This window comes from Pan paniscus, chromosome 12, assembly GCF_029289425.2.
Source record: "Pan paniscus chromosome 12, NHGRI_mPanPan1-v2.0_pri, whole genome shotgun sequence".
Lineage (NCBI taxonomy): Eukaryota > Metazoa > Chordata > Mammalia > Primates > Hominidae > Pan > Pan paniscus.
In genome coordinates this window covers 81,184,742-82,264,978 of record NC_073261.2, presented here as the reverse complement: position 1 = coordinate 82,264,978, position 1,080,237 = coordinate 81,184,742, and the positions used below count along the sequence as shown (strand labels likewise).

Sequence of the window (1,080,237 nt, the reverse complement as noted above, 5' to 3'; positions counted from 1 at the left end):
CTTCTGTGTCTTTTCTGTACTTTGAGGGTTGTTTCCACAACCCTTAAAGCCTATCAGATGGCAAAGGCCTTGCTATCCAGGTGATAGCTGATTTGGCCAGGGATTAATATGTAACCCATTATAGGCCAATTATATTTTTTCTGCCAGAAATTTGGAAATGGGATGTAAAGGCTGGGTCAGTTACCCATGGGTCTTGGGTAAGGTAGAAAGTGGATGCTGGAGTAGCCATGCTGATACACATACAGAGGAGAGAAACCAGCCTCCATCTGTGCGTGAGGCAGAAGCAGCTGGACAGAGAAATGGAGAGAAGACAGACTATGTCAGCTTTTAGAAAAAGAGACTGGTTTCTGACCTCCCAGTTCCCAGTTGCAGAGACATGCAGTCTTAATCACCAACCTGTAGTTGGGTTCTATGAAATCCTCCTGTCTGTTTATTATAGATGTCTATGTAGCTAAACCAACTTAATTAGATTTATGCTCACTGTAACCAGAGGATCTGAATGAATTTGAAAACATCAAATGGATGGAGCCTCGCTCTGTCGCCCAGGCTGGTGTACAGTGGTGCAATCTTGGCTCACTGCAACCTCCACCTCCCTGGTTCAAGCAATTCCCCTGCCTCAGCCTCCTGAGTAGCTGGGATTACAGGTGCACGTCACCATGCCTGGCTAATTTTTTTGTATTTTTAGCAGAGACGGGGTTTCACCATGTTGGCCAGACTGGTCTCGAACTCCTGACCTCAGGCAATCCACCCGCCCGCCTTAGCCTCCCAAAGTGCTGGGATTACAGGCATGAGCCACCGTGTCTGGCCTAGTGAGAGTCCTTTCTACCCCACACAGAAATGAAGTCATTTGCTTTGAGCTCTAGCCATAGTTGTACAAAAGCAATTGCTCTTTCTGGATTTTCCCATAAATAATCAATAAGATATGAATGGGTGCCTACCATGTTTAGCATAAAAAGCCATAACAGAAGTATGATACATGGTCCTAGCCTCTGGGACTACAGTCTAGTTGAGAAGAGACTACATAACATACCTGATACAATTAGAGACTAGCACAAAACAGTATATAATTAAGTATAAAATTGCGCAGCACAAAAACATTACTACTGTAGCTCAGGAAAGAGAGAGGAGATCCTGTAATCTGTTGTGACCAGCAGAGATGATAGAGGAGGGAGAGAGGGGGCTATAGTGAGCAAACTAGCAGGATTGCAGAAGGTGGTTCAGGTTGTTAATTGGTAGGAAATTTGCTTAAAAATATTTCTCTTATGTCTGATTACTAGCTTCCAGTTGGTGTTGAGTTCTGTTGAAGTGTTGGGAAATTATAAGACACATTGCTTTAATTTAAGTTGTTCTTTTCTGTAATCTTATAGCATTTTCTATCCAATATACTTTCACTCACTTCAGCTTGAGATACAGAGATTAGGTTTCCTGGGGCCATTCAGCTGTTTGTCCCCATTGAGAAAGTATTTTGCAAAAAATCTAGCAATCATGTCTAATACTTTATGTTGGTTATTCTATATTGTCCTGAATGATGGTGATTAATAGCAAACAAACCATAATACAGTTGCCCAAATATGAACAAATGTGCATATTCATGTAGCAACTGAAATTCACAAAAGTGCTTAACTTTATAATATAATCACCTCACAGTAAGTAAATAAAAGTAACACTGCAAAGTTATTGTAAAAGAAAATTGTTTCAGTGGTTGTATGTAATCTTCTAAAGCACACAAAGAAACATGTCCAGGAGAAAGTAACAAAAATATAAATACATGCTTTTATGACTTATGAAATTATTATAATTATAAAATTGACCTATAAAATTATGAACAATGACCTTTATTTGGTGTATATCCTTGCTATAAATTGTATGAATTTGGTATTACAAAATCACCAAAATAGTTGTCCTTCGTGGATAGACATAACTATGATAGAGTTTGAAAATTATACTCAATTTATTGTTGTTTGTTTTTCGAGACAGACTCTTGCTCTGTTGCCCAGGCTGGAGTGCAGTGGCATGATATTGGCTCACTGCAACCTCCGCCTCCCAGGTTCAAGCGATTCTCATGCCTCAGCCTCACAAGTAGCTGGGATTACAGGTGTGCACCACCATGCCCAGCTAATTTTTTGTAGTTTTAGTGGAGACAGGGTTTCACCATGTTGGCTAGGCCGGTCTCGGCCTCCTGACCTCAGGCAATCTGCCCACCTCAGCCTCCCTCCCAAAGTACTGGGATTACAGGCATGAGCCACTGCGCCCATCCCAATTTATTGATAGACAATTGAGTTCCAAAATAATACAATGAAAAACAAGCTTTGGCAGATGGCTTTCTCCCTCTCTATAGCTATTTACTGGGTCAAATTTAACCTTAAGATATAGCGATAAATATAAATCTACGTAGAGAATTTTCTCACCTAGTCTATCCATTTTGCATCCTTTCCTAATAGTACTCTGAAAAAATCATTTTTTAATTTTTATTTTAAGTTTGGGATACGTGTGAAGGTTTGTTACATAGCTAAACATGTCAAGGGGGTTTGTTGTACATATTATTATATCACCCAAGTATTAAGCCCAGTACTCAATAGTTATCTTTTCTGAAGAATTTTTTTTTTTTTTTTTGTCTTTTTTTAGGCAGAGTCTCGCTCTTGTTGCCCAGGCTGGAGTGCAACGGCATGATCTCGGCTCAGCGCAACCTCCGCCTCCCACTTTCAAGTGATTCTCCTGCCTCAGCCTCCCGAGTAGCTGGGATTACAGGCGTGCGCCACCATGCCTGGCTAATTTTGTATTTTTAGTAGAGACGGGGTTTCGCCACGTTGGCCAGGCTGGTTTCAAACCCCTGACCTCAGGTAATCCGCCTGCCTTGGCCTCCCAAAGTGCTGGGATTATAGACATGGCCACCACGCCCGGCCAGAATTTTTCTTTTTTTTTGAGTCAGGATTACGCTTTGTGATTTAGACTAGAGTGCAGTGGTGCAATCATAGCTCACTGTAACCTCAAACTCCCAGACTCAAGCAATCCTCCTGCCTCAGCCCCCAGAGTGGCTGTGACCACAGGTGCGCATCATCATACTTGGCTAATTTTTAAGTTTTTTGTAGAGACTGGGTCTCGTTGTGTGGCCCAGGCTGGTCTCAAACTCCTGGGCTCAAGTGATCCCCCATCCTTGGCCTCCCAAAGGACTAGGATTACAGGCATGAGCCACTATGCCCAGCCTGAAAAGAATTATCCTTTTTTTCTTTTTTTGAGATGGAGTTTCAGTCTTGTCGCCCAGGCTGGGGTGCAATGGCACGATCTCAGCTCACTGCAACCTCAGCCTTCCAGATTCAAGCGATTCTCCTGCCTCAGCCTCCCCAGTAGCGGGGATTACAGGCACCCGCTACCATGCCTGGCTAATTTTTGTATTTTTTAGTAAAGATGGGGTTTCACCATGTTGGCCAGGCTAGTCTTGAACTCCTGACTTCAGGTGATCCACCCACCTTGGCTTCCCAAAGTGCTGGGATTATAGGCATGAGCCACCGCACCTGGCCAAGAATTATTCTTTTAATCTTTAGTGTCTTATTTTATCTTTCCACTTCAAAGATAATGAGGGCAATTTCAAGGCATTAGCCAGACAATTTTTTTTTTTTTTTTTGAGACGGAGTCTCACTCTGTCGCCAGGCTGGAGTGCAGTGGCATGATCTCAGCTCACTGCAACCTCCGCCTCCCGGGTTCAAGCAATTCTCCTGCCTCAGCCTCCTGAGTAGCTGGGACTATAGGCATGTGTCACCATGCCCAGCTAATTTTTGTATTTTTAGTAGGGGTGGGGTTTCACCATGTTGGCCAGGATGGTCTTGATCTGTTGACCTTGTGATCCGCTCACCTTGGCCTCCCAAAGTGCTGGGATTATAAGTGTGAGCCACTTATAAACAGAGGGAGACCCTGTTTAAAAAAAAAAAAAAAAGAAAAGAAAATTCCACCAAAAGAGGCACATAAAATAAGGAAAATTACTACCACACTTAATGAGAAATTCAAGAGTAGAGTGGTTCCAAGGTTGTTTAATTCAATAGCTTGACAATATCATCAATGGTTACGATCCTTTCCACATTTTCACTCTTTCATGCATAGTGACTTGCTCTTTGTCCTCTAGTTTGGTGCCTTCATGGTCACAAATGGCTGTCATAGCTCCAAGCATCACATCCTTACAAAATAATAATAATAATATAGCTAAAATTTGCACAGTAATTTTGATAAGCAAAAGACTGCTCTAAGTACTTTACATATATTAATTCTTTTGGTCCTCACAGCAACCCTATGAGTTGGTTCTATTATCCTATTTTACAGATGAGGAAACCGAGTTACAGGGATATTAAATAATTTTCCCAGAGTCACTATGTAGTGAGTGGCATAACTGAGATACACTGCAGGAATCTGGGTCCAAGAAAGGAACAGTGGGTATCTTTTCTCATAGTCCTCATTCTTATGAGGATTATGAGGAACTATTCTTACGAGGATTATGAGGAACTATTTAGGATCCTCCACTTCCAGCATATTTCCTATCAAGTGTCATTAGCCTGACTTGCCTCACATGCACATTCCTAAACCAATCACCCGAAAGGGGGAATGATATTATCATAGATAGCTTAGACTGATTAAGATTAATCTCTGGGGCTGGAGAGCAGCTCAGTCTCCCCCAGAGCATACCTCAATTAAGTGAGGCTCTATAGCAGGATACAAGATCGATTTAGGGGGGCTGCCAAGAAGGCAACCAATAAGAGAGAAGTGCCATGGGATGTTGAAATGGACAAATCCAGTAGGTAGCTGAGGACACATCAAGAGGATGGAGCTGGTGCTCCACACTTGGAGCTCAGATGCATTGAGGCAGTAGTTGAAGTCATGAGAATGGGACACATTTCCAAGGAAGATATCAAAATCAGCAGACTAAAAACTGAACCTTTAAAAAATTGGTGGGAGGGATGTTTGAAGCAATAAAACAAAATGTTCAGAATTGTTTAAGCTATGTGATAGGTACACAGGGTATATTATATAATACTACTCTCTTTAGTTTTGTGTGTGTCTGAAATTTGGAATAAAATGGTTTGAAAAAAACAAATTCAATCCCAGAGCCTTTGCAAACTCTCTCTCAATATGAAAAAGCCCCCTGTCCTTGGTCCCCAACCTCTCGGTAGACTTGTAATTCGACCCTTGTAGAAGGTTTATATCTACCCCCATATTTTGGGACAAGTTCTGGTCCCAGGCGGGGAGACAATAAGAAGCCCTAGTGTGCCCTCTAACTGGCTCATTTTCCAGCCGTTTTTGCTGCTGGTTGGTTCTGGTAACTCAGCTGGGAGTCTCTTGCATCCTCTCCTGTAACCATTTCTATCTGGCCTCAGAGCCTGAACTTTTCAACCCTGATCTCCAATCTTCCTATGCCCAGGTCCTGATAAGTTACCTGCCTCCAGACCAGTTACCTAATTGCGAGGATCTCTGCTTACTTGCCAGAATTAGGCCTCTATGTAAAGGACATTAAATATGGGCCTTAATACAAAACCTTTTTCTTTTTCTTTTTTGAGGCGGAGTTTCGCTCTTGTTGCCCAGGCTGGAGTGCAATGGCGCAATCTCGGCTCACTGCATCCTCTGCCTCCCAGGTTCAAGCGATTCTCCTACCTCAGCCTCCTGAGTAGCTGGGGTTATAGGCACCTGCCACCACGCCCAGCTAATTTTTTGTATTTTTAATAGAGATGGGGTTTCACTATGTTGGCCAGGCTGGTCTCAAACTCCTGACCTCAGGTGATCCACCCGCCTCAGCCTCCCAAAGTGCTGGGATTACAGGCGTGAGCCACCCGGCCCAATACGAAACCTTTAAAACTAATTGCACTGAAGTCCTGCATGACTCTTTCACCAAGAATTTTCGATTTGCAGGTTTCCTACAACTATATCCCTGCATACTTGTCGAATAATAGACTTGTGATTTTACTCCTATGTTCATCTCCTTGATGTCTGCTCCAGTGTGAGTCCGCTGAGATTCCTTTTTTGTTTTTTTGAGATGGAGTCTCGCTCTGTCGTCCAGGCTGGAATGCAGTGGCGCAATCTCGGCTCACTGCAAGCTCCGCCTCCTGGGTTCACGCCATTCTCCTGCCTCAGCCTCCTGAGTAGCTGGAACTACAGGCGCCCACCACCACACCCGGGTAATTTTTTGTGTTTTTAGTAGAGACGGGGTTTCACCATGTTAGCCAGGATGGTCTTGATCTCCTGACCTTGTGATCCGCCAGCCTCGGCCTACCAAAGGGCTGGGATTACAGGCGTGAGCCACCGCGCCCGGCCGAGCACAGTTTCACTAGCAGGAGAAAAAGAGGTTTCAGACAAGCAAACAGGAAGAGTTGCTGCAGATGTGGAAGGAACATAAGGGAAAAGTAGCGCAATGTTGCCTTTAGGTTTTTGAAGCATGAGCAAACCACCACATTGGATGAGCAAATGGCAATGCTATGATAAAGCAAAAGATGAAGAGTTGGCAGAAATGTATACTTTATTGTAAAAAGAAAAAAATAACAAAATCAATGAATAATGTAAATGAATTTGGGCATAAATGCTAAACTGCTTACACAAATGGCTGTTATTAGAGTTTTCCACAGCCAAGCATATTTAAACATTTAGTAATGTTGCACCATTTATAGTTGGGCTCCATGTGAATAGTTTTCCTGATACCACCCACTGTGTTATAATCATAATCTCAATCATCTTATGTGTATGACACTCACTTTAAAACACAAAGGAGGATCTGGTTCTGAGGAAGCCAGTTTTGGCCTCCTAGGCTGTGGGGATTGCATGTAAGATGGTGATAGCTTGATCAACTTCCTCTCTAAGGAGGAAGCAGGGTTGGGGAACAGGCCCAGGCTTCAGGTCGTAGAACTGAGAAAAGGAAAAATGTCCAGCAAACTACTTGAAATCCTCCAAATGCAATTCAAGAAATACTTATCAAGCATCTATTGTGTATGATTTACAATAAAAGAAACGATGTCCTTGCTGAATTGGAGGTTATAGTCCACAGTAGGGGTACGACCTCCTGCATGCCTTTTTTTGGGCAAAGGTTCCCTTTGGTGAATCCTGTGGATTTCTTCTCAGAATAACATTTAAAAATACATAAAGCTCATTAAGATTATAAAGGAAAACCAATTATAATTAAAGACAGTTATCAAACAAGTACATTTGTGATATGCTTCTTTTTTTTTTTTGAGACAGAGTCTCACTCTGTCACCCAGGCCGGAGTGCAATGGCATGGTCTTGGCTCACTGCAACCTCCGACTCCCAGGTTCAGGTGATTCTCCTGCCTCAGCCTCCCGAGTAGCTGGGACTACAGGCACGTGCCTCCACACCTGGCTAATTTTTGTATTTAGTAGAGACGGGGTTTCACTAGGTTGGCCAGGCTGGTCTCAAACTCCTGACCTCGTGATCCACCCGCCTCAGCCTCCCAAAGTGCTGGGATTACAGGCATGAGCCACCACGCCCAGCCTATGCTTCTTTATTAATGCATGAAATAACAAGATCTAGTGATGAGTATAATAATTATAATAATTTCAAAAGAGTGGTGAGTATAAATGACATCTAAAGAGATTGTGATGCTTGGTAAAGACTGGGAATCTCTGCTCTAAGCAACTTGTGACCTCGCAGTTCCCTAATTGTTTGGGCTCCCTTGCAGCTAGGGGTGATCATGTGATTTCCTCACCCAACTTTTTCTACATTACATTTAATATTGTTTTTATTTAAAACTATATATTGGGGAATGATTTGCATTACTAAGAGACTCTAAAACTCTTCATGTGGCTCTGGAGAAAGATGTTACGATTCCCATTTTGCAGAACAAACCAAGGCTCAGATAGCTTAGTTACTAGCTCAAGTCACACAGCTAGTTCGTAGCAGAGCACATTATGATGGTACTCAGGGTTTATGACACATTATGTTTATGATGATAAACACCAGTTTTCAAAGTTGTGAATCTTGTTGGGCTTTCTTTAATGGTTTAGTGTTTTAAGCAAATAAAGCATACAACAAAGTTAACCTTCAAATCTGTTCTGGGGTGTCTCCATACTTTTTTTTTTTTTTGCTCTTGGTGATTGAAAGTATGAATGATATGTAATTATCAGCCCACCTAAATGACTGAGCTTTGTATTTGTTTTTGGGTCAACCAAGGGAAGGTGAGAAGGAAGTCAAGCAAGCCAAGAAACTGTTCTCATGCCTTTCTGTGGTTGCTTGTATTCACAGGACAAGGGTCCCTAAATGTCTTCAGTTTTTTATCCTTAGCATGGTTCCCATTTTAGAAGCTGAGGTCTCAGACTCCCTTCTGCTTACATAAGGGGTGTCAGGCAATGGAGTGTGATTAAAGAAAATTTAATTTTTTTATAAGTCACTTCAATAATACTTCCTGCGGACTGTATGATCTCACGCTGATAATAAAGGGGACAGTGGAAATGTGAGATATACATATGTTCTCCCAACATGCAAAAGTGAGGAAATTAATTTACTTTACATCTGCCTCCATTATCCTGTGCCAGAGGGTCTCAAACATTGATGCGCATAAAAATCATCTGCAGGCCAGGTGCGGTGGCTCACGCCTGTAATCCCAGCACTTTGGGAGGCTGAGGTGGGAGGATCACTTGAGGTCAGGAGTTTGTGACCAGCCTGACCAACATGGTGAAACCCCGTCTCTACTAAAAATACAAAAATTAGCCAGGCGTGGTGGTGGGTGCCTGCAATCCCAGCTACTCGGGAGGCTGAGGCAGGAGAATCACTTGAACCTGGGAGGCGGAGGTTGCAGTGAACCGAGATTGCACCACTGCACTCCAGCCTGGGCGTCAGAGTGAGACTCCGTCTCAAAAAAAAAAAAAAAAAAAAAATCATCTGGGGAGCTATTTTAAAATTCACCTTTCTGAGCCTTGTCCCCAGAGTCCCTGATTTGTAGGCATGAGTGGACCTGGGAATCTCTATCCCAGAATCCCAGATGATTCGGATGCTGGTGGTCTATTCATCATGCTGTAAGAAACACCATTCTCACACAAACTTGATGAGTAGGTTTTAAAAATCTGAATTGCAGAGGCGGAGCCGCCACCCTGCCGCGACTTTCAGACTCCGACCATGGCCTCACGCTGGTGGCGGTGTGCCCGGCTCCCCCGGCCTTGCAGGGCCTCCAGGGCCGCGCGCCGCTGCCGGCGCCCGCGCTCAGGCTCATAGGCGGAAGGGATTCGGCTTGTCTCAGATACCCTATTTTAGTCTTGTGAAGCGCTTAACATCTGCCTGTCCAAATGTATACAGTATATCACGGTTTTATCACACAACCCCGGACAGTAAAACACACAGTGGTGAGAAATATACAGATCACCGATCCTTTCAAATTCGGTTGCAGAGACTTGAAAGGTCTGTATGAGGACATTAGAAAGGAACTGCTCATATCAACAACAGAACTTCAGGAAATGTCTGAGTACTACTTTGATGGAAAAGGAAAAGCCTTTCGACCAATTATTGGGGTGCTAATGGCCCGAGCATGTAATATCCATCATAACAACTCCCGATCCGATGTCCAATTTTCACAGGCTGATTGCTGAGAAGGTTCTAGGCGGCGTCTGTTAAAAAGCATTGCTGTCTGTTAATTTGACATGTGCAAGCCAGCCACCGCGCCATAGCCTTAACTGCAGAAATGATCCACACTGCTAGTCTGGTTCACGATGACGTTATTGACGATACAAGTTCTCGAAGAGGAAAACACACAGTTAATAAGATCTGGGGTGAAAAGAAGATACGTTTTTTTGGTTTTTTAAAATCTCTCTTACCGAATCACATGCTTTTTGGACCGCGTTTGCTTTTCAGATTTGTCTTATTAAAAAGTAAAATATGCTTGCTCAAAAAACAAAAAAACCCGAATTGCAATTAAGTCTTTGTTTCTGCCGTCCTTATGACGGCCTGGACAATTGTCCTATTACTAAATTTGCCCTTTTCTATAAAACATTGACAGCCCCTAACCTGAATAGCACTCTGTTGGGTCTAAGCTTAAATTGTCTACCCAAACCAATTTACACCAAAGTAGGAAATAGGTTTAAGTTCTTTTAGGACATTCGGATTAAAAAAAAAAAAAAATATATATATATATATATATATATATATATATATATATATACACACACACATATATATATATATACCCTAAGGTAAGTATTATAATACCTCTATTACACTTTTGTTTCTCGTTTGGAGAATTAACATGGCAGCATCGTCTAATTTGATAGCTAGAGGAGTCATGTCCACTTTCCCCATCGGCCTGTTAAACCCCTATCATTCATTCTTGACTCATCCTGTGTCTTTGTGAAGCCTTTCTTGGTAAACCTATCCACAAGGAAGACCCTTTATGTCGTCACCAGCCCTTGTGCATGTTTCAATTGTAGTACCTATCATCTTGTACTGCGATTGCCTAATTTATTTTTGTATCTCCAGTTCTACATACAGTGCCTGGCAAACAGCAGGCGCTCAATAACTGCGAAATGAACAAGTCCATGTCAAGAGACTAGGCTGGGAGTTTTAATATCAATGCCGACTGAGAAACAAAATACGGAAATGTCAAGGGCTGGTATAAAAATAATCTCTAATAGCACAAAATCCTCCTGAAGGGAACACCTGTCCCACTTTCTCACGTTGCTTTCCAGGTTCTTCCGACACCCCAATTTCCCGCCCACTCTTCTCCCTCCGGGGTACAGGTCAGGCAGGTATCCCAGCTCGGCGGCTCTGATAGGTCGGCGATGATTTCATTGTTAGGGAACATCCGGGCCTTTCCCCTCCCCGCAACACCTCCCCAGAGCCCGGCCTTCCCAGTTTCCCACTCTCGCGTGCGCCCCACCCGCGGCTGAAGCAAAACAACCGCCTCTCCCCTGCCCACTTCTTGTCCTAGTCTGAGCCGTCTCTTCCCGTCTCCACGCCGAAGAGAGGCGTTTAGATCCTCCAGTGAGGGCCTAGGAGGACTTTCTTAGCCAATCAGTAGCCAAGCCCCTGCAATTCCGGGTGGGACCAGGCTTCGGACTGCTCGTTGGTCCCTTATGGCGCTTCTTTTACGCGAGGCTTAGAGGTCAAATACAAGGGGGCACGGTCCTCACAGAACGGAAAGGATCCGTACGGACTCTCCGGGTTTGACCGTTTTCTAGGACGAACCAATCGCTTCCCAGATACTTCCCCGCCTTTTGCGCGTTCATTTGAAAAAAGCCGGTGTGACGGACTTGGAAATTGGCTCAGTGACTCACCCGCAAGAAAGCCAGTGACTGGGGGTTCGGATCACGAGTTGGACCAATAAGAAAAGACAATCGCTGGGGCCGGGGCTTTGCTAGGAGGAGCGCAGGTGGGCGTTATTTGATTGACGGAGGGCTCTACTTATGGCTGGTAGCGGGGGCTGGTCCCTGACGTTCGGGAGGTAGGACCTAGCGGAGGCGGGGCCGAATAAAGTAAATGGTAATAAAGGGTTGGGTCTCACTTAGTGGGCGGTGTTTGATGGACAGCTGACCTTGCCAATTGAAAGTAGCCACTGATGCCCAATGGGAAATTAGAAACCCAGAGGCGGGGCCGGGTGGGCGGGGTAAACTAAGTACGGAGGTGCCGAGGGAGCAGCACGGGGAGGGGGAGCGGTGATTGACAAGACTCCCAGCAAACCGGGGGCCGCGAGAGGGCGCGCGGCATCCCGGTGGGTGGCAGCTGGAGGCGGGGCTCCCTGAGGGGCGGGGAAGGACTAGGGTGCGGGGAGGGGGTTGCAGAAGGAGCCGAGCGGCTTCTGCTCAATGGCGGAAAAGCCGCCGGTGCTCTGACGGCCTCGTTCCCCTAGCAGTTGCGGGGGAGTTTCCTGCCGGCGCGGCTGGAGTCTCTGATTCTCAGGGTTCGGTGGTTGGAAGATGCTCCAGAGAGACGAGGCTGCGGCGGAGGAGGTGGCGGCGGCCGAATCGGCAACGGCGCTAGGGTGGAGAGAAGGCGGCAGCGGCGGCGGCGGCGGCGTGAGGGGCCGGGCGGTGTAAACAGCCCCGGAGGCGGCGGAGGCGGCGGTCGAGACCCCGAGGGGGAAGCGGCGGCTGAGTCAGGGTCGCGCCTCCGTTGGAAACTTGGGCTGAGTACCGCGGCGGGCGCGAGCGAGGCGCCCTAGACATCTTCTCCCTCCCTTGCCTCAGGTAAGGCCGCCCGGCACCCCGCCGGAGGGGAAGCGGCAGACCGGCCGCGCCGCCGAGGCCCCGGGCCCTGGACAGGTTTTCGCGCTGCTGCCGAGCCGCGGCCGAGCCGCGGCCGGGGCCTATGTCCTTCCGAATCCTCGCTGCTTTCCCTGCTGCCGCGGAGCCTAGGCAGGGGAACGCCGGGCCTGGCTCTCGGGTATAGGCCCCTTCCCCGGCCGCCGCCTCCGCTGGGCTGAGGTCTGGGAGAGGCGCGGGGAGAGAATGGGAGTTTGCTGGAACGCCTGGAAGCCGACTGATTCTCTCTTCCCTCCGCTTCAGTCTGCAAGCATCTGTTTCACACGAAAGCACTGGGGCTACCCCAAGCCTTGGCGCTTCTCTTCCTGGTGCATGCCCTGTTTGAAAACACTATCTTTTCCCATTCGTTTCCTCATCAGCTTCTGCCCTACTCTGCGCTCCGCTTCACTTCCTTGTTAAATCGTCTTTCTCTGCTGTCTATGCGTTCTACCCTCGCCTTCCCTCCTTAGTGGCTTTAAATTGTGTGTTTCTCTTTTCTTCGTACCCCGGCATCTCTTGCCTGTCTTCCCTAGCACCACCCTTTTCGGATGTCATTCCTAACAGTGAAGTTCTTAATTGAAACTGCCACTTATTGTCAGTACCCCAAATCTACCGGAGCCCCATTAAGAGTATAGACTGACTAGCCATATGTGGTAAATCAGTTTTTTATAGTTTAAGCCTAACAACCTTGACAAAATTGTATTATTAAACGTAAAGTGTGAAAATAACACCGAAAATAATTTTTTAAATGAAGGACTCAGTGAGTGTTGGAAATAGTTATTTCTTCATTTTTTAAACTTGCATGACCTCTCATATCAGATTTAGCAGATCTGGGACGTTTGCCCATCTTATTCGGCAAAAAAAGTGCTTAGGCGTTTGATAGCAGCCCAAATTCATCAATATTCAATTTTTTCTAAGAACAACTTGAAAACTTTTTTAAAAAGAGACATTAATAACTGGGAAGTTGTTTTGATAGTCACAGTTAAAGAGCTTTTAAAATAGGCTCCACATGTTTAATGTATCAAAATAAAGTTGGCAGGCATGTTGTAAAAGGATTATTTAGGAATTTGAGTAGTCTTAGTGTTATGTAGCTATTTTAGGAAAAACATTCTTTTTCTGTTAACAAACGTTTACAACTACGGTGATGTGAGAATTACTGAGGCTTATTGTGGGATTAACACAGGAACTGTCTTTATTTGAGCTACTGCATGGATGAAGAAGTGGTAAATTGTTCAGAGTAGACAGTGTAAGTCACAGTATGTTCTAGGAGATGGAGAAACATGCCATGGACACTGAATGTTAATAGATGTTATTTCATTTACTTTCTCTGTTGTGCAATAGCAAAGTTCCTATTGTTGGCCTACTTTTAAATGGAGCATTTCTAAGTAAATAGTGAGACAAGTTATTCTAATTATTATGATAGTCTTTTCCAAGTGTACAGGCCTTTTAAAAATATAGTTGAAGTAATGGTAATTTTTTAAGGAAATGTTTTTGTAGGTCTGCCAAATGGACAGTGTGTTGTTCTAATCGAAATTTTAAGATTAAGTATTTAGAACAGAATATTTTAGTCCACACATTTTCAGGGATAATCTTTATTTTGTGCTGCTTCTCTCAATGCTTTCTTTGTCTTTTTTTTTTTTTTTTTGTCTTAATGGCTGTTGTGTTTTCGCCTCTTCATTTGTTTTTGCTCTCATGAAGTCTTATAACAGTTTCTGCAGTGGTTCTTTTTGTTGCTGTATATTAGCAAGCAGTAGTATTTTTATTTGAGCTTTCATACTCTAAGATTTCCCCAGTTTCTAGTACGTTATCCTCTGGATTTGTTGAAGTGATTGTTCTCTTTGAAGTGACCAGCAGAGCTTTCAACACCGTTTTCTTTCACTGGGTGTCTGATTTCTGTGAAGACTCTAGGAATAGGTGAAAGGCCTTTCAATTTAGTCATGTCAGTAAATACTGTTTTATGTTAGTAATTCACCTAATTACTAAATTCCTTAAGATTACATCATCTGAAGGAATAGTGTAGTGTCCAAGTAACTGTGCTTCTAAGAACAGCTGATTCACAGGTTGACAGGGTCAGAAAAAGTGGCTCTTGTTCAAAGTTATCTTTTCTATAACAAACATTTTTTATGGAATCTTTTGAATTAAAATATGATGCTGATTATGTCTTGGCAGTCTTGGAAGCGTAGAATTGGCCACGGTATCACTTAGTGATTGCGGTGATTCATTAAAAAGAGGCTATATAGGCCAGGTGCGGTGGCTCATGCCTGTAATCCCAGCACTTTGGGAGGCTGAGGCGTGTGGATCACTTGAAGTTAGGAGTTCATGACCAGCCTGGCCAACATGGTGAAACACCATCTCTACTGAAAATACAAAAATTAGCCAGGTGTGGTGGCGCGTGCTTGTAATCCCAGCTACTCAGGAGGCTGAGGCAGGAGAATCACTTGGACTCATGAGGTGGAGGTTGCAGTGAGCCGAGATTGTGCCACTGCACTCTAGCCTGGGTGCCAGAGTAAGACTCTGTCTCAAAAAAAAAAAAAAAAAAGCTGTATTTCATGAATATTTTTATATGTAACTATTTTAAAGTATTTTGTGACATTACCTAGCATAGAAAGTAGTTAAGTAGTATAATTCTAACTCTCGCTTTTAAAAATGCAACATACAGTATTTTATATTTTCTGTGAAATATGCCTTTCACAATTCACTGATTTTAGTAAAAATTAGCAAACAAATAACTGGTGGCATCAGAATAATAAAAGTTTGTTTAATCCAAAATTATAATAGCAAAATTTATTCAAGTAATAGCATAAAATGTGAAATCATGATTATGGTAAGATAATTTTTGGGAGTATGATATTCCTGAATTTTCAGTTATTCTTCACATTGTACCTGATTTCTTTTTGTTTTTCCCTTGCTGAATTAATTTCAGAATTGGAATGAAATGGAATACTGCTATTATATTAGCAGCTTTTAAGTTTTATTGTAAAATGTATCTTATATTAGCAGAATTGATGGTTAAGTATAGTGACATTTCACTGTCCTATACTCAAACATTGATGGTGAAATAGAGTTTTGGGAACTATTTAATTTTTGTAGTTTGTAGTTGGCTTTCATAAAATTTGCAGAATGACAGAACTGATCATCAGCTTCTAGTGGCTGATCTAACAAGAACAGGTGAAGAAAAAGGTACATGAGCTTCATAATGTGTATTTTTTCTTTGTTTTTGTTGGTGTTCACTTACATCAATACATTGAGTTAAAAAATGGGTTTTCATCTTTTGGACTAATTTAAGTATGCTAAAGCCATTTTAGAATCTTTACAAGTAAAATGTTTCTAGGCCGGGCACAGTGGCTCACTCCTGTCCCAACATTTTGGGAGGCTGAGGCAGATGGATGGTTTGAGACCAGCCTGGGCAACATAGCAAGACCCTGTCTCTACAAAAAATAAAGTTAGCTGGGCGTGGTGGTGTGTGCACCTGTAGTTAGCTGCTTGGGAGGCTGAGGTGGGAGGATCGCTTGAGCCAGGGAGGTCAAAGCTGCAGCGAGCTGTGATTGCACCAGTTTGCTCCAGCCTGGATGACAGAGTGAAACCACGCCTCTATTTTTTAAAAAATTCTGATGTGACTTAATCTCTTTGTGTCCATTTGATTTAAGATGATTGACACTTTTGAACATTTCCATCCATATTCCTTTTCTTAAAGACTACCTAGAAGACTAACAAGTGTGGCCAGGCGTGGTGGCTCACGCCCATAATCCCAGCACTTTGGGAAGCCAAGGCAGGCAGATCAGTTGAGAACAGCCTGGCCTGGCCAACGTGGTAAAACCCAGTCCCTACTAAAAATATAGAAATTAGCCAGGTGTACTGGCCGGCCAAAAAAGACTAACAGACCAGATACTTGAATCAGCGTTATGGTGAAAAGAACCCTTTACTAAATTCTTGATGATGTTACAAAATTTTCCAAAAGTGTAATCTATATAGTGTATTTATTTCTCAGAGTATTTAAAGATTTTGAGATTTAGTTTTTAGTAACATATAACATCCTAGGAAACATAAATACTGTACAATAACTTATATACTTTTTTCTTTTTAGTTTTCTTTTTTCATTTCTTTTTTGCCCCTCAAGATCTCATACTTCGTAGTTTTCCTTCAAATTACAGGGTGCTTTATTTCTCCCCTTTGGTTTAACTTTAATAACAACCATAAACACTTTACTTCTGAATTAATGGTAAACCATGACACAGAACAGTGCTTAAATACATTTTTTTCTTTTTGTTTTACTATAACTAATCACATCTACAGTATCTTGTTATTGCTTGGCATAACATATACCTTTTATAATAATACTCTTCATGGCCGGGCACAGTGGCTCATGCCTGTAATCCCAGTACTTTGGGAGCCTGAGGTTGGTGAATCACTTGAGGTCAGGAGTTCGAGACTAGCCTGGCCAACATGATGAAACCCTGTCTTTACCAAAAAATGCAAAAATTAGCCAGGTGTGGTGGCACATGCCTGTAGTCCCAGCTACCCCGGAGGCTGTGGTGGAGAATTGCTTGTACCCGAGAGGTGAAGGTTGTAGTAAGCCAAGATCACGCCACTGCACTCCAGCCTGGGCGACAGAGTGAGACCCTGTCTCGAAACAAAAATAATAATACTCTTTGTAATAACTTGTTTAACCTCAAGAACCTTGTAGCTTAATCAATTGTAGTATTTTAATTTGTTAGTTCATATATTATACATTTGACATGGTTTATAACATTTAAAACACACTTTACTAATTTAAAACTTTTGATTTATCACACAGTTTAATATTAACTTGCTAAATATAAAATGGATTCAAAGTTTTCTCTTGGAGAATGTTTAAGTATCATCAGTATTCTATTTTTTAGCTTTAAATTGATTCATTTCCTGAAAATTAAAAATCTTAAAGTTTAGAAACATAACACTTCTTGGAAAATTGTTTTGCATCCTTGTGAACAAAAGAAGATCCAGTTAAATCCGATCTCATACTTACAGGAGACAGACAAACTTTGGAAGCCATGTATTGACTCTTAAGGAACTTGTCTTTCTCTTAGAGATGGTACCAGTTACTGGTAGTGATATAGGGAGGATAAGACCTGTCTCTAGGATTGCTGTGATTATTGTCTACGTAGAATGGCCTTCACTTCAGAATCAGTTGTGAATGAAAAGTACATTTGTGTGCTAGAAATAGGAAAAAACCTTGTCTTTTATAGAAAACTTTTAAAATGCAGTTATGTTATCAGGTAGATTCAAACGTATAATATACAAGAAAATAAAACAAATGAATAAGTGTTGTTTGCCTGAGAAGAAGCAGTTCTGATAAATAATATGTAGAGTAATTTGTAAGAGTTTGAAGGCTTGTGAAGCACTTTTAAGCTTGAGAGTAATGTCAACTCATTTTTAAATCTAATCGCATTTTATTTTCTTGATTGTAGGTATCAAGAGCACTCCTCGCATTGAAAAGGGCTGGTTACTAGATGTTCTTATGAGTAGGAGAATCTAGAAGTGTCAGTATGGGTGTTTAACCTATTTGGGCAGTGTTTTTCCTTTTCCTTGTTCTGACTAAAGCATTTATCTCTGAGGTGGGGAAATGGCATTTTCTGTTGAACATAGGTGGCCCTTCTTAGTCCCTTAAAAAGAGGACATGACTGGGCCTGGTGGCTCATGCGTATAATCCTAGCACTTTGGGAGGCCGAGGTGGGCGGATTGTCTGAGCTCAGGAGTTCGAGACCAGCCTGGCAACACGGTGAAACCCCATCTCTACTAAAATACAGAAAATTAGCTGGGTGTGGCGGCATGTGCCTGTAATCCTAGCTACTCAGGAGGCTGAGACAGGAGAATCGCTTGAACCCAGGAGGTGGAGGTTCAACCCAGCTGAAATCGCGCCACTGCATTCCAGCCTGGGCAAAAGTGAGACTCCGTCTCAAAAAAAAAAAGTGGGGGTGGGGGAACATAATTAATTCAAAGCACTCCAAATGTTAAGATTATATAGGAGATTTCGTTGAGCTTTGGGAGGCTTTCTGCTTTTATTTACTCTGAGCTACCAACCCACTGAGAAGTAAAGAATTCGGAACAGTCTAATAGTATTTAGTCTGTAACCCTCCAGCCAATTCTTATGTTCACTGAGTGCCTTCTGTGTGCAAAGGCCCCCATTTCATGCCAGTATCTGAACAAAACAGACAAAATCCCAAATCCTTGTCATTGACGATCTTGCATTCTGTTAACCAGCAACTCCCAGTTTACATTACAGCTGAACTCCTTATGTGGCTGGCTTAAAAACTTGAGTGGAAAATTTGGGGTGTGTGTGTTTTGTACACTAAACTTAAAAGCTGTGATTAGAGCTTTACTATTTTTAACAAAAGGAAAGGAAGAGGTTTTCTGTAATTGGATAAAAACTAGACTGAAAAGAGGAAAGAGGAAATACTGTTGTGCCTTAGAGAAAGACATTGGTTTAAGATTTTTTTTTTTTTTTTTTTTTTTTGAGACGGAGTCTCAGTCTGTCACCCAGGCTGGAGTGCAGTGGCATGATCTCGGCTCACTGCAACCTCCGCCTCCCAGGTTCAGGCAGTTCTCCTCCCTCAGCTTCCCGAGTAGCTGGGATCACAGGCATGCACCACCACACCTGGCTAATTTTTGTACTTTTAGTAGAGATGGGGTTTTGCTATGTTGGTCATGCTGGTCTGGAACTCCTGACCTCGTGATCCACCTGCCTCGGCCTCCCCAAGTGCTGGGATTACAGGCGTGAGTCACCATGCCCTGCCTGGTTTAAGATTAAAAGATGACCCAAAGAGAGAAAAAGAGATCCCTGCATTAGACAGACATGAGGGAAATTTGGGGCCTTCAGGTGTTTCCATTTACTGTACAACCTTGGATAGATGAGTTCCTGGAAAGGAGGATGGGAGTAAAGGTGGAACAATAGGAGAAGGGTGAACAGGATTTTTTAAGTCTGATTTAAATAATTGGGATATACCTATAAAATATATGTTGTCATTTGTGTTTAAAAAGCTTTCTGTTCTTACGTGAGTATAGCTGAAGGATTAGTGGTTGACCAATAGTGCCTGGTACTGATTTGTAATGGCTACTTTTGTGCTCTTAGCAAAGATGGCTAATGGAGCCAATTTGTCTCTTGGTTTATTGTGCACAACTTGGTCTATATATTTATCAATGCTTCTCCTTCCATAGCTTTGTTGTATTACTTAACGTTGTGCCTTTGTTTTTTCTGCATGTGAGATTGGCATATTGCCCTTAGATGTGTGAAGCAGGTGCTTAATTTTTGCTTTTTGTTCTTTCTATTGCTTTCCTACTGAACCAGTTTGGTAAAGAGGCCTCTTCTTCAGTTTATACAAACATTGCAAACTTAAGCATAAAAGATCTTTCATCTTTTTGTTCTTATTTTAATGCTTGGTGGTCTTGTGCTTTCATTTATGAGTCAGTTTCATTTGATCTTCATTGCTAAAGTGAATCAAGATTGATTTTTTAATTTTAAAGCAAATCAACCAACTTGCATTTATTTCAGTGCCTCAATATAAAAATGAATGTTCTATTTATGACTTAAGATTCCTCATTTATTATGCCCAAATACGCCTTCAGATTACTAGTATATTTGTGTGTGGGGGTGTATGTGTATTTTTATTATGTATTTATTTATTTTTTGAGACGAAGTCTTGTTCTGTCACCCAGGCTGGGGTGCAGTGGTGCAATCTCGGCTCATTGCAGCCTCCACCTCCCAGTTCAAGCGATTCTCCTGCCTCAGCCTCCCAAGTAGCTGGGATTACAGGCCTGCGGCACCACGCCCAGCTAATTTTGTATTTTTCGTAGAGACGGGGTTTCACCATGTTGGCCAAGCTGGTCTCAAACTCCTGACCTCAGGTGATCTGCCCGCCTCAGCCTTCCAAAGTGCTGGGATTACAGGCATGAGCCACCGTGCCCAGCCTAGTTTCATTTTTAATGTATTTTTGTAATTCTGTTACTTTATCAAAATGCTGATATGCAAGAGAACTTGAATTTTTGGAATATATTAAATTTAGTATTGTAATTCAGTCCAGATTCATTAAGTTGTTCAACATTTGGCCATCTATCTTAGATTTAAAAATAACCAAAAACAACCTTACTTGAATTTAAAAAAATTATCTCTTGTAACTGGTTTTGTTTATATAATCTAACATTTTATTAAATCTTTGGTGGTTGCTAGTCCTAAACTTAAGGAAATTGAGTTTGTTTCTATTCAGCTGTTCTGGAGTGTTTGGAATTGCAATGTGAAAGTGAAATAACTTTTTTTTTTTTTTTTTGAGATGGAGTTTTGCTCTTGTTGCCCAGGCTGGATTGCAATGGCGCAATCTTGGCGCACCACAACCTCCACCTCCCAGGTTCAAGCAATTCTCTTACCTCAGCCTCCCGAGTAGCTGGGATCATAGGCATGTGCCACCATGCCCGGCTAATTTTTTGTATTTTTAGTAGAGACAGGGTTTCTCCATGTTGATCAGGCTGGTCTCTAACTCCCGACCTTAGGTGATCGCCCTCCTCAGCCTCCCAAAGTGCTGGAATTACAGGCGTGAGCCTCCGTGCCTGGCCATGAAATAACTTTTAGCTTAATATGTAAAATATATGTAGTGGTTTTCAGTTATGCCCCTCCCACCCTCCTTTTTTTATGAACTCTAACTGTAGTTTGTAAGGGCAGGTTTGGAAAGATTAGTGATGATATTGACTTGCATTATTGTTCTTACTCTACATCTTGGATCTTCTTCCCAGTGACATAGGTTTACATTTAAGTTTAGGTTACACTTCAATGTGCTTTTGCTTTGAGTTGCTTTTGCTGCCTATGTCTTTGCTTAACTGATTTTTAAGTACAGGGTGGCCACCAAGTTTGTATACACAGGTGGATATGCAGTAATTGTATATTGGTGGTGTATTACAGAATATGAAAATAATATCTATGTTGGCCAGGGGCAGTGGCTCACCCCTGTAATCCCAGCACTTTGAGAGGTGGGCAGATCACGGAGTCAGGAGTTCGAGACCATCCTGGCCAGCATGGTGAAACCCCGTTTCTACTAAAAATACAAAAATTAGCTGGGCATGGTGGTTTGCACCTGTAGTCCCAGCTACTCGGGAGGCTGAGGCAGGAGAATTGCTTGAACCCAGGAGGCGGAGGTTGCAGTGAGCCAAGATTGCACCACTGCACTACAGCCTGGCAACAGAGCGAGACTCCGTCTCAAAAAAAAAAAAAAAATCTGTGTTTTCAGACCTTATGACCACCCTACAGAGGGCAGTTCATGTAGCTGAGTCTTTTTGTTCAGATTTATATTGCCAAATTATGGAGTCAAGTATAAGGCATATTTGAATATAAAGGAGTAGTGATAATTATAGAGAACCGTCTGGAATCACATTGAACCTATGTTTTTAAGAGGACTGAAAGCAATCTCAAGGTAAAAATGAGTTTGATATTTAGTTGGTCGTCAGATACTTTGGCTAAAAAAAGTTCGGGAGATGCTAGACAGCAGTTGTTTCAGTGGTGTATTTGAAAGATGGTTAGAGAAGTTGTCCATATGGTAATGATATTGGTATTATTGTTTCTCAAATGTGGATGAGGTATCTTCTCAACAGATTTAGATAAATATTTCTGAATTGTTGCTACTCTGTGCTTGCAGGTAATGCTGTAGGATGCTTATCACTGTTTATAAGTGTATAAAGTGTAAGAAGCCTTTATACTTAGAGTGGGTTATATTTCTGGAAAAAGGAGGACAGCGATTGGGAACATTGACTCCAAAGTGATATTCTTGGATTTGAATCCCTGCTTCACCACATAGACAGGTTACCTACCCTAGGGTAGGTTACTTAATGTTTCTAAACTTCAGTTTTCTCATTTGTAAAGTGAGATTGTTCATAAGATTGTTGGGTTGGGATAATCTATGTAAAGCTTTTAGCATAGAGACTGGCACATTGTAATGGGTAACCTTTATTCAGTGCTTTCTATTGCTGTTACTACTATTAATACTGCTACTATTATACTACTAAATGATATATGGTAAGTTGAAAGAGTACTGAAACTTGGGAACAGAAGACCCTGTTTGTGGTTCCCACTCAACCTTTTAATGGTTCTGTGGCATGTGTACTTACTCTTTCTAGGATTTAGTAGCCTTAACCTTCAATCTTAACATTTTTATCAGAGTTAAGGGAGAGACCTGGACTGTGTAATATCTTGAGGTTCTTTTGACTCTAAAATCAGGAGTCCTGTTCTAAGATTCTCATTTTCTACCAGAGCGTGAGCCACATAAGGGCAGTAACTGTTAGTTTTGTATGCTGATTTATCCACGTATCTGTATTGTGTTCTACAAATATTAGCTGAATAAATGAGTAAATGAGCTAAACAGCATCTTCTAGGGAGAGGAAAGGAGTAGTGCAGAGGTCCCCAACCTTTTTGGCACCGGGGACCGGTTTCATGGAAGACAGTTTTTTTCCATGGATGGTGTGGGGGTTTCAGGATGATTCAAGCACGTTACATTTATTGTGCCCTTTATTTCTATTATTACATTGTAATATATAATGAAATAATTAACACAATTTACCATAATGTAGAATCAGTGGAAGCCCTGACCTTGTTTTCCTGCAACTAGATGGTCCCATCTGAGGGTAATAGGAGACAATGACTGATCATCAGGCATTAGATTCTTATAAGGAGTGCACAACCTAGACCCCTTGCATGTGCAGTTCACAGTAAGGTTTGCACTCCTGTAAGAATCTAATGCCGCTGCTGATGTGACAGGAGGTGGAGCTCAGGCAATAATGCCAGCCATGGGGAGCAGCAGTAGCTTCACTTGCTTGCCTACTGCTCACCTCCTGCTGTGCAGCCTGGTTCCTGAAGTCCACAGAGGGTACTGGTCTATGGCTTGGGGGTTGGGGATTCCTGGATTCGTGGGTAGGAAGAGGGAAAAGGATGGTTGTTGAAAGTATGAACAAGCGGAGGTTGTGGTGAGCCGAGATCGTGCCACTGCACTCCAGCCTGGACGACAGAGTGACACTCTGTGTCAAAATAAAATAAATAAATAAACACAAATTTCCTTCTATTCATTTTTGTTTAATCAATAAATATTGTCTATGGGCATTAGTCGCTTTGGAGAACAATGATAATTCAAAGTATCTTGTGATTTTTGCCTTGTCCTCACTTTTAGAAATCACATGCTTAAAAGGAAAAACATCAGGGTCATGACCTTTTGGAGAATTTATTTTGGGTAGATTTTGATATTTAACCTTGAGGACTCTAGGGGAGACTTAGGACTACTTTAATATTTGGGGGGAGAGTAACAAATTTAATAAATTATAAATCATCTCATACTGGATTTTTTGCTTAATATGGAAAATTTTAATGCTGCAAAACATTATAGTAGTACACTGAGTGCCTGTATACCAGTCACTAAATTCAACAGTATTTTGTATTTTTGCCTGTCTTAGTTCAGGCTGCTGTAAAAGAATACCATAGACTGGGTGGCCTATAAAAAACAGAAATGTATTTCTTACAGTTCTGAAAGCTGGCAAGTTCTAAGATGAAGGTGTTGGCAGATCTGGTGTCTGATGAGGGCTGTCTTTCTGGTTTGCACATGGCTATCTTGTGTGCTTACATGGTAGACAGAGCTAGAGAGCTCTTTGGGGTCCTTTTTATAAGGGCACTAATGGCATTCATGAAGGCTCCAACCTGATGACCGAATTACCTTCCAAAGGCCCCACCTCATATCACATTGGGGGTTAGGATTTTAACATATAAATTGTGGGGGAGGAGCGGACACAGATTCAGTCCATAACATTGCCATATGAGCCATTTAGAAATTACAGAGATGTCATGTCACTTTACTCCTAAACGCCTAAGTATGAATCTCCAAAAAATGATTTTCCTCTATACCTGCAAAATTATCTTACCTGACAAAATTAATTCCCCAATTCATCTGGTCCACAATCCATATTCAGACTTCCCCAGTTGGGTAAAAAAAAAGTCTTATGTAGCATTCCCCCTGCAAACCAAGGTCTTTGAAAATTGTGCATTACATCATGTTTGTTATTGTGCCTCCATTCTCTTACAAATTTTTTTTTTTTTTTGAGATGGAGTTTCACTCTTTTTGCCCAGGCTGGAGTGCAATGGCACAATCTCGGCTCACCGCAACCTCCGCCTCCCGGGTTCAAGCAATTCTCAGGACTCAGCCTCCCAAGTAGCTGAGATTACAGGCTTGCGCCACCACGCCTAGCTAATTTTGTATTTTTAGTAGAGACGGGGTTTCTCCATGTTGGTCATGGTGGTCTTGAACTCATGACCTCAGGTGATCCACCTGCCTCGGTCTCCCAATGTGCTGGGATTATAGGCGTGAGCCACTGGGCCCGGCCTTGTTCTCTTACAAATTTAAACACTCAAATGATTTTCTCTTTTTGAGGGTACCAATTATCTTGTAAAATGTCCTGTATTCAGAATTCGTCTGATTATTTCTTTGAGATTTTGTTTAAAACTTATTTCTTTGTCTTCTCAAACTATTAAGTTAGATCTAATGACTGTTAAATTTAGGTTAACCATTTTGGCCAGGATAGGTTATAGGTGATGCTACTTTATGTTATATTTCATCAGAAGCACAAACTGCCTGGCTTTTTGTTTGTTTGTTTGTTTTTGAGACAGAGTCTCATTGTGTCACCCAGGTTGGAGTGTAGTGGCGCAATCTCAGCTCACTGCAACCTCTGCCGCCCGTCTTCAATCTATTGTCCTGACTCAGCCTCCCGAGTAGCTGGGATTACAGGCGCCTGCCACCGCACCTGGATAATTTTTGTAGTTTTTTAGTAGAGATGGGGTTTCACCATCTTGGCCAGGCTGGTCTTGAACTCTTGACGTCGTGATTCACTTGCCTTGGCCTGCCAAAGTGTGGGGATTACAGGCATGAGCCGCCATGCCTGGCCAATGCCTGACTTTAACATTAGTAGTGGTGCTAAGTTTGATCACTGGGTTAAGGGTGGTGGTAACTGCTAGATGTCTCTATGGAGAAGGAACATTTTCTCTTTTGTAATTATCAGAGGATCATGGCATATATTGTTACTATGCAAATCCATTTCCCCTTCAGACTTTCACTTAATAGATTTACTGATACCTTTTTTAAAGGTGGATCTGGACAGGTGTCATCAAACTATAACCTCTCAGCCAAATTTGGCCTGCTGCTGCTTTTTGTAAAGTTTTATTTGAAGATAGCCATGCTCACTTGTCTATGGCAGCTTTCCCATTACTAAAGCAGAGTTGAGTACTTGAGAGGGGAACCATATGGCCTTGCAAACCCGAAAATATTTACCCTTTTGACCTTAAAAGAGAAAGTTTGTTTACCCCAATCTAGGGTGTATGTTTTGTTCCCTTTTTCTCGTTGTAGTGGTATACAATTGGTATTTATGTATTTGGTGTTTATATTTTTGGTGTTTACTGCATCTCCTGTACCCTGGTGTTATTCAAGGGATAACTGCTTTTAACATCGTTAAAATTGTGCAGTTACTGCTTCATTATGTCCCCCAAACCATAAAGTATACCCAGTTAGTGCTACACATGGTATGTAAAGTCTTCTGTTAAAAGTTTGGAAATATTTGAGACATAGAGTTACAAATATTGAACAATGAAGTGCCCACCACCCAGCTTAGTTTAGGTAGTTGAAGTTCTTCTGTAATCTTCCTGAATTCCATCTCCTTTCTCTGCCTCGATCTTAAATTTCATGCCTGCCTTATAGATATGATCTTCATACATGTATCTGTTTCTTTTTCTTTTTCTCTTTTTTTTTTTTTTTTTTTTTGAGACAGAGTTTCCTCTTGTTGCCCAGGCTGGAGTGTAGTGGCATGATCTCGGCTCACTGCAGCCTCCGCCTTCAGGTTTTAAGTAATTCTCCTGTCTCAGCCTCGTGAGTAGCTGAGATTACAGGCACGTGCCACCACGCTCAGCTAATTTTTGTATTTTTAGTAGAGACAGGGGTCTCACCATGTTGGCCAGGCTGGTCTCGAACTCCTGACCTCAAGATCTGCCCGCCTCGGCCTCCCAAAGTGCTGGGATTACAGACATGAGCCACCGCGCCCGGCCTACATGTATCTATTTCTAAATAGCCTATAGTACTGTTTTAAGAGGCGTATGTACATGACCATATACAGAATTTTTTTTTTTTTAACAATTTGTTCTTGTCACTTAATATTTTTGCAGTTCTTTTTTTGTTCTAGTCCCTTTTTTCCATAGTATTGCATATATATTGCATAGTATTCCACTGTATGATTAGAACAGTTCTTTTTTTTTTTTTTTTTTAGTAAGACAGTCTGGCTCTGTTGCTCAGGCAAGAGTGCAGTGGCTCAATCTTGGCTCACTGCAGCCTTGCCCTCCCAGGCTCCAGTGATCCTCCCACCTCAGCCTCCCAAATACCTGGAACTACAGGCGTGCACCAACACATCTGGCTAATTTTTGTGTTTTTTTTGTAGAGATGAGGTTTCACCATGCTGCCCAGGCTGGCCTCTAATCCCTGAGCTCAAGTGATCCACCTCCTTTGGCCTCCTAAAGTGTTGTGATTACAGGCGTGAGCCACCACACGCAGCTAGAACACATTTTGTCTAGTCTTTTTTGGAAGGACATTTGGATTATTTTTGTAATTTTAATCAATGGTCTAAAACCATTTACATGCCATATATATATGTGAGAATTTCTCTAGGGAGTAAAATGGCTGAACTGTAGGCCATCCTTATCTTATAGCCCTAACTAGATATTTCCAAAATTCTCTCCAATGTTGCTATACCAATTTATACTCCTACCAATGGTGTATTTTATATATATATTTTTATATATATATATATATATATATTTTTTTTTTTTTAGACAGTTTCGCTCTTGTCACCCAGGCTGGAGTGCAATGATGCAATCTTGGCTCATTGCAACCTCCACTTCCTGGGTTCAAGCGATACTCCTGTTTCAGCCTCCTGAAGTAGCTGGGATTACAGGCACCTGCCACCACACCCAGCTAATTTTTTTGTATTTTTAGTAGAGATGGGGTTTCACCATGTTGGCCAGGGTGGTCTGAACTCCTGACCTCAGGTGATCCTCCCGCCATGGCCTCCCAAAGTGCTGGGATTACAGGCATGAGCCACCATGCCCAGCCAGAAGTTTCTGTTGTTTTAATTCAGTGCTGTCCTATATAAATGTAAGGTAATTTAAATTTTTCTAGTAGCCACATTAATAAAAAAGAAATAGGCAAAGTTAATTTTAGTAATGTATTTTATTTAATCCAGTATTTCCAAAATGATTCAATATATAAACAATGAAGTTAATTAGATATTTTACATTCTTTTAAAAAATAAATGGTGTGATTGGGCTGTGTCCCCACCCAAGTCTCATCTTGAATTCCCAGGTGTTCTGAGAGGGACCCTGTGGGAGGTAATTGAATCATGGGGACAGGTCTTTCCTGTGCTGTTCTCATGATAATGAGTAAGTCTCATGAGATCTGATGGTTTTATAATGGAGAGCTTCCCTACACAAGCTCTCTCTTTGCCTGCTGCCATCTATGTAAGATGTGACCTGCTCCTTCTTGCCTTCAGCAGTGATCATGAGGCCTCCCTGGCCACGTGGAACTGAAAGTCCATTAAACCTCTCTTTCTTTTGTAAATTGCCCAGTCTTGGGTATGTCTTTATCAGCAGTGTGAAAAAGTACTAATAAATTAAATATTTAAAATCCATTGTGTATTTTACACTTACAGCAAATCTCTATTAGCATTAGCCTCATTTAACATTCCTACTAGCCCCGAGTGGTTAGTGGCTACTATACCAAACAGCAAAGCTCTGTGTTCTTGTCTGTGTTTGATATTGAGAGTCTCTCTCTCTCTCTCTCTTTTTTTTTAATCTAAGGAGAGAGAAATGGTGTTTTATTTTGACTTTAATTTTGCATCTTCCTATTAGTTTTCCTAATGACAAAATCTTACAGGCATAAATATGGAATTACTTTGCTGTTGGAATGCAGGTGTTTATTTTGTTAATTGTGTTTAAGAGTTTTTAGATATTAGATATTAGATTTAGATGTTAGTGTGTCTATAAAATGATGGTACTAATTAAAGACTTTAACCTGGCCGGGCATGGTGGCTCATGCCTGTAATCCCAGCACTTTGGGAGGCCGAGGTGGGTGGATCACCTGAGGTCAGAAGTTCAAGACCAGCCTGGTCAACATGGTGAAACTCCGTCTCTACTAAATATACAAAAATTAGCCAGCTGTGGTGGTGGGTGCCTGTAATCCCAGCTACTCAGGAGGCTGAGGCAGGAGAATCGCTTGAACCCGGGAGGCAGAGGTTGCAGTGAGCCGAGATCCTACCATTGCACCCCAGCCTGGGCAACAAGAGCGAAACTTCGTTCCAAAAAAAAAAAAAAAAAAAAAGACTTTAACCTCAAGTCAACTCTAAAATATTCCCCAAAATGTGTATTTGGATTGAAATGAATGCTTGGAAGGACAGTACTTGAATGGCAATAATAGGGGTAGGAACAAGGCAATTGCTTAATACTTATGGGAAACAATCCTTTGTATATATTTCTTTTCCTTCATATATTTCTCCCTTTGTTTTGCTTAATCTTGATCTTTCTTTCCTCACTTAGGAAGAGTTGGCTGAATGGATCTGATCTAGAGCCAAAGATGTTCTCAAAAAGGGCTACAGGGATAGACTGACTTTGGGAGTTGGGGATACTCTATGCCCATCATCAGGAAACAAACCAAGTAATATAAATTCATTAGTGTGTCCTCTGCCCACAGTAAGTAGGTGTAATTGGCTAGGTGATTTAAATGAATCAGCAGAAATAAAATTGCTGGAAATCAAGGACTGCTTGTACTTAATAAATGTTGCAGTGGATAATAGAGGTTAATCACCATTCCAATAGATTTTTAGGTCTCTGCCAATTTAATATTTCTGGGAATGTTAAAAAATTTAACTAGGACATTCTTTCTTGAAGAAGGATCTTTTTAAATTACTTTTGGTTTTTTTGGAGATGGTGTCTCACTGTGTTGCCCAGGCTAGAGTGCAGGAGTGTGATCATATCTCACTGCAGCCTTAAACTTCTGGGCTCAAGCTATCCTTCTGCCTCAGCTTCCCGAGGAGCTAGGACTACAGGCGTGGGGCACCATGCCTGGTTAAGAAGTGTCTTTTAAGTTAACACATATTTTATTTAGTACCTACTAGATGCCAAGCTCACGAATTAGGGTAGGAAAGGAGCTAAGAAGAGCAAAAATGTTAAAAGGAATCCAAATGATTTTATAGGAGTGGTGAGATGGTGGTAGGAAGAGTTGGGATGACATCAAAGTGGAAGAAGTGTTTTGTTTTGTTTTGGAGACAGGGACTTGCTCTTTTGCCCAGGCTGGAGTGCAGATCACAGCTCACTGCAGCCTCGATCTCCTAGGTTCAAGCAGTCGTCCTACCCCAGCCTCCCAAGCAGCCGGGACCACGGATGTGTGTCACCATACCTGGCTAATTTTTAAATTGTTTGTATAGACAGAGTCTCACTATGTTGCCCAAGCTGATTGGTCTCCAACTCCTGTGCTCAAGTGATCTTCCCATTTTGGCCTCCAGAAGTGCTGGGATTACAGGCATGAGGCACCATACCCAGCCTAGGAAATATTATTTCACAGGCACCTTGAAGGATTTGGCTAGCTAAATAAAGTAGAAAAAACTGACTACTTTTGAGATGGGAATGACCATGATGAAGTTGAGCTGTGTAGAGCCTAGGCATGACAAATTAGAGAAGGTTCTTGATAAGGGTGTAAAAAACCACTGCATCTTTTAGGGACATTTAACGTGTGTTTTAGGGAAATCAAGCTCATGATAATCTGTAGGTGGATTAGAGGAAGATGGGGTTGAAGTCAGGGAGATCCACTAGGAAGAAGTTAGATAATCAATGCATTATGTGATGATGCTAAAATTAGGATGGGAGGGTAAGAGAGACACTGAAAAACAAGATTGATGGAACATAGTGATTTAATGGTGGTTGAATATATATCAGAAGATTTATGGCTTCTGTCCTGGATTAATACTAGAGGAATGCTCTTACTAATACAAATAGGTGGGTAGGCATATGAAGGTGGCTTGGGTGCAGAGATGAAGTTTTTGATTATGTTATATTTGAAGAGAGATGTAGCATAGCCAAGCTTTATGTTTAAAATCTAGACTAAAATTCATCTGAGAAGTCAGTGTAGACATAGCTTAAGCCATGAGATTGCATCAGAGGGCAGATGCTGTGTTTTGGGTTGAAGGTTAATTATTATCTTGAGACCCCACTTCCCTTTTTCAGAGGGTACAGAAAAAAGAATAAAGAATAAAGAAAAAAGAATAAAGATTTTTTTGATTTGAGAGTGTTTTGAAAGTCAACACAAGTGTTAAGAGTTTCCAGAATCGAGGCGTTACCAATAGTTTGAAATGCCACAAAGTATCTTATTTTGAGAAGCTGCTTCTTACGACTGATAGTTGGCTAATTCTACCACACAGGACATCAGTGTTTGAGCTGTTTGGTCAGGAATATTGGTGTTTTGGGTTCTGAAATGGCTGTATGTTATATCGTGAGAAACATTCTCTATGGATGATACTCCAGACATATGGGAAATACTAGTAATTTCTTTTTTTTCTTAATTTTTATTTATTTATTTTTTTGAGACAGAGTTTTGCTCTTGTTGCCCAGGCTGGAGTGCAATGGCATGATCTTGGCTCATCGCCACCTCCGCCTCCCGGGTTCAAGTGATTCTCCTGCCTCAGCCTCCTGAGTAGCTGGGATTACAGGCATGCACCACCACGCCTGGCTAATTTTTTGTATTTTTAGTAGAGATGGGGTTTCTCCATGTTGGTCAGGCTGGTCTCAAACTCCCCACCTCAGGTGATCCACCTGCCTCGGCCTCCCAAAGTACTGGGATTACAGGAGTGAACCACAGTGCCTGGCCAATACTAGTAATTTATAATTACTTTGTTCTTGATTACCTAATATTTAAGTTTTCTAATTGTGATTTGCTTTTCTTTTTTTACTTTTCTCTTTAGTTTGTTTTGAAATAATAGGTTACAGGTTTCCTCTGTTTAGTAGGCACTTTTTTCCTAGTATGCTTTCTTTGACTCTAGGGGCTTTATTTTTCATATTTTTTTTCTTTCTTATAATTACTTTGTGTAGAATTGGACCGTGATGTTTTCCTGAACTTTTAGGAAGGTAGGGTATGTGTGGATTTTTTTGTAATTTAGAGTTTCTTCTTAGCAGTTTTTCTTTAGTGTAGAGCTTCATCTAACAAGGGAGCATTTATTTCAGAGTTTATGGGATCTAGATTGCTCCAGCACTATCAGATCTTGTTGTATATTGGTCCCTTTGCATGACCCCAGCAGTTGGGTCTTGCAGAATTCCCTTTCAGTTTTAGCTGTTACTAGATTATCCTGTCACACTTTTCAGTGAGTAGCTATTGGTGATGTTGGAGTTTCTCTCATCTCAGGATCTTCAGAAGCCTGTTTTCCTTTTGCTTCCTTTCGCACAAATGCTAATACCACTTGGGTCTTATAACAGTTTGTAGTTTATGGGGGAATAATACCTTTGTTGTTGGATTGCTTTGTCTGGGGGAGGATATTAAAAACCTCTGCTGTGACCACCACTACCATCTTAGACTGTCCCATGTGCATGTTCTTAACTACTGTGTTGTATTACTTGCCAAGTGACATTCGATGAAATCAGACCATTTAGATGAGGAATATCCACATTTTGCCTTGAACATTCTTCCCGTGTGGTTTTGGAAACAAATATCTGCACAGAGTAGGATAAGTAAGACAGAATAATAGGTATTTAACTGGTTGGAGAGTCAGTCTCCAGAATCAAGTACAGCTGGATACTGGGATAAGGTTTACGTAAGTTGTTAGGTAGGCCTGAATGACCTAAAACCAGAGGAAGCTAAAAGGCCTGCCTCCTCATCACCACCCAGTAAAGCCTAAAGCTTCAGCTTCTTTATTACTTAAGTACATTGAAGGGCATACCAGTGAGCCCCAGGAGGAAGGGAGAGAATTAGCCAGAGAGCTTTTTGACACAACTTTGAGCCTGAGGATGAGATTTGGCTTTGGAATTGGACTGCATGGTTTAGTATCTTAGTTTTTTTTTCTTCTTTTTTTCAAGACAGAGTCTCGCTCAGTCGCCCAGGCTGGAGTGCAGTGGCGCGATCTCGGCTCACTGCAAGCTCCGCCTTCCGGGTTCACACCATTCTCCTGCCTCAGCCTCCAGAGTAGCTGGGACTACAGGCATCCGCCACCGTGCCTGGCTAATTTTTTGTGTCTTTATTAGAGATGGGGTTTCACCGTATTAGCCAGTATGGTCTCGATCTCCTGACCTTGTGATCCGCCCACCTCGGCCTCCCAAAGTGCTGGCATTACAGGCGTGAGCCACTGTGCCCGGCCTAGTTCTTAGTTTTACCACTTGATAGTTGTGTGTCTTTGGCAAGTTCTTAACCTCATTGTATGTTTCCTTATTTGTAATGTAGTGATTATAATAGTACCTTCCTCATAGGATTATTGTGAGGATTAAATGAGTTCATGCCTGTAAATACGTTGAAACAATTCTTAGCACATAGAAAATGTCTGCTGCTCTAATAGGTATCCAGTGGTTGTTCTTTTTGATAGGACATTGACCTGTTAGCAGCATTTGACGCAGTTCATCACTTCCTCCTCTGTAAGCACATTTTTCTTTGTTGTCAGGGGTACCACACTGTTGGTTTTCCTCCCACAACTCTGGTTGCTGATTCTCAGTAATTTTTACTGCATTTTTTTTCATCTCTTGACCTTTAAATGTTGGAGTGCTCAAGAACTTAGTTCTTTAGTGTCTTCTCTTTTTAAATTATATTTACTCTGTTCTCAAGGGGTTTAAGTGGAGATTTAATTATCATATAAATGCCCCCAAATTTATGTCTTCATTCTTGATCCCACTCCTGAATGCTTTATTTCTGGATCCACCTTCCTGCAGTATCTCCACTGGACATATAATAGACATCTCTAACTGAACATGTTCAAAACTGACTACTTGATAGATTATGCCTCCCTTCTTCTCCCCTAAGTTGCTGTTGGCACAGACTAAATCAGGGGTTCTTAAGCTGGAGCCCACAGACCCACATAGGGATCTATCAGTAAAATTCAGGAGGATCATGTTTTTATTTTCACTAATCTCTAACTGAATTTTAACATTTTCTTCAATTATCAATGTAGTATAGCAATACTTTTTTACTTGTCTTCTTTAGAAGTCACATATTTCTATATCACTTTATAGTTGTTGCAGGTATCTTAAAATATTATTAAACTCACCACTACTTCAGAATTATGACACTTATTAGACCTGCCACTAGATACTATTGTGTTAGTGAAGAAGACATGTATTACTATGCCAAGTTTTAAAAAATATTTTGATAATGACTTTAATATTATTGGGTTTTATAGTAATCCTAATTATTGTATACATTTTATGCTTACCTGGCTTCTAAACTGTTTTGCCTGTTTTTACATTTCATTTAAATGGAATCATACATTGTATACTCTTTGATTTCTAGTTTCTTTCAGCATTGTTAATGAGATTCATCTAAGTTCCTGCCTATAGTTGTGTCTTGTAGAATTTGAAAAAGCATGACAAGTGACGTTAAATTAATTCCTCTTGTATGATACCTTGCCCTGTGTTGAGAACTGCTACTTTAAAGTTGATTAAGTGGTACTTTTCTGTTTTTGATATAGCCTGAATATATACTTTTCATAGGTCTGCATGTAGTTTGGTTTTTAGAGCACACTGTATGTATTCAGTGTGATAGATTTTTTTTCTCAGATTAAATTTGCGACTAAAGCAAAATACCACTGTCAACAAAGCTATTTCCGTTTTATGAACTATATTTTTCTTGTTGAAAGGCTTGGAGAGGGATAAGTTACACTGTTGTCCTGAGTTTGAAATTTCTAGCTGAGCTTTTGATTTAGGACAAGAAAATCTAAATTATTCTTGTATCTGGGGTCTCTCACTTATGATTTCAGAGAATCTGATTTACTGAATAAATTTGTTTTCATAATCTTGCTCTAATGTAGAGCTATAGTTTCCAGCTTTTGGAGAATTATTAAAAGTGACTAGCCTATTTTTATCAGTAACATCTCCTTGCCATTGGACCTGGGTGTGGTCAATGCCAATGTTATTCAGCAGTTATAATGAAAACTGTAAAATATCTCTTAAACAATTATTCAAGCCCTTTTGAATGTCAGTTATGATTTTGAAAATCTTAAGTGAATGCTACTACAGTTTATCAGAATTGATTTGGAAGGGGGAGGACTTAAATAATTTAATTCTGATGATACTAAGAATTGGAAGAAAGGATGTGAGCTACATGTTCTGTTTCTGTGAGTTTACTGATGGGTGGAGTTGTTTTTCTTTTGCTTCTCATTCAAGCAGTTTAGGATTTGATGCAGGTGTTTGTGAATGAGTATGTTCTGTAAGGTCCTGGAATGGTGTTATTAGTATGTGACTTTTCAAGCATCTCTTTGAACATAAGCTGGTTATTAGATTTTATTACTACTATCATTTATTTTAGCAATGTTTTATAATAATGAAAGCCATTAATCTACACATTGTCTAGGAACAGGCTGGAAGTGAAGAGTACTTGGCTATATCATAGAAATATTTCTTGGTAACACTTTGGAGTATATGTGGCATCAGTTAAATTTTGAAGATAGAAGCACATTATTTTAAGTATTTCATGTGTACAAGCTTTTTTTCTTTTGAGACAGGGTCTTGCTCTGTCATCGAGGCTGGAACACAGTCATATCATCTCAGCTCACTGCACCCTCCACCTCCTGGGCTCAAGCAATCCTCCCACCTCAGCCTCCCAGGTAGCTGGGGCTACAGGCGCACACCACCGTGCCCAGTTAATTTTTGAAGTTGTTTTTTTTTTTATAGAGACAGGGTCTCACTATGTTGCCCAGGCTGGTCTCAAACTGCTGGACTCAGGCAATCCACCCGCCTGAGCCTCCCAAAGTGCTGGGATTATTGGCGTGAGCCATTGTGCCTGGCCTGATTTTTAACTAAAAGGTTTATACAACTATTTAATGATTTTTCATTTAGACATTATCATTTGATTTTCTGCTGTGGAATGTCAAAGGAATTTTCTGTGGTCTAGTTTTGTTGATGAGAAGTCTCGTGCTATTTGGATTCTTCTTTTTGTGTAGATGACTTTCTAGCTCTACTCTTACCCCCAAAAGCTTAAATAAAATTTAATTGTAGTACAAAAAGCACATAATACAACATAACCATCTTAACCATTTTTAAGTGTACAGTTCATATCAGGCCATGGTTGCTGCAAAAAAGAAAAATAAGCATACAGTTCAGTAGTGTTAAGTATATTCACATTATTGTGCAACAAATCTCCAGAACTTTTTCATCTTGCAAAACTGAAACTCTATGCCCATTAAACAACAGCTTCCCCTTTCCCCTTCTACCTCCAGTCCATGGTAACTATCACTCTGCTTTCTTTTTCTATGAATTTGACTGTTTTAGATACCCCATGTAAGTGGAATCATGTAGTATTTGTCTTTTTGTGACTGACGTGTTGTCCATGTTGTAGCATGTGACGGGATTTGCTTCACTTTTTTTAAGGCTGAAGAATAATTCATTCTGTGTATATACTACATTTTGTTTATCCATTCGTTTGTCATTGGACATTTGGGTTGCTTCTACCTCTTGGCTGTTATGCATAATATGGGTACTACGATCATGGGTGTACAAATAGAAATGTCTCTTTGAGATCCCACTGTCATTTTTTTGGATACATACACAGAAGTGGCATTGCTGGATCATATGGTTGTTTTATTTATAATTTTTTGAAGAAGCACCATACTGCTTCCAAAAGCTTTTAAGTTTCTTTTAATTCTTGGCCATCTGAAAGTCCATAATGATCTGTCTAAACATGGGATCTCTCCCCTGCTCTGCCTCTCCGCCAAGCAGTAGGCTTTGAGTCTGAGTATTTGTATCTTCCCTCAGCTCTGAAAAATTATTTTTGTTTTATTGTTTCTTTGATAATTTCATTTCTTCTCAATTTCTGGAATATTTGGTCCAGCACTGCATTTCCTGGATTGAACCTCTGTGATGTTCACCTTTACTTTTTTTTTTTTTTTTTTTTGTAATGGAGTCTTGCTCTGTCGCCCAGGCTGGAGTGCAGTGGTGCGATCTTGGCTGACTGCAAGCTCCGCCTCCCGGGTTCATGCCGTTCTCCTGCCTCATCCTCCCGAGTAGCTGGGACTACAGGTGCCCGCCACCATGCCCGGCTAACTTTTTGTATTTTTCTTAGAGATGGGGTTTCACCATGTTAGCCAGGGTGGTCTCAATCTCCTGACCTCGCCATCTGCCCACCTCGGCCTCCCAAGGTGCTAGGATTACAGGCGTGAGACACCGCGCCCAGCCTTCACCTTTAAATTTTTTAATTTGATACACAGTCCAGGAGATTGCTTTGGCTTACTTTAACTTTCAAAAACCATCAAGAATTTTTGGGTTTTGTTTGTTTGTTTGTTTTTAAGAAGGGGGATGGATTGAGGCAGTCATGTTTAAATCTGAAAAGCAGTTTTTTTTGTACTATGTTCCATTTGTTAACATCCTGTTATTCTATGGAAGCCAGATGAAGTATCTTTTTGAATCTGAGGATTCTGATTTCTGATTTAAAAGAAGAAGTCTTCTTTGATTTAGTTTTTTCCTTCTCTTCTCCCAGTGTTTATCATGGCTTTAGTGCTGCTGCGTTTCTTTCTTTTTTTTTGAGACAGGGTCTTGCTTTGTTGCTCAGGCTGGAGTACAACAGTACGATCATGGCTCACTGCAGCCTCAACCTCCCAGGCTTAAGCAGTCCACCCATCTCAGCCTCCTGAATTGGCTGGGATCACAGGCACGTGCCAGCATGACTGGTTAATTTTTTAATCTGTCGTAGAGATGGGACTTTGCTGTGTTCCCTGGGCTGGTCTTCAACTCCTGGCCTCAAGCGATCCTCCTGCCTCAGCCTTCCAAAGTGCTAGGATTACAGGCATGAGCCACTATGCCCAGTTTGCCTGCCTGCCTGCCTGCTTTCCTTCCTTCCTTCCTTCCTTCCTTCCTTCCTTCCTTCCTTCCTTCCTTCCTTCCTTCCCTCCTTCCCTCCTTCCCTCCTTCCCTCCTTCCCTCCCCTTCCCACTCCCCTCCCCCTCCCCTCCCCCCACCTCCTCCCCCTCCCACTCTTTTCTTTCTTTTACTGGGATCACATAGCAACAGAGGAAGCAAGATAGAGAGGGGAGGTGCCAATTTGGGTTTTTTGTTGTTGTTGTTTTTCCCCCAAGCACTTCAGCCTTGATCTCCTGGGCTAAGGTAATCTTCCCACTTCAGTCTCCCGGGTAGCTGGGACTACAGGCATGCCGCCACCACACCTGGCTAATCTTTTTGTATTTTTTATGGAGATGAGGTTTCACCATATTGCCCAGGCTGGTCTTGAACTCCTGGGCTCAAGCAGTCCACCTGCTTCAGCCTCCCAAAGTGGTGGGATTACAGGTGTGAGCCACCATGCCCAGCCATGCTGCCTTTGTTTCTTCACATGCCTCATTATCCTTAGCTGTTTATACTTATTCTTAAATATGAATAGAGAATTCATCTTAAGTTTCTTGAGAAAAGACAGAACACTTCTGCTTTTTGTCTGTATGAGAGGAGACTGGGGTTGATGGTTCTCTATAACTTAGTTTCACCCTCATTCTTACTTGCAGGCATGATCCTATTTTACTACATCTGTGAACGTACTATGTCTGAGTTCTCAAACTGTCTAGGATTCCCTCCGCAGTTCTAACTTGCTAAGCTGCTGGTCCTTCCATTCTTTTTTATTTTTATTTATTTATTTATTTTCGAGAGCCTCTGTCGCCAGGCTGGAGTGCAATGGCGTGATCTCAGCTCACTGCAACCTCTGCCTGCCAGGTTCAAGCAATTCTCCTGCCTCAGCCTCCCAAGTAGCTGGGATTACAGGTGCCTGCCACCACGCCCGGCTAATTTTTTGTATTTTTAGTAGAGATGGGGTTTCGCCCTGTTGGCCAGGCTGGTCTCGAACTCCTGACCTCAGTTTATCCACCTGCCTTGGCCTCCCAAAGTGCTAGGATTACAGGCATGAGCCACTGTAGCCTGCCCATTGTTTTTTTTATTAATCACTGCTTCTATCTGCTTTATGGCTTCCAAAGGCTTTTGATATCTCTACCCATTGATGGCATACCTCTCGCCCCCATTTCCTGCTCTTAATTTTTCATTGCTTCGTGTTTTACACCTTTTTAAAATTTTTTCTTTACTAACATTTTGATGGCATGTTGGGAGGGATTAGAGATAAATGGCTTTGTTCCACCTGTCTTGAACTAGAAACACTTTTATCATGTGGATTGTATCTTGTGAATGTGAATGTTTTCATTATAAAAATATTTCACAAAAGATTAAGCTACCATTGGGCATTGTGGACAGATCATTATTTGATACTAGTAGAGTGGACAGATCATTATTTGATACTAGTAGAGAAATTTGAGTTTATTTGATTTTTTTTTTTTTTTTTTTTTTTTGAGACCGTCTTGCCCTGTTGCCCAGGCTGGAGTGCAATGGCCCAATCTCAGCTCACTGCAACCTCTGCCCCCAGGTTCAAGCAAGTCTCCTGCCTCAGCCTCTCGAGTAGCTGGGACTATAGGTGCCCGCCACCACATCCAGCTAATTTTTTTGTGTATTTTTAGTAGAGATGGAGTTTCACCATGTTGGCCAGGCTGGTCTCAAACTCTTGAAGTCAGGTGATCTGCCCGTCTCAGCCTCCCAAAGTGTTGGGATTACAGGCATGAGCCACTGTGCCTGGCCATGTATATTTGATTTTGAGAAAATATTGAAACTTACTCTCATGTCTTTTTTTCCTGTATCACTTTTTGAAGCTTTTCTCCCCTTTGCTTGTTCTTACTTTTTAAGGCATTTTTTTCCATTTCTTTTGAAAGTAATTTTAAAGAACTCTCAAAAAATTTAGTAGGCAGATACATTTAAATGAGTTGATCTTTTATTTGTAAGCGTTAGACCAGGCGTCTGTTAAAACAGAAGTGACATTTATTTTGGCTAAACAGTTTCTGTTCTACATATGTGTTTACATAGCATTTTCACACTCCATAAATTGAACAGCGCAAGTACCCATATTTTTGTTGACTAAGTTTTACTGTAATATTTGTCAAGGAAATGGGTATTTAATGACCATTTAATAATAAAATAAATTGTACAATTATTGTGTTGAAATAAGATTTTACTGAGACATGAACTGTTGTTATATCAGTGTGTGCAGCTTATTTGAATAGTCTTGCAGCATGAACATTTTTGCTTCTTAACATAAGGATCCATGTTCTCATCACTAAGATTTAACAGACATTAACATTTTGCTGTTTGCTTCAAATTGATCTCAGAGACATGTTAACCAACTTTAAATATTACCACTTCACTATTTCCCTAGAAGTAAGTACTATCAAGTTGGTGTTAGTAGTTTTAGTGTTTATACAACTCAAGCATGTTTTTAAATACTTTTGCCACATATTCATGTATGTAAACTAATCTATTGCTTTGTAAATTTTATTTGTGTTTTTGTTTTTTTGAGACGGAGTCTCGTTCTGTTGCCCAGGCTGGAGTGCAGTGGAGTGATCTCGGCTCACTGCAACCTCTGCATCCCAGGTTCAAGCTATTCTCCTGCCTCAGCCTGCCGAACAGCTGAGATTACAGGTGCCCGCCACTATGCCTGGTTAATTTTTTTCTATTTTTAGTAGAGATGGGGTTTCACCATGTTGGCCAGGCTGGTGTCGAACTCCTGACCTTGTGATTCGCCTGCCTCAGCTTCCCAAAGTGCTGGGATTACAGGCGTGAGCCACCGCTCCCAGCTTCTGCTTTGTAAGTTTTATAACTTTGCATAATGGCATCATACTGTATGTATCATTTTCCAGCTACTTTGTTTTGATTTACTCATGGTGATACAAGTTAATGTAATCTATACTTTTAAATTCTGTAGAGATTTACATTGTATCAGCATTATTGTATGCTTCTGCTTGTATATATGTGAAAATTTCTCTGGGTGGATACTCTATAACCAACAATTCTCCAGGAAATTATATGCATTTTTATTCTACCAAATATCACTCTGGAGATTTCTCATGCTGTTTGGGTTCTTAATTCTTTATGTGTGACTTATTTTTTCCCCTTTTTCCCCTCTGGGAAATTTTAGGTTTTATCTTTATCACCAGTGTTTTGAAATTTCAGTTGCTTTTTGTGTCTCTGTATGTGTGTGTGGTTGGTTCTACTTTCAGTCCTGACACTTAGGGTGTTTAGTTCTCTTTCCTTTTCTTCTTCTTTCTGTAATAACTGATCCTGCAGCTTTCTTAGTTTTATTCTTTACTACTTTGAGTCTGTTTGGTTTTTGTGAAGGGGAGGGGTCTGGGGGATTTTACTTTGGATTTTTTTTTTTTAGTTTGATTTTCTAAACTTTTATTGACAATTTTCTGTCATTTTAATTATTTTTATTTTATGTTATTTTATGTTATGTTATTGTATTGTATTGTATTGTATTGTATTGTATTGTATTGTATTGTATTGTATTGTATTGAGATGGAGTCTCGCTCTGTCGCCCAGGCTGGAGTGCAGTGGCACGATCTCAGCTCACTGCAACCTCCATCTCCTGGATTCAAGCGATTTTCCTGCCTCAGCCTCCCGAGTAGCTGGGATTACAGCCCACAAACCATGCCCGGCTAATTTTTGTATTTTCAGTAGAGATGGGGTTTCGCCATGTTGGCCAGGGTGGTCTCAAACTCCTGACCTCAGGTGATTTGCCTACCTCGGCCTCCCAAAGTACTGGGATTACAGGCGTGAGTCACTGTGCCTGGCCTGTCATTTTTATTTTTAAAATGTTTTCTTTAACTTGACATTATAATCTTACATATGTAGTAGGTATAAAATGATGTTATAACATATGTATGCAGTGTAAAATGATTGAATCAAGCTAATGAACGTATCTATCACCTTAAATAATTATTATTTATTCCACCTGTCTAACCACAACTTTCTATCCTTTGACCAACATCTCCCCATTTTGCACCACCCTCCCAGCCTCTGGTAACTACCATTCTACTCTCTGCTTCTGTGAGTTTGATTGTTTTAGATGTCACATGCAAGTGAGAATATACAATATTTGTCTTTCTATTCCTGGCTTATTTTACTTAGCATAATATCCTCCGGGTTCATCCATGTTGTTGTAAATGACAGAATTTCCTTCTTTTTTTAAGGCTGAACAGTATTCCATTGTGTATATATACACCACATTTTCTTTATCCATTCATTCATTGATGGACACTTAGGTTGATTGCATAACTTGGTTTTGGTAAATAATGCCACAGTGAACATGGGAGTGCCGATACTTCTTCCACATACTGAATTCAGTTCCTTAGGGTTATATACCCAGAAGTGGGATTGCTGGATCATATGGTAATTCTGGTTTTAGTTTTTTGAAGAATAGATAGTTGTCCAGAATTACTGTAATAATTTATATAACCACCATCAGTGTACAAAGGTTCAGTTTTCTCCATATCCTTACCAATACCTGTTATCTTTTCCTAATAGCCATTCTGAGAGGTGTGAGATGATATGTCATTGTGCCTTTAATTTGCGTTTCCCTGATGATTAGTGAGGTTGAGCATTTTTTCACATATCTATTGGCCATTTGTATGCCATTTTAATTTCAAAAAGCACTTTTCTTTCCTCTGAATTTTTTTTTTTTTTTTTTTAAATTTTTTAGAGACATGTTGTCACTCTGTTACCCAGGCTGAAGTACAGTGGCCCATCACTACAGTCTTGAACTCCTGGGCTAAGGCAGTCCTCCCGCTGCAGCTTCCCTAGTAGCTAGGACTACATGTGCTTGCTACTGTACCCAGCTAATTAAAATTTTTTTTCTTTCTTTTTTTTTTTTTTTTTTTGAGAGACAGAGTCTCGCTCCATTGCCCAGGCTGGAGTGCAGTGGTACGATCTCAGCTCACGGTAACCTCCGTCTCTCAGGTTCAAGTGATCCTCCTGCTTCAGCCCCCCAGTAGCTGGGATTACAGGCACGTGCCACCATGCCCGGCTAATTTTTGTAATTTTAGTAGAGATGGGGTTTTACCGTGTTGGCCAGGCTGGTCTCGAACTCCTGACGTAAGGTGATCCACCCGCCTCGGCTTCCCAAAGTGCTGGGATTACAGGCGTGAGCCACTGTGCCCGGCATAAAAAAATTTTTTTTTATAGAGACAGAGTCTCACTTTGTTGTCCAGGCTGGTCTCGAGCTACTGGCCTCAAGCAATCCTCCTACCTTGAACTCCCAAAGCCCTGGGGTTGCAGGCATGAACTACTGCATCACCCAGCCTGGTTTTGTTTATTTGTTTGTTTGTTTGTTTGTTTGTTTTTAATATCTTTTTGGTTCACGAATAGAATACTTTTTTATTTCTCTTAAGGATTTTTTTTTCCCTAGTCCTTGCATGGTTTTTTCCTTCTGATTCCTTTTTCTTTGTTTGATTTATTTTGCTTTTCATGTTGTATGTTTCCTTTCAGTATCTGGTAATCTTTGGATAGCTCCTCATATTTAAGTGTAGCCCTGACAGCCTTGACAGGGATGTCATTTGATAGGCCTCGCTGTGGGATGATTGTGGAGACCAAGCATTTTATGGAGTATTCCTGTGTGTAAGTAATCTGTGGGTACTTTCTCTGGGACTAGTGAATTTCCTCAGAGAGCAATAGAGCTGTTGCCTGCTTGTGGTTTCCTTGATTTCTGGGAGTTGGTAAAGAAGGCTGAGCAGGCCGGGCGTGTTGGCTCATGCCTGTAATCCCAGCACTTTGGGAGGCCGAGGCGGGCGGATCACGAGGTCAGGAGATCAAGACCTTCCTAGCTAACACGGTGAAACCCCGTCTCTACTAAAAATAGAAAAAATTAGCCAGGCGTGGTGGCGGGCGCCTGTAGTCCCAGCTACTTGGGAGGCTGAGGCAGGAGAATGGTGTGAACCTGGGAGGCGGAGCTTGCAGTGAGCCGAGATCGCGCTACTGCACTCCAGCCTGGGCGACGGAGGAAGACTCCATCTCAAAAAAAAAAGAAGGCTGAGCAGGCTGAGCATATCAGCATTCATTATGCAAATTTATAGTTTATATCACTGGTTTTCTGTAAGGCTTCTTACTCTGGTCCTCAGCTAAATCTGCTATCTCTAAACCCAGAGTCTCTATAGTTCACTCTTTGCAAGATAAACCTCCAGTCTTTTGCTTTTTTTTTTTTTTTTTTTTTTTTGAGACGGGGTCTTACTCTGTCACCCAGGCTGGAGTGCGGTGGCGCAATCACTGCAACCTCCACCTCTCAGGTTCAAGTGATCTTCCTGCTTCAGCCTCCTAAGTAGCTGGGATGACAGGCGCTTGCCACCACACCGGGGCTAATTTTTGTATTTTTAGTAGAGACAGGGTTTCACCATATTGGCCAGGCTGATCTCAAACTCCTGACCTCAGGTGATCTGCCCTCCTCGGCCTCCCAAAGTGCTGGGATTACAGGCGTGAGCCACCCCACCTGGTCTTTTTTTTCTTTCTTTTTTTTTTTTCAAGAGACAGGGTCTCACTCTGTCGCTCAGGCTAGAGTATAGTGGCATGATCATAGTTCACTACAGCCTCAATCTCTTGGGCTCAAGTGATCCTCCTGCCTCAGCCTCCCAAGTAACTGGTGCTGCAGGCATACGCCACCATGCTAGGCTAATATTTTTCCCCAATTTTTTTTTGGTAGAGATAGGGTCTTGCTATGTTGCCCAGGCGGCCTCGAACTCCTGGCCTCCAGTGATCCTCCCAGCTAGGCGTCCCAAAGTGCTTGGATTCCAGGCATGAGCCACCATGCCCAGCCCAGACATGTATTAAAACTACCAAACAGGCCAGGTGTGGTGGCTCACACCTGTAATTCCAGCACTTTTGAGGTGGGAGGATTGCTGGAGGCCAGGAGTTCAAGGCTGCAGTGGTCTGTGATTGTACCACTGCACTCCAACATGGGTGACAGAGCAAGATCCTGTCTCTAAAAATAAAAAATACATGTCTGCAACCTATTTAGTAATCTTCTCCTTTGAGTGGTGGGGTCTACGTTCCTTTGTCTTCAATCTGAACAAGACTTAGTGACTTTCTTGTAACCAATAATGCAGCAGAAGTGACTTCTGAGGGTGGGTCAGAAAATACCATGTACCTCTGCCTGGGAAACCAGGTGACATGTAAGAAGCCTGACCGTGTTGAAATCCTCAAACTGGAGAGGCCACATACAGAAGATACTCCTTGGGACAGTCTCAGCTAAATTCCTAGCCAACATCCCTCATCAGCTGCCTATCATGTTAAGTGAGCTTTCAGGTGACCTTCTCCCCAGCCAGTATTTGTATGCAGTAATATGAGAAAACCCAAGTGAGAACTGTCCACTTGAACCCTTACAATTAATGAGCCAATACTGATACATTGTTAACTAAAGCCCATAAAGCCCATTCTTTATTTGCATTTTCTTAGTTTTAACCTAATGTCCTTTTTCTACCCATTAAGGATGTACCACGTTACATTTAGTCATCATGTCTCCTTAGGCCCCTGTTGGCTGTGGCAGTTTCTCAGGCTTTTCTTGTTTTTTATCGCCTTGACAATTTTGAGGAGTACTGGTCAGATATTTTGTAGGATATCCTTCTATTGGAGTTTCTGTAATGCTTTTCTTATGATTAGACGGGGTTATTATGGATTTTGTTTTGGAGGAAGACCACTGAGGTACAGTGCCTTTCTCATTAGATTATGCCAAGAATATAAACCGTTGATGTCAAGTTTGATTACCTGGCTGAGGTAGTGTTTGTCAGATTTCTCCACTGTAGAGTTATTCTCTCCCTCGTTTTCATTTTGTACTTTTTGAAAAGAAAATAACTGCCCAATCCACCCTTATGGGGTGGGAAGTTGTGCTTGACCTATTTGAAGGTGGAAGATCTACATAAACTGTTTGGCATTCTTCTGCATTAAAGGTTTGTCTGGTATCCCCATTCATTTACGTATTCAGTCCTTTATTTTTATCAGCAAAGACTCATGAATGTTTGTACTATGGGTTATAATCCAATATTACGTTATTTTGTTGCTCAGATTGTTTATCCATTAAAAAAGAAAATGATCTGTCATAGACCAAGAGTGGTTATAACATCTCAGAAATAGAATCACTGGATCGGAGTTTCCAATTATTATATAATCTTGGTATTTTTAGGATACATTTCTAAGCCACCTTAGCATGTTTGGCAAAATCACAGGTGGAGAGATTTTCCATAGCCAGTCTACCTTGCTTGTACTACACTGTACTTGGAATGACTTAACTGAGGCTTACCTTTTAGTTTTCATTTTTTAAATAAACTTTTAATGTTGAAATAATTTCAGATTTACAGAAAAGTTTGCAAAGGTAGTACAGAGTCTTCCCCATCTACCCCCTACCCAGTTTCCACTAACGTTAACTTTTTTTTTGAGACAGGGTCTTGCTGTGTCACCTGTCATACCACTGGAGTGCAGTGGTATAATCAGGGCTCACTGCAGCCTCAACCTCCCAGGCTCCGGAGATCTCCCACCCCAGCCTCCTGAGTAACCCAGGCTACAGCTGTGCGCCACCATGTCTGGCTAATTTTTAATTTTTTGTAGAAATGGAGTCTCATTATGTTGTCCAGGCTGATCTCGAACTCCTGGGCCCAAGTGATTCTCCTACCTTGGCCTCCCAAAGTGTTGAGATTACAGGCATGAGCTACCACACTTGGCCACTAATGTTAACTTTTTGCATTTACTGTAGTGCATTTATCAAAAACTAAAAAAAACTAACATTACTCTTCTGTTAACTAAACTCTAGTCTTTGGATTTCACCAGTTTTTCTAGTAATTCTGTTTATCTGTGTCAGTATCCAGTCAGGGATATGACATTGAGTTGCCTTTTGAGCCCCTGAACATTTATATAACTATTATTTATTTTTTAAAAGGAAGAAAAAAGCTTGCAATACATTAGCCACTGAAGCCCAGAGTTTGAGAATGCAAGATTTAGGCTAGTCTTAATAGGTTCGATTTCTGATTAGCCACTTAGTTGTGTTGTCTGGATACCCTAGGTATCCCAGTTTTCTCAAGGTAAAATGAGAATATAAATAGTGCTAACCTTAATAAGTTGTTATTAGAATTAAATGATATAGTGTATATCAGTATCTTAGTGTAGTGCCTGACATATAGAACTCATTAAAAAATGAGGCATTGTTATCGCTATTTATGTTACTTTTCTAGTCGAAAGAGCAACTTACTAGCCTTCAGAAACCTTTGGGAAAAATTTTATCCATGAGCCTTAAGCATCCCTAACACCACCGCATTTTCTTTGATAGGAAGCAGATGGGATTGACAGATTGTGCTGTTCTTAAGCAAGGCTTGCCAATGTCCATGTGCCCCCTCTAAAAAAGTGTGCCAAGTGCAGTAAGGAGGAGAATTTTGAAGTATTTGGTCGTCTTTTCTTGAAGTTTTATGATTTTTTGTTTGTTTGTTTTTGAGACGGAGTCTTGCTCTGTTGCCCAGGCTAGAACAGTGGCACGATCCCGGCTCACCACAACCTCTGCCTCCCAGGTTCAAGCAGTTCTCCTGTCTCAGCCCCCCAAGTAGCTGGGATCACAGGCACCCACCACCATGCCCGGCCAATTGTTGTATTTTTAATAGAGACGGGGTTTCACCATGTTGACCAGGCTGGTCTCAAACTCTTTGCCTCAAGTGATCCACCCGCCTCAGCCTCCCAAAGTGTTGGGATTACAGGCATGAGCCACCGCACCCAGCCTGAAGATTTTTTATTAAAGGTTTCCCTGATAATTGTTTGCTTTTTTGATATTTGTTCTTCTAAAGAGTAGAATTTAAATTAGTTAATGTTTGTGAAGCATTTAAGACAGAGCCTACCACAGAACAAGCACTACAGAAGTATTTGCTTATTCCTTGGTCCCTCAAATAAGATAAAAGCGTAACATAATGTGCCTCTGTTACAAAAATGAAACGAAATAATAAGAGGTACGAGGGCCATTAACTCTCTCAGATTACTTCCCTGGTTGTCTCTGCAGGGGCTTGGTTTCGGACCAGACCTATGTGCAGTCTGCCCCATCATGCTCTTAAGACTGTTGAAGATTCTTACTTTTGGTCATAGGGCTGGTAAAAGTGCAGGTAGTGTCTGGCATTTGTAATTAGTAGGGAATAAAGGGAGAATGAATTAGTTTAAGCAGTTTTTTCACTACGTATTTTGCAGTTGAAAATTTCATTACAATCACATGTATCCCATATATGGCTACTAGGAAGAAATGGTCCTGGCCAGGCGTGGTGGCTCATGCCTGTGATCCTAGCACTTTGGGAGGCCGAGGTGGGCAGATCACAAGGTCAGGAGTTCAAGACCAATCTGGCCAACATAGCGAAACCCCATCTCTACTAAAAATACAAAAAATTAGCTGGGTGTGGTGGCGCGTGCCTGTAACCCCAGCTACCCGGGAGGCTGAGGCAGGAGAATGGTGTGAACCTGAGAGGCGGAGGTTGCAGTGAGCCGAGATTGTGCCGTTGCACTCCAGCCTGGGCGATAAAGCGAGATTCCATCTCAAAAAAAAAGAGCCGGGTGTGGTGGCACGTGCCTGTAGATCTCAAAAAAAAAAAAAAAAAAAAAAAAAATTGAGCCAGGTATGGTGGCACGTGCCTGTAGTCCCAGCTACTTGGGTGGCTGAAGCAGGAGAATGGCTTGTGAACCTGGGAGGCGGAGGTTGCAGTGAGATGGCACCACTCAACAGAGTGAGACTGCATCCCCTCACCCCCCAAAAAAGAAAGAAAAGTGATTTAGTAAATACAGCCAACAATTCTGTTTGATTTGCATTTAAGTATCTTTTAAAGTTGCCTTTCAGATGAAATAGCCTATACAAGCAAGCATATAAAAATGTACTTAGAACTAGGCTTTAAAATCATTGTATCACAGAGAATTAAACCAGCATGTTCAAAAGTAATCAAGCATATTCTATTACATTGCTCTCAGTACAAAATATGACATTCTGCTGATAGAATGAAAAATAATTTTTACATGATTTTAATCTTATCCTTTCAGGACTCTTTTTCTATAAATACATTTGTAATTTATTAATACAGTATCACATATAACCCAGGAAAATTATAAAACTGGTATGTAACTTATATTTACATATGTATATCGAGTGGTTCATCAGATTTTTAAAAATGGGGATATGTAATTTTATTGTAAAGTTCAATAATGATCATACCTGGAAAAAATCTCACAAAGATACGTAGACCCAAATGGAGGTAAATTGATCTAGACCAGTGTCTCTCAAAACTTTAAATCACCAGCATGCTTTTTTGATGATTCCATCTAAGATCTATTGAAAAAAATCCTTAGGTGTGGGAATAGGGCTATGGAGTCTGCATTTTGAGCAGATATAACAGCAAACATTTTATGGTGTTTATTGTGTTTTAAGTGCTGTTTTAAGCACTTTACATTGACTCATTCTTCACAGCAGCCCTATGAGGTATAGCTATAGGTGACTAAGAAATTTGCCCAAGGTCACCTAGTTAGAGTGTAGGGTTAGCATTGTATGTAGAAAACATACCAGAGAATTCTTTTGCATACTTTTGGGAACCATTACTCTAAGTCTAATCTAAGTCATTTGAAATTGGGAAAGCTTTATTCTATAAAATAGTAAAGTTGGGTAGGCGGGGAGAGGGTGATGCATAGTAGTACTTTCCAGTTCTAAGGATTTTAAGTCTTTGTCAGTCAACACTGGGTAGCTACTTCATGGATTTTAAGTTCAGCAAAGTGAAGTCCATTTTTTAGCACCATGTTAAAGGTATGTTTTTAACAGAATCAAAGTAATGATAAGGTTTTCAGTTTTATAGATATATAGTAAAAGTGATAAAACCAAATGTGTGTAGAATGGAGATTTTTATGTTTTAATTGAATTTTGGGGTTGTCTTTAGGTTCACTGGGAGGAGAAATCTTGATTTCAATACTTGCTTTTGAAAGTCTTCTAAAATATATTAGTATACCTTCCTACCTTGATTTATTGAACAAGATGACTCACTGTTTTGAATATTCTCATTGTCCAGTCTTCTGTAAACTTACATGTCGAACCCTAGACTCACCTTGTAAATTAAATCAGAATAAAATTATTAACGAAGTTTTATTTCTTGTTTTTTCCTTTCTCCTAGAACAGTGGTCTCAACGTGGCTGCACATACAAGTCACCAGAGAGGCTTTTAAAAGATGATATCTGTGTCCCATCCCTAGGGATTCTGATTTAATTGGTCTGATTATTCTTACGCGCTAGGGCTGAGAAACCACTGTTCTGTAGGATGTAGGGGAGGAAATTTCTTGGGCTTTTGTTGTTGCTCCCGTAAATTAGGATAATACAAAAAAAAATACTTGAGGTAGGAGTTACTAGACTATAGAGGGAATATTGTAGATACATTTTCTGTCAAATTTAAACATTTAACACCTGCATTTTTTATTTCAGATTTATTGCTAAACATGGGTGCATTTTTGGATAAACCCAAAACTGAAAAACATAATGCTCATGGTGCTGGGAATGGTTTACGTTATGGCCTGAGCAGCATGCAAGGATGGAGAGTGGAAATGGAAGATGCACACACAGCTGTTGTAGGTATTCCTCACGGCTTGGAAGACTGGTCATTTTTTGCAGTTTATGATGGTCATGCTGGATCCCGAGTGGCAAATTACTGCTCAACACATTTATTAGAACACATCACTACTAACGAAGACTTTAGGGCAGCTGGAAAATCAGGATCTGCTCTTGAGCTTTCAGTGGAAAATGTTAAGAATGGTATCAGAACTGGATTTTTGAAAATTGATGAATACATGCGTAACTTTTCAGACCTCAGAAACGGGATGGACAGGAGTGGTTCAACTGCAGTGGGAGTTATGATTTCACCTAAGCATATCTACTTTATCAACTGTGGTGATTCACGTGCTGTTCTGTATAGGAATGGACAAGTCTGCTTTTCTACCCAGGATCACAAACCTTGCAATCCAAGGGAAAAGGAGCGAATCCAAAATGCAGGAGGCAGCGTGATGATACAACGTGTTAATGGTTCATTAGCAGTATCTCGTGCTCTGGGGGACTATGATTACAAGTGTGTTGATGGCAAGGGCCCAACAGAACAACTTGTTTCTCCAGAGCCTGAGGTTTATGAAATTTTAAGAGCAGAAGAGGATGAATTTATCATATTGGCTTGTGATGGGATCTGGGATGTTATGAGTAATGAGGAGCTCTGTGAATATGTTAAATCTAGGCTTGAGGTATCTGATGACCTGGAAAATGTGTGCAATTGGGTAGTGGACACTTGTTTACACAAGGTATGTAAACTTTTTTGTCATTAAAATAACATGTTAATTTTGAAAAGTTACGGTAGGTAAAGTTAAGCTAACTTAAAATTTTAAAACTTTTAATATTTTCACAGAAGCTGTATATTTTGAAATACTTTACCAGAAATGAAACCATTGTTTTCTTTGCCATCCCTGTTTGTCCCAGCCTTCTAATTTGAAAATTAAGCTTGATAAATTTGAAGCATTTGTTGTCATTTAAGTACTTCATAGCTTGTTGCTGTAGCAAAAGCATTTACACAGAGTGACTTTTTCTTGACATTGGCAGTAACCATCTTATGCCTGATTATGAAGCAGCTTGATAAAATATGTATATAGTAGAATTCTGTACTAGATATTACTAAAAGATCAAGAGCCATGTGAAATATTGGAAGATGTACTAGATGCCTAGCCTGTATAAAATTTAGTCCTGAGTCTCCTAGCAGTGAAGACAAAAACTGAAATAAAAATATGGGTTGTATATTTCTCATTGTCTTCTAAAAGCAGCTCTTATCTGGCAATACAATCTAAAAAGGATTTACATGTGGCTCTCTATGTAAGTAATACATGACTTGGATAGTATCTTTTGTAGAAGATAAAATTCTTTTCATATAGATGTTTTTATTATTTCTGATTAAAAACCAAAGGCTTATATAAAACATAATCTTGTGAAAAATTCCTGTGGAACACTAAAGTTTATTTAGATTTGTAATTTTGTATGAATCATTGCTTGATACGGTAATAGAAAAAAAGTCCAGAGTAATAGATAATTGGCAATCCTTTGAATATCTTTAAAATACTCAGTTGTTTCAAGTGGGTTTTTGACAGCATCTATATATAATTCAATTAAAATTTGAGTTATCTGGCCAGTGTCTGGAGTGTGTAAGTATTTGACTGAAAAGATACCAAGGTAAAACTGACCTTTAGTTATATGAAATAAATAAAGGGTTTGACTTATTTATTCTGTCTAGATTAGAACCATTGTATCTCCCTACTCCAAAATGTACTGTGGAAGGTATGGGCATAACCAGAAAGTTTTTCAGAAAGGATCTCTGGGTCTCTGGAAATGCCCAGATTTTGGTTAAATACCGATTTATTTTTAATAGAATGGAAAGAGGCAGTTTTAAAAACAGAAGATTTGAAGGCCGTTCTTGTCAGTGGACAGCCTTTTTCTGAAAGGATTTTAATGATGGTACCTCTAGCTCCTCTGATTTTTATTTTTAACACACTGTATCTTTTTACTTCTGGGTGAGTTAAGTAAAGAAGTATTGATGGTTGTCAGTGATCAAATAGTAAGTGGGTCTAAAATTAATGTATTTGTCTTTGAAGTCTAAATGAAGCAATTCTGACCTGTAGATTTTTGAGACAAGCATAGGCATATGTTTGTTGCCTGACTAGCTAATGAAAACAGCATTTTCCCCAATTATAAAAAAAAAAAGGTATATACTTATTATTGGAAAAAAAATCCAGATGATGAAGAAAATATAGAGAAACACCCAAAATTTTGCCATCCACCCTAAGTCAGCTACTTTAATTGTTGTGGTGTATATTGTTCCAGTCTTTTCTGCCTTCCTGCGATTGTGTGAATTTTTATAAAACCGAGATGATTATACTTGTTATTCTACAGCCTGCCTTTTCCAACAATATATTGTAGAGAGATCTCCATGCCTATAAGTATTGATCTGTATCATTTTTCTTGGCTGCATAGTATTTTATTGAAAGAATGAGGTTGTGAGGGAATAGCCAAAAAATCTATTAGGTCTGTAATTTGGACTAAGGAAAGAAGTTTGTGTTAGTAGATTAACTCACTTATCCATTGAAAGGATGCTAGTTTTTGAGAATTTTGACTCGACCCTTCTGAATGAGGTTTAAATATTTCTGGTGGTATATCTTCACTTGCTAGCTTTTATCAATTTAGAGTGATTAAATGTTCATGTTGATGGTGTTAAAAGATTCTAGATGGCATCCTAGAATCTCAGAAATGAGGAATGATAATAACAGACAAGAAGTTGGGGCCCATGATTCATTCAATGTTAATGGAAGCTGACCATCATAGTTCCTTCTAATGGAGCTGCATTCAAATTGAAATCAGTTTGGAGGTTTGAATTGAAACAAAACAGACTTAAAATTATTTTTGAACCTTTGAAAGTTACTTATGGAAACCTTCATTTCTGTTTACCTTCGTAATTTTGTCTTTCCATTTATTTGTATTGTCAAAGCAAGGGTTAGCAATAAGATCAAATATAATTACTTTGAATTTACTCAGAAAAATTGTAAGTTAAAAATTCATGGAAAGCACTTAGCGATTGCACAGTAGTTACCTGCTTTAAGAGGAGAGGAAACATTAATAAGTAGATGTTTCCCTGATAAAGAGATTTAAATGAAGTCCTAGTTTTTTCTAACACCTCCATCACTTGTCATACTTTCATAATTTATAAGCACTTTTATCTTAACTCATTAAATCTTGGGAGGTTATCATAATCATAATCGTGGTAGTATTAGTAAATTATTGCTTTCTGTAAGCCAAACGCTATTCTAAATACTTTACATATTTTAACTCATGTAATTTTCACAACCATATGAGGTAGTTAGGATGATGAGGTCAGGAGATCGAGACCATCCTGGCTAACACAGTGAAACCCCGTCTCTACTAAAAAATAGAAAAAATCGGCCGGGCGTTGTGGTGGGCGCTTGTAGTCCCAGCTACTCAGGAGGCTGAGGCAGGAGAATGACTTGAACCCGGGAGGCGGAGCTTGCAGTGAGCCGAGATCACGCCACCGCACTCCAGTCTGGGTGACAGAGCGAGACTCCGTCTCAAAAAAAAAAAAAAGATAAGCATTTTTCAGGGTTGCCAGTTAATATTAATCTGTAAGTGTTGGATGACTGTGGTCAGGTATTATCCTATTTAAATTAGGTATTTGACTCGAGGGGAGAATGGGAGCTAAGAAAGCAACCCTCCCATTTTATTTCCAATGCTGGCATTTATGGTGTTTACTGCCAACTAATTTCGGGTTGTTTAAAATATGTAACTGCCACATGCATAGCTTTTCATAACTTGTAAATGATACATACTTATTAATCCTCATAGTAACTTTCTGAGGTGAACAAAATAAAAGTTTTTTAAATTTGCAAGTAAGGAAATGGAGGTTGTTTGATATTAAAAGATATCCATAAGTCATATACTTGGTGAGTATTGAGGCTGAGACTAGTTTTCTGACTCAAGTTTAGTATTTTTGTTAACAGTATTTCCCAGAAGGGTCTGATAAAATAAAGAAGAGTGTGTGTGGGTGTGGGTGTGTGGGTGTGTGGGTGTGGGTGTGGGTGTGTGTGTCGGGGTGTGTGTGTGTGTGTGTGTGTAAGTGTCTGTCTGTTTCGGTTTTCATGGTCTGAGAAATTTTTCCCCAAGGGAAACATTAAGACTAAATTTTTTTTGTAACAGAGATGTTTGAAGTAAAGTGATTCCCCTTGATGTTTCTGCTTTCCAGTCTCATCTCACTTAGGGAACCACTGCTCATGGTTTGCTGTATATCTTTCCAAATGGTTCTCTGTGATTATTGATAGAAATGTATAAACGTAAAATAGGATTTTTTCTTTTTTTCTATTTTATAGAAAAAGATCATGCTATGTTTGTTACTTTGTCACCTGTTTTGTTTTTCTTAAATTATAAAAGTCGGTATTCTTTTAAATTGTTCTTTTAAAACATTATTTGATTTTCCAAAATTTCATTTATATACCAGCTACCAGAAGCCTATTTATTTTAAAACATGAGATAGTACCTCATAGTTGGATAAAATTGAGGGAAATTATCATTTTCCAAAGGCAACATCATTCTATATTAATTTATATAACATAGAAAATGTAACCCCCTCAATAATTGTTTAGTTCTAAACTCAGGAGAATTGCTTGAACCTGGGAGGCAGAGGTTGCAGTGAGCTGAGATCGCGCCATTGCACTCCAGCCTGGGCGACAGAGTGAGACTCTGTGTCAAAAAAACAAAAACAAACAAAAAACTGTATCAGATTGTTTTCTGTTTAAGTTCAGGTGCCCTTATTTATGGCAGGGGCACTGGCTTCTTTGATCTAGTACTATGATTATTAAGACTGTTAACTGCTGTGCTGTTGTAAAAAGTAAAAAGAATATGTAATAATCAATTTTTATATGCAGAGCTAATTTCTTTAGTTATCCAAACTGGATTTAGAAAAAAAAAAGTTTTATTTATGGACTTAGTGAAAACTTTATACTGATTATACAAGGATGATTTGTCTCTAAAAAACAATGGCACAAAGGAAAGGACCTTTTCTGTTGCTGTATAACAGCTACTGAAACATATTCATACTTGGTGTTTAGGGGAAAGCCATCTTTACATAGAAATAGAAGCAAGCCAGGCAAGGTGGCTAAGAAGCAACATCACTGAAATCACACATGCCTGAGATGTAAATATAAATTATTTCCCTTAAATGTCTTTGGAGAACCATAAATTTATTGGAACTCTCTTTCAATTAATTTTCCAAAAGTATTTATATTTTATAACTTACAAAAATCGAATGGAAATTAGATAAGGAAATGTTCCACAATGCTCATGTTGTTGTTACCAAAACTAAAAAGGGTTAAAAGAAATTAGATTTCTAAAAGTGTAAGGTGTTAATTCCGTTTATGCATAAAATTGCTTTATAAAGTGTAATTATGCTTGATTCTTTTTTTGTTGTTGTTGTGTTTTAGAAAGCGTGTCTCACTATGTTGCCCGGGCTAGTCTCAAACTCCTGGCCTTAAATGATCCTCCTGCCTCAGCCTCCCAAACTGCGGGGATTACAGGCAGCCACTATGCCCAACTGTTTGATTCTTGAATATCCATGGTGTACTTTAAAATTATTTTTAATTAAAAATTTTTGCTTGAACTGCCCTTATGACATTTATACAAGTATATTCATATAACCAAACACATACAGTATTTCTAATATAAAAGTTTTGGTGGGTTTCATTAAGGAATGAATTAATTTGGCCAATTTGGAAATTGTTGTTTTTCCAGATAACCGGGAATCTAATGAAATACTCATGTTGGTTCCTTGTTCCAAAGCACAACAATCTGTGACAAGTTAATTTATTTTGAAGTCTTCTGAAGACCCAACCTTCACTGCCTTCAAACTTTACTCCCATTGAATTAGGAGGTGAAGGCAGAAGTTATTCAAGGCCACCTGTCTTTTGGGCTGTGTCATGTAGGTTCTGAAAGGCACAAGTCTGAACCGAGCCATGCCTGCCTAGATTCTAACCATAATAACTGAAAAGACTAGAAAGGGTGTGGTCTTGGTTTCTTTCACTTGAGTTGGCAAATTTGGCAAACACTATCAGACAAAATAGCCTACCACCTCCATTGACTTTGTTTTTTAGAGTGAACAGAAAAAGAAAGTTTGAAAAAAATCATTATTCCAAGAACAGTTTCATCTGCTCCTGCTCTTAGAAACTCAGTTAAAGTAATATACCTTTAGAAAAAGTAATGAGAACGTATTTTTAATTGATTGCACATAATCTCATGGTACTAGAGTAGTATATATTATATGCTTTTTTTTTTTTTTGAGAGAGTCTTGCTCTGTTGCCCAGGCTAGAGTGCAGTGGTGTCATCACGGCTCACTGCAATCTCCACCTCCCAGGCTTAAGCGATCCTTCTACCTTAGCCTCCCGAGTAGCTGGGACCTGGGACTACAGGTGTGTGCCACTAAGCCCAGTTAATTTTTGTGTTTTTTGAAGAGACAAGGTTTTGCCATGATGCCCAGGCTGGTCTGGAACTCTTGGGCTAAAATAGTCTGCTCGCCGAGGCCTCCCGAAGTGCTGGGATTACAGCCATGAGTCACAGTGCCTGGCTTTATGCTTTTTTTTTTTTTTTTTGGAGACAGAGTCTCACTCTGTTGCCCAGGCTGGAGTACAGTGGCGCAATCTCAGCTCACTGCAACCTCCACCTCCCGGGTTCAAGTGATTCTCCTGCCTCAGCCTCCTGAGTAGCTGGTATTACAGGTGCACGCCACCACGCCTGGATAATTTTTGTATATTTGTGTAGAGATGGGGTTTCACCATTTTAGTCAGGCTGGTCTTGAACCTCTCACCTTGTGATCTGCCCTCCTCAGCCTCCCAAAGTGCTGGGATTACAGGCGTGAGCCACCGTGCCCAGCGTATGCTTCCTTTTTAACATAGGTAATTTGTGATGGTGTGGTTAAAAGGGAGAAATAAAATATGTCCTTAAATTAACTATTTTAGCCACTTTATAAAGATTCTGAAACTACTTGCGACTGTATAGCAATCTTATGTCTTTTCTTTTAAAAGTTATCACATGACTACAGTTGGATCTCAGTTGTCCAGTTACAGTCCACCCTGTTGCTGTGCCCTCTGAATAGTTTCTTGTATTAATAGTTGTGGGGCTGGGCGCGGTGGCTCATGCCTATAATCCCAGCACTTTGGGAGGCTGAGGTGGGTGGATCACCTGAGGTCAGAAGTTCAAGACCAGCCTGGTCAACATGGTGAAACCCCATCTCTACTAAATATAAAAAAATTAGCCGGGCCTGGTGGCCGTCACCTGTAATGCCAGCTACTCAGGAGGCTGAGGCAGGAGAATTGCTTGAACCTGGGAGGCGGAGGTTGCAGTGAGCCGAGATCGCGCCATTGTGCTCCAGCCTGGGCAACAAGAGCGAAACTTTGTCTCAAATAGTAATAATAATAATAATTGTTTAGTTTAGTATTTTGGGTATTCTGCCGAATAACAATTTTCAGCTATGTTAAATTCATGGAGTCGTAGCATTGCTCTGAGGCAGTTTAAAAGCTAAGCTGGAAAACATTTGCATATGTGTTTGGGAGGATCCATTGTGGACTTAAGCCAGCTTGGGAATAGACAATCTTGAGTGGGAAATAGTTTAGAAGATTTAATATGTATTGAAGATATCTTCATTTCTCAGACTGGAATGGCTGCGGGTAATAATAGTTCACCAGAATTAAAAATACAGAAATGCTTACAGATCTACCCATACTTAGACACCTTGTTTCTTCAAGTTGTGTTTTTAGTAGTTCATTGGAATAAAAATGAACGTGTTAAACATAAACGTTCTGGATGATTAAATAAACTATAATTGCTTAAAGTATTTTGAAGTAAATAATAGTTGATTGTAGAAATACAATTTTTTCTCTTTTTTTTCTTTAATACACAGGGAAGTCGAGATAACATGAGTATTGTACTAGTTTGCTTTTCAAATGCTCCCAAGGTCTCAGATGAAGCGGTGAAAAAAGATTCAGAGTTGGATAAGCACTTGGAATCACGGGTTGAAGGTAAGACAAATGCTTTTTAAAAATATAGACAGGCCAGGCGCGGTAGCTCATGCCTGTAATCCTAGCACTTTTGTCGCCTGGGCGACACACCAAGGCTCTGTCTCAAAAAAAAAAAAAATTTAGAGAGGGAAAGTATTCTTTTTGTTTATCAAATGATTATTTTAAAATTTCCTGGTCAGGCGCAGTGGCTCACACCTGTAATCCCAGCACTTTGGGAGGCTGAGGCGGGCAGATCATGAGGTCAGATCGACACCATCCTGGCTACACGGTGAAACCCCGTCTCTGCTAAAAATACAAAAAATTAGCCGGGCATGGTGGCACACACCTGTAGTCCCAGCTACTCGGGAGGCTGAGGCAGGAGCATTGCTTGAATCTGGGAGGTGGAGGTTGCAGTGAGCCGAGATTGCACCACTGCACTCCAGCCTGGGCAACAGAGTGAGACTCCATCTCCAAAAAAAAAAAAAATTCCATAGGACAAACAAGTATTTCAAAACAAGTCCTTGAAAAAACACATCTATCTGTCTAAAATTTACTATCTTGGACCAATTTCTGGGGATTTATTGACAGGGAGAAGACAAATATGTCTGTTTCACCACCAAAGAGAAACATAATTTGAAGGTAGTTGGTTAGAGCTTGCTGGTTTATTTTTTTCTTTCTTTTTCTTTCCCTGCGTACATTCCTAGTAGTAAGTGGAGAATCCAGTGAAATTTCCCCTAACAGTGTCATGAAAACAAGTACTCTTAATTCCACTAATACTAATTCTCCCTTCTCGGGTTAATTATCATTGGAATTCATTACGGTATCCTTTCCCTTTTATTGATAGAGTTAACATTAGTGTTTCAAAAGATTATTTTACATATTTTTTTAAACTTCATTTGGCAATAAATTTTTTTTTTTTTTTTTGAGATAGGGTCTTGCTCTGTTGCCTAGGCTGGAGTACAGTGGCATGATCTCAGCTCACTACAGCCTCAACTCCCTGGGCTCAAGTGATCCTCTCACCTCAGCCTCTCCCAAGTAGCTGGAACTACAGGCACGTGCCACCACAGCTGGCTAGTTTTCTTTATTTTTTGTAAAGATGAGGTCTCACTGTGTTGCCCAGGGTGGTCTCAAACTCCTGGACTCAAGCAGTCCTCCCACATTGGCCTACCAAAGTGCTGGGATTACAGGCATGAGCCAGCACAGCCAGCCTAATAATTTTAAACATACAGAAAAGTTGCAGAAGTATTACAGGAGCTCCCATGTACATGTAGTATCCTTTACCTAGATTCCTTATTTGTTTATGTAACACCACGTTTGGCTTATCTCTATATATACTTTCTGTAACATTCTCATTTTCTCTCTCCCTCCTTCCTTCCTTCCCTCTCCACCTCTCTCTCCTCTTATTCCCCTGCCCCCCATATTACTAACCTTTTTCCTGAGCCAAATCAATTGAAAGTTGCAAATATAATATATCAGTACTACTTAATAAAACGAAGATTACGTGACACTACATAACTGTAGTATATCCATAAAAATTAGGAAATTGACCCAGCACGGTGGCTCACACCTATAATCCCAGCACTTTGGGAGGCTGAGGTGCACGGCTCACGAGGCCAGGAGTTCGAGACCAGCCTGGCCAACATGGTGAAATCCCATCTGTACTAAAAATACAAAAATTAGTCGGGCGTGGTGGCAGGTGCCTGTAATCCCAGCTACTCCGGAGGCTGAGGCGGGAGAACTGCTTGAACCTGGAAGGTGGAGATTACAGTGAGCCGAGATCATGCCACTGTACTCTAGCCTGGATTACAGAGCAAGACTCCATCTCGGGAAAAAAAAAATTAAGAAATTAACGTTGATACAATATTACTGTGTAATCCACAGATCCCATTTAAATTTCCCTAATTATCCCAGTAATGTCATATGTAGGTCCAGGATGCACTCTAGAGCATGTGTGCTGCATTTAGCTGTCATGCCTCTTTAGTCTCCCTCAATGGAAAAAGTTCCATAGTCTTTTTTATTTCTGTTGACCTTGACATTTTTCAAGAGTACAGGTTTGTGGAATGTGCAGCTTGGGTTGGCTGATGTTTCCTCTTGATAAGATTTAGGTTATACATTGGCAGGAATACTGTGGAAGTGATTCTAGATTCTTCTCAGTGCATCACAATCAGGGAGGCATGTGATGTTGATTTATAATGTTAACATCTTTTGTGACTTGCTTGGGTTGTTGTCTTTCAGGTTACTTAATTAATAATTATGTTATACCTAATAAGTATTTAATAAATATGTTATACTTATTCATAAGTATTCTATGGGGAGGCACTTTGAGATTGTTAATAACCTATTGCTCATTAAGATTTTAGCAGATAGTTTTAGCATCCATTTGCGATTTTTGCCTGAAGAATGATAGCCAACTGGTGATTTTCTGATTCTGTCTTTTTTTTTTTTTTTTTTGTGATGGAGTTTCACTGTTGTTGCCCAGGCTGTAGTGCAGTGGCGTGATCTTGGCTTACCGCAACCTCAGCCTCCGGGGTTCAAGTGATTCTCCTGCCTCACCCTTCTGAGTAGCTGGGATTACAGGCATGTGCCACCACACCCGGCCAATTTTGTATGTTTAGTAGAGAGGGGATTTCTCCATGTTGGTCAGGCTGATCTCGAACTTCCTGACCTCAGGTGATCCGCCCGCCTTGGCCTCCCAAAGTGCTGGGATTACAGGCGTGAATCACCGCGCCTGGTTTAGTCATTCTTTTTATATGTATTAGCATTTTACTGCAAGGAAAAATGTTCTTTTCTGCCTGTTTGTTTATATGAGCACAGACTCACGGATTCCTGTTCTATTCATTGTATTATCAACTGTTTCAGCCAATGAGAGCCTCTTAAAACTTGTTGTAGCGTCTTTTTGTCCTGCCTGCAACTATACAGTACTACAGGATTTATTATAGTTTTCTCCCTTTTCATATTTATAACTCTCTTCTACAGAAAGAAACCTGTCCTCTACTGTCAACCCAACAAATCTGTCACGGCTAACTCTCATGCATATGCCTTCCTCACTTCCAAATTGCCCATCCCAGTTCACCCTATAGCCATCCTAAAGCTATGCTTACTGTGGTTAGGCGTGAATATCCCATTCTGGACCAATTTGTGGCCACTATTTCCCCCTCCACTCCCTGAAAGATTTGTTTTGCTTAGCTAAACAAATCCAATCGTGTTGGACAAAATTATTCAGGAACATGAGAAGGGAGAAGCTAGTCTGTTTATCTTTAACATAATTGCTGATATGTTTGAGTTTAAATCTGCCGTCTTTCGTGTTTCATCTATTTTTTTTTTATCCTCCATTCTTGCCTTCTTTTAGATGTATTCCAGTTCATCCTAGGATTTGCTTATTAGTTACACATTCTTTAAAAAATTCCATTTAGTAGGCCAGTCATGGTGGCTCACGCCTGTAATCCCAGCACTTTGGGAGACCAAGGCGGGCAGATCACGAGGTCAGGAGATTGAGACCATCCTGGCTAACATGGTGAAAACCCGTATCTACTAAAAATACAAAAAGAAATTAACCGGGCGTGGTGGTGGGCGCCTGTAGTCCGAGCTACTCAGGAGGCTGAGGCAGGAGAATGGCGTGAACCTGGGAGGTGGAGCTTGCAGTGAGCCAAGATCCTGCCACTGCACTCCAGGCTGGGCGACAGAGCAAGACTCCGTTTCCAAAAAAAAAAAATTCCATTTAGTAAAAAGGAAGAAATTTAGTGGTTACCCTGAGAAAATGAAAAATTTTCAGTCTTAAGTCCCTTTTCTTTTTTTTTTTTTCTTTTCCACTTTCAACCCTGAGAAGCTAAGTATCATAATATAACCTTTTGGTTTTATATATGCTGTTTTTAAGATATGAAATTACTTTTTATAAAGTTAGATTGTCAATCTTTTTTCTTTTCTTTGTGGGAGGACTTTGATATCATACCAAGCTCTTCCACTCAAGGTTACATAGTTACCTGTATTTTCTCCTAACACTTTTATGTTTTGATTCTTTTTTTTTTTTTTTGGAGAAAATACATTTGAATGATATAACTTACGATGATGGTATAATAGTTTGTTGTATTTGGCCATTTTGTATATAGTATAATAGCTTTGTTGGATTTGGTCATTTTGTATATAGTAGGCCACAGTAATTGGTGAGAGTTTTGAAGTGTGAAGATGTGTGATTTCTAATATGTAATTACAATTAAAAGTATAAAACCAAGAAGAGAGTCTTTTGCAAATTTGGAGAATGGGGATTTATCTTTTCTGTCTCTACAACTATCTAGCTATGCACCCTAAACAATGTGCTTAAAGTTTTTTGTGCACCTACAATTTCCTCAGCCCTAAATTAATCTTGTTTTTAGGTCTCAATGCTTTTGAGTCTCAATGAGTCCTGCTTTGAGGGTGATGAAAACGTGAGAAACATGTAAGAACACATTGAAGATTATGTCAGATGCGGTCATATTCTTATTGATAATATCATTAAGAGGAGCTGTTTTTATAGGAGTTAATATTTAATGATAAATTGTAGTATATTGGGGTTGCAGATTGCTGACTATAGTTTATCAGAAGGTGGGAGGAATTCTCTTAGTTTCCTTCTTCCTCATTCATAAAGAAACTGGGTAGTTTTTATTTTAGGAAGAGCTCTCTAGTTTGGTCAGCTGGCTGTTATGTGAACTTATCCAACTTGCTTAACCCCTCAAGGCACCAGTTTCTTTATTGGAAACTAAAGATAAAAACACCAACCATAGAGTTTTTTGTTTTTTGAGACAGAGTCTCGCACTGTCACCCAGGCTGGAATGCAGTGGCGCGATCTCGGCTCACTGCAAGCTTAGCTGCCCGGGTTCACACCATTCTTCTGCCTCAGCCTCCCAAGTAGCTGGGACTACAGATGCCCGCCACCACGCCTGGCTAATTTTTTGTATTTTTAGTAGAGATGGGGTTTCACTGTATTAGCTCAATCTCGTGACCTCGTGATCTGCCCGCCTCAGCCTCCCAAAGTGCTGGGATTACAGGCGTGAGCCACTGCGCCCGGCCCCATAGAGTTTTTTTTTTTTCTTAAATAAATTGTTACAAAAAAAGCTTATTGATGACACTTGTTAAAGATGGTAAGGCAGATATTTTTTCGGGGGTGGGGGGGGCATGGCAGTAGATATAGGGACCACTATGATAGAATCTTGCAGTGGCAGAAAGAAATTAAACTCAACTTGGGGTCCCATAAAGATAAGTGGAATTTATAACTAAGGAGCTGAGTGCTTGAAGGGAGTGTCAGTGGATGGAAAATTATTACTAAGAGGAAGCATCAACATAAGGGGTTTCTGGCTAAACTGACTTGATAGCATGGCAGGCCAGGCTAAAATATCCAGAGTGGTCATATATCAAGTGTGTGGGGGTTTTCAGTAAACTGACTGAGCAGGATTCTCATTCAGCCTGGTTTCTACAAGGACAGAGAGGGAGCCTAAAGGTCTGCTAGTCAGAAAGAACTCAAGAGTCTTGCTGAAGGTTTGGTCCAAGCAGAGAGTTTTTGTCAAAATAAATGAGAATTATGTTTGTTAAGCACCTATTATGGTGCCTAGCACGTAAGTCCTCAGCAAACTGTAACTTTATATGAACTCTTAACTTCTGTAATAGCCACATTTTAATTTCTTAAAGGTGTGGTCAATTCAGTTTAATATGAGTTAATAATTTAATATTAATTTTCTTCTGCATAGTTAGTAACTTTCTAAAGTATATATTATATAGGAGAGATAACAAATATGTAATATGATCTCTAGGGCCTGTAGCAAATAGTTATTATTAATCAGGAGACAAAATTGTTAGCTAGGCAGCCACTACAAATCAATTTAAGTTGGTACTTAAAATGTAACTTCACAGTAGCTTACACCTATAATCCTTGGGATGCCGAGGCAGAAGGATTGCTTGAGACTAGGAGTTCAAGACCAGCCTCGGCATCATAGAGCTACAAAAAAGTTTTAAAGATTAGCTGAGCATGGTGGTGCACACCTGTAGTTCCAGCTACTTGAAGACTGAAGCAGGAGGATCACTTGAGTCCAGGAGTTTGGTGTTACAGTGAGCTATGATGGCACCACCGCACTCCAGCCTGGGCCACAGAGTAAGAACATGTCTTTAAGAAAAAAAAAAAGTAACTTTTTATTTGTAAAGCAGTGTTCTTCAGGAGCATTGTGTTTCTTCTGGGGTTTTAAATCATGTAATATGACATTAAATTTTGTGGTAAATACATTCTGGTGTACTTGGTAAATCTGTGTATGCTTTTAATGATGACTGGTCAGGTGGGAAAGGAATAATATTAAAATAAACAGGGAATAGTAGTTCACCTAAATTGATGAATTATATATTTAATGATTGCTTTCTACATACAGGTTTACTCAGTGTTTATTGAACATGTGTCACTGAGGATATAGCAGAAAAAGAAATCTCATGGAATTTGTATTCTAGTAAAAACCTATTTTTTTAATAGACAAATAAAATTGAGTAAGTAGAGAACAACAAGGAATATTGGTTAGAAATGTCTCTGTGAGGAAGGACGTTTGAGCAGCCCTGCATGGAGAGAGAATATCTGAGGGAAGAACATTCCAGGCAATGAGAACAGCAAAGACTAGGAGGGAATGTTCTTAGTGAGTACAGCTGGGTTAGAATAAGCCAGTAGAAAACTAGAGGAAAATTAAGAGGTTTGTAGGAGGCGTATCATGTAGCGTCCTGTAGACCAAAGTGAGGACTTTGGACTTTGACTTGTGGGAATTCATTGGAAGATTTTGAGTACAAGAGTGATTTGTTCTTTTTTCCAAAGGATCTCTCTTAGTTGCTGTAAGGAGAAGAGATTGTATAAAAGGGACAAGAGAAGCCAAAATACTGATTAGAAATTATGCATTAGTGCATGGTAGTGGTAAATTGGACTAGAGTAGAGGAGTGTAAAAATGTCTGGAGACATTTTTGGTGTCATAGCTGAGGGGGTGCCACTGGCATCTAGTGAATGGAGGCCAGGGATGCTGCTTAACATTCCACAGCACACAGGACAGCCCCCACAACAAAAAAATTGTCTGGTGTAAAATGTCGGTGTTGTTGATGTTGAAAAGCCTTATACTATAAGACACAGATTTAAGGTAGAAAACTTACAGTCCTGCTTTCGTGAAGCTTGCAGTCTATGACCCAATAAACATCGTGTATATGGGAGTATATAGCATTATGGTATACAGTACATGTCATGCATATGGGAGTGTATTGCAGTGTACCTACTCAGACTTAGGTCAGAGAAGGATTTGAGAATGTGACGTATAAAATTGAAACCTCAAGGATGAAAATAGGCATTCATAGCTGGGCGTGGTGGCTCAGGCCTGTAATCCCAGCATTTTGAGAGGCTGAGGTGGGTGGATCACGAGGTCAGGAATTCAAGACCAGCCTGGCCAACATGGTGAAACCCCATCTCTACTAAAATACAAAAATTAGCTGGGCGTGGTGGCACATGCCTGTAATCCCAGCTACTTGGGAGGCTGAGGCAGGAGAATCGCTTGAACCAGGGAGTCAGAGGTTGCAGTGAGCTGAGATAGTGCCACTGTACTCCAGTGTCTCAAAAAAAAAAAAAGGGACATTCACCATACAGAGGGGTTGGATTAGAGTGAAAAGTGTTCCCAAACCAACGAAAAGAGTATGTGAAGATCTAGAAGTAGAAGTCTTTGAATGGATCCTTTGGAGATGAGGGAGGCGGGCAGAGTTGAAAGAGTAGTGGAAGTCAACGTAAGGGTCTTGTGAGGCATGGTAAACAGTTGTTTTGAAAGTAAGGCCTGGGCTGGGTGTGGTGGCTCATGCCTGTAATCCCAGCACTTTGGGAGGCCGAGGTGGGTGGATCACTTGAGGTTGGGAGTTTGAGATCAGCCTGACCAACATGGAGAAACCCCGTCTCTACTAAAAATACAAAATTAGCCAGGCATGGTAGCACATGCCTGTAATCCCAGCTACTCGGGAGGCTGAGGCAGGAGAATTGCTTGAACCCAGGAGGCACAGGTTGCAGTGAGCCAAGATCACGCCATTGCACTCCAGCCTGGGCAACAAGAGTGAAACTCCGTCTCAAAAAAAAAAAAAAAAAAAAAAAAAGCTGTAGAATGTAACTATTTCAGGTAAGTATCAACTTGTAAAAATGATTTTTAATTTGTCCCCTTTTTCTTATAATTCTTATCTAGCTAAACTTTTATTATCCTTTAGTAATGGCATTCATAACTTTTATATTGTTTTTACTTAATATTAGATCAGAAGTATTTTTCCATATAGCTGTTACTGTATTCATCAAGACACCTATTTCATAATTTTTAGTGATTATAAACCATTTCACTCAATGGCTACACCAAAGTTTTTAACTGTCCTCTTGTTGCTGAACATTTAGTTTGTTCCAGTTTTTGCTTTTTATGAATAATGCTGGAATGAACATACATATGCAAATAACTGTTTTTTCTTTTTTCCCCCTGCATAACAATGTTTCAGTCAATAAGTAGCTTTTTGTATTACTTTTTAAAAATTTTTTGTGTGTTGATGGTAATTTTTTAAAATATATTTTAAAATAGGTACTACCAAATAGTATCTCTTGTTTCACTTCTTGGTGAGTACTGGCTTATCACATTAATTGAGGAACTTTTTTTAAAAAACCTACAGAGATTATGGAGAAGTCTGGCGAGGAAGGAATGCCTGATCTTGCCCATGTCATGCGCATCTTGTCTGCAGAAAATATCCCAAATTTGCCTCCTGGGGGAGGTCTTGCTGGCAAGTAAGTAGAACAAAAAGCTAATTTTGAGTTTGTTCGTAATTAGTAATTAAATAATTTGGGGTAAGAAAACTTAAATCAGAAGTACATCAATTATCTAGAGGTGAAATGGGTTAGTGTTTCTTACACTAGAGAAGAACTCTTAAAATTTCATCCAAAAACGATTTTTTAAAAGGAATTATCTATCATACTCTTTGAGTATGAAGGTCCTTCTTTCCTTGCTAAGGAGTACAAATGGATTGTGCAAAATCAGATTCTGAGAGTAAAGTGTAGAAGGTATGTTCTTGACAAGTATAGAGTGTAGCAGTTACTTTTTTAGTGTGGTCAGGATGAAATATTGAGATATTCACAAGCTTAAAATTCTGTGTAATTTAATAAAACTAAAGCATGTTTTTTTTTTTTTTAGGCGTAATGTTATTGAAGCTGTTTATAGTAGACTGAATCCACATAGAGAAAGTGATGGGGTAAGTTTTATTTTATTTCATAAGCATTTGAAGTAATTTCACGATATAAATACTAAATATGAATACATTCACATTAACGAAGTCTATAATAAATTATAGTCTGTAGTAAATTACTACTGCTTTTCATTTTAAAGTGTCAGTTAAAGTTTAAGAAAATGTATTGAAATGAAGGTAGAGATAAAATTTTGTTTTGTAGATAGTTTTGTTGTCACTTTCTGGGCATCAAATGACCTTTTTTGTTTGGGCTGTCTTTATTTCTTCTCTATATGTCTGCTTTTCCTTCTTCTCCTTTAAACCTTAATTTTGAGGCAAGAATGCTCTTTTAAATATCTCAATTTCTCCTCCAGCAGGCTGCTGCCATCACCAGAAGTTAGTGATAGTGAGTGAGTTGTTATTTTAATAACTAGACCTTTCAGTACCCCTGTATGCCCACTTGGAATACCCGAGGATAGTTTTTTTCTAATATTATTGTTGTATTATGGGTATATGAGTGTTGAGCTGAGATAACCATTTCTGTTGTACCTTGCTGTACTTCATCAGAGCAAGACTCTATACCCTTACCTTTTATTTTGCTTTTCTTCGAAATGTCAGTGAGCTGCCAGCTGCCCCTCTATATTGTTTTGTTTTGTTTTAGTACTATTACCAGGAGACAGAAGTGTCCTTTTTTTTTTTTAAATCCAAGTTAGTTCAAATAAGTATTTTTCTCTTGGGTTTTCAAGTTTTTATGTCTAAAAATAAATTATTTAATTTTTAATATATATGCTTCAAAGGTTTAAGGGAACCAAACTTAGAAATGAAACTGATTGGTAGGAAGAGCCCACCTCCAGTCTCCAGCTCCTCTTGGCAGATTGAGAGAGAGAGTATCCATTGGCTAGAAATCATATGTCATCTCAATTGCATTATTTGCTAGGATTCATTGTTGCACAGCAATATAATATGATTTCTTTTCCTTAACAGTAAAAGTTATCCTGGCAAAAAGGAAAATTTAACAATTAATATAATTTTAGTGAGTCATATAAAAGTGATGCTATATATTGCTAATTATAATTTATATCTTGGTCTAGAGCAGTGATTCTGAGTCTTTTTTTGTGGCAGGTTCCTCAAAGTATTAAGAATTGTTCCCAAGGCCGGGCACGGTGGCTCATGCCTGTAATCCCAGCAGTTTGGGAGGCCAAGGCGGGCGGATCACCTGAGGTTGGGAGTTTGAGACCAGCCTGACCAACATGGAGAAACCCCGTCTCTACTAAACATACAAAATTAACTGGGCATGGTGGCGCATGTCTGTAATCCCAGCTACTCGGGAGGCTGAGGCAGGAGAATCGCTTGAACCCGGGAGGTGGAGGTTGTGGTGAGCCGAGATCATGCCATTGCACTCCACCCTGGGCAACAAGAGCGAAACTCCGTCTCAAAAAAAAAAAAAAGAATTGACCCAAAGCTGAGAAAATTAATTTAAAAATCCAAATATTTTATGTGATCCATCAGAGAACCCTCAAAGAAATGAGTATAGGATGTTGACATGACTAAAAGGATGGTGGTAATTTGGAAGGTTGAGAGAAGAGAATCTTACCTCTTCAGCTAGATTATAGATTCTTCAGGGCATCCACTACCTTGATTAGAGGAAATAAGCCCTCAGAAGACAGTTATTGATTCATTATTAGCCATAGAAGTACTCCCATTTCCTCAGGTGTTTCAAAGTGTCAACCCTCATGTGTAATCTTTAAAAATACATATATATATACCTTGCTGGATTTTGGGGTCCTTCATAGTCTATTTTTACTCCAAACATGGTTTTCTGTTTAACATATACCAAGGATAACTTTTAAATTTTTTAAAAAGAAAAAATGATTACACATAGTAGCTACATAAACAGGGAATAAATAGGCAACGGAACTATGAAACTGGGGGGAAATGCTCAATATATAAACCTTACCTTAAATAGATTATTATTTGGCTATAGAAATGGGATATATGTACTTAATTACCTTTATACATAAATGTTCTATCAACATCAGCAGATCAAACACTGACAGTGTGTCGTATAGTGGATTCACAGAGGGAGAAGACTAGAAAACGTAAGACATGACCCCACCTGTGTGTCTAGTGCAGCTTACACTGTAGTTATAAACACACCTTAAATGATCAAAATATTTCGTATAGCTTGGTAACAAATAAATGACAAAATCCAGAATGTGACCATTGCCATGTGACTTGGACAGTGATTGCTGTAAAAGTTCAGCTACTTAAGCAGGGGGAAAGTCAGCTTCTTAGAGAAAAGATAGTATTTGAAGAATGATTTGAATGGTAGAAATGACATGAGGATGATGACCTTTCAAGTGGACTAGAGAGGCAGGGACAAAGTATAAGATATCTTCAAAAGAAAGGACATCTTTTTTGGCTAAAGCAGAGAACTGTTGTGGTGAAAAATAAGAATTTAGGTTGCAGAGGTACTTGCTAAGAGACCAGCCTTTTGAACATCATTTTAGGGTAATGGACCACCTTATGTTTAGAGCATAAGAATGATAGATTCAAAAAAAATCTGTGGTATTTTAATCTGTTAGAAACATTTACCGTATTAGATTAAAGAGATGCAGGCAGTCAGGTAGTTGAGAAATAATTACAGAGACCAAATGGTAACTGTAAACTTATTATCATTACATAGATATGTGGATTAAAGGAACTTTCCTTGTTTACTGTGAAAACTGACTTTACAGCCTAGAATTTTAAATGGGGAAATATTATATGCCTTTCACAATAATCACTAACTTAGAAAAATGTTGAACTATAATTGCAAGTAGCAGAAATGTACTGAAAAATACCGCAGAAGGAGAAAGAATGAAGAAAATACAGACGTGATTAAATTCTGAGCTCTTAACTTGACCCACTGTAGCAAAAAGCTAGCCGCAAAGGTGCTCCATAAATGCTTCTTAACAGTGTGGATGATGTCGCCAGGAGCTGGATGTTAACTTGCGGGGTGGGAAAGATGAAAGTATGCTAGAATTACAGAAGAGGAGAAAGTTGGAAGGTATTATAAAAATTAAGTTTTTTTAAATAACAAAAATTATTTTTGTTTAGATATTTAAACAAAGAATTCTAGCCAGAGTTAAATCAGAGGGTTTTTTTAGACTCCTGAATGTCTGCTTTATGTCGGAGAGAATTGTTCTGTTGTAAATGATTACAAGTAGTACCACTAGAAATAGGGATTCATTCATTTTTCTTATAATTAAGACAAATCTTTTAAATAAATATTTTTCAGAAAGTAGAGTTGAGTATAAGTCATAAATTAAGTAATTTTAATATATATTCAGAAAGGTTACTATTTAGGGGAAACTTCTTAAGTTCTTTACTAAATTTGTTATTTAGTATGCGTTCCATACTAAACTAACTTTTTAGAATGTGTTCCATCTTCTTACCACAAACAATATTGATATTTTCCCAACTTTTAAAATACAAATTTGTAACAAAGAGTTTAGCAGGGATTCTTAGTCTAGGGATTCACGAATCCCCAGAAATCTTTTGGAAAATTTCCAGAAAAAGCAAAACTACATTTTGCTGTAAGTTGTCTTTATATTAGACAGGGCTCTGGGATCACACTTCTTCCCTTTTTCTAAATTGCTAGTTTGTGTTTTATAATTAGAATATAAATTCTGTGAGATCTGGGACTTGATCTGATTCATTTATGTCTATAGTCCAAGCACAATCCTGGCATACGGTGAAAGCTCAGTAAATATTTTTTGAATAGGAAATATTTGTATTTATTCATTTCTAGTAATTTGCTTAAGGCTGTCCTTAAGTCATATATTTAAAAATTAATTTGAGGTTACTAATTGGTATGAAAGTCTGTATTTATAGAGTTTTATACTTTCATGCAAAAAGTTCTTCCCTTGAAAAAGACTCATAATGCTTTTGAATTAGTATGCCACTGATCAAGTAGTTGCATAAGTTGGTAATTTTCCAAGGGTAAAGTTGAGCAGGGGGGTGACCTGTATTTACCCAGCTCCTACTTGTGCCAGGCCCCTTATTTATACATACACAGAGTCATAGGTAATCTCAGCACCCTTCTTTTACACATGAGACTTACAGAGATGAGGTAGTTTGCACAGGTCACAAAGCTAAATAAATCACGCAGCCAGAATTTGAATTAGTCTGACTCCTGTTCTCTTTACATTATTCCATGTGGCCTCTTTAAGGTAGAGATTATGTATGTCTGTACCCCACCTCTGTCTACCATGCAGGAAAAATCATTTCCCATTCTTTTGTAAATATCATGTTTATCAGTCTTAAGATACTCTATTTTATTGATTGAGACAGGGTCTCATTCTTTGTCCCAGGCTGGAGTGCTATGGCACCATCATGGCTCTCTGTACCCTCAACCTCCCAGGCTCAAGCGATCCTCCCAGCTCAGCCTCCTGAGTAGCTGGGATTACAGGCACACAGCACCACACTCGGCTGATTTTTTGTATTTTTTGTAGGGATAGGGTCTCGCTTCATTGCCAGGGCTAGTCTTGAACTCCTGGGCTCAAGTTATCTTCCTACCTCAGCCTCCCAAAGTTCTGGGATTACAGACATGAGCCACTGCATCCAACCACAAGATAATCTGTTTTTAATGGTAAATATCTTATAAAGTTGTTGAAAGGAATGAGTTAAGCCCAATTCCTTGTCAGTTATTTTTCACTTAAATACACATATTTATCTTAATCCAAAAATGGTTTAAGGCATTTTGATCTTAGAGAAGGGAAGGAAAAACAGGACAGATTAGTCTCTTTTTGAGCCCAAAAGAATCTCTGTATTGTTTTCAGATTATTAAATTTTGCATGCATTTTTCTGTTTTACTTCAAACAGATAAATGCAATACCCATAGCTGCTTTTACATTTTTATATCACAGTTTTTAGAACTATGTGAATATTAGTTTTTTCATATTTACTTTTTATTCACTTGTCAAAGCATTGCTATGGAGAAGACCTATACTGTTTGAAAATGCAGGCCGGGCGCGGTGGCTCATGCCTGTAGTGCCAGCACTTTGGGAGGGCGAGGCAGGAGGATCACGAGGTCAGGAGATCAAGACCATCCTGGCTAACACGGTGAAACCCCGTCTCTACTAAAAATACAAAAAAAACAACATTAGCCAGGCGTGGTGGTGGGCGCCTGTAGTCTCAGCTACTCGGGAGGTTGGGGCAGGAGAATGGTGTGAACCTGGGAGGTGGAGCTTGCGGTGAGCCAAGATTGCACCACTGCACTCCAGCCTGGGCAACAGAGTGGGACTCTGTCTAAAAAAAAAAAAAAAAAAAAAAGAGAGAGAAAATGCACTAACATTAATCACTATGTTTTTAAGGTATGATTGACATAACACTTACCTTTGCTATGTGGTCTTGACCATTCAAATGACACTGTCTAAAATTATTCATTAAATTTGACATGATTCTTCAAGTAACATGTAATTTATTAGAGTCTTCGTTAGTCATCAATTGTATCACATTTTGTCATATTCGAGAATTTTTAGTTTAAAAATTTTTTTGTCTGACAAGCAGCACATAGGACTTCACAAGAAACATTTTTACTAGTGTTTACTTTTTCTCTACTGTTATAAGTAGTCATTTTAAGAATTTTGGTTATGGGCCAGGCACAGTGGCTCACGCCTGTAATCCCAACACTTTGGGAGGCCGAGGTGGGCGGATCACAAGGTCAGGAGATTGAGACCATCCTGGCTAACATGGTCATACCCTGCCTTTACTAAAAATACAAAAAATTAGCCGGGCGTGGTGGCGGGCGCCTGTAGTCCCAGCTACTCGGGAGGCTGAGGCAGGAGAATGGCGTGAACCCAGGAGGCAGAGCTTTCAGTGAGCTGAAATTGTGCCACTGCACTCCAGCCTGGGTGACAGAGCAAGACTCTGTCTCCAAAAAAAAAAAAAAAAAAAAAAGAATTTTGGTTATGAGAGCTGTGTTTCAAAAGATAAATATTGCTACAAATAAATATTAGCTGGTTAAATTTTATTTTTTTAAATGTGCTTAGTTCCCTTCCTTCCCCCTCCTATTACTACTCTCTGCTTGATTTATCTAATTTCTATGTCTTATTTGGTGTAAGTTAGTATTTTCATCATGAGAGATTCGACTTTTAAGCTATGTTAGTCTAGCTGATAGTAAAAGCTTAAAAACTAGGGTGGATGGGAGATGTCCTGAATTCTCATCTCAGTAATTGCCTTCAATTTACTTTACAGAATAATTGTAAACATCCCAGCTGATATGATAGTTTAATCAACATAACTAGTGTTCTATAGTTTTATTAATTTTACTATGTTAAGGAAATATAAACTTCAATATGAAATAACCTGTGGTGTTCTATGATAATTTCACCAATATTTCTTTAGTAAGAGTCTTACCTGTATGAGGTACTTCCTATGCAAAAAAGGTCACTCGCCATAATGTATTCAACAGAGCGCAAAGATAGACGTTGATGTTAATTATACCTGTGCACAAATCAGAGCCCTGCCATTTACTAAGATTGTCACCGTGACAAATAACTTAAATCTCTCCGAGCTTTAGTTTCATCACTTATAAAAATGATAACTGGAGTCCTTACTTTGTAGGGTACCTGTGAGGATTCAGTAAGATTATGTATATAAAGTTCTTAGCACAAATATTATTTTTCCTTCCCTAGATGGTAGGAGGACATAGAATGGAATATGAAATTGTCTTTACTCTAAAAGAGTTTGCAGTCTAAGTGGAGAGTCTTGTGAACCGTTGCAAGGTAGAGTTAATTGCTATAATAGATGTGTAAAAATAGGTGTGCTATATCAACTGTACGAGTTCAGATAAAGAAAGTGCAGGAACCTAGATAATAGGTTTCTCTTCTAATATTAATGAAAGCCCATGAGAGAGTTACATAACAGTGTTTGGAAAAATCAAATATAATGGCTGGGGAAGAGGTTTCAGTCCTCTATTGTCTATCCAGAGTGATGAGAAAATGTAATTTGCCATAAGATAAAATGACTTTTAAGTGTGGTCATTAGCTAAAGTTCTTCTCAATTTAGTGATTCTGTAATGTCTGCCATTGCAAATCCGTGTCTACTTGATTTATTGGTTTGGTTTTCTTTTGCTTTTTATTTTTTTATTTTTCATTTTTTGAGACAGAGTCTCACCCTGTCACCGAGGCTGTAATGCAGTGGTGCAATCTCGGCTCACTGTAACCTCTGCCTTCCAGGTTCAAGCGATTCTCCTGCCTCACCCTCCCGAGTAGCTGGGACTACAGGCATGCACCACCACGCCTGGCTAATTTTTCTATTTTTAGTTGAGATGGGTTTCACCATGTTGATCAGGCTAGTCTCGAACTCCTGAACTAAAGTGATCCACCTACCTCGGCCTCCAAAAGTACTGGGATTACAGGCATGAGCCACCGTGCCTGGCTATGGTTTGGTTTTAGTATGTCTTTCTTTTTCTTTTTTTTTTTGAGACAGAGTCTTGCTCTGTCGCCCAGGCTGGAGTGCAGTGGTGCCATCTCAGCTCACTGCAAGCTCCGTCTCCCAGGTTCACGCCATTCTCCTGCCTCAGCCTCCTAAGTAGCTGGGACGACAGGTGCCCGCCACCACGCCCAGCTAACTTTTTGTATTTTTAGTAGAGACAGGGTTTCACTGTGTTAGCCAGGATGGTCTCGATCTCTTGACCTCGTGATCTGCCTGCCTCAGCCTCCCAAAGTGCTGGGATTACAGACCTGAGCCACTGCGCCCAACCTAGTATATCTTTTAAAAAGCAACTTCTCTTCCCCAACTGTCACTACTATAGCAATTCACAGAAATACAGGTGATTAATAATGTAAGTGTCAGTTGGAAAGCGAGAGGTACTTTATCTGTTGAACTTGCCAAAATTGACCCAAATACGACAAATGGAACAACCTTTCATCAGACCTTATTAATAAGTCCACCTCCAAATAGAGTCATGCCATTTAGTCTATATCAGTGATTCTCAACCCTGGCTGTATATCAGAATTACCTGTCAGGCTTTAAAAGAACAACTCAAATCCACTGAATCTGTGTATTTTGAAATGGAACTTTGGCATGTGTGCAATTTTAAAAGCTCCACAGGTAATTCCAATGTGGAGCAAGGGTTGATAATCACTTTATATGTAAATCTTTGAAGCAGATTTTGTTTTAATGTCCTGTAATTTTTTTTTAATAAAATGGTAGGTTTTTATCTTTTTTTTTTTTTTTTTGGTTTGGGGGTTTTCGGGGGGAGAGGGTTGTAGGCCCTGCATTAAAAGGTCTTTGTGATATACCATAAAGTAGAAAATTTCCTCTTAAAGACTGACAAGGTTTATCATTAGAGTATACTTATCACATGTTGTTCCATCTCAACCCTTCCTGAATAGATTAAAATGGGAAACTTTTTATTTATTTATTTATTTATGAATGAATGAATGAATGACAGGGTCTTCCTCCATTGCCCAGGCTGGAGTGTAGAGGCATGAACATGGCTTACTGTAATCTCAACCTCCTGGGCTCAAGTGATCCTCCCACCTTAGCTTCCCAAGTAGCTGGGACCAGAGGTGTGTGCTGCCACACCTAATTTTTTAAATTTTTGTTTTGTAGAGACAGGGTCTCCCCGTGTTGCTCAGGCTGGTCTCAAACTCCTGGGCTCAAGTGATCCTTTCACCTTGGCCTCCCAAAGTGCTGGGATTACAGGCATGAGCCACCAGCCCTGGATGAGAAACTTTATTTAGGGAAACATGTTTTAAGTCCACATAATAAATTTTGCAATTAAATGACAGCTAATATGCTTGTTGTGGAAAATTGGAAAATTCAAAGAAAATAAAGTATCTAGAACTCCCTACCCATTATCATTATATTGCTGTATTTCCTTTCTTTCCAGGTATTTTTACATATGCTAACATGAACAGATACACAGACGTATATGTACCCAAAAATCATGGGCCATACACAGTATCATCTTTTTTTTTTTTTTTTTGGAGATGGAGTCTTGCTCTGTCGCCTAGGCTGGAGTGCAGTGGGTGTGATCTTGGCTCACTGCAACCTCCACCTCCCGAGTTCAAGCAATTCTCCTGCCTCAGCCTCCCGAGTTGCTGAGATTACTGGTGCACACACACCATACCTGGCTAATTTTTGTATTTTTAGTAGAGATGGGGTTTCACCATGTTGGCCAGGCTGATCTCGAACTCCTGACCTCAGGTGATCCACCCATCTCAGCCTCCCAAAGTGCTGCGATTACAGGCATGAGCTACCATGCCCGGCCCAGTAACATCCATTTTTTGCCATGAGGATACTTCCCCGCCCCATCCCCACCACCACCCCATCTGAGGCAGGAAAACAAGCACTTTTTTTTTTCTTTTTCTTTTCTTTTTTTTTTTTTTTTTTGAGATAGAGTCTCACTTTGTCACCCAGGCTGGAGTGCAGTGGTGCGATCTCGGGTCACTGCAACCTCCGCCCTCCGAGTTCAAGCGATTCTCCTGCCTCAGCCTCCCGGAGTAGCTGGGATTGCAGGCACCTGCCACTGCGTGCTGCTAATTTTTTGTATTTTTAGTAGAGATAGGGTTTCACCATCTTGGCCAGGCTGGTCTTGAATTCCTGACCTCGTGATCCACCCGCCTGAGCCTAACAAGCCCTTTTTTTTTTTTTTTTTTTTTTTAAGAGGGTCTCACTCTGTCGTTCAGACTGGTGTTCATTGGTACGGTCATGGGTCACTGAAGCCTCAACCTCCTCGACTTAGCTCAGCCTCTCACCTCAGTTCCCCAAGTAGTTGGGACTATGGGCGTGTTCCTTTTAAACATTTTTTGTAGAGATAGGGTCTCATTGTGTTTCCCAGGCTGGCCTAGAACTCCTGACCTCAAGCAATCCTCCTACCCCTGTCTCCCAAAGTGGTGAAATTGCAGACATGAGTCACTGCTCCTGGCCAATGAGGGCAACTTTTTAAAAAATAACATTCATCTGCTCTCATTTTTCTAATAAAACATTGCCATTTATTATATGGCTTTATTAGTGTTATCTGTGTTGCAAAAGTATATGTAATAGTCACTAAAGATGGTTAAGAGTTTGTGTCACATCAACTGTATCAATAACCTGTTTTGTATTTCATTTTCCCAATATTTTAAGATGAAAACTTCCAAATGTATTTAAAAAGGGGATATGATATGTTGGAACAGCTGTATATTGTCTGTCTAGATTCAACAACTGTTAACATTTTGCCATAGTTGCTTTATTTTTCTTTCTATATCTACTGTTTTTTTTTCTTTCTTTGACTGAACCCTTTGAGAGAAAATTGCAGACATCATATTTTACCTGTAAACATTTAAGCATGCAGCTCTTAAGAATGAAGATATTTTTCAGCCAGGCACGGTAGCTCACACCTGTAATCCCAGCACTTTGGGAGGCCGAAGCAGGCAGATCACCTGAGGTTGGGAGTTCGAGACCAGCCTGACCAACATGGAGAAACCCTGTCTCTACTAAAAATACAAAATTAGCCGGGCGTGGTGGCACATGCCTGTCATCCCAGCTACTACTCGGGAGGCTGAGGCAGGAGAATTGCTTAAATCCTCGAGGTGGAGGTTGCGGTGAGCCGAGATCATGCCATTGCCCTCCAGCCTGGGCAACAAGAGTGAAACTCCATCCCAAAAAAAAAAAAAAGAATGAAGACATTTTTCTATATAACCATAATACCATTATTATACCTAAGAAAATTCATTTTTTTAAATTTATTTTTAATTTTTGTGGGTACACTGTAGGTATATAAAATAATAAATTGTATAATATCAAATATCAAGTTTAAATTTCCCTAGTTGTCACTAGAATGACTATTATAATTGTTATTTTGAATCCCAGTCTAATCAAGTTTATCAATCAAGCACATTAAACAAGTCTTTAATCAGTCAAGCCCCTCACCTGTTTTTTTCCCCTTGAAACTGACTTTGAAGAATCTGAGCCAGTTTTTTACAATACGTCCTGCATTCTGAATTCATATGATTGTTTTCTCATGTGTGCTCTTAACTTGATCCTCTATTCCCTTTTTTCCTGTAAACTGGGAATTAGCATTATTAGATTCATTCTAAACATTTTTTGGCACGAATACAGGACATGACTGTACTTTATAATGCATCATATCAGGAGGCACATAATGTGAAGATATCTTTATTTTAGTCTGTCGGCTTAACTGTGATCAGCTTGGATGATTAGAGCTTGTTCTGTACAGTATTAAGTAGTTACTATTGTAGAAACCTGTAGATTTTCCAAAATTCACTAAAATATGAAAGGATTGAGTAGTTTATTATTCATACTGAGAATACTTATTTTTATCTAGAGATGTTTTTATCAAAATAAGAGCAAAAAGTAAATACAATTTTTATCCATGAAAACTCTGAAATCTTTCAAAAATCTGTTTGAATCTATATAGTTTTATGTTTTGTATTTCCTACTTATTTAGCAGAAATGATGAAGAAACTGTTCTGATGGCCTGCTTTTCTGTCCTTTTCCTACTGCTTTAAACATTGATTTTCTTTTGTACTAAATCATATAGCCAAATATTGTTTAAGTAAGTCAGTTTTAGGAAATGCTTGTGTTGCTGTTGAATTATAAAAGCTGAGTAAATTTCAGATTAAACTTTAAATGACTGTGAAATAAGACATAAACTAGTTAATGGTAATTTGCTTAAAATGACTTGAGATTATAATTGGAAGTTTTTATTATTTGATACAGGTAAGAATCGATATTTAATAAAATGTTCTCATGCTTAGACTATATTACTTTTTGGTAGAGAAATTAGTATCTTGCTGTAATGTGTTATGAAATACATGTGATATCCTAGTTTGTCTACTGACACTGGGGTCTTGAATCTTAAAAAAAGGCCTCCGATGAAGCAGAGGAAAGTGGATCACAGGGAAAATTGGTGGAAGCTCTCAGGCAAATGAGAATTAATCATAGGGGAAACTACCGACAACTTCTGGAGGAGATGCTGACTAGTTACAGGCTAGCTAAAGTAGAGGGAGAAGAAAGCCCTGCTGAACCAGCTGCCACAGCTACTTCTTCGAACAGTGATGCTGGAAACCCAGTGACAATGCAGGAAAGCCATACTGAATCAGAAAGTGGTCTTGCTGAATTAGACAGCTCTAATGAAGATGCAGGGACAAAGATGAGTGGTGAAAAAATATGACTTTCCTTTTTGGTAATATTTTTGTGATCTTTGATGGTTTTTAACCTAGGAAGTGTAATGTATGCATTTATATAACCGTTTTGTTATTTGAATCTTGGAAAACTAGTTTTATTATATTCAGATAGCCTTGTTTTTTAAAAAGGCCTTTGCATACACCTTTATGAGATAGTGTAAAATTGACTATTTATAGTACTCTGGATTTAATGAAATTATATGTCATTTCACATTGTATGCCAGAAATTAGGCTATCAATTATGAATTAAAGTCAGTAGTTAAATTAATACTAGATAGATTTAGAAATTTTGATTAGAGAGATTATGCTATATTATGGAAAAACTTGTTAACGTAGAATTATACTGCTTCATATTATTTTACCTATTAGTACACTCATAGTTAGCTTTGTAATAAATTTATGTTTTCTTTAATAATTTTAGTTCTTCAAAGAATGGCTGATGCTGGCCTGTAATTTTTCTTTCAAGGATGATAATTTGTGTGTTGTTTGATTTGTTTATATTTTACATCTCTGTAGTTTTATTTTTAGAAGTTGTGAGATATTGGATGTGTGGCTATTTTTCCTTTCTCTGTATTCTTTATGAAACATAACTTTTGAAAAACCTATGTATTATTCATACAGCTTTGGTTTGTATATTCTGTATAGCCTAACTACACACATCAAAATGTATGTCAACCAAGTGTTTAGAATGAAATTATAAGTGTTTAAGTCCAAATAAAGCATGTGATGTGGAATAATCTATGCATGTTGTACTTATTTTTGAATTAATTTTTTAAAAACAACCAAGTTTGGTATATTGGAAGAATACCCATTAGAAATTCATTTGTATTTATATAACATTTAGAACACTTTTGGCTTACCTTTTTTCATTAACAAAAAGGAAAAGTTTAATATTAAAATATATGTGTTGCATACTTAAATCTATTCTTTTTCTTATCCATCTTTTGTGGTACAAAATATTAATCTTTGGACATTATGGGCACACATAGACATGTGAGAAAATTGCCACAGTGAGCATTTTAAAGATTGCAGAATTGTCCATTTTGTTACAAATTTTTATTAGTTATTAATAAATTGAATAATTATGGGCTATTTTTAAAATAGTGGCAGATGAGAGTTTTTGTTTAAAGGGATTTTTAAATTATAGATTTGTCACATAGGGAAAAATATTTTTTAAAAATTATTTTATGGCTGTAGAACATTAACTTTTCGTCTTTACGTTTATATTTATATCATGTGTCTAAAGTTGCTTTAAGTTACCATAAATTGAAACTTCGGAATCTTTGGATGTTATAGCTGATGTTTTGATGTATTTTTCCAATGCCAGAATATTTTTAAGTGCTTTGAGAAAGGAAGGCATTTGATGGAGAGGGGAGGAAAATAACCCAACCCAGTTATCTATCTATATTAGATACACGTGTACACACACAATATGCAATACACAACATCTCTCTGTAAAAGTACCCTTTTCAGACAAAGAAAGGAAGGTAATTTGTTCATCAATTTTGTTTTCTTTTGAAATTCAATCCAATCTGGAAGTGGCATAGGTAAATAATAATATTCTTCCTTTTCTCTTCCTGTAGGGTGCTGGAGATCTAGAAGACCCATGGTAGCCTTAAAAACCTTCTAAAATGCTTTTGATTCTGAAAATTGGGGGAAAAAACTTTTAATCACAATTTTCTTCAATACAAGGGGAAAATATTCTTGCGGATTCCCAACGTTTTGTGATATGAGCAGAAAATCATTAGCATTTCCCATCATTTGTTCATATTTGTGTTTTCTGACAGTTGCCACTTGTAGCATTGCCTGTACTACAGTATTTTTTGCCAACCTCAGGCATACTCGTTACATCTGTATTGAACTTTTGGCCCTAGAAACCAGTGGAGTTATTTCACCACAAATCAACAATGTGCCTGAGGTGCATGGGAAATATAGTTAGCTATACTCTGAAAATACATTATGTTTTTTTTCTTTAAACAAAACACACAACATGTAAGCATGTAAGAGTAAAGAATTGTATGATATGTTCCTTTTTTCAGTTCACCAAGTTGGAAGCCTTTTGCAGCTCTGTGGCTTGGAATTTCATTTGAGCAATTTCTATAGGATATGTATTTATTATTGATTGTTATTTAATTTTTTTCCAATTTTACCTGTATTACCAAACTGGGTTCTCCAATAATGTCCAAATTGTAATGTTGCCTTGCTTCAAGATAAAGTGTATTTGGGAATAATATTATAAACCCTTACAAATTTTATGCATGTATCTACTGCATCCTTCAACTCTCACTAGAAAATCTTTTGAAACCAAATGGATTAATTTATGGCTATTTATAATTTGCTTTGACATCTCACTGTTGGAAATTTTTTAAAGATGAGATTTGCCTTTATAATGTAAATTGTGATTTTTGTTTTACATGCGGGTTTCTATAGTTTTAATTTTTTCAGCTTTTAAGATACGAGTTTTGTGTAATTTGGTATTTTTAATCATTTATGTTATTTTAAAAGCTCAGAATATCACATTGAAATTACTATAAATACATTTAAAATTATCTATTTTAGATCTAAGGAAATACTACAGAGATATTTTCATGGGTTCAGTAACTTTTCATTTTATAACATTGGGCACGGTACAGAGTGATTGTCACATAAGGTACTTGAAGATTTATTAGTTTAATTCTATTTTTACAGTAACCTTGAATTCTTCTGAGTTTTGCATGTATTAAATTCAATTAATGCTGAACATGAAGAATAAAGTATTTATCTGAAAGAAGTTTCTGGGTTAGGAGAAGTAATGAATGTATCCATTTGTACATGGTTTACATGTTGTGGATGCTTTGTGAACATTTTCCTGTATGTTTAAATTGTGTTTCAGCAGGATGTAATTGCCCTTGTGTGTAGTTAAAATGAGTCATCATCTGGTCCTATGTGAAATGGAATTCATGGTATTTTCTGTAACGTTTTCCTGAAGCTGTTTCTGGAGAGCCACACATTTAAATACAGACAGCTTTCCTGATCATTTGATTTATTGTGCACCTGATTTTTGGTCTAAAAGGAATTATTGCCACAATATATTTTATTTATTCTTTAGATTTTAGCCTTGTAAGTTAAAGTGCTTTATATGATGATGTGAAAAGCTGTTTGTCCCTTTACTGGGTTTGGGGGGTTGTTAAAAGATAGGGAATGAAGAATGCAAAATGGTTTATCGTTCAAACTGTCCACTCTGATCCAACCCTGTACTGATAGTACTTCCCAGTATGATATTGTGATGTTTCATACAATGCAGTGAACATAACCAACTTGTTACCTAAATAAAGAATTGATAAAAACAGTGTGACATATTACTATTTGGTATGATTCGGTTTTTAATGTTATTTTAAACTTCTTATATGGTTGGCATATTTCTGAAAATTTAATTCCAAAGAGGAATTAACCAAACTGTACAGGACAATATTAACCCCTTCTGTACTCCAGAAATATTTATACTCCTTTTAAAAAAACCTGCCTTTGGCCGGGTGCATTGGCTCACGCCTGTAATCCCAGCACTTTGGGAGGCCAAGGCGGGTGGATCACGAGGTCAAGAGATCGTGACCATCCTGGCCAACACGGTGAAACCCTGCCTCTACTAAAAATACAAAGATTAGCTGGGCATGGTGGTGCTTGCCTGTAATCCCACCTGCTTGGGAGGCTGAGGCAGAAGAATTGCTTGAACCCAGGAGGCGGAGGTTGCAGTGAGCTAAGATCGCGCCACTGCACTCCAGCCTGGCGACAGAGCGAGACTCCGTCTCAAAAAAAAAAAAAACCTTTCCGGCAGGGGGCAGGGTGGGGGTTACTGGTGCTTGAAACAGAAATAATGTATGAGTTAGTAAAAGAAAAACCCATATTCAGTATTGACTCATCTGAATTTCCTAGCCTGGCTATTCTCAAGTATTTTGGTCTGAGGACCCACTTATACTCTTACAAATTGTATACTCCAGTGAACTTTTGCTTTTGTGGATACTATCGATATTTACTATATTAGAAATTAAAGCTGAGAAATTATACATACCGTTTTAATTTGTTAACAAAACAATTACATGTTAATATATAAACCATTTTATGAAAAATAATTGTCTTATAAGTTAGGATACAAAAATTCAGTGTAAAAAGGACCATTTTTCATTTTTGTGAGCCCTTTAATGTTGAACTGAATTCTTGTTTGTGCTTCTGCGTTCAGTCTGTTGAAGTGTGGTATGGCCCGATGGTTGAAGTATATGAAGAAACCTGGCCTCACACAGATAGGTAGTTGGAAAACAGGAATATTTTAGTCACTTCAGATAACTGTGGATATCAAAACTTGACAACTGATAGTTTCTTGAAGATTGGTTGCAATGTGAAATCGGAAAGTTTATTAGAGGACTTTTCTTAGTTTGTTATGTTAAAATCCACTGGGTCTCTCTTGCATTTTGAATGGACCTTCTGGCTATGCATGATTTTGTCACATCATGAATTAGTCATTTGGAAAATACTGGTTCACTGAATTATGCAGTTCTTCTAAATATTGATCCGTTATTCTGCAATGATTAAAGTTTTTTGTTAAGGGTAGGCACAGTGATTCATGCCTGTAATCCCAGCACTTTGGGAGGCCGAGGCAGGCAGATCACCTGAGATCGGGAGTTTGAGACCAGCCTGACCAACATGGAGAAACCCTGTCTTTACTAAAAATACAAAATTAGCCAGGCATGGTGGCGCATGCCCGTAATCCCAGCTACTCGGGAGGCTGAGCCAGGAGAATTACTTGAACCCAGGTGATGGAGGTTGCAGTGAGCTGAGATCATGCCATTGCACTCCAGCCTGGGCAACAAAAGCAAAATTCCATCTCAAAAAAAAAAAGACTGCTTAGCTGAATGTGGTAGCTTATGCCTGTAATAAAGCAGGAGGATTGCTTGAGGCCAGGAGTTCAAGACCCGCCTGGACAACATAGCAAGACCTGGTTTCTACACACAAAAAAATTTTAATTACTCTAGCATGGTGTCACATGCCTATAGTCCCAGCTAGTTGGGAAACTGAGGCAGGAGGATTGCTTGAGTTCAGGAGTTCAAGGCTGCAGTGAGCTATGATCCAGCCACTGCACAGCAGCCTGGGCAACAGTGAGACTCCATCTCAAATTTTAAATATATGTCTCTTTTATATTAAAAAAACTCAAATTTTAAAATAACATTGTGAAGGAATAAACAATCTAAGCAACAAATGCTTCCAAGCTGCTTCACCGTTAGTTTATTAACCTGAGTAGAATTTACCACCAAGAGTCATAATTTCTTAATGCTAAAAGTAGAAATCCACTGGGAGTTGCATTGTCATTGAAAAAAAATTATAATGAAGGCCAGGTGCAGTGGCTCACGCCTGTAATCCCAGCACTTTGGCAGGCCAAGGTGGGCAGATCACTTGAGGTCAACAGTTTGAGACCAGCCTGGCTAAAATGGTGAAACCTGTCTCTACTTAAAAAATAAAAGTAAAAAAATTAACTTGGTGTGGTGCTGCGTGCCTGTAGTCCTAGCTACTCGGGAGTTTGAGGCAGGAGAATCCTGGGAGGTGGAGATTGCAGTGAGCCGAGATCGCGCCACTGCACTACAGCCTGGGCGACAGAGGGAGACTCCGTCCCAAAAAAAAAAAAAAAAAAAAAAAAAAAAAAAAGTTGTAATGAACTGGTCTTCCTATATGAAAATAATGGCGCTGCCTTGCTAGTTGTGATTCTTCTTTCTACCCAGGCTTTAAAATGGTTTTTAATAACAGGAGAAATAATATTAGTTGGGGAAAAAATGTTTCTATAATCATATTAGCCTTATATTTGAGCCAGGAATTGACAGCCTGATTAGTTTACTTTTCAAACTGCCTGATATATTTTCTGAAACCTTGGAAAATACGCAAACCAGAGGAATATATGGTGCCCAAGTCTTTATCCAGCTTCACTACTTGAAATTAACTGGAACATGTCCATCAAATATCTTTTGCTGACCAAATATTATTCTTCCTTGTCTTGAATTTAAGGTTATATTTTTTAAATGACATCTCACACTGACATTTCCTCTTCCAAATTGCCTTCATTTGTGTTTTGAAGTTCATCTGGTTTAAGTATTAAGGGAAAACATGTGATAAGATTTCTTGTGGAACACATTTTGTTTTGAGAAGCTAAATAGTATTTAGTGAAAAATAGCAAAGTGTGATGTTTTTCACATATTAGACAATTCCTAGTTGTGCAAAAAATCCATTATATATGTAAAATAGTCAAATGCTAACATAATTGTTAAGATGAATTCAAGCAATGATTTAATTTCAAAGCAATTCTGAAGTTACTTTTTAAATTCTGTACTAGAAAATGCACTGAAATGAAGTTACTTGCTTTTAGTTCATAATGGGCATTATAACAATTTGCACTGTCGGTTTTATGCTAAATTGCTTTTAAGTTTTTTTCTATTCAACTTTGGGAGTTATTTTGTAAACCCTAAAGAAAATGCTAAACAAGTGTTTGTTTTTGCCTGTTGTTTTGATGATTCGTGTATGTTACATTATGGTCTAGAAGTAAATAGGTGTAGCTACTAATAGAGAATACATTGCTTTTCAGGCAGCATCACCGCCATTTCTCACTTCCTGCTGGCTTTTCTGGCTGTGGTATTTTCTCCCCCTTATTTCCTGTTTCAGTTTTGTTTTACCTGCAAACACCACTTACTAGTACACTGTTTTGTGCTCAGATGTAACTGGTAGATATGCTCTTCTAATTCAGAGGTGAGGGGCACTTAGGAAGTCAGTATTTCTGCTATCTTGTAAGTATCCACAACTCCAGTGGGACACAAAAGAGCCATACCTTTTATGGAAGGGTAGAATGAAAGAATGGGCTTTACTTCTTTTAACTAGTAAACCTAGTCTATAATATTGGCAACAGTGATTTTTTTAATGATTAAATCTGTACAACAAATGTATTCTTTCCATATAACATTCACCTATAATGCATTTAAGATGAAGAGGACCAGTACCACCCAGGAGTTACTCTAATAGTGGATCTGATACCTTCTTTCCCTCTCCTGAGTCGTTTACACTTACTTTTTGGGGCACTGATTATGAAGAGGTGGTTTTGCTTCATTCCTAAGTCTTGAAGTTATGAAATGCAATGTATTATTTATTATTATTTGAGATGGAGTTTCATGTTTGTTGCCCAGGCTGGAGTGCAATGGCACGATCTCGGCTCACTGCAACCTCCACCTCCCGGGTTCAAGCGATTCTTCTGCCTCAGCCTCATGAGTAGCTGGGATTACAGGTGTCCACCACCATGCCCAGCTAATTTTTTTGTATTTTTAGTAGAGATGGAGTTTCACCATGTTGGCCAGGCTAGTCTTGAACTCCTGACCTTGGGTGATCCGCCCGCCTTGGCCTCCTGAAGTGCTGGGATTCCAGGCGTGAGCCACCGCGCCCAGCCTGAAATGCAATTTATCTTAATAAAATTCCACAGTGACATGATACAGAGTACCATGGGGTTTATTTTCATGAGATTTTGCCTATGAATAATCATATAGTATAAAGCTTATTTTAAATATTTAATATTTGCTATTAAAATTGTATTTAAGACTGCTTATGATTGATATAGCACTTTGGTTCTACTGAAGTATACTCTTGAAAGTTACTGGGTTCTGCTGGGCACAGTGCCTCACGCCTGTAATCCCAGCAGTTTGGGAGGCCGAGGTGGGTGGATCACCTGAGGTCAGGAGTTAAGGGACCGGCCTGGCCAACCTGGTGAAACCCCGTCTCTACTAAAAATAGAAAAATTAGCTGAGCCTGGTGGCGGGTGCCTATAGGCCTAGCTACTCAGGAGGCTGAGACAGGAAAATCTCTTGAACCTGGGAGGCGGAGGTTGCAGTGAGCCAAAATCGTGCCACTGCACTCCAGCCTGGGCGACAGAGCGAGACTCTGTCTCAAAAAAAGAAAAAAAAAAAAGAACATTTTAGGGGGAGCTTGAACTACATAAACATTCTTAAGTCTAGTTTACTTCTGACTGTAACTAATTTTAAAATGTGAAGTCTTCATGAAAGTTCTGTAGGCTCCTAAAGATCCTATACTCCAAGAGTTAATTAAATCCAATAACTTTAAAATGTATTTTAAATGGTTGTAATAATATATATTTTACATGTACAATCAAAAGCCTTAATGTAAACTGAAATTATTTCACTAAAAATCCTAACTGAAAAGAGGAGGGAGAGGGAGAGAGGGAGAGAGAGAGGAGGAAAACAAACAAAACAGAAAATTGGCTGGACATGGTGGCGTGTACCTGTAGTCCTAGCTACTTGGAGGCTGAAGCAGGAGGATCCCTTAAGCCCAGGAGTTCAAGTCTGCAGTGAGCTACAAATGGATCACTGCATGCCAGCCTGGGTAACAGAATGAGACCCTGTCTCTAATACCAAAAAAAAAAAAAAAAAAAAATCCAGTTGGATAAGCATGAAATAGTATATAATTTGCATTTCTGATTACATGTGAGAAAAACATCTTTCCTATATATATTGGCCATTTGAGTTTCCTCTTTTCTGAATTGAATGCTCACACCAATTGTCCATTTTTCCATTGGGTTTGTCTTTTTCTAATTGATTTGTCTTTTTCTAATTGATTCGTCTTTTTCTATATAGTCTAGATACCAATCCTTTGTTATGCGAGCTGCAAAACCTCTCAGACTGTTTTTCTTTTTTTCTTTGTTTATGCAGTCTTGCTATTTGTCATTTTTTTGCTGTATGTTTTTCTTGTTTAGGAAATCATCCTCATCCCAAGTTCATATAGTCTCTAATTTTTTAAATTTATATATTTTCATTTTCATATCAGGTGGATAATGTAGTAACAAGGCTGAGGGGAGGCACATCTCATGTAAGTGTGAAAACCCAATCATCATGCTTGTGAACTACAGAAGGATCTCTAATGTTACCTTCCAGCCATTTTAGAAGTCTACCTCCCAAGCACATATATTTAGGTTTTTAATCATTCTTGAATTTCTTGTTACATAGTATGTGAACTAAGGAATCTTTATTTTCCATCCAGCTAGCTAATTGTGCCAACACCATGCCACCCCTGTCAGATTCCCATTCCCCAAATATGTGTGGTCCATTTCTAGTTTCTTCTGCTCTATTTTTTTTTTTTTTTTTTTTTTTTTTGTCTAACCCTGTGGAAATATCACATCATTTTGATTACTATAGCCTCTTAAGCGCTGACATCTGGCAGGTATACATTGTCTTCACCATATTTAAATTTAGTTCCTTTTATTTTTTATTTTCAAGACAAGGTCTCACTCTGTTGCCCAGGCTGGAGTGTAGTGGCACCATAGCGCACTGCAGCATCGAACTCCTGTCCTCAAGCAATCCTCCTGCCTCGGCCTCCCAAAGTACTGGGAGTACAGACATGAGCCACCGCACATGGCCTAAATCTAGTTCCTTCTAATAAAATACGACTAATCACATTCTAATATAAAGAGCTTGCATCCATTTGGGGATATAATATTGAAAATTGTTCGCCCTTCCTATAATTATTTTGTGTGTTTCTGTTGTACATTTACATTTTTAATTGTACTCTGGGACCATGTTGCTCACTCATTTTAATCTGTCACTCCCTTTCCTCCCCCTGTAAAACAGGATTAGTAACTATACCATGCCAAGTCATGTGGGAGCCTAAGGCAAATGGAAAATTCTGTAATGATTATTTTTTTCCCTTTTTCTTTTTTTCAACAGAGAGTAGATTCTGTCTTATTTAAAATTTTTATATTATGTTCGTCATTTTGTATTAGTTTTGACTTTTTTAATGTTGCATTAAAATATCTAAAATTAAAAAAAAAATTTATCTTGATTACTTGCCATTCCTTAAATTTTGTCCCCAAAGCAAGTGCTTCACCCTGGTCCCAGATGATATGTGAATTCCTGGGCCTTTGAAAAGACCATTTTCCTGATTTAAGGCAGATGTTCCCAAGAAGGAATAACTCCTTAGCCTACTAGTACCCATTAGCATGAAACAGCGTTTTCTGGGGTGGCTCTGTAAAATGGAGGGAGCGCTAAGCTAAGAGATTCCCGAGCTCCAGCAGCAGCCAGGTGCTGTTGGCTTCCTTACGCAGTGAGCTGTCTTTTAATACTTTGAAAACATGATGCTGAGAGAAAGCAAGTTATAAGGGGATGTCTTGTATGTAAATTTGTCTCCAAAATTAATTCCAAAACACTTCGTATTTTAATTTCTTTGAAATTGGGAAGCATCTTTATTTTTATTTTTATTTTTTTTTTTTTGAGACGGAGTTTCACTCTTGTCGCCCAGGCTGCAGTGCAATGGCGCGATCTTGGCTCACTGCAACTTCCGCCTCCCGGGTTCAAGCGATTCTCCTGCCTCAGCGTCCCAAGTAGCTGGGATTACAGGAATGCGTCACCACGCCCGGCTGATTTTGTATTTTCAGTAGAGTGGGGGTTTCTCCATGCTGGCCAGGCTGGTCTCGAACTCCCGACCTCAGGTGATCCGCCCCCCTTGGCCTCCCAAAGTGCTGGGATTACAGGTGTGAGCCACCGTGCCCGGCCAGGAAGCATCTTAACAATTGTCTTTGACTAAGGCAGCCATCATGGCATAGTTGCACCAGCTTGGTCATATCTCAATTCACAATTGGGTTTTGTACTGTGTCGGGAATACATGTGTTAATATTTAAGTGCTGTTTAAAATGTCTTCAAGGCCAGGCTCGGTGGCTCACACCTGTAATCCCAGCACTATGGGAGGGCGACCTGGACAGATCACTTGAGGTCAAGAGTTCGAGACCAGCCTGGCCAGCATGGTGAAACCCCATCTCTACTAAAAATACAAAAATTAGCCAGGCGTGGTGGTGTGCACCTGTAATCCCAGCTACCTGGGAGGCTGAGGCAGGAGAATCGCTTGAATCCAGGAGGCAGAGTCTTCAGTGAGCTGAGATCATGTCACTGCACTCCAGCTTGGGTGACAGAGCAAGACTCTGTCTCAAAACATAAAATGTCTTCAAAATGATTATATTATGATTTGGCATATAACACAGAAATAATAGCATATGTAAGATTAAAAAAAGATCTGTCCTAACAACCTGTTATAATAAGTATTAGAAAATAATCTTTTTTTTTTTTTTTTTTTTTTTTTTTTTGAGACGGAGTCTCGCACTCTCGTCCAGGCTGGAGAGCAGTGGCGCGATCTCAGCTCACTGCGAGCTCCGCCTCCCAGGTTCACACCATTCTCCTGCCCCAGCCTTCCGAGTAGCTGGGACTACAGGCACCTGCCACCACGCCCGGCTAATTTTTTGTATTTTTAGTAGAGACGGGGTTTCACCGTGTTAGCCAAGATGGTCTCGATCTCCTGACCTTGTGATCCACCCGCCTCGGCCTCCCAAAGTGCTGGGATTACAGGCATGAGCCACCACGCCTGGCCAGAAAATAATCTTAAATGTTAACAAAACATTATTTCGTAGTTTAATTGGCAGCATTTTTTCTTAACATATAAAAGAATGGTATTTAAAATAATGGAATCTTAGAGTTGATGAAATATGATAGGTACAATTTATGGATAGTAGTATGTACATATAAGACACACATGAAAATAATACACATTAACTTTAGAACAGTGGTTACTTTTTTAAAGATATTGGGAAAAGGAGCTTTTTATTTTCTCCTTAAAAAAGGTAAAGATGTCAAAATGTTAAATCTGGGCAATAGGTAAAATTGTTGTATTTTCTCTAATTTTCCATATGTTTGAATTTTTCATAAAATCTTGAGTTAAATAAAATACAGAAACAAAATTCAGTGTCCTAAATTGCCTTTCAGGAAGAGGGTACACATTTACAATCTTAATAGTATACAAGAGTAGCCATGTTTTTCACTTTCTTACCAGTGTTGCACATTGCCAAGCTGCTGGGTAAAATATTGTAACCTACATTTTCTTGATTTAATTCCCAATTATTTGATTACTAGTGAGTGAAAATGTTTTTCTCATATTTGCTTATTCTTTTATTATAAGCCTGCTCACACATGTTAATTGGCAGCATTTTTTCTTAACATATAAAGGATATTCTGTTTACATATTTATAATTTTTCTTGATTTGTGAGAGCTCTTTATACATGTAGGATTTTAACCATTATTCTGTTACCTATGTCATGAATTATTTTCCTGAGTTCACCATTTGCCTTTCAATACTGTAATACTGTGTATGGTTTGTTGTTGTTGTTTTTAAGGAAAGATATTCACAGATTGGACTAAGACCAAAGGACATCTAGCCATACTGAAATGACCTAATTTTTGAAAAAAACACAATCTCAACCTCATAGGGATTTCCCCCCCAAAAAAATCACATCATGCAACTTCTGAGCTTTTTCTTACACAATAACTTTTTGTTTCGATGCCAGCTTTTCCTACAGGCAGAATAAGGGCTTTCTACTCACTGTGATTGGAGTGGTACTAGAGAGAGGGCTAAAGATGCTCAGAGCTGAAGAGTATAAGAGAGCTCTCCTTGGTCAAAAATATTCCCTTTTACCCTTCATATACACTTTTAAATCAAATAGGATTTATTTTGTTTTATTTTACTTTAAAAGAATTGAAAATTTACATACAGTAAACTACAAAGAGCTTTTGTGTTAAATTTGATATGTTTCAACAAGTGTCATACTTTTACATTCAAAATTTTCAGAATTTTCTTTAACAGTTTCATCAACCTTCAGTTGCATACAAAGACAATTTTTTATATCCTAAGTAAATATTTACATATATTTTAAGACATTGGCCTTTTGAATATTTGTACTTTAATACAACTGGAACTTATTTCTGAGGTAAAAATCTAATATAACATTTTCCTATAGATTTTTTCATTATCCCCTTATACCAGCTATTACATAAGCCAATCTTTTCTCATTATTTGAAGTTGTCCTTTATGACATATTCATGTATATGCTTGTATTTTTATAAGCATTCTATTTTATCATTTTGTGTTGTGTGTCAGTACCATGTCATCTTAATTATCATAGTTTTATTATACATTTTATTATCTGATAGGGAAAATGCCCCTTATTATTCTACATTTACAAAAATTGAATGTGTTTATTTTTCCAGATGAATTTTTCAATAACTTGGCCAAGATTTCCCTGCCAAATAAAAATCTCATTAATGTGTTGATTGAATTGTCGTATGTGTAGATTAATGTAGGGGTCATTGGTATCTTTAGCCAAGGTGAGTTCCACCAGGAAGATGCTACATCTTTCTATTTATACTAGTGTTTTTAATGTCCCCAGTACAGTTTTGTAATTTTCTCCATATGATCTACACCGTTCTTAAATTAATTCCTTGTTATTTTATATTTCTTATTGCTGTGATGAGTGAACGCCCCTCCTCAGTATATTTTAAATGTACACCTTCTTAGACAACTAGTTTTATTTACTTACCAACCCCAATCCTGCAAGAAAAAAAAAAACATATATATATATATATATATTTCAATTTCTATCATATCCACCAGATGGCAGTCTTGGGCACGTCCATTTGTAAACCTGCTGAGAGCTCTGGTGACAAGAAAGGCAGTGGCTGGCAGACCTTCCAAGCACTCAGAAGCACGCGGACAAAAAGGTTTTTTTGTAAACCCGAACGAAAAATAAACCCAGCATTATATAATTATAGTATTTGTCCTGCTGTTAACCTTTAATCTTATAACCCATTAGTGGAGACGGAGAAGAACTGTCACTGTGCCCTTCAAAATCATATTTTTTCCTGTCCATGTGATAAACACCTGTGGCTTCTTGGCAGCACTTTTGGTTTGATTCCAGGGACTCTTATGGTTAAAGGCAGGCTTTAATCTGGCGTTGTTTTCCTTCTCCTAAAAGCACCATTTAAATCGGAAGTTACTGGATTTCTAAACGGTTAAGACCGTCTTCCGACTGGTTTTTATCATTCCCAGATCTCTTCTGAATGGAGGTGGTGTGCATAGTTAATATGAAAGGAACTGGCTTGTTCTACGCGAATACAAATCTGAATAACTCTTCTATATTAGACCTTTTTTTTTTTTACTTTAGTGACTTCCAGTATCTATATTTAGAAGTGTAAAGTGAATTACTTGAGAGAGATATATATATATATACACATATATAGTGTGTGTGTGTATGTATCTATGTGTATATATATACATATACACATGTATTTTTAGGGCTTTTGGCTTTTTTAGGGCGGGACACGTGAATCTGGCAGTTGAGACAGAATTTTTCCTATAGCGGTGTAACAGTGTACAATACTAAACTAATGAAATGTCTTTCACTATCAACAATTTACGTATCCATGCTGATTGCTTTAACACTAGAAAAAATATGCCAAAATAAACTACATTTTCTAGACGCTTTCACACCAAAAACACACACACACAGCTGCTTGCCCATTTGAGAACAGCCAATAAAGCAAACTCTTTGAATGATTTGTGGTTTTGTGTCCCCAGAAGTTTTAACAGTAGTTCTGAAGATTTGTCATTTGTGTGTGCTTCAAAGATAGAGTAATACATTTTATAGCTGGGCAGATCTCTAACTATATAGTTATAAAATCTCAAAGCTGAGAAAACCCTGAATGCCAGATGATCTTTCAGCAGCCTCTAGTGTGAGTGTCAGGAATGAGTTCATTTCCATCTTTGATCAGCTCTGCCTGTCCTGTTGCATCTCTGCTTCTTCTCCTCAGTTGTCTTATTAACCCTCGGGGCTATGAAAATAAGTATTTAAAAGCTCCTGGAACCCACAAAAAACACTAAGCCTTGAGAGAGATGTAGTTGATCTGAGTCACATATGCTAACAACTTTTTATTTCCCTGATTATTCTTCCTGTTCTGTACAATGACTAGAGAGAATAAAACTACATCAGGTACAAAAACCACCTGCCTTCTTAATTAATGACCTTTGTTATAGATTAACTTCTTCTTTGTTGTCCTGCTTCACTTAGATCAGATGACAGAAAACCCATGACTACACCCTCTGTAAAAGGTGTTCAGTGTACCTTTCCCAAGAGAAACACTGCCTGTAACCAAATTGCTGTAACTATGTGCCAACCTTGTAAGAAAAATGTTGCAATCCTGCCAAAAACTCCTGTCTCTGCCTATGGAAATGAAACCTTGAGCTTCCTTCCTTCAGCACGCTGACTCCATTCCTTTGGAGCTGGTGCTCCTGGGTAGGCTGTCCTCAAACTCTGCGCTTGAATAATCTGTTTAAATTAGATTCTGACCTTTTTGATTATTTTAGGTTGATAGGGCCAAAATTTAACCCCACCTATTAGGATGACTTCCAGCATATTCTCTTTTCTGTCCCCCATTATTTCATTGATTACCATTATATATCCTAACGCCAACTGTATTCACCATCCAGGACCCTTTTCTCCCAATGTGCTCTCATTTTCTTGATCATTCTTAAAGTATGCAACCCAGAACTGAACATTTATGGGTAGCAGAACTGTCTCCTCCTTTATTCTCATTAATACTTTTCTGTTCTTCTGTTTAACACCCAAATATTGAACTAGATTTTCTGGCAACTGCATGATACTGTTTGAGTCCTTCGAGCTTATTTTTGGTTGGTGTTTTGGTTAACCTATTTTGCAGGACCTTTATTTGTTCCTATTAAGTTTTCTTGGGTAAAACTTATTAACCTTTTGGGTTGGTTGTGGATTTATCTAAGATATGTTAGCTATCTTCTTCTTTCCAGTAACTCCAAAATTTCATACATAAACCTCCCATACTGAATGAAACAGGTCCAAGTACTGAGGCCCTGTGGGAGGCCTCAGAAACTTCTCTTCAGTAGGATGCAAATTGACCAATCTTTTACTCAACACCCATTAGGTAAGAATTTCAGCAATTTACTGATCCACTTATCTGCTCATATTTCTCCAGTTTATCTACAAGGATATCATAGGATTTTACATTCTTTGCAGAAGTCACTTGCATATAACCCAGCTTATGCGGAGGCTTCACTTTGACCTATTCCTCTAGGTCCTTGCAAATTTTTGGTGTTGGTTTTTGCTTGTGGTATTGCTTGCATCATTTATGCATTTTAAAAATCCTGAGCTTGTTACAGTTCTTCCTGTGTAACTGCTGATTTCTTGGTTTTGTTTTTATTGTTGTTTTATTATTTTTAGGTACCTCTGCCTTTTTATTCTGTATGTATGTTATACTTCAATTAAAATATTTTTAAAAATATCCCTGATGCATTGAAAAAAATCAAAACTACAAGTTGCTCTGCAACCTGAAGGCCAACTGTAGCAGTGTAGGTTGGTTAAGGTAGAACAGTGCCTCATCCACAGACACCAGTCGCATCACAGACACGTGGACTTAGATGTTGCAACCACTCTCCAGCAAGTGGCAGGAAAGTGTTCTAATTCTAATGAAACTAGTATAGTTATATTGCAACAAATACCTGACAGGTGGAAGTAACATGACTTGCAAAAAAAGTGCTTTTTTTGGAAGTGGTTTTTCCAATTTACCAAATCTGCCACATGGGCCAGCAGCAGCCCTGGAGCCTTGAATTCCTCTGGGAGAGGAGACGAGGTAGCTCTGCACCCTACATTCTCCCCTACCTGATATATATCCTCTTTCTTAAAAAAAAAAAAAAAAAAGAACAATGGAAAAAGGCGACACTGTAGGACTGTGGCACAGGAATTAAGCAGCATCTGAGCAATCTTAAAGGACCAGTTTTGGTTTCCTAGGCTGGAGTTCAGCCGTTTTGGAAGGGCCTGTGACACACTCAGTATGTCCTTCTACAACTCTTATTCTCTTGACTTCCTCAGTCACCAGGCTGAAAAAATAGCAAATGAGAAATAGTGGAAAGGAAGGGAATGCCCCAGATGTAGATAGCATTGTAAATTTCTGCAGATATATGTGTTATTTATAATGTGTATATAGATAGTGTATATTTTTGTGCACATTTCGGTATATATGCTATACTTCAATAAAAATTTAAAGAACCTTGAATAATGCAATAAACCTTCATATATATTTATTTATATGAGGTTTCTGTTGGTGGAAAACATGGCAACAGTTGAATAGATGTGGATATGCTTCGGAGAATATGGATTAAAATATAAATTACATTTATGAAAAAGTCATTTTCAGGGAAGGAGGGCACACCTTCCAAGAGACAGGCAACAGTTTAGTCAGGGTAAGCTAAATTGCTATAACAGAACCAAATCTGTAATGTTCAAACATAACAGAAGTTTGTTTCTTGTTCATCTATAGACCAGGCTAGGTGTTCCAGGTCAGAGGCTTCTTCTCTTCCATGTGGTGACTCAGGTTTGAGGCATTTTGCATCTGGTGGCTACTATCACCCAGGGCCTTATTGTTATATATATCCCACCAGCACAAGGGGAAAGAGAGCAAGGGAAGGGTACCCCTGCTTCTTCAAAGCCTCAACCTGAAGGTGGTGCACTTTGTTGCTGTTCGCACTTCGTTGATGAGAACATGGCCACACTTAGCTGTAGGTGCAAGGTGTGGGGCTGAGAAACTATTCCTGGTTAGTAGCTGCATTGCAGCTACAACTCAGTTACTATGGAAGATAGGAAGCACAGTGTGAGGGCAACTCCTGTGTCTGCCACAGGCAGCCATTCTCCAGAGCAGGTAAACAGGGTCCACCACTTCGGAGAGATGAGGCATACATATTAAGGCACTGTGGACAAAGAAAACGAATGATTCAAACACAAACTTCAAAAATGAGATACTCCACGCACCCACCAGAATTACTAAGATTAAAAAGACAGATAATACCATATGTTGGCGAAGGTTTGTAACAACCAGAACTGTTGGCATTACTGGTGGAAGCATAATGACATAATCATTTTGGGAAAAGTTTTGGGGTTTCTTTTTTTCTTTTTTTTAATTACACTTTAAGTTCTAGGGTACATGTGGACAACGTGCAGTTTTGTTACATAGGTATACATGTGCCATGTTGGTTTGCTGCACCCATCAACTCATCATTTACATTAGGCATTTCTCCTAATGCTATCCTTCCCTCAGCCCCCCACCCCCCGACATGCCCTGGTGTGTGATGTTCCCCTCCCTGTGTCCATGTGTTCTTGTTGTTCAGTTCCCACCTATGAGTGAGAACATGCTGTGTTTGGTTTTCTGTCCTTGTGATAGTTTGCTTAGAATGATAGTTTCCAGCTTCATCCATGTCTCTGCAAGGGACATGAACTCATACTTTTTATGGCTGCAGAGTATTCCATGGTGTATATGTGCCACATTTTCTTAATCCAGTCTTTCATTGATGGACATTTGGGTGGGTTCCAAGTCTTTGCTATTGTGAATAGTGCCACAGTAAACATACGTGTGCATGTGTCTTTATCATAGAATGATTTATAATCCTTTGGGTATATGCCCAGTAATGGGATTGCTGGGTCAAATGATATTTCTTATAAAACAAAACATACACCTACATTATGTCCCGTCATTTCCAGGCGTAGGTATTTACCTAAGAGAAATAAAACATATGTCCTGCCCAGTGCAGTAGCTCCCACCTGTAATCCCAGCATTTTGGATGGCCAAGGCAGGCAGATTGCTTGAACACGGGAGTTTGAGACCAGCCTGGGCAACATGACAAAACCCCATCTCTACTAAAAGTACAAAAAATGAGCCAAGCGTGGTGACACGTGCCTGTGGTCCCAGCTACTCAGGAGGCTGAGGTGGGAGGATCACCTGAGCCCAGGAGGTCAAACCTGCAGTGAGCCATGATTACATTACTGCATTCCAGCCTGGGCAATGGAGTGTGACCCTGTCTCAACAAAGTAAATAGGCCAGGCGTGGTGGCTCACGGCTGTAATCCCAGCACTTTGGGAGGCCAAGGTGGTGGATCACCTGAGGTTAGGAGTTCGAGACCAGCCTGGCCAACAGGGCGAAACCAACCCCATCTCTACTAAAAATACAAAAATCACCCAGGTGTGGTGGTGGGTGCCTGTAATCCCAGCTACTTGGGAGGCAGAGGCAGAAGAATTGCTCGAACCCGGCAGGCGGAGGTTGCAGTGAGCCGAGATCGCACCATTGAACTCCAGCCTGGGTAACAGAGCAAGACTCTGTCTCAAAAAAAAAAAAGAAAGAAAGAAAAAGAAAACAACATACGTCCACAAAAAGACTTGTACAGGAATGTTCCGAGCAGCTCTATTCCTAACAGTGTCAAAAGGAGGACAGCCCAGCTATCCATCAGTAGGAGAATAGATCACTGCAGTATAATCACAAAATAGAATGCTACTCAACAATAGAAAGAACTATCACTCTATGCAATGGCGTGGATGAATCCCACAACATTAAGCTGAATAAAAGGAGCTTTACACAAAGAGTGTGCAGCATATGACTATGACTACATGACTTTTTAGAAGAGGCAAAACTATGATGAAAAAGAATCAGCCTGGTGGGTGCTTCAGTTGGGCAGGGGAGCTGGAGGTTGACTAGGAAGGGGCATGAGGGAACTTTCTGGGATGACAGGAATGTTCTGTATTGTGATAAGAGGCTTGGGCTACACAGGTAGATGCATTTGTCAAAATGTAGCACATGTTCACTTAAGATGTATTCATTTCATTGTATATAAATTTTATCTCAAAGGATAAAATTTATAAATGAATTTTAATCATATGCTTGTTAAAGCATTTAGGGGGGAATGCACTGTTACCTGAAGTTTATCTTGAAATGCATAAAGAAATAAGAGGGCTGGGTGGATAGAGGGATGCATAGATGGATAGGTCTGTGATAAAACATTATGAGACATCCAGACTGCTCAAAATGGAGAAACAGGAACTGGACAGAGTCTTTCACATTATGCAAATAGAAAACCAGGCAAAATACCCGAAACAAAGGCTTATAGACACTAGGCTATAGGCAATATGAAAATGAGATTGCTGATTGAAGGTTAAAAAATGAAGTGTGTCCTTTGGTTTCCCCAGCTTCCTGTCTAGAAGCAGTTTCCAGGCCATGGCACAGAGTATGGGAACCGAGACAGAACTGGGTAGTCTTACTGAGTTAGCAAAGAGAAATCCGAATTTAGAGAGCCCACAGTGCTATATTTCAGCCAGAGAGCAGTGAGCTGCATGGAGAGAAAGGACCCTAGAAACCTGCAGAGGTTTCCTTCAAGTTTTTACTTTTTTTTTTTTTTTGAGATGGAGTTTCATTCTTGTCGCCCAGGCTCAAGTGCAATGGCACAATCTCAGCTCACTGCAACCTCTGCCTCTTGGGTTCAAGCGATTCTCCTGCCTCAGCCTCCTGAGTAGCTGGGATTACAGCCACCATGCCTGGCTAATTTTTTTGTATTTGGGTTTCACCATGTTGGCCAGGCTGATCTCGAACTCCTGAGCTCAAGCAGTTCTTCTGCCTTGGCCTCCCAAAGTGCTGGGATTATAGGCATGAGCCACCATACCTAGCTTCCTTAAAGTTTGGCTGAGTACTGAGATCCTATACAGGTGAGAGGAAGCCCCACCTGAGGCCTGAAACAACTACAGGCAGACCTTGTTTCCTTGTGCTTCACTTTATTGCACTCCACAGACCCTGCATCAAGCAAGTCTTATGAATGAGCAAAGAAAGTGGTTTCTTGAGATGGAATCTACTCCTGGTTCTGAAGAAGCTGTGAACACTGTTGAAATTACAGCAAAGAATTTAGAATATTCCATAAACTTAGTTGATAAAGCAGTGGCAGGGTTTGAGAGGGCCAATTTCAATTTTGAACATTTTACTTTGGGTAAAATGCTACCAAACAGCATTGAATGCTACAGAGAACTCTTTCATGAAAGGAAAAGTCCAATGATATAGCAAACTTCATTGTTGTCTTAGTTTAAGAAGTTGCCACAGCTATCCTAACCTTCAGCAACTCCCACCCTGATCACCCAGCAGCCATCAACATCAAGGCAAGACCCTCCACCAGCAAAAAGCTTAGGATTCACTGAGGGCTCAGATCAATTATTAAAATACATTAGCAAAAAGCATTTTTAAATAAGGTATGTACTTTTTTAGACATAATGCTATTGCACACATAATAGACTACAGTATAGTGCAAACACAACTTTTATATGCACTGGGAAACAAAAATGTTTGTGTGGCTCCCTTTGTTGTGATATTCACTTTATTGTGATGGTCTGGAACTGAGCCCACAACATCTCCAAGGTGTGTCTGTACTTGAAAGGAGTAGGCAGAACAATGAATAAAATATACACAGGTCTAGGAGGAGTTTGTGTCCCCATAAGCCAGAGTGAAACAACTTCATAAGACAAGGGGCATCGAGAAGAATCCTTAGAAGAGTGTGGACTTAATAATGGGACTAAGTTAGCCCTAGAGAAAGTGTATCTCTGGATACATCCTAACAATTCTTTTTTTTTTTTCCTTTTTTTTTCTTTTTTTGAGACGGAGTCTTGCTCTGTCACCCAGGCTGGAGTGTAGTGGTGCGATCTCGGCTCACTGCAACCTCTGCCTCCTGGGTTCAAGTGATTCTCCTGACTCAGCCTCCCAAGTAGCTGGAATTACAGGCATGTGCCACCACGCCCGGCTTATTTTTGTATTTTTAGTAGAGACAGGGTTTCATCATGTTGGCCAGGCTGGTCTTGAACTCCTGACCTCAGGTAATCCTCCTGCCTCGGCCTCCCAAAGTGCTGGGATTACATGCGTGAGCCACCGCGCCCGGCAGATCCATCCTAACAATTCTTAAAGTCAAGTCTCAAAAAGTTCAAACCACTGTGAACCAGAACCAAATCTAACACTATTTAAAGGAATACAACAAAACCCAGCAACTACCAATGTAAAGGTCTCCATTTCCAGCATCCAATAACAAACTACCAGGCATGCAGAGAAGCAGAAAAAATATAACCGATAGGCAAGAGACAAGCCAGTCAATAGAGACTGAGAAATGGCAAGGATGATGGAACTATCAACAGGTAAGTTAACACGGCTACTATTAAATATGGTCCATTTATTCAAGAAGACAGAGGAAAATATAAGCATGATGAGGAGAGTTGCAGAAAAAAATTTAAAATACAGTATTAGAAATTCTAGAGAAGAAAAATATAATATCTGAAATAAAAATCCATTGGAATGGATTAACATTAGATTAGATACTACAGAACAAACGATTGGTGAGCTTGAAGAAATAGCAATAGAAATTATCCAAAATGAAGCACAGAGAAAAATGATAGGAAAAACAAAACAAAAGAAGAAAACATTAGCAACCAGTGAGAAAATATCAAGTGATCTAACATATATGCAGTTGGAGCATCAGAAGAAAGGACGGTGAGAAAATAAGGCCTAAAATTTTGTCAAAGCTGAGAACTATAAACCCTCAGATACAAGAAGTCCAAAGAACCATAGCTGGATAAATAGGAAGAAAACAACACCACATCACATCATAATCAAATTGCTAAAAACCAGGGATAAAGAAAATCCCTTAAAAGACAGTGAAAGACAAATTATGTATAGAGAACAAAGGAAAGAATGACAGTATATTTCTCATCGGAAGCTTCACAAACCTGAAGACACTGAAGAGACATCTTTAAAGCCCTGAATAATCTGCCCGTGTAGAATTCCTTACCTACCAAAAATAACTTTCCAGTGTTATTTGGACAACAACTCTTTCAGATAAACAAAAGCTTAGAAAATTCAAAAACTTTATAATTTTTCTCATTTTTGATTATTTAAAAGAAAATTCTTGGCCAGGCACAGTGGCTCACACCTGTAGTTCTAGCACTTTGGGAGGCCAAGGTGGGTGGATCACAAGGTCAGGGGTTCGAGACCAGCCATGACCAATATGGTGAAACCCTGTCTCTACTAAAAATACAAAAATTAGCCAGGTGTGGTGGCACACACCTGTAATCCCAGCTACTCAGGAGGCTGAGGCAGGGGAATTGCTTGAACCCGGGAAGCAGAGGTTGCAGTGAGCCGAGATCGCGCCACTGCACTCCAGCCTGAGCAACGGAGTGAGACTCCGCCTCAAAAAAAAAAAAAAAAATTCTCTGTTCAAACAAATATAATGTAGGTTGTGTAGCATATTTATAAGTAAAATGTATGACAAAAATGACAAAAGATAGGAAAGAGGAAATGGAGGTATGAGATTCTTACATAATACATGAAGCTGTATAATATTATTTAAAGGTGGAATGTGATAAGACAAAAGTGTATATTGTAAAATTCAGAGCAATTGATTAAAAAATAAAGAGATATGGCTATGATGGCATTTAATGAAGATAAAATTAAATCATACAAATCAATTCAAAAGAAAGCAGAAAAAGGAAAATATAAAGAGCAGGTACAACAAATGAAAAACAAATAGATTCACAGTGGGCATAAACCCAACCATATCCATGATTAGACCAAATGTAAATGGTCTAAACACTTCTGTAAAAGGCAGAGATTATCACCTGATGCAGTGGCATGTCCTGCAGTCCCAGCTACTCAGAGGCTGAGGCGGGAGGATTGCTTGAGGTTGGCAGTTCAAGGCTACAGTGTGCTATGACTGTGCCAGTGAATTACCACTGCATTCCAACCTGACTGACATAGCAAGACCCAATCTCTTAAAAAAAAAAAAAAAAGGGCAGAGGTTATCTAGTTAGATAATATAATCATTTATGGAAAGTTCAACTATATGTTACCTACAAGAAAACTTCTTTAAAAATAAAGACACAGATAAAGTAAAAGGATAGGAGAAAATGTACCATAAAAAATACTAATCAAAGCAAAGGTAGAGAAGAACAAAACTGAAGGACTCATGCTTTCTAATTTCAAAACCTTACAAACAAAGCTAACAGTAATCAAAACAATGTGATACTGATATAAAAATAGGCATATAGGCTGGGCGCGATGGCTCACGCCTGTAATCCCACCACTTTGGGAGGCGAAGGTGGGGTATCACAAGGTCAGGAGTTCGAGACCAGCCTGGCCAACATGGTGAAACCCCGTCTCTACTAAAAATACGAAAATTAGCCAGCCTTTGTGGTGCACACCTGTAGTCCTAGCTACTCAGGAGGCTGAGGCAGAAGAATCACTTGAACCCGGGAGGCAGAGATTGCAGTAAGCCGAGATCGTGCTGCTGCACTCAAGCCTGGGTGACAGAGCAAGACTACGTCTCAAAAAAAAAAAAAAAAAAAGGCATATAGATCAATGGAATAGAATTCAGAGTCCATAAATAAACCCATACATCTATGGTCAATTGATTTTCACCCAGGGTGAAAAGGCCATCCAATGGGGAAAGAATACTCTGTTCAATAAATGGTGCTGGGACAACTGGATATACACATGCAGAAGAATGAAGTTGGATTCCTATTCACACCATATACAAAAATTAACTCAAAATGGATCAACTTAAATATAAGAGCTAAAACCATAAAATTCTTACAAAAAAAACATAGGGGCAAATCTTTTTGATCATGGATTTGGCAGTGAAAGATAGGATATCAAAACACATGAAACTAAAGAAATATAGATAAATAGAGCTTCATCAAAATTAAATACTTTAGTGCAACAAAGGACACCATGAAGAAAGTGAAAAGAATCTACATAATGAGAGAAAATATTTGCAAATCATATATCTGATAAGGGTCTAACATCAGAATATATAAATAATGCTTACAACTCACCAAAAAGACAAAACAGCACCATTTAAAAATAGGCAAAACCCAGTTAAAAATTTGAATAGACATCTCTCCAAAGAAGATATTAAATGGCCAACATGCATACATACGGATGCTCAACATCATTAGTCATTAGGAAAATGCAGATCAAAACCACATGGAGATATCACTTCACACCTACAAGAATGGCTACGGTTGAAGTGGGGAAAGTGTTGGATGATGTCTTAGTCCATTTGTGTTGCCATACAGGAATACTTGAGGCTGGGTAATTTATAAAGAAAAGAGGTTTATTTGTCTCGTGTTTCTGCAGGCTGTACAAGAAGCATGGTGCCAGTATCTGCTTCTGGTGAGGGCTTCAGACTGCTTCTGCTCATGGTGGAAGGTAAAGCTGAACTGACATGTGCAGGGATCACATGGAAGAAAGAGAGAGGGGGGAAATGCCTAGTTTTTTTCATTTATGTTTGTTTTTGAGACAAAGGGCAAGGTCTTGCTCTGTCACTCAGGCTGGAGTGCAGTGGCATGATCACAGCTCACTGCAGCCTTGACCTCCTGGGCTCAAGTGATCCTCCTGCCTCAGCCTCCTAAGTAGCTGGGACCACAGGTGCACACCACCATGCCCAACTAAGTAAAAAACAATTTTTTTTTGTAGAGATGGGGTCTCCCTATGTTGCTCAGGCCGGTCTCAAACTCCTGGGCTCAAGTGATCTCCCGCCTTGGCCTCCCAAAGTGCTGGGATTACAGGCACGAGTCACCACAACTGGCCCCAATTTTTTTTTAACAACCAGCTCTTGCGGAAACTAATAGAGCAAGAGCTCATTCATTACTGCAAGAAAGGCAGCAAGACATTCATGAGGGATCCACCCCTATAACCAGAAACACCTCCCATTAGGCCCCACGTCCAGCATTGGGAATGAAATTTCAACCTGAAGCTTGAGGGGACTTAACATCCAAACTGCAGCAGGAGGATGTGGAAAAATTGGAACCCTTGTACATTGCTGATAGGGATGGAAAATTGTGCAGCCACAGCAGAAAACAATGTGATGGTTCTCAATAAGTTAATCGTAGAATTACCATATGACCCAGCAGTTACAGCCCTGCACACTTACCCAAAATTGTAGAAAACATTTTGGCTATTCATAATAACCAAAAAGTGGAAATAATACAAATTTTCATTTACTGATGAAGGGGTAAACAAAATGCAGCATATATATACAATGGAATATTATTCATACATAAAAAGGAATAAAGTACCAATATGTGCTACAACATGGACAAACCTTCAAAACATTATAAGTGAAATAAGTCAGACACAAAAGGCAGAATGCTGTATGATTCCATTTTTATGCAGTATCCAGAAGAGGCAAATCCATAAAGATAGAAAGCGAATTAGTGCTTGCCAGGGGAAGAGGGGAGTGGGGAAGGGGAGTGGCTGTTTAGAGGGTTGTGGGTTTGTTTTTGGTGTTATGAAAAGATTCTGGAACTAGATAGTGGTGATGGGTACACAACATTGTTAAAGTACTAAATGTTACTAATTGTAAATATTACATATGTCACAAGAAAAAATAAAAGAAAGCTAGGTAGCTATATTAATATCAGATGAAGTAGATATTAGGACAATGACTGATACCAGGGAGAAAGAGAGACATATCATAATGATAAAAGGCTCAATTAATTGGCCGGGCACAGTGGCTAACACCTGTAACCCCAGCCCTTTGGGAGGCTGAGGCTGGCAGTTCACATGAGGTCAGGAGTTCAAGACCAGCCTGGCCAACATGGTGAAACCCCATCTCTACTAAAAGTACAAAAAGTTAGCTGGGCATGGTGGTGCACACCTGTAGTCCTAGCTACTCAGGAGGCTGAGGCAGGAGAATTGCTTGAACCCGGGAGGCAGAGGCTGCAGTGAAACAAGATTACACTACTGCACTCCAGCCTGGGCGACAGAGTGAGACTCCATCTCAAAAAAAAAAAAGGCTCAATTAATCAAAAGGATTATAAATATAAACATGTATGTATCTAATAACAGTTTCAAAACACACAAGGCAAAAGCTGATAGAACTAAGAAGAGAACTGGACAAATTCACCTTTATAGTTGGAGGTCTCAAAACTTCTCTGTCAATAATTGATAGAACAAGTAGACAAAAAATGGATAAGGATATAGAAGACTTGGCCGGGCACGGTGGCTCACGCCTGTAATACCAGCACTTGGGGAGGCCAAGGCAGGTGGATCATGAGGTCAGGAGTTCAAGACCAACCTGGCCAACATGATGAATCCCCGTCTCTACGAAAAATACAAAAATCAGCCAGAAGTGGTTGTGGACCTGTAATCCCAGCTATTCGGGAGGCTGAGGCAGGAGAATTGCTTGAATCCAGGAGGCAGAGGTTGCAGTGAGCCAAGATCGTGGCACTGCACTCCAGCCTGGGTAGCAGTGAGACTCTGTCTCAGAAAAAAAACACAACACCACCAATCAACTTGCCTAAAATGACATTTATACAATACTCCACCCAACAACACCAGACTACATATTCTTTTTAAATGCCCACAAAACATCCACAAAGATGGACTATGTTCTGGGCTATACAGGGAGTCTCACTAAATGTAAGGAAGGTTGAAATTATACAAGGCATGTTTCTGGTCATGGGGAGGATCCCTCATGACTGTCTTGTGCCTTTCTTGCAGTAATGAATGAGCTTTTGCTCTATTAGTTCCCAGAAGAACTGGTTGTTAAAAAAAAACTTGGGGCCAGCCGTGGTAACTCATGCCTGTAATCCCAGCACTTTGGGAGGCCAAGGTGGGAGGATCACTTGAGCCCAGGAGTTTGAGACCAGCCTGAGCAACATAGGGAGACCCCATCTCTACAAAAAAAAAATCGTTTTTTACTTAGTTGGGTGTGGTGGTGTGCACCTGTGGTCCCAGCTACTTAGGAGGCTGAGGCAGGAGGATCACTTGAGCCCAGGAGGTCAAGGCTGCAGTGAGCTGTGACCATGCCACTGCACTCCAGCCTGAATGACAGAGCAAGACCTTGCCCTTTGTCTCAAAAACAAAAACAAATGAAAAAAACTAGGCATATCCCCCCTTTCTCTTGCTTCTATGTGATCCCTGCACATGTCAGTTCAGCTTTACCTTCCACCATGAGCAGAAGCAGTCTGAAGCCCTCACCAGAAGCAGATACTGGCACCATGCTTCTTGTACAGCCTGCAGAAACAAGAGACAAATAAGCCTCTTTTCTTTATAAATTACCCAGCCTCAAGTATTGCTGTATGGCAACACAAATGGACTAAGACATCTTCCAACACTTTCCCTACTTCAAATGTAGCCATTCTTTTAGGTGTGATTTCCATGTTAGAATTAACCTAGTAATAACTGAAGGATAAAAACAACACACTGCTAAATAATTCATGTGCAAAGAATATATTACAAGTGAAATTAGAAAATACCTTGACTAGCATGAAAATGAAAACAATTTATCAAAATCTGTGGGCTGCAGCTAAGGCAGTGTTTACAGGGAAATTTATAACTTGAAACACATATTAGTCCAGTTGTGGTGCCTCACGCCTATAATCCTAACATTTTGCGAGGCCGAGGCAGGCGGATTACTTGAACTCAGGAGTTAGAGACCAGCCAGGGCAACATGGCGAAACCCTGTCTCTACTAAAAATACAAAAAATTAGCCGGGCAGGGTGGCACGGGCCTGTAATCCCAGCTACTCGGGAGGCTGAGTCACGAGAATAGCTTGAACCTGGGAGGTGGAGGTTACAGTGAGCCGAAATCATGCCACTGCACTCCAGCCTGGGTGACAGACTCTGTCTCCAAAAAGAAAAAAGTAAAAGAAAAAACACATATTAGAAAAAATGTAAGATCACAGATTAATGATTTACCAACTTAAGAATTAAATACAAGTGCAAGAAAGGAAGGAAACAATAAGAGTAGAAATGGATGGCATAGAATATGGAAAATAGAGGAAAATCAAAAGCTGGCTCTTTGAAAAATATGAATAGCATTAATAAACCTCTCTAACCAGACCAAATCAGAAAAAAGAAAGACACACATTATTAATATCAGGAATGAAAGGGAAGATATCACTACAAACTTGATAGACTTTTTTTTCTTGAGACAGGGTCTCACTCTGTTGTCCAGGCTAGAGTGCAGTGGCACCATCATAGCTTCCTGCAGTTTTTTTTTTTTCTCTTTTGAAACGGAGTTTCCACTCTTGTTGCACAGGCTGGAGTGCAGTGGCGCAATCTCAGCTCACTGCAACCTCCACCTCCCGGGTTCAAGCTATTCTCCTGCCTCAGCCTCCCGAGTAGTTGGGATTACAGGCACGCACCACCACACCCGGCTAACTTTTTGTATTTTTAGTAGAGATGGGGTTTTACCATGTTGGCCAGGCTGGTCTCAAACTCCTGACTTCAAGTGATCTGCCCGTCTCAGCCTCCCAAAGTGTTGGGATTACAGGTGTGAGCCACTGCGCCCAGTATAGCTTCCTGCAGCCTTGACCTCCCAGTCTTGAGTGATCCTCCCACCTCAGCCTCCTGAGTAGCTGGGTCTACAGAAGTGTGCACCCATTTCTAGCTAATTTTTGTATTTTTAATATAAACAGGGTTTCACTGTGTTGCCTAGGCTATCTCGAACTCCTGGGCTCAAGGGATCCTCCTGCCTTGGCCTCTCAAAGTGCTGGGATTACAGGCATGAGCCACCATGCCTGGGCTAGACATTTTTTTAAAGTTAAAGGAATACCATGAAAATGTTTATACTAATAAATTTGACACCTTAAAGGAAATGAACAAATCCCTTGAAATGCATAAACTACCAAAGTTCACTCAAGAAAAAACAGGTAACTTGAATAGCCCTGTGTTTTTTGAAGAAATTGAATTCATAATTGGATAGCCCTATATCTATTACAGAAATAATTGCCTAGATATAATACTAAATATACATAAAGTCTCCCAGAGAATTGAAGAGGAGGGAGTCCCTCCAAAACCATTTTATAAAATTACCATTACTTTGATATGAAACCAGACAAATCTATTACAAGGAGAAAAAACTACAGACCAATATCTCTAATAAATATTGTTGCAATAATTTTTAACAAAATTTTAGCAAACTGAATCTAGCACAATACAACAAGAATAACAGCTTATGACCAAGTGGGATGCATCCCAAGAATGCAAGATAGGTTTAACATTTGGAAGTCAATCAATGCAATTCGACATGTGAAGTTGAAAAAAATCAAAAAACAAAACCATTTCATTGCCTCGTTAGATTCAGAAAAAGCATTTGACAAATATGGGACCCAGTCAAGACAGAAATTCTCAGCAAACTACCAATAAAAGAAAAACTGGAAGCATTCCCTTTGAAAACTGGCACAAGACAGGGATGCCCTCTCTCACCACTCCTATTCAACATAGTGTTGGAAGTTCTGGCCAGGGCAATTAGGCAGGAGAAGGAAATAAATGGTATTCAATTAGGAAAAGAGGAAGTCAAATTGTCCCTGTTTGCAGATGACATGATTGTATATCTAGAAAACCCCATTGTCTCAGCCCAAAATCTCCTTAAGCTGATAAGCAACTTCAGCAAAGTCTCAGGATACAAAATCAATGTACAAAAATCACAAGCATTCTTATACACCAATAACAGACAAACAGAGAGCCAAATCATGAGTGAACTCCCATTCACAATTGCTTCAAAGACAATAAAATACCTAGGAATCCAACTTACAAGGGATGTGAAGGACCTCTTCAAGGAGAACTACAAACCACTGCTCAATGAAATAAAAGAGGATACAAACAAATGGAAGAACATTCCATGCTCATGGGTAGGAAGAATCAATATCGTGAAAATGGCCATACTGCCCAAGGTAATTTATAGATTCAATGCCATCCCCATCAAGCTACCAATGACTTTCTTCACAGAATTGGAAAAAACTACTTTAAAGTTCATATGGAACCAAAAAAGAGCCCGCATCGCCAAGTCAATCCTAAGCCAAAAGAACAAAGCCAGAGGCATCACACTACCTGACTTCAAACTATACTACAAGGCTACAGTAACCAAAACAGCATGTTACTGGTACCAAAACAGAGATATAGATCAATGGAACAGAACAAAGCCCTCAGAAATAATGCCGCATATCTACGACCATCTGATCTTTGACAAACCTGACAAAAACAAGAAATGGGGAAAGGATTCCCTATTTAATAAATGGTGCTGGGAAAACTGGCTAGCCATATGTAGAAAGCTGAAACTGGATCCCTTCCTTACACCTTATACAAAAATCAATTCAAGATGGATTAAAGACTTACATGTTAGACCTAAAACCATAAAAACCCTAGAAGAAAACTTAGGCAATACCATTCAGGACATAGGCATGGGCAAGGACTTCATGTCTAAAACACAAAAAGCAATGGCAACAAAAGCCAAAATTGACAAACGGGATCTAATTAAACTAAAGAGCTTCTGCACAGCAAAAGAAACTACCATCAGAGTGAACAGGCAACCTACAAAATGGGAGAAAATTATCTCAACCTACTCATCTGACAAAGGGCTAATATCCAGAATCTACAATGAACTCAAACAAATTTACAAGAAAAAAACAAACAACCCCATCAAAAACTGGGTGAAGGATATGAACAGGCACTTCTCAAAAGAAGACATTTATGCAGCCAGAAAACACACGAAAAAATGCTCATCATCACTGGCCTTCAGAGAAATGCAAATCAAAACCACAATGAGATACCATCTCACACCAGTTAGAATGGCAATCATTAAAAAGTCAAGAAACAACAGGTGCTGGAGAGGATGTGGAGAAATAGGAACACTTCTACACTGTTGGTGGGACTGTAAACTAGTTCAACCATTGTTGAAGTCAGTGTGGTGATTCCTCAGGGATCTAGAACTAGAAATACCATTTGACCCAGCCATCCCATTACTGGGTATATACCCAAAGGATTGTAAATCATGCTGCTATAAAGACACATGCACACGTATGTTTATTGCGGCACTATTCACAATAGCAAAGACTTGGAACCAACCCAAATGTCCAACAACGATAGAGTGGATTAAGAAAAGGTGGCAAATATACACCATGGAATACTATGCAGCCATAAAAAGTGATGAGTTCATGTCCTTTGTAGGGACATGGATGAAACTGGAAACCATCATTCTTAGCAAACTATCGCAAGGACAAAAAACCAAACACCGCATGTTCTCACTCATAGGTGGGAATTGAACATGAGAACACATGGACACAGGTAGGAACATCACACTCCGGGGACTGTTGTGGGGTGGGGGGAGGGGGGAGGGATAGCATTAGGTATATACCTAATATTAAATGACAAGTTAATGGGTGCAGCACACCAACATGGCACATGTATACATGTGTAACTAACCTGCACATTGTGCACATGTACCCTAAAACTTAAAGTGTAATAATAATAAAATTAAAAAAAAGAAAAACACAGGAAAACAAACAAACAAACAAAAGAAACCGTAGAAGGTATTTAGGTGGGGTGGGGGAAGGGGTTGTCACTTTTTATTTTATACACTTCTGTATCATTTGAATTTCTAAAAAAGTTTGTATCAGGATTGTTAACAAAAAATGAATAAGAGAACATAAATAAGTTTAGAAGGTGTCAAAAAAAAACAAAAAGAGAGAAACTGCTCAACTTGATAAAGGATAACTATGTTACAACTAAACCTAACATCATGCTGGGTGGTGAATCCATAAAGGTCTGCAGCAACCTCAGTTCTTGCCTCCTCAGATGAAATAATTCGATTAAGTGACAGAAGGCAGAGTGTGAGACTGAGGCAAGTTTTAGAGCAGGAGTGAAAGCTTATTAAAAAGCTTTAGAGCAGGAATGCAAGGAAGTAAAGTACACTTGGAAGAGGGTCAAGTGGATCAAGTGCAGTTTCACCTTTGACTTGGGATTTTATACATTTGTGTGCTTCTGGGGTCTTGCATCCCTTCTCTGATTCTTCCCTTGAGGTGGGCTGTCCAAGTGCGCAGCGGCCTGTCAGCGCTTCGAAGGGGTCACGCGTGCAGTGTGTTTACTGGAGTTGTATGCATGCTTACTTGAGGCATTCTTCCCTTACCAAAGGTTCCTAGGTCATAGGCCAGTTAAATGCCACCATTTTTGCCTTCAGTGCACATATGTGAGCCCACTCGCCCTACTCCTGAGATTTTATTGGGAAGCTGCTGATCGCATTTCAGGTTTTTTCTGTCTATTGGGAGGCTGCCCCTTCCTGGTGCCAGTTGCAACCAATTATTATTTTAGAGTGACAGTTAACAACCACCTGACCATCACCTGCTGGTTGCCTGATATTCCTGGGGGAGGGCAAGGGGCCCTCTCCTGCCCTGCTCATGCCTGACCAGCTACCTACTGTAACAATACTTAATGGTAAAAGACTGGATGTTCCCTCTAACACAGGGAACAAGGCAAGAATGTCTGTCTGCTCTCACCACTTGTATTCAGTATTGACTGGAGATCAATTGCCAGTACAGTAAGGCAAAACAAATAAATAAAAGGAAATAAAAGGCATAAATATTGGAAAGAAACAAAATGGTCTTTATTTGCAGATGACATGATTATGTAAACAGAAATTCATAAAGAATCTATAAATAAGGTATTAATAAGCTTAGCAAGGTCACAGGATTCAAGGTCAATGTACCAGTATGCATTTCTATATATTAGGATCAAACAGTTAAAAAATGAAATTAAAAAATCAATACCATTTACGATAGCATTCAAAACTATGAAATACGGCCAGGTGCAGTGGCTCACGCCTTTAATGTCAGCACTTTAGGAGGCCGAGGCAGGTGGATCACCTGAGGTCAGGAGTTCAAGACCAGCCTGGCCAACAAGGCAAAACCCCATCTCTACTAAAAAATACAAAAATTAGCTGGGTGTGGTGGTGGTCACCTGTAGTCCCAGCTACTCGGGAAGCTGAGGCAAGAGAATCACTTGAACCCGTGAGGCAGAGGTTGCAGTGAGCCAAGATCACACCACTGCACTCCAGCCTGGGTGACAGGGCGAGACCCCATCTCAAAAAAAACAAAAAACAAAAAAACCTATGAAATATTAAAGATAAATTTAACAAAATATGTGCAAGACCTGAACCTGGGAAACTACAAACCTTTTTGAGAGAAATTAAAGAAGACCTAGATAAACGAAAAGAGATACCATGTTCTTGGATGTAAGATTAAGATTGTTAAGATGTCAATTATCCACAAATTGATTTATAGATAAAATAAAATTCTTGACAGAGTCTCACTCTGTCGCCCAGGCTGGAATGCAAAGGCATGATCTCAGCTCACTGCAAGTTCTGCCTCCTGGGTTCAAGCAGTTCTCCTGCCTCAGCCTCCCAAGTAGCTGGGGTTACAGGCACCTGCTATCACCCCCGGCTAATTTGTTGTATTTTTAGTAGAGACAGGGTTTCACCATGATGGCCAGGCTGGTCTTGAACTCCTGACCTCAAGTGATTCGCCTGCCTTGTTCTCCCAAAGTGCTGGGATTATGTGAGCCACTGCGCCTGGCCAATTTATAGATTAAATAAAATCTAATGAAAATTCTACTAGCCATTTTTTTGGGGTAGAGTTTGACAGGCTGATTGTAAAATTTATTTTAAATCTTAAATAATGCAAGTGACCTTGAATAGCCAAAACAACTTTGATAAAGGGATTAAATTGGTGGATTCATATTACTGGATTACAAGAATTCCTATAAAGTTGTGGCAATTAAGATAATGTGGTTTTGGTGTCAGGATCTATATATCAAGGGAACACAATAGAGAATCTTGAAATAGACCTGTACATATATGGTTGCTTGAGTTTTAACAAAAATGACATGGGAATTCAATAGCAGAAAGGAAAGTTCTTTATTTTTTATTCTTTGAGACGGAGTCTTGCTCTACTGCCCAGGCTGGAGTGCAGTGATGCGATCTTGGCTCACTGCAGGCTGGACCTCTGGCGTTCAAGAGATCTTCCCACTTTAGTCTCCCAAGTAGCTGGGACTACAGGCATGCACCACCACACTGGCTAACTTTTGTATTTTTTGTAGAGATGCATTTTCCCTGTGTTGCCCAGGCTGTTCTCAAACTCCTGGGCTCAAGTGATCTGCCCACCTCGGCCTCCCGGAGTGCTGGGATTACAGGTGTGAGCTACCACGCCCAGCTGAAAAGTCTTTTTAACAAATGGTTTTGGAACAAATTCATAGCCATATGCAACTACAACAGTAACAGCAAAATCAACCTTGACCTTCTTATCTCATGCCACACAAGAATTAACTAGCAATTAATCACAGCCTTAAGGATAAGAGCTAAAACTAAAATTTCTAGATGATAACAGTGGAGGAAATCTTTGTGACCTTGAGTTAGGCAACACTCAGATAAGATACAGAAAACATAAGAATAAGTACCATAAAAGAAATTACTGGTGAATTCGATTTAATAAAAATTAGAAACTTCTACTCTTCAAGAGAAACTGTCAAGAAAATTAAAAGTCAAGCCTTAGGCAACACATATCTGATAAATAACTCATACTTACAAGAAACAACTTTTACAACTCAGTAACAAAAAGCAGAAATAGGTAAAATATTGCAAAATTGAATGAGCATTTCACTAAGGAAGATATACAAATGGCAAATAAATGCTAATGTTCAAAGTTATTGGCCTTTAAGGAAGCACAAATTATAATTTTGCTCACTAGAATGCCTAAAGTTACAAAAAACTGGCATTGCCTGTTGTCAGCGAGAACGTGGAGCAATGGAGCTTTCACACATTGCTCATGGGAATGTAAAAAGGTCCAAACCTTTTAGGAAAGAGTATGGCAGTTTCTTGTAAAGTTGAACATTATACTATATACTGGTCTTATGATCCAGTAATTCTATTCCTCAGCATTTACCCAAAATAAATAAAAACATAGCCAGGCACGGTGGCTCATGCCCGTAATCCCAGCACTTTTGGAGGCCAAGGCGGGCAGATCATTTGAGGTCAGGAGTTTGAGACCAGCCTGGCTAACATGGTGAAACCCTGTCTCTACTAAAATTACAAAAAATAGCCAGGTGTGGTGGTGGGTGCTTGTAATCCCAGCTACTTGGGAGGCTGAGGCAGAAGAATGGCTTGAACCCGGGAGGCGGACGGAGGTTGTGGTGAGCTGAGACTTTGCCACTGCACTCCATCCTGGGTGACAGAGTGAGAGACTCTGTCTCAAAAAATAAATAAATAGCTGGGCGCGGTGGCTCACGCCTGTAATTCCAGCACTTTGAGAGGCTGAGGAGGGCAGATCACAAGGTCAGGAATTCAAGACGAGCCTGACCAACATGGTTGAAACCTGGTCTCTATAAAAATACAAAAACTAGCTGGGTGTGGTGGCATGTCCCTGTAATCCCAGCTACTCCAGAGGCTGAGGCAGGAGAATCGCCTGAACCCGGGAGGTGGAGGTTGCAGTGAGCCAAGATCGCTTCACTGCAATGGGTGAGCCTGGGTGACAGAGTGAGACTCTGTCTCAAAAAAAAAAATAAATAAAAATAAATAATAAAAACGTATGTCCACACAAAAACCCATCTGTACATAAATGTTCACGAGACCCATTATTCATAATAGTCCAAAATTGGAAACACCCCAAAACACCATCAACTGGTGAATGAATAAACCATATCTATAACAAGGAATGCTATTTAGCAACAAAATGGAATCAATTACTACAATAATTAATTCAACAACATGGGTGAATCTCAAAAGCATCATACTAAATGAAAGAAGACAGACAAAAAAGACTACATACTATTTGAATCCAATGATCTGAAATTCTAGAAGAGGCAAAATTAGAGTGACAGAAAGCAGGTCAATTGTTGGCAGGGGCTGGATTTAGGGGAAGGACGTGAGGAATCTTTTGTTGGGGGTGATGGCACCATTCTGTATCATGATTGTGGTGGTGGTTACATTTATCAAAACTCATCAAATTATATGCCGAAAAATGGTGAGTATGCATTTGATGCCTCATTAGCGAAGAAGAGGAAGAGGAGGAGGAGGAGGAGGAGGAGGAAGATGTTAATGTAGATGTTGGGTTTGTTGGTATTTATTGTAAAATTTTTTCAAATCTAGTTTATATTTGGTAATTTTTATTTTAAAATACTCCAAAGCAGTCAGGATGGCCGAGCTGTCTAAGGCGCTGCATTCAGGTCGCAGCCTCCCCTGGAGTTATGGGTTCAATTCTCACTTCTGACAAAGCTGAATTTCCTGCTGGGTGTGGTGGCTGACACCTGTAATCCTAGCACTTTGGGAGGCCACGGCGGGCAGATCATCTGAGGTCAGGAGTTGGAGACCAGCCTGACTAACATGGAGAAACCCTGTTTCTACTTAAAAAAATACAAAAATTAGCCAGGCGTAGTGGTGAGTGCCTGGAGTCCCAGCTACTTGGGAGGCTGAGGCAGGAGAATGGCTTGAACCTGGGAGGCAGAGGTATATATATTAAATATATATATGTATATATGTGTGTGTGTGTATATATATATATATATGAATGTATTTATTATCTGAATTATTTAATCATTTAATGATTTTCCTGAACAACTGCTGGGTGATGGTGGTGATGGAGTAAGGAGGAAAGCTAGTATAAAATACTTTGCCAAGTAATCCATTTATATAGGTTGAATTATATCATATGAAATTGATCAAGCCTTCTTTTATTTTATTTTATGTTATTTTTTGAGACAGAGTCTCGCTCTGTCACCCAGGCTGGAGTGCAGTGGCACAATCTTGGCTCACTGCAACCTCCACCTCCCGGGTTCAAGCAATTCTCCTGCCTCAGCCATCCAAGTAGCTGGGACTCCAGGCATCTGCCACCAAGCCCGGCTAATTTTTTTTTGTTTTTAGTAGAGATGGGGTTTCACCATGTTGGTCAGGCTGGTCTCCAACTCCTGACCTTAAATAGTCTGCCACCTCGGCCTCCCAAAGTGCTGAGATTGCAGGCGTGAGCCACTGCGCCCGGCCAGCTTCTTTATTTTATAATCCCATCTAATACCCTCACCCAACAATCAGGAAGACCTATTAATAGAATCTAACTTTGGAATGTTGTAAAAGTTACTAAAGCTTTATTGAAATCCAACTACAGAAGATGCTCATAGTTGTTTTTTTTTTGTTTGTTTGTTTTTCAAGATCACAGTTTTGTAACCTTTTAGAACAGTCCCTTTTGCATGGCATTCTCACTAATGCAACTGATACGGTTTGGCTGTGTCCCCACCAAATCTCAACTTGAATTGTATCTCCCTGAAATCCCAGGTGTTCTAGGAGGGACCCAGGGGGAGGTAATTGAATCATGGGGGCGGGTCTTTCCCGTGCTATTCTCGTGATAGTGAATAAGTCTCACGAAATCTGATGGGTTTAGCGGGGTTTCCGCTTTTGCTTCTTGTTCATTTTTCTCTTGCTGCCACCATAGAAGAAGTGCTTTTCGCCTCCTGCCATGATTCTGAGGCCTCCCCAGCCATGTGGAACTGTAAGTCCAATTAAACCTGTTTTTCTTCCCAGTCTCCGATATGTCTTTATCAGCAGCGTGAAAACAGAATAATGCAGTAAATGTTGCCAAAGCCATGCACACTTTCATTTGCTACTTATAAGTTGTAGGGTGCCTCCATTTTAATTTCGACTTCTATTTTGATGCCTCTCTCAAGCTTTAGGAAAGCAGGCTTCTACCTTTTAAGCAAAGATGATTGCCTTTCCTGTAAAAAGGTATGCTATAGGCTTAGGACGGCATCCTTTAAGGCTCTGGAAGTGGTAACATTGTTAGTAATGATCCCTTAACATATATGGTTATTGTTCTTTATTCTATAGATCAGAGTCAACAAACTTTGTAAAGGGCCAGAGAGTGAATATTTTAGACTTTGAAAGTCATGTGGTCTCTGTCTCTCAACTCTGCTGTTATGACAAACAGCCATAGACAACACATCAACAAATTACAGTGCTTGTGTTCCAATAAAACTTCATATACAAAAACAGGCTTGGAGCTGGATTTGACTTGTGCTGAAGTTTGTTGACCCCAGCTGTAGATTGTAAACATCACTGAAAACAAATGTGCAACTTGTTATGATAGACTGTTAGTACAATCAAATAACATAGGTGCTTCTATGAAGAGAACTAATACTGAATAGTGAAATATCCATCAGGAATTCCCCATATCTGAAAATTAGGGTGTGCATCTTCTAGGACTCTGCATGATTAACTGGTATGCAAAAATCTCTGATTTATAGAAAATATGAAGATATTTATCCAAGATAGTTTAGAAATGTTTCACAGGTTAACCACTTTGTTTGCTAATCGAAGTATACTTTAGCTGCAAATGTAAAATTCAGATTAGGTTTTACTTTTACTTTGACTTGCTAAAAGATTATACTTTTTTATATTTAGCAAGTAATATAAGGTGACCATTATCCTTGTTAAAACATTCCAACAAATCAGATTGACTCCTATTGAAGATTTAGCTCTACAGTTTTTTATTCTTGGCTATAAGGAGTAGATAAGGACACAGCTACCATCTATGACTATAATTTATGCAATTTGCAGTGTTCCCTTGTACTAGGATCATTTCCCTTGACTTAAAACAGAATTATTACTTAAGAACTTCTGAACAATCATGATTTACACAAAGGTACTATTATTAAATAGAACTTAGGGCCGGGCGCAGTGGCTTATGCCTGTAATCCCAGTACTTTGGGTGGCTGAGGCAGGTGGATCACGAGGTCAGGAGATCGAGACCATCCTGGCTAACACAGTGAAACCCTGTCTCTACTAGAAATACAAAAAAATTAGCTGGGCGTGGTGGCACACACCTGTAGCCACAGCTACTCGGGAGGCTGAGGCAGGAGAATCATTTGAACCCAGAAGACAGAGGTTCCAGTGAGCCAAGCTCATGCCACTGCACTCCAGCCTGGGAGACAGAGCGAGACTCCATCTCAAAAAATAATAATAATAAAAAATAAAAAAAATTAGCTGGGCATGGTAGTGCACTCCTGTAATCCCAGCTACTTGGGAGGTTGAGGCAGGAGAATCACTTGAACCATGGAGGCAGAGGTTGCAGTGAGCTGAGATTGTGCCACTGCACTCCAGCCTGGGTGATAAAGCAAGACTCCATCTCAAAAAATAAAATAAAATAAATAGAACTTAGAAGAGCTAAGAGTCTTTGTCCTCATGGTCATATCATTTCTATTAAACAAATATATTTTAAAGGATGGAAAGGAGGAAAGAGAAACAAAAAAGATATTATGGTGAATATATATTGTTTTGTTGTTCTAGTCTCTTCCTACTTGGTGTTTACTATCAAGTAGAGCTAGTATTTATTTCTTATTTAGTGAGAGAATTTTCTAGCTTCTTTTTGGGATAAGTGAGGATAGAAAAATTACTTCCACCAGGCGCTCACATCCGTAATCCCAACACTTTGGAAGCCTGAGGCGGAAGGATCGCTTGAGCCCAGGAGTTCAAGACCAGCCTGGGCAATATAGGGAGACCCATCTCTACAAAACAAACAAACAAACAGCAATAACAACCACAAAAAACAACTTAAAAACAATTAGTCAAACATGGTGGAGTACCCTGGTGGGACAATCACTTGAGTCTAGGAGGCAGAGGTTGCAGTGAGCCAAGATCACACCACTGCACTCCAGCCTGGGCGACAGAGCAAGACCCTGTTAAAAAAAGAAAGGAAAGGAGAGGAGGGAAGGAAAGGAAAGGAGCAAAGGGAAAGTAAAAGGGAAAGGGAAATTACTTCCAAGGAGATCATTCTCATCTTGTGAAGAATAATTTGAGATGTTCCCTTTAGTTATGTAAATGTAGTGAGTAGACCCCATTGTCCTGAGAGATAGACCTTAATACTGACTGTACTTTTATTATCATACTTATTTTAACAATGACAACTTTTATCCATGATATAGGCCTTGCTATGCAAAGCTCTTTGCTGGCGAGGGAGCTGACCAATTTTTACAAGAGGAGCCCATTACCACTGGTAGGTAGTTTAATATGCCATTTTATTTAATCTTTATAACAACGTTATAAAATAAGTGTAACAGGCCAGGCGTGGTGGCTCACGCCTGTAATCCCAGCACTTTGGGAGACCAAGGCAGGTGAATCACCTGAGGTCAGGACTTTGAGACCAGCCTGGCCAACATGGTGAAACCCCACCTCTACTAAAAATACAAAAATTAGCCAGGCGTGGTGGTGTGCACCTGTAATCCCAGCTACTTGAGAAGCTGAGGTAGGAGAATTGCTTGAACCTGGGAGGCAGAGGTTGCAGTGAGCTGAGACCAGGCCATTGCACTCCAGCCTGGGCAACAAGAGCAAAAATCCGTCTCAAAAAATAAAAATAAATAAAAATAAACTAAGTGTAACAGATGAAAAAGTAAAGAGACTGAGTAACTTATCCAAGACCACAAAGCTCGGAAGTTGCTGATCTGAGATTCACACCCATGTCGATCTGGCTCAAAACCTGTACTTTCCCATTTCAACATGCTGAGTGAAGACAAATTACCATGAAACTATAACTCCATCAGAGAGAGCAGAGGGAGCACTAGGCTATGCCCTTAAAGCATGAGACTCCGAGCAGGTCATGCAGTCTTTCTGTGTCCCACTTCTCTTAACTGTCAATAGGATGACTCCGATAATCAATGGTTCCCCAAAACCAGAACTTGGGTCAAAATTTGCACATGTCCATCATACAATTACAAAAATAAGGACTGCCAGGTGTGGTGGCTCACGCCTGTAATCCCAGCACTCTGGGAGGTGGGTGGATTCCTTGACCTCAAGAGTTCAAGACCAGCCTGGCCAACATGGCAAAACCCCATCTCTACAAAAATACAAAAATTAGCCAGGCATGGTGGCGTGCTCCTGTAGTCCCAGCTACTGGGGAGACTGATGGGTTGAGCCCAGGAGGTAGAGGTTGCAGTGAGCCAAGATTGAGCCACTGCATTCCAGCCTGGGAGACAGAGTGAGACCCTGTCACAAAAAAAAGAAAAAAGAAAAAAAGAAAAGAAAGAAAAAAGAAAGCTACCATTATAAGGATGAATGTACAAATAAATGACGCAGACCGGGCTGGATCAGTGTCTCCTGGTCTGAGGGTGGTGGTAGGGGGATGGAGGCTGGAGTTGGGCCTCAAAGACAAGAGGGAGAAACTGTTCAGAATGAGGTGCGCACAGTCTGTAGTGAGGGAACCCTCGGCAGTGCTGATCGGGTGGAGCACAGAGCCTGATTTGGAAATACTAAGATAGCAAAAAGATTGGAAATATATTTTGAGCATAAACTGTAGCTTAGACTTCTATACTAAGATATTGGCATTTGTTCTCTTTATAATGAGAAGCCATTGATAGCTTTAGAGGTGTGAAATGAGTGTTTTGAGGTTAATAGTCTGACAGATTGTGCAGGGTCAGTGGGTTTTATGTTAAAGTGACACATTCAGAATGGTTTTATACACAAGCCTAGATGTGAATAAAGCAAATTCCTTAAGGTATCATACATTTTGTGTCTTTCCCACCTATAATGGCATGCATTTCTCTGATATGTGTATTCAGAGTCCCTGACCCAGCACCCAAAGTCATGATGAATCTTCCCTGGCTTTTTATCAGGCCTTGCCATGAGAGTGACCATTAAAGGTCAGAGAGTCATACGGCCTCTCCCAGGGATACTGGGCTGGCCTGGGAATTGAGGAATTCACTCCGCATCCAAGAACCACATTTCCCCAGCTGTAAGATGGCAGAGAATAATGTTTGTGTCCCAATGAAGTTCTAACACACAGTGTTCTCAGATGACTGGCAGCATTTTGAAAGTAACATGTGACCGTGTAATTTATGCTCTTTGAATTTGCAGTGAGACTATTTGTGGCAGTACAATGTCTATCCATGCTCCTAATTAGAAGTTTTCCAGAACAGCTCATGTGTCTGAATTAGAAATATTTGTCACGGGGCATTAAATGTGGTACTTAGCTGTTGGGTGATTTTTTCAATAGAACTTTGTTAAAGACCAGATATAATGTGTCATTGTTTCTTTTGTGATTCTGGATTTTTTTGAGAACTAAATGTTTAAGCAGTAAAGAGCTGAGACACCCTATGGGTAAGATCCTTTATAAATCAGCCCATTACACCGTGAATTCACTTACATTGTTGGTCAATGACGTCATGTAAGGATCAGATTATGCTTTTCTGTTTGGGTGTGTTTTGTGTTGATTTGTCAAGCCTGGAGGGTTGGCCACCAGGAAGAAGTTGAAATGGCCACTGAAATCCCCTGGCTGTGATTGTCACAAACTTGGGTCTCAGATACACAGAAACACTTGCCTGTCATCAGGCTGAAGCTTTCAGCTCAGGCTGTGCCAGTGCCTGTTGGAAATATAAATGAAAGCATTTTTACAACTCAGCAAGAAAATATCCAATAGCCTAATAAAAAGATGGGCAAAAGACTCGAACAGACATTTCTCCAAAGATGATATCCTAATAGCCAATGAGGACACATGAAAAGATGCTCAACTTCACCAATTTTATTAGAGAAATGCAAATCAAAACCACACTGAGCTATCACCTCACACTCATTGGGATGGCTACTATCAAAATACAAAACAAAACAAAACAAAAAACGGAAAATAACAAGTGTTGATGAGGACGTTGCAAAATTGAAGCCCCTGTGCACTGTTAGTGGGATTGTAAAATGGGGTAACTTCTATAGAAAACAGTATGAACAGTCCTCAAAAACTTAAAAATAGAACTACCATGTGGCACAGCAATCTCACTTTTGAATATATATCCAAAAGAATTGAAAGCAGCGTCTCAAAAAAATATTTGCACACTCATTTTCATAGCAGTGTTATTCACAATAGCCAAAAGATGGAAGCAAAGCAAGTGTTTGACTGATAAACGGATAAACAAAATGTAGTATATACATACAATGGAATATTATCCAGCCTTAAAAAGGAAAGGCCAGACACAGTGGCTCATGCCTATGATCCTAGCACATTGGGAGGCCAAGGCAGGAGGACTGCCTGAGGCCAAGAGTTTGAGACCAGCCTGGGCAACATAGTGAGACCCCCCCATCTCTACAAAAAACAAAAATTAGCTGGATGTGGTGGTGCATGCCTGTAGTCCCAGCTACTTAGGAGGCTGAGGCAGGAGGATCGCTTGAGCCCAGGAGTTCAAGACTACAGTGAGCTATGATTGTGCCACTGCACTCCAGCCTAGGCAACAGAGCAAGATCTTGTTTTTAAAAAAAAAATAAAAAGGAAAGAAATCCTGTCACATGCTACAACATGTATGAACCTTGAAGACATTGTGCTAAGTGAAATAAGCCAATCACAAAAGACAAATGCTATAGGATTGCACTTATATATCTACAGTGGTCAATTCATAAAAACAAAGTAGAATGTTGGTTACCCTGGGCTGAGGGGAGGCAAGGGGGAGTTGTTTAAAGGATATATACAGTTTCAGATTTGCAAGATGAAAAACTTCTGGAGATTGGTTTCACAGCAATATGAATATACTTAACACACAACCATTTAATTAAAAATGATTAAGATGATAAATTTTATATGTTTCTACTACAATAAAAATTGCACAATAGATAATTGCATTAATAGCCCAATTTGTAGCCTCCTGTATTTATGTCCTTTGCCTTATAACTTCTTAGTCCCTTCACACACTGTCTCTGGGCTTGGCACATAAAGTACAGTCAAAAACAAGCTATGTAACTTCTGAGGCTAGGTCACAAAAAGGATATTGTTTCTGCCTTGCCTGCTTTCTCAACTGGGACACTAACATTTGGTACCAAGCCAGCATGCTATGAAGATGCCCACAGTAGCCAACATGGAGACTACATTGAAGCAGCACAGGTATTGAGAACAGAGATGCCCCCAGCCCCACTCCCCACCCAGCTGGCTGCCAGCATCAGCTGCAACAAGGAAGATGTATGGATGGCAAATAAGCACATGAAAAGATACTCAACACCATTAGTCTTTACAGAAGTACAAATTAAAACCACAATGAGACACTGCTACTTACCTACTAGAATCACTGAAATTAAACAGACAACAGAGCAAGTGCTGGCAAGAATGTGGAAGAATTCACACTCTCATACACCAATGAAGGCAACGCAAAATGGTACTGTCACCGGTAGAGGGAAGTGACTGCAAATTGTCCAGGTTCTTGGCGTTTTGAACAAAGAATTGGACAAAACACGCAGCAAAGAAAGAATGAAGCAACAAAAGAACGAAAGCAGCTCTCTCGGCTTTCGGCTCGGAGGAGGCCAAGGTGCAACTTTCTTCGGTCGTCCCGAATCCGGGTTCATCCGACACCAGCCGCCTCCACCATGCCGCCGAAGTTCCACCCCAGTGAGATCAAAGTCGTATACTTCACGTGCACTGGAGTTGAAGTCGGTGCCACTTCTGCCCTGGCCCCCAAGATTGGCCCCGCGGGTCTGTCTCCAAAAGAGGTTGGTGATGACATTGCCAAAGTAACGGGTGACTGGAAGGGCCTGAGGATTAGAGTGAAACTGACCATTCAGAACAGACAGGCCCAGGTTGAAGTGCTACCTTCTGCCTCCGCCCTGATCATCAAAAGGAACCACCAAGAGACAGAAAGAAACAGAAAAACATTAAACACAGGGGGAATATCACTTTTTATGAGATCGTCAACATTGCTCGACAGATGCGGCACTGATCCTTAGCCAGAGAACTCTCTGGAACCATTAAAGAGATCCTGGGGACTGCCCAGTCTGTGGGCTGTGATGTTGATGGCCGCCACCCTCAGGACATCATAGATGACATCAACAGTGGTGCTGTGGAATGACCAGCCAGTTAAGCACAAAGGAAAATATTTCAATAAAGGATCATTTGACAACTGGTTAAAAAAGAACGAAAGCAGGGATTTATTGAAAATGAAAGTACACTCCACAGTGTGAGAGCGTGCCGAGCAGTGGCTTAAGGGCCCCGGATACAGAATCTTCTTGGGTCCAAATACCCTCTAGAAGTTTCCCATTGGCTACTTCATGCCCACCTCAGGTAAATGAAGTGGTAGCCCACAATCAGTCTGATCGGTTGCAGAAAGCAGCCAACCAGAGGATGACGTGGTTACAAAAGTTACACTCCTGTGCAAACGTATGATTGGTTGCAGAAAGCAACCAATCAGAGGCTAGGGTGAAGTTACAAATTTATACTTCTATGCAAACGAAGACTCCGCCCGCAACCAGTCTGATTGGTTGTGGACAGCAACCAACCATTCGGAGGCTGGAGTGAAGTTACAAAGTTGCAAAAGAACACTCAACCCGCAATCAGTCCGATTGGTTGCCAATTTCCCATGCCTGGCAGAAGAGGTGGGGGGTTTGCAAAGGGAGTAGCCTCTGGTCCTTTTGTGATTTAGTCATGTAAAGTTAGGGTTTTCCTTTCTGTTTAGTTCTAGGAACGCTGCGTGAAACAGCCTTAGGTTCCCTGCCTCCAAACCCTATATTCTCCTGCCTCAATACAACTACTTTCCAAAACAGTTTGGCAGTTTCTTAAACATTAATTATACGCTTACCATATTATCCAGCTATTTCACTGCTAGTTGGTTCCTAAGAGAGAAGGAAGCTATATCCTTAGAAAGAGTTGTACATGATTGCTCGTAGCAATTTTATTTATAATAGCCAAAAACAAACGAAAAAAATCCCACATGCCCACTTATAAACTGTGGTGTATATTCTTTTATTGTTTTGAACCTTGCTCTGTCACCTAGGCTGGAGTGCAGTGGGGTGATCACAGCTCACTGCAGTCTTGGCCTCCTGGGCTCAAGCAATCCTGCCTTAGCCTCCTGAGTAGCTGGGATTACAGGTGCACGCCACCCCGCCCAGCTAATTTTGTATTTTTGAGTAGAGACAGGGTTTCCTCATCTTTGTCAGGCTTGTCCTCAACTCCTGACCTCAGGTGATCTGCCCACCTTGGCCTCCTAAAGTGCTGGGATTACAGGCCTGAGCCACGGCGCCTGGCCAGGAGCAGAGGTTTAATAGGCGGAAGAAGGAGAAAGACAAAGGAAAATAGCTCTCTCTCTAGTGAGAAAGAAGGCACTTCCAAGAGGAAAAGGTCAGCTGCTGGATACGCCAGATTTTATAGTCCAGCTTGAGGAGGCCGTGTCTGATTTAGGTAGGCCTCATGGGTTTTTTGGGTCAGGTGTGACGTTTACATAGCACACAGGGAAATCTGGTGGCCCCACCCTAATCTTATTATGCAAATGAACTCTCCCCTTGGCCGGTGCCATCTTGTCTGCTCCTTACTGTACACGTGGCTGGCAGAGAAGGGGAGGTGCAGCCGCCATTTTGAACATGTCTAGTCCCAGGTAGTTCTTTCCTGTCGCATCCACCTGTGCAAGCTCCCAGCTTGCTTGTCTATGTCTGCAGCTTGACTTTACTGGCTGCTCTTTGTTAGAAAAAGATTTGGGGCCTGGCGTGGTGGCTCACGCCTATAATCCCAGCACTTTGGGAGGCCGAGTCAGGTGGATCAGCTGAGGTCAGGAGTCGGAGAGCAGTCTGGCCAACTTAGTGAAACCCTGTCTCTACTAAAAATACAAAAAATTAGTTGGGTGTGTTGGCGGGCACCTGTAATCCCAGCTGCACAGCAGGCTGAGGCAGGAGAATCGGTTGAACCCGGGAGGTGGAGGTTGTGGGTGAGCTGAGATCACGCCATTGCACTCCAGCCTGGGCAATAAGAGTGAAACTCCATCTCAAAAAATAAAAATAAAAAATATTCAATGGGCATAATTAATAATAATGAGAGGTATCACTGGGTGCATTCAGTGAGCCAAGTATTGGGATTTACTCAGTTTTAAATGTAATTTGTCCAAGATCAAGTAGCTCATTCCTCCATACCTCTATACTATACAATGCTTCTAAGCCACTCCACAAAGAGACACTAAGATTAGGGCCCCAGATAACTATCATCATTTAAAAGAAAAAAAAGTCTCATTTTCAGATCAAATGATTCATAGGACTGTATGTGCTCCTGATGAAAGGGACATCATAAATCATTACGTTCCTTTTTGTTGTTGTTGAGACAGAATCTTGCTCTGTCACCCAGGCTGGAGTGCAGTGGCGTGATCTCAGCTCACTGCAACCTCTGCCTCCTCGGCTCATCTCAGCTCACTGCAACCTCTGCCTCCTGGGCTCAAGTGATCCTCCCACATCAGCCTGCCTCCTGAGTAATTGGGACTACATGGGTGCACCACCATGTTCAGCTAATTTTAAATTTCTTTTGTAGAGATGAGGTCTTACTATATTGTCCAGGCTGGTCTCCAACTCCTGGGCTTAAGCTATCTTCCCACTTTCTCTATTTAACCATGTATAAGAAAAATAATTTCCCCCCAAAGTCATTTTTCTTATACCTGGCTAAATAGAGAAAGCTTTAAGCTTTAAAAAAAGTTGTGGTAAAACATATATAACATTTCAGTGGCATTACGTATATTTATACTGTTATGCAACCATCACCACTATCATCTCAGGAACACTTTTCATCATCCCAAACTGAAATTCTCTGCCCAATGAACAATAACTCCCCATCATTCCCTTCCTCCAACCTCCAGTAACCACCTTTCTATTTTCTGTTCCTATGAATCCTACTACTCAAGATACCTCATCTAAGTGAAATCACACTTGCCCTTTTGGGTCTGGCTTATTGCACTTAGCATAATGTCCTCCAGGTTCATCTATGTTGCAGCATGTGTCAGAATTTCAGTCCCTTATTTATGTATTGGAGACAGTCTCACTCCATCACCCAAGCTGGAGTGCAGTGGTGCTATCTCAGCTCATTGCAACCTCTGCCTCCTGGGTTCAAGCGATTCTCCTGCCTCAGCCTCCCAAGTAGCTGGAATTACAGCATGTGTCCCCATGCCCAGCTATTTTTTTTTTTTTTTTGAGATGGAGTTTCACTCTTGTTGCCCAGGCTGGACCGCAATGGTGTGATCTCCATTCACCGCAACCTCCGCCTCCCAGGTTCAAGCGATTCTCCTGCCTCAGCCTCCCGAGTAGCTGGGACTACAGGCATGTGCCACCACACCTGGCTAATTTTGTATTTTTAGTAGAGATGGGGTTTCTCCATGTTGGTCAGGCTGGTCTTGAACTCCCAACCTCAGGTGATTCACTGGCCTCGGCCTCCTAAAGTATTGAGATTACAGGCGTGAGCCACCGCGCCTGGCCTAATTTTTGTATTTTTAATAGAGATGGGTTTGCCATGTTGGCCAGGCTGGTCTCCAATTCCTGACCTCAAGTGATCCACCCGCCTTGTCCTCCCAAAGTGTTGGGATTACAGGCGTGATCCACCATGCCCAGCCTTCATTCCTTTTCAAAGCTGAATAATATTTCACTATATGTATAACCACATTGTTTATCTATCCATCTGATGATAGCTACCTGGGTTGTTTCCAATTTTTAATTTTTAAATTTATTTTTAGTTTCATTTTATTTTTATTCTCTTTCTTAATTATTTATTTTATTTTTTGAGACAGAGTCTCCCTCTGTCACCCAGGGTGGAGTGCCGTGGCTCGATGTCAGCTCACTGCAACCTCTGCCTCCTGGGTTCAAGTGATTCTCCTGCCTCAGCCTCCTGAGTAGCTGGGATTACAGGCATGCACCACCACGCCCGGCTAATTTTTGTATTTTTAGTAGAGATGGGGTTTCACCATGTTGGCCAGGCTGGTCTTAAACTCTTGACCTCGGGTGACCTGCCTGCCTCAGCCTCCCAAACTGCTGGGATTACAGGTGTGAGCCAAGGTGCCCAGTGGAGAATTTTTTTTTTTTTTTTTTTTTTTTGTGGGATGGATTCTCGCTCTTGTCGCCCAGGCTGGAGTGCAGTGGTACGATCTCGGCTCACTGCAACGTCTGTCTTCCGGGGTCAAACGATTCTCCTGCCTCAGCCTCCCGAGCAGCTGGGATTACAGGTGCACACCACCACACCTGGCTAATTTTTGTACCTTTAGTAGAGACGGGGTTTGGCCATGTTGGCCAGGCTAGTCTTAAACTCCTGCCCTTGGTGATCTGCCCGCCTCGGCCTCCCAAAGTGCTGGGATTACAGGCATGAACCACCGCGCCAGTCCCGATATTTTTTTTTTTTAAACCTCTGTACTTTTACCCTTTCTTCCTTGGCTGGACTTTGTCCAGCTAGGTTTATTTATAAACCACACAAAGTTCATTAACAAGACCAAGCATTCAGCAAGCCACTCTTCCACCTCCCTTACTGCAGGAAGGCACTCCGAAGACATAAGTCGGTGAGACATGGCTGAAGATAAAAGCAAGAGAGACTCCATCGAGATGAGTATGAAGGGATGCCAGACAAACAACGGGTTTGTCTGTAATGAAGACATTCTGGAGCAGACCCCTGATCCAGGCAGCTCAACAGACAACCTGAAGCACAGCACCAGGAGCAACCTTGGCTCCCAGGAGCCCGACTTCAAGGGCGTCCGGCCCTATGCGGGGATGCCCAAGGAGGTGCTGTTCCAGTTCTCTGGCCAGGCCCGCTACCGCATACCTCGGGAGATCCTCTTCTGGCTCACAGTGGCTTCTGTGCTGGTGCTCATCGCGGCCACCATAGCCATCATTGCCCTCTCTCCAAAGTGCCTAGACTGGTGGCAGGAGGGGCCCATGTACCAGATCTACCCAAGGTCTTTCAAGGACAGTAACAAGGATGGGAACGGAGATCTGAAAGGTACATGCCCAGAGATCATTCAGGGTGGGTGCCAGGATGAGATTGGTTTATGGTTCTTTTGTTCTTCAGAACCAAATTATGCCTGGGTTGTTCAGTAAGCACATTCCATTATGACTGGTCATGCCAAGTTGCTCCTTGTTTATGATATTCTTAGAAAATCACTCAGCAGAACCCAGCAGTTATTTTACTAGCTGAAGGGCTATTTGCTGAAGGCCTTTGAGCCAAACGAGTTGTTTAATTTATTGCCCACTAAGTACATACAGTTGTTCAGTCATCAATTCTAACTTCTTAGAGCAGCCTTCCTTCTAAAATCTATGTCCTGTTTCTGGGGACTTTATAGTTGAATATGTCAGGGTGGCAGTTGGGAATTGCTTTCCCAGTATACGAAGCAGCTAGTTTGGCTGTGTGGCTGGGAGTGTATTAGTGAATAAAGCATAAATAATATTTTTTTAAAAATCAAGTGATATCTGTAAAAAGTATAGGCTGAGTCTTAAAGTTTAAATTCTAAAAAAGGAAGGGAAGTAGAAAAGGTTTAGCAGTATGCATTCGTCATTACTTGAATTAAGGATTGTTTAAAACCATGTCCGTATTAGTATAAAACAAGTAAAGAGTTAACCAGGGGTAGTGGCACATGACTGTAGTTGCAGCTACTTGGGAGGCTGAGGTGGGAGGATGGCTTGAGCCCAGGAGCTCTCAGCCACAGCTTAGGCAACATAGGGAGACCCCGTCTCCAAAAAGAAAAAAAAAAGTGAAAAATTATTTTTTAAAAGCTAAGTTAATTTCTTGGTGGGTTATGTGTAAAACATCCTTACAATATATTGCTCAAACCAGAACATACTTCAGAGTAAAATTATGCCAGATGGCAGGCACACACTGGGAACTTCTGAGCAAATTGGTTGGTATGGTCACTCTACTTCAAGGCAACAATAGGAAACAAATAAGGAAACTAACAAACTAATGTTTTACAATGATAATTGGTTTGAAGAAAACAAAACAGGATGATATGAATGTGGAAAGTAGGAATGGGCTTAATGTATCTTTAAAATGCTACAAATGAATTCTTGAAACCTGCAGCTTTCTTTAATCACTAGTAAAAGGCTTTTCTTTTTCACGCTTCTATCATTCTCTCTCTCTTTTTTTTTTTTTTTGTGATGGAGTTTCACTCTTGTTGCCCAGGCTGGAGTGCAATGGCATAATCTCAGCTCACTGCAGCCTCCGTCACCTGGGTTCAAGCAATTCTCCCGGCTCAGCCTCCCGAGTAGCTGGGATTACAGGCATGCACCATCATGCCTGGCTAATTTTGTATTTTTAATAGAGACGAGGGTTCTCCATGTTGGTCAGGCTAGTCTCGAACTCCTGACCTCAGGTGATTTGCCCCCCTTGGCCTCCCAAAACTCTGGGATTACAGGCATGAGCCACCACATCCGGCTGTATCATTCTCGTTTTAAAAATCATCCTGCATTGTCACTCATTGAAGAAGAGTGTATCTGTCCTTCATGGTGCAGCTCAAACCCATTGCCTTCATTACTCTTTCTTTAGCCTCCCTAATCAGACCATGGGCTCCCCACCCCAGATCTTCGGCTTTGGATGTGTTTCTAGCATCCTTTAATCCTGCCTTGAGTGACTCCCTTTCCCCTGACTCATGACCTATGACCTGCTGCCTTTTGCACATTGAGTGCTTAGGAAAAGCAATGCTCTGACTGCATAGACCTAAAGCCCTAAATCCAGAGATACATTTACCACTTCCTGGCCCTGCCTTCCTAATAATCTTCTGGATAGGTCCAACATTCCTATAAACATAGTGGTCTGTAATCAGCTCTGGTGTTTGTCCTTTCCAATACCTGTTCTTGGAGGAATGTTTTACTTCCTGCAATCCATAGGCATTTGTCTTTGAGGTTGAAGGGATTTCATTGTTGTTACTATGAAGATCCCATTCCAGCTTTGAGTCTGGTTTTGGTGATTGCCCTCTCTCCTCCTAAAATGTGGGGTGGGATCCCTTGTTTACTTTCTCCAGCCACTTTGTTTTCATCCTCATGTTCCTTTGTGCCTCATCATAAGATATATTGTGTTGCTGTGCTGGCTTAGATCAAAACCCTCTTGCTGCCTGTTGATACTGTGTGAGATCTTGCAGCTACCCATATGGGGGAACTGGGGTACAGAGACAGAAATAAGCAGCCTGTCAGGCCAGGCGTGGTGGCTCACGCCTGTAATCCCAGCACTTTGGGAGGGCAAGGCGGGTGGATCACGAGGTCAGGAGATTGAGACCATCCTGGCTAACACGGTGAAACCCCATCTCTACTAAAAAAATACAAAAAATTAGCTGGGCGTGGTGGCAGGCGCCTGTAGTCCCAGCTATTTGGGTGGCTGAGGCAGGAGAATGGCGTGAACCCAGGAGGCGGAGGTTGCAGTGAGCTGAGATCGCACCACTGCACTCCCCTGGGCGACAGAGCGAGACTCCAGCTCAAAAATAAATAAATAAATAAATAAGTAGATAAATAAATAAAATAAAATAAATAAGCAGCGTGTTATAGGGGAAGAGCCCAGATCCCAGGTGTCGAATGACTCTGTGCTTTGGAATTAGTGACCTTCAGCCTGCGGTGTGGCCTCTGACAGTCTAATTCTAGGAAGCCACATCAGGATTACACAGAAAGTTACTGGAGATTGAATTCTAGACTCAAGTTGCTGAATATGCATTTGGGACTCTGAACTAGAAGGAGAAAACACATTATCTGCTCATTATCCTACAAAGTTCTAAATACAAAGTTTCATTTCCACGTCTTCTCAGCCAAGCCTAGAATTCTCTTCTGTATAAATTCCTGGATTCCTATATAAGAGAATAACCGAAAAAGTCCAAATTTAGCAAGTTCAAAGGCAGTCTGAGAGTGGAAACAAAGACTCCTCAAATATTGGCACAAACTTACCTTCTGTGTTGCAGTTGCACTCCTTCTCAGACCCCGTGCACCGACAACATTTATCACCTTTTTAAATTAATTGATGCATTTACTTATTTATTTATATTTATTATTATTATTATTTTTGAGATGGAGTCTCACTCTGTCGCCTAGGCTGGAGTGCAGTGGCACAATCTTACCTCACTACAACCTCCGCCTCCCAGGTTCAAGCAATTCTCCTGCCTCAGCCTCCCGAGTAGCTGGGATTACAGGCATGCACCACTGTCCCCAGCTAATTTTTGTATTTTTTAGTAGAAATGGGGTTTCACCATGTTGGCCAGGCTGGTCTTGACCTCCTGACCTCAAGTGATCCACCTGTCTCAGCCTCCCTAAGTGTTGGGATTACAGGCGTGAGCCACTGTGTCCTGCCTTCTCATCCTTTTTTAGACATGCCCTGTCTATTCTTGCTCCCTCCTTTCCTTTGCTGTGCCTGGAAGCCCTTCACTCTGATCCCCTTTGCCCACACCATCCTGGACCTTCTCTGTCCTTACCCTCAGGGGTCATCAGCTTCCTCTGCCCCTGGCGGTCAAGGGCCAATGCCCTGATGCCCTTAAAGCACTTTCTGCAGCTCTTCCTTAGCTCTTCCGTCTGATCATCATCCCACCCCTGCCTGCAGACACTTCCGAGACCAACACCGCCCAAAAGAAATACAATGGGAGCCACATAAGAAATTGTAAATTTTGTAGTAGCCACATTAAAAAAAGGAAAAAAGAAGCAGGCGAAATTAATTTTCATATGTTCTGTTTAATCCAATGTATCATTTCAACACATAATCAGTATAAAAATAAATACATATTGTTATTATTTTTTTGTATTTTAAGACGGGGTTTTATCATGTTACCCAGACTGGTCTCGAACACCTGAGCCCAAACAATCTGCCCACCATGGCCTCCCAAAGTGCTGGGATTACAGGCACATGCCACCATGCCCGGCCCAGTATAAAAATATTAATGAGATTTTTACATTCTTTCTTTTTGTACAAGGTCTTCAAAATCCAATACATGTTGTTCCCTTACAGCACATCTCAATTCCAACCAGCCACCCTGCAAGTGCTCAGTAGCCACATGTGGCTCTTAGACAGAACAGTGCAGTGTAGACCACGTGACCGACAGGGGCCATGCGTTACTCTACTCTGTTCCTTGACACTTAGCCCAGCAGCTGGCATAGATTAGCTGCTCAAAAACCATGTGTAGAATAAATGAACAATACCACAGTCTTGGTTTTAAATATAAAATATGAGTAAGTCACAGATTTTTTTATAATGCTACGTTAAAGGTCATCGATTACTGATAGATAACTAATTAGATTTTCTCTTTCTTTTTTTTTTTGAGAAAGGGTCTTGCTCTGTCGCCCAGGCTAGAGTGCAGTGGTGTGATCTTGAGTCATTGTAGCCTCCGCTTCCCAGGTTCAAGCGATTCTCCTGCCTCAGCCTCCCAGGTAGCTGGGATCATAGGCATGTGCTACTGTACCCAACTAATTTTTGTATTTTTAATAGAGACGGGGTTTTGTCATGTTGGCCAGGATGGTCTCGAACTCTTGACCTTAGGTATCCTCCCACCTTGGCCTCCCAAAGTGCTGGGATTACAGGCGTGAACCACTACACACGGCCTAATTTGATATTTTTTGTAGAGCTAGATCTTCCTATTTGAATTATACTCAAATTCAACAAAATTCTAAGTATTTTTGCCTTCATGTAAATATTTCTATCTTAGGCATATTTGTTATATTTTTTGTCCTTTAACTAAAACAAAGTAGGATTTATTCATGACTTTGACTTTTTTCTTCAGGTATTCAAGATAAACTGGACTACATCACAGCTTTAAATATAAAAACTGTTTGGATTACTTCATTTTATAAATCGTCCCTTAAAGATTTCAGATATGGTGTTGAAGATTTCCGGGAAGTTGATCCCATTTTTGGAACGATGGAAGATTTTGAGAATCTGGTTGCAGCCATACATGATAAAGGTAAGTTGAATGGAAAGTGGGCAAGATGGGGATGAGGGTTGAGAGAAGCACTTTTTCAAATGTTTACTTAAAGCAGTTCTTCTCCTTAACTGTCATATACTATTTCTTTCCCTCCCTCCCTCCCTTCCTTCTTTCTTTCCTTCCCGCTTTCTCTTTCTTCCTTTCCTTCCCTTCCCTTCCGTTTCCTTTTTTCCTTTCTCCTTTCCTTTTTCCTTCGCTATCTCCTTTCTTCCCCTCCCCTGCCCTCCCCTCTCCTTTCCCTGCTTTTTTTTTTTTTTTTTTTTTCCAGGCAGGGTCTTGCTCTGTCTCCCAGGCTGGAGTGCAGTGGTGCAATCATGGCTCACTTCAGCCTCCACCTCCTGGGCTCAAGCAATCCTCCTACCTTAGCCTCCCAATGTATTGGGGTTACAGGCGTTAGCCATTACTGTGCCTGGCCTGTCATATGTTATTCTAATACAATCTTTCCCTAGCACTTGAAATGTCTTTTACTCATTAGGTTTAAAATTAATCATCGATTTCATACCAAACCACACGAGTGATAAACATATTTGGTTTCAATTGAGTCGGACACGAACAGGAAAATATACTGATTATTATATCTGGCATGACTGTACCCATGAAAATGGCAAAACCATTCCACCCAACAACTGGGTAAGTGTCAACCTGTCTGATTTACAAAGGGGTAAAAGGCAGATATGTAGTGATTGAACTGATTTAGTAAAACCCTTTTGAGGGAAAAATGAATGAATATAGTTTATCGGAAGGGGGCAAGTTTCTGAAAGAAATAGAAATAAGGTTTCCAGTTATTATTTACTCAGGCTTCCAATTATTATTTAGATTTCTGATTTCATCATAGAGATGATGTGTTCTAGCAAATTCAAACCTATTCTCTCTCCTTCCACCCTTCCTTCACTTCCTACCCGGTCCAACTTGGATTCCATGTCCCATTAGTTCGATAACCATTTTTATACTATCCATACCCCTTTGCATTTTTTTTTCTTGAGATGGAGTTTTGCTCTTGTCTCCCAGGCTGGAGTGCAATAGCACAATCTCGGCTCACTGCAACCTCCACCTGGGTTCAAGCAATTCTCCTGCCTCAGCCTTCCCGGTAGCTATGATTACAGGCGCGCGTCATCATACTCGGCTAATTTTTGTATTTTTAGTAGAGATGGGGTTTCACCATGTTGGCCACTCTGTTCTTGAACTCCTGATCTCAGGTGATCCACCTGCCTCGGCCTCCCAAAGCGCTGGGATTACAGGTGTAAGCCACCGCTCCTGGCCCCCTTTGCCTTTCTGACTTTTTGTCTCCTCTGTCTGACAAAACCCTAGCCATGAATGGACCCAATTATCTACTTTCTTTTTGCCTAAACCTTAGTAGTTGAGTCTCTGGAGACATCACACCTTCATTGTCCCCACCTGAACTGAGCCATCCACTCTTCTTGGGAATTTTGCTAATTTCAACCGATCAACTTTCCCTCCCTCCCTCATTTCAAACATCATATCTGCCTCTACCCCATCTTATCACTCTCAGCAGCAAACTCGACTTCACAGAGAAAACAGAAGCCATCAAGCCTGCCTGCCCCATTCCCACCCTCTTCCTACTCACTCCTTTTACAACAGAAGCCAGATCCCTCCTTTCCGGGGTGACCAGATTTAGCAAATAAAAATTCAGAATGCCCAGTTAAATCTGAATTTTGGATAAGCAGTGCATAAATAATTTTTTAGTGTGGACCATACTTTCTTTTTTATTTTTATTTTTCAGAGACAGGGTCTTGCTCTGTCTCCCAGGCTGGAGTGCAGTGGCTTGATCATGGCTTACTGCAGTGGCTTGATCATGGCTCACCGCAGTCTTTGCCTCCTGGGCTCAAACAATCCTCCCAGCTATTCCTCCCAAGTAGCTGAGACCACAAATGTGTGCCACCATGCCCAGCTAATATTTTATTTTTTTGTAAAGACAGGGCCTCACTCTGTTGTCCAGGCTGGTCTTGAACTCCTGGGCTCAAGTGATCCTCCCGCTTCGGCCTTGCAAAGTGCTGGGATTACAGGTGTAAGCCACTGTGCCTGGCCACATGAGTAATACTTATACTCAAGAATATGCGTGTTGATCTGAATTCAGATGTAACTGGGCATCCTGCACTTCATCTGGCAGCTCTGCTTCTGTCTCAGGCCAGAGCTTCCCCTTGCCCGGGTTTGTGTTCTCTCCTGCCTTTATTCTGGATCATCCCTCCCTCCTCCAGTCCCTCCTTCTCTCTTCTGGACCTTCTCCATAAATATTTAAACATCAACTTTTAGGTGATCCAAGGACACTCAGAATTGATATATTTGCAGGTCAACTTTGTGATGTGTGATTTTCTCCCTATATCCTTCCGTCTCCCAGGTTCAGTGAATGGTACTACCATGCAGCCTGAGGAACAGGCTGTCAGCAAGTCCTGGCAGTTTCACCTCTTTTTTTCCTTCAGTTCACTGACTTGTTAAAATTGCAATGACATTAGCAAACATTTACAAAATACTTACTCTGTGCCAGGCTCTGTGCTAAGTGTTTTATATTCATTAATTTAGTTAACCCACTCTATAATCCTATGAGTCAGGTGTAATTCCTGTTTTGCAGATAGGCAGACTGAGGTTACTCAGCTAATAAATGACAGGGCTAAAGATGGGATCTAGTCATTTCAGCTCCATAGTCTGCTTTTAAAGATTGCTGCCATACTCAAACTATATCATTTCTTGCTTATAGAATGATCACAGCTGCCTTTTTTTTCATCCAGTTTTTCCATTGCTTTTTTAGTTCTCCACTATAGTCAAGGTTGCATTTTCTAATGTAATAGTTAATATGTTCAAAAATATGTATATGTATATGATGGATAAACACCTTGTAGTATATCATATATATAACCATATATTGCAAGACTTCGACTCTAAAAAGATTATGTTTTAGTTTCCTCTATTTTGAACTTTATGAAAAGTGTCATGCTAGGTATAGTCTTCTTAACTAACTTTTTCACGATTTATTCATGTAGCTTCAGGTAGCTATGGTTCATACATTTTCATTGTTGTATATTTCACAGTGTGAACAATCCATAGTTTACTTATCCACTCTTCAGTTGATGGGAAGTTGGGCTACTTCCTTTTTTTTTATTATGAACAATGTTACTATAAACACTGTCATTAATCTATCTTGGGGTACATGTGCAAGGGCTTCTTTTTTTTATTTTTGAGATGGTCTTGCTCTGTCGCCCAGGCTGGACTGCAGTGGTGCGATCTTGGCTCACTGCAACCTCTGCCTCCCCAGTTCAAGTGATTCTCCTGCCTCAGCCTCTCAAGTAGCTGGAACGACAGGCACCCATCACCACGCCCACCTAATTTTTGTATCTTTAGTAGAGACAGGGTTTCACCATATTGGCCAGGTTGGTCTTCAACTCCTGACCTTGTGATCTGCCCAGGTCGGCTTCCCAAAGTGCTAGGATTACAGGCGTGAGCCACCACGCCCAACAAGGGCTTCTTTAAGGTAAATAACTAGGAGTAAAATTGCTGTGCAGGATGTTGCATGCTCAGCTCTACAGGATAGTGTCAAATTCATTATCAAAATGGTTGTACTAATTTATATCCCCCACAGAAGTATAAAAAATACACATTCTCATTAATTCCTGATATTGCCCAACTTTGTAATTTTTATTTAAAAATTATTATTATTTTGTGTCAGGGTCTCATTCTGTCACCCAGGCTGAAGTATAGTGGCTCAATCATAGCTTACTGCAGCCTCGAGCTCCTAGGCCCAAGCAATCCTCGCCACCTCAGCCTCCTTAGTAGCTGGGACCACAGGCACGCACCATCATGCGTGGCTGAGTTTTTAAATTTTTTTGTAAATATGGGCTCTCACTATGTTGCCCAAGCTGGTCTTGAACTTCTGGCCTCAAGCAGTCCTCCCGCTTCAGCCCTCAAAGTGCTGTGATTACTAGCATGAGCTGCCATGCCCAGCCCAGACTTAAAACAATATTGCATTGAGATCTTAATTTTATATTTATTTAATTACTAATGATGATGTGTCTAATTCCTAATACAGTAATTATCTAATTCCTAATGATGTTGAACATCTTTTCTTACATTTATTCATTTGAGTGTCCATTTCTGTGAAACATCTCTTTATGGTTTCTTTCTTTTGAATTATTTATCCCTTTGAAATTGCTTTCTTCAGTTCCTTTTGTATTCTGGATACTGATTTTTTATTGTTTATGTACACTAAAAATCTCTTGCCCTGGTTGTGTCCAGGTGGGCTGTGTGTTGAATTGGAAAGGGTGCATGTCCTTGAAAGGCAGCAGCTACTACTCAGCATCTGCCTGGTGTTGCCATGGACATGTGGACTCAGTGTAACTACGTCTTCCAACTCAAAAAGATTTATGTAAAACCTCCCAGTTGTTAAATGTTTTCCAGATGTTCTCTTTAACATGAAATGGACAAAAGGCCTAGGACAGAGCCCCATGAAACTCTCACATTCAAGGGCCCACAGCGTTGACTTAAGGAGTGGCCAGAGATGTGGGAGGGCAGCCGGGAGAGTCATACCATGGGGCCATAAATGTGAGCATTTCCAGACAGAGGAGACCAGCGACAGCGTCAACTATTGCTGAGTACCAACACTTGAAGTTGCTTTTTATTCTTGGAGACTGGTAGAGATTTTAAGTGAAGGATTCTAATAATTTTCTGGGGATATAATTTAAATATTCAGTCTATCTGGACTCAAGCTCCAAGATGAGCGGAATGTTTCTTTCTTCCAAATTGACTACCATTTTGCTTCTCTTCACAAACAAGAGTTTGGATCCTGGATGGAATATTCAAGAAAATACATTAGTAATGTCAGTTCCTTAAGTTGACCTTGTCTTGGGTTTGAGAACATTGGTTTGCTGTTGCAGTTGTTACAAACAGCATCTACTGTAAAAATACATTGCAACCATGTTTGTGAGGCATTAGGCCAATGGGGTGGGGGGTATTTGGAAGGGGTTTCTTTAACCTGCTGCTCTCTGTAGAAGGAAAACTCTCAGGATTTACATACTCTGCCTGCAAAGGATCAGGGAGGGCAATGATCTTTATTTGTGGGCAATACCATTATAGGTCACTGATGTGCTGTTTTCTTTGTTTGCCAGTTAAGTGTGTATGGAAACTCCAGTTGGCACTTTGACGAAGTGCGAAACCAATGTTATTTTCATCAGTTTATGAAAGAGCAACCTGATTTAAATTTCCGCAATCCTGATGTTCAAGAAGAAATAAAAGTGAGTATAGATACCCACACAGACTTCTCCATTAATGGAGGTTTAGGTATTTATTTAAAACACTTTATATTGCACAGTAATTGTGTAGGCAAAATCAAGTCTTTAATTATTTGAAATACTCTATAGTTATTTGAAACACTTTATATTGCACAATAATTGTGTAGGCAATAATCAAGCCTGAATTAAATCCCAGGATTAAGCTCTCTGGTGCAAATGTAGACTCTCAGACATGTCTGTGAGTCCTTCCTTCATCTAACCCAGAGTACCCTAAATGGAAGGAGTCAGAAACACCTGCCACCCTAGCTCCAAGTTGCCCCGCCACCTGTGACAGTGAGCTGTACGGTGCCTGTGACGGTGAGCTGTGTGGTGCCTGTGACTGAGCTGTGCGGTGCCTGTGACGGTGAGCTGTGCGGTGTCTGTGACGGTGAGCTGTGCGGTGCCTGTGACGGTGAGCTGTGCGGTGCCTGTGACTGAGCTGTGCGGTGCCTGTGACGGTGAGCTGTGCGGTGCCTGTGACGGTGAGCTGTGCGGTGCCTGTGACTGAGCTGTGCGGTGCCTGTGACGGTGAGCTGTGCGGTGCCTGTGACGGTGAGCTGCGCGGTGCCTGTGACGGTGAGCTGCGCGGTGCCTGTGACGGTGAGCTGTGAGGTGCCTGTGACTGAGCTGTGCGGTGCCTGTGACTGAGCTGTGCGGTGCCTGTGACGGTGAGCTGCGCGGTGCCTGTGACGGTGAGCTGCGCGGTGCCTGTGACGGTGAGCTGTGAGGTGCCTGTGACTGAGCTGTGCGGTGCCTGTGACTGAGCTGTGCGGTGCCTGTGACGGTGAGCTGTGCGGTGCCTGTGACGGTGAGCTGTGAGGTGCCTGTGACTGAGCTGTGCGGTGCCTGTGACGGTGAGCTGTGCGGTGTCTGTGACGGTGAGCTGTGAGGTGCCTGTGACTGAGCTGTGCGGTGCCTGTGACTGAGCTGTGCGGTGCCTGTGACGGTGAGCTGTGCGGTGCCTGTGACGGTGAGCTGTGCGGTGCCTGTGACTGAGCTGTGCGGTGCCTGTGACGGTGAGCTGTGCGGTGCCTGTGACTGAGCTGTGCGGTGTCTGTGACGGTGAGCTGTGCGGTGCCTGTGACGGTGAGCTGTGCGGTGCCTGTGACTGAGCTGTGCGGTGCCTGTGACGGTGAGCTGTGCGGTGCCTGTGACTGAGCTGTGCGGTGCCTGTGACGGTGAGCTGTGCGGTGCCTGTGACGGTGAGCTGTGCGGTGCCTGTGACTGAGCTGTGCGGTGTCTGTGACGGTGAGCTGTGCGGTGCCTGTGACGGTGAGCTGTGCGGTGCCTGTGACTGAGCTGTGCGGTGCCTGTGACGGTGAGCTGTGCGGTGCCTGTGACTGAGCTGTGCGGTGTCTGTGACGGTGAGCTGTGCGGTGCCTGTGACGGTGAGCTGTGCGGTGCCTGTGACTGAGCTGTGCGGTGTCTGTGACGGTGAGCTGTGCGGTGCCTGTGACGGTGAGCTGTGCGGTGCCTGTGACTGAGCTGTGCGGTGCCTGTGACTGAGCTGTGCGGTGTCTGTGACGGTGAGCTGTGCGGTGCCTGTGACTGAGCTGTGCGGTGTCTGTGACGGTGAGCTGTGCGGTGCCTGTGACGGTGAGCTGTGCGGTGCCTGTGACTGAGCTGTGCGGTGTCTGTGACGGTGAGCTGTGCGGTGCCTGTGACGGTGAGCTGTGCGGTGCCTGTGACTGAGCTGTGCGGTGCCTGTGACGGTGAGCTGTGCGGTGTCTGTGACTGAGCTGTGCGGTGTCTGTGACGGTGAGCTGTGCGGTGCCTGTGACTGAGCTGTGCGGTGCCTGTGACTGAGCTGTGCGGTGTCTGTGACGGTGAGCTGTGAGGTGCCTGTGACTGAGCTGTGCGGTGCCTGTGACTGAGCTGTGCGGTGTCTGTGACGGTGAGCTGTGCGGTGCCTGTGACGGTGAGCTGTGCGGTGCCTGTGACTGAGCTGTGCGGTGCCTGTGACGGTGAGCTGTGCGGTGCCTGTGATGGTGAGTTGTGCGGTGCCTGTGACTGAGCTGTGCGGTGTCTGTGACGGTGAGCTGTGCGGTGTCTGTGACGGTGAGCTGTGCGGTGCCTGTGACGGTGAGCTGTGCGGTGCCTGTGACGGTGAGCTGTGCGGTGCCTGTGACTGAGCTGTGCGGTGCCTGTGACGGTGAGCTGTGCGGTGTCTGTGATGCTGAGTTGTGCGGTGCCTGTGACTGAGCTGTGCGGTGTCTGTGACGGTGAGCTGTGCGGTGCCTGTGACGGTGAGCTGTGCGGTGCCTGTGACGGTGAGCTGTGCGGTGCCTGTGACTGAGCTGTGCGGTGCCTGTGACTGAGCTGTGCGGTGTCTGTGATGGTGAGTTGTGCGGTGCCTGTGACTGAGCTGTGCGGTGCCTGTGACGGTGAGCTGTGCGGTGCCTGTGACTGAGCTGTGCGGTGCCTGTGACGGTGAGCTGTGCGGTGTCTGTGACGGTGAGCTGTGCGGTGCCTGTGACGGTGAGCTGGTGCAGGGAGGTGGGTCATTTGGGGTCTGGCTCCTGCATCTAAAATGGGCTTCTTGATGGTTATTTGGCTTTCATGTCTTAGCTGTCTCATCTATGAAACACAGTTGGTGGCAATATTTGTCTCATAGGGCTGTTTGGAAGATTAGATGAGATAACCCGTGCACGACACTCCTGTACTCATTCAGTAAATATTAACATATTGCCTACTCCGTGCCAGGCCCTGTTCTAAGCACTGGGAATGCAGCAGTGAATAAAAGAAGCCTTACCCTCAAGGAGTCTCCAATATACTGAGGGGAAAGCAGGCAATTAGCCTCTAAATATATATATATATGTTAGGTGGTGGTGAATGCCAAGGGGAAGGGGCATCGGAGTGTCAGGTAAAAGTGGCTCTTCTATATAAAGTGTGTAGGAGACACCTTCTTATGATGAGATACTGTTTGGACAAAAACCTGAAGTGAGAAAGGAACCAAGTGACTATCTGGGGGAAGAGAATTTCGGGCAGAAAGAAGAACAAATGGAAAGGTCCCGAGGTGAGAGTGTGGTTCATGTGTTTCAGGGATGGCATGGAGGCCAGAGTGTAGGGTTGCCAAATTTAGCAAAGAAAAATACAGGATGTCCAGTTAAATTTTAAATGAATGATGCAACATTTGAGACATACTGCTACCAAAAAATTGTTCATTGATTACCTGAAATTGAAATGTAATTGAGTGTCTTGTATTTTATCTGGCAACCCTACCAGTATGCTGGAATGAAATGGGTTAGGGCGCTGAAGTAAGAGGTGGGGGCTGATCAGTTCTCACAATACAATTCACAAAACATATCAGGTATGTTCTTGTTCTTGTTCTTGTTCTTGCTGCTCCTATGGCTCCAGTGGGCAGAAACTTAGGGGAGTAGGGGAGTCCTCTGAGCCAAGTAGGTGGGAAGGAGACCCTAACAGAACGGGGAGCATTGGGTGCCTTTCCACAGCTCACCACGTCAGCCAGATAGAGTGGATGCAAGCTGTCATGCTGGAGTCACTGGGGGCACCTAGAACCCTTGGTTTAGTTTAATTTTGAAATAACAGTTTAATTGACATATAATTCACATACCATAAAATTCACCCCTTTTGAGTGTGTAATTCAGTGGTTTTAGTATCTTCACAGAGTTTCACAATCACTACTAATTTCTGAACTTTTTTTTTTTTTTTGAGACAGTCTTGCTCTGTCGCCCAGGCTGGAGTGTAGTGGCATGATCTTGGCTCACTGCAACTTGTGCCTCCCAGGTTCAAGCGATTCTCCTGCCTCAGCCTCCGAGTAGCTGGGACTACAGGCATGTACCACCATGCTCAGCTAATTTTTGTATTTTTGTAGAGACAGGGTTTTGCCATGTTGGCCAGGCTGGTCTCAAACTCCTGGCCTCAAATGATCCACCCGTCTCAGCTTCCCAAAGTGCTGGGATTACAGGTATGAGCCACTGCACCTGGCCTAATTTCAGAACACTTTTATCTTCTCAAAGAGAAACCCCATATCCATCAACAGTCACTCCTTATGGCCCCCTCCCTTTCTTCCCCCACCCCCTGGGAAACCACAAATCTACTTTCTATCTTTTTACCCACCTAAGCCTCAGTTAGATAGATTTTGCCTATTCTGGACACTTTGTACAACAGAATCATGCTGTATCTGTATATCCCTGGTAGGTGTCTGTATCTGTGTTTATTTGAGAAACTGCCAAGTTGTTTTTCAAAGCAGCTGCATAATTTTACATTTCCATTAACAATGGGTAAGCGTTCTAATTTCTCCACATTCTCACCAACACTTGTTATTGCATATATTTTTTATTACAGTCACCCTAGTGGGTATGAAGTGGCATCTCACTGGTTGTATTTGCCAAATGGCTAAAGACATTGAACATCTTTTTATGTGCTTATAGTTAGTTCATTTGTATATCTGCATTGTAGAAATGTCTATTTAAATCCTTTGCCCATTTTTATTTCATTTTTATTTATTTATTTTTTTTGAGATAGAGTTTCACTCTGTCACCCAGGCTGGAGTGCAGTGGTGCAGTCTCGGCTCACTGCAACCCCAGTCTCCCAGGCTCAAGTGATTCTTGCGCCTCAGCTTCCTGAGTACCTGGGACTATAGGCACGTGCCACCATGCCCAACTAATTTTTGTATTTTTTGTAGAGATGGGGTTTCTCCATGTTGGCCAGGCTGGTCTCGAGCTCCTGGTCTCAAGCAATCCTCCCTCCTTGGCCTCCCACAGTGCTGGGATTACAGGTGTGAGCCACCGCACCTGGCCCTTTGCCCATTGTTAAACAGGGTTGTCTTTTTATTATTGGGTTGTAAAAGTTCTTACATATTCTTTTTCTTTCTTTTTTTTTTTTTTTTTTGAGACAGGGTCTCACTCTGTTACCCAGGCTGGAGTGCAGTGGCGTGATCTCGGCTCACTGCAACCTCCACCTCCTGGGTTCAAGTGACTCTCCTACCTCAGCCACCCAAGTAGCTGAGATTACAGGTGCGCATCACCATACCTGGCAAATTTTTGTATTTTTAGTAGAGACGGGGTTTCACCATGTTGGCCAGGCTGGTCTCGAACTCGTGGTCTCAAGCAATCCTCCTGCCTCAGCCTCCCAAAGTGCTGGGATTATAGGCATGAGCCACCACACCTGGCCTCTTTTCATATTCTTGATACTTGATTTACAAATAATTTTTCCTATTCTGTTGGTTGTCTTTTTACTTTCTTGATGGTGCCTTTTGAAGCACAAGCGTTTTTAATTTTGATGATGTCCTATTTATTTATTTGTTTTTTGAGACAGAGTTATGCTCTTGTTACCCAGGCTGGGGTGCAGTGGCACAATCTCAGCTCACTGCAACCTCCACCTCCTGGGTTCAAGTGATTTTCCTGATGCAGCCTCCTGAGTAGCTGGGATTATAGGTGCGCACCACCATGCCCAGCTAATTTTTTGTATTTTTAGTAGAGACAGGGGTTTTATCATGTTGGCTAGGCTGGTCTCGAACTCCTGACCTCAGGTGATCCACCCGCCTCGGCCTCCCAAAGTGCAGGGATTACAGGCATGAGCCACCGCGCCTGGCCCAATTTATTTATTTTTTTCTTTTGTTGCTTGTGCTTTTAGTGTCGTATCTAAGAACCATTGCTTAATCCAAGGTCATGAAGATTTACTCCTATGTTTTCTTCTCAGTTTCATAGTTTTAGTCTTACATTTTAGATTGTCTGTGATCCATTTTTTGTTAATTTTTATATAGGGTGTGAAGGTAAGGAGTCCGACTTCTTTTTTATTTTTTTTTGCATGTGGCTATTCAGTTATTCCAATCACGTATGTTTAAAAATACTATTCTTTCCCTACTGAATTGTCTGTCAACTTTTGTTGAAAATCAATTGACCATAAATGCATAGGTTTATTTCTGGACTCTCAATTCTGTTCCATTCATCTATATGTCTGTCCTTATGTCAGTACCACACACTGTCTGAATTACTAGCGCTTTGTAGTAAGTTTTGAAATCGGGAAGTGAGAATCCTACAACTTTGTTCTTTTTCAGTATTGTTTCACTATTCCAAGTCCTTTGGATTTCCATGTGAATTTCTGAGTCAGCTTGACAATGTTTGCAAAGAAGCCTGCTGGGGTTTTGATAGGGATTGCATTGAATCTGTGGTTCACTCTGGGGAATATAGCCATCTTATGTTAAGTCTTCCAATTCATGAACATGAGATGTCTTTCCATTTATTTATGTGTTCTTTCATTTCTTTCAACAATGTTTTGCAGTTCTCAGAGTACATGTCTTGTACTTCTTTTGTTAAATGTATTCCTATAGACTACTTATTTTTAAGACTTTTTTTTTTTTTTTTTTTTTTTTTACTATATATGTTTGGTGTTTCCAGAATTTGTATGAATTGTTTTGGAATTGGTTCTGGAAGTAAGCACCATGAGTGAGGGCACCTTGCCTCCATGGGGTTGTGGGGTTGTGGGGTTGTGGGGTGGGTAGTTGTAGACATGGTCAGCAGACTAACTAGGGGTTAGTTTTAAACTTCTCTGGTAGCCTGTGGACTCTCCTCTTCTTCATCACCAAAACTCCTTAGCACAGCCACGCCTCATGCTCTCCCCACACATTCTATGTGCTAAGTGCTGTTCCTGGATAATTTAATGCTCAGAATAAGCCTAATTTACGAGGTTTTGTGATCATTTTACAGAGAAGGAAATTGAGGCTTAGGTAGGTAAAGTCACCAACCTTGGGAGTCATGGAGCAGGATTGAAATCCAGACACTCGGACTTGAGTTCATGCTCTTAACCACAATCCTACACCTGCTTTGAGGCAATGTATGTGTTTCCCTCTCCATGCTTCACTTTTTCTGCACAGATTTGTCAAGGAGGTTTTCAGTTATATATTGATAAATGTGAGTATAAACCAGCTGGTTTACAGTTGGTTTATCAGGCAGTAGATTTTTCCAGGCTCCTTGTGGCAATAGTGATGAATTGTCTGGGGATGTTTAGACAAATGTGATAAATTCTGCAAAAATGTGCCAGCCAATACATTAATTATTTTTTTGACTAACCCAGCTGTGCTCTTCCAGATACCCAAGCCATGGAGTGTGTGGATAGGATCCTTATTTACTGGTCTTCTGGCTGAAATCCCTCATGTGATGAATTATTAATGCCTCCGGTTGAGAGATTAGACTTTATTTGCAAGACTGGTTTAGAAGATTTACTATTAGAAGTAAATAAGAAATGCTGATAAGCTGAGAGGAAAGCCTCTTTGCTCCTGGAAAGGGACCTTTGGCATGAAGGAGACTTCTGTCACCCTCCTCCCCACCTTACCCCCAGCAGCGCTTGTTTCTGCAATAGAGTTAAGCAGGTTAATAATTTGCAGCTCAGAGGGTTTGTGTGGAGGCGGCGTTTGGAATGACTTGCTTGCATACCAACTTGTACTCCTGGAGCCTGAGCCCACTTCCTCCCCGCTCCTATCAGATTTTGCTTTATCTGCACAGTGGGAAGCTGGCATGCTGGGGAAATCCAGCGGAGAGCACCCTCTGCTCTCCTTCTCTTTCTCCTCCTCTTTGTACTGGCCATCAGGGGACTTGGCTCCGCTCTGAACCTCTTGGGGCTTGAGAGCTTTCAGCTGAAGAAGTCAGAAAACCTTCTCTGAGGTATCAGGGGTATATATTTGTATAATATTTTATACTTTCCCAATCACTTTGGTTTTTACTGGTCCTCCAAATTTCTTATTTGACAAATGAGGAAACTGAGACACAGAGAGGTGAAGTAACCCAGCGGGTTAGCAGCATGGCAAGGAAGAGACTCCAGATGGCCTGGCCTCGTATCTGGGGTTTGGAGTGATCCTACACCTGCCGTATGGGAATGCCGAGCCCCAGGGTAGGGACTGCTGGGGAGATCCAGCTGAGAGGGAACCCAGAGCACAGGCGTAGGCTCCGTTATGTCCCTACTAAGCATGATACTGCTGGAGGCAGCAGCTCAATTCAAAACACAATTCGCTCACTACCTGCTTGATTAGCCATCTCTATGCTTGATAATAATAATTGTGCCATTTATTGCACCTCCTCTATGCCAGGCACTTTATTATAATCATTCACTCATTTAATGATAGGTATTATGTGTCTTGACCATGTGCTAAGGGTGTGGGGGCTGGTAAGATAGATACCTCTTGTGGCCATCCTGGGGCTTATATTCTGGGGTGGGAGGTGGACAATTAAACAGGCAATTACAATAAAATGTGCCAAGCGGTCATGACAGTAGGAGGTAGGAATACACAGGGCAAGCGCCTAACCTGGACACATTTGCAGAGGAGGTGAGATACCTGAGGAACAGGCATGAGCTAAGTGAAGAGGCATGGGTGGGAGTGTTTCCAGCAGAGGAAAGCATGGATCATGACACATTAGAGGTGCTGGGAGTTGTCCAGTATCACTGGGATGTGATACATAGAGCAGGGAGTGACCCGATGAGACTAGAGAGGTCACTGGGGGTGAGGTCAGGAGCACCACTGAAGGCCCTGGTAAGGATTTGGGCTTAAAAGGTCTTAGGTATTTATTTTTTATTTTTATTTTTTTTCAATTTGAGAAATCAGTCTGGTTTTGGAGAAGGGGTTTGAGTAGGGCAGGTTTGGAGGCTTTGGGGCCAGGGAGGAGGATGGTGCAGTAATCGGGAAAGAAATTCTGGTGGCTTTAGGCCAGTGATGGAGGCATAGAGGTGCAGAGAAATCATCAGGGCTCTCGAGAGGAGTCCCCTGTGAATCCCAGGTTTCAGATTTGAATATGGGGTGGGTGGCAGAACCATTGTCTGAGATGGGAGACACAGGAAGAGAGAGGGAAATATCTTAGGTATGTAGAGTTTGAGCTGCCTGTGACACATCCAAGTGTTCAGTGGACAGTTAGATATAAAGACACTGGGCTGGGCACAGTGGCTTATGCCTGTAATCCCAGCACTTTGGGAGGCTGAGGCAGGTGGATCACATGGTCAGGAGTTCAAGACCAGCCTGGCCAACATGGTGAAACCCCATCTCTCCTAAAAATACAAAAATTAGCCAGGCATGGTGGTGGGCACCTGTAATCCCAACTACTTGGGACGCTGAGGCAGGAGAATTGCTTGAGCCCATGAGGCAGAGGTTGCAGTGAGCCGAGATCATGCCACTGCACTCCAGCCTGGGCAACAGAGCAAGACACCATCTTAGGAAAAAAAAAAAAAGATACAAGGACACAGAGCTCAGGGAAAAGTCTGGTCTAGAGATAAAACTTTGGGACTTGTTGATGTGGCTGATGTCTACAGAGCTCAGGCAGGTGTTTGGTGAGAGAAGCAGGCTAGGTAAGGTGAGCAAGAGGGCCAACTGCCACGTAGCTGGAGCGAATTGCTCACATGTGAATGAGGGCCTGGTGTTGGTAGACCTTCCAATTAAAAGAAAAAACCAAGGGAGCCAGGCTAGCAAATAAGTCAGGGCGCCGTACAGTTGCAATTCTGCTGCCACCACTTACCAACCATGACCTTGTCAAAGGCACATCATCTTCCTGAGCCACAGTTTCCTCATTGGTAAAGGGGGAACAATAATGGTACGTACCTAATGGGGTTACTTGAAGATTAAATGGTTTAACCTTTGTAAAGCACTTAGGATGCTATGTTTTTTACTGTATACAGTACTTGTTAAATAGTCAGTAAATTGGTAAGTAAATAAATACTATTGTGAAGTGAAATGTCCAGAGGGTGTAAGATGGAGCCCCAAGGAGCACTGACATCAAAGAGCTGCAGGAGAGACAGAGAAGGGAGGCAAACCAAGGGGCAGGGTATAACGGAACTAAGGTATCTGAGTGTGTCTAGAAGATGAGATTGGTCAACAGTGTCAAATGATGCAGAGAGATTGGGTAATATAAAGACTGAAAGGGGTCCGGGCATGGTGGCTCATGCCTGTAATCTCAGCACTTTGGGAGGCTGAGGTGGGTGGATCACTTGAGGTCAGGAGTTCGAGATAAGCCTGGTCAACATGGTGAAACTCCATCTCTACTAAAAATACAAAAATTAGCCAGATGTGGTGACGGGCACCTGTAATCCCAGCTACTTAGGAGGCCGAGGCAGGAGAATTGCTTGAACCCGGGAGGCAAAGGTTGCAGAGCTGAGATCACACCACTGTACACCAGCCTGGGTGACAGAGTGAGACTCCATCTCAAAAAAAAAAAATTGAAAAGTCAATTGACTCTGGCAGCAATACCTTATTTACTCCATACAGAAACCCTCCCTACTATGTTATTGATGGAGACACTGAGGCTTAGCTGGTCTTGCAGATGCCCTATGTCATGCAGCTGGACAGCGAGAGAGCTGGGTTGTACCTAGAGGGTCAGATTCTGAAGTCCTTGATCTTTCCTCTACTTCCTGCTTCTGGAGGAGTTAGCAAAGAATTTTTCCAAGATTTCTGAACATGAGTAGGGTCAGTTTTCTTTCTCTTGCCTCTAAGTAGAGAACCAGTTTCCTCTGTACTCTGAAATATCCTTTCTCATTCCTTCTTGAGATGGACAACCTGGGATTGATGACATTTTCAAGAGGATGTCTTCTGTTTGTTTTTTTTTGGTTTGTTTTTGTTTTCTTAATAGAGACAGGGTCTCACTTTGTTGCCCAGGCTGGTCTTGAACTCCTGAGCTTAAGTGATCCTCCCACCTCGGTCTCTGAAAGTGCTAGGATTACAGGCATGAGCCACCACACCTGGCTGAAGAGGATGTCTTCTCTATCATCCCATGTAAGAGTAGACAGAGCTTTTCCCAAACATGGGTTTTTAGGTAAACGGGCCCCCAAATGTCAGCCATCTGAAAAGGAAAGGCTTGGCTCGAGGTTCCATGTATTTGGATATGTTAACTTGCTTCCATGATGTTGACTTGCTTTCTTTTCACTCAGAGCAGCGAGTTATTTAAAGAGAAAGAAGTTAAAAGGTGCCCAGTGGAAAAACCAGGAGTGCGTGATGTCATGGGAGTCAGACAGGAGTCAAGGACGTAGTGTATAGTCCAGTTCCCAGAGTCCACGGCACCTACATGGGTCACTAGACCTAGCTGACCCAGGCTCTGTGCCCATTTTTGCATCTAGAACCCTGGGAGACCTTCACGGGAGTAAAGAGGGTTAACAATTAAAATCTGAAGCTCTTTTCCCTCCTGGTTGAGAGAATAAATAGCATGAAGCAAATATTTTTCACGAGCAAACTTTGGATTATCTTGGTGATAATCTGAATTATCAGCATTTAAAATGACTTTCAGAAAATGTCCATCAAGCTTTTACTGTTTTGTCTCATTAAACAATGATAATATTTCTGATTATGCTAGGGCCATAAACCTTCTGTGTGGTACAAGTTTCTCATGTTTAATGTCAGGTCAACATTTCACAATGCTGAGATCCGGACTCCGTAAGGAAAAGGACTGGCTTTATTTTAGGAAATCAGTGCCCAAAAGCTTGATGTTTACACAGAATGATGCTTAATATTTTCCCACATTTTTGTCAGAGGCTGCTTGGATGCCTTCAGTTATTCGTGCTCTGCCCCAACCAATGTTCACACTTTTAAAGAACAGCACCACCTGGGGGTGGACACAGGTTGCGCGGGGTCTGAAGCTGATAGTGATTTAGGGCCTTCTTAAAATAGAGCACAAAATTAAGTACAGAAAAGTTGGTATTTACTTAGAATGAGCAAAGAAGGGGAGTTAGATGAGTGCAAGTGAGAGGTCTTGAAGCTTAAGTTTGGTTAGCTTCATAGTAAGGTCACTCCTGAAGCCACTGAAAACCTGTTCTAGAAATGAGGTGCCTTTCTTTGCCCCACCAGACTTCTCTAGCCCATTCTCTGATGAATGGCTGTCACTTCCTGTTTGCCAGCTGCAAACCCTCCCCAGGGCGAATTGCTGTTTTACCCTCTTGTATTACTATGTTTCTCTCCTTTGTCTCAGCTGTGATTTAAATATTTTTGTGTTGCTATTTGTCTAGCTGGAGATTCTAAAATAATCCGGGAGACCTAGGACTGTGTCTGTTGTATTTTGCTTGTGGTTGTAGTTCCAGGGCTTGCCTAAGTGCCTGGTATACACTAGGAGTTCAAATACTTATTGAATGAATGAATTTGGTAAAAGATAAAGGCACTAGTAAGAACAAATTTGTTTTTTATGCCCCAGAGAAAAATTCCACTGGGTAGAGATTACTGGAGGTTATTTGGGTCACCTGTGCCCAAGATAAGAGTTATTCGCCCCAGAACCTGCTCTTAGGCATAAAAAATTGATTCAAGCTTCACCATTCAAAATCTCAGCTTAAAGTGAATTGACAGGAGCAGTATTAACTCTTGCATTTAGCTGTTGAGACCCTTGACTTGACTTGAAACCTCCATATTCACGTGCAGATAGAAACGCACTTCAAGTCAAACAAGTTGATATGGTTTGGCTGTGTCCTCACCCCAGTCTCATCTTGAATTGTAACTCCCATAATCCCCATGTGTTGTGGGGTGGAGCAGGTGGAGATAATTGAATCATGGGTGTGGTTTCCTCCATCCTGTTCTCGTGATAGTGAGTTCTGATGGTTTTATAAGTGGGAGTTCTTCTGCACAAAGTCTCTCGCCTGCTGTCATGTAAGATGTGACTTTGCTCCTCATTCGCCTTCTGCCATGATTGTGAGGCCTCCCCAGCCCTGTGAAACTGTGAGTCAATTAAACAGCTTTACAAATTACCCTGTCTTAGATATGTCTCTATTAGCAGCATGAGAACAAACTCTAATACACAAGTGAACTGTGGGATAGTTGTCATTTGGGATCTGTGGCTCTGTTTCCCTCCGTAGGTGAAAATTGGCTGTTTAACTCTAGTACTTTACAGATGGTTCTGCTCTAAAATGATATATACATTCCTGTGAAACCTTCCATACAGCAAGGGATGAGAAAAGTAGGGAGAGCCACTGTTCCTTTGCAGAGCTTGTGAGCAGGTGCCGGAGCCGGAGCAGGCCTTGCTGGGAGAGGCTGGCTGGGGGGTTGAGGCAGGTAGCTGAGGCTCAGGACCTCTGCTTTTCAAGGTCACCTGGTCCTCCCACCTGTCCCGGTACAGGCCAGCCTCTGCCTCCACACTTGGCTCATGTTGTCCCATTCCCACCCTCCATTGAAATCCCACCAGGTCATCTAGGTCAAGTTCAAGCTCTAGCTCTTCCTTCTCCTGCTGTGCCCACCCACATATTTTGAAATGTCTTGAAGCTCTTGCAGCCCTGTAGGCAGAGGTGTCTCCTCTCGTGAGGACCTGCATTATTAGGTGACCATCCCTTGTCCCACATGTCCCCAACTGTTCTGTAGACCTGAAGCCAGGGAACATGCTGTACTTCTGTAATGTTTGGTCATTCAGGCTCAATATGTCATTCTTTCATGCTGCAATTTGTTCAGTAAGTACCAGGTGCTGTTTCAGAGGCCTACAGACATGTACCACCACACGCAGCTAATTTTTCATTTTTTGTAGAGACAGGGTTTTGTCATGTTGCCCGGCTGGTCTAGAACTCCTGGGCTCAAGCGATCCTCCCACCTCAGCCTCCTAAATTGCTGAGATTACAGGTGTGAGCCATCACACCTGGCTAGAAAAATCTTTTCAAGGTTCATCCATGTTGTAGCATGTGTCAGCACATTGTTCCTTTCCATGGCCAAATATTCATCGTATGGATAGACCATTGGGTTGTTTCCACTTTCTGGCTATTATGAATAATGCTGCTATGAATATTTGTGAACAAGTTTTTGCGTGGACGTAAGTTTTCATTTCTCTTGGGTATATACCTATGCGTGAAATTCCTGGGTCTTATGGTAACTTGATGTTTAACCTGTTGAGGAAATGCCATACTATACAGTTGATTCTTCACACATCAGATCTTTAAAAAAAAGTTAAGTCAGCCCACAGCCTTTTCTGATTAAAAATCCCTCCAGGGGTTTCCCATCACCCTCACAAAAATCCCAGATGTTTCCTGTTAACTACAAAGCTGAGCATGATGAGTTAGTTCTCTTTACCTCCTCCTACTCTTACTTATGCTCCTCTGGCCACACTGGCCACCCCCCTATCCCTGCCACTGCCTTTTTTTTTTTTGAAACAGGATCTCCTTCTGCCACCCAGGCTGGAGTGCAGTGGCATGATCTTGGCTCACTGCAACCTCCGATTTTTAGGTTCAAGCAATTCTCATGCTCAGCCTCCCAAGTAGCTGGGACTACAGGTGCATGCCTCCATGCCCAACTAATTTTTGTATGTTTAGTAGAGGCGGGGTTTTACCATGTTGGCCAGGCTGGTCACAAACTCCTGGCCTCAAGTGATCCACTCGCCTCGGCCTCCCAAAGTGCTGGGATTATAGGCGTGAGCCGCTGCACCCGGACTAACCACTTATTTGCACCAGTCTTCATCTCTCTAATCTTTGGCTTCAGCATTAAAAATGCCTGGGAACAAGGCAGCCCACGATGATGCTCTCAGGAGCAGGTGAGGCAGGGGAGAGGCTGAGCAGGCAATGACTACCTTCTCTTTAGCAAGGTGTGTTGGAAGAGTAGGGCAGGAGAGGAGAGTGAGCCAGGGGCATTCATACAATAATTGGGTTTCCAGCACACACCTTTGGAAGAAAGTCTGTCACCAAAGAATAAAATTAAATGTATGAGAACCTGGATTTTTAGCTTAACCATTTGTGTTTGGGATCAATTTATCTGTGAAATTAAAGCCAGTGGAATAATGTAGATTCCTTTTTTTTTTTTTTTTTTTTTAAAGACAGAGTTTTGCTCTTGTTGCCCAGGCTGGAGTGCAATGGCCCAATCTCGGCTCACCACAACTTCCACCTCCCGGGTTCAAGTGATTCTCCTGCCTCGGCCTCCCGAGTAGCTGGGATTATGGGCACCCGCCACCATGCCTGGCTACTTTTTGTATTTTTAGTAGAGACAGGGTTTCATCATGTTGGCCATGCTGGTGTTAAACTCCTGACCTCAGGTGATCCGCCTGCCTCGGCCTCCCAGAGTGCTGGGATTACAGGCATGAGCCACCGTGCCCAGCCCATTTCATCTTTTATTATCTGAGTGTATTCAAGACAACACTTGTATCTGAGTTTTACCACAGGATCGTCACTATTCTTAGTTATTTACTTGGTTGATGGTTGATTCTATTTTTTTTCTGTGTGTTCCTTCCATATTACTCCTAGCAGGAGATCCTTTAATATCTAAGCACTTCACCTCTCATCTGCCTTCCTAATAAGGAGTGAAATATTTAACTATTGAACAATGTGTTATTTTCTTTGAGTTTGCAGTGACAGTTAAGGAGTTGGGCATGAGGGAGATGAGAAACTTTCCTAGTTTATTCTGAGTCCTATCTTTTTTTATGGTTTCATTCTTTCATTTTTAGTAGATTCTCTAAACTTTGAAAACATCCTTATAACATCCATTACAAATGTAACTAATTGTAATTCTGAATTCACATATGAAGGAGGTGTGGGAGTCGCTAAATGCAGTTAGAGTGCATTTTAGTAAGACAGTTATGCTAAATAGATAAAAATAGACTGTGAATACTGTGCTTGTTCTGTATGTAGATATCTATTTTATGATGCCAAGTCGTTAACAGTCAAAACTTTTATTAAACGTTGTGATAATAACGTAGTTAATGTAACCAAGCATTTTGCTTCTTCATCTTTAGGAAATTTTACGGTTCTGGCTCACAAAGGGTGTTGATGGTTTTAGTTTTGATGCTGTTAAATTCCTCCTAGAAGCAAAGCATCTGAGAGATGAGATCCAAGTAAATAAGACCCAAATCCCGGTAAAGTTTTATTTTAAACGTTTTTCTTTTGCCTTTTCTGAAAATGTCATCAGAGTGTTTTCTTTCTCAGCCTGAGATACCAGTTACAAAGATGAGTTTTGTCCTGTGTCTAGCAAGTACCTTGATTTATTTCTTTAGGAAATGTGCAAGAGTTTCAAATGCATATGCACTAGATGTTTTTTTCCACTGGTTCCCTCCAGAGCGAGGGATCCCTTGAGGAGTCCTTCAGTGACAAGGGTTCTGAAGACATGGACAGTGTGGGCTCTACCAAGGGCCACAAAATAGAGGACATTTACTCCTGCAATTTTGTCATCTGACATAGGCTCAAGTGAGGAGGCCTTGGCTTGTATGAGATGTAATTTTTTGTTTTGATTCTAGGAGATTATTGTCATCCTAGAAAGACGTAGAAATGAGACACTGACATAGAAATCCTACAAAGATACAGCAACTAGGAAAAATTTACTGAAACTCCGAGAAAGTATAACAGTTAGGAGAAAGGATAGTGATGGTAAAGAAACAAATTTAAGTGCATGATGTTAATAGTTTTGTGAGCAGATAAAGTATACATGTAATAATGAGCTCTATAACCACTAAGATCTTTTTTTTTGTTTTTAAAAGGGTCTGAAACATTTTGACAATTATGTGTTGAGAACTCTGTAATCAGTGTTTTGCTTGGTAAAATTTATTTGCTAAAATGGATGACAGTTTATTAGAGAAATATTGCTTAGTAGATTTATACAGTTAACAACTTGAGCATCAAATGAAGCATTCTTCTCCATCCACAAAACCATGTTTGAGTGTGCGTCTCGCTTGGCTTGAGCCCTTTGAAGAGGTTGTCTACATTCACATAGAGCGAGCTGTGGGCATGCGATGTATGAAATGAGGGTAACCATGTCGTCCTGGTTTTCAAAGGACACGGTCACACAATACTCGGAGCTGTACCATGACTTCACCACCACGCAGGTGGGAATGCACGACATTGTCCGCAGCTTCCGGCAGACCATGGACCAATACAGCACGGAGCCTGGCAGATACAGGTGACCACGGCATATGCTCTCATTTCTTCCCAGGCTTAGTGTGTGACCTGCAGTGTATCCCTCACAACCAAGTGTATTTGGAGGTTCAAGTAATAATGTAACAAGCCTGCATAACTCTAATTGATTACAGTTTGGTTGTACCAGGGCCTGCCATATTCCTTTCCTGTTTGCTTATTTTGCTGACTTTCAGTTTCCTCTTTTGTAAAATGATGCAGATCACACTACGTACTTCACAGGAGTTTTGTGAAAATTAGGTTAATGAAAAAGAGATTATATTAGCTAAATGTTAGCCATGAGCTATTATTTTTTCTTTTTCAAAAACCAGTTCCAGGCCGGGCACAGTGGCTCACGCCTGTAAACCCAGCACTGTAGGAGGCCAAGGCAGGCAGATCACGAGGTCAGGAGTTTGAGACCAGCCTGGCCAACGTGGTGAAACCCCATCTCTACTAAAAATACAAAAAATTAGCTGGGCGTGGTGGTATGCACCTGTAATCCTAGCTGGGTGTGGTGGTGGGTGCCTGTAATCCCAGCTACTTGGGAGGCTGAGGCAGGAGAATCACTTGAACCCGGGAAGCAGAGGTTGCAGCGAGTCAAGATTGCACCACTGCACTCCAGCCTGGGCGACAGAGCGAGACTCCATCACAAAAAAAAAAAAAAAAAAAAAAAAAGAAGAACCAAAAAAACAAAACCAGCTCCAGCTGGGTGCGGTAGCTCATGCCTGTAATCCCAGCACTGTGTGAGGTCGAGGCTGGTGGATCACCTGACGGTGTTCGAGACCAGCCTGGGCAACATGGCGAAACCCCTCCTCTACTAGAACTACAAAAATGGGCAAGGTGGCACATGCCTGTAATACCAGCTACTCGGGAGGCTGAGGCAGGAGAATTGCTTGAACCGGGGAGGTGGAGGTTGCAGTGAGCTGAGATCATGCCACTGTGCTCGAGTCTGGGCAACAGAGCAAGACTCCATCTCAAGAAAAAAATAAAAATACCAGCTCCTTCTCTGCAGTATTATTTTTATCATTGTTATTGGATCTATAGTTTCCTTGTACAGTATATAAATCCATATGTTTCAGCTAAAGTATCAGGAACACAGCTTTGGAATCAGGTAGGTCTGAAGGAGTCCTGCTCTGTAGCTGTGTGACCTAGGGCCGGTTAATTAACATAAGTCTCACTTTTCTCATCAATAAAAAAAGGATAGCAATAACCTTTAAGGAGAAGGTTATTTCATCTCCTTAAAGTAGGTACTCCGATTACTCTGTCTCCATTTTATAGACAAGGAAACTGAGGCTCTGAGCATGTATGTAACGTCCACAGGTAGGAGTGGCAGCTATGGGATTTGAACTGAAGCAGTTGGGCTCCAGAGACCATGCACTTATCCATAAATATGCTGCCTCAAATAGCTAAAGCCAGCATTGATCGGAGTCATTTCAGGTGAATGTGTCTTCCCCCAGGGTTTTGCTTTCAGCAATTGAGAGTGCACACCAATAATAAGGCAAGATGTTATAGGGACTCCAATACAAGGGGGAAGTTCTTTTGAAGAAAATACCCCACCTTATTTGCAGACATAAACTTTAGATTCTAAATGGAGTGATGAGAATTGCTAAAGAAAGTCTTCACGGATGTCAACGAGTTTTAGTGTCAGGATGTTACTGAATTTTGATTCTAGGAGATTATTTCTCCTAGGATTCTAGGTTTAGAAAGAAAAGAACAGGCTGGGTGCGGTGGCTCATGCCTGTAATCCCAACAGTTTGGGAGGCCAAGGCGGGCAGATCATCTGAGGTCAGGAGTTTGAGACCAGCCTGGCCAACATGGTGAAACCCTGTGTCTACTAAAAACACAAAAAAATTAGCTGGGCATGGTGGCGGGTGCCTGTAATCCCAGCTACTCGGGAGGCTGAGGCAGGAGAATCGCTTGAACCTGGGAGGTGGAGGTTGCAGTAAGCCAAGATCACGCCATTGCACTCCAGCCTGGGCAATAAGAGTGAAACTCTGTCTCAAGAAACAATAACAAAGAAACAACCAATATAGACTGAGATCCAATTTTTTTTTTTTTTTTTTTTTTTTTTAAAGACATTCTCACTTTGTTGCCCAGGCTGGAGTGTGGTGGCATGATCTCATCTCACTGCAACCTTCACCTCCCAAATTCAAGTGATTCTCCTGCCTTGGCCTTCCGAGTAGCTGGGATTACAGGCGCATATCACCACACCTAATTTTTGTATATTTGGTAGAGATGTTTCTCCACGTTGGCCAGGCTGGTCTCAAACTCCTGACCTCAAGTTATCCACCTGCCTCGGCCTCCCAAAGTGTTGGGATTACAGGCGTGAGCCACTGCACCTGGCACCCAAATGTGTTTCATTTTTTGGGGGGGGGGGTGGATTTTTCTGCCTTTTTATTATTATACTTTTAGTTCTGGGGTACATGTGTACAACATGCAGGTTTGTTACATAGGTATACATGTGCCATGTTGGTTTGCTGCACCCATCAACTTGTCATTTACATTAGGTATTTCTCCTAATGCTATCCTTCCCTTAGCCCCCCACCCACTGACAGGCCCCGGTGTGTGATGTTCCCTGCCCTGTGTCCATGTGTTCTCATTATTCAACTCCCACCTATGAGTGAGAACATGCGGTGTTTGGTTTTCTGTCCTTGTGATAGTTTGCTTAGAATGATGGTTTCCAGCTTCATCCATGTCCCTGCAAAGGACATGGACTCATCCTTTTTTATGGCTGCATAGTATTCCATGGTGTGTATGTGCCACATTTTCTTAATCCAGTCTAACATTTGGTGACAGCTTGATTATGCTTTCTAGAAGGTGCTAGTCCTATATGGTTAATAGTGTGCATTCAGCCCCTACATCTTGTACATGCAAGATAAGCAGCTATGGAGTGCCTTCCCAGTCTTCTGACAGGCCCCGATGACATTGAACCTTGTCAACTCTTATAGGTTCATGGGGACTGAAGCCTATGCAGAGAGTATTGACAGGACCGTGATGTACTATGGATTGCCATTTATCCAAGAAGCTGATTTTCCCTTCAACAATTACCTCACCATGCTAGACACTGTTTCTGGGAACAGCGTGTATGAGGTTATCACATCCTGGATGGAAAACATGCCAGAAGGAAAATGGCCTAACTGGATGGTAAGTCCTCAAGACAACAGAGTACATAATGTGCTGCTGTTGCCTTTGCTGTCCAGTTACCTCTAAAATACAATGGACCTTTGTCTCTAAGTGACCATCACCTCTGCCTTATTTGGTGATTGTTCAGTGGTCAGGCCTGTCACAGCCTCTGCCAGGTTCTTTTCGTTAAGGGAGGGAGACTGCCCACTGAATGGAATGAATATTGAATGAGTGCTTGTCTATGCTCAGAACACTGCTAGGCTTTTTGGGGATGGATATCAAACCATAATTTCTCCCCACATATCTCAGAGTTTATGATGTCAATGGGAAGAAGGAGGATTTTGGGTGTGGAAGAGGTACACAGCAATTCAGGGCAACATAAAACTGTGACAAAACACCAATTTGTGGGGCAGGATGCACTGCAAAAAGCATTTAAGCTACAGAGATTCTCAGAGAAAGAATTTCTCCCCCTTCTGTACTACACTCTTCAAAACAATTTTTTTTTTTTTTTTTTTTGAGACAGGGGCTCACTCTGCACCAAGCCTGGAGTGCAATGGTGCAATCATGGCTCACTGCAGCCTCGACCTCTGAGGCTCAAGCAATCCTCCCACCTCAGCCTCCTGAGTAGCTGGGACTACAGGTGCATGCCACCATGCCTGGCTAATTATTTTTGTTTTTGTATTTTTAGTAGGGACGGGGTTTCACCATGTTGGCCAGGCTTGTCTTAAACTCCTGACCTCAAGTGATCTGCCTGCCCACCTTGGTCTCCCAAAGTGCTGGGAATACAGGCATGAGCTACCACGCCCAGCACTAACATTTTTCAAGACTGGCAATACATTACTTCAGTGAAGAACAAAAGATATAGCAATACATACCTGTGGTAACAGACCAGTATTCTCACTTCCACACCCATCAGGGTTGCTTTCCCTGATCTGATTTTTCTGTCTTTGGGTTTGAGTTAGAGGTCAATATTAGGCTCCTTCGTAAGATGTCTGTAGTATTATAGATGTAAGCCCTGCTGCTTCAAAGTCCCACGGTAATAGTGGTTTAAACAAAATGCAAGTTTCTTTCTCTCATATAAAAGACAACCTTTCTTTTCTTTCTGAGACGGAGCCTCCCTCTGTTGCCCAGGCTGGAGTGCATGGCGTGATCTTGGCTTACTGCAACCTCCACCTCCTGGGTTCAAGCAATTTTTCTGCCTCAGCCTCCTGAGTAGCTGGGATTACAGGTGCACGCCACCATGCCTGGCTAATTTTTTTATTTTTAGTACAGACGGGGTTTTACCATGTTTGTCAGGCTGGTCTTGAACTCCTGACCTCGTGATCCACCCCCACCTCAGCCTCCCAAAAGTGCTGGGATTATGGGCATGAGCCACCACTCCTGGCCTTCCTTTAATATATTATAAATGTAAACTCTAAAATGCCTCTTTAGTCTCGATAATCCTCCATCTCTCTGTATCTCTACCACCTTAGGCTGTTTCTGTGGTCTCATCGTTTAGGTCTCAGGTAGGTGTCACCACAGGAAGCCTTCTGGAGCCCCCAAATGAGGTGTCAGTTCTACCTATTGTATACTATAGCACCCGTTCATTCCCTTTCCTTAAAGTCCACACAATTCCACGATGTCTGCTTTCCCCACTAGACAGTTCACTGGTTAAGGGCAGAGGCAGGTTCCCAGCATCCTTGCACGGTGCCCACCTCACACCGAGGTGCTCAGGCTCAGGGTTTGTTACTGGTGCTGTTGTTATTCGTATGCAGTTCAGCGACTTACCAAAGGTGTGCCTTATATATATAGAGAGAGTTGCCTTACACTAGTCAATATCTTCTGTTGTACCCCCACAATACCTGTAGGTTTGATCTGGGCCCTGAAAAGTGGTATGATTTTGATACTTTTCGCACAGATCCTGCCAGCTATCTTACACAGCCTGATGAAAACCTGAAAGGATAAAGGAGAAAATGCAGCCTAGGCAGAAAAACACTGGCAGAATCTATGAACCACAATTAAGCTTATTTCAATCTTTTCTGATGCTTTAATAGGCAGGAATGTGTGTTTCCATTGCCAGAGCCTTTCTCCGTCTGGTGAGGGGAAAGAGGCTCAAATTTTTAGGCATGGTAAAAGCTTTAATTTATTAAATGTAAGTATTAAAACTATACTACAATTTTTAAATAACAGCTTTGTCGAGATAGATATAATTCACATACCATAAAACTTTTTTTTTTTTTGAGACGGAGTTTTGCTCGTTACCCAGGCTGGGGTGCAGTGGTGTGATCCCGGCTCACTTCAACCTCTGCCTCCTGGGTTCAAGTAATTCTCCTGCCTCAGCCTTTAGAGTAGCTGGGATTACAGGTGCCCACCACCACACCCAGCTAATTTTTTGTATTTTTAGTAGGGACACGGGGTTTCATCATGTTGGCCAGGCTGGTCTCGAACTCCTGACCTCAGGTGATCCACCCATCTTGGCCTCCCAAAGTGCTGGGATTACAGGTGTGAGCCACTGAGCCCAGCCAAAATTTACCGTTATTAAAGTATATAATTAAGTGGATTTTTGGTATATTCACAGAATTATGCAACCATCACCAATGTCTCATTCCAGAGCATTTTCATCACCCCCAAAATAAACCACATCTCCACTAGCAATAACTGTGCATGGCCCCTCCCTCTCTGTCCTCAGTCTCTGGCAACCACTCACCTACTTTCCGTGTCTATGGATTTGCCTATTCAGGGCATTTCATATTAATGGAGCTATACGATATGGGCCTTTTGTGTCTAGCTTCTTTCACTTAACACAGTGTTTTCAAGGTTTATCCATGTTGTAGTATGTATCAGTACATCGTTCCTTTTTATGGCTGAATAGTAACTTCCATAAAGCACATTTTGTTTATCTGATCATGAATTGACAGAGATTTGTTTTCACTTTTGGACTATTATGAATAGTGATGCTATGGACATTTGTGTACAAGTTTTTATAAAAACATGTTTTCAATTCTCTCTGATATACATCCAGGAGTGGAATTGCCCCACTGGGCATATGGTAAGTCTACATTTAACTATTTGAGGAACTGCCAAACTGTTTTCCAAAGTAGTTACACCATTTTACATTCCCACCAGCAATGTTACGAGGGTTCTAATTTTTCCACATCTCATCAAGCCTTGTGATGGTCTGCCTTTCTGATGATGGCCTTCCTACTGAGTGTCAAGTTGTTATCTCATTGCATTTTTTTTTTTTTTTTGCATTTCCCTGATGGCTAATTTTGTTGAGGGTATTTTCATGTGCTTATTGGACATCTGCATGTCTTATTTGGAGTAATGTCTGTTCAGATTCTTTGCCTATAATTAAATTTGGTTGTCTTTTTATTGTTTAGTTGTAAGAATTCCTGATATATACTGGATAGGTGATTTGCAAGTATTTTCTCCCATTCTGTGGGCTTTCATGTCACTTTCTTGATAGTGTCCCTTGAAAAGCATAAAAGTTTTTAATTTTTATGAAGTCCAATTGTTTTGTTGTTGTTGTTGCTTGTACTTTTAGTGTTATATTAGAAACCACTGCCTGGTCCATTTATTCCAGCACCACATACTAAAAAGACTATTCTTTGCTTCATTGGATTATCATGGAATCTTTGTTGAAAAATCAACTGATTGTAGGCTGGGCGTGGTGGCTCACATGTGAAATCCCAGCACTTTGGGAGGCTGAGGTGGGAGTTGAGCCCAGGAGTTCAAGTTTGCCTTGAGCCATGATTACACTCCAGGGTGAACTCCAGCCTGGGTGACAGAGTGAGACCCCGTCTCTAAATGTAAAACAAAACAAAAAAAAGAAAATCAGTTGATTAGATTTCCAGGCTCTCAGTTCTGTTCATCTATATGTCTGTCTCTATGCCTGAACACCCTGAGTTGATTAGTGTAGCTTAATAAGTTTTGACATAGAGAAGTATGGGTCCTCCAACTTTGTTATTTTTCAAGATTGTTTTAGCTGTTCTGGGTACCTTATATTTCCATGTGAATTTTAGGATTTCCATATAAATTTTAGAATAGCCAACTGGGATTTTGATAGGGATTGCATTGAATCTGTTTATCATTTTTGGCAATCATACCATCTTGTCTTCTAATCCATGAAGACAGATGTATCTTATTTAGGTCTTTAATTTCTTTGATGATGTTTTGTATTTTTCATTGTATGAGTCTTACATTTTTTGTTCAATTTATTCCTAAGTATTTTGTTCTTTTGATATTGTAAGCTGAAGTGTTTTCTTAATTTCATTATTGGATTCTTTATTATTAGTGTATAGAAATACAATAGATTTGTGTATATTGATCTTGTATCCTAAAACATTGCTGAACTTGTTTTTCGTTTCTAATAGTTTATTGTGAATTTCTGAAGAATTTTTTTTTTTTAATTTGAGGCAGAGTCTTGCTCTGTTGCCCAGGCTGGAGTGCAGTGGTGTGATCTCAGCTCATTGCAAGCTCCGCCTCCCAGGTTCACGCCATTCTCCTGTCTTGGCCTCCCAAATAGCTGGGACTACAGGTGCCTGCCACCATGCCTGGCTAACTTCTTGTATTTTTAGTAGAGACGGGGTTTCACCGTGTTAGCCAAGATGGCCTCGGTCTCCTGACCTCATGATCCGCCTGCCTCAGCCTCCCAAAGTGCTGGGATTACAGGCGTGAGCTACTGTGCCTGGCCTTCTGAGGAATTTTTTGTTTTAAAATTATTGCAAAATATACATAAAACAATTTTAAACATTCAAAAGTGTGTAATTCAGTGCATTAAATACATTCAAAATGTTGTACAACCATCACCATTATCAGTTTCTAGAACTTTTATCATCCCAAACAGAAAATCTGTACCCACTAAACAATAATTCCTCACTTCCACCACTAACCCCTGATATCCTCCATTCTCTTTTCAGCCTCTATAAATTTGCCTATTCTAGGTACCTCATGTAAGTGGAATCATAACAATATTTGTCCTTTTGTGTCTGCCTCATTTCACTTAGCTTAATGTTTTCAACTTTCCTTCATACATACAATAGCATGTATCAGATCTTACTCCTTCTTATGACTGAATAACATTCCATGGTACCTATGTAACACGTTATCTATTCATCTGTTGGTGACATTTGTGGTTTTGCCTCCTTTTGGTTGTTGGAATAATGTTAGAAACCAATGGTGTACAAGTATCTGTTTAAGCCCCAGATTTCAATTCTTTTGGATCTATACCATCGAGTGGAATTGCTGGATCACATAATACTTCTTGTTTTTGTTTTGTTTTTTGAGATGGAGTCTCACTGTATCACCCAGGCTAGAGTGCAGTGGTATGATCTCGGCTCACTGCAACCTCTGCCTCTGGGTTCAAGCAATTCTTATGCCTTAGCCTCCTGTGTAGCTTGGATTACAGGCATGTGCCAACATGACTGGCTAATTTTTGTATTTTTAGTAGAAATGGGGTTTTACCATGTTGGCCAGGCTGGTCTGGAACTCCTGGCCTCAAGTGATTTGCTGCCTTGGCCTCCCAAAGTGCTGGGATTACAGGCATAAGCCACCATGCCCAGCCTTTTTTTTTGAGACAGGGTCTCACTTTGTCACCTAGGCTGGAGCACTGTGGTGTGAACATGGCTCACTGCAGCCTTGACCTCCTGGACTCAAGCAATCCTCCTGCCTTAGCTCCCACCAAGTAGCTGGGGACTATAGGTGCATACCACCATACCTGGATAATTTTTGTATTTTTTGTGGAGATGGGGTTTCGCCATGTTGTCCAGGCTGGTCTTGAACTCCTGAGCTCAAGTGATCTTCCCACCTTGGCCCTTAAAGTGTTAGGATTACAGGTGTGAGCCACTGTGCCCAGCCTTGGATTATATAGTACTTCTGTGATTTTGAGGAACTACCAAACTGTTTTCCATAGTGACTTCTCCGTTTTACATTCCCATCAGCCATGTACGAAGGTTCCAATTTCTTTTCATCCTCACCAACACTTTTCTGTCTTGATTTAAAAAATTATACTCATCATAGTACATATGAAGTGGTATCTCATTTTTTCATATTGAATAACAGTTTTGTTGGATATAGAAATCTTGGTTTACAGTTCTTTCTTTCATCACTTCGAATATGTCATCCCATTGCCCTCTGGCCTTCATGGTTTCTGCTAAGAAGTCAGTTGCTAATCTTATTGAGACTCCTTACATGTGATGTACCAATTTTCTTTGCTCCTTTAAAGATTCTGTGTCTTTTAACGGTTTAACTGATACGTCCAAGTGTGGGTTTTTAAAAATTTTGTCCTACTTGGAGTTCATTGAGGTTCTTAGATACACAATTTAAAAAAAAATCAAATTTGGGAAGTTGTTGGCTATTGTTTTTTTAAATATTGTTTCTGACCATTTCTCTTCCTTCTCTCCTTTTGAGACTCCCATTATGCATATGTTGGTATGCATGATAGTATCCCACAGGTCTCTGAGAGTCTGGTTTTTTTTTTTTGAGACAGGGTTTTGCTCTGTTGCCCAGGCTGGAGTGCAGTGGTGTAAACATGGGTCACTGCAACCTTGATGTCCTGTGCTCAATTTTCCCATCTCAGCTTCTTGAGTAGCTGAGACTACAGGTGCATGCCACCATGCCTGGCTAAATTTTTAATTTTTTTGTAGACATGGGGTCTCACCATGTTGCCCAGGCTGGTTTAGAACTCCTGAGCTCAAGCATCTTCCTGCCTTGGTATCCCAAAGCACTGGGATTACAGGTGGGAGCCACAGCGCCTTGCCTCATTCTTCTTTTTCTTTCTGGTTCTCAGGCCAGATACTCTCAATTGAGTCTTCAAGTAAGTTTTCTGATTCCTTTGCTAGTTCAAATTTGTCAAGTCCCTCTAGTAAATGTCTCACTTTAGCTATTGTACTTCTTAACTCTAACACTTTTATTTTTTCATAATTTCTCTTATCTATTTGATAACTGTTCATATACTTTAAATTCTTCAGGCACAGGTTTTTTCTTTGAATATCAAAATATTAGCTGGTTTAAAGTCTTTGTCTAGCAAGTCCAATGTTTGGTCTTCCTAAGCAATATTTGCTATTGACTCCCCCCACCATTATATGAGCCATATTTTCCTGTTTTCTTTGACTGTTTTGTATATTTGTTGTTGTTGTTAAAAACCCGACATTTTAAGTAGTATGACAATTCTGGAAATCACATTCTTCCTTTCCCAGTGTTTGTTGTGCTCTATGTCCAGAAGTCTTGAGAAATCAAAGGGTTTCTTGTCAGAAGATCTCATGACAGCGAAAAGAATAAAAGGATGGAGGCAAAAATTGACCTAATTTTCTGGCCATAAACATAGAAAAATACTTCACAATGGTCTATAAAAACGTAATTATAAAGATCATTTTCATACAGCTAAGGAAGTTAAAAAAAAAAAAACCAACCTCCTATTTCTTGAATTGTAGCAATTAAGTCTTGTCCTAAGACTCAAGTTTGAACGCTAGTTCTGTCTTACACTACTACTTGAATAAATGATGTAATTTCTCAGAGCTTGTTTCCTCATTTGTAAAATGGAGATAGTACTTGCTAGCACTGTTGTGTGAAGGAGGGAAATATAGGTGTGAAAGTACTTTTTAAAAAGTAAAGTGCCATGCTCAGCATATGCACATGAGGGTTTGAGTTGTGGGTTATGGAGAGAGTTGTCAGGTGATTTAAAAAAATTCTTATTTAAACAAACTTATTTAAATAAGGGCTAGAATATACCTAGAACATTTAACACGGAAATATATTTACAAATAGAAAACACTCTATAAAATTTCATCTTGGACTATGTAAATTCTTTCTAAAAGTTGATTTACTTTAAAAATTTTGTCTGGATAGTTCATAAGTCAAAACAATTTTTTAAAAGAGGACACATCAGAAGTCTCTCATGCCTGTCCCTTTCACCTGGGTTCCCTTGTCTTGCTCTCTGCCACAGTTTTGCTTCCTTTCCTGTCAATATTCTCTTATCCAGATATGAGAAAATATGACTTTGTACCCTCTGAGTTTTATTTGCAATATCATTGTACAATAAATTCTTATCACCCTTTTCTTGCTCATCAGTGGCCAAGATAATAAATTGGTCAGTTAGACAGCAAATAGCAGGCCTAGGACTCAAGTCCAGGCTTGCTAGTACCAAGGTACCACATCTACTTTGTTTTCCTGCGTTGTGAACTTTCTGTGAAATAGGGTAAATCTTTCAGAAAACTGTGTATACAGCTGTGTTCTTAACAATATCTGCCTTTCAGATTGGTGGACCAGACAGTTCACGGCTGACTTCGCGTTTGGGGAATCAGTATGTCAACGTGATGAACATGCTTCTTTTCACACTCCCTGGAACTCCTATAACTTACTATGGAGAAGAAATTGGAATGGGAAATATTGTAGCCACAAATCTCAATGAAAGCTATGATATTGTAAGTTGAATACAACTTGACTATTCATCACAGCTATAAAACCAAGTATTCATTTTTTATTTTTTGCCAAATCAGAGAACTTACTATCTCTCTATTCCATTGCTGAAAATCATGGTTACTTTGCTTTTCTTTCTTACTGTTAGTAAGAATTCTCAGCTTTCTTGGTGGTCTGAGAGCTTATTTTAAAAATGCTTTGGAGCCATACAACTAATTTTCTTGGGTAGGGCATTTTAAAGATGTTTTCTACCTGATAGGCACATTAAAATTTATTTATTTATTTTGCCAGGAATACTGTGTTGAGAGGCACACTAAAATTGGAGAACCAGTGGTTTAGTTTAGAATATGATTCATTTCCCTCTACTTGAAATGTGGAGTTAGGAACACTTATTTCTTTAGTTCTCATTTGTCCTGTTTGGTCTTGGGTGACCACAGCACAAGGACCCTTTTCTTTTCTGTTATCAGGTGCAGTGCACAGCCTCAGAGTTAAGCAGTTTTTATTTTGTAGCTACAGATTTCAGAATTGTGTTGCTGGGTAGATGACTATCTTGCAACTTTAATTGCCTAGTTAGCTTTCAACTGTATGAGATCCAATTTCCCTAATATTTGATTAAGGTGAAGCTTTTTTTCCTCTATCAGCTCCTGTATTTGTGTGTGTGCACTCATGAGCAATAATCAGGCTGAATAAACGAGTAGGACAGAATTCATACTCACTTGTACATGGCAGTGTTCTTAAATTCACCAACACTGTACCATAGTAGAAGTCGTATAAACTGGCAATAGCACATTTTGAAATCCTGTATTATTGATTTTTAGGAAAAAGCAGCAGAGATTTCAAAAGCATGTATTAAAGTTCGATTAGTATTGTCTATTCAAACTCAAAATGTTAAAGTTAAATTAGTATTGTCTATTCAAACTCAAAATGTTATTAGGTACTTTCTAGTTAAAAGGGTGAAACTGGTTTATGTACCGAAAGTTGAGCCCTTTTCATCACAAATGCTAATCAGTACAAACACTAGCTAAGAACTATAGGGAATTAAATAATTATGAAGTAAATCAGGACCAAAGCACATTTCTTTTAATAACCAAACCACTGTTTTCCCTTTCTGGTCTTTTGACATAGAATACCCTTCGCTCAAAGTCACCAATGCAGTGGGACAATAGTTCAAATGCTGGTTTTTCTGAAGCTAGTCACACCTGGTTACCTACCAATTCAGATTACCACACTGTGAATGTTGATGTAAGTATCAGTGAAAATTTTATGTTGATTCTAGAAACAAGAAATGGGTTTCTACTGAAAGTACACGCTCACCCTGAATGTGTCTAAACCTTAACGGATACTCTTTAAATCAATCACAGACTTCCTTGCAGTTTTCCATTTGTAAGGAGTTTGTAAATCATGCCTTTGTGAAAATACAAACTGGTACAAATCTACCAAGTGAAGTGAAGTATCATATAGAATATACAAGTCTTCATTGCAATGACCTTTACTAAGGCCTTTGAGCTATGAAGGAAATTTTATGAAGTTTTTTAGCTAGCCCAGCTGCCTTTCCTCCTCTCTTCCCCTCAAAAGGCAGGGAGAGAGGTGAGTGGATAGGCAGCCATGCAGGCAGGAAGGAGATCAATCAATCAACCCAGAGCAAGGCTCAAATCCACACTACTGTTCTGAAGAAACAGAAGCCATACATGATCCTTAAAGTGGTTGCTCTGGCATACTAATACAACTTTGGCTTTTACCCTTTTTTCTGTTCCCATAGTGATCAAGCACTCATGTCATTCACTAGTGAAAACTTCACTGGAAAACAAACTAAACCAATTTAGGGGAAATGAAATTATAGATGCCACATGGAGATACTTAAGAAATGCATAGCACCCTCTGCCACACACACACACACCATGCCCATCCCAGTCTACTGAGTAATCTGAGGAAACTCCCCAGGATATTCAGATATAGAAAGCCACACAAACCCTCCTGCTCCCACAGCTCCCTGCTACAAGCACCACTGAGAATTCTTGGATAGTATAAGCTTTGTTTTATATAGTTGTAAGTCTTGAAGACACAAAATATATATGGGTTGAATGCCTCTTGATTCTCATTATGTCTAAAATATTCCCATAGGCCAAGGCCAATCTGAATACAGTATGTAGGAAGTCCTACATAAAAATGCATACCAGCAAAGATGGAGAAAATGCAAATTAAAACAGTGATTTTTTTTTTTTTTTTTTTTGAGATGGAGTTTTGCTTTTGTTGCCCGGGCTAGAGTGCAATGGTGTGGTCTTGGCTCACCGCAACCTCCATCTCCTGGGTTCAAGCGATTCTCCTACCTTGGCCTCCCAAGTATCTGGGATTACAGGTGCCCGCCAGGCGCCTGCCACCATGTATGGCTAATTTTTGTATTTTTAGTGGAGACGGGGTTTCACCATGTTGGGCAGGCTGGTTTCAAACTCCTGACCTCAAGTGATCCGCCCAGCTCGGCCTCCCAAAGTGTTGGGATTACAGGCGTGAGCCACCACGCCCAGCCAACAATGACACTTTTTTCTAAGTCATAAATCCCAGACAATGCCATTTTAATAAAATACATCCAAATGACCCTGGAAAGGAACAGAAAATTTAAGTAATTTCTAAAATATATAAAGTAAAATTAGGGCTGGGCACCATGGCTCAAAGCTGTAATCCCAGCATTTTGGGAGGCAAAAGCCAGAGGAATGCTTGAGCACAGGAGTTTGAGACCAGCCTAGGCAATATAGTGAGACCTTGTTTCTACCTTCCCCCTACCCCCACCAAAAAAAAAAAGGGAAATTAGCTGGGCCTGGTGACATGTGCCTGTCATCCCAGCTACTCAGGAGGCTGAGCCCAAGAGATCAAGGTTGCAGTGAGTTGTGATTACCCCAGTGCACTCCAGCCTGGGTGCCAGAGTAAGACCGTCTCAAAAAAAAAAAAAAAAAGCAGAGAATAGAAGTGGGAGTCTAAAACATACAGGAGAAAAACAGTTCTAACAGAGACAGCACTGTAGGAATTTCCTGAACTCCTGCAATTTGCCATGGCATAATTTCCCTAAGGAAAAAAAAATCCAGAACTGTTTGGTGATCACATGCATGGCAGAATTAGTAGAACAAAGCCTGAAGCTTCTACAAGTGCATCAGAAGAAAGAAAAGAAGGAAAACAAGACCTAACTCTAGCAGTGTCCCCTGGCGAGAATTCGCTGTGGAATGCTCTCAGAAAGGAGAGCTTTTACTACTCAGCTCAGAGTCACAGAGACCAGGAGAAAAAAGGTGGGAATCTAGAAAGCTTATCACCTTCAAGTAGGAAAAGAACCCTACATCCCAATGTCCCAAAGACAAGTCAGACCCACATCCAAGTTGGCTTCCCATTATGAGAGGCAGGCAACCAAAGACAGGCAAACAAGGAAGGTCAAAACACAAAAGCAAACAGATCAAGAATCACACAGTATCTGAGAAAAACCAAGGCCATGAAAGGGAGACACCATTCCTAACAGAACACTGTAGAAAGCAGAAAAAATTATAGCAAACATAAGACTTAAATATAAGTATAAATACCCCCAGTAGATTGCTGTTTAATGGAGTTCCTTGACATTCTTTCAAGAAGTGATTAGATCTCTCAGAAGTATAAAAGACTGTCAAACAATGAAATAAAATAGAACATAAGTGCTAATTAGTGTGCTGAAAAATTAATCCAGGGGCTTGTCCAGAACGTACTGAAAAAGACAAAGAATTAAAAGCATAAGAAAAAATCAGGATACATGGAAGATAGATACAGAATTCCGTACATGCAGTAACAACAATTGCACAGGAGAACAGACTGGAGGAAACATACAAAGAAATAAAATACATAACCCAGAGATAAAGGAAGACTTTGTCTTCTTTCAGAACAGGTAGGATAAAGAGAACTCCAAAACTACTCAGAAAGAAACCAAACCTGAAAATAGATTGCCTGAGAAAAGGGTTGAGAATTGGACTAGCATCAGACTTCTCAATTGGATACTACACCACATTAGAACTCTATCTTCAAAGCTGTAATGGAAACTGAATTCTATATCCATTCAAACTAGCATGTAAGAGCAAAACAGAGATGGAAAAGCAAGGACCCACATTTTACCATGCGTGGCCACTTTCTGAAAGAATAGTCAAGGGACTATCCAACAAAACAAAACATAACAATTCTAAGAGATACAATGTATTAAAGAAGGAAAAGGAAATAACTTGATTTAAATAATTTTTGATACACAATGTAAAACAAGGTATTCTGGAACAAAAATCTTAGTGATTTGATTCTATATGGGAAATGTTAGCAGGGAGGGTGTGTGGGTGGGAGGGGGCACACAGGAGCAAGCAAATGAGAGAGCAGTGTTTGTTTTGCACAGGAAAAAGAGTAACTCTAGATTTGAGCTGTTCAGTAGCCATTAACCACTGTGACTATTATATTAAATAGAATTAAACATTTAGTTCCTGCTGGGTATGGTGGCTCACGCCTATAATCCCAGCACTTTGGGAGGCCAAGACTGGAGGATCACTTGATCCTAGGAGTTTGAGACCAGCCTAGGCAACATAGTAAGACCCTATCTCTTAAGAAAAAAATTAGCTGGGCATAATGGCACACACCTGTAGTCCCAACTACTCAGGAGGCTGAGGTGGGAGGATCACTTGAGCCCAGGATGTTGAGGCTGCAGTGAGCCATGATCATGCCACTGCACTCCAGCTTGGGCAACAGAGGGAGATTGTGTCCAAAAAAAAAAAAATTCAGTTCCCATGTCATAGTAACACTTCAAGTGCTCATTAGCTGCCATATTGGATGGCTCTGATATAGAACATTTCCAGCATTACAGAAAGTTCTATTGGCCAGCATGGTTCTAGACATTGAGAAACATTATTTTCAAGTGGTCATAATTTTAATGGTAAAATTAGGACATAAAAATAATTTTCAAAGAATTATTTTCAAAGAACACTAGACATAAAATATAACATTTTCAAATTTTCAAAGAATACTAGAAGAAAAAAATTATACAGTCAATCCAATAAAAAGCTTAATAGAAAAAAAACCCAAACAATAGTATAACTACAAATAAAATAGGGCTTCCGAATTATGTCTAAATAATACAATAATTACAAATATGAATGGGTTAAATTAGCCTATTAAAAGATAAAACCACTCAGATAACAAAAACAGACATAAGAAACACTAAAACACAAAGAATTGAAATGAAGATATAGCAAGCAAATAGAAAGCTTGCAACCCAGCTATAGCTATAAACACAAAAAATGAAGTTATCTTTTGACCTAATAATTCCATTCCTAATACTTAGAAATATTTGCACATGTGCACAATAATACTTAAAGGATCTCAACACTTTTTTTTTTTTTTGAGACAGTCTTGCTCTGTCACCCATGCTCGAGTGCAGTGGCGTGATCTCGGCACACTGCAGCCTCTGCCTCCTGGGTTCAAGTGATTCTCCTGCTGCAGCCTCCCAAGTAGCTGGGATTACAGGTGCACGTCATTATGCCCGGGTAATTTCTGTATTTTTTAGTAGAGATGGTGTTTCACCATGTTGGCCAGGCTGGTCTTGAACTCCTGACCTCTGGTGATCTGCCTGCCTTGCCTCCCAAAGTGCTAGGATTACAGGCCTGAGCCACCTTGCCTGGCCTGCAATATTTGTTTTTAATAGAAGACACAAGAAATGATTTAAATATTTTATCAATAGAAAACCAGTTCTATCAACTATGGGCCCAGTATGCAGCTTTTAAAAATGAGAGTTCTATATACATTGATATGAGACCATTTCAAACATGTATTCAATAAAGTATAGAATGGTAACATATCACCAACTGTGTAAAGAAAAATATATAAACATATGTTAGCATAGGCACAGAATGTATCATTTCATATGATACATAAAAACAAAAGAACATATAAATAGTTATAGTGCCTGTCTCTGAGGGGAACTGTGAAGCTATGGAAAGGTGTTGAAGAAAACCTTTTTATAGTATGTATTCTTGTAATTGAATAAAAAATAAAATTACAAAAATCAGGCTTGGAAATATTTAATAGCAGACAAAATATAGTTCAATATGAAAAGCATTATATGAGACAAAGGCAATTTTCAAAAATTGATAAAACATTCCACCAAAAATCATGACTATGCATCTAACAGCTTCAAAATATAGAAAATACTGAAATGCAAAATCAACAAATCTGCAATTACAGAAAAAGACTTCAACATACTTTTAGAAAGTAGTAACTCAAGTAGACAATAATAGCTAACACTTACCGGGCACTTCTTATGTGAGTGGCACTGAAACATGTGCTTTCATGCATTACCTAAGGCTAGAGAAAATGTTAATAACTTTGACAAGTCATACATGTATCATAAATATCTTTGTACCTGACAAACAGAATAAACATCTTTTTAAACACCATTAGATAATTATTTAAAGACCACATATTGGGAACCTACCCCTAAAGAACAATAACAACCACAATAACAACTATCACCCCAGTAAACATGGCTGGCAAGAATACAATTAAATGAACATTATCACTGATTTGGCAACAGCTCTTATGAAGAATAATTTGGCATTATGTATCAAGTGCCCATACTCTTTGACAAAGTAACTGTCTTTCTGATACTCTACCTTAAGTAATACAAAAATGAAGGGAGGGGAATAAAAGTAGAAAATATTAGAAACACTACCGTCAAAATGAAAGGGCATGGCTGAGTATGGTACAACCGTTCAACAGAATATTGTCATTAAAAACATTTATGGAGGCTATATTATATAGTCAATAATAGAAAATGCTTGAAAGGTTAGAAGTACATCATCAAATTATGTTTTATATAGCTGTAAAATAAACCCAAATAATCTTTAATGAACACATACTATTATGGTAAAAAAAAGTCTACAATTTCTAACTTTCACCTTAGGCAGCTTTTTATTTTGCATCCTTTTTTTCAACTTTGTCTTCTATTAGCTGTGCAAGAAATACATGTCTGCTAAAGTTACACTATCTTCGCACAACAGCAACCTACACATTAGTCTACAAAGGGGAACAAACCCAAATTCCTCAGAAGTCTGAGTCCACTGTTGCCTTCCTTCTGGCCATCTGGCAGTTACAATATAGCACAGAATGACTATGCAAGTTAAATATTCATCTTAGACATGGACATTTGCTTTGGGACTCCTAAAGTGGAGTCAAATTTGATCTCTACAGAAACTCTACAATGTAGCAGAGCACTGTGCATACTTATTGACTCCCAGACAAGCTGAAACCCCGAATTTGTCATTTCTATCAGTTTTTATATAAATTGTTCTTACCTACTTATTGATGCTTACAATTTGGCAATTATAAGGGGCAAAATTGGAGCAAGTGTTTTGGGTAAATAACTCCTTACAATATATTAAAAATACTTACAAACAATTCTTAGAATCAAACACTTATGTAAATACTTTTTTTAAAAAATAGGTCCAAAAGACTCAGCCCAGATCGGCTTTGAAGTTATATCAAGATTTAAGTCTACTTCATGCCAATGAGCTACTCCTCAACAGGGGCTGGTTTTGCCATTTGAGGAATGACAGCCACTATGTTGTGTACACAAGAGAGCTGGATGGCATCGACAGAATCTTTATCGTGGTTCTGAATTTTGGAGAATCAACACTGTTAAATCTACATAATATGATTTCGGGCCTTCCCGCTACAATGAGAATAAGGTTAAGTACCAATTCTGCCGACAAAGGCAGTAAAGTTGATACAAGTGGCATTTTTCTGGACAAGGGAGAGGGACTCATCTTTGAACACAACACGAAGAATCTCCTTCATCGCCAAACAGCTTTCAGAGATAGATGCTTTGTTTCCAATCGAGCATGCTATTCCAGTGTACTGAACATACTGTATACCTCGTGTTAGGCACCTTTATGAAGAGATGAAGACACTGGCATTTCACTGGGATTGTAAGCATTTGTAATAGCTTCATGTACAGCATGCTGCTTGGTGAACAATCATTAATTCTTCGATATTTCTGTAGCTTGAATGTAACTGCTTTAAGAAAGGTTCTCAAATGTTTTGAAAAAAATAAAATGTTTAAAAGTAAATTATGGCTTATAGGAGCTTATAACTTTATTCAGATAGCATCAATCAGGGATGACCAGAACACATTAGGACCCCAGATTATTCAAAAACTTTAACGAATTTTAAGGGGAAGAATTTTATCTTTTCCCTTAAAATGCAGTCATAGAAATTAGAGGATGACTCACTGCCACAGTGTCTAAAAGCATTTGCTAGCAAAGAGGCAGGACACTAATTTGTAAACTGCTCAACTGTTCTGACTGGAAGGGAGGCCTGGAGCTCTGCTATCACCAATCCTTCCCTTCCCTCTACTCCACATCCTTCTAAGGAGCATGATTTGAAAACTACTTTCCTAGGTTAATGGGCATGTGCATCAATGGAGAGAATAGTATAAGCAAGTGAGATGTAGACTAAGCAAAATTTAGATGGAGAAGCACATTTTAAAAAATTAATAACTTAAAAGTCTCAAGTTATTAATTTTTTTTTTGCTAACTCAATTGGAAGTAAGACTATGAAATATTTCAGTGTGTTTCCAATTCCCAGTTGAATGCAGTGTTTCAGAATTTCAGGTATTTCTTAAGATCCTCGAAAACACTGGTGCTGTCAAGTCCAAGTTCCTCGTACAGGAATTTAATTTGGGCTGTAATCTAAAAGAAACACATTAAAAAAATTAAATAGAAGGCCTTTGTAGTAAAATGCCATTGTTTAAGCTTCTCTTTATCTATCCATCTTTACCTAACCGTGAAGTCAGCAATTTATGGCAAGAATACTTTCATTCGAGAGAGAGGCGAAAGGCTTCCAACAATTAAGATTAAATTATTTTCTTTAACAGAGCTCATGTATCAAGTACAAGAGAGAGACATTTCTCTTGATTGACACAGTGTCCCTCCCTCCCCTCCTGGGTCTCACCCATAGATAGGACATTTGTGAAGTGGCTTTGTCATAAACCTGCTGCAACCACTGAAAATGTGAAAACAACATGTATCTAGTTCGGGAATCTGTCCACTGAGAGGGCCTTGATAACATACCTTTTTGTGAGAATCCTCAATTACATGATTGCCTCCAGGCTGAATATCTAGAATAATATTAGGGGTCTGATAGCCTGGAAGAGTTAACATGTAGAACAATTAGAAGATTGTATGGGATCTTCTTTGGAAGATTGAGACCCATTCCTCCCCTCTTCTTTGAGTACTCAGTTCAAATAATAGTAAAGGAATAAAAAGCAAAAACCACCATCATCAACAAAAAGATGGGAGGGGACAAGCAGCAGAAGACAAACTTCTGACACAGCAAAAGCAGGAAGAGGCCGTATAGAAAAGACTATATGGTGCCACACGGACAAGGTTGAAACCCAGGAGATCATCAACCTGCCCTGTGGAATCTGAGAGTCTTATGCCCTGAAAACACCAACTACAGCAATGGATGGGGGTGACAAATGGAGATGAATACAGGGAGACTGATATGGCATGTAGTTTCAAGGCAAAAGGGAGGGATTCTTATCTCATAAAGCTGAAACAGCTAGCTAGAGGAAATTCATGCAGCTAAACAGTTTGGGCACTGATGGCCCAAAACAAAAATCTCAGAATCTGTCTTTTAGAGATTCCCAAGAATAACAGCTCAATAAATATTGTTAAATGAATTAATAATTGTATGGCAGTGCATCTCCAAGTTATATCTGATTCTTAAATTTCCTGTTTCCTTTGTGTCCTGCCTACCTATTTTAATACTGTCCTTTGAAAAAGAGGTGAGGCAGTGTATGTATAGATATGTAGTTACGTACACTTTAACTGGGGAGTCAACATAGCAAAATAATTGTTTGCCCTAAATCCTGGGCAGATGATTTGGCTACAGCCTGAAATATATTCCTCTGAGCAGTGTGCTGTGGGTAGTAGTCTGTTTGGCCATGTTCCCTGCTTCTAGGGGGTCTCCTACCTTCACCTGTGTCCTTAGCATGCTCCGCGATGGTTTCCTTGAGTTTCTCAGTATAACTTACAATTCCTTTCAGAGGTACTCGTTCATCGTTTTCATATGCCGTTATGTGAATTGAAGGATAATGCTGAAAGAAAATACATGCACAAAGAGTTTACATTATTTCTTATGGTCCCTTGCCACTATAGAGACTATGAAAAATAATTACCTCCAATTTTTCCCTGTAAGTGCTCTATGCTTTTTCTCACTTGCTATCTTGAGAGAGCCTCAGCATTACAGTAGTAGACTACTTGTTATCTGGAATAGCCTTTTCTTGACTAAAGGACCTTAGCTAATTTAGTAATTAAGGCATGATAAGTCTATTCCCCTGAGGTATTAAACATGAAGCATGAGCAGAGATGGTGCTGAAGATATCTGGGCATCATAAGTAGAAACATCTCTAAAGCTCCTATTTTTGCTTCAGCCTGGATAAGTTTTTTTTTTATTATCTTCTGTGTAAATTCAGGATAGTCTAACACAATTGTCTTTCACTACCTGAGGTTTAATATTTTGATAGGGACAGTAACGTTTTATGTAGTTCTTGTGTTTTTCATCAGATGAAGGATTCCCCCATTCTTCTAATTCTTCTAATGTCAGAGGAAGTGTAGTGTCCATCATGGTGTTGAGAACATCCAAGAAAGGTGCCTAAAAAAAGGCAAAGAAACTTATACTTCAAGTAAGAGGTTGGTAAGTGAGTTTCAGAAAAACATTCTATTTTATGAATATACATACTAATATGAGAGAAAATAACTCAAGCCATGTAGATTCCTAGGAGCTAGAATACTCCGTCCTTAACCAGGGCCTGTAATTTATAACCTACTTTTAAAGTCTTCAGATTCCTTAAATGACAAATAACAAGAAATGGTTTATCTTCTAATTTCACAATATTTATTTTTAGCTTGGTACCTTTTATTCATTTATATTTTTTCTTATATAAAAGCAATAAATGCTACTGTCTCATACCAATTAGGACAGTTAGTTATTATATTAAAACAACAACAACAACAACAACAACAACAAGTATTGGCAGTAATGTGGAGAAACCGGAATCCTGATACACTGGTGGTTGGAATGTAAAATGGGGGAGCTGCTATGGAAAACAGTATGGTGGTTCATCAAAGAGTTAAGCTTAAGATTACCATATGATCCAGCAATTCCACTCCTGGCATATAATCCCCAAAACTGAAAGCAGGGTCTTAAAGAGATCTGCATACCTATGTTCACAGCAGCATATTCACAACAGCCAAAAGGTGGAAGCAACTCAAGTGTCCATTAACCAAAGAACGAATAAGCAAAATGTGGTATACACATGCAATATTACATGGAATATTATTCAGCCTTAAAAACGAATAAAATTCTGATCCATGCTACAATATGGATGAACCTCAAGGATATAATCTAAGTGAAATAAGCCAGTCACAAAAAATTTTGTATGACTCCACCTATGTGAGGTGTTTGAGTAGTCAAATTCACAGAGACAGAGGCTGTGGGAAGAAGCAAATGGAGAGCTGTTTAATCGGTACAGGGTTTCAGTTTTGTTAAGATGAAAAGCGAGTTCTGGAGATTGACTGCATAAGCCTATGAGTGCACTTACCACTACTGAACTATTCACTTAAAAATGGTTGAGATGGTAAATTTTATGGTATTTTACCATAATTAAAAATTTTTAAATGAAAAAAATACACAAGGAATAAAGTCTTTTTGACCAGTTGGACATTTTATATTAAAAGCAAAAAACGCTAAGTAAAGAAACTCTGGAAAATACCCAAGGTGAAAGAAGAGAAAACAACCCATTGGCTTATAATTAGTGTTACAAAATTTAATAAAACGAAGGCTGGGTCGCACATGGTGGCTCATGCCTGTAATCCCAGCACGTTGGGAGGCTGAGGTGGGCAAATCACTTGAGCCCAGGAGTTTGAAACTAGCCTGGGTAGCATGGTAAAACCACATCTCTACAAAACAACAACAACAACAAACCACAAAAATTAGCAGGGCATGGTGACACATGCCTGTAGTCCCAGATACTCAGGAGGCTGAGGTGGGAGGATCACCTGAGCCCCAGAGGTTGAGGCTGTAGTGAGCTGTGTTCGTGTGCCATTGCATTCCAGCCTGGGTGAAAGAGCAAAACTCTGACTCAAAAAACAAAACAACACAAAACAAAAAAACAAAAACCCCACAAAAACAACAAAACAAAAATGAAGGCTGTATTTTTCACTTAGCTTTATTTTCTTCTGTTAACAGACTTTTTAGCTTTCCCTCATATTAACATTAACCAATTATAGTGAGTCATCTGTAATTCTTTTTGGCTGCCTACCATATGAACTTTGTTGCATTTGAAAAACCTCCAACCTTATCAGCTAGAGCCTGCCTCTCACTGTGGAGATACTAAGTGCTAGACTTCTCTTTCCCATTTTTCCCTGCAGCTTGGGAGTAGCTGTGTGACCCATGTGTGACTTGGGTCTATCAACCAGACACATGTGCTTTACATTCTGCATGGGAAGTTAGTGATTCAAAGAAGCAGTGATCACAGATAATTTATTCTGGCAAAAGTGCCACAGCTATATCCGGTTCTAGAAGTTGCACTGGCAGTGTGAGGTGATTTGTGCTTGGCGGTGGCGGCAGTAATAGTTTCATTGGGCCAATTCTATGCCTTTGGCTCTGAAGCCTCTAACACTGGTCTGAAGATACCTACATTTTCCTAATGCCCTTTAATCCCTTTTCTGCTTAAATTAGGGTTGATTTTTGGTGCTTATAAGAAGAATTTGACTTATATATGTATAAAAGGTTGTCTCCTAGTCTTCACTATAATAAGCAACCTAGCATAAATATCCTTCTCATTATTTCCTTTTATATTTCTAAAAGTCAAAAGCTAGTTGCTTTTTCTTTAAACTGTAAATAATTCTGCCATTATCTTTGTGCATAGGCTATTCTCCACATTTTTCTGTTTTTAAAAAATAGACTTACAGGTGACTACTATTTAACACTTATTTACAAGCCCACAGTATAAACTCCCCAACCTCAAAATAAAAAATCCTGAAAATAATTTACTCTCTCCCATCTCAGTCATTATTTTTCAGAGTAACCCAGAAGTAGGAGAATGATAGCAGTGAAACCAACTGCTATAATGTAACTTCGTAATTTCTGACACTGGGAAAAGATAATCATTTTCAGAACAGGGTAAGATATTTCAATTAAAATACGGAAAAACTATGCCCAAACGACCATTAAGAATGGGCTATCTAAAAATAAAGAGCCTATAAATCTAGGACTGAAATGTTGATGGGCAGTAGCCTGTCAAGGTGACCAGGAGCCAAAGGACTCAGTGCATTCCAGAGTCACAGCGTGCTTTGCCTGGCTTTCTCAACTGGGACTCATATATGCTTCAGTGCTTTTTCACCAATTCTAAATGTACTTACAAATACAAATGAGCAATGGAAATAGCCATTAATATCTTTCAGTGGAAAGCCTTAAAGATAATAAAGAACACTGTATCAGAGAAGAATAAGGGTTAATAGTTGGATTAAAATAACTTTAGAAGTTCTCCTCAAGCTATAATTCTGAGTTTAAAACTTAAAAGCTTTGTTATACTCCTATGCTATGGTAAAACTGTAACAGAAATGTTTCTCTTTCCTTTTTTTTTTTTGACAACGTCTCACTCTGTTGCCCAGGCTGGAGCACAGTGGTCCACTGCAGCCTCAACCTCTTAAGAGATCCTCTTACCAACAAGCCTGGGTAGGTTTTTTTTTTTTTTTAATTTCTTGCAGAGACAGGGTCTCACCATGTTGCCCAGGCTGGTCTCGAGCTCCTGGTAAGCAATCTGCCCACCTCAGTTTCCCAAAGTGCTGGGATTACAGGCATGAGCCGCTGTGCCAGCCCAAAAACATTTTTCTTAGAGTAGCCTATGGCTTCACACCTCCCCCATTCCATAAACAGTAGAGACAGAGCGTACTCACCTCCAAAGTCACCGCTCTCACCAGCTCTGGATTAGAATTACACAATGCTCCTGCAAGCACCCCTCCAGCACTGAAAGCAGTCAGGGTTGTTAGACTTGGCTGAGAAAAGCCTTGGCCATGAAGCGTCTTAATGCAAGCCTCTAAATCAGCAAGGCCATTGAGTTTTTTAGTTAGGCGGCCATCAGCATGCCACTGGAGGCCTAACTCACCACCACCTCTGAAATTGAAGGGCAAAAAAGTTTTAGTGGAAAAAAAAAGTTAATAATGTAGGCTGGGGTCAGCAAACTACACCTGGAGGCCTGTTTTTGTGTGGCCCTGGAGCTAAGACTGGTTTTTGCTTTTTAAAGGTTGAGTGAAAACAAGGAATGTGCAACAGAAACTGTATGCGGCCTGCAAAGCTTAAAATGTGACTATGTAGTTCTTTAGAGAAAAAGGTTTGCCAACTCCTGATATAGACAATCCAGAATTGATTCAACGAATATATTTTGAGTGCCCGCCCATTTATCAGGGATTAAGTACAGACCTTAAAAGTAGAAACAAACGAAAATCCCCTACCCTGGAGAAGACAGTAATTTTGTGGGGTAAGAAAACAATGACTTACTCAGCAATGTGGTGTCATTGCTACAACACAAGTGTATTTAAGGTATTACAGGAGCAGAGGAAAGAACATCCATCTGCCAGGTGAGGGGTATATACACGAGTCAGGAACACAAATGCTTTTAAGGAGATGATGCCTAAACTGAGTTGTGAAGGAAAAATTTGAGTTTCCAGAGGGCAAAGAAAAGGCATTAAGACACAGATACGACACAGCATGTATAAGGGCAAGGAGGTGACAGAGCATGTCATTTAAAAGACATGACTTTGGGGGCTAGGCACAGTGCCTCAAGCCTGTCATCTCAGCATTTTGGTAGGCTGAGGTGAGCAGATCACTTGAGGTCAGGAGTTTGAGACCAGACTGGTCAACATGGTGAAACCCCCGTCTCTCCTAAAAATAGAAAAAATTAGCCAGGTGTGGTGGTGCGTGCCTATAAGCCCAACTACTCGGGAAGCTGAGGCAAGAGAATTACTTGAACCTGGGAGGCGGAGGTTGCAGTGAGCGGAGATTGCGCCACTGCACTCTAGCCTGGGAGACAGAGTGAGACTCCATCTCAAAAAAATAAAAAACAAAAAAAAATAAATAAAAGGACATGACTTTGGAAGGCTGAGGCGGGCGGACTGCTTGAGCTCAGGAGTTCGAGACCAGCCTGGGCAACATTGGAAAACCCTGTCTCTACTAAAATACAAAAAAATCAGGCTGGTGCGGTGGCTCATGCCTGTAATCCCAGCACTTTGGGAGGCTGAGGCGGGCGGATCACTTGAGGTCAGGAGTTCGAGACCAGCCTGGCCAACATGGTGAAACCCCATCTCTACAAAAATTTCAAAAATTAGTCAGGAGTTATGGCAGGCACCTGTAATCCCAGCTACTCAGGAGGCTGAGGCAGGAGAATCGCTTGAACACTGGAGGCAGAGGCTGCAGTAAGCCAAGATCATGCCACTGCACACTCCAGCCTGGGCAACAAAGCAAGATTCTATCTCAAAAAAAAAAAAAAAAAAAATTCAGACAGTGTGGTGGTGTGCGCCTGTAGTCCCAGCTACTCAGGAGCCTGAAGCATGAGAATCACTTGAACCTGGGAGGCAGAGGTTGCAGTGAGCCGAGATTGTGCCACTGCACTCCAGCCTGGGCGACAAAGCAAAACTGTCTCAAACAAACAAACAAACAAACAAAAAAGGGTCTGATGATAAATGCCACTACAGAGATCAATCAGACCATTAGGAGTATTATACTGGGGAATCTGGACTTTGTTCTAGAGATGGGGAGGTGGAGAAGAATTTTAAGCAGAAATACAAAATAATATTTGTGTCTTGAAAACAGCTGAAATAAAATGGAAGTTAAATGGAAAACAGTTCAGATTGAGAGGCTACTTAAACCTAAATTCAGGAGAACTGAAAGGAAATAATAATATTACTAAATAAGTACAGAGTCTGGTACCGCTATGCAAAAATCCTAAAAACCTACCCTTTTGCTTTTTGGATCAACTAATCTTTTACAGAATCAAGTTTCACCAGTGCTGGTTTAGGAATACAAAAATTGAATAATAAGAATGAAAAAAATAAGCTTTTGTTCCCTGATATATATTGTTATTCTTGACATCTCTCACAATGGTCTAGCACTTACATGCCAGGTAAAATATACTGACTCACCGAACATGGCAGTATGCTAATATCCATCCATCATCCACCAGGACCCGCCTCTCAGGCCTGAAATTCATTTTCAAATCCATTCCATAAGCTCCATATACATGTACCAAGAGAGGTTTCTTCTGCAAGTCCTCAGAGTCAGTTTTGTGGAAAACAGTCATTGGCACTAATTTTCCATCCTAGAAATGAAGAATTACTATGTATGTAAAGAAGAGTCTTTTATAATAACTGTTTTATCCCAATTTAAAATACATTGAGGTGCACTATCCCCACTTGTGTGCTACCTACTGATGTTGAGCACAAATTTGTTTAAGAAAAAGAATTATGGTCTCTAAAAATAAATCATGGCTTTTGGTTTCAGCTACCTTGCTGTCCTACAGTATTAACCAGAAAAGAGCAGCAAGATTGGCCTGAAAACATTTTATTAAATGCAGCTTTTCATGACAATAATGTAATTTTAAAGAGTTCTTCGCTACCTACTATAATTTTAAATTTTCAGATGAAACCAAAATACTTACCAAGGTTAGAAGTCCTAGTATAGCACTCTTTCTATGCCTAAGAGCTAGATATGGGCATTTTTCACTTTTGAGTATCTACAAATATGCTGACTAAAGTCTTACCAGCTCAATTTTCTATCCTCTGTAGTCGGAATTCTCAACCATTAAGACCTGAAATCTTACTGATGTTACTGATAACTACCACAATCCTCTTCAAAGGCCCATTTAACTTTATTAAAAAAAAATTTAAAGTGGTTTTAAAATTTTTAGGTAAAATTCTTTGTAGGGTTAAAGTAAGTTAAATTATTTGTAAGGTTACTAAGTTACTTGTAGGTTATGTAACCATCCCCCAATGTAGCTCAAACTCATCAATTCCAGTTGACTGAAACTAGGCAGTCTCGGAACAGACAAAAGAACTAATTCTGATCTACCTTTCATAGAAAAAAGATAAAGAAATTGGTTTTCACCCTGCTTAAACTAATGAAATAGCACCGTTTACATAAAGAAAATAAATAATATATCCAAGTCACTCTTCATATTTTCATTCTCATTTTGAAAACTTCACTTTGGGGCAATAACTGGAGACAGCAAAATGTAATCAAATAAGGAGGAAATTCTCCTCTCATTCTTCTTTAAAATACCCAAGTTGTTATGACATTGTTAACTTTCACTTTTAGTAAGATTCACTTTTATAAAACTTGATGTAGATTAATTTCTATAAAACACTCTTGGTCTTTTCACTTCCCAACTCTTCCCCAACTTCAATTATACAATCAGAAAAACTTGCTTGTTGAAAAGTTTTGAAAGGAAGAGGTAAAACAGTAGCTACTCCTGTGATGGGCTGGATCTGGGTTTGCCAGCAGTACTAAAATGCCTGTGGAAAGGTATAGCGCTTCCATTCAGCAGCTGCTTCCCTTCTCCCCTCTTGGCTCTCCAAGAACATGGTGCTTAACTGTTCTTTCCATCTCGGGTCCAATAATTGCAACATTTTGATAGACTAGTCTAATTCCATGTTTGTAAAACCAAACAAAACCTATCTAAAAGATAATACACTAAGTGGGTAACAATGATTATTTCTAAGAGGTGCAGCAAGCAAATGGTACTGAGAAGTAGTCATTTAAGATTTGTTCTGTATTTTTGCATCTGTTCAACAAGCATGTATTGCTTTTGTAATATAAAAATATTAATATTTACTTAAAGATTGTCAGAGAAAAATAAATGAATTAAAGAAAAAAATTCCTAAGAATAAAAGGCTTGTGTTGTAATTCATTGTGTCAGCACATGTGAAATTATCTGATATATGATATGCTAAAGTCTGAAGTTTCCTTAAATTCAAGGCTATAGTTTATATATTAATTTGTTCCCTACTTGCATAAATTTGTAAATTCTGTATATTGAGTATACCTGGAATATGGATATTTGTTATTTCCTTTTCTGTGTCTCATCTCTCTCTACTCCTCACCCTGCCAATCTTCCCTCTTTTACTTGATTTTGGCCATAATGGCCTCCTTTGTATTTGTTCTTTTTCTGAGACAGGATCTTACTCTGTCACACAGGCTGGAATGCAATGGCGCAATCACAACTCACTGCAGCCTCAACCTCCTGGGCTCAAGCAATCCTCCCACCTCAGCTTCCCAAGAAGCAGGGGACTACAAGCATATGCCACCATGCCTGGCTAATATTTTTGGTTTTTGTAGAGATGAGGTCTCACTATATTGCCCAGGTTGGTTTCTAACTTCTGGGCTCAAGTGATCCTCCCAGCTTGGCCTCCCAAAGTGTTGGGATTACAAGTTTGAGCCACTGTGCCTAGCCCTACACTTCTTCTGTAGACTGGAGAGCAGTGGTGAGGTCTTGGCTCACTGCAACCTCTGCCTCCTGGGTTCAAAGGATTCTCCTGCCTCAGCCTCCTGAGTAGCTGACATTACAGGCACCTGCCACCACGCCCGGCTAATTTTTTGTATTTTTAGTAGAGATGGGGTTTCACCATATTGGCCAGGCTGGTCTCGACCTCGTGACCTCGTGATCTGCCCGCATCAGCCTCCCAAAGTGCTGGGATTATAGGTGTGAGCCACTGCGCCCGGCCAGCCCTACACTTCTTTTTTTTTTTTTTTCTTTTTTATTGATCATTCTTGGGTGTTTCTCGCAGAGGGGGATTTGGCAGGGTCACAGGACAATAGTGGAGGGAAGGTCAGCAGATAAACAAGTGAACAAAGTTCTCTGGTTTTCCTAGGCAGAGGACCCTGCGGCCTTCCGCAGTGTTGGTGTCCCTGGGTACTTGAGATTAAGGAGTGGTGATGACTCTTAACGAACATGCTGCCTTCAAGCATCTGTTTAACAAAGCACATCTTGCACCGCCCTTAATCCATTCAACCCTGAGTGGATACAGCACATGTTTCAGAGAGCACAGGGTTGGGGGTAAGGTCACAGATCAACAGGATCCCAAGGCAGAAGAATTTTTCTTAGTACAGAACAAAATGAAAAGTCTCCCATGTCTACCTCTTTCTACACAGACACAGCAACCATCCGATTTCTCAATCTTTTCCCCACCTTTCCCCCCTTTCTATTCCACAAAACCGCCATTGTCTTCATGGCCCGTTCTCAATGAGCTGTTGAGTACACCTCCCAGATGGGGTGGTGGCCGGGCAGAGGAGCTCCTCACTTCCCAGTAGGGGCGGCCGGGCAGAAGCGCCCCTCACCTCCCGGACGGGGCGGCTGGCCGGGCGGGGGGCTGACCCCCCCACCTCCCTCCCGGATGGGGCGGCTGGCCGGGCGGGGGGCTGACCCCCCACCTCCCTCCCGGACAGGGCGGCTGGCCAGGCAGAGGGGCTCCTCACTTCCCAGTAGGGGCGGCCGGGCAGAGGCGCCCCTCACTTCCCCGACGGGGCGGCTGGCCCGGCGGGGGGCTGACCCCCCCACCTCCCTCCCGGAGGGGGCAGCTGGCCGGGCAGAGGGGCTCCTCACTTCCCGGTAGGGGCGGCCGGGCAGAGGCGCCCCTCACCTCCCGGACAGGGCGGCTGGCCGGGCGGGGGGCTGATCCCCCCACCTCCCTCCCGGACGGGGCGGCTGGCCAGGCGGGGGGCTGACCCCCCCACCTCCCTCCCGGACGGGGCGGCTGGCCGGGCGGGGGGCTGACCCCCCACCTCCCTCCCGGACGGGGCGGCTGGCCGGGCGGGGGGCTGACCCCCCCACCTCCCTCCCGGGCGGGGCGGCTGGCCGGGCAGAGGGGCTCCTCACTTCCCAGAAGGGGCGGCCGGGCAGAGGCGCCCCTCACCTCCCGGATGGGGCGGCTGGCCAGGCGGGGGGCTAACCCCCCCACCTCCCTCCCGGACGGGGCGGCTGGCCGGGCCGGGGGCTGACCCCCCCACCTCCCTCCCAGACAGAGCGGCTGGCCGGGCAGAGGGGCTCCTCACTTCCCAGTAGGGGCGGCCGGGCAGAGGCGCCCCCCCACCTCCTGGACAGGGCGGCTGGCCGGGCAGGGGGCTGATCCCCCCACCTCCCTCCTGGACGGGGCGGCTGGCCAGGCGGGGGGCTGATCCCCCCACCTCCCTCCCGGATGGGGCGGCTGGCCGGGCAGAGGGGCTCCTCACTTCCCAGTAGGGGCGGCCGGGCAGAGGCACCCCTCGCCTCCCGGACGGGGCGGCTGGCCAGGCGGGGGGCTGACCCCCCCACCTCCCTCCCGGACGAGGTGGCTGGCCGGGCAGAGGGGCTCCTCACTTCCCAGTAGGGGCGGCCGGGCAGAGGTGCCCCTCACCTCCCGGACGGGGCGGCTGGCCGGGCGGGGGGCTGACCCCCCCACCTCCCTCCCAGACGAGGAGGGAGGACGCTCCTCACTTCTCAGACGGGGTGGCTGCCGGGCGGAGGGGCTCCTCACTTCTCAGACGGGGCGGTTGCCAGGCAGAGGGTCTCCTCACTTCTCAGACAGGGCGGCCGGGCAGAGACACTCCTCACATCCCGGACGGGGCGGCAGGGCAGAGGTGCTCCCCACATCTCAGACGATGGGCGGCCGGGCAGAGACGCTCCTCACTTCCCAGATGTGATGGCGGCCGGGAAGAGGCGCTCCTCACTTCCTAGATGGGATGGCGGCCGGGCAGAGACGCTCCTCACTTTCCAGACTGGGCAGCCAGGCAGAGGGGCTCCTCACATCCCAGACGATGGGCAGTCAGGCGGAGACGCTCCTCACTTCCCAGACGGGGTGGCTGCCAGGCAGAGGCTGCAATCTCGGCACTTAGGGAGGCCAAGGCAGGCGGCTGGGAGGTGGTTGTAGCGAGCCGAGATCACGCCACTGCACTCCAGCCTGGGCGCCATTGAGCACTGAGTTAACGAGACTCCGACTGCAATCCCGGCACCTCGGGAGGCCGAGGCTGGCGGATCACTCGCGGTTAGGAGCTGGAGACCAGCCCAGCCGACACATCGAAACCCCGTCTCCACCAAAAAAATACGAAAACCAGTCAGGCGTGGCGGCGCACGCCTGCAATCGCAGGCACTCGGCAGGCTGAGGCAGGAGAATCGGGCAGGGAGGTTGCAGTGAGCTGAGATGGCAGCAGTACCGTCCAGCTTCGGCTCGGCATCAGAGGGAGACCGTGGAAAGAGGGGAGAGGGGAGAGGGGAGAGGGGGGAGGGGGGAGGGGGGAGGGAGGAGGGGGGAGGGGGGAGGGGGGAGGGGGGAGGGGGGAGGGGGGAGGGGAGAGGGAGCTCTATCTACCACACAGTCCTTCTCTGAATATCCACTTCTTGAATTGTATAATTTCTCCCCAAATTCAGGGCCTCTATACAAAATGGAATCCCCTATCTCCTTTCTAGTTTACTCTTAATCATCCTAGTGGTCTTACCTGAGACATAACTTCCTTGGAGAAAACTTCCCTGATCTCTCTAGACTAGGTAAAATCCCTTTGCTCTATGCTCCCACTGTACTCAGTATGTCCTCCTTTGCAGCAGTCAGTACATTATTAATGGCTTTTTAAACATGTCATCTTTCCTGCTAGATGTAAGCTCCATGAGGGCCGGGACTGTATCAGTCTAGTTTACTCTAGTCAACTACCACCTTCACTATTTTTGCCATAACTACATACCAACTCTATTAATTTTTTCTTAAAATCAACTTTAAAAAATCGGACATAAACAATATGTAAAATAAAAAGTTTGACATGCTATAAATTTTCTTTTTTTTTTTTTTTTTGAGACAGAGTCTTGCTCTGTAGCCCAGGCTGGAGTGCAGTGGCACGATCTAGGCTCACTGCATGCTCCGCCTCCTGGGTTCACGCCATTCTCCTGCCTCAGCCTCCCAAGTAGCTGGGACTACAGGCGCCCGCCACCATGCCCAGCTAATTTTTTGTATTTTTAGTAGAGATGGGGTTTCACCGTGTTAGCCAGGATGGTCTCAATCTCCTGACCTTGTGATCCACCCGCCTCGGCCTCCCAAAGTGCTGGGATTACAGGCGTGAGCCACCGCGCCCGGCCGACATGCTATAAATTTTCTAATCCATGTTAAAACAAACATGAATATTAAGGTTAAAAAAAATTCACGTATCCCTAAAGTCATTTGGGTATTACTGTGGTCTAAGAAATCTACATTACGAAACCGTGCTAATGTAACTCCAACAACTGCATGGCATCTGGCAAACGGTATGCTTTCAGTAAATGGGAGCTGAAAGTGAAGATTATAAGACCTACCTTGCTTTTGGCTTCTAGACGTAAAACGCGACTAGTCTTTGTGATTGGGTCTTCATGCCCAGTTTCCTCAAACAGTTTGCCTTCTGCAAACTTGTATGTGTAATATTTTGGGGGACGTATTGGAGAGCAAAGTTGAAAGGGGCAGTTCTTTGGGTCAGAATTTGTATCCATTATGAATCCACAGGCCCAAGGAGGGAGCTAAAGAAATAAAACAGCTATTTTTATTCTTTATTTAGGCCACCAAGTATCATTAATTAAATTTCTAAGTCTTCTGCAAACAAGATGATGTGGATATCTCGTTTACTTTTTGTTACCACGTGATGCCTCATTCAAGGATTACTTTATCACAACATATATTTCAAATAAAAAACAAAACTGTACATTAATGACCAATAAAATAAGACAAACTATAGGAAAATGATTTATCATGATTCTAGCTTTACATGAAATTGCCTTTAACATAAAAGTTTATTTTGGGGTATAATCTTGGATAATAAAATAGTAAAATGGAAGAATAAGAGCAAATCAAATAGTAATTCCAGAACCCACCGACACTGCCAAGATCTCTGTTCTCAAAGAACATGAAATTCCTCACATGCGTGTGTTTTTCATAATTTCCCACTAGTCCTTACCCTGCTGCCTGGACAGCCACAGTGATGACAGTTATTATTTCAGGGCTATAAACGGGCTCAGCAGCATTAAGGCATTTGCAATTTGTTTCTAACTTTTAGCTCCTAGGCTAACCATTGTGCAGAACAAAACCTCTTCTGGCACATCTACTCTGAGAGACTCACAGCTATTATACTCAAGGTTCTTAACTTTAAGAAAAAAGGAAAGGAATCAAAATTTATTCTCTCAGAGCAGCAGGGTCCAGCTTCAAGCCTTGCACTAACATCCCTCTTACACCTTTTAAAGAACTCTGGTAAGCAGGTTGACAGAGTGTTAGAAATGGTACCGAGAGGCAGAACATTAAAAGAAAATTGCCTTTCTTTTCCTGAGTAATTGTAGAAAGAGCAAATTCCTTAGAAAATCAGAGGCACAGAAACATCACTGGTGGGCACTATTGAAAAAGGGCAGCCGGGGATTTGTGCGTAAAGAGGATACCATTCCACCCGCAGCAACTACAGCCAGAGTTTACGTTCTCTGAGCAAATCTCTTATTAATAAAAAAAAAAAAAAATCTATTTTCATGAAACACTAATAAGGACACACATCTGCAATCTCTAAAAGCTCCTAATGTATGCTTCTCACATTGAGGGTTGTTTTAAAGGATAACTTGTCTATTTAAATTTAAGCCATAACTGGAGAGTAAAATGTAAACAAAAATTGAGAAATCTGGTAGCATAGTTATAAGCAAGCAAACTGAGACTTGAGAGGGAAAAAAAGGAAGCACTGCTACAAACCTCATAACCAGGCCTCAGAGCGAGGGTACAAGGTTCCTTAGCCCATGGAAGCTCAAGTTTTTCTGCCCTTTGATGAGACTTCAGGACAGTCTCTATGTGACCCACGCAGTAAGCTGTCTTAGCTTTAGACCAAGTGGTTCCAATAAATCAAAAAGTATTTTTGGTGTTTTTCTAAAACTAATGGGACCAACATTAATGTTTTAATCATAATAAAAACTGTTTCAAGGCTATGGACTTTTAAAAGTTCATCCAGCGAATGCAGATATAAGTATTAACTAACTCGAGGATATCTTAAGCCACATTTCCTATTCAGATAAGCCTGCCGTGTATCTGTGTATATTAATGGACAGCACCAGAGAGTAAGTAGGCCAGGAGATAGGGAGACATTCCTTAGATACCTGACAGAAACAGGTTCAGTTTTAGCACTCTACCAGCAAACTATAGTTATTTCATCAAAAGAATAAGACATACATGCCGAAAGAAAATTGGCCTGAATATGCAGACTCCTCCTCTAAATAAAACTGATGTTAGCATACAGCAAAAAACGTCCCAACTGGCCTAAATTAAATATCATAACTTCTTTTTGTGACAAAAAAAAAATACTTCCAGAAAATACTGATGGCATGATGACCAAGGATACGAGGCAAATATGTGAAGGGTTTTACATTTCTGTTGCTAAGATAGAATTTATTTATTTATTTAGAGACGGAGTCTTGCTCTTGCACCCAGGCTGGAATGCAGTGGCGTGATCTCGGCTCACTGCAGCCTCCAGCTCTCGGCTTCAAGTGACTCTCCTGCCTCAGCCTCCAGAATAGCTGGGACTATAGGCGCCTGCCACCACGCCTGGCTAGTTTTTGTATTTTTAGTATTCTTTGTATTTTATATTTTTTGTATTTTTAGTAGAGACAGGGTTTTGCCATGTTGGCCAGGGTGGTCTTGAACTCCTGACCTCAGGTGATCTGCCTGCCTTGGTCTCCCAAAGTCCTGGGATTACAGGCTGAGATTGAATTTAAAAAGATCTTTTAATCAAGTGCCCACCAGGCAGAGATACTGCATAAAGAAATATTTTATAATGCACTCACGCTATGGTTACAGATTTTGTCTTTTGTGTATGGATGGCACTGTCTATGTATATTAATTAACATTATTCAGGTTCATAAAAAGGGTCTGATCTATAAAATTCTCTTTATTATATACCAGGTACTAACCAGAAAGATCAAGAAGTATTTAATTCCACTTGATGATGACTAGAACATTATAAAAGTCGTAATAGGTACTATCATTTGGGAAGGGTCAGAAAATGAAGAGATAGAAGATACAGAATAAATTAAAGACATAATGTTTGTTCCAGTGGAATTTAAAACCATGGAAACTGGGGCATATCTTTAAAATAAGAATACTTACAAAAAATATAAAAGGTCATATTTACTTAGAAGTCAAATCATATAGCAGAGTAAACTCCACATGACATTTCTAACTTTCCTGACATAGAATTTTGTTCTAACAAGTGCATTGCTAGAAATTACATATTCTCTCCCATTCTTATTCATACAGACTGAAATAATAATAGATGCTCCACCAGTTTCCCAACTGAAGATGTCTGAATTTGGCACCAGTTAACATGTAAATGGTTAGCCATAGGCAGAAGATTGAAAACTGGACCCCTTCCTTACACCATATATACAAATCAACTCAAGATGAATTAAAGACTTAAATGTAAAACCTAAGACTATAAAAACCCTTGAAGAAAACCTAGGAAATATAATTCTACAGAAACGCAAAGATTTTATGACAAAGATGCCAAAAGCAATTGCAACAAAAACAAAAACCAGCAACTGGAAACTAAAGAGTTCCTGCACAGCAAAATAAACTATCAACAGAGTAAATAGACAACCTACAGAATGGGAGAAAATATTTACAAACTATGCATCTGACAAAGATCTAGTATCCAGAATTTATAAGGAACTTATATTAACAAGCAAAACAAACAAAAACAGAAAAAAACCCCAACACCATAAAAAAGTGGGCAAAGGACATGAACAGATATTTTTAAAAGAAGACATACATGCAGCCAACAAGCATACGAAAAAAATGCTCAACATCACTAACCATTAGAGGAATGCAAATCGAAACCACAATGAGATACCATCTCACATCAGTTAGAATGACTGTAGTTAAAAAGTCAAAATATAACAGATGCTGGTGAGGCTGTAGAAAAAAGGGAAAGCTTATACACTGCTAGTGGAAATCTAAGTTCAGCCACTGTGGAAAGCAGTTTGGGAATTTCTCAAAGAATGTAAAACAGAACTACTATTTGACTCAGCAATCCCATTATTGGATATATAACCAAAGGAATACAAATCGCTCTACCATAAAGACACATGCACACATTATGTTCATCACAATAGCAAAGACATGGAATCAACCTAAATGTCCATCAATGATAGACTGGATACAGAAAATGTGGTACATATATACCATAGAATACTACACAGCCATAAAAAAGAGATAATGTTCTTTGCAGCAACATGGATGAAGCTGGAGGCCATTATCCTAAGCAAGCCAACAGAGGAACAGAAAATCAAACACCACATGTTCTCACTTATAAGTGGGAGCTAAACATTGTGTCCATATGGACACAAGGAAGAGAATAACAGACACTGGGGCCTACCTGAGGGTTGAAGGAGGGTGAGGATTGAAAAACTACCTATTGGGTACTATACTTATTACCTGGGTGACAAAATAATAGGTATATCAAACCCCTATGGCAGACAATTTATCTATTGAACCAACCTGCACATGTACCCCTGAAAGTAAAAGTTAAAAAAAAAGAAATGCTATCTAAAATAATAATATTAAAATTTTTAAAATTAGCAAGTGAAAAGAAATACTTTGCACTCCAGCAGATGAAGACAATAAGGACATCCCTCCAGTCAGTCACCATTTTGGTTTTAGGACACTTACATAGTGTTCTAAGAGACTGGACATTACATTTGATCTTTTGATTTTAGGGAGTAGCTGGAGAATTTCAGTTATTTCAGGCCCTTGTTATTTCTTATTTATACCAATAAAACAATCTCAAAACTAGCTTCCTGCCCCTTACTTCTTTTTGGTTTAGTGTATCCTAATATGGCTGCCACTCCTCAAACCATTCCCCTGCTCAAAAACTTCAAATGTTACCTTTCGTAATTAATAAATTCCTCATATTGACACTCACAAAAAGTCAAATCATGGCTTCATCCCCCAGAAATGTATAGCGCTTTAATAAAACAGAACAATTAACAGTTTCCTGAACATTTTCTGAATGTCAGAGCATACAGCTTCATTTGATGGCTTTCTCATCTTGGAATACCATCCCCTCTCCACCTGTCAAAATCCTCTCTCTCCTCTCTGGTTTATTTCACATTCAACCAACTTTACCAAAAGCTTTCCTGGGCCTTCTTCTCTAGTTTGAGCCCCACAGCACATTTTATGTTTTTGATACTACTTATTTAAATCCATGATATACTTAACCTTTGTGTACTAGTTTAATCTTATGATTAACTATATCTTCCTTAAGGCTAGGATATTCTGCTTTAACAGCTTTCGATTCTATAATGCCCGATACAGTATTGTGCACATAAAAGTTCAATAAAAAGCCACTGAATTGACTGAAATTGCATTTTTACAGGAGTTTTAAGAATATTGGAGTTAGGGAGGTATAAATGGTCTATGCTGTTTGCTCATCAACTGGCTCAATAACTCTTTTCATATCAAACAAAATGGAAGCCATCCTCTTCCCTTCAGTGCCTACTACCTCAACTCACATGTTAATGCTGCTTTAAAACTAGGCAATAAGGTTGTCATTCACCAATTTTAGGAAGTTCACTTGTGAAGGCAGGTTATCTTTCCTGGTAGCCACAAGCAGTATCAACTAGTCAGCTTGCCAAGCAGTCTTGCCACTATTACCCTTCTGTGCTGCTGTGGAGACCACTGCTACTCCTACACTGAAAGAAACCAAAGTTTGCTCCCTGCATCCCCTGCGGATAAGAAAACTGGCAGAGAGAAGATGATGCAGACAAAAGCATGTAGTGGCTAAAACACAGTGGATACCACTACTGTCCCTGTTGGGGATGTGGGATGGGGGAACAGCAGTCAGTGTTTAGGCACTAGCTACCAAGTTTGGCCTGAGTTTTTACTATATCTAAAGTTGTAGAGATATGTGAGGTAGAGAGATATACAGAAAGAGAAATATTAGCACTTAACTCTACTTGTGAAGTCCATGCCATAAGACACTATCTTAAGTAAAACTGCATAAAAAGCAAGATCCTCTAAGTAATTCTAAGATAATCCTCCTAAACCCAAGAGTGAGTTTGCTAAATTCCATTTAAGTTACATTCCTTTCAAGAAAAAGAACACTGCTGCCACTATTCAAAATGTGATGTTCTGTTAAGCTAAACTGCATATATATTTTGATTAACAGTATTAACTTCTGAAAATTAAACATACCTTTAGAGACCGAACTGAATCATCAGCCAGACCAATCACATTAACATAAAGGAGATTGCTGTGCTTCAGAAATAGAACACAGTGATCCTTAAACATGTCCAAGTCTATCACTTTTGTATTTCTCTTCATTGTAAAAAATAAATCCCAATTCATAATTGCAGGGGTATCAGCCGCTGTTCTCATTAGCTACGTGGAACAAAGTTAGAAGACATATAGGTAAGAAAACACGAAAGCTGCAGCATGCAGAGATGCAATCACTGAGAACTAGACCATACTAGTCCTCACTGTTTTATGAAACGCTGAAGGAACTAACGCTGCATCAGGGATAAAGTGTGACCATCAACCATACGAATGAGTCCTGACTAGCCTGCTGGGTGGCGAGACAGTATGTCCAGTGCTTAGCCAACCACTGGACATTTGAGTGAGGGCACTGACAGCTAGCTGACTACAGATACATCAGTGAGCTTAGCTGATACCAGCAGAAGAACTGCCTAGCTGAGATCAATCCAAATTGCCAACTCATAAAATCACGAGTTTATAAGTTTGCTCTTTTAAGCTACTAAGTTTGATTTTGTTAACATAAACTCAGACGGAATATGTTTTATTTACTAACTTTTTAGGCACAATTAAAATATGTAGAGGCATTAGCTCTAAGGGAAAAGAAATGGGATTGGTTATACATAGGAAGGTGGCATCAATTTATAAAACAATGAGCTCTTGGAGCAAGAAATGTTGTTGATCGAAGTGTGACACTTCTTAACAGCCCAAATAGGAACAACGAGCATCCAGGATTACCTTAAATTCTGTAGGTTCTCCAACATTAGTGAGAATGTATAATTCATCATCTCTGTGTTCAACATAGTAAAGGACCCCATGTATTCGCTTCTGGATAAGTACTGGTGGGTCCCAAGGGCTCAGGCCATCTATCAACCACACTTCAGAAGTAGTCTTGTTCATAATATTTATGGTTAGGAAACGACTGTCTTTTGTAAGATAAAGGAAAACAAAGTAGCTAGAGAGAGAGAGAGAGACATGAGATCACAGTTTATTTCAGATGCATGCTACCTTGTTAAGGACAGTATCTCAGAGGTGGTCAGTATACATGTTGATTTATAATGCAGATAGGAAATTAAAATAATTCCTTAGTGAATATTACTTGTAACTTTAACAATTAGCTATTATTTTTCTCATTTTCTCCTAAAGGGCATTCAAAATAATTTACTTCTAACATTTTATCATAAATGTTTTTCAAAAATACAGAAAAGTTGAAAAAACCATCTTGATTCCATCATCGCTAACATTTTGCTATATTTACTTTATTACATATCTATGCACCTATTAATCCATCTTTATTTGGATGCATTTCAAGGTAAACTACAAACGTCATTTCTCAATCACATGAGTAGATAACATAGCTTTTTGCTGAGAAGAGGAAATAAACTTTGTATAGGAGACACAAATAGGGAATAAAAGGGACACGGAGTTATTTTTATTTTCTTCTTTCTCTGCATGCATCTTGGATTTTTTTTTCCTTTCTCCCAGTTTTTACAACAAAATAGAATAGGAAGAAAACCCCTCACCATCTTACTAATGTAATACATTTAAAACTTAACATAGCTATTTTACTTTTTAAATTTTTCCTTCTAAGTTATATTTATATTTCATGTGTGTCTTTAAATAGATGTAATTATAGATACAATTTTTGCTTCTGTATTTCTTACTTCATATATCAATTTTCTCCCTACATGAGTTGAAAGTCTTTGTGATTATTATTTTTAATGGCTACCTAATATTATAACAGGTTTAATGGCTACCTAATATATCATAATTCTTAAAAATTTAGATTTTAATGTTTCATTATAATAAACAATATAACAAGAAACATATTCATGAAGATATTTTCCCCTTCCATGATCTTCACAATTATTTTCCCAAGACAAATTTTTAGAAATGGAAATACTAATTTAATAAGTGTATTTTTATGACTTGATGAATATAATCAAATAATATCCTAGAAGCACTATACTAACATAATGAGTGGCTTTAAATGTTATATTTATATTTTCCTTACTATAAAAGTAATTTATACTGAAACTACTGAAAAATGTAAAGAATCCCAATGCCCCCAAATAACAACTGCTTATAGTTTGGTAAAATTTCTTCTGTATTGGATCACATTACCATGTTTATTTGTCAATCGTTATTTCTTTTGTGAAATGTCTGTGTCTATTTTAAACTTTGAATGTAGCTTAAATTATTAGTATGTAAATAGCTCTTTAAAAATTAAGAATATTCGCTGGGCACAGTGGCTCACAACTGTAATCCCAGCACTCTGGGAGGCCAAAGCGGGCAGATCACCTGAGATCAGGAGTTCAAGACCACCCTGGCCAACATGGTGAAACCCCGTCTCCACAAAAAATACAAAAATTAGCCAGGCATGGTGGCAGGTGCCTGTAATCCCAGCTACTTGGGAGGCTGAGGCAGAAGAATCACTTGAACCTGGGAGGCAGAGGTTGCAGTGAGCTGAGATTGCGCCACTGCACTCCAGTCTGGGTGACAGAGTGAGACTCTGTTTCAAAAAAAAAAAAAAAAAATTAAGAATATTAACTTGTCTTTTTGTTGAAAACACTTTCCTCCATTTTGTTATCTAGATTTTAACTATTTACAATAGTTTTTGTGGTTTTTGACTTGAGTTTAATATTTTAGGTAATTGAGACTGCTACTACCCTTTGTAATTTCTTATATTGATTTTATGTTTCAAAAATATTCCAACCAAGTTGACTAAAAAGCTTATATTTTCATCTTATTAAAAAATTATTTTTCTCAATGGATTCTTTAAATCTCTTAGGAATGTATGCTGACATATACAATGATGAAAATTATTTTTTCCCAAATAGTATTTCCCATTGCATTATAAAATAACACCGATTCATTTTTCATTAGTTTGTGATGCCTTTTATCATATAAATTTTCACATAGACTAGGATCTGTTTTAGAGTTATTCTAGGCTCTATTATTTGTCTATCAATTTGTATTATTTTTACTGTTATTGCTTTATATGCTTTAATATATAATTGTAGGGCAAGTCCCCTACCCTACTTTGCTCTTTATTTTCAACACTTTCTTCGCTGTTTTTATATATTTTTGTTTGCTTGGTTTGGTGATGACAAATTAAAAATAAACTACTTGACCAAATAGTTGGTAGATATGTGGTTACAGGAAGTGAGAACACAAGTGGCTCTAGGGTAAAATGTGTCTAAGAGAATATAAGAAATATAACGAACTAGACGTTAATCTTTTTTTCCAATTATCTCTATCGACAATTATTTTTAAATTTAAAATGTATTATAAAAATAATAATGCTTATTACAAAAAGAAAAAAAGAAAAGTAAAAAAAAAACCATTGTTAGTACTTTGGGTATATTTCCTTTCAATCTTTTAAAAATGCATCTTTTTTCCTTGATACCCAATTGAAACCATAGCATATATTTAATTTTTTCACCTAGCACAATAATACATTTTTGAGTTAGTTTTAATTTATAATTTAGTAGCAACACATACTTTAAATTCTTCTAAATATTACTAAGAATTTAATGGCTAAAAGGTACTCAACAATCATCAGGAACAAGGGGTTTTAGTTTGAAAGAGAGATACCTATCTAAGTATACACCATTTATTTAAGCAATAGATACTGACTAAATAGCACTATACAACCTGGCACCCTGCTTATCAATTAAGATGCAAAGGTGAAACAGACTCAGTCTGTTCACAATCTAGCAGTTCTAGGTCATCTTTATGAATTTACATGAATGAACTATGTTGTAATTCACAAAATCAATTTCAGTTTTTAATAAAATATTAGTGATATATCTGTATTTACTCTGATTTTGAATATTACCAGACTCCAATTTTGAATACAAACAACTAATAAAAGAATGATCTTCTTAGCCTTATTATTCCTGGTTCCAACCAAAATAAACATTTTAAGTCAACCAAAGTCAGTACTTTAAATAACTGGAGGAAGGTTCTGGAGAGAAAGATTTAATTATATTATTCTAGTACCTTGGGTCTTTTTCTGTGTAAAAGCGTTCATTACGTTTGTTATCACCAAAAGTGGCTCGATATACGTCATGACAGCGAAGGTTCCGCTGGAAGGTGTAGAATAAAACATCTTCATCTTCCTCGTCCTTTACCCATTCTGAAAGAAAATAATGAGATAATTATACATAATCACCTATATTCCATTAAAAAAAAAAAGCACAGCACATTCTAATTTTGAATGCCAGTGAGAACATGTGCAAGTTTATCCCTGGAAATCTAAATATTTGACTGTATCTAATCTGTGCTGTATATAAGCCAGAGAGCTTTCCTGAGAATAAACCACTACTACACCATTCCAAGGTTTCAAGTAGTTATCAGTCTCAGGGTACTCAAGTTTCTAAATAAGAGCTAAATGCTCAATATTTAGGAAAGACATTGGTAAAGTCACATTTGCTTTTAGGAGGTGAATTCCGTCTCAGTCTACAACTTGAAACTGTAAGTCTGAAGAAATATTGCATCTTTCTCTCATGTGTAAAACTTCTCTGTCTGCTTTCAAGCCACAGGATATCTCCAACTACCAAACACAATTTAATGCTGATTCTTGATCCCACCAGAAGCTGTCAACAGAAGTTTGCACACAATTACACCATGACTGCCACCTGGCTGACAGTGATTGTAAGTCATCATTGTATAATATGCACCATGATCTTAAAGGTTATAAAATGTAGAAAATATATGTCTTAGAATTCAATAGTTAGGGTATAATTTCAATTCACTGCAACAACATTTAGTTAAACAATGGAGAAAATGATGGCAGAAAATGAAAAGAGAGGACAAAATGTAACATATGTACCACTCAATGATAAATTTAAAGTTAGTTCTATTACTAAAAATGTCACAGCTTCCATTGATAAACAGGTTAGTTCAACACATACCAAGTTCTTTGGTAGTGACTTTATGCTGTAACAGCTCTATAAGATAACATGAAATTAAAAAAATACATTCAAGCTTAAAGTTGAATAAAATATTAAGATGCAACTTACGTGTAAAAATTTATTCTAGATAATAATTTGGCAAATAATTCTGATAAATCAAAACATATTGTATGACATGGACTCTAATTATAACACTTTTAAAAACATGAGTATTTTAAAATTACCCATCTAGATATATAATTAAATAAGGGAAGGTCTCCTGAATAAGAGGTACATAGGAAGATGTATAGTCCATAGGGATATATGAATCAGGCATTCACCTTCTCCCTCACTCACATGCGACAAAAAAATGTTTCAAAAGTGTTACCGTTGCCTTTCAACACAGAGGACTATTTTGGTTGGTGGCTTACCAAAACTGGACACATTCGGGAAAGAAGCTTCCATTACGGGCTGATCGCTGAGCTTTATAATTACACAGGTAGATGCTTCAGAATCTTCAGTTCTTATCTTGGCAGCCACATATTTTTCATCTGGAGCAACTCTGATACAATCAATGAAGGGCTGGTCTAACTTAAGTTCCTCCAAATTGAATAAAACTTCATAATTATCATTGTCTGCTGTATAAAGAAAAATACGAAAGTGATAACTTCACAGGATGTACTTTAAAAAATTAAAACTGTATTTTAATGTTTTAAATTAGAATTCCCATTCTGTGAGAGGCCATATCCTAGCTTCTTTCAACAATGATGGCAGCTTAACTTGCACATCAACTGACAATAAGTTATTTAATATTACCTTATACTATTCAATACTATTCTGTGCATCAACCTATGAGACATTATTTGATATTGTTATAGTCTAGTTTAGTATTTACAGACCATACAGAACCTAGAAAGTAAGTGAATATAAATGACAATCAACAATATATGCCAAGTGCCTAGCATAGTACCCAAGACACAGCAGATGCTCAAAAAATGCTGGATGCCATCTCCATTCTCCCTGCCAAAGCTTCTGAGTCTAACTATATCTTACACAAACCCAGATATTAAAAACTAGTCATTAAAAAAAAATTCAGAAATAATCTTTAAAAAAATCTTTTCTCTATCTTTGAGAAATTAATAAATTTCCTATAAAAAATATGAAATCTGAAAATTAGAGCATGTAAAAAGAAAAATTGTGGTGTACCTTCTTCATCTTTGGAACGAACCAAGCAACAACCTTCTTGGTAATAAACAAAACCACCATGTTTAACCTGATAAAAGAAACATGCAGTTTACTTAATAATAATTTAATTAACCTTTTCATAGTCTGACTATTCAAGATGAAGATGAAATGAAGGCTCTTATAAAAAACAGACCTGTTGAAGTATATGAATGAACACATATGAAATATAAAATTGACCATTTTTACAATATAGTTGATAAGATATGGTTTTCATATGTTCATAACCACTAGAGGGGTTTTTAATACATAAATACAAGAGGCAATAAAGAAAAGGTATAACAAAATCTGTCAGTTCTCACAACTGTACAAACCACTTCTGCTACATTTTAGAAACATCTGATACCTGTACAGTGGGAGTCAATTAACAGAAATCAAGTGTCATCTTTAAGACAATCCAAAATGATGCAGATGAGGAAACTGTGGCTCAGACTAGCCTGAAAACCCAGTCAATAACTTTCTGAGACTCTTTCCTTTAAAATATGCTGTCACCAACAACTATACACAGTCTTGACTTAACACAAACTACTTCACCTGCTGTAGGGTGACAAATACAATTTGAAATTGAGAGAATTAATATTACCCAAATATAAATAGTGTTCTTGTCTAATGCCTACATATTAAATGTAATTGATTGGTTGATATGATTTCAGTGGCTTACATTTATTATCTGTTAGTTGGTGGCGTAATTTAAATCTGGAGATCCTTATTCTTAACCTACTATTTCCACTCTACTATGTATGTGATTTTCACCTATTGCGGTTCAATTTTCCAATCTTATTGAAAAATTCAATTCATTTTTTCTTTTTTTTTTTTTTTGAGACAGAGTCTTGCTCTGTCACCCAGGCTGGAGTGCAGTGGTGCAATCTTGGCTCAGGGCAACCTCAGCATCCTGAGTTCAAGTGATTCTCCTACCTCAGCCTCCTGAGTGGCTGGGACTACAGGCGCCTGCCACCATGCCTAATTTTTGTATTTTTAGTAGAGATGGGATTTCACCATGTTGGCTAGGCTGGTCTTGAACTCTTGACCTCAGGTGATCTGCCCACCTTGACCTCCCAAAGTGCTGGGATTACAGGCGTGAGCCACTGCACGCACAGCCCTCAATTCATTTCGACTGACTATTTATGACTGTGATAACCATAAAATGGTTAAACAGATACTTGGCTTTCATGGTACTATACTACTTAAAGTGAATTCCTTTTATTAAAAAATTTAGACAAAACAATCAAGTAATTTTCAAATAACAACAAAGTATGAACTACTTTCATTTGAACTTCTCCTTAGAATCATTAAAAAATTTTTAAATCAGTGCTGGGCATGGTGGCTCACACCTATAATCTCAGCACTTTGGGAGGCTGAGGTGGGAGGGTTGCTTGAGCCCAGGAGTTCAAGATCAGCCAGGGCAACACAGTGAGACCCTGTCTCTTGAAATTTTTTTTTTTTAAAATCGGAACTGATTGTTTGCAAAAACCAGAATTAATATATTACAGTTTAAAATTTATCTTACTTTCGATCTTTACATTTATTGAAAGATGTAAAGGATCACATTCTGTGATCACAATCTCTGAAATCTTTGCTTTTTAAGTTTTTCAGCATATTTTAAAGGCCAAAAGCAGTATAATCTTGACGTGGACTATGTCTCTAAATCACCAAGTATCTCATTTGCATCTTGATTGGTAATATCAAAAATTTTTTTTTAAAGACATGAGATATCTTACTTCCACACTGATGATTTCATATTCTTCTTGTGGCTGTGTTTCTAATTTTGTTCTCACTTTTTCAAATGCATCCATGTTTTCTGGAAGGGGTTTTTCGTTTTCTTGTTTAACAGGCTGAAGATCCTGGAAAAAGTTTTGTTATGATCAAAATATTTCAAACTAGGGAAAAAAAACTTTTGCTTTTTAAAGATAAGTACGTCTATACCGTAGACTTAACATTGTACAAAAAAGAAATAAGATTAAATAGTAGGCATTTCACAGATTTTAAATGTTCTTTCCTAGGCTCATCAATAAAATGATCTTTTTCGTTAAAAAAAGTAAACAAAGTAAGATAGACATTTGATGGTTATACTATTATTTTTGATGAATAAGTCCTTAAGAAGCAGGAATACTAAGAAGCTCAGAAGAATGTTCAGAAATACTATGGGGAAAATTTATACACAATTAAGGAGAAAATAAAATTCCATGAACTTTTACATATTTAATAGGAAAATCAGGTAGAGAAAAAAATCTTTCACGTTTTATAAGTACTGAAGTACTTCCTAAAAGAAGGGAAATATCAAAGAAGTGGAAGACATTATCACTACTAATAAATGTTCACTATTATTTTATTCACAGCCAGAGTGATAAGAAATATTTCCCTACTTCATTAACTATAATTTTTTACTTTTAAAATTTTTTAAATTTAAATCGGTCTGAGAACCAAGGGATATAATTTTCTTTTCTTTTGGGAATAACTAAGCCCCAAAATAGAACTGTTTATCAAATCAAAAAGTAAACTGGCGAGGCGCAGTGGCTCATGCCTGTAACCCCAGCATTTTGGGAGGCCAAGGAGAATGGATCACTTGAGCCCAGGAGCTCAAGACCAGCCTGGGCAACATAGCGAGACCCCGTCTCTATAAAAAAATACAAAAAAATTTAGCCAGGTGTGGTGGCACACACCTGTAGTCCCAGCTACTTGGGAAGCTGAGGTGGGAGGGATCACCTGAGCCCAGGAGGTTGAGGCTGCAGTGAGGCATGATCATGCCATTGCACTCCAGCATGCAGAGTGAGACCCTGTCTCAACAACAACAACAACAAAAAAGGGAATTAATGCCTAATGAAACAGAGCTTCTTTTTCAGTTTCTTTGAGGAAAAATAATATGTTCACTTTATGAAAGGAAGAACCAGGAAAAATAATAGAAAATAATGAACATGAGTGGAGATATAGATGAAAGCTAAATAAGCATTCACTGTGTCTTATCAAGAGTGACTAATAAGCTGAGAGCTTTATTTGAGTTCTGGTAAGCAAATTAATATCATATAAATCATTACAATTTGGATAAAGCAAAACCTGTTATCAAATTTAAAAACTGTTTAATAATTCAACACTCCAGTGGTTTGCCTTGTTTAAGCAAAAGGATTCTGGCCAAGATATTTTACTTCAGCTCTCTGCCAAAGATGACAATTGTACAGTGATTTGTACCAGAGGGGGGACTTAAGTCTTTGGTAAGGATCGCCAACAGCTGGAAAGTATTTATTGCATAAAATATGTCCATGATACTTTACCAACATTGTAGAGAATGTAAACTATAAATACAGTTTATATTACAAAGAGTTTACAATCTAAAATTAAACACAAGAATATAACGGAAAAATCACCAAAACAAATTAAATGGAAAATAATCATTTTCACAAAGGTTTTCCTTTTAGATTTTTTTGGGACACATTATTATTTGAATTAGATTAAAATTAGCAATAATGGTTGTTATGACAGTCTCAATCATTTAGCCTCTACTTACTATCATATAATTTTCTGAATTTTTTTTAAGAGACAGGGTCTCACTATGTTGCCCAGGCTGGACTCAAACTCCTGGGCTCAAGCAATCTTCCTGCCTCAGCCTCCCAAGTAGATGGGACTATAGATAGGTGTGTGCCTCCTCATTCCATACAGTTAAATTTTTTGAATAATTATTTGAAGATCAAATACTGGAGGCTTATATATTTATTTTTCATTCATTTTTAAAGCATTTCTATAAAATCTATGGTTGATCTTTAAAGTGGTGAGACATGATATCTGTATCAATAATCCCCTCATATCACCATCATAAGTCAGAAGATGACTAAAAATCTATTCTGAAACTGTAAAATAGCAATAGGAGCTGCCTTTGTATTTCTAGATTCAGGATTGTCTGTTCTGTAATTTCCATTAAAACTTTTTAAGTAGAGTCAGGATTATCTCTCTACTACCCTGTAGCTTCTAGCACATTCTAGGTCATGGAGCTGGGTTCTGTCACTTTTAAATACTCATTCTTACTGAGAGTCATAGCCAACATAGAGCCAAAAGCAACAGAGCGGGCTCCAAAACTCATCTTCTTAACTTTACATTCCTTCCTGATTAACATTTTTTCTGTCATATATCCAAATAAACTGAGCTTATCTGAACCAAAATAACTCTGAAAGCAATAGGATTTTTGACTCCCTTAACGAAATTCAAGCAGAACTCAACAGCTTTCTAAGTAACTCTTCTAAAGGAATTACTCCCATGGAAACTGAGATTTTATATAATATTCATTAAGTACTCCAAGTTACTTTTGGTTTTTGTTGCATCCCAAGGATACCTGCTAAGTGTTTTAAGCTTTCATTTCAATTTCAGCTAGCAATATCATTAGGGTACACAGCTAAAGCCATTCATTTTAGCCAGGTATCTTAGTCCAGTTGTTTCAAAGGCATATACTACCTAATGGAGCTGAGGTAAGGATGGCTTTACCTTCAGATTTTGAGAAGGTTACTGGTACAGTATCACTCCATTAGTGGTAAAAAGAAGCACTCCTTCCCACTCCCCAAGTGACCCACCACTAAATCATTTTAACAATGAAAGCTGTTATAAAATAGAAGGAGAATGATATGTGTTAACCTTATCATGGCAAAGATGCTGAACTCTAAAGATAGAAAAAATGGTGAAGGAGAAAGACACCGGACAGCCCTTCAGTCAAGACTAATTAGCCATTAGTAAATGGCTAATTCTAAGGCTAGGGCAGGGAGAAAATACATGGTAGGTTTGGGAAATCTTATGCCAGAAAATAAGGAAGTGCTCAAAGTTTAATGGAGACATGTCAAAAGAATACAAGTGTCAACTGAAGGGGTTTCTACAGGCCACATTTTGGACAACTGGAGCATCAAAAAGAATAATAAATAATAAATAATACATTGAAAAAACATAAATCCACAGCAATTGAAAAACAGAATGCAATATGAAGCATTTCAATTTAGGAAAACAGAAAAAGAGTAAGTCTTAAGGAAGTAGAAGAAAGGTAAGAAAATTAATTTTTGAAATTAAATTGATAACAAAGAAACTAAAGAGAATCAAATTAAAAGTTGGTTCTTTTAGAAACCTATTAAAAAACAAACATCACAAAACTGATAGAAAAAAGAATATGAGGCTGGGCGTGGTGGCTCACGCCTGTAATCTCGGCACTTTGGGAGGCCAAGGCGGGTGGATCACGAGGTCAAGAAAAAAGAATACGAGGAGAGAAAAAGGCATAATTACAGATACAACAGAGATTTTTAAAAATTACAATAAGCTTTATGTGAATCTATTTGAAAATAAATGAAATGGGTAATTTTCCAGAAAGAAAAATTACCAAAATTGACTCAAGAAATAGAAAAGCTATATAAGTCACTAACTCTTAAAGAAATTAAATTGGAAACTAAATGTCCCCTTCTTGAAAGAAACACCAAGCCCAGACGCTTTCAAAGGTAGCTTTCTTGGATCTTCAAGAAACAGCTAATCTTTTCATATGTCAACTATTTAAAAAAATAGTAAAAGAGGTAAAACTACTCATTTTATTAGGCTAATATAACCTTGACATCAAAATTAGACAATGATGATATGAGACAATTAAAAAAATCAATCTTATTCTAAAATAAAACTTGATAAAATCAAATTTTTAATTTTAAAAAGCACAAAATAAGAACAGTAATAGTAATACCAATTAAACTTAATGTGACCAAGAAGGATTTTTTCCTAGGAATGAAAGGATGGTCCAACATCAGAAAAAAATCTATCAATGTAATCTAACACAAATAAAGGAGATAAATCTTAGAGCCATTTTTGATAAATGCAGGGAAAAAATAAAAAATAATCACGCTTTAAAAAAATGATAAAACCTTAAATTAGGAATAGAGAGGAACTTCCTTAATAGTTTCTGTCAGTTATCTTACACAGAAATATACTGAATCTGTAAACAAAATACCTGAAATTAATTCATATTAGCATATGCATGGTATTTAGCAACCATGAAACACCAATGAGATTTCCAAAATTTTAATAATGTTCATGTAAAATAACTAATTGTATTTGCTGTTAACTCATTTTATTTTTTAAAAACAACTGTTAAATGAAGGAAACTTGTTCCTTTCATCTTCTGCCTCCAATTCTTCTCCTTACCCCTTCTCTAGAGCCCAGACTTTTGCTCTTCTTATGCCACTGACTGCTCCTGTCAAGGTCACTCAATGGCTACCACATTGCAAAGTGCAAAAGTTAATGTTCAGTATTCATATTACTTGACCTGTCAGGATCATGATACAATTGATCACTTCCTCCTCCTAAAAACACTTTTCTTTACTTGGCTTCCAGGACACCTCATTCTCCTTGTTTTCCTCTTACTTCACTGGCCCTTCCTTCTCAGTATCTTTAGCTAGTTCCTTCTCAACTCCCTGGCTTTTTTTTGTTTGAGATGGGATTTCGGCTCCCTGCAACCTCTGCCTCCTGGGTTCAAGCGATTCTCCTGCCTCCGCCTCCTGAGTAGCTGGGATTACAGGCACTTGCCCACCACGCTGGCTAATTTTTTTTTTTTTTTTTTGTATTTTTAGTAGAGATGGGGTTTCACCATATTGGCTAGGCTGGTCTGAAACTCCTGACCTCAGGTGAACCACCCGCCTCAGCCTCCCGAAGTGCTGGGATTACAGGCTTGAGCCACTGGGCCTGGCATCTCCCTGGCTTTTTAACACTGGCAGAGCTCAATTCCTGCACTAAGTACTTCTCTTCTTTGCAGTCTGCACTAATTCCCTTGGTGATCTCATCCAGTCATGACCTTAAATACTATTTATATGCTGAGGACTCCCAAATTTACAGATGTAGCCTGAACAACCCTGAACAAGATGAACTTGTATATCCAACTGACTACCCAACATTTTTACTTAGATGTCTAATATGCCAAAAAATGTCCGAATCTGAACTTTAAATCTCCCCATATATCCCTTGCCCTATTAAAAAAAAAAAACAAAACCCTGTTCTCCAGGCAATCTTTCCAATTTACATAAATGACAAATCTGTCCTCCCAGCTACTCAGGCTTAAAAACATTACAGTTGGCTTTGTCTTTTTCTCTTGCCACAAACAACTGGTCTGCTAAATCCTGTCAATTCTACTTTCAACATATATTTAGAATCTGACCACTTCTCACACTTGGACTGGACTACTCGGCTAGTATCATCATCATTTCTCCCTTGGATTACTGCAAAAGCCCAAAAGCTTTCTCTGCTTCTGTGCTTGCCTCCCGGTCTATTTTCAAACAAAGGAGCTTGTGTGAGTCTGAAGTCAGATTATGTTACTCCACTCAAAACCCTCCAGTGGTTTCCCATCTTGCTCAAGAGGAAAAGCAAAAATTCTTACAATGGTCTACAAAGTCCTAAAGAATCTTGTCCCATTACATTGATGACCTAATCTACTGCTACACGCCAAGCCCACTTATTCCAGTTAATCCATACTTGATGTTTCTTGAACATATCAAGCTTGCTCCCATATCAGTTTCTTAGAACTTGGGCCCTATGCCCAAATACCTCCTTAAAGCTATTGCTCAAATGTCATCTTCTAAGTTAGGCCTTTCCTAACCATTTTACTAAAATAACACCCCTCCCTATCCCCACACTGCCTATTCACATCTTCCCTGTCTTTTTTTTCTTTTCTTCTTCGCCATAACTATCGCTTTTGACCCACTTTGTATTTCATTCATGTAATTCTTTTTATTGAGAGATGAGGACTTGCTTGTGTCCACCTCAGTTGGAGTGCAGTGGCATGATCTCGGCTCATTGCAACCTCTGCCTCCTGGGCTCAAGCAATTGATCCTTCATCTCAGCTCTCAAGTAGCTGAGACTACAGGCGCCACCATGCCCAGCTAATTTTTGCATTGTTTGTAGAGACAGAGTTTTGCCATGTTGCCCAGGCTGTTCTTGAACTTCTGGGCTCAAGCAATGAGCCCACCTCAGCCTCCCAAAGTATATTACAGGCATGACCCACTGCACCTAGCCTTGTTCATGTAATTCTTTATTCTTTCCCTTTTCCTTTCTCAAGTAGGATGGTAAGCTTCACAAAGGCAGGGATTTTTGTTTATTTTGTTCAGTGTTATATCTCCAGTGCCTAGAATGGTGCATAGCAAGTGTTCAACAAATATTTGCTGAGTTGAATAAAATTCAGACAGCATAAAACATAAAATGAAAAAAACATATTTAACAAAAGATATCATAAACTGATAAGAAATACTAATAGGACACATATGGAGAAGATATCTACAGCACATCTAAAAGACAAAGGACACGTAAAGAAATCTTATGAATCAGTAAGAAAAGGACAGACAATTAAAAGAAGGTCAAAAGACAAGAATAGACATTCAAGAAGAAAAACCATAGGATCAACAAATGTAAGAAAAGATGCTCACTGGCCATGAGTGGCAGCTCATGCCTGTAATCCCAGCACTTTGGGAAGCTGAGGCAGGAGAATTGCTTGAGCCCAAGAGCTTCAGACCAGCCTGGGCAACATAGCAAGACTCTGTCTCTATTTAAAAAAGTTTTGGATTTTGGAGCATTTCAGATTTTGGATTAGGGATGGTCTACCTGTACTACAAGATATTAAAAAAGAAAGGTACTGTGAATTAGGCTAACTTAGGTCTACTTCTGACTCTGTTTTCTTACTTAACTTTAGGCTCTGTGGCTTTAGTTTCTTCATTTGTTTAGAAAGAATTCACACGCTTCCTGATTTTAAGACTTATTACAGGCCAGGCGCAGTGGCTTATGCCTGTAATCCCAGCACTTTGGGAGGCCAAGTCGGGCAGATCACCCCGAGGTCAGGAGTTTGAGACCAGCCTGGCCAACATGGTGAAACCCCGTCTCTACTAAAAATAAAAAAAAAATTAGCTGGGCATGGTGGCAGGCACCTGTAATCCCAGCTACTCGGGGGGCCTTGGCAGGAGAACTGTTTGAATCTGGGAGGCAGAGGTTGCAGTGAGCTGAGATGGCACCACTGCACTGCAACCTGGGCGACAGAGCGAGACTCCATCTCAAAAATAAATAAATAAATAAATAAAACGTATTACAAAGCTATAGTAATTAAATGTGTAGTACTGGCATAATGACAGACATATAGAAAAATAAGATGAAAGTGAGAGTCAAGAATAAACCACTGAATTTATGGTCAGTTGATTTTCAGAAAGGACACCAAGACAATTCAATGGAAAAAGAACACTCTTTTCAACAAATGTTGCTCAGACAATGGATATCCACAAGCAAAATAATAAAGTTGTACCCCAATCCCTTGCACTATAAACAAAATGAACTCAAAATGGGTCATAGGGCTGGGCATGGTGGGTCACACATGTAATCCCAGCACTCTGGGAGGCTGAGGCAGGAGGATTACTTGAACTTAGGAGTTTGAGACAAGCCTGCACAACAAAGTGAGACCCTGTCTCCACACACACAAAAAATCAAAAAATTAGCTGGGCATAGTTGTGGGCCCAGCTACTTGCAAGGTAAGGCAGGAAGATAGCATAAGCCCAGGAGGTTGAGGCTGCAGTAAGCCATGTTTGTGCCTCTGCACTCCAGCCTGAGCAACAGAGTGAGGCCCTCTCTCAAAAAAAAAAAAAAAAAAAAAGTATCAAAGACCTAAAGAAAGAGCTCAGATGGGATGATTTCTGGGGTATGTTTTCTAGCAATAAAATTTATGGTTATATGAAAAGAAAAAATGCATTAATTTAACTATTAATTCATTCTATAAACACGTTGCTTATCTACAATGTGGCAGTCATTATGCTATGTGCTGGCAAGATGTGTATTATAAAATTCTTGTCTTTAAGGACCTCCCAATATAATGGGGAGACAGGAAAACTTTAAAATGATGTAGTAATAGCAGAGAGGTAAATATAGTGATTTGACTCCTATGGCTTCAACTGCTATCTACATGTAACAACTCTCCCCAAATTCCAGACTCATATATCCAACTGCTACTGAAATCTCCACTTTACTAGTGAGTTATATTTATCCTTTCCTCTTCTTCTTTTTTTTTTTTTTGAGATGGAGCCTCGCTCCCATCACACCAGGCTGGAGTGCAGTGGCACGATCTCAGATCACTGCAATCTCCACCTCCCGGGTTCAAGTGATTCTCCTTCCTCAGCCTCCCGAGTAGCTGGGATTACAGGCATGCGCCACCAGGCCCGGCTAAAATTTTTGGATTTTCAGTAGCAATGGGGTTCTGCCATGTTGGTCAGACTGGTCTTGAACTTCTGACCTCAGGCAATCCACCCACCTCAGCCGCCCAAAGTGCTAGGATTATAGGCGTGAGGCGCCACGCCCGGCCTTCTTCACCCTTAAGATCTGAATATCAGTAAGGTTACATACATGATTGTGAAATAAGTCCATCTGAAACATAAAGATAAACCAGGTACGTTTTAGAATTTTGAGATTTTGGAATGTTAACTGGGTACCTTATCTCAGTTTACAGGGGAACAACACTCTAATCAAATGCAGTAACGTTTTAGAGCCAAACATCTACTAATTGGGATAAAGATCGTAATAGCTTTGTGTCAGTTTAGGTCAGGTTTTGCCCATTCTCAATACCCTCCAATCAGTTAAAAAAAAATCGTTTGTTTTCTAACAGGCTTTTGGATTTTAGAATCCAAAGAGATGAGGAATTATCACTCAAGCTCTCTAGTCTTCCATTAAGATGTCTCAAATAAAATGTAATCAGGGCCAGCTGCGGTGGCTCATGCCTGTAATCCCAGCACCTTGAGAGGGCAAGGCAGGTGGATTGCTTGAGGCTGGGCTTCCAGACCAGCCTAGCCAACATGGGGAAACCCTGTCTCTACTTAAAATATAAAAAAATTAGCTGGGTGTGGTGGCACATGCCTGTAATTCCAGTTACTCAGGAGGCTAAGGCACGAGAATCACTTGAGCCTGGGAGGTGGAGGTTGCAGTGAGCAGAGACTGTGCCACTGCACTACAGACTGGGTGACAGAGTGAGACAATGTCTCAAAAAAAAAAAAAAAAAAAAAAAGCAATCACCCTGTAAAGACTCTCATCTTCACTCATCTGAGTTACTGACAAGGCTTCCTACTTCCAATTTATTCTCTATTCTGTCAGAGTGATTCTTCTAAAATGCAAATCTGATTGCGCCTACATTTTTCAATAACATTCTACTGCTTAAAAGGATGTAGCTCAAACTTTTTGCAAGATATACAAAACTACATATATATAATATATATAATATATATAATATATATAATATATATTATATATATTATATATAATATATATTATATATAATATATATTATATATATTATATATAATATATATTATATATAATATATATTATATATAATATATAATATATATTATATATAATATATATTATATATATTATATATAATATATATTATATATAATATGTATATATACACACACACACACATATGAATATGAGACTATTGCAGGAGCTGCTAACCTGTATTGTAGAAATAGGCAAATGACATGTTTAACCAAAGGATTTAGTCTTCTCTCCTTAATTATACAATTTCATTTTTGTATCTTGTTCAAATTATCACTATTAAAGATTTTGGGAATTATTTTTTAGGCAGAGCAGAGCAGGATGATGTGAAAGATAAAGAAATGTGATATCTGGATGGATGCTAGTCTTTGAATATCACTGGCTGGCTTGTAAGTATAATAGAATAAGTTCATCTTGCCATCTGGCTAATGTAAAATGGAAAGCTGAGGTACTTGCCAATAAGAACTGCAGAACTGAATGAATTCAATAAGGTTTAGATCGGCAACACTTGATCATCAAACATTTCCAGTTTCTAAATACAGGTCCACTGTCAGTCAAGTTGTGAGTTCCAGAATTACCTGATGTGAACTTCAAAAAACAGATCTGGGGCCGGGCATGGTGGCTCACTCCTGTAATCCCAGCACTTTGGGAGGCCGAGGCAGGTCGATCACCTGAAGTCAGGAGTTCGAGACCAGCCTGACCAACATGGTGAAACCCTGTCTCTACTAAAAAATACAAAAAAATTTAGCTGGGCATGGTGGTGGACGCCTGTAATCCCAGCTACTTGGCAGCTGAGGCAGGAGAATTGCCTGAATCTGGGAGGTGGAGGTTGCAGTGAGCCAAGATCATGCCATTGCACTCCGGCCTGGGCAACAAAGCAAGACTCCCTCTCAAACAAACAAACAAACAACAGATGTGTAGGCCTCAACCATAGAGATTTTCATTACGCAGATGTGGGGTGAGATCCAGGAATCTGCATTTCTAAAAAGCTCTCCAGGATTTCTGATATACAGTTAGACTGCAGAAGTTGATACTGAAGAGTCTCCAAACTTATAGGCAGTAATTCGTTGCTAAGGTAACAAGAGGTATAGAATCATGAAATTTTAGCACCTGTAAGACTTTCTACAGAATGACAAGTTGAAACTCCCTATTTTTTTTTTTTTTTGAGACAGGGTATCCTTCTGTCACCCAGGCTGAAGATCTCACTGTGCCTCAACCTCACTGCAGCCTCACTGCAGCCTCGACCTCCCAGGCTGAATCAATCATCCCACCTCAGCCTTCCAAGCAGCTGGGATTACAGGCGTGCGCCACCACACCCAGCTAATTTTTAGTCTTTTTGGTAGAGTTGGGGTTTTGCCATGTTGCCAAGGCTGGTCTTGAATTCCTGGGCTCGGACAATCTGCTCGCCTTGGCCTCCCAATGTTCTGGGATTACTGGCGTGAGCCAGTATGCCTGATCAGAACTCCCTAATTTTTTCAGTCAGGAAAATTAGGAGTCCTGATTAGTTCAGTCACACCAATCGTGGCTAGATCTTTTGCCTTCTAACATTCCCACTACACATGCTACTTTTCTGTTCCTTAGTTAACTTATATAGGTAATAGCTCTTTAAGCAGACATTTTAATTTACCTAAAAGCAGTAACTACTTTTTCTACTTTATTGCACCCTATAAAAGTGGACAGAGTTGGAACTCAGTGGATGCTTGCTGAAAGAAGGAAATGTGCATTCTTCTCTACAGGTGTTTTCACAGCTGCAGGGGCATCTTTATAAAGCTTCCCCAGGTCTCAGTGATAAAGACCATGGCTTTTATATTACATCATTTCTCATAGAGGGAATGGTTGATACATGACATGTGACAGCAGGATTACTTTATCAGGTAAAGGAATTACTAAATGAACTATTAATACTTGGAGTTATTGAGTCAGGTTAAAGTTTCCAGGTAGTGGGAATCTATAAAAGAGAACAGAAAAGTTGCTTCAGGAACAAATGGAGGGAAAAAATAGTCAACCTTCTGTTTAGAATGTGAGCTAATATCACAGCTGTTACTCTGATGGTAATTCCTGCCTACTATTTATAAACTAAGTGTTAAGACAAAGTACGACATGATAAAATGTTCTAAACACAATGCAAAACAAAACAACCTAAAGGTCCAAAATTTAGTTCAATAGGTGAAATTAAAAATTTTATCTTTCTGAAGTAGGAAAGAGGTACAAAAAACACAAAAATGAAATAAAAAGAAGTTATAAAGAATTTCTAAATGAGTAAAGAAAGTACTAAACTAAGGCAAGACACTACAAAAAGGAAAAGAATTTCAAAGACTAAAACATAAACAGTAAAAGTCTAGGAAGACTAGGGGGCTAATATATAAAATGTTAAAAGCAAAAGAGACACACACAACACCTAAATAGGTATCAGCTAAGATAGCGGCAAAAATTGAACAAAAACTAGAAAAACTGAGTAAAATTAGATTGAAAAGATAGTTTCTAAAATGAGAAGAATCTGCCCAAGTGTCCATCAATTAGAGGAATGGATAAACAAAATGTGGTTTATACATACAAAGGAATATTATTCAACTATAAAAAGAAATGAAGTTATGATACATGCATACAACACAGATGAACTTTGAAAGCCACTGAATTGCATACTTTAAAATGGATCAAGTGGAAAACTTTGTTATACATATATTTTACCCGAAGAAAGGAGGAAGCCAAAACATACTAAAAGAAAAATCAGTATGTGACAAAACCAGAAATTAAAATAAAAAAAAATTAAAATCATAAATTTGTGAAACTATTGCAAGAATACCACCCCCAAATATCATTAAGGAACCTAAGGAACATAAGAAGTAAAAGGTAGGAGAGGGATGTCAAAGCAGCAGCAGCACAAATAGATCATTTAATCCTACTTACTGTAGGATGACCATATAATTTACCATTCTAACCAGGACACTTTTGAAAGGAAAGGGGACACTATTAATAATTACACAGGGACAACAGGTGTAGGCTGGAGCTGTCCCAGGCAAAAGTGGTTATGTGGTTACTCTCTATATAAGGGCAATCAGGTCCTTAACGTTGAGTTCACGCCCACAGCTTGGGGTCTGGCAGAAGTACAATACTCTGACAGTGTGTTCCTGAATGACTCAAGTGGTCAAAAACGCAAGATTATTTATCATTTTTTTACAGAGAAATAAAATACAATTCATGGCCTTTACTGAAGTTTACTGATTCGTGATTCATAAAACAATTAGGGTATCATTAGATTTTATTAAGAGCTATAATTTAGTGTTCTAGGAATTTTAGAAGGCCGAATTATACTTTGAAATGCACTGGCAGGCATACTAAGGAAGTCCTGAGGTGAATCATTTTTTATAAACCTACATTTTTATATATTACATTAGAGCCCTATAAATATATGTATACACTTTTTTTTTTTTTTTTTTTTGAGACAGAGTCTCCCTGTCACCCAGGCTGGAGTGCTGTGGTGCGATCTCAGCTCACCGCAACCTCTGCCTCCTGGGTTCAAGAGATTCTCTGCCTCAGCCTCCCAAGTAGCTGGGATTACAGGTGGGTGCCATGACGCCTAGCTAACTTTTGTATTTTTAGTAGAGACAGGGTTTTACCATGTTGGCCAGGCTGGTCTCGAACTCCTGACCTCAGGTGATCTGCCTGCCTCGATATATATACTCTTTTATACTTACTTTTGACTAGAGACAATTGAGACTTGAAAATTAGAAAAATCAAGTTAGAATTACTGAGAAAATTAGTAGCTCTGATATTCTACCCATTCTTTATTTTTAAATTAAAATTAATCTTAATGACCTACAAATAGGTTAACTTAAACAGTCCATACCTTACATGAGAAGCTCCGACTTGGGATGTTTCTTGCTAACTCTGATATCTTGGGTTTATTCTGAAGACACTTGGTTAGGTGATATTTTTTCAATTTTATTCTATTGTAATAATGATCAGCGAAGTTATAGTGATTCAAATGCTGTTTCTGCATGCATTTTCCAAGGTGAGGAATACTATACTTCAAAGCTTGGAGAAGTAATTTGGTCTTCTGCTGCATGATATCAAAGTCCCTGGTTTATGCTCCTTTTGGGGCTGCCAGCACACGAATGATTTTATAGGTATGATTACAGAGTAGTGGGTTCTCAGAGTAACTAAGATCAGCAGTTCTCATCCCTCCTTTTCAGGGCCATGCCCCACTTAGGTTATGAATAACTTCAGACAGCTGATAACTTAGGCTAACTAAATCTAAAAACCTGTGTAAGTTAAAGTTTCATTCAAATCATAATTCTTGGCAGATGTGACTTAAATGTCTCATTTGTAAAGTTAATCCTATCAGGCTCAAACTGTGCAGCACTGACTCTGGCACACATAGGGGTTAAACTAAAACAAAAAACAAAACAAGAAACAAAATAAAAATTTGCAAATAAGTACACAGACTTAATGGGGTATCTCAGGAACTCAGGGCTGTAAAAGGTAAAAAGCCCTTTGGTCTTACATAATTATGAACATATCTTTGGTATATATGTGGAAGATAAACTGGAAAAGCCTAATTATTTAATAAAGGTGGGGGAGGGAAGATTATTGTTGAGTGTTAACTAACTGCCAGGTGCTTTTATCTTGTTTGTCTAATTTAAATTTTATATGGACTTAATAAAGTAGATATTACAATGCACATTTTACAGATTGCCAAACTGTGGCTGTGGGAGGTTCTAAGCAACTGTTCCAGGTCACTTGGACAGTAACCTGTATAGCAAAAAATCCAATTTGGTTTGGTTCCAAATACTGGACATACTCAACTTCGGATTTTTAATGTTAAAAAGGTATTTAGCGCTTTAATTAAAAACAACAAAAAACCCCTGCAAGATGCACAAATAAAATGTAAGGCCATCTCTGGTTTGTCAGGAGGTAGCTTTTATTAACCTTGATTGCTAATAAGTAGTTAAGAGTCAGAGAGACCTGGGTTGAGGTCTTAGCTCCTACACTTAACTGTGTCTCCGGGCCTCAGTTTCTTCATCTGCAAAAATGAAATGACACCATTTACCTTCTAGGGTTGTTGTTGTAAAGACAAAATGAGACAGCTTAACGTTAAGACCATACAGTGCCTGGCACATAGTGACCACTCAATAAATGGCAGTTGCTATTATTTACGACAGGAATAATCTAGGTATGTTGCACACCGCTGAATGTCATTATGGAAGTCTTCCACAAAATGCCCCCTGGTATCAAAGGTAGAATGCTACGTCAAATTTACCATAGATCAGATGTGCTACGACGCCCCCGCCCCCCTTAATCCCTTTCCATGTCGCAACAAAATAATGGGCGATTGGGGGTAGGGGAGCAACACTAGTTTACTAGCCGACACTAGTAAAAAAAGGGGAAAAAAGACCCGAATAACAAGGGCCTGCAAAGGTCCTACATCACCACGTTCCCACAGCCTTTATCCATCCATCTTTCATCCTCAAGAAGACAGTATGCAAGGCTAGGATGGGGGTGGGGTAGATAAATGGGTGTTCTCAGGAGAACCTATTCGTTTTCCCCGTGCAACTCTCCACGCCAGGGATGAGGCGATCTGAATGCAACAGGGAGAGGGACCAGGTGACACGCACGCAGTGCCGGGACATTAGTCAAAAAGCGAGGACCTGGGGACTGAGGGGGGGGTGGCTGGGCGGGGGGAGAAAGGGGAGAAGGAAAGAGACCAGCACACCCCCCAAACATACGCAAATTGAGAGAATCAGTCCGGCTCTGGACACAAACCAGTGAAGACAGGCCGGAGAACCTGAAGCTCTCAGAGGGGAGCAGGTGTCACCGCAGGCAAGTCCAGCCGAAGTCTGCGTTCCGCAGCCCACAGAACGACAACCTACCCAGAGCCGCCTAGAGCTGGTTTGCAGCACGCCGATCTACGTAACCTCAATCTAGCACCAGCAACAGGCAGATTTCGCCATCTTTGTTGTGGTCAAGGAGTCTTCTTGGGTTCCTGGGTTCTTTAGTCTCGAAATATATAAGACTTTTCGTTCTTCGCTAGTCTTCTGAGCTCGAGATGAAGCACAGAAGGCTAAAACAATGAGGGACAGCGTTCCAGTAGCCCTGCCACAGCTCTCTCATCCTCTGGTCCGCCCTCACTCAAGATGGCTACCAGCAAAATGGTGCAATGGCGTGACAGCGCGGCCCTGGTTGCCAAGGAGATGCGAGTACCGGAAATGCGGAATTCGGGGAGAGCGCGCATGCCTGGTCCGGTGGAGGGGGGGTGCCGGGCGTCACAGGTCCTGACAGGGAAGAAGTTGGCAGGTCCTGGCAGGGGACGAGCTGCGGCGGTGGCACCTCCGGGTGTGGAAGGCTCCAGTGAGATGGAGTCGCGAGTCGCGGACGCTGGGACCGGCGAGACCGCGCGAGCAGCGGGCGGGGGTCCGGCAGTTGGCTGCACCACTCGGGGGCCCGTAGTCTCGGCGCCCCTGGGAGCCGCCCGGTGGAAGCTCCTGCGGCAGGTAAGGGAGAATCTGCTCGCCTCACCTTTGCCTCTGGTCACTCCTCTCTCACGTACCGGGGGAGCGACTGTTCGCAGCTCTTTCCTCTTGGCAGCTCTGGGAGACCCTTCTCAGTTTGCCGGGAGCCACCTGCGAAGCTCCCCCTCGCTTCACCTAAGCGTCCCATCCAAGAGGAGGAATCATGTGGGGTTGGGTGGGGAGCGGGACAGCCAAGGCTGAGCTCCTGGGAAACTCAGATCGAAGTAGAAGAACCCCTTCTAGACATTTTTCTGCGTCTGGGGGACTTTTCCCCTTCTCGCCAGTCTCTGGTGCGCCCGCCGCTCCCCACTGCTCTTTTCCTGCTTCTGTTTTGCCTCCTTCCCCAGTTTCTTCTAGCTTAACTCCCAGCCTGGTTCGAGTTACCGATATTCGTCTGCACCCTCTGGCCCCGTCTTTTGCCCAGCGTGGTTGACTATGCCGGGACTGAGACACGGCATGCGTTCCCTCGGCATCTTCCGTACAGCGGAGCGTGCAAGGAGTAGGAAAAGCTGATACCCTCTCTCACTGAGGTCTCAAAGTTAAATGATTATCTTGTAGTTTATAGTGATCAGCGAGATTCTCCGTGTCCAAGGTGGGCTAGTCAAAAGTGTGTTCGTTTTTGAATGATGGTATCTTCTGGTACTTCAAAGTTTCTGCTGTTACTTACAACTTCACTCTTGCAAGCTTGACGGAAGTTCTGATTTATGATCACTCACATTCTTCGCTCACTTCTTGAAGTGAAGTCTGGTTATTGTTTTTGCATACCAGTGTTATGCCTCTGCCTGAAATTTTCTGCCGAAAACTTTACTCAGGAGGACATTTTTCCATTTCTGACAGTTGTGTTTGGAAAAGAGTTTCCCAGCTATTGCCACTTTACTTGAGATTGTGCTTTTAGTATTTTGGGGATCACTTTGTTTGCAGTTGCCTTGAGTCACCTTTTCATACAGTGGTCTTTTAGTGCTTTTAGAGTTATGAGTTAAGTAGATCATCAGAGTTAATTAAGATTTATTTGCTGATACATTGACAGTCTTTCCAGACCAGTAATGATCTGGTTTTGCTATTGTTACAAATGGTATTACACGATAAGAAAATGCATGTCCTCACAGATCATCATAGGAAGTATCTATAATAAAGTAAATATCTATTTTTTTTTAATAGTGACCACTGAAATGAGATCTTGCGTGAGCTGGGGAGAGTGGACTCAACCCCCCTTCCCCCCTCCTTTTTTTTGAAATGAAGTTTCCCTCTTGTTGCCCAGGCTGGAGTGCAATGGCTGCCATCTCCGCTCACCACAACCTCCGCCTCCAGGGTTCAAATGATTCTCCTTCCTCAGTCTCCCCAGTAGCTGGGAATACAGGCATGCACCACCACGCCTGGCTAATTTTTTTTTTTTTAAGTAGAGACGGGGTTTCTCCATGTTGGTCAAGCTGGTCTCGAACTCCCCACCTCAGGTGATCCACCCACCTCGGCTTCCCAAAGTACTGGGATTACAGGCATGAGCCACCGTGCCCGGCAACCCCCCTCTTTTTTTTTTTTTTTCGATACAGAGCCTTACTGTGTTGCCCAGACGTGAGTGCGGTGGCGCAATCTCGGCTCACTGCAGCCTCCGCCTCCCTGGTTCAAGCAATTCTCCCGTACTCAGCCTTCCGAATAGCTGGGATTACAGGTGCTCGCCATTACGCCCAGCTAATTTTTGTGTTTTTAGTAGAGACGGAATTTCGCCATGTTGGCCAGGCTGGTCTGAAACTCCTGACCTCAGGTGATTCACTTGCCTGGCCTCCCGAAGTGCTGGGATTACAGGTATCAGCCACCATGCCTGCCACGCCCACCGCCCCCACCCTTCCTTTTTTTTTTTTTTTTTTTTTTTTTTTAAATAAGATAGAGTCTTGCTTGTTGCCCAGGCAGGTAACTCCTGGGCTCAAGCAATCCTCCCACCTCAGCCTCCTGAGTAGTTGGGATTACAGGGGTATGCCATGATACCTGGCTTTCAGTGATTCTCAGTATAGTAAAAACTACAGCACTTATGTTCATTCTAAATTGCGGTCTAAATGAAAACAATGACAAGTTTCAGCTGTGGCTGTTACATGAAGTCCCCACACGTTCTGACATCGAAACTTTTGGTATATATCTGCCTGCTTAGAGTCTTTTTATCTTCTCTACTTGGTGAATGATTGTTCATTCTTCACACTTCCATTTCAAACTACTCTTCTGTGAAGCCACCCCTAATGCCTCTGGGCTAAGTTAGACCCTCAGCCCACTCTACCAGTGAGCCCTTTATATTATTTTATGATCATGTGATCAGGGTCTCTTTTTCTTACTAGAATGGGCATTCTCCCTGGGAAAAGGTGATGTTTTATTAATTTACATCCTCTGCACCTAGCGCAGGGCTTGGTTAATTGATTTTTAGTAGATGTTGTTAAGTGTCTGTGGAAAGCCTGAGAGTAAGGACAGTCTTTAAGTGGCGCATAGCACCTAGTCCTTAGTGTATTTTATCAGTAAGCTATTGCTAAGTAAGAACCGCAACATCACAGTGGCATACAACAGTTAGTATTTATTTTGTTGGTGCATCTGGGGGCCACCTGGGAGCTGACCGACATAGGCTGTAGTCATCTGGGTATCTCTATGATGCACATGTGGTCCATATGTCTCTAATCTTTGGACTAGTGGGCTAAAGTCCTCATGGTGATAGCAGAGGTATAAGAGCAAGGCCAACCACAGAGACACATTTTAAACCCCTGCTCACATCATGTGTTTATTTCCTATTGGCCAAAGTAAGATATTTGGCAAAGGCCAAATTCAAGGGGCAGGGAAATACAACTCCTTCCTTGGAGGTGACAAAGAGGAAGTGAATATTTTTCTATTACAATTTAATCGATCACATATATTAAACATTTACAAGCTCTTAGTAAATGTATTTCAAATGAATGAACCATTCCTATCTTATATGCATCTAGTACTGGAAAACTATAAGGAATCTAAGCAGTGCTAGAGATATGTGACTCCTTTTCTCGCTCGTGGGACATCTGAAGAACATCTGCTCTGTCTACTTGTTTTTTCCTTTAAAATTCTGTCTTTCCATTACCCTATAGAGCTCCAAGGCTGTCTCATGGCCTTTTACTTTATGTTAACTATTCAGTATTTTCTGTGTTTTGTAATTAACAAAACATAGGTTTTGAGAGAAAACCTGGTTGACCTAGTGCATCATTTGGTTCCAGGTTACATGGTAAGTTGCCAAGATTTGAGTCAAGCGAGTACTTAAATTAGATGAGGTCTGGAAGTTGATGAATCAATATCAGTAGAGGTTATGGATGTTGTTCTGTTTTCCTCTTTGTTGAGTCTCATTACATGTTGACAAAGATGGCCACTGGCAACTCCGGGCTTTCATATCCATCCAGCTAGTAATCCAGAAGAAATAACTCTTTTCCCCAACATCCAAATCATTTCCTCCAAAGGACTCTGATAGGCCAAGTTTAGACCAATTGCTGTGTCCAGAATGGGGCACTTTGGCTAACCTGGGTTATCAGCCCACCCTGTGGCAGGTAAGGTAACAACCTCACTAGAATTACATAGAGTGAGGGAGGGGCAGTTCCTAAAAGGAGGCAATGTAGGGCAGATGAAAAAGTAGCAATGACTGTTACACACGTATTTACAAACCACCTACCGAATGAAAAATCTTGCCTAGAGGTATGAATACTTGGCTGAAGAATCTGATTATGGAATATTTCACAGTTCAGTTTATATCAAAGCAGGATGCTTTTTCCTGGATTGGCTAATTGAAAAAGTTGGTTAAGAGGTGAATTGTAATAACGATACATATTCCAAGTGAAGTTATTTTCTGAGTGTCAAATCTTTCTAGATATTTGTAATTCTTCAAATGTTTATAGTTGGCTTCCAACACCTAAACTGATAGTAAACTTTTAAGCAACTTACCTTTATCTTTCTCAAACATTCAACTTGGCTTTTAGGGTAACGATAACTCCCTTTCAGCTCTATGTTATTAGTTTTGTAATATTTAATTAATGACAAGTTAAATATTTAATTGACGACAAATTTAATTTGTTATTTTGAAGAATAAGTAGAATAAAAAGGTTTGTGAAGAAGCACAGTTAACTTGGCAAGCATACAACTTGACACTGGCGTCAGATGCATCTAAGTCTTGATCCAGTCCTAGGTCTACTACCACGTACTGGATGCTCTTCACTGATCTATATCAAGTATTTAGATTGTTTTGGAATGTATTTTTGTTTCACCTTTATTCTTGACTTTGTTTTATATGCTTACTTTTGCTTTCTCTTTTTCTTCGTAAATGTTATCTTGTTGTATTGTTCATCTTTTTAAGCCATCTTGAATCCTTTTGGTAATAGTTGTCATATAAGTCTTCCATAAGTTGTTGGAATTTGGACAACTTTTTACTTTCTAACCTCAGTTTTCTCTTCACTTAATGGGAGTGATAACACATACTTTGGAGGGTTGTTTTGAGTATTTGAGATAATATTTGTAAAATGTTTAGCTTGGAATCTGCCACATCATAGACTCAAAATAAATAGCAGCTATTGTTATTATTATTATTATTATTTGAGACAAAGTCTCACTCCATCATCCAGGCTGAAGTGCAGCAGTGTGATCTCGGCTCACTGCAACCTCCATGTCCTGGGTTCAAACGATTCTTGTGCCTTAGTCTTCTGAGTAGCTGGGACTACAGGTGCACACCACCACGCCTGGCTAATTTTTGTATTTTTTTTGGCAGGGATGGGGTTTTGCCATGTTGCCCAGGATGGTCTCGAACTCCTGAGCTCAAGCAATCTGCCCACCTCAGCCTCCCAAAGTGCTGGGATTACACGTGTGAGCCACCATGCCCGGCCTGTTGCTGTGTCTTAAAAACGGGAAACACTATAGCTTCTGCATGTAAAGGATAAGGTTTTCTGGTTTTTACTTGCATCCGTGAGCATAGATTCATATATAAATATAGGGATTCAGAATTCTGTTAACTGTCCTCTTAACTGTAGAGTAACTGGAATTGGCCATTTTTGTTGAGTGGATCCCAAATGTCAGTATCTACAGGTCTTTTTTTCTTGTTCCAATATCCGAGAAAGGAAACCAGGTTAAGTATCCCTAATACAAAAATTAAAGATCTTAAATGCTTCAATATCCGAAACTTTTTGAGAGCCGACATGTTGCCACGAATGGAAAATTCCATGCTTGACCTCATGTGACAAGTCGCAATTAAAATACAGTCAGAACTTTGTTTTATGCATAAAATTATTTTAAAAATTATATAAATTGCCTTCAGGCTGTGTGTATAAGGTATATATGAAAAACAAACGAATTTCATGTTTAGACTTGGGTCCCATCCCAAGCCTTCTCTTTATGTTTTGCAAATATTCCCAAATCCAAACAAATCCAAAATCTGAACACATTCAAAATCCAAAACACTTCTGGTTCCATTTTGGATAAGGGGTACTCATTCTATATTGCACTCTCCTCTCTGGCAGATATAAGACTAGCTGCCTATTATCTGGAAGCTAAGTGAAGGAAAGGGATATTGATCAGAATGAAGAGCCTGTTATACTACTTTAAGCTGTACTTGATGTTTAAGATCAGAACTGTTACTCATCTTCTCTAGAAATGTATCTATCAAAGTACCATTGTGGGGAAGTGTGGTTGCCTGGTGTTGATGATGTAATCAGGGCATCTAGCTACTCTTCTAAAAGATTTTCAACCAATACTTTTGTGTTTAGCCTTACTCCTCTACCCATCTGGTCTTCATAAGTGTTTCTGTATAGTTATGATCAGTTTAGTTAGTTCTGGAGTAAACAAACATTTCAGGTTAATAAATGGGTCTTTGACTTCCATTGTGTTCAGTTGCATACGTTGTTTACCTAATGGGTTTAGGGACCTTAGGACTTGATGTCTTTTTTTTCTTCTTCTGATACTTAATCTTTTGACATGAACTTATTTGGTATAGCATTGATATTTGACTAAATAGCTCATTGACTTACTTAGGAGAATGAGAAAATGCCTTGACTATTCCTTCACCCCAGATAATTTCATTTGAATATTATTTAATTATATAACATGGGTATTTGAAGGAGGTCTTCTAAAAGTGGTAGATGATAAGGTTATAACTTGATGGGAGATTTGAGTATCCCCTCAGTTCATTAAACTACCAATATTATTGATGGCCTTAAAATAACTGAATCTTCTTTTTAAAGCAATGTCAAAAGTAATTTGACTTGATTTCCTATTGCAATTACTTTTACCTAACATGGATTATATAAATGTCTTATTTGTTCTAAATATGTTGCCTGTTACTTTCATTGAGTATTAGCTTGTTGTCATATTGTCGATCATGTAGAACACGTTGTCATACTGTAGATCATGCAGATCATACTAAACTATGTAAGCCCCTTCCAGTATTATACATGTGGTGACTTAAATTATTTTTTACATTAGCGGTTTATGGTACCATTACCTTGACATCAGAGTACCTTGGTGCCATTACCTTGACATCAGAGTAATTTAGACTATTAAAAGGTATTTACTGTTTGGAGTTTAATTGGGCAAGATTGAAGATAATTTATAATGTCTACATTTTATATTTTTAAAAATTTAATACTTGGTTTTTTCCTAAGAGTAAGCTCTGTTGAGTAGTTTGTTTTTCTTCCTGTTGCCCATAGTTGACAGACTATAATAAGACCCTGTATTATTATTATTATTTTTAAACAGAATCTTGCTCTGTTGCCTGTGCTGGAGTGCGGTAGTGCAATCTGGCTCAAACAATTCTCATGCCTTCTGTGCCTTCTGCCTCCCAGGCTCAAGCAGTTCTCGTGCCTCAGCCTCTCAAGAACCTGGGATTACAGGTGCATGCCATGCACCACCTAATTTTTGTATTTTTAGTAGAGATGGGGTTTCATCATGTTGCCAGGCTGGTATCGAACTCCTGGCCTCCAGTGATCTACCCACCTTTGCCTCTGAAAGTGCTGGGATTACAGGCATGAGCCACCATGCCTGAACAAGACCCTGCTTTTGATTAAGTCTTTTAAACAATTAAAAATAAATAAAACCTTCAAAGAGAGAGACTACCTTTTCCTATCCTCCATTTAAAAAACTAACCTTCTAAAACTTCTACATAGTATATAAAATTTAAACATTTTTCCTATGAAATATATTCATACTGATATATTTTCTTGATTGTTTTGATCTCAGTTTGCCCTTCTACACATAAGATTTATGCATCTTTGGAATAAGGGTTCCTTTTTTGAAAATAGAAACCACTCTAGCTACTTTAAGCAGAAGGGGGTTTAGCATAGTGAATTAAGTGCTTACAAAATCACTGGAGAAACAGTCTAAGAGTGAATCCCAGAACAACAGAGTGCCAGAACAGTATAAAGCTGAAACTGGCCAGCCAAGTGAAATACTACCTCTACCACAATAAAGAACCTGAAGCTGTCTCCAGGATTACATCACTTTAGCTGTGATCTTTGGTGAACAGGAAGCTGCTGTGCCATAACTATAGATTCTAGAAGCAAAGTATGCCATAACTATAGATTCTAGAAGCAACCAGGAGAAGTGATGCCACTTGTGCTCCCTCTCACTCTCCATTAAATTAGAGAGTCAACACTGGAACCTCTGTTAAAGCTGCTTCAGAAAAACCAAGTATCTTTACAACTATTCTAAGCAGCACAAGTTGGTTGTGAATTATAGTTAACACCATCTTTCCTTGTTTCAAATCTCATGTTAGTGCATCTAATTAGTTAAACCAAAATCACATCTGAAACTTTGGCTGCTAAGGATTCCAGGAAATACAGCTTCTAGCTTTCCAACTCTATAAAATAGAAAGGGATCTTGGAAGCTGGAATGGATAGGTGATGCCGGTTTATCATATTCTCTACAAGCAGAGGTGTTAAGAGTTTAGGGTCTGTAGTCAGGCAGCCTGGATTTTAACCTTGGGTTTGCCTCTTGTGAGCCCTCTGACGTTGGGCAAATTGCTTAACTGCCCTGTGTTCTAGTTTTTTCTCTCACGTAGTAGATATCTATCCCATAGTGTTGTTTGAGTATTTAATGAAGAATGTGGTAAGACTTGCATTAATTCTTACTCAGACATGTAATGTAATTTTCTTGTAAGCAATCTAGGCCTGGAGTTTTCTTTGTGGTAAGTTTTATATTTATGAATTCAGTTTTTGAAATAGTTTAGACTATTCGGATTTTCCATTTCTTCTTGTGTCAGTTTTAGTAGTTGTGTTTTTCTAGGAATTTGTCCATTTCATCTAAATTTTTAAAGTTAGTTTTCATAAATATCCCTTTATTATTATTTTTTAATGTCTACAGGATTTATAGTAATCTCCCTGTATCACATTGATACTTCTTCCTTTTTTCTTATTAGTCTTATTAAGGATTTATCAGTTTTATTAATCTTTTCAAAGAAACAACGTTTAGTATTATTGATCCTCTCTCCTGTGTTTGTGTTCTACTTCATTAACCTGTACTCTTTTAGGGATCTATTTTGCTTATTTTTCAAATTTTTGCAATGAATGCTTATTAACTTTTGGCCTTTCTATATTTTTTTCTGTAAGCCTGGATTTAGCTGCATGTCATATGTTTTGAAATGTATTTCTATTGTCATTCAATTCAAAATACTTTATAATTTTCTTTGTTTTTTCAGAGATAGAGCCTCACTCTGTTGCCCAATTTGGAGTGCAATGGCTTGATCATTGCTCACTACAACCTCAAACTCCTATGCTCAAGCAATCCTCTTGCCTCAGCTTCCTGAGTAGCTAGGACTACAGGCAGACACCACCACATCCTACTAATTATTTTTATTTTAAAATTTTTTTGAGGCAGAGTCTCGCTGTTGTCAACCAGGCTGGAGTGCAATGGCACAATCTCGGCTTACTGCAACCTCTGCCTCCTGGGTTCAAGCGATTCTCCTGCCTCAGCCTCCCCATTAGCTGGGATTACAGGCCCCCGCCACCACACCTGGCTAATTTTTGTATTTTTAGTAAGGATGGGGTTTCACCATGTTGGCCAGGCTGGTCTCAAACTCCTGACCTCTGGTGATCTACCCGCCTCAGCCTCCCCAAAGTGCTGGGATTACAGGCATGAGCCACTGTGCCCAGCCTATTTTTATTTTTTGTAGATATGGGGTCTTGCCATGTTGCTCAGGCTGGTCTGGAATTCCTGGCCTCAAGCAGTCCTCCTGCCTCAGCCTTCCAAAGTGTTAGGATTACAGACATGAGCCACTGCACCTGGCCTATAGTTTTTATTATGTGTTCTTTTTCTGTTTCACAGGTTATTTATAAGTACATTGCCTAGTTTCCAAATATATTTGGCTTTTCAAATATCTTTTTCTTTATTTTTGTTTGCTTATGAGTCCGAAGTTATTTTATATCTAAGATTTTTCTATCATGGGAAATATAAAACATATATAAAGCTAGAGAGAAGAATACAATAATCATTCAGGTACTGATAAGCTTCAACAATTTTAACTCATGAACAGCTGTGTTTATTCTCACTTCTCCCATTGCCCCACCAACATTATTTTGAAGCAAATCTCAGATGTCATTTTTTCTTTAAATATTTCATTATGAACTTATAAAAATGACATTAAAAAATCACAATACCACATCAACCCAGAATAATTAATTGATGTCATGAAATATCTGATCAGTTTTCAAATTTTCCCCATTTTGTCATAATTTTTCTTTATAATTTGATTATTTTGGAGGAGGATCCAAATAAAATCCAAGCGTTATTATTGGTTGATATGTCCCACACTTAAAAACCTGGCTTTCAGCAACACCAGCAAAATTATTCATTATGCTAAAACATACATACCTTGCATACTCAATATACCTCCCCATTCCTAGGTAAGCTTTGAAATTCGACGTTTCTCTCCTAGCTCCATAGGTTGTTAAAGAAGCAGCTTATCTTCTTGGTTCTTTCTTTTGGAATTGACAAATATCCCCAGGAGAAAAGTGGTTGCAAAAGTCAGAGTAACCTTTGTAGGTTTTCTCCTTTTAAAGATATGAGACTGCAAGCCAAGTGCTGTGGCTCACATCTGTAATCCCAGCACTTTGGGAGGCCAGGGTTGAAGATCAGTTGAGCCCAGGAGTTTGAATCCAGCCTGGGTAATATAGGGAGACCCCAACTCTACAAAAAATTTAAAAAATTAACCAGACGTGGTGGTGCATACTTTTAGTTCCAGCTGCTAGGGAGCCTGAGGTAGGAGGATCGCCTGAACCCAGCTGGGTGACAGGCTGGGTGACAGTGAGGCTGCGTGACAAAGTAAGATCCTGTCTCAAAAAATAAAAAAAAGATATCAGACTTGTAAATCTTCACTGTCTTTGCTCTCTGATGTCTTCAAGTAATGCTTTAAAATATTTTGTTCATCTTTTATAGTTATCTTCAGTAGGAGATATATCTGAATTATCTAATCTGCCATTATTAGAAGGGAAAGTCCCCTTACCACTTAAATTTTGAACATTTTGAACACTAAACTTACTATATGTTTAGATAACATGACTGCAATATTTGGCTTTATTTCAAAGGTTCTGAAGCAAAAACACCTGGATGATTGCCTGCGACATGTATCTGTAAGAAGATTTGAATCATTTAATCTGTTTTCAGTAACAGAAGGCAAAGAAAGGGAAACTGAAGAGGAGGTTGGTGCATGGGTCCAATATACAAGCATCTTCTGTCCTGAATACAGTATCTCCTTAAGGTAACCATTATTCTAGTTAAGATTTTGTAAACACTAGATTTCTCTTGGATAAGAAAAACAATCTAATAAGAATCATCATTATTTATTCTATTGAGTTTACGGGCAATCTTTTTCAGAACTTAGGTTTTACAACTTGTTTTAGGAAATCCTGCTATTTTAACTGGGTCTTGCTGTATTATCAGACTAAAGGAAACAAATTCTCACAAATATAGTGGCATTTGAAGATAAGGTGGTTGCAAATCAAAGGGTTCATTTAAACATTCTGTCATAGCATTTGTTTATGACAAAAAGCCATGTTTGTTCTGAGGCAAAGAAGGAGCTGAAAGTGAAAACAGAATTTTTCCAAACTACCCTTCAAGTAGTAATCTGAAAAATCAAGCTTTGGTATTTTTTCCATTTATTTATTTTTTTATTACTTTCAGAATAGAATCAATCTTAAGACTAAAGGAGAAAATTCAACTGAAAACACTGATATTGTAAGAAGCGTATGGACTGTTCTGACTTTAAAAATCGTTAGAAAAGAGACAAGAGAGTTACAGACTGCAATAACAAGATACCATTTTACTGAATTAATTTTCTCTCACAGTTATGTTCTAGCATGTTGCAATATTACTGTAGGTGTTTGATTTTATAAAATCTGCCTTTTCTGACAGTATTTCACATTTTGAAAGGGAGGGAGGAGCACATTTACAGTAACTGTAAGAAGAGCAAAAAACATTTTAAGTGTAAATGTGACTGAATAAGGTTTAGGTGAGGCTAGGAATAATTTTAAGAAAAAAATTTTCACAAAGGGTATCTTTTTATAGTATATGTTTCTCGAGCTATTTTAGTTTACAATATCTAAGCTTTAAAATATATCATAATAGCTAAAAATTTGGGATTTGGATAAAAATTGACTAGGTTGGGCAGGAAAGAACAATTAGAATCTGGTTTTATAATATTATTTTACTGAAAATGCCGGCTGGGCGCAGTGGCTCATGCCTGTAATCCTAGCACTTCAGGAGGCCAAGGTGGGTGGATCACTTGACCCTAGGAGTTCAAGACCAGCCTGGGCAACATGGCAAAACCCCACCTTTACAAAAAATACAAAAATTAATTGGGCATGGTGGCATGTGCCTATGGTCTTAGCTACTCCAGAGGCTGAGGTGGAAAGATTGATTGAGCCCGGGAGGTTGAGGCTGCTGTGAGCTGTGCCATTACATTCTAGCCTGGATGACAGAGTAAGACTCTGCCTCAAAAAAAAAAAAAAAAAAAAAAAAAAAAAAAAAAAAAAAATCAAAGTAAAGAAAATGCCAAATAAAATATATAAACTTACAGATTTTGGGGTGTACCTGTACATTAATTATGAGATTCTCATTAGGATACCCCAACTGCTTTGCCTTTTGATGGAGATAATCAGTTTTGTCCTTGATGAGAAAGGAAAGAAAGGTATATGCTTACTCTGTGTCAGGTACAGAGCTAGGTGTTTTGTTGTATTCCATTTCAAGTGATCCTTACAATAACTTTGTGAAGCAGGAATGGAAATGATTAAACATTTAGAAGGAAATGAAAGACAAGAAAGGACAGAGTGATCCAGTAGGGGTCTTTAGGTATAAAGTTCTAAAACTTATCTTCTGCATCCACTGGTGAAAAGAGACAATAAGTATAAATTATAGCAATAATAATTTCCTGACATCTTCAAGGCCCTGGTAAGGGTTAGCCAGTGAGAATGTGAAATAGTCTCTTCTTGAGATCTTTCAAAGCAAGTCATGGTTATCCACTTGTAGAGATGATCCTCATGTAGTACTATCCAGAGCCCAAGCTATAGAGTAAATTGGGACTCCTTTCCAACAGCATTGTTCTTTGTGATATATCTTCTTGTGATATATGAAAGAATAAATGTATATCTATACAAATATGACATTGAGTTGGAAAAAAGACACGTGACTGAGCTAAAATTTTGGCTTCATTGGCTGCCAAGATTTTTTTTTTCAAACTAGTTAGTATCTGTCCACATTAGTGCAAAAATAACAGTACTTTGGGAGGCCGAAGCAAGAGGATCACTTGAGGCCAGGAGTTCAAGACTAGCCTTGGCAACATAGGGAAACCCTGTCTCTACAAAAAATTTTAAAAATTAGCCAGGGGTGGTGGTATGTGCTTGTAGTCCCATGTACTCAGGAGGCTGAGGCAGGAGAATCCTTACAGCCCAGGATTTCAAGGCTGCAGTGAGCCATGATCATGCCACTGCACTCCAGTTTGGGTGATAGAGCGAGACCCCTTTAGGGATTACAGGCTTGAGCCACCATGCCTGGCCAGGGTTTCTGTTTTTTTGTTTTGTTTTGTTTTTTAATATTACTTGGAATAGCCCAAAGCAGTGGTTTAGAAGTAGTTTTGCAATGAAGTGGAGTACTCTCATCTTCCTCTATATTTTTTAAGTTTGTTTAATCAGCAGTAATGACGATTGAAAAAAAAGGGATGAATAGTGTTAAATTCAAACCAATAAATATTTAATAGCACCTTCTATATATATATAAAAAAACAGAAAGAAATATAAATATACAATACTATGCTTAAGGAGCTGAAATAGATAAAAGTTAAATAATAAAAATAATTAAATAAGGAAAGTTAACTATTCAGCGTAAGAACTCTCACCAGGCTGTGCGTAAGTACTTTCAAAATGAGTGGAATACTCACACTTAATAGAAGTTTAGAGGTAGGAGTGAGTTTTGGAAATGATTTTTTAAAAAACTGGATCTGGAAGTACTTGAAAGTTCTGGGAGAAGGGGATGCCCAGATGATGGCAAAGGTACTAGAAAATACACAGGGTAAGAAAGAGCAAGACAGAATCATCAGAGGCTACTGAGAAGAGGCCATTGCAGTCTTTAGCTGGAGGAATGATTATCAATATATATTATATGGTGGATCTGCTCCAGGTTCTTGGTTTTTTTTTTCTTTTTAGAGAAGGAGTCTCAATCTGTCACACAGGCTGGAGTGCAGTAGCCCATTCTCAGCTTACTGCAACCTTTACCTCCAGGGTTCAAGTGACTCTCCTGCCTCAGCCTCCTGAGTAGCTGGGATTACAGGTGTGTGCCATGACACCTGGCTAATTTTTTTGTATATTTAATAGAGACAGGGTTTCACCATGTTGGGCAGGCTGGTTTTGAACTCCTGAAATCAAGTGATCCACCTGCCTTGGCCTCCCAAAGTGCTGGGATTACAGGTGTGAGCCACCACGCCCAGCCTGCTCCAGGTTCTATTAAGGGGCTAAGCATTGGAGATTTTGGGCTGGGCACAGTGGCTCATGCCTGTAGTTTCAGCACTTTGGGAGGCTGAGAAGGGTGGATCACTTGAGCATAGGAATTTGAGACCAGCCTGGCCAACATGCTGAAATCCTGTCTCTACTAAAAATACAAAAAAAATTAGCTGGACATGGTGGTTCATGCCTGTAATCCCAGTATCCCAGTTACTCGGTGGCTAACACATGAGAATTGCTTGAACGTGGGAGGTGGAGGTTGCAGTCAGATGAGATTGTGCCACTGAACTCCAGCCTGGTGACAAAGTGAGACTCTGTATCAAAAAAAAAAAAAAAAAAAAAAAATAGACACTGGGGATGTTACAAGTTCCTCACAAATCATAATTGTAAACCCCATTTTCACTTTCTCAGTTCTTATCGCCTAGGATCACCTGCCACAGCTTAACAGAGATAACACACACAGGGTGATCAGCACTTGTTATCAATACTTATTAGTTTTGTCTATCTTAAACTTTTGCTACCCATTCATTTCTGTCTCCTTAAAGTTTTATTAGAGTTGAAATGAATACCCACAAGAGGGTTAATGCCTAGGTATTTGTGAATTCAAAATACCTAGTTGTATCTTGTTTATATAAGCAGTGACCTTAAAAACTTTGACCATTATTTTCTGTCAGCCTTACATGATAATAATTAAAATGAAGGAATAATTTTCCCTTAGTGACTTTTCATCTGAAGCTAAAGTTTAAACAATGTAAAAGTTAGGTTACAAAATTCCCAAGGTTTGTTGTAGTCTTTGTCTACCTGTGGATGGTTGACTCTTTCTTTCAAATTACGTGTTGAGAGTTATGAAATGAAAATCCAGGATATGACTCCTGGATTTTGTTCCTTGACAAACTATTCTTGCCTTTCTGGTACTTTCTTTCTTTCTCTTTTTTGAGACGGTCTCACTCTGTTGCCCAGGCTGGTATGAAGTGGCATGATCATAGCTCACTGAAGCCTTGACCTCCCAGGCTTAAGCAATCCGCCCGCCTTAGTCTCCCAAGTGGCTAGGACTACAGTTACATGCCACCATGCCCAGCTAATTTTTGTATATTTTGTAGAGATGGGGTTTTGCTGTGTTGCGCAGGCTGGTCTCAAACTGCTGGGGTCAAGGGATCTGCCTGCCTTGACCTCCCAAAGTGCTGGGATTACAGGCGTAAGCCACTATGCCTGGACTTCGGTACTTTGTTTCTTAGAACTTTGTAGAAGAGGCTCTTGTTATTAGATAGATGCAAGTATATAAGCTAAGAGACACCAGGAGATGTTTATACTAAAATTCTTTAATTAAAATTTCCTTTTCCCTATCTCATAAACTATAATCTATTGTTGTATAAAGCTTGCTGTGTAGATACAAGAAATTGTTCCTATCTCCCATATTTCAACTTAATTCCAGCACAGCAGGAATTTGCATATTCTGGAAGCTTTAAATTGCTTCCATTATATATGGAACCATAGAAGTGCCTGAGTTATTCATTTATAAGTGTATACGTGTCTTAGGTATAGAGAAAGCTGAGAGGCCTGAACTGTCCTTCTTTGTTTGAATAAGACTACTGTTACTATGGTAATTGCTGAATTCGAAGGCTAGAACTCTTGACTTTTGCCTTGTCCTGGGAACTTAGAATGGGCAAAAAGTCAAGAATGACTTTGTCTTTGACTGTGTTGCATCTTTCTATTATAACAAATGCACTACACCGAGATCATACCTTCCATTTCTAGGGAAAGAAAAAGACAAACCAAACCCTCACCTCATTATTTTAGTTATATAGCTTGTGAATGTTCAGTAAATAAAAACTAGTGATTAGATGGTTTGCTTATGAAATTAGATGTATGGCAGATTATTTTTGTATGTGTGGTATAACCTAGGTACGTATATAGAGCTTGGCAAGGCTGGCATCTAAGACAAATACGAATACTGCATTTATATTTAAAAGCATAGTTTTATTGTTAGTAGTGATATTAACAACAGAGGTGATTATAGCAATAAAACAACGTTTTTTAGGACCTTTAAAATATGATCCGTAGTTTCCAGAAAACTGTGAATTCCATTGTGTCACATTTTTATGGATCTTAAATCATAGATATGGGCTAGTATAACTTAGTTTTCTAATTTGTTTTAAATTTCATTGCAATTTTTTATGTAACGTGCTTACATATAAATATACTGTTTCAGTAAATTGAAATGTTCCCTTAAACATTTTCCAAATCCCAATATAGTACATGTAGAAACCATCTACTAATTTCCTAAAACTCATAAGACTGGAAAACATCTCTTTAGCTATTTTTAAAATTTGTAATTTTTAACCACTTATTTTTGAAAGAACTCCAAAGCATCTAGAATTAAGTTTGTTTGTTTGTTTGTTTGTTTGTTTTGAGACAGAGTCTTGCTCTGTCACCAGGCTGGAGTGCAGTGGCGCGGTCTTGGCTCACTGCAACCTCCGCCTCCCGGGTTCAAGCGATTCTCCTGCCTCAGCCTCCTGATTAGCTGGGACTACAGGCATGTGCCACCATGCCTAGCTAATTTTTGTGTTTTTAGTAGAGACGGGATTTCACCATGTTGGCCAGGATGGTCTCGATCTCTTGACCTCATGATCCACCCACCTTGGCCTCCCAAAGTGCTGGTATTATAAGCATGAGCCACCGCGCCTGGCCTAGAATTAAGTTTTTAAAACCTTCTGAAAACCTCTCCTCTTTGTTCTTCTGCAGCCTTTTAGGACCCACTCCACTCTCTGGCTTACTTTGTATTTTTGGATCAATTTTCTTTCACTCACAATACAATTTACATAACAAAATTTGCTATTTTAATCACTTTAAAGTATGCAATTCAGTGGTTTTAAGTATATTTACAATGTTGTACAGCCTTCACCACTATTCCAGAACTTTTTCATTACCCTGAAAAGAAACCCCATATACATTGGCTGTAACTCCCCATTCTCCTCCTTCCTCTAGTCCCTGGCAACCAGTACTTGACTTTCTGTCTCTATGTGTCGTCTGTTCTGGACACTTTATGTAAATGGAATCCTACAATATGTGGCCCTGTATGTCTATCTTCTTTCACTGAGCATAATCTTTTTAAATTTAAGATTCAGCCATATTGTACCACATAACAGTACCTCATACTTTTTTTATGGCATCCCACTGTATGGCTAATGTATTTTGTTTTTTTCATCAGTTGATGAACATTTGGATTGTTTCTAATTTTGGGCTATTATGAATAATGCCACTATGAATATGCATGTACAGGTTTTTGTGTGAACATATGCTTTTAATTCTCTTGGGTATGTACCCAGGAGTGGAATTGCTGGGTCATGTGGTAACTCTATGTTGAACTTTTTGAGGAGTAGCCAACTATTTTTCATAGGGCTGTACCATTTTATATTCTAGGAATGTATGAGTGTTTTAGTTTCTCCCCATGCTTATCAGTGAAGCACTTGTTAATTTTTCTTCTTTTTTAAAAAATATTATAACCCTTATAGTGGATATGAACTGATATCTCACTGTGGCTTTGATATGCATTTCTCTATTGTCTAATGATGTTGAGTATCTTTTCATGTGCTTATTGGCCATTTGTATTTTTTTTCTTTTTTTTGAGAAATGCCTATTCAAGTTCTTTGCCTGCTTTTTTTTTTAATGTTTTATTTTCTTTCGAATGGGACTTTTGCACTCCTGTCTTTGTGTTTTTAATTGAGCTGTCTCTTTTTATTGTCAGAGTTATTTTTATATATTCTGGATATTAGACCCTATCATACATGTGATATTTGCAAATATTTTCTCCTAGGCTGTGCATTTTCTTTTAACTTTCTTGATATGTAGTATCTTTTGATGCACAAAATTTTTAATTTTGATGAGGTGTTAACGTGTCTATTTTTTCATTTGTTATCTATAATTTTAATGTCATATTTATCCATGGCTTGCTTTTCACCTCTAGTTTCAACCTCTTGGCATGTTTAGGCTTCAGATTTTTCCTCTAGCAGCTTTTCTTTTTCCCTCTTCAAATAATTATCTGCCCCAATGACTCGTTCCTCAGTCCTTACTCAGCAGGCCATTTTTAGGAGGAAACTCAAAGTTCCTCAGTTCTAGGATAGCTTTAGGTGCTTGTCAAAAAAATGGTTGGCCCTGGGGAGAAGAATCTGGCCATTGTTAATGGTTTGGGATAAAGCTTTGAAGTTTAGGACAAAGATGGAATGAACTTTTTATACTCTGAATATGTTGGCAAAAAATCGTAGTTGTCACATAACATTAATTACAAGTATAATGCTAAGACTGAAGTTTTTAAGAATTTAAGTTTGAGCAGTTTCTTTTGTTATAGGCATTACTAGCGAACCACAGAGATCAGACAGGACCTAGGTAAATAGTTGAAAAACTAAGACTAGACAAGAGCTTGTAGACTTGACGCTTGAATAAAGTAGATGACTCAGTGAAAAAGAACAGTCCTTAAGTTTGGAACAAATGAAATGGAACTTGAAGTAACCAAACTGAATCTTCGTCATATTATATTGATAGCAGTTTTCCTATAATTAGAACTAACTTCTTATAGTTTTGAAAATAGTGATTATTAACATTATTCTTTCATAAGATGCCATCTTTTAGGGTTTTTAAACCCTGATAATTTCATGGATAATTGATTTCATTTTTATTAGTATCTTAGAGGTATAGGATGAGGTTTACTGTTTCTCCACTGCCTACCCCCTTAAAAAGGTCATAGGGTAAGCATTCTGTTTCTTTAAGAAATAATGCTTTCGGCTGGGCATGGTGGCTCACACCTGTAATCCCAGCACTTTGGGAGGCTGAGGTGGGCGGGTCACGAGGTCAGGAGTTTGAGACCAGCCTGGCCAACATAGTGAAACCCCATCTGTACTAAAAATACAAAAATTAGCCGGGAGTGGTGGCAGACACCTGTAATCCCAGCTACTCGGGAGGCTGAGGCAGGAGAATCGCTTGAACCCGGGAGGCAGAGGTTGCAGTGAGCTAAGATCGCGCCATTGCACTCCACCCTGGGCGACAGTGCAAGACTCCATCTCAAAAAAGAAATAATGCTTTCAAGAATGACAAGTTTTGTTTCAGTGATAAGTTGAAATCAAATTTTTTATTTTGAATAGTGTTTTTAACTTTAAAAACATGTACTTAACTTCTATTATCTCGGTTTGTTTTTTAGAAATTAAAAAAAATTACCATTATTACAAAATATGTGCATGTTATTTCTACTTGTTTCAGATTTAATTACAAGTATTTATTTCATCCTGATATATGAGAGACAGAGAGAGAGAGAGACAGATGCAAGAAGAAGAGAATATTCTTATTAAAATTAGGCCATAAAACAATTCCACTTTTAGCAACGTATCTTAAGTAAACAATCAGAAATAGATTTGATGTTTTCCACAAGAATGTTCACTGCAGCAGTGTGCACAATAGTACAAAATTGGGCACAATCTTAAAATCCAACATAAAGTTCTGGTTCAATAAATTATGGTGCAGACATCCATTGAACTTGGCAGCCATTAAAATCATGTTATGGGATATTACTTAATGATGTGGGAAACTGTTTATAATACATAATTTGTTATAATTGGTGAATAACAAATTGCAAAACAATATGGACAAGTGCTTTCAGTTCTTTAATAAAAGGAATATGTGAACATAGAATAAGATTTGAAGGCTGCGTACCAAAATTCTCATGTTATCTCTCCATGTTAGGATTATGAGCAGTTTTTTCTTGAAGGAACCGTATATTGCTTTTATATTAAAACTTTTTTTGGATTTCAATACTGTATTGTTGATAATTTTAATAGTTTTATCTTACACTTTTTTTTTTTTTTTTTTTTTGAGATGGAGTTTCGCTCTTGTCACCCAGGCTGGAATGCAATGGCACGATCTCGGCTCACAGCAGCCTCTGCCTCCCGGGTTCAAGCGATTCTCCTGCCTCAGCCTCCTGAGTAGTTGGGATTACAGACGCCTGCCACTACACCTGGCTAATTTTTGTATTTTTAGTAGAGACAGGGTTTCACCATGTTGGCCAGGCTGGTCTTGAACTCCTGACCTTAGGTGATTCTACCTGCCTCAACCTCCTAAAGTGCTGGGATTATAGGCGTGAGTCATCTTGCATTTTGGAGGTTAAATATTTTGCTCATTTTCATCTTTTTTTAGTATTTACTGTAGTTTTCCATATTAGTGTAAATAACCTCATCTCTACCTAGAATCTTATAGGCCCAGAGAAGACAAAGAATCATTATGTTATTATGATTGTTTTATTTGTGATTGGTGACTTTGTTTTTTCAGATTATGATACTTTGGGGCCTAGTGCTTATTTGGTCAGTCATATTGCAAATAACTTTTTTCTTTTTCTTTTTCTTTTTTTTTTTTTTTGAGACAGAGTCTCGCTCTGTCACCCAGGCTGGAGTACAGTGGTGCGATCTCCACTCACTGCAAGCTCCGCCTCCCGGGTTCATGCCAATCTTCTGCCTCAGTTTCCTGAGTAGCTGGGACTACAGGTGCCTGCCACCATGCTCAGCTAATTTTTTGGTATTTTTAGTAGATACGGGGTTTCACTGTGTTAGCCTGGATGGTCTCGATCTCCTGACCTGGTGATCCACCCGCCTTGGCCTCCCAAAGTGCTGGGATTACAGGCGTGAGCCACCATGCCCGGCCAACTTTTTTCATCTCATTTAATTACCCTGTCAAAGAACTGGGCCTCTGTGGCAGAAATAAAGAAAAGCTCTATTTTTATGGAAAGGGTAATACAGTTTACACGTATTCTCTTACTATGTTTTAGTTTGCTTGGCTGCCAAACCAAAACACCACATACTGGGGGGCTTAAACAAGAGAAATTTAGTTTCTTGCAGCTCTGGGAGCTAGAAATCTCAGATCAAGGTGTTGGCAGGTTTGGTTTCTTCTGAGGCCTCTTCCCTTTGGCTTGCAGATGGCCGCCCTCACACTGCCTTTTCGGAGGCCATTCCTCTGTGCATGCATGACCCTGATGTCTCTCTGTGTCCTACCTCCTCTTTTTTTTTTCAGTTGATAATTTATTTTATTTTATTTTAGTTTTATTTTTTGAGGCAGAATCTCACTCTGTCACCCAGGCTGGAGTGCAGTGGCGTGATCTCTGCTCACTGCATCCTTCACCTCCCAGGTTCAAGCAATTCTCCTGCCTCAGCCTCCCGAGAGGCTGGGACTACAGGCGCATGCCACCACACCTGGCTAATTTTTGTATTTTTATTAGAGATGAGGTTTCACCATACTGGCCAAGCTGGTCTCAAACTCCTGACCTTGTGATCCGCCTGCCTCGGCCTCCCAAAGTGCTGGGATTACAGGCATGAGCCACTGCACCTGACCCCTTTTTTTTAATTTGTAATTTTAATTTTCATTTTTTTCCATAAGTTATTGGGGTATAGGTGGTATTTGGTTGCATAAGTAAGTTCTTTTGTGGTGTTTTGTGAGATTTTGGTTCACCCATCAGCTGAGCAGTATACAGTGTACCATATTTGTTTATCCCTTGTACCCCTCCCACTCTTCCCCGCAAGTCCCCAAAGTCCATTGTATCATTCTTATGCCTTTGCATCCTCATAGCTTAGCTCCCACATATCAGTGAGAATATATGATGTTTGGTTTTCCATTCCCGAGTTACTTCATTTAGAATAATAGTCTCCAATGCCATCCAGGTCACTGCAAATGCCCTTAATTCTTCCTTTGTGTAGTATTCCATTGTATATATATATATATATATATACCACAGTTTCTTTATCCACTCGTTGATTGATGGGCATTTGGGTTGGTTCCACGATTTTGCAATTGTGAATTGTGCTGCTATAAACATGAGTGTGCAAGTGTCTTTTTTGAATAATGACTTATTTTCCTCTGGGTAGATACCAAGTAGTGGGATTGCTGGATCAAATGGTAGTTCTACTTTTAGTTCTTTAAGGAATCTCCACACTGTTTCCATAGTGGTTGTACTAGTTTTCATTCCCACCAGCAGTGTAGAGGTGTTCCCTGATCACAGCATCCACGCCAGTATCTATTGTTTTTTGACTTTTTGATTATAGCCATTCTTGCAGGAGTAAGGTGGTATTGCATTGTGCTTTTGATTTGCTTTTCCCTGATCACTAGTGATGTTGAGCATTTTTTTCATATATTTGTTGGCCATTTATATATCTTCTTTTGAGAATTGTCTATTCATGTCCTTAGTCCACTTTTTGATGGGATTGTTTGTTTTTTTCTTACTGATTCGTTTGAGTTCGTTGTGGATTCTGAATATTAGGCCTTTGTCAGATGTTTAGATTGTGAAGATTTTCTCCCACTCTCTGGGTTGTCTGTTTACGCTGCTGACTGTTCCTTTTGCTGTACAAAAGCTCCTTAGTTTAATTAGATCTCAGCTATTTATCTTTTTTTTTTTGCATTTGCTTTTGGGTTCTTGGTCATGAAATCCTTGCCTAAGACAATGTCTAGCAGAGTTTTTCCAATGTTATCTTCTAGAATTTTGATAGTTTCAGGTCTTAGATTTAAGTCCTCAATCCATCCTAAGTTGATTTTTTATAAGGTGATATGAGTATCCAGTTTCATTCTCTGCATATAGCTAGCCAATTATTCCAGCACCATTTGTTGAAAAGGGTGTCCTTTCCCCCACTGTTTGTTTTGTTTACTTTGTCAAAGATCAGTTGGCTGTAAGTATTTGGATTTATTTCTGGGTTCTCTATTCTGTTCCAATGGTCTCTGTGCTTATTTTTATATCAGTACCACGCTGTTTTAGTGACTGTGGCTTTATAGTATAGTTGAAATCAGGTAGTGTGATGCCTCCAGATTTGTTCTTTTTGCTTAGTCTTGCTTTGGCTATGCAGGTTCTTTTTTGGTTCCATATAAATTTTAGAATTGTTTTTTCTAATTCTGTGAAGAATGATGGTGGTATTTTGATGGGGATTGAATTGAATTTGTAGATTGCTTTTGGCAGTATGGTCATTTTCACCATATTGATTCTACCTATCCATGAGCATGGGATGTGTTTCCAATTGTTTGTGTCATCTGTGATTTCTTTCAGCTGTGTTTTGTAGTTTTCCTTGTAGAGGTCTTTTGACTTCTTGGTTAGGTATATTCCTAAGTATTCCCTTTTTTTTTTTTTGCAGCCATTGCAAAAAGGGTTGAGTTCTTGATTTGATTCTCTACTTGGTTGCCGTTGGTGTATAGAAAAACTATTGATTTGTGTACATTAACCTTGTATTTGGAAATTTTGCTGAATTCTTTTATCAGTTCTAGGAGCTTTCTGGAGGAGTCTTTAGGGTTGTCGAGGTAAACAATCATATCATCAGCAAACAGTGACAGTTTGACTTCCTCTTTACTGATTTGGATGCCCTTTCTTTCTTTCTCTTGTGTTTGCTCTGGCTAGGACTTCCAGTACTATGTTGAAGAGCAGTGGTGAGAGTGGGCATCCTTGTCTTGTTCCTGTTCTCAGAGGGACTGCTTTCAGCTTTTGCCCATTCAGTATTATGTTGGCTGTGGGTTTATCATAGATGGCTTTTATTACATTAAGGAATGTCCCTTGTATGCCAGTTTTGCTGAGAGTTTTAATCATAAAGCAAAGCTGGATTTTGTTGAATGCTTTTTCTGCATCTATTGAGATGATCATGTGATTTTTGTTTTTAATTCTGTTTATGTGGTGTATCACATTTATTGATTTGCATATGTTAAGGCATCCCTGCATCCCTGATATGAAACCCACTTGATCATGGTGGATTATCTTTTTGATATGTTGTTGGATTCAGTTAACTGGTATTTTGTTAAAGATTTTAACATCTGTGTTCATCAAGGATATCAGTCTGTAGTTTTCTTTTTTGGTTATGTCCGTCCCTGGTTTTGGTATTAGAGTGATGCTGGCTTCATAGAATGAATTAGGGAGGGTTTCTTATTTCTTTAGCTTGTGGAATAGTGTTAAAAGGATTGGTACCAATTCTTCTTTCAATGTCTGGTAGAATTCTGCTGTGAATCCATCTGGTCCTGGACTTTTTTTTGTTGGTAATTTTAAAATTACCATTTCAGTCTCGCTGCTTGTTATTGTTCTGTTCAGGGTATCTAATTCTCATGCTTTACTGACTGGGCTAGCTGGGTGCCTCAGGGTATCTAATTTTTCCTGATTTAAGCTAGGAGGGTTATATTTTTCCAGGAATTTATCCATCTCTTCTAGGTTTTCTAGTTTATGTGTGTAAATATAGTAGCCTTGAATGATCTTTTGTGTTTCAGTGGTGTCAGTTGCGGTATCTCCTGTTTCCTAGTGAGGTTATTTGGATTTTCTCTCTTCTTTTCTTGGTTAATCTTGCTAATGGTCTATCAATTTTATTTATCTTTTCAAAGAACCAGCTTTTTCTTTCATTTGTCTTTTGTATTTTGTTGTTGTTGTTTCAATTTCATTTAGTTCTGCCCTGATCTTGGTTATTTTCTTTCTTCTGCTGTGTTTAGGTTTGGTTTGTTCTTGTTTCTCTAGTTCCTTGAGGTGTGACCTTAGACTGTCAGTTTGTGCTCTTTCAGTCATTTTGATGTAGGCATTTAGGGCTATGAACTTTCCTCTTAGCATCACCTTTGCTGTATCCCATAGATTTTGATAGGTTGTGTCATTATTGTCATTCAGTTCGAAGAATTTTTTAATTTCCACCTTGATTTCGTTTTTGGCCCAGTGCTCATTTAGTAGCAGGTTATTTAATTTTCATATATTTGCATGGTTTTGAAGGTTCCTTTTGGAGTTGATTTCCACTTTTATTCCACCATGGTCTGAGAGGGTGCTTGATATAATTCCAGTTTTCTTAAATGTATTTAGGCTCGTTTTATGGCCTATCATATGGTCTGTCTTGGAGAAAGTTCCATGTGCTGTTGAATAAAATGTTTATTCTGCAGTTGTTGGACAAAATGTTCTGTATGTATCTGTTAAGTCCATTTGTTCCAAGGTATAGTTTAAATCTATTGTTTCTTTGTTGACTTTCTGTCTTGATGACCCGTCTAGTGCTATCAGTGGAGTATTGAAGTCCTCTACTATTATTGTGTTGCTGTCTATCTCATTTCTTAGGCATTAGTAATTGTTTTATAAATTTGGGAGCTCCAGTGTTAGGTACATATATGTTTAGGATCGTGATATTTTCCTGTTGGACAAGGCCTTTTACCATTATATAATGTCTCTCTTTGTCTCTTTTAACTGCTGTTGCTTTAAGGTTTGTTTTGTCTGATATAAGAATAGCTACGCCTGCTAGTTTTTGGTATCCATTTGCATGAAATGCCTTTTTCCACCCCTTTAAGTTAAGTGTGAGTCCTTATGTGTTAGATGAGTCTCCTGAAGGCGCAGATAGTTGGTTGGTGAGTTCTGATCTATTTTACGGTTCTGTGTCTTTTAAGTGGAGCATTTAGGCTATTTACATTCATTGTTAGTATTGAAATGTGAGGTACGCTTGCATTAATTGTACTCTTTGTTGCCTGAGTACTTTGTTTTTTTTTGTTTTTGCTTTTTAACTTGTATTTTTGTTTTATAGGTCCTGTGTGATTTATGCTTTAAAGAGGTTCTACTTTGATGTGTTTCCAGGATTTGCTTCAATATTTAGAGCTCTTTTTAGCAGTTCTTGTGGTGGTGGCTTGGTAATGGTGAATTCTCTCAGTATTTGTCTGAAAAAGACTGTAATTTCCTTCATATATGATGCCTACTTATATGATGCCTTGTTTCGCTGGATACAAAATTCTTGGTTGACAATTGTTTTGTTTGTTTGAGAGGCCCCAGTCCCTTCCGCATTGTAGGGTTTCTGCTGAGAAATCTGCTGTTGATCTGATAGGATTTTCTTTATAGGTTACCTGGTGCTTTTGCCTCACAGCTCTTAAGATTCTTTCCTTCATCTTAACTTTTGATAATCGATGGCAGTGTGCCTAGGTGATGATCCTTTTGCGATGAATTTCCCAGAGCTTCTTGTAGTTGGATGTCTAGGTCTCTAGCGAGGCCGGGAAAATTTTCCTTGATTATTCCCCCAAATATGTTTTCCAAGCTTCTTCCTCAGGAACACCGATTATTCTTCAGTTTGGTCATTTAACATAATCCCAGACTTCTTGGAGGCTTTGTTCATATTTTCTTATTCTTTTTCTCTTTGTTGGATTGGGTTAATTTGAAGATCTTGTTTTTGAGCTCGGAATTTCTTTCTTCTACTTATTCAATTCTATTGTTGAGACTTTCCAGAGCATTTCACATTTCTAAAAGTGTGTCTGAAGTTTTCTGACGTTTTGACTGTTTTTTCTTTATGCTATCTATTTCCTTGAATGTTTCTGCCTTCACTTCTTATATTGTTCTTTTGGATTTGCTTGCATTGGGCTTTGCTTTTCTCTGGTGCCTCCCTGATTAGCTTAATAACTAACCTCCTGAATTCTTTTTCAGGTAAATCAGGGATTTCTTCTTGGTCCGGATCCATTGCTGGTTAACTAGTGTGATTTTTTTGGGGGTACTAAAGAGCCTTGTTTAGTCACATTAACAGGGTTGTTTTTCTGGTTCCTTCTCATTTGGGTAGGCTCCGTCAGAGGGAAGGTCTAGGGCTGAAGGCTGTTGTTCAGATTCTTTTGTCCCACTGGGTGTTCCCTTGATGTAGTACTCTCCCCGTTTTCCTATGCATGTGGCTTCCTATGAGCAGAACTGCTGTGATGTCTCTCCTGGGTTCTAGCTACCCAGTGAGTCTACTGGCCCTGGGCTGGTACTGGAGGTTGTCTGCACGGAGTCCTGTGATGTGAACTGTCTATGGGTCTCTTAGCTGTGGATACTAGTGCCTGTTCTGGTGGAGGTGGCGGGGCGGGGGGTACAATGGAGTCCGTGAGGGTTCTTAGCTTTGGTGGTTTAATGCTCTATTTTTGTGCTGGTTGGCCTCCTGCTGGGAGGTGGTGCTTTCCAGAGAGCATCAACTGTAGTAATACGGGGAGGAACTGGTGGTGGGCGGGGCCCTAGACCTCCCAAGAGTATATGCCCTTTGCCTTCAGCTACCAGGGTGGGTAGGGAAGGACCATCATGTAGGGGCAGAGCTAGGCCTGTCTGAGCTCAGAATCTCCTTGGGTGGGTCTTGCTGTAGCTGCTGTGGGGGATGGGGGTGAGATTCCCAATACCTCCTCTTCTTATAAAGAAACCAGTCACATTGCATTAGGGCCCACCCTAATGACCCTATTTTAACTAAATTACCTTTAAAAGCCCTATTGCTAAATATAGTCACCTTTCGAGGTACCAGGGTTAGGGCTTCAGCATAAGAATTTGGGGAAAGTGGGAGGCACACTTCAGTCCGTAATTCTATATATCACTTATGACAAGTTTTAAATGACAAAGTGAATGTTGAAGTAAATTTTTATGAATTATCAATGATTATTACAAACTTTTATAACGTTGTAAAGAACTTCAGCTGTAAATTATATGGGAGAGAATGTAGAGGATTGTAGATGGATTAGCACTAATTTTTTTTTTTCCCTGAGAAACTCAAACTCTATGACCTATTGCACAATTGAGTCTATTTGTATATAACAAATAGTATTTTTCATAGGTATTAATAAAATATCAGTGTCAAGTCAAATATTTAAAAGAGTTGTTAACTGAAGCAGGATTAGAATTAAAGGCATTAGAATTAAGATTAGTGGGCAAAAGATACAAAAACTTTGCTCCCTGACATTCATGACTGTCTGTAGATGGAATAGCAGACCTGAAGATTGGCTATTTCTTTGTGACTGAAGTTCTGAATTTTTTGTGCTGTTATAGAGTAAATTTATGTATTGAGTGTGGTTCTGGAAGGTGATGATTTTTCAGCTTGATTCTCTAAGTATACTGTGTGGGTTTTTGGCTTTAAAAAGGTTAAGAACTTCCCTTTACATAATGAAAACCCAACAAGTAAATATTATTTGTTAGTACTTTAAGATGTAGATTAATCATTTAAAAAGTCATTATGTTAAATATTCTGAGGACCATACTGTTATTTCTTTCCTTCTCCCTCTAGTGGGCAGAAAATATTCTTAAAATATAGCATGGAATAATTTATTGCTATTGGGTATACCATAATATAGAGTCTCAGTCTCAGCTTTTTTGAAAACTAAAAATGTTAACATTTCAGAATGACTAAAGCAAACGCTTTACTCCTTTCTAGGCATAATAGTGGATCCTTGAATGTTGAAGATGTCCTTACCAGCTTTGACAATACAGGAAATGTTTGTAAGTTATACATTCACTCTATAGAAATATATTTAGTGTTTTACAAAGTGAATTTATAGTTGATGTTTTCTTCTCACTAATATTTATTATACTCACTAAATGTGTGCATATATGTATATATAATAGAAAGTTTTACTGTCTTTAGCTGCAAAATAAGCCTTGTATAAGGTACACCGACAAAATGGGATACTGCAGTTTCTACACTTTGCAGGTGTGTGTGTGTGGGGGGGAGGTGGGGGAGGGAGAGAGAGAGGGAGAGAGAGAGGGAGAGGGAGAGAGTAGGTCAGAAAGAACACTGGACACTGAAGTACTGTCCCTTTTATTTTTGTTTCCATTTTGACCTCAGTTAATTCAGTAGTGGGGCTGTGTCTTCCTTCTTTGCTTTGTTTCGGGTGCTTTCTTTGCCATTCCCTGCTTCTTTACTTTCACTGTAGAATAAACCCAGAACATATTTTTCTTGATGCTACTATACATTAATACCAGAGTGTTTTTGTTTGATGCAGTATTACAGTATTACAGAATATATTGCCTTTTCATCAAAGCTTCTGATTAATTGGTGATAGATTTGTCCACTGAGAAAATCACTTAAATATTTCTTATAGTTCTTGTAATTAATTTCATGTGATGAAAGAAATCAGCCAAGAATACCTTTATGTCACTGAGTTAAACAGCATACCATCATAGGAGCTATGGACTTTTTATGTTTTTTGTATAGGACATTTCTCTTAAGATAGTGAATTGTCAATGAAATATGAGCATTTTAAATGTAAAAATAGTACTCATACTCTTTTTCTCAAAGAAAATTTCAGAACTGTTAACTTTTGGCTGAATTTAGGTAGTGTCTTTGGCTTAACAATGCAGCTTTATCAAATAAATAGATTTGCATAGAATTGTGTTCAGTAATACTCAGACAACACTTGTTCTTATGTCCACATTATGATAAGCTTTTGATTTTATAGAAAAATATTTGTGGTTCACTAAGGAATCTATAAATGTCCTTAAATTATCCTAAATACCTAAAATAATGTAGGTTTCTTTTTTATGGATAGTGACAGATGTGCCTTTTAGTTTCTTTCTTTTTTTAAAAAATTTTTCAAACACCAACTTGAACCCGAATGCCTTTTAGTTTCTCCATGTTGGCATTTAGTGAATTCTTTCCCACTTAGGTGTATCTCATATTTTTATTAGGTCTAGGCAAGGACTGGGCAAAGCATACCAATGATGGTTGAGGATACATACTCTTTTAGTTCTGGGGTAATGTTAAATATCATTGAGTCAGGCTTAAACATATGTAATTTCAGAAAATGATTCTAGAATGTTAAATGTGGAATTTTTGATTCAGTAATGTAAAAGTCAAGTATTGTTCCCCGTTGGCTCAGTATGAAATAGGGCCACTAGCTGACAGCATTATGTAAAATAAAAATAATTTCCTAAAGGCATCAATTATTATTTTAGGCATGAATAACTGTCTTAGCCTTCTCTAACATTTTTTCCCATCAACTTGTTCCATACCCCGTGTTGTTGTTGCATGAACAAACGGAAATATTGCATATTCAGGGTGTTTTTTCACTGTTGTCTGTTGTTTGGTAGAAAGGTTTAAGACTTTGGAATGATACTCACCTGCGTTTGACTTTTGGCTCTGAAACTCATCTTGAGCAATTTGTATCATCTCTATGAACCTCAACTGTTTTCATCTCTTAGGGCTGGCTGTGTTATAAAGAAAGTACATACATACTGCATGGCTGAGAGTTGATATGCAATAAAAGTTATTAATTATTACTGGCGATGAGTACCTATATAACCTCTTTTGGTTTTTTCCTAATAAAGAAGATAATATTATTAGGATTATTCTGTCTTATACTATTTTAATTGAACTAACAGGGCAGAAAAATTAGATAAAATTAGCAAAATAGCTGTTTATTAAAATGCCTCATTATAAATATTGCCTTAAAAACCTGGATATATTGCTGAGTGATAGAAGTGGTGACAAAAATAAGACCTCTTAAAATATGTTGTTTTGTGTACCTTTTATGTTTACTTTTTATTGTAACAGAAAAATCTATATAGATGTTTCATTTAATGATAAATTGGTAAAGCCCTGTTCCAATGAAGTAAATATTGATTATGACTTTTATATAATCTTGGACGTAAAGTAACCATGGACTGAAAAAGTGATTTTTCACTTGATGCCTCAAAAATTTGATTTTATTATGCCGATAGTGATATTGAGTTTGTGACTAGAAAACCCAGCAGAGGGCGCCACAATCATAATTCTTTGTCATAGCCCAATATAATTAGGATAAATAGCTCAAATAATAACCCTAAGCTTTTACCATGTAGACATATAAAGATGTGTCTAAACATTTCTATTTGATTCATTTATAATATATTTAATATATTCAGTAATTCAAAAATACAAAAAAATAGATTTTTCCTGGCCGATTTTTTAGTTTAATTTTTAAAAATATCAGTTTAATTTTTGTACTTCTAGCTTTAAATAAAGAAGTACTTTTGATACAGAGCGAAAGTTCCATACAAGAGTATCAGTTCATAAATCACCACCATGGTAGTACGTTAAAGGACAATTAGAATGAGGAAAAAAGTTTCTAATAGATGAGAGAACCAAGAGATGGAATTATCTATTTATTTTAAGAATTTGTTTCTAGGTTAATAATGCTTCCTAGTAATAGAAAAAACAGCTTAACTAAAACATTTTCTAGTCACAAAAACCTGATATGTGTAGATACAGTAAAAAAAGGTATGGTCATGGTTTAGTAGAACCATTAATTTCAATTTTAAGTTCATTTTGAATATCAGGGGATGATTATATTCATTGCAAATTTTCAGAGATGAAAGGATCAGTCTTACCTTCTGAATTGGTTTATGCTCTAAGTGAAAAGACTTGGAAAAATCTCTTTAATTTTGGAAAATAAACCTCTAGATAACTTATTTACTTTTAGAAAAGATAATTTTTTTGTATTTACTTTTTTGTATAGAAGTTTTGTGGTTTTAAATGTATGAACTGCAAAGTGTTTTATATTTTTGAGGTAACTTTTCATTGCTTGAATTTCTTCGAATGTTGTGGGAAGAAATTAAGAGGAATCTCGTACAGAATGAATCACGTCTGCGTATTGATTTATTGCTGTGTGATATACGACCCAACCTTCTTTTTATATATTTATATTTACTATGGTGGAAAACAAACCATTTTGAAAGTGCTTACCTTTAACTAGGAATAGGTATGTATATTTCATTATTTGGTTTCTACTACTTGAGAACCTACTTTCTTTTGAGATATCAAAGCTTCTTGGTCAGGAGGTTGTGTCTACTATTGATTCATTGTGCCCAGAAATACGTGCTGACAAGCTACCTAGGGAAGAGTATAGGATGACGTCTTTCACCTCAGATGAGGTACTGGCTGCTTCTGTGTCTCCTTTGATATGTCGCTCAGATACCTTGGGTAACAAGGGAGTGCTCTATAAGCATTGTAGCAGATTTCTTGCTTCTGCTTTTTCTGTGGGCAGGGACTCCTTTCTAGCTTGTCCTCTGACCTCTGGTCAAATAAGCTGCACCATGCTGTCTCTTCCAAAATCATTTTCCTTTTCTCCAAAGTCATTTCGTTCCACTACTGAAAGGAATTTTAAAAAATGTAATTCTCAGTGCTTACTTGATCCAAATTTGGATACCATAGTATCTAATTTAACTATTTGTTGTTTGTAACATCTCATCTTATGCTTGGGTCTGTAATAGATTCATTGGAACATTTTAAGCACATCATCCTTTGTTGAGTAGTATGAACAGAAGTGTTAGTACTTCGTATAGTTTATTATAAACTATGTACAATATAATGTATATAATCCTTTAAAGGATAGGAGGTCAGCAGTTATATCATTTCAGTAATATCATTGTGAAGCAGGATTCCTGGCAAATGTTGCAGCTTAAGTCTGGGGGATGTATTGGTAAAACTTCTCTACTATTCTTTGAAAAAAATTTTTTTTCTTGGTTGAGCTCCATGACAGGACCCTGTGGTAGTTGGTGTCGCATTATCTCCTGGAGGAATTTGTAGACCCTCTGCCATATATACTTGTACATGTGACAGTGGTGATTTTTGTTTTCCCCAGTGAATTCTAAGACTGACCAGGATTTTTTTTTTTTAATGGAGTTTCACTCTTGTCCCCCAGGCTAGAGTGCAATGGTGCAATCTTGGCTCACTGCAACCTCTGCCTCCCAGGTTCAAGTGATTCTCCTGCCTCAGCCTCCCGAGTAGCTGGGATTACAGGCGCCTGCTACTATGTCCAGCTAATTTTTGTCTTTTTAGTAGAGACGGAGTTTCACCATGTTGGCCAGGCTGGTCTCGAACTGCTGACCTCAGGTGATTTACCCGCCACAGCCTCCCAAAGTGCTGGGATTATAGGCAAGAGCCACTGTGCCTGACCTGACCAGGATTTTTAATGCACACAGTTATAGACTTTGCTTCCTAGTGGTCTGATAGCAGAATCTGTTTGTCTGTTTGTGATGTATCTAAAACTGATGTCTTTTGGGGTGGTAATCAGTTATTATTGAAAGAAAGACTCATTAAAATAAAAGTCAGGTGTGGAGGTATGTTCTTGTAGTTCCAGCTACTCAGAAGGCTAAGGCTGGATGATTGCTTGAGCCCAAGAATTTGAGGCAAGCCTGGGCAATATAGCAAGACTTTTCCTGTAAAAACAAGACAATCAAATATTTATCTTCCTGGTTTTTCTAGAGGAAAAAAAATTATATGTTTTCACTTTTTACTTGTATTTAGGAAACCAAAGGTAATAGTTTCTTTGGAAATATGGTCTAAATTTTTAGTTTTTCAGTTTCATTGTTGTTATGTTATAAAGTTAGGGTTTGGAATGTTGGTGAAATTATCAAAGCTTCAAGAATGTCAGCTTGGATTTTAAAATGCTATTCTTATTCAAATAAAGATGTCTATATATGTAATGCATATGTATGTATATATGTATATGTAGCTATATAATGCATATATGTAGCATGTGTGTATACATATGCATATATACATATATGTAGTATATGTGTATACATGTACATATGCAGATATATAATGCATCTATGTAGTGTATGTGTATATATATGCATTATATATACATATATGCATTGTATATCTATATTTATATACAGATATATACATATACACAGTACAGTGGTTTGATTAAAAAATGAAAAAGTTGGGCTTTTATGGGTCATTGCTCTGTTTTTAATTTAGAGTGGTTATGGAAGGTATATGGGATATGAAGTTCAGGTTTTAGCTCTGCGGCTTATTAGCTGTGTAATTGTAGACAAGTCTTTGTACAAGTCTTAACTCCGTATGTAAAATTGAATAGGAAACAATAAGTGCTTTATAGTGAGGTGAACATAATATTAGATAATGTGAAAGTACCAAGTAAACTGTAAATAGTATTTGTATTTTTTATGGTTAGTAATATCATCTGCCTCATTCTTGAATTTTTTCAGTACCTTTGTTATTCAAAATAATACAAGATAGAAGATATTTTTGGTATGTGCCATTCTGTTTTAATATCATACATTATTTTGTTATGTGAAAACAATGTAAAGCTACACAATTAAAATAGTGTGGCATTATTGCAGAAATACACATATAAATCAATATTTTTAGAATAAAGTGTTCACAAAGACCTAAATGTATGTGACTTAACATATGATGAAGATACGATTTTAGTAAGAGAGGAAAGGATGGATTCTTTAATAAATAGTATTGGGACCATTGCCTAGGAATTTAGGAAGCTAATAAAGCTGACTCCCTCCTATATACTATATGCCAAAATAAATTTAATATGGGTTAAGTATTTAATTAAAAACATAACACTTAGATATTTCAGATGAATAATTTTAATATATTGAAATCAAGAAGGTCCTTCTAAGTGCGAGTCAAACACCATGAATTTAAAGGTTAATAGATTGACTAATTTAAGATTTAAAGACCCTTTATTCAAAAAGCAGCATCAAAAAAATTGAAATACAAATTACACACTGGAAATTATTATTTATGACATATATTCAGATGAAGATGTATTTTCTTTATAAAGAGCTCTTACAAATGCATAATAAAAAGACAATCTGAAAACCTGTAAGATAGAGAAAAACGTAGCCAAAAATTTAAGAAGAGGTATTTCACAAGAAAAATAGCAATGTTCTGTATGTACATCAAATGGTTATTTTATTAGGAATTGAAGGAATGATTTTTAAAAGTGAGATAATTTTTGCTTATCAGGTTGGCAAAGATGAAAGAAGTTAAGCAGTAATCAGTAAATTGTGGGGAACTGGGTATTCTCATACACTGTTGGTGGAGGGGGGTAGGTAAATTAATTCTACTTTTCCAGAGGCAGTCTGATTATATCTTTCATAATTTTAAATATCCATATCTTTCAACTAATGATTACCTTTCTAAAAAAAAAGAAAGAAAGAAAGAAAGAAAGGAACCAGGATGGGAACTGTGGCTCACACCTGTAATCCCAGCACTTTGGGAAGCCAAGGTGGGCGGATCACAAGGTCAGGAGATCGAGACCATCCTGGCCAACATGGTGAAACCCTGTCTCTACTAAAAATACAAAAATTAGCTGGGCGTAGTGGCGTGAGGCTGTAGTCTCAGCTACTCAGGAGGCTGAGGCAGTAGAATCGCTTGAACCCAGGAGGCGAAGGTTGCAGTGAGCCGAGATTGCGCCACTGCCCTTCAGCCCGGGCGACAGAGTGAGACTCCATCTCAAAAAAAAAAAAAAAGAAAAAGTATACAATATTTTGTTTTAAAATAATACTTTTCTTGAAGGAGCTCACAGCATGTTAGATGTTAATGTATTAGTCCCCCATTACACGTATGAGATAAGGAATCAGAGATCAAATCATTTTAACCCTTTCTTAGGTTGGGAAAGTACAAAGAGGTTAAAGTCAGTCAGTGGCAGAATATTGAGCTTTGGGCATAGAAAATTTATAAGTTGTGTTACAAAATAAATATTTAAGGTCATCAATGCATTATGTGGTTAGAACGCATGGGTAATGATCAGCAGCCCTGAGAGTATAGGGGACCTGAAAGCCAGTGGAGCACTGATGGTATGCAGCATGGCAGTAGATTCTTAGTCCCTCTTTAGCATCGTAATGTACATGTAGTCTTTGATTCTTAGTCTGTGTTAGAATTTTTGAAGGTTGGCTTCAGTTGCTAGATGGCAATTTCCCTAGCCATGTGTCTCCAACTTCTTAGCTCCACAGTTGTCAGGACAGTTTTTTCTTTTGGCTCAAAATTAGGTAAGCGTGCCCCTAATTCATAAACAGAGCCCTACACATTTGTTATCAATTACCAGAGAAGGAAAAAGACACATTTGTTATCAATTACCAGAGAAGGAAAAAGACACATTTGTTATCAATTACCAGAGAAGGAAAAAGAAGTCTCTTTTTAATGTATTTAAAAAATTTCTATTTGAAATAAGAAACCACAGAATTGGAATGATTCTTTGACAGTAGAACTTGGTGCTATCATGGGAACTGACTGAAATAAACCCTATAATCCTTTGTAGATTCATATGCCTTAATCAGTACAATAATATAGAGAGGTAGCTCATGTCTTTGTCATAAACCTGCTAGTTTCTCCCTCTTTTAAATATCTAAAGGGATGTTTCTAATTTAGGTACTTCCAAGTTTTAGCACAAGATATGCCAAGAAAGTCTTTTTATTTTTCCCCTGAGCAAATACTGAGTAGTTTTCCTTTGTCTGTCTTTTAAATAGCTACCATTACTTTTGCATCCTTTACAGTATTTGTCAGGAGCTTTGTAAGTACTGTCCCGTTTAATAATCTTAACGTCTTTACAAGGGGTGAGGAAACTGATGTCCAGAACAAGGTAATTTGCTTAAAGATTTAGTAGGTGGTGGCACAGGAATTTAACTATTCTACTTTATTTCTTAAAGCCTACATTTCTCCAAAACGGCGAGAAATGAATTTTAAAAGTTTGTGATGGGAATTGAAACTGAAAGTGGTAACTTGAAGGGCTAGAAAATAACTTTGGCAAATGGAATTCTGTGCAGCAGATTGTGTCTCAGAGGAGACTGATTAAAGGTCAAGAAAAATGGGCTCTCCAGGGTTTCTGCAAGGTAGTTGACAATCTAATGGAATGGGGATTTGGGGAGTGTGGATAAGGGACAAAGAATGCGTTTTCTTTTAATAGTCTTAAACCAAATGCGGGCTTTGTTTTACTTCAGTTTCTTTCTTTTTTCTTTTCTTTTCTTTTTTTTTTTTTTGAGAAGTGCTGATTTTTGTAACGGTAATACAATAGTAATAACAAGTTATGTTTTAACATAGCCCCTTCTCTAAGGTACTTCTCAAGCTTATGGCTATATATTTTAAAAGTGCTTACATAAACGTAAATCACCCAAAGAGCTCAACTAAAAGGATGTTCTTGATTTTAACAAAGTTGTTTGGATTGTGGATAGCCTTTCCACAGAGAATTGTTATATTTGACATTTATATGAACTGCGTATATTGCACTGCTCTTGTTAATGCTTGATAAGAACAAAATATTTGATGATTGAATGAATTTAGTGTTTGTGTGTATATACTCCATGTTAAAAAAAATTTTCTCTTCTCTGAACTTTTACTCTCCACTCAGCCCTGAGTCTGAATATTTTCATTATTTTCTGGGAGGTGGGAACAGTTTGCAGGAAGGAATAAGGAAAAGTTTCCAATCATTCTGTGTGTATGAGATTGAAAAGGTGCATGTTTTGTGTAATTATAGATACGCCACATGCTCACAATCTGCTTGTCCTGGTATACTGGATCAGGTGTAGTCTTTGCTGCACATGGTAAATTCATAGTTCATCTTAAGCCTTTGCCCTTCCAGGGTTTTGAAGATCAGACTTCTGTATCACTTAATTTCTGATTGATTTTCTACAAAAAAGTATTGTTTTTAATTGTGTGATAGTCAAACACAGACAAATAATATTTTGGTTAATCCTGGACTTTGTTTTTATTTTAATACTTGGTGACTTAATCAGAATTTAGTGGGGATTGACTGCACTGCCATTAGATACAAGTAAGAAATGATATGTGTGGGATGAAAACCACAAGTTCTCCTCTGCTTGTGCCTATCCTCTGAATTTCTTTAAAAGAGAAATTAATGTAACAATAAATTTGTTGGGGGAGGGGGCATTGATTCTTATTGCCCTCTTTGATCTTTCTCTTGTTTCCCACAGATTTGTTACCATTTCCTTTTTTTTCCCTCTCTCATCTACTGCCATCTCACATTGCTACTGGTTCTACACCTCTTAAATACAAAATAATCAAGAAAAAAAAAAAGCTAAGAAAAAATTCTAACTCTTGTATCCATCATAAGAAAACTCTTGTCTTCCATTTTACCCCCTTTCCTTCTGATTTCGTCATGATAGAACTGAGGAAGACGGCTGTCAATGTAGGATTTTTCTTGCAGGAGGTGAGCCTGGGGTAGGTAGACTGGAAGAAGAAGAGACAGAAACAGACCAGGTTCTTTTAGTTAGGGTGACTGTACAGCCTCGTTTGCCTCCAGTGGTCGCAGTTGTTCTTATCATAATTATTAACAATGCTTACTTTCACTCCCAAAAGTGCTCTGATTTGGATGATAAATTATATGTGTATGTTTAGAAGACAAGGAAAGAGAAAGATTGGAAGCTTAATTATTTATAGTCATTTATAACTCTTTATCCCAGCATAGTACCTTTCACAAAGCCTGACCCAAGTGGTATTCAGTAAGTATGCATTGATTCATTTGAATCCCAAGTCATACCCAAACAAATCTGTTCATTCTACACAAGTGTATTTATATTTGATATGTTAATATGTTCTATATAATGGAGAGGTAAATCTAAGTTTCAATTTTAGAGGACATATACCACAAGCCCTATAAACTAATAGAAACTGAGTTCAGAACACATACATTTTTTATTTAGGTAATACAATAATTTTTAAAAAATTACAACCAGGATTTAAAAATCAGAAATATTCACATAAAAATGTCGATTTTTCAGTTTCTTTTAGAGAAAAAAAAAATGATCTAATGGCCCCAGTCTGAGCTCACATGGTAATTATTATATGGAATGAGCAGGGTCTTTATTTTGCCTTGGCACTCCCCACTCTACCCATGGACATTCAGATTTGCAATCCCTGATGCATATTGTATATTTGGAAGCATTTAAGGTGTTAAACTTTGTATATTTAGTTATCTACTTAAGATGAGCCAGTTCTCATTAGTCATGTTGTTTATCAAAGCTATTTAAATGAAATACTTAAAAATTCTTTTGGTGATAAGCCTTTTAAAAAAAATTCAACAAGTTAATCATTAATCTTTGGGAAATATTTTTTTCCCATACCGTCCATGAGTGGCAACAGCTATTAACAAATATTTATATTATTTTATTTAATAAAAAATAAGCTAACACTATTTTAAATATTTTTCAACAGCCAGTATCTTCGAGAAAGCGTATTTTTGAAACATACTTATTTGAGTTAAAATTGTGAAATGCATTTAAAAATTGAAATTGAAAGTAGAACTACTGGAGAAGTTTTAAATATTTGTGAGTACATGTATGTGTGTATGTGCATGTATACTTTTGTGTATATATATATGTATGTACATAAAATACATAGTTAACTTGTTCTTCATTTGGTTCTTGTTTATTTATAGATTGGAACAGAAAGAGCAATCTCCACAAGTGTTTATTAAGTTCCTATTATGTGCTGTCCTGCATTTTCAATTCTCAAATGATTTATCAACTTTGAAGTACAAAGTAGTAAAACATTCTTTCTACACATGTTGAAGAAACTACTGCAAGTTAAATTTGGATAAATATCTCAGTATCTGATGCATCCAGGTACTTGGATGATTTCTGTGAACTATATCTGACTTCTCACCAGCAAACATGTTTTAAAAATAATACAAAGACGGGGCACAGTGGCTCACGCCTGTAATCTCACCACTTTGGGAGGCGAGGTGGGTGGATCACCTGAGGTCAGGAGTTTGAGACCAGCCTGGCCAACATGGTGAAACTCCATCTCTACTAAAAATAGAAAAATTAGCCAGGCATGGTGGCGGACGCCTGTAGTCTTAGCTATTCAAGAGGCTGAGGCAGGAGAATCTGTTGAACCCGGGAGGCGGAGGTTGCAGTGAGCTGAGATTGCGTCACTGCACTCCAGACTGGGTGACAGAGAGAGACTCTGTCTCAAAAAAAATAATAATAATAAAATTTAAAATAGCTACATTGCTTCACCAATGAAGAATTTACCCTGCTAACAATTTTTAGAATTTTGGCAAAAAAATGGCTTGAATAACTACATTAAATATGAATTTAATGGCTTGAACATATTGTCTCAGGACATGATTTTATTTGTACATTTTTAAGGTTTAATATATTTTCAGTTAAAATTATCTATATGTAAATCAATTTCTTGCTTTTGGAGTCTTTTCTGAAGCCTTCTGATGTCTTCCAGTTTGACCTCTACACCGGCAACAAGCATCTTGACATCTTCCTTCACTATCGTCTTGAGGATTCATTTCATTTCTTTTGTTTTGTATCTCGTTCTAAATTCCATGGCTTCCTTTTTGTCTGGTCTGTTGTTTTGGAGGATTAGAAACTCCAATAGCTTCCTGAGAAAGTAAGGGGAAGTAATTTTTTGAGAACTTGTGATACTTTGGTTGGATATAAAATGATAGAATTGGCCGGGCGCGGTGGCTCACGCCTATAGTCCCAGCACTTTGGGAGGCCAAGGCGGGTGGATCACCTGAGGTTGGGCGTTCGAGACCAGCCTGGCGAACATGGTGAAACCCCGTCTCTACTAAAAATACAAAAAAATTAGCCAGGCCTGGTGGCGGGTGCCTGTAATCATAGCTACTCGGGAGGCTGAGGCAGAAGAATTGCTTGAACCCGGGAGGCAGAGCTTGCAGTGAGCCAAGATCTCACCATTGCACCCCAGCTTGGGTGACACAGCAAGACTCTGTCTAAAAAAAAAAAAAAAAAAGTTAGAATTTAAAACAATTTCCTCTTCAAAGTTTTACAGTAATGTGTCATAGCTTCTAGAGTTGCATTTGAGTAGTCCAATGCTATTCTAACTTATCATTTTTATGAAACTTGTTAATTCTCTGTTGATTGAATCTTCTGTTACTCCCATTATTCCAATATTTTATGATAAAATATCTTTGTGTGGCTGTATTTTCAAACATTGTGTTGGACATTTCTTGGGCACTTTTCAGTTTAGAAAGTCATATTTTTCAGTCTGGAAAATTTTTTTGAATTACTCTTTTAATGACTTTCTTCCATCTGTTTTCTCTGTTTCTTTCAGAAACTTCCATTTTTTGAATGTTGTACATCCTGGACAGTTCTCTAATTATCTTTTCATCTTTTGTTTTGCTTTTTTTTTTTTTTTTTTTTTACTTTTTCTTTACTTTTAACCTTTCTGTTGAGTTTTTTATTTCTATTTTTACGCTTTTTAATGTCCAAAAGTTCTTTTTCTCTTTTCTTAGATTTTTCCCCCATGGCATTCTTTTCATATTTCTTAATTGCCTTTCTTGCTTTTTTTGAAGATATTACTGAAAGTTTTTTTTTTTTTTCTGTCTTTATAGTCTTTGTTTCCTTTAAATCGCTTTTTCTGTTTCTTTTCTTTGGTCTCTGTCTGTTATAGTAGAGGCTTTCATTACATTTCTGATGATCCTTAAGAGTTGTGTACTACAAAACTGATTGGAAGGGACACTGATATTACAGTTTCCTCTGTGGGATGATCTGGTTGGGTTGATTCTTAGGGAACCCTGGCTGTCCATATGGTGTTTCCCTTGAGCTGGCCAGTTTATCAGAGAAAACACTTTTGAGTTTGCTGCTTTGGGCAGTGTGTATACCTTAGCAGCTAGCATTTTGGAAGATGGATGAGAAGAGTCCTCAGTTACTCAACCCCCCGATTCAGTTACTCCACCCCCAATTAAAAAGTATTTTACCTTCCTTACCACCACCCTCCTTGAGCTGCACGAATGCCCTCCAGTCTGGAGAGACTAGACCCGAAGACATCTGACAGGATGGAGCAGGGGTAGTTGCACAAATCTTTGGAATAAGAGATGAGATTTCAAGATCTAATTGTTTTGTAAGTAGATTTTCAACAAATTCTTCTGTGTTTAGTCCATCTTTGTCTCTACTCATAGACATGTAACTCCGGTTGCTTCTTAGCTTCTCACTACTGCTGATTTAAGATTCAGCTTTTTGTGCCTTTATGAACCTTCATTTTGTTTTTAAATATACTTACTTTTATTTTAGGTGGGGTGTCAGGAAGAGAGGGAAGCTAATAGGTAGATTCACTCTAACATCTTTAGCTGCCATCTTTAACGCATACACACATATATGCACTCATATACATTAATTTCACATAAATGCTATAATCACTTAAAAATAAGGTAATAAAATTTTTAATACTTCATTTAATTAGACTACATATGGTTCTTGTCAAATCTACACTAGAACAGCATTTCCAGTTTACATGTATTGAGATAAATCACCAAGGCTTTGCATAAAGTTTAGAAATTCTTTCTTCCCTAATTTCTGAATTCTTCAGCCTTCAAGATTCAACTCAGATGTCACCTATAAAGCTTTTCCTGACTCTCCTAAGCTATAGTTTATTGGTCCTTTCTATGTTTACCTATAGACTTTTTAATTTAATATACCATTAAAACATATCACATTGTGTTATAACTATGTCTAAATCACTTACTAGACTGTAAGCTTCCAGAAGGCAGGAGTGATGTTTTGTTTGTACAGTGCCTGGCATATAATGAATACCCAATATATGCTTTGTGGATTACTGAACTTATTATTTAAAAAAGCAAACCACACTTTAAGTAAATAAATTAGGATATGATTATTTTAGAAAATATTCACTATACAAAATAATTTACAATGCATTTAAAATTTCATTACATGGCTTGTTTTCCCCTCCAGGAACATGTTCATATTAGTATCATTTTTGCATATGTGTGTACATATGTATGCATTTTGCATTGTTCTTCTTTAGTAGTGGTGTTACTCGTCTTTTAAAATACATACGTGTTATTTTGTTACATATTGGCGATATTTTCCCCTCCAGATATCTTTTGCTAGGAGAGCAGTAAGTTGCTATTCATCTAGTTTTTTGATCAGTGCAATATATTTTAAGCAACTAGTTCAAAAATACATTCAAATAGCATGCCCTATTCCTCATGAATTGCTATTTCTTTGCTTAAATTTCCCACTCAGACCACCAGCAATCCGCTTAAGTACTTTTCCTACCAGCTAATGCTAGCTTTTAAAAATCTACTTAATGTTTCTCTTTTCTTTCTCTTTGTTGCCTCTGTCACTTAATATACCTGTGTGCCTGTCTCGATATTGTTCCTTCTCAAGGTCTTTTTATGCTTTTAGGATGATCTTTCCTAGTTTCTTTTTCTACTGTCTTAGATGCTTTGATTCTGCTGTTTCTCCATTGCAGAGAGCTTAGTGGAAGGAGGAAGTGAATATTAAGAGTGTCTTTTTAAAAAAAGTTGTTATGTATAATATTAAAGAGAATATAAATGCTGGTGGTTACTATATAACTAGTGCTCCAAAAAGGATTTTGATAAACTTTTAGAGTCTTTCATGGAGGCAAAAATACGAAAATGCGTTGTGTTTAAATTTCTTAGACAAGGGGAAAAGGGAGCATTGAAATTGGGCAATTGTAAAAAATGAATGATAGATAAATGGGAGTTCATTATTTTCTATCTCTATGTTTTTGTGTATATTAAAATCTATCTAAATACAAGGTTTAAAAGAGGTTAAGTATCATTTTTCATTTCTTTTCACCCAATAATCCCACTTTTGGGTGTCAGTCCTCTAGCTCATAAAGACAGATGAGCAAGGATGTTAAATATAGCACTATTTGGATTGGAAAGGAACATAACTTGAAAACAGTCTGACAGCTGTACTTCCATTACTAATGGAATTGTTGGATAAATTACAGTGTGTCCATACAATATTATATAGCAATCAAAAAGAATGGATTGAGTTATATGCTATATTCTGGAGGGATGTCCAAGATGTATTTTTAGGTGTTGAGTAATGCATAAAATGTAATTTCATTTTAATAAAAAGAAGCTATGAATATTGCAAAAAGCTGTGAAGGCATATATACCAATTTATCAAAGTTACTTATTTTAGGAAATTGGAACTTGAAGGAATGGGGTAAAAGAAAAATTAACTTTATTAATCTTTGTACTTAATTTGTTTCAAGTATGTGTTACTTTTGGGGAAAATGTAATGAAGATTTGAAAAAAATTTAAAAATAAAATATTTAAAAAATGAATGTCAACTCATCCAAGATAATAATAACTCATTTTTAAAGCTGTAAAGAGACACAGAATGTGATATGCATAAGAAACTAAATGATGAATTAGATCATAATTTGCCCTTGGAAAGAAACATAAATGGATTGATAGCTCATGCCTATGAAATGTATATTCAACTCTGATTCTATTCCCAAACTTCTAACAGAAATTGCTGGGTAATAATTAGAAAGGAGACTTTGGCCTTTTATATATTAATTCAGTATTCTCCTAAAATCTGTGCCTAAACTTTAAGACTTTTTGTTATGGTAACTGAACCAATCAATTTCATAGTTAAAGATGTCCCATTTTCAACAGACCATATTTAACTTGGAACCAGGGGTATCTAGTTATATCAGTTAGGGTTCTTTGGTTGTGAGCAACAGAAACTGAGTCTAGCCAACTTAGACAAAAAGAAATGTATTGGAAAGATACTAAGCAGGTAATAGAATTCATGTTTCACCTGACAGTTGGGCATTTCTTTTTGTGTTTTAGTATGCCTCTAATTATATTCTCTGCTTTCAATTATAGCATTGCTCCAAAAGTTCCTAACCAAGCGCCTTTGTCATTTTGCCTTAAGTCTTTTTTTTTTAATTACCATTTTTTAAAAGGGGAATTTATGTAACATCTGTTGTTCAAATTGTGCCCTAGTAAATGTTGAGTTTGGAGTTATAATAAGTTTGATTTATTATAAGAGATATTCCTATTCAGATACTTACAGATAGTTTCAACCTACATATTTTATTTTAGAATTGTCACCCTTGAGTTTCTCTTTAATACCACCCCAGTGTCTTTGTGTGTGTGTGTGTTTAGCACATTTGTTTTGTTTATCTTTTTTTTTGTTGTTGTTTTTTTGGTAAGTTTTCTGGGGAGATTAATTGTAAAATGTTTATTAACATTAAATTATTATTATTTTTGAGACAACGTCTCACTCTGTTGCCCAGGCTGGAATGCAGTGGCACCATCATGGCCTACTGCATCCGCAACTTCCTGCACCCAGGTGATCCTCCCACCTCAGCCTCCCAAGTAGCTGGGACTATGGAAGCGCACTACCAGGCCCTGCTTGTTTTTTGTATGGTTTTGTAGAAACGAGGTTTCTCCATGTTGCCCAGCCAGGCTGGTCTAGAACTCCTGGGCTCAAGCAATCCGCCCACCACACCACATCTTCCCAAAGTGCTGGGATTACAGGCGTGAGCCACTGCGCCCAGCCAAATTATTTTTTTATACCTATGCTATTCTTTATAATTTCTGTCTACTTAACTGGAACAGTCTCTTGTGCTTTTTAATTGGATTCCAGACATTGTGTGTAAAAGGACAGCAGGGACTAAGGTAATAAGATTCATGCCCAAAAGTGGTCATGCCTCTTCTGTTAGGTCATTAGTGTAGGAGATTAAGTCAATTTAGGCAGTAGTGAAACTGAGTTTGGTTTTGTTGTTGCTGTAGTTATCTTCAGTTGTTCTGGTGGGCTATCATTACCTTGTGCTTAGTTTAGAGCCTGGGGTCTTAGAGAGTTTTTCTCAATAATTTTGCTCCCTTCACAGCTTTCAGCAGACTTTGCACCCCTGTATGACAGATCTCTGTGCTCCTGAGCCTCTCTAGAAGTAGACTGTTAAGTTGGTTCAAGGCTTATGGTAGGGCCTGGAGGGCTCATTCTTGGCCATACCCTGTGCACCTGAGTCTCAGGGGTTAGACGTTTTCAATGTTTGTGCTTCTCCCCAGACGGCAATACACTTTTGCTTTGTATTAGTGCAGGATCCTTGGCATGAGTGGGTTTTCTCCCCTTTCACAGCAGCAGGTGTCTTTTGCCTAGTGTCAGGGCAAGGTAAGAATGAGGTGGAGATTGCCTTGGCCAAGTTAACCTTATGAACCTCTGCAGTAAAATGGAAATGATACTACTATCTGATGTAGCAGTGAAACATTTAGTTTAGTTTATTTGGTACTATACAGATGTTTGTTAATTAGGTAATATTTAATGCAGAAGATATAGGTTGAGCCATGGCTAAAAGGATTAGGACTTAGATGGGCAGACTGAAGGCAAGAGGGCATCTTGGGTAGGTTAAGATAAAATAATGATAGGCAGCTGCAATTTGATGTGAAAGTATTTTTTCTTAAATCAGTTATTCTATACCTCAAGATGTCATTCATTCATTCAGTTAGTCATTGTCTCTTGCTGCGCTTTACTAAAAGTTGGGGCTTCAGAAGCATATGGCTCAACTGTAATAGTAAGTTGTACTAATAGATGTCCCAGTATACTGGGAATGATCAGGGAAACTTAATTGAGGCCTGGGTTGGTTTAGAGGCAGAAGACAACAGTAGAGCATGTCTTTTTTTTTTGAGATGGAGTCTCACTCTGTCCCCAGGCTGGAGTGCAGTGACGTGATCTCGGCTCACTGCAACCTCCACCTCCCAGGTTCAAGCGATTTTCCTGCCTCAGCCTCCCGAGTAGCTGGGACTACAGGTGCACACCACCACGTCCAGCTAATTTTTGTATTTTTAATAAAGATGGGGTTTCACCATATTGGCTAGGCTGGTCTCGATCTACTAACCTTGTGATCCACCCGCCTCGGCCTCCCAAAGTTCTGGGATTACAGGCGTGAGCCACCACGCCTGGCCGTCTTTTACTCTTTATAGATTGCTATAAAGAGTTACTTGTAAGTAAAGTAAAGATAATGACAATAACAGTAAAATGATAATAGTAGCTCTAGTTTATAGAAAGGTTTCTTGTTTTTTATTGTTTGTTTTTGTCTAGGCATTGACCTCTTTTATTAAAGCCCTGCAATACATAAATTCTTATTTCCTATTTATTTCTTTACATCTTCAGATGAAGAAACTGTATCTCAGAAGAGTTAAGTGAGTTGCTCAAGGCCACTCAGCTAGTTTAAATTAGAGCATGACTTTGAATAAGGTTAGTATAACTTCAAAGTCTGAACTCATTTTGTTTTATTACTCTGCCTCCCAAGACTCAGATATCTAGTAAGGAAAGCTAGTATTCAGAAACATCCAATCAAGAAGCTCCTATGTTAAATTTAATTAATTAATTAATTTTTTTGAGACAGGGTCTTGCTCTGTCACCCAGGCCAGAGTATAGTGGCATGATCATGGCTCACTGCAGCCTCAACTTTCTGGGCCCAAGCAATTCTCCCACCCCAGCCTCCTGGGTAGCTGGGACTACAGGTGCACACCACCACACCTGGCTAATATTTGTATTTTTTATAGAGACAGTGTTTTGCCACGTTGCCCAGGCTGGTCTTGAACTCCTGAGCTCAAGCAATTTGCCTGCCTCGGCCTCCCAAAGAGTCAGGATTACAGGCATGAGCCACCGCACCCAGCCTGCTTCTATATTTTTAATTTTTAGTTGTTATTTCAGCCGATATATATATATTGCTACATAAAGACAACTAGCCAAAATTCAACGAAGTATCCAGCCAGTGCTTTGTTATGAATCCAGCATTCTTGCAGGTATGTATTATCTTAATAGTTAGTTGACATTTGGACTCCTAGAGATAATCATGACTTACTGGTGATATCTACCATGACATTTGTTATGTTCTTCAGACTCAGAAACATTTACACTTTCATATCATGTGGGGTTGTATGATTTACAAATTAGGTATTGGCTGGTTTTTTATCTCCTCTTGAAATTTCACATGAATCTTGGTTTGATTCTAAAAGTAGATGTTATTGTGTTATCACAAATTAGTAAATTTGGAATTTTGTCAAGTTTTTATATACTTCTTTGGCCTCAAAGCATATCTTAAAGCCATTTTATAGTAAGACTAGCAACTATTACAGTGGCAGATTTGGATGGCTAAATATTAAAAAACATAGAAGACTTGACATTGTTGTAAAAATGTCAGATCATACATTATGTCTTAAGATGGTAATAGAAAACATTTTATCTTTAATTGTGGAATACTCTAATTTATAGATACTTTAATAAAATAATTCATATGGAAAATCACTGTTTTTTTAATTGTCAAAATGCAGAGAAGCAATATGATGGAGATGTATGTAAGGACTGTGTCGTTTGTTCATTCATTAATTCAGTTAACCAATATTTACCATGCTGGAGAATCTGTTAGGTCCTGGGGTATAAAGAGAAATAATATCTGGTCCTTGTTCTCAAATGGTTTAGAGTTTAATGAAATAGACAAATAATTTGATGAACTATAATATGTTTTAATAAAAGTAGGAAATAACTGCTGTGGAAGTATAGACAAGAGCTGAGAGCTGTGTATAGTTTTTAGTACGTTTTCTTTATGTAACATGGTTTTTATATTTCTGTAGAAAAGTATGAAACTGGTAGGGGGTCTTTTTCAGCAGTTTCTTACCATGTACTACCAAAGAAGGAGAATGTAAGAGACCAGTAATCCAGTAGTAATATGTGTATCCTGACAAACTTAAGTAATTAGCTTAGCATAAACCATAAATTGAAATGTCATCAGTAGATTAGTAAATACGAGTCCGGTATCAGTATATATATATATATATATATATATATTTTTTTTTTTGAGACGGAGTCTTGCTCTGTCGCCCACGCTGGAGTGCAGTGGCGTGATCTTGGCTCACTGCAGGCTCTGCCCCCAGGGGTTCACCCCCTTCTCCTGCCTCAGCCTCCCGAGTAGCTGGGACTACAAGTGCCCGCCACCTTGCCCAGCTAATTTTTTTTGTATTTTTAGTAAAGATGGGGTTTCACCGTGTTAGCCAGGAAGTATATTTTACAAGACGCTTTTTGTGATTTATCAGCATACTTTCATGCCAGTGTAAAATGTGAGAGATCTTAAAATTGAGAGCTACAATCAACCCTGAAATTCCAAATCTATTGAAAGCCCAACGTAGACTCTGATGACTGTCATTTCACCTAAAGAGAACATATTCTAATTAATTCAAAGCAATATGTCAGTTGTCTGTTCTTTAATATGCTAAAAGATGGATATAGTAATTTGGAGAAATAACTTCATTAACAAGTGAAGGATTGCTGAAGCAAAGAGTAATTGTCTGATACTAATGGGATAGCAATATACCCAGAGATTAAAGAGTTTTAAGAGGTTAAAAACAAACAAATTCTGTTTAAGGATTGGTGAATTTTAGCTCCCCACCCCCCATCTAAAAATGAAGCAATTACTTTCTAAAATGCAATGTATCATTATGTATAAAATTAATTTTTAAAAGTAATTAATAGTTCTAAAGTAATAAATAACTTTTGGTTAAGATGTTCCTATTGGGATTATATACCTTAATAAAGGAAATGTAATCTTTTGAATACCCATCTTGAGTGTTATCAGAAATGGCCTTTACTGTCATACCCATTAGTTCCTACTTGTAGAATTTCTAAAAGTTGAAAATTTGATTTAGTTTTTTAAAATACTTCTCTTGTTTGAACAAATGTAATTTGCAGTCTTTATAGACAAAACCTTGTACATTATATTCCTGGGCATCCAGATTTGTTAGGGTAGGTATTTTTGTGAGTAATATTCTGGCTAGCTGAGCATTCATTCGTTTACTCATTACATATTTGAGTGACTATTGCGTGGCAAGTACTAGGCTAAGCACTGGGGATACAAAGGTAAAAAAAAGACATCGTCTTATAGAAAAGTGACATTTGGTTTATAAAGTTTCTGAAGATTTAGACTCCAAGGAAATGTATACTTTATACTCAATTGCATGTATTAGAAAATTTGACCTTGGTCATATGGTATCTCTAGATTTTAGCTCCCTCATTTATGAAGTGAATGCATCTGGATTAGGTAATCTACAGATTCTCAGAGAGATTTTAATAGTCTGTCAGTGCCTCATGATTCTGAATAAGGGTTAAAATTTAGAAAAAAATCCTGAGTACCAAACTTTTTTTCATATTTTATTCATTAGTATATTGAATATGCAAATAAATACTGCCTTGGACAATGTAACATTATTGTCTTTCTCTTATATATTGTATCCTTTCCCCAAGTTTTGTCTCAAGTATTTTTGTAAAATTCCATTCATCAAACTATTTTTTAAATGGTTTCCACCAGTTGCCTTAGTTTTTTTAAAGTCATCATTCAAGATAGTCTTTTTAATTTTTTTTAAATTGGCATCCTAGGGGCTTCAATTTCAGCTAAATCTTTAACCTCTCTTTCATTGTTGATTCATTGCCCAAAGTATCATTAACATTATTAAGAAACTTTGGCTTTGGATACATAAGCAATTAATATTTAACATGAACATTCTCTTCAATTTTTTTTTTTTTTTTTTTTTTTAAGCAGACAGTGTAGATTTGCACTGAATCCTCCGTAATTCTTCTGCCAGGACTCTTCTAGGATAAAGACATTGTCAGAGAAAACACAGCATATAAAAGTAACCACAAGGAGATGGAACTGCTTGTCATACGCATTATGTTTCAATGTATTGACTCGACTAGCTAGTGATAACCCACAAAGAGTCTGTCCATTTATTCTGTACACCCCCTGCAATGCCTGTTCTACTCCCGTACATACAATGGGGGTTCAAATATCTGTTAAATGAATGAGTGAATAACCAAAATAATGGCTAGCATATCTTTGACACAAATTGTTTTTGGGCCATTATAATGTTTGTTTAAGTTTTGTTTGTTTGTTTGTTTTTGTTTTTGAGACAGAGTCTGGCTCTGTCGCCTAGGCTGAAGTACAATGGCACAATCTTGGCTCACTGCAACCTCTGCCTCCCAGGTTCAAGCAATTCTCCTGCCTCGGCTTCCCGAGTGGCTGGGATTACAGGTGCCTGCCACCACGCCCAGCTAATTTTTTGTATTTTTAGTAGAGACAGGTTTTGCCATATTGGCCAGGCTGGTCTTAAATTCCTGACCTCAGGTGATCCACCCATCTTGGCATCCCAAAGTGCTGTGATTACAGGCGTGAGCCACTGGGCCCAGCCAGGTGAGTCTTTTGAATCAATACATTTCATTGAATTACTTACAAGCCTTCTAAAACTATTTTGACACTGAATAAGTAAATAAGCAGTAACTTAAGCAATAGGAAACATCCTCAAAATATCCTAAAAATTCAATTTGGAATGTAGTTTAAAAATAAAGAGGCTGGGCACAGTGGCTCACGCCTGTAATCCCAGCACTTTGGGAGGCGGAGGTGGGCAGATTACCTGAGGTCAGGAGTTTGCGACCAGCTTGACCAACATGGTGAAACCCTGTCTCCACTAAAAATACAAAAATTAGCCAGGTGTGGTGGCGTGCGCCTGTAAACCCAGCTATTAGGGGGGCGGAGGCAGGAGAATGGCTTGAACCCGGGAAGCAGAGGTTGCAGGGAGCTGAGATTGTGCCACCACACTCCAGCCTGGGCAACAGAGCAGGACTCCATCTCAAAAAAAATAAAATAAAATAAATAAATTAATTAAATAAATAAATAATAAACTAATGGTGTTATCCATTCTGTACAGTTCTCTGGGGGCTGATTACAAGTGCTGAATGGCAGTATTAATCTCTGTTGTTTTTCACTTGAGTGATCCTATACATTAAAGTCACAGTGTACATTGTTTCTCTGCTTGATTTCTCCTCATCTCAAAATGTAGGGTCAAATGAAAGAGGTAGGTAGATATTTAGAGAAGAGCATTTTAATCTAAATATAACCATCACATACTATTAGTAAAGAAATTAAGAGGCTGGGCATGGTGGCTCATGCCTGTAATCCCAGCACTTTGGGAGGCCAAGGCGGGTGGATCATGAGGTCAGGAGTTCAAGACCAGCCTGGACAACATAGTGAAACCCCGTGTCTACTAAAAATACAAAAATCAGCTGGGCAGGGTGGCATGCGCCTATAATCCTAGCTTCTTGGGAGGCTGAGGCAGGAGAATCGGTTGAACTGGGGCGGTAGAGGTCGCAGTGAGCCGAGATTGCGCCACTGCACCTCAGTCAGGGTGACAGAGTGAGACTCCGTCTCAAAAAAAAAAAAAAATAAATAAATAAGAAATGGATCCATGGGAAATATATACATTTGTTGAACTGAAAATTATTTTTCTACACTTGATTTATATCTACTGTGTTGTTCACTTAAAAAGCAGGCAAAATGAAGATGATGCTTTAAAAGGAGTTATAGTTAGAAATTTGGAACTACCATACTGTTCCAGAAGACTCGATTTAATATTTGGTCATGAGTTGCACAATTAATAAATTTTAGACCTCATTAAATATATTTTCATGCCTGATTTATCCTTGATTGAGAACTCAATACAAGATTCATAGTAATATTTTAGCTTTCTAGACAGGATATTTAGTAGCCAGGCTCAGGGTTGCATTGTATTGGTATGCCAGTTAGTAGGCCTTTTGACTATACATTGGCAGGATAACTTGAATGATACCCTCTCCCAAACCTGTCCCACATCCTCATATCTCTGGCAACTCTATTGTAGAGTAGTTAGCCAGAGGTGATTGCTTGTAGGGGAATATAATGGTTATTTTCTGGTTGTTCCAAAGGAAAGAAAATATTATCTCCATGTATTATTTATTGCTATATAGCACATTGCCCCAAATTTAGCAGCTTAAAACAAATATTTATTATCTAACAAAGTTCCTGAAGATCAGGAATTTGGGTATGAATGGTTCCTATGGTTCTGGCCCAGTGTGTCTTTATCAGGTTGCAGGTAAGCTGTCAGCTGAGGTTGCCGTTATCTCAGTGCTTGACTGGGACTGGGAAATCTTTCCAGGGTCACTCACATGGTTGTTGGCAGGCCTCAGTTTCTTGCTAACTGTTGATTAGATGCTTCAGTTTTTCACCCTGTGGGCCTTCCATGAGGTTCACAATATGGCAGCTTCCACTAGAGTGTAAGATCAGAGAGACAGAGAGTGGACACCCAAGATGAGAGTCATAGTCTTTTGTAACCTAATTTCAGAAGTGACATACCATTACTGCAGCCATGTGGTGATCATACAGACCAACCCTAATCCCCTGAGAGAGGGGACTACACAGGGTGGAAATATGAAGATGCAAAGATCATTGAGGACCATCTTGGAGGCTGGCCACCAAACTCCTCGTGATGGATATCATCATTGGTAGTTCTCTAGCTGGCTATCTGTAAGTCTCCAAAGCTACACTTGAACTGTCTAGCATTTAGATTAGTACAGCTAGAGGAGCTAAGTTTGAATTTTTAAAAAATCGGCCAGGCGTGGTGGCTTATGCCTGTAATCCCAGCATGCTGGGAGGCCGAGGCGGGCGGATCACGAGGTCAAGAGATCGAGACCATCCTGGCCAACATGGTAAAACCCCATCTCTACTAAAAATACAAACATTATCTGGGCGTGGCGGTGCGCCTGTAGTCCTAGCTACTCAGGAGGCTGAGGCAGGAAATCACTTGAACCCGGGAGGCAGAGAATGCAGTGAGCTGAGATGGCGCCACTGCACTGCAGCCTGGTGATAGAGTGAGACTCCGTCTCGAAAAAAAGAAAAAAAAATTCTGGGTATTATTCTTATTAGATACGTGTCAGATTATCAGATTACTTGGTGTTAGGCCTGGTATCTACAACTGAGTTACTAAAAGATTTCATCAAGTAGGTAGCTGATATTTAGGAAGAGTACTTAAAGAAAATGACTTGTTTTTAAATTTTCCTTCTTTATAGGTCCAGGTTTAATTCACTACAAAGGATAATTTTGTTTGCTTTGCAAGACAGCCAGACTAGAGGTTAAATGTTTTTTTTGACAGTATGTGGTTACAAATCAGTCTTGCCAGTCCTATGTTAATTCGTTATTTCCACTGTCTCCAGACTCTGGTGATAGTGATACAAATTAAGATAATCACATGAATAAATTAGTGGCAATAATTTCTTTGAGTCTTTTTCTTGGCCTTTAAGTTGGTCACTTTGCATTACTTGTATAAATTTCTAATGTAAACAGAGAGCAAATTGTGTGTGTGTGTATGCACATGAGTGAAATCTATAATGAAATCACAGTTTAGAGAAGGAATTATACGTTTAAAGTCTTCAATTTTATGAAAACAATGATTCCACATTTCTTCAAGTGGCTGCCATAGAATGGAAATTGAAATCCCTGGGTGGGAAGTGTGCTAGAAATCATAGTATTCCTTTTCAAAGTATTTTGCATCCCCTTATACATATATTCAGTACTTCATTTCTAACCCCTACACACTAAATCATGCTGTGATTCATAATACTCTGTTATGTTTTAAATTCAAATATTGTTTTTAAAGGGAAATTGCTACTAATGTTGGCTAAGCTGCACATAATAGTTTAGTAAATGGTTGTAGGTTTGATTCTTCTCATGTCAATCTAAATGTGAACTAACATTATTCAAAATCCTTTTAAGATACTGAGTAATTGTTTCAGTTAACTAAATGCTTCATCAAGTAATATCAATTTATGAAGTATGGTTGGGTTTAGGGCATTTATTATTTAAAGAAAAAAGCAATAGGTACATACCTACATAACAATGTTAATGGATATCTTTTGGGTGCCATGTGTTTGAAGAAAAAGGGATTTTCGTATCTTAACAGAACAAGTATAGATCATTGAAAAAATTTAAAAGTAATGTATGATTTAGTTTACTCTTATTTAATTTGTTAAAATATCAGCTTTAATGAGATATAATTTACAGAAATGCACCAATTTTGATGTACATTTTGATGAGTTTTGGAAGTTTTATACATTCATGTAACCTATGGAACATTTCTATCACCCCAGAATGTTTTCTTCTGTTTTTCTTCCAGTCAAATACTACTTCTCGGGTAAAAACTGATCTATTCTCTGTCACTATTGATTAGATTAAACTCTTCTAGTGTTTCATATAAATGCATTCTTATATGTTCTCTTTTTTTTCCCTAACATGTTTCACTTAGCATGATTTTTTTTTTTTTTTTTTTTTTTTTGAGATAGAGTCTTGCTCTGTCGCCTAGGCTGGAGTGCACTGGTGTGATCTTGGCTCACTGCAACCTGTGCCTCCTGGGTTCAAGTGATTCTCCCTGCCTCAGCCTCCTAAGTAGCTGTGATTACAGGTGCCCGCCACCACACCTGGCTAATTTTTGTATTTTTAGTAGGGACAGTGTTTCACTATGTTGGCCAGGCTGGTCTCTAACTCCTAACCTCAGGTGATCCACCCGCCTCGGCCTCCCAAATTGTTGGTATTACAGGTGTGAGCCACCGCGCCTGGCCAGCATGATGTTTTTGAGATTCATCCATGTTGTGGTGTGTATCTGTTGTTCGTTTCTTTATTTTTTTCACTTTTTTTAGAGACAGGGTCTCCCTCTGTTGCCCATGCTGGAGTGTAGTGGCCTGATCATGGCTCACTGAAACCTGAAAATCCTGGGCTTAAGTGATCCTCCTACCTTAGCCTCCTGGGTTGCTGGGATTACAGACATATATCATCATGCCTGGCTTTGTTTCCTTTTTATTCCCAAGTAGTATTGCGTTGTATAAATATGGCCACACTTTGGGAGGCTGAGGCACGGATCACGAGGTCAGGAGTTCAAGACCAGCCTGACCAACATGGTGAAACCCTGTCACTACTAAAAATACAAAAAAAATTAGCTGGGCTTGGTAGTGCACACCAGTAATCCCAGCTACTCAGGAGGCTGAGGCAGGAGAATTGCTTGAATCCGGGAGGCAGAGGTTGCCGTGAGCTGAGATTGCACCACTGCATTCCAGCCTGGGTGAAAGAGGAAGACTCTGTCTCAAAAAATAAAAAATAAAAATAAAAAATAAATATGCCCACAATTCATTTATGTATTCATCTATTGACAGACATTCGGGTTGTTTCCGGTTTTTGGCTGTTTTGCATAAAACTAGTGTGAACATTCATATACAAGTTTTTGTGTGCGTGGACATGTGTTTTTCTTTCTCTTGGGTAAATACCTAGGAGTAGAATTGCTAGATTGTGTAAGTGTACATTTAACTTTGTAAGATATTACCAAACTGTTTTCCCAAGTGGTTGTACTATTTTACATTGCCACTAATAATGTATGAGAGTTCCAGTTGCTTCACATTTTTGCTAATGCTTGGTACTGTCAATTATCTTTAACCATTCTGCTAGGTGTGTAGTGTATCTCATTGCGGTTCTATGCAGATTCCTGATGACGATGACGTTGAACATCTTTTCATGTGCTTATTGGCCATTCATATATCTTCATCTGTGAAGTGTATGTCAAATGTTTTGCCCATTTAAAAAATCAGATTGTCTTCTTAATGAGTTGTAGGCCGGGCATTGTGGCTCATGCCTGTAATCCCAGCACTTTGGGAAGCCGAGGCGGGTAGATACCTGAGGTCAGGAATTCGAGACCAGCCTGACCAACAAGGCGAAACCCCATCTCTACTAAAAATATAAAAAGTAGTCGGGCATGGTGGCACGTGCCTATAATCCCAAATACTCTGGAGGCTGAGGCAGGAGAATCGATTGAACCTGGGAGGCAGAGGTTGCAGTGAGCCAAGATCGCACCATTGCACTCTAGCCTGGACGACAAGAGCGGAACTCTGTCTCAAAAAAAAAAAAAAAAAAAAGAATTGTAAGAGCTCGTTATATACTCTGAAGACAAGTCTTTTGTCAGGCATGTACTAAGAGTATTTCCTCCTTTGTGTATCCTGTTTAAAAAAATCTATGAATTTTTTTTTTTTATGTGTTCTTCTAGAAGTTTTATAGTTCTGGCTTTTATATTTTTAGTCTATGGTCCATTTTGAGTTAATATATACATATAGCATGAAGTAGAAATTAAGGCTCTTTTGTTGTTGTTTTTGTTGTTGTTGTTGTTTTTCACGTGGGTATTTGGTTGTTTTGGTATTATTGATTGAAAACACTGTCATTTCTCCATTAACTTATTGTTGCACATCCTTTTTGAAAATCATTTACCCAAATACGTATTAGTCTTTTCTAGAGTCTGTATTCTGTTTCATTGGTCCATCTTTTATGCCAATGGCACTACATTGTCATGATTATTATAGCTTCATAGTGAGTCTGGAAATGGGATATTGTAAGTCCTCTGAATTTGTTTTTGTTTTTTCAAAATTGTTTTGTCCATTCTAGGTTCTTGCATTTCCATACAAATTTTAGGCTAAACTTATCAATGTCTACTAAGAAGTCTACTACAATTTTGATTGGATGGCACTAAATTTGTAGCTGAATTTGGGGAGAATTGACATTTTAACAATATTTGGTCATCGAATCTATAAACCTGATATGGTTCTCTCTTTATGTAGGTATTCCTTAATTTCTCTTAGTAAAGTTTTGTATTTTTCATTTTACAGGTCTTGCATATATTTTGTTAAATTTATTCCTAAATGTTGCATTTTAAAAATAATATTTTAAATAATCTTTTAAACATTTTAATTTCCTGGTTTTTGTTGCTAGAAATCAGTTATTGAAACAAGGAAATATATTTCAAGCTAAATTATTAGAAAAAGCCCTTTTGATTTAAAGTATGTGCTATTTATGAGATCTGAAGAAGCAGGCAAACTAAAACTACTTTTCCAGGTTCCGTCGCAGCTAAGGTGCTAAATATGAATTAGGTTGTACCACTTAGATGCGCTTAGATGAGATTTGAAATGTGGACCTAAGATGATGCCTTGGCCAGCTCTTTCTGCTGGAAAGCACAGTGATGGACATGTTGAATGTTTCTACAAAAGCATTCCAGTGTTTGGTCATTAGCTTCATGGGTGAAAGTGGAAGGTACGATGGCAGCTTCCTGATCCCTAAATCTCAGGTATGTATTCTTGAACTCAGCAGTTCTAGTGGTGGCCTCCTATTCCCCCATCTGGAAGAGGAAAGAAGGCAGCAGTGAGCCAAAGGATGTTTGCAGCTTCTAGAAGCTTGTAATGGCAAGGACATAGATTCTCCTCTAGGCCTCTAGAACAGATAGTAATTTGCATACATCTTGATTTTAACCCACTGTTGTTGTTAAAAGACAGTCTCGCTCTGTCACCCAGCCTGGAGTGCAGTGGCACAGTCATCACCGTAACCCTGAACTTCTGGGCTCAAGTAATCTTTCTGCCTTAACCTCCCAGGTAGCTAGGACACAGGCGCATGCTAAAAATGTTATTTTTCCAAGAGGCAGAGGCTGAGGTAGGAGGATCACTTCAGCCCAAGAATTCAAAGCTGTTGTGCACAATGATCACACCTGTGAATAGCCACTGCACTCTAGCCTGGGCAATATGGTGAGACCTCCCCTCTTTAAAAAAAATTTTTTTTTCTTCTGTGGTTGCTAATATCTTTTTTAAAGTGCAAAGAGTCGTCTCACAGTCATTAGACACAATAGATGATGTAATGCCATTGTTTCTTTTTTTAGTATTTAGAGCTTTTTGCCATCTGAAAAATACTCATACAAGATTGCTGATCGCCCAAGTTTAGGTGAATACTCAGGAGAGGAAATTACACAATTATTTTAGTTAATTATATGTAAAGATTTATTAATTGTGTAAATGTAATGTGAGTTTAATAATAGGATATAGCTTAAATCTCTGGCTTCTATTTGAAAAATTTCTAAGGATCACATCCAGGCATATGAAATAAAAAGGTGACATGTTAATCTGTGTATAATTTGTATATTTCTGCATAATTATATGGTCAAGTCTCAGAGTGTTTTCTAATTAACATTTACTGTTGCTTTCATATTGTTTTTATCTTTCTTTAATCTTAGAATCCAACCAATACTTTTCTCTACATTGCTAGAGGGGGAATATATATGTAGAGATAAATAATAAAGTTGACTCTTGAACAATGCAGGGGTTAGGAGTGCTGACTCCTCCCTAATCAAAAATTTGCATATAACTTTTGACTATTAATAAACCTACAGTTGACTTTTATTGATGAAAATCCAGGTATATGTGGACCTGTGCAGTTCAAACATGTGTTGTTCAAGAGTCAACTATATATATATATATATATATTTTTTTTTCTCTTCTTTTTGTGAAAACTGTCCAGGAGTCAACTGTGTATAAAACCTGGGAGCAGTGAGGCACCTCCCAGACAATATCTGCATTATTACTAAACCCTAGAAGATAGTGTGGATAATTTGGAGCTAAAATAATTTAATTATATTTTTTATAAAATATTTGTTGATAGGTTTGTACCCAGGGCTGTCATTCAAGATAGAGTATCATTTATTTCATAGCCTATATTCCACTAGCAGAAGCTTACTTTTTTTTTTCCCCCCTTGGGTAATTTTTTTTAATTGTCTAAGGGATTAACTATCACCTCATTATCTTTGTTAATCACTTCCAGAGCTTTTCGCTATTGTTCATCACAGTAGTCAAGAGGATCACAAAGAAAGTGCTAAATCCTTATTTACAAAGAAAATTGATTCTCAGCTTTGCTTATATCTGCTATATATTTCCTTTGAATATTTGTTAGGGTAGCAATGGTTAAAATTAAATATTTATTGAGAAGTGATTTTTAATGTTGTGGGAAAAGATTTTATGTCAGAAAAATATTGAATCTCAAAACCATGGAAAATAGAAAAAAATCATTAAGAGACTTGACTAATGTCTCCTCAGAATGGTTTACAATATTCTGCTATTCATTTACTTTCTTCGTGAGCAGTGATCTTGAAAGTTTTGAAGAAAGACTTTTGTCTTTTGTTAAATACTTTGGAATTTTTTTGGCAATGTGAAGAAATTTTATTTACATGTTTGATAAGAACATCCACAGACATCTCTTTTAAAGATAAAAAACTTCAATATGAAAATTGAAGTTATAAACTAAAGATCCTCTCTCAGCTAAGAATTCCTTTTTAGAAATGTATAAATACAATTATCCTTTAACAAATAAACATATCTTCAAATTTTCTCAGTAATGTGTCACTGAAACACATTAAAAGATGACATCGCTACTCACAATAACAGTACAAAATGAAGAAAATAATTGAAACATAGATCAAGGATGTTAAAGATGGGTGAAAAAAATTATCTTGCTTTTTATAACTAAAATTTGTTTAATATTCATAACAGGCTTATAGAATTCTTAATTGTTCTAAGTAAAATACCTAATTTTCTTTGTTTTGAAAGCATTCTTTTTTTCTTACTAAATCAAAAACAGAGAAAACTTAGAGTACACGAATCAATTATGGTTTTTAGAACAACAATGGATAAGAATGTTTTAAAGATTTAGGAATCTTTTAATCTCTGTGATGTTTCATCATTTCCATTCTGTGTTGAGTTTTTGGTTGCAAAGTAATAGAAACTGATGTTGAATAACTTGAGTAGAAATAAATTCATTGGATATCAAGCAATTCTCAGAGTCTATTTTGAAGGCTGGAAAATGGGACTTGGGAAATAAAGAGGAACCAAGGCAGGCTAGGCCCAGGAACCTCTACACAGATCAACCTGCATGATACAGTTTGGATATATGTCCCTGTCAAATCTCACATTGAAATGTAATCCCCAGTGTTGGAGGTGTGGCCTGGTGGGAGGTGTTTGGGTCATGGAGGTGGAGTCCTCATTGCTTGGTGCCGTCCTTGTAATAGTGAGTACTTACAGAATCTGGTTGTTTAAAAGTGTGTAGCTCCTCGCTTGCACTGTCTCATGAGTAAAAGCTCCCTGAGGCCTCACCGGAAGCTGAGCAGATGCTGGTGCAATACTTATACAGCCTGTAGAACTGTGAGCCAATTAAACTTCTTTTCTTTATAAATTACCCAGTCTCAGGTATTTCTTTATAGCAATGCAAGAATGGACTAGCACATTAATGTTGACTAACTTATGTAGAAATAAATTTGCTGAATATTGGGCAATTCTCAGAACCTGGGGAAGGCTAGAAAATGGGGCTTGGGAAATAAAGAGGGACCCAGCCAGGAACCTCTACACAGATCAACGTGCAGGATCAGTCTTGTTGTATGGATGCTCCTCTCAGACACACATCAGTGCTAGCACTACTGGATTCTTAATGCTAGTTCTGCTGTTGCTGCTGCAAATACTTTATCACCTGCATCTGTATTTTGCCTTACTCCCTCAAGATTCAAAGTCCAGAATTGGACTATCCAAATATATTGGTCATTAGTTGGAACACAAATTTCTTTTTTTTTTTTTTAATTTTCAAACATCTCAACAGCCAGATGGAGCATAAATTTTATCTTGTAGATCAGTGTTTTACTCTCACAAAGTTTTGTCTCCCAGTTGACACTCTAATGGAGTTGCCAGTTCAGCTTCTCTAAGAGGTGAGCTGCTTTTTGATGAAGAGATACATAGAACCAGTGAATTCCCTGGGTTATCAGCTCATGGCTTTATTTTTATCACTGTAAGGTGAGCTCCTTGTTCAGAATCAATGTGGTATGATATACCAAATGTCCATTACATCTTTAGTCTCAGATTTTCTTTCTCATCTTCACTCTGTATCTTCCACCTGCAGCAGCAATAAAGGTATCACAAACAATTATTTTTTAGAATTCCTCAAGAGGAATAATATTTGTTCTACTGATCATCCTGGTTTCAATAGAATTATCCTAGGAGTGAGCAGTAATCATATGCACAGATTCAGACATCAGGACTCTATTTTATTTTATTTTATTTATTTATTTTGAGACAGAGTCTCCCTCTGTCACCCAGGCTGCAGTGCAATGGTGCGATCTCGGCTCACTGCAACCTCTACCTCCTGGGTTCAAGTGATTCTCCTGCCTCAGCCACCTGAGTAGCTGGGATTACAGTCATGCACCACCACTCCTGGCTAATTTTTGTATTTGTAGTAGAGACGGGGTTTTACCATGTTGGCCACACTGGTCTCGAACTCCTGACCTCAAGTGATCCACCTGCCTGCCTTGGCCTCCCGAAATGCTGGGATTACAGGCATGAGCCATCGCGCTGGGCCAAAACCCTTAACTCAAATAGCACTTCAAGCATCAGTTCTCTGTCTCCTCCCTTTCTGTTTTCCTGTGCTGCAGAGATGCCATCTTATAAATAATTCTGTGAGCCTAGTTATCACAATGAATTGTAATTTTGTTTTGTACATCATCTTCCTCATGGACTATGAGCTGCTGGAGAGCAGGAAGTTTTAATTTGTCTTTGTGTTTTCTGCACTTAACACTACATTTGGGACACAGTAATGGCTCAGTTTTTTAAAATCAAAGTAACATATACATACAGTTAAAATAAAATATATTGAAGGCTTTATAATGAAAATCAACAGTCTCCTTTTCTAACCTGTCCTGCTTCTTAGAGGCCAACATTTTTAACTTTTCTAAGTAGTCTTCTGGCAGTTATTTCCATATTTCTTTAAAAATATGTTTATCATGGTATTTCTTGATTCATCAATTTTAGAAAATTTATTGACCACCCGCCAACATTCCTGAGATATGTATGTATGTATGTGGGAGTATATATAGCTGTTTTTGTTTTTATGAATAATTAGCATGTATATTATTTGAACTATGCAAATTACATTCATTACAGAGCCAAGTAGTGTTTTGTAATTATATTTTCCATCTTACACAGCTTTCTTTTCTCGTCCTCTTATACTATTTGCTATTATATTTCCTTTCTTATACCACTTCTATACCTTATATATTATCTAATGTTTCTGTACCGTATGTATTTCTTAATTTTTTTCAAGCCCTCCTGTAGTGGGAGCGGTCGCAGACAAAACCTCTTGGACACCGGTTTTAGGAAGGAATGGGCTTTAGTCAGCTGGGAGCATCGGTAGACTCTCATCTCAAGGTCCAAGCTCCCCAAAGTAAAGATTCCTGTCCCTTTTATGGGCTTACAACTCTAAGGGGTCCATGTGAAAGGGCCGTGATACATTGCGCAAGTGGGGGCTATGTGACTGAGGGCTACATGCATCAGTGATGGGGGCTAGCAGAACAGAACAGAAGGTTTCACAATGTTTCCTCATACAATATCTGGAATCTATAGATAACACAAGCAGTTAGGTCAGGAGTTGATCTTTAACTACCAGGCCTGATGGAATACTTCTCAGCCATAAAAAGGAACGAATTAATGGCATTCACAACAACCTGGATGAGATTGGAGACTATTATTCTAAGTGAAGCAACTCAGGAATGGAAAACCAAACATCATATGTTCCCACTCATAAGTGGGAGCTAAGCTATGAGGATGCAAAGAATGACACAGTGCACTTTGGGGACTTAGGGGGAAAGGGTGAGAAGGGAGTAAGGGATAAAAGACTACAAATTGGGTGCAGTGTATACTGCTCGGGTGATGGGTGTGCCAAAATCTCACAAACCACCACTAAAGAACTTACTCATGTAACCAAACACCACCTGTTCCCCAATAACTTATAGAAATAAAAAAATTAAAAAGAAAAAGAACACAGAGTGGAATGGGGACAAAACTGTAAAGTTTTTGGGATATACATGATCTAGAACATGAAACAAAAAAGTACCCGTTTTGATAAATAGATTTCATAGCCTCCTGTAATATTCACAATTAGAACACATTCAATATTGTCACTCAAAGTTAAAGAATAAAATGTTGCATATTTTCAAATTGCATGGACTCCTTTAGAGATTCTGAATCAGAATAATAAAATAATTAAAAATAAACATAAAGAATAATGAAAAATAAAGCTATCTAACAATAGTTAATGGCTGGGTTTTTAAATGAATAAAACATTATCTTATCATTATCTTACCAAAAGACAACAATATTTCAAATCTACTTATGAAGACATTAATGATATGACTATCTAGTGTCTACTAACCATTATTATAACAACCATTTTGGTGGAGATTTACTACCTTGTTAGAAGAATATCATGACTAAAAGAAGAGAAATAGCAATTGCAAGTTATCGTAGAAGTATAAAGACAAGGTCATTATAGACTGATAGTTAATAGAGCAATAGAAAAATGACATTTGATATGAACTGTTTTGATTACAGAAAAGGCTGTGACTCATTTTTACATTCATATATTTATAAGAAAATTCCAGGTTTATAAGATTGATCCTTCAATTATTTTTTTCTTTTTTGTAACATAAAATGAGTAATTGATGTTACATTTTTCAAAGGGCAAAAGAATTGTTAAATCAAAAGCCGTATGTATAAGGTAGAGAGTATTTCAGGGAGACCAGTGTATTATCTCTCTGGTTCTATGTAGGATTCTATCTTTTCTTTTTTTTTTCCGAGACAGAGTTTCACTCTTGTTGCCCAGGCTGGAGTGCAATAGCATGATCTTGGCTCACTGCAACCTCCACCTCCCGAGTTTAAGCCATTCTCCTGCCTCAGCCTCCCAAGTAGCTGGGATTACATGCATGCGCCACCATACCTGGCTAATTTTTGTATTTTTAGTAGAGAGGTGATTTCACCATGTTGGTCAGGCTGGTCTCGAACTCCTGACCTCAGGTGATCCACCCGCCTTGGCCTCCCAAAGTGCTAGGATTACAGGCGTGAGCCACTCTGCCCAGCCAGGATTGTATCTTTTAAGCAGAAAACTTAATAGCTTTGTTCATGAGTTAAAAAAAATACCATGAGGATCATTTTACCAAGTAATTTACTTTATACAAATAATTAGAAATTATGCTATCACTAAAACATAGTTTAAATATTTTTGAAAATAACTTAGTGTTGTTATAAAATAGAATTGGAAAAGGCAGGTAAATCAACATAATTGGTAACTGGCAAAAGTTTCAAGCATTCTGCCTAAGAACTAGAGCAAGACAAGGATGCCCATTCTTACCACTCCTATTCAATTTAGTACTGGAAGTCTTAACCAGAGCAATCAGGCAAGAGAAAGAAAGAAAAGGCATATAGATGGGAAAAAATGAAGTTAAATTGTCTCTCTTCATTGACCATGTGGTTCTGTACCTAGAAAACCCTGAAGATTCTGCTCAAAGACTCCTAGACCTGATAAATGACTTCAGTAAGGTCTCAGGATACAAAAGCAATGTACAAAAATCTGTAGCATTTCTATGTACCAATAACATTCAAGCTGAGAACCAAAATAAGAATGCAGTCCCATTTACAATACACATACCTAGGAATACTTGTAACCAAGGAGGTGAAAAATCTCTACGAGGAGAACTTAAAACACTGCTGAAAGAAATTATAGATGACACAAACAAATGGAAAAACATTCCATGCTCATGTACTGGAAGAATCGATATCATTAAAATGCCCATACTGCCCAAAGTAATTTACAGATTCAATGCTATTTCTATGAAATTACCAATGTCACTTTTCACAGTATTAGAAAAACTATCTAAAATTCATATGGAACCAAAAAAGAGCCCAAGTAGCCAAAGCAAGCCTAAGCAAAAAGAACAAAACCAGAGGCATCACATTACACAATTTTAAACTAAACTACAGGGCTGCAGTAACCAAAACAGCATGGAACTGGTACAAAAATAGACACATAGACCAATGGAACAGAATAGAGAATCCTGAAATAAAGCCATATACCTACAACCAACTGATGTTCTACAAGGTCAACAATGGGGGAAGGATACCCTATTCAATAAATGGTGCTGGGAAAACTGGTTAACCATATGCCGAAGAATGAAATGACATCTACCTCTGACCATATACAAAAACTAACTTAAGATGGATTAAAGATTTAAATATAAGATCTTGAACTATAAAAATTCTAGTAGAAAACCTAGGAAATACTCTTCTGGACATTGGCCTAGGCAAATAATGTACGACCAAGTCCTCAAAAACAAATGCAACAAAAAAATTGACAATTGGTCCTAATTAGACAAAAGAACTTCTGCACAGCAAAATAAACTATCAACAGATTAAACAGACAACATACAGAATGGGAGAAAATATTTGAAAGCTACACATTTGACAAAAGACTAGTATCCAGAATCTATAAGGAATGTAAACAAATCAACAAGAAAAAAAATGCCATTGAAAAGTGGGCAAAGGACACGAACAGATACTTCTCAAAAGAAGACATCCAAGTGGCCAACAAACATGAAAAAATTCTCAACTTCATGAATCTAGAGGGATGCACATCGAAAACACAATGAGATACCAAACCTTAGCACCATACAATATACTCATGTCACAAACCACCACAAGTATCCTCTGAATCTTAAAATATGTATATGTATTTTTTTTTTAGCCTTCAAATGTAAATTAACATGGAGCCCAAGAGGCCAAAAAACAGCTGCTACAAAATATACTAGATTTGTATTATATTGAATTTGTGGCCTAAACCAGACCATATATTTTTCTGCCTGGTAAAAATGTGATAGTGAAATGGGAGAGTTCCTTTGACCCCCTCATGGGACTTGGACAGGGGTGGCTCGTTTGCTCAGCTGCCGTGCCCAAACCCCTTGTGGGAAAGGGAGCATACAGGTGAGGGGGTGCAGTCTCTGGGGTGAATGCCTTTGGGCACTGGCAGGAACAAACCTGCAGCAGCCTCTAGGGGTTGCCCACAACCTCTGGAGCCCCTAAGGGTGTGTGTTACAAACAATGCTCTTTTAGCATTTGCCTTCTACTGTTGGCTAAGTGTTAACCAGCTCAGTGGAGGGTCAGGGTGACAGCTTTTTACACCCTGCCCTCTTGGTACCTAGGTTCTTGTCCAATGTCCAGGAAGAATCAGATCACACGGACTTGAAGGATGGTGAATGCGGAGATTTCATTGAGTGGTGGAAGTGGCTGTCAGCAGGATGGAGAGTTGGAAATGGGATGGAGTGAGAAGATAATCTTCCCCTAGAGTTCGGTCGTTCCCAGCCCAACTCCTCTTTGACCATAGTCTCTGATGTTCAGCTGCCTCTTCTCTTCTCAACGTTCAGACACATCTTCTCTTCTTTCCTTCTCTGTTGTGCTGCCCTGCTCCTCTGCCAATGGAGGTTGTGATTTTTATGGGCACATGATAGGAAGTGTGGGGGGCAAAAAGGCAGCACTAGGGTAGGAAAGCAGAGATGTGAAGTTCTCATTTAGGGCCGCAGGTCCAGGCTCGAGGGTGGAACCCTCGCCAGGGAACCCACCCTTTTCTACTCAGTATTTCCCTGCCTCCTGTCCATATCAATAGATGTTGGCAGTTCTTTTAGTTAACATAGTCCAAGGTTTTTCTTGAATTTTTGTATGTTTGTGTATATGTATATTTTATATGTCTGTATGTCTGTATGTATGTATGTATATCTTCAATTTTCTCAGACTTCATACCACAGCTTAGAGTTATGCAGTCACGTTAACCATAATAACTCAAATTCCACCAGATACAACTCCAAATGCAAGTTTATGATGACTCCATGAGTTTGTAAAACTGTTAAAGACTTTCAAGGATCTCAAAGCACGGGCAGAAGGCATTTGTTTCTGGGCAATGTGCTCTGCTTGTTGGAGTGACCCAGCTAAACAGAGCAAGAAGTTATTTTGCCTTTTCCTGCCATTTCTCCATGCATTTGGGGGCTTTAAGAGTGCTTTGAGTCTAAGAAATATATTTGAAATGTAGGTTGGAATCATCTTTGTTCCAGTCATGTTGAACTTAAGGCTAAAGTCAAAGAGCCCAACTCTTCTTACAGGGCTCCTTGAGCCCCACCAGTGAAATTGTTTCTTATCTGACCAGCCTAGACATACCAGAATCTCAGTTAGACTCAAACTGACATCCCTACCCTACAAGCTATGAAGCTGACTTTGAAGCAATGTGGAATGTGTTTGCTTTGGTGACTCAGGAGGTTTTATATATATGTGTGTGTGTGTGTATGTGTGTGTGTGTGTGTGTATGTGTGTGTATGTCTTATGGATGGTGAATTATACTGTTAATTCAAACTAATATTTCTGGATAATACATATTATATTCCTACTACTGTTTCGGTTTGTTCAATCTGAAATAGCCCTAGCTGGACCTGTATCTCTTTGCTTCTTTCCTGGTCTCTATGTTATCATACTTACTTCATCATCATTTAACATAATGGAGCTACTAATGACTCTTCCAAGGTTTTTGTTGTTGTTGTTTGAGAGTGTTACTTTAATGGGACCAAAAGAAGAACGTGTAAGACAAAAGAATAAAACCTATCAGAGTCAGGTGCTAATTTACCCGTAATTATGTAGGGTCTCATTATATGATCTTGTTAAAGTTTGTGATAGTGATTATATATATGTGTATATATATGTATTGAGACAAAAATCTCTAAATGATTAAAATAATTAGTCATCCAGGACTCTTTATAGAGAAGCTCTCTATAAAGATGAGAGAATTTTGGGGGGAAATTATGACTTCTTGATATTTTCAATGGGCTTTCGGCTATGAATGTTTGAGATTCTCACGGTGCTGGATTAAGTCAAAGTATTCCATCTAAAACAGTGGTACTCTTGGTGGAAGCTAAAGAATAACCTGCCTTGTAGTCTCTGATGTTTCAAAAGAATCTGCCCAAACATATGATCTCCATCAACTGTAAAGTTAGGGCCTGGAATCACACCTTTCATTTTCTTTTTGTCTCCTTTAGCAGCCCTGAAGAGTTTTCACCAAATTGCAAACTGGAGTCAGGTAATAATGTTTGTTTCTGAGCTTTCAGAGGAAGCTGTTTATTTTAGTAGGCAATTTTCATGTGTGATGAAGTGAAATGTTGAGAAGGCAGCCTCTCATCAGTGGACAAACAATGCCTAAGAATTTAGCTAATGGCCCCCCTTCAGTGCAGAGAATAGATGGTAACAATTGTACTTGCATACTAGACCCAGAGCTACTTGTTTGGCTGCTAGGTGTTAATGCGAATTTGTTCTTCAGCTCATTCAACCCTGGGGCTCCCATCCTTTGATTTAATTAAATGTAATTGGTTACATTGCTCCTCCCAGGCCCCCGAGGTGTTTTTGTTTATTGCTTACTCTTTGCAATAAAGCTTCAATTCATGGCACAAAATGCTGGATAAATAAGAGTCTTTTTTTCCTGTGTTGGATTTGTTGGGAGATTATTTCTTTCAAATAGTTTGGCTTTACTGTTAAAAGTAAATGACCAGTGAAATAAACTCATGGGGTGGCAAATGTAGCATATCCAGAAGCAAGGAATTAAGTAGGGTAAATTACATGAGATTAGGAAAAGATAGGAAGTTGTAATGTTAAATTAGTAAAGATTTGCAAAAGTACTATAAGAGCTATCAACACTGTAAACAAAGCTTTAATAAGTGAGATTATCATTTTTGTAGCACGTTATTAAAAAGTTACTTTAAAATTTCAGTTATGAAATACTCAATTTATTTTGTAATCATACATAATTCTCTTACAAATATGCAGGTGGCATTGATTCAGGATAAAAGTGAGAATAATATTGATTTAAATTAGGTCAGCACAATTAACCTATTCTTTTTAATGAGAGAGATTTTCCCTCTGAAGTAAGTATATATATTTTTTCTACCTGAAGATATTATAAATAACATTTTTTGGTAAACTGATACTTTTTTTTCCCTTTCAAGTTTTAATCTTAATTTGAGAAGTGGGGTAAATTAACTTTGTATTAACTTCTGAGGAATAACTCAGAAACTTAGGAAAATTGAGAAAATATTATTAGCACTTCCCAATTCAATTTTAAGTACCAAATTGTATAAATGACTTTTTTCCCTTTTTGTTACTGTCAATGGGATAAAATGGCCTCCAGAAGCTGCCATTTATTATAGTGCTACCTGGTTAGTTCCTTTGTTGCTTTCTTCTTTCCCTGATCTTTATTTTTCCCTTTTTTACTGTAGAGGTAACATCAGTGACATTTTCATTAGTGCAACAGAGTTTCTAAATCTTGCTGTGTCACAGGCCTAACTCATATCTCTTCTGATGGAAAAAATGAAAAATCCATGATAAGAACCTAGGTATTCCCAGTGCAATATGAAGCTTCAGTTTCCCACAATAGGATTGTTTTGCAGAAATTTTTTTCTAGGCTCCTCTCACATTCTATTGTTGAGATACTGGGGTTTTAGGCTTATCATCTTGTGCTGTCGGGTTAGGCCTTTCTTCTGGTGGATGCCCCTGATGAAAACCAAGTGGTAATAGACAACTAGAAAACACTCCCATTGGGAAATGGGGAACTAGTCTAAGATGTTAGCTCAATTGTAAGTGTTCAGAGAAGAAATCAAGTACCCAATTTACTTCCTGGAAATGAGCTGTTAAAAAGGCTGTGCTTCACTTTCAGAGCAAGCTTTGTTTAGCTCCTACCAGCTCAGGTATAGGCAGAAAACCCAACTGTGGTCCTGGGTCCAAAAATCTTGGATGGAAATTACAGGCTTTCTTGACAGCAAGGCCAGGATGATTTAACTTCTTGGCTGGTTTAGTCGCATCTTAAAATAACTCTTGCCCCACATACAGAGAAATAAGAATGTTTAAAATATTATAATGTAGTGGTTACTGAGGGTTTCCTTTGTAAATGAATGTAATGTCATAGACAAAAGGGAGAGAAATGTTCCAGTGGTCTTTTAGATAAAACCAGATACTCCTGTACTTGAGTAATTTTCCTCCCTGCACACGGGTAATAATAAGCCCATTGCCCATCCCCTGACTCTCCTGTGACTCTCCTGAATCCACAGCTTTGATTGGAAACTCTCAACCCCTGACCAGCCTTGGGAGCACTGATTACGAAGGCACCCCACACACTTCCTTCATAAACATTTGGCAGATCAGGAAGTGCTGAAAAGCAATGCCCCTGGGTCTCAGAAGAGAATACTGGTGGGAGAAGAAATGGAACATTTTCCCTCTTGCAGCTGTCAAAGAGTGATTATGTCAAATGGGTTTTCAAGGAGCCACGAAGTAATTACAGGGTAACTTCTTGACATTATTTTCCAATGTTTGACTCAGCAGATGATGATTAATTGATGCATATTATTTTATGGCTCTCTGAAACTTTGTTTGATACTTCAGATAGAGGCAGAGCTAAGTCTTCACTTAGACTAACATAACAAAGTTGCCTTAAATTTTAACATGTTAACTCTTTCTTTGTAATAGATGATTTCCTAAACTAACTGGTCTTCTGGTTGCTAATAGAGACTGTGTTTGAGCTAACTTTTCATGTAAATTAAAAAAAAAATCATATGCTTTCCAAGTAGTGTTTCATTCTTTTACTAAGATGTTACTGTTAATTTTCCGTGGCTATTGTGAGAATTAAATGAGTTAAATAATGAAAAGAGCTTAATAGTTGGCACATGGTAAATGCTCAGTAAATAGCAGCTATAATAAAACATGACATAGTAATCATTAAACTCAGAAAGGTATTTCCTTATATTCTCTCTCAAATGTGGTCCTTTTGGCAGAGAGGAATTTGAACACCCAGCTCATTTTCTTGTGTAGTTATGTTACATTAGAGCTGGTCTATCTATTGGTTTATATCTTTTTACAAATTTTAGTTCAAGTTAAAATAGTTGGGAGTATTTAAATACAGTGGACTTGAAATACATATATATATCCTTTTCCAGGGTGTATTTTATATATGAATGTCTAATATTATTTGAATCCAAGCAAGTAATTGATTCAGGTAAGCCAAGATCTGGACATTCATGACTGATGCAATAGACGTGAAGAAAGATTAATTAACATAGTAAGTAATACATATCGTGGAACTTTTACTGAGTTTGTAAGCTTTAAGTGTATTTTTTTTTCAAATCCAAGTTGTCAATGATATAAGCATTTTGTGATCTTAGGGTTTTCGTAAGTTTGTATACGAAAAGATGTTTTGTAGCCAGAATGTTTCTCATAAGAAAAATGGAAGTGTCTGACATTATGAGAATTTGTAACACTTTTTGCTTAGTCTAAATTTAAAAAAGTCTTAAGTTTTATTTTTGCCTTTGTTTCATGCAAAATAAGTTCTATATGCTGACCCTAAACTGTTCATTAAAAAATAATTATACTGAGCATGATAATGTCATATGAATGACTTGGTATAGCATGAACCACTAATACTTGATTAACTTTTGAAAACATGCTTACATATAGCTTATGCAAGTAAGTGCTTTTGAGTAGAATTTTTTAAAAATTCAGTTATCAATGTTTATTCAAAGTATTATTTTTCCTCAATTTAAGAGAAATCTTTTAGAATCAAAGATCTTGCTATAGTGGGATCTCACCATGCCCTTTTACATACCAAATACATTCATCTGTCTGGTGGTGTGTCTGTGTGCCGTGGTTTGTAAATAAATGTGTGTTTTGTAAACAAATGGAGTAGGTGAGTTGTTTGTAAACTGTGCTGCTTCTGCCTGCCAACTAGATGTATCATCAACATTCCAGGTACAAAAGATGTTTAACCAGTTCAACTGAATAGTCCTCCTTTGTCTCCACACGTATTTCACAAAGAAAAGATGCTGCTTTCATGGTAACAGAAGGATGGTAGTCTAGGGTTTGCAGTGCCATCTTCATTATGTGTATGCTGAATGAAAAGAAACCAAGTATTCAACTGTGGGCTGCTGTACAGTTGTGAGGGATTTTTTTTTTTTTTTTTTTTTTGGTGTTGGTTGAGGTTTCCATTGATAGAATATTTTAGACTTTTAAAAAACCATCTGTTTATCGGAAGCACAGGAAGTGCATCCGTCTGTTGACTTTATTAAGTGTATTGCAAATAACAGATGGCTTAATATTAGGTTTGCTCTTCTGTAGGAATTTGTTGCTTCTAAAAGTAACAAATTTTTGTCTTTCAATATTAACTCATTTAGGACATTTGGACTGATGTTTGATTGCATTCTAAAATAAAGCTTTCATTGACAATCTGACCTAAGCTCTCCATTTATGCCCTAATTGTAATATTGTCCTATTGTATGGTAATTATCTGCTTACTTGGCAATGTCCTTAGCAAAGAAGGTAGTGACTTTGTCTTATTCAATATTGTCTCCCCAAGATCAATTAACACAAGTATGTTGAATGAATGAAGCAGCTTTGTGTGTGTGTGTATGTGTCTGTGACAATCCAGAAGAAACATCCAGAGATGCTGTAAATTCCTCTGATTTAGGGATTGGTGAAATTCAGCTATTTTGTGAAAGCTCTCCTCCCATTTTTAGATAAAGGTTGCTAATAGGTTTCCAACAAAAAATGGCAGAAACCTAGACTGCTAATTTACTGTTTATGTTTGCATATATTAAACTAGGACCCTAAATGAAAATATCAGAGTAGCATGTTAATCACAATTTGAGGTCAAGTCAATTAGAAAACATTATAAGTAAGTTTGCTGTTATTTCCAACTTCATATAATGGCATCATTGTCTCTGGGGCACGTATGTTTTCAAATATGAGCATCGTTAGGTTCTTTTGAACAACGGTACACCATCTAATGAATTTACATACGTAAATACTACTAATTAACATTGGTTTATTATTTTGCATTTCACTGCTATTTACTAACAGATTTCAAGACAATGGACAATTTTGTAACCTCGATTTTATAAAAACCACTAGTATTTTTGGTCCCTAGCAACCATTTAGTATGTAAATTAGGTATTCTCAGGCTTAATGTACTTCATTTTTATAAAACAAATACATCATTAATCTGATTAAGTTCTTGGGTGGGAGTGCTGTCCTCAGATCATTGTGGATTATTTATTGTTGGGCACGCATCCAAAAAAAAATTCAAGCATGGCACTTACAGTCTAGATTTAGGAGAATTGTTGAAACCCCCTAAATGACATTTTCCAGAAGAATAGAAAGGCACTGCTTACTTACAATTGCAAGCATTACCTAAAACTTAATGATGTTCTTATCCTTAATTACAACTCAGTTTGATGATGATTCAGTGCCTGAAATTATGCCATGTTTTGCTTTGATGTTATAAAATGTATAATGAAATAAAGGTGATCTGAGTGAATCAAAAATAGATTCTGGCTTTCCAGTAGTGACTTAATCACTATGTTTCTGAATTCACAACTTGCTTGACTGTCATGGCTATTATTTGGTATGTCTTTAGCTTTTAGTCAAATTTACTACTTAAGAAGTGAGAATGTTTAATTTTAGGGTTAAGGAAAGTTCATGATGTTCTCATTCACATAGCAGAAGGACCTTTTAAAGAAAACTTAAAATTATTTGAATTCTGCCTTTTTAGTTCATAGTTTACCAAGTTGTATATCTTCCTTTTGGAGGTAGTCTTTGTCTAATGCAGCACGACATAATAATGGTTTTCATTTACTGAATGTCTCCCATAGTACTTCATTCATTTTGCCTAGAAATCCTGTGAAGTTGGTTATGTTTATACCCATTTTACAAATGATTAAACAAAGGCTCTGTGAGGTTAAGCAGATACCCAAGGTCATTATAGATAGCATGTGCTTAATCTAGGAATCAAACTCAATTCTTTTTTTCTTTTTTCTTGTTTTTTGAGACAGAGTCTCCCTCTGTCACTTAGGCTGGAGTGCAGTGGCGCAATCTCAGCTCACTGCAACCTCCACCTCCCAGGTTCAAGCGATTCTCGTGCCTCAGCCTCCTGAGTAACTGGGACTACAGATGTGCGCCACCATGCCCAGCAAACTTTTTTGTATTTTTAGTAGAGACAGGGTTTCACCATGTTGGCCAGGCTGGTCTCGAACTCCTGACCTCAAATGATCTGCCCACCTCAGCCTCCCAAAGTGCTGGGATTATAGGTATGAGCCCCTGGTCTGGCCAAACTCAATTCTCACTTCAGAGCCTCTGCCTCCTCAGATAGGGCAGATAAAGAAAGGGGACACCAATTTCCAAGGCGTGCTAGGCTGGGATCATTTCAGACAGGGATTGGGAAACTTTTTCTGTAAAAGGTCAGATAGTAAATATTTTAGGTTTTGAGGGCCACACAGGGTCTTTGTCAAATATTCTTATTTTTAATTTTTTTTTTTTTTACAAACTTTAAAAAATATAAAACCACTCTTAACTCCAGGGCCATACAAAAACATTCTGAGGGCCAGATTTGACCAAAAGTCCTTAGTTTGCCAACCTCAGATTTAGGACTGTGTCAGTAAGCCCTATAGGTATCTATTCTCTCAGGACTATGTGATTACAGTCAACAATAAAATAACTTATATCCATAATAGTGACTTTTAAACACTAAGAAAATGGATAAATTATGGTTCTCTATGCCCTATTTAAGAAGGCTTGCAAGTATTACATCTTAGATTTTCATCAAAAAAATAAAAATAAGGTTTTGGTGTTTATAATGATATTTTAGGTACCTGAAAGATTCAACTTTTTGAAACACTTCATTTCATAACAGATAAAATGAAAGGTATTATTACAAGTGGATTTTGACAGTTACAGAATTTATAACATACCATTTTAGTTTCATACCTGAGCGTTTAATTTTATTTTTAAAAATCTTACCTCCTTGATATTTGAGTGCTTACTATTCTGTCCAGATTTTTCATATTGCAGACTGTTACTTCCTTATCCACCCCCCAACAGTATACATTTTATTGAAGAATACAAAGGAGTAGCTGAGAAAATGGTTCTTTATCCTTCTTAAGAAAAAAGCATTTTATAACAATAGGTATCAGTTATCAGAGATTTTTGCTGATAGATTAATGTTTATATACATATGAATGTTTCTTTCTCCAACTCCTTAATTCATTAACCATCTATTTTTGACAGGCTAAAGTGAATCAGACTTCTGCTTCAATCCCTTTGCTTAAAGAGGCCCCAAGCAGGGTTACTGGGGGGGATAGTTGTTCTGTTGGGGAATAGGGGATGGCAAGGGACCTGGGGCCGTCAAACCAGTAGTTGAAAATGTTTTTTATTTAATTCCTTTATGTCCATGTTTTTCTGATTTCTTTGTTTTTCTTCAAGCCATAAGCTGTTAGTAGTGTTCTTTTGAAAAAGTCAGTATTGGCTGATCACAGTGGCTTACACCTGTAATCCCAGCACTTTGGGAGGCCGAGGTGGTTGGATCATTTGCACTCAGGAGTTCAAGTCCAGTCTGGGCAACATGGTAAAACCCCCGTCTCTACAAAAATTACAAAAATCATTTGGGCGTGGTGCATACTTGTAGACCCAGCTACTCGGGAGGTTGAGGTAGGAGGATTGCTTGAGCCCAGGAGTTTGAAGCTGCAGTGATTCAGCCACTGTACTTTGGCTCAGGCAACAGAGCAAGACCCTGCTACAAAAAAAAAAAAAAAAAAAAAAAAAAAAGTATGATCAAACAGGATTCAGATTCAGAGAACTACTACCTTCTCTGAGTCTTCTTTTCTATGTAAGCTCCTCCAGAGATCCACCAAGTAATGTGTGTTTTTTTTTCCTGCCACCTCTACTGGTTTTTTAATAAAGTAAAAAATACAGACAGCTTCTTATTCCATGTTCTAAGCTCTTTATATGTATTAATTTACATGATCTTGGCAGTAACTCTTTGAGAAAGGTACTTATAGCCGCATGAGAAAACTAAGGCACCAAGAGGTTAAGTAATTTCTTAACTAGATCAAGGTCACTCAGCTAGTAAAATGGGGAGCTGGGAGTTGAACTCAGGCAGGCTAGCTCCAGTGTTCATGCTCTTAACCATTCCTCTAAACTCTCTCTCAAATATAATACTAGACTTGCATCTTCCTACTATTAAATTCAATATGAGTGAATTTGTTTCAGTAAAACAACATTATTCATTACATTAAATTGATGAGTTAAGTTTGAATATAATTGGTTTTGAAATTTCGTTTGTGTTTAGTTTATAAACTTGTTTTGGTTTCATGGTTATATAAAAGCTATAACTTTGAGGAAGTTTTACTTGTGTTTGTGCATAATAATTATAATTACAAAAATAATAAGAGTTAAAGAGTAGTCCTCAACAACTATAAATTTTTTCCTATTCATTTACATAACATTGCTTAAGTTTAGGAAACACTAGTCTGTGACATAAAGTTAGGCTCTTAATGCAGTATAGAGTTCCTTAAAGATATGATCCCTACCTGTCTTCAGTTTGATTTCTCACCATTTCCACCTTTATACTTTTTGACACTGAACTACTCAGGTGTGTGTTTTTTTTTTGTTTGTTTTGTTTTTTTTGAGATGGAGTCTCACTCTGCAGTGCAGGTTGGAGTGCAGTGGCACAATCACGGCTCGCTGCAGCCTTTGCCTCCCAGGTTCAAGTGATTCTCCTGCCTCAGCCTCTTGAGTACCAGGTGTGCTTTTTGTTTGTTTCAACTCACCCTTGCATAGGACTATCTCCTCTTATCTGCCCCTCCTACTGGGAAAATGGACACGGCATCCCCTTAACCCCTTGCCTGAGCTTGGTTGGTGCCTTTTTTTGGTAACCGCATAGTGTCCTGTGTACCCTTCTCTCATTTTACTCACCACATTGTTTCATAATTTTTGTACCTGTTTTAATTAAACTGATGACCTGAGCAAAGGGACAGGTACAGAAGAAACAGCTATAGTGAAAAGTAACCATACTTTCCTGGCCAGTTAGTTTCATTTTCTTGAAGCCACCATCTTTTTTTTCTCACTGTCTTTTGGAACCCAAATTGAAACCACCATCACTTGTTATTAAAACATTAAGAACTCTCATTGGGACACAGTTTATTATACTACATTCTTTCTCGTATAATTAGATCCTTCTCTTACCACCCCAATGACTTTATCCTACAATTAATCCTCTCTCTCTCCTACATCCTTAATTCCTCCTTCTTTGTAGAGTCATTTCCATCAGCAAACAAACATGTAGTACTTCCCTTCTTAAAAATAATTCTCTCTTGACCCCATTTCCAATCTAGTTGTTGTTCCGCTTCCCTGCCACCCACCTCCTCTTTTGATTCCTTTTTATAGAAAAACTTTTTGGTAGAGTTAGTTCTAGTTGCTTCCCCTCACATTCTTTCTGCTGATACTGGATTCAAGAAATGCCAATATGGGCCGGGCGCAGTGGCTCACACCTGTAATCCCAGCACTTTGGGAGGCCGAAGCAGGTGGATCACGAGGTCAGGAGATCGAGACCATCCTGGCTAACACGGTGAAACCCCGTCTCTACTAAAAATACAAAAAATTAGCCGGGCGTCGTGGCGGCCGCCTGTAGTCCCAGCTACTCGGGAGGCTGAGGTAGGAGAATGGCGTGAACCCGGGAGAGCAAGACTCCATCTCATAAAATAAATAAATAAATAAATAAATAAGAAATGCCAATATGCTGGGAGGACTTACATCCATCTGAAAACGTTTCCAGGGCTTATGAATGCTATAAGTCAGGAAATGTCAGGAGCCAACAGAGTTACTGAATGAAACCCCTGAAGATAAATATTTTCTACTTGGAGACAAAGGTCTCATTGGCAGGCTCAAGCCTCTCATCTTTTCTGACAGTGCCTCCATCTCATGGGATATGGCTTCTTATGGCGCAGGTCAGAATGAGAAAGGAGAGTGCTTAGAGGTAAAGAGTGTTGAATTAGAAAGGGTTTTGTTTGTTGTTGTTTGTTTTTACTTATACAGGTCTTATAAAAATGTACTCATTTGAGCTGGACTTGGGATGCTGCATCCTCTAGTCCCATGATTCTAGTGCAGCCCATGATTTCCTTGAGTTTCCTGAGGTTCTAAAAGCCAACTTGGGCTCTTGATGTAACCTCGGGACCTCAGGGAAATCACACAAAGAGTGGGTCTTGATAGCAGTAATAGAAAATGCGGTATTATTTTATTTTTTGGATGAAGAACCCAACATTCAGATTGTCCCCAGGGCACCATGCTAGTAAATACTAGTAAATGTCAATGCTGGCATTTGAAAACCAGATCCTACTTCATAGCATGTGCTCTTCCCATTCTTTCACCTATAAAAGATACACAAACACTTTAAGTCTTAAGCTGCACTATCCAATATGGTAGCCACTAACTCTGTGGCTTTTTAAATTCTAAATTTAATAAATTATGATAAAATTTAATTTAATAAATTAAATCAAAATTTCAGCTCCCCATTTCACATTTCAATGCACATTTCAATGGCTCAGTAACCACATGTGGCTACTATATTGGACAGGAATGATATAGAGTATTTCTATCAGAAAGATGTATTAAGACAGTGCTACTTCCTTTCCAAGACATTAATTTTCCACAGTAGTATCACATACTCTTAGAATTCTGTGCTATTGGTATTGATCGTAATTGTAGAACCTTTTATCCCTTATTTTTTTTATTATCCATTTTTAATATCATGGCATTATTTTTCACAGAATCCCTCTTTTACTTGGTGTAGTCAGAATTCTCCATTCCTCCTCTTAACTTACATTTTCTCTTTTCTTAAAATGGCCTGTTTGGAATTAGCCTTGCCACCCCTACTAATTTGAATTCCACATCATGAAATGAAAGTTCATACTTTGTGCTTACCTGGCCAGTACCTGGGGGAATTCACCTATTAAATCATATTCTTCCCCTTAATATATTCCTTTGGTTCCTCTTCCTTAACAATTTTTTTTCTCACTTATTTGGTGTCTGTTAAATATCAAAACACTTTTCCTGTGACTCAATATATGTTTATATGCCAAGTCTTTTTTTCAGTTTGAGGTGTCTGGATACTTGAAGTTCGTGCCTTTTCGTTTGACTTGCTGGAAAATAGTTATTCCTTCCCTACATCATGAGTTTTCAGGATTAAAAGGTTTTTTGACCTTTAAATTGTAACTAATAATTTGCCTAAATCAGTGTTGCTGGGTGATAACATCTAGGATAACAAGTGAGTTACAGGTTCACAGTGATGACTCGGAATTAATCCTTAGCCTGTGTCATCAAGCTTGCAAATAGAGGAGTCTTTAGAACTAAGACTCTATCTGCTTTCTCTCATGGCACACGGCATAGTACCAAGCATTTCATCTTGTGCACTCAATAGATGTAGATGATTAACTGTATAAAAAGACTGCGCTATCTTAGGGTAGGGTTAACTATCTCTTGATACTTCTTTTTTTTTTTTAACCCAACACAGACTGAATAATATAGTGCCTTCGAATATCTTTCAGATTGGTGCATTGATATTTGTAGATATAATTTCAAATTTAGAAAGTGCTTGGTCTTCTGCCATATCACTCTGTAGGTATGTATTCTCCTTATATAACTAGTTGTACTGTAGAAGGTGATTTGGAGCCTTACAGCTTTAAATCATTCTTGCCTTTTTAATATTTATAAGGAACCACAGTTTTCTGTGCATTTTGACATGGTAGCTTTTATACTTGAAATAATATAATGGCAAGGAAAATATCCTCTTTTATCTAGACTTCTAAGGCTTAAGCTTTGTTTTTTGTTTTTTCATTTTCTTTCAGCACCTGCGGTATGCAGCTATATACAAGGCTGATGGAGAGCAAAAGAGGCTGCCCTATAGCACTTTAAAGAAAAGTTATTAGGCTGGTCTTCAAATTGGCCCTTGAGAAGCAGGTAGCTCCCTTGCTACTAAACAGATGTGCTGGTAGCAGCTTGGGAATAAAGAGCAGCAGCAGAGTCTGGCCCAAATACTCATTTTTACCCAAGCAAGACTCCAGTCTGAGAGAAAAAGAACTGCTTAGATAAGGTGAATGAAAGAGAAGTATGTATGACTCAGTTCTTTCATTTGCCTTGCAAACCCATCTGTGGCTCTAGTGGAGAGCAGGTCAGAAGCCCAAGAGCAATGGTTATCATTTCCCATAGAGTTGTGTGTATATATATACACACATATATAAAGCAAAATTATATACATAAAAATGATATATATCTCTCTATACATACATGTACGTATACATATTTTACATCTGCTCATTTTGCTTTGTTAGTCTAATGCCAAGGTTTCTATGAGTATGGCACCCTTGTAGTCCTTCACAGAACAGACTTGAAACCTATGGTTTCTAGGCACTAAACGTTATCTCTTGCTACTAAGCCATATTGTATTCCTCACATTCTCAGGTCAAACCTTTTGGTGACTCCTTGCATTTCAATATAATGTTACCTCTGTCTTCAAGGTCTCCTCTTAATTCTCTGACCGACTTCTACTGATGTTTCTAAATACAATTGAAATGCTACCTTCTTGTTAAAGCCTTTCCAAATTCCTTCAGGCCAGTGGTTCTATCCCTTGTGCTCCCGAAGTACTTAGTTCATCCTGCTGTTGCAGCACTAGGCACCTACTGTAATTATCACTTTATTTGTCTGTCATCCCTCTCTCTGATGAGCTGCTGGAGCAGGGATTGTTTTCATATCCTTAACATCTAGCACAGACCTAGACTTCATAATAGGTGCTCAATAAATGAGTGACTGCAAGAATAAATGAATGAATAAAATATACCACCTCATGTTTGAAATGTACTTGAATTCTTCCAACCAGCCTTTTCTTTTGTGCTGCTTTTCTTTATCTTCTTCCCGGCAGCACGTTCTTCTGTCCTACCTGGTAGATTTTAGAGCTTAGGAAATACGTGTTTGAAGATTTAAAATATAGTTCTTTGAACTCCTTAGAGGAAAAGTCTATGAATAAATAATTAGACTCATTTCACATCAAAATCTAAAGTGTGAAAAAATGTTCGTATCATTTGGTGCTTTATTCACTTGTATGGTAATCTAATGGCATATCCATTGTTAACACTGAACTATACTGAAATATTTTACTCTCAGGGCTTTTCATCTGACAAAGGAGGCTTTTTGAAAATGAAAAATCACAGCTCCTGTCCCTGGTATGCTATGGGGAAATTTATTAGTTTTGTAATGCATGGGTTAATATTACCATTTTTTTATATTGAATATTACTTGAAAAAATTACTATTAATATCACTGCAGCATGTATGTATATAAGTCCTGTCATCTTTGGGGTATGTAAATCAGGAATGTTGCTGAAGAACTACTTAGCATTTTCTTGGGGGTGAAGTGCTTAGTTTTGGAATTTAATTGTAGGTTTTACATTTAAGCTGTTCAGTATTACTCTTCTAAAGGTTCTATAAATTTCTTGCTTTGTAGTTTAACAGGTTTAGTCACCACAGTTGAAAGGCATCATCCTCATAATGAAGCCAGAGAAGAATAAAGGTTGATCATGCAGGGCTGGCTGGCTGTGACATTGAACAATAGAGCTTGACTTCTTCATGTCTGTTAAATTAGACTATGGGGTGTGCTTATCTTGCTGCAATGATACTGAATTGTAACATGAAAATGTTATGTTGTGCAGCTCTGCGAAGGGAGTGCATCCGTTCTCACCTCATATGTATGGCAAATGCTTTAAAATACTACTGAAGCTGCCTAGTGGGCTTAAAGTCTAATGGCACAGAATTGGGCATAATAATGAAACAAATAAAGAAAAAGTGCAAAGGCTTTTAAATGTCTTGTAAAATTTTATTTATAGTAGTCTTTTAAGGGTCTAAGGCAGAACACAAGAAGGGTATGCTGGAAAAATTCCATTTGGAAGAGGTCTTTGAAGGAGATAAGTGTTACGGCCTGAAGGAAAGGTAAGAAGATATGTTGCATAGGTGAGTGATTTATTCTAAACTTTTCTACACGTGTACTTGATACATACAACTCAATTCTTTAAATATTGATAAAATACCTACTATGTTCCCAGCACTGTGTTGGATACCATAGGAGATTTTGAAAGAGCATTAAATTCAGTCCTGCCTTGAGGAATTTAGTATTTTTTGAGGCGACAGAAATGAAATCCATGAAATAATTTCTTAGAATTGTCGGATATGTGAATGACAGTATTATAAGCTGTCAAGATCATGTAAAATTTTGATTCTGTTATTATATGTATCATTCCCAGATGTGTCACATGAGCTTTTGATAGGCATACCTTTTATGTTTTTAAGTCTCTGATAAAAATGTTAAAAAGTCAAGGCCATGGTTAGGTTAGGGGCAAGAAAAAGCCTTCTGACACTTCCCATACTTGTTCTTCACACATGCTTTTTGTCTACTTTTGAACCTGTGTTATTTTCTAAATGTGTATAAGCCACAAATTAGTAATCTGTTACAAAATTTTATTGTGGATGTTAAGCTACTGTTCAAGTTATACACACATACATGCATGTGTAAAAATCTGGATTAATATTCTAGTTCTTTCAGAGCAATTATCCTGCAAATCCTGCCAGGTGATGGGAATAAATAGGGTGCCCATCACCCAGAGGTTTCCTTTTTGGGAAAGTAAGAGCATGGGAGCTAACCAACACCAAGCACCATGTACCCAAATCTCAGCAAGCATAACTATAGCTACCAGTTATCTGGGCATGTCACAGGACATCCAAGGAGGACTCAATTCCACAGTTTCACCTTAGCATTCGGCTTATGAAAAGGAGTCCATGCAACCCCCCAAGACACATTTTTGTCCCAAATTCAATTCCAAGCTTTGGGTCAAAGCCCTAGGAAAGAAAACTGGATCTAAGGGATCTAGAGGCAGATGATAATAGAGGTTAAAAGGCACAGTGCAGGTGAGCATGGCTAGTTTCTGCCAATTAAGCCAAGCCTCCCATTTCATGGATAAAGGTCAAGCTAATATTCATGGCATAAATGAGGTCCCGGGAACTCCAAGGCTACTGACAGTAGCAGGGATAGAGACATAGGTGAGAGCAGATAATTCCTATTCTCTAGGCCCTCCCTGCTTCATGGCTACAAACTGCTTTGGCACCCATGAGTGGCACCTGTTATGGTTTCTAGGACTCAGGGATGCAAGGATGGAAGAGGGAAAGAAGACTCACTTCCTTCTTTCCCTCACATACCCCAGGTATTTGCTAGGAAGAGAAGGGAACCAGGGATGCCTGCTCCCCTCTTTCTAGATGAGTAGCCATTCATCTTCAGTTTGTATCCCTTTCAAATGCATCCTGAACCCCTGGGATTCCCTTGAAAAATGCCGTCTTTTTTCTTTTCTCCTCCTTGGTTCTCTCTTCACAGATAGGTAATTGTGTCTCCATACTACGGGACATTCCCCTAAGATGCACCCTCCATACTGGGAAAAGTTAATTTCCCAAACCTTAAACTGGTTGGCTTAGGACTGGGCTCAGGGGAAGTCCAACATGTCGGCAAAAGGGTAGTTTTTTTTTTTTTTTTTTTTACCAGTTGGGCTTTTGGTCTTCCTCTCCCCATGCAAACTGGTAAAAGGCCTCAGGATTTTTGAGGTGTCCTCAGCCCCCTCCTCTTGTTTCATTTTAATACATGTTTTCTAATAACCCAGTTTGTCTCTTCTTACTTTCAGACCATCAAACTCCAAATGGTCATGCAACCAAAGTCTTGAAGTCTCGGACAATGACCCCTTCTGCCAGGAACTCTTAGATAGGCCTCTGACTGCCGTTTTCCCCAAAACAAGACCCTCTGTCAGCAGGAAGCAGTTAAGATCTGTCTTCATCCTTATCTTTATCCTTATTCTAATGTCAGTTAGACATACTTCTTTAGAGGGGGGAATGTGACAGCCAAGTATAAAGGGGTCGCTGGAGAACCTCTGGGACTACAGGTGTGTGCTACCACACCCGGCTAATTTTTTGTATTTTTAGTAGAGATGGAGTTTCACCATGTTCGCCAGGCTGGTCTCGAATTCTTGACCTCAGGTGATCGGCTCACCTTGGCCTCCCAAAATGCTGGGATTACAGGTGTGAGCCACTGCGCCTGGCAACAGATATTTACTGAATGCCGGTTATGTGTCAGGTTCAGTTGCGTTGATTATTCACTCTCAGAGCCTCCCAGATTTGGTCTTTCCCTTATATTATTTATTTATTTATTTATTTATTTATTTATTTATTTATTTATTTGAAACAGAGTCTCGCTGTGTCACCCAGGCTGGAGTGTAGTGTTGTGATCTCAGTTCACTGCAACCTCTGCCTCCTGGGTTCAAGCAATTCTCATGCCTCAGCAACCGAGTAGCTTGGATTACAGGTGTGTGCCACCATGTCCAGCTAATTTTTGTATTTTTAGTAGAGACGGGGTTTTGCCATGTTGGCCAGGCTGGTCTTGAACTCCTGGCCTCAAGTGATCCACCCACCTCTGCCTCCCAAAGTGCTGGGATTACAGGCACGCGCCACTATGCCCAGCCTTTTCCCTTATATTCTCATTCACTTCAATAACTTAAGTTCCGACCTAGAGGCCTCCATCTCAGTCTTCCACCACACTGTATACCTTGTTGTGCTGCCACAGGGTTTGTGGTGTCAAAGCAGGCATCTCAGTCCAGCATTGAGGGCTTTCATCATCACAGTCTTTCTATCTAAAGTTTATCTTCTGTCATTCCTCATCATACCCACAAGATTTGGCCATACCTGTGTCATTACCTTTGTTGTTGTTGTACATACACATGTTATGATTTACATTTGGGCTTTTCCTTATTCCTTTTCCACGTTAGCATTTATGAAGGTAGTCTATACTTGATTACCCAGGTGCTCTTTATTTAATGTAACTCGTATTCCTGACAAGCTTATCTGCACAAAATTTTGGTACATTGGACCATTTAAGACAAGAGTAAATAATCAATTTTAATTTATCTTTGTTTAAAGTTGGAGTTTTATTTAGTGGAGATATGATGCATCTGTATATTGCTTTGTGCTTTGTTAATGTTCAGATAAGGAAACTGAGATTCCTAGTGGTTAAGAGATTGGCATAGGACATTTGGCTAGTAAATAGAGAGAGTAGGATTAAAAGTCACATTTTATAACTCATTGTCGAGTATGCTTTTCACTAGAATAGTTGATTTCCTTTTATTCTCCTCGTTTTATGTAATTCTGTTATAATATCCCTAAAGGTAAGAGCTGTATTTTGTATCACACCCCTCCTCCAAATATTCATAACATTAGTGCCTACAGTAGTTTTGGATAAAGAGATTTAATTGCCATGTTGATATATGTGAATGTATCAGTCATAGTGGGATAGGTTTTGTTGCAATAATAAACAGCCCATCCCCCCCAACCTCAGTGGCTTACAACACTAACATTTCTTTCATGTTGCATGTTTATCTTGGGTTTATTGTGGCTATGTTTCATGTTGTCTGCAGTCTACAACCTGGGATCAATAAGCAACTTCTTGAACACTTGTAGTGGATAGAAAAAGGGCACAATAACCCATGTACTACTTCTCAAACAGTAATGTTTTCACATCTTATTGGCCAGAGCAATTTACATGGCGAAGCCTGTTGTCAGTAGGGCTTAAAAGTATAATCCTTCTGTAGGTAGGGGCAGCAAATATTTTTGAAAAATAATACTCCCCCCAAAAAATCTGTGACCTTACATACAGAGCATTGAGCAACTTGTATTTTTCAGTTTATGGCATACTATCATCATTGGTCCCTGTCTGGCCACTTTGTTTTTTAATTCATTTGTCTGTCTGTTTTAATGTATTCTTATAAAATGCATTCTATTGTTTGGGATATGTATTTTAAATTTATAAGTGGTATAATGCTAGAGATTGTATTCTGTTTCTTAATTTTTTTTCACTTAACATTTATTATAAGATTTATTCACATTGCTGCACATTCATCCAGTTTGTTGCATCTGGTGAATATAGTTGTCCCTTGGTACATGTGGGGAACTAACCAGTTCTATACCAAAATCCACACACAGTCACATCTGAAAGTTGACCCTGCAGAAACTGCATATATGAAAAGCACCCCACCACCCACTGCTCCTTACGCACAGGTTTGCATCTGGGGAATGTTGTATTTTCCATCTGCCTTTAGTTGAAAAAAAATCCACATATAAGTGTATCTGCACATTTCAAACCTGTGTTGTTCAAGGGTCAGCTATCTATAGTATTGCATGATAAATATCCACTACACTTTACCTGTCCGCTTCCCTAGAGGGTCTTCAATTCTGTACTACAATAAATGGTGCTGCGTGAGAATTTCTTTGGGCTGTACACCCAGGTATAATATTGCTGGGTCTTTGGACATACATATATTTAACTATTTAAGTATTGCTTTCTTATTATTTTTACTAAGTCTTCACAGCTATTAAGCCTTGGTATTATGAGAGTTTAGTAATTGTGTATTCTATCTTGTAAGTTAACCTTACTAATTCTGTAAATAAAGTCCACCCAACTAAGAACACACGTGTAACTAATGTGACATGTAATTCACCTCTGTAAACAGATTTTTCACTAATGATTATGTATATGCATATGTTATAAACTGTTATTCTGAGGCATTATTTTGTATCTCTGTAAATCAGTGAGTGGATAAACAAAATGTGGTATATTTATTCAATGGAATATTTTTCAGCAATAAAAATGAATGAATTAATGATACAACCTGGATGAACCTCAGAAACATTGTGCTAAGTATAAGAATCCAGTCACAAAAGACTATTTTAAGATAGCATTTATATGAACGGTCTAGAACAGGCAAATCTGTAGAGACAGTAGATTAGTAGTTGCCTCGTGCAGGAAACTAGGGAGTATGGACGGAATGGGCTTTCTTTTGGGGGTGATGAAAATGTTGAAAAATTGATTGCGACAATGTTTGCACACCTGTGTAAATACACAAAAAACTATTGAGTTGTACCATTTAACTGGGTGAACTTTGTGGCATGTAAATTATGTCTTAATAAACCTGTTAAAGACAAAACAAAACTTCAATCAGATCATTTTCCAAGAAGCAGGTTAGAAATGAGTTAAATGTTGACCCCTTCATGTAGGGGGAAGATTTTCTCCCCTTGTGAGAACCTGAAGGGGAAAAATTGGGACAGTTTTATTCCCAAACTCTATCCTCAAGTTATTTGAAAATAAACCCATGCATGTTATTTCAACTGACCATCTCTGTGCTGATATACCCTCAGCCCTGATAATTTGTTTAACTGTTTAGTTATCTTCAGGATATTTTTACTTGTATAACCCACCACTAATTTTCTTCCCAATTATCCAATTTCTGCTGTCCTTTCGGTTTTTTATATCTCAGTAGTTTATATCTCAATAAATCTTGGTGATCTCTTTCTTTTTTCTCATTTCTAGATCAACCTTTTATCATGTCATATCATATTATCTTGAAATTATTTTTCACATATGCTTCTTTTTATTCTTTAGACTTTACACTGCCCAAAAGGAGAAAATAATTTCTTTCTTCAATGTTTTAGAAACAATAGCATTGGCAGATGTATGCTAATTAATACTTGCTTAAAAACAGCAAGGAAATTTCTTCTTTCAACACTATTAACAAGTGTCTGACATGAAATAACACTTTCACAAGTAAAAGGGATTCTGATATTTTACGTTCCTTAGTAAATCTTTGGAGGGGGTTAGTACTAGAAATTTTTTTCCTTTGGAGGACTGGTAAATTCAGTTCTAATTTTTACATTGTTTTACATATGTCCTTTTATGATCACTATAACATTGGTGTTTATCAAATAAGTTAAAGTATAGTAATTTTTAAGTTAAGTAGCGAAATCCATGATAATCCAGAGATGCTCAAGTGACTTGAATGCTTCAACTTGAGATGGGTCAGCTTTAGGGGTGAAGTTGTGAAGAGAAAGCCATCACACACACTTCATCAACACTGTGGAATGAGGGACCGATGCTTTTACTGAGCAGTGGATTTCCAGTGAGCATATAAACTAATTGGTGGGTGAACATACCCCAGGAGCAATGATTTTAAGGTCATAGCAGGCTCAGTGAATAATGCTGACTTACACTGCGTCTCACTGATAGCTGATCTTACCAATGAGCAGTTTAGAGGCATTCAAGCCTGAGCTCTCTTCCATGTGCCTTGAATGGCATGTCAGTGGTCACTGTTTTTGACATCCTTTGTATTTGTCCAGTCAGCTCTAAATCTTTAGGTTCAGCTTCAGAGTACTCAGGAAAGAAAAGAGAGAAGCAATTATTTTCAGTCATTGAGTTTTGAAGATCTTAGCGTTAATTATGCCAAACATTGTTGGTTCATCAACAAATACAAACCTTAAAAGGGGTTATGAAGCATTCTAAACTTGCTTAAACATAGTTTATGGTGATTAAGAGAATCTTGTATACACTAATATATTTTTAGGTACACTTTCACCCATATATTTTCATATACAGTTTCAAAACCAAATATTCAAATTAAAGCTAATTTCAGTTTTGGTTAATAAATTTTGAAATGCTTATTCACTTTAATTAGCATTTCTTTCGTATTTGAAAAAAGAGGAATAAAAAGGTACAATTCACTATTTCTCTGTGGAGTCCAGAGTAATTTTGGGTGTGAAAAATATTTCAATAAAACAAAAATCACAATGTCATAGCTCTAGTAACGCTATTTAAAAATTGAAAAGCCACTATTAAAGTGGGCTTTGAGATTTAGAAATTTTCTCCCACTTAAATCTTTAATTTATCAAAGATTATTTGAGCATTAAAAATGTGCTTTGCCTATTGTTTTCCAACTCTCTGTGCTCTCTGACTTGTTGAAGTTTTGCAGGAAGTGCCCAATCAAAGGATTTGAGGAAGCAGTACTGAACATTCTTTGGAAGTGTTCATCTGAGAAAATGAAAGTTAGAGGCTAAACTAGTTTTCTTGTTTGCAACTCAAATTTTAAATCTAATTTCCCATGTAAATAAAATAAGTGAAAAGCACAAAGGATGTAAACTTCCTAAATCTGCCAGAATCTTGTGTGTTAATTAAAAAATAATTTTATCATAGCAAAAGAAACACATTTAGTTCCTAAAGAAAATACCATGGGTGGTATTCTTTTGTTGTATTAGAGGTTTGAAGTAGAATAGTTGTTTCTCATGTACATGTATTACAGTAGACAAAGTGTTGAATAGTTTTCATTTCTGATACATTAATGATTAGAAAAATCATTACCCTAATCCTTTTTTTATAACTCAAAAACAAACTAAAATGGTTTTTGTTTTTTGGAGGATCTGTTCTTTCCAAGAGGCTGGTGTTCTTCTACCTTTACTGTCCTAACCTTGCCTTTCAAATTAAGATATAATAGTTAGAATCTACTATAAATTAATTTAGATTCAGTTGTCTCTATTAACAGAAAGTGATATAGTTTTAAAAAACGCAGACGATCATTTATGAGAATCTGGCTGTAATCAAAAGCAGTAACTACTATCCTTAGAAGTTCTTTATTCAGTAAAGAATTATCCTCTTTTTGCTATTCTTTATTTCATTTATTCTTGTGAAATATGTTTACCTTTTTATCAAAACTTTCTATTTTACGTGGCTAGATATGTGATAAAACAAGCATGGTAAAATGTTAAGGATAGAATCTACGTGGTAGGTATATGGTCTTCTCTGTAAAATTTGCTTCTCTTTCACATTTGCTGTATGTTTGAAATTTTCATGAGACAATTTTAGAGAAAAAAAGCTTTCTATTTTGATTGTAATAGCCAATAGCCAAAAACCTTATTCCATTTTTGAAAAAAAACCTAGATATTTTAAGTTTCTTTTACTTATCTAAGCATAACAATGCAAATACCATATAATATATATTGATAATATCACACATTTAGTGAGTTAGAAAATATAAAACTGGCTTTTAATTGTTAAATATGTATACTATATACCATTCATATTTTAGCTGCTGGTTTAAAAAGCTAACTTAGACATTATTTAAACTGAATTAGGGTAATTACATCAAAAGTAGATTCTTAGCCAGAATAATTTTCCATTTTGTTAAAGGAGCCATGATGAAATGAAGTGTTTGGAGAGTTTTAGGAATAAAATGTGGGTGTGTATTCTTTAACATAGAATGAATATGCTTTCCAGTGGACTTTGGAATGGGAAAAGTATCAATAAATAATGCTTATTAAGCTTCTAACTAGGCATAGTGCCAGTTATCTCATACTTGAGAGAGAAGTTTTTCCTTAAATAAATGCAACCATTGCATTTTGGGGGTGCTTTTCTTACTGTTTTCTTTCAACTGTTTGCCACATGTGTGCCTGATATATTATTGAATCATAGAAATAATGTTTAAATATATGTGGGCTCCCCACCTACCTCCTTTTTAAAGAAATAGATATTAAACACACAAAAAATATTACTATTGTTTCTTCCCTGAAATCTTTCATGGCACACTTGGCTTACAGGGTTTAGTTTTGCTGAAATAAGAGTTTATAAGTCATTTTACCTTTGATATTCCAAAGTTGGAAACCTAGAGATAATTTTTAAGTAAAATTTATCTTTATCCTTTGTATTATAATCTGTTTTTACATGAGTCTGCAAGTAGCCTCTCTTTATTAATGAAAATAAAGACTAGTGAAAAAATTTTACAAATGATTAACCTAGTTCTTGCATTCATTAGGTATATTTACAAGTCATCTGTGATCAGTTTAGTTACCATCCCTTTGATATCCTGCAGCCATTATTGGATGCCTTTGGGGTTATGATATCATGCTGGGGAAGAATGGTTCGGCTGCAGGTTTTATGTGTCTTTTTATAGTTGTTCACAATATCCCATGCTAAATTATATGGTGAATTATTATACATTAGCTAGTTTAAAAGATGTCTAATTGATTTACTATGCTAAAATATCAAAGACTATATGCTGCAGGAGTGATGCTTCCAGTTAACAACTTATCATGTATTCATGGAGACGACAATGCTTGCTCACATATTGGCACTATTGTCTAATTTGGTGTGCCTTGTGTTGTAATTCAATCATCTATTATTAAAAGTAGATGTGGCTGTAGGGAGCAAAGCCACATACAAATCCATAAACATACATATGTGCATATTTACTTATACTCACATATATGTTCAATAAGGTTTTTGTTTTACCTGCTATTAATGTTTGTACTAGTGAGTCATAAATGGAAAATATCTATTAGCTCTAAGGTAAAATAAAATAGGTTTTGATTTAGTTCAAGTGAACCATCTCATTTAAAATTAGCCCAGGGGTCTTGTAAAGAATGCAAGTAATCTAAACATAATAATGCACATTGCCCAATTGCTTCTGTGTATGATACAGGTTCAGTGCTGTAGTGCTTTGACAGCCCATTACTGAATGTAATGAACAGCTATTTTTAAACAGAAGAAATTCAGGTTGACAGCTTGGCAATGAAATTCAGCTAGTGGGATAATTTTTGTCATCTTTAGTATAGAGAATGGATTCAGTTTGGTTTAAGCAAATTTGTATCATGTAGTTTATAGCGCAAACATTTTTATTAAAAGATAATTTTATTGTCCATTTTGTGGAGAGGGGCAGATGTTACTGTTAAGAATATGTAATCAGCTTTTAATGAATACTTTAATGAATTACTGAAACGTCATTTCTAGAACCTAGGTTTAAAATGAAATTTCTCATTTTTCTTTCCTGCCATGGGTGAAATAGTCTAATAAAACGACTATAAGATTAAGAGGTGTTTTTCTATGCTGCTTTTTAGTCTTTCAGAGTTTAAAACAAGTAGTTTTAAGAAATAAGATAGTCTTTGGAAATGGATATAAAGCTTGAGGCAGTGTTGTCTTAATGGAAGTAAGAATTAGACAAAATACCATTGAGAGAGAGAAGGAAAATGTCTGCCTGACTATATTTTAGAGAAATTCTTTCACTAAGAATAAGGAGACGGTAACATCTGATTTTGACAACTCTTAAAAAATAAGTTGGAGAAGCTTCGTCTGCAATTCTTAAATAAAACATTTATTTTTAACTCATACTATGAAAAATAATACGGTAAGTCAGAGTGAGTTATTTCATTCTCTTCTGTTTACAGCAGAAATTGTTTGAGAATTCTAATTGCTATTTTTTCTAAGTTGAGCTAATTGCCAGAGCTTTTAAAATAGAGACTTCAGGTTCAACGTTGTGCATTGTGTTAAATGTGGCTTGAAAAATACATTACTCAACGAAATCTGGGTGAACAAAGTAAGTAAACTGAGTACTTTACCCAATATCCAATAATGTTTCTGACTCTACCAGTAAAATAAACTAAATATATAGCAGTGGTGAAAACTTTAAAATTGTCAGAAATCCCCCTCTAAATGCATTGCCAGAAAGCTTTGTTCATGGGTCTTCATTACCCCTTCATGCTTCCAGGGCACCTCCTCTGGGTTCCCAAGGCACTGGGAACTTAAGAGTTAGCTTTGCTTAGTAACTATGCCTTGAAGTAGGATAGTAAAACAAATCATTTTTAATAGCCAGTAGATTTTTTTCCATTTCTGATCTGTTTCTCTATTTTACTTATCTCTTGGAAGGCATGATGGCCCCAAACCTAATATAGCAATGAATCTGTGTAGAAGTCAAGCATTTTTGGAGAGGCTTTCATGTTAGGTCACTACTGTACTCTTTAGAATTGTATTGTATCAGTGAATCAAAAGAATTTCTTGACATGAAAGAATTGGTACACATCTATAAACATTTTATTTAAACCTAGAGAGGATATTATTTATCTAACAGAATCCAGCTTATTTCTAGCAACAGTACCATCAGTTTGTAGCCTGGTCTTTGAACTGTTGATTTTGTTGTGAAGTGACCCTCTTGAAATCTTAATTTACCCGTGGATAGAGGACGTTGTATGAGGCAGAAGGGCATCATCACATTAGCCCTGCTTCTCTATGGCATCATGAGATGCTAAGATAAGCACTTGAAAGGTATTTTAACTTTCTTGATCTCAGAATAACTTGAGAAGAAATTCATGGTACCCACATAGTGGGTTAACAAAATAATTAGTCGCATTTGGTTATTTGTGAGGAGGAAACTGTGAAACGTGAAAGTAGGACTGGGGATTCCAGAACGAAGCCTAGAGATAGATTTTTTTTAGAAGGAGGCTTATCTCTGAAGATGGTTAAGATGAAAGAAGTCACCAGCGATTCCAGTGGATGCTTTCTGTGTTATGTGACTTCATTTTTCTTTCTGCTTGCCCTTTGAACTTTGAGGTCTGAGCAGTGCAGGAAGAAGAGAAGAAATTGCGTTGCCATGATACACTGTAAGGGCTTCAGGAAAATGGGATATGGCAGTGGTTTGAAAGATATTGAGAAGGTTTCCAACCCAATTGTCATTCATTGCAGCTGTAAGAATTTAATGGGATATGGTCTAATGAAGCATACCCATTGAAAAGTTCTTAAACTAGTGTCTTGAGAGTCAAAATTGTTTGCTGGTTAGGACACATTCTGTCTGGAGCTTGACTGCCTGGGCTTAAGCCCTATCACTAGCTGTGTAACTTTGACCAAGTTATTTAACCACTTTGTGCCATTGTTTCTTTATTTGCAACAAAAATCACAACTCCCAGGGTTAGTATAAGGATCACATGGGTTAAACATTTAAAATTCTTAAAAAGCTATTTTTTTTAATGCAAAAAGAGCTTAATTTGTGTAATCTATTGTTGTTGTTTCAGAATTCATTGTAGTTGGAATGCTGTGTGTCAAAAACGTTGGTCCTTAATTGAAGGTTAAAGTTTTCAGGAATCCTAACTTTGAAAAAGGAAAGTCTAAATGAGAATTCAGTTCCATTTGGTTAATATTTATCATTCATAAATATTAAGTAGCATGGGATGGGATTTATAAAATATTGAAATCATAGCTTCTACCCTACTAGTAAACTCTTTGAGGATAGGGAACGTGCTGTATGCTACCAGTCTTGTAACCTAAATGGTGCCTTGTGTAATTCAAATATTTGTTCAGTAAAAGTCAGGTCAACATGAATCCAAATATATTGCTAGTACATATTAAATACTTAATATGTGTAACTTAAGTGAAAGGATTTATTTATGTGCGTGAGTATGAAAACAAGTGTTCATTTTCACTGGTGATGAAGGACTTGAATTACAACAAAAGAGTTATAGGTTATAAATAGAAGTAATCTGACTATAGGGTTGGTAAACATCCTAGTTCTTTCCTAAGAGAAATAACAGAATCTATATATTGTAAAGAATAGGTTATCAGGTGACATTTAACTGTCTTTATTTGTTGTAGAAGAATATTTAGGTCTTTTAGCCCTCTTACCCTCTATTTCTCAGAATTATTATATAAATATGTACATTCTTGTGAAGGAAGAAACAAAAAGACCTTGGAATGAAAAGCTTTAACTACAGCCAAGTTTACCTTTTCTATACATGTCATCCTTTCTCTTTTAGGGGAAGCAACCAGGGGAAAATGAAGATATCACCATCAGTAGTAACTCTTCCTTTTTTGTTTAAATGGTAAATATGCCTGGGGAGATGGGACTTACAAGAAAAGATGTTTTGGCCAAGGCAGCCTACGTCTGCTTGTCTTCATGATCTTCATTACAATCATAGCAGAAATCCTCATGCTAAATGTTTTTCTTTTCCTTCTTTTCTGGGAGATCATTAATCAGCTATCCTATTTTCCTATTTTACGATTTCTCCTTCTCCAGCCCAATTATGTTTTCTACAAAGCTAGTGTCTGGGATACTAACTCTTAACTCATTCAAGCAAGCTTCTCGGCTATATCATTACAATAAATTCTATTTAAAATACTTAGTGAAGTACAGTATTCATAAGCCAGTTATTGCATTAGGTGTAGCTGCAGTGACACTGATTAGCATTCATCGTAAAGATAGTTGAATATGATTTATTTATATTTGTATGTAAGTATATCTATTTTGAATATGTACTATGCTCATATGATTCAAAATTCAAAATGGCCTCAAGAGAATAAACTGTGAAGTCTCCTTTCCATCTGTTCTTCATCAACCCAGTTTCCCTCTCTGGAAATAACCACAATGACTAATTTCTTTTGTATTCTTCCAGAGTTATTTTCTGCATACAAATAAAAACATGTATGGTTGCATATATTTCTGTATACTTAAAAAATGGAGATGACTCTTTTGTTTTTTGGTTAACATCACTTTCTGGAAGGCAAAAGATGATCATAAATTCCTTCTGAGAGTATCAACTTGCCAACTTGCCTTAAGTCATATTTCTTTCTTTTTATTTTCTTTCTCTCTTTTTTTTTTTTTTTTGAGACAGAATCTTGCTCTGTCACCCAGGCTGGAGTGCAGTGGCATGATCTTGGCTCACTGCAACCTCCGCCCCCTGGGTTCAAGCGATTCTCCCACCTCAGCCTCCCGAGTAGCTAGGACTACAGGTGCGTGTCACCACACCCGGCTAATTTTTGTATTTTTAGTAGAGATGGGGTTTCACCATGTTGGCCAGGCTGGTCTCAAACTCCTGACCTCGTGATCCACCCGCCTCGGCCTCCCAAAAGTGCTGGGATTACAGGCATGAGCCACCGTGCCCGGCCCTTAAGTCATATTTCTTAAAAGTGCCTAGTGTACAAGAGTCTTTGAAACTAGAAATAAGAAGAGAAAGCAAAGATAGATTAGAAACCCTCAATATTTGTTTTCTTCTTTTGGAAATTCTCAACAGAAATTCCAGATGTTACAAAGTTGAATTAGCTAGTTCCTCCATGGCTGCTTGCTGATGGATAAGCCATTCCCCTGCAAATGAATAGTGAACCCTCAGATTCTCTTGGAAGCATGGAACAGCCTGCACATTAGTGTAAAGAACATCCCCCATTTTGGAGTCAGATTAATCTGGGTTTGGAGACACAGATCTAGCATTAGGACTTTGTAGCTTTGTGACTTTTTTTTTTTTTTTTTTTTTTGCCAGAGTCTCGCTCTGTTGCTCAGGCTTGAGTGCAGTGGTGCATTCTCGGCTCACTGCAACCTCTGCCTCCCCGGTTCAAACGATCTTCCCACCTCAGCCTCCCACATAGCTGGAATTACAGGCATGTGCCATCATGCCCGGCTAATTTTTGTATTTTTAGTAGAGGCAGGGTTTCACCATGTTGGCTAGGCTAGTCTCGAACTCCTGATCTCAAGTGATCCGCCCGCCTCGGCCTCCCAGAGTGCTGGGATAACAGGTGTGAGCCACTGCGCCCTGCCAGCTTTGACTTTTAGCAAATGACTGAGTCGCCTCGTGAAAACTCTGTAAATAGAGAGTAATCAAACCAAACCTGTGGTATATTTCACATGGTTAAATGAGATCATGTAAGTGAATACTGTCTGGACACAAAGTAGGTGCTCAATAAATGTCAGCTTCTTTATTCGCCATTCTGCCAGTACATTTAAGATGAAAAGGTCTACTTTCAGGGGTTTGTGCTGTTCAATCTTACTGTGCTTCTCAGAATTGAAAACAGCATTTAGAAAGATGTTTTTATATAATTATTCATCTTGTAAGGATGCAAGTGTCAGAATCTATTTTTAATCTAACAACCAGCTTTTCTGTAGTGTTTTAACAGTTTACAAATGTTAACTTTCCATTCTCTCTAGGGAGATGAGAGAAATCGATAAAAGGCGATTACAAATGAATACTCCTATAGCAATACTTGATACATTAAATTGTTTAAAAGTGTTTTTTTTCTTCTTCCTCTTCTAGTTGCAGTAATACGAGGTTTCTAAAGGCCATACGTAACTGTGTACATAAAGAGGAAAGCTACTTGGGATAGAAGGACTCTCAGATTGGGTTTTAACTTCTCAAGTATAAAAATAAGACAAGTAGGCAAAAATATCACATTCTGAAGTTTTAAGTGACAGATAAACAAATTCAACATGCACCACCAACTTTTTGAGTTTTAGGTACACTAACTTATTGTGGGATCTGGGCCAGCTGCTCTACCCTCTGTAGACATTTCTAAGTGGGAAAAAAAAAAAAAAAAGATTTAGGAATAGTACCCTTTTCAGATTCTCTCAGAATTATAGTTGTAAGCACTATGTAAATTCATAGAACATAGTTTTGAAGACCAGCTTTAGAATTTCAATAGTTATTGTATATTCAAAACAGCTACACAAGCACTTTATTTTCATTTTAAAGATTTACAATTAAAGTCATTTTATGTATACCTGAAATGCCTGATTATATACAAACCCATTACAGGGTTTATACACACATTAAATCCCTTCTTATTATGGGGTTTTGTGCACATTAAATGCCTGGTTGTTATAGATTGTTGTTTTTCTTGTTACCATTAAATGTAACATTTCCCTAGGTGATGAAATGTATTATTATTTAGAACATTTATTTTAGTATGTGTTCTGTATTTTAAAAGAGAAAGGTATTTAAGCAGCAAAGATGTAACTGTTATGAAATTTATTTTTATAAATAGCTTTCAGCAGAAATCAGAACAGTGCTTTAAAATTACAGTTAAAAAATCATTTAATCATCACACTCCTTGATGGCTAATAGAGTAGTAAGTGACTCCCCCATATCCCCCGCAATAGGCTATTCTCGATATGCTCACTAAGTGGCCCTAAGAATAGTACTAGTATATTTTATGTTAGCAAGCCTTGATAGCAAAGTGCCAAAAGTTCAGGGGGCATTTGTCTCCTTTCTCAAAAATTCATTTAAGTCTTGCTGGAGCTTTAACTGGGGCAGACAGCCATACAAATGACTTGAGATAAAATGAAAATAATGGACTGAGCTGGGTGCTGGGGATGGTAGTTATGCTGAGCACACATCAATAAGCTTGGAGTGTGATTCTATGCTAATGCAAGCCTGATGGATCAGCTTTCTCTTTTAGCCTGGAGGACCATTAAGCTCTGGAAGCTGAGTCAAACTGATAGAGTTGGCAAATACAGCCCATCAGTTAGCAGCAATAGTTAACTGACTGTGATTCCTAATATGCGAAACTAACATTGCTTAAAAACCCTCCATGTTCAGGACATAGATCAGAAAGGAGATAATAGATTCTGCTTTAATTTGCATAATCAAAGCTTCTCATTTTCCCACCTATAGTTAACAGAAGAGGGAAAAAAAGCCATGGCTACCTTCATTTTGTTGTTAGTCTTGAATCATAGCAAATAATTTTCATAAAAATGTAAATAACTTGTTTCAAAATAAAAGAGTATATTTGAAAGATTCTCTGTGTTATTTCTTTGGAATTAAACTGTAGGCACAGTTACACGGGTTGGGTAGTAAGTGTGTTGGGGATATGAAAAGTAACAAAGTCTTAAAAAATTGTGAGTCTTTTTAGTGATTGATTATTTTCATATATAATTTATAAAGTTCTATACTTTTACTTGAGGATATTGGCTTTGCAAACTTATCAAAAACAGTTCAAATTCTGTTGAATTCATATTTTTGTGTCGTGAGGACTTTCTGTTCATTTAAAAACATTTGTTGAGCACCCATTTATTTCAGGCACTGCATTGGACACTGGTGACGTGGTTGTCCTCTTGGAGCTTACTTTTTTTTCTTTACAGGGGAGGTAATAAACTAGTAAACAAAGACATAATACAGTTTCAGTGAGTGATAGATTTTTTTTTTTTTTTTTTGAGACAGAGTCTTGCTCTGTCACCCAGGCTGGAGTGTGCAGTGGCATGATCTCCACTTACTGCAACCTCCACTTCCCAGGTTCACACGATTCTCCAGCCTCAGCCTCCCGAGTAGCTGAGATTACAGGCGCATACCACCACACCCGGCTAATTTTTGTACTTTTGGTAAAGATGGCTTTTTGCCATGTTGGCCAGGCTGGTCTCGAACTCCTGGCCTCAAGTGATCCACCCGCCTCAGCCTCCCAAAGTGCTGGGATTATAGGCATGAGCCACCATGCCTGCCCTGAGTGATAGATTCTTAAGTAGAGCCTTCTCCATCTGAGAGATTCTACTCTGACCAAGTTTTTGCCAAATAGACTCAAACATTAAATATGCTGTTTTCAATCACAGGTTTCCAGATGGTCTAAAAATTTTCTAAATGTAAGGAAAATAATAAATAAATTTGTGTTGAAGAAAAATTAAGGGCTTTTGTGTATACCTCGTTGTAATCCAGACTGACATTTCTGTGAAAACCCTAATAAAAGTCTATATGCATGACTTTCTGAGTGTTTAATATGTGCTGGCTCTCTTCTAAGCAGTTTACTCATTAAATATCTCATTTAAAAAACCTCTAAAGAAGGTACTATTATTCCCAGATGAGGAAATTGAGACAATAAATGTTAAATAACTTGCTCAAAGTTATATAGCTAGTAAGTGGGTGAGGTGGGATTAAAACCTAGGCAGTTTGGCTCCAGAGTAAGTGTTCTTAATCACTGTTACTCTATGGCAACCTGAAGAAATTTGTTTAGCTGAAAATGTATTGCTACTTTAGAATGCAAGGTTTGAGAGGACAGGGAATTCATCTGTCTTGTTCACCTCTAACTCTGCACTTAGCACTGAACCTGGGCTATAGAGGGTGGCCAATAAGTATTTCTTGAATAAGTGAGTGTAAATGACTACTGTTATATGTTTAAATTGAAAGTAATATTTCATACAAATTCTTTTCAAAATTTATTTTGCTACATATGTTTTTCTGGTGCCCTAAATTAGTATGTGCCTTATATGTACAATCCAGTGCTAGTTAGAATGATAATATGATCAATTCCTATGGATGGGGTAAGGGTAGGGCCAGAATTCCTTGACCTACATCAGTTCTATAGCCTATCTACCCTAGGTATATGGGATTTCTCAGTGGATCACATCACATCGAGCTCATACTGTGTTCTTGTATAATACCTGCTACCCTTGACTCACAGAATGTTTTGTGTGATGTCAAGTAGCAAATGCTTACATATTTCTACTTCCAATTATGTTTCCTTTCTCCTTATATCTTTGGAGAAGACAATAACATTATTCTGTAAGTATCAAACTGATATTAAATGATTGAATGAATGGGGGTTTCTCCTGTACATGGTTTGTTTTTAGAATATAAAAATGAAAAATAATTTTTCTAAATATGATATACAGGAAAACTCATGTAGAAAATTCAAATAATAAAGAAAAGGGTAATAAAGTAAAAATAAAGCATATTCTCATTACTCAAAATAATTTATGTTATCACTTACATGTATTAATTCTCAGTTAACATTTTGGTAATCATCCTTTCAGATAACTCTATGTATACATAGACAGTTACACATGATTTTAAATAAATGAGTTTATAATGTGCATATGATTGGATAACCTGCATTTTTTCACTCAATAATGAAACTTGGAAATTTTTTTTCATGTCAATGAACATTATTATAGTTTTTAATGACCTACTCTGTTGTTTGGATTTATGATTATTTAATTGGCCTTATAATAATAGATCTAAATTCATTTTTTTGCTTTTATTTTTGATGTTCCAAACAAAACTGTAGTGAATATGTATTCATATATCTATATGAATTGTTGCTGGGTCAAAGGTTTTATTTTTTGGGTCATGTGTAATCTGACAGTTTAAAATTATACAAAAATGTGCTGAAGTCCTTGTGTTCATTGCTTAGGGAGTATCTGTGTGCAAGAGGAACATTATATGAATGAATAGAAATATAATTCAGGTCTCAGCTATTTAGAAAAAAAATGCTTCTTAATTCTCTTAATCTAAAGATTTCTTCTTTATCTCCTTTTGCTTTTTCTCCTTGCACTTTGTTAAAGAAACTATTGTTCTGTAGGTTTTCCTGTAGAGTCTGAGTTTTGCTGATTGCATCCCCATATTGTCATTTAACATGAACTGCTACCTTCTGTATTTCCTATACATTGATAGTTAAATCTAGAGGCTTGAGCCAATTCAAGTTTGATTTTATTTACTTATTTATTCAAAGCTACTTCATAGGGAGAGCTTTTCTTCTCTGCCAGAAGGCCACAGTATCAATCTTATTGTAGTATTGTAGTACTTACAGCCATTCTTGATCAATGCCATGGATACCTATGTTAATGTCTTTGCAGTCCTTTAAGTTGTTCCAGTTTGGATTTGCATAACAAACCGCTTCAAAACTTAATGGCTTACAGTAATGTCAGCAAGAATAGGAAGCCCTAGACCTTGTTTTCCCGCAAAGACACTGACTTAACAATATATGACCCAAAAACATTTAGGATAGCTCCAGAAGCCAGTTGTGAATTCACAGCACCCTAGGCAGGATCAAAGCCATGAATAGTTCTATTGAAAGAGATAAGAAAAGTAGTTCCATTTGAATGATGTCAGCCCCTCTCTTAAGCCAGCATAGCTCATAATAGGGAGGAAAAGCCCAACTCATGGCTTCTGCCTTGAGAGGAAAATAGAAAAGTGAAATGTACATGCAATATACTAGCTTTTTAGGGGGTGAAAAAGTAAGGGGTTGGGTGGGAGTTGGGCTGCCCAGAATGTTGATTTCAGTCTTGCCTGACTCAGAGTGCTAGCTGAACCAGCATACCTTGGATACCTGGGGTCTACAGTGAACAAAAGAGAGCTTAGTAGCTTTTTGCAGCACCAAGAACCCTGCCAGTACCACAGACAGGCGCAAGAGGGAGGAAGAAACTATAAACTGAGAAAGAAACTGACAAACTTCTCTAATTGGGAATTTACATGCAGAGAGTGAGAGAAGATACATCTCCCCATAAAAGGATTGAGAGGCTATCAGATTCTCTGGCTGTGCTGTTTGGTGAAGGTCTTCCCCTATAGAAAACCAGTATGTAAAGATTGGGAGAGGTGGCTGTTTTTCAAATTCAAAAATCACAACAAAAAATAACAAGGCACACAAAGAAACAGGGAAATCAGTCAAAGAAACAAAATAAATCTCCATTAACTGACTCCAAAGAAACAGAGATCTATTAGTTACCTGAAAAAGAATTTATGATAATCTTAAAGAAGCTCAATGTGTTACAAGAGAATACAGATAGACAGCTAAATGAAATCAGGCAAACAAAGCATGAACAGAATGAGGATATGAACAAAGATATAGAAACTATAAAAAAGAACAAACTAGAAATTCTGGAGCTGAAGAAAACAACTGGTTAGGAAAATTCACTGTGGAAGACCAACAAGAGACTTGATCAAACAGGAAAGAATCAGCTAACTCAAAGACAAGTCATTTGAAATTATTGAGTCAGAGTAACAACAACAACACAAGAATGAAGAAAAGTAAAGAAAGCCTGAAGGACTTACGGTGTACCATCTGGCTGACCAATATATACATTATGGGAGTTCTAGAAGGGGAAGAGAGAATAGGACAGAGAGCTTATTTGAAGAAATAATGGTCAAAAACTTCCAAAATCTGAGGAAGAAAATGGACATTCAAATTCAAAAAACTCAACAGACTGTAGATATGATGAATCAGAAGAGGTCCACACTGAGACACATTATAAACTGTCGAATGTCAAAGACAGAATCTGCAAAGCAGCAAGAGAAAAGCAACTTGACACATACAAGGGAGCTCCCATAAGTTATCAGTGGATTTCTATCAGAAATGTTACAGGTCAGAAAGAGTTGGAAGATATACTAAAAGTGCTGAAAGAAAAAAACTGCCAATAATACTGTATCTGGCAAAATTATCATTTAAAGATGGAGAAATAAAGACCTTCTTGGATAAACAAAAGCTGAGGGAATTCATCATTTATCATCACTAGACCTTCTTTACAAGAAATGCTAAAAGGAATCTTTCAAGTTGAAACAGAAGGATGCTAGACAGCAACACAAAAACATATGAAAATATAAAGCTCTCTAGTGAAGGAAAATATATAGATAAATACAGAATCCTATAATCTGTTATGAAGTGCATAAATCACTTAATTCCAAAGTGATTCCAATTTAAAATTGGATATTTATCTTTTAAATTGGATTATCTTTTAAATTCCAGTTTAAAAGATAAAAGCCCTGAAAATAGCTAACTATAAAACTATGTTAATGAATATAAAATATAAAAAGATACGTAATTTGTGACACTGGTAACATAGAGGGAAGAGATGTAAAGGAATGAAATATTTATATGTGATTTAAGTTATCAGTTTAAAAGAGATCATTATAACTATGTTTTATGTAATCCTCATAGTAACCACAAAGAAAATACCTACAGAAGCTGCACAAAAAAAATGAGAACAGAATAAAAACACATCACTAAAAAAATCAATGAAACAGGCTGGACACAGTAGATCACTCCTGTAATCCCAGCACTTTGGTAGGCCAAGGCAGGTAGATCGCTTGAGGTTAGGAGTTCAAGACCAGCCTGACCAATATGGTGAAACCCCGTCTCTACTAAAAATACAAAAATCAGCTGGGTGGTGGCGCATGCCTGTACTCCCAGCTACTCGGGAGGCTGAGGCACGAGAATTGCTGGAACCTGGGAGGCAGAGGCTGCAGTGAGCCAAGTTTGTGCCACTGTACTCTGTCAAAAAAAAAAAAAAAAATCAATGAAACATAAAGGGAGACAGCAAGAGAGAAAAGGAGAGACAAAATAACTGGAAAACATAGAAATAGTAAGTTCTATGGGAACGGTGAGAGCTTCTCTATCAGAAGTTACTTCAAATGTGAATGTTTACTTTAAACTCCTTAATCAAAGAACAGAGAGTAGCTGATTTAATTATAAAAACTTCAAACAATAAATGCTATTTATAAGGCACTCACTGTAGATATGAAGACTTAGGCTGAAAGTGAAAGGATGGAAAAAGATACTCCATGCAAATAGCAACCAAAGGAAAAAGGAGGTTAGCCCTACTTAGACAAAATAAACTTTAAGTCAAAAACTGTCACAAGAGACAAAGAAGGACATTATATAATGATAAAAGGATCAGTTCTCCAGGAACTCAAAACAAGTCTAAATATATATGCATCTAACAATAGAGCACCCAAATATATAAAGCAAACACTAGCAGAATTGAAGGAAGAAATAGTAACACAATAACAGTAGGATATTTAAATATTTCACTTTTCATAAGGGATAGATCAACTAGACAGAAGATCATAAGGAAACAAAGGACTTCGATAACATTATAGTCCAATTGGACCTAACAGATATACAGAACACTCCACTCAACAGCAGCATAACACACATTTTTCTCAAGCACATATAGAACGTTTTCCAGTATAAATCACGTTAGGCCATCAAAAGCGGTCTTAACAAATTTAAGTAGATTGAAATCACTTTATGTATTTTTTCTGACCACACTGAAATGAAACTAGAAATCAACATCAAAAGGGAAACTGGAAAATTCATAAATACGTGGTGATTAATCAACACACTCTTGAACAACCACTGTGTCAAAAAAATCACCAGAGAAATTAGAAAACATCTGAAGGCAAATGAAAACGAATACACAACATATTAAAACTTATGGAATGCAGCAAAAGCAGTACTCAGAGGAAAGTTTATAGTGGTAGACACATTAAAAAAGAAGGCTCTCATATCAACAAAATCACTTTACACTCAAGGAACCAGAAAAAGAACAAACTAATCCCGAAGCTAGTAGAAGGAAGGATATAATAAAGATTTGAACAGAAATAAATAAAAAGAGAATAAAAATGATTTAAAAAAATTAACAAAACTAAGATGGCTTTTAGAAAATATCAACAAAATTGACTAGCCATTAGCTAGACTTAAATAAAAAAAGACAAGACTCCAATAACAAAAATCAGAAATGAAAGAGCAGACAAAACAACGGATGCCACAGAACTGAAAAGGACTATAAGAGACTACTATGAACAATTACACAGCAACACATTTGATAACCTAGAAATGGATAAATTTCTAGAAACATATAACCTACCAAGACTGAATCACTAAGAAATAAAAATAGGCCAGTCATGGTGGCTCACACCTGTAATCCCAGCACCTTGGGAGGCCAATACAGGAGGATTGCTTGAGTCCAGGAGTTTGAGATCAGTCTGGGCAACATAGTGAGACCCTGTCTGTACAAAAAATAAAAGCAAAATTAGCCAGGCATGGTGGCACATACCTGCAGTCTCAGCTACTCAGGAGGCTGAGGTGGGAGGATTGCTTGAGCCTGGGAGGTCAAGGCTGCAGCAGTGAGCTGTGATCATGACACTGTACTCAGCAAGACCCTGTCTCCAAAAACAAAAACAAACAGGTGGCTCACGCCTGTAATCCCAGCACTTTGGGAGGTCAAGGCAGGCAGACCACCTGAGATCAGGAGTTCGAGACCAGCCTGGCCAACATGGTGAAACCCTGTCTCTACTAAAAATACAAAAATTAGCCAGGCATGGTGGTGGGTGCCTGTAATCCCAGCTACTAGGGAGGATGAGACAGGAGAATCCCTTGAACATGGGAGGCAGAGGTTGTAGTGAGCTGTGAGCTGTGATTGCACCACTGCACTCCAGCCTGGGTGATAAGAGCAAAACTCTGTCTCAGAAAAAAAAAAAAAACAAAAAACAAAGCCAAACCAACAAACAAAAACTCACCACCACCACCACCAAAATGTACTACAAAGCGACAGTCAGCAAAACAATATGGTACTGGCATGAAAACTAACATGTAGACCAATAGAATACAGAACCAAGAAATAAGTTTGTGTATCTATAGCCAACTGATTTTTGAGAAAGGTATTCCAAAAATATGTTGAGGGGAAGGACAGTCTCTTCAGTAAATAGTGGTGGGAAAACTGGATATCCATATGTAGAAGAATGAAACTAGACTCCAAGTTCTCACCATGCACAAAAATCATCTCAAGATGGATTACGGACTCAAATATAAGACCCAAAACTATGAAACTACCAGAAGAAAGCATGGGAGAAATGCTTCAGGGCATTGGTCTGGGCAAAGATTTTATGGCTAAGACCTCAAAAACATAGGCAACAAAAGCAAAAATAGACAAATAGTATTATATAAAACTAAAAAGCTTTTGCACAACAGAATAAACAATCAACAGAGTGAAAAGACAACTGGAAGAATGGGAGAAAATATTTGCAAACTATCCAACAAGAGTTTAATATCCAGAATATACAAGGAACTCAACAATTCAACAGCAAAAAAGCAAATAATCTAACAAAAATGAGGCTATAATCTGAATAGATATTTTTCAGCAGAAGTCATATTAAAGGCCAACAAGTATATGAAACAATGTTCCACATCACTGGTCATCAGGAAAGTATAAATCAAAACCATGATGATATATCATCTCTCACTCCAGGTACAATGGCTGTCAACAAAAAGACAAAAAATAACAAATGCTGGTGAGGATACAGAGAAGGGGGAGCTCATACACTGCTGGTGGGAATGTAGATTAATACAGCCATTATGGAAAACAGTATGGAGTTTCCTCAGAAAACTATCATATGATTCACCAGTATCACTGTTGGGTATATATCCAAAGTAATTGAAATCAGTATGTTGAAGAGCTATCTGCACTCCCATGTTTATTGCAGCACTGTTCATAGTAGCCAAGATATGGAATCAATCTGTGTTCATCTAGAGATGGATAGATAAAGAAAATATAAGGCCAGGTGTGGTGGCTTATGCCTGTAATCCCAGCACTTTGGGAGGCTGAGGAGAGAGGATTGTTTGAACCTAGAAGTTTGAGACCAGCCTGAGCAACAAAGCAAGACCCAGTCTCTACAAAAATTACAAAAATTATTTGGGTATGGTGGTACATGCCTATAATCCTAGGTACTCAGGAGGCTGAGGTGGGAGGATTGCTTGAGCTGGGAGGTTGAGGCTGTGGTGAGCCATGATTGCTCCATTGTACTACAGCCTGGATGACAGAGTGTGAGACCCTGTCTCAAAAACAACAACAAAAAAACAAAGGAAAAGAAAGAAAAATGTATGTTCTCACTCGTGTGGAAGCTAAAAATGTTGATCTCATGGAAGTAGGGAATGGAAGGCTAGGAAGAGTAGGGTGAAGGAAGGTATTGGGAGAGGTTGGTTAATGTATACAATATTAAAGCTAGATGAGAGGAATCAGTTCTAGTGTTCTATAGCACTGTAGAGTGACTATCGTTAACAAAGAAATGATATATGTTTGAGGTAAGATATGCTAATTACCCTGATTTGATCATTACACATTGTACATATATATCAAAGTATCATACTGTATCCATAAATGTGTACAATTACTATGTGTTAGTTAAATATAATAATAATTTTTTAAAAATTAGCTAATTTTTTCATTGAGTGTCTTAATCTATTTGGCTGTTGAATCTTATTAAACCTGATTTTTTTTTGTTATAAATAATTTGGTCATGTTGTCTGAAAATCCAAAGATTGTGTATTTGGTGTGTGCCCTTTCAATGCGTAGCTTTAGTATATTTCTTTGTTTATAAATTTTAGAAACATTTTCTTGGATGATAATTCCACATTTGTTGTAATCCATTACTTTTCTTTTTCAGGAGCTCCTCTTACATGTATGTTAAATCTTCTTCTTTTTGTTTCTTTATATGTTACTTTATCTCATGTTTATAATTGCTTTCTTAATTTGTTTTCTTTCCAAATTTTTTATTGTGTTAAAATGCACCTATCACAAAATTTACCATCTTAACCATTTTTAGTATTCAGTGGTATTAAATACATACATAATGTTGTACGCTTATCATCACCATGCATCTGTCTCCTCACATTTTCAGTTTTTATTTTGTCTTTAATTGTATCCTTTTCATCTTCTATTACTTTTAAGGTATTATCAGTTACGTTTGTTTGCTCTCATGTTCCTTCTGGTTTTGTTTTCATTTTTGAAAAAAAAATTTCTTTCATTTCTAATTTTTTTTTGCATTTTATCACCTTATTTCTGGGTTTTCTAATTCTGATTTTATATTTAAATATCTTCTATTGCTTTCTTAATTTCTTCTAGCTTGTTTGGACATAATAAGTTAGATTTTCTATATAGATATTTTCTGTATCTATCCATAGATATAATTTTTCCCTTTATCTTTTTTTTCTCTCTAATAAGAACTTTCCATGAGATTCAACTGTAATATTTCCTGTGTCTCATTTTAATGTAAAAGTAGTTATTCTAAATATTTAGGTAGGAGAGTTGTGTCAATATAGCTTTTGTAGCTTTCCAGTTCTAAAATTCTCAATTCTGTTTTTAAAACTATGGCCTCATACTGTGAAGTTTCCTGGGTTTTCTCCTCTCCCATTTTTACCTGGGTCATTTCTTTGCTTTAATTCTATTGCCCCATCCTGCCCAATTTGCATTCCACTACCAGCCACTTGTCCTTTGTGAGGGCAGCTTCAGACCCTTTGTACTCTCACCTGTGAGTTGGAATGGGCAGTAGTGTCTCTCATTTTCAGTTGCTGTTCTCAAATTGACCCTCCATGCTTCTCAAGGAATACCTTGGAAGAAGTTTGCAATTTGGAGATACCTTGTTATAGCTGTGTTGTAGATTGTCAAGGGGGTTTTGGTTTTTCTACTTAAAAAGTACGTTTACTGTCTTTATTTAAGAAGCTGATTATTGAATTTTGCTATACATTAATAAAATGATATCCAGACAAAGTCATTGCTAATATATATGCATGTCTGTTTTTTCCTTCTGCAACAACCTTGCGTATTATCTGTCTTTTGAAATTGTCAGTTGGCAAAAAGTAATACCTTATTGAGTTCTTATTTACATTTATTGATTACTTATGAGATTAACCACTTTTCATGTATTTGAGGTCCACTTGCATTTTTTTCTATTGTAAATTAATTGTTCTTTTGTCAGTTTATCTGCTATGTTTATCTTTTTCTTATTGGATTTTGAGAGCTCTTTGAATATTAGGAATATTAATGTTTTGTTTTTCACTATTGTTAATGTTTCTTCTCTCTCTCTCTCTCTTTTTTTTTTTTTTTGAGACAGTTTTGCTCTCTCACCCAGGCTGGAGTGCAGTGGTGCGATCTTGGCTCACTGCAACCTCCGCCTTCCGATTTCAAGCGATTCTCCTGCCTCAGCCTCCCAAGTAGCTGGGATTACAGGCGCCCACCATCACACCTAACTAAGTTTTGTATTTTTAGTAGAGACGGGGTTTCACCATGTTGGCCAGGCTGGTCTCAAACTCCTGACCTCAGGTGGTCTGCCTGCCTTGGCCTCCCAAAGTGCTGGCATTACAGGGGTGAGCCACCGCGCCCGGCTCTAATGTTTCTTCTCTAGCTGTTTGCTTTTAATGCTTTAAAAACATTTTTTTATAAAATTTTATGGAATAGCCAGGCACAGTGGATCACTTGAGTCTAGGAGTTTGAGACCAGCCAAGGCAACATAGCAAAACCCCGTCTCTAAAAAATATATACAAAATTTAGCTGGTGGTGGTGGTGGGTGCCTGTCGTCCCAGTTACTAGGGAGGTTGAGGTAGGTGGATCGCTTGAGTCAAGGAGGTGGAGGCTGCAGAGAGCCATGATCGTGCCAATACACTCTAGCCTGAGTAACAGAGCAAGACCCTGTCTCAGAAAAAAAATAAACTAACAAAAGAAAGAACATGACCTTGGAGTCAAGTAGTTAGATGGTATAGCTTAAGCATTTACTAGCTATGTGAGTTGAGTCAAATCACTCTTCTCTGATTCTTGATGTAAAGTATGGAGTCTCACTCTGTTGCCCAGACTGTCTGCAGCCTCCACCTCCTGGTTCAAGTAATTCTTGTGCCTCAGCCTCCCGTGTAGCTGAGATTAGAGGTGTGCACCACCACGCCTGGGTAATTTTTGTATTTTTAGTAGAAATGGGGTTTCTCCACGTAGAGAAGGCTGGTCTCAAACTACTGACCTCAAGTGATCCACCTGCCTGGGGCTCCCAAAGTGCTGGGATTACAGGCGTGAGCCACCATGCCTGGCCTAAAGTGCTATTTTCAAATAGTACTTTAAGGGGTTGGTATAAAGATTTTCAAAAGAACTATTTATGATTCTTCCTAAAAGAATTAAATGGGCAATTCTTTTTTGCTTTGAGATGGAGTCTCGCTCTGTTGCCCCGGCTGGAGTGCAATGGCACAATCTCAGCTAACTGCAAGCTCCGCTCCCTGGGTTCACGCCATTCTTCTGCCTCAGCATCCCGAGTAGCTGGGACTGCAGGTGCCCGCCACCACACCTGGCTAATTTTTTTGTGTGTTTTTAGTAGAGATGGGGTTTCACTCTGTTAGCCAGGATATTAAATGGGCAATTCTTTTTTAATCAGTGTATGAAATTTGCTTTGGAATTTCATTTGAATGATTATTTTTTATTGTGAAGAATAAATGAGATAATGTATATAAAGTACATACCATAGTAGTCAGCTAATAAATGGTAGCTATTACTACTGTTGCTGTGAGGCTCAATCTAATAACTTGTCTAAGGTTCGAACTTTTGCATCAGCCCCCAAAATCCTGTTTGTACTAAAATATACTATCTAAAAACATTCATAATACAAATATTCCATATATCCTCTTTCATTTTAACAAATATTTATGGATGATACAATGTAAGCAAGAACCTGAGGATACAAAAAAGTAAGACTTGGTGCCTGTCACCTAGGAGCCCACAGTTGGTAGAGAGGACGGGCAGATATAGGAAAGAAGAAATTGCTTTTCCTAAATTATGCATCCCAGAAAATAGCATTCTGGAGTGTGGTTTTGAACAGAATTCTATTCTGCAGATAGCAAAACATAAGTTACATGTTGATGAGATTAAATGTTCAAATCAAATAATGAAATATATTTATTTAGATACATTTAATGTCTTCTTATATAAGTTATCAAGTTGCATTTTTTCTAGCTGCATTTAAATCTATGTGCATTTCCTTCCTACTTCTCCTGAGATTGATATGCGGCCAGCCCATTTCAGTTACCAGCATGAGGAATAAACCGGGAGAGAGGAAAGATAGTGAAGCAGCTGTCTTCCATTACAACGTGTCTAAATGGATAGTTCTACCATGATGTTTCTTTCAATTCCTTCTGGGTTTGGGTGAGAGGGGTGGAAGGAATGTTTCCATTGGTGAAATGGTAGCTGAACTGCCAAATGGTATGACCTGCTATCAACACTACTAAAAAGAAAATCAGAGACATGGATTATTATTGGCCAACATATGTTTTTTTTGTGGGCATTTCCTTTGTGTTTCATTTTATGAAAAATGATAGGTATCGCATTAAAAAATCAAATAGTTTATAATAATTGGAACCTCATTAGTAGATTTTACGTTTTATATACCAAAAATCTATGTTTTAACAATCTATGTTTTAAAAATTAAACCTCCAACCACTAACAAATCAGAGCTAAAGAAATAATCCCATTATTGAAGAAGGATCATTGTGGTAGATTGAGTGCCAGAATTTTTTTTAAAAACAGTGCTATGTTTAGTACATTTTAGAAATAATTCCATAAAATGGTATGTTTTATAAGCGTGGATTTAGAGATAAATTATCTTGGGAAGGTAAGTTAACGAAGACAAATTCTGTTTAATATGTAATAACCAACTCTGGACAACGAAACCTTTCCATCCATGACTTTACTCTGTGTGGAATTTTTTAGTAGATACCTGAAGTTACAAAATACAAAAACAATCCTCTCTCCTTGGGGAATTTACAGTTTAATGTGGAATAAGTAAACTCCACATTTAATGTAGAATAAGTATGGTAGAAACCCAATTGACAAAAGTTAAAACAGTTTATGCAGTGAGAATTCAACTATCTAGAGACTTGTGGACTTTCTAGAATCATTGTCTTCTGTGCCTGATCTTTGGTTATTACTGGGATACCCGTCATTTATCTCTGCCCTTCTTTTACAAACCTTTCAATCAGTAAACTGGGACCAGTTGTTCTATTTAGAGATTACCCATGAGGCACCATCCAAATTGAATACTACTAAGCAGCAATTACATGATTTATAGCAGAGATTATTTGGCTATTTGCAGCACAAGGCAAAGAAGAAGGAATATAATCTCCATTCACATATACCTGTGTGCATATACATGGTATATGTGCATCATAATAAACATCACAGTTCTTCTTTGGAATTGTGAAATATCCTCTGAACTTAATAGAAATTTAGTAAGCATTGGGCCGGGCGTCGTGGCTCACACCTGTAATCCCAGCACTTTGGGAGGCTGAGGCAGGCGGATCACCTGAGGTTAGGAGTTCATGACTAGCCTGGCAAACATAGTGAAACCCCATCTCTACTAAAAATACAAAAAATTAGCTGGCTGTGGTGGCAGGTGCCTATAATCCCAGCTACTCGGGAGGCTGAGGCAGGAGAATTGCTTGAACCCAGGAGATGGAGGTTGCAGTGGGCTGAGATTGTGCCATTGCACTCCAGCCTGGGTGACAGAGCGAGACTCCGTCTCAAAAAAAAAAAAAAAAAAAAAAAGAAAAAAGAAATGTAGTAAGTATCGAGAGGTAAGTAGTGAGTAAGAGAGAGATAAAGAGGGAGAGCGAAATGCTAATTTTTTTCAAAGGAAATATAACCAAGTCAACATGAAAATCATTCTGTTACTATTTAATTCCTATATGTCTATCAACCCAACTAGACCTATAATCTCTAAGGCAGTGACTGCTTCCTTTCAGATTCAAATTCAGCAAACAACTGTGTTAAATGTTATTCCTGACCTTCCTCACTATGCCAGAACAAATGCTCCTCCCTGTACTCCAAATAACATTGCGTGATATCTCTATTAATTGTACTAACAGCACTGTAAATACATTGAAACCCTCTATGCTGAAATTCTCTATTTCCGTTTTTGCTCTCTATTCTGCTAAAATGTAAGCTCCTCATACTAATAACTTTTCTTTATTCAGTGCCTGGTATGTAGAACTGAGTAATATTTATGACATTCATCGTGAAAGACTGGCCAGACACAAGAATGACAAGAAAAGATCTGAGACATAGTGACAGATGAAACTCGAGAATGTATTATTATTTGAACAAACTTGATTCTAATATTTACCAAAATGATACAGTTGAAAAGAGTCAAAATGTAATCCTTCTATAGCGTGTGGCTTAGTTTAATATCCATGTTCCATTATTTCTTTTGTATCCTCTTGAGTATTTAATAAATTTTATTAATATCTGATTTAAATTTTAAAGTAGATAAATTAGGCTTTAATAAAAACAAATGGAAACTTTTAGTAAGTGGTTGGACTTGTTCTGAATAAAGGAATATAGAATGGACCTTATTTGAAAAGTTGAAGCTTTTAAATAGTAAGAATATAGGTTGAAATTTTTTTTGTTTTTGAGATGGAGTCTTGCTCTGTCACCCAGGCTGGAGTGCAGTGGCATCATCTTGGCTCATTGCAACCTCCGCCTCCTGGGTTCAAGTGATTCTCCTGTCTCAGCTTCCTGAGTAGCTAGGATTACAGGTGCGTGCCACCACACCCAGCTAATTTTTGTAGTTTTAGTAGAGATGGGGTTTCACCATGTTGGCCAGGATGGTCTTGATCTCTTCACCTTGTGATCCGCCCGTCTTGGCTCCCAAAGTGCTGGGATTACAGGCATGAGCCACCGCGCCTGGCCTATAGGTAGAAATTTTTGAAAGGAATAACTGGTGTGGCAAGTAGAGCTGGCAATATTGTGTATATTACAAGGATGGCCTTCAAAAGGCAGAGGACTGTTGGATACCTCACTATTTTAAAGAGAAATTTTATTTAAAAAAGAAATCTTATGCATGATCTCATTTCGGTTTTGATTTACTAGAAGCATATGATGGACCTACGAACAGGACCCTTCAAATCAAAATGCATCGTTTAGGAATATTCTGAAGGGGAAAGTCTGTGACTGCATTCTCTGAGAACCATCTGCTCACCTACTTATGTCCCTTAAAACTGAAGCTTTAGGATATCCTTTGAAACCTTTTTGTTTCTTATAATATATGGTACCATAAATACCATTGCATTTGATTTTTGTGTGAAACAACACTAAATCACTACTAAAAAGGAAAGAATGAGGTTATCTTGCTGACAATTTAAAGAAAAGACTTCTTCATAATATATTTACGACATCTAAAATGCCTTTTGTCCTCAGGGTAGCACTGTAGTTCTTCGGTGCTTGAGTTGATACTGCAATTTAATACTGTATCTACAAAGAAAATTACAGTTTTTAAACTGTTTATTCCAAGTGCTTTCAAAATGAAGACACTACTAAAGTGGTGAAAGCATGTAGTTGGAAAAAAAAAGTAGTAGGAGATTATTAATTTCTTAAAGGTAAAGATTATTGCAAATTCAAAAGATCCCACTCATTATCAATATGGGGTCCTTCTACAGTTTTGCATAGTATAACATATTCTTAAAATGGGATACGTAGTGACTTTGTAGCATCAACTATTTAAATTTTCTAGCTCCTGAGTCCTTTTCTTGCTGTGAAATGTGTTCATTTTATTGTGTGATGATATTAACATATATCAAGAATATAAGTGAAATATTAAATCTTGTCACGTTCAGGGTTTTAGGGTTCTTAAAAATGTGTAAAGGTTTTTTTACACTGTGTAAAAAAAAACTTTATATGTTTGTGAGATTTTGAGTTACCTAATTTTATAAACTAAATTACTTTGTGAAAAAAAAATACTTAGAATCATATGTTCCATGTAGCTCAATATTGTTTTCTGGAATTGAATTAAATTATATCTACAGTTGCTTAACAGAAAGAGCACTTAATTTGTAATCCACAGACCTTGTGGTCTTAGGCAAGCCATGTAATTTCCTTGTCTTTCAATTTCCTCATCTGTAAAATGGGGATAATAACTCAAAGGATTGGTCTAAGGATCAATGCTTATGAATAAAAAGCACCTAGTACATGACACATGGTGGGTGCTATATCCCAGCTATTATTATTATCCAAATGGCGTATTACTGAAGTAATGAAAGAAAGCTTTTATACAGTCATATCAATGGTAGTTCTGGGTTATAGTCTCAGAGACATCATTACTATGAGGATATAGAGAATTTAGGAAAATTTTAAAAATTATTTAAACAAAATTTGAAAAACATTGTAGGAATGTATTACCACATACAATTATATCTGCCTACCTATGTATTTAATCACTATCTTTTAGAAAACACACAACAAAAGTTCAGTTTGCTATAGTTCATTATAGAGTTAATAGGAGCTTGGAGATTTGATCTAATAAAATGCACTTCAGAGTAGAGCAAACCCATGATGTTATCAGAAATTTTGGAGAAGTCCAGGATTGGTGTATACAGGTGTACCCACCCTGAGAACCAGTGGATCTATATAAGTCTGGTGTATTGGTTTCAGTACAATGATATTTATATACAACTTTGTATCAAATAAGTTTGCTAAGCCCTATTATAAGTTAAAACTATTTTTAAACCATATTTCCCCACCCTGGTTTGGAAATTGATAAAACAGTTTAAAGCTGAAAAACATAAACTACAATAACTCAATAAACAATTTAAAAATAAGTTGTGTAGGTAGCTGGAAAAAATTATAAATCTCAAAAGTATAGATTTAAGATAAAGCCCAGTTATCTAGAATTATAAGGTTATAGTACATTTTTGGTTGAGCACATTTAGCTTTTTCTATTCCTCCATTTTGCCTAGCTGCCATTTCTTAACTATGAAAGGAATTGAAAAGTCCATCAGAGCTTTTGTTCGCACTAAAGAATAGTCATTTGAAGAAAATGGTGCCAGGCCAGACATGTAAAGATATTTAAAGAAAAGAAGGAAGGTGATAGGCCTAAATTCAGGACTATTAGCATATTCACAATGGTACAGGTATAGGCTAAGCTTGGTCACAGGTGAAAGGCAGTAGTGTGAGAACTCATGGAATTAACAAAGCTACTTCACACAGAGGGACGGGTGGTACTTCCTCCATGTCCATTCCTTTCTAAGATTTCAGTGGCAAACAGCCTATGTAAGGCTGCAGTGACAATTTGTTTCAGTGGCCCTAAAAAATACCTATATGTACCATAGATTTAATGTGTAAAATTAAAAGCAATGTATATTAAATATTTTCTAGGAATCTGTGATTTTGTGACCAAAGATCTGAATATACTTAAAAACAAATCCTAATTTTTTTCTAAAGAAACATGATAAATATCTGGATAGCTGGCTACATTTTGAAATATTCACCCAATATTTCTGCAATAGTCAGCATTTCAATAATAATTTTATTTGCTTTTTCATGGCTTTGAATTGGGTATTATTTTGTTTCTTTGTTTTGTCCTAAGTCTATATATTTTTTTCTTGCCACCATTTGCTGTGATTACAGATATAGGTTTAGAGTTTAGCCTTTGCAATATCATCAGTTGATGGCATGTCTACAGCAATATGGTGGATAATATTTTTTATTTTCATAGTATGAGTGCTACTTGACTCTGACTGAATGATTTTCTGTTACAAGATTTTCTTTGGTTTATAGACCTACTTTACCTTGGCTTCTGAATATGCTGAAATCCTTCTGCCCTTGGTTATAACACCTTTTATTTGTTAACATTTAAAATGCTTTCAAATCTTTAACAGTAATAAAGGCATTAGTTATTTTAATTAATTTGTATGGATGGAATAAAACCAAAGGGAAGGTGTCATTTTCGGTTACAATAAAAAGATATAAAAGTTAATTGCTTTTCTTTTCTTTCTTTCTTTCTTTTTTTTTTTTTGAGAGGCGTCTCGCTCTGTCGCCCAGGCTGGAGTGCAGTGGCACGATCTCGGCTCACTGCAAGCTCCGCCTCCTGGGTTCACCCCATTCTCCTGCCTCAGCCTCCCGAGTAGCCGGGACTACAGGCGCCCGCCACCACGCCGGCTAATTTTTTGTATTTTTAGTAGAGACGGGGTTTCATCATGTTAGCCAGGATGGTCTCGATCTCCTGACCTCGTGATCCGCCCGCCTCGGCCTCCCAAGGTGCTGGGATTACAGGCGTGAGCCACCGCGCCCGGCAATTGCTTTTCTTTTCTAAGAAAATTTTGCTGACATCTTTGGTACATATTGCTATTCTTAAAGGTTTGAGTTTACTAATCCTCAACAGTAAATATCTTTAAAAATGTATAACCTTGCTTAATATTAATTACCTAAGAATGCCACAAGAAACTGGCATCTTTATAGTTACTTTATATTACAGAGTGTAATAAATTCTAGAAAGATGGGACTAATTATGGTAACAGACATTTTATACTCAATAAAAACTTTCCTTAATTTCACTCTTATGCAGGGAGTCTCAGCAAAGTACCTCTCTTTTGTGTCTTGGTTGGTATGGCATGGCACTAAGTGACATTAGATTAGCAACTGGGGAACAACTTTGTGAAACTGTTTATGGAAGTGAATTTTCAGAGTTCAAGGTTGTGGGTTTTTTTCCTATCTCAGATCACCTAGCAACTTTAGATTCAGGCGGAAGTTGGAGTTTATTTTACAAAACATGAAAAAGCTTTTAAGCCAACATTTTTGAGGTAAATCTGTAGCAAAAGTGAGGCCACCTGCTGTTAAGAAAAGTGCCTACACATTCATCACATTTCTGTCCCCAGTAGAGGGTACTGCTGAGTAAAACACTGCCATTGTTGTTCAGATCCTATAGGTGGCAGCAGTTCCTACAGTTTCAGAGCATAACAATGGCTCGATTTGTGGGTCTAAGAATAAAGCTGTCACGAACTCATGGGATCTTTATACTGTAAGGGCTCTTCTTTGAAATGTGATACATGAGAAAATTACCATTAATGTTTAGTTTCCCTTTTAAGATTTAAGTAGCTTATCTTTCTTTTAAGTTCCATTTTGTATTTGAAATTGTGTCCCCAAACAAGTATTGACAGCCGTAATTTTATGGTGTTAAATTATGAAGTATAAATTTTTAGGTAATCTCAGGGAAAGATATGATGTAAACTTTTTTTTCTTTTCCTCTCCAACCCTAGCCTTCCACCCCAATTACAAGAATAATCCATTGTTAATGTTGACTGCTGCTGCATTCTTGAGAAGGAAATCCTAGTTGCTATACAAGCATAATTTTCTCCATGTTCAGGAGCTGAGTGGTTAATGGTTTTAACATTGCCATTCAAGTTTTAGGAGGCTTTGAACCAAATTGTAGCACCTATCAAAGAGTGATTTTATAACTCTCTTTAAGAAAAAAGATTTGAATCATACTGTAGTTTCTGTTAGGCGACACAGAACTGAGGATGTAAGTACTGTACTCTTAGAGCAACTCACCTTTTGCCTCTCCCAAGCAGCAAAGTGCTTGTTACTTCAGTGGGTCACTTGCACACACATATACACACCCTCCACACATCCAGAATAAACTCCATATTAGGTATAACAATTGTAATTCATTCAGTTTTAACGGTCAAGTGAACATTAAAAAAGTTTTCCCTGCTAATTATTGTGTTTAGTTCAGAGAGTTACAAAATGCTAAATAAAACTAGTTTTTTGGTTCAAGTCAAAATAGAGTTAAGCCTATCTCTAGAAACGTTTATTCAGAAATTCAGCAACCCTTGTCTTATTGCTCAAATTAATTATCCAGAAACTGTATTATGATCGTTTACTCAAATTAATATGAAAATCTGAGAATTCTATCTTTGTTTTAAATTCAGGAAAGACTAGATTCTTTTTATTTATCATTTGAGATAACAAAGTAAACTAATGGCAATGTATGAGTATCTTAACGTATTTTGAAGGGAATATGTTAAACTGTTACTCTTTTGGAGCTGATCTCTTTGTATCAATTAGGTACATTTGTAAACTCTATATTTTTGAACCATATTTTTGGAACTAATCTAAAGCTGTGAAATGAATACATTATTTCAAATTAAAACATACATATTTATATGTATTATACATATCATACATAGAGATGCATATATATATTTATTGAAGATGAAGGAAATGTAGGTTTTAGGGTTGTAGAACATTTGGATCATATAAATAGGAGATACGTGCCTATACCTTCTATCATCCATATTATGTGTGTGTGTGTGTGTGTGTGTGTATGTATATATGAATACATTTATTCAATAGTATGTTCAGAATGATGTTTTTCGTGAAGAATTAGTGTCACATATGATTCCATTTCCCATTTGGTGGATATGAAAGGAAACAGAATTATAAAAGCAAAAAAGTTTGCTGGGAACCTTACATGCTCTTAGTAATTATTTTGTGCATTGTCAGCTACTGAAAAAATTATTTATTTTTAAAGGAACTACTAGGAGCAAAGTATAAATCAACTTATTTTTGAACACTTGTAATATTATATGTTCATATAAAATCTATTTTTGATGGCATAATGACAGTTTAATTATGTGCATTTTTTTGTCCTTGCTGTTGTTTTTAGCATATTTATAATAGCTAGCTGAATAGGAAAAAATCATCACTTAAGGCAAGGCTCTTCAGGTCATCTGTGAACATTCTGTCTATCCTTTAAAAATATTTTGAACACCAAGATATGACAAGATAAATTCCATTTTTATTTTTGCAATTCTCTTTCAGAAGCTTATGTTAAAATTAATTTCAGTTTATATTATTTTCTTATGTAAATTATGAACATGTAAGGATGATCACTTTGTTCTAATTTGTAAATTTTTACAAAGTATTTTAGTAAAATGATATATGTCCTTCAGTGAATTCATATTGCTATTCAACAAAATATTCCCTAATGATAAAGTTGATATTTATGTTTTGTAAGTAAAATCATTTCGATGAATGACAAAGCTTTTGATGAATCAGATACTATCAAAGCTTGGAGTTGTTTTCAGAAATTGAATGTATGGTGGTTTAAAAAATAAGCTAAAACATATTTTTAGGTATCATACATATGGGGAAAAAATGAGATATATAGTTAAGTTTGAACAGCTTAGACTCATTTAAACCCGGGTTTTAGAAATTTCAATTCCTTGTAATTAAAAATTCTGTTGATCTATTTAAAAATGAATATGTATTTAACTTTCCCATATTTAACAGTAGTAAACTTTAATATTAGTAAAATATTACCTAAAAGATGTTCACAGAAACTGTTGACATGTTTGAAAGGATAGAATATAATTAACTCATGCATTTTGAGGGGAATTTTAGGGCTTAGAAAATTGCATGATAGACTGATAGGGAAAGACTTTCAGGAGAGGGAGCACAGTGACTGATATGCCTGAATTTGAGAAAGCAGCAGATACAATAAATGTCTGATTCTATGTAACAAGTAGTAAATGGAATTTTTCACTAATTGAATTTTTCTGTTTAACCTAGTGTCCATATGTACGTATTGTACATATGACTAGTTTTGTAAGCATTAGAATATAATAAACTTAATCTTAAACATACACCCAAAACAATTACTTCCAAAAATTCTTCAGGAGGTCTATTGGAATCTTTAGTGTGAATGATTATCATTGTGAGCATCTATTGCTATTTTAGAGTCTTGCTTATGGGGAAAAATAATTTGATAATGATTGAGCTTTCTGATTACCTGGGTACTACATAAATAAGAGTTTGTTAACATTAATTTCTGTACATTTAGGTAAATATATTTACTTATAAACATTTAACGAAAATATTGTTATTAAACATAGTTCTATTTTGAGTAAATAATTTAAAATGCTGGGACCATTTTCTCTGAGTGGCCTTCTTCAGACTTCTGGACCCTAGAAATGGCCTTATACTTCACCCTAGGAGGGCCCTTTTTTTCACAGGCCTGAAACTCTGTAGAATCCATGTTGGATATTATTAATGAACATGTTTCTTTTTGTAGAGGGGAGAATGATGATTAGAAAGGTAAATTAGTATCATAAACACTCCAGATATTTCAGCATATGGGGGAAATTATTCTCTCTCTTCATGGAATCCATTGTCTTCATGTGCATCTAGTTTCGTGACCTACAAAAGAGGACTTCTGAGCCATGGGCATGTACAATCAGGTTCTGCTTAAAGTCAACATTTCTTATAAAGGCACCATCTGTATTACAAAGAATCATGATGCCAATGCTGTAGCTTTGAGTGCTGTCCAATCGAATCAACAAGTACATATAGCATGCATGTTGTGGGCAAGACATGTGCTTAGCACTATATAAAAATACAGTAAAGGCTCCTACAACTGACATTTTCCCATTCAGGCCTGACTCTTCAGCCCTCTCTACTCTCTTACCTGAATAGATATGTCACCCTCAGTCAGTGTGGGGAGAATAAAGCTGAATGTGAAATTTAGCTTCCTTAACATTTAAAGTCAACTTTTCATTTAACTCATTTTTTTCTTCTGTGCTTTCAGAAAAACAATGATGAGATCAAAATTAGTTACTCATGAATTCAACCACAGTTATTAAACTTTACTATTTTTGAGGTATAGGGATCCAATAGTACCTGTTCTGAAGTTCATTTTAGTCTAATGGACTTTATTAGCCTTAAAGATGTTATCTAGTTAATGCAATATATTACACATAGGCAGTGTAATTGCTCTCCTCTGTTCAGAGAGTGTGTATGAGTAGTCATAAATTCTTGATGGCATAACCCAAACTGGTATCCTAAATCCTTGACTTCTAATTTTAGACCATTGTACTTCTAAAGTTTGCTTGTAATTTGAGTATTAAGAAATTAAAGGACAAGAACATATGAAGGCCATCATGTAGCTCAAAGTCTAAGGGAAAATAATGCTGTTTCAGTTCTCAATATAAAACAAAAATAATTATATGAGTAATTATTCATTTTGAAAACTGATCTTCAAGTAAAACTGGGCTTAATCAAAAAAGGAGTAAGCCCTGAAGACCTTTTGCATTGTAAAATTCTGGCAAAGTTGTGATTCCCGTTGATTTTAAAGAGTGATATGAATGGAGCTTCTGAATATCCCCTGAGATTTTAGAAGTATATGATACTGGCAATTATCACAAAAATATATTTCTAGAGAAGTCTGAATAATTGACTCTTTAAAAATTATGTTTTCTTGCAAAATCTCTAAGGAACTGAAGAAGTTTCTAAGAATCACAGGCATGCTCTTAAAGCATTACCATGAGCCTTTACTCTGAAATACCTCATATTGGTACCTCATACCTTCTTTGCAGAAATGAGTGCCTAAGTCCTAATGGGGAGAAATGTACTCCAAAATGATCTGAAGCCATTGGCAGGGAGACAGAAGAGATACTATTAGCAGAGCAGAAACAAAAATAGGTGGATAGAGCCAATGGGTTTTTTTTTTTTTTTTGGTAGAAACTGACAAACGATTTTAATGTTTATATGAAAATGTAAAGAACCAGTAATAGTCAAAATCATCTGGAAGAAAAGGAAGAAAGTTGGAAGATTTACACTACCAGATATCAAGGCTTGTTATAAAGCTACAGTAATTAAGATAGCGTGGTATTGGTGTAAGGATTGATGAAAGTCAAATAAAATGATAAGGAGTCCAAAAATATACCCACATATATGTAGAAACTTGATTTTATAACATAGGTAGCACTGCAAAACAATGAAGATGGATGGTATTTTTAATAAAATATTCTGATCCAACTGGATAACCTCATGGAAAAAAATCATGGTCCTCTACCTCATACCATATACAAATATCAATTTCAGATTTCTATTTAGACTATAAGTCTAAATATAGAGGGTAAAGCAGTAAAGCTTCTAACATTAATGCATAAGAATATCTTCATGACCCTGAGTTAGGTAAGGATATCTTAAATAGGACAAAAAAAAAAAACCATACAGAAAAGATTGATAAATTGGTCTATGTTATAATTAGGAATTTCTGTTATTGAAGGACACTATTTAGAAAGTAGAAATGTAAGTTACAGAGTAGGAGGTGGTATTTGAAATGCATATAACTAAGGACTTATTTTCAGAATATATAACAAATTCTTACAAATCAACAGGAAAAAAAAGAACCTAATTTCACAAATGTGAAAAACGTGAACAGGCACTTCACAAACAGTATATCCAAATGGCCGATAAACAGAAAAAGATATTAAACCGAAATAGACACCAGGTAAATACAAGTTGAAACCAAAATAAGATACCAACATATTTCCAACAGAATGGTGAAAACTAAGACTGGCAAAACCAAGTATTGATAATAACATTGAGCAATTGAAACTCATATACACTACTAATGGAAAAACCATTTTGGAAAACTGCTTGACAGTGTCTGTTAAAGCTGAAAGTATATGCATCCCGTTTCCTGGCAATTTCGTTCTCTGGTATAGTAGACCCTACAAAAATGTGTGCACCAAAAGACGTATGCAAGAATGTTCATAGTATTTTTCATAATAGCTAAACATTGGAAATAACTCAAATGCCCAACAACATTAGAAAAGACAAATAAATTGTGGTTTATTCATATAATGGAATATTTTTAAAGCAAAGAAAATGAATCAACTATTTCCACACACAATATGCTGTACAAATCTCACAAACATAATGTTGAGCAAAAGATGACAGACTCAAAATAATACATACAGTCATGCATCACTTAACAATGGCGATACGTTCTGAGAAATGTGTCCTTAGGCAATTTTGTTGCGCGAACATCATAGAGTGTACTTACACAAACCTAGATGGTATAGCCTGCTGCACACATAGGCTATGTGGTATAGCCTACCGCTCTGAGGCTACAAACCTCTCCAGCATGTTACTGTACTGGATACTGTGGGCAACTGTAACACAATGGTAAGTATTTATGTATCTAAACACAGGAAGGGTACAATAAAAAACTGATATTATAATCTGAAGGGACCACCATATATGTGGTCCTTCTCTTACCAAAACATCCTTATGCAGCAGATGACTATACTATATGATTCCAGTTGTATAAAGTCCAAAGGATGGCAAAACCAATCTGTGGTGTTAGAAATCAGGATAATGCTTACCTCTGGGGAAGAGAGAAAGGGAACAAGGGAAGCTTCAGGAGTGCTAGTAATATTCCATTTCTTAAACTGGGTGATGATTATGTGGGTGTGTTCACTTTTTTTATTTTTATTTTTTGAGATGGAGTCTCACTCTGTCGCCCAGGCTTGAGTGCAGTGGTGCGGTCTCAGCCCACTGCAACCTCTGTCCCCTGGGTTCAAGCAATTCTCATGCCTCAGCCTCCTGAGTAGCTGGGATTACAGGCCCGTGCCACCACGCCTGGCTAATCTTTGTATTTTTTTAGTAGAGACGGAGTTTCACCATGTTGGCCAGGCTGGCCTTGAACTCCTGGCCTCAAGTGATCCACCCACCTTGGCCTCCCAAAGTGCTGGGATTACAGGTGTGAGCCACCATGTCTGGCCTGGGTGTGTTCACTTTGTGATAATTCTTTCAGCCATGATCTTATTTTTTTACTTTTCTGTATGTACATTGTACTTCAGTAAACAAGTTTAATAAAAAAGAGAGGTAACAGAAGTTGTGTTTTGTTTGTTGTTTGTTTGTTTGTTTTTTAGCTTTTCCAATACAGAGCAGAGGAAAAGCAGTCTAGAATGTGGATAAGAGGCTCTGGAAGCTTTTTCTGATTTGAAAGAGGTGGTTCACGAGATAAATATTTTTAACTTAGGCACAAACTAATAGTGTGTACTGATGTTGGTCATAGAATGCCTCAATGTTGCAAGGTTCTTCGGGCTGTGGTTCTTTACCTACACAGGATAGTGTTTATGAACCTGAATGTTGTTAAAGAAACTTTAGTCAGAGAGCTGAAAGCCATTGAGCATATATGTTGCTCAGCACAGATACCGCTTCTTCCAGAAAGCCTTCCCAGGCCCATCAGTTTGGGCCAAATGCTTTCCTTCTGTGTTCCCACAAATCCTTGGTGTACCCCCCAAGAAACTGTAAGCTTCCTGAGTGAAGTTGTCTGTGTTGTCTGTCCTGAGAGACATTGTCTGTGTTGTTTATAATTTAGATTCCAGTGCCTAACATTGTGCCCAGTACTGAATAAAATAAGTACATGAATGAATGTTTGTAAGTCAGTCGTTCATAACATGAAATATGCTTAACTATGTGTTTAACTATTTTATAGATAGATTTGATCATTTTGGAACATGTAATTCTTATCAGCACTGAATATTAGGATGAGGAATTTGGGACCCTTTTGTAGGCACTAGCCTTTTGTTACTGTAGTTAAATTTTACGATAAACTAAAACTTGAGGATAAGTGGTCAAAATAAAAAAAAGTTTATGATAAAGTAGAAACTTAAAAAGGCCTGGTATTCACTTTTAGAACAAACTACTTTTCTCAGAGTAACAGTGTGCTCATCTTTAAGTTACTTTACAAAAATGTGAAATCAGCTTTTTTTTTTCTGATAACATAGAGCTTAGTGATATTTTGAAGTTGCTCTTAAATCATCTACAGCTTAAAAAGAACTTTCTAGGAAAGTCATTATAGGTAATGATTTCTCAAATGTTTTGTTTGAGTTTTTAGTATTTGTTTATTATATAAAGTTGAAATATGTACTATCATGATAATTATAATCAAATAGAGAGGTCAGACTTGAATTTTATATTTCTACCACTGACATGCTTTCTGTCAAATTAACAGGTTTTTTTAAAATAAAGTTTTGACATTGGATTCATAAGGACTGATGTCTGTATCATACTACAAATATAAACTGTTTAATTTAATGACAATGCCTAAACCAGGTAACCGGAGTGAAGACAAATGAAATTCTTCCTTTTGTACTGGTCATTGTGTGAAGGCAATCATAGACACAACCTGTGTCCTGGGATGAGATATGTGAAATGGATGCAAGTCCTCAAATGTTATCATTTTATGCATTCAAATGGATAGTCAGAAGACCCATAAGGCCCCTAATTTAGAAATTCCCACAGTTCTCAATAAAGTGGCTTTCCACTAGTTTGAGTTGTCACCTTTTTGAAAGACTTGACACCACATCTTCCTCAATGAAGTAATTCTGCTTCAAGCAGGTAGATTTTCATATTCATGGCCTACAGGCCAGATTTCAAATGCTCTTTAGTATTTTCTTTATGTCATAGCACACTTGGCTTTTGGGTAGTTTCTGCCTCATTTTCATACTAGCTTTGTAAAGATTTCTGTAGTATGTAAGAGAACTCTAAAATTGAGGCTTATGTAATTAAATGAGATATATTTTAGACTTATGAAAGAACGGCATGAAGTATGTGTCTCATACCAATATCAATGACATTAAAGTCTCCATATGTATCAGTTATCTATCTTTAGGGATATGAAATGTGTAAGTTTGCCAGTATATAATTCAGTAATATTTGAGTGTGTTGGCCGGGCGCGGTGGCTCACACCTGTAATCCCAGCCTTTTGGGAGGCCAAGGCGGGTGGATCACCTGAGGTCAGGAGTTCGAGACACCAGCCTGACCAACATGGTGAAACCCCATCTCTACTAAAAATACAAAAAAAATTAGCTGAGTGTGGTGGCGCATGCCTGTAATCCCAGCTATTTGGGAGACTGAGGCAGGAGAATTGCTTGAACCCAGGAGGCAGAGGTTGTAGTAAGCCAAGATTGCGCCGTTGCACTCCAGCCTGAGTAACAAGAGCAAAACTCTGTCTTTTAAAAAAAATTTGAGTATGTTATTAATAACTTATTTGTATACAGAAATTAGCCAGGCATGGTGGTGTGCACCTGTGATCCCAGCTACACAGGAGGCTGAGGTGGGAGGATCACTTGAGCCCAGGAAGCGAAGGTTGCAGTGAGCCATGATTGCTCCACTGCACTCCAGCCTGGGTGACAAGCGAGATCCTCTCTCAAATCAAACAAAAAAAAAATCACCCCAAAAAACCCAAACTTATTTGTAAAGTGGTGTTCAGTTGCATTGTTATGAAATATGGAGTCATAATTTTTTTAAGCACAAGGATACTTATTAAAAATTAGAAAAGCCTTAGGATATTTGTGTGTGTGTGTGTGTGTGTGTTTTAAGAAATGGAGTCCCTTTCCATTGCCCAGACTGGAGTACAGTGGCACAGTCATAGCTCACTGCAGCCTTGAACTCGTGGGCTCAAGGGATCCTCCTGTCCCCGGGTCCTGAGGAGCTGGGACTGCAGGTATATACCACCATGCCCGGCTAAGTTTTAAACATTGTTTTAGAAATGGAGTCTAGCCATGTTGTCCAGGCTGGTTTCAAACTTCTAGTCTCAAGCAATCCTCCTCCTGCCTCAGCCTCCCAAAGTTCTGGGATTACAGGCATGACCCACCAACGCTGGACTTTTAATTTTTGACATTTTAAAAATTCTTCCTCTAGTCTAATGGTTTTCGTATTTATTTGTTCATGGAATACTATTTTTTTTTTTTTTTTGAGATGGAGTCTTGCTCTGTCGCCCAGGCTGGAGTGCAATGGCGCAATCTTGGCTCACTGCAATCTCTGCCTCCCAGGTTCAAGCAATTCTCCTGCCTCAGCCTCTCGAGTATTTGGGATTACAGGCACCCGCCACCATGCCCAGCTAATTTTTGTATTTTTAGTAAAGACGGGGTTTCACCATGTTGGTCAGGCTGGTCTCGAACTCCTGAACTCAGATGATCCACCTGCCTTGGCCTCCCAAAGTGCCGGGATTACATGTGTGAGCCACTGCGCCTGGCCGGAATACTTTTTATATTCTGATGTGGTGGAAGAACTCCAAAATGAAGTAATGAGGTATAATAGTATATTGCAATACTTGGATTACAATTGACAGGAAAATAAAACCTTGCAAACTAATTGCCGTGAGAAGTGGCAATTGTGATTCTTATGCTTTGAAAACTTTAACAGAATGGAAAAAATAATGGTAACATATTAGAAAAATTGGATTATTGTAAAAAGAACAAGAAAAACCTAATTTAAAATGAAATTAAAAAACACTTTCAATGAGAACAGTGTTTTTATGTCTTATCCATACCCATCTAATATAAGGAGAACTACTTATTGGGTTCCATGTTCACTATTTGGGTGAAGGGTTCACTTGAAGCCCAAACCTCAGTATTATGCAATATACCCATGTAATAAACCTGCACATATACTTGCTGAATCTAATATATATATTAAATTAATACACACACACGCACACTCACACACACACACAAATATATGGGCAATGTTTCACTGTTGGATCTGCATACCAGATGCAACATCCAGTTATAGTATTATATATATTTTTAATGCAGACAAATGCAAAAATCCTTTTCCACACAGATATGTTAGAAATAAAAGGAAAAATATATAGACTTTTACAATAGTTAGGTACTCTTGAATCAGACCATTCCAAAGTGTTTAATTATATAATTTTCAATAATAGCTCATTTGTCGTCTTTCTTTTTCTTTTCTTTTTCTTTCTTTCTTTCTTTTTTTTTGAGATGGAGTTTTGCTCTCGTTGCCCAGACTGGAGTGCAATGGCGCGATCTTGGCTCACCGCAACCTCCGCCTCCTGGGTTCAAGTGATTCTCCTGCCTCAGCCTCCTCAGTAGCTGGGATTACAGGCATGCGCCACCACACTCGGCTAATTTTGTATTTTTAGTAGAGATGGGGTTTCATCATGTTGGTCAGGCTGGTCTCGAACTCCCGACCTCAGGTGATCCACCTGCCTCGGCCTCCCAAAGTGCTGGGATTACAGGCATGAGCCACTGCACCCAGCCTTATCGTTTTTCTAGAAACTAAAATCTCCACATATTTATCTTCATTTTGAAGTATTCTGGATTTCAAGTACTCATGTACTTGAAAGTTATATGTATTATAACTTATGTTCTGAGAGCAGTATTTTACTAGATGAACAGTATGTATTTCTCTCCATTCCAGCCTAATAATTCAATAAGATCTAAATTCAGCTTTACTATTTTGTTTGTAAAGTCCTTAAAATTGAACAAACAGGAGGAGAAAAAGGAAGAGAAGAAAACAGCAATGAAGTCATTTAGGAATGATAAGCAAATGTGGCCAGGTGAGGTGGCTCACACCTATAATTACAACACTTTGGGAGTCCGAGGTGGGTGAATCAGTTGAGCTCAAGAATTTGACACCAGCTTGGGCAAAATGGTGAAACCTTGTCTCTACAAAAAATACAAAAAAAATTAGCTGGGCATGGTGGCATGCCTGTAGTCTCAGCTACTTGGGAGGCTGAGGTGGGAGGATGGCTCGAGCCCAGGAGACAGAGGTTGCAGTGAGCTGAGATCACGCCACTGCACTCCAGCCTGAGCAGTAGAGCCAGACCTTGTCTCAAAAAAAAAGAAAAGGTAAATGCAGAGTATTCCAGAGATTGTGACAAACTCTTAGCTATTTCTATGTTTTTGAGATTTCCAGCAAGGTTGTGCCAGTGGCTGGAGGGGATAGAAGAGGTGGTCCATTCTAGGGCAATGAAGTGAGTTAGATAATTTTTCAAAAAAAATAATAAAATTGAAAGTTGTTCTGCTTTTAATTATCACATGTGCCTAAAATTTTTTTAAATGCCAGTGGTAAAATACCTCTCCCTATCCTTATTCATGTAGACCACTCCTACCATGCCGTACCTTTTGGTATACCATTGGCTTCCAGGATATTTAAAAACTGAAGAAAATACCGAAAACAGGGTTACAAAAATTTTGGAATATTTTAAGTGTTATAATTTAATAAAGTAACTCTTTGTACAAAGGCAATTTAATTGAGCTATTCATAGAATAGTTGTATAATATAGAAATATGTAACTTACACTGCACTATGATAAATGCCTGACTTTCAGCCCTGTCAGGTTATCACTTGTGACTATACATCTGACCTTTTTTTGATTTTCTTTATGGCTATGAGGGCAGACCATACACTTTTCTTGTTGCTGTTCTTTTACCTATTGCACCCCCTTAACCAGAATGGGCCCTTTTTAATTGGTAACTAATTGCCTTAAAGGTATGTTGAGAATATAGCATTCTTTGAAGGTATCAACAAATTTATAAGAAAAGTTTGTAGAGCATGAAATTCAGGAAATGTTTTCTTTCTTTCTTTTTTAATCAATTAAGTAATTAGATTTAGTTCTACTAATATTACTGATTTACCTTAAATCGTGAATCCAGCTGATGAACTTTTTGAAATGTGAAGCACTGGTTAGGAATTTGAGAACTGCAGATGTGAGACTCATCTAGATCTTAGTTATGATTTTATTGTTCACTTCATTTGAAGGACAGAGAAAAAAAGGCAGGGGTTAAACATAAATCTCAGAGACTGTATGAGGATTAATGAAATTATGTCCCTTATAAAACATTTGAGTTTTTTTTTGGTAGAATGCCAGTATGTGAGAATAAAGGAGGATATTCACCAGTGTCTTCTAACATTTAAAATGTTAGAAGCAGATCATATTTGAAAATGAAATTTAGTCTATGGTTAATAGTTTATTTCCTCTTAAAATTGTTATCAACTTCCATAAATGCAAATTATATATTTTTATTTTCATATTTTTTGATAGTCAATACTTGTTTCCAACATGGACAATATTAAACTGTTAAGTTTCTGAAGTACTCCAGGTTTCTCAAATACTCTTATTTCCAGGTAAGAATAAAAAATGTAAAAAATATTTTAAAAGTTAAAAAAATAATATTGTAAGTAAGCAATGTAGGTAAGGTGTTTTGCATCTGAGAGTGCGTTTGCCCAACTTAACTAATAGGGCAAAAGCACTATTGTGATGACATCTTTGACGAATCTTTCTTGGACCCAGTGTCACCGATGATGTTGGTTTGTGGGTTGGGCCTTCTTCACTGCTTGGTTTATCTTTGGTGTCAATCAGTGGTAATGATACAATCCATGACAAAATATTTTTTGTTGAATATTTATCATCACTCAAAATGGGATACAGTTCTTTCTAAAGGTAAAGGCTTTCTCCTAAGGCATTTGTTCCTACTTTAAGGATTTACTGTAGCAGAATATGCTTCTTGGATTTTATTTATTAGAGCTAAGTTATCTGATCTTTGGGGGACATATTGTATCTTTTTTTTTTTTTCTTTTTTTGAGACAGAGTCTTGCCCTGTCGCCCAGGCTAGAGTGCAATGGCATGATCTTAGCTCACTGCAACCTCCACCTCCTGGGTTCAAGCGATTCTCCTGCCTCAGCCTCCTGAGTAGCTGGGATTACAGGCATGTACCACCATGCCCAGCTAATTTTTGTAATTTTTTTAGTAGAGACGGGGTTTCACCATGCTGGCCAGGCTGGTCTCGAGCTCCTGCCCTCGTGATCCACCCACCTCAGGCTTCCAAAGTGCTGGGATTACAGGCATGAGCCATTGCACCTGGCCTTAATATTTTGCTCTATTAAGCACTGGTCAACAGGAAAAAAACATGAATTTACTTTGAATCCTAAATTAGTTATGACTTTAGAACTAAAGTCACCTGTGCCAGGTACCTGAGGCCTCAGAAATAAATATCTGCCTATATACTGTATATTTGAAAACAAAGTAGCAAAACTTTTTGTTTTTAAGTTTTAGTTCTGGACTTCTACTCCTGCAGCCCGTTAGAAATCATTCTGTCTTTCTCTGTCTCTCTCAAGTCTAAACAACCCCAGAGGATGTACTGTTGTTTTTATTTGTTTTATAAAGTGCTAATCAAACTATTGATGGTTTAAAAAATTATTTGATAATAATGATTTTGCTTTTTGTTTTTATTCTTCTTCATGAGATGTGTTTTTCCCAGGGCAAGTTGATAAAGACATTTTTGGCCACCTGATTTTTGCCTGTTGCCATTGACTTTTCCTTTTTGAAGTGTGACTAAACTTTGAGAGCTCCTTCTTTGGTAATTTATAGAAGAAAAAGCCTTGGAAAAATATTTGTACTTGATTTTAAGGGGTAACAAAATTTCTTTGTTGTTTGTTTTTTGGAATTGTGTTAAAGAAAATTATGAAATTGTAATGACTAAGTGCATATTTTTGAAGGGTTTTACTTTGTTTATTTCCTTCATCAAAAAAATAAGCAAACCAGTAACTGTTAACCCTAATTTATTTTTACTCTTCAAGTGACATTACTTTTAACTGGCTACATTTGGATAATAAAAGCCATGGATTTTAAACCACTTAGTAATTTGGTTTCATTTTTAACACAAATAACACCTTTTCATCCATTTTATATAAACTTCAAACAACATATGTTTTAACTTACTGCCAAATAAGAAGAAATGTGTTACATTAAAGTGCATGTTGTTTGCCTGCGCATTTGGAAATACCATTCATTTTATAGCAATTTTGAGTTATTTTTCTGTCACTTAGTATTCGTATTCAAAGAGACATACAGAAACCCTCACTCAAAACAACTCCCTTAGGGTTTACTCTTGGATGTCAGTAGACATGAACGGGAGGTACTGTATACAACAAGCTTAGGTCATGGAAATGTCAACTCTTGTTGACTTGCATTTATTATTATCCTTTGAATTGTGTCCTCTTGAGATTTTGTGAGTGGTATTTTAATATATTTCTTTTATGTTTGAGGTGGGCAAAAGAGAGAGACCACCTTACTTTTTTTCCCCCCTCTTCCCTCTGTTTACGTACAAAAATGAGATACTCTCATTCTCTAGAATTTGATCCAAATTTTAAAACTGTTGCTAAGGGATAATGGTCATACAGAATGTGAAATGTTAATAACATAAAACACTAGGACATAAAAATGGAAACATTTTCAGTGCTAACATGCAATTCAAAGTGTTGGATTGTTTTTAAATTAATGAGAAAGTATTTTTAAAGCCCTTTTTCTTTAGGATCTTAAATTGTACCAAGAGAACATGGATTCTTTTAAAGAACACAGGTTAGAGTTAGTTAAAACCTACCAATTAGTATAGGAAAGAGAGACTCCATTATGACAGATAAGGTTTAGATAGAATTATTATTAGTAAATTAGAAAATTTAAAAACATCCCCAGGAAGCTTTCTCTGACCTCTCACCTCCTGCCCTTGTTGGGTTAGGTGCCTGCCACTCTGTGAAGCTCAAGTAATCAGAGCACTGTGCTTAGCACATCCTCACTAGTCTGTGAGCTCTTTCAAGGCAGGTACTGTATCTTCTTTGGCTTAGTTTTCTCATCCATCTCACACAGTAGTTGCTCAGGAAGTATCTGTTGAATGAACGTGAGATGTAGAGTGATGATGGGTAGACCCTAATTATGTCCACATCCATGTAATAAAATAAGCAGTATATTTAGGTTTGAAAATAATCTCACTACTTTTTTAAAGAAATAAATGCCTCTGCAATCTTTCTAAAAATAATTGATTTTTATTTTTAGCCAGGTTCTTGCTCTGTCACCCAGGCTAGAATGGTAGTAGTGTGATCATAGGTCACTGCAGCCTTGAACTCCTGAGCTTAAGCAATCCTCCTGCCACAGCCTCCTGAGTAGCCTGGACTACAGGTGCATGCCACCTGCCCAGCTAATTTTTTAAATTTTTTTGGTAGCGGTCAGGATCTTGCTACGGTGCCCAGGCTGGTCTTGAACTCCTGGCCTCAAGCAATCCTCCTGCCTTGGTCTACCAAAGTGCTGGGATTAAAGATGTGAGCCACCGTGCACAGCCAAGAATTGATATTTATTTTGAGGACTGACTAGAAGTTTTAAAATTAAAAAGAAAATTCATTGCAGTTTTGTAATATGTGAAAAAAATCATGAAAATATATTGTTAAAAATGTCATCACAATTCTGGTAATCTAACTTTGGGTTTCTAAAAGCTTTTGTAGTGTTAATGTTAATACTGCCCTTTATTGTAGGCCAAGGATGTTGGTTGGAAGCAATTCTTACTACTGGTTGTTGGCAAGTTGCATGAGCAAGGCAGATTTGGACCCAGCCTGAAATCTCTAGTCAGCTCCATTCTTTAGCAGCTGTCACAGTGTAGTTCCAGCAGTGGTGTGTACCTTTCTTGTTCCGCATTATGAGCCCACAAAGAAAGCCACCAGTGAACAGGACCAGCTAAAAGTTTTATTCTCCTTCTATTGGGTTGCTTTTGAGTAGATCCAATTTCATTTTTGTTAGTGATTCAGTTTCTTCCACGTATAATCACACGTCTTTGGCAGAATCTCTTACTTTCTTATGAATACCTAGTAACTCAAAGTAAAGAACAGTGAATAATCCTTAAATACAGAGTATTTAGTTTTTTTCCCTCCTGCATTCAGAGTAAGGCCATGGTTGCACTAGGCCATACCCACGTTAATAATTTGTAAAATGCCAAAGCATTTGAAGCTTTTCAGATTTCTATTGTAAAAGTCCTCAGTACAATTTTACACTATCCTTTATATTGACCAATCTAAAGATTTGACTATTAATTTAACCAGCATTATTGTACTTTTCCTCTGGAATAAATCAGGGCTTTTTAAATGAATTGATCCCTTACTGTCTTATAACAATAAAGCATATTCAGCGTCATATTTTTCCGATACTATTGCACAATATTGTCAATACTTGAATAGAGGAACAGCTGTTGTCTAGAGAGTGAAGGTTAAAGGTAAACACTCCCTACTGATTCAAAGAAACACGGGCACCCTATTTATTATGTATTTGTAAGTAGAGCTCTGCAGAGTATTGCCACATTTAATGTATATTTCATAGAGTAACAAAAGCATTTTCCACTTTTGACTAATACAGTTTTTAGAGCCCATCCTTGTAGGTGACTTGTACGTATGCCTTACAGGCACACAATAAATATTAGCTGATGATGAGAGATGAATATCCTTGCTTTTCACTTCTGAACATGAGATAACCAAGCCTTTTAGGTAGAGTTAATTAATATCTGGTGGTCTTCTACGTTCCTAAGGGAATATGACTTTGAATTCTCTCTCTTCATCATAGATAAATGTGTAGTCACAAATGTGGTGTTCCAGTTTTGGGCTTGGGAAATGAAGTTTAAATGAATAATGGTCATCCATGGTAATAGAAATGCTTAGTTCTACTGGGTGTTTAAGTCTAATGTGTAGGCATCTGGGGACTCTGATACACTGATTTACTTGTAGGTAAAAACCTTTAGAGCTGCTGGCAGTGTTTTTTGTTGGGATCATTTGTTGCATTTTTAGTGTAACAGTGGACTTAGAAGTTAAATGTCAACCTTTGGCCGAAATAATCTGCTAGTCAAAGACCTTGGACATTTAGGGGTTTTTAAATTGGAAGTGGGAGGGTATCCTCATTTGTTATTCATAGCTACAGTATGTTAGTTATTATTCTTTTGTTAAAAATGTGACAAAATTAAAGGCAAATGTAGTTTTAAAGGCTCCAGAGTAAATTAGAAAACTGATTTCATACATCTCCAGAAATTTTATTAGCTGATTATTTTACCTCAATTAATATTGGGAATGTTGACAGATAACTACACATCGCTGTTTCACAAGAAATATTTTGTGTATGTTTATTCTTTATGATCAGAAAAATAAATAGTGTAGATTGGACAGTGTTCATTTTTCATAAATGGAAAAGAACATTGTTCTTTTACTAGCCAGAGTTGGAAGAAAGTACTTGGGATAAGAAATAAAAATGAATGTGTACATTTCAGTATGTGTAGTGGAATGGATTCAGGAAATTCATTCTTTCATATTAATTTTTCTAAACATTTTTTATGCAGGGATGACAGATAAGAGAGAGTTAAAAAAATCCCATTTAGTAAAAAAACAAACATATTTGTATAGATGTAGTAAAGATATACCTGAAAGTTACATACCAAATTATTAACTGTTCTTTTGGGGGAATAAACCTCTAACCAGGGACCTTTTCTTTTTAAGAATTTTTATACCTGCATATTATTTGATTTTATTTTGAGGAGCATGTATTATACCTGTAATTTAAAAAAATTAAGCAGGCAAAGAGAGAGAGAGAGAGAGAGAGAGGGATAGTATATGAAGGGCTATAGGCAGCCCCAGAAGAGCAAGAAAGGCAAAGACCAAGCAGGCATCAGAGCCGGATCCTGACATAGCGAGCAATTCAGACACCTGCCAGGCATCGGGGCAGGGTGAGTCTTCTTACCAGAAGAGAAATCTGGAGCGGGGAAGTCGGGGGACCTGTGTGGGGTAGGGAGTAGGTTTGTAAATTGGAATGTTGTGGTAGAGTAAGACTGGAAAGGTAAGGTCATTCATTATGGAGATAGTCTGAAATAAAGACATCAGGGATCATGGAGTGTAGTTAGGATATAAGCATTTTGTACAAGAGTTTGATGCTTGTTTCCTTTCTATTTTTACCCTGTGGAGCCCTTGGGAGTTCAAGTATGTGTCTATTGAGAGAGATCCATCATAGCACCTTTATTTATTTATTATTACTATTTATTAGAAAATGAGCAATGCTTAACCTCTCTAGATAGCTTTAGTACAGTGACATGACTTCATGTTGTAGAGTTGGACAGGTTATATGAACATGCAGAAATGTAGCTATTCAGTTTCTCAGTTTGGTGATGACCCATGTCAAATATTTTTTAAATTGTCTAATATGAGATTAGGCTCTTACACTGAGAAATTAAAGTAAAACAAGCTATTTATTAACAGAGTAGGTGGACTAATCCTTTGCTAGAGTAAATATGAGGAGCTACATCAACACACATATACATTCTCTACGTAAGGTTAAGATGTATGTAGCTAAATATATTCATTAGTATTACTTAGGAGATGCTCTTTCTTTTGTCATGTTTCTTTGGCAAAAGCTAGCAGTTCTGTTAGCAGTGGTTTTGATGATAAAATCCTGTAATTCAAGAGGTTGGCTTATTCAACTAAACAACTGCTGCCTTGGGCAATACTGGACCAACTGCGAGGGGACTGTTTTCTTGAGACCTGGAAAGCTGTTCTGTTTGCTAAACAAAGGAATTGTTGATTTCAGTGATTTAATTCCCCTTTTGGCTAAAGGCTGCTGAATGAAAACAGTGCTTGTTTGGGAAGGAATCTGTTGCTAGGGCAACTGATATCTCCTTAATTATTGGCCAATATTCCCAAATGAGATTGGTCTCTTTTGATTGTTGGAAATAACCAAATTATCCTGAGCACTTTCAAGTCTTGAATTTTGTGGTAATGGCGGGGGTTGGGGGAGGGATTTCTCTCAAGTATATAAACAGATATCTCCCATTTGGATTGGCATAGTGTGGGCACTGTGTTTATGAGGGTAAAAATATAGATGATATTTGCAAAACCTCTTTTATTGTAAGAGATCTTATTACTTAAGACGAGTTGCAGTTCTGAGATGAGTGACCTATGTTTAATCTTTTTTTAAAAAATGAATTATTTGATTTCTGTAAGAAAATATAATACGTCTAATCATTTATCCTCAAGAATAGGCAGATATACGGAGAAACTTGTAAGTATTATTTGAATGATGCTAACAAGGACTGTCTTCAGAAGCGTCTGCAGCCATTTATGTGAGGTTCTTTACTTGAATGTTTCTAGCACTGCATATGCTGACCTTGGAGAGTGACCTCTTTTCTGTCTATCACTTTGTAGGATCATGTAAAAGACCTGTGGTTTCTTGTCTCTTGGCAGTACAGTTGTTTGATCATTGAAAATTAATTGAAGCTTTGAATATAGTCAGGCTCAAGTTCTAGTGTATTCATATCATACTTTGTAATTGCTCTCTAGTGTGAAGGACATACTAAAACATCAGTACAATTCTTACAAAATGGGAATTTGTCTTTATAATTTTATTGTATGTCTTTTAAATTCTTATAGTGAATCATAGAGATCACACATTATTATCTCATATCCTTACAACAAAACCGGAATTCACTGTTCTTTGGTACTTGTCCTGTGACAAGCCTGGTGAGCATTGATGAAATTCTTCTAATATTACTTGGGGTATCCCAGATCTTCCAGTTGAGTGAACATGAGGTTCTGAAGTGTGACTGTTTATGATTTCTGTGTTGTAGAACCATGAAAATTTTGTAGGAGTCTCACATGAAAGGCTTTTGGCACAATAGCACTGAGTAAAATCTGTTTTGTGATACTTCTGAATGGTTATAGTTCTTACTTAGGAGTAGTCTTTCCATGTTTCATTCATAGAGATGACATTGGGTTTATACCTTGCGTTGAATTGAATATAAAAAGCTTTGTACTATGTATTGGAAGAATACTTGAGTTGGATTTCATGTACATATTTATTATCCTAGATTTATGAAATTTCACTCTTCATTTTAAATAGCTTCAAGAAGTAAATACAAGATTCACTTGAAAATATTAAAATACATGAAAAGGATAATATCCTGCGAAACTGTTGACTAAAATATAAGCACAGAACCACAGAATATAAGTTCAAAGCTGTCCCTACATGTCTCTAGAGTATCATTAATCTAGTTCTCACTAGGGTTTTACAGTATCTAAGTAGGTTTTACACTATCTACTGAAGTTCTTCCATATCAGACTATAAATATAAGCATACAGTTAAATCTGTGATACATTTTGAATTAGCCTCCCTTTTTAGGACTCTTTTGAGCTTGTCTTATTTAAAATATGTTGAAGTATGAACTATCAGACTTCAAAAACATTGTTCTTTGAAAAACATTTTTGTGCTGTATTTTTAAATTCCTTGATATTTATAATTATTTAAAAGATTTTTGTTGTAGTCATCTAGTTTATAAGATTAATTTTTTCCTGGATTATTGTAGGAAAAAAACAAGTTTTTAAATAAGATAATGTAAAGAGAATTTATATATTTATGTTGATTAGATCATAAAAATTTGACCCAAGTTATTATATATGTTAAATTCTATGAATTTATTACTTTGTTTTGTCACATATTAGTTGACTCAATTTTCCAACATTTCCAGCATTTTGCCCTTTTCTCAGATACTTTTTTTTTTTTTTTTCTGGAGTCTTGCTCTGTTGCCCAGGCTGGAGTGCAGTGGCACAATCTCAGCTCACTGTAACCTTTGCCTCCTGGATTCAAACGATTCTCCTGCCTCAGCCTCCTGAGTAGCTGGGATTATAGGCAAGCACCATCACACCCAGCTAATTTTTGTATTTTTAGTAGAGATGGGGTTTCACCATGTTGACCAGACTGGTCTTGAACTCCTGACCTCAAATGATCCTCCCACTTTGGCCTCCCAAAGTGCTGTGATTACAGGCATGAGTCATCATGCCCAGCCTCAGATTAATTGAAGATCAAAGATACATAGAGAGAATATTTTGTTAGCAATTTCTTAGCTTTTTTTTTAACCTTATATATTTTGGTTTTTTTTTTTCCTGGAGACTTGTACTTAGTACTAACTTCAGTTTGCATAATATATATTTATATATTCAATGTGAATATTTTATATACATACCTATGACAAATCTTAATTTTTATATACACATATATGGCAGTGTTCTTTTTCTTTCTGCAATGGTAGGTTTTTTCTTCAATTCAAGACTAATTCAGTATTTTATTTACCTTTATTTATAACCATGTGTGGTATCTTTCTTTTGAGAAAGCATTGACACTCTATTGCTATTAAACACTTTCACTGGGTGAGATAGAACTGTTGTTGACTGTACATTATGTGTGTGCCAGAGAATATAAAGGAACAATGGAGAAATGTCCCATCACAATTTTGAAAGGGTCTATTTTAAATGCTACATGTTTCTACTAGAATATAGAGCTGTAATTTGGAACAGGAGTGAAGAAAGAGACTTGTAGAATTTAAGTTGCCTATCTCCTATCTCCTAACTCATTGGGAGGCTGGGTCTTCATTGTGAAGTCTCTCATGTATACCTGTTAAATGAATTTGTATGCCTTTTGTCCTATTAAAAAATTAATTAATAAAGGGCTCGGACAAATTGAAACACTGGGTCTACTCAGGAAATATTTTTATAGGTGCAGTTCGAATGTTTGAATTAGGATGTAACATTAGAAAACGTAAAGGAGCTGGGCATGGTGGCTCGTGCTTGTAGTCCCAGCAGGAGGCTGAGGCAGGAGTTTCGCTTGAGCCCAGGAGTTGGAGTTGAAGGTTGCGGTGAGCTATAATTACATCACTGCATTCCAACCTGGGCAATAGAGTAGCGGGGTGGGTTGGAGGCGAAACAAGAATAAAATGATACAACAAAAACAAAAAAGCAAAACAACAAAAAGAGAAAATGTAAAGGCTATGTAAGGCTTGCCTCAGGCAAAAATTATCAAATAGGCCAGGCGCAGTGCCTCACACATGTAATGTCAGCCTGGCCAACATGGTGAAACTTGTCTCTACAAAAAATACAAAATATTAGCTGGATATGGTGGCAGGTACCTGTAATCCCAACTACTCAGGAGGCTGAGGCAGGAGAATTGCTTGAACCCAGGAGGCAGAGGTTGCAGTGAGCCGAGATCGCACCACTACACTCCAGCCTGGACAACAGAGTTGAAACTCTGTCTTTAAAAAAAAAAATTACCGAATAAATATACATTTATCTTTGGTGTTTCCCAACTTAGATTTGAATTGTTGTATCTCTCCCCTAAACCCTGCCCTGTGCTCTTGTGTGCCCTGTGACTGATTAGTATCCTTGTCTCTGTCACTCCAGGTCTGCTCTCTTTTTCCTTTTCCCTTTCTGCGCTTCAAGCCTTCCTTACCTCCCATGCCCTTGTACCCTTTTAACTGTCTTTAAAAATGGCCAGTGCTTTATTTCAGTTTCACTGTGTCCATTCTCTAGAAATTAATCTGATGCACTAATCACCATTAAATTGATAATGCTTGATAATGTCTTGCCTTGATCTGGTTTGCCATCTTAATTAGAATTTTAACTTAGCTTTTTAGAGAAGAACATTTCAAGACATACCACCTTGATTGTTGAACCTGGGTTTAGATAATATTTCAAGGTGGTTCATAAAGGTATTTATTTTAAAGGAAAAAGAACACTGAGAGCCCAGCATGCATATCCACCTTCAAGATTTAATAATTTGAGATTTCAACTGTCCCTTAAGGAAAGCTGATTTTAGAAGAGAGAAGGTAAAACTATTGAATAATTATGATCCATAATAAAATATATTATAGTTCCTTTTTCTTAGCCAATTAAAGGAAAATACTATGTATTAATAGGATATGTAATTTGGGGGTATAGAAAACATTTTTTTAACTCATCTAATTATTTTTAGTTTTTGTGATGATGACTACTGATTTGTCCTGTGCTACATATAATTCTTTGTCACAGTTTTATTAGCATATATTATAGCCAAGTGCTTGCTTGGCTATGAAGAGGGCATTTTTATTCTGTTCCATGTTATTTTTCTTACCAAAAAATGCAACAAAAAACTAAAGTCTATTCAAAAAAAGCTTATTTCATTATTTAAAAAAATTCTTTCCCATATTCCATATTTCTTTTGTTAGTGTAATAACCAATTTTTTTTTCCAGAAATTTAACCTCTCCCCTGCTTGTGTCATTCAGGTTTGGCCCAAAAGCAAACAATGGAAGTACTTCTGACCTACCTTTGTTAGAAACTTTGCATATCTAAATCATTGCTTGCAAGAGTGTGAGGGAAAGTAAGAGTAAAGAGGATAGAATATAAGAGATTGCTTTGTCCTAAGATATTGATGGTCTATTGGGAAATCAGATAACCACATATGACACACTCTATCAGCAAGCGAGATTACTTTTAAGTTCTAAGATATGTGAAAAAGTTAATAGTATCAGTCTTCAGAGAGAAAAGAGAAATTACAGCAGGCTTGAGATGTCATAGAAGTTTTAGACTAAACTTTGGTGATAAAAGGGAAGAGGACCTTTGAGATGAAAATTTTTAAATATTCCTATCAGAATTTTCAGCCCAGAGATGATACATGCAGCAGACTGAGAAAAAGAGGAAAAAAGAATCGCTTCTAGGCTTCTTCATTTGTCCACACGAAGTCTGTCCAAACCCAGTGTGACAGACTTGTAGTTTCAAGCACCCTGTTATTAGATCTTAGACTGCTGTGACAAAATACCTTAGACTGGTTGGCTTAAACAACAGAAATCTATTTCTCACACTTCTGGAGGCTAGGAAATCTAAGATCAAGGTGCCTCCAGATTCTGTTCTTGCTGAGTTCGTCTCCTGGCTTGTCCTAGAAGGGCTGTCTTATCCTTATGTTCTTACATGGCTTTTCCTTGATGAATTTACTTGTGGAGGGAGAGAAAGAGGAAAGGAGAGAGGGGAAGAGGGGGTGGGGAGAGAGAGACAGAGAGAGAGAGAACAAAAGGGGAAGGGGGAGAGAGAGTTGTCTCCTCTTTTTGTAAGGGCCCAGATGCTGTTATGAAGGCCCCATCTTCATGACCTCATCTAAGCCTTATTACTTCCCAAAGGCCCTATCTTCAAATACCATCACATTAGGGATTAGGGTTTCAACATATCAATTTTGAGGGACACAAACATTCAGACCATAACACAACCCAGAACTCATCTGTGTTATGGTGAGTCCCACCCTTGCCTTAATTCCCTATCTTTCCCCAGAATCCTAGAAGATAAGACATACTGCTCAAATGACTTAGGACTTAGTTTAGGGCACTCCCTTTAGGGTCATATGTTGTATTAGTTCAGATTTCAAGTATTTCTAGATATTTTTGAATTTATGTTTAATTCTTTATTCAAAAGGAGCTTTTTGAGAGCTCATAATTGGCTTACCTTATGATTCCATAAAAGTGAATATTTGGCTTTAGACAAGTGTAATTTGTTTATTTAACAACCATTTAATGGATGCCTATGATGTGCTTCTTTCTGATTTTTGGCCTAGGGGTTTGTTCAATTTCCTATGCCTCTTACAAGGGCAGAATTGAGGTGGGGCCTTTTAGTTTTTCTGCGTCCTTGCCAGCCTTTGGTGTTGCTGTTATTTTTATTTTAGCCATTTTAATAGATGTATGGTGATATCTCATTATGGCTTTAATTTGCATTTCCTTAATGGCTGATGGTGTCAAAGATCTCTTAATGTGCTTATTTTCCATCTGTATATCCTTTTTTGTGAAATACCTGTTCAGTGTTTTGCCCATTGTGTTAGTCTGGTTTTTTGTTCCTATGAAGGAATATCTGAAGCTGGGTAATTTATAAAGAAAAGAGGTTTATTTGGCTCATGGTTCTACAGCTTGTACAAGAAGCATGGCACCAGCATCTGCTTCTGGCGATGGCCTCCAGCTGCTTCCACTCATGACAGAAGGCAAAGGGGAGCCAGTGTGCACAGAGGTCATGTGGTGAGGGGTGGGAGGAGAGATGCCAGGCTCTTTTTCACAACTAGCTCTCACTGAATCTAATAGACCAAGAATTCACTTATTACTGCAAGGATGACACCAAGCCATTTGTGAATGATCCCGTCCCTGTGAACCAAACACCTCACGTTAGGCCCCACCTCCAACACTGGGGATCAGATTTCAACATGAGATTTGGAGGGGTCAAACAAACCATATTGAAACTAGAGCACCCACTTTCTAATTGTTTTTTTTTAATAATTGAGTTTTGAGAATTTGTAAATATATTCTACATGCTACTCTTTGTTGGATATGCAGTAGTTTGCAAATGTTTTCTCTCAGTCTGCAGCTACTCTTTTCATCTGCTTAATAGGGTCTTTTGCTGAGCAAAGGCTTTTAGTTTTGATGAAGTCCAATTTATTTTTCTTTGTGGGTTGTGCTTTTGGCATCAATTCTAAGAACTAGTTTTGTAGCTCTAGGTCCTGAAAACTTTTCTTCTGTTTTTATCTGAAAGTTTTATAGTCTTATGTTTTACATTAAGTCTGTGGTCCAGTTTGAGTTAATTTTTTGTATAAGGTGCGAGTTTTTGGTGAAGATTCACTTTTTTGCTGATGTCCAGTTGCTCTATTCTTTATCATAAAGGTCTTCATCCTCATCATCTTACCATTGAATAGGCTGAGGTGAAGGAGGCGGAAAAGGAGGAGTTTGTCTTGCTGTCTCACGGGTGTCAGAGGCGGAAGAAAATCCATGTGTAAGTGGACCGGTGCAGTTCAAATCCGTGTTGTCCAAGAGTCAACTGTACTTCCTTTATAAAATGTCAGCTTGTTCCTGTTACATTAAGGAGAAACAAGGAGTTTATTTACTTTACTTATTTATTTATTTATCTGAGACAGAGTCTGGCTCTGTTGCCCAGGCTGAAGTGCAGTGGCGCGATCTTGGCTTACTGCAACCTCCTCCTCTCAGGTTCAAGCATCCTCCCAGCTCAGCCTCCCAAGTAGCTGTGCATCACCATGCCTGGCTAATTTTTGTATTTTTTTATAGAGACAGGATTTCACCATGTTGCTCAGGCTGGTCTCGAACTCCTGGGCTCAAGCAGTTCATTCCACCTTGGCCTCCCAAAGTGCTAGCATTACGGGCATGAGCCACCGCATCCTGTGAAACTAAAAGTTTAAATCTGTGCTTGTTTCAAGGAAAGAAGGAGCAAATGGTAAATGTTCCTAAGCTAAGTAGTAGGGGTATAAAAGTGAGAAAATGAAATAAGGAAAGTTGAAATTCAAGGAGAATGAGTTGAAGACTACTTGTATACCTCATCTCTTCTACAAAATATATTTATTTCTATTGGAGAATTTTTCTCATGCCTTAAGGATTTTGTAAATAAAGGGATGATTCTCTTCCTTGCATGTGAGACAGTTTTCAGCGATTTTCATTTAAATATGTGAGTTATTTTTCATATTTCTTTCTGATTATACTGTTTTAAACATCTGGGGATAATAGTGATTGGTTTTAGTCAATATCTGTGTAATTTATTCTTTGTTTATATTTTGGGATAGATATTATGTTAAAATCCTAGTTATGTTCTGGTCAGACAGAAATAAACGCCATTTCTCAATGTAGGGGGACTCTGTGAATACAGATACTGGTAAACCCAGATTTTTAGTGCTAATAATGAATAATAACATGAGACATTTCACATGGTATAAATATAGTTCAAGAAATCCGTCTCCTTATACCAAATTGGATTTCTGTAATAAGTGTGCTTTACTGACTAATTTTCTTTCAAAATTAACTCTGTTTAAACCGTTCTTGCTTTTTGTCATATTTCAAAATGTGTTAGCTAATATTACTTTAAATAATCAAGGTATCATTTTTATCTTGCAAATTTATGCTGATCAAAAAATCTTCAAATCTGAAATGTTTATAAAAATGACTATGTGACGGAATGGCAAACATACTCTTTAAAACGTTTTAATTCGAAAAGCTCACAAGGCATTTAGAAAGGTAGTGCCTACAAGAAAATTCTTATCTTCAATGTTATTTACCTGTTCATTTTGGAATTCATAAAATTTGTGCAATCTTTTTTTTTTTTTGAATATGTGTGTCCTTATCAGAAAGGAATAGAAAAATTGAAGGCAGTTTGGAGCTGAATAGAAGTTATTAATGAGCTTAACTTTGACTGAAATGACAGATTAATGGCTAAATTTTCTTCTATAGCAAGTCTGTTAGAACTTCTACCTTGCTTCAGTAAATTCTTTTTGTCATTACAAATTGGAGGCAAAAGGCAAAGTAGGTTTAATTTCAATTTTGAAACTCAGACCTTAAATCTTCAATGACCTTCAGTCAGAACCAGGATTGGTTGTACTTCTTTGGAGCACTTATAAAAAAAACCTTATGGATAGTATGCATCATGGAACACATCACATTTTCTCCTTTTTGTTGACTGCAAAAAAGCACTGAACCAAATTCATGGTGGCCTACTTCTAATTGGTGTACTGTACCATGTAGTATGCCCTTTTTGTAATGACCCTGATTTCATCTCATTTTTTTCTTGTCTATTTTCTGTTTGCAGTGATCTCCTCATCATTTTAGAAGTCCTGTTGTGATAATAGTAAAAGTAATAATTATTCATATTTATTTAGTTCTGTTTATAAGCACTCTACATGTTACATTAAGTTTAATGTTTAACATCCCTTTGTGATAGTTACTCTCATTATCCCCATTTTACTGATGAAGTAGAGTAGTGCTACTCAAAGCACTAGACTGAGAGGAGTTTAGCAGCTTGTACCAGAATTAAATCAACTTACTGCTTCCTTCATCAAGAAAGTCATGCTGTGAAAAAAGTGTCAGCCGAACTAAACAATGTGCTTAATGATCTGCATTCTGATGCAAGAAACTTACCTCGGCACAAACTGGCAACAGACACTTCATTGTCAGCCTGTACATCAAACTTTGAGTAGCACTGTTCCAGAACAGTGTTTCTCAAACTATCTGTGGTGAAGGACTTTTATGCATGTGTTTAAATGTTTAGCACTTATGGGCTGACACTTTCATAAAGTAAAAACGTTGTGGTAATGTGAAAAGTTTCTAAGTACTTTAATGTAATGACCTTGTCTTGAACAAGTAACAGTGACTTTAAGGACTGGCATAGGTAGACCCTGTTTTGAGTAGCACTTGTATAGAGTGAATTAGTGTATCAATTGTGATTGATTCTAGATCCTAGGGAGAATCACAGTGTCTTATTCAGCATCAACACATGAGAGTTGCCTAATTTGCGTAAATGTAAACCTATAGCCACATTGGTGGGGAATAGCAGAGCAAATATCTAGGTATTAATCCTGTGGCATCAGCACCTTAGGTTTATCTGGTTTGCATATAGCCAGTCACAGCAAGGGAGTGAGTAGGCAGTATACCTATAGGTATAGAATCAGTTACAGGAAGGGAGTTCCCCACTACAGTGTTTAAAAATTCTGAGCTTTCATGCACAATGAAAGCATGTTTCTTTCCTTCCCTCACACTCAAAGGTTGTGAACATCCTACAAGAGACCATTGTAGACATCCACCTAGAGGTTCCAGTATTGTGGCTGTTTACCTTATCCCAAAGGAATATGTATGTGTATATGTAGGATGTGTAGTAAAAGGAAAGTTTGGCCTGGATAGATTGAATAACTTTCTATGGGATTTTTTTTCCTTTAGGTAAATAATCCTATGATAAATATAAGTAATCTGGATAGGATATCCTTATCAATTTCTATATTATTATGTTAAAGGCAGTGGAAAAATATGATGTAACTTGTATGTCTTAAATTGTATGTCTCGGCTGCGTGTGGTGGCTCACGCCTGTAATCCCAGCACTCCGGGAGGCCAAGGCAGGTGGATCACCTGAGGTCATGAGTTCGAGACCAGCCTGACCAATATGGTGAAACCCTGTCTCTACTAAAAATACAAAAATTAGCCGGGTGTGGTGGCATGTGCCTGTAGTCCCAGCTACTCGGGAGGCTGAGACAGGAGAATTGCTTGAACCTGGGAGGTGGAGGTTGCAGTGAGCCGAGATCTTGCCACTACACTCCAGGCTGGATGACAGACCCAGACCCCATCTCAAAAAAAAAAAATTATATGTCTTAAATTCCTGTAGCTTTAATGTGAGAACACTGAAGCACAGAAAGGTGACAAGAGCTAATGAGGGACTGAGCCAGGGTTTCAGCTCAGCCAGGGTTTGAGCTCAGGGAACTGTCTCCAATAGCCTAATTATTTTTCTTTGTTTTTAACTTTTAGTTATTTTAGACTATTATAAAAAAAAAGTTTTTTGTTTTTGTTTTTTGTTTTGTTTTGTTTTGAGTCAGGGTCTCTCTTTGTCAGCCAGGCTGGAGTGCAGTCATCTTGGCTCACTGCAACCTCCACCTCCTGGACTCAAGTGATCTTCCCACCTCAGCCTTCTAAGTAGCTGGGACTACAAGCACATGCCACCATGCCTGGCCAATTTTTTGTGTTTTTTGTAGAGATGGGGTTTCAGCATGTTGCCCAGGCTGGTCTTGATCTCTTGAGCTCAAGCACTCTTCCCACCTCGGCCTCCTGAATAAAAGTTTTAAAATAAGTATAATTCCTGCTGTGGTTTGAGTATGTCACCAGAATTCATGTGTTGGAAATATGGTCCCTGGTATGGCAGTGTTGGGAGGTGGGGCCTTAAGGTGGTTAAGAGGGATTAATGATGCTCTTGCAGGACTCGGTAATTCTCATGGGAGTGAGTGAGTTGTCACTATTGTAGAACTGAATTGGTACCATGAGAGCAAGTTGTTATAAAGTGAGGCTACCCTTTGTGTTTTGCCCACTTCCTTTTTGACTTCTGTGCTATGTTACAACGTGGGACAAGACTTTCACCAGAAACCAACGAGTTGTGGCTGCCCAATCTTGGGCTTCCTGGTCTCCAGAACTGTGAATCAGAATAAACCTTTTTTCTTTGTAAATTACCCAGGCTCAGGTATTCTGTTATAGCAATAAAAAATGGACTATGACAGTTCTCAAATACTTTTCCCCTGGCTTCCCTGAATGTTAACATCTTACATTACCATAGAATAATTATTGAAATCTCAAAATTGACATTGATACTGTTAACTGCTCTACAGAGCTTATTCAAATTTCACCAGAATTTTAGTTTTTCTATTAATATCCTTTTTCTGGTCCATGATCCAATCCAAGAGCACATACTGCATTTAGCTGTCATTTTATTTTAGTCTCTTTAAATCTGTGGTAATTCCTTAGTCTTTCTCTGTCTTTCACGGCCTTGATACTTTAAAGAGTACTAGTCAATTATTTTGTAGAATGTCTGTTAATTTGAGTTCATCTGATGTCTTCTCATGATTACATTGAGATTTTAAAGTTTAAACTAGAATATTACAGAAGTGATGTGCTCCTTCTCAGTGAATCATACTGGGGCTACATGATACTAACATGACTCAATTACTGGTAATGTTCACCTTGATCACTTGGCTGAAGTGGTGGATCCTAGGATCCTCCATTACAACACTACTATTTTCCCCTTTGTAATTAATATTAATAAATATCTTATTGAGACATACTTTGAGACTATACAAATATCCCATTTCTCATTATACTTTCCCTCTCAGATTTTACATTCCACTGATTCCATCACCTACATTCTTTTTAAAAAACTTCATTTCAATAGTTTTTGGGGTACAGATGGTTTTTGGTCACATGGATAAGTTCTTTAGTGGTGATTTATGAGATTTTAGTGCACCCATCACCTGAACGGTATACACTGTACCCAGTATGTAGTCTTTTATCCCTCACCTCCCTGTCAACCTTCCTCCTCGAGTCTCCAAAGTCCATTATATCACTTTCTTTTTTTGAGGTGGAGTCTTGCTGTGTTGCCCAGGCTGGAGTTTCGTGGCACGATCTTGGCTCACTGCATGCTCCACCTCTTGGGTTCAAGTGATTCTCCTGCCTCAGCCTCCCAAGTAGCTGGGATTACAGGAATGTGCCACTGTGCTCAGCTAATTTTTGTATTTTTAGTAGAGACGGGGTTTCACCATATTGGCCAGGTTGGTCTTGGGCTCCTGACCTCAAGTGATCTGCCCGCCTCAGCCTCCCAAAGTGCTGGGATTACAGGCGTGAGCCACTGTGCCTGGCCCATTATATCAATCTTATGCCTTTTCATCCCCATAGCTTAGCTCCCACTTTTAAGTGACAGCATACGATATTTAGTTTTCCATTCATGAGTTACTTCACTTAGAATAATGGCCTGTAGCTCCATCCAAGTTGCTGCAAAGGACATTATTTCATTCCTTTTATTTTTTAAGACGGAGTCTCGCTCTGTCACGCAGGCTGGCGTACAATGGCGCCATCTCGGCTCACTGCAACCTCCGCCTACTAGGTTCAAGCAATTCTCATGCCTCAGCTACCTGAGTAGCTGGGACTACAGGTGTGCACCAACACGCCTGGCTAATTTTTGTATTTTTAGTGGAGACAGGGTATCACCATGTTAGCCGGGCTGGTCTCAAACTCCTGACCTCAGGCAATCTGCCTGCCTCAGCCTCCCAAAGTGTTGGGATTACAGATATGAGCCATCATGCCTGGCCTATTTCATTCCTTTTTATGGCTGACTAGTATTTCATGTCCTACATTCTTAATCGTTACATTGGACTTTTGTAAATTATCTGAAAGTAAAAAGGTACTTCAACTGAGGGCTGAGAGATCTGCCTCCTAAAACCATCTGGGGCTCTTGCTCCCTCCAGCTGTTCCCTCCTCCTGGACTGTTCTTCCCTCAGATTTTATCTTTTGGTTGGGTCCCTCACTTCAAGTGTTTACACAAATTTGACCTTGTTAGTGAGACCTCCTTGACCACCCTATTTAATAATACTGCAAACCAATCTGTCCAACCTGCTTACTCTGCCCACCCCCCATCTTCTAATAGTACTGTACTTTGTGCTTACCTAGGCTGTCCTTCTTGTAGCTCCTTGTAATTTCAGACTTTAGAACAGGTATGAATGAAAACGTTCTGAGAACTTTCTCTGCTTGTGGGTGGAGGAAGGAGTGCACAGTGAAATTGTTCTTCGGATTGCGTCTTCCTTACGTCAGCCATGACACTTGTAGTCACTGCTGCTACCACTTCCCAAGGAACTCAGACTCCAGGCTGCCACTACCTTGCAGGACAATAGTAGCTGATGCTTGACCATGTCTTTTTGTCTTGTACACAAGACAAAAAAGGGGCAAAAAGTTACTAGCTCCTCCCCTTAGCCAACATTTTGACTTTGGACAAATAAGTTCACCTTTCTGTTTCTCATTTTCTTTATAAACTGAGGCTAATAAATCATAGGTTTGCTGTAGGGATGAAATAAGAAAACACATAAAGCACTTAGCATAGCACCTGGCATGTTGTAAGCATTAAATGAGTGGCAGCCATTATTATTATTATCTAGCTTTTATGGATGTATTTTACACATGGCACAAAATTGTACTTTCATTTATCTCATTTTGACAGTATACCTCTTCTTCTGACCTACATGTACCTAAATTTAAAGAACAGTTTTTCCTACCCTTTCATTATTGCTAGCCTTTCAAGAGTCTCCTACTTTTTTTGTGCTTTCTCAATTCCTGTATGATGTTTCTAAACTACAATAAATTAAAGCTAGTATTTCTTCTCTATTGGAAGGCCAGCTGGTTAAAGACAACATCAAAATATCTATACCTAAATCTGTATGAAATTTTGAAAGACAGGTTGTGTAGTCAACTTACAATGGGCTTCATTATACTTGCTTAAAATTAAATTTTTATTTGATTTATATTTTCAATGTTTTTTTCTCAAGATAAATGCAAACCAACTTCCATTCTCAAAGCAAATAAAATAAATGTCAGTATTCCTAGGATCTCCTGAAGAGCTTGGAATGATATGATGTATGCTGTCCCCCATCTGCATGGATGAAGCCAGTTCAGGAAAACAAAAACAAAATATCTATTTAATTACATTTGGTGTTAATCTTTTCACAAGCAGTCCTGCATTTTCACGGAATTAAAAAACATTCTGATGAGAGCTTTGGTAATAAAACATTCTGATGAGTGCTTTGGTAATTTGCTGTATGTGTTTATTTTCACATCTATGCTAGCTATTGATCACAATTTCCAAGCCATTTAGAGGGAGAAATGCCCTCAGGCCGCTCTTCTGTGTGGCCTACTGCAGACAGCCAAATTACCCCACTGACAGGCCCCTTCCTGCACCCACCCCCACCCACCCAATACCTTATTCTTCACACAGAATGCGACAAGGGCCAAAGGAGAGGGGGACTGGAACATAGGAGTGTGACTAGTACATAGTAGTAGCTCGATAACTGTTGTTGAATTAATGAATTAACAAATGAACAAATTATGTTTCTAGTACACTATGACTGCTAGTAAGGTCAGAGCTAAATTTGCTATTCCATTGCATCAACTAGGATAGTGTCTGATATACCTTATCTCTATTCCTAGTTGTTTTTGAATTTTTATTATCCTGCTTATGGATGCTTTAATATCATAAGCTCCTTCCCATGTTTGGACTATGAAACTTAAGAAAGATGTTTCAAGTTCTTGGTACACAAGAAAGGAGAGCTCCTCTCGGGACCATAGGCCAGTTCCAAATGCGCCTTCTTCTAATCATAGCCCACAGAACTTACTTCTCTTTCCCTTCTTGGGTAGGAGCACTGGAAAGGACATCTTCAATCACTATGGATGTTGACTTATTCTGACAATGCAGAGCAGTGTGCCGTAAAATCTGGGGCAGACATTTCCCCCAACTTCCAATATAGAAGAGAAAAAATTACTAAGAAAATCCTGGCCAGGAATGGTGGCTCACACCTGTAATCACAGCACTTTGGAAGGCTGAGGTGGGCAGATCGCTTGAGCCCAGGAGTTCAAGACCAGCCTGGGCAACATGATGAAACCCCGTCTCTACAAAAAAATGTAAAACTTAGCCAGGCATGGTAGTGCATGCCTGTAGTTTCAGCTATTTGGGAGTCTGAGGTGGGAGAATCACCTGGGTTCGGGAGGTGGAGTTTGCAATGAGTTGAGATTGCGCCACTACACTCTAGCCTAGGTGACAGAGCGAGACCCTGTCTCAAAAAAAAAAAAAAAAAAAAAAAGAAAATCCTTCAGTGCTTAGAGAAATCAGAGGGTGAATGGTTATTTAGAAGCCAGCAGGAAAAGCATCATTAGAGGAGGTGAAGAATCTGAAGTAATTGTCCGGGGCTAGGACCTATATCCAAGAAGGGCAAATGTGTTTAGGAGTAACATAAAACTTAATGTTTATGCCAGATGATGTAGGAAAAATACCTTCTGCCACACCTTGGTGACTGACTAGATAGAGAGGCTGTTAAAGAGGTGAGCCTATTGAATGAAGCATTTTTAGTATGGCATGATATAGGTGGCCCAGAGTGTCTCGAGTTTGCCCAAGCTTTTTCCTCTCTAAGAACTAACCAAGCCTAGTGCTTCTTTGCTCTGAGAGCAGGCGGACATTGGTTTATGGTGGCTAGTTTGTACTAGGTAGAAAGGCAAAAGAGGGAATGCTACATGGATTAATCAAGGATGTCCAATTCTAAAACAAAGGATGCTGAGATGACAAGAAAGGCCAAGGAAGAACTATTGAGATTGTAAATGCCCTGAGAGCAGGGACCTTTTCTGTTTTGTTCACTGCTCTGTTTCCAGCTCCTAGACTAGGGTCTGACACATGGCAGATAGAGTAAGTAAGTTTGAATGACTACATTAATAGGAGAAACTTTTGAAAGATAAAATGCAAGGTCAATTATATGCAACGGTTGTTGCTATAGCAATGATATTCGTGCCTAGATTCTTCCCCATATCCTTCCTGAATATTTTAAGATAAGTATATATAAAAGGAATATGATGGATACTCATAAATCATAGGATATGGCTGCTATGACTTATGGGATGGGACAAATGAGAACTTGGTATATTTACAAGAAAGGGAACTGCATAACCTCTGAGAAGTTGGGTAGTCCTGTGTAGACCACTCACTTATTTGTACCAGGCCAAGAGGCAAATAAAGCTGACCTGATATACTTTTGTGTCTTAATCTCTATGTTTTAACTCTAAGGGGTGGGAGAAGCCAGTGGCTAGGGAAAGACAGAGGTTTTAGGATTAACATCACAATATTAGCTACAGAGATTTTACCTAGAAGTAACTGGAGCCTCATTTGTGTTTTGAATTTCCATAAGGGAGGGTTTGATATACTGCCAGATCAGTAGTGGCTTTGGTGTCTGAAAGCTTTTTGGGAGAGTGGCTCTGGTCACTAGTAGAGGCTTTTCAGTGGCACGGGGAGGAGTTAGGTAGAACTTTGGATTTGGGTATAAAGGGACTTGTAAAACTCAGTCAAAATGCTTACAATCTGGCAAAGGTAGCTCTTCAGGCTCTGGTAAGGGATATCTATAATCTCTGTGGAATATCTTAGAACACATGGGATTAGGGGAGTTACATGATCAATGGAATAGGCAATTCATTCACCTGTCAGTCACAGAGATCTTACTTCTAGGGAAAATCTGAAATTGGAGGACTTACTCTGTTACATGAATCAAAGATATGACCTTGAAAAATGGGAGTAACCATGGCACCAGTGAGTGATTCAGTGATTTGGGAGGGGAAACTGGTTTGGGAAGAAGGATTATCATTTCGGTTTTAGAAATTCTGAGTTTAAAGCTACAGCACATGTTGAAATTTGTAGTAGACAGCTTGGAGGAACTAATGGAAGCTTAGGTGAGAAGACAAGTTAGGGGTTGTTAGCTCTGTTTTCTTCTTTGTCCAACTCCTCTGAGAAAGCAGAAAGTAAAGATGCCAGCTTTAGTCTGTGGCTACTTAGTTTTTAGGCCCTTTACCTATTTTTAGTCTAAGACATTGCTGGGATACATCAAATGGGGAGAGCACAAGCAGTTGCATCTATTTATGAGAAAGAACAAGTCTAAAGAATGAGAGTCACGGAGAAGCAATTTTCTTTGCATTTTATTTTTATTTTTATTTTTTGAGAACTTCTCATTATTACCAAGCTTCTGTCAGGAAATATGTACTAGAAGCCAAACAAAATTATTTCATTGCTTACGGTGAAATGTACCAGGGGTGCTGATGGGCAAAAAAGAGCGCCTCATATGAAACACCAAATGTTCCAGTAATCCTGCTCCAAACCATGCCAGTTTACTTAAAATTTCTTTCACAGTTCTTGTTAGACTCATGCAGTAAATAAATTAAGTACCTTTCCCACTGCGAGTTTTTTAGAAACACTTAATGAAGTAAATGCCACAGTGTTAGGCCAGGGGGAAGCCATGCAGTTAAATTATTTTTAGCATGCATTTTCTAGTTTAATTTTTGTTGGTTTCTTTTGATCTGGGCTTGAGTCTTAGCCAGATAGTGTGATTCAGGGGACAGAGGACATGGATGAAAGAGAGGTTTGTCTTTACTCCCTAGTGAATATAACTAAGGGAAGCTTCTTTTTTTTCCCAAATGTTAAAAAATTTTGTCCCTCTCTAAATATATTTAGGATTGCCTCTCTAAATATCAAAATAATTCTATTTGGGATAGCTATCAAGAGATATACTATTAACTCATTACCCTTGAATATTTAGAAAAGCTCTGTATGTTTAATTTTAATTATATGGCCTTTCAATAAAAGTATTATATATGCTATTTTTAAAATACTTAAAAACATAAGATTATTTTAAATATAGTTTAATCTTTCTAATTAAGGATGCTTCTTGAGATTTTTTTTTTTTTTTTTTTTGAAACGGAGTCTCACTCTGTCACCCAGGTTGGAGTACAATGGCACAATCTCAGCTCATTGCAACACCCGCCTCCTGGGTTCAAGCGATTCTCCTGCCTCAGCCTCCCGAGTAGCTGGGATTACAGGCATGTGCCACCACGCCCAGCTAATTTTTGTACTTTTAGTGAAGATGGGGTTTCACCATGTTGGTCAGGCTGGATTCAAACTCCTGACCTCAAATGATCCACCTGTCTCAGCCTCCCAAAGTGCTGGGATTACAGGCATGAGCCACCCTGCCCGGCCTTGTGGTTTTGAAGAGCTTGAATCATCATTTTGAGAATTAAATGATTATTTTATTATAAATGTGCATAAGTGTTAATGAAATTTCTGATTAATATTTCCTTTTAAAAAAACAGGAACTATAACCACATTCTTTTAATAACTAAAAGCATTTGTTAAAGTGACCAAAACTAATTGTTTCAAAAATTTTTTTTTGAATGAAGACAATGCAAAAATGTATCAGAGAAGATACACTGTGTCTGGAAACAATCTGTGTCTAGAAAGAAGTCTTCAATTTTGATTAATATGTTTTATGAGCAAATTAAGAATTAATGCAATATGTTAAGCAAAATACAGCAATAATTTTTCATTGCTAAATTGTTCAGCAGACTCTTCTAATTTTCAAGGGGTGTGCTGTTGTGAGTATGGGATTTTATTCTGAAGGAACAAAAACCAAAGTCAAAAAGATGGTTTCCTTTTTGCACAGAACTCTCTAATACCTCTGTCACTATCTCAACAGGGAGTGGTGCTTCTTATTTTAACTTGAAGAGTATAGTGAGGACTGTCCAGCCTTTCTGCAATCTCCAAGTAATCAGAAAGTATTGAAAGGTGTAATAGGAACAAAGTGGAAAATGGCAGTATCCTCAAGTTACAGGCCAAATTGGTAACCCTAAGAGAAAGATTTTGACAGCCATAAATATTTCATCTCTCAAGGCCCTGATGCTACCGTGTGAGAACAATTTAGTTAGAAAGATCATCAACAATTAGTTGACATCTCTATCACACCTATACTGAGTTGAAATTTCACTGACATGAATAATAAGGGGTCTTGTTTGACATTTAGCAGTTTAATTAATTTGTTTCCTAAAGTGAATGATGTTTTACACTGTGATTTTTCAACACGCCGTCTCCATACACTTGAATTTTTTTATTTTGCTTTTCTTGGGGAAACCAGTTAGTTTTCCTTTTCACTTAACAAACTACCTACCCATCTTGGCTCTGGTGCCAGCCAGTGTTTTGTGGGGCTTAGGGGGTGGGGATAGTGTGGGGAAATTGAGGAAGTGCTGCAGATCATCCTCTACTATTCAATTTTGGGGGAGAGATAATGTAGGAGTATGGAAAAGGAAAACAAAAACACTTTTTTTTTTCAAGAAAATTTAGTACTTTTTGGCATTATTGTTAGACAAAAATACAAGTCTTGTCTCTCTGGTTATTCTAGTCATCGAGAATCAACAAGGAAGGGGCCGTTATGGGTAGTCATTGCCTGCCATGTGGCATAACTATTTGCATTATTCTTTATATATTACTGACTTTATTGGTTTCTGTACACCTTCAAGATATGTTGTATATTAATGTGATTTCTGTAATGCTATTTTTGAAAATAAAAAACATAATGTTTGCTAAAGGTCACTTCTAAAACAGCTGCTGTGAAAGTAGGAGGAATAATCCAATGTAACAATAGAACGCATGAATCTACTGTATATTCTTACAGATAAAAATAGACTTTTGAAAAATTAGTCAACTCAATTAAATTATTTACTCTAATTACCTCTATACAAACCCCTAAATACCTACCTTAAGCTGCTTCCCTTTGCAGAGTTTTTTAAAAACCGAAGATATGTGGAAAAGCTATTTCTCTCCCACTCTAAACTGTAGGTCATGAAGGTAAATGATATTCTGTATTCGCCAGAGTGCAAGTGTCCTTAACTACCTGATGATGATGTATATTTCTGATGGATGGGGCTTAGCTAGGTAGACGTACCCAGATGAAATCAAGTGAGTGCATATTCATGACACATGTGAGTGGGAAGAATGTCTTAGAACATGTCATGCTGAAGAGACAATGCTGAAGTGTTGAAGGTTGAATATTAAAAGGGGAAGATAGGCTCCAGCTTTTGGAGGAAAGGTAGTCCAGTATATACCTACCATATGATACTTCTTTCCGTGTTGTCGGTTCTTATTTTATAATGGTGTCTAAAAAATAAACAGGTACCACTACTTTACTAACCTGCTTTTGGACCAAATATAATGAAAGTGATACGGAACTGATTTTTAACTATTGAACCTCTAGGATAGATGAACTCTTAATGCTATCACAAAGCACCATGAGATACTTCAGCATAATAGAGTGCTAGCAAAGTTGAAATTGCTGCTATTGTGTATCTCAGACTTGTTAAAGCTGTTCCAGACTCATGGTGAAATAGATTGCTTTCTTCTACTGGTGGAAATTGAACTTTTTCCCTCTATACATGTGTTTATAAACAAACAGTGACATAAACTTTTCCATTGGAACATATTTTGAAGCAGAGATATGTGTTTGTAGAGAGCATCATATATATCATTTAAATATATTTTTTTTCCAAAACAAGTTTCCAGGTCATAATTTTGAACCTGTATAATTTTCATTATGATTTTCCTGTCTGAACTGAAAGGCCATGCAATAAGTGAAAATATTTTATGTTTATTTTTGTTAAGTACCTCTCCCTCTCTGCCTTAGTACGAGGCATAGCAAGGAAGGATTAAGGATAATTTCATAAAGATAATTAAACATAAGCCTTGAGTGACTTCTTTCTATCAGAAAGACTTCAGAAAGGAAAGAGTTGAATTAGCATGGTATGTTTAAAAACGAAACAAAACAAAAAAGTGTGACTTAGGACACAGGAGATGTACGTTACTAAAAAGTTTTACTATGTGCCAGGCACTGTGCTTCAAACTCAACATGCACTATTTCATTTGGTCCCAACAACCCAGTGAGGTAGTTGTATTATCTTAATTTTGTACATGGTGGCATGATCATAGCTGAGAATTCCTGGGCTCAAGTGATCCTTCTGCCTCAGCCTCCTGAGTAGCTGGGACTACAGGTGCACAGCATCATTCCCAGCTAGTTTTTAAATTTTAGTTGAGATGGCCGGGCGCGGTGGCTCATGCCTGTAATCCCAGCACTTTGGGAGGCTGAGGCGGGCGGATCACGAGGTCAGGAGATCGAAACCATCCTGGCTAACACGGTGAAACCCTGTCTCAACTAAAAATACAAAAAAAAAAAAAAGAAAATTAGCCAGGCGTGGTGGTGGGCACCTGTGGTCCCAGCTATTCGGGAGGCTGAGGCAGGAGAATGGCGTGAACCTGGGAGGCGGAGCTTGCAGTGAGCTGAGATCACGCCACTGCACTCCAGCCTGGGGGACAGAGCGAGACTCCGTCTCAAAAAATAAATAAATAAATAAATTTATTTTAGTTGAGATGGGGTCTCGCTATGTTGCCCAGACTATGTTGCCCAGTTCTAGACTAGTCTAGAACTACTACCCTCGAGGGAGATCCTCTTATCTATCTCAGCCTCCCGATCCGCCTGCCGTGGACTCCCAAGTTGCTAGGATTACAGGAGTGAGCCACTGCATCCAGCCCTCAAAGCATTTTAAATTACTATGCAATACTTCTACTCATCAACCTTCTATCATTAAGTGGTTATATCATCATGAGTGAATAACTTAGGCTTTGAGAGAGGTAATTTCTTTCCCTATTAAGTGATGGTCATGGTACCTGCTCCTCTTATTTCAAATGCAACATGATACAATGGAAAAGGCAATGGACTTAGAGTCAGAGAATATGAATTCAAAGACTGACTCTATTAGTTATTAGTTGTATTATCCTGAATTATGCACCTAATCTCTCTGATGTGGTTTGGCTTTGTGTCCCCACTCAAATCTCACCTTGAATTGTAATCCCCATAATCCCCAAGTGTCAAGGTAGGGACAGGTGGAGGTAATTGGATCATGGGGGCAGTTCCCCCATGCTATTCTCGTGATAATGAGTGAGTCTTATGAGATCTGATGGGTTTATACATGTCTGGCATTTCCCTTGCTTGCATTCATTCTTTCTCCTGCCGCTCTGTGAAGAGGTGGCTTCTGCCATGACTGTAAGTTTCCTGAGGCTTCCCCAGCCATGTGGAACTGTGAGCCAATTAAACCTCTTTTCTTTATAAATTACCCAGTCGTGGGCATTTCTTCATAGCAGAGTGAGAACAGACTAATACACTCTGTAAACTTGGTATCTTCAGCATGTACCATGGGAATAATATCAGCACAACCTATCTCCACAAGGTTGATACTGAAGTTGAAAGTGACATAATGTAGGTGAATATGGCTTGTGGTAAATGGTATGGATTTACGTTTATTAGATGCTCTGCTCATGGTAATACTGTTTTCAACAGCATTTTACATTTTATCTCTTTTATTTTGAATGACTTTATATTGTAGGCACTATTATCCCAATATTTTTTTTTTAATAGACAGAGTCTTGCTCTGTTGCCAGGCTGGAGTGCAGTGGCACAATCTCCACTCACTGCAACCTCTGCCTCCCAGGTTCAAGCGATTCCTGTGCCTCAGCCTCCCGAGTAGCTGGGACTACAGGTGTGCACCACCACACCTGGCCAATGTTTTGTATTTTTTAGTAGAGATGGGGTTTCACCATGTTGGCCAGGATGGTCTCAATCCCCTGACCTCATGATTCACCCACCTTGGCCTCCCAAAGTGCTGGGATTATAGGCCTGAGCCATCATGCCCATCTAGTATCCCAGTTTTATAGTTGAGAACACTGAGGCATAATGAGGTTAGGCAACTTGCCTAGAATTATGTAGCTAATAAGTGGCAGAGCCACTCAGTTTGAATGTAGTAATCTCCCTCCAGATCCCATGCTCTCAGCCTTCCATAAAGACAGGTTATAATGTCAGCTACTGGGCAGACTGAGATAGGAGTATCCCTTGAGCTCAGGAATTTGAGGCTGCAGAATTTGAGGGTTGTACCATTGCTCTCCAGCCTGGGCAATAGAGCAAGATTCTGTCTCTAAAAATAAAAATAAAATAAGATAGAATTGTGGTAAAATACATGTAACATAAAATTTACTAATGTAACCATTTTTAAGTGTACAGTTCGATAGTATTATTAAGTACATTCACAGTTATGCAACCTCTGTTTTCTCTTCTTTTCTTTCTTTCTTTTTTTTTTTTTTTTTTTTTGACAGACTCTCACTCTGTCACCAGGCTGGAGTGCAGTGGCACAATCTCAGCTCACTTCAGCCTGCCCCTCCCAGGTTCAAGCAATTCTCCTGCCTCAGCCTCCCGAGTAGCTGGGACTACAGGCACATGCCACCACTCCTGGCTAATTTTTTGTATTTTTTTAGTAGAGATGGGGTTTCACTGTATTAGCCGGGATGGTCTCGATCTCCTGACCTCGTGATCTGCCCGCCTCGGCCTCCCAAATTGCTGGGATTACAGGCATGAGCCACCGAGCCTGGCCCCTCTTTTCATTTCATATTCTATCTGTCCCTTTCTGTCTAAACTGATACAATTCCTTTAAAATTTTTGTAGGTTTACTGTGTATGTTACAATCTATCACATTAGACAAAAGCCACACTCACTAATATGCACTTCTCTCTCTTGGGCTCCTTGTAAAGCTGCTGTGGGGCAATCCCCTTAAGATACTTAGAACCCCTATTGTTATCACAGGAGGTCTTCTACACATAGCCTTAAGATCTTCAGAAGTTCTTTTGTCTGTCTGAAAGGGTTTATAATGCATTACCTTAAATCATTCTGGGGTCATTGAGGGTTTTACAGCCACACTCTGAGATGCTTTCTTGATAGGACCTGGGATTTTATTTTTACCTTGAAGGCATTTCTTAATTTGAGAAGTATTTCCTGTCTGAAGAGTCTGGGAATGAGAAACAAATTTAGTTTTTTAACGCAGCAAGTCCTGGATCCTTTACATTACCTCTAAATTTTGTTTGAGAATGGAATAGTTCATTCTTCAGTTCATCTTTCTCCTCTGACATTTTATTATGGGGAGCAAGAATAAGCCAGGTAGCACTTCCAGTGTTCCACCTGCAGAATTCCTTAGCTAGATCACAAATTTATTAAGTACATTTCCTTTTTTCATACTACCAAATTTCAAGCTGTTACACAGGGATCTTCTTTCTCCTAAGTTCCAGTAACATCTTTGTTACATTTTTTATTTATGCTTCAGTGTTAGCCTCTAGAGTACTGTTCCAAAACTAATGCCATGTGTTTTAGATTTTGTTACAACAGCACCAAACTTTTAGTAATGAAATTTGTTCTGGTTAGCTTTGCTGCATTAAAAAAAAAGCCTACCAATATTAATTGTGTAAAGTCACAACTTTTTAACTTTGCTCATAGATTCTGTAGGTCAAGAATTTGGGATAGTCACAGCAGGCATGTCTCTTCTCTGCTACATGATGTCTTGGGCTTCTGCTGGGGTCAAGGGGACCCACTTTTTTTTTTTTGGAGACAGAGTCTCACTCTGTCGCCCAGGGTATAGTGCAATGGTGCGATCTTGGCTCACTGCAATCTCCGCCTCCCGGGTTCAAGCAATTCTCCTGACTCAGCCTCCTGAGTAGCTGGGATTACAGGTGCCTGCCACCACACCCAGCTAATTTTTTGCATTTTTTTGTAGAGAAAGAGTTTCACCATGTTGGCCAGGCTGGTCTTGAACTCCTGACCTCAGGTGATCCACCCACCTCGGCCTCCCAAAGCGTTGGGATTACAGGCATGAGTCACCACACCTGTCCAAGGGGACCCACTTATAAGATGATTTCTTTGCTCACATGTCTGGTAACTGAGCTAGGATGACCTAAAGGCTTAACTGGGACCATAGACTAGAGTACCTGTATATGACCTCTATGGGGCTTGGACTTCTTGCATGATTGTGCTGGGTTCAGAGAAGAGCCTCCAGAGAGCGAGCATTTTTTTTTTTTTTTTTTTTTTTTTTTTTTTGAGATGGAGTCTCGCCCTGTCACCCAGGCTGGAGTGCAGTGGCGTGATCTCGGCTCACTGCAACCTTTGCCTCCCCGGTTCAAGTGATTCTCCTGCCTCAGCCTCCTGAGTAGCTGGAATTACAGGCATGCATCACCATGCCCAGCTAATTTTGTATTTTTAGTAGAGATGGGGTTTCATCATGTTGGCCAGGCTGGTCTCAAACTCCTGACCTCAGGTGATCTGCTCGCCTCGGCCTCCCAAAATGCTGGGATTACAGGCGTGAGCCACCGTGCCGAGCACAGAGAGCAAGTATTCTAAGAAGATCAAGTACAAGTTGTGTAGCCTTTTCTGACCTAGCCTCAGAAGTCACAGAGCATCACTTCCACTGAACTCTATTGGTCAAAGCAGTCACAAGTCTGCCTAGATTTAAGGGATGGGGACATAGAATATAAAAAAATTGGGGGCTCATGTTTTAAAACCACCACAGGGGTGGTAAAATTCAAGGATAATACAGTCCATCTTCATAGCCAGTAACATTACTCCCCAATCCCCCCATCCCATAACCAGGAGTTGCTTTTTTCCAGGACTAACCTTGGATGCTTGGTGATAATTATTTTGTTAAGAATGGGAACATTTCTACTCAAAGGTGCATTATTATTATCGTTTTCCATTTTGCTAATGGTCTTCTCCTTTTTATTTTTCTTCTCTTCTTCCTCTTTCTTCTTTTTTCCTTCTCCTCCTCCTTTCTTTTTTTTCTTCCTCCTCTTCTTTCCTTTACCATTCTTCTTCCTTCCTCTTCCCTCATCTTCATCATCAAGCAGTGTACACTGGACATCCCTTAGCATCTGTTTTCATTTGGTTTTGCAGTTAGCTATGCCTTACTTCATGCTCCAGAAATACTTTTTATATCCCTCTGTTAGCCTTTATCTCATTCTGTTGGAATTATTTGTGTATTTACCTGTATGTCACAATAACTGGGACTCCTGATGAGCAAAGGCCATGTCCTGTTCATCATTAATCCACCAGGCCTTGGCACAGTACTTGGAATCCAGCAAATGTTTTTGGAATGGTTAAATCATTGAATGATTTTTTTCTGCCTATCTTCTATACAATAGATATTATGCCTCCTAAGATCTTTTGTTTTTACTTTGAGCAGTTTAAGAGCCTCTCCATAAGTGCAAATTTCATTAAAAAAAAACAATTTAGCTTGTTAATCATCCCTTTTGTATTATTTTCATTAAATATTCATTTAAAGCCTTTTATTTTATATGAGGATAAGTGAGATTAAGATAGCACACGTTAGTAGTTATAGTAGTAGTAATACTGGAAATTTTTCAGGCATTTATATAAATTTTATAGGTTAGATGACACAAAATATATAGTAAATTAGATTATTATTTTAGAACTGTTCATGTTTAGCTTGTTGATGACTGAAATCCAACAGTAACTATTATAAAATTGTCCTAAAATTACTAAAGAGATATTTTTTTTTTGAGATGGAGTCTTGCTCTATTGCCCAGGCTGGAGTGCAGTGGTGTGATCTCAGCTCACTGCAACCTCTGCCTCCCGGATTCAAGCGATTCTCCTGCCTCAGCCTCCTAGTAGCTGGGACTACAGGTGCTTGCCACCATACCCAGATAATTTTTTGTATTTTTAGTAGAGACAGAGTTTCACCATATTAGCCAGGATGGTCTCGATCTCCTGACCTCGTGATCCACCCTCCTCGGCCTCCCAAAGTGCTGGGATTACAGGCGTGAGCCACCGTGCTGGGCTGAGATATTCTTTTCTTTTGAAAATATTACTATACATTTTCACAGAATAAATTTTAATTGTTTCTAGTTTTTTGAGTATAAGCTGGTTTATACCATCGTATGCCATGCAGTTCTTATCATCATCTTATTAGGTGGGAATTAGTGTACTTATTTTATAGATGAGAAACTGAGGCTGGAAGAGGGTAATTCATTTGTATGAGGTCAACAGCTAATAAGTAGCTGAGCTAAGATTCAAATCCGGATCTATCAGACCCAAAAGCCTCTTAAGCAATATGCCTCTTTCCCAAGATTTCTTTTCTTTTCTTTTATTATTATTATACTTTAAGTTTTAGGGTACATGTGCACAATGTGCAGGTTAGTTACATATGTATACATGTGCCATGCTGGTGTGCTGCACCCATTAACTCGTCATTTAGCATTAGGTATATCTCCTAATGCTATCCCTCCCCTCTCTGGATTAAGAAAATGTGGCACATATACACCATGGAATACTAGGCAGCCATAGAAAATGATGAGTTCATGTCCTTTGTAGGGACATGGATGAAACTGGAAATCATCATTCTCAGTAAACTATCACAAGGACAAAAAACCTCTTTCCCAAGATTTCTTAAGCAATATGCCTCTTTCCCAAGATTTCAAAGTGAAATTTTGTCCCAATAAATTGAATATAATCTGAATAATTTTATGAAATTAATATTGTCTGCCTAGAAAATGTATAATTCTAAGAGCTTTCACTAGTAATTTCCTATTTTTATACATGTAGATATGAAATTTCTATTAGGGTTCTCCAGAGAAATAGAACCAGTAGAGTATATATAGATAGATAAACAGAGAGAGATTTATTATGAAGGCTTGGCTCAGGCAGTTATGCAGGCAGAGAAGGCACAATCGGTTGTCTGCAAGCTGGAGGCCCAGAAAAGCTGGTCATATAGTTCCAGTCCAGGCCCTAGGGACCAAGAACCAGGTGGCCAGCAGTGCAAGTCTGTAAGTCCTGGTCTGAGTCCGAAGGTCCAAGAACCAGGAGTCCTGTTTGAGGGCAAGAAGACGGATGCCCCAGCTCAGGTAGAGAGAGAGCAAATTCACCCATCCTTTGTCTTTTCCCTCTGTTTGGGCCCTCAACTGATTGGACGATGCCCACCTACACTGGCAAGGGCGATTTTTTTTACAGTCTACTGATTCAAATGCTAACCTTTTCTGGAGGGTTCCCAGGCACACCCCAAAATAGTATTTTATCAGCTATCGGGGAATCCCTTAGTTGATGCATAAAATTAACCATTACAAAAGCCCCCAAATATTTTCTTTTTTATAAGGACTTCAGTAAGATATAGTTCATACACATACCATACAATTAATCCCTTTAGGGTGTATAATTTAGTGGTTTTTAGTATGTTCCTAAGGTTGTGCAACCAGTTTTAAAACAATTTTACAACCAATTATAGAACATTTTCATCACCCAAAAAGAAACCCTATACCCATTAGCAGTCACTGCCCATTTCCTCCAGCCCCCTTATTCCTTGACAACCACCCCCAGTTTTTTTTTTTTTTCTTTCTTTCTAAGACAGGGTCTTGCTCTGTCACCCAAGCTGGAGTGCAGTGGTATGATCACAGCTGACTGCAGCCTTGACCTCCCAGGCTCCAGTGATCCTCCCATCTCAGCCTCCCTAATAGTAGCTGGGACTACAGGTGAATGCCACCATATCTGGCAATATATATATGTTATATATATATATATTATATATAATATACATATATATAATACATATATACATATATTATATATACATATATAATACATATATACATATATACATATATAATACATATATACATATATTATATATACATATATAATACATATATACATATGTTATATATACATATATAATACATATATACATATATACATATATACATACATATAATATATAATATATGTGTATATATATATTTTATATATATTATATATATATTTTATATATATATATTTTTTTTTGGTAGAGATGAGGTCTCTCTCTGTTGCCCAGGCTGGTCTTGAACTCCTGGGCTCAAACCATCCAGCTTTGGCTTCCCAGTGGGATTATAGACACAAGCTACCACTCTTGTTTAATGTCAAATCTTTAATATCCTACAATATTTTAAAGATTTACTCACTGAGACAATAATAGATCTTTAAGAAGCAGCAGTGTTCTGATTTTGTGCAACATGTTCATGAGTGTTTTACAGTTCCTTTTTTTCTTTTTAAAATACTTCATTTTTTAGAACAGTGTTAGGTTCACAGGAAAATTAAACACAAAGTACAGAGCATCCTCATGACCCCCTCCTCCCACATGTGTACAGCCCCCCTCCATTATCAATATACTCAATGTTTGTTACATTTGTTACAATTGATGAACCTACCTTGACACATTATCAACCAAAGTCTATAGTTTACATTAGGGATTACTCTTCCTCTTTTGACATTCTGAGTTTTGACAAATGTATAAATGACATGTATTTGCCATGACTGTATCATAGAGAATAGTTTCAGTGTCCTAAAAATCTGCTGTGCTTCACCTATTCGTTCCTTGTAGTTCTTTTAAAGACTACAGAATTACAGAAATTCGTCGTGGGAAGGTATTGAGAGATTATTTGGTGCAGCAAACCAGTTGGGAAGGATGTAGTCAAAATTCTCAGTCTCTTCAGCTGAATTTGTCCCTTTCTTTCTTTTGTTGATTGTCATAAATATAAGCATTTTTTTTCTTTTTTTGTAGTTTCCCCTTTCTTACCACAAAGGGTCATTTCCTAACTTAGAATGAGCCAGGCAACAAATTTTAGAATTTAACAAGAAAACAGTTATTTCCTTAGTTCTTGTTTTATGAAAAATAAGTTATTTATATTAGAAAAATTTAAAAATATACAAATAGTAGAGAGCACAAAAATAGTTATCCATTCCCCAGTTACCAACACTTGGCCAATCTCTTTTCATTTGTCCTTCCACTCATTGCCACCCCCTTAACTGCATTATTTCAAAATGATTTATAGATATATCATTTTATTTGTATGTATTTTAAAAGATACACTTTAAGAGAAAAAAATGATCACAACCATTATCATACTGTAATACTGCTAATTCCTTAATACCACTAGATAGGTAATCATTATTTAAATTCCCCCAATACTTCATAACTTTTTCTTTATTGTCAGTTTGTTTGAATCACATCCAAACAATATCCACACATTGCATTTGTCTCTTTCAGTCTATAGCTTCCCTCCCTTGTTTGCTTCTTCTCCCTTGCTTCTTCTTTGTTGAAAAAAGTGGACTATTCATCTTGTTTCTTGCACACAGGATTTCCTTATTGCATCTCTGTGGTATTTAATGCATTTTTCTCCTGTGAACTGGCAGTTTACTTAAGAAGTTTGATCTGATTCCAGGGTGTTTTTTTTGTTCTGTTTTGTTTTGTTAAGAATACTTCATTGATGGTACACTGCATTTTAATTTCTACTAAGTTTCTGTTTGTCTATTTTATGATGTTTGTGGCCGTTATTTCGTTAGGGGTTTGCAAAGTGGTGATATTCTAATGTGTTTATCTTTCTTCATTTATTAGTTGGACTATTTCTATAAAGAGAAACTTATCAATAACCTGAGGTATAGTTTGTATAGAAAAGGCAGATTAAATGCTTGATTTCCTTCCCTTTAACTGCTAGTTTTCAGAATAATGAATTGGTTCACTAGCATCCTCCAAAGGAGACCAATCAGGTTTTGTTTGGTTTGTTTCTTTAATATCATTATGAACTCATAGATTTTTTAACCTATTTCATGTGTTTCAATCAAATACAGTTATTATTCTACTGATACTCAAACTTGAAAATCAACATAAAATTTAAAAATTGTATCACTTAAGGGTGGTTTTATTATAAATTATTTCCCCCTAGAATTTATGAAAATGAAAAGCTTCCCTGTGTAGTTACACATGAATGTTCAGGAGTATACCTACCATGTAAAGTGGGTTGAACTTTCACAGGGGTTTATTTATGCATATACACTGAAATAAATGTGTTAGTGTGGTTATCTAAGACAGTCTATGATACTCTAAGGAATGAATACATGTTCACCTTTATACAAGAAATCTGGAGTCATGTACTTTGGGCTAGGGTTGCTTCTGAGATGGCAGCCATTCTGCAGCAGCCCTTCTGTACCTTAAAAACCAGCACAGTCTCCTTGGAACACATTCTTCAGCTCTGACCACAGGAGACCAGCTGGGCTAACACTCAGTGATTTGTCAGATTTACCTGCATTTTCATAGTATTTCTATCAAAGAAATTTGTCCTAAGTGTCAAATTGCTGATTTTTCCAGTAACTAAAAGGTTTCATGCGGACTTCTGTTGTTATTTACATGTATATGGAGAAAATTGCAATCTGTGAGTAATTTGAGAAATTTCAACACTTTCAGCAGTAGTGATCTAGAAATTAAATGGGTTTCAAATACAATGTTCCAGTGCAGTGCCGCATATATAATGTATGTGCAGCATATGCTGAGGTCTTTTTCAAAACATTTACATTAAACCTGTCAGGTATTTATGAATAGCAAAAATTAATTTCCCCTAGTTCTGTCATCAGTTAGAGAAATGGATTTTAGCATGGAAGACTGTCAGTATTTCCTGCATACTAGAACAGCTCCCTTCAATGTCATAGTATTACACCAGGTGGCCTTCTAAGAGTCAGCTTAATGTGATTTCAAATGATAGGGTAGCGAATGTGAGGGAAATTAAAATAGTATCATACTTATGATTTAAAAGCAAGTTAATTACAAGGGCTTGTTAATAAACAAAGAAAAATTCTGAATGTATTATCTGTTATACAGCATATCAGTAACAAGTGTGATGCTTTGAAAACAAAAAACTCTACCACTATGTGACTTTGAGATGACTTAAAAATATTTAATTAAATTGTTGACAAATGTGTTAGTCTACTAATGGCCTTATAGCATTTGAAAGAATTTTTAGATATTCATTTAGCTCTTAAGGCACTTCTAAAAGCATTGTTTAACTGAAAAGATTAGCTACATTGTTGGCATTTTATCTAGAAAATCACTGATGTGTTTGATATGAATGATCCTAACAGCACTGTACTTTGTCAATGTTCAGTCAATGCATTTTTCCCAATTGGGTACTTTTAAGGTTCTTATAGGGCCAAAGCATGTGCAATATCACTATTACTAAAATGAGAGACATTTTATGTGATGAATTATTTAGTATTTTTTGATGGTTTTGGGTGATGTGCCTCCACCCTGCCCCTATCTTATATATTAGGGGGAAGAAAAGGGAGGATATCTGATGCATTTTAAGAAATTATTAACGTTCTGATTTTTAAAAATATCATTGTGAAATTTTAATTTTAGAAGGTATTAAAAATGTCCACTATTTATGAACCTGTGAAAATTTCATAATATTTTTAAATCTAGAGGTTTAGAAACAATTATTATTAATAATTTCATAGTGTGGTAGCCTTAGAAGGAACAAGATATGATGACAAAGATCTTCCCCATTGTGCATATGAACTTGCTGGGAGCCTGATATATATATGTATTAATAATTAATATGAGGAACACAGGCTGATTTTTTAAATATATGGCTTATGAAAATCTCATTTTCTAGTCACAAGACAAACTGAGGATAATTCTTCCCTTCCTGGATTATACTGTTATGTAGTTAATAAACCTATTCTTTTAAAGATTATTTCAAGGAATTTTAATAGTTTTTGTTCCGCGCGGTTTTTAAGATTAAAAATTAAGCCCAATTCTTAAGAGGTTGCCTTTTAAATAATGGGTCTAATACACCAGGGTCACATAGAGTTCAAATCCTGGAAATATATGGCTCTACTTACACGTTTTATGTGGTTTTTCTTTTAAAAATTGTCCTCTTTAATATACTGTGGAATAATTTGAGTCTGTACAATCCCATTTTAAGGACTTCTTTGTAAAATCCAGCTGTTTTAAGGTTCTTTAAATATCCTGGCTGACAACCACAACTGACACTGCTGTGCTGATGTGGATATAAGAAATTTCATTTGAATGAGAAGGACAGCTGACATTATATTCATAGTTTTATCAGTGGCCATAGGGTTATTAGTCATAGGAGCCAATACTTTGTTCTGGTCATGTATCCCTTTTTTCATAGGGCTTTCCACTTTATGATTATTGTTTGTTAACATTTTATCTTTTAAGTAAATCAACAGTGATACTGCAAATCTCTGTGGTACAAATCTGCATCTGTTTTACTTGAGGATTGTCTATGTTATTGCAATTTTGATAAACCTTTGAATCTCATGATATTACACTTGTATTTCCTTGGTTATATACAGATTCCTTTTAAGAAAACTAAGGCAAATATTTTAAAATACATTTAAAAAGAACATAATTTTTGCAAGTTTTGTCTTATCACAGTTTTAAAGTGCTATAATTCTGAGGCTTCTTCTAGAGGAGGTTAAGCATTACAAAATAAAAGGCAGGAAAGGACAATTTTAGGAACTGTGCAACTAAGTTAAAACAAATATTATATCCTAGTAATTGAGGATTAGGACTCTTGATTCCATTCCTTGTAGTGCTCTCCTATAGACCTCTGTACAGGATGTGTATATGTAGGTATGTACATGTATTTTCTGAATACGGCTACTTGCTGGTATAGTGTCATTTTAATCAACATTTTAATCTAGTCGTTGTTAAAATGCTACTTACAATGTAGAGAGAGGCTGGCTATTTGCTTTTAAAGTGTCAACAAAAATGCTGGAACAATCACATGTTTTTGTTGATCAAAGAATGTACAAATGTCTAGGAGATCACAATCACTATTACCATATATGGATTATGTTGACAAAATACATGGGTGTGTGAATTCAAAAGGGAATAAATCTGATGATCTGTTAATTTGGAAACAGAAAATTATAAGAACTGTGCAGTTGGAGTGAATTCAAAAGTTAAGGAAAGTTTGAATATCTGCTTGCATGCTATAGCACTTGGAATACATTTAGACCTGTGTCACAGACATTGAGTTCCTACTATAGTCAGCTTCTGTATTTGGTGTATTAGATGAGTATGACAATTTGCCTCCCCTCAAACAGCTTAAACCATACTGGGGAAAACTGGCATGGAAATAAACAATGACAATGCATAATAGCTGTAATAGGATGCATACTTTCCAATGGGAAAGCAAAAGGGGGCAAATTAATTTTTATGTGGAAGCCAGAAAAGACTTCACCAGTAAGGCACATTTGTAAGGGAGGCACAAAATGGAAATAATGAAGCTGAAAAAATTTATGAGGACTTCATAAGGTCATGTTAAACAATTTTACTTTTATCATGAAGGTAATTGTATGCCATTAAAGATTTTTTTTTTTTTTTTTTTTTTGAGACAGAGTCTCGCTGTCACCCAGGCTGGAGTACAGTGGTGTGTTCACAGCTCACTGCAACCTCTGTCTCCCAGGTTCAAGCGATTCTCCTGCCTCAGCCTCCTGAGTAGCTGGGATTACAGGCATGCACCACCACACCCGGCTAATTTTTGTATTTTTTAGTAGAGACGGGGTTTCACCATGTTGGCCAGGCTGGCCTCGAACTCCTGACTTCAGGTGATTCACCCACTTCCACCTCCCAAAGTGCTGGGATTACAGGCATGAGCCACCGCTCCTGACCTAAAGATTTTTAAACGGAGTAATAGATCACATATTTGTGTTAGAAATACAACTTTAAGATGGCAGATAACTGCATCTTTTTTCTGAGGGGCAAATCCAGTAATCTCATTAAAAAATAATTAATAACAGATTTTTTTTTTTTTTGAGACAGAGTTTCGCTTTTGTCGCCCAGGCTGGAGTGCAATGGTGTGATCTCGGCTCACTGCAACCTCTGCCTCCTTGGTTCAAGCAATTCTCCTGCCTCAGCCTCCTAAGTAGCTGGGATTACAGGTGCCCACCACCACACCCAGCTGATTTTTGTATTTTTAGTAGAGACAGGGTTTCACCATGTTGGCCAGGCTGGTCTTGAACTCCTGACCTCAGATGATCCATCTGCCTTGGCCTCCCAAAGTGTTGGGATTACAGGCATGAGCCACTGCATCCAGCCATGAATATTATATCTAGCAAAATTATTCTTCATAAATGAAGGAGAAATAAATTCTTTCCCAGGCATGCAAAAGCTGACAGAATTCATTACCACTAGGCCCTAGAAGAAATACTTAAGGGAGTCCTAAACCTGGAAGTGAAAGGATATCTACCATTGTGAAAACATGTGGAAGTATAAAGCTCACTGGTAAAGCAAACACACAAATGAGGAAGAGGAAGGACTCAAATGTTACCGCTAAAGAAAAACACCAAACCACAATCATAAACAATAAGAGATGAAGAAAGGAACAAAGAATATATAAAACATTCAGAACACAATTAACAATATAACAGGAGCATATCAATAATACCCTCAAATGTAAGTGGATTAAATTTTCCACTTAAAACATAGAGGCTAGCTGAATGAATTACAAAACATTACCTAACTTTATGCTGCCTACAAGAAACTCACTTCACCTGTGAAGACATGTATAGACTGTAAGTAAAGGGATGGAAAAATATATTCCGTGCAAACAGAAACCAAAAGCAAGCAAGAATAGCTATACTTACATAAAACAGACTTTAAGTCAAAACAGTAAAAAGACACAAAGAAAAGTTATATAATGACAAAGGAATCACTTCAGCAAGAGGATATAACAATTCTAAATATATATGCACCCAACACTGGAGCACCCAGATTATAAAGCAGATATTACTAGACCTAAATAAAGAGATAGACTTCCTATACAATAATAGTTGGGAATTCAGTATTCCACTCATAGTCTAATGCAACTAGCATTAGACAGATCATCCAAACAGAAAATCAACAACGAGACATTGGGTTTAAACTGGACTTTATACCAAATGGGCTTTATAGACGTTTATACAACATTTTACCCAACAGCTCCAGAGTGCACATTCTTCTCATCATTATATTGAACATTCTGCAGGATAGAACATATGTTAGGCCAGAAAACAAATCTCAATAAATTTTTAAGAATAGCAATCATATCAGTATCTTCTCAGATCACAATTAAACTAGAAATCAATAGAAATCAGCAATAATTTGAAAACTATACAAACATATGGAAATTAAACAACGTGCTCCTGAAGGACCATTGACTAAATGAAGAAATTAACATGAAAATCAAAAAATATCTTAAATGAAAATGGAAACACAACATAACAAAATCCTCAGGATACAGCAAAAGCAGTGCTAAGAGAAGTTTATAGCATTCAATGCCTACATCAAAAAAGTAGAAAGATTTCAAATAAATAATCTAGCAATGCACCTCAAGGAACTTGAAAAGCAAGAACAAACTGAACCTAAAATTACTAAAAGGAAAGAAACAATAAAGATCAAATCAGAACTAAAGAATATAGAGATTATCAAAGAAAACAATAAAAAGGATCAGTGAAATGAAAAGTTGGCTTTTTTAACATATAAAGTTGATAAATGGCTATAACCAAAAATTGCTATAACCAAAGGGGAGAGGGGGAGAGAAGAGAGAGAGACCCAAATAAAATCAGAAATGAGAAAGGAGATATTACAACTGATACCACAGAAATACAAAAGATATCAGAGGCTATTATGAACAACTGTATTCGAACAAACTTTAAAACCTTAAGGAAATGCATAAATTCTGGGGCATACAACCTACCAAGATTGAATCAGGAAGAAATAGAAAACCTGAATAGACCAATAACAAGTAATGAGATTGAATCAGTAATAAAAAGTCTCCCAACAAAGAAAAGCCCAGGATTAATGGCTTCACTGCCTATTTCTACCAAATGTATAAAGAAGGACTCACTCCTCAAACCATTCCAAAAAATGCAAGAGGAGGGAATTCTCCCCAACTTGTTCTATGAGGCCAGCATTACCCTGATAACAAAACCAGTCAAGAACAAAACAACAGCAACAAAAACTACAGGCCAATATTTCTGATGAACATAGGTGCAAAGATTCTCAACAAAATTCTAACAAACTGAATTCTACAGCACATCAAAATGATAATACACCATGATCAAGTGGGATTTAAAACAGGGATGCAAAGATTGCTCAATATATGCAAATCAACAAACGTGATTCATCACACCAACAGAATGAAGGACAAAAATCATATGACCATTTCAATAGGCACAGAAAAAGCATTAGATAAAATTCAACACCCATTCATAATAAAAACTCTCAGCAAACTTGCTCTAGAAGCAACATATATCAACATAATAAAGGCCATATATGACAAGCCCATGTAACATCATACTGAGTGGGGGCAAAGCTGAAATCCTTTCCTGTAAGAACTAGAATAAGACAAGGTTGCCTACTTTCACCACTCCTATTCAACATAGGAACAATCAGGCAAGAGGAAGAATTAAAAGCATCCAGATTGGAAAAGACAAAGTTACATTGTTCTTTGCAGACAAAAATAATTTTATATTTAGAAAAACCAAAAGACTCCACCAAAAAACTCATTAAACTGTTAAATTCAGTAAAGTTGCAGGATACAAAATCAACATACAAAATCAGTAGCATTTCTATACACCAATAATGAACTAGCTGAAAGAGAAATCAAATAAGTAATCTCATTTGCAATAGCTGCAAAGAAAATATCTAGACATAAATTTAACAAAGGAAGTGAAAGACCTCTATTAGAAAAAGTATAAAATACTGATGAAAGAAATTGAACAGAACACAAACAAATGGAAAGATATTCCATGTTTGTGGGTCAGAAGAATTAATATTGTTAAAATGACCATACTACCCAAAGAAATCTGTAGATTCAATGCAGTCCCTATTAAAATACCAACTTTTTTTTTTTTTAAGGTGGAGTCTCACTCTGTTGCCCCGGCTGGAGTGCAGTGGTGTGATCTTGGCTCATTGCAACTTCTGCCTCCTGGGTTCCAGCGATTCTCCTACCTCAGCCTCCCAAGTAGCTGGGATTATAGGTGCCCGCCACCATGCCCAGCTAATTTTTTTGTATTTTTAGTAGAGATGGGGTTTCACCATGTTGGCCAGGCTGGTTTCATACTCCCGACCTCAAGTGATCCACCCGCCTCAGCCTCCCAAAGTGCTAGGATTACAGGTGTGAGCCACCACACCTGGCCTCCAACATTATTTTTCGTAGAAATAGAAAAAATAATCCCCAAATTTGTATGGAACCAAAAAAGAGCCTGAATAGGCAAACCAATCCTGAGCAAAAAGAACAAAGCTGGAGGCATCGTACTACCTGACTTTAAAGTATATTACAAGGATATAGTAACCCAAACAGCATGGTATCAGTATAAAAATTGACGTATAGACCAATGGAACAGAATAGAGAACCCAGAAGTAAATGCACATATTTACAGCCAACCGATTTTTGACAAAGGCAACAAGAATATACGTTAGTAGGACAGTCTCCTCAATAAATGGTGCTGGGAAAGCTGGATATTTATATGCAGAAGAATGAAACTGGACCCATATCTCTCTCCATGTACCAAAAAGCCAACTCCAGATGGATTAAGGACTTAAATATCAGATTCCAAACTATGGAACTATTAGATCAAAACATAGGGGAAACAGTTTAGGACACTGGTCTAGGCAAAGATTTTATAGTTAAGACCTCCAAAGCATAGACAACAAAAACAAAAATGTACAAATGGGACAATATTAAACTAAAAAGCCTCTGCACAGCAAAGGAAACAATCAACAGAATAAAGGCATAACCTTCTGAATAGGAGAAAATATTTGCAAACTATTTATCTGACAAGGGACTAATATCCAGAATATACAAGGAACTCAAACAACTCAACAGTAAAACAAACAAACAAACAGTTCCATTAAAAAGTGAGAAGGGACATGAATATACATTTATCAATAGAAGACATGCAAATGGCCAGTAGGTATATGAACAAATGTTTCACATGACTAATCATCAGGGAAATGCAAATGAAAACCACAATGAGATATTGTTGTATCTTATGTCAGTTAGAATGGCTGTTATTAAAAAGACAAAAAATAACAGATGCTGGTGAGGATGGAGAGAAAAGGGAACTCTTTTTTTTTCTTTCTTTCTTTCTGAGACAGGATCTCATTTCTGTCACTCAGGCTGAGTGCAATGGTGCAATTATGGCTCACTGCAGCCTCGACCCCAGGGCTCAAGTGATCCTCCCACCTCAGCCTCCCAAGTAGCTGGTACTACGGGCATGTGCCAACACGGTCAGCTAATTTTTTATATTTTGTAGAAACAGAGTCTTGCAATGTTGTCCTGGCTGTTCTTGAACTGCTGGACTCCAGTGATTCTCCTGCCTTGGCCTCCCAAAGTGTTGGGATCACAGGCGTGAACCACTGTGCTGTGTAAATTAGTACAACCTCTATGGAAAACAGTATGGAGGTTCCTTAAAGAACTAAAAGTAGATCTACCATTCAATCCAGCAGTCCCACTACTGGGTATCTACCCAAGGGAAAAGAAATCATATGAAAAAGGCACATGCACACATGTGTTTATAGCAGCACAGTTCCAAATTGCAAAGATATGGAACCAATCTAAGTGCCCACCAATCAATGAACAGATAAAGAAAATGTGGCCGGGCGTGGTCACTGACACCTGTAATCCCAGCACTTTGGGAGACCGAGGCGGGTGGATCACGAGGTCAGGTGTTCAAGACCACCCTGGCCAAGATGGTGAAACCCTGTCTCTACTAAAAATACAAAAATTTAGCCAGGTGTGGTTGTGGGCACTTGTAATCCCAGCTACTCAGGAAGCTGAGGCAGAGAATTGCTTGAACCCGGGAGGTGGAGGTTGCAGTGAGCCGAGATTGTGCCACTGCACTCCAGCCTGGGCGACAGAGCGAGACTCCATCTCAAAAACAAAAAAAAAAGAAAAGAAAAGAAAAAAGAAAATGTAGTATATATACACCACGGCATACTACTCAGCCATAAAAAGGAATGAAATAATGTTTTTTGCAGCAACTTGGATTGAGTTGGAGGCCATTTTTTAAGTGAACTAACTCAGGAATGGAAAACCAAATATGGTTTATTCTCACTTATAAGTGGGAACTAAACTATGAGAATGCAAAGATACAGATTGATATAATGGACTTCAGGGACTCAGGAGGAGAGGTTGGGGTGGGGGTGATAGATACAAGACTGCATATTGGCCACAGTATATACTGCTTGGGTGATGGGTGTGCTAAAATCTCAGAGTTCACCACTGTAGAATTCAACCATGTAACCAAAAACCACTTGTACCCCCAAAGCTGTTCAAATAATCATTAAAAAAAAAGTTTTTAAGCTTCAAACCTAAGGAAAAGTTGCATACCATTTACTTATACTTGTATGCCCTTTATAATAATACCATTATTACATCTGTCCCATTTATTATATACCAAATAATTGGTATACCAATTATTTGCATCTACACTTTTCTTTCTCTCTCTCTCTCTCTCTGTGTGTGTGTGTGTGTGTGTGTGTGTGTGTGTGTGTGTGTGTGTGTGTATGTATATAATACTTCTCGGCTGGGCGCAGTGGCTCACGCCTGTAATCCTAGCACTTTGGGAGGCCGAGGTGGGTGGATTGCCTGAGCTCAGGAGTTCGAAACCAGCCTGGGCAACATAGTGAAACCCCATCTCTACTAAAAATACAAAAACTTAGCCTGGCATGGTGGCGGATGCCTGTAATCCCAGCTACTCAGGAGGCTGAGGCCGGAGAATCACTTGAACCCAGGAGGTGGAGTTTGCAGTGAGCCAAGATTGTGCCACTGTACTCCAGAAGTCTCAAAAAAAAAAAAAAAAAAACCCAAAAAACTTCTCTATATCTCTTTATATCTTTTAAATCTATTTTAATCTGTCTATATTGTTTTTCTGAACCATTTGCAAGTAAGTTGCAGACATGATATCCCTTTACTTAAAAGTATTTCAGTGTGAATTTTCTAAGAACAAGAATATCCTCTTATGTAACCACAGTACAATTATCAAAATCAGGAAATTTGATGTTGGTGCAAAACTGTGATCTAATCCTTAAACCATATTCAGATTTCATCAATTGCCTCAATGATAGTCTTTATAGCTATTTTTCTTACGCTAGTGTCCAGTTCACAATCATGCCTTTCCTTTGCTTGTTGTGTCTATTTACTCTCTTTTAACCTTGAACAGTTCCTCAGCCTTTCTTTGGTCTCTTTTGCCATTGACAGTTTTGAGGAGGCCAGTTATTTTGTTGAATGTCCTTCATTCTGGGTTAGTCTTCTGTTTTCTCATGACCATATGCGGGTTAGGCACTTTTGGCAAGCATATTACCAGAAATGATGATGCACTTTATTGGCATGTCATATCAGGGAATGACATTGATGTGTCTCATTATTGGTGATCTTGACTGTGATCAATTGGTGATGACAAAGGTGATGACTTCCAGGTTTTCCAGTGTAAAGTTACTGTTTTTCTTTTTATAACTAATAAGCAAGCATGAGGCGATACTTTGAAACTATTGAAACATATTGTTCCTCATTAAACTTTCAGTTTTAGCATACATTGACAAATAATCATGCCCGAATCAATTATTAATATAATTGTTGCCAAATTGTCCCTTCTACATTCATTAATTGGCATTCTGTTATAAGGAGAAGCTTCCCATTTTCCCTCTCTTATATATGTATATACATATATATATGTACATATGTTTTAGTAAGGATTAAGTGATTCCTGTGTTATTCAGTGGATTAAAATCTTTGCTTTCATTATTTATTCTGATGTTCAAATTGTCCCAGATTTTGTCTGTGAGAACCCCTTCAAGCTGGTCCCTTTGTCCTTTTATCTTACCATTCTTTGTATACTTTTTAACTTTCTAATACAACAGTGTGTTCCAGGATCATCTTGTGCTTTCTCTGACATAGCCATGGAACCAGTGAGTCCTCCAGGGAACATTGATTCTTTTTAGTGGAAAGTGTTATTTAAAAACTCAGATACGAGGCCAGGCCAGTGGCTCATGCCTGTAATCCCAGCACTTCGGGAGACCGAGGTGTGCGGATCCCTTGAGTTCAGGCATTCAAGACCAGCCTGGGCAACATGGCAAAACCTCATCTCTAAACAAAACACAAAAATTAGCCGGACATGGTGGTACATGCCTGTAGTCCCAGCTACTTGGGAGGCTGAGGTGGGAGGAACGCTGGACCCTGGAAGGGCAAGGCTGCAGTGAGCTGTCATTGTGCCACTGCACTCCAGCCTGGGCAACACAGCAAGACCCTATCTCAAAAAAGAAACTCAGATATGGGTTCTAGATATACTCATTGTTACTGAGATGTAATTGCTTTTAGGCCCCCACAGGGGACAAAGCTAAAAAAATTTATATTTATATATGTGGATCTGTGATCCATTTGAAGTTTATTCTTATGCATGATGTAAGATATGTGTCTAATTACATTTTTTCCAAATGGCTCAGCAATTATCCTAGCATCATTTACTAAAAAGTTCATCTTTGTCTCAATGATTTGACATGTCATTTTATTATATACTAATTTCTGTATGTACATGGGTATATTTCTGTACCTTTTGTTCTATTCTACTGGTCACTCTATTTGTGTGCCAGTATCCCAATGTTTTAGTTATAGAAGCTTAATGTTTTAATGACAGTATGGCTAGTCCCATCTCATAGGTTTTCATTATCAGTATTTTCCTGACTAAACTTGCATGTTGTTGTTTCATATGAACTTTAGTACCAACTTAGTTCCATTTTTAAAAAAGTGATATTTTTATTGAGATTGCATTAAATTTATAAATTAGCTTAGAGAGAATAGACATCTTTATGCTGTTGAGTCATTCTGTCTTATAGTAGGAGATGTCTTTCCATTTGTTCAGGTCTACTCTTGGGGCTTTCAGAAGTCTTTAAAAATTTTCCTCACTTAGGTTTTGCCATTTCTTTTTATGTTTATCTATATTTTATTATCTTTGTTGCTATTAAAAGGAAGTTTTCTGGTTATTATGTGTGTACAGTATTTGAAGGCTATCAGTTTCTGAATATAATTTTATATCCTGCTACCTCACTGAATTTTTACTGTTGAAGGATACATATATATATATGCCTGGGTAACATGGTGAAATCCCATCTTGACAAAAAATACAAAAATTAGCTGGGCATAGTGGTGCATCCTTGTAGTCCCAGCTGCTTGGGAGGCTGAGGTAAGAGGATCACTGGATCCCAGGAGGTTGAGGCTGCAGTGAGCCATCAGTGTGCCGCTGAACACCAGCTTGGGTGGCAGAGTGAAACTCTGTCTCAAAAAAAAAAAAAAAAAAGATACATATATATTTTTACTAAGACTATTACTTCAGAAAAGCTATAAAAATAGCCATATCGGCCGGGCACGATGGCTCACGCCTATAATCTCAGCATTTGGGAGGCTGAGGCGGGCAGATCACCTGCAGTCAGGAGTTTGAGACCAACCTGACCAACATGGAGAAACCCTGTCTCTACTAAAAATACAAAATAAATCGGGCATGGTGGCGCACGCCTGTAAATCCCAGCTACTTGGGAGGCTGAGGCAGGAGAATCGCTTGAACCCGGGAGGCGGAGGTTGCGGCGAGCCGAGATCGTGCCATTGCACTCCAGCCTGGGCAACAAGAGTGAAACTCTGTCTCAAAAAAAAAGAAAAAAAAAAAAAAAAAAAAGCCATATCTTTGTCTCTAACAGTATAGTCAGCTCAAATCTAAGTCTTCCCCTGTGAACATAAATTATTTTCAGATACTGTTTGGTGCTTAAGGAGGCACATAATTTCTTTCAAGTCATTTGGAGTTTATTCAGCAAGCCTAGAGTTGTCATTGTACAAATATATGTTTTCCATATAGGGCCCCCAAAAATCAACTGGAAAATTCTCAAACCAATACTTACTGAGATATTTCCATGCATAAACACTGCTAGGCATTTCGGTGTTGCAACAAAAAAAATAGAAGATGCTGACAGCAAAGACCTCCACTCAAGTTGCTTAGAGTCTAACTCAGGAGGTAAGACACATACACATACACACACACACACACACACACACACACACACACACACACTCTCTCTCTCTCTCTCTCTCTCCATGTATGTATATATTTCTATACATGTGTAAAGAAACTTGGCTGGCAATTCAAGGCATTATATAGAAAGATCTAAATGAGTTAGTTGCAAGATAAGAAGAGGTCAGAGGAAGAAGGAAGAGGGAGAGGGGAGGTTTCCTGGAAGAGGCAGAATCACTGTCAGGCCTAGAAGCAGGGACAGTATTCCGAGAAACTGGGGTCTCAGGATAGCAGTTATGGGGTACTTAAGACAGGGACCAGATAAAAGATCATCCCAGCATGGCTTCGTCTGGTGAGCTGTGTGTGGGAGATAAAACTGGAAACCTAGACTAATTTAGGTCAGATGGCGGGAGATCCTGGGTGTCAGGTTAGAGAGCTTAGACTTTACTTCCCTTCATCCTCCATTCCTCACTATTATTAAGCTTTTAACAGTTATACTTACTTATTAAAATAGAGAACCGAGTTTAAGTATCATATAGCTTCTTAGATGCAAATTATCTTTTACTAGTATCTTTAACTAGGGGAATAAAGTAGGAATAACCTGGAAATTATGTTCATTTATATGTGATTTTCCTGCTTTTTAAATTAATGCTTTGAAGCAACTGGGGCAAACTTTCTCCCAATTAAAGAGAAATCTCATTACTTACTGAAGACCTTAAGAGAAAAGCTGAGAATCTACAGAAGTGCCTTCTTTTAGTGTAAATAGTGGCTCATTTAGTGCCTTTTAGAGCCTCTATTTCTTCCAGTATGATTTCTGCCGTGTAAGTGTAGCCACCAGCACAAATGAAAAGGATGCAAAGACATTTCCCTGTATTAAAACAATGAATTAATAAAGAGAGCTCTGTTCTGGATTAGTTATGCTTTTAATTTTAATATAAAATAGTCTCTTTAGAATCAAATGCCCTGTGGGACCTATATCTAGAAGGAGGAAGAATGAGCCCCCAGGATTAAGGCTACAAAGAACTGACTGTGGTGCTCAATGTAAACAACAGCTGAGATTAACTATGCTAGTATTTTTATTAGTATTGTTATTATTTTTCTTTATATTCTGGGTAGAGTTTTGAGTGGTCCAACCCAACCCTGTTTTTCTTATAAGCCATATTATTATTTTTTGGTGCATAATTTTTGAGAATGCAAGGATTTTCAGGAAAGCTAGGTGGTTGGTTTTACAAGATATAAAATAAGAAAATACCAAATTTTTACACAACATAGTTGATGTAATGTAGTAATCATGTATTTTATTTCTCTGAAAATTGTATCCTCACTTATGAAAGCCAGAATACTATTTTAGTAGCATTTATCTATTTAACTTTCATTGTCTGTTGACAGATGTATTTAGAAAATCAAAGTTAATGTAGGATAACCTGGTCGAGTTAGCATTTATTTTAGTTTCTGTTCAGAAGGTAGCAAATATTGGTTTAACCAAAGGTCAGGGGCTAAGATAGGTCAAATGAAGTTTATGAGATTCCATACACTTTCTGGACAAAAATCTACTATACTACTCTTGGAAAAATAATTTGAAAAAGACGTTTTTGAGTAGGCTTAATGTTCTTAATTTAGTGCTCCCCAAAAGAGGAGTATGAGAAAAACATTTAAATTTTGGTATTATGTTAAATACATCCCATGTTTATACCTAAAATAGTCAATGAAATTCTTTTCCTGTGTCAACGATTATTTCAGTGATTACCTGGACATTTGGGAAAGTTAGCAATTAATGCCAAGGGTTATTTATTTTGTCACTGGTTCAGAAATGCCTGTTTATACAAATCAAGACTTCCAGCAACTTGAGCCTTCTTTTTCTTTTTGAGCTGGTAGAGTCAATGGTTAAAGGACAAAAATTCTACAATTGATTGAGTTACAAATGAATACAGTGTTAATTAAGCCAGGCCATTGTCTTTAAAATGGAGTCAGTACATTGGAAGTCAGATTTCTCTTGCTGTTTAGTCAAACTGCCTAAGGCTGCGACTGCTTCCTTATTAGGTTACTAGCTTTGGGGAGATGTCATTGTTTGCTGCTGTAGCTAGGCTTTCTGTTAAAAATCACAGCATGAGGCTTAAACTGCTGCAACCATTATCCAGTGCTAACATGTCACTAAAGGTCTGCTAATAGAACAAGAGGAAAAATATCAATCTTTAATTTTAGATCAGCTAAGTAATCTGTAGCACCTGTTCATTTTCTCTCATCAACCCATTTAAAACAAGACTAGAGTGATTCTTTGATGGGCAGGCTATAAGATTCTAATATTTTTTGCCTTTTCTTATCAGAGGAAAACTTAGACTTTAAGACTAAAGAATAGAAAAAATAAACTGTAAGTACATTTCTTTTAAAAATTTTATTTAAGAGGTAGAATTATCTGATGTAATCCAATGATGACTAGGTTATTATAAATAATTTTTTAAAGAATAATTTTGTTTAATTTTCTGAAATTTACTTTTTAGATAAAAGCTAATCACTGAGGACATAATACACTGGTCCAAACAGCAAATTTTCCATAGAGAGCAGAAACTCTTTCAAGCTTTAGATGACAACCAACTTACATTTACCTATTCAGATATAATAAACAGAATTAGAACTTAGCAGCTGCTAGCTTTCCCTTACATAGACCTCAAGGCTCTGTCACGGTAGGGGGCAAAATTAAAGAAAACATTGTGTCCTGCTCTTAGGAGAGGTGAAAGGATTGCTTCTGCAAACCACCATTAGCAATGCGAGTTCCAAAACATTCCCAGTGATGCTAGACCAAGTACTACACTTAGCAAATAAACATATAATAAGAGAAACATAAAACTTAGTAAACCTTTACAGTCCCCAAGTATATCCATCTTTTATTTAAATTAAAAAGTCAGTTACTACTCTGAGCCTGTCTCTTTACTAGGCATTGAGAACATCAAAATGAGTCATAATACATGTACCCTGCTCTTCCTCGTGGAACTTATGGTCTATTATTGATCCTCTGTATAAAACCTTTCTCAGAGCTAGTACACATGCAGTTTTTGTTTTGTTTTGTTTTGTTTTTGTTTTTGTTTTTTTTGCTGGTGAGGAAGTTGAGATACAGGGAGGTTGTGACTTGTCTATGGTCACAAGATAAGTGGCAGAGTAAGGATTAGAAGAATCCAGTGTTCTAACTTCTAGACTCGGTCTTTTTTTTTTTTTTTTTAACTGTATCAAGATGAAGATACTGGAGGGGAGAAGGGGATTATGAAGGCACAGTTTTAATGGACACCTTGTAGAATAATACAAGAGTGGAGTGACAGTAAGGGAGCCTTTGATTAAAAAATTAATTCTAATGATGAAAATCTAGAAGCCAGATATAATTTAAGTATCTTCAAAAGGAGGGATCATCAACTCATTTAAAACAAGTCTAGAGTGATCCTTTGATGAACAGGCTATAAGATTCTAATATTTTTTGCCTTCTCTTATCAGAGGAAAATTTAGACTTTAAATAAGACTAAAGAATAGAAAAAATAAACTGTAAGTAAATTTCTCTTAAAAATTTTATGTAAGAGGTAAGATTAGCAAATTGCATCTTTTATATAGAGAGTTATCTTTTGTCTATAACATTCATCAGTATCTGATCATATTCTTTTGGATCTGGCTATCTTAGACTGCTAGGACACACACACACACACAAACACACACACACACACACACACATACATGCACATACCCCTATACCTATGACCAATTTCACATCTAAGTTCTGACATTTAGCCCTAAAATCTCCTTCTTAGCCCAAAGCTTCTGTTGGCCTTGTCCTGGAAATTCCAACTTTTAGCATTTTCTTCAGTGGTCACTTGTGTGATGCATCTCTCCTGAGGTCTACATCAGAACAGGCTCAGCCTCATTCTGCCACGACCATTTCCATCATCACAAGTACTTGATCTGTTTCACGTTTTATGGAATCGATAAATCTCATCCCTAAAGAGTCCAGCAGGCCTTTGATTCCTGACCTGACATTTGCTAATGCTATTCCTGATGACCTGCCACTACGGATCTGCAGCACTGCACTCTGTGTTTGACAACACTCATAATATGAATCAATATTCAGCATTCAGTAAGTGAGCTGGGGAGTCATTTCACTGCTGCAAAAGGCTGCGTTGCCCCTGGGCAGCTGTCAGAAATGGGTAGTTATTAATAGCCCTCTCTTTTCACTTAGCATAGTCAGTAGGGGTCAGGCATGAAATGATTTAATCAGTTTATGATATCTGTGACAGAGAGCACTTAAAATGTAATCACAAAATTTAGGTAGAAGTGTCCCTGGGCTGTTGTAATGTTTTTCTCACTTAATTTTCCCTAATGCTGATACAGTGTAGTGCACACTGAGAGACTGACCATACAACAAAATGACATATGAGTTGGTGTTGGTTTCATTTCTCCCTCAGTAAAGTTGCCTTTTTAGTGGGGTTTTTTACTTCACAACATAGACCACAAATCCTAAGGGTAAGTGAGTATAAATCCCTTGGGTTGTCTTGCTTGGCTCTGCAAAATGTGTCCAAAATGTGTTGAGGGGTCTTGAGGGTGGGGAAGAACTTGATTGAGCAGAAAAATGTCAAGCTTAGGTTTTTTGTTATTGTTATTTTCTGTATCCTCAAAGAAAATGTTAATGTGCTAGGATTCAGAGGACATTTTCCAGGTACACAAACCTAGTTTAACAATATCAGTAGTCTTATTGGGTCCTCTAGCAGTCACTTAGAAATAAGCTCAGCAGAAGTAAGAGTAAAAACTGTTCTATGCTGATAGTTGGAAAGACAGTACCTCAGCAGGGATTGGTCAAGCTGGGAATTCAGGGTTCAAGTAAGAGGAGTGGCTCTAAAAAATGTTAGATGATGCTGACGTGGTGGTGCATGCCTGTGGGGCTACTCCGAAGGCCGAGGCAGGAGGATCACCTGAGACCGGGAACTTGAGGCTGTAGTGCACCGTGATCGTGTCTGTGAATAGTCACTGCACTCCTGCCTGGGCAACATAGTAAGACCTCATCTCTAAAAAACAAGAAAGATATGATAGGTGAAAGATGACCCTAAACTTAAAAGGCAGTGAAAAAAATCATCACAGGTGTAAAAGTTAGCAATGCATGGAACAAGATTAGTACAATGTTTAGGTCTTGGGGTCTGGAATACCCAGGTTCAAATGCCATCTCTGTACTATCATTTCCTCATTTGAAATAATACCCATTTCATAGGGTTACTATGAGAATTAAATACGAGCTTATGTAATATATCTGACACATAGGAGAAGTTCAAATAATATTACTTCTCTCTTTCCTTATCTCTAACGGCCTAAATTTGGTTAATTATAATGCAAAAGGGAGGGCAAGTTTTGAGCTGAAGCTGCAGTGGAAAGGGATCATCAAGACAGCTGTCCTTGACTGTCCCTCCTGCAGTACTGTCTGTCATTGGCTGCTTGCCCATCAGAGGCACACTAATCACTCTAAATATCCTGGTAGAGAGTGGGGAAAAACTTGGCCCTGGACATCTTCCTGCAGATTTAGGGAGACAGAAGAAAGAAAAAAGCACAGAATATGCTGAGTTCAGATTTGTGATTCTAATGTTAATTAATGCTTGCCTTCAAATGGGCTTAGTTCTTTTATTCAACAAGTATTTACTTAGCATCCTACTATGTGCTTTCTATGTGCTGGCAAAATTTATGGGAACAACCAGCTCGAAGTCCCCTCCTGCCTCATTCCTGACTCTGTTGGGTATCATAGGATGAACATTAGACAAAGACATACCCCTTCTATATTTCTCTGTGAATCCAGAGCCTTAAAAGCTCTGGCATTGTCCAAGACCCACTTACCTCTAAGTGCTTTGGTTTGTACTGGTTCTTTATCTTTCTAAGCTAGAAAGCCATGGTCTCACATGAAACCACAAGCCCTGATAACAGGTGTCTCCTGTGGTAGGCAGAATTCTAAAATGGCCCCCAAGATTCCCGGCCCTGCTGTACACACACCCTCTCCCAGGTATTTAGCCATACGTTATCTAGATACTGCTGTGGAAAGATTTTGCAGATGTAGTTAAGGTCCCAAATCAGTTGACCATAAAGCAGTGACATTATCTGAGTGGATCTGACCTAATGACATAACCCCTTTAAATCTGGGTCTAGAGGTCAGAGACAGGAAGTCAGAGACGAAGCAGGAGAAGGATTTGCTGGCTTGAAGATGGAGGCAGCTACGTAGCAAGGAATTTTTTTAGCTGAGAGTGGCCCTTGTTTGCCAGCCAGAGAGGAAATGGGGACCTCAATTCTACAGCTACAAGGAGCTGAATTTTGCCAGGAAGAATGAGGTTGGAAGCAGAACTTTTTTAGAGCCTCCAGATGAGAACTCAATCTGGTTGCCACTGTTATTTCAGCCTTGTGATTCCCTGAGCAGAAAACTCAACCATGCCATACCAGACTTCTGACCTAAAGAGTTGTGAACTGATAAATGAGTGATGGTTTAAGCTGCTAAATTTCTGGTGATTTGTTATGCACCGATAAAAAACTAATACATCTTGTTTACATCTTGCCTGTTCCACATATGTTTCCTCTGAGATCAGATGGAAACATGATCCCCTTTTTCTGTTTTCAAATCTTATGTCTCTTTCTGGTACATCGGCTAAGCTCTTCTTTCTGTTGGAGAAAAATGTTCTATATTCATTTGCCAAAAGAGATGATTGCAATCTTCTGAATCTGGTGAATGCCTGAGGCTCTCTCACCAGTTTACCAGCTCTGTCCACTTCTTTGGGCTCTCTTTGGTGACTAATCACTCAAGCATCCTCCTTCCCAACCCCTGTGGGAATTCTCTGCCAGATTACTATGATTATAGTTTTATAATTCTAAAAAAAAAGACCTGAAAATGTACAGAGTGACAAACATAATTCACCCCAAGGGAAGAGAAGAACCTCTCTCACACAGCAGGAAGACTCAGTTTTTCCTGTCCAGTCACTTGCCACAATCTCTTGAACTAAAAACCGCAATTACTTTTGCACCAAACTAAAATGTATATATAATTTTTTTTCTTTTTTTCTTAGACACAGGGTCTCACTCTGTTGCCCAGGCTGGAGTACAGTGGTGATCATAACTCAGTGCAGCCTCAAACTCCTGAATTGCTCATATATTTAAGAAACACTTCTTGGCAGAAGATTATGATACTCTTGCTTATTTATTGGCTTAAGGATCCCCAAAGTCTCAGACTTCAGTAAGTAAGCCTATGTCCTACATGATGTCTGTAAACTCCACTCCCTCTTAGACTTACATCCTAGAGCAAAGACATAGGGGGCTTCTTCAACTGTGGCCATACATTTTTGTCCCAGACCCAGCTTCATTGTGTTAAAAGTCATGGCGTTATGTGAAGAGTGTCTTGTTCCATCCTTCCGTCATTCAGTGTAGAGTTCTAGGATTTTTGAAATAGGATAGATTCATTCTGACCTGCCTGAATTGAAAGTCATATTAAAATGTGGGCAGGGAATGGGGAAGGGAAATGTGGAGAAAGGGAATGTGTGTGTAGTCATATTCACAAAAATACCTTGATAAAGAGCCAATACCAGCACAAAGAACATCAGCATATATGTTTTTAAGACTGACAGCCGCTGGGCGTGGTGATTCACATTTATAATCCCATCACTCTGGGAGGCTGAGGTGGGTGGATTGCTTGAGCCCAGGAGTTTGAGACCAACCAGGGCAACATAGGGAGACTCCGTTTCTACAAATCATTAAAAAAATTAGGCAGGTCTGGTGACACATGACTGTAGTCCCAGCTACTCTAGAGGCTGAGGCTTAAGCCTGAGAGGTTGAGGATTCAGTGACCTATGGTAGTGCCACTGCACTCCAGCCTGGGTGACAGAGTGAGACTCTGTCTCAAAAAAAGAAAAAAGAAAGAAAGAAAAAAGACTGACAGTCATGTAAGATCACATTTACATATAAAATGCATATATGCAATATTTCTTATATGAAGATGAATAGTAAAGGAATTAAATCAATTTAATTTCTACTAGTATAGAATTAAATGTCTACTATAAAGTTATCACTAAGCTGAGCTCTTAGGGAGACACTGAACCCAAGGAATTTATAGGCTCCGTCTATCTTTTTTCTATTCCATGTGGTATGAGAGAAGTCAGTTACCAAGATCTATTGACCATCTATCCACTCTTTTCTGAACCAAAGGCATACTCTAAAAGCTTGCAGTGACTGGATGAGTCAAATTCTGTCACTTCCTCTTTACAAGTTGTTTTGTAATGATTAAACCAGTGATACATTGTATCATACATTGATTGAGGAGGCATTTAATACTTAAAGTGAGAACTGTTGCAAGTTATCAAAGGAACTGTGGGTGTTCTGTATATTCTCTGTATATCTTCATAGAGACTGCCAAGGATGGGGCTTGAGACTAAAGTTTTAAACAACTCATTCATGAATGTCCATCTACCTAAACTTCTGTACACAATATATGACAACTTGCAAGACCTGAAAACCAGATGTTTTTAAAATCGTTTTCTTCAGTGTTTTATTGTAAAAAGTCTCATCTATTCTACCTAGCCACATAATTCCAGGTGGTGTTCTAGGGTTCAGGGTAGAGTACGTGGCAGTAATGTAGTCACAAGATTATGTAGTCCTGTTTAATGGGGCAGAAACCCACATCTGCAAGATCTTTATTCTCTCAGATTGCTGAGACAAAGAACTGGATACGGGGCTTTACACAGTGTCATGCAGTGCGTGGGCATGCCTTATATGTCACATTAATTGTATTTATAAATTTACTCCAGAAACCTGAGCATGAAGACTCTAAATTCTCATTGTTCAGGTGACTCTAAGCAGATGGCTTATGCATAAGATTGGAAGGATTGGAAGTTCTAAAGGGAATTGTGCGTGTTGCCCTTTGTGTTCCATAGGCCATTACCACTGGGCCTTGAAACTCCCTGGAGTTTTATGCATAAGAAAGAAAGATGTCAAATTTGCCTTCTTGAGTAGTTTTATCAAGGTCACCTATGATCTGTATTTAACATTTGGTTGCAAGGGAGAGTTCCCAACAAAAAGATGCTGGAACACAGCCAGTCCATTAGCATTGAGGCCATGCCTTCTTCAAAACATCCTGGGCTCTAAACCAAAGTATGCTTTTTAAATGGCAGCAGTGGAAAAGATTTGTCGAAAACTCATGTCACTATAGATGAATTCGCTCTGAAGAATAGAGATCATTATCAGCCCAGTAAATTTTGAGACATCAGAGTGAAGCACTGTACTAAGTGCTTTTGTACATGTCACTTCACTTCATCTTCATAATAGTCCTGAGAATCACATAATTATTATTCTCATTTTACACAAGAGAAAACTGAGTCCTATATATGACGTACCTTGTATACCTATGGAGAGCTTTCCTTTGTTGGCAATATTATACCAGAAACAGTTTAGCTTACTCAGGGTGAAGTGTAATATGGGTTTCTAACATATAGATTTTTTTTTAGTTTTCATTTTTTAATAGATTTAGAGGGGGACAAGTGCAGTTTTGTTACATGGACATATTGTGTAGTAGTGAAGTCTGGGCGTTGAATGTAAGCATCACTTGAATAGTGTACATTGTTTTACCCATTAGGTGATTTCTCATCTCTCATCCTCCCCCCCGAGTCTCCAGTGTCTATTATTCCACTCTATGCCCATAGGTATGCATTATTTAGCTCCCATTTGTGAGTGAGAACACTAACCTACAGTTTGAATGTATGTTCACAGTGATACACAATGATATTTCGATTGTACTCATTATTACTTTTGAGTCTTTTAAATAAAATTCAGAAGAGAATTTTATTTAAAAGACTGTGGCTTTCTCATTAACAAGACAGGCAAACTGAACGAATTCACTTACCTATCTAGTGCTTGACATGGAGGATTTAAGAAATCCTAGAAAAGATTTCTAAAATGGAAGATTTTACTTGGTGATCTTTACAGTCAATAACAACTCCAAAATCCTGGAATCTTATGCAGATAGAGTCCTTTCATACAAAATACTGTGGCAGTGCTCAGAATCTGGTGTGAGGTCTGAGGCAACCACTCACCTCCATATTTTCCATTTATTGAGCACTTACGTTTCAGGAACCATGCTAAGCGATTTACATACATCATCTCATTTAATTCTTACAACTGTTCTGCTAATATTATTTCCATTTTACATATGAGGAAACTGAGATACAGAGAGGCTTAAGTAATTTGTCCAAAGTCATATGGTATGTGATGGTAGAGCTGAGATGTGAAAACCAGCCTGTTTGACCATCAAGGTAGCCTCTTACCATTGGGCTATTTACTTTATTTATTTATTCAGCCTTAGGGACAGGATAAGTTTATGTCATTTAGTCAGGACCCTTTCCCCTGATAATCATTGGACAAATCAGCAATAATTTTAAAAGAAAGAGACAAATATTTTAGAGGAAGGGAATAGGATAATTGGAAAGAAAGTAAGAGGGTGCTGTGAAAGTATACATAAGGCGAAAGGAGGCTTAGCCAAAGAGTTCAAAGTCAGAATGCTCCCTTGTCACAGAAATTAAGTACTAGATGTGTGCTATGATTTAAATTTTCATGGCACATTAAAGTCTTTTGTTGAAAAACCTGTAACATCTTCAGCAAGTAGTAGACACTATTTAAGTACCTGTAATTGACCAATACGATACTATACTACTGGTGTTCTGTTCACTGTTGACCCAGAAGGCCACATGTGTAGATAGCATATGAACCATCTTCATTTTATACTCTGTTCTCTCATACAAGTGCTCTAAATTGACTTTTAATCTCTGTTATGTATAGTTTTATCCATTAAGAGGATATGACATCTTTTCATTCAGAGTGAGACACTTTTTTTGGGGGGGGGGGGGACAGTCTCGCTCTGTCACCCAGGCTGGAGTGCAGTAGCGCAATCTTGGCTTACTGTAACCTCCACCTCCTGGGTTCAGGTGATTCTTGTGTCTAAGACTCCTGAGTAGCTGCAACTATAGGCATGGGCCACCACGCCCCACTAATTTTTGTGCTTTTAATAGAGATGGGGTTTTGCCTTATTGGCCAGGCTGATCTCGAATTCCTGGCCTCAAGCCATCTACCCAACTCAGCCTCCCAAAGTGCTAGAATTACAGTTGTGAGACACCGTACTTGGCCATGTTTTTGTTGTTGTTGTTAGAAATGTGCTCTGAGACTGGCATTTCCTCTCTGTGACTAATCAACATTAGATGGGAAGATAGTCAACTGTTGCATTCTTTTTCTATTCTAATTATTGTCATGGCTCTGGTAGAATTTCTAACTATAATTTTATACTAAAATAAAAAGAATAATTTATCAAATGAAGCTATTTTAGTGAATTTAAAATGTATGACATCCCTCTCATAAGGTAGCTTTGCTTGGTTACTTTTATTGTTTTGTTGAGTATTCTGGTTCTATAAAACACAACATTTAAAAAAGAGGTTGTAGGCATTAACATTAAGTGACTTGCAAATAAAGAAGTATGGAGAATCTTAGGAGGTGGGTGCCTGTTTATCTCTTTAAAGAACACAGTTTTAGAAATGTTTGCTTTATCCATTATGACCTTTTGCTAACTCATTCATTCATTCAGTAGACATTTAGTGTTTGTATGTTCAGTCGGAGTTCCTGGGGTAAGAATTAGACATTCAAAGACAACTAAGATAGAGTCTATACCTTTGAGAAGCTGACTGTTTTGTGAGGGAGATAGACAAGGGAGGAGGAAAATCCAGTAGTTAGTTAAACATTATGATAGAGGTATGCACTGGATGGTGTGTGAGCACAAAAATCTTCCTAGTAACCCAGATTGCCTAGGTTCAAATCCTGGCTTTGCCACTTGTTGACTATGGGTCTTGGACAAGTTACTTGATCTTTCTGTGCCTCATTTTTCATACAGCCCTTAGAACAGTACTTGATACACCATAAATATTCGCCGGGCACAGTGGCTCATGCCTGTAATCCTGACAGTTCAGGAGGCCAAGACAGAAGGATTATGTGAAACCAGGAGTTCAAGACCAGCCTGGGCAGCATAGTGAGACCCTGTTCCTACAAAAATTTAAAAAATTAGTTGAGCATAGTGGTACATGCCTATAGTCCCAGTTACCTGGGAGTCTGAGGTGGGAGGATCACTTGAGCCCAGGAAGTCAAGATCAGCCTTGGCAGCATAGTTAGATCTTGTCTCTATAAAATAAAAAATAAAATTTACCCAGGTGTGGTGGCATATGCCTGTAGGCCCAGCTATTTGGGAGGCTGAGGTGCGAGAATCGCTTGAGCCCAGGAGGTCAAGGCTGCAGTGAACCATGATCATACCCTGCACTCCGGCCCGAGTGACAGAGTGAGACTGTCCTCAAAATAAAATGAAATGAAAACACAATAAATACTGCATTAGGATCTGTTAAATAAGATATTTAAAGCAGAATGGATGAATAGGAATTAACCAGATGAAGGGCGTTTTGGTTGGGGTGGGAGTAGGGAAGATAGGATGGTTTTGAGGAAACTGCATGTATGGAAGGCCTTGGCAAGAGGGATCTCGGAACTGTTGAAAAGGGTGGAAAGGGGGCAGCAGCAAAAGAATAAACTGGAGAAGTAAGCAGAAACCATATTACACCGTCGTGTCTGAAAACATGGCAATAATTTACATTATTCATTCAGGTTCATATTTTTACCATATTTTCATGGAGGATAGATTGGAGCAGGGAAACCAGTCAGAGGCTGTTGACATGGTTCAGATAAAAACCGATTGAGACCTTAAACTAGGGGTATTGGTGGTAGGGATAGAGAAGAAGTGAATTGATTAGAAAGCTGTTGAAAGTGTGGGATAAGGGACAAGGGACAGGTGGGAGTCAGACACATCTGACGGTTTCTGGCTTGTTTGACATATTGCTGAAGCAGGGACTACAGGAAGAACAGATTAGGGTGAGGATGGGGAGGGAGGATGGGTTCCATGTTAGATATTTTTGAGTGAGTGGAGCCTGTGGGACAGTTAGAAGAGCTTTCCCAATAGGCCTTTGGCTGTTGAGAAGGTCTAGGCATCAGGAGAGTGGTCTCATCTGTAGAAATTGATTTGGGAGTCGTCTTCAAATGAATGTGGGTTGAAGCCATGAGAGTGGGTGAGATTAAGAAAAGGAATAAAAAAAGAATATAATAGAATTTAGGATAGATTCCTGGTGATCACTAATTTGAGGACTGGGTATATGGACTGAAACAGACTGAAAGGTAATGCCCAGAGAGGAGGAAAACCAGAAGTTGTCATAGAAACCAAGGGAGGAGAAACTCTCAAGGGCAAAAGAGTGGCCAACCATGTCAAATCCTGCAGAGCTTTTGGTTAGGATGGGGACAGAAAAGTGTCCATTGAATTTAGCAACAATGAGGTCATTATTGATTTTGGCCAGAGAGGCTTCCAGCAGGGAAGAAGGAGTGGCAGCCAGATTGCAGTGGGCTAAGGGGTGAGTGAATGGGAGGAGCAGAAGTATAGCTTGTCTAAAGGAAAATCAAGACATGGGGCAGCAGAAAGGGGAATGCAGTGTTATACCTGTCTGTGTTATAGGTAGCATCTTCATTGCAAAGTGAAAGGCTATTTAAAAATACCTACAATATTTTTTTATTTTTATTTATTTACTTATTTTGAGATGGAGTCTTGCTCTGTCACCCAGGCTGGAGTGCAGTGGCGCCATCTCAGCTCACTGCAACCTCCGCCTCCCAGGTTCAAGTGATTCTCCTGCCTCAGCCTCCCAAGTAGCTGGGATTACAGGTGGCTGCCACCACGCCTGGCTAATTTTTGTATTTTTAGTAGAGACAGGGTTTCACCATGTTGTCCAGGCTGTTCTTGAACTCCTGACCTCTGGTGATCCACCTGCCTCGGCCTCTCAAAGTGCTGGGATTACAGGCATGAGCCACCGTGCCCAGCCAATTTTTCTTTTTCTTTTTTTTTTAAAGTACTAATCCGCTAGGCACAGTGGCTCACGCCTGTAATCCTAGCACTTTGGGAGGCCGAAGCAGGAGGATCCCTTGAACCCAGAAATTTGAGACCAGCCTGGCAAGATAATGAGACCCCGTCTCTACAAAAAAAATTTACAAAATGATACAAGTGAGGATGATGTAAGTTTATTTCAGGGAGAAAATGCACAGGAACTACCCACTCCCTGCTGGAATGCAACAGCATGCAAAAGTTTTATCTTTTTTACTTTCACCTATGTGGTTTGCTTTAACTCTTTTCACTGAGGAAATGCCTTGTTTATTAACTTTTCTAGACATAGGATTCATTCATAATTAATGATAATGTGGTTTCCAAGTATTATTTGTCAAAGAAATGTCCACTAGAAATGATAATGGTACTAACTGTGTCCTCTTTCTGCCATCACTTTAATCTTACTCATATCTCTGTGGGAGGATGGAGCTGAAAGATAAACCTTTGGTACATTTTCTAGTTTTGTTTCTGGCTTTTTTTTTCCTATTTAAAAGTGTTAGTACATTCTCTTATTTGAGGAAATAAAACTAACACATGAAACAAATAGGAAGCAAAAATAAACAGTGCTTAAGAAGGTAGTTAATTTTATGGTACAATAAGGGCAGGCCATTGGTTGGTTTCTTTGTTTAGAGGGCAGTCCTTTTTTGAGGAAGGGGAATATTAGTGGAATGGTCTGGTGATGTTGCTCCTCATCTTGACCTGAGGGAATGTCTTGAACAAGTCAATTAACTTATTTCTTCCTTCTTTCCTCCCTCCTTCCCTTCTTTCCTTCCTCCCTTCTTCTATGTGTAAAATAGAAACAGTAACAGCAGTAATAATCTCTTTAGAGAAGCTTGAGAAAAAAAAGGTTTCTAAATAAATAGAAGAATGGTTAGCACCATATTTCTGAGTCCTTGTCCATTTTCTTGTTACCGGGAGGTGATCACTTTTTGTGGAGAAAGTATTTTTAAGGCACTTTTTATTATTTTCTACATTTTTCTAATTTCATGTTGCTGTTTTTAAAATATAAGGAATAGACAAAGAAGGAAGTTTAAGATTAACCATTGCTCTCTGCTCTGTATCAATTTAGGTTGGTCTCCACTCCCCACTGCCCATGTCAGTCAGTTTAAAATATCTGTTATCAGGACCCTGATTGGCATTAAAGGAAAACTTACATAATGAGTTTCACCCAGGGATGATCAACTGCAATACTATTGTGAGTTTTATTTATTTATTTATTTATTCATTCATTCATTCATTCATTCATTCGATGAGATCTTGCTCTGTCATCCAGGCTGGAGTGCAGTGATGTCAATATAGCTCACTGCAGCCTCGAACTCCTGGGCTCAAGTGATCCTTCTGCCTCAGCCTCCTGAGTACCCACCACCACACTCAGCTAATTTTTAAAATTTTTTGTAGAGATGGCATCTTGCTATGTTGCCCAGGCTGATCTTGAACTCCTGAGCTCAAGTGAGCCTCCCGCCTTGGCCTCCCAAAGTTCTAAGATTACGAGAGTGAGCCACTGTGCCTGGATAATTGTCGGTTTTCTAAGAGCTCTATTGCATTGCCCCAGTTTCCTTGGTACTTGCTAAGTTTAGACCTCGGGTGGACCAATTTACATATATGGGAATATGCAGGAAATGCTTTTATCATCTGTTGGAGCCTCAAAAGATAGTTCCTAAGGCAGAAGTCTATCTTCAATAGATAGAGTTCAGAGAGACACATTAATTAATTCTCAGAGGTGGATTGGATAAGGAAATTGTGGTACATATGCCCCATGGACTACTACACAGGCATAAAAAAGAAGGAAATCATGTACTTTACAGCAACATGGATGCAGTGGGAGGCCATTATCCTAAGCAAATTAATGCCAGAACAGAAAATCAAATGTCACATGTTCTCACGTATAGCTGGGAGCTAAACGTTGAGTACACACAGACTCAAAGATGAGAACAATAGACACTTGGGACTCCTGGGGTGGGATGTGGAAGAGAGGTGAGGGTTCAAAAACTAACTATTGGGTATTATGTTCACTACCTTGGTGATGGGATTATTCGTACACCAAACCTTAGTGACACTTGAATTACTCATGTAACAAACTTGAATACATACCCCCTGAACCTAAAATAAAAGTCTGGAAAATGTGTCTCTGTGTGTGTGTGTGTGTGTGTATGTATGGATAGATAGATAGATAGATAAACAGACAGACATTATCTGTCTATCTAACTATCTGTCTATCATCTATCTAGAATCCAAAATAAAATTAATTCTCAGTTTCTACAACAGATGGTTCTTCAAAGGCTTAGATCCACTAAAGCTATCCAACTTGAACACTTTTGGATTAGGGATGCAACTTAGTGGTGGTGCTGTTTTAATTAGGGCACACTATTTGCAGAATCATGAAATGATGGTGTTGGAAGTGACTGTATAGTCCTCTATTGCAGCTTCCCCTTCAGTTGAGGAACTCCTCCGAGAGCATCTGTCACAGACTTGTGAGCATCTTCACTAATAGGAAGTGCATTCCTTTTGAGGTGGTACACAGTTAAACTGTTGCAGGTGTGAAGAAATGTTCTTCATCAAGAGCCTATGTGTTCCTCTCTGTGATAATGTACATTCTTTGCTCTGCTCTCTAGAGCACCACCTTATTTTCATGACAGTCCTTCAAGTATTTCATGACAACTCTCATGGCTTTTGTAAACCTTTATTTCTTCAAACTAAGAATTTCTATTTTACATAACCACTTTTTTTTTAATGTGGTCTTCAGATTTTTCACCTTCTTCTCTACCAAATCTGTTATCCCTTTGAAAGATGTGTCTTACACAGGGTCTAGTTGAGCAGACTAGTATGTCTGTAGAGCTGAACCCTCTATCTACTTACTGAAGGATAATTATGGAGGAGGGGAAAGAGTCTAGCTCAATGCCTGAAACAGTTATTGATTTAAATTTACATAAATGGTTCATGATAAAGCATTTTATGACTATTCAAAATCAAGTTTTTTATTTGAACTGCTAGCAAACTAGGTCTTGTCCAATTTGTACATGGGACCTAATTTTTTGTTTAAGATAAAAAAGCTTCTCTATGTTTTCGCCTGCAAAATTTCATTTGACTTTGAATAATATTGGTTTTTAAACTCATTTTTATATTGACTTTGAATAATATTGGTTTTTAAACTCATTTTATGCCAATCAAAGTCAATTCAAGTTTTTATTCATCATCTGTATTGTTAACTAGCCCTCTTGCTTTGGCTATTGGGAAATGTGTAAGTTTGCCTTTGAAGTCGCTTTTCAAGTTGTCAATAAAATATTTGAATAGGCTAGAGCTAAACACAACACACTGGGAGTTTCTGTTAGGAAAAATTGACATCCATCAACTGACTTGGCCAGTTTTTCTTAGTCTTGTCCATAAGAATCTATCTGAGGCTTAGTTAAATGTCTTCTTGGAACTAAGAGATACTCTAACATACTTGTTTTTTAAAATTTATTTTCTTTTAGAGATAAGGTCTCACTCTGTTGCTCAGGCTGGAGTACAGTGGCATGATCATAGCTCACTCCTGGGCTCAAGCGATCCTCCCACTCAGCCACCTAAGTAGCTAGGACTACAGGAGCATACCACTATGCCCAGCTTATTTTTTAATTTTTTTTTTCTGGAGACAGTGTCTTGCTATATTGCCCAGGCAGGTCTCGAACTTCTGGCCTCAAACAATCTTCCTGCCTTGGCCTTCCAAAGTGCTGGGATTATAGGCGTGAGCCACGGTGCCCAGCAGGTGGCATCCTTCTAATGATAGACTGACCAGTCTAAAAAGAAAAAAGCATGCTCTCATTTATTAATATCTAATATTATATAGTTTGAGGTGGTATATTTAAGCTCTTTGGACAATAGTTAACCTAATCTAATTTTATCCTTCAAAATCATCTGAGCAAAGCCTACCTATGCCCATCTGCATTTCCCTGGCAGCTCCCCCATTCTTTGGGATGTCTCAAAGTTACTAATATTGATTTTGCACACTTGCCCTCAAGTTCTTTCAGTACCCTGGAGTGTAATTTGTCTAAGCTTGAAAACTTGAATTCACTTGAAGTGACTTCATGCTGTTTTCCTACTATCTTACACCTTAGATGGGGGCTTTGAGTCTTTCTTTTTGGTTCTTGTTCTACCATTTTCAGAGAGAAAATTAAATCTAAGCAAAACAGGAATTGATAAGTACAGCTGCCTTCCTGTCACCCTTTATTATTATGTCATATGGCCTGACCACTGGTTTTGTAACATTCTTGTTTGTCTTCTTATTCCAAACAACCTTCTTATAATCTTTATCATTTTTTTTTCTTTCTTCTTGCATGCCTCAGCATTCTGGAATTTAGCCTTTCTGATACTGTGTTTTGTAAGTTCCTACCAACTTGGCAGCATACGCCTGGTGAGGTGAAGCTCCTCAACATTACTACATCTTACCAAAATCATGGTTTTGTATCTAGACTTAGAAATAGATTATCTGAATTCTCCATCTAGCTGGTGGTTTATAGTATGCATACTTCCACAAGACTACCATTACTGTTTTCCTTTCTTAATCTCCACTTTTTCTTTCCTTCTTTGTGTTTGATTTTTACATAGATAAATATATTCTGAACATACAGTTTACTTATTATTCATCACTATGAATTGATATATAAGCATGTGACTTTCTTTTCCTCGTTGCTTTCACTTGGGATAACGTGGTGACATTTCCCAATATAATTCTTCTAAGTCATACCTGTAGGCCTTTTTATTAATATTCCCATTTACTCTCAATCAATTCAGCTAGTTTTTTGTCAAACATGTTCTGCTCCCTTTTCAGGAGGTGAATGCTATCTCTTATTAGGAGTTTTTCAATCTGCCAGCTTAAGCTATAGATAGACAACAATATTATGGGGTTTAGAGCAAGTGGCACTTAAGACATTGATGAGGGACCTTAAGATCTGGTCACATTGGATCCCCTCACTCATTTCTGATAAAGAAAATAAAGTAGATCTGATACTGCTAAATGAACAAGGAAGTGGAATTATCTGTAAGAGTCTTTGAGGACATGGATGGGTCAGGAAAAGTCAAGGAAATCACTAGGCGATGGCCAGGTAGGGAAGTGAGTCATGGACAGGGCTGGAGAATATAAGAGGGAGAAAAAAGTGAGCCTCCATTCCAAGTGATGGTGATAGTGTGAAGCAGTTGTGGTGGTGGACTTGCTTGTGACAGGTGGTGAACTTGTATAAAATGAAAACAGAAGATCAAGCTGATGCTTGGAAACTGGGTAGGAGGTTTATTGGGGTATTCTGCCAAGGGCTTTGTAACTTGCCACCCAGCTGCTGTCTTTGAGTAGAAAGTCCTCTAGTGGTGAGCCAGTGAGAGGGGCTAAGAGCCCTGCCCCCCTTCCCATTCCACTCTGTGTTCTACATCAGAATTTCAGGTCCAGAGCAGTTTTTACAACAAACGAATTCTATTTTTCTTGGCACTATCCACAGTCTCTGTTTACCCTTCTTTCTTTTCTAATCCATTTGCTTATTATAATTATTATTACAACAGAAGCATAACCATTAACAACAATAATAGCTAGCACTTTATGAGCTTTCATTATATGCCGAATATAAGTATTAACTCATTTAATTCACACAACATCTCTGGGAGGTGAGTATTATTATTTCTATTTCACAAATGATGAAACCAAGGCTTAGAGAGGTTGGGTAACTTGCCTAAGGTCACACAGCTAGTAAGCCGTGTCTTCAAAGCCCTGCTCTCTTTTTTTTGAGACGGAATCTCACTCTGTCACCTAGGCTGGAGTGCAATGACACAATCTCAGTTCACTGCAACATCCATCTCCTGGGTTCAAGCAATTCTTCTGCCTCAGCCTCCCGAGTAGCTAGGATTACAGATGCCCGCCACCACACCCAGCTAATTCTTGTATTTTTAGTAGAGACGGGGTTTCAACATGTTGGCCAGGCTGGTCTCAAACTCCTGACCTCAAGTAATCTGCCCGCCTGGGTCTTCCAAGGTGCTGGGATTACAGGCGTGATCCACAGTGCCCGGCCCAAAGCAGTGCTCTTAATATCATATTCCCATCTGCCTCCCCTGCTCAAGAGGACCCTACTCTCTCAGTACTGGTGGTATTTGTGGTAAGATATGGAGAAAATGATAACTTAAGTATGTATTTCACAATATGTAAAGGTTTTTTCTTTTTTAACAGACATTACATTATTTGATCTAACCAACTCCTATGCCATAACTAGTGTTATTCCTATTTTATGGAAGAGAAAAATAAGGCCGAGAGATTAAATTAAAACTTACAAGGTTTACTTTTATTGAATTAATTTTTAAATTATTTTTATAAAAATAATCCTACAATCCCACAACTTAGAGGTATCTACTCTTATCTCTTCGGGATGTATTTCCCATAGGTGTATATACAAATTTTTGTTTCTTTCTTAAAAAAAGGATTATACTACCTGTACTGTTTTATAACCTGACTTTTTTTACTTCAAAATGTACTATGAGTATTTTCAGTGTGATTAAATTTTCTTCTACAATATTATTTTAATAGTATTATTGTGTTGCATTATGTAGATATTACCATTTGTGCTCCTGACACAGTAAAACAGTAAAGATGATAATATCAAGGGAGAGTATAGTCATTAGTTTCTTTTTTTTTATTATTATCACCCATACTTTAAGTTCTAGGGTACATGTGCACAACGTGCAGGTTTGTTACATATGTATACATGTGCCATGTTGGTTTGCTGCACCCATTAACTCATCATTTACGTTAGGTATATCTCCTAATGCTATCCCTCCCCCTTCCCCCAACCCCATGACAGGCCCCGGTGTGTGATGTTCCCCACCCTGTGTCCAAGTGTTCTCATTGTTCAGTTCCCACCTATGAGTGAGAACATGCGGTGTTTGGTTTTCTGTCTTTGGCGATAGTTTGCTCAGAATGATGGTTTCCAGCTTCATCCATGTCCCTACAAAGGACACGAACTCATCCTTTTTTTATGGCTGCATAGTATTCCATGGTGTATATGTGCCACATTTTCTTAATCCAGTCTATCATTGTTGGACATTTGGGTTGGTTCCAAGGCTTTGCTATTGTGAATAGTGCCGCAATAAACATACATGTGCGTATGTCTTATAGCCGCATGATTTATAATCCTTTGGGTATATACCCAGTAATGGGATGGCTGGGTCAAATGGTATTTCTAGTTCTAGATCCTTGAGGAATCGCCACACTGTCTTTCACAATGATTGAACTAGTTTACAGTCCTACCAATAGTGTAAAAGTGTTCCTATTTAGAGTCATTAGTTTCATATTATTTATACAGTTGGGGTTCAAAGCATACTAGTTGATCAGAACTTTTTTTTTTTTTTTTTTTTTTTGAGATGGAATCTCACTCTCTTGCCCAAGCTGGAGTGCAGTGGCTCAATTTCGGTTCACTGCAACCTCCGCCTCCCGGGTTCAAGCGATTCTCCTGCCTCAGCCTCCCAAGTAGCTGGATTACAGGAGCGCGCCACTATGCCCGGCTAATTTTTGTATTTTTAATAGAAACGGGGTTTCACCACCTTGGCCAGGTTAGTCTCAAACTCCTGACTTCAACTGATCCACCTGCCTCGGCCTCCCAAAGTGCTGTTATTACAGGCGTGAGCCACCACACATGGCCTAGAACTTTTCTCAGAGTGAATAAAGGCCTGCATTGCTATTATTTACCAAACTGATAACACATTTTGTTTGTTTGTTTGTTTGTTTGTTTGTTTGTTTTTAGGCAGATTTTCGCTCTTGTCACCCAGGAAGCTGGAGTGCAGTGTGGCAAGATCTCACCTCAGTCTCCCAGGTTCAAGCGATTCTCTCCTGCCTCAGCCTCCCGAGTAGCTGAGATTACAGGCATGTGCCACCATGCCCAGCTAATTTTATATTTTTAATAGAGATGGGGTTTTACCATGTTGGCCAGGCTGGTCTTGAACTTCTGACCTCAGGTGATCCACCTGCTTTGGCCCCCCAAAGAACTGGGATTACAGGCGTGAGCTACCACACCCGGCCCAAGGTGATAACACTTTAAATCTTGGTTGGACTTGGTAGTGTCATTACATATATGCAGGTATCCACTCTTGTCTGTAAGTGAATTTCATGAACTAAGCCACCCTGTTAGGGTTGTGCAAGATGAAACCATAGTCCAAAGAGATTTCCAGGGCTATCCACTGTTTCCTCACTTGGTCTGCCTGGCGTTGCTGTCATGTGTATTCGTGTCTTAATTTTTTTCTACTGGGTTGAGGGTTCTTCAGAGAAGGCATCTTTCTCATCTTTGTCTCTCACATTTCCTAGCATAGTGCTGGCCAAGGGGACCCCCCAAGTGGTTTAACTTTATATTCACTTAACTATGGCAAGGGTGGCTTGATGGCAACACCTTCAAACATTTTTATCCATATACATTTGATCTATAAATTGGATCAAGAATGCTCAGAAAAAGAAATAAAAATTAAAAAATTAATAAAGTAGGCAATGTGGTGTCCTGGAAAGAACACTGAATTGCAGCAAGAAGATGTAGCTGTAAAGCTTTGGCACTAACTTCTGGAGAGAACTTGGTAAAGTCACTTGACTTCTCTGGTTCTCCATCTCTCCTTTTGAAAAATGAAGGAGAGATGAGATACTTTTTTAGATCCTTCCAATTAGTGATGTGTGAGGATTACATAATTTAATATTGCCAGAGTTTGTGCTTACTTTACAAAAAGCAAGAAAAAACTTCAGGAATAAACAGATTCTAAAGCAGTTCTTCTAAAATTTGGCTACACATTGGAAGCACATAGTGAGCTACAAAACAAAGCAAAACAAAAAAACGATGCCTGGATCCTACTCGGAGAATCAGATCTAAGTAACCTGGAGAGTGGTCTGAGTCTGGAATTAAAAAAACAAACAAACAAAAAAAACAAAACTCCCCAGGTGATTTTATGTAGAGCCAAAACCACTGTTTTAAAAGTTTTCCCCATTGTCTTATTCACAAGTGATCAATTACTGGTCTTGGCACAGGTATTACTATTTTGACCCTAAAAATAAATAGGAAGGCTGACTGCTCTAAAGTTGATGATGCTATTTCAGATCTTTTCACACAGATGTCACTTGCCCTACAATATTGTTTTGTCATGCCACAACGTGTGTTTGTGTAACCGCACATGCATGTGTACGTGGCTTGTAAATCTGTGGGGTAAATTAGATGGCGCTAAAAAGTAATTGAGGATTACAAATTATCTCTACCGGCTGTTGAATATTTTATGTCAATTAAACATTTGTAAAAACCAAGTATAGTATTATGATCTACTCATAACTATTACAAGACTGGCACATCTCCATACAGCAAGAGCCATTGCTAAGGCTACTGTACTACTCTGGCATGAATCATAATAAATTGGGATCCCCCTGGACATAATGAACAGTAATATAATTTTGTAGTTATTCTCCTAGCATGATGAAGCAGCAAGCCAAATTGAGTTTCTAGATAAATTTTGACATATGGGTCTTATTCCTAAGGAAAAAGAGCTATTGTTGCTTTGGCTTTGTTCCAGAATTCTGCAGAAATCCACATGGTAGCTTATTGTTGTATTACAAAAAGGTACTACAAGTATTTTTTTATGAAAAAGAATAAATTGCTAAGTTCAATTAGTCCTTTGGGGCAGAATTTGGAATTTCTTTTCAGTCAGGCTGCTGGATCGTATGTGAACTATTGTTTGACTCACACAGGGGCTGTCCTAAAGGCCTATGAGCCATAAGGCCACCGTGGAGGCTTCTAGTTGATGGTGGAAGGATCAAGCAGCCCTCTTTGCCACAGCAGCAAAACATGATGTTGACATCATTTAAAAAAAAAATTAGCCATAGGAAGGAGGTTAAGAAGTTGTGGCAGAATTGAAACAAATCTAGGCCTCTCAACTGACAAGCTGAGAACCCTGCTTGACATTTATGAGTGGATGCGTTTGAGGAATTACGTAAGAATAGTAAGTTAAAGGATGCTTTTAATTTAAAAAATTAAGATAACCTGAAAACATACCTGTAAAAACATTTCAGTTGACACAGTCTCTTATGCTTATAACAAGGATTACTGTTAATGTGTTTTTGCGGAGTTGGGCTCTGATCTGTAAATATTTCTCAGGGAGATAAGAGTCTATGGTTAAACAGTCGTAGTAGTAGTAGCAGAATTCGGGTGTCATTGTATAGCCAAATTCAGAAGCTTGGGGGAAAAGAATAGCTACCATAGGAACCAGTATTTCAGAAGCAAGTTCTGCTTGTGAGAGTTATCAGTTGACCAAGGGATTCCTGTGTAGGTTTGTAAAGAGTGTCAGATCTGGCATTCTCAGTATGGAATTACTGGCATGATGCAATGGAGGAACAGGAATTTTTCTGCAGCTCTTTCAGTAGTATTGGTTCGGTGTTGGGTTATCCAAATAATGCTCAGATTGTCCTAATTAACATTAATTCATCCCCTCTGTTGGGCTTATGTGACATATGCAACCCGACCATCAGTCAGTGGCGTATTAAAATGCTCTCCACAGAACCACAGAGCAGTGGGTGACCTCTGCATGGACATGATCTTTGCTGAGCAGGAATACTCATATTTCTGCCCTAAGCACAGAGCAACCAGCTATCAACTGGGATAGAAAAATTATGTTCATTCAGGAGACTCCTGAAACATCTTACTTCTCTCCCATGTCAATCCTTTGTAATAGAGTAAGGGAAAAGCACATACACTTTTGAGTAACAGTTTCCATGCAAATGCACTGATGAAAGTAGGGTCCCATTTGGAGGAAGCTCAGTTCAGGGCTCAGCTTGTTTTCTGGAAGCAAAAGACTGCTATTAGACAGAGACAGACATGGGAAGAGTGAGAATTGAAATAAGATAAAAAGAGAGGATTTTCCTTGTCAGGTTTCTTCTGCAGTTATGTCTTGTCCTGTCACGTCCTGCTAGCACAACTTTTGGCAGAATCCAAAATTTGGGAGCCAAACTAGACATTAACAATGTTTCTTCAACAGCTCAGCCATAGAAGCTGATTTCAAAGTTAACAGTAACTGCTCTCTTTGGATCGAGAGTCATTCATTCATTCAGCAGGTATTTATCGAGTGCTTACTTAGCACTGGGGAAACTGGTGAATGAGATAAAATGCTACTCCTGTTCTTATTTACAAGTAAGTACTGGGGACCAAGGTTAATTGTTTACTTGCAGTTATGATAAGGGTCGCTCTTAGAGCTTATAATAAGGAGCTCTAACTTTGCCAGGGGCCAGGGTGGGTGTGGGTGATCAAAGCATGCAACCTTGAGGAAGTAACAGTTGAGCATAAATCTGAAGGATGCACTGGAGAGCGAGATGAAGGAGTAGGGCAAAGTGTTCTAAACAATGGGAAGAGCATAGGCAAAGTCCTGAAATGAGCAAAACGAGCAAAACAAGGTGAGCCTGAATTGAGCTTCCTCCAAATGGGACCCTACTTTCATCAGTACATTTGCTTGGAAACTGTTACTCAAAAGTATATGTGTGTTGTGTCTTTTGCCTTAGTCTATTACAAGAACTTACATAGGAGAGAAGCAAGATGTTTCCAGACCCTCCTGAATGAACATAATTTTTCAATCACAGTTGGTAGCTGTTGCTCTGAGCTTAGGGCAGAAATATGAGTATTCCTGCTCAGCAAACATCATGTCCATGCAGAGGTCACCCACAGCTCTGTGGTCCTGTGGAGAGCATTTTAATATGCCACTGACTGATGGCTGGATTGGATATGTCACATAAGCCTGACAGGTAGCAAGGAGATTGGTTTTAGAGGAACTGAAGGTCTAAAAAGGCCACCCTGGCTGAAGCAGGTCAGCATAACAGGAGAGGAAGGAGAAGGGGCCAGACTGTGCAGCACCTCATGGACATGGCAGGGGTTTTTGCCTTTATCCTAAAACCAATAGGAAGACATTGAAAGTACAAAGCTGGGGAAGTGACATGTGCAGCCCCTGCTTACAGAGGGCACAAAAGACTAAGGTTAGAATAGGGTGTGGGTTCTGAGAGGCCCTGTGGAGGCTAGTGCAGAAGCCCAGACCACAGAACAGGAACGAGGGAGATGGCAGTGGAAGAGAAGTGGAAGCATGCAAGCTACATTTCCAAGTTACAAGGGTCCAGTCTTGGCTTAGAAGCAATGGTGGTGATTGAAATGTCAGTCTCTAGGGCAGTGTCAGAATTCCACCTGATGGCTCTGGCCATCACATCTCAGTTTCTGGATTGTTCGGGTTAATGCTAGACAGGTAGAGCCCCAAACTAAGTATGTGCTCTGAGAGACTCTGCCTCATGAATAAAAATCATGCTGTCCTGTGATTTTTATTCATGGAACAATTGTACCTAGAGACAACTCAATAGGAAAACTATTAATAACTGGTGATAATATCATCTCACTTCTTCAAAATAAATGTTTTTCATTTTCAAAAGTTCTAAGTTCAGTTACTTGCAATATTTCTGCTTACATGGTAAAGGTCTATAAATCAAGATGCAAATATCATCGGCTTCTTACAGGGTATTATACGAATGGCGATTTTCTAGGAGTTATTTCACTAAATTTGCATATGTAATCCAATGGAATATATTCATTGCAAATGATTCTGAAAATCATTTTCTTTTTTTATTTTAAAAATGAGTTTTTGTTTAATAACCTTACATTCCCAATCTGTGTACTGTTACTATTGTCATTCTCCTTCAGTAGTGCTGTGAAATCTCTTCCAACTCTCAGATTCCATGATTTTCCTTTGTCCCTGCCTCTCTTATTATCTTTCATTGCATCTCTTCTCTCAGTGTCCTGTCTTTCTCTCTTTGTGGAGGTAGTAGCTGGCATGATAGATGGAAGTTAGAATGCTGAGGAAGGGTAGTTATCAAGGGAAGCTTGGGCCCTAGTCATCGCCAATCCTCTTTCCTCAATTTCCTCTGTGCATTAGCTTCAAGTGCAGTCATTACTCATTTAGTCCTCAAATAAAATGCTCTTTGTTGCGATGACAATTTTTTTCTAGTATAAGGCAAAATGGCATATCAGTCTGATGATGTGGATTTTATAGCAACCGGCAGATTTTATTTGTGTAAGGAGTTTTTATAGTTGTTGGTTACCTTTTTTTTAAGTTGCCATTTGGATCAAGGAGGATTTTATTTCTTAACTAGGATTATTCCTTTATCGGATATTAACTTAGCCTTTTTTCTCTAAATACCAAATTCATAGAGATGCTACATAGTTAATTTTTTTCTTTTTAACTAGATTATCCCCATATCAGGTATTTCATAAAGCCAGGATAAATGTATTTAACAGAAAATATCCATCTTATAAGTAATGTTTCCCCCAAATACAATGAGGTCCATTTAAATGAATGTCTGAAATAAAAATAATCCTAATGATAGATCTAATGCACTTTGTATCAGACCCATTGAGTTTCTTTAAACTCTAGTCAATAAATGCCTGATTAATAAATAATCCTGTTAAATGAATAAAACCCCAGTGTGCCAAATGGAGACATACAAAGCAATCATGATCAGACGTGTTATGGGAGAATGATAGATGAATAAATCTACTGTGCAATTAATTTATGACTGAACTATGATGAAATCCCAGTGGCAATACTAAATCTGTTAGAGGAATAGATTTATCATCTTCTTTCAAACAATTACATTCCAGGAACTTTACAAAAATACTATTATCTGAATCTTATCATAACAGAGATATCTGTTCATTTACATGGGGAAGAATTCCTTCTGTGCCGTCAGAGCTAAATTAGTGTTTATTATTTTTGATGCTAACCAAAACAGAAACAATATAGGACAGAAACTACTAATGTGGTTAGCTATTCTTATCTGCTTCTGTTTCTTCAAACTTGATCAAAATTGCCTAATTTTTAGACAGTTTTTTTGTTTGAATAATTTTACTTTTTAAAAGATGAAAAGCAAACGAATAAAAAACAGGTTATAGGCTATTTTGAAAGCAATCTGTGTTACTTCATAATGTGGTTACATGTAGGTTATGAAGGCACAAATTTGGGGACCATGTTTTAAGAAGATCATTGGGGATTGGTAGTATTTCAGGGTATTGTTACATATTTTAGCTTCAAAAGACAGTCGACTGTATTTTAGTGCTGTCGTTCTTTTAGACAGGCACTTATTGATACCAAAAAACACCACAGAAAGTAAAAAGGAAAACCCAAACCACAAGAAACATTTTGATTTAAAGGTTAGATAGTCTGAATTCATGAGAACTTAGATTCAGAGCATGGCAAGGTTAAAAGAAATTTTATTAGGATCAAGACACAAACCATGTTTAATGCAGTCTTTTTGTTCTGGGGGAACTAGAGCTGATATTTTAAATCTAGTCGTTTTTACCAATGTAAGGGAATTTAAGAGATAAAATTTGAATAAAAAGGTAAGATTTGTATAGTGATTACAAAGATGTGACCTTTAACAGAGGGTTTTGTTGTGTTTGTTTTCCACATAAAAGAATGAAGAATTTGTGAGGGTGAGGTAAAAGAGAAGGGGTCTCCTTAAAACTTGAGAGAAGGAAAGAATTTGTCCCATTGTAGCAATATTTGAAAACAGGTTTTATTAAGGTTTTAATATGTGTTGAAGTAAATAATTATGCAAATTGAACTAGAATCTTCTTAGTTTAAATCTAGTCTGCTATTTACAGTGTTAGTAGCTGGACATCATACTTTTTTAAATTAATGTAATATTGATAAATAGCAATCCTGTATATTCTCTTATTTCTCAGACTTAATAACAAAGACTTTATAAATCCACATATGTAGTGGGTTTCAGTTGTTTGCACGTTATTCATGACCAATATTATGTACATAGCATTGTTCTAAGGCCTTCTTTGATCGGATCTTGGGTATAAAGAAACAAAAACAAGCCGGGTGAGGTGGCCTATGTTTGTAGTCCCGGGTGCCCTGGAGACTGAGGCAGGAGGATTGCATGAACTAGGGAGTTCGAGACCAGCCTGGTGGCAACATAGTGAGACCCTGTCTCTAAAAAATAAAAATTAAAAACTAAAAAAGAGACAAAACAAATAACAGTTATTACTTGCAGAGCTTATACTTGAGATGATATTAACATGAAATAACAAATTCGAACACTGACACATCACTCGTTTGTGAACTACCTTCATGAATTATTGCCAAAAATCCTATTTTAAAATATTTTTTATCATGGTAAAACATATATAATCTTTTACGTATCTTAAGTATACAATTCAGTGGCACTAAGTATATTTATATTGTTGTGCAACCATCACCACCATCCATCTCTAGAACTTTTTCATCTCCCCAGACTGAGACTGTACCCATTAAGCAGTAATTCTACAATCTCCCCTTCTCTCAGTCCCTGGCAACCACCATTCTACTTTTGTCTCTGTGAATTTCTTTTTTTAAAAATTTAATTCTTTTGTAGAGACAGGTTCTCCCTGTGTTGCCCAGGCTGGTCTTAAACTCCTGGGCTCAAGCAATCTTCCCATCATGGCCTCCCAAAGTGCTGGGATTACAGGCGTGAGCTGCCATGCCTAGGCTCTATGAATTTCATATAAGACGAATCATACAGGGTTTGTCCTTTAGTGAATGACTTAATTCACTTGAGATAATGGCATCAAGATTCATCTGTGTTGTAACGTGTCAGAATTTCATTCCTTTTTGAGGCTGAATATTATTCTATTGCATGTATATATTAATACTATATTTTGTCAGTCCATTTATTCATTGATGGACATTTAGGTTATTTCCATCTGTTGGCTGTTATGAGTAATGCTGCTGTGGACACAGGTGTACACATGTCTGTTGGAGTCCCTGCTTTAATTTTTTGGGGTCTATCTCTGGAAGTGGAATTGGCTGTTATGAGTAATGCTGCTATGTTGGCTTTTATGAGTAACGCTGCTATGGACACAGGTGTACACATGTCTACTGGAGTCCCTGCTTTAATTTTTGGGGGTCTATCTCTGGAAGTGGAATTGCTGGATCATATGGTAATTTTATGTTTCATTATTTTTAGGAACCACCATAGTGTTTTCCACGGTGGCTACATCGTTTTACATTCCCACCAGCAGAGCACAAGGGTTCCAATAGTATCTCTTGTGGTTTTTGATTTGCATTTCCCTAATGATTAGGAATGTTAATCTTTTCATGTGCTGTTTGGCCATCTATATCTTAGTAATAGTAATCTTTTCGTGTGCTGCTATTACTGTTAGTAATAGTAATCTTTTCATGTGCTGCTATTAGTAAAAGTAATCTTTTCATGTGCTATTTGGCCGTCTATATCTTAGTAATAGTAATCTTTTCATGTGCTGCTATTACTGTTAGTAATAATAATCTTCATATGCTGCTATTAGTAATAGTAATCTTTTCATGTGCTGTTTGGCCATCTGTATATTTTCTTTGGAGAAATGTCTATCCAAGTTCTTTGTCCAGTTTTCAATCAGGTTTTTTGTTGTTGAGTTGTAGGAGTTCTTTATAATATTATGAGTAGTAATGTCTTGTTAGATATATGATTTGCAAATATTTTCTCCCTTCCTATAGGTTGCTTTTTCACTGTTTTTTTTTTAGTGTATATTATCTTTTATTTACCTATGTAATGACTTTAATCAGTGCTCATTATTTCTTTGTGTGGATTCCATTCATTCTGTTGATAATGTCTTCTGATGGACAAAAGTTTTTAATTTTGATGAAGTTTGATTTTTTAATTTTCTTACTGCGTGTGCTTTTGGTGTCATATATCTTTTTCATTTTGTAGTTTCCTTTAAGTCTTCTGGCTTTTGTGTTTTGTTAGGGAGGCCATCTACATCATAAGATTATAAAAATATTCTCTGAAATTTTCTTCAAATACTATTGTAATTTTTTTAAACATTTGGTTCTATAATCTCATCTGGAATTTAGTTTTGTGTATGATGTGAGGTAAAATTCCAAATTTATTTTTTCTATATGGATATTCATTTGTTCAAACCAAATGTATTAGTTTATTTTTTCTTCACTGTTCTGAAATACAACCTTTACCATATACTGTATCCACATATGTAAGTATGTCTATTTCTGAATACTCTATTATGTCTCACTGATTTGTCAGTTTCTGCTTTAATTATTTTATAGTTATGTTTTGATTTCTGATAGGGCAGGTCCCTTCTGATTATTCTCTGTAAATTTTTTCTTGAGTGTTTTTATTTATTCTTCCAGATGAACATTTGAATCTACATATTGGATTTTTAGAAATACAGTAGTATATTACAGTTTACCCAGGATTTGTTTTAATCAGGTTTGGTAAGACATGCAGACATGGACATAATTATCATGAAGGAAATGTTTAGACTTATATATCCCTAGAAACGGCTATTATACAATGCCACTCAGAGCCACATGGGGAAGACCAAGATTGGGCAAGAGGCAGAACCAGGGAGCATGGCCCAGTGCCTTTATTGGGGTTTTCACAGGATCGAATGGGTGAGGTAGGGTAGGTATGTTGAATAAGTTTAGGATTGGAGAGTTTGAGTAATTTTGGTGGGCTCTGGGTTATAGCTGCAGCCCCTAATTATCTGATATCTAGCCCTAGGCAGATTTAGGCTGGCAGGAATATTGGCTTGGTGTGTGAGAGTTAGATACAGGAGATGGTTGGGGATGTGTGCTCTGGATTGGTTGACTTAAATATCAAAGGTGCACTTGCAAAGAAATCCTTTGTCTTCTCTAGGAATTAGCTAGCCCTGAGAGGGGCAATCTAAGATGAAGACTCCAAAATGCCAGAGTATCAAGAATACAGGGGGAAAAAAAAGTCAAAACAAGCTATGATTTTTTTTTTGACTGAGGTTGCATTGACTTATAGAGTAATTTGATAATGAAATGACATCATTACTACAGAGTGCTCCCATCTAGGAAAATGATATGTCTTATTAATTAATTAATTAATTGAGATGGAGTCTAGCTCTGTCTGCCAGGCTAGAGTGCAGTGGCGCGGTCTCGGCTCACAGCAACCTCCATCTCCCAGGTTCAAGCAATTCTCCTGCCTCAGCCTTCCAAGTAGCTGGGACTACAGGCATGAGCCACCACGCCCAGCTAACTGGCTATTTTTTCGTTTTTGTATTTTTAGTAGAGACCAGGTTTTACCCTGTTGGCCACACTGGTCTCGAACTCCTGACCTCAAATGATCCACCCACCTTAGCCTCCCAAAGTGCTGGGATTACATTGTGAGCCACCACGCCTGGCCATGTTTCTCCTTTTATTTATTTTTTATTTTATTTTACTTTTTGAGACAGAGTCTCACTCTGTCACCCAGGCTGGGGTGCAGTGGCGCAATCTCGGCTCACTGCAACCTCCGTCTCCCGGTTTCAAGTGATTCTCCTGCCTCGGTCTCCTGGAATTACAGGCACATACCACCACTCTCGGCTAATTTTTATATTTTTAGTAGAGATGGGGTTTTGTCATGTTGGCCAGGCTGATCTTGAACTCCTGACCTCAAGTCATCCTCCCACCTCGGTATCCCAAAATGCTGAGATTACAGGCATGAGCCACCACGCCCAGCCCTTCTCCATTTATTTAGATATTCTTTTATATTTTCAGTAACATTGCATATTTTTCTTCACATAGGTCTTGCCCATTGTTGTTATTCTTATAAATATTCCTAAGATTTTTATTGCTATTCTTTTTTTTCTGTATGGCTTTACCAAACATGACACCCTTACAGATCTTGTTCAATATTCAATCATTCATTTATTTTCCCAGAAAATATTTGTTGCCAGGTGCATTGGCTCACGCCTGTAATCTCAGCACTATGGGAGACTGAGGTAGGTGGATCTCTTGAGCTCAGGAGTTCGATACCAGCCTTGGCAACATGGCGAAACCCCATCTCTCTACTAATAATGCAAAAATTAGCTTGGCATTAGTACCAGCTATTCAGGAGGCTGAGGTGGGAGGATTGCTTGAGCTTCGGAGGTCAAGACTGCAGTCAGCCATGTAACTGCACCACTACACTCCAGTCTCGGTGACGGTGAGACCCTGTCTCAAAAAAATTTAAAAAATTGTTAAGTGCTTGTAAAGTATGAGTGAGACTCTAAGGTAGCCACTAGGCAGTCCCCTTCCTAGTGACTTATTATATCCTGATCTGGGAAATGTTGAACATAGAGAGGGCACAGGTGGTGAAACTGGTCTCAGAGAAGTTGAGAAAACATGGGTTCAAGAACGCAGGTGGGAGGCTGGGTGCAGTGGCTCACGCCTGCAATCGCAGCACTTTGGGAGGCCGAGGTCGGCAGATCACCTGAGGTCAGGAGTTCGAGACCAGCCTGGCTAACATGGTGAAACCCCATTTCTATTAAAAATTCAATAAATTAGCCAGGCATGGTGGCACATGCCTGTAATCCCAGCTACTCAGGAGGCTGAGGCAGGAGAATTGCTTGAACCCCGGAAGCAGAGGTTGCAGTGAGCCGAGATTGCGTCATGGCACTTCAGCTTGGGCAACAAGAGTGAAACTCTGTCTAAAAAAAAAAAAAAGAGAAAAAGAAAGAACACAGGTGGGAGAAAGGAGAAACAGAAGCAAAGGAAGACACAGGGAATCTGAAGTAGAGTATAGAAGTTGTGAGACATAGTGTTCAGTAGCCTCAATATGTTTCAATAACTTGGGAAGCAGTCATCTGCTAAAAATGAGAGGGCAGGGACAAGTCTTCCTGATGGAGAATAATTTGTTGTAATAAAAGCAGCTTGTTAGATTACATGAGGGTCCAGCGTGAATGTGATCAGTGGTCAAAGTCAATGTGATTTTGTGACTTACACTGATAGCATTCAGCAACCACAGGAGTAGGTGAGGACAGTGTGGTTGGTGAGATTATTCAGGTCTGAGGAGTGGCATGTTAGGATTAGTGAGAGAAAGGTCAAAAATAAAAGTAAGTGCACTGTGGAGGCTAGAGTGCTACCATTTGCTCAGAAATAGCCTCACTTGCACAGTTTTAAAAATGCAACTCAAAAGATAATTATTGACAATTAAATAGCCCCATGGCTTCAACACTAATCATAACAAAACAAAAATACTGCAAGGAATGTTCATTCATTCCATTTTTGTGGAAAGAATACCTGTGTTAGATGCTGGAACTGTTTTCAAGGAGCTCATTTCTAAAAAATTTACTTTCTTGGACCATTTATCCAAAGAAGAAATGCCGTTTCTTCAAAGATGTGTGTTTTTCAAATCTGCACTATCTTCTGTAAGCATTCTGGTTAAATAATTCCCCAGGATAGGAAAGTCACTTTGATGCTGGTTGTACAAGGGAAATGCCATGAATTCCCAGATGCTTTTAAAATACAGGTGGGTTATAAAGACAAAGGTGATGCAACTTGTTGAATGTCTCATTTTTAAATTATAACTTTCAAAGGAGTGAAGGACTTGCCATCCCAAAATATGTCAAACTGGCATATTAATTATTTTGAAAACATTGGAGAAATTGTAGTTTCAGAAAGGGGTAGCTGACCTGCATGCAGCAAGCCATAAAGCTTCTTCTGTGGCTCACGCCTGTAATCTCAGCACTTCGGGAGGCCAAGGCAGGAAGATCGTTTAAGTTTAGGCATTAGAGACCAGCCTAGGCAACATGATGAGACCCCATCTCTACAAAAAATATGGAAATTAGCCAGGTGTGGTAGTACATGCCTATAGTGGCAGCTACCTGGGAGGCTGAGATGGGAGGATCATCTGAGTCTGAGAGGTCCAGGCTGCAGTGATCTATGATCACACCACTGCACTCCAGCCTGAGAGACAGAGTGAGACCCTGTCTCAAAAAAAATGAAAGAAAGAAAGGAGGGGGAGTGGGAGAGAGAGGGAGAGGGAGAGGGAGACAGAGAGGGAGAGGGAGACGGAGAGGGAGAGGGAGAGGGAGACAGAGAGGGAGAGGGAGAGGGAGACAGAGAGGGAGAGGGAGAGGGAGACAGAGAGGGAGAGGGAGAGGGAGAGGGAGACAGAGAGGGAGAGGGAGAGGAAGACAGAGAGGGAGAGGGAGAGGGAGACGGAGAGGGAGAGGGAGACGGAGAGGGAGAGGGAGATGGAGAGGGAGAATATTCCTTTGGACGAGATCTTCCCTTTACTAGAGCCAGGAAATAGCTCTTATCAACCAGAGGCTGGGAACTGGGGGCTGCAGTGGACCCAGTTAAATATATTTTCCAAAGTAACCCTTATCTTCTACTAGTTTTACACCCCGCTTGTATCTCCTAGTGACTCCCCTAGGAATTTATTGCCCATAGACAGATCGCCTTTGTCCTATCATTTCTTCTTAAGTTTATTATTCTTCATCCAAAAAGTATAAAAGCATCTTGCTTTGGCCACTTCTTCAGACTTCACTCTTGTGAAGATCCCCATGTACATGTAAAACTAATAAAATGTGTATGCTTTTCTCTTGTAAATCTGCCTTGTGTCAATTTGGTTTCTAGATCCAGCTGAAGGGCCCACATGAGAGCTCAGGCGGGTTGGAGGTGATCTCTCATTACCTACACGTTATATAAATTCAGCATAGGAATAATGCTTGAGGGTAAATTAACATTGTTAAAAAGAATACACCGTAACATAAAGTACTTTAACATTTATAATATGAGACCATTTATTAAAGAAAATACCATTATATAATAATGAGGCTAATAATTTCATATGGAAATAATACTGTATTAATTCGATGTATTCATACTAACAGTGAACATGATATTTTAAATTTTGCTGTCACATAATTATGCTGCTGCTTTATGAAATGTTATACTGTCACCTAGAAAAACCCTTATTTGAGTGTAGATCTGCGATCTTCAGCCTCAGATGGCAGGTTGTAATGTGTTACTGAGGTACTTTTAAGTGAAGAGGTGGGAAAAACTCCTGGCTGAGTCATAAAGCTGAGGATTCTTTCTTTCCTAATCTGCCTGGAGCAAAGCTGTCTAGGCTAACACTGGCCTTTAGCAAAGAACTGAAACACTTTCCTAGTTCTACAAGGCAAATTGGGTAATGGGATGTGGTATTGGGTAATGGGATGTGGTGTTAAGTTTGGAACGAGGAGATATCTTAGGGTTGTGAGTCATGGTCCATATTATTTTTAAGTTGTTGCTTAAAAATAAAAAAGCAACAAAAAGCAATCAAAGGGAAAGTGAGAGTTAGAAGAAGTTGAAGACCAAATAATTTTGTACTAGTCAGTAAATAGTAGTATTATGACTACAAATGACTATTTGGTACAGGCATCTTAACTCCTCAGCTCTGTTAGCACTGATTAAAAGTGAAAAAGTTGATTCATTGTGTATTGGAATAAATAATGTCTCAAAGTTTACGCAGTGGTGGAAGTGAAACCAAAATACAAAGCTCCATTTGTGACTGAAGTTTGCTAACATTTCAAGAAGTAGGTTGAAGTGACAGTGGGTAATAGGAAAAGCAGACATATTTCTTTGCCATGAGATTTTATAGCTGTCATTGGCAGTGTGTTTTCTTAAACTGATATCAGCTACCATTTATACACTTAACAATTTCTGGTCAGATTAGGGCAGAAGGTTGTGGTACCCACATATATAAAATAGTATAATAATGTTCTATTTTTTTTTGGAACAAATTTGTTACATGAAATGTCAGATGAGTCATTTTGCTCATGTCAGGTATTTAAAAGTAATGGAAAGATGCCAGCGTGGAAGCCCAGTAATTCATGCGCTGGTGTAATGGAGCAAATGAAATGCAAAGCTCTTGTACAGGTCCAATTTCAGCACCAAACGCTTACCTGTCAGTCAGCAAAATTGTCCCTGAATAAAAATGAACCCCATCTGAGAGGCAAAGCATTTTAATATACATCACATTCTTTGACTCTATTGCGAGGTAGAAGCTGCATGGAAAGAAAGAGAATGCTGTTGAAAAAGACATTTAACAGCAACCTCTGAGCATGCTGAAAATCTCACTCGCACTACTGCCCACAAAAGGTTTTTGGTTTGCCCTTTCTCTCCTGAGCTATTGACAAACTCTTGAGCCTTGCTGCCCTCCCCGGCTCTGTGTCTCTTATCTACATGGAAAGGCAGCTGATTTACTCCAGACAGTGAGAGATTTGGCCACTCAGGGATGTGGAGACCAAGTTTTAGACAGGTAACTTTATTGCTGCCTGGGTGCAGCTGGGGGATGTATTTATGGACGTGACAATTAAAAGTGTGTGTTGCACAAATCGAAAGTCAGACATACCCTTGTAGAAATGATTATTGTGGTCCAAAGTGACTGCCATTCTTTTGGAAAGCCTTTCATTTGGAATCAGTTCCCAGTTTTCTATATGAGCAAGCATCTTACAGAAATGAGGTGTCCTAGTTTTTTTTAGGCCCAATTCCTGTGGTTTTTAAAAAGCAAATGGGAAAGTTAAGAATTTGTGTGCTTCAGTGCCCACGCACCCAGGGATTCTTGTACCCTACCTCTAGGAGTCATGATTTGTTCTACCTTTGAAATGTCTGTTTTCCATTTCTGTGTTTTAAGACTCTAAGTGCTTATAGGAACCCAAGCAGCTATTGAAAACCAGTAATGACTAGTTCTTCTAAATGCTAATGATTGAGAATGAACTAGCAATCAGGGCTCAAAAATAAAATAAAATAAAATAAAATAAAGTGTGCTGAATTAGAAACGATAATAATTAAATCAAGCCAAGGTGCCCTATACTTATGACTGCACTAATGCTTGAAAAATTATGAGTACAGAGAAAATTTACATAAATCCTCTTTAAATGATGTATGTGAAAAAAAAGAAAGAAGGAAAAACCATGGTCACAGGACTGAATTTATTTTAATCCCCTGGTTCAAGTGGTCCTAGAAATAATCATACTTGTATCAATCTATATTGCATGACTTTTGTAAGATGTGAAAATAAATTGTCACTTATTATTGTTCATTTAGGGCCACTAACATAGAAAAATTTCTCAGCTACAGTGTCAAAAGAATAGGGACAATTTGATGTTTTCTTTTGATGCTGTTTGTTGATATCTAGACCACTGTAGCTTGATTGCCTAACATTAAACCTATAATAACAGTGCAATCATAGCAGTATCATCATGAATGTTGTTACAATAGAAACAACATTTACACGGCTTCAGAATGGTAATTATCAAACTTTTTGTCATGAAGCGCTTATTTGCTAGCATTGATCTGCCCCGGTCAGTTGTTAGCTCTTCTCATCTGAGGTGTATTGATTGTATAATCAGTAGATAGAGGCTGTGGGCAGATGAAATTCAGTGTTGTTGGGCAAATTATCGGCTGCTTGCCTGTTGACCTGGACCCTGCTGGTTGTACCTTAGATGCTGGTGGGATTATTACTCATTTCAGTGACCCTACTTTATGACAGAGCACTCTGTATTATTATAAAAGATAAATGCCATCCTGCTTGCTGTGGTTGTGGTTGACTACACAAATGTCAGAATATAGCTAGTCTGCAAACTAGGCAGTGCAAGTATGTTTCCGATGAGATCAAAAGGAGAAATTTTCAAAGACTACCTTTTCTGAATTTGTCTCTTTGTAAGAATGTAATAACAAAAAGCCTATGTGTATCTAGCTGATGATAATAATGAAACCTTTATGTATATAGCTCTTTATCATGTGCTAAGGATTGTGACAAATCACTTAATATTTTGTTTTACCAGTAAGAACACTGAAGGCTACATTAAGCTAAGCAAATGGGCTAAGATCACATGTCAATGAGCAGTAGAGCTTGGAATTAAATCTGTTTCTTCTGAATACAAGTCAAGTTTGTTATATTCTACTGCTCTGTCTTATTAGGTTATCCAGGCTGACCATTAAATATGTGTATACTGACAGATCTAAGGTTTCATCCAACTGGATTAAAAAATAAAGACCTCAATGTTACTTAAATAAATTATTGCATTGGGTAATTTTTGAGACTATTTGAGCTATTAAATAATTATAACATTCCAAAGCCCAAGGTCTAACATGGGATTACTTTTATAGACAAAATCATTTTATATAAACAGCACTGTAAATTTTATAGCTGGTGGCTGTTTTTAAAAAATCTAGATGGTTTTGGCCGGGCGTGGTGGCTCACACCTGTAATCCCAGCACTTTGGGAGGCTGAGGTGGGTGGATCACAAAATCAGGAGTTCGAGACCAGCCTGGCCAATATGGTGAAACCCCATCTCTACTAAAAGTACACAAATTAGCCAGGCGTGGTGCCGCGCGCCTGTAGTCCCAGCTATTCGGGAGGCTGAGGCAGATGAATCGCTTGAACCATGGAGGCAGAGGTTGCAGTGAGCCAAGATCATGCCGCTGCACTCCAGGCTGGGCAACAAAGCGAGACTCCATCTCAAAAACAAAAACAAAAACTAGATGGTTTTAACAGAATGTTTTGTTTATATGAAAAAATTCTCAAACGTTATTTATGTTACCATGTCCTATTTTGCTTGTACTTTAGGATCATTCTGTCCATCGTAGGTAAGTACAGGATGGCATCACATCCTAATACCTAAACCGGGCCTTTCTGAAACTACATGGAAGAACAGAAAGAATGTCTTTAGTCTATTATGACATTTAGATTGCTTCACAAATACATATATGTGAACTTGACAGTGTTCACAGTGGCATTTTTGCTCTTTCTCTCTGAAAAGAAAAGAGCATAAAAAGGATGTACCTCACTAACAGTGCAATGCCATAAAAGTATTAATGTTTTGGTGCTGATCATTCAAATTCCCAAATAGTAAAATAGATGAAGCGATACTTAAACATAATTCTCCATTTCTAAATGCACTCAGTTGTGCCTGGTAAGCTGTCTCATTCTTTGTGCCAACTTCTGGGCCATTGTTTTATAAAGGTCAGTGGTTACCTGCTCATTGTATTTTAAAAGCACACTCACAGCACATAGTCCAATAAGCAAGTCCAGCAATACCACATTCCTCTTTGGTCTTAAATTCTGCAGCCGTTGAATCATGATTGGGCAATGATTTTTTTTCCTCCTAGTTAACTACTTTATGTTCTTACTTTTAAAAGACTAAGTGACTGATCTCTTACCCAAAATGTTGGAGGAGATAATGGGTGGAGTACATGCAGAGGTGGCTTAGAGTTGAGATATTTAGTGGTTTCCCTCTCTGTGAATACCAGAAAACACAGCTGTTTGAGTACTTCCTTAACATTGCTTACCTAAGCAGGGGAAATAACTAAGAAAGTGACTCCCAGTTTCTAGCATTGTAAGGTTTTCGAGAGAAGCCTAAATTTGTGTGTATATTCCTTTCCTTTATCTTTTGGCTGCTGAAATACATACTATCAGCATAGTATTTCAACAAAAATGATGATCTTTTTTGGAAATTCAAATTGTTCTGATACTCCCCACAAAAAACCCTTAAAATACATATAATACATAATAGTCATTATTTGGGTACTGATCCTATTATACTGTTAGCTCTTCACATCTGACCTATTTTAGTATTTCCTGCATTGCTCACTACTATGCTTTGTGTATAGAAGGAGCTTTATTGATTAAAATGGACTGGATATTCATTCAGCAAGTATCTATTGGATGCCTACTAGATATGAGGCACAGTGGGAGCCATCAGATACAGTAATCAATGAGCAAGACACACACACAGTCCCTGCTCTCAAAGAGCTCATGATGAGAAAGATGTAAGACAGGCATTAAGTGACCAATTACATAATTTTTAATGCAAGTTTTACCTTAATATTATGTGCTTAAATAAAATTCAGGATGTTAGAGGATTCTTCAATAAGAAATCAGATCAAGTTTATGCTTCTCCAGGACAGGGACCTTTAAAAATCAACACTTAAAACTCAATTTTTTGCACTTAAAAATAAAATGAGGCTGAGGACCATGGCTCACCCTATAATCCCAGCACTTTGGGAGGCTGAGACAAGAAGGTTTCTTAAGACCAGGAGTTTGAGACCAGCTTAGGCTGGTCTCATAGGGAGATTCTGTCTCTACAAAAAATAAAAAATTAGCTGGGCATGGTGGCACACGCCTGTAGTCCTAGCTACTTGGGAGGGTGAGGGGGAAGGATGGCTCGAGCCCAGAAGTTCAAGGCTGCAGTGAGCTATGTTTGAGCCACAGCACCGCATCCTGGGCAACAGATCAAGACCCTGTCTCTGAAAAGAAGAAAGAAAGAAAAAAGAAGGAAGGAAGGAGACAAAAAATAAAATGCACACATTGCAAGTGTACATTTCAATGAATTTAGACAAGTGTATACAAATATCCATATGTGAGTGAATATATTATATAGGTAGAGATGAGTATATATGTATGTATAAGCATATACATATATAACTGTATACATACCCACACATCCCCTCATTCAACATACAGGATATTTACATGACCCCAGAAAGCTTCCTTTGTGCTCTTTCCTTGAGTACAACTCATCATTTTCCCCAGGCTCCTAGACTGTTTTTCGAGTTTCAGATAAATGAAATCACATAGTATGTACTCTGTGTCTGACTTCTTTTGCTCAGCCTGATGTTTCTGAGATCCATCCATGTTCTTATGTGTATCACTGGTGTTTTCCTTATTATTACTGATTAGCATTTTATTTTATAGATACACCGCAATTTGTTTATTCATTTATCCACTGATTGACAAAAATAAACCTTAATTTATTGCTCATAAGGTAAGATGAAAGAAGTGGTACATTTTTATTTATGAGCTGTGAAAATGTACTAGAGGACCTGGGATATTACCTTATATTCACCACATATGAATAGTGTTGGCCCTCACTGAAGTAATTTTTATCCCCAAATGAGCCTGTTATAAAGACATGTCCCACCTGAAAAAACAGTTTCATTGATAATTTATGGATAATATTAAATGCTTCCTAAGTTGTTGAGTAGAATGCTGAACTAACAGGTAAAACACTAAAATTAATCTGATTCTGTGTATTGTGGGCTACTTACAGAATGCAACAATTATTTTTGGAATTCAAATTCAAGTCAAAAAATATTTATGAATGTCTGCTATACATAAAGCATGGTATTCAGTTCTATAAGGCAATAGAAGATAAGCAAGATGGAGTTCCTTCCTTGGAGGTCTAGTGGCCTAAAGTGGGAAATTGGGTGTCTGCATGAAATAATTAAAAAAAATAGTAGGCCGGGTGCGGTGGCTCACACCTGTAATCCCAGCACTTTGGGAGGCTGAAGCGGGTGGATCACGAGGTCAGGAGATCAAGACCATCCTGGCTAACATGGTGAAACCCTGTCTCTACTAAAAATACAAAAAAATTATCCGGGCGTGGTGGTGGGCGCCTGTAGTCCCAGCTACTTGGGAGGCTGAGGCAGGAGAATGATATGAACCCACGAGGTAGAGGTTGCAGTGAGCCGAGATCGCACCACTGCACTCCAGCCTGGGTGACAGAGTGAGACTCCGTCTGAAAAAAAAAAAATGTAAAAAGGCTTGTTGATTAAACCAAAGTAGTTTTAGTGCCCAGCTTTTTAAAAGGGGAGTAAATTATACCTCCTATAAGCCAGTCAACTTAATTTTGATACCTTTAAAGATTCTGCACTAGATGAAATCATTGAACAATCAATTAGTCACCACATAGGAGAGCATGAAGCACTGGGTAGTCACTGTCTTGGCTTTGCAAAGAGCAAATTGTACCAGATCGATTTAATTTCCTTCATGAAGAGATTGACAGTTTATACATACATTTAGGAAGCAGGATATGTAATTCAGCTGAACTTCAGAAAGGATTTTGATTCAGCCACACATGACATTTTAGCACTAACTCAAAGGATGTGGTGTAGGCCAGACCATATTCCTGTAGGAAGTGGCCTGCTTCTCTGAGGGGTTATATTTGAAAAGTGTTATGAAGGGCTTAGTGTCAACCATGAATCTTGTTTTATAAATATATATCCAAATGCTGGAGTTATTCTGAATTTCTGTGTCATGCATAAATAATTGAAAATAAACTCATATGTTGGCAAAGGAAAACCTTGATATGAGTACTCTGGAAGATTGTTATAGATTAAATGAAATGATCTTAAACCATAAAAGTGACAATTGTGTACTTTATGAAGGGCTGTAAGATCAAGTTCAAGTAACATGCTATGGTGATCCTACGCTTTACCAAAGATAGATGCAAGATGGGACCAGCTAGGCCATAAATAAGACAAGAGACTTAGGAGTCATAGTGGAATTCAATCCATATATTGCTGATCAATTCTGTGTTATTATGTATAAACAATGCATAATTTTAGAGTGTGTAAAGGGGAATATGATTTGGAAGCATATGGAGCCCAAAGGTCGTTACTCTGCAATAGTCAATTTTAATCACAACTCTCAGACTGTTCTAATTTTACACTACAGGGAAGCTATAGGGTCCAGAGAAAAACATTCTAAATATACAAGAAGATAAATAAATGTTTCTTTAAAGTTCAGACTAGAGAAGAGAGACCACTCTTCAAATCGTACAGAGGTATCATTTCATTTCATAGTCATTTATTGTGCAGCCAGCTGTATCTCAGCTTGTCATGATAAGTTTATGGAGCAATTGTTTTTTGTTGTTTTAATTTTCATAGCAAAGAATATAGAGCAAACAAGCTTAAATGTAGCAAGACTTTAGTTAGGTAAAGGAGGAACTCTTACTTTTGAAGTCATTAAGCACCAAAACATGTCATCAAAGAGTTTCTGAAATGCTTTTTCTTTTCTTTTCTTTTTTGTTTTAGTAGAGACAGGGTTTCACCATGTTGGCCAGGCTGGTGTTGAACTCCTGACCTTAGGTGATTCACCAGCCTCAGCCTCCCAAAGTGCTGAGATTACAGGTGTGAGACACTGTACCCAGCCCTGAAATGCTTTTTCTTGAAAGCTGTTTGGAAACAGAATAGGCAGCCTTCTGCCCAAGGTGGCATAGGTGTTAAAGGCTTGGTTTAGTTTAAGGGTTCCAAAATCTGATAGGGTTTCAGGATCACTTGGATAGAATTTTTTGAAACACAGCTTTATTGAAGTATAATTGATTTACTATACATTGCACGTATCTCAAGTGTACAATTTGATAAGTTTTAACATATGTATATATATATGTTAAAAGGATTCCCTATTTAATGAAACTATTACCACAATCAAAATAATGAACATATTTATCACCCCCAAAAGTTTTCCCCTGCTCTTTTGTAGTCCTTCCTACCCTTCCCTAGGCAAATATTATCTGCTTTCTCTCACTATAGATTCATTTTCATTTTCTAGCATTTATGTAAATAGAAGCAAACAAATTGTATTCTTTTTCATCAGGCTTCTTTCACTCAGCATAACTGTTTTGAGCATGCTTTCACTCAGCATAATTATTTATATTTAATTCTTGCATATTGTAGTGTGTTTGAGTCTTCCATTCCTTTTTTATTGCTGAGTAGTATTCTGTTGTGTGCAGGTACATGCAGTATATTTATCCATTTATCCATTGATGGACATTTGGGTTGTTTCCAGCTTTGGGTTATTATATATAAAGCTGTTGTGACGTTTATGTAGAATCTTTTATTTAGACATATGCTCTTATTTTTCTAGAGTAAATACATAGGAGTAGAAATGCTTAGATCATGTGGTAGGTATATGTTTAACTTTTAAAGAAACTGCCAAACTGTTTTCCAGAGGGGTGGTTCTATTTTACATTGCCAGCAGCAGCATGGGAAAGGTCTGTCAACACTTGGTTGGTGAGTCCTTTCCATTTTAGTCATTCTAGTAGATGTATTAGAATCTCATTGTGGTTTTAATTTAAACTTCTCAAATGATCATCTTTTCATTGCTTATTTGTCATCTATGTATCTTCTTTGGTTGAGTGTGTATTCAGGATTTTTTTTGCCCACTGTTAAATTTGATAATTTGTTTTCTTGTTATTGAATTTTGAGAATTCTTTATTCTGAATACAAGTCCTTTAGCAGATTCTGATGAGAACTGCATTGAATCAATAGCTTAATTTGGGAAGAAGTGACTTCTTAACAATACTGAGTCTTCTAATCAATGGACATGGCAGATTTTGCTGTTATTTTAAATCTTAAACTTCTTTCAGCAATATTTTGCAATTTTCAAAGTACAGGTTTTACATATCTTTTGTCAGATTTACCCCTAAGAATTGTGTATTTTTTAATGCTATTGTAAATTTTATTAAAAAAAATTTTAATTTCCAATAGTTTGTTGCTGGTATATAGAAATACAACTGTTATTTGTGTATTGACCTTGTGTCCTGCAACCTCACTCAACATACTTGTTAGTTCTAGTCAGTTTTCTGTACATTCCATCAAATTTTCCACATGGACGGTCATGTTGTCTGCTAATATTGACATTCCTTTCCCATCTAGATGCCTTTTATTTCTTTTCTTCCCATACTGCATTGGCTAGAACCTCTAGTATAGTGTTTAATAGAAGCAGCAACAGAGAATATCTATGTCTATGGGGGATATTGGTCTGTAGTTTTCTCTTTGTCTTTGTCTGGTTTTTGTATTGGAGTAATGCTTTCTTCATTAAGTAAGTCAGAAAATATTCTTCCTTTTCAATTTTCTCAAAGAGTTTGAGAAAGAATTGGTGTTATTTCTCCTTCAATATTTGGTAGAATTCACCAGTGAAGCCAGCTAGGCCTAGAATTTTCTTTGTGGGAAAGTTTTTATACTACAAATTTCTGACTTTTTAATGATTGCCATTCTAACTGGCATGAGATGGTATCTCATTGTGGTTTTGATTTGCATTTCTCTGATGGCCAGTGATGGTGAGCATTTTTTCATGTGTTTTTTGGCTGCATAAATGTCTTCCTTTGAGAAGTGTCTGTTCATGTCCTTCACCCACTTTTTGATGGGGTTGTTTGTTTTTTTCTTGCAAATTTGAGTTCATTGTAGATTCTGGATATTAGCCCTTTGTCAGATGAGTAGGTTGTGAAAATTTTCTCCCATTTTATGGGTTGCCTGTTCACTCTGATGGTAGTTTCTTTTGCTGTGCAGAAGCTCTTTAGTTTAATGAGATCCCATTTGTCAATTTTGGCTTTTGTTGCCATTGCTTTTGGTGTTTTAGACATGAAGTCCTTGCCCATGCCTATGTCCTGAATGGTAATGCCTAGGTTTTCTTCTAGGGTTTTTATGGTTTTAGGTCTAACGTTTAAGTCTTTAATCCATCTTGAATTGATTTTTGTATAAGGTGTAAGGAAGGGATCCAGTTTCAGCTTTCTACATATGGCTAGCCAGTTTTCCCAGCACCATTTATTAAATAGGGAATCCTTTCCCCGTTGCTTATTTTTCTCAGGTTTGTCAAAGATCAGATAGTTGTAGATATGTGGCGTTATTTCTGAGGGCTCTGTTCTGTTCCATTGATCTATATCTCTGTTTTGGTACCAGTACCATGCTGTTTTGGTTACTGTAGCCTTGTAGTATAGTTTGAAGTCAGGTAGTGTGATGCCTCCAGCTTTGTTCTTTTGGCTTAGGATTGACTTGGCCATGTGGGCTCTTTTTTGGTTCCATATGAACTTTAAAGTAGTTTTTTCCAATTCTGTGAAGAAAGTCATTGGTAGCTTGATGGGGATGGCATTGAATCTATAAATTACCTTGGGCAGTATGACCATTTTCACGATATTGATTCTTCCTACCCATGAGCATGGAATGTTCTTCCATTTGTTTGTATCCTCTTTTATTTCATTGAGCAGTGGTTTGTAGTTCTCCTTGAAGAGGTCCTTCACGTCCCTTGTAAGTTGGATTCCTAGGTATTTTATTCTCTTTGAAGCAATTGTGAATGGGAGTTCACTCATGATTTGGCTCTCTGTTTGTCTGTTATTGGTGCTGGAGAGGATGTGGAGAAATAGGAACACTTTTACACTGTTAGTGGGACTGTAAACTAGTTCAACCATTGTGGAAGTCAGTGTGGCGATTCCTCAGGGATCTAGAACTAGAAATACCATTTGACCCAGCCATCCCCTTTATACCCAAAGGACTATAAATCATGCTGCTATAAAGACACATGCACACGTATGTTTATTGCAGCACTATTCACAATAGTAAAGACTTGGAACCAACCCAAATGTCCAACAATGATAGACTGGATTAAGAAAATGTGGCACATATACACCATGGAATACTATGCAGCCATAAAAAATGATGAGTTCATGTCCTTTGTAGGAACATGGATGAAATTGGAAATCATCATTCTCAGTAAAGTATCGCAAGAACAAAAAACCAAACACCGAATATTCTCACTCATAGGTGGGAATTGAGCAATGAGAACACATGGACACAGGAAGGGGAACATCACACTCTGGGGCCTGTTGTGGGGTGGGGGGAAGGGGGAGGGATAGCATTAGGAGATACACCTAATGCTAAATGACGAGTTAATGGGTGCAGCACACCAGCATGGCACATGTATACATATGTAACTAACCTGAATATTGTGCACATGTACCCTAAAACTTAAAGTATAATAATAAATAAATAAATAAATAAACTACGAATTCATTTTTTTATGGGTACTGCAATATTCAGGTTATTTCTTCTTGAATAATCTTTGATAGTTGGTGTCTTTCAAAGAACTTGTGCCTTCCATTTCATCTAAGTTGTCAAACTTACTGGCATAATGTTATTTATAATTTTCCTTTATTATCTTTTTACCATCTATAGAATCTATAGTGATGCCATCTTTCTTATTCCTTATATTGGTCATTTTTGTCTTTTCTATAGCTGTCTTGGTTATCAGATTAATGGTCCTCAGTGCTTGGGTTCAAGTAACCCTTATTTTACTAATAATGGCCCCAAAGTGCAAGACCAACGATGCTGGCATATTGTTATAATTGTTCTGTTTTATTATGTTATTATTGTTAATCTCTTACTATGCCTAATTTTTAAAGTAAACTTTATCATAGGTATGTAAGTATAGGAAAAAACATAGTATATACAGGGTTCAGTCCTATCGCGATTTCAGGCATCCACTAGGACCTTGGCATGTATCTCCCAAGGATAAGGGAGGACTACTGTACTTTGTGATCAGAGAACATATTTTGCATGGCTTAAATCTTTTTAAGTGTATTGTTTTGTGGCCTAGAATATGGTCTAGCTTGGTAAAGCTTCCACTGGCATTTCAGAATACTGTATTCAGCTCTATTGGGTGGTGTGTTCTATAAATGTCAATTAAGTTGGTTGGTAATGTTATTCAAGCCTTCTATGTCCTTACTGGTTTCTGTATACTTGTTATATCAATTATAACATGTTAAAATCTCTGACTATAATGATAAGTATTTATAATAAATATTCTTGAGTTTTGTTTTGTGAAGCAGATGTGTTACTGGGAAACAGCTTGATCCTTTCAGATCTTGCTTTTAAGATTTGTTAGGTGGGACCAGCAATATTTATGTAGGGCAAATTTTTCCACACCACTGAGGCAAAACTCTTTTGTGTACTCAACTCAATGTTCAATGCATTAAGAAGTTTTTCTTGTCAGACTGGCAGAAACATGCACAATTTCCAGTTCTTTGTGAACACTGGATACTATTTCCTTTAATCCTTTCTGATAGGTCTTTCCCTGGCCTCCTGTAGTTTTCTCAGATACATGTGCTTATCAATACTCTGATGAATACTCAAAGGGAGGCATTTTTCAGATATGCTGGGTTCTATCTCTTTGCAGCTCTCTACTCTCTGATACTCTGTCCTTTGAACTCTAGCCACATTGTTTTTTCCAGACTTTCAACTCTGGTACTCTGCAGGGCTCCACTTGGGTTCCCTGTCCCAGTGCCACAGCCCGGAATCTCTCTTAAACTTGAGATAATTGTTGGACTCACTCACCTCATTTGTATTCTGTCTCCCAGGGATAACTGCCCTTCCTGTCTGCTGCCCACTGTCTTGAATACCATAGTTTCATTTATTATATTTGATTTGTAGTTGTTTTAGGTGAGGGAGTAAATCTGGTCACTGTTGCTCCAACTTGAATAAAAGCAGAAGTCTCCCTGGGGAACTTTTGAAAAAGACAACTTCCTTTTTTTTTTTTTTTTTTTGAGGCGGAATTTTGATCTTGTTGCCCAGGCTGGAGTGCAATGGCGTGATCTCAGCTCACCACAACCTCTGCCTCCCGGGTTCAAGCGATTCTCCTGCCTCAGCCTCCCAAGTAGCTGGGATTACAGGCATGTACCACCACGCCTGACTAATTTGGTATTTTTAGTAGAGATGGGGTTTCTCTGTGTTGGTCAGGCTGGTCTCGAACTCCCCACCTCAGGTGATCTGCCCGCCTCAGCCTCCAAAAGTGCTGGGATTACAGGCGTGAGCCACCATGCCTGGCAATTGCTACAAAGAGAATAAAATACCTAGGAATACAACTTACAAGGGTTGTGAAGGACCTCTGCAAGGAGAACTACAAATCACTGCTCAAGGAAATGAGAGGACACAAACAAATGGAAAAACATTCCATGCTCATGGATAGGAAGAGTCAATATTGTGAAAATGGCCATACTGCCCAAAGTAATTTATAAATTCAATGCTATCTCCATCAAGCTACCATTGACTTTCTTCACAGAATTGGAAAAAACTACTTTAAATTTCATATGGAACCAAAAAAGAGCCCGTATAGCCAAGACAATCCTGAGCAAAAAGAACAAAGCTGGAAGCATCATGCTACCTGACTTCAAACTACGCTACAAGGCTGCAGTAACCAAAACAGCATGGTACTGGTACCAAAACAGATATATAGACCAATGGAACAAAACAGAGGCCTCAGAAATAACACCACACATCTAAAACCATCTGATCTTTGGCAAAACTGACAGAAACAAGCAATGGGGAAAGGATTCCCTATTTAATAAATGGTGCTGGGAAAACTGGCTAGCCATATGCAGGAAGCTGAAACTGGATCCCTTCCTTACACCTTATACAAAAATTAACTCAAGATGGATTAAAGACTTAAGCGTAAGACCTAAAACCATAAAAACCCTAGAAGAAAACCTAGGCAATACCATTCAGGACATAGGCATGGGCAAAGACTTTGTGACTAAAACACCAAAAGCAATGGCAACAAAATCCAAAATTGACAAGTGGGATCTAATTAAATGAAAGAGCTTCTGCACAGCAAAAGAAACTATCATCAGAGTGAACAGGCAACCTACAAAATGGGAGAAAACTTTTGCAATCTATCCATCTGACAAAGGGGTGATATCCAGAATCTACAAAGAACTTAAATTTACAAGAAAAAAACAACCCCATCAAAAAGTGGGTGAAGGATATGAACGGACGCTTGTCAAAAGAAGACGTTTATGCAGCCAGCAAACATGAAAAAAGCTCATCATCACTGTTCATTAGAGAAATGCAAATCAAAACCACAATGAGATACCATCTCATGCCAGTTAGAATGGTGATCATTAAAAAGTCAGGAAACAACAGATGCTGGAGAGGATGTGGAGAAATAGGAACACTTTTACACTGTTGGTGGGAGGGTAAATTAGTTCAACCATTGTGGAAGACAGTGTGGCAATTCACCAAGGATCTGGTACTAGAAATACCATTTGACCCAGCCATCCCGTTACTGGGTATATACCCAAAGGATTATAAATGAACTCCCGACCACAGGTGATCTGCCTGCCTCAGCGTCCAAAGTGCTGGGATTACAGGCGTGAGCCACCATGCCTGGCAATTGCTACAAAGAGAATAAAATACCTAGGAATACAACTTATAAGGACCTCTTCAAGGAGAGCTACAAACCACTGCTCAAGGAAATAAAAGAGGACACAAACAAATGGAAAAACATTGCATGCTCATGGATAGGAAGAATCAATATTGTGAAAATGACCATACTGCCCAAAGTAATTTATAGATTCAGTGCTATCCCCATGAAGCTACCATTGACTTTCTTCACAGAATTGGAAAAAGCTACTTTAAAGTTTAAAAAACTACTATAAAGACACATGCACATGTATGTTTATTGCAGCACTGTTCACAATAGCAAAGACTTGGAACCAACCTAAATGCCCATGAATCATAGACTGGATAAAGAAAATGTGGCACATATACACCATGGAACAGTATGCAGCCGTAAAAAAGGATGAATTCATGTCCTTTGCAGGGACATGGATGAAGCTGGAAACCATCATTCTCAGCAAACTAACACAAGAAGAGAAAACCAAACACTGCATGTTCTCACTCGTAAGTGGGAGCTGAACAGTGAGAACACATGGACATGGGGCTGGAGGGGCATCACACACTGGGGCCTGATGGGAGTTGGGGGACTGGGGGAGGGGTAGCATTAGGAGAAATACCTAATGTAGATGATGGGTTGATGGGTGCAGCAAACCACCATGGCACGTATATACCTATGTAACAAACCTGCATGTTCTGCACATGTACCCCAGAACTTATAATTTAAAAAAAAAAAAAGAAAGAAAAAGACGAATTCTTGGCTGGACACAGTGGCTCACACCTGTAATCCAAGCACTTTGGGAGGACGAGGTAGGTGGATCACTTCAGGTCAGGAGTTCGAGACCAGCCTGGCCAACATGGTGAAACCCTGTCTCTACCAAAAAATACAAAAATTAGCTGGCGCGGTGGTATGTGCCTGTAGTCCCAGCTACTTGGGAGGCTGAGATGGGAGAATTGCTTAAACCCTGGAGGCGGAGGTTGCAATGAACTAAACATGTGCCACTGCACTCCAGGCTGGGTAACAGAGCGAGACTCTGTCTCAAAAAAAGAAAAAAGAAAAAAAAGAAAAGTAAGAAAAAGACAAATTCTTATATCCATCACAGACCTACTGAAACCCAGTCTGTGGATGAATCCAGAAATCTCTAACAAGCCCCCCATCTGATTCTGTAGTACACACATTTTAGAACCACTGATTTGATCAAATGTAATCTCTTAAAGTCCAGTCCAATTCATCAAGCAGCCAAGGCAGTGGCATCTCTCAAGAGACAATGAGGTCATGATCAGTTTCTCAGTTTCAACTTTGAATTGTGCTTGCATCATCACAGACCTACACCAGTGAATCGTGGAAATCTCACCCCGAGAAAATCCCAGGCAAAAAACTCTGTCAGGAGACTACTGGTTGTAAAAATTCTAAGGTTTACTCAGTCATTAAAATTATGCATATATAATAGATTCCTTTCTATTTTCATTGCCAATAGAAAATTAAACGTTTGCTTCAACCTTCATGAAATCAAAACTTAGAGTAAAACGATCTTTTTATAAGGAAAATGAGTTATTCCATGTTACTAATTAGATCTTAGCTGTTAAATTTTGGAATGATTAAAATCCTTTTCAATAATTGCAAAATTTGCTTTGATAAAGTCACCCTAGAAGTTGATTATGCAGTGTAGTTTCAAGTTCGTCATGTTGTCTTCTTGGGGACGGCTTTCTGTCTGGGGGTGTCAGTAGTGGCAATCCCCTAAGTGCATGTTGGCTGTTGGGTTGATGTAGCCACAAAAGATTTGATAAACTGTGATATGACTGCTTTTATACAGGTCCAACTTCCACATAGACTAGTTAACTCTATATATAACTAAGTTCCGTCCTTGGCAGATGGATTAATTTGTGAATAATGAATTTCCCTTAGCTACCTCCATACCTCCATTTTGGTTTACTAAATATAGAATCATTTAAGAAATCTGTCCATAATTATCTGCAGTGAATCCACAATTAATAATAACATCAGCCAGTGATATACCAACTTACATAGGGAGGATGTCACATTCTGAACTCTTTGTTAATCCTAATTTACATTCCAGTAAAAATGTGGTAGATGGTGTGTAAGTATGCATATTATAATCCCTTTAGCTCAGAGGTTCTTAACCCTTGCTGTGTCATGAGCCCCTTTGGTATCTTGTGATTCTGCTTATGGATCCCTTCTCAAAATAATGTTACAAGTGTATTAAATAAAATCCAAAAAGCAATTACATTGAAATACAGTTATCAAAATATGTTTAAAATACAATTGTGGTATAGTAACATATATGCTTCCTTATTATTTTTTGTTTGTTTGTTTGTTTGTCTGTTTTGAGATGGAGTCTTGCTCTTCACCTGGGCTGGAGTGCAGTGGTGCGATCTCAGCTCACTGCAACCTTCACCTCCCTGGTTCAAGCGATTCTCCTGCCTCAGCCTCCTGAGTAGCTGGGATTACAGGCATGCACCACCACGCTGGGCTAATTTTTGTGTTTTTAGTAGAGACGGGGTTTCACCGTGTTGGTCAGGCTGGTCTCGAACTCCTCACCTTTTGATCCACCTGCCTCGGCCTCCCAAATTGCTGGGATTACAGGTGTGAGCCACCGCACCCAGCCTATGCTTCCTTATTAATGCCATAAAATAATAAGATCTAGTTGTAGCTCTAATAATGATTATAATTTTTCATTAAGAATGAGCTACTAAATATCATTTCCAAACAAACAATGACAAAAATTATAATGTTAGATGAAAATATTACTGTTCATAGCCTACACTTGTAATATAAGGAAATGCTAAATTTGGTTAGTTTAGTAAAAATAAGAATATTTTTTCCTTGCAAGTTCATGGACCCCCTGAATTCTTTCTATGAATCCTAAGAACCTCTGCCTTCCTTCTGTTAATTTTTAATGAAAATTTAGATTTTAGTCACAAAAACCAAGTTATGCAAAAATAGATTATGAGGGAATATGGGAGAAAAGAAATGAAGTTCCAGTTTTCTCGTGGAATTGGTTGAAAGGCTTTATTCAACATTAAGATATATACACTGTGCATTTTTTTTACTTTCCGTTACTTCCTGCTGGAATTAGCATTGTCCTCTTCAATGAGTCACTAATGAACAGCCTGACAAGTATGACTTAATCATACAGCACTTTTAATCTATGAAACCTACTTAGAATGTTAGCACAAAGTAGAAATATAATGATTAAAGGAGAAACTTATATACTATAATGAAATCTTAGCTCAGAAGAACCTAATTTGCAGCAAGCTTAGGACCTTTAAAATCAGAAGTCCTTTGGGTCTTGTCTTAGCAACTTACTTGTTAAAGGCTCTGGGTGGGGAGGTGGTTGTAAGGCGATATAAGAAAATGAAAGGAAGGAATAAATAAAGTCATGGTTTCACAATGTGAAGTTCAAAAAGGCTATATACCATCACAGGTGTTCAGTACATATACCAAACCTCATATTTACAAGTTGCTAACTGGAATTGCATGATTAGCTTGAGTAATCACACGTGTCGGTAAAAAGCTGTAATTACCTAAGAAAAGCATAGCATTTTTGTCTGTGCAGGGCTCACCTATTTTGTATGTCTTTAAAACTTTGACCAATTATAAATCTGTTAGCAAGGTAGAGAGTAAAATCCTATATTTTCTGTGGATCTTGACACATGTAAGTTCCTGATCATTATTTACTAAACAATTAGCTTTAACATGTAAGATGGAATGGGAAAAACATTTAAACCTAATGTGAATTGCCTAGGGATGAGAAGCCTTAGAACTTTGTTAGAAATTTCTGTTTTCCATTTCTCAAATACTGTGACCATAACTCATAGTTTATTTATAAATGGAAAGTGACACTTCATAATACCTGGCAGCTTTCAAAACTAGATTATATCTGTCTTTGCCTGAAGGGCTCCAGTAACACTATTGTACAATATTTTCTTCTGACCATCTGGCAGTTCTTAGGAACCAACCTCTGTCAACATTTTATAGCTACTTCACTGGTTACAGCTAATCCTTTCAATGAATGAGCTGGAAAAAATGTAGATACATCAATATCGTATTCCTTTAGAGCCCATTTAATACATGCCCTGTTATTATTTTGTTTGATAGGGCCATTATCTTCTGTGAGAATGAAAAGTAATTTGTCAGAAGCATTTTTTTAAATTTAAAGATCAATCTATGTAAATTTTTCTTAAATAAAAGAAACCACAGCTTTTTTAAAAAAGAACCTCAAACATAATCGTTAAGAGTCTCAGAAATGAGAACTTAGGGCTTAGATTCCACAAACATTTTTAGCTATTATTTTCTAATCTGGGTTCTAACATGTTTAGTCTAATAACCAAGCCTGGATTGGGCTATTTCTGAGAGGATTTTATGTTAACAGTGGAGTTGACACCTTGGCAAGGTTTAAAAAAAAAAAAAATTGTATGTTTCTCTTGTTGTTTGCTTTAAGAAACTAGGAAGCAATTCATTCCAATGTGGGAATTTTTATGAATTTTTCTTCAAAACGATTTGGTACTCTATGGACTTTGAATAACTAATGATTTTAAAGTACTTTATTTTGCAGTTTATGAATAAAAGTTGTGGAAACTTTCCAATGTTCTCATTCTAACCTATCTTTACTTCATAAAAACCCATGTTGGTTGAATAATTTTCTTAGAAAGGCTGTTAGTTATTTCTGTATTCTGAAATTTACATTTATCATTGAATTGAAATGGGAAAAGATATTGATCTTTTTTTCAGATTCAGAGTTTAAAACTCTGCTCATAATAACAGATGATAAAAGAGATTCTTCTCAGCTTCACCATTCCATTATATACCACCACTATCATGAGACCAAGATTTTTTTTTTTATTTTTGATTTTTGAGACAGAGTGTCGCTCTGTTGCCCAGTCTGGAGTCCAGTGGCACCATCATAGCTCACTACACCCTCAAACTCCTGGGCTCAGGTGATCCTCCCACCTCAGCCTTCCAAGTAGCTGGGACTACAGGTGCACACCAGCACACCCAGCTAATTTTTGTATTTTTGGTAGAGAGACAGGGTTTTGCCATGTTGCTAAGGCTGGTCTCAAACTCCTGGGCTCAAGCCATCCTTCGACCTCAGCCTCCCAAGCATTGGGATTACAGATGTAAGCCATGGTGCCTGGCCAAGATCAAGTTTTTGACAGAAACCTTTTCTCTGTAAATGTTTTGCACTTTCATATTTAGGTACCTCAACTTGGGCAAGGTTGTTCAGTTAACATATACAGATACAGACACACACGCATATGTGTCTGTGCACACAAACTGTTCCTAGGTTGTTAGATGAAATTGGTTTGTTATTCCCATAGTTTTTTGGTATCAAAATTAATGTTTAAAATTTCTTTAGAGAGTTTTATGGTGACTTTTAGAAAATGTTTTCCCTTTCTTTTCTATCAGATGGAGATTAAAACTACTACAATTATATTACAATGTTGAGTAGACTCGGGAATTTATGTAAGATGTGGCTAACAATTTTGATAACTGTACATTAGAGTGTGTCAAGACAATGAGGCTTCTTTGATATTGTCTTTTCTTCTTCTAATTACCAGGTTTCTGTCATATCCTAAATTTAGGGAGGGAATAATATTCATCTCCAAATTAAGTATAACATCTAGCTATATTTTGATACTTTTTAGTTGATACATATAATATAACCAATATCATTTAAAAAGTACCAAAATATAGCCAGATGTTTTACTTAATATATATAAAGGTATGCCATTACTTTTTTAGAAAAAGTCATATGGTGGCTCACGCCTGTAATCCCAGCACTTTGGGAGGCCAAGATGGGCAGATCACCTGAGGTGAGGAGTTTGAGACCAGCCTGACCAACATGGAGAAACCCCATCTCTACTAAAAATACAAAATTAGCCAGGCATGGTGGTACATGCCTCTAATTCCAGCTACTCGGGAGGCTGAGGCAGGAGAATTGCTTGAACCCTGGAGGCGGAGGTTGCGGTGAGCCAAGATTGTGCCATTGCACTCCAGCCTGGGCAACAAGAGTGAAACTCTGTCTCAAAAAAATAATGATAATTAATAAATAAATAATAAATAACAAAATTTTAAAAAATCATAAAATTGGAAGAAACCTAAAGAGGTCGCTAGTATAATTTATTTTCTTGGAGATACTATGTTTCTGGAAAGAGGAAAGCTATAGCCTCTGTTCTAACATGTAGTGACTTTTGTTATCAAATAATTCCATATAGGTAAATAAACTCTTTCTTACTATTCTCTAAATTCCATTCATTATTTTATTTTTTTCTTGCTCTAAGGCATTGAATACCTTTGTTTTTTTAAGTTATTTTTAAAACCAGAAGATTTAAACTTAATATTAAACATTTCCTCTCAATTCTCTTAATTACTTTTTAATTTTTCCTACTAAGAAGGACAGTTTGGAAGACACAAAGCTAAAAGGAAAAGTAATCATGATTCCATGTCTAGAGGTAATAGCTTAGCATATGTCCTTTGATTCTTTTTTCTCTATATCTGTACTTTTTAAGTTGTGTTTTACAAAAATGATACCATATTGCATATACTATATTGTAGTTTGCTTTTTAAAAATATATTTATTTATTTATTTATTTATTTAAGACAGGGTCTCACTCTGTCACCCAGGCTGGAGTGTAGTGGTGCCATCTCAGTTCACTGCAACCTCCACCTTTCAGGCTCAAGCGATCCTCCCACCTCAGCCTCTCTAGTAGCTGGGACTACAGGTGCACACCCCCACACCTGGCTGATTTTTGTGTTTTTTGTAGAGATGGGGTTTCACCATGTTGCCCAGTCTCGAACTCCTGAGCTCTAGTGATCTGCCTGCCCCAGCCTCCCGAAGTGCTGGTATTACAAGCGTGAGCCACCATGCCTGGCCCTGCTTTTAGAAAATTTATTAGCCAATTTTGATAATAAACATTCCTCCACCTATTATTTTTAATGACTACCTAGTATTCTATAGTGTGAATGCACCATAATTTACTCAACCTGTTTTCCAACATTTTTATTAAGAGAACAACAAAAATGTTAAAATAATTTTATAGTAAACACACATATATCCACCATTTAGATTTTACAACTAACATCTTATTATACTTGCTATTAGTCTGTTCTCACACTGCTCTAAAGAACTACCTGAGACTGGGTAATTTATGAAGAAAAGAGATTTAATTGACTCACAGTTCCACAAGCTTAACAGGAAGTATGACTGGGAGGCTTCAGGAAACTTACAATCATGGCGGAAAGTGAAGGGGAAACAAGCACGTCTTACTACGGCAGAGCTGGAGAGAGAGAGAACAAGGGAGGAAGTGCCACACTTTAAACTATCAGATCTCATGAGAACTCCCTCACTAACATGAGAATAGCATGAGGAAAATTCGCCTCCACGATCCAGTGACCTCCCACCAGGTCCCTCCCCTGACACCTGGGGTTTACGATTCAACATGAGATTTGGGTGGGGACACAGAGACAAATCGTATCATCTGTTTTATCACATACCATTCAAACTAGCTATCTCTCCATTATTTTTTGTGTATTGCCAAGTAAGTTGTAGTCATTAGTATATTCCCCTCACCCAAGTATTTAAGCATCATTAACCAGAGTTCAGTATGTGCTTATGTACCCAACCTATATATACACACACACATATATATATACACACACATATATATGTGTTTATATATATAGATACACACACATATATATATGTGTTTATATATATCTTTGTTTTTTGAGACAGAGACTTGCTTTGTCACCCAGGCTGGAGTGCAGCAGCATGATCTTGGCTCACTGCAGCCTCTGCCTCCTGGCTTCAAGCAATTCTCGTGCCTCAGCCTCCTGAGTAGCTGGGATTACGACATGTGCCACCACACCTGGCTAATATTTTGTATTTTTTTAGTAGAGACAGGGTTTCACCATGTTGGCCAGGCTGGTCTTGAACTCCTGGCCTCAAGTGATCCACCCACCTTAGCCTCCCAAAGTGCTGAGATTACAGGCATGAGCCACCAACTGGACCCCCAACCTATATTTTAAAGGATTCTTTTACATTTGTTAATTATATGTATTTATTAATATAACTGGATCAGCTATATATTGCCACACAACAAAATACCCCAAAATTTAGTGGCTGAAAACAAACAAATACTTTATTTGCTTTTGATTTGTGGGTCAGCAACATAGGCTAAGGTCAGCTGAGTGATTTTTCTGCTTACTTCACTAGAGTTTTTCATGCAATAATAGTCATCTGGCCATTCCACCAAGGCTGGATGGAGAAAGATGGTCTCACTTGATAAATTCCTGGAATTGGAGTTACTTAATAAAAAGGTATACATACACATAGTCAAATTGCCCTCTTTAATTATTTAAAATGTATTCCCCTGCCCCAGATTCTATTTGCATTCTTTCAATTCAAAGTCAGTAATTTTTTGAGATGCTGGCTGGATTCATTTTAATGAATATATTGAGTATCTCTTGGCTAGGTATTGAGAAGGATACAAGAGAAAGAAATACAAGATATTGTCTGTTCTTCAGGAATTTATAATCTAGTTGTGTAGATAACACCAACACTAATAAGATGGTCAAACTGAATTATAAGACCTGGTACAGTTGTCAAATTGCTTACCTCTTTCTCCTCTTCTCACAGGACAGGATATGTTAACTACTTGACATCTAATAAGTATTCAGTAAATAATTTTTTAGTGTTTATCACTGAATTTAAGAGAAGCTCTGAGTTAAAGTCCTCTAGATGAGGGGTTTTGTTAAAGAGGTGGGCCTTGATATGGCCCTTGAATTAGAGGTACAATTTAGAATTAGAACAAGGAAAGGAATACAGATTTAGTAATCATTTTCTTAAAATCTGTTTTATTTTGTATGTATGGCTAGAAATTACTTTTCTTGTTTGTTTACTATAAACACAAGACTATCTGCTAAATATTTCCCTACTGAGTTCATAACTAAGATTGCCAAAGTGCTTGTTTCACTACCATATTTTAATTTCTGACCATCCTTTATCATACAAGGTGTGACTAGAAGGGAAACAACCAATTTTCTCAAACAAATTCAGAAACCCTTATCTGAAAACCCCATGTAGTAGGGTAATTCAGAGTAGGAAGATTTTCAACATATTGGAGGAAATAGTTAAGGGAGGGTTGTGGGTATAAGCAAACCTATGAAAGCCAATCTGGTTTTTTTTTTTTTTTTTTTTTTTTTTTTTTTTTTTTTTACATTTTTAAAGTAAAATATCAATTTGGGCACCCTAAATACACATAGTAAAATAGTTACAATGAGATTCTGAACCATTAATATACATTTACTATTTTTTCACTGTAAACTTTCAGGATCTCCATCTTCCTTGATTTCCACTCTATGCTTAGAAGTTCAGATTGCTTTGTTGCTGAGGGTGCTTATACTAAAGGTTTTTGCTTTTTTCCTGAATGTAATTGTCAGTCCTCCAGGAAATTTTATGACACAGAGTTGTTGACTTCCATTATCTGATTCCCACTATGGTCTCAGAGTCAAAGAAAACTGAACAAATAAGCTGTTTGTGGCTCACTTTCATTAACCAACCTGAACAAGTATTTCTTTCTGCCTATTTCAACGTGTTATTTTCCCTTAGTTCCAAATGGAGTGCCATCAGTCCCTGATGAACTGAGCTAAAAAGTTGAGGACATGCAATTACAAGGCCCTCATATACTTTTTCTCACCTTCTGTCTGTCTTCCAAAAATTCATGGTAATAATTCTGTTCTCTTCTCCTTTATTTGCCTGCTCTTTTTCTTAATTATTTGTGTAATAGGGAGACAAAAACTCTTGAGGATGAAGAAGCCGTAAATAAAAGTGAATTTCACTTAAGGGGAAATCAAGGTTGAGAAATTATTATTATATAGTGGCACTTATCCATACAGATGAGTGTTGCCCTCTTCACATTTTTTATCTTAGCTCAACTGTGCTGCTGTTGCTCAAAGTATGTTTTTGTTATGGCCTTTACAAACTGTAGCACATTTTTTTGAACATACTTGGTGGTGGCATGTCTTTCTTGAGGGTGAGTTTTGTTTTGTAAACAAGTTATCTACAATCAAAATTGGTGATTTTGGCAGATGGAATCACACTGCATAATATGTCTACACATATACACGTTCATATACACACAGGTATATCATCACACATACATAAAGTAATGAGAATAACTCAGAGTTTGTATATCATTGAAAAAGTGTAGTTTCCTAAGTGTTTGGGGACAACATTTTTTATTTTTAAGAATCAAAAAGAACTGAAAGAGCCTTGGAGGTCATTTATTTCAATACCTCAAGGAAACTAAGACACAGAACAAGAAAATGACTTGTCAAAGTCTCATGGGCAGTGATTGAGAACTCCTTAGATTTCAGTTTCTTTGTTGATGATCACATATCTTGCTTGTCCTAATTCCTTTGAGAGTGAGTGCTGAGGGAATACAGATTAGAGTCTTGGCATGTAGAGATTCCTAAGAAATTATTATGTTGGCATAGAAGGAAAAAAACCACTCATACATAGAGCTTCTTTAAAATATTTTAAAAGCTCCAAATTCTATTGATAGAATTATAATAATCTATAGGCAAAATTTCCTTTCAATCAGAAAAATACTAAAGAAAGTAAGAATTCTATATAGTTCATGAACCATTTGAATAATTTGAGCCTGCACCTAATAATTCCTGAGTATTGTTCAAAATGAACTACTCCAGGAACGTCATTTAAATGTTTTTGTGTTTTGTGAGTGTTTGTGGCTATGTTTTCAAGCATGTTTCTTTTACAAAATCAGCTGTCTACTACTTTCCCCAATCTGGACTTCTAAAATAGCCACTAAAGTATTAGCCAAAAGTGATCCCCATTGCTGTCACAAACTATGTATCTGAAATACCTATTTTGTTTGGAAAAGAAAACAGCTCATGAGGAAATTAAGTGATAATATATGATCATTCAGAGAAATGGATTGGCTGAAATGATTACCTCTCAAAATGACAAATATCTTTTTCCATTTAAATAACCTAGTCAATCTAACATTTAGAGAGTCAAAGTTCTTTTAGACCTTATGATTCCCACTCAATGTTGGAAGAGGCTGGAGTGATGGCATTCAAACACCAGATCCACAGACTGGTACTAGCCTATGACAAGGAGTCTGTGACAGCATTTTAGCCTATCAGTAGTGAAATGAGGAAAAAGAAGATGATATGGTGAGCTTATTAGAAAACTAAATATATCCAGCTTTTTATTATTTAAATATCATTTTTGAAATGGTAGTGATAATAGATATTTTTTGTTGTTTGTTTTTATCATGTTCTTACCTTAGCAAAGGTGAATCCCCAAACTTAAAAAGTCATCCAATTCAATGTTCTACCCTTTCAGAATATAAACAAAGTGCCTGCTATAGAATTTGAGTTATTTTATAAAAGTAGAATAAATGACTTAGAAATTTCTTAATGTGACCCCCCCCACCAAGATTACTGTGAGAGTTCAGTTTATCTATAGTTTATCATTAAAAGTTTACTGCAGCTGGTTCTAAGCAGTGATTCCCTACCCCCGCCTTCCATTTTCATGACCGTCTTGAACCTTTCATTGAAGCTCAGGCTGCTTAGGTAGAGTCTGAATTGTTTTGTCAGTATTAGTAGCTCATAATTAACATTGTGATTTGTCACATAGCACCTCTAACTGCACTATTCTGTGGTTTCAAGAAGTTATTTTGGTAGCAGTTCCTTTATGATCAGAAGGAACATTTTGCTACAATAGGAAATGCATTCTGTGCAGACAGGCTGCAAATTCCCATGACAGGGCAGGCTCATCTGTCAAAGAATATTTTTTATTCCCATTTACCTCTTTGATTACATTCAGAATGCCCCAGTAATGCTGATGAGATCATTCTAACTCTTAAGAACATTTTCCTCATGTTTTCTATCATCTCCAATAACATTAAAATGTTTATCACAGTGGAAATGGTAGAGAAATCTCTGTTTTTCTCTTTAGGAAGCTAATTTGGGGAAGAAAGGTTGGTATATGAATGTCTAAAAAGTATTTTTTTAATTATCAGTACCAGTGTTTATTATTTAACTGAACACTAAATTGCTCTTGCATGTGTCGCATTTGCATATACGATGGTTTCTAGTAGTGAACATAAAAGCACCAGTGATTTACTCAAAAAAAGATATTTTCTGTTTATTTTCAATTCTACCTATACTATATTGAAAGACTAGGAAATACTATGAATTATTGATATGTTTTTTAGTGAAATATGGTGTTTTATGTACCATAATGAAAACCAAAATAGGTAAACACTTGGTTACAGTGATTTAAGTGCAGAAATGTGTAATTGATGCAATTAGGTGCTTCATTGGCATTTTAAATGAAGTCTGTATTTCTGCATATGTGATTATAATTTGAATATATTCTGATTTTTTGTCCTCTACTTTTTTCCAAGTTATAGTGTTATATATGCTCAGTACTTTATTTTTAAAAAACTTTTTATTATGAAATGTAAACGATTCAAAAAAGTAAAGAAAATAGTATAGTGAGAGCAATATACCCATTACCCAATATACCCATTAGCATGACTGATCTTATTCCACTTATATCTCCATTCACCACCCTTCTCCCACCACTAGATTATGTAAAATCACATACCAGGTATCATTTTATCCTTAAATACTTTCATATGTAAACTGTATACCAATAGATATTTAAAATATATTTTCCTTTTTTTTTTTTTTTTTTTTTTTTGAGGCGGAGTCTCGCTCCGTTGCCCAGGCTGGAGTGCAGTGGCAGCATCTCAGGTCACTGCAAGCTCCGCCTCCCGGGTTCACGCCATTCTCCTGCCTCAGCCTCCCAAGTAGCTGGGACTACAGGCACCCACCACCGCGCCTGGCTAATTTTTTGTATTTTTAGTAGAGACGGGGTTTCACCGTGTTAGCCAAGATGGTCTCGATCTCCTGACCTCGTGATCCGCCCACCTCGGCCTCCCAAAGTGCTGGGATTACAGGCATGAGCCACCGCACCCAGCCTATTTTCCTTTTTTGTACTTTTAAGTTTTATTTTTTAAAAATTGACAAATAATAATTGTACTTATTTATGGGGCACCTATTGACATTTCAATACATGTAATGTATAGTAATCAGATCAGGTATTAGCATATCCATCATCTCAAACATTTATCGTTTTCTTGTGTTGGGAACATTCAGTATCCCTTTCTAGCTATTTGAAACTATATAATGTATTATAAAATATATTTTCTTCATACCGTCAAATATTCAAAGAGTTAAGTTTTCCTCCCTCTTGATTATCTCTCTCTCTTTCTCTTTTTGACAATTTGTTTGAATCTGGATTCAATCAGAATCCACTGTATTTGGCTGATATTTCTCCTGAATCCTTAAACTTAGGTTTCCTCCTCCTCCCTCTTTTATTTTCTTACCAGTCATTTTTGAAGAAAACAGGGTCATTTGTCCTGTAAAATTCCCATATTCTGGATTTTGCTGATTATATTCCCTTGTGGGTATTGCTAATAGGTGCCTCTAAGCTGTTAGTTTCAGTATTTTAAGATTATTTTCCAGTTTTTATTTTGAATGTAAATCTCAACATGTCATTTTTCTATTCAAGTAATTTAAATCTCTATTCAAGTCCAATCCAAAATCTACCTTTTTCTTGCCATACCAGTCAATCACATTTGCAGTATTTTAAAAGAAGATTGCACATGAAAAGATTGCTTTTCCACTTGTTCCTAGACCTCAAAGAGAGATTAATTGAAAGACATATACTGTAGCTCGTATCCTAAGAAAGTTGATCTCACCGAAGTAGAGGGTAGAATGGCGATTGCCAGAGACTGGGGTGGTTAATGTGGAGGGAGAATGGGAAGATGTTGGTCAAAGAACACATAATTACAGTTAAATAGGAGGAATAAGTTCAAGAGACATACTGTACAGTGTGGTTACCATAGTTAATGGTGATATATTGTATTTTTGAAAAATGCAGAGTGGATGTTAAGTGCTGTTATCACAAAAATGATAACCATGTGAGGTAATCCGTTTGTTAATTAGCTAACTATTCCATAGGTGTATGTACACAATTTCCTGTCAATTTTTAAATAAAACACTTTTTAACAGAAAAAATAGGAGCTTAATCAATAAAAAATTTAGTTTATTAAGTTATGCGACATGTGAGTGGCATAGACTGCTACAAGGAATATAAAGGCCATTTTAATCCCTGTGGGTAAAAGTCTTCAAAAGTGACTCCTAATGTGGTCATAAATTCTTCATTACTAAGTGCTTCTTGACCATTGCAATTTTATAGGATTTGATTTCTGAAATTACAAACTTTGTTCTGATGAACTCATTCTCTCCTCTTCATAACTGTTCTAATTTAGTGTTTTTCTGCTTGCTATGGAGGGATGGAGGAGAAATGGCTCATTTCCAGAAGGGTGGATTGGAATCACTCATAGGGCTCTTAACGCCTCCTGCTGAATTGATGATTACTGTTGCAGTGACCCACTGCTACTGATGGAATTACAAAACATCTTTCAGATGTGCTGGGGTGGAAAAACAGTTGAAAACCATTGTCAAGAGTCTCTGTAAGACTTTCATGAGAAAGTTGCTGTATAAAGTTGTAATATACCTAGTTGACTTTCAAAGGCATCTTAGCCTAAGGCATTGACTGTCAAGAAAATAAAAAGGTCACAGAACATAATGACCTCTTTTTCCCCACTAAGGAAGCAGGTTTATATTATATACCTTGATTATTAGTGAAGAGGCTACATTTCTGAATATAGAAATGTGTTCATTGAGAAGAGATTTATTGAGCATCTATTTAACTGCATTGTGTAAGTCTCTGAGGAAAAAAGGAAATAAAAGTGTAAAGTGTCTCTTGGTTCCATGAGAGCTTATAGTCTATTAATAGTTGAAGAGAAAGGCATATAGGGTTAAAAGAGTTAAATAAAAATGAAAGATACTATTAGATTAAGCATTAGAATTTGGAATGATAAAGTCTTAAGGAAGCAGAATAAAGGGAAGAATAAGGACCAAATAGGATTTCTGAAGAAGTCTGGGGTCTCTCCTATTTGGGAGGTGGCACTTTTATCATGTGAAGTGGAATGGATGACCCTCTCCAAAACCTCTAAGTTTCCTCCATATTTGTGATTCATGCTAGAATATTATCAAAATCTAAAGTTTCGATGGACAAAAACTGTCAGTATGACCAAAATAATGTAACCCTTTCAATTAAACTGACAAGCTACATTTGCGAGATATTTGCCAAAAATAAATGAAATATCTCAAAGTAAAAATACGTATCAGCAGTAAGCCCCAATTGTGTCATTGTTTAAATGAAGTTAAAAATATATAAGAGTTCTTAAACTTTTTGTGTTGAGTCTGTAGAGAACTGATGAAAGATATAGAACTCTTCTCCTGAAAAATACTTATATTTACATACAGAATATTGTACATATTTCAGGGATTCATGGACCCTTTAAAACGGATCCATAGACTCAATTTTTGAGAATTTTGACATATAAGAATAAAACAGAATCAAACTTTCTAATCTCCCTCAAGTCATGAGAATGGAAGGGCTTAAAGCTATAGACATTTCACAAATTGGGCCCAAGAAACAGTGTTAGTGGGCAGAATAAAGAGAAGTAGATAGAGAAGGGCTTATCAGAGCAAAAGCAGGAGTGGTCCAGGGAGGATAATAGTCTCAAGATAGTATCTGAGATTGGGTTTTCTTATTCCCAATATGTTCCTGAAGGCATATTCTATGGTTAGGCTGAGTCCATTTAAAGAGTATCTACTCAGGGCTGGGCATGGTGGCTCATGCCTGTAATCCCAGCACTTTGGGAGGCTGAGGTGGGTGGATCACCCGAGGTCAGGAGTTCGAGACCAACCTGGCCAACATGGTGAAACCCCATCTCTACTTAAAATAGAAAAAATTAGCTGGGTGTGGTGGTACACACCTGTAATCCCAGCTACTCGGGAGGGTGAGGCAGGAGAATCACTTGAACCTGGGAGGCGGAGGTGGCAGTGAGCCGAGATCGTGCCATTGCACTCCAGACTGGGGGACAAGAACAAGACTTTGTCCCAAAAAAAAAAAAAAAAAAAAGTATCTACCCAGATACTTTTAGGAGAATACAGAACAATTTTGACTACAATTGATAGTGAAAAAATGAAGAAATTACAAAGTAAGTCACATGATTCCTAGCAGTTTTAATTTAAGAACTCGTGTTCTGGAACACCCACAAAAGGGAGTTTAAATAATATTTTCTTCAGCCCTTTAAGCATGGTGTATTAGGCCATTTTTGCACTTCTATAAAGAAATACCTAAGAGTGGGTAATTTATAAAGAAAAGAGGTTTAATTGGCTCATGGTTGTGCAGGCTTTACAGGAAGCATGGTGCCGGCATCTGCTTGGCTTCTAGAGAGGCCTCAGGAAGCTTCCAATCATGGTGGAAGGTGAAGGGGAGCAGGCACATCACATGGCGAAAGCAGGAGCAAATGAGGTTGGGGGAGGTGCCACACACTTTTAAATGACCAGCTCTTGTGTGAACTCAGAGCAAGAGCTCACTTATCACCAAAGAGATGGTCCACGCCATTTGTGAGGGCTCTGCCCCCATGATTCAAACACCTCCCACCAGGCCCCACCTCCAGTATTGTGGATCTCAACATGAGATTTCAGTGGGGAAACATCCAAACTATATCATCTCGGTAACTTTCTAATAAACTATGTATGTGATGTCAAATGTAATTACCATATGTAATTTTAAATTTTAAAAGCCTTTTACTTAACTTTTATGCACTGGAATTGTGTTTTAAACCTAACAGGAAGCCGTTATCATTAGAATGATCAACACCTGATAATAGTAAACAAAAGAGAAAGTTAATTTATGGGAATAATCATTCAGGCAATAGAATAACCAGCATATATTGCTGTCTTAAAGGGGAGTAGCTGTCAACATGTGTTACTAATAGTTAAAGGTTTCCAGAAAATTTTCAGTATCTCCCTGCCAATCAATAAAGATAGCATCACACTCATCACCATAGCTTTAGTTGTCAGAAATGGTGTATTTATTGTCTAAATGCAGCACTTTGAAAAGGCAAAAAGGAGAGTTAACTTTGAGGAAGTAGTGATTACAGAATTTCAGTAGTAGTAATTTCCTCTCACTCTGAATAATATTACAGTTATGGATATTTCCCTATTCTTAGGACTAAATACTTATTTAGTAGTTATATAACTTTGGAAATACAGCACAATACTTTATTAGTTCCTATCATTAAAAGGTCCATGAATAGAAAATGGCTTACTTGCATTTGGACCAGCCCACCAAAAAATCAACATTGGCCAAATGCAGATGAAAGGTTGATTCTGGAGTTTAAATGCAGAGTTTATTAAGTAACATGTTTATTAAATTATAACAGGGACTCAAAAGTGATATAAAAACTCATTGAACTGATAACTAGTAAGACTATTTTAATTATTGTTAAGCTTACTTTTCAATCCCCCTCCTTTCCTTCCTCTTTTTCTCTCTCACTCATTAACGTCATTGACTTTTAAAGCCTAAGTCAAGATTTTCTCTAGACTTGCATAGGTCTTTGCCAGTCTACAATTTCTGTTGTCTGCATACACATTTCTTCCAGATACATTGTCTGGCAATATGGGTAATGGTGAAAGGAAAAGATGAATGGGTAGAAGAATATAGGAATCTATGGTATTCTCTTAAATTTACATGAGATTTCAATGATTCTTTTGGGGAGCAGTAAAAGATTTCTGTATTTGACATTATTTTGGTAACATGGAAATGTCACTGACAGAAAATTTTAACTCTTATGTTTGTTTTTTATTTATGTAATTAGCATTTGCCTGTCTACTATATGCAGCAGTCAGCTGGTATACAGCAGAACAAGGATACCAGTTGTTAAAATGCTGAAATATTTCTATACTGGTAGAGAAATGGCACTTTCTTGAATGCCATACCCCACCTCTCAGGCTCTGGAAGTCCTAGATCCTCCTCCAGAAACCTCCAGATCTCCCTGTGACCCAGAAAATGAAAGGAAAATGAATAGCACAGCAGCAGGACTTCAGGACCCTCATCTAGTGCCAGGGCAACATCATTCTGATTGGTCAGGACTGTATGCTGTGCCAGTTGTTAAAATATTTAATATTTAATATTACCTTTGGCTATATGCAAAGCACTGTGTTTAACTCATCAGGAAATAAAAGGGTGAATAAGTCACATCCCCTGCTCTCAAGGAGCTCACAGATGAATCAGTAGTAATAATTATACCAACGGCTGACATTTACTGAGCACTTACTAGCAGCATTGTTCTAAGCACTTCTCATATATCATCTCATTAACCCTCATGATATCCTTAGGAGTTTATTTTCTCTTTTACAGAGGAGAAATCTTAGGTATAGGGAGATTAAGTCCATATCAGCCAGTCTGACTCCTTAAAGAGTATTGGAGGAAGCACGTGGAGTTCTAATTTGTCACTAGTCATGTGATCCCCTTGGTTTTCACGTCCGTCTCTATGGAATGAAGAGGTTCAATTACATGATGTCTAACAGTCTTAAAAACCTGTTATTCCATAACAGTGATAAGACAAATATTAATTAAAGGCAGAAATCATAAGCATAACTCAAGGCAGAATATGAAAAGCCCTATAAAATAGATAAATACAAATGTAGAAGGGGCTATACATAATTTGTTTCCAGAAAACCTATAATGCTTTTTTTTCTCCCATTTCTCCTTTTCAATTAAAATAATTCTTAGAAAAAAAATCACATATAGTTTCTTTTAAAAGGTTGTATTTGGACTAGATATTGAAAGTGAAAAACAGAAGAGAGGGCATTTTGGGCAAAGAGGATAGCATGAACCAGTAAGTGTTTCACAGGGGAAGAGAGAGATGGGTTTATGGAAACTTGAGTGTCTTCCCTGTGCCAGGGACTGTGTTAAGTGCAAGGAACACAAAACTGACTGAAATACAGTTCCTGTCTGGTGAGAATGACGGAGAAGTAAACCAACAGTAATGATACTGTGACTGGGGAACAGTTGCATTGCATTCTTCATATTTGTCGAAGGCACATATTTATTGAATGTGTCTGTTTTCCAGGCACATGGAAGATGCTGGAGATACACCAGAGAGCAAAATGGACCAAAATCTCTGCCTTCATGAAGGCTATACTCTTATGAGCAAGATAAGCAGAACATAAATAAATAAAATATAGAGTATAACAGATGGTGATAAGTGCATTGGAGAAAAACAAGGCAAGGAAGGGGATGAAATCTGCTGGAGTTGAGAGAAATGAGTTGCAATTTTAAATACAGAGGTCAAGAAAAGCCTCATTGAGGAAACATTTGAATAAAATGCTGAAAGCCACAAAGAGGTAGCAAGTCCTGTGACTCTAGAGTGAAAGATGTTCCAAGCAGAAAGCTGTGTCCCCTCCAGAGTCTTGTCTCAGTATGCTTCACACACACCAGCAATTTGCTTCTTTTTCTTTTGCATCATCAGTCTGCTACTACTGTCCCGTGCACCACCCGGTCTGCTACTACTGACCCTTATTCACTCTAACCAGCTCTTTGGTCTCCTTGCTTTTTTTTTTTTTTTTTTTTTTTGAGACAGGGTATTGCTCTGTTGCCCAGGCTAGAGTGCAGTGGTGAGATCATAGCTCACCTGGGCTCAAGCAATCCTGCCATCTCAGCCACCTGAGTAGTTGGGACTACAGGTGCACCACCACACCCGGCTAATTTTTAAAAATTATTTTAGAGATAGGGTCTTGCTATGTTGCCCAGGCTGGTGGCAAACTTCTGGCCTCAAATGATCCCCCGACCTCAGCCTCCCAAAGCATTGGGATTACAGGTTGAATTACTATGCCCTGCCTGGTTTCCTTGCTATTCCATTAACATGCCAGATGACTTTCACATCAGGGGGTTTGCATTTGGCTGGTATATAGAGAATGAATTAGAAAGATGTAAGTCCAAAGTCAGAGAAACCATTTGGGGTCGGGGAAGAGCAATAATCAAGGTTAAAGATGATTAGCAACTGAATTACGGCTATGGCCAGGGGAATCAAGAAAAGTAGACAGATTGAGAGAGATTTAGAAGGAAAAAAATTACTAGAACTTGGTGACTGCTTGGATATGGTAACCAAAGGAGAATGGAGACGCAAGATAATTCCCAGGTTTCTGCCTTGGGTAGCTGGCAGGATGATGATGCAGTTCACTGAGGAGGGTACAGTTTTGGAGGCATTTAGGTGAGATGATGGATGTGGTTTGGGGAATATTACATTTGAGGGGCATTGGGCATGATTTGAGTTGGTATACCATACAGATTAATTTCTTGTCAATATTTTTAAAGTATTGTAATGTGTTTTTTTAACCACACCCTATAATTTAAGTAACAATAGGATCTCCAGAATGAGAATAATAGGGGGACCCATAGAGAGATGGCCTCTCAAAGGCAGTAGCCTTTTAGTGGGATCTGAAAGATGAGAGATGCCAACTGTGCAGTTAGGGAAGACTCCAGGCAGAGGCACAGCAGACATGCAGGCATTCATCCCATGTCACCAAAACATCCAGTATGTTTTCAGCAAATGCTGAAAACTGAATTACAGCCTATTCTCTGTCCCTTGCTCTCCCTCTAGTTTCCCTAGATCAGGGTGGAAACTGTCCATCCAGCCAACTGTGCACTTCAAAAACCCAGAGGTCAGCCTGGACACCTCTTCTCCCCCGACCTCCAGTCATAAGTCCTGTGGATTGTCCTTGAAATCTGACTGTCACTCTGCCTCCCTTCTGTCCTAGCTGCCATCTTCTGTCTCTTGAACTGTGCAGCAGCCCCCTGCTGGTGCCCTGCTTTCATTCTTGTGCTCTTCCAACCCAATCTCCATATTCAGCTGAGTGATCTTTGAAAAACACAAGTTTGCTCCTGTCATTCCCTGTTGCAATGTATTTTTACAAACACATCCTAAGATAGTTAGTCACGTATCAACTTTTAGACCTTTAAAAATTGCATTTATCTGCCAAGCAATTGTTCCCCATGGAAGAAGAGCTCTAGTGACTACTTTGTTCCTTTGTTGTCTCTAATTTTAATATTCCAAAACCCACATTTTTTTTTACAATTGTCATTTGATTTAGACGACTTAAAAGCTTTTTATTACAAGCCATATATATACTAATAGAACAACCTTTAACAATATTTTTTTTTTTGATTCACCAGAAAAGGTGATCATTTCTTGATCACAAGCAGTAAGGTTTCTTGTCCTCAGCTCAACCTCATTGTAACTATATATTTGAACAAACTAAGATATCCTCTGAACTGAGTCACCTCATCTCAGGGTTCAACTGACATGGGGAATTACCTTATTTTAGTCAGAAAGCCTTAATTAGATTAGGTTGGCCTTTCTGAACTTTATGTGTTGCTACATACAGGAGTTAAAAACCTTGATCTACACATATCACACAAATCAGGAGAAAACGAAAGCAGAAATGAACTCATGTTTCTATATGCAGCTGCTTTGATGAAGACATTTCAAATAGAAACCAGAAAACCAAAAGCACAAAACTGAGGAGATAACAGCCAATGAAGGGGAGAAGTGATTAATTCAGATCAGGAAAAAAAGCTGCAGAGTTCAAAGAGACTATGATGAAATTATTAGGGGCTGTTGGAGATGTAATCCATATCTCCTTGTCACATGTGTCCTATGTGATAGTGCTGTGAATGTCATGGGATAAAATTAGTGCCTTACAAAATAAACATGTTTAAACTTTGTGAAAAATACCCACACAAGAGACTGATACACATACATTCAGAGGTGGACACATTTGTCTCTACAGGGAAATTCATCTGCTATGTGGTGAGAGCAGCTGATAATCAGGAAACTCAAAGTCACATTCTAGCAGAAACTTTTATTAATATTGACCCATAACTGTGGCTCTGCAGGAGTTTTTAATCTCATTGTATTTATGTAGTGTCTTTTGTAATATGATAACACATTTCAAAATTATTATTGTTGAATTGCCAACAAAATGCATCCTAAACACACACTCCTTAGGTAAGGGAAGAGACCCCATGTATGCTGTCCTCTGCTATTGGAAACAAGTTAAAAAAGAGTTATCCAGTAATCTTTTTCTTAAAAACAGTCACAACATCTTGATGATACTGATTCAATTGTAAATTATTTTGGAATAATTCAAACTATAAAAGCTCTAATCTTCAAGATGGGAGGCTTGAATGTGGGAATGTAAGCACAGATGTTTATCTAATTTTATCCAATAGTTTATACTGCACGATGGGCTCACTGAGCCATATTTCCTCACTTTGAAGTTACCTGGAGTTCCACCTGGTCACAGGCTTGCCTGATGTATGTGAGTGAGGAAGGAAAACCACTTAAATGAAGAGTGTGGCTTTAAAGAATATAGTGCATTTTCTCTGAGTGAGCATTCATGACTTCTGCAGGAAGGTAGATGATATTGGACAACAGATTACCTTGTTTTGATTGAAGATTGAATTAATATTACAATACCAATGCTTTGTCTGTTCGCAGGCAACAAATAAATGAGTGTGTGATACTGAAATGAAAAAAATAGGATATAGATGGCTTATGTAAGAGCCAAATATAGCAGAAGCATACAACTATCAAACTTTATTCAGACATCAAGAAAGCATCATATATGAGCTATTCTTTTCATCTCCTTCCTGTTTCTTTGTATACACTTCTAGTAGTTAAACTGATTTTAATGGATGAATTTTCATTTAAAAGTAAAAAATGATGTTCTCTGCTTCAAGCAGCAGGTGTGTTTTTAATCTTTAATAGGTCACCTTCCCAAGTGCAAGCAGGCAAGCTGTTATTGATCAAAGAGGTTTTGTTGGGTAGCTCTCAGATTATTGAGTGACAAACTTTATTGAATTTGACTTAACAGAATTCAGAAGACAGCTGAAGCATAAGAGCTTGCACTGCCATCAGAGTCATTTTACGACAGCCAGGGAGCAAAGCTCAGAGATGGATACTGAGCTCTTTGCTGGCCCTTGGAGATTAACTGAACAGCCTTCCTACCAATTCCCAAGCCTGTCAGCAGAACCAATTAGATTTTCAACCAGTAGACAAGAAGGGTGGCACTTGGGGACCTTTTTGCTTTAGGTCGAAGGCTTTTCAGACTGCGATGAGATGACATTGATGATGACACGTTGAGCATTGGTTGGTTTTAAGACAAGTTAAATTAGCAGTCTTGAAATGATTCCAACTGTCTCCTGACTTCTCACTGTTGCCATATTCAGTGGATCCTGTCAGGAGCAAGTTGATGACTTAATAGTCTTTCTTGAGTGGATTTGAGCACTTTGGCTGTGTGTTTATGTGTAGTTGTCATGCTTAAAATATTCATATGAAGGTTTGAAATATTTATTTGAAGGCGCCTTCTGCAGAGTTCAGCAGTAAGGCTCTCAGTGCTTCTACCTACTTTTTATTTTTATTTTTTGCTTCTCTAAGCAGTTATTTTGTACAACTACCTTTTATTCTATTTCATGTATAATTGATGACAGTGTTTCATGTAATTATTGATAACTTCATTTATGATAAACTTAAAAAGCCTTTCTGACATCATGCATTTCTCCCAGACTACTGTAAATTCAGATCTACTCATAAATAGTTTGGAAATCACTGGGGATTAGGAAGGGCACTATTGTTTTTATTCTGTGACCTTTGGTCCAAGAAGACTGAGGCAGATTTTCATGGAAGGGATATAAACAGAAGGATGGAAACATAGATGTAGTCCTAATACACGTAAGATTGTCTTAAACGATGGAAACAGGATATCTTTGAGAAGCTTCATTTTTGACCTTGAAAAAGTTCTACAGGATACTTATTTGAGGTATTGAAAACACCATTACTCAAGTCTGCATTTGAACTTAAAGATTACTGAATAGTCTTAACATCTACTAATATCAGAAAATTGTTGTGAGTGTACTTCTGTGTTATATAGATAATTGAGATTTTAAATTCTCAAATTTAAAGTTTTTGGTATTTAGTAGGGTTACCTGGCAAATAACTTAAATATAATAATTTGTAATTCATTGCACCTACTCTTGTACATTTTTGAGAATAATTTTAGCTGATTATGTGTGTATATATATATATATGCATCTGCAAACACATATGTGTGTGTATATATAAATAACTCACGTTTTGTAACAAAGTTCTACATTTTCTACAGTTACATGCTGGTGCTATCACTTGGCAATTGCTGACCCTCCAAAAGGCATGAAAATGAAAATATTTTACAGTATAAATTCTTTCAGGCTACTGGAGAGTAATTTTTGCTAAGCTAGACTTGAAATTTTATAGCTAGCTCCTTGGCAACCTACAGTGGTTACGTCCTTTTTGAAGAGCTTGATTTATAAACAGGGCATTCTTGGTGTATGCACTTAACATTGGATTTAGAATTCTGACGCTATGGTTTCATACCTATACAATGCTGTGGATAGCAATGATGATATGTAGGAAATAAATATTTCAACATTAGACTCATGTTTTCAAAGTGGATTCTTCTAGATGCTTTTTAAGATAGCCACATTTGGCCAGAACCCCATGTAATCATCACCCAGTCCCAGTAAGTGACAACCCATGCCCAGTCTTGCCCACTGAAAATCCCATTCAGTACTTCTTTTGTATTATTTTGAAGCAAACCCAAGATAATCATATAATTTTTTCCATAAATATTTCAGTGTCTATCTCTAAAAGATAACCACAATACCATTAACACATCTAAAAAGACTTAGCAATAATTTCTTAATATAATTAAGATAGAATTAGTATTGAGATGTCATTTATTGTTATTCAGAATTACCAGTGATTAAGATTGTGATAGATTTTTTCTAAACACACCTATTTTTCTTCCCAAATCTGTTATCCTATTGTCCTTTGATACTTTTTTTTTTTAAACTCCTTTTCGTCTTGCCCAGCCAGGACCCTACTGTTGGACATTTCAACCACACTCTTATCACTACCTTTAATTCTTTCACCCGTTGACCCTCTTTTATGCTTACTCATCCTATCATTAACCCTACATAAAGCTAAAATTGGTTTTCTCTGTGCCTGGGCTGTCAAAAGCTATTGAAGAAAAATGCATAACTGTTGATGGCACCATTACACATTTATGATTTTCAGCCTCAGGTGGCCCCTTTGTACCACCTGGTGGTCATTTTACCCATTCCCCATTGAAACAGGAACTATTTCAAATCCATACCTCTTTAATTCCTCAACTTGGCCTCTAGCCAATTTCATCAGGCATCATAGATGACTTGAACATCTATTCTGTGAGAAAGGACAATAGTTGTGAGTTATTTCAAACTTCTTCCTTACTCTATATTTATTTATCTTTAATTCCTACCCTCTGTTTCAAAACAAACAGATTCTTTCTTCCAAAAAAGTTAATGTTTAATACCATGGATTCTGGTGCCAGATTGCCTGTTTAGAATTCAGGCTTCACCCCTTCTTAGCTATGTGTCATTGGGCAAGTTATTCAACTCCTTTGTGCTTCAGTTTTCTCATCTGTAAAATTATAGTTATTACAGTTCTTGTCTTTAGGATTGCTAAGAAAATAAAGTGACAATATATGTAAAATTCTTAGAACAGAGCCTGGAGCAGGCCGGGTGCGGTGGCTCACGCCTATAATCCCAGCACTTTGGGAGGCCGAGGCGGGCGGATCACGAGGTCAGGAGATTGAGACCATCCTGGCTAAAACGGTGAAACCCCGTCTCTACTAAAAATACAAAAAATTAGCTGGGCGTGGTGATGGGCGCTTGTAGTCCCAGCTATTCGGGAGGCTGAGGCAGGAGAATGGCGCGAACCCGGGAGGCGGAGCTTGCAGTGAGACGAGATCGCACCACTGCACTCCAGCCTGGGCGACAGAGCGAGACCCCATCTCAAAAAAAAAAAAAAAAAAAAAAGCATAAGAAAGCACAACCCATGTAACAGTTGTTGTTACAGTTATATTTCCAAAACTCTACTCATGTTCCTGACTCAGGGTCTTTCCAAGGCTCTACCTGTGTTCCTGATTGTGAAAAGTAGGATACAAGAAAGGAATGGGGGAGGCTGCTTTACATTGGATGGCCTGGCAGGCTTCTCTGAGGAAGCGACATTTGAACTGAGATCTAAAGGAGGAGAATAGACCAGTCAAGGGGAAAGCTGGGAGAACATATTCTAGGCAGAGGAAACAAATACAAAGGACCTGAAAGAAGGAATGTGTTTAGTATGTTTGAGGAAATGAAAGAAAACTAATTATGGCTGAAGTGTAGCAGGAAGGGTGAGAATGGTTCAAGATGAAGTTGGGGAAATAAGCTGGGTCCAGATCATATATGGCCTTGTAGGGCAGAGTAAAGTGTGTGGATTATATTCTTAGTTCAGTGGAAAGCTATTGGGGGTTTTAACCAAAGGAATAGCATGATCTAATTGGTATCTTGTGAAGATTATTCTTTTTGCTCCATGGAGAATAGATTTTTAGGACAAGAGTAAAACGGGGAAAAGTTGATAAAAGACTATTGCATTATTCTAAGTTAGAGATGATAGTCATTTGGATTGTGGTGGTGGCGATAGTAATGGATTGAAATACATGAATTCAAGATGTAATTTGGAGGTAAAAGGTGATGGATTAGATGTGAGGGATGTTGAAGGAAAGATAAGAATCAAGTATAACTTCTAAATTATTGGCTTGAACAATAAGGCAGATAGTGGTTTAATTTACATAAATCATTCTCTAGGAGAGTCAACAATCTCCAGGCACCCAAAGGTAGTGGTAAGGAATGATACAAGGTCAACTACAAAGTTACTCATTTTGGTTTCAAAAATGGCCTTGGCTTCTCATTCCTCATAGATTGGTAAATCTTGAGGAAAACTTCCACTTATTTATGTCTGGTGTCTTTTTAGCTTTTAAAAAATCAACTCCATAGAGGTAAAATTTGCATATAATCAATGCACCCATTTTATTTTTTATTTACTTTTTCTTTTTAAAAACATTTATTTTAGATTCTGGGGAGTATATGTGCAGGTTTGTTACAAAGACATATTGCATGATGCTGAGGTTTGAAGTACACTTGAACCCATCACCCAGAAAGTGAGCATAGTACCTAATAGGCAGTTTTTCAACCCGTCATCCTCCTTCCCTCCTTCCTCTTATATTCCCCAATGTCTGTTCCCATCTTTGAATCTGTGTGTACTTAATGTTTGGCTCCCACTTATAAGTGAGAACATGCAGTATTTGGTTGTCTGTTCCTGCATTAATTTGCTTAGGATAATGGCCTCCAGCCACATCCTAATTGCTGCAAAGAATATGATTTATTTTTTATGGTTGCATAGTATTCCGTGGTATATATGTAACATATTTTCTTTATCCAGTCCACTGTTGATGGGCTGGTTTGATTCCATGTCTTTGCCACTGTGAATAGTGCTGTGATGAACATAGAAGTACATGTGTCTTATTGGTAGAATGATTATATTCCTTTGAGTATATATCCAGTAATGGGATTGCTGGGTCAAATGGTAGTTCAATTTTCAGTTCTTTTCAGAAATCTCCAAACTTCTGTCCATGATGGTTGAACTAATATGCATTCCCACCAACAGTGTATAAGCATTCCCTTTTCTCTGCAGCCCTCACCAACATCTGTTATTTCTTGACTTTTTAACAAAAGCTGTTCTGACCAGTGTGAGATGGTATGTCGGTGATTTGCATTTCTCTGATGATTTGTGGTGATGAGCATTTTTTCATGTGTTTATTGGCCATTTGTATGTCTTCTTTTGAGAAGTGTCTGTTCATGTCCTTTGCCTACTTCTTAATGGGATTATTTGTTTTTTGCTTGTTGAATTAAGCTCCTTATAGATTCTAGATATTAGGCCTTTGTTGGTATAGTTTACAGATATTTTTCTCCATTCCGTAGGCTGTCTGTTTACTCTGTTGATGGTGTTTCTCTTGCTGTGCAGAAGCTCTTTGGTTTACTTAGGTCCCATTTGCCAATTTTTGGTTTTGGTGCAATTGCTTTTGAGAACTTAGCCATAAATTATTTGCCAAGGCTGATGCAGAGGAGGGTATTTCCTAGCTTTTCTTCTGAGATTTTTATAGGTTGAGGTCTTCTGTTTAAGTCTTTAATCCATCTTGAGTTAATTTTTTTATATGGTGATAGCTAGGGGGCCAGTTTCATTCTTCAGCATATGATTAGCCTGTTACCCCAGCACCATTTATTGAATAGGGAGTCTTTTCCTCCTTGCTTGTTTTTGTCAACTTTGTTGAAAATCAGATGGTTGTAGATGTGTGGCTTTATCTCTGTGTTCTTTATTCTGTTCCATTAGTCTCAAGTGTGCATTTTAATGAGTTTTAATGAATGTATATACCAGTGTAAACACTACTCCAATCAAGTTATTGTTTCTGCTGTATTACTCTGAAAATTCCCACATGTCCCTTTTCAGGCAATCCCCTACTCCACCCCCAGGAAGCTACAGATCCATGTATTGTCACTATAGTTTAGACTGTTGTAGAATTATATATAAATGGAATTATACAGTATGTAATATTTTATGGATGCCTTTTTTCCCTCAAATCATTATTTTTTGAGATTCATTCATGTTGTTTGTTTTCTATTAGTAGTTTAGTCTTTTTGAATTTTGGAGTAGTATTCCACTGTATGAATTTACTACCACAGATTTGTTCATCCATTCCACCCAACTGTTGATAAAACAAAAATTGGCAAGTGGGACCTAAGTAAACTAAAGAGCTAAGTAAACACCATCAGCAGAGTAAGCAGCCTACAGAATGGGAGAAAAATGAATACTGTTGATAAAGAGTTGGGTTGTTTCCAGCTGGAAGCTATTGTGAATCAAGCTGTTAGGGACATTTGTGCACAAGATTTTTTGTGAATATAAATTTTCATTATTCTTGGGTAAATATCTAGGAATGGAATGGCTGGGTTTTTTTTTTCTTTTTTCTATTTAAAATTTTATTTGTCTTTTTTATTATTATACTTTAAGTTTTAGGGTACATGTGCACAATGTGCAGGTTTGTTACATATGTATACATGTGCCATGTTGGTGTGCTGCACCTATTAACTCGTCATTTAGCATTAGGTATATCTCCTAATGCTGTCCCTCCCCTGTGCCCCCACCCCACAACAGTCCCCAGTGTGTGATGTTCCCCTTCCTGTGTCCATGTGTTCTCATTGTTCAGTTCCTACCTATGAGTGAGAACATGCGGTGTTTGGTTTTTTGTCCTTGCAGTAGTTTGCTGAGAATGATGGTTTCCAGCTTCATCCATGTTCCTACAAAGGACATGAACTCATCATTTTTCATGGCTGCATGGTATTCCATGGTGTATATGTGCCACATTTTCTTAATCCAGTCTATCATTGTTGGACATTTGGGTTGGTTCCAAGTCTTTGCTATTGTGAATAGTGCCACAATAAACATACGTGTGCATGTGTCTTTATAGCAGCATGATTTATAGTCCTTTGGGTATATACCCAATAATGGGATGGCTGGGTCAAATAGTATTTCTAGTTCTAGATCCCTGAGGAATCACCACACTGACTTCCACCATGGTTGAACTAGTTTACAGTCCCACCAACAGTGTAAAAGTGTTCCTATTTCTCCACATCCTCTCCAGCACCTGTTGTTTCTAATGATTGCCGGAATGGCTGGGTTTTATGGTATGTATGGTATATGTTTAACTTTGTAAGAAACTGCCAGACTGTTCTCTAAAGTGATTGTACCATTTTACATCCCCCAGCAGTGTATGAGAGTTTCAGTTGCTTCACATCCTTACTAACGCTTGGTATGATTAGTCTTTTTAAATTTAGCCATTCCAATGGCTATGTAATAGTATCTTATTGTGATTTTAATTTGCATTTCCCTAATGATTGCTGATGTTGAATTTTTTTCATGTGTTTATTGACCATTTGTATATATTTTTTGGGACATGTTCAAATCTTTTGTACAGTTTTTAGTTGAATTGGATGCCTTCTTTTTATTAAATTGCAATAATTCTGTATATAACCTATACAAATACATTTAATAAATACATATATTTAACAAATCAGTTGTTAAATGTAAGTATTGCAGATTTTTTCCCAGTCTTTGGCTTGCCTTTTTATTTTATTAATACTGTCTTTTTAAGAGCAGAAGATTTTAGTTTTTATAAAATCTAAGTTATCTTTTTTTTCTTTTATGGCTAGTGCATTTTGTGTTCTAAAAATTTTTGCTCACACAAACATCATGAAGATTTTTCTCCTATGTTTTAATTTGGATATTTTAAAGCTTTAGCATTTATGTTTAGGAATGTGATATATTTGAATATTATTTTTAATACAGTGTGAGGTAAGGGTCAAGGTTCATTTTTTCCGTACCGATATCCAGTTGTTCTAGCATTACTTGGTGAAAAGATCATCTTTTCCCCCATTGAATTACTTTTACATATTGTTGAAAATTAATTGATGTAAATGTCCAGATCTCTTACTGGACTGTCTTTTCTATTCCCTTAATCTGTATGTCTACCATTATGCCAATACCATACTGTTTTGATTACTGTAGATTTACAAGTCTTTAAATCAGGTACTGTAAGTCATCTAATTTTGTTCTACTTTTTCCACATTGGTTTTGGATATTTTAGGTCCTTTGTATTTCATATAAATGTTAGAATCAGGTTGGCAATCTCTAAAAAATCAAAAGAAGAAGGCTGTTGTGATTTTAATTGGGATTGCATTGAATTCATAGATGAATTTAAAGAGAAGATAATTCACATCTTAATAATATTGAGTCTTTTGATCCATAATAATGATATCTCACTCCATTTATTTAGGTCTTCTTTAATTTCTATTAGTAGTGTTTTGTAGTTTTCAGTGAACAGATCTTGTACACCCACTCTGATGTGCGTAATTATTCCTATTATTTTGTTTTCTTTTTAAATGCTATTGTTAATGGTATTGTATTTTTATTTCATTTTCCAGTTGTTTAGTGCTAGCATATAGAAATACAATTGATTTTTATACTGACCTTTAATGCTGTGACATTGCTAAATTCACTTATTAATTCTGTTAGCTTTTTAAAGGATTTTATAGAATATTTTATGTATAACAGTGATTTAGTCCATTTGGGCTATTATGTCAACATACCATAAACTGGGTAGCTTATAAAAAACAGAAATTTATTTCTCAGTTTTGGAAGCTGGGAAGTCCTCAAGGCACCAGCAGATTAGGTGTCTGATGAGGGCCCATTCCTTCTCGACTGTATCCTCACACGGTAGAAGGGGCTAGCTAGCTCTTTGGGGTCTTCTTTATAAGTGCACTAATTCCATTCATGAGAGCTTCACCCTAATGACTTAATCACCTCCTAAAGGCCATACCTCCTAAACTCATCATTTTGGGGGTTAGGATTTCAACATATGAATTTTGGGGGGACACAACATTCAGAACATTGCACGAGACCATGTCCTGTATGAATAAAGACAATTTTACTTCACCCTTTCTAGTCTATATGTCTTGATTTCCTTTTCTTGCTCTAGTGCACTGGCTGGGAGATCCAGTGCAGCACTGAAGAGAAGTGTTTACAGTGGATATCCTTGCCTCGTTTCTGATCTTAGGATAGGGATTTAGTGTTTCACCATTAATTAAGATGTTAAGTATAGATTTTTTTGGTGAATGTCCTTTATGAGAGAATGTCCTTCTATTTCTAGTTTGTTGAGAAATTTTTTCATAAATGTATGTTAAATTTTGTGAAATTATTTTCCTGCCTCTTTTGAGATGATTGTATAGCTTTTCTCCTTTACTTTGTTAATGTGGTAAATTACATGATTTTCTAATGTTAATTCAACCTTACAGAATAGGGATTAAATACTGTTTTATCATAAGGTATTATCCTTTATAGATATTAATGGATTTGATTTGCTATTTTGTTTAGGATTATATGATTTTATTAAGGATGATGTCATCTATGTTCATACTAGTTACAGTCTTTTTAAATAAGTTTTATTATAGTTTCTTTTTGTCTGGTTTTGGTATCAGGGTATTGCTGGACTCATAAAATACACTGGCAAATGTTCTTCCTTCTTATGTTTTCTGAAAAAATTTACAGAAGATTGCTAGTAATTCTTCCCTTAATGCTTGATAGAATTAATCAGTGAATCCATCTGAACCTGGAGTGTGTTTGGGAAAAAAAGTTGCATTGACAGATTCAATTAAATAGACATAGGCCTCTTCAGATTTTTTACTTCTTCTTGTGTCAGTTTTGACAATTTATATCTTTCAAGGAATTTGTCTATTTCATGTAATTTTCCAAACTTATTAGCATAAACTTATTTATAATGGTCCCGTTTTATCCTTTTTTTTTTTTTTTTTTTTTTTTTGAGATGGAGTCTCACTCTGTCACCTAGGCTGGAGTGCAGTGGTGCAATCTCAGACTCTGCCTCCCGGATTCAAGCGATTCTCATTCCTCAGCCTCCCAAGTAGCTGGGACTACAGATGCGTGCCACCACACCTGGCTAATTTTTGTATTTTTAGTAGAGACAGAATTTCACCATGTTGGCCAGGCTGGTCTCTAACTCCTGACCTCAGGTGATCCACCCACCTTCTCGGCCTCCCAGAGTGCTGGGATTATAGGCATGAGCCACCATGCCTAGCCCCTTTTTATTCTTTTAATGTCTATAGGAACTGTAGCAATCAATGTTCCCTATTTCAGTCCCAACAGTGCAAGTAGCTGGGACTACAGACACATTCCACCGTGCATGGCTAATTTTTAAATTTTTTTGTAGAGATGGCATCTCACTATGTCACCCAGGCTAGTCTCAAACTCTTGAGCTCGAGCAATCCTCCCACCTTGGGGTCCCAAAATGCTGAGATTACAGGCATGAGCCACCGTGCCCATCATTAATTTGTATTTCATCTCTCTTTTTCTTCTTGAGCAGTCTAGCTTCTAGCTTAAGGTTTATCAATTTTATTAATTTCTTCAGAGAACTGGCTTTTTGTTTCATTGTTTTTCTCTATTGTTTGTCTGTTTTCTATATCTTTTCTTTCTCCTTTTATCTTTTCAATTCCTTATTTCTAATTACTTGGGGTTTAATATAGACTTTTCTAGCTTCCAAAAGCTAATTATTTGGGGCTTAACGTAAATTTTTCTAGCTTCTGAAAGTGAAATCTTAGGTCATTGATTTCAAACCTTTTTTTCTAAGTTTTTTTTTTTTTTTTTTAGATACAAGGTCTCACTATGTTGTCCAGGCTGGTCTTGAGCTCCTAGGTTCAAGTGATCCACCTGCCTCAGTCAAATCTTTTTTCTTATGTAAGCATTCAAAGCTGCAAATTGACCCTGTAAGCCCTACTCTTCCAACAAATTTTGATATGCTATATTTTCATTTGGTTCAACATATTTTTAATGTTTCTTATGATTTATTCTTTGACCTATACATTTTTTAAACAGTATATTGTTTAATTGCCAAATATTTGAGAGTTTTCAAGACATCTTTTTTGTTATTGATTTTCAACTTAATTTTAGTTTGGTCAGAGAATAGAGTCTGGATAATTTCAATCTTGAAGTTATTGAAGAATTGTTATATAGCCCATCAAATGGTTTATCTGGGTAAATGTTTCATGTACACTTGAAAAAACATATATTCTGCCCTTGTTTGAGGTCCTGTTTTGTAAATATCAGGTAAAACAAGTTGGTTAATAGTGTTATTGTCATATTCTACATCCTTACTCATTTTATGTCTACTTGCTCTGCCAATTACTGAGAGGAGAGTAGTGAAATCTCCTATATAATATATACGTATGTGTCTATATTTCTGTTTATTTCTATCAGCTTCTGCTTCATGTATTTTGAAGCTCATATTTGTTGCATACATATTTATGATTGTTATGTTGTCTTTTTGATGATTTGACTCCTACGTCTTTATGAAATGTCTTTCTTTATCCTCGGTAATATTTGTTCTTTGAAGTCCGCTGTGTCTGATATCAATACAGCTACACTAACCTCATGATTAGTGTGCACATGGCATATCTCTTACCGTTCATTTATGTTTTACCTACCTATCTCATTGTGTATGCATTTCTTTCTTTCTTTCTTTTTTTCTTTTTTTTTTTTTGAGACAGGGTCTCACTCTGTCACCCAGATTGTAGTGCAGTGGCCTAATCTTGGCTCACTGCAACGTCCACCTCCACAATGGCTCAAGCAATCCTCCCACCTTGACCTCCCAGGTAGCGGGGACTACAGGTGCACACCACCATGCCCGGCTAATTAACAGAGAGCCAAATCATGAGTGAACTCCCATTCACAATTGCTTCAAAGAGAATAAAATACCTAGGAATCCACCTTACAAAGGACATGAAGGACCTCTTCAAGGAGAACTACAGACCACTGCTCAATGAAATAAAAGAGGATACAAACAAATGGAAGAACATTCTATGCTCATGGGTAGGAAGAATCAATATCGTGAAAATGGCCATACTGCCCAAGGTAATTTATAGATTCAATGCCATCCCCATCAAGCTACCAATGACTTTCTTCACAGAATTGGAAAAAACTACTTTAAAGTTCATATGGAACCAAAAAAGAGCCCACATCACCAAGTCAATCCTAAGCCAAAAGAACAAAGCCAGAGGCATCACGCTACCTGACTTCAAACTATACTACAAGGCTACAGTAACCAAAACAGCATGGTACTGGTACCAAAACAGAGATGTAGATCAATGGAACAGAACAGAGCCCTCAGAAATAACACCACATATCTACAACTATTTGATCTTTGACAAACCTGAGAAAAATAAGCAATGGGGAAAGGATTCCCTATTTAATAAATGGTGCTGGGAAAACTGGCTAGCCATATGTAGAAAGCTGAAACTGGATCCCTTCCTTACACCTTATACAAAAATCAATTCAAGATGGATTAAAGACTTAAACGTTAGACCTAAAACCATAAAAACCCTAGAAGAAAACCTAGGCATTACCATTCAGGACATAGGCACGGGGAAGGACTTCATGTCTAAAACACAAAAAGCAATGGCAACAAAAGCCAAAATTGACAAATGAGATCTCATTAAACTAAAGAGCTTCTGCACAGCAAAAGAAACTACCATCAGAGTGAACAGGCAACCCACAAAATGGGAGAAAATTTTTGCAACCTACTCATCTGACAAAGGGCTAATATCCAGAATCTACAATGAACTCAAACAAATTTACAAGGAAAAAACAAACAACCCCATCAAAAAGTGGGCGAAGGACATGAACAGACACTTCTCAAAAGAAGACATTTATGCAGCCAAAAAACACATGAAAAAATGCTCACCATCACTGGCTATCAGAGAAATGCAAATCAAAACCACAATGAGATATCATCTCACATCAGTTAGAATGGCAATCATTAAAAAGTCAGGAAACAACAGGTGCTGGAGAGGATGTGGAGAAATAGGAACACTTTTACACTGTTGGTGGGACTGTAAACTAGTTCATCCATTGGGGAAGTCAGTGTGGCGATTCCTCAGGGATCTAGAACTAGAAATACCATTTGACCCAGCCATCCCATTACTGGGTATATACCCAAAGGACTATAAATCATGCTGCTATAAAGACACATGCACATGTATGTTTATTGCGGCACTATTCACAATAGCAAAGACTTGGAACCAACCCAAATGTCCAACAATGATAGACTGGATTAAGAAAATGTGGCACATATACACCATGGAATACTATGCAGCCATAAAAAATGATGAGTTCATGTCCTTTGTAGGAACATGGATAAAGTTGGAAATCATCATTCTCAGTAAACTATCGCAAGAAAAAAAAACCAAACACCGTATATTCTCACTCATAGGTGGGAACTGAACAGTGAGACCTCATGGACACAGGAAGGGGAACATCACACTCTGGGGACTGTTGTGGGGTGGGGGTAGGGAGGAGGGATAGCACTGAGAGATATACCTAATGCTAGATGACGAGTTAGTGGGTGCAGTGCACCAGCACGTCACATGTATACATATGTAACTAACCTGCACGTTGTGCACATGTACCCTAAAACTTAAAGTATAATAATAATAACAATAATAATAATAAAGAAAGGAAATACAAATCAAAGAGTTTAAATAAGAAAAAAAAACAATTTTTTATTTTTTTTGTACAGATGATGTCTCACTTTATTGCCCAGGTTGGTCTTGACCTCCTGGACTCAAGCAATCCTCCTGCCTCAGCCTCCCGAAGTGTGATTAGTAGCATGAGCCACTGCTCCCAGCTGTGTATGCATTTCTTGCGGACAGTTGTATAGTTGGGTCTTGGATTTTGAGCCCATCTGACAAGTTTTTCTTTTTAATTGTACTGTTTAATTGAACTGAATTTAATTATTGATATGGTTATGTTTAAGTTTACTATCTTGCTATTTGTTTTCTGTTTGTCTTATTTGTTCATTATTCTTTTTACCTCTTTCCTGTCTTCTTTTGTATTATTTTTTATTATTTCAGTTTTCTCTACTCTTGGTTTGGTGGCTATACCTCTTTGTTTAGAATTTAGGTGTTCCCTAAGGTTTAAACTATATAACTTTAATTTATATTCACCTTCACATAATATTATACTATTTCACATATAATGTTAGAAGCTTTAAGAATATACTTCCACTTCCCCACCCTCTCCTTTATGCTGTTATCATACATTTTACTTCTACAGATGTCATAAACCTCACAATACACTGGCATTATTTTTTCTTTAAATGGTTAATTTTCCTTGAAAGCAACTTTAAAAAAGAAAAATGTTTGTATTTACCCATGTACTTACCATTTTCAGCACTCTTCACTGATTTTTATATATACCTGAGTTTCTATGTAGTATTAATATCATTTTCCTTTCACTTGAAGACCTTCTTTAATTATTTCTCACTGTGCAAGTCTGCTAGTAATATCATCTTTTGTTTGTCAGGAAAATTTTTATTTTTTCCTTTATCATTGTAGTAACTTTTCAATGAACATAGAATACTGAGTTGATGTCATTTTTTAAACACTTTTCTCTGGATAAATTATTTTTTATTTTTTGAGGCGTTAGTTTATTTTTCAAAATAAATTTCATCGTATGTATTTGAGGTTTACAACATGATGTTATAGATACACATAGATAGTAAAGTTGTGACAACAGTGAAACAGATTAACATGTCTATAATTTCACAGTCACTTTTTTTGTGTCACAAGAGCAACTAAAATCCTACATATCTAACAAAAATCCCTAATATAGTACAGTGATGGTTAATACTGAGTATCAACTTGGTTGGATTGAAAGATGCAAAGTATTGATCCTGGGTGTGTCTGTGAGGGTGTTGCCAAAGGAGATTAACATTTGAGTCAGTGGGCTGGGAAAGGCAGACTCCCTTTAATCTGGGTCGGCAGCATCTAATCAGCTCCCAGTGTGGCTAGAATATAAGGCAGGCAGAAAAACATACAAAGACTAGACTGGCCTAGCCTCCCAGCCTACATCTTTCTCCTATGCTGAATGCTTCCTGCCCTCGAACATCAGACTCAAAGTTCTTTAGTTTTGGGTCTCAGGCTGGCTCTCCTTGCTCCTCATCTTGCAGATGGCCTATTGTGGAACCTTGTGATCATGTGAGTTAATACTTAATAAACTCCCCTTTCTATATATATATCTATCCTATTAGTTCTTTCCCTCTAGAGAACCCTGACTAACACAAGTACAATTTTATTAACTGCGTAAAGAATTTACTTGGATTTTTTTCTTTAATACTTGAAAATTTTCATTCCATTGTCCCCTGGCTTCTATTATTTCTGACGAGAAGTCAAAAGTACACTCATTTTTGTTATTTTGAATGTACTGTCTTTGGGGAGTGGTGATTATAAAATTTTCTCTTTATCACTGGTTTTCAGTAATTTGATTATGATGTGCCTTAATGTTATTTTCTTTGTATTTACTCTGCTTTGGGTTTGCTGGCCTTATGTATCTTTGGTTTTATGATTTTCATCAAGTTTTGGGCTTATTCCTTTGAATATATTTCTGTGCCATTTCTTTCCCCATTCCTGTGGGGCATCAATTATGTATATGTTAGGCAGATGTTATTCAATATGTCACTGAGGCTCTGTTGTTTTTCGTTTTTTACCCCTTTCTCTTTCTCTTTCAGTTTGGTTAGTTTCTATCACTCTTACCAATGTTTACATCTGCACTGACTAATCTGATGTTAAGCCTATCTGACAAAATTTTAATTTCAGATATTATATATTTTTTACTCTAAGAGTTCATTTGTTTTCTTTCTTTTTGGTTTCTATTTCTCTTTTCATTATGTTTCTATTTTCCTTTAATCTTTGAATATGTTTGTATTATCCTTTTATATACTTGTTGTTTTGCTAAATCCATCATCTTTGTCACTCTGAGTCCACTTCTATGGTTAAATTTTCTTGAGTTTCTTTATCATACTTTTTTTCTTCTTTAAACATCTAGTAAGTTTTTGAGGATGCAGGATACTGTGAACATTACATTGTTGAGGGTCTGAATTTATTTTTTGTTTTGGTAGTCAGTTAAGCTACTTGTGGATCAGTTTGATTCTTTCAACACTTATTTTTGGTTTTGGTTTTTGGGGTTTTTTTAAGCTTTTGGAGGACATGTCTAGTGTGACCTTTACTTTATGCTAGTTTAACCCTACTATTAAAGCCTTACCTTTTGGTGTTTTCACTGAATGCCTCTGTTATTTAATAATATCTCTCTACTATGGCTAGAAGTAACTGGAACATCTTACAGACTATTGTTTTTTTGCCTAGCCTCATGGAGTCTCACACTGCAACACACAGCTTAGTGCTCAGGCAAAGATTCAAGGAGGACTCTGCATCGGTTTCTGAAACTCTACTTATGCATAGCTCCCTCTTCTCTGGTATTGTGCCCTGAAAATTCCAGCCACCTCAGCCTCCCCTAATTTCATCTCTACCTCCTCAACTTAATGAGTCATCCACTTTCTGCTTGTAGTGATCTTAAGGCTCACTTCACTTGTTTCCCTTTTCTCAGAGATCGCAGTCCTTTGCTGCCTGTTGTCCAATAGCTGAAAACAATGGTTCCATATATTTTGTCCAGTTTTCCAATTGTTTATAATTGGAGGTCCACTCTAGTACCAGCTTTCAGTCATCACTAGAAGCAGAAGCATTTTAATGCCTTTTAAATATAATAGTTTATTGTTTAGAAATTTACTTATACATCATACCACAGTGATTTATTGAGTACCTACGATGTGCTAGGTACCATGCCAGGATTTGGGGATACAAAGGAATAACTCTTTCTATCTTCAAGGAATCTCACAGTCTATTAGAGAGGACAAACATGTAATATAAATAGTTAGAAAGGTGTTTGGGAGCTTAAATGAGGTCATAAGTAACTATATGGTGTGGGGTAGAAGTATTTATGAAGCAACTAGTCTGGTTTTATAGGTATTCTCCAGGTTGAGGGCTAGCCAAAAAAAAAAAAAAAAAAAAAAAAAGCATTCTAGTCAGACAGAGCAATAAATGGAAAGGTACAGAGTTATAAAATAGCACAGTGTGTTTATAAAGCTAGTTTCATTAATTAATCATTCATTTAATAAATGTGTCTGTAGGGCTGGGTGCAGTGGCTCATACCTGTAATCGCAGTGCTTTGGGAGGCCAAGGTGGAGGATCGCTTGAGCCTGGGAGTTTGAGGTTACAATGAACTATACTTGCACCATTGCATTCCAGTTTGGATGACAGAGTGGGACACTATTTCAAAAACAATAAATAAAAGAAGAAATATTAGATGCTATGCAAGGTGTTAAGTGTTGAGCATCCAAAGGGTGAGTAAGATGTTCATGACTTCTGCCTTCATAGAGCATACAGTCTACTGTTTAGTGTGAATGGAGCATAAGGTGTCTAGATAAGGATATTATTTATGGACAAGGTAGCAGGAATGGCCAGTAGAAGGCAGATTGTAAGCTACCTTAAATGGTACCCTAAGGGGCTAGTTATTGTTATGAAAGCTACTGGCCTCCAAAGTTTTCTGACTATATATCCAGCCTATAAAAATTTCACATATTTACCCCAACATATGTATACATTTATTAATAAACTCTATAATGTATATTATTGTACTGATATATACACTGTAAAATACACCAAAAAATATAAATGGGATAATTTAAATATAAATAGACAAGCTAGTATTCTCTTCCTGCATTCCATGCTCCATCTTGCATATCTTGGGTTCACGCACCTTACTTTGTAAACTAGCAGGAAATGGGAAGCATTCAAGCTTCTTTTGCAGCAAAAAGATTTGATCAGAATTCTGATTCATAAAGATTCTGAATATGACTTTTATTTTAGTTGTGCTGAATAATGTTTTTAAAAGCATAGGAGAAGCTGGGCTCATATGATTCCTTCCAGTTCCAGGGTTTTATAGCTGGGGGTGCTCCTTAGAAGAGGTTAGCAATCTAACCTAGTGTTGTTGATTAGTTGTGTTATTAAGATACAATACACAAGACTAACCAAGTGACTTAAAATAGACTATCCAATATGGAGTTGGTATTCCCTGCAGTGAAACTGACTTTGTTACTTGCAAGTCACCACTTTATAAATAAATGAGTCACAGCAAACAATCCAACTGGTTTCCTATATAGATATTTCAGTGGGCTAGGTGTCAGTTTTCATAGATAGGCCATGCTTTTTTATATTAGAAAAACACAAAACCAAAGAAGTTGATTTGTATAAGGCAGTGCTTCTTAAATGAAAGTAATAAATCTGACAGGAATATTTTTTTCCTCAATAAACTTTGGCAAATTACTTTTTGATTCATCCATATTATACCTGGAAGTAGAGAAATAAAGGTGGGGCACACTATCCAAAAAGCTGGACTAAGGGAGCAGAACTGGGCAGTTTTAGAGGTCCCAGAAATCAGTGGTACAGGATAGCAGAGACATAAGGCAGATGAGATGCCAGGTTGTTTAGAAGGCTAGTAACTGGGAAGACAGAATTAGGACGAGTTATTCCAAATCAGGAAGACACAATTACCAGAGTTAGGACCCAGATGTGCAAGAGTTTGGAGAATGCATGTAAAGAACCAGTCCCGAGGAAAACCTCAATGACTGAAGAGGCGGCTTGCTTCAGCTCAGCAGGTCTCTGTGCAAACACTAAGGCGGTTACCAGGGTAACTTAGGTGCAGCTGAGAACCTGACTGGAATGGGACACAAAAAGGCTGAAAGAAAGATGGTTTGCAAGAAGTCAGTGTGCCCCAAATTCATCTTCCTAATGAAACATTTATATTACTTATTTCTGAACTTTCAACGGTTCTTTTATGGTTTTAAAAATATTCTCTCATAGAATAAAGGGAAGTGTTCTTCCTAAATTACATGAGAATGTATTAACTGTGTCTTTATGTATACATTTCCTTTGCAGTTTAAGAGCAACAATACATAAACTCATTTTACCAATTGGAAAACTATGACAAGAAAACTTAGGTAGGAGACGGTTCGGTTTGTTTTTGTCGGTTTCCCCCCAACTTTGATTTTGTTCCCTGTCTAAATACTGTAATTGCTTTGTAGCAAATGCACCTTTCTCTTGCCCCACTTTACCTCACCTCTCTCAAACAACTGAGGTAACATCACATCACAAGCCAAGAACATTCTCATTCTGAGTTCACTTGGCAGTAGATAGAACAGTACTCCAACTTGACAAGCATTATAGCAGGTAAGAGGGGAAAAAAAATGGGTTACTGATTTGACATACTGCTGTTGAAAGCTGTCCTAAGGCTAGTGGGTGTTCGCTAAAACCAAAATGGGCCATGGCTAGAGGCACCTGTAGAATAGTTAATGACAGTCATTTAGCTTTCATTCATTTTTCAGTTCAAATTATTTTAGAATACTTTGTTAGTTCAGAACATGTTTGCTTAAGTCATTTCAGTAGTAATGCTTTTCTACAGGAGGCAATTAGGTATTCTTCATTTTACAGCTCTTGAATAATAGCTGAGAAAACTGCAATTGCACAAGCAAAGTGCAGATAAACACCAGATTATCATATTAAAGTTCTTATTAGTCTGTCAGAAGAATTTTTTGCACTGAATGCTTTTTAGTTTTTTTATTATCCATTTTCTAAAGTCAGACTTTTCCCCAATGTTAGTTTAGTTTTAAATAAATTCATCAGTCTACATTTTTACTAGGAAACTAATCTTTACTTCACGTCCCTGCCACCATTAACTTCAGCCTAAAATAGCAAATTTCCCTTCAAAATTTTAAAAATATGTATAATTTTAATTTTTTTTTTCTGGGCTACCCAATGGCTTCTCTACTACAAGCTGTATTAGAAAAGGTGAACCTCTTCCTATGTCAGGTGTGATTGCATTGTTAAGAAGCCTATTAGTAATCCTAAACCCAGTATGACAGTGGTCGTTTAAAATAATAGTAAGTTTCCCATGTGTTTGCAGAGTTTCCTAGGTATTTGAAAAGCCACCAGCCAGGCACGTGGGCTCACGCCTGTAATCCCAACACTTTGGGAGGTTGAGGCGGGCAGATCACAAGGTCAAATGATTGAGACCATCCTGGCCAACATGGTGAAACCCCATCTCCACTACAAATACAAAAATTAGCTGGGCATGGTGGCACGTGCCTGTAGTCCCGGCTACTTGGGAGGCTGAGGCAGGAGAATCGCTTGAACCCGGGAGGCAGAGGTTGCAGTGAGCCGAGATCATGCCAGCCTGGGCGACCGAGCGAGACTCCATCTCAAAAAAAAAAAAGAAAAAGAAAAAGAAAAAAGAAAAGCCACCAAATTAAAGTGTTCTTAAATTTACATGAATATTTATGTTTTGCCTATGAAACTATATATACTTTCTTTTCAACTATGGTTTCATCTTCTGGAAGGGAGAAACTGTATCTTTGGCAACTATTTCTCTTGTTTCTTTCAACATTCAGGGGAGTGTTAAGAAAGTTAGACTATCAGTTAATATTTCTCAGTTTCTATTTGAAATAGGGTGTTTTTTTCCCAAGATCTGAAGAGAATACACAGAGATTCCCCCTCGTAAGATCTAAAAGCAACCTTCCCTTTACTGCAGGCATTATTGCAGGTTAAAAACAAAAGGAAAGAAACTGAAGTTACCTTAGAGTGTCATAAAAAATTACCAAGAAGTCTAAAATCCTGCCATCTGCTTTACGTGAAAACTCTCCTAGTGAGAACCCAAGGCAAAAACTGTGTGTTTCTTCTATAATACTTCCTCAGAGTATCTATTGTCTTTCAAATGGGGCCAAGGCTTCTCAAGGGAAAGGAAATACTCTAAAATAAAATTGTAGGGTGCAACATAATTTGTGATTTGTTTTCTTTTATGAGTAAAATTACATGGTATTTTGGCCACCTGTTTATAACTGTGTAGGTCCTCCCATGAGGAATATTGTTGGGTCCAGAAGAAAAATAGACAAGTAGGAGGCATGCACCATTCTTTCAGATACCATCTGATTAATTGCCTCTGACATTCCCTGACCTTTGTCTGCTCCAGCACGTGTTGTCAGTGACAGAGGCCTTGGACTGCCAGTTTTGCTATCTTTGCTGGCAGAGGGGCAGAACCGACACTTTTGTAGCCACTGGCAAGACTAAGCCTTCAAGTGGGGAAAAAGATTATTTCTGGGTTGTCTGAACTGCCAAGTTAGCTCCCCAAATGGTTTGTGCCACAGCAGGTTTGATCTTTTCATTGCATCCTGAGTTACATCGATTTCCTTTGGCTTTTTGACATGGAGAAAACAAGACATAAGAAAATGAACCAAGACCAGTTCTTTAGTATTTAAGAACTATTCCAGTCAAAACGAAATAGTCTGGGTATATTGACAAAGCTAGCTTGGAATATTAACAAAGTTAATTCAGGTCAGGATATCTGACAGAAATAACTAGTTAGTGGGCAAGGAATTAATTTATTGTGTTCATCTGAACTTCCAATGAGCTTATATCAAGGTAATGAATATGACCAGATTATGGTTTGCCTGTTGCACAAACAGCAAATGCCATCTTTCAGATTTCCTGGGGGATTATATTCAGTTCTTATGGACAGCTTAGCATAGCAGTTAAGAGCACAGATGCTGGAGTCAGACTGCATGGGATTCAATCGCAACTCTGCCACTTTCTAGTAAATTTGGGCAAATTAATCTATGCGCTTCAGTTTCCTTATCTTTAAAATGGGGATAATTATGGTACCTACTTCATAAGGTTGTAATGAGTTATAATCAGTGACTTGCTAGGTATGAAAGCACTTTAGCTTAGTGCCTGATATTGGGAAAGCACTATACAAGTGTAGCAGTAGCAGTGGGTGGTTTATATATGACATACATGTCATTGGAACAACTTTCAGCACCAGCTCCTATCTTTTGTGGTTGGATGCTGGATATTTTGAGGACATTTGGGGAGTATGTCAAGCCTGGTTTCTTTTATTCTATTCAACCTATTTTTCAGGGTGCCTTATTTAATAAAAGTTGATTTGTTGCTTTGGAAATACAAGCTAATTTTATGAATTATATAAGGACATCAGGGTAACTTAAAAGCACATAATGCATTTGTAAATATTTGGGATTGGTTTATGTTTTGGATTGTCAGAACAGCTACCCTTGACCCCAACTTGGTTGACCCAGTGAATGCATGTGAATTTATAGCAGTCTTGGGTTTTTGCCCGGCAGGAAGCATCTATCAAGTACCCAGCAAATACCCATTTCCCTCCTGCTTGAAAACTGAGCTTTTCTTGTGGAACACATATCCTTGCACTTAATACCTGGTTTCTGAATATTCACATTAAACAACAGATAATTTGAGTTATTTTACTATTGATGTGTCATCAAATAGGAAGATGACTATCAATAATATGACTTTTGGTAAAATGGAATAGAAGGAGTACTTTAAATAGAGGCATCATTAGAAAAATGAACACTAGTTCTTAATACTTAAAAAACACTGGTTTTAACAATACAATATAAAGAAATATCACCTATGATTTTGTTCCCCTTTTATGTAGAGTTTTATTTTGAAAGGTCGCATTTTGAGTATTTGAGAGACTGAGCTCCTCTGCCTGGATAATCTCCAGGTGCAAAACATAGGAATGTCTGTGAATACACACTGGGTTGCACATAATTTAACCACATGGGCTTTGGAATTATGCTGCCTGTCCTCATATCCTGGCTTTGCCACTCTCTGGCTGTATGGTTTGTCCAAGTTACCTAACCTCTGTAGTCCTCAGTTTCCTCATACATAACAGTGTTGTGAGAATGAAATGAATTAACAATATAAATGAAGCACACCACACACTGCCCAATTGTTAGTAAAAATTAGTTGCTGCTACTGCTACTTACTATTACTATTATTGGTGCTTTGCTATTATTAGTACTACTACTAATAATGTCATTATTCAACCAAGTTTCTTTCCCTAACAAACAAAATCACCAAAAAGTACTGTGTGGAGAGCATGCCCTCTGTAATGTTGCTATTGAAAAGATTAGAGATATTCTCAAGCTTCTTTAATATCTCAATATTAATCCACCAGCCATGAATTTTCCCAAAGCCTTTTCGAACATCTAAACATGTCCAGCTAGTGCTGCCTCTTGAAGTCATGAGTTCCATGATCTTCCTGGGCTATATAGAAACTGACATAGAGTGACCAAGGCCACTTGGTTCCAGCGTCATGAAGTGGTGCCTCCCTCCTTTTTATGTTACAGACTTGGTGAACATATCACTTTTGATCTCTTTCAAACACACAGAGTGATTTTTTATAAATCCCTGTTGCCCCCCTTTTATCTCACACATTATCTTCTAAGCCTAAAGAATCTTTCAAGTAATGGTATAGATATATAATATCTTCTTAAATGGCAGCTTTTCCCCCAGTAAAATGACATTCAAGAGTAAGGCAGTGGTTGTTTCTCTATCATCATTTCTAATTTTTCTAGATTCTAGCGTAGATGACCTACGGTTGCCTATTCTTTTTCTAATGTACATCTTTTTAAGCTCCTTTCAAAGAATTATAGAGAAAGACGGTCCTATGCACCCATTCAGTCTTCCTGACTTGGGCAAACATCCCTTCTATGTATTAGGAACAGCAGTTTTCCCAGCTGAGATGATAACAATCCTAGTCTTGCAAAAACCCAACCCCAGACCTAAGGCAGTAGACTCAAACACATGCATGTGACAATCATTTTTTGTTGCTGTTATAGAGCCAAGTTCCATTGTTCAGAATTTTTATGATATTTTATATATATATATATAATTTTGAGACAGGGTCTCACTCTGTCACCCAGGCTGGAGTGCAGTGGTATAAACTTGGCTCACTGTAACCTCCATCTCTTGGCCTCAAGCAATCCTCCCACCTCAGCCTTCTGAGTAGCTGGGACTACAGGTGCATGTCACCAAACCAAAATAACTTTTGTATTTTTTGTAGAGATGGGGTTTTGCCTTGTTGCCCAGGCTGGTCTTGAACTCCAAGGCTCAAGTGATCTGCCCGGCTTAGCCTCCCAAAGTGCTGGGATTATAGGCGTGAGCCACCACACCCAGCTCTGATGTATTTTTATCTGATCCTCAACATGAACCAGGACTTTAGAAGAGAAATGCCATCCTTGCGCCAATATTAACTATCACATTTCCCAGCATCTACTGAGCTGTCTTCACCCATCTTGCCACCTGACATCCTGAAATTTGGGTGAAAGTCTTCTCTGGCTTACTATTCTGAAAGGCTTGTGTTGTTTCCAGACCTCTTACCTTATTTGTTTGTATTTTATCATACAGACATAGTAAAATGGTAATGAATATGCTATTTTATATTTTTTCTGCCTCCTATATAAAAATAATTAGTGGAAACTATTTGTTATCTTGATTGCCAGTCTGAATAGTGCCATGGATGGTATAGGCAGGCCTGGGGCATAGATGGGAACAAACCTAAAAGATAAGCAAAGAATGGGTGGAGAGAAGATAAGGGAGCAGAGAAAACAGAGGCTCATCTGGTAGAAAGAAATAAAGTGCCCTCTGAAAGTGTCTCAAGTGCTTCCTAGTGGCACTGGTGCCATAAGGCAGCTGTGTTGAGTCTAAGCTGAGTATCTTCCTGATCTCCACTGCTTCCTGCGGCTGAACGGGGCACAGGTCTTTCATACACATTTATTGTAATTTAGGGAGTGAACATGGTCCAGGTATTTGAAAAGAAGACTGGTTGTCAGGAAGCATTCCTTCTGCTTCTCTGCATTGTGTGTCTGTGATTATGTGTGTGACTTTATGAGAAGTATCTGACCTTCTCTCTACACAATTCCTCCTGCTTGTGAGATAAGGTGTGCCCTGGCTGGGGTGTTGGCAAGCCCGGTGAACATGTCTAAACTACTCTGGGGGAGAGAATTGTGAGGGTGGGGAGGGGGTGCCCTTGGGTCCAGCCTTCCCAGAGCATAAAAAGAAGTGACACCCTGGGACCCAGCCACTCTGAGGCTCAGGGAGGGCTTGGTAAATGACTTCATCCAAGGTATGAAATGGTTAATTTTTCTTTGTCTGAATAAAGATAGAACATACAATTACTCATGGATGATTCTCAGGTAAAGGCTCATATTGAGTGTCCGCTGTGTTTATGGCATGGTTGTAAGCCTAATGGATAATTAAGAACACCTAATCCTCACTCTAAAGGCAAAGACAGTAAAATAGGGGAGGGGTAGGCAGACTGACAGGAAACACATACATAGAACCCTATAAATCAGTATTATTTTATCAGTCAGTGACATGTCTCTTTAGCATTCATTATACTTTTTTAAAAACTCCCAATTAAATTATTGTCTATGAGTATATTGAAAGCTCTTCTATTTTATTTGTAAAAGTTTGGCTACTTAATATTCCTTCAGAAACATTAATGAAAATAAGATTTTCCAATTAGTCAAGTAAATTCAGGAGCACTGTGTAAGGCATGGAGAGGGTGAGAGATGAGGGAACTCAAATTAATTTATTGAAACATTAAAGAAACTGTATGGAACTACTAACAAATAACATGAAAAGATACATAATTCTTTGCAAGTATAATGAATGGACTATATTGAAGTTATCCAAATGAATGGAATATTGTGATAGGTTGGAAAAGTGAGAGAGGTCTAGATGGAGGACAAAGAGCTTGAACAGTTCTTAAAAGACAGGTAGGAGCTAGATTGGTAAAGATGAGATGAGTTTTCTAGCTAAAGGAAATAACTAACCTATAAAATTGTTTTTAAAATTTTAATAGTAAAAGCCATACTCATTCTTACTTATTACTTGTTGGGAAAGAATAAAATATTTCCAAAGGAATTTGGGTGTTTGAAAAAATTGTAGAAATATTCTGTATTTTTCTCAGAAAAAAATTAAATATTGTATTTAAAAGTGACCATTAGCCTTTCTGGTGTGACTCAGAAATGTTTCTGTATTTAAATATCATTGCAACTTTAGTTATATCTTTTCCCTGTGAGCCTGGAAAGACAAGATGCTGGTATCATACCTGAGATCAATTAACATTTTTATAGTGTGTCGATATGATTGATATTAATACATTATAATAAAACAGACTAATTAGAGTTAGCGACAAACTGTTGAGATGGTGGTATTGATGAAATATCTCTGTCCATTGCAGGAGAGTTGCAGCAATCCACTCATATAGTGATTACACCTTGTGACAAAAGACAATATCTTCATATTTCTTCATTTTAAGTCAAAGCATAAATGTAGGCAGAGATGTTTTTAACTAACATGACTATGATCATCTATGTGCCATTATCTAATTGCTCACAGAAATCAAATTGTACAAGTGCCGAGGAATCTGAATCCAGTCTTGAGCTGTCAGTGGAGAATGTCAGTCATTTCAGTAAATTGCCCCCTTAGGGTCATCCTGTATAATTCTTTAATTTTAGGCCCAAAAAACTATGAAAGGAATTTTGTGTAAAATGTACCAAAAGAACTGTCCCATTTAAAACATTTTATGCCATGCTTGGAAATGAAAATGGACCCTACAACAAGTAAGTCTATAAGTTGTTTTATCAACTTATAGATGTTACTCAGATGGAATGGTAACAACTTGGCTTGTGTGTTCTCTAAAAAATTATCACGTTTTCAAGTTATGCATTTAACCTGTATTGACATATGGAAGTTTTGATGTAGTTTCCTTTCTCAATCAACTCCAAAGAGTCAAAAGTGATTATCAAAGCTGAAAAGGCTTTTTGTATTTTCTTCAAATGTTAAAGCCATGTATGTGAACAACAAGGCTGATGAATTTGCTGTTTTATTTCGTTGACATCTTAATTCAAAATGTAAACTGAAGTTTCTTTTCATTTCTTTGCACTGTTAATATTATTCTGTTTTTGGTTAGCTTGGGTAAAAACTGTTCACTGGTGTCATTTTTTATAATTAGCCTTTTATAGCTTGGGGTTTTTGGTAAGCAAATAAATATTTTAAATGTAATTGGTGCAATTACTGTATGTGCACTGAACAACTTTATATTGAGCTTCATGTCATGTCACATTTTTATGCTAGTGGTTTCTTATGATTTTTTTAATTGTATGTGGTATTCTTCTGAAATATATAATTACCAACTCACCCTGAGTTGGAGAAGCAAGAGTTCTGTCGTTCTCTCAAACAGACTTGTATTGAAAGATATAAAAAAGCTTGCTTTATTCTAACATTATTTCCCCATCGATAAAAGTGGTTCATGTCTATGTTATTTTTACATCTTGTACAATCCCAGCATTACATTGTTCTAGTAGGAGTACAAACAGATAACCCAAGCTTAGTCCAGATTTGATTTGGGAGAAACTAGAAGGCTGGGAAAGGTAGATGGAAGGTTGTGATGAGTAGGAGGCCGGGGTAAAAGCAGAAGGAAACAAGAATAATGTAACCATTAGCTAAACATGAACTTTTACCCCTGCTCCTGCCTTCGTAGCATCACATAACATGGAGAGTTTTAAGATGGCATATTTGTTCTAGCTTCATCTTTTCTCAGAATGCCACCCAGCAGCACATTCAGGCCACATACAAACCACAGTGGAGAGGCTAGGGCAAGGATTAGTGTGAGGGTGAGCCCAAGGAGAAGGGGAAAGTAGCATAGCCCTGGGCTCTAGGAAGTTCTGGAGAGGTTTTAGAATGGCAGGATGAAAAGTAGTGTCAAACAAAACCAAAAGGTCCTTATTAAAATCAATTAGCAAAAAGAATCTAGACCGGGCACAATGGCTCACACCTATAATCCCAGCACTTTGGGAGGCCGAGGCAGGCAGATCACTTGAGGTCAGGAGTTCAAGACCAGCCTGGCCAACATGGTGAAACCCCATCTCTACTAAAAATACAAATATTAGCCAGTCATGGTGGCAGGTGCCTGTAATCCAAGCTACTCGGGAGGCTGAGGCAGGAGAATCGCTTAAACCAGGGAGGTGGAGGCTGCAGTGAGCTGAGATCATGCCACTGCACTCCAGCCTGGGCAACAGAGCAAGACTGCATCTCAAAAGGAATCTAAGAGGAGTCAAAATCTAAGTCTAAGATAATCATTCCCAAATACTCTCTTCCAAAGGGTAGGAAGACTGACAGTGTCCTACTGAAGGGCCAGAAAAAGAAATTATCTTTGCTCAGTGTTGAACTATTCTGTTATAAAGCATTGTGAACATTATAGCAACACTTATGACCATTATAACCCTACATGTGTTCCCATTGCATGTTTAATAATTTCTCTACTTTAAAAAAATTGAGAACTAGATTGAGAAGAAAACTGATTGTAGAACAGTCAGAGAGCTTCGTGCTGGTGAACATTAATAGAGCTATAATAGTCTGCCAAAATTATGATGAAATCACTGGAGGCATCAAGGCAAAAAAACAAATCAAGGGGAAGCTATTAACAGTTTAGCATTTCTAGTTTGTGTGAGAATATGGATTCCAGCTACCAGAAGAATACTTCAACTCAGATTGGCTGTTAGGCATTGCTAGAAATCTTGTTTTGTTTTTGTTTTTTTTGTTTGTTTTTTTTTTTCAAAAATAATATTGAATTCTATACTGGTTCTGAAGGTCACCTTAATAGGAGGGCTAGTTTACCTGTCTCATAACGTTACAGAAAAATATGAGCCTGAGGGAAAGAGAAAGTTCAACAAACTTCTTACAATTCCATCCAGTGATTCTGAAGCTGAATTAGTACTGACTGCAATAAAACCTAGTAGATTATTTCAAATCTTCACTGCTTAGATGTGCGAAGTCCTGTCAGAATCTCTTCACCAAATCTGTGCACTTTATACTAAGGTGAACATTTGCCCAGCCCGTTCTTTAAGCTAGCCTAGAAAATCTTCCCACAAGAAACTTTCTACCCTTTTTCCCCAAAACCATGAATCTCAATAATCTTACATTGATTATAATTTGGAAACACTTTATTCAAATTGCTTCAAAGAAAACCACCACCAGGCCCCCAAGTTTCCTTAGTGAGAAGCCAAAGACTTTAGAGACACTAGATTCTCCAGGAAGGTATATTAGTGCTTTTTAAAGAGCTGCATGTTGTCTCTGGTTAGTAAACGATGGTTCATGTCTTAGATGAAAGAAGGATGAGAGCCAATGGGTCTGTGCTCTTCTCCAGTTGGAAGGTGAAAGTGATATGAAAAGGCTATTAGGGAAAGTATATTTTTCTGCTTACTTTTCTTATCAATGGTATATTTTAAAAGTATTCCTTGGCCGGGCGCAGTGGCTCACGCCTGTAATTCCAGCACTTTGGGAGGCCGAGGCGGGCAGAACACGAGGTCAGGAGATCGAGACCATCCTGGCTAACATGGTGAAACCCCGTCTCTACTAAAAATACAAAAAACTAGCTGGGCGAGGTGGCGGGCACCTGTAGTCCCAGCTACTTGGGAGGCTGAGGCAGGGGAATGGTGTGAACCCGGGAGGCAGAGCTTGCAGTGAGCCGAGATTGCACCACTGCACTCCAGCCCGGGAGACAGCGAGACTCCGTCTCAAAACAAAAAAAACAAAAAAACAAAACAAAAAAAGTATTCCTCAAGTTATCTTATACTTAATTGCAATGAATAGTTCATCTATACATATCATATTACTGCTTCATGCCTCTTACTGTGAAAGTAAATGATATCCACCATTGGATTTTGGTTGAGAAGGATTATCAGAGCTTTTGCCTTGATAGAACGAACCTGAGCATTAGGGTCAGATAGACCTGAGTTTGAGTCTTAGAGTGCATTTTGTAAGCAAAATCTGACCTTGAGCACCTAATCCCTTAGAGCCTTACATTCCTTATCCATCAAAAGGAGAAAGTAATACTAACTTAAAATGTTTAGAGTTTAAAACTAAATGTTATATATGTATACACCTAACACAGTGCCTGACTCGATAGTATTATTTTTTCTTTTTTTTCATTAATTTCATGGATATTATTAAGCATCTACTTAGCACTGGACACTGTACTGGATACCACACATGGGAAGGAGCACATATTCCAGCCCCTTAGGAACTCAAAGTGTGAAAAGCGCTACAACTGAGTGGTATCCAAAAGGCCATGTGAGCGCACAAAGGAGGACGCAGTTTCCTTGGCCTGGGAAAACTGGGAGATGCTATAAAGAGGTGACACTCAAGCTGTGGGTTTAAAGGGGTGAGTAGGTGGGAAAAGTTAGAAAGGCATTCCAGGCAAAGACATAGACTTAGAAAGGGCCAGTTCAGTAGGAGTTAAAGCATACAGTTTGGGTAGAGGAGTAGCAGAAGAGAAGTCTGAGAAGTGATGTTTGGTCCTGGGATGCCATGGATTTTCAAACAGTGAAAGGACTTCATCAAATCCGGACTTGGAAATCTCCTTCCACTGGACATATGGAGGACAAATGACAAGGAAGCCTAGCAGGAAGGAGTCTGGTGAGGAGGCTCTCTCCCCAGCCCAGAGCAGAGGCTGAGGCCTGACCTGAGGCAGGGCAAAGGGAATGAGATGAGAGGGTCTCAGAGGCAGAGCTTCTAGAGCTTGGTGGCTGGTTAGAAGGGGATGGCAGTAACAGATGACAGCAGCTTGGTGGATAGTGATACCATTTGTTTATAAAGAGGATATGGGAGACTATGAAGGTAAGATGCATTCGTTCTGGACTAGTTAAATTTGAGGAGTTTAGGATACTTTGGTGGAGATGTCTTGTAAGCACTTGGAAGCTTTTGTTCTGGACTAGAGATAAAGCTTTGGCCCTCACTGGTAAATAAATCATAGTCAGATGTGCTTATTACACACTACATGGCTATATCAAAATATTTCATGTACTCCATAAATATGTACACCTATATGCCCATAAAATTAAAAAAAAAAATCATAGTGAAATATTTGGAAAGGATGTCTTTATTCAGGGAACACCTACAAAGTGAGAAAGACGGGGTCCTGGGAAGCACACTTCCCAGCTGGAAGCCAGTAGAGCACAAAAAGACTACCTGGCCAAGACAGAAAAGAGAGATAGAGAGAAGAGAGAATAAGAAGACTGAACATGGTAACAACCATGTGAAGAGGAGAAGCAGGAAAATTCTCTCAGAAATAAAGGAGGGAGAGAATTTTAAGCTACAAAGTGTATAGAACAACATCAGGTGCTGCAAATAATTCAAAGTAGAAAGAAGACTGAAAAACGGCCATTAGATTTGCTCTTTGGGACATCATTGATGATCTTAGTGTTTAATGCAGAGGTGAAGGTAGAAAGCATTCCTTTGAGTGAACTAGGAAGTGCAGGCAGCAATGTGATAACTGAGCCCACGTGACTCGTCTTTTACAAAATCTTTACGAAATCACTGAGAATGGAAGAGGTGCCCCAACACTAAAAATGAGCAAATGTCTTCTCAATTTTTGACAGCTAATGGAAAGCTTAAGCTTCATCGCCTCTCCCAGGCTCTTAGAAGGGGCCCATGCATGTGAAGATCCATGAAGCTTAAGCCTCAAGAGCTTCACGAAGAGTCTAGTCTCTATCTGAGAGAATTAGATCCATAACTGCTTAGTACTGTGGCTCAAAGATGCAGTCCCAAAAGTAGACCTCGGTTCAAATCTAAATTCAACCTCTTTCTTGTTCTAGGATTTTTATTTGATTCATTGATTGAGACAGGGTCTCATTCTATCATCCAGGCTGGAGTGCAGTGGCTCAATGTAACTTCTAACTCCTGGGCTCAAACAATCTTTCTGCCTCAACCTCCCTGGTAACTAGGGCTATAGGCACTTACCATCATGTTCGGCTAAATTTTTTTTTTTTTTTAAGAGACCGGGTCTCGCTGTGTTGCCCAGTTGGTCTTGAACTCCTGGCCTCAAGCAATTCCCCAACCTCAGCTTCCCAAAGTGCTGATATTACAGGTGTGAGCCACTGGGACTGGCTGTTGTAGGATTTTAATGAAAGTCACTTAATCTCTGTGAGCTTTAGTTTTCTCATTTGTAAAACAGAAATAGTAAAAGTATCTGTTTCATAGAATTGTTGTAAAGATTAAATCATATATAACCTGAAAACCATTAGCACAATACTTGGCATACATTTTAAGTGTTGGGAAATGGTACCCACATGAATATTACATTATTAGTTATTTTTGTATTATCAAGTAATTACTGTACCTGGGGGTGCTGAAGAGAGGATTCTTGCATTGTGTTTTACTATATCTTCCATCCTGTTCTAATTTAAAATTTTATTAATTATGATTTGAAAATATACAGGTCTTCTCATCTAATATACAGATAATGAGAAAACGCATTGGTGGGCAGAACCTGAATCCTAGATTAGACAGTGGAGCAAAGGACTAAACATAATAAGATTAAATTTTAAAAGCCATAAATGTGAGGCCTGAAACTAGGGCCCCTAGAGCTGACTTAGTACATGACAAATATGTGTTTTATAACAGCATGGGTAAAATATTGAAGGGTTTGAGGTAACATGTCAAAAGATAACACCATTGTAGCTATATTAATCAAAGTATTAACCTCAGAATATTTCTTTGCTATTTTGTCCTAGTTAGCTCATACTTAAGGGTATCGTCTTCAGTTCCGAGGGCCACACCTTGCAAGAGATATAGATAACCACTTTCAAAGTTTCTTGACTAGGGCAGTAAAAGGACGCAATTCCATGTCATTTGGCAAGCAATATTAAATTCCTTGAGCTACAGTTTTTAATGATATGGACAAAAGGAGACTATGATACCCCCTTTATATAGTTTGGATCTGTGTGCCTTCCCAAATCTCATGGAGAATTGTAATCCCTAGTGTTGGAGGTGGGGCCTGATGGGAGATGATTGGATCATGGAAGTGGTTTCTCATGGTTTAACACCGTCTTCTTTGGTGTTGTCATTGCAACAGTGAGTTCTCATGAGATCTGGTTGTTTAAAAGTCTGTGGCACCTCCCAACTCTCGCTCTTCCTCCTGTTCCAGCCATGTGAAGTCCCTTGCTTCCCCTCTGCCTTCCACTATGATTGGAAGCTTCCTGAGGCCTCCCTAGAAGCAGAAGCCACTATACTTCCTTACAGCCTGCAGAACTGTGAGCCAATTAAGCCTCTTTTCTTTTTTCTTTTTTTTTTTTGGTTTTGAGATGGAGTCTCACTCTGTCACCCAGGCTAGAGTGCAGTGGCGTTATCTTGGCTTACTATAGCCTCTGCCTCCTGAGTTGAAGCAATTCTCCTGCCTCAGCCTCCTGAGTAGCTGGGACTACAGGCATATGCCACCACTCTTGGCTAATTTTTGTATTTTTAGTAGAGACAGGGTTTCACCATGTTGTCTAGGCTTGAACTCCTGACCTCAAGTGATCCACCCACCTCAGCCTCCCAAAGTGCTAGGATTACAGGTGTCAGCCACCACACCCAGCCAAGCCTCTTTTCTTTATAAATTACCCAGTCTCAAGTATTACTCTATAGCAGTGTGAGAATGGACTAATACACCCCTGGATGAGAATACCACTTAGAGGACAATCTGACAGTACCTATCAAAATTAAAAATGCACACACCCTTTCACTTAACATTCCACTTCTAAGAATCTATCCAACAGAAATGTTCACATTAAATGTCCATGAATGTAAGTACAGGCCATCCTCATTTTCCACAGTAGTATGGGACTGTAAAAACGACACTGCCAATTGAAACTGTGCAAAGCAATCTTAATAATCAGTGGAAAAAATTATGATTGTTTTATGATCTTTAAAAATTTTTGTCAAAAACACTTAAAAACTTTCTTACTGTTGGTTATAAATGTATAGGAAAGTGGGGAAAATAGTAAAACTAATATTTAGTTCACTGAAATTTAAAATGTTAGAAACATTGAAAATTAAAGTATTTTATCTCTTTGCAAAAAAGTTATCAAGAGCAGTTTGAACAGCAAGGGAAAGGGAAAGCAGAAGGGTGAAGACAAGTTGGCTAATGGGTACAAAAATAATTAGATGGAATAAATTCTAGTATTTGAGAGTACAGTAGGGAAATTACAGTTGACAATAATTTATTATATGTTTCAAAATAGCCAGAAGACAAGACTGGTAATGATCCTAACACAAAGATGAATGTTTGAGGTGATAATATCCCAATTACCCTGTTTTAATCATTATATATTGTATACATATATCAAAATATCACATGTACCCCCAAAATATTTAAAACTCTGATAGATCAATAAAGAATACAAAAAAAATCTAAAAATTAGAAAAGAGTAGTTTGAGCAATGCTTGCCTTTATAGTCTCATCATATAGCTTACCATATAAAGGAAGCATCTTTTCTGTGCCTTAATGAATTGTCATACTCCTGTCTAAATTTCTATCAGTTTCTAACATTTTACCCTTTGCACTTTTGATGTTGAATCTTCAAGAATTCTTTTAATGTGAAGTTTTTTGCTGGTGTTAATTCCTCTGGGACCTCTTCATCCTCTCTATCACCACCACTTTCCTCATTTATATTAATAAGTTTGCCTTTACTAAGTTCCTCTAGCTACGTAGCTAGCTAGAGTCTCCCCAGTGGCAGCAATTGTCAACATTCCTGTGGTCAACTACAATAACTCCATTGACATTCAATTCAAATTTTAATTCTACTGTTATCACTTTTAGTTTCTTTGTTGTACCTTCCTTTTTGTTGGTCAGTTTTCCTATCTCAGTTACCCCTTTTTGTCAAGTGTCACGTTGGTTTATCACTGGGAGACACGGAAAAGCACAACTACATTCTTTGCTGTCTGTGCATGGACTGAATAATGAAGTGCAGTGAACAATCACCAACAGACTTTAAAAGAAGTGATGTGATTGGTCACTGATCATGATGCGCATGTGTTATTTACATAGCAATTTGTGGAGATCAAGCAGTGAAGTTTGTACTTCATGCAGTTACTCATAGTTAACATACTGTGGTAACTGAAACTTGAACTGTGTTGCTCGGGGGACAACTGTGATAACTGAAATTTGTGAATATTGAAACTATGGGCCGGGTGCAGTGGCTCACACCTGTAATCCTAGCACTTCGGGAGGCCGAGGCGGGTGGATCACGAGGTCAGGAGATCAAGACCATCCTGGCTAACACGGTGAAACCCCGTCTCTACTAAAAAAATACAAAAAAATTAGCCAGGCGTGGTAGTGGGCGCCTGTAGTCCCAGCTACTCGGGAGGCTGAGGCAGGAGAATGGTGTGAACCCAGGAGGTGGAGCTTGCAGTGAGCCGAGATCCCACCACTACACTCCAGCCTGGGCAACAGAGTGAGACTCCGTCTCAAAAAAAAAAAAAAAAAAAAAAGAAACTATGAACAGCAACGATTGCCTGTATAAGGATGTTCACTACACCATTATCTGTATTAGGAAAAAGTGGAGATTAAAAACCTGAATGAAGAAACAGTTAAGTAAAAGTTAGCACATCTACACTATGCAATTGTTAAAAAGAATGAGGTCAATCTTATATGTATTGACAGGGAAGGGTGTCCAATGACATGTCATGAAAAAAAAGCTTGTTGTAGAACATTATGTATAGTATAATGCCATGTATATAAAAAAGAAATATTTATGTATATTTGTTTATTTTTATATTTAGGTTTGATAGAAAAAGCTCTGGAAGGCCCACCTAATTGTCAGCAACAATTACTCCTGCAGAGGAGAAATTGAGGACTGGAGTTTGGTGGTGGGCAGACTTTCAAATTGTATTCTCACACTTTTTAATAATTTTTTCCCCAATAAATGCATGATTATTTGTTAAATTTTCAAAAAAAGTACAAAAATTTAAAATCTCATATGAGGAACCATTTAAGATATTTTGCCTGTCATGGAGAACATGATGGCATTCTTCAAACATTTGAAGGGCCGTCACTGGAAGAAAGATTACATTTGTTCTGAAAGATATTGAACAGCTGATATGGGACCAATGGATGCAATAAAATCATTTCTTAAACTATAAGAAATGTAAAATCCTTATAAAGACCATACACAGGGCTTTCAGTCAGAATGCCTGAGTCTTAACTCCTTCACCATCACTTACTAACCTTGGGTGTATTTCTTAACCTTTCTAGGTCTCAGCTTTTATATCTGTGAAATGAGTAATCAGACTAATGCTACCTTTGAGAGCAGTGATATCTTCAAGGTGAAGTTAGCGTTGCTTCATAACCCTTCTATAATCTCCATCAGCTTTCTCCCCTAGACTACCCCAAATAAATATACAATCTAAGTAAAAACAAAAACATGAGCCAGCTAGGTGAACACAGCTTCCAGGCAAGTACTACAGTCATCCACTTCTTACCAAATTACTACTATAAACCCTTCCTTTATAAAAAGTCATCTAGAGCTGCCACTGCCTCAGAAGGTGTTGAAGGGATTAAATGAGATATTTAATATAAGACTTCTAGCGTGATGCCTAGCACATAGTAAATACTAATGAAACAAAAATCACACATACACATATCCCACTAAATCATGTTATAAGTGAGATGACATTTTAACTGGGGGTACATTGAACAGGTTTTCCCTTCAGTGAGTGGGGGAAAATGGTTTGATAATTAAAAGCCTAGCACACTCTTGTTGCTCTTGGATCCTGTTTCCTTTCAGTTTTCCTGCCCTTGAGGTTCAGTGACTTTTCTCATTCTTTTGTTAATTCGGCCACCATTTATTGAGTACCTACTGAGTTCCAGGTTCAGTCCTAGGTGCTGGCCATACTAAGATGAAAAAACAGGGACTCTGTGCTCAGACGGCTCTAGTCAGAAAGAGAAGGAAGTTGGATAATTGCAATATGATGTGATCTGGATTAAAAATAAAGGTCTGTAAATGACATTAATGGAGCAAGCAGAAAAACATACTGAGGTCAGTCTGAGGGAGCCAGAGAAAGCATCCTAAAGGGAGAAACGTCTGAACTGGAGCTTGAAGGGAAGACAGGCATCTGCTGGGTAGAAATCCTCTTCATAGGATGTATGCAGACGCTGCTTGATGTGGGTTGTGAAATTTTCCATGACTGTTCATAAAGCTGAAATGACAGTAAATTTTGGCTTCTCTTTTTCCCAACATTTGGCTGTAGTGATGGAAAACCAAACAAGTAATTATTCAAATATGTTAGAGATGTGGTAGAACAAACTCACCCATTCCTGCTCTCCTGTCCTTACCCTGTGGCTTTCATTCTTAGTATCAAGCAGGTCACTGTACCTTTAGCCAAGGCCTTCTCCCTGTGAAGCTTTGTAATTTTATCAGGAAGGAAAGTCTTTCCCCTAAATCTTCCACTTATGTCTTATTAGACAAAATGGTATCACGCAGCCACCATAAGTTGTGAAGGAGGCTGAAAATTAATCTAGCAAACTACAGTGCCTGCCGGAGCAAGAAATACAACTTCTCCATCATTCCTAGCTGGTTTGGTCTTATTTTTATAGTTGTAGCCATTTGTTTTAGTTCTCTGGGGTTTCTGTAACAAAGTACCACACACTAAGTTACCTAAAACAACAAAACTCTTCTTTCACAGTTCTGGAGGCTAGAAGTCCAAAATCAAGGTGCAGAGCCATGCTCCATCTGAAACCCCTAGGGGAGTCCGTCACTGCCTCCTTGTAGCTTCTGCTGTCAATCTTTGGCGTCCCTGGGCTTGCAGCTGCATCACTCCAGTCTCCACCTTTGTCGTCACCTGGTGCTCTCCCTGGGTGTCTCTCTGTCTTCACATGGCCAGTCATATTGGACGAGGGGCCCACTGTACTCCAGTGTCACCTCATCTTAACCTAACTAACAATATCTGCAGTGACCCTGTTTCCAAATAAGGTCATATTTTGAGGTATTGTGGGTTAGGTGGAGGGAAGGAGATCAATCCATAATATCACTGCTTTGTGCTTAGTATATAAATAAGAAATGCTCTATTTCCAAGTGACGTTTCTTTATACCTAGGATTAGTAATGAACTTTTAAAAGCCTTATTTTTATTCCTAGTTTGAGAAACAATTACTTTAACTACAAAACTGTGGCAATATGAAAGATTACTTGATAAACCATTTTCAAATAACTGGTTACAAATTTAGAAGAAAGTTTAAAAATCCAGACTATACTGTATGCCAAAAAAATGTACACATGTGTTAAAGAGTTAAATATTTTATAGAATTGCAGGAACTGGTCTTTTGAATATTTGTGTGGTTATAAGAATCAGTAAAGATTATAAAAGATTCATAAGTCCTAACTGTATAAAGTTGTAAAACTTATTGCACAAGAAAAAAAAAATAGTGGGAAATGACAGACTGGAAACATTACGACGAATAATTCAGACAATAGACATGAACAATTCATACAACTATTAAGACCCCAATAGCTAGCTGGTCAAAGGATGTGGCCAATCTAAAAACACCATGTTTGTTAAGCAAGCATATGGGAAAATGTTCAGTAATAGTTTAAAAGTGCAGTTTAAAGTGAAGTGTGACTGATAAATTACTCTATTGCTGATGGTGATATAAATTGATATAATCCTTCTGAAAAGCATTTGGCAAATACATCCAGAGCTATAAAATGTTCATTCAATTGATGTTTCTGGGAACTTACCCTAACTAAATAGGCTAAAGAAGAAAAAAGCTGTGTTTATGAAGCTGTTAATTGCAGAACCATTTGTAATAAAGTGAAAACTTGGGAGCAATCTAGTTATCTGAAAGCAGAATAGTCAACTGACTTACGCATCCTTTTTTTGGAATATGCAGACATCAAAAGGTCCTGTGGCAACATGAAGAAATACCTGTGTTTTAAAGTTGCATGTTTTTTAGCCAGATGCCGTGGCATAGGCCTGTAATCCCAGCACTTTGCTAGGCCGAGGCGGGTGGATCACCTGAGGTCAGGAGTTTAAGACCAGCCTGGCCAACGTGGTGAAACCCTGTCTCTACTAAAGATACAAAAAAAGGCACTCTAGTCTGGGTGACAGAGTAAAACTTTGTCTTAAATAAATAAGTAAAGTTGCATGTTTTTAGAAAGTGGCATCTATGATTGCAGTTATGGTAAATTTAAAAGTATGCATGTGGAAAAAGTCAGCAACAGTGAGATAGTGAAGTGTGTAGAAGGTATTAGGGAGCCTGGAGTTGTGTTAAGGTGAATGATTACGAATCCTTTTCCCAACTTTCATATAATTTAAAAAATATTTAAATGTATTCAACTTACAATGAGTTTAAAATCCTCCTGTACTTTTTGCATGTTAATGAAACCATTAGAAGGAAAGAAGAATTTAATGAGCTTTCTGGGAGAAAAAATAATTTTGCTCACAGTAGTATTGTAAATCACACCAGATGTTTTTCTGTCATAGAAAAGTCTGTACTAAGTAGTGGGATTATTCTAATGTGAAAAAGTGACATTTGAAGAAAGCTTTTTAATACAGTATATGTGCATTATATGATTAATCGTGATGTTTTTGACTGGTGAAGTAATTATTTTAATCCTGTCTCATCATTCACTGTAGTTTTGTTTTGTGGCTGAGATTTTAAAGCTATGTTTATAAATAAAATAACTCTACCCACAGGCTGGAGAGAAATAGTTTTACTTTCACCATGACAAATGATCTCTTCTGACTTTCTAGTTATGACTTAATAGTGTGGATTTAATGGCAGGTGATCAATGTAGTTGATACTATTTTAGCAATCCCTTTTACTTGTGTTCTTATAAAGAGGCCTTGCCCCTCGCTTCTCAGAGTCAGAGTTTATGAGAACTGTAAAAACATGATCATTAGCCCTGTTCCTTGTTCCTGGTGGGGCACCCCTAGCATGTTTCCTAGGCTTGCTGAACTGCTCAGCGTCCCCAAGGGAACACAGGTGCTGACTCTCTTTGGGGGTGTGAGAAGTAACCAGGGATGACAACCCCTCTGGGGTCTCCACAGGTAAAGCTTGATTATGCCTCTATGGTTGACTAGGCTTTGAATTCACTGGTCTGAATTTACTACCTGAATATTAAGGTTGGGTGGTAGTGCATCTCACCACCACTGCCTCCCCCTCTCCAAAGTAACAAGCGCATGCGCACACGTGTGTACAGACACACACTCTTGCACACTGGTTTAATGTGAAACAATCAACATATCCTTTAAGAGAAAAGGCGGGGTCTAGTGGGAGGAGTGTGGGAGTGGGAGTGATGATGGAAAGGAGTTAATCCATGTCTCCGAAATAAAGACTAGACAATGAGGAGCCCTGCAAAGCAGTGCTGGACAATTGACATCCACTGACTCCCTAGTGAAATGCAGCCTGCCCTCAGTTATTCAGAGACCGAGCATCTAAAGTGTGGATTATCCAGGCCATATGCTTCTCCTCCTTTGCCATCTGGCCGGTTGCCTGCTTCCCTTCTTATTCACATGGAAAATAGTCAAAATACCTCAGTCCATTTCTGCCAAACCTTTTCTATTACCTCTATCAACCCTCCCTTTAAGCTTATTCTGTGCACATCCTGGTCAAATCTGGTCACTTGGCATATTCTGATTCCTCCCAGGACACATTGGCTAGTTTCTAACGTACAGTCTTGTGCTTGTTGATCCTGGCTTCATAAGAGTCTTTTTTTTATTGTTTCTCACTTCACTGGCTCGTGAGCTCCTTTAAAGCAAGGGACATCTCCTCTGCTTTTAATATCCTCTTCAACTGGCCCAGAGAGCTCCTCTTCACAAGGCAGGTGTGGGACAAGTGTTGTTGGCTAAGTACTGTTCATTGTCATTTCAACCAGATAAGTAATAAGAAAGTCACAACAGAGAGGAGAAGTAAGCTGAAGTGCCATTTGCTGTAAAAATCAACCAAAAGAGAATCGCAGACTTTTAGAATTGGAAGGAACATTAGATATAGTTTTATCTCATTGATAGAGAAACATGGGCCCTTAGGAGTGAAGTAACTTGTCCTTGGTCACCCAGAGCATTTGTAGCAGAGCTAGGACTAGACTTCACCTCCTTAGAGCCCATTTCTCTTATACTCCAGTCATCCAAGGATTATAAAGGAATGGAGTTATGCAGAAGGTATGCAGAAAAGGAGTGGCTTAGGTTAGGTTCCCAGGAGGAGGAGTCTATATTAGTGACAGGTGACTAACCAAGATTAATGAAAAATTTTATCCCCCTTTTAAGTGAATTAATCTTTTGGGATTATAGATATAATAGCAATAATTTGGAGTTATTTTTATTCATTTTAATGACTGATCTAAAACAAGAATTGAAAAGATCTCATCGAGTGCCTAGAACAAAACTGACACATAGTAGACATCAATTAATATTTGTTGAGTGAAAGAATGAAACCAAAACTGTCACATTTTAGCCTAAGGACTAGGAGTATTTTTCAGTTCCAGTATAATCAAACCTATTTATGAAAATTGTTAGAGTCTTTCTTTGAATTAAAATTTTCTTAGTTTGCCGTGTATTTTAATTGACTCTGGACAAATAATTCAGCCATGAATTACAATGAACTTATAAATACCTGTTTTTGGATGCTGTAAATTACCAGAGAAAGCTAGTGCCCTGTCACTTACCAATGAAATGTCCATTGAACATTTTATGATCTTAGCCTAAACATTTCAAATAGGATTCCTGTAAATATCCAAGGTGAATCTCAAACATCAGATAACATTTCCAAATCCAGTTGTGGGGGAATGTAATTCTATGTAATTTACATATAATTTAGGTTTAGAATTATATAATTTATGAACCTTTACATGAAGGCAAAATTGAATTCTATTGTTTTCTTTAAGTTTTTTACATTACTCAAATAATACATATTCATGGTAGAGAAAAATTAGAAAATATAGGTAATCATGAAGAAGAAAAAAACTACTCTTAATCCTAGAAGCCAAAGATTAACTGTTAACAATTAGTTGTATACCCTTTAGACCTTTTTACACATATTCATGGAGTCATATGCTACAAACCATTTTTCGTTTTTGTTTTTTTGTGAAACAGAGTCTCACTCTGTCACCCAGGCTGGAGTACAATGGCATGATCTTGGCTCACTGCAACCTCCACCTCCTGGGTTCAAGCAGTTCTTGTGTCTTGGCCTCCCGAGTAGCTGGGACTACAGACGTGTGCCACCATGCCTGGTGAATTTTTTGTATTTTTTGGTAGAGACAGGGTTTCGCCATGTTGGCCAGATTGGTCTCAAACTCCCGGCCTCGAGTGATCCACCTGCTTCGGCCTCCCAAAGTGCTGGGATTATAGGCGTGAGCCACTGCGCCCGGCCTACACGCCATTTTAAAACAACTTTTTTCATGTCTTAGGAATATTTCTCAGTGTCAATAAATATTTCTAGGAACCATTCTTAATGGTTGCAGAGTATCCTGTTATGTACATGTACCATAATTTGTCTAACTAACCCCTTGCGTTTGGATATTTAGGTTATTTTCCATTTTTTTGCCATTATAAATGATGCTGTGATGAACTTTCTTATTTATATATCTTGACTCACGTGTTCAGTGATATTCTTAGAATGCATTCTGAAGAGTACAATTGCTGAATTTAAAATATATCCAGTTTTAAGAGTGGAAAATAGGAATTTTTAGGTGTCAGAGATCACTTTCATGTAGACTTTGAAATGCTGGCTTTTAGAGACTTAGTACTTAATTTTGGCTCTTCATGGCAATAATAAACACATTTTTATTATGTATTAATACAATTGTATTTGATAAATGATAAGCTCCCAAATGCATTGTTTTAGATGATTTTCAAACATTTAAATGCTTTAAATGCTGGTATTCTTCTAGTAATAATAATGATACATTATGCCTATCAGTTTCCTCATTATTTTCAAAGCCTGGATGCTTTGTTTGGCTAGTTGACATGAGGCAGTTTCTTGCTGGAGGCAAAATGTCATTGGACCATGAACTAATCTCCCTTCCCCCTCCCCATTTTACCCACTTCTAGGCTGATTATATAAACAATAATGTGTTGTCTTTTTAATTAAGTGAAAGTGACTCATTACAGGTGCTTTTCAACCATCTGAACTTATCTCCTAAATAGGCCTTGCATTATCTATACGCAAATGAGAATATGATTATCCAGGCAAGACCACTCTAGAAAAGCATTTAAAGCAAGGAGCAGAGAGTCTTCTCCAGTTTTGCACGCGATAGGATGTAAGAGCAGAGCTATCCAATTAGAAAAGGAGACAGGGGAGGCGGGGAATGAGGCCATGCTTACCGAGCTTGTTCAGCTTGATGACATTATGGTTTTCATGATAAAGTCTGCAATAACCTTTATCTTTTTGCATTCAAGTTAATGGCCTTGGAATCTGGAGAAGCCAGTAGGACCTCATTTACCATGTAGCAAACATCAGCCTCTTCTGGTACAATATTTTGTGCTAACTAAAAGAGACATGAAATTAAAAATAGGTCAGAAGGCTTTCTGTTCCAGTTCTGTTGATTTAAGTGGGGCAGTGGGGAGGGTAGGCAAAACATTAGTTTCTTTTAAGTGATATTATGGAGAAAATAATCTATTAATGAGTGAAAAGAGATTATAGCACTATGAGAAAAGTAAAGATTATGTTTTGTGAAAAGAGCTCTTTCTGAAGCATCAGAGAAGCATAATTCCCAAAATGATTTCAAGTTATCTACAAGTAGTTTTGGCTTGAAGAAAGTAAGGGAATGTTATTTATTGGAAATATTTTAATTGTCTTTATGTAAGGCTGTGATGGAAGAGGTGAATGTGTGTTTTACCAAATCATTTCTTCATTCATAAGACAGTACATTTAAATCCTACGAGAAACTTTTCTCAAAAGGAATTTTTTTTCTTTTTTTAAAAAAAAAATGAACAAAAATAATGCTGCTTCTGAAAGTATGTTTAGAAGGCCCTGGCTTCTCAATAAGAGTGGATAAGGAATGTAAACTCAGGTACATTACAGCTTTTCTCAAAAAGAATTTAATTATAAGAGTGTGGATAATAAATGTAAATTCTGGGCCATGGCTACATGACTGTAATGAAACACATTATAGAAATACAAATAGCTGTTGACATTCTAGGTGAGTTATTTCTCCCTTCTCCACTCCACTATGACAGTCGCTCTGTTTCACTGAGCACGCTGAAACCCATTGTGCCCTCTAATTATGATGCTAAAGGCCTCTGGAAAAGGTCCCCCCCACCCCACCTTTTTTTTATTGGTCACTAACAAATCCCTCATTATTATTCCCAAATTAAGAAAAAAAACTTATGGCAAGAGTCAAAGTGGGCAGAGATGACCTTCTGACAGAAAAGAAGTTCCTATTTTAAATGACGTAGCACACTTAAACTTATATTCGAACAATGTGATCCCTCTCAAATACACTGGATAAATATTTTTCTGACACTGCAAGCAGGAAGATAAGCATCTCCTTATACACCAGGGCCACAAGTGCTCTCAAGAAGCACCTACTATCAGAAAGAACCACAAAACTAAAATGATTGATTTTTGACAGGGACATTCTGAATCCAGACTGGGTCAAATTAATGTGTTTAACAGGTTGTTTCAGATATCCTTCAGATATCTGAGGATACAGGCAGTTGCTAATTTGTTCTAATGTGCTGGTCAGAGTGCAGCCCCACCTGAAATCCAATTTGTATGAGAGCCATATGAAGGCCATCCCGTGGAGAGGTCAGGACCTCTCAGAGTTGAATTTTAGAAGATTCAGATAACTTCTTCAATTTGAGGTTCCTGGTACATTAAAGAATAAAGAAATGCCAGAAGAGTGTTGCACAAGTTAATTGATTTTCAGTGGTTACATATAACATATCAATGTCTAACCTGACTCATTTGGAGAGGGCTTTAAAAGTCTTAGCATTGAGGATCCCCATGAATATTGTGAACCTGAAGTTCAGAATGACTCTTCCACCCTCCCTATGAAAGGATTGGCAGATCAGAAATTTGGTTACATGTGCCATCAAGATATTTCTGGCCAAGGTCATGCCTTCCATGCTTTATGGTATGTAAGTCTGGAATTAAACTAAGTCTTCAAGTTCATGAATAGATGGACATAGAACTTTTTTCTGAACAATTCGTGTCCCTGACTACAAGTGTTCCTGGGGCCACTTCTGAAAGCAGCTTATCACTTCACTAATACAGCAAAAGCAAGGCATTCTGTTGTTCAAAATACATCTTTGCCAGGTACATGCTTACTACTTTGTAGATTTTTAGGACCAAAAAAAGCTTATTTTGGTAACCGAATAACTGACAATGATGGATTCTCAAACATTTCTGCTAACCAAAGAAGGAAAATGAGATTGTACCCCTTTAGAGCTGGAGTCCAAAATAGTATGGCATACTTAACGTTTATCTAACATCTTAGGTGTTCGTTTCAAAATTCATATAAATGTCTCATTTTCCTCCATACTCTGTTTTTATATAAAATAATGGTATCTCTCTCCTCAAATTATTTTTCACACAGATTTACTCTCCTGAATTTTCCAGAAATGTAGATACTTTTAAATCAAAGAAAGTTTGTATTTTGTTTTGTTCAGAACTTTTCTATTCCAGAAAATCATGTCAATTGACAGCAAAGCCACTTGTGGTCATTGAGCCTCCTGTGTAAAGCAACGACGTCATTCTGTAGTTGTCATCACTGTATTCAGGGTGATTCTAAACGTAGGAGTGAGCATTTGACTGCTTCCATGTCTTCTAGTGCGGCTGAGAATTTACGTATTAAGATACACATTATTTATTATCAATTACTTTCCTGTTTCAATGTCCATTTAGAGCACTAAAAATATCTTTGTAGGTAGTTGATATTACTTATGAATTTTATTTCAGGAGAGCAAAGGAAAATACAAGATAGTTGTAATGAAAAGGGGTGGGGCACTGGGTGTGCTAGAGTGGCTCACCACCGCCCTACACAGTGGGCTAATTGGCTGGAGAGTAGAGCTGACTCTGCACAGTTGCATGCTGACCCTCTGAAGAATTTTTTACAAAAACGTGACGTCACGTGAAGACCTTGACAGAATTAGCAAAGCGGTTGAGATGCATACTTTGGAGTCAGACAGACTCCAGTTCACATCTTGGCTTTTATACTTACAGCTGTATGACCGTAGACAATCTATTTACCCTCTGGCCGACTCCATTTCCTCAATTATAAGATAGGATAACTTGTGAAATGCTTTCCACAAGGTTACTATTGCATTTATTCTCCTCACCACTCTTAATGAAGAGAGTCTTGTAACAGATAACTCCAATTGTCTTCAGAGTTCAGGTCCCCAAGAAAGATTATGCCTTCTAAAACTAGTCTGTTTCCTTCCAGTGGGAGCCATTTGATTCATGCCGCTCTACTCTTTACTTGGACTGCTAGCAAACATGGAGCTAAGTACTCATGCTTAATTGCTGTGGCTTTCCTCCAATAGGGTTTCAATACTGTAGTTTGCCCTCACTCCATTCCCTCCTCCAATTCCCCCTTACTGCTAAATTTTGGTCTTTCATCCCATGTTGTTAGCTGTTGGTCCTAGTGATCCTGTGGTTTTTATTATAAAACCACTTTTGTGTGTGTGTGTGGTTTTTTTTTTTTTTTTTTTTTTGGTAAAATGATTATCTTGAATCATTTAGAAAAAGTAGGTGAGGCTGGGCACAGTGACTCACACCTGTAACCCCAACATTTTCAAGGCCAAGGCAGGAGGATTGCTTGAGCCCAGGAGTTCAAGATCAGCTTAGGCAACATAGTGAGACCTTATCTCTACAAAATAAAAAATAAAAAAATTAGCCAGGTTTGGTGGCTACATGCCTGTAGGCCCAGCTACTTGGGAGGCCGAAGTGGAAGGACAGCTTGAGCCCAGGAGGTTGAGGCTGCAGTGAGCTGTGATTATAACACTGCACTCCAGCCTGGGCAACAGAACAAGAACCAGTTTCAAGAAAGAAAAAGTGGCGGAGGGCGGAGTTCAGTGGGTCATGCCTATAATCCCAGCCCTTTGGGAGGCTGAGGTGGGAGGATCCTCTGAGCTCAGGAGTTCTAGACCAGCCTGGGCAACTTAGGGAAACCCCATCTCTACAAAAAAAAAAAAAAAGAAAAGAAAAAAAGAAAAATTAGATGGAAATTAAATAAGTAAAATAAGAACGAAATAATAAAGCTCCATTCTCTTTATGGTACTTTATAGTATTTATTTCTGTAGGTGGCAAAGTTACTTTTTTTCCTTAATTTATACTGTCTATTCATGGTAGTATTAGATCTTTACTGTATCACTTACTTGGGGAAATATGACAATAACACTAAGATGATATTTTACCTAAAATACTCATCTATAGAGTTATTTCAACATAAACTATTTCTGTTTTCTTAGCAAAAATCTGAAGAATAGCACACATTGCTGTCTCTCATCATATTATTATAGAACAGTAATTCTTAAGATTTTTGATCCCTGGACACCTCTTTGCACTTTTAAAAATTATTGAAGACCCAAAGAACTTTTGTTTATATGAGTTATATCTATCAATATTTATTGTATTAGAAATTAAAACTGAGAAATTTTAAAAATATTTACAAACTCATTCAAAATAACATTAAACTCATTATATCTTAACATAAATAACATATTTTTATGAAAAGTAATTATATTTTCCAAAACAACAATAATGGGCAAAACATTCTTATAGAAGAGTGTCATTATTTTTACAAACCTCTTTAATGTCTGTCTTAGTGGAAGACAGCTGGACTGTCTTATCTGCTTCTGCATTTAGTCTGTTGCCATAACGTATGTTATGTGGCCTCATGTGAGAATGAGAGTGAAAAGGGCAAATATGTATCATTACTATTATTATCGTTAAAATAGCTTGGACCTTATAGATCTCCTGGTAGTGTCAAGGGGATGCTCCAGGGTCTGGACTACACTTTGAGAACTGCTGCTGTATAGAAGATAGCCAATGCGTATTGCAACATAAGAAATGGAAATAATATTTTGCTCACATTTCAATTTTTAGTGGTTTCAAAGAGCTACAAAGTTTTAAAAAATATGCCTCTTAATCCTTCTTCCAAAGTCTACAGAAACATTAAGGTCAAACTATGGTTGACAGGAAAGTTTAGATTTTTTCCTTGAAGATCTGGCCAATGTATTTTGTTTTTTTGTTTGTTTTGAGACAGGGTCTCATGCTGATGCCTAGGCTGGAGTACAGTGGCACAATCATGGCTCACTGCAGCGTCAGCTCAGGTGATCCTCTCACCTCAGCTTCCTGAGTAGCTGGGACTATGGGCACACACTACCATGCCTGGCAAATGTTTTGTGTATTTTGTAGAGACAGGGTCTCACTATGTTGCCCAGGCTGGTCTTGAACTCCTGGGTTCAAGTGATCCTCCCATCTTGGCCTCCCACACCTGGCCAGGCCAGTGTATTTTGAAAGGTACTAGCAATATATGGCATCAATGTTATGTTTTTGGGAATAGTTTTTTTTTAAATATATGTATTGAACAGGGATGATCCTTTTACTTGTGGTATATAAGAAAACTTAGCTTTTTTACCCTTCCAATCTATAGTGGTAAAGCTAGCTTTATTAAACCATTATTTTTATTTGTGTGTGTTGCTTGTTATATCATCTTTATACCATTCAAGAATGAGAGTAGAACAAATTGATTTCTCTTATTCCTGCTGTGAGATGGTTCATAATGAAAGGTAGATGGCTTGCCTAATTTACAGAGTGGCATTAGGTTCAGAATGAGTTAGTACAGAAGAATAACACATTTTATTTTGCTCTATTTTATTTTTCTTTATTTAGGTAATAACAATAATGGTTGTGAGCAGCCTTTTTTTTTTTTTTTTTTTTTGAGATGGAGTCTCGCTCAGCTGCCCAGGCTGGAGTGCAGTGGCATGATCTCAGCTTACTGCTACCACTGTTTCCTGGGTTCAAGCGATTCTCCCATCTCAGCCTCCTTAGCAGCTGGGATTACAGGCACTCGTCATTATGCCCAGCTAATTTCTGTATTTTTAGTAGAGAAAGGGTTTCACCATGTTGGCCAGGCTGGTCTTGAACTCCTGACCTCAGGTGAGCAGACTTTAAGCCTTGGTATTGCTATAAGACTAAGGATGGCAGCTGCACTTTCAGTGTGATAGAATCTCCATTACAGTGTGATTTTGCTAGTTTCATTAATTACTTGTGTTTTGTTTCTCTTTCCATGAAAGAACAATCTTAAATATCAAGCACTTCCCCAGGAGAAAATGGATCACTTGCCCAACAGTGGCATTAGAGTTAGGTTTAGGATATTTTGAAGTGGCAGAGGTATTAAGTAGTCTTAGTAGACACAACCCAACTAAATTTCTTTGGGTTTCAGACAGGTGGTGGTAAAATAGACAAGGTCAAGAAGTGTCAACTACTATCCCTAGTGACTACATGAGTCCTTGCTGGGCCCTGTGAATCTCCTTTATATCACATCAGACTTTTCATGGAAGATTAGATTATGCCTTCACCTAAAAAATAGCTTGCCCATATGAGTCTATATCTATCACTGTATGCAACCCTCATGATTTGGGACAGCTGTAATTATTGGGAAAGCTTTTTTCCCAACTTAATCAGAGACTAACAGATACTGTTGTCCACACTATAGTACCTCAAGCGTTTGAAGACAGTTCCCATGTTTTACTCTTGGATCTGCATGAGCCTTCTCATCTCCAGCCTCAGCTCTGTTCTTCATATGAAAATGTTGCCAGTCCCTTTCCTACCCTTGTTCTCTCTCCTGTTGTCCTGTTCCAGTTTTCAGTGTCCGTCTTAAAAGTGTGATGCCTAGAATGACAATCAGTGCTTCTGATATTGAACGACTATAATAGAGGAGAGTGGGGCCAACTGCTTTGTTACTGCCATTGTCTGCTAATGAAGCTGAAGATCTGGCTTCTTTGGCATTTGTATCACAGGAACTTGTACTGTGTTTACTGTCAATGGAAATTGTGTCTTAGTCACATCAAACTATTAAGCTATATTTTCCTCATCCTGCATTTGTGCAATTGTACGTGCACATTCAAAACTGAATCCATTGAAGTTTCACAAGAAAGTGTTCTTTTTTGTTTTCTGTTTTTGTCAGTGGAAATAACATTTTATTTAATTTTTTTAGATATATGGGGGTCTCACTTTGTCACCCAAGATGGAGTGCAGTGGTGCCATCATAGCTCACTGCTCAGGTAATCCTCTCACCTCAGCATCCTGAGTAGCTGGGACTACAGGTATGCATCACCATGCCAGGTTAAATTTTAATTTTTTTGTAGAGATGGGATTTTGCCATATTGCCCAGGCTGGTCTTGAACTCCTGGGCTCAAGCGACTTTCCTACCTCAGCCTCCCAAAGTGCTGGGATTACAGGTGTGATCTATTGTTCCTGGCCTAACTTTTTATTTTGCTGTAATTTTAAATTTACAGGAAGGTTTCAAGAATAGTTCAAAAGATTCCTATATGTCATTTGCTTTATCATTCTCTAAATGAATAAATATAGATTAGATACACATATAAATAATTACATATAAGTTTTTTCTGGACAATTTGAGAGTAAATTGCAGATTATCATGCCTCTTTAAATATTTCAGTTTATTTTTACCAAGAATAAGAATATTTTCTTAAACAGCCATGGTATAATTATAAAATCAGGAAATTTAACATTGGTATAATACCATTATCTAATCCATGATCCACACTCAAGTCTCACCAGTTATCCCACTAAGGTCCTTTATAGTGTTTTTGGAAGTGGGAGGGTTTCCAGGTCCAGAATCCAATCTAGGATCATGCATTTCATTCATATACCTGCTAATTTCTCCACCTGAGAAGAGATGTTCTTATCCTTCAAAAATTGGATAGTAGCTGTGTGGATTACCCACTCCTTTGTCCATAGCTTCTACATCATTGATTCGCAAACATTCCACTACCATCTTCAAGCAAAACCAAAACAAATAAATCAGTCTGTTCATCTTTGAGCTTCCCCTTCTGCGAAATCTTGTTTAGTATCTTGACTATGGACATTTCAATGTGGACATCAGAGAGCAATAACTTTTAAAAGGTTCATTATTCTCCACTCAAGTTCATTTTCAGAAGCTTTGCATTCAGTGAGCCTTTCTTCTCCTTCCTGCAGATGTGGCATGGCTGTTAGATTGTCCTTTTGCCCTGAGGCTCCCATGTCAGTTATGCCCTGATGCCTATTCTCATGGGGTTTCAATTGCCTATAACATTTTATTGTTCACCCTCTTCAGCCTCCTAAACTCTATTTATTTCTCAAGTTACCATCTTGTTCATGAATCTTTCCATTCATTCATATAACAAATGGTCACCTTCTATGTGGTAACATTGTTCTTAGGTGCTGGGAGTACAGCAGTGAGCAAACCACAAATAGTCTTGCCTTTTAACACTTACATTCTTGTGGGGGAAGATAAATAAGATAAATAAAATTTATGGTAAGTGAGATGGTAATAAGTCTAAGGAGAAAAAAAAATAATCAAAGGAGATAAGGAGTGATGGGGGAGGTACAGTTTAAGTAGGGTGGCCAGGGAAGGTTGCTAAGTCATTACTGCAGCAAAGCCTCGGAACTCTGCTTTCTCTGAATTCTTCAGTCTGTAAGTAGTTAATCTCAATTAAACAATTGGGTTATAATTGTTTCATGATAATCTGTTTATTAAAAGCAGCAGAGTGGAAAGCACTTGGGTTCTGAAATTAGACATAAGTCTGAATATACATTTAGTTGCCATGTAAACTTGGATAAAATATGTAACCTCTCTAAGACTATACTTTTATGATCTATAAAATGAGGCTAATGATGCCTTATAGGTTTGTTAAGAGGATTAAATGAAATAGCAAAGATGTAGCATCTAACATTGCTTGGAACAAATGTTAGAAATTTCACAAATGTTAAATTTAACAAATGTTAGAAATCCTATTGTCTCCTCTATGTGGAATCCTATTGTCTCCTCTTGGTGTCACCCACAGGAGCTAAGCGCAGTGCTGGGTATAGAATAGATGTGTAATAGACATGTTCGGTAATCAGTGTCCTATTATTGGCTCAGCTTTTATTTCATTAATTTAGTCACATGATATTTACTAGCACTCTCTGTATATAAGGTGCTATGAATATTAATACAACCCTAAGGTGTTTATAATTTAATAGAGGAAATAAAACAAATACATAAATTAAGCTAGAATGTAAAGATAAAAGTAAAGACAAATACCATAAGAGAGGCAGGCACAAATTGATACTGGTATTCACATGAGATTGCCTCCTCAGTGGAGAGAAAGTTTTAAGAAGAGGTGACATTGGAACTGTGTCCTAAATTTCTGAAAGGGTTTTAAAGGAGATTTCAAAAAAAAAGAGCAGACAGAAAATGAGCAGAAACTAGTGGATGGAAAATAGCCTTCAGAATGCAAGAAACTGGCAGGTGGTTCAGTGTGGGTCACAGTGATTCTCAGCTCTGGCTGTAGAGTAGATACTGGAAGGGCCCTATAAAAGATACTGCTATTCATTACTACCCCCCAGGAATTCTGATATAGTTGGTCTAGGATGGGACTTAAACATTGTCAATTTTAAAAAAAGAAGAAGAAGTTCTCAAAGAGGTTTTTTTGTTTTTGAGACTGAGTCTTGCTTTGTTGCCCAGGCTGGAGTGCAGTGGTGCGATCTCGGCTCACTGCAACCTCTGCCTCCCGGGTTCAAGCAATTCTCCTGCCTCATCCTCCTGAGTAGCTGGGATTACAGGCACCCGCCATCATGCCCGGCTAATTTTTGTATTTTTGGTAGAGACGGGGTTTCACCATGTTGGCCATGTTGGTCTTGAACTCCTGACCTCAGGTGATCCTCCCGCCTCTGCCTCCCAAAGTGCTGGGATTACAGGCGTGAGCCACCATGCCCGGCCTCAGAGAGGTTTTAACGTGCAGCCATGGGCTGAGACCTCAGCCCGGAGTATATTGTAGGGGAAAGGTTTAAGATCAACCAAGAACCATATATTGAGGCCATATTGTAGAGGCCTTGTTTCAGATTAAGGAGTTTGATTTTAATTTAGGAAATCATTGCCCTTGAACCAGGCAATGATAGCTGGACCACTTCTGAACTTCCTGGATGGTTGATCAGATTTTTAAGGCATTTGTCCCTCAATGCTCCTGTCTTCATTGTATTACTGTGATTTGGGTACATTTCTTATATGCCCTATAAGCATACCAAAGGTGAAAAGGGGGTTGTACTCATCTTTCCGTCTTCTTCAGTACCTAATATTGTCTTACATTTATATTCCCTGTAAGTGTTTGTTGAATGAGTGAATGAATTAGTCAAGGATCAGAGCTGCAATTCGATTTGGGGTCCATACATCAAATCAGTAGACTGCTGCAATATGAGCACCTGGGTAAGAACACTGGCAGCAGGGATGGAGAGAAGACACCCATAATACCTGCTGCAGAAGAAGTGGTTCTATTTTGTCCTTTAAAGGTGGCCAAATCACTCACCCGTCAAACTGACTCAGAGTTAAAGCGGACTAGGAAAAACATGGAGATAATGAAAGAAATAAGCAAGCCAGTGAATTTAGGAGAAGATAGATTTTAAATAGTTTGCATTGAAACTTCAGAGATACATCCAGATTGAGCTGTTTCTCAGGCAGATGGAAATGTAGGTTTGATCTTTGGAAAGAGGTTAAGAGATTTACATTTATAACTTAAGCATAGATAAGGAAAAAATGAAATGTGAGGGAAAAAATTGTTCGACCTGAATAGGCAGATGGAAAGTAGTGGTTCTGAGCAAAACTTCAGACAGTTTCATCAAGTCATTGATTTTCTAAAAAATAAATACTGTTATAATTTGGGGCTTTCTGTTCTTTACCTGAAACATAACTAAATTCTGCTTTTTCTTTATCAACATTTTCCCACTGCACTATCTATTCACAGCTTGATGAAAAAGTCCAGGACCCCCCCGAGCCCTTTGGCCTCCAGAATGCGATAAGCAGCCTAAGCCCGGCCTGGTGTCCTTAACTTCCCCTCCTGCAAACAGGGTGAACAGATAGACACCAAGATCTAAGTTCAGGAAGGAGAAGCCACCACGTTCTCCAGTCCAATTTTATTAGTAATAAAACTGAACTTGTATTTTGATCTCCTTTTGGCTCCTGGAATCTTTTTTTTTTTTTTTGAGACATAGTCTGGCTCTGTCACCCAAGCTGGAATGCAGTGGCACAGTCTTGGCTCACTGAGCCTCCGCCTCCTGGGTTCAAGGGATTCTCCTGCCTCAGCCTCTGAGTAGCTGGGAGTACAGGCGCGAGCCACCATGCCCGGCTAATTTTTGTATTTTTAGTAAAGATGGGATTTCTCCATGTTGGCCAGGATGGTCTTGATCTCCTGACCTCGTGATCCGCCCGCCTCGGCCTCCCAAAGTGCTGGGATTACAGGTGTGAGCTACCACGCCCAGCCATGTTCTTAATTTGTTAAGAATCCATACAGAAGGAGAAGTAACCAATTTGCCTACCCCCAAACCTTCTGCACTTATAAACCTTAAATCTTTGTACAGCAGTCTGGTCATATATTGAATCTAAAGATATAGCCATACTCATCTAGGGATTTGATAAAATGTTCTGAAATGGACATTTTAGCTGCAGGGAGGCAAAACCCGAGAGACCTTTGTATCAGCTTGTGTTCTTGGAAAGAGAGCCTCCAATTCAGACCACCCATCGCTGGGAGCTTTAGGATCCAACAGTTCCCTAAGGGCCTTAGCTTCTAGCTAAAGTCTCCTGACTAAATGGATTGATTTCCTATCTTCCCATAAGGGACTATGTTGACTCATTCCATCCACCCCCTATTTACCTCTATCACCAGCAGAATATTCCCATCCAGCTCTCTCCTGAGGACCCTGCTTCCCTTGCAGCCCTCTCAGCAGCTGAAGAGGTTTCTTTCATCCTTCCTACTGTGGCTCCACATTGCCACCTTCACACATTTCTCCTGTCTCAAGAACTGTAGACCCTTTAAAGCACAAGTTGCTATTATCCGCTAATGTTTAAGACACTCCCTCTTATTTGCTGAAGATTTTAGAACTTGGCTCACTATCTTCCTCTTTGTCATTATTCTCAAAGTCTTCAACATCCACATAGATAGATCATCTATCTGTAGTTTGTTATTCCTCCCCTTTATCTCCATAGTTCTTTCCCTGCACACCCTCTTAGCTACCTACCCCCACAGTCATACCCCAGACCTTGTCATCACCAATAACCACACCACCTCTGAAATCTCCAGGTCAAGCGTCCCATTCTCTGATCCCCAACTTCTTTTTCTACAGCTCAGGTACTGTGATAGCTCCACTCCAACAGTGTTTAATTTTGGACCTCCACTCCAACACCCTTTACGTTTTTCATTGCCCATCACTCCCTCCTCCCTGCCTGCCTCAGGTTCTCATTTCTCTTCTTCCCTATTTAGGTTCCATGCCCATGACTAGGTATTTCATCCTCGACACTCAGCCTCTATGCCCCTTCCTCTCTCACTTCAACAATCCAGCTCTAATTAAACTCTGAGCCTGTCCCTGAGCAGCTGACTGTGGCAATCAACCATGCTGAATGGCTTTGGTTTGAATAATGACCACTGATCTCAAATCAGCATTTGAGAAATCCTGCCACATTTCCCTGGTAAATTTGTTCTTCAAACCCCTCCAATATCTCCTCTCCTATTATTCTCAGCTGATGACCTTGCTGATATTGCATTGAGGAAACAGAAGCAACTACACCAGAACTACTTCATTTCCCATCACTAGAGCCACCTGTCCACCTGTGTCTGTGTCGTGTCCTCCTTTTCCTTTGGTAACAGTGAATGAATGGACCACGCTTGCTCCTCTCTAAGGCTAGGCATTCTTCTTATGCTTCAGACCCCAGCTCTCCTCGCCAGCTTAAGTATTTTGCTCCTAAAATTATTCCATTTCCTTCATTACCACATTCCTCTCTCTGCTGATTGACTCCTATCACCATAAAATCATGTGGCAGTATCACTCATCTTCAGAAAAGGAAAGACAAGACCCCTCTTGACTCCACAGTGTCCTCTAGCTATCTTGTTTCTCTGCTCTTTTTCACAGCAAAGTACCCTGAGTTGTCTATAGTGTTCTATTGCCTCACCTCCAGTTCACTCTTATTTTTCTTTACTTTTTTTGAAATACACATACAAGACAGCATATATAATTCGTAGAATATTACCAATGTTTTTAACACTTTGTGCATCCTTTCCAAATAGTGTGCCCTTACCTCCACTGCTTAAGTAACCACTCTCTCGAATTTTTGCCATCATTTACTTGCTTTTCTTTTCTTTTCTTTTTTCTTTTTCTTTTTTTTTTTTTTTTTTTTTGAGACAGAGTCTCACTCTGATGCCCAGGCTAGAGTACAGTGGTGCAATCTTGGCTCACTACAACCTCTGCCTCCCAGGTTGAAGCAATTGTTATGCCTCAGCCTCCCAAGTAGCTGGGACTACAGGTGCCTGCCACAACGCCTGGCTAATTTTTTTGTGTTTTAGTAGAGGCAGGGTTTCACCATGTTGGCCAGGCTGGTCTTGAACTCCAGAGCTCAGGCAATCCACCCACTTCGGCCTCCCACAGTGCTGGAATTACAGGAGTGAGCCACTGCACCTGACCCCCACTTGTTTTTTGTTTGTTTGTTTTTGTTTTTAATAATTTTACAATATACGTATGTATCCCTAAATAATACATTTTTGTTTTGCATGTTTTGGACTTATGTATATGGAATCTTATTATATATTCTTCTATGAATTGCTTATGTTGCTCACCTTTAGATTTTTTAAAACTTCATATGGTGTATAATTCATTTTCACTGCAATATAATATTCTACTGTATGATATTAATTTTTCCAGTGTATTGTTGATGGACACTTGGGTCACTTCTGGATTTTTTGCCATTACAGACAAAGCTACTATGGACATCCTCGTACTTGGCTCCTAGCACATGTGTGCAAAAATTTCTGTAGGGCATATACTGAGGAGTGGAATTAGTGGGTTGCCTTTACTTGACGTTACCTGATTATCCTCTGAAGTGTTGTATCAATTTATACTAATATAAGCACTGGATGAAAGTTCCCATCCACCATATGTTTGTCAAAACTTGGTGCTATCTGACTTTTAAAAATTTTGCTAGTCCATTCGTTAACTAATGGCATCCCATTATGTTTTTTTTTTTTTTCTTTCTTTTTCTTCAGACAGGGTCTCGCTCTGTCACCCAGGCTGGAGTGCAGTGGCACAATCCCGGCTCATTGCAGCCTCAGCCTCCTGGGCTTAGGTGATCCTCCCACCTCAGCCTTCCAAGTAGCTGGGACTACAGGTGTGTGCCACCACATCTGGCTAATTTTTGTATTTTTTGTAGAGACGAAGTTTCACCATGTTGCCCAGGCTGGTCTCGAACTCCTGGGCTCAAGTGATCTGCTCACCTCAGCCTCCCAAAGTGCCAGGATTACAGGTGTGAGTCCCTGTGCCTGGCTCATTATGGTTTTAATCTGTATTTCCCTATTTACTAATCAGCTACTTTTCAATGATTATAGGCTTTCATGTTTTCTCTCTTGTGAAATGCCTATTTGTATTTTTGGCCCATTTTTCTACTGGGTTAATTGTCTTTCCCTTATTGATTTGTAAGAATGTCTTATATATTCTGAATACTAATCCTTGATCAGTTATGTGTTACAATTATCTTCTCCCAGTTTTTAGCTTTTCTGTTTACTGTTGTTATGGTGCCTTAATGAACAGAAATTTCTTGAACTATAAGAAATTTCTTATATGTGATGATTTTCACTTACACAAACTATTCCATGTGGTTCCTGGAGAGCTCATTAAAACACAGACTGGGCTGGGTGTGGTGGCTCCACCTATAATCTCAATACTTTTGGAGGCTGAGGCAGGAGGATCACTTGACACCAGGAGTTCAAGACCAGCCTGGTCAACATAGGGAGACCCCATCTCTACAAAAATCATTGGAGTGCAGTGATTGCACCACTGCACTCCAGACTGGGCAGCAGAGTGAGACCTTCTCTCTAAAAATAATAATAAAAATTAGTTGGGCATGCTGGTGCATACCTATGGTCCTAGCCACTCAGGAGGCTGAGGTGGGAGGATCAGTTGAGCCCCAGTGTTCAAGGCTGCAGAGAGCTATGATCATGCTACGATAATGCCATTGCACTGCAGCCTGGGTGTCAGTGAGACCCTGTCTCTAAAAAATAAATAAATAAATAATAAAAATTAAAAAACACAGATTGCTGGACCCCACCTCCAGAGTTTCTGATTCGGTAGGTCTGGGATGGAGCCTTAAAATTTGCATTTCTAGAAAGTCCCTAGGTTATGCTGCTGATCCAGGAACTACACTTTAAGAAACCCTGCCTCAGCCAGGTCTGTCTTCTGAACATCTTTCGCCAATCCTCTCTCCATGGTTCCTTAGAGATTACACTCTATTGCCTAAAATATAATCCATCTCTTCTGCTCTTGACCTATCAATTTTTGGGCCCTGGGTCACCTTAATTGACTTTTTACCAGGCCTTCTCAATCCTGGGTACAGATAGCTAGTTGCCTAAGGAATGCTTGCAATATTAATAAATGCTGCCTTTTTGTTCAAAGTTAACAGGTAGCTTTTAGAATGGCCTAGTATTATTGATTAGCTGACTTTGTAGTCTCCTTTAGGAGTATAAGTGTGCTGAAGTTATTCTGATACAACGTTAAGTCATGAATCAAACTCATTGTCCTTCCATGCTCCAGTACCTAGTCTCCTTCCCCAAAATCCTACCCCATTTTTTCCTTCAAAATTGCACTTCAGATCTGCATCCTTTCCTGTCATCAGTTAGTCCCCTAAATCCGCAGTCCTATTTGTGATACCCATGTATTTTTCTGGGACATGAATAACAACCTCAAACATCTTAATAATAAAGCCTCAGATGGGTAACAGGAATACACTGTAAAAATTAAATTACAATATTTAAGCCTTCCTTGTATTTTATTTAGAGCCAGGTTTCCCAGCAGTGACACTGTTGGCCCTCTGGGCGGATGACTCTTTGTTGTCTGGGCCTGCCCGGTGCACTGAGGGTGTTCAGCAGCAGCAGTGGCCTCCACTCACCGTGCCAGTGGCACTCCACCCTCACCCCGTGTGGCCACCCCAAATGTCCTTTGAGGGCAAAAACCTCCTCTGGTTGAGAACCACTGATTTAGAGACATCTCATGCCTTATTTGAATTTTCAGGGATTTTTTTGGTGTGAAATATTGTCAGCTGGTTTGGGCCTTTTAAAATTTCAACTCCCCAAGCCCTTTTAATCTTCTCCATTTCTTTTTTATCATATATTTCTCTTTGTTTCTGGCTAAAAGAGGGCATTGTATTTTCATGATTTTTTAAAAACAGATTCTCAACCACATTTCTCCAAGACAAAGGGCAGTTCCCACCAAACACACTGAAGCAGACCCTAGGACACACTTCAGATTCTTTTCCTGCCCTTCCTGCAAGTATTACTCTCACCATAGGATGGTGGTAGTTACTGTGATTAATATACTTTTAACTGTAATGCGATTATAGCAAATCATGCCAAAATTGCTAGAGCTAAAACTTGACCTGCCCTGACAGGATGATGAAAACTCAATACCATTCTCCCTGACCCTCCCCACCCGCCTCACTCCCCAAATAGTCTTGCTTCTTAATGAGTAAGAGTAGTTTAAGCTGCAATTATTTCCTCTTACACTGACTGTCCTTTTCACCCTGATTACTCTTTGGATGTATAATGGGGAGATAGCTGCTTGCAGACTAGCAAGGAGGTCTGGTGAATGGCAGCAATACATACTTACTCGGGAAGAGTGCATTCCACTCTCAGAACAACCTGCCCAAACTGAATGCGGCTCACAAGTGGAGTGGGCAGAGCTTTTTACAATTTCAATTTGAAATGCCACTTTTCTAGTTTTTGTGGCTAAAATAGTAAATAATTTTGTGGGGTTTTTTTTCAGCTGCTCTTCATTTGACATTTGCTGAGCCCCTCTTGAATTTACTTTTGCAGAACAAGACCATTTGTACCCCAACTGTTTGTACCATTAGGCCACTGCTCCTTTTTAGTTGCATTTAGGGACCTTCTCCAATTCAGTCTCTTTCTACATGAGCAGAGCACCTATTCATTCAAAGGGAACACCGTGACACAGCCAGAGACTATGCCTCGGGAGTGTAAGGAGCTTTGTGTCTGCTTCCCAGTTTCAGAAACTCAGAGTTGCTTATTTACCAGATATCAACCAAGCTCTGGGTACCAGGCACTTTTGTACATTTCTAGTTTTGTCTTAGCTGAGATAAATACCAACTACCCTGAAGTACTGTAAGATGTACAAGTACCTTATTAATCATCCAAAAAAAAAAAAAGCCTAAGCAATAACAATGTTTTATATTAGTTTGAGGGTTAGATGAATTCTATTTTTAGCTATATTTTTCTAGGTAGCAGTTCTAATAAACAGACATTTCATAACCACTAATCAAAATAAGTCAATGCCTTGGTTATCTGTAATTTTCTCTTACAACAACTTTAGACACTGGAATAGCACTGAAATAGGGAGTAATGATCTTAATTGTGTATTTCTTGGTAAATGACAGAATTCCTCCATATATATGATTTTGTTTGATTTTTTTAATTGGCACTACGGGCAAAGGAAGAAACTTTGGGGCAATGAATGGTTTTAAAAACATAGGCTGGATGACGTGGCTCATGCCTGTAATCCCAGCATTTTGGGAGGCTGAGATGGGAGGATTGCTGGAGGCCAGGAGTTTGCAATCACCCTGGTCAATACAAGGAGACCCCATCTCTACAAAAATTTCAAAAAGTCAGCAGGGTATGGTGGCATGTACCTGTGGGTCCAGCTACTTGGGAGGCTGAGGTGGGAGGATCATTTGAGCTTCAGAGGTCAAGGCTGCAGTAAGCCATGATTGCACGCCACTGCACTCCAGCCTGGGGGACAGAATGAGACCCTGTTTAAAAAAAAAAAAAAGAAAGAGAAAGAAAGAGAGGAAGGAAGGAAGGAAGGAAGGAAGGAAGGAAGGAAGAAATCTATACACCCAAAAACCTAAACATCATCCCTGACGAGTGTGACCAGCTTGCTTATCAAAAGGCAAAGAGGGGTTCTCATTTGGTGGCGGTAGCTATCTAAACCAAGGCACTTGCTGCAAAACCTAGGAACATGGGAAAATGACAAATAAAGGAGCCAAGCAAAATGAGCATTAAGGAAAGGGGGAAGAAGAAAATACGAAGACTGCAGGACAAAGAAGAGAGATGATTGGAAAGAGAAGTGAAGATTTCAACACTGATGTGAGAAAGTGACAGCATAAGTTACAAAGAATTTGGGAAAGATTAAATACTTCTTCAGGGTGGGAACAAACAGCCGAGCATAATGGAGCAGTCTTTTAGGACACCCAGCCCTCAGAGCTCCAGACACCTCACTTCATACCAGTTTAGCCCAGTAACTGCTCTTCATAGCAAATCTCCTTCTTGCTGAAGAAAAGTTTGAATCATGTTTGCTATTTTCATGCACCAAAACCTTCAAAATTACCTAAAGAAAAAAAGTTTGCTTAATTTCCCCTGTAATGAAAGTCTGTGTGGAATCACTTATTGTCTGACAGGGCTCACTAAATTTGACGTTCCTGTCCTGGATTTATCAGGATACCTCATTACTTCATCATGCTATATGTAAGAGTCAACTAGAATATAGTCAACTCATTATTGTTTGAATGATGTAAGAAGGAAAGGTTGATAATCCAAAAGGGTATGCAACCCCCTGTGATTTATACTTGGTTATTTGCATTTGTATTTTGATATTATAAACTTGCCCCTTTGTATTGTAACAATCTGTTAACCCATCTGTCTCCTCCACTAGACTATCAGCATCTTGACTGCAGGGACCATCTTAGTATCCAAAACCTAGAGCACAGTCTCTGGCACATAGCTGGGGTTCGAAAAATGTTAAATAAATGAAGAAAAAGATGTATCTGATCTGAGAAATCACTGCAAACAAAGTAATGCCTCCACACAATGAAAACACTCAGTAACACCTGGAAAGCTTAACTGCTTGTCTCTCAGACTGCTGCGAAGCCCCCAACCTCAACCAAAGTGCCCTACTGTAAATCTTTTCCCAGAATAACGGAAGTGGTTAAGTGTTCAGGTGTCAAAATGCTACCCTGCTGGGCTGCAGGCCACATACAAAGTTATATTACATTGAGTTTGAAATGCTAACAAAGCAAGTAATTAAGCTGAGTAAGTGCTAACTTGCTTGCAAGCAAGATTTGAAGCTGATAAACCAAAATGCTGATAATTAAGAGTTGATTATACAGCTTTGTTGTTTCTCTACCCTGCTAATAGCCTCTCATTCTTGGCATGTAATGATTTCTTCCCCACAAGGAAAAAAAAAAAAACACACGAAACTATCAGTCTTCTCCTCCTGTCTCCCATCCTGAAAAAGGTGTGACTCCCTCCTTTCTTAAGCTAAATCCTCTCCCTGTGGTCTTGATCCTTCTCTCTATTGCATCTTTTACCTCTCACTCTCCATGAATTTCTTCTTTTCTGTTTGCAAACATGCTCGGGATTTACCAACCTTAAGGGAAAAAAAAAAAAAGGCAAGCCAGCAAATGATAGTAGGAGAATCTTCCCTTACTCTACATTCCCTTAATTCTCTCCCATCTTTCTCCTCTGTATCCCCTAACCTCTTGGAAAAGGAATCTGTGTTCCTTGCCTCCTCAACTTGACGGCTGATTGCTTTTTATTCCCTTAAACACTTCTCCTGGTTTCAGCACTCTAATGAGGCTCTTTCAAAAGCTATAAATAATTCTTAATTGTCAGATTCCGGAATCTTTATTTTCTTCATCTCTGCAATCTTTCACATGGTTGACCTGCCCCTTTGGTAGAACTATTAAAGGGGCTTTTATGACTTCCATGACATTCTTACCTTTCTGGTTTTCTTCTTCCTTCTCTTATTACTCTCCTCACCCTCCCTGTTCTCCTTCTTTCTTTTCCTTCTTCCTTTCTGGTAAGAGAGGAAAAGAAACTAATATTTATTGATATACAAGACAAATTATATGTCAGATGTTGTGCCAAGTTTTCAAACGTCTTTTATTGTCACATCAACCCTAGGATATAGATATTCTTATCTCCATTTTAAAAATTATTTATTTTTAATTGTGGTAAAATACACATAATGTAAAATTTACCATTTGCATCATTTTAAGTGTACAGTTCAGTGGTATTAATTATATTCACATCATTGTGCAAACATTACCACCATCAATTTCCAGAGCTCTTTTCATTTTCCCAAACTCAAACTCTGTCACCATTAAACAATAGCTCTCCATTCTCCCCTCCCCCAGCCCTTGGCAACCATCATTCTACTTTCTTTCTTTGTGAATTTGACCACTCTGGGTACCGCAAATAAGTAAAATTGTACAGTATTTGTCTTTTTGTGGCTAGCTTGTTTTACTTAGCATGATGTCCCCCAAGGTTCATCCATGTTGTAACATGTGCCAGAATTTCTTTCCTTTTTAAAGCCGAATAATATTCCATTGCATATACATACCATATTTTGTTTATCCACCCAACTTTCAATCATCCACATATAAATGGTGAAACTGTGGCTCAGACTAGTGCAGTAAACTCATTGAGGTTGCACAGCTTTTCCCTCTGGGGAAGCATTCTTCTAAATTCTATCCTTAGTCTTATTTCCTCTTTCCCTCTCTCACTCGCTCTCTCTTCCCTCTCTTTGCTGATCTACTCCCATATTTTTAATTTTAATCTCCATCCATGTGGGTGTTTCTTAAATGTATATCCCAAATTTATCCTTGGTACTGAATCTAGTTCCATATTTCCAGTAGATCCAACCAGAATATTCCCATATTGCTTTCAATTCACTATGTATAAAATCCAAGTGCGTTATCATCTGATCCTCAAAACAGGCTTGACTTTCTCACACTCCTATTGTTGTTAATGGCACCACAAATTTCCCAGTCATCTGGACCCTAAACCTCTGAGTCATCCTTAAGCCTCTTTCTCCACATCTCCCAAATTCCGTAAATCCTAAAGTCAGTCTTGTCAGTTGGGTCTCCCTAATCATCTTCATGCCCATTCTAGCCTTGCTGTGCCTGCAGAAGGGGTCCTACAGTCTGGTGGGTCTAAGAGCTTGGTTTGGGCTTAAGTCCCAGCCCAGCCACTCACTGGCATGGAGAGGATGGAAGGTGTTTGGCTAGTCACCTGACCTCACTGAGCCTCAGCTTCCTCATCTGAGAGAGAGAACCTAATGAGCAAGGTATGTTGATCATTAAATGAAATAGTATTTATGAATAGTTCAGCACAATGCCCAGCATTTAGTAGATGCTAAGTAAATGGTTATTTTTTCTTCTTTTTTAAAAAATTCTGCTTCTAATTCACTAGCCTTCTTCCCTCATAAGGATTTTTTTTCTCTCTCTCAGAATTCTCTGCAGGAAACAAACCACTGTATTTTAGCATTATGTTTTATATTACAATGCCCTTGATTCTTTATACCAATCAGAGGACAGTGACTGTGTTGACCCTTTACATTTGTGTTTCAACAATCCTGAAGGGAATTTTCATCTCCTGAACTGCTTTATCAATATTGTTTTATAAACAATTGTGACCTACAAAATTTATTGAGCCCAACCTCATTTTTTAAAGGACTGCTATAAAGTCAGTGGAATAGCATTTTCATGATTAAGAGCAGTCGGAGGGATTAATGGAGAGGCAGCATGAGCTTATTCCTAACTTTGAGTGTGCCAGGAGTCTTAACGGGGATAAGAGGAGTCACCAAACATCTCTTCCCTGTCCCTTGTATTATTTTGCAAGAACATAGGCAAACTTGTGCATTTTTCAGCAGAAGGGATATCTGGGTAGAAGATTGCATTCAGTTTGTGGAGTAAGGGCATGCAAGCAATTAAATCCCAACTTCCTCATCAGCAATCTGTACTCAGGAGAGCTGTCCAGAGTAGCCAGGCCACATCCAGCCACACTGGAGATAGGAATTCCATGTATATGGCGAAACCCTATCTCTACTAAAAATACAAAAATTAGCTGGGCATGGTGGCGGGCACCTGTAATCCCAGCTACTCAGGAGGCTGAGGCAGGAGAATCACTTGAACCAGGGAGGTGGATGTTGCAGTGAGCCGAGATCGCACCACTGCACTCCAGACTGGGCAACAGAATTGAGACTCCGTCTAAAAAAAAAAAGCGTATTTACTTTCAGAAGGTTGTGTTATTTTTTACAATTCTCTTATAACAATGCACCTCCTTATTGCCCGCACCTGGCATACTCCATTCCAATCTCCTTGCTCTTGGGGTATGTGTGTGTGTGTGTGTGTGTGTGTGTGTAAAACGTCTGGCATAAAACACAAGTGTGTGTGAGAGTCAACGTGTATGTGTATTTCACAGCTGGACTCATGCATAACACCCAGTTAATGGTGTCACTAAGGAGTACAATTAGAGGATGTATAAAGAAGAGAGAACTGACAAACTTTTCTGTACTACGAAAATTTTACAATGGGAAATAACTCTTTACAATACAGTTTTTTCAATAAGAAAAAAAAAGGAATTCCATGTATGAATCCTAAAGTAAGTGTGTTCCTTACCTAGCTGGGTTGCTGCGTTTCCGAAGACCCATTAGCAACAAAAACACCAACAAAACCCCAAACAATCTTTATGAGTAGCTTGGAAAAAAATTTTTTAAATGCGTGAAAAAAGTAGACTTGTGATGGTGCACTTCAGATTAATTCTTTCCGTTAACATTTTGAAATGTTAAGTAAATAGGTAGTGAAATGGGGATGGTGCTAGTTCTTCATCTTGTGTTAGACATCCAGGTCTAGCCATGTCTGTACTTCTCTAAACGTGACTGCGTATTCACTGAGATTGCTGCTGAGCCTACCTGAGATCATGAGGCTGCTTACTCATCAGTGAACAGCATGACCACCCTTGGTACACACTCCAGCTTCGAGCTAATGGTTCAGGCATATCTAAAATGGCCAATCTCTCCAAACACTTGGGCTGAATTCATTACTCCTGCCTCATTCCTGAAGTGCATAATCAAATTCTAAAGACCGATTGCTTGATATTCATATTTTTTTTCCTACAGCAGGTTTTACTCAGCAAAAAACGGACAATACTACTCAATGGATAACTTAGCAGTTCAGAAGCCATGTTATGTTTTGTGCTTGTATTTTTTATCTCATGAGTAAGACTGTAATTGTGAATGTTTGTATATTGTCTTCTGAGTGTTCTTTTCTCCTGATAGCCTTCCTTCTCATCTTTTCTCAGTCTGTCTCTTATGAGTCCTGAAAGTAGGAGCCCCTGGTATTCCATGTACATGTTTTGTGAAAATGGCAGACTCTGCTACTCACTTTCCTTTATTCATAATTAACTATCTTGGCCCAAATCCTATTTTTCTCCCATTCTAAGTGAGAAATTTGCTTCTCTTCTCTCTACATTGAGTTGAAAATCCCCAGGAACCCAATAGCAGACTGGTTGTTAAGTTGATTTTGTCCCAAAAGAACCTTAACAAAATCCTCTTTCTACTCTTATGAATCGAATTCCCCAAACTCTTTTGAATAAACCATCCTGGTTTCCTCTAAGCTGATGGTTAGAGTTGGGTCGTGGAGTTCAGGGTGGAAGTATTAACTCAGAAAGTCAAACTCCAGTGTTTTGGGGCCTGTGGGTGAATCAATGCTTGAAGAATATTGTGACCATTTATTTGCCTATTCTCTTTTGTCCCTGCCCAGCACCTCAACATAGTGATATTAAATTTTATAAATGTGGCTCAAAACTTGACAACTATTATATTTGATACTGGACTGCAGCCATCCTCTCAGGGATCTCTGCCCTCATTTTTTTCCACTCTGAGTACTTGCCTCTGAGTAAAGGGTTCAAGAATAAATGCATTACCAAAATGAAGGGAAACAGTCTTTGAACTTCTGAGTGGAGAACTGTAAAGTGACCAAGAATTTGATTACTAGTCAGGCTTCTAGATGGTTTATTAATGAAGCAGTGCATTCTCCACGAGGGGAAAGAAATGCCATTAATGTTATACCCTTGGCACGAAAGTTCCTATTTAAGGAAAAGTAAATGCATAGCCTGCGCCATGTCAGAAAACTAATTTTAACGTTAACAATGAGTTGAGTATTCTTATAGTTATGAGAAAATATTCCAGCCTTCATTGCCTTCCACAAATAAGTTGCTGGAAGTAAACGAGGTGTGCTATTTCAGTACCAATTTAGCAATACCTCTGCTCTATTATCAGCAACATGCACAGTTGGTTCATGGCAGAATGCAAGCCACTCTTGTCTGTGAATAAGCATCAGGCTGACTGTGCAGGATGATAATTGCTCTGCCTGCACTTCCTTTGGCACCTACTGATCTCCGCTAAGTGGTTAGTAAAACATATTTTTGAAGGAATGTCAAGCACTTCTAAAAATTTGAAGGACTTCATCTTTGATTGTTCTTTTTCTTATGTTTAAGTTTGAAGAAAGTTCACACCAAGCCATTCCACGGCTGCCATTACTCCTAGCAAATGTCTGAAATAGCAGGGTGCCAGTGTGTCTGTGCTTGGCATCTTTTAATCAGCGGTGTTTTCTTTTTCATGATACTGTGACACTGGCTGGATGTGTTGGGATATCAAGTGACGGACTTCAAATAGATGGCAAATTCACTAAAGTGAAAATGATTGTGATACTTCCCTCATTTCCTCCTGCAGTGTATGCAAAACTGACTTTTAAAGTGTTTAGTGGATAATAGATCATGTAAGGTCAGTGCTAGCCATGGCGGCCATGGCTATTATTTTCCCTTTTCATGGGAGTGTGCTCAGCAAAATGAGATTGTCACACTCTTTTTTTGAGAGGACAGCGACAGACAGTTAAAAGCCTCTTCATGTAAGGATGTTATTTCATAAGGACACCAGCACTGGATTATCCCCTTCACTTTAAACTTCTGCCAGCTTGTACAAAGAGATAAAACAAAATAGCCCTGGTCCCAGGGGTGGGGAAGTGCCGGCCAGCGCAGCCTGGGTCCACAGGCTTTCATTTTGATTAGTCACATGTGAGGAAAATTCACTTAGGCTGAGAGGTAAATTTAATACCAGTTATGCCCATGCTGTTCATATCACAACCATTTTCACATGATGCCACTTAATTCCCTAAGAAGCAGAAAGGTAAATCGGTGGCTGGCCAGCAAAGGTGTCACAATGCATTAAGACCAGGACTCGCTGCAGGGGATAATGGTTCTGATTGCTGTTGACTCATGTCTCCACCAACTGCCTCATGTAAAATAAGTGACATTTAAAAGACATCAAGATGTGAGAAGAGGTAAGGGAGAGAGAAAGAAAGAGAGAGGAGGGTAAAAAGTATGCGCGACTAAACTTGCCACCCGAATGTGCAGTTTCTTTTCCACCCTAAGTGGTAGGAAATGATAACTCGACATGCCATGGGTGACCTGCGCTAAGCTTTTAACTTCCTGTCTTGTGTTTTTAGAGAAAAATCTGTAAAATTGCTTCTGGGAACTGCTCCAACATGTTATCATTTATTTCCAATTTAATTTTTTTTAAACTCTTATTCTTTTGCCCTCACATATCAGTCTATTCATCTCTTTAAAAGCTTTAGGCTGAATCAAGTTAGGCAGTGGTAGACAACAAGAGGCAGTCTACTTTCTGAAGGCCCATTTATGTCTATTTTTATAAAGAGAATCAAATTCCAGTTTACAGTAAGCATATGCTTCAGTTGACATCTGTTTCTAAGACTTGGACGCTTTGTTTGCATAACAGTCACCAATAAATGGCCTTGTTTTAAGTCTGCTCACTGAGTTGTATGTGGGTTGTTCAGCTGGGGATTTTAGTCGCAGCTGATCCCCTACCGCTCATAGCTGATAGGAAGGGGGAAAATCCGAGAAGCCCAGTCCTATTTATTAATGCAGATTTTAACATTCTCAATGAACCACTTATCCAGTGTGATTCGGCAACCAAATCCTTATTTGCTCAGGCAGAGGAGGGGGTGTTCTTAAAGTGCTGAATTAAAGCTCTTACCAGCTTTTTTTTTTGGAGGGGGAGGGGAATGGGGAAGAAGAAGCAAGAGCAAGGTCCTTTCTTCAGCCAGTCTCTGATAATTTGGAGTACAATGAGATCGAATCTTTAAACAGGACATCATAAACCAAGCTTATGTTTAATGAATTTGTTGTAAACTAAGATGATCAGATGTTTGCAGAGCCCTAAATGTTGGCCCTTTGTGCAAAGTCTTGATGATTTTATTTAATACCACTTAAATATCAGTTTAGAGTTTGATAGAACAGGGTTATGTTTCCTTCATTCATCTGGTTTTTGTTTCATTTTAAAGCATATCTGATTCTGCATACGTGGGAAACGGACACAATATTAAAATATTTCAAGATATACATGTGACTGTCTTTAGAATCGTTACTGCTAATTAAAGAAGTTACTACTTGTGTTAAGCAGCTTCAAATACAAAGCTAATCCTCAGTCTCGATAAGTCTGCCCTTTTTTTCTCTGCCCCTGAAAGGCATGCCAGCAGTTAAAAATATTAAAAGTCCAAAGATGGGGTCGATGTGCCTTAGAGTGTAAACCTGATTAATAGAGGGCTTTCCTTTAATTCCGTTTTTTACGTAGAAGAGCTCTAACTGTAATGTATTTGAAAATATGTGTTCACTGACAAATACACTGAACTTTTTCCCCTGAATTATTGTATAATATTCAGTAATCGTTTATGAAATGTGTAACATTTTTCAAGGGGATTTACATATCAACTTTTCCTAGTGGAATCAACAACAGTAGCATGAAATGTATCTACTCCGTTTACTCTTATCCAGTGCTCCTACTTTCTTTTTCCCTTTAATTTTTATATATGGTAAAAATTTCATTGAAGAGAGATTTTAGATGACAGGACTGTAATTTTAAACCCAATAGAAGAGGTGTAAGCAATTTGAGCTTAGCTGAAGCATAATCTTAGGTTGTCAAGAAGAAACCCATTCTCCCTATGCTAATCAATCAGTGTATCAACCAACCAATCATCTCTTCAGCTTAGCATATATCCTAAGGTTTGATATATCTATTAACTGCCCATCATGCAGCTGGTCTCTGGATGATGAGATTCCCCCTATCTTGGCATTTGGCGGCAGACGACCGAGCTATCACAGCCTCAGATAAATACCAAAGTGGAGATTTCAATCCTATTCCTGAGTGCAGAGACAATCGAGAAACGTTGAAAATATTCTTAGAAGAGAATACACAGAAAATTACATTTCTCAACACTGTTGTTTGTGAAAATTGTATATATTACATGATTGTCCCTCCCTAGACACAACAATGTAAAATAAAATTACTCTTTTATTATGATTGGAATGCTGGTAATCAAAAGAATTGTTGGAATCTGCTACAAACTCTTAATTGCAAGACAAATTACATGTAGACATCTGAATAAGTAAGACTAATGACCGTGTAGATGATAAATTTCCTGAAAACAAACAGAAGCCCAATTATATAAAGCAAGGCACACAATCATTATAATTCTGGAGAAGGAGGTCACTATTTCTAAAGATTTTATATTGCTTCCTGGCCTCTATTCAGAGATTCTGATATTAGGTAAGCTGCAGCTGAATGTATCTCTAGCCTCTTCCACCAGCCAGTGTATTGGAGCATGGAAAGGAGGCAGGGTTTCTATAAAACTGTTTATTGAGAAATAGAAACCAAAAAAAAATGATTTAAATTTAATTGCTAAGCATCTGTGAATATGTTGAAATTGGGATGAGTACGATTCATTTCTTCAAACACTGATATCCACCTGGAAGGTAAAATCTCTCCACAAGATGCAAACTCAAATCATGTCTTTCCCACACTATAGTTAAAGTCTCATACTCTGAAAAGAGAACCATAGTGAGGTATTAGGGGACTGAGGTTCTAGCCCAAACTTGGTCATTAACTAGCTAGCCTCTGTGTGCTAAGCAAGCCCCTGGATCCTTTAGACCTTACTTCATAAATTGCAATGTCTCTAAAGCACCTATGAAAAACAGTAACGAGGCAGGGCGCGGTGGCTCACGCCTATAATCCCAGCACTTTGGGAGGCCGAGGCGGACAGATCACAAGGTCAGGAGATCGAGACCATCCTGGCTAACACAGTGAAACCCCCTCTCTACTAAAAAAATACAAAAAAATTAGCGGGCATGGTGGCGGGCGCCTGTAGTCCCAGCTACTCTGGAGGCTGAGGCAAGAGAAGGGCGTGAACCCGGGAGGCAGAGCTTGCAGTGAGCCGAGATCATGCCACTGCACACCAGCCTGGGCGACAGAGCGAGACTCTGTCTCAAAAAAAAAAAAAAAGAAAAAGAAAAGAAAAATAGTAATGAATTACTCTCCTGATAAGTAAACACGATTTTATATTCTTCCAAAAGGTTATTGTTTTTCATGTCACTAATGGTATGAATGTAGACTTCCACCATAGTATTTGCTCAGCCAAAATCTCTTCAATGCTGTTGGGCAGCATAAACAAATGAGAAACATATTCTAGCCTAAATACAACGTTCTGGGTTTGAAGCCATTGTTTCAATCATTTGTTGAGGGTGGGGCCAAGGAGGAGAAATGATGGAGTTCACAATAACATGAACTCTTTACTGCTGGAGAGAGAAGGAAATCTGTTTTCCGTCCTGAGAAGTCCAGCATGAGTCCATAGAGACCGTGATGACTTCTCCGTTCTCAACAACTCAGCCTGTGCACTTTGATCTCAACTTAAGAACACTCGTGTGTCCTGGTGTGAAAGGGCTGATAACAATATAACAGCTCTAGAATTTTTGTATTTTTCCCAACAGAAGGATAATTGTGGTGTCAAGTTCAGAGCAAGAGTTCGGTTTAAATAGTGTATTTTGAAAACCTTTCTCGAGGAGTTGTGATTCTAAGAGAAAACAATTTTCTATATGGGTTAAGGTTACGAATTTTATCATAGCAAAGAGAAGGGGACAAAAAAAAAAAAACCCAGACAGAATCATTTTCTCTCTCTCAAGTCACTTAAAGGGCCCATTCTACGACTCATTCCAGGCTCCTATGATTAGAGACCTGCATGTTTGTAGATATCCCCAGATAAGCCCCAGATATGAGCACCCATGACATGGGCTCTGCTGAACAAAGCAAAAGGATTGATTTAGAGAAAGATGGCCTATTGAATGTGGATTCTTCCATGTTGCTGGCCTGGAAACTGGTAAGCATGCACCTTTCAGGCCCAGGGCAGTCCTCCTCCCCAGAGGATCTATCCTGTCTACTGGTGATAATTGTCCTGCAAGGTCTACAGATTGTGGATATAGATAAGAAAGTCAGTGAAAGTGGACTGAGTGCAATTAGAAATTTACCCACACAAGAATTGACCTGTGATTGCATTTGTAGGTAGAATCAGGTCTGGAGTAGAGAGACAGCATTTAAAGCTCAGCAAATAGATCTTGCAAAAGAAGAGGGATTCATTTTTTATTGCTGAGTTCTAGGTTTAGAACAATTTGTTGCTATTCTCCATGAATACAGCATAACTTCATGTGCATCGTGTAAATATGCCCCCGAGAAGAAAACAATGAGGTCCCTGTCCTCAAGCAGTTTATGTTCAAAGACAACATAAAGAAAGAGATCAAAGTATTTTAATGAAACCTTGAAGGTGGGATCAGCAAATTTTCTTTATCAAAGTATGATTGATTTTTGCTTTTTAAAAGAAAGGTTTGCTCTTATGTTATGAATTCTCTCAAATAGAAAAAGTGGGCACTAAAACAGACATGAGGATGAAAGTGAAAAGAAGGAGAGAGAATGAGATGGACAGAGGGAAAACTGAGGGAATCAAGGGAGGGAGAAAGCAATGGGCAAAGTGAAGGGAGGGAGTTCTTTCAGCTTAGAATACATTTGGGCTGGAGAGGGAGTATGCACCCAAACATCAGGCACCAAGGTTTGACCACCAGTTATAGCTAGAGAGAATCTCCCCAAAGGTGTCCTTTCCAACTTGCTCTTGGAGAGACCACCATTAACCAGTACAAAGCCTATGAATCTCTGCAGGATTCTAGAAGCATTATGCTCAGCCATTAAAACAGTGCAGCAGACAAGGGAAGAAAGCAGGCACAGAGAGGAGAGGGAACATAGTGAATGCTTTATAAACACTCTAAATGGGGGGAAATAATGACCTCTGACTTCTTTGTGGTTCTCAACTCATGCTGCCACAAGATTGGTTATAAGGTCCATATCACACTGTGATATGAAAGTATTAATTGAATAGGAGCAATCAGCATTTCTTTGTGAATAATGACTTAGAAATAATATTCTGCCCATTTCAACAATGGAACAGGAAACCAAGGCTTCACCTGGCTACACAGTTCTTTTGATGAGGTCAGATTTTTTTTTAACTCTGAGGTATATATATTTTGTGTCCTGTTTTAACACTTCAATCTGATACGCATTTCTTTAGAGTAACTTAAGAAGATGGAATAAAATTAAGGGAAGGCAATATATGATAGATGATAGTATTGTCCTTTAAGTTCAAATTATGACTTTCTGACAGACACCTTCATCAGCTCTCATCTGAATAGTGACTCTTCTATTAAAAGCGAACCCTTGGCCAGGCCCAGTGGCTCACGCCTGTAATCCCAGCACTTTGGGAGGCTGAGGTGGGCGGATCATGAGGTCAGGAGATCGAGACCATCCTGGCTAACATGATGAAACACCGTATCTACTAAAAATACAAAAAATTAGCCGGGCATGGTGGCGGGCGCCTGTAGTCCCAGCTACTCGGGAGGCTGAGTCAGGAGAATGGCGTGAACCTGGGAGGCAAAGCTTGCAGTGAGCTGAGATCATGCCACTGCACTCCAGCCTGGGCAACAGAGCGAGACTCTGCCTCAAAAAAAAAACAAAAAACAAAAAACAAACAAACAAAAAAACAAACCCTCGTTTAGTTCATAGTAATGAACCAATGTCCGTTTCTTAATTTCGAGAAGTATAAGATGTTAACAATGGGAGAAACTGAGCGAATGCTAGGAACTCTACTATCTTTGCAACTTTTCTGTAAATCTAAAATTATTCCAGAATAAAAAGCTTATTTAAGGAAAAAAAATGCAACCATGTATATGGGCTTTGCCATGAACACGTTTGAATAAGAAAGCCCTCAGTGCTACATTTATGGGAGCATTTTCTTAATCTTTCTGGAAATGAACGCTTATTGGAGCTTGATATCCTGAGAAGCTGATGACTAACCCTATGCTCGTGTATACCACCAGACAGGTCACTAGCTGATCAGGCTGAAATGCTCACTTATCCAATGTTGAGTCAGAAAGAGAGGAGAATTTAAAATTAGCTGACTTCTTGGACTGGCACCTAGCACTAAAATAAAATAATCCCTTAGCATGTTTACTAGCCAAAACGTACTGTATCACATTGTAAGTTGCTTTAAAGTTTGTATTTTCTATTAAGCTTGCTGCATGGTGATCATGTAAAAGTGTCTAATGGTTACTGTAAAATTAGAGGCTGTCCAAACAAAACTTAAAATAATGAAACTTTCTCTCCAATGTATGATAATTCTTGGCTACACTAGTAAACAGTTTGACATGTGTTTAAACATAATTCAATTTTTTTATCAGATCGTCTTTTCTTAAAGGTATGTCTAATGAAGTGTGTGACTGTATAATAGAGGAGACAGTATTTGATTTTTAATTTTTATGTTAAATGGTTTCCACTGTTGTATGCCCATTTGAGTTTTTACAATAAAAGACAAATATAAAAATGTGTATCTGTATCACTGTGCTTACCATATTGTTTTACTGATGTTTTTGTGTTCATCTTTTCCCTTAAAGAGTGAACTCCTTGAGAGAAGGGGCTGTGGTGTTAGTATCTCTCCCAGTGCAACATATAGTAAGGATTCAGTAAATATTTGTTTGGATGAATAAATGAATGAAATCACATTCAAATGCATTATTTCTCCTTTGAAGGGAACCAAATAGCTGCCAGTCAATTTGCTCTCTTCACTGCCCTTGTTTTAGGGTGGCCTCACAGTTTGGCCTGGTTTTTATCATTGCTATCATTCAGCTACATATACTAACCTTTCAAATCTGCAAAAAGTATTTAAAAGAAAGAGAAATTGTTCATGTTTCAAAACCTATTATAATGCATCTTCAAATATGTCAGACACATCTTTGTTAAAATTAAACCAGGGATTGGTTTTGAGCGAATAGCCCTATATCCTTACAGATGCTGTGGATGGATGCATCTAAGCTGCTTATTATATTGATGGGTTTTGCTGCTCTGCAGCAAATGAAAACAGGCAGCTGCTTCCTCCATCAAAGCAAAAAGCAGCCTGAGTTTTTATTAACCGAGTGTTCATTTCTTCTATTGCCAAAATTCTTACACAAAACAAAAGAGCAGTTTTAGCACATTATTGCTTAACTAGACATGAACAACTGACAGCAAGTGATAAGCCTGTCTGCTTTTCACAACTGGTAATCATTTTTGGAATAGATGTTTTAATATAGTTGAATATAAATTTTGTAATTTACATCTACAATGGTACGTAAATTTATAGATCCAGTTTGTTGCAGGAGAATGAAGGCTATAATCACAAAAGGCTTTTCCCAGTGTTGTTTAATTTTTAATGACTATTTGAAAACTGGGGAAGGAAAATGAAATCAAATTCATTTCTTTAACAAAAAAAAAAAGGTGTTAAAGACAATCATACAAGTTGGTTGGAGACATTTGTAGATGGCCCCAACAGAGCAAGACCGCTGTGTTTACAGCCAGGACGTGCTTAGCACTACATTTCCACATTAGTTGCAGTGAGCTGCCCAAGTTAGTGCAGCAGCAGAAATTTTTGGAGAGCAGACTGTCACATTTCCTTCATATCAATGAATAATGATGAGTGGAGATACAGGAAGGACAGAGTCCTGGCCATTTTGCACAGCTGAGATTCTCAGCCAGCTCTGATACATATATATGTGTATATATACACATACATATATATACATATATATATATTTTAGCAATCTGAATGTCATATATTTAATTTCAGATGGCATGGCAAAGTGAGGTTTGTTTAAAGTAGGTTTAGACTAAACCCCAATGAGATGTTGCCCTACTTACCATGTCAATTTGCTGAGTAGTGTTTTACCTTTTGGAACTTGCTAATGGCAATTCCTGCTGTTAGAAGGGGAGGCAGTTCTCCTCCTTCCCCCTTCCCCACACAGAAATGATTCTTTCCTCAAGACCTAAGAGAGGAAACTTGGAATAAATGCAGTGTGATATGCTGGGACATGCACCTTCCAAACAACATTGCTAAAATAAGTTATGCTGCCTAACAGCCTGATACCAGGACTGTTTAATGAATGTGTTCTGTTCTTGCATCTGGAACATGCACCTCCTAAATACTATTTACTCTCCAGGAAAGCTTGCATAAATGTGTAGAGCATGCATTCCACATGGAACACATGGCTTTCAATTTGTTTGGAATTTAGCCATAGTGTTTACCTGCAAATGAGATAAAGCTGGACCCCGAGGCAGGAAAATGCTTTAGAAATCAAATTCATGAATCACAGGTAACTCCAGGGAAGAAGCTCACTTTTGCTATTTTGGTATGCCCTGTAACAAGTATGTGTCTGTGTTCGGGATGTGGCTGAACACCTAAGACAGGGAACAATAACAATTATTCCTAATACTTTATTTCCTCCACTCCATTGGCACATTGCTGCTCTTACATGACTTTTCAAGACATGACCCAGCACTATTTTTATTTATTTATTTATTTATTTATTTATTTATTTATTTATTTTGAGACAGGGAGAGTCTCGCTCTGTTGCCCAGGCTGGAGTGCAGTGGCATGATCTTGGCTCACTGCAACCTCCGCCTCCCCGGTTCAAGCGATTCTCCTGCCTCAGCCTCCCTGTAACACGGCACAGTTTTAAAAGGGAAAAGGGTGATCTCATCAGAATGATGGCCTGTTCATCCCACCCTGAGGACACTCAAGCACAGCAGGGCCTTGGGGGAAGGCATTACTTCCCCCACGTAAAGGAATAAAACTGACAATGAAAGTCTTCCTTTTTCTTCTTCTCTTTTTCGTTTTTCCACTGTGGGAAGGACATGTGGTGTTTCTGGGGAAATCCATGTCATGTTTTCCCTCCTGCTAGGAACTCTGTGGTCTGATTTTCTGGGTCCACCTGTCCTAGACATGCTTCTTCTCACTTTCTGACATCCTCTCTGACCAATGGAGATGGAGCATTTTCTCACATAGGCCCAGATAGCTCACATCAGGAGATGTTCTTGTACCTGTGATTTGAGACCTCAGGAAAATCTCTTCTGCCCTTAGGTAGTTTTGTTACACTGAGGAGAAGGAAATTCTTCTGAGGAAAAAAATACAGCAGAGAGCTGTGCTCAGTATTGGAGAGGGAAAATCATACTTGAAGATGTTTTCTGTTATTAATATGCTTGATTAACTAAATAAGCATTCACATCTAGTGTATATAGGTGTAGGGCAGTTATTTTCTGAAGCTCTGAGATTTAATTAACAAAGGTAGTTCTAATTCCATTGAAATAGACATGTAATGAAGATTTAACTTCTAGGACCATTTCGAAACCCATCTAAAATATTTCTTGGTAGAGGTTTAAATTTGAGATTATAGTGAAAATAAAATATTTTAACCAATCTAATTTCTTTAAAATGTCACAGGCTAGAGCCCACTGGTAATTTTATAGTTTTCATTTGGAAGTGTACACATATAATGATCTCTAGTCATTGGATTTAGAGTTGGAGGAGGCCTCAGAAATCAACTCAACTCTTCCATTTTTATTTTTGAAGTGAGAGCCCAAATATGATTTGTCCAAAGTCCCCAAATTAGTTATTGACAGAGCTATGAGAACTAGCAACTAGTTCTCTTGATTCTAGGACCAGCCATCAGGGTTGGGGCACAGAATGCAGTGATGAGAGACTGGGCTCTAGAGTTAGAGTATGTGGGCCTAAACCCTGGCTGTGCCGCTTCAGCTTGCTGTTCTGTTTATGCTATATTTCACTGTGCCTTTTAGCTGGTCATAAGGATAATGCATATCTTATAGGGGTTGTTTTAAGGATTAAATGTGATCATCCATGTAAAGTACACAGCCCAGTGTTTGCCAAGTAGTAAGTGTTCAACAAGTGATGCTGCCACTGCCAATAATAATAGCTGGGTGTGGTGGCTCACGCCTGTAATACCAGCACTTTGGGAGGCTGAGGTGGGTGGATCACCTGAGGTCAGGAGTTCGAGACCAGACTGACTAACATGGCGAAACCCCGTCTCTACTAAAAATATAAAAATCAGCTGGGTGTGGTGGTGTGTGCCTGTAATCCCAGCTGTTCGGGAGGCTGGGGCACGAGAATCACTTGAACCCAGAAGGCAGAGGTTGCAGCGAGCCGAGATCGCCCCACTGCACTCCAGCCTGGGCAACAAAGTGAGACTCCATCTCAAAAAAAAAAATAACAATGATAATAATAATACTAGCAAACACTAACTGAGCACTTACTAGCTCCTATTCTGATTAATCCCCAGTCTATAGTATGGAGTACGTAGTATTATTACTTTCAGATAAGGAATCGGGGAAGGAGAAGTTAAATGACTTGCTGAGGTCACAAAGATATTAAGTGTGAGAGGTGCCTTCCAAGTTCATGTCTTCACGCTCTAAGCCACTGCGGCGATGGCTATGGCTGCCGTGCATTTCTTTTTCTCAGCAGTGCTTCCGTATCCTCTGGTCCTGTCTCCATTTCTCATCTGTCACTCAGCTGCTTTCTCAGCATCTGCTGGAAAACTGACTATCAGCCCTACGACCAGGGCCTCGGGGAATGTTGCCTGAAGGCTGTCTTCCCCTCCCTGCTTCAGTGTCAGGACGTGGCTGGCACCTTGTCCATCTTTTCTTTACCTCCTAATCGTCACATTAATAGTCTGAGTTAAAATGGACATTTTAAATTTTAATGCATTTTTAATCAAATCACACCCATAATAAACAGGCCATCCTATAGTCCTAGAAGAATTTATTGCTGAAATACTTGAGTAATTTTTTATGCCCCTTCATTTCTCCTGCTTCCACATGCTCCTTATCTGCCCTTCTGTCAGCTCAGGTCAGTTGGCAATCAGATTGGACCCTTGTTTTTGTAATCTAGTGAGAGGCAGCAGATCCCAGAGGTTAAGAATAACAGGTCTATAATCAGATTGCCTGGGCTCAAATTCCAGCTCTGTGACCCAGTATCTGTATGACTGGGGAGGTTTCCAAACCTCCCTGTGCCTTGATTTCTTCCTCTGCCTCATAGTCCCTGGGCAACATCAACGTTCCATAAATTGTAGAGTGTCACAAGGAAGGCCTCCACCTGCCCACCTGCCCACCATTCTGGACTATTCAGACATTCTCTCCTACTCAGATGTTCTTTGTGACCTGGCTCCACAAATATAGGGAGGCCTGCACTTAATCATATATTGTACAGAGTGAGTCTGCTAATGGGTCAAAGCGGGAGGACAAGTATAGAACATGTATTGTCCATATACATGTAATGATTGTTTTGGATCCATTTTCAAAGCTCCCATAACAAGGGCACATTTATCCAAAGTTCAGTTTGTTTTGATTTTGTGGGTTATCTATGAGGAATAATAATATCCCTGAAAGTACCATAAAAATGTAATTCTGGTTGATAAAATTCCCTGAATAGAAACTTGTCACAACAGTAATAGCAGCAGCATCATTTCTGTTTTTAATAGTAAAAAAAAAATTACTCTGTTAGGCACACTTCTAAATGTCTTACATGCATTATCTCATTTAATCCCCACAGCACCCCATGAGAAGGTACTTTTATTGCTTGTACTTAACAAATGAGAGAAGTGAGGCATTACCCAACAATCTGGCCAAAGTAGCCACCTGTCCCACTCCCATAATTATTCTCTATTTCGTTAACATGTTTTATTTCCTTCACAGCACTATTCACTGTCTGAAATGATCTTACTTGTGTCTATTTTCCCTATGAAAGTTATTTAGGCAAAGGCCTTGTTTTAATCACTGCTGTATCCTCAGCTTCTAGAACAGGCCTGGCTGCCTTGATAATTGTATGTTGCATGAATAAATGAGGCTTAAAAAGTTTAAATACCTTGCCCAAGATCACAGAACCATAAGAGCCAGTATTCAAGCTGCACTGTAACTCAGGAAGATGAGAGCTGACTTTCTACTGTAGCTTTTTATAGTTGAAGACCCCCCAGACATAATCTAACCCAAGGCTATCATTTTGCAGATGAGGTTACTGAAGCTCAGAAAGGATAAATTACTTTCTAATATCTCACAGTTTGTTAGTGGCAGAGCCAGAATCAGACCCCAGATCCCTAGGTAGTGTTTTTTTGCACCATGAATTCAGCCTCCTCATTTCATATAAAATTGAAGGAAAATCCTATATGCGTCTGCTGTACATCATCCGCCCACTTATTCATGCCATAAACCTAAGTCATACTTGACACTTCCCTCTCCGTTACCACCCCCTTCATCTAATTAACTAGTAAGTCTTGTCAGTGTACCTTCTAAATATATCTCACATCTTTCCACTTTTCTTCATCTCTGCTAACCATCACCCAAGCCACCACCAGCTCTCATCTGGATATTAGTAGTGGCCTCCTGCCTAGTTTCTCCCTGCCTCCTCTTGCCCCCTTTCATCTAATTTCTTAGAGTAGCCAGAATTATCTTCTAAACAGTATTATAAATCTGGTCATACCACGATGCTGCCTAAAACATATCATTTATTCTAAGGTGTGACTTAAAATTCTTACCATGGCCTCTGGGCCTGAGGGGTCTGGCCCCTAACCACCCCTCCTCCAGTCTTATCTTGTATTACTCTCTTCCTTTTTCATTTATTCTAGAGCTCCACTGACCTTATTTCCATTCCTACAACATTAAGCCCTCTTCTTAAGACTTTGTTTCATGGAGCTCCCCTTCTGTGGACCACTTCTTCCACTTTGTCCTCCTCTTCCTTCTTTATTGGGTTCTTCCCCCTCTGGGTCTCAAAATAGACTGAAGCCCCAGTGACCATGCTGTCTCCATCCCTGTTGATCCACAGGGCCCGAAACATTGTAGATGCCCAATAAATATTTGAGGAGCATTCTGTAGTCCTCTTGTGGATTTCTGCACTGGGTTGACACATCAGTGACAAAGCAGAAATGTGAGTTGGATTAAAAGAAAAGGAGACAGAGTACAAACACTGAAATGAGCCCAGGAAGCTTCCATACTCATTCCAACATGAGCAGCTTTTCTTTTTAGTAACATCTACCAGTGCATTTATTCTTCCAGAAGGTTTGATGGCTTAGCTAAGTGTGTGTTGGCCTCTCCACTTGAGTCTCAGATTTGAGAGAGGCCTTTTTTTACTGACTCTGTGTGATAGGCTTGATCACTTCCCTTGAGGGAGCTAGAGAGAAAGGTGCTGCTTCGATGGACATCAGCTGATCACAGAAAAGCTGTATGTCTGCTGTGAGAGCTAGATGTGTTGTCATCATGGAGCAAGTACAAGCAGTTGGTGGGTAGGAGGGAGCCAGCAGTGCTGCTTGTTGGATGCTGTCGATCAAAGCCTTAGGACTGTCCTCCAGGACGAACTATGAGAAGTGAAAAGCTCGCAAATGGAACTGATCTAGAAGGCCCCAAGCTTAGCTGGATCCTCAGGTTACTGAATTTTAGGATTTGCTCAGTCATCAGGTTAATCATAGTTGTGCTGTTTGTTTCCAGATTGACTATGAAACTTGACATTTAAAATAATTCTAGGCCAGGTGTGGTGGCTCATGCCTGTAATCCCAGCACTTTGGGAGGCTGAGGCAGGAGGATCACTTGAGCCCAGGAGTTCGAGACCAGCCTGAGTAACATGGTGAAACCCTATCTCTACCAAAAATAGAAAAATTAGCTGGGTGTGGTGGTGCACACCTGTAGTCCCAGCTACTTGGGAGAGAATCACCTAAGCCTAGGAAGTCAAGGCTGCAGTGAGCCATGACGGTGCCACTGCACTCCAGCCTGGCTGACAGAGTGAGATCCTGTCTCCAAAAATAAAATAAAATAATTCGAAACTAGCTACTTCACTAACAATAACAACAACAAAGTGGTTGCTTATATTAAGTAGATCACATTGCCAGTTTTCCACCTCACTCTTGCTACACAGACAGCTGTTTTAGTGTTGGCTGGCTATAGGCTTTCTAAAGTCTGACAAGTTCAACAGGCCCAGTTCTGACAGAAGCAACTGCAGGGAACCAAGCCTTTGTTCAAAAGAAATGTGATAAAACAAAATGACCATCGATATGCAAGTATAGTGTAGTACTCTTCCTTTTCCAGACAGAACTCTTGTTTAGCCAATGCTTTTATGGAGGCCCAAAGGATGAAGGAGGCCTTTCCTCCTATGAAATAAACTCATTTGATTTATACAGAAAGCACTAAAGAATAGGAAATGATATGCTTCTTAATAACATTTGTAACGTGTTTAGAGAATACTTTATCTAGAATAAACTATTAATTTAAAGTTTGGGGATGCTTTTTTCGATTAACACTTTAGCTACTATAAATGCCACTTTGGGCATTCTGCAACACTTCATTGAGTGACGTCAATAATGTAGCAGAAGTGCTATAATTTTCAGATAAGCATTATAATCTATTTTTTTAAACTTTTATTTTAAGTTCAGGGGTACATGTTTGGGTTTGTTATACAGATAAATTGCATGTCACGGGGGTCTGGTGTACAGATTATTTCATCACCCAGTTAATAACCATAGTACTATAATATTATTAAGGGAACATAAGAACCTTGGGATCTCATCATTAGTGTTCTTGTCTTGTACGTCCTTCTCCTAAAAATTATTCTCACCACCTTTCCAATGAATTTCTCTCTAGTCTATGAAGTCCCCCTACTCGCTATTCTTCCAGAATGAGTTAATGAAACCCCACCATTCTGAGCTTAAAGCATTGATGCTAAAATGTACTCTGGAAGAGATAAGAATATGTCTTGGATTCCAGAACTGTCCTACAAAGCTGTATTCAAAAGACCATGCATTTCTAGGTTTCAGGTAAACTTGGAGACTGAACAATGCACTCCTTTAAAAAACCTCACTAAACCTCTACATAGGGATGTTTTTTAAGGCATAAACCCACGTGAATGACACAATGGCCATTTTAAGGGGCAGCATGCAATAGCAATAAAATTTCGGAAGCTGGAAGGCAAATGCATTGACTTAGCAGATATGAGAAAGCCAGCAGTTGGCAAAGCTGAGAATCAACCCAATTTAAACTTCTGGAGCCTTGAAAGGATCGAAAATTGGTGGCATCAGATGTAGCTGGTTCTCCGTATCCATGGATTCTGCATCTGAGGATTCAGCCAACCTCTGATCCAAAATATTCAAAAAAAAAAAAAAAAGACTAAAAATAACACAAAAAATTTTATTTTATTTTTTGAGACAGGGTCTCACTCTGTCACCCAGGCTGGAGTGGAGTGGCGTGATCTCGGCTCACTGAAACCTCCAACTCCCAGGTTCAGGCGATTTTCCTGCCTCAGCCTCCCGAGTAACTGGAATTATAGGCGTACACCACCATGCCTGGCTAATTTTTGTATTTTTAGTAGAAACGGGGTTTCACTATGTTGGCCAGGGTGGTCTTGAACTCCTGACCTTAAGTGATCTGCCCGCCTCAGCCTCCCAAAGTGCTGGGATTACAGGCGTGAGCCACTGTGCCCAGCCAAAAATGTTTAAAAACATTATAGCAAATATTTACATAGCACTTATATTGGATATGCATGGAAATATTACATCATGTTATATAAGGGACTTTAATATCTGCAAATTTTGGTATGGAGTGGAGGAGTCCTAGAACTAATCCCCCAGAAATATTGAGGGGCAGTTGTACTTCTAAAAGAAGGAGTTGAAGGGGATGAAACTAAGGAGAATTGATTGAAAGTTGTTTAAGATGTAGTTATATCCCCATTTCAGGCGACTGGGCAACTATTCTCCCTCTACTCCAACAAAAAACTGGAGGTTTATTCTTTGGAGAGGGTTAAACTGGGGATTTTGGGCTTGGGAGACACCAGGTACAGTCGAAAGCAGAGAATACGAAAAGCCAGGTGGAGTGACTAAGTGAACATATGCAGACTGAATGCTGAGCCCCACACCCTCACCCCACTCACCTACACTCAGCCTTCTTTACTTCCAGAATTACCAGATACCTGAGGGAAGCTTTTAATGTGACAGACAACAAAACCAAGAAACAGAAAAAAACAACTTGAAGAAAACAGACTTTATAAAGATGAGAAAACTTAAAAGAAACTATAATTAATACTTTCAAATAATTAAGACATTGCATTCATGAAACAGGAGTAGGATGCTTATAAAAGAAACATTCAGAGAATGACCATCAATAACAATAGCATATATTAAAAGAACAATAAAAAGGTTAGAAGATAAAGTTGAGGACATTTCCAAGAAAGTAGAAAACAATAAGAGATGCAAAGCAAGAAAGAAAAGATTTTTTAAAATAAAAGGATGAGTTCAGGAGATTCAACATCCAAATAATAACAGTTGCAGAAGAAGAGAACAGAGAAATATGGAGATAAGGAAATAATCGATGATACTTTGTAAGAAACTTTCCAAGAACTGAAGAACATGGAGTTTCTGGATTGAAATTACCCACTGAATCATGCAAGTTCTTAAACATTTACCTCTCATACCCCCTTTTTCAAGAAACTACTGGAGGATGTGTTACACTAAAATGAGGGAATAAACCAAGAAAGAGGAAGACAATGGGTAGAGGAAACAAGAGATTGACACAAGAAAGGCAAAAGGAGCCTGGGATGATAGTGAAGATTAGGCTGTCAGCTGTGTACCAAGCATAGAGGGCATTCAGTCCAGACTAAGGCAGGTTAGAAGATACCAGGAGAGATTTCCTCATAAGGTTGATAGAACACCCATTGTGAATGAATGTATTGAGAGGAGAAATTGACAACTGAAGTTTGAGGTTGCCTAAAAATCTTAGCAAATGAGGGGGGAAAAGACCTTTATAAACTCCAGAGAAAACAAAAATGTGTGCATGAAAGAAAAAACAATCATAGTTTACTACATAGCTGTTTTATTTCCTAGTCATAATAAAATCACCTGGGGAGTGATCTTACCAAAATTTTAGCATTATAACTATTATTGTAATATTAAAATATAATATTAAGCAGATGGCGTGGGGTGGATAAGGGGCGCACATATGTGATGTGGGAAGAGGAATAGATTTAAAAGCAAAAAATGCTAATTTTGCACAGTGAGGGGTCAGTAGATTTTGCTTGAAACTGAAAAATCAAGAAGCAACAATACAAACTTATTATGTAGAAATATAGACACAATTACCAGAAGAGTTAGCTAAAAGAGTTGAAAGTAATAGTTTCTGGGGAAGCAGAAATACTGGGGAAAGGGGCTTGGTGCTACTGTTTGTCTTAGCCATTCTAATAGATCCCAATGGCTCTTTAAACTATGTGTCTCTATAACTAATTTGAAAAGAAAATCTTTTTGAAAGGCCATTTTATTCCCACAAATAAGAATGAGAAAACTTTAAAAAGTAGCAGCTTTATTGAGATATAATTCACATACCATACAATTCATCCAGTGGTATTTAGTGTATTCACACACTTGTGCAACTGTCACCACAATTTTAGAATATTTTGTCACCTCCAAAAGAAACCTTATACTCATTGGCAGTCATGCTCCATTTACACCTAACCATTGTTGCCCTGGGCAGTTACCATGCCACACTCCATCTTTATGAATATACCTATTCTGGATATTTCATATAAATAAAAACATACAACATGTGGTCCTTTGTAACTGGTTTCTTTCACTCAGTACAGGCATACCTTGGAGATATTGAGGGTTTGGTTCCAGACCACTGCAATTAAGTGAATATCACAATAAAGTAAGTCACACAAATTCTTTGCTTTCCTGGTGCATATAAAAGTTTGCACTATACTGTAGCTTAAGTGTGCAATAGCATTATGTCTAAAAAGATGCACATACCTTACTAAAAATACTTTATTGCTAAAAAATACTAATGATCATCTGAGCTTTCTGTGAGTTGTCATCTTTTTGCTGGTAGAGGGTCTTGCCTTGATGATGGCTGCTAACTGATGGTTAGCAGGGTGATGGTTGCTGAAAGTTAGGGTGGCTGTGGCAATTTCTTAAAATAAGACAATGCAGTTTGCCGCATTGGTTGACTCTTCCTTTCAGGAAAGATTTCTGTGTAGCATGCAATGCTATTTGACAGCATTTTACCCACAGTAGAACTTCTTTCAGAATTGGAGTCAATCCTCTCAAACCCTGCCACTGCTTTATCAACTCAGTTTATGTAATATTCTAAATCCTTTGTTGTAATTTCTACAGTGTTCACAGCATCTTCACCAGGAATTGATTCCATCTTAAGAAACTACCTTCTTTACCCATGCGTAAGAAGGAACTCCTCATCCTTTCAGGTTTGATCATGAGATTGCAGCAATTCAGTCACGTCTTCAGGCTCCATTTCTCATTCTAGTACTCTTGCTATTTCCACCTCTCAAAATCATCCACGAATGCTGAAATCAACTTCTTCCAACTCCTGTTAACACTGATATTTTGACCTCCTCCCATGACTCACAAATGTTCTTAATGGCATCCAGAATAGTGAGTCCTTTCCAGAAGATTTTCAACTGACTTTGCTCAGATGCATCAGAAGAATCACTGTATTTGGCAGCTATATCCTTATGAAATGTATTTCTGAAATAATAAGATTTGAAAGTCAAAATTACTCCTTGATCCATGGACTACAGAATGGATGCTGTGTTAGCAGGCATGGAAACAACATTAATCTCCTTGCATATCTCCATCAGTGCCCTTTGGTGACCAGGTGCATTGTCAATGAGCAGTATATAATATTTTGAAGGGAAGTGCTTTTTTCGGAGCAGTAGGTCTTAGCAGTGAGCTTAAAATATTCAGTAAACCATGCTATAAACAGATGTACTATCATCCAGGCTTTACTGTTCCATTTATAGAGCATAAGCAGAGTAGATTTCGCATAATTCCTTTTCTCTTATTTTTTTTTTTTTAAGAGACAGGGTTTCACTATGTTGTCCAGGGTGGAGTGCAGTGGCTATTCACATATTCAATCCTAGCCCACTACAGCCTCCAGCTCCTGGGCTTACTCAAGCAATCCTCCTTCCTCACCCTCCTGAGTAGCCCGATAGGCACCTGCCACTGAGCCAGGCTAGATTTAGCATAATTCTTAAAGGCGCTATGATTTTTAGAATGGTGCAGAGCATTGGCATCAACTTAGTCACCAGCCGCACTAGCCCCTAACAAGAGACTCAGCCTGTCCTTTGGATCTTTGAAGCCAGGCAGTGAATTCTCTCTAGCTACCAAAGTCCTAGATGGCATCTGCTTCCAATGGAAGGCTTCCAATGTTTGTCTGCATTGAAAATCTGTTGGTTAGTGTAGTCACCTTCATCAGTGATCTTAGCTACATCTTCTGGATAACTTGCTACAGCTTCTACATCAGCACTTACTGCTTTGCCTTGCACTTTTATGTTACAGAAATGGCTTCTTTATTTAAACTTCTTGAACTAACCTCCACTAGCTTCAAACTTTTCTTCTGCAGATTCCTCACCTTCAGCCTTCGTAGAATTGAAGAGTTAGGGCCTTGCTCTGGACTGGGCTTTGGCTTAAGAGAACGTTGTGGCTGGTTTGATCTATCCAGACCACTAAAACTTTCTCCATATCAGCAATAAGGCTGTTTCGTCTTCTTATCATTCGTGTGTTCACTGGAGTAACACTTTTAAATTCCTTCAAGAACTTTTCTTTTACATTCGCAACTTGTCCGTTTAGTGCAAGAGGCCTAGCTTTCAGCCTATCTCAGCTTTCAACATGCATTCTCCATAAGTGGAATCATTTCTAGCTTTTGATTTAAAGTGAGAGACATGCAACTATTCCTTTCACTTGAACACTTAGAGACCATTGTAAGTTTATTAATTAGCCTAATAATAGGGAGGCCTGGGGAGAGGGAGAGAGATGGGGGAATGCCGACTGGTGAAGAAGTCAGAACACACACAAGATTTATTGATTAAGTTTGCTAGCTATCTTATATGGACGCAATTCATGCCGCCCCAAAACAATTACCATAGTAACATCAAAGGTCATTGATCACAGATCACCATATCAGATATAATAATAATGAAAAATTTTGAAATATTGTGAGAATGACCAAAATCTGTCACAGAGACACTAGTTGAGCACATGCTGTTGGAAAAATGGCACCAATGGACTTGCTCAGTGCAGGGCTGCCACAAACCTTCAATTTGTAAAACTGAAGATATGCAGCATCTACAAAGCACAATAAAGAAAGCTGCAATAAAATGGAGTATTGCCTGTATAACATTTTCAAGTCCCATCTATGTTGTAGCATGTATCAGTTCTTTTTTTATTGTCAAATAATAATCCATTGTATGGACGTACCACATTTTATTTATCCGTTAGTCAGTTGATGGACATTGGGGTTGTTTCCACTTTTGGGCTACTAAGAACAATGCTGCTATGAGCATTCGTGTACAAGTTTTTGTTGGACATATTTTGATTTATCTTGGGTAGCAGTGGAATTGCTGGGTCATATTATAATCTACATTTAACCTTTTAAGGAACTGCTACACAATTTTCCAAAGTAGCTGCATGATTTTACATTCCCACCAGCAGTGCATCAGGGTTCCAATTTCTCCACATCCTCACCAGCCCAACGTTCGTTATAACCTGACTATTTGATTGTAGCCATCCTAGTGGGTGTGAAGTGGTATCTCATTTAGGTTTTGATTTTCACTGAGATAACTTTTAAAAACTTTGATTAGCAAAAATTAGTTATGTTGAAAAAATCCTATCTGGGCAAGGCTTTGAGGCAACAAACACTCTGATTAGGAGTGTAACTTGGTACACATTTTATGGAGGTCAGTTTGATATATTTAAATGCAAAATATATGTAACCTCTGACCAGATATCCCATTTCCTAGTATTTGACCTAAGGAGAAAACCATAGGTTGGGAAAAGATGGGTTGTCATATTGTACTACTGTTGATGTTAATGGCAAAAACCACAATTACTTTTGCATCAACACAATAATCTCATCATATCAACAACTTTGAAACTAACTTAAATGTCTATCAAGAGGAAACTGGTTAAATGAATTCTGATGCACACATAGAATGTCTAAGCAATCATTATAAATAATGATGCAGGTAAAGTACATTTTTATTTTCTAGTAAAGCTATCTACCACATATTGAATGAGGGAAAATCAGGTTATTGAATATCTTCATGAAAAGATCCCATTGGTGTAAAATATCTGTTTGCCTAGAAAGATCTTTTGAGATGACGTCCAAAATGTTAACAGTGATTATATCCTAGTGGTCACATTTTACGTGATTTTTTTTTTTTACTTTGTTCTTTGTATGTAATTTTGTTAAAAATCAACCTCTATAATTTTTTGAGACAATTATAAAACTATTACAAAATACTGCATTTTAGAAGTCGCATTTTTGTACTTAATCAAGGCTTAAATTTTAGTTAGATACTCTTTGTCTATCATTTTTTTAAAACCTCAAGCTAAAGGCATAAAGAAATTCATTATAGTGGTGATTATATTCACTTGGTATACAGCATTGTCTTATGCTCTTCCTTCAGAGACTTTTATTTATACTTTGGTCTTAATAGAGTTATTTTTATGTGGAGATATGACAGGTATTAGGATTTGCGGTAACAGGTCAAAATGGTTTTCCATTTTTCTGGTTATTGGGATACTAATTTTGGATTCACATATTCTCTCTTCCACTCTTCCATCCCTCTTTGCTGGAGAATAACATTAACAATGCTTTCTTTTTCTTTGATCTTATTATGTGTTAGGAACCATTCTAAACATAGGCATGTATTTTACTCATCTCTCAGGCCAGTCCTGTGAGGTTGACAATACTGCAATGATATTTTACAAATGAGGAGCGTGAGGGATAGGCAGGTTAAGTAACCTGTCCAAGGTCACTCCACAGGGGAATGGCAGAGCTGGCACTGGAGCCCAATAAGTCTGGTTCCAAAATATCTGTGATCTTAACTGCCACATTCCACTGCCTCTCTTACTTTCCTCCTAAATATGACTCCAAACACTTCTTGCTGGTTTTCCTTGTTTCTCCCTCAAGCTGTCATTCCTACCAGAAATGCCAGAGAGGCTGAGGTAGTGTGTACACCTGACTGGGCTTCCCTGCAACAAATGCTCTATGGAGACACCTCTTTGCTGTTTATATATTTACCCCCTGAATCTCTTAGGAGTTTACTTAACATTTCTTTAACACCCTCTTCTCTGAAATGTTTGGATTTCTTACTCCTCAAAGTTGGAGGTTCATCTAGGGGAAAAAAATTAAGCCTTTTGTAGATGTTTCAACCTTGCATTAAGACCATCAGCAGAGTGCTTGGTGTTGAGTTAGAGAACATTTGCCACCCGTTCCCAGGACTGCATGGTGCTCTCAGCCTTAGGAAGTGCAAGATGCCTGGTGCTCTGCCTGATCTTTGAGTTTGATTAATTGGGGGAAAACATAATTTTTATAAGGTTATAATTTATTCTAATTATAAGGGTAATATATGCTTATTGTAAAAATTTTGGAAAATACAAAAAAGCATAAAGAAAAAAATTAAAAACACTTATAATCCTACCATCCTGTGATAACAACTAGAAACTACAATTTCCAAGCATGTTTGTCTTCTCTTTAAGCAATTCATATCCATTCATGAAGACTAAGTATTTGAAATCAGTGATTTATGGATGACAATTTTAGAAAATGTCCATCCATGCAATTTAGCAGGTAGAATTATTGTTAAATTTAAAGATGTACCAAAGTTGGTGAAATTAAAATTTCTTAATCTTACACAGCAGTTTGATTTTATTTAACTGAAGAAAGACATAATTGTGGCCAGGCACAGTAGCTCACACCAGTAATCCCAGCACTTTGGGAGGCCGAGGCAGGCAGATCACGAGGTCAGGAGTTCGAGACCAGCTTGACCAACATGGTGAAACCCAGTCTCTACTGAAAATACAAAAATTAGCTGGGCGTGGTGGTGTGCATCTGTAATCTCAGCTACTCAGGAGGCTGAGGCAGGAGAATCACTTGAATCCAGGAGGCAGACTTTACAGTGAGCTGAGATCTCGCCACTGCACTCCAGCCTGGCGACAGAGCAAGATTCTAAAAAAAAAAAAAAAGACAGAATTGTGCATGTTTAAAAATATTAGCATGGAATCAAACAAAAAAGTGTAGTGACGTCAGTGGTTTTGTTTGCTCCTGTGTGTGATCGTCCCATTTATTTTTGCCTAATATGGGCTGCATATATAAGTAAGTCTTCAACTGATACTAATTAATTTTATGTGCACAAGATGAAGATCTATGTGAAGTACCATCAAAATTTAACTTGATATTTGTGATTTTGGTTGTTACTGTTTTGGCTATCTTGTGATCAAAATTTAGTATAATTGATTTAGGATATTTTTCTATTATCCTTGGGAAAGAGTTATAAATCTCACCACTATAAAAATAACAACAATAAAAGACACTCGTGACATGACGTATTATAAGTAATAACAGTGTTGTTTGATTGAAGTTGAAATAGCTTGTACTGAACATTATTTTTAAAAGCCATTTCTTAAAAGAATGATTTCTATAATCAAAAGGTTTATCCTCTTGTGTTTTCTAGGCATCTGGCCATCTGAAGAGGTTTTGGCTTACTACTGCCTCAAGCACAATAATATATTCAGGTACAGAGCTGCACTTAAGATATTTTTTAGCCCATCATGGATATTGAATCAACATATTAAAAATTGCCATGATTATATTCTTCAAATTAAATTGTTAGAAAAAAATATAAAAAAAGAAAAACAGGAAGAAAAGGAAAACAGAAAGAGGGGAAAAAGTTCACAGTGAACACATGTTGCTTCTCAAGTGAAATCTGAATTGCCTTGGGTACTAATATTGCACAGCAAGATTTTTGCTATATGTCAAAGGCTTTTGATTTCCACTCAAGGCATTTTATTTCACTTTGATTTGGGGGAAACAAAAGTGAAGCTCCAATCAATCCTTACTGATTGTGAAGGTCAAAAAAAAAAAAAAAAAAAAACCAATAAAGACATTCTTTAAACTTCTGCTGGGGAAGTCACTACAGAATGTCTGATAAATAAATACCTCACAGCTATTATTTAAAGATGCCATCCCACCCCTGGTTTTAAAGGTATTTTTATATATCTAACAATATGTATTTGTGAACTATAAATTACCATTACGGATTCATGCTATGGAAATAAGTGTTTTCAACTGTTAGTGTGCATTACAGATCGAACCCATGGATGGAATTTAGGAAAAAAAAAAAAAAACTTTATTTGAAAATTCTAAAGATGTTTGGTAGACCCAGAAAATATAGGTTTTTCATTTTAATTCTCATTTTATAAAAGTCATTCAATATATACTTCCTGAATAGCTCATTATGATAGCAGATAAGCCACTAGTGATCATAGCGTGTGTTTTAACCGTATGTACTTACAAGATTGGGTCAATAATATGTATTTTTTTAAGCTCTATGGGTCCATATTTACCAACCAGTCTTTAATTGCTTTAAACAACCAAACACTCATTAAGTGTGTTTTGAAATATTAATGTCCTTGCTTGGCTTCTTCTCCTCCCTTTCCCCCTCTTCCCACCTCTCCCTCCCTTTTAATTTTGCTTTTTTTCTCCTCTTGAGGTAATAAACTTCCCAAACTGGGAAGAGGAAACAATCCTAAGAGTCTAAGCATATAAATAAGAACAGGGCAATTTTGAATGTGGGCTGCAGAGCTGCCCTGGAAGTCTGGCATTTGCTCATCTCGCTGTGCTTAAGCTTGACTGGAGCTCCAATCAGCGAGCAGTGGGCCAGGGCGAGAATGTCACATGTTAAGGGCTGATATTTAGGCACAAAGGGGAAGGTAAGTGCAGAGTGCCACCCTAGACTGTCAGCTTTAACTCTGAGCCGCTTTACTTTTGAGCTGTGAAGTCAGAGCCCAGTCATTACTTTAGCCTGGGTTTGCTGGCTTAACCATATTATGTCCCTGCATTGTTTATTCACTGTGTTGTGTTGGGGTCAATTGTGATTTAAGTGTTAATTGCTAAATGCTCTTTGTGTAATTGTTCTTTATGGGGACTGTTCAGCTTTCCAAAATGTTTCAGTTTGTTTAAGAATTTTTTTTTTTAAATTCAGGATTGCATCTATTTATTTTGTGTGTGTTGTTTGTATGTAACTATAATATAGGTATATACACACTCATATATATTCTTCATTTACTTGTCTAACTGTTTTTGAAGGAATGAATGTGGATTAACAGTGTTATCCTTTCCTAACAATTCTCTTTCGCTACTCTAGCTAGTTTAGTTCTAAAAGACAGCGCCATTGACAAGGGAAAAAAAGGGAACCTTCTCAGATTTTTCAGCTCAGCGGTGGTAATGTTGCAGTGAACACTAATGAGGGAACCCCCACTGATTTGCCTGCTTTGTGACTTTTCTATTTCATAATTATTTTTAAAACGCAAAACGACATGAGGTAGCCTAGTCATGTCTCTACAACTTCCTGGTAGCGCCGTTCTTACTGCAGATGGCAATTTGTTCTTGTAACATATATCTCTCTCTGACCATTTTCATCTAATTTGTATGGGTTCTACCATTTCTTTTCTCTCTTTCAGGGCCCTTGCTGTGTGTGAGCTAGGGGGTGGCATGACATGCTTGGCTGGGCTCATGGTAGGTCTTTTCTCCATTCCAATCCCATTCAGAGGGAGGAACAAAAGGAAAAATGTTCCAGGGCCTCCAACTGCTGGGTCAGAGAACCGTCAACAGCATCAGCTGCGGTCAAGCTGCCGGGTCTTGAGAGACCTTCTAGATTGACTTAACTTTCGGATCATATTGATTTTATGGTTGCCTCGATGAGCAGAAACATTTTACCTCAGTGTAGTCAATATTGCTTGTTGTGACATTCCAGGCCTCGCACAGTCTTTCTTTGCCATAGCGAAAGCATTTTTTTTTTTTTTTTCAGATTATAGTCCCATTTGCTAAGATACAGGAATAGCCCGGCGAATCACAGTTGGAGCACCATGATATAGCTGCTAATGTTTTGCCTGCATTATTACACCAACAAACATGATCCAGAGCGCTCAGTAATTAGATTCTTTTGAATTAGATTGGCCATTCAGGAACGTCGTTCCCCATTCTCTGGGTTCTGAGTCATGTATTCAGGAGATATTATGTAGCAGCACAGTGCATTAGACAAGTTTTTATGTCTCTACAAATAAAAGCATATTGTTACACTGATTGGCATTTGACAAACCTGTCGCTCTTATACAATGTGTCGAGGTTACAGCCCAATGTGCGAGCATGTCAAAGCTCACAAAAAAATTACCCTCACAAAGCCATCTGCCTGCAATGCAAAGTTATATGAAGGGCATCAGGCAGTCAGACAGAAGCAAGCTGAAAGGCAGAGTGACAGCCTTGTATGATGGCTCTACTAGATAAACAGAAGCCCACAAATGAAAGCCTCTCAGAATACCATCATCCGCTGTCACAATGCAATTACCGAACAGAATGATAGCAAGATAGAGGCTCCCGCAAATGGAATGATAAAAGTATTGACTGATTTGATTGAATGATTAAAATAATGCAGACATAAAATGAAAAAAGATTGAAGATTGTTACAGAGAAATAGGTGAGGAAGCATGATACTGAAGGCTTGTCACTCCTGTCTTCACTTCCACACAGACAAGCATATTTGCTCATTGTTTGCTGTGCTCCCTTTTTTTTTTCAGGTTGCTATTTCTGCAGATGTCAAAGAAGTTCTGTTAACTGATGGGAATGAAAAGGCCATCAGAAGTATCCTTATTCAGATAGAAAACGGGTTTGTTGTGCTCATTCCTTTTTCCCGGCTGAGTAACAATTGATATAAAGAAAGACAGCATGGGGTATTAAAAGAGAGTTTCCCCCCTACATACATGATAAGTAATTAAGAAAAAGTAGAAATATATGAATTCCTTGCATACAACTCCGTGGGTTTTTTTCTTTCCATAGATTTTTATAGACATCTCTCATGAAAGGACCCTAGAAAATTTGTTTCATAATAATTTTCAAGCATTCTTGTTCTTTTATTTCCATTGGAATTTGCCAGTGTAAAATAAATTCTTTGGTATTTATTGTATTTGGATATTGCTGGCAAATATTAACTTCCAGCTTCATGTTTGTTATTACATTTATGCACTTGATATTGTATGTACTGTGTAATATTGTGCCTGCTCTAATTGCTGAGGGTACCTATATTCCCCCACTGGAACAGCTGTCAGTTCTTCATTATTTCCTTTTATTTAGGATTTTATTTAGGATTATACAAGCTATCTCTATTTTTCTGCTATGCTATTACAGTTCAAACTCCATTAGATTATGCTTTACTAATATGTACACAGAGTTCATGAAAATTGAACTGTACTTTAACTAAGAAAGCAAGCATAAATGTAGCTACTTTAGCAGTCGAGCTGATTTGTTCAGGGGCAGTTAACAGCTGTTAGAAACTGAGAGGAAAAGTGGAAGATATGTTTGCTTTGGATTTTTTTTTTTTTTTTTGGTGTGCCTTACATTTACATTATGAGGGAGACAATCTACTTATTTGAATTTTAAGCTCCTAAACTGCCAAAGCAGTTTTGATTTCTGTGGCATCTTACATACAATCTATTTCTGATTTTCCTTTTCGACTTCTGCCATATGATTTTTTCAAAATATGCAGCAGCTTCATCAAGCTGCTCAAACAGGAGAAAGGAGGAACGAGAAGCACAGTAGCTAATATTGTTCAGTAACACTTGTATGCTCTACAGAGCCCCACCCAGCTAATTGCCTGACAGACTTAAAAAAAATTCAGGAAGGAAAAACAGCCAATCACAATCTTGGCCTTTCACACAAGGGAAGGAGATCACAAAAGGTGCTTCCTTTTTTTAAATGCAGGATTTTAATCACATTCTTGAGACTGTCTCAAGTTTTTCAAAATATTCCTGAAGATGAGCGGATGTTGTTTCATTCACTCTGCTTTATTCTGAGTTATTTCGTGCATGTATCCATGTATCATTTCACTGTGCTCCTCCTCCTTATGTCAGGGAATACAGAGCAAGAGGAAGCTCAGGTATGCCAGCTCAGCCCCAGAGGATTTTTAGAGGGTGGGGGGAGCAGGATTATTGGACAAGAGAAGATTATTTTAGCCACAGAAACTTTCAGCTTGGGCCCGGTAACCTAAGGTTTTTTTCAAGTCAGCAGGTGTCTTATTTAATAGCATCAGAAACCAATTAGAACTTTTATCAAACTATGGGAAACATCTGTAGTCAGTATGTAAATCTAATTGTTCTAAAATTATTATTGAGCTAAACTACAGAGCTTCCAAAGAAGGGAAGCAATGCTAATGTCATTAATTAACACACCTTTGCTTTAAACAACAAAGATGCCATGCCAGCTTTTGAAATCAGAGAGGAAATCTCAGATTCTGTATTCATTCTGCCGGCCTTTCAAAGAAATGATTGGTACAGCCCCCTCCCAAGAAAATGGATTTTTAACATTTGGTCCTCAGAAGCTCAGCCCTGAGAGTGCTTTATTGTGCTGGGTTTTACAATGGGTTTAATATAGCGGGGTGCCAAAGGGCAGGAGGGGAAGAACTTTACAAAGTAGATAAAGTAGGTCTTTTCAGGATGCAGACCAAAACTGGTAGTGTGTTTTATTTCATCTCTTAGGACTTTCCTGATGGAGTTCCGTTTTTACCATGCAGTTGTTCTGTGTTTGTATGCCTTTTTCTGTTGTAACCAGATCTAATTTTTTTTAATTAAGAGAAAAAGCATGCATAAAGCCTTAAAATTGGCAATGTGTTTTTCCTGCTTTTAATACTAATGTTATTCTTGATTTGCTAACAGAGCTTACAACTGGCATTCGTTGTCATCTGTTTTACTGACTGAGGTTAATATGAATGATTTTTTTTTCTATTTGCATGCCCACTTTCTGTAAGAATAACTAATTCACTGAATCACATACTATTGATGCATATAGATTGAAACAAACTTATTTAAAAATTACTGTTTACATCTTTCCTTTAAAATTTTAGGAAGTCTAAATTATATAGCAGTTGTAGGATATTATTCAAAAATTACTTTCTAAAAAGTAAAAGTGGATGTCAACAAAAAAAGGGGGAGAAACATTGCCAGAAGCCAGAAAATCTGTTAGTAAAGCTGCTAATTATTCTTAATGGGCAAGATGAGCACATTAAGAAACAAATGAATACATCAGTGAAGTGTAATTGAAAATTGGCCTGGCAATGGCATATCGCATCTGAGTACTGGCCTGTATATTATTCTTATCATTTTAAAAATTATTTTTGTTGTTCTTGGCTTCTGAATTTAATGAATCCAACTGAATCTTCTTAGTCTCTTAAGCTTCTAAGATTCTGATTTTTACCTTTTTTAAAAAAAAAAACAGTATTTCCTGATATTTCCTTTTAATTTTATATTATTTCTATTTGTTTTAGTATGTGAGGCAATGAATGGATTGGTTCTGAATCTTTATATCACAGAAGCATGTCAACCAGTTTTGAGTTTATTTATTATCTCCCTAAAATGTATCAGATGGATTGCCTATGTCTTCTTGAGTTTTCCAACTTGACTCTGAAAAGCTAGATGTTGATCTGAGATTTATTAAACAGAGATGTCTGGAAAGATATTAAGACTTGAGGTAAAAATTTTTAAGTCACAAATATTTTCTTAGATTCATGGGTAGTTTTCCCTAAGGTCTCCTTGATCCTTAAACTGCATTGCTGGGTCTACGAACTCAAAGCCCCCACACCTGAGAGCTGCTCTTCCCTACAGATGCCATTTTATCTGTATCCCAAGAGAACAAAGGATAAATTAGAAATGGGATCATTTGGTTTGTCCAGTTCTCAAATTTATTCTAAAATAGTGTGAAACATGTTCCTTTTCTTTTTTTTTTGGCAATGCCCCTTTAGTGTCAAGAAAGAAATCTTCAACTGCCCACATATAATAATTACTCCATAAGGTTTGTAACTTGTGATAACAATGACCTAGGAATAGGAGAGAGACATGGTATACTGAGTTATTATTGATGCTAAGCCTCTTCTAAATTATAATGAATAAAAGTAGAACTCCTGAAGGTGAGCAACCCTCTCTGGCTACAATCACTAATGTGCCCAGCACAAGCACCCTGCCTTAGTAAACATCTAGCAGTTCTATGCAGAAAATTCCAATGTTTGGTGACCCATTTCTCTGTAAGCATCTTATCCCCATAGTATGCACAGTGTGGATCATGATCTTGAACTTAGGATTCTCCAAAAATGGGTAAATCCCCTGTGCTTTTTAAAGGAGACAGCCCTGGTTTAACATTATTTTTATTTAATACAATCCCTGACTTGAGTAACTAATAAGTGAAGCTTCGTGTGGGCTGTGCAGCCTGTACCATAGATGGTTAACAACACGGAAATCCCGGGCCATCTTCCTGTGTCCAGGCTTCTTCTTCCAATGCCGGCTGTACTTCCATCTACTGATGAGTCATAAGTAAACTATATGTGCCTCACATTGGGTAGCAGCACAACAAATATGTATTTTTTGGAATTAAATTAAAATTAATTCAACCAATATTAATGGCATGTCATTACAGGTGCTAAAGATACAATAGTGGACAAGATAGGTCTAGTACCTATCCTTGTGGGGCACAGATTTTGCCTTGGCTAGAATACATTTATATACATGAAGGGCAGAAGTTCTTTGATAACTTTGGTTATTTAAATTCTACAGTATAAATGTTCACATAATTAATTCTAACTTTTTTTCTTCTCCTTTTTGTGGAGAATGAGGTCTTGCTATGTTGCCCAGGCAGTCTTGAACTTCTGGGCTCAAGCTATCCTCCTGCCTCCACCTCCCTAAGTGTTGGGATTACAGGCGTGAGCCACTGTGCCCGGTTCAGGTAATTAATTCTAAGCAGCAGGAAAAGAAAATAAAGTGTAACTGCCAAACCTCATGTTAGTTACTTTACCCACCTCTTCACCCTACCAAAGCTTCTGCCTGAATTATACACTAAGATAATGAATTGACATGAATTGGGCACCTACCGTGTGCCAGGCCCATCACACGTGATACTCCATGAAGCCTAACAAATAGGTATCATTACTTCTGTTTTAGAGATGGAGCTCAGAGAGATTAATTTACCCCAGGACACACAGCCCCCAAATATTAGAACCAGCCCTAGAAGCCAGGTTCATTTGACTTCAAAGCTTATGTTTTTTCGATTTAAACCATTCTGGGTCACCAAAAACTAAAATGATTTGGTGAACGTCATCTTGCATTTCCTTACATGCTCTGGAAATAAAGGCCTCTCATCCATGAACATAACAATTGGCATTGCTAACAGAGTTTATAGTACCTCTATGGTATCTTCTCAATTCATATGAGTAATAAGCACATTTAAGAATATTTTGCAGCCTTAAATTAGCAAATATTGCCACATTAAGCATTAAAAAAAAAACTTGAGAGATCAAAATGAATAGGGTTTATATTATAATCTCATAGTTTCCTACCCTCATTTTTGGTATTCCAGCGAAAATAAAGATAACATAAACCAAGAAAGTGGTGCTTTGTGAATCACAGTGTTATTATTTTTGAAATATTTTCTTGCTTAAACAACATGCCAACTCTCAAAATATATATATAACTACTGATAAATAATTGCTAATTGCAGGAGGAGGCTGATATTTTTAACAATATGACGCATACATATAACATGTATATAATTTGTTTAAATTACTATTATATAAAAATATTTTTTAAGAATAAAAATCAACTGAAACAAAATTGAAATGGAGCCCTACCTCTGAACGGGGCTTTATTTGAGAAGAAAACCTAGAGATAGAATTCCGGTTTCTTTTTAGCCACAAACATATATCCTGTAGCTCTGGAAGTCCAGTTGCCTAGACAAGGGGATTGGAGGCAATTACTCTGTATTCATTTAATCAGAAATCACATTAAGGCTTTCTTTGCACCCAGTCCCTCCCACTGAAGTCCTCCAGAAGGTGGGTGCGGTTCAGAGAACACGATTTGGCCCGTTGTGTTGAACGCTATCCTGGACATATTGACTCAATGTGATTGGATTTCCTTTATTACCCTGAGGTGACACAGAAGAATGATAAAATCTATTATTGGACAACACAGTGCCATCCAGAAGAACCATCAAAATCTGACCTAAAGTAAGGGGTGGGAAGCAGGATATCTGAATTTATCTCTTAAGGTAATATTTTAATATACTGTTGACATTTTTTCTTCTCATGCTCATTTTAATATTTAAAAAAACCTCTTAAACCACAAAACTTATTTCCTGTCCAGTTCTAAAAATAAAGCAGCCTAAATACTGCTGTCGAATTTTTTTATTTAAAAAATTGCTTCTAGAATATAAATACATATGTTTGCTTCAGCCTGACCACCTGGAGTCACAGGTTTATAAATTGTATAAAAGTATATAGTGTTAAGATGTTTACTAAAAATTATTAATAGGTTTTCTGAGTTATATAATTTAACTTCCCTGAGACTATTTTATAAAAAGTATTACCTCCACTAACAAAATAATATGTTTTGCTTGATAGATTAGTCATGTACTCATACGACTCTACAGGTGTACTGGGCACATTATGGCATGCGGTTGGATGCCATGGAAACTCTAAGGAGGGTGTGGCCAGAGTGTGGGGGAACTTAATCAAAAACAGTTGTCAGTTGACTCTTTACTAATTTTGTTCTTCTCAGAATAAAGATGTCAGCTGTCCTTTTCTGCAAGACATTTCATTTAGAAGACTTTCCTGAAATAATTTCTTCCTGAAATAGACAGAACTGTAGGCCGATGTGTCATTTTAGTTAATCAAAACAAGTAGGCAAATTAGTCTCTTTTATTTTTTTAATGAATGTAATTTAACGGTATTTAATTTGCATACAGGAAAGTTCACCCAGGAAAAAAAAAGTCTGCATTATAGCACTTTTGTAAACCTCAACAAAGCCCTTCATTAGCAGACCTAATTGATTTTTCCTACCCACCCCTGGGGGAAGAAAGCTATCACAGTACCTGCTTATTCACTCAGAGAAGAAATGGGTGTGCCTGGTGGTTCAAGCAGAGATTTGGGTTAAAAAGTCCTGTGGCTCTGTTTTTGCAGGGAGATCTTGGTCAATGCTTGCTTTGAGCATTCAGGAAATTTGTTTTTCTGAGCAATAGGAGAACATCGCTTGTCTGCTTGGTGTCCTCCCCATGGGCCCAATTTAGTTCAACTTGCAGCCTTCACTGGAATTATTTTATTTCTTGTTTATTTAAACCTGCCTTATTCCAAAAGAGGGATTTTGAGGCTTCTTACCGTGACACATAGAATATACCATATAAAATGAATGGGAAAGTGAGGGCAGTTGGAAATTGGAAAGCCAGGAAAATATGATGAAGCCAGGAATAGAGGTCAGTAGAGAAAACATATGCAACAGGGTCTTTTGTGGTTGTTAGAGTTAGGCCACACATTTGGCTCTGAGTTGCACAGGTGCTGGAGCAAAGAAAAAGAGGATCAACTCTAAGAGTTACAGTGCCAGGAAGTGGAAGCAACATCCCGTGATCTGCAGACCAGCCTTTCCTGGTGCTGAAACCTGACTATTTTTTCCAACGGGCCCTTGTAAATATGGCGCTGGGTGATGTAATGAACCAGCTCCTGAAAACATGGCTTCCATAAATGTGGCTCTTTTGTACAAGTCCTTCCATGCCAAAGGCCATAGCGTAAGTCTGTAAAGACAGTTCTTCAGGGGACTTTTCACTCAACTGACTTTCTTCAGTAATTCATTTTCTCTCAAAGATTCTCCAAGATTTTCTTCATCTTTTTCTTCTCACTTCCTCCCAAGTCTCATCCTGCTGCTCCTCTCCACCCCTCCCTAGCAGCATTTAGGAGATTGGAAATACTTCACACTGGAAAGTCTCAGGAGACTGACATTGCTCTCCCTGCTGACAGAGAGGCTTGCCTTTGGACTCCTTGCCCTTTTAGGCAAGTAGGACATGGCACCTATGGGACAGTCATTTCCCACCAGCACTCATAACTCTGGGGCTTGCCATGATGATCCATCTCAGGTGATAAAATGCAGCCCAGGGAAGTAAAAGAGCTTGCCTGTGGCAAGTCAGCATCCTGCTTCACACCTCACATACAGCTCTTCTCTTTTCGCTGTGCTTATCCCGTGTATGATAAAAAGATCGGCCAGGCGCAGTGGCTCACGCCTGTAATCCCAGTATTTTGGGAAACTGAGACAGGTGGATTACCTGAGGTCAGGAGTTCGAGACCAGCCTGGCCAACATGGTGAAGCCCATCTCTACTAAAGATACAAAAATTAGCTGGGTGTGGTGGCTCATGCCTTTAGTCCCAGCTACTAGGGAGGCTGAGGTGGGAGGATCACTTGAACCCAGGAGGTAGAGGGTGCAGTGAGCTGAGATCACGCCACTGCACTCCAGCCTGGGCAACAGAGCCAGACCCTGTCTCAAAAAAAAAAAAAAAAAAAAGATAACTGTTTCTGGACCTTTTTTTTTGGTCAGTTCACAATCACTGCAGATGTTTTCTTAACTGTGTCCTGTAGATGTGCAAGACATCATCACAAGGAATCAGAAGACTGGTGTGTTTAAGACCCAGAAAATATCAAGCTGGTAAGATACCTTTCTGCATTAAAAATTCCCATTGAAATTGCTTTTCTTGATACTATGGATGGTTATTAAAAATAATAATGGCTAACATTTATTGAGCACCTGCTGTGTGTCAGGCACTGTTTTAAGCACTTTACAAGTATTATCTCATTTAATGCTCATTGGAATACTATGAGGCAGACAGACACTCTCATTAGCTCCAATTAATAGATGAGAAAACAAGTATATTAAACACTGGGTTGCAGATGATTTATGATTATACAGTATGAGGTTGGGAGAAGCCAGGCCTGGGAACTCCTTAAATGGCTCTCTTCCAGTGAGTCTCAGCCTAGGAGCAGTTTTGCCCCCAAGGGGACTTTTGGCATTCCCTGGAGACTTTTTTTTTGTTGTCATGACTTGGTAGGAGAGCGGGGAATGTTGCTACTGGCATCTAGTGGTAGAGACCAGGGATTCCACTGAACATCCTATGTTGCTTAGGACACCCCCATATAACAAAGAAACATCTGGCCCAGAATGTCAATAGTGCCAACACTGAGAAACCCTGCTCTGTTTCATGATTTTAAAATAGTCTAGGTGTCCATTCGCTTTTAGATTCTGTTAATTCTTATACAAACTAGGAGGAATGCTTGCTCTTAGCCACAACAATGGTGTGTCTGTGATGCTACATTTTATTTTTGCCCTGTTGGTAATGGATCTAGAGAAGTGAGTAATCATTTCATAGTTTTCAGATGAAATAGCTGTATTTGTGCATTTTTTGTCATTCATTTAACCACAGACTTTATTAGAATAACTCTCTGTTAAATTAATTGTTTTCTTTATTACTGTGAAGCTGTCATCATTTGGTATTTTGAATTTTCCCTATGGTGAAGATACTTTCCCACCCCAACTTCCCAGTTTGATTTTTTTTATTAGTTATATAAACTACTCATTAACAGACAAAGCCTACAGACTGATTTCTCTTGGACACACCCACGATACAGCCCCGGCGGCCCGTGATCTTGGTGTGCTGGCTTCGGACATGAAAATAGCTACAATGCTTAAAAACCAAAGTGATGACACATATTGGTGTGAGGCTATGGAATAGCAATAATTTTTTTCTCTTATATTAATTGGTGAATGTAATGAAGTGCCCATATGTGTATTTTTAAATCCTGTTTAAAATGTTGGGAGTAAGCTGGTGGCACAGGGGACAGCATATTCTGTGTTTCTCATATAAATGAACAAACCACTTCTGTTTCCCAGAAACCTGGGGTAGGTTGAGAGAAAGAGAAAGGGTCGGCCGTTACCTGTGGGGTCCTCATTGTTAGGACAGCCTTTCCTTCACAGTGCAGACAGCCTTACCCTTCTGGAGAGGACTTCCTTTTTGGACATGATTTTCAACCTGGTCTTTTAGTTATCAATCAAAAGTGCATTTTCTATGTTGTCCTCATTTACATTTATTTAATGTTTAAGGTCATTTGTGACCATTTGAGTGTATTTCAGCATATGGAATCAGGGAATAATAGATTTCAGCTTCATGCTGTGAAGAGAGATTGTGTTTTTACAAGACATAATGTTGTTTACTGGGTGTTAATAATCACTAATTAATAAACATATCTAGACTTCTAAAATGTTGCATTTTGAGGAATAAAAATGTCAAGTGTTTAACTTATGGAGTGCAATGGTATTTTCTGTCATCTCTTCATAAAATAATTAAGTTACATAAACAAGCAAAATGTCATTATTCAACAAAGGACATATACCAAATGCTTAATACATGGCCTTTGTTTCTATTTTTCTGTTCTCAAAAATGCTATTTCTAGATATATTGCTCTGATATGTACCTGGACATATAGACTATATGTCAATAATAGTCATATAGAAACCTCCAAGATGAGGGTGGGCTTTTTTTGTCATCTTTATCTCATACTAATTGTGGTCAGTTTCTTTTCTTTTGACCCCGCAAGCATTTTGTTCAAAGTCTACTAAAGCACTTTCTAGTGAACAGGTAGATGAGTTAGTCCTTGAAATGCCTTGATCTTATATTAAGGAGTGACTTGATCACTTAACTGTCAAGAAGCTAAGAGAAATGGCCAACCACTGATGTAATAATCAGTATTCTCCCTCCATCCACTGCTTTCCCACCCATAACCAGTACAATGTGATGAAAGTATTAGTTCCATGAGAGAAGAAATAAAAGGAAGCCATTCACAAAAGAGCTAAGATAGAGTTCAATATTCTTTTTTAGTGCCTCAATGCATATGCAGAATTTCTCCTCCAAATTGGAGGTGTGGAATAAGAGTAGCGACAGATAACTAAGAGGTATTTACCATAGCTATAAAGCCCACATGTGAGCCAAATACTTCTGCTATTAAATAGCACTTCAAAGCTTGACATGAAGTTTGTAACAGCTGAATGTCTCTTGTGACTTCATTTGCAAAGAAGATGTATAAGCTGAAAGGAAAGTCGTGGTATGAGAACTATAAGCCTAAGAAATGGTATTTAAAAAAAAAAAAAAACAAGCTGCCCAGAAATTTGACTGGCACCCAAGCTCCTATTCCCACTACTCCGATGATGTTCTCAGTAACTATCAGCATTTCTCCTGCTACCAACCTCTTCCTACCTCTTACACAGGGGCAGACCCAGGTTGTGTGGGGCCTGAAACTTATTTTGAGGGCCCACTTAGGAAGAATGAATTCTATTATACCTTACTTTGATAAATTTTACAGAAATATATGACCATGTGAACACATTACTAGGGCTTGTCCAAGGGCCTTGGAAGGGGCGTTGCAAGAGGCTCTGACGCTGAACCTTCATTAGCTTCACAGTCAATCCACCTCTGCTGTCATAAGCACCACCATCCTTGCCTAAAGTAACTCTTCTCTTAGCTACCAAACTTTCCTGCTCCCTCTATCCATTTTAATCATAGTCTGATTGTAGCTAAATGTGAAAGACATGCTGGTGAAAGTCTGGAAGCCTTAGCCCTGGCTGAATCTAAGATCCACATATATGAAGCATTATATTCATTACATCTCAGCTTAATGCAGTCATTTGGTTTATTTGTTGTCCATCCATGCATCCATCCATTCACTTAACAAGTATGTCCAAAGTACTCTGCTTTTGAGAATATAAATATGCAGTTATCAAAAATAATTCTTGAACAAAGGAAACCATGCTACTAAATATAGCTAGAGATTGATGAAAGAGCAAGGATATTTACAGTATCTCAATTGTTGGGTTTATCTAAAGCTGTCTTCAAAATTGTGACTGTTTAACAAAGAACCATTTGGAGCTTTCGACGTCTACGTATTTCTAGGTCTTCCAGAATTAGTGAATAGCGTCATTCTCTGGTTAATATTAGTTGAGAGTTACTAAAAAATCTATTAAATTTACCCTGCTGTGATGATGTAAGTAAGTTTCACTTAAGAGTGTATGTATCTTTGTGTGAAAGTTGCTAGTGAATTCAGGCTTATGACCTTTATTATTCTTTGATAAACCATGAATTTTAGTAAACTATGGAACTTGTGTTAAGACTTTTTTTATAACCCAAACTTTACCTTTATGTGGGCCCCCAAGATTGGTTATTGGTCCCATTGCCCTATTGCTTTTTAAAGATTTATGCCTCCTCTGAGACTCAGTTTCCTTTACAGGTTAAAATGGGGATGTGGAAAATGATTTTTGAAAGGTACGTTCCAACCAAGTGGAATCCAGTGCCTGATTTTCGTGGGCCTTCTGCAGTCTGCCTTTATATCCACATCTCATCTAGCTGCTGCCTCCTCTTTTGGTTACCCAGGACCCCTCACTTGCCTCCGACAGATATGATCTCTCCATCTCTAGTCTTTGCCATTCTTGTTTCTCTCCTCTTCTCCATCTAAATCCTTCCTTCTAGGATGGCTCCACTGCCATTTTCCCCTTGCCTTCTCAGCCTACCCTAATCTTTTTAATTTCTGCTGCCCTTAGAATAGTACCACAGTTGAACATGGCATAGTTTCTTTTTGTTCAAAGCATGTTGGCTTTGTTTGCATGTTCACTGGTTTATCTACTTGTTGACAAATATTTTGACCACCTTCTGTTTGCCAAGTCCTATTCTAGATGCTAGAGATGGAGTGGTAAACAAGATGGAAAAGGCCGTGCCTTCTTGGAGTTTATGTCCTAGGGAGGGAAACAGATCATTTTCTTGAAGGCAAGAATTCTGCTTAATATGTTTTTGTACTCCCTGAAGCAATTAGTACACTTTATCCTTGGTATATGAAAGCTTTTAAAATTGGTATTTAGAGAACATTTTGAAAGACATGAATCCATAAGGCTTATGGAACCAAACCATTTTTAGTAGAGGAAAGTCAAGCTCTAGAGAATCAGACATCCATTTCTACATCAGATAGCTGACTTTCATTTCAGTGTTGGCCTCTTCTCAGGCATGCGCAGGTAGTGTCTGTAGACAAACTGACAGTGTGAGTAGGCATTTATCCGTTCTTTGTCAGGTTGAAGAGGAAGGTTAGTAGAAGGTAACTGAGATAAGGAAGCTGAAGGCTCTCTTTAAGAAATTTTCTGATAAAATATACCTGTTAATGAGTTTTGCTAGAATTATAGTAACAGAATCCTGAAGACCGCTGAGAATTCTAGAGATGCCACACTCCTGTTTCCTTCTGTTGCTATCTTGGCTATGACAAAATGAAATTCTCATGTGTACTTTCTGTTACTAACATAACACTGTTGATTTGCTTAACAAGTTTATAGATGGGCTCATATCCCTACTATTTAGTGTTTTGCACTGAAGACACCAACTCCCATAAGAACGTTAGCCGGTTCAGCTATTTTTGATAGAGTTATCCTTTTTGTATTAAAATGAGCCAGACTTTAAAATAGGAGGATGCTGTATTTTTAGGGACCCTCTTAAACTACAGTCAATTAAAAATTAAGGCCTTTTATTTTAGAATAACATTGTATTGATTCTTTGGATTTGCCCACTTCTACTTTTTACCAAGGTCAAAATCTCACTACCAAAAATAGGCCAGGTGCTGTATTGATAGCTAGGTATGCAAGTCAGACTACTGTATTCTCTGTGAAAATGTCTTCTGGTTTTAAGAGAGAAATCCTTCTCCCTTCACAGAATTTTATATCGCAGAAGTTACATATCAATAAAAATATTTTTATTTTCAAAGGAGTTCTTCACTTAAAAATAGAGCCATCTTAAAAAATTATTTTAGAGAATGGCCACATGATAAATCATTGTTAAACAATCATTTATTTTTTACCTTAATAATGGACATTAGTTTGTTTTCAATATTTTGTTATTATAAACTGCTGCAGTGAGACACATCTTTACATAAATTATACATTTGCAAGTGTGTCTACACAACAAATTTTCAGAAGTGGATTGTGTCTATTTGTACAACCCTACCAAACTGCATAATTTTTGTCACTGTAACTTTGTAATATATTTTCATATTTCATATTTACTAAGACTTGACATTTTAAAAACTGGGAATCTTTCTATGCAAGAACAGGTATTCTCTTTTTAAGTTTTTAAAGGTGTTTCACTAGCATTTTTATTTCTCTTAAGTTTATTTTTAGAAACTTTTTGTTGGTCTTACAAATAGGGTTTTTTCTTCTATTATATTTTCTACTTCCATTATGTTTTACTATGGGGTTTGATATAGTAAACGTTTAGTCACCTCAGTGGGTTATTGTTTTGAATATTTTGCAGGTTTATCCTCTTGAGTTTTCCAAACAAACAATCACATCATCTGCAGATGATGACAATTGTAACTTCTTTCTAATTCTCATACCTCCTTTTTCTCTCTTGTATAATTTTATTGGATAAAAATTTCCACCATGATTATTAAATAATAGGCATCATTGAGTCTGACTTTGTTGGGAATCTACTAATTTTTCACCATTAAGTATGCATTAGCTTTTGAGTTGAGATAAATATGATATTTTTTATCTTCTTAAAATTTCTTAAGAGATGTTATCACAAGTAAATATGGAACTTTAGCAGATATCTCTTCAGCATCTATGGAGATGGTCAAATTGCTTTCCCTATTTTATTTGTAACTATGACAAATCATATCAAAAGGTTTCCTAATATTGAAACATCCCTGCATTTCTAGTAGTTACTTGTTCACAGTGTCTTAATTCTTCTTTTAATATGCTTCTGTGTTCTAATAACAAATTATCTGAGATTTTTGAAAATTACAACTTTATTGAGATATAATTTACTTACAAGTCACCCACTGAAAGCATATATAATTAAATGGCTTTTAGTGTATTCACAGAGTTGTGCAAGCATCACAATCATTTTAGAGTATTTTCATCACCCCCAAAAGAAAGCTCATACTTGGCCAGATGTGCTGGTTCACACCTATAATCCCAGCACTTTGGGGTGCCGAGGTGGGAGGGTTGCTTGAGCCTAGGAGTTTGAAATCAGCCTGGGAGTTTGAAATCAGCCTGGGCAACATAGTGAAACCCCATCTATTGAAAAGAAAAGAAGAGGAGAGGAGAGGGGAGGGGAGGGGAGGGAAGGGGAGGCCCTCATACTCATGCCCCTTCCTCACTCCTCCCTCCTCCCTTCCAGGGCTAGGCAACCACTAATCTATGTTCTGTTGCTATGCCTTTGCTTATTCTGGACATTTCACATAAATGGAAGTGTATAATATGTGGTCTTTCACATCTGGAATCTATTGCTTAAAATAGTGTTTTTAAGGTTATTCATGTGTAGCATATATCAGGGCATTTGTCATTTTTGGTACTATTCCATTGTATGGATAGACCACACTTTATCCACTCATCAGCTGATGGATATTTGAGATGTTTCCTTTTTCTTTTTTCTTTTTTTTTTTTTTCTATTCTGGATAATGCTGCTATGAACATTTGTGTACACATTTTTGTGACAAGTTTCATTTCTCTTGGGTTTATATGGTCACATGGTAACTATATTTAACCTTTTGAGGACCTGCCAGACTGTTTTTGAAAGTGGCTGAACCACTTTGAATTTTCTACCAAAAAGTATGTGATGTTTTCTGAGCTGCTTGCTTAGATATTCATCAGTAAAATTGGTCCAGAATTTTCTTTATTGTGCAATCTTCGTCTGATTTTAAATAGCACTGACATAATAGCTATTTAAAAGAATTTGGAAGTTTGTCTTATCTTTTGAACCACCTCTTAGTGGGTTGCCCTACACTGCTACCATAATTCTAGATCAGAACAATTTTTACCCCATTATTTTGTACGTGATATTTGGAGATATAGTGGCAAGAAAGAACAAAATTACATTAAAAAATGCACTGCACTTGAAAGTATGTAAGTTTGAAACATTAAAAAAGGAAGAAAAATAAATGAAAACACCAAAAAGCAATAAATAATGTTGTGATTTCATCTGAGATGGTATATAATTGTACTTTCTAGTCCATTCATTCTAATATTTTGTTGTCACTTTGTTTTGCTACTATGTAAGTTAATCAGCTGTCATAGGATCAGAGATACTTGAAATGGAAAATATAATTAGTAAAATAATTAGTACCTTTCATTTCAAGGTCTTGAAACCCTTTCTAGTCCTCTTTAACCAGTGCAGAATATACTGGTCCCCAGCATGAGGGGGGTCTGAATGTTAGGAAAATATCCCTCTTTTGGACTCTGAAATAAGTTCATTTCTGCTAAATTCCAAACAAAAACACAGAGCTGGGATCAGTTTTAAAGTCAGTCCAGAAAAATGTAAGTGATAAGCTGGAACAACAGTTCTCAAACTTTCTTCTCAGAATCATTTGTAGAGCTTGTTATGACGCATTCTTGATCCCCACACCCTGAGAGACTGAGGCAGGCCTGGGGTTTTGCATTCTAACAGGTAACTCTGACGCCTGGTCTGGAGCCCTCACGTGGGGACCACCAAACTAGAGTTCTTGCTGAGAGCTTCTCATTCAATTCTGCAGTGTTCCATTGCTTTAAAATTGTTCAAATTTTCTTGCCGGGAGTTGTAGCTCATGCCTGTAGTCCCAGCACTTTGGGAGGCCAGGGTGGGTGGATCACGAAGTTGGGAGTTCGAGACCTGCGTGGCCAACATGGTGAAACCCCACCTCTACTAAAAACAGAAAAATTAGCCAGGCGTGTCAGCGGGCACCTGTAATCCCAGCTACTTGGGAGGCTGAGGCAGGAGAATTGCTTGAACCTGGGAGGCAGAGGTTGCAGTGAGCAGAGATCACACCACTGCACTCCAGCCCAGGAGACAGAGCAAGACTCCGTCTCAAAATAAATAAATAAATAAATAAATAAATAAAATAATAAAGTTGTTCAGATTTCCATTCATTGAAGCCACTTCCATCCACTGTATTTTCTTGCTTATTTCGTAGATGTTATGCACTTACAAGAAAGGAAAGGACCTGACTTACAGTCAGCTCTCATTTGTTTGGAATTAATTAATCTTATAGGTCTTCTGAGGTAAACATTTCATTGAGACCTAATTTTACTTCCCCCTCGCCTTTCTCCCAGCCTTATTCCTAGTCCAGAAATGTAAAATAATTTTGTTTCATGATAAAATCAATCAAGTTGATCAGATAATCTGTTTCAAGGAATTTACATATGTGAAATCCTGTTTTGGTTAATCTGTGATGTTGCTTCCTTCTCTGAGATAAGGGAAGTGTTCTTAATCAAGTCTGTCTTTAGGGGAACTGTCACTTCTCTGGAATGGCACTTTCTTTAAATGCTTGGGACTAAAAAGCCTAGGCCTGTGGCTAAAGAATGTTCTAGCCAGGTGCAGTGGCGTGTGCCTGTAGTCCCAGCTACTAGGGACACTGAAGCAGGAGGATTGCTTGAGGCCAGGAGTTCAAAGCTGTAGTGTGTCATCATCCTGCCTGTGAATAGCCACAGTACTCCAGCCTGGGCAACACGGCAAGATCCCCTCTCTTAAAATTTTTTTAAAAAGAATATTCTAAATGTAAATTCATACAGGTAGAGATCTTCTGAAACAAGATTTTCAAAGTGGTTCATGACCCATCATCACCTGTAGTGCTAATTTTAAAAACAGGTTTCCAGACATCACATAAACCTTGCTGAAGCAAACTCCATAGAGTTGAGGTTCATTTGAACAACCCGACATTTGAACAATCTGACAGTTGAATCACCTTCTCAGGTGATTCTAATATATCTGAAGCACAGAGCATGCTTCGAGAAGCCCATTTTATATCCCTGGATTGTTGCTCAGATGAATAAACTGAAAGCGTGAGAGTGAATCCATGGATAGCCTCTGTTTGTCATTAGAAGAGGCATTTTTTTACTCTCATGTGAGAGCTTTACTCCCCACGTTGGACTCTGAATTTCTATGGTATCATCTTAGTGAAGATGTGACCTCAGTGGAAAGGGGAAAGTTGTATAGATAAGAAAGTAATTCTGATTCGTTTCTTGTCTACATCACAGCTTTTAGTTGTTGGGATTCAACAAGAAGCACATATCGGAGGTGGACAGGCCTGAGGGGATAGTCCAACCACAGTTCTCAACCAGAAGTGGACTGTGTGTCCACTTCTGCACTATTTGTAATCATATGGGACATTTTTGTTTTATTGTCACAATAGCTAAGTGCTATTATAGTACTGGGAAGAGCAGCAACTGTAAATATTCTGCAATGCAAGGGACAGTTCACCACAATGAAGAATTGTCCTGTTCCTCAAGACTATCCCAGCTGAGAAATATTAGTTCCAGACTAGATGAGAAATGGAGATCCAAAAATATTGCCTGGATCTCTTTTATAGCATTGTCTTGCTTTCTGGGTGTGTGTGTGTGTGTGTGTGTGTGTGTGTGTGTGTGTGTGTGTGTACCTGTATGCATGTGAGTGCTATATCGGTCTTACATACATTCTTCTTTAAATAAGGGCATGGAATTGATTTTTCTAATGAATAAAAGTTTTTTGCCTAAAATATTTTACTAAGTTGCTATTCTAGTCCAACTTGTATTATTCAGTTCAGTGCAATGAAATATAATTTAGTGTCTGCTATGTGTAAGGTACTATGCTGGGCTTTTTATGGGTTATAAAGATTAAGGTGAGGTTTCTGCCTTTAGTAAGCTCAAGATGTCCAGACAAGAGATGGAGATTTCCCCAGCTACCAAGTTACAAGACAGAGTCTGCTCTAATTGAGTTAACCATGCTATGTGAGTATAAAGAGATCTGCCAATTCAAGGTGGAAGGATCTGAGAAAGCTTCATGAAGGAGGTGGACCTTGAGCTGTGATCTAGCAAATTAAAGATAACGAAAGGAAAGAAGTTGAAGTGGGCATTCCTGGTATAAAAGGCAGGGAGGAAATAAGACGTAGAAGTAGAAAAGATGTGTCCAGGAAGGTTTAGCTATTTGTGATAAATAGAGAGAGGCTAGAGGCAGAAAGACCAGTTAAGAAATCATCACACTGGGGTGAAAGGGGAGATGAATGAGACAGAGCACATGAAGGGACTTCTAAGGTTCCAAGAGAAGTTCTATTTCTTTTTTTTTTCAACTTTTATTTAAGATACAAGGAGTACATGTGCAGATTTGTTAGATGGGAATATTGCATGATGCTGGGATTTGGAGTACAGATCCCATCACCCAGGTAGTGAGCATAGTATCTGATAGGTAGTTTTTTAAAACTGCCCCCCACCTTCTAATAGTCCGCTGTGTCTATTGTTCACACATATTTATATCCATGTGTGCTCAATGTTTAGCTCCCGCTTATAAGTGAGAATACGTGGTATTTGGTTTCCTGTGCCTTTTTGGTAGAATGATTTGTTTTCCTTGGGGTATATACCCAGTAATGGGATTGCTGGGTTGAATGGTTGCTCTGTTTTAAGTTCTTTGAGAAATTTTCAGACAGCTTTCCATGGTGGTTGGACTAATTTACATTCCTATCAACAGTGTGTAAGCGTTCCCTTTTCTCCACAGCCTCGCCAGCATCTATTGTATCTTGACCTTTTAAGAATAGCCATTCTGACTGGTGTGAGGTGCTATCTCACTGTGGTATTGATTTGCATTTCTCTGGTAATTAGTGATGCTGGCATTTTTTATATGTTTGTTGGCCACTTGGTGTATCTTCTTTTGAGAAGTGTCTGTTCATGTCCTTTGCCCTTTTTAAATGAGGTTATTGTTTTTTGCTTATTAAGTTCCCTAGAGATTCTAGATATTATGCCTTTGTTGGATGCATAGTTTACAAATATGTTTTCCCATTCTGTGTATTGTCCATTTACCCTGTTGGTAGTTTCTTTTGATATACAGAAGCTCTTTCGTGTAATCAGGTCACACGTGTCTATTTTTGTTTTTGTTGCAGTTGCTGTTGGAGACTTAGCCAAAAATTATTTGCCAAGGCCAATGTCAAGAGAGTATTTCCTAGGTTGTCTTCCAGGATTTTTGTAGTTTGAGGTCTTACATTTAAAACTGTAATCCATTTTGATTTAATTTTTGTATATGGCGATAGGTAGGGGTCCAATTTTATTCTTCTGCATATGGTTAGCCAGTTATCTCAGCACCATTTATTGAACAGGGTGTCCTTTCCCCCTTGCTTGTTTTTGTCAGCTTTGTTGAAGATCAGATGGTTGTAAGTGTGCGGCTTTATTTCTGAGCTTTCTATTCTGTTCCATTGGTCTATGTGTCTATTTTTATACCAGTACCAAGCTGTTTTGGTGACTATGGCTTTATAGTATAGCTTGAAGTCAATAGTGTGGTGCCTCTGGCTTTGTTCTTTTTGCTCAGGATTGTTTTGGCTATTCGGACTCTTTTTTGGTTCCATATGAATTTTAAAATAACCTTTTTCTAATTCTGCGAAGAATGACATTGGTAGTTTGATAGGAATGGCCTTGAACCTGTCAATTGCTTTGGGCAGTATGGCCATTTTTACAACCTTGATTCTTCTCATCCATGAGGCTGGAATGTTTTTCCATTTATTTGTGTTGTCTTTGATTTCTTTCAGCAGTGTTTTATAGTTCTCCTTGCAGAGATCTTTTACCTCCTTGGTTAGCTGTATTTCTAGGTATTTCATTTTCTTTGTGGCTTATTTAAGTGGGATTGTGTTCCTGATTTCACTCTCAGCCTGGACATTGTGTAAAGAAATGCTACTGATTGTTGTACATTGATTTTGTATCCTGAAACTTTACTAAAGTCATTTATCAATTCTAGGAGCCTTTTGGCAGAGTCTTTAGGATTTTCTAAGTATAGAATCGTATCAACAGCAAAGAGAGATAGTTTGACTTTTTATTTGGATACCTTTTATTTCTTTCTCTTTGCTAATTGTTCTGCCTAGGACTTCTAGTACTATATTGAATAGGAGTGGTGAGACTGGGAATACTTGTCTTGTTCCAGTTCTCAAGGGAAATGGTTTGAGCTTTTGCCCATTCAGGATGATATTGGCTGTGGGTTTGTCATAGATGGCTCTTATTATTTTGAGGTATGTTCCTTCTATGCTTAGTCTGTTGAGGTTTTTTTATCATGAAGGGATGTTGGAGTTTATCAGAAACTTTTTCTGCATCTATTGAGATGATCATATGGTTTTTGCTTTTGATTCTGTTTATGTGGTGAACCACATTTATTGATTTACATATGCTTGTTTGTTTTTAGAGACAGGGTTTTACTCTGTCACCCAAGCTGGAGTGCAGTGGTGTGACCATGGCTCACGGCAGCCTCAACCTCCCGGGGTCAAGCATTCCTCCTTCCTCAGCCTCCCAAGTAGATGGGACTATAGGTGTGTGCCACCACACCAGGGTATTTTTATTTTTATTTTTTGTAGAGACGGGGTCTAATTTTGCTGCCCAGCCTGGTCTTGAACTCATGGACTCAAGAAATCCTCCTGCCTCGGCCTCCCAAATTGCTGGGATTACAGGCGTGATCCAGTGCACCTGGCTGTTTTGTGTATGTTGCGCCAGCCTTGCATCCCAGGAATAAAGCCTACTTGATCATGGGGTATTAACTTTTTGATCTGCTGCTAGATTCAATTTGCTAGTATTTTGTTGAGGATTTCTGTGTCTGTGGTCATGAGGGATATTGGTCTGAAGTTTCCTTTTATCATTGTGTCTTTGCCAGAGATTGGTATCAGGCTGATGCTGGCTTCATAGAATGAGTTAGGGAGGAGCCCCTCCTCCTCAGTTTTTTGGAATAGTTTCAGTAGGATTGGTATCAGTTCTTCTTCATATGTCTGGCAGAATTCAGCTGTGAATCCATCTGGTCCAGGGCTTTTTTTTGTTGTAGGTTATGACTGACTTAATTTCAGAAGTTGATGTTGGTCTATGCAAGGTTTCCATCTCTTCCTGATTCGATCTTGGGAGACTGTGTGCTTCCAGGAATGTATCCATTTCCTCTAGATTTTCTAATTTGTATGCATAGAGTTGTTCATAGTAGTCTCTGAGGATCTCTTATATTTCTGTGGCATCAGTTGTAATGTCACCTTTGTTGTTTCTGATTGTGCTTATTTGTATCTTTTATTCCTTTTTCTTTGTTAAGATAGCTAGGGGGGTCTATCCTTTTTTTTTTTTTTTTTTTTTTGGAGAACCAGCTCTTGGTTTCATTGATCTTTTGTATGGATTTTCTATTTCTTAATCTGGGTGGTGGTTAGAAGGGTGTTTGCCTGATAATAGTTAAGGCATGTATTTATTCCATGTGGTTTACTGTGTCTTATTTCACAAAACAGCATGTCTTTTGTTTTTTTAAAAAAAGCCATTTCAGTAGTACCAGAGACAGAAAAAGAGGGAGCCCCGGCCTGAATGAGAGTGGAAAATGGTGAGCAAATATGGGGTCATTCCAGAGAAGTGACTGTATGTAGAATGTAAAATAGAGGCAGAGTAAGAGATAGCCATTTGGAAATTTACATTTGAGATGGCAGTAGAACAGATATGTGACAGTAACTACAAGAGGTTAGAAATAAAAGTTCAGATCTCAGAAAAATATTGTGCTAGAAGATTTGGAGATCAAAATCAAGTGATCAGAACATAACTACGGGAATTGGAAAGTCAGAAGAGAAGATGGCCAAGGACAGAATCTTAGAAAATGTCTGTGTGTCAGGAGTAGTAAAAAGAGCCAGAAAGGGATACTAAGAAGGGACTGGAGAGCAAGGTTGATGGCTCAGGGTGGTACGGTATAATACCACTTCTTAATGGAAGAAGTCCAAGAAAGCATTTCAAGGAGAGTGTGGTTGGCTGCTGCAGATTACTGAAGGTAGGTCAGGCAGATTGCAAAGTAGTTCTGTGACTGTTGGAAGAAAGGTCATATCATCAGGGCAGGTGAAGCAATGGGAGTGTCCACTCCCATAAGAATGTTGGTGGCAAAGGGAGAGAAGTTGTGTGTGTGCTAAGGGGAAGCTGAGGTGGAAGAGTTGAGCATGTGATCAGGCAAGCCACTACAGCCAAGAAAGAAGAAAGAAGTGGAGACAAGAAAGGGAGATGTTTGATGAGGCAAAGATCTAGATCAGGGCTTCTCAAAGTGTGGCCCCCTGACCAGCACCATCAGCATCAGTTGTATACTTGTTGGAAATGCATATTCCAAGGCCCCACCTCAGACCTACTGAATTGGAAACTCTGGAGTTGAAGCTCAGGAATGTGTATTTCAACAGACTGTCTAAGAATTATGATGTATGCCGAAGTTTGAAAACCACTAGGGAAGAGGAAGGGGTGGCTTTATCCAGCACACAGATGGAGAAGTTCTCCTTAATGAGAAGAGTGACCCTACTTCCTTATAGACAAGAGGAAAGGAGAAAAAGAAGAAGAGGAGAAAGATGGTATCAGATAGATAGCCTCAGGCTTTCTGTAAGGTCACCTGCTGAGAACAAAGACTTGGGATATTTGGGGAGCTTAAAGCATGAGTGTGTTCATTCCAGCCTCCAAACCCTGGCCTCTTCTTTAGGCTTTGTCTGATATGTCCTCTTGCTTCTTCATTCCCCATCCAGATCCTGTGTGTAAGATCACATGCAGTTCCACCTTCTTCAGGATACCTTCCCCAACTTGTCCAGTCCACAGTGATTACTCCCTTGGTAGTACCTTACTTACATAGGGCCATCTGTAATTCTTTTGCTTCATTTGAATGTCTTGTCTTCCGAATATGACTGTATGTTCCTTTTGACGATTATGATTTTGTTACTTGAGGAACATGTCCTCATTATACTGCTGCTCACAGCATCCACTGAGGTTTCAATAACATTTATAGACAGACGACTCCCAAATTAGGAAGTCAACAGATCAATATCCCCTTTCATTCTGAGTTTTCAATTCCAGATTTAGATGGTGTCCTTTTCTCTAAGTGTTTAAAACACTTTCTTAGAGAGGCTTCTATGATATGGAAGTTTAAAACTCTATAAAAGATAAGGAAAAGTGGAGGAGAAAGTGGCAAATAGGAAATCAATTGAAAGAAGAGAAGTGATTCACTGGTTTGGGTAAACACCGTAAATGACTTGAACACTGTAAACACTGTAAATGGCCCTCTACAAGAGTGAGCTGTGCCAACATAGACTTTGAGAAGTGACATAAAAGAAACTGTGGGAAAGGATACTGGAATCCTCTGTAAAGAATGCCTATAATAGCCATACAAAGAACATGGCTGCCTTCCCTACTGCTGGTAAGATAGCTTGTTTTCGAAGTTCATTACATTTAGCAAGCATGATCAAGAATTCTATCAGTGCACTACTTTCACAAATACACAAGAAACTACCTTTTTAACAGCAGAGTTTAAAACCAAGACTCAGCCGGCACAGTGGCCCACGCCTGTAATCCCAGCACTTTGGGAGGCTGAAGGGGGTTGATCACTTGAGGCCAGAAGTTTGAGACCAGCCTGGCCAACATGGCGAAACCCCGTCTCTACTAAAAGTACAAAAATTAGCTGGGCATGGTAGCACATGCCTGTAATTCCAGCCACTAGGGAGGCTGAGGCAGAATTGCTTGAACCCAGGGGGCAGAGGTTGCAGTGAGCTGAGATTGCGCCACTGCACTCCACCCTGGGTGACAGAGCAAGACTCTGTCTCAGAAAACAAACAAACAAACAAACAACAGGACTCACTCCCCTACAGCCAGGAGTCTGAAAATATAAAGGTAAACAAAGAAATACTAAACATGAGAATATGAGAAAATAAATTCTTTAAATCTCTATAGGGAGAGTTATCTGTGATCACTGCAATGAAATACAAATTAGGGTGAACCCATTTGACATTAGGTTTTATTACAAACTTGAAACAGAGACTCTCTGTTTGAGAAATTCTTTCAGTGTGAGTTTTGCATCACAAGGTAAAAATCCTATCAGAAATTGACTTGGTTTTGTTTTTCAGATTGAAACCCCAAACTCAAAGCCAGAATGAAAGGACATAAGTTAGTACAAGAATAAGGGAAGGGAAACTAATATTTCTTAAGCACCTATAATGTGGTTTCATTTACTCCATCTCTTTCAATTCTTAATGAGTCCTGTGATGCAACTCTTACTGTGTCATTTTTTACAGATGAGGGCATTGATACTCAGCATCTCTCATCTTCACTGGCTTGCGTTTGAACTCAGAGCTATCTAGCTACAAAGCCCATGCATTCTTTCTGCTATACTATACCTGTTAAACTTCATAGGTTTGGCATGTCCATAGCTGTTATGATTTTTCTTTATTTTTAAAATTAGAGACAGGATCTTACCTTGTCATCCAGGCTGGCGTACAGTGGCAAGATCATAGCTCACTGTAACCTCAAATTCCTGGACTCAAGTGATCCTCCTGTCTCAGACTCCTGAGTAGCTAGGACAACAGGTACATACCACCACAACTGGCTAATTTTTTATTTTTTTTGTAGAGACAGGGGTCTCACTATGTTGCTTAGGCTGGTCTCAAACTCTTGGCCTCAAGCAATCCTCCCACCTTGGCCTTTCAAAGTGCTGGGATTACAGGCATGAGCCATAGTGCCCAGCCAAGATTTTTCTAAAACATGGAGAATTCTATAATGATTATTGATTTTGTAATATTTCTGCTTACAAAATTGTATTTTACTTTGTAATGAATTTTGAATGGAAATAAGATTTTAATATTGTGATGAAATAAAATGGAGAGAATATAAATTTTACTTTGGTGTCAGTGTAATTACAAGCAACATGTTGACATGATTTGATGTCTGGTAGAACCATCCTTTACATGTCTTCGCACATGAATGTTATGCTTTAGATGGTAAAACTTATATAGGTAAGGGTCCTACTTGTATGCGCCTTGCTCTTTTTCAGAAAGCATTTTCTGTTCAGTTTGTTTAAAAAACAGTTTTGTAGCTGGGACTATAGGCACATGTCACCATACCCAGCTTGGAGTTCTAATTTGAATTTCCCTAGGGACTAATGATGTTGAATATATTTTCACGTACTTATTTGCCATTCACGTATCTTCTCTGGTGAAGTGTCTGTTCAAATGCTTTGCCCATTTTTAAAAAAATTGGGTTGCTTGTTTTTCTTATCATTGACATACTCTGGGAGTTCTTTATATATTCTGGATATAAGCTTATATCAGATACTATATATGGTTTGCCATTTTCTTCCAGCCTGTAGCTCGTCTTCATTCTCCTCACAGGATCTTTCAAAGTGCAAATGTTTTTAATTTTAATAAAGTCTGATTTACCAATTTGTTCTTTTAAGGATCAAGACTCTTGTGTGTGTCTAAGAAATCTTTACCTAACTCAAGGTTACAAAGATTTTCTCCTGCATTTTCATCTACAAGTTTTATAGTTTTGGGTTTTACATTTAGATTTATGATTCATTTTGCATCAATATTTGCATATGGTGTGAGATATAGATTGAAGTTCTGTTTTTAAAAAATGGAGACTCAGTTGTTAAAACATCATTTCATCCTTTGCTCACCAAATTGCCTCCATTTACTTAGGTCTTATTTAATTTCTCTCATCCATTGTCAGAATTATCTTTAAGTGTTTCATATTTTTATGCTATTATAAACAGAATGGTTTTTTAATGCTGTTGTAAACAGTATAAAATTGGAAATTCCAACTTCCAATTATTTGTTGATTTTATGAAGAAATACAACTGATTCTTGTACATTGATCTTGTATCCCACAATCCTACTAAAGTCACTTATTAGTTCTAGAAGCTTATTTTTGTATATCTCTTTATACAGAAAGGGACTGTAATCTCCAGTGCAGTGTTGAAGAATGAAAGAAAACATACTTTTCTTATGCCTGATGTTAGGAAGAAAGCATCAGGTCTTTCACCATTAAGTATGGTGTTAACTATAGGTTTTTCATAGATGACCTTTTTCAGGCCAAAGAATTTCCTTTCTATTTTTAGGTTGCTGGAAGTTTTTAGCAGGAACAGACATTAATCTTTGTCAGAAGCATTTTCTGCCTTTATTGAGATGATCATATGTTTTTTCTTTTTTGGCTTGCTAATATACTAGATTATATTGATCAATTTTCAAATGTTAAACCAACCGTCTTATATTCTTAAGATAAGCCCCACTTGATCATGATGCATTGCCATATGTATGTTCATATGTATATTATGGACAACTTTGGATATGTTGTATTAACATTGCATAAATATTATCCTCTTAATATTTATGGACTCTGTATTGATGGCACCTCTCATATTCATGATATTGGTGATTTATATCTTCTCCCTTTTTTCCTGATAAGTCAGGCTAGAGGTTTATCAATTTTATTGATCTCAAAGAATCAGTGTTTGGTTTCATTGATTTTTCTCTATTATTTTTCTGTTTTCCTTTTTATTCACTTCTGCTCTAATCTTTATTACTTCTTTTTTTTTCTGGTTAAGTTTAACTTACTCTTCTTTTTCTTGAATATTTAGCTAGAAACTGAGTTCACTAATTGAGACCTTTCCTAATATAGGCATTTAGTGCTATTAATTTCCTCTAAGTACTTCATTCGTGGCATCCCATAAATTTTGATGTGTTGTATTTTCATTCAACGCAAAATAATTGTCAGTTTGTGTTTTCATTTATTCTTTGGACCCCAGGTTATTTAGAAGTATATTATTCATTTTCCAAATATTTGAGAATTTTACAGAGATTATTGATTTCTAGTTTAATTCCATTGTGGTCAGGAAACATTCTTTTTTTTAATTTTTTTTTTTGAGACAGGTTCTCGCTGTGATGCCCAGGCTGGAGTGCAATGGTGCAATCTCAGCTCACTGCAACCTCTGCCTCCTGGGTTCAAGCTATTCTCCTGCTCCAGCCTCCTGAGTGGCCGGGACTACAGGCATGCACCACCATGCCAGGCTAATTTTTGTATTTTTAGTATAGATGGTGTTTCACCATATTGGCCAGGCTGGTCTCAACTTCTGACCTCAAGTGATCCACCCCCTCAGCCTCCCAAAGTGCTGGATTACAGGCATGAGCCACCATGCCCAGCCAGGGAACATATTTTTTGTATGACTAGAATCATTTTAAATTTATTGAGACTTACACTATGACCCAGAATAGGTATATATTGGTAAATGGTCTATTTGAAAAGAACATCTGTTCTGCTATTGTTGAGTGTATTCTATAAATATCAATTAAGTCAAGTTATTGATAGTGTTGTTTAAGTCATCTGTAGCTTTGCTTATTTTCTGTCTACTTGTTCCATCAATTACTGAGAGGGGAGTATTGAAATCTCTGACAGTAATTTGGTTTCGTCTGTGGTTTTTTGTAGTTGTACTTCTATCCATTTCAGCTTCATAAATTTGAAGCTCTGTTATTCAGTGCGTGAATATTTAGAATTGTTATGTCTGCTTCTTGACCCTTTAACATTGTAAAGTGATCTTCCTTATTCCTAGTACATTCTTTGCTCTGAAATCTACTATGTCTGATATGAATATAGACACTCCAGCTTTCTTTTGACTAGTGTTGCTTGGTATATCTTTGTCCATCTTTTTACTTTTAACCTAGTTGTGTCTGTATATTTAAAATGCATTTATTGTAAGCCACATGTACTTCGGTCTAGCTGTTTTGTCCAGTCTGACACACTCTGCCTTTTAATTGGAGTGTTCAGACCATTTTTGTTTAGTACAGTTACTAATGGGGTTAGATTTAAATCTGTCATTTTACTATTTGTTTTGTGTTTCATCTATTCTTTGTTCCCCCTTTCATCTTGTTCTGCTTGCTTTTGGATTAAATGAGTTTATTTTCTTATTCTATTTTATCTCCTTTGTTGGCTTATTAGCTGTAACTCTTTGTTTTTTATTTTAGTGGTTGCTTTAGATTTTATAGTATGTATCTTTAACTTATCACAGACTATCCTCAAATGATATACCATTTCATGTATATTATTAAAACCTGTGGCTGGGCATGGTGGCTCATGCCTATAATCCCAGCACTTTGGGAGGCCAAAGTGGGTGGATCACTTAAGGCCAAGAGTTTGAAACCAGCCTGGCCATCATGATGAAACCCCATCTCTACTGAAAAAAAAAACAAAAACAAAAATTAGCCAGGCGTGGTCATTGGTGCCTGTAATTCCAGCTACTCGGGAGGCTGAGACAGGAGAATAGCTTCAACCTGGGAGGCGGAGGCTGCAGTGAGCTGAGATCATGCTACTGTACTCGAGCCTGCTCTGTCTCAAACAAAACAAAACAAAACAAAACAAAACCTTACAGTAGTATACTGCCATTGGTCCCCTGCCAGTCTTTATGCTACTATTGTCCTACTTTTTATCTATACATATATTATCACCCCACAATACTTGCTTGTTTAACCAATTATATTTAAAGAGGTTTAAGTAATAAGAAACAGTCATATATATATTTACCTATATAGTTAGTATTTCTGATTCCTTCATGTACATTTCCATCTGATATCATTTTTCTTCTGCCTTAAGGATTTCCTTTAACATTTCTTGCAGCGTAGGTCTGCTGGTGATTAATTCCTTCAGCTTTTTGTATGTCTGAAAACATCTGTTTCACCTTGTTTTGAAATATATTTTCACTGGCTATACAATTCTAGGTTGACAGTTGTTTTTTATTCCTTTCAGTACTTTAAAGATGCTGCTCCACTGTCTTCTAACTTGCGTATTCCTCACACAAAAAAATATGCTGTCATCCTTATCTTTGTTTTTATATAAAACATCTTTTTCCTCTGGGTGCTTTTCAGATTTTCTCTTTATCACTACTTTTAGGCAATTCGATTATTATTATGTGCCTGCTAGTTTTCTTCATGTTTCTTGTGTTTGGGCTTGTTGAAATTTCTTGCTGAGTTAACAGTTTTCATTAAATTAGGACATTTTTCAGCCATTATTTCTTCAAATATTTTTTCTGTTGTCTCCTTTCTCCTATTTTTTGAGAAGTCCAGTTTCACATGTATTGACCACTTAAAATTGTCCCACAGCTCACTCTTTATTTTATTCCTTTTTTTCTCCATATATTTCATTTTGGATAGTTTCTATCGCTATGTTTTCAAGTTCACTAGTCTTCTCTTTTGCGGTGTCTAATCTGCTGTTAATCTTATCCAATGTATTGTTCTTCTCAGGCATTGTAGTTTTCATCTCTAGAAGTTTGATTTGGGGCTTTAAAAGGTATCTCCCATGTCTCTACCTGATTCTTAGAATATATTAAAGACCATTATGATAACTATTGTAATGCCCATGTCTGCTAATTCTGACATCTCTGTCAGTTTTCGATTGAGTTCAGTCGTTTGATTTGTCTTGTCATTATGGTTTCTATTTTTTCAATTTTTTATATGTCTGGCCATCTTGGATTATATACTAGGTATTTTGAATTTTACTTTGTTGGGATCTGAATGTTTTTATATTTCTGTAAATGTTTTTGAGATTTTGTGTTTGTTTTAGAGACAGAGTCTCACTCAGTCATGCAGGCTGGAGTGGAGTGGCACAATCACAGCTTACTACAGCTTCAACTTCCCAGGCTCAAGTGGTCCTCCCTTCTCAGCCCCCCAGGTAGCTGGGACCACAAGCATGCACCACCATGCTCATCTAATTTTTGTATTTTTTGTAGAGATGGGATCTTGCCATGTTGCCCATGCTGTTTTTGAACGCCTGACCTCAAGCAGTCCTCCCACCTTGACCGCCCAAAGTGTGTTTTTGAGTTTTGTTCTGGGATACAGTTAAATTACTTTGAAATAGTTTGATATGTTTGGGTCTTGCTTTTAAGATTTGTTAGGCAGAACCAGAGCAGCATTTAGTCTAGGGCTAATTATTCCCTACTATTGAGACAAGACCCTTCTGAGGACTCTACACAATGCTTGTAAATTATGAGGTTTTCTAATCTGGCTGGTGGAACACGCACTATTCCTGGCCCTGTGTGAGCACTGACCTACTCCCCTTCAATTTTTTGACATGATCTTTCCCCAACTTCAGATAGTTTTCTCACATACATGCATGATCAGTCATCCACAGAATATTCTAGGGGGACCATCCACAGATCTCCAGAGTTCTCTCTCTCTTTCTCTCTCTCTCTCTCTCTCTCTCTCTCTCTCTCTCCAGTGCTCTCCTATTCAGTATTTTATCCTGGGAACTCAAGTTTCTTAGACTCTCAGTTCCATCTTCTTTTTTTTCTTTTTTCTTTTTTCTTGAGATGGAGTCTCGCTCTGTTACCCAGGCTGGAGTGCAGTGGTGTGATCTAGGCTCACTACAACCTCTGCCTCCCAGGTTCAAGCGATTCTCCTGCCTCAGCCTCCCAAGTAGCTGGGATTACAGGTGCCCAACATCGTGCCCAGCTAATTTTTTTATTTTTAGTAGAGACGGGGTTTCACCATCTTGGCTAGCCCAGTCTCAAACTCCTGACCTCATGATCCACCCGCCTCAGCCTCCCAAAGTGCTGGGATTACAGGCATGAGCCACCATGCCTGGCCCCATCTTCTTAACTCAGGCAGTCCACCTGCTTCTTTCTCATTTCCTCCATCTATGCTATGGCCTGGAAACTCTCAAGGCAGTAAGCTGGGGTAAAGGTAGGGCTCATTTCATTTATTTCTGTCTTCTTAAGGATTACTGTCCTGTGTTGCTGATGTTCAGTGTCTTGAAAACTATTGTTTTATATGTTTTGTGTAGGTTTTCTGTTGTTGTTTTAGACAAAAAGCTAAATGAGGGCCTTGTTACGCCATCTTTGCTGGAAGCAGAAATCTTTAGAAAGCATTTTAAGTGGACTTCATATCTAGCTAATCCACACATTCTATTCAAAGAGCAATTTAACAATAGAAACCTCTATTTCTTGAGGGCCTTCTGCGTGCCAGGCACTGTGCTAGGTACATTCACACACAATTCATCCATATGGCATATTTATTGAACAGCTATTAGGTGCTAGGGACTATTCTAGACATTGGAAATACATCACTGTACAAAACAGATTTTAAAAATCTGTATCCCGGTGGTGCTTATATTCTAGTGGGGAAAGAGAGAAGAAACAAAATCAATAATTTAGTTATATTGCACATTAAAGGGTAATAGCTGCTACAGAAAAATAAAGAGCAAGATAAGGGGGTTTTAGAAGTGCTGGACTGAAAATAAATGATTGCAGTTTTAAAGAGGATGGTCAGGGGAGGCCTCCCTGAGAAGGTAAGACATATACACAAAGACCTGAAGGAGGTGACGGAGTGAGCTGTAGCTATAGAGATATCTGGAGGAAGAGCATTTTGGCTGCTCAAGCAGCCAGTATTAAGACCCTAGAACAGAACCATGCTAGTGTATTCAGGAAAGCATAAGGAGGCCAGTGTTACTAGAGCAAAGAGGCCAAGGAGGAGAGTAATAGTAGATGAGGACAGAGTGGTAACCAGGCCCAATTGTGTAAGGGTTTTCAGGTCATTGTAAAGACTTTGGCTTTTGCTCTGAGTGAAGAGAGAAAAGGCTCATGATCTGATACATGTTTTAAAAGAATCACTCTGGCTGCTCTCTTGAGCAGAGATTGTTGGATGACAGATGGAAGCAGGGAGACCAATTAGGGGGCTATGAAATAATTCAGATGAGAGATGATAGTAGTTTAGACTGGGGAGAGCAGTAAAGATAGAGAGAAGTGGTTAGATTTTGATATATTTCAAAGGTAGAATGACCTGCACTTGTGGCATATTCAATGTGGACTGTAAGAGAAAGAGTCAAAGATATATTCAAGGTCTTTGGCCTGAGCAACTGGAAAGATGGAATTACCAATAACGAGATTTAAAAAAGACTGAATGAAGTGAGTTTTAGGGAAAATGATTGGGAATTCAAATTTGGACATGTTAGGTTTGAGATGTCTAGTAGATACCCAAGTGGAAATATTAAAATAGGAAGTTGGATATATGAATCTAGAGTTCATGGGAGAGGTTCAGGCTGATAGGTCAAGTAAGATAAAGACTAAGAACTGACCTAAATTTAGCAATGTGGAGATCTTTGGTGAGTTTGACAGCAGCATTTTTGGTGGAACGGTGGGGACAAAAGCCTGGCTGGAGTGAATTTTAAGAGAATGAGAGGAGAGGAATTGGCAACAGAGTGTCAAACAATTTTCTCAAAGAGTTTTGCTGCGAAGGAGGAATAGAGAAATGGTGCAATAACTGTCAGGAGAGGATATTTTACAAAGGGGGAAATAACTCCATGTTTGAATACTGATGGAAGTAATCCAGAGAGAGAAAAGAACTGATATAGGAAACAGAAGGGAAATTGCTAGAGCACGTCCTAGAATAGATCAAAGGGGATGGATCTAGGTGGCATAAGAGAAGGTACTGGCTGTAGATAGGAGTATAGATAGTTCATCTATGGTAATGGGCAGGAAGGCAGAATGTGTAGATGCAGATGCTATTAGGAGCATAAGTGTGGTGGTAGGAGTTTATGGAAGTTCTTAACTGATTGCTGCATTTTTTTTTTTTTTTTTTTTTGAGAAAGGGTCTCATTTTTGTCACCCAGGCTGGAGTGCAGTGGCTAGATCATGGCTCACTGCAGCCTTGACTTCCTGGGCTCAGATGATCCTCCCACCTTAGCCTCCGGAGTGGCTGAGACCACAGGTGTGTGCCACCACACCCAGCTAATTTTTTGTATTTTTAGCAGCGAGGGGGTATCGCCATGTTGCCCAGGCTAGTCTCGAGCTCCTAGGCTTAAGCAATCCACCCGCTTCGGTCTCCCAAAGTGCTAGGATTACAGGCATGAGCCACCGTGCCCGGCTTGATTGCTGCAATTTTGACAGTAAAGCAAGAAGCAGGGTCATCAGCTGAAAGTGAGGAGGAGGGGAATAGTGTCAGAATTTTGAAGGGAGAGTAGAAAGTGCAAAATAATGACCTAGGATAGTGGGAAACTAAATGGACAAAGGAAATGTAAGTATAACTGCCAGATGTCATTAAGGGTCCACTTGAGGTTCATAGTCATGAATTTAAAGCAAAGCCAGTGAGGATGCTTGTGTGCTGTCTCTAGCCACATTCAGGTGCACAGGTGCAGTCATGGACCAGGTAGAGAGCTGGATTTAACAAATACGAGGAAGTAAGAGAGGGACAAGGAAGTTGAGGGTGTATGCAAGGGAGTAATTACAATGATAAGTCATGAAATTTAAGCTGAGCAAGAAAGAAAGATAAATATTAGGGAAGTGGGATAGTGACATGGTGATAAGATCAGTGTGGGCCAGTGGGACTGAAGAGTACCTTCTAGAAAGAATGAGCTGTGAAAGATAGGAGGGGTTGGTCAGAGATTGGCTAGAGTTGCAGTAACTGGTAAAGATAGGTTTGGAGGAGTGCCACTCAATGAGTAGGCCATGGACTGGTGCCAGTCTGTGAACTGTATGTTACTGATCTGCAAGGAGATAAGTTCAGAAATTGAAAATAAATGTTTAGAAACACTGCTGCGACATCCAAGCATATGATCAGTGGACTTGTATTTGGAATGTCTTTGTGTTTTTAATCTCATTTTTGTGACTATATTTTACAAAAGTATTGGTCTGCAACAGATTAGATACAAACACAGTCTGGTCCTCCCCCACAGTGGAAGCACATGCTCTCACGAGCATGCATGGGAGTGTATCTCCAAAGGTGGAGGACAAGGTCACTGGAGGAGAGGAGTGAACAGTGAACTCACCATCATCTCTAGTCTTCCAAGATAGCAGGCTGCCTGACTGCACAGCTCCAGGAAGCACCATTCTCATTGTATGTTACATGAACAATACAAGTCCAGGTACTGTATGAATGGTGCTCTTAGAATGTTCAAGGAGATAGCTAGTGTTATCCCCATCTTACAGATCAGAAAACAAGCTCAGTAAGGTTAAATAATTGCCTAAACTCATACAGCTACTAAGGGGAGGAGCCAAGATTTGAACCTAGGTCTGTCTGCTGTGCTAAAGCTGAACTCTGTCCACAATACCACTCTCTTTCTCTGTCACATGCATGTAGCACAGCCATAAGCCTCATGAGAACTGGGGAAAAATACCTTTTGGGAATGTGTTATGGTCCATGTGACCAAGCCAGGCATTTCAATTTATTTTAGAGTCACGACTCATTACAGCTGCTGTGGGAATCCATACCCAGTCGCTGCTTAGACCCCTATCTCTCCAGTTTGTCTTTGTTGAACCAAGGGGCTGAAGCATCTCAGGAATACAGCATCCACTATCACCACAGGATTTCCTGCAGTCTGTTCTTGTGCTTTAGTAATTGCATATGTATTAAAAGCAAATTCTAAAGAGACATTTATGGAATGGTAAGATTATGAGTAATTTTAATACTTTAATCTTTTTTTTTCAAAATTCATATGATGGATAGATACATTACTTTTCTGATCAGAGAATGTCTAGTATAGATGTATACTTTAAACCATCTTGCTCATGGTTCAAGTCTTAGATTCTAAAACTCAGGGCTGTGATGAGGGCTGGGAAGGCCCCATCTCTCACTGAGCCTGAGTCCCAGATACACTGGGAGCCTCAGCATTTCCAGAAAAGTTGGTGTTTGTTGCTTCCTGCTCTCCCCAGGTGCATGGAGTTTCTGAGAAATCCGTAAACAACGTAAGCATTGATCTCTTAGGATTTCCTAATTTCCTTCATTTCTTGCCTATCCAGTAGGCCTCAGCAAGTACAGCAACACTAAAGTTAATTTGTAAAGCTTATCTGGGTGTTACTGGACTTGTGAACCCTGAGGTAACCCACTGCTTCTGGAAAGCCCTCCCATGCTCCAAGTCTGTATATTCACCCAATGCATAGGATACAGCGTAGGAATTGGGGGTTTCTGTGTCCATATGGCCCATCAAGCTGCCCCTGTGAAGGCATGGTCTATGGCACAGCACAGGACCTGACACACAGTGAGGAGTGGCTTAGTAGGAACGAGTTGGACAAGTCAATGAACAACTGCTGCCCAGCCTGTGTAGGTATTTTTGTGGTGATGTCTTTAATCTTTTCTACCTTGAGAAATTTACTGGCATTAATATATATTAATGTATTGTATATGAAAAGAACTTTTGGGCTGACTAGTATAAGACTTATTATTATATTCAGACACATGACTTTTCACCTAGGGAAGATATAGAAGAAATGAATCCACCAAAATAAGCAAATATAACTGGGCAGGGTAGGACATGTTCAATCCGGTTAGGTTTAAAGAATCAAAATAGAAAATAGGAACAGAATTTTACTTTGAAAAATAGTACTGTAAATCACAGTTTTGATGCTGTGGTAAGACGAATCATTAAAATACTTGAATATGGTAAAATGCTAATCATCACAGTTATTAATTGAGAGTAACTAAAAACCTCTGGTTGGCCTCATAAGCATTAGTAAAGTTTTCAAATGCATGTTACTAATTATTGTTATTAATGTGAAGTTTTAAACCTGATCCCCTTTGGGAGACTAAGTGTCAGTGTGGGTGAATTTTTCACTATGCCTAAAAACCAAGAACTACCAAATGAAATTTGACTCTTCTTTTCTTCCATCTTACCAAATTGCTCATTTCATCAATATGAAAAGCAACTGATATGCCAGGCAGTATAGATATAAGCTGTCTCACATCATTTATTTTTATAAATTTGTATTCCAGTCAAATGTGGAATACTTTGGTTTCAATATGTACCTTATTGATGTTAAGGGTCTAGAATCATTATAATGACTACGGTAAAGATAAGATATTTTTCTCTAGTTTGTCTACAAAAACCTATAAAAACTAGCAAAAAGGTTAACTATTTTATTTAAGTAGAGAATTCTTCTTCTAGATTTGAATACTAAATACTAAATAAAACTAAATACTAAATAAATAAATAAATACTAAATAAAACACAGAAGACAGTTACATCCTATTTTTATTATACCTTTTGAAATAATTTGTATATACCTTTTAAATAATTTCAAGTGCCACAAAAAATAATGTTAATAGCTCAAAATCAAAATTAAAAAAAAACCCTATGTATAATTTTTAAAATCTTTTTCTCCTCAAGCGTTTTACGATGGGATAATGAGACAGATGTCTCTCAACTGGAAGGACATTTTGACATTGTTATGTGTGCTGACTGGTAAGTACATAAAAATCACAAAACTCCTGTTAGAAAAAAATAGCTTTGCTGGAGTAATTGGGCTGTGTTGCTTAGCTGACGGCTAAGCAAAGTCAACAAATGAAGCACAAAGCCACCTTAACCTCAACAAATTAATATTCATCTCCATGTGACAGTTATAAGGTAGTCTTCTATCACACAGTAACTTCTACCACATTATTTCCCAAAGATTGATTTTGAGAAGCATTTCCATTTTCTGGAATTGCCTCTGTTTCATGCTTGACGTATCAGTAAATGGACGACTTAGGCAAATTGCAAATAATTATGGCTCGGAGAGGAATAGTCTGGAGAAAAAGGAGTTTATCAACACAAACAGCTCAATTAGCTTACTTCTTAGGAGAGATCTGACTATTGATATAAGGGAAAATATATGTGTGTGTGTACACACACATACTCTCTAGCAAATAAACATATCTGTGGAATATCTTTGGGGAAATCGCTTTTCTTAAAATATATGTTTGCTATCTAATGTTTTCAGTGTATTCAATTATAATATTTAATTATACCTAAAACAAAAATTATAAAATTACATTTTATTCTTATGCAAATAATAACATGACAATCTCTGTCAGGTGTCTGCCTTTTAAAAATAATTTACATTCGGTATTTTGCCCTCTATTTTAGCCCAATCTACTTATTTGTTAATGAAAGTCTGATCGTAAGTTACAGGATAAATATGCATCAGACCTTAATAATTATTTCAACTAATCTTATGTATTTCTTCATGCAGTTTGAATAATAATTATTTCAGCTTATGGGAAACATTGACAATTCACAAGTATTTTCCCTGTTAAGAGTAAGATCTTGTTTGAGGTTTTATCATGATGTTTATTAGGACACTTTAGATTTGAAAACACATTAAGTTCAGATTCTGAAGAAGTTCTGTTATATTGATAAGGCCAATCATAAGATCCAGAACTCAGGGAAGACTTTCCCTAGAGGAGAGTTGAATGAAATTTTCAGGAAGTGGGTTTTGTTATTATTATTATTTTAATAAGATTTTCAATGGATAACTTTTCTACAAAAGTCATTGGAATTAGGTTTGCTTTTTTTCTTCGGAAAAAAAAATACTTCTCCATGAAAAATAAATATTTTGTCTATTCTTAGCTGAGAGTTTCTAGTTTTTCATAGCCCTTTTAGTCTTTTTGCACCCAATTTCAGGAAATCTTGTTCCAAAAATAGGAGAAACCTGGATTTCTGACTAATCAATGATAATGTGCCTCAATGCTGCAGCCCTCATCTAATCAAAAATAAGGAGCTAAAACCTCACCGTATGATTCGAGCAAGTAATTTAGTAAATGCCTTTCCTCACCAAATATGAGAAAGAATCCTCCAGGTTTCATTGCACAGATGAAGATAATGCTGGCAGGATTAGATCAGATTAAGCATGAAAGTCAGATCAGAGAGCAGCGGCAAGAGGGAAGGGGCAGCATCTTCCTGAAGCTTTAGACAAGGGTCACACGTGGATGGGCTCTGATTATATGGGGAAGGCAGGTCTGGCCAAGAGATTTAGAGTTAAATTTGTCCCTTACACAAATATCAAAACAGCCTGGCTTTGTCATACCTTGTGTTATGGACACTCTCACCATGTCATCCTATTTGTACCAGAGGGAAAAGCAGAGGAAGTAAGATTTAAGCTCTTTTCTGATTAATGTTCTCAGGTTAAAAATAGCCACACAACATGTTTGGAAAACATTCTTTTTTCCCTAGCCGACAACAGGGTCACGTACACTGATATACATAATGCATATTCAATTTAAGACTTACATTACACACACATAACATAATATTATATGTATACACACACACATAGATACACATCTGGTAGCTGTGTGAGAATTTATGGCTTCAAATGAACTAAATACACCAAGCTTCATTTTATAAATGGCTTTTCCATGCATGAATTGTTTTTTTTTTCCCCTGGGTGTTGTAAATGCCAGAATGTCAGCCTGTTTATAGTTTCCCATTTGTAAATGTGAAACATTAAGCTACTCTCACTGTGATGCTGATAGTATTTCCAAAAGAAATGCTTTGGTAATGGTCTCTCTTCATATTCGCGGGGATGGGTAAGCTGCTTAGAAACTTAGAAAGTACAGTAATATTTCTAATATGCACGTTGTGCATGTAGCAGTGAAGCACAGGATTCCACGAGTTCTTTATGTCCTGTTGGTGTGGTGTTTCTCTGTAAGAGTTATTGCATGGATGCTGCTTCTAGGGGCAGGCAGGCAGGCAGGCAAACCGTGCTACATATTTTTAAGAATGTCACTGGGGAGGAAAAGAAAGCTCTCTTTAGACACTACCTCCAAGACGAAACCTGAAATCCTCAGTGTCAGGAAGAGGTGCCACACATAAATAGATCACATTAAGTCTCACACCATCCTTCAGTCATTGTCAGCAATGAGATCTGGATTAGGCCACAGGAATATGAAGCAAGAGTTGGAGTTCAAATATTAGGTACATGGATTAAAATCTTATTGAAGCGTTTCCAGCAAGGGTGGCATTGTCTGATTCCCTGAATAGCTAACCAGTGGTACTGCTTGATCCCATTTACATGAAAACAAGCTCTATTCACAAACCTATTCCAAACCCACATTGTGGTTCAAGTAAAATGCACATGATTACAACAAACGGTGATATGTTTATGTTCTTAAATCATTCATATATTCAGATATTTACATTCAAACATTCAAAAACCTGTAGGCAGTGGGGGAAATAACTTATTTCCCAGAAGAGACAGTCTGTTAGTTCACAACTAAATTTAGTAGCTCAACTAGATTATAAAATAAAGAGGCAAACTGTGAAAGCTAGTCATTATTTCACCATTCAGCATTTTTGACAATGAAAAATAGTTTCATGGTTCAGCAGTTCCTAAATAACTTGTAAAATGTCAACTTTGAAATAAACAGAAGGAAAAATTGAGGTGCAGCCATACCTGCAAAAGGATGCTATTGACAAACATCAAAATATTAGAATATTTAACCACAGGTGTAGAAAAAAACCTGCCTATTAATTTCCTCAGTTGACTTGTTTAATGTTGAGTTTAATATAAGGATTCCTTTCTGCTGGAATGCAGTCCAGCCTGGTCCTTGCTGAGTTAGAATAGTGAGTGATTGTTAATTTTAAGCCTGCCTTTCCAGACTCCTGTTCAATCACAATATAATCTAAGGGTCTGGAAGTAAGATGTTTTTTATCCAATGAACGCTTTCATTCAGTGTTTGACGGCCCTCCAGTTTATTGTAGCTCTGCAAAAATAGAAATGACTCTGTGCATTTGAATTCTCAAAAGGCTTAGAAAGCATATCTGAAATGCCACCCATACCCTGACCGGCCCATTGAGCTGGGTATGCAGGACAATCAGCACATCTGTGCGCCTGCAGCCCGAGACTTTGGAAAGAAATAGGGGAAAGTACATTGGCCTGTAGCAACCCACCCCGATTGCTCTCTCAGCGTTTTTGCACTTGCTATATACTCTAAATTGTTTCATTTTTTTTTTAGTCCTTTTTACTTTACTCTAAATGATGAAAAATGTTTGATTTTTAAGCTGATTTTGTGAAAATTTTTTTCCCTCAAAATGGAAATACTGTAGGCTCTAGAATTTGTTTTCTTTCAGATGCTGTGATCATGGACAGCTCCAAATCACAACTCACGGAAGTTTACACCTGAAAATATCTTTCGCCCAAATATAGTCAGCCCTTTCACCTGACACCTGAGAAGACTCAGTCCCAGAGAAAATACATGAATCACCCAAGATTACTCAACTAAAGGGGTAGAGCCAAGTAAAATTAGAATACAGCATTATTCTGAGCTCTCATAAAAATCAGTTGGTAAATACTGAAAGAAGTCATTCCTTTGCTGAAGTTAAATCTAAAACAGTGACTTTAACTCAGCACATTTCACATTGAAAATTACATAGGGGTCTTCCTTTCTGTGGCTACTGACAGAGAAAAATGTCTCCTTGTTCTCTGCACTAATTAACTTCCCTATGAGAGGAATTACAGATGCTCTGCAGTCTGCATGAAACTGATTCTAAGGGAGGTGATGAAAATGGTCTGGCACCTTTCCTTTGTTGGAAAATCTGTGATTCAGATCAATGGAAGAAAGCAAGTGTTGATCCACAAGTGAATTATATAGAGGTCTGTGTGTCCGTGTGTGTGTGTGCGTGGGTGCCCTTTAATGGTCAAACTAGACTGCCAATGTATTTTGATCAGCAACTGAAGTGAGAGTTAAAATGGTATCTCTGTCCCCATCACTGACCCACTCAGCCTTTTTTAATAGATCCACTTAAGCTACTGCTGTTCTCTCAGCCCATTAAGACTTATTTAAGGGGTGAATTTTCAGGAGATTATATATCATTCCCTCTAAAACACATTGAAATTGCTCAGATGACATACTCTACAAAGTGTTATAAATTCTGCATCAGAGCTAAGTAGCAAGTGAGCTTACTTGGAATAAAGATCTATTAGAGAACTACAAAGAATTAATTTTGGGAAATTTGATTTGGAGAGATGGAGTAGACAGCATTACCTTTCAAATAAGTCTGTTTGGAATGTGTGCCGTGTGTTAAGCTGTGATGTTAACATCTTTGTAATCCTGACCAACTTTAAGGAGAAATAGCACTTTATAAGGGCATGTTTGAAGCTCAGTTCTTAAGGTGCTGTTCATTTTTTTTTTCTAACAATCTTACCAGTTTTAGGATGCACAGATATAAACTGAATGTGGTCCTTTGCTTAAATGCTGCATGTCCCAACCAGCCAGGTTTCCCGTAGGCCTGGGTAACTGACAGAGATATTTTCCTACAATCATAATCTTCTTTTAAAAATCCAGAATGCTTAATTATTAAAGCTCAAGATATTGGGCCAGACGCAGTGGCTCATGCCTGTAGTCCCAGCACTTTGGGAGGCCGAGGCGGGCAGATCATGAGGTCAGGAGATCGAGACCATCCTGGCTAACACGGTGAAACCCCATCTCTACTAAAAATAATAAAAAATTAGATGGGCATGGTGGTGGGCACCTGTAGTCCCAGCTACTCGGGAGACTGAGGCAGGAGAATGGCATGAACCCAGGAGGCGGAGCTTGCAGTGAGCCGAGATCGCTCAAGATATTATTACCTCACTAAGGAATAAAATAGAGAGTCCTGAAGAGCGAATATTTTAAAGACATAGTTTGATTCCTTTCTCATTAATTCTTAATGGTTATTAATTACTGTTTAATATGACTTAATGGCAAATTTGTGTAGCACTTAATTTACATACATTCTGTGCTCCAAGATTTGAGAATGTAGTTTTGGGAAAGATAAAGTCTTTCCATGGGTAATAATCAGGTCATCATGAGTGATGGATGGAATGGGATGAGGTTCCATTCTGGACGTGGTTTCTAGCTCATCTGAGGATTCTTTTCCCATTGCTCAAAGTGACCTTCCATAGAAGAACCTTCCATGGAACCTGTGGTGACCAAAGACACTCAAGCAATGACTTTTTGGAAACTTCTTATAAGCTGCTCTCCTCAGAGGAGAAAATCATCAGATTGGAAGAGAACCTAGTCTGTTGAAATATCCTACCTGAAAGTTGATTCATCCTTGACAGTATCAGTAAAGGAGTGTGTACTACCCACTTTAGGGACATTGAAACTAACACCCTACATAAGCTCCTCAATTCCAAGGACTGTGATGATCTGCCAGTCTGTCCACAAGTAACTGCCAGTCTGTGTGTAGGCTGTGCTGGAACTATTAATAGTAAAGCGAAATGAAGACAGAATGGAAGCTCCTTGAGAATGGGAACTTTGTCTTATTCATAGCTCATCCCCAGTGCCTAAATTTGCCCTTAGTATATAGTAGATGCTCAACAAACCTTTATCAACTAACATATCTTATTAATTTGATGTCCACATAGTCATATAGGTGGGTGTTTATTGACAAGGAACCTGAGGCTTCACATGAAGTGACCTGCCCAAAGTCACACAGCAGCAACATCAAAGCCGGAGCTCTTTAAAACCCTGAACCAAGTTCCTCCCTTGTCTGAAGTACAGCTCCACGCAACAGCCCCCTCTGAGCGAGGACAGCAGCCCTCCCACTGACAGCTGATACTCACCCTTAGCTAAAAAGAATGATGCAGGGCCCTAGAGTAGGTGGTGCTTACTCTTGCTGTGTGAAGAGACAGGAGGCCAAATCAGAGGGGTCTGACCTGCAGCATTAGAAATGGGAGTAGGGGGCCTTACTTAGGCCCCTCATGGAGATGGCTGATGCACAAGGTTGCTGAGTGTTCTAGCTTAAGGTAAGGGACTCACCGTTAGAGAAGAAATTCAAGTTGTGAATGGAACAGTTTTCCATATTACTTTCCAAACAAATGCATTTGAAATGCTGTTATGGGTTAAGAGGTTTCAAAAGTAGTTTTGCTGTCACTGCTTTTTTTCTCTCTCTCTCTCGAGACAAAGTCTCACTCTGTCACCCAGGCCAGAATGCAATGTCACGATCTCAGCCCACTGCAGCCTCCGCCTCTGCCTCCAAGGTTCAAGCGACCCTCCTGCCTCAGCCTCCCAAGTAGCTGGGATTACAGGCACACACCACCACGCCTGGCTAATTTTTGTATTTTTAGTAGAGTTGAGATTTCACTATGTTGGTCAGGCTGGCCTTGAACTCCTGACCTCAGATGATCCACACACCTTGGTCTCCCAAAGTGCTGGGATTACAGGTTTGAGCCACCGTGCCCTGTCTGCTGTCCCTGCTTTTTAAAAAGACATCGTTGTCAATTTTTATTAAGTAGAAGACAGCCCTTTTATTTATTTATTGCTTTGCAACAGACACAGCCTAGAACTGATGGCTCTAAAGCTGAAGATGTATGTCTCATACACTCCTCAAGCCATACACTATCACTATAGTGACTACCTCTACAGCACGGCTGTTCTTCCCCAGGAATCAACGTTTTCGTCTACTATGTCCTCAGCTGTTTTCCAAATGTTGTGAGAGAGGCAAAGAAATGCAAAGATGAGGCCGGGCACGGTGGTTCACGCCTATAATCCCAACAATTTGGGAGACTGAGGTGGGCAGATCACCTGAGGTCAGGAGTTTGAGACCAACCTGGCCAACATGGTGAAACCCTGCCTCTACTAAAATACAAAAATTAGCTGGGCATGATGGCGCATGTCTGTAATCCCAGCTACTTGGGAGGCTGAGGCAGGAGAATCGCTTGAACCCAGGAGGTGGAGGTTGCAGTGAGTCAAGATTGTGCCACTGCACTCCAGCCTGGGCAACAGAGTGAGACTCAGTCTCAAAAAAAAAAAAAGAAATGCAGATGCTCTCTGCCTTCAAGAAGCATAGCAGCTGAATGAGAGGACAGCTGAATGAGAGGACAACAATGAAATGCAGGGACCTGGGAGAACCTCCAAATTCTCTACTTCTTGTACTGAGCTTGGAAAAGGGAGAGATCACTATGGATGCAAGTAAACAGGGATGGCTTTCTCGACCAACCCCGCCTAACTCTAGTCATCTGATGACCTCCCTCTTTTGCCTAAACCAGTCAGTGCTCTCTTCCGTACATTATTTCATGCTCAGGAGTAATTACAATTAGATGTGAGAGGCAGTACCGAGCAGTGGCTCAGAGCACAGACTCTGAAGCCAATATGGTACAGAGGTGAATCCCAGCCCTGCCAATTAGTAGCTGTGTGACTCCAAACCTCTCTGTGCCTCCGTTTCCTTAGCTGTAAAATGTGGACAATAATAATAATGCTAACAGTAAAAACTACCTCATAGGATTGATGTGAGGATTAAATGAGCTATGAAAACCTCTTAGAAGGTACCTGTTACCTAGTACTCAGCTCAGTGAGTATTAACTGTTTTGTTATTAAAACGTGTGTGTCTCTGCCATTTGTATTAAACATGTGTCCTTGTGCCTGGCTTACCTCCCTATTATACTGTAACCTCCGTAAGGACAGGCATAGTGCCCCCTTCTTCCTTATCTCTTTACTACTTGTATTAGTCCATCTTGCGCTGCTACAGAGGTACATCTGAAGCTAGGTAATTTATAAAGACATGAGATTTAATTGGCTTATGGTTCTGCAGGCTGTGCAGGAAGCATATTGCTGGCATCTGCTTCTGGTGAAGACCTCAGGAAGTTGCCTTATGGCAGAAGGCACAGGGGAAGCAGGCAGTCACATGGTGAGAGAGAAGGAGCAATAGAGAGAAACAGGAGGTTCTTTCAACCAACCAGATCTCACATGAGCTCATTACCACGGGGAGTTCACCAAGACAAGGATGAAGGATCCGCCCCTATGACCCAATACCTCCCACTAGGCCCCACCTCCAACATTGGGGATCACATTTCAACACAAGATTTGGAGGGGAGAAACATCCAAACAGTATCACTGCTTTTCGGTGCTGTATATACAATTTGGGCCCCATGGTTTTGGCATCCTGGATATTCCAGTACTGTTCAGATTTCAAAGATTCAGCTGTACTTTCTAAGCTCGGTTATTATGACCTCAGTTCATAGTTACTATGTTGGTGCAAAAGTAATTGCAGTTTTTGCCATTAAAGGTATGGCAAAAACCGCAATTACTTTTGCACCAACATAATATCAGATCACGTATCCCAATATGGGGTTCAGAAAAAAAGTCCCTATCAATAGGTATCATTGGCAGCCTCTAGCAGCTTTGCTTTCTCTTGGCAGAGTGCTCTAGCAATGCCCAGGAGCCCTTCTGCAGAGGCTGGACAACTCCCCTCGTGTTTGGCAGCCAGCTCTGTTCTGCATGCCTTCGGCACAATATGCTTTCACCTGTCCCCACCCTAACCCCACCCACAGAATCCTTTCCTTGGTTTTAATAAACATCCAGCTGTCTTTGTCCATTTTCTGCTGCTATAACAGAATACCACAGATTGGGTCATTGATAAAGAACAGAAATGTAATTCTCACAGTTCCAGAGGCTGGTAAATCCAAGATCAAGGCACGGGCAGGTTGGTGTCTGGTGAGCATCTGGTCTCTTCTGCCAAGATGACACCTAGAATGCTGCATCCTCTGGAGAAGAAGAACACGTGTCCTCACATGGCACAAGGCAGGAAGGCAAAAAGGAGCCAAACTCCCCACCTCTCAATACTGTTGCATTGGGGATTAAGTCTCCAACACATGAATTTGGGAGAAACATTCAGACCATAGCATCAGGCATGGCCAAGTTAAGTAACTTGCCACCTACTGCCAAGCAACCCAAACTCAAAGGTCTGGGACCTGCAAGTTCAGATAAGGAAACTGTCTCAAGCTTCCAAGATAATAACTGGTGAAGACAGAGTCAGACTGACCCAAGCAAAGGGGTGACAGAGCTTCATGAACAGAAATTCTCTAAAGATCAGGGATGGAAAATGAAAAATCAAAATGAACTATAAAAACATGAACCTGGGTTGGGTACAGTGGCATGTGCCTGTAATCCCAGCACTTTGGGAGGTTGAGGCAGGAAGACTGCTTGAGCCCAGTAGTTCAAGACCAGCCCTGGCAACAGAGTGAGACCCTGTCTCTACAAAAAAAAAAAAAAAAAAAAAAAAAGAACTAGCTGGGTATGGTGGTGCACAACTGTAGTCCCAGCTACTTGGGAGGCTGGGGTGGGAGGATTGCTTGAGCCCTGGCATTTGAGGCTGCAGTAACTGGATGACAGTGCAAAATCCTGTCTCAGAAAGAAAAAAAAAAAAGAAAGAAAGAAAACAAAGAAAAGAAAAAAAACAAAAAATCAATGTAGAGGCCCAGAGAGGAAAATCCAAAGTTGCCATGGTCTCTGTGATATATTGTCTGAGCTTGTTCTTTGTTTTTGTAGCTGTTCACTCCTAAGTCAGACGTTGAATCTAACCTCAGTGCTGTTTCTAGTCACTAAACTCTATTACCTCCTGAGATATATTTCATGGTTTGGGTGTCATAGGGCTGGTGGTTTGTGGTCTGAGGGCAGCCACACAGCACCCTTGGTGGGCAGAGGGCCCAGGTCTAAGGGAGACTAGGCTCTAATGACAGGAAGTTGCCAGAGTGCTTCATCTCAACCAGATGGCTACCCCAAACAGCAGTTTGGAAATTGTCCCTGTAACATTAACACATGGCCCAGTCACGTGTGAATCCTGGCCCATTGCATGTTGACAACTTGGCTTTAGTTGGATAACACTGACCACAATATCTTCTCCCCTCCCACCCCCTCCAGTGAGACACTTGAATGGTAGGAAACAATTTCTCTTTTTTAGTGTTGGGTAAACATGTGTAATTAGCCTTGTACTTATCTCCATTAGTATCATTAGACTTGAAAACCCAGTTTAATCTGGATTCTGCTCTCTTCTCAATGTCAGCCTGTTTCTGGACCAGTACAGAGCCAGCCTTGTTGATGCAATAAAGAGATTACTCCAGCCCAGGGTAAGTATGTTTCTATTTTCTCCTGAACACTGGCTACAGAATAATTAGTCTGTGCACAAAGATGGAGAGAGTAATGGAATGGCAGGATTAATGTCATGTAATACTTTAATACTTATTATGTCCAACTTCAATTGGGTCTTCTGATCTATTAGATTCTTTCCTAATCATAACTAGGAAACTTCTTACCCTTGGCCTTCTGATAAGAAACACAGTGGGTAGTGAAATAAATGCAGCCGCTTCAAAGATAGTGTGAGGTTATTTTTATCAAAGAATTTCTTGAGTCTTTTCCCTTGATAACAATATCTTCATATTAAAGTTGAAGTATGATATTGAAAGTTTTCTGTTGACTTCTGTCATTTTCAATTCCTTCAATGGCAACCTTTCTCATTGGTTATTTATTTATTGCAAAAGAATACTTTTTTCTTTTTATTTCTGTTTATATTAAAGAAAAAGGACTTCAGATGAATCTGTATATTAATAGTTCTTTGCTTTAAAAGGAAGCCATTATTTACATATTATAAACATTAGGTCACAATGAAGCCAAGCATGGCATAAAATATTGTGCACATTTTTACATTTATATATCCATTTATGCCTGTGAGTAAATTACAGAGTTTGTATCCACTCTTATTTTGTTGGACTGTTAAACTAAGCTAGGAGGTCCTGCAGCCTAAACAGAGAGTTAATATACTCTATTTAAAGTAAGAAAATGAGTTTAAAGCTCATGCATTAAAAAAAAAAAAAACCTTATAACTATGTAAGACTCTTGCTGTGCCATAGGAGTTTAAAATAGGTTAACAGTATTAATACAGTCGAAGATAGGAACGCATATTTATCTGAGAACACTGAAGTGTGTGTGTGTTTCTAAAGTATTTTTTTAAAAAGATCCACTCTAGTCTTCTGACTCAGTGAGACTTACAGACCAATACCTTTCAACCTTTCTTTTATATCTTTTTCATAACCTTCAGTGGTTCCCAGAGCAATCTGATAATCATCCTTTGCCATACACTGTTGCTTTTTATTTTGCTATCTCTATGTAGCTCAGAAACTTAAAACAGGTGTCTTGGAGGAGTAGCCATAGCTTCGTAAGTGGTAGTCAGTCCAATTCAATTGGCCTCCTCAGTTCCCCTGTGAAATGGGCATCAGATCTTGAGGCAAGGAAGGGGCATGTTCCAAGCTATTGACGGCCACTGCATGGTTGAATAGGCCACCCAAGTTGAGGACAGAAGAAGGAATTTTGGGTTTCAGCATCCCCCCACCCCTGTCGGCCTTGGGTGATTCTTGTGGGCATTTGCAAGACTAGGATTTTCAGGGGCGGCTCAAGATTCTTGAATATGAAGGCCTCTATGAAAATGTATCATACATAAATATAATGCTTTCAAGGACTCCTGAATCTCACACTGTACAAATAGTACTTCACTCGTCACCAATACCCCTTCAAAGCCCATTTGTGGCAAATACTCCATTTTGCAGCAGATTTGCATGATTTACCTAGGATCTATTGTAAATCATTCGCATGATTTACAATAGAAAAGTGCCCAAGCTATGAATAGACCTAAACGCAGATTAGACTGGAATCCAGCAGCTCTTCTGTACCCTCTAATAAACCCTGAACACACTCCCTCCATCTGAATCGTGGCCACACGCAGCAGCCCCCTCTGAGCAAGGACAGTAGTCCTCCTGCTAACAGCTGATACTCACCCTTAGCCTAGAGAAGGGTGAGGCAGGGCCCTAGGGGAGGTGGCACTTACTCCTCCTATGAGAGGAACAGGGAGGCCAAGTCAGAGGGGCTCACACTAACCTGTAGCATTAGAATGGCAGTGGGGGGGGCCTCACTTAGGCCCCTCTTGGAATGGCTGATACTCAAGGCTGCCAGGTATTCTAGCCTAAAGTGTAAGGAGCCCACCATCAGAGGGGAAATCCCAGTTGTGGATGGCACATGGACTTACTGAAATTACCACCCAGGAACCTCATCCCCATCAACAGGTCTGGGGTAGTGGGCAGTTGTCCTCCCTGAGCCTCCACCCAAATGGACCACAGAAGGACCATGTGGGCTTGCCAGTGAAGAGCCCAGTCCCACATCCTGTGTTGATGGGCTAGGAGGCTGTCCAGAGCATGGGAGCAACCAGTAGAAAACCGGACTTTTCTTCTTAGCTCTCAGGGCTGGCTGTTTGGCTTCTGGAGGACCTCCCCCTCTGAGTATACAGTCCAAGACTAAGAAAATGGTCAAGGTTTTATTTCATTACAATTAGAGCTGGTTTTAGTGTTCTCTTGAGCCCAGACAACAACTCCATGGTTTTGTGGCCCAGAGGCTGAAGGTGTCACAAGAAGTCCACAAAGATGGCTGGGCACAGTGGCTCACACTTGTAATCCCAGCACTTTGGGAGGCCGAGGCGGGCGGATCACAAGGTCAGGAGATCGAGACCATCCTGGCTAATATGGTGAAACCCCGTCTCTACTGAAAATACAAAAAAATTAGCCAGGCGTGGTGGCGGGTGCCTGTAGTCCCAGCTACTCGGGAGGCTGAGGCAGGAGAATGGCGTGAACCCTGGAGGCGGAGCTTGCAGTGAGCCGAGATCACGTCACTGCATTCTGGCCTGGGCGACAGAGCAAGACTCTGTCTCAAAAAAAAAAAAAAAAAAAAAAAGAAGCCCACAAAGAAACAACACAGGGGCTACATGGTGGATCCTGAGTTCTTGATGATTCAGTGCAAGATACAGCAAGTTTTCCGTGCACTTCCAGCAAATGCAAACACTGCACTTCCAGCAAATGCTTCAAGTTCATAGTGTGGCCCCGGTTTCTGAAGGTCTAGTGTAGTGGGTGGAAAGAGTCAGAAAAATCTGCATACAAACACCAAGTCTACATTAACTACCTTGTCTCTCTGAGCCTGCATTTCCTCACGTGTCAAAAGGCAAGGCTAGTGCCCACCTTGTGGATTGGTGTGAAATATTTACATATGTATAAATCCTTGATCTGTGCCTGGCTTACAGGAGGTGCTCCTTAAGGGGAGCTGCTTCTCTTTTATTGCTGTAGAACTTATCAAGGTTAATCCACATGAGATGTTTATCCAGGGGGATGCTGGCTTGGCTGATGGGATGCCTGAGTTCCAGGCCTAGTGTGGCCCTAACAGGCTCTGGAACCGCCTCTTGCTCCATTCTCTCCAAAGAGGGAAAATGAGGGAGTTCACCTGTGCTCTCATAGAGTTCTATCAGCTCTGAAATCCTGCATTCTCCTCGCAGAGAGAAGGTATACATGGGCTGTGGAGGCAGAAAGCTTAGGCCCAAATCTGATCTCTGCCACTGACTGAATTAATGTCTGGAAGCCTCAGTTTCTCATCTGTAAAATGGGGAGTGAAAAAGCTGATGCACTGTAATGCACATGATTGGCTCTGAGTATCTATTCGAGGCTAGCTCTGGTTACTTTGGTAAATACAGACTATGGGGGCTTTTTTTTTTTTTTGAGATGGAGTCTCGCTCTGTCGCCCAGGCTGGAGTGCAGTGGTGCAATCTCAGCTTATTGCAACTTCTGCCTCCCAGGTTCAAGCAATTCTCCTGCCTGGGCCTCCTGAGTAGCTGGGATTACAGACACGCACCACCATGCTAGCTAATTTTTCTATTTTTGGTAGAGATGGGGTTTCACCTATGTTGATCAGGCTGGTCTCGAACTCCTGACCTCGTGATCCACCCCCCGCCCCGACCCCTTGGCCTACCAAAGTGCTGGGATTACAGGCATAAGCCACCACGCCCGGCCTTATGGGGGCCTTTTCCCAAGCATTTTCCTGGAGAAATGCTGGTGGGAGGGGAAGACATGATTTTCTTGACCTGGACTTTGAGAATTTCTGCACATAATTGGCACACTGCATCTCCCCTGCACATGTATCCTGAACACCTGTAGCAGGCCCTGTACTGGTTCTGGGAGGATTGCCTACCTGGACGAAGATGACACTTTACTATAGACGGTCCCCACGGAGTGGGGGAGAGTACTCTACATTGGCAAGACAGAAGTAACTGCAAAATGAAGGTTCAAGTGTCAAGCTGTGGGAACAAATGAATTCTGCCATCTAGGGGAGTATGGTTGATTTCTACCTTGAGCAAATCAGTTTTCTGGAGTCAGAGGGTCCAGAAGCAAAGAAAGTAGATGGAGAGGGGGAGTTTCCCTGCCTTTCATTTTCTATACTGGAGCTATGAATGAAGAGAGGTCCCCAGAGAGACCTTAGCCACCAGGGTGGGCTCCTTGCTTGGCCCAGGGGTGATGTCAGATCCCAGGCTGAGCTTAGATTCTCAACCAAACAGGCACCTGTGCCTGAAAAGTCTTTACAGGAGGCCCCAAATTTTAGCAGGGAATATTTGTTACCACCTGAAATGCAGGCTTTCCTCAACCTGCTAGTCTAAAGAAACTGTAAAGATAGTTAACTCCTGTCATAACACTACAAGGGACTCTCCAGCAAACTTAATAGATGAAAACAATAGAATAGGCATGAAAAAGGAATGAAATCAGCACATTTTACCCATTCCAAGAAGCAATGTCCCCCTCAACCCCCCACTCACTTTTCCCTCTGGTGAGTGGCTTCTTGTTGCTGATGATTGATAGGGTGACTCACTGTCATTGTATTCCTTAAAAGTCCATGACAACAGCAGTGTCCAGTATCAGAGGACCCAAACGTAATTTAAAATATAGGCGCAGCAGCCTGCAAGTTGAACTTTCATCCAGAAATGACAACCAACAAATGGTATCTACTAATATTCCTCTGAAATGACTTTGGGTACAGGGAGGGGAGCCAAGCCAACCAGACAGCATGAGTTTACTCAGGACCAGAGGATAGAATATTGACAGTAATCCAGCTTGTTACCACTGCTAACCAACTGTCAAGAATTCAGAAATATCACTGTGGAATTCACTTAACCTTCTTCAGAAATTGGCCCTACCCGATCACCAGATTCCCAGAGTCCTGCCTATCTCCAAGGTGTGCTATAAATGTAAATCATAAACTCTCATATTATAAAAGCAATTTTTTTGGGGGGAGGACAGGGTCTCACTTGGGCACCAGGCTGGAGTACAGTGGCACCATCACTGCTCACTGAGGCCACAAACTCCTGGACTCAGGTGATCCTCCTGCCTCAGCCTCTCAAATAGCTAGGACTACAGGCATGCACCACCATGCCTGGCTAATTTTTGTATTTTTAGAGATGGGCTTTTGCCATGTTGCCCAGGCTGGTCTTGAACTCCTGGGCTCAAGCAATCCTCCTCCTTGGCCTCCCAAAGTGCTGGGATGACAGGCATGAGCCACTATGCCCAGCCAAGTTCTTTTTGCTCAGATACTTTCTCATCTTTTTTTTTTTTTTAAAGTCTAACATCTCTGCCCACTTCTGTACAAACCTTTTTGTTTGCTTGTTTCAGGGAAATTGCCTTGTGTATGTGGGATCAGTACCATGAACTGAAATGGTGCTGAGACACTTGGGTTCTTATCTGCTTACTGAGTCAGAGACCCAGCGACTCCTCACCAGTGCTTGGTGAGAAGTTAGCTCCTACAGTTGTAGGATTGCCCTTGACACAAGGGTTGTAGCTTATAGAGAGTCCTCAGATGGTTTTAAGACCCTCAGTGCAGGGGCCCAGCCCTGAGAAGTCCTTTTCTAATATCTACCCAGATGCTGTTCAGCACATACAGTAATGTGTGCTTAGCAGAGAATACCAAGACATGAGGTAGAATCTCTGCCCCCAAAGACGTTGCAGTCTGGTTGTGGAGATATAACATACACACAGGTAGAACTATAGCAGACAATGTAAAATACAGTCCAGTGCTATTTTTATTTGTTTTGTGAATCTTTCGAATTTACGCCTTAGTATTGGACTCTGTCCTGATTCAACAAACATTTGTTGAGCAACTGCTATCTGCTTGGCACTGACGCCATTCCTATGCGCTGAGGAATGTGGGCTAGGAGAATGAATATGCACTAGGAGCACTGTGGGAATCTCATAGTTTAGCAGGACAGATGAACACATGAACTCCCAGGAATTACAGTGCAATATGGTGGGTGCCAGAAAAGAGGTACCAGGAGAAAGCACCAAGAGTGACTGCCTGAGGAAGGTTTCCCTAGAGGCAGTGGTGTCTGACTTTGGTCTTAAATAGTAAGAAGGGCACTTTGAGTGTGTGGAGTAAGAAAAATCATGGTGTGTTTTGGGATCAACAAGAAGTTTGCTCTGGCTGGAGTGTGAGAGTGTCTGTGGATTTGAGGTTAGGGTTGGGGAAGGGCAGGAAGATGAAGTTGAAGAGTTATGAATGGCCATCGAGACCATCCTGGCTAACACAGTGAAACCCCGTCTCTACTAAAAAATACAAAAAATTAGCCAGGCGTTATGGCGGGCGCCTGTAGTCTCAGCTACTCAGGAGGCTGAGGCAGGAGAATGGTGTGAACCCGGGAGGTGGAGCTTGCAGTGAGCGGAGATTGCACCACTGCACTCCAGACTGGGCAACAGAGCGAGATTCCATCTCAAAAAAAAAAAAAAATAGAGTTAGGAATGGCCAAGAACATTGTGATGAAGAGACCAGGCTCTACTGTATGGGTAACGGAGAGCCATTGAACGTTTTTGAGCAGTGGTGTGGTCAGGTGTACCTTCTAGAAAGATCACTCTGCCCATAGCATAAAGGGTAGATTGGAGTAAGGGAGAGCTTGAAAGCAATGAAGCTCCTCAGAGGTCCAGTGTGGACCAATATCCACCTGGAATCATCCATTTAGGAGCTAGTGAAGACCTGAAAATGGAGAAGAGGACAATGAATGGATATTCACTGAGCGTTCCACTCAGCAAACATTTATTGAGTGCCTCTCAGATGCCAGTCACTGTGCCAGGCCCCGGGGATACAGTTAGATATGACCTAACCCTACACTGGAGGGGCTTACAGTCTAGAGACAAGCAAGGGACGATCACCTGGTGGTGTGTGATTGGCACAGCAGAGGTGTGGGCAACCCTTGGGGGCAGGGAGTGGAGGTGGCCAACTGGGGAGGAGGCACAGTAGGGAGGCCAGAGAAGTCAGCAAAGGCGTCACAAGGGCAGGGAGTCTAACCTGGGTGCTGAGGGATGAGTAAGAGTAACCAGGCAGACAGAGAACTGGAGGTGAGAGAGGCATTCCACTCAAGGGGAGCATGTGCATGTTTGAACACACAGGATACATAAAAGAACAGATGGGGGATGTGATGAGGTTGGCCTGACTAGAGCCCAAGATGTGTATGAGGGAGTGGCAGGAGACCAGTCTGCGATAAAGGCATGGGGCCGGTCACGTGGGGCTTTGCCTGCCATCCCAAGAAGGTGGGACCTAAGTCAAGGTTTTCAAACCCTGTTTAAATGGCAGAATGCTTTGGTCAAAATTTTTTAGCCAGCACCCCAATTACAAAACAGATAAAAATGATGCAGCTTTAGTTAAACTAAATGTGAGACTGGTACTTCCTCTGTCTTGGTCTTCCTCTTATCCCTCCAGGCCACCCCTGAAGCAATTCAGAACACAGTCTGAGAACCACCTGCAGTAAGTGACAGTGATGCAGGTAGAGGGATGTGGCACTGAGAGGTCTTGAAGGGCAATGCCATGGTTCCCAAGTTTCCAGCTTTATTTCGAAAGTGACAGATACGGAAGTGCTTGGTACCTAAGAGGTACTCAGCTTGCATATCTGAGTGTATGTGTGTGTGTGTGCTGCATTTGATGGCTCCTTCCCTGGGAAGGGTAGGGGTTAGCAGTCAAGAATATTGAGTTTTATTTTGGACAAAATGGATTAAAGGTATTTTCAGAATACCCACATGCAGAGATGTAGTAGGCACTTGAAAATGTAGGTGTGAGCCCTGGGCAATGGTGAAAGCTATAGTTATAGACTTTGGAGTTATTGGTCTATAAGTGATAGCTGAAGCCATGGACATCAGTACAATTGCCAAGAATTAGATGGAACGTGATGAAAAAGTAGGCAGAGCCCTGAGGACCACTGACAATTAAAAGACAGGTCAGAGAAGAGAAGCTACAAAAGGAGACAGAGAGACTGAGAGAGATGCCAGGAGAGGAAGCAAGTGAAAGCTGCATTTCAGAAACCAGGTAAAGAAAATAGGCTGGACACAGTGGCTCACATCTGTAATCCCAACACTTTGGGAGACCAACGTGGGAGGATCGCTTGAGGCCAAGAGTTCAAGAGCAGCCTGGGCAGCATAACAAGACCTCGTCTTTATAAATGACAACAAAGAAATAGAAAATCAGCATAAGCTTAAACATAGAATTGGTATTTAATAGTTTGGTTGCTAGGAAGTGAAAAAGGAACAAACTAAATGTGAGAATAGTGCTTCCTCTGTCTTGGTCTTCCTCCCCTAATGCATTTTATTGGCATAGCATATTCCTTTTAAAATAAATCTGAAGCTGGGGGGAGGGGGGAGGGATAGCATTAGGAGATATACCTAATGTTAAATGACAAGTTAGTGGGTGCAGCACACCAACATGGCACATGTATACATATGTAACAAACCTGCACGTTATGCACATGTACTCTAAAACTTAAAGTATAATAAAAAATAAAATCAAATAAAAATAAATCTGAAGCATACCAATTTTTTCCAGAAGTACACTCCCTTTAATGTGTAAGTATAGATTAGTCTAGCAAAATAACAACAACTGAGCTCACAAGGTAAGCAGTATCTCTGTGGTTTAGTGGAACTTCTCCCTCTCCTCTCCAGGAATAAATGAATTCTCTTAAATTTCTGCTCATCAGTCGAAGTGTTACATTCAATTGAGTATTCATTCTGAGTTTAAAATAATTCTGCAACGGAATGCTTAGAAAGTTGTGCTTTGGCAAATTGAAAATAATTTTTCTAAAGTGATGGGCTAATTTGAAATCCATATTCCTTTTCTGGTTTTGATTTGTGCAGCTGAAATTGTAAAGCATATCCCTCTGATGGTACTGTTCCACCTGTGACGTGTTCTCTCCCCTGGGGATACTGGGGTCTTCTGAACCCATTCATTATGGGGAGGGGGAGATGCTGGCACTCAGTAGGGCTCAGTGAATGAATGGATGATGGGCTATTTTCCATCCTAACTATTAATCCACACCTCAAAGGTGTCTGTATTCAATGAACTGAAAAAGAAAACAAAACTCCTAAGTAGTTAGAGATTAAAACTACTGCCCAGTCTTTCTCTTTCTCGTGGGTATAGTGTTGTGCACAGAATGCTGCTCTCTAAAACCCCATCATGGCAGCTGACTCTGTAAAAGCTTCTCGGGAAAATCTTTTCAAAGCAATAAGCAATAGAACGTGGCTTTTGAATTCCCAAAGACTCAAATTCTTTAGATTACTCAACTTCTGGATTTAGTTTATTGTCTCATCAAATATTGACTGAGTGCTTACTATGTGCTAGGCACTGAGAAAACGTAGTGAATAAAACATTAGAAGATCCTGTTGTCACGGAGTATGCATTCCAGCCAGAGAAGACAGGGCAATAACAAACAAGGATACAATGTGTGTCCCTGGTGGTAAGTGCTAAGAACAAAAATAAGCCCGGCGAGGGACTGGAGAGTGATGGGGCAGGGGCTGCGTTCTGAACAGGGTGGCTAGGGAAGGACAGGTAAACTGAGAGCTGAAGGAGGAAAGGGATGTTTAGGCAGAGAGTGCTGTCACATGCTTAGCTGCTATCCCTTACAGCTTACCCCAACCAGGGCATGTGGAGATGCATTGCTTTGTCAATGCAAGGATCAGCCCAACCTAGAAACCTGTAGCCTTGTGAACATGATGATATGCAGCTTAGATAATAGCTGTTAAAAACCGACTCTTCAAGTGTTACTGTGAGACAATTTTTTGCAGGTGACTTTTAAATAAAACAGCTTCCATTATTCAAAAATCCAGAATGGCAACCAGCTCTTAGAAATGACTAAAATGACCTACCAGCATTCCCTGTTGTTTTTTTTTTCTAATGGAGACTTTTGCTGTCCTGCTGAGACCATGTATTATATCTAGTTTCACATAAAAATGAATTTTTGCTGCTAAGTTTGAAAACTGCCTGAAAATAGCAATTAATATTGAAAAAGCTGACAGAACCTTAAGTGTAGTGGCATGATTGGTGCTGCTATAATTATGTGCCTGAGTGTGTACAGGCTGATGTAAACACAGTATGAAAACACACTTGATGCTCAGGACAGTGTAGCCACGTATTTTCTTACGGGTAAGTGAGGGCGAAGGGGAGAGGGAGAGAGAATTGATAGCATTTTTAGAGTACTGTTAGGTGGTGTAGATCTTTCTAATCTTACATCAGTATAATCTTTCTAATTATTTTCACATTCTGCATTTGATCCTCACAGTTTGTTGGGGGGGAAAAGGCAGGGCAGGCTTTGTTCTTCCCATTTAATGGATGAGAAAACTCAGTGGATCAGCGAGGATGGGTTAAGGTTCTTATCGACAAAATGGAGAGATTGGACTACATTATTTCCAAGCTTCCCTCTAACTCAAAAGTTCTATGATTATTTTCTGATTGTCCTGAGGTGACACAGCTGTTTAATGGTGGAGACTCCCCTTAAGTCCAGTCCTTTCTGCCACAGTTCCTCCTTATATTCTTCAAATCCTTCACTGTATGTTTAATCATCTGTAAAATGCAATGTCTACTGTACAGGTTGTTGAGAAGATCGCTGAGGGGATTAAAGGAGGATTTGTGAAGCACCTAGCACAGTGGTAGCTATCATTATCATTGTCATCACTGTTACTAATAAGGAGACATGTAGTGTAGTGGAGAGAGCATCAGTGCTGGGGCTTCTGATCATTCACTGACAGAGTTGATAATACCTACAACATAGGGTGGTTTAAAGACTAAAGGAGGGTTGGGCACGGTGGCTCATGCCTGTAATCCCAGCACTTTGGGAGGCCAAGGTGGGAGGACCACCTGAGGTCAGGAGTTTGAGACCAACCTGGTCAACATGGCGAAACCCCATCTCGACTAAAAATACAAAAAAAAAATTAGCCAGGCGTGGTGGACTGTGCCTGTAATTCCAGCTACTCAGGAGGCTGAGGCAAGAGAATTGCTTGAACCCAGGAGGCAGAGGTTCCAGTGAACCGAGATCGCACCACTGCACTCCAGCCTGGGTGACAGAGTGGGACTCTGTCTCAAAAAAAAATGTCTAAAGGAGATGATATTTATATGAATGCCTAGCCCAGTGTCTGACTACACTATACCTACAACATAGAGTGGCTTAAAGACTAAAGGAGAGGATATTCATATGAATGCCTAGCACAGTGTCTGACTACCAGGTGCTCAAGAAATGGCTGGCTGGTGTGAATGATAAACCACCCTTCATAAGAAACTCAGATATATTTTCATGATTCCCTCAAAACCTAAAGAGGCATTTCACAGAGGTGAAGTGTAACCTTGAGAGTAACAGAAGCATATAGCCATCTTTATTTAAAAAAAAAAAAAAAGAAGATTCTGAAGTTTGGCCATTCTGTACACATCTGAGAGGGAGGAAAAATCCGCATGCATCCAATAGTTAGCAAATGGTCATTGTGAAGTTTCATGTCAGATGGTCTTCTGAAATCCAGTACATACTTTATTCATTTCCTCCCATTCTCCCCACTGCAACAATCACATAAGATTGTGTGGATTATTTAGAAAAGCCTGTTTACTCTCATTATACCACTTTCTTTGAAAAGCAATCATGTGAATACTATGAGGAACTGCTTTGCTATAGTGATGACCATCATGAGGGATTCAATAAAGTTGGAAACCAAGATCCTGGAGCCTGTATCTGACAGCGTGGTCACAGAAAAGGCTAGGGCAGGACTGAAATATGAAAACTCTCCAAGAGGAATTGTGGTTACTTGTCTCTATGAAGGATTTCTTGGTACTGAATTTTCAGGGCGCAAAAAACTAACAGATGTAAGCGTCTGTTGTCACATGCCTCAGGACTGTGTTGGGGAAGCGTTGGCAGGTGCTAAGGAGTCACAAGGTGAATGGCACTGCCCTGGACCAATTACTCTAAAATCTAGTCAATGGCTTAACCCACTGGACCTGAGACAATGCATATTGTTCGGAACACCGGCTTTCAACCACATTTTGTTTTTTATAAGTATTATTTGAAAAAGATAAAACACAGCAACTGGCCATTTGGATGTGAAATCGATTCTTATATGATATACATCTCTCCTGGAAATTATTCTCACTGTGAATGTCCATCCTGCATAGACATCTCAAGAACAATTGAGTTTTTCTACTTGAGAGCAGTACATTAAATGCTTTGACCAATGTCTGTTATGTTTGGTTACCTTCCAGTTTTAAAATGTGTGAATTTCCTTTTTACTGTTCTAGGGGAAAGCAATGGTATTTGCCCCACGCCGAGGGAATACTTTAAACCAGTTTTGCAATCTAGCTGAAAAAGCTGGTTTCTGTATCCAAAGACATGAAAATTATGATGAACACATTTCAAACTTCCACTCCAAGGTTAGTTTTCTGCTTGTGTTAGATAACACTTTAATCCGCATTGCATTTTGAAGAGATCATGGTCTTTTTGGCAGGTAACCTAAATATTTGATTAAAGTACTCCTTAGGTGTGTTGCTTCTGAACAGCTATTTGTATCTGATTATTTTGTGTGGTAAAGCCATCTTCTATCTTTGCATGTCTAGAAGGATTTTACAGAAACCATTCCTGTTTACTCTTTTCTCTGAAACAAACTAATCTTTTCATTCATAATAGACTAATTTGTAGGATGTAAGGGGAGGTGGCATAGAATGAATAACATGCATTTATATTTTAATGAAAAACCTTCAGCTTTTAAGTAGGTTAAATGCTTAGCCACACTGAAATAAATAGAAGGTGAATGTCTAATTGTATCATGTTGGACTGTAAATCTTTATCTCTGCTTGCTTTATAGCTGGGTCAGTTGGCAGTTTGAGACTGTTAAATCTCATACAGAATTTCACAGTTGTGGGGTTATATGTCAGATGGAGGCACTACAAGATTTAGGTCAAAAGCACTTATCTGAGAGTGATTTCTAAGCCTGCTTACATAAAGCAATGTTATCAGCCTTTTTATTATTTATAGGTATAGACCAATATAGGACACTGAGAGGCGAGTGTTTCACTGAAAACTTTTTAGGATTCTCGTGTTTGCTAGTAGTACATGTCACAGTGACTAGTATAACATGTATTATTTCAGTAATTTTGTGCCTTACAGAAATCTCCCTTCACTGAGCTAGTCTGACCTTGGCAAGAGACTTTAACTTGTCATGATTTCACAAGTTGTAACTGCAGAAAAATAAAGGCCCGAGCTTAATTTTCTCCTGGGACAATGTGAACAGCATCCTTTATTACCCAGGACTATAATATAATGTAGAAGTGTGTTGGCTTTTGGAAAAATATATGCAAAATTAATCTGATCTTCCAAGCAAGAGAAAGAAATTCTCACTTTCTGAAAATGAATTTATTTATTTGAATCTTTAAGGTTCCATTTAGCCTCTGGGGGAAAAATGGTGCTTTGTGAACTGAAAGAGTTAAATTACATCCTCTCACTGGTGGAGTCAGGCCCATTGCTCACGATCAGACAATAAAAACAGGATGGTATGTGATTCAGATCTTACCAGCCTCTCTAGAATGATGTTTTCCCCTTTTCAATCCCTCCCCCTAAAAAAAAGCGGGTCTTTACCTGGTAGGAAAAGGGTCCCTCCTGGCTCCCTGGACTCTTCCACCCAAAGGAATAATGTGGCTTTCTCTCCAGGGTCGGGCTGGAACTACAAGGATCAGCTGACAGCTGCTTCAATGTCGTGCCATTCACTTTCCCCCTAGAACAACAAATGCTTTTAGTTTCCCAGTGACAGCTCAGGAGAGCAAAGGCTTGGGTTTCTCCACCAGCAAAGATGTTCAGCATTGTGCCTGATACCCTCTGTCTCCTCCCTGAAAGATCTGAGGAGTGTTGGGACATGCCAGGCACGTCCACCTCTCCTTTGTCTGGAACTTTAGAGTGTTAGCGCCTGGTGGCCAGCACACCTCCTCTTTTTATTTCCAACGTTGTACACTACCCTGCTAAGTGAAGCACATAAATAAGTGGCCTTATTTTTTCTCTGGTCATAATTGCTGAAAAGTCAAATTCACAGTTTGCTGACATTGGTACATTGGACTAAGAAATAGTTGTCTTCGTTGTTGGGGGTGGGGAGAGTGTAGAACCCTAGGAGAATATTCTGCAGAGTTGGCACATCCTGGATAAAAGGTATAAACGGGCGCCCATGAGATATATATATATATATATATATATATATATTTTTTTTTTTTTTTTTTTTTTTTTTTTTAAATACTGAGAGCTATTTCAGCTGGTGTGGGGTTCTGCTTCTAGCAAAAGAATGCCTCTGGTCCCTCCTGTACCTGCCCCAGCAGCGGGGATACTGTGTGCTGACCGGGCTGGCACGTGCAGTTGTGCTCCTTTGCAGGAGAAGGAGCTCGCCCAGAGGCCGGAGCAGTGAGCCGGGGGCCACGCTGGAGGGAGCGGGCAGCGCCGCTGCTCCTCGCCCATCCCCATGCCCTGCAGCAGGGCGCGAAGGCGGAGGCCCAAGGCAGCACCCCTGCCCCTCCAGCCCTGCCCGCCCGCCCGGGGCTCCGGGACGCGGCCGCCGGGAGCCTCCACCCTGGCGGCTTTTGTTGGCCGCGTGCTAATAGCCAGGGCTTAAAAGTTTTCCATCTTGAGCGGCAATCAGCTTTCTTCCTCTCCATCTCTGGCCAAAGCCCCCTCGTCCCTGGGACGCGCTGCTCCCCAATGGAGGAGCGGCGTTTTCCTTCAGGCTGCGTGTTATCCTCTTAGCCCTACTGTGTTGGAATAGAGCGTAACCAGCTGGAGGACTGTAAGACGCCTGATAATGCCGCTCTTTTCCGCTGTCCCGTCTTAATCTTGTTACACAAATGGTCGTGAAGAGATTCATGAATTTTAATTTTGCCCTCTGCATTAGTGCCTCGCGTCACTCATACACAGCTGCCTTCGAAGCCGAGTTTTTCACCCCTCCTCTTACAACAGGGGAAAAAATTAGTTACTTGGCAGTAGTGCAAGGTAAAAAAAAAAAAAAAAAAAAATCTACAGATTTAGGCAACCACCCATGAAGCTGATTAACAGTCAGTGATCAGGAGGAACAGCTTTGCCTCTTAAACTTTTCACCTCTCATTGTTAACTGTGAAATTTTATTTCCGTTAAAAAGCAAGCCTGTAATCAAAACGGTGCCATTCCGCACTTTTCTGCCAGTGCTTTTGTTAAACTGTGCCCACACCATGCAGCCAGTGTGCTCAGGAACCAGGCAGCCAAAGGTGTAGTATGTTTTAAAAATATTGCTTTTCAGTCCATCCTTGCAAGGGAAGAAAAATAAAACACTTCCCTCTCCTCCCCAGCCTTTTGGTCTCCTCAAGGTTGAGAATCAAATTCATTGCCCTCATAGTGTGGTTCAAAACCTTTCGGATAGTAAGATAGCAAATCGTTTTGTAAGGTAGAGATGTGACTTCGAGATTACAGCTGGCTTGATGCTAGTTGGTAAAAATACTCTCATTCATGCAAATGTTCTTTGAAATATAATTTTACATGCCGTGGGTTTTTTTAATAAACTTTCGCAAAACCACCCTGAAGTGTTTATTTTTCTGTATTTTTGTACATAGCTCTGAAAATAGGCTTGGGCTGGGCTGGGAAGTCAGTACATTGTGTTAAAAACACGGCCATATTGCACTTCTGCTTATCTATTCAAAATGCCACATTACAAGTGGCTGGTGCTTATAATCTGTGTGGTGTGCTGTTGATAATTGTGGATACTGTAAAGGGTAAACAGTCTGAACTCCACTCCTGCTGCTGCTGTTCACGCCGTAGTAAGGCTGAGCGTGTTACATCCAATTATGAAGTAAAGCATAATGCTACTAATAGCAGCTATATAATTTAGTTTAGTCCTCAAAGACCCTGTTTTAACCTATGAAATTGGAAAATTGTTTTATTCATGATTTGCTTTTTCTTCATTTTCTTTCAAGGTGCCTTTTGATATTTGTTAAAATTGTAATTATTAATTGGGCAAGGAAGTACAGCCTGGGTAAATGGAATTATTCTTAAAACTCATAACATTCCCCCATCGAAGCAAGTATTGGCTAAGAGCTTTGTATGTGTTCAAGTACCCTCACATAACAGACTTGCTTGATTCAGAAATGATCCAGGGCTGGGTTATAGTGTTGCCTTTGAGGGTTGTCAGCTCTTCCCCATTGTGGAAAGGTCTCACAGGCAAGATGGGGCTGGCCCCTGGCCCCTTTCAGCAACGAAGCCTCCACTTTGGCCTCCAGAGGTCAGCATAGAATCCAAGTTAAAAGTGATTTCTAACCCATATTTACAGAAGAATTATTTATCCCACATATTACCTCAGGGACTTGATAAAGAGCTCATTTGAGTCTCTGTATATTAGTGCATTGTGAGTGAGTAGGTCAGCTGACTGCCACTGAGTAATCAACTTTCCCTTATCCCCAATCCCCAAGGAAAGAATTGAGCTAGCTTGGTCCTCTCTTCCCTCTATAAAATACTTCAGTGAGCTCCCTCTATCACTAGGGCAACTGGCAACAAAAGTATTTACAGTGGTAAGTCCCGGTCAGTGGGTATGGACTGGGAAGTTGGTGAAGCCATTTTCTCAGCATTTTCTAAAATTAGACTAAATAGTAAGGTTGGAGGACCTGTGTTTAGGCTTAACACTCTCGCTACTTTGGTAGCAGCAAAAATCCACAAGGATCTTCCTAAATAGATAACAAATCATCTGTACACAGAACAAACTCTGTCTAAGAAAACAGAATGAAGTCACCTCAGTGACTGTACCACCATCAGTTCTTGGGAAAGTGGATTGGAAAGTGGATTAGAAATTAAAGGCTGAATTAGCTTTATGTTCCCCAGCGGAAAAGGGGAATTGGGCTCATGACTCCTGTCCTTAATAGTGACAGCATGTCCATGTCATGGTTTGGGAATATGATTTAGAAGGAACATGCACTTCGAAAAGATTCAAGTTAACATGCCCCAGAGGGACCAACCTGGGAGAGTGTGATGTTGAGGCCATTCATTTTGTTTTAGGGTGGGTGGAGTGGGTGGTGTTGGACTAATTTAAACAATAAAGGAATTGACTCCCTGTATAATTTAAAGAAATATTTATTTTTTTATTCTTATAATCTAAAAAGAAATTAACAATTGGCTCATAAATTCCACCTTCAAAAATATTAATTTTGTCTTTATAAATGGCAAATTTTTATTTGCTAGAATAAATATAACTTTAAAACTATTCCAGCTGAATGAAGAAAAAGTGTACTTCATATGTGAGAAACCTAACTGGATTTTAAAATCTTATCACAGAAAGATCCTCAGAACTTCCCTGCACAGTGTGAACAGGAATGGTGCTAGTCTAATTGTTGCAGTATGTTCTCCTCCTCAGAGAAAAGAATTTTTGAGTGACTTATTATTAATGTTAAAACCCCTAAGAGGCACCTGGAGAGCCTTTGCAGTGTCTTGGGCCCCACAAGCCTTTCCCTGTGCCCAGATGTTGCCACGGACTCCAAGCAGTGATCTGAAATGCCCGCCTGCCTGAATAGTGTGGCATTGGTCAGAGGCAGAGGGTACAGAGAGCAGAAACTTCTATGTCAAATGCCCAGTCAGGTGATGATGAATGAGCCCCAGCTCTGCCTTCTGTCAAGTACCTCACAGTTTATAGAGGTCAAAGTGCAGTTTGGGTATTTATGAAAAAAACCGTACCCACCCCCACCAAAAACAATCCCCATGTTAATGTATAGAATTGTCACATTAGTGCCACTGAGAACTACTTTGAGTTGCTTTTCTGTGATTTATTTTTCCAGAACTATATATTTTGGTGTAAAAGTCATCATGGTACTCAACATTAATATTGACTGGTAAAGATCCCTAATTGGAGTCCCCTTACCTTTTTCTTTCTATTATTGTTTTCAGTTGAAAAAGGAAAACCCGGACATATATGAAGAAAACCTTCATTACCCGCTTCTGCTTATTTTAACCAAACATGGATAGAAGATTAAGCTTCTCAAAGACGAAGAAAAATATCAAGTGCACAGGGAATATTTTTACAAAAACGGAAATCTGTAAGGGGTATAATCGCCTGCCTGCGCCCTTTGCAGCATTTGACATGTGGGCTATGGACTCCACCTGTCCTCACCCACGTTATTCCCCAGCTGCCCTCTCCAGCTCCCTCCCCGCCTCTTTTTACACTCTGCTTGTTGCTCGTCCTGCCCTAAACCTTTGTTTGTCTTTAAATATGTATAAGCTGCCTGTCTGTGACTTGAATTTGGTGAACAAACTAAATATTTTTCCCTGTAATTGAGACAGAATTTCTTTTGATGATACCCATCCCTCCTTCATTTTTTTTTTTTTTTTTTTTTTTTTTTTTTGGTCTTTGTTCTGTTTTGGTGGTGGTAGTTTTTAATCAGTAAACCCAGCAAATATCATGATTCTTTCCTGGTTAAAAAAATAAATAAAGCGTATCTTTTTATCTCCCTCCAATTAATTGTATTAAATCCGCCATCCCTTTCTCTGTCCCTCTCTCTCCTTCTTTTTTTCCTTTTAAACAGTATGTTTTTTTCCCTATAGATGTATAAGAAATGACTACATCAGCCCAAAGCCTCATAAACTGACCGTTTGTCCTCTGGACACAATAGCGTGGCCAGCCCTCTGCTCCTCCTCCCCAATTATGTGTGATTAGTCTCAGTGTGCTGTGTCAAGGAGGGGGAGTGTGCTGAGTGCTTATTATCTGTTTAGGTACAAGAAGAGCACATTTAGGCTCTGACTATGAATGAAAAGTGAGCCTTTATCAGGGCTTAAATCTAACTGCTGCTGTTCTCCAGGCCTCTTTCAAAATAGGTCCTTCCCAGAGAAATTTTGAGTAAATGGTTGATAAACCAGATTGCAACCAGGGGGAGTTTTTTAAAAAACTCAATCACACAATTATCTTATTTAAAATAAGTATATATTGTTATATGCTGTGATTCAAGTGTATGGTAAACATTTAATAGGTGCTACCTAGGATTAAGAGAGAATGACTTTTCTGCAGGGAACCCAAGCTTATCCTTGCCTAGTGCATCCATGAGATGCTCTAATGCCTTTTGTAGAAATTCAGATGTTTATCTGTAAGGAATCATCTGTGCCCACTTTAGCAGTAATGTCATTAGTAGGTTAGCTATATATCCTCATGTCTTTAGTAGAGGCAAAAACATGTATTCAGTGTGATACAATTAAAGTGATAGGTGAGAGACTGGGGGTGCATCCTTTTGCATGTTAAACAAACTTAGCTGTCATAAAAGCAGCGACTCTCAAATGTCTTCTCTGCTCACTTCTATCATCAAACAAATTTTTCACCATCAGTTTGCATGTCCTTGTATTCACCACTTTTTCTGCTCCATTAGAGCACCTAGATGGATCTCAGAAGGCATAGGTCAAGTCGCAGTTAGATCATACATTTCTTTCTCACAAAAACTTGAATTGCAATGCCAAGTGATGGGCTAACATCACAATAACAGCAATTTATTCCTCTTTGGATAAAACAGCAGTCTATTCTCAGTGCTAGATAAAGACCAGGGCAATGCAAACCAGCCATTTAGCTGAGTAGTTCAGCTAGTGGCAGCTCTCCTTTGGTGACTGTATAGGTTGCACACTGGCTTCATATTTTCTTGTTTAAAAATTAGAATTTGGCATGTTTTAAAAGGCAACACAAGCCATTCCATTTATACTGGTGAAAATACGGCAAAATTATTTCCTCTGTAAAACCTGCAACTAACTCTGCCAGACAAAGAAAACGCATCCCTGTAGTAGCACCTAAGATGGTCTATTCTTTTTTCTTTTTAAATATGGAACAGCAGGACTATGAGAATATTTTCTTTTTTCTCTCAAGAAAATACGTGAATTGGCAAGAATTCAGTTTGCATTTGTGTGTTGTGGGTGGAGAAATCCAGTGTTTATGTCTCTGGGAGATACTATATTTTAAAAAGTAAACTAGGAATGTATTTTTTTAAATATCTGAGAACAGTGTTTCAGAATTGAACTGTTGCTACCAAGAGATACGTAGTAAGGAAATTCACTTATTATGTAATTAAAACCTAGAGAATCTCCTATACAATGTTAAGGGTTTCCTAGATCTGCTCTTCATGGGATCCTCACCTGGAAATCTCTCTAGTCCAGGTTCTTTGAAAGTTTGTAAGAAATGTTCTATATTATTGAATACTTTTACAGTTTTTATTTTCCCAAAGTTTAATGGAATGCCGATACTGAAAAGTGAAATAGAGCAGCTTTGAAAGTTTGTCCATTTGCATTTCTTTTGAACTTTATGATTATTTCTATGCGTCAATTGCAACTGAAATGGCCCATTCCATAATTGCCTATGTAATTATGCATGTGTTTGTTTCAGAAAGGAAGCCTGTCTGCTTAGGAAATCCTAAGAATAATATTTCTTTTCTTTGTGTACCTTTATCTTCTGATAAAACTCATGATTTTCCTTTGTCATAGTAAGTAGATTTGGTTGGATGAAAGAATGTTTCTAATATTGCCCGTGGTCAGTTCTAATGCTGTGAGATGAATAGCTACATACAAGTTGGTTATAAGAAATATATTTTACTTTATAGCAAGACATATGCCATGAATTGGGATAAAAGTGCTAGAAAAGACTACCTAAGAGGTTGATGCTATTTTGTATAAATTGTGTATTTTGTTGGCTTTTTGACTGAGCATGAAAATGTAACTTCCATTAGGGAAGGGTAATTTAGGTGCTCAGTATTCAGCAGAAAACTTGTCAGGGCCATGAAAGCTTTTCTGGCTAGTTCCTCGGGTGTTTTCAGAGAAGAGCTGCCCGCCCCTTGCTGATTTTCCCTTTGGCTTCAGTATGGGCTGAATTTACCACTGCATACCTGTTGAATCAATTTGGGGGATCCAGCAGTTAACTGAGTGAATGGAAGGATTAGTTGCCCTCTGGAGCCCTATTTCAACAGCCAGGTGTCTGTCCTAAACTAGTTAACTGCTTTTGACAGCTGAAGAACCTGGTTTTAATACCAGAGGCAGGAGGTAGTGGTGTTTTTTTCCATCTCTCTGCTACCAAAGTGGGGCAACCTTCTCATGAGGGTTAGGTGGTTTTTGTTTTTTAATAGGAACCCAGCTTCCATGGATTTTCTTTGTGCTTAGTCAGCATTTGACTTGTTTCCAATCTATGCCAGACAATTCATTAGCATTGTCTGGCAAGAACCTCTCACTGGACTCTGGGGGTGGGGCAGAATGCCCACACAGGGGAGAGAGTCAAAGTATATGTACAAGCATATACACACACACACTCACAGGAAAGATTAAGCTATTTAGACCCGAGATCTGGGCTCCAGCCGCCAGATTCCAGGTACATCCCCACCCTAGATCAAAATCCCCTGAGTTCAGGCTGTATGAAACATCATAATTTTGTTGATTGTATACCATAAAGAAAAAATGGATTTGAAAGTCAGGCTGATTTTAGGCAGGGTAAATATGTTTTCCTGAGTGGACTATTTCCAAATTAGGAAGGATCCTGTTAGTGTTTATCAAACCATTAAGCCTGAAATGCCACTTTTAATTCTCACATTTCATTTTACCCAGAGAGCTTACCTTCCAGGCTGTGGCTAAATGCTCACAGTGTTCTCTGCCCTGGAAGTCTGTGCATTTGGAGTCTGTATTTTGCCTTTTTTGTCCCCCTGACTTTTCAATTAATACATTTTTTAACAGATAAAACAGATCATACCGTGACTTTTAAAATGTCAACAAGCTTGTAAACAGAAATGTAATAAAATGGCTAATAGGAGATTCAATAGTTAATAGAGGGCCTGAAGTGTGAGCAAATACAGTAGCTGTATATTGGAAACTGTGCAAGTGAAGATGGCTTTAGTATTGCAAACTGAGGAAGAAAATTGTTTTTAATTAGCACCTTCATAAGAACTGCTGATTAATACTGTTTTGTTTGGTGAAAAGCTTTCAGCTGAGTAATTTGTACAGCCATTACAACAGTTTTGTTAGAGCGGGACTCCTGTTGTTAAACACAAACAGCAGATGATAATGGTGGAAGATGAGTTTGTCATGTAACAATTTACCTTATTGAAAAAAGCTTTATATAAAACCCAATACAGTAGGTACCAGCAGAAATCACATATTTTAAATCCTTCCAAAATTGCAGTGTGCCATGCTTATGGTTTTTTTTTTCCTCAGGGCTAGAAGCAGATTTTATATCATTTATAAAATTATATACACAATTTAAAGGTGGTGTAGCGTGGACAGACCACTTTCTTAGCAGCAGTTTACATTGGAGCAGTAAAGTGGCATGTATTCAAACATTTCCTAACTACACAAAGAAGGTGGAAAAATGGAAGCCTAATTAAATAATGTTACTCAAATGTAAATTTGCATTGCGACTGGATGCAGGGAAATAAGAATTGGTGTTTCTGCCTTAAGTGGGTTTATCATGTATAGGATCTTAAAAAAAAAAAATCTCAACAGAAGTTTAAGTAACCCTTTTTTTTTTTTTTTTTTTTTTTTTTCTGGTGATGTTTTAACTGACCCAGAGGAAACAGTGCTCAATCAGTGAGACCTGACCAGAGAATAAGAGGCCGATTTCAGTGAACTCCCATAAAATGGATATTTTGCTAGCCAGAAGCATGGGAAATTGTGTGTGTGTGTGTGTGTGTGTGCTTAAAATAAAATCCAATGGTAAAGCATATTTGCATTAAAATATTACGCTAACCAAGGCTGGTAAGAACTGTAAATTATTGGAGTGGCGTAATAGAGCATGAGATTTTTTTTTTTAGACAGGCCTTCGGGGTAATAACAAGGGTTGAGGCTCATGACAGTGCCAAATAAGCTTTAGACAGCATAATAGTCTGCAAAGAAAGCCACAGAGCACTAATGTGAAGGAAGAGCTGTCCACCACATGCAGCAAAAATCACCAAAGGTCATTTTATGGTAGCAATTGTGACATAAAATTGGTGGTCATGCTACATGTCTAATACTCAGCACAGCTTTATAAATGATGGGCCCCTAGCGATGGCTGTCATTAAGTGCTTTCATCATAATAAACTTTAAACTGTTGGCTTTATGAATCGCCAGCTAGCTTCAGCTGTTCGTTGGATGGAGCTTGCAGTGCCTTAAGTGTGACAAGACCTATTAGGAATTGCAACCATGTTTCAAGCGTACTTGGCTTCCCCACTCCTGGGGTGATTGCTGCCTATTAAACGGCGTCTGGGAAGATTTTCCTCCAGCAATCTCTGATCAAGAGCTTTTTTGGGCTTTGACCTGCATTTCCTTCAAGACTTTCTCTGAGGAGTTTTATAAGAGCAAAACTCCAGAGGATTTATAGCCACTTCTGATTAATACCTTTCCAGTTTTTCTAGCAACTCTCCCACTGCTGCATAGAGAAAAGCTTTCATTGTTCCTGAGGTGCTTATTTGTGACCTTTTTTCTGCTTCCTGATTCCCTCTAACGTGTTCTCTCAGTGAAATCCTCGGGGTGGAACCCAGACAGTTGGTGAAGTTGTTACAGCTGGAGAGACAGAGAAGGAAAGAGAGAGGCTGTTATATTTTTAAAGGATTACATGCAGAGCAGCCTGGCCCCGCCCATTTAAATACTAATGTGACGTCACCTGCCGCCCGCTGTACCAAACGCATCCTTAATAAGCCCTCGGTGTAAATTGAGCCGACACATAAAGATTTCATGATTCAAATTACACTTTCATTAACCTTTAGCATGGGAAGTCTTTTAGTTTCTATAAATCTTACAGTGGCTTATCGTCTGTCCTACTGATGTGAATAATAGATGTTCGGAGAATCACTCTTTAAAAACCAGTGTTACTTAATTTACAAGGGCTAAATACATATTTCAGACTCACTTAGCAAGAACTTTATTTACTTCTTGTTGCTTGTTCTGACTTTGAGGCCACCCCTCATCCTCCCACCCCGTTTTCTTCTGCTTGACTCAGATGTTTTGGAGATGGTAAAAGCTTTCAATGTCTAAGTCCCTGTCTTAATACTCTTATTTGTCTTTCTTTTAGGCTAAGTAGTGTCCTAAAGATAGTTCAGGGAATGTCTCAGGTGTGGACCATTACACAATTAAATTAGCAAACCTCAGAGGGCTTGGATTAGAACCCGGCAGGGAACACTTGGGGATTCGAGGGCAGAGCCAAGCTTTCTGAATGGCAGTGGCTCTCCCAGGAACAGCAAGGGTTGGCCCGCTTGGTAGTCTCAGTCACAGACTTGTCTTACCAGATAAAGTATTGCAGGCACTCTTTTTTTCTCCTGGGAGTGAACAGGAAATACATTAGTGAATGTGTCAAGCCGAAGGGAAAACAGGAGTTGGAGGGCTCGTGGTTTTTCACATACAAAGGCATCCGCCATCCCACCACGGGAGCCGGCCAAGGGTGGACAAGTGCATTTTGAGGCTGCTGCCCAGGTGCAAGGGGAGGGGGCGGGGCGGGCCGCAGAATGCCCCCGAACAAAGGCGCCTCCAGGGGCCTGTGCAGAGGTCACCTGCTGCCTCCAGGGCAGATTAAGGAGGACTGCAGAGGGCATTTGGAGGAAATGGTGCTGTGCTTCTTTGGGAAATCAATTCGTCCCACCCTTAATAGGGCATTTTGCCCTCCCTCTTTGGGAGTCCCAGGCGAACATGCTTCCAGGTCTCTCAAAATCAGTTATAACAGACCCACGTTTGAAGAGGCGGCACCTTTCCCTGCCTGCGTTCCTTCAATAGCCTGTGCCCCCTGAGAATCTCTTTCTGCTCTCTGCAACATCTCACTTCCCTTTTCTCTCTTCTTTGGGCTCCCCCGCCCCTCTCTACCGAGGCCTCTTTCATAATTAGGCTGAAAGTGGAACTTTCCCCCACTCCCTTACTTTGAGATTTCTTTTTTCCCAGTGACCTGGGCTGCACTTTGCCCCCACTCCCTGCCTGCCAATCTCTTCAGGGTTAGGGCCTCTCTCTTTCCATTCTTGCCGCTCCCCCTCCTTGAGAGCTCCGGGAGGCCCAGCCTCCCTGAATCCCATCGGCTTCCAACACAGCAGCCCCCCTGTGGAGGAAGGAAGAGGCCTCCTCAGAATGAATGGCTGGTAAGGAGGTTTTTAATTTGTCTGGAGCTACAAGAAAAAGGCCTCAGAGCAGCGTTCCCTCCCTCACCTCTGCCGCCCACGCTGGGCCACTCTGCCTTCCCGGTGGGCACCGAGGCCGCACCATCCCAGGCCAGGTCCATGGTGAAAGCTGGGCGGTGGGATCTGAAAATGTTGGCTTGTTGTCTGGGCATCACCTGTGCAATCTAGAATAAGGACTCGGCTTTGTATATGAAATTCTACTTTTTGATGGTTTGCAGCCTACCAATGTGAGAAAGGTAGAAGCTGAACACGACGTGACTGTCAGACTAGGTCGGAAAGTGAGCTCAGGCCATCACTGTCTTGATCTGCAGTCTGCCTTCTGATGGCCGAGCTCTCCTTGAGCTTGAGGGAATGTCACCATGCTGTTCCCAACCCAGAAGGCAGTACATTTAAAAGCTTTGCCCACCTGACCTATGGTTCCACCTCCAGGTACATTAGCCTTCATTTTCCTCCACAGGCTTTATTTTTAGGAGCAGAGGCCACATCCCTGATCCAGCCTACATTTTGAGTGGATCTCTCACTGTCCCTCTGTCTCTCTCTCAAGCAGCATCTCATGATGCCAAGCGAGAGCAAGTATGAAGCAGCTTGGAGGAGAATGAAGCCGCTCACAGCTTCTGAGTGTCCAGAGATCTTTCCTCTCTCCAGGGATACTCCTGGTTGGCCCACCTTCTGCCCCATAAGATGAGAACCTCGGCTCTGGGCTGGGTGACAGAGGTTTTGAGTCTCCAGCTTGCATTTCTGCCAGCTGTTAGTGGTTTTCCCTCACCTCACAGCCAGGTGCTGCTTCTGGGTCCTCTCACACACCCTCACCCCCAAGAGACTAGATAAACCATCAGTGGTTACAATAATCTCAATATGAATATGATACTGTAGGTATTTATCCAGCTCTACCCTTGTGGTAGATTGGTGGGGTGGGGGAATAGCAACAGTACTTTCCAGCGCCTTCCATCAAGAAATGGACTCTTTCTTCACTCCTTGATTCTGAACTTGGCTTGGCTTGCTTTGGCCAAGGAGACATTAGTAAACATGAGTACAAGCGGAGGTTTGGAAATCACTTGTGCATTGAGGTTTGTCCTATCTTGATGTTTTTGGAACCCAGCTACCATGTGAAAAAACCCAGGCTGTGCTGCTAGACAGTGGAGACATGTGGCCTAGTCACCCCCATTATTCAGCCATGAGCCACTGAACGGCAGTGGCTCTCCCAGGAACAGCGAGGGTTGGCCTGCTTGGTAGTCTCAGTCACAGACTTGTCTTACCAGATAAAGTATTGCAGGCTCAACTCTTTTTTCCTGGGAGTGAACAGAAAACCAGGACCAAACAGCCCCTGGGAGATGCAGCTCTGGCTGCAGCTGTGTGAGTGGGCCAGGTGAGCCAGCAGAAGAACTGCCCAGCTGAGCTCAACCCAAATTGCCTGCTCACAGAACATGAGCTAAAAATGGTGGTGTTTTAAAGCAACTACATTTGGGGCAGTCTGTTAACTAAGTGATGAGCAACCGATAACTCATGCAGTTCCAGATCTATTCTCTGGGGGTACTTTTCTGCGTCCTTACGTTTAACTTTTGATACAGTGTTTTGCCTAAAATGTGGTGAGTTACATAGTGACTAACATTTCAAAAACACAAAAATAGGATGCAAGTACCACAGGCCTCATTTACCCTTCAGAAATTCAACCTATTACAGAGGCACATCACTCTCAGGCTACTGAGAGAGGACACCAGAGAAAGTGGGCTACAGGAGAAAGAACAATGAACCTTGAATCAGAATACCTAGTCCAGCCTGGACTCTACCAGTACCAAGCTGGTGATTGTAGGCAAGCTGCTTAGTCTCTGTGGACATCAGTTTCCTCTTCTGTAACATAGGAGAGCTGAACGACATAATTTGATTTCCCAGTTCATGCTAACTTCTGAAGTATTTGAGATAAAAAACATTCTATTAGGAGGACCAGAGATATTGGCCACCTCAGGGAGTTAGAATTCTCTGGTACTGTCAGAGAGTTGTCAGACATTAGCTTGGCCCTAGAGAATATGTAATACATTGCAGGGGACTTTCTCCCATGAGGTTCTGGGGTGGATCCCAATGTTTCACCTTCCTCTGCCCCAGGCTGAACATTGCAGGGCTACCTCAGGTACCACTGCGGGGGAAGGGAGGAGCGGTGGGGGCCCAAACTCCTCCATTTTTATTCACTGATCTAATCAATACAGACATACTTTTATCACACTTAGGAGATAATTGCATTTTTTTTTTTTTCCAAATTGAAGGTCTGTGACAATTCTTTGAGCAAGTCTATTGGCTCCATTTTTCCAACAGCATGTGCTCACTTCATGTCTCTGTCACATTTTTGTAATTCTCACAATATTTACTTTTTCACTATTAAATTGTTATGGTGATCTGTGATCAGTAATCTTTGATGATACTATTGTAATTGTTTTAGGGCACCACAAACTGTAGCCAGATAAGATGGCGAACTTAATAAATGTTCTGGGTGCTCTAACTGCTCCAATGAAAGGCTGTTCCCTGTCTCTCTCCCTCTTCTGGGCCTCCCTATTCTCTGAGACACAACAATATTGAAATTAGCCCAGTTAATAACCCTGCAATGGCGTTTAACTGTTCAAGTGAAAGGAAGAGTTGCATGTCTCTCACTTCAAATCAAAAGCTGGAAATGGTGAAGCTTCATGAGGAAGACGTGTCAAATGTTGAGACAGGCTGAAAGCTAGGCCTCTTATACCAGTTAGCCAAGGTGTGAATGCAAAGGAAAAGTTCTTGAAGGAAATTAAAAGTGATACTCCAGTGAACACAGGAATGATAAGAAAACAAAACAGCCTTATTGCTGATAGGGAGAAAGTTTGAGTGGTCTGGATAGAATATCAAACCAGCCACAACATTCCCTTAAGCCAAAGCCTAATCCAGAGCAAGTCCCCAACTCTCTTCAGTTCTATGAAGGCTGACAGGTGTGGAATCTTCAGAAGAAATGTTTGAAGCTAGTGGAGGTTGATTCATGAGGTTTAAGGAAAGAAGTCATTTCCAGAACATAAAAGTGCAAGGCAAAGCAGCAAGTTATCCAGAAGATCTAGCTAAGATCACTGATGAAGGTGGCTACACTAAACAACAGACTTTCCATGTAGATGAAACAGCCTTCTATTGAAAGAAGATACCACCTAGGATTTTCATAGCTAGAGAGAAGAAGCCAATGCCTGGCTTCAGAGGACAAGCTGACTCTTTTTTTAGGGGCTAATGCAGCTTTTGGTGACTTTAAGCCAAAGCCAGTGCTCATTTACCATTCTGCAAACCCTATGGCCCTTAGGAATTATGTTATATCTATTCCACCAGTGTTCTGTCAATGGAACAATAAAGCCTGGATGACAGCACATCTGTTTACAGCATGGTTTACTAAATATTTTAAGCCCACTGTTGAGACCTACTGCTCAAAATAAACATCCCTTTCAAAATACTCATTGACAAAATATTCATTGACAATGCACCTGGTCACCTGAGGGCTCTGATGGAGATTAATGTTGTTTTCATGCCTGCTAACACAACATCCATTTGGTAGCCCATGGATCAAGGAGTAATTCTGACTTTCAAGTCTTATTTCAGAAATACCTTAAGCAAGGCTATAGCTGCCATAGATAGTGATTCCTCTTATGGATCTGGGCAAAGTCAATTGATAACTTTTTGGAAAGGATTCATTATTCTAGATGCCATTAAGAACGTTTTTGAGTCATGAGAGGAGGTAAAAATATAAAAGTTAAGAGGAATTTGGAACAAATTGATCTTAGCATTTGTGGATGATTTTGAGGGATGCAAGACTTCAGTGGAGGAAGTCACTGCAGATGTAGTGGAAATAGCAAGAAAACTAGAATTAGAAGTGGAGCCTGGGCCGGGTGCGGTGGCTCACACCTGTAATCCCAGCACTTTGGGAGGCCGAGGCGGGCAGATCATGAGGTCAGGAGATTGAAACCATCCTGGCTAACATGGTGAAACCCCGTCTCTACTAAAAAATATAAAAATTAGCCGGGTGTTGTGGTGGGCGCCTGTAGTCCCAGCTACTCCAGAGGCTAAGGCAGGAGAATGGCATGAACCCGGGAGGCGGAGCTTGCAGTGAGCCGAGATTGTGCCACTGCACTCCAGCGTGGGCGACAGAGCGAGACTCTGTCTCAAAAAATAAATAAATAAATAAATAAATAAATAAATAAATAAAAAGTGGAGCTTGAAGACGCGACTGAATTGCTATAATCACATGATGAAACTTGAGTGGATGAGGAGTCACTTCTTAGAGATGAACAAAAGTCATTTCTTGAGATGGAATGTACTTCGGGGTGAAGATGCTGTTGAAATAATGACAAAGAATGAAGAATATTACAGAAACTGAGTTGATAAAGCAGGGGCAGGGTCTCAAAGGATTGTCTCCAATTTTGAAAGAAATTTTACTGTGGGTAAAATGCTATCAGTCAGCATTGCATGCTACAGAGAAATCTTTCCTGAAAGTAAGAGTCAACTGATACAGCAAACTTTATCGTCTTATTTTAAGAAGTTGCCACAACCTCCCGAACCTTCAGCAACCACCACCCTGATCTGTCAGCAGCCATCGACATCGAGGCAAGACCCTCCACCAGCAAAGACTGTGACTCACTGAAGGCTCAGATGAATGTTAGCATTTTTGAGCAATAAACTATTTTTAATTACAGTGTACATTTTGAAGACAATACTATTGTAAACCTAATAGACTACCGTATAGTGTAAACATAAGTTTTCTGTGTGCTGGGAAACCAAAACATTCATGTGACTCACTTTATTGTGACATTGGCTTTACTGTGGTGATCTGGAATCAAGCTCACAATGTCTCTGAGGTATGCCTCTATCTGTTGTGTGCTAGGCACCCTGGGGAATCTAATACTGAACACGAAAAACCCTATTACATGTTGAAGCCAAGTGAGAAAGACAAAATGACCGCCCACACATAGCTTGCATTTGAAATGTGCCAGTGCATTTATAAAATAATTATAAATTACCAGCCAGGTGTGGTGGCTCACGCCTATAATCCCAGCACTTTAGGAGGCCAAGACAGGTGGATCACTTGAGCCCAGGTATTTGAGACCAGCCTGCGCAACATGGCAAAACTCTGTATTTATGAAAAGTAAAAAAATTTTCTGGTTGTGGTGGCGTGCGCCTGTAGTCCTAGCTACTCCAGAGACTGAACTGGGAGAATCGCTTGAACCCAGGAGGCAGAGATTGCAATGAGCCGAGATTGAGCCACCGTACTCCAGCCTGAGTGGCAGAGTGAGACTCTATCTCAAAAAATCATAATTATTAGTAAATGGTATGATAAATTCTATGAAAAACAGATAAGGTCCTATTGGGAGAGAATAATAGTGGGGCCCTACTTCAGACAGGATGGTCAGAGAAAGCCTCCCTGACGAGGGTCTCAACTGGTGAGAAGGAGCCAGTCCCGTGAAGAGATGGTGGTGGGGCGAGGAGCCCAGACAGAGGGAGTGGGTGGTGGAGGCCCTGGGGGAGCTGAGTCTACTGCCTCTGAGGCATGGGAAGCTGGCCAGGGTGGTGGGGGCCCCATGCAGAGGGACTTGAGCTGGGCAAGGGCCAGAATGTGCAGGATTTAGTGAGTTTGGATTTTATTTGGAGGCCGAGCAGCCACTGAAGGGTTCATAGTCATGAGAATGACATAACGAGGTGCACATTTTTTAGAGGTCACTCTGAATGCTGGATGGAAAGTGGGCTAGAAGTGGAGAGTCCAGTTAGGAGACTCCTATAACGTAGTCTTGGTGAGAGAAAATAGCAGCTTGGACTGGCGACGTGAGTGACAATGGGGAAAGGGGAGCAAACCACTTCTAAGTGTGTTTGACCCCAAAGAAAGAGGAGTTGCTGGCGGTTCCTCAAAGTTTCAGGTGAAGATAAGGTTGGTCAGCCTTATCTGCACCTAATGCTGTAGGAATTCAAGTCCCTTTGCCTGTGATCTGCCTCAGCCGACCCCACCCCACCTTAAGGCCTGGGATAGGCAGAGACGTGAGAGGACGGGCCCTGGAGAGGGGATGGACCCTCCACATGCTTCCACTTTCTGCTGCACAGGCTGCAAGTTCATAGCACTTGGGAACATGGAGGGTGGGGGGTCTTTGTATCCCATTGCCTTCTTGGCCCCCGAGATGGGCCCTGTCTAACATCCTCTTATACTCTCGGAGAGGGAGGTGGCAGTGGCTAAATAGGTTGGGGCCACAGAATAAGAAGTCCATTTCTGCTCTTTCCATAGATAGAAACCCTAGGCTTTGATTCACATTGTTTTTCTGGGCATCCAGCACTGCAGTGGAAATGTCTGCTCTTGGGGTTTCTCAAGGAAAGACCCATGGAGGCCAGGGCTGGCCTCTGTCCAGGTCGTGGCACCCCACATTGCTGGAGAGATGCAAAGCAAGTACTTGCTGATGTGGCAAGATTTCAGGAGCACAGGAAAGCTCTTGGGTGGGAAAAATGTGTCATTGATGTGAAAATTCCACCAAGAGAACATCTGCCCCTTAGCTCTAGTGAGGGATTGCTGTGAGCTAGGCTGTCCTCAGGAGAGGTAATACTCTCATGGTCCTTTGTGTACACGAGCTGAGAATAGGCCTCACTGTGGGGGAGGGGAGCAGAGGACACTGGGAACCCAGATGAAGTAAAGGGACCCCAATAACTGGCAAAGGAACAGAAATGGGAGAATTTTAGTGTGAAGAAACCACTCCTGGCCGAGCATGTGACTCATACCTGTAATCCCAGCACTTTGGGAGGCTGAGGCAGGTGGATCACCTAAGGTTGGGAGTTCAAGACCAGCCTGACCAACATGGAGAAACCCTGTCTCTACTAAAAATACAAAATTAGCCGGGCATGGCGGTGCATGCCTGTAATCTCAGCTACTCGGGAGGGCTGAGGCAAGAGAAGTGCTTGAACCCAGAAAGCTGAGGTTGCGGTGACCCGAGATTGTGCCACTGCACTCCAGCCTGGGCAACAAAAGTGAAACTCTATCTCAAAAACAAAACAAAACAAAACAAACATTCATCAGCTTCACAGAGTGATCTGGGGCCAGGAGGGCTGTCCTCATTCAACCTGGTACACACCTTCTGCAAGTCCTTCCTGCACACAGGAATGTGAGAACAAAGCAGGTGGAAGGCCCTGCCCATGTGGTGCTTATAATCTAGTAGGGGAGACAGAGCATGTCCTCAAATATGCCAGATCAATGGAAGAGGAGGGGACTGGCTGAGGGTTGTTAGAGATCAGAAGAAGGAGCAACTACCTTATGGGAGAGGAGGCAGAATTGGTATTAGCCTTCGAAAGTTGTGGAAGTGGAAAGAAAGGGCATACCAGGGGCTTGAAGCTTATGAGCTGAGGCCCACAGGAAGATTTCAGGAAATGTTTGACTTGGCAGGAATGTGGAGTTCAATGGGGTAAAGATTATCCATTCACTCATCTCATAGATACTCCCTGAATGCCTAAGAGGTGTCAGACAGTCCGGGGAGAGCAGCGAACAAGATGGACAAAGTCCCTGATCTCAAGGAGCCAACACTTCAGTAGGGGGAGAAAGGCAACAGAAATTTAGACAAATAAGACTGGTTCAAATTGGGATAGAGGCAGTGAGGACAATAAAACGAGGTGATGTTTTAGAAAGTGACTGGGCTTCCTTTGGATCCGAGGTCAAGAAAGCTGTCTCTAAGGCAGCAGCATTTTAGTTGAAACCTAAATGACAATGAAGTCAACCTTTCAAGATTGAGGGGAAGGCCATTCCAGGCAGAGGCAGTGGCAAGTGCAAAGGTCCTGAGGCAGGAGCAAACCTGCAGACGCGCAGGGAGCAGAGCAAGGCATCCGCCAGGGAGTGGCATCCGCCAGGGAGTGTGCAGGCCCAGTTGTGCAGTGCAGGACCTTGTAGGCCATGGAGGGGAAGCTGGACTTCATTTCAATGGGAAGCCACTGGAGGATCCTAAGAAGGGGAGTGGCATGGTCTGATTCTTATGTTTATTTTTTATTTTATTTTATATTTTGAGATGGAGTCTTGCTCTGTCACCCAGGCTAGAGTGCAGTGGCATGATCTCGGCACACTGCAAACTCCGCCTCCTGGGTTCAAGTGATTCTCCTGCGTCAGCCTTCTGAGTAGCTGGGATTACAGGCACCCGCCACTGTACCCGGCTAATTTTGTATTTTTAGTAGAGGGTTTCGCCATCTTGGCCAGGCTGGTCTCGAACTCCTGACCTCGTGATCCATCCACCTTGGCCTCTCAAAGTGCTAGGATTACAGGCATGAGCCACCGCGCCTGGACTATTTTTTATTTTTTTGAGACAGAGTCTCACTCTGTTGCCCAGGCTAGAGTGCAGTGGTGTGATCTTGGCTCATTGCACCCCCCACCTCTTTGTTCAAGTGGTTCTCCTGCCTCAGCCTCCTGAGCAGCTGAGATTACAGGCACATGCCACCACGCCCGGCTAATTTTGTATTTTTAGAAGAGATGGGATTTCACCATATTGCCCAGGCTGGTCTCTAACTCCTGAGCTCAGGCAGTCCACCCACCTCAACCTCCCAAAGTGCTGGGATTATAGGCCTGAGCCACCACGCCCGGCCTGATTCTTAGAAACTTACTCTGGCTGCTGTGAGGAGAATGGGTGAGGAAGAAGGCCCAGTGAGAGGCTGTTCCAGCCACTCTGGCAGGTAGTGGCGGGGACAGGAGGACACACAGAGCCAGCTGAGGGCTGGGGAGTGAGAAAGGAGAGTGAGAACGCTGGAATTTATTTGGGAGCAGTGGGGGCCCTGGGGGCTGCTAACCTCATGTCACCCATCCAAGGACCTGGAGTGATGATGCTCCTGCACTGGTGGGTGCAGATGTGGAAGCACAGTCCTAGGTCTGTCTTTGGTGTGTGTGCCAAGTGCAGGAGTGCAGGACTTTCCTAGGGCTCTCTGTTAGACCTTGGAGCCCAGGGCCGATGTGCTGCCCGGAGGTGGGGTCAGTGCCTCACTCGCTGAGGTGTGGCAGCAACTGGCACCTGGTGAGTAGTCGGTACAGCATGGCTGATTGACGGGAAGGCCAGAGGGAGGAGGCTGGACAAGTGCCCACTCAAGACATATCTCTGGCTCCATCTCTACCCTCTTTTCTGAGCTGCATTCTGGAGTTGGTGAAATGTCACAAGCCTCCTAAGAGCAACTCTAAAAATTGTCTTTGGAGGTCACATATTTTATAATCATGGAACTATTTAAAGGACAGAAAACACTGGCTGAGGATTGGAAGGACCCCAAGGGAAATAGGAGCTCAGATTCATTGGGCACCTAACTGTATTAAAATAATCAGGAAAATGAGGCTCAGAGAGGTGAGGCAACCTACCCAAGGAGAGGCCAGTTGGCTGCCTGGCCACCTCTGCCCAGATGAATCCTGGCCACTCTGCCTGTGACCTTCTTGCCCAGAGGAAAGGCTCACCTAAAAAGAAGGCTTCCAGGTGAATTCAAATGCAAAGGAAGAGAAGGGTGGCATCACCCATGCTTGGTTCTCAGCCTGTTAGCACTGTTAAAGCAAACGAAGAGTTGAAAACTGTTTCTGAGCAATGAGCTCTTAGAGCTGGGGCTGTGATGTGTATGAGTTGGGCAGATGTGAGACAGTCTATCCCACCAGATGCAGGCACATCTGATTCTCAGCCACCATCTAAAGTGGCATGCCAAGCCTTCATTCCCTGCCTCACACATGGTGCTCATGCACACACCCACACCCACACCCACACCCTGCCTGAAAAGAAGCTTTCCCTGGGCTTTAGGCTCTGGCCTCCCAAGACCTCAACCAGTAGCCAATGGTTGGGTGATCCTGGTGGCCATCTCTAAAATCACCTTAGATGTCACTTTTGCCTTGGGACTTGATTGCCAACCCCTGAAATAGGTGTTGGGAGCGTGGTTAGAATTTCTCCTGTGACATCAGCACTGCTCCAGCAGCTGCACCCACCCACATCGTGGGGTCACTTGCGGCCTGCACAGTAGGACCAAAGTGAGGCTCTAGAATCTCCGGGACAGCAATGCCAAAAGATATTTCTTTCCCATATTCCCTTCCATTCTTCATTGGCAAGGTAGAAACCAAATTTTTGACAGAGAAATTAGATGTGTCAGTGATTCACCCCCTTACAGTGTGATTAAGCTGCTTTTGATCATCTGTGCTAGATGTAAAGACTACGAAAATTCAGGAAAACAGAAGTGTTAAGGAAATAGAGCCAGCACATCAACATGTTAGGACTGATTTCCATCTTCGGGAGGACAGAACAAAAGATGGGTCTTCACCAGGAAGCAAGGGACAAAAAGAAGCCCAACAATCAGCTGATGTGCTGTGAGTAGGGACAAGAAAACTGCACAGAGAATCTGCGGATAAATTATTCCTGGGTAATTCTGACTCTTGATGCAGAGGAGCCCACACAGAACTCTGTCTCACAGGTGCTGGTTGCCTGGCTGCCTGGTTGCCAAGTAGAGAAGGAAGATACAAAAAATTCTGTTCCCTTACAGTGCACTTGACGTCACTACAGTAATTTTTTTTTAAATCAAGCACATTTAGACATTTCTTCCTTTTAGACATTCTCTTTGAAGGATCAAAGAGGGAGGAATTTGGGTGCGGTGTGAGGCAGCATACAATTCTCAGAGGACCTCTGGGCTGCCTGTGCGTCGTGAGCAGTGGGCTGGGGGAGAGAGCTCCCATCCTAAAGGCTTTGTAGCTTGCAAGGCTCAGAACAAACAGATTTTAGTTCATTGCTTATCTGATCAGTATTCACTTCCTAGATTTTTTTTTTCAGTTAGGACTAACATTCTTTATTGTCAATTGAATATTAATGATGTGGAATTTTCCACCTTTGATACTGGCAACGACAGGTGCTAACCTGACATCAACAACCCAGGACTCTTCCCTTGAGTTTGCTGCAAGGGGTCTCCAGAAAGGGGCTGATGGGAGTGAGGTGTTTACCCAGCTCCTTCCATCCCAAATTAAATATTCAAATTGGGTTTGTTCTGGGGCATTGTTAAGGCTTGAGCTTTAATTTAATGGAAATGGCATTGTCCCTGGAAGAAAGGTTTCATTAGGCCAGCCCGCAAACTTTTCCCATTATCCTCTGGAGGAAACAATCTGGGTGACAGCCTGCCCGTCATAATCCCCGCTCCAGATTTATGGTGACAAAAGACTCTTAATACTGAAAATGTTCGGGGGGAGGAGAAACACTTCCCAAACAAGAAGTCTCTCCCTTCCAGGCCAGGTAACAAAGGGTCAGGAGGAATTTGGTGGGGGCCTCCTGGCCACCTGCCGGTTAAGCCCATGGTCAGTAGATTAACTGCAGCTCTGACTGAGTGTTTAGAAAGGCAAGTTACATGGCAGAGCAAACAAAATTCAGACTGTGCTTTACACATGGTAATCCCAAATTTAATAAGGCTTCACCACTGGGAAGCCAGAGCCCAAAAGGTAGCTGAGGTGTGGGGCTCTATTGTTCCCAGCCAGGGATGTCGCCATTGGTTGTCTGAGCAGCCTCTGGGCCCACCCCCCTGGGGGTCTGTGGCCTCAGCTAAGAAAATTCCTCCTGGCCCTTTGGGGGGAGTCTGTTGTTTTCCTTCCTGCCAAGCTTCACCGGCCTTGTCCAGAGTCAAGTCACAACTTTGCCTGAACAAAGCCCCTGCAGAAGGCTTGGGTGGTCAGAAGGCCATATGAGCTTCCAGCCCTGTGGGCTGCACCAGAATCCGCCTCCCTGACCTGTGGGCTCATCATGGATGGAGCTGAGGCTTCACGAAAGAGTCCTGGGAAGTCTGTGATCCAGCCTTGGTCAAAGCTGCTGAGGGCCCAGATGTTTGTGCCCTGTTGAATTTCAGGCCTCTAAGGTGGGGGGTATGTGGGGTAGGTGTGAGTTATTTCTGAAATTATAATGAGCTGAAGGAATGTTTCTCTGTGGCCATCTTCCTGATTGTATTAGTCCATTTTCACACTGCCGATGAAAACATACCCAAGACTGGGTAATTTATAAAGAAAAAGAGGTTTAATGGACTCACAATCCCATGTGGCTGAGGAGGCCTCACAATCATGGTGGAAGGCAAAAGGCACTTCTTACATGGCGGTGGCAAGAGAGAATGGGAGCCAAGCAAAAGTGAAACCCCTTATAAAACCATCAGATCTCATGAGACTTATTAACTACCACGAGAACAGCATGGGGGAACCGCCACCATGATTCAATTGTCTCCCACTGGGTCCCTTCCACAACACATGGGAATTATGGGAGCTACAATTCAAGATGAGATTTGGGTGGGGACACAGCCAAACCATATCAATGATCATTCTTCATTGAGCAGCTATTTATCAACTACCTGCTATGTGCCAGGCACTGTGTTCAAATGCTCAGGACATTAAGGTGAAACAGAAAATAGACATGATCTTGCTTCACAAGGACCACAAACTGAGCTAAGTGCTGCAAAGGAGAGAATAATTGTCCCATGAGCCCATACAATACAGGGACTTCACTGAGTCAAGGGGAACAGGGAGGACTTTTCTAAGGAAATGAGCCACAGCAGAGATCTGAAGGGTACCAAAGGGCTAAGCCAGGCTGATGATGGGAGCAGAAGGGAATGCAGGGTGAAGGGAAGCCCACCAGTGTGGTAGAGTGTCTCAACAAGATGTGTACAAGTTGTATACAAGGAAGCTGGCCTCCTTCATTCTGACTCCTGGGGATCACAAGCCTGCACAAGAAGAAATGTGGGAAAAGCAGGGAATCTGGGAAAAACTAAAAATACAAAAATTAGGTGAGCATGGTGGCTTGTGCCTGTAATCCCATCTATTCAGGAGGCTGAGGCAGGAGAATCACTTGAACCCGGGAAGTGTTCCTAGTTTATGTGTATCATTTGTAAGAGGGCCACGGGATGCCGAGAATCTGTAAACAATTCCTGAGGAAACCCTAAACCTCAGGTGAACCTCCTGGACCTGGGCACCAAGCTGCTGAAAGATGAAGCAATTAAAAATGAAAAAACAATGTTCAAAAAGATAGTTTTCTGAATCTCCTTATTGTTCAAGATGGAAACCCAGTACACACATTTGCCTCCCATCTTTCCAGACATCTTGCTGAAATAGTTTTAGAATTCCAAAAAGACATAAACCCATAATACTAAGGAGAGAAGGAGGAGGTCACCCACAGATAAGAGATGTAAGCAGATTTCTGGAATATGTGAAGTGTATGGGAGACATTATTAGAGGAAACAGCTGATGACGGCCACATAAAATGCTCCATGGAGGGGCAACAGAGAAGATGGAAGCCGGTTCACCCAGGAAACCTCAGAAAGATTCAGGAAAGGTATGTACACAATTGCACAGTAAATCCACACCATCTATAGTGCTTTTATTTTCCAAAATTTGGGTTTACTGTGATGACTGAGGAGGCATAAATGGAGAAATGAGGAGAACCATTTGCATGAATGAAATATATGAAAATAAACAAGCAGTTACCCAGTGCAGTGGCATGTACCTGTAGTCCTAGCTATTCTGGAGGCTGAGGCAGGAGAATCACTTGAGCCTGGAAGTTTGAGGACAGTTTGGACAATGTAGCAAGACCCTATCTCTTAAAAAAAAAAACAGAAAAATATCACTTCTGGGGAAACAGAACTTAAAGAACAGATTACTCAAAAAATTTTTTTAGAATTCTCCAACAGAATTGGGAAGATAATACATTCTAAAAATGGGATCTTGAGAACAAAATGAGCTCTTGGAAATTAAAAATGCAATTGGTGAAATAAAATAGTAGAAGGACTAAAAAGTTGAAATATCACAAAGCATAGAGCAGAAAGACAAAATGAGAAAATATGAGGGGGAAAATAATAAAAGACATATGTAATAATCCAAGATCTAAAAGGCATCCTAGAAAGAAAAAAGAAGTAAAGGGGAGAGAATTCTCAAAGCACAGAAGAACATTTCCTAGGGCTGAATAAGAATAGTCCTATGAAAAAGATCCACAACTAGACATAATCCAGGTAAAATTTCAAAACATGAAGTAAAAACAATAGATTGTAAAAGTCTCCAAAGCAAAAGAGCAGGACACCTACAAATAAGCAGCAGTCAGAATGGCATCAGACTTCTCAGCAACACTAGATGCTGGAAAATAATGGGTGCTGAGGGAAAACGGTTTTCAGTCTAGAATCCTATACACAAACTATCCACCAAGAAGAGGACAACAGGAGAGTTTTCAAACAAACAGGTACAGAAAGTTTACCTCCAACAGGCCCTTTCTTAGGAAGTTGCTGGAGCAAGTTACTCCTGCAAAAGCAGGACATAAGATGGGAGAGAGAAGAAAATCTGAGATTGAACTTAGGAAAGCCATAAAGAGTCTCAAGGGGACAGCTGTGCAGCACCTTGGAGAGCAGCCAGCCATACTGCTGTGGGATCACAGAAGACTTAAGAGGAACAGGGGAAAGGCAATTATCAGTAGATTAGAGAACATAATTCATTTAAAATTCAGATTTAAAATAACACAGAGCCGAGCATGGTGGCATGTGCCTGTAGTCTCAGCTACTCAGGAGGCTAAGGTGGGATGACAGTTTGAGCCCAGGAGTTCAAGCTCAGCCTGGGCAACATAGCAAGACCCTGTCTCTAAAAAAAAAAAAAACCACAAAAAAAACAAAAATGAAAAGAAAATTAACATAATAGCAAATAATGCAAGCAAGAATAAAGGCATCTGGAAACCCTATGGAGAAAAATTGGGTTAAAAAAAAGTCAAGCTCTGAATATGAAGCAAACTAGGAGACATGATATGAAGCAACTGACGAAGTATAAGGAATGAGAATCCTTTTGACTTGGTGCTGGAAATACACTCTTTTTAGAGGTCCAGTGATCATGACACTGAACTTGAAGAGCAGGAAGTATAATCCTAACATTACTATTAGTAAATAAGAATTACATAATAATACAATGAAGCCAATGTGATCAGTTTCCCATTTTAAGACTCAACCTTTAAACAAAGCTTAGAAAACTAGGGTGTGTGCATCTGACAAAGGGCTAATATCCAGAATCTACAAAGAACTTAAACAAATTTACAAGAAAAAATTAACCCCATCAAAAAGTGGGCAAAGGATATGAACAGACACTTCTCAAAAGAAGACACTTATGCAGCCAATAGACACATGAAAAAATGCTCATCATCACTGGCCATCAGAGAAATGCAAATCAAAACCACAATGAGATACTATCTCACACCAGTTAGAATGACGATCATTAAAAAGTCAGGAAACAACAGGTGCTGGAGAGGATGTGGAGAAATAGGAACGCTTTTACACTGTTGGTGGGACTATAAACTAGTTCAACCATTGTGGAAGACAGTGTGGCAACTCCTCAAGGATCTAGAACTAGAAATACCATTTGACCCAGCCATCCCATTATTGGGTATATACCCAAAGGATTATAAATCATGCTGCTATAAAGACACATGCACACGTATGTTTACTGCAGCACTATTCACAATAGCAGAGACTTGGAACCAACCCAAATGTCCATCAATGATAGACTAGATTAAGAAATTGTGGCACATATACACCATGGAATACTATGCAGCCATAAAAAAGGATGAGTTCATGTCCTTTGTAGGGACATAGATGAAGCTGGAATCCATCATTCTGAGCAAACTATCACAAGGACAGAAAACCAAACACCACATGTTCTCACTCATAGGTGGGAATTGAACAATGAGAACACTTGGACACAGGAAGGGGAACATCACACACCGGGGCCTGTCGTGGGGTGGGGGGAGGGGGGAGGGATAGCATTAGGAGATATAGCTAATGTAAATGACGAGTTAACAGGTGCAGCACACCAACACGGCCCATGTATACATATGTAACAAACCTGCATGTTGTGTATATGTACCATAGAACTTAAAGTATAATAAAAAAATTTAAAAACTAGGGTGTGTGGCAGGACAGAATAGAAACTTTAACCTTAATAATGTAAAAGTACAACTGTAGTGGCAGAAGGTGGGATGTAGAAAGGAAAAGAAAGGTTAGAGGAGAGGATATTTGTAATAATATCCTCAACTTGCAAAGCAGATAGTCAAGAGGCACTGGGGAAAGTTGACAGATCCATAAATATAGGTTTAAACATTTTATCAAAGTTACAAAGGCAAACCATAGAAGACAGGAATATCTAAATACTGAACATTGAAATTCACACTCAGAATTCCACAGATACCTGAAAAATTGGTAAATGAAAACGTAGAAATAAAAGTATATTACAAGTATAATGTGTATATGTTATATGGGGAAATCCACCTAGGGCCAGATAAAATATAATATTATGCAGTATTTGGGACGTATCTATTCATTGTTTATCTGACATTTGAATTTGACAGGGCATCCTGTATTTTTTTTTTCTCCTAAGTCTGGCAACCCTAGATCCACTAGAGGAACTAAAAATCAAAAGTGTGCAGGCTGGGCACGGTGGCTCATGCCTGTAATCCCAGCACTTTGGCAGGCCAAGGAGGGTGGATCACCTGAGGTCGGGAGTTCGAGACCAGACTGACCAACATGGAGAAACCCCGTCTCTACTAAAAATACAAAATTAGCTGGGCATGGTGGCACATGCCTGTAATCCCAGCTACTAGGGAGGCTGAGGCAGGAGAATCACTTGAACCTGGGAGGTGGAGTCTGCAGTGAGCCAAGATCATACCATTGTACTCCAGCCTGGGCAACAAGAGCGAAACTCTGTCTCAAAAAAAAAAAAGTATATACTACTTGATCTGTAACTGTAGGTTTGCATTATTTTGATAAGAATAAAAAATTTCAGATGTGTTCAGTGCATTTAGGAAATCAATCCCTTATTTTGAATATATATAGGAAGAGGCATATTTATTAAATCAGCCTTGCCCTGTCCCACTTAATACATTTTAAGCAAGTATTTAAAGAATATTAGTTTGCAAGGATTCCATTTGTAAGCCTGTCAGGCACCAACAGGACTTAGGTGCTTTGGTCAAGTATGTGCCAGATGCTGTGGGAGGTTGCTGAGTCTAGGAACTGGCGAAGAGACAAGATATATATTGTGTACAGAACAGCTAACTCTTTAAGGGAGGTTGGCTTCTATTGAAGTCAGATGATTGCGGGAAAATGGTGGTAAAGGTGGTGACTGCTAAGTGCTACAGGGGCTGAGCTGAGGGAGCAGGTGAAAAGCAGAACAGGGTTGGTGATGAAGATGAGGCTTAGAGGAAGAGGAGGAGGGTTTGGAAAAGGAAGAGGCAGCGATTCTAGCGCCTGCTTTTAAAGACCCTGATTTAACCACACCTTAGGGCTGGGCGTGTTGGCTCACGACGGTAATCCCAGCACTCTGGGAGGTCGAGGCAGGTGGATTGCCTGAGCTCAGGAGTTCAAGACCACCCTGGGCAACATGGTGAAACCCTGTCTCTACTAAAATATAAAAAATTAGCCAGACATGGTGATGCTCGCCTGTAATCCCAGCTACCTGGGAGGCTAAGGCAGGAGAATTGCTTGAGGCCAGGAGGCAGAGTTTGCAGTGAGTCAAGATCATGCCACTGCACTCCAGACTGGGTGACAGAGTGAGACTCCATCTCAAAAAATAAAAAAAAAAACCACACCTTAGCAAAGCATTAGCTGTCTGCCTGCCCCCAACCTCTCCCAAATGCACCCCAACGAGCACCCACTTTTTGTGGGTCTCCAAACCTTCAAAAGGCTACTCAACCAGTGGATAAATGTCCAAGAGCCCTTCCAAAGTGATGAATCAATGGTCAAGAGGTGATGGGGAACCACTGCTTTGGCTGGGTCTAAGCAAACCCTGGCTAGAGGTCTCCCAGGCCTGGCGGGCCGAGAGGATGAGCCTAACCCCTAGGGAAAAGTCCCTTCCCTGATCAACTCAGTGCGAGGTGTTAACCTTGTTTGAATCCTGATTTGAAACACCATCTGCCAAAGTTCATTTCTAAGCCAAATGAGGAAATTTGAACATTGCCTCAATATTGGTAGGATTGAGAAACTACCGTCAATTTTTTAAAGTAATGAACTATGGTTGTGCTTTTAAAGGAGACTTTAAATATTCGGAAATACTTATATCTACATATTTGAGAATTAATTTAGTATAATCCAATGTGGTCTTGCCGCAGGGGGTTGTGTGTTAAAACTATTGGCTATAAATTCTTGTACTTTAGTATGTGTTTAAAATTGTCAATAATAAAATTCCTCACTTAATATTCCTTGCTCTCTCTATAGATAACAGTCCCTTAGACTTGCTTAGCATGTATGGGTTACATTTATATCAAATTACCCTCGTGATCCCTGGAATACTCCAGTTGGGCAGTTAGGAAATTTTTACTGATGAGGAAACAGAAAGACAAAGGCACACGAAGGGCTGACTTGGAGAGAGGTTCTCCCCCCTCTCTCAGGACACCTAAAGGTGGCAGGAAATACCTTCATGGCTTACAAAATATTTTACCTTTCTGAGTGCTCAATAAGAAGTACTCCTGGCACCACTTTGTTTCTTTATTCAACATATAGCTGTTGAGCATCTGCTGTTTGTCATACTTTCCAGGGTGGCAGAGATAGAGATACCAGACATTTTTCCTACTTCCAGTTCTTCAGATATTTTTCCAAAATCAGATGGGATATTTTGCCCCAAATCTGAAGACCCTTTAACTAGAAACTCCCTAGAGAGGAAAAAACCACAGCCCTAGCCCCTGCCCATACCCAGGAGCCTTAGCTCATTCCTAGATACCAAATCACAGGGCAGGCCCCATTGATTCTGACTCCTGCAATTCCTGTCCTTCCCTCTGGGGAAAGACTCAGCAGGGCAGGGAACCTATGCTTGGGACAAGAACATCTTCCCCATGACCTTCACTGGAGGCCCCCAAAGCAGAACTTGAGCACCCCCTTGGTCTGCTGCTGTCTTCCATGTGGCAATACCCAATTGCCCAAGGGCAACAAACATTCTAGGACCTGGCCCCTAGGCACCTGACAGGCAGCCACCTCGCCACTGCAATGGCCCCAGCTCCCACTTCCCTGGGTTGCTGGAGGGTTTCTTACCTCAGCTAGGTTGCCCCTCCTCCACCCCATAAACACCCCGTAAAAGAGAGACTCCAGCTGTCTCTCTTCCTTGGACAGCCTCCGTCAGCCAGGCATTTTGTGGTTCCTCCTCAGCACTCAGCACTGTGCCACCGTCCTCCTCCTCCCCATGGGGCTGAAACAGCCATGGCTGACGTCTCCAGGGAGCATCTCATGAAGAGACCCCATGATGGGTGGTGCTTAGACAGCCATTGTTCCTCCTCTGGCTTCCCTAGCCTGCTTTCCTCCAGCCCCGCATACTGTTCCCCTTCCCTTCCCTCTGTCTTCCTCAGTCAGTACCTACCTTCTGTCCCACAGGCTGGCCAAAGACTTCACTGTCCCATCTCCTCAGGGATCACTCTGGAAGACCCTCTCATAGCTGAGGGGGCTGGCCTGCGAGTTCTCCACAAGTGGTGGGCTCTGGCCCTCTTCCCGCCATGTACCAGCTTGTTGGCCTGTCCTTTGTCTCTTCCTTCAACTTAGCTTGAGCCAGCTCACTGAGTAGGGACAGTCACATCCAATTCAAGACCTTCCCACTGTTCATGTTTCTTTTCCTGGAGCCAGGATTTTAAATTTGAGGTGGATTTATTGGGCATTTACTATATGCTAGGAAATGTGCTAAATACTTTTGTACATTATTTCGTGTAATCTGCCAAACAATGAGGTTTTTAAATTAAATTTCCTCTAAGACATCTGAAGATACTATTATCTTAGGCTTAGAGAGGGTAAGGAGCTTGCAGAACCAAGGTTTAAACCCAGGCAGTTCATCTCCAGAGAGGGCTTGAAGGCTGAATAAAGTGGGTAACAATTACATCATAAATAGAACCACCCATGGACATAAGGAGATCCAAACTCTACTCTCACCTCTGCCATGAAACAGATGTGGGCAAATTATTTAATCATTCTGAGCGTCACTTTTTTCATCTTCAAAATGTGCATTGGAGAAGCAGGGCTAACAGACACTCTCTCGTGGGATGCAGTGTAACACAATGATTAAGCATGTGGATTCCAGTGCTAGGTTGTCTGGGTTCAAATGGTAGTTCTATTCATGAATTATGTGACCAAATTGCCTTGTGTCTCAGTTTCCTCATCTGTGAAATGGGTATGATGATAACAGTACCTATGGCATAGCATTATGGTGAGAACTAATTGGTGCATATCTGGTAGAGCAGTGCCTGGCATATAGCCACCATTAATATCATTATTATTATTATAACGAATGGTCTCTTCCATCAAAATTCTATTATTTTAGGATGCATTCAAATTTTTTTTTTTTTTTGAGACGGAGTCCTGCTGTGTCACCCAGGCTGGAGTGCAGTGGTGTGATCTCAGCTCACTGCAACCTCCTCCTCCTGGGTTCAAGCGATTCTCCTGCCTCAGCCTCCCAAGTAGCTGGGATTACAGATGCCTGCCACCATGCCCAGCTAATTTTTGTATTTTTAATAGAGATGGGGTTTCACTGTGTTGGCCAGGCTGGTCTCGAACTCCTGACCTTGGTGATCCGCCTGCCTCGACCTCCCAAAGTGCTGGGATTACAAGCATGAGCCACCACACCCGGCCTGCATTCAAACTTTTAGCACCATTCTTAATGTAGCCAGAGTTTTCATGTTTAGAAATCAGGAGTTAAAGCCTCGTCTTTAATAAGAAAAATCCTCACACTTCTACAGTAAGTCACTCCCTTCAAAACACATGCACATATAATCTTACATTAGGACCTCATAATTCTGGTAAGTCAGCAATAAAACTACATTTGTGCAGCTCTTCACAGTGACTGATGCATTTGAACCCACTTCCATTCACTTTGGCCCCACCCCACACTATGAGGCAGGTAGGATAGGCAATGTGGCCACTCAGGGACAAGGAAGCCTTCAGTCAGATGTAGTAGGTGACTTGCTTGAGGTCACACATTAATGGGCAACTGAACCAGCCTTGATGCTGAAAGATCCTAATTTCCAGTCTAGAAATCTCTCCAGAAAGAAATCTCTCTCTGTTCTGCAAGGTACTTTGTGCTTATATGTGTGTTGGGTCCCCGCAGACCTGAACCAGAATGTGGGTAGAATTCACCCCTGGCAAAAAGAGCTCCTCTCTTGTAACCACGGACTTAACCAGTCTTTATCTAGAATGGAATCCCCTTTTCTAGAGATTGTAGGTACCTAGGGTCCCTGTTACCTCACAAAGGGTGGAAAAAAGAGGGGAAAAGGCCCTGGGCTCAGAGACACCCCTGTTCTCATCCCTGCGCTGGCCCTTGATAAGCTTTGTGGTCTTAGGCAAATCATGAGAGCTGTCTAAACTCTCTGAGAAATGTGGACGGGCACAACCACTTTGTCGGGAAGCTGAAAGCATTAGCAATGACACGTCGTAGGCATCAAGGAGGCGTTCAATAAATGGTAGTTTAAAAACAAAACAAAACAACAACAAAACTCCTTTCTCCAGAAGGCCAGTATGGCTGACAGACCAGCCTCTGGCCTCACTTCTGCCCTTGGAGATGCTGGCGCCCAGAAAGGCAGCAGGCAACGCAGACAGGTGACTTTCAGTCCTGAAACATATATTCTCACCTTGGGTACCTGCGGTTTTTAATGACTAATTTTTTCCCCCTGATACAGCCATCATTTAGCAAATACCAGGGCTAGTTATTAATTTAAAAACATCTTCAGCCTGTGCTTACAGAAACTGCCATTTCCCCCCTCGGGAATGAGTTTTTCGTTATGTTTTTAAAATTAGCTGGCGCTTGGATTTCATTTTCCATCCAAGCTTCCCTGTTATCTGTAAGGTCACAGAAACACATAGGCCGCGGACAGTCCAATCCCTGATATTAGGCTCCCGGAATTAAAAGCTGAAATAAGTAAATAAAGAGAGAACGCCCAGGGATTTTTTCAGAGCAGAAAGCCGGTCCCCAGCGTGACGCGGAAGCCAGGTTGCCTCCTCAAGTGACTCTTCCCTTACATTTGGAGGTGAAGGCTGAGGAAGAAGAGGTGACAGAGAAGGAAAAAGGCCTGTGCCCTATATCGCCAAGATCTGTTTCTTCTCCGCTCAGCAACGTGAAAGAATGAGAATGCATTCTGGAGGAAGAAGGAAAAAAAAAAAAAAAAAAAAACAAGCGCTGATTGTCCCTTTAAGCCATTTCAATCACAGTCTCGCAGTTAAAATAATGCTCACCTACTGCGCTTCCAACTGGGCCATCTACCTTTTCCGCCGGGTCAGGCCCAGTCAAGCCTGAGGAGGCGGCCGCGGCCCTCGTGAGCCCGCTCTAGGCCCGGTTACACCTGTTTATCACCAAGTCGCTTCATTTCCCTTCCCCTCCTCCCTGCTTGAAAAGGAGCATTAATTAAACCGGTAAACAAGCCGGCTCCCATTCTAAATCAGAGCTGCAGGCAAAGGAGAGATAACTTAGGCTCCGGAGAAGAGGGATTTTCAGTTAATTTATGGAATCCACCGTCACACTCTCTCCGAGCAGCCAGCTCCCCGCTTAACGGGGAAATTGAAGCAGACAGCCTTTGTCTAAACACTTCTCTTGCCCAGAATATCTTAATTTTTCTATTTGAATGTTTAATAAGGTTTGGGGTGCAGCAGCTTCCTTTTAATTGTGACGGTGCGGCCGCTTGGGCGTGATCCCTTGGCTGGGGCTGCAGGGGGCCCGTCCTCCAGGGGCGCGGAGGGAAGGACCAGCGTTTCCAAGCCGGGCTCTGGCCGCCGGCGCGAGAGCGAGGCCAAGGTCTGGGGGCAGTTTAGGGGGACCCCGAAGTCGGGACGGCCCAGAAACGCTTTGCCCACAGCCACCGCCCTTTCCTTTGTGAGTTTCCCCAAAGCCGTCGGTGCGACCCGGCGCCGACTCTCCTCCTCTTCTCCCTGCGAGGGCCCGCGCCGCCCGGGCCCAGTCCTGGGGGGATAGATCCCTCGGGGCCCAAGGGCTGGGCCACCGCCGGTCTCCGGCCACTGCTGCGAGGACAGGCGCTGCCTAATTTCTCCTCTAAGGGGGCTGTGCGTGCGTCTCCTTCCCAACTGATGTCTGGAATTTCACAGTGTAAGTGGGACTCCCACTGAAATTGTAGTTTTCCTAAGATTACAGACAGTCCAAGAAAAACAGCTCGGTACGTCTTTGTCATTTCCTCTGTAAACCTTCAGGAAACAACACAGGAACGTCTATACATAGACTTCAAGTCAGACTGCTTTTCCGGGTGGCGTATCCAGTAATCATGTTGACAAATTAATGGTAGAGAATTAGTTGTACATTAAAGATTTAAATTATATTATGCAGCACATTGTCATAAAGTGATATAAAACAATAGGAAAATAAATGTAAATGAATTCAAGTTACTGACATGTAAAACGCCAGACTGACATCTGTACACTTAGCTACTCGCTCAGCCGCGGTGGCGGGGCCCGCGCGGTCCCTCCGCAGACTCGCGGGCCGGGGGAGGCCCTGCTGCGGCGCCGCGGCGTACCAAGGGTTAAGCGGCGCGGCTCGCGGCCCTCCCGGCTCCCCTCCCCTGCGTGTTGATTTTCAGGCCCACCGAGCCGCCCGAGAAAGTTTTCAATTCGATGGGGCTGCAGCGTCTCAGGGGCTGAGCTCCTTAGAAAGCTTCGGGGGCCCCCGAGGGCCGCCTTGCGGGGAGGGGGCGGCTGCCCCGTCCGGGACCCGCTAATTACAGGGATTCGGTTTCCCCGCTCTGAAGGAATGCATTACCTGCAGCAAAGGAGGCGCGGCCTCTCAGGAAGGCCCCGAGAGGAAGCTGAATGCCCCAGTGCATTCCAGCCCCATCCCTAGGTTTATACCCGCAACCTCAGCCCATGCTGAGAGACTAATCGCTGGGCCATTGTCAGGGCTGTTGTCCAATCAGCCCCTGAATAGGAAAACTTCACAATGCCGAGTATGAATTAGAGGGGAACAAATGTGGATGCAGACTTTTTTTGCAACAATACCTAACTGAGCCTTTCAGACAGGACAACGGATGCACAAAAGCTCGACGGAAATTGGAGTAACTTTTGGAGGCCCTTGTAGCTGCCGTCAATAAGCGTCAGCCCCATAATGGCGGCTGCGCCTCCGCCACCAATTCCCCCCCAACGCTTTTTTTTTTTTTTTTGTGAGATGGACCAATTGTTCATGGGGTGGGGGGAAATTGTTGTAAAAATTGGGCATTTTTGTTGTCCTTGTCTTGGAAACGGTGGCTCTCTGCTGAACGCAGCCAAATGGATTGTCTCTTCCTGACGTGGATTGTAGATTTGGTCATTATCTAGCCCACATAAAGTACTGACAATGTCCCCTCCCTCCGTCTGCCCACCCCCAAAAGAACAGAATAGCTTCTTGAGCTGTACAAATGTCAGGTCTCTGTTTTAAAATTTAGCTTTGTTTACCCAACAGAATGGAATTCATTACTGTGTAAAAGTGGCTCCATTTTCTGATCTTTTTATTCAAAATGTTGAGAGTATCAAAAAGCTCATTTGAAGGTCACAGGTTTATGTATCTATTCTCTTAAGTGTTTTAGAAATTCATAGGGAGGACACAAAAGGTGGAAAATGTGAAAACATACTGTTCATTGTTTATCCTAACCTTGCCATGGTTATTAGATAAATGAGTGTAGGGGAAAAAATGGCATTAAAAGCCATTGTGAACTGGGAATTTTTTTCCCCTGAAGACTGTTAATTTTAGCCCTTGATCTGTAAAGGTCAATTTCTAATTCTTTTTACTGTGCAGTTTATATAACTTCTGCATTTCAAGTCTATAAAAAGCTTTTGCAGACTTTTCATAATGTAAGTAGCAATTTATTTCATTATGGTCTGAATTTTTTATGTAATTCCTATGGACATTCTGATGAAATTGTCAGGCTTAAAAGCTGTAGTGCTTTTCATTTGGGGATATGTGGACTTTTTTTTTTTTTTTTTTTTTTTTTTTGCTCGGGTCCATTCTTGCTGGATAATTTAAAATTAGAAAGATTAATCAGTTCAGTGATTTAAAAGACCACACTTTGGTTGGAACAAGGTCTGAGGCAAAATCATTTTTTTATTAGTAAATGATTTAAAAGGTCTTTTCAGCTAGTTATCTGAAGCTGATATTTAACTGTTACTTATTCCACTAATTTCTATCTTTTGTTAAAAGAACTTTCCAGCCTAAATCTCCTCGCTCTGTCCCATGCTAATTGCAGCTTACATTATATAAATGGCTTTGTAAAGAAAACTATAACTCCAAACCTTGAAAGTTGCGTGTTTCTATTTGCTCAAACTTGATGCACTTGTTTGAAGAGGGTCATTGCAGGGAGAGCTGTGTAGCCTGTAAGAATGTCCTGGATAACAAGCTTAAACAGAACCTTTTGTTGTGCCTAGTATTCTCAGGACTCCAAAATGAGGCCTCCTTTTTCTAACTGTGGGCTGAAGTGGTTCATTACTGCTGTTTCCTCCGCCAGGCCAGGGCTCAGCCATTCCCACTACTGAAGGTCTGTAACTTCCTTAAAAAGGAAGAAGGAAAACATGGCCCAGAAAGGTCTTGTTAGCACTTCCTATGTGAAATTAGCAGCTTTCTAAAAGGTACAACTCCAATTACCTCACATTGTGGAGGCGAGCACAAACTCAACAATATGCACAGCCCAGCAAGTGACATTCTGTCTTTCTAGAGTTACTTCCCTAATTAGGAATGAAGAAGCTCTATTCTGCTGAGTGCATCTATTTACAGTGGCCACAATGCTTTAACTTGAGCATCCTTCTCAAAGACCAGTGTTAAAAAACACAAGTGCTCTTTTCGCCGAGCAGGCTATGGTGAGGCGACACATTCCTAACGGTTACGCCCTCGGGGGGGAGAAAAAAAGTGTAGCTGCTTTGGCAGGATTGTTAACACTTCAGGATTCATTTTCCACAATAACGCCCCTGCCCAGAGAGCTCTGGGAATTACAGTGGACAATGGGGAGGCATTCTTAGGAGGGTCTAATGATGGAATAAAAAGAAAAATATTTATTGCTTTTGACAGTTCCACAAGGGGCAAAAATCCTTGTCGTGGCTAAAGTTTCCCTAGCTGTTGGAGGAAGGCGGCTCACTGGGACTCAAACAGTTCCACTTCCTTTGTTAGGAGGCTGAGTACCAGGGCCAAGCTGGGAAATTAAAGATTAAGTTCATTAAGGTAAGATAATTGTGCGGAGGCATTGTTGTTGATACAGGTGGAGTGATGGGGGCTGGGGTAGGAAGCCCATTTACATGTAGGGACGACCCATTAAACAGGCTTAACAGACGTGCGAGGCAAATATGTTTATTATTTGCCTGATGGCTGACCTATGCTTTCACTGTTGCATTAGTCAACGGCCCCCCCAAAGGAGGGCCAGGACTCCCTGCCGGGAACCAGGTGGAAGTGAAGGCAAAACAGTCTCCAGCGAGCAAAGATACAGTCCTGTGGGCCCTTGGGGAAGACTGGCCTTTCTCCTCCCTCCAATGTCCTGTTACCCTGCTACCCGAGAGGACCAACGCCCCTCCAGCTAAGGAGAGGAGACAGTGCTCTCCCACCTGAGGGATGTCTTTAAATCTTTCTGGATGCTGACAGGAAACATTTGTGCAGAAGCGCCCTTTGGATGCCCTTCTTAAAGAAGACCTCACGCTCTCTTTTCTCCCTCTGATAGGAGGGAGATACCCTGATTTTCCATCAGGGAGCTTCTCAAACGCTTCCTTCCCCAGTGTTACTGACCTCCTCAGAATCTGACTTCGGGAATCTGGGCTGCCTACCTTCCATTTCATTCTTCTAAGAAAAACAAACCAAACATCATTCCCTTTCCCTGCCCTATCTGTCCCACACGCACAGACCCACCCTGCTTTGTTATTGAAAACTGGAGTTTGGCTTTGTTGGGAAGAGCTCCACCCTGCCCCCTTCCCAACTTGGAGACCTATAAATACTGAGAACTTTAGAAAAACAAACAAAAAAAAGTATGAGATGGATGGTGGAATTTTGGGGAGCATGGGGGTCCGTCCTTGCGATCTGTCCGAAGGGAGGGAGAAGGTGGAGAGAGATGTGCCCAGACTGTGCCCAAGTGGCTGAGAATGTGCCCGGTGCAGTGTTCAAGAAAATTATTTCTTCACAAGCACCCTTATTTTTGCTATGTCTTGGGCAGGAGGAGAAAGATCCGCATTTACTTTTGTTGGGGTCACTAGTTCATCATCTCTGGTGCCTGCACCTATTTTTTCTATTTCTGGTGAGGAACTGAGAAACACAGTTAAGGGTTGGAGATGTCTTTGATAATAGATATCCCGAAAGAAATTCACTTGTTTATTTGCGTGATAGGGTCACCTCTTACACAAAAACTCACCTGCCGTCCTCTCTTTCCCCTCCTGCCCTCCCTCCACTCCCCCAGGGAGGAAAATGAACAGTGGCATAATGATTTTGGTAAATAGAATTCTTTTTAAAGCCATCTGATCACGGGGAGACATTCTGAGAAGACCCTAGGATTTAGTCAGTGCTGATGTGTAAAAAAAAAAGACTAATTTCAGAGAGGTTTTTAAAAAATATATGTAGATACAATCACATGGTGAGAAGAGTTTCAGGAGTTAAGAATAAACGTATTTTGATTCATTCAGATTCTATGATCTCTCCCTACTTGTTGCTGCTGTTATTTTCTCTGAACGGAAAGATTGTTGATTTCCTTTAGCTCACCAAGCATCCATATTGTAGAGTGATGCGGAGAGTCCTTTGGTTATTTTCATAGATTATATCAGAGAAGTTTTTGAATGAAGCATTTTCAGTATTATGTATCTGTGGGTTTGAGTAGAACTTGAAGTAATTCTCAAGCAAGCAAGCAACATTTACCAATGTTTTTCTCCTCTTGTGTTGATGTCAGGAGTTCTTTTTATTTATTTCTATAAAGCGTCCTTTGTCCTTGAGAATGTTGAATAGACTTCTTACAAAAGTTATCAGAGGCCAGTCTGATAAATCAGATGAGAAATTAGGAACATCTGAGTTATTTTCTAAGATGGGTTAATGAAGAGATGAGGATTTGCATTTTCTTTTAAAGACCTAAGGAGGGAGGCAGGCTCCTCGGCTGTCACATTGTGATTTACCAGAAAGCAGAAAGGAAAATTTCATACACACCAGATTCCAGGCTGCAGGTTACTCGGAATGTATTAACTTTTTGAGAACAAGTGTGTAATCACTGGCCTTTAACGACTAAAAATGAAGTTTGAAAACCTTGTACAATGTCCTCAGAATGTTTGTGTGCAAGGAAACATTTATCTCCATAAACAGCCCTTTAACGGAAAAGAAAAACTGTTTTGCCAATAATCAGAAACGAAAAGATTGCTGCCTAAACTGGAAGAAACGACATTTATATTTTCAACCCTACTGAACTACTGAATTGAGATTGTTAAGAGGCTTTTTCTTTACTGCGTTAAAAAAAATAGCCTGTCATCACATTGTCATAAAAGGAGGGAAGTCTCGTTTTGGAAATTATTTACAAGTTTGACGTCCTTAGAAATACCACCTTGAATCTGGAACTGTGATTAAAGTTGGTGAAAGGATGGGAGTGGAGAGACTGCACGTCTGTCTTCTGGCACTTGGAACATTTCTCGGATGGGGAAGAAACCCGGAGACTTCTTTCTCTTCCTTCCCTTTACAGTGTGATGGGGACATGGTGGGGGGCGCAAACTGGAGCAGCCAGGGAGGGGTCTGCAAAGCCCTGTAAACACCTCTCACTAAGCCATGAGTGCTTCACATATTTCAGGCTATTATTTGCATCACAATTTCTGGAAATTCTGTTGTAACTTTTAAATTTTATCTATTAAATACTGATTTTTGTTTTTAAATAAAAAACTTCCTACTTTATGTTTTTAAAATTTTTTAAATAAAAAACATAAAAATGTTTATGGGCTGTTTTGTACTTTACAGTGGATATGAAAAAATGAGAATATACCTTGTTGAATTTAATGAAAGGTTGCTATTTCCTGGTCTGTGCAGTTCTTTTAAAAATGGGGGTGAAATTTACATAACATCAAATTAAACATTTTAAAATGTACAATTCAGTGTTATTTAGTACATTCACAATGTTTATCTGTAGTTTACTTTCTAGTTATAATTTTAGTTACAGAATAACCAACAAGTATTTGTAGAATTGTTATTAAATATTAATATTCATTCAACAAATATTTATTGAGCAAATTGTTACAAGAATGGCACTAGGCTAAGCCCTATGGGGTTTATAAAAATGAAAAAGGACTATCATATCCTCAATTTTTTTTTTAATGTACGAGAGGTTGTGCTAAAGGCATCAACAACTTTAGTCTGGAAATATTTATTGAATTTATTAATAAACATTATTTGACCCCACAGAGTCTTATCGTTCTAAAACATCACAATATTGCTAAACATTTCTCAGCAACAATAGCCAATATAATTAAACTACCTACAAAGAGTTGAGAATATTTACTGTACTATATTTCTCAGAGTGATTTTATTTTCTCTGACACATTCCAGAGTTTTCAAAACTTATAATACGTAAGTTGGACTTGGTTCAGTATGTTTGCTTTGATGGGCATTGACTTTGTTTGGGTAGGTCTGTTATTTCAAAGTGAAAATTTCTGTGTAGTTTTTTGTCAAACTCCAGCTTATATGGCTGAAAGAGGGTAGCAGGAGGCTCCAAGACGATAGAAGTCACTTAACTTTGCTGGAAAAGCCATGCATGTTTCTCAAGGGACTCTAAGGCAAATGGTTCAGCACACTAGAAGAGTAGTAATATAGGTAATGAACCCAAGAATATTTTTAGCCGCAACTAGTTTTTAAAGATTGAAATTGTTTAATGTTAAAAAAAATGCTCTGTTAAAGCGTTTATCTTTTCCTTGAAGGTATCTGTCCTTCAAGTAGAATCTGAATTTTGATGATGATGATGATGATGATGTTGATGATGGTGGTGGTGCTGGTCCTGAGGTAAGGGAGTTGGCACAAAGGAAACGTGACAAAGACCTCGTCTCATTAAGGCTAGTTGATACAACTTTGTGTGATCAGTTAGTGAAGGGTCTTCTTTGGCCTCCAATATAGGAAGAAAATAACAAATGGACAAATATTGAGTCGCCTTTCAGGAAAGGCTTTGCGTAGCTTCATTTGGGGGAATAAGCGCAGTAGTGAAAAGAGCTCAATGGTTGGGAGTTCCAGTCCTAGTTCTGCCACTTTCTAGTTGGGTACTTTTTGGCAAATTACTTGTCTGCTCTGAGCCTCAATTTCTTCATCTGGAGGGACAGTAATAGCTGCCTTGCATGGTCCCCTGTGAGGATCGGCACTAGTATGATGCTAAGTACATCCTCCATTCTCAATAAATCAGTAATTGCTGAGACAAATACACATACCAGGTCTGCTTGCCATGCCTTTCAATGACAGAACAAAGTAGAACATTCCACCGGGACAAGCAAAGCACCTTTTGGTGTGAGTTTTGCAAACCATAAAACATCAAATTAATTTCTCATAGTGTGTATGACTATGAATGGAGGCATGGAGGCTTCAGAATTAGTATTTTGAATGGGAATGTTAGAATCTATACCTCTGTTGAATACCATCTCTTGCTGCCACTGAAAGCTTACAAATACTACCTGAAAAATTACATCAATTTGCCATCAGACTGGAACCATCAATTTATGCCTGAAATGTGTCAAAATGTTGGGTATTTCTATAATGATAAAAATGATTGGAATTGCCATGTTTAATTAAAATGTTAATCCACTGTCATCTTAAATGATCTCTATTTACAGAGAATTTTCTGTTTGCTGTTAAGATGTTTTATTATTAAACGTAAACCTTGCTGTTTAGCCAATGCCTGACACTAACTTAAGGAAGAGGTGACAATCTTCCAGGAGTGGGGAGAGGTGACCCCTTCATCAGGAGAGTGTCTCGTATAGGTTGGAGGAGGAGTGACTGCTGCGTGGGAGCCAGAAAGACCACCCTGGCTCTCAAATCCTCCACAGCCTCTGCTCCCTTATGTTCAAGATCTTTTAATGGTAGAGTTGACTGAAATGCAAATATTTTTGGAAAAAGGAACACCAAAGTTTGAATTTGCAAAAGGATGTAAGATGCCCAATACCAACCCCTTTTCTGGGAATGAGGTTGAGAGGTTTGAGGGTTACAAAATGGGAAGAAGTCTATCTGCAGAATTTATAATTGGCTGAAATTGACCTGACTCCGAGGAAAACTAGATTTCCTCTGTGTGTGTTGGTGGGAAGGTGGGTGAGTGAGGAGCAAGGGGCACTGAAACTTTGTGCCCCCCCCCCTTTTTTTTTTTTTGAGACGGAGTTTCGCTCTTGTTGCTCAGGCTGGAATGCAATGGTAAGATCTTGCCTCACCGCAACCTTCGCCTTCCAGGTTCAAGCGATTCTCCTGCCTCAGCCACCCGAGTAGCTGGGATTACAGGCATGCACCACCACGCCCAGCTAATTTTGTATTTTTAGTAGAGACGTGGTTTCTCCATGTTGGTCAGGCTGGTCTTGAACTCCCGACCTCAGGTTATCCACCCGCCTCGGCCTCCCAAAGTGCTGGGATTACAGGCGTGAGCCACCGCACCCAGACGAAATTTTGCCCTTAGGGAACTGATATTATGTCTACTTTCTGGCCCAGGGGATGGCTGGGTACAGGAGCAGTCTCCCTTGAGGTACAAGAAGAGATCCGGAAAGAGATGTGGGAAGAGATTTGGAATAATTACAAGGGTCCCTGCTTGGTGTGGCTGCCATCTTAGATTGGATGTAGTCCGTTCTGCCTGGGTTACTCTGTACAAGTACCCTTCCCGTGTGACTCTTCCAGAACTTGGAGGATGTCTCCACTACACTGCGCCTTCCCTCCCTCTCCAGATGGCCACACTCCCTCCACACCTTGGTTAATGCAGCGCCCCCTCCCGCCCCCAGGTGGGCTGCTCCTCTGACTTCACTGGACTCACTTCCTCCTGTGATTTGCAGTTCCCCTCCCAGCCCATTGCTTCTTGGGGTGGTGGCTCCGTGATAGGACACCCGCCACCCACTTCCCACTCAAGCCTTTGTCCCATGCTACTCTGTGCAGCGTGGGCACTTTCTTCCTGGCCTGCAGGACAGCTCCACAGCAGGTGGCGGTGCAGCCGGTCAGCCTCAGGCCCACACGTCCCCTGCGTCCCCTGCGGAGCTACTGTGCCTGTGAGGCTCCTGGAGCCCTGCCCTTCCCGCTGTTAGCCTGTTCTGCTTAAAGTTCTTCCTCCATCTCCCCCAGCCAAATCCTACTCAAGTCATACCTCCTCCGTGATGCCTTACTTGACCTTTCCAGCCTTCTCTGGATAACAATCATTTTTCCGAAATTGCGGTAAAAATACATAACACAAAATCTACCCTTCAGAAACCTTGTTCCCATTAAACACTTACGTCCACTCCCCCAAGCCCCTAGTCCCCTCTAATCTGCTCTCTGTCTCTATAAATTTGCCTATTCTAGGGATCTTATATAAGTGGAATCAAAATATTTGTCCTTTTGTGTCTAGCATATTCTTTTTTAAAAAATTGAGATAGGGTCTCACTCTATTGCACAGGCTGGAGTATAGTGGTGTGCTAATGGCTCACTGCAGCCTCGACCTTCCAGGCTCAAGTGATCCTCCCACCTCAGCCTCCTGAGTGGCTGAGACTGCAGGCTCGCACCATCATGCCCAGCTAATTTTTAAATATTTTGTAGAGATGGGGCCTCACTGTGTTGCCTGGGCTTGTCTCAAACTCCTGGGCTCAAGCAATCCTTCCACCTTGGCATCCCTAAGTGCTGGAATTACAGATGTAAGCCACAACATCTGGCCTTGTATTTCACTTAGCATAATGTCTTCAAGGTTTATCATGTAGCATATGTCAGAGTTTCATTCTTTTTTAAGGCTGAATAATATTCCTTTGTGTGTATGTACTACATATTGTATATTCATTCATATGTGCTGGACATTTGGGTTGTTTCCACCTTTTGGCTGTTGTGAGAAATGCTACTATTAACATTGGTATACAAATTTGAATCCCTGTTTTCTGTTCTTTTGGGTATATACCTAGGAGTGGAATTGCTCCATCATATGGTAATTCTATATTTAACTTTTTGAGGAGCTTCCAAACAATAATCATTTTGAGAGTGAACGATAGTTCACATTCACATGGCACCTTATGGTTTACCAAGTGCTGGCTGGTCCATTGGCTTCTCAGAACAAGCCTATTTGACAAGTACTGTCATTAACATCATCTTTACTCAGGTGAAGCAAGTGAGGCTCAGAGAGGTTCAGTGACTTTATGAGTCACAGAACACATTGATGGGGACTTTACCTCAAAGTAAAATTGTGTAACTGTGCTACCATAAGTTTTCCAAGGCTGCATGCTACCGTATAGTGTTCCCTCATTGCTTTATCCCAATGCTAGAGTAACCCTTAAGTCACCATGATTATGAATGTGTCTTGACTCCCTCGCCAGGCTGCCAACCTCAAGGACAGGGGCTATGTCATGATTGTCTCTCCCATACTGTGCAAGGGCTGATACATAATAGGCTCGCAATAAATGTCAGTTGAATGAATAAGTGAATGAGTGGGTTCTTGATGGAGAGGGAGGTGAAAAGAGGGAGGAATGCCCCAGAGGGCTTCATGGCACCTTTCTGTTCTGCCCCAGACACAGAGGTGGAGCTGATGTCTTTGCATTGGCAGTGACCTCCACCATCAGTGGGAAGGTTATCAGAGAGAATACAGGACTCCCAGTTAAACTTGAATTTCAGATAACTGATGAATAATTTTCTTTAGTATAATACATGCTTATATGAAAAACTTATACATTGTTTATCTGAAATTCAAATTTAACTGGGCATCCTGTATTTTTATTTGCTAAACTGGCAGCCCTAATCACTAGGTACGTATTACTTACTGTCACGTCACCAAAATCCTCAGAACTGCTGAGGAGGAATAGGAAACTGGCTTTCCAAAGCTGAATTGCTAACTACTTTTTAATTTACAAAATGCAAATGGGGGGGCATTTTCTCCTAAATGGAAAATAATCCTACACCTGCAGTGATTTAATTCCCATTTGAAATTGCAGTTTCTGCTGCCTCCCAGATAGCTCTGCTCTGGTGTCAAAATAGTGTCTGCCATGCCTTTGGCTAATTCTGGCACCCAAGCCATTCACGCTGGGAAGGTGCCTGCTTGTGGCTATCTGGGACATTCCCTGAAGGCTGACACACATGGATCCCCCTCCACTCACTACTATTCTGACATGTGGAATTTATTACACTCCAATTTCTGCAAGATCTTTTGGGCTTGTCTGTTCTATAATCCAGAACTTCCTGACCAAGACTTGATTAGAATCCTGACTCGGTTCCCCCATAAGCCTGTTTTAAATTGTGGCACTGGCTAGAGACGCTGCCTAATCTCCCTGAGGGTCCTCTCAAGTTCACCCGAGACCCCTGGGATCAGTTCTTCTCACCGCATATGTCTCAGACATCTGGGAAGGAAGGAGGTGAAGGAATCTAGGTGAGGTGTACAGTCACTGTTGCTTTGACCAGGTTGGTGTCTTTGGGGGCTGGGGATCTAGGGGGCTGAGACTCAGGGTGGTGGCAGAAAGGGTTGTCAGGATGACCCAAGGGAGGAAATAAGACTCTTGCATTGGTGTTTACTCAGGGAGTATCCTCCTAAGTAGTGAATGATCACCCTTCCCTGCTGCTTTTCTAACTCGTCTAATTTAATATTGCCAGGATGCAATTACTTATGCGTCTGCTGATTTGGGGACTTTATTTTTTAAACATTAGCTTTTCAGACTTAGAAGCAGCTGGGCTAGTGAAAAGTCACACATTTGGGGTCAGGGAGTGGTGGAAAGAAGGTGGCGGTGGCTCACCCAGGGCCTTGTGAACAGCAGCCAGGCGAATGGAGTGGCCAAGAGCATGGATCCAGCAGATACTGCAGCTGCTCTGCAACTCAGAGCACTTTCAGAAGTTTGGGGTCCCACCCAGAGAGTGGTGGGGTGGGGAAAGGGCAGAGAGATCACACAACCTGGGGATGTCCCTGTTATTTAACATCCAAACTTGGTATCTTGATCTTAGAAAGTTCCTGGGCTAAGGGACTGAGAAGTCTGCATTCTTCCAGGGCCTCAGTTTCCCTTGTGCTCCAAGTGTAGAGGACAATCTCCCACTGTCATCTGGCCAGGGTGAGGGGGCACGGCAGGAACTGCCCGAGGGTCTGGCATTTTGCATATTTAGGAAGACAGGTATCATCCAAAGTAGAGTTGGAATAGGTACAAAGTGAACAAGGTGGAGAATGCCCTTCCAGAGTCATGCACGGGGTGGGGGAAGGCCAGGATGTACAGTGGTGCCGTGAAGGTTGAGTTATTCTGTGAGAGCTCTGCTCCCCTCTGGAACCAGGAAATGGAATTTGCCTTATAACTTAAAATCCCAGCTATACTTGGGCTGTCACTCATTTGAGGGGACCTGGTGGGACCTGACTGATGTGGGGCAAGGCAGTCCAGAGAAATCAGCCTGCCCTGTGGGACTTGTCACAAAATCCCTAAATGTCCCAAACACCAGGGCTGAGGCTGAAACAGAGCACTCAATGGGGAACTCATCACCCGATATCCCATTCCATCCCATCTCTGGAGGGGAGAGTCATCTGGGGTAAAGTAGCCCTAGGTTGGGTTTTAGAATCTGTGACCGAAAAAACTAATTTTGCTATCACGAGAGACACAAAAAGGACGTCCATGGAGATTTCACCCTCTGATTACAACCACTTATCGGATTATATAGAAGACCTGACATGTGAGCTGCCCCCTAGTTACCTAGTCAACAAGGAAGGGGCAGAGAGGAAGAGGGAAGATCACTAAGAGGGGAGAAGGCAGGGTAGGTTCTGTGGGGACTGTTAAGCCCCACAGCCCTTGCCCCATTAGGAGGGGCCTCCTGGTAGACACACAGGAATCATCGAGAGACTTCTGAACCCTCAGGAAGGGCCAAAGAATGGACCAGGTCTCAGTCCTCCAGAAGCCTGAATCCAAAAGACAACCCCTGTCCTCTTCCTGGACTTCAGGGTCCCTTCCCAGCCAGGACCCTCTCTGACCGGATCAACAAAATGTGGTTATTTTGCAAAGGTCTAAGAAATCAGATGATGAGGTTTTATAATCCCAACTTCTCCATCCTCTTCCCTTTGTGGAATGTTATGTTGATTCCAAATTAGTATCAGGAGTGGCTTTGCTGGTGGCCTATGGGACAGAAGGTCTGGCTGGTATGGAGGGGGGCTGTGAGCAAGCCACGTCTGTGACTGGGGGGCCACCTGGGTGAGGTGGAGTGTGGCCCCTCAGGATGCTGCTGTGAGTGGAACTGGAGAGGAGGCAGGGGGCTGAGGAAGGGAGCAGATCACTCCCTGAGGTCTCCACTCCTCATTCCCCTCAGCCCGGGCCTCTCTCCCAGGTCCCCTTATTCCTTGCCACTTGTGCATTGATGATGTGAGGATGGCCAGAGGGGAGCCAGTGTGCTGGCCTCTTGTATAATCTGATAATTGGCCATAATCTGTGTACGAAATATTTGGAGATCTGCCTCCCCATTAACTCCTGCTTGAAGAATAATCACATCTCCACATACAGGCCTTTGGGCCAAGTTCTCCCTCACATCTCTGAAGCTCCTATCACAGCTTCAGTGCTACCCAGGATTTTTGTAATTGCCCACACCCTGTTCATTTTTAACTTTTACCACACATTTTTAAAGAAATAATCTTTAAAGAGAAGGCCTTCCATGGATGTCTTTGAGTAAATATGGGAGTATTAATAAAATTCTTTTTTTTTTTTTTTTGAGATGGAGTCACGTTCTGTCACCCAGGCTGGAGTGCAGTGGCATGATCTTGGCTCACTGCAACGTCTGCCTCCCGGGTTCCAGTGATTCTCCTGCTTCAGCCTCCTGAGTAGCTGGGATTACAGGTGTGCACCACCATGCCCAGCTAATTTTTTATTATTAGTAGAGATGGGGTTTCACCATGTTGGCCAGGTTGGTCTCAAATTCCTGACCTCAGGTGATCCACCCACCTCAGCCTCCCTAAGTGATGGGATCACGGGTGTGAGCCATCACTCCTGGCAATAAAATTCTTAGAAGCTGACAGGAAGGGGGTCCGTTAGGCAGAGCGTGCATATGCTCCACGGGACCATAAGAGGGTCTTAGTGAGAATCCTGGGCGTGGGGATAAAACATTGTGTGTGGGGATTTGTGTTATAGATGTAGAAGGACAGCGATGCCTTCGGTTGTCATGGAAACTGCACACGGAGGTTGTTGAGATGTGGGACAGTTGGGGGGCCGGCCTGACACTCTGGGGTAGCCACAGCAAGCCAAGGACGGGGTAAATGTGGAGACGCTGGTCTGGAGCCCCCTTCTCTGGGAGCTGGCCTCTGAGTCTGCTCTTAGTGTGGGAAGCCACTTAAGGACAGGAAGAGAACAGAAGTGAGAACCAGAGGGGCTAGGGACCCTCTCAGGTGTTCAGTGCTGGTGATGTCTGTACAAAGAGAGCTTTTCAGCCCTTCAAGAGCCCCCCAGGGCAGGAGGAAGCAGCCCGAAGCAGGACAACCCCAGTAGGTTTGAATCAGCCTGGAATAGCGTGTTGAGTTGATGCTACATCACTGTGTTGATTTATTGATTCATTCAGGCAGGGCTGGCATTATAGGGCAGATGGACTGTAGGTGGTTCATAGTTGATATTTGAGGGGAGGGGGGTACCAAAAGAGCCCTTCTGTTCCCAATTTCCCTCCAGCACTCATCAATGTTACCATCTGAGTTTTATGCCTTTGGCTGAAACATATCCCTCCTGGGGCTCTTCCTCTCCATTGCAGGCTCTCCAGGAGGAGCCCCACATTGAATCACTGCAACCTCTTGTGGACTATTTTATCAAATACTTTGGCAGGACCAGAGCAGCCTGGACTCTCAGGGAACCTGGCTTGCAGAGTGCGTGCTGGAAGAAGGGAGAAGGATGAAGAAATAGGAAGTGAAACTTTCCAGAGGTAAACTTTTCCATTCTCCCAATTTGTCCATCTGTCCCTCAAGGCCCTGGTGGGTTGCAGAGATGCTGTGTGCACGGCATTGCCTACAGTTTCCAGACACTTCTCTTTTCTGCCATGCTTGGCTAGTTCGCTCAGGAGGTTGAGGGGAGGCTGCTCTGAAAGGAGGCAGTCGCTACCCAGGATGTGTGAGCTGTGAGCTGTGATATCCAAGCATTAGGAAGGATCTGCTCTGGTGCCTTATTCCAGATGCTGCTGCTCGTCTCTTCCTGCGCTTGGCCTGGGATGCCCTGTGAGTAGATTTGCTAGATTAAATGCAGGAGGCGCCATTAAACTTGAATCTCAGATCAACAGCAAGTGAATTTCTAGTATAAGTATGTCCCACATATTGCGTAGAACATAATTATTACTGTTTATCAAAAATTTGCATTTAAGTGGGTATCCTGTATTGTCATTTGCTGAATTTGGCAAGTCTAGCTGTGAGTAACTTGGAATTCCAGGGCCCTGCTTGGCCTTCCTTTCCTTCAACATGAGGCTTCCGTGAAGATCAGCAATAGTTTCTATCCTTGCCCCTCACCCCCACCATCTCCTGCTCCTTTCCCTGCCTCCTGTCTTTTTCTTCCTTTGTTTCCCTTCCCCCAATCTCTCTCTCCAAGAACAGAAGTTTTAGAGTCTGACACACCCAGACACAATCTTTGCCTCCCTATTTACTGCCTGCATGATCCTAGAAAAGTAACTTTACTTATTTGAGCTTCATGTCCCTTAAGTAATATGGAAATGATAGTAAGGCCTCATGAGGCCACTGCTAGGATTAAGTGAAGTAATAGAAAAAGAAAAGGCCAACTATGGGGTTGATGTCATTAAACCTGCAAACAGCTTTTGAGCTGACAGCTCTCCACTCCAACTCAGGGATTTATGTGCACAGGTGCTGTCTGTTTTCATCCCAACCCAAGTGCACACCCTGGCACCTCTCGCAGTCCCCAAAGAGGCTTTTCCTAGCACCATTTGTGAGTAGTAGAGACTGCATTACGAGAAACAGTGATACCACTTACTTTGCAACCAACCTCAAAACTCTAGGAGACTTATGTTTCCTCCATTGTCACTCTGAGGTTTCTTTATTGCTTTTTCTCTCTTTATTAACTCTTCCCCCTTCTGCATGTGGTGGGCAGCCTCTCTCTCCTGCTCCCTCGCAGTGGTGATGCAAATCTGGCACTTCACACTCTGCAGCCAGTTAGCAGCCAGCTTTTGCTCTTGAGTTTTCCTTTCCTGCCTCACCCTCCTCTTGATGTCATCTAGCCTTTTGATGTCATCTAGCCTTTTGATGTCATCTAGCAGATTTCCTCCAAGCAGGCACAAGGCTCTCACCGAGAGGAATTCTGTGGAACTTGATTTTCTGCTTATCCTTACTCTGTATGATAGGGCCCAAAACACTTGCATGTAGGATACTCATTTACATTAATCCTTACAGCAACTCTGTGATGCAGGGATTGTTAGTACTCCCATTCACAGATGAGGAAACTGGGGCTTAAAAGAACCCCTACAAATCCACAAGGAAATGATCTACAATCCAATAGAAAAGGAATTTTCAAAAGGATCTATAAAATATGGTACCCATCATATAAAACTTTAAGCCTGTGAAAGCAGCATATATTTTTATACAGAGGTTCCCCCAACCTTTTTGGCACCAGGGACTGGTTTCGTGGAAGACAATTTTTCCATGGACCAGGGGGTGGGGGGATGATTCAAGCACATTACATTTATTTTGCACTTTATTTCTATTATTATGACATTGTAATATATAATGAAATAACTATACAACTCACCATGATGTAGAATCAGTGGGAGCCCTGAGCTTGTTTTCCTGCAACTAGACGGTCCCATCTGGGGGTGGTGGGAGACAGTGACAGATCGTCTGGCATTAGATTCTCCTAAGGAGTGTGCAACCTAGATCCCTCGAATGCACAGTTCACAATAGGGTTTGAGCTCCTATGAGAATTTAATGCCGACACTGATTTGACAGGAGGCAGAGCTCAGGTGGTAATGTGGGCAATGGGGAGTGGCTATAAATACAGATGAAGCCTCACTTACTCACCCGCCACTTACCTCTTGCATGTATGATACTCATGTATGAACTGTGTACTCCAGTTCCTAATAGGCCATGGACTGGTACTGGTCCGTGGCCTGGGAGTTGGGGACCCCTGGTTTTATTATAGATACTCACATATTCAGTAAATGTTTTTCAAAATGCACTGGAATAATAAACACCAACTTCAAGAAACTGGTTACCTTTGGAGAGGAAGGAAGGGGAAGAGAAGAGGATTGTTTTAGCTAATTGTTAACCTTTCATTTCTTCTTTCAAAAAAGGGTGATAGGAAGTAACTATAATGCAATGTTTATGTCTTTAATGCTAGTGGAAAATACATGAGTACCTCATATATAAATGTAAAGATTATATATAAATACTTGTTACATAGTTCTCTGAAATATTTTGTCAATAAACTGAGACATTTTAAGAAAAAAGAGATTAAATAACCTCTTAAGATCACCCAGCTGGGAAGAGGCAGATTTCAAGGGTTAGATTTGAACTCAAGTCCATCAGACCCCAGAGATAAACTCATAACCACACACCTTATGTCTCCCTTAATTTATTGACATAAGTATTCAATTAATGGTCTTTCTCTTTGTGTCTCATCTGAGAGTTTATAAACAAGAGTAGAAGTGAGTCCCTGGGACCCAGTGTTCCCCACAGGCCCTGCTGGTGTCAAGCAGTTTTGCTCAGCCAGTCCTCAGCAGTTTCCTGGGTTCTGTCCATTCATGTACAGAAGAAGACTCAGGCCTGCCCCCAGGGTTCACTGACACCATAGGGTCCATCAGAAGACAATGCAACAGCCAGGTGCGGTGGCTCATGCCTGTAATTCCAGCACTTTCAGAGGCCGAGGCAAGTGGATCACCTGAGGTCAGGAGTTCGAGACCAGCCTGGCCAACATGGTGAAAACCCATCTCTACTGAAAATACAAAAATTAGCTGGGCATGGTGGTGGGCGCCTGTAATCCCAGCTACTTGGGAGGCTGAAGCAGGAGAATTGCTTGAATCCAGGAGGTGGAGGTTGCAGTGAGCTGAGATTGTGCCACTGTATTACAGTCTGGGTGACAAGAGTGAAACTCTGTCTTGAAAAAAAAAAAAAAGGCAACATAAGATGCTGGCAAACAGAATATGACAAGATGCCTAAACGTAACCTTGACATCTCAACAGGCCTGGTGTGAAGACAATGGCCTAGGGTCATGCAGAGGCATGGGCTCCATATGGGTCCTTTTAGACTTTGTGGAGCCACCCAGGAAGCTTCCAGAAATTTTGTTTTCTGAGTCCTCATTGAAAGAGTATTTCCTCCTCCTTGTCTTCCCCTTAAAATAGCACCCACCAACCATTCCTATCATCCTTGTCCTCTCAGAAGAGTGGGGAATCAAATGGGAAAGGGGGCTCCTGCCAGTGCACACAGACCCTGGGCATGGTGTGCATACAAAGCCCTCCTCCCACCACACCCCACCTCGAAGGCCATGATGGCCAGGCCCAGGGCAGATGGGAGTCAGTGCTCCTGCCCCTAAGCCCTTACTCTCCCCGGCACCCATGTGCCTCTCACTTCCAGAAATGCCTTCTCTTTTGTCTCCTTTGTTCTATCCATCTTTTAAGGCCTATTTAAAAGCCCACCTCCTCTAGGAAGCCTGCCCCAATTCTTAGCCCACAGTGGCCTCTCACCTCAGAACTCCCACAGTATTTGCTATTCGGAGCTCTCGAAAGCTCCTGATGCATTGCTGGGTTCCGTACTCTTTCCCCTCTGCTAGTTTGACCTGTGCGTGACTGCAGCTCAAGGCCTGAGCTTCATTTGTTCTTTCCCATGGTACTTGGCATGCCGGGCACACTGTAAGCATTCAATAAGTCTTTGCAAATAAACCGATGAAGGAAGAAACGAATAAAGCATATTTGAAGAAGCTCTGAGAAGTTATTCCTAATGAAGGAGACAGCCCCAAACCAGGTCAGGTGAAAGTCAGCCCATCCCAGTCTGGCTTCCAGGAAGACCTTGGACACCCTCTGCCTGGGGGAGGAGCTGGCCTTGGAGGGGCAGGAGAGAGAGAGGGAGGCGCAGTGACCAGACTGGATGCGGATGTAGTAGGTGCAGGGGTCACTTGGGAGGGTTGAGGGGAGACCTTGTCCTTGACCTCCCCTCATTATATTTTTGTTTATTTTTCTGTTTTTGCCCAATTACCTCAGACAATGCCCCCATTCTGGCTAAGAAATGTGAAAACAGCTGAAGAAGAAATAAAGCAAAAGAGAAAAACAAGGAAAAGAGGGTAAACAAAGAGAGAATTCACCTTTCACTCGCCTGCAAAGTCCTCGGTTGGAGAATGAAGTTAAGACACAAAAGCTTAGCAACAACAACATTGTGGGGGAAGGCACGAGAGGGAAGCCGAACAGCCATTAAAGCAATTAAGAAAAGATTAAGGTCGCTGGTGGTGGAGAGAGAGAGAGACCCATTAATCAATAGGCCAGAAATCGCAGCAGGCTACAAAATTATAAAACTAGGCAAAATGGAGAACCACAGAGGCTCACCTCAACCAAGATGCCTGAGTAACTCAAAAACAGAAACATTATATTCATTTCTCAAGCTTGGGGAAAAAAAACAGGTCTTAGAAGAACTCTTTCCTTTTAATCAGCTAATGGAGACTTCCTGAGGTGGGGGTGAGATCCATGTTGATTTCAAGGCAAATTCTAAAGCATCAAGGTCTAAAGAAAAAATTTGTAATAATGAGTGATAAACAATGTTAGTGGGCTGAGGGGATATCATAGCAGAAAGCTGTGTGGTAATCTTAGGCAGGGTCCTAAAATGCCCTAGGGTAGGTTACATTATTGTTCACAAATATTTGCTGCCCCTGCCTGGGGAAGACATACATCCCAGCCCCACTGACAGCCCGCTTGGCTCTCTGACTTGCTTTGGCCAATGCAGTACGTGTCCCTTCCAGGCGGAAGCTTTAAGAGCCAGGGGCACATGGTTTGCCATATGCTTTTTGTCCCTTTGCAATAATAGCACAGCGATATTCTAGATCCAACTTGTCCAACCTGCGGCTGGCTGGCCACCTGTGACCAGCTTTGAATGCAGCCCAACACAAATTCATAAACTTTCTTAACACATTATGAGATTTTTTTGTGTGTGTGATTTTTTTTTTTCTTTTCCCTCATCAGCTCTCGTTAGTGTTAGCATACTTTGTGTGGCCCAAGACAATTCTTCTTCTTCCAATGTGACCCAGGGAAGCCAAAAGATTGGACAATGCTGTTCGAGATAGATTCCCCAGACTGAAACTAAATGGGGCAAAGGCTCAGCCGACAGGCAGAGGACCTGTAACTTGAGCAAGAAATAAATTTTGTTGGCTTAGTACTGAGAAATGGGGGAGGAGTGTTTGTTCCACAACCTATCCTGATTAATACATTTCCTTGTGACATGTCACTGCCACACAGAACCTTCATTGGCTCCCTGTTTCTTACAAGATAAATCCTGAACTCTTGGTCTTGATATCAAGCCCTACTCCCTGCACCCATTCATCTTAGATTCTGCAGTTCTCTTTGTGTCTTGATTGACTTGTTTCCTCACTGTGCCCCACACATAACTTTTTGGGCAAGTGTTGGTGAAGTTCTCCTCTGCCAAGAGATCCAAATTGTGCAGGCGTTTGATCATGCTCTCTCTGACACCTGCTCTGTAAAGCCATTTCTAATCATCTCCATCTCAAAGCTATTTCTAGATCATTCCAGCTTATGATATCTGCCATTCAAATAACACTTATTTTTACTTAAAAGACACATCATGTAGTGCTTACCAAGTGCGAGACATTCTATTCAGAGCTTTATATATTTTAGTACTTTTAATTTTCACATAACCTTGTATTCCCATTTTATGGATGAAGAAATAGAGGCCCAAAGTAAACTCATAAAGCTGGGAAGTGCAGACTAAAGATTCAAACCTGGGCAATTGGACTCTGTGCCCTTAACCTCTCGAGCACATTGCCCACCTGCTTCTGCACTGTCTTACCCATGATCAGCCTTATCTCCCCAACAAGATGGTAGAACCCCAGAAGGCCCCTTCTAGACCACTTGTATCTTCCCCAGCATTTAGTCTCATAGCTGGTCTATCAGCTTCAGGCCAGTATTTGTTCTTTGATTTAAAATCTAATGAATCAGTTGACTTCATGCATTCCCTTGACTCCAGGTAAAATAGAGGCAAAGCCATCCATTATAGGGGAGGCTTCCTGAAATCTAGCTCAAGTCTCTACTGCTGCAACATTGACTTGTTTTTGTTTGTTTGTTTTAGGCTTTCATGAAGATGGATAGCAGATTAATAGATCTTTCTTATGACAACTATCACATCCTAAAACTATTATTTTATTAATTCCTTTTGAACTCTGCCTTGTTCCAAAAAGGATATAGGGTGGCTAATAAGAAACCATAGGCCGGGCGTGGTGGCTCGTGCCTGTAATCCCAGCAGTTTGGGAGGCTGAGGCGGGTGGATCACCTGAGGTCAGGGGTTTGAGACCAGCCTGGCCAACATGGTAAAACCCCCATCTCTACTAAAAATGCAAAAGTTAGCCGGGTGTGGGGGCACTTGCCTGTAATCCCAGCTACTTGGAAGGCTGAGGCAGGAGAATTGCTTGAACTTGGGAGGTGGAGAGGTGGAGGTTGCAGTGAGCCAAGATTGTGCCATTGCACTCCAGCCTGGGCAACAAGAGTGGCACTCTGTCTCGAAAAAAGAAAAAAAAAAAGAAACCACAAAATACAACAGAGAATACATATAAAGAGTGGGAAAGAAACAAAACAAAACACATTGTTACGTTATTAATAAAAAGCACATTGCAAAATAATGCATACTGTGATCATGTATACAACTCATAGAAAAAATCTAACCACAGATTTCTATAAGCACATATAAATATTTGTTATTTTAAAAAGAAATATTAGAAGCAAACTCAATAGTGGTTGCTGCTGGGGTGGTAGGGGTGTGGTGGAACAGTTTTAGAGGGAGACAGATGGCGTTCAACTTCATGTAATGTTTTATGGGTTTGAAGCAAATAAAATAGTAACAGTTGTCCATTTTGTGTGGCAGGGATCAAGTATAGTATTATTTTGTATATTGGAATTTGAAAAGTTTCTTCAGTTTGAAAAAAAAAGGGAAAGAAATACAAAAAGATTTGAACAAATATCTCAAAGCTGTGTTTCTTTGCTCTAGGGAGCCACTCATTTGTCTCTAAGCTGTTTTTTTGTTTGTTTGTTTTGCTTTTTTGAGACAGAGTCTCACTCTGTCGCCCAGGCTGGAGTGCCATGGTGCAATGTCACCTCACTTCAATCTCCATCTCCTGGGCTCAAGCTATCCTCCTGCCTCAGCCTCCTGAGTACCTGGAACTACAGTCACACGCCATCATGCCTGGCTAATTTTTTGTATTTTTGGTAGAGACAGGGTTTTGCCATGCTGCCCAGGCTAGTCTTGAACTCCTGGGCTCAAGTGATCTGCCCGCTTCAGCCTCCCAAAGTGCTAGGATTACAGGCATGAGCCACTGTGCCTGGCCCTGTCTCTAAGCTTTCTAACAGCCAATATAAAGGAAGGAACCAGGTCAGTTGTATAATTCCCAAGGTCTGGTCATGAGTGTCTTCAGTGTGGAAACAGATCCAGGCTTTGGGAACCCAGCTACCCTAGTACTAAGAACCCTAGAAGCAGTGGCAGCTCTAGAATGTCCACACAGGAGGGTGTATAAGCCAACCACTGGGCGTTCAGGAGTATGTGTGCATGGAGGACAGGGCTGTTTGTTAGGAATCTGCATTTGTATATCTCTTCACCTAAACTTGTTTGTAAGAAAGGCTCAGGTGGGGACCACCTTTGGTTCTGCTGCTGTGTGATGTCATGAACAGCCTCCCCTTGACAGCCTTGCCACCGACCAGTGACCAGTTTATTTGAATGGTATCCGGCAAGGTTCAATCCCTGAAGCCCGACTCCTGTAGGGCAGACCCCCAGCTCTCTGCTGAGCTAGCCTGGCCCAGGGGTGGACTTTTGAACCCCTGAAAGAGTAAAGAGGACATGCATCCTTAAAGCAAGTACAAACAATATATCCCTCCTTTTGGCTGAGCTTGCCACAAAGGCAGAGGAGTGGTAAGCTGAAGGGTGTGCTGCCTGGCAGGCACCTGGGAGGTCACCAATATCTTCTTCCCCTTGTAAGATAAGACAGTCAAGTTGGGAGCAGGCATGGCTGCACCCTTGTGGAAGCTCAGGAGATTGGGGGCTTGCCTCTCTAGACTGCCATCCCACCCCCTCTCAAGAGGAGCCCAGGGGGTCTCACGGCTCCACCAGGTTTGTCTTTGGGAAGCGTGTGGAGTTGGCTCTATCCCACAAATACACGGTGATGGAGGCATCTGGGGTCTACTCCAGGACAGTCTAGCCTGAAAAATGTTTAACGCAGACGTAACCAGATATCCACCCCCACCCCCACCAATTCTGCCAAAAAAGAATTTGAGAATGTTTGCCCAGACGCCCCACTCTTCCTGGTGTGTCCCCTGGGTGCACTGCTTGGGAAATGAACTCCACTGTGACAGCATGAGGTGTGAAGCTGACGTTTGACAATCGGTTTATGTGGCTTTCAGAAGAGTTGCTCTATTTCCTTTCCCTGTGGCAATAATTAACAAAGAGAACCAACTGCCTATTGAGGCCTCGCCCAGAACACTTATTCTCTAAACAGCTGCTCTGCAGAGTGAGGGTTCTGGAGCCAGAATCCAGCCCCACCACTTCCTAGGTGGCAAATTACTTCAGCTTGCTGAGTTTCAGCATCCTTATCTGTAAAGGGGAGATAATCATGTACCTGCTTCCCTAGGTTCTTGTGGGAAGTGCGTGAGTGGGCTTGCGCTAATCATAAACATTTACTATTATTATTATTTATGTGGGTGGTAGCATTTCTACCATCGAGTTCTTCCTTCTACCTTCTGCCCTCCAGACAAATCTCAATTCCTCTGTGACTCGACCTTCCAGGCCTTGAAATGCTTTCCTTGATTTGATACTGGCAGCAAGTCATTCCACCTCTTCATGGCAACACCAGCTCAGACAAACCATGCTTCAGTCTGGGCCTTAAGACAGTTTCCTGGGTCAGATGGTTTCTGGGGTTCTGGGGTTTGTGTCATTGAGCGGAGGTGGAGTGGGGGTTGGCAGCGCCAGGCCCCTCACCCCAGTGGCGGCTTTCTGAGAAGGGCATCCCCTTTTCCCTCACTCCTTCTCTCCCACTCTCCCCACCATCTCCAAGGGAGAGTGAAAATTGGGATTCAGTTAATCCTGAAGAAAACTTCCCTCAACTCTTTCTTTGGAAAAAGGGTCTGTGAGCTGAGAAGTCCTGGTTGCTGGATTGGCCAAGTTGTGTGGAATGAAACAAGTAATTTCTGAGGTGATAAGAGAGACTCACAGGCCTTTACAAAGAAGAAATAGGAAAGGCCTGCTGGATATTGTGGGGAGGATGCCCAGGGACCCTTGCTAAGCTCCCTTCTGCACACAGCTGGTCTGCCTGCATTAGCATGCCAGTGCTGAGGGCCGCTGGGAGCCACACTTTATGGATTATCTGGAGCTAAGAGTAATCCCAAAATTCACAAACACAGGCCCCAGGAATAACAGAGAGATGAAAATTGAGTGGGTAGGGTGAAGGGGCACTGACTCCTGGCAAGCAAATAATATTATGTTCCCATGAAAATATTCTCAAACTTTTAGATTTCAGAACACGTTTTCACTCTTAAAAATTATTGAGAACTCAATAAAATAAAATAAAGAACTTTGTTTTTATGGGCTATATCTGTTGATATTTACTGCATTAGAAAGTAAAACTAAGAATATTTAAAATATGTATTTATTTACACCAAGAATAGCCAAATAAGCCCATTACGTGTTAGTACAAATAGCATGTATTCATGAAAAATGACTATATTTTCCACAGCAAAAAAAAAGAAAAAATCAATGAGAAGAGTGGCATTGTTTTGCACTTTTGCAAATCTCTTCAGTGTCTGGCTTAATAGAAGACAGCTGGATTCTTCTACCTGCTTCTGTAGTCGGTCTTTTGTCATATTGCACATTGCGTAGCTTCTGGAAAACACCAGTGTATACTCCTGAGAGAATGAAAGTGAAAAAAACAATATCTTAGTATTACTATGAAAATAATTTTGATCTCAGGCCCCCACCCCCACCCAGGGGTCTCCAAACCACACTTTGGGAACTGCTGTTCTAGTGAACTCTGGAAATAACTCTTCCACCCTTCTAAGATTCCAAAAGTTTCTTCTCACTTTGTAGCTTCCTTCCGTTTTATTCTTTCTCTAACCCTGGTCTGCATCCTAGACCGCTGGGCCATTGGAAAATCTCAGACGGGGAGGCTGAAGGCTGAGAATCAGGAGATTTGAACCACTGTCCAGGTGCCAGCTCTGTGTAGCCTGAGAAGTACCAGTGGTGGCTGGGATTCTGTAGCACCTCCAGTGAAGCACAGAGATGGCCTTGTTGGGACCCTCCCCGTATACTATGATGGGAGAAGACTCAGGACAGCACCAGACTGGAAGATGTGTGTTTTGCCTGAGTTCCTGGGCCAATCGGTAGCAGGACCAATGTGAAAACTGACATTGGCTGGTCCTAGCACCTTATCCACCAACCCGCATTACTCAGTTTCCCCACGTATAAAATGGAGATGATTGTGCTGTCCATTCCTAGAATTTGATTTTGCCCTTTTTTTGCCTGGGTTGTTGATCATCTGTTTCAATACCATTATTTTATAGATACTGAAATTGAGACCAGAGATCAAGTGACCCATCTAAACTCACATGGCCAGTACTCAAGCTCCTGGTTTCTGCACCAAGGCCAATTTTTTTTTTTTTTTTTTTAGATGGAGTCTTGCTTTTTTGCCCAGGCTGGAGTGCAGTAGTGGCACAAGCTTGGCTCACCGCAACCTCCGCCTCCTGGGTTTAAGCGATTCTCCTGCCTCAGCCTCCTGAGTAGCTGGGATTACAGATGTGTGCCACCACACCCAGCTAGTTTTTTGTATTTTTAGTAGAGACAGGGTTTCACCATGTTGGCCAGGCTGGTCTTGAACTCCTGACCTCAAAGGATCCGTCGGCCCCAGCCTCCCAAAGTGCTAGGATTACAGGCGTGAACCAATGTGCCTGACCTTAAGGCCAGTATTTTTTTCACTGCCTGGCTCATGCCTGTAATCCCAGCACTTTGGGTGGCCGAGGTGGGCAGGTCGCTTGAGCTCAGCAGTTGGAGACAAGCCTGGGCAACATAGTGAAACCCTATGTCTACAAAATATACAAAAATTAGCTGGGCATGGTGGCACATGTCTGTGGTCAGAAGGCTGAGGTGGGAGGATCGCTTCAGTCTGGGAGGCAGAGGTTGCAGTGAGCGGAGATCACATCACTGCACTTCAGCCTGGGTGACCGAGTGAGACTCTGTCTCAAAGAAAAAAAAAAAAAAGGGAAGAAAGAAAAGGAGGAACGGAGGGAGGGAGGGAATATAAAATGAGACAGTTGGACAAGAATAATCTTCAAGTCCTTTCCAGCTCTGGAGTTTAGCAAATCTCATTTAACTTGTGCTGAATGCTGGCCCAGTTTTCTGGAAAAGTTCTTGGTCATCGTGTCCTAAGTGAAGTGTTTGCTGCATGTTCTATAGACAAAGCAGCTTCCCTCTGCAGATTTTTCACTGCATGATCCTAACAGAAGAACAGAGACCCCACAGATACTGCTAACGGTTACAGCACTTTCCGAAGATATGGCTGGGGGAAGCTTGAAAACTTCTCTGTAATGAAAAAAGAGCTAGAAAACGAGATACTTCCTTACCCCGGTGAGACCGTATGCCTCTCCACCACTGTTGTTTCTCTTTCTGCTGCTTCATACCTGCATCCGCGAGAGTCAGGCAAGACCCCAGGAGTGGAGAAGGCTCCATAACGGCCCCTTCACATCTCCTGGTACAAGGTACAGGAGCACCTATGATCAAATGAGTAGTCAGTGGTACATAAAGGAGCAAAATAATACATTATATCCAAGAATAATCGGATCAAGCAAGTGGAGGGGGGAGATTAATGAATTAGGAACCAAATGAGAGTGGATGGAGAGCCTCAGAAGGCTGGAATGAGGCTGATTGAAAATCCATTTCCCATAAATCAACTGCCTTCTCTGCAGAGGCTCAAGGCTGTGTGGACAATAATATGTAGACTGGCGGGAAAGCTATCCTCCTTGCAAGCTGGAGAGAGACAGTGTTTTTTTGTGGAGCTAGATAAGAAAGAGCGGCATGAAGAGAGAAACAGATCAACGGAACAGTAGGGGCCATTTGCTTTTCTACATCGTTCCGTCTGCTCTAGGTTCTGGGGTCTCTGATTAGCTCTGTGTCTTGCTGGGTGATTTAACAGATTTTTTTTTCTGACTTACTGACAAGGAAGCTCCAAACTTCCAATAAACCTGCCAAGGAAGCCAGCTGGGACCCAAGGAGAGAGCCACAAGGGTGTTTTAAAAGCACCTGGCTCTCTGGGGAAGCTGCTGAGATGTAGGTGTTAGTAATTCTCTCTCTGACTGCTTCTTGCTGCAGGCTGGCCAGCCTTGGCTTACCCCAGAGGGCGACAGGGACTTTGGCCAGAAGAGTCAGGGAAGGAGACGGGGTGCAAACTGGGTGAGACCAACCTTGATCATTGTAGGATCCCAAGCCCTCAGAGTGGGGCCAGGCCTCTAGGGTAGGCCCACGGTCATGGGCCCAAGTTGCAGGAGGACTCACTTGTTATAGGACGCATCTGATTCTTCTGCAAGGGAGATTCGTGTCCAGAGGAGAGCCATAACTTGCTAGGGCTGGAGTCGATTCCCCGTCCACACCCACCTCCTCTTATATGTGTGTGATTCTTCAGCCACTGTTACATGGAAGCAGAGGTGAAACATTGCCTCTGGTATGAGAATACAGGCCTTCTTACACTGCTGCAAAAGTATGAATTGGTAAACTCTGGTGGGGGTTAATTTGGCAATACATGACAAAAGCCTTAAACAGGCAATGCTTTCACCCAACAACTGCATTTCCAAAAATATATTCACAGGAAATAATCAAACAGCATTTGAAAGTGAATGTACAAGGGTGCTTTTGTATTGTTGATTATCACAGCATCAGAACACTGGGAAAGCTCTCGACATCCACCAATAGCGTTGGTTAGTAACTGAGGGTATAACCATGCCTTGGAGTAGTAGATAACCATTCAGAATGATGCTGTGGTGCCATATGTGTCAACACGGACGCATATTTACAACAAGTTGGATTTTAAACGGCCAATTACAAAACAGCATTGCATGATGTAATTCCTCTTGTTTTAAACAAATAAATATCACACATATGCATGAAAACAGTCTGAAGGATACATATGACATGTTGACCGTGGCCATTCAACATGCTAGGGTTTCAGATGGTTGTTTTTCTTTTTGCATGCCCATTCTATATAATAAGGATATATTTACTTGTGCAGTGTTTAAAGGGTAAGGTGGGGAAAACCTGGGTCTATTGCTGGTCAGCTCCTAGCTCTGCTGTTCCTCATTGTTGAGCCCAGGAAGGCAAGGCTTAATCCACCTTCCCGAAAGACCACCAGGAGACACAGTCTCATTACACAGTGCAGGCAGCTCTGGTAGAGGGACCAACCCAATTCCAGAAAATCCTCAGGGGCTCAGAACCATCCTCCCCTTTCCTCTAGAGATGGAAAAAGTCCACCAGGCCAGGGACCCTGAATCACTTGTCCCCCTGCCTTCAGAGGAAGCCCGGAAGCCCTCCCAGGCTCTCACCATGCTGCCCAGGTCATGGGTAGGGGAAATGTGGGAACAGCAGGAGGGAAATAGAGAATAAATGGCGTAAGCTAAATTTGTCTGATGTTCCAGCAGAGAAAATCTTGTGATGAAGCCGACAAGCATTAAAAAAAATTTTTTGCATACAACAACAAAACATTTTGATCCCAGTGCCTGTTAACCTTTTCTTTCATCCACCAAGGAAAAACCAAGACAGAAGTCTTTAAGGCATCTCACCTTTTCACTTGTGATAATTTAGGGGACGTGCAGGATAAAATCATTGGTGAACAAATGTATAGTTCCTTTCCACATATATTGCATCTTTAGATTCTAAGCCTCCCAAGCATATTAGAGTAAATGCCTCCTTTCTGAGGTTCTGATGGACTAAAGAGCAGCCCAAGGACTAGTGACCAATTGTGAAACAAAATGTGGCTGTAAGAGTCACTGGCCTGGGCCGGGTGCGGTGGCTCATGCCTGTAGTCTCAGAACTTTGGGAGGCTGAGGCCGGAAGATCACGACGTCAGGAGTTCGAGACGAGCCTGGCCAACATGGTGAAACCCCATCTCTACAAAAAATACAAAAGTTAGCCAGGCATGGTGGCCCGTGCAGAAGGATCGCTTGAACCCAGGAGGTGGAGGTTGCAGTGAGCCAAGATTGTCAGCCTGGGCAACAGAGCGAGACTCCATCTCAAAAAATAAAAATAAAAAATAAAAAAATAAAAAATAAGAGAAGAAGAGACTCTGGGCCAATACTGGCTTCCCCAAAAACAGGGCTCTGATAAAAGCAGGGCTGGAGAACATGGCCTTAGACTTCCCATCAAAGTGGCAGCTGCTACTCCTTTTCCCCAAATCTCTGCCTATTCTTTCCGCAGAACCCAAGGATATGGTGCTAGGAAAGGCCAATTTGAAGCACATTTGCTAGAGAAAAAAAGAGCAAGCCAAGACAGTAAACCTGTCTATGCCTCCAAAGTGGAGCAGATAAGCCAGCTGGGCTACCCAAACCCCATGGTCAGGCAGAGGCAAGGCAGGGAGTGAAACAGGAAGGAGCAAAGTGGTCATGAATCTCTCATGTAGAGTGACAGTTCATCTCTGGCAGTCTTTCCTCCCCCTGTAGGGAGAGAGCCCGGACATGGGAGCATGAATGGTTTCCCACACTCACCCCAGGGGGGAAGAGGGCTGAGAGAAGTTCTGTCCCCCATACAGACAGAGGCAGAAACAGTGGGAGGAGAGGGACAAGTTTCCTCTCTCAACAGCAATGCCACAGCTGATGGAAAGAAAAGGACTGAGGGTCAGCCTTGAGACACCCTCATTCATCCCACCTTGTGTCCAGACCAGCCCTAATCTCTGCTTTTCTGATTGACCTGCCTTGACTTGGAGAGAACTTCCCAACATCTTCTTCCTGCCTGTCGATCTGCTCAGCCTTGTCTCTCCATCTCCCTAGTTGACCTGTCTGTGCAGCAGGGACTCTGTAGCCACTCCCTGGGAAACCCTCAACTTGCTCAAGGAGACAATCGTCCTTGGTTGCCAATCTTGTCACACTTCCTGAAGTGCTGATGAAAGACAGTGAGGGCCTAGGCGTGGTGGCTCACGCTTGTAATCCCAGCACTTTGGGAGACCAAGGCAGGCAGGCAACTTGAGACCAGGAGCTCACGACCAGCCTGGCCAACATGGCAAAACCTCGTCAATAATAACAATAATAATAATAATAATAATACTAATAATAATAATAATAAAATTAGTTAGGCTTGCTGGCACGTGCCTGTAATCCCAGCTACTCAGGAGGCTGAGGCACAAGAATTGCTTGAACCTAGGAGGCAGAGGTTGCAGTGAGCCAAGATCACATCACTGCACTCTAGCCTGGGCAACAGAGCCAAACTCCTCTCAAAAAAAAAAAAAAAAAAAAAAAAAGGAGAGAGAGAGAAAGAGAAGATCAGACAGGAGAGGAGAGGAGGGGTTGGGCCAGAGGGATGAAATTTTGTTCCCAGGACACAGAACTAATCCCAAAATCAAGTTTCATAAATGACCTGCCCACTCTCTCCTTTAGACAATAAGCAATATAGATGATTTAATAAGGATCCCTAATAACCAACCAGAGGACTCCCTCCTATTTCAGAAAATGGCCTTAGTTATGAAATAGCCATAGATAACAAATTTGGAGGGCCGGCCCCTTTTCTGGGAACTAAATTCTGCCCACAGTCCCTCTGCAGGGGCAGGTTTAGATGGCCATGACTTGTCTTAGGTTATTTTCCCCTCCCCTCCAGCTGCAGTTGATTGGACCAGGGGTGGTCACCTGATTTCAGAGAAGCTTATATAAGTTGGTGAGTTCAGCCAATCAGATTCTCCCTTGCATATGCAAAATGAGAGTATTTGGTGGTGGGCATTTGAGAAAGGCCTCACAGAATGGGAGTTAGAGTTAATGCCAGGGAAAACCCAAGCCACATGCAAGACAAAATTGGAGGGGAGAGGGTGGCCAGAGGAAGTGGAACAAGATGGTTTGCAAAGAGAATAAAGCAGACCAGGCGAGAAAAGCCAAGGTTGAGGAAAAATGGGAAGCGGGGAGAAGCGGGAAAGAGGATGGAAAGAAGGAAAGAGAAATGCAAAGAGACAGAGATATGGGAGGTGGTGGAGGAGGGAAAGAAATCTTCTTGGCTTCTTGTGGCTTCTCCATTACCAGCTTTAGTTTCTGAAAGGCATATCTTTATTTCTATTTCTGTAACCTGATTCCATGTCCTTTTAGTCATCATCCGTTTCTTTAAGTTTCTGTTTCTCACAACCATTGAGCTCTGACTCAAACTATGATCTTAGCCATTGTAGCAGGATGGGGCAACTTGAGAGAGTTGCAATCTGCCACTGGACATGCTCCATCAAGTGGAACAGGCACTGGAGCGACACAGCCAGTTGCAGGGACTAAACAAAATCAGGGGCAGGTTCCACATGGAAATCTGGGCAGATGAGCAATTGGCATCTGCAAAGAGATTGGCAGAGAGCTGGGTCCTGGGCTGAGAGACAAGAAAGGGCAGGAAGGGAGAAGGGAACTGGTCAAGTCAAAGCTGGGTTCTAGTTCTGGACATACTGGGTAGGGATTCACCCAGATGGATGCCATAAGCAGAACCAGGGGCCAAGAGCTTGGGCGTTATCTTTTAAAGACCTTTATAGGAAAAAAACTCTTAAAAAAACAATAAATACCATTTTTGTAAGTGTCTCCAAAGGCACCACAGAGTTGGTGTCTTTATTTAAAGTGGTAGCTAATGCCAAGTCATTTCCTGCAAGCTTTGGAGGACTTGAACTCTAACTCCAAAGTGCCTGGGGCCTCTATCTCACTCCACAAATACTCTATCCTCTTCTAGTTTATTGTTGTTATTTGCAGTAGTTATGTTCTATAAAGTTGCCTCCAATGCTGAATTAGCAAACACTAAGCCATTGCTCCCAGGGGAAATATAGGGTTAGGTTCCTGCAAGCCTCTGGCCACATTTTCACCAACAGATCAATACATAACCTTATTTTGTGTGTGTTTTGCTTCAAGATGCCATCTTTAGTATATATTGTTGCCTCATTAACAGTGAATTCACAGCCAACAGTGCAATAACTCATACCTGAACAGTTCATCTAATAAATGTATTTTCTTTAGAAGACCCCACTAGACAGCCCAACTGAACATTGAGGACCCCTGCCAATTTCTTGTACTCTCCTATGCTTCTGGGCCTTGCTACATGTTATTGCTGCTTCTCGAAGTGTCTTTTGCAATCCTCCCTCCCCACAGACTCTTTCTACAACTTGCCCTGCCCCCTAATACCCTGACAGCTGGTGAACATCTACTCATTTTTCAGCCTTGGGTCCAGCACTACCTCCTCAGTGAAACTTTTGCTGAAAATCTAGAGTGTCAGAGGTTCTCCCTCACGATCTGTTTCTGTTAGCACTAGAACCCTTACCATGCTGGTGGTATAATTCTTTACAAATGTGTAAAGAACTCTGATTCTTTTGGGGAAGAGAGCATTATGAATTATTAATTCTTGTAGCCATGGTGCGTAGCACAGTACCTGGCTCCTAAGAGTCGCGCAATAAATATCTGACGAAAGAATCATCCAGGCAGGAAGGAAGCCCAGAGTCTGTGCTGGGCTAATAGCAATGGGGACTGTATCTGATTCTCAGCGAGCTTACCTGCTGATCAGACTTGGTCCTATCAGATGCTGAGCTTGCAGGAAGGGATCCAGCTGAGAAGAGAGGGGTCAACACCAGGTAGGGCCTGGGAGCATTCATCATTGCAGACAGGTGAGTACAGGTCACCATTAACTTTCAGTTGGAGGAGCGCTCATGTACACTCACAATATGGGCAGCCAAGTTCTAGGCCTCGGAGGATCAGGCTGAATTGGTGGAGGGATCAAGGAGATGTTGCAGCTGGAAATAAAAAGAGATACATGTGTTATGCAATTGCACTTACTTACATAAAACTACTGAGAAATAATTTGCTTCATTACCGAGCTACTAAAACTGCTAGTTGTAATGTTGGGTCAAATAAATAAGTTATACAAAAAGCCATATGTACAGATCATTGCTTTCCTAACTTTTGTCTCCCTCCTTTTATTAGTTTACCCCCTGACCTCTATATTTTAAAAGATACTGTCATCCATCAGAGAAGTGGCATTTTTAGTAACTCTTTTTCCATTATTATTAGAGATACAGAACTGCCAATCAAGCTTCTGACCACCAAGAAATACCACTTGGATTTGCTCTATTCCAGCCAAAAGTAAAGAAGCTTGCTATTTACTCTCCTTAAGGTGGTTAAATATATTATTTCTACCTGGCTTTTAAAATATTGAAATACAGTTTGGGAGGTCGAGGCTGGCAGATCGCTTGAGCCCAGGAGTTTGAGACCAGCCTGAGTAATGTGGTGAAACCTCATCTCAAAAAAAAAAAAAAAAATTTACTCTGGAGTGGCAGCATGCACCTGTAGTTTCAGCTACTCAGGAGGCTGAGGTGGGAGGATTGCTTGAGCCCAGGTGATAGAGGCTGCAGTGAGCTGAGATGGCACCACTGCACTCCAGCCTGGGCAACAGAGTGAGACCCTGTCTCAAAAAAAAAAAAAAATTGAAATAACTTCCCTGTTACTCATTACTAAGAGTGTCATGGACCTCTTCAGAAACGTTGGGTTGAGAAAAACTGAAATCGATGTCTGAATTTGCCAGTGGTTCATGATGGTGGCGGAGATATGTGAAGACGCTACTTGGGTTTTTGCCCATGACTCACCCAGCCCAGGTTGAGGAAAACTGAAATCAACGTCTGAATTCGCCAGTGGCTCATGACAGCAGTGTAGATAAGTGAAGATGCGACTTAGGTTTTTGCCCATGACTCACCCAGCCCGGGTAAGGTGACTTTCAGCCTCTCTCCAGTGCTTTGTTCTCAATAGATCCAGACGATCCTCCTCAGCTGTCCCTACCCTTGGCATGGTGAGCTGTGAACTTTGGTTTTTCCTGTATTTTCCACAGCCCCCTGCACAGTGGCAATCAATGTTGATTGAATGATCACATCTTCAATGGTGGCCCACAGCTCCCTGTGGTAAAGTGTAAAATTCTCTTGTCTAAGGTCCCTCTTGTGATGTTCCTAGGGTCTCTGGGCGCTTTTTGCTGAGAAGATGTACAAGAAATGGCCAACCCTGTGCTAGAGAGTTCAGAAAAAGAATTCCAGGAAAGCTGTGGGGCACAGCGGAGATGGAGCAGGCTGCCATCTCATCGTCACTGCACCAGTTCGAAGAAGTAAATTACATAATTATATGTTTGAAAGCTTTCATAGGCACATAAGATGAAATTCCTTGGCAGACCACTGTTCCTATCCACAGGGAGAAGTTCCTGAGGTCCTTCTGCTTTGTGGTTGACACTTGCTAGTTGGACATTCCTGTTCCCTGAACTCCTTCTCTGTCACCTCCTCCCTGCTGCCCAGAGTAGCCTGTCAGCTCACCCAGGCTGGGCCTCTGAAGATCATGGAAACACCTTTGGCTGAGGTGCCAGTGAGGCCTGGGTGCTGATTCTAGACAGACAGAAAGCACTGAATTGGGAGGCAAGGCCCCAGGCTCTGCTTTAGCTCTGAAATTTACTTATCTGTGGGGCCTCAGTTTCTCCACCAAGGGTTGTCTGCTCTGGAGAAATGCAGTCCCCTCTTCCATGGTCCTGTGAATCTGGTTGGAGCAAAGCACATAGCCATGCTGACTGGCCTCACTTTCAACTCCTCACCATGAGTCTCAGGTGGGCGCTCAGCACTGTCTAGAAGTCCTCACACATTTCTCCACGTGAGTTCCTCTCCCTTCTTCCAAACGAGTGCCCCCTACCTTCTGTGCTCTTCTCAAACCTTAGATCCTTTCCCCTTGCTCATTAGTCTCAGCTAATATATGGTTTATTTCACTGAAAAAAGTAGAAGCATCAAAAGGGAACCACCTTTCATCCTGTCACTGATCGGCCAACCCACCCACATCTGCGTCATCTGCTCGGCCTCCCCTGTCCCTGCAGCCCAGGTCTCTAAGGCTGAGCCTCCACTAGGGTGACCAATCATCTCAGTTTCCTTGGGTCTGAGGGGCTGTCTGGGAGGTGGGACTTTCAGTACAAAGAATGGGCAAGTCCTGGACAAATGGGGATGAGTTGGTCACCCTACCTTCCCCTGTACACTAGATTCCACCTCATCATGTAATCAGGGGCTCTGCTCCTGTAATTGTGTCTTCTCTTTCCTGCACTACCATTTTTTCTTTCTTGTCTTAATGAGTCTCATTAGCACATAGACATGCCGTGAATTTGCCCATCTTTGGAAATCTTGGGAGAATCACTTGAGTCCAGGAGTTCGAGACCAGCCTGGGCAACAAAGGGAGACCCCGACTCTACAAAAATTACAAAAGTTAGTTGGGCATGGTGGTGTGCACCTGTAGTCCCAGCTACTCAGGAGGATGAGGTGGGAGGATTGCCTGAGCCTGGGAGGTCGAGGCTGCAGTGAGCCATGATCAGGCCACTGGACTCCAGCCTGGGCAACAGAGTGAGGTGCCACTCTCAAAAACAAAAATAAAAATCCATCCTAGGTCCCACTTTCCCCTCAGCTCCTGCTCCATCTCTCTGCTTGCCTTTAGAGCTAAACTAGCAGTTAGCCAGGTCCTACTTTCTCCACATACTGGCTTATGGGCCTTCAGGGTTAGCGCTGCGAGCTGGGTGTCATGGGCCTTAACGCTGACTCATAATGTGAGCCAGTGCTTCCCATATTACAGCTAGGGGTGCCAGGGGCCTGATGAATTGGGGTCATTTGGTTATGTGTCAGTCCTTTTCACCTCCGGCTATGAACTCCTTGCCTGGGGCCTTGCTCTGCTCATCTCTGCATGCCCATTATCTAGGACATTGCCAGAGACATAGTAGGAGCACAATCAGTATCTGCTGAGTACATGACCAAACACATAGATGAATTTCAGGCCCAGTTCAAAGTGTCTGACCACTTCGGTCACACAGGCCTTGCCCTCCTCTGAACTTCTGGAGCACTTCTTGCCCTGGCTAGGTAGGTGACACTTAGCCACAGTTCCGTGTCACATTTTCCCTATTCCTACGTGGCTGTTTATCTCCAATGGTGTACTAACTCGCAGGCGCCGGGCTTAGCCTTCCTGCATAAAGCTCGCTAGTGCCTTGTAGGCAGCCTGTGCCTTCCACGGCATCGACAGCAGTCAATAAATACATGTGGAATGGCAGAATGCATCCGTCCACTGATATAAATTGTGAAATATTCTAATTGGTACACTCTTCCAGGTACTGTGGGCCATTCCAACAAAAGACATGGCTATTTCTTGTAGGAGTTTGCACAATAAAAGAATGAGAGGTTGGATAAAGAATGACAGAGGCCTATTGTTGCCACATAGGAGCCCGCCTTTTTTTTTTTTTTTAATTTTACTTGAAGTTCTGGGATACACGTGCAGAACGTGCAGGTTTGTTACATAGGTATACGTGTGCCATGGTGGTTTGCTGCACCTATCAACTCGTCTTCTAGGTTTTAAGCCTCACTTGCATTAGCTATTTGTCCTGATGCTCTCCCTCTCCTTCCCCTGACCTGACAGGTCCCGGTGTGTGATGTTTCCCTCCATGTGTCCATGTGTTCTTATTGTTCAGCTCCCACTTATGAGCGAGAACATGCGATATTTGGTTTTCTGTTCCTGTGGTAGTTTGCTGGGGATGGTGAGGATTCCACCTTTTGACCTATCCCAGGGCTCAGGAAAAACAGATATTTGGGGCTCTGGGGAGAGCCAGCAGCCTGCAGTGAAAAATCATTGAACAATGCTTGGGAGATGGGCTCATCAGGCTTCCCGGTATATCTTGGAAATATAATAAATCTGACCCCAGAATACATCACCTGGATGGGCCTGCTTTTAGCGCATTCCCCTAAAATGTCTTTTCCTCCTGTGATTGCAATGTTTGGTTGTGGTTATAACAGCAGATGTCCCACCAAAGAAACATTTCAGTCCTTGCCGGACGAGGTTGGTTGTCTCTAATTTCCTCTCTTAAAACGCTACCCTCTCTACCTGCGACTGCCTTCCTCCCCCCAGTCTCCAAAGAAATACCCACTGAGGCGCTTGGGTACCAGCCTCTGGCAGCCTTTTAGCTCTTCTCTTCCATGCCTTCCATTTTCTCCTCCCCTGGAAAGGCACCTGCAGCCCTAGCAGAAACGTGGAAGTCAATGTGTGTGGCTGGTGCAAGCGTTTTAGCATATTGAGTGGTCCAAATATTTAAATATCTATGATATAGGAAGCGTGGAGAACATTAAAAACCATTTTCTCCCTGCTGATTGCAAGAGAGGAAATACACACAGTCCTGCTCTCCTGCACAGTTGCAAAACTGCTGGCCTAATCATATTGCCTATGTAAAGAACCTCTCCCGCCTCCACGAATCTGGCTTTAGGTTGCATTTACTGTAAACAAAGATGTATTTGGGGGGGGCAGTTGGATTGAGTTTATTGTTTATGTAAATCTCTCAGAATGTGACATAGCAAGATAGCTTCCTATGTTGTGTTGATCCACATTTTAGGCCAACAGCCAGAGTATTTTATCTTTTCCTTCATTATAGTGATCTTCCAATTAGCCGTGGTCTGTAATACCCTGATTTTGGTGGCAGTGGTTTGGACAGGATTGTTTGATAGTTCTGCTCGAGAGGCAAAATAAGGGGCCTTATTATAGAAGTGCAGAGGTTGTGCAGGAGCTGAGTTCTGTTGCAAAGTTTGCCGATAAGGGGAAAACCGGCCCTTAAGCGTCCATTCTGTTCTGTATATTAACACTTCTAATCTGCACTGCTGATAAAACTGCAAGCCATTTGCCTTTGGAGGAATTAGTTCTGCCTCACTTGTGTAACCAGGCGATGGTGATTAACCTTTAAACTGTCCAATATTCCCAGCAGCCTCCTGCTCCAGATTAGAAACTATTTAGTTATGACCAACTAAATTAACAACACTCCCTTCTCTGAAGAATGAGATTTGGAAGGTGGATGCATTTTAAGGTGGAATTGTGTTTTGAATTGGTGATCCATCCTTCTAAGGTGTTTATTTCCTCATCCTTAAAGTTCAGGCTGCCACACTGGGCATGGAAGGCTCAGCTGGGGAGTGGGGAGGTAAGTAGAACGAGAGGGAGACCAGTTGTCCTGGTTGGATTTGTAGACACAAGGTTTTATGGGCACAAAAGAAACCTGCCTTGGGTTCAGATTTCCTTCCTTGTTATCATCCCAGGTGAAAAGGGGGACATTAGCTCTTCCGCAAGACCCAAACCATGCTCACAGTGGGACTGAGCAGTTGTTGCTAATGGGGAGATTAAGGAATAAATAAAGTAGCTCCCTTACTCCCAATTTCTTCCTGGAGTTGAATGTCAGGAAGAGAGGCGCTAACTAACTTTCATGTTCCAGACATAGGGATATGCCCACCGCAGGTGGGTCTACCCAGTTGAGCTGCAGCCATGCTAACAATCCTGGTTCAGCCCTCTCCTATCTGCCCATTTCAAATGTGTAATTTATCAGTTGAAACATACCCTCAGTGGTGAGGGCCAGGCAATTATGTAATCGTGTTATGCCTTAAATCCCCAGATTGTTGGTCCTCCCTGGATAACAAATAAAATGGAGCAGCAATCCTCACCACCAGTACCCCACCACCACCCAATGCTGGTAGCGACCTTTTCTGTTTTACCAGTTTCATATTAGCTACCTCCTTAAGAACTGCTAATCTAGATACTGCATTAGCAGGATGTCAGTCAAGCCGTAGTCCACGGCAAAGCCTTCTTCATATACCAATTTAAATCATTCATGGTCTTTTCTTTGGCATTATTCAAAAGATCATAATAATTTTCTTGTGCCCACAGCACAAAAAAATCAATTATTTCCCCACAAAGACTTGAAAGTACTTAGCGAGTGCGGCAAGAAAAGCTGAGGGTGATATCAAATTGAAATTGCACTCATTACATACAACACAATTAGTTGCCACTAGCCTGGCCGGGCTTTAATTCTGAATGGCATATCTTTATTATTACAGAAACAAGCATGCAAATGGCATTGTTCAGGATTTGCCGAAATCAATAGGATATAGTGCTGTGTGTTTGGTGGCCACTGTCACTCACGCTGCTGTGGATGCGAGATAATGTGTGTGTTTGAATTAATGAAGGGAGCAGGCAACATCATAAGTGACACCCAAATAAAAGAAATGGGTACATGATATTTGTAATTATTCTACTTGTGTTTTTGTTGTAAATACTTGTGCTTTTTGTTTTTTAATCAAAGGATTAATTGCATTTTAATAAGGCATTATGATTTGCCGAGCTTTAGTTAATTAAAACTTGTAGTATATAATTATGAAGTGATGCTGAGATTTTCTAAAGATCACCCATATGTTTAGAATATGTATAATTTTTCTGTTAAGCAGTGGCAACCTCCCCTCCACCCCTTTTTCCTTGGTCCCTCCCCCAGCAACGGAAGACATGGATGACTTACGTGAAATGTTGGTGAATTGACAATTCTAGGTGGATCTCTCTAAGTGACAAATAGAACCCAATTTAGGTTATTGCACAAACTAAAATGATTCTGAAGGAGCACTCATGTGATAAACTGTAGCAGAAAACTTTCTCCTTGACACTTGCCTTGTCGTTAATCTTCCTGAGATGTAGCGCTATAGAAGCTTGGGGAGTTGATGTGAGTTTTAGAGTGCAAACATTGAGATTTTAGACCTGGGTGAGGTGATCTCACTGAGTTGGAATCTAGTTGGTTCTCTGCAGCTAGGCCAAAACCCCGGTGGAGTCACTGAACCCCAGCTTGTCCTCTGTGACACTCAAGAGCTTATTTGGGAGGAATGGGATGGGGAGAGGGGATGCTGAAAGTCAAGGGAGCTTGGAATTCCCTAGTGTTAACACATTAGTAATTCACAGTGGAATCCAGCCCAGAGATGTGTAATTGCGTTTCCTGTAGGTGTGTATTATGTGAAGACTGATGGATTAATTGCTAGATAGATGGAATAGAGCTAAGGTAAAACATTATTAAAAAGTTTTAAAATCTTAATGTAACATTTTGAAGTTTGCTTTGGGGATTATTTTTCAACTCAGTCTCCTACTTTCCATTCTCTCTGGGATCAGGAGTGTTAGTTGTCTTTGCAGAAGGAGGGGTCCATTTGTTGGGAGCTTAGTATGTCCTTTGTGAAGGTCAGGTGGCCCTGTGAGGGCAGGTGGATGTGGGAGCTAGGAGCTGGATCTCGTGTGGCCAGTGATGTGACGGGATGAGCTGACTGCAAAAGCCTGGACTCCAGTTACCCTTTGGGGTATTGCCTGGACACCAAGGGCTAATTATTCCCTCCCTATAAACACCCAGATGCTGCAATGAGTAGTATCAAGAATCCCCCCCCAACCCCCTGCAAGACAAAGTGAAAGATGAAGTTGAAGGGAACATCCCACGATGTTCATGTCCCAAGCCTGGTTCCCTGGGATGCCCACAATAGTGCTCTAAGTAGGGTGGCCCAAAGCTGATTTAAAATCTAATACTCTCAGGTTGGTCATGGCTTCCTACTTTAACTCTGAAAACCTAGAGCTTGAAAAGGTGGTTCATTCAAAGCTTGCTAAAATATTTGCTCAGCAGCACAATGGTGTGTGATGGAAAATAAACTCTTGTGGCTTGCTTCATCCTATCAGCCGCGGCCTGCAGCAGGGAAAGAATGAGGGGAGGTCAGTCAATTATGTGTGGTAATCACCGTAAGCATATTATCTGAGACACAGATGTCTTCTATGACCCCACACGACATGGCTATTAACCTCGGAGCAATATAAAAATGGAGTGGGCTTTGGGGGAGGTGTGGAGGTAGGCCAGACTTTCAGGCTAGCCTTGTTCACAGGCTCAGAAAAACAAGTTCTGGACATGAAGACTATTTTCAGAAACCCATCCAACAAACTGACCCCCGCTCACTGTGGCCGGATCCTCTCACCCCACCTTGCTGGAGACCTTTCTGTAGGCCTAGTCATGTGCTTAAGGACTTGCCTCATCTGAAAATGAGACTGACAAATTGACTTGGGAGATATCTTGGACACACAATGGCTCTGGAATGCTACTTTCTGTTCACCAGAGAAAAGGAGAGAGAGGAAAGCAATTTGGGTGTTTGTGTGTGCGTTTAAATAAGTCCCCCTCCAGTTGTGGATGTGGGTGGTGAGGGAGGACAATGGGGTCACCCAGGCATGTTGGGGGGACCCAGCAAGGCCGCCCAGGGGACACGGACTCTTGGAAGTCAGCGTTGTTGTGCCTAATGGGCTTTTACCCCATATCTAACCCTGATTCTGTGGTCTTTCCAAAGAATTTCATGCTAGAGCCTGGCACGGGGCTGGGCACAAGGGGATATTCCTTGAACGCTGTTGCTGGTTTGGCGACTGGCCCCAGATGCACACATTTAGGTAAATGTTTGCCCTCTTAAACACCCTGGAGCAGGTACTGAGGACTCAAAAATAAATAAACCTACTTCCAGTGCCCCAGGAGCTTAGATTCTACAGGGGGGTGGATGGAGGAAAGCCTTGAACATAAATGAGTGTAAAAGACATGTTTCAGATGGTGGAAGAGGCCTGCCCAAAGGGTCCATGTAGAAAAGAAGAAAGGATTGTTCCAGCCAAGGGGCTTGGAAAATTTCCCTAGAGGAGATGATACTTGAGCTGGGATGCCTGAGTTGATAATAATAACCATCTTTCTGGAGAACTTGCTAGGAGCAGGGGACTGTCCTAGGCACGGCGCGATCTCGGCTCACTGCAAGCTCTGCCTCCCAGGTTCACGCCATTCTCCTCCCTCAGCCTCCCGTGTAGCTGGGACTTCAGCCACCTGCCCCAACGCCCGGCTAATTTTTTTTTGTATTTTTAGTAGAGACGGGGTTTCACCGTGTTAGCCTGGATGGTCTCGATCTCCCGACCTTGTGATTCACCCGCCTCAGTCTCCCAAAGTGCTGGGATTACAGGCATGAGCCACCGTGCCCGGCCCTGGTTCTCACAACAACTCTGCAAGCAGCATTGGACCAATCAAGAAGCTGAGGCTCCAGGGCGGGTAAAGCTACTTGCTCCAGGTGTCAAAGCTGGTGAGCAGTGTAGCTAAGATTAGAATTGGATCCAGTTGGATCCAAACTCCACTAAAAAGGACAATGTGTTTGCCTGTTGTGCAAGAGGGACAGCATTTGAGGTGAAGGGAGGAGTGTAGGTAAGAGTTGGAGGCATGTCCTAGGAAGTGCAGGAACCACTGAGGGTTCGAATAGGCAGTTGTGTGACCAGCAATCCAGCGAGGTAGTCAGAGCCAGTCGTGGGGCCATTGGCTTCATTCTGTCAGCAACAGAAGGACAGCATGGTCAGAAGCATGTTTCTAAAAGGGTTGAGAGTTGCAGGGCAAATGAATTGGAGGGGCTGAAGATTGGAGACCAGAAGCCAGTTGGGGAGCAATTGCAGCTAGTCCCACTGCAGGTTGTGAGCAGGATGATGATGGAGAGGCAGCGATGGAGGCCCCATGTGTTAGAGAGGGGCCAGGAGGGCTTGGCAGCTGACGGGATGTGGTGGGGAGGGAAAGGGAGGAGTCCAGGATGACTCAACCCCTTATGTGTCATTCAGTGGATGCTACTTTCATCTCTTTTTTTGTGATAAAGAAATCGAGGTTCAAAAATGTTGAGTCAATTGCTCAAAGTCAAGTAACTTGTCTTTTCTCCAAGTCAGGTTTGTAACGAAGCCTCTGGCTTTGCAGCTAAGGCTAGTTCTTGCCCACTATGCTCTTCTGTCCGTGTGTGTGTGTGTGTGTGTGTGTGTGTGTGTGTGTGTGTTTGGGGGCTGGGTGGGGAGCAGAAAATTACTCCTTTAATCCGTGACCTCCTGCCCTTTCATGTGCCTCCTTCTTTCTTCCCTTTCCCTAAACTTTCACTACTGAAAAAGAAGTTTGGTGGCATGTTATCAAAACTGCAGTGGCAACCCCAGCTACTTTTATATTTAAAAGCTGTTATGAGAAGGTGATATTGCCAAATGGGCTACCGAAGAGATTGTGTTGTAACATATTAGAAAAGAAACTTAAAATAGCTGAATGTGCCCCTGCCACGGTGAGCTTGACTTGTAAATGACCCTATTGAATTTGTTTTTACAAAGTCATAGCAGACATGCTAGGAGGTCATTTCAGCATCCTCTCTACTACTTTCCATCTTCCTAACAGATGATTTGGTTCAGATGTCCACCTGACTCAGCGTGGCCTTCTGCTTCTGGGGAAGCTGGCTCTGGTCTTAGCCTCAAAGGGCAAATCTTGATTGGTTCAAGCTAGTCATATGGTCCCCTGGGCCTGGGTGGGTGATGTAATGAAATGGTCAACGAAACATGGATAGATATGCTGGAAGCCTTCTGGGAAATGTTCCCTGTCTCCTGAGGAAATCCCTCTGTCTCAGTCAGTTTGAGCAGCTATTAAAAAATACCTTAGACTGGGTAACTTATAAACAATAGAAATGTATGGCTCACAGCTCTGGAGGCTGGGAAGTCGAAGACCAAGTTACCAGCAGATTCAGCCCATTCCTCATAGATGGTGCCTTCTATGTGTCCTCACGTAGAAGGGCAAAAGGGCACTAATTCTATTCATGAGGCGGCCCCAAGACCTAATCACCTCCCCAAGGCCTCCCCTAATACATCACGTTGGGGTTTAGGTTTCTTTCTTTCCTTCTTTATTTGGAGATGGAGTCTGGAGTTCAGTGGTGCAATCACAGCTAGCTGAAGCCTCAAACTCCTAGGCTCAAGCAATCCTCCTGCCTCAGCTTTCTGAGAGCTGGAAATACAGATGCGTGCCACCATGCCTGGCTAAATTAAAAAAAAATTTTTGGCCGGGTGCAGTGGCCCACGCCTGTAATCTCAGCACTTTCGGAGGCCAAGGCCGGCAGATCATCTGAGGTCAGGAGTTCGAGAGTAGCCTGGCCAACATGCCGATGCCACGTCTCTACTAAAAATACAAAAAAATTAGCCAGGCGTGGTGGTGTGCACCTGTAGTCCCAGCTACTCAGGAGGCTGAGGCAGGAGAGTCACTTGAACCTGGGAGGCAGAGGTTGCAATGAGCCGAGGTCAGGCCAACTGCACTCCAACAAGGGCAATAGAGCGAGACTCCATCTAAAAAAAAAATTTTTTTTTAGAGATAGGGTCTCACTCTGTTGCCTAGGCTGGTCTCGAACTCATGGGCTTAAGTGATCCTCTCAAAGTGTTGGGATTACAGGTGTGAGCCATGGCCTAGGGGGTTAGGTTTCATCATAAGAATGTGGGGGGTGGGGGAATAAAATTCAGACCATAGCATCCTCTTTCCCCAGGAAAAAAGGGTCTCTTTTACCTCTATAATGTGTCACGTTTGGGTGTGGTGTGTACAAATGCAGTGTCCATCCTATGATCACAAGAAGAGCAAGATACACACTCAGCAAAGGCAGAGCAGAAAGATGAAATGACCTGAGTTGTCGATGATGTAGCCACCAAGCATAAACTATGCAGTTGGCCTACCTGTGGACCTTGTGTGAAGTGTGATTATTTTAAATTTCCTTGGTAAGTCATGTTTTAAAAAAATTGTGGTAAAATATACGTAACATAAATTTTACTATTTAAACCATTTTAAGTGTATAGTTCAGTACTTTAGTAAGTACATTCACATTGTTTTACAACCATTACCACCATCCATCTTCAGAACCTCCACCTTCGAAAACTGTAATTCTGTACCCATTAAACACTAACTTCCTATTCCCCCTCGCCCCAGCTCCTGGCAACCACCATTCTACTTTCTCACACTGTGAATTTGACTACTCTAGGTCCCCCGGATAAAAGGAATCTTACAGTATTTGTTCCTTTGACTGGCTTATTTCATTCAGCATCATGTCTTCCAGCTTCATCTATATTGTAGGATGTGTAAGTCACTTTGAGATGGGTTTTCTGATACTTGCAATTGAAGGCCTCACAAGTCATAAACCCATCAAATCAAGGTTTAAATTTGGTCTTGCCGTCACTGACTCTCAAGTGTAATGGTTAAGAGCACGGACTCTGGAGCCCAAGACCCTAGGCTTACATCCTCACTCTACCACTTACTAGCGGTGTGAACTCAGATGATGTGCTTACCTATCTGTGCTTCAGCTTTCCTAACTGTAAAATGTGAAAAATAAGATTTATTCTGGCACAGGGTTGCTGGAGAACTGAGTTATTACATATAAAGAACCAAGGGGGTGGGGGCTGGCACACAGTTCCTCCTCTCCTTTTCTTTTCTCCTCCTCTTTTTCCTCGTCCTCTTCCTTCTTCCTCCTCTTTCTTCTTCTTCCCCTTCCCCTTCTTCTTCGGCTTCTTCTTCCCCTCCTCCTTCTTCTTCTTCTTCCTTCTCCTTCCTGTTCTCCTTCTTCTTCCCCTTCTCCTTTTCCCCCTTCTTCTCCATTGTCTTCTCTCTTCTTCTTTGCTATGAGCAGGCAGCCACTTTAGCAGCTTTCCCTGAATGTCCTGCATGAGTTTGTCCTACACCCAGCCTACCTTTAGCAGATGGAGGGTCTGGAATGGCTCACCTCCCCTGCCATCCATTGTTGGTCTGCCTGGAATGAAGATTCTGGGCCTTCTCAGTCTTTCTCTTACTTGAGTCTTTGTGCTCCCATCTGAGCAACATGTCCAGCTTCCTCCTGTTCCCCATTCAATTCTGGAAGGACCAACCCAAAGGTCTCAGGTCCCAGAAGTCTAGAGGTGGCTGGTGCTGGAGACAGAAAGCTGGGTGGGCTCAAGGAGGGCGGTACTGGAGTCATGGTGTTGGACCTGGGCGCATGGATGGGAAAGAGCAGAGTGAGCCTGGCTCCTTGCCCCTCTGTCTGGGAATCTGAGGAGATGAGATGCAGCAAGAATCTGGTGGGTGAACTGAGGGAGGATCAGCGGCACAGAAAGCTCCACAGACTGGGGTGTAGACCCAGACACACTTGCTTTGCCTCCAGCAGCTCTGGTAAAGGGTCTAAACAGCCCACTGTTGTCACAGTGGCACTAGAGATGTGACTAATGAAGGAGGAGAGAATAAGGAAATTGCCTTAAAGAGTAGAGGGTAGGAGGCAAAGAAGCAACTCTAGAGGTAGAGATAGGGATGTGTGTGTGGGGGAGGGGTGGGGAGAGAGAGAGAGAGAGAGAAATGTGTCTCAATTTCCCCGTCTGCATCAAGGGGATTAAAAAAATGGCTGCCTTTCTTGTACTAGGAAGATTTTTCCAAGAACAAATTAATGCATTAGAAAGCACGTTGCAGGCCAGGTGCAGTGGCTCACACCTATAATTCCAGCACTTTGGGAGGCCGAGGTGGGAGGATCACTTGAATCTAGAAATTTGAGACCAGCCTGGGCAATATAATGAGACCTCATCTCTACTAAAAATAAAAAAAATTACTCCGGTGCGGTGATGCATTCCTGTGGTCCCAGCTACTCGGGAGGCTGAGGCAGGAGGATTGCTTGAGCCCAGGAGGTCGAGGCTGCAGTGAGCCGAGATTGCACCACTGCACTCCAGCCTGGGTGACAGAGCAAGGCCCTGTATCAGAAAGAAAAAAGGTGCTTTGCAAAGAACAACATTTAAAAGACATCATTTGGACCTAACCTCACGATGATAGAAGGAAATCTGCACTTTGATGTGGTGAGGACACCACCTTGTTTGTGCCACATTTAGCTGCCAGTGGAGGGAGGCACAAAAAGGCATCTTAGGAGACCTACATGCTGATTTTTCACTATCTCCTCTACAGAAACACTCTTGTCTGCAGGGTAGGCTCTGGAGTGCCGGGTTGGGCTGTAACTCTTGGGAAACTCAGTTGTACAGAAGGGAAAACAAACTCAGATTTTATTAGTAGGAGGGAAGCCAAGAGGGGCAAGTGCCGCTAGATGCAGGGTGGCTGCCTGATAAACTGTATATTTGGTGGAGGGACAAGAAGGAGATAAAAGATTTAAAAAATGTAATAGAAGATTTGCTTACACTTCTTGGAATGGTAATTAAATTTATTTATAGTTATGGAAACTTTGGGGAAGGGAGGAAAAGCAATTTAAATGCCGAGTTTTCACAGGGCAACTGCAAATGGCTTGCTTTAACAGTGCCTCGGAAGGTTAACAGAATGGCAGGGAGGTCAGACTGAAGTGCATATGATAAGTGACAAGTGTTAACATGGCAAATCATGTATTTAAAATTACTCTGAGCTTTATCAAATGTTTCCTCTCGAAAATAAACTATCCTGGAAGGAAAGGTTAACAGAGGAAAGAGTATTACTCTAATGTTCTCCTGATGACCTGGGGGAGGGGCTGGAGATTCTGTAATGTGGGAGAAGTGATGATAAATATAAATAGGTTGTTATGTTATTAACAGCAAAGAAACAAAAATATTCAACTTACAGTACACTATGAGGAAAGGCAAGTGAATGTTCCTTCCCCTCTTATTCTTCCCTGTCTACATTAGCTAAGCAGCTTCCCAGCCAACCCTTTGAGTGGAAAGGAGACACACAGCCAATGAGATACTAAAGAAAGAGTAATAGCCAGTGCCTCTGCAGCTGGAACTGTCCATGGGCAGCTTTGGCCATTAGGAGGAAGTCATCAGATTCTCTGAAGTCCTCCATCCACTGCTCCTCTCACCTGGTCTCCATCTGTCCCAGGATTCTCTCTGCCTCTGTCTGGAGGAAGGGCTAAGATGGGCAACAGAGCAAAGCAGAGGCATGCCTGCAACCCAACCTGGCCAATGGGACAAACTTATGGAGTGTTAATGAGCGTCACGGACTTTGCCACCATCTTTTCCTCTTAGCCTTAGTTTCTTCCAACTTATTGGAGCAAAACCTCAAGTGGTTGGATGAAGCAGTAGGAACAACCTCATTAAAGTCAAAAATGAATCAGGGGCCGGGTGTGACATCTCATGCCTATAATCCCAGCACTTTGGGAGGCCAAGGAGGGTGGATCACTTGAGGTCAGGAGTTTGAGACCAGCTTGGTCAACGTGGTGAAATCCCGTCTCTACTAAAAATACAAAAATTAACTGGGCATGGTGGTGCGCACCTGTAGTCCTAGCTACTTGCAAGGCTGAGGCAGGAGAATCGCTTGAACCTGGGAGGTGGAGGTTGCAGTGAGCCAAGCTGGTGCCACTGCACTCCAGCCTGGGCAACAGTGTGAGAACTCTGTCACAAACAAACAAACAAACCAACACAAGTCAGGAATGGTCTTTTTGATTGCTATTAGTTAATACTGTCCTGGAAGAACCGTCCAGCACAATGAGACAAGAAATAAATGAAATTATCATTTGTTTTACTTATGATGTTACTTTTTTTTACAAGAGGGAATAAACCAATAAGAGAATCAACTAAAAAACTGCTACAATTCAGTAACATGGCCGGGTATAAAGTTAATGTAAAGAAATTTATGGTATTTCTAAATAAAAGTTAGAGATAATGCAAGAAATGATACTATGAACAAACGAAGGAAGGTTCAAGAGATGGATCATTTAAAATGCTAATGAATGGCAACATAAATCAAAAAAGATGTGAACAGACAAACCCCATATTCTTGTAAGGAAAGATTCAACATCATAAAGATGTTGATATTCCCTAAATTAATCTGTAAATCCCAATCACTTTTTTTTTTTTTTTGGCTAGGGCAAGGAGAGTATCAGAGAAGCAGACACTAAATTTCACATGGAAAAATAATCAAGTGAAAATAGCCATAAAAAATTATAAAAGTGATGAGGGGAACTGGCCCAGCCAGATATTAAAATATATTATAAAGCTGCAAAATTAAAGCAGTCAAGTACTGGCACATAGACAGACCAATGAAACTATGTATAAAAATCAATTTGTACTCCTATCTTGTATCTTATGCTTAAAGATCCAGATACCCAGATAGGTCAAAGATCTTACAAATGAAATTTAAAGGAGCAAGAAGGAAACAAGAAAAGTTTTTTAATGACCCTGGAGTGAGAAAAGCATCTCTAGGTATGCCATAAGACCCAGACACTATAAAAAGAAAAAAATTGATAAATGTAATTGTATAAAAATTGAAGTTTATGCATGGGAAGAAACACCATAAACAATGTCAAAAACAAACAGAAAGCTGGAAAAAAATTTTGCAATTCATATCTTCTAAACAAAGGACAAATTACCTTTTTTGTTCTTACTGTTATTTGCTTTTAGAGATGGGGTCTTGCTATGTTGCCCAGTCTGGTCTTGAACTCCTGGCTTCAAGTGATCCTCCCACCTTGGCCTTTCAAAGTGCTGGGATAACAGGCATGTGCCACCAGGTTCCACCAGCTAATTACCTTAATATGAAAAGTTTCCATAAGTCAGAGAGCAGAAGACCAACTAACAAAAAATAAAACATAAATAATTTTTTAAAGTGAAAAGAGGCCTAATGGCTCTCATAATAGAAGAGATATGAAATAAAACGACCATAAATTACCATTTTTCACTTATCAAATAGGAAAAAAGTTGAAAATGTATTGGAAAAAGTTTAAGGAAATAGAAACTCTGCTGATGGGAGTAAAAATTAATATAATCCTTATGAAGAGCAAGTTGGAAATGTCTATAAAGAGTAAAAATTGAACATTCTCTTTGACTGAGGAATTTAGTATCTAGGAATTTATTCTATTGATTTCTTTGCACAAGTACATATAAGAATATTTATTGAAGCATATTTGTAATAGCCAAAATGGGAAATAACCTAAATGCTCATCCCTGACATTGATTGAATAAATTATTGTTCTTTCATGCAGTGCTATGAAACAATCTCCAAACTATATTTGTAAGTGAAAAAGAGTGAAGTGCATTCTATTCAACGTAAATGAATCCTAAAACTATAATATTCTGCAAAAATTTAAAAAGTAAGACCAAAAAGAATACACAAATATGATTCCATTAATATAAGCTTCTAAACCAGATACGGCTAAACTTTATTGTTTAGAGATACATTTAGAGGAGGCAAAGCTGTAGGGAAAAGCAAGGAAATTAATATCACAAAAGTCAAGATAAGGCTGTCTCTGCAAGGAAGGAACCGATGATGAAGGAAGAGCAAACAGGAAGCTTGTGGAGTGCTGACAATGTTCTGCTTCTTGATCTGGGTGCTAGCTACATAGATGTACAGTTTTTAGTTATTAACTAAACTCTACATACATTTTTTTTTGCATTTTACATGCGCATTATTTTCCCCAATAACTTTTGTCACAAAAAGTAGGTGCAGAACTATGTATATTGTATTATATCATTCATTTTCTAAAATAAGATATACATATTTGCTTGCCTATGCATAAAATAACCCCGAAAGACAGACACACAACTGATAGCAGAATTTGCTTCTGGGGAACTGAGCTACTTGAGGACAGAGATCTTTCTATAGAAAGCAGGGAAATCTACTTTCCATTGTGTACCTGTTAGTGCCTTTTGAATGCTTGACAGGTGCATCTATTACCTTTTCAAAAACAGTTTTAAAAGCACTGAATAAACTTTAAGATGATCCATACTAAAGATAGGTAAACATTTTTAAGTGGGCTTTTACAGAAAGGAAACTAAAAACATAATGTACCCTGATTCTAGGGAAATAGCCATAAAAACAATTTCATCTATTGGTTAGGGCATTGTAGGGAACGGAATTCACTGTAGCAAGTTCAATAGAAAGGAGTTTCTTGGAGGGTATTAAATAGCTCACAGAATCATTGCACTAAAGAAACAGACTCGAGGTTGAGCTTTCAGAAACAGTCCCCAAAGTCACCCTAAATTGGGCCACCAAGATAGCTGCTGCCTCTTACATGATCTGAAGCCACCATGATCAGGAAGCTGCCCCTTTGGTTTACACCAGCCAAATGGATGCCCTGTACCCTGAAGACAAGGGACCAGACCCTGGGACCCCTGATAATGCTGCTGCAGAAAACAAATGCCTCCATTTGTTGTAATGCTGCTAGCTAGCAGGTGCAACAGACCCATGGCCTCTGCCTTACTTCCCCTTCCAGATTTCACATAAGTGCATCTTATTGGCAGAATCAGATCATATCTGGAACCCTAGATGCAAGAAAAGCTGAAAACTACACCAAATATATGTAAGTTGTACCAGCACTAGGTATACCAATTTTGTAATATCTAATAAAGTTGAAATTGTGCCTACCTTAAGACAAGGAAATACTACTTCAAAGTAAATATTCTTTTTTTTTTTTTTTTTTTTTTTTTGAGATAGGGTTTCACTCCCATCAGCCAGGTTGGGGAACAATGGCACAATCTTGGTTCACTGCAACCTCCACCTCCCAGTCTCAAGTGATTCTCCTTCCTTAGCCTCCTGAGTAGCTGGGACTAACTTTTTGTATTTCTTGTAGAGATGAGGTTTCACCACATTGGCCAGGCTGGTCTCAAACTCCTGAGCTCAAGCAATCTGCCCGCCTTGACCTCCCAAAATGCTAGGATCACTGGTGTGAGCCACTGTGCCCAGCCAAAGTAAATATTCTAAAGAAACTCATACACATTTGCCCAAGGATCTACATATAAGAAAATGTATTCCAATGGTATTTGTGACAGTAAAACATTGGAAACAACCAAATATGCATCAACAAGAGAATGGATTGTGGCACATTTACTCAATGGATACTATACAGCAATTAAAGATAGGATCTAGAGCCATACAGGCTAAAATAAATAAATCTCAACATAATGATATTGAAAACAATTTTGTAGAATTACACATATATCATTTATATAAAAGTTCTAAAACCACAAAGCAACATTATATATGAGTCATGGCAACATACATATGTCACATGGATGGAAATCATAAATGCCAGATTCAGATTAGTTCTTGCCTCTGGAGAGAAAGAGAGATGTGGGACCAGAGTTGGGTACATAGAGTTTTTAGCCACTCAGTAATACTTTATTTCATTATAAAATATCTGAGGCAAACATGGCCAAATGTTACATTCGATAAAACTAAATAATTACATTGATGAGTGTATTATTGAGTATATGTACAACTGTCCATGCATTTTAAATATTTTAAATATTTCATAATAAAAAATATAAATTTATGAGTAATCATTACAACACTGAAAACATGTCATTTCCAAATTAGCAGAGAAAACAAAAATAGTTGGGATGAAGGAAATGTCATCAATCAAATAGTGGACAGAAAAGGCATAGAAAAATAACCCAAGGGAAAACATGGAAAAAAGGAAAATAAAAAGTACATAGAAATAATTCCACATGTCAGTTATAATCATAAATATAAGCAGTCTAAACTCGAACTATAAAAAACATGAGACTGCTACATTTTAAAAATCCAAATATGTGCCCCCTACAAGTACAACCCAAACCAAAATGATAGAAATATTGAAACCAAGTGGATGGCAAAAGGTATACAAGACAAATACTAATCAAAATAACCATATCAGACAAAATATTAATTTAAGACAAGAAGCATAAATGTGATGAAGTGGGACATTGCATAATGGAAAGAACAATTCACAAATAAGATAACGTTTATCATAGAATTGAATGTGCATAATAAGATAGCCTCATATAAATATGTAAATTATTATATATCAATAAAAGAGAAAAAAGCCTCAAAATATATAAAGTAAAAAAAGTCAGACATAGTTACAATGAAAAATAAATCCAAAATTGCAGTGGGAAATTTTAGTACGCCTCTATCAGATGAATAGATTAAGCAGAAAATAGAGTATTTAAATAATAATATAGGGTGGTAAAAGAGGACGTAACTACAGATGTAGTGGAAATGTTAAAATCATAATCTATTGGCAATTTATGCCATTAAATTAGAAAACTTAGATAAATAAAAAATTATCGAAACTGGACTAAGCATGGTGGCTCACACCTGTAATCCCAGCACTTTGGGAGGCTGAGGTGGGTGGGTCATCTGAGGTCAGGAGTTCGAGACCAGCCTGGCCAGCATGGTAAAACCCTGTCTCTACTAAAAACACAAAAAAATTAGCCGGGCATGGTGGCACTTGCCTGTAGTCCCAGCTACTCAGGAGCTGAGGTAGGAGAATTGCTTGAACCCAGGAGGTGGAGGTTGCAGTGAGCCGAGAATGCGCCACTTGCACTGCAGCCTGGGTGACAGAGCAAGACTCCGTCTTAAAAAAAAAAAAAAAAATCAAAACTGACTTAGGAAAAATTGATCATTTTCAGGGCCTTGTAATCATAATCATTGTTAAATAAATTAAAGCAGTACCTAAGTCCATTATCAAAACAAACTGTACGAGAAAACAGAAAATTAGGAAAAGCTAACTCATTGAAGAAAGTTAGTTTCACCTTGGTGCTAAACCTGGGAAAGGATAGTAGGTTAATAGAAAAATTATATGATAATGTTACTTATGAACGTAGATGTAAAACACTAAATTAAATTAAGCTCAGAGTTGTTTAAAGCTAATAATATGTCCTGACCAAGTAGAATTCTTCCCAGGAATCTAAGTATCACTCATTAGCAGAAAATAAATCAATGTAATTGACCACTTATCAGATTAAAGGAGAAAAAACATATGCTCATCTCAGTAGATGCAGAAAATATTTGATAAAATACACTAGTCTTTCATAACTAAAAGGAAAGAAAGAAAAATGCTTATTTAACTAGAAGTAGAAGGGACTTTTTGATTTCATAAAGAGTAGGATCTAAAAATCTACAATAATGTCTTTCTTAATGGTATTTTTTTTTTTTTTTTTTTTGAAACAGAGTCTTACTCTGTCACCCAGGCTGGAGTACAGTGGTGCAATCTCTGCTCATTGCACCCTCCGCCTTCCAAGTTCAAGCAATTCTCCTGTTTCAGCCTCCCGAGCAGCTTGGAATACAGGCGCCCACCACCACGCATGCCCAGCTGATTTTTTGTATTTTTAGTAGAAACGGGGTTTCACCATGTTGGCCAGCATGGTCTGGAACTCCTGGCCTCAAGTGATCTGCCCACCTTGGCCTCCCAAAGTGCTGAGATTACAAGCGTGAGCCACCGTGCCTGGCCGTTAATGTTTAAATTTTAGCAAGATTTCCTTTGAAGTCAAGAACAAGATACGAATGCCCATTATTACTCCTCTTACACAAGATTATACTGGAGGTCCTAGAGTATGCAATAACACAAGGAAAAAGTAGATAGAAGGAAGGAAAGAAAAAAATATTATTTGCAGAAAACATAATTATCTACATAGAAAATCCAAAAACATAGCCAGGCATGGTGGCATGTGCCTGTAATACCAGCTACTCAGGAGGCTGAGGCAGGAGAATCGCTTGAACCTGGACGGCAGAGGTTGCAGTGAGCCAAGATGGCGCCACTGCACTCCAACCTGGGTGATAGAGTGAGACTCCATCTCAAAAAAAAAAAAAGAAGGTGGCATCCAGCAGGGCACAGGGTGTATACAACTGAGAACCCATGACAAACTGGAAAGCAGAGTTTGGAGCCCAAGCCACCCAGAAGCACACACCACACTGAGAGCTTTTCCCAGGCATCACATACAGCCTTCCGTGTGAATAAAGACCCCTTTCCCCACAAAAAAAAAAAAAAAAAGAAAGAAGGAAAATCGAAAAACCAAACTCTTAAAACTGATCAGAGCATTTGGCAAGGCTGCTGGGTACAGTACCAATATACAAAAATTCTAGACACAAATAATAACCTATTAGCCAATACTTGATATTCAATGTAATTTCAAACAAAGTTCAAGAGGATTTTTTACAGAACTTAATCTGATTAAAACATAAAAGTATAAGGGCATAAGTAACCAAGATAAATCTGAAAAAGAGGAAAGATAAACAATTTACTCTATAAACTATCAAGACATATCATGAAGTTGACCAATTCACCAAACACCAATTTGTCAAATGGCCAATTCCATGAATGGCCAGTTTGACAAAGGCCAATTTCCCAAAAGTCAGTTTGCTAATGAATTAACTTCACAAATGACTGATTCACAGAATTTACAAGATGTACTGAATAGCTATAAATGTGTTTTAAGAAATATTGACTTCTAGTTTTTCTTTAGTCAAAATTCTAAGAAAGAATATATTCGACCTGATAGATAGCCAAGGATCTATTCAAGACTATATACTTCAAAATATATTCTTCATGAATATAGTAATGTGCCATATAATGACGTTTCAGTCAATGATGGACCACATAAAATCACAATACCATATTTTTACTGTACCTTTTATTGTTTAGATATGTTAGATACAGAAATACTTAGCATTGTTTTACAATTGCTTACAGTATGCAGAGCAGTAGCATGCTGTACTGGTTTGTAGCCTAGGAACAGTTTGGTATTGCCCATAGCCCAGGTATGTAGTAGGCTATACCACCTAGGTTTGGGTACGTACACTCTATGGGTTTGCACAAGGATGAAATTGACTAATGATTCATTTCTCAGAACTTATCCTCATCATTAAGCAACACATGACTGTATAACCAATGACTTCATAATAAGACAGTCTTTATTAACATATTCTTATAAGCAATATACATGAGAAAAGATCAAATATATACATGAATATATTCGAGACTACATTAAATATATTCTGAAACATACTTTTCATAACTCAACCTTTGATAAATGATTTGTTCAGTGCTGCTAAGAAAAATGCAAGTTAGAATATATATAACCTATTTGTGAATATAGGCTTAAGAATATTGTCATACTTCTAACATATTTGAGAAGGCTGTGTCTTAAAATTTTTGATATGTTAGTAAATTTAATAACTTTAGCAAATTGAACATTAGATAGAGTGACTTAAAACTGGCTTTTACAGACGCAAAAGACCACATAGTGTGCGATTCCATTTATACGATTTGTCTAAAAAAGGCCAATTTATAGAGATGAAAAGCAGATCAGTTGTTGCTTAGGGCTGGGGGAGGGGTGAGAGGAGTGGAGATTAACTGCAAAAGGGCATGGAGGAACTTTATGGGGTGATGGAAATGCTCTAAAACTGAATTGTAGCAATTGCAAAACTCTATAAATTTACTAAAATCATTGAATTGCACATGTGCAATGGATGAATTTTATGGTGTGTAAATTATAACTCAATAAAGCTGTTAAGAAGGGAAAAATTGGCTTTCAGTAAATTGATTGCCAGCATATTAACCTAGGACTATTATTACAAAAATATAGTAATTAAGACAGTGTGATGTTTGTACAGGAGTAGATGAAAAGAACAATAGGGTAGAATAGAAAGCTCAGAAACAGACTCAAGTGTGTGTAGGATCTTGATCTATTAACGAGATAGCATTAAACAATAAGTGGGGAAAGAATAGACTATTCAATAATTGGTATTGTACCACTTGGCTAACCATATAAAAATAAAATAAAATTTTATATCTTTATTTCATTAGACACAAAATTAAGCTCTAGATTTATTAAAAAGCTAAATGTTAAAAATAAAACTAGACTTCCAGTTTATAGCCTAGTATATAATGTGGCTGGAAGTCTTTACTTTATCCTAACATACAGTAAAAACTTAATGAAATATCAACAACTCTTTTTAGATCTGTCAGAGAAGTGAGGTCACAGGGCAACCACTGCTCCCAAAATTGGAAAGACAGACAGGTGGATACAGAAAATCACAACTTACTTGAGCCAAAATTTATGAGTGGGAACTTCTGTGGGAACCAGTACTGGGATAGAAACACATTAATCGTAATTGACAAATTGCTGGAGGCTCAGTGTGGACAAGCTTAAGAGAGAAAAACTCCAGGTGGACCCAGTCACAGGGGGAGCTGCGCACTATTGAGTTTTGCTTGCAAGAGCTCTCCCAGCTCCTTATAGTAAATAGAGAAAAATCTCTTTGTGCTTCTGGCAGCGGGGAGAGGAAAAGGAATCATTTTGAAATATGCCAGCACATTCTGTTCTTTGTAACAAGACCTGCCCTCAAGAGAAATTATTTTAACAGAGCCTAACCTGCTGGGAAAGGAAGATATTCAAATCCAGGTGACTCTAACCTTCCACATGGTGCAAGAGAAAGCCCCAGCTGTAGCTCCCTCTAGGCTTCCACGTAGGGGAGGAGAGTACACAACTCTAGTCCCCTTCTGCTATCTGTCTCAGCTATGTAGGGAGTACTGAGGAGCATTAGTGAAGTTGGCAGTCCAGGGGCATAGGCTCACCAAAAGACTGGGACCCAATTATATGCATATAAAACACTTTTTCTTCCCTAACACCTTACCATTTCATTACTAAAAGCCTGCTTACTAATTTTTTTTTCCTAGTACATCCTGTCTGCCTTTCAAGAAAAGATTACAAGGCATATTAAAAGGCAAAAACACAGCTTGAAGAGACTTAACAAGCATGAGTCAGATATGGCAGCAATGTTGGATTTTTCAGACCAGGAATTATAGCAATTTATGATTACTATGTTAAGGGCTCTACTGGAAAAAATAGGCAACATGCAAAGAGATGGATAATGTAAGCAGAGAAATGGAAATTCTAAGAAAGATTAAAGAGAAATGCTAGAAATCCCAAACACTGTAACAGAAATGAAGAAAGGCTTTGATGGGCTTATTAGTCGATTGGATAGAGTTGATGATATGACAATAGAAACTCCCAAAACTGAAAAGCTAAGAGAACGATGACTGAATGAAAACAGAAAAGGCTATCCAAGAACTGTGGGAAAACTACAACAGGTGTAATGTATGCATGATGAGAATCTCAGAAGAAGGAGAAAGAGAGAAAGGAACAAAAGCAATATTCCAAGCAATAATGATTGAGAGTTTCTCCAACTACTGTCAGACATCAAACCACAAATTCAGGAAGCTCAGAGAACACCAAGTAGAGTAAATGCAAAGAAACCAACAAACAAAACCAAAAACTACACATAGGCATATCGTATTTCATATGGTTTGGATATGTGTTCCCTCTAAATCTCAGGTTGAATTGTAATCCCCAATGTTGGAGGTGGGGCCTGGTGGGAGGTAATTAGATCAAGGGGTGGATTTCTCATGAATGATTAACACGATCCCCTTGGTGCTGTCCTCATGATAGTGAGTGAGTTCTTGTGAGATCTGGTTGTTGTAAAGTGTGGCACCTCCTTTCCCACTCTCTTTCTTGCTCCCATTCTTACCATGTGAGATGCCTGCTCTCCCTTTGCCTTCCACCATGATTATAAGCTTCCTGAAGCCTCCCCAGAAGACAAGCAGATGCCAGTACCATACTTCCTGTAAAGCCTGCAGAACCATAAGCCAATTAAACCTCTTTTCTTTATAAATTACCCAGTCTCGGGTATTTCTTTATAGCAATGCACGACAATATTCAAACTTAAGAAAATCAAAGATAAACAATCTTGAAAGAAGTAAAAAAGCACCTTACTTATAGGAGAGAAAATAATTAAATTCAACTTCTCCTCAGAAACCAGGTAAACAAGAATAGAGCAGGGTGAAATAGTTAAAGTATTGAGATTAAAAAACCACCAGCCTAGAATTCTGTACCCAGCAAAATCATCCTTTAAAAGTGAAGGAAAAATAAAAGACTCTCATACAAGCAAAAGTTGAGGAAATTTGTTGCCAGTAGACCTGCCTTGCAAGAAATGTTAAAGTAAGTTCTTCACAGAGAAGGAACATGATATAGGTCAGAAACTCAGATCTACATAAAGAAAGGAAGAGCATCAGAGAATGAATAAGTGAAGGTATAATACAAATATTTTGTCATTCTTAATCTAACATATAACAGTTTGTTCAAAATAACGATAACAGTGTCTTTGATTATACTCATGTATACATATATACTTATGTATGCTTATGTATAAGTGAAATGATTGATGGCAATGATAACAAAAGAGGGGAGGAAAGAATTAGAATTATTTTGTTATTATAAGGTACTTGCACTACCTGAAAACAGCTTAGTGTTATTTGAAAGTGAACTTAGTTGTAAATGTATGTTGCAAATTCTAGGACAATGAATTAGAAAGTGAAAAAGGAAATACAATTGATATGCTAAGAAAGGAGATAAAAAAGAATCATATAAAATGCTCAATTAAAACCACAAAAGGCAGAAAAAGTGTAAAAGACAAAAATAAGAACAAGCAGAACCAATACAAAACAGTAACAAATCTGGTAGATATTAATTCAACTATATTAATAATGCCCTTAAATGTCAAGGGTCTAAATATACCAATTAAAAGGCAGAGACTGTCAGTGGATCAAAATCAAGACCCAACTGTATGTTGTCTATAAGAAATCCACTTTAAATGTAAAGACACATATAGATTAAAAATAAATGAATGGAGAAAGATATACCACTCTAACATCAATGAAAAGAAAGTAGGTGTAGGTATATGAATTTCAGACAGAGGATTTCAGAGCAAGGAAATTTATCAGGGATAAAGAGGAACAATATGTAATAATAAAGGAGTCAGTACTCCATGAAGACATAATAATCCTTAATGTGTATACATCTAACAACAGAGCATCAAAATACATGAGGCAAAAACTTGACAGAATTGCAAGAAGTAAATGAATTCACTATTATAACTGGAGACTTAAAACATTCCTCTATCAGAAATAGACAGATCTAGCTGACAGATCATCAGTAAGGACATAATTGAACTCAACACCACCGCCAATCAACTGGATATAATTGACATCTATTGATTACTTTATCCAATAATAGCAGAACACACATTCTTCTTAAGTTCACCTGGAACATTTACCCAGATAAACCACATTTTGCGTGATAAAACATCTTAACACATTTGAAATAATAGAAATCATACAATGTCTGCTCTTAGAACACAGTGGAATTCAACTAGAAATCAATAACAGAAAGAAAGCTGGAAAATCACCATATAGTTGGAGATAAAATAGCACACTGCTAATCAACATATGGGTCAAAGAAGAAATCCCAAGAGAAATTTTTAAATATTTGAACTAAATAGAAATGAAAATAAAACTTATCAAAGTTTGTGAGATGCAGTGAAAGCAGTGCATAGAGGGAAATTTATGGCATTGAAAACATGTATTAGAAAAGAAGAAAGATCTAAAATCAATGATCTAAACTTCTACCATAGGAAACTAGAAAAAGAATTAAATGCAAAGTGAGCAGAAGAAAAATAATAATTAGATTAGAAATTTATACAATTGGAAACAGGAAATCATTAGAGAAAATCAACAAAACCAAAAGCTGTTTCTTCAAAAAGATCAACGAAACTGGTAAGACTATACCAGCATAAGAAAAAAAATTGAAGGACGCCACTGCACTCCAGCCTGGATGACAGAGTGAGATCCTGTCTCCAAAAATAAAGAAAAAAAAGACATGAATTATTCCTATCAGAAATGAAAGAGGAGACATCACTATAGATCCCATGGACATTAAAAGGATAATAAAGGAATATTATGAACAACTCTATACTCACAAATTTCGTAACTTAATAAAATGGAACAATTCCTTAAAACACACCGTCTGCCAAAAATGCACACAAGAGGACATAGACAATCTGAATAGGCCTATTTCTATTAAATAAATTGAATCAATAACTAATAACTTTGTAAAACAGAAAGCATCATGCCTACATGTGTTCAGTGGTGTATTCTACCAAAAATTTAAAGGAGAAATTATACCAGTTCTCTACAATCACTTCCAGAAGATAGAATCAGAGGGAGTACTCCCTAACTCATTCTGTGAGCCAAGACATTATAAGAACGGAAAACTACAGATCAATATCTCTCATGAACATAAATGTAAAAATCCTGAATAAAATATTAGCAAACTGAATCCAGTGACATATAAAAAGAATTATATACCACAACCAATTGGGATTTATCCCAGGTGTGCAGGGCTGGTTCAACATTCAAAAATCAATTAATGTAATTCACCACATTAGCAGATAAAAGAAGAAAAGTCTCATGATCTCATCAATAGATACATAAAAAGCATTTGACAAAAATCCAACACCCACAGGTGATTTTTAAAACTCTCAGAAAACTAAGAATGGAGGAGAACTTGCTCAATTTTATGAAGAACATGTACAAAAACCCTACAGTTAAAATCACACTTAACAGTGAGAAACTTGAAGCTTTCCTGCTAAGATCAGGAACAAGAAAAGGATGTTCCCTCTCACCGCTACTTTTCAACATTATACTAGAAGTTCTAGCTAGTGCAACAAGACAAAAAAAGAAGGAAATAGAAGGTATACAGACTGGGAACAGATGGTATGATTGATTGTCTCTGTAGAAAATCTGAAAGAATCAATTTTTAAAACTCCTACAACTAATAAGAGATGATAGCAAGGTTTCAGGGTGCAAAATTAATATATGAAAGTCAATCACTTTCCTATATACCAGCAATAAACAAGTGGAATTTGAAATTAAAAATGCATTACGATTTATATTAGCATCCCTCAAAATGACATACTTACATATAAATCTAATAAAATATGAACAAGATCTATATGAGGAAAACTCTAATTAAAGATATCAAAGAACAACAGAATACATGGGAGAGATATTCCATGATCATGGATAGGAAGACTCAATATTGTTAAAATTTCAGTTTTTCCCAATTTGATCTATAGATTCAGCACAACCCCAATCAAAATCCCAGCAAGCTATTTTGTAGATATTGATGAACTGATTCTAAAGTTTATATAGAGAGGGAAAAGACCCAGAACAGCCAACACAATATTGAAGGAAAAGAACGAAGTTGGAGGACTGACACTACTTGACTTCAGGAGTTACTATAAAGCTACAGTAATCAAGACAGTGTGGTGAAAAGAAATAGACTAATAGATTAATGGGGCCTAATAGCCCAGAAACAGACCCATGTGAACATAGTCTACTGATCTTTGACAAAAGAGCAAAGGAAATACAATGGAAAAAAGACTGTCTTTTTCAACCAATGATACTGGAATAACTGAACATCCACAGGCAAAATTAATAATAATAATAATAATAATAATAAGGAATCTAGACACAGACCTTATAAAATTTATCTCAAGATGAATCACAGACCTAAATGTAAAATACAAAACTATAAAACTTTTAGAAGATAATATAAGAGAAAATCTAGATGACCTTGGGTATGGTGGTGACTTTTTGGATATAACACCAAAAGCACAATCCATGAAAGAAATAATCCTGAACTTCATTAAATAAGCTGAACTTCATTAAAATTAAAACCTTCTGCTCTGTGAATGGCAATGTCAAGAGAATAAGACAAGCCACAGAATGGGAGAAAATATTTTGTAAAAAATATCTGATATAGAACTGTTATTCAAAATGTACCAAGAACTATTAAAACTCAAAAATAGGAAAATAAATAACCTAATTAAAAAATGAACAGATACCTAAACAGATACCTCAGCAAAGAAGATATACAGATGTTAAGTATATTAAAAGATACTCAGCATTATTTTTCATTAGGGAATTAAAAATTCAAACAGCAAAAAGGTACCACTACACACCTATTAGAATGGCCAAAATCCCAAACACTGACAATACCAAATGCAGGTGAGGATGTGGAGCAATGGGAACTCTCATTCATTGCTGATGGGAATGCCAGATGGTATAGCCATTTTGGAAGACAGCTTGGCTGTCTTACATAACTAACATACTCTTAGCATATAATCCAGCAATCATACTTTTTGGTGTTTACCCAAATGAACTGAAAACTTATGTCCACACAAAAACCTGCATGTAGATGTTTATAGCAGCTTTATTCATAATTGTCAAAACTCGGAAGCAATCAAGATGTCCTTCAGCAGGTGAACGGATAAATTGTAATATGTCCAGACTATGAAATATTACTCAGCACTAAAAAGAAATGAGCTATCAAGCCATGAAAAGACATTGAAGAAACTAAATGCATATTACTAAGTGAAATAAGCCAGCTTGAAAAGGCTACACACTGTGATTCCAAAAACATGACATTCCATAAAAGGCAGAACTATGGAGACTGTAAAAAAGATCAGTGGTTTCCAAGAGTTAGGAGGAGGGAGGGATGAATAGACATAGCATAGAGGATTTTTAGAGCAGTGAAATTATTCTATATGAAACTACAATGGTGGGTACGTGCCACACATTTGTCATAACCCATAGAATGCACAACAACAACAGTGAACCCTAATGTAGTCTATGGACACTGGGTGATAATAATGTGTCAATATAGGTTTGATTGCGATATATGTACCATTCTGGTGCAGGATGTTAATCCTAAATGAGGTCGTGGGTGTGTGGGGACAAGGGAGTTATGAGAACTTCGTACATTTTGTTCAATTTTGCCATAGACCTAAAGCTGATCTAAAAAATAGTTTATTAATAAAAAATAAAATAGAATACATTTTTAATTATTTAAAGAAAATATAGAAAAATACATTTATTATTCCCAAATAAGGAGTGATTATTTTCAGACAAGATCTGGTGCATTCAGGGTGGTATGAAGGTAGGCAGGAGTGATTATTTTCAAAGACACACACACACACACACCATGAATGGAGAAATCATAAAAGAAATCATAAAAGAGAGATTGCAAAAAAAACCCATCAAAATTGAAAGCTCTGTGGAATAAAAGACACCATAAACAAAATTAATAGCCAAGCGGTAGACTGGGGGAAGGTATTTACATCATATGTAACAATCAAAAGATTACCATTCAGAATGAAGCATTACTAACAACCAAACAGGAAAATGTGTGATTCATGTAAGAAGAAACTTGGATAGCCTAAAAACACATTTTAAAAAGCTTGGTTTCCCTAGAATCAAGGCAGCACTAATTAAATTCACAATGAGAGATCATTTCACACACATAAGATTAGCAGAAAATAAATTCTGATTGTTGAAAAGGATATTGGGAAACAGAAGTCTTGCACAATGCTGGTGGGAATGCAAATTGGCATAACCACTTTGGAGATCAACTAGGCAATATCTAGCAAAATGCATAATATGCATATCCTATGCCCCAGCAGATCTATCTCTAGTCAAAAACCCTAGAAAAACACTCGCACATGCATTCAAGAAGATGTCACAAGCACAGGTGTTCAAGATGTTATAAGAATGTTCATTTCAGCATTGTTTGTAATAGCAAAAAACCAGAAACAATCCAAATGTCCATTAATAGAAAAAGGAATAAATAAATTGTACTATGTTTAAACTACTATGTATAATGGGGCCAAAATTCATTGACTGTATTTAAAGGTATCAACATGGATAGAAAAAAATATAGAGGAGAAAAGAATCTTGCAGAACACTACAAACCGTATGCTTTCATTTAAGTAAATTTTTAAAAATATAAATCAATATGATACTGGTTATGACTTTACATGTGTGTAATAAAACATACAATTATTGTGGATATCCTGTCAGTTAGGATCTTTTAAATACAAGTAAAAGAATCCCCAGCTCAAGATGGCTTCAATAATCAAGAGATTTATTATCTTGACATAACAAGAGATCCAGAAGTAGGACAGTTCCAAGGTATTTAATCCAGCAGTTTAAACATCTTACCAAGGACTTAGGATTGTCCATATTTTCATTCAGCAATTTAAAATGTGTTCTCCTCAGCCTAACCCTTCTTTTGGACACCATATGGCTACCATAATCCCAGGCACCACATGTGGAAACAACAAGATCCAATGAAAGAGAAAAGAGCACATCTTTGCTGTACATCTCTATCATAAAGCAAAGATCTCTTAACCAGACCACCCAGTAAACTTCCCCTCCAGACATCTCCATTGGCCAGAACTGTGTCTCCCAAACCAATTACAAGGGAAATAGGATCACCAGGACTGGCTTAGATCATTGGGTTACATTGGGGAAAGGTCAGCAGAACAAAATTGGGGCTCCTCATAGAAGAAGGGGGAAATTTGGATGCATAGGCAATGATATGGGCCAAAGATTAGGAAACAAAATCTATTGTAGAGAAATAGGTGCTTATGAAATCTCTGGAGGGTTGAGGGAGCAGGCTATGGGTTGAGCCTCTAATGACTTCTAGAACATCATAGTCCAGTTGCTACTACCTCTGGCATAAAAAGAAAAGCAGGGCATCAGGCAGCCACCGGGGAGCTCTTGATTCAAGAATACACAGCCATAGCTATGATCCAGGATTTGGGAAGCTTGTATCCAGAAACACTGCCATAGTCACAACTGCCAGTTGTCACCAACTTTGCAAATATCTTTCAGTACTGCCCCCCCCCACCACACACACACACACACACACACACACACACATTGGATACTGGACCTTGGGATCTCTACAACCTTGCTTGCCATGAGAAAAGAGCCAAAACAGCTTGGAAAATGGGTGCTGTTGCAGGATTATTTTCTAAATATCACGTTAAGTGCATTTAATTGGTAGAACTTAATTTTCATGCAGAACCCTAACTGCAAAACAGTCCTGGAGATTTAGTTTTAACTTTCCAGCCTTTGCAGTAGAGGATGGCATGTGGGAAGAGGTGAGGATGGATGCTGTGTGTCAATTGATTAGTCCTTCACGGCAAGAAATAATGTCTACTACAGTCCATCCCTTTGCCTACCCTCACATTCAGCATAAAAAATGCTCATGCCGACATAAAATACATTCATCCCCCTCACAAGAAAGAGATGACTCAAAATCTCCTTCAGTTACGGCATCCAGATCCAGGTCCAGGATCTCTGAGTGGGGTAAATTCTTGTCCATCAAGTCCCAGTATGGTGGGACCAGATGGTACTGGGGGAGAGGAGATTGGAAAACATTTGCAAAGTAGGTTGCATCTGAATTATATCTACCTTCCAAACAGTTGTGACTATGGTCCAGTGATAGCCATGTTCAAAATACCCAAAATAGAATAAAAACTCCCAATCAGAAAAGGAGGGGAAAAGGTAGACAGACACACATGCACACACACAGTAATCACTGATCCATGTTCCACAGCATATATCATCATGGTCTGCTGGGCTCTACGTCCTGTAAATGTTGTAAGATCCTTTGTCAGCTAGTCTGGCAGCCCTCAGTTCTGCTCCCTTGGAGAATCTCTCTTGTTCTTCATCCTTATGGCCACATCTGAGATGGGCATTAGGGAGAGTATCTCTTTATTGGGGCCGCACAGTTTTAAGAACACATTACTTTTGGTGCCAGATCAGGAGCTGAGAGATTGCCTTAGAGGCTGAACTGTCATGGGTTGCTGTGAGTAGTCTTGGCATTTCTTTGGCAATACAGTTCTTTTAGCAGGTTTCTCATGTTTTTGCTTCAGGGAGTTATATGGGCTAATAATCTTAAGCCAAAATCTTGTCTGGATACAATCTTTGGTCCTGATAATACCTTCTCCTAGCCATGTCCAACCCCTGTCCTTCGATCTATTGGCCTCTGTCTTAATTGTCTTAAGGCAATTCTAAACAGTCCTGAGTGCCAAGACCCAGTGTGTCAGGAGAGGACTGGGAGCTTTCTGACTCTTGCTGAGTCTTCCTCTTTTCTCTGCTACAGGGATGCCTGTGGCCATCTATATCCTGGAGGACTTTACCAAAAGCAGTAAGCAGTAGCAACACACATACCACGATTCTGAATTTTTTCCTAATACTACAGCCCCTATACGTATGTGGCCTAAATCCCAAGGAACAGGGAGGGACACTTGTTATGAATCAAGGGTCCCCAACTTCCCAGCCTCCTCTTTCCTACCACCTCCACTCAGCCAATTCCATGTTTTAGAGTCTGATACTTGCAGCACCCACTTCCTAATTTAAAAAAAGGGAAATTATTTTGGCATAGGCCAATAAAACACACACACATACACACACACAAATTATAAAAACATTAACTGGATACAAACCAAATTCATTATAGTAGTTGCCTATGGGGAGGACGAAACTGGAGAAGGACATAGGAGAATCAATGTTATCTGTAAAAAATTCATCTTATTAAAAAAGATCTAATATGGAAAAAATACAAAATATTTTACTGTTTGGGGTGACATGTACCATCATTGCAATGAATGACAGAGCATTTGTTATATTATCCTCTATGCTTTGCTGTGTATTTTATGGGCAAGTTGGACAGAGCCTATGACCCATGGGAAAAAATTCAGCAAAGTGATTAGTCTGGCACAACAAGCAAGCAGCTGGCAGCCAAGAAGTTGTGCCCTCTGCTCTGCCTATCTAAATCCTGGTTATCTTTTCAGGCTCTGCTGAAGTCCCACTCCTCAAGGAAGCCTACCTGGACTATTCCAGCTCACAGTCACCTCTCCCTCTACTGAACTATCAGAACCCCTCGAGCCACTACTCCCCTAGTATGTCACTAATTCTTCATTTCATGAGTTTTAGGATGGGGACTGCATGGTAAATGCATAGTCTTACTTAGCTGGGGAACACTGAGGAGAGTTACTATTTCTGATTGGGCCTGACTTTTTCCTGTTCCCCACCAGTGAGTATGTCCAGGGCCTCCCTCTGGCTCCCCAAACCACAAACCATTACTGGAAGGCAGTCTCAGACATCACCTGACTGAGAACGTGCAGCCAGCAGAAACAGGCCCATTTGTCACAATTCATCAGGTCCAGCTCTTAGCTCGGAGGAGCCCCGATCCCCTCAGAACGCATTTTCCTTTTGTGTGAGAATGTAAAACACTCCTAATGTGAGGATCCTCAGAGAGAGCTCACACTGCCCAGCTAAGTGTTTTTTAAAGAATCAAGCTCTTACTTTTTAAAATTACACCAGGGTGGTATTGTTCAAATATGTAAGACTGACTACTCCAGAAAGCGGCAACAACAGGATACAATGCACTAATTTTACCCCACTTTGACTTAGAAAATATAATCGGTACTTAGAAAAACTGTAAATACTGAAGAATCAAGGGAATAGGATTATTCTAAAATAGGGCGCTAATACAGCAAGCAAAATAGCTTTCGCTAGTCTTAACTGAGGGCCATTATCTATCAGAGAAGATATACCTCTGGCCTATAATGTAAAGAAACACAAATGACTAAAGAAGCTTGCCAATATTTCTAGGAGGAGGAAGAGAGGAAAGAGTCTGTAACAAGACAGAAACTTGGAAAAGCCAAGAGATGCAACAGGGTAGGCAAACAGCCTCCAGTGTGCCTGACAGGGGGAAAACCCCGGCCTGATTCAATTCCCATCATTTCCACGGAGTCTTTTTCCTTCTCCTCTCTGAACTGCTGTGGCTTTCACACAATCCAGGACTTCCTTATCCTTGGTGGTGGTGTCCAATCATTGCATGTATCTCCCCAACTAAAATACAGCCCCTCAGGGTAGAAACTGTACCCTATATTTCTCTCCTATATCAGCACATATCATCCTACTTTCCGACCAGCAAACCTAGCACAGATTGGCCATCCAGTAGCCTTGAGCCTCAGGGCATAACCTACTTTCTTCCTCTTCCCACCTCCCTTTCTGTGATAAATGGAGAGGATTTTGAGACAATCCTCCCTGCAGCCCTGGTAGCCAATGTGGTAGCCACATTGTCTTCCCGCAGGTACGCAGAGATTAGTAGGAGGCATTTAGCTTGGACAAAATTCCCAGATAGAAAGGTGGGATATTCTAAATAGAAAAGATTTCAGCTGCCAAGCGCTACTGAGGTACAGTGAAGATTTTGTGTTTAGAAGATACTAGTTTGATTACAGTGGGGATCAAAACTGTTGGAGAGTTGATGGACAAGTGTGAGGAGAAGAGAGCCCAATCTTCTTGTTGGAAACTAGAGGCTCGTTGGTAATGACCAAGCAATGCACAGCGTGTCCATTTTTATTAGTATCCTTACTCGTATGGGCACCACCCAATCTCCTCAGTGGCCACAAAATCCATCCCCCTGATGCTACACCTAAACTTAGTTCCAAGAACATGAGGTGGAGCAAATCAGTACCCATCATACTTTTTGTGCTTCTAACTTTTTGTGTGATTCTCAGTGGAGGAATAAAAAACGAGTAGAGGAAGCTTTCATTTCATATTGCATATGTATTATATGTGTGTGTGTCTCTCTCTGTCTCTCTCTCTCTCTCTCTGTGTGTGTGTGTGTGTGTGTGTATGAGTATATGAGAGAATTCCTCTTATTTTTGTTCTCTATACCAAATCCAGTTCATTTTTATCCATGCGCATCTGGATAGGTCTACATGTTTTCTTTTCAACAATCAAATGCAAAACATACTTATTAGCTCTTGATTCTAAAAGAATGCCAAAGCCACGTGTGGTGGGCTCATGCCTGTAATCCCAGCACTTTTGGAAGCTGAGGTGGGAGGATTATTTGAGCCCAGGAGTTCAAGACCAGCCTGGGCAATACAGTGAAACCCCATCGCTATAAAATATTTTAAAAAATTAGCTGGGCATGGGGGCACCCACCTTTTGTCCCAGCTACTTGGGAGGCTGAGGCTGAGGATCTCTTGAGCCCAGGAAGTTGAGTCTGCAGTGAGCTGTGATTGTGCCACTGCACTCCAGCCTGGGTGACAGAATAAGACCCTGTCTCAAAAAAAAAAAAAAAGAGAGAGAGAAAGAAAAAAACCCCACAAAATCAAAATAAATATTTGCTAGATTAAATATCTATGTCATATTTCTTATTTGTCATTGTTAAATTTGCTATTCATAAAATATTATATTTGAAAATAATTCATAAAATAGATTTGCCCTTTTCCAGAATTCCTGAGTAGACACCATATTGCCAGACATAACTGACATATTAATTGTCATTTATGACTTAATTGAGTTATTCTTAGCCAGATAATTTTAAAGGCAAAAGTTTAAAAGTATAAAAAAAGATTTGTGAAAAATGTTTCATACACAAAACACACGTGTAATGTGAGTAAAACTGCATTTTAATATGCTGGATATGATGTGTGGTGGGACTCCAAATTAAAATTGTCTTTTGTCTATGATGGTTTTAGGGTGACTGATGGTGCCAGCTTGGTCTCTATGAAAAATTGCTGTCTTGGTTCCAATGAAAGACTTAATGTTTCCATTTACTTTGTGTGTGTGTGTGTGTGTGTGTGTGTGTGTGTGTGTGTAAAACATATGTAAGATAAAATGTGTAATTTTAGCCATTTCATTTACTTTTTAAATAAATACAAAATAGTATTTATGTTGCCTGTATCATTCTTTTGGGCATTTGATCATTCCTGTTCTAGGTTGTTCTGTAACGGGTGTTTCTAGTCTTTCCTCTAAGATGGTAAGCTTTTCAAGGTAGAGTAAGTGGCTTCTTTCTTTCATGAGTTATAGGGTTAAGAACAGAACTGAGTACTTAAATGGAATTCAAAAAATACCAACTGAGTGAATGAATATGTGAATAAATGACAGAAATTTGATGACACACTTGATTCAAGGCTGTGCGGTGCCCCACTGGTTTTCAAACTCTGTTTCGTAAGGGAAAAGCCAATGTATCTAACTGATTACAATGGAGAAGCTCTGAACCAGGATGATCCAGGATGGAGAAACTGATACCACCTCTGCCTCTAAGTTTCTGGAAGCCTCCCTAAATCATTCCAGATTGGAGCATGTCTTCTAGGATCCAACCCCCCGCTAAGAAATTCACAGGACTCTCCCTGGCTACCGGGAACTTCTGCTTGTCTAACTTCCATCTATGTCCCTATAGTAAAGAGATGACCACAAATCATAAGACACTCCCTCTCCTAGGACAAGTAATTCCCATTCATTTACCTTTCCCCTTGATGTTCATCTTAAAACCATTAACAGACATTGTCCCTCTCCTAACTCCTTCCCTGGTTCTCACCATCTGTTTGCATTCTGGGACCTGCATAAATGCACAGATAAAGACTGAACTGAACTCATGACTCAGCATCAAGTACCTAGAGTCAAAATCTAGCTCAGGCACTAGCTGTGTGACCTTGGACAAGTTACTTAACTTCTCTGACCTTCAGTTTCCTCCTTTGCCACCTGGGATTGGTAATATAACTCACAACTTATGGATTAAGTGAGATAATGTACTTGAAATCACTTGGCACACAGTAGATGCTCAATCATGGTTGTATTTCTTTTTTTTTTTTTTTTTGAGATGGAGTTTCACTCTTGTTGCCCGGGCTGGAGTGCAATGGTGCGATCTCGGCTCACCGCAACCTCTGCCTCCTGGGTTCAAGTGATTCTCCTGCCTCAGCCTTCCTGAGTAGCTGGGATTATGGGCATGCGCCACCATGCCCGGCTAATTTTGTATGTTTAGTAGAGACAGGGTTTCTCCATGTTGGTCAGGCTGGTCTCGAACTCCTGACCTCAGATGACCCACCCGCCTTGGCCTCCCAAAGTGCTGGGATTACAGGTGTGAGCCACCGCGTCCGGCCCATGGTTGTATCTCTTAATGTAACTTAGTTATTGCTTCTGTTTCTTGTTCTTCTGCTTTCGTCAGTCCCTTCTGGTTCTGCATGATTCTTGCTGAACACACTGGTAGTCCCTGGTCATTTCATTAACTGCTGCACATAGTTTTGAAATATTTATTTATCTATTTGTTGCCTCTTTAGTGATAGAATTAGAGGTGTTATTTAGATTTATGCCATCTTCCAAAGAACTCCTTATGAACAAGCTGTAAAATTAACTTGTCTGACTCGGGAACATGTTGTTTTTGCCTTGTCAATTGCTCTCAACGGAGTCCTCCCTTTCTTCTCTGTGTCAGAAGTAACATAATGGCAGATATGCATGAGTTCTCTGGAGAACAAAGAGGGACTTCACAGAGCTCAATTTGGGAGAATACACAAGTGTTGTCATAGAGTGATAATCTCATCACACTTGCAAGTAGAAAATGAACTGGATACCAGATGAAGTGAGGGAATTTGGGGGGAGAGAAACTTTCCTCCAAAGTGAACAAAATGAAAAGGCCTGCAGCCAGGCAGAACTGGGCAGAGAATTCTATAGATGGGGTGTGCAAATTAATTAACCATCCACCCCCAACTTCTGCCACTGCCACCTTGGCCACCACTGTAGATGATTACTCTGAACTCCTGAGGGCAAGGTTAGTTTACTGGGAACTTATTTTCTTTTCCTTGTCTTTTTTACTTCTTTTTTTCTCTCTTTTTGGTATAATTTAGGGGTGGGAGTCATAAGTACCTCAGTCCTTGAGATCTCTAATAGCTTTCTAGGGATCAATAATTCTTCATTCAACAAACATGTATTGAGTAACTGTATGAAACAGACAGATCCTGGTTCACCCAAGTAGTCAGCCTTGAGGGTGACAAACTGATTCCCTGATGGGTTGCAGGGAAACTCTTTTCTTCTACTTTTAACCTTATTGACTTTTTTTTTCTTCAGGTACTATGGTGAATACATCAGTTCCAAATTCCAAGTTGGTCCAATTCAATTCCAAATCTTGTGTGAGTGTATCTAGTTAGGCAGAACCTAATTCAAATCCAGAACTGGGCCAGGCACAGTGGCTCATCCTGTAATCCCAACATTTTGGGAGGCCAAGGTGGGCAGATTACTTGAGCCCAGGAGTTTGAGACTAGCCTGGGCAACATAGTGAAACCCCATCCCTACAAAAAAAAAAATACAAAAAAGTAGCCAGGCGTGAAGGCACACACCTATAGTCCCAGCTACTGGGGAGTCTGAGGTGGGAGGATTACCTGAACCCAGGAATTCAAAGGCTGCAGTGAGCCATGATGGTACCACTACATTCCAGCTTGGGCAACAGCGTAAGACCCTGTCTCAAAACAAAAACAAAAACAAATCCAGAACTCTACTAGCAAGAAAATTCAGAAATCAATTTTTTAGCTTTTGAGTCTCTCAAACTACAAGGAGGCTGGAGGGAAGGCTGAGTGAGCCATTCCAGAGTGTATGGCACATTAGTGTACCCCAGTCATATGAAGAAGATGGGCTTTGAAATAGGCCTCCAAAATGTGTAGGATTTGTTTTAAGAGGGACTCTTTTAGGGAAGAGAATTCCTGGTGGGTAGAGAGGAAAATTAAATAGAGATAATAAGAATAGCTTAGCTGAACTGGACTGGAGTGGGCATGCTGGGAAGGCATGAGGTGTTTGGGAACCGAGAGGACTCTTTAGGGGAGACTGAACTTGATCTTCTAGGCAGGGGAGTGGAGGAGACATTGAAGTTCATTAAGCATGGGAGTTTGAAGACTGTAAGTTAATGCTACCATTCCTATTATCTTAATCAGTCTATACCTATTAAGTGGTGATCTCTACCGTTCAACATTTCTCTAGTTCTTTAAATCTATCAGTAAGTTACTACTATGATAATCACTGATATGAGTTTCCTGGATGAATATATTGAGTTTACTGGTGTAATATATTTAGAATTAGTATGCAATCCTGAGAAATAGAGAAATGCTTGAAAAAGCTAGAGGATAATGATTTCTACCCTAGAATTCTATACCTAGCCAAACTATCAATCAAGTATATAGGCAGAATAATGACATTTTCATTCATATGAGAGCTCAAAAAAAATTCACCTCCCCCTTATCTTACATATCTTTTTACCATGATGCTTCTGAAAAAATAAACCAAGAAAAAAGAAGACATAGGTTGCCAAAAACAGGGAATCTAATACAAGAGAAAAGCTGATAGAATCACCAGAATAATCCCAGGAACAATTCCAGGACAATAACTCTACAATAGGTTAGGAAATAACCTGTCCAGATTGAAGCAGGAACAGAGAGAGCTATGAGATGCAAGTCTCTAGGAAAAAAAAAATAAAATGGATAAAATATTTTGAACATACTGAGAGAAGATTTACAACGTTTAGGGTTGAATTAGTGTTAAGTATGTCAGAAAACTGAGCAAAAGGGAGAGAATTATTAACTCTACTGGAAACAAAGAAAGGAAATACGAGAAAGGAAATATAATCATAGACTACACACAGCTCCACAGGAAATGATATTTTCATAATCATAGCAATATAAATGATAAATATTGACTCTATGGGAAATTAGGATACAACTATGTTGTAAGCACCAGGCCAGAGAGGGTGTTGGTAGAGAGGGAGCAGAGGTGAATGGGGTGGTAAGGGGATGTAAGAAAGCCAGCTCCTCATCTTCCTGAGTAGGAAGCTAGTAGACAGTGTCTAAAATAGGAAATTCTAGAAATAACAGCACAAGCATGTCATTTAGCAATATGGAAGTAAATAATAGAAGAAGCTGCTAAAAATGTGAAATGGTGGCCTCTGGAAAATGTGAAAAGAGAGTTGGGTAAATCCTTCTAGAATCACATTTAAAAAAAACTTTTTAAACTATGTACTGTTTAACTTTGATAAAAAATAATGTTTTGCAAAGGTTTACAGTAAATGCTCAAGCTTAATTCTCCAATCACAGTTTTCCTGTCACCAATCCCTGCGAGTCCCGAGACCCGTCTATCTACTAGCTACCAGCTACTTGCTGGCCATTTCTATCAAACCACAGCCTCCCGCTGGCAAATGGGTAGCTCAAACTTCGTTGAATTCTGTATTTGCTGCAAAATCAGAAGCTTCAGGAATCTCTTAAAACATGACTATTACCAGTGACCTTAGCTTGTTGCGTGCAGCCAAGGGACGACAAAAAATGGCATGAAGAAAGCAAGCCCACAGTAGTAACAGATGTTTTTCTTTTAAAGAGCCGCTTGGGTCATTATATACCTTAGCTGGGGACAAAGCATCTTAAAAACATTGTAAATGTGGGAGGAACAAAGATATAACACATTCTATAAATTAATTTTAGTCCGTGGCATAAAATTATGCATCCTATCCCTTCAAAACAGGCTGCAAAAATAATGGGTAATTGCTCAAGGAAACAAATAAATAGCTGCTACTGGGCGAAAAATCAGGAAAACTGTGTCATATTGTCAAACCTTCCTCTAGCTGTGTTCTGTCTTTCTGTAGTTCCCTTGGATGGCGTGGCTTGGGGAAGAGGGGGAGATAATCATTGTTGTTCAGGAGGGAGGGAAAGCTATTTGTTCAATATCAGAAATTTAGAAAGTGTTTCATTTTCTGAGCTCCTCGTTACTAATGTATTAAATTCTCTGAAAAATTCCCTTCATCATTTTCTGCGATTTTTAAAATGCAGCATAAAGCTCCAGTAGAAGGCAAAGATGTTTCCTTGTCTGAATTACTGCCACCGTGAAATAGATTGAAAAAATATATCATTTTGTATCAAACAGTAGCATCCCCGTCCACGGAGGGGTGTCTCCTAAAGCCATCAAGATAGTATCAGGGTATTAATCATTTCTGGGACAGTGAGAGCCCCAACACCAGCCAGCACCCACAAAGACTGCAACCCCAGGGCCAGCTGCAGCCATCCATGACAATCTCAGAGCTCTGTGACCATGAGCACGTGCTGACTGACTCCTGATATTTGACTAAAAGGCTACTGCCAGGCACTGCGGCTGAGTGGGACCCAACTCCTCAAAGCTGGAGACTCACAAAGCCCTGGTCATTGCTAACTGTCAGGAAGGCTGGAAATGGAGTGGGACAGACACGTGGGATTGCTGCAAAGATACCCATATACCATACCAGTGTGCGCTAAATCTGCATAATCAAATATCTCTTTTGTGGATACACACTTTGTGCAGGCTGGCCTCACGTGAAGCTGTAAGGCATAGTGGCTAAGAGCGCAGCTTTAGGGTGAGAGTGGTTTCAACAGTCAGCTGACAGTTCCTTAACTTCTCGAAGCCCGTTTTCTCATCAGTAAAATAGGGATAATAATACTGCTCACCTCTGAGGGTCTTGTAAAGATTAAATGAAGACCTGATGCCCCGAATAAAAGTGATTCAAGTAGAGGAATATCTGATTGAGTTGTTTCATTTCCATGGGGGAAATCTTCAGTGTTCCTCTCTCCCTGCCTCCTTCTAGCCCCAGGGAAGATTCTGGAAGAACCCTCCCAATTCATTCAGAGCCCAACCATGGTTGCCTGAGGTAGTGCTCTCTTGCCTGCCTGCAGCTCACTGTGTGACCAGAGCTCAGGGGCCAGTGGTGTAGGGTGAGAGATTTTCTTTTTTGTGCCAGCCAACGAAACAGACTTTAGAATCCAGCAGCCCCTGGGAGGAGGTAGTGATTTACCATCAAGCCGGAAGTCTTTCTCATCCTTTGTTACCACTGAATCCCTACATCCCACACTTTGCGGGTAGGGGTTATTGGCCTCATTTTACATAGGAGGTTAGGGTTACGGGATATAAGGTGACACAAACTAGTTAAGGTTATGCAATCTCTCAGCTTCTTGGCTAGGGGTTTTCCCACCACTTGGACCAAGATATGCATCCAGACCCTTTCCCATCACAGGCAGTCTGGGCTGGGATTGTAAAATGAATTCACATGTAGTTCCTGCTATCAGGCAGTTTGCAGTCCCCAGGTGAAATAAAACACACATATGTTAAAAGGTAGCTGACCAATTATTACTCAGTAAATTATTGGAGTCTCACATGAATGATGTGTCGCTGGGGATACAACAAGGTGCCACTCCTCTGCCCTCGGGAGCTTATGTTCTAAATTATCCAAAGAAGGCCGCAGGCAAGTGTGAAAAGAGGGTTAGATGGTGGACAGGACAGGGCACAGACAGGGCTTGCAGGGGCTGGGGGAGTCAGGAGACAGCACAGTTTGAACTGGGCTTGGACTAACAGCTGAGTGGAAAGAGGCCTTCTGGGGTTCCAGACGGGAAGAAGATAAGCAGGTGTGGTGAGCCACGGGTCCACCTTCTGGGACCAGAAGGGTCCTGTGAGGAAGAAGTGGATGATGAGTGAGGAAAGGTAGTTGGGGCCAGACTATGGAAGTAATAGAGAGGGTCTTGATGTTTGCCAACATGAGAGTGGAGTAGGAGGAGGACTCAGAAGGTGATGGCAGCACAGAGGCCAGGTGTGAAATGATGTCAGAGGAAGGAGTTGACGAGGCCCTGGCCAAGCAAGAGCCGTGGTACAGTGGAAGTAAAGGAGAGGTGAGTTTATGCTTGGTAATCAAGAGATAGACCCAAGTGGCAACCCCAGGTGTGATCCTGGGCAAGTTACTTTACCCTAGGCGTGATCCCAGGCAAGTTACACTCTGAACCAGGTACATACCTGCCTCAGAGGGCTGCTGTGACACTTACGTGGGATAAAGCATACTGAATGCTTAGGACAGTGCCTGGCCTGTTGCAGCTATTATGACTATTGCCAGTACCACTGCTATTGTTATTATTATTTTTGTTAATGTGAGGACAGACAGAGGTTAATGACATGAGACTAAGGATCTGTGAGCCTGAGAAATAGGAGATTCATAGACAGGATGGTGGCTGGGGCAGAGATGGACAGCCTCAGTGTGCCCTGTGGGGAGGTGTGGTGGGGTTGAATATTCCCCAGGCCAGAGCCCTTGGGGGCTCCTCTGCAGAGCAGAAGCCCCTCCCTGGTCTCAAGCCCTCCTTTCCTCCCTCCCACATCCCACCTGCCTCCTGCTTTTAGAAATCAGGCTTCGTTCCCTGTGGGATAAGCATGTGTCTTCCTGGGGAAATCGAATTCTACCCGGAAAGGCTTCACCCTTTCTAACTCCTTCTCCCCACTCGAGACTAAGGGAGGGAGAGGATCGATGAAACAACCTACATACTCAGAACCAAGGCAGCCCCTCGCTCAGCAGCGCCGCGCTCAGAGGCAGCTGGAGCGCCAGGCCGAGGGCTTTCCCTGTGAGAATCAGTTTCAAATATGAGGTTGATTTTATTTTCCCCGGTTGCAATTAACTGAAAAAAATATTTCAAAGCTGTATAATTAAAGGCCGGCATTTTATTAGGGTTTGAAATAGTCGCTATGAAATTTGCTCCTGCCATTGGTAATTACAACGTACATCTTAATATCCCCCTGCTTGCCAGCCCCGAGATAACAGCGCTGTGTGTGCTGCATTTGGCTTTGCAGAGAAGGTAAAATCCTTATCTTATCTCCATCTGCACACAACAACCAGCCTCTCTTCCAATTCAACCCTAATCTTCTTAGTAAATAATACTGATATTTTTCACCATAACAAAATGGAGCTGGTGCCAGATTCTCACTGATAACACCTCTCGTTTACACACCATTCTCTGTCAAAATCGGCCCGATTTTTCTTAATCTCTTTAACTTATCAAAAAAAATACTTTTTACATTTGGCCATAGTAAGTTCTTTTCTACCAAATAATAATATTATAAATAAATCCCTTTGCCTACAGCTGACTCATTGAAAAGATACTCAGCCTCCTCATTTTCTTCATGAATGGAAATTGTTCTGCTCTTCAATTTTCCTCCCAAGTTTGGGGTCCACACCAAGGGAATTGTTCCCAGGCAGGCCCTGAGCCATCTTTGTATCTTGCAGGGGGTCATCTTGGTCCAGGATGTGCATGCTTCTCTTTATTTTCATTGTCCTGGACATGGTGGGCTTCCTATAACCCCCACCTACATCCACCTCCAACTCTTGCCGCCCAGGGAAAATGCAGAGATTTAAGGCAAATCCTGGCAGGCTCTTCCCCCACCCTGTAGGCCCCCCCACACACACTGGGACAGGCTTTTGCTCACTGTAGACCCCCACACACACAGAGACGGGCTTTTGCTCGGCGCCCCATCTTGGCAGAAACCAGGAGCAACTGCCTTCTCCTGCTGCCTTTCAATGTGAATTGCAGAATTGTCACACAACCAGGGCAGGGAAAGCTGAGAAGTGTTCAGCACACAGCACGTATTTATTTGACCAGCCTTAGCCTGGTAGGGATTCCAGAGATGGAAAGCACAGTTGTGGCTGGCCAGGACCACATCACATATAGGTTCGCTCCAGGCGTGAAGAGAACTTCCAATGGAGGAGGACTGAGGTTTAAGGAATTTAAGATGTTATAGGAAGAATAGGATCGGGACAAGGAGATTGACAATGAACCCTTGGAAGCCTTTTGAATATTTGTGTAATCACTAAGACAAAGCAGAAAGAAGACAGTAACAAAGACACTATCAATAACATTTTACACAGTTCAAATTAATAATCATCAGCACTGTACCGGGAGATTCCAATTTCCATTTCCAATTTCCTTGTTCACTAGAAACTTTCTATGATTTCCCTCTCCTGCAGTTTCCATAATATGCTTGTAAATTTACTTGACTTTGTTGCAGATAATGCACACCTAGGAGGGGTTTTATTTTCTGCATCTGTCCTCCTTCCAAATGTCCAGCGCTTTCCTATTTGAGGACTCTCCAGTCCTTGGCAGCTGCCTCCTATCTCCGGGGCCTTGACTCCCCTGAGGCAGGAGTTCTTCTCCCTCCCCCAAGACCCCAGTGGATCCAGATGCTTGAAACAGGAAAGGCAGGGAGTGGGGGGGTGTGCCCTGTGTTTAAGCATTTCTTAACTCCACTTGGCTCCTAAATACTCAGAACTATCAAATGTGGACTCTTCGTGGTATCATCTTGCCAAAGCACATGGCACCAGCTCCTTTGACGCGTGTGCCCCCTGCCCTTGCCTTACAAGCTAAGGATGTGTGTTTCTGCAGCTGTGTTTATTCCCCTTATCTTCCTTTATCTTTCACAAGGTACCAGTAAAAACCCTTCCATTCTTTCCTTATCCATCTGACTTATATGCCTTTTTTATTCCCGGTACCCAATTGCCTCATTATCTAGGGGGCAGGAGGGTGTAGTTATTAAGAATCAGAATCAGACAAACTTGAATTTTAGTCCTAACTCTGCCACTTGACTGCTGTGTGACTTTGATCAAGTTACTTAACCTCTCTGAGTCTGTTTCCTTATCTGCAAAAATGGACATAATAATGGGATCTATTTCATTGGACCAATGTAAAGTATTTTATGAGATGATTTAATAATCTGTCTATATACCTGATCATAGTAAAGGCTCAATAAATGATAGCTATGTTAACAAAGCTGTTAATTGAAACTCAGAGAAGAGAGATATCCGTGTGAATATCCTTGGTTGGGAATCTATCCATAGTGAAAGAGCATCTGTGAGAGCTGATCATAGAAGACTAGGCTAGTTGTTTAAAGACGCCTCTTGGCATTTTAGTTTGGAAACATCTTCAGAAGCTTGGTGTTTTCTGGACCCACTCACCTCTCGGGAACAGCATGAAGAACACAGACAGTTCAATAAACAACTTTGTGCCTCAGCTGATAATAATAAAGACAAAAAAGGTACAAAATTTGTTTTTTGAAATGAAGTTCTTCCTAAGCGTTCCGGGAAGTCAGTTTAACCCAAAGCTTATCTACAAAACTCTCCAGGGTCTTGAAGCTGCTGCTTACACGCACCTCTCAAGCAGTTGTTGTGCAAAAACAACTAAATAGAGATGAATCATAGTGCCAGACCTGCCCCCTTCCTCATCTTCCTGGGACACTCATCCTACAGACCAGTTGCTCTTGTGTTTCCACTTCCAAAGCCCTTTCCAGCTGCTCCTCTGAGATTCCTTCCTCCTCTCCTTGCACCAACAAGGTTTAAGCAGGAGATAATCCAATGTGTCAGTCACTCACTAGCAGTCCTGTTGGGATGTGTAATAAGTGCTCTCTCTATCCCAGGCACTATGCTAGACTCTTCACATATGCTAGACTGTTCACCTCATTCAATCATCCAACAACCCTGTTAGGCAGGTACCGTTATATTATCCCATTTTACTGATAAGAAAACTGAGACTTAGGAAGATTAAGTAATTTGCCCAAGGTTACGGGGCTAGTACTGACAAGCAAGTTCAAAACCAGTTTACTGCAGCAAAGACGGAGCCTCTATTTGAGGGGTAAAAAAGGAAAAAGATTAAAGCAAACAAACAGGAAAACTTAAAGAGATAACATTATATACTTTCAAGGTGACATCTTACCAGAACACTGCACTCAAAGATGCAAAAGCTTGCTTAACGAATTAATTTTCAAGGAAAATGTCCTCAGGTCACCCAGGCCATGAGAAAGTCCCACAAGGAAGACCTTAGCAGCATTGTGGGAACCTCTTAGGGGTGCCCTCTGTCAAGGGGGAAGCCGCCGCCCTCATGGCAGCCCTGTCTCCATGCTGCTGCCAGGCTGGGAATCATCTTGTCTACCCCTTCGATGGGAACCTACATGGTTCCTTTGCTGTCCTTTAAAAGTCTCACTCCTCAGCCTGGCTTGGTGCCTCTCTATGTGACATCTCACTCCTCCCCCAGTACCTGCTGGCCTCACTGCCCCGCTGTCCTCACCATGCCCCCAACCCTCATCGAGCATGTCCATCATAACTCAGCCTTCCACTCGTCCTCTCCGGAGATTTTTCTCCGTCTTTGAAGACCCCACCATGTCCCATGGACTGGAGAAAAGCATTTTAGACCTTCTTCAATCACCATGGTGTCTCCCTCCCTGACCTCAGGTCACTGTGACATTGTTATTTCATTGAGAGGTATGTGTTGTGCTTTTGTTCCTGCAAGATTTTGAGGCCCCCTTGAGCACAGATCAACTGTGGAATCATAGACCACTAGGGCTAGCAGTCTTGTCAGGCATGATTCATCCAACACCTCATTTTGTAGATGAGGACACCAAAGGCAGTCCAGGTGGAATATGTTTTCTTTTGTATCCCCTGTGACTTCCTGCATAGGATGGGTACTTAGTAAATGCTCAATAAATACCGAGCCCATCTGTTTGGATCCAGCCCTCCTCCATAATTTACTATGAAATCTGTGATACAAGCTTTTGTCAAGAACTCATTTTAATTGACCGTATTAACAATAAACACAACATAAGAGAAATTCCACTTTAAGAAACTCTAATATGCTAGCTTCCTAAACCAGATGAACTAACATGAATTATTCATTTTAAAAGCTGAGCTCCTTTAAATAGCTCCTATAGTTATGATAAGATTGGATTTGAACACTTTGAATGTAAATTGAACTTTTCGGCCACATTATGAAACTGTAGAGAATAGGGTGCTCTTGTACCTCACTTGCCTTGCAAACAAAATGGATCCTTTTAGGAGCTCAGAGGCCAACAGATTTGTCTCTGAATCTGAACCGTACTTGAAGAGTCATCATCAAACCCAGGCTGGCCAGAAGCATGGGCAGCTAGAGGCAGGGATGTGGACCTGAACGCTGGGGAGCTGGGTCTCCAGATAAAAAGGTGGGAGGCAGCTGGGTCAGAATGGGGCCCTGCTCAGCTGGGGTACTGCTCACACACTTGCTCAAGCATTGCAGCAACAGGATTGCCTCCTCAAGGGAGGCTCCGGCTGAACACGCTCCCCTCTTCTTTCCTTGCCTGTCTCTTGCCTATCCTGGTCTTTCCTGGTGTCCTCCTCTCTCTATTCCCAGGCTCTGTTCTCTTTTCTTTTCCCTCTCCCTTGTACCCTCCTCTCCATCACCCTCTCTCTGTGACTATGTATGGGAGATGGGAAATAACCATGTAACAGTGCTTAACATAGATTTTCTATTAGTTGGGCGGTTTTTAAATGTTCATATATGTATTTTAAAGGCCCTGGCTCCTTTAAGAAGTCAGTAGGTAAATAATGGAAGCTCTTGCAAGCACAGATAGGGCAATTCTGAGAAAATTAATTAGAAGTAAACTGCTGACACAGGGATATTCAGTGCCTCTGTGAATTTCCTACCCTTCTCAATCATCCACCCTGGGAGAAAGCCTATTCTATTGGGCCGAAGTTACCATAAATAGTCCCCACTGTTGACCTGATTGTTGGAGCCACAGGGAATAAATCTGCCCCAGAGGAACCCCAACCTTTGCCAGTGCCTGGAAATGACCAGCACCCTTTAGGATCTGAAACAGAAATTCTTTTTTTTTTTTTTTTTTTTTTGAGACGGAGTCTCGCTCTGTCGCCCAGGCTGGAGTGCAGTGGCGCGATCTCGGCTCACTGCAAGCTCCGCCTCCCGGGTTCACGCCATTCTCCTGCCTCAGCCTCCCGAGTAGCTGGGACTACAGGCGCCCGCTACCACGCCCGGCTAATTTTTTGTATTTTTAGTAGAGACGGGGTTTCACCGTGTTAGCCAGGATGGTCTCGATCTCCTGACCTCGTGATCCGCCCGCCTCGGCCTCCCGAAGTGCTGGGATTACAGGCGTGAGCCACCGCGCCCGGCCTGAAACATAAATTCTTATGTGAAACCTGCCTCTTCCAGGCAGCGTTTGTTGCTCAGCCCCACTTTCTCTCTGTGAACCTCCTCGCATACGAATGTTTTAATGCCTTGCATTTAATCCGCACCTGACTGTTTTGCATTTGCTGCCATGTTGTTCTGTGATTATTCCCTCCTCTTTCATGTGGTTGTATTTCATTTACTTACCCAACTAGACCATGAGCTTAAGAATAAGAAGAACAAACATTTATTAAGTGACTCTTACGAACCACCCACTGTGCTTAGCACTTGGCAAATATTATTTAATTCTCAGACAATTCAGAAGGTAAAGATGATGCTCTCATTTTACAGATGAGGAAACGGAAGTTTAGAGAAGGTAAATAAATGTCTGAGCCTGACACTACACCTTTGTCCCAGCTTTCTTCACTTGCCTTTGACCCTGGACTGTGCACATCACACTCATTTTGCAAGTGCCACCAACTGGGAGTCAGGGTCCCCATCCCCGGCTTCCAGTCCTGGGGCCTCCAAGCCCAAGTTCATGAATATTGAGATGTGTCTTTCATGGCCGTGTTGGGGAACTCGGCACCTGGGCATCCCTCCCCCCTACTCCTTGCTTACTTGCCTGCTGCAAGTTCTGGGGTAGTTAGGCTTATTGTACGATAAAGTGGCAGCCCAAACATGCCTGGAAAGTGATGTCTGCTCACACGGAAGAAGCAGTTTCCAAAATGTGAGACTGAAAAATGGCTGGAGCTGTGGCTGTTGTCTCGGTGGCAGAAGCAGCTGTAGCAGCCCCAGCCTGGGAATGCTGGTGAGGGTGCTGGGGACACTCTCCAAGTCAAGGGCAAAACCTTCTCAGCGTGGCTTTCCCTGCCAAGTACGGACCCGCCCTGCATGTGGCAGCCTTAATTGGACCCTCGTTTATTATTGTAATGAGGATCCCTTTTCTAATGTGTTTTCCTAGCCCTTATGTGGCTGAACTGTTATTTTTCTCACTTGACTTTTTTTGCCTGTGAAATGTTTGGGATAAATATGCAGCTGAAATGGCTTGTTACTAACTGTGTACATTTTTGGTTGAATGAAAAGTAAAGAAATACAGCATTTCGCATATAAAATATTCTGTTAATGTTATATAATTTGGCTGTGGAGTATCATTTTGCTTTTATGAAAGGGTCTGGTGAAACCCTCAGGAATAGCAGATGGCTAACATGTAGTAATTATTGGTTACTAAATATCACTTATATCACACTGATCTATTCATACAAGTATAACCACATTAAATGTATATTTTTTGAAAAGACAATATGTAATGTGAGTGCTTGAAACAATGGTGGGACCTAAGTAAAATGGAGGAACTAGTCTAAGGTGTAAGTGATTTTAGGAGCCTTGTTTCAGCGACAGTGCCCTCCTTTCCCCCAACCCTCGCCCCATCTCACTTTGCCCTCTGTTCTAGGTTTTCACAGGGAGCTGGTCTCTGCCTGCCGACAGACAGCTGGGCAGGGCGGGAATATGAGGAATGCAGTGTGGAGGTCAGCACTTGAGCAGAGGTTTTGAATTCTCTGCGTGGAAGCTGATGTTTGGGACTGGCCATGACTGCCGTTCTTGGCATCATTTCTATCTGGCTGTGAGTCGTCCGCTTGATGCATGGTCCATAGCTGATTTTCATTCCCCAAACAATCCCCATCGAAGGTCACACAACGTCCAGTTCTCCTGCCCTTCTCTGTCACTCTGTTCCCAGAAAATGAAGCCCCAGTCTAGATAAGTCACTACCATGTTGGGAAAGCCACACTGCTCCATACAGTAAGTGCCTGATCAGTGGTTGCTGCCTCATTGTCACAGGGAAGGGACTTCAAAGCTACATCAAAGTGGTTTTAAGTTGCCTGCTGATTTCAGATGAGCAAATCGCAGGGTGGCAAGTAGGTTTTAAATCTTGGACCAGTTTGGATCAATCAGGAGGGACTTCTTGGAGTACTCTTCTTGAGGAATCTGAAGTTGAGTCCTGATTGGAGAAAAGGGGTGCCATAATCAGTTAGGGATTTCTGCTATGGAAAGGGGCATGAGGGAACAGCAATATATTGAGAATGCAGCTCTGCTTATCCTTAAATCTCACCTCAATGGTCACCTGCTCGGGAAGGCCTTCCCTGACTTCTCAGCAACATAGCCTGGGTTTTGAGAGCACAGGATCAGGGTCCACCATCAAGGCTTGAATTTTGACCCTGCTACCCACTGGCTTTCTGACCTTGAGGAAAACATTTCACTTCTTTGTGCAGCAGTTTCCTTATCTGCAAAATGGGACCAAAAATAGCACCACTTCATGGGACTATTGTGAATATTAAACACGTCGAGACATTGATTAATGTCACCTACAATAGTCAGACACAGAGGTAGGCCCTCCTTAAGATGTACCTAGCTAGTATTACTTCCAGGCTAGCCCAGGGGCCACTGTTGTCCTGTTGGCAGAGTTCTCTCCCCTTGATTGTACTAACCCAGTGGTATTTTTACATTTGTAGTGTGAGTATTGGTTAATGTCTGCTTCTAGTCATCATTGTATGGCCAGTGCCTGGCACCAAGCAGTGTCCAGTAAATATGTGTTGAATGAATGGATGGTCTCCTGGGCTGGTTGACTCATCCAGCAAGGGAGAAATAACTGATGGCTTCTGGGGGCACCCTAAGCCTTCCTCAAGATGATTCTCTATTCTAACTTAAGATTGTGCTAACATTGCTGCAAGAGAAAGATCTCAAGATCTTTCCCCACAAGATGGTAGGGAAAGAAATGAGGTAGTGGGGAGGAGGAGGAGGAAGAGGGGGAACAATCTGTAGAAGTGAGAAAAGAAAGCTAGAGACAGAGAGGAAGGAAAGGAAGAAAAAGAGGGGACCACCTTTTAAAATACGGGAAACAAGAAGGATGAGAAAATTAAATAAATGAGAAGAGGGGAAAGGAATAGAAGGAAAATTACCAAATGCCTAAGGCAGGCAAATCTGTTGATGAAGGTGACATACCAGCCCAGGGAACAGGCAACCAGAAGCTTCCAGCAGACTGAGAATCTCCTTGGCCTTGGGACCAGTTCTCTCTGGAGGGACCTGCTTAGAGGGTCTGTACTTAGATACCTGAGTATGAATCCTGACACCCCCACATACTGCCTGAGTAATGCTGGTCAAGCCACTTATCTGAGCCTTGGTTTTCCCTCCGATCAAACTGTGATGAAAATTGCCTATTTTATAAAATCATTGTATTATCGAGATAATCCATGTCAAAATTCTTAAGTTATTGGCACACAGTAAGCTCACAATGAATAATAATAATTGCTATTATTGGAAAATGCCAGGTGGGCAGGAGTGCCTCTAGTCAATCCTCCCTGCTTTATGGTTTGACCTCCTAGCCATGCTTTGGCTAGGATCCCTGGAGCACTAAGCTTGCAGCACCAGTGGCTAGCTCATATCAGCACCTTTTATTGAGGACCCTTTGGTGTCAAGTTCCATCATGGGCCCTGGGGATACAGGAAAGGCACCAGGGACCACTTTGGACCCTTGGCAGGTCCTGAAGCCCATTCTTAGCTTCCATCTCCCTGGTGACATTGGGCCTTCTCATTCTCAGGATAAGTCTTCACCTCCAAAGTGGAAGGTGAGGGTCAGAAGCTGTGAACTGACTGTCAGACAGAGGAGAGCCCAGGAGAAGGAGGGAAAGAGGCTCACAATCAGAACGCCCCGATTCCAGCCCCAGCACCTCCCTGATACTACCATGAGACCTTGAGAGAATCTGTTAACCTCTCTGAGCCTCACTTGGTTTGCCCTTTTGTAAATGGAGGAAATAATGCCTGCTGTAGCCTACTTCATAGGATCACAAAGATTTTGAAAATAGCAGGATTCACTCAATGCCCAAGATTTTTATTATTGTAATAATGATCTGTTCTCAAAAAGATGCTAAAATTTCGAGCCAGGATAGAACAATCTTTTTGAAGAGCTTTTTTTGGGGGTGGGTAGATGGGGGATAGAGGCCTTGACTGTCATGGAAAAACACTACAAAGGGGGCTCAGGTGGGTGGAGGGAATGAACTCTCAGAGGAGACGTGCTTGGGGCACAAGGGGGTGGCCGGATGGTCTGTAAATGTTGAGACTGGATTGAACCTTTGCCCCTCTCTGAACTTCCTCCTTTAGGGACTGGACAGGAAGACAAGATCCTGAAATACCATAAGAATGGTGTTTCTCATTCCTCTCCAGTCCAAACAAGGAAGCTGGGAAATCTTGCAAGGGCACGCTTTAGTTCAAAGGCCTCAAGTCCAAAGAGCAGAGTAAGTTCAGCTGGAGTCAGGAGCCAAGGCCTGGAATGCTTGAATAGTCTAGCCCTAGGCCTCTGGGTCTTCCCAGACACCTTAGCTTCTGAGAAGCTGTTTAATCTGAACCACTAATATTTTGATTGACTCAAGTGTCAATCAAAGTAGTGGCTGGTCAGCAAATGACTTGTCTCACTATAAAGTTATATGAATAATTAAAAAGCATTCATTCATTTGTTCTTTCAACAACTATCTGCCAATAAAGGTCATAGAATTTTAGAGGCTAATGATTGAATGGATATTAATAAGAATACTGGACTTCTCTCACAGCCTATGCTCATGTGGCTACAGTGAAATGTTTCTTTAAATATGGAATCACAGAACTAGAGGGACTGTTTGGCTACTTTAAATTTATTCCATTTCCAAATTACTTTTCAGAAAGGCAATCGTATTTATAATTCAGTCCCACGAAAGCTTCCCTCATGTACCCTTCCAATCGATAATGCCCCTCACCACCAAAAGGTGACCTCTATCACCAAGAATTCATTTTTTCTGTTCTTGAGATTCACATAAATAGAATTGCACAGTATGTACTCTTTTTGTGTCTGCTTACTTTCACTTAACACTTTGTCATTGGATATATCAGTAGTTCTTTTTTATTGCTGTGTAATACTCCATTGTGTGAATACATCACCTTTTATTTACCCTTTCTACTGTTAATGGGCATGTGGGTTGTTTCCAATTTGAGACCACTATGAATACAGTTGCTATAAATATTCTCATGCATGTCTTCCTGTTCACATAAGAACTCATTTATGTCAGGTGTATACTCACTCAATGTTAACTTTATCAATCTGAAATGGGCCTTTGTGGCCACTTAATTCAAGCAATGCCTATATTCCCAGGTGAAGGCAAATACCTTTGGATTCCACAAGTTTTACAATCTAGTACCTGAGCAGCCGTTCTACTCAAAGACTTCCCATGTTTCTTCTATTCTATTCCATATATCTGAAACCACAACCAATTTTTCTTAGGCATAATAGTGCCCAGCATATACTCAGGAAATGTATAGCCTCCCTCACACAGTCACATTCAGGATTCTGAGTCTCTGTGCTGTATCAGACTCAGAGCCATTTAAAAATCAGGGCAGAAAGTCATTTTTCACACTGAGATTTAACTGGCCTGCTAAAACCAACTTTTGAATGTGACCCACAAAATCCTGAGTGGATAAAAGGAGGTCAAAGCTGAACAAACCCTCACTAAGTTGATGTAGGTGGAGAGCGAGGTGAAAGTATTGGTCGACCTTCTACCCCCTGGAGCAAGGCCCTCTTTTATGTTTTATCATTATTAGTGAACTCATTGTGGTCACTGTCCTAAGCAATTTTCCTAGGCAGAGGCCTCATGAACAGCCTAATGCCCCTGTATTTTCTGGTCTGTAGTATCCAAGGGCAGATGCCTCATGAACAGCCTAATGCTCCTGTATTATCTGGTCTGTAGTACCTAACATTAGTTGATATGAAAAATCTTTAATTATTAATTATAGACATGTCATTGTCATTTTTCTTCTCTGCTAGTGAGAAGAGGGAATTTGGACCAGAGTTTGAGAGATGAGTAACAGTAGTATGAAAGCACCATCTCTTACTAAGCATGGTCACTATGTAAAGCATCTCACATTGCTTACCTGCAGTCTTGTAGCTCCATTCTCACAAATGTGGAAACTCAGGCTCAGAAAGGCTAAGTAACTTGCCAAGGGCCAAACTGTTAGTGTGTTAGTCTGTTCTCACACTGCTATAAGCACTTACTTGAGACTGGGTAATTTATAAAGGAAAGAGGGTTTAACTGACTCACAGTTCCACATGGCTGAGGAGACATCAGATCTCATGAGAGCTCACTCACTATCATGAGAAGAGCATGGGGTAACTGCCCCCATGATTCAATTACCTTCCACCAGGTCCCTCCCATGACACATGAGGATTATGGGAACTACAGTTTGAGATGAGATTTGGGTGGGGACACAGCCAAACAATATAATTCTGTCCCTGGCCTCTCCCAAATCTCATGTCCTCACATTTCAAAACACAATCATGTCTTCCCAACAGTCCCCAAAAGTCTTAACTAATTCCAGCATTAACCCAAAAGTCCAAGTCCAAAGTCTCATCTGAGATAAGGCAAGTCCCTTCCACCTATGAGCCTGTAAAATCAAAAGCAAGTTAATTACTTCCTAGATATAATGGAGGTACAGGCATTGGGTAAACACATCCATTCTAAATGGGAGAAATTGGCCAAAACAAAGGGGTCTACAGGGCCCATGCAAGTCCAAAATCCAATACGGCAGCCATTAAACCTTAAAGTTACAAAATGATCTCCTTTGACTCCATGTCTCACGTCCAGGTCACACTGATGCAAGAGGTGGGCTCCCATGGCCTTGAGCAGCCCCCACCCCTGTGGCTTTGCAGGGTACAGCCCCCTCCCTGCCCCAGCTGCTTTCATGAGGTGGTGTTGAGTGTCTGTGGCTTTTCCAGGAACACAGTGCAAGCTGTCAATGGATCTACCATTCTGGGGTCTGGAGGATAGTGGCCCTCTTCTCACAGCTCCACTCTGTTGAGGCTCCAACACCACATTTCCCTTCTGTACTGCCCTAGCAGAGGTTCTCCATGAGGGCTCTGCCCTGCAGTAAACTTCTGCCTGGACATCCAGGAATTTCCGTACATCCTCTGAAAATCTAGGTTGAGGTTCCCCAACCTCAATTCTTGACTTCTGTGCATCCTCAGGCCCAATACCATGTGTAAACCACCAAGGCTTGGGGCTTGCACCCTCTAAAGCCATGGTCTGAGCCATACATTGACCCTGAGCTGTATGTTGCTCCTTTTAGTCATGGCTGGGACAGAGGGCACCAAGTCCCAAGACTGCACACAGCAGCAAGGCCCTGGGCCTGGCCCACAAAACCATTTTTTCCTTCTAGGCCTCCATGCCTGTGATGGGAGGGGCTGCCGTGAAGGTCTATGACATGCCCTGGAGACATTTTCCACATAGTCTTTGTGATTAACATTTGACTGCTCATTACTTATGCAAATTTCTGTAGCTGGCTTGAATTTCTCCTCAGAAAATGGGTTTTTATTTTCTGTCACATCGTCAGGCTGCAAATTTTTCCAACTTTTATGCTCTGCTTTCCTTTTAAACTAAGTTCCAATCCCAAACTATATTTTGTGAATGCATAAAACTGAAAGCCTTTAATAGCACTCAAGTCATTGTGATCACTGTCCTAAGCAGTTTTCTAAGGGCAGAATGCTTTGCTGCTTAGAAATTTCTTCTGCCAGATACCCTATATCATCTTTCTCAAGTTCAAAGTTTCACAGATCTCTAGGGCAGGGGCAAAATGCTGCATCTTTTTGCTAAAGCATACCAAGCATCACCTTTATTCCAGTTCCCAAGAAGTTCCTCATCTCTACCTGAGACCACTTCAGTCTGGACTTCATTGTCCATATTACCATCAGCATTTTGGTCAAAGCCATTCAACAAGTCTCTAGGAAGTTCCAAACTGTCCCACATCTTCTCTTCTTCTGAGCACTCCAAACTATTCCAACCTCTGCCTGCTACCTAGTTCCAAAGTTGCTTCCACATTTTTGGGTATCTTTATAGCTACACCCCACTCTCTGTGGTACTAATTTACTGTATTAGTCCATTCTTATGCTGCCATAAGGACATAACCGAGATTGGGTAATTTATGAAGGAAAGAAGCTTAATTGACTCACAGTTCTGCATGGCTGGGGAGGCCTCAGGAAACTTACAATCATGAGAGAAGGGGAAGCAAACACGTCCTTCTTCACATGGCAGCAGGAGAGAGAAGTTCCAAGCAAAGGGGGAAAAGCCCCTTATAAAACCATCAGCTCTCATGAGAACTCACTCACTGTCATGAGAAAAGCATGGGGGTAACCACTCCCATGATTCAATTACCTCCCACTGGGTCCCTGCCACAACATGTGGAGAGTGTGGGAACTACAATTCAAGATGAAATTTGGGTGGGGACAAAACCAAACCATATCAGTTAGTAATCTGCCACCCCGGGATTCAGGCCCAAAGTGCCTCCTAAAAAACCCAAGCTCTCTCTACCTCAAGCTGCATTTATGTGTTACTTTCCAATTTGCCAAGCACTTTTTTAGACATTTGTGTCATTTAATTTTCATTATAAAAGATATTGTGTCATTTTAATTTTCATTACAAACACTTAATAGTGTCACACAGCTGGTAGGTGGCAGAGTCAAGATTTGAACCCAGGTTGCCTGGCACCAAATCCCGCTCCTTTTCTACTATACCACAACTACCTTCCCAAAAAAACCTTCTTCCAAAGTTCCTAAAACAAGTATCGTTTCAACACACTGGATTTGATGACAATCCAAGTTACCTAGAAAGTAAGGACAGAAATTTATTGCTTTAAGAGTATGGCGCCTTAAGAAAATTTTAGGCTCGCAGCTGTGTTGAGGGTTGGTGGGTGAATATCTTCACTGAGGTCAGGGAAAACAGAGTACTGGCATAATCAAAAGGACCAGGCCTGGAAGTAAATGAGGTGATCAACAGAATAGATTTCCCTTCCTCAAGAGAGATGTTGAACTGGTAAGAAAGAAAGCCCAGGATGCACGTACTGCTACCCAGTCTCCTTACCCCAATCAAAAATTATTCCTCTGACACACTGTTGTGTTCTCATTCTTTGAAAGATATTATGTGTTGCTCATTGAAAGGTGCTTGCTCTTTGAAAAGTGCAGTGTTCCACATAAATGCAGGGCAGTGGTGTCTTTATTGTTATCGTGATTATTTCTGCAGGGGAAGAAGAGGAGGAGCCAGGGGAGCTGAGGTTCTTTCCCCAGAGCCCTCCCTCCTGCCGCGTCTGCTGACTGATCGGCAGGATGCCTCTGCTAGGTGTCGATAGAAGAGTCAGACTGAAAGTATTGTCTGAGGACATCACGAATAACGCAGGCAGAATGAATCAAAAAGAAATCAATGGTCCTAAAAATAGCAAAGAGACGTTCCCAGAATAAAGTCTTAATGGGAAAAAAAGGGGGTTGAATGATGTGTTATATTGTAAAAAGTCAAATGTTTTAAAAATGTCTATATAGAAAGATGAGTGATCAGCTTATAACAGAGTGACATCCAGGCTGAGAAGGTCCTGGAATCCAGCCTGGGAAGGGCCCACTGGGAGAGAACTTGCCCTTCTTCTGTTAGCTGCAACTTCTTTCTAGTACCTTGGGGGAAGAAAACCATGGGGAAGGTGGTCATCTTCTGATAATAAAAATCACCTAGGGCCCGGGCTCAGTGGCTCACATGTGTAATCCTTGCACTTTGGGAGGCCGAGGTGGGTGGATAACCTGAGGTCAGGAGTTTGAGGCCAGCCTGGCCAACATGGTGAAACCCCATCACTACTTAAAAAAAAAAAAAAAAAAAAAAGAATTAACCAGGCATGGTGGCAGGCACCTGTAATCCCAGATACTCAGGAGGCTGAAGCAGGAGAATTGCTTGAACCTGGGAGGTGGAGGTTGCAGTGAGCTGAGATCACACCATTGCACTCCAGCCTGGGTGACAAGAGCTAAACTTCATCAAAAAGAAAAAAAAATCACCCAGGTAATAAGGAGCATGCAGCCATGACAAGGTTTATTTGTGCACACACACACACATACATGCTCACCTGCTCTAGTTTTTATTGTTGGGTCCGTTGTATTGTGTTACACTGTGTTGCATTGAATTGTGTGGGTTTGGTTGGATTTCATTGAACTGTGCTGAATTTGAGATTGTACTCTATGTGGGTGTAAAGCAGGTGAATATTCCCATTTTCAACCAAAGAGTGTGAATCTTTAGATAAGAATCTTGAAATTTGAAGAAGAGCCAGTTTGCCAGGGTTCTTTAGAATTCTTTCTGGCCTTGCTCTCTTGGGTAATGACTCAGAAGCTTAGAGAAAACATTAGCAAGAAAGTTATCTTACTCCTGAAGATAATATTATTGTTGCCAAGCTTGCTAAAGTAATGGACCTTTACTGGCATTAGTAACCTAATGACCAAACACGGTTGGCAGGTTTTATTGGCAACGTACAGTGTATGTGGAGGCCCATATGGAGAGTTTTTAAGGTGTAACATGGGAGACCTTCATATCCATTAGTAAGCTTTCAACTTCAAGTAACAGAAGATCTAGCAGTAGTTTAATGATAACAATGTTTATTGTTTATTTAAAATAAGTCCAGAGGTTGGTGGTCTAGGGGTTGGTTTAACAACCCAGTACTGTCATCAGGGACCAGGCTTTTGGCATCCCTTATTTCATTGTCTTGAATATCTTGGTTTTTGTCCTCAAGTTATTGCCTCATCGTTACAAGATGGCTGCCACTGCTTCTTAAGACGTGCAAGGAAAGGAAAGAAGGGGGCAAAAAGGTTTCTTCCTTGTGCTGTTCTTTTGCCAGGGAGGGAATATTTTCCCAGAAGCCCCCGTAGATTTTCCTCCACATCTAGAGACAGGGGAGAGGACAGAAGTTCTGAGGTCAGACTCATATCCAGGTTCTTACACTTATCACCTGTGTGAACCTGAGCAAGTTCTCTGCACCCAAAAAAATGTCAAAATAATAGTGCCTATCTCTAAGTTTGCCATGAGAATTAAAGGGTCAATATACATAAAGGTCTTAGAACAGTGCCTGGTATATAGCACATATACAATACGTGTCAGCTATTATTTTAATAACATTGTCACCATTCTCATTTTATTGGCTAGATCTGGGTTGTAGGTACAAGAGTGTCTCTCAACTCAGAGGCTATGAGGGTAGATATATCAACAAGGATTCAAATCTTTCAACCAAAAATCACAGGCAAAGAACACCTTAAGTATTTGACTTCTGATACTTTATTTTATTTTTTTCTGAGATGGAGTCTCACTCTGTCACCCAGGCTGGAGTGCAGAGGTGCGATCTCAGCTCACTGCAAGCTCTGCCTCCTGGGTTCACGCCATTCTCCTGCCTCAGCCTCCTGAGTAGCTGGGACTACAGGCGCCCACAACCATGCCCGACTAATTTTTATATTTTTAGTAGAGACCGGGTTGCGCCGTGTTAGCCGGGATGGTCTCGATCTCCTGACCTCGTGATCCACCCGCCTCGGCCTCCCAAAGTGCTGGGATTACAGTCGTGAGCCACTGTGCCCGGCAACTTCTGATACTTCAGTCCAAGAATTTGATGCTCAAATAATTTTCCTAGTTAGCAGCTCACTGGGAACTAGGCTGGAGGAAAACAGATGAAAGAGAAGCCCCCAGGAGGCAGAGATCTGAGGGCAGGGGATCTCAAACAAAAGCCATGCGGTCAAACTTGGCCAGCTTTACAGTTCTGTCCAGTGTGAAGGAAGTATTCAAAGGATATACTGTTATCGATTTCACATATAACTATCCTCTGCAGAGTTACAAGGACAGTACAATTCTAACCTTGACATTGACCCAGAAGATTATGGAGGCCAGGGAGACCCAAAGACAGGATTCCCTGGAGCCTCACTGACATAAATCTTATTATGCCAACCAAGCTGAGTTCCTTCAAAGCAAAGACCATTGATTTCTCATTCTTCTGCCATCCCTACAGCACCTTAAATAGATATAATAGTGTTCAATATTTACCAGTTGCTCAGTGTCCAATATTTACCATATTCCTCCAAATAAGAGCAGGTGTCCTGTATTTCTAAGGGAGGGTAACTGGTGCATTAAAGGCAGCCAAATAATGTCAACTAGGTTGGCACCCATCTGGATCCCTTGGAGAGTTGAGGAGGAGAGATGGTTAAGAAACAACCAATATGCCAAACACTGTTCCAGGTCATTGTGACCATTATTTGTTTATTTCTCACAGCAATCTTATGAGCTAGGTACCATGATCCCCCTTTGTAGATAAGGAAACTGAGGCTTAGGAAACTTGTTATTTTGTAATTAGGCTATGAGGGTAGATACATCAACAAGGATTCAAGCCTTAAGTGGCTGTGTCACTTAAGAGATTGAAGACTTAACCTCAGTCTACCTTGCTACAAACACATACCTTCTCTATGCTGTTTCTTGCAGGTGATCCTGGGTGAAAAGGGAAGGAATCTCAAGTTTAACATTGGGGTGCTGCACATAAATCGAAACCTGTGCTCCTGTGCCCTGATGTCGTATGTGTTTCTGGCAGATGGTGGCCAGGAGACAAACTGTCTAGGAACCCCATGAACTTAACTTTTGACTCTGCCTCCCAAAACCAGCTTTATCCATGAACAGTAGATGGCAGTCCTGCCCCTGATGCCCATGCACACGTCTGTAGTTGTTCATGTTAGGCTCAATGTGCGGTTAATGTGCAGCTTGGTTCCCAGGCCTGCAAGGTTAAACCCAGCCATTGTCCCTGCAAGTGCAATGCACTGAGTTGCATTCACATCCAAATTCCACCCCTCCCCAATGAGTAGCAAACAAACAGATTGGGTGAAGATGACTGCATCCGCAGCACAAGGAGTTCAGAGGACAGCAGGCCTAGGTCAGACCTCAACAGTTGGTTAGGAAGTGATTCAATCAGAGAGAAATTCAGAACCTTTGAGTGGTAAAAGCTACCCTTTCCTTTCCCTGGAGTGAATGAAGAGTATATTGCCTTCTTTGTTTCTGCAGACATCTTGTGGCTATCAGGGTAGCCAGCCTGTATACCACACCCACACACAGAGAAGGATAAAGCCCTGAGAAATGCAGAGAAATGGGATTGAAGCCCTAATCAAAGAATATCTAGGCCGGGTGCAGTGCCTTACACCTGTAATCCCAGCACTTTGGGAGACCAAGGTGGCGGATCACCTGAGGTCAGGAGTTTGAGACCAGCCTGGCCAACATGGAGGAACCCCATCTCTACTAAAAATACAAAAAGAATTAGCCAGACTTGGTGGCAGGTGCCTGTAATCCCAGCTTCTTGGGAGGCTGAGGCAGGAGAATCACTTGAACCTGGGAGGCAGACGTTGCAGTGAGCCGAGATCACACCACTGCACTCCAGCCTAGGTAACAGAGCTAGACTCCGTCTCAAAACAAACAAACAAACAAAAAAACCAAAAAGCAAACAAACATAGAAATCAAAGAACATCTAAAGCTCACCCGCTCTAAGCTTTACATTAGACAATAAATCCAAGTCATTTTTAAGCTAGTTCTATTGGCTTATTTTTTCCACTTGCAACCAAAAGCATCCTAGCTGATATACCCCAGCTTCCTATGCACTTACTTCTGGGTTTCATCTGAAGGATGGGTCATTTCTGGTGGGCAACACCTGAGGAAGAAGCATAGCTATCCTATGGAAAAATGAAGAGATGGGCCCTACTTGGAAATGTGAATGAGAAAGCTATGTTGGCCGTTTAGCACTTTGGGAGGCTGAGGCGGGTGGATCACCTGAGGTCAGGAGTTTGAGGCCAGCCCAGCCAACATGGTGAAACCCCATCTCTACTAAAAATATAAAAATTAGCTGGGCATGGTGACATGCACCTATAGTCCCAGCTACTCGGGAGGCTAAGGCAGGAGAGTCCCTTGAACCTGGGAGGTGGAGGTTGCAGTGAGCCAAGATTGCGCCACTGCACTCCAGCCTGGCGACAGAGAGAGACTCCATCTCAAAAAAAATAAATAAATAAATAAAAGAAAGAAAAAAAGAAAGCTATATTGGCTGTTTTAGTTCCTTACACTTTCTATGTTAATTTTCATTTGGTCCTCTTCAAATTTACTAAAGTCTTTAGGGTGCTTCCCTGACTCAGATATGCTGAGGCATAGAACATGAAGATATATGGTGAATTGCACCGCATCCATTCCTATTTCTTTCTTCACAAACTGGAGAGGCTGGAAAACCAAAAACAACAGATTTCTTTGCACTTGGGGTTCTAGGTGCCAATTTGTTTCTGCCAGTTATGTGCACTGTCGTGAGACACAGAAGATGAAGTGGCAGAGGGGCATCTTCCCTCCTCCTGGCACTAGCAGGAGAGTGAGAGGCAGCTGGGTCGGAGGGTGCTCCCTGATTCCTGGATCACACCTTGGTGACATGTTCTGTGCTGATTCTGGTGCTGGCTGCCAGATCCTCCCCCCTGCTGATGTGCAGAAGCAGCAGCTCCTTGGTGGATCAGTTCTGTGATGGTGTTCTGGGAATTGATCCTGGAGTCCAGGGTAGTACCAGCTCCTGTAGCCCTTCTCGTGGTTTCGCAAGTGCTTTGTGTCAAGTACTGTGCTTAAAATATATAAAATGTCTTATTTCTTGGGTAACTCAACTCTGCATGATAGAGGAAGTAAAGGTGAACATAATGTTTCTGCTGAAGACAGCATCAAAGGACAGAAGCATTCCTCAGAGCCTACAACGAATTCAGCGGGAGAGAATTAGTGTTGTGAGATCAGCTGGCAGATTTTCCTTCCTAGACCACATCCATGGAAGGTCTGGACTTTGTTTACTAAAATCAGCATCCCCTTACAGACAATAGTGACATGATTTTATGCACTTTACCATTTGTGTGGCATTTCATCTGCATGTCCTCAGTCAATCATCATATTCTGTAACTCTGACAGAAGTTAAGACACAAGCCTGTTGTTACAATCCCTATTTTACCAATTAAGACACCAGTCTTCAGAGAGTATGATCCAAGGGAACCTGACAAATATCTCACCAGACTCCAAAACGTCAGATCTTTCAGTGTCTACCAATTCCACCATTAGAGGCTCATTCCTCTGGCTTAAGCACGGATCTCTACAGGTTCTTCTAAAACCAATTTTCTAGGTTCAAGGGCCATACATTGAGTTCCTAATAGGCCACTATAAATGAGTTTATGATCTTGTCCTTGATAAAAGGGCTGTGGCATCATAGAAGCACTCAATGCCTACAGAGTAGGGGTGGGGTGAGTTTGAGAAGACTCTTGCTGAGAAATTTCTATGCCATATTTCTTGGACACTCTTGATAACTTTTCTAAGGGCAAATCCTGCTGTCATTCATCTCCCTTCTTCAGGATGGAGAATGTCATGGATCTGCTGGAGGGACAGTTACGGCAGCTGGGGTAGAGGACTCAGGGGTGGATGTGAGAGTGTGAACTGGCACAGGAGCCTGGCACCTTCCTTTGCCAGGAAGCTTGGCAGAATTAGGCCCCTAGAAAACCCTGTGTGGTCAAGGACTTGCCAGGGACCCTGGAGCTAGAAACAGCAAAATTACCAGACTAGGTAAAGAGGCAACGGCTGGGGAGGATCGACTTGTCAGCAGTTTGTTGGAAGATTTCCCCATCCTCAGACCAGGTGTCCTTGGGAGCAGCCTCGTCCATCTCCAGCAGGCCTCTCCTTTCTGGCAACCTGCAAAGCAGCAGTGCCTGTGGTCACCTCCTACTATCCTGGCTGACAAAGAGAACTCACGGGGGCCAGCCCACTGCCAACCGGTAGATGCTGCCTCAGGAAGATGTAACTGCAGACAACACTGCCTGAGTGAAGCCAGCTAAAACTTCATTTCCCCCTTTATTAACGTTTTCCAAAGAAGGCTCCTGACTCAGGGGTGGCTCACAGAGGAATTTGATAGGAAGATGTGACACCTCATCTTAAATTTCTTCACCACGTTTCTGAAGTTGACGGGAGTGTCGGGAAGTGAGGCTGATAAAGTCTGCTGTCCCCTCCAAGTAGACTAATCAGACGTGAAGTCTTGGCAAGAGATAACCAGATTATAAGAGAGCCAAAATGACATCGCCTCAACTCCATTTCAGATCCTGTACACACCAGTGCCTATCACCGCTCCAGGTGGCTGGCATCTTTGATGCACAAGAGGTATTTTCATACCAGGATGTCTGTCCCCCATTACCCTATAGCTGTCACTCACCGGTATGCTGGGAACCTGTTTGTCACTATGTGTAAAGCCACACACATTAAGGGGTGGCCACTCTGTAGGTGAAGGCTGCTTTGTACTGCCCTCCCCCCTGCCCAGGCATTTGTGACAGAAAGACCTTGCCCTGGGCATCCAAGACAGAGACCAGGGGTTGTACCTTCCTGAGTCCACACACCCAGATAGTAGGACGGGCTTTCTCTCTGAAGAGTTATTCACATCAATAATGAACTTTGAATAATTTATTCACGTCAGGAGTAAGTGGTTGGCATACAATCCTTGCCACTGGTTTGTGGAGATAATTGATTTCATGTAGTTTAAAGATGGGGAAAAGAAACAAATGACAACTGGAACGGGTTTGGAGGCAATTGTGAATGCCATATCAGTTTAATTATAGCTCCATCTTTAGCTGACATGGGTTCTTTCCTCTTCAAATTAAAATATCCAAGCAACTTGAAATGTAACAGTGATGAATTTTTCATGTTCTGCTCCCTACCTTGCATCCTGGCTCAGGGCACTGTTACAAGCACACTTCGAGCTTTTTTCAGTAGATAGTTAACTTGACATGGAAGAGTCATCTGTGTGACATAGATAACTCGGGGGAACAGCACAAAGTAAATGAGATGCATTAGTGTCTGGATGGGAACTGAAGATAGAAGTTCTCAGAACTTCTTGTTTAATTTATAGAAACGGATTTTCCTCCTGTGCTTAAGATTTCAAAATAGTAATCATATTCTGAAGAGGAGATGTTCCCACTCCAGGTACTAATATCAATATGTAAAAGAAAATCATTAACTGGATGTACCTCTCAGCAGCACCTATTATATGTCAACAAGCTAACTGAGGTGATAAAACAAACTGTTAGTGGAAATTTAATTACTAGCCATTGAGATTTGGGCAAGGAATGGGGATTCTAGATTCATTACTCTGGCACCAGAGGCTGCTGGAAGCAACCATCCGCCCGGAACAAACATTTTTAATAGGTGTTTTCCTTCCCTCTCAAAAATCAGAGCACCAAAGGCCAATCAGGAACTTTTCAAATTCGGTTCCTTGGGGAAGGCAAGGGCAATGTGGAAATGGAGGCTTATGTAAAAAATAAAAGAAAATGAAACTGCTTCCAACCACAAATCTTGTCAACTTTGGGGATGCTTGGGGGCCTTTGAGTTCATTTTGTAAGTGATTTCTGCACAATTAATTATGTCAGATTCCTGGCCAATAGCCACTTTTCAAGCTGGCGTGATTTATGATTTATAGTGTGATATAAAATGGGGTCCTGCCCTCTGTGAAGCTAGCTAAGCCTGTTTCCCTTCTCCGGAGGCCCCATCTGTGCAAGCCTAGCCACCACCAGTCCTGCCCCTACCCCAGTGAAGTGCTTAAGAGTACCTTCTCTGCAGTAACTTTGTACTCCCCACCACCCCCACAATCTTCATCCCCATAGGAAATGAGGGTGGGCACAAAGTCTGACAAATAGCAGGTGTCCAATAAAAGGCTGAGTGTGTGATGGATGTCAGTAGTGTTACCAATTGAGGGTAGCTGTGCAGATTCTTGGCGTTTTAAACAAAGAATTGGACAAAACACACAAAACAAAACAAGACAGTGAAAGCAGACATTTATTTTAAAGGAAAGTGCACTCCACAGGGTGGGAGCAGGCTGGAGCAAACCACTCAAGAGCCTTGGTTACAGAATTTTCTGGGATTTAAATATCTTCTAGAGGTTTCCCATTGGCCCACGACCAGTTTTATTGGTTGTGGGAGGGGACCAATCAGAGGTACTTTCATTTTTCAACTACCACACAGAAAAAGGAGGGGTTGCAACTGCCAGCAGCAACAGCCCTGCAGAAAAAGAAGGTGCTGAAAAGTGGAGAGCCTCTGATATCTAGTCAGCATGAATCAGCCTTAGGTTCCCTTCCTCCAGACCTTTTTCTCCTTCCTCAGTAGGGCTCAGCTGTCACCTGGAGCTGCCTTGCTGCAAGGTCTAAGATAATCATGGCATCAAACCACACCAGTTCCGCCAACTCCAAAGCCCTCTTACAAGATATCTGCAAATTCGTGGGGAGCTTATCATCTCAAGGAGCCTTCAGCCTCTAGAGATTTGCTAGTATCCCACACTATTTCAACCCTGGAATGAAACCTGTCCAGTTTTCCAAAGGAAAAAAGTTATTCGTATCAAGTATTTTTGAATTAATGAACTTCCGTAAAATTAGGAGGGTCATTAAATTGTACACTTCTATGGCGGGACCACAGGCCCCATCCTCTACTGTTTTGTCTCTTCACTCCCTTAGCTCCTTCCTGTTCTCTTTCCTGAAATGCCTGGAAGCTCCTCCCTCCTTCCATTATGCAGAAGAACTGAACCAATGTGGGTGGGCAATAATAGGGTGACCAACCTTCCTTATTTGGCTGGGACTGAGAAGTTTCCTGCGGCATAGGATTTTCCATGCTAAAACTGGGACAACAAACTGGATTGGGGTCACCTGAGAGGTGACTATCCCAGCACAGATAGTGCAAGTTATCAAAGAGATGATGTTGTCTCCCCCATGTAATATCAGCGTCTTCCTCCCTTGCTCACCTGGGAGAGTCCTTTAGAAATCATTGCTCTCAACCTTAGCTGCACCTTAGAATCATCTGTGAAGATTTAAATCATCTCAATGTCCGGTACTCATCCTGGAACAATTGAATCAGGCTCTGTGGAGGCAGGAACTAAGCAGCAGTGCTTTATAAATTTCTCAAGGTGATTCCAATGTGTTCCCGGGGTTGAGGACCAATGCATTGGAGAAGGGATTTCAAGGAGCTCTTAAGGTTGGTCTCCTTTTGGGTGTGTCTGTTCAGCAGCCTGAGCTATCTTGGGTGCTTCAAAAGAAGTCTGTGTTTTGGTAAAATGAATGATGTAAAAATGTGCTGTTTCTTTTTTCTTTTTGAGATGGAGTCTCTCTGTCGCCCAGGCTGGAGTGCAGTGGCATGATCTCAGCTCACCGCAAGCTCCACCTCCCGGGTTCACGCCATTCTTCTGCTTCAGCCTCCCCAGTAGCTGGGACTACAGGCACCTGCCACCATGCCCGGCTAATTTTTTATTGTATTTTTAGTAGACACGGGGTTTCACCATGTTAGCCAGGATGATCTCAATCTCGACCTCGTGATCCACCCACCTCGGCCTCCCAAAGTGCTGGGATTACAAGCGTGAGCCACCGTGCCCGGCCAAAAATGTGCTGTGTTTCTAACTGAATCTACTGACTGCATTTTCAAGGCCTCATTAAGATAACCAGACTCGTTTTATTGCTCCCTTTCCCCCTCCTTAAAGAAAAAAAAAAAAGTCTTCGGCTTCTAACTTTCTTGGTAGGTGGCTAGAACTGATTGACATCTTAGGCAATCCAAATGCAAATGACATGAAACCCTGAGGCCCTGCCACAGGGGACCTTTTGTAAGGAGAGATAGGTGATGGCCGCCCTAAAAATAATTACCTAGCTACCTGGATGACCTTGACAAGCCCAGGTAGCTCTCAAACCAAGGCCAAAGTCTTGTCAGTCTCTTCCTGTGCAGAACTTCTGAGGTCTGGGGTCTGTAAATTCTCTTTAGGAAATCCTAGTTAGATCCTAAGACTGGAAATCCCTGACTAAGACTTTTTAAGCAGAGAGAAATGTCTACTTTTGTGTCTGTTTCTGAAAATTTGATTGATGCTTCTGCTGCTGCTGTGGATATAGGTACCAAGAGACTTTCCCAATTAAATCAAGTGAGTCTGGGTAGAGACTGTAAGTCTGTTAAATTCTCTGTGCCTCAGTTTTCTCACCTGATATATGTTAGGATGCTAGTAATGAAGGTGCCCACTTGGAAGCAGAGTTTGAGGAGAAGGGTTGTGATGGAGATAAAGCTGTCTTTCACATGTGAATTCCACAAACATGCATTGCACCTTTAGTATGTAAATAAACATGAGTAAGAAATTGTCCCTGCCTTCAAGAGTCTTACAATCTAGTAAATGTCTAGTAAGAGCTATAAAAGTACTTGGCACAGTGGAATGTGCCATATTAAGTTGAGATAGTGGTGTCCTTGAAAGGAGACCTTAGGAAGCTCATGTAGCAACTAGAACAATTGAGTTTAATCCAGATGAATAGATTAGATTGGCTTACCCTTTTGCTATCTTGGTAGTATCGTTTAAAATAGGAAATATTTAATATTCACTAAGTGCCTAAAGAACCTGTAACCCCTTGCTGATATGGTTGGATAGCATATCTCTAGCACTTTGCAACTCTTCAGGGGGCCCACAGTCAAAAGTGTCTATAGGCCGGGTGAGGTGGTTCACACCTGTAATCCGAGCACTTTGGGAGGCTGAGGTGGGTGGATCACCTGAGGTCAGGAGTTCAATACCAGCCCAACCAACATGGTGAAACCCCATCTCTACTAGAAATACAAAAATTAGCCAGGCATGGTGGTGGGTGCCTGTAGTCCCAGCTACTTGGGAGGCTGAGGCAGGAGAATCGCTTGAACCCAGGAGGCGGAGGTTACAGTGAGCCGAGATTGCACTGCTGCACTACAGCCTGGGCAACAGAGCAAGACTCCGTCTCAAAAAAAAAAAAAAGTATCTGTAACAGTGACTGACAACCATTGTGTCAATTTCATAGATGGGCACACTGAACCAGGAGTAAAGAAAAGGTGGTAGCCTGGGAAAAGAGCTCCAGAAATAAGTTCTAGCTTTTCAGGCCAATATCCCCGTGCTTCACAAGAAAACATCTTCTTCCTTAGCTCCTTCTTTTCAATCCCCAGAGACCAGAAAGACCCATAGCACTATTAACTTGCTGTCGTTTCACATTTGTACCTCGCTCTTCCTTCATTTTTCTGCCTCTTCTTGACATTCAAGCAATTTCTTGATAGTCAGGTCTTAGCTTAGCTCAGATATCACCTGCTCACCTGTTTCCAGGCTCAAGTAGCCTTCCTGGTTTCTCTCTATCAAATCATTCTGTTTTATTGTTTCCAGAGCACACACTATTGTCTGAAGTTATCTTGTCCATTTACTTGTGTATTGTCTTCTTCTCCTAAGAAAATGGAACCTCATGGCTGGGCATGGTGGCTCACATCCATAATCCCAGCATTTTGGGAGGCAGAGGCTGGTGGATCACTTGAGCTCAGGAGTTTGAGACCAGCCTGTGCAACATAGTGAAATCCCATCTTTAAAAAAAATGCAAAGATTAATTGGATGTGGTGGTGCATGCCTGTAGTTCCAGCTACTCAGGAGGCTGAGGTGAGAGGATTGCTTGAGCCCAGGAGGTAAAGGCTGCACTGAGCTGAGACTACACCACTGCACTCCAACCTGGGCGACAGAGTGAGACCCTGTCTCAAAAACAAACAAACAAACAAACAAACAAATAACAACAATGAAAGAAAGAAGGAAAGAAGAGAAAAGAAAAGGAAAAAAAGAAAAGGGAACCACTACAAGATTAGGACTTTGTCTCATTCACTGCTGTATCCACAAATGGCTGGTACATAGTACATGCCCATTAAAAATTTGTTAAATTATTTAGTATGTTCATACTCTCTGAGATGCCGATGTCAGGAAGGTCAGCGAAAAGAGAAGGGAAGTGTTTGTCCCAGCCACTACAGCGAGGAAGTCTGCAGCCAGTCTGTGCCTCAGCTTTCTTGCCTGTAAAATCGGACCCAGCAGAGGATCTGAGAAAAGAGGTTCTGAGGACCAAATGAGAAAATGGTGGTGAAAGTACTTTGACAAGTGAAAATGCAAGTTAAGTGGGAGATGTTATTATCTTCCGCTATCTGCTTTACTTTAATCTTTTTTCCTCTGTAAGCGGACCTATTGATTGTAGCTTGCTGAAGGAAGCTCTCACTGTCTAATTACTGCCCCAGCTCAGCCTGTCACTGTGTCCTCTGCAGTCAGCACGTCCTGACACTGACCCCTGATGCCTCAGCCCTTTGCAGAGCAGCCAGCCCTGGCACTTTGCACCCAGCACAGAGGGGCAGATCTCCTCGGCACCGTGGGAGGGCTGCTCTCCTCTCCAGGGAGCTGAAACCCCAGAAAGGCGGACAGCCCAGCTAAGGAGATGCAAGGACACAGGTGCTGCTGCAGCCAGAGACGGCAGGAATGCGATTCTTCCCTGGAGCCAGAGCCTGCGGCCAGACAGGGATGTGTCCTGTGATGACACACGGTTTTGAGCATTCTCAGACCGTGGCTTCCAAGATAATAATCCCTGCACATTTTTTTCTGGCCTGGGATATCATGAGTGGGGGAGAGGTTGAGAATAAGTCATTTCTTTTTCCTTTCTTTTTGAGACGGAGTTTCGCTCTTTTGCCTAGGCTGGAGTGCAGGGGCGTGATCTCGGCTCACTGCAGCCTCCGCCTCCTGGATTCAATTGATTCTCCTGCCTCAACCTCCTGAGTAGCTGGGATTACAGGTGTGCACCACCACGCCTGGCTAATTTTTTTATTTTTTGTATTTTTAGTAGAGATGGGGTTTCATTATGTTGGCCAGGCTGGACTTGAACTCCTGACCTCAGGTGAGCTGCCTGCTTTGGCCTCTCAAAGTGCCTGAATTACAGGTGTGAGCCACCATGCCCGGCCGAGAATAAATCATTTCTAATACTGGGCAATAATAATTCCCTGCCCTCAAATTGTAGAAAGTTTCCAAATTTCCACGGTATTCTCATCTGCATTACCTCACCTGACCCTCACAATACTCCTGTGATTAATATTCCCGCTTTGTAGGAATGGGATGTGTGGTCTTTGGAGCTGAGGGGTGTGACTTTCCCAAGTTCAAATATCCAAGTGGAGAGGGGAATTAGAATGCAGGTTTCCTCTCAGTCTACACTGTTTAAAAATGCTAAAGGAACTAAGACTTTTTTAACCAGCGAGGGAAATGAGGATGTGCTAGAAAATATATGTTAGTTTTATGTCAATCCTGTAGAAGAAAGAAAAAGGCTGTATGAGCAAACAGCACAAGATTTATTTTTATAAGTTTAAATAAACCATAATTTTGTATTGAATTCAACACCTCTGGAAACAATTGAACCAAGTAACCCCAGGCTAGGGAAGTGCTATGTAGAACGTGCTTGGCAAATCCTTGTTGAGAGAATGGCTGAATATTGACCTGAATTATAAATCTCCTTTGCTGGCTTTTTTCACTCATCTTAATGAAGAAGAAAATATATTTTAACGTGATACAGTTTCACAAAACACTCTAATATTGGTATACTGCTATACTTTTTAGTTTAAGAGATCTTTCCTTTGGGAGGCTGAGGTGGGCAGATCATGAGGTCAGGAGTTCAAGACCAGACTGACCAATATGGTGAAACCCCATCTCTACTAAAAATACAAAAATTAGCCAGACGTGGTGGCGGGCACTTGTAATCCCAGCTACTCAGGAGGCTGAGTCAGGAGAATCGTTCGAACCTGGGAGTCGGAGATTGTAGTGAGCCAAGATCACGCCACTGCACTCCAGCCTGGGAGACAGAGAAAGACTCCGTCTCAAAAAAAAAAAAAAAAAAAAACTTTCATGTGGAGCATCTCAGTTGATCCTCAAATGACCCTCCAAAATAGACAATTTTATAGGTGAGAAGACTGAGGTTTGGAGAGATCAATTGTTTGCCCAGGGTCAGAAACATAGTAGGCAAAAGAACATTTTTAAATGTGCTAATAAATTGGAAAGAAACTAAGAAATACTCAGAATCCAGAAACCAGATGAAAGTGAAAATCCACAGAAATAAGTGGAGCACTAAAGTTTGCTTTGGTCTTGAGGATATTTGCCAAATCAGGTAAACTTTAGTTTTTAGTTTTCACAAGTTCACAAGGCCAGAGGGAAAGGAGAAAAAGCCTACTATGTACCCAAGCGGGGGAGTATAGCTGATATTCCCTATCCATAAAGCTGACACTGGCCGGGCATGGTGGCTCATACCTATAATCCCAGCACGTTGGGAGGCAGAGGTGGGAGGATAGCTTGAGCTCAGGAGTTTGAGACCAGCCTGGGCAATATAGGGAGACTACTCTCTCTACAAAAAATACAAAAATTAGACAGACTTGGTGGCATGCACCTGTAGTTCCAGCTACTTGGGAGGCTGAAGTGGGAGGATCACTTGAGCCTGGGAGGTTGAGGCTGCAGTGAGCCATGTTAGTGTCACTGCACTCCAGCATGAGGGGTAAGACAAGACCCTGTTGGCCAGGCGCAGTGGCTCATGCCTGTAATCCTAGCACTTTGGGAGGCTGAGGCGGGTGGATCGCCTGAGGTCAGGAGTTTGAGACCAGCCTGGCCAACATAGTGAAACCCCGTCTCTACTTAAAATGCAAACAATTAGCTGGGTGTGGTGGCAGTCACCTATAATCCCAGCTACTAGGGAGGCTGAGGCAGGAGAATTGCTTGAACCCAGGAGGCGGAGGTTGCAGTGAGCCGAGATTGCACCATTGCATGCCAGCCTGGACAACAAGAGCAAAACTCTGTCTCAAAAAACAAAACAAAACAAAACCCTGTCTCAAAAAAAATAAATAAAATAAAAATAAATAATAAAAATAAAGCTGATATCCAAAGTTATTGCACCATCAGTGTAAAGATGGAGGAGAAATAAACCAGACTGTACTCTCACAACAGGGACTATAAAAAAAATCATGCCTCTCTGACTTTGACCCTAAATAGAGGAAGATAATTATTCTGAGAATTTATAACCATAAACCAGGCCTTCCTTGGGTTTGCACTCAATTCATACTCCCTGGGTCTAAGAGGCCTCAAATTAAGAATTTGAGAAAGAATCTCTAAGTTGATAGTTGCCCCAGGCATCTAGGGGATAAGGTGCTATCTCTCTGAAGGAACTTTAATCCAAACCTCAAAGAGTTCCCACAGATAAAATTTCAAAGATATAACTCATAGTCAAATATCCTAAAGGACTCAAGGAAGCAAAGCACCATGAGCAAGAGCCAGCAGACAGCAGAATTGGATCCACAATAATGTTAGATATTGAAAGTATCAGGTATAAATATAAAATAATATGTTTAAAATAAATTTAAAGAAATAAAAGGATTAAAACTATGACTAAGGAAAGTCTATTGAGCTAGGCACGGTGGCTCATGCCTGTAATCCCAGCTGTTAGGGAGGCAGAGGTGGGAGGATAGCTTGAGCCCAGGAGTTGGAGACCTGCCTGGGCAATATAGCGAGACCCCGTTCTCCACAAAAAGGGGGGAAAAAAGACAAAAAAAATAGTGATAAGTGTAAGAAGAGTCTATAGAAATGCCCAAGGAGATTGGAAAATGATTCAAATGGAGCTTTCATTATTAAAAAATATATAATCATTGAAATTAAAAATTCAATACATGGCTTCAACAGGAGATTGGACATAACTGAAAGGAGAATGAACTAGAATATAGATCTGAAAAAGAAAATCCAGAATGCAGCTCTCAGAAAGACAAAGAGAGGGAAAATGTGAAAGAAATGTTAAGAAGCATGTAGGATAGAGTGAACATATCTTACATGCATCTCAAGAAGATTACAGAGGAGAGGAGAGGAAGAATAGGGCAGAGGTAATGTTTTAAAAATAAGAATTTTTCACAGATTCTGAAAGCCTCCAGAATGCCAAGAGGGATAAATGAAAGATAAAATTAGATGGCAGAGTAGGCCCTACAAGTTAGTATGACTTACAGAGATATTTGGGTTCTGACCTTGTTCTAGTCTTACATCACAAGTTTAAGACCAAACCGAGAGTGATGAATAAGAATTGTGTTCATGCACAAGAAGACTATATTATACTGTACTGAACTTTGTGGTCATATTACATATTGTATAGCACCAAGATTGTACACAAAATTGGTCTTAGAAGGGGAAGGTGTTTTTCTAGAAAGTCTGATATGACCTTTGCTCACTTAGAAATTGTCATCTACAACAGTGTACTCCTTTGTGAAAATTTGGTTCCAGAATGTATTAGTCCATTCTCACACTGCTATAAAGAACTACCTGAGACTGCATAATTTATGTAGAAAAGAGGTTTAATTGACGCACAGTTCCACAGGTTTAACAGGAAGCATGACTGGGAGGCCTCAGGAAACTTACAATCATGGTGGAAGGGCAAAGGGAGAGGAAGCAGTGTCTTCACATGGTGGCAGGAGGGGCAGGGGAAGTGCCACACACTTTTAAACCATCAGATCTTGTGAGAACTCACTCCCTATCATAAGAACAGCATGGGGGAAATCTGCCCACATGATCCAATCACCTCCTACCAGGTCCCTCCCGCAACACAGGGAATTACAATTCAACCTGAGATTTGGGTGGGGACACAGAGCCCAGCCACATCACAGAAGCTTACACCTCTGTCTTTCTCTGCTGTGTACTCACTATGCTGACTCCTATCTGTATCATATAGATAAGCAAACCTCATCTGAATTATCTGTGTGATGTACGTGTCTGGTTTTTCTACCAATTTGAACCTACTGCTGATGTTTTCAATTCAGGGGCCATGCACATGCCCATACACATCACAGTGCAATTGCAGAACACAAAAGACAAAGAGAAAATCTCAAAGACAGCCAGAGAAGGCTTGGTGCAGTGGCTAATGCCTGTAATCCCAGCACTTTGGGAGGCCAAAGAGGGCAGATCACCTCGGGTCAAGAGTTTGAGAACAGCCTGGCCAAAATGGTGAAACCCTATCTCTACTAAAAATACAAAAATTAGCTGGCCGTGGTGGTGCACACCTGTAATCCCAGCTACTTGGTAGGCTGAGACAGGAGAATTGCTTGAACCCAGGAGGTGGAGGTTGCAGTGAGCCGAGATTGCATCACTGTACTCCAGCGTGGGCAACAAAGCAAGACTCTGTCTCAAAAAAAAAAAAAGCAGCCAGAGAGAAAAAAGTATTATTTTCAAAGGAATGATAATTAGAGTAGTGACTGCCTTCCCAGCAGCAACAATGGAAGCCAGAAGATAATGGAAAAAATAGTATCTTCAATGTGCTGAAAGAAAACGACTGGCAACCTGAAAGTCTATACTTAGAAAAAGTATATTTCAATGCATTTCCAGACAAACAAATTTTTATTTCAACAGACTCTCACTAAGGAAAATTAGAAAATCCTGAAAGATAAACTTCTACATCTCAAAAATTGTGGGACACAGCCAAGGCAGTTCTTAGGAGGAAAATTCTAACCTGACGTGATCATATTAGAAATGAGCTAAGCATCTGACTCAAGGAGGTGGGCAAAGCCAGGGATCTGACCTCAGCCTGAGTCCTTGCCACAATCTGAGGTAATTATATCTGAGAGTGAATTGCATCTAAGAGCACTTAGAGGGGTTGGAGCATAAGTAGCGATGAACTGATGGAAGCCCACACAGTAAGAGATGACACTGTATTTTCATGTTCCCAAAGATTTTGGTTCTGGGAATTGGAGTGGCAAGGATGGACATAAGGAGAACCTGAACTTGAAAAATGGGGGCAGAAGTAGAGCCCTCTTGCTCTTCCCTCAGGGTGAGGGGCTCTTATATTCTTCCTGTGTCCTGGCCTCTCTGAGCCCAGGTATCCTGCTCTGCAGGAGCCAGCAGAGGCCCATGAGAGTGGAGGCAGAATGATTCAGAACACTCACTAAATGCAGAGTACAAATATAAATGAGGCACTGTCCTTAAAGGGTGAGATTCCCTTTCTGAGGTAAGGATTGCACGTAAGGAAACTAAACATCTCTTCACTACACTCAGGAAAACATCTGTCTCTGGTCCTTTCTAAAGAAGGATGTGACTTTACTGTCTGCCTTTGGAGGGAATCCACAAGTGGGTGGGAATCATCCTGACGTGATTCACAGCGTCTGGTGGCCAGAGTTGGTGGAGGCTATTTGTTTAACACCCGTTCCCCTGGGCACCTAAGTCTTGTGTCTGACACTGATTGGCTATGTGATCTTGAAACAAATTGCAACACTTCCCTGGGACTCCCAGTCTCAGTCTGGCTGATGTTGTAACTGTAATTGAGCTAGAAATGTGCTTTGCTGGGAAGGTTTATGAAACACAGGATGCTGTCCAGGCTCCGTGGCTCATGCCTGTAATCTTAGCACTTTGGTAGGCCAAGGCAGGCAGATTGCCTGAGTTCAGGAGTTCGAGACCAGCCTGAGCAACATGCAAAACCCTGTCTGTACTAAAAATTCAAAAAAATTAGCTGGGCGTGGTGGTGTGCACCTGTAGTCCCCGCTACTTGGGAGGCTGAGACATGAGAATCAATTGAACCCGGGAGGTGGCGGAGGTTGCAGTGAGCCGAGATCACGCCACTGCACTCCAGCCTGGGCAGCAAAGAGAGACTCTATCGCAAAACAAAACCAAAAGACAGAAAACAAAAAACAAACAAAAACCAAGATGCTGTTTGTCACCAAAGCCTAGCCTCCTTTGGGAGCCTGGCAGAAAGCCCCAGCTCTCTCCTGGCATCCCGCAAACATTCCTTCCTGTCAGACCCAATGGTCTGATCCAACAATTTGAAAAAGGAGTGAAGTTAGGAAAATGTAATTCTTTGTGCCCTGAAAGAATTCACATCCCTCTGAATCTCTCATTTGCAGTTGTTTTGCTTGTTTGTTTTGTTGTTGTTTATTTTTATCCCCTTTCTCCATAAAAATAAAGCGTTTGGATCAGAGGAATAATTCTTAAATTCCACTTCATTTACAATCACCTGAGAGACATTCAAATGCGCTGTCGCCTGGGCCCATTCCAGGCTGGTGGAATCAGAATCTCTGGGTGAGGGGCCCTGGCTCTGGTATTTTTTATAAGCTCCCCAGTGGATTCTGATGCATGGCGAGGGCTCAAAGCCCCAGCCTGGGGGATGTCTGCAGTCCTTTCCAGTTCTCTGATTCTGTGACCCACCTATCTAGAAGGCTGCAGCCTGTAGCCCATTGGGATGCAGCACAGATGAGTTGTGTGAGTCATACCACATATGCCCTGAACACAATGCACTCACCTTGGTCAACATTCTGAGAGTCATTATCCCAGACCCCCTCAATCTCTACAAAATTGCCCTCTGGTGCCCCTAGTCAGAGTCAGAATCCTGACTTATAAGGCCACTCCGGTGTTTTAAGGCACAGGAAAACCAAACCTAAACTAATAACTGAACAACTGCTATGTACCAGGCACATACATCTATAATTGCTAATCCTTACAACCACCTTCCAAGACAGGTTATATTATTTTCATTCTACAAAGGAAACAAGGGGCTCAGGAGGGTTAAGCAACTTTAATAGAGCAGTAGCTGGTGAACTAAGGCTGAGATTCAAGCTCAGGTTCTGGATCCAAACCCCACGTTCTTTCCATTATACCCACTTTGCCAAAGCTAGGGCCATGACTTGGGCCAGGAGAAGACAGCGTTACCTAAGGCAAAACCATTGGGTTCAGCTGCGTCGCTGGCTATTAAAGGTCCGAAGCCCCACAGTCAGGTGTGAGCTGGGTCCCATGGCCTGCTCAGCTCCAGGCCTCCCTGTGTGGGGAGACAGTCCCCTTGTCTAATACACATCAGGCTGCCAGCCTCAGTTTGTATTTTTACAGTCCACTAATTAGGCCATTTTAACTAATTTGTTTGCATTTTGTATGAGCAAGTTGGGCTTTTGGATTGACTAATGTAATTGCAGCTGGTTTCTGCCAAATACAAATTACTCAGTCTAGTGTGGGCTAGGGAGAAAAGCAAATATTTAATAGACATCAATACCCTTGTAGCTTTTTAGTGGAGCCTTTTTTTCCCCTATGGAAAGTTGAAGTAATTTCTCCAGCATCTGATTGAACTTTCATGTTGGGGAATTACTTTTTAATCATTTTTTAAAAAAATAATGAGACAAATGCTTTACTGACTCTGTTGGGTTTTATCTCTGATCCATTTGCCCCTAAGCTTGGGAAACTCACGGGACTTTTACGCGTCCAGCCTGGCTCCCCACAATCCCTTTCTGCGTGGGCTAGTCCAGCAACTGCGCATCAGTCTGCATCACAAATTGTCACAGCCGAAAGGTGCCTGAGAGATCATCTAGTTCAGTAGTTCTCCAAGTGTATTCCTGAGCCGGAAGCACTGGCCACACCTGGGAACTTGTTAGAAATGCATATTCTCAGGCCTACTGAATCAGAAGCTCTGGGGGTAGGGCCCAGCAAGCTGTGTTTTAACAAACCCTCCAGGTGGTTCGGATGGAGGCTGAACTTGAGAACCACTGATCTAGTTCAAGCATTTCATTTTACAAATGAGGAAACTGGGGCCTGGAAAGAGTCTATGCTTCTGGTCACAGCAGGGACTGTGCCTGTTTCACTCACTGTGCATCCCCCAACACACAGGGCCTGGCTCGTGGTAAGCACTCAGTAAATCTTTGCTGAATAGATGAATAAGGGAATGAATAAGCCAGAACTAGAAACAACATCTCTGAGTCCTAACTCACTCCACCAGAGCTTTCTCTTGCCCCAGGGAAGGATGGAGGCATGGGGGAAGAACTGCTTCTTGGTTCTTGCTTTGTGAGAGGCTTGAAGCATTGTATCTGTGGCCTGTCCTGTAGGAGGATGGCAGCTCTACCCCCAAGGTCTTGCTCCCCAGCCATGGGCCAGTCTTGTTCACTGTCCCTGCACCAGTAGTTTGACCAAGCCCATGCCCCACTAGGAATTGTGTCTGTTGCTTTCATAGATCCTGTCACTGTCTGAGGCATAATCAGGCCCCCTGCCTAGGCCTTAGATTCCCTGACCAATAAGCTCAGCTCAGAGAGTGAATGGGGAGAATTAAAGTGAGATCCAATTCATGAAAAAAGAGATTTCTAAGGCAAGGTTCCTAGGAAGGTGTGTCTTCAGGTTCAGTTACTGGGTCCTGTGAAGCCAAGGAGGAGGGGGTGGGGAGAGGGAGGGAGAGAGGGAGAGGAAGAGAGGAGAGAGAGACAGAGAGAGAGAGAGAGAAAGAGAGAGAGAGAGAGAGAAAGAGAGAGAGAGAGTCAGTCCTCAAAGTTTTTAGTTGCAGACATGTAGAGCCATGTTGCCTGGATCTGGGTGACGTACCCCTGGCTGCCTTGGTCCCCCAGCCCTGGCCTGCTGACCCTCTCTGAAATGAGAAGAAGGGGAAGGCCAACAGGGTTCAAGAGTTTTTAAACAAAAAAGGAGATCTCCCAGGGCATGAGTAACAGGCTTCTGAGAAGGTTCCTGGGTCCCTGATCCTGTTACATTCTATGAACTAACTAAGCAACTGAAAGTATCAATCCACATGGATCCAACCACTCAAAGAGCTTATGTTCTTCGAACCTCAAGTTCAAATGGCTCTCATGCCATACAGCTACCCAAGTCCCTTATCTTTGATTGTCTACATGCCTGTAGTCCCCACAGAAGAGCAGAGTGATCTTTCCAATGCTGAAAGAAAACTCTTTGGATACTCAATGCCTTCATAATTATTGCCACACTTCCCTGAGACCTAGCCTTAGGAAAGAACTTGATAAACTCATTCACTTACAGGTGGTAGCAACCAGTAAGAGCTGCCATTTCCATCCCCATGGAAGATTTAAGCTGATGATTTCATACCTTAGTGCTAGCTATTAATTCCTAACTTGTGGTTGACTAACCCACAACTTCTTCTCTGGGCCCTGCATATTTTGTATTTTTTCATGCTCTTTGGGGCTCCCAGTAGAGGGATAAAGAGATTCCTAGTTGCAGACAGATTCTTAACTTTATGTGTTCTTGAGTTAAAGAGCTCTATTGTAAAGGGTAACTTTACTAACAGATAATTATTGGGCACCTACTGGGGCAAGGCAATGTTCTAGATGCTGACGGTGAAAAAAGACAGATGAGTTTCCTGCATCCATGGGTTTACATTCTAGATCAAGGAAATGGAAAATAAACAAGTTAACAAATAAGTGAGGAACATAACTTCCAAAGGCAAGAAATGCTGTGAAAACAATAAAGCAGAGTGACTGCTTTATTGAAGCAGAGTGACTTTAGGAGCCAAGTTAGATGTGTTCCTCAGGGAAAGCCTCTCTAAGGAGGTGCCATTTGAGCTAACTGAACAGGAAGGAGCCAGCTCTGGAATGTGAGGGAAGAGCATTCCGTCTGAGAGAAGGGCCTGGGTAAAGGTCTGGAGTTGGGGGTGAACTTAGTGTGTTCAGAAACAGAGGCCTGTGTGGCTAGATGTGCATGTCCTTGAGAAGAACAATCTTAGGGGAGGGTTGGGGGCAGGTGGCAGACTGTGACAACATCCTTAGTTCTTTGGAATTGTTTTATGATGAAAGGAAGCAGGTAAATGGGCTGGAAACTGGAGGAGGTAATCAAGTTCAAGGGAGGAATCTGTTGTGGTGATCTGGTTTGTGTGTCTGTGTGTGTGCTTTGTTTTTTGTTTTTGAGACAGAGTTTTGCTCTTATTGCCCAGGCTGGAGTGCAAAGGCACAATCTCAGCTCACCACAATTACCGCCTCCCAGGTTCAAGTGATTCTTCTGCCTCAGCCTCCCGAGTAGCTGGGATTACAGGTATGCATCACCACACCCAGCTAATTTTGTATTTTTAGTTGAGACGGGTTTCACCATGTTGGTCAGGCTGGTCTCGAACTCCTGACCTCAGGTGATCCACCCACCTCAGCCTCCCAAAGTGCTGGGATTACACGCGTGAGCCACCACAGCTGGCCAGGTTTGTGTGTTTTTATGGAAGAGGGTTGGATGTTGATAGGGATGATCAACACACGTTCCTATGTGAGAACTCCCAACCCTGACCCTCCTACCCTCTGCGGAAGGGCCAGGCAACTGACAAAGACCCCCACCTACTGCTCCTTCATCCCTGCATGCTGCCTACACCGGCAGACACTCAGAGAAGACTCTCAACCCTCTATTTGTGCTGACTGCACACCATCTTGAGCTGCAGTAGATATTGGGGTCACCTTGGAGCCCCAGTCCTTGCAGAGACTTTCCCAGCTGAATCTTATTATGTCTACATGTCCTTATCAACCTGGTCAATCCCAGGAGCTCAAGCCACCCAGTCCCTTTGCCAGATCTCACCCAAGACAGCCTTGTACATCCTAACCTGGCTTAGGTTCTACCCATGTCTTCCAATCCTCAAAACCCTTCCACTAGGCACACTGGAAATCAACACAGCTCCTATTGCTTCAGTAACTTTCCTGCATGCTTTTCTCCTCTTCTCACATAACTGAAGCCCATTCTCTCTGAGGACTTGCCACCCTGTCACGTGGAGGTTATTTTATCTCCCATATCTCCTAAACCAGTGGGTCTGGAGGTGAGATGGGGCTGTCTTGTTCCCATTACTACTTCCAGACCAATCTCCTCTCTCCTTCAGAGTCCTTAGCTATTGAGGACCTAGACCTGACTCACTTCCTCTCCACAATATAGACTGCCACAATCTGGGTGGCCTCCCAGTGTCTTAGCTCCCTTGACTCCCTCACTTATCTCAGCCTTCCTCTCCCACAGTCATACCCCCAGACCCTGCCATTACCAGAAACTGCCCCACCTCTGGAATCTGGACGGCAGGCACCTCACTCTCTGAGCTCCTATCTTTCGAGCTCTCTTATTCTCCAAAAATGCTTTGTTCTCAGGGAGACCTCCAACCCATTCATTCACCCCACCGCATTCTCCACTGTCCTTCACCTTCCTCTTTCGTTATTACCCTTCTCACCAGCTTAGATTCCATGACTCACCTTTATAATTAGTCACCCCTTGCCCATTTAAGTCCACTGCCCCTCTCTCCCTTTATTGTACTTGCCTGGCAAAACCCCAACAATGATTAAACCCAACCTCTGACTCACTCTATGCTTGCACCAGAGCCCACAAACATTGATAAAGAATATCACACCATGGTGCTGCTCACTGCGTGCAGGTTAAATTCATGACCACAGCACTGCCTAAGCATCCTAACAAAATGTCCTCATTTGCTCATTTCCCCACTCTCTACAATTTCCCCTTGGTCCTTAAACCTCCGTTAATCCCTGCCCAAACTTTTAGCTTGTTTCACACTTCATTAAGACAGAGCTAATAGAAACAATGGGTAGGAGGCCAGGCGCAGTGGCTCATGTCTGTAATCCCAGCACTTTGGGAGGCCGAGGTGGGCGTATCACCTGAGGTCAGGAGTTCGAGACCAGCCTGGCCAACATGGTGAAGCCCCATCTCTACTAAAAATACAAAAATTAGCTGGGTGTGGTGGCACATGCCTGAATCCCAGCTACTCGGGGGGCTGAGGCAGAAGAATCGCTTGAACCTGGGAAGCAGAGGTTGCAGTGAGCTGAGATGGTGTCATTGCACTCCAGCCTGGGTGACAGAGTGAGACTTAGTCTTAAAAAAAAACAAAAACAAAAACAAAAACGGGTAGGAGGTAGAAATGCCATCCTTTTCCTGTCTGCATTTGTTCTCATTTTCTGCTTTGCTGCTTGTTACAGTGGATGAAGTGTCCTCACTCATGAAGACCCATTCCTTCACTTGTGTTCTGGAACCTGTTGCCTGCTTCCTCCCTGTGGCTTTTGTTTCTGCAGTCCTCGCCTCGCCCCTCTAGTGCTAGAATCATCAGTTTGTCATCTCTACTTGACCAGTCAAACATCCTCTATAATCTAAAACAGGGATTAGCAAACTCTGTAAAAGGCCAGATAGTAAACATTTCAAGCTTGATGGGCCACATGGTCTCTGTCGATTGGCCTTGTGGTTGTAGCAGGAAAGCAGCTATGTATAATGTGTATAAATGAATGGCCATGGCTCTGATCCAATAAGATTTTATTCACAAAACAGGTAGCATGAGAATGAATTTGTTCCATGAGCCAAAGTTTGCCTAATCAAGGATAGTATATAGACTCTTACTGGGTTAAACAACCATGTGCTCTGTCAATAAAATTATGATAGAGGCTAGGTGCGGTGGCTCACGCCTGTAATCCCAGCACTTTGGGAGGCCAAGGTGGCAGATTGCTTGAGCCCAGGACTTTGAGACCAACCTGGGCAACATAGTGAGACCATGCCTCCACAGACAATAAAAAAAATTAGCCAGTCGTGGTGGCGTGTGCCTGTGGTCCCAGCTAGTCAGGAGACTGAGGTGGGAGGATCACTTGAGCCCCGGAGGTCAAGACTTCAGTGAGCCAGATAGCTGGCAGGGAGAGAGGTGAGAATGTACAGGGTCCAGGGTGATTTTTGAAGGTAATGGTTATGTTTTTATTTTCATGGATGTTTTGTGCATGTCCATAAGTTATTTTGGATATAAACGGCAAAATATAGGAGATAGCCACATCCTATTTTTATTATTGGCAATTCAATTGGCTGTTTAATTTTTTCCATTATTTCTTTTAGAAAACACTTGAGTAGTTCTTTCCAAAATTGTTGGAGATTCTGCTATCTCTCACGTGATGATCACGACACCTGGATTAGGAGTTGGACTCCAGATGAGATCTATGACTGTTGGGTTCCCTGGGATGGGGTTGGTTTTGTGTGTGTGGGTTGTGGGGGGAGGTGTGTGTGTGTGTGTGTGTGTGTGTTGGGGGAGGTGTGTGTGTGTGTGTGACAGAGAGAGAGAGAATGTGTGTACATATGCAGGAGGTGCTCTGGAAGGGTCTCGCCTAACAAAACAGCCTTCACTTTTAGCCCACAGTTACAGTCTGCATGCAATAGTTATTGCAAGGTTGCCTTTAAAGACATCCTCATACACTCTAGATAGCTCTCTTCTACTTAGCCATTTCAGAGCACAGTTTAGGAAAAGCTTTGCTGAAGTCCCTTTGGTTGGATATGTTCTCTGCTTGGGGAAACCACGGCCACTATGAATAGAACCCTGTTTGCTGCCTGTTGTCACTCTCCAATAGTATCTCCAGGGCTAAGACACTATTGTAGAGAGTTGACATGTCTTCTCTTCTTCTGTGATGTCTCGAACTGCTGAGAGCAATTGGTGCAGGTATCCCAGGGCCTGAGTTAGACCAGGATCCATCTCATCTCTGGGTAGTTAACCTGGGTCCTCTGCCCTCTCCCCCTGCAGGGGTCGTGAGTGTCAACACTCTTTCTGCCTTACCATGCCTGGCCACTGGGAGTATAACTGATTTCTTTTCTTTATCCTATCCCTTCTGGAATAACTAAAAGATTTCAAAAAGAACTCAAAACTGAGACACAATAAACACACACACAAATTGTGGCATTTACAATTTTAGATTATTAGACTGTTGAATCTCTGTGTGGCCAAAGACCTGTACAGGGGGCTTTGGAGGGGTCACAGGGGGCCAGGAGTCAGAGGGGATGGTTTCTCAACCCAAGAGACAGGAGGTCAAACCTAAAGGAGAAGAAAAGCCAAAGATGATGTTAGAAAAAAAGAACAAAAACAGAAGGGAGCCTGGGAGGGGCCCAAACTAAGGCGTCTAGAACGAGATATCAAAATTAGAGCTTGAGTGGGGCTTAAAGAGCCAGAAGTAAAACTAAAGCATCTCAATCTGTAGCATCTCGCAAAAGGTTAACCTGGCTGGCACAGTTTTGTGGGGTACAATGCTTTTCCTTGGCTTCAGGAGACCCCCTTTCCCAACTCCTTTGACCTTCAAACATCAATTGCAGAATCAATGTTCATTGATTATTGTGCTTTCATTGGGACACAGCGCAGACACGCACAAATCAGCCAGCTCTTCCCTGACTATGGTGGTGGCCTAGTCCATCTGGGCTGCTATAACAAAATACCTTAAACTGGGTGGCTCATAAACAACAGAAATGTGTTTCCCACAGTTCTGGAGACTGGGAAGTCCGAGATCAAGGAACCGGCAGATTCGGTGTCTGGTGAGGGCCCATTTCCTGGTTCACAGATGGTGATTTACATGATGGAGGGGGCAAGGCAGCCTTTTTTATGAGGCTCCCCCTCCATGACCTAATAAAGTCCCAAAGTCCCCACCTTATTACACCATCACATTTGTGATTAAATTTCAACATATTAATTTGGGGAAGACACAAACATTCAGACCATAGCTGGTGGGCAACGGCTGAATCCCCCTTGGCGCACAGCCCAGGGGATTGAGAACATTTGGAAAGGGAGAACTGGAGTGAACAAGCCATGTTGAAGGGTGAGTGAGTGCCCAGAAGCCACAGTCCTGGGAGTAGCATGATGGCAGTGGACAGGCACACAAACAGGAAGAAACTGGCAGGTCTTTCCGGTGGTGACGTGAAACTCAAAGCCATTGGAAGGATGGCCATGTGTTCTGAAAACGAATCACCAGGGAGAAAGGAGCCTCTTCCACCCAGACATACAAGATACATCTCACCTACCCAATTATGGCCAATATTTGGGAGCCAGGATTTATGATTCAGAGTCAGTTTTCTTTTTCTTTTTTTTTTTTTTTTTTTTGCGAGGGAGAAGTCATGGTGATTTTGAACCTTGGAGGAAAAGAATAAAGCCATTATGGAGAAAGCTGGGTGTATGAGTGGATTATAAGCCTGCATGGAGGCCTGCTTGGGGCTGTCACCCCCTTAATTAGAGTTACAGATTGCTCATACCTCAAATATCCTGAGTAGGAAAGGAAGGAGCAAAAATGGAATGAGAATAATAATAATGATAATAATAATAATAATAAAGAATTTGCTGATATCAAATGTTTTCTCCTTGGTTTCTGCTTGCCCAGGTCTGAGTGGTGCAGCTTATAATTAGTCTCTGCTTGCAGAAGTGTGGTTCCAAAGACTTGAGGATTAAAGACAAACTCTAGAATTTCTCAGTACCTGACAAGTTGTAACGTGAAAAGCTACACTTAGTCCATTAAAGATTTTTCACAGTGACATTTGAGTGCAGCTTCAGAAATATGCCACCTTGCCATTTATCATTTTCAGGGCACGGGTGTCGGAAAGGAGTTTGCTATGAAGAACAAAACAAAATGGATTGCATGTGTAGAGGTGAGCTGGCGGATACTGATAAATGTACTTCACTGAATGTCAGCAAATGTCACTTGAGAAGCCATTTGCAGCTACCATAACAGCCTCCCAAACCCAACAAAGAGTAGCAAAAACGGGCAAAATGAACTGGGCGTCTTGCTTCCGCATGAATAAGCAATCAGCCCTCTCAGAAGTTACACCAGAAAGTTGTTAAACTTGATAGAAGAAGCTTTTCCAACCATACTGATGCATACTATAGATTGCTACAGAGGGCTGGAGACCTTCTGAGGACGTCAACGCTGTGACTCTGGGCAGAACTTCACAACCCCTTCTCTTCCAGGTAGGTGCCTTCCTTTTGTATGTGCAGCCACTGGCTGTCTCTGAGACATATTTTCTGGGTTTTCCTACACCAGCTTGCTGCTTTTGCTGTGTCTAGAGACCCCTCTACTCCCTACCCACTCCTAATCTACCCTCCCTTGCAGTGTAATTTGGGAGTGGCTGCAGATGTGACGTGGGATGCAGTCCTCACATGCCATATAAAGAGAAGACCCAAAAGAAACGCCCTTGAGCCAAAATTTCAGTCTCTCACTCAAGAAAACAATTTTCAGTGTGTCTCCTGGTTAATGTGAAAATTGGAGTAATGGACTCAGCTTCTGGTTCATTCTTGGTGCCCTGGCCAAAACTTTCCCTCTGTGTGATTTAGGATTTCTGGAAGGTGGGGCCAAGTGTTCTTCAGAATTCCGCTTGGGTTGAGATGTTCCCTTCTTCCTCCTCAGCTTGGTGAGTCTCCAGACTTTCCTGCAGAGAAGTAAATGGGAAAACAGATCATATTCTCAGAAAAGCTCTCCATGGAATGTGAGATTAATTAAAATAAAATTCCAGCCCCTCTTCATTTTCTAATCTCTGGGGGCTCCTCCTCCTCTTTAACACATACGAGGTCATCCAATACTTTTTTCCTCCTTTATACCAAGAGACTTTAACAGAGTAGCCTGAATTTTCCTGGCCTTGTGAAATATACCCCACACACACGCACGCACGCGCGCACATTGCCCATACAAACTGAGGTCAGTTAGGCTTTCATTGGTGCAATGCTGTGGTATAGGGCTCAGATACAAGAAGCCCTTTGTTGAATGTACATCTCAGACTCTGTCCCTGAATGTGCTAATGGACACACTTCCCTCTTCACACTGTTCTGCCATATGTTTAGCCTGTGTACATTGGAAATGAACACATTTTACAACCAGGAAAAGATGGGCTCTTGGGAAAGTGAGCTTCCCTCAGATGAACTCGGAGGGATGGTGCAGCAAGGAGGGGTTGGAAGCTAGCTCCTCTTCAGCCACACTCCTTGCAGAGTTCTTAATTCTTAGTGTTTCCTCCTTTTGAATTAGGTGCTTCCCATGGAAGGGCCTTTACTTGGGTCTCGGGAACTCACAAGCCACCTGCTTATTATTGAAATTGAATTGCCCTCAACTTGTTGACTTTCATGTCAACAAGTTTAGTTTAGGAAGAAACAGTGGCATGTTTAGGAGAGAGAAAAGGAGAAGATGAAAGCCAGATCTCTGGATCAGAGGTGGAGGTGAGGGAAAAGTGGAAGACATCCTCCAGAGAGAATGAGATGTGAAATGTTCCGCTTGAGGCAGGACCCATAATACAGCCTGGCAGCACTTTACTCAGTTAAGGCACTTTCTGAAGAGCAAATCTCTGCTGCGTCCCAGCGTGGAATGTATGTCCCAGACCCAAAAAGCTACTAAAGCATAAAAACACATTCTAAAGAAAAGACAATATGGGTGCAGATTTCTCATTGTGCCAGTATTCTTTATTTTCTTAGTTGCTGTAATTTTAAAATTTGTATCTTAAAGCTCAAGCTAATAAGCATCTGTTCCCTGGTGTGAAAAGAAACTGTTCATAATTGATTAATATCACACGAATCCTGTAATTGCTTGAGGCTAGAGCTATGTAAAAACCTACCTTCCCATTGTTTTGTCTTTAAAGAACAAAAACAAAAACTGTGTCGTATAGACAAGGGTAGCCAATATTGTCTCTTTCAGTGAGAAAAAGCAAAGCTGATTTGGGTGAGCTACTTTACCCACTAATTAGTGGCAGTAGCAGGTTTCCTTGTTTTTAATCCAGAAGCTGTTTACAGTGGATTCTTCTCTGCTCTATTTAAAAATCTAACAAGGCCCCTTTAACCATTTTGCTTCTGGGATGTTTCAAACAAAATGTTAAATTGCTACCACAAGAAGAAGATTTGTTTAAAATACAAAACTGCTTAGAATTGCAGTAATCCCCTCATTCTTGCAAGAATGTAAACAGGACATCAGTTTAGGGAACATTTGCCCATGGAAAAGTCTCCTCTGAGCAAGAAACTTCACCCACTGCATGGGAGCAATGGGCATCATTTAATCAGCTCTAGACATTCCCAATTTCAAACTGAGCTCCCCTGCCCTTGAAGGAGTGGAAAGATACATTAAAGTGGGAGATAAATAAGCAAATTTCAGGTTAACACTGCAGGCAGGCCATCCTAAGGAGAAATGTTTAGAGGAATTTATTATCAGACTTCCACATAACTTCACTCACGTATTCATTCATTCAAGTAGGCACTTTTAAATGCCTACCTTATGTCAGACCTGACATAATATCTTACCTAGATAGCAAGTTTGCTTAGAAGTCACACTCTTTGCCATCTAGAATCACACCCTTTATGGCTCAGCTCAAACCCCATCTCTTCCTTCTAAGGTTTCTCCCATGCTTCCCTGTGTGCTTCCAACCAAGACACCCATAAAGCAGCATTGTTCTGTGCTGTCCTGAACTGGGTACATCTTTCTCCACAACAAGTGTTAGTTCCTTGAAAAAAGGGTCTCTATCTTATCTCTGCATCACTGAGATAGTCTTTCCTAGTCTGCTCTTTAAAATGAGATTTAAGGCACTGAAAACTGGGTTATCTCTCATTCACATAGAGATCTAAACGACTTTGGTGTGAATACATGGGAAGCAGCCTTCTCCTCCTTGGCTACTGATAGTGTCTGGATTCAGCATTCAATGAAGGTTGTACCAACGATGTAGGTTGGGGAGGAAGTGGATGAGTCCATCCGGATAATCTGGGTGCCATGCAGGCAACATCAGACTGGTTAATTTGGAGGAATAGGAGCTGAATTATCCAAACAATTGTGTAGATGCAGCCTCTGCTGGCAGAGCCATTTTCCCCACCTCTGTATCAAATATGCTTTAGAGATTTGGGAGTTGACACCGCATCCAGATATAATGGGAGAGAAATGGAGAACATTCACATTTTGCTCTACAGTTGCCAGACTTGAGGCATCCAAGCTTCTTTCCTACTACAGTAACTTATACTATTTCCCAGTGGGAAGAGTTTGGTGTAGGAATCATTCTATCTTCCCTCTCTTGTTTCTGCCCAGGTGGTCACAGGGGAGAGAATACATAGCCCCACCAACCCCACACAGCCAATTTTGCTATTGAAATCTAAGATTTTGCATGAGATCCACACATGTTAATGACTTTTGATGAAGAGATTTTCTTTTTTAAATCAGGGATTCAGAAATTCCCTTCCTTCCTCGTGATGCCTATTATTTTCATGTGGGCCTTTCAGGGAAGAATCTTTAAAATTTTCAATCTTTTAAAGCAGAGTCCCCCAAGCAGGCAGAATACATCCTGTCAGAGCCAAATGTCAGGCCAGAAGAACCTGTGCTTCGAGTCACTTGGCAAATGCGCAGAGTTTAACAAGCTCTATTTTTTCCCTTAAAAATACACAAAACTCACTTAACATAATTCATAGTAACACTTTCTTATTTCAAATATTTCATTTCAGTTCCTTAAAATGTATTTGTTTCCCTGCCCAATTAGGGCGGAAAATCTGCTTCAATTTTAAGAAGAAAAATATAAAGTTTCTAAAAGTAAGGATAGCTGAGAAGTTTTTTCCCCTCTTAAATTGAGATTCAGAAAAAATAAATTTCTATATTCATTTACTTCTGTTGTGAGAGCAGAAATGCCACCTTTGTTCAAAGAAAGTTTTTGAAATGATACAAATCTACATGTGCATGTTTCTAGAATTAATACCCATATGTTCACTGTAGCGGTGGGATTTTCTACTAGGGGAATCCGCATTGGGAGAAGTATCCCCGCCTTGGGAGCAGTATCCCCGCCTTGGGAGCATTTAAGGAAATTTTAATATCCAAACAAAAGCAGTATTACCATCACTACCCACTCCCTCCCTTCGAGGAAAAACAATTAATAATTTGCATATGCTCATGACACAAATTAAAGACAAAGGGCCACTCACAGGCTGTGGGCACTACATAGCCCTCCGCAGGCTGCAGAGTCCCAGCGCCGAACGGTTCTAGCTTCCGAATGAATAGCATTAAGCTGCACCACTAAAGCGAGGTGTTCTGGGCCCTCTGGCCCATTCCCACAATAGAATCGAGTTTCCCCAATCAGAAACATCTCCCAATCTTTCCGTAAGCTTTTAGGGGGGGAAAAAAGAACATATAGTTCCAAGGGGGGAAAAAATACATATATACTTTGCCCTTTTTATTTTAATAGCCAAACATGTAATGCTAGCTAAATAGAAATTCTTGTCTGTTAATAGGTTCCTTTAGTTTGTAATAAATAGGAATGCTAATGAGTAAAATTTGGTATTTGGTATGCATTAGCTTTTGTGAGCTTTTCTTTACAGTCCTCATTGACATGCAATATGGCAAGCTTCCTTTGAAACATATTTATAAAATAACTACAGTATAATTAAACCAACAAAGCCATCTTTTAAGTAAGCTTAATAGCACAGGTTTTTTTCACCTCGGTAAAATTTACTTTAAAAAAGAAAAATAGTTATGCCTCAATCCCACTGTATATTTTATTCTGTGCATCTAATATTTCCTTTGCATCTACAATCTATGCATATCTAATTCTTTTTGACAACTATGATTATTAATAAAGTGCTTGTGAAAGATATGCTTCATAGCTTCTTCAACAAGAATAATGTTTTTTTGTTAATGGAAATTGTAACATATCTTGACAGATACAATATATAAGATGTGCTTTTTTCTTAATTGTTAATATTGCTATGCTGCATACACAAGGAGCAGATCAACAGATATGGCAGGTAATAATCAGAGTGGATGCCATTTTACACAATGTAACTAAAAATATTTTAATGATATAAAAGCAATAGATAAATAAAAGCAATTATGTTTAATTTTGCTTTTGGTGTGCCGGCAATTTTTGGTTGTTGCTGCTGTTGCCAGTGCGCTTAGCAGAGTAAGGAAGCTCGAAGCGCAAAGCAACCGGACCGAGGCAGCTCTGCCTTCTTGCAGCCCAAGGGTCCTGCAAGCCGCCCTTTCTCTCTCCGCAGCTTCAGCGATCCAGGCGCGCAGGGCCCGGCTGAATGCTAATTTGGGATACACAGGAGCGCAAGTTCACCGAGTTTTCCGCAGTTTTGCAAATCCTTTTCCCTCTCCCCATGCCTCGCGGTTTAAGACCACGCGATTTCCCAAAAAGAAAAACTCAAAAGATGCCAGGCGCCGGGCTGGAGTCACTTAGAGCCAGCTCTGGCTGCTCCTCCGCCTCCCCGACCCCCGGCCGCCGCTCCGCCCTGCCCCTCGCGCCTCGACCCCTTCTCCCGAAACTCTGTCCTCTCCGCCGAGGGGCTGCCTTGCCCCCAACCCACCCCCCGCGTGGAGAATAAACACAGTTGACATCACTCTTATAATCTTTATTTAAAACTGTTTCCAAGGTTACAAATTGCCGAGCCTCGTATGCAACAGGTTCCTCCAAAGCGGTATCATTACAGATTAACTGTAATGTGTAGGATTAGAATAAAAGCATAAGGGATTAGGTAAAAGGGCGACGCTCCAGACATAACGCCCGAGAGCATCTCGACTGAGTCAGCCTAGGGAGACTGCGAAGGCGCAGGGTGTCGGGGCGCCACGGGGCCGCAAAGCCGGACTCGGTTCCTCCGCTCCCTGCCCTGGCCCCGGCCCCAGAGCAGTCGGGACAGCGGCGCCGGAAGGGCCAACGCGGCCGAAGGTTTCGGAGCCAGGCTTCCCGGGCGTCAGGGGCTAGGGACGGGTCCCCGGAGCTGGGGAAGATGAGGGACCGAGAGGCCGTGGAGGCGGAGGACGCGGGCAAGCCACGGCCCGGCTGGGAGCTTCGGGAAGCGCCGCGCCCGGGACGCGGTCTCCGGGCGGGGCGAAGCGCAGGGAAGGCGGCGAGGGAGTCCCCACACCCGCACGGGGCACCGGGTTTTTCCATGTGGGTGACACTGCCTTCAAGGCCCAGGCCCGATGGGGCCCTTCCTGGCGTCCTCCTCACCCCCACTCCGCCGCGCCTCCCCTGTCCAGCTGGGGCTGGGGACAGCGGCAGGGGCTGGGCAGCCGCGCAGGCCGCCCGCACCCTTCCGAGCCCAGGCCTCGGGCCTTCGCCGCCCGCCCAGGCCGTGCGCCCTATTGGACCACCTTCCTGCCGGCCTTCGCCTGCCCCTCTCGCGCCAGGAAGGCCCTGGAGCTCCCTCTCCCCCTCACACCGCTTCCTGCGGGGCCAGGGCTCGCCGTGCTGGCCCCATTTGGACTCAGGCCTGACCTGGGCCACGGCCTCAGGCCGCTGACGCAGCCCCGAGGGCTGTTTGCGTGTTGGGGTGGAGGGCGCGGGGCTGGAAAAACAAACAGGGCGGGGGCGCGGAGGTTTGGGGTGGGGGCCGCAGGGGGCTGGAAGGAAGTGCGCAGTGTGGCGAGAGCGCGAACAAAGACCTCTCCGGAGCCCCGTCACCCCTCGGTGACCCCAGGCCCGCCCCGCTGAGCCGCGGGGCTCCCGGGCCTCGCCTCCGAGCAGGCCGCACCGCTCGGTGGGCGCACGTCAGGCCTCCGCGGCTGCCCGGGCCAGTGCTCCCCTCGGTCCCCGCAGACCGAGCCCGCGGCCGGCCCCGAAGGCGCGAGGGACAGCGCGGCCGGCGGTGGAGCCTCACTCTGCCACGGAGCCCACAGAGCGAGGCTGAGGAGGACTCCATGCTGTTGTCCGTCGGGAAACCAGACTACTATGGGGCGCGCTGGAGCCACCATTCTGCCAGCAGCCGGGGAGGGGCCGCGAGGACTCCCAAGTGGACGGAAGTAGGCGACCAACTTCGCCGCGACTCCTGCTTCCTAGAGAAGGGCCTTGGCTGAGGAGGCGGCGGGAGGGGACTGTTGCAAACAGCTGTTCCTCATACATATTTCATTACACAATCAGATAATGCGTCCCACCACCTTCTCAATTATTCACAGATAAACATTTTCAAGACGTTTTGACATCTGTCTTAGTGCCTGCTATTAATTTAGTAATCACTGTAGTTAAAAATGTATGGGATTTTTGCCGTCGGAGCACCTCCTATCCGGCGCGCGGGCCCAGTGTGGGACTGCGGCTAGGAGCCCGGGCCCTCCGGGAGTGAAGATACCTTTGGAGGTGAGACGGCCTCTCTAGCGCGTTGACACTGTTGATGGAAGGGATTAAAGGGGTATCAGGTTATTTTAATTTATTGTTGAAGATGATGACTGCCCCCTCCCCCACCCGCATACCGTCCTCACTTTCCCACCCCAACCCTAGACCCGACAACACGGTTCAGTCCTTTGCCCCGGGCAGCGGAAATGGTTAGCTTCATCTAGGAGTTTCTGCTGAGGAAGGCGCAGGCAACCCTGGTCGGCTTAGAGAGAGAGAACCGCACGCAATCACCGAGCACGATTTCTCCCAACAAAAAAAACTAACAATAATAGCGATCCACACACTCAAGAGGTCTCAAACCTCCGAAGTTTTGCCCCGAGTCTTGTGGCCCTGGCAGAGGTGACAAGGGCATTTGGGAAAGACAGAGAAAAATAAATTCGCTCCAGTGACTGTACACGGGGCATTTGAGGCTATGAGAAAACGAGTTGCTTTTCTGCTTGAGTGATAAATGTTGCAACGGGCATAGCTATGTAGAAGCAAACAGTTTTTAAAACCAGAGAAGCAGAGTTTGACGAACCTTGTAAGGCTGAAAATAATAGCATACATTTCCAACTTCAAGATGCTGTGATTAATTGTTGGGAAAGCTCTAGATAAATTACCCAAACGGGGGAAATACTCAAAGGTAAACGAGTTCGTTTCTTTGTGTTCTGAATCTCAGCTGCCAGGAATGAAAGTTACACTTTGAGAGTGATGTCTATTTATTTCTCTTCCTTCTGTCGCAGTCTCTTTCCCAGGTGAGTTAGCAAGTGGACTTTGATTTTTAAAACTATCTCATTTGGGAACGAGGAAAAACAAATCTGGTGAAAGAAAATGGCCCTGGAAGAAACTGCCCTTCCAACGAAGATTAAGTGACTCCAAAGTGATTTTCACTCTTTATTGTTCAAAACATCCACAAGAACAAACTCGCTAAAATTTCCAGGAGTTAACTGTATCTAGAAAAAGAAAAGGACATAGTGTTTGCCCCCAAAAGAGAAGACATTCACACCCCCATACTCTTCTGTTTCTAGGGCAACTACATCTGCAGAAACATGTCCTCCTGTGGCGTTTTCCGGGTAGTTGATTTCTTCTTCACAAAATGGGCCCTCCTCTGCCCCTTGGAGGGTGGTCATCCGACTTGCTGGCCCAGAAAGTCCTTTTTTTCCACCTTCTTTGTCTAAATGAATCTTCTTGGACTTACACTCCACTTTCAGATGAGAGAACGAGGCTCAGAAGATGTGCTCAAAAGAGAGAAAGTTGGGAAAGGAAGTGAACTGGAAGCGAGGGCGCCCCTGCTCCCAGGGAGCCTGCCTCTTCTGCAGGAAACCCGGAGGTAGCCACTAGAACTGGTTAGGCAAAGGGAGCTCACACTAAAAACAAGCCTATGTAGAGTAGTTTCTCAGGCCTTGCCCAAGAGCCACTCTGGAAACTCCTCTCTGCAACCCCCCAACTCCGCCCGGACACCGTGCTCAGCCAGAGACAGGGGAGCAGGGGGTGAGGATTTCCCAATATATCACAAAAAATTTTTTTAAAATAAACTATGTAATTTGGTTTACTTTGAAGTGTGTTCTTCTGCAAACGTATCTGACATACAGGGTATTGGGGTGGAGATGGGGGCAGGAGGGTGTGGATCCTTTTGAATGATCAAGTTTAGGATAAGAAGGGTGAAAGGGGCAAAATAAGGGCCCTCCAGCTTCTCAGGCCATGGTTAGAGCTAAATGTTCCTATTAAGAATTATGAATCTCCCAGCAGTGAGTGAGAACTTGCATACACTCCACCCAAATCCTTTTTCAGAATGCAAACCCCTAGGTCAAAAATAATAAGAAATAAACAATAAAAACAATCTCGGTCAAAATGAATCTTTCCTGGATTGTCCTTTTCTGGGTATCTCCAACAGAGCTGAGAGGAAGGCTAAAAGGTTGGCTCTGAGTGGATGAGGCATTGGTTCTTTCTACTGGCCAGGACTTGACCTGAAACCTTTCACCCAGTCGGCTCAACAAAGTTTCTCCCTCCGAGCCAACGTCCCTCTAGCAGGAAGCCCCCTTGGCCTTGCGGCCTGCGTCCTCATTCGGCGAACTCTCCCGTTCACGGCTTCCTGTACATCTGCCCTTGTGGTTGGGGTCACTCCTCGCAGGCACTGTGGCTTTTGTCTGCATCTGGACAACAGGGTGTGCACCCGTTTATTCAAATAATTATGCCTGTGGGCACTTCTTTATTCCTCAAATTCCTGTTAGTGCTCCTTTAATTCTCCCATGTGTATTCGGTACGATTGCCTGTATGTTCCAGGCATAGTCAGGTGACTCAGCTTGAGTCTGAGCTCAAACGTGCGCGATCCCCTGGGTCTGCATGGGGAGAAGGAGGTGTGCACGTGCAAACGCGGGACTTTGGGTGGAGTGTGAGGTTGATAGGGCTTTCGGCCCCAGGGCCCTCTAGGCCTCTTTTAAATACCTTCATCTGCCCAATTTCTTAACCTTTCAGGACAAGGAGGGAGACCCTCAGGGATCCTGCGCCTTGCCACCCTTTGCGAAGGATAGGACCATCATCTAGGGCGTCTCTCGGTGGACTGTGGCTGGGCCGGGCGGAATGGGCGGGCGGAGGTCTCGAGGTCGTCTCCTGGCTCTCGATTGCTCCCATCACCCAAGCCACCTCGAGGTCGAGTGCGCCCTGGGGCTATGTCTGGGGAGGTCATGGCGTCTCGGGGCGAAAGATATGCACGTTTTGGGGCAAAACTCTCCTAGGCCTCGCAGGAGCAGCTGTATTTGTAACTTGGAATTGGCCTGGGCCCGCCTCCCTTGGCTCCTCCTCCAGCTCCTACCTCAACACGCAGCGCTCAGCGGGCTGCCAGAGTGAGCTTCCCGGACCACCCCCAAGCACCCTGGGGCCTCACCATCCTTCAGGGTCCCTGGGGCATCCTAGAGGCCTGGATCTGGAAGAATGGGGGCCAACAAGAGTGGCCAGGGCTCTCCTGGGGCGGTTTTGCGATGTATTCCTCCGCTAGAATTAGCCTTTCGGGCCTGCGCGCCTACAGGTTTCAGAGGCTAGCGGGAACCGTGGCCTCGGGTGTGTGGGGGTGAGGGGTGTGGTGTGTGTGCACGTGTTCACGCGCGACTAGAAGCGGTTCCTTGTGCATTTCTAGAATCTTGTAGATGTTTTTTCTCGTGAGAATGATGCAGACTTACTGCTGACTTAAGGTCAGTTTGTTTGAAAAGGGAGAACGTCAGTCCGATGGTCGGTGGTTGTGTCTCTCCTGAGCATTCGTACAAAGTGAAGCCACCTCCCCTCCGCCATGCAGTCTCCCAGACCGGGTCAAAGGAACCAGGCTCCAGGTCGCTGAGGCCTGGAGGGCTGAGGCCCTTGCTGTGCGCCCTGGTGCTCTGATCCCAAGGCCCAAGCTGCCCCGGTACCCACTTAGGGTCAGGGTGGGAAGCCTACGTGGGAAAGGGGGACCTGGAGAACTACCCCCACGCCCATGGCAGGGTGGAGTCCCGACCTTGGCATATTGGACCCACTCACTTGGCATCTCCCTGCCCCGACCCCGTCTGGGATCCGTATTGGCAGCGACGAGGAAGGGAGGAATGGTAAGGGAGTTGGGTCGGTACAGGACGGAAGTGAAGATGGAAAGAGAGAAGAAAAATAAACAAAACTGGGTAGGGACATGGAGATGGGTGAGGCTGGGGTAGGGGTGGAGTTGCGGCTGCCTCGGGGAGCAGCGGCTTTTCACCCTGCTATAGGGAGGTACGTTTGGCTGAGCTGTCCCCCCACCAAATAAAGCTAATGATGTAGTAATTTAGGAGGGGGAGAGGGGCTGGGCAAAAGGAGAGAGGGGAGAGGATGGGGAAACGCGCGCCCCAAGAGCAAAAGCAAACAGCTGTGGAGGCGCTGCCCGCGGCTCAGGCTTCCCAACAGGTTAGCTATACTGGGATCCACCCGGCATTTCGCAGGAAGGGGTGGGGGGAAGACAGAGCGAGAGGGGGAGAGAGCCTCACAAGAGGACAGAGGGAGGGAGGGAAAGAGAGATAGGAGCCAGAGAGCGCACCGCGCGGCTTAAAAGGAGAGACTTACTAATGAATATTTATCCGCCGCTGCTCCGTGCTCCCGGCTTCCCTTACCTTTCGGCAGGTAAGATCCTCCCTGTGCCCCAGCCCCGGGGGCCCTCCTAGCTCCCCAGTCGGGGAGCCTGTGGCTGGGCGGGAGGGCTCTCCGTTGGTGGGGGTGGGAGGGCGGCTCTACTCTGCGTTCACTTTGGGTGCCCGGGCATGCGACCCTGCACGACTAGGAACGGCGTGCGTGGGCTCCATGTGTGGAATGAGTGTGAGCATGTAAGAGTGTGTTTGTGTGTGTGCGAGAGAGAGACAGACTATGCGCCCGCAAGCGCGCGCGCGCGCCTGTTTGTGGCGCGCTCTGGAAACATTTTCCGACTTTTCACTCGGACGCCCTGGATTTCTCGCCTTTGCCTTTCTCTGCTTCCCCTCCCTCTTCTCTCGCCCTCCCCTCCCCCACCCAGGTCTTCCCCACCCTACCCCACTCCTACCCCGGCTGCTGAGGCGCTCTTCTGCCGGCTATTGTACGGCTGGCGCGGGCTCCCCCTGGCCACATCCCGGGCCTCTCATACAAGAAAAATAGTTCTGTTTCCGCCGTAAACCCCCACACAAAGGCTGCCCGGCCACCGGGTCCCCTGTCCCCCTTCCCGGGGACTTCGGCTTTTGAGGTGCCGCGGCGCGTTCTTTCTCCCTCCCCCTCTCAGGGCGCCAGGGCCCAGACCAAGGAGCTAAGAGTGATCGGGACTTGGGGGTACCGGGTGGAACTCCTTGGCGGCCGCCCGCCAGGCTTCCTGGGCTGCAACTCGGAGCCCAGAGACCCCCAGGGGAAGGGCGCCTCTTCCCCCACCACCACCCCAGCCGTCGCCTGCGGGAGGAGCACGGGGAACCCGGCCCAGCCAAAGGGGAAAGAGGGAGGGGAAAAGGAAGAAGGTCGGGGAGGGGCTGACCATATAACCAGAATTCTTGAAACGGACTTACCCGGCCACCTGTTGAGAATCCATGTGGGGTCGGCTGGCTCCGGAGTTGCGCAAGGTGGACGCACAAAACCAAAAGCCGGAGTTGGGAAAAGAAAATTCTTTCTCTGACCATGCCAGACGCGGCCGGTCAGGCTCGCAGCTCCGCGCTAGGATCGGGCGGCTGTACAACCAAGATCGACTTTGCCCTGTCCCCCAACGCCCCCCTCATCCCACGGCTCCACGGCTGGGAGGCTCCGGACTCAGAGCTCGCGGACTCGGCGCTCAGGGTCAGCACCAGCAGCTCGGCTTAAGCCGGGGCAGGCTCTCTAAGCCCTGCTCAGAAGTCAAGAGCAGCAGTGCTGCCTCTCCTCGCCGCCTTTCATGCCGCGGCCGCTCCTTATTCTTGTGTCTCGGCCTCTCCCGGCCCCCTCGGACAAAACCCCCAGAGCCCGGCCACTCTCTTCCCGCTAAATCCCCTTCGGGGTCAGTGCTCTACCAGCACCGGGCCGCGCGCCTCTCCTGCCAGCCGTGTGGCTCTTAAAGAGCTGCACCCCTCCTCCGCCCTGCGCGATCCCCCGACCCCCGCCTCCCCTCCCCTCTCCTCCGGATCTAGCCCCCCACGCCGACGCCTGAGGTCCCTGCTGCCCCGACCGATGCCTGCGGACTCCCAGCCCCCTCCCCTCGCCTCCTCCCCTGAGCAGCCGGTGGGCCTGGCCTCGAGGCCACAGGGCTGAGTTCTACCCTCGCCTCAGGTCCCCTTTCTCACCAGCAGCGCCCACCCCTCCCTTCCCTGCCCCTACTTTAGCCCTCTGGGTCGATCAAGGCCCGGGCACCGCCTTTGCCCAGCTCAGAGGTGATGCCTAAAGATTGCCAGTTTAGGGTTAAGTTAGGGGGTTATGTGATGGGAAATGGGGCAGGGCATGCTAGTGGAGCTAGGGAAAGAGAAAGGAAGAGAAGCAAACCAGACGGACTTGGAGGGCTCTCTGTATCCCAGGGCCTACCTGGCCTTTTGGTTCCTTCCCACGACCTCCCAGAGACGCTCACGCGGGCACAGGGTCCTGAGGTTACCAACCTGACCAGGCCCACTGTGTGTCTGAGGGATCCTGGGCATGTTTGTGTTTGTGTGTTGGGGGGTGGGGTCCAGAAAGTCCTGAGTGTGGATTTGGAGCAGCCTGCTTCCCAAGCCCAGAGCATTAATTCCCCCCAAAAGTAACCCTTAAGGGCCCAAGAGCTGTGTATGCAAGGAGGGAGTGAAGGACCTTGAGATCCGACTGTCCAGGGAAAAGGGTATCAGAGGAGAGGGGAGACAGAAAGGGAAGGAAGGCTACTCTTCCTGAGGACTGAAGCACAGTTTTTAAGAGCGTGTCTTATATTTACTGGCCAGCCATGTCAGCTGCCCCACCAAGAAAAGGTGAAGTAGATGACTGCTTTGGTTTCCCTTCCTTCCAGAGCTCTGGCTCTCTGCCTCTCTGCCAGGCTGCCAGGCCAGTCTTGCAGGGTGGTCTTGCCTATAGCACTTTTTTTTGCCAGGCCTCCCTGGGACTAGAAGCCAAAGAAGGGATACCTCTGTTGAGGGGGAGTGCAGGACGGGCTGTGGTCCCCTGCCTTCCCTACTGCCACTTGTCATAACATGTGACTGGGCTCTGTGAATGGTGGAGGCAATGATGGGTTAGGGAGGGGAGCTGCCCACCCTTTCTCAAATCCAAGTCCTGGCACACCAGGTCTGGCTGTTCAGAAGGGGAACCTTGGGAAGAAGTGTGTGGCCTCTGGGCAGTGGAAGCCAAGAGAACCTAAGGTGATAGGAGGATGGAAGGCTGACCCTCAGCCACCCCAGCATTAGTCCAGATGCACCTTTAAGGAACTGGAGTGACTAATTGATTTGCAATTGGTCCACTTGGGAGAGGCTGGCAGTGCACTCCCTGGGCTGGATCCTGAGACAGCAAAAGCCTCTCCCGCCACCTGCCCCCCTCCCTGCACTGCCCCCAACCAGTATGGCTCACACCTCCCAACTCTCCAGCCCCTCTCTCTTGGGAATGGGTAACTGCAGGCAGCTAGGCTGGGTTTGTGCCCACCCTCCTGGGCCTGGCAGTGGGAGGTGCCGTGGTTCAAGACAGAGCCAAACTTCCCCTGTTTCAGAATGTGGGGGGTGGAGGGTCCTTTAGAGGGCGGCGGGGCTCATTAGGCAGAGCAGGGTGCCGAGAGGTGCGCGTCGCCGGCCCCTGAGGCCGCCTTTGAGCCGTCGGGGCGGCTTCATTAAGCTGCGCTAACAAGGCGTACAAATGCCGAGCCCAGCAGCTTTCTTGCAATGCCCGGCCTTAGCAGGGCGCCGGACTAATGAGGGTCACTCAAAGGGGCTGATCAAATATTCAAATTTCCCCGCACGCCAGGAACTTTTATGCATGGAGAAAGTTGAGGCAACTGAGCTGTGTTTACTGTCCGGGGCGACAATTGCTTGGAGCGCCAGTCCCCGGAGGCTAAGGCGGGGGGCGGGGGTGCGGGGAGGGAGCAGTTGTTGTTGTTGTTTTTCAAAGGAAAGTAATCGGGGTCCTTGAAGGGCTTCGCGGCCTCCCCGCCTGCGTGCTGCGCTCCCCTGCGCCCTCCCTGGCCGCCCGCGCCAAGCGCCTCAGTTTGCAGCTTGCGGGGAGGCCCAGACTACGGGCCACCCGGCCAGCCTCCGCCTCCCGACATCCTGGGAGCCGGAAGGGGCGTTGCCCCCACAGGGCAAACCTTCCCCCGGCCTCCTGGTCGGCTGTTTAGAGCTGAGCAAGGCCAAGTGGGTGCAGCTGCCCCAACCCTCCGGATCCTCGTCTCCCGGAGGCCTGCAGACCCGTTGGCTTTCCTTGTAGCCCAAAACAAGGAGAGAGTGGGAGGTCTCTCGGGCGTTCTCCAGATGTGGTTGAGACTTTCCCAGTGCTGGGGTTGCGGGTGACATTTGTAAATAAATGCCAGTTGGTCCGGGTACAAGGAGAACACTATTTAAACCCCAAAGACATCTTTTCTCCCTGCCCCACCTGAAGGCTATATTTTCGTTCGCTGGGGCCAGGATTGAAGCGGGGATGATGGCAGCAAATTTGTTCTGCACAGGTGACCCGGCCTGTACGGGCGCCAAGTCCCAGGTCCCGCAATCAGAGCGGCCAGAGAGCAGAGAAGAGACCTAGAGGATCTGCAAGCTGACCTATCCACCCGAGACTCTCCGCTCTGAGCGACCCCAGGGTGCAGGCGCCCTCCACGCGCCACCTCCTCTAGCGGTCCCCCAGGGTCCCTTCCCAGTCCTCGCACTGCCTTAGGGCTTGCTTGGTTCCCACACCAGCGTGGAAGGCCGCTGGGCCCCGGAACCCAAGGTCCCTCTGCTTCTGCTCCACTCCCCAGTGCCCAGCGCCTGGGAATTTGGGAGGGGAAGCTCTGGCGCTCCACAGCCCTGCTTCCCACCCAAACACACACTCAGAACCCCTCGACTGAGATCCTTTGGAGCCTGCGCCCCCAGCCCGGCGGGGAGCCAGTCCAGCCCTCAGCTCTGGGACTAGCCGCCCCGCCTCCCTGCCCTGCTCTCCGGACTCTCAACTTACCCGCTCCAGGCGGCGGGAGTACTGCTTCAGGCCAGAGCCGAGAGGCGCTGGCGGCGGCTGGACCGCGAGGTGGGCTCGGTGGGCGGCGCCGAGCTCGGCTCTGCTGGGAGGCGCGGACAGCCTGGGGCTGCCACCTGCCCCACCGGGTCCCGGCGCACAAAGCTACACGCCTCTCTGCAGCCCTCTGCCCTGCTTCGCGTTCCGGAGCCGCGGTCGCCACCCAAGCAGGCGGGGTGCGTCAGGGCGGCAGGGCGGCAGGCGCTGGGGCAGAGGCTGGAGGGCGGGAGTGTCGCCAGAGTCTCAGCCCCACTTGCTTCAGTTCTCCCTGAGTGGCGATGGTTTTTTATTTCAGCGCTTTCGGCAGAGCCCGCAGCACCTGCCCAGCCTCCCTCCGGGGCTGGCCCGGCAGTGGCAGGGAGAGGCCAGGTCGCCCCCACCCGGAGGCGGGGGTTTCGGGGACGGGGAGGGGACTGACCGGGTTCACCCGCCCGCCCGGCGCCTGGGTCCCCGGCTCCGGGGGATGCAGTTTCGGGGTCACGAGCTGCTTTCAAAAAGTTGAACACAATATTCGGAAACCCACCCGTAGGAATTCTCCCCCCACACGCGGCACAATACCCACTCCCCTCCCCTTTTTCATTCCTTCCTCCCCCGCTTCCTCCTCCTGCCCCTTCCCCCTCCCACCCTTCAGCCTATAATCCTTCCCCTACAAGAGAAAGGAATCGGGAAGAAAACATGAAGTGTCTGTTTTTGTGTCCCAACCTTTGGGCTCTTTCTGGGCCCTCAGTGAATGACCGCCCAGAGCTTCTCAGCTGCGTGGAGAAGGACTCATGGCCAGGAGGAGAGGAAATATATATGCAGTGGAGAGAGCACTGAAATGCGGCTTGGCAGGTCTTCCCTTTGGAGGAATATTTTTCTGCCCCAGTCGTCGTGTTTAAGACCTGCTACCCCACGGCTGCCTCTGGCTAAGTGAGCCAGTATTGGCCCCTCGCCGGACCCAGGGCCTCCCTGCCGCCCGGAATCCTCCAAGGAGGCTTGCACTTGTCAGCTTGCTCTTCTCCCCGGCCCTCAGAGGCCTGGCACTGCGGGAGTCAAGGCCTAAGCAGGGCTTCAGCTCGGGGTTTAGGGGCTGGGACACTCACAGCCCCAGTCACGTTAGGTTTCCCATTTAAATTCTCTCTCAACCTCTCTTTCTCTCTTCCCTCATTGAGATCACCAAAGTGGTGTGGACACGGCGCCTTGCCCCCAGATCTGCATCGGAATGCAGAAAAGATCTTTAAAAAAAAAAAAAAAGTTTTGAATTCCTCAATGATTTTTCTTCTGGAAAGGCAGCTTAGGATAATTATTTCAGCTTTATTGAGGGCAGATTAGTTGAAGTCTGGGCGCTGCGTTTCAATACGCGTTGTACACGGGCCGACAATGTGGTCATTGTTGGCTACTGTGTGTGAATCCATTCAACATATACACTTTTTAACACCAAACCGAGTCCTGTCTAAATATACACAGTGCTCAGGGAAAGACGTCTCTGACCCCAACAAATCTGCGTAAATCACACTTCCATAGTTACAGAAGCCTCACAAAGGGAGGCCCGGCTCAAGATGCTGATTACATCTTCTTAAAAGCAACATACCTAAGAATAAATACCCATGCCTGGCCTAGGGGCTGTGGTGGCCAGAGGCAGAGAGGGCCCTCTGTGTTCTATGGGCCTTTTGGCGTCTGTTTTAGGCTTTCAATGTTACTTTCCCTAGAGAAATTAGACAGTTTAAAAATAATAATGGTAATTATTATTATTTTACAATACGAGCAAACAAGCAATTTTCAGGCCTTATTCACTTCATCCGGGTGGCTGGCCTCCAAAGTTTGAGTGCCCTCTGGGGCTGGCAGGCAGGACCAGAGCTCCTTCTGTTGCGTGGTGAGGAGTGGGCATCTGTGGGAATTTTCTGGGTCCAGAGGGCTCTTGGGCTTCTCGGCTCTCGCAGCTCCTCCACCACTCCTCAGAGAGGCAGCTGAATTCTGGGAAGAAACAAAGAGTTGAGTTGCTTCTTAAGATGGAAAGAAGTGTACTGTTCGGACTGTTATTTTAAAATACAGGGTGGTGGGGGAAATCGAGGCTCCTTGGCGGGGGGGGGGGGAGTAAAGAGAAGCCTAATTGATGAAGAGGGAGTTGAGGTGAATGTGGTCCATGGGCACCGATGGGGGAGGCAAGAGCGGCCTCCAGCACCCTGGGAATTGGGCTCAGGCTCCCTGGCGCCAGATACCCTCGGAATCCGGGATCCCTGGCTGGCGCCACGGCCCGCTGGGCCAAGGTCGGTGCTTGGTGGGCCCCATGATCTCATCCCTCCTTTCTTCCTTGCCACTATTAGTGCTTACATAGGCAGAAAGAGGCGGCCCGACGTGCACACCATGTGCAAACCGCGCCCGCTGGGCTGGTCAGCCGTCTTTCCTTGCCTGCCGACCTGGACTATGTGGAGCCTGGGGGACCCTCTTGCCTCCCAACAAAATCCCCGCTCTAATTGCACATCCCATTCAACAACTCTGCCCAGGGCTTTTCGAATTTCTGGATCAACTTCTTTAGGAAAAAGGGAAGAAGAAGGCTCAGAGACAGCGGTAGAGAAAAGAGGAGAGAGAGGGAGAAGAGAGAAGAGAGGAGGGGGAAGTAGCGAGATTAAGAGTTGCAAAGATAAAAAAAATTCTCTTTATTCCCCCACTTCTCCCTCCTTCCCTGCTCTCCCCCTCCCCCCGCCCTCTGGCTAAGTGGTAAAACCGTCCTTACGTTCTCGGTATTGATTGGCAGGGCTGACAGTGATTGGCAGTGGTTGCCGTGGCAACGCCACAACGACAGGCCACAGACCAATAGAAAAGCGAAACAAAATGTTTCAATGCTGCACTCACTGTGGATTTAGGGGAGATATTATGAGGCTGTTGTCATTAGGGCGATTGCGGTGGAATCGCTGAATCTTGACTCGGCGGTGGTTGGCTCTCGCTCTCCTCTCTCCCTCTCCCTCTCTGTCTCGGGTTCTCTCTCTGCGCGCGCGCACCGGGCCGCTCTCCTACCTCCCTCTCTATGTGGCTGCGCGGGTGTGTGTGTGTGTGGATGTGTGTGGGGTGTGGGTGTCCCTTACGCCCTTCCTCCTCCCCCTCCTCCTCCTGCTCCCCCCTCCTTTCCTTCTCCTCCTCCCCCCTCTCCTCTCCCTCCTCCTGGTCCTCATCGCCCCTCTCCTCCTCTTCCTCCCCTCTCTCTTCCTCTCCCTGAATTTTCTCCTCTCCTCTCAGGTCAGTCCATGGTATTCCGCTCCCCCCTAGACCTCTATTCCTCCCACTTCTTGTTGCCAAACTTCGCCGATTCTCACCACCGCTCCATACTTCTGGCGAGTAGCGGCGGCGGGAACGGTGCGGGAGGCGGCGGCGACGCGGGAGGCGGCAGCGGCGGCGGGAACGGTGCGGGAGGCGGCGGTGCTGGCGGAGCAGGTGGCGGCGGCGGCGGCTCCAGGGCCCCCCCGGAAGAGTTGTCCATGTTCCAGCTGCCCACCCTCAACTTCTCGCCGGAGCAGGTGGCCAGCGTCTGTGAGACGCTGGAGGAGACGGGCGACATCGAGCGGCTGGGCCGCTTCCTCTGGTCGCTGCCCGTGGCCCCCGGGGCGTGCGAGGCCATCAACAAACACGAGTCGATCCTGCGCGCGCGCGCCGTGGTCGCCTTCCACACGGGCAACTTCCGCGACCTCTACCACATCCTTGAGAACCACAAGTTCACCAAGGAGTCTCACGGCAAGCTGCAGGCCATGTGGCTCGAGGCGCACTACCAGGAGGCCGAGAAGCTGCGCGGCCGCCCACTCGGCCCGGTGGACAAGTACCGCGTGCGCAAGAAGTTCCCGCTGCCACGCACCATCTGGGACGGCGAGCAGAAGACGCACTGCTTCAAGGAGCGGACTCGGAGCCTGTTGCGGGAGTGGTACCTGCAGGACCCCTACCCCAACCCCAGCAAGAAACGCGAACTGGCGCAGGCCACCGGCCTCACTCCCACACAAGTAGGCAACTGGTTTAAGAACCGGCGGCAGCGCGACCGCGCCGCGGCGGCCAAGAACAGGTTAGTGGCGGGGCCCGCGGCCTGGCTACAGCCTCAGAGGCCTGGGAAGGGGAGAGGGGTTGAGATGGGGCTAGCGGAGCGGCCGCTGAGAGCCAGGGAAGCCGTGACTCCTGGCCAGTCGGAGAAAGTTTCCGCTTGTCCGGGGCGCGCGGAAGAGGGGGCGGACTGGCTGTGGGTGTATTGATTGCTTTGACCAAGAGGGGCTTTCGTCAGGGCAGAGAGTGTCTGCTTGCGACCCTTGTACCCGCAGCCCCTGGGAGACTTAGCCCTGCGCTGCACCCGTGCCTGCCTCCTCAGCCCTGCCGCCAGCTCGGCGATCCTCTGGAGCCTAGAGACAGGGAGGGAAGGAAAGCACTCTTTGCCGTCTGGTTCTTATTTCTGTGCATTGCAAAACCCCGAGAGAAATCCACTAGCGTCAGAGAGAGGAAAGTGAACCTGGGTCCCTATCACAAGGGGAAAAGGCCGGAGGCCACTGCGCAGCGGGCCTGTTTCCCCGCAACGCTGCACGTTGCCTGACTGGGAGCAGGAGAGCCGGGCTGGGAGTGGAGAGGCCTAGCGTGTGCGTGTGCGTGTGTGTGTGCACGCGCGTGTGCATGTACTCGCCCTCCTGTTTCAGCCGAGGAGAATCCCTTTGGTCCTCTAAGCTGGGAAGCGGGCACGAGCAGCCTCGTTGCCGGCAAGTTGGCCACAAAGTCACAAAATTGTATAGGGCTTGACCAACATCACAGGAGCTGGGCCTGGGGGAAGGAGAAAAAGAACCAGAGGGAAAGAAGTGGATAGGCGAAAGGAGTGGGGAGAGAAGGGAGAAAGAAGAGAGGAAGTTGGGTGAAAGCCCTGATGTGGAGCCTGTGTCTCTCTCTTTCCAGCCAGGAAGGCCCAGGGCCTGGTGTACCTCAGGGAGCAGGACCCCCAGCTGCTGACAGCTGCCCGTGGGTGGGGGCTGGGTGTGAGTTTCTGGAGGTGTGTTCGAGTTTAGGCGGCCGGGACCTGAGCCCATGGCCCTCTCACCCCTGCCGTGGAGCCCACTTTTCGTCTGATGAGGGGAGCGCCCAGGGTCAAGCCAAGGCCTCCCTGTGGAGAGAATTCCAGACACCAGGTCCAGGCAGAAGGTTCCCGGTGGGGGAAAGGGCAGCTGGAGACTGCTCTGTGCGCCTCTCTTGCCTTCTCCTTTGCCCCTTTTCTGTCTCCCTGCTCTTTCCCCACTTTTCCACCGCCAGCTTTCCTATTTTCTCTACCCTCGGTCCTGCGCTCTGCGCTGGCATCCAGAGAGCAAAGTATGCGGTTCTACCCGGAGACTGGCCGGGCGGTGAGGAACCCGCAGCTCCCGGTGTGTGTTTGAAGGAGCAGGGACGGGGTTACTAGGGGAACTCGACCGGTCGCGGGGCAGCCGGCTCAGTTTGAAGAGCCCCAGGGACTGCGAAGGGAAGAAGCGCCCGGCTCCTCTCCGACTTCTGCTTCTCCAGGGCTTGGCGTACTTTGTCGCTTGCACCCAGGCCTCCCCAAGCGGCCGGGCTCGGGTTCTGCCTCTCCTCCGAGGCCAGCCTCTATCTGAGAAGACTTGGGACGCTCCCGAAAGCGGAGTGGGGAGCGGCGGCGCGGGGGAGCCGGGTGGCGGGCCTCTGTGTCAGGGCGGGCGCGGCTCTCTTTCTCCCGCAGGCTCCAGCACCAGGCCATTGGACCGAGCGGCATGCGCTCGCTGGCCGAGCCCGGCTGCCCCACGCACGGCTCGGCAGAGTCGCCGTCCACGGCGGCCAGCCCGACCACCAGCGTGTCCAGCCTGACGGAGCGCGCGGACACCGGCACCTCCATCCTCTCGGTAACCTCCAGCGACTCGGAATGTGATGTATGATAGCCAAGGCCGCCCTCCTCCCCCTCCTTCCCCTCCTCCCCCACTCCTTCCCCTCCGCCTCCTAGCCCTCCTCCTCTTCCTCCTCTTCCTTCTCCTCCTCCATCCCCAGAACAAACCGAAATCAGGATACCCAACCATACACACATACAAGTCCACACACACTCCCACCCCAGCCAAAAATATATAAAAAACAAGAAAATAACAAATTAACCGCAAACTATCAACAACCCCCAACCACCATCTACCACTACGGCCACCCCAAAGGACCCCGACGCCAACAGACAGTCAAACGCTGATGTTGCGGGCAGAAAACATAAAAGAGGTGACAATTGTATACTTTCTAGGACAAGCACGGCTTCTCCTTTCGGTTCCCATGGACCCGGCACCCCACCTGCATGACGATTTATTTGTATCTGGGAAAATATTCTCTCTAGTTAAAAATGATTTAAAGAGTCAACTATACAAAAATCAATCACCACCACGAGGACAAGAGGACAAAAGCAAAACAGACAAAAAGAAAAAAAATCGCCGTCTCCGTTCCGAATTTGTTAAAAAAAAAAAAAAAAAAAAAAAAGACAGGGGGAAAAAAAAAAAAGAACTCCTGGAGAGGGAAATAGCAAATGTGTCTTGCCTTTTGTTGCTCTCTCTCTTTTTTTTTCTCTCGCTCTCTTTCTTTCTCTTCTTCTCTCTGTTTTTAAGTCAAGTATTGGTCAAAAAAATGCAATCTTCTGTTTTTTGTTCAGCAGACAATCATTTTCTTCGTAAGCACCTTTTTCTCTCCACTCTGTCACTGCCTGTGTGGGTACTGGTTATAAATGTGGAAAAAGAATAGTTATGACTGTAACAGATTTTTATTTTTATTTCAAAATTTTATATGAATTATGTATATCTTAATGATCAGTCATTTTCCCAGTTTGTAATATATGTGTAGAAATTGCCTGTATATGATATTGCTTTTTCTCCTCTCCCTTTCTCTTTCTCTCCTCTCCCTCTCTCTATCTTCCTCCCTGCTCACCTGTCTCTTTTCTTTTTGGGGTTCTCCTCCCACTCGGTGCTCCTGGTGTCGACTTGGCAGTCAAGGAGGGGCATGGTGGCCTGGGTTAGGAAGAGAGACCCCGTCGCTAGCAAAAGTGGAGAGTGAGATTGTAGTATTCTTATGCAAAAGCTATTTCCAGTATTTCTTAGCAGCTTCAGAGGTATCTCTCACTCCCTGTAGGGCGCTTTTACTGTTATCTTAAACTGCGTGTTTATCTATATGTAAAAACTTTCTAAAGCAAATACAGTATTCTCCATTTTCTTATCACTCCCAGAGACTGGTGTTTTTGTCTGCCCCTGGCCCGCAGCCGCGGGGTGCTCGGCCTTCACTTCCACTCCTGCTCACCTGAGCCGGGGCAGAATTTCAAGGCTGGATCTCAGCATTTTTTTTCCCCCCTGAGGGCATTGGGAAGACCAGAACAGGCCCTCCGGAAAAGAGCCAAAGCTGGATCCTGAGCAAAAAGGCAAAGAGGGTTCAAGGGTTGGGAGTGGGAGGCTACCGCCAGTTTCTTCAGAGTCAGAAGCTAGGCCCACTTCACCACAGTATGCATTCAGCCGGAATTGTAGCCTGCCAAGACCCTGTGGGTCCTTGGGGGTGTGCTGGGCGTCTTTCAGTTGTTGTTGCTTTGTTTTTTAAAAGGAAAAACATACAAGGCCGCCAAACCCCAGCATCCATCCCGAGTAGATCTGACAGGTTTTGTCTTCTTTTTGGGGGGTGGGGTGGTGGGGGGGACAGTAGCCTGAGTGGGGAAGGCAGGAGGAGTGAGGGAGGAGGTCGCTTGCAGAGTTTAGGGTCTAGAATCAGGATGGACTCCCCTCCTCACCTCCTGAGTGTGTGTCTATGTGACAGTGTGATTTGCCTTATGGCTCTCGATCTGTCTCCCTGAAATTTCTTCCCATCTTTGGGGTTCAGCTGGAGTCTCTCGAGCCCCTAAGACATTTCAGAGTTGGTTTACACTTTAAAATGAAAACAAAAAAGTCACCACCTCTTACTAACCATGTTCCTACTGGCCCCAAGGCCTCCATGCCCTGGCTGGGGCCCCCACAATTCCCTGGGATGGCTTGGCTGGCCGTGCATCTGCCGCTCTGGGCCAGGGTGGCCTGCACCCAAGGAGGAGCAAAAGGGGTAATTTCAGAAAACTTGCTTTTACTTGAAAGTCCAATTTCCAAAGCAAGGAGGATTGGGGGAAACGTGCCTGGAATTTTGTATCCGTTTCCAAACTAATTTTGACTTCCGATTTCCTTTTGTCCCCATCCCCAGCAGCACCAGGGGGTTTAGGAGGGCCAGGCTGGGCAGAGAGGCTGTCTGGCCCAGAGGTGCCCTGAGTGTTCCAGTGGGACCTTGCATGTCCAGGGCGTGCATTTGCCAGGCAGGGAAGGTTCCTGAGTGCGCCCCTACTTAGAACCAGAGCATCCAGCTGACCTCCAGAGCTCCCAAGTTCTGTGGCCTGGCACATGGTGTCAGAATCTCTGTGTGTGTTCACTGCTCGGGAAAATATTCCTTGTCCTGCCACATTTCAGGCAATATTGACCAGGTGGTAGGAATTTGGGAAAAGGACTGCCTGGATTCTACCCAACTTGAGCCTCTGTTCTGGGATGAGGAGCTCTGTCACCCACCTTTGCTTTTAGATAATCAGTCACATACTTGACACAGAGCTTGGGCCTGGAAACCCAAAGAAGTGCCTGCCTCAGTGTGGAGAGTCTGGATGGACACTGCTCAGCCAACTGACCAGAATTGACGGATGAAAGGCAAGAAGTTGCTCTGCTGGAGGGTGACTCCTGGAAGGGCCTGCCTAGATAGAGGATATCAAGGAGCAGGTGCCTTTTTGTCTAGGGGACAGGAGACAAACCTGGAAGTTAAAATGATTTCCTATCTCAACACACGGTGCAGAGAAAGCAGATTTGGGGCATCCAGTGCCCACTCCTTCTGTATTACAGAAAACTGTCCATCAGACTCCACAGCAGCCTTTAGCTTTGGAGGGCCTGGGTCTTACTGGGTGTCAGCAGCCTGTTGTCTGTCTGTCTATCCTGCTATCTATCATGTATCACTCTCTCATCTCCTGTGTTTCCATCCAGGTCTGCATGAATACCAATACTCTATGCTTTGTACTTTCTGACCTTACATATAGGTTCCCTGCAGGAAGGACATGTGTGTTTGTTGTGGGTGTGTAGATGTGTGCAATTCTGGATGCTGGGCTTTCAACCCTCAGTCAAGGTCTGAGGGCATACAAAAGGATGTGTGTGTGTGATGTTTGGTATAAATGTGTGTACAGTGCATTGGGGTGTGTCCAGTATGTTTTCATGTATACTGCATAGCACAGGTATTTGTGTATGGCTTAGGCAGTTTCTCTGTCCTTAGTTCTGCAAGGAGTGCATATTGGGGGGCTCCAATACACCTACAAGGTACTTGGGCATGTGTCTTGTGGGTCTTGGGTCTAGTGTAGACATGTGTGGGTTCCCTTGTTCTAGGCACTCCCTAGATATGACTGCCAGGCTGCCCACCTCTAACAGGTCTTCCTGTCCCTTTAAGACTTAAGGGATCTCAATGGGTATTCATTGGCTGGAGGGCAGAGGGGGATTGGGCTCTTTGGCTATCCCAGTCCATCCTTTATTCTGTTTGATTTACTGGGGATATTATGGTTGATTTGGCCTTTGCCCCTTTAAACATCAGAGTGAGAGAATAGAGGCCCCTTTCTGGCCAGATCTTGCCTTTTACCAGCTGCTGGCCTAGTCTCTTTCTGGGCCCCTCAAAGCCCTGGCCAAAGCAGTCCACACCCTACGGGCCACTCAGACAGAGCTTGAGGGCAAGGCCAGGCTGAAGTTCCACCTGCAGAAAGCCATCTCAGTCACTGCACAGCCCCCACCTCCTGGGAATGCTGCAGGTTGTGCCTCGGCCAGGAGAATGTGTGCATTGGTGTGTGCTCTCTCGTGGGTCTTGTGAGCCTGGGTCAGGCCCAATATGCAGGCCTAAGTGCTAACCATCTGTCCCCTATGTCTGGGCCATGCAGCAGCCAGTAGGCTGGCTCCTCTGCTTCTGGCGTTCCAGTGAGTCGGCACCCACTACCCTGCACGCAGCACACTTCCGCCTGGCATCCCAGCGGAGTGTTCTGGCTCGGAGCCTTCCCTGTGTGCTTAGACCTCCTGTGTACCTCAGTCACTTACCGTAAGTTTCCAGAGGCTTGAGGAATAATAGCCAACTTGGCTATTTTCTCAAAGAAAAATAATGACAATCCAAGATTTGCATTGGAAACCTGAACAGGCAGAATGGGGTGTGAAACTGGGCAAATCTGTATCAAAGTCTTTGACCCCTAGATGTGCCTGCCTGAGGGAAGAGGCCCGTCTACCCCTTCTGGCCTGCTCACTCTCTCCGCACCCAGCCCTCTTCCGTCCCTGCCCCTAGCCCTGGCTCTGAGCCCCCCACCTGGCCTCTCTTCTTGCCCTCCATGAATCCTGCGGAATCGACTGCCCAGTGCCAGTGCAGTTGATTATCCCCGGCGAGACACACAACTGATTAAAATGAAATGACCCGGAAGCTGCCACGGCGCGGGGCGGAGATGCCGATCAATAGTGGGGCTGGAGGCACATGAGTCTGGCCAGTGCCGGCTGGGAATGGGGTTGAAGACGAAGGTCCCAGCCTGGGGGTGCCTGAGACTTTGGGCGGGGAGACGGTTCAGTGAGGCAGCGGGAAGGCCCGTGCCTGGGCTTGCCGAGGGGGCTGTGATGGTGGAGTGGCCCCCAGGTTCTTCTGCAAGGAGAATAGGACAGCCTGGTACATTCTCGACCCAGCGCATCACCCGGGACCCCGGAGCTCGAAGTCCATTCCCAGGCCTGTGGCGCACTGGATGCACTCGGCGTCTTGAGCAGTCTCTTCTCCCTCTCTTCTTCCTCTGCCTCTGTGGCCCTGTCAGTCCCGCCTAAGCCTTTGTGTGGCCGTCACCTGGAGCACCGGCTGTGCCTCAGGGACTTTCCCGGGCCTTCCCCTTGTCCTCTCTGTCCCCCAGCGCTGGAGCTGAGATGCCCGGCTCGCGGGACGCTCGACCCCCTGGTACGCGCGCTGAGGCCCCCACGGCTTCCCACCGCTCAGGCCCTTTCCGGCCCCAGCTGAGCTGAAGCTCCCTGGCCCCAGTGTGCGGGCCCCGGTGGCCGTCTGGCCCGAGGGAGGGCGGGGGCAGGCGAGAGGGAGCCATGGAGGAGGGGAGCAGTACTAGCCCGGCTCCAATTTCTCCGGTCAGCTGAGCACAACTTTCCATTCGAGTGTATTCATGCAGCGGCTGATTGAGCTCCACTGTGCCGGGCGGGGCTCGGCGGGAGCGGGCAGGAACAGCCAGGCTGACAGAGGCTACACACACACACACACACACACACACACACACACACACACACACACACACACGTATGTGCAATTCATCTCATCTACATAAACATGCCCTCTATGTTATATCACACCTCACCTCCAGCCGTGCCATCATAAACACTGCCGAGCCCCTTCCCTCAGGCACCTACCTGCCCTCAGAGCAGTTTCCCAGCACCCATAGACCTGCTTCTCTACACAATATAAGGCCTGCCTTTCTGATTTTCCCCTTATGGATTCTACACCGGTCCTCAGATACAAACACAAGAATCCTCCATCTGCCTTTCCTGCAGGCACACTCTCCAGGATGCATGCACTCCAAATCTGTACAGACGCACGCACAAAATGCCCAGGCTCACAATCGCACCGTCCTACAGAGCTACCCAGATTCACACAATAGAAATACACATCTGCATAAAATGGCATTAGCACCAATAGACATTTAGTGCACAGCCTGTTGTAAGTACACAGTGTGCTGGGGCTAACCAAAAGTTTAAACACAAGAAAGGGAGAAAATGAACAATAAATCCAGTCAGAGAACACAGCCACTACACAGTCACCATGACAAACACACAGAGGAAACCTTCGGGCGCACACACATACCTGTGAGCCAACCCAAAGACATAAGACATGCCACCCAGAGGCATGCCAACCTCCAAACCACAGAGCTTGACTCTAGGGACTCACAGACCACCCATTCATTGCACACACACACACACACACACACACACACACACACACACACACACACTAGGCTAGGGCCCAAAGAAGATAGGTAGGGAACTAGATAAGCACCTTGAGAGAAGCATGCCTGCTGTTGGGAGTGAGCAGGTAAACAGAGGCCTCTGTGTTACAGTCCACCCCTAAACGCCCATGGTATGCTGTTCTGCAGAGCAAGAAGGGAGAGTGAAGAAGAGGGAGATAAATTATAGAGTGAGGATAAAGGCAAAAGGAAAAGGGAGAGAAAGGAGAGGGAGTTGAAACAAAAAGTGAGGAGAGGAGAGAACAGGGAAGGGGCGGGAGCTGGAAGGGTCTGAGGGAAGATGGGGAGCAGCTTCCCAGGCTTAAGCTGGGGGAGGGCCAAGGCTGGTTGGGGAGAGGGTGTCATTGCAGCAGGAGAGCAATTCCTTCTCCAAGAAAGCGCCTAGGGGAGCACGTTGACTTGTGGCCGGCTGGACTTGGGAAGTGAGACGAATACTGGGGGTGCACAGCAGCTTGGGGCCCAACAGCATCCATTCCCCTTGTGGGCTGGGGAGGTCATGCAGCTTCCTCTGCCCAGAAGAGGCCCACCCAGGGAAGCACCCACCTTCCCATGCCTCCCTTCCCTGGACTCAGGGGCAGCTTCTCCCCTCACACTACACACTCTTAGAGATGCCCCCAATATGATTCCATTCGTAAGACACACATAGTCACTGCTCTGCACACACACACACACACACACACACACACCCCTCTGCCTTCTACAGTGGGCATAGGCAACCACCCACTTCTGCTCAGGGATGCGGCAAGGGACAGAAGCATATCTCCACTCCTAGTAACGACTCCCCACTTTTTACAAATAAAACCACGACTCTAACTGGTTTCTACACACACTCTTTTTGGAAAAGAAAAGGGCTTTAACCTGCAGGAGTCTAACCCGTCAAGACGTCGAGGACCTTACAGAATGTGCTGGCAAGAAAGGAGAGCACAGGCAAGTCACACACAAATGCATGTGCCAGGCTCTGCCTACACTCCAGCCCCGCCAGGCTGCTCACGGCAGGCTCAGTCAGGGTGGAGCCCCTCTCTGCCTGAGGATGGAAATGGCTGTGTGGCTGGAGGAGCTACAGACCAGCCAGGCACTGGCTGTTCTCTTTTATTTTTTATTTTTATTTTTTTCTGAAAAGATGAGGCTTGGCAGGAGGGGCGAGTTCCCTGGGGACTTCTCGGATCCCTGAAGGCAGGAAGAGTGTGCGGGGCCCAGGAACCGAAACAGGAGGTCCGAGGGACCGAGGCAGGGTCCAGACGTGAGGGGGAGCGCGGCGGGGCGTGGGGGACGCGGCCCCCGGGGCAGGGGTCCGGGATCTGCGGACGTGGCCCGGTGGGGAGCGCGCCCCTTGGTCCCCGCTCCGCCCTCCGGCCTTCGCGGCGCTCTCTCGCTGGGCCTTTGTCCCCACCTCTCAGGCTCGGACTCCGTCTTTCTTCTTTCAGGCCGCTGGGAGGCGCTGTGGCCGAAGCCCCGGCCTCTCCCAGCCTGATGCCCTGGTCCTCCAGCCGCGCCGTATTTCTCCGAACCCGGTTCCCGCGGGGCTGGGCTGCCTCAGGCGATGGCCCGGCCTGTGGCTGGGGGCGGCCTGGAGCCCTTCCAGGCCCGCACTGGCTTTGGTTTGTTGGATTTTGCGATATTTACCATAATAATTAATTTGCCGCCATTCAACAGAATATCTTAGCAAGGCCCCTTAACGACTGGAAGCGCTGCTAATTCCCTGCGTATGCGCCTCTCCCTCTGCAGCCCGGGACAGGCGCAGCCGCCTTATGCCTGCCCCTACCTCGCCCGGGACACACTGGCGCCGCCTGGCCAGGCCCGACTGGGAGGAAGGACAGAGGACCGACGGACACGTGTACATGTGCGGGCGCACGGAACCCAGGCCCCGGCCACCGCTGCCTTTCCCCTGTGTGTCTGAGCTGAAGCGGCTACGCTTATACCGGGAGGTGAAACGGAAGCTCAGAGAGGGCCATAATTTGGCCACTGTCACACAGCCAACCTCCACCTTCACCGGGCTACACCAACACACTCGATGACCCTCTCTGTCTTCCTCGCCGTGCGCTCCCGATAGCGGGGGAAATACTTTTCTGAGACGCCTCTCTGGGCACGCAAGATGAGGCAAAAGCGGGAGAAGGGAGTGGGATAGGACCGGGAGCGGGCGGCCCTAGGCTCTGCCCTTCTGGGCGCGCCATCGCTCCCGCCACCTGCGCTAGGACTTTGCAGGAACGCGCCTCCTACGCGCTGCCTAGGAGGACCAGACCCGAGACAAGCGCTCAGCAAGCAGCTACGTGCAGGCAGCCCTACCAAGCCCGGAGAAAGAGCGGGGATTTCAGGGGCCTCCGCTCCCACAGCGGACCGGCCTCCGCTTAAACCACCAGCACTTCCCAGTGGGCTGGGAATCGAGGATGTGAAGTGTGTGGATACATGTGAACGTTGTTGAGTGTGCAGTGAGACTGTTGTGCAGATTCTCATGAATTGCAAGAGAAATATTTACCTTGTGCGGGTGACAAGTCTACCTGCAGATGAGCCCGGGGGCTTGTCCAGTGCTTGTGAGCATGATGCAGAAATATCAACTAAGTTCTCGAAGAATGGAGGGGAGAGGGACAAGCACAACTGAGCCCCGTCCTCAAGTTTCTCACGATCCAGTCGGAGGGACAGTTGAGGTCACCACTTAAAAACAAACCAACCCCGTGGAGTTGCACACAGTGTTTCCCGGAGTGTCAACTTCGCAATTAATTACTACAACGTTGGCGGTGGGGATAGAGAGGGCTTCTCTGAGTTCTCTGAGCAGATGGCACTGACCCAGAAGGATGAATCGGATTGGGTGGAGGAGATTCTAGGCAGGAATGGCAGGCGGGAAGGCATGGAGGAGGTGTCAGGTCCAGTGGGGAGCAGTGCAGTGTGGCTGGCCCGCCGGGAGTACTGTAGTGTGGGGCCCATGAGTTTTTGAGAGGTTGGTAATTGATTCTGAGGGAAGAGGGAGTAGGGATTAATTACAAGATCAGGCAAGTTGTGTGGCCTTGATCCCATGGGTACTGGGGAGCCAAATAAAACTGTATGAAAGTGGCTGGGCGCGGTGGCTCACGCCTGTAATCCCAGGACTTTGGGAGGCCGAGGCGGGCGGATTACGTGGTCAGGAGATCGAGCCCATCCTGGCCAACATGGTGAAACCCCGTCTCTAATAAAAATACAAAAATTAGCTGGGTGTGGTGGCACATGCCTGTAATCCCAGCCACTCGGGAGGCCGAGGCACAAGAAGCACTTGCACCCAGGAGGCGGAGGTTGCAGTGAGCTGAGATTGCCGCACTGCACTCCAGCCTGGAGACAGAGGGCGACTCCGTCTCAAAACAGTCAAACAAACAAACAGACAAACAAAAAAACTGTATGAAAGCTTAAGTGGTAATATCCAGTGTCCTGCTTAAGGACTGTAGTCGGGGGCAGTGAGGCTGTAGACAGGAAGGCCCCTAGGAAACTATTCCAATAGGCAGGACTGAGCTAAGACGCCAGAATGGGTTAAAGGCATTTCCAAGGAGGAATGGTGAGGACTTGATGACCAGCTGCAGACCTTATAGGCTGCCCTCCGACCTTCAGCTTCATGTGCGCTCACAATTCACGTGCTCACACGTGCTCCTTAGAGGGGTCTGTCGGTGGACGCCGCGAACCAATCAAACCCTTGCACTTTGTCCCAAAACCCATTCCCTACCAGAATGGGAGTCCTGTAGGGCCAGGTCTCCTCCCATACCCACCCATTTCGGCCTTTGTTCTACTGCACAATAACAGCTGGCACTGGGGTGCGGGAGGACGGTGAAAGCTCGAGTCCCAGGCTCCAAATCCTCCAGGAGTAACTGGGGTGACCCGAGGAGAGCAGCGCACTGGGTGAGTGGAAGCGTGGCCCGTGAGAAGGGTACCGAGGGTCAGAAGTGTCGCAAGGGACCCAGGACTCGCGCGCCTCCGAACCCCTGAGTCTTCGCAGGCTCTGCGAAACTTCAGTGCGCGCAGCCTCCTGCACACCGTTTTCGCGCGACCTCCTTGCCTCGGTCTCCAGGGGTCAAGCCAACCCAGCAGGGGAATGTTCCATTTGCCCTTTTGGGACATTCAGGGAGGCTTTTCCGGGCTGCCGCGGCGCTTCCACGCAGAGGAGGCGTCGGCTTCCAGGCAGCTTGGCGATCTTGTTATTGGACACGCGAGAGTTTAGAGACCCAGAGAAATGGAGTGAGTCAAAGTCAAACTCAAGTTTCTCGGCCCCTAGTCCTGCGATTCTTCCATTGCACATTGCACCCCTGGGCCTTTCACATCTGCTCCTAGCGAGCTTGGAGTGTAGGTGCGACCAGGGCGCATCTGTGCCAGTGCGTGTCTGCGTGCGTGGCCTTTGGGTGACTCCACGCCCGCAACTGTCTCCGAGTGTGTGGGCGCGTGTGTGGCAGGTACCCAGGAGCAGGACAGGGAGGGAAGCCTCAGCTTCCAGACCCGCTCTCGCGTGCTGGCGGAAGCGGTGGGTAGGAGCAGGAGGTATGTGGTGAAGGATGCAGGCGGACTAGGGCTCTGTGCCCGCAAAAGAGTCCAGGACGCAACCCCTCACGCCGGGCCAGCGGGGAGGCAGGAGTATGGACCCGTTCCCCCGGGGATGGGAGAGCTGAGGAAGGCTGCAGGTCGGACAGCTAGATTCCATGATGCCCTCAAGAAGTTGCCAGACTCCAGTCTGGGAGCTCTCAAGAGCCAGAGACCCAGGGAAGTCCCCTCTTTGGCCTCCGAGGACCCCGAAGCCTGGCAGCAGTGCTCAGCCTCGGACCCCGCGGTTCCGCGGCCGGACGCCCCTCGGCGCTGGCTGTGCGCGCCCTGGCGCAAAGCACTACAGGTTGGAGGCGGAAAGCAGCGCGCTCTGGGGCCACTGGCGGGTTTTTGCTGCCACCTCGCGGCGATGGTGCGTAGCATGCGAACCCTCCGCACCGCGGGCCTTGGTAGTGCATGTGGGTGGTGTGGGGGGCCTTGCCCTGCCGCGCTGTCCTTTTCTGCTCGAGTTTTCGCAACACCTCTTCCACCGGGATAGCCTGCTTCTCCTCTTGAGGGACTGCGCGCTGTCTTATACCAAAGTCCACCATTTTGCGTGGGTAGGACCCTCCAACCTGGCCTGTGGGATTTGGAGTCACCTTTCTAGCTCCTTTCTGTTGCTTTACTGCTTGATCCCGTGGCTGCCCACCTGGACTTGCAATAGGTCTCATGCTAATATTTCCCTTCTTCGGCACTATTAACTTCTTGTCTTGCAGATAGATGCCTCTAGGTCTCCTACAGCGGGAGTGTGGGGCTGTCTTCCACGGTGATAGGCTGTCTGGTGGGAAGCCATGCCGAGCTAGTACCCTCTCCTCCTCTCCACAAGGGCTTGCTGAAGGCCTTCCATATGCCTGACGCTGCCACACCTTGGAGACAGCCAATGACAGCCTAGACCCTGGCCCTGCGATTATAGTTTAGTGCAAGCAGAGAAACACAATACACAAATTACCATTGAAGCTGCCATATGGAGGTATGGACAAAGTGGGAGCCCGAGGAGGGCCTTTGAAACAGATCTTGATGGATGAGCATGAGTTTTCCAGGCCAGTGAGGAGGGAAGGACAGTCAAGGGACTGGGAAGTGTGTGTCTAAAGACACCTGAGTACAAAAGAGCATTGGGTGCTGAGAGGGACAGCTGTTTCCTGGGGTGCGCCACAGTCTGATGGTGAAGACATTGCTTTGCTCTGGACAGCATAGCCAGCCAGCTTGGGCAAATGTATTGATAAGAGTATCAAGTGTCAGCAGTGAAAGGAATATTTGGAATTGCTTCTTTTTCCATTTAAATAGACAAGGAAACCGAGATTCTAGCTAAGTCTCTGTCCTTAAGTACAAAGCTAGTTAGGTGGCCGATTGCTCTATAGAGTCCACCATGGTGCCTAAGGGAGGCTGCATTCCAGTGCCAGGCGGTCTGGAAAGAGGAGGGTGGTGGTGGTGGTGGGGAGTGGTTAAGAGGAGCCATCACAGGCTCTTTTCCTTTTCTCAGCTACAGTTTTGCTTGCCTGCTTCTCTCTCAGGCAGCATAAATACTAACCCTTACTCTCTTCTCTACAGATGCAATCATTCTAAAAGCTTTGGGGTTTTTTGTTTGTTTGGTATGTTTGCTGCCAAAACTATTTGGCAGCCAAACCTGACCTAAACAGTATGAAGCTATTTATAGTCTTTATTTATCCTGCTTGGCATAGATATCAGATGTTTCACTGCAGAAATGCTGATGTGTTGGATTACAGGTACTGCTCTGGACCCCCTTGGGTGGTGTTATGTAATACAGAATATACGGACCATTATATGTACCTTTCTGAAATCTCCAAAACTATGAATTTCCCAAGGTTTTTGGAAAGGTTTTGTGGTCCTTTGGGATTGAGCCTGGATTGTCTTATGATAAAGAGGTTCATGGTGGGAGAGGAAGTCAGGAGAGACTGGGAATTTAAACAACGTAATGAGATAAACCATGATTGGTAGTTTGCAGGAAGAGTAGGTCAAGTTGGCTGTGGGACAGGGTCACAGGGCCAGCCCAGCAAAGCTGCTGGCATCCTGGAGGGCCTCAGGGGCTAGGGTCTTAAATTTCTTTTTTGCCTTTGAGACAGGGCCTCGCTCTGTCACCCAGGCTGCAGTGCAGTTGCATTATCATGGCTCACTGCAGCCTCACCCTTCAGGGCTCAAGCAGTCCTCCCACCTCAGCCTCCTGAGTAGCTGGGACAAAAGGTGCACACCACCATGCCCAGCTAATTTTTGTATTTTTTTAAGAGACAGGGTTTCACTATGTTGCCCAAGCTGGTCTCAAACTCCTGGGCTCAAGTAGTCCTCCCACCTTGGCCTTCCAAAGTGCTGGGATTACAGACGTAAGCCACCACACCCAGCCCTTAGATTTCTACACAAGCTGGAGAAGGTAGATAAGATCCTGGCTCCAGGCATTTTTTTCATGGCCGTTCTCTCCCAGAGTCAGACTCTCCCCTTGATGCCAGAATTCTCCCTTTCTCCAGACCCAGGGAACACCTAACTCCACCTCTCTGGGTCAGTCAGGTAGGGGCAGCCAGATGCTCACCCTATCCCCTGGATGTCCTGGGGGAAAATCCATCTCTATCATAAAGCCATAGTAAGTGCCTAAAATGTGAAAACTTTACATGAGAGAGACAGCTGCGAAGGAGGAAGAAAGTGAAAATTTATGACTGAATGCTTTCTAGGCATCCAGCCATGTCCTAGGTTCTTACACCAGCTTAATTTTTTTTTTCATCCTTGCAGCATCCTGGGAGATCAGTATTTTCATCCTCATTTTTATAGTTGAGGGAATTGAGGGCCTGAGGTTATAGGATTCTTGCTAGTCCTCCTTCTCCCCCTGAAGTCCCCCTGCATAGGGTAAGAAGTTCTAGTCCAAGCTTTCCTCTCTTCCATCTTCCAGGAAAGCGGAGAGACTGGAGCCCTGGTAGTGTGTGTTGGAGGGGAGAATGTGGGTCCCTTGGAAGGGAGTGGCTGGGGGCCCTGAGCTCTGGGGGATAATCCAGGCCAACCCTGTGGTGCTCCTTTCCCAAAGCTCCATCAGAGACAAATAGAATTGTGACATATCCCCTTGTCCCTCCAGGGAAGGCTGCTCCCTCCTCAGTGGGTGTCACCTCCGTCTGCAGCTGTTTAGCTCTTCCTTCTGTGTCAACACTCCCCCCTTGTCTCTTTGTGAGAACTTCGGTTGTATTGTTGTTGTTCTTCTTGTTGTTGTTGAGATGGAGTCTCCCTCCAATGGAGTCTCCTTCCGTCACCCAGGCTGGAGTGCAGTGGCTCCATCTCAGCTCACTGCAACCTCTGCCTCCTGGGTTCAAGTGATTCTCCTTCCTCAGCCTCTTCAATAGCTGGGACTACAGGTGCACACCACCACGCCCAGCTTATTTTTCTTTTTTTTATTTTTAGTAGAAACAGGGTTTCAGCATATTGGCCAGGCTGGTCTTGAACTCCTGACCTCAAGTGATCTGCCTGCCTTGGCCTCCCAAAGTGCTGGGATTACAGGCATGAGCCACCGTGCCCGGCCGGCTGTATTGTTTTCTATGTTTATTTAAAACTAAAAACTTGCAATGATGCGAGTTTGGAACTGCATGCCCCAGGAACATCTGGGCTCCTGAGTCACTGGAGAACAGCTTAGAGACAGGGTGGGGACAGTAAGCTAAGCTGGGAAGAGTGACTCAGAGATACCAGAGTCATCATGACCTGTCCAGAAGCAGAGGAAACAGCGACCCTGCAGATGGGCCAGAAGGAGCTGGGATTTTTCAAGTAGCAGGAGAAAGGATGCACCTCAGGTGGTGGGGGAAGTGACAGTGCAGAAAATGGTGCCCTCATGGAGCTATCCTGGCCAGCAGAGAGCCCCAGACCACATTCTGCCTGGCTTTACTGTGATTGCAGTGCATGGCTTATTTCTCCTGCTAGACTGGGGATGGGGCTGTGTTAAATGCACCTTTTGTATTGCCCACAGCACCTAACACAAAGCCAGACTCTGTTGATTGGATGGGTGAGTGAATGAATAAGTACCATAGGCTTAAAAACCAGGCAGTGCCGGGTGCGGTGGCTCACGCCTGTAATCCCAGCACTTCGGGAGGCCGAGGTGGGCGGATCACGAGGTCAGGAGATGGAGACCATCCTGGCTAAAATGGTGAAACCCTGTCTCTCCTAAAAATACAAAAAAATTAGCCGGGCGTGGTGGCATGTGCCTATAGTCCCAGCTACTTGGGAAGTTGAGGCAGGAGAGTCGCTTGAACTCAGGAGTTGGAGGTTGCAGTGAGCCAAGATCGTGCCACTGCACTCCAGCCTGGGCGACAGAGTGAGACTCCATCTCAAAAACAAAACAAAACAAAACAAAACAAAAAAACAGGCATTACCAGCCTGCCACAGAATATGCCTAGAGAAATCTACAGGTGACCCTGATGGGGCATGCAGAACCCAGAGCCGTGGAAATCACCTAAAAGGAGGGGACCACCTAAAAGGAGGGGACAGGAGAGCATCTGAGCAGACTGTCTGTTGCCTGGAGCAACAGGAGGACTCTCTGGGGTCAGCTGAAAGGGAAGCAGTCAGGGAACTTGCAAGGGGGGAGTACCACTCGGGCAAGGGCAGGAGAATAACAGGCGGTGCCCTGGAGGAACACTGCATGCTGCTGAGGAAGGAGGGTGGCCTTGGCGATGATGTCACCATGAAGCACTTGGAATTGAGACAGAACATTCTCACTTGGGGTCAGTTTGTACCCTCATACTGAAAGTTATTCCCTGGTGCTATCTGTACTCATCATATTTTGACAAACTTTAGAGTAACCCTTCCATCTCTCCCTGCTTCTTTTTGAATTTAAACATCAAGCATTTGAACACAAGTCTTCATGTCCATTTATCTCAGTGTAAAGAGGAACAACTGGGCTGGGCGTGGTGGCTCATGCCCTCTCTTGGTACTTGATATAGTCAGTTGCCTGACTGCAAACCCAGGCCTACCCTGGGTAGAAAGAAAAGGGAGTTGTGACAGTTGCCAGGAAGATTTCTCTGTGGAAGCAGCTGGTGTTTTTCTGAGTGGAAACTTTGTGGAGGGAACTAGCATTTAATTAAAAAACAGGCTGGGCGCAGTGCCTTACACCTGTAATCCCAGCACTTTGGGAGGCCGAGGCGGGTGGATCACATGAGGTCAGGAATTCGAGACCAGCCTGGCCAATATGGCGAAACCCCATCTCCAATAAAAATACAAAAAATTAGCCAGGTTTAGTGGCCGGCACCTGTAATCCCAGCTACTTAGGAGGCTGAGGCAGGAGAATTGCTTGAACCTGGGAGGCGGAGGTTGCAGTGAGCCAAGATCGGGCCACTGCACTATAGCCTGGGCAACAGAGTGAGACTCCATCTCAAAAAAAAAAAAAATAGGAATAACTGATGGGATCACGTTGACTTTCCCATTCTCTCCACATAGACATGTGCTCAACAACTGCCTCTAGAGAGGAAGCAGGCCTGGTGGTGGCAGCTGTGGAGTGGGGACACGGTGGCTGGGATGGGGGTGGAGCTAGGGAGTGGGAAGCCGGGGGTCTATCTCCTGCCCATGGGCTTTTCCTATCTGGCCACATGGTAGATGAGCCCTTGCTCCTGGCCAGTTCTGCCCTCCTTGCCTCCATTTCATTTCAGGATTCCTGGCCACTCTCTCTGGTTGCCAGCCCAGCACCAAGCCTCCCAGACATTGATTCTCTGCTGCTCTGTGGCATAGAAGACTACAGTGATGGGCTCTGCAGACTTCACCTTGGAGTCCCCCTTTCATCCCTGCTCATTAGTCTCCTCCTTGGTTGTTTGGTTGCATTTTTCCTAATGCCAAGGGGTAGGGGCAACTTATGATATCTTCACTTTTTTACATCTCAGCATGACCCTGGCTTCCCCTCCTTCCTCCTTCCTGCTGCCTTGCCTTTTTACCCATCTACCTCCTGCTCACAGGATGGACACTGCCTTGTCCCTAGCAGCTCCAGCAGCCCCCTTCTCCAAATGCCCCCCTTCTGTAGGTGGCCCTTTCCGTCATGTCCTGGCCTTTGGATGTTGGTTCCCATAATGCAGATGAGAAGGTGGAGGCAGAGAGAGGGGAAGAAGCCGGCCAAGGCTGAACACTGAAGCACCCTCAGGGCCAAGGCAGGCATTCTCCTGCTGGAGCGAAGGGCCCCTGGGAGACCCAGGATGCCCATGAAGAAGGTTCCCATCCCTGGGGCCCTGCTAAAGCTTCCCAGTGGGGGCCACATGTCTCCCACACTTCTAGGGCAGTGTTTCCCAAACTTACCTGACCATGAGGGGCACCTGAGGCTCTTGTCAAATGGTCACAGTTCTGAGTCCTTATTGCATTGGAATCCCCAGGTGCTGGAGGTGATTCTTATGAATAGGCAGGATGGGAAAATACTGCCTGATGGCCTTGTTCCTCAGTGCAAGGGTGAGGGAGGGGTCCTAGCAGCGCTAGTATCTCTTGGGGACTCGTTAGAAACGCATTTTAGAGTTTGAGACCAGCCTGGCCAACGTGGTGAAACTCTGTCTCTACTAAAAATACAAAAATTACCAGCATGGTGGTGCTGGCCTGTAGTCCCAGCTACTTGGGAGACTGAGGCAGGAGAATTGCTTGAACCTGGGAAGCAGAGGCTGCAGTGAGCCAAGATTGTGCCACTGCACTCCAGCCTGGGTGATGACTCCATCTCAAAAAAAAGAAAAAGAAAAAAGAAAAAGAAAAATGCATTTTAACAAGATCCCAGGTGATTTGTAGCACAGGGGTGTCTCTGGGTTGGAAATTCTTCAAGGTGACACCTTGTGTCAGGGAGAAATGCAGGCCTTGTAACCTTGGTCCTGTCATTTCAGCAATCTGGAGCTCTGGTCTTGCTCCTCTGTGAACTGGTGGTAATAACAGCTGAGCATTGGTTGTGATGACCAGATTGGATGTGGGGCTGGAAACATTTCACCAAGTTTAGAAATGTGGTCTGCCCCTGGTGTCTGGCCCTTGTCCTTGGCAGCTGCTCATTTCACTGTGGCCACCCCAGGACTCCCTATCCCATCTGTCTTCTCACAGGTGCTGCCCTCCCTGCCAGCCCCGGCCGCAGTGGGGCTCTTCGACTCTTGCAGATAAACTCTTGAGAAGATGGCCAGCCTCTGGGGGGGTATCCGCCTTGGCCACAACCACAGCCCCTCCTTCCTACCCCCACCTCTGGTCATGGAAACCAGACGCCCCAGTCACTCAATGGACAGATGCTGAAGAACTTGGAGAATAATCACAGACAGAGCCCCCTTCCCAGAGGGACAGACCCATTGCCAAGGCCTCAGCCCAGAGGGACTGTGCTGGTCCCAGAAACAGCCCACATAGCAATGGTTTGGACAATTGGCTGGCCTTGTAAGGGTGGCTGGACGGGGGCCAGCTGGTAAAACATCGCGGTGGAGAGGAAAGGTGCCTGGAGCTAATGTGTATAGATAGGAGTATCATTGTGCCACCGGGCCAGGCATTCCCCACCCAGCTGACCTGACTTATGGATGGAGGACAAGATGCTGCTGCTGCCAGCTTCCCCAGACCCCCAGACCACGCAGCACTTCCTGGCCTCAGACAGTTCCTCCTCTATGAAGATTTGTCCAATCAGAGCAGCCACAGGCTGCCCCAGCCTCTCTGTATTCACATCCTGGACCTTCCTGGCCTGACACCCTCAATTTTATACTGCATCTTGTTTGCTTCCATAAATGTCATCCTGTGTGTCAGATCACATGTCCCCCTTTTTTTGGTCTCAGAAAATAAGATTGTTATATTTACATTACTTCATTGAGTTTTATTTTGTGGAAGGCAGAGGGAGAGCGTAAGTAATGAGTTTGTTGTGTCTTGCTTTCCAACCCATTGTAGATTTCCTATTTTTTTCTTTCCTGTTGTAAATGTTAATCAATCAGTCTACAATCATGTATAATAATAACGCTTATACTTTCGGTTAGTGGCTCTGAGTTCTACTGACTTAAGTCCCATACACCCACCAGCCTGGAATTCCTTCCAGTGGGGCTACCCCACAGCTTTCTGGGGCACAGCCTTGCTTTCTCTCACAGTCTGGTCACTGTTGAAAAAAGCTGACATTATCTTCTTGATTCAAATAGGCCTTCTGGAAAACATTATTCTGAACAATCTCACAAAGATCTATAAAGAGTTTTCTTTCTTTCTTTTTCTTTCCTTCTTTCTCTTTCTTTCTTTCTTTCTTTCTTTCTTTCTTTCTTTCTTTCTTTCTTTCTTTCTTTCTTTCTTTCTTTCTTTTTTTTCTGAGTTGGATTATCTTTCTGTCACCCAGGCTGGAGTGCAGTGGCATGATCTCGGCTTACTGCAACCTCCACTTCCCGGGTTAAAGTGATCCTCCTGCCTCAGCCTCCCAAGTAGCTGGGACTAGTGTGCCCACCACCATGCCTGGCTAATTTCTGTATTTTTAGTAGAGATGGGGTTTCATCATGTTGGCCAGACTAGTCTTGAACTCCTGGCCTCAAGTAATTCACCCGCTTCAGCCTCCCAAAGTGCTGGAATTACAGGCATGAGCCACCGCACCCAGCCAAGAGTTTTCAAAAATTGTGAACCAAACACCCAGCACCTTAAAGTATGTGAGAAGTTTAACATTCCACAATTAGACCCCCTGATCTCCACACGGGGGATACTGTGATCCCGGGAGAGCCTTGCCCGGGAAGTCTGGATTGTTCTAAAGCTTGGAAGTGACATCCCAGGTCCACACTGTAGGTTTCCTCTCAGCTCTGGGTCTGGGGGCCTTTGTCATGGCTGCAACTTGCAGAGAGGTGTCTTAGGACTGGGATGCCGCTGGCTGAGGCCCTCTTGAGGGTCCTTCTTCCCTTTCTACAGCCACATATTGGATTCTCTTATCGGAGCTTGGCAAGCTCTTCCCAGGGGATTTGCTGTTCCTGGCTACTTCCTCTCTTCCTCCTCTCCCCTTCCTTCTTAAGTCCCCACCCTCTTCATCTTCCTCTTTTCCCTTCTTCTCCCTTTTCTTTTCTTTCTTTTTTTGAGATGGAGTCTCGCTCTGTCGCCCAGGCTGGAGTGCAGTGGCATGATCTCGGCTCACTGCAACCTCCACCTCCTGGGTTTGAATGATTTTCCTGCCTCAGTCTCCTGAGTAGCTGGGATTATGGGCACACACCACCATGCCCAGTTAATTTTTTTTTTTTTTTTTTTTTTTTTTTTTTTTTAGTAGAGATGGGATTTCACCATGTTGGCCAGGCTGGTCTCAAACTCCTGACCTCAGGAGATCCACCCACGTCGGCCTCCCAAAGTGTTGGGATTACAGGCATGAGCCACCAAATCTGGTGTTCTTCCCCCTTTTCTTGCCCTTCCCTCATCTGCCTTTCTGGACAGCCCCGCCCAGTGTTCCCTCTCCCTGGGGTCTGTGTTCCGTGTGACAGCCCCCTGCAGGTGGAGGAGCCAGCTCCCCGTGTCCTTGCCTCCCCGGTGCGCCAGCTTCCCTGCCTGGCTCAGCCGCCTCGGCAGATGCAGGCACCCCCTGCATTGTTTCCTGTCCTGAAGACGAGCAGCTGCCGCACTAATTGCCACCAGCAGGGGGGCCGGGCTGTGCTCGCACTCCTCCTGCCGATTAGGGGGCGACAGGGGGGCGGTGGGGGGGGGCAGTTTTCAGGAGCCGAATGAGCTGAGCCAGTGTTGAGCATTATTCCAGGAATTTTAAACACTCGTTAAAGGCTTTGCCATGTCTCACTTCAGTACACATCATGCTCCAGTTACTGCTCGGAACTGCGGGGGCATCAGCCCGGGCAGCACTTATCAATATTTTAGCACGAGAAAGGCAAATGATGTTGAAACATTGAACTATATTTCCATCTGTTCAAACTGAAATGGAACAAGCTTAGCTCAGGAAATGGAATCTCTCCTCCCCAGCTGCCTTGGAGGCAGCAATACCCACTGGCCTGGCCTTGGCCCTTGCCTCAGTTTCCCCTTCACCTCTCTTCTCGATTAGTCCCCAGTGTTCATAGCTTACGGGCATGATATTGAGCAGGTGTTAGGTTTGTGGGTAGAGCAGGAGTGGTGGCACCTCAAAGAACCTGAGAGGGACCCCCGCTCTTGTTAAAACGTGCCTTCCCCATTGACTGACAGAGAACAGTGGGGTCAAATGCCGTCTGTCTTAGTGCCAGGGGACATCCTCTCCATCCCCTGCACGGGCCTGTTTCAGTGTCTCTGGACTGTCCGTCCTGCAGGAAGACCCAGGATGGCTGGCTGGATGTGAAAAGGAAAGCACTGACCATATACAGGTGGACGAACACCGTAAATACCACATACAAATAAAGCATTTATGGTAGAACCCTGTTTCCCCTGGAACAAAACAGAATTTATTGGCAGGAAAGAAACTTAAGAAATATTGGCATTCAGTTGTCTGGGAAGAACAGAGAAGTTTCTACAGTGTGGAAAGCAGGGTGGCTGATGTGGGTGGAGATGAGTCATCTCATGTGATTTAGGGGAGAGCCCATGGGATGTCTCCTCCAGCAGGGCCCCCAAAAGGCCTGTGATTCACAGTATTCAAGGAAGAAGGAACCCTTTTGTCCCCAGCCCTAAAGCAGAATGGGGGATTGCTTCTTCCCATTTCCCCTCAGACTGTCTTTTGGCAACCTCTCCCTTTGAGGCTGTTCAGTTTAATTTGGTTCATCTGCAGGGAAATAGGGGTGGGGTGGGTGAAGGGCATGTGGTAAGAGATGGGCCCAGAGCCTGCATTCCCCAAGACTCACCCTGCTAAGAGGGGTCCTGGGGACTGGTGTGGGGTATATACTTTTTGTTTCTGGCATCAACTGAAGAATAATTGCAAGACATTCGTCACCCAGGCCCCCATGCAGGCAGCTAGGCTGGTGACAACTTGCCTTTCGGGGAAGGGGTTTCCACTGTGACAAGTGTAGCAGCAGCAGAGAGGCTCTTGTCTGTCACAGGAGATTGAGGGCTGCAAAAGCCTGAGAACCCACTGATTTCATCCCTCTCTCTTTTTGCTGACAAGGCCACCTACATCCCAAGCCAGCTGGAGAAGCAGCTTCCAGTCTTCAGAGATGGGCCCCTCTTCTTCAGTTGGCCTTGGTAGTCAGGACAGAGGACAGAGGGGTATATTGTAACATATATCGTAAAATTTGAGCCACATACACGGGATAAAAGACAACGCAAATAATCATCTCCGAAAAGAAATCTGACATCCGACGACTTAGAGGCCAGAGCCATTGCTGACGCTCCTGGGGATGAACATTCTTTGCAAGCATTTGTGCCTCAGTGAGGGTGGTGGGGAGCCAGCAAAGTGCTGGGCTCTGCAGAAATCTAGGGGGCTGCCTGGGTGATGTACAAATGCAGACCTATTACATCAATAGAAAAATGTAATGTGTTCATTACTATCAAGGTGGAGTGCTTTTTAAATTCACCGTTTCTGAAAGACTCAGGATTAATGTCAAACTGTATGAAAAGACCCAGCCTTTCACCTTTCTTTCTCTTGACCATAGAATGTGGGTCTAGTAGGGGGAGAGCAAAGGGGGCACTTTAGAAGAATTGTGAAGCAAGCACAGACAGGGTCACAGAGAGCCCTGGTATAGCAGAGGTCCACCCCCACCCTGGTGTCCTCATACACATTATCGCACTAAGGAACTAGGCAGAACTCTAAGAAGGGCTGGTGAAAGAGAGAAGACCCGGGGACTCAGCACATTGGCTGTGCTGACATATGTGAGCCTGAGTTGGAAGATGGCATGAATTAAGACTGAAGCCAAGACCCCCTCCCTCAAAAACAGCATTTATAGATGTTAGAGGGCAGAAAGGCAAAGTCAGAGGAAGCCTAAGGTTAAGTGAGTACGTACCCTGCACCGGGCACTATCCAAGGTACTTTACATGAATTCTTAAAGAGCTTCTGAGATATAAATATTATTATAAAACCCATTTGACTAATGGAAACCTGAGGGTCAGAGAGGTTAAATAATGCACTAAATGACATACTTGAGGTCACCGAGATAGAGAGTGGCATATTCAGAATCAGAAACTAAATCTGTAATACCTCCCAGGCTCATGTTCCTTTTATGCCACATGCCATGTGTAGCCCCAATGTCAAGGGCTAGGGGTGGGGAAAAAGAGCAGACAGAAGGCAGGATGAGACTCCCTGGAGGTCTGAGGGAAGGAACATCCTGGTGTAGGAATATTGTGCCTGCAAGGTTGCTGAGATATGTCTGTACACAGCCTGGTGAATCTGGAAGTGTTGAAGAAATGGCTTTTTTTTGTTGTTTTGTTCTGTTTTTTTAAACAGGAGCCAGAAACCAGAGGGATCCCTAAGAGGACCAAGACAGCTGCAGAGCAAGTCCAGGTTACCCTGAAACTGAAGGTGTGAAGGTGCAAGCTCAGAGCCCAAACCCAAAGGCCACCATACAGATGGGGGACTGGTGGGCCACCAGCATTCCTGGGGCTCAGTGTGAGTGCAGGCAGCATGGACAGGGGGTGACAACATACAGTGAGGGTGGGGGCAGGCCACGTCCTGGCTTCATGAGACAGGCTAATGTTGTTTGCATGCCCAGCTATTTACAATCAGGAGACTGAACTGTGACTCTGCAGAGGCTTATACCAGCTATATACAGGAGCCCTTTTTCTTGTATGCTTTGCCCACTGTAGACACTCACGACTGTAGGGATCCCAGGTAGGAAGGTAATGAGGGAGACTAGGCTCCATCTAGCAACCAAATGTGCAGAAATGACAAAGAAAACAGGACCTAGAGTCTGGAGAGAGGGTAGGTGGGGTTCTTCTGACTTCTCAGAGTACAGAGTCACATGGTTTCCCAGAAAGCAAGGTTCACAGGACACATGCATATGGACATGAACACAAGAAGAGTCTCGATTATAAGGCTGGGCCTCCAGGAACCTGAGGAAAGCTGCCCAGCCATGCCTCATGGAGAGTGAATGTTTAAAAATCAGAAGGTCATTCAAGACTGAGGACATCTCCGGAACCAGGTTTTAAGGCTGTCCTCTTAGCAGGTGGGTTTTGTCCACTCTTCAGCTCCACCGCTGACATTGTCAGACTTTTTCCTGTAGGCACCAGAGTCACGGGGCCTATGACAATGTTTCAGATCTTGAAAATACATTATGAGTCCAAAATATGAAACAAGAACTATAAAAATCCCATTGATACACATTTTATTAGTATACCCAAAGTTCATTAATTTAATATTTGTGCTGGGTGTGGTGGCTTTACACCTGTAATCTCGGTGCTTTGGGAGGCCAAGGTTGGAGGACTGCTTGAAGCCAGGAGTTTGAGACCTGCCTGGGCGACTCAGGGAGACCCCACATCTCTACAAAAAATAAAGATAAAAATTAGCTGGGCACAGTTGTGTTTGCCTGTTGTCCCACCTACTCGGGAGGCGGAAGTGGGAGGATCGCTTGAGCCCAGGAGTTTCAAGTGCAATGAGCCATGATCCCTTCACTGCCCTACAGCCTGGGCAACAGAGCAAAACGCTGTCACTAATAAATAAATAAATATTTAATATTTGTAAAATATTTGAAATCAAATTGTAAGTTAGGATCTCATATTTCCCAAATATGCCCAATGATTGAGACATCAAAGCCAATCATAAATGAAATGTGTCAAGATTCTATAGACAGGAAATTGTAAGCAGGAAACTTAATGTGAGCATGGTAACATTTTAGTGTGTTTGATGTGCAGCCTCTGAAGCTCTTCAAATTGGCCTGGAGGAGATTCAGCACTTTATGTGAGTCAATTCAACATTGTTTATTAAGCACCTACTATGTACTAGGCATTGTTCCAGAAACTTGAGTGACATTGATGGACCCAAAAAAGATGTGTCCTCATCTCTAAAGAGAAACAGTGAAAAGGAAGCAAAATCAATAAGTAAAACATGTAGTGTGTTTGAAGGTAACAAGGAATAATAAAAAGTGAGGCCAGGTAAGGGGACCAGGAGGGGTGGGGTGGGGTGGGGTGGGGGAAAGCAGTGGCAAGAAATGGAGTTGTCAGTTTAGGCCTCTGTTAAAAAGTGAGATGTGAGAAGGACTTGAAGAAGGTGAGCCAAGGAAATATCTGGAAGGAATGTGTTCCAAGAAGGGCGAACAGCTACAGTAAAGGCCTAAGATATGCCTGCTGTGCTTGAGGAACAGCAAGGGGGCCAGTGTAACTTGAAGTGGGAGGCACAGAAACAATGTTGGGTCAGGGTGCAGGTCCGCCAGGCCCTACAGGTCATCACAGGGAATTGCTTCACACTCAAGGAAATTGGGGACCCTAGGAAGTTCTGAGCAAGTGGAAGGTGGGAGCTGCCATTGGCAGGAACTGGGAGAGTTGAGGGTGAGAGTGAGGCATGTTTGGGGTAGGAACAGGAGCAATCAGGATTTCAGGCTGGACATGTTGAGTCTGAGCATCTGTGAAACATTCAGATAGAGAGGTTAAGTGGGCAGTTGGGCCTATGAGTAGGAGCTCGGGAGAGGTGGACAGGTTCGAGTTTTTGGCAGATTTTATAGAGATGATGTTTAAGGCCACAGAGTGGGATGACCTCACTAAGGGAGAGTGGAGAAGGAGAAAAGAAAAGGAAAAAGGCCAGAACCCTGGGCACTCCGACTGTTATGGGCTGGGGAGAAGAGAGACGAGGAAGAACCAGCAAAACAAGCTGATGCGTGACCGGGGACACAGGAGGAAAACCAAGAGAGTGTTGTCCAGGAAGTCAACGCAGCACAGGAAGGCAGAGGGCTGCCATGATGAACATACAGGAATGCAAGTGCAGGTCTGAACAGGGCTTGGACATATGAACAACTCAGCAAGTGATAGCTATTTTTTTTTTTTTTTTTGAGACAGTGTCTTGCTCTGTCACCCAAGCTGGAGTGCAGTGGTGCAATCATGATTCACTGCAGTCTTTACCTCCTGGGCTCAAGCAATCCTCCTGCTTCAGCCTCCCAAGTAGCTGAGACCACAGGCATGTGCCAATACAACCAGCTAATTTTTTAATTTTTTTGTAGTTGTACAAAAAAATTAAATTTTTAAATTTTTTTTTGCTGCCCAGGCTGGTCTCAATCCTCCCACTTTGGCCTCCCAAAGTGCTGGGATTACAGGTGTGAGCCACTGTGCCCAGCCATCATTGTTATTTGAATTACTGTATGAGTAGTGTTACGTGAGCACTGCGTGAGCGGAGGAAGGTGGAAGGCCTGGCAGAGAAACGAGCTCTTTGCTAATCAGATTATCATGGCTAAGAATCTACAGTCAACCAGAGTCTGATGGAGGGGCATCTTTGCTTAGCTACTTGCAGATTAAAGCAATTCTGCCCTGAGGAAAAGGTCCCAGGTTTAGAGACAGGGCCTTTCTGCTCCTTCCGGCCCCCTGCATTCCCCACGGTGGGGAATCTGCAGGCAGGACACTGTTTTGCTGGTGCTCGGTATTGTTCCCTGGCTTGAGCTGTCAGATGATTCCCTGGACCCCTTTTGACCTCTGCCTTTGACCTGGGGATCAGGTGATGTGTGACTGGAGGCAGGTCTGCGCATCCTCTGAGGTGACAGCTCACTTGAGCTCCCCCTTGTCTCTGCCTGTCACCAGGAGAAAACACCCCCTGTTGGGTTTTCTAAACACGCATCAGCTTGGGCGGTGACCCAGCCATAGACACTGAGGAACGGCTGAAGCAAGGTGTGGCGAAGGTTCCAGCAGAGCCTGGGGAAGGGCCCCCAGAAAGTCAGATTCTCCCCAAGGCCATCTCTGGAGCTTGGCTTGAGTGTGGTTGTCTGCTAGGCTCTGGGGGCCCTGCAGTGGTGACTCATGGGCCATTTTTGGAGCCCAGACAACTGGAGAGATCATCAGACGGTTTGCTGGCTGTCTCATGAGGCTGCACGTGTAGCTCTGCCATCCGTCCGTGTGTCCTCGGCAGCTTGCACATGCCCGTAAGTGCTCAATGTGGGATGCCCATGAAGCCCGGAATGCACGACCCTCTCACTGCCACCCGATCCTTAACCCTCCTAGGCAAGATCTCCAGCAGGGATGGCACTCTCCCATCTCAGCTCTAGTTCCTAGATGTATTCACTTGCTATAGGATTCTGTGCTTTTACTGAGATGCTCCTTGAAGCAAGGGAGCTTCACAGTTAAGGGTCTGTGTTTTTAACATGCGTTGGAGGTGATTCTCATGTGCAGCCGATCTGGGATCTTCAAGTATACCCAGACCTTCCTGCCTGGGGAAGTGCTGACTGGCAGTACCAGTGATTGTTCTGTAGGCTAAATGAGTCCCCAGGTGGGACAGGGAGCGAGATGGGGTGAAAAAGTGCCAGAAAACCCCTCTGTCCCCAAAGATGCCCTCATCTAACCTGCCAATCCCACCTTCAATCCCACCATGGAGGATCACTCAAGCCTGTGGGGCTGAGTGCTGTCCTCTCTAGAACCTCTTAGAAATGCAGCTCTCGGCCGGGCGTTGTGGCTCACATCTGTAATCCCAGCACTTTGGGAGGCTGAGGTGGGCGGATCACGAAGTCGAGAGATCAAGACCGGCTGGGCACAGTGGCTCATGCCTGTAATCCCAGCACTTTGGGAGGCCAAGGCGGGTGGATCACGAGGTCAGGAGATCGAGACCATCCTGGCTAACAGTGAAACCCCATCTCTACTAAAAATACAAAAAAAAAAAAAAAATTAGCCGGGCGTGTTGGCAGGCGCCTGTGGTCCCAGCTGTTCGTAGTCCCAGCTACTTGGGAGGCTGAGGCAGGAGAATGGCATGAACCCAGGAGGCGGAGCTTGCAGTAAGCTGAGATAGCGCCACTGCACTCCAGCCTGGGTTGACAGAGCCAGACTCCGTGTCAAAAAAAAAAAAAAAAAAAAAAAGAGATCAAGACCATCCCGGCCAACATGGTGAAACCCCGTCTCTACTAAAAATACAAAAATTATCTGGGATTGGTGGTACACACCTGTAGTCCCAGCTACTCGGGAGGCTGAGGCAGGAGAATCACTTGAACCTGGAAGGCAGAGGTTGCAGTGAGCCAAGATGGTGCCACTGCACTGCACTCCAGCCTGGTCTGGGGACCGAGCTAGACTCTGTCTCAAAAAAAAAAAAAAAAAAATGCAGCTCTCTCATGAGAGTCCATTCTTCTGCCCCAAGGATAGAGGCTGCAAAAACTGCCCACGTCATCTGGCCCAGGACACATCCTGCCTGTGGGGTGGGCTGACCTCATACCTGCCACATACTGGGAGCCCAGAGTCCTCCCACTTCAGCCCAGCCCAGTCCAGGGCCACCAGCTCTTAGGTTCTGAAGTAGCCCTTTGAGAGGGTGAGGGTGACATGCCATGTCTCTCTGTTCCCATCCTCCTGCCAGTCTTCTCTCCACCCTAGCATTTCAGGCAAAGGAACAGAAAGCCAGTCTGTGCCCCCACCTGACACTCTCTCCAGGAAGTGTCAGGGAGTGGGCTCTGCTGCCTGGCCCCTCACGCCAGGCTTCAGGATGAAAGGAAACTCCAGAATGACAGTTTGGGATTATCTAGTGCCCTGGGCCAGATAGTCTCCTGTGAGGATTAGTGGCATCTTTGAAAAGCAGCGGCCACTCCTTTACACAATACCTCCTCTTCAGGGGATCTCCTCCCACTCTCCCATACAGGGAGCTCTGAATCTGCAGAGGACAGCTTATCTTGGAACACCTTTGGGATGGGAAACTGATCACCTTTCAAGGAAGCCCAGTCCATCTGCATCTGTGCTAGAAAGTTCTTCCTTCTACCGACTCAGAAGCAGTCTCCCTGCTGTTTCCTCCTTGCATCACGGAGCAAAGCCTGCTGCTTTTTCCAGGAGCAGTGGGGGCACGAAATGTCCTATTGTTTACGTACCCAAAGAGTGCTTGCTCTAAACTCCTTCTCCACGAGAACTCTGCAGCTGCCGCTGACCACAGGATGCTCGTTTGGACAATGAAGCCCCTTTCTAATGGGAGGATACTTTCAGGATTGTTGCCCCTAGTGAGCTTCCTACTCCTCCCCTTCCGGTTGCCCCCGGTGTGCCCTCAGGCTCCTGGCAACTCCACTGCTTCACTCAGCCATCACTCCAACTAGCTTTCTATATCTCCATGCCCCTGTGTTCAGTCCTAAGTGGAGCTACTGGATATTTGAGCCTCTCACTCAGCAAGCCTTGGAGCTCCTTCCCTTAAGCCCTACTAGCACCCTTCCCCCATGCATATAGGTCCCGGGGCCCAGCCACCACTGCAGGCACGGAGGAAGGGGGTGGGCAGTGCACAGGTATCCATGGCAAAGGGCCAGCGGGCTGTATCTGTGGAAACAGAATCTGTAGCCTCCCTCACTGATCCTCTCTGAATCCCCAACGCTGGAGGGTGTAATTTTTTATTGTGAAATATATGTAACAAAAAATTTGACGTCTATCTCAGTCCATTTTCTGCTGCCATATCAGAATACTTGAGCCTGGGTGATAAAGAAAAGTAGTATATTTGGCTCACTCACAGTTCTGGTAGCTGGAAAGTCCAAGATCAGGTCTCTGATGAACCAGGGTGACACCAACCAGGAAGCCTGGTATTTTGCAAGAGACAGTGTCTTAACCCAAAGCAATGCATCTATAACCGGGGAATGTCAGGCACCGGTAATGGACAAAAGAGAGATTTGGGGTGAAGGGTCCTCAAATCATACCTCTTGGCAGTTACCTATTTTGATAGACTCAGAAGCCCCAGATTAGGGAAGGTGAAAGTCATTTACTCTAGTACCTCTTCCAGTCCCAAATCCTCTTGAGCTCACCCAGCCTCTGCCTGATCACCTCCAGTGACTGAGAACTTGTCACTTCCAAACCAGCCCAGCCATCTCTGGACTCACCTCTGAAGAGTTCTTTCTTCCTGACTCAAAGTCTGTTCCTATAGCGCCCTCTATGGGTCCCTTATCTACCCCTGGGGCTTCCTCAGGATGAATCCCATCCCATTCCTATAAGTAGTGAGGTACCCCTTGAATTGAAGACCAGCATTCAGTCACTCTGAGGCATTCTGTTTTCGTGTAACATCCTGAGCTTTGGAAACTCTTCGTTCTAGAACCCCGTTTTGGTCTAAGGTGTCCCTTGCCTAGACCTGACCACAGAATCTCAGTCCAGCTACAGCCACAGGGGCCTGTTTTGCCGGAGGTGGCTTGGTCCTTCTCCTCTCCTAGTCCCAGTGCTGAGAAGGGTGTGGAGGAGGAAGGGAGAAACACCAGCCTCTGTTGAGTGCCGGCAGTTGTGGAGTTATGTTCTGTGCTAGGCTTTTGCTATGGTCTCAATGTTTGTGACCTCCCCAGTTTCTTTTTCTTTTTCTTTCTTTCTTTCTTTCTTTTTTTTTTTTTTTGAGACGGAGACTTGCTCTGTCACCCAGGCTGGAGTGCAGTGGTGCGATCTTGGCTCACTGTAACCTCTGCCTCCCAGTTCAAACGATTCTCCTGCCTCAGCCTCCTGAGTAGATGGGACTACAGGTGCGTGCCACCACACCTAGCTATTTTTTTGTATTTTTAGTAGAGATAGGGTTTCACCATGTTGGCCAGCCTGTACTTGAACTCCTGACGTCAGGTGATCCACCCGCCTTGGCCTCCCAAAGTGCTGGGATTACAGGCTTGAGCCTCGGTGCCCGGCTGACCTTCCCAATTTCATCTGTTGAAACCTAATCACCAGTGTGATTGTACTAAGAAGTGGGGCCTCTGGGAGGTGATTAGGTCACAAGGACAGAACCCTCATAAATGGGATTAGTGCTTTTATAAAAGAGACCCCAGAGAGATCTCCTGCCCTTTCCACCATGTGATGAACCAGAAAGGGATCCTTCACAAGACGTCGAATCTGCCAGTGCTTTGATCTTGGACTTGCCAGTTTCAGGTCCCTGAGAAATAAATTTCTGTTGTTCGTAAGGTTGGCATTTTGTTATAGCAGCCTGAGGGGACTAAGATAACTTTTTGCATGTATTATCCCATTTAAGCGATTAGTCCCACTTTACAGGTGAGGAAACTGAGGCTGAAAGAAGTTAAGATTCTAGGACTCTTGACAAAAGTTTTGTGTAAACAAGAGTCGCTACAAAATCACTTTTCTAATAGCAGCAGCAGCAGCAGCAGCTTCCTATTTGCTCAAACTGGGAGGTAAAAGCAGAGGGAGAAGATGGTCTTTATATTTAGAGTTACCTAAGGGACTTCCTGGGCTGGGAGGGGGTGAGCGGGATTCCAGTGCTTCAGAGAGGAGCTGTTGGGCTGTGGGCAAGACCCTGGCTGGTGTGGAACTATGCAGCCCCCAGCCCTGGCTAAGCCCCGCCTCTCAGGCCCTGGAGGCAGAAAGCTCCTCAGCCTGGCCCCTCCGGGATTCTGGATCCAGCTGTCCTGGTTGCTGCCTAACTTTCAGCCGTGTGTCCAGCATATCTGTGAACTGATCTGGGGCCAGAGCTCAGGGAAAATCAGAGGTAAGGTGTGGTGAGGACCTCCCCAACCCTACGCACACACACGCACACACGTGCGCAGCAAGACTCCTCCCTGGAGGTGGAAGTAGCGGTGATGTCAGGCTCCCGGACTTGTCTATTCAACCCGGTGAGTTAACAGGAGAAAGAGCAGAAGCCGGGGGCGGGAGGATGTTGAGGCTCCTCTCTGTTCCCGCCTCTCCACCCCTTCTCCAATCCCCTTCAGTAGTGGGTCAGGATCCTGGCCTAGACATGGAATTCCCTAATGAAGTAGGAAGAGGGGTCTAAATAAGCGGAATTGGGGTGGGAGGAGCCGGGCCAGTTCTGGTGGGGGAGAGGCCGCCTCCTGCTCCTTCGGCTGCCTCCTCAGCCTCCCTGCTTGTTGGCGGCTCACACACCCTTGGCCAGGTGAGGCGGGCGTGGGCCTGCAGCCTGGGCCTGCTCAGCTGTGGACCTTGATTGTTTCTTACTAGATGACCTGTTTCTCACCACTGGAGCTACTGAAGCTCACAACCAATTTGGGAGGGGACAGGCATAGTGACTGTTTGGCCCATGGTGGCTCGTGGTGCTGTGGTCATTAGCCGGGAGTAAACGGAGTCTGTCCCACTTGGCCCACGAGGGCACCATGTCAGGGTTTGGGCACATAGTGGTATGTGATAATGAGCTTTGTTACACATTCCCTTGGTACTTCAGTTTTCCTATCTGTAAAATGAAGGCAACAATATCCACCTTATGGGTTTGTTATGAAGATTAAACAACAAATCAAGACACGAAGCAACTGCCTGGCACTTAGTAAGTGCTCAGTCAATGCAGGTTACTATTGTAGTTATCATCATCATTATTACAAAGATTATGGTTATTATTCTTGCTTGTCCTTTGGGCACATACTTCTCTCAAGAATGCATTGGAAGCTGGGTGCGGTGGCTCACGCCTGTAATCCTAGCACTTTGGGAGGCTGAGGCAGGCAGATCTCCTGAGGTCAGGAGTTTGAGACCAGCCTGGCCAACATGGCAAAACTCCATCTCTGCTAAAAATACAAAACTAATTAGCCAGGTGTGGTGGCACATACCTGTAGTCCCAGCCACATGGGAGGCTGAGGCAGGAGAATTGCTTGAAGCCAGGAGGTGGAGGTTGCAGTGAGCTGAGATAGCGCTGCTGAACTCCAGTCTGGGTGACAGAGTGAGACTCCGTCTCAAAAAAAAAAAAAAAAAAAAAAAAAAAAAAAGAATGCACTGAGTTCATTGGGTTCAGATGCTCTTGGGCTGTGGTCTTCCAGCTGTAGCCTCCCATTTCTATGACCTAGCATGTTTACATTCACACTGACTATTTTTTTCTCCTCATCCTTTGTGGGAAACCTGCTTCTTCTCCTGAATGCCCCAGTTTGGTGAATGGCACACTATCCCTTAATGCATGGCGTCCCTTCCGTATCCTTCCCTTCCCTCAGCCCGCTGTGCTCAGCCAGTGTGCAAATCACATCTGGGCCCAGCTACCCCACTCCAGGAGGAGTTGGTCACTCACTCACCTGCACCTGGAGTGCTTTTCCATAAGGCCAGAGTAGTGCTTGTCACATATGCTGTCATTTTTGTTTTTAAGCCTATCTTCCCTGTACAGAATGCCTAAGGGTTACGTCTTCTGTTTCTTTTATGAGGCAGGTATCAAGGATGGCTGGATAGGAAAGAGGGTGCAGGGAAGCATTGTGAACCTTGGGTCTAGTGACATCGCTATCATTCTCTCTAAACTTTAATGACCCCTCTTTGCGGTGATTAAACTGAATCTGCTCTCGCTCCTTCTAGACACTCAGGAAAATGAAGCAACCATTTCCTCCCTCCACCAGGATATGTTGATCCTAAGCCCAGAAAGGTTAGGCGACTTGCCTAAGGACACAGAGCAAATAAAAGGATTAACACATCTGAATGCAAGACATTGAGGAGTTGACACTGCCAGTTCCTCCCACTTCTTAAACAAAGCATCAGTGTGCTTCCCTGGCACCATCCACAAAGGGTGGGTGGGTTGAGAAGCGGGAAGATGTAGAAGTATGGGGGTTGCACTCAAAGCCACAGGTTTGGGGGACTTGTCTCAACACACACAGGAGAGGGGAAGGACAAAGTCAAAACAAGTTCCAGACTTTTTGTGGCAAAGAAATATGCCAGAAAGATTTGAACTGTTCTAGGGAAGGCTTGCTGGAAGAAACCATCTCTCTTTTCTGACTAGGCACCCACTCCTCTGTTCAGGCAACAGCCAGTAGCAATCTTTATGGAAGACATAATCAGGCCCTCTTTTGCATAGCTGGAGATACTGAGTGAGCTATTTTCAGATGCCCAGTTCTGGGAGAGTTAGGAGATTTAGGTGTAAGCAAGATTGGGGTGAGTTGGAAAAGGAGGGAGGAGAAGTGTGGCCAGGCCAAAATGACAGAGATTGACAGGGAAGTAGAGAGACAGTGCTGGTATGGGGCCACTGGAGCAGGGGAAGGTGTAAGAGTGATGGCCACTGGCATTTACTAAGCATCCACTGGGCACCACAGCCACGCCAGGGGGATGGTAAACTCATTTTACGGAGGTAGAGACTAAGGTTAGGGGAGGTTGAGTAAATCACCTGGAATTACAATGGCAGAATCAGCATTGGAACTCAAATCTCTGACTCCAGATCCCAGGCTCTTTCCTTTGTTCACATAAAGGAGAACTTTGGGGTTGGGTCTAGGGACCACAGGGCCAGGGCTTGTTTGCCTGAAGGGGTAAAGAAGGACTTCATGAGAGGGGCCATCTCTCCCAACTCTCTCCTCCAGACACACACACACACACACACACACACACCACACACACATGCCCATTCCTTCAACTGGCTGGAAAGTGCAGGATTTGGAGTTAGAGATCAGGTTCATCTCTGAATTATTGAGTGGATAGCCTTTCTATCTCTGCACTTCATAAAATCATGACCACTGTCAGGCCAGGCGCAGTGGCTCATGCCTGTAATCTCAGCACCGTGGGAGGCTGAGGCAAGTGGATCACTTCAGCCCAGGAGTTTGGTACCAGCATGGGCAACATAGCGAAACCCTAACTTTACAAAAAATACAGAAATTGGCCTGGTATGGTGGCATGCGCCTGTAGTCCTAGCTACTCTGGGGGCTGCGGTGGGAGGATCGCTTGAGCACAGGAGGTCAAGGCTGCAGTGAGCTGTGACAGCAGCACTTCACTCCAGCCCAGGTGACAGAGTGATGCCTTGTTTCACAAAACAAACAAACAAACAAACAAAAAAACATCGGATCTCCCAGAGAATATATGATACACCTAAGTCCTTAATAACCATATGGTTCCTGATAGAAGTTCATAATATTTAAAATATTAATGCTATATAGTTGCTATTGCCACTGCTCACGCCACGTTGAGAATTGAGGGGTGTTTTTTTTTTTTTTTTTTCCCTTGAGACAGAGTCTCACTCTGGCCCAGGCTGGAGCGCAATGGTGCGATCTTAGCTCACGGCAACCTCTGCCTCCTGGGTTCAAGCGATTCTCCTGCCTCATCCTCCCGAGTAGCTGGGATTACAGGCATTTGCCACCACACCCGGCTTTTTTTTTTTTTTTTTAGACGGAGTTTTGTTCTCGTTGCCCAGGCTGGAGTGCAATGGTGTGATCTTGGCTCACTGCAACCTCTGCCTCCTGGGTTCAAGTGTTTCTCCTGCCTCAGCCTCCCTCCGGAATAGCTGGGATTACAGGTGCTCACCACCACACCCAGCTAATTTTTTGTATTTTTAGTAGAGATGGGGTTTCACTGTGTTGGCCAGGCTGGTCTCGAACTCCTGACCTCAGGTGATCCACTCGCCTCAGCCTCCCAAAGTGCTGGGTTTGTAGTCGTGAGCCACCATGCCCTGTCCTAATTTTTGTATTTTTAGTAGAGACGGTCTTCACCATGTTAGTCAGACTGGTCTCGAACTCTTGACCTCAGGTGATCCACCCCGCTCAGCCTCTCAAAGTGCTGGGATTACAGGCATGAGCCGCCGCGCCTGGCCGAGGGATAGTGTTTTAAGAGGCCTGACCTAACCTCTTGTGAAGAGCACAGGGAAGACCAAGTGGACTTTTCTTGGTCTCCATTCATCACTGAGGTAAAACAACCTGGCCATCTCATCCATCCCCCTGCCTCTCAGCTACCTCCCTGTCCCTCCTCTCCTCATTTATCCAAGCATTATCACTTCTTTTAAACTTTTCCTTGAAGGAAGTTCTGAGTTATTCTTGAGGATTAATTTCATACCTTTAGAGCAATATTCTTACACTTTTTTGTGTGCCAGAGCCCCTCCTCCCTTCCCCCCTCCTCCCTTCCCCCCTCCTCCCTTCCCCCCTCCTCCCCGGGCAGTCTGAATAACACTTTCAAACGCACAAAAGATAATACATAGGACATCAAAGGAAACCAGTCATTTTGAAATACAGTTATCACAATATTTTTAAAGCAGTGATATAGTAATATGTGCTTCTCCATTAATGGATTAAAGAATAAAATCTACTGGCAGGACTAGTAACCATTGGAGTTTTAAAACACGGATAAGCATAGATGATATTTGCAGAAACCTGCCACTACTGTAATGGGATTGGAAAATATCTGTTATCACCGCTAATACTACTGTGGTCTGTTACCTACATTCATCATTTTTTAAAAAGCTAAATTTCAGTTGGAAGTTAGTGAAGATAAAGACGTAAGCCTTTTCCCAACCAAAGTCATGGACCCCTTTGAATTCTACCTATTAATCTCTTGGTGAAGGGAAGGGGGTGTCTGTGGACTCCCAGTTAAAAGGATTTGTTTTAGAACAGTGTTTCTTGCAGTATGGTTCCAGCACCAGCAATATTAGCATTATCTGGGAAACTATCAGAAATGTAAATTCTTGCCCCCAACCCCAGCAGATTTACTGAATCAGAAACTCTGGGGTGGGGCCCAGCAATCTGTGCTTGAATAAGCCTCCAGGTGAGTCTGCTATGAGCTCAAGTTTGAGAACCACTGCCTTTGAGTTGGGTAGGATACAATCTCCGAAGCAGAATGCATGGCCAAGATGACTCCTTCCCCCCAAAGTCTTAGAGAATGATCTATTGCCTATTTTCCTGCTCCACTTCCTTCAGACTAACTCTGAATCTGGGGTAGACTGTGGTTTGGAGTTTAAAAACCCGAGATCCTTGTTAATGCGTAATGAAGTGCTACAAAGCAGCTTCTGTCACAAGGGTGGTATAAAATACAGCTGCAGGGACAGCGGTTAAAGTTTCACTCTTTTATGGACATAAAAAATAATTGGCCTTCTAATTATCTCCATAAAAGTGAGAAAACTTGCCTGGCTTATTGGCATCTTTATTAGCACTAGGAAATAATTAGACATCCTTAATAGCTTTCTAATGATCCCTAGAGGAGGGAGCCATTTTCAGGGCATCTGCTGCCATGATTGGGTCATTATGGAGCCCTTCAGACCTGGTCTACACAGAGTGGAGTGCTTGCACATTCATCAGTGCCCGGTACTGGCTTTGGATCTCTGATGGCTCACGTGCCTGGAAAGGCGTATCTCTCATGGGCCCATGACTCTTTCCGGAGCCTTGGCAGCATCTGTCCCTGGTCTGGGAAGAGGACCCTCACTATGGTGGGCTGACAAGGGGAGCTGATTATTTATGGATAGGTGAACCTACTCTGGTCCTATCTTTTTAAGGAACTTGGAGCATGTTTATTCTATCCCAGTCTCCTTTGGGAAAGATTGCTAGGCTTGTAACATTGCAATTCTCAGACCCCAAAGCACAAGCTTTGAAAAACTGAAGTCGTATTGGTAAGCAGGACACTGGTTTTCCACCTGGTTGGTACATGGCACCCTTGCAGGTTTGGGGTCTCTGGAGGATTGAGCTTTAGGGCTGAGTGTTAGGGAGGAACGGAATCTCCAAGTGGAGGGAATCCAAGCCTACGTTTCTCCAGCAGGTGGCGCCATAACTTTACCTTCCGCGTCTCCGTGGCCTGCGATGGAAGCTGAATTTGCAGGCAGTGATGTGAGGCAGCTGTCTGGGAATCCTCTCCTCTGTATTTAGGGCTTTAATATCTCATAGAAACCCACATCATCTTCTCTCCAACTGACCTTCTCCAAGCCACTCTCATCCCCAAACCCTCGATATTTCTGATTCTTTATCTGAGCATCGTGAACAACCCTTCATAAACATGTCAGAAATACTGACGGTCCTTCCAGACCTGGAACACTGTGGAAGAGTTTGGGCAAGTCATAAGTGATGCTCTCGATCACTCCCACATTCTGCGACTGTCCGCAGACCCTCCGTCTCTTCTCAGAGGTCTGCCATCAGGATCTGCAGCATCTATGATTTGCTTACTTTGTCAGCCTAATCATAAGGTAACTTGAGCTCATAGCAGACTCACCTGGAGGCTTATTCAAGCACAGATTGCTGGGCCCAACCCCAGAGTTTCTGATTCAGTAAATCTGCTGGGATGGGGGGCAAGAATTTACATTTCTGATAGTTTCCCAGATAATGCTAATATTGCTGGTGCTGGAACCACACTGCGAGAAATACTGTTCTAAAACAAATCCTTTTAACTGGGAGTCCACAGACACCCCCTTCCCTTCACCAAGAGATTAATAGGGTTTTTAAACATCTCTCAGGGGTTAGGTAAAGCCACAAGGCAGATGATCATCTGGATTTCACTCTGAACAGTGTTTGGAAAGATGGACTCTGGACCGATAAGGTTGGAGCATACATACATATGTGTGTGTGTGTGTGTGTGTGTGTGTGTGTGTATATATATATATATATATATATATACTTTTTTTTTTTTTTTTTTGAGGAAGAGTCTCTCTCAGTCACCCAGGCTGGAGTGCAGTGGTACCATCTCAGCTCACTGCAACCTCCACCTCCCAGGTTCAAGCAATTCTCCTGCCTCAGCCTCCCGAGTACCTGGGATTACAGGTACAGGCCACCATAACTGCCTGATTTTTGTATTTTTAGTAGAGATGGGGTTTGACCATGTTGGCCAGGCTGGTCTCGAACTCCTGACCTCAAGTGATCTGCCTGCCTCGGCCTCCCGAAGTGCCAGGATTACAGGCATGGGCCACTGCGCTGGACCAAGAGCATATATTTTTACACATGTTTACACCTTACTACATGAGTTAGGACTGATCCTGGTTTTACAGAATCTCAGAGTTCACTTACCTAATTCAATTGCTCACCCAATGCAGGCATCCTTCCTGCAATTTGACAACTTGATAGCAGCAGGGTCCCTTCCAGTTTGCAGATGATGTTCATAGCTCTTTAATGCTCACTGCAACCCTGTGAGGAACACTGGTGAAGTGACTCACCCAAGGACTCCTAGCTACTAAGTGGCAGGATTTATTAGTGTCATCTGACTTCAAGGTCAGCACTCTGTGCAACACAGCTACCTCCCCATCATGCTTGGTAAATGTTTCTCCACTTCTTTTCTTTCCTTTTTTTTTTTTTTTTTTTGAAACAGAGTCTCACTCTGTCGCCCAGGCTGGAGTGCAGTGGTGCCATCTCAGCTCACTGCAACCTCCACCTCCCAGGTTCAAGCAATTCTCCTGCCTCAGCCTCCCGAGTACCTGGGATTACAGGTACAGGCCACCATAACTGCCTGATTTTTGTATTTTTAGTAGAGATGGGGTTTGACCATGTTGGCCAGGCTGGTCTCGAACTCCTGACCTCAAGTGATCTGCCTGCCTCGGCCTCCCGAAGTGCCAGGATTACAGGCATGGGCCACTGCGCTGGACCAAGAGCATATATTTTTACACATGTTTACACCTTACTACATGAGTTAGGACTGATCCTGGTTTTACAGAATCTCAGAGTTCACTTACCTAATTCAATTGCTCACCCAATGCAGGCATCCTTCCTGCAATTTGACAACTTGATAGCAGCAGGGTCCCTTCCAGTTTGCAGATGATGTTCATAGCTCTTTAATGCTCACTGCAACCCTGTGAGGAACACTGGTGAAGTGACTCACCCAAGGACTCCTAGCTACTAAGTGGCAGGATTTATTAGTGTCATCTGACTTCAAGGTCAGCACTCTGTGCAACACAGCTACCTCCCCATCATGCTTGGTAAATGTTTCTCCACTTCTTTTCTTTCCTTTTTTTTTTTTTTTTTTTGAAACAGAGTCTCACTCTGTCGCCCAGGCTGGAGTGCAGTGGTGCCATCTCAGCTCACTGCAACCTCCACCTCCTGGGTTCAAGCGATTTTCCTGCCTCAGCCTCTTGAGTAGCTGGGATTACAGGCATGCGCCATCACCCCCGGCTAATTTTTGTATTTTTAGTAGAGATGAAGTTTCACCATGTTGGCCAGGCTGGTCACGAACTCCTGACCTCAGGTGATCTGCCTGCCTCAGCCTCCCAAAGTGCTGGGATTACAGGCATGAGCCACTGCGCCCGGCCCATCCAATTCTTAGTGAATACTGATACAATGGCCACAATTACTCCCTCCTAAGGTGGTGAGTCCCACTGTTTGAGACCTTGGGTTTTGAAAAACACTTTCCTTATTGTCTGGTAATCCTCTGCTGCATAACCACTTTACCCCAAAACTTAGTGATTTAAAACAACAGGCTGGGCATAGTGTCTTACACCTGTAATCCCAGCTCTTTGGAAGGGTGATGCGGGAGGATCGCTTGAGTCCAGGAGTTTGAGACCAGCCTGGCCAACATGGCGAGACTCTATCTCCACAAAAAGTAAAAAAAATAGCCAGGTGTGGTGGCACACACCTGTAGTTACTTGGAAAGCCAAGGTAGGAGAATGGCTTCAGTCCAGGAGGTTGAAGGTTCGGTGAGCTGTGTTTGTGCCACTGCACTCCAGCTTGGGCAACAGAGTGAGACCCTGTCTCAAAACAAAACCAACCACAACCAAAACCCCCAAAAACCAAAACCAAACCAAAACAACAACCACGTTCTTATATCTCATGATTTTGTGCACGAGGAATTCAGAGAGCACTCGCTTGGATGATTCTTCTGTTCCGTGGGGCATTTAGTTGGCCAGTGAGCTGGTCTGGAGGGTCCAAGACAGCTTCTCTTGCACATCTGGTGCCTTGGCAGGGAGGGCTGGAAGGCTGGGCTGGTCTGGACCTATCAACTAGAGCACATCATGGGCCTCAGGGCAGTTGGGCTTCTCTCAGGGAGGCTCAGAGCTCCCCAAGTGAGCGAGTGAGAGTTCCAGTAAATGAGGTGGAACCTGCATACCCTTTTATGACCTAGACTTGGAAGTTACATAACACCACTTCCACCACATCCTCATTGTCAGAGGCCTGCCCAGGTTGGAAGAGAAGGGAGATAAATTCTGCCTCTTGATAGGACAAGTATAAAAACTTTTGCCACCATGCTTTGAAACCACGTTATTTAATTGAAGTTTGCTTTTCTGTATCTGCCTCTAGCTGTACACTTTCTAAATCTAGTCTTTATTCTCTATTTAAAATCTTTTTGTCAAGGTTCAAGGCAGCCTCTCTAGATACCTAAGGTCGATGACTCAGTCCACAAAATGATGCCTTGGGGTGAGACACCAAAATAACAGAACTCTCATTCGTATTTTAATTTTACCTAAAGAATGTAAAGTGAGCCTTTACTAATGTTTTATATAAGATTTCACACTGACACCCACCTTCAGGCTGTGTTTCAGGTGGGTATTTGTTACCTGCTATACACAAGCTATGCCAAGGGAAGAGGGGGTGTTCCCCAACAGGATTGCAAGTGGGGACTTGAGCCATTTGTGTGCCTTGTGTTACAGAAATGCTTGAGTTTATGGGTGCCAAGACAATGGGATCTAGCTTCAGTAAAATTACCCATCCCCAAATGGTTAAGAAACTTTCAAAGATTTTTGTAAACAATCTTTAGATTGAAAAACTAGACAATTAATACAATCAAACAATGGGAAAAAAATGACAGAGTAGGCATTTCAGCTCCTGGCTTGGACACTTCATCTGTCATGTTATGAGGTGAAAACAATAATACCCTGGTCAGATCAGACAAGGCCAGACCAAAAAAAAAATAAAAATTATGGAGGTTATTTGAAATATGAATTTGCATCTACTATTGGTATTGCTGTTAAATTTGCATCTACTATTGGTATTGCTGTTAAAAATAAGATATTAAAATGTTAGAGCTAATTTTATACCTTATTCAATTTTAATAATTTTTATGTGGTTTATAATGTACATAATATCGTATACTATATATTTAAAATACACATATGGGTCATGCTCAAATTTTTTTTCTGATTCAGCATATGAACAAAAACTTTGGAGACCAATGGAATCTATTTCCATCTTTCCATTAATTTAGCAAATATTTATTAAGCATGTACTATACAAATGTACATAATATACTAAATATTAAATATACAAAAATGAGTAAGGTCTTTGCCTTCAGGTATTTTGGAAGATATGTTTTTTTCAAAATTACAGCTGGACGTGGTGGTTCACACCTGTAATCCCAGCACTTTGGGAGGCCAAGGCGGGTGGATCGCCTGAGGTCAGGAGCTCGAGACCAGCCTGGCCAACATGGTGAAACCCCGTTTCTACTAAAAATACAAAAATTAGCCGGACATGGTGGCACGCACCTGTAATCCCAGCTACCCTGGAGACTGAGGCAGGAGAATCGCTGGAACCCAGGAGGCAGAGGCTTCAGTGAGCTGAGACTGTGCCACTGCACTCCAGCTTGGGCAATAGAGTGAGACTCTGTCTCAAAAATAATAAAATAAAATAAAATAATAAAATTATTTGAAATAAAGTGTCATGATAGAATTGTTCACAAAGTACTGTGAAACACTCGAGTAAAAGTACATCAATTCAGGATGGGCGCGGTGGCTCATGCCTGTAATCCCAGCACTTTGGGAGGCTGAGGCGGGTGGATCACAAGGTCAGGAGATTGAGACCATCCTGGCTAACACGATTAAACCCCGTCTCTACTAACAATACAAAAAATTAGCCAGGCACGGTGGCGGGTGCCTGTAGTCCCAGCTTCTCAAGAGGCTGAGGCAGGAGAATGGCATGAACCCGGGAGGTGGAGCTTGCAATGAGCCGAGACCACACCACTGCACTCCAGCCTGGGCAACAGAGCAAGACTCCATCTCAAAAAAAAAAAAGTAAGTCAATTCTACCTAGGGGAATCAACCATGGAGGACTTCACAGAGGAGGTGACATATGTAACAAGTGCATGGTGGCAGACACTTGCCTTCTTGTTCTTTCTCTTCTTTGGACCTTCTCCAGCTCTGTTATGGCTTCCTTTGAGCATAGTGATCCATTTTGCACACAGTATTCCAAAGAACAGGGAAGAAGAGTATTTCCAAACCTCTTCCTGTTGACATTTGGAAATAGGCTATGTACTCCATGATGTCAGGGTCCACGTTATGCACATATTTGCAAACTGGCACTGGGTATGATGCCTGGCACATCAACATGATTAATGTTGTGCAATTGAATTGCATTGGACTTCTTGACTACATCAGTTCATTAGTTAATGTCTTTGGAGAGTAGCTAAGAATAATCTGTGTGCCTTCACCTTCAGCTCCCAACTCACACATTTAGGTGGGTTATTATCCATCTCCAGTCTGGCCATCACTTACCTCAGTTTACTGGTCTTTTTCTCAGGAGCCTTCATGAGATCTTCCTGAATTTGTTCACATCCTCTTGGTCCTTCACTCCCTCAAAAGCATAGTGTCTTCTGAAAATCTGGAGATTTTATCATATTCTTCCAGATTATTCATAAAAATTAGGTAAAAATATTTCTGGTACTGATTCAATAGGCTGGAAAGTGGAAAAATTAAACTCTCTCTGTTTTTCAATAGCTTATCTCCTCCTTAGCTATGAAAAAAAAAAAAAACAGCTATGAGTTTTAAACAGACCTCTTCTACTTCTGGGCTTTTCCTGAGAGAGGTAGCCTGATAAAAATCTGAACTAAAAGTGAGAACATCTCTGGAAGTCACCTGAGTCCACACAAATTCATCTAGGGATCTATGTGGCTGAACACTTCCTGCATCCAGTGCCTAGCTGTACTGCAACTTACCTGTCCATAATACCCTCTGGTGGGAACAGCATGCAATGGGAAATGAGGCGCTGCACCTTCTTGGCTAAGCCCATTCATTGCCTTAGGCTGTACTTTCAACTGAGTCATATAATTTTTCTGTCCATTAAGTAAGAATGGTCAGACTTAATACTATACCCCAAGGAAATATTAAGAGAATGAATGCAAATTACAGAAACAAAAGGACTGTAGGGTTCCAGGAGAAAGATTATGCTTTTTGAATATGGAAAGGTAGTTTTGAAGTTAGAATTAGATGCAAGCACATGTGCCAGAAAACCCAAGAAATTGATAACTAAAATAAGATCAGAGTTTATCTCTCTTTTACTTAAATGAAGTCTGGAGTCAGAAGTCTAGGGCTAGATAGCTACTCAAAATCATGTAAGTTTCAGGCTCCTGTCTGGCTGCTCCACCAACTTTAGCATACTGCCTCTTGGTCCACGGTGGTTGTGCAAGCTCCAGTCATCATATCCGTATTCCTGTCATCAGGAAGGAGGAATGGAGAAGAAAGGAATCTTCTTCCTTGAAGAACACTTCTAGAAATTTGCATACAACACTTCCAATTATATTTATTAGCTGAAACTTAGTTACATAGTACATCTAGCTGCAAGGGAGGCTGGACAATGTAGTTTTATTTTGAGCACCATGTACCCAGCTACAAATTGCAAGTTTTATTATCAGGAAAGAAGTGGAGACTAAATAAAGGAGACTAATAGCAGTGCATGAAGTAGGAATGTGCAGATCATTGCCAGAAAGAAAATTATACTAATAGCCTATCAAGCACATACACAAAGTACTAAGTAATATGAAAATTATTGCTTATTTTATTTTAATACACAAGGGGGGACCTCCTTGTGTATTAATGCATTTTTGCAGTGCTGTAAGGAAATACCTGAGACTGGGTAATGTATAGAGACAAGAGGTTTCATTGGCTCACGGTTCTGCAGGCTGCACAGGAAGTATAGTGGCTTCTACTTCTGAAGAGGCCCCAGGAAGCTTCTAATCATGGCAGAAGGCAAAGTGGGAGTAAGGTGTCTCACATGGCAGGATCAGGAGTGAGGGGTGGGGGTTCTACACACTTTTAAACAACAAGATTTCATAAGAACTCATTCATTCAGTATCATGAGAACACCACCAAGGAGATGGTGCTAAAGCATTCATGAGAAATCCACCCCCATGATCCAGTCACCTCCCACCAGACCCCACCTCCAACACTGGGGATTACAATTCAACATGAGATTTGGGCAGAGCCACAGATCCAAACCCTATCACCTTTGGTCACCTAATGGGTCTATACTGGATTCACCTTAGAGGAGCATCAGGAAGTTTCTTCTCTCTGATCTTTTATTTTCTTCCCTCCTCATTGCCACTCCCCCCCATCTTTTCACACTCTGATTTTCCCTCAAAGTCTTAATTCTTCCTCCTCTTAGCCTCTAGCTCCAGCTGTCAGTCATCACTCTGGCATAGAAAATGCAGGAAGATAGCCCTTCCCAGGCCAGCTTCACAGAATACAGCAGCAAAACAGACCCCTATGTTGCTAATACTGATTGCTTCTTAGAGCACACTATGATAACTGAGCCTCTATCACTTTTTTATTTTTTCTTTTCTTTTTTGTTTTTTTGAAATGGACTTTTGCTCTTGTCACCCAGGCTGGAGTCCATTGGCATGATCTTGGCTCACTGCAACCTCCACCTCCTGGGTTCAAGCAATTCTCCTGTCTCAGCCTCACGAGTAGCTGGGATTACAGGTGCCCACCACCACACAAGCTGATTTTTGTATTTTTAGTAGAGATGGGGTTTCACCATGTTGGCTAGGCTGGGCTCAAACTCCTGACCTCAAGTGATCTACTCACCTCGGCCTCCCAAAGTGCTGGGATTACAGGCGTGAACCACCGTGCCCAGCTTCTGTCACTTTTTTTCTATCTCATCAAAGATCTCCTGTTTTCCTGATTCGGAGATAAAGTAATTCTCCCTGCTCAATTATTGAGAAACTAAATATCCCACATGTGGATTTTCCAAGTTCTCATTGGTAAGCAATGCCCTCATTACACATCATATGTTATCTGACTATAGCACATTCCAGAAGTGGGTAGGATATTTATAAATAATGGGTATGGGGGCAGAAGCATTGCCTAGGGGGATTCCAGTCTTAGGAAACTGGCTGGGAGGCATCAGAGCTAAGAATTCAAGAGATCTTGTTCTAGGATAAAATTCCCTGTTTGCCGTTGGTATTTGTTTGAAGTGTCACCCCTAGCACTCTGCAGAAGGTCAGCCTGGGTTTCCTTGATGAAAGGAAATATGGGATAAGGGCCTGTGATTTCTGACAGGATTGAAGCCCGTGGAATGTGGTGTCAGTAAGATGCTTTTGGTCCCAAGAAACAGAATATCCAATGATGGGAAAATGTTTTTGGTTCACATAAATGAAATATCTAGAGGTAGGGCAACCTTCAAGTATAATTGGATCAAGGCTCTGGCTTACTTTCTCCAGAATTCTCAAAAGTCAGCCGTCCTCAGTGTGGTGGCCTTGCCCTCAGGCTATCTTCCCTCTTGGTAGCAAAATGACTGCAGCAGTTCCAGATCACAAACCTCATATCACTCAGTCAAAACAGAGAGAGAAAGCAATCTTCTCTTCCTTTAATGGACTTAGGTCCTTAAGTTCTGCACTTCTCTGTGATTTAACAAATCTAAACCAATCATGACTGCATGCAGACTGCCATGTTGATCTAGGCCTGGGTTACATGACCATCCTTTTAAGCAATTACTGTGGCAAGAGGGGTGGAGTTATATTGTTGGTATTAAGACAATCAGGATCCTCCCCTGAAGCTGGGGCTGGGGTCAGTATGAGCCAAACCTACACGGCTGCTATGCAAGGGGGAGAGATGAGTAGCCAAAGGAAAATCTATGGGCTGTTAGGAAGAGATAGGAGTCAAGGAATGGTATCTGGTATAAGTGACCCTACCAGGGTATCTTATTTCTGGGTTCTACCGAAATCAAAGGACTGTCAAGAGGGAAGGGAAGAAGTCCAGATGAGCAACTAAACCAGGTTAGTGGCCTGAGGCAGCTGTAGGGCTCTAGATTGGAGGATGAAGCCAGGTGGGCACAGAACCAAGAAGGTAGCAGGAAATATTGGAAGGAACCATTTTTAGTAAAATCCTTTTTGAAGTTCTGGCAAAATTTTAGCTGTGTTATAAGAACGAGGGTAAGGCTGGGCATGGTGACTCAATGTCTGTAATCCCAGCACTTTGGGAGGCCAAGGCAGGTGGATTGCCTTGAGTTTGAAACCAGCCTGGGCAACATGGCAAAACTTCATCTCTACAAAAACATACCAAAAAATTAGCTGGGCATGGTGATGTGTGCCTGTAGTCGTGGCTACTTAGAAGGCTGAGATGGCAGGACCGTTCAAGCCCTGGAGATGGAAGCTGCAGTGATCTGTGCTGGTGCCACTGCGCTCCAGCCCAGGCAAGACTCTGTCTCAATAAAACAGAAACAAAAACAAAAAACAAAACAAAGATAGCGTTTATTGCTGGGCCAGTGTCAAGCCCTGAACTGGCCCTTGGAGCTACCATGATAGTGTTAATCAGCAAAAGAAAGTATAGAGGGATGTGGCCAGGGTTCTGTGGGCCAAGACCCTATGCCACCAAGAGATTCTACCTCTCATGTTGACTTCTATATTTCATGGTGCAAAAGAAGATGACATTGCTTTGCAACTTCTCTGAGGTATGGGAATGTGGCACCTCCCATTCTAGGAAAACTGTGAGTTGATTATGGATAAATCCAGGTATCCCTGAGCTTCCTGACTCCTCACTTTGACTCCTCCTATATCTTCCTTTCCTTCTTACCTTATATTCCTCTTGATTCCTCTTCTGTCTTCTTTTTCCTGTAAGCTTTTTCTTTTCTCTTTTCCTTTTTTTGTCCAGTCTCTTCATTTCTCTTCATTCTGTTTTTTCCTTCTCTGTCTTCATGTTCTCTTCTCTCCATCTCCTTTTTTCTTTCTTCTGATATCTCACAGATGTCTGACTAAATTATCTCTTCTATATAGATTTGAGCTTGATTTGAAAAATGATTATAGAGGGTGGAGGAAGGAGGAGTCAACAATACCTGTGGAGCCAGGACAACCAGCCACCTGGGTAGGTTCAGGAAAGTCACTTCATCTCTCTGAATCTTAGCTTTCTCAACTGAAAAATTGAGAGGTGGATTATATGTTTTTTTTTTCCCCAGGGCCCTTGTACTGCCCTTTAGGACATCTGGAAAAGGAGGCTAGGGGCCAGTCCCTCTGAATCTAGCCCTGGGTTTGTTTTTATTTGGGGTGAGTGGGGGCAAAAGTGGCATCTCTAATGGTGGGGGTGAAGATTAGTGACTGCTAATTGGCAGTTCAGGACAATGACCAAACTGAGGACCATGGCCTTTTCCCATCCTGGTAGGAGAGTCATGGTTTTGTAAAATAGTATTCAGTGTAAACTGGAGGCTCATTTCGTAGCACTTGAGAATATTGTCAGACAACAAAACTCACTTTATCTGGGAATGTCTAATTTCTCCTTCATTTCTGAAGGATGGTTTTGTCAGATGTAGAATCTCAGTTGAGAAGTGTTTATTTTTCTTTTTTTCAGCACTTTGAATATGTCATCCTACTGTCTTTTGGCTTCCACGGTTTCTGATCAGAAATCAGCTGTTAATCTGATTGAGGGTCCCTTGTACATGATGAGTTGCTTCTTTGTTGATGTTTTCAAGATTCTCTCTTTATCTTGCAACACTTTGATTATAATGTGTATCATCATGGATCTCTTTGAGGTTTTCCTGCCTGGAATTCATTGAGTTTCTTGGATATGTACATTTATGCTTTTCATCAAATTTGGGAAGTTTTTGTTCATTATTTTATCAAATGTTCTTTTCTGTCTGTCCCTTTCTTTCTCTTCTCTCCTTCTGGGACTATCATTATGCTTATGTTGGTATGCTTGATGATGTCCCACAGATCTCATAAGTTCTGTTCATTTTTCTTCATTCTTTTTTCTTTCTGTTGCTTAGACTAAATAATCTCAACTGACCTATCTTCAAGTTTGCTCATTCCTTTGTCTGCCAGATAAAATCTTCTGCTGTATTCCTCTAGTAAAATTTTTCAGTTACTGTACTTTTCAACTCCAGAATTTCGATTTGGTTCCTTTTTATAGTTTCTATTTCTTTATTGCTATTTTCTATTTTGGTGATACATCATTCTCATGCTTTCCTTTAGTTCTTCTTTTAAACATTTTTTATTTATTCATTTGTTTATTTTTATAGAGATGAGGCCTCACTATGTTGCCCAGACTGGTCTCAAACTCCTGGGTTCAAGCAATGCTTCCAAAGTGCTGGGATTACAGGCATGAGCCACTGTCCCTGGCCTCCTTTAGTTCTTTAAACAGAGTTTCCTATAGTTCTTTGAACTGATCTCAAAGTCCTTATCTAGTAAGTCCAATGTATGGGCTTCTTCAGGGTCAGTTTCTATTGATTCCATTTTTTTCTGCATGTGGGAAATTTTTCTTATTTCTTTGCATGCCTCGTAATCTTTTATTAAAGCTGTATATTTTCAATATTATGTGGCAACTCTGGAAATCAGATATTACCCTGTCTCTAGCATTTGCTACTATTGCTGTTTGCTTAGTGACTTTTCTAAACTAATTTAGTAAATTCTGTATTCTTTTTCATATGTGGCCACTGAAATCTCTGTTCCATTAGCTTAGTAGTCAGCTACTTAGACAGAGATTTCCTTAAACACTTGGAACAATGGCAACAACAAAAACACCCGGTCTTTGCAGAAGGAGTAAGTGTGTATGTTGGGCATGTCTTCAACACTCAGCTAGGAATTTTACAACACTGCTTTACATTCTGCTTGTGCACAGCCTCAAGGTCAACCAGAGATAAGAACCCTATTAGAGCCTCCTCAGGTCTTACCTGGGCACACACACAACCTTGGGTATGCACATGGCCTTCTAGATTCCCAAGAATATATTGAATCTTTACAAAGCTCTTATTTCTCAAAGCATCTCACTCCCCAGCCTTTCCTCCCAAGCTTTTGGGTTAGCCTATTGTGTGCCCAACCATTATCCATTGCCTTAGGCAGCAGAAGCTAAAACATTTGCCTATAACTGTTATTGATAAATGCCTTTTGGTAGTGACTTTGGCATAAGACAACTTTTAGTCAGGCTGGCAAGATAAAGTCAAATCTTTTCAACAGGACTTCTGGGAGCCACCACCATCAACTAAGGATAATTTGTAAATGAGGTCCATCTGCTCCCTCCTGTATTAGTTCTGATGTGGGCTATTACTTTCAAGACTACTGCTGAGATGGTGAGCGTGGGATGCAACTAGGGGTAAGTCAAAATGTCACAAAGCTCTTTGTTCTTACTGAGATTCAGCTGGCTTCTTGAATAAGTGCTCCCTGGATTGCTGCAAGCTTTTATCTAGTTTCCAGAGTTTTAGAAAGGTTGATTTTGACAGTTTTTGCTAATTAAAAAAATTGCCTTTATGGAAGTGTGGGCTTTTGGAATTCCTTATTCTGCCATTTTCACTGCCATTAAACTGGAGGGTTTTCCCCAAGAAACTCATTTTAAAATCCCAGCACAGCAGTTCAAAGACAGTAGGTTTAACTAATTATCTTCCAACCCAGTACTTAGTGTGTTAGTGTGAGTACTGCTCTACTTTATGTGACTTCTAAAGGACCAATGCTTTTATCCATGTGATCATTCTGAAGGTCTTTCTTCCAAAGATTTTAGGTTGCTTTCCGTGCTGATCATATTTCCTCTGTCACATCTATGAAATAAGAGGCTATGGACAGTCCTCTTTCCCATTATTATCACGGAACTGAAGTTCACAGAGTTTGCTGACTTGCTCAAGGTTTCACAGGAAGGTGAAGATGGAGGTAAAATTCCAGTCCTCCTGATTCCCCATCTAGTGCTGTCTCCGTGAGATAAAGATGGGAGATGTGTGCAGGTTGCTCTGTGTGAGTAAATCAGAATTTCATCTTTTCCATTAGCCTTAAGTGTTGGCCTCAGTTGATCTCTCCCTATACCCACTTCCTCTTTACCCCACCCCCCCATTTCCATCGATCATGAAGAAAAGAATTCCTTGGACTCTTTGACAGGCTGCTACCCTCTCTGGCTTTCAGGGAAAGAACATTCTTATTGAAAGCATTGATTCCAGAAGAGTTTACTCTTTTAGAGTTCTCTGCTGCCTGCTGTGGTCTATCCCAGAGAATCACACATGTTAGAGTTGGAAAGGATGCCTTTCCACTTTATAAATGAGGACACAGATCCAGTCATCTATCTACATTGGAGATTCTCTGCCTAGAATGCACATCACATTTATCTAGTTTCTTAATTTGGCTGTTGTGCTCCAGGGGCAGATAAAGCACAGTGTGAATGGTGCCTATTGGGGTTGGTGATACTCTGGAATTGAATTAGACTAAATTACTGTAGGAAATAGATCCCAAAACATGTTGGCTCAAACACAAAAGCAGTTTATCTCTTCCTTTTTCTGGGACAGCTATCCCAGTTTGCAGGAGGGAAGTTACTCAGTGCTCCACTCCATGTAGTAATTTAGGGACCCAGGCTAACGATAGCGCTGCCATTTTCAAAGCATGACTTCCAAGGTGACTCTGGTTTTTGCCATTCAACAAGGAAATGGAAATGGAAAAACAGCATGGGGAAGCACAGGTGGGAGATCTTATGGGCTGGGTCTTGAAGTGGCTCACAATGTGTCCACTCACATTTCTTTAGAAAAAACATGGTCTTAGGGCCACACTTAACAGCAAAATAGGCTGGGAAAGGTCATGTAGTTGGTCAGCCATATGCCAGGCTATAGTTGTTTCCAATGAAGATGGAAAAATGATGTTTATATCCTCATATCTGGTACTGAGCAGACAGGTACTTAGAAAATATTAAGTTATGGGATAGATGAACAAGGGAAATGTTGAATAAATGAATGAAGGAGTGGGGTGATTCTTCCTTGGTTGTACAGCTAGTTACAGAAATTTTTCTGCAGACTTTACTATTTTTATTAGCAGTGAAAAAGGTTACAGATCCCCCCAATATTTCTCCACATTTGCAGAAAACATTGTCACATGAACGCATGGGAAAATAACAATTGTCCCACTCTAAGGAAATTCAGTGGATAGAATTCTGAAACTACATTATATATATTTGGAGATATTCTTATTGATGTGATTTTAAACTTTACAAATGAATTAGCCACGGGTTATTGTTAACAAATTGATGTAGTGCTGTTTTTTAAGCAACTTTTTAAAATATACAATTTGCTATTGTTTTTGTGTTTGTGTTATTGGTTTTATAGAAACTCAGAACAACAATAAAGGTCCTTGGAGATAAACAAGTTCAATTCCCAATGAGTTCAGATACAATGTTCTTTCCTTCTTCAGCAATAGGATTTTAGCTGTATTAATACATGGTTGTCCCAAATAAAGCCCATATTTCACAGTCTTCCTATAAGTGCAGTGTGATCCTGAGGCTAGGTTCTGGACAATGGGATGTTGTGTAGCAGCTTCTAGGAATATTACTTAAGAGACAGAATGCATGTGACTTTACCTTTTTCTTCAGTCTTCCTGGTGTCATCTTGGGACATGAGATTGAGATTATATACAGTGGAGCAACTAAGTAGGAGGAGCTTGACTTTGCACCAAACCTAGACTGCCTACCTAGACTTTAATGTGTGGGAGAAATAATCTTCTATTTTGCTTGAGACCTCTCATTTGGCTTTTTAAAAAAATTACTTCCAGCTGCAACTTGCCCAAATTATTACTCTATGCAACAATGAGGAAATGAAATGACTTGTGGTCGCTTGTAGGAATTGGATCTCATGCAGTACCTCTACGTGCATTCCTCACTACAGAAAAAACAAGATAAGAAAAAAAAACCCACCCCAAAACAAAACAAACAAAATACAATCCCCAAAACACTATGCAAACACCATGATAGTAAAAACAGCAACACTAATAACTACACATGCATAGAAAAAGGAAATTTACAGAGCACTGTTGCTTCTGTTCTAAAATCACTGAGAACTGACTAACATTTCATACACACTCAGTAAATCCTTTTCCTGGGATTTTTTTCCCCTGGCCACACAGGTAGCTCCATTTTCCAGCTTCCCTTGCAGTTGGTTGGTCATGTGACAAAGCTCCAGCCAATTGAATAAGAGTAAAAGTGCCGTTTCCTTGGTCAGAGGCGCCAATTTGACTCACAGGCAGGGCATGATGGTGGTGGGTACAGACACCTCACTGGCGATCTCCTCCCTCCTGTCCCTGCTGCTCTTCACTGGGATGCAGATGTAGATCCATCAGCTGGCCTCCACCTAGTGGCTTACCATCCACGGTGGCCTGCATGGCTCAGGTCTCTTCGTGCTCTCCCTCACTGCCTTCAAGATTCTGGAGAATCTTGTGTTTGGCAAAGGATCCCAAGCAAATACCTTCCCTGAGATTCTCCTGTGCCTCCTGTTGGCTCTCTTTGCATCTGGCCTCATCCACCGAGTCTGTGTCACCACCTGCTTCATCTTCTCCGTGATTGGTCTGTGCTACATCAACAAGATCTCCACTCTGTATCAGGCAGCAGCTGCAGTCCTCACAGGACCTTGGCTCTTGCCAAGGTCACAGGCAAGAGCAAGAAGAGAAATTGACCTTGAATGTTCAATAAAGTTGATTCTTTGTTTAAAAAAAAAAAAAGAGTAAAAGTGTACCACTTCTAAACCGGCCCCCACCTCACACCTCCCATGCCTGTCCTCCACACTCGTTACTTATCCAGCAACTAAGTGCAAAGGATTCTAAGGTCCTAGGTGAGGATGGAACCATTTGATAAAAGAGCCTGGGTCCTTGAATCTCCCTGTGGGAAACCACCTGCTCACCGGAAGCGCTCCTATTGAACTTTTGGGTAGGTGAAAAATAAGCTTATGTTTTGGAATTTATTTGTTACAGTGACACCTTATGTAGTCTTTTTTCCTGTCCTTTACCTCAACTCCATCTGGGTTGGAAGCTGACCTGTGTTGGGCAGATTTTGAGTTTGAGGTAGGTTTTTGTTGACATGCTACCAGGTATGGTGGGATTTTAGTCTTTCCTGGTCTCTGGCTTGGTGCCCAACACATCTTAGTTGTCTCTAGGTGATGTGGTGCTACACGTTTGTGCCTTCCTTGGCTCCTTCCTGGTCTCTAGGGAGGAAGGTGCTGCTGGCTGACGCCTGCCTGACTCCAAGTTTGCGTCTTGGCTCCAGATATCCTGGACTCTCACCTCCATCACCCTTTGTCATCACTCTTGTCTTCACTCATTCCTTGCCCCTAATTCCCTTCCCATTTCTTGCCATTGAATAGTATTCGCCTTCAGGGCACTTGATTTACCTACTCCTTTAAGGTATAATAAATAAATTATAAAGTGATTCTCAGCCGGGCACTGTGGCTCACGCCTGTTATCCCAGCACTTTGGGAGGTGGAGATGGGCGGATCACCTGAGGTCACGAGTTCGAGACCAGCCTGGCCAACATGGTGAAATCCCGTCTCTACTAAAAACATAAAAATTACTTGAGCATCGTGGTGCATGCCTGTAATCCCAGCTACTCAGGGGGCTGAGGCAGGAGAATCGTTTGAACCCGGGAGGTGGTGGAGGTTGCAGTGAGCCGAGATCGCACCACTGCACTCCAGCCTGGGCGACAGAGTGAGACTCCGTCTTAAAAAACAAAAAAAAAAAAACCAAAAAAAAAAGTGATTCTTGACGTCTACACTTAAGGCTCCAGACCAACATCAGGGTCTAACCAGGGTCTAGGCTTTCAGATTAAACAAAAGCCTTGAGTCCCTTCTCATTTTCTCCAGTTACAAAATCTGCAGCTCTTTGGGCATCAACTACAAAACCTTGACCTTCTAAGAAAATCTCTGGCTCCAAGCTCATTGGCTGAAAGCTTTAACTGACAGGTCTCGAGTCCAGTGACAGAACAAAGCTCTGGTTCTCAGTTCTATCCACTTCCCCAGGCTTCTCTTGTATGGAAGTGGCCTCAGGCATTCCTTTTAGTTATTTCAGAGGCAGATTGTTCTGATTTTGAGATACTTTTACTTTAAGTCTCTGTGGCATCATCTAGACCTCCATGATGGCTGCCATCTCTCCACATCCTTCCCCCAATCCCAGAAGAGCAATCTTTATTCTTTGGGCTGGTTTGGTATCTGCTCTTTCCCCAAAACTTAACAAGTCACCTCAAAAGTAGAGTGTAGAAGAAAGAGCCTCCATTAGCTCTGGGACCTCAGGAGAGCCACACATAACATCTTGAGCCTCAGTTTCTCATCTGCCAAACATGGACCAGAATTACTTTCCTGCCTACCTATATAATTGTGAATATTAAGCAATGAGAATTTTGTGAAACCATTGAAATTCTGCAAAGTACCACATAAAGAATGCTAGGAACTATTCATATTACTTTGCTTTTTGAAACGATTCAGCTTCACCTTCTCTGCTTTTCTAATTCCCTCTGGCCACCTTCCCCACCCCATCAGTGCCAGGGCTCTTCCCTGGGAAGGAAATGGGAGGAGTACTCACACTTCTGGGTTTATCTCCTTAAGTTTAGCATCACCCTTAAGTTTAGCTCACTTCGCTAGGCTTGGATGGGTGACCTCCTTCATCAGTTCATGGTAGCTTTCCCGTGTCACCAAAAGCTTTGCCTCAGGACAATAGCCTATTTCATACACTTTATCTTAAAACTGATAGAATCATCTAGCTCTGGTGAAATCAGAGAGCTTGTACCACCAATATCTCCGCAGGTGGAGAAGGGGATGAGGGCTTCCAGTGGGGCCTGTGTGAGGCTGGGGGAGCAGAGATGGCCAGCTCCGTTCTGGTCTTTAGAGAGCAGGGTCTGGGTTCCCCCTCCCTCCCTGGCCTCCTTGCTCTGCAGTGGTAAACCAGAGTGACTGGAATGATGCTTTAATATACTGGCTCCCAGACAGAGAACTTTGCCCCCAACCCACCAGTGTGGGATTAATGGGGTAGGGTGGGGTGGGGAGAGGAGGACATCCCACAAGGACTAATGTCTCAGCCCTCAGGGTCCTTCTATCATCCTCAGTCTCATCTTCCTGAGCTGAGTGGCTGAGACCAGGTGGAGGTTGCAGAAGGAGGGGAAAGAGGGAGATAGCAGCAGGATGACCTTGGGGTTCCACGGTTCCATCTTTACTCTGGAATAGCCAGCACTGGTAGAAACCCCTTCTGGGCTGCTGGACCGTGAGTCATGTCTACACAGTAGAGAGCAAGTGAGGAAAGAGTAATTTTGTGAATTGTTGAGGATATAAACTCTTTCACAGGATTTAAGCTATTTAAGGTGATCACTGAGGCTGTGAGTTCTGTTACCACCCCTTGGTCTACGTTTCACATAGCCCCAGAGCTGCTGATCCCTGCCTTTTTCATGGCCAAAATTTTATTTCCTACAAGGACTAACTGAGGATTGAGTAGCACGGTGTTCTCTCCCCACACCTAAGAGCTGTCCAGATCCCCCCACCGACCCCGCACCGTGGGAGTCACCACACCCGCCCCTGCTATCCAGAGCTCCTGGACCATGTGGGGCTCCAATCTCAAGCACTGAGCTCACTCACAGGCAGTCGGCATCCTGGGAAGAAAGTGGCTGCAAACTCTGAGACTGAGTTCAAATGCTCGTCCTGCTGCTGTAATTAATGTGTAACTCCAGCAAGTTCCTGATCCTGGCACCTTCGTTTCTTATACTGGTAATAATAATTTCTTGGTATGGGCTCTGTGAGAATTAAACAGATACCAAGTGTCTAAAGTGCTCTATGCACATAGTATATGTTCAATAAATGGTAGTTATACGCCAGGTGCAGTGGCTCACCCTCATAATCCCAGCACTTTGGGAGGCTGAGGTGGGAGGATTATTTGAGCCCAGGAGTTCAAGACCAGGGTAGGCAATGTAAGGAGACCCCATCTCTAAAAAAACTAAAAAAATTAGCCAAGCATGGTCACGCGCCAGTAGTCCTAGCTACTGGGGAGACTGAGGCAGGGAGGATCATTTGAGCCCAGAAGTTCGAGTGAGCTATGATCGCACCACTGCGCCTGCACCCTGCGGCTGCTCTTACCCTCCTGCCCCACAGACCGGTTACTCTTTAGACGATCTCAGGTAGCTTAAGTCTGACTCTGGGGCTGGAGCAGCCGAGACAGCGCTCCCCCGCGGGACTACAGAATCCTGGGTGTCGGCCTGGGGGCCCTGGATTGGCAGTGGTGGAGTCTTCTGAGCCTAACAGCTACTAGGAATGACAGAGTTGCAGATGGCTTTGTCGCCCGCGGGGCGGCTCAAGCATCCTGGGTCCCAGGCCTCTGTCCTACGGCCAGGCCGCCGGCTCAACGGGCCGAAGGGAATCGGGCTGACCAGTCCTAAGGTCCCACGCTCACCTGACCTCAGGGCCCAGAGCCTCGCATTACCCCGAGCAGTGCGTTGGTTACTCTCCCTGGAAAGCCGCCCCCGCCGGGGCAAGTGGGAGTTGCTGCACTGCGGTCTTTGGAGGCCTAGGTCGCCCAGAGTAGGCGGAGCCCTGTATCCCTCCTGGAGCCGGCCTGCGGTGAGGTCGGTACCCGGTACTTAGGGAGGGAGGACGCGCTTGGTGCTCAGGGTAGGCTGGGCCGCTGCTAGCTCTTGATTTAGTCTCATGTCCGCCTTTGTGCCGGCCTCTCCGATTTGTGGGTCCTTCCAAGAAAGAGTCCTCTGGGGCAGCTAGGGTCGTCTCTTGGGTCTGGCGAGGCGGCAGGCCTTCTTCGGACCTATCCCCAGAGGTGTAACGGAGACTTTCTCCACTGCAGGGCGGCCTGGGGCGGGCATCTGCCAGGCGAGGGAGCTGCCCTGCCGCCGAGAGTGTGGGGAAACGGCGTGGAAGACACCCCATCGGAGGGCACCCAATCTGCCTCTGCACTCCGATTCCATCCTGCAACCCAGGAGAAACCATTTCCGAGTTCCAGCCGCAGAGGCACCCGCGGAGTTTCCAAAAGAGACTCCCGCGAGGTCGCTCGGAACCTTGACCCTGACACCTGGACGCGAGGTCTTTCAGGACCAGTCTCGGCTCCGTAGCCTGGTCCCCGACCGCCGCGACCAGGAGTTCCTTCTTCCCTTCCTGCTCACCAGCCGGCCGCCGGCAGCGGCTCCAGGAAGGAGCACCAACCCGCGCTGGGGGGGTGTTCAGGCGGCAGGAATGGAGAGGCTGATCCTCCTCTAGCCCCGGCGCATTCACTTAGGTGCGGGAGCCCTGAGGTTCAGCCTGACTTTCCCGACTCCGCCGGGCACTTGGTGGGCTCCTGGGCTTCTGGGCTCACCCTTACACCTGTGTACTAAAGGGCTGCTACCCTCCCGAGGTGTACGTCCGCCCCCTCGGCGCTCATCGGGGTGTTTTTTCACCCTCTCGCGGTGCACGCTTTTTCTCTCACGTCAGCTCACATCTTTCAGTACACAGCCACTGGGTCTCCCTGCCCCTCCAGCCTTTCCTAGGCAGCTTTGAGGGCCCAGACGACTGAAGTCTTACTGCTAGGATGGGAACACGTTGAAAAAGGAAGGGGCCCAGTCAAAAGTCCTCTCCTCTTCGGTTTTTCTTCAACTGTCCCTCACAAAAACATTTACTTCTGTTCCAGCGCCCTCGCGGATTTCGGCAGATGGGCCCTAGAGGGTTGTGGAGGCCAAATTCCCAGGATGCTGGTCCTGCCTTTTTCATTGGCCAAAACTGTATTTCCTACAACGACTAAAGATAACCAAGAACTGAGTAGACCCTGTTCTCTCACCAGATCTCCCTGGCTCTGTTTAACTTTTCGTGGTGCAATGCGATGGCACCACCAGTTCCCCAGGCAGGCACCACTCCCTCAAGATACCATTTGGGGTAGGGATTTGAGTCCTGGAGAGGGTCAGCGGGGCGCCAGGGTGGGGGTGGGAAGGAGACTGACAGGGACACACAGCGAGCTCCGCATACTCTCCTCTGCCCCCTGTAGCCCGGGGCTTTAATGACCCCAAGCAGATTTCCTGTCTCTGGTCTAGCCAGCTGCCCCTAGGGCTGGATTTTATTTCTTCACGGGGTTTCACCCTAAAGGGCCCCCTGGTCATGGGACCTGGTTGGGAACAAATGAAGGGTGTCTTGTAGCAAATGCTTTCAGGGGAGCAGAAAAGAAGATTGGGCACTTCCAGTCACTTGGTTACTTTAGGTGGCTGGAGCAAAACTGGTGACTTTCATGACTGCTACAGGGTGAGGGGGGTGGAGGGTGGCAGAGAGGTGACAAGCCACTGGGAATCCTATTCAGTGGGGATGCCGACAGGGAGTGGCTGTAATCAACTGAGCAACATCTGTGTGAATGTTATTCGCAGGTCAGGACAGCAGCTCGGTCTTCCCAGGTGAGGAACTGAGGACTGGCCTGTATAGATTTGTGCAGTAGGTGAGTAGCTTCCAAATTTATTTTCAGAACTTCCACGTAGTACCCGCCTCTCCGTTTAAATATTTTTTAAAATTTTATTTATTTAAATATTTTCTTGGTTGGCTTTCCAAGAGGGAGGAAAAGAGGGGAGTTGCAACAAGTAGTGCCCCTATTCTGGGATTCATTTTCCAGAGTAAAGCCTGGGACTGGCACCCTGACCCCTACCGGCAGGTGAAAACTCCAGGCAAACTCCTGAGATCCCACCTGGGCTGGCTGAGAGAGTGCCTGGGGTGCATCCCTCAGCAGCTGCCACCTGGGCCCTGGGACCATCTCTTTCTCTGGCATCAAGTAGCCAGGTGTCAAGGCCTTCCCAGCAATCCATGCTGCATGGCTGGGTCTTGTTCTAGCAGGTCGATGGGCAGGGACTGGTTGCTTAGCCAGGGCACCAGTGTGTGGCTGTGGGTTTGTGTGCTTCTGTGGAGAAGCATGATGTGTATGTGTGTGTGTGTGGGCACAGGCATGAGGAAGGGTTCATTTGTGCAGGTATCTCCCATGTATATCAGTGTGGGAGAGTGCCTGAGGATGTGTTTGTGTGTCTGAAAATGGGCGGAGGGTCTGTTGTGCTAATGTGTGCAGGGGTGAACATGTGTGTGACAGTCTGTGTGTTTCCCTGAGTGGTGGCTGCGTGAGAGGGTGAGGGGATTTGGTGTTGTCTACCATGCCTGGCACATAGCAGGCTCTTAATAATCTTGAATCTAATTAATGTTAAATGTGTATGTTCCCATCCTTGTGGAAGTTGGTATAGAGCCTGTTTTCCTGTGAGTGTGAGACTGGAAAATGGGGGACGGGCAGGGGCGAGACAGGATACAGAGGCTACTGTTTTCTTCCTCCCTAGAAGTAAGTACATAGAAGAGTGGGCTCTGGCACCTCACGGGACATCACCAAGTCCTGTGTGGCTGGCTAGGCTGTCCCAAGGTGGCTTCAGGCATCACTTGAGTCTTTTGAGACCTTCAGGCAGTAGCCTGCCATTCACCCTGTCAGTCAGCAGAAGTTGGGCCCACACAGGCCATAGAAACACAGACCAGTTCCCGGGAGGACCTGAGCTGTCCCTGAGAGCAGAGCTTCCAGGAGAGGCCGCAGGAACTGCCTTGACCGGAATTCCTCTTGGGGTGCAAAGGTGGAGGGACGCATGGTGCGACCCCAGGCAGAGGACTGCAGCCACTCCGTGCAGTCCCAGCCTCTGGGGTAGCCCCTTGACCTCCAGGCCTGCCCAGATCCCAGGCCGAGGTCCAGGCTCCAGCGCCAAATTAGCTGGCTTAGCAGCCTGCAGCTGCTCTAATCTCAACTAGGAAGGAATCCTTGCTGCTTAGAAAGTCCAAGCGAAAGGGTATTCTGATTTTATCCCGGTTTTACCAGAAAACGCTGAAAGGAAAAGCCCCGAGAGGACACAGTGCTCTAGGAACTCGGGGCGCCACGAGCGCCTCATCCCCTCCCTTCCGCCCAGCCGCGGTGCCCTGGTCGCTGAGGGACGCGGTCAGTACCTACCGCCACTGCGACCCGAGAAGGGAAAGCCTCAACTTCTTCCTCTCGGAGTCCTGCCCACTACGGATCTGCCTGGACTGGTTCAGATGCGTCGTTTAAAGAGGGGGCTGGCACTCCAGAGAGGAGGGGGCGCTGCAGGTTAATTGATAGCCACGGAAGCACCTAGGCGCCCCATGCGCGGAGCCGGAGCCGCCAGCTCAGTCTGACCCCTGTCTTTTCTCTCCTCTTCCCTCTCCCACCCCTCACTCCGGGAAAGCGAGGGCCGAGGTAGGGGCAGATAGACCACCAGACAGGAGGAGAAGGACAGGAGTACAGATGGAGGGACCAGGACACAGAATGCAAAAAACTGGCAGGTGAGAAGAAGGGAGAAACAGAGAGGGAGAGAGAAAGGGAGAAACAGGAGAGCAGAGGCGGCCGCCGGCCCGGCCGCCCTGAGTCCGATTTCCCTCCTTCCCTGACCCTTCAGTTTCACTGCAAATCCACAGAAGCAGGTTTGCGAGCTCGAATACCTTTGCTCCACTGCCACACGCAGCACGGGGACTGCGCGTCTGGAGCTTAAGTCTGGGGGTCTGAGCCTGGGACCGGCAAATCCGCGCAGCGCATCGCGCCCAGTCTCGGAGACTGCAACCACCGCCAAGGAGTACGCGCGGCAGGAAACTTCTGCGGCCCAATTTCTTCCCCAGCTTTGGCATCTCCGAAGGCACGTACCCGCCCTCGGCACAAGCTTTCTCGTCTTCCACTTCGACCTCGAGGTGAAGAAAGAGGCTGGCAAGGGCTGTGCGCGTCGCTGGTGTGGGGAGGGCAGCAGGCTGCCCCTCCCCGCTTCTGCAGCGAGTTTTCCCAGCCAGGAAAAGGGAGGGGGGTGTTTCAGGAATTTCAGTGCCTTCACCTAGCGACTGACACACGTTGTGTGCATAGGAAGGCGTCTCGCTGTTTCGGGACTCACCAGAGAGCATCGCCAACCAGAACGGCCCACCCGGGGTGTCGAGTCTTGGTAGGGAAATCAGACACTGCTGCACTCCCGGCCCGCGGGCCTTGTGGCATATAACCATTTATATATTTATGATTTCTAATTTTATTATAAAATAAAAGCAGAAATATTTCCCGAAGAACATTCACATGAGGGCATTACGGGGAGACGGCAAGTCGGCGGCTCGGGGGGCGCGCTCAGCCGGGAGCGCTGTAGTCACAGTCCCGGGAGGAAGAGCGCGGTGTGGCGGGGCCTCGCCAAGAGAGAAGGAGGAGGGGCGTATGACGAGGCGGCGTTTAGGGGCTTCTGTGGCGCTGCCCTTTCTCTCTCACTTAAGTTACTAGACGAAAAGCTGACACCTGCAGCTCCCACTGACTCACATGGGCGAGGGAAAGGGCCTCAGGAGATGGCCTAGGTTCAAAGTCCCTGTCTTTTCTCTCCTCTTCCCTCTCCCATCCCCTACTCCGGTAAAACGAGGGCCAGAGGTAGGGGCAGATAGACCACCAGTCAGGAGGAGAAAGACAGGGGTACATACGGAGGGACCAGGACACAGAGTACAAGAGACTGGCAGGAGAGAAGAGAGGAGAAACAGAGAAGGAGAGAGAAAGGGAGAGACAGGAGGAGAGAATGAACGGTGGCAAGCTAGAAATCTAGAAGGAAAGCAATACAAGGAGAGGGAGAAAGACAGACAGAAAGCAGAAAAAAGAAAAGAGAAGGAAGGGAAAGGAAGAGGAAAGGGGGAAAAGGCAAGGCAAGAGAGGGTAAAAGGAAGAGACAGAGGGAGAGAGAGAATGACAGTGGTGTATAATTTATTCCCTTCTGTGGTTCAAGACTCAGTCTCCAGCCCCAAAAGGATCCTAAAAGTAACTTGTTGAAAATAAATCCCAAACAAGAACCAACATAGACAGCTATCTGCCCTACCCGGCTGTTCTACCCGCTCAGCCTGCGGGTCTTTCAGTACCTGGTGGGGCCGCAGGGGCGGGGCGCCCCTGGACACCGCCACTCTCAGGTCCCCAGTGTCAAGTCACAAAAGGCAAGCTCATCAAGGCAAACGGGTTCTAGGAGCCCAGGTCCACGAGGTTGGCTGACATGGGGTTGAGGATGGAGTCCTGCAGGCCATGGTGGTGTTGCAGTGGGTCCGCTCCACCTCCGCCTGGCACCGGCACTGGCACTGCGCTGGGGCCCGGAGGGTGGCCCAGGCTGTGCAGGGACGGCAGCCCAGGGGGCGGCGGGCTGAGGAGCAGTGCGGGGCTGGATGATGAGTGGTCTGGCGTCCCCGATGGAGTCTTCTCATCCTCCGAGCTGCCTAACACCGACTTGCCGCTGCCATTCAGCGGGTTGTGGCTGTTAGAATTGGAGTTCTCGTTGTTCTCCCTGCAAGTGCGGGAGCAAAGCAGCGGGGTCAGCAGGGACATCGAGACCACCTAGCGCCATCTCAGTCACAGTCAGAGCCAGCCACCAGCCTCTGGAGACAGATCCCGGGCTTGTGGCCTGCGGGTGTTTTCGGTTTCTACCATTTCCTCGACCTGGTCTGGGTTCTCCTTTCTGCCCGTTCTCTCCATCTCTCAACACCCAATTTCTCTTGCCCCTCTGCCCTTATCGTCCCCACCTCTCATGCTGTCAATCTCATCAATATCTTTGCTATATTTCCTCTTTCCCCCCTTCCCCAATATTTCTTTTCAGGAACAGAGGTGCAGGAGAACAGGGTTCCCTGAAGTTGTGGGGTGAGCAGGGAGGAAGAGACGATGCCTGGATTTTCAGATCACTCTAGGCTCCACAAGCCAGGTTTGCTGGGTAGATGTGGGGCTAGGAGGTTAAGGAACCCCGGATCCCAGGTCAAGGGATTTAGGGCCTCTCACAAGCCTTCATTTCCCTTTGCTTTTTCTGCCCGAGGGAGACCCCTGGCTGGGAGACAGGCTCCTGGGGCTAAGCGTCCTTTCCCTGTAGCTCCAAACTGGGCAGCCCTGTGAGGGCTCTCCTTGCTGGGCCTAGAGACAAGGGTCCAAGGATGGAGGACTCCCTTTCTGTGGTGGTACAGTGAAAACGTCAGCTGGGAGACCAGAAGCTTGGGGGATAAAGGGCAGCCCCTGGGAGAAGGCCGAGGCTTTTCCATTGTAACCAGCCACTCCGGGTATCTGCAGCTCTCATCTGGGGCCTGGTCTGAGAACCCAGGTTTTCAGGAGTCTGATCACATGCCGGTTTGGGTGGAGGGGGACCCAGCAGAGAGAACCCACCTCCTTCTATGCCTTTGACTGACAGCTCCTCCCCAGATTTGGATATTTAAAATCCTGGGTAGGATCTCTTGTCACCAGCTTCCGGAGGGTTTTTCTTTCTGCTTTCCTGGGAGGGAGCTTCCCACAGGGCTGGCAGCTGAGACCTCACCACTGTGGAAACTCCAACCTCAGGGTCTCAGATACCTGGAAGTATCTGAGCCTGCAGCACTCCCCCTAAGATGTTTCTGGTTCAGCACCCTCACCTCTGACCCTGATCGTTCAAACTCAGGGTGGAACACACCCCATATCACCAACCCCAGGTGTCCTGTTTTGCTCTTACCCCGGGCTGGATTCTGTTCCCATAATAAGTTTCTCTCCAGGTTTGAGGTCCTGAGGGGTTATAGGGCAGGCAGTGGCAAGGGCCTAATGATCAACCTTTAGGCTGGTTCAGGAAGTCCTGGTTTACCTGAGGACATCCAACTCCCAGCCCCTCTGTGCCTCTCAGCTCACCGCAGACATTCCGACCTACCCATCAGAGGTAGGGCCCAAGGAGAGAGGCATCAAGGGCCTGGAGTGCCAGGGAAGGGCGGCTATCTCTAGCAAGGCAGAAAACAGGGCATGCGTCTCTTCTCTCCCAGAACTGACACTTCCTCCCTTTCACCTCTGGATCCTTTCTAAGGAGATGAAGGACCCGCTCTCAACTCCATGTGACAACGAAAATTCATGGCCTGGCTTTTTCCCATCCAGGTCATTCTAGGGAAGTTCCAGCCCCAGTCCCGACCCCATCACACTTTGGCCTGGAGCTAAGGCTGGGGGGAAATGCCGGGAAGCACCACCAGCAAGAAATCTGCAAGCACCACCAGCAAGAAATCTGCAAATCCCCTTTCATCTGGGCTCAAACCCCTCTGTCCTGAGGATGACCAGACCTACTGTGCCTGCCTCACAGGGGATACAGGCCCACAGTCCTGCGCTGCCCCGAAGCTCTCTGCTTCTCCACCCTTTTCCTCTAGCGACCGAGTAGTTAGTTGACAACTTCCTGAATTGCTCTGCCCGCTTTAGACAAATCCCTGCTCGCCGGGTCTCCGGCATAGAAAGGCCTAAGCATCGTCCAAGTCAGGCCGGGCTGCAGCTGGGATGTGGCCGGGCCTGGGGGCCCAGTTTAGGCCTCTCCGGGGGACCGGCAGAAGCCCTGCGAACCCCTCCCTTGGGCCCCGGGGAGCTGGCGCCGAAGAAGGTCTACTTACTCGTACCTTTCCTTGGCCTCGGCCGCCCGGTCGCGCTGCCGCCGGTTCTTGAACCAGTTGCTGACCTGTGTGGTGGTGAGGCCCGTGGCCTCCGCCAGCTCACGCTTCTCGCGGGGTGAAGGGTAGGGGTTGTGCGCGTACCACTCGCGCAGCACGCTGCGACTCTTTTCCTTGAAGCAGTAGCTGGTCTCCTCGCCGTCCCAGATGGAGCGCGGCAGCGGGAATTTGCGGCGCACGCGGTATTTGCCCACGGCGCCCAGGGGTCGGCCGCGCAGCTTCTCCGCCTCGATGTAGTGTGCCTTGAGCCACAGCTGCTGCAGCTTGGCGTGGTTGTGCGGCGAGAACTGGTGGCTCTCCAGGATCTTGTAGAGCTCGCGGAAGTTGCCGCGGTGGAAGGCCACCACGGCCTTGGCCTTGAGCACGCTTTCATTCTTGTGAAGGTGCTCGCAGGCGGGCAGCGACCACAGGAAGCGGCCCAGCCGCTCGATGTTGCCGCCCTGCTGCAGCACCTCGCACACGCACGCCACTTGCTCCTGCGTGAAGCCGAAGGTGGGCAGCATGGACATGGTGCCGGCTGCGTCCCCGCCCGCCCGCGCGCGCCCTCACCGGGCCGCGCGGTCCCGCATGGGAGCTTCCCCGCCGGGCCGTGCGGGCCGAGACGCGGGCGGGGCTGGCCCCCTGGCCCGGCACTGGCCCCCGGTGAGCCCCGAGTCACTGCCGTACGTCCCCGCGCCGGCCGCGGGTCCCACGAAGCTCCGAACCCCAACGGCCCGCGCGCCTGGCCCAAGCCCTCGCCCAAGCCCGGGGGCCGCCCGGGGCGCCGCTCCGCATGCTCCGCGCCCGCCCGCCGTTCCCTCGCTCGCTTCTCACTCGTTCTCCCTCCCGTCTAGCTAGCTCTCAGCTTTCTTAATAATATTATTCTAAGCGGGCATGAGGCGCGGCGGCCCGCGCCCTGATTGGTCCGGTTATCTGACCCGGGGCCTGCCAGCGCCAGACAATAGTCGGAGTCAAATTATTCGCCATGGAGACGCTGTCAGTCACTGGTAACCCGAGCCTCGGCGGGCCGGGCGGCTCCCCCCGGCCGGCTCCGCTGACAGATCGCCCCGCTCCGCGCAGAACGGAGGGCGGCTCGACTGGAGCCTGGGGCGCTCTGAGAGCCTGGGAGGCGGAGAGGGGCCGGGTTGGGGCCGGCGGCGGCGGAGATTGACGGGGCGGATGCCCAAAGAGGGAGGGAGGAGGAGGACAGGAGAGCCGGGGGAGCGGGCGAAGACGAAAAGGGGTGGATCGAGGTGGGGAGAGAAGAGGAGAGAAGGGAAGGCGGAGACCGTTTAAGGGGGTGTCCAGGAGGAAGGGGAGGGAGAGGGGTGGAAGGAGCCTCCAGGGGAAGAAAGTTTGGGCAGCTTTGGCTAGGAGAGGGCTCTGCAGCCTCACCCAGACCCTACAGGGTTCCCCTTCTCCCCAGGTCACCACGTCCCTCCCAGGCTCTCTGTTCACCGGGCACATTCTACCCCGGCGCAGGCCAGTGGGATGGGAGAGTTTGGACGTGCTCGGGTGCCGCCCAAAGACTTGGCTTTTTCTGCTGACAGCGCCCCACCCCCATCCTAGAAACTCTGGACTTAGCGGTCCTCGAGGGAAAAGGGGAGGGAGTAGACGAAAGAAATGGGGAAGATTTGGCAGTGGCCGCAGGCGGACGCCGGAGAATCGACTTCCCGGAGGATCCCGCCTTTCCTCCCTCTCCTAGCCCCGCCGGCTGCCTGGCGGCCTGTACCGCCCCAACTCTGCGCTCTCTGCTCCTCGCCGGGCGGGGACTCAGACTTAACTCCACGGGTCCCACAGCCCGAGGAGCGCCAGGCAGTTCCGTGTGGCCGCTATGGAAGCTGACTCCGGCCGGCAGCTGCGACGCAGAACCCCGGACGGCGCAGACCCGCAGTCTGCCCACCGGGGCGGGGGAGAGGGGCGACGGCAGGGACTCTAGGACGGTGGTGGGGCTTCCCCGGTGGGTGGTCGGGGAGGAGAACCGAGGCAAGATTCCCAGTCCTCCCACTCCAGCCTGGGAACCGGCTCGCCGAGCTCCTGGATGAGGTGCTTTAAAAGGGGGTCCTGTTTTTTGCTTGTCAGGGTGCCAATGGAAACGTGGTGCTGGTCCTGTGGGAGAAGGGCTCGCACAAAGGTGGGAGAACTGAGGATGGGTGTGTTCTTGCTCTACGTTTTGAAAAGCCCAGGGCTTAGCTCCTTCCCGGACATGTCCTTTCCACTTCCTTCAGTTTCCTCCTCTTCCCCCCTCAGCTGCTGCAGGCCAGGAGCTCCTAGGGCCATACTCAGTGCCTGACCCAAGCCAGCACAAATCCTGGGCTCTGCCCTCAGCCAGTCTAGGGCTATGGAACCCGAGTCTAGGCCAGTTCCTTCTTTCCCACCCTTTAATGCTTTCTATGGAGTTTGTGCTAGGAGCACGGAATGGGAGTCTAGAACCCTGGGTTCAACTTTTGGCTTTGCTTGGTGTAAGGCATATATTTATTCCTTTGTGTTTATTTCCTTCTCTGCAAGATTTCAAAAATTTTCCCTCTGCTGCAGCATTCCGGAAGTCCTTTGGGAGTGTTGTAGGCATGAGAGAGTGGAACCCTGGGACTCCTCTTAAGACTTTAGCTTCCAGGGGCCTACTCTGGCATGTTGAATGAGGCCACAGGGCTGACAAAGTAGGTCCCAAGCCAGTGCAGGTGCAGAAAGGGGAAGCTTTCTGCAGAAATCCAGGTGGCATCTTTAGAGTCTGTATCTGTGGGCTGGGAGGAGGCCTGCTGTGTCCAGGCCACCCTATCCAGAGTCCTATGCACTGCTGCACAGGGGCTGCCCCAGAGTTGGATCTAAGGACTCTGGGAGACATGGAGAAGAATTTACCGCAGACTGTGATGAGGTTCAAAGCCCAATTTGCTGACCTCCAACAAAAGTGCAACATACTCTTTTCAGCACGTCTCCTTCAGCTACGTGGTTAAAAGGATTCAGCTGGCTGGCTGGTCCCAGCCCTGGCAATGGCCATCTTACATCTTAGCGTGCTTAGGCTGGGGCTGTAGAGGAGCACCCTGGCCTCGTGTGGGTGAGTGAGACCAGGCAGTCACTTCCTGGTATGAGACCCTGGGCCAGTCCCCAGTCTGCTCTTCATTCTCTTCCACTATTAGATTGAAGCCTGGGTAATCTCTCAAGTTCCTGCTGGTTCTGGGATGGGGTGGGTCTAAGAACACTAACCTTGAAAAAGCATACAATCTCTGCAACCTCAGCCACAGCCTTCACCATGAATGTGCCACTCCTCTGACCCATGAAGCTTTAAGATTAAACTTCCCCCAGGACTGGGTCCCCGCCTACATTCAGATTTTTCTGGAGCTTCAGACTCACTGTTCCTCCAAGTGCTGCCCTCTTTGCAGCCCCTGGGCCCTAAGCCCATGAGTCAGACCTGCCAGGAGGCTCCAGGCAACACTAAGCAGCACAGAGAGAACAGAACAGACATGGGGCCTGCCACCGTGGATAACATAGCGTGTGCCATATGAAAAGTCATTACAGAGGAAGCACTGAAAACCTGGAGCACCATTACCCGATGAATGGGTGTGTGTCAATATGCCCTTCATTCTCCTCCTCCCCCATGTATGTAGAAAACTGGTTCCAGCAGGTCTGGGCCAGAACCTCTTGGTAGCAGCAGTAGCTGGGTTACATGCTGAATGAGGGTCTCCTCACACTCCTCAGCCCCTTCCCTGCCTGGCCCATTCCCCGATAGTCTTTGCCACAGAACAGAATACTTGGGAGGTGTCTGGATGAGGATTTAATAGCCAGCCTGAGCCAATGACAATCTCAGCCCCCTAGTTGCAGTGCCCAGAGCAATTGCTGAGAGGCCTACGGGGTGCTGAAACTTTTGGGTCTACCTCACTCCAATCTCCGGAATCCCTGTCCTCCTTCCTGTCCAAAGACCCATTCCCAAGAGGCTTGCGCTTGCTTTTTATCCAGCAAAAACGGGAGAAACTCCATGGCTAGGGGGAGAAACCTTTCCGGAACCATGGAAATTTGAGCTTTACTGAAACACCTCCTTTCACCTCCAAGCTTCCCTGAAGTCCCTGGGAGGATGAGACTTTCTGGAAAGCAGCAGCAGGGGTGGGTGGGTGCTCCCCAGTGATCTCAGGCTGATGGAATAGCTTTGTCCCAGACGAATTGTCAGGGACAGTTTGGGGTCTTTGTGCCTGGAGTTGGGCAGGAAGCGCCCAGGACAGAGCCAGAAGGCACCTACTGTCCGGCGCCCATTGGGCAGCCCAGGGCTGGCACACCGCGCCCACCGGGTGCACTTCTGGGAAAAGGAAGAAGTCAGCCCACTGGCCTCCCGAGGGCTTCCCTGGTTTTGGGATGGGGCCGTTTTGGAAAGAATAGGGTAATCTAGGAAGAAGGAGCTGCTCTCTGGCTATTTCCAAGGCCAGCGGATGGGTAGGCCTGTTCTGGGCAAATCAGAAACCTTGTTTGTGACAGAGGGAAAAAGAGAAGGGGGCGGGTGCCCGGTGCCAAGTCAGGGGACCAGAGCTTTTTTTTTTTTCGGTTTGTTTTTGATCTTTATTTTTCCAGCCTATAAAGGCGGCAGAAATCCCCTGGGTAGACTCTGACCCTGGCGCCGCCCGCCTCGGGCGCTCCATGCTGCTCCGCACCTCGGGCTCTGGGATGCTCTGGCCTGGGTGGAGGCTCTCCGCCCTCTCCCAGCTCCGAGCGCCCCAGCCGAGATGGGCCTGGCGCGTTCCCCAGACAGTCCCGGAGTTCTCTGGGCCTGGACGACGTGTTTCGTTGAAAGCGGGCAGGTGGTTCCGGGCGGGGCTGCGCTGAGGCTCCGGTGCCTCCCCACCTGCCCCTCGTACCTGCCGGTCTGTCAGGTCCCGGCGGACGCAACCAGCTACTCGCAAACCCTGCACCAGCGGTTTTCCGTGTTGTCCTAAGAGGGGCAGGTCAGGGCGAGGCCAGACGGCTCACACGAATTCTCCGTGTCGGAGAACGCGCCCCGCGACGTTCCGAGCCCGGGCAGGGTTGAGAGGCGCTGGGCTCCGGGCGGCCGCACTCCTGGAACCGCGCGAACCGCGGCGTCGCCCGCGCCGCACGTGGCTGGGGCAGTCACAGGCCCCGAGAGCTGGAGCAACGGGGTCCCCGGGGTCACCGCCACCCCTCTGCCCTCCGGGCCTTTACCTTGAGACCCACGCGGCAGCCTGGAGGGCCCACAAGAGCAAACGGTTTAGAGGCCGCGGGCTCACGAGGGATCTTGTTCAAACGAAAAGAACGAGCACAGGGGCTCGGGGCCAGCCTGGAGGCCGGCAAAGAGGCGAGTCGGCCCGGGTGGCGCCGGGACCAGGCAGGATTTGGGGCGGGTATCCGGGCCCGGGCGCTGGCAGCCTCCCTGCGACCCCCGGCCCTGCGTCCCCGCCCGCGGTCCCGCCTTAGTCCTGGAGTCCCTTCCTGGGCCCCTTCGCCTGGGTGCGGAGGGGCGCGGGCGCGGCGGGCAGGGCCACGGGGCGAGGGGACGGGCTTGCGGCTTTGGGTTCAGAGAGCCGCGGAGCTCCACCGCCGGGTTGTTTTGCAGTGGGGCTTTGGAGGGGCTGCGCGTCCCGGGCCCCATGGCTCCGCCGGGTCTGCACGCCAGCGCCCCCACGCGGCGGGCCCAGAGTTCACGCCGGCGGGGCTGCGCGCTCGGCTCCCCGCAGGCCTGTAGCCCAGGAGGGAGAGGAGGGAGAGGACGCGGAGAGGGCCCGCTGGTTCTTCTCTCCTCACCCCAGCACTGACCCGCCTGTGCGCTGGCACGGAGGGCTCGAAAATCGGGGCGCGTCCGCGAAGAGCGAGACCTCGGAGACAGACACACAACCCAGAGGTGCACTAGGTTGCCAGACGGTCTGATCACAGGATTCTTGGGGGGATAGACGCTGGCTTTTCTCCATCACACGTTTTCCCTGCAACGTCTGGGTGCCCAGGAAATGTTTGAATGGATGCCTGAATGACCAATCGGGTTTGACTGACAGCAACAGCTGGGAAGTGACCAGGCCAGTAGGAGAATGGCCCTCTTCCTCCTCTTTCCTCCCGCTCTTCTCTCCCAGCCCCCCTCTTACTCTCCTGTTCCTTGGAGGGGAAGTCTCAGAGAGTGGACGCTTTCCTTCAACCAGGAGCCCTGGGTGCTGGAGTCTCCCCAGGGCCCGAGGAGCTACAGACTGAACTCACTGCCCTTAGAAATTCCAGGTCTAACTGCCTATAGCATCACCAGGTTCCCATGGTTCTTGGCCCAGACCCACCACTTTCTGCAGGAAAGAAAGTTTTCTAAGTAGAGTTACTCCAATTTTTCTGGGGCTGCCGTCTTCAGTTGCATTTCCTTACTTTACAAAAAATCCTCTGTAGGCAATGAGTAGATCAGGTTTCCTGTTAGAAGTGACTTTTTTTCTTCTTCTTTCCATTACCTGAAAGAAACTCTATCCTGTCGTAGAGATTCCTGGCTTGGCACTTCTCTCTCATGTGGTATCTATTTTTATTACCATTAATTACAATGCATCAGCCCGACTCATCAGTGATACCCCCTCCTGCCTGGCTGGTGACTACTGTTGGCTTTACCCATTTGGGTAGCGCCTGGGCAAGAGGCAACTCCCACCCGGCCATTGGAGGCAGCCACATAAGGGTTTCTACCGAGTTCTACATTTTTAAAGGGAACCTAGAAAAAGCCAGCATTGTTCTTAACTTGGAAATCCAATACTTTACTTTGTTGTCTCTGAATTAAGGCTAAAACCCAGGGGCTGTTTCTTGTAGAAGAATATGTGCTAATTAATTTATGCACAGTGCTGTGAGAACACTCTAATGAAGCAGGTAGAAACAAGATACAGCCCTGCTGGGTAGGGCAGATCGCTCAGGGAAACCTGTGCATGAGCCTGCAGCAGTGGGACCTGGTCAGAGTTAGCTGCAAAGAGGTGTCTTTCCGGTAGCGCTGTGGTATTCTGGTTTGTGGTGACAGGTAGGGTCAGCTCTTTGTTCCAACTCTTGTAATGTAGTCACACTATTATAAATGCTCACACACACAGAGAAAGGTACGGTGAGTAGAGTGGAGAATGTGGGCTTTGGTGTCAGACAGGCCTGGGTTCTTGACCCAGACCCACCCCTTTAGTAAGTTACTCAATCTTGGAGCCTTATTTTGTGCATTCGTAAAATGGGGATTTTAGAGCCCAGTGTTTGGCACGTAGTAAGCATTCAACAAATAAATTGTTGAATTGAATACAACCACTTTGGGGATTAGAGAGAAAGTTTATGAAACATCTGGTACATAGCAGATGCTTAGTAATTGACCCTATTGTCACTAGGGCTGTGATCATGATAGTGTGTTTACAGTTGCATACAATTAATGTTATTTCAGAAAGCACCTGACTTCAATATCAAAAAATGGATTGACTTTCCAGGTGACAATTATTATCAAGACTATTATATGCCCAGACCTGGACTAAGCACCCTGGGAAATGCTGAGATACGTGACTGGAGGTCCTCGGGGGCAGTTGGAAAGACAGGAATGGGTACAACAGGAGACCACCTTGGCGTCTGCGGTTCACTATCCACAGCAACTGTGGACTGTGGGCTTTGGAGTCAGGCTATCTGGGTTAAATACTGCCCCTGCCACTTAATAACAGTGTGACCAAAGGTAAGCAACTTTATCTTATGGAGTCAGTTTCCTGGTCTTGGTAGATGGCAGAGGGAATAAAAGTAGGTGTAACTGGCTGGGTGCAGTGGCTCACCCCTCTAATCCCAGCACTTTCGGAGGCAGAAGCAGGCGGATCACTTGAGGCCAGGAGTTCAAGACCAGCCTGGCTAATATGGAGAAACCCCATCTCTGGTAAAAATACAAAAATTAGCTGGGTGTGGTGGCACAAGCCTGTAATCCCAGCTACTCGGGGGGCTGAGAATTGCTCAAACCCAGGAGTTGGAGGTTGCAGTGGGCTGAGATCACGCCACTACACTCCAGCCTGGGTGACAAAGCGAGATTCTGTCTCAAAATAAAATAAAATAAAATAAATAAGGCGTAACCATCACCTTGCTTCCAGGGGTTTAAGAAGAGGAAATAAGCTAATGTATATGACAAGGCTGGATTCCCTGTGTGGAGACAAACTGGAGAACTTCAGCTGCCATCATGTTTTACATTATCTGATAGTATTTCCAGGATTTTGGTCACATTAGAATAATTCTCAGAAAGCAAAAGGCAGCTGCATACAAATGTGGCATTGCATATTTCGATGGGGTTGAGATGAAGTTTTCTGTTTCTATTGTGTTTGTTCTCAGGACTGAATACAAAGCAGAACTCATACTGAAGGCTCTGTAGGTGTGTGTGGACTGTGATTGCGACCAAGATAAAATAAAGTGACTCCTCTTCCCTTCCCTAACTCCATCCTGAGCCCTCTGAGCCTTGAGAGAGAGCCAGGTGTATCTGTTGAAATAAAAAATAGCTTCCACTAATAGAGTATCTTCTATGCACAAAATGGTATATTAAGGTAGAGTGGGTACAATAATCCTGTAATGTGGGTATTATCAGCATTTACAGGCGAGGAGACAGGTTCAGAGAGGTTAAGCAACTTGCCCAAAGTCATACAGCTCATAAGGAGCCTCTGGAATTTCAGTCTTTGACGCCAGAACCCGTAGTATAAACCATAAGCCTTGCTGCCCTTAGTTCCTCTGTAATAGCAAAAGTAATGATAGGAAGAAGTTACTGAATGCTTATTATGTGCTAGGCATTGTGCTATTTCACATAATCTCAAATACCGGTATGAACTGGATGTGATTAGCATCTCCATCTTACAGGTGATGACGCTGGGGCTCGTAGAGGTAAGGTGTAAGTCTGGCAGCTATGCTAGAGCTGGGTTCTCGAACCGAGGCCATTTGGCTGCAGAGTGCATGCTCTGACCCACTACACTGGGGCCTGGTTTTCTACCAAGTTCTCCTTCACTCACAAAGCTATTCCTCTCTCTGAGCTTGGGTTCCCAGATACTTCCAGCTTCCAATGGTTGAGAGTTCCTTCCAGGTATCAGGAAGATAGGTCTAGCTTCTAGGAAAAGCCATCCCTTGTCCTCCTCAAGTCTCAGCCCCCCAGGCCCTGAGATTTTCTGAGATTGGTGACCTTCAGTCCCTGTTTTCGCCTGGTGAGAAGGAGCCCACTGTGACCAGGGCAAACAATCCCGCAGCATCCTAAGCCCCACAGCTGGGAAAGTCTGGACATGCTCATGGCCCCATTGAGTTGGTATCCATTATGCCTGGGGTGAGCCTGGGGGACTCAGAGAATTTGAATGTCTTAGTCAAGGTACTTTGAAGCACAAGTCATAGAAATCCACTGAGACAAACAGAAGACACAAAAATAAATTTATTTTAAGGATTCAGGGGTAGCACATGCATTCAAGGGTAAGGAACACCGTTGTCCTTAAGAGAAGTGGAATAGAACCTGGGAAATAGTTGGAAATCAAGGCAGGCACACTTTCCCCCACTCTGAATGGGAGAATGGTCTCTTTTCTGTGTTCCCTTCCAAGCGTCTTTGTTCTTCTCTCTCTGAAGAGCAACTTGCACAACTTGCCCTGGGTGCTTCCCTAGTCTTTGTGTGTCCTCCTAGTTCAGGCACTCCAGAGGCACTCAGAAATCTCTGCCCCTGTTCCAAATTCCTGAGGGAGGATATGGGGGTGGAGAGAGAGAGAATCTTATAGACTCCTCTTAGGTCAGTGATTCCCACTCTGATCAGTGATATTCAGGTTGGTGGGTGGGAGGGATTCTGTGGCCCACTGCCCAATCAACAGGGACTGTGAGCCCAGACTTGGAAGAATGAAGTGACTGTACCACTGCGATTCATGTCTGCTATCAATGTGAGAGTCTAGTGCTTGGTACATAAGACGTATTAAATAAATATTGATTTCCTTTCTTTCCCCTTCCTCCTCGCTCCCCAATGTCAGTCCTTTTCCAAGTTGCCCATCACAAATCAGCCAGAACAACCAGTTTAGAACACAGATAAGATTGTGCCACTCTGTCTTTACATTCCTCTAATGGCACCTATTAACCTCAGGATGGTATTTAGCCTCCTTACCATGGCTAATGGGGCCCTTTGCTATTGGACTTTGCACATATGAGCAGCCTACCTCTCCCCACTGCCCACTTCTTCCTCAAGGCTTCAGCCAGCCTGAATAATTTGCAGCTCTTGGACTCTTCCACCCCTTCTGCAGCTGTGCATCACCATGACCCGTGCTCCTGTAGAGAAGCAGAAGCCCCAGCCTCATTGACTCTGGGTTCAGTTGTGTGACAGGCTTTGATCAATGAAATGTGAGTGGATGAGCAGAAGCTTTTAGAGACATTGCAAGTTGCCACCATGACGCTTCCTTCTTTGTCCTGCATACCCCAGATAGGTGCTGCTCCAGCCTGTGTCACAGAATGAAAAGGAAGGTGGCGCAGAGCTCCATCCTGAAGCAAAGTCACAGATGCCCTGCAGCCTACGTTCAATATGAGCGAGGAATAATGTGTATGATTGTAAACCTCTGAGGTTTGGGGGTTGTTGGTTACTATGGCAAAGCTGAGTAATGTATTTCCCTCTCTCACCTCAAATCTCCCTAGAAATGTCTCCCTCCTTTCCCAATCTCTTAATCTTTCAGGACTCAGATTAGATGTTACTTTCCCTGGAAAACTTTCCTGACATTCTTCTTCCCCAGGTCAGGCCATGGCCCTACTCCAGTTCCCATATGACCTTCCTGTCCTCACTCCCAGCATTGCACTTATGTCACAGTGCTCTCACCCCTTGATTTCACACCTGATGGCACCATGACTGGGAGCTCCTTGAAGGCAGGGACTATATCCTTCTGGTTCCCCAGTCCTCACCTTTTAAGTCCTCAAAAAAGATTTGTTGAAAAAGGAATGAATTTAGTTGTATGAGTAATCTTCTACCTGTGTGGTAGATTTTATTTTCTAAAGATGACTACAACATCTCCCATCCCATGTGCTTTTCTTTTCTTTTCTTTCGTTCTTTTTTTTTTTTTTTTTTTTGAGACAGTCTAGCTCTGTCACCCAAGTTGGAGTGCAGTGGTGCAATCTTGGCTTACTACAACCTTCACTTCCTGGGTTCAAGCGATTCTCATGCCTCAGCTTCCCAAGTAGCTGGGATTATAGGCACACACCACTACACCAGTCTAACTTTTATATCTTTTTAGTAGAGATGGTGTTTTACCATGTTGGCCAGGCAGGTCTCAAACTCCTAGCCTCAAGTGATTGGCCTGCCTCGGCCTCCCAAAGTGCTGGGATTACAGGTGTGAGCCACCGCACCTGGCTCCACATGCTTTTCTTTTAATGTGACTTTGACATTGCTCTAGTTGAGGGGTGTGTGTGTGTGTGTTTCTCTTAAATCTGGGTGGGCTTGTAAATATGGCAGAAGTAACAGAATGTGACTTCTGAGGCTAGGTCATGAAAGGCAGTACCGTGTCCGCCTAGTTCTCTTGGGACACTTGTTCTTGGAACCAGCCACCATGCTGTAAGGAAGCCCAAATAGCCTGTGAAGGGGCCCATGTGCAAAAGAATTAAGGCTCCTTAGGCTTGAACTCTCAAGCAAGCACCAGCACCAATTTGCCAGGCATGTCAGTGAGCCATCTTGAAAGAGGATCCTCCACCTCCAGTCACAGTGTCCCACTGATGCCACAAGGAACATAGAGAAGCCATTCCTGTCAAGCCCTGGCCACATTTTATTCATAAATAAAATAAACAATTGCCCTTGTTTTAAGCCACTAGGTTTTGGAGTGATTGCTACACAGCAATACATAATCAGAACTTTTGGCTTTCCTCTTAGTAATCCAATTTTCTCGTGGATCTGAATACCTGTCCTGAACTCCAGACCCCTGCCTTGGGCCTTAAGAACTGTATCCCCTGGGGATCAAATATTATGCTCACACCCCTAGCCACTAGCTGGGATAACTCTCAGATGGATCTTAGCCTCTGGAACTCTGTGGCTGCCCCCTATCTGGCTTCAGGTAATACGTTCCCCAGTGTCTGTTCCCTACACTAGGGGCAGACCCAGTGCAAAGGTATCACAGGGAAACGAGCATAGGCAGAGAACAGATTCAGACTGGGAAGGCCATGAGCCCTTCATAGGGTGAGATTTCCTCATGGGAAAGGCTTACATTAAGCCTACAAGGTTATTAAGTGATGTCTTTTGCAGCCCTAGCAAGACTATTTAGAATTCTTTTTAAACTTTTCTTCCTTTTTTTTGAGACAGGGTCTCACCCTGTTGCCCAGGCTGGAGTGCAGTAATGCAATCATAGCTCATTGCAGCCTCAAACTCCTGGGTTCAAGCAATCCTCCTGCTTCAGCCTCCTAAACAGCTGGGGCTAATTTAGAGTTCTTGCTGAAAGGATATAAAAAGGGACTCACACACATAAACACACACATAGAATCAAATACGAATGTACATGCACACATGTAAGTAAACATACATATAGGCAAGTATCTGTCTCAACACATACATATAAAAATACATTATACTTATAATTAGTAGGAATGATGGATATGCATATTCATAGTCACATGCAGATATAATTTCTGAAGCCATGGGGACTGGTTTGCCTTCAATGTACCACGTGTTTCTGGGTCACTCCCAAACCAGTTCTTTATAAGGGACTTTAGTCACAGTTTCTAGTGATGGTTTTGGGGGAGGGAGACTTGGTTGGTAAGAACAGTAGAACCTGAAACTAGAAAATGTAAACAAACGGCCAGGCACTGTGGCTCACACCTGTAATCCCAGCACTTTGGGAGGTCGAGGCGGGTGGATCGCGAGGTCAGGAGATCGAGACCATCCTGGCCAACATGGTGAAATCCCGTCTCTACTAAAAATACAAAAATTAGCTGGGTGTGGTGGCACGTGCCTGTAATCCCAGCTACTCAAGAGGCTGAGGCACGAGAATCGCTTGAACCCAGGAGGTGGAGGTTGCAGTGAGCCGAGATCACACCAATGCACTCCAGCCTAGTGACAGAGCGAGACTCCGTCTCAAAAAAAAAAAAAAACAAAAAGTAAACAAACTCAGTTACTGAACTTTCCCCCTTCTCAATAGCTAGCATTCTTCATTGGGAAAATTTGTAAGCTCAATCTGTTATCATCTTTGTAGCTGGGACTGTGGTCATGTAGCACACGGCTGGGGCTGTGGTCATTCACAAGGAATCTGTAATTTCTACTACCTTTTTTCTAGCCTATATTTAATCTGAGAAGTTTCTAGGAGGTCATATGTCACCTACATCAGTACTTACAATGCCCACCAGCAATTCAATCCAATCTAATCTCATTCCATTCCAGTCAATGGACAAATATATACTTCTTTTCCCACAGTATAAATCTGAGGAGTATTTACGCTGCCTTTACTCTATACCCAGCTCTGTGTTAGGCTGTCACGGGGGGAAGGCTAGCTGGTCAACAAAACTCACCTGTGTGAAGCAGAAGAGAGCAAGACCACCCACCACTCCTCACCACCATGATTGGGACACAGGTGTGCCTAGGTGGGCAAGGAAGGCTTCTCCGATGGGGAAGGTGGTCTTGGTCTGGGGTTTGAAGAAGGAGAATTAGGATAAGGGAGGTGTGCCCCTGAGGCTGAACGGGCCTGGGCGAACAGGAGGAAACCATGCTATTTCCTTTCTTGGCTCAGAGACCAGCCACATCTTGGCCTTGTGTTTGCTTCTGACTTTGGATCAAAGGAAGCAGGGAACCCCAGAGTCTCCTATTTAAGACTATGAGCTCCGTGAGGTCAGGGTGTGTGGCTGTCTTGTTCGTCATGGGGTCCCCTGGGTCTGGCTTGGCACCTGGTATGTGGCTTCCTTGCTTCTTCTCTTCCCAACAATTCTCCACCGCAGTCCTAGTGACTTTCAAAATGTGTCACATTACTTTGATGTTTAAAATTATCTGATAGTTCCCCACTGCCCCCAGCACAAACTCCCTACGGAGATCTCCAAGGGCGAAGGTGATCCAGCCCCTGCTTCTCTTTCTCACTGCTTCTGATGCTCTTTCTCTGTCTCTTTGCTTATTATGCTTCTGCTGCCCTAGCTTCCTTCCTATTCTTCAAACGTGCCAAACTTGTTCCCACCTCTAGGCTTTTACCTTGAGTGTCTCCTGCTCTCTCCACTATATAATTATGTTTTATCTTCACACTTACCACCATCTGAAAGTATCATGCTTGTCTGATTATCGTTGACTGTTTCATTCTTAGAGTATAAACTGCATGGCAAAAGGGACTTTGCCTGATGGACTCATGGCTATATCTCCAACATCTGGAACAGTGCATGGCACACAGTAGGTCCTCAATAAATGTTTGTTGAAGAAAGGAATGACTAGCAGTATTATGGTGCACAATGACTTGTAAATGACTGCAGGCTTCAGTTCCAGTCCCTAACTGGGTCAGGTGAGGAGGGACTGCTGCCTTCCTGACCTACCTTAGCCGTACCTGAGAAAGCCTGCTAGGCTTTGTGTTTGTTGCCTATCTCCCTCCAGGTGTCCAAAGTGAGAGATTTCTGGGAAAAGCTGAAATACATAGAAATATACAGAGTCAACCAATACACATTTACTCTGGCCATATCAGATGATGGTGATGGATGGCAAATACAGTCTGGTTGAAGAGAGAGGACTGGTGCTAACAATATCATCTGAGAATCATGCTGGACAGGATGAAGTTAATCCATAGAGCAGTGGTTCTAAACCTTTTGAGGTCAGGGACCCCATTGAAAACATGAAGAAAATGTGTCTTCCCAAGAAAATTCTCACATGCACATAGACATGAAAGGCAGCCTTCAATGCAGGGACTCACAGACCCCAGCATCCCTCCACCAGCCCTGAGCTCATCCCTGGATCCATGGTGGGGGCAGGCTGACAGAGCTTCTAGATCCACCAGTAGAAGGCCTCCTGCTTCTTCCTCGGGAGTCCTAGCACCCCTTTGGGTCTAGAACAGGGCGTTTGTGTCCCTTCATAGCCACTAGTATGACAGGCATGAGAATGGGAAATAATCTTCACACTCCCTCACCCCATCCTACTGCACCAGGGGTCTCCCATCTCATCTAGGGCAGAGGCCATTCTTAGCCTTTAGTCAATACTGTCGGTTTCCTCAGACATCAAATACTTTTCCTTTCTCATAACTGTTCATAATTTACTGGATTAAATAATTTCTCCCTCCCTTCCCTTGCCCAGCCATAATGAACACAGAAATGGTCCAGCATCTAGCATGGCAACTTGTACCCCGCAGAAGCTTTTTAAAAAGTCTTTTTGTTAATTTATAAATAGTAGCTGTCTTTTATTGAGTGCTCACTATGACACTGAACAAGGGGCTTGAGAAGAAGGATTTGTGACTCTAAGGTGGAGACTGCCATTAGGCCCATTTTACGTAATGGAAAGTGGGTACTTGGGGTGCAGGGAGGTTAAACTAGGGACAGAGAAGGGAGTTGAAGCAAGGTCTGCTTGCAGAGTCTGGGCATGTGGCCACTGTCCTGTATTGCTACCCTGAGCAGCAGGACTGTTGAGTTCATGTTGAATGCACTGACCATGCTTTGGATTCGGCAGGAGCAGAAGGGAGGAAGGGAGAAGCCAGGTGCTGCTTGGTGGCCAGGTGGGCTAGTCGATGCCCACATGACCAAGCCAGGCTGCCAGGCCAGGATGCTTCTCCCCTCCTCCTGGCATGGTCCTGGAGCCCGGGCCACCTGATCTGGGATGCAGCGACGGGTGGATGCTATGACGCTTGCTGGTATTCTATATCAGTGGTAGCCAGGGCAGGAGGGAAACCGCCTCACTGGCAGAGCTGGCTCATTCTGGAATGGAGATTGATTTCCCAGTGTCCCCTCCTGCATCTCCGGAGCTGGTTGGTGTCAGAAGGAGGATATTTTTGTAAGGATGAACTGTTTTTGAATGTTTCCTGCAGCTGCTGGCCCAGGTCTCCCTCTAGCAGTCACAGGGCCTGTTATCTACACCTCCCTTTGCTTCCCAACATATTCAAATGAGAAGAAGGCCCCTCTCTGAAGAGTCCCTGGCTCTCAGGAACCAGCGGGATGCAAGAGTGGGAGCAGGCACGGTGGCTCCCCACCAGCCACCTGTGGTGTGGGGGCTCGAGAGAAGCTGTGTATTTACAGATTCTTCCTTTAATACAGGGCTGCAGCTGTTTTGAGGAAGGATTAATTTGCATCTTTCACCAGCTCAGAGAGGTCCTGGGCAGACATCAGGGAGAAAGAGTGACAATTTGGGGAACCCTAAGAGGTTTTGATTTATCTGGTCTCAACTTTCTCATCTATAAAATGGGGTTGCCAAGTCCATCAACAGGAGGTGCTCTTTCTCCATCCCTGACTGGTTAGAAGGTTGGCAGAGCAGCTCACACTTCAGGTGCCCAGATTTGACATGGCTGGGCTCCGAGCCTGGCACAGTGACATCACAAAGTCAGCTGGACCCTCTGTGCTTCCTGCATGACAGAATGAAAGTGGCTTTTTTTTTTTTTTTCTTCATTTGGAATCCAAGATGCTGAGTCATTCACCAGCTCAGAAGAGGCGATTTGGTTGTAAAACAATCCAAAAGGCCCCTCCCCGCATCCTTGCCCAGCATTCTAGGCCTCGCCCCAATGTTAATTCTGAGGGGATGCCTCCAGGAAAGCATGACAGCAGATGGAGAGGGCGGGGCTGGATGAAGTAGATTCTGGGAGGAAAACCAGGGTTTCAGAGTTTCCTAGGGGTGAACCCAAGCCAGGCATGTGCCCTGGGGGACCACGTATACTTACTTTCTTCAGATTCTATGTTATTCTTAAAGTCTTTATTGATCATCTATTGTGTGCCCAGCCATGTGCTTGTCTTTGGGGACCCTGAAAGGGAATACAGTTCCTAACCTAGATGACCTGATCATTTAGCTGAGGGTGGGGGAGACAAGTGTAGCTCACCAGATACAGTGCATCTCCCAAAGAGTATGTGCTCAGTGCCTGGTGTGTGTTACAGGCAGGCCCGGAGAAGGTGGGGAGAGCTGGATGAAGGGAAAGGGACTTGGAGAAGAGGCAGAGGGCACAGCGGAGGGCATTCCAGGAAAAGCTGTCAGTCTGAGCAAATGAGTAGGAATGGTTTTGATTAGTAGTGGTGTTAAGGACACTGTGATGAGATTAACCAGAATTGAAGTAAATGGCAAACATTGGAGCAGTGTAGGGTATGGATTATGGAGGACTGGCTATCCACCGAAGACTTTTGAGCAGGAGAATATCTGAATAGAGTTGATTTTGGCTGCATAGCAGGCATGCAGGAGTGTGTAGGTCCCCAGGTTTCTGAGTCTAAGCCCTAACTTAATCCTGAGTTATTGCTCTCCTGGCTTTCTAAATGTAGCAACCATCCATCTATCCATTCATTTATTATCAATCTATCTATCCATCTATTAATTACCCATCCATCTATTTATTCATTCACTCATTCCCTTATTTTCCTCCTCACTGGCCTTTAGTGTAAGATCCTTCTCTAGGCCAGAGACACTGTTCTCTGCCATATTCCTGGTTTCTAGCATCGTTCCTGGTACATAGTAGGCCCTCAATAAATATTTTTGAGCAAATTCTCTCGCTGAGCATTCACTCACACATGTACACTTTGCACAGGATATTGAGTCCATTCTGCTCTACTCTTTGGGGGAGCCATAGCTGGTTATTTGAGGGGGTCCTAGAATGGTTCTTCAGTATCCCAACAAAGTCCTAGAGAGATCCTTTCCCCACTAGTTTAGACAAGAGCCTTGAGCTTTTAGAGGAGACCTGAAGGCTAGTCCCAGTTTTGCAAAGTATGCGGCCTTGAGCACTAACATTTTCCCTTTGTTTCTTTGGCAGAGAAATGAATAAGCTTGGGATAAGAGAGCTTTGAGAGTCATCAGACTCTGACAGGTTATAATTCTATAACCCTAATCCTTCTCATTATAGGGCAAATAAAACTATGTTAAAAAACTGTTGGAAATCAGGCGAGGTGGCTCACACCTGTAATCTCAGCACTTTGGGAGGCTGAGGCAGGAGGAATGTTTGAGGCCAGAAGTTCCAGACCAGCCTCGGCAACAAAGTGAGACCCTGTCTCTACCAAAAATAAAAAATTATCTGGGTGTGATGGCGTGCACCCGTGGTCCCAGCTAGACAGGAGGAAGAGGCAGGAGGATCACCTGAGCCAGGGAGGTCGAGGCTGCAGTGAGCCATGGTCATGCCACTGCACTCCAGCCTGGGTGACAGAGCAGGACTCTGTCTCAGAAACAAGAAACAAAACAAAGCAAAAAACAGCAAACCTGCTTGGATTCAATCAAAGGAAAGTTTCCCCAAATTCAGCAATTTAATAGGTTTCTCAGCAACATGGAGTCTCCATAGCTGAGTAGCTAAGTGTTTTTCAGCCCTGGAATAGAATTATCTTCTGGTAGTCCAAGTATGAATGCAATACCCCACTCATAATTAGGAGAATCCAGCAGTGCCCAGAAAGCAACTTAATTGCTCTGAGACTGAGTTCCTTTTCCTGATTAAGTCACTTAATAAATGACCACATCAAGTAGCCTGAGGCTGGACATTTCCAAGGAGGACCTAAATCCCTTTTAATTTTCAGGGCTGTGTGCTTTCCTTTTGCAGCCTCGAGCTGCAATGCCCAGCCTGCCATCTGAGAAGCATTTCTTCAAGGTGTCAAAAGGATGTGTCATGCATTTGGAACGAGGGCTAAATTAAAAGGCCGTACGACACATAGTTACATAAATTGAGGTATTTGGGCTGTTTCTTCCAGTATAAGCTACTCATTTGGCAGTTTTTTCTGGAGCAGAAACACAGTGTGCAGTGGGACACTTGCCTGACGTTTACACCTCCCCACATGCATACGCATGCACAAGTGCACACACATGTGCAAGTGCACACACACACACAGTCAGGAAGGGAAGTGCAGGATCCCCTGAATTGGACATATCCATTTGGCCATATGGATTTTGTTGCTCAGAAGAGGCAAAGATTGGTGACTGATAACTTGGCACTTCTAATTTTCATGCTTGCTTCTGAGAATGGCCCTGGGACTTGGTCCCCTTGCCTCTTGAGAGACTTGGGTTCTGTGATGAACTCATATAGCATGTTATATTTCTTATTTTTATTTTTATGATTTTTTGAGACTGAGTCTCACTCTGTCGCCCAGGATGGAGGGCAGTGGCGCGATCTTGGCTCACTGCAACCTCTGCTTCCTGGGTTCAAGCAACTCTCCTACCTCAGCTTCCTGAGTAGCTGGGATTACAGGCATGCGCCACCACACCTGGCTAATTTTTGTATTTTTAGTAGAGACAGGGTTTCACCATGTTGGCCAGGCTGGTCTCAAAGTCCTGACCTCAAGTGATCCACCCTCCTTGGCCTCCCAAAGTGCTGGGATTACAGGCGTGAGCCACCGCACCCAGCCATATATTTCCTAACTCGGAGGGGAGAAGAAACTTAAGTGATTTAATCCAACTGCCTCAATTTTAAGATGAAGACACCAGTGCCCACTAGTGCATAGCCCGAGAAAGCCAGAGCCAGTGCCAGGCCCCAGGTTTTTTGGTTCTTTATACCACATTCCCTACCCACCAAGGTTTAGAGGGCATCATTTGCACCAGTCAGCAAAGTGACTGTCCTTGTCACTTCAGCTTTTGCTTTGCCTGGCAACTGGGCTGATGGGCACAGCCCCAGCCACACAGCAAAGGCACTGTAGTAGCTAGTCTCCCCAAAAGCCTCCCACTATGGGGCAACCCTCCCAGAATTCACACCAGTCCCTCCTACACTAAATCTGGGCTGGCCCTTTTAATCACCAGAATGCAGCAGAGGTAAGTAACACTTTGTGACTTCTGAGGCTGAGTCATAGAAAGCCTTGCAGCTTCTTCCTTGGACTCTGGAAACACAAGTTCAGGGAAAAGCCACTACTGTGTAAGAAGTCTGATACTCCAGACTGCCATATTGTGAAGGAGCTCAAACTAGCCATGTGGCAAGAATGTGTGGGATGTGTGGGGGCCATCATCCAGTGTTCCCACTATCCCTGCCCAGGTGCCAGACATGTGTGTAAAGAAGCCTTTTGGGACACAGCCTAGTTGAGGCTTCAGATGTCTTTAGCTCCTGCTGACATCAGAAGAGACCCAAAGTGAGAACTGCCCAGCTGATCCTGTTCAACCCCCAGAACCATGTGAAATTTATTTATTTCATTTTATTTTTAAATTAAAAAAGTAAAAAAAATTTTAAGAGACAGGGTCTCTTAAAATTCTGCTACCCAGGTTGGAGGGCAGTGGCACAGTCATAGCTCACTGCATCACTCAAACTCCTGGGCTCAAGCAATCCTCTTGCCTCAGCCTCCTGAGTAGCTAGGACCAAAGGCATGTGTCACCACACCCAGCTAATTAAAAAAATTTTTTTTTTTTGTAGAGACAAGATCTTGCTATGTTGCCCAGGCTGGTCTTGAACTCCTGGCCTCAAGCTATCCTCCCGCCTCAGCCTCCCAAAGTGTTGGGTTTAGACACATGAGCCGCTGCACCAGGCTAAGAAATTTAAATAAATTGCTTTAAGCCACTGTTTTGGGGGTGATTGTTACACAGCAACAGACACTGGAACTGGCACGAACGCATGCCATGGTTTCTCTGCTCTGTCCTGCCTCTAGTCAGGACCCCCTTTTCCCTTTCCTTCTGTACCCAGTCCCCCTCTCCCTCATCCCGGAGTTATCCCAGCTCAGATAGGCCACAAGACAGAAAATTGAGAGCAGACTGCCTTGGCTACTGATTTTACCCCAGGGAGAATACAAGTGCTTGTGGCCAGCTGAGAAGTCCCAGCTGCTCACAGCATGCTCTGAAACTGTGGGCTCCGGAGAGGCTGACGGCTTTGCTTCTACTTCATGCTGGTAAGAGACTTCTTCCACCACCTGCCAGGAGCTTTCAGATATTTTGCCATTTGCATTTCTGCTCTTTATCTAGTTTTGAAGGTTGTTTTTTCTTTTCATTTAAAAAAGTCACCGTTTTCTCCAATTAAACTCTTACTGGGTGGGAGAGCCTAGGGCCAGCACTTCTGAGACAAATGAGGGTGAAAGAGCTTCTGAGCCAAGCTCAGCTTCCAACCCAGGAATGAATGAACCTGCGGAGAGAAAACCACCAAACCTCCTGGGCCCTTTGCCCAGACTCAGTACCATGCTCTGTCAACCTCTTCCTGGCCCTACAGGGTGGAGGGACCATCTGAGCTAAATGGAACAGGAGTTTACCTCTGAAAAGCCTGGACAGTGAGAGACAACAGTTTCTGGGCGCCCATTACTGCCAGGTGCTGAACTGAATGCCTTCTCCTTAGGTATTTAATTGAAGGCTCCCTGAGATCAGGGGCACCTGGCCCTGGATTGACCTCAGGCTGAACTTTGGAATGCTGTGATCACTCATTCTCCCAACAGGATCCATCACAGTCTCTCGGAGATGCCTTCCAGCCCTGCCCCTGGGGACACCAAGGCTCAGACAGGCTAGTTGTAGGGCTCCTGAGCTCTGAGGGCTGCTTCCCCTGCTCCCGTTCCTTTGTCACCTATAGGAGGGTGGCAGATTTGGCAAATAAAAACACAGGTCACCCAGTTCAACTTGAATTCAGATAAACAAATATTTTTAGTATAAGTATGTCCCATGCAATGTTTGGGATATACCTATGTTCAAAAAAATTATTCATTGGTTTACTTGAAATTCAAATTGAATTGGGTATCTTCATTTTATCTGGGAAGTCTAACCTATAGGGTTCTGCATAATTCTTCATTTGACTAAAGGGATCGTGCAGAGTGAAAAGACAGTTGAAAGTTACAAATCAGTAACCTAAATCAAGGTCAACCCAGTTACTTTATTATTTTCCAGGAAAACTCAGAGAAGGGAAGTGACTTTCCCAAGCTTACCCAGGGAGCCAGTGTAAGTTGGAGCTGGAAGCTGCTCTGTTTCTAGTCTTTGCTCCAATGTCACCTTCTCAATCAGGGTACCTCTGATCTCCTCAATTTAAAATTGCATATCTCCCATCCCTGAGAACCTTCCCTGTTTTATTTTCTCCGTATTTTCTTTCTTTCTTTCTTTTTCTTTCTGTCTCTCTCTCTTTCCTTCCTTCCTTCTCTTTCTTTCTTTCCTTCTTTGTTTCTCTTTCTTGTTTCTTTCCTCTCTTCTTCTCCATCTCCTTCTTCCTCTCTCTCTCTCTCTCTCTCCCTCTCTAGAGTATAATCTCTATGATGGGAGTCATCTTACTTGTTCACATCTGTGTCCATAATGCCAAGAATAGGGCCTGGCCCTGTGTTGGCTTGAAGTACATATTTGTTGAAGGAGGAATGAAAGAATCCGGGGCTCAGCTCACCGCGGGAGCTCTTCTCCTTGCAGCCCTCGGTTTTCCCCATCATCTCTTCACTGCCCAAATCTGCCTTGTGTAGAGGGAATTGTTTGCAACAGCTTCCTTGGGGACAGTGTGAAGATGAGTTTTGGGGTGGAGTGAGGAAGGGCCGCCCTTGGAGTTTGCCCTTAAATCCCAACCCCTCCTGCCGTCCTTCTTGGTGCCCCAGCTGCTCTGGGGCAGGCAGGAGAGTGAGTAGATGACTCCCAGGAGGGCAGAAAGAAGGGAGGAGTGTGTGGAGGAGGAGCTCTCTCTGTGGCAATGAGAACTCAGCCAACTGCAGTTGCTTCTCCTCACAGCGCTGCTGTCTACTGAGAGTAGAGAGGCAAATGTGTCTTGGAAAGAGGTCTGGACTAGAGCTGGAAAGAGTTGATGGGGAATTTTCTCTTACTTCTCATGCTTGGGAGTCACTGCTGGCCTGGAAATCTCACATGGGGAGGGCTGAACCCCTTCTGCCATCCTCACCAGCCTCCAGTGGGACCGGACATAGTTCCCGGTACTGCCTTGCCGCCTACCCCATTGAACTCACTGCGAGGTGAACCTTTATGAGAGCACACCTCACAGGGTGGGGAACCAGCGTGTGGGGCCTGTTGCTTCTCAGTCCGAGGAGGTTCCCCATTCCCTTCTCTTAGCCTCCTCTCTTGGACTCAATAAAAATAACAACAAGGCCTGGTGTGGTGGCTCACATCCGTAATCCTGGCATTTTGGAAGGCCAGAGCTAGAGGATCGCTTGATGCCAGGAGTTTGAGGCCAGCCTGGGCAAAATAATGAGACCTTGTCCCTGCAAAAAATTTAAAAAAAAATTAGCCAGGTATGATGGCACATGCCTGTAGTCCCAGCTACTCAGGAGGCTGAGGTGGGAGGATTGCTTGAGCCCAGGAGGTCGAGGCTGCAGTGAGCCATGATCGTGCCACTGCACTGCAGGCTGGGGCAATATCCTGTCTCAAAACAAAACAAACAAACAAAACCCCAAAACCAAAACAAATGAAAAAAATCAGCATCTCCCTTTTACTGAGTCCTGGCAGACACCAGCTATAGTGCTAAGTGCATTACACATATTAGTTTATGTATAATTCCAACAGTATTGTGAGGCTGATACTACTTCCTATTCCCACCTAATAAACAAGGAAACAGAGACTTAGAGAGATCAAGTCCCTTACCCAGAGTCACACAGAAAAGCCCTTGCACCTGACTCTACTCTTGTGGGAGGGCCTCATCTCAGGGCAGGACAAGAATTCCACGTTTCTTTTTCTTTGCTACTGAATGACTCTGCTGTGACTTTGCAAGAGCTTTCCTAAATTCTAGCCTCATTAGCTTAACATGAAAACAGATGCCACCTGAGCTTTGCAGCCAGGGGTCCTGATTTATTCTGTTAATGATTCCATTTATCAGCAGCTTTATGAACATATTCTCTGAACATCCAGATTACAAAATTCATGAAGACTAGAATTCTTATGGAAACATGTCAGGGGATTACAGGTGAGAGTTGGTTCATTATCTTTCCTTTCCAATTGGAAATTGACCTTAATTGTGAAATATTAATCCACTTATTTTATGCATTACATGAAACCTTCGTTTTTGGCATGCAGAGCAAAGAAGGCACAACTGTGGCTACATAATTGTTTTTAATTTAAATGCATCAGTTAATTAATACTTGCAAAAAACCCAAGGTTTTTCAGGAAATGTACAATTGAAATCAATTTAAATGTACAGCTACATTAATATGGTGACAAGTCCAATAATAAAACCTAAATGATTGCAGGCAAGTGCTGAACAGATGTGTGAATAGGCGTGCAGGCTTTGGGTTGAGTACAGATCATAATGGAAAGTGGGGCAGAGACTTCCACTCCTGGGCCCCTGCCTCCAGCCCCCAGTCCTAGGCCCCAGCATCAGCTCCAGCCCCTAGCCCCTTTGTATGATTGGATGGCTGGCCCCTTGAAATAGGCCACAGATAGACCTGCTCTCTATGTTTTGATTAATACACAACACACATATCTGACACTGATCTCCTCATTTTATTCACTTCCTAGCTATCACAGAGAGTTATTTCTCAGTGCTGAGAAGGTAGGTACCTCTCAAACTATCTTTAGAGCCCAAAATGGTCAGAGGGGTCCAAGGAGCCCACCAGAGCAGAGATGACATGGACCAGGAAGGGTCCCTTCTCCTTCTCACCTCCCTCCTTCTTGGCCCTGCTGCCACCTTTCTGTAGACAATCATCAAGGTATCACCCTGCAGTTGCCACATAGGAGAGTAAATCCTGTACAGGAAATTGGGATTACTTCTGACTTGCTGTTTGCTTGGCAACTGCGTGACCTTGGGCAAGTCCACTTACCCTTTCTAAGCCTCAATTTTTCTATCTGTCCAATGGGGAATCGTGGCAATTTTAAAATATGTTGTGTACATTCTTGGGCACTCTTGTCATTGAGAGGTGAAAGTTAATGTCCCTCATCCTTGAATGTGGGCCAACCTTAGTGACTCACTTGAAGCCAATAGAGGGCAGTTGAAAGTGACACTGCATGACCTCAGAGACTAAAATTAGAAAAGGTCACAGAGCTTTTCCCTGGTTCTTCTGGGACACTCACCTTTGGAGCTTCACCAGAGAAGAAGTTCAAATACCCTGAGGCCAGCATGCTGTGGGGAAGCCCAAACCACAGGAAGAGGCCATGTGTAGGTGTTCTGGCCAATGTGCCCAGCCAAGTTCTCAGCTGACAGTGGGCACCAACCGGTAGAGGACTCCATCTTTTAGCTGAGGACCCAGAGGTCATGCAGCAGACTCAGGAGTATAATAACTTCATTTCCAAATGTGCTGGGTTGCTGTGAGGTACAAAGGCAACTATATACAAAAAAGCCTTTGAAAAGGTGATATAAAGATAATTATTATTTTTGTGGCTATTTTTATAATCAGGTTTAGTCCTGCATTAGGTTATATAAGAAGAATATAAAAAACAGAGGAGATAAGGTCTTTGCTCTCAAAGAATCTATTCTAGTTGGAAAAGAGAAGACCAAGAAACAGAAAATTACAGCAAATAGTACAGAATACGGCTAAAAGGACCAGGTGTGAGGTGCAGATTAAGTGCTCTAGTTGTTAGTAGGAGGAAAAAGGGGATGGACCAAGAAACGCTCCTTGGAGGATGTGTGCACCTTGAAGGATGGGGAAGATTTAGGTTGCTTGAGAGGAAGTTGGGGAGAGGGAGAGGCCTTGGGAAACCAGTTGAGTAAAGGCACAGACAAGGCAGGCTTGTCAAGGTGAAGAGAGGGCTGCAGGCTGAGGGAACCTACCTGTTAAGCGTGGATGAGGTCCCCAATGCCAGCCGGGAGTCAGGGAAGCTTTCCATGTGTTTTCTGAATCCACGTGGGGAGGATTTCACGGCTCCTCTGGCTGGCCCTTCCTGATATAACTGTGGACCTTTTCTCAGAGGCAGGGAAGCAGCCTCCCGGCTCAATGATCCCCTTCTCTAGAAACTTATTCCCTTGCCCCTTCTTGGTATCTTTTTCATGCGCTTCCGTGTGAAGAGACCACCAAACAGGCTTTGTGTGAGCAACATGGCTGTTTAGTTCACCTGGGTGCAGGTGGGCCGAGTCTGAAAAGAGAGTCAGCAAAGAGTGGTGGATTATCATTAGTTCTTATAGGTTTTGGGACGGTGGTGCAGTTAAGAGCAATGTTTTGCGGGCAGGGGTGGATCTCACAAAGTACATTCTCAAGGGTGGGGAGAATTACAAAAAACCTTCTTAAGGGTGGGGGAGATTACAAAGTACATTGATCAGTTAGGGTGGGGCAGGAACAAATCACAATGGTGGGGTGTCATTAGTTAAGGCTATTTTTACTTCTTTTGTGGATCTTCGGTTACTTCAGGCCATCTGGATGTATACGTGCAAGTCACAGGGGATGCGATGGCTTGGCTTGGGCTCGGAGGCCTGACATTCCTGCCTTCTTATATTAATAAAAAAAAAAAACAAAATAGTGTTGAAGTCTTGGGGCGGTGAAAATTTTTGGGGGGTGGTATGGAGAGAGAATGGGCGATGTTTCTCAGGGCTGCTTCAAGCAGGATTAGGGGTGGCGTGGGAACCTAAAGTGGGAGAGACTAAGCTGAAGGAAGATTTTGTGGTAAGGGGTGATATTGTGGGGTTGTTAGAAGAAACATTTGTTGTGTAGAATTATTGGTGATGGCCTGGATATGGTTTTGTATGAATTGAAAAACTAAATGGAATAAGGAGAAAAACAGGTATAAAAGGTCTAAGAATTGGGAGGACCTAGGACATCTCATTAGAGAGTGCCTAAGGAGATTCAGTATAGTCCTGCCAGCAAAGATTATTTATTTACTTCAAGAGTTAAGAGGGGCAGTTTGGGGATAGCATGAGGAGATATCAGCTGTGATGGCTTGGAGAAACAGTGTAAACCGGCAGTGTAAACAAGAGCAGGGCATGTATGAGTAGTTGAGAACGGTGAATAGGAGTATGACTAGACAGAAAATAGTAGGGATGACAAGTTTTTTTTGGGGCACAGTCTAAGTTGGTCCGGTGTCTGGAATGAGACTGGGGCCTAATAAAAAGGAGCTCAAATGGGCTGTACCTTGCAGCAGTCTGAGGACAGGCCTGAATTCTGAGAAGCGAAAGTGGTAAAAGTATTGTCCAGTCCTTTTTAAGTTGGTGGCTGAGCTTGGTGAGGTGTGTTTTTAAAAGACCTTTAGTCCATTCTACTTTTCTTGAAGACGGAGGACCGTAAGGGATATAAAGGTTTCACTGAATACTAAGAGCCTGAAAAACTGCTTGGCTGATTTGACTAATAAAGGCTGGTCTGTTATCGGACTATATAGAGGTGGGAAGGCTAAACTGAGGAATTAGGTCTGACAGAAGGGAAGAAATGACTGCGGTGGCCTTCTCAGACCCTGTAGGAAAGCCCTTTGCTTATTCAGTGAAAGTGTCTATTTAGACTAAGAGGTATTTTAGTTTCCTGACTCAGGGCATGTTGAGTAAAGCTAATTTGCCAGTCCTGGGTGGGGGCAAATCCTCGAGCTTGATGTGTAGGGAAGGGAGGGGGCCTGAATAATCCCTGAGGAGTAGTAGAATAGCAGATGGAGCACTGAGAAGTTATTTCCTTGAGGATAGATTTCCATGATGGAAAGGAAATGAGAGGTTCTGAGAGGCGGGCTAGTGGCTTGTACTATAGCATAGCCTGCCTTTGCTGGTGTGTGGTGATTACGCCTGGTGGAACTGCCATCAATAAATCAAGTGTGATCAGGTGAGGAACAGGAAAGAAGGAAATACGGGGAAATGGGGTGAATATCAGGTGGATCAGAGAGATACAGTCATGGGGGTCAGGTGTGGTATCAGGAATAATGTGGGAGGCCGGATTGAAGTCCGGGCCAGGAACAATGGTAATTGTGGGATTTAACAAAGAGTGAGTACAGCTGAAGGAGCCAGGGAGCAGAAAGTATATGCGTCAGGTATGAGGAAGAAAATAGATTTTGGAAGTTATAAGAAATGTAGAGAGTGAGTTGAGCATTGTTTGTGATTTTGAGGGCCTCTAAAAGTATTAAAGCAGCGGCAGCCACTGCACGCAGACTTGAGGGCTAGGCTAAAACAGTAAGGTCAAGTTGTTTGGACAGAAAGCCTGCAGGGTGCGGTCCTGGCTCTTGTGTAAGAATTCTGACCTAACTAACCATGCCTAGGAAGGAAAGGAGTTGTTGTTTTGTAAGGGATTGAGGTTTGGGAGATTAATCGGACACGATCAGCAGGGAGAGCACGTGTGTTTTTATGAGAATTATGCCAAGATAGGTAACAGATGAGGTTGAAATTTGGGCTTGACTGAAGTAATGGGGGCTGTCTGTGAAGCCTTGCAGCAGCACAGCCCAGGTGATTTGCTGAGCCTAATGGGTGTCAGGGTCAGTCTAAGTGAAAGCAAAGAGAGACTGGGATGAAGGGTGCAAAGGAATAGTAAAGAAAGCATGTTTGAGATCCAGAACAGAATAATGGGTAGTAGAGAGAGGTATTGAGAATAGGAGAGTATATGGGTTTGGCACCACGGGGTGGATAGGCAAAACAATTTGGTTGATAAGGCGCAGATTCTGAACTAACTTGTAAGCCTTGTCTGGTTTTAGGACAGGTGAAAACAGGGAATGGTAAGGAGAGTTTATAGGTTTTAGAAGCCTATGCTGTAGCTAGGCGAGTGATAACAGGCTTTAATCCTTTTAAAGCATGCTGTGGGATGGGATATTGGCATTGAGAGGGGTAAGGATGATTAGGTTTTAATGGGATGGTAACAGGCATGTGATTGGTTGCCAGGGAAGGAGTAGAGATGTCCCATACTTGTGGGTTAAGGTGGGGGGATATGAGAGGAAGACGCGAAGGAGGCTTTGGGTTGGGGAGAAGGGTGGCAATGAGATGCGGCTGTAGTCCAGGAATAGTCAAGGAAGCAGATAATTTGGTTAAAATATCTCGGCCTAATAAGGGAACTGGGCAGGTGGGGATAACTAAAAAAGTGCATAAAATAGTGTTGTCCGAGTTGGCACCAGAGTTGGGGAGTTTTAAGAGGTTTAGAAGCCTGGCCGTCAATACCCACAACAGTTATGGAGGCAAGGGAAACAGGCCCTTGAAAAGAAGGTAATGTGGATGGGTAGCCTCCATATTGATTAAGAAGAGGACGGACTTACCTTCCACTGTGAAAGTTACCTGAAGCTCAGCAACCATGATGGTCTAGGGGGCTTCCGAGGCGATCGGGCAGCGTCAGTCTTCAGCCACTAAGCTGAGAAGATCTGGGAAGGAGTCAGCCTTGGGCCAGAGTTCCAGGGGCTCTGGAAGTGGCTACCAGGTGAGTTGAACAATCCGATTTTCAGTGGGGTCCCGCACAGATGGGACACGGCTTAGGAGGAATCCTGGGCTGCGGGCATTCCTTGGCTTGGTGGCCAGATTTCTGGCACTTGTAGCAAGCTCCTGGGGGAGGAGGTTCTGGAGGAACGCCTGGCCGCTGCGGTTCAGGCGTTTGGAAGTTCTTGTGTGCTGGAGATGTGGCTGGGGTTTGTCTCACAGTGGAGGCAAGGAATTGCAACTTTTTTCTATTATTGTACACCTTGAAGGTGAGGTTAATTAAGTCCTGTTGTGGGGTTTGAGGGCCAGATTCTAATTTTTGGAGTTTTATTTAATGTCGGGAGCAGATTGGGTAATAAAATGTATATTGAGAATAAGACGGCCTTTTGACCTTTTAGGGTCTAGGGCTGTAAAGCGTCTCAGGGTTGCTGCCAAACGAGCCATGAACTGGGCTGGATTTTTATATTTGATGAATAAGAGCCTAAATGCTATCTGACTTGGGATAAAGAAAAAGGAGCATTAACCTTGACTATGCCTTTAGCTCTAGCCACCTTTTTAAGAGTAAATTGCTGGGCAGGTGGGGAAGAGCTGGTCGTGGAACTAAACTGTAAGCCGGACCGGGTGTGAGGAGGGGAGGTGATAGAAGGATTATAGGGTGGAGGAGTGGAGGCTGAGGAAGAATTGGGACTTAGCCTGGCGACGAGCAGCCTGGGGAGAAGGGGAAAGGTCAGATGGGTCTGTAGAAAAGGAAGACTGGAAAGACTCAGCGACGCTTGGGGTTGGGACTGAGGGGACAGGTGGGAGGGAAAGAAGGAGGATCTGGGAGGAATCGCATTGGGAACAAGGCTAGGGAGGGAATGAAGTGTGAAAAATGCCTGGACGTAAGGCACCTCAGAGCATTTGCCCATTTTTTGACAAAAATTATTTAGGTCTTGTAGGATGGAGAAATCGAAAGTGCTGTTTTCTGGCCATTTAGAGCCATTGTCAGGTTTGTATTGGGGCCAAGCGGTGTTGCAGAAGAAAATAAGGTGTTTAGGTTTTAGGTCAGGTGTGAGTTGAAGAGGTTTTAAGTTCTTGAGAACACAGGCTAAGGGAGAAGAAGGAGGAATGGAGGGTGGAAGGTTGCCTATAGTGAAGGAGGCAAACCCAGAGAAAAAAGAGTGTAGAGACACGGAGGGAAGGGGTTCAGGGTTCTTACCCTCCAGAAAAGTGGGAAGGGGGGTTGGGGCACAGAAATAAGGGATTGAGGCACAGAGATAAGAGGTTGGGGTGTGGAAATAAGGGATTGGGGCACAGAGATAAGAGGTTGGGGTGTGGAAATAAGGGATTGGGGCACAGAGATAAGAGGTCGGGGTGTGGAAATAAGGGATTGGGGGTTCTTGCCCCCTAGAAAAGTGGGACTTGTCGCTAAGGGTGAAGGAGAAGGGGTTGAGGGGTACTTGCTCCTCCCGCAGAAAAGCATAGAAGGGGTAGAGACACGGAGAGAAGGGGTTGGGGTACTTGCCCCTCCTCCAGAAAAGCAGGACTTGCCGCTAAGGGTGAAGGACCAAGGCAGGTGTCCCTGCATGGTCTGACACCTTTGAAACGTGGTTGAATAATTAGAGAGGTGTCCCTGCAATGATTAAACACCAAGGGAAGGCTGCCTTCCCAGTCTGTGACCGGCGCCGGAGTTTTGGGTCCAAGGATAAAACGTGTCTCCTTTGTCTCTACCAGAAAATGAAAGGAATTGAAATTAAGAGAAGGGAGAGATTGAAGTGTGGCGCCAAGATTGAAAGGAGGAAGAGGTTGAGGGATAGTGAGGGAAGTTGGAGAAGAGAGTAAAAAGAGGCCGCTTACCGGATTTGAAATTGGTGAGATGTTTCTTGGGCTGGTCGGTCTGAGGACCTGAGGTCGTACGTGGATCTTTCTCACGGAGCAAAGAGCAGGAGGACAGGGGATTGATCTCCTAAGGGAGGTCCCCCGATCCGAGTCATGGCACCAAATATCATGCGCATCCGTGTGAAGAGACCACCAAACAGGCTTTGTGTGAGCAACATAGCTGTTTATTTCACCTGGGTGCAGGTGGGCCGAGTCCGAAAAGAGAGTTAGCAAAGGGTGGTGGATTATCATTAGTTCTTATAGGTTTTGGGATAGGTGGTGAAGTTAAGAGCAATGTTTTGCAGGCAGGGGTGGATCTCAGTACATTCTCAAGGGTGGGGGAGATTACAAAGTACATTAATCAGTTAGGGTGGGGCAGGAACAAATCACAATGGTGGAGTGTCATCAGTTAAGGCTATTTTTACTTCTTCTGCGGATCTTCAGTTACTTCAGGCCATCTGGATGTATACGTGCAAGTCACAGGGGATGCGATGGCTTGGCTTGGGCTCAGAGGCCTGACAATCTTTGTCTCTACCCGTGCCCCTGACCTGCTGGCCAAGCTCACTGACCTTGGGAGTACACCAAATCAAGCTGGAATAGTCTTTTTTTCCCCAGGAGTTTTGTAACTTTGATTCACTGAAGCCATAAGTTGGCACCAGGTGCCCTGGAAAGTCCACAAATCCTGCTGCTCAGGCCTCACTGCCCTGCTTCCTTTTCACCTGGGGTGCAGCTTTTTATTGCATTCTGATAGTTCTTCTAGAAATCTTCTAGTAAATATAAAACATTCTCCTTGCCTTCTGGATTGTTTCTTATTTATTTAGCCAGCAGCTGTTGGTGTCCAGTACTAGTGACTACAGTCACCTTAACCAATACCAGCCACAACTGAAGCATGGCTTAGTGCTGAAGAGGCCAAGCCTGCACTTGAATCTTGCCATCACACTCACCAGCTGTGTGACTTTGGGCACATCACTTTTTCTCTGAGTCCCGGTCTCCTTATCAAAATGAGGAAAATAAGCCCCATTGCGTAGATTAATTGTGTGGATTTTCTGAGATAATCTATGCTTGGCATGCATTACATTCTGAAAAAAACAAAACAAAACAAAACTATTAGCTGCTGTTATATTATTATTTGAGTTTAAAGGGTTGCAAGCAGGCTCCCTGGAACTGGGAGCTCCCATTTACCATGCTTGGTGTAGCACATTGATAACAAACACAGACGATAAAGGGGGCTAGACTGATTTTTTAAGTGGCCTTTTGACATGCAGTGGAAGGCACTTGACCTCTGACAGCAGATTAATTTCTAGAACAGAGTCCCAGGCTTGGTGTCCATTCTGGATTATCCAGCTATTTACATCACAAAGGGGAGTCATGTGGGCTGGCCAGCTCTGTGGATTGGAGCAGAGTCTGAACTGATGAGGTCAACGTTTGAGCATACAAGCTGAAGAAGTACTTCCCAGGCCACAGACTGCATCCCCTTTTTAGCCATCCAGTATGTGCAGTGAGGATGCAGTCAGTGGCCTGGAAAAGTATTTCTCACCTGGGGGAGAGTGTGGTTGGCTCCATGGAACCCCTTGCCACTGCTGGAAAGAGTCCAGAATGTTTGCTCCTAGCTGAGTGTTTTGCAGGGGTTGTTAGTCCACTGGGGTTTCAGGTACTGAGGTGTCTGGGGTATGAGACTAGGAGATAGTGTCAGATAATTTTGCTGCTGGTAATAAAATAAAACTCCAAGTAGATTTAGCTCTGGAAGGGCTTTCTTGATGTGGGAAAAACAATTGGGACCAAATGGCCCTTGTGTGTCAATGCTAGTCATTCTTGGGGCTTGCCACTACCCACCCCGCTGCCACCCCTTGGCTCCCACTACCTTCTTAGGCCCAGTAGCTGAGGTTGCTATTTTATTCTTTTTTTTCCTCTTTTTCTGGGACAGGGTCTTGCTCTGTTGCTCAGGCTGGAGTGCAGTGACACGATCATGGCTCATTGCAGCTTGGAACTCTGGGCCTCAAATGATGTTCCCATGGCAGCCTCCTGAGTAGCTGGGACTACAGGTGTGTGCTACTGCGCCTGGCTTTTTTTTTTTTTTTTTGAGTAGAGACAGGATCTTACTATGCTGCTCAGGCTGATCTCAAACTCCTGGGCTCAAGCAATCCTCCCACTTTGGCCTCCCAATGTGCTGGGATTACAGGCATGCCCCACCGCACCCAGCCTGTGACTGCGCTTTCAATGCCCCAGTCCAACTGGGCACAAATCCTTTGTCTTATCTCCCTTTAGCTCAGATGTGGAAGCTGGAATTTCTCAAAATCTGGAAATCTTAAGGGAGGACCCAGAAAATAACAGTAGAAGAAGAGTAAAAGCCAGGCTGGCTTCAAGAGAACAGAGACCTCCTGCCCACCTGTTTTATTCCCAGAGGGTCCCAAGAAGAGATTTATTTCTCCCTTCTTGTCCCAAAGGGTTGGGCCACCTCTGCAGGCACTTGCTGGCTTTCCTTCTTAGCTTCCTCTGGGCTTTCTCCAGGGAGTGGGCGCTAAATCACCATCCCTACCCAGGCAGCCTCTCTTAAACAGCTTAGCCCTCCTTAGTTCTCCCTTAATATGCAAGGCTGGAAGGACCCCAGGAAAAACCTCAGCTCTTCAGAGGAGGCTTTGTCTGCCACAGACTGGAAGCAATGCCGGCTTCATGCAGGTCTGCTGTTGAGGCAGCAACTATCTAAGTGTTACCCACCAAGTCCAGAGGGCTGTTCTCTCACAGAGGTTTTAGGTACATGTTTCTTTCATTGGAAAACTAAAATTCAAATGTGGTTAAATGACATGCCCAAGGTCACTGATTGATGCTGAAATTACGGTTCAATTCATGTCCCCTGATGGCAAGCCTTGTTCTCTTTACCTTATACACACACCCTGAGATTGTATTGTTTCATGCCTGCCTTCCCCACTTCTCTCTCCTCTCCTCCCCCAGAATTCACTGTCCCATGACCAAAGTCCTTGGAGCTATTTTGATTTACAGATGAAGGAAACATTTACAGAAACTCAGTGGACACTCAATAAGTCTCGGTTGAATGACATTGACAGAAAGAGTTGTTGATAATCGTAGAGATAATAATGCAACTAAATGATCCATTTTAAAGGGGAAAAAGTCTTTCTGAAAAGGAATAGACAGCAGTGATTTAAAATCTGATGACTCTGTGGTCCCAGGGTAATTTTTCATGGCGTTACATTCTGGCTTCCACAGTGCTTTTGGTAAGGGGACATACCTATTTCACAAGAGTGGAGGATAACATAATAATTAATATTAAACATTTTTCTTTGAAGGTTCTGCAATTGAGTAACAAAAACCAGCAAAGCTTTAGTATGAGAAGCCAGGGAATCATGGCCATAGGAATAACATTCATATTTAATTGATTTAAATGACAGCCTCAAATACAATACGATTAAAAGAAATACAACAAACATGTGGTGGAGTTTAGAGCATCTGGGTCTGTTTAAATTGCTCTTGTTTTTCAAGATCAAGGGTATTATTGATAAAAACAAAAATCTTTGTAATCACTAAATTTAATCCAACTAACGATGATGAGAAGACCGTTGTAAACATGAAACATAACTTGGGAACTAAATCTTACATATTTTCCTTTTTGGGAAAGGCATGCTTTCAGTCACTTGCACTGGAGAACGCTGCAGGACCAGCAAGGCAGGGCTTATGGGCTAATCAGTTGCCAGAGAGACAGCCCCAACCAGCCGGCACTTCAGAAGGATGGAACTGTTAGCCACAGCAACGCTGAACAGCAGCAGGGAATTACCTCTGGTCTCATAAAACCAGTAGGAGGAAAAGAAGCAATTGTGCATCTTCCTTCCTTCCTTCCTTCCTTCCTTCCTTCCTTCCTTCCTTCCTTCCTTCCTTCCTCCCTCCCTCCCTCCCTCCCTCCCTCCCTTCCTCCCTCCGTCCCTCCGTCCCTCCGTCCCTCCGTCCCTCCGTCCCTCCGTCCCTCCGTCCCTCCCTCCCTCCCTCCGTCCCTCCCTCTCTGCTTTCTTCCTTCCTTACTGTCTCTTCTTTCTTTGTTTCCTTCCTTACTCTCTCTTCTTCCTTTCCTTTCTCTTTCCTTTCCTTTCCATTTGCTGAGGCTGGGCTCACATTCTCCTACTGCTTCAGCCTGCTGAGTAGCTGGGACTATAGGCATGCACCACCACACCCAGCTTCAACCTCAGTATTTCCTACATTTTTCCTTTGCATCCACAGCAAATCTGACCAGTCTTTTCTGAACCTCATATCCCAACACGACCACAACTTCCCTGAAACTTCAAAGCATTGTGTTTGCTCCTCTTTGACACACACATCTGTTCAGCTTTGTACTGACTTAGTTGTGTTTCTTACATCCTATTTAGATAATACGCTCCTTGAAGTCAAGGGCTTTCTTACTCTTTCTTTACTTTTTACCTCTGCAAATCTCGCACAGGGTCTCACAGTGATAAGTGCTCAAATTGCACACTTGTTGGATTAACTTGGATACCAGACTCCAAGTGCAATGCATTGAGATGAGCTGAACTGGTCCCTGCCACTGCTTCTGGTTTGGGGGTCCCCATTAGACCTGGCTTCCAATCTCTGGAGAGGCCTGAGGAACAGGAAGATGAACCTTAGGTTCTGTTGGTTGTAAGAAACAGAGACTCACTCAAGTAACTACAGGAGAAGGGAGGATGGCCCAGACCAGAAAGTGATGTAGAACCAAGGAAGCTGGCATAGAGTTTTCTCCCATAGGTGGCCTGGTCTATTTGTATCCCCATGTTTCTGCCGCTTTTTGTGTGTTTTTTCCATTCTCCTTCTGGTAACTCTTTGAGTCTAGCTTCTGTTTACTTATAATTTCTGTTCCCATGTAACTTTGGCTTTTACTAAATTATCATGGCTTCTCTGGTTTCTTCATCCATTACAAATGTTCTGTTTTAGCCTCATTGCTGATTACATCCTTCACTTGGCATACCTTGGTTCAAATGCCTTGGAAAGAGACTAGGATGGGCACAGCTCATCTTTGGGATTGACTGCCCTTGATCTAGGTGTCTGCCCCTGGTCCAATCAGCAATTCCAGGGCTCAAGATGTAGAAAGAGCAGGTCATTCATTGCAAAACCATAGCTCCTTAAAGATTATGCATAACACAAGTAACTTCTGTCAGAACAGCATTGAAGGTGTGGCAGGCATTCTGAGGCTGGGTCTGTCCAGTTTGGGGATATCCTCCAGGGCTGTCTTTTGCTGCTATGTTGGGAACCAGAGCACAAGTAAATGCAGGAATGGTCAAGAGAAACAATCTTCTAGTTGTCCGGAATCTCCATCATCTCACAACGTCACATCTTCCTTTCCCCAATACACACCCTCACCAGAGTGTTTCCTGACATGAGATGTGTAAAGAGGGGCAAGATGGAAGAAAATCAGCAAACCAAGCAGTCTTAATATTAATGTGAGGAAGCGCTGTGAATTTTAAAAGTGAGAACATCAGTCTCCACTAGGAAGATCACAAGGAGAGAAAAAGAAGATAGACTGAGCGATGAACTTAATACCCTGCCAATTCAGAGGGTGAGAGAAGCCAGGCCCTCAGGATGCTGACAGGAGAATCTAATAAAATGGCAATTGATGTAATCAAGAGTAACTACAGCTTTAGATGTGAGAATGAATTTTAAAAGGCTGAGTACTGATTTTCCAACACTAGTACAGTGTTGACCAACAGAAGGGACACCATCCTAGCCTTTCCATTTGCAGCTTCAAGTGAATTTCATAAATTACCAATGAATTTCTCCTTTTTGCAATGCCTGAATTTTCTCTGGATATGTATACGGAGATACTTTAAAAGAAAAAAGCCAACAGTTATAGATCAACCTTTATTCTGTATTTAGAAGCAACTGCAAAGTCCTTCCTTCCATTCTTCCTTCCTTCTTCCTCTCCTCCCTTATTCTTTTTCCTTTCTTCATTACTTCTTTCCTTCCTCCAATATTTGTGAACATCCTTTTTGTGTAAGTCGTAGTATGCATAAATAGAATTTTTATTCAACAGCATAAGAAATATAAATATATACAGTAGTACAACAAATCCAACATTTATTAAAGGCTTTCTGTGTCCTAGGTGCTATTCTAAGCTCCTTACATATATCAGTTAATCCTCTCAGTGGCCTTAAATGTGGGTACTAATATTATCCTCTCTTGTAAAAAAAAAAAAAAAAAAGAAAAAAGAAAAAGAAAAAGGAGTAAGTGGATCAATGACGTTCTCAAGATCATTGTCTTAATCTGATAGAGCTACCATAACAAAATACCATAGACTATGTGGCTTAAACCACAGGCATTTATTTCTGACAGTTCTGGAAGCTGAGGAGTCCAAGATCAAGTGTAGCTGATTCGGTTCCTGGTAAGGGCTCCCTTCCTGGTTTGCAGACAGCTGCCTTCTAACGCCATGTTTACATAAACTTTCCTCAGCGAGTGATCTCTCTCTCTCTACTTACAAGGCAACTAATCCCATATTGACTGCCCCACCCTCATGACTTAATTTAATCCTAATTACCTCCCAAAGGCCTCATCTTCAATGCTGTCACAATGGAGGTTAGGACTTCAGCATATAAATTTGGGAGGGAGGACACCAACATTAAGTCTCTAACAATCATACAGTCAGAAAAGTGGAAAAAAAGTAATCAGCTTCAATGTTAGTAGAACCACAAGCAGTGTGAGTGGACCACTCAGGCCATTGTGGGATGTAGAAGGAGAGGAGCTCAGGGGAAAGGAGAAAGAGGAGGAAGAGCCTGCATGTCTGCTCACAGCTGACCCAGAATTACTTTCTGGAGGGAGAAGTTTCAGGAGGAGGGTACAGGAGAATAGTCTACCACAAGCACAGGCCATTAAGGAATGTGGAGGCTGTTAGGTTCAAGCCCTGAACTTGAGTCCTGTCTTTACTACTTCCCACCTGAATATCCTTGGGCAAGTCTTTTATCCTGTCTTTCCACAGTTGTGTAGACCATTTGAGGAGGCATCTTGTATACTGTGAAAAGCCATTTGGATATTTCATTTGAAATGGCCATAGCCAGGTGAGACATGATTTGAGCAAAACTGATGTCTGTAGCAGTGGCCAGCTCTTCTTGGTCTGCACTGTAAGCACAGGCCTGGACCACAGTCCTCAACCATACTGTGTCTACTTGTGTCGACCTGTTCCCTTTGATAAAGCTAAGTCCCCATAGGTCATGGGGCCTGGACCAGCCACTGGAGGAAGCCTGGGCTTCCTCAGGAGAATTTGCTCCAGGACTGTTACCATTTTTCCCAGACTAGTGACTTCTAGGCCTTCTTAAGAAATTAGTGAGGCAAGCCTGCTTGTGGCAAGATAAAAGAGAAGGGAAGACAGTCACAAAGGACCACATATTCTATAATTCCATTTACACAGAATAGGCAAATCCATAGAGACAGAAAACTAATTTGTGGTTACCAGAAGCCGGGGGAGAGACGGAGTGATTGCTGTGGGTATGGGGTTTCTTTTTGGAGTGATGAAAATATTCTGGAATGCGATTGTGGTGATGGTTGCACAACCTTGTGAATATACTAAAAAGGATTGAACATAGGGTCTGTAAAAAGATGAATTTTATGGTATATAAATTAAATCACAATTTTATAAAAGTTAAGAGAGGAGGCCCCCAGCAAGGTTCCTATTGTTGTGGGAGATTTCCTTATTGTGGATGTCCCTCTGAGTGGAGGGGACACCACAGGGTCCCAGAGCTTCAAAGAAGGTAACCCTCTGCAGGGTATGATGGGGGCAACTCTGAGGGGGATTCACAGACAGGTCCCTGGCACAGATGGCCCGTGGGAAGAGAGGAAGATAGGCCTGAGGTCAGCTCCTCCCTGAGCAACAGTCCCCAGAAGACCAAAGTGATGTCAGTGTGGCAGAGGGCACACGGGGTGGGGGGAATTCCTGCCTCTGAAAGTCCACCCCAAGCACTTTAAGATGGTCATTGGAAGAGGAAACCATGACCCAGACTGGGCACATAGCTTGTGGTTTGGTGGGAGGAAGGGCACTGTGCTCGTGTCAACTCCAGTCTAGCATGGAGGTCTTGAAAGGCTGCCTGGATGCTTTGCAGCTTTGCTTGTGGCTTTACCTCCAGCACATGCACACCCTCTCCTCCCTTTAGTGGAGGTCTTGGGAGGATAATTTTTGCATTTTTTTTAAAAGAAAATATAGCAAGTATTCATCTTGATCTGTGAACTCAGGTACACACACACACAGAAATCACTTTATATATTTTCTTTAAATCAGCTTAATTCCAACTCTAAACCCTCATCCTGTGGGCTGGTGGGAAATCCATTATGGGCTCCACCTACCACCTGGCCTTGGGCAGCACTAGGATCTAGGAAGTTTATGTGGTGTCTGGAGAAAAGGAAGTGCCTCCACCCCTTAGTGAATCAAACTCCAGGCATGAGTGTTCCCTTGAAATCTCACGGCATGGGGCAGGGGTCTTGGATGGGGCAGGGACTCTCTCAGTTTTCCCTGCTGAGGGCTTACCACCTCCCTAGGAAGCTGCCCTGAGCTATGTGGGAGACCCTGCTCCTGCAAGACACACCATGGCCTGTTTTATCCATTAGATACTAAAGCCCAAGAGCTTTGCAACGGCTTAGAAAATATGTGATCATTGGAAGAAAGTCCATGGGCTTCAAAATTTAAAAAGAGAACTGCAAAATGGAAATAAACACATGCTTAATTGTGTTTACGAAATCTAATACTGTCATCTTCATTAATTGTTAAACTTAATATTCTTGAAAACATCATTCTATTTGAAAACAATTTGCTGGTTTATCTCACTTTGCAAGAATTTCTGAGTATAATAATGTTGGCTAAGGGGTCATTCTTGGTCAGGAAAAAAGAAAAGCAGCACCAGGGAACAACTTCTGGAATAATGAAGAAATGATATTCAAACTATGCCAGGTTTCTTAAAGCAGGGCTTCTCAAATACTAATACGTGCCCATGAGTCACCACCTGGGGGTCAAGTTAAAATGCAGATTTGGATTCAGTAAGTATCAGGTGAGGTAAAGCTGATACTGGTAGTCTCCAGACCACAGTTTGTTTAGCCAAGTTCAAAAACATGCTTTCATTTACTGCTTTTATTCAAGAATGTCAGTACTTTCAGCTGACCTGATGGTTAAGCAGAGTCCTCTGGCCCCATTAGATAATGGCACTTAGATACTGACCCGTCTTTCCACTGGGGTCTCACTGATCTTCTGTGTCAGCATGCTTATTCCAGCTCCCAGGCCTTTGCTCCGGCCATTTCTCTGCCTGTAATGAATGCCTCTCCCTTCTAATCTCTGCCAAGTGAGATCCCATCTACCCTTCAGTATCCAACTCTACTGCTTCCTCTATGAAATTTGCCCCAAACTTGCAGCCAGTATTGCTCCCGTCCTTCCCTGAATTCAGTATTTGTAACCCTCAGTTTGGTTCTGATTATACACTCCGTCCTGGTTTTAGATAACCTTTTTGAAGATATCTGTCTTATTTCTCTGACTAAGGTGTGAGGCCCTGGTGGACAGTGTTAATGTTTCCCACTTTTTCTGCAGTCTAGACGTGGCCCTGCCATTTATTTGCCACACTATCTTAGAAAAATCACTTCCCTTCTCTTGGGTCCTTCATTTGTAAAATGAGTCAAACTAACTTGAGACCTCTGAAGGTCTGTCTGCCTCTAAAATTCCTTGGTTCCATATGGTTCTGACTGCTACACGTTGCCTAGGACATGGTTGACATTCAAGAACACACCTAGTAGATTTAATTAAGCTGAAATTTCCAGCAAGGAAAAGCTATATGTCTCCAGAGAGGCCCGGGATGAATGGCCCTGGGCAAGGCAACACATCATGGCGCAGGAGGGGCTCCTCCTTCCCCGTGCCTCCCCCACTTCTCCTAGGTCTGTCCTCGGCATCTGGAATTCACCATTTCTTCTCAGTACCAGGCCTTGCCTCCTTGCATTCTTTACCAGGAACACAAAGAAAACAAAATATGATGAGGGAAATGTGGGCCCAGGGGTGTGAGAAAGGGGGGGGGGAAAGGAAGGGGGGTGGGGAAGGGGAGGACAAGAACAGAACCCGAGGTCATAATCTGGAGGAATCAGACGTTTCAGAAATCATCTGTCACAGCACCCCGGCCACCAGAAGATGTAAATAAATTAAGGTGGTAATTCCATCTCAGATTTGCAGTGATGTGAACAGCCCTTCCAAGCCCGGCTCTCACGGTGTGTGATGTCACCCACATGCCTTGATGGAATTAGAGCCCTAATTTATTTATGGTTGGGGATACGCTATTCCTTATGGCATTGCAATTGTCTTTATTTTATAGGCTGCTTGAAGCAATTTAATATGGTTCGATCCCACAGAGGATGCATACCGACAGAAACTCAACAAGTGAGAGCTGGCTTGCTGGGGGCACCACAGCACCCCCGCCTTGTAGACAGCCTGCTGCCCAGGGCTGTGGCGGGTCTGCCAGAAGCAGGGGTTTTCTTCTCATCTCCCTCAGGGAGCAGGGAGCTCTCCCGTGCGATAATGAGCAGCAGTCGCAGTGGCGGCGTTCTTCACAGAGACCTGGCCAGGGCACCTCTTGGAAACCAACCCCCGGCGGGATCAAAGAGGGTCAAACTTCAAGAGGATGACTCCAGGTTCACGGTTGAAGCAGGTCTTTGTTCAAACTATTCCACACCTGAAAAGAGGACCCTAGAGCAAGAAGTGCTGTGGAATAGTGTAAGAATTTGGAGTCAGGAGTCCTGGGTGCAAGTCTTGATTTTGCCACTGTGTTGTCCTGTGCAACTCACTCCACTAAACCTCAGTCCTTGTGGGTAAAATGAAAATAATATTATCTACTGCAGAAGGTTGTTGGGATGTCCAGATAACAATGTAGTAAAGTGTTGGTCATCTCTGAGTGCTGCATAGACAGACGGTAGCTTCAGCCTAGGGAGGCAAGTGTGAATGACCTCCTTGTAACACAATCTCACCTCTGGAAGCTCCTGAACTCCCAAGGAAACCCAAACTCAAGACAACGAAGTCCCCTACTGCTACCCTGCATCCCTCGCCCCTGAACCCACAATCATCATGGGGACTGACTGAGTCCTGACACTGGACTTCTCCCGGCTACAATGCAGGGGGACCTTAGATTCTTTATGGGCCAGGGTTCTCTCCTCCTTTGTAACCTCTCCTTCCACCCCTCTTCCAATAAAACGTAGAAGTAGCACACGTTTTATTTATTTCGTGGTTTCATACCTTAATTTGTCTTTCTTGAGTGCACTGAAAACACTCATTATGTCTTGGAGAAACACTTCTTTTTAGGCTCCAAGTTTCTAGAATATTCTGAGGTCTCACTGGAGGAAGAAATAATGAAGTGCAGTAAGAACTGTACGCTGACAGTTAGAAAACCTACTACATCCTAATTACTATGGGCTGTGGCTATTTAAAGAAATAGTCAAATGAAAAATAAACAAGTAAATAAAGATTACACAACTGTCCACCTTAGCATACACAGCACTTTCTTCACCTATGAAATGAGAAGTTTTGACCAAATGACTCTGACAGGATAATATTCTTTAGATCTGTAGTGTATTCTATCATAGGCAAATATGTTATATAGGGTCCACTATCTGTAGCAGACACCATTAATTTTTTTTTATTGTACTTTAATTCTGGGATACATGTGCAGAACGTGCAGGTTTGTTACATAGGAATACATGGGCCATGGTGGTTTGCTGCACCTATCAACCCGTCATCTAGGTTTTAAGCCCCACGTGCATTAGGTATTTGTCCTAATGCTCTCCCTCCCTTTGCCTCCCACCTCACGACAGGCCCTGGACACCACTAATTAACCACGGCACTGTTCTCCTCTGCTTCAAACAATCCCTTCCCAAATCATATTACCACAGGAGATGAAGCCCATTTGCCACCCAGGTATACTCATTCAGTCATCAAGCTATTGTTTAATAACCTTCGTTTTTTCTTCTTTAAACAATTCATTTTTCCGTCTCCCCTATTTCCTTAGTTTCCCCATGACCATTACCCTGAGGGAGGTTCCATAAGAAAAATACAAAGTTCAGTGGATAAAAATATTTTGGGATGAAGAATGAGGAATGGCATTATGGAAAAGGTGGCTCTTGAAATATGATTATTTAAACAATACTAATAACCACTTCCATGTAGCAGAGGGCCTGCCCCATGCCAGGTATTGAGTCTGCCCTTGAACTTACCAAGGCTGACAACACTTTCAGGTACAGTACTTGTTATTTTTTCTATCTTACAGATAAAGAAGCTGAGACTTGGAGGAGTTAAATCACTTGCACAGGCCAGGCACAGTGGCTCATGCCTGTAATCCCAGCACTTTGGGAGGCCAAGGCAGGAGGATCACCAGAGATTAAGAGTTCGAGACCAGCCTGGCCAATATGGTGAAACTCCGTCTCTACTAAAAATACAAAAATTAGCCAGGCGTGGTGGTATGTGCCTGTAGTCCCAGCCATTTGGGAGGCTGAGCTAGGAGAACTGCTTGAGCCCAGAAGGCAGAGGTTGCAGTGAACTGAGATCATGCCACTGCACTCCAGCCTGGGTGATAGAAGCGAGACTCCATCTCAAAAAAAAATCACTTGCTCGGGGTCACACAGCATGTGAGCGTCAGAGCTGGGACCCATCTTTGAAGCCCATGGTGGATTTTCAACGTAGAAGTAGAGGGAAGGGCAGAAGAGGACATAGAAAAAGGAAAGTATTTAACTGTTAATTTATTTCTCTTTCAATTTTTATTTTAGGTTCAGTGGGTATATGTGCAGGTTTGTTATATGGCTATATTGTGTGCCACTGAGGCTTGATGTATGAATGATCCTATCACCCAGGGAGTGAGCATAGCGCCCGATAGGTGGTTTTTCAACCCTTGCCCCCTCCCATCCTCTCCTCTCTGGGAGTTCCCAGTGTCTATTGCTCCCAACCTTATGTCCATGTGTGCTCAGTGTTTAGCTCCCACTTGTAAGTGAGAACATGTGGCATTTGGTTTTCTGGTCCTGTGTTAATTCACTTAGGATAATGGCCTCTAGCTGTATTCATGTTCCTGCAAGGGACATGATTTTGTTTTTTTTAATCACACATACACACACACACACACACACACACACACACACACACACACACACACACATGCACTATCTTTATCCAGTACATCACTGATGGGCATCTGGGTTGATTCCATGTCTTTGCTATTGTGAATGCTGTTGCAAGTGAATGTGTCTTTTGGTAGAACTAGGTAACTGTTTAAAACATACTGTAATTAATATGCCGTTGGTCCATGCATAATGAGATGAGCACACAGGATAACTGGCCCATTTGAAAGTAGACGTGTGTATCCCAGAGCAGAGAGAGCCACCTAAGGTCATTGAGTACTCACCTAGGCCATGAAGAAGAAGAAAGGAATCCACAAGGAAACTTCTGTAGACTGGAAGCCCAGTGCCTCAACTTCTGCATTCTTGCTACAGAAGGGGGCAGGCCTCAATTCAGGGCTCGTGTGCTGCCTCTGCTAGATGGGTTTGAGGACCAGCAATGTCCAGATTGGCAGGTTCCAGGATGGAAAAAAGGCCCACCATTTCAGGATGCGAAGAAAGGTCCTGCCTCTTTGTGGTCAGAGTAGAGAATAGAATGCAGAGAGGTTGGTGGTGTTCTGATGGAACCAGGGATGTGCTAGCTTTAGTAATGTCATTCTCTGATCTCTCCAGGTCAGAAGCTGAGAGGGGTGTCTCATTCAATGGCCCCATAAAGTCCAGCTATTAAGAGATGAGTTGGTGTGACCAGGTCAGGCTGAGCCAAGTTAGTGGGAGGTAGAGCCTGTTGTGCAAAGTAATTTCCTGAGGCAACTCTGAACATTGTGGGCAGGGGCTGAGGGATAAAGGACAGTGTGAAATTCCATTGGGAAATGACTGAGCAGGATGACCCCATAGTGTTCTCTTCCAAATGCCTAAGAGGACAGGGGTGGGGGGGCAGGGGTGAGTGGTCCCATGAGCAGAGGGTAAAGAAATTGGAGGCTGCTTCCAAACATGTCGCTAAGAGCATTTTAGGGTCTTCTGCATGAGGGGCAGAGTCAGAAAATGGCTCATGAATGGCTGACCAGTGTGGATGACTGGCCAGTGGTTGTCTGAGATGATGGCTGGTACCCTCCTCTGGGGAAGATGAGAATAAATGGCTTATGTTCCAGTGAAAGAGATTTGAGAGGTATCCTGAGGGTGAGAAGCCTTGTTCCCTGAGGACTCCCCACCCTGGCTCGAGTTTCTGAGGGGCTGCACGCCCCCATCCCTTGAGTAGAACACAAGCATGGACTTTTTTTTTTCCAGGTAGATTTCAGGCCTCTCGAAGGACCTCAGCCCCAAGTCCCTCTTGACTTGGAGATGTGGCAGACCTCGGGTCCATTTCTCTTTCCCACCCCACCCACCCATGCCCTTCCCGTTATTCCTGTGTCCAGGCCCTCCTTGCTGGCCAGCGCTCTCCAGGTAGACACGCCTGCAGGTCTAGCCACTCTGAAGGTTGCTTTGTGTTCACTCTGCATAGAATTCCTGTCTCTTTGCTCATTTATTTGGGATTTATCGAGCATGTCTTCTGTGTTCCATCAGGCAGGCATGTCGTGTGGGCACCCTCGTGTGACACAGGGGGAAGAACAGCCAGAGTGATTGCTTTAAAACTTGAGTCAGATCAAGCCATTCTGCCCCCCCGACTCCCAAATTCCCCCACCCCTGCAATCATCTCATGCAGAGCAAAAGCCAGAGTCCTTAGGCGCCTGCGAAGCTTTGCACTCTGTGATCACTCCTGCCCTGCATAGCCTCCCCGACCTCCCCACAGTGTCTCCTCACTCTGCTCAGGCCACACTGGCCTTCTCAGTGTTTCTGCAACTTGCCAGGCACTTCCCTGCCTAAGGGCCTTTGCACCTGAGCCACATCGCTCATCCTTTCACCTCCTCAAGGCCTTTGCTCATATGCCGCCTTCCTAGAAGAACTTCCCAGGCACTGTTGTCAAAAGGTCTCCCCCAAAACCCCTTTTCTTCTAACACCTGCTTCCTTCCTTCTAACACCCCCTTCCCTGCTTTAGTTTTCTCTGTAGCACTTTTCAGTATGTGATGTGCTATATATTTTTGCTTACTTAATTTGCTGATTGCCTGCATCATGCCACTAGATGTGAGCCACATGAGGGCAGAGATTATTGCCTGTTTTCGTTCAGTACAACAGTTGTTGAGCTGTATAACTAGTTGTTGAGCTGGAGACTTCGGCTGTCATCCTGAATAAGGCATTAACTAACGATGTGTTATTGGGCCAATCAGTTCCCCTCCCTGGGCCTCATTTTAAAATGACACATGGAATAGGTAACTCCCCTGCGTTCCTTCCCACTACAGAGTTGGTCCTGTGAGAAGCCACAGAAAGCCCTTGTCTTTAGGGAACCTGGAATCTGACTAAAGAAGCTCAAGACAGAACATACTAGTCTGTAAATGTGTTGCACAGACATTGAATGTCAGGGTGGGGTGGGTGGGGGGCGGCGGTGAGCTGGGGAGGCCGGTGAGCTGGGGGCTAGGGGCTCAGGGCTCAGGCCAAATCGCACAGAAGCCTCTGATTGGGAGCCAGGTCAGACTCTGACTGTGCTTGTGAGCTCTTCCCCAGGCCCACAGCCACCGGTGGCCTCTCCCGCTTCTCACAGTTGGGCGAGGGGCCCAGGTTGGGTGATGGGGGAGTTGAGAGAGGGAGCTGCCTGCTCAGAGACCCCACCCTTCATGAGTGCCAATGGCTTCCCTGCCTCTTTCGGCCACAGAGATGCTAACCTGTAGGCCCCAGTGGTGGCTCAGCCCACATCTTGAACTCATTTTCCAGCATGAGAGAGTCTGGTTTTATGTCACAGTCCAAGGCACGTGTTTACTCAGCTTCTCTGCTCCCCAGCCCAAGGAGAGATAACTGAACTTGATGGATAACCACTAATTGGATCATTACCTTCATTTCGAAATGATTGCTCCTAGCCACTGGGGGCATTAGTTCCGAGCTGGGGCCCTGCAATCCGGCATGCTCCATCAGCCCAGACCCCAGCAGGATTGTAACCCCACAAGGGCTCACAGCTGTGCTCCTGTCTAACTGTAACCTCTAACCAGCCCCCTCCCTACGCTCTCCCAACTCAGTGTCCAGCTGGTCATTGTGCACCTTGCCCCCACCGACTCTCTCCTCTGGAGTGCCCTCTCTGTTGCCAGGGCTCCCAGGAACACCAGTTCCCACCACACCCTCCTCTCTGGCTACCTCTCTGTTCTCTGATTCTCTGATAGGCGTATAGTTTGCCTCTCCAGACAGAGAACAGGGTCCTTGAAGGCAGGGCAACCTCTCTTCTTCCAGATGCTCCTTGTATTGCTGACACTGGGCTGGGCACACAGTGGTGGCTGTTGGTTGATTGATGTTATGAGGCAGGAGGGAAGGGCCGGAAGGGAGTGCGATTGATTCCAGCTGAAAATGGGGAGGCAGGGGCAGGCAGAGGGTAATGATGACTGGGGGTGGGGGCAGGTGGGTCAGGAGCTCCGAAGGACCCACCCCCACCCTACCCTTGTGACTCTGACCTGGGAGCCTGAGTTTAAAAAAAATAGTTTATAGAATAATCCCTCTGAGAGTGGTTAAATAAATTACCATAACTCCTGAGATGAAATATTACAGCCATTAAAAATGTCTCGAAGGATATTTAATGATCACACTAAATGAGTGAAAAAAAGTTACAAAAAGTAATGCACAATATGATTCCATTCAAAGATGTTGCTAAACACACTTATAGAAAAATAGCAGGTGGTATTTATTGAGCTCTTACTGCAAGCCCTGCATTGTGCCACGGGTGTCCTGCGTATCATCTCATGCAGTCTTCATATCAACCCCAGGAGCTGGGTTGTTTCTTTATCCCCATTTTACATGCGTGGAAACTGAGGCCCAGAAGTGAGGTGATTTTCCCAAGGTCATACAGCATAATCGGTCTCCCTTAGTGCTGAAGTTTGGACAGGTTAAAGTCTTTGAGCTCTGAACTTCTTATGCTGTCAGGAGGTCCCTTAGGCAAGAGGAATCAGGTCAAAACGGTGTCAAAACCATGTGGTAGGGAGAGTAGCCAGATGGCATGTGCACCTGCTCTGTGCGCTGAGGGCCCTGGAGCCCAAGACCACATTTTTCAACATTTCCCACCAAGGGTTACCAGGGAGAGCTCGAGCAGTGAAACAACCTCCTGGAGAAAGGGCATGCTTACCCCAAACAGTGTTATCCTGGGGTTAAACAGTGTTATTGACTGGGGGTAGGGAGATTGGGGCAGGGAGATGGAGTCTGTTCTGTGTTCTGGCCTTCCATGGCCTCCTGAGATGTTGCATAAATCTGGCCATCCTGGGACTGGGAGGTGGGACAGGGGTGGGGTGGTGAGGGTGGGGAAGTGTCATCTGAGGGAGAGGGTCAGAGAGTCCACTTACAGTTTTCCAGGCAGCTCTTTGACTTTGAAGAGGGACATTGGGATGAAAAATAAAGCTACAGTATCCCTGCACTCACAGTGCCTGCTGCTGCTGATGGTGGGGTTTGGTAGCACAGTGGATCCTTGAACATCAGGGTTTGAACTGCATGGGTCCAATCATATGCAATTTTTTTAACCAAACATGAATGGAAAACATTGTATTCAAGGGATGTGAAACCTGTGTATATGAAGGGCTGACTTTCTGTACACTTGGGTTCCACAGGGCTGACTGCAGGTCTTGAGTATGTGTGAATTTTGTTATATGTGGGAGTCCTGGAACCCATCCCCCACACATACTGAGGGACAACTATATGAATCAGCCTGTCTTGATTGCCTACTAATTGAGTATCTGGTGTGTGTGTGTGTGTGTGTGTACCTGTGTGTGGGCACATGTTTGTGTGTGTGTGTTTGAGGCATGAAGAGAAGGCATGACTCCACTCTGGGAATAAGACTGATCCAGGAGGGAACTGTTCACAGTAAACTTGAAAGGCTGGATGCCACACTCTGTTACAAGCAAGGGAGACAAGAGCTGCTTATCTGCCTAAACTCATGTTGAAATTTAATTGCTGTAGTAACAGTGTTAAGAGGTGGAACATTTAAGATGTGATTAAGTCATGAGGGATCTGACCTCTTGGGTGGGATTAATGTCTTTATAAAAGGGCAAGTTCAGCCCCCTTTTTCCTCTTTGCTCTTCTGCCTTCCACCATGCGAGGTTGCAGTGTTTGAGGCACCATCTTAGAGTCAGAATTGCCAACCCTGCTGGTGGCTTGATCTTGGACTTCCCAGACTCCAGAACTGTGAGCCAATAAGTTTCTGTTCATTATAAATTACCCTGTCTTGAATTTTTTTCTTAGAGCAACACAAAACAGACTAAGACATGTGCCCTCAGATGTAGAAGGATATGTTGTGAAGACTGACATAAGTTTGAATCCTGGGCAAATTGGCCAACTCCTTCCACTGAGTTACTCGCCTTCCACCTCTCCCCACCTCCTCTCTTCTTTTTTATTTCCCTCTTCCCTCAACTTCAACCTATGGGGAAGCAGTCCTCTTATTCTGCCCTGTACATGGCGTTGTTTTTCTTTTGGAGGAGGCCTCAGGGAGGGGCTAGGGAAACTGGGAGGTGGCATTTGCTTGTATTGAACACCTACTATGGGCAGGCCTTTGTGTTAGGCATGCCTGTGGGGGACAGAAGGTGAATAAGACATGGTCCTTGTCTTCATGGAGCTCATGAGTGGCACAGCAGAACCACAAGGCTTAAGGTGATGGAGTGTAGGGCTTGTGGGTAGGTGTGGGGAGGACTCAGAGATGGCAATAAGGCCCCACGCCTGGGGACTGAGTGCCTGAGCAGGGGTAGGGAGTTTGGTGGATGGGGGACAAGGATGAGGATAAGATGATGATTTTGGGGAAAGTGGGTCAGGGTTTGCCTAGGCTGACTTTTGAGGGTGAGCAAGCATCACCCATGGTTAGGCAAAGCAAGATGGCAATAAAAACTTCTATCCAAGCCCCTGGAATGCTTAATGTTTCTCATGGACCCTGGTATGGTCTGGCCAGGTAAGGATGCAGTCTGACATCTATTAATAACTAATCCTCTGCTTCCCCTGCCCCATCCTTCCCTGATATCTGACCGTCTACCCTGGAATTCTTCAGTTATTTACCATGGGGCCCTGTGGGAAGCATCCAGAATGCCAGCACACCCAGGATGCCCACCCAGGTGGGGTGCTGAGAGCAGCGGGAGGCTCTGTGGACTGACCTAGCAGTGGTCTTTGCTCTTCTCCACTGAGGAGTTGCCCCCTGGGTGTGAGGAAAATGAACATGGGATGGCTCAGCCTAAACAGGTCTGATTTTGATGGCCCCTTGGGCCCATTTGATGTGGCCCAGTGCTGAGTAGTGCCCACTTCCTCATGTCCTCTGACATGGCCTGCCCTTCTGGATCCTGGGTTTTTTCCCCTCGTCCTGACATTGCCTTCCTCCTTTCCTCAGAAATCTTGCGCCCAGGAAGAATTAGTTTATTTCTGGAGTAGGCCCCATGGACTTTGTATACAAACTTTGATGATAGCTTCTCTGAATTCTCCAGCCTGTTTCAGCTGCAGAAAACCAGTCACTTCCAGTTTCCATACTCTCCTTCAGGCAGCATAGTCCCCCCTCTGTTAAGTGGTCCCCTTACATTGCTTTACTGGGATGATTCTAATTTTTGGCATGACTCTAACCTTGTTGACCAAGGTGCCAGTTCCCCATTACACAAAGTCTCTTTAGCCCTTTTCTCTCCCTCTCCCAGCTCTTTCTTGGTACCCATCTGGAGAAAGGAGGGAAAAACACTCAATATATGTTAGACAATGAGCTGGGTGTTTGATCTTTTTTTTTTTCTCATTTAAGCCTCTCAATATCTCTCCTATGTATTGTTATGCTTTTTCACATAGAGAAGGAATCTGAGTTTCAGACAGGTTATCTCAGTTTCCCAGGATCTTAAGGGTGGTGAGACCAAGCAGGATTAGAAACACATCTCTCTGGCTCCAGAGTTTCTGCTTGTTTTTTTTTTTTTTATTATACTTAAAGTTTTAGGGTACATGTGCACATTGTGCAGGTTAGTTACATATGTATACATGTGCCATGCTGGTGTGCTGCACCCACTAACTCGTCATCTAGCATTAGGTATATCTCCCAATGCTATCCCTCCCCCCTCCCCCCACCCCACCACAGTCCCCAGAGTGTGATATTCCCCTTCCTGTGTCCATGTGATCTCATTGTTCAATTCCCACCTATGAGTGAGAATATGTGGTGTTTGGTTTTTTATTCTTGCGATAGTTTACTGAGAATGATGATTTCCAATTTCATCCATGTCCCTACAAAGGACATGAATTCATCATTTTTTATGGCTGCATAGTATTCCATGGTGTATATGTGCCACATTTTCTTAATCCAGTCTATCATTGTTGGACATTTGGGTTGGTTCCAAGTCTTTGCTATTGTGAATAATAAACATACGTGTGCATGTGTCTTTATAGCAGCAAGATTTATAGTCCTTTGGGTATATACCCAGTAATGGGATGGCTGGGTCAAATGGTATTTCTAGTTCGAGATCCCTGAGGAATCGCCACACTGACTTCCACAATGGTTGAACTAGTTTACAGTCCCACCAACAGTGTAAAAGTGTTCCTATTTCTCCACGTCCTCTCCAGCACCTGTTGTTTCCTGACTTTTTAATGATTGCCATTCTAACTGGTGTGAGATGGTATCTCATTGTGGTTTTGATTTGCATTTCTCTGATGGCCAGTGATGATGAGCATTTTTTCATGTGTTTTTTGGCTGCATAAATGTCTTCTCTTGAGAAGTGTCTGTTCATGTCCTTTGCCCACTTTTTGATGGGGTTGTTTGTTTTTTTCTTGTAAATTTGTTTGAGTTCATTGTAGATTCTGGATATTAGCCCTTTGTCAGATGAGTAGGTTGCGAAAATTTTCTCCCATTTTGTAGGTTGCCTGTTCACTCTGATGGTAGTTTCTTTTGCTGTGCAGAAGCTCTTTAGTTTAATTAGCTCCCATTTGTCAATTTTGGCTTTTGTTGCCATTGCTGTTGGTATTTTGGACATGAAGTCCTTGCCCATGCCTATGTCCTGAATGGTGATGCCTAGGTTTTCTTCCAGAGTTTTTATGGTTTTAGGTCTAACATTTAAGTCTTTAATCCATCTTGAATTGATTTTTGTATAAGGTGTAAGGAAGGGATCCAGTTTCAGCTTTCTACATATGGCTAGCCAGTTTTCCCAGCACCATTTATTAAATAGGGAATCCTTTCCCCATTGCTTGTTTTTCTCAGGTTTGTCAAAGATCAGATAGTTGCAGATATGCGGCGTTATTTCTGAGGGCTCTGTTCTGTTCCATTGATCTATATCTCTGTTTTGGTACCAGTACCATGCTGTTTTGGTTACTGTAGCCTTGTAGTATAGTTTGAAGTCAGGTAGTGTGATGCCTCCAACTTTGTTCTTTTGGCTTAGGGTTGCCTTGGCGATGCGGGCTCTTTTTTGGTTCCATATGAACTTTAAAGTAGTTTTTTCCAATTCTGTGAAGAAAGTCATTGGTAGCTTGATGGGGATGGCATTGAATCTGTAAATTACCTTGGGCAATATGGCCATTTTCACGATATTGATTCTTCCTACCCATGAGCATGGAATGTTCTTCCATTTGTTTGTATCCTCTTTTATTTCCTTGAGCAGTGGTTTGTAGTTCTCCTTGAAGAGGTCCTTCACATCCCTTGTAAGTTGGATTCCTAGGTATTTTATTCTCTTTGAAGCAATTGTGAATGGGAGTTCACTCATGATTTGGCTCTCTGTTTGTCTGTTATTGGTGTGTAAGAATGCTTGTGATTTTTGTACATTGATTTTGTATCCTGAGACTTTGCTGAAGTTGCTTATCAGCTTAAGGAGATTTTGGGCTGAGACAATGGGGTTTTCTAGATATACAATCATGTCATCTGCAAACAGGGACAATTTGACTTCCTCTTTCCTAATTGAATACCCTTTATTTCCTTCTCCTGCCTAATTGCCCTGGCCAGAACTTCCAACACTATGTTGAATAGGAGTGGTGAGAGAGGGCATCCCTGTCTTGTGCCAGTTTTCAAAGGGAATGCTTCCAGTTTTTGCCCATTCAGTATGATATTGGCTGTGGGTTTGTCATAGATAGCTCTTATTATTTTGAAATACGTCCCATCAATACCTAATTTATTGAGAGTTTTTAGCATGAAGGGTTGTTGAATTTTGTCAAAGGCTTTTTCTGCATCTATTGAGCTAATCATGTGGTTTTTGTCTTTGGCTCTGTTTATATGCTGGATTACATTTGCTGATTTGTGTATATTGAACCAGCCTTGCATCCCAGGGATGAAGCCCACTTGATCATGGTGGATAAGCTTTTTGATGTGCTGCTGGATTCGTTTTGCCAGTATTTTATTGAGGATTTTTGCATCAATGTTCATCAAGGAGATTGGTCTAAAATTCTCTTTTTTGGTTGTGTCTCTGCCTGGCTTTGGTATCAGAATGATGCTGGCCTCATAAAATGAGTTAGGGAGGATTCCCTCTTTTTCTATTGATTGGAATAGTTTCAGAAGGAATGGTACCAGTTCCTCCTTGTACCTCTGATAGAATTCAGCTGTGAATCCATCTGGTCCTGGACTCTTTTTGGTTGGTAAACTATTGATTATTGCCACAATTTCAGCTCCTGTTATTGATCTATTCAGAGATTCAAGTTCTTCCTGGTTTAGTCTTGGGAGAGTGTATGTGTTGAGGAATTCATCCATTTCTTCTAGATTTTCTAGTTTATTTGCGTAGAGGTGTTTGTAGTATTCTCTGATGGTAATTTGTATTTCTGTGAGATCGGTGGTGATATCCCCTTTATCATTTTTTATTGTGTCTATTTGATTTTTCTCTCCTTTTTTCTTTATTAGTCTTGCTAGTGGTCTATCAATTTTGTTGATCCTTTCAAAAAACCAGCTCCTGGATTCATTAATTTTTTGAAGGGTTTTTTGTGTCTCTATTTCCTTCAGTTCTGCTCTGATTTTAGTTATTTCTTGCCTTTTGCTAGCTTTTGAATGTGTTTGCTCTTGCTTTTCTAGTTCTTTTAATTGTGACGTTAGGGTGTCAATTTTGGATCTTTCCTGCTTTCTCTTGTGGGCATTTAGTGCTATAAATTTCCCTCTACACACTGCTTTGAATGCATCCCAGAGATTCTGGTATGTTGTGTCTTTGTTCTCGTTGGTTTCAAAGAACATCTTTATTTCTGCCTTCATTTCGTTATGTATCCAGTAGTCATTCAGGAGCAGGTTGTTCAGTTTCCATGTAGTTGAGCGGTTTTGAGTGAGATTCTTAATCCTGAGTTCTAGTTTGATTGCACTGTGGTCTGAGAGATAGTTTGTTATAATTTCTGTTCTTTTACATTTCCTGAGGAGAGCTTTACCTCCAAGTATGTGGTCAATTTTGGAATAGGTGTGGTGTGGTGCTGAAAAAAATGTATATTCTGTTGATTTGGGGTGGAGAGTTCTGTAGATGTCTATTAGGTCCGCTTGGTGCAGAGCTGAGTTCAATTCCTGGGTATCCTTGTTGACTTTCTGTCTCGTTGATCTGTCTAATGTTGACAGTGGGGTGTTAAAGTCTCCCATTATTAATGTGTGGGAGTCTAAGTCTCTTTGTAGGTCACTCAGGACTTGCTTTATGAATCTGGGTGCTCCTGTATTGGGTGCATATATATTTAGGATAGTTAGCTCTTCTTGTTGAATTGATCCCTTTACCATTATGTAATGGCCTTCTTTGTCTCTTTTGATCTTTGTTGGTTGAAAGTCTGTTTTATCAGAGACTAGGATTGCAACCCCTGCCTTTTTTTGTTTTCCATTTGCTTGGTAGATCTTCCTCCATCCTTTTATTTTGAGCCTATATGTGTCTCTGCACGTGAGATGGGTTTCCTGAATACAGCACACTGATGGATCTTGACTCTTTATCCAATTTGCCAGTCTGTGTCTTTTAATTGGAGCATTTAGTCCATTTATATTTAAAGTTAATATTGTTATGTGTGAATTTGACCCTGTCATTATGATGTTAGCTGGTTATTTTGCACGTTAGCTGATGCAGTTTCTTCCTAGTCTCGATGGTCTTTACATTTTGGCATGATTTTGCAGCGGCTGGTACCGGTTGTTCCTTTCCATGTTTAGCGCTTCCTTCAGGAGCTCTTTCAGGGCAGGCCTGGTGGTGACAAAATCTCTCAGCATTTGCTTGTCTGTAAAGTATTTTATTTCTCCTTCACTTATGAAGCTTAGTTTGGCTGGATATGAAATTCTGGGTTGACAATTCTTTTCTTTAAGAATGTTGAATATTGGCTCCCACTCTCTTCTGGCTTGTAGGGTTTCTGCCAAGAGATCCGCTGTTAGTCTGATGGGCTTCCCTTTGAGGGTAACCCGACCTTTCTCTCTGACTGCCCTTAACATTTTTTCCTTCATTTCAACTTTGGTGAATCTGACAATTATGTGTCTTGGAGTTGCTCTTCTCGAGGAGTATCTTTGTGGCATTCTCTGTATTTCCTGAATCTGAACGTTGGCCTGCCTTGTTAGATTGGGGAAGTTCTCCTGGATAATATCCTGCAGAGTGTTTTCCAACTTGGTTCCATTCTCCCCATCACTTTCAGGTACACCAATCAGACGTAGATTTGGTCTTTTCACATAGTCCCATATTTCTTGGAGGCTTTGCTCATGTCTTTTTATTCTTTTTTCTCTAAACTTCCCTTCTCGCTTCATTTCATTCATTTCATCTTCCATCGCTGATACACTTTCTTCCAGTTGATCGCATCGGCTCCTGAGGCTTCTGCATTCTTCACGTAGTTCTCGAGCCTTGGTTTTCAGCTCCATCAGCTCCTTTAAGCACTTCTCTGTATTGGTTATTCTAGTTATACATTCTTCTAAATTTTTTTCAAAGTTTTCAACTTCTTTGCCTTTGGTTCTAATGTCCTCCCGTAGCTCAGAGTAATTTGATCATCTGAAGCCTTCTTCTCTCAGCTAGTCAAAGTCATTCTCCATCCAGCTTTGTTCCGTTGCTGGTGAGGAACTGCGTTCCTTTGGAGGAGGAGAGGCGCTCTGCGTTTTAGAGTTTCCAGTTTTTCTGTTCTGTTTTTCCCCATCTCTGTGGTTTTATCTACTTTTGGTCTTTGATGATGGTGATGTACAGATGGGTTTTTGGTGTGGATGTCCTTTCTGTTTGTTAGTTTTCCTTCTAACAGACAGGACCCTCAGCTGCAGGTCTGTTGGAATACCCTGCCGTGTGAGGTGTCAGTGTGCCCCTGCTGGGGGGTGCCTCCCAGTTAGGCTGCTCGGGGGTCAGGGGTCAGGGACCCACTTGAGGAGGCAGTCTGCCCGTTCTCAGATCTCCAGCTGCATGCTGGGAGAACCACTGCTCTCTTCAAAGCTGTCAGACAGGGACATTTAAGTCTGCAGAGGTTGCTGCTGTCTTTTTGTTTGTCTGTGCCCTGCCCCCAGAGGTGGAGCCTACAGAGGCAGGCAGGCCTCCTTGAGCTGTGGTGGGCTCCACCCAGTTCGAGCTTCCCAGCTGCTTTGTTTACCTAAGCAAGCCTGGGCAATGGAGGGCGCCCCTCCCTCAGCCTGGCTGCCGCCTTGCAGTTTGATCTCAGACTGCTGTGCTAGCAATCAGCAAGACTCCGTTGGCGTAGGACCCTCTGAGCCAGGTGCGGGATATAATCTCGTGGTGCGCTGTTTTTTAAGCCGGTCTGAAAAGCGAAATATTTGGGTGGGAGTGACCCGATTTTCCAGGTGCGTCTGTCACCCCTTTCTTTGACTCAGAAAGGGAACTCCCTGACCCCTTGCACTTCCCAAGTGAGGCAATGCCTCGCCCTGCTTCGGCTCGCGCATGGTGCGCGCACCCACTGACCTGCGCCCACTGTCTGGCACTCCCTAGTGAGATGAACCCGGTACCTCAGATGGAAATGCAGAAATCACCCGTCTTTTGCGTCGCTCACGCTGGGAGCTGTAGACCAGAGCTGTTCCTATTCGGCCATCTTGGCTCCTCCCCACTCTGCTTGGTTTTTGTTATGGGTTGAACTCTATCTCCCAAAAAGAAATGTTGAAGTCTTAACCCTAGTACCTATGAAAGTGACCTTCATCAGAATTAGGGTCTTTGCAGATGTAATCAAGTTACCATGCAGTCATACTGGATTAAGGGTAAGCCCTAATCCTATCACTGATGTCCTTATAAGAAGAGAAAGTTTAGACACAGAGCCAGAGGCACAGGGAGAATACTGTGCGAAAATAGAGGCAGAGATTGGTGCGATGCCTCTACAAGCTGAGAAATGCCTAGGATTGCTGGCAGCCACCAGATACTGGGGGAGAGGCATGGGACGGATGCTCTTTCTGAGCACCCAGATGGAACTGCCCCAACCAACAGCTTTATTTTGGACTTCTTGCCTCTAGAACTGTGAGAGAATAAATTCCTGTTGTTATAACCCACCCGGTTTGTGGTAATTTGTTATGGCAGCCCTGGGAAAATAATACAGTTTCCTATCCCTCACTGTATTAGTCAGGGTATATATACATATAATCAGGGTATATATACATATACATGTACATATATATACATATACCCTGACTAATACTTAATAAACTCCATATATATATATATATATAAAAATACTTAACAAACTCCATATATATATATGGAGTTTGTTAAGTATTAGCTTACACAATCACAAGGTCCCACAATAGGCTATCTGCAAGCTTGAGGAGCAAGGAGAGCCAGTCCAAGTCTCAAAACTGAAGCACTTGAAGTCTGATGTTTGAAGGTGGGAGGCATCCAGCATGGGAGAAAGATGTAGGCTGGGAGGCTAGGCCAGTCTCGCCTTTTCACTTCTTTCTGTCTGCTTTATATTCACTGGCAGCTGATTAGATTGTGCCCACCAGATTAAGGGTGGGTCTGCCTTTCCCAACCCAGTGACTCAAATGTTAATCTCCTGAGGCATTGCCCTCACAGACACACCCAGGATCAATACTTTGCATCCTTCAATCCAATCAAGTTGACTCTCAGTATTATTAACCATCACACTCAATTTATTGTATGAAGAATGTTTCTTTTTCCTGGCCTAAACAGGGGACTCCTTCAGAAATCCACTGGTTTCTTCTCTCTGGGACCCACCTGGATTTGGTTAAGGGGGTATTGTATGAATCCATCTGGGAGCTGCCTCATGAGGCAAGAGAGGACAGTGGATAAAGAAATGACCTATTCTTGAGGCCACCAGAAAAGACTCATGGAGGCAGAAGCATGGCAGAAAACAGAACTTGGAAATGTAGGATAAAGAGCTAATTTGAGGAAGATGGGAGAACAGTGTGTGTCAAAGCACTTGGCATGATAAAGCATGGTGCCTATCACATTGTAGATGCACAATTAATGCCAGTAACAGAACGTTAAAGAGTGCAAGATGCCTTAAAAGCAGTGTAAACCATCCTATTGCTTATGAACTGCTGTACATTTGCTGGATACAAGTTTTAGGCAAGAGCATTGTTACCTAAATTGGTTTGAGTGAATTGTCAAAGGTATACATCTGATGCATTGGGGAAACCGAGGTTCTGGCCTCAGAAATCTGAGTTCTGGCTTTGACTCTGTTGGCTCCTATTTGTGTGACCTTGGGACCTCATTTGCAAAGTGGAGATAATAACTTTCTTTTTCTTTGTGGAATTGTGGAGATGAAATGGCAAAGAATTTGAAAGTTCAAAGCATAATATGAACATTAACTGCAAAGCACAATGTGAACATAAAGGATTATTATTGTTGTTGTTGTTATCCATTGGCCAGTCTCTTTACTGCTCTGTGAATGCCCCATAACCATTTGAGCCTTTGCTCGTGGTCTCTTTACGCACTTGGAAGTCTCTCTGTGTAAAGTTAGGATTAGGTTTAGATACAGTTAACAAAAAACTCAAAATGACAGTGGTGTGTTTCTCTTCCATATGCTAGTCTAGATGCACTCCAGGGCTGGTAAGGGTGACCCAGGATTCTTCTATCTTGATGTTCTGGTGTGCGTGGTTGCCATTTCCAAGGTCACCTTATGGCCCAAGATAGCTGCTGGAGCTGCAGCCATTACAGCCGTATTTTAGCAAGGAGAAAGGAAAGACAGATGGCAGGCTTCCTGTCTTTAAGGACATTCTCTGGGAGTTACATATGCCATTTAAAAATATATCTCATTGGTCAGAACTTCATCATGTGAACACATCTAAGTTCTGGAGAAACTGGCAAAAATGGTTTTTATTCGGAGTGGTCATGTGCCCAGCTAAAAATCAGGGTTCTAATTCATAATCATACTTCAAAATCAAATTCAGTTTATCTGCAAAATAGTTTGTATTAGGCAAATAAAGAGCTCGTCCATAGTACGGTTTCATTATGCTAGTAAATGAGTGAAATGCTTTACATGGATGATCTCATTTAACCTGCAGCCCGGACCTGTGGGCTAGGCACCATCATTGTCTCAGTGTTCTAGATGAGGACCTATGGCTCAGAGTTGTAAAATGTCACTGCTTAGGTTTCCTGTGAAGCAACTCTGAGATGGAAATTAGCAATGAGTAGGCAGGATGTGTATTAGAGAGTGCTTTGGGGGATTAATACCTGCAAAAAGGAGGAGGGCATGGAAACAGGATAGGGCAGAGGGAAAAGTTGAGTTTCCGTTCATTTCAAGTAAGGGTCTCAGCTGACTCCCCAGGGACCTCTGGAGCTAGGATTGCCTTGCAGAGTTGTTCCAAGGCACTAGAGGGATCCCTCTGCTGATCACTCATTGGACACAAGCTGTCCTGGAAGGGAGCCTGACCCTGGGCAAATCACTCTCTCGGGCTGAGGCAATCCTTCTAGGAGGCTGACAGCTGAGGACTTTCTGCAGGCAGCTCTCCTGATGGCTACAAATTTAAGTCCTTCCTTCTTGACACAAAATCCTGTAGGGATCAGAGAGCCCCCCCACATGAAGCCATTTGACTAGGCTTGCACTAAGTAGCAGGTGACAGAGCTGGGACTAGTACCCAGGACATCTGACCCCAGCAGTTGGGATCTTCCTGCTGTGCTGAGGCTTGCGGCAGTTAAACAGCTTGCTGAAAGTCACCGCTAGCAAGTCAAATCCATAATCCCAGCACCCTCCTGTGGGTTCTAAATCAGTTTACTATATCGTCTCCCTAGAGTCTCTGTTGGTACTTTCTCATGGGAAATCTCCCCTGTTTCCTGTGTTGCATCTTCTTTCTTCTCTCTAAACAAGGTCTGGCAGTTAATAGAGCTCTGGTCTCCTAGGGGCTCAGCCCTCTACCAGGTGGAATGGAGTTCTGAGGACATGATCCTGCCCCAGCAGGGTTGCAGGCCACTTGGTGAGCCGAGGTTATCACCCACTGCAATGTTGGCGATTGCGGCAGACAGAGGAGTACTGGGTACTGCCTTGTGAGTCATGTCTGGATGTGCCGTGGGGTTCAGAGGAAGGAAAGGTTCCCCGAGGCTGGATGAGAAGATTTGTGCTCATGCCAGCTCCACCCCCGCTCCCACCACACAGACTCCAGAGGCTGGAGCCATATTTCTCCTCTTTCAGAACCCATCAAGTGCTCAATAAGTGGGAAGGGATTTTAGAACCTTAGAACTGGAAGAAGATGGTCAAGTTTCTTAACTGAGAGATAGGAAAATAGAGGCCCAGAAAGCAGCATGACTTGCCCAAGGGAACACAGCCAGGTGGCAGTAGCATGGCTGGCTTGAGAACCTGGGTTTCCCAACTCCCAGCTTCTCCACCACCATGAGCTGCCCCTGCTGAACAAGGACCATTCAGATGGGCTGGACACAGACTCCAGGCTGGTCCCTGCTTTCAGGCATTCTCAGCAAAGCACTCAGGATCATCACTGTCACAATGAAGAAAGAAACAAAACACCGAATTGTAACTAGATGGCCTGTGGAAACACTCCACAGAACTCTGTAACTGATTTCTACCAGGCCCAGCTGCCTCCTTGTTAGTCCAAGGCAATTGCTCCAACAAAGGGGGATGGGGGGGAAGAGTAAAAATGTTCTATTTTTGGGCTTATCACCTAGGACTTCCGACCATGGCGAGTCTGCAGAGAAGATTTAGGAATGATTCTATAGGAAGCCAGAGTGTGATAATCTTTAGATCGACAGTTCAATATGCAGAAAGCTCTTGCCTACCGCCCAAGAGAGGCTTCCTAATACACTGTAACCTGCATCTTCCTCCTAAAACATCTTAGCTCCATGAAGCAATAAAACAGTCTGGCCTAAGTTACTGAGCTTCTTTGAAGTCCCAGAGAGGCCCATAAATAAGGTAGGTACTTTGGAAGGGGGGGCTCTCATTTTGAGGGGTCCCTACACAACTCTTTCAGAGCCACATTGATTTGTAGCTGCCTCTAAGTCAATTTCCTGGGGCTCATAAATCTTGATTCGAGCAAAACTAAAATGCCATCAATATTTATTTGATGCATTTCTTGTCACTCCACAGAAAAAAAAATAAAGTCAGCATTCTCATCCGCCACCCTGGAGAAGGTATGGAACATAGCCATCCCTGGCTCCTCACAGACCATTTCGTTGTGAACCATAAACCCCACCCAGGTAACAAATGTACCATTTCATGGTCAGCAAGAGCGGTAACTGTCACTGGAGAAATAAAACTGAGTTATTGTTTCCAGTTTCCAAAGAACAGCAACAAGTATAAAAAAAAAAACCTGTATGTGATCCCTGTCCTCTTCCCCTCAGACACCTGCAGCCGTCTAATGTTTCACCGAATCCTGCCACATAAATGCATAGCTTCACTCACTAATCCATATGGCTCCAGAGACCACTGTTACATGAGAACTTAAACTGATGGGGCCAGGCAGCCCAGGGCAGCTTAATCTTTTTTAATTCAAATCGACTGAGTCCCATGTGGCCCGGAGATGATACCCTATATGCTGCAATCAGACTGACCTAGACTTCTTGTGCTCTAAATGATTAATGAAACTGCCTCGAGTTTGTTTCTATGGTGACTGGAAACCCGACCCGGACAGAGGAATCTGCCATTCACGGTGAATGGAACGGAAAGGGGGGAACAGGGGGACCCTGGCTGCTGGTGCTGGTCTTGAAGAGAAGATGCCCAAATGCCTTAACTCCTCCCCCAGGCCTGCTGCTGTGGGTTCAGAAATTGCAGTGAGGGGAGAGGAAGAAAATGGCGCTCCTAGGGAAGTTTTAACTCAACAAAACTGCAGAATTATTTTATTCTCCCAAAGTATTCCTAAAGCAAATGACCAAAGAAGAATTGAGGGAAGTTAGTATTTAATTCACATTTGGTTTCCTAAAATAAATATGTGAGTAACTTAAATAAAACAAAACCATAAAATCTTTGATTCCTTCTTTAGAATAATGAATGGTTTTGTCTACTATGAACATGACAAGAGCTGCTGAGTATTTCGCATGACCTGTGCACTCTCTGGTTCTATGTGGTTTTATTTGTTTCCCCTCCTTATTTAAAACAGGCTGAATTTGGGCTTCATGCAGCAAAACTTTGCTGTCAGAACTGTCAGAGGCCAGCTGAGCAGAACTTGGGGGGAATTACATGCAGCTGGTGGAGAAGCAATGGATGTGAAGAGTTTGTGCCAAGGGTTACCTGCTGCCATCCACCTGGCAGGACAGTTGGGTCCTGCTTCAGGATGGACTTGATCCTAGCTTTCTCAGCAGAGCCTCCAAACCCTGCCAGGTGCCCAAGTGCCACAAAATACGGAACCTTTAGAGAGGTCTCATACAGGGACCACCAAAGGACAAATGTGAACATTTGAAATCTGACGCCTCGTCCAATTGCTATTGACCGAGGGATGGTGAGTATGGGAGTTCATGGGGGCATCCTTTCCTGCTTTCTTCCCTCCTGCTCACCTACCTTTCTTCATTTGATCTCTAGCTACTTCCTTCAACACTCAGTCCCCCTGCACATCAACCTGTGATGCCTTGTATTTCCCATAGAAGAAATTCCAGACTTTTGTAAGACACATGCAGGTACCTACGAGGTTCTGCCCACCTTCCATCCCAGCTTCGTCTCCCACTCATCTCTGCTGACTGACTGTTCACTGCCTGACCTATGTCCATGACTTGCCAGTTCTCTGCCTTTGCTTGCACTGTTCCCTCTGTCTGCAATGCCTTCCCCATCTCCATCTGTTGGAATGCTCCTTTTCCCCAAGTTCCAGCTCTGATGCCATCTCCACAACAGGCATCTCAGCTTCTCAGGCACAGGGTCTCTTCCCTGCCTCTCTTCCCCACTGTGGTATCTTTTATAATAAACAGTACCCCTGACTCTGCCTTGCATGATGGGAAATCTTGTTCTTGGTCACAGAGCTCGGCACATAGCACGTACTCAATCTGTGTTTGCCAACTTGAATTTCTATTTCCAACCTTACTTCTAGCTGGTAGGGTCATCTGGCCACACTATCTGTTATCCCCATGATGGTCACTGCTTGCTGTCCCTGAGTGAACAAAGGCTTCAGGACTTTGTGGCTCAGAAAACAGTGAGGGATGCTTCTGGGAAGGCAACCAGGAACCGCTCCACTCAGCTCTAAGCCTCTCTTCCCACCAAGCTGGAGCTCATCAGGCCTAAGTTTCTGCAAATTGAAACCTTCCCTGTTGAAGGCCTGAATGGTCTAAACCAGGGCTCAATGGTGTTCAGAGGGTCTGGCCAAGCCCTGCCTCCCATCCTGGCCCCTCTATGGCAGCATGGTTGGCTGCCGGCAGCCGGGGCTGGGCCACACCTGTCGGGCATGGCCCTCCCTCTGCCCTTGGCAGGAGGAGAACCTGAGTGGGAACAGGCCTAAGCCAGTCTCTCACCCATCCACTTAGACGTTTTTGCAAGCCACTTCCTGGTGAGGGATCGCTTTGCCTTATCTGAGTCCCCTGTGGAAGTGGATATCATGTGTGCCTGCTCTGCTCCCTGAAGACACAGGTGGTAAAACTTGGGTGTGGGGCCCTGGCAGGGAAGGAGTGGTGTTGAGATGCCTAGAAACAGATATTTGGGTGAGCAGAGTAGAAGGGAAGAGTATGTTAACACAGGGTGACTGTCTGTCCTGGCAGGTAAACCTGGTGGGGAGGGTTACGTCCCCAGCATAGGGTCCACTTTGCCAAATTATAGACCTCGCCCCATCCTGCTCATCTGGAGTCACCCCATGCTGCAGCTCAGAGAAGGCCCCTTACTCACTGTCCTGGCCACTGCTTCTTCATTTTTCTGAAGGACAAGCTTGCAGCCCCTGCATCTGTAACACTTTGTGTGTGGTAAAGAATCTCTCTCCCCTGTTCCCCTTCATCTCCCCTTGTCAACCCCCTTTCTGCCCTAAATGCAACCTGTCATGGCTATTCATTTTTTCAGATTGCATTTTATTCTGAAGGGCTCCAAAAAGCCCCTATCCTCCATCCAGAAGGCTCTTTCAGGGACCCGAAGAGTGCTCTGCCCAGGCCTGGCGTGGCGAGTGGACTGGTGGGTGACCTCAGACAACGTGGGGACTGAGTCAGCCGCTGCGGGGAGGAAAGTGAGACTTGCAGGAGACACTGAGAGGGAAGTGAAGCCATGAATATTTAGACAGAGGGAGAGTGGAATTCAACCTGACACTGATACACAGGAGGATTGGATTGATAGCAATAGCCTAAAATTAGAAGAGGTCTATGGGGGAGTTCAGAGTTCAGGCTCTGGAGACAGGCTGGGTGAAAAACTCTGAATTGGCCACTTACTAGCCCAGTAACCTTGGGCAAATTGATCAACCTGTCTGTGCCTCAGCTCCCTCATATGTAAAGTAATCTCTACTTTACCTTAATAGACTTCCTCTACGGGACCGTTGTGAGGATTAAGTGACTTCTTGCAACAGTGCTTGGCACATGGTAAGCACATACTTGTTGCGTTATAACAGAATAAAGATCCTGTCTTAGGTCTGTTGGGATCTTTCTTTCATCTAGAGTGCCTTTTGCTGCTTTCCAAATCCCCCTTCCACCCTTTTATTTGTTTTGGAGGAAAGAAGTGTGCCATGGGCTGTGGACTGAAAGTTCGTGTCCCCCACAAAATTCATACATTGAAATCCTAACCCCCAAAGTGACAGTATTAGGAGGTGGAGCATTTGGGAGGTGATTGGGTCATGAGGGTGGAGCCTTCATGCACGGGATTAGTGCCCTTATCAAAGGGACCCCAGAGAGCTCTCTAGTTCTCCCTCTGCCATGTGAGGACACAGAGAAGTTAGCAGTCTGCAACCTGGAAGAAGGCCCTCGCCAAAACCCGGCCATGCTGGCGTCCTGATCTTGAAAGTCCAGTCTCCAGAACTGTGAGAAATAAGTATTTGTCTTTTAAGCCACCCAGCCCATGGTAATTTGTTACAGCAGCCCAAGAGGACTGAGATAGATGGTCTAGATCAGCACTGTCCAATAGAAATACGCAAAACACATATGAAATTAAAAATTCCTAGAAGCCACATTAAAAAATAAAGAGAAACAGGTAACATCAATTTCAATTACATATTCCACTTAATTCAATATTTCTAAAACATTATCCTTCCAATATGTAATCAATACAAAGATTTGTGAAAGAGATACTTTGCTTTTTTTTGTTTACTAATCTTTGAAATCCTGTCTATATTTTACTTATAGCACATTTAAATTCAGGCACTAGATCATCATCTGAAATACTTCATTATATTTAGATTTCATCAAATTGACAATTAAACAAGTAGATCCACATACCCAAGTTGTTCCATACAACTTCCCAGTAACTGAAACCAGTATCAGTTTTTAAAGTAAAATTAGTTAAAATGAAATGAAATTCTAGTTCTTCAGGTGCACCAGCCACATTTCAAGTGCTCAGGGGCTACATGTGGCTACTGTATTGAACAGTGCAGGTCTAGAGGTTGCTATGGGGAGGACTTAGCATGGAGAATGGTGTCTGGCTGTAGGAATCTCAGGCACAAGGAACTTACAAGAACAGAGACTCTGGCAACATCCTCAGCTTGTTTCTATTATGGTGGGAGGCAGGTAGGGTGGTGTGGGGACAGGGGTGTAAAGAGAATTGCTTGTTCCTTCAAGAACAAATGCATACCACTATTCACTGTCTACCAGCTGCTGCCCTGGGTGCCAGGGATGCAGTGTGAGTTAGCAGGGAGAAAAGGGACCAGACAAATCCAAGTATTTACTGGAGATATTGATGGAAAGACAATAATACCAGCCGTTGGCATTTGTCTGTTATGAGAAGCCTTCCTGGCCACCATCTCTTTTGGATCTTCACAGCAGCTGAGACTCAGGGAGGGCTCAGGACGTTAAGTGACTTGCCCATAGCATGTGTGGGGAGGAACAAAGGGCAAAGTGCAGGGCTTCTGAACCCAGGTGCAGGCTCTGTGACTTGCTGTCTTCACTCTGGACAAAGTCTGAAAGGCTGTCATGTGTGGGGCCTCCTGTTGCATGATTTGTAACCATGGTGGTGGGAGTGGTCTCTGGGGAGGCAAACGACTTCAGCTGGGCAGTGGAGGCCTCCCATCCATGATGTTCCCTTCATCTAGGGCCTTTTGGGGTACACAAGGTCTGGTTCCTGCCTCAATTTGTTCCTATGGTGAAAGAGTTATAACTGGAGACACAGAGAATAAAAACTGAAGGAAAAATGAACAAGTAGGGCTCCTCAAGGTGCCCCTGCAGAAGTGCTTCTGGTCTCCCTTCCCCTCCCTGCTGCCTCCAGGTGCATTCTGGAGAGCTGTACCTTTTGGGCATGGCTGTTTAGGGGGCAGCCTTTGCTTACTCAGTGTTGTGCTGGGGCAGGGATAAGAGGGATTTGGCACAAGGTGGTAATCATATCTCCACCACAGGACCTCATCAGCACAGCACAGGGTGTTTGCAGAATAAGTGGGTGAAGGAAACAGAGGATCACCCCAAGCTCTTCATCTAACGAACCTAAGCAGATCACTGAAGTTCTCTAACTGGTGACCCTCCACACATCCTACTGGCTGGGCAGTGATCTCCAAGCCAGGCAAGACCACTGTCCCTCTGCTTTCAAGATGTCTGGCTCTGATTTCCCTACTTATATTAGGCCTGTCCTTTCCTCCTAACAGAGTCTAGACAACAAAGGTTTCTCTTGTTCCCTCTTTGACCTGGGACTTAATTCGAGAAGAGGCCACAGAGCCCATGTGCTGACTTGGTGAACACAGCATCCCAAAGAGACTATGTGAGGGGAGGAGCCAAGATGGCCAAATAGGAACAGCTCCGGTCTACAGCTCCCAGCATGAGCGACGCAGAAGACAGGTGATTTCTGCATTTCCATCTGAGGTACCGGGTTCATCTCACTAGGGAGTGCCAGACAGTGGGCGCAGGTCAGTGGGTGCGCGCACCGTGCGCGAGCCGAAGCAGGGCAAGGCATTGCCTCACTTGGGAAGCACAAGGGGTCAGGGAGTTCCCTTTCTGAGTCAAAGAAAGGGGTGACGGACGCACCTGGAAAATCGGGTCACTCCCACCCGAATATTGCGCTTTTCGGACCGGCTTAAAAAACGGCGCACCACGAGATTATATCCCGCACCTGGCTCGGAGGGTCCTACGCCCATGGAGTCTTGCTGATTGCTAGCACTGCAGTCTGAGATCAAACTGCAAGGCAGCAGCGAGGCTGGGGGAGGGGTGCCCTCCATTGCCCAGGCTTGCTTAGGAAATAAAAGAGGATACAAACAAATGGAAGAACATTCCATGCTCATGGGTAGGAAGAATCAATATCGTGCAAATGGCCATACTGCCCAAGCCAGGAAGCTCGAACTGGGTGGAGCCCACCACAGCTCAAGGAGGCCTGCCTGCCTCTGTAGGCTCCACCTCTGGGGGCAGGGCACAGACAAACAAAAAGACAGCAGCAACCTCTGCAGACTTAAATGTCCCTGTCTGACAGCTTTGAAGAGAGCAGTGGTTCTCCCAGCACGCAGCTGGAGATCTGAAAACGGGCAGACTGCCTCCTCAAGTGGGTCCCTGACCCCTGACCCCCGAGCAGCCTAACTGGGAGGCACCCCCCAGCAGGGGCACACTGACACCTCACACGGCAGGGTATTCCAACAGACCTGCAGCTGAGGGTCCTGTCTGTTAGAAGGAAAACTAACAAACAGAAAGGACATCCACACCAAAAACCCATCTGTACATCACCATCATCAAAGACCAAAAGTAGATAAAACCACAGAGATGGGGAAAAACAGAACAGAAAAACTGGAAACTCTAAAACGCAGAAAGGAACGCAGTTCCTCACCAGCAATGGAACAAAGCTGGATGGAGAATGACTTTGACTAGCTGAGAGAAGAAGGCTTCAGACGATCAAATTACTCTGAGCTACGGGAGGACATTAAAACCAAAGGCAAAGAAGTTGAAAACTTTGAAAAAAATTTAGAAGAATGTATAACTAGAATAACCAATACAGAGAAGTGCTTAAAGGAGCTGATGGAGCTGAAAACCAAGGCTCGAGAACTACGTGAAGAATGCAGAAGCCTCAGGAGCCGATGCGATCAACTGGAAGAAAGTGTATCAGCGATGGAAGATGAAATGAATGAAATGAAGCGAGAAGGGAAGTTTAGAGAAAAAAGAATAAAAAGACATGAGCAAAGCCTCCAAGAAATATGGGACTATGTGAAAAGACCAAATCTACGTCTGATTGGTGTACCTGAAAGTGATGGGGAGAATGGAACCAAGTTGGAAAACACTCTGCAGGATATTATCCAGGAGAACTTCCCCAATCTAACAAGGCAGGCCAACGTTCAGATTCAGGAAATACAGAGAATGCCACAAAGATACTCCTCGAGAAGAGCAACTCCAAGACACATAATTGTCAGATTCACCAAAGTTGAAATGAAGGAAAAAATGTTAAGGGCAGTCAGAGAGAAAGTTCGGGTTACCCTCAAAGGGAAGCCCATCAGACTAACAGCGGATCTCTTGGCAGAAACCCTACAAGCCAGAAGAGAGTGGGGGCCAATATTCAACATTCTTAAAGAAAAGAATTTTCAATCCAGAATTTCATATCCAGCCAAACTAAGCTTCATAAGTGAAGGAGAAATAAAATACTTTACAGACAAGCAAATGCTGAGAGATTTTGTCACCACCAGGCCTGCCCTGAAAGAGCTCCTGAAGGAAGCGCTAAACATGGAAAGGAACAACCGGTACCAGCCGCTGCAAAATCATGCCAAAATGTAAAGACCATCGAGACTAGGAAGAAACTGCATCAGCTAACGTGCAAAATAACCAGCTAACATCATAATGACAGGGTCAAATTCACACATAACAATATTAACTTTAAATATAAATGGACTAAATGCTCCAATTAAAAGACACAGACTGGCAAATTGGATAAAGAGTCAAGATCCATCAGTGTGCTGTATTCAGGAAACCCATCTCACGTGCAGAGACACATATAGGCTCAAAATAAAAGGATGGAGGAAGATCTACCAAGCAAATGGAAAACAAAAAAAGGCAGGGGTTGCAATCCTAGTCTCTGATAAAACAGACTTTCAACCAACAAAGATCAAAAGAGACAAAGAAGGCCATTACATAATGGTAAAGGGATCAATTCAACAAGAAGAGCTAACTATCCTAAATATATATGCACCCAATACAGGAGCACCCAGATTCATAAAGCAAGTCCTGAGTGACCTACAAAGAGACTTAGACTCCCACACATTAATAATGGGAGACTTTAACACCCCACTGTCAACATTAGACAGATCAACGAGACAGAAAGTCAACAAGGATACCCAGGAATTGAACTCAGCTCTGCACCAAGCGGACCTAATAAACATCTACAGAACTCTCCACCCCAAATCAACAGAATATACATTTTTTTCAGCACCACACCACACCTATTCCAAAATTGACCACATACTTGGAGGTAAAGCTCTCCTCAGCAAATGTAAAAGAACAGAAATTATAACGAACTATCTCTCAGACCACAGTGCAATCAAACTAGAACTCAGGATTAAGAGTCTCACTCAAAACTGCTCAACTACATGGAAACTGAACAACCTGCTCCTGAATGACTACTGGATACATAACGAAATGAAGGCAGAAATAAAGATGTTCTTTGAAACCAACGAGAACAAAGACACAACATACCAGAATCTCTGGGATGCATTCAAAGCAGTGTGTAGAGGGAAATTTATAGCACTAAATGCCCACAAGAGAAAGCAGGAAAGATCCAAAATTGACACCCTAACATCACAATTAAAAGAACTAGAAAAGCAAGAGCAAACACATTCAAAAGCTAGCAAAAGGCAAGAAATAACTAAAATCAGAGCAGAACTGAAGGAAATAGAGACACAAAAAACCCTTCAAAAAATTAATGAATCCAGGAGCTGGTTTTTTGAAAGGATCAACAAAATTGATAGACCACTAGCAAGACTAATAAAGAAAAAAAGAAGAATCAAATAGACGCAATAAAAAATGATAAAGGGGATATCACCACCGATCCCACAGAAATACAAACTACCATCAGAGAATACTACAAACACCTCTATGCAAATAAACTAGAAAATCTAGAAGAAATGGATAAATTCCTCGACACATACACTCTCCCAAGACTAAACCAGGAAGAACTTGAATCTCTGAATAGACCAATAACAGGAGCTGAAATTGTGGCAATAATCAATAGTTTACCAACCAAAAAGAGTCCAGGACCAGATGGATTGACAGCCGAATTCTATCAGAGGTACAAGGAGGAACTGGTACCATTCCTTCTGAAACTATTCCAATCAATAGAAAAAGAGGGAATCCTCCCTAACTCATTTTATGAGGCCAGCATCATTCTGATACCAAAGCCAGGCAGAGACACAACCAAAAAAGAATTTTAGACCAATATCCTTGATGAACATTGATGCAAAAATCCTCAATAAAATACTGGCAAAACGAATCCAGCAGCACATCAAAAAGCTTATCCACCATGGTCAAGTAGGCTTCATCCCTGGGATGCAAGGCTGGTTCAATATATGCAAATCAATAAATGTAATCCAGCATATAAACAGAGCCAAAGACAAAAACCACATGATTAGCTCAATAGATGCAGAAAAAGCCTTTGACAAAATTCAACAACCCTTCATGCTAAAAACTCTCAATAAATTAGGTATTGATGGGACGTATTTCAAAATAATAAGAGCTATCTATGACAAACCCACAGCCAATATCATACTGAATGGGCAAAAACTGGAAGCATTCCCTTTGAAAACTGGCACAAGACAGGGATGCCCTCTCTCACCACTCCTATTCAACATAGTGTTGGAAGTTCTGGCCAGGGCAATTAGGCAGGAGAAGGAAATAAAGGGTATTCAATTAGGAAAAGAGGAAGTCAAATTGTCCCTGTTTGCAGATGACATGATTGTATAGCCAGAAAACCCCATTGTCTCAGCCCAAAATCTCCTTAAGTTGATAAGCAACTTCAGCAAAGTCTCAGGATACAAAATCAATGTACAAAAATCACAAGCATTCTTACACACCAATAACAGACAAACAGAGAGCCAAATCATGAGTGAACTCCCATTCACAATTGCTTCAAAGACAATAAAATACCTAGGAATCCAACTTACAAGGGATGTGAAGGACCTCTTCAAGGAGAACTACAAACCACTGCTCAAGGAAATAAAAGAGGATACAAACAAATGGAAGAACATTCCATGCTCATGGGTAGGAAGAATCAATATCGTGAAAATGGCCATATTGCCCAAGGTAATTTACAGATTCAATGCCATCCCCATCAAGCTACCAATGACTTTCTTCACAGAATTGGAAAAAACTACTTTAAAGTTCATATGGAACCAAAAAAGAGCCCGCATCGCCAAGGCAACCCTAAGCCAAAAGAACAAAGTTGGAGGCATCACACTACCTGACTTCAAACTATACTACAAGGCTACAGTAACCAAAACAGCATGGTACTGGTACCAAAACAGAGATATAGATCAATGGAACAGAACAGAGCCCTCAGAAATAACGCCGCATATCTGCAACTATCTGATCTTTGACAAACCTGAGAAAAACAAGCAATGGGGAAAGGATTCCCTATTTAATAAATGGTGCTGGGAAAACTGGCTAGCCATATGTAGAAAGCTGAAACTGGATCCCTTCCTTACACCTTATACAAAAATCAATTCAAGATGGATTAAAGACTTAAACGTTAGACCTAAAACCATAAAAACCCTAGAAGAAAACCTAGGCATCACCATTCAGGACATAGGCATGGGCAAGGACTTCATGTCCAAAACACCAAAAGCAATGGCAACAAAAGCCAAAATTGACAAATGGGATCTAATTAAACTAAAGAGCTTCTGCACAGCAAAAGAAACTACCATCAGAGTGAACAGGCAACCTACAAAATGGGAGAAAATTTTTGCAACCTACTCATCTGACAAAGGGCTAATATCCAGAATCTACAATGAACTCAAACAAATTTACAAGAAAAAAACAACCCCATCAAAAAGTGGGCGAAGGACATGAACAGACACTTCTCAAGAGAAGACATTTATGCAGCCAAAAAACACATGAAAAAATGCTCATCATCACTGGCCATCAGAGAAATGCAAATCAAAACCACAATGAGATACCATCTCACACCAGTTAGAATGGCAATCATTAAAAAGTCAGGAAACAACAGGTGCTGGAGAGGATGTGGAGAAATAGGAACACTTTTACACTGTTGGTGGGACTGTAAGCTAGTTCAACCATTGTGGAAGTCAGTGTGGCGATTCCTCAGGGATCTCGAACTAGAAATACCATTTGATCCAGCCATCCCATTACTGGGTATATACCCAAAGGACTATAAATCTTGCTGCTATAAAGACACATGCACACGTATGTTTATTGCGGCATTATTCACAATAGCAAAGACTTGGAACCAACCCAAATGTCCAACAATGATAGACTGGATTAAGAAAATGTGGCACATATACACCATGGAATACTATGCAGCCATAAAAAATGGTGAGTTCATGTCCTTTGTAGGGACATGGATGAAATTGGAAATCATCATTCTCAGTAAACTATCACAAGAACAAAAAACCAAACACCGCATATTCTCACTCATAGGTGGGAATTGAACAATGAGATCACATGGACACAGGAAGGGGAATATCACACTCTGGGGACTGTGGTGGGGTGGGGGGAAGGGGGAGGGATAGCATTGGGAGATATACCTAATGCTAGATGACGAGTTAGTGGGTGCAGCGCACCAGCATGGCACATGTATACATATGTAACTAACCTGCATAATGTGCACATGTACCCTAAAACTTAAAGTATAATAAAAAAATAAAAATAAAAAAAAAAGAAAAAAGAAATCCATTACACCAAAAAAAAAAAAAGAAAAAGAGACTATGTGACTCGAGGCAAGTCAACCTACCTTTATAAGCCTCTGTTTATTTATCCATCAAAAGAGAATGATGTTATTTATAGCAGACATTGCAAAAGCCTGTTATGATGAGCCAATGAGATACAAAAAGCACCATAAAAAGTTATGCACACGCAATATTATTTAAATATCTTATTAGTAAACACATACCCTGCTCTGCCACGTTGCTTCAAAGTGGTCAAATGTGTTGCTCGGGCACAATGTGGTATTAGTTTAATATCTTATTAATAAATTAAAGCATCTCTGTTATTTCGTTTGATGCTCTTGAGGGATTTTTTTATTAGGGAAAAAATTGACAAATTTTATAGACTAAACCAAAGATGGGGTTTGGGGAACAAGAAAGATCTGTTTTGTTCAGGAACTGAGCATTGTGGAAGGAGGGAACATGAGAACTGTGCAGAGTGTGGAAGGGGTGTTAGAGCATGAAAGGATGGGCCACTTATGGATACGAGGTCAGCAGTGGCTGCAGGAATGGGATGGGGTTGAGCTGCAGCATGGAGACTTTTAGGGTAAAGATCTGGGGAAATGTCTCTGAGCAGTTTGAGGAGATGAAGTTGAAACCCCAAGGACACCCCTCGCTGCCAGGTTCTCCAAACCCAGCTCTGGTCAGCTCACCCAGGCCTGCAGTGAGCTCAGAGGAGCTGGAAGGACCTGGAAGTAGAGGCTGAGAAGAGGGGGAGAAGAAGACCACCCTTAAGAGCAGGGGGAGGGGAAGCCCCTTCCTCTCAGGTCCTGGGGGGCCCTCTGCCATCTGAGGAGGGCTGGAGCCTGCCAGGGTATGGACAAGGGACCCAGTCATGTCAGATTTCTAGGAATGGAGCCTGACTCAGGTAGGTACCCAGAATTTCCACTTCATGCTAGCCCCAAATTCAAAGTTTCCCCAGAAAGAACTGAGCCCACAAGATTGGGAAGGGAAGCCCTGCTCCGTCTTTGCCCAACCAGCATGGAAGGGGTTGGGGAGGGAGTTCCAGCCCTGTTGTCTGTTCATTTGAGGAAAACTGACAGCCCAGCCCTGCCCTAAGGGCATTTCTAGGTTAAGAGGTGCCAGTTCACAAGAGGCAACAAATGGTATGGACTAGGGAAAAGGATATTTGCCTTTTGGGGTTTGGCATATAGACTAAGGAGCCAAATCGCCCAGGTCTAAATCCTGCTTTGCCATTTAAGCTATTTAACTTTGTCCCTCAGTTGTTCCATCTGGAAAATGGGGGTAATAATAGTACCGATTTCAAAGGGCTGTAAATGAGGCTAAAATAAGTGAATCTTGAAGAGTATTTAGTATGGTGCTTGTCACATATGTTTGTTAAATAAATAAAAATTTTCAAAGCGGCTACTGACTATTTGATTCACTGCAGTATCCCCAGCCCCTGGCAAGTGATCAATAAATATTTGTGTAATGAAGGATGTGCTCTCAAGGAGGGCTTTGTAACCAGTTAGAAGGAATAGTTTGACAAGCCACAAAAGGCACGTGCTTCAGTTGCAACTGGTGGTTGCTAACCTGTCTCTGGGTGGTGATGGTGGCTACGAACAGTGGTGGCAGTGTCTGTTCACTGCAGATCTGTTGCTTTGCTGAATGGTTGGGGGGTGAGACTGAGCAGTGTTCCCTGCCCTTCACCCACTGCTCTTGCTGTTTCCTCCAGATGTTTAATGAATTTTTAAGCCACCAGTTTCAAGTAATGCCCAATGTGAGCCTGCCCAGGACACCTTGTCTGTCTGAGCCTGCCTGTTGGCTTTGTCTGCTTCTGGGTAAACCTCGGGGAGTGGCAAAGACTAACTGGGTGATGAAGGAGACTAGAGCAAGGAGTTTGGCCAAACTTCACCACATCAGGCAAAAGCTCCTTCTAGGTGGTTAGACTAAGGAGAGCAATTCAGAAACACAGACCATTCCCCCGAGGTCACGGGAATTGAAGCCACACTGAACATCATCCACCATCATGTTTGGGGGGATGTTGGGCCATGGTGGAGGGTGGGGTTGAATAGAGAGAGCAAAGATAAAATGGATCTGCCTGCTAGGTCCCAGGGCTGGTGGTTGGTTTGGAGGTGCATGCATGGCAGATGGTATTATTTAACATCTCACGCCCGTGTGTTGTCTGGAGTGCTTCTGAGAGCTGGCCCGTCTATCACTCACGCTTCTGTGAGACTTACAACAGCACCCATGCCACCCTCCTCTCCCTTCTCCCTGCAGCATGGACACATAGGAGGGTCTCAGGAAATGCCTGCGTTTGGGTGGACTGATGACCTATGCAGGAGGTCAGCTTGCTTTATAAAGTTCCAGGTTGATCCCATTCTGCCCAGGTCATAAAGTATCCACCAAGGTTCTGCTGTGTCCACTTTTGTGCCTTACATAGTGCAGGCCACTGTGGAAACATCTGTGGGGAAATAATTACCTTGGACCCAACCTTGACTGAGCTCTCTGACACTGGGCTGCTCTTTCTTCTGCTCTGACTGGATAAGACAAAAGGCTTTACTCCCTCAATTAAATCTTTATCAGTCTATCTTTATCCAAACAGATGGCGAAACTATTTCACCACTAAGCAAATTAACAGCAATAATAGTATTGAGCACAGTGAATATGTATGGATCACTTACCACTTGCTGAACATGGTGTCCAAGTGATTCATATGTGTCATCTCATCTAACTCCTACCACAGCCTGTTGAGGTAGTTTCTACTGGAAAGACTGGGGTGTGTGGAGGGTTAAGTGCCCACCCTCTGGTACTGGGCAGCTTGGATTCACCATTTCCAGCTGTGTGATTTTCAGTGCGTGCCTTCGCAGAGCTGTAAAATAGGGATGCAAGTCACAGGATATTTTTGAGAATTGAAGAGACAATGATGCATGAGCTTAAAAATGTGCATACTACATTTTAACAACATTTTAGCTGTTATAATGAGTCCCCATTTGATAGATGAGGAAGCTGAATTAGAATAATTCAGCAGCTTGCCCAAAGTCACAGTAAGTGATACGCTAAGATTTGAACCCTGCCTGACCTCCAAATCCTTGTGTGTAATCCCTATACTACACTACAGTGAATACAAATTTATTCTTCTTTGCCTCAGGTGCTGTGCTGGTCATTTTGCAACCAATTATCTCACTTAATCTTCCAAATAATTCTATGAAATGAGCTAATCTCCTGGCCAGGGCAGGGCCTAGGCGGGGCTGCCAGCTGGGCCAGTATGTGGAAGGAAGGTCCCTCCATGATGTGAAAGGGTCACCCGGTTAGATCCACCCAGGGAGTCCTGTCCCATAGGCAGATGCGGAAGAACAGGGCCACAGTAGTTACAGAGGAGGGGCATCCATACTGCTCAGGAGGTCAAGTTTTTCTGAAACAGACATTTCACCTAAAACCATTAAAAACTCAATGAGAACAGGTGTTTTCATCTGTTTTGTTCACCAGTACATACCCTTTCTCACACAGTACCTGACACATAGTAGGTGCTTAATAAATATCTAGTAAATAAATGGAGAGGGAGCTCTACATTGTGGTTCTAGGGTGAGAGGGCCATGTGTGCAAAGGCACAAGGTGGAGGGGGACAGCATGGCCCACTGGAGGTATAAGTTGGTTGAGCCTATTCTAAACCATGAAAACAATGCTCTAATACAGGTGAATGCTCCTGCTGGGACAGGACGGGAACTGAAGGCTAAGCAGGGCCCAGTTCACCTAAGGGCCTGGGATGGACACCTGAGGGAGAGATGAAGAGGACTGTCCCTGGGGCCCTTAGGCACAGGCAGGGTGGTGAAAGGAGGCAGATGGACAGACAGCCATGGTGAGGTGGTGAAGGAGCCAAGCCCCAGCTCCACAGACACAATGTTCATTAAAAATTCAGGGAAATAGCAGAAGTGCGTGTCCTAGAGGGTGGTAACTGTCAAATGAATGTGAAAGACACAAGTGTTCTTCTTTTGGGGTGGCATCGGTTGAGAGGAAGTTCATCTAAACAAGTGCTTCTTGATTGCCTACTGGAAAAAGACATACAGTGAGGCCCTCTTCACCACCCCGCTCCAACCTTAACCTCTCTTCATTTAATTTTGTAATTTGTGCCCCTCCCCTCAAAAACAACAGAACAAAACAGGTAGCCACTGTTATTAGTTTCTTGTATATACTTCTAGAAATTTAAAAATATATATAAATCCAAGTAATTTTTTAAAAATACGAATTTTATCATTCCATATCCGTTGTTCTTCATTTTGCTTTTTCCCCCCACCACCCACAATATATCCTTGGACTCTTTCTATATTAGTACATAAAGAGATTTTTCATTTTATTTACTTATTTATGTATTTATTTATTTTTTTGGAGACGGAGTTTCCCTCTGTCGCCCAGGCTGGAGTGCAGTGGCGCAATCTCGGCTCACTGCAAGCTCCGCCTCCCAGGTTTACGCCATTCTCCTGCCTCAGCCTCCCGAGTAGCTGGGACTACAGGCGCCTGCCACCACGCCTGGCTAATTTTTTGAATTTTTAGTAGAGACAGGGTTTCACCGTGTTAGCCAGGATGGTCTCAATCTCCTGACCTTCTGATCCGCCGGCCTCGGTCTCCCAAAGTGTTGGGATTACAGGCGTGAGCCACGCTTTTTCATTTTATTTAAAATTTACATAGCATTCCATTTCATGGTTGTACTATATTTAACTGGTTCCCTATTGATAGACATGTTTAAGTTGCTCCCAGTCTTTTGCTATTACAAGCAGTGCAATAATGAATTATCTGATATTTAAGCAACTGTAAATGTGCTTCTAGAATTCTTACTGTAGAAATAGCATTTCACATGCAAATCAAAACTACGATGAGATACCATCTCACGCCAGTTAGAACAGTGATCATTAAAAAGTCAGGAAACAACAGATGCAGGTGAGGATGTGGAGAAATAGGAACACTTTTACACTGTTGGTGGGAGTGTAAATTAGTTCAATCATTGTGGAAAACAGTGTGGTGATTCCCCAAGGATCTAGAACCAGAAATACCATTTAACCCAGTAATCCTATTACTGGGTATATACCCAAAGGATTATAAATCATGCTACTATAAAGACACATGCACACGTATGATTATTGCAGCGCTATTTACAATAGCAAAGACTTGGACCTAACCCAAATGCCCATCAATGATAGACTGGATAAAGAAAATATGGTACATATACACCATGGAATACTATGCAGCCATAAAAAGGAATGAGATCATGCCCTTTGCAGGGACATGGATGAAGCTGAAACCATAATTCTCAGCAAACTAACACATGACCAGAAAACCAAACACCGTGTGTTCTCACTCATAAGTGGGAGTTGAACAATGAGAACACAGGCACACAGGGAGGGGAACATCACACACCAGGGCCAGTTGGGGGTTAGGCGGCAAGGGGAGGGAGAGCATTAGGACAAATACCTAATGCATGCAGGGTTTAATACCTAGATGATGGGTTGATAGGTGCAGCAAACCACCAGGCCACATGTATACCTATGTAACAAACCTGCACATTCTGCACATGAATCCCAGTACTTAAAGTAAAATTTAAAAAAAAAAGAAGAAGAAACGAACAAACAAAAAAAGAAATAGTATTTCACACGCACGCACAATTCTTTACAGTTTTGTTTTTTAATTAAACATTTTATTTTGAGATAATTATAGATTCACATGCAGTTTTATGAAATAATACCCTTTACCCAGGTTTCCCTAACTGGGTGCAAAACTATGTATAATAATAGCGCAACCAGGAAATTAATGTTGATATAACCCACTAAACTCATTCAGGTTTTACCAGTTTTCCATGTGTGTATTAAGTTCTACACAGTTTTATCACCTACAGAGGCTGTAGTATCCATCACCACAGTCAAGAGAGAACAGTTCCATCATCACAAGGATCCCTTTTCCTGGCCTTTTGTAACCACATCCACCTTCCCCCCTGGCTACTGCCTCCACTCCACCCCTACCCCGTCCCTAACCTTTGGTAACCTTGGAACTTTGGCAATGTGTCCTAATTCTCTGTACTTTTGTCTTTTCAAGAATCTTATGTAAATGGAATCATATCATACAGTATATGATACCTCCTGGAATTTGATTTTTAAAAATCAGCATAATCCCCTTGAGATTCATCTAGATTGTTGCATGTATCAATAGTTTGCTCCTTTTTATTGCTTCGTAGTATTTCATGATACAGATATACCACAGTTTTTTTAACCATTCACTCATCGAAGGATATCTGGGGTTCTTTCAGTTGTTGGCTCTTAGGAATAAAGTTGTTATGAACATTTATGTAGAGGTTTTTGTGTAAACATAAAACATTTCATTTTCCTGGGATAAACACCCAAGGGAACAGTCGCTGGCTTATATGGTAATTGCATGTTTAGTTTTATAAGAAATTATCAAACTTTTCCAGAATGGCTGTACCATTTTATAATCCTACCCACAATGGATGAGTGATTTGCATCCGTGCCCACATGTGGTGTTGTCACTATTTTATATTTTAGTTTTTCTGATGTATGTGCATGGCTTTTAAAATTTCTCACCACATTCTTCCAGCTTTAAGTCTCTGGCTTTAAATCCAGGACTTCAATAACAATAACAGTTGCCCTTTATTGAGCTTATGCCATATTCCAGGCACTGTTCCAGGTATTTTACATATACTGCCATATTTAATTTCACTTATTCCTCAGTATAAGCCTGGGAAGTAGAATCCAGCTGTTCATCACAGGCTTAGTCATTTCTGAAATGGTTGGTGGGCTTTAAATCATTTGCCTCTCAGTGTATCTTTTTCTACCTCCCTTCTCTTCTCTGAGCTTACTGTTTTGTCCTCTCCTTAGGGAGAAAGGAACCGGGGATATTCAGGACTTTACTCTTGCCTTTAAGACAAGTACCAGATGGATGGGAACAGGCCAGAGAGCCAAGGGGCCAGAGTGTAGTAGTGATTGATGGGCTTCTGGTGCCCCCCCCACTTCCTGGTTCATAGCTACGGACTAACCAGCAAAGCTGGTGGGCTGGGGAGGAGGACTGGGAAGGAGGGAGAAAGGGTATTCTTCCCTGGTTGCCATCTACATGCTCAAGCCCTGAATTAAAAATACCTATGGTCCTTCATGTGAGACAGGGTTCTGCTCACTTGCCCATGATCTTCCTGTGGCAAATGAAAACCCTTGACTGCTCCCAGTCCATGAGTTGAATCCAGGCCCACACCCCAGAGCAGCAGGGAAGGAAAAATGCACAGCTGACAGCCGCAAAGTCCCAACGAAAGCTTAGGGGTAAAACTGGAAGCAACTCTAGTCTCTGAGCTAACAAAATGCCTGGAAGTCAATTTGGGTAAATAGTACTGCAATCAATTAAAATTAATAAACATTTTCCTGCACCTTCTGTATACAAAGGACTTTCACAGCATGTCTGAGCTGGAGGGGACCGTAGGGCCATCTCCATTTTCTCCATTTTGCAAATAAAGAAACAGAGTCCATCTGCGAAGAGACCAAAAGTAGGGATGGGATACTTGTACTTACTCCAAATCTTATCTTTTCCAGGCCATTTCATCAAACTGTGAGATTGTTCTTGTTTTATTTTAGTTTTGGGACAAGGAAACTGAGACTCAGCAAGTATAAGGAACTTGTCTACCGTCTCCCAGCAAATTAGCAGCGCCACCAGCCACCAGCATTTGAAAGGAGTCCCCAACCCTGATCTGCTTCTTACAGATGCATCCATGCTACAATAACTACAACAGCAACAAACAATAGAAGGAGTGCTGTATCAAGAGCTCAAGTCTCGCCGTTAACTTGTTGGGTGATCTTAGACAAACTACTTATACTCCTTAGGACTTGGCTTCTTTATTTGGGAAATAGAAAAGCTGGAGATAGCCCTTCCAGCTCAAAAACATTGTGTGGCGGGGACTTAATTAAAGAAGGTATTACCTGTTGATTATCCAGTGAGGACATCTACAGTGTACAGCTCCCAAACAGTGGAGACCATCATGATGTGCCTCTGAATTCTGGAAGCCCCACGAGGGCAGGTGGCATAATAAAAGTACAGGGAGATACATTTCGAGGATGTTTGGGTTCTTATCTCATCTAGGGTGTTCATTTGTTAGGCTAGGAAACTAAAGACAGCTTAAAACCCTGAGCTTTTAAAGCGCCTGGTTTCCCACCCGCTGCCAACACTGATTTTATTTCCCATGTGCTCTGTACCCAGCTCTTCATTCGGTTCTGCATCAGCCCCACAGCTGCACACGTGCATACGTTCAGGCCCCAGACTTAGACAGTTTTGGTTCCTGTAAGTAGCTTTGACAGAGCTCAGCGGTATTCCTTGGGTAGAAGCTGTTTTCTTTTAAAAAGCAGATGTTGATGACAATAAGGTCTAAAGAGAAGACTGCAATGTAACGGAATTTTAAAATCACTTCCATTTAGAGGAATCCACAGGATATGTTTTAAGAAAATACACCCTCCCATGTTATTATATTACTAGTTTCATTGATGAAAAGGCTCACCTACATTTGGCTTAACATCCTTAATACAAAGGGGCACCTCAAAACACATTTCCAGGCCAAAAATGGTGTAGATTTCTTGTCCTTTTCAATTAGACCTTACTTTCTATCAATGGGGTTCCCTTGTTACCTCTTTTTCCTTTTTTAAAATTTTATTTTACTTTAAGTTCTGGGATACATTTGCAGAACATGCAGGTTTGTTACATAGGTATACACGTGCCATGGTGGTTTGCTGCACCTATTAACCCATCCTCCGGGTTTTAAGCCCCACATGCATTAGATATTTGTCCTAATGCTCTCCCTCCCCTTGACCCCACTCCCTGACAGGCCCTGGTATGTGATGTTTCCCTCCCTGTGTCCAGGTGTTCTCATTGTTCAACTCCCACTTATGAGTGAGAACACGCGGTGTTTGGTTTTCTGTTCCTGTGTTAGTTTGCTGAGAATGATGGTTTCCAGCTTCACTCATGTCCCTGCAAAGGACATGAAACATGAACTCTTTCTTTTTTATAGCTGCATAGTATTCCATAGTGTATATGTGCCACATTTTCTTTATCCAGTCTACCATTGATGGGCATTTGGGTTGGGCCAAGTCTTTGCTATTGTAAATAGTGCTGCAATAGACATACGTGTGCATGTGTCTTTATAGTAGAATGATTTAAAATCCTTTGGGTATATACCAGTAATAGGATTGCTGGGTCAAATGGTACTTCTGGTTCTAGATCCTTGAGGAATCACCACCCTCTTTTTCCTTTTTCAAAATTAAGAAAAGCAAGTAGTTTTTCACTTATGAGAAAATAAAAAAAAGAAACAGAAAAGAAAACAAGGATTTTATTTGGATATTTAACTATTTTTTAAAAATAGAAAACATACTAATATGATTAAAAGCTCAAAAAAGTCAGAAAGATAATCAGCAAAAACTCCCCCTTCCGCCCCACTCCACAGACACAAAGTTCCCCTCCCCAGAGGCAATCAGTGTCTTTACCCTTCCAGAGGTATGTGATGCATAAGCAAACACACATTCCTGCCCATTATTTTCTCCTTTTACCTATTACATCACACAAGCTATCTGTTGTTTTTTTCATTTAGCAATATATCCTGGGGTAATTCTCTTTCATTATATGAAGAGTTTTCTTTTCAGCTATATAATATTTTGTTGCAATTTATTTAGTAAGTCCCCTACTGATAGCTATTTGGGTTGTTCCCAATCTGTTGCGATTACCAAAAGGCTTCCGAAGTACCTTGTATATGCATATCCTTACATATGCTCGGATAGCCTTACAAGAAATTCCTTGAAACAGAAGTTTAGAGTCTACAAAATTAGCCGGATGTGTTGGCGCATGCCTGTAATCCCAGCTACTCAGAAGGCTGAGGCAAAAGAATCTCTTGAACCTTGGAGGCGGAGGCTGCAGTGAGCTGAGATCACACCATTGCACTCTAGCCTGGGCAACAAGAGTGAAACTCTGTCTCAAAAAAAAAAAAAAAAAGTTTAGAGTCAAAGATAGGAGCATTTGTAACAGTGATGATGAATTAGACTTTCATTTTATTTTATTTTATTTCATTTTTTTTTTTGGACAGAGTCCTGCTCTGTCACCCAGGCTGGAGTGCAGTGGCGTGATCTCGGCTCACTGCAAACTCCGCTTCCCAGGTTCAAGCGATCCTCCCACCCAGCCTCCTGAGTAGCTGGGATTACAGGCATGCATCCCCATACCTGGCTAATTTTTGTGTTTTTTGTAGAGATGGGGTTTTGCCATGTTGCCCAGGCTAGTCTTAAATTCCTGGGCTCAAGCAATCCGCTGCCCTGGCCTCCCAAAGTGCTGGGGTTACAGGCGTGAGCCACTGCACCTGGCCTACACTTTCATTTTAAAATCACCTGTAACCCCTTCTTCAGTGTTAGTCATACTAACATTTTAATGTATAATTTTCCAGAAACACTCATTTAACAAACATATACCAAGTCCCGAGGGGCTATGTGTTCTAGTAGGCCCTGAACACAATAGCATAGCACAAAGCTGGCTTCTAGAACGGAGGAAGAGGCACCCAGTAGACGAGAGAAACTGTTATGAGTTGCTCCACGTCACTCGGGTGTGAAATTTTCTCCCTAAATCCCATCAAATCTGGATCTCAGCTCTACCCTTGCCAAAGTCTGCACCAAATTCCATATTAGCGGCCAGGGTCATTTCCTTTCCCATGGATTGTACCAAAATCCTGGGGTTTTTGTGGCCAGAAAATTGAAGGCAGCTCTCACATCCTCAGCCCACTGCTGTCACAGTTTCTGGGGTTGTCCTTGGGGGACCTGCTCCCTGGGGGGCTGGAGAGTGCTTGCTCAAAGCCCTCCTCTGTTCTATCAACCCCCAGGTGGGTTCCCACCATGGAGACATCTGCTTTGCACCCTCAGAGGAAATCCCTGCTCCCACTGAATTCTGCACCCAGGAGTTTATACTCAGTTTCCTGGTGCAGTATTCTTTTTAAAAACACCAGCTTCCACTCCTTCCTTCCCTTGCCCAGTGCTAGCCCCTTCCCTAGAAACTCACCAATAGCTGGGAGCTATGACCCTCCCAAAGAGCCTAGACTGGTTAGACCACACAGGTTCAGCTGCTTTGAGAATTGGGAGAGGGGAAATCACATTTTCCTTCCTGGGGTTTCTGTATCCATGGGAATAAAGCAAAAATTAATATCTAAGTGATTGATCCCACTGCATAAAGGAATAAATAAAAATAAAATGACAAGCTCTGGTAAGCCTTGTTTTGTTGACTGCTGTATTCTCTGCACCTAGAATAATGCCTGACACACAGTAGATGCTCAGGAAATACTTGTTGGCTGAAAGAATGATGTGTTAGGAGGAAAAAGAATGGGGGAATGTCTAAGGGAGAATATTGGAGCTAGTGGATGACTGCTTTAGACTGGGTGGTCACAGAGAGTTTTTCTGAGGAGGTGACATCTTGATGGGTTTTTGAGGATCAGAAGGAATCAGCTCTGTGAACTGTATTGGGAGGAGCCACCCAGGTAGAGGAGGGCATGGAGGGCTTTAGAACTAGAAGAGAGTTGTAGGTGAAGTGAGCCCAGAAAGAAGCCTTGGACAAAGGCAGCAGGTTGTGGGGGTCCTTGCAGGATGTGTGAAGGCATGTGTAGAACGCATGCAAACTGCGACGCAAAAACTTTCAATGACTTTGAGCAGGGGAATAAAATGATTTCTTTTTTAAACTTCTTTACATTTTTAAAGATCTTCCGGGCAGCTGGTTAATAGTAGATTTGAGCAGACAAGCGGGTAAATCAGATGTGTAGAGAGGTTACTGCTACTGTCACTGAGATGACATGGCTGGAACTGGGGTTGGTGCTCGGAAACATGGAAAAGTGTGGGTAGATTTGAGATAAATTTGGAGGCAGACAAAACTCAATTATGGATCCAAGGTGGGAGATGAGAAAAAGAGGGAAACTATAAGAGTTATTCCCAGGCTTTTCCCTCGGAAGAATTGCAATCTGGGCATCACTGGGATGCGAAGTGAGGGTGGGGCAGGCTGAGGAATGCAGGCTGGGGAGTTTGTGACCATTGTCTACATAACATTGGTGTGGTGTTAAGAATGGGGGAGAGTCAGACAGCAAGGTACTAGTCCTGCCTGTGCCAGGGCAACTGTGGGATAATGGGCAGGTTACCCAAACTCTGTGCCCCAGGTTCCTCATCTGGAAGGAAATAATAATAGTTCGTTTCTAAGTTTTTATAAGGATCAATGGAGATAATCTATGTAAAATGCTTACAATAGTGTCTGTCACATAGTAAAGTATCCAATACAATTTAGCTATTTTTCTCTACTTCTATACTGGAATTTAAGATGGATGTACAGTGTTCCATTTTATGAATCGAATATTTATCCAAATCCCCAATTGTATTCTTTTCAGTGTTGCAGCTTATTAATAGTAGCACAGTGTTAAAAGCACAGACTTAGGAGCTAAACTCCCTGGATTCAAATCCTGACCCAAGCACTAACTAGATGTATAACCTTGGGCAAGTTAACTAAGCTCTTGGTGCCTCAGTTTCGTAATCCCTAAAATGAAGATAATAACAATAGCACCTACTAGTACAATCTCAGAAGTGATTCTATCCCAATTAAATCATTACACTCATATATTACACTCATTAAGTTAAATGAGTATAAAAGTCTCGCTCTCTTAGAACAATGCCTTAGAACTTGAATATATTAAACATCGTGTAAGCATTGGCTTTTATCATTATGTGCCAGCTACTCTTTTACATGTGTTATGTGTATTTCCTCATCTAATATTTATAATACCCCTATGAAATAGGTATAACTATTATGCCAATGTTATCAATCAGAAAACTGTGGTGCAGAGATTTAAGCCTAGACTCCAGAACCCCTTGCTTTAACAATTACTATTTATGGCACATCATTTTATATGTATTTTTGCTCATCATATGCCTATTTCTTTAGGATAAATTCCAAGAAATGGAATTTCATAATTTAAAAAACCCTATTTTAAGGTCTTTGGTGCATATTAACAAATTACTTCCCAGAGTTTGTGGCAATTTATAATCCCTTGAAAGCAATATAATAGCTATGCTTTCTCACAGGATTGCTTTCTTTAGAGTTAAGTAATTCTTATTAATATTGCTATACCAGTTCTTTTTTGGTTAATATTTGCATAGTATGTAGTTCTTCCATTCCTTAATTTTAATCTTTTTGTGTCTTTATTTTTTAGATTTACATCTCGTAATCAATGTGTATCTAGATTTTGGCTTTTTATCCATCTGAATACTCTATTTATCATAAAAAGAAAGCTTAATTCATTACTTTCACTGTGATTACCGACATAGTGGGACTTTTGTCCTGATATATAATTTTGCATTTTTAATTTACCATACTTCTTTCTTTTCCTTTCCATCTTTTTAGTCCTCTAATGGATCCATTGAGTTTTCTTTATTCTTCCTTGGTTTCCTTGACTAGTTTGAAATTGTATATTCTATTTCTATTTTTTAAGCAATTGCTCTTACATTTTTAATATGCTTATTTAAGTTAACAAATTCTGTCTTCGTCCCAAGCAAGATTGGCATCTTTATGTACGTTCATTGCAAATGATCTGTCCTTCACACATCTATGATAATATTGCTAATAGACTAACTTTATTAATACATTTCTCTCTCTCCAATTATTCTTTAACAAACATTCATGCAGGACTTCTGGCTATGGCCTAATGAGGAAACTGGCAACCTCTCTTCCCATAAAACCAACTATGAAGCCAGACAAAATTGATAAAAATAACCTTTTCAGTACTTTGGAAACTGATCAAAGGCAGACCACCTGAGAAGCTTTTATGCTTGAAAAACTGCTAAACTTCGGGTATGGACAGTGGCAATCTGTAACGTCTTAGCCTGGGGCTGCTCCTCTCCCCAACTTAGCTGATGTGAAGTTTGCCAGGCCTGGGCAGGTCAAGAATACTGGCAGCTTCTCTGCCAGGATTGTAGGGAATTCACCAGATTTGGAGCAGTGGGCAAAGCCCATAACCAGAGGCATTGTTGGTGAAGTGACCATGCCAGCACAGGTAAGTGGGTGGGGACAGTGGTCTACTAGCCTGAGGCTGTGTGGTTGGGGCCAGTGTATTCCTAGCTGAGGCTGTGGGTATACACAGCAGGGAATGAAGAGGGCTCAGAATCCATGTTGGTGAAGTGACCATGCCAGCACAGGTAAGTGGGTGGGGACAGTGGTCTACTAGCCTGAGTCTGTGTGGTTGGGGCCAGTGTATTCCTAGCTGAGGCTGTGGGTATATACAGCAGGGAATGAAGAGGGCTCAGAATCCCCCTTCATATTCCCACTCAGAATTCCATTGTCATGTCTCCCTAGTATCTTCCAATCTGGGTTAGTTCCTCAGTCTTTTTTTCTTTTCATGGTCTTGACACTTTTTTTTTTTTCCTTTTTCAGGCAAGGTCTCGCTCTGTCGCCCAGATTGGAGTGCAGTGGTGCAATCTCGGCTCACTGCAACCTCCGCCTCCTGGGTTCAAGCAATTCTTGTGCCTCAGCGTCCTGAGGAGTTGGGATTACAGGCGGGCACTGCCAGGTGGACTAATTTTTGTATTTTCAGTAAAGATGGGGTTTCAATATGTTGGCCAGGCTGGTCTTGAACTCCTGACCTCAAGCGATCTGCCGGTCTCAGCCTCCCAAAGTGCCAGGATTAAAGGCGTGAGCCACCATGCCTGGCAGATCTGGGCACTTTTGAAGAGCACTATTGAGCAATTTGTAGAATGAATGCTCCTCAACTTGGAATCAGACAAGGATAACTATTAGGAATGTGCTAGAGAATGTATAGGAAAAGATGGATAGAATGAGTAAAGAATTATATGGGAGTATTTCAGAAAAGAAATGGAAGCACTATAAAACCCAATGAAAATTTTAGAACCGAGAAATACAATATCTGAAATCATGTCTTCAGATGGGATTCATAGCGTCTGGGACATTGGGGTATTCAGAATGAAGGATCTGTGAACTTGGAGATACGGCAAAATAAATTATTCAAACTGAAGCAGAATGAAAACAAAACTATTTTTTTAAATGAACAAACCGTCAGTGACATGTGGAATAATATCAAGTAGTTGACATATGTAATTGAAGTCACAGAAGACAGAACATGACAGAAATAAAATGAAAACAAAAATGATGGCCGAATATTTCTTAAACTTGATGAAAAACATCAATACACAGATCCAAGAAGTTTGACAAATCCCAAATGGGATAAATACAGACACATCATGGTCAAATTGTTTAAAAAGATATGAAGAAAATATTAAAAGAAGCCAGAGGGAAAAAAGAAAAATTATATACAAGGTGACAAGTATTTGTATTGCTGTTGGTTTTTAAAATTAGAAACAACAAAAGCCAGAAGACATTTGAAAAACATCTCTAAAGTGCTGAAAGAAAAAAACCTTCAACCTTAAATCTTGAAATGATATATCCTTAAAAAATTAAGAAGGCCAGGCGCAGTGGCTCATACCTGTAAACCCAGCACTTTGGGAGGCTGAGGTGGGCAGATGACCTGAGGTCAGGAGTTTGAGACCAGCCTGGCCAATATGGTGAAACCTGATCTCTACAAAAAATACAGAAATTTACCCGTGTGGTGCCACACACCTGTAATCTCAGCTACTCGGGAGGCTGAAGCATGAGAATCGCTTGCCAGGAGGCGGAGGTTGCAGTGAGCCGAGATTGTGCCACTGCACTCCAGCCTGGGCAACAGAGTGAGACTTCGTCTCAAAACAAAAACAAAAACAAAACAAACAAAAAAATTAAGGTGAAATGAAGACATTTTCAGATAAACAAACATTGAGAGAATTTATAGCCAGTAGACCTTCACTACAAGAAGCGCTAAAGAGAGTTTCTCAAACCAAAGGGACACTATCCCAGATAGAAACACATGCGACCAGGAAGAAATGAAGAGTTCCAGAAATAGTAAGCATGGGGGTAAATAGAAAAGGCTTTTTTCTCTTTCCTTAATTTTCTGAATGTGCAATTGATAATTTAAAGCAAATGAATGATAACAATATACCATGGGGTTTATAACATATGTAAAGTAAAATATGTAATCATAATACCACAAAGTACAGTAGGAGCTAAATGAAGTATGTTGTACAGTTTTTATTACATGTGAAGTAGCATAATATTAATAAATTGCAGTCTGTAAAAAACTAAAGTTGCATATTGCAATCTCTAGAGTAAGAGCTACAGATAAAAAAGAGGCATAACTAAAAATCCAATGGAGGAGATAAAATAAAATACTAAGAAATAACACAAAGAAAATCAGAAAAGAAGAAAAAATGAACAAAAATGGGGGAAATAAATAGGAAGCAAATAACATGATAGTAGATGTAATCTAAAATAATTGTTTATCAATAATTACATACATGCAAAGAAGCTAAGCACTTCAATTAAAACCTCAGTGCCTTAAGCACATATCTGGTTCTAATAACTTCATGGTCAATTTGGTTTTTAGTTGGTTTTTACAGCTCTGATTTTAGCTTTCTTTTGTGCTTGTGGATTTTCTTTGTGTATTTTTGAGATAGGCTGAATATGAATTGTTTTTAAATAAATATATAATATTTACATAATTATATATATATGTGTATATATGTAATATAAATCACGGCTCACTGCAGCCTCGATCTCCCCAGGCTCAAGCGATCCCCCCACCTCAGCCTTCTGAGTAGCTGAAACTACAGGCACACGCTACCATGTCCAGCTAATTTTTGTATTTTTAGTGGAGATGGGGTTTCTCCACGTTTCCTAGGCTGGTCTCGAACCCCATGGCTCAGTCTGCCTGCCTCAGCCTCCCAAAGTGCTGGGATTATAGGCATGAGCCATAGTGCCCGGCTTTTAAATATATATTTAAAGCATAACTTCCCTGTGTTTGGAGGTAGGGTAGGGAATCTGGGAGCTTCCCGCAGCAGTTCAGTCTATGATATTGGCAGCTTTATTTAAAAAATGTAAATAATGAATCCCTGCTGAATTTATTCCATCTTAAGCTAATAATAAGTTTCTAACTTTATTTTAAAAATAATTGGCTCATTGCCCTCATTTGCTAAATAACCTAGCCTTCCTCCACTGATTACAAACATTTGGGTGCATTGGTGTATTTCTGCTCTGTCACCATGCTTCTCTGTTTTTGCACCAGTAGTACAGTCTTACAATTATTTCAGCTTTCCATTATTTCCTTCAGTCTTAGTGTCTGCTAGGTAAAAGCCCCTACCATCACCCCTATTCCAAACATTTTGGCTATTCTACTTAGATGAACTATAGGATAATTTTGTCAAGTTAAAACATTTTTTGTTTGGATTTTATTTGGGATAATGTTAAAGATGTAGTATTACTTGGGGGAAGAATTGGTATCTAAGTGGTCTTAGATTTTCCCACCCAGAAACATGACATGCTTTTTCATTTATTCAAGGCAAGAATGTCTCTCAATGAAGTTTTGCAGTTTCCTTCGTGCATGTTCTGTCCATTTTTTCATAAGGGTATTCCTCCATCCCTCTTCAGTAACTGTGTTTTGCTGAGTAAGATCTCTTTATCATATATGTAGGTTTTCTTGTCTTGACCTTGTGTTTAATGAATAGAGTATTAAAAAGGTTTTTCTTTTTAAACATTCACTAACATGGTAATGCATTAAAATTCTTTTTCTTTATTTTTATCTAACTGTTCTGTTTTGTTTTTTGAGATGGAGTCTCTGTCGCCCAGGCTGGAGTGCAGTGGTGCAATCTCAGCTGACTGCAACCTCCATCTCCCTGCTTCAAGCAATTCCCATGACTCAGCCTCCTGAGTACCTGAGATTACAGGAGCCCACCACCACGTCCGGCTAATTTTTTTTGTATTTTTAGTAGAGACGGGGTTTCACCATGTTGGCCAGACTGGTCTCGAACTCCTGACCTCAGGCAATCCGCCCACCTCGGCCTCCCAAAGTGCTGGGATTACAGGTGTGAGCCACAGTGCCCGGCCTATTTAACTATTTTTATTGAAGCATAAAATGCAATAACATACAATAAACTGTGCAGGGGTACTGATCTTATGTGTTCCTCTTGGTGAATTTTTGCATCTGTATAATCAGGTCAAGATATGGCTCTTTCCAGTACCCCAAAAGCCCCCTTCATGTTCCACTTCCACCCACACCAACCCCTGAGGTAACTACTGTGTATTTCTATCAACAGGGAATAGGTTAGCCTGCTTATGACCTTAATATCAATCAAATCATGCACTATGCACTTTAGTGTCTGGATTCTTCCATTTAATGTAATAGCTTAAGGTCCACCTATTTTGTTGCACTTATTAGTACTTCGTACCTTTTATTGTTTTGTAGTATTCTATTGTATGTTTGTGGGTGCATATGTGTTTATATATTTGTGTGTACACATGCACGCAAATATTTATGTACACACACCTATATTCCATGATTGACGTACCCATTCTCCTGTTGATGGGTCTGTGGGTTGTTTCTAGTTTTTTGCTATTACAAATAAAGCTACTATGAACATTCTTGTGCATGTTTTTTTTCGTGCACATATGTGCAGCTTATTGTTGGGTGAACACAATGGGTGAATTTGCTGGATCACAGGGTATGCACCTGTTGACTTTAATAGATGCTACCAAATGATATTCAAAAGTGGTTATGACATTTTACATCCCAACCACCAGTGATTGAAAGGTCCAGTCGCTTCCTATCCTCACTAGCATTCGGTAGTGTCAGGCTTTTAAATTTTAGTTATTCTGGTGGGTGTGTAGTGGCATCTCATTATGGCTTTAGTTTGCATTTACTTGATAAGTAGTATAACGTGCAGTATTTTTTTCACATGCTTGTTAGCCATTTGGATATTCTCTCCTTTTAAGTGAAATATTTTTACACATTTTAAAATTGGTTTGTTTTCTCGTTGATTTGTAGGAGTTGTTCATATATTTCAGATATGAGTCCTTTTTATTACCTGTACAAAGATATTTGTCTGGGACTTGATTTTTATTCTCTTAATGATTTCTGTTGATGAACAGAAGTCTTCAATTTTAGTGAATTTCAATTAATCAGGTTTTTTTTTTTTTTTAAGGCTACTAATTTATTGCGTCCTAAGAACTCTTGGCTTCCTCCAAGGTCTTGAAACTATTCTCTTATATTTCCCTTTGGAAACTTTATTGTTTTATCTTTCATATTTAAGTCTATGATCCATCTCACGTTAATTTCTGTGCATTATAGGAGGTAGGGGTTCACACTTAGTTTTTTTGCCCTATTCAAGTTTCAGCACCAGCTGTTGAAAAGATAATTCTTTCCTCCACTGAATTACACTGGTGTTGTCTTTGTGAATCAGGTGAGCATATATGTGGGTCTATTTCTGCACTGCATTTTATAACACTGATCAACTTATCTATTCTTTCACCAATACCATGCTGTCTTAGTTACTATAGCTTTGTCATTTTTGTAAGACTCAACATTTTGTACTGTAAATTCTCCAATTTTGTTCTTCAAGGCTGTCTTAGCAATTCTAGGTCTCTTGCATTTCCTTGTAAAATTCAGAACCAACTTGTCAATTTCAACAACCATAAACTTTCTGGGATTTTGATTGTGATTTTATTGAACTTATATATCAGTTCAGGAAGAATTAATGTCTTAACGATATTGAGTCATCCAATCTGTGAACATGTGTGTCTCTCATTTATTTAACTCTTTTAAAATTTCTCCCAGTAATTTTGCTGTTATTGTTATTTTTTCAATATACAAGTCTTGCACATATTTTAACTTTATTCTCAAGTATTTCATAAATACATATTTTTATAAATATGTACATAAATATTATATATATATATATATATATATATATATATATATATATATATATTTAGAGACAGGTTCTCACTCTGTCACCCAGTCTAGAGTGCAGTATAACCATAGCTTGCTGTAATCTTCAACTCCTCAGCTCAAGCCATTCTCTCACCTCAATCTCCCAAATAGCTGGGACTACCACCATACCCAGCTACTTTTTTTTCTTTCTTTCTTTTTTTTTTTTTTTTTGTAGACAGGGTTTCACTATGCTACTCAGGCTGGTCTTGAACTCCTGGCCTCAAGTGTGTTCCTCCTGCCTTGACCTCCCAAAGTGCTAGGATGACAGGCATGAGCCACTGGGCCCGGCCTATTTTATATTTTTTGAATCCATTATAATGGTATAGACCTTTAAAATTTTTCCTTGCCAATTGTTTGTGGCTATTTTATAGAAATGCAATTTTATAGATTGAGTTTGTATTAATGTACTTATTAGTTCTAATAGTTTGTAATAGATTTTTTGGAATTTCTACATACAAAATTAGGGCATCTGCAAATAAAGACAGTTTTACTTCTTCCTTTCTACTTTTTATGGTCTCTTATTTATTTTTCTTCAGAAAAGACTTCCAAATATTCTCTCTGTAGACTGATGGTCCTAATTGAAGTCATATGTAAAATGGCTATAAAAGTACCAGGACAAGGAAGGCTTCTTTGGAAAGAATATTGGATAATTTAATTGAAGCAATGATCTGAATATGATTTCTCACTGAATGCTCCGTTGATAGAAAATGTTTACATACAAAAATGTATGTAATGTACATGCATAATAAATATGTATATCAACAACAACATGGTGAATCACCTTCATAGCAAATGAAAAAAAAAAAAAACACACAAAAAACCAACAACTTTGCCTGAAGGAAAATTCTTGTGGAGTTACCACAAAATGCTCAAAAGCTTGAATGCAGAGGTCTTAAAACAAACTTTGCTTCTATCAAACTTTGCCTCTTTATGTCTCAGGACTTTTTAGAAAGCATTTTTCCCTGTATTTATCCACATAAACACACAAGATAAGGGCAGGATTTCTGTCTTCTATTTCTAAGTTGCACCTTGCCAATTAGGTGTTCCATGGACGTTCCTTGAATGAGTGAATGCATGAATAAATGAAAAGAATGAATGAGTGGATGAGAGAACTCAGACCCAATCCTCAGTTTTCTTTGATAACTGACCCTGTTGGACTTAGAATTTATTTGCTATTTTCCATATGCTGTTCAGATAATCTGGTTTCCCATTTACAACTTGATTCCATTAAAGGAATGTTCCCAGCTGTAGTAAACTGTTTTCAAAGATTGTGCAACAATCTCTTTGCCCCCACTTGCCACATCTACCCTATTTCTCAGAGGTTACCCCTGGTAATAGTCAAACAGAGAATTAGAAAAAGTAGATTGGACAGAATTTGACTTTTTTTTTTTTTTTGGAGACCGAGTTTCGCTCTTGTTACCCAGTAACTGGGTAACTATTGCACTGGAGTGCAATGGTGCAATCTTGGCTCACTGCAACCTCTGCCTCCTAGGTTCAAGTGATTCTCCTACCTCAGCCTTCCGAGTAGCTGGGATTACAGGCACCCATCACCATGCCCAGCTAAATTTTTGTATTTTTCTTTAGTAGAGACAGGGTTTTACCATATTGGCCAGTCTAGTCTCGAACTCCTGACCTCAGGCAATCTACCCACCTCAGCCTCCCAAAGTGCTGGGATTACAGGCACCCATCACCATGCCCAGCTAAATTTTTGTATTTTTCTTTAGTAGAGACAGGGTTTCACCATATTGGCCAGTCTAGTCTCGAACTCCTGACCTCAGGCAATCTACCCACCTCGGCCTCCCAAAGTGCTGGGATTACAGATGTGAGCCACTGCGCCCAGCCAGAATTTGACTTTTTTTAAAAACTAAATTTGGTTGTATCAATCGTTCTGCATGCATTGTATAGTTATGGTCCTGGAAGTTATGTTATAATTATCATGCAGCTTCAGTGAACTTCAATCCACCATCTACATGCTCTGACCTCTCTACTCATTGCCCCTCCAGCTACATTGAAACAGGTGATCCCACTCTCTGTCTGCACTCAACAGTCCTGCCAATGTCTATCAGTCCTCTATTCCCCATAATAGTTTACTCACTCACCCATGTACGTGATCATCTCTCTATATAATTTCCGTAGACCCCAAGGGTCCCAGTGCAGTGCTTTGCAGAAAGTAGAACTTTAGAACAATACTTGCTAAATGCACAAAGTAAAAGAGGAGATGGACAGACGGGTAGACATCAAAGATGGGATGTAACCAATACATAGTCAGTGTTACAATCAGCAAGATATAGTATACATACATTAAATTACATTGGATTGTTTTCTAGTAATTACGGTTCTGGGTTTATAATGGTTTTGAGAGAGGCATTAGCAATTCCTACCTTGGATTAGTCACAATGTTTAGTTTTCTGTCGGAAGGCACATTATTTATTTAATGTCACAATACTAAAATCATTTCATTCTGCAATGTTCAATCAACAGAAAAAACCCGCCTAACATCTATATTAAATTGTTGCTAAGAAAGTAAACATTTCTCCCCCTGTTTTCTCTAAGTTGATTAAGCACCAGTATATTTAAAAATGTTTCCCAAGCCTGAGAAGGCTCCCCTCTGTACTTACAACTATTCGGTGTAGAATGTTTTTCCTACCACTTGATTACAATTTGGCAGTAGTTTCTGAATAATTTACAAATTTTAAATTTCTGTGCCCCAAACACACATGTGTTTGCAGCTAAACAGACTTGAAAGAATATGCAAATTGCACTTTTATGTCAAAAATGAGTGAATGCAGCTTCATGCAGAAAAAAAGCTAACTGTCACCCTTCTGTTTTTGTTTAGACTAATCTGTGTGCTCTCGCCCCCACATCAGACTGCATCAACATTTTCTTTGGGATATTAGACATAAATGTTTATGGCTGCAGAGAGCCTAGGAGGGATTGGCACTTATTAAAAACGACCCTGGAGTATTTTCTTTGGTTTCCACATAAATATCCCGGGGAAGCATTCAATGGAATGGGACTGCCAGGTAGAAGGAAATAAGCATTGCAGCAGGGCGCTGGGGTCTCCTGGGTCCTGTCACATGAGAGGCCTCATCCAGGAGTGCAGCAAGAATGCTGAGACCAGAGAACTGGGTGGAGCTGTCTTCTTCTCACTGTGGAAGATGATGTTGCTGCTGATGGGAAGTGTCTCTCCCTAAGGCCAGGAATTTCTGCTTCCCCTGCCCCTCCCCAAAACTTCAATTTTAAAGAGTCATCTAAAGACTAGATACCATATGTAGATTTCATCCCATCTTCAATGTGGAGGCCAAGCCTTGGTGTGTTATCAAGATGGGGCAACCTTCTACACCACACTCAGTTTCATTCACAGGACGAAGTAGGTGAGAGCTCACTATGCCTTCTCAAAGGTTGGGAGCTGGTTCCTGAAGTTGACACATGGAGGTGTTCTTTCTTGATTTTAGAAAAAGCTAAGAATTTTATACCAGCATCTCAGACATTGAGGACATGATTCTAGTCCTCTCTGATTCAACCAAAATTTATCAAAAATCCACTATACAAAGGCCCATTAAGTTCTCCTGATATTAACCTCTCCAATGTAATCACTGTCCTCTAGCTTTTACCCCTAGACTGCCTGAAATTTAGGTAATGTCAATGCACTCCCAATTGTCTTTACCTCATATCATCCCACTACAGTAGCTATCACCAAGGTCACAAACCACCTCCACAAAACCAAACCAAATGAACATTTTCCAGTTTCCATCTCACCTCTCATCAGTATTGGTGCTTTTGATCACTTCCTCCTTTTTGAAACCCTTTTTTCTCTTGACTTCAATAATACCACACTCACTTTTTCTCCCTCCTATTCCTGGCAGCTACTGTCTTTTTCTTGCAGGCCCATTTCTCTCTACCCAGTCTTTAAATGCTGACAGACTAGAAACTGCACAGTCATCTCAAGAGGCACAGAAAGAGCATTTAACGAAGCCCAACATTCTTTAGTGTTGAAAACACTCAATAAACTAGGAAAAGAAGGGAACTTAATCTGACAAAAGCAAGGAAATGGAACCTGCCCTAGAGCCTCCAGAAAGGAGCAGATCCCAGACAACACACTCCAATCTAGCCTGGTGACACCATGTTGGACTTTGAATCCATTGAACTGGGAGATAATAAATTTATGTCGTTTTAAGCCAATTTATCATAATTAGTTATAGAAGCAATAGAGAACTATTATAATACAGTCATCTATGAAAAACTCTAATAATACAGTATAATAATACAGCCATCTATGAAAAACCCACACCTAACACCAACTTAAGGGTGAAAGACTGGATATTTCCCCCTTAAGATCAAGAACAAGACAAGGATGTCTAGTCGCAGCACTTCCATTCAACATCTAATTCAGGGTATCTAATTCATGGTAATTAGGTGAGAAAAAGAAATAAAAAGCATCCAGATTGGAATGGAAAAAGTAAAACTAGCTCATATTTGCACATGAAATCATCTTGCATATAGTAAATCCTAAGAAAAGCACAAAAATTGGGCATAATAAATATGTTCAGAATAGTTGCAGGATACAAGATCAATATGCAAAAATTAATTGTATGTCTATAACTAGCAAGAACAATCAGAAAATAAGACAATGATTTCATCTATAATGACATCAAATTTAAAATACATAGAAATAAATTTAAAATAAGTTCAAGACATATATACTGAAAACGATAAAACCACTGAAAGAAATTAAAGAAGACTTTAAAAAATGAAAAGTTATTCAATTACAATTGATTGGAATATTTCAAATATTATTATGATATCAATACTCCCCGAATTGATCTACAGATGCAGTGCAATCCCTATCAAAATTCCAGATGGCTTTTCTGTAGGTATTAGTAAGCTCATTATAAAATTCATGTGGAAATTCAAGGGACCCAGAGGAACCAAAACAATACTGAAAAGGAACAAACTTGGAATACTCACACTTTCTACTTTAAAAACACAAAGCTATAGTGATCAAGACTGTGTAGTATAGGCATAAAAATAGACATACACATCCACATAGACGGAATAGAATTGAGAATCCAGACAAAAAAAAACTCTTACATTTTTGGTCAATTGATTTTTGACATGGGGGAAATAGTCTTTCAACAAATGTTGCTAAGACAACTGATATCCACATGCAAAAGGGTGAACTTGGATCCTTATCTCTCTATGTACAAAAGTTAACTGAAAAGGGCCAGAGACCTTCATGTGAGAGCTGAAAATACAAAACTTTTAGAAGAAAATATAGATGTGAATCTTCATGTCCTCAGATTAGGCAATGGTTTCTTAGCCATGACACCAAGAGCACAAGTTGCAAAGAAAAATGTAAATTGCATTTCATCAAAGTAAAACACTTTTGTGCTTCAAAGAATATAATCAATAAAGTGAAAACCCACAGAATGAGAAAGAATTTTTGTAAATCATACATTTCATAAGGGACTTGTATCCAGAATAAAAAATGTATATACAATGCTACAATAAAAAGAAAAATAATCCAATTTTAAAATGGGCAAAAGATTGGAATAAGCATTTCTCCAAAGAGGATATATAAATGGTCAAAAACACATGACAAAATGCTCACATTATTAGGGAAATGCAAATCAAAACTGCAATGAGATGTCACTTCATGTCCACTAGGATGACTATAAAAAACAGACAATAACAGGCGTTGATGAGGATATGGAGAGCTTAAACCTCATACATTGCTAGTAGGAATGTAAAATTAATGCAGCTGCTTTGGAAAAACAGTTTGGCAGCTCCTCAAAAAGTTGAACATAGAATTGCCATATGACCCAGCAATTCCACTCCTAGGTATATAAAAAAATTGAAGACGTATGTCCATACAAAAACTTGTATATCATTGTTTATAGCAGCCTTGTTCATAAAAGCCCTAAAATGGAAACAACTCAATGTCCATCAATTGATGAATGGATAAACAAAATGTGGTATAGCTATACAATGGAATATTATTTAGTGATCAAAAGGAATAAAATACTAACACATGCTACAACATGGATGGATCTTAATATCATTATGCTAAGAAGCTAGACATAAGAAGTCACATATTGTACAATTCCACTTATACAAAATGTCCAGATTAGGGAAATCCACAGATACACAAAGTAAATTAGTGGTTGTCAGAGGTTAGGAAGTTGATGGAATGGGGATGAATGCTAATGGGTGTGTGGCTCGTTTTTGGGGTGACAAAAATATTCTGGAATTAGATAGCAGTGATAGCTGCATAACCCTGTGAACTTATTAAAATACTGAATTGTACACTTAAAAATGAATTTTATGTATGCAAATTATATCTCAATAAAGTTTTTATATATTAACAAGACAAAACAAAACAGTAGATGGGCCTCAAGCTTTGGTCCCAAGTCTATTCTTTTTCTGCATTTTCCCTGGGCAATCTCTTTGACTCCTATGGCTTCAGCTATAACCGAGGTACCTGTCAATCTCAAGTTTTTATCTCTATCACAAATCTCTCCTCTGAGTTTCTCTGAATTTCCTACTTGAAGGTTTCAAAAGCACCTCTCATTTGACATAACCCAGGCTAAAATTTTGCTTTCCCTTTCTGCACCAAAGCCTGGTCTTCCTTCAGTGTTGCCTATTCAGCAAGTGGCACCACCATCCACTGGTTTACCAGAGTTGGAAATGGGAATGACACTTTCTTGTTCTTATGCCTTGTTGGTGTTTAGGAGGTAAAATAAATGACAGTCTCTTTCCTCGGCTCAAGTTGATATTCAATGATGTCAGGTTGATATGGAAGAAGATCTTGTTGTCAGCTTTATTACTGATAAAGCCAGTACTGGAAAATATGGCTTAGTTGCTTGGTACCAGGTGATTTCCCAACACTGAGCCCCAGATGTAGGCACACTGAACACTCATTTATAAGCAGAACCAACAACTGCAGCCTCCCCAAACAGGGCCCTGTCTCTGCCTAGCTTAGGGCAAACAGGAGCAGACAGAGATATGTATTTTCAGTGGTCAGAAAGAGGAGGGATCTGGGAGAGAGACATAAACTTGGAATTTGTGGGTATCTCAATTGTAGCTCAGCCATAAGAATGGGAGATGGCCTGGGGAGAGTATAGAGAAAGAATAGGATTCAAGACTAAGGCTTGAGGCTGGTCAACTTTAAAGGCTGCATAGAGGAATATGAGCTTTTGATGGAGACAGAGCACCAGCCAGAAAAGGAGTGAAGTAATTGTGGTGTTGTGAAAGTCCATGGAAGAGTGTTTCAAGAAGGAAGGAGGCATCAAGCATCTTTATGCAGGGCCTTTGCACCTGTTGTTCTCAGCTGACTGTTCTTCCCCACCTTTTTAGCTGCTTTAATTACTACTCATTTCTCCATCTAAGTGGCATTCCCACAGGGAAATCTTCCCTTATTCCTGACTGCCAGGCCTGGGTTAATCTCCTTCCCCCTTTACACGCTCTTATGGTCCCTGTAAATTTCCTACAACCCCTTGTGTTGACTGAAATATGATTAATACAAATGTAATTTATTAATTGAAATGTAATTAAATGCATGGGTATCATTCAAGTCCCCACTTCACTGTTACTTCCATGACAGTCTATTCACCTCTCTAATCCTTTGCTAAAAAATATTGGTGAGTATATAAACAAATCAGGGAACCATTGTAACAGTTTCGCATAATAAGGGGTAGGTTTCAGGCTCATGTGTGGGTGTTATTTTTGGAAATAGTGACGCTCTGTAGAAAATGCACTTGCCTCCTATGATTCATATTTTCTACTAAATAAAGATAGGGAATAAAATGTATTTGGACTTGAGGCCTGAATTTCAGTGAGCTTTCCTTTCAGGAGGCACCGGGGAGATTATCCTGCAAACTGTTGACCTTCCTGGAAGATTCTGAAAACCCACACCTGCGAATGGGAAGACCCTTTGTGCTTCATGAGTGTTTGGTGAGTGACACTGAGTGCTTGACAGTGGGGAGGTCTGGGCTCTTTTCTATAAAGATTTTATGGCAGTGACAATGGGATGAGAGCATTTCTCACATGCAGCAGAGCAGAGTTTGTCTCATGTAGTTCTCCTGTGCTTGCAGCAATGAACCTTTGAGGATCGTCCTGCCATCTTGAACAACACATATACCTTCTTGTGCTCATTTGGACATCTTTTTAGTCTTATTGGGCTCTCTCTAATGGAGAGACACAGTGATCAATTTCACAACTAGGTATGTGGTCATAAAAAACTCATGAGCCGAAGTCCTCTGATGTTTGCAGTTTTCTTCCTCCACTTGTAAAAGTCAGCTTGAAGTTGGGTGATTCTAGTCACCCACTGGGTGTGAGCTGGGTTCCTACATGGACCATGTCTGGGACTTCTTAGATGTACTGATGATTGGGTGATGATGGAAATCTGGATCTGCTCACCCTTAAGACCTGTGTTAGCCCTTCTTCACACTGCTATAAAGAACTACCTGCAGCTGGGTAACTTGTAAACAAAGAGGTTTAATTGACTCACCGTTCTGCGTGGCTGGGGAGGTCTCAGGAAACTTAGAATCATGGCAGAAGGTGAAGGCGAAGCAAGGCATGTCTTACATGGTGTCAGGAGAGAGGGAGAAAGGGGAGAAGGGGAGATGGGGAGAGGGGGAGAGAGAGAGGCAGGTGAAAGAGGGAGGGAGGGAGGGAGGGAGGGAGCGAGACAGCGAGAGAGAGCGAGAGCAGGGGAAGAGCCATACACTTATCAAACAACCAGATCTCGTGAGAATGCTATCACGAGAACAGCAAGGGGGAAATCCACGCCCATGATTCAATCACCTCCCACCAGACCACTCCCCCAGCATGTGAAGATTATTTGAGATGAGATTTGGGTGGGAACACAGAGCCAAACCATATCAAGAACCATCTGTGCTTAATATGCCTCTGCTCATTATTGGGATTTAACTCAATAGCAGTATAAGTTACTGTGAATATTTGCTGAAAAGCATAACCTACTGACCTCTGTGGGGACATTAAAGGTATACTACCAGAACTCATAATTTTGTCCTTCTTTCCAAAGCTTTCCTGGAGTAGCCTTTTACTAGGGGTAGAGACGGAGAAGTACAGAAGAATGCATTTTGAAGAATCACTTTCTCCTCTCTGTCTCCTTTGACAAGGATTGCTGGGTGTCTGGTTAAACAAGCGGCATCCTGTACACCCTGACCTCGGCCCTTGCCACTACCTCCTCCTTCAGAGCCTTGGTTGTCCCATAGTTGCTACCTGTACCCTACCTAAGGCCCCTGCCTTTCATGTGGTCCAACTCACACTGTTGGGGACCAAGAAAAACAAGCTTAGCTGGTAATAGCACAGTCTTAGGAGTCAGACAGACTTGGGTTTGAATACTTGGTGACCTTGGGCAAGTTACTTAGCTTTTCTGGAACTCTGTTTCCTCACCTGGAAGACTGAGATAATAGTACCCACTGCCTCATGAGGTAGTTGGAGGAATAAATGAACTAATGCAGACAAAGCAGAGTGCCCGGAACGTCAAGTTGTCAAATAACTGTCAGTTATCATCATTGCCTTCATCATCATCATCATCATTATATCCATCAGTAAATTTTAGTTACAAGTGACAGAAGCACAACTTAAGTGAATTTAAGCAAAGAAAGAAAATAGTTTGGCTTGGTTAACTGAAATGTCCAAGAACAGACTTAATCTAGAGGTTCAACAACATCATCCGTGCTCAATCTGTCTCTGAATCTCACTTTGCTTTTTTTCTATCTTGGCTTTATCCTCCAGCAGGTGGATAAAAAGAAAACTGAAGGACCCTAGCCCACAGAGGCTCAATCTCGTTTCTCCTTCAACCACAAGGCCTGTGTATATGCATGGGGACACTCCAACCCATGTGTCCAAGCTCCAGCCACAAATCTATCTCCCAGAATACAGTCTCCCCTTGTTCTCAGAAACGCAGACTGTGGAAGAAGCCTCCATGGGCCCTGAAATAGGCTCAAGACTCTTTGGGAAGGAATTCCAGGGTCCTGGGCATCAGGAGCATGGTGTAAAAGTGGGAACGGAAAGGATGCAGGCTCAAGATGGGCATGTTCAGTTGTTCCCACAGAATTGTCACCCCATGGGGAAGGGTAGGGCCAGATGAGGGCCAGAACAGAGCTTTTTAATGTGCGGGCGCCCTGGTTCCCAGGTCTAAGAGAGGTATTTACTTACTAAGTAGCATATTTATTCACATAGTGATTGCTGTGAAACAGTCTAACACAATGCAATCCAGGATATAATTACGTGTTGTGGAGGTTTTAGAGAAGAGAGGGATGGATGCCAACAGGAAAGAGGGTCTTGGAGGATGGAGAGATTGGGATAGGCCCAGGGCGTAGAGAAGGCATTCCAGGTGAGGAGAGTTAAGTGAACAAGAGGCTGAGAGATCACACTAGGTCTGCCGTATGTAGGCACAATAGGGAGCCCAGCCTAGTAAGACAGAAGGTGTGTGCGGGAGAAATAGGAGAAGGCTAGGGGGTGGGGGTGGGAGTGAGGGGGTTGGAGGAGACATTTAGCAGGGCTCTAAGGGGGAGGTCAGCTCCAAATCTGTTACCATAAGAATTACGGAGTCTTTGAAGTTTGTGAATAGAGGATGATGGTTGGAAGTGGTGATTGAGAAGCTGGAGCTGAAAGCATGATGCTGGTGGATAAAATGGCCCAGAGCTGAGATCTAGGCTAGTAGATGAGGAATCAGACCAGGGCTACTGTGAAGATGACAAATTAGGGGGAAGTAGAGAAGGAGGAATGCTCATACATAGTCCACGGAAGAGGCTACACTAACAAAGTGACCACATCCAGATCTGATGTCCCCAGAAGAACCAAGTACCTAGCACCAAGTGAGTTGCACACGAATGTGTTGCCAAGTTCAGCTGTTGCAGTAGATGGGATGGACACATGTCCAGTCTTATTTGGTGGTTATGATGACCATCTTAACTGCATGAGGTGTTGACTTTTTTCTTTTTTCTTTTTTTTTTTTTTTTTGAGACGGAGTCTCGCTCTGTCCCCCAGGCTGGAGTGCAGTGGCGCGATCTCCACCTCCCATGTTCACACCATTCTCCTTCCTCAGCCTCCCGAGTAGCTGGGACTACAGGTGCCCGCCAACATGCCCGGCTAATTTTTTGTATTTTTAGTAGAGATGGGGTCTCACCGTGTTAGCCAGGATGGTCTCGATCTCCTGACCTCGTGATCCGCCAGCCTTGGCCTCCCAAAGTGTTGGGATTACAGGCGTGAGCCACCGTGCCCGGCCAGTGTTTGCTTTTCAATTTTATTCCAGTCTCATGATGGGCAAATTAAATGCAGTGAGTCCATGGGGCTTGGCCTGGCGAGGGTTACCACCTCTGGGTGTCCCATGGACAGAGCTGGCACCTTGGGCTCAGGCTGACACACTGGTGAGGTTCCTCTGGCCAGAATGGAGGGCTTTTCCCTGGATGGCTTTGCTGGGCAGTTTGTAGGGCCCTGTTTGTTGGTACGGGGTGAATGTGTACTTGAACGCATTTGTAAAGGGGGCTTCCAATCCTGGCCTGTGCCCACTGGCTTCTCACATAAGGAAGGGTCTCCACAGTGCCTGCCAGCTTCATGACTAGAGCGCTGGTGCCCGCAGGTCCAGGTGGGTCCCACCAAAGCCTTGGCTCCTACAGCATGGGGCATACACAGGGACTCAAGGGTATTCCTGGGAGTGAAAAAATCATGCACGGCCATGTGTTGCAGTTCTAGCCTTAAAGCTGGGCAATTTTTAATTACATGGTGTCAGTCAACCCATAATTGTTTATTGATCACCTACCATGTACTCTGCATTGTGTTGAATGCTGCATGAGACACAGAAGAAATTCAAAGGACTTCTAAAGAATCTAGAGGTTTTGAGTCAGAGGACTTTGGTTCAAGTCCCAGCTCTACCATTTACTGGTTATGTGGACTTTAATAAGTCTTTCGACAGTTTCCTTATCTGTAAAGTTGGCACAGAAACACAACCTATCTGACAACATTGATAGAGAAATACATGAGATAGCTATAATGATATCATAAGCTGACAGATAGTGGAGACTAAAAAATTGATAATTTTCTAATGTTTAATAATAAAAATCCTCCAGTTCTATAATTCAATAGTTCTATGAAACTTTTTCTCGCTCCCAGGAAACATGTCATCTGACTGTAGGAATAAAACTAAGACACGTGTATAACAGCAATGAATACAAGAGAGAAAATATACCATATTTAATGAGACAGAGCATAAGAGCCATTTGGTATTTTCTCAACTTTGATGTCATTTTCTTCCTTCCTGATTGTCACATTTCTACAAGTATCTGGTTTCTCCATAGGCTCCTGAATGTGGAAAGTATCTGTAGCTAAGAGACAATTAGAAGCCACTGTCTCCCCAGCCGCTGTTTACAGATGGGGTGACCAAGGCCTGGGGAAGAGAGGAGTCCTGCCTTGCAAAGATGGTGCCGTTAGGAAGTGGTAGGACCAGGACTTGACCTCTACTGGTTCTTTCCAATCTACTCTGCTGCCCTCTGACCTGGCAGTCATCCACAAGGTGTGAGATCTGGGTGATGAAGGGGCACCTCCCCACTTCACTGCAGGCCACTCTTTGCTTTCCTGTCCTGGGTGGTCCCTCACACATAACCATGTCTTTATAATAATTTATTTTGGCATGAACACACACACACACACACACACACACACACACTCACAGAAGAAAGGGAATTTTCAAGTAGGAAATAGGTGGGGAGATAGGTAAGCTAGCCCTCAGCGCTTCTGTCCCCCAGCAGGGTGCACTCCCCCTGACCTTAGGCCTTTTAGGCCCACACAATCCTCATCTCAAGGAAGGATGGCCCATAGCTGCTACTCTCTGTGTGATCCCTCACCAGAAGAGAACGGACCATGAGATCCAGGAGAGAATTTAAAAAATGCCTGAGTCTGACCCTGACCCTATGAGCTGGAATGGAAGAGGAAGGCGGGGCCACCAGAGCAGCTGCAGCAATAAGAATTTGCTTTAGGTGCTTCGGTGGCGGGAGTGGAGGGGAGCAGTCGTCAGCCTCCCCTGGAGCTAAGCACTGGAGCAGGGGGCGTCCAAGTGCTCTTCTTGGTTTTGCCATTTTCATATCTGGCAGGAGCTACTAATCCTTCATTACCGAAAATAACTTCTTTATCCAGGACCCAATCACTGTGAAACCTCATATTATCAGGATGCTGTTCCTTCAGTTTCTACAGTAACCTATGTTCCTAATGATGTCCCTGAGGCCCTGCAATGCCCTGGAACGCCTTCTGAATCATTGAGGAGTATGCGGTTGTGTTCAGTCTAGTTTCAATGTGAAGGGATTCTTACTGTGTTTTTCCAAAGCACGAAATAAATGGCAACTCATGGCAACTACTCAAATGCTCTAGAGAAACAAAAGACACCTGTCTATGGAATGACAGTATGGACCAGTAATTTCAGCCACTCTGGACGTCCTGACATCCATGCTAATCTACATGTACCTGCATATGGTGAATCCATGTGTATCTACCTCAGCTCTGGTTCTATCTATGATGTTTTGTGTTTGTTATCTGGGGTTTGAGGACATGCATTTTTTGCTTATCCTGCTTTGCTTTTTGACTGCAAACTCCTCAAGAGTATGAAACATCCCTCATTGGTTCTCTGTCTTCCAAACATGCTTCTCTGCTGACGGTGGTCACCCAGGTACTAAGTTCATGGAGCTGCTAAGCTCACTACAGGGCCATCTCTAGTCAGAAAACTGCCAGTTCCCTCTAGACAAGTGTCATCTGCAGAAAAATAAACCTACCTCCCAAAAGTGATCAATCCTTGGGTCTGCATTTCCCAAGTACTTTGGCTCTTTTTCCTGGAAGTCAGTCTGCCAGCACATCTCCAAGGAGAGCTATCCACATCACAGTTTCTGCGTGCTGTCTTCACATACTGCCTTAATTACATTATTGCCTCCAGGGACAGGAGGTGGTGAACTGAATGGGGGAAACAGCAGGCAGGGCAGAGGCAATAAGGAAACCTTGGCAATGATATGATAGGGGGCACAGATGTGGCCTTGCATTCTTTCTATGAAGTGACCTCTATAACTTAAGAGGACAAGAACCTTATGTGTCCAGTTCCCCTTTATATTCTTAGCACTGAGGTGAGTGCTAAGTTTATGTTCAATAAATATTTGCTGAAGGAATGACACTTGGGCTTCCAAGCCAGTTCAGCCCTTCATGAACTCTCCGGGTCTTTTGCTTTTCCTCATCTCTAAAATGAGAGGGCTGCTGCTGTAGTTCATTTGTACTGCTGTAGTTCATTTATACTGCTGTATTATATTCTACTGCATAGATCTCAGACATATCATGTTGAGTGGGAAAGAAAAGTAAATATTAGATAATGACATGCAATATTAATTACCATCTTTCAAAGCTAAAAAAAAAAGCAAAAGTAAACAATATGCTGTTCAGGGATACATAGTATATCAGTCAGCTATTGCCACAATAATGCTGCCTAACAAATGACTCCAAAACTCAGTGGCTGACAACATTCATGTATTCTTACCCAGGTGTCTGTGGATTGGCTGGGAGTTGGTTAATCCAGGCTGGGCTCAGTTGCGCTTAGTTCTAACTTCAGATTGGGTCCAGGTCTTCCCCATAGGTCTCTCATCCTCCTTGGAGCAGCAGGTGACCTGAAGCATGTTTTTCTCATGGCAGAGGCAGAAATACAAGAGGGGAACGTGGAAACAGGTGATTCCTCTTAAGGCCTGGGCTCAGAATTTTCACCCTGTCACAGCCTGCAACATTCTACTGACCAAAGCAAATCTAACATCTTGGGCAGAGAAATGTATTTCACTTCCAATGGAAGGAACTGCCAAATTATATGTCAAAGGAAGGATATTTAACTCAGAGCAATAATGCAATCTACCATGCTAACATATTTGGCAAAACTATAAAAATCATTGTTGGTGGGGGGGGGGGGGCTATAAACATAAAGTCCCGGATAGTGGTTATTTCTGTTGGGGAAGTAGGAGGGACATCAATTGTAATGGTCTGGTTCTAAGGTTGAGTGGTGGGTTCACAGGTTTTATTATTATGCTTTATAATTTGCATACATATTATCCTGCACATATGAAATGTTACATAATTAAAACAGTACATTTAAATAAATAGGTAAAGGGTGTCATCCAACTATACGAGAGGTTCTTTTCAGTGGTAACATTATATGTTCTACAGTTCTAAGGTAAGCAGGAACTAGGAGCTCACCTCTGGAGATGGAAAGCTCCTGAACGTTCAGCAGGAATCCTGGCCACCCGGCACCCAGGCTCAGACAGAGGCCTTTCTTAGTGTGGGAAGGTGAGAAGATGTATTCCTTGCCTAGAGAGCTATGAGAAGTCTCTAGGAAACAATTCAATTCAGATGTGAGACAGCACAGAGAGCCCTTGTTTCAACTGCTGGCTGACTTGGCTGCATATCCCAATGGATACTCTGGCCTTGGGAGAGTTAGGTTATCCTCTCAGTCTGTTTCCCTGTTCACGGAGGAGAGGTCGCTATGTCATATCTCGGAGGATGGCTATGAATCTTAGAATGAGGGAGTTTCTATTTGATTTCTGATGTTGAGCAGACAGGCCGTGAGGCATAGTGTGTTGCAAAGTTGAATACCTGTGTCTGAATCTGACTGTACCGCTGGTGAGATGGGGATGGGTCCTCAGGCAGTAAGTTAACTTTTCCAGTTCTCCGTTGCTTTCTGTAATGTAATGGTATATGTTCTGTGGTTGAAATGAATGCTATGTGTTATGTACCTGACACATAGAGGGGAGGGCTCCATAAATGTTAATCCCTTTCCCCTCCCACTTCCATCCTGTACGCAGCTTCCTTCCATCGATGGCACAAAGATGGTGGGGGAAAGAGGTCAAGTTCATGACCAGGTGTCTTCAGGAGGAGAGACGGCATGCATGTTGAATCCAGGCTCCTTGGTTGAAAGGGTGTCTCAGGTGTGGGTACTGGGAGGGGGTTGGGCCTAGGGAAGGATTATGTTTTCCATTATTCAAACATCTCCAATTTCAGCCTCCAATTTGGGGAAGCAAAATAATTTTGGCCCCCCAAGCAGTATCTGTCTCTGGAACTCATTATCTGCTTTGTTAAGTTCAGAGGCATTCTGATAAGGGTAATTGAATTAGGCTTCTCAGGACTCCTACAAGCAGGCTGGCTGCCACAGTAGGGGGTCTTGCTGTCCAGGCTTCTTGACACGCAGGCTCTCCCTCCACTGTTCTGCTTTGGAGTGGGCCCTCCTGGGGGTTGCAGTGCCTTGGGCTTGGCCTTTGAAGATCTCTGCATTGCAGGGAAGCCTCTCTACACTCCAGAGTCTCATCATGCTTCCCAGGGTCCTGCTTTAAATCTCTTCCCAGCCCACTTTGGAGGCCTCTGGAAGTGAGGGGGGCAAGAAGTCTTCCCTTGAGGTGGAGGAATTTCTGGAGGTCAAGGAAATGTCCACCCGGGGACAAAAGAGCAAGAGGTCAAGGTTCAAATGATGTTGACCTAAATTTTTCCCAATTCCAGAAGGTTTTTGTTTGTTTGTTTGTTTTTCCCTCAGGGAAACTTGCTTCCACCCTTCTCACAGATTTGGCAGGGCTCTGACACCTGAAATGACAGAAGCCTGGTCATTTGGAGATATTATTATGACAGCAGCCACTCAAGTTTTCAAACATCTGCAATAAGAGTTACATGACCCCTGTCAGAATGTGTGCAGACCAGGCCCCTATTTCTCACACCTTGGCCATGGTCTCTATACTCCCACCCATTCTTCCTCTTCTTGTGACCTGGCACTAAAAAACCTCATCAGGCCTGTTTGCCGCACACCTCTTAGGAGTTGTTTTTATTTCCTCCCATCGAACCAAGGTCTCATGGAAACTCAGCATAAAGGGAACAGTAACCATGCAGTGTGACCTTCAAGGTCAGAGCAAGACCTTTCAGTTCCATGAATCTGTTAGTCCCGCCTCATTTCTCCAACCTCTGCCCACCAGGCAGCCCTACGTATCCATCCCCTGATGAGCCCACTGAGCTCCCATCAGTATTATAAGCAAAAGTAATGTATTTCAGAGACTACTAGAACAGATCTGGGTTCAAACCCCAACTCTAGAATTTACTACCAGTGTGATGTTTGGTAACCTGAGAGGATTAGCATTACGCAAAGGCTCCCGAACTTCCTCAGTTCATAGTGTTTTTAGCATCTCAGTAATTTTTCACAGTATCTCCAGGCCTTAAGAAAAATGTGTTTCATTTATCAGGAAGTTAGAACCAAACTATGTAATAGGAATTTATGTCCTGACAAAGTAATTACATATAAATTGAAAGAAAAAAGTAATAGTTTGATTTTATTCTTTTTTTTTTTTTTTTTGAGAAGGAGTCTCACTCTGTCACCCAGGCTGGAGTGCAGTGGTGCGATCTCGGCTCACTGCAACCTCTGCCTCCTGGGTTCAAGTGATTCTCCTGCCTCAACCTCCTGAGTAGCTGGGATTATAGGCATGCGCCACCACACCCGGCTAATTTTGTATTTTTAGTAGAGATGGGGTTTCACCATGTTAGCCAGGCTGGTCTTGAACCCCTGACCTCAAGTGATCTGCCCACCTTGGCCTCCAAAAGTGCTACGATTACAGGTGTGAGCCACCGCGCCTGGCTGATTTTATTCTTAAGTAGTAACGATTGCTTATTAATGGGATGCAGACACCTATTGGGCACTGTACAACTTCTCAGACCTTGGAATCTGACTGAACATTGCTTCCCTCATCTCCTGTTACATATTGACTTTCATAGCTCCACAAAGATGTGACATCATCAAAAGGAATGCAGTATGATCTAATGTTGAAACTGTGAACTACCTTGAGCTAGTAGTTTGCACAGTGTCTAACAGACATTAAGCATCATGATATTACCCTCAAAAATTTAAAATAATCCACGGTCTCCCTACAAATTTGCTTTGGCATCCAGAGTGGGAACTGTAGCAGTAGTGTTTGAAAAGTACCTAACATATTGTAGACATGTAAAAAATGGCAGCTATTATGACTTCTCTTTGAACTTTTAAAGTCACATTTGGTTGCCCTATGACCGAATTGCCGTGCCACCAGGCTAGACTACAGTCTCCCTGAAGGTTGACTTATCTAGGTATCCCCTATGAATGGAACAGAGTATGTGTTGGGTAAATGTTTCTTTAATGGTGGATGGATGGATGGCTTTTGGACCGCTCATCTCTTGGTTCATCTGTATTTACAAGCATGTGTGTATCTATCCATTATTGCATCTATGCATCCTATAAGCAGTGGAAACTTGACTTCTTTGTCAGCTGGAGCTGCCTCTCAACCCCTGTCCCATTCTAATGGATGGTTTTGACTTCTCTTCCCCTTTCTGTCTACCTCATGTTGCCTTGAAGAACCATCATCCTTTGGGCATCAGCTCTAGGATTATCTTTCATGCCTGTAGCTTGTTTTCTCAAAGTCTCTTCAAATTCTTGTAGGATAGAAGCAGGCCTAACTCGCCCATGAATTCCTGCATTTTCTGGTGTGGAATGTTGCTTACAGGGCTGACTGTAGACTAGGTGCTCAGTAAATACTTGCTACATGAATGACTTGATTTATGTTGTGGTTTTATGCAGAAACCAATGTCAACATTTTGATAAACTTGTCTAGTGACTCATTAATTACAAAATATGCAGCAAGTGAGAAGCCAGTACAGCCTCATGGCTCAGTGAAGGAAAGAAGAGTCAGGACAACTTCAGCAGTCAGCGAGGGCTTCACTGAGGAGGGCGCCACAACTGGATGTTGAATGGTGGGCAGGATTCAGAGGAGCCAAAGGAAGGAGGCAGGCATTCAGGACTGGGATGATAGGGCACAGCAAGAAAAATGGCCTGGAGGAAGAAATGGGCTGGGTGCGTGAGGGCCCAGAGAAGCAAAGGGCTTACTTGTATAGAGAGAGAATGAGATGGAATTCCAAGGAGTAACGTTGGCTAAGAAAATCCTAAGATCTTGAAAGCTAGGAGGAAGCAGTTTAAAATGTGAACATTAGCAGTTAACTGGAAGGTATACTACAGAGTTGGCTGCATAAAGGTGGTTCCACCATATTGAATCACTTTACCTAGGGAAAGGGGACAAGGGGTGGAGGGAAAATTAAAATAATATGCCCAGTTACAGGAGAAGTCCAAATGAAAACATTTTGCTTGGGTTTAACTGGCCATAGGTCTGATGGTTTTCTATCCACCACACAAGTAAATAGCTCAAGGGCAGGCTGCCCGCCAGCATAAGACTTTGTGTGGAAAATACTGCCAGTGTGGCTATGGAAAATGCCCTCTTGCTGACCATAATTATACAGAATGTGTGCAAATAAAAGCTGAAAGAAAACCCTTTTGCAGAAGCATGGTTTTTTCTGTTCATATTTTGACAGAGTGGAAGAGAAATTCACAGACCATTTTCTCATTCTCCCAGTTGGGGCAGAATGAGCTCATGCTGCATGGCTGGGCTGGGGGTTGGGTTTCAGTGAGAGGCCTAAAAACTGGTTTCTCCACAGAGGCCTACATTGATGGGTCTTTCAGTCCTGAGATGGCTTGGTGTGGGGATGAGGGTCATTGAGGAGAAGGCCGCAGAGGCCGTTTCTTTGTTTAGCTCTGATTAACCAGAAAGGATTGATCTTCTTCAGCCAAAGGGAGATGGGAGAAGTTGGGGGTGTTTAAAGCATGATATCTACTTTTTAAGGTGAACTTCAGCAGAAGGTAATTCTTCTGTGTCCCCAACTCTTTCGTGTGGTTCCCATCAGAGACAATTTCTGACTCTGAATAAGCCCAGAGCATGACAAATGTCTCCTAGAGAGAGTCCTCTTTAAGCCACAGGATAACAGATTTTGTTCCTTCAAGTTTTACAACTGCCCTTCCAGAAAACTGCCCGTCCTCTTCTTCTCTTGGATATTTTTAGGAACACTTGAGTGAAAAACACTTGAATGAAGAGTTGGTATTTTCCAGTCTGGCAGTGATGCATGCCTGGATTACCTGGTCCCATCAGGACTGGGCTCCAAAGTGCAAAGAGGCAAAGGATCGACAGCTGCTTTGGTCCAGCTCTGAGCTGCAAGGAGAAGAGAGATACGCTCAGGGTCCCTGCAGTTGTAGAAGATTTATTGCAGGACACACATGCAGTGGAGCTGGAAATGGTCTAGGAACTAGAAAATTAGAAGAATCCAAGGTAACCCTGGAGACCAGTCCCCTTCCCAACATCTCTTGGTCTGTCTGCCTGTCTGGCTCATTCTCTCTGCTTACTCATGGATTCTTTACTTCACCTTGCCTAGGGCCCATCACGACTGCCAGCTTCCTTCACTTCAGCAACTCTCTGTACAACTTTTGGCCTCTATCTCCAATGTTATCTGGCTATTTCTCAGTTTCTTTCTTTCTTTCTTTTTTTAAAAAGACAGAGTCTTGCTCTGTCACCCAGGCTGGAGTGCAGTGGCACAATCTCGGCTCACTGGAACCTCTGCCTCCCAGGTTCAAGCAATTCTCCTGCCTCAGCCTCCCGAGCAGCTGTGACTATAGGCACGTGCCCAGCCTCAGTTTCTTAAGAGAAATATAAAGGGCTCAACTAGCCTTGATCATTTGGAGGGGGCAGGGTCTAATGGTCTGGTCAGCTCATGGTTTGGTTGCCCTTGTGTTGAGCACCCACCCAGAGCGCAGTTCATGGAGGGGTGGACAACATAAGGAGCAGAGGTTATGAGTTGGGGTGTGGACAAAGCAAGGACCACTTGCCATATCTATTACAATAATCATTCTGAACAGCACTGACAGGGAAGGCTGTGGTGAGACTACACACATCGTTTTGATCAGTTTAGCTAACATTTATTTCAAATGTAAAAAAAATATTTTTTTGGCCAGGTGCAGTAGCTCACACCTGTAATCCCAGCACTCTGGGAGACTGAGGCGGGTGGATCACTTGATGTCAGGAGTTCAAGACCTGCCTGGCCAACATGGTGAAACCCTGTCTCTACAAAAATACACAAAAATTAGCCAGGTATGGTGGCACATGCCTGTAGTCCCAGCTACTCAGGAGGCTGAGGCAGGAGAATCGCTGGAACCCAGGACGTGGAGGTTGCAGTGAGCCAAGATCATGCCACTGCACTCCAGCCTGGGTGAAAAAGTGAGACCCTGTCTCAAAGGAAAAAAATTATTTTTATGAGAAGAAAGAACCTGATAATGAATACCAGGGGACTGTGACATAGTCTAAGACACGTAGGTATATTTGTACCCAATAATACCCAAATAGCCTGGTAAATAATCTATACTTCTCACTTCAACTCTTTAGTGTCATGTTGGAGAAAAAACCTCATATTCCATCAAAAACAAAGCAAACCTTATTCAACTGGCTGTTTGCATTTTTAAAATGTGTTTTGTGTTTTAAACATATCGTCTATTCAAAGGAGATGAGAGGAATTATAATGTTTAGGTTAAAACCCCCATTTCTTTTTAAACTTAACTTCTTGGGAAGACAACCCTACTTTGTCATAACCAATGCCTCAGGATATGTAAATGCAACCGTGACCTGCCAACATGTATTTAGCATATTCTGGACTCTGTGACAGGTCCCCTTAGTTACAGTAGATGTTGTATTCAGGCATGGCAGAGGGACATGGCAAAGTTTGGGTATAGAATTTAGGATTACATTTTGCTACTAGTAACACATATCCAAATAGCACTAGATAAGACAAAGAAGTTCATTTTTCTCCCGAGTCAAAGTTTACAACAACCCATGGCTTTGCTGTGTTCATTCCAGCCTTGGGAACTCCAATTCTCAGGGGTGGTCCTCCTCCTCCTGTGGTCCAAGACAGAGCTGCACCTGTTGAAACAGCTCTGTTTCAAGCAGTAGGAAGGAGGAAGAGGGAAAGAAGTAGCACAGGGCATGTGCTAGCTTTGTCTTAAGGAAGGTCCTGGCCAAGCAGAACTTTGGGAGGCCGAGGAGAGAGGATAGCTTGGGGCCAGGAGTTTGAGGCCAGCCTGGGCAACATCATGAGACCCTGTGGCTACAAAAAATAAAAAATTAGCTGGGCATGGTGGTGCATGCCTGTAGTCCCAGATACTCGGGAGGCTAAGGCGAGAAGATCACTTGAGCCTAGGAGTTTGAGGATGCAGTGAGCCATGTTTGTGCCACTGCACTGCAGCCTGGGTGACAGAGCAAGACCCTGTCTTAAACAAACAAAACTACAAAAAAGGTCCTTAGACTGTGCTACATGGACTTCTGCTTACACTCCATTGGTCAAAGCTTAGTCATATGCCACACCTAACTACAAGAGACAGAAATGTAGTCTTTATTCCAGAAAGCCACTTGCCCGATAAAATAACTATGCATATGAATCAGGGTTCTCTAGAGAAACAGAATCAATAGTTTGTGCAAGTCTATGGAAAGAGACTTATTATATGGAACTGATTTACATGATTATGGAGGCAAGCAAGTCTAAAATCTGCAGGTGGGCTGGCAGGCTGGAGAATTCTCTCTTGCTCAGGGGAGGCAGGTCTTTTGGTTCTATTCAGGCCTTCAACTGATAGGATGAGGCCCACCCACATTATGGAAGGCAATCTGTTTTATTCAGATTCCACTGATTTAAATGTTGTCCATCTCATCCAAAAACACCCTCACAGAAGCAGCCAGAATGACATTCGACCAAATATCAGAGCATCCCAAGGCCCAACCAAGTGACACACAAGATTAACCATCACACATACAAGAAAGGAATTAACCTTTACATTATGGAAGAAGTGGAGCCGGATATTGGGGACAATAGCAGTCTCTATCACTCTGGGAACCAGCAACCTCTTTTTTTTTTTTTTTTTTTTTTTTTTTTTTTTTTTTTTTTGAGACAGAGTCTCCCTCTGTCACTCAGGCTGGAGTGCAGTGGTGCGGTCTCGGCTCACTGCAACCTCCGCCTCCAGGTTCAAGCGGTTCTCCTGCCTCAGCCTCCTAAGTAGCTGGAATTACAGACGCCTGCCACCATGCCGGGCTAATTTTTGTATTTTTAGTAGAGACAGGGTTTCACCACATTGGTCAGGCTGGTCTCGAACTCCTGACCTCGTAATCCGCCGGCCTCAGCTTCCCAAAGTGCTGGGATTACAGGCATGTGCCACCACGCCCAGCAAGCAACCTCTTTTATAAGCAAGAATGTAAAATATCTGAGGGCAATGATTGTCGCCATCATAATTGCAATTTTCATGATACTTTGCACAATAATGGTAACCAACAAATATTTGTTGTGTTAATAAAGAACATATTCAGTGTGCAGAGATGATTAAAATGAGCTGGAACCACAGAGGAGAACAAACTCAGCAAACTTTTTCTAACAAGGCTCAGAAAGCACATATTTTCAACTTCGTGGGCCATGTGGTCTCTGGCCCAGCTCTCCAACTCTGCACTTGTAGATGAAAGCAGCCACAAGATAATATGTAAATGGATGGATGTGGCCAGATTTGACCCAAGGGCAGCAGTGTGCCAAACCCTGGACAAGACTATCAAACTGGGAAGGATCTAGCCTCTCATTTTATAGGAAACCGGAGCAAATTGTCTTGCTCAAGGTTACACCTTGGTCAGTGGCAGCAGAACCAGGACTAGATCATAGGTCTCCTAACTCCTTGTTCAGTACTTAAGACTTATCACTCAAAAATTAATTTTTGAGGGTTAACAATGTGTAATGGACAGCTCTTGTTCCTCACTCAATTTCACAGACCTTGGAATAACAGATGTGATGTGATGTGTGTGTGTGCACGCGCTTGTGTATGTGTGTTAACAGCCATGGGGAAGGATCATTGTCCTGCCATGGGCCTGAGAGGGCACAGGTGTTTCATGACAACATCACATCCACCTCCATGGATTCCTTGTCAGAGGAAACAGAGCATAGTACGCCGATCCCACACCTACCACCTCCTGAAGTCATTCATGCCTTAACGAGGGGCATAGACTGAGACCTGGTCTTATCTGTCAGCTGTCAAACTGGACAGGATACCATATGAGAAGAGGATGCCAGGGCAGGTGCATGCTGGGAAAAAGAAAGCCGGGCCCACTTTTCAGAGCCTGAGATGCTATCCATATAAAGCAACTTCTGCCACTGTGGCGGCCATCACTACTCTATGGCTGTGCTGTCCAATGTGGTAGTGTGTGTAGCTATTGGGTACTTGAAATGTGGCTAGTGTGACTAAAGAAATGAATTTCAAATGTATTTCATGTTAGTTCATTTAAATTTAAATGTAAAAACCTAATACTTGATGAAGTCATTAGAAAACTTTTAAGTCTGTGTGGAACAACTTGCATATGTGAATCTACTTTTTCAATGGGATATTTTATGAAATCTACATATGGATCAAGTTTTTCTGATGCAAATTTAGCATATGAGTAGAGATTTTAAATACACAACAGGATCTCACAGTGTTAATGAAAAATAAACAAATTTAAAATATCTCAATAGTTTTGTATTTTAATTACATGTTGAAATGACAGTTTGTGCCTCAGAAGAAGGAGAAAAAAAAAAACAAAAACTGGCTGGGTGCAGTGGCTCATGCCTGTACTCCCAGCACTTTGGGAGGCCAAGGCAGGAGGATTATTTGAGCCCAGGAATTCAAGATCAGCCTGGGCAATATGGCAAGACTCTGTGTCTATTTAAAAACAAAATTGTTAAAAAGGAAATGATACTTTGGATATTTTGTGTTAAATTATATTATTAAAATTAATTTCAACTTTAAAAAAAACTTTTTTGTGGTGTGGCTACTAGAAAATGTAAAATGACATAAGTAACTCATGTTATATTACTAAGGGACAGTGCTCTCGTGGAGACACTAGCCTCTCATCCTTAGGAATGACCTGGTTTGCTCCTTGGCCCGCAATTTCCCTCTTAGCACCTATAGCAAATTTTGTCTAAACCAGGACTCCACAATATCTCTGCCTGATCTCTAATTGTTTCATAAAATCACCCTTCTCTCCTTCCTTGTTGAAAGTGGAAGGAGGGAAGAGACGTCATCCTCAACAGAGTAGGGTCACACTAAGGAGGTAATTGGAATGATTCTTGAGCTGGGGATCTGAAAACTGGGACTTTGCACCAATTTCATGGCAATCATGAGACATGCCAGTTAGCACACATGACAGTTAACACATGAGAAAGCTGCTTTACCTCTCTGGATTTCAGATTCTCCATCTACCAAGTTTCGTAAGATTTCTTGCCCTCTTCTTAGGGCTATTTTAAACATAAGAATTAATATCTGTGGAGAGCTTGAAAAAATGAAAGTGCTATTCTAATGTGAAATAATTTGCATTCACAAAGTGGAGGGATTCTGCTCCTTCCCACCCTCCTTCTCTCCTTCTATCCATTTAGCAAATGCTAAACTTCCTGTGGGCCAGGGCTGCACTTGGCTTCCCTGTGCATCACAGAGCATCTTCCTTACCTGGCCCCATCCTATCCTCTTCCTGCTAGGAGAATCCTGGTTGTCTAAATGGCTCACTCCTCACCTTCTGTAATCACCTCCAATTCGCAAACACAGCTTTGGGGCCAAAAGTGGTTTATCCAATTTCATCTTCATCATGAACCCTCCATGAATCTCTGAGGAAGAAATCAGCTCACACGCTGTGTTTCAGGCCCACCATTACTCTCTGCATGATGAAATGTACACAGAGACTCTCAAAATTGGTGTTAAAAGCACATAAACCTCTCGGGTTGTTGAGATTCTTGCCGAAGTAGGGAGAATGTGTAATATCACTAAAAGCAAGTATGATGGATAAAAATGAATGATGGCCCCTTCTAAACGTAAACGGAGCTGCTCATCCTTCAGGGCTGTTTATAAATAGAGGGGAGTCCATTTGTTTGGGATCCCGAGGACAGGCCGGCACTCCATTTAGATAACGACCACATTTCGTGCCCAGCCGCCACTCTCTGGCTTGTAAGGTGGCGATTAATCAAACAGTGTTTTGGTTTCTCCCGATATACATCTAGTCCTTCCGGTTGAGAGTGAGCTGAAGATGGCTTCCACAGTTTACAGAACAGCTGGGGCCTGTACATTAGAAAGTGGCCAGGACGAGGGCCTATCAGGCTGGACATTCCAGTTGGAATTTTTGGTTGGGAGCAGCTGCATGGATGGGAATTCCAGAAGTTTAATCTAGTGTCAGCCTGGCCTTCTGGGACATCACTGACTTGTGCTCAGTCCGAGTGAGGGAATATCCCTTCTCATTAAGATGGAGACCTTGAGGTGAAGGAATACCAGAACTGGAATAATTGGAAGACATACCATTTTTCTGATAATGTCATTTGTCAGACATAGACCAAGGATAACAGAGTCTCTCCCCTGGCCTCCCTGCCTCCATCAGCAGGAGTAAAGAGGGGGTCCCAGTGTTCTGGGTGCTCATGGAAGACACTCCCACCCCAACACGCCCAGGCTTATGACCACAGTCTGCCTTGCAGGCCATCAAAGCTTATTTCATCAAGCCCCTTATTCTGCTTATGTCCATCACGCCAAGAAGCCCAGGGCTCCCAGATCATCCTTTACCCCTTAACTCTCACCTCCAGACAACTCCATGAGGACCCTAGTCTTCATCTCGTGATCCATGGTCCATCTCATGGTCCATCAGAGGTAGAATACTTCCATCCACCGCCTCCCCTGAATGCTCCCTCTGCCTTCTTGCTGTAACCGGATGCTGGCTTTCCAGCAAGGACACTGCTTCCTCTATAGCCCTTCCAAGTGGAGGATGTTTCCTCTCCTCCATCCCTCATGCCACTAAGTCTGAGGCTGGGGTAAGGTCTTCTCTGATACCTCAGTGCTGCTTGGGGACCATAGTCCATCCACCCTCTGCAAAAAGCCTGCTTTGAAGCAAATGCCATCAGCCTACAATCCTGCAATAGCCTCCCTTACAGTTATCTACTGAACCCTGGCTCAATGCACTGCTTTCCACGTTCTTCTGTTATATTTCTTGGTGGCTTCAGTAGTCATGATGATAATGCTTCCAACATTTGGACTTTTCTGTTTCTTGACCCATCTCTCCTCCAATGACCTTGTCCTCCCAGCTATCACAGACACTCATACCTTATAACCATCCATGACCAATGACTGCAACACTCTCACAATGTTAATTTCATCTTCCCACTCTAAAATCACCCCTGCTGTCTTATAGCTCAACCCTCTAGTACCTGGCCCAAACAGTTCTTTGACTCAAGTTGTCACGAACAGTTGTGCATTTTGTGTATTGCACAAAAGTCCTTGGCCAAGGGACAAGTGGGCCCTGAAACCCACCTCAAGTTCTAGGAATGACACTGTGTTCTCTGCCTGGCTCATGGCTTCATCCACCTAAAGGAAGAGGCAGCTTTTTCTTTGCATAACTGCAGGACTGTGTCACCTAGAGGGGAAGCATTTATCTATTTCACTCAAGACACTCTGTGGACTAGTGCCAGCTCTGACTTGGCCCCACTGGGACCTATGATTCATTGCTTTCAGTACCATTCCAATCTCCTCATCCCCCTCATGCCCTTTCCTCCTTTTCCAGCTGACATTTAGTGTTCCATGATTAGAATCTCTCCTTTGCATACACTTTCAAACTCCCTGGCTCCTTCCTCCCTTCTTTGGCAAAATTGTTGTTCCTTTTAAAATGTAACATTCTGTCTACTTCATGCCTGCACCCATGCAGTGGAATACAGCTGGAGGAAAACAGACACATTTTACATTCCCATTCACGGCAGCTAACTTTAAGTGGACCCTTACTTCTGCCTGGTAAGCCTCGTCTAGCTACTCTTTTGCTCTCTCAGACATCAATCTGTTGGGATACCCAGTAAGAGCCCACTTCTTATTTATCCGAGAGAATACAAGCAGTCAGAAGAGAACTTCCACATTCTCCCAGCACCATCGTCACCCATGTATCTGCACCTGTACCTCACACGCTGCCTTCCCCCCATTACTGTAGATGAACTGTCCCTGCTCTTATCCAAAACCAACCCCTCCACTTATATATTAGATATCATCCCTTTTTCGTATGCAAGGCCTTTGCTCCACTAATAATCTCTCCTCTCTCCTGCATCATCATCACTTTTTCCTCTCTCTACTGGATCGTTTAGATCAACATATCAACAAGTTGTAATATCTCTTCTATTTTGAAAAATTCTTTCTTGACTCTGTGACGCCTCCAGCTACTACACCACTTATCTGCTCCATTTTATAGCAAATCTCCTCTCAAGAATGGGTTATCCCTGCTGCCTGTTCTCCCATCCCCTCCTGAACTCACTCCAGCCAGGCTATTGTCCTCATCACTCCACCAAAACTTTTCTTGTCCAAGGTTATCAATGAATCTCATGTTGCTAAATCCATTGGTCAATTTTCAGTCCTCATCTTACTTGACCCAGCAGCTTTTGACACAGCTGATCACTCCATCCTTCTTTACTTGGCTTCTAGGACTCCACTTGGTTTCCTTTTACTATGTTGGTCATGCCCTCGCAGACCCTGTGCTGGTTTTTCTATGTCTCCTCAAGCTCTGAGCTGTGACACAACCCTGGAAAGTTCTTAGACCTCTTCTCTATCCACACTCATCTCCTCTCATGGCTTTAATTATCATCTGTATAATGATGACTCCCAGAACTCTAGACTCACATATCCAACTGCAAACACAGTGTCTCCATTTGGATATGAACGGGACTCAAACCTAGTGTGTCCAAAGAAGAGTTCCTGATTCCACCATCCTTGCCAAGCTGCACATCCTCCATCCTTCCCTAACTCAGTCAATGGCAACCCCATCCTTCCAGCATCTAGGCCAAAAGCCCCGGAGTCATCCTTGATCTCTCGATCTCTCTCTGTCTCTTTCTTCACTTATGAATTACCAGCAAAGTCTGTCAGTTCTGCCTTTAAAATCGATCCAGAATCCAACCACTTTATACCATCTCCATTACTACCACCAACATCCAAGTCACCACTATCTCTCATCTTTATTTCCTGTAGTAGCCTTGACTGGGGACTTCAGCTGGGGCTGTGATCAGAACACTAACATGTAGCCTCTTCACAGTGGCCTGAGCTTTCTCACAACACTGTGGATGGTCTATGGGCAAGTTTTTTGTTTTTGTTTTTTCTCTCCAAGTCTGGAGTGGAGTGGCATGATCATAGCTCACTGCAACCTCAAACTCCTGCGCTCAAGCGACCCTCCTGGCTCAGCTTCATGAGTAGCTGGGGACTACAGGTGCCTTTTCTGACCTAGAACTACTAAGTGACAGATACTACATTAATTAAGCACTGAGGACATAAAGATGAGTAAGAAATAGTTCTTGGGTTCAAGAAGTTTATAGACTTGAAGGGGAGATGGACAAGGGAACTCCATGTGTTAGAACTTAACATTCTAAATGCTGTTACAGAATTAAGCAGAGGGTGCCTTGGGAAATGAGGTGAAGAGGAATAAATTGGCGGAGATTTGAATTGGAATTACACTCTGGAGGAGGAGGAAGGGGCTTCTGCATGATGAAAGCTGCACTTATGCTAGGCAAAGAGGTTAAAGAGGCAGCTATGAGGTTAACAATGGACAGACCATGGGATGAATCAGAACAAATTCAAATCCTCCCTCTTACACTTCCTATTTAAACATGGGGAAATTATGTAATCTCTCTGATCCTGTGTTCTCATTTATAGATTGAGAATTACTCTTCAGACTTGAGAAAATTATCACAGTGTCTAACACTTCATAGGCATCCAATAAATGATGATTTTATAAAAGTTAGTTGATTCAAATTGTCTGATATAGGTTTTTTTTGCAGTTTTTTTCTTTCATGAGCCCTATTCCAATAGGTCCAAACAATCTCCAGAGTTTTCATTTAAGAAATGAAAGAAGAAATTTTGGGGGCAGAGAAACAGAAAGATTACTTTTCTCCAGCTTCATTACTTTTCTTCATCCTCATCATCAAAGCTGCACAGCCTGATTTGCAATATCTTCTTGCCCTTATTTCCAATGCAAAAACTCCTTGCAGCAGGCCTTGTATTTGATTCTGGGGGCTAATCTGGGAATGTTTTCCCAGGATATGGACTGGCAGATGCGGCAATTTCCGGGTCATGTTACCTTCTGTGTTAGCTGGGGCAGATAGGGAGAGGACAGGAAAAAAAGTGGAAATAAAAGGTTTCTTTTAAATTCAATTTTGAAAGTCTATGCTGTCGAGAATAAAGTACATAACATCTGGTCCCTGCCTTAAGATTCGTACATTAAAGCGGGAGACTGAAACTTAATAATCTTGTGTCCGGAGTTGGTTCCTTCCGGTGGGTTCGTGGTCTGGCTGACTTCAAGAATGCAGCCACGGACCTTTGCAGTAACTGTTACAGCTCTTAAAGATGGCACGGACCCAAAGAGTGAGCAGCAGCAAGATTTATTGTGAAGAGCGAAAGAACACAGCTTCCACAACCTGGCAGGAGACCCGAGCGGGTTACCCCTGAAGGCTGGGGTGGCCCAGCGTTTATTCCCGTATTTGTCCCCGCCCATTTCCTGCCAATTGGTCCATTTTACAGTGCGCTGATTGGTCCATTTCACAGAGTGCTGATTGGTCTATTTTATAATCCTCTAGCTAGCTACAGAGCGCCATTTGGTGCATTTTTACAGAGCGCTGATTGGTGCATTTTACAAACCTCTAGCTAGCTACAGAGCACAGATTGGTGCATTTCTACAGAGCACTGATTGACGCATTTTACAATCCCTTTGTAAGACAGAAAAGTTCTCCAAGACCCCACTCGACCCAGGAAGTCCAGCTGGCTTCACTTCTCAATCTTAGTTAGAATCATAGGATATAATCAAGTGCTTCAAATGTCAGAATGGAAGATAGAGACACAGAGGCAGGGTGAAGGTGGGAGGCCCCTATCCCCGCTGCAGTGGCAGAGGAGCCCCTAGCCTGTTTTACCAAGTCTGGCACTGCTGGGGCAGATGGTGCCTCTATACAATCACCTACTTTTTTCTCAGCTGTTCATTCCAAGACTGCAACTTTCTAGAAAGGAAGACTCAGCTGGACCCTAAAGCCATTAGGCCAGATCCACCAGAAGGCCTGCCCCACATGCTCTGAGGATTAGCACTGGTCTTATTTAACAATCTAATTAATGTTTTGATAATTTAACAATTTTGTGTGCTTTTTGGAGGGCTTTCGAGAGGAGCGACCTTGGCAGACAAAGCCACATTTTCTTTCGTTCTTAGACAGATGCCTTTTCTGATCCTATTAATGAGAAACACCCTTCCTGTCTGTGCTTGGCCAAGTGAGTAAGAAGAGGCTTTCCTGCAGTTGGGAGGGGGTGGAGGATCCCCAGCAGCTGAGCCAGTGAGGGGTGGGGAGGTGGGGGCTGAGCACAGGAGAGCAGCAGCCGTGTCCTTAGCCCCATCACACCAGGGCCATGCAGGTTTCCAGCTGTAGCTCCACCAGGCAGTATGGTGCTGCAAAAGGTGCTTCAGGCACTGCATGCAGACACCAATTTCCTGAGTTGCCTTGGACTAGGCTCTTCCTTTCCCTGACACTCAATTTCTTCCTATTTCAAATGGTCATGGCAGTCCTTATCTTACCTGCCTTCATGACTGATGAGTCAACCCATTCCTCGGCAGCATACAAGGGATTCCTAAATCACTGGGGAAAGGGAAGGAAGTTAAAATTAGACCTAATTTGAAGATCCCATGTAACCTAAGGACATGTAATGTAAGAAGCTGCAAAAGCCCCTTTGCATGATGAGGTGTGCTTTCCAGGGAAAGACACAACTACCTTTCTCCTTCCAAATCCAGACCCAGTAGAGTGGCGGTCAGAAGTGCAGGCTCCTAGATTGGGTAAATGGAGTTTGAAGTTTTGCTCCATCACTGCCTGGCTGTGTGCCCCTGGGTGCCAATTAGTTGGCCTCCCTGAGCCTCTTGATCTATAAATGGTTACAATAATAGCAATATCTTCATTCTTTGTAAAGTTACCAAGAGAATTAAATGAGATAAAAAGCAGGCAGTTCCCCTTGGCGTAGTTCAAGTAAGTGTGCATTTCAGTTATCATGGTTTAGCTCAATAACCCTGGTCCTCAACAACATACTTTAAATTTCAGTAACCATGTGCATTACCTGTGAGTAAACACATAAGAGTACAAACTTCTCTGCTAGCTCTCCAATCCACAAATCTCTGTGTAGACAACACAGGCATATCATTATCAGTGACCACTTATATCACCTACGGTGCATCTGCTATTCAGTAAATGCACAGACAGCAAAGCATGTAGCTGTGTTGCCTCTTGGGTCCCAATAATGAACTCACATGATATTTTGCAGAAAAGGATACTCAAAAGAGAGAATTGGCCAAGAAAGAGGAAAGTGCAGCAAAGAAAAAAAAGTGATAATAATGGAAGTAAAATTTTAATCCAACATTGAAGGAGTTTATAGAATAAATGACCATGGGAATATTGACTTTGCCATTATTTGAAAGACTGTATGCAGCTGAAGAAATTCAGTGAAGGTGAATTTAGTGACATAAATGAGAGTGGTTGTGATGAAAAGGATGATGATGTCTGTCTTAGTCCATTTTGTGTTGCTATAATGGAATACCTGAAGCTGGGTAATTTATAAAGAGGTTTGTTTGGCTCATGGTTCTGCAGGCTATACAAGAAGCATGGCTCCAGCATCTGCTTCTGGTAAGGGCCTCTGGCTGCTTCCATTCATGGTGGAAGATGAAGGGAGCCAGATGTGTATGAAGATCAGTTGGTAAGAGAGAGGAAGCGAGAGAGAGAGAGAGGGGAAGTGCCAGGCTCTTTTTAACAACCAGCTCTCCTGGGAACTAATGGAGGAAGATCTCACTCATTACCTTGAGGACAGCACCAAGCCATTCATTAGGGACCCACCCCCATGACCCAAACACTTCCCATTAGGCCCCACCTCCCACGTTGGGGATCAAATTTCAACATGAGATGTGGTGGGGTCAAACAAACCAAACTATATCCATGTCCCAGAGGAAGTGAGACCAGCAAAAATCTTCCCATGAAAGGAAATCTCAGAGATTCTTTTCAATATTGAAAGCACAAATAAGAAAATGTTGGAAGCTGATCCAAACTTAGAGAACATACGACAGTTTGCAAGGCATATAAAAGGGGCTTACTCTGTATCATAAGTTCTACAATGAGAAGCCAGCAAGCACTGTTTACACTTACTAGGTTTTTTTTTAAACAAAGAAACAAAACATTTTAATTTTCACCCTTTTAATGTTTTAAATTATAGTGTATTGAGTAAATATTGGTTTTACTATAGTTTTCCATTCACTATACTTTTATAACTGAGGGTAAGAGTGTTTTTAATGTTTGACAAAATTTTTAAAGGTCACAGAACAATTATAATTCTCTCCCATGATTGTTAAGTTTGCCTTGCAGGGTTTCAGCTTATACTTCATTTTTACAGTCCCCTACTTCCGTGCTGTCTGCATCTAAAGTTAGATACTGCTAAACGGTTGCTGCCTTCATGATTATATTGGCTCGGGAAGTCCAGAGAGAGAGCAAGAGAGAGGAAGCGACTGAGAACTGGGAGGTGCCAGGCTTTTCTTAACAACCAGCTCTCACGGGAACTAATTGAGCAAGAAGCACCAAGCCATTCATGAGGGATCTGTTGACTCTTCCATTGCTCTTTCTCCTCAACCATCAGATGAGAACCTGGCTGAAGAAAGTCTGAGACAATAAGAAGTTGTAAACATTGAGAGAAGGGAAGGTCCTGAGATGGCTGGCCTTACCCAAAGAACATTCTAAACATTCTACCTGGAGCAAATAAATCTGCAAACCACAGGCAACGTGGCTGGTGGAAATTTGCAAATGCTTTCCTAGCATCTTCAAATGCTTGGCATTTGGTGGGATCTTTCAAATCCCACACTGAACTTCACTGACAATAGAAGAGACAGAAAGTTTCTGGGCAGGTTCAAGATCCTAAAACGAACCCCACCCTCATCTTACTCTCAAAAGAAGACATCTGCAGAGGGTGGTCAAAGGCTTAAAGCACAGACTGGTTCTGAATTTCCAACTATCTCTCATTTCTCAGGTGAACCAGTCAATCTAAAGCATTTATTTTATGCACAACCTGGGCAAAATGGAGGTGTGTGAGTTAGGGGGAAGCTTCCTAGCTGAATGGTTTATTGTGTTCTGGTTTACTATGTATTATGTTTATTGTGTAGCTTGCAGTATAATTTGAAGTCAGATGATGTGACAGTGGGGCTGCAAATAGCTTAGCAGGCAAGCTCTGCGTCAAACTGCTACCTTGAATCTGAGGGACCCTGGTTACTATCCAGAGTTACTGTCCTCCTCATACCTCAGTTGCCTCATTTGTAAAATAAAGATAATAATATCTACTTACACAGTTGTGAGGGTCCACAAGTCATAAGCTATATAAAGCCCTTTGCAAGTCTCTGGCATATAGTGACTGCTCTATAAATGTTTGTTATTAGAAAACAATTAGTGGGGGGAGGAGGGGAAGTATTCACATTCATGCATAAAGTTCCAGAGAATCAGATTTTCACCACCCTCTAAATAAATGAATTCAATCATAAATTGTGCGGTACAGAGAATTTGTGTTGGTTGCCAGTATAAAGAATTGAACATCAAAGCCACTATTGGTCAGCAGACCTCTATGCCCAGTGGACACTTTACAGGACCACCTATCTGTGGGCTCCCACTTCCTCCTCACCAGAATTAATTGTTCTCATCTTAATGAGACACCAGTGAGTTAATTATTTGTAATAACAAGGAGCTTCCCTTCATCTCTCTTTGCCAACAGGGGGTACATTGGTGGCTATTTTATTTATAGGGATGGGGGCATTCAGATCCTCTCCCAACCCTCCTCACCCTTCCTTCTTTTTTTTTTAATCAGGAAAGTGCTTTTGTGAGAGGGCTGGCTAGGGTTAAGGGATGATCTGCTGGGGGAGATGGAGAGCATGGCCTTGTCTGTGAAGTTCTGACTGCTCCAGCCCACACTGAGCCCTTCCTTCCCTGGTTTCTTGACCACCTACCACTAGCCCTTGTTGGCACTCAGCATGTAACACGACTCTGCCTACCAACCCTTGTCCACATAGGCAAATGTTCCCTTCCATGAGGGTACAGCACCATCCTTTCCTGTCTTACTGCTCACACAGTGGGCTCCCCATAGCTGTAAGCAGAAAGAACCTGCTGGATGATTGGGAGGAGGGACCTCTTAGGGAGGTGGGATTGAAGCTCTTGGGCTGGGAATAGCCCAGAGGTGAGGGTGCAGCTTGCATACCCAGAGCCTGCACCTAACTCATCTTTATCCCTGTAACTGGCAGTCTGGACAGAATTTGCCACTTCCCATAGGGTCTGCCTGGAGATGTGTCTTGGGTGACTTCATGGTTCTATGAAAATGAGAGTTGGAAATGGGGTGGGGGGTGTGCTTTTTCGAGACAGTGGGAGGAAAGAGCCTAACCTCTTTTTTTTTGAAGTTTTATTTTAAGTTCAGGAGTACATGTGCAGGATATGCAGGTTTGTTACATATGCAAACATGTGTCATGGGAGTTTGTTATACAGATTATTTCATCACCCAGGTATTAAGCCTAGTACCCCTTCACTATTTTTTCCTGATCCTCTCCCTCTTCCCACCTTCCACCCTCTGATAGGCCCCAGTGTGTGTTGTTTCCCTCTACATGTCCATGTGTTCTCATCATTTAGCTCCCACTTATAAGTGAGAACATGTGGTGTTTGGTTTTCTGTTCCTGCATTCGTTTGCTGAGAATAATGGCCTCCAGCTCCATCCATGTTCTTGCAAAGCACATGATCTCATTCCTTTCAATGGCTGCATAGCATTCCATAGTGTATATGTATCACATTTTCTTTGTCCAGTCTATCATTGATGGACATTTAGGTTGATTCCATGTCTTGCTATTGTGAATAGTCCTGTAATGAACATACACATGCATGTGTTTTTATAATAAAATGATTTATATTCCCTTGGGTATATACCCAATAATGGGATTGCTGGGTTGAATGGTATTTCTGTCTTTAGGTCTTTGAGGAATCGCCACACTGTCTTCCACAATAGTTGAACTAATTTACAGTCCCACCAACAATGTATAAGCATTCCTTTTTCTCCACAACCTTGCCAGTATCTGTTAGTTATTGACTTTTTAAATAGTAGCCATTCTAAGTGGTATGATATGGTATCTCATTGTGGTTTTGATTTCCATTTCTCTAATGATCAGTGATGTTGAGCTTTCTTTCATATGATTGTTGGTCACAGGTATGTCTTCTGTTGAGAAGTGTCTGTTTGTGTTTTTTGCCCACTTTTGAATGGGGTTGTTTGTTTTTTCTTGTAAATTTGTTTAAGTTCCTTATAGAGGCTGGATATTAGACCTTTGTCAGATGCATCGTTTGCAAAAATTTTCTCCCATTCTGTAGATTGTCTGTTTACTCTGATGATAGTTTCTTTTGCTGTGCAGATGCTCTTTAGTTTAATTAGATCCCATTTGTCAGTTTTTGCTTTTGTTGCAATTGCTTTACGTATCTTCATCATGAAATCTTTGCCCATGCCTATGTCCTAAATGGTATTGCCTAGGTTGTCTTCCGGGGTTTTAATAATTTTGCATTTTACATTTAAGTCTTTAATCCATCTTGTGTTAACTGGCATAAGGAAGGGATCCAATTTCAATTTTCTGCATATGAGCCCAACCTCTTTAAGGACCAACCACACAGCAAATCAGGCCAGCTGCATAATCTGTGGCACCTGGTGCAAAATGAAACTGTGAGGCTCCTTGACCAAAAATTGTTCAGAATTTTAAGATGATGAGTGTAGAGCATTAAGCCAAGTGCAGGCCCATCTGAGGGCGGGGCCTTGTTCTGCCCAGGCTTCATGTCCATGAAGCTGGCCCTGCAACAAATCCAGGAGCTCTTCCTAGCTTGGGCATGGCACATCAACTCACCACTCATACGTCTGAACTCCTCAGTGCACCTGGGACTCAGGGACAGAGGAGGAAGGGAGGCATCAGGCTAACAGCAGCGTGGGAAGAAGGCTTGCTGGCAGGACCTGTGTGTGTGCCCTCAGGGGAAGCCCACCACCCCCGGATGGAAATGTTCAGCACAGTCTGTGTTTATCCCACCCCACTGTCGTGGTGCGTGACTAAGACCTGCCTGCAACTCTACACTGGGTATGCGCAGGAGGAATCAGCCTCGCCATGACAATATTTACTTCACTGTTGCCCCGGGGGAGCTCTACATTCTGAGAATGGCACGGCTTTTTTTTTTTTTTCTCAATTTTTACCCTCACGGGCAGCTTCTTTTGCCCCCTGAGAGTGTTCTGGTTTGAAACAAGAATGGGGTGCACCCCAATGGGAGAACACCCAGGGAAACCCAAGACCTTCAAACTTTTACTGTGTCCAAGAATGGGGAGGGGAAGAGGATACTTATGCTCAGTTCCATTTGCCCAACAGCATTGAGCTCTTGAGTGTTTTGTGTGTCTCCTCCGAGTTCTTTGAGATGACAGCAGCGTCCACACCTTGTCTTTCATCTCTGCCCCTCAGCCTCTGGGCCATATGAAGGTGCTCAGTTTACAGAACAGAAGAGGAAGGGAGGAATGGAGGCCAAGAGGTCACTCTCTTATGCTAAGTACTTTGGGCCTTACGAGTTGGGCTAGAGGGTGGTGAGTGACCAGGGCCTGGGAAAATCTGCTCTTCCTGAGACCCATTCATCCTTAGCTCCTCAAGGCAGACCCTGCTGGCTGGAATTCAGGTGTTGACTTTTGCCAAATACTTTAAGAGGAATAAACATTTAACAGCCTTGTGAAGTTCCCCACAGAGGCACCAAGGTTTTCCTTGACGATTTAGTCTGTCGTGAGTGCATAACACCTAAGAAAACTCTGCTTTTGAGGGTGATGTCCCAGAAAAGCCAGATAAGACAGGGAGATGAGCCTCCTGTTTGCGGCTGCCTAGAAACATAATGTCCTTTTGCTGTATGTAGATACTTCTATTCCCTTCTCATTCTATTCCCTTCTATTCCTTTTGTGGCAATACATTTCCTGATGTGATTTCTGTATGTCAAACCCATCAACCTACATTACTGGAATTATTGTACAGGTGTTACTTTGATAACATAAACTGATATATCTAACTTACATAAAGGAGGCATAACAAAGAAAGTAATTTGTTATAAATTGAAATACTATTTTATTCTATGTAATACATATGTGATACATTGTTATACATGTCATGTGTTAAATGTCAATGTTGTATACCTTATATATTAATAATATTTCACATATATACCACATATATTTCACATGTGTACCATATATGTGAAATATATTAATAGATATGATAGTATTTCATTGATTTAAGTTACTTAGAGATAACTTAGATTTCCTTTTTCCAGAGTTTCAAATACCTTCTGTCCTGATCAGTGCCTTGATGTCACAGGCACCCACTGAAGAAGAGAGGTTTCGTTTTTCAGCTGGTGGCTTTATCAGATCACTAACCATTCTATCCCATTTTAATGTGACACAATTACATAACAGCATATGTCAACAAATTATCATTTGCTCTTTATCTTTGCTAATAGCTTACCAGTACTCATTTCATCTGTAAGGAAGATTAGCTGCAAAGTACTTCATGTCTTTGTGGACGGGGCAGGTAATGGAACACATATGCACAGCAGCCAGTGTCTCAGGGGTGACCACGACAATCGCAGCCGTCTCCATGGTTTTAGCCAATTTACGGAACTGAGTAGTAAACAGAACTTGCTACAGGACCAACTTGATACTCTACTACTTTCTTTTTTTTTTTTTGAGACAGGGTCTAACTCTGTCACCCAGGCTGGAGTGCAGTGGCACAATCTTGGTTCACTGCAACCTCCGCCTCCCAGGTTCAAGTAATCCTCCCACCTCAGCCTCCTGAGTAGCTGGGACTACAGACCCCACCACCATGCCCGGCTAATTTTTGTATTTTTAGTAAAGATAGGGTTTTGCCATGTTGGCCAGGCTGTTCTCGAACTCCTGACCTCAAGTGATCCTCCCACCTCGGCCTCCCAGAATGCTGGGATTACAGGCATGAGCCACTGTGCACCACGCCCGGCCAATTCTCTACTACTTTCTTCATGACTTTACTTAAAGTTTTCAGGCTTGGAGGGGTTGGGGGATTTTCTTCAAACAAGGCACTCAGTATCCATAATTCCCAACCTATACCCCACCTCCACCCACCCCACTACTTCTGAACTTTGTTTTCTCCAGTGTTAACACTCAGCTCAAATTAGAAATATCCTCTACATACAGAAAAAGGAGCAGACTTTTGGTGGCCTCTCCAGTGTCACCCCCTCCATTGCTTCTTGGTGAATAGTGCCTACCTCCCATCATGAAGGTTCCATGCAGCAGTCTGGGCTTGGACATGTGACCCAGTCCTGGTCAATGGGACCTGAGGGGAAGTAGTCTTGGGGCTTCTGGGAAAGATTTCCCTCTTCGAAAGAATAGCAAGGGGAAACGGCAATTCCTGCACTTGGGTGTGGAGCATGGTGACTAAGAAAATGCACACACTGAGGATGATGGAGCAGGGAAATGGCAAGAGCCTGGGTCTTTAATGTTGTACCAAGTCTCTGCAGTGCCCACTCCTGCTCTTGCCCTGCCCCTCCACTTCTTGTCACGTAAGCTCCTAAATGCCCATGTTGTTCAAGATGCTTTTGGCTTTGCTTTTTGTTTTTTTTGTTTATTTGGCTTTGTTTGAGATGGAGTCTCAGTCTGTCATGCAGGTTGGAGTGCAGTGCCGTAATCTTGGCTCACTGCAACCTCCGCCTCCTAGGTTCAAGTGATTCTTGTGCCTCAGCCTCCTGAGTAGCTGGGATTACAGGCATGTGCCACCATGCCCGGCTAATTTTTGTATTTTTAGTAGAGATGGGGTTTCGCCATGTTGCCCACGCTGGTCTCAAACTCCTGACCTCAGGTGATCCACCCACCTCGGCCTCACAAAGTGCTGGGATTACAGGCGTAGCCACCGCACCTGGCCTTGCATTTTGTTTTGAGAGCATCCCTCCCAATGAAGAGCATCCATTAATTAACAACATACAGAGTAGATGAAGGACCTTGTATCGGGTACTAACAGGGGGATTAAAAGGAAATCGAAAACATTTATCTCTTTCAATGAGATCATAATCTATTGAGATAAATAAAATATACCTACAAGTGCAACATGAGAATGACTGCCCAGTGTCACATGTTCATGTGCAAAGTGCCACAGTGTAGGCTAAATAGCAATGGCAAAAATATTTGCAGTATTGACTTAGGTTATCCATTTTCATCAGAATGTTTTCACACTATCAACACTATTAAGAGAGCACCAAAGAAAAATTAAATATAAAATGCACTCCCTTTTCTTGCGCGAATCTGCTTGAAAGTTGACATTGCTATCTTTTAAATCACCTACTCTGATATTGTTTCAGGAAATGCTGTGACATAAAATAGTTCTCAGAAATAGAAACTCACCCATAAAGCCTGCTGAACACGTACGCTGTTGCTGATGTCAGATTTGCAAGCACTTTCTCTATTTAAGAATTTATTGCCATCAGATTCATGATTTCCACCTGATATGTAGGGAGCACATCATAGGCACCTTCATGGTTTTTTAAACTTGATCTGTGGCTGAGTGGTTAGTCAGTGTTAGCACAAATGCAAATTTGATGGTCAAAACTAATAATTTCATAGATTTCCGTTTGCCTGGAGGCCACTTCTATTAGGTGTGCTGTGGAAATGGTGACAGAGTATAGGTTCAGGTTTGTGTTACACAGCAGCAATTATGGTGACAGCTTTGGCTCAAACTTTCAAAGTTTGGTGAAATAAGCCTCGTTTGGCCTTACTATCTTCCCAGAAATACCATGAAATAGTACTATGACCTAAATTCCCCTAGAGGAGTTGCAAGGAGACTGGCTGCTGGAGGGCAGCTCTACACCAAAGAGCATCAGGACTTGACCGGACCCTTGTCTGGTGGAGGAGGAAGTGAGAATAACAGGAGGTGTTTTATAGATGCTGGTATTTACACTGTGGGCACACAGCCTAGAAGGGGACTCAACTGTAGAACACAAGACCTACATGAACTCCAGAACCTTCCACCGATCCCTTCTGCTGCCTCAATTTCAAATCCCTCACCCCAGCTTTCTGTCTGCCCCACCTTTAATCCCATTTATCTCCCTCACTCATCCTCTGGAGGGGGCATGTTCATTCCTGCTTACCTGCCTGTGCTCATGGGATGCCCCCTGTCTGGAATGTCCTCCCTCATCCCATTTTCCTTCTTTTATTTATTTATTTATTTATTTTTTTGAGACAGGATCTCACTATGTCGCCCAGGCTGGAGTGTAGTGATGCAAATACGGCTCACTGCAGCCTCAATCTCCTAGGCTCAAGCAATCCTCCCATCTCAGCCTTCTGAGTAGTCATGACTACAGGCATGCACCACCATACCCAGGTAATCTGTTGATTTTTTGTAGAGATGAGGTCTCACTGTGTTGCCCAGGCTGGCCTTGAACTCCTGACCTCAAGCAATCCTCCTGCCTCCCAAAGTGTTGGGATTACAGGGGTGAGCCACCATACCTGGCCCCATTTTCCTTCTGCATCTCTACTCTTTGCTTTTTCTTCACTGCCTAGTTGAAGCCCTGTCACTTACAGACTATCCTGGCTCTCATTGAACTCTCTCTTCTCATAATAATAGTAATTATCATGTATTGAGCATGAAGGATATGCCTGGCAATTTACACACACGATTGATTGACCATCCTTGCAGTGCCCTTTGCAGGTAAGTAATCTGAAGAAGTTAACGTCCTGAGAAGTTTTACGTGACTTGCAAGAAACCATGCAGGTCAAAAGTGGCTGAGCCCAGATTCCCAGCAGGTCTCTCTGGCTCCAGCTGTTCCCATTCCTCTATCCTGCCTCACTGCACAAGCTTCAGGGCTAATATGCAAACAGCTTTGCCTGCGTGGAGAGAGAAGAAATAGAAGTTTAGCCTCACAGAGTGCTAAATCCTCCTAAGTCATAGGCATACATTGTGCTGTAGTAGACAGCATGAGTGTGGGGGTGCGTTCTGGAAATGAAAGTCCATTGTGATGGGATGGGGTTTTTCTACTCTCCATAGGCTGCTTCCATCCCTTCCCACCTTGGAACCTGGTACACACTGTCCAAAGGGCCCTTGGTAATGCAACTCAAGGAAGAGGACAATTAGAGCTCTTTAGCGAAATGATGCTCAGGTTGTCTTGCAGGTGTTCCACCTCTAGGAGCTAAAGGCCCCAACCCACTCAGAAAAGAATGAGATGGAAGTGAAAGGCTGACAACATTTATCAGAGCTAGGGAGAGGCTGTTGGACGCAAGGATTAGGAGACAAAGGATTACAGTGAAGAGACTCCATAGACAGTAATGACTTGGTTCCTCAGGATAGACAGAGGGCTAGCCCATGGGGCTACCCAAAGAGCCATGATCAAAGAAAGAATCTGCTGATATTCCACGCATTCTCAACAGAGGCTGAATAGGCAGGGGAGCTACTCCTCAATTCTCATTCTAGTACAGGCGGTGGGTGAAAGCTCTACTTGAAAAAGAAGAGTTGTTTGTTTGTTTGAACTGTTGTATATTTAGTTTAAGTGTCAGGAAAAATTGTCCTAGACTTGAAAATTGGCAAAAGAGATGACTGGGTGTCCTTTGAGTGGGCACTGCATGTAACTGAGTGGACCATCTAGGGATTCTCTGACCCAATAGGGGAATGCTCCTTTGATTGTCTGTCTGTTGACTCAAATTAACAGTTCTGTAGAGGTAGAAGTTAAATGGTAGAAAATGTTTAGATGCCAATGATTTGAATCTATAGGAGTCAAATAAAATTTTTCCAATAACAATTATTCCCTCCTTGATTGATAAAATGATCTCCAACATCATTACACTTTGTTGTGTTACAGGATAATAACTAGTTTTGCAAATATTTAGCAAATTTGGCTCAGATTTCTGATTTCGTGCGTGTGTGTGTGTGTGTGTGTGTGGGTATAACAATACATACAGAGGACGCGCCGGCGCTGAGGGGTTGGTGCAGCTGCTGGAGCCGTGCAGAAAAGAGAAGCGCCAAAAGAGGCAAACTGAGATGAAGACAAACGATCATCTGTATGCTGATCATTTTGATAAGACCGAAACCTGTCAAAAAATACTACCCTGAAAACTTCATAAATACTATGGTGTGAAGAACCCTCTGTTTATCTCCAGTTTATCATCAGATGTCTTAGGGAGGTTTGATAAAGAACAGCAGGAAACCAAAGCGATCGTCATGGCAGACGGGAGGCAGGACTAGATTGCAGCTCCTACTCAGACGGACAGAGCAGTATGCAGTGGCTTGCATCGTGAATTTTAGCTCCAGAACTACTGCAGGAATAGACCAGGAAGCCCGAGAGGACCCACAGACCCTCTGAAGGAAGCAGACTGCTCCTGCAGGACCCAGGAGACACCCCAAAGACTGTGAGTGCGCAAACTGCGGAAGTGGGAAAGGGAGATCCTCTGCCCCTGAACACACACCCCGACTAGGGAAACTGAAGGTCTAGTTTGCAGAAGATTGTGACCTTACCTGGAGCTGAGTCAATTTAGAGAGCCGAGTGAAATGCAGGGGCAGAGGAAGCAGCTGGAAAGGCCCTGGGAGCTCGCTGGGTACCCAAACAGGCCGTTCCTGCCCAGCATCACAGGGATCCTTTGGGAGGGCAGCCAGGGGCACGGAGAAAACGCCACAGGGAGAAGGAAATCTCCAGCTGAACTTTGTAACAATTTGAACCGAGGTCGAGAAGCCTCCTGGCCAGAACTTGGGGGAGGGCATGAATCCAGCTTACAGATTCTACAGGTGGGAGAAGAACTAAAGCCCTTCTCTTTTGCAGCTGGGAGGCAGGTAGCCTGGGACAAGTTCTCAGCACTGCTCGCCCACTGCCTGGAAACAGACTCGGTGCTGTTAGGGGTGGCACGGTGGGAGTGAGACCAACCCTTCAGATTGTGTGGGAGCTGGGTGAGGCCTGTGACTGCCAGTTTTCTCCCACATCTGCGACAACCTGCATGACTAAGCAAAGGCAGCCATAATCCTCCTAGCCACAGCTCCACTGACCTGGGAACCTTACCCCCATCCCCCACAGCAGCCACAGCAAGACCTACCCAAGGAGAGTCTGAGCTCAGACACGCCTAGCCCTGCCCCAACCTGATGGTCCTTCCCTACCCACCCTGGTAGCTGAAGGCAAAGGGCATATCTTGGGAGTTCTAGGGCCCCGCCCACCGCCGGTTCCTCTCTATACTCTTCACAGCTGATGCTCTCTGCGATGTGCCACCTCCCGGCAGGAGGCCAACCAGCACAGAAATAGAGCATTAAACCACCAAGGCTAAGAACCCTCACAGAGTCCATTTCACCCCCCTGCCACCTACACCAGAACGGGTGCTGGTATCCTCGGCTGAGAGACCCATAGACAGTTTACATCACAGGACTCTGTGTGCAGACAATCCCCAGTACCAGCCCAGAGCCTGGTAGACTTGCTGGGTGGCTAGACCCAGAATAGAGATAACAGTCACTACAGCTCACATAGAATACACATTTTATTCAACAGCACATGGAACTTTCTCCAAGATAGACGGTATAATAGGCAACAAAAGGAGCCTCAATAAATTTAAGAAAATTGAAATTATATCAAGCACTCTCTCTGACCACAGTGGAATAAAACTGGAAATCAACTCCAAAAGGAACCTTCAAAACCATGCAAATATATGGAAATTAAATAACCTGCGTCTAGATGATCATTGGATCAAAATTGAAATCAAGATGGAAATTTAAAAAATTTTCACACTGAATGACAGTAGTGATAAACCCTATCAAAACCTCTGGGATATGACACACGCAGTGCTAAGAGGAAAGTTCATAGCCCTAAACACCTACATCAAAAAGACTGAAAAAGCACGAACTGACATTCTAAGGTCACATCTCAAGGAACTAGAGAAACAAGAACAAACCAAAACCAAACCCAGCAGAAGAAAGGAAATAACCAAGATCAGAGCAGAACTAAATGAAATTGTAACAATTTGATGAGTTGAAAAATTTGTCAAATGAAAAAAAATACAAAAGATAAATGAAAGAAAAAGCTGGTTCTTTGAAAAGATAAATAAAACTTATAGACCATAAGCAAGATTACAAACAAGAAAAGAAAAAGAGAGAAAAGAAGAGAGAAAAATCCAAATAACATCAATAAGAAATGAAGTGGGAGATGTTACAACTGACACCACAGAACTACAAAAGATCATTCAAGACTTCTATGAACACCTTTACCTACATAAACTAGAAAACCTAGAAGAGATGGATAAATTCCTGGGAAAATACAACCCTCCTAGCTTAAATCAGGAAGAATTAGATATCCTGAACAGACCAATAACAAGCAGCGAGATTGAAATTGTAATTTAAAAATTACTAACAAAAAAAGTCCAGGACTAGACGTATTCACAGCAGAATTCTACCAGACATTCAAAGAAGAATTGGTACCAATCCTTTTGACACTATTCTACAAGATAGAGCAAGAGGGAACCCTCCCTAATTCATTCTATGAAGCCAGCATGACCCTAATACCAAAACCAGGAAAGGACATAACCAGAAAAGAAAACCACAGACTGATATCCCTGATGAACATAAATGCTAAAATCATTAACAAAATACTAGCTAACTGAATCCAACAACATATCAAAAAGATAATCCACCATGATCAAGTGGGTTTCATACCAGGGATGAAGGGATGGCTTAACATATGCAAGTCAATAAATGTGATACACTACATAAACAGAATTAAAAACAAAAATCACATGATCATCTCAATAGATGCAGAAAAAGCATTTGACAAACTCCAGCATCGCTTTATGATTAAAACTGTCAGCAAAATTGGCATACGAGGGACATAAGGCAATGTAATAAAAGCCATCTATAACAAACCCACAGCTAACATGATACTGAATGGGGAAAAGTTGAAAGCATTCCCTATGAGAAGTGGAACAAGACAAGTATGCCCATTCTCACCACTCCTTTTCAACATAGTACTGGAAGTCCTAGCCAGAGCAATCAGACAAGAGAAAGAAATAAAGGGCATCCAAATCAGTAAAGAAAAAGTCAAACTGTCACTGTTTGCTGATAATATGATCATTTGCCTTGAAAACCCTAAAGCGCTCTCCAGAAAGCTCCTAAAACTGATAAAATAATTCAGCAAAGTTTCCAGATACAAGATTAATGTACACACATCAGTAGCTCTTCTTACACCAACAGCATCCAAGCAGAGAATCAAATCAAGAATTCAACCCCTTTTACAATAGCTGCCAAAAAAAAAAAATACTTGGGAATATACCTATCGAAGGATTTGAAAGACCTCTACAAGGAAAACTACAAAACACTGCTAAAAGAAATCATAGATGACACAAACAAATGGAAACACATCCCATGTTCACAGATGGGTAGAATCAATATTGTGAAAATGACCACATTGCCAAAAGCAATCTATGAATTCAATCCAATTCCCATCAAAATACCACCATCATTCTTCACAGAATTAGAAAAAACAATTCTAAAATTCATGTGGAACAAAATAAGAGCCTGCATAGCCAAAACAAGACTTAGCAAAAAAAACAAATCTGGAGGCATCACACTACCTGATTTCAAACTATACTATAAGGCCATAGTCACCAAAACAGCATGGTACTGCTATAAAAATAGGCACATAGACCAATGGAACAGAATAGAGAAGCCAGAAATAAACCCAAATACTTACAGCCAACTGATCTTTGACAAAGCAAAAAAAAAAAAAAAAAAAAAACATAAAATGGGGAAAGGACACCCTTTTCAACAAAGGGTGCTGGGATAATTGGCTAGCCACATGTAGCAGAATTAAACTGGATCCTCATCTCTCACCTTATACAAAAATCAACTCAAGATGGATTGAGGACTTAAATCTAAGACTAGAAACTATAAAAATTCTGAAAATAACATTGGAAAAACCCTTCTAGACATTGGCTTAGGCAAAGATTTTATGACCAATAACTCAAAAGCAAATGCAACAAAAACAAAGATAAATAGCTGGGACTTAATTAAACTAAAGAGCTTTTGCATGGCAAAAGGAACAGTCACCAGAGTAAACAGACAACCCACAAAGTGAGAGAAAAATCTTCACAATCTATACATCTGACAAAGGACTAATATCCACAATCTACAACAAACTCAAACAAATCAGCAAGAAAAAAACAAACAATCTTATCAAAAAGTGGGCTAAGGACATGAATAGACAATTCTCAAAAGAAGATATACAGATGGGCAACAAACATATGAAAAAATGCTCAACATCACTAATGATCAGGGAAAGTGAAATAGAAATCAAAACCACAATGAGATACCACCTTACTCCTGCAAGAATGGCCATAATCAAAAAATCAAAAACACAGTAGATGTTGGCATGGATGCGGTGATCAGGTAATACTTCTACACTGCTGGTAGGAATGTAAACTAGTATAGCCACTATGGAAAACAGTGTGGAGATTCCTTAAAGAACTAAAAGTAGAACTACCGTTTCATCCAGCAATCCCACTACTTGGTATCCACCCAGAGGAAAAGAAGTCATTATATGAAAAAAATACTTGCACATGCATATTTATAGCATCACAATTCACAATTGCAAAATCATGGAACCAATCCAAACATCCATCAATCAATGAATGGATAAAGAAACTGTGGGATATACATGTGATGGACTACTACTCAGCCATTAAAAGGAATGCATTACTGGCATTTGCAGTGACCTGGATGAGATTGGAGACCATTATTCTAAGTGAAGTAACTCAGGAATGCAAAACCAAACATTGTATGTTCTCACTGATATGTGGGAGCTAAGCGATGAGGACATAAAGACATAAGAATGATACAATGGACTTTGGGAACTTGGGAATTATGGGAGGGGGCAACGGACAAAAGACTACAAACAGGGTTCAGTGTGTACTGCTTGGGTGATGGGTGCACCAAAATCTCACAAGTCACCACTAAAGAACTTACTCATGTAACCAAACATCACCTGTACCCCAATAACCTATGGAAAAATAAAAAATACTTTAAAAAATACACACACACACACACCTGTTCTTTACATCCTCCTTTGAATCAGTTTTCACATCTTACTAGCTCTTTAATTTAATGTGTTAAACAAAATATTTAACACATGCTCATTTTGTTTCTTTATGAGGGTCAGTGTGTTTGGCTAGCTGAGGGCATCTAGTGATGACTTCTGCTTCACTTTCTGCCCATGGTGATGGCATAATCCTGAGCTCACAAATGGCAGTGGATGCAGGGCCTCTTATTTTTCTCTTTCAGCTGTCATACTTCAATATCTATGGGAAGCATCAAGAAATCTTTATACTTGGAGTACCTTCCCAATGCATTTTTAGCCCTTTTCTCCGTCTCAAATTATCTGTGATAAAGAACCAGAATTTTTATCTCCAATCCACTGCAGAATAACATTTTTGTCAAATACAGTAAAAGTGAATTACTAGAAAAATAACCATGTGCTGAGATGTTACAATGTCAAATTGTTATAGAAGTTGTTAAATGCTAACTCTGAATTTGTATACTTAGCTCATGGTTACAGACAGTTTTAGTGCTGACACCAGTCTGCAGTCCACATTTTGAGGAGTACTGCTTTATTAAAAGTGCAGAAAAGACTTTAATTCCCTGGACCAACTTGTCCTGTAAAATCCCACCAGACCAAAAAGGCCCAGGTCTATGCAATTCTTTCCTGAGCTTGGGCAGCTTTCATTGAGTAGTACAGAGTATGGGAGAGGCAAGGGCTCAATCTCTGAATGTCTCAATCTCTTCATTGTTCTGAATCAATGGCCCTTCCAGTCTTAGACTTTTGCAAGGAGGGTCCCCCATGAACATTCTCACTCTTCCAACTTTTCTCCTCCAAATCCAGTTTCTTGTCTTTTATTCATCTTATTCTCCATATTAAGTAGAAAACAAGTCTAGCTCTGGTAATAAAGACCAAAATAAGAATGGCGTAAATAAGGTAGGAGTGTTTCTCTCTTTAACAGTCTGAGCATGAACAGTTTGTGTCTACCAGACATCTTGGCAGTGTGTGAACCCTGACTCCTGTCTTGCAGCTCTGCAGTCCTCAGCACACAGCTCCCTTTTTGTGATCTAGGAGCCATTCCAGCTTCCCTGTCATCATGTCTACAGTCCAGTAGGGGGAAGGAGGATGAAGGGAGAAGAGGAGCCCATGCTCCTTTTTCTAGGGACATGACCCAGAATTTGCACATATTACTTCTGTTCACATCCAATTGGCCAAAGTCTAGTCACATGGCAACACTGACAGACAAGGGAGCTGGAAAATGTCGCCTTTAATCCAGGCACCCACGTGCCCAACTAAAACTCTGGGATCTGTTATTAAAACAAAAAAAGAGATGGATATTAGGAGGCAGCTAGCGATCTCTGCCACCATCTTCTTAAATTTCCAGAGTCAGGTGCTTCTGTTCTCCCTTTAGTAGCACCCCCTCCCAACAAAAAGAGGAGGTGCTGCCCCTTAGCACCTTGTTCCTTGCAGAACTTGGGTCAGATGCTCATGAGGCTTTCTTTTGCTTGTCACACACACTGCAAAGGGGTGGATTGTGCTCTGCTCTTATCAGGGTGAATGTGGAGTCTCCAATTCCAGTTCAATTTCCTTCCTAAAAAGAAAGAATGGCTATTTTACTTACCAGAAGAACTGAAGACATCTCACCAAGGCAATTCTTTAAAATGGAAAGGCAGCCCAGCATACTCTCACATGGTGGGAGGACTATTTCTCACTTAGCACGCCTTGGCTCTGCCTGTTTGGGAACAATAGACCTTGTTATTCCTGTTAAGGAGAACTGGATTCTTCCTTGTTCTGCCTGAGCCTGCTCATATTACTCTCCTTTTGCCATCCAGGAAGGAGGACACCAACTCCTCTAAAATGGTTTGGATCTGTGTCTGCACCCAAATCTCATGCTCAGTTGTAATCCCTAGTGTTGGAGCTGGGGCCTGGCAGGAGGTGATTGGATCATGGGGGCAGCTTCCTCACGATGGTTTAGCACCATCCTCTTGGTACTGTTCTCACGATAGTGAGTGAGTTCTCATGAGATCTGGTTATTTAAAAGTGTGCAGCACCTCCCTGCTCACTCTCTTTTGCTCCTGCTCCTACCCTGTGGAAGCTTCACTCTCCCTTCACCTTTTGCCATGATTAGAAGCTTCCTGAGGCCTCCCCAGAGGTAGAAGCTGCTATACTCCTATACAGCCTGCAGAACCATGAGCCAATTAAACCTCTTTTCTTTATAAATTAACCCAGTCTCAGGTATTTCTTTATAGCAGTGCAAAAACAACAAATACAACCTCATTCCATTATTTTTTAATTTCAAGAACGAGTTGATCATTGTGATGATAATATACAACGATAACAATAACTAAACTTGATTGAGATTTACCAAGCACCAGGTGCTCCTTTCAGTACTTTACTTGCTTTACTTTATTTAATCCTTACGAGAACCCTTTGACGTTAGCAGGATTACTGTTGTTTTTCCACTTATGAAAACAAACAAAAGTTAAAAAGGGTTAAGTAACCTGCTGAAGACCATACAGAACTAAACTCTCTGGTTTAGATTTTTTTAAAATGTGTATTTTGTTTTATTTTTAAATGAATAGTTACTGGGAATTTTTCTAATGATCAATTTCCACTGCATAAAAAAGTATGAAAAAAAAATCACCCACCCTATCATTTTCACAAAGCTAGCCACTCTTAAACATATTGCTGCCACTGTGTTCCAATTTGGGTACATTTTGTGACTGTTCCAATTTGGGTACATTTTGCTAGACTTCTGGGGCATGAAAAATATTCCCAGGAGGCCAAAGAGAATAAGATGAAGCATTTTCAAGCTCTCTTTTCTCTGTGAAAAAAATCTATCATGCATTATTTAATGCTCATTCTTCTCTCTGAGCTCTTTTTAACATTTATTGACAGTTAGCAAAAGATGCCTTCTTGCGTCAATCATCTTCTGAGTGCATTGGTGGCCTGTCCTCAGCACTCAGTGGTGCATTCATGGTGGCCTTGCTTATTGTCCTCAGCGTCACCCTCATAACCAAGCAAGATATTCCAAGCACAGGGGCTGCTCAAGAGATTATTTTATTTATTTCTGTACACAATTGTAGAGGAGGAATTCCTGCATCTAGATATTGCAAAGAACTCTCTAGACTGACTTCTGGGTGCCCTCTATTCCCCATTTAATTCATTCAATCCTCACAATTCACTGTGAGGGTCCATTCACCCCTTTAAGAAGGAGGAAGCTGAAACTCAGATAAATGATTTGCCCAAGGACCCTCAGAGACCAAACGGCAAAACCAGGGCTGGCAGCGAGGTTTTCTGACCCCAAGCCTGGCCTTCTTGTCCTGATATGACAGCTGTTCACTCTCTGCCACAATTACCAGGCTGTGGGAAAACTCTGGCATTGTGGGGAGGGGGCAGAAGGAGCACATCCACGGCTTGTGTCTGCATTGCTTGGTCCACTAGCTCACCGTGCGAGGCCCGGATGGGGCTCCATGGCGCACTCCTAGCAGCCTTCGGCTCCTCGTTTTTCTAGGGAGATTCTTTCATTCCTTTATCCCTGCCCCCTCACCTCCCTACTGAATACAGAAACGACCCCAGGAATAAAATGCGAGGGCTCCAGCAACATAAAGCAAAGGTTAGAAATTGAACGCCACCCCTCCCGAAGCCAGGAAATTCCAGAGACGTGGTTCTCATGGCAAGGGGACTTCAAGTTACATATTTTGCAGTCTGGCTAACGGGTTGTACTTTTCAGTGTGAGACTTAAGACAGGGTCTGCTTGTGCCACAAGGGTGCCTCCGGGCTCTCAGACCCATATTAGATTGCACACAGGCTGTACTGTGGATTAGCTGTGAGATTTGCAAATGTATAGTTTACAATGTGGTAAGAACCTGGCGGCCGGGGAGCGTGAGTGAACTCGGAGAGCGTTTACTGTGGTTGTTCATGTTTGGGGAGACCTGTTCAACCCTTGAGGCTGCATTAGCATAGTTGGGGCCTATACAAATCAGTCTAAAGTTAATTTACAGTGAGTTTCAGGAGTTCTCCCTCCTCCCCAAGGAACTGGCTGTGCTTCCCTGGGTAAAACTGTGAATGCCTCAGAAGTCTAGATAACCTGGGATGCCCAAGACTTTAACAGACTATTCTATGCCTGTTGTTTGGCATACATTGTGCTCTTGATCTTCCCAACAGCTCTATTGTTGTCTCCTTTTACAGAAGAAGAAAATGAGTGGTCTTTATTAGAAGTGGTTTCTTAATCAGCTGTGAGCTAAATCTGGGGGTTCTGTGGCTCACCTCATCCTGGCCTCTAGGTTCCCAGTGAGTGGGCAAAGCGCCGGTTCCCAATGTCTAAGGCTGACCACCAACCACCTGCCCACTGCTCCTCTCCCACCAAAGCAATGCCTGGAGAGTTCTCCCACCCATTGCAAGGCGCAAGACAGACCCTCACCCCAGCCCGGAGAATGCAGAACCCCAAGAGTTTCTCTACAAGTCACCCTAGAGTGGAAGCCTGAGGTTCCCGTGACTTCCTTTCTCTGCTCCCTGAGTTGTTTCACAGGGCAGGCCCCAGGCCTTTACTTATCACTTCTGGATCTTCAATAGTCTCTGTTTCAGCAACAGAAGCCAAGCCCAAGGGTCTCATATGACTCCCCAGATCAGCACTTTGATTTGGGGATCTTTCTCACTTCTTTCCTACATCCCCCTTTCCCCTCTATTCCTCCTCTATTTCCCTGTGGCTTCCTGTGCCTTCTAGATCCCAGCAGCCCTTGCAGGCCAGCCTGCCTTGGACCACACTCTCATGGGGGAGGCTTCACCTTCCCTTCCTCCATCCCTCCTCCCCAGGCCTCCTGCCAGACTTCCTCCCAGCCAGCTGTCACTCAAAGAAAGATCTGATAAAATCAATTAATAATGACTGCCACTATAACCAAACTGCTCTATAACAGAAAAATGTACTTAACAAACATTCTCTCTGAACTCTCATATCAGCCTGCAATATTATTCTCCTTGTTTCACCAGTAATGAAGGAAATAAATATCCATCTCTCCAAGAGGTTAAGTAACCTGTCCCAGATCATGCAACTAAGAAGTGTTAAGATTTGAATCCAAGTTGTCTTATTCCAAATACCTGGCTTGCTCTTTCTTTTCTTTTTTTTTCTTTTCTTCTTTCTTTCTTTCTTTCTTTTTCTTTCTTCTTTTTCTCTTTTTTCTTTCTTTCTTTTCTTTCTCTGTCCCTTTCTCTCTCTCTTCCTCTCTCTCTTTTCTCTCTCTCTCTTTCTTTTCTTTCTTTCGCTATCTCTTCCTTTCTCTCTTTCTTTCTCTCCCTTCCTTTCTCTCTTCTTTTCTCTCCCTTTCTTTTCTTTCTTTCTCTCCCTTTCTTTTCTTTCTTTCTTTCCTTTCTTTTGTTTCTCTCGCTCTCTCTTCCTTTCTCTCTCTGTTCCTTTCTCTCCCTTTCTTTCTTTCTTTTTTCTTTCTTTCCTTCTTTCTTTCTCTCTCTCTCTGTCTTTCTTTCTTTCTTTTCTCTGTCTTCTTTCCTTCTCTCTTTTTCTTTTTACCAGCTGCTGCTTCCTCACCACTGTCCCACTGAGGGTTAATGTCTGCATAGGACTTAATCTGGTTCTTTTCCCAGCGGAGTTTGATCCAGTGATTGGACCAGGAGAGTAAGCCAGCATTAGAGAGAGGCTGAGGGGCGAGCCTGGAAGGGCCTTTCCAACTCCCTTCCAAGCAGCCTCAGAGCAAGGGCTCCTGCTTGACCTGATCAAGAGAGAAGTGGTCATGCTCATGCAGAGCTTCTGAGGGCTCTTTTCTGCCAAATTCTAGAAGGCAAAGCAAGGGAAGGAAGACTTTGCTTGCTGTACCATTCTGAATGGCAAGCTGACATTACGGAGCCTATAGACTCTTCTTCTCTTCCTCTTCTCTTGATTTCTGGAGGTTAATTCTTCACTGTGAGGCAGAGAGGCCTCTCTCAGAGACTCTGGCTGTGGTTGCAAAGCAGGTCCTGCTGCCCAGGAGGCTCAATCTGAAGTGTGAATAAAGCTAGTAATACCTGCCCCTCCCCACATTCTGCCAGAAAGCCCCCCCACCCCACCCCTTATTAAGTATTTGTTGCATGAATAAATGAATGCTGCTCTACCTCTCTGTTCATGGAGCTAAGTCACCCAGTCAACTCATTCTTACAGATGGGGCCTTAAGAGCTTAAGAGGTCACTTTTTTGCTGGAGGAATGCTCAATTGAAAAAAAAAAAGATTACTAATGTGAAATTTAAGGGCCCCATATCTCTTGGCTGTAGAAGCTAATTTTATCAGAAGTCATTTTAGTTTACAAGCAAATCTCATATGCAGATGAACATTGATGCAGGCTGCCTTTTACATAATTGAACTAGATGGTTGGCCATTTGGTGTAACTGGAGAAGGGCTGGAATATCTCCTTTATCCTGAACGTCACTCACACTGTTCTGTCTCATTGCCTGGGATCCTCCATTGGAGGTGCACTACCTTGTCATCTTAAGAGCCTTTGAGATAAGTGTTGTCAACAATTCAACATGTGGTTGGCATGACACTAAATATTCAGATACATGTAACTCCATTACTGGGATTGTATAAAGATAGTATCACTATCCTAACCAAATTAAAGAAAACCTACCCAAGATGAGATTCACATGCTTCTTATTTTCTGAAACTGAAGGTACCTCATGTCTCCAGAAGTGCCATGAATTCCAGGCCCCAAGCCTAGAAAAGGAAGCAAAAGTGTAGAAAGAAAAAATGGCCTTGAAATTAGAGTGGGAAACAAGAAACAAGCAAGAAGTAGGAAAGAAGAGTGGAAAAGGAGATGGTGGCAGTGCAGACAGCAAAGAGAACTATGGTGCCCATTTTCTACAGGGAAGCAATGATTTGTTCCTCATGACCCATGAATCCTTTCTCCCTGGACTCACCTTATTCCACTTTGTCTCAGGGCCTGGAATCCCAGCTTTAGGGATGAGCTCCTTTGCACACTTAATAGCCTTTTAGCAAACAGTCACTGTTTAGCCTGGGGCTGGTTCCATGCACTTGCCAGTCTGTAGGCATCTTCTGCTTCTCTGACTGAAGGTCACATCAGGTGAGGCTAGGCTGTGTACACCTAGTCACTTGTGTAGATGCTTCGTTCACATCTTCACGGCTGTGACAAAAAAGTTTTAGGAAAAACTAAATGCGTGGCTTAGATCTAATCAAGTTGCTCAGTGAGATTATTTACCCCAAATGCAGGGAGCTGGAGTTAAAGACAGGGGGTTCATTCAGCAATGACAAAGCAATGCATTTCCTCATTTGTAGCATCTGGCTTCCAAGCCTCTGTTTTCCCAGTTTTCATTCAGAGCCAAGGATTAACTGCTCCAGAGAATCAAGACGATAAGCAGATGTTGCTTTGCCTGTGTTCTTTTCTGAATCAAATCTGTTTGTAGATATTGGGTGTATGAAGATCAGCCCTGACCCAATACTCTCAGATGTCAGGGCCATGCACTTGTCCACCACAGCAGTGTTTTCTAAAGCATTGGCTCTCCAGCGCAAAAGAGAGCTTCAGTCTCCTTAGCAAATGGCTACTGCCATAATCTGCAACGGGCACAGCATGTCTCACCCTTAAGCTTCTGCCAGGACTTCTGGACTGCGGGGGTAGGAGAGAACAGAACATGCAGCTTGACTCTAACTTTCAAAGCATTCTTCATGGTTCCAGGATGCTCTGTCCTCTTAACCCTGAAGAATCTCATTTCACCTCCTTTAGATCTCTGAAAATGCTCCCCAAAACTCAGGAAGAAGACTTACATCTTTAGCGTCCAACTTTTTTTTTCTCCCAGTTGCAACACACTACAGCAGCAATTTTCAAACTCTTTGGTTTCAGGACTCTTTTTCATGCTCTAACAATTACTGAGGATTCCAATGAGCGTTGCTTATATGAATTATATCTATCAATAATTTCCATATTAGCAATTAAGACTGAGAAAAACGGACCATTTATTACCTCATTAAAATTTGAACATTTATTACTTCATTAAAAATAACAATAATAAACCCATTATGTATTAACACAAATAACACTTTTATGAAAAATAACTACATATTCAGAAATAGCAGCAAAATCTAGTGAGAAGCCTGGCACGGACTTCAGTTTTTGAAAATCTTTTAAATGTCTGATTTATTAGAAGCCGGCTTGATTCTCATATATGCTCCTGCATCCAGGGTGTTGTGATATAACACCTCATATGAGCTGTGGAAAATGCCAGTGTACACTCATGAGAGAATGAGAATGAAAAAGGCAAATCATGTCTTAGTACTGTTATGAAGATAGTTTTGACTCATGGACCCCTTTGGGAACCACTGCTTTATAGTGTTAGAGTTGTTAGGCTTCCCAACACCAACCACTTCACCCATGTGCGTGAACACACACACATGTGCACACTTGCATGTGCTTGCCTACTATTTTTGTTTTGGCAATATCATCATGTTCTTGGGATAACTGAAAACTGCACTGAGAATTGACGTTCTGCTCTGCTAACTAGTATCAGAAGAGAAGTTATGGACCTCATTTTAGAGCCTCATAGTCCTGGATTTGGATCCTGTCTCTGTCACTACTAAACTCTGTGGCCTGGGGGAAAATTACATAATCTTTTTAAAGCCTCATTTTCTTCCTCTGTAAAATGGAGACAACAATAGAGCTGTTGGGAGGATCAAGAGCACAATGTATGTCAAACAACAGGCATAATATCTGGTAGAGAAAGAATAGGTGCTTAATACATAGTAGATATGATTATCATCATTGTTATTATTATTACTCAGTAACAGTGTAAGCTCCATGAGTGTGGGGGTTTTGTTTGTTCACTGCTATGACTAAACTCTACACCTTTAGTTAGTGCTCAAGAAATATGAATGCATGGACTTTTATACAAATTCAACTTCCTTCAGAACCTACCATCCTGACTCGAGGTAAATTTAGTCACATAAGAGAAGAACAGGTGGCCCCTGTCCTGTGAGCTTTTGGACTAATTAGGGGGAGGAAAGACTGATACTTAAAAAACGGAGCAGTAACAAAGGTGTAGGGTGAAGAGTTGAAATGAGCAGAACCACCAGCATTTATTGCCATTGCTCACAGATGGGAAATTCCAACACCTGGCATGGGGATTGGTGTTGGCTTTGAGGTCTATTTGCCCGCTGTTGTTTGAATTATTCTAGCAACTTGTATGAACAACCATTCAGTGGGAGGAGATGGAGTAGACAGTCCTCAAAGATGGTTACCATCAGGATCACTTGAGGCCAGGAGTTTGAGACCAGCCTGGCCAACGTGGCGAAACACTGTCTCTACAAAAAAATAGAAAAATTAGCTGGCCATGGTGGCACATGCCTGTAATCCCAGCTATTTGGGAGGCTGAGGCAGGAGAATTGCTTGAATCCAGGAGGCAGAGGTTGCTGTGAGCCGAGATTGCACCACTGCACTCCAGCCTGGGCAACAGAGCAAGACACTGTCACACACACACACACATACACACACACAAATTATATATATATATGTAGTTACCATCAATTCTTCCTGGCATGCTTTTCCTCCCATCAAGATCTCTATTTGATCTGGGCTGGCCTTGTGACTTGATTTAACTATAGAATGCCGTGGAAATGACATTCTGGAACTCCCAAACACAGTTTCTTTCTTTTTTCTTATTCTTTTTTCTTCTTTCTCTTTTTTTTTTTGACAAAGTCTTCCTATATTGCCCAGGCTGGAGTGCAATAGCATGATCTCAGCTCACTGCAACCTCTGCCTTCTGGGTTCAAGAGATTCTCCCTCCTCAGCCTCCTAAGCAGCTGGGATTATAAGTGCACACCACCATACCCAGCTAATTTTTGTATTTTCAGTAGAGACAGGGGTTTCACCATGTTGACCAGGCTGGTCTTGAACTCCTGACCTCAGGTGGTCTACCCGCCTCAGCCTCCCAAAGTGCTGGGATTACAAGCGTGAGCCGCCGCACTTGGCCACAGTTCTTTCTTAAGACAACTTTTGCTTCCTCTCTCTTGGACGTCAGCAGCCGAGTAAGAAGTCTGACCACCCTAATAGAGCCACCACGTGGGGAGAAAGCCCGACAGAAGGAAGGGCCACATGAAGAAGCACCAAGGCACCAGACATTGCAAGAAGCCTGCCTTGGCCTTCCAGCCCAGCCCATCTAGCAGCTGACTGTAGTCAAGGAGTGACCCCACTTATATTTAATACTAAGTGGAGCAGAACCACCTGACTGAACCCTGACACACCACTGCAGAATCATGAGAGATAACGAATCATTGTCTTAAGCCCTTGTGTGTTGGGGGGCATTGCTTATGCCACAACAGAAAACTGCAACAGGAGGACAGGGGCTGGGTATGAAGAGGGAAAGGTGGCAGAGCCGTGGCACTCATAAAGCTCAGGGTCTGGTAGATAGCAGCCTTCCCCTCCAGCTTCTGGCACAGAGAACATAGACTCAACACCCTTTTACGAAGGTATGTCTGGATTTAAAATTATATCTTTAAAGAAAATCTTATAAGCAATTGTCAAGTTGGAAGAATGTTAGGTAACAGATAATAGAGCTGCCAGGATAGACATGTCCAAGTTCAACTTCACTAAATGATCATACCTATCCTAGTGGTAATTGTACCCACTATGGTTCCTCTTGAATATTTTTACTTTGCAGGCCACTTTCATGGGGCCAACTAATTCCTGCTGCCAGGCCTTTGCTCATGTTTCCCCCACTCTCTAGACCATCCTTTCTTTTTATCTCTTTCAATCTAATTCTACCCTTCTTCAAGATTCTGCTTGGCCCATGGTCTCCATCGCAGGGCTTTTCTAACTCCAGCTTGCATTGGTTACACCCTCCCCTGAAGGTCCACATCCTCAGCATATGTAGTATGTGGCATACAATTTGCCACTGAGAATTCAAGCATCAGTGTCACAGATGGTTAGATGTGACCAGACTTCAGAGATGGTGTCTAAGACAGGAAACTGGAGCTTAGGGAAAGTGACTTGTCTAGGCAAGTCACTAACTACCTGACAACTAACTACTTGTCTTGTAGTTAGTTAGTGGAATACAGAACATCAACACCGCAACTCTATAGTTTTGGTAATCCAAATTTACCAAGTACCTGAATTAAAAATAGAATCAGGACAGGGCCCATTGGGAACCAGCAATTGCAAAATGGGCTTATACCTGCTGTAAAACAAAGAGAAGACACTCAGAGGGGGCAGTTACAAAGTTGACTTCTATCAGACTATATGTTTGGCAAGGGAAGATACTCAAAACAAGCATTATCTGGGGGAAAAGATTAAGATCAAAACCATAACAACATATCTGTTGGCCAGGTGCGGTAGCTCACACCTGTAATCCCAGCACTTTGGGAGGCCAAGGAGGGAGGATCACAGGAGTTCGAGACCAGCCTGGCCAACACAGTGAAAACCCATCTCTACTAAAAATACAAAAATTAGCCAGGCATGGTGGAGCATGCTAGTAATCCCAGCTACTTGGGAGGCTGAGGCAGGAAAATTGCTTGAACTCCGGAGGTGGAGGTTGCAGTGAGCCAAGATCGTGCCACTGAACTCCAACCTGGGCAACAGAGCAAGACTACATCTCAAAATAAATAAACAAATACATCTGTTTGGCCAGAGCCTATGTTTTGAATAGTTCTGCTGTAATGAACAAAGTCTCTGCATCACAAGGTGCTCCGCCTGTGTGACACTGCCCTTGAGCCGCAGCATTTTGGAGAGTATACTCCACTCCCTTATCCCCTGTCCTGAATTAAGACCATCCACCTGTATTTGCAACATTAGCTCAGCTGAAAAGGTAATTATGGCTCATCAGGATAGTTGAGTAGAAATCATACCCAACTCGACAAAAAAAGACCTGAATAAAAACAAAGAAAAAGAATCACATTTAAGTGTGTGGTGTTAGCCCTTTTGTAACAGACTGTGTAAGTAAACTGATGAGTTTTGCAATCATCAAATTATTGTCGATTTATTTGTTAAGGCATTTAAAACAATTAGGGGAATTTGATATATTAGAATTGTGAAGACTTGAATTGCTTATGTGTGCATGAAATGTTTACTTGTTAGGGAGAATCTAGTTAAGTTGATGTTTTTGAGTAATTAATTACTCAGTAGTGTGTGAATATTTTCAAAATCTTGATTGCTTAAAGATTAGGAAATTGCACATCAAAGTAGGTAGGAGTTGTTGTGAACACTTCTTTCCATCTCCCAAAGTTGCTGGGACATAACAAGCTTTGGCTTCTCCCAGGGGAGTTCCCCACTTCAGGGCTGGTCACCCTAACACCTCCCTTGATCACATTCATTTTCCATTGTGGGAGCAGAGATTCAGCATCCTCTCTTTTTTATCCTTCACTTCTAAGAGCAAACCCAAGTTATCTTTACATTTTAAATTAATTGCATTTAACATAATTGAATGAGACTTTTAATCCAATGATAGCAAGAGGCCAGGTTCTATAAAGAACTGAATTAAGTGCAGCTCTTGTCAAGAAACATCCTTGAGGACATGACACAAAAGGGAAGGTGTTTCCATTGCCAGAGAAGGGAGAGTCTCAACACACTCACCTGGAAAGTACTGTGCTTTTGGATGGTGCTGGTGGGCAGGTGTCCCAGGAGAGATTCTGAGGGAGGTGGTTACCGCAGGCTCCAGAACTGTTTTAATAGATCATTATAAGGAGGAAGTCAGGACGAACCAAGGGACGCCAGGACTCATGGCTCCAGCCTATCCTTCCTCACTCCCTGAAGCCCCCCACCCCTTCACTCAGGACCAGACAAGTATACCTTTCCTCAGGTATGAAGAAAGCCTGAGAAGGGAGACAGAGCAAGGCCAAGGGTACAGTGAGCTTGGTTGGAGGAGAAAGCCTGAGGGAGAAACTTGGGAAAGGCTGGTTTTGAAAGAAGAGCTCCCAGGATGGCCAAGGCTTACAACCCTAAAGGTGACAACTAGGATTTTATTCAGAAGCCAGTTGGTTACAGAGGCTGGTGATGCAGGAAGGTGCATATCGCCAAGAGAGAAGGAAAGAGGAGTAGCTTGGACCATGGGGAGAAAGCTGCTGAGTCGGGGTGGGGGGGATGCACATTATCTTGAAGAGCAAAAGGCAGCCCCAGAAGACGTGGGGAAGAAAAGAGCCCCAGGAGAAGGCCGCATCCAAGGGGTAAGAAGGGAGAATCCTGGAGAAAAGTCATGGGGTCCTTTGGCCATCAGCAGTTCAGAAGCAGGGATGACTAAGAGACTGTGGGACTAGATTGAGGTGAAAATCTGACATGAGAAAAAGCATTTGAGTTGCGTAAATAAGGCCAGTGAAAACTGCAAGAAATCAAGTTTTCCAGAATAGTGACATTTGGGACCAAATGTCAGCCTTGGTGCCAAGAAGGGTTTCTACATCCATTGCAAGACCTTTGAAAGTTAATCCTATTGTGGTGGGGAAAGCTGTCCCTTTATTTGTACAGTCTGTTATTTTGCCCTTTGGGGAAAACACAGTGATGTGAATCACACTGTGACTTCCATCTCTGGTGAAGAAGGTTGTGTTTGGGAGAGCTGGTAGACATGAAAGCCATGAACATTCAAAAAACAGCCTATGGAAGCATTTCAGAACAAATTCATTTTCATCCAAATAGAATCAGCAGATATTGACCACAGCAGGACTGGCTGATGTGGGACGGATGGGCAACGGCAGAAATATGAACACTGATCATCACTGACTGCACCGAGCACCATGTACACGCTCGGTGTTGCTTTAAGCACTCTGCATACACCGTGTCACTTAATCCTCCTGACAGTCTGTTTTGTGAGACAGTTCTATCACTCACGAGTGAGGGACCTAGGGTGCAGAGTGGTGTGGTAACTTGCCCTACAGCCCAGCACTGCTGGGGGTGTAATGCAGGTTGGTCTGAACCCCAATACGCAGCTGAGGATGGGGTGATGGGGAAGCAATAGTGACAGGCAGCACTGAGATCTGAGAGGGGACCACATACAGAGACGGCTTAAACCAAGAGCCAGTGTTGGCTTAAACTGAAAACAAGTTTTGATGTGTTTCACATGGGGAAGGATGAACAATCTGCATGTTTGTAGCTGTACCACTTATTGGCTGCCTGAGACTTCTTGCTTTCCTGTCTGTATATTTTCAGGTATTCATGTTTTGTTCCCTCAACTAGACCAACAGCTCCTGAAGACTGGGTCTGTGCTGTGGGTCTCCTGCCTCCTGCTCGGTACCTATGACTAAGCTCAAAAACCCTCCAGTGGAAATGGAGCTGATTAATTTTTTCAGTCTCTTGTTCTACCCTCTTTGTAAATGAAGGACGGTCAAAACCCAAACGTTAAAAAAATGTGGCAAGCAAATTTTGTAAACAACGCGATTGGGGATTTTCTAAATGCTCTACCAATAGAATGAACTTAATGATGCCCCAAATTTTAATGAAACTTGTTTCATGCTGTCATAGGGCTGATGTTTAATTTAAAAGGTTACACTAGACTTTTTTTGTATTTGTCATTCTCTTTTGTATTTGTCATTCTACTGAAGTGTTTAAAAATTTATATTCTGCCTATAAAAATACAATCTTGGGGCTATCTGACTATCCTAAGAGTTATTTTTTGCTTTAAAGACAAAGAGGTTCTAGAGTTATCCTTTAGAATTTCTGTTGGAATAACATGTTGACCATAAAATGCTGAAAATATGGTCAAAAAAGAGAGAGAGAAAAGAACACACATACAGGATAATGCTAATCCTTCCCTGATGTGCACCTGGGAGCAGAGAACTGACCCTACCAGGTCTGGAATGCTTGAAACACTGACAACATGTTGACAACTTTCTGATCAGATTCCATTTGGTACTCTTTCCCAGTCCCAAAATGGATCAAGGACAGCAAGTCGTCCTAGCTTTAGCAATAACTAGACAGAATATCTTTCTGGTTAATGGAAATTCTTCCCCCAGTGTGATGCCAGCTTGGGAGACGCAGAGCTGCAAATGCCCCTCCGCTCATTAGAGCAGGAGTTAGTCTCGGCATTGTATAGTCTCTGAGGGGGATTAAAAAAAAAAAAGAAAAAGGGTTTCCTGAGGGAGGCCTGCGCAGTAGTGGTGAATCAACTATTGTCGTAGCTGACTTCAGGGAAGTCCAGTATCAAGAAGGCCTCCGTTTTCTGCAAACTGATCAAATGCAGATGTTTCCAGGGAGTTGACCTTATTGACCGAGACTTCACTGGAGATTGAATGGCGGACAGCCGGTCAAGAGTGGGGTGAAGGCATGTTTTGGCGGGAGAGTGTAAATGTATACATACAGTAGACAGGATGTGGATGATGCTGGGCAAACATCTGTTTTATTGACAAATACCTGCTTTACTTCCAAAAGTTTGATACCAGAGAGATGTAGTGAAAAACAAATTTAGTTTCAGGCTTTGTTAGGTGTCTCATGTGCACGTCAAACGCTGAAAGAGATGAAGGGCAAACAAATATTAAAAATGGGTTCAACCTTCCATCTCCCTGAAATATCAGATTTCATATAAAACTCATCAGCTGAACTAAGTATTAGGCTTGATCAATGGCAGGAAACTAGGGGATCAAATGCTAATAAATCAGAAACAGATATCCCCTCTCGAGAAGAAAATATATCACAACACTGAAAATGAGAAAATCATCTGATGATTTTTTAATGCACGTGCATGGAGAAAATAAGCTTTTTTTGTTTTTGATTTTTAGGATCAGGGAGTGCTGCATCTTAAACACAGACAAAGAATAAGATTCTTAAACACCTTAATCAGACTTTGACTTTAACACATGCAAAAGAAACAAGAAAGATCCCTATATTTGGTGAGGAATGAATACTGAGTAGTATTCTGTTTGTGGGTGGGTAGATATTAAAGTGGCAAAGTGAACACATTCAAACCTTGCTAATAATATTTTGCCAGATGTTTTCATGCGTTTCTTTTTCTCTTTAGGAATTATATCCTCAGCCCTCAGCTCCAACCTCTCTGCCTTTTAAAAATATATTGGCTCACAATTCCATGCCTTTACTTCTTAGTATTTTTTCCCTTATTCATTTTCATTTTGTAAAGTACGCGTTTTATTCAAATAAAACATTTATACAGAAAAAATGCATGTCTTAAGTTCACAAATGTGTAAGCTCAATGCGTTTTCATAAGGCAAACACACCTATGTAACAGAACATTATCAGTGCCCCAGAAACTTGTCACTGACTACTCCTCTGAGGATAACCACTACCCTCACTATAGTGGGGCTAGAGTAACACTAGGGATTAGTGCCTGTTTTTGACCTTTATATAAATGGAAGCATAAAGTACGTATTCTTGCGTGTGGCTTCTTTTGCTCAGTATTATGTGTATGCGATTCATCCATGGTGGTTAGTTCTGTATTTATTGATATTTAAATGGTATTGTTTTTAATAATACAGATATATTCATTTCTTTAATGCAGTCTTGTAGGTATAGAAACATGTCGATTTATTTCAGCACATTCACCAGTCTCGGCACTCAGAAGAGAGTTCAACAAAGTAAGCAACCACCAGCAGAAATCACAAAGAAGCCACTGAGCTGTGACAAAATTCTCAAACTGACACGTCTGTAATCAAAGGCGCGTTATCATGAACACCTTTGAAACCTTCATATTTGGTTTCCATGACTTTTTCTTAAAAACACACATGCAAATAACTTTTTTTTTCTTTGACCCACCTTAAACAAGAACCCAGAGAGTGTGGTCCTGCTCTCTGAATGGAGACTGTTTGCTTCTGTGAAAACAGAGAGCTAAATTAAATTAGAAAATCCTGGTATTCAGTAGGACTGAATTTCCCTTCCTTCCTACTTTCCCATTCCACAATCTATCACCTAGAGTAATTAAGAACAGGGAGGTATCATCTTCACTGGATTAACCTTAACTAAATTGTGCTCATTCAACATGTGCCCTTTTGATTAGTCCGAGCAGGGCCTGCTGTCTCGGATACACCCACCTTGTAATTCTACACACTTAATTAATTTCAGATGAATAGAGAGGGGGGATAAGCTAAATTCTCCAATTAATAAACTATAAGTCCTTATAAGTGTCAGAGTAGCTCAAGATTTTCATTCTTCCTTTATTTCTTTACTCTGCAAAGGCTAAATGGAGATTGAAATGGAAAAAAAAAAAACACACAACACATACACACAGCTGCAATTGTTTGAGGCTGGTGAGGGGGTGCCTGGGCAGTTTCATCATCGTAAAGGGCAGACCTTAAGAACTGTTGGTAAAATAGATTATTTTTCTGCCAAGCATAATTTTTAATGTCCTTCTCCACCTGGACCTCGATATTTAGTTTTTATTTGCACATATTTCCTGTTCTATGCACAGATTCTTGGTTATGAAAATTCAATATTAATGCCACTAATTTTATATTTTTAAATGCATTTCTCAGAAGTAAAATATTATTAATAGTCTGAGAACTTTTCTGAGAAGTGGTTTGGAGTTATTTGTTTAATCATCAAATTTAACAGCTCTCAATAATATAATAAAAATTTGCCCTCATGGGCATCCCTGACAGCAAAGAAAATAATTTCCTTATAATAAAACTGATCCCAAGGATGTTTATATGCTATAATTTATCTCATACTAAAAGATGGCTAGAAAATTATATAAGATAGATTTACAGTCGCTCCTTCAACTCAGAAAATTTATATGTCTAGTTATTAGTGACTTAAAAACTTCTACTTATCTGCATAATTATATATAAAGAGATTCCCCAGTAGCTTTTATGTCCTATGATTCAACATAATGAGATCAATTATATTCAGGGAATTTAAATTACTGGTACTTAGGGAATAAAACCAACATCACTTTTAGTTTCTTATGATGGTATACAAGAAATTCTACTTACCTAAGACAAAATAACCATCTTAATGCAGCCCATTTTATGTGTTTTAGCAGAGATTTTAAAAGGCCACTAAGAGTTTTTGTCATTTAAGAAACCATATACTCAGTTCCCTAATGTCTTCAGATGTTAAGTCTGTTCTGATCTTGTTTCCTAAAGTTAGTCTTTTGTTCCAAAATGATTTTTTAAAAAAATCCTTGAGTAATTTTGTTAGTATTTTCCACTAGTCTAGAAAAATTAAATGAAATTCTTGCACTCCATTTTTAACCACACTAATTCCCTATTAAATACACCTACAAATTAAATAAGGATACTGCTACTCGATAATTTACCATTAAATGAGTGTAGAATATTTGACTGATTATTTTACTAATTTCTTATATGTGAAAATTCTTAAAATGGTGGAATCATTTGACTAATTGAATGCAAATATTAAATAATTTTTTTATTGATGACATGCATGCTGATAGGCACATCATTTGACGCATCAGCTAATGCCTTGTCAGGTTTGTATTCTCTTTTTTATCTGAGGCTGGGCACATGGGCATTTTAACTCAGGAAGTCTTACTTTCTCTGCCTTCCCTAAAATCAGTGCCTACATTTGACCCTGTGGAAAAACACAAAAGCGAGTAATTTAAATCAGCCCACACCTGCACCATCAGCCAGGCTATCCTTACAGAAACGCTTCGAACATCTTATTCCGGAGCACCTCAAGCGGCTGAAAAGAACAATTTATTCCCCGCTAAAGAACAAAATACTGACATTGAGCTTGTCTTCTTTGGGGTCGGAGGAAAGTTGAGATACTACTCATGAAAAGGCAGCTATGTTTGGCCCTGTGGTGATTTAGATTTACTATACAAACCAACAAATATTTTTGAATGATGGAATTAAGTATTTACACAAGGAGACTTAGCTCTTTAGCTTGGTTATGTCCTGCTGTTTATGTTACATGATCAGAAATCTTGTGAGTGCTGTTTTAGGTGATACATCACCAAGAATTCTTACATTAGGAAAGTAACCATATTATCTGAGATCGTTTGCTGTAGGGAAACCTGCAGCAAATTTTGCACTAGCTAAATTTGTTTAGCTAAATTTTGCACTTTACAAAATAATAGAAAAATTCATTCAACTCTCCCCTCAATGTATAGCATGGTCGTCTCATCACCTTGCAGTTTGTCTCATATGCCTGTGTTGAGCTCTTTTAACAGGACTTCCACCAATAAATTCAAGTTTTTATTCTTGTTTATAACCGGCATTTCCAGGTCCGGCCAGGTCCAAAAAAAAGAAAAAGGAATTGAGGGTTTGCAACGTTTTTCAATATAACTGGAAGCTGTTTTATCACTTTGTATTTTGAGAACCGCTCCCTTTCCCGCACACGCATTGCTGCCGCCTCTCGGGCTTGGTTAATGAGTCTGTGCGCCAAGCCAGGTCGCTCCGGGCAGTTCGCGCTTCCGCGCCTCGGCACTCGGATGACCGTGTCCTATTCGTCTGTCTGGTGAATGTCGCTGAAAAAAAATAAAAGTTTGTTCTAAGCCCGTGGCATTTCCGCGCGCAGATGGAAAGGCAAGTGGGAGAGGAGGGTGCAGGTGCGGGGCGGGCACGGCGGCCCCTTCCGGCGCCGGGGGCTGGGCTGCCCTGGGCCGGGAGCAGCCCCGCTCCGCGCACGTGGCTGTGGGCGCTGCGGACGGAGGACGGCAGGCGGGGAGTGGGGAGCGGGGAGTGGAGGGTGCAGTGCCCGCAGGTGCCGACGGCTTCCTCCCAGAGCCCTTCGCGCCGCGCCCTGCCTGGCTGGTGGCGCGGGGATACGATGGCAGCATTGCGGCTCCGGCGGGCGGGCTCTGCGCGGGGCCCCACCGAGCTTTCCGGGAGCCTCTCCCGCAGCCGATGGGCATCTAGGGGCGCAGAACGAAGAGTGGGCGCCGAAACGGGTGTAGGCGCTGGAGGCCGAAGGGGACGCCCGGGGCGGTCAGGCTTCTCGGTAGAGAGGGCCGTGCACCCCGCGGCCTGCGGGCTAAGGCGGGGAGCCGCTCCTGCGGCGGCCGGGCGCGCGGACTGGAGGGAGGGAAGCGCCACGGACCGGGGAACCGGGGTGACGGGGAGACGGGGGGGCTGGTGGGGTGGGGTCGGCGGGCAGCAGCCAAGTGGTCTGCAGCTCCGAACCCCGCCACCCTCTGGGCGAACGGAATGGCACCCGCGGAGACGGGCGGGGACGGGCGAAAGCGGGTTTGCTCGGACCCAAAGCTGAGCCCGGGTTGGAGGGCGAGACCGTAGGCGAGGATGGCCGCGCGGGCTGGGAGACCCGGGCCGGGATGGGGTGAGTGGAGCCGCCCGAGGTAGGGTAGTTGGGGATGGTAGTTGTGAAGACAGTCGGAGTCTAGCTCCGGGCAGACGAAACACCGGGGCGCGCCAGGGTCCGTTTCCTCCTTCTCTCTGCTTTCCCACCAGCCCTGTAGATACGGAGCCAGCAGTCGGGCTAGAGCCGAGGCTGAGGGTCGCGGTTCCAAGGGCGGTCTCTCGCCCCGGGTCAGGCCCCACCCCGCGGTGGCGGTCGCGTGGCGCTGTCCTGGACTTGAGCTGTCCCCGCGCCGCGGCGCGCACGCCCAGGACCGCACACCGCCGCCCGCAGGCAAAGACGCCTGCAACCTCGCCCTCTCGCCCGGCTCCCAGCTCGGGGCTGGGAACCGGAAAGGTGCATTTCCGTGTGGGGTGGGGGCGATTCCCGGCTGTCGGCGGTGGGGCTAGGCCTTGCGGCGGATGAGCCAGGCCTTCCCGGCTTTCCAGCCAGCCGGGTTCGGGATTTCCCGACGGTCGGACGGGTGGAGGCGAGGATGGGCGGCTATCCCCCAGCCTCTTCAGGAAGAAGCCGTAGGGCCAAGGAAGGGATGGGTGACGGGGCTCACACCATTCCAGCGCTGCCCTCGAACTCGCGGGCCTCCGTTCCCTTTGCAGTCACTTGGTGTGCGCCCCAGTCCCGGGCAACATTACTGCCCGCGGGCGCCCTGTGTGCATGGCTGCTGCCTGCGGCGCACCGGCCTGAGCCTGGAGGGAGGTGCGGGGCGGGAGAGGCGGCCCTCCCTGGGTCTCCCCTGCCTGTCACATCTGCACTTATTTAAAGCTCGGCTGGTGGTCCGCGCTCTCTGGAATGCCAGTTGCGGGCCTGGCCTCCTACGGCATTTGCACTGATTAGCTAGCGGGTCATGGGGGAGATGAGGGGCTTAGGGGGGAAGACCGGAGGTTCACAATATTCCGCCTGCCTCTGTCCCGCGAGCTAATCGGAGCCCAGTGATTCCCGCTGCACCAATGGCTGAGTGTGTCAGGGAGCAGAGAACCGAACTTGAAGGATGTTGGATGCGTCTGGGAACCGGCCATTGCCACTTAGTAGTATGTTGTGGGCCGGCGCGCACACATGACCCTAAATCTCTGCAGGCTCCAGCGCTGAAGCGGGCGGAGAAGGGGAACAAGTGATGTGACCCCAAGTCCTAAAAGTTTGCACACAGTGTCTGGGATATGCAGTATCCTTGATGCGAAACTCTTAAATGTTTGCTGGTGCAAGTCCATACAAAACGAGGTTGGCCTGCCTCGCTTAAAATACCGTACACAAAGCGTAAAAAAGGCACGGGCAATCCGCATCAAGGACGCCACCCCAAGCGGAAGAGGCCTGGTGCAAATTCATCGCTGAAAAACAAGCTGGGTTCTAATTTACTGTGACTCCCACGGGCGCAGGGGTTGGGAGGAGAAGCAAAGGGGGACATTTTTTTATTTTTGAAGCCTCAAAAAGTTCGATCTGATTTTGCATTTGCCTTTGGACTTGGTATAATTAAGGGTGAAAATAAGGCCCCTCTGTATTTCTATTCCCCTTTGCTTTTCTGCGGAGCTTTTACCTCAGAGGAAAGTTGTTTTAGTAATCTGGGAAAGAGAAACCATGTGCTGAGTCAGCAAAAACGCGGCACCAGGCCAGTTCAGCTCAATTATACTGCTGTGTGTAATGTACACACTCTATATGCCTTTGTGGAAATAATGAAAAATATATTAGAATTCTCATGGCATAGCAATGCCCACGAAGCCTGTTGGCAGTTGAGAGCCAGATTTCCGTGTCTTCTAATACAAGGAAACAGGTTCTGAACAGGTCTTCTAACAAGCCTTAGATCCAAGGCCACTTAATGTGAGAGGACAAGAAAAATGCAGTTCTCAAAACAACACAAAATATTTTACTTTTTTTTCAAATGGTCGTGTTACAGAATGCTTAAATACTCCTTTCTGCTTGTGTTCTTCTGACAAGTGTTCAAGGTGGCTCCAATAGATGGAATCTTAGATTTTTATTTTGCATCATTAAATGCATTTCTCAAAACTGATTCTTGAAAAGGTCTGAAAAGTCTCCTTGCAAGTCCCGTTAGAACCTTGATCATGCATTCTCATTTGTGTGGAAGGAATAAATGTTTTCAGAGTCACTTGGAATGAAACTCTCTTAAAGTACTAAGCAATTATTTTTCGGAATAATTGCTTTTAACTGTCCAAGTGTTACCTGAATTTGCAGTATGTGAACATTTCAGCTGTTAAGCAACAGTCTAAATTGTGCTTTTAATGACAGACATTCAGTATTTCTGGGGATATTTCTTCATAGTTATTTTAATTCTAAGAGTTTAGTTGCAGAAAGTGACTTTTGAAAAACAAAAATAGCATTTTACATAAAGAACTAACCAGAAGTTTGCCTCAGTTTCATTTGTCTTTTCTACCTCAAAATGTGAAATTAGTACATCTTTTATGCTTTTACTATTTAAAGTCTTAAAAATATATAGTTGTGTTTCAGTATAATGCAGAAATATCTGGATGTGAAAAATTCAGTCTGTCACCCAACTTCCAGATGTTTGGTGCTACGCAGACAAAACATCAGAATGAATGACCAAATTTTTTTCTCTACAATCCAGATGGCTTAGTGCCTCTTGCTTCTATAAGGAAGCATATTTTCCTTTCTCTAAACATCACATCCTACTGTAGCCCACATAAGGCATGATTTACACTCCTTCAGCTACAAAATGTTAGGCCATTTGGAGTGCAGCAAAGCAATCAGTTAATGAAACTATATGTTTTGGTGAATGTAGTCCAAGTCCAAGTGTTAGTGTGTACTTAGGAGGGAGTGGTGGTGATGGAGTCAGAAATGGGAAGGTAGGAGAGTGAGTGCCTTGTTCAATGGGAGAATGACTTGGCTGAAAGGACACAGCCTTCCAAAAATCCATCTGTGCCATCCATAATCGTAATAGGTGAAGTGGAACATTTAGCAGCAGCTTCAATGGGGCTGCCTTGTGCCTGAGATGCAGCTGGACTGTGAAATGTCCATCGTGTACTCTGAAGCTTTCTTTCCCTACTGTTCCTTCTTGGAGCATTATAAAATGGAACAGATGAATGTAATGTAACATTAAAACATTAGGACTCATGAACATTATACAGGTGAAAAATTCTCTGTTTTAAAAGTAAAAAGGCAAGTAAGTGATTTAAATATTCATATTGTTATATGGTGAATATTTAAGTCACTCAAAAATGTAGTGATGATGAATGGATTTCTCTTCCTATGACATGTCACCGCATTTTACAGTTGTTGAACTTGGGGCTGAAGACAGCAACATTTTTTCCTTCCCCAAAGTCAAAGAGATTTAAGATCATGAACAGAGAGCCAGAGTTTCTCTGCTTAAACATGTTGAGAAAGAAGGAATAGATATAAAGAGACTTCCACTAGAATCAGCAGATGAAATCAAACCCAGAATGAATTCCATTCTATTTATTAACCTCACACTCCCTGGATTATAGAACAGTGTTTAGATAATGAATGGCAATGAATGTTAAAACATCATAAAACCTGACCACTTAACAATCGCTGCAAGAAAAACATACCATTTTAAATAGACCTTCTTACAACTCAGAATCTGGGCCTTGGATAATAAGACGGGATTTTATACTGGCCCAAGGTCAATTTTAAAGAATAGTTTATGGGAATCTAGTAGAACCTTGGGGTACATATACTGAGTAAAGAGACTCAAAAGTCAAGTGGGAATCTTTAACACCATATAAAACAGAATCACAGTTACTTTTCTTGATTGGATGTTTTCACGACTTTTTTGGTAATTCATTTATTATAATAATAAACTGACAGAGCTGGAATGGACTTAGAGCTCATCCAGGTCTCTGTCTTTATAGATGAGGAAATGGAACCAAAATGAAAGGACCTATCTAAGGCCACACAGTCATTACAAGAAGGGTCAGAACTAGAATCACGGAGTTCTAATTGTGAGTCACAGAGTCCAGCCCTGTCTCCAGGACAGCTTGCCTTTGAATCACTATGACGTGGCTCAGCGTTACAGATTTCCTAGTGGTGTCCAAGAAACTGACACCCATCACTGCAGGCTGGAAATGGCTCAACATCATTCATTTGTATTACACATCTAAGAGCTATAAAACAAACCCAGTGTGAAGGCAAAGTTTCCCCATTTGTCTCCAGAATAAGACAGACTATTGCAAAAACAGAGCTAATAAAACTCTGTCAACTTCAACAACTTGGTTAGAGGTCCTGATAACAAGTGACAGCCTTAGCTTTTTACAGAGAACTTATAGTGCCTTGGAAGCATGTCATGTGCAGAATCCGCTACAGTTTCTTTGAAAATAGCACAGTCAAACATTCAAAATTTAAGTGACGTTAATGGGGAAGAGAGGAGGAGGTGGTGGTTATAGCCATGTCTACACTACTCTTTACAGAAGACATAGATGTCAGTGGTCCTTCACTCATCTCAGAAAACAACTCACGACTCCAGCAGCTTGCATGATGAAATGGAAGGTTAGGATGCAAGGGGAAGGTGGAGGGTGGAAGATGGGGTTGGTGGGTCACATTAGATAGCAATATGAAGCATACTGTTCCCCAGTTTTGAGGAACTGGGGATCTCACTAGTTCTCATGGTGTGAGCCAAGGAAATAGACTCTTATGTGATGTTATCAAAGCTTTTCTGTTTAATGTTTTATTCAACATCAAATGAGAACATTCCTAGAAGCATTGCTTCTAGGAAGGGAAGACAACCCCTGACTCCTTCACGAGTATTCTGCTCCAGGAATTGCAAGGAAGTTTAAGGATTAGGAGAGATGGGGGTAGAAGGAATGGGTGAAGTCAGGACTCAGTATGGTTGGCCCTCTATATCTGTGGGTTCCGTATCTGTGGATTCAACCAACCTCGGATGGAAACTATTCAGAAAAAAAAAAAAGGATGATTTCACCTGTACTGAACGCATCATAGGCTTTTCTTTCTTGTCATTATTCCCTAAGCAATACAGTATAACAACTATTTACAGAGCATTTACATTGTATTAGGTATTATAAGTAATCTAGAGATGACTTAAAGTACAGTACATAAGAGGTTATGCATAGGTTATATGCAAATACCATATAATTTGATACAAGGGACTTGAACATCTGTGGATTTTGGTATTCTTGGGAGGTTCTGGAACCCATCCCCAGTGGATACCAAGGGACTGTATTTGGAGTTGTGAGAAAAGAATGGTCATGTTTTGATTATCTTGTAGAGAAAGGAGATCTTGGTAAGGCCTTCCCTCCAAGCTAATTCAAAGTTAGTGCTCCCTGAGAAGCAGGATCTGGCCAGAATTTGGGAGAGGGGGATGCTGGGAGAAGAGGTCTATATTTTTAAAAAATGCTTAGGGGAGCAACTAAACCAGCAAAAGTTAAACCAAATAAAACCAGCATGCCCACTTACCTCTTTAATTTACCCTCCCAAACAGATCATCATTTGAGCTATTCCACTGAAGTCAAGCATGAAATCTATTTAGCTGGATAGCTACCCATTTCCTGTGACCTGCAAAAGAGATGCCCTATTCTTTCAGGATCCTTGGAATGCCACATGCCCAGGCCCACTGGAAAACTGGGAAGGAAAACTGGAGCCACATGCCTGGGCCCACTGAGATTCATCACCCTTCCCCTACAACCCTGTGTCAAGGAAACACAAAGATAGAGTGGATTTCAGCACCACCCAATGCAGACGCATGGCTGCTAGTTTATCAGCATAGGTCAATGAATGGTTTTAAGTTGCTACGGGTTTAAGAGGATCTCTTAGTTGATGGGAATTTTTGAATCTTTTTTTTGCGTGGGACCCTTTGGCAGTTTTGTAAAATGTACAGACTATTTCTCAGAATGTTTCTAAACGTGTAAGTTATATTGAAATTGGCCAGGCACGGTGGTTCATGCCTGTAATCCCAGCATTTTGGGAGGCCGAGGTGGGCGGATCACTTGAGGTCAGGAGTTTGAGACCAACCTGGCCAACATGGTGAAACCCCGTCTCTACTAAAAAAATACAAAAGTTAGCCAGGCGTGGTGGTGTGTGCCTGTAATCCCAGCTACTTGGGAGGCTGAGGCAAGGCGAATCGCATAAACCTGGGATGTGGAGGTTGCAGTGAGCCAAGATTGTGCCATTGCACTCCAGCCTGGGTGACAAAGCGAGACTCTGTCTCAGAAAAAAAACAAAAACAAATATATATAGAGAGAGAAATAAAATTATCAAGATTTTTTTAAGAAATAAGTTTGTGATATATTTCTTTGTTAGCACATCAAATGCAAGATCTAGTGGTGAGTCTAATAATTTCTGTGATATTGAAACAATGATAAGCGTTAATGATAAATTCAAAATATCCTCAACAACTATAATGTGATATGAAGGTATCTGTGATTTCTATTGGTGAGAAAGTCACAGGTATTGCTAATGCATCTGTAGCTTGTTGTCTACATTCATAATGAAAAGAAATGCTAATTTTTAAATAATGATTGGTAGAAATGAAAATGTAAGTTTTTCGTCCAAGTTTATGGACTTCTGCTTTTCCTTGATTGCATTTGCAAATCTCCTTACTTCCTCTTGAAGAACCCCTTAAAGGGAGGAAGAGGGGGCAGTTCTAATAGTACCTTAGAGATATGAAATGAGATGGTCACAGCCATATGAGTAGATTTTGATTGGATTACACTGGGCCCAAGTTTGGAGTGTCAACATTAAACCTGTGATATAAGATCTTGTTCCTAAGATGAAAAGTAACTTTATATTGTAATCCTGTAGAGTTGAGATCTTGAGAAGCATTCCCTTGATAAGAGGACACTGGAGGAAGTGTCAAAATCACCTTCAAAGTAGGAGAGTGGTAACCAGAGCCAGGAAGGACTTGATAAGGATGAGTGAATCACCTCTGCTTGGTGAATGAGCCCAGGGTGGAGCTCAGCCTCCATCCAGGGAGCTTCAGTCTCCATCCAGGGAGTCTTTGTCAAGCGAACAGAGCAAATCCCCAGAGAGGAGGGGATCTGCAGTAAGGGTGGGAGAGGCACATGCAGATCAGGCAGAACAGCCTGTAGCCTGGCAGCAGAGAGCAGAGAGAGAGCCCAAGCAGGAGTGTCTTCCTGAAGAGTAGACAACGATTGATCATTTAAACTTCATTCAAATTAAGAACTTTCACTTATCAATAGACATTATTGAAGAAAATGGAAAGGCAAACCACATACTGGGAGGAAAATATTCAAGACATATATCTGACAGAAGATTCATATCCACCATATCCACAATATATAAAGAGCTCTTACAAGTCAAAAACAAATACAACCCAAAGATCATAAATGTACAAAAGACTCCACAGACACTTCACAAAGAGGATATCCAAATGGCCAGTAAGCATTTGAAAAGGTGCTCAATGTCATTAGTCATCAGGACATGAAATTAAGCCTTCACTCAAATACACAAATTGCAGAAGGACTGAAAAAGTAGAAATTCATGATGTCAAGTGTTGGAGAGGATATGGAGCAACTGAAACTCACACACTATGGGTGGGAATGTACACTAGTATACCCAAAGTTTGGAAAGCTTTTAGTATCTACTAAAACAAAGCACAAATTCATGCCCAAGACCCAGTAACTCCATTCTTAGTTATAGGCCCAAGATTGGATTTGTCTACCAAAAGACAGGTACAAGAATATAGCTTTATGTATTTTATATATTTATAAATATAAATATTCATTTATATAAATATTTATCAACTTTATTCACTATAGCATCAACCTGGAAAGAACCCAAATTGCAGTATATTTACACATAGGACTATCATATAGCAATGAAAAAGAACAAACTATCACTATACACAAAGTGGGTGAACCGTATAGTCATAATGTAGAGCAAAAGGAGCCAGATGTAAAAGAGTATACACTGTATGATTCCATTTATGTGAAAGATGAGAACAGGCAAAACAAATCTATGGTGATAAAGGTCAGGATAGAATTTACTTTTGCAGGATGGGGAATTGATTGGGAGAGGACACAAGGGCACCTTCTGTGGTGCTGAATTATAAATATTATTGACTTTCTGAAAAGTGATTTGGAAATGCAGTCAAGTAAAAGCAGACTGCCATACTGTAGATTCACTCCCTCTGACTCTGGTTTTATATTACAAAAGGATTTCACTTGGGCCGTATGAGCACGAAGAGAGTACAAGGGCAAGCTACAAACTGGCAAACGATTCTTGCAATAGATGTATCTGATGAATGGCTTGCATCCAGTTAAAAAATGTGCAAAAGATTCAAACTTTATAAAAGAAGATAACCAAATGGCTAATAAGTGTAGGGAAAGTTGCTCAATATCTTTATTCGTCAGGGAAATGCAGATTAAAACCACAATCCCACAAAATAATACACGCCCACGAAATGACTGAAATACCAAAGGTGGGCAAGCATTGAGCAATGGAACTCTCCCACACTGCTGATGGGAATGAAAAATGGCATAGTCATAGTGGAAACCAGCTGTATCTACGAACGCTAAGCATGTGCCTATAAGGCAAGAGCCCTTCGTGACTGGTCCAGGAGCCCAGTTAAATAAGAACAGGGAGAAGGACCAGAAATCTTGTCTAATGAAGTCTGCCAGGCTTAGGAAACTCTATTTTAAATGTTTGGGGTTTTTTTCCTTAGATTTCTAGCAAAGTTTTTTTTTTTGTTTTTTGTTTTTTTTGCAAAATCCCAGCATTATCTTGGTTTTATTAAAGGAGAAGGGGAATTGTCTGCTTCATTCAGAATAGTAAGGGAAATGAGAAGTCCAGTCTGCTGGTGGACATGGCTGGGTCAGCAAGAATACCTGGGAACACTGTGGAGCCCTGGAGTGAGTTGGCAAGTCAGGATGGTTCAAGGTTTCTCTTGCGGGGCCCCAGGGGAAAACACTGAGAAAGCTACTCACCTCCTTCTACCACTGTCCAGGAAATGGTCTATCCCTTCTTAGAGCTCTAGCTGCCCATGGGTGGCACAAACAACATGTGTGCCTTGCACAGAGGTGTTTCTGCAGTCCTCACTTCTGTACTGGTAAGCCAGTGCTGCAGGAACTGGCATGGGAGCCTGGCAACAGAGTTGAGAATCCAGCTCGGGAGGGAAGGATGAAGGTGATGGGGATGAGGACTTGGGGTAAGGGGAGCAAAGTGGCCGAAGAATTAAGATGACCAGAGCCAACAGAAGGGCCCCCTTCCAGCTCTCCTCTTGTGAGCCCATCCATCAGCATGGCCTTCTGGCCCCACATTGATGCTTCCCATGAAAACTGGTGCTGGGATGGACAAGCTCCAGGGTGACTCAACAAACAGCAAACAGCACAAGGATGGCTGGGGATTTGACATCTGTTCCATGTCCCATAATGAAAACTTATTTCTCCTAAACACTGAGGATGGCAGCTATAAATACCAACCTTTGTGGCTCACTGTCAGCGTATTTTTTCCTAGTTTGAGAATTTTCTCAGGAGATGCAACCGATGATGCACCCCAGACTCCCCAAGTCACATGTCAAAGTTCCAAGTTACGGCAACTCAGTCCTTGAACAAAATGTGATAGAAAGGGGTTTTTTTGTTCATTTGTGTTTTTTTTTAGGTTTCTATTAAACTTAGACCCCGTTCACATGTGTTGTTCTGTTCATTTGACTTTGAGGTTTGGAAGACTGACTTTTCAACCTCATATTCATTGTTGTCATCATCCACCTACATGTATTAGGCACTTTCTGTATGTAGAATGCTCTGTTTATCACAGAAGCGTTATATATAAACTCGTACAAGGTATCCATAGGATGACCAAGGTCTTGTTATTAAATCCCAAGATACCATTCATTCATTCATGCACTCAGAGAATCATTTTATGAGCCTCTACCATGTGCCCAGCACCATGTGGCTGTTGGTGACACAACAGAAAGCAGCAGAACAGAAGAAGTCTCTGCCCCAACAGTGCTCATGGTCCAGTAAGGGAGGAAGATTTTAACTTTTTAAAAAATTTTTTATTTATTATTTTTTTGAGATGGAGTCTCGCTCTATTGCCCAGGCTGGAGTGAGTGCAGTGGTGCAATCTCGGCTCACTGCAACCTCCACCTTCCAGGTTCAAGCAATTCTCATGCCTCAGCCTCCCAGGTAGCTGGGACTACAGGCGTACACCACCATGCGCAGCTAATTTTTGTATTTTTAGTAGAGACGGGGTTTTGCCATGTTGGACAGGCTGGTCTTGAACTCCTGACCTCAAGTGATCCACCCGCCTCGGCCTCCCAAAGTGCTGGGATTACAGGTGTGAGTCACCACGCCCGGCCAGGATTTTGACTTTTAGAAATCACTCCTGTCTGCACATTTCACATTCCCCAACCCTAAACTACCAAAAGAAGGTAGTTGTTAAGTTTAGAATCATCAGGGGTACACAGTGGGATAGAAACTCACTGCACTTTGAGAGGGTGAGATTTATACAGATTGGCAGGGAGAAATAACCAAACAGGCTGAGGAGGCTGTGACTGGTAGTTGCATCATACATTGTAGGGGGTTTGGGGCGATTTGAAGGAAGGCAGCTGTGGCATCCTGCAAACTAAGAGACGCGGCCGTGGAGGAAGAACTGCCGCGCTGTTCTCATTTGGTTGTGTGAGGTCTGTTGCCCACCATGTGGTTGAGAATCCCTAAAGCTGATTTCAGAGAGTAGGTGGAATCTGGGGTGAGGAGGTAGGAGGTGGGGTTCAGGGCAGGTGGAGACCCAGACTGAAGGGAAGGAGAATGTTGTAGGCATCCCTCTGACTGGGTCTCCACAGACAAAGAAGAATGAAGGAAGAGAATTCAACAATATTACTACCCACTCATGGGAAGGGAGAGGATGATGTATTTGCAGCTGCTGTTCACTTTACAAACACCTTCACACATATGGTCGCACTTGTTTCTCTAAATAGCTTTTGAAGTAGGCAAGGCAGGCCATTTCACAGAGGAGAGAACCGAGGCATCTTTCTAATTGAGATTAAGGGATTTGCTCAATACCACACCACTTATTAAGTGGCAGAGGGGGCACTTGAACCTGCTTCCTCTGTTAGTCCTGTCTTCTTTCCATAGGCATGAATATTATTATTTAAATTTGCAGAGACCCTCATCCAGGAGCCCAGAACCTCCCAAGATGAAGGTTTGCTCCTGAACTTGGCAAATAACATTGATAATTCTGCCAGGAAGGAATCTTGCATTTGTCAGAACACTTCCCAGAAGGGCTGCCTCTGTGTGCTGAAGAGAAAACAGATGTCAGGGACTAGTTCTCAGCCTGCAACATTCAGTCCACTTTATTTTCTTCCACAGGCAGATTGAGACAGAGGGATTCCTCCCTGCCTGACAGGGCCAGTTTTATGCACATGGAATATAAATAGCTGTCTCTACCATATGATTCTAGGACTGGTGTCAGTAAACTTTCTATAAAGGTCCAGATAGTAAATGTTTTAGGGTTTTTAGGCCACATGCAATTTCTGTTACAACTACTTAACTCCGCCATTGAGGCGTGAAAGCCACCATAGGCAATGTATAAATGATGGGGATGGCTGTGTTCCAGTAAAACTTTATGGACACTGAAATGTGCATTTCATATAATTTTCACATGTCACAAAATGGTATTCTTCCACTGACTTTTTTTCAACTATTTAAAAATACAAACACCATTCTTAGCTTGTGGATTATACAAAACAGGTGTTGGGCAAGGTTTGGCCCATAGGTTTAGAAGACCAAAGAGCTCTCTCTGTCCCAAATATTGTCCCCATAGAGACCTGGATTTCCAACTTCCACCATCAGCTTCACCATCAGTACTCCATTCCTCTTTCTTTCTCTGTTTTTCTTTCTTTTTCTTTCTTTCTTTCTTTCTTTTTTTTTTTTAGACAGGTCTTGCTCTGTTGCCCTCTGTTGCCCTGGCTGGAGTGCAGTGGCAAAATCATAGCTCACCATAGCCTTGAACACCTTGGCTCAGTGATTCTCCTGCCTCAGCCTCCTGAGTAGCTGAGACTACAGGCACACTCCACCACACCTGGCTGGTACTCATTTCTTTTGGGTTTCACTGTACTTTTTCAGACTCTTCTTTTTAAGAAGCAGGCATCCAGGGAGGAGGATGATTAGAAAGAAGCCTCAGTTCTCGGCTGGGCATAGTGGCTCATGCCTGTAATCCCAGCACTTTGGGAGGCCGAGATGGTGGATCACAAGGTCAGGAGTTCGAGACCAGCCTGGTCAACATGGTGAAACCCCATCTCTACTAAGAAAAATACCAAAAACAATTAGCCAGGCATGGTGGCATGCGCTTGTAATCCCAGCTACTCGGGAGGCTGAGGGGGAGCATTGCTTGAACCCAGGAGGTGGAGGTTGCAGTGAGCCGAGATCGCGCCACTGCACTCCAGCCTGGGTGACAGAGCAAGACTTCATCTCAAAAAAAAAAAAAAAAAAAAAAAACCCAAAAAAGAAAGAAAGAAAGAAAGAAAGAAAGAAGCCTCAGTTCTCTCCTCCGTGAAATGCCGTGCCTACTTCAAAGGCTATTAAGAGAAACAAGTGCAATCATATGTGTGAAGGTGAAAAATGAACAGTAGCTGCAAATACATCACCCTAACTTCATTTTAGAGCTTTATTAGACGTGTTAGAATGTAAGTGCCGTGAGGGCAGGGCCTTTGTTTGGTTCACTGTTAGGTTCACTATTAAGTGCCTAAGACAAGGAACTGAGTTGCATAAATACTCTGTATAAATATTAGTTGAGTGGATGAATGACTTTCCCTTCTAATTTGAAAGAATGGAGCCACCAGAAGAGATGGTTGGGGCAGTGAAGGCAAGGGGTGGTGGGTGAGTGGGCAGAGGTGACAAAGATAAAGCAATCACTTAACTGATGTTCCTGCAAGCCTTGGCCTGGGAGGTGCTGAAGTCTGCTGATGCTCTCGGAAATCAGTGGGCTTGGAAGAGGCAGGGCACAGGGTATGCCAGTGCCCATGAAGCCTGGGAAGGGAGTCAGGAAAGACCCAGCAGTTGCACATGGCACCCGGAGAAGCGGCACCAGGGCCTGATGGACTCACCCAATCCATTTCTGTGGAGTGGTGCAGTCTCTGCCAAGAAAAACTTTAGGACTTGACAAGATTTGGCAAGTCCCTGAAACATGAATTTGTGCAGTGTAAAGTTACAAGGGCCTTTTGGCAGATGGGGCAAATCCAAAAGACGGTGGAAAAATGTGCATGGGATGTCAAAACTCACTATTTCTGCAGGGAAGTGCCAAGGAAAGGGAAGGCTAAAAGAGGGCAGAGAATGAAGACACACCGTCCCCATCCCCCTAAACTGGCCACACATTTTTCTGGGTCAGACACATCATAAAATGCTATAGGACTGAATGAATGCAATGAATGTGGCATATGTTATTAAAAATAACCAGGGTTCCTCACTGCAACCACAGTGAAAAATACCAACCAGGATGCTTACTGAATGGAAAAGTTCTTGCAAATAAACTGTCCCAGTAAAGGACTCCAGCCTTGATTTCTCACCCTGAGTTTTCCTTATGTCCTTATGCAGAACAAGAATCACAACCAGCCATCCCCCAGCTGCCCACAAATCTGATCCTCATCTCTTCATTTATTTATTTATATTTGAGATAAAGTCTGCCCAGGCTAGGGTGCAGTGGCATGATATCAGCTTACTGCAACCTCCACCTCCTGGACTCAAGCGATCCTCCCACCTGGACTCAAGCGATCCTCCCAACGTGTTGGGATTATAGGCATGAGCTACCACACCTGGCTGCTTATTGATGTTGAAATCTGACTTGGTAATTTCCCAAATTTATACAAGGATAGACCAGACCAGCCACTCTTTTTCTGGTAGATAAGTCAAGCGGGGGCCCAGCAAGACCCTCCAGATGTTGCTAGGGGGGTGAGGTTTCCACACACCTGGTCCAGGATCCCCTGCATGGGGAGGAACCACTAGGGCAAACTGAGCTCTCCATATGACCTAGAGTCTGGACCTGCAACAGAAGAGGTCAACATTTGGGGCCAACATAAAAATAACAAAACTTTAGGGAATGCCTGTGACGCATTGTGGAGACATAAGCTTCAGGTCTCTTCCTTGATATACCCACAGCAGCATGGCAGAGAAGCTAAGAGTCCATTAGACTCAGGATCATAACCTGGACCTTGATCTTACTAGCTGTTTGACTTGGGGACATTACATTGCCTCACCGTGGCTTGACTTCATCAGCTGTAGAGTGGGAGTAATATTTACCTCATTGACTTATGAGAGTTGATTGAAATAAAATGTGTAATGCAACTAGTACAGTACCTGGCATATAGGAGGTGTGTGATAAATAGTATTTGCTGTTATTTTTAACTGCAATTTAATAAAACAATTTCCCTTTGCTCTCAATTAGCAAGGCTTCAACTCCCCATTGCCCAGCCTCCAAGAAGAGAAAGAGGCCCTCCTATGCCTCCTGACATCGCATTCCCTACTCCCCAAACTCATCTGCTGAAGTTCTCTCATGGAGAGGATAGCAAGCAGGTGCCCAGTTGAGTATGGCTCAAAGTGGCCCTCCAGTCTCATGAAATTGTTTTGAAGTCTCAGCTTTAATTTAAATATGCTTGTCAACTTTGCATTTTACTCCATAAAATCTTTTGATATATTAAATCTTATCAGTTTGTTCTCCCAGAATTTTTGAGTAACTTCAAGATTCTGTGAAGACAAACGTTCCCCTTAAACACATATCCCTGTTGGAGAATCTCACACTAACATCACCTCTGCCAGTGGAAGGTCAGCAGGTTCGAGGAGGGAGGCTTCAAGTTAGACCAGCAAGGATGACTTCATGGAAATGGTGAGGCCTGGGCTGGCCTAGTAGGATATGGACTCATGGGAAGAAGGAATAAATGTCTTGAGCAGAGGTCTGGAGGTGGAGAACACAAATGAAACTCCCAAAGAACCATGAAGAAACACGGTTCTGGAAACCAAGAACGAGGATTCCTTCTCAGCTGAAAGTCACTAATCTTTGTGTCTCATTCCAGTAAAACCCAATCCCACAGGAGTCAGAGTTGTATTCCAAGGCCATCAGTCACCTTCAGCAGCCACACACTCCCATCTCTCTCCTTACTCACTCCGTACATGTTTTTCACCTGGACAGGAGCCCCTGCACAAGCGTGGCTGGTGCCAGGCATTGCTCTCCAGCCTCCCTCAGGACTTATGGTCATTAAGACATTTCTCATAATGAACACATAAGCCCCAACACACCCAGGCCTCCCCGCCCATCTCAGCAGCCAGCCTTCAAGTTTTGCCCTCTGCCGTCCCAGGCCAGGCACCCTGTCACCTTGGGAATTGTCCTTGCTTTCCTCCCTCTCCCCTTCCTTCCTCTGTGAAGCTTCCTTCCTGGAAGTTTTAAGGAGAGGCCAGAGCCACAGAGCCACATGGGAGGCTGGATTCTGATGCTCCATAAATTGAAGCTGAGTTCTCCTACATAAGACTGCCTCAGCACGCTCAGCAAACTTGCTTCTCTTCACCAGACCACTTCCGTTTTGCTCTTCCCATTTTAGCTGTCTTCCTCCAGGATCCAGTGGAGCCATACAGGAAGCACAACAAGGGGCAGTCAGTTGGAGGACCTAACAGTGCCTTCTGCCCCTGGCACATTCACCAGAGAAAAGACTACTCTGGGACTCACCAGTATGGGATGGTGCTATGGCAACAGTCTCCTTGGAGCTCACTGGATCCTTAGAATTATTTTGTGATGCTTGTTCTGCATCTTGAAATGACAACCTGTGCCTCTGGGACTCAGCTGCAAGGAAGACAAGTGGAAGGCAAGTGGACATGTTTTTCTGTGTATCCCAAAACAGGTAGCAGTGTCCTTGCAGGTGAGAGCCCTCTTTCCACTTGCTCCCTACAGTGCTGAGCATATTATAGGTCTTAATAATACTTGATGAAAGATATAGTGGTTTCCAGCCAACATGTTTAGATATCTATCCCTCTTCTCCACATACACCGACATGGAGTATCGATTCTTCAATTTGGAAAGACAGAAGTTGCAATAGGGCAACATATAATGGTATTACAGGCTAGGCAATCAGATGAAACATGGAGAACCAACTTAGGTGGTCCAGATATTACAGCGTAACTCTCCATCTGTAAAATGGAGATGAAACTACCTAAATAATAGGCATGTGGTGAAACAATTTAGCAAAAGTGAACATTTAGCAAAGAGTTTAGAACATCATAGATTCCTAGTAGTAGTCATTTACTTCTTTCTCTCTTTGGTTGGTCATCAAATTCGAGTTGGTAAAAGTAAAATGGCTCCGTTGGAAGCTAGGAGAGAAAGATATATCCTCTTAAGACAGTAGGAGGTCAATTTATGCAATTAACTCTTCCTAGATGTGGCCCTGATGGAAAAATATGAAGAGCTCACAGGAGTATTTGGCTATACCGTGATAGCTGTTTCTCTGAATGTTCAGTCCATGCTCTGCCTTCTGGGGTTGTGGAGATGGCTCCTCATAGTCCCATCCCCAAGCCACACCTGAGTGTCTCAGCAGTCGTGAATTCTAGGCTGGACAGACCCCGGGGCTGCTGACGCCACGGAGGCCTTTCTTGGGCTCTGGCCTTCTTTGCCCCACTCTGGCTGGCTAACAGCCAGCACCCAAGCCTTAAGTTAATAGGAGACAAAGAGTGGCTTCAAAAGTCTCCTTAGGGCTTTGGGGAGGAACTTGGAGATGCTTGAAAGGGGTACAGGAAGAACAGATCCCATGCATCACTGCTTCTTGTCAGTAAGGTGGGTCACGGTGGATGGCACCCATGGTACAGTCCTTTCTCCACTCTGGCAGAGGCTAAGATGCTGCCTCTTGATCAGATAATGAGCACTTAAGGCAATCATAACCAATGCCAGCATTCTCCATCCGCGTGGAGTGTGCAGACCTGACCACGGCTGACAGCATTTAATTTCCCAAACTAAACTGGGTAGAATTTGTTTAATATCTGTTTAGCTTCAACAACCCCACTGAACATCAAGAACAAGTCAAAAGACCAGTGAGGTTTCGACTAAACTGGATTTGTTTGTTTTTGTTTTGTTTTACTGCTGTAAGGAGAGGGCAAACACTACAGAATTCTGTAGAATGAAACCACTTGCTTAGTGAAATTGCCTTAATTTAAGCAGCGATTTCTTTCCAGAAAGTTAGTAAATCAGCAGAATGTGGCCCAGAGGCAGGCAGATAGGAGGAATAGGTAAAAAGTTTAAGTCATCTGCTTGGATCACACAGCACAGGAAAGCCAAAGGAAAGAAGAAAAACAACTTCTTCTACAACAGGAATTTGTTCTCATTCCTGGTTCACAATTCTTTCTGGGAGAGGTGTATATGTATATATACGTGTGTATATATATTATATAATATGTATATACACATATATACTATATGTTTATTTTAATTTTAATTTAAATTTTATTTTATTTTATTTTTGAGATGGAGTCTCGCTTTGTCGCCCAGGCTGGAGTGCAGTGGCGCAATCTTGGCTCACTGCAAGCTCCGCCTACCAGGTTCACACCATTCTCCTGCCTCAGCTTCCTGAGTAGCTGGGACTACAGGCACCTGCCACCACACCTAGCTAATTTTTTGTATTTTTAGTAGAGACGGGGTTTCACCGTATTAGTCAGGATGGTCTCGATCTCCTGAGCTCGTGATCCGCCTGCCTCAGCCTCCCAAAGTGCTGGGATTACAGGTGTGAGCCACCGTACCTGGCCGGTATATATTTTTTATGTAAAACTTTTTCACATTTGGTCTCCAAATTTAACCCAAGACAAGGCTGTACCGGTCTTGGAGGTGAAGGTCACCCATATCAACAAAAAGGCTTCCTGCTGTAAAATTCTCTCTGATCATCCTCTAAGGTCCTGTGTCTCTGGCTGTCCACTGTGGCTGCAGTGCTGTCCATAGCTGGAGGATTCCCGCCACTGGGTTCTTTGCTTCTGCTTCTGCTTCCAGACTGCCCAGAAAGGCGGGAGCAAATGTCATGACTGTGCAGACGAGGATGTTGCAGAGCCGGGCTTCCATCTTCAGCTTCTCAATGGCCTATTATTCATTCCTGCCTGACTTTCTATTCCGTGTCCTCCCTGCCTCAAATTTCCAAGCCACTTCTCTCTTCCCATCACCTTCATCCCCACCCCTCACTCTCAGCATAGGATCTCATTGTTTCCTTCCCCGGGAGGCTGCCTGCACCCTCGCTCCCCCTTGTCTTTACCTGAACTGTTCTCTGGTCTATCGCACCTTCTTCCTGCTGCTTTGCAAGCCCACCTGCTCCACCCCTTCCTGCCCCTCCCATGATCCTGCTCCATCAGAGTCCCCTCTTGGGTGCCTTTCAATCTCTCCCTCCTTATTATTTATCCTTGAATATTGCTCAAGGGCCCATCACCCAAAGAAAACTTTCCATGCAGTCATCACGGTGAAACTTCTTTAAAGCCAGGTGCAAAATCTTTCTGCCTCTACTTCCCACACCCTGCTCAACTTCTTTATTGCCCAACCCAACTGCCTCACCATCTCCCCTTCTTGGGTCTCCTTGAAGCATCAGAAATACCTTCCAGCCTTTCTTCTTGGAACTTCCCTCCGTTTTCCTCATGGCCCGTCTCCTACTAACCCTGCCGTTCCATGTTGTCTGTTGCACTGGCTCCCCTAGATGTGGGCATTCCTCAGAGTTCTGCCTTCCTCCTGTTTTGTTCCATTTATCTGTTTACTCTTCCCTGGGTAGTCCTTCATGACAGTCACCACCAACAACTCCAACTCCATGTATCCAGTTGTAACTAGTGTTTTCTTTTCTCTTTCCCCAAATCCACTTCTCTCTCAGAGTTCCCAGTCTCTGTCCTGCCCATGGTCACCTTCTCAGGCACCCTGAAGAGAGCACTTCCCTTCCTCCCACCACACCTGACTGGCTGCCCCTGACCTCTGCAGGGTCCCCAGCATCTATCCCCTCCCTCCAGAAACACTGCCTCTACCTTGCCAGTCCTCCTCCTCTCTGACCTGGGCTACTGAAATAGCCTCTGGTCCTCCTGCCTCTAATATCATCCCTTCTCAGCTTGTCCTTTTTATGGCTTACAGGGTCAATTATGAATATATAGGTTGGGTTGCATCACCACTCACTCCATCCACAAGTCTCCAACACCTTTAAGGTTTATCTGCGGTTTGCAAAACAAAGCATCTCAAAACTCCTAATTCCACTTTCCACCCCCACCAACACACTCACACAAACACATACACACCCCACACACACCCCACAGGTGCTTAACTTTCTCCTCCATTCATTTGGGACCACTCATCATTCCCCAGATACAATTTTTACTTTTATTCCTCAGGGTTTTGCTGGTTCCTTGCCTCGGAACATTATCCTCCCCTTTTGAAATCCTACTTGGCTTGTAAGGCTCACCTCTTCCATGAAGCTTTCTCCTGTTCCCCCTGGCACAGCACACTTCTTCCTCCTGTGAAGTCAGGTAGAATTTTGCTTGTCTCTCCATCACAGGACTTATTTCATCCTTGTCTTTGTTACGCCTGTATCCTGAAAGAGCCCAGCAACATGGCTCTTATTATTATTTGATAGTGGCAACGTATTATTTGCTGACTGACTGAATGAATGAATGTGAGAAGTGAAATTATTTGCTGAATGAATGAATGAATGTGAGAAGCGAGATTATTATTTGCTGAATGAATGAATGAAGTACTCCACTGTTTCATGGGTGTAGTAACTATGACAACTTTCGTGGTATGCTGAGTGGTAGATCATAGCGCTTTCACATATTAATAGCTCAGTTTTATCAGGAGCACAGTCAAGACCCTGCCAAGGCCCACAGAGCAGCCCCCCAGCGTCCCTTCCCCACTGCTGTCCATGCTTCCTCCTGGGGCATAGACCTCTCTGCCCCTTTACTCTGGATAAGATTAAGTCTCGACTTTCATTAATCTGCAGCCGTTTATAAGAGGAACTTTGCACCCTTCACAGGGCTGCTGTGAAGTTGTCTGTTACCCCTAACACTTGTTCCCCCACTTCTTTGCCCTCTGCCCTGGCCAAGATTTCCCCTCCTATCGTTCAGATACTAGCTGAAATGGTTTGGATCTGTGTCCCCACCAAATCTCATGTTGAATTGTAGTCCCTAGTGTTGGAGGTGGTGCCTGGCGGGAGGTGATGGATCATGGGGGCGGCTTCCTCACGATGGTTTAGCACCGTCCTCTTGATGCTGTTCTCATGATAGTGAGTGAGTTCTCACAAGAGCTGGCTGTCTAAAAGTGTGCAGCACTTCCCCGCTCACTCTCTCTTGCTCCTGCTTTCACCATGTAGAAGCCTCACTCCCCCTTCACCTTTTGCCATGATTGGAAGCTTCCTGAGGCCTCCCCAGAGGCAGAAGCTGCTCTGCTTCCTGTAGAGCCTGTGGAACCATGAGTCAATTAAACCTCTTTTCTCTATAAATTACCCAGTCTCAGGTTTTTCTTTATAGCAGTGCAAGAACAGCTAACCCAAGTTCTTTTTCTTTCTCCCTTTCATGATGGGCTTTGCCTTGCCCTTCACGTACACCTAAGTGGAGACCTCAGTCCCTATGTCTGCTTCCCAAGGACTTCTGCATCCAGGCTTCTTTTTGAATGATAAAATGAAAGGCGTCGTCCCCTAGGAAAGGCAATTCAGGACTGAGGAAATGGGCAGGGGAGTTCTGAGGGGCTGAGATCCTTCCTCCTGCTCCTTGAATGCCATAAGCAACTGTCTCTCTCCTCTATCTTGCCCTGCAATAAATTCAGGGTGGCCAGGACCACACAGAAGCCCTTCCCCCAAATACCATCCTAAAAGCAGCAAGAGGGAGCCATGCGGAGGGGAGGACAGCCTGTGATTCTGGCCTGTCCCACGGGTGAGTCAGCACTCATGTGGTCAGCCCTCTGGCTCTTCTCCCCCAGCCTAGGGAGAAAATGCTGAGTCGCACACAGTGTGGGCAGCCACGGAACCAGGGGCTCCCCTGTTGCTCTCCATCTCCCCATGCCCCAGTCAGCTCCAGGCCTCGTACCCCCTTCTTGGCCTTTGATGAAGGGGCCTCGCAGGCTCCAGACAGCGGCCACCCTGGGAAGCCATCCCTCTAGCGTTCAGATGAAACGGAGGCTTCCCCTCTAGCGGTCAGATGAAACGCAGGCTTCCAGGGAAGGGGCAGAGAAAGAGCCAAGAGTCTTGTGTCCCTCGTCTGTACCTGTGCAGGCCTGAGCAGGAGACACAGGGCCCCCCTCCTGGGCTGCGGGCAGAAGTGGAGCGGCCAAGACCACAACACATCCATCCAGGTTTCCATTCATGAACCTTCTACAGGCTCAAGGCTGGAAGGCCGCCTCCTTTGCTGTGGCTTGAAGTGGTTTGCGCAGACCGAGTCCAGATATGTAATAGCTGTTCGCTATTTTCTATGAGAAGATTTATTCAAAAATAAATTTAGCTAAGGGGGGAGGAAAGTTAAAAAAAAAAAAAAAGGTGGGGAGGGGAAACAGAAGGACAGATTTTCTTACTGACTCACTGCCAGGGATTGAAACATGGAGGCAGGCCTTCCTTTTGGAGAAGAGAGACAGCTGCAACATTTCACGGTGTAAAGTCAGCGAATTTCCACAGGCCTGCCAGCCAGGGACCACAAAATGGTTTCAAACAACGGCTCGCTTCATGCTATTTGTGTGTGTGCGCGCGCATGTGTGCGTGAGTGTGTGTGTTTAGAAAAAGGCAAGGGTGGGGGGTGGGCAAAGGGGAAGCTAAAAAGTGTCCTTGCCCGGCCAGAGTGGGCAGGGGCGGAGTGAGCAGATTAATGAAAACGTTTCGCTGGCATGAGGGGTTTGATTGCCCCACTGCAAAATTGCTTGCAGATTCGAAAACAGCATGTTTCATTTCAAACTCATTCTCTTGCCATACATTAGCACTTGTCAATGTAACCATTAAGCACAGGCAGTGCAGAAATTTAATTACAAAACCATTTATTTTATTGAAAGAAAAATAAACCCAAGCTACCTCAAATGCATTAGGTAGGTTCAAAACATGTTCAGCTGATAACACCCAAGGGTAGGGAGGCTGCTGCAGGAATAAATGCGTCTTTCATGTGCGGTGGGGACTCGATATTAGAAACAGCTGCCTCTAGGTCCTCTTTATTTAAGTTCAATTAGGAATTAAAAAACAACGGAATTAATGAAGGGACTTTTTATATCTGCAGTCACTCGGCTGTATTCATTCTTCTCTTCCCAATTCGCCTCCCCTTTTAAGTATTTGGATTAAAAATGCTAATTACTCAAAGTGAACTTTTTATGGAATGGATCCCCCTCTCCACCCACTCTCCATCCCATCTCAGGCTTGTCTTTTGTTCTCCTAATGGGAGATTATGCAAGGCCTATCGTATTAAAGGAAATCACAAAAATGTGCTAAACACATCAAAAAGTCTCCAGTCTGTATCTTATTTATGCCTTCTTCCCTCTCCCCCACTTACGTCTTCCACACAGTTGGAAAGCCAGCAGCGTTAGGCTCTCTGGTGAAATACTAGATTTGGGTCGAGCCGCTGGCTGATGTCATGCTGGAGACCGCCTCTCCTGAGCACTAATGGGCTGCCAATAACAAGTCTGTTTTACTGTTCTTCTGGAAAGGAAAAAAAAAAAAAAAAGAGTTATAACCTTCGTGGTTTGGACTGATTTGTCAATTTAAAGTGCACTTTTTTTTTTTTCTGTCTGAGGTATCTACCCACAATTTCTTACAGACATCTCCTCATGCAGTCCACTCGGAGGAGGAATCTGGAAAGGGAAGATTGGTTATTTTTTCTAATTTTCCTAGCAAGAATACAAACCTCTAAAATTTCAGAGAGGCGTCTGTATTAGTTCGTTCTCATGCTGCTGATAAAGACTACCTAAGACTGGGCAATTTAAGAGGTTTAATGAACTTACAGTTCCATGTGGCTGGGGCGGGTCTCACAATCATGGCGGAAGGTGAAAGAAAGTCATGCCTCACATGGTGGCAGACAAGAGAAGAGAGCTTGTGTAGGGAAACTTCCTTTTTAAAACCATCAGATCTTGTGAGACTTATTCACTATCACGAGAACAGCACAGGAAAGACCCGCCCCCATGATTCATTTATCTCCCATTTGGTCCCTCCCACAACACATGGGAATTATGGGAGCGACAAGATGGGATTTGAGAGGGGACACAGAGCCAAACCATATCAGCATCATTGGATCATTTGCCAGGTGGGAGGTGGGGAGTGGCAGGCAGATAGGCATGGAGGGGGCTCTTCTCCTGCAAGTTCATTTTTAGGTCTTGTAACTACACTGATGTGCAGTAGCAGACCTTTGTGACATTTACTCAGTGACGGTTCTGCCTCTGTCACTACTGTCCAGTGTGAGACCTAAGGAGGGCTTCCTGGCCTGTTTCAGAAGGGCCTCCAGAGCTCTGTTGCCCGTTGCAAGACCACGGCCAATGCTTTCTGGGGCTACACATATTGTCGTCTAAACTGCTCTGAGACCCACCAGGCACAAAGCCAGGCAGCTTGGAAATTGGCTGGACAGGCACAGCTGCCTCTGACCCAGCTGCCTTGATCTGCCCTTGACACGTATTCTTCATGCCAAAGACCCAGGGAACCCGAGGCAGGGAGAACACATTCAGAAAGAGAAATTCACCATTCCAGGGAATAACCCTTTACCAATAGATTGTAGATAAGCACTTGCTTGGAGAAGAGAAAGGAAGGCAGAAGGAAGCAGGAGGGAGGAGTGGGTCATATTTTAATATTCTAAGAGACTTGGCATCTAACTTGAGCCCTGCAAACCAAGGAGGCAGCAGGGTAGAGTGGGCCTCCGTGGTGTTACCATAAGTGCATCCAGCAGAGAAAATAGCAAAATACTGCAAACATTCCCTGAGGGGTTCAAAAAAGTGATACCCTACCCTGACCCAGCCCTGGAGAGATGCTCTTCTAAAACCATGTATATGAAAGAGCAAAGGGTCTGGGGGCGGGGGGTGGGAGGGAGGTGGTAGGGTGGGGGTGTGTGGGAAGAGAGGGCTGGATTGTTTAATGCACTGTTACTGAAGGAATTTCCACTTGGGTACATATGTGCTGTAGACTTTCTGAACATCACATCTCACTCAATAAAAGTGCACGCCAACACCACATGCTCTGTTTATGTCTCTCCCTATCCAGTGCACTGGATGGATGGATGAAGGCACTCTCCCAGGCTTCCAACTCTTGGTAAGTGTGCATTTTCTAATTACATTTCTCAGCCTGGGCTTCAGACAGGAGAGCTCAAAAAATGTATTCCAGTTTTACAAATAACAATGGTTTTTTAAAGAAAGCAACTCAATGATTCAAGAATGACTTCGTTTCTCTTATTCTTGTCTTCAAGAGTAAGAAGTAAACTCCCAGGAAACAAAATTGGTTTCCTATCCTAGGAGTTGGGTTGTAGATGGAGCATGCAAGTTCTTCAAAATGATCCCATGGCTTAGAAGCAAGAAGAGGGGAAGGTAGAATGAGCTTGCATCCAAGGGGCCTTCTAGAGAGTGTGGAATCCTGAACTGTGCATAACAGAGTGTGCCTGGGAAACAGGAGAGCTGGATGTCATACCCAAAGCATCATTTTCACAGGCAAAGCTACTCCTTCTCCCTAAGGAGCTACAAAACCCATAGCAAGATCATGTGGCAACTAGGGCCACCTGCTTCAAATAGGGTTTTCTCTCCCTGTTTTGATCCTTTACCCCCACTCATTTCCCTGCTCTGTGACACACAGAGTAGATAACACCACCTTAGCATTGAGTTTTAACCATTTATTCACATATATTTGTTGAGTACTATATTCTGGGCATTATACTAGGCATTGGGGATTTAATGAAGAACAAGACAGACAAAGTTCTTGCCATTGTCATTTAAATCCCAGTAAGGGAGGTAGACATGAATCAGGTAAACAAATAAATGAAAGGGCCACAAACTGTTAATGCTTTGAATGGAATAAATTGAGCATTAGAGTGGGCTTTAATGGGAAGGTTTGTCTGAGGAGGAGAGTTATGCTAGATCTAAAGGCAGAGAAGGAGCCAGCCCCATGGAGAGCTGGGAGGAAAGTGCCAACAGTGACAGATGCAACAGGCAACACAAAGCTCTAATGCCCATGAGAGTGTGGCCTGACTGGGATCGGCCAGAAAGCTGTTGTGACTAAGTGTGGTGAGTGAGGTTGGGCAGTAGCGTGGACACAGAACATTCTACATGTAATGAGAAGCCACTGAATGGATTTTTAACAATGGATGAACATATTCTGATTTATGTCTTAAGAAGGTGATTTTCTGCAAATATGGAAATGAACTGGAGGTGGGCAAAGGTAATAACAGGGAGATCCTTCGGAGGGTATTGCAGCTGAAGTGAGAGATGGTGGCCAGAATTGGAATGGTGGTGAGTGTTCTGCCTCTTTTTGTTTCACGTAGGTTGATTTGTTTTTTTAGGCAGTTTGAGAGTTCTTTGAGAGCAAAGAGCTTATTTTATTCTTCACAGGATAAAGGAGGAGCCCCACTCCTCACCACCAGTATGTTCATATGATGCAACAAGAACATACTTCTTCTCTGCTTGGTCTTCAGTGCAGGGCAGCCTGACACACGCTATTCTTCTGACCTCCTATGCCGTCACTGCCCTTTTGGGGGGACATGATGCTCATGTCCCCCAAATACTTCCCTTTTTCCCCTCTTCCCAAACTATGACAGGACTTTCCCAGAGCCCTTCTACTTAGAATGTTCTTCTTTCTTTTTGGCAAAGCCTGGCTTTTCTTGCTATCTAAATTGTCTAATAAAATACCAGCTCTCTGAAGGCTTTTCCTGATTCCTGGGGTAGTGGCAGCAATGTGCACCTCTGTGCTCCCATGGTGCTTTGTTCACATCTGGAGTTTTGCACTGCTCACACCATGTTGTACACTCTCTGCTTGAGTGTCTGTCTCCTAACCAGATCCCTAGCTCCTAGTTACAAACTCATTGCCAAATCTCAGCCTCTCCTTTAAAGAGAAGTCAAGGTGAGGATAGATTTTGAATCATGTTATATTTGAAATCATGGTATTACATGGTTAATAATAATAAATCTTATCATTATAAACTTCCATTGTACTTTACACTTCTATTAAACTCTTAAATAGTTTTAAAAGTTTAACTTATATTGAACTCTTAACTTGAAACTTTTAACTTCTATTAAACTCTTAAATCTTATCATGATAAACTTCTATTGTTTTTTAACACCTAAGCTGTGGCCTCAAATTTAAACAGAAAACAGGCCTGGTAGAATGTAAATCCACGCTCCTAATGAATGGCTGAGTGTGTGAGCTAGAAGATTGATCAATAGAAATTATCTAATCTAAAGACAAGAGGAAAAAAAAGGTTGAAAAAATGAACAAGCTTCAGGGACATGTGGGACAATATCCAAATGTTCCATATGCAGTTAACTACAGTCCCAGATGCAGATAACAAAGATAATGGGGCAGAAAATATATCTGAGAACATACTGGCTGAAAAACTTTGGAATTTGTTGAAAGACATAAATTATAGATCCAAAAGCACGGTGAACTCCAAACAGGATAATTTTGAATAAAATCCTATCTAGGCACATCATAATTAAATTCCTGAAAACCAAAGATAAGGAGAAAATCTTGCAAGTACCCAGAGAAAAATGACCGATCACTTACAGGGCCATGACTCAAATGACTATGGACTATCAGTGGTGGTGAGGGAGTGGAATATGGACTTCACACTGTTTCAAGGTTTCTACATTTTATGTAAAGAAATGCAATATTAACTAAATATACTGTGAAAATAGAAGGATGTTTGTGTGATAATCAGATCAGCCATTTAAAAATGAATCCAATGTGATGTATCTAAAAATCTAACAAATAAAAAAGTTAAAACAAAATTATAAAATGTATTCAATTAAAAAAGGTAGGAAGGGAGAACAGAGGAACTAAAAACAAAGTGGACAACTAAAAAGAAATACAGTCTTAATACAATCATATTAATAACTACATTAAATGGTAGTGGACAAAATATTCCAATTAAAAGGCAGAGATTACCAGAATAGACTGTTCTTTAAAAAGCAAGATCCAACTATATGCTGACTAGAGGAGATGAGCTTTAAAAACAAAGAGTCAATTAATAAGGAAGACATAATCATAAATGTGTATGTGCCTAAGAATAGATCCTCAAGATACATAAAGCAAAACTTGACAGAATAAAAGAAGAAATAGAACATTTTACAATTATTGTGGGATATTTGAATACTCTCTCTGCAATTGGTAGGCTGCAGGACAAAAATTCAGTAAAGTCATAGAGAATCTGAGCAGCCATATCAACACCCTAGCCTAATTGATGTTTACAGAACACTATACCCAGCAACTGGAGAATAAACATTTTTTCCAGCTGTACCTACTCACCAACAAGGACCATATCCCAGGCTATAAGACAAATCCTAAAATAAATTATAGGATTGAAATAATAGTAGGATAGATCCTCTGATCACAATGTAATTAAATTAGGAATCAATTAAAATAAGTTATCTAGAACAAATCCAAATAATCAATTAAAACAAGTTATCTAGGACAAATCCAAATAAATATATTGCACTTCTAAATAATCCATAGATGAAAGAGGAAACCACAGAGAAATGATAAAATATTTAAAACTTAATGATAGGGAAACTACAACATAAACTAAAACAGTGATTAGAGGGAGTTTTATGGCTTTGAATTCTTACATTAGAAAAGAAGAAAGGTTTAAATTCAGTGATTTAAAATTCCACCTCAAATCCAAAGTAAACCAAAGTAAGTAAAACAAAGAAAATAATAAAGAGCAGAAGTCAATGTAATAAGAAACAGATAAGTAATTTAAAAAATGAGTAAACCCTAAAGTTAGTTCTTTGTAAAGAATACAAAAACTGGTAAATTTTGTCAGACTTTGTAAGAAAGATGGAGAACAAAAATTACTAATATCAGGAATGAAAGAGGACTTATCACCACAGAAATCACAGACATTAAAATGTTAAAAAGAGAATATAAGAACAGTATAAGGAACTTTATACCAATAATTTCTGCAAAATAGTTGAAATGGACAAATTTATATAAATATAAATCATCAAAATTTACACAAGATGAAATAGAGAATCTGAATTATAGGCCCGGGTAATTTCACTGGTAAATTTTATCAAACATTTAAAGAAGAGATAACATCAAACTTACACAAACTCTTAAAAATTAGAGGAGGACAGGGTACACCTCCCAATTTGGTTTATGGTACCAGCAAAACTCTAATACCAAAGCATGACAAAGACATTGCAAAAGGGAACACTACAGGCCAACATCCCTCATGAACATAGATGCTAAAATTTATAACAAAATATCAGCAGATTAAATCCAACAATATATAAAAAGGAATAAGACATCATGACCAAGGGAGATTTACCCTGGGAATACAAGGTTGGTTTAATATTCAAAAAATTAATCAATATAATATACCACATTCACAGAATAAAGTAGAAAAACCATACAATCATTTCAATGGATGCAGAAAAAGTATTTGACAACATTTAATATATGTTCATAATAAAAACTCTCAGCAATCTAGCACAGAAAAGAACTTCTTCAACCTGATAAAGGGCATCTTTAATGATGAAATATGGAACAGTTTCCCAGCAAGTTTGGAAACAAGGCAAGGATGCCCACTCTTATGACTTCTATGCAACATTGTACCATCAGTCCTAGCCATTACACTAAGGCAAGAAAAAGAAATAAAGCTTTTAAAGATCAGAAAGATAGAAGTAAAATTGTGTCTATTTGCAGGTGATAATTTTTTGTATAAACAGTTCTAAAGAATCTACACAACTACAATTAGAACTAACAAATGAATTTAGCAAGGTCACATGTTACACGGTGAATATATAAAAATTGATTTTATATTTTATTAATTTGCAGCAAAAAATTAGAAAATGAAATTGAAAACCATTAATTTACAAGAATGACAAAAATATTTAGGAATAAATTTAACAAAAGATGTGCAAGACCTATACACTAAAAAATGACAAAATATTGCTGAAATAAATCGAAGAAGACATAAATATATGGAGAAATACATTGTGTTCATGGATTACAAGACTCCATGTTGTCAAGATGTCAGTTCTCCCCAAATTTGTCTATAGATTCAATGCGAAATTTTAGTAGGCTCTCTTTGTACCAATTAATAAGTCCATTATAAAATGTATATGAAAGTACAAATGACCTAGGATTACCAATATATTTTTTATAAAGAAAGACAAAGTTGATAGTCTTCTTGACCAAAGAACAGATGTGTAGATCAGTAGAACAGAATAGAGGGTCCTAAAATAGATCCATAAATATACTATTGATTGGCTTTCAACAAAGGTGCAGGGACAATTCAATGAAGAAAGAATGTTCTTTTCAATAAATGGTACTGGAACAATTACATGTTCATATACTCAAAAAAAGAAAGAAAGAAAGATGAAAGGAAGGAAAAAGACAAAAAGAGAGACGGAACCTCTCTCTACCCTCCTTACCTTGTAGCATATTCAAAACTAAAAATAGATCATAGACCTAAATACAAATCTTAGACTATACAATATCTAGAAGGAAATATAGGATAAATTGTTTGTGACCTTGTGTTATGGTTTTAATGTGTATTCTCTTCAAAACTCAGATTGAAATTTTATTGCCAATGTAATGGTATTGAGATGTGGGCCTTTAAGAGGTGATTGGGCCATGAGGGCTCCACCCTCATAGATGGGTTTAATGTCTCTGGAAAAGGGCCTTTGGGGGTAGGTTCTCTCCCTTTGCTTTTCCACTCTTCTGCCATGTGAGGAAAAATGTTCCTTTCTCTGGAGGATGCAGTGTTCAAGGCACCATCTTGGAAGTGGAAACCAGGCCTTCACCAGACACCAAACCTGTTGTTGCCTTGATCTTGGACTTTAGAACTATAAGAAGTAAATTTCTCTTCTTTATAAATGACTAAATCTCATGTATTCTGTTATAGCAACACAAATTGGACTAAGACATCTTGGGCCATATTTCTTGGATACAAAACCAAAAACATAATTTACAAAAGAAAATAAGATAAATTGGACTTTATCCAAGTTAAGCAGGGAGCAAAGTATTACTTTATTAATAGCTTAAAAACAGGCTTGCCCAGATCCCATAGCCAGCAAATGGCAGAGTCTAGAAATGAACTCAGGGCAGTCTGACTCCAGCATCTACAATTTTATGCACAGTATTCTCATACAACTCTACTTGTAAGTTACAGTGTAGGGAGCATAGACTTCAACAGCACAGCTGTGCCTCTGAGCTAATTAGCCAAGAACTGCCTGCTGCTCCCCACCCTAATCCTCCGCTTGGACCTGAGGGATGCCTGAGTGCTTAAGCGTTAGCAACACTGAATGAGCTTTCAACAAACCCAGCGATGCTTCATCACCAAAGAAAAATGTTATGACAGAAGTTAGGACCAGGCTGTCTTCCCTGAAGATTTGCTAGCTCAATCTTGATAACTCGTTCTTGCTGAAAACAAGGGTTGTCCATGTGACTGGTATCACTGCAGGGGCTATGCTACAGTGAATGCAGTTAGGCAAGAGCTTACACCTCAGTGAGAGCTTGCACAGGGAGGGATGAGCAGGGTGTAGGGCTGAAATCCACAGTGTGGGCCCTTTCCTGCCATTCCTGCCTCTGCTTTTTTCCTTCCTACAGTGCTTCCCTTGGGACTAGGCACATAGTGGGTTTCAATAAAGACTCATTGCAGGCCCTGAGGCCAGTATATGGAGCTGCCTGGAATCCATGCAGTGGCATTGCTCCAGAGAGGGAGCTTCTGTTGGGTGAGTTCATATACCCCTAAGACCAAACAGCTGCAGCACAACAACATTTTGAGAGCCCAGCCCCCATCAGACTGCATCCTGTCCTGGGGTCCAACAGCTCCTGTGTCTTCACATCCCTAGAGCCTCACTGACATCCTCCTTCATCCACCCAGAGGACTGCAGTGGCATGATTCCAGCTGGACCCAGCAATATGACAGGAGCACCAACACTCTAGCACACCCAGCGTCCTGCACTTTGCAGCACACTGGGGAGGCTACCCCAGGACAAAGGGAGCCGAATGTCATGCTCTCCAGCACATGACAGTCACCTGCCTGGGGGCACTGCCTCTGATAGCAACCCCAACCCCCAGCAGCAGGGCTGCAGCACACTTACACATACCCTGAGGACAGGCTCTCTCTACCCACTGCCACCATTGCTGCCACCATCCAGGCACTTTACCTGGGGATGGGGCATTTCCCCACCCTGCCCATCACAGCCTGCACCCATGCAGGCCTGGGGACAGGCCCATCCCACTTGGCACCACCCCTCTCAGTGCCCAAGCATGCTTCCTGGGGATCTGGGAATCACCTCGCCCCATCCACCACTGCAGGGATCTGTGCATTCCTCCTAGGGCCTGAGGATGGGCCCACCCAGCCTGCCACCACAGCTGGCACCAACTCACACATGCTACCTGGCGCCCTAGAGACTGGCCGACCCAGCCCATCACTGCCACTACTAACACCAGCACCTTCCACCTGGGAATGTCAGGATTGTTCCACCACTGTTATTGCCATCGCATGGTGCCCAGGGGACGGAGGACCTTCCCATCTGCCTGGCTCACCACTGCCACTAATGGCAACTGAATATACTGTCTGAAAGCCCAAGAATCAGCCCACTTGGGCCCACTAACAGTGGTGTCCATGTATACCACCTGGGAGCTCAAGGACAGACACATTTGGCCCACTACTGTCACTACTGGGGCCTGAGAGCTGGCCTACCTGGCACCTCAGTCTCCAGCAAAGCCTCACCACAGCCTCTGCTAACAACCACAGCCGAAGCCACTGAGGAAATCACAGACATCACTGACACTGCTTACAGCCAAAGAAATCATACAGAGAATACACACCTGCATGCACCCAGAACCAAAGCTAATGTACTCTACCCAACCAACACCAGAGATACATCTATAAGAAAGAGTCTTCCCCATGAGAGCCAATTCAAAAAATTGGAAGAAATTATTATTACACCAGATGCACAGATATCAATGTAATGGCACAGGAAACAGAAACAGCAAGGAAATATGACACTTCCAAAGGAACACAATAATTCTCCAGCAACAGATTCCAGTGAAAAAGAAATATATAAAATGCCTAGAAAAGAATTCAAAATAATGGTATTAGAGAAGCTCAGTGAGATACAAGAAACACAAATAGTACAAAGAAAGCAGAAAAACAACTCAAGATATGAATAAGAAATTCACCAAAGAGATAGATATAAAAAAGAACCAAATAGAAATCCTAGAATTCAATGAATGAAATAAAAAATATGATCAAGAGCTTCAAAAATAGACTAGATCGAGTAGAAGAAAGAATTTCTGATCTTGAAGACAGGTCTTTTGAAATAATCCAATCAGACCCCTCCCCGCCAAATAAAAAAGTCGGGGAAGAATAAAAGAGAATGAAGAAAGAGTATTGATATATGAAGCAACACTATAAAGTGACCAAATATTCATGTTTGGGGATTTTCTCAGGCAGAAGAGATGGACAAAGGCTCAGAAAACCTATTTAACAAAACAATACCTGAAAACTTTCTAAGTCTATCAAGAAATTTAGACATCCAGATACAGGAAGCTCATGGAATCCCAAATAGATACAACCCCAAAAGGTCTTCTCCAAAGCACATATAGTCAATTGTCAAAAGTCAAAGACAAAGGAAGAATTCTAAAAACAGCAAAAGAAGAGCATCTAGTCACATATAAGAGTGTATTGCTCAGTAAAAGCCTAGGAGAGAATGGGATGATATATTCAAAGTGCTGAAGGAAAACCATTAGTAGCTAAGAATACTATACTCAGCAAAGTTTCCCTTCAAAAATAAAGGAGAAATAACATATTTTCCAGATAAGCAAAACTGAGGGAAATCATAGACCAGCCCTACAAGAAATATTCAAGGGAGCCCATCACCTGGAAGCAGAAGAACAATACCTACCATCATGAAAGCACACAGAAGTATAAAACTCACTGGTAGAGCAAACATACAAATGAGGAAGAGAAAGAATTCAAATGTTACCACTACAAAAAATACACCAAACCATATTGATAAACAATGAGGGAAAGGAACAATGTTTATACAAAACAGCCAGAAAACAACAAAATGACAGAAATCAGTCCTCAAATGTCAACAATAACCTTGAATGTAAAAGCATAAAACATTCTACCAAAAAGATACAGACTGGCTGCATGGATTAAAATTTTAAAAGGCATGACCCAACTATATGCTACAAGAAACTCACTTCACCTGTAAAGACACATATAGTCTGAAAGTGAAGGGAGAGAAAATGATATTTCATGCAAATAGAAACCAAAACCAGGCAGGTATAGCTATACCTACATCAGATAAAACAGACTTTAAGTCAAAAATAGTAAAAAGAAATAAAGAAGGTCATTTATATAATGATAAATAGATTAATTCAGCAAGAGGATTGAATAATCCTAAATATATATGCACCCAATACCAGAGCACCCAGATACAGAAAGCAAATCTTATCAGATCAAAAGGGGGAGATAGATTCTAATACAATAACAGTTGGGAACTTCAACACCCCACTCTCAGCATTAGACAGATGATCTCAACAGAAAATCAACCAAGAAACATTGGATTTAAACTGTACTTTAAACCAAATGGACCTAACAGACATCTACAGAACAATTTATTCAACAGTTGCAGAATACACCTTCTTCTCATCAGCACATGGAACAGTCTCCAGGATAGACCATATGTTATGCCAGAAAATAAGTCTCAAAAATTCTCCTAAACATCAAAGTCATATCTAGTGTTTTTTCAGATGACAGTAGAACAAAACTAGAAATCAATAACAAAGTGGAACTTTGGAACCTGTACAAATACATGGAAATTAAACAACATGCTCCTGAACAACCAATGGGTCAAGGAAGAAATTATAAAGAAAATTTAAAAAATTCTTCAAATAAATGAAAATGGAAACATAACATATCAAAACCTGTGAGATACAGCAAGCAGTGCTAAGAAGGAGGTTTATAGCAATAAATACCTACATAAAAAATAGAAAGATGTCAAATAAATAACCCAACGATGCATGTCAAAGAACTAGAAGAGCAAGAACAAACCAAACCCTAAATTTGTATGAAGAAAGAAATAATAAAGATTAGAGCAGAACTAAATGAAATAGAGACTAAAAAAAGGACCAACAAAACAAAAGTTGTTTTTTGAAAAGATGAACAAAATTAATAAACTGAACTATACTAACCAAGAAAAAAGAAGACTCAAAAAAATAAAATAAACCAGAAATGAATAAGGTGACATTACAACTGATACTGCAGAATACAAAAAAAAACCCTCAAAGACTATTATGAACAACTACAAGATAACAAACTGGAAAATCTAGAGCAAATGGAAAAATTCCTGGACACATGCAACTTACCAAGATGGAATCTGGAAGTAACAGAAAACCTGAATAAACCAATAGGAGTAATGAAAAAATCTCCCAACAAAGAAAAGTCCAGGACTGGATAGCTTCATTGCTTTATTCTACCAAACTTATAAAGAGGAACTAACACCAATTCTCCTCAAACTATTCCAAAAAAATTGAAGAGGAATGAATTCTCCCTAATTCATTCTACAAGGCTAGCATTATCCTCATATCAAAACCAGACACAGACACAACAACAAAAAAAGAAAACTGCAGGCCAATATCCTGATGAACATAGATGCACAAGTTCTCAACAAAACACTTGCAAACCAAATCCAACAGCACATCAAAAAGATAATACATAATGATTAAGTGGAATTTATCCCAGGGATGCCAGGCTCATTCAACATTTACAAATCAATAAATGTGATACATCACATCCACAGAATTAAGGACAAAAACCACCATCTCAGTAGATGCAGAAAAATGATTTTCATAAAATTCAACATCCCTTCATGATAAAAACTAACAACAAGTTAGGCATAGAAGGAACATACCTCAACATAATAAAGGCCATATGTGACAAACACATAGCTAACATCATACTGAATGGGGAAAAGCCAAAATCCTTTCCTCTAAGAACTAGAACAAGACAATGATGCCCACTTTCACCACTCCTATTCGACATAACCATACACCAAATATGCTCATGCATTGATCTTGAACTTCCCAGCCTCCAGAACTGTAAGAAATAAATTTCTTCTGTTTATAAACTACCCAGTTTATGGTATTTTGTTATAGCAGCTAAAACAGACTAAAGACAATTCTCTTCAAACAAATCTGGGCACATGCATTTAAAGGTCATGCTGAGCTTTGCCTGGTGAAGGGAAAGAGTAGCCAAGTCTTCATTCTGTCTTCTTGACCAGTTTGGCTCTGGGCGAAACTTGCCAACCCCTCGGGAAAAAATGTGTTGCAACTATCTATCGGGAGTCCTTGAGCATCTCTCGCAGCCACACTTTCCTTCTCATGAGATAGATCAGAGTTCACTGCTTCCCCTTCACAGTCTCCAGGAAGAATCCAGTCAATATGTTTTCCATCGTGTGTGTGTGTGTGTGTGTGTGTGTGTGTGTGTGTGTGTGTGTGTGTTAGATCAACATCCTGGGGAAAGGCCTTGGCTGACCCATCTTTTAATCAGTATAATTATATCTTATGCACCTACACTATATACTAGCCCAATGCTGACAAAACATGCTCTTTGCCTTCAGCAAGCTTTCCATCTTCATAAGGAAAGGAGTCTCACTGGTAAGCATCGAGAACGTTCAGCCAAGTCCTGGGTCATACTGTACATGGTCTGTCTCTGGTAGGAGCAGAGACAAGCCACTGTGGCCTGGAGGAGCTTGTGGAAGCCTTCACGGAAAGGGCTGGGAAGGTCTTGAGGGACAAGAACATAATGTGAAACCAGAAAGCATGAACTAAAGCCAGGGAGGAAAAATTGCTGTCTGGACAGATGCACACATGACCAAGCCCGCTGGTGGTCGGTAGCCAGTTCCTCTGGGTTTTGGGGGCCTCTCTAGCCACATGCTCCTCTTAGCAGGGCCAGGCCAAAATTTCCACAAACATTTCCATCCTGAATTCAGCCAGGTTGGGATATTTCATTCTACCAAAAAGAGGAGCCAGAAGCTTTGACCTGAATGCATAAAACTAAGGTAGAAAAACAATGTTTGAAATTTTTCTTCAGAAAAAGAAAGCCCCACCAATAATCTGGAAATTCTTCATAGGGCAGCAATTCAAACCAGCAGCTTAAACTCCTTAACAGAGGGGAAAAACTCTGTGAAGCGCCTTCCCGAACTTCGATCATGATCCTGTTGTTCCTGGGAGAAAGAGAGCCTGAGACATGGCCTTGCTGCCTTGGGTCTTTAAGAATTTGGGTCTGCCTCCAGTATCTGATGCTACAGCCAAGCCCTGGCCCTTCTCTTCCAACGCACCCGCAGTAACACTGATCCCAGTGCATTCCTCCCATTCTTCTGCCTCACAGCAAGCTTCAGGTCAGAGCAGTTGTAAGATCAGATTTGTTTGCGGAATAAAATGCTTTAATAGTTCAGCAGAGGGTGGAGGGATAGATGAAACCAAGATGGCTGAAGCACTTATACCCGATGGAATGCTGTTTGCAAGATCACGGGAGAATGGTTGGGCAGTAGGATAGAGGGAGGCCTAGGGCCCCTTAGGGTCAGCCCTCAACTCTAGGCAGCTGCCCAAAACCTATAGTTGGTAAGGTCCCCTTGGAAAGGCAACTGAGCAATAAGGAAGTCCCTAAGTTTACAGTAACTGCAGTGTCAGAGCCACAGTGTAGGCGAGCTGCCTGTCGGGTGGCCAAGGATCCCAGACCCCTTCTGCTTGGAGCTCTGCTCCAGAGATCTTTGAGCACCTTGGCTGCCTGGGTGTTCAGATTAGCAGAAGGAGAGACAATGGCAGGGACAACCTTGCAGTACCCTCCCATAGATTCCCATGGCTTATGGGACATATTACAAGCCCATAATAACCAGGAAATCAAGGCCTTTAAATTTGGCCCTAATCCATCTGCCCAACCTAGGTGCACCCTTGCACATTCCCTGTGCTTCAGCGAAGCCAATGTTCTCAGTTCCTCCCTGTTCCTCCCTCTGGGCATAACCTTTCCTCATTTCTCCCCTTTCTTAATCCCACTGTCTTCGAGGTCCACGAAGCATTCTGACTTGATGGGTCCACAGTAAGCTCTTCTTTCTTCAGGGCTGGATTACACTAACTGAAGATCACCCTAGAGTTTACACCAGCAAAGCATGAGCAACTACAAGTATTGTTTGGCAAGAATTTGTTCTCAGAAATTTTCCTTTAAAAGTACTGAAATAATCATAATGGGAAAGACATGAACTTTCTTGGACTTCTTTACTATAATTTTGTTGTTTATAGTATCACTTATTTTTAATAACGTGGAAGGGTGCCCTATAATTTTTTTCAGAGTTTCTAAGTCCCCTAGATCTGAACCCAGACTGTCTCTCTCTGACCACTTTGCCAAGTGGCAGCCTGTCTTGCATATAGGGGCCCTTAATCACACGTGCCTTGCATATGGTTATGTAACTGTTTCCGGTCTCACTTCCCAATTAGATAAGAATCTCCTTCAAGGCTAGCAAGAAGTGTTCTGCATAGTAAAGAGGTGTGCAGTGTGGATGGCTGCTAGTACAGTCCCTGGCACAGTCAAACCTCAACACATTAGATATTTCTGTTATTATTATTTTACTTCTTTGTATCACCCCAGAGATTTTTATTTTCTTCAAAGATTGAACATGGCAACTGACAGGAGCTTAATGGATACTTGTTACATTTTATTGCAGTGATATTGTACCTACTAAATTAAATGGTGGACCAGAGAGCCAGTGTGGCATGATGAAAAGCAGAGTCTCCAGAGATGTGATACTTGGGTCCAAATGCTGGCACCACCACTTGAGGCAGATGACCTGGCCTCGGGGGTCTCTGTTTCCTTGTCTGTAATGCCTACTTCATAGTTTTGTTATGAGAATGAAGTGGATTAATACTTCCGTGGTGCTTCACACTGTGCCTGGAACATAGTAAGCCTGACGTAGGTATCTTAAATAGAGATATCACCAAATAGAGTTGGGGAGAAGTTTACCTAGGGAAAAAGTTTTCAAAGTTGTACCAAGAAGACTGGTGCTATTTTACTGATTTGAGAGACCAGGTCCCCCTTTTTGGTAATACCATTTGCATATAAGCATCTAGTATGCTAATTCCATCGACTCTCACCTCTTTTTCAAAACAGATGCAGCAGGATCTCTGGCAGGATTTGACTAATGACTGACCTTAAAGTACATACCTTTAAGTAAAATATAAATATTTTTAATTCAAACCCTCCGCTCCTTTAGGGCTATGGATGCTGTGATATATCACCCTGATCTCTCTTCAGGACTTTTGGGAGTCCTGCCATCTGTCAGCGCTCTCTGAAATCTGCCCTCAGCTGGAGAGAGCTCTTGGGGCAACCAAATCCAATGACTGGTTGACATGGAGAATGGAGGCCCATCTGCCTCACCCCAACGTGGGGCAGCTCTGCAGGTCATCCGGGTCCAGAGTTCCCCATGGGGTCAGCTAAGGCCTTTGATGAGACTGCAGGATATTCCAGCATCTCCTTTTGTCCAATCCTGTTTTTCTCCCTTCTCTTCCACAGATGTTGATCCTGGGTGCACTCTCTAGTTAGTATCCTGTACACTCATCTCTGTCTCAGAGTCCACTCCAGGGAGCTCTGCCTGCACCGCCAGTTGCAGCAACACCAGCAAATTCACTCGTTTTTACTAATTCTGATTTGACCTCTAATTTACAATTACCTGGATTGCATCCATAACTAAGATGACCATACAGACTGGTTTGCCTGGGACAATCCATTTGTGACTTTCATTACCAAGAGATTTAATTATTATTAATAGCAATGCTTTTTACTTTTAAAATATCCACAGTTTGAACAATAAATTATATAGCCACCCTACCTATATAAACAGCCCTAATGTTCCCAGGCCTCACTGCCAGCATGAAAAAATAGTACATTGACGTAGTGTAAATTTCCTGAGCTTAGAGCTCCCACTAAATATAACTTCAGAACCTCAGCCCCCTTGCAAGAGCTCTCCACACTGACCCTACCCTGCTTTCTCCCCAGAACACCTGAGTGACCATCAGGAGCCCACACATCCTCAACAGATCACACTGCTGCTTGGCCACTGCTCTCCAACCTCTTCTGAGGCTGCTGCTTATACCACAGTGTTGATGGCCTCCTCTCTGCTCCCCAGAGCAGATGCTCCCACCAACACTGCTGCTCTTGGGCATCAGATAGGTTCTGCGAGCTTCACCATTGTCAGAAGGCCCAGATGGCTCCGGGAGGTCCCATGGATGCTCAGCCCAAACCAGGTTTTGAGTCTTTATTTCGGTTGTAGCTTGATATATCTATACACCCCACCTCTGTACAGTAAATGAAAAAAATCATCCCTTTGCCAAGACATTCTTCTCTCTGGATCCCACAGCAGAGTGGCGGGCTCTATATGGGTGCAGTTGGGCTCATTTTACCTACAAACCTCTTTTCCACTGAGGGCCACACATAGGCCATCAAGGTGGCTGGATCAGGTTAGGGTTTAATAGCCTCCAAACTGCACCTGGAATCCCCCATTCCTGCCTAACCCTATGGTTCAAATTCTTTTTTCCAGGAGTTTTCTAACACTTCATGCAAGTGAGTTGGCGCAGATAGACGTGGGGAAATTGGAATCTAACTCCACATAAACCAGTTATGTATACAGGAAGTCCTTATTTTGCATAGTAATGCAAGACCATAAAAATGACTGTGTAAGCTGAAACCCCGCAAAGCAATCTTAATCGAAGGGAATAATTACAGTTGTTCTGTGACCTTTAAACATTTTTGTCAAAACATTAAACATTCTCTTACTGTTGTTTATAAATGCATAGGGAAATGAAAAATTAACAAAACTAATATTTATTTATTACACTGTAATTTAAAACATTAGAAACATTGAGAATCAAGGTGTTTTATTTCTTTGTAAAAAACATATCAAAAGTAGTTTGCACAGTTCTTGCCTTTCTCCCCTTACTGTATAGCTTATGATGCAGCTGGAGCAACTTTTCTATGCCTTGGTGAATTGTCGTACTTTGTTGTAAGTGTAGTCTAGTTCTAAGTCAGCTCCTAATGTTTTATCCTTTGCTCTTGCAATGTTACAAAATATCTATAAGAATTCCTTGAAGGTGGAGTTTTTTGCCAGTGCCACTTCCACTGGGACATCTTCATTTTCTTGGAATCTGGATGCAGATTTCCCAGCTGCATCCTTACGTGTGCTAGCAGCTTCATCACTAGCTTGACATCAATCAATTCATGCTAAATTCTGGAATGAGGAAACAAGCCTTTACTGGCAGTAAAATATTCTTCTTCAGTATCCTTGTAATTACCATTTTCTTTCAATGTGGCAACTAAGATCAATGCTTTGGCCAGGATGCAAGCCAAACTACTTCGGATTTTGAAATATTACAGTCTTCAATCCAAAGTAGAAAACTCTCCAAGCATAAGCAGCTTTCTGTTCCTATTGCAATTTAAACTAAGAGATGAAGCAACGTTCCCTTGCTTTTCATACACATTGGATTTTTCCAGTGCAGTTTGTTCCATTAGCTCCATGCAGGCCATGGTGCATCCAATCTTTGCTCTGCTCTTGCCAATTTCACATCTTCAATCTAATCACATCCAGTTTACTGCCAGCATTATCACTTTTTGTTTCTTTGTTGCGTTTTTATTTTTGTTAGCTTACCCTCTATCCAGTGATCCATTTTTTGTAAAATTTTCATCACATGGATTTATCACTGGAAGACAAGGAGGCAACACAACTTCACGTTTTGCTGTCTGGGCATGAACTGAGTAACAGATATGCAATGACTAATCAAGGACAGGCTTTGAAAGAAGTGATGTGATTGGTTCATCATGGTGTGCATCTGTTGTTTATATCATGATTTGTGGACTGGCAAGCAGGCAGTGAAGTTTGTACTTTATGCAATTATAGTTAATATATACTGTGGTGACTGAAATTTGAACTAGTTGTTGGGAACTGGTATTATTTCGCTAAACTGAAACTTGTGCACATCAGTGCCATAAAAAGCAAGGACTGCTTTATTAATGTATACCAACCAAATACTTTTGGACACATTCACAGCACAGCACTTCCTCCTCCTTGTGGTTGGACGGTTCCACGTGACCAGTCTAGCCAATGGATTGTGAGCAGAAGTTACATGTGTCAGTTCCATGCCAAACCATTTGATGGACAGTCAGTCCTGTCCTAGCCCCTGAGGATATCGGAGGAGGTGGCTGCTCTGTTAGCCTAAGTCTCTGAGCAACAAAGGTGAGCAGAGGCCCCCTGCTGAGATATGATGGACATGTAGCATAAGCAAGAAGTAAACCTTTGTTTTAAGCCACTGAGATCTTGGGGTTATTTGTCTCTGTAGCATAGCAACTCGTTATGATTGATATAAAATATCATCAGGAGGTAATCTAGGAAAAGGAGGATAGGGAGCTGGGCAGAATTTAGAACTCAGAAATTGGCAGCTGATAGTAAAAGGGCTCCAAATTTGTAGGGGTAGGAGTAGAGGAAGAATCAGGGGCATGTACTTAAAAAATCTTTATATGATAAAAAAAATTAGCACAGACACAGAAAATAAATGTATAGCTTAATAAATTATTAAAAAGTGAAGGTTATCCATTTGTGGATTAATAGATTAATGGACTATCATGGGAGTGGGACTCGTGGTTTATAAGAAGAGGAAGAGAGACCTGAGCTAGCACTCAGCCCCCTTGCCATGCAATGCTCTGTACCAGTTTAGGACTCTGCAGAAAATGCCTACCATCAAGAATGTCTCTCGCCAGACGTGGTAACTTGACCTTGAACTTCTCAGCCTCCATAACTGTAAGAAATAAATTCCTTTTCTTTATAAATTACCCGGTTTCAGGTATTCTGTTATAAGCAATAGAAAATGAGACTGTTTCCTCACCCCTCCCTCTTTGCCCTCAAGAGGCGACCACTTACTTGCCTCTTATGGAAACACCCTCCTTCCTTTTCTCATGCCATTATCAGTCCACATGTGCATCCTTCAACATTGTGGTTTAGTTTTACTTTTTAAATATTTTAAAGTCTCTTTTAATGTATAGACTTCCCCTTTACCACACTCCTTTCCCCTTGTGAACGTATGTGTTACAAGAACTAGATCATTGGTAGAGTTTCCCACAGCATAGATTTTGCCACTTGTGCCCCCACGGTGCCATTGATGTGTTCCCCTGGCCCCTATATTTCCTGTAAATTGCTAGTTGGATCTATAGGATTGATCCAATGTGGGTTTGATTATTTTTGGCAAGACAACATCATAGGTGGTGGTGCCTTTGTTCTCCAGAAAGTGTAATCATCTTTAAAATAATTATTATTTTAATAATAACCATAGGTGTTCATTTATTTGGGGTTACAGAATGGCAAAATTCCAATTTGAAATGTCTCCTGTTCTACTCTGGTTACCAATGATGCAGTTCAAATGGGACCATCAGGGTAAATGCTTGATTTTTTTGTTTGTTTGTTTCTTCAGAATTCAAAGCTTTGTCACATACATGTACTAGTTGCTAAGATCTGAATGTGGCAAAACTGTTTTAAAGGTCAACCTGGCCTCCATTGGCCCAGCCTTCTCTCCCCAGGTCCTTTGACCTCCTGAGAGATCACCCCAGGCCCTGTGAATCTCAGTTTTTCTTCCCATCTCCCCACCCCGTCAGAGCCCACCTTCAAGGAGGGAAGGTCCTCATGCTCGCTCACCTTAGGAGGTAAATTGTGGGCATTGTCCACTCTAGGGAATGTGGATTTTAAGGCCTCTCTCTCAAATATTGTCTCACTTAGTCCCTGTGGAGTTCAAAACAGGTAGCTTCAAGCCCAAGTTCACCTTGCAATGTTTTGTTTTGGCCATCACAGAGTGTTTTCACTTGTTGGTTTGTTTTGCTTTTAAGTGGAGCAAGACTGCATTTAGGCAGGGGCATATTCTCTGCAGTTAGATCAGAGCCCACTGCCTCCCCTTGCATTGTACCCGCCCTGTGTTCTGAGTCCCTTTGTGTTGCAGAACCTTGTAGGTAGGTGTTATTAGCCCATTTTTCAGGTGAATGGACAAGAACTGGAGAATTGATGTGGGGGACCTAGGTGAGGCACAAATGGAAATGGAACAGCCACTGAGTGCTCTGGGAAGGAGACCACAAGCCAAAGGAGAGAGTCCACACTGGGAAGACCCAGCTACAGGGCCCTCTCCATCCAGCCTGGTGCAAACTAAAACCCACATTCTTTTTTCTTCCCTTTTACAGAGACAGCTCAAGGAAGCATGATAAAATGAGGCCTAAGATAATATTTGAGGGGAAAGTTTATTTTTTTATGGTCTGTTTGCATTACACCATCGGGTAAAGAGAGGAGGAGAAAGACTTGTCCCAAATGGCAGAGCTGGAGAAGCACAAATCCAATGTCAATAGTTGGAAATACAAGTGTGTGGTTTCATTAAACTTCTTTTTAAAAAAAAACTTTATTCTTCCTTTTCCTGAGGCAGTCCAAGGGAAGGGGACACAGAGGTGGAAATAGACAGGGAGAGAGGAGGGAGCGAGCCAGGGCCAGCGAAGGGGGCTTGTCTTAAGGAACCTGCTCCCCCTGTGAGTGTCCTCAGCCAGCCCAGGAGGCTGGCAGGCCTGATCAGAAGCAGCCAGCCAGAGCCTTCCCCTGATTCCAACGACGGCTGCTAAGCAGGGGCAGGCAAGTCAGAGTTTCAGCATTTGTCCAACAGCTTTTTTTGAAAGGATTTTTTTTTGTTTTTGAAAACCTGAGTGAAAATGAACAAATAATCAAATCCAGGTCACCCTGAGGAAAATGATTTGACTTCTGTGTTCTCCTGTGGCCCCATTTGGCCATAGCTGGCCCCTTCTCCTTCCCCCTACTACCATGCTGGCCCTTGGCTGCCCCAAGGCAGAGACCATGTCTGCAGAGCCAGGAGAGGTAGGTTAAGAATGCAGGCTCTAGTCAGACAGCCTGGGGGTTCAAGTTAAAATATTAGCTCTGGCACTTATTAAATAGGCCACCTTGGACATCTTTTTTGTGCCTCAGTTTCCCCATTTTAAAATGGAGATGTGATAATACCTCATAGTCTGTTGAAAGAATTCAATGGAAAAAATGCTTACTACAGTGCCTAGCATTGTAGTTTTCAGCAAATATTTGCTGTTATTCTATTATTTTTAGAGCCTTTTCTGTCTCCCTTCCTTTGTCTTTCCATTACATGCCACTCCTTAGCAGTCCCACTGGATTTGTCCAAATAGATAAACTCACTCAAAGAAATAAAAATAGGTGTTATCTTGCAAGGTATTTTGCACACTGTCCACTCAGACCTTCTCTCTCAAGCAGTTTCTGCACAGCTCTGTGGATACCACATCCTTCCCTCATCAACATGCCCTAGTTCTTGTGGCACAATCTGCATGGATTGCCCTCTCTATTCATTTCCATCCACCCAAATCTAGTTCAAGGCCCACTTTGCAATAGAACGTTGGGTCAATCTGGGAATGGCTTGATTCAGGGTCTTGCCTAAAGTCACTAGGATCTGGTTTCATGTCTTGGTTTTGCTTTCTCCATGTTGGCTCCACTCATAGACTCTACACACCTGGTGGCAAGAGGTTTGCAGGCAAAATGGGCTGCAGATTCAAGCACAGTGAGAAGGATAACTTGCCTCTTTCCTAATAGCCCCAGCAGACACACCAGGTGTTCCTTGGCTATGATTGGGTCACAGACCCATCTCTGGACCAATCTTATGGCTCGGGGATAGGGAAAGAGTGTTGTGCTTCCACCTGCAGTTCATGGGCTGATGAGGAGGAAGGAGTGCTTCCTAGAAAGAAATCAGGATAGTTTCCAAAATAAGGGAGAAAGCGGAGCCCAATGGAAGCAAATGTTCACCATACACATAGCCTTTCCAATATCGATCTCCAACGATTCCAGCCTGTTCTCTTCTCTGGATTCCTGACCTGATACATCATGATGTCATTCATCTTGGCAATGTGTTTTCTACCCATTTGTTGAGAATAAGTCTCACTATATCCCCTACTTTGCGAACTGCTTTTATCTAAAGATTGTTCCTGTGTCCTTCACTTGGCAATGAAGCATGCCCTGCCTTCTTGAATGGCACTGTTGTCTCTCTTACTGATATTGTATTTCCCATATATACATGGCTTACCTTTCTCACATATTGTAAATTCCTCCTGGGCAAGAAACAAGAATACTTCTTGCCTAGCACCTTGTATATAAGTGCTTGGTTATATGTTGTTGATTTACTGAGAATTTAATATTTCTTTTCTTATACCTTCCCTTGGTTAAATGCCTAGTAGGTACTAAATAATATTTTTGGAACCATAAAATCTAGAAGGAGCACTGAATTTGGACAGACTCTTATAATCTAATGCAGCTCCCTCTTTTATTGGGGTTAAAACAGCCTAGAGTAATGAAGTGAGTATATAAGCAAGTCAGAAAGACTAAAAACCAAGATCCTTTGGATCATAGTTAGCACTTTGTATTTGTTGATTGACTGATTGTCAATTCAGTGCCTTTTCCACTGAACCTCTTTGTAAGATCAGGAACAAGGCAGGGATGCCTACTGCTGCCACTTCAATTCAACATAGTACTGGAAATCCTAGCCAGAGCATTAGGCAAGAAAAAGAAATAAAAAGCATCCAAATTGTAAAGAAGTAAAATTATCTTTGTTCACAGGTGTCATGGTCTTACATGTGGAAAACCCTAAAGATTCTGCACAAAAAAAACCTGTTAGGATTAATAAACAAATTCAGCAAAGTTGCAGGATATAAAATGAGTATACAAAAATTAGTTGCATTTTAATGCACTAACAACAAACAATCCAAAAGTAAAATAAGAAAACAATCTCATTTACAATTAGCTCAAAAAGAATAAAATACTTAGGGATAAGCTTAAAGATTTGTACAGTGAAAAGTATAAAATATTCCTGAAAGAAATTAAAGTGACACAAATAAATGCAAAGACATCTTTCATAGGTTAAAAGAGTGGTCCCCAACCTTTTTGGCACAAGGGACCGGTTTTGTAGAGGACAGTTTTTCCAAGGACTGAAGTGGGGGTGTAGAGATGGTCTCAGGATGAAATGGTTCCACCTCAGATCATCAGGCATTAGATTCTTGTAAGGAGCATGCAACCTAGATCTCTCCCATGTACAGTTCACAATAGGGTTCACGCTGCTATAAGAATCTAATGCCACCGCTGATCTGACAAGAGGCGGAGCTCAGGCAGTAATATTTGCTCGCCTGCCGCTCACCTCCTACAGATCTCTAGATCTCACTCACTCTCTAGACCCACCCACCTCCTACAGATCTCTAGATCTGTGTGGCCAGGTTCCTAACAGACCAAGAACCAGTACTGGTCCACAGCCCAGGGATTGGGAACCCTTGAGTTAAAAGACTTAATATTGTTAAAATGTTCATATAATCCAAAATGATCTACAGATTTAATATAATCCTTCTCAAAATCCAAATGCCATTTTTTGCAGATATAGCAAAAACAATCCTAAAATTTATGGAACTAAAAAGGACCCTGAATAGCTAAAACAATCTTGAGGAAGAAGAACAAACCTGGAAGCCTCACACTTCTTGACTTCAAAACATATTCCAAGCTACAGTAATTAAAACAGTATGGTAGTGGCATAAGGTCAGACATGTATAGACCAATGGAACAGAAGAGAGAGCCTCAAAATATACCTATGCATAGACAGTCAAATGATCTTTACCTAAAGTACCAAGACTACACATTGGAGAAAGGATAGTCTTCTCAATAAATGGTGCTGGGAAAACTGGATAACCACATGCAAAAGAATGAAATTGGACCTTTATCTTACACCATACACAAAAATTAACTCAAAATAGATTAAAGATCCAAACATAAGTTATGTGAAACTATAAAACTCCTAGAAGAAAACAAGGGAAAACCTTCATGGCATTAGATTTGGCAATGATTTCTTGGCTATGACACCAAAAACAGACAACAAAAGCAAAAATAGACAAGTGGACCAACATCAGATGAAAAAGTTTCTGCACAGCAAAGGTAACAATCAATAGAGTGAAAAGGCAACCTATGGAATGAGAGAAAATATTTTCAAACCATATAACTGATAAGGGCTTAATAAGCAAAATATATTTTTTAAAAACTCCTACAACTCAATAACCACACAACAAAAGTAAAAATAACTTGATTAAAAAGCAGGCAAAGGACTTCAATAGAGTTTTCGCCAAAGAAGATATACAAATGGCCAATAAGTATATGAAAAGATGCCAACATCACTAATCACTGGGGAAATGCAAATCAAAACCACAATGAGTATTGTAACTGTTAGGATGGCCATTGTCAAAAAAAAAATAAATAAATAACAAGTGCTGGTGAGAATATGGAGAAATTAGAACCCTTGTGCTCTGTTAGTGGGGATGTAAAATGGTGCAGTGGCTGTGGAAAATTGTAGGAAGGTTCCTCAAAAAATTAAAAATAGAATTATCACATGATGCGGATGATATAGTTTGGCTCTGTGTCTTCACCCAAATCCCATGCTGAACTATGATCTTCAGTGTTGGAGGAGGGGTCTGGTGGGAGGTGAACGGATCGTGGGGTTGGTATCTAATGCTTTAGCAGCATTCCCCTAGTGCTGTCTTGTGGTAGACTTCTCATGAGACCTGGTTGTTTAAAGGTGTGTAGTGCTTCTCTCCCTTCACTCTCTTCCTCCTGTTGCCATGTGAAGATGTGCTTGCTCCTTCTTCGCCTTCTGCCATGATTGTAAGTTTGCTGAGGCTTCCCCAGCCATGCCTCCTGTACAGCCTGCAGAACTGTGAGTCCATTAAACCTCTTTTCTTTTCTTTCTTTTTTTTTTTTTTTGAGACAGAGTCTCGCTCTGTTGCCCAGGCTGGAATGCAGTGGCGTGATCTCGGCTCACTGTAACCTCCACCTCCAGGGTTCAAGCGATTCTCCTGCCTCAGCTTCCTGAGTAGCTGGGATTACAGGTGCACGCCACCATGCCCAGCTAATTTTTTGTATTTTTAGTAGAGACTGAGTTTCATCATGTTGGTCAGGCTGGTCTCGATCTCCTGACCTCGTGATCCGCCCACTTTGGCCTCCCAAAGTGCTGGGATTATAGGCATGAGCCACCATGCCTGGCCTAAACCTCTTTTCATTATTAACTACCCAGTCTCAGGTAGTTCTTTAGAGTAGTGTGAGAATGAACTAATACAGCAGCAATCCTTGTTCTGGGTATTTATCCAAAAGAATTGAAATCATAATCTCAAAGAGATATTTGTACTCCCATGTTCATTGCAGCATTATTCACAGTAGCCAGAGATTCCTGCTCCCATGAGAACCTAATGCTGCTGCTGGTCTGACAGGAGGCAGAGCTCAAGCAGTAATGCTTGCTCACCTACTGCTCACCTCCTACTGTGCAACCTGGTTCCTAACAGACCACAGAGAGTCCTGGTCTGCAGCCCAGGGACAACCTAAATGTCCATTAACAGATGAATGGATAAAGAAAATGTGGTCATACAAGCAGTGGAATAGTATTCTGTCTTAAAAAAGGAAGGAAATCCTGTCATATGCTACAACATGAATGAAGCTTGAGGACATTATGCTAAGTGAAATCAGCAAGTTGCAGAATGGCAAATACTTCATGATTCCACTTGTATGAGGAATCTGAAGTACTCAAACTCTTGGAAACAGAAAGTAGCTGTCAGGGGTTGGAGAGGGGAAAAGCGGGGAGTCTCTGTTCAGTGGGTACAAAGTTTAAGTCATGCAGGATGAAAAAGTTCTAGAGATCTGCATTACTGTATAACACTGTGCATTTGGTTAACAATACTGCACTTAAAATTTTAAGAAGGTAGAT

General features: G+C 41.4%; 7 protein-coding genes, 2 long non-coding RNA genes and 3 pseudogenes across 30 annotated transcripts; 7 read left to right on the top strand and 5 right to left on the bottom strand.

The window, feature by feature from the left end:
• Window positions 1–5,518: 5,518 nt before the first annotated feature.
• Window positions 5,519–11,315, bottom strand: LOC129397172 (uncharacterized). Its single transcript, XR_008624363.1, has 2 exons — window positions 11,244–11,315; window positions 5,519–9,738 (listed from the first exon to the last, which is right to left on the bottom strand). It is a non-coding gene; the product is annotated as an uncharacterized LOC129397172 (long non-coding RNA).
• A 383-nt stretch (window positions 11,316–11,698) lies between these two features.
• Window positions 11,699–82,649, top strand: PPM1B (protein phosphatase, Mg2+/Mn2+ dependent 1B). 6 transcript variants are annotated; one of them, XM_034953042.3, is made up of 6 exons: window positions 11,699–12,152; window positions 49,774–50,633; window positions 57,827–57,944; window positions 66,591–66,702; window positions 67,106–67,163; window positions 80,905–82,649. In XM_034953042.3, the coding sequence occupies exons 2-6, from the start codon at window positions 49,788–49,790 to the stop codon at window positions 80,932–80,934; spliced, it is 1,164 nt and encodes a 387-aa protein (XP_034808933.1). In that variant the 5' UTR covers window positions 11,699–12,152; window positions 49,774–49,787; the 3' UTR covers window positions 80,935–82,649. The 6 variants fall into 6 exon arrangements, with proteins under 6 accessions (XP_034808933.1, XP_034808932.1, XP_054963997.1 ...); XM_034953041.2 differs by lacking the exon at window positions 80,905–82,649 and adding an exon at window positions 79,003–80,062 and having other exon boundaries at window positions 11,707–12,152; XM_055108022.2 differs by lacking the exon at window positions 80,905–82,649 and adding an exon at window positions 71,492–72,558 and having other exon boundaries at window positions 11,723–12,152.
• Window positions 82,650–88,150: 5,501 nt separating this feature from the next.
• LOC112439010 (small nucleolar RNA U13) lies at window positions 88,151–88,244 on the bottom strand (annotated as a pseudogene).
• Window positions 88,245–118,548: 30,304 nt separating this feature from the next.
• SLC3A1 (solute carrier family 3 member 1) lies at window positions 118,549–175,979 on the top strand. 3 transcript variants are annotated; one of them, XM_055108020.1, is made up of 10 exons: window positions 118,549–119,879; window positions 129,105–129,566; window positions 134,305–134,484; window positions 134,981–135,135; window positions 139,620–139,745; window positions 155,393–155,512; window positions 156,425–156,549; window positions 159,491–159,686; window positions 167,897–168,064; window positions 169,185–174,746. In XM_055108020.1, exons 2-10 carry the CDS (start codon window positions 129,137–129,139, stop codon window positions 169,386–169,388), a joined length of 1,704 nt encoding a protein of 567 aa, XP_054963995.1. In that variant the 5' UTR covers window positions 118,549–119,879; window positions 129,105–129,136; the 3' UTR covers window positions 169,389–174,746. The 3 variants fall into 3 exon arrangements, with proteins under 3 accessions (XP_054963995.1, XP_054963996.1, XP_003822700.1); XM_055108021.1 differs by lacking the exon at window positions 118,549–119,879 and adding an exon at window positions 126,152–126,210; XM_003822652.5 differs by lacking the exon at window positions 118,549–119,879 and adding an exon at window positions 175,539–175,979 and having other exon boundaries at window positions 127,494–129,566; window positions 169,185–169,301.
• On the top strand, window positions 124,122–124,704 carry LOC100968968 (large ribosomal subunit protein uL11-like; annotated as a pseudogene).
• On the bottom strand, window positions 174,103–220,314 carry PREPL (prolyl endopeptidase like). Of its 7 annotated transcripts, none has more exons than XM_055108019.1 (15): window positions 219,714–220,314; window positions 217,691–218,232; window positions 204,270–204,392; window positions 202,516–202,582; window positions 201,741–201,947; window positions 200,417–200,552; window positions 197,150–197,366; window positions 196,355–196,540; window positions 190,465–190,662; window positions 184,301–184,476; window positions 182,060–182,276; window positions 178,602–178,751; window positions 178,071–178,194; window positions 177,167–177,240; window positions 174,103–176,785 (listed from the first exon to the last, which is right to left on the bottom strand). In XM_055108019.1, exons 2-15 carry the CDS (start codon window positions 217,907–217,909, stop codon window positions 176,696–176,698), a joined length of 2,184 nt encoding a protein of 727 aa, XP_054963994.1. In that variant the 5' UTR covers window positions 217,910–218,232; window positions 219,714–220,314; the 3' UTR covers window positions 174,103–176,695. The 7 variants fall into 7 exon arrangements, with proteins under 7 accessions (XP_054963994.1, XP_003822698.1, XP_003822696.1 ...); XM_003822650.4 differs by having other exon boundaries at window positions 217,691–217,944; window positions 219,714–220,180; XM_003822648.6 differs by having other exon boundaries at window positions 219,570–220,025.
• On the top strand, window positions 219,978–633,101 carry CAMKMT (calmodulin-lysine N-methyltransferase). 4 transcript variants are annotated; one of them, XM_003822653.5, is made up of 11 exons: window positions 219,978–220,334; window positions 230,900–231,072; window positions 248,452–248,516; window positions 564,844–564,904; window positions 566,852–566,906; window positions 567,965–568,028; window positions 575,819–575,885; window positions 604,119–604,193; window positions 614,535–614,598; window positions 626,906–627,037; window positions 632,535–633,101. In XM_003822653.5, exons 1-11 carry the CDS (start codon window positions 219,978–219,980, stop codon window positions 632,610–632,612), a joined length of 1,191 nt encoding a protein of 396 aa, XP_003822701.3. In that variant the 3' UTR covers window positions 632,613–633,101. The 4 variants fall into 4 exon arrangements, with proteins under 4 accessions (XP_003822701.3, XP_034808938.1, XP_008974481.3 ...); XM_034953047.2 differs by lacking the exon at window positions 604,119–604,193; XM_008976233.4 differs by lacking the exon at window positions 626,906–627,037.
• A 148,919-nt stretch (window positions 633,102–782,020) lies between these two features.
• On the bottom strand, window positions 782,021–801,414 carry LOC103786774 (uncharacterized). Of its 3 annotated transcripts, XM_034953052.2 has the most exons (3): window positions 799,602–801,414; window positions 796,058–796,216; window positions 782,021–784,379 (listed from the first exon to the last, which is right to left on the bottom strand). In XM_034953052.2, the coding sequence occupies exon 3, from the start codon at window positions 783,156–783,158 to the stop codon at window positions 782,475–782,477; it is 684 nt and encodes a 227-aa protein (XP_034808943.2). In that variant the 5' UTR covers window positions 783,159–784,379; window positions 796,058–796,216; window positions 799,602–801,414; the 3' UTR covers window positions 782,021–782,474. The 3 variants fall into 3 exon arrangements, with proteins under 3 accessions (XP_034808943.2, XP_034808942.2, XP_063450684.1); XM_034953051.2 differs by lacking the exon at window positions 796,058–796,216; XM_063594614.1 differs by lacking the exons at window positions 796,058–796,216; window positions 799,602–801,414 and adding an exon at window positions 795,149–795,503.
• On the top strand, window positions 795,057–828,687 carry SIX3 (SIX homeobox 3). Of its 3 annotated transcripts, none has more exons than XM_063594612.1 (4): window positions 795,057–795,158; window positions 802,872–803,682; window positions 805,339–805,498; window positions 828,452–828,687. In XM_063594612.1, exons 1-4 carry the CDS (start codon window positions 795,104–795,106, stop codon window positions 828,530–828,532), a joined length of 1,107 nt encoding a protein of 368 aa, XP_063450682.1. In that variant the 5' UTR covers window positions 795,057–795,103; the 3' UTR covers window positions 828,533–828,687. The 3 variants fall into 3 exon arrangements, with proteins under 3 accessions (XP_063450682.1, XP_034808940.2, XP_034808941.1); XM_034953050.3 differs by lacking the exon at window positions 795,057–795,158 and adding an exon at window positions 802,497–802,676; XM_034953049.4 differs by lacking the exon at window positions 828,452–828,687 and having other exon boundaries at window positions 795,062–795,158; window positions 805,339–806,834.
• Window positions 828,688–857,775: 29,088 nt separating this feature from the next.
• LOC117979139 (keratinocyte-associated protein 2-like) lies at window positions 857,776–858,443 on the top strand (annotated as a pseudogene).
• An 8,092-nt stretch (window positions 858,444–866,535) lies between these two features.
• Window positions 866,536–871,032, bottom strand: SIX2 (SIX homeobox 2). Of its 2 annotated transcripts, none has more exons than XM_003822654.5 (2): window positions 869,934–871,032; window positions 866,536–867,844 (listed from the first exon to the last, which is right to left on the bottom strand). In XM_003822654.5, exons 1-2 carry the CDS (start codon window positions 870,491–870,493, stop codon window positions 867,529–867,531), a joined length of 876 nt encoding a protein of 291 aa, XP_003822702.1. In that variant the 5' UTR covers window positions 870,494–871,032; the 3' UTR covers window positions 866,536–867,528. The 2 variants fall into 2 exon arrangements, with proteins under 2 accessions (XP_003822702.1, XP_034808946.1); XM_034953055.2 differs by having other exon boundaries at window positions 866,587–867,844; window positions 869,928–871,032.
• Window positions 871,033–1,031,190: 160,158 nt separating this feature from the next.
• Window positions 1,031,191–1,070,555, top strand: LOC134728654 (uncharacterized). The gene is made up of 3 exons (XR_010109297.1): window positions 1,031,191–1,031,294; window positions 1,055,413–1,055,460; window positions 1,070,429–1,070,555. It is a non-coding gene; the product is annotated as an uncharacterized LOC134728654 (long non-coding RNA).
• Window positions 1,070,556–1,080,237: the final 9,682 nt, after the last annotated feature.

Coding starts and splice junctions, on each gene's coding strand:
- LOC103786774 (XM_034953052.2), bottom strand. CDS start 783,158: ATGCAGGCTTATAATCCACTCATACACCCAGCTTTCTCCATAATGGCT.
- SLC3A1 (XM_003822652.5), top strand. CDS start 129,137: ATGGCTGAAGATAAAAGCAAGAGAGACTCCATCGAGATGAGTATGAAG. Junction 135,136..139,619: donor CCATTCCACCCAACAACTGG/GTAAGTGTCAAC, acceptor TTTGTTTGCCAG/TTAAGTGTGTATGGAAACTC. Junction 156,550..159,490: donor ACGGAGCCTGGCAGATACAG/GTGACCACGGCA, acceptor CAACTCTTATAG/GTTCATGGGGACTGAAGCCT.
- PREPL (XM_055108019.1), bottom strand. CDS start 217,909: ATGCAGCAGAAGACCAAATTACTTCTCCAAGCTTTGAAGTATAGTATT. Junction 184,477..190,464: donor GTCTAGAAGCCAAAAGCAAG/GTAGGTCTTATA, acceptor CTTCATTTCTAG/GATGGAAAATTAGTGCCAAT. Junction 177,241..178,070: donor TGCTAAGGACACAGGTGAAG/GTAGGAGACCCC, acceptor TAACTCTTCCAG/GCTATCAGACCCCTAATATT.
- PPM1B (XM_034953041.2), top strand. CDS start 49,788: ATGGGTGCATTTTTGGATAAACCCAAAACTGAAAAACATAATGCTCAT. Junction 57,945..66,590: donor CTTGGAATCACGGGTTGAAG/GTAAGACAAATG, acceptor AAAAACCTACAG/AGATTATGGAGAAGTCTGGC. Junction 67,164..79,002: donor CACATAGAGAAAGTGATGGG/GTAAGTTTTATT, acceptor TCTTAAAAAAAG/GCCTCCGATGAAGCAGAGGA.
- CAMKMT (XM_003822653.5), top strand. CDS start 219,978: ATGGCTACCAGCAAAATGGTGCAATGGCGTGACAGCGCGGCCCTGGTT. Junction 231,073..248,451: donor GAATACAGTATCTCCTTAAG/GTAACCATTATT, acceptor ACTCCTTTCTAG/GCATAATAGTGGATCCTTGA. Junction 568,029..575,818: donor GAATGAAAAGGCCATCAGAA/GTATCCTTATTC, acceptor TGTGTCCTGTAG/ATGTGCAAGACATCATCACA.
- SIX2 (XM_034953055.2), bottom strand. CDS start 870,493: ATGTCCATGCTGCCCACCTTCGGCTTCACGCAGGAGCAAGTGGCGTGC. Junction 867,845..869,927: donor GAGGCCAAGGAAAGGTACGA/GTAAGTAGACCT, acceptor CCGCACTTGCAG/GGAGAACAACGAGAACTCCA.
- SIX3 (XM_063594612.1), top strand. CDS start 795,104: ATGAATATTTATCCGCCGCTGCTCCGTGCTCCCGGCTTCCCTTACCTT. Junction 795,159..802,871: donor CTTCCCTTACCTTTCGGCAG/GTAAGATCCTCC, acceptor CTCTCCTCTCAG/GTCAGTCCATGGTATTCCGC. Junction 805,499..828,451: donor CCGGCACCTCCATCCTCTCG/GTAACCTCCAGC, acceptor TTTTTTAAACAG/GAGCCAGAAACCAGAGGGAT.